Below are 1,145,918 nucleotides of genomic sequence, written 5' to 3'. Positions count from 1 at the left end.
GCGTGGCCATAGAAACAGCACCATTGTAGAACACAAATAATTGCACACCTTCCTCTACATGGAAGTGTAGAATCTAAAGCAATTACCTGGAGCACAGGGTAATGCTTTGTTATAGACTGTCTTGTATTGCTCTCATCTTCCATATGCCTAGGTTTCATTCTTTGCTATCTGTATAACCCTACCTATAAAATTCTTAGCACAGCGCACGGCACATTAATGGTTGTTGAATTGAATAACAAGTTGAAGGACTTTGTTTCCTAGCACTGTGCTGTTTTAAGGAGAGGGCTCCTCTTTTTTTTTTTTTTTCTTCTTGAGATGCGGCGGCGGGAGGGGGGGGGGTCTCACTGTCACCCAGGTGGAGTGCAGTAACGTGATCTCAGCTCTCTGCAACCTCTGCCTCCCAGGTTCAAGCAATTCTCCCTGCCTCAGCCTCCCGAGTAGTGGAGATTACAGGCACCTGCCACCACATCCCCCTTATTTTTGTATTTTTAGTAGAGACAGGGTTTCACCATCTTGGCCAGGATGGTCTCAAGCTCCTGACCTCAGATGATCCACCTACCTCGGCCTCCCAAAGTGCTAGGATTACTGGCGTGAATCACCACACCCAGCTTGGGCTCCTCATGAAGTCAGGAGCCCATTTCTCAAAGCAACACAGTGCTAGGCAAGAGAAGACACTTAACACACATTTGTTAATTAATTGGCATCTGAGACTAATTGAACTAATTCCCAGGACAAGATGGCATCTTTAGGATCATCAACCTTTGGGTTTCTGCAGCCTTTCCTGAAGGTGGCAGAGTTCTAACAGGTCCAGGACAAGGAGGGTAGAAAGAACAGGGATGGGGTTTACCCCACCCTCCGTGAGGCAGTGGGCACACTGCCTCACCGCCTGCCTCAGACTCGGTTGCCCTTCAGCCGGCTCCTATGGGAGAAAGCTTTTGACTCAGATCTATAAAAACAAAGATTTTCCCACTCTACCCTATCCCAGGACCTAGCTGTGATTTGGATGAGAATGCTGTAATACAAATTCTTAACCTATTAATGTTGCCAAGTCCCAAGATATCCTCCTGCAATCACTGTGTCTGGCTGCAATTTCTCTTTGAACTGATACAGTGAAGTTGGGACAGGCACACAGTGTCCCCCCGCCAGGCAGAGTGGCTTAGATAGCAGCATAAAAGCTTTTAGTTGCAAAGCCTTCTCATAACCAGGCTTGCCTCAACAATACTCCTTTGTCCCCCCTCAGACGACTAAGCTTCTTGTATCCTGGCAAAAGGAGGCACAGAGGGGAGGTGACCAGCTTGGAGTTTGGATTTTAATCTCCAGAGCAGAAATTCTTTTAAATTTGCCCAGCATCTGGGCTGACTGCTGAGTCGGAAATGGCAGGAGTAGAGTGGGAGAGGAGGGGTCATGGGGGATACGTGTTGAATGGGGCTCTCCCGAACAGTCCCCAGCTTTCTTTTTTTTTTTTGAGACAGTCTCGCTCTGTTGCCTAGGCTGGAGTGCAGTGGTGCAATCTCAGCTCACTGCAACCTCTGCCTCCCGGGTTCAAGCGATCCTCCTGCCTCAGCCTCCTGAGTAGCTGGGATTACAGATACCCACCACCATGCTCAGCTAATTTTTGTATTTTTAGTAGAAACTGGGTTTCATCATGTTAATCAGGCTGGTCTCAAACTCTTGACCTTGTGATCTGCCTGCCTTGGCCTCCCAAAGTGCTGGAATTACAGGTGTAAGCCACCACGCCCGGCCTAATCCCCAACTTACATAGTCAACTCTGTCCTCCACAAGACTTATGACCGTCACAGTTAAACCCATACTTAAAAGTAGGAGGTGATGTGGTTTCAGTGTGTGTTCTTATTCTCATTTTGATTTCTTTTAGCTTTGGCCTTTTCCTCTCGTAATTTACTGCTCTTCTTATCAACCTGTGCTAATTTTCAGGGCTGTCTTAGTGCACACCCATTAATGTCGTAATGCTTTATGGATGAATTCACATGATCACAGAATCATGAGTTCTTCATTTTCAGGCTCAAGGTGTTCATGAATACTGCATAGTCCTTATCTACTGGATTTTCTTTCTGATGATGAAAAAAAGAGAGAGGACAGGGCCTTTAAATATCCCCAAAGTAGCAAGACACTTTATTTTGAGACTTCTATGAAAGTACCTACCCCTTTCCCACATGGACATATGGATAGGAAAATCTTCTGATAAACCTGCAGGCCTTGGTCATTTCTCCTGGGCCTAATGCCTATTCTCCCTCCACTGGTACCCTCTTTCATCCCTCTGTGACAATTTATAAACATTCAAGGGCATCCTTCATAAACTTTTGCATTTGCTTCCCCTATCACAATGCACTCATTTCTGAGCATAGCTCACAGCTGTGCAGAAGGCTGCCTTTGTAATGTAATTTATAAAGTCACCCAGATGTAAATTATGGACGTTGGGTGATAATGATGTGTCATTCAGCTCTATTCCAACCTTAGCATAAGAAGTGATATTATTCAACAATCTACATCTTCCTGTCCTGGTACTTTTCAGAGCCTCTTGCTGCTTTCTTGAGGCTTACCTGTTTCTCCATTCACCTTCTCTCATAGCCAAGAACTTTACAGAGAACAACAATGAGATACCACTATATACCTATTATAATGGTCCAAATCTGGAAATACTGACAAGACAAGGATATGAAGCAACAGGAACTCTCATTCATTGCTGGTGGGAATGCAAAATTGCTACATCTGCTTTGGAGGACACTTTGGAAATTTCTTATAAAGCTAAACATATTCTCACCACACAATCCAGCAATTGTGCTCCTTGGTATTTGCCCAAAGGACTTGGAAATGTATGTCCACACCAAAACCTGCATGCGGTTTGTAGCAACTTTATTCCTAATTGCCATAACTTGCAAGCAACCAAGATGCCCTTCAGTAGGTGATGGGTAAATAAACTGTGGCATATCTAGACAATAGAATATCATTCAATGCTAAAAAGAAATAAGCTATCAAGCCGTGAAATGGCATGGAGGCAACTTAAATGCATATGATTAAATCAAAGAAGTTAGTTTGAAAAGGCTATAAACGGTATGATTTCACCTATATGACATTCTGATAAAGGCAAAACTATAGAGCAGGCAAAGAGATCAGTGGTTGCCAGGGATTAAGGGGGAGGAAAAGATGAATCAGCAAAGCACAGAGGACTTTTATGGTAGTGAAAATATTCCATATCATACTATAATGGTGGATACATGTCATTATACATTCATCCAAACTCATAAAAAGAACAACCCCAAGAGTGAACCCTAATGTAAACTATGCACTTTGGGAGATAATGAAATGTCAAGGCTGCTTCATCAATTGTAACAAATATACCACTCTGGTAGGGGATTCTGGTAATGGGAAGTCTATGCATGTGTGGAGGCAGGGGGCTATGGGAAATCCCTGTACTTTCTGCTCAGTTTTGCTGTGAACCTAAAATCACTCTAAAAAATAAGTCTAGGTCAGGTGGGGTGGCTCACGCCTGTAATCCCAGCACTTTGGGAGGCCTGGGCGGGCAGATCACGAGGTCAAGAGATTGAGACGATCCTGGCCAACATGGTGAAACTTCATCTCCACTAAAAATAATAAATAAATAAATAAATAAATACAAATTAGCTGGGCATGGTGGTACATACCTGTAGTCCCAGCTACTCAGGAGGCTGAGGCAAGAGATTCGCTTGAATCCGGGAGGCAGAGGTTGCAGTGAGCCTAGATCACGCCACTGCACGCCAGCCTGGTAACAGAGGGAGATTCTGCCTTAAAAAAAATAATAATTAAAAAAAGAAAAAATGTGCCTGGGTCAGGCATGGTGGCTCACACCTATAATCCCAGCACTTTGCGGGGCCAAGGTGGGAGGACTACTTCAGACTAGGAGTTCAAAATCAGCCTGAGAAACACAGAGAGATCCCGTCTCCAAAAAGTAAAAGAATGAGCTAGGCATGACGGCGTATGCCTGTAGTCCAAGCTACTTGGGAGGCTGAAGCCGGAGAATTGCTTGAGACCAGGAGTGCAAGGCTGCAGAGAGTCATGATCATGCCACTGCACTCCAAGCTGAGCGACAGAGCAAGAACTTGTCTCAAAAAAAAGGTGAAAAAACAAAAGCAAAAACAACTTACAGGGCCACTGAGTCAGGTACAAATTTCCTATGCTGTTTGCTTCCCCTTGTCTTGGACATTTGCTGTGGGGGGCTACTTGGCACCTTTTCCCTTCTTGTAGTAACAGCCCCTTATTTCTTTCACTGTTTGCCTCTACTCACAACGTGCAGTGCCTAGTAGGGCTTACACCAGAGTATCCGGCTAGATTCTTCCCTGCCCAAGAGGGAAGGTGAATGCATGACTCAACTTAGGAAAATCTGACTCTTTATGCTTGAGCAGAAGTGATGAAAAGATTGGCCTCTAGTTACTCGGGCAGCACAGCCCCAAGGAGACTCTTGATTACTTCCCATTACCTGATTCCCAAAGCTGGTCTTGTGCTAGTCCTTTTGAGCTTGTTTTGCCAGCATTCCCTTTAAATATGTGAGCCATCTGATCATAGTCCTTTCCAATAAAAATTTTATTTTAGACTTAACATAGCTAAAGTCGGTTTCTGTTGTTTGCAAAGAATCCTACGAGATCTGGGTTCACATGCCTTAGCCCCTTTATGTCCCTTTGCTTTCTATTTCAAGAAGGGGCAGTTGCATAGAGACTCCCCCTGTTTTCAACTGCTGGCATATTACCTTGAACTCTTCTCACCAAGACCATACCCATACGCCCCATCCCCCAGTGCTTTCTTACCCAGCTTGTTTTCCTGTAAAGCTGATCCAAATAATTCCAAATTCGAGATTGGCTTTGGCTTCAATGCTTCCTCTGCTTCTACCTCACTTCTTGCTTTCTTATCACGGCATCTGTGACAGACTGCATGTGGTCTTTTCTTGAGCTCTCATTCCCATGCTCCGTCTCCCTCCCAGACCCTTTCTGATCAGGCTGCAGGTCAGTTCCTCCACTGGAATCACCCTCTTGAGCCACATCTCTCCTGACTTGTGGTCAGAGGGGAGCCCCTGGGAACGAATCATCTCTAACAAGCATCAAGAAATATTTCTGATTCCCTTTGTAAGTGATCAAGAAAATTACTTACAGTGGACAAGAGCAAACCCTTTATGGCTGGTTTGCTTTGGGGGAAGGGCAGAAAACTTCTTGCTTTTCAGAATATATGTCTAAGGACCTAACGTGTTCAAGGAACTTTAGAGACTACAAAGATACTTGAAAGACTCTTTTCCCTGCCTGGTGGTGGAAGAGAACTACCACTCACCGCCTACCATGGTGGGGCTTTTACATGACAGTGCCATTTATTACCTGTGTATTATACTATGTGCCTGGCACTATGCTAAGAACCTTATATATATTCTCCTATTTTTACGACTGCCCTGGGCTTGGGTATTATTGCCATTTCCATTTTGCATATGAGAAAAATAGGCTGAGAAAAATTAAATGAACTCCCTTAAGACATCCAACTAGGATGGAGAGTCTGAACTCAAACCCAGGTTTGCTTGAGCAAAGCCTGTTCCTGGCCCATGCCACCACACCGCTCTGCTTGCTTTGACAAGACACGAAGGCAAAGCAGGGGCTAGCATCCTTTGGTGTATGTTAGTGCAGCAGGGGTGGTTTGTCCCAGGCCCCTCCACTTTCAACCATACTTGAATCACTAGAACTGTGATGACTGTGCCTCCTGCACCCATGGTCACCCTCCCCACCTCGTCCCACAATTCTGCATGTAAGTTTCAGCATTCTTTGATGAAAAGCCAGGGGGCCCCTCGCTGTTACAGATGCTATTTTAAAGTCCATTTCTACAGGAGACTTCTCTGCCCTGTGCACGCCTGATCTTATTTCAAATCTTCTTGGTGCAAATAGAAAGGGGCTTGGAAGGGGTACCAGAAGACCTGAGTTTGAACTGCATTTTGCCTTTACCAGCAATCTAACCTTGACCAAACCATACAACCTCTCTGAACTTTAATTTCCTCATTTATTTTTATTTTATTTATTTATTTTTTGAAACGGAGTTTCGGTCTTGTTGCCCAGGCTGGAGTGCAATGGTGCTATTTCAGCTCACTGCGACCTCCACCTCCCAGGTTCAAGTGATTCTCCTGCCTCAGCCTCCAAAGCAGCTGGGATTACAGGCATGCACCACCATGCCTGGCTAATTTTGTATTTTTAGTAGAGACAGGGTTTCGCCATGTTGGCCAAGTTGGTTTTCAACCCCTGACCTTAGGTGATCCACCTGCCTCGACCTCACAAAGTGCTGCAATTACAGGCATGAGCCACTGCACCCGGCTGGGATCAGAGTTTTTAAGGATTTTTTTTTTTTTTTGAGACGGAGTCTCACTTTTTCACCAGGCTGGAATGCAGTGGCACAATCTCCGCTCACTGCAACCTCCCCCCTGCCCAGGTTCAGGCTATTCTCCTGACCTCGGGTGATCCACCTGCCTCAGTCTTCCAAAGTGCTGGGATTACAGGTGTGAGCCACTGTGCCCAGCAATTTCCTCATTTATAAAATGGGGATAAAAATAGCTGTCCTACCCAGAGAGAGAAAATATGTCAATTGTAAGCCATCACTATATAAACTTTTGGGGAAGAAATGATCCCTAATATGTAAGGAATGAGGAAAGCCCAGGTCATGGAGATAAGTTCACAGGAGAGCTAGAGAAAGTAGAGGTTGGATGATACCATGCCTTGAGCCTTAGTTCCCAACCCTTCTTTCTGATTCTGTAAGTGATATCTTGGCTTCTACAATAGAGCTTCTATGCAAAAGGATGAAAATATTAACATTATATATTAAAACATTTTCTTTGACCTCAATGTTTATTTTTTGCCTGAGTTTAGAAGAAATTCAAACATTTTTGTGGGTCCCTAAAAATATTGTGAGCACTAAGCCCAGCACCTACTGTGCCTCATACATAAGGTGCCGGGAATTCAGATCTTCCGAAGACTTTCCAGTCCATTGTGCTTTCCTTTGCGCAATGCTGCCTCCCAGAGCCTGGGGGAGAGCCAGCTGCCAGCTGCTGGCCACAGCTAGAGAAGGAGATTAGGCGTACTATGCCTCCGTGGCAAGGGGGCACAGGGGATGACCCTTTTCATCAGGTAGACCTTGCTGCCAGACTGGCTGCTTCTCACCAACATGTCCCTGAGACACTGTCTCCTACTTCTTTGACAGTGTCCTAGGGACAGCCTACATGCCTGCCTGTAGCCCTGACTCTCTCACTTCTCCCTGCCTTATCCCCAGCATAAAACAAGTTTTCCTGTCATCCAAAGCCTACTGTGTACTGAAAACACTATATGTATGATGTCCTTGGGTCATTATACTATACTTATGATGAGGCAGTATCTCCGCTTTACAGAAAAGGAAACGATCTCGGGGGGAAGCCTAGAGTTCCTACCACTGGTAGCACATGGCTGTCAACTTCCTGTACTGGTCTGAGGAACCCAACATGACTCCCTCTGCCCCGATCAGAAACCCACTGCTTTCTTTCTGAGAAGAATGGCTTGACCAGCTCAAGAACAGGATATGTATGGGGATAGGCTTAGAAATTCCTTGTCCACATTTCCCACTTCCAGCTTTGAGAGGCACCTTTGTTGATCTTTGAATATTCTGGCCAGAGACAGGATGGCCATCCCATCACAAGCAATTAGGGGGAGACACAGAATCTGATTAGGATTAGGTTCAGATAGGAGGAAAGCAGCCCAGCTTGTCTCCCAGGATGGGGCAAGAGCAGCTGGATGAACCACAGGTTCCTTTTCTTAGAACACTCTGTGCTGCCTTGGACTTCTGAGAGCTCTTTGTCACTGGGGCATGTTACAAAAAGGGGTAAAGGCTTCAGCCTCTCTTGTCATCCCTCTTCTCATTTTCCCCTCCCTCTAGGTTGAAAAGCAGCCATTAGACCCCTCAGATCAGGCCTAGACATGCAGAGGGTTGGTGAGAGAATTAGAAAGGGTGCCCTCTCCGGATGGGTTAGTGACAAAAGGACACCCCCGGAGGGTGTTATAAATTTTCAAAATGTCCTTTCCTCTTGGCTGAGGCACCCAATGCCAGGACAGAGGCTTGGCGTGGGAATGGGGGCTGGATGTCATTCCCACTCCCTGCTCAGCCTTTCTGCAGGACCCAGGACCAGTCCGAGGGGCCTGTCTCAAGTCAGGGCCCTCAGCCGCCGATTTCCCACGTTCGGTATTGTGGAATTTCCACTTTCCAAATGACATTCATTATTTTCCACCTCCCAATAAAAGAATCTAGACTGACTTCTGAAAGAACATATTCTCTGTAATCTTTATGGTATAAAGCAAATCGTGAGCCTTAGAGGTTCAAGCCTTGCCTTAGGCAAATTCCTTAACTTCCCTAGGCCTCAGTTTCTCCAGCTCGGAAATGGGGATAAACAAACGATCTTACATGGCTGTTTCCATGAACTGACCGCTGAGTCCACAGTGCTGGCATATAGAGGGTCTGCCACACCACGGGCTCTGTGGCCCTCAGGTAGCCCGGGCCTACAATGATGCCCACAGCTGATGTTGCACGCCTGGTCCCCACAACTCCTACAAGCTCCGGGCCTGACAGACACTCACAGGCAGGCGGGTTGGCTAGGACAGAGAGGGCCGAAGATCCCTGCACCGCAGCCACCTGCGCTGCGGCCCGGACAGGGGGCGCGCTCCCGGGCGCCCTTGGCAGGGCCGACCCCCAGCTGCGAGAGGCGGCGGGGTCGGCAGGGACAGCTGGCCGGGCGGACGAGCGGGCGAGCAAGGAGTTAAGCCGGGCGGCGGGGCGAGCGCCTGTCAGACGCGAGCATGTGCAGTTTGCAGCGCATCCGTACTATGGGTGAGTGCCGCCGCCGCCGCCGCCGCCGCCGCCGCCGGCGGGGGCTCCGTTCCTCCCGGGCAGCGGCGGCTGCAGCCCCCCGGCCCCCGCGCCGCCGCGGCGGACGCCGACACACAATGTGGGACTAGGCGCGGCGCGGGAGGGCCAGGCGGCGTGGGGGAGGCACGACCGGCAACTCGGCGCGGGGGGAGCCCGAGCGCCGGGCGTGGGGGCGGGGAGCAGGCGGCGCAGGAGAGCGCCCCGAGTCCCGGCGCGGGAGGAGGAGCGGGAGCCAGACCGGGAGACGGCGCTCCTGGCCGCACCTGCGCCCGGGAGGCTGTCGGCCCTGCCCTGCCCCTGCCCGCGGCCGCGGCCCCGGCCCCGCACCGGTAGGTGCCCCCGATGCCCGCAGAGAGGCCTTTCCGCCACCAGGAGAGGTGGCCGCGCGGAGCCGGGAGCCCGGAGCGCGGGGGGCGCGGGCGATGGGGGCGATGATGGGGAAGACGAGGCGACCGGACTGGGGGCGCTGGCCGATCCCGCTTCCTCTTTGCTTTCGGTTTCGAGGCGGCTGCCCCGGTTAGAGAGCGAGCCGCAGATTAGATGGTGCCCCCGGGCTTGGATTCCCTGCGGGGGATGGGCGCACAGGGGGGCGTGTTGGGGAAAGGGGTGCGCGTTGGCAACTTTCCCCGCCTGAAACAAAGGGGTGTCAGGGGAAGGCGAGGGGCAGGGGAAGGTTGACTCCCCCTCTTCCTCCGGGCGGAGAGCACCCAGGAGGCCGCCTCGCGAGGGTGGAGGGGGGCGCCAGGGCTTGGGAATGGGAACCACGGACCCTCCTGAGTTTGAGGCTGAGGACTTTCCTGAAGGGGAGGGAACGCTGCCAAAATGACCCCGCCGCCTTCTGCCCAGGGTGCATGTTTGAAAAACTGGGTGATGGTGGACCGCACACCTAGGCGTCCCCCACTCCCCAGGTCCTTGTCCCGGGGCCCAGCCCAGCCCCCTGGGCTGCCAGCTCTTCACCTCCCCTCCCAGATCTCTGGTCCTCCGTGAGAGATGCCTGGCTGGGATGGGGAGTGTTACAGTGCGGTTCCTGGCAAGGGCAGGGAGACATTGGCTTCTTTCCCAGGTGTCTTCCTTTCCCTCTTTCTATGCTCAGTCAGAAATGGACCCCTGCCCTTCCTTCCCCGGACTGTCTCCTTTCTTTCCCCATGGTTTCTCTGGGTTTTGGCTGCCTTAGGTTGAGAGCTTGGAGGTAGGAGAGCAGGGTGTCCTGGTACTGCTTAAGGCTCTCCCTGGAGGGAAAGAGCAGGACCCGGGGGAGCTGTCTGCTGGTGTAACCTTGGGGTCTCTGCTCACCAGTTCTCGTGTGTTCTCAGTACCCTAGTAGTAAGTGAGCTGTTGCTGTCGCTATCAGCCTTGGGTAATTGCGAGGCCTAGGTTTGTCTCTGCTGTACCAGGAAGAGGGGCCAAGGGAGGGCCAAGCAACCTGCCCTGGGGGTGGTAGAGTGCCTTTCTCTCTAGAAAACAAATGGGCCAACTTCCAGGACCCCAGTCCTTGGCCTTCTGTCTCCAGGAACAAGGTGCCTCCAGCTCTGAGCTAGCTTACATGTGATCACCAGTTCCTATCCTGTGGCAGGACAGCCCTTCGGGTGCTCAGATTTTTTTTTTTCCCCGGTTGGAAGACAAATCCATCTGCTTGCCTGTGAGACAGAAGGCACTGGAAGGCCCTGGACTAGTGGAAGACTCTCCTGCCTGATCATATGAATGAGCTAATGATACAAGTAGGTTGGGCCAGGGTGGGCCTGCCAGGACACCTTGCTCTGGAGATGCCTTGCTCAGGTGTGTGCTGAGATGATGCTTAGCCCCCATCCCTCAGCTTTGTATTTGGAGACAGATACAGGCGACTGAGGAGATAGCGCGGCAGGCTTTGGGTGGAGACAACAGGCTTTCTTTAGTGTTGACTTTGGCCACTTATAGGTGTAGGAGCAAGGGAGGTTCCAGGACCAATAAGGAGAAAACTGACTCCCCTGAGTTATAGATTTGTGGCCCTGCAATTTGTGGCTAACGTCAGTTGCAGGTGCTAGACCAGAGAAGCACAGCTAAGCCCCCTCCTATGGACCTTCCCACTCTAACAGGGCAGGCAGGGTTGATTATTGCTCAAGTCCCCATTGGAGGAGCTTTATTGGTTTATCCCAAGCTATTTATTCAGAGCTGAGGGTAATGATACGGAGGCCTGACCTCGGAGCCTCCAGTGGTGAGAGAATAGACTTTTCCATGGCATGTTCCTCAAATGTACTGACCTTAAGATAAGAAATTTGATACTCCCCTAACTTCCTGTTTTGAAGTCACGAGGAATGAATTTTATTTATTTTTTTAGATGAAGTCTCACTCTATCACCCAGGCTGGAGTGCAGTGGCGCAATCTCAGCTCACTGCAACCTCTGCCTCCTGGGTTCAAGCGATTCTCCTGCTTCAGCCTCCCGAGTATTTGGGACTACAGGCACCTGCCACGATGCCTGGCTAATTTTTGTATTTTTAGTAGAGATGGCATTTCACTGTGTTGGCAAGGCTGGTCTCGAACTCTTGACCTTAGGCAGTACTCGGCCTCCCAAACTGCTGGGATTACAGGCGTGAGCCACCGCATCAGGCGAGGCATGAATTTTTACATTTATAAAGTGATTTAAGACCCTCAAGTCCTTGAATGAAAGATATTAAATGAGTTAGTGGACATTGTACTGTGTTTATTTTGGTTGTATCACGTTTACATATTGTTTCCAAAGGGAAAGGTGTCATTTTACAGGAAAGGACCAAAGTTACAGCTTTTGTGATAGACAAAGCTCAGTGTTGTTTTAAAAGTGTAGTTTTTATCAGGAAAGCTCTTGCTGCAGCACTTAGGCAGCAAGTGTTTTTTTCTGTCTGCCTCCTGGGACCCCTTGGAGCTCCTTCCTGGTGGGCTCTTTCCTGGTAGATAGTTTGCAGCTATAATGTTAGTGACTGTCATGCTCTGGTTTCTGAGGAGGGTCTCCGATGAAGTTGGAGACTCTGATGTCATAAGGAGAGACCTGGGTAAGAGCAGTAGAGTGAGGCAGCTTGGTCTTATCAGCAACTATATCCGATCTGGATGTCCTTGCGGGGAGGGAAGGGATAGCTAACCCTCCCAGAGCCTGGCTGTTTTCAAGTTTGTATCCTTTTACTCTCCCCCTCCCTCTTCTCCCCATCTCCCATATACAGACAAGGTGATTTGGGTATATTTTTAATTGCAGGAACATTCCTTTTAAGGTGAAGATAATTTCTGACCTGGCAAACTCTTAGCTCCCTTTGTGGCAACACCTGGCTAAGGAGGGAATATCAGATGGGATTCTCATGTTCTGAGCTGAGGAAATTCAGCCTCTATTGGCCAGTTCTTCTGCTTACACTACATCACTTCTCAGAAATCAGAGGCTTTGTATTTGAAAAGTAAAGTATAAGCTGATTTCTAGGGAAGGGGTAGGAGGGGGCACTTTTGGTTTGGTTCCCCTTAGGGAAACTGAGTTACGCTGAGAATGCATGTGTTGGGAAGTTTTCCTTTCCTGGGATTTGAGAGCATTTAAAATAAAGTACCCAAGTAGATCTATAGGTTAGATTTTTCTACTGTAAGATGAAGATGCACTCATAGAATTTACATACCAGGGTGTTTGGTTCGAGATATGTATGTGCCTCAGACTTTGAGCTGTAGAATGCCCCGTCTGCTGTGATTCAAGGAAAAGGCAGTGGTTTTCACCCCAGACACACCCATTCATAGATAGAACTGAGGCGAAATCAACCATCACATTTCCAGGATAGGAAAGAGGGTTTGCTCCTTTCCCTGTTTTCACATTCATCAGGCTGCAGGTATGGACTTCGGCTCTCCTGCCCTGTGAGGCTGTACTTCATGTTCATTTTAACATCAGTTCCCCTATGTATAAATGTAGTGGAGTTCAGGGCACAGAGTGATGCTGGCCCCCTGCTCCTTCAAAGGATGGTTCTGAAGGGTGACTTTCCACCCTCCTCTGATTTTGGTGCTTCCACCTACCTTTGGATCACGATCCAGTCTGGCAATTTGAGGAGCAACCAAAGTCATTGACAATTCACGTTTTTGAACATCCAGCTTTTCACCATCCTTTACTCTGCTGGCTCCCCAGTAGGGACTTTAATATTTTTTTCAGGATTCTTGGCTTCCAATGTGGCTGGTATTGTAGAAAAGACAGCATCTTTGACATGAGGGCAAACCGTCTACGCCGACAGGTCTTGGGTCCTCAGATTGCTCCTTCCAGCTGCTCCATTTTCTAGAAGCATGGCAGTTTTTGTTTTTTAAATAAGACTTCACCTGTCAATTAATGTAGGGAGAGCTAATACATATGAAAAGATGAGGGGAGAGACCACTTTCTGCCACTCTTTGCTTTCCAAAAGTCCCTCATTCAGAACGTACTGGATTATCCACTTCTGACTGTTTTTGCACTTAGACTTGAATGACAAATGCCATCTAGCTGGCCCATTCATTCATTGTTTCCTTTCAGTTATTAAGAGGCACCCCTGTCACATGAGCTTCTGGAATGATCCATTTCCATCAGAAAGGTCACTCACCCTGAGTTTTAGTAAGGCCTTGACATGAGCCCTGAGGAGCTAGGGATGCCAGCCAACAAGATTGAAGGGCCACAAAGAGAGGATTCTTTTCTAGACTTCTGAGGGGTGATTCATGCTTCAAGATAAAATGTGCTTCCTGGGGCTCCGTGGTTTCATTGCTTGCACAGTCAGTGGACGGACAGGCCCTGGTACAGCGAGAAGCCCACCTTGCTGACAATAACTGCCATTCTTCAGAGCACCCACAGGGACTTGTTTTTAGCCCACTGACAACCCCCATCTCCTTTTTCACAACTGTCCTTGGCCAAACCCCATTTTAGTCCCTAAGTCCTTAGGATTTCCCTCCCCCTTGTTCCTAATCAAAAAGGCCTTTTCAAAGCCAGGAATGAAGCAGCCAGAGCATTGGTCTTACTTTCATCTACTTTCTTAGAACAAATATGTACAAGAAGTACCATTACCACTGGAAAAGACAAGCAGTGGTTCCAGATTTTTGTCTTTTTTTTTTTTGGCTTGGCATAAGCAATGAGATGACCTTCTTATACTGACCTATAGATGCTGTGAAGCTTTCATATAGCCTGTTCAGTTTCTAACACATGGTGAGTACTTATTAAATCACCAGCTGTGGTACTTGGATGTGATCAGATACCCGGATTTCTAGGTCATTGGGCAATGATTCGTTTGTGTGTGAGCTGATGGTTGGCAGTGGCTTCAGGAATCAGGAAATCTGGGATCTCTCCCTGACTCACTCACTTGTGTGACCTTGGACAGCCCATTTCAGCCCTTTGAGACTTAATTCCACATATAGAGCTTCAGCTGGCTTCAGTGATCATGGCAATAACAATGACAGCCATCATTTATTAGGCTAAGCATTTACATATGTTCTTTTCTCACAGCAATGGGATCGTTATTAATTATCCCCATCTCACAGCTAGAAACACTGAGGCTTGCAAGATAAGGTGATCACACATATCATACAGCTAGTAAGTGTCTAAACTGGGATTTGAACTGAGATCTATGTGATTCTTCTATTTTTTTATTTATTTTTATTTTTATTTTATTATTATTTTTAAAGACGGGGTTTCACCATGTTGGTTAGGCTGGTCTTGAACTCCCGACCTCAGGTGATCTGCCTGCCTTGGCCTCCAAAGTCCTTGGATTACAGGCGTGAGCCACCACGCCCAGGTGATTTTTTTTAAAGATGGGTTCTTTCTCTGTCACCCAGGCTTTAGTGCAGTGGCACAATCATAGCTCACTGCAGCCTCAAGCTCCTGGGTTCAAGTGATCCTCCTGCCTCAGCCTCCCTAGGACTACAGGCATGTGCCACTATACCTGGCTACTTTTTAAATTGTCTGTGTGGAGACGGAGTCTATAACTCACTCTGTTGCGCGCACAGGTTGATCTCAAACTCCTGGCCTCAAGCAAGCCTCCTACCTCAGCCTCCCAAAGTGCTGGGATTACAGGGATGAGCCACATCGCCCAGTCAGTCTGAATCTATTGTGTTCTATAAACTTGGATCAGATGATAGAACAAATGTTGGGGAGAGGGCAAAAGTGGAGGCAGTATAGGTTAGCATATAAAAAGGAGAATTGGCCAGGCACAGTGGCTCACACTGTAATCCCAGCACTTTGGGAGGCCAAGGTGGGTAGATCACCTGAGGTCATGAGTTCAAGACCAGCCTGACCAACATGGTGAAACCCTCGTCTCTACTAAAAATACAAAAATTAGCTGGGCATGGTGGTGCGTGCCTATAGTCCCAGCTACTCAGGAGGCTGAGGCAGGAGAATCACTTGAACCCGGGAGGCGGAGGTTGCTCTGAGCCAAGATTGCGCCATTGCCCTCCAGCCTGGACAACAAGAGCAAAACTCCATCTCAAAAAAAAAAAGGGGGAGTTGATGTGGATTAAACAACTAGTTAAAAGGAGACAGAAGTACAGATTCTTATTTAAAAAACATTATCCCAATGAATGTTCAGTAAGGAGAGGTCTGTACCCTGCAGTGGGGAAGTAGACCAGATGGCCTGGAAGTTACTGTAAGGGGAACGTGCTTTCTGCTTGGCATAGAAATATGTATCATAAACCCCACTGCATTTTGATACCAAAATTTTCCTCTTGCTTAACTGTCTGTTTGGGCAACATTTTTCTTTCTGTTACTTTACTGCCACTAGTCATAGCAGCTTATCTTTGCAGATTCTTGACCCCAATCCGCATCCTCCAACCTAGTTTCTGAGCTTTGTCCTGATCATCATTATAATTCAGCCGTGGAGACCCGATCATGACTCTGGGGTCCCAGGTACACTGAGCAAAGTACAGCAAGCATTAGATTATCCTGTTCTTCTGAGAAAGTATTTATGGCCACTGATTTCTCCATTCAAAGGTGACCAGCTAGTGGACTGGGATCCATTCTTGTTTGTTCCAAGCAAGTTAACTCTCTTCTGCCTTTTTTTTTTTTGAGACAAGGTTTTGCTCTGTCACCCAGGCTGGAGTATAGTGGCACAATCCTAGCTCAATGAAGCCTCGATCTCCTGGGCTCAAGGGATCCTCCAGCCTCAGCCTTCCAAGTAGCTGGGACTACAGGTGCACCACCACACCTGGCCTCTTCCACCATTTTGAAGTATTCAGGGAAGAGGAATGAGGGTTGAGGTGGTGGCCCAAGGAAGGTGGGCTGACCCCTGTTGGAGAGCTAGCATGATGTTGTATGATGGATCAGTGTGCAAGGGGTCAGGAGACTTGGGTTCTCCTCACAGCTCAGTGACTCTGGGCACGTGATGTGAGTTTTTTGGCCTTTAGTTTTCTTATCATTTGGACAAGATGTTCTCTAATATCACTTCTGGTAGTAATACCAGATGATCCAGTAGAATTGATGGTTCTAGGCCAGGCATGGTGGCTCACGCCTGTAATCCCAGCACTTAGGGAGGCCAAGGCAGGCAGATCACCTGAGGTCAGGAGTTCGAGACCAGCCTGGCCAACATGGAGAAACCCCATCTCTACTAAAAATACAAAAATCATGGTGATGGGCACCTGTAGTCCCACCTACTCGGGAGGCTGAGACAGGAGAATGGCTTGAACCTGGGAGGCGGAGGTTGCAGTGAGCCAAGATCGCGCCATTGCACTACAGCCTGGGCAACAGAGTGAGACTTCAACGGTTCTAGCCATTCTGAGGAAATAACTCAGCTGGTCTGGAACTGCTGGGAGGGGAGAGATGGTGTTGAAGGGGAAAGAAGCCAAATTGAGGACAAAGGGACAAAGTCAGAGCTGGATGAAGTCCCTTCTCAAGAAAGGGGACTAGGTCCAGTCATTGCTCCTTTAATGGCTTCAGTGGGGCAGCTGAGAGGTGGTATCTATACACCCTTGTACTCACCATTTCTATGCCATGGGAGCAACCCTTATATCTTGTCTTAAAACGTAAACTGAGCCAGGTAGGGTGGCTCATGACTGTAATCCTAGCACTTTGGGAGACCAAAATAGGAGAATCACTTGCCAGTTCAAGACCAGCCTGGGCAACATAGTGAAACCTTGTCTCTACACAAAATTAGCTGGGCATGGTAGCACATGTTTGTACTCCCAGTTCCTCGGGAGGCTGAGATGGGAGTATCGCTTAAGCCCAGGAGGTCGAGGCTGCAGTGAGCTGTGACTCCACCACAGCACTCTAGCTTAGGCAACAGACTGAGACCCTGGGGACTCCAGGGCTTGCTTTTAGTCCAGGATTCTTCCCCCATCCCTGCTTCTCTGCCACTCAGGTTTCCAGAACTTGAGGTCTCTGGTTAATGTTTTCTTTTTATTTATATATCTTTTTTTTTTTTTTTTTTTTTTTTTTTAAGAGACAGCATGTTGTTCTGTCACCCAGGCTGGAGTATAGTGGCACAATCATAGCTCACTGCAGCCTCGAACTCTTGGGTTCAAGTGATCCTCCCGTTTCAGCCTCCTGAGTAGCTAGGATATAGGTGCACATCACACCTGGCTAATTTAGCTGATGCTTTCTGGGCAACTGAGAGTTAGTGAACATATACTTCCTCTGTTGCCCTAACTACCTGAAAGGGCAAGGCTAAACCATATACTCAGCCCACGAACTCAGGGCATATCTTCTTTCACCATAGAATTGGGCTATCTTCAGTTCCCTTTGAACAAAGCCATTGTCTAAGGACCCTTGGATTCTTTCATTCCTAGGTACATCTTCTATTTTCAGTTCATCATATTCAAGGTTGAGGAGCAAATGAGTTCCCATTGAACCCACCAAACCAATATTTTCCATCCCTGCCTGTCTTACGTTCTCCTGACCTCTTATTCCCTTATCCCCATTATTTCTAATGGTGGGTACCATACCACCGAGGGGATAAGAGATGATTTTAGCTGAGACAGGGACAAACATTTCATTTAAATAGCTATGTTTCTAATGAGTGTAAAGAAACATGACTCATTGGAATGTATGCATCACGCAATTTAATTTTGCCTCCCACTGTCTCTTTATGTTTATCCAGTGGGATTGGTTCTTTCCCTGGTCTGGGGTGAAAACTCAGGCCCTGTAACTTTTCTGGTTGTTCATAGGAGAAGGTTCTGGGATCACTTTAAGTCTTACAGCATCGTCTCAACTAAATACATAATACATTCACTCTATGAAGCAGAGTCCTATGGCAAAAATTTAAAAATAAAATAAAAACACATCCATTCCTTTGTCACTGGACTGAGAGAGGCAGGAAAGTACCCACTGGGTACATTGTCTGCTGGCTTCCAGCTTCCTGGTCCATATTTTTATCGGATTCTGAGAGAACCCTCTCTACCCTCCCAATTGCTGGGATGTCTCCCTTCTATTGTCTTGAAAAGAGCAAATTATCAGCCGGGTGAGGTGGCTCACACCTGTAATCCCAGCACTTTGGGAGGCCAAGGCTGAGGTCAGTAATTCGAGACCAGCCTGGCCAACATGATGAAACCCCATCTCTACTAAAAATACAAAATTAGCCAGGTGTGGTGGCAGGCACCTGTGATTCTAGAAGACTGAGGCAGGAGAATCACTTGAACCCGGGAGGCAGAGGTTGCAGTAAACTGAGATCGCACCACTGCATTCTAGCCTGGGTGACAGAGCAAGACTCCATCTAAAAAAAAAAGCAAATTATCCTCTATTCTAGATCACTGCTCCTTCCTCAGCCCCTGAAATCCAGTGGTTCACCTCTAGCCTCTTTCAGTTAAGGTCCTTCAGTCTGCCTGAGGGACCGTCTCAGAGAAGACCCACTCTGACCTCATGCCAGCCCGTATTAGTGCATGTGGCCCACATTAGTCCAAGGAAACAATCACACATCTCCGGGCGCAGTGAACCTGGGAAGGTAGGCTGACCCCAGCTCAGCAGTCTCCCTTGGTTCCTTCAACAGCAGATGGCCAACCTGTGTCCCACCGTTTGGATGTCTCAAGAGGTGGTCAGATGCTAGTCCACCATATCCTCCCAGTTGCAGGGGACAGACATCAAGTTTCCTGAGTGGTCTTGTTGACTCCCCCTCTCATCAGCTTGACAGGAGGGCCAATTCTCTATGGGGATATGGTGAGATACCACAGCACACTAACAGCAACCCCAAAATTCCTCCACAAAGTTTCTTCCCCAGTCTCTGCCCATTCTGACCCTCTTTACCCTTAGCTTGAGGGAAGGGCCCTTGCACACCTCTTTTGAAAATGCGCATCCTTCTCTGGCATCACACTTAGGAGCATTAAACCTGTTGTATCTTGATGCCTTGGTTTAGACTTTTTGATTTAACATCTTGTTATATGTGTATGATCAAAGCCATAATTGTCACAATAAGCCTATGATTTTGTGGATACTATTGCTTAGAATAAGGCTACAATACATATTTAACCGAAAGAAAAAACTGACTTTTTTTTTCTTTTTTTGGAATCCACTAGAGAACAAAAAAACTGACTTAAATAAAAAGGTTAGTGACAACAACTGACATGTATTGAGGGCTTATACCAGTTTGCTATTTGTGGTACAGTAAACATGCGTTCTCACTTAATCCTCATGAGGAAGGTACTTGTATTTTCTCTATTTTAGAAATAAGTAAACTGAGGCCGTGTACAGTGGCTCAGGCCTGCAATCCCAGCACTTTGGGAGGCCAAGGCAAGTGGATTACTTGAGGTCAGGAGTCCAAGACCAACCTGGCCAACATGATGAAACCCCATCTCCACTAAAAATACAAAAATTAGCCGGTATGGTTACGGGCACCTGTAATGCCAGCTACTCAGGAGGCTGAGGCAGGAGAATCGCTTGAACCCAGGAGGCAGAGGCTGCAGTGAGCCAAGATCGCACCACTGCACTCCAGCCTGGGTGATAGAGTAAGACCCTGTCTCAAAAAATAAAAATAAAAATGTAAGTAAGCTGAGGCAGAAAAGTGAAGCAGCGTGTCCAAGTCACACAGTTGGTGTAAAAGCCGGGATTTGAATGGAAAGAATCTGACTCCAGAGTGTGGACTTTTAAACTACTACCCTCTGTCATTTCTTGCAGGGCAGTGGGCAGCCATGCCGAGTCATGAAGGTGGCAGGCAGGGATGGGAAATGCGGCCTTAGGAGGTAATTGGAGGTCTTTCGCCCCGGCATTCAAACTCTCCATTGCCTTTACACACTTTTCCAAACGTATCTCCCCGGCGCCCCCAGGAATGCCTTCTATGCCCTTTCCCAGAGCCTAATCCACTTCCATAACTAATCTGGCATACGCACGCCCACCCCTGCGTCAGTTGTTCCACTGCCTGAAGGGCCCTCATCTGCTTTGCTGCCTACCCAAATTGTAGTCCTTTAAGAAGCCAGAGCGCATCTCTGCTGTAAAAGTGTGATTAACCAAAACCACTTCTGCCGGGATTTTTAAACTTCTTTTGTCATTTTATCACCAGGTCGAAATTATTATGTGCTTTTATGCAAAGGACAGTGAATGACAGTTGGCAAACACAGATCCTGATTGCTGCATGCACTGCCACTATCTGCTTGTTAGCTTACCATTATCTGCTTGTCTGCTAATTTATGCAAGGCTCTCAACTTCTCTGAACATTGGTTTCATCTTTAAAATGTGGGTCCAGATGATTTTAATATTCTATGGTTGTTTTGTTTACTGTATTGTCTCCACTAATTTTTAAGCTCCCGAAGGCTGGAACTTTGTTTTGTATATCTTAATACATTTCAGGACTCTGCACAAGGTTTTATACACAGAAGGTATTTAATAAAGTTAGTTGGTTGGCTGCTGGGAAATACACCCTGTGATCACTCTGCTCTGGCCTTGACTGACCTTTAGAAATCACCTTCTGGAGCTGGGCGCCATGGCTCACACCTGTAATCCCAGCACTTTGGGAGCCCAAGGCGGGCAGGCGGATCACCTGAGGTCGGGATTTTGAGACCAGCCTGACCAACATAGAGAAACCCCCGTCTCTACTAAAAATATAAAATTAGCCAGGTGTAGTGGCACATGCCTGTAATCCCAGCTACTCAGGAGGCTGAAGCAGGAGAATTGCTTGAACCCAGGATGTGGAGGTTGCAGTGAGCTGAGATCATGCCATTATACTCCAGCCTGGACAACAAGAGTGAAACTCCATCTCAAAAAAAAAAAAAAAAAGAAAGAAAGAAATCACCTTCTGGGTGATGACCAGCAAGGACTTTGCAATTCTCTTGTCAGCACAAGTTTATAATAAAAGTTTGGGTCCTATCTGTTGTCTTTTTTTTCTCTCTTTTTTTTTTTTTGAGACTGTCTCTCTCTGTCACACTGGAGTGCAATGCCATGGTCTTAGCTCACTGCAACCTCCACCTCCCAGATTCAAGTGATTTTCCTGCCTAAGCCTCCCAAGTAGCTGGGATTACAGGCACCCGCCACCATGCCCAGCTAATTTTTGTATTTTTAGTAGAGACAGGGTTTTGCCGTGTTGGCCAGGCTGGTCTCGAACTCCTGACCTCAGGTGATCTGCCTGCCTAGACCTCCCAAAGTGCTGGGATTACAAGTGTGAGCCACCACGCATAGCCTATTATTATTTATTTATTTATTTTTAGGAGACAGGGTCTCACTCTATTGCCCAGGCTGGAGTGCAGTGTGATCATAGCTCAAGGGATCCTCCCACATGAGTAGCTGGGACTACAGGCAGAGACACTGTACCCTATTCACTTTTTTTGATGCAGACTGTAGAGGAGCTGTGACTGGGAGTTACAAGTGTCAATGGAAGAGCCAGGCTGAAAAAGTTCTGTTTCTGGACCTTCCACTGGCCAGGAGACCACTCCTCTCCTTACTCCCCAGCCCCGAGGTGCCTCAGATGCTGGATAACACATGAATCAGCTATCCCCTCAACTGAAAGACATATCATTTTTTCACCCTTTGTCCCTGTTTAGCAGTGATGGTCATGACTGTGGGAATTGAGGCTGCCTTTCCCCCACCATTAAATAACCAGCCCTTCTCAGAGTCTGAGCCATAAGTATTTCTGGCACTGCCTTTTTAACCTATTGGAGGCCTTCTGGGGTCATCACTTCTCTACCCCTGTTCCTGTCCATGCTTCCTCACGATATAGTATTTTCCATAAATATACTTAAGCATCCTCTTACGTACTGTTTACTCATCGTCTTGTCCATTAAGGAAGATATTTCACAGGCCAAGCCTGGCACCTATTTATTTGACTTCATCTAAACACATTGTTGCCTCCAGACATTGAAACATTTATCATTTCCCTGGCCCCTACAGATAACTTGTGGTCTTTTACCTATTGTCATTACATTGGAAAATGCTGAGACATAGTGTAATTTGAATTAATTAGGGAAATGAAATTTCTCGAAGGTGCCAAACTGAATAGTTTTCTTAAATTCCATAGGTTGACTACATTGTCTGTGTAGTAGCCCTGTCTTTTATTTAGTAAATATTTGTAAATGTAAGTTTTTTTTCTTTTTTTTTTAGACAGAGTTTTTGTTCTTTTTGCCCAGGCTGGAGTGCAATGGTGCGATCTTGGCTCACAGCAACCTCTGCCTCCTGGGTTCAAGCGATTCTCCTGCCTCAGCCTCTGGGATTGTAGGTGCCTGCCACCATGCCCAGCTATTTGTATTTTTAGTAGAGACAGGGTTTCTCCATGTTGGTCAGGTTGGTTTCGTACTCCTGACCTCGTGATCTGCCCGCCGTGGCCTCCCAAAGTGCTGGGATTACAGCATGAGCCACCGCACTTGGCCTGTATAATGCCTCCATCATACTCTAAAGGAGAAAGAGATAAAGGAAAAGTTAGTTATAATACTGTAGGGGTCAAAGCAAAGTCTCCCCTTTGCCTTCTGAAGGTTTGCTGAAAAATCAACTCACAAAATGCAGATTAATTGGAGAAAAAGCATATAAATTCTATCCATGTCTGCACAGGGAGAATCACAGAGTGATTGCCCACCCCTGATTGTGGCTCAGAAGCTTATAGAATGTTTTGGCAAACCAGGTATGGGAGAGGGGCAAAGAGGAATTCTGTTGATGGGTAATAAAAGACTAGGGAGAATGAATGGATGGGGAACAGATTAACTTGTAAAGGGTCTGTTCAGGTGTGGTTTTCAGGTGTGGTTACATTCTTGGTCTTACAGAGGAGAAGAATAAGCAATTGTTCTCTTTGGTGGGTCTGGATCTTAAGCAGAAAAAGGAACTTCAGAGAACTTCATCCTCCTTTGGGAGAGTTGACAGGTAGTGGAGAGAAGGTCAGAGAGACCTTGATGTATTGGTTTCTGAGTCCCAGCAATACATCATTATGTATTCTAATACGTGATTGCTTGGGCACAACTATACAGAAGGCAGAATGATGCAGTCAGATGCTTGAACCTTTACATAGACTCATCGAGAATGTAACATCCACAAATAACCAAAAGATACAGGTGTATTGTGTGGATGACTCAAATACCAGGAGAGGTGCTGCTGGGGTTGACATGACTTTCCAAAATGATGAACCATCCCTGGTAAAGTTCCAAAGAACACAAAGTACAGTATCTGCACCATTTGCATGCCAAATGGTGTTCCTAGACAACTCAGCATGTGTTAAAATCCTGCAAAAATCCCGTGTGTTTATTTTAGAAAGGGAGTTAGGATCTCAATACAGATCATTATAAATGGATATTTTACCTCTGTGATGTCCAGTAGAATGTTCAGAAGTCATGTGGGAGAGTTCTTTTGTTGGCCGTATGGGAACCACATTCCAGGTCTCCACTTGTTAGTACCTGTGGCATTCCCCACCTACCATGGTGCTGACAGGGCTGTACCTCAGCTCTTCCTCATCGCGGTACTGGAAGGAGGGCCCAGGACTGGGATACCTGCATTCTCAGCCTGTGCTACAGTGTCTCAGTATTTATATGATCTTAGGCAGGTTACACTTAAGCCCACATGCCTGGGTCTCCTCTCTGTAAAGGAGATGACAATGTTACATGCATCTGGCCTGACTTTGGGACAGATGCTCACTATGCTGCCCTCCCATGACCCCAGACAACCCAGGGTATTCATGTGTGCCCTTAGCATATACCCCACCCACAAGCTCTCCCTAGCTGTGATTTCTCCTTAGCATTTAAACATCCTTAGGTCTCGCTTATCTTGAAAGAGGGAGAGAAGGCAGGAAGGAATGGAGGGAGGGAGGGAGGAAGGGAAGGAAAAAGAAAGAAGAAAGAAAGAAAGAAAAAGAGAAAAAGAAATAGTGGTTCATGCCTGTAATCCCAGCATTTTGAGAGGCCAAGGTGGGTAGATCACCTGAGGTCAGGAGTTCAAGACCAGCCTGGCCAACATGGTGAAACCCTATCTCTACTAAAAATAGAAAAATTAGCCAGGCACAGTGGTAGACACCTGTAATCCCAGCTACTCAGAGATTACAGTGAGGCAGGAGAATCACTTGAACCCAGGAGGTAGAGGTTGTAGTGAGCTGAGATTGTGCCACTGCACACTAGCCTGGGCAACAAGAATGAAACTCTGTCTCAAAAAAAATAAATAAATAAAAATAAAAATGGAGGAAAGGAAGAGAATAGGAAGAAAGGAGGGAGAGGGAGGACACCTCTCTCACCTCTGCTTCTCTTCCAGCAGCTTTTCTATCTCCTTTTCTTCACAAACTGATTTCTCAAGAGTCATTGCACATGCTATCTGAGTTAGCTCCCTTCACAGTTCTCCTCCATCTTTTCTTTTTGTAGAGTTGGGGTCTCACTATATTACCCAAGCTGGTCTTGAACTCCTGAGCTCGTGATCTGCCTCAGCCTACCACAGTGCTGGGATTACAGGCATGTGCCACCGCGCCTGGCCTAAAGGAAGCATTTTTAAAAATTATTCTTTAAAAAAAAATCATTTTTTCTAGACAGGGTCTCACTCTGTTGCTCAGGGTGGAGTGCAGTGGCATGATCACAGTCACTGCAGCCACAACCTCCTGGGCTCAAGGGATCCTCCCAAATAGCTGGGACCACAGGCCTGCGCCACCATGCCTGGCTAGCTTTTAAATTTTTTTGTAGAGACAGGGTCTTGCTATGTTATCCAGGCTGGTCTCAAACTCCTGAGCTCAAGCCATCCTCTCACCTCAGCCTGCCAAAGGGTTGAGATTACAGGCGTGAGCCACTGCACCCAACCCACACTCCTCCATCTCACACGGTCTTCAGTGAACTCTGTGCTGCTTAAGTCTTCTCTGTCCCTGTCCAGCTCACTGCTGCAGTTGACTATGGCCTCCAGCACTCTCCTGTCTCCACTTCCCTGGGTGTCCTCCTGTCTCTCTGGCCTCTTCAAAGCACCTTGTCCTCCACCAGTCCCGGATATCACCCCATGCACCTTCTCCACAGTGTGCTCCTCCTCTGCGGTGCTCCATCCAGCTAGGGTCCCAAACTGGCTGTTCCTACATGTTCTGGAGCACCTCAAACTTGGAGCCTATGAAAGGCAGCCTACTGTGGTCCCCCAGATTCATGCCTCTTCTTGTATCTCTTCTCTTGGGTGCCATTGTGCAAGTCAGAAGTCTGAGTGTCAGGCCAGGCATGGTGGCTCACCCCTGTAATCCCAGTACTTTGGGAGGCTGAGGCAGGCGGATCACTTGAGGTCGGGAGCTCGACACCAGCCTGGCCAACATAGTGAAACCCCGTCTCTACTAAAAATACAAAAAATTAGCCCTCCGGTTGTGGCGGTGCATGCAGTAATCTTAGCTACTCGGGAGGCTGAGGCAGGAGAATCGCTTGAACTCAGGAGGTTGCAGTGAGCCGAGATTATGCCACACTGTGGAAAAGGTGACAGTGTGTGAGGCCTTGTCTCAAAAAAAAAATCTGGGTGTCATCCTCAACTCTTCCCTCTCAATCTCCCTCACATTAAATCATTCACCGAGTCCTGTCAGTCTCAGCTTCTCAATAGACTTCACTAATTTGTGTCATATTTCTTTCTTTCTTTTTTTTTTTTTGGAGACAGGGTCTCGCTCTGTCACCCAGGTTGGAGTACAATGGCGCGATCTCGGCTCACTGCAACCTCTGCCTCCTGGGTTCAAGTGATTCTCCTGCCTCAGCCTCCTGAGTAGTTGGGATTGCAGGCACATGCCACCATGCCCAGCTAATTTTTTTATTTTTAGTAGAGATGGGGTTTCGCCATGTTGGCCAGGCTGGTGTGTTGTGTTTCTTAATAACCTTCACTAATTTGTGGTGGCTACTTGACCCTTGTTAGCATTTAGGATTGTAAACCCCGATCCAAATAGGACTGAGTTAGAGGCCCTCAGCACTGATGATATTAGTGCTGATATCTTCACTAATTTGTGGTGGCTACTTGACCCTCGTTAGCATTTAGGATTGTAAACTCTGATCCAAATAGGACTGAGTTAGAGGCCCTCAGCACTGATGATATTAGGGTCCCATAAGTAATTAATAATAATATAATTCTAAATTACAATATAAGACTGTGTTTTCAGAAACTAGAGAATTTATATGTGTGCTGAAGCCAAATTGCTTCTTTTTTATTTTCTCTCATTTTCTCTTCTTTAAAATAATTTTGGTGCCCCATGGTGGCCGATGCCCTAAGCATGTGTGTAGTATGCAGATGGGTCATTCAGGACCATACGGAATGTCAGCTTCTTTTGGCCCTGGGCTGGGGTCTTTGACTCTGTGGTCTTTGAATGTACCTAGTGACACAAAATAGATGCTGAGTAAATGTTTAATGAAAGTGCGAATGAATGCTGAAATGAGCATGAAAGGTCTCGCTTAAGTTAAAGATTCCTGAATTAATAAGTCAGTGAAACAGCTGGGTGCGGTGGCTCACACCTGTAATACTTTGGGAGGCCAAGGTGGCAGATCACGAGGTCAGGAGTTCGAGATCAGCCTGACCAACATGGTGAAACCCCATCTCTACTAAAAACATAAAAATTAGCTGGGCATGGTGGTACATGCCTGTAATCCCAGCTACTCAGGAGGGAATCGCTTGAACCTGGCGGGTGGAGGTTGCAGTGAGCCAAGATCGTGCCATTGCACTCCAGCCTGGGTAACGAGAGGGAAACTCTGTCTCAAAAAAAAAAAAAAAAAAAATCCAGAAGGCTGTGGTTTAACAAGTGCAATCTGACTCATTACTATGGGCTTGTGGACAAAACAGGTGCCAAAACATCTCCAAGGAAATATTAACTACATATATGAATAGATTCCAAAGTTTAATCCTGTCTTCTGGCATTAGGGTGGAGGCTTCCTGCAAGATTGCTGATCTTGGGAGGAGAAGGGAGTAAATCAATGGAGAAGCAAGGAAAAGGAGGGCCAATTGGAAAAGGAAATGTTTCCAGGAGGGATTTGGCAGGTGAAAATCCCAGACCTGGAATTTTTGTGCCCAGTGGAGACCTCTGATGACCAGTGTGGTTCTCCCTGGATTTGCCTCCATGTCTGTTCCACCTGGGCCCCACCCCCTGTCCTAATAAGAGGGTCCCTGATGTTTTTTCCTCCAAACTTTTTGTTTAGAAATAATTTCAAATGTACAGAAAAGTTGCCGGAACAGTACAAAATAGTCATATACTCTTTACCCAGATTCACCTATGATTAACATTTTGCCTCATTTGCTTTATTTAATTTTAAAATTTTTATGTAGAGACAAAGTCTCATTACGTTGCCCAGACTGGTTTCAAACTCCTGGCTTCAAGCAATCCTCCTGCCTCAGCCTCTCAAAGCACTGGGATTACAGGTGTGAGTCACTGCGTCTGGCCACTTCTGTTTTAAAATTTGGTGCTTCTTCGGTGGCCTTGGTTCTTGTCAAATGTTGGGCGAGCCTTGGTTCTGTGTTCCTCTTGTTGGATCTTGAGTTCTTCAGATCACCTATCTGTGAACGCTGATTCTGTGCTGGCGTGATCTCGACACTGGGGTTGAGAGGCGGGGGATGCCTAGACCAGCTCTTGCCAGTGCCCAGCAGGTACATCCCATCTGGTATAAGCATGGTGGGCAGGGGTGGGGCCGACTGGCCTGGCTGCTGCAACTTCAATAGCCACCAATTCAGGGCCCTTCCTGTGCCTGGATTTGCTGGCTGAAACCTTGTAGCCCCCACAGCTGCTTTTCTGATAGAGCGCAGAACCCACAGGCACACTGCCTGGCTTCAAATCCTAGTCCTACCCTTACCAGCACTGTGACCTTGAGAAAGCTGCATAACCTCTTTGGGTCTTACTTCTAAATTATCTTCTCGGCCTTTCCTAGGCTGGTTTGAGGCTGTCCTAATGAATGTAATGTGTCCTCTGTATTCTTGTCAAAAGGAATGTTAATTATTTTCAGCAGTCTAATTACGTGGCTAATGAGAGACTGACTGAGATAACATTCCCTTTAATTACTCTTGCCTAAGTGCTGTTTGGAGCCGTATTTTGAGCATCAGCAAGGCTGGGTGCTTTCTTAATAGACAGAGCTGTCCAGCAAGGGGCTGAGTGAAGAGTGGGTTGTTGGGTTTAAGGCTCATGGTGGAGGTGCCAGGTGTGGGTGGGGTCAGTGTCCAGCTGAGTGCATGCTGGCCTTTCCTGTGGGCTGTTACTTAAGGAAAGGGACAGTCCCAATTTGTTCAGATGGAGAGCAGATAGCAACTGTCACAGATTCCCTAGAACAACTCTCGTCCTTCAATTTCTAAAAACGTATTTATTTTTAATAAATAAATAATTTTATTACATGTGTGAGCCACTGTCCCTGGCCTTACCCAATCAGTTTCAGACTGACCTCCTTACAGCTCCAAGTCCAAAGAAAAAAAAAAGGATGCCTCTTTTGTGATCATTCCGACAAGAGTCCCAGGATTGGCTCTGATTGGAGCATGTATCCATCCCTGAACCAATCACAGAGCCAGGGAAATGTGGTGCTGTGATTGGCCAGGCCGGGGTCCGGTGCTCACCCCAACAGGCAAGGTATTGACTGCATCCAAAGCACACTGACCCCAACTACTCTGGCCTTGCTGTTTCTCAAACTTGTCTAGCTTTCTTCTACTTCAGGATCTCTTCGCTAACTGTCCTCTCTGCCTGGAATGCTTTTCCCAAAGTTCTTTGCATGACTTCTTCTCATCTTTCTGACCTATGCACAAATGCTACCTCCTTAACATTTAAGACTCACCCTCCGGCATTCGTTTTCTTTCTTTCTCCCGCCTGGCCTTTATATTAGAAATTAAACTATGTATGGGGTTGCTTAGTTATTGCCGATCTTCCACCTGCCTGTGAGCTCCAAGGGGGCAGGAACATTGTCTTGTTCACACATGGTATAGTGCCTGGCCTTCACTGGGTCTCAATAAATATTTGTTGACTGCTGGAATTCAACACCTTGAATAAACAAACCAGCAACCACAGGACTTCTTGGACTAAATTCTCTGGTTATTTAGAAATCTCTGGGTGGCTTGGCTGTACACGCTGTGAAAAGCAGAGTCCTGGTGTCACACCACAGGAGCGGTCTAGGCTTGTCTTCTGAAAGCCCTGCTGGGCTTCTTTCTGCCTCCCTGGTGAGGCAACAAAGGGGCTAGGTCCCTGTCACTTCTGAAGATGCAGTGTGGTGGAGTAACCTCCAGGACACCCTAAGGACATAGGCAGTAATGGGGAGAACACAGACAAAATTCTGGTCACTTTGCCAGTGAGGCTGTGAGGCTGCGAGGCTGCTGCCTCTCTTTTCTAGCAGACAGAAGAAGGCTTGCTGGTCTCATGTGCCGAGTATTCTAGGGCCTCTCAGCCGCTGCCTGATGGGATCTGCATAGGGGATTATTGATGAAGGCGAGGTGAGGCGGTTCTTTACAGTAACACATGCCTCGCTCTGGGACGGCAGCCAGGCAGCTAATTAGAGAGCCCAGCAGCTGTCCAGCCTTTCAGGCAGTGAGTAGCAGCTACTGAGTGCCAGGGGTGGGAATGGAAAGAAAGGGGCATGGGGCCAGAGACCACCGTCCAAGGTGGTGGAGTTGGGTGGTCAGGGTTTGCTCAGAGGGGGACTTTGGGAGGGGCATGTGAGATAGAGTGGGCTAGATAGGGAGGATGAAGTGGGAGAGGAGACGGACAGGACAGGTGGCCTCCAAGTGAGACAGAAGACAGTGGGGTGAGATATCGGGTAGGTGGGGCAGTGCAGCTTCCAAGCCCAGAACGAGGGGCAGAGAGGGGAAGGACAGGGCCCAGTGAGGCTGGGACCTATCTTCCATCTCTACCCACCTTCCCCATGCCAGGCAGGCCCCCAAGGCCTGGGCCTCTCCTTCCTCCCTGGGGAGCTGGACAGACACAGGCTTTCCCCTCGGGGGATGTGGAATACTGATTGCATCTGTAGTTGAGCTTGGCCCCTCCTTGGTGTAGGAAGTTGCCAGATCCATTTGTGCTCAGGGCTTTTCTTACTCCAGGATAAGTAAAAGTGGTTGTTCTGAGTCACATGGGAAGAACTGGGGGCTTTGAGTAACCAGGGGGCTCCCAGTGGGCCTTTGGGCATCTTCTCTACTTTGTGGGCACCTGGGTCGGAGAGTGTGGAGTAATAAGAAATGTATTTGGTCTTTGTCCCAGGTCCCTGTCATAGAGCTCCTAAAACCCTTGAAATTTCCTGAGTGATAGGAATGTCCTTTGTTATTCATAATAAGCCCCTCTGATAACATCTGAGTTTATGCTAATGAAGTTACTTGGGAAGTGGCGGGTTGGGGAGAGGCTACACAGCCCAGGATGGAGCAAGTCCCCAGAAAGACCAAATGCTTAGAGGATTAGAACATTTTGCCCCACCCTCCAACCTCCAGGAAAGGTGTGGGAGGGTGGAGATAAAGCTATATAAAAGCTCTTGAACAAGATTTGATTAATTTCTGGGTGGCTAAACATGTGGAGGTGCTGGTGCGTACCCCTAAACACATCACCCTGCCCATCTCTGCATCTGGCTGTTCATCTGCACCCTTTATAATAAGCCAGTAAAGGTAAGTGTTTCCCTGGGTTCTGTGACCCATCCTAGCAAATTAATAGAACCCAAGAAGGGGGTCATGGGAACCCTCGTTTGTAGCCAATTGGTCAGAAGTACAGGTGACAATCTGCCTACTTGTGACTGGTATCTGAAGTGGGGGCAGTCTTGTGGGACTGAGCCCTCAAAATGTAGGATCTGTTGCTGTCTCGGGATAGATTCCATCTCAGGATAGATTCCTACTAAAGTTGAAATGAACTTTAGTAGACCCGGTTGGTGTCCACTGGAGAGCTGTTTGGTGTGGGGAAACCCCTCCACGCCCACCCCATATCTGGTCACAGAAGTGTTCTGCTTTGAGTGTGACAGCAGAAGGAAAAAACTTTTTTTCCTTTACAGGGAGATTCGGAAGAGGGATAAGGAAAAGGAGAGTGGGGGTAAAAAAACAGAGGTAGTGTTTGCCTGGGTGCTTTCTGGCTCCAGTCTTAGATTCCAGGCCAAGGAGATGATGCGGGGGCGGGGGAGAGAGATCTGGTTTTTAGGTTCCAGTCAGAGAGGCAGAGACTCAATCCTGCAAGTCCGGCTTACCTTAAATAGTTATAGGAAAGAAGAGAAAATGATACAAAGGGAATTTCCTGCCAGTAGCCTCTTTGGGAAGTGAATCCTGCGTGCACGAAAACCGATGTGGCTTTTGAGACTGCCGGCACATTGTAGAAAGAAGGCGTTGTCATTCACTGACCTGAACCTGCACTTGGCCCCTTGCCCACGTAGGAGCCTGCGATGTTTCCCCTTATGCCTGGAATGCTCTGTTCCTGCCCCAGCCTTCCTTGCATGATGTTGGACATGTCTTCTGTATTGTCCAGACCCAGGCCACTCACTCTGTCTTTCTTCACACTCTGGTTGTGCAATGGCTCCTGGAGATGGGAGAGAGGAGAGTGAGCACCCTCCTTGCTTCCTTCACCTGCAGAGACAGCCTTGCCTGTAGTAAACCAACATGTATGGTGCTTTGTGGGAGACAGCCTATCTGTGATGGTGGCTTAGAAATTAGAGAACAACACAAGACATTGCTATGTTTGATTAATAACGCTGGATGTCTCAGTTGCCCAAGAATTTAAATGTAGCTGAGCCCTTCTCCACCTTGCCTGTCCATCCATCAGCAGAAATTCTATGATTTCAAGGAATTCATTGTGTGGTGGAGGAAACAGACACAGAGAAGGAATTTTAAGATGGGACTGCGTTTCTATTGAAGGATGGTGAGAGCCCGCTGGGAACATCAGTGATGGAATGACCTGGAGGCTGTGGAATGACATCGCAAAGGAGTGAGGCAGGAGCAGGTCTGGAAGGAGTTAGAGTGGTGGCTGCAGAGGAAGGCAGGAGAGGTGACAGGGCTTGAAATAGGGCGGTGGTCTCTGCGTCTTCACGCTCCCAGCAGCGTCTCAGGCATATTGACGAGAAGCTGCATGGACAAACTCAGTTGTAAGTTTGCAGAATAAGCGGCTTACTTGGAGTGGACTAAGTAGATTACACTGACTTGAAGACCCTTGCGTGCAGACATGTGCATTAAGGATGAGATTTGGGTGGGAAGCAGTTTGAAGGCACACCGTATGGGAATAGGGTGATTCTGGAGGCTGAGGACTGGGATTTGAATCAAATGTTTGGATTTGGCTAAATCTCTTAATGTCCTGAACCCTCTATGTTTTCATTTCTAAAATAGAGGTGACCATTTCTGCCCTCCCTGCCCCACAGGAGTCCTGAAAAATCATGAGAGATGATTTAAGTTCTATCCATATGTTAGTTGCTATAAAGGCTCAACATTCATTCATATGCTACAAGAATCTCTGGTTTAGGTCCTGCCGTCCACAAAGGAGCCGCATGTCCTCTGTCCCCTGGGACCTACTCTTGGGGAATAGGGAGTGTCAGTGAGGCCTAGGGACAGCTTAGGCACTTGGAGGAAGAGGTGCGACACCATCATCTCGTCCTCCCTGCAACTAAGTTTTTCCTGGGGAAAAAGCCTGCAGACCAGGAAGCCGGAGGTGTCTAGTGGAACGCTGCCCCCAGTAGGAACCTGTTCTGAGTGCTGGGGCTTCATCTGCCAGGGCTGCACCCCAGCAGGCAGTGGGCTTCCAGAGCTGGCTGCAGTAACCAGCAGGCTGTGCTGGCAGGATGTGGTCTTTGGTTTCTGTTTCTGTTTCTGTTTTAGTTCTGACTTGTGCCGTGGATGTAGCTGAGGGGCCAGGGTCAGGGGAAGTGCCCAAAGGTGGGATTGAACTCCCCACAGGCACAGGGTCCTGGTCGTGCTGGTGGAGAGGGAGGCCTGGAGGGTTCGGACATGCCCTGTTAAAGCCCTTTCCTCAAGGTGATAGGTACGTGCCAAAGTGACCTCTGTCCGCCATCTGGCAGGCTGGGAGAAGTGGGGAAGACGGACAGGTCTGGGAGAATTGGAGGGTCCCCTTTGGAGGAGCTGGGGATGGGGAGGCAAGGCTGAGCACAGCAGCCCACTGTGATGTTCTCAGTGCAGAGGCCCTGAGGGGAATCCCAGGGGAGGCACCCCCAGAAAGCACATGTGCACACAGTGAGTTTCAGGTCCCTTACTCCTGCCCTTTCACTTCTCCTTGGCTGCCCGCCTGCTTCACAAGTTGTCAGCTTGAGCAAAGGCTCAAGTGGCTTCTACTCAGAAAGCCTGGGGGTCAGAGGGGAGGGAGGAAGGTTGGCGTGGGCATTAGCATAGGCCAGCACCTCTGGTCCATCCTGCCTGGTCATCCACGGGGGAGTGCCAGCTCCCACCCCCTGCCACATACTGTTCTCAGCTTCTGAGTGGCTGGGCTGTCCTAGAGGGCCATGCTGGGCCTGAGTGCTGTCCTTGGACATACTCAGATGATGCTATATCCAGGGGGTTTTCAGAGAAGCTTTAGCACTTTCATATTAAAACAAAAAATGTTGGAATCTCCATTAAATAGTCAAGTCTTAGGGATTTTATTTTGAGATTGAGTTTCGCTCTTGTTGCCCAGGCTGGAGTGCAGTGGCGCAATCTCGGCTCACCACAACCTCTGCCTCCTGGGTTCAAGAGATTCTCCTGCCTCAGCCTCCCGAGTAGCTGGGATTACAGGCATGAGCCACCATATTGGCTAATTTTGTATTTTTAGCAAAAATGGGGTTTCTCCATGTTGGTCAGGCTGGTCTCGAACTCCCAGCCTCAGGTGATCCACCTGCCTTGGCCTTACAAAGTGCTGGGATTACAGGCATGAACCACTGCACCAGCCAAGTCTTAGGGATATTATTAAAAATGTGTACATGGCTGGCCAGGCACAGTGGCTCATACCTGTAATCCTAGCACTTTGGGAGGCTGAGGTGGGAGGACTGGCCAAGAGTTTGAGACCAGCCTGGTCAACATAGCAAGACTTGTCTTTATTTGATTTTTTTTTTTTTTAAGTACATTATAAAGTAATGTAAAGGGCAAAGGGCATTATAAAGTAAGATTTGTATTTGCTTGTAGCCAGTTACTGATGTTCACAGGAAGGGCCTCCACCATAATAATGGTAAAATAATAAAACAAGATGAATAGATGAGAAGTAGAATTGCACATAGGAAGGTTTTGCACACATTTTGTTTTTCTGCACGTATGCTTGTTCTCTGCTCTCAAAATGCTGAAACAAATGTCCCACATTGTCTGCCTTCCATGAGGTTCTGACCGCCCTAGAGAACAGATGTACTCACTACAGGGTGAAGGTGAGAATGTAATTTGAAGCTGAATGAGAATGGAGCTAGATTCTAAAATTATATCCCCTCTCAGAGTCACAAGTGTGTGCACATTCAGGCAAGAAGCCCTAAGTCCTAACCCCCCACATGTGGATTGTCCAGGACCATCCCAGACTCTTGTGGCTGGATTAATCAGACCTGAGCAAACCAGATGCAGAGAGGAGGGGGCAGGTTGCAGGAGAGGGGCCCTGGTGGCCAGGGCGGGAGGAGTGTCTGGTGCTGAGCCCAGAGCCCAGGCCCTTGCAGTGTTTGCCTTGGATCTGCTGGGGGCAGTTTAAGCTAATAAAGGCCTCCTCGTTTATTCCCAGGGACACATGGAAGCTGCCAGCCAACCAGCCAAGGATCAGCTGAGCCCTAGGGCTGATGCTTGTCTACATTGCTGACAATGGCACCAAGGTCCAGCCAAAAAGGTTAACCCGGGACACTCCTGGACAGTGATCCTGATGTCTGTTCTGAGCTGCGCACTCAAGGGTGTGATAAGTGAGTATGTTACAAGCACCCAGGGGATCACCAGCCTAGCGATCCTGCCTGCTCGGCATCTCATCAGCACGGGCACGAGTCTGGACATTCTAGTTCTGAGTCTGTTTCCCATCCTCTGGTTCTGCAGTGGGAGGGCAATGTCAAGCAATATTGGGCCATCACATGCTGAAGCTGTCTTATGGCCACGTGGCCTCTGAAAACCAGGCCAGACCCAGTATGTTAGTTCGTTTTCATGCTGCTGATAAAGACATACCTGAGACTGGGTAATTATACAGAAAAAGAAGTTTAATGGACTCACAGTTTCACATGGATGGGGAGGCATGGAGGAATCACAATCATGGTGGAAGGCAAGGAGGAGCAAGTCACATCTTACATAAATGGCGACAGGCAAAGAGAGAGAGCTTGTGCAGTGAAACTCCTTCCTTATCAGATTGGCCAGGCATGGTGGCTCACACCTGTAATCCAGCACTTTGGGAGGCCGAGGTGGGTGGATCACAAGGGCAAGAGATCGAGACCATCCTGGCCTACATGGTGAAACCCTGTCTCTACTAAAAATACAAAAATTAGCTGGGTGTGGTGGCACATGCTTATAGTCCCAGCTACTCAGGAGGCTGAGGCAGGAGAATTGCTTGAACCTGTGAGCCGAGATTGTGCCACTGCACTCCAGCCTGGTGACACAGCAAGACTCCATCTCAAAAATAAAAACAAAAAACAAAAGAAACCCATCAGATCTCATGAGACTTATTCACTATCACAATAATAGCATGGGAAAGACCTGGCCCCATGAGTCAGTTACCTCCTACCCAGTTCCTCCCACAATATATGGGAATTCAAGACGAGATTTGGGTGGGGACAGAGCCAAACCGTATCACCCAGATTGCCTGACGTGAGTGAAGTGAGCACCCACACCTGGGAGACAGTGTCTACTTTGGCCGTTGGGCTTCAGATCTGTATAGTGTGCATCACTGTGCATCACCTGGGACTGGACTCTGCCCAGAAGCCATGAGCAATGCATGTGGTGTTGGTCTAGGAGGCCTTGAGTAGGGCATCCAGGGCCCTGGGAAGTGAGGAGATTTGTGAGTCTTAATTGCCATAAGAGTGAGCACCAGGGGATCCGGAGGAGCAGGTCCTCTTGCTTTTGCCGCATGTCAGCAGCAGCATCTCCTCCTCATCAAGACAAGCTCAAGGTAGGGTGAGAGGCTCCTAGCTTCACAGCCCTGCCTGTCCTCACAGGCCTTTCTTTCCAGCCTCAGCCCCTGGCTTTTCCTTGATGATGCCTTTAAAAATGACAATTGGCTGCTTTCCCAACCCCCAGAGGCCTGTCTGGCCTGAAGGCTGTTATGTCTGTGCAGGGCCCGCAGCTGGTGGGATCAGAGGCCTGCAGGAAGGAAGCTCCCCGGAAGGCATGGCAGGCAGAGCTGAGTTTTTGTAATCTTGAACAAACAAGCTTTTTTAGGAGTTCCTAGGCTGGTCCATGGGAGCCCAGAGCTTCAGATTCCATGCAGGAGTTTGCAGGGAGTGGAAGAGGGGTAATCAGGTCTTCCTACACTTTAGGTAGATCTTGACTCTCCTAGTTGAGAGTTTACAATTCAGAGCCAGAACTGTTTTCCACTCAGCCTAGGCTTGCAAAATCAGTTTGACTGGAGTGTTTTTCAGGAAGTGTGTTCTTGAGTTGATTTGTAGCCAGGGTGGTGTGAGCAAGGCTAGGCTGTAGGAGGCGGGGTGGGGAAGGGGGTTGAGGGTAGAGAGATGGCCATGGATGCCTCTGTGGGAATGTGGTGACTCAGATGGAAGACACCACATGACACATCTCCCCGGAGCAATCTATGCCATCAGGCTTAAGACTGTTGGACCGTTTGGTTCAGTGATTCCACTTCTGCAATTATTCATTAAGAAATCTTATTAAGAAATAGTACCAGAGAGCAAAGGGCTGAATTCTTCTGTTACAGGCATTAAGGTACTTCCTGTTGTGTCATCTGTAGTAGTAGAAATGGGAAACAATTGTTCCCTTTGGACACCTAGGTTAAGTAAATTACAGTTTTCCACTTGGTGGAATAGTTAGTACACAGCCATTATAATAATGAGTACAGAGGCTATATAACAACTTGGACAGATAGTTATGACAAGTGAAAATGGCAGGTTGCAGAATAAGTATATTATGGTGACTTATAAAATACACACATAGGAAAATATTGCAAGGGAGAAATGATCATCGCTGCTAGTTTGGAATTATGAATGCTTTTTTTTTCTTTATTAGAAATGAGGTCTCGCTATGTTGCCCAGTCTGGTCTCAAACTCCTGGGCTCAAGCAGTCCTCCTGCCTCAGCCTCCCAAAATGCTGGGATTACAGGCGTGAGCCACCATACCCAGCCTATGAATGCTTTTTCTATGATGCACATATTGGCTTTTTTAAAAATAAAATTTAATTTGGATGACTATACAACATACCATTAATAGCGACTTTCTCTAAAATGTATTTGCTTTCTTTTTTTTTTTTTTTTTTTTGAGACAGAGCCTTGCTCTGTCACCAGGCTGGAGTACAGTGGCGCAACCTCAGCTTACTGCAACCTCCACCTCCTGGTTTCAAGAGATTCTCCTGCCTCAGCCTCCCAAGTTGTTCACCCAAACCCTGCTTGTGAAGCTGTCCATTGCTCTCCAAACTCTGTCCTCCAGCATTCAGTCTTGCTCACACTCTCCTCCTCTTCAACCCACCCTGAATTTCTGTTCCTGGGCTGTCCTATCTTCATGTCACAGGCCTCGGGACAGTTTTGCGCCTCAGGACAGGCACATGCCACCATGCCCAGCTAATTTTTGTATTTTTAGTAGAGGCAGGGGTTCACCATGTTGGCCAGGCTGGTCTCGAACTCCTGACCTCGTGATCTGCCCGCCTCGGCCTCCCAAATTATGGGGATTACAGGCGTGAGCCACCACGCCCCACCTGGAACTTTTGCTTTCTATGTCATTCTGTAATGTTTAAATTTCAGCTGTGAGCACATGTTACTTTTATACTCAGAAAAAATTTTTAAATGCTAAAATTAAACATTTTAGATGGCTATATTTCTCAAGAAAGGAGGGAAGAGAAGCTGAGGCAGCTAGCTGCTTATAATGGCCCTCATCAGTGTTTAAGGGCCTGAGCCTGTTTGGGTCCATTCATCCATCCATTCATTCCGGAAGTATTACTAGATACTATTGCCAGGCACTACTCTAGGCACTGATTACACAGCAGTGAACAAGACAGTGCCCCTGCCCTTATGAAGCTTGCATTCTAGTTGAGGAGAGACAGATCATCATTAAGTAGCAACATATCAGAAAGTGAAAGTGCTATGTAGAAAATAAAATGAAATGATGTGAGTGACAAAGAGGCTATTTTGGGTTGTGGAATCAAAAGTCCCTGAGATGTGACAGCTGAGCTGAGACCTGAATGGTAACAGAGAGGCAGCCACGTGCAGGTCTGGGATGCCAACCTGCCAGCCCCCCTGTGCAGGACATCCTTTGCTTCCTGAGCCCCAGGGACCTCTATGTCAGAACTGACTCCATACCCCAACCTCACTCATCCTGCTCTGCCTCCTGCTGGGCTTTGCTTGGTATCCAAGGCCCCCTAAAATCCTCTGTGTGGACTGTTGCTCCTGACACTCTAGCTGTTGCACCTTTGGGTAGCAGGCCCCCTACTCTTGGCTGGTGTCTCCATGGCAGGGCTGGGCCATCTGAGACTCCCAGGAGCACTGGGGTGGGCTAGCAGTCAGGGGGCCTCTGGGTTGTGTGTGTCCTGGTGAGGGGCCTTTGAATGGCACATGCCTTGAGGCCTGAGGGTTGCTTGCTGTCATGGTCCTGTGACTGTGTCAGCTTTGACCTGGAGGGCCTCTGTGTGGATCCTGAGGAACAGGCTGGGAGCCTTTGGGAGCTCTGACACCCAGTTGGGAAGTTTGTTAATGACCCACCTAGAAGTTCACAACCTTCTCCTTGCTTTCTGTTGTCTCTCCACATACCATCCCAGCCTTCCAGAAGCAGAAACTCAGAAAATTGTAGTGCCTCAGAGGAGCCTGTAGTCAGCCTCAGGGGAAGTGCAGTGTGCTGATTAGGTGCGAAGACTTGAGTCAGATTTGTGGGGTTTGAATCCCAGCCTTGACTTTTATAGTTATAAGAATGTAGGCTTGGCCAGGCTTGGTGGCTCACGCCTGTAATACTAGCACTTTGGGAGGCTGAGGCAGGCGGATCACTTGAGGTCAGGAGTTCAAGACCAGCCTGGCCAACATGGCAAAACCCCATCTCTACTAAAAATACAAAAAAAAATCAGCTGGGCATGGTGGCTACTCGGGAGGCTGAGGCAGGAGAATCACTTGAACTTGGGTGGCAGAGGTTGCGGTGAGCCAAGATCATGCCACTGCACTCCAGCTGGGGCAACAGAGCAAGACTCTATCAAAAAAAAAAAAGAATGTAGGCTCTTTCTGCCTTACTTTCCCCATCTGTAAAATGGGCTTGAGGATTTTTTGAGTTAATACATGGAAATACTGAGAAGAGCACGTGGTTATTATTATTATTGTGACTTGGGAGATGGAGGGAGGACTCCATCAAGGCCTGCAGTGTCACTGATCCCTGGGGCTTTCCTGGAGGGTGCCCACAGCACGAGGGTGGAATTCTGTGGCATGTGCACCAGCCAGTGGCTACAGGAGTTTTCCTCCACTTGCTTCCCTTCTGGCCCTGAGCAAGCCCTGTTTTCCTCCCTGCTAACTTCATGACCACAGGGGACGTTCAGGGAGGTTTCTGCCCTTTCCTTATTGAAGCCACTCACCTTCAGCACAGAGCCACCCAGGGACTCCTGAAGCTGTCCGCCACTGCCTTGTCCTCAGGGGCCTCCTAGAAGGGCTGTGGGTCTTCCCAGAACATGGAACTGTAGTGACAGGGGTCCCTGGTGATGGGGAGCGAGGCTTGGGAAGTGAGTGGGGTGAAAGCGGAAGGCCTGCCCAGGCGGGTTGCATGGGAGGGGAATCCTGATTTCCTGGCAAGATGCTTCTCTGGACAGAAATTCCCAGAGTCATTGTGTTGTGGCACCTTAGCCCCCAGAAACAAGATGGGGGTTTGTGACAAAACCAAGGGCAGTCATTCCATCTGGTTTTGCCTTCAGCCTGTCTTAGACTTTTTTTTTTTTTAATGTACTTTGGGCTCTGGGGTATATGTGCACATCCTGCATCCTGCAGGATTGTTGCATAGGTACATACATGCCATGGTGGTTTGCTGTCTCCATCCCCCGCCGCCGCATCATGCTACCTGACTTCAAACTATACTACAAGGCTACAATAATCAAAACAGCATGGTACTGGTACCAAAACATCCTTAGACTTTTATAGCAGTCTCTTTACCCCCTCTCAGCTGCTGGTGGTGTCCCCTGCCACCCTATGGAACAGCTCAGCAGGCTCGGAGAGCAGCCGGTGAGATGCTCTTAGCAAGCAGGGCTCTGAAAGCCAGCTCCCCCTCCCCATCACCTGTTCCCTCGGAGGGGTAGTTCCCGGATCTCACAAATCACCTTGAGTCCTGGCCCTTCACTGGGACTGTGTTTGCCCAGGCCCTTTCATCAGGTATGCAGACTCTTGGATTTGAGTGTTGTTTACCCAAACCCTGCTTGTGAAGCTGTCCATTGCTCTCCAAACTGTGTCCTCCAGCATTCAGTCTTGCTCACACTCTCCTCCTCTTCAATCCACCCTGAATTTCTTTCTTTCTTTCTTTTTTTTAAGAGACAGGGTCTTGCTCATTGTCCATGCTGGAGTGCAGTGGCACAATCATAGCCCACTGTAGCATTGAACTCTTGAGTTCAATGAATCCTCCTGCCTTCAAATCTGGGACTACAGGCACATACATCAAACCAGGTTGCTTTTTTTTTTTCTAGAGATGGGGGTCTCACTATGTCACCCAGGCTGGTCTCAAACTCCTGGCCTCAAGCTATTCTCCCACCTCGGTCTCCGAAGATGCTGGGACTACAGGCATGAATTCCATCCACTCTTCTGTTCAGCAACTTGCTGTCTCTCACCCTAGGTTTCTCTCTCCCTTTGACAGCTACCTCTTTCATCTTGCTTCTGCTCCGAGGGTTTTGGGGTCTAATTCTCCCAAGTTACCTGCTGGGGTTGGGGAAGAGACTGGACCTTCCCATCTGTTACCAGCGGGAAACCATTCTGGGCCGTCCCAGAGAGATCAGAGGCAAGAAGAGCAAGGTTTAAAGTCAGCCTCAAGGCTAAGCGGCTGGCCTGAGTGATGAGATCCATACAGTCATGTCAGGCTGCTGCAGGAGAGCCCCTGGAAGTGAGGTTCCCCTTCCTTCAGCCTGGGCCCTGGGGGCTGGGAGAGCCAGGGGTGTATGTGCAGGTCACGGGGCCTGAGTCAGGGCAGGAGGTTCGGCCGTCTCTGCATCCTTGCACTGTGCCATCTGTCTCAAGCCCTCAGCCTGCCTCAGTGTGTTCCCCTGGAGCCTGGGTCTGTTCTCTCCTGCCTGGGGGAGGCATAGGATAAAATGAGGGGGTGACAGGCTGTGTCTCTTTCAGTCTACCCTCTTTTCAAGCCTCCCCCTCGGGCTGGCTCTGAGACCCTTCCTCTTCCATTCATCCCTCAGTAGCCACAGGGAAGCTGGAGGCTCAGGTTCACTCTCTCCGGCTGTCTGTGGGAGTTTTGTTCTCCTGAGGGCCGTATGTGGGAGTATTGTTGCCACTGGATTTCTTGGCTCCCTAGCTTGGTGTTCAGGGTGGGGATGAAGACCTAACCTGCTGGACAGGAAGGGCTTTCCTAGAGACTGCCAAGAGCAGAGGCACAGCCACCCTGCATCAGGTAGGAAGTGGCATAAAAGCAGGAAGGGCTGTCTAGAAGCCTGGCTCTGTGCTGGAAATGACAGCTGCCCTTTCTGGAGCCTTGGCTGTGTTCTAAGTGGTGTATATGTACTGGCTCATTCATCCTCACAACAGCATTCTGTGGTCGTTACTTTCATTATCCTCAATTTACCTACAAGGACCCTTAGGCATAGGGTGATCGAGTAGCCTCCATTAGGTCCCACAGATGGAAAGCATCAGCCAGGATTCCAACCTAGGCAGTTAGAATCATCTGGGGCCCCTGAGCTAAACCAGCTGGCCATATTCAGACCTGTGAGGCATGCTTCTTGTTGGAATACCCAGGAGGGAAGAACCCGCATTAATTTGCGTGAGTTCGGGTTTCTTTGGGTTCATTTGCTTAGCAAATTCATTGAACACCTTCTATATATGAGGTATGAACATGGTGAATACATATTCATTTCACAAGCAATTTTAAGATGAAATTTTAGTTTTATAAAAGTTATACATGCTTGTTAGGAAAAAAGAGTATGATGAAAAATATTCAAAAAATCACGATATCACCATCCAGAGATGATTGTTTGATTTTTTTGTATATGTGCACTATGCATGGCTTTGCAGAATCAAAGTTAGGTTGAATATTCAGTTTTGAATCCTGCTTTTTTCTCTTACCACTTATTAAACAAGCATTCCTCAGGAGGCTGCTGGTGCTGGCCTTCAGATGAATCCAGCAAAGCAGAATGCTCACTGTCACCACAGAGAAGGGAGGGTGCAGAAGTCAACAGACAGCTCTGGAGTCAGGGTGCTTAGGAAAGTCCTCACAGAGGAGGAGCTGGGTCTTAAAGGAGGATTATGGGTTCACCAGTCCTGAGAGGGGCCCAGGTAGCAAAAATAGCAAGGTGGAAATCTGGAGGACAGGATCAGAGGCAGGGACAAGCTGTCAAGGGCTTTGCCAGCTGTCCCCAGGGGTTTGAGCTTTATTTACCCTGTAGATGTTGAAGATCCACTCATAGGCTTTAAGTGGCAAGAAAGGTTGGATTTGTACTTTAGAAAGGTTGCGTTTTTTTCTACACACTCTTTCGTCCTGTGTTGACTGAATTAGAAGGAAGAAGGCAAAGCTGGGAGACCTTTGGAGTCATCCAGGTGAGACATGATGAGTGCCTGAACCAGAGCAGTGGTAGCAATGAGAAGAGGAATGAAGAGGAGAGGATAGATCCCAAAGATATTTAAGAGGTAGAAAGGGTGGGTGTTAGTGGCTGACTTGGTGGCTTTCCCTTAGCCAGTGGGATGTTGGTGGGCATGCCTTAACCAGGGTCTTGAGTCACACTCATGCAGCTGGGCTTGCTCACCTTTGTGCCTCTGCCCTTGCCATGAGAAGAATATGCCCAGGCAAGTCCTTTGGGCCCCAGAGGAGGATGAGAGACAGGTGGAGTGGAGCTACATTGCCCCAGCCGTCTGCCAACCACAGACACGTGAGCTGTAATAGTAGATGGTATTTGTTTTAGGCCAGGGTTTTGGGGATGATTTGTTATGTGGCAACTGCTAACTAAGAAATGCCTTTATTCTGGTCTTGAATGCTTTCTGTGTGCCGGGCTTTGTGCCAGGCACTGAGAATACTGTGCTGAACCAGGCAGGCAAGACCTTCACTGTCAGGAACTCATGTTAGGGTGGGGATGTCGCAGAGGAAGCCAGAGTGACTTTGAGGCCTCTGGTTCTAACTGGGTGCATGGTGGTACTATTAATTGGGGTGGGGGTCTTAGGAGGGAAACAGGTTTTGGGGAAAAGATAATGGGTTTGATTTTATTTATTTTTTAGAGACAGGGTCTCACTGCACTGCCTAGGCTGGTCTCAAACTCAAGAGTTCTGGACTTGAGCGATCCTCTTGCCTCGGTCTCCCAAAGTTCTAGGATTAAGGCATGAGCCACGACACCTGCCCATGAGTTTGTGGGACATTAGTGGGAGCTGCCTAGGGAAGAGCAGGAGCTGTACGTGCAGCACACAGGAAAGAGGTCTGGCTGGGGACTGGAATTCTCAACATAATATAATAGAAGATAACCTGTACCAAAGGGAGTGAGACAGAGTAACTGCTGTAGAAATTCAGAGGAGGAAGAGAGGACTTGGGACCTGGGAAGATGAAAGAGATTTTGTTCTGAAGGTAATCTGTAAGCAGGTTTATACTCACGGAATTGAGAGGAGAAAGGCACACCCCATAGAATGAACAGGACCTGCAAAGGCATGGAGATGAAAGACAGGAAGAGCTGGATTGTGAGGAAAAGGCTGAAGAGTCAATCGGGGTGAGGTCATGAAGAATCTTGAATGGCAGGCCAAGGATGCTGTTGTGTTCCATTAGGAAATAGGGAGCTATAGAGCATTTTTGAGCAGGGGAGTGGCATTCAGTACATATGTCTAATAGATGGGCAGTCATGTGCAGTGGGGTAAGTTTTGAAGTAGAAAGCAAGAGATATTGGTTCTAGTCTAAGTCATTTACTGGTCCTGGGATATGGGGCAAATGATGTCTGCTCTCTGAGCTCCAACTGTCTCACTCCAAAAAAATGGGAATAAAGTTATCTGACATTCATGTGAATCTTAATTATGTAAGAACATGACAAACTATGAATGAAGTGCTTGGAAGACCACACAGCAATGCACAAGGATGGGTAGGTATTAATGTGACCAGGACTGCTTCAGCTGAAATGTGAGGCTGGGATTCCCAGACAGGTGTCCATATTGCAGATTCATGTCCTTAACCTCAGTCTCTTCTCCCACCTTGGAGAGGGGATGGACAGAGATGTGAAGTCTCTGGCAGCTGGCAGAGCTGGGATTCATGTTCTCAAGCCCTACCTTCCCATTCTTGATGCACTCACATGCCACCCTTTACATGACAGGACATGTCATTTAGAGAGGGCCTGCCCAGGAGAGGCCTATATTAAGGCCACAAAGCACCAGCCTGTGCAACAGTCACTGTCCTCAAGGAGTTCACAGGCTAGTTGGATCATGAGGGCACATTCTTAAAAAAGCCATTGGGGTGGCACCTGATAATGGGCCAGATGAGTGGTGCAGACAGTTGCTGGTGGAGGGCGAGGAGAAAGTAGAGAGAAGCAGCATGGGAGCCGGGCCTTGAAGACTGGTGGGGTTTCAAAGAGGGGAAGGGAAGGGAGTCAGAAGGGCAGAGGAGGACTCTTTCCTGTGTCAATCCATTGGTTTCCCCTCAACACTGAAACCAAACACTAAAACCCCATTTAATGGAGCAAAGACAAATGTGACCACAATGAGAGAACCACCTCACACCCATTAGGATGGCCATTATAAAAACAAAACAGAAAATAACTAGTGTTTGGGGCGGATGTGGAGAAATTGGAAGCCTCGTGCATTGCTGATGGAGAATGTAAAATGGTTGTGACCACTGTGGAAAACAGCGCAGCGGTTCCTCAGAAAGCTAACTATAGAATTACCATAGGATCCAGCATTTCCACTTCTGGGTATGTACTTGAAAGAGTTGAAAGCAGGGATTCAAACAGACCTTTGTACACCCGTGTTCACAGCGGCCTTATTCACAGTAGCGAAAAGGTAGAAGCAACCCAGGTGTCCATCAATGGATGAAAGGATAAACAAAATATGGTGATATATACAATGGAGTATGATTCAGCCTTTAAAAGGAAGGAAATGCTGACATGTGCTGCCACATGGATGAAACTTAACAACGTTACGCTAAGTGAAAGCTAAGCTGGTTATGCTAAGCCAGTCACAAAAGGACGGTGTTTGTATGATTCCACTTATATGAGGCATCCAGAGTAGTCAAATTCACAGAGACAGAAAGTAAAATGGTGGTTGCCAGGGGCTGGGGGTTTGGGGAATGGGATTTTGTATTTAATGGATACCAAGTTTCAGTTTGGGACAATGAAAAAATTCTGGAGATGGTTGCTGGTGATAGTTGCACAACAATGTGAATGTACTTACCGCCACTGAGTTGTACACTTAAAAATGGTTTAAAAAATGCCATGCACACACACAAGGACAAATGTGATGAGTCACTTACATCTCAGAAATACGAGTGACGTGGAACTGTTTGAGAAGTGGGGGAAGAAATGGGGTCCCCAGTGGATAGGCCTGCTGAGAAATCAGCAAGTAGCCTCAAAATGGGGAGGATTGGTGGACCAGGACAGCAGACTCTTCAACTGACCACAGATAATCCAAAAAAGCTGCAGGGAGTATAGACACCTCCCTCTAAGTAGCATTTGGGTGGAGTTGGAGAGGCAGTCAGCGGGGTGGGTAGGTTGTTCTGGTCTTTTATTTTTATTTTTTTTGAGAGGGAGTCTTGCTCTCTTGCCCAGGCTGGAGTGCAATGGCGCCACCTCGGCTCACTGCAACTTCTGCCTCGTGGGTTCAAGTGATTCTCCTGCCTCAGCCTCCCAAGTAAGGGATTACAAGCGTGCATCACCACACCTGGCTAATTTTTGTATTTTTAGTAGAGACGGGGTTTCACCATGTTGACCAGGGGGGTCTCAAACTCCTGACCTCAAGTAATCTGCCCGCCTCAGCCTCCCAAAGTGATGGGATTACAGGCGTGAGCCACCGCGTCCGGCCCTCACCCGTCTCTCTTGTGCCCACCTGCAGCCAGCCCCAGTCGGCGCCATGGCGTCTGCCGAACCCCTGACGGCGCTGTCCCGCTGGTACCTGTACGCCATCCACGGCTACTTCTGCGAGGTGATGTTCACGGCGGCCTGGGAGTTCGTGGTGAACTTGAACTGGAAGTTCCCAGGGGTCACGAGCGTGTGGGCCCTCTTCATCTACGGCACCTCCATACTCATCGTGGAGCGCATGTACCTGCGGCTGCGCGGTCGCTGCCCGCTGCTCCTGCGCTGCCTCATCTACACGCTCTGGACCTACCTGTGGGAGTTCACCACCGGCTTCATCCTGCGCCAGTTCAACGCCTGCCCCTGGGACTACTCCCAGTTCGACTTTGACTTCATGGGCCTCATCACCCTGGAGTACGCCGTGCCCTGGTTCTGCGGGGCCCTCATCATGGAGCAGTTCATCATCCGCAACACCCTCCGCCTCCGCTTTGACAAGGACGCCGAGCCCGGGGAGCCCAGTGGCGCCCTAGCTCTGGCCAACGGCCACGTCAAGACTGACTGAGTAGGGAGCGGGTGGGGGGCCTGGGGATCTCTCATGGAACTCGTGGACCAAGAGACCAAGCTGGTGAGGTTGCCCCATCCATGCTGCGCAAGCCCTGCCTTGGCCAGGCCTCACCGGTGTAGGGCACGCACAGCCCCCTAACCTCCGCGGAGGGAGGTGGTCAGGTGTTGGGGGATGGGGTGTGGAGGTCGCAGCGGGACATTTGGAAGGGTCCACGGATCCTGGCCCAGCTCAGAGGCTGGCGCCGGGAGGCCTGTGCCTGAGCAGCGATGGACTATGTAGTTGACTTTGGAAGCAGCAGGCCCTGTCCTGGCTAAGGGACGATGAGAATGGGGCTGCAGGTGGGAGACAAGGCCTGACTTTCTTCCCTCCCATCTGGATTTAGTTGGGCTTTGGCTGGTTCCATTAGGCAATATTCAGGTGCTTGCTTGCAACCAATACCTCCCCAGGGGCCTGCTGAGCTGCAGCCGAGGAGAGACTGGGCAGCCAGGAGGCTACGTGGCCGCAACGCTGGTCTGCAAGGGCTGGGAGACCCTTCCTTGGCTCCTCTCCCCTCCCCCAGGGCCTTGCGCTGCTCCCTTGGCCTTCTGGGGCCCCCGTGGTGCTGGATTCCCACCAACCTTGGGCTTTTGGAGGTTTCAATCCCCGTGTGTTCGGTGGCGTTTCCCCCTTTAGTCGCTTGTTTTCAAGGCCTTTACCACTAGCGGCTCTTTATCCATGTCAGTCACCACACCTGCCCCACCTCCCTCCCTAGGCAGCACAGGAGCTGGAGATGGAGCCCTGAGACACCCCCAACTCCCACCCCCTTGCAGCTTTACCTCCACTGTTCCTGCTGGCCTGAAGCCTGGGGAGTTCCTGAGTTGCGCCTCCCTGCCCCTGGTCTGGTGGGCTGTGTCAGTGGTCCCTTCTCATAGTGGCCCAGCTGAGAACAAATGATGCCCTCCAATGCACAGGCAGGCTGGGATAGGCCCTGTGGATCCACAATGGGGACCTAGAGGCAAGTCAGTTTGGTGGGGAAAAGGCAGAGTTCTAGGTCATCTATTCCCTGGCTGGTTTATGTCGAAGCCAGAACTGAGCAGTCTAGCTTTCTATGGGATGGAGGAGCCAGGTATCCAGCATTGGAGACTGATGGAGAATGAGAATAAGAAAGAGAGGAGAACCTTGTGGCTGTAGAAGGCTCTTGGAGCCTCCTTTGTGGCAGGGTATCAGTTCTAGCTCTGCCATAGCCCCAGCCCTGTAGCAAAACCTCAGGGCTGCCCCTCTCCCCAGACTCCTCCCAGCAAGGCTGCCCCTCTGAGCTTACTCCTTCAACAGTATTAACCCTGCCACACTCATGGGCATTGGCACCTTGGTTCCCCTGCCCCACTTTGCCCAATGACAGGTCCATTGCTGGCAGTGGACAGGTGACATACTCCAGCCTACTTGGCTCTGACCTTCACTCTCCAAGGGGAAGGGTCCTTTAGAAAGGGGCCCATCTCATGGTACATGGTCTCTTCTTCACCACACTAGGACTCTTAGGTAGAAATTAGCCTTTCCCTTTTTATGGATCATTACAAAGTGATGATAACACTTGTGGAGAGAATGTCCTCTTCCCTGCTGGCTGTCCTGCCCAGACTGTGCAGATAGCACGACCCAGGTTGCAGGGTGTGGTGGGGTGGGCCACAGTTGTGTCCTAGGTCTGGAGAAAAGCGTGCAGACTCTGCCTTTGGCAGGATTTTCTGCAGTTAGTCCTGTCCAGAGCAGAATGAAGGGTGTTTCCTAGCCTATTTCCCGGGCAGCCTCCTCAAATCCAGGGATTAACTACTTTCTTCAGGGGCCAGCCCTCCTTTTGATTGTATTTTGGCCCCAATTCCAGGGCTTTGGGGGTTACAGAGAATCAGACTTCTGGTGAAAGTAGATTGTTTTCCGTCTGTAGGTGGAGAAAATTCCAGGAGAATATTGTCTGGCTTCCTTGTTCTCTCTGGGCAATTGTCTCCTCGGTTCTCTCCCCAACTCCATGTTGTCTGTCTCCCAGCACCCTTTCAGGCCTTCCATGTGGGCTCCTAGACCCCACTACCCGCCTTTACACCCCCATTCCACAACTGAGTCCAGTGACCAGCTATTCTCAGCCAGAGCAAGCCCTTGAATGGTCTACCAGGTCTTGCTGCTCCAGATGTTGCCTTGTGGGCATTCCCTGGCACCATTTACTCTCTGGGTCCTATAAGCTCCCAAGTGCAGGAGGTCCTGGGGTACACCTGCGTGCCTGGCAACATCCAGCATTATGTTTCTGCTCCATCTAGGTGTCCTATTGCTCCAACTGCCCTTCATAGGGCATCAAACCTCCAGCAAAGGAAGGCAACAACCCATGACCTGACCACAGGATCTATGGGTTCAGATCTCACCAGGGATAGCCCAGAATTCAACTCTTGCTTTTTTGGGTATCAGGGCCCCAATCCCTTAGTGCCCAGGGACTCAAAGTTTGGAATAATCCCAGCCCTGCCAAGCATTAGGGTGCTGGTGGGGAGTGTTTGCCTGCTGTTCGTGAACCTCCAGTGTCCTGGGCCTCTCTCCACTGGACATGGCAGCATCTCTGAGTTACAGATTGCAATGTGCTGCCCTGCATGGTTGAACTGCTTCTGATGTATGCGAGGCATCCTGTCCCATGTGCCCTGTCCCCTCTTCAATGCCAGTGAGTCACAATGGCCTATGCTTATTCACAGCAATAATACCTAGGGAGTGCCCATGAGGCCCTTTTGTTCTGGTCCCTCACTCTGCATGGGTCTCCTGGGGAGGCAGCTGCTGAGTGGGTCAGTTCATGAGAACCTGCATTTATGAAGCCCTGGACTGTGTAGGCATTACCCTGGGATACAGACAGGTGAGAGGCCCAGCCCTTAGAGGAGCCATGGCAGGGAGCATGCCTTCCACCCTGGGGCCACCCAGACCTGGAGGAGCTGCAGGCCCCAGCTCTGCTAAAGGGCCTTTGAAGTGGGTGGGACCATCTCCCAGCTGGGCAGCTCTTGAGAAGGACACATGACGGTTTGTGCGCCCATTGCCTGCTCTGTGTCTCCATTGGTCCCTCTGTCTCTTCCTTTTCACATTTGTGCACATAAAATATACTGGTGTTTGTGTTCCAAGACTGGCTCTGGCCCATCTGTTTTTCATCTTTTGGAACCACTTTTCAAGGGCTGCTGGGGGCTAGGCCTTTTGCACCCTGGCATCATGCCCTCCTGAACCAAGAGGGCTGTTGGGTGGGTCCACCCTGTGGAGGGGGCAGGTGACACTCCCTGCAAATCCTTCTTACTGTCTCTGCTCTGTCTGGTAACCTGAAATCACCCACTGACCCCAATTCTCAGGTGGCATAATGAGATCCAGGCCTTACTTTGGTCCCATGCCCCCAGGCAGAGGGCAATCCCAGGCAGTATACAGGTTGGCTGCACCTGCCCATGGGACGAGCTCCTCCTGGAAACATCAGCCATGACCTGGGACATCTCATGGGGCAGGAGGGACCCCCAAAGACATAGAAGGCCAGAGCCCTTTACTTTGTATTACATTGAAAGTCATATTTTGAAGAAACAGCTCTGCACTCCTCTCTGGCAGCCCTGCTTTTTCTGAGAAGTGCATTTGGAGGGAGTAATCTCTCCCCCTTTATGTACCTCTGCTCCATTGAGCTTCCCTGCCTCCCACCACCACCAAGCCACTGCCCACTTTCCTACTTCCAGGAAGAGGATGGAGGATTCATAAGTTGCTCGGTCAGGCCGGGCGTGGTGGCTCACACCTGTAATCCCAGCACTTTGAGAGGCTGAGGTAGGAGGATTACTTGAGCCCAGGAGTTTGAGACCAGCCTGGGCAACATACAGAGAGGAACCATCTCTCCAGAAGAAAAAAACAATTAGCCAGGCATGGTGGCACACGCCTATAATTCCAGATACTGGGGAGCCTGAATCGGGAGGATCACATGAGCCCAGGAGTTGGAGGTTGCAGTGAGCTATGATTGCACCACTGTACTCTGGGCGACAGAGTGAGACCGTGTCTTGAAGTCGCTCAGTCATTTCAGCAAACACAAATGTCCTGGGCCCCCTGTCACAGCTGGATTATAGAACACCCACTGCTTTTCTGGATGGAGTAGGCAGTGAGCTTTCTAAATCATTGGGAAGGCCCTCTGCCTCCCTCACTCACTTGAAGGTTTTCATGTCTTTGACTGAAAGCTTTTTCCCTTTTGAAAATGAGCTAGCATAAATCTCCAGCAGTCATTTACATGTTAGCATAAACAAACATATAAGGTAGTTCCATTAGAACAAGATTTTATAGAAAGAAAGAGGCAAGCAAAGTGAAACAGGGTCTCCTTTATGGAGCTTCAGAGAAGAAGCAAGAGGCAAGTCCCTTGTTTGTGAGAAGACTGAGAGAGGCTGAGACTCCCCCCACCCCCCGGCTTTTTTTAGACGGAATCTCGCTCTGTCACCCAGGCTGGAGTCCAGTGGTGCGGTCTCAGCTCACTGCAACCTCCATCTCCCGGGTTCAAGTGATTCTCCTGCCTCAGCCTCCCAAGTAGCTGGGATGACAGGTGCGTGACACCACTCTTGGCTAATTTTTGTATTTTTAGTAGAGACGAGGTTTCTCTATGTTGGTCAGGCTGGTCTCGAACCCCTGACCTCAGGTGATCCACCTGCCTCAGCCTCCCAAAGTGCCAGCTACTTCCCCACTCTACTCAGTGGGTGCCTGCCTTTCCTGACACTTCGCTTCCTCACCTCCTCCGCCCCTCCCTCACCCAATCCATAGGGCACTAATAACACTGTTGAGAGAAATGCCCCAGGAGAGCTAACACTAAGCACTTCGGCCACATCTTCTGAAGTCTGCCCGGAGGTTGTGAAAGCCTAATGTTTACTGACAGTGAGTACATGACCGTAGCCTTCCCTGGTCTTCCTGGGTGCTTATCTGAGAAGGGTGCAATGTTTACACTGCCCTGGTACAACTAAGGGAGGGAAACAGAGGGAAAGGGAGTGACTGATTCCTCACACCGCAGATTAGAGGAGACAGGTTTTAAAAATTAAAACACTGGCCAGGCATGGTGGCTCACGCCTATATCTCAGCACTTTGGGAGGCCGAGGCGGGTGGATCACCTGAGGTTAGGAGCTTGAGACCAGCCTGGCCAACTTAGTGAAACCCCATCTCTACTAAAAATCCAAAAATTAGCTGGGTGTGGTAGCACGTGCCTGTAATCCTAGCTAATCGGGAGGCTGAGGCAGGAAAATAGCTTGAACCCAGAAGGCGGAAGTTGCAGTGAGCCGAGATCACACCATTGTACTCCAGCCTGGGCAACAGAGCAAGACTCCATCTAAAAAAAAAAAAGAAAGAAAGAAAAAAAATTGAAATAGCAGTTGCAGTTCCAAGGCTAGCCCCAGACCACTAGTACTGTGACCACGGCCGAGCACTGAGCTTGTGCCCTACACGCATGCTCTCATTTCTTTCCATTTCAGATGCCCACCAGTATTTCTCTATTTTACAGGAGAGGTCTGTTGGCAAAGAGTCTGCCACCCAGATTTACCACATTTCTCAGTAAAACACTCTTCTGTTCAATATAAACAGAGACCTTCCACGGGGGCAGGATTTGTGATGAGTCCAATGCCCCTTTGTACTTGATGAGTTTTTCTGGATGCCTTTGAGTCCAGCTCATATGGGTGCTGTTTGCAGTTAAATTAAAATGTTTGGGAATGGGAGGGAAGGGAGAGAGAAGGAGTTACAAGGAAGAAGGTGTAGGATGCCCTCTTAGCCAGGACTTAAGACAATTGGCACAAGCCTAGTGGAAGAGAGTTGTAAAATTGTGACCTCTAGCAATGCTGAGTTTAGCCTTGACACCCTCTCCCCTCTCTCCCTCCCTCCCACCCACAGCCTTCTTTTTGTCCTGGGCCTTTCTCTTTGTCCTATTTCCTTGTCTTGGGATGAAACCTGGGCCCCTGGTTGTCAGTGCCCTCAGAGTGCTTGAAACTACCTGCTGAAAAGTTTCTCCCAACAAGATAAGAACCTTCTGCAGGTGCCTTCTGAAAACGCAGATGGGCCTGAGAACTGACCTGTTGAACTCATCAACTCCTTATTAGATACCCACAGTGAACCAAGGACCAGGCTAGTTCCTGCAAGGCTGAAGATGTTGAAGGGAAGCCTATAACATTACAACGTTGACCAATCTTCCAAAAAAGAAGCTCCAACAGAGGACCCTGGCTGCCTACAGGGTTGGATAAGGATTCTTCCAGGAAGAGACACTTATCACACACCCAAAGGTCGATTACTGACACTTTCAGAGGTAGGCTGGAATCTTTTTTTTTTTTTTCTTGAGATGGGGTCCTGCTCTGTTGTCCAGGCTGGAGTGCAGTGGTGCAATCTCAGCTCACTGCAACCTCTGCCTCCTGGGTTCAGGCGATTCTCCTGCCTCAGCCTCCTAAATAGCTGGGATGACAGGCTGTGCCACCATGCCCAGCTATTTTTTTTTTTTTTTTGTATTTTTAGTAGAGATGGGGTTTTGCCATGTTGGCCAGGCTGGTCTCGACTTCCTGACCTCAGGTGATCCACCCATCTTGGCCTCCCGAAGTGCTGGGATTACAGGTGTGAGCCACTGCACCCGGCCTGGGCTGGAATCTAATGGTCCAGAAATGCAGACATTTACTGTACCCTGCAAGGTGCCTAGCTGGATACAGTGCTGAACAAAGCAAGCATGTAGTGGGTGCTTTAAGAAACTCTTGATGAGTGGCGTCTTAGTGAACCCACCCTAAAGGCCAGGCTGAGTGTTCCTGAACACCAGTTCTGAAAACCACCAGGCGCTTTTGAACTTGAAGCTAGGAATCTGGAATCTATTTAGACGACAACCATCCCTGTCATTTCTGTGCCCACCACCATAGAGCACTCACTGTCCTCCTCCCTCTTTCCAACCATTAATCCCTGCAGAGTCCTGCCAGCATTTCCCTCTTAGAGTCTTCTGGCCTTGGCCAAAGACCCAGCTCCACTGATCTGTCCATTGTTTCATTCTGGTTACATACTTTCTTGGTTTGGGCAAAGGTGGCCTTTTAGTACCAAACGGTACAGAGAAGGAGATCCACAGATGCTATAGTCTGGCTCTTTGCCTCTGTCACAATTACAGCTTCTAAACAGAAAGGAAGTTATCTGGTTTAGAAGGGTCCACCAAATGGCAAAGGGTCCTGGGGCTGAAGCTTCTTAGTGAGAGTATGGGGTTGTATTAGTGTCCTAGGACTGCTGAAACAAATTACCACAAAATGAGTAGCTGGAAACAATGGAACTGTATTCTCTCATACTTCTGGAAGGCAGAAGTCAGATCAAGGCATCAGCAGGCTGCATCTCCTCTGAGGCTTTAGGGGAGGATCCTGCCTCGCCTCTTCCAGCCTCTGGTGGCTGCCAGCAATCTTTGGCTTCCTAGGCATCATACCCATTTCTGCCACCATGGTCACATGGCCTCCTCCTCCTCTGTCTCTTAAAAGGACACTTACCATTGCATGTAGGGCCCACCCAGGTAATCCAGGATGATCTCATCTTAGGATCCTTAATTACATCTGCAAAGACCCCTTTTCAAAATAAGGTAACACTCACAGCTTTAGGGGGCTTGGACATGCCTACATCTTTTGGGTGGGTCATCATTCAACCCAGTATAGGGGTCAAGGAGCAGATTTCTGCTGAAGCCCTTGCATTTTGTACCCACTTAGGAATTCCATGAGGAGAGCTGGAAGTACAGTGTGTGGTCATCTGGGAGGGAACGTAAGGATTTAGGTTAAGGATGCAGTTCTGCATCCCAAGATATACCTGTAGCTGCTGTGAAGTTTCTGTTTAGATGCAGATCTGACTGTTTCACTCCCTACTTCAGACGCTTTAATGATTTCCCATTACCCTGAGGATCAAGCTCGACACCTTAGCGAGGCTTACAAACCCTTTGTGGTTTGGCCTCGCTTCTCGCCTCTGCCCCAGCCCTGTGCCAACCAGGGAGACTGACTTGTAGTTCTCCCTGTGGCTCCCACTTATGGCCTCTGGGCCTTCAGCCCCTGTGTTTCCTCCCGCTGGAACACTCTTTCTCCTCTTAGCCCAACTGGAGACTGATGAGCTCACTTAAAGCCGGCAACATTGGTTTCTGTTTCCGTGGAGCTCCCGCTCGCCCTGCTCTCAGTTTACAAACCCAGTCCTGGCGCCTGGAAGTCCTGTGTGCCGGTCACCAGCAGAGTGGCTACGTTCTTCCAGTGTGGTCAATGCAGCTGACTTTGGGCATCCATTCACCTGCTGAGCACCAGGGCCTGCCTGTGCCAGGCCTGCAGGACAAGTGGGAGCAAGACAGACTCCTGTGCCCTTGCTGTGGGATGCCTTCAATGGAATTACAGGGTGCTGAGAACTCTGACAGCTCACTGTTAGGGAAAGAGGGATTAACCCAGATTGAGGAGGGGAGATCAGGAAATATTTCTGTGTCTGATTTTAGCCAGGATGGGGTAAAGCAGGAGGTGAGGTGAAGAGCGGGCACTCCAGGTTGAAAGCACAGCGTGTGTGAAGGCTGAGAACACACGGAAAGCAGGAGAACTTGCGGGTGTGCAGCAGCTCCCAGCAGTGAACAATGGAGTCCACAGAAGCTAGGCCCACCAGCCCAGAAATCTCTTGTAAACCAAGGCAGGGAAGCACAGATAATAAGGAACTAGACAAGAAAATAACAGATCATGACACATTAAAACAGGGTGGTGTGCAAATGAATAGGGAGCTCCTCTAGACTGAGTAGCCCCAAAAGGTCTGCAGGAAGCCTAGATCGTGATAAGAGTCCCCCTCTGAAGGTGCAGGGAGAGTGCTTTGTGCAGACGAAACAGCTGGTGCAAAAGCCAAAGACGGAAATGAGCTGGAAGAGTTTGAGGTACAGAGAAAAGGCTGGTGTGACTGGAGCATGGTGAGGGAGAGGGTGAGGAGGAGTACAGGATGCGGGTGAGAGAAGCAGGCAGGGGTCAGAGCCTGTAAGGGCACTGGAGGGTGGGCACAGGGGGACAGAGGGTGATGGATGAGTGCTTTTAAGGGAGACCTGTGGGACATCACCCAGCTGCTTCCAGGGAACTCCTCCTGAGGAGTGCAGAACAGGCCAGGGAGGCTGCAAGGAGAGCCTGGGTCCCAGGTACCTCCATCCTGTTATCTCAGAGGTCATGGATTGGGATCAGCAGGACTGTAAATATGGATTTGTTTTGTTTTAGCAAAGTTTTCTCTGTACCTGCTACATAAGCACTCCTACCCTGGGATAGATTGCACCAGGCCGTGTGGTGCAGGGCTGCTGTCTCTCTCTCTCTCTCTCTCTCTCTCACACACACACACACACACACACACACCCTGCCCCACCTCATGTACCCTAACCTCTGTGAGCTGGGCCTGCTGAGGCCCTCCTGATGCTACCTGGGAGCTCAAGTCCCCAGCGCCCCCGCAGACCCTTGGAGTCTCAAGGTTGTTGGCAGTATTGGACGTTCCCAGAGTAGGGCAAGGGCAGGGAAGAGGTAGCAGAGGTAGTGACTTGGCCAGACTTTAGTTCTAACCCTGTCTCTACCACCCACTGTCACATAGACTCTGAACAAGAGACTGAGTCTCTCTGATACTTAGTTCGGTGTGTTTAGCTCAGATGTAGTTAGTTTAGTTGAGTACACTGGGAGCACATTCTGGCCTCCCCCTACGCTGAGTGCAAAAGTAACTATGCTGATGGTCTACAGCAGCCGGTGGGGCATTAGATCCCAGCTCAGCACAACGAATATCTTAAAATGGAATATTAGACATCCATGTTATTAAGTGTTGTGGGCATTGCCTTTGGTTTTTAATATATTTTTTAAAGTTTTAAAATTAAAAATAGAGATGAGGTCTCACTATATTGCCCAGGCTGATCTCGAACTCCTGAGCTCAAGTGATACTCCCCCCTTGGCCTCCAAAAGTGCTGGGATTACAGGTGTGAGCCACCACGTCCAGCTGGGCATTGCCTCTGGGGTTCTTTTTTTCACAGCCAACTCAAGATCACCACCCTGTTGGTCGTAGGATGACCAGCTGACTTGGTTTGCATGGGACTGAGGGGTTTCCCAGGACATGAAACTTTCAGTGGCAAAACCAGGCAAATCAGGATGAACTAGTAATGCTGGCTAGTGGAAGCTTACAACAGCCTTACTAATTGCAATACAGTTATTTCCTGCTTTGCAGAATGACCCCTTTCCCATTGGCTACGGTATTGGTGGCTCCTCTTCTCCCCAGGCTAAGGATGGACTTCTTTTTTTTTTTTTTTTTGAGACGGAGTTTCGCTCTTGTTACCCAGAGTGGAGTGCAATGGCACGATCTTGGCTCACTGCAACCTCTGCCTCCTGGGTTCAAGCAATTCTCCTGCCTCAGCCTCCCGAGTAGCTGGTTCTACAGGCTGCGCCACCATGCCCAGCTAATTTTTGTATTTTTAGTAGAGATGGGGTTTCACCATGTTGACCAGGATGGTCTCGATCTTTTGACTTTGTGATCCAACCGTCTCGGCCTCCCAAAGTGCTGGGATTATAGGTGTGAGCTACTGCGCCTGGCCTTAAGGATGAACTTCTAACCCAAACCAGAACACTTAACCTCTTTCCCTTGAATCTCAACACAAAACCTAAATAGACTGTCCAATAACTCCTGCCACCTGGATCCTTGGAGGTGTTTGGCTTTCTGCTGTTCTCTCAGTTTGTTCTTGAGCCTTTCCTTTGACTCCATGAGGTGCCCCTCACAGCTTTCCAATAAATTTCTTTGTTGACCAGGCATGGTGGCTCACTCCTGCAATCCCAGAGATTTGGGAGCCTGAGGCGGGAGGATTGCTTGAGCTCAGGGGTTTGAGACTAGCTTGGGCAACATAGCAAGACCCTGTCTCTGTTTTTAAAAGAAATTAGCCAGGTGTGGTGGCTTATGTCTGTAGGTGTGTGCAGCAACTCCCAGCAGTGAACAGTGGAGTCCACAGAAGCTAGGCCCACCAGCCCAGAAGTCTCTTGTAAACCAAGGCAGGGAAGCACAGATAATAAGCAACGAGACAAGCTACTTGGGAGACTGAGGCAGGAGGATCGCTTGAGTCCAGTAGTTGAGGCTGCAGTGAGCCATGATCACTGCATTCCAGCGTGGGTGATAGAGTAAGACCCTGTCTCACTAAAAATTAAAAAAAAAAACAAGAAAATTACTTTAGTTGGTTGCAACCAGTCCCTTTCCCCATTCTCTACACAGCAGTGAGAACTTTCTCCATGGTGACAATCCAGATCCCTGCCACACGTCTGACTTCTTTATAAGCATCTGACCATTACCTGTGATCATATCTTTAGCCCTCACACTCCTCCATCCTAACCTTCATGAAATGCTGCTCATGCTCTGAGCTAGTATCTCTCATCTAACCCCTACCCCACCTCCAGGAGACCTCACCTGTTACAGTCTATGTCTGACTTAGCTGTTGTCCTTTTCTGCAGTAGAGTCCCCAGGAGTTCTCTAGGAGCAGGCAGTCAAGGACAGCTGGTGCCAGAGCCTCCCTGGCTTGCCCACTGGGCAGCTCTGGGAACAACCTGACCTGCCCAATCAAAGCTAAGGTTCAGAACAAGAGGCAGAACCTCACCTGGCCCTCTTCAACCTCCAAGGACAAGCCTGTTCCTTGGATCCCTTCAGAAATAAAAACAAAATGACATCAGGTGTTATTTAGTGTTATTTTGCTGACTTTCACTCAGTCTGTTCTCCCAGAATCTCAGACTTGCTGACCAGCAGGACCAGATGGCACCTTTTGCAGGAATATCTCATTGTTTCTGCCTTTGCATGTGCCCTGAGCAGCCTAAGAAACAATTTTTCTTTTTCTGACTGTGCATTCTTTCTAGTTTTTTTTTGCTTCCTATGACTCTGCTGAGGGCATGTGACACCCAATCCTGGCTTATGTTTCATATCCTTGAGATGACAGCTGACTTTGTTGTCTGGAAGGAGGGAGAGTGAAGGGAAGGGAGGGGGAAGGAAGGGGAAGTACCAGAAAATGGGAAGGGCTAGATTATTCCATGTTCATAACTCTGCAACCACCCTCTTTCTCAGCCATTCTGGAATATGGCCACTTATGTTCCTTGTACCCCTGGGAACTTCCCGATTGCCCAACAAAGATTCAATACCCCAGGCTTTGGAGGTATTGAATTAGACTTCAATTTGAATCCCAGTCTATTCAATTCACGTGGGCATGTTATGTAACCTTTCTGAGACTCAGTTTCTTTATCTGAAAATGGGGCCAATAATAGTCTAGACCTCCCAGAGTGGTAGAGATCAAAAGAGGCAATGATTATTGAGTGCTTAGCACGATATCAATGTCAGCTATTAGGAGAGACATTCTTCTTCATAGTTTCATGAGGAAAATGCAAGGAGATGCCACTCCAGCAAGCATTTCTGGAACCGGGCTGGTGAGGTCATAATGACCAAAATCATGGGCTTTAGAATGGTCCTTATCTAGCCTGGACTATTTGTGATTAATAGGAAGGCAAATTACCTAAACTCACTACACACAAGTTTCCTCATCTGTAAAATGGAGATGGTAAAACCTACTCTACAGGATTATTGTGAAGGTGGAGTTAAATAAAAAAAGTCTAATATGCTTTATACAGGACTGTGATCCCTTACTCCAAACCCATGGAATTTTGCAAGACTTTCTGGATTCTGGGAAGGTTAAACATTTATATACTGTCTAAACTGGGTGTCAGTCAGCACCCCATAGTCAAACACATCATTATTTCTTCACAGAAATCTATGAATATCCTACTATGTGAGGTAAAGACTGTTTTTTTGAGACGAAGTCTTGCTCTGTTGCCCAGGCTAGAGTGCAGTGGCATCATCTCGGCTCAGCACAACTTGCACCTCCTGGGTTCAAGTGATTCTCCTGCCTCAGCCTCCCGAATAGCTGGAATTACAGGCATGTACCAGCATTCCCAGTTAATTTTTGTATTTTTAGTAGAGATGGGGGGGTCTCACTGTGTTGGCCAAGCTGGTCTCGAACTCCTGACCTCGTGATCAGCCCTCCTCAGCCTCCCAAAGTGCTGGGATTACAGGTGTGAGCCACTGTGCCTGGCCAGTAAAGACTCTTAATTGCTTTACAGCCTTACCTGGTAAGACAGGTAAGGCAAGTGTTATAATTCACACCTCACAGATTACAAACTGAGGATAGGGGGAGTAAGTTTTTCAAGGCCACGCGGTCCATAATTAGCAGCACCATGATCCCTGGGACATCTGGTGATCTGACCCAGGGACTCCTCCCATGATGCCACACAGTATGAGAGACATGACCCTGTTATAATCATCCCTTTTGCTGAATGAACTTTACAAAAAATGGGAGGAGGCGGGGAGCTACTACATGGTAACCTTTTCTTCTTGTCTTTCTAAGTGTATGTTTATTTCTACATTCTTTTCAGATTCTGCTTCTCCCATTTTGGTACCTGATACACATTTCTTTGTATTAAAATAGACAACATACTTGCTTTTTAAAATAACTGTAGAGTCTTCCAGAATCTTAATATAACCCAGTTAGTTTGGCTATACCCCTATTGCTGGCTATTTGCATGTTTGCAATTTTGCACTGTTCTAAAAGAATGCTTCAGTCGTCAGTTTTAAACTTTGCCTTGGGGATGAGCAAGCACATTGATTTGAAATCACCTGTCCCTTGAGCCCCCAGCTGGCTGGCAGCCCTGCAAGATTGTCTTTCCAGTCACTTCAACTATATAATTGTTGTTCCCAATCAACTAATCAATTAGGGTTTATTGAGGACCCATGTGAGGAACAGAGTGTGTGCACTTTGGTACTAGAAGACACAGAAGTACAAGCTATGTCTCTGACCCTCAAGGACCTTAAGTGTAACCAGGGAGGCCTTTCAGCTTCAAATCAAGCTGTGTTTGCGTCCAGCCAGTAAGACCTTCTAAGCAGGGCTTTTCAAGATGGGTATTAGGGTGTGACATGCATGGTGAAAGCAAGAACTTTAAATAGGTCTCCAATCTATCCCCTTGCCTGTGAAGGGCATCGGTTTCATTCAACAAGAAGGTGCCAAAAATGAAATAGTGACTAGAGAAAACAAGCTCAGGAGTTCCACGAAGCCTTCCCTAATTCATCAAATGTTGCTATCAGACTCTAATGGTTAGGGTGAACCATTAAAAACCAATAGTATAACAACTGGGCGCAGTGACTCACGCCTGTTATCCCAGCACTTTGGGAGGCCAAGGTGGGCAGATCACCTGAGGTTGGGAGTTCGAGACCAGCCTGACCAACATGGAGAGACCCCTTCTCTACTAAAAAACCAATAGTATAGGCCAGGTGCAGTGGCTCATACCTGTAATTGCAGCACTTTGGGAGGCCAAGGTGGGAGGGTTGCTTGAGGCCAGGAGTTCAAGACCAGCCTGGGCAACATAGTGAGACCTCATTTCTACAAAAAAATTTTAAAAGTTAGCCAGGCATGGTAGTGCACTTTGGCAGTCTCAGCTACATAGGAGGCTGAAGCGGGAGGCTTGAGCCCAGGAAGTTGAGGCTGTCATGAGCCAAGATCAGGCACTGCATTCCAACCTGGGTGATGGAGCGAGACCCTGTCTCAAAACAAAACAAAATAAAAAGTAAAGAAAAAGGATAGTGTATAAAGTATCAGTTTCCTGACTCCCCTTGGTAGGGGAGTCAGTGAAAAGACTAAACAAGACTTTATTCTACCTGCTTCCCTTAAGCAAGGTCTTCTCTCTCTGTATCTCCCCTCCCCCATCCTTCCAATGGGAACAACAGTAATGCTCTATGGGATTCACAGGCTTGTGACTAGTGTCAATCAAGATCCTGATAAATGCCTAGAAACAACAAAATGTTACCTAAATGGTCTGGGATGCTGGGGACCACATCTCCTTCATGGTGGTATCCTGAGCACCCGGCATGCTGTGGGTCTGCCATGTAGTAGGAGCTCAATAAACATTTGATGAATGAACCAGACAGTTGGCAGGGATGATTATTATTATTATTTGAGACAGAGTTTCGCACTTATTGCCTAGGCTAGAGTGCAATGGCGTGATCTTGGCTCACTGCAACCTCCACCTTCTGGATACAAGTTATTCTCCTGCCTCAGCATCCTGAGTAGTTGGGATTACAGGCGCCTGCCACCATGCCCAGCTAATTTTGTATTTTTCGTAGAGACGGGGTTTCTCTGTGTTGGTCAGGCTGGTCTCAAACTCCTGACCTCAGGTCATCTGCCCACCTCAGCTTCCCAAAGTGCTGGAATTACAGGCGTGAGCCACCTCGCCTGGCCAGCAGGGGTTATGATGAGTCCATAAAAGACTCATCAATTCATCAAATGTGTACCGCACATCAGTTCATCAAATCTGGGGAGGAGGCTCCTCGCCCCCACTCCAGCTCCACCCCACAAATCCATCTTCCACAGGGCAGTCTCACCCTTTCCCTGTCACAATGGATCCACTTTAACGTGTCCCCCTTTCAGTATAGCAAAGATCCAAAGCTAAAAGTTCACCCCGGGACAGGTGAGCAAGGCAAAGGCTGTCCTCAGCCATCTCCTCAGGTTTCAAGGGCTGCAGCACTTGCTGTCACAACAGATTGGCCAGCTCTACGTTCATTTCCCGCTCCTGGCTGCTGAGGCAGGGGAATGTCAGGCCACAGGAATCCTTAGCCAACAGCGGCACTCTGACCAGCCAAGAAAGACACCTGGCACCAGAGAGCAGCCCTGCCCTCATCCCCCACCAGCTGGGGCCTCAGGTATTCTGTCACCTCAGAGGCCAGCCAGCCCACTGCTCCCGGAGCATCTGGTTACTGATAGTAGACGACTCAGCCTACACCAGGGGAGTCACTTCACAGTGGCTAGAGCCCAGTCCACTGGCTGGACTTTTCCAAAGAGATTTCCTGTTTTTCTAGACCCAATGTCATCCTCATTGAGAGCTCCTAGTGAGCACTTGGTAGGACTTTTGAAATAAAGTCCTGTAGCTGGGGGCTGTGACAACCGGCTGCTTTCCAAAGTCAGTGGCTTCCTTCCTTAGGCACTTGTTTGTTTTGTTTTGTTTTTAGAGACAAAGTCTCTCTCTGTTGCCCAGGCAGGAGTGCAGTGGTGCCATCCTAGCTCACTGCAGCCTCCAAACTCCTGGGCTCAAGCGATCCTCCTGCCTCAGCCTCCCAGGTAGCTGGGACCACAGGCACATGCCACCTCACCTGGCTAATTTTTTAAAAACAGTTTTTGTAGAGACAGGATCTTAATTGGTTGCCCAAGGTGGTCTCTAACTCCCAACTTCTGGCCTCAAGCCATCCTCCTGCCTCAACCTCCCAAGCTACTGGGATTACAGGTATGAGCCATCATGCCCTGCTGTTTGTTTCTTTTTTCTTTTCTTTCTAACCTTTCAAACTGTTCAAGGGTACATGTGCAGTTGTCTTATGTAGGTAAACTGAGTGTCTGAGGGTTTGGTGTACAGATTATTTTGTCACCCAGCTAATAAGCATAGTACCCTATAGGTAGTTTTTCAATCCTGACCCTCCTCCTACCCTCCACCCTCAAGTAGGCCCCAGTGTCTATTGTTCTCATCTTTGGGTCCATTTGTACTCAGTGTTTAGCTCCCACTTACACATGAGAAGATGCTGTATTTGATTTTACCTTCCTTCATTAATTCACTCAGGATAATGGCTTCCAGCTTCATTCATGTTGCTCAGAGGACATGATCTCATTCTTTTTCATGACTGTGTAGTATTCCATGGCATATATGTACCACATTTTCTTTATTCACTCCACTGTAGATGGGCATTTAGGTTGATCTCATGTCTTTGCTATTGCGAATAGTGCTGTGATGAACATACATATGCATGACTCTTTATGGTAGGACAATTTATGTCTTTGGGTATATACCCAGTAATGGAATTGCTAGGTCAAATGGTAGTCTGTTTTAAGTTCTTTGAGAAATCTTCAGCCTGCTTTCCACAGTGACTGAACTAATTTGCACTTCCATCAGCAGTGTATAAACATTCCTTTTCCCACAGCCTCGCCAGCATCTGTTATTTTTTTACTTTTTTTTCTTTTCTTTTTGAGACAGAGTTTCGCTTTTGTTGCCCAGGCTGGAGTGCAATGGTGAGATCTCGGCTCACTGCAACCTCTGCCTCCTGGGCTCAAGTGATTCTCCAGCCTCAGCTTCCTGAATAGCTGGGATTACAGGCACCTGCCACCATGCCTAGCTAATTTTTTTTGTATTTTTAGTAGAGACAGGGTTTCATCATGTTGGCCAGGCTAGTCTCAAACTCCTGACCTCAGGTGATCCACGTGCCTCAGGCTTCCAAAGTGCTGGGATTACAGGCATGAGCCAACATGCCTGGCCTTATTTTTTGACTTTTTGATGATAGTCATTTTGACTCGTGTGAGATGATATCTCATTGTGGTTTTGATTTGTATTTCTCTTATGGTTAGTGGTGTTGAACATTTTTTCATATGTTTGTTGGCCACATGGATGTGGTCTTTTGAGAAGTGTCTCTTCATGTCTTTTGCCCACTTTTTCATGGAGTTGTTTGGTTTTTTGTTTGTTGTTTAAATTCCTTATAGATTCTGGATATTAGACCTTTGTCAGATGCATAGTTTGCAAATATTTCCTCCCATTCTATAGATTGCCTGTTTACTCTGCTGATAGTTTCTTTTGCTGTGTAGAAGCTCTTTAGTTTAATTAGGTTCCATTTGTCAACTTGTGACTGTTGAAATTGCTTTGCATTAAATCTTTGCCAGGGCCTATGTCCAAAATGGTATTTGTCTCTTTATTCTGTCTTCTCTACCCAAATATAAGCTCCAGGGGGTAGGGAGCATATCTAACTTTCACTGCTTTCTCCTCCTAGTGCTGGGAACCATGCCTGACCCAAAGCAGGTGCTTAATTAATATTTGTGGAATGATTGAATAAAGAAACAAATGAACCCTTTAGCAATTTATTATATATGATAAATGATAGTTATAAGTAATTATAAATAAATGATTATTCTAAATGACTTTAAAGGGAAGCAGAAATTTCCATAGTTCTCAGGATTAACATGCACATGGTCCTAGCTATTCATTTATTATTTATTAATTACAGGTGTTTTTTTTTAATTTTGAGACAGATTCTCACTCTGCCCAGGCTGGAATGCAGTGGTGTGATCTCAGCTCAGTGCAACCTCTGCCTCCTGGGTTCAAGCAATTCTCCTGCCTCAGCCTCCCAAGTACCTGGGACTACAGGTGCGTGCCATCACGCCTGGCAAGTTTTGTATTTTTAGTAGAGACAGGGTTTTGCCATGTTGGCCAGGCTGGTCTTGAACTCCTGACCTTGTTATTCACCCTCCTTGGCCTCCCAAAGTGCTTGGATTACAGGCGTGAGCCACTGTGCCCGGCCGTTATTTTTTTTAATCCTGTTTTTGATCCATAGGAGAGATGAGAATTAGATAATCGCATGATGTGTATGTCAGAACTACAAGAAAGGAGCACATAGTTCTAGGAGCATCTGTAGTGGAAGATTTGACCTAGTCAGGGTAGTCAGGGAAGGCTCCCTGGAGGAAGTCACAACTGCATCAATATTGAGAAGAAACCATTAACTGCAAACCACAGTAGGGAAGGAAGAACACTGCAGACAGAGGGGATGGCAGAGAGAAGGCCTGGGGGTGGGAAGGAGCAGGTGGTGATGAGAACCTGAGGGGCAGCCAAGTATGAGGAGGATGAGAATGAGGGTGGGCAGCAGGGCTACAGCCAGACTTGGTTAGCACCTCAGCGAGGCTGGGCAGCAGCAGGCAGGCCAGCAGCATCTGACTGTGTTCACTAAGAAAGCTGCCCGGCATAGTGGCTCACACCTGTAATCTCAGCACTTTGGGAGGCCAAGGCAGATGGATCACTTGAAGTCAGGTGTTCAAGACCAGCCTGACCAACATGGTGAAACCCCATCTCTACTAAAATTCCAAAAATTAGCCAGCCATAGTGGTGTATGCCTGTAATCCCAGTTACTTGAGAGGCTGAGGCACAAAAATCACTCTAACCTGGGAGGCAGAGGTTGCACTCCAGCCTAGGCGACAGAGTGAGACTCCATCTAAAAAAACAAACAAACGAACGAACAAACAAAACAGAGAAAGAATAGCAACAGAGCAAGACTCCATCTAAAAAAACAAAAAGAGAAAGAATGCTGCCCCTGGCTGGGACAGGGCGCCCCTCAGGGGATGTCACCTCTTCCAAAGGACTCTTCCCAACTCCCTAGCCTAAGTTAGGGCCCTGCCTTTGTGTTCCCATGGGACCCACAACATTCCCCCTTATTATGTAACTTATTAAAGTCCACTTTTATGATACATTTTCTTACTTTTTAGTTTCCATCTCTCCATTTGTGAGCTCCTTGAAGGCACAGAACACTTAGCTTTTCTTCCTCTGACTTCAGTGCCCAGTGCAAGGACATGAGAGATGCCCATTCGTGCTTGATGAATGAATGAGTGAATAAATGAATGAATGAGTGCCTGAAGATCAGAGAGTACATAGGATGAGTGTTTGGAGTTCTGCATACTCAGGGAGCCCCAGCTGACATTTGGAGGAGAAGGAGGCACAAAGGTGAGGGGATGTTGTGCAGTAAGTGTCACATGAGGAAGAACAAAATTCAAGGTGTCATCCTTAGAAGATGGAGGGATGACAGTTTCAAGGAGGATTTGTTCATCAGATGCTGGGAAAGAATTTCCCAGCTGCATAGGTTTATAAGGTAAAGCTGCAGAGGTTTATAAGGATGAACAAGCATGTCAGCTATGTATTTAGCAGATGCTCAATCGTTGTTCTAACTGCTTTGTAAGCATCAAGCCATTTAAATTCTTTTAACAATTGCACAAAGCATTTAACCATTACTATGTCTATTTTACAGATGAGGAAACTGAGGAGCAGAGAGGTTAAGCACCCCCAGGGGACACAACCAGTAAGTGACACTGTGATGCTTTTAAGCCAAGGAGTTTGGCTCCAGACGTCTGGTTGCTGCCCTCAAGCCAGCCTTCACTCTGCTGCTGGGGCTAACCTAAGGACCTGATACCTTTTTTTTTTTGAGACAGAGTCTTAATCTGTTGCCAGGTGCCAGGCTGGAGGGCAGTGGCACAATCTCGGCTCACTGCAATCTCCACTTCCCAGGTTCAAGCAATTCTCCTGCCTCAGCCTCCCAAGTAGCTGAGATTACAGGCCCACACCACCACGCCCAGCCAATTTTTGTATTTTTTAGTAGAGACGGGGTTTCACCATGTTGGCCAGGATGGTCTCGATCTCTTGACCTCATGATCAGCCTGCCTTGGCCTCCCAAAGTGCTGGGATTACAGGCCTGAGCCACCGCGCCCGGCCAGGACCTGATACCTTTTTTAAGGCCTTCCTGGGAGGGAGGTATGATTCTCCTCCATTTTGCAGATGAGAAAGCTGAGGCTCAAAGAGGTTGCCCAAGTTCAGCTAGTTGACAAGCAGCAGAGCCAGTATCTACGATCACAGCCACGCTCACCGTGTCCTTTGTCTTCCTGACGCTCACAGCTGAGCTCTAAGCCTGGGTCTCCTCCTCTGCCACTCCCTCCACAGCTCTGGAACCTCAGCCAAGGCCCAGCAGATGGTGGCTCTCCATGTGTATTTCTGACTCAGCCGCCCCCTCTCCACCCGCTGCGTCTCATCCCAGCTCTGAACCTCTAACCCATCATCGTCTCTGAGACAGGGACACCACCCTGACCTGGCATGGGGTTAGAAACAGCTCAGTCCATCAGCATATTTTGGGGGGAAAAAATAGGTGCAGCTAAAATCTATTTATACATCCCGGATGGGCAGGAAGGCGACAGCCCCACCTAAGGAAAGGTTGTTCAAGGATTCAGCATGTCAGCATCCTGGGTACCTGAGCAGGCTGATGGGAAGCGTGGGCTGGACATGGAGCCCCAGGCAGGCCCTCTGTCTCAGCTGGGATGGCAGGATGCTTTTCCTGGCTCTGCCCCACCCCCGCTCTCCTGCTCCCTCCCTCAGGGGCTTCCTTTGCACAATGGCCTGCAGGCTCAGGATGCCTCTGAAGCCAGGAAAAAGGGCAATTTGACTGGTCAACCCAGCCTCCTAGACAGAACCCTAGGCCCAAGCTGATCCCCCAGGAGGTAATTGGAACAGCTTCTAAGCGCACTATTTGGTTACTTGCATCTCAATAGCTTGACACAAAAGACACCCGGCATAGGTGTCAGCTACTCAGTACCCCTTCCTGGGGTGACATGTCAGTGTGACTGTACTGTGCCTCCATTTCCCCGTGCGTGAAGATAGAAAATTCTCAAGCGTCCAGCACACACAGGCTTGACCAAGGGAGACCCCGACACCCCAGACGATAACAGAAAACATTTCCTTGTGTGGTCTGAGGGAGGTAGCATGGCTGGAGGTGGGGCGGGGGGCAGGAGAAGCTCAGGTTTCAGGATCTGGCAGATTTGGGTTCCATTTCTGGATCTGCCTCTTCCTGTCTATGCGATCTTGGGCAAACACTTACCATCTCTGAGCCCTGGAAATAATAAACATTCCAATCCTTAAAACAGGCCTCTGAGGTAGATGCTCTCTCTAGCCACATCTTATAATTGAGAAACTGGGCACAGAGAGTGAAAATAACTTGCCCCAGGTCACACAGATGATAAGTGACAAGAGTCAGGATTCAAACCTAGATGGCCTGGCTCTCCTCTGTGCTCCTAACTACACCCCACACTGCCCTGCTTCCTACAAAACCTGGAAGAGTAGAGTTCTGATCCTGGTCCTGCCAGTAAGTTAAGGCACAGGGCCAGCTGGGCATTGCATTAGTCCGTTTTCATGCTGCTGATAAAGACATACCCGAGACTGGGCAGTTTACATAAGAAAGAGGTTTAATGACTTACAGTCCTCATGGCTGGGAAGCCTCACAATCATGGCAAAGAGAATCAAGTCATATCCCATGTGGATGATGACAGGCAAAAAAAAAAGCTCATGCAGAAAAACTCCCATTTCTTTCTTTCATTTTTCTTTTTTATTTTTTGAGACAGGAATCTCACCATGTCACCCAGGCTGGAGTGCAGTGGTGTGACCTCAGCTCACCATGACCTCTGCCTCCCGTGTTCAAGTGATTCTCCTGCCTCAGCCTCCAAGTAGCTGGGGCAACAGGTGGGCACCATCACACCTGGCTAATTATTGTATTTTAAGTAGAGACAGGGTTTCACCATGTTGGCCAGGCTAGTCTCAAACTCCTGACCTCAGGTGACCCACCAACCTCAGCCTCCCAAAGTGCTGGGATTACAGGTGTGAGCCATCATGCCCGACTCAAACTCCCATTTCTTAAAACCATCAGATCTTGTGAGACCCATTCACTATCATGAGAACAGCACAGGAAAGACCCATCCCCATGATTCAATCACCTCCAACCAGGTTCCTCCCTCAACACCTGGGGAGTACAATTCAAGATGAGATTTGGGTGGGAACGCAGAGGTTAACCATATCATTCTGCCCCGGCTCCTCCCAAAGCTCATATCTTCACGTTTCAAAACCAATCATGCCTTCCCAACAGTCCCCCAAAGTCTCAACTCATTTCAGCGTTAACTCAGAAGTCCACAGTCCAAAGTCTCATCCAAGACAAGGGAAGTCCCTTCTGCCTATGAGCCTATAAAATCAAAAGCAAGTTAGTTACTTCCTAGATAAAATGGAGGCACAGGCATTGGGTAAATACAGCCATTCCGAATGCGAGAAATTGGCCAAAACAAAGGGGCTACAGGACCCCAGGTAACTCTGAAATCCAGCAGAGCAGTCAAATCTTAGAGCTCCAAAATGATCTCCTTTGATTCCATGTCACACATCTGGATCACACTGATACAAGAGGTAGGTTCCCATAGTCTTGGGCAGCTCCACCCCTGTGGCTTTGCAGGGGATAGCCCCCCTCCTGACTGCTTTCACAGCTGGCATTGAGTGTCTGCAGCTTTTCAGGTGGTTGGTGCAAGTTATTGGTGTGTCTACCATTCTGGGGCCTGAAGGATGATGGCCCTCTTCTCACAGCTCCACTAGGCGGCACTCCAGTAGGGACTCTGTGGTGAGTCTGACCCCACATTTTCCTTCCACACTGCCCTAGCAGAGGTTCTCTGTGAGGGCCCCACCTCTGCAGCAAACTTCTGTCTGTGCATCCAGGTATTTCCATACATCTTCTGAAATCTAGGTGGAGGTTCCCAAACCCCAGTTCTTGACTTCTGTGCACTCACAGGCTCAACACCATGTGGAAGCTGCCAAGGCTTGAGACTTGCACCCTCTGAAGCCATGGCCCGAGCTCTGTGTTGGCCCCTTTCAGCCATTGCTAGAGCAGCTGGGACACAGGGCAACAAGTCCCTAGGCTGCACACAGCACAGGGGACCCTAGGTCCAGCCCAAAAAACCACTTTTTCCTCCTAGGCCTCTGGACATGTGATGGGAGGGGCTGCCATGAAGACCTCTGACATGCCCTGGAAACATTTTCCCCATTGTCTTGGGGATTAACATTCAGCTGCTCATTACTTATGTGAATTTCTGCAGCCATCTTGAATTTCTCCTCAGAGAATGGGATTTTCTTTTCTATCGCATTGTTAGTCTGCAAATTTTCTGAACTTTTATGCTCTGCTTCCCTTATAAAATTGAATGCCTGTAACAGCACCCAAGTCACCTCTTGAATGCTTTGCTGCTTAGAAATTTCTTCCACCAGATATCCTAAATCATCTCTCTCAAGTTCAAAGTTCCACAAATCTCTAGGGCAGGGGCAAAATGCTACCATTTTCTTTGCTAAGATGTAAGAAGAGTCATCTTTGTTCCATTCCCAACAAGTTCCTCATTTCCATCTGAGACCACCTCAGCCTGACTTTATTGTCTATATCGCTATCATCATTTTAGGCAAAGCCATTCAACATGTCTCTAGAAAGTTCCAAACTTTCCCATATTTTCCTGTCTTTTTCTAACTCCTCCAAACTGTTCCAACCTCTGCCTGTTACCCAGTTCCAAAGTTGCTTCCATATTTTTGGGTATCTTTTCAGCAGTGCCCCACTCTACTGGTACTAATTTACTGCATTAGTCCGTTTTTATGCTTCTGATAAAGACATACCTGAGATTGGGCAATTTACCAAAAAAAAAAGAAGTTTAATGACTTACTGTTCCATATGGCTGGAAACACCTCACAATCATGGCAGGAGGCAAGAAGAAGCAAGGCACATCTTACATGGATGGTAGCAGGCAAAAAAAAAAGAGAGAGAGAGATTGTTCAGAGAAACTCCTTTTTTTTTTTCTTTTGTTTTGTTTTGTTTTTTCCTTTTTTTTTTTTTTTAAAGACTGGGTTTCACCATGTTGGTCAGGCTGGTCTGGAACTTCTGACCTCAGGTGATCCACCCGCCTTGGCCTCCAAAGTGCTTGGATTACAGGTGTGAGCCACCACGCCTGGCCCATGAAACTCCTGTTTTTTAAAACCATCAGATCTTGTGAGATCCATTCACTATCACAAGAACAGCACGGGAAAGACCTGCCTGCACGATTCAGTCCTCTCCCACTGGGTTCCTCCCACAACACACGAGAATTATGAAAGCTACAAGGCGAGATTTGGGTGGCGACACAGAGCTAAACCATATTAGGCCTCAAATGGAAAATGAGGAGAGAAGCCTTGATGCTAAACCACGTAGCACTATCTGAGCCTCTGCATTGTTTTTGAGTGTGTCAGCCTACAACGTACAGAGGACCATTGTCGGGAGACTCCGTCCTCCTCACCACCCCACTTCCCTATGCCCTGCCTTCTAGCCTTGGGTTCAAGGATCAGCAACAGGAGTGTCAGGAAAGAGCATTTTTCCCAGGCCCTCCCAAGTGCCTACCACAACCCTCTTCTAAAGCTTCTGGGCTCTGAGAAAGCAGAGGCTGGCTTCTGGACAAGCAGATCGTATCCAATCCAGGCTGTATCCTCCCTCACAGTAGAGTTCATTTGACCTGGGCTGCAGTTAGCACCTCCTGGATCCTCTTGGCCAGACTGGATGACCAACGTAAGTTAATTCTCAGACTCAGTATTGGAGAGGAATGTGCAGATAGAACAAGCAGTTCAGCCAAGCACGTGGCTCATGCCTGTAATCCCAGCACTTTGGGAGGCCAAGGCAAGCGGATCACCTGAGGTCGGGAGTTTGGGAGCAGCCTGACTAACATGGTGAAACCCCATCTCTAAAAAAAAAAAAAGTACAAGCAGTCCAAGAATGCAGGAATCCCATCTTCAGCAGTCCTAACGGAATTGGCTAGTGTAACCTCATGATGCCAGCTTCTCCCCTCCTAAAAGAGTCTGGGCCCTTCCTGTTGGCTATCATGGGCAGAAGCTCTTCTTGAAGTTGGGCTACAATCTGACTTTTCTGTTATGACCACCTTTGGACTGTCACAGTATTCCTCTCATGGGATGGTCTTTCACAGTCTTGAAGAGAATGACTGTGTTCCTGCCAGGTCTTCTATTTTCAAGATTAAATAGCCCCACTTCCTCCAATTCTACCTCTTAGGTCAAGGTTCTTTAAGTCTTCTTAAGGCTTCTTCCTCATTGCCCTACTCCCTCTGTTTCCAATCTGTTCTAATGGATTTGTCAGGAATCCTGACTCAGGATTCCATTTAAAATACTATGCGGAGAGCATGACACTGAAGTGTTCCTGATCAGTAGGGCAGCACTACTGTCTGTTGTCTCCCTTTGCTCTCTCTCCCCTCCACAGCCCCCCAGCACCCCTCCAGGCTTCCTTCTGGAAAATGCAAACCATCCTCCTTCCCCAAACTTCATCCATGAAGTCCTTGTAGGGGCTGCCACACTCACCTATGATTCTGCTCCCAAGACCAGCTGGTTGGCTAAGAGGTTGGCACCAAATTTAAGCTGCTCCAATTTATAGGGATGTTTGTTTTTGAATACCTCTCTGGTGACTGAAATGGTAAATTATACAATTTAACAGCAAATGGTAGCTACATTGATCATTATAGAATATGGTATGATAAGAAATGGATCAATCCTGAAATGTTAGTTGCTTAATCCAATAAAAATGTATTTCTTTTTCATGCAAAGTTTGATGCGATTGGGCAGGCTTCCTAGGAAGGTCTCTTCCAAGTGGTGATTCAGGGATCTAAGATCCTGCTATTCTGCGGCTCTGTCATCTAAGTCTTTCACTTCCAGAGGCAAGGAGGAGAGTAGAAGGAACGGAAGGGTGGGTGAGGGTATGAAGAAGCCTCCCCAGTTCTAATGGCTGCTCCCTGAAAGTGATGCAGCTCATTGCCACCCACATGAGACAGATTTCAGTTCATAGCTTCACTTAACTGTAGGGTAGGCTAGGACATGTCATCTGTCAATGTGCTGAGAAGAAAGAGAAAAGACCAAGGTTGGTGAAAACTAGCAAACTAGTGACGAGAACCTTGCTGCATCCATGTTTGTTTTTTTGTTTGTTTGTTTTTGGTTTTTTTGGGTTTTTTTGCCGCTCACAGAAGCCGGTCTATACCAAGCAAGAAGTAGCTATGGGAGAAATGGTCCTGACCTGCCTTCTCCTGGTCACCCTTCCAAAAGATTCCTCCTGTGCTGAGCTAGTTTTCTATTACTTTTAGTCACTTACATCTAAAAGAGACCTACCTGTCTAATACAATCTGCCTTAATACCATAATGCTATTAATGCAGGCTAAATAATAATCTTCCATCTTCTTTTTTTCTTTATCTTTTCACTTGAATTGCTTTAAATTCAAATCTCCCTGCTATAGTGTGAATGTTTGTGTTTCCCCAAAATTTATGTTTAAACTTTAACCTCCAGGCTGATGGTATTAGGAAGTGGGGTTTAGGGAGGTGATTAGGTCATGAGGGTGGAACATTTGAGAATGAGTTAGTGCCCTTGTGAATTAGGCCTGAGAGAGAGCCCCTCGTCCCACCGTGTAAGGACGGCAGAAGGTGCTATCTTTGAACAAGGAAGTGAGCCCTCATCAGACACTGAAACTGCCGACACCTCAATCTTGTCCTTCCCTGTCTCCAGAACTGTGAGACATAAATTTCTGTTGTGTATAAGCCACCTAGTTTGAAGTATTTCATTAAAGCAGTGTGAACAGACTAAGATACTCTCCATATGGACTTCCTTGTCTAGTTCAGGGGTCAGCCAGGTAGTAAATATTTTAGGCTCTGTAGTCCCTGTGTGACTACCCAGCTTTGCCACTGCAGTGTGAAAGCAGCCACAGAGAGCCTGCAAACAAATGGACATGGCTGTGATCCAAAAAAAGTTTATTTTACAAAGACAGGCAGCAGGCTGGAGCTGGTAGTTTGCCAACCCCTGGTCTAGTTGATCTTTTTGGATCTGGGCTTAGGATCCTCATTTCTCCCTATTAAACATAACCCTATTAGCTTCAGTCCATCTTTCAAGTCAGCAGCATATTTTTGAATCCTGATTCTGTCACGCAGCATAGTGGCTCTCCCTCCCTGCTCTGCGCCATGTCACATTGAATGGGCTTCAGTGTCCTAATGGCTCATCAGATGGGTAGGTGGTGACTGTGCTCCCTCTCCTGGGAAAGGACATTCTGGGGAGAAGCCAGGACTGCAGTGGGTGGTGTGCTTGGCAGGACGCCCTTCTAACTACCAGGAGCACAGCCTCTGCTGACCCAGAGGCCAGCACCCCATCACTCTGTGTTTCTCAGATTTTGGTTTCATGAAATGCATCTGGCTCAGGGGCATGGAGTAATTTGGAGACTGTTGGCTTCCCTGAAGTACTCCTTTACTCAACACTCACCGTTATTCAATGAGATAAAATTTGTGTCCAGCTATTTTACTGAGTCTCCTAACAATATCTGGGGTACTCTCCCTGAGTTTAGAGCCACAGAATTTGGCTCTAATTCTAGGGTGGGGTGGGCCTAAGTAATCATCAAGTCTGGTACTCCTTATTCTAGAGATGAGAAAACTGAACCCCAAGAGGGGAGCATTTGTCCAAAGGCACTGAGGGAATCAGGGGAAAAGCCAAGCTAAAACTGGTCCTGACTCTTCTTTTTCACATCCTCCCAAAGGACTTGCCTCCCATGAGAGCTGGGAGAGCTTGTATATTCCAGATCTTCTATCTGGGCCTCCCAGTTTGCCATTAAAATGAAGAAAAGATCTAGTTTTTCCTGGGAAGCCCTATGTTTTGAACTGTTTCTTACAGGGTTGACTCCAAAGCCAAAGGACTTGACATTAGCCATAAGCAAACTGTGAAGTACATGACCTGCTGTGTGAATTGCCTCCTTTATGCTGGGCAGGGAGGTTCACGCCTCTAATCCTAGCACTTTGAGAGGCCAAGGACGATGGATGACTTGAGTTCAGGAGTTCAAGGCCAGCCTCGGCAACATGGCAAAATCCCATCTCTACAAAAAAAATACAAAAATTAGCCAGGTGTAGTGACGTTCACCTGTAGTACCAGCTACTTGGGGGTTGGGGCTGAGGTGCGAGGACCACTTGAGCCTGGAAGTCAAGGCTGCAGTGAGCCATGATTATGTCACTGCACCCCAACCTGGGTAACAGAGTGAGACTCTGTCTCAAAAAAAAAAAAAAAAAGGCCATGTGCGATGGCTCATGCCTGTAATCCTAGCACTTTGGGAGGCCAAAGTGGGCGGATCACAAGGTCAGGAGATTGAGACCATCCTGGCTAACAGGGTGAAACCCCGTCTCTACTAAACAATACAAAAAATTAACTGGTCGTGGGGCACACGCCTGTAGTTCCAGCTACTTGGGAGGCTGAGGCAGGAGAATCGCTTGAACCTGGGAGATGGAGGTTCAGTGAGCTGAGATTATACCACTGCACTCCAGCCTGGGTGACAGAATGAGACTCCGCCTCAAAAAAAAAAAAAAAAAGTTTGTGTAACTCAGTTTCTAGCCTGGCTTCCCTCCCTGGAGGTCAGGACAGAGGACTGAAAGTTCCCACCTTCTAATCACGTGTTTGGTCTTTCCGGTGGCCAGCCCCTATCCTGAAGCTATTTAGGGGATCTACCCAGAGTCACCTCATTAGCATAAACTCAGGTGTGTAAGGAAGGGGCTTGTTATAAATAACAAAAGACACTCCTATCACTCAGGAAATTCCAAGAGTTTTATGAATCTGAGTCAGGAATCAAGAACACAGTCCCAACATATATGTTTCCTATATCATACTATATGGTTCCTAAACCGGCTGGGATGATTAAAGCTCAGAGGCTAAAAAACACGCTCTGGATACATACTTCATCACATTTATCAGAAATGGGCCACTCTCCTTCTCTGAAAAGCAAGAATGCTCCTTTTTGTGAACCCCCAAACTCTGAGCAGGTCTCAGTTAATTTAGAAAGTTTATTTTGCCAATAAACTTTGGCAGAAAGTTGAGGGTGTGTGCCCGTGACACAGCCGCAGGAGGTCTGGACAATATATGCCCAAGGTGGTCAGGGCACAGCATGGTTTTATACACTTTAGGGAGACATAAGACATCAATCAATATGTGTAAGATGTACACTAGTTCAGTCTGGAAAGCTGGGACAACTTAAGGCGAAGGGGAAGAGGGGAGGGGGCTTCCAGATCATAGGTAGATAAGAGACAAACGGTTGCATTCTTTTGAGTTTCTGATTAGCCTCTCCAAATGAGACGATCAGATATACACTTACCTCAGTGAGCAGAGGGGTGACTGAATAGAATGGGACGCAGGTTTGCCCTAAGCAGTTTCCAGACGGACTTTTCCCTTTAACTTAGTGATTTGGGGTCCCCAAGATTTATTTTCCTTTCACATTTCTCTGGACGTGTTCCGTCATCCAGGACAAGGGGCTTAACTGGGGCCATGCTATTCTTGCATCAGTTTTTTTCTTTTTCTTTTTTAGAGATGGGATCTCACTATGTTGCCCTGGCTGGAGTGCAATGGCTATTCACAGGCATGATCATAGCTCACTGTAGCCTTGAACTCCTGGCCTCCAGCAATCCTCCCGTCTCAGCCTCCTGAGTACCTGGGACTGGAGGTGTGCACCACCGTGTCTGACACCTGCATTTCTGTTTTTCTTTTCATTTCTTTTCTTTTTTTTTTTCCCTAAATGTCTATCCTATGCCTGTCCCTGCACTGTACTTTGGAATGCATCCCTCCTTCTGGCTATACAGGACTACCTGCCATTCCCAGAACACTGGCCCTCCTCCCCTTTGTGCAGTGCCGTGGGCTTGAAATGCACTTCTTTCCTTTCTTTTCCTGTCAAAATTGCAGGTGATTAAAAAGGTTGCAGGGCAACCATACTTCGTGGTAGTGGTAGATGTTCTATAACATGGCACCTCTTAATTTACACTTGTTTCTACTTCTTAGCTGGAAGAAATGGTCTTATGCTGTTGTAAGTAGTTGTGTAATTTTGGGTTCACAATGTGCAGAACTCATTTTTTTCCTTTCTTTCTTTCTTTTGAGACAGGATATGGCTCCGTTGCCCAGGCTGGAGTGCAGTGGCACAATCATAGCTCACTGTATCCTCTGCCTCCTGGGCTCAAGCAATCTCCCGCCTCAGCCTTCCAAGTAGCTGAAACTATAGGCATGTGCAACCATGTCTGCATAATTTCTGTATTTTTTGCAGTGACAGGGTTTTGCCATTGTTGCCCAAACTGGTCTTGAGCCCCTGGGCTCAAGAAATTCTCCTGCCTCAGCCTCCCAAAGTGCTGGGATTATAGGGATGAGCCACCTCACCCAGTCCAGAACTCATTTAATATAACTTTGTTGGTTTTATTACATTTCCGACCCTCCTCACACACAACAAAATCCTTCCTATGGGAGGTTAGAAGGATACACCTGCCCCTTTCCCCTGAGGCCACATGTTCGTCCTTCCAACCCTGCTCAAGTGCTGCCTCTTCTGTGAAGCCTTTGCAGGGCATCTAGACAGACTCAAGCTGTGTCTTCCCACAGCACTTTGTAGTCCGCTCTGACTGCTTGTTTACATGGTTGTTTCCCTCCGAAGGTTGCAGGTGTCCTGTTGTTGATCTTTGCTGTCCCTGAACGGTATCTGACACGTCATATATGCTCACTGAATACGTGGTCCTGGTCTACAGGAGAGAAAGGTCAACCTAATTACACAAGAACCAGGACAGGACACAGAGGAAAACTAGTTGTGGAGGCAGGGACGAGTGATCCTTGCTAGTCACCTTCTTTGGAAGGAGAAGCTGTTCCTTATCTTAAGCCTACTTCTGGTTTACTCTGCCTTCTGCATTGCTAGGCAGAAGTACACACACACACACACACGCACACACACACACACACACACACACACACACACAAATTTTTCTATTAATAGAGAAAACTCAAGACAATAGTTCCAAAAATAATCTCTTCTTCAAGGTCAGTGGAAGGCGGTAGAAACACCATTCTGGCCAACCCACTGAGCCAACGGTGCACTCCCAGGTACAAGGAGGCAGTGTGTGCTCCTTGGTTCAGTGTGTTGACCTCCTGACCCTCAAGGATGGGGTGCTGTGGAGTGTCAGCCGGGCCACATCATGGCTTTCACGGCACTTAGGCACTTACGCCTCCGTGGGCCCATTCTTCCATAAAAATATATTAAACATTATATTTTATGACTACATTGGCATAAAGACAAATCTAATCCAACCTTGATTCATTTGTATATATTCATTACTATTATAGTCATCTCCTTCTAATTTTAAAAGAAATTAAAATTAAAACATTTTCATGGTCCCCTAAAAGTAGAGGGCCTATATTAGTATGGAATTTCCAGAGAGACAAAACCAATAGGAAGGAGATAGATATTTATAGCCAACTGCAGATCATGGGACTGTCTCAGCCCCATATGTATATGAAGGCTGAGAAGTCCCATGAGCTGTACTTGGCAAGCTGGAGACTCGGGAGAGCCAATGCTGTGAGTTCCAGTCTGAGTCCGAAGGCAGGAGAGGGCCCACGTCCCACTCAAGGACAGTCAGGTAGAGAAAGCCTGATTCTTCCCTTACTCCACTTTTTAAATTCTATTTGGGCCTCCAACAGATTGGATAAAGCCCACCCACCATGAGGAGGACAGTCTGCTTCACTCAGTCTATTGATTCAAATGGTAATCTCAGTCAGAAACACCCTCATAGATGCCCCGAATAATGCTTAGCCAATGCTTAGCACATGGGCAGTCAAGTTGACACATAAAATTAACCAACATAGGGCCCTTCATCTACTGAGCCCATTGGAGAAGTCAGCCTGAGTTTTAGGGAGTAGGTTACTGCACACACAGTGGTTCGCTGGGCTCACTGCAAAGAGTCTTGAGCTTGGAGACTGGTGCCCAGTGCATTTTTATCTCTGGTGGGGGCAAATGGGAAAGGAGGAGTGTCAGGGCTTTGGAGGACTGACTTTTCCTCTGCTGTCTGTCACAAACCATCTTCATCCCTGACCAAATGTCTCTGGCCTATGCTGAGCCCCCAGGAGATGACGTTTGCCTCACAGAACTTGGAGGATCAGGGCTTCCTCTAAGCCAGAGAAGCATGAATTTGGACCCTGAATCAGTTAGCTTGATCTAGAGCAGCAGCCGCAGCTGAGAAATCTCCTTTCAGTTGAATTTTTCATTTAAAAAAGTTCATCTAAATGTTGCATTCTACTCCATATTATACTCATATTTATTTTTCCCCAAAATACTTAAGGAAAATTTGACGTTCCATTTTTATCCTGTGGCTTTACCATTCCTGGAATATTGGCCTTCTGCTTGGAGAAAAGTGGATTTAGAGACAAGCCGAGCTCTGAGGCCCTTTGTCAGGGACTAATAACACTACAACAGTTAGATCGATATTCAGCCTCTTCTCCTGACTTCTCTTCCTCCTGCCCATTTGCCAGATGGAGGAAGCAGGCCGTAGGGAAAGGAGCCCATTTGCTCAGTGTGTCAAGGCTGGAGGTGAAATAGAATCAGGGCAGCATCAGGGCAAACTGGGAGTGTCTTTTTTTTTCCCCCCTGAGATGGGAAAAAACACTTTGTCACCCAGGCTAGAAGGCAGTGGCATGATCTCAGCTCACTGCAACCTTTGCCTACCAGGTTCAAGTAATTCTCGTGCCTCGGCCACCCAAGTAGCTGGGACTAAAGTCATGTACCACCATGCCCAGCTGATCTTTGTATTTTTACAGTAGAGTTGGGGTTTCACCCTGTTAGCCAGGCTGGTCTCAAACTCCTGGCTTCAAGTGATCTGCCCATCTCGGCCTCCCAAGGTGCAGGGATTATGGGTGTGAGCCACACATTCGCCCCAGCAATGTCTTTTATGCCCTGGCCATGATCAGGCAGTGGATCAAGGTGAGTGGGACAGAAATTTTTTTGTTGGGGGGGGACAGTAATTTTACAGCTAACAGTTTCGTTGTAAATACCAACCACCTGTATATTTGAGCCATAGACCACAGTTCATGGACCTAAGGCACATTTCATGTAACTTTACATCCATATCAAGGAGGTTTGATCTTTGGGAAAATAAATATATACCCAGCTTCAAAGAAGTCAGACTTCCTGCCATTTATTTTTAATTCTTTGTATATGTGCAGATCATCACCAACACAATAAAGAAAATGCAGATGCTTCTTTCTCATAATTACCCAGCTAAGGCCTCATACCTGTAATCCCAGCATTCTGGGAGGCCAAGACAGGTGGATCACTTGAGGCCAGGAGTTCAAGACTAGCCTGGCCAACATGGTGAAACCCTGTCTCTACCAAAAACTACAAAAATAGCTGGGCATGGTGGCACACACCTGTGGTCTCAGCTACCCGGGAGGCTGAGATAGGAGGATTGCTTGAGCCTGGGAAGTTGAGGCTGCAGCAAGCTGAGATCATGCCACTGCACCCCAGCCTGGGCAACAGAGTGAGACCCTGTCTCAAAAAAAAAAGAAAAAGAAAAAGAAAAAGAAAAGAAAGGGCACTGTAACACTAAAAGCATAAAGAACAAAACCTCAAAATCTCAAAATAGAACAAATTTGGATTTAAGAAAAATCTACCAAAAAATTTTAAAAAAGAAAAAGAAAAATCTACTACATTGTGTATGTGGTTTTTCTGTATTTCCCTAGACTGGAGAAAACATCACTGTAGACAGGTACTGCTCTGATGTCTGGAGTTTAGAAACTATTGAAACTTTTGTAAGTAATTCTGATACAAAAAAAAAGAAAAAAGGAAAAGAAAGGAAACTACTGAAACTGTAGAATTTCATGGAACTCCTAGGTCCGTTTTCAAGCTGTGATATGCTAGGATCAATCAACCTTGCATCTTTTTCCGCAAATTGTCAGTCTGTAAATTGTCCTTAGCCCAGTGCTTATCCGTTCTCCCCTCCTTCTGCAGCTGAGAGAACAGAAGTGTCTACTGCACTGAATAAAAGTTTCCTTCTAGAGGACGCATACTGATGAAAACTGTAACTACTACAGGAGGAATATGAGCCCATTCCTGTTACTATTCCAAACATCTTACATCTTTAGCAATTACAAAGATAGCTCATATACACTAGGTTTTTTGTAGGAAAATGAAGAATTTAGGAAAAATTGAAAGTATAAAAATGGTAAAAAAAAATTATAAAAACGAAAAAGCTCAGTGAAGCTTCACAACAACCTATGAGCTAGGCACAAGTATTATCCCCATTTCACAGATGGGGACAATGAGGCACAGAGACAAAATAATGAAGTCAGAAAACAATATCCAATGTGCTTTGGACTTTCCTAGCTCTTCAGAGGCCAGCCTGAAGTCTATGTGTGTGTTTAAGCCTTGTGACATGTAGACTAAGGCTCATGGTCCCATATCCTATCATTTCCCACTTGCTTTAGGAACTCATGCCTGTGGCCTGTCTCCTTGCGGATGGATGGTCTCCTTAAACGTGCAAGAACAACAGCACTGGCTGCCATGTATCTTGACCCTCTGGGTGTGGGCATCCCAAATCTCATAATCTTGCCTTTTTTTTGAGACAGAGTCTTACTCTGTCACCCAGGCTGGAGTACAGTGGCATCATCTCAGCTCACTGCAACCTCCGCTCCCTGGGTTCAAGTAATCCTCCTGCTTCAGCCTCCCTAGTAGCTGGGATTACACGCATGTGCTACCACGCCTGGCTACTTTTTGTATTTTTAGTAGAGACGGACTTTTGCCATGTTGGCCAGGTTGGTCTCGAACTCCTGACCTCAAGTGATCACCTGCCTCGGCCTCCCAAAGTGCTGGGATTACAGGCATGAGCCACCATGCTCAGCCATAATCTCGTTTTATACTCACCAGAGTCCTCTAGGAAGGGGGTTATTATTCCTGTTTCACAGGTGATATAACTGTAGTTTAGAGAGGTGACCTGCCTAAGGTCACATAGCTGGCTAGGATTTGAACTGAGATCTTCCTGACTCTAAAGCTCCTACCTCTAACCCTATAAAGAAAGGAGGGATTGGGTCCCATTTTGCAGTCAGAAATAAACAGTTCTCAGAGAAGGGAATGGATGAGCCCACACCAGCTGGGAGCTGAAACTAGCATCAGGCCCAAATCTCCCTGTTTGCCAGGTTCCTGGTCCAGCTCCTGATTACCTCACCTTCTAGATGCTGACCCAAGCCAGGGCACTGGAAAAGGCATTTTGAGAAAAGGAGGGAGGCTCAGGGGAGATTAGGGATGAGACAAAACATCTTGGGGACAGAGCATCCTGTCCTGGGAGCTTTGCCAACATGGCTTGAAGGACCTTGGGGAGATGTTTGGGAGGGGGATGACAGCTGAGGAGCGAGGGCACTAGACTGGGAGCCCTTTGCCCTGGGAACAGACAGCCCCAAATAGCAAACTGGCTCCGTGGTATTATCTCTCAGCTATCTTGACTCACTGGGTTCAACCACAGTTTAACCACATATAAAAATGAGGTCTAATAGGCCGATAGGGAAGGCACATAAATAATGGCTTTCTTGACTTTGGAATCAGGACAAGACTAAAGACCAGCAAAATCTCTTCCCATTCCCCCTTCTTTATCCGCCTCCCTCCCACCTGTCTCCTCCCCTGTGGTAAATGGCACCACCCGTCTTTGGGTTGCTTAACCTAGAAATCAGGGATTCAGCCCTGTTTCCTCTTTATCACTCCATCCCATCAGGAAGTCCTCTAGGTCCAACCTCCCAAATACATCTCGATTCCTCCCACCTCTCTCTCTGGACTCCTCTAGCGAGTCCCAGCCAGCATCCTCTTCTCCCTGGATGCTGCAGGGGCTCCTGCCTGCTCTCCTTCCTCCCACCCTGACCCGCACAGCTTATTCTCAGATGTATAGCCGCCGCCGTGAGGCTTGGACATTGAAATCAGACTGTGTCACTTGTTTAAAGCCCTCCAGTCACTTCCCACTACACGCAGACAAAAATGGAAATCCCCTAACTTGGCCTGCCTGATCTTGGACCCAGTCCACCCCTCCAACCAGGCTCAGCTCAGCCTTCCCTGACCATTGTATCCGAAGCAGAAGCCCGCTTATTTCCCATCACAGCACCTGTGTATTTCCTTCTGAGCACTCACTCCAATTTCACATCACTTTGTGACTTTGCTCACTTGTTTATTTTTTGCCTCCTCCCCATGGACCACAAGTTCCATGAAGGCAGAGTCATGTCTGTCTGTTCATGGCTGTAGCTTCCCAGTTCAGCATTTGTCTCATAGGTAGGCGCTCAAGAAGTACTTTGGGATTAAAGATGAAAAAAAGGTCTATTATATAAGCCACAACAGGATGCCAGCCATCTGCCAGGTGTCTTTTGTCTTTCTCTCTTTTTTTTCTGAGACAGGGTCTGGCTCTGTCACCCAGGCGAGAGTGCAGTGGCGCAATCATGGCTCACTGCAGCCTTGACCTCTGGGTTCAAGTGATTCTCCTACCTCAGCCTCCCATGTAGCTGAGACTACACGTGTGTGCCACCATGCCTGGCTTATATTTTTAAATTTTTGTAGAGGTGGGGTCTCACTCTGTTGCCCAGGCTGGTTTCAAATTCCTGGGCTCATGTGATCCTCCCACCTTGGCCTCCCACAGTACTGGGATGACAAGCACGAGTCACTGTGCCTGGCCTGCCTGGTGTCTTCTCTGCTATTTCTCTCCTCTCCTTTCTCCCTCCAGAGGGCAGCTCACTGCACAGAGGTCTGGGAACCTACTCTCTGGGCTGGTTTCTGACCCTGTGGGAGGAACTTGTGGAAGGACTGGGGGTGGCAGTGACATTATCCGGTGCCAGATGGAGGCTGGGAGCTGACAGTTCCCTAATGCCCGAGCCTGGTCTCCATATGGAAAGGGGCTCCCTCTGCTGGACCATGAAAGGCTGCGGAAGACTGGGTACCACCTAGAGGGGGCAGCTGTGAGAGAGCCGAGAAGGGGTGAGAGCTGATATTGCAGGGCCAGGGAGCAGATGTGCTAGTTTGAAAGGAGGAGTTTGTATTCTCCTTTAAGGCTGCAGAGAGCCACAAATAAAATCTCGATATGTTGCTGGGCTAGGCCTGGCCAACCCAGTAGCCCCCCGCTACTCCGAGGTAGAGTGAACTCTCCTCTCCCACACAGGCGCCTACTGGCCTGGCATCCTGGGCATTTGCCCAGCCTTCTTAGAGGAGGTTGGCCAACTTTGGCTGGACAGTAGTATCTTGTGACATTCACAGATACTGGCAAAAAGCCCCAAGACTCCGGGCAAGAATGGATCAGTAGGTTCCAGTAAAGAGGCTTCTGTGGGAAACAGAGCTATGGTGGCAATTCTGTGCCTCAGGAATCAGCCCTAAGGGAAGTAAGCCCTTTGGGAGACAGAAAAGCTCACAATTGCATTAGCAACACATCCCATCAGACCTGCCTCGCCTCCCCATTCTCAAAAGGAAATACTTAACCATCTGCAGTATCTAGTAGGCTGCCTGCTAAGCTCTTTTTCACCCTTATTTGATGCAAAAATGTGTGGTCAGTGAACTGTCCTGATGACAGGACAACACCTCCACCCGCTGGCATCACCAATGGACGTGGCCAAGGACACAGTGGGGTGATGCTTATGGGATGGGAGGCCTTGGGCAGGGTCCAAGGCAGAAAGGGCCTGTTAGCCACCCGGGGGCTGGGAGTGCAAGACAGAGAAAGGGGAGGGGTGACATTCAGACAAGGATGGCTTGAGGAAAGCGTCCTGGAGATTCCTTGTAGGTGTTCTGTTATTGCTTCCAGTGACCTCCCTGGGACTTTGATAAATAAATGAAAACTTGTATGACCATAGCGAGTTTTTAAACAAAGCACAATGTTACAACACTCCAGTGACTCAAGTCAACATACCCTGTTGTGGCCACTGCCCTGTGGGCGTCGCAGACAGGTGCTATTGCTGCTTGCTATGGTTCAAATGTCTCCTCCAAAACTGAGGTTTAAACTTAATCCTCAATGTGGTAATATTGAGAGGAGGGGCTTTTAAAAGGTGATTGTATCATGAGACCTCTGCCCTCACGAATGGGCTAATCCATTCCTAGATTAATGGATTAATGGAGTAATGGGCTATCATGGGAGTGGAACTGCTAAGGTTTATAAGAAGAGGAAGAGGCTGGGCATGGTGGCTCATGCCTGTAATTTCAACACTTTGAGAGGCTCAGGCGAGGTGGATCACTTGAGGTCAGGTGTTTGAAACCCGCCTGGCCAAACTGGTGAAGCCCTGTCTCTACTAAAAACACAAAAATTAGCTGGGCATGGTGGTGGGCACCTGTAATCCCAGCTACTCGGGAGGCTGAGGCAGGAGAATCATTCGAACCCAGGAGGAGGAGGTTGCAGTGAGCTGAGATTGTGCTATTGCACTCCAGCCTGGGTGATAGAACAAGATTCCATCTAAAAGAAGAAAGGAGAAGGAGGAGGGGGTGCGGGGAGAAGGAGGAGGAGGAGGAGGAGGAGGAAGAGGAGGAGGAGGAAGAGAGACCTGAACTAGTATATTAGTTTTCTCAACCCCTCAGCATGTGATGCCCTGCACCGCCTCAGGAGTCGGCAGAGAGTCCCCACCAGCAAGAAGGTCCTCACCAGATGCAGCCCCTGGAGCTTGGACTTCTCAACACCATAACAGCACAAAATAAATCCCTTTTCTTTGTAAATTACCCAGTTTCAGATATTCTGTTATAAGCAACAAAACACAGACCAAGACATTGCCTGTAGGGTTTGGTATTCTCTCTGCTGTCATCATTATTCCCTCTTCTCACTTCTATGCATGAACAGGTCTGTTACCTGGAACATTCTTTAGTCCTACAAATGTTCTTATGGTCTGAGGTTTGCTTAGAGTTCAGTGGCTCTGGAACTTTATTGCAGTTTCATTAACTGGCCTGCTTGATAAAATGAATATTCCCAGGCTCCCTTCAGCAATTCTTCTCTGATATAGACAGTCCTTAGGCCCCACTTGAAGAAACACTGACTTAGAAATCACTGTGCAAGTGGTCAGTTTCTATTTTTTTTCTATTTAAATAATACTGCAATGGACACTTTGTAGATATGACTTTGTTCTACACCGTTTTCTTTAGCTACTTCCTTAGAATTAGGATTATGGAATCAAAGGATAGGAATTGTTTAGTAGGTTTTGCCAAATTGGTATCCAGGGAGTTTGAACAATCAAACATTGTTGTATCATTTATATTGAAATTTTATAACATTAGAAAAGTTACTGAAATTGCAAATTCAAGATTCATGGTGGGGCTGCCTATTTTCTGTGTAAAGTATTGTGTGTAAACTCTCTGCTCATTTCCTTCAAGTACTTATCAAAAAGGAGCAGGATACTGGCCTTTTAGAGTTATATCAGTTCTTTAGCTATTTTGGATAGAAAGCTTAATTTCCACATATATTTCTCCCCCATCTGTGGCTTTAATTTTTGTGTTTACTTTATTACATTCTGTGGCACAAAAGGCTTTTAAAAACACATTTGGATCCGTCCATCCTGTCTCCGAGATCTAATTTCGTCAAAATGTTTTCTTCTCATCACAGTCGAAACACATTTGCTTTCCCATTTCCTCTGGCTTTTTACGACCCACTGTGATGCTATTTGTTAAACAGTGACTCTTTCTTGTAGCATTGTGTTGATGCTTATTCATCTTATATCAAGTCCTTGATATAAGGACTGTTTCTGTAGAGTATGTCTATTCTATTCCCCTGGCCATGACTGCTTTTTTAAGTTCACCCTCCTGATTCTCCCCTACCCCCCAATTTTTTTTGATATTTTGCCCATTCCTACTCCAGATGAGTTTTACTGTTTTGTTGATGTTGTTGTTGAATTATAGGATGCCTATCATTTGTCTTTAATTTATATTCCATTTTAGTTTTAACTATTTAGACTTCACAATTAGGATCAAAGTCCATCTCTGTATTCATTCACGTTTTCCTTTACACCTTCCATTTTAAAAATTTCTTTGAAAAACAAAGTCATTTATTCCAAGTTAAATTAATTCTGAACCACTTACTTTTTGTGTGTGAATAAGCCATCTTTCTCCCTCCCTTTTCTCTTCCCTCTGTCCCACTCTTACTCTCATTCTCATGCTCATGAAAATACAAGTATTTTGACCCCAAACCACGCAGCTACCATGGTATATATACTTCCACCTTCCAGCCCCAGCACCTGTTTCTGGGTGCCCACCAGCAGCCGTCCATCAGCTCTGAGGGTACCTCCATGTGCCTTGCTCCCTTTCTTTGGCCCTCCTTGTAAGATGGGCACCTTCCTGAATTGGGACATGACTGGTTAAGGAAGAGTCAGAATATTCTAGAACTGCCCTCCCTATTTATTGAACAAAACGGAAAAACAGAGAGGACTAAGTTGCATGGTGTCTCCTTAACATTCAAGCTCACCAAGAATGTGACCTTATGTGGAAACAGGGTCTCTGCAGACATAATTAATTAAAATGATGTCACACCTAGGGGAGGGTGGGCCCTAAATCCAGTGACTGGGGTCTTTATAAAAGAGGAAACAAAGTTTTTCGCTAACACCATGAGGGTCTCTGGCCCGATGAGTGGAGTTTGATAGTAATTCTTGCTACAGTATTAAAAAAAAAAATGAAAAAAGAAAAAAAGAAAAGAGGAAACAATGACACACAGACAGGGAGAACACCATGCGACCACAGACACAGAGATTAGAGTGATCCCCCTACAAACCCTGAACACCCAGAGTTGCTGGCAACCACCACAAGGCAGCAGAGAAGCTCAAGATTCTCCCTCAGAGTTTCTAGAAGGAACAAACTCTGCCAACACCTGGTTTTGGACTTCTGTCCTCCTGAACTGTGAGAGAATACATCTCTTTTTTTTTTTTTCCCCAAGATGGAGTCTCGCTCTAATTCCCAGGCTGGAGTGCAGTGGCGCAATCTCAGCTCACTGCAACCTCTGCCTCCCGGCTTCAATTGATTCTCCTACCTCAGCCTCCTAAGTAGCTGGAATTACAGGCACCCACCACCACGCCTGGCTGATATTTGTACTTTTAATAGAGATGGGATTTCATCTTGTTGGCCAGGATGCTCTCCAACTCCTGACCTCAGATGATCCGCCTGCCTCAGCCTCCCAAAGTGCTGGGATTACAGTTGTGAGCCACCACGTCTGGACTGACAGAATACATTTCTGTTGATTTCAGCCCCACAGTTTGTGGAAATTTTGTCATGGTAGCCCTAGAACAAAAGGCTCTTCACAGAGTCTGTCCTGAAAGCTTCACCACTGCTGACTTTTAAAGGTACGATGCTCTAAAACACAGAAAAGAGGTGTCCTTGTAAACGTGTGTCAGGGCAGAGAATGAACAGTCCATTCTGGAATGTAAATACTCAAGAAATGATGAGTTTTTTTCTGTTTCCTGACCAACCGCAAGTCTCTCTTTGTAGAAGGCAAACTATGTATGGCACATTCCAGGTTCTAAGAACCAGGGCTCTTTCGCCAAGGAAGGCAGTGTGGTGTAATTCGAAGGCTTCAGAAGTTGGGCTCTGACCACCAGGGTTTAAATCTTGGTTCTGCCATTCTTTAGATGCCTAACTCTGGGCAGGTCATTTAACCACTTGGAGCTGGACTTCCCATCTGTAAATGAGGACAATAATAATTTAGGGCCAACGTATCTTAGGGAGTTGTTGCTGGGATCCGACGAGATAATTTATGAACACACATTCTTTAAGCTGGAAAGCACTGAGCAGATGTTACCAGTCCATAGAGGGTGCTGTGGGGCGGGAGGGACACACTTCTCGCTATATTCCATTCTGTTCTATGTGACAGTTTCAGGTACATACTGAAAAGAATATGTTAAAAAAATTAAGGGCAATCACTGTGAGCACAACCCACACACATTAAATAAACATGTATGCTTTTTCTTTTTCTTCTATTAAAAAACTTTAACATGCAATAAAGAAGAAAAAGTAGATTAAAATTGTGCCCCCATTCTGAGCGCACCCAAAGGTGATGTCTAGAGTGTGGGCACTGATTGCCCCCTGTGGAAACCTGTTCCCTTCCCCGACCCCAGTTCCTGTGTGGGAGCTTCTGGGCCATAACCCAGCTCATATTTCCCAAACCTTTTTTGTTGCTGTTTTTGGTCTACTGCCATTGTTGTTGTTGTTGTTGAGACAGGGTCTCACTCTGTCACCCCGTTGGATTGCAATGGTGCCATCTCAGCTCGCTGCAGCCTCAACCTCCTGGGTTCAAGCAATCCTCCCACCTCAGCCTCCTAGCTGGGACCACAGATGTGTGCCACAACACTGGGCTGATTTTTTAAATGTTTGGAGTAGAGACGGAGTCTCACAATATTGCCCAGACTGGTCTCAAACTCCTGGGCTCAAGTGATCCTCCCACTTTGGCATCCCAAAATGCTGGGATTACACTGAACCTTTTTTATCTGCTCTTGTTAGCCTAGATTTGGTGAACTAGAATTAGCTGTTCGGGCCTGCCATGGATTTCCTATGGTTTATCTTTCTGAAATCTAGAGAGATGAGGGACCCTCCTGCCAGGTTGCTGGGGCACCCCTAGGATTGGGGCACCTGTAGGATTGTATGTAAACACAAAGGTGTACTCAGGAAGCTGGAGCCCCCAACCCCCGGCCCTGCACACTTTGAGGCCTTATGCTCATACTGAAAGCACAGCAAAAAGGGACTCACAGGATCCTCAGGGGATCAGAATGGGACATTGAGCTTTGTGGTCCACTTAATGAGGAGCTCTCTGCCCCTCAGTGATGAGCAGACCTTCTAAAGTCCTGAGGTCTCTGGGCCTTTCATCCAGTCAATGTCCTGGGGCAGTGCCCAATATTGTACCAGTCCACTCACTGCCCAGCCTCACCGCCAAGACTCTACTCTGCAGGCCCCATCACCGCCTGCCTCCTCCAGATCTTACCCCGTGATGCCATCAACACCAGTTGATGTGACACTCCACTCAGTCACCACTCTGCCAGTTGAAAAAGGTCTCCTGCTTCTTCCTTCCTTGGGATGGAGGGCTTCTAGCTGTCACTTGAGCCCCTGTTGGAAGGCTCTTTCCACTTTACCATACAGTTCTCCCCTTGAGAGCACCCGGGCATTCCAGGGTACCAGCCATGGGTCCGGTACAGGCTTGCACAGCAACCAGAGCCACCTGTCCACTAGGCCTGGATCCTTCCTGACTTACAGCGGGTGTTTTTCCTCCCTGGGTCCGTATGTTATTCCCTACAATCTACTCTTCCCAGCCCGACTGTCTAGACGAACCTGAATTGTATACAGAGTTCAGGCTCTGTCCCAGGGAAATCTGGGTCCATGTCATCCAAGCTGTGTGGTTTTGTGGAGGGGACTGAAATATGTGACTGTGGCCTGTCTCCATGTGCCATCGTACCTGTGCCACAGCTCCATCCAAGGCATAGCCAGGTTTGGGCTCCTCTCGCAGTTTTATCAGAGTGCTTGTGATTTCCTTGTGTACCTTAATATTAAGAACAACAACTTTGGAGTCAAAGACAAACATGGTTGCCGCCCTGCTCCACAGTTTCTTAGCCACGTGATCTTGAGGAGTTACATAATCTCTTAGAATCTCAGTTTCTTCATTTGTAAAATGAGGACAGTAATAGAGTTTTGTTTTGTTTTGTTTTGTTTTTGTTGTTAAGACTCAGTCTCATTCTTGTCCGCCAGGCTGGAGTGCAGTGGTGCAATCTTGGTTCACTGCAATCTCCGCCTCCCAGGTTCAAGCAATTCTCCTGCCTCAGCCTCCTGAGTAGCTGGGATTACATGTGCGTGCCATCACGCCTGGCTAATTTTTGTATTTTTAGCAGAGACGAGGTTTCACCATGTTGGCCAGGCTGGTCTCAAACTCCTGACCTTAGGTGATCTGCCTGCTTCAGCCTCCCAAAGTGATGGGATTACAGGCGTGAGCCACCGCACCTGGCCGTAACAGAGCTTTTAAAGCTGTTACATACAGCGCTGTTGAAAGAATTAACTGAGGTGCACCTAAGTACCAACTTGGTGCTGGTACTATATCTGGCATGTGGTAAAACCTTAAGGAATGTTAGCGATCATCGTTTTGTTGTTTACCGAGACCAGCTCGGCCGGAGAGACCCCAATCCAGGCAGCGCTGAAGGAATGTGAGAAGCAGACACCCAGATAGAACAGCAAAGTGGGTCTATCAGGAGAGGCCAAAAGCTTTCCGAGCTGATGAGCCTCAGGGGCTAACAGCATTGCTGGCTGAGGGCCTCGAGCAGACGCTGACCCACGTATTTATTCTCTCTGAACAGGTGATGATTATTAACAAACAGGTGTTCGACATTTTCTCATAACACAAAAACGTATCAGGTAGGCAGCTGTATCACAGACAAACTAAAAAGTACTCTCCACGAGGGAGCCACGGGGCAGGGTCAGATAGCTTAAAGAGTTGCTTTAACCGGTGTATGGTATTTGTACATTGTCCTGCCACTTTGGAATGCCCCAAATAGTTTTCTACTTGTGTGTGTGTGGGGAGAGGCGGGGCAACAGCTAGGTTTTCCTTGCCATGGTTCTTCCTAGCAAAGAATATATTATATCATACACTGATCATTTCTCAATATTCACAAATGTAACGTTTCTCAACAGTTGTTGTTTGTTTGTTTTGAGATGCAGTCTTGCTCTGTCACCCAGGCTAGAGTGCAGTGGCGCAATCTCGACTTACTGCAACCTTTACCTCCTAGGTTCAAGCAATTCTCCTGCCTCAGCCTCCCAAGTAGCTGGGATTACAGGCACCCGCTACCACACCTGGCCAATTTTTGTATCTTTAGCAGAGACGAGGTTTCACCATGTTGGCCAGGCTGGTCTCAAACTCCTGACCTCAAATGATCCACTTGCCTCGGCCTCCCAAAGTGCTAGGATGACAGGCGTGAGCCACCGCGCCCAGCCCCATCACTGTTATTAACACAATTGATCCTGTTTTAGTCCTGGCTTCGGCCCACCTGAGCTTTGTGAACATGAGCAAGTTATTTCATCTCTGTTGGCTCTTATTTTATATAAAACAAGAGAATAAGGGTCTTCAGCCTTCACATTCCTTCTGACTCTGCAATCCTGCTCTCATTTGACTCTAATGGGAAAATTCCACCTGCAGTGGGGACCAACAGCAGCTAATAAGAGGAGGCGGCTGGCTGCTTACAGGGCACGATAAGAGACGCTGCAGAAAGTCCACCTGGCTCCTCCAAACCAACGCCTGCGTCTCTCTCCAGCAGGCCCTCTACAGCCCATGCAGCAGTGGGGAGTGCTTCAGGAGCAGCCCAGCAGATGATAACTAATACTAGAGGAAGGAGGCCAGGCCCTCGAGCCTGAGGTTGGAAGGAAGGCGCAGTCTCGAGTAGGGTGAGGATCTGGGCCTGAGTTCTGGTGAGGGAGGAGCTGGTGAGGACAAACGATGCAGTTTCACCGGCTTTCTGCAGAGGCAGTGCGTGTGCTGGTGAGTAAACCCGGCCAAGGAGTCAGATGGCCTGAGTTTGAATCTTGACTCTTCTACGTACCAGCTATGTGACTTGGACAAAGTACTTAATTTTTCTGGGCCTCAAATTCCTCCGTTGTGAAACAGGGTAATGTAACAGTAACAGTTCTCCCCTATTGCATAGTGAAGATTACATGTGGATAAGCACTTGGAAAAGTGCTAGGCATATAACTGCCAGAAGTGTTAGCTGTGAATATTATTGCAATCTTAGGGAGCAAGATAGAGCTTTGGGCTGGTGCACCAAGGGCGTCCTCTGATGCTGCACTAGAAGCATTCAGAGGTGTGCCCAACTGGTCTGGGGTATAGGTGGAGGCTTAAAAAGTTATTGTCCACTGGACATGGTGGTTCACGCTTGTAATCCCAGCACTTTGGGAGGCTGAGGCAGGTAGATCGCTTCAGATCAGGTGTTTGACATCAGCCTGGCTAACATTACGAAACCCCATCTCTACTAAAATACAAAAGTTAGCTGGGTGTGGTGGTGGGTGCCTGTAATCCCACTACTTGGGAGGCTGAGGTGGGAGAATCACTTCAACCCGGGAGGTGGAGGTTGCAGTGAGCCAGCATCACGCCATGGCACTCCAGCCTGGGCAGCAGAGTGAGACTGTCTCAAAAAAAAAAAAAAAAAAAAGGCATTGTCGAGCTCCTGTAAAATATCCCCCGGGTGTTCCGGAAAGGTGTGCAAGCAGCTTTTGGGGATGGCCCCATGAGAGTGCCAGAACATGCTAGAAAAGCACAGTGCCTTACAGTTCCTATCACCCCCAGTGCAGGGGGTGCTGAGGAGACTAAGCTTACACACCCTTAAAAGAAACCAAATCTCCCAAGTATGAATTTCCCCGAAAGGGCTAAAAACTGAATTGTTGTCTGCCATTAGCTCCTTAGCGTAAGTGAGTTTCTCGGAGTAGGTGGTATTTTAGTGGAGCCAGGGAATAAGAGCTGAACACAGATGGAGACGTTAAGTCCTAGGACAGAGTTTTCGTGGGAAGCGGGTGGGTGGAGCCCTGGGCGGCTGACCCGGTGCTCCACCTGAGTGTGTTTGCAGCAGGGTGTGGGGATTCCGGAGAACAACGAGGGAAGCCCCTGACAAAGGTGACCTGCTTCAGCTTCGCGTTGGCACCCAGGGCCCGCCGATGTCCGCATTTCCACGGCCACAGCCGTCCAGGGCTCCCTCTCATACCCTCTTCCTTTGCAGAGCAAGGGACCTTCCCTGCCCGGGACCTTCTCAATTATGCAGGACTCGGTCGCCCCCTAGTGGCCACTGGGCAGAAGTTTTTCTCTTAAAACTGTCGACAACCGGTTGATTTTATAATGGCATTTGGATAGGACTTTACAGTTAATGGGACTGTCACAAATATTACAGTGCAGCTTTTCTACTGGAGTATGCCACTCACATCCCCATAGTCATCAGCCACCTGAAGCATCCCTCCCCCACCCAACACAATACACCCTGGCCACCTCCAACACTCCAGCTTTCCCATTGCTTTGGCTCATCTAATTTTTCCCAGTGAGCAGAGGAGAGGGTCCTTGAGCCTGCAGAAGCCTGGGGAGGACTGGGTGAATTCTGACTCCTCTGCTCCCAAGCTGTAAGCCCTAGGAATCTACAGACATTGTTTCTTAAAACCAGACATTAGGCTGGGCGTGGTGGCTCACGCCAGTAATCCCAGCACTTTGTGAGGTTGAGGTGGGCGTATCACCTGAGGTTGGCAGTTTGAGACCAGCCTGACCCAACATGGAGAAACCCCCGTCTCTACTAAAAATACAAAATTAGCCAGGCGTGGTGGTGCATGCCTGTAATCCCAGCTACATGGAAGGATGAGGCAGGAGAATCATTTGAACCTGGGAGGCAGAGGTCGCAGTAAGCTGGGATGGTGCCATTGCACTCCAGCCTGGACAGCAGAGCATAACTGCATCTCAAAAACAAAACAAAAAACCGGACATTATCCACACTGTCCCCTGAACCTAGCAGCCTGCCGCTTCACAGTCCGCTGCTGCTGAAGGCAATCGCACTGGCCACTTGTGTTTTAAGACGCTCACTGACTATGCCAACAGCAAAAAGGCAGCCGATAGTGAAACTCCCACAGGGAGGTGGCAACGGCTCACCTACTTTCAAAGGTTTCACAGCCTTGGTCCCACGGCTTTGATTCCTAACCCCCTTGCTGAGATCACCATTGAAAACCCCTAGGGTGAAGTCAAATCCTTTACCCTACTCAGCAACTACCCGACTCAGGCCACAGATCCTGTCAGAGCACACAATAGTCTCTTTTGTGTGGGGAATCTTCTCGAGACTGTTCTGCTTGTCTCTCCGCAGGGAACGGTAATCTGAGAGTCATACTGAATATTTTAAATGTTAGATACTGGGTGTGTTTTGGATTTTGATCTGTTTAGTAAACCACTTAGAGATGTTTTGTTTCCAGCAGGATAAGCCAGTTATTAATTTTTTCATTGGCCAGGCATGGTGGCTCCTGCCTGTAATCCCAGCACTATGGGAAGCTGAGGCAGGAGGATCATTTGAGCCCAGAAGTTTGAGACCAATGGGCAAAATAGCAAGATCCCGTCTCTACCAAAAAAAATTTTTTTTGAGACAAGATGTGGGGTGTGGGGTGCGGAGGGAGCCCACAGCATCAGGCTGGCTCTCAGGACGTCATCAGATCAGCAGAGACGTGCTCACAGCTGTGGTTCCACCCTGTGACTGTGTCTAGAAGTGGGTTCTCCTGTGGCCCTACTCCAGCTCTTGTCCATCAGAGCAGGTCTGGTTCCAAACTGTTCCTTCCTCCCTGAGGCTGGTCCCTGGGACGCCGGGCTCCCTTCTCATTGCCTTAGTTCTTCCCAGTCCCCTTTGGAAAGGAAGGACACCATCCTAACTGGTTCACCTGCTTTGTCTTGCCTGGAGAAACAAAGTTTAGCTCCTACCTGAACGAAAACTTTGTTTGGTTTTGTTTGTTTTTTGCTTGGTTTTAGAGACAGGGCCTCACTCTGCTGCCCAGGCTGGAATGCAGTGATGCTGTCTCAGCTCACTGCAGCCTCCACCTTCCGTGATCAAGCAATCCTTCTGCCTCAGCCTCTGGAGTAGCTGGGACCATCGGCGTGCACCACCACACCTGGCTGAGTTTTTGTATTTTTTGTAGAGATGGAGTTTCATCATGTTGACTGGACTGGTCTTGAACTCCTGGGCTCATGCGATTCTCCCACCTTGGCCTCCCAAAGTGTGGGGATTATAGGCATGAGCCACTGTCCCTGGCCCACAAAATTTTTTAAAAATTAGGCACGCATGGTGGTATGTGCCTGTAGTCCTAGCTGCTCAGGAAGCTGAGGCAGAAGGATCACTTGAGCCCAGGAGTATGAGGCTGCAGTGAGCTGTGATGACACCACTACATTCCAGCCTGGACAACAGAGTGAAACCCTGTCTCTAAAACCAAAACAAAACAAAGCAAACAAAATGTTTTCATTCCTAGTAGGAACTAACATTTGTTTCTTCAGGCAAGACAAAGCAGGTGAACCAGTTGGAATGATATCCTTCCTTTCCAAAGGCGACTGGGAAGAAAGAAGACAATGAGAGGGGAACCCTGCCTCCCAGGGACCAGCCTCGAGGAGGAAGGAACAGAGGGGAACTGGGCCTGCTCTGCTGGACAAGAGCTGGAAAAGGACCACAGGAGAACCCACTTCCAGACACAGACACAGGGTAGAATCACAGCTGTGCGCATGTCTCTGCTGATCTGAAGAGGTCCTGGGAGCCAGCCCAATCCTGTGGGCTCCCTCCCCGCCCCACACCCAATGGCAGTCTCAGCAGGACCCTGCTCAGACAGGTCGTGACCCAAGACCAGGGAGAATGCTGGACGCTGAGACTTGGACTATAGGAAGGAAGATGGGGGTGGGTAGGGGCTTGGATCCGCTTCCTTTTTTTTTTTTTTTTTTTTGAAACGGGCTTGTTCTGTCATCCAGGCTGGAGTACAATGGCACAATCTCAGCTCACTGCAGCCTCAGCATCCGAGGCTCAAGTGCTCTGCCCTCGGCCTTCCAAGTAGCTGTTAACTACAGGCACACAGCTGTATTTTTTGTAGAGACGGGGTTTTATCATGATGTCCAGGTTAGTCTTGAACTCTTGGGTTCCGTGATCTGCCTGTCTCAGCTTCCCAGAGTGCCAGGACTATAGGCATGAGCCACTGTGCATGGCACACTTCCTTCTTTCATAATCACCCCCAATATTTTAGCTTCTCTGCCCCCCTTTTTTAAAAAAGTGCCTGGTGCTGAGCATTCAATTCCATTAGACCATATGGGTGGGAAGCAGGAAGTGCATAAAGCCTTTCATTCCTCCAACTACTGCAGGAGCCATCATTAACACCCACCCCAGGGCTCTCTTGCACTTGGACACTTCTGGATAGGGTGCCAGGCACACACTCACCTTGCTGGGAGGAAACAACGCCCAGTGAGGTAGGAGAAATATTATGAAGCCTAAAAGAAGAAGCTGTTTGGCATAAACTTCAGGCTCTACGCCATTCCCTTCTTTGCAGCTCTCTTCAGACTGTGCCAAGGTTTGCCGCAACCCTCTCCCACCTTTGCTCAGACTTACCGCTTCCTCTTTCCTATGCTATGAGCACCCTGATGCCCACTTTCCCTTTGAGTTCCCAGGTTCTAGCAAAGGACCCCTCCCCTCCCTCACCTGTGATCCCCATACCTTTCACTCCTGGCCCCCTTCAGAGCCCCCTCTTCTGTCAGTACTGTGGGTGCCTAGACTGTGCCAGGGACTGGAGAAGCAGAGTCCTAAAATAGAGTCTCTGTCATGAAGAAGCTGACTGGAGAGGTTGGAGGGGAGGCGTGGACACAGGTAAAAAAAAAAAAAAAATTACAAAACCACATTGTGAGTACTCTCTTAGAGGTTACTAGAGACAGCCACTTAATTTTAAAAATTCAATCTTGCGAACAAATGCCCTCCCCATCACGTACCTTTCCTTCTGCTTGAGACAGTTTTGAGAGAATGTTTGTTGTTGTAGCAGAAGACACTGATAATGACAGGGCAGAAAGTTGGGGAAAACCTGGGTTTTGATGGCAGTACTGAGCCATTGAATCTGCTCTGGAATCACCTACCTCTAGTCTTCTCATTAAGTAACTAGCAACATTTGTGTTGGGTTTAAGCCACTGCTGGTTGACTTTTTGATTACTTGCAGCCCAAGGCATTCTAACTGATATGCATTTTCTTCCATGTATGCGAGGAGAAGTTAGGGGTAAACTTGGGATGCACAAATTGTAGTTCTGGTGATCAGTCTGGGCAGGACCAACTTCTTTGTGGAAAGAAACAGAAAGACCTGTGGCAAATAGGCCTCCTCTACCTTTACTCATTTAACTTATTCAGCCCATGTTTCTGTTGTGGCACCCATGTACCAGACATCACGGTGAGTTGCGTAGCTAAAATCAAGAGCAAATTCACACGGGGTCCCAGTTCTCATGAAGCTTAAAGAGTCCAATGAGGGAGTAAGACGTTAATTAAATAGCAATTCTAACAAGTGTATTATTTGAAGCAGAGCTAAACATGTGGAGGACAGGGGTAGATGCTGTGAAAACATACAATATATATGACACAAAGCCTGGGGGCCAGAAAGGCCTCCATGAGAGCTGTCTGCTAGAAGAGGACTCAGAAGAGGAATGAATTCAGCAGAAGCTCATGAGGGCTGGGAGCAGAGACAGGAGCAGTGCACGTGGAGGCCCTGGGGCAGGAGGGAACGAAGCCAGCTGGAGACACCTGTTCCAGCCCAGAGAAGCAGACTGGAGTTTGAACTGGTTGAAAAGTTTGCCTTCCGTGCCTCCCAAAATCTGTTCTTCTGATGCCCTCCAGCCTCTCCTCTGCTTCTTTGCTCATCCCATGCTGCCCACAGGAATTCTGGGGCTCCTTGACTGAACCTCTCCACTTTTGAGGTTCTAGCGAGACCCACCTGCTATCCTCCTTTACCCTTCTAATGACCCTCGCCACTTTCCTCGCAGGAACTAGAGAACTGCATTTTTAAAAAAGAACAAAACCCAGTCTGTAACTGGTGAAACTCAGACAGCAGGCCAAGAATTTTAGGCAAAAGGAGGGCCCTAGACATCATGTCCCCCATGCAGTGGCCTCCTCGCCTCCTCATAGGAGGAGCCTGTCGGGGTCAGTGTGGGAGGCGTCTGGGGTGCAGATGAGGCTCTGTGGATGGACCAGCTATTCCCTTTCTCTCCCAGAGACACCAGCAACTTCTCCTCAGTAGTGCCATGGCTGGTGGGGATGGGGGCTGGACCATCCCCCCACGAACTGACTTAAAAATGTCTAAGGCTGGGCGTGGTGGCTCACACCTGTATCCCAGCACTTTGGAGGCCAATGTGGGCGGATCACCTGAGATCAGGAGTTCAAGACCAGCCTGGCCAACATGGAGAAATCCCATCCTTACTAAAAATACAAAAATTAGCCAGGCATGGTGGCAGGCACCTGTAATCCCAGTTACTCGGGAGGCTGAGGCAGGAGTATTGCTTGAACCCACAAGGCAGAGGTTGCAGTGAGTGGAGACCGTACCATTGCACTCCAGCCTGGCTGACAGAGTGAGACTCTGTCTCCAAAAAAAAAAAAAAAAGATCTAAGGAGAGGACACATGTTTGGACCAAGACAGCTTTGGGGGTGAGACCAAACCATGGCTTGCTGTGTGACCTGGGGTCATTGCTTAGCTTCACTGAGCCTCAGTTACTGCATCAGTAAAATGAGAGTGAGACTATCTTCTTTACAGAGTTGCTGTGAGAATTAGAAATAAAAATGTATAAGCGAGAGACAAAAGTGAAGCTTTTTATATTTTTTCCATTTTTATTTTTATTTTCAGACAGGGTCCCACTCTATCACCCGGGCTGGAGTGCAGTGGTGCAATCTTGGCTCACTGCAGATTGACGTCCCAGGTTCCAGTGATTCTCCTGCCTCAACCTCCTGAGTAGCTGGAACTACAGGCACATGCCAAAACACCTGGCTGATTTTTGTATTTTTTGTAGAGACAGGGGTCTCACCATGTTGCCCAGGCTGGTCTCCAATTCCTGAGCTCAAGTGATCTGCCCACCTCGGCCTCCCAAAGTGCAGAATTACAGGCATGAGCCATCAAACCCTGCCAAGATGAGGGTTTTTTTTTTTCTTTTTCTTAATCTTTTTTTTTTTAAGACAGGGTTTCACCATATTGGTCAGGCTGGTCTCGAACTCCTGACCTCAGGTGATCCGCCCACCTCAGCCTCCCAAAGTGCTGGGATTACAGGCGTGAACCACCGCGCCCAGCCAAGATGAGGTTTTTAAACCTGAGCCAGGGTTGAAGCGCAGGTCTAGCACCCAGGAATTATCTGTCCAGTCCCAATTTCAAATATTTTGCCCTACACATCTATTGCCATTTATCAGGCTGTTGGTCCCTATTTTTTATTTGGAAAGCATGATAATCCCTATCCATCTAGTCTACATTGTCCAATTTGCTAGCCACCGGCCACAGATAGCTAGTTAAATTTTACTTATTTTCTTAATTATTATTTGAGATGGAGTCTCGCTCTGTTGCCCAGGATAGAGTGCAGTGGTGTGATCTCGGCTCACTGCAACCCCCACGCCTGAGTTCAAGTGATTTTTCTGCCTCAGCTTCCCGAGAAGCTGGGACTACAGGAGTGCGCCACCATGCCAGCTAATTTTGTATTTTTAGTGGAGATGGGGTTTCACCATGCCACCCAGGCTGGTGTGGAACTCCTGACCTCATGATCTGCCCACCTCAGCCTCCCAAAGTGCTGGGATTACAGGCATGAGCCACCACACCTGGCCTATTATTATTTTTTATTTTATCATTGAGACAGAGTCTCACTCTCTTTCCCAGGCTGAAGTGCAATGGCATGATCTTGGCTCACTGCAACCTCCACCTCCTAGGTTCAAGCGATTCTGTGCCTCAGCCTCCAGGGTAGCTGGGATTACAGGTATGTTTCAACACACCTGGCTAGTTTTTTTTTTTTTTTTGGTATTTTTAGTAGAGATGGGGTTTCACTGTGTTGGCCAGGCTGGTTTCAAACTCAAGTGATCCACCCTCCTCAGCCTCCCAAAGTACTGGGATTACAGTTGTGAGCCACTGCACCTGGCCTAAATTTTAATTAAAATGAAATAACAATTTACACTTCAGTTCCTCACACTGGCCACATTTTAGTGCTCAGTAGCCACTAGTGGTATTGGACAGAGCAGATACGAACATTTTCATAAGCAAAGAAAGTTCTACTGGCTTAGGGAAACAGGAGATCTGTTTATTTACTTGTTATCCCACTCCTGGACAAAGACACAGACTGGGAGCAGCTGGCAGTTAGAGAAGCCCTGGGAAGTTGGCCTGTGTGTATATATATGTGTGCATGCATGTGTGGCTGGTGCACGTGTGGACAGGCCAGGGGTCCAGCATTCAAGCCTTCCCGATGAACTCAGTCACATTCACCACCTGCAGAGCTGGACCTGGTGGGTAAAAATCACAGAATGAGAGCCCGAGGTTCAAAGAGATCTGAAATCTGCCCTATCTGAGAGAGAACAAGCCTGGAGACAAGGGTAAGGTCAAATCCCCAAAATCCAACCCTGACTCAGGAACCCAGGAGGAAAGGGCCTCTTGGTGTTGCTTCTGGGCAGAAGGAAAAGACAGTGTGAGGCTACAAGATACAAGGGTGCAAGCTATTGGGGCAGAGAGAGGACGTGCAATCCTGACTTGCTACCTTGATTCAAGGGCTAAGAACTCAGTGGGTGCTATGAACTGACTGTTTGTGCCCCACTGGAATTCATATATCGAGGCCCTAATCCCCAATGTGATGGATTTAGAAGTGGGGCCTGTTAGAGGTAATAAGGTCTTCAGGGTGGAGCCCTCACATATGAGATTAGTACCTGTCTTAGTCTGTTTTCTGTTGCTGTAACTGAATACCCAAGACTGGATAAATTATAAAGAAAAGAGGTTTATTTGGTTCATGATTCTGGAGGCTGGGAAGTCCAACCTCTGACTGCCCAGCCAGAGAGGGCCTCATGCTGCCCCAGCTCACGTTAGAAAGCAGAAGGGGACGTGGTGCGTGCAAAAAGACCAAACACGAGAGGCAGTCTCACTTTATAACAACTGGCTCTCATTGTAACTAATCCAGTTCCGCAAAAGTGAGAACTCACTCCCTCAAGACTGTATTAATCCCTTCTGTGAGGGTGGGTCCCTCATGATCCAAACACTTCTTAAAAGTACCACCTTCCAACACTGCTGTACTGGGGACCAAGCCTCAACACGGGTTTTGGTGGAACCAGGCCAAATTCAAACCACAGCAGTGCAGGAAGAGGAGACACAAGAGAGATGGTCCCTCTCTCCATCATGTGAGGACACAGTGAGAAGGTGTCGGTCCACAAACCAGGAAGAAGCCCTCACCAGGAACTGAACTGGACAAAACCTTGATCTTGGATTTCTCAGTCTTTGGAACTGTGAGAAATCAATTTCTGTTGTTTAAGCCACCTAGTCTGTGGTATTTTGTTGCAATAGCCCAGACAGACTGAGACAGCAGGCAAAACAGATGGGCTTCCCAGAGAGTCTGCCCCACAAAACATGTACAAAGAGGGGAATATGCAGCTCAGGGCCTGGGCTGGGCTGCCCCACACCAGGTCCACCCTCACCGAGCACCTCTGGTCTCTCACAGGAATTTCATTCTCTAAAGTCGTTCTTGGTCATGGGGGAAATGTGGACTCTTCTCCTCTGGCCTGCTTCCCAGAGACCCAGGAATCGCAGGTGATAGACTTCTTCCCCAAGTCTACTTCCAGAAACCAGCAGTGTCCCAAGCAGACCACAGCCACAAAGAGAAGCACCCCCAGGGAACCCCAGAGCATTTCAGCCCAGCAGACCCAGGCGATCCCTGGAATTCCACTGCCCTCTGAAATACCTCCATCTCCTCCATACATTCAGTCAGCTAGTCCTTCCTTCCACTCAGAGGTCAGTGAAGCACCAGGCCTCTGTACTGATCTGCTCCTTGGAAGGTCATCTCCATAGAACATGATACACTATGTCAGTGTACCTCAGAGGTGAAGAGCCCAGAATTTGTAATCAGACCTAAACAACCTTGGTAAGCCACTTTACCTGTTTCTCCACCTGCAAGTATGAAGAATAACAGCACCTACCTCATAGGGCTGTAGGGATTAATGGATGACAGCTATCCAACGTTGTTGCTGTTATTATTATCATTAAGCTATGATGACCCAGAGGGCTGAGCCTCACTCTGTCTAGGAGTGCTGGAGAGGGCTTCAGAAGAGGTGCCCTTGAGGTGACTCAGAGGGACAAGCAGGATCATGCTGGGAGGGAAGTAGGGAAGGCCATTCAAGTGGAGAGAAGCCAATCACAAGACACCTTGAGGGGCAAGAGGGAGAGAAGGAAGAGGTGGCCCTGCTCTGGTCTCTGGTTTGGGATGGCTACAGAGCTGAGGTTTGGATAGCTCACCTCCCAATCTTCACATCCCTGGCCATGGTGCCTCCCACAATCACTAGAAAAATGCAGTCAGAGATTGAGGGCAAAGTGCTGTCCTCAATCTAAGCTGACTGATGGTGGCCACTAGAAAGAGAAGGCACAGTTATCAATGTAGCGTGGAGTACCCTCACTTGAGATAGGAAGAGCTGACCTGATTCTCAGAGATTCCCTGCCTATCTTCTTATCCCAATAACCACAACTAAAATAGTAATAATGGCAATGATTTTTAACACCTGTAATTTTTCTATTATCAATTTTCTTGCTGCTACAGTAAAAACTCATTCATTCAAAATTCAGTATCTGGCAACCTCACTCACCTGCAAAACAAAGCACAGAATCAGAAATCAGATGACTGAGAAAATGCCTGGAGAAGCTGTGTTTTGTATTCTTTTATGCTACGGTCCATCAGGCAATGTGATGATCAGTCTATCCACAAGCAGAGACACAGGAGAGACACAGGAAAACAAAGTGTATTACACTCACAGGTCCTAGAGACGGGAGACATGGCCTACCACACAGGGGGAAGACACCAGGGTGGTCGGGGAAGACAGGAGCCAGGGAAAAGCTTTCATTATTGGGGCTTTCAAGGGGAAAGAAAGGCAGGACAATGTGAACAGTTTTGGATTGGCTAGTTTGAATTTTATGGGGGGTGCTCTAAGCTATAGGGGTGGTCCCTAGTTGCCTGCTACCTGGCCCTGGGACAGTTAAGACAGAAATATTGTCTCCCCAGGTGTACATCCCAGTGAGTGAAGGATTGGTTAGTTTGTACATCAAAAGCATGCTCCCAGCTGAGCCCTTGCTATTTCTAAGAATTGGCTAGGCCCTGGGAGAGGAAGTCTCTCCCCAGCTAGAAGGTATTTTACGATGTCAAAACATTTTGACATACATGACTGACTGGATACCAGTCAGATGCCATTTATCCTTATTATTATTATTTCGAGACAGAGTCTTGCTCTGTTGCCCAGGCTGGAGTGCACTGGCATGATCTCAGTTCACTGCAACCTCCTCCTGTATTCAACCAATTCTCTGCCTCAGCCTCCCAAGTAGCTGGGACTACAGGCACTCGCCACCACGCCCAGCTAATTTTTTATATTTTTAGTAGAGATGGGGTTGCACCATCTTGGCCAGGCTGGTCTTGAACTTCTGACCTCCTGATCCACCTGCCTTGGCCTCCCAAAGTGCTGGGATTTCAGGCGTGAGCCACCGCACCCAGCCCATTTATCCTTATTTTAAGCACCATCCTAATAACTTGGGTTATTTGTCTATCAAACTGCCAGCAACTTATGGAGTAGCTGCTGGGGATGGACAGCCTAACAGCAATGAGAAGTGGCAGTGGAGATAAGGGCAGAGATAGCAAAACTAGGAAAAGCAGACCAAGAACTCCCAAAGCACAACAGCCTGGGTTCATTTCAGAGGCAAAGTGTTTGAGGGCCCCTCTGCAGTTTCCACTAATTCCACACTCTACCAGTGGCTCCGAATGCACATCTCTGGAAGCCCAACAGGTGAGTTTATGGTTAGGATCATTCCGACAGGCCAACATTTGTCCATCCAGACAAGCTCACACTCTCTTTAGTATTTCTGAGTAACGGTGGCAGTGTTACCTCACTGCTGTCATCACCTTCTTTTTTTTTTTTTTTGTCTTTTGTCCATTGAGGAGACAGCACAGAAGGAGGAGCCCTGGCCTGGGTGTCTGGTGGCCTGAGCTTGGTCTCCACAAGTCACCCCATTCACCCAACCTTTATTCTTCAAACTTCTGCTGTGGGGCCCAGCTTCTTCCCTTGTAAAGTGGAGGTCAGTCCACATAAGCTCAGTCTGATGGTCCCGATGTTCAAGGAGAGGCTGTTCCGGGCTGTGCAATCATGATCAGGAACATTTTCATGGATCTACCATGCCCAGGTGCTTTCTAAGTGCTTTACGTGGTTAACTTTGTTGAGTCTTCCAACGCTCTGAGACTCAGGCAGTTGCATAGGGTCTCCTGCAATTTGAAAGGCCCTCTGCCTGTTTTAATGCTCTGTTGTCGATGTCTTGAAATTCATACTGATTTTAAACCAGGAGTCTAGCATTTTCATTTTGTACCAGGACTGGAAAATTATGTAACCAGTCCTGGGTTCAAGGTCTGTCTTTTAGAGGAACTGAGTAACTTGATCAAGGTTAACTAACTCCCTGCCACTCAAGGTGTGGTCTCTGACCAACTGCATCCTCACCTCAGAGCTTGTTAGAAATGCAGATTCCCAGACTCGACAGAGTCAGATCTGTACTTTACCAAGATCAGATCCAGAGCCTGCTCTCTCAATGATTGTTTGCTATTTTCTTCCATTTCTGCATTTACTAGAAACATATTCTTAATTGCACAGGAAAAGACCTCAATTTCAGATCTTCAATTCGAGACGATTTGCCTCCACCCTACTGTGGAAGGTGTTTCTAAGGGCCCCAAGTTGCAGGACAGTGTGGGTGGGCGCCCCACAGGCGGTCAGAACTGCCAGCTAGTTGAGACATCCTGTCCTCCTGAAATGTTGCTCCCTCGGCTCCTTGCTTGAGTCTCGGCGCTGGTGAGGGTGGGATGCCTCAATTAGCTGGCTCTTCTGACCGCCTGTGGAGCTGCCCAAGCTGTCCTGTGATTTAGAGCCTTTGGAAGCTCCAGGCTTCCAGTCTTGGGAATTTCTCATTAGAGCAGTTTGTCTACAGGGAACTCCAGAAAGGAGTGTGATTGCTCAAAATCAGAACTCAATCCTCCCACTATCTCTTCCCATCGTTAACCTCAGGAAGTCTGCAGTCACCTGCTACCTGTCACACGTCCCTTTGTTCACAGCTCTGCCTTAGATATTGTTAGAGCTGGCTTTGACCCTCTTTTAATCTCCCTAGCAAACAGCTCCACCTAGCAATGGGCAGCACCTCCCAGAGGTGGAGCTGGATGCATGAAGATAGGGGCTCTTCAATGCCAGCCTCAGAGGGAAGTGGGAAGCCAGGATGGAGCCTGGCCAGTCACATCACCTGGGAGTGGCAGAGACTTTCTGGGCAGTACCTACCTGGGGCCTGGCTTCAGCTGGGGGCTGACTTTCAGCGGGCATGCCATGGTTGTTGGCTGAGAAGGCCCTTCCCTAAGGAGGGCTGAGAGGTTTGGGGATTTTCCAAGGCCATGGTTCCCAGAGCCAACTCACCTTCAGAACCACCTGGAAGTGAGAGATTTCTTAAAATGAAGATTTCCTAACCCAAGAATCAGACTCATGGACATGATTCCTGCTACTTTTCCATGAAATAGAAAAAAGCCCCTGCTCTGGGCAGATGCAGACCCACTGCCATGTGGTTTAGCAAATAGATGCAGTTTTTATGACATGAGAACCCCTCTTCTTTCTTTGGGGAAGGCAGCCCTGCATGGTGGCATGCCTTTGGTAGCTGAATGCAGACTGTACCTCCAGCCCCCATTTGCCTCCTTAGCCAAGTCTGTTTTGTGCAGTAAACACCCTGCATTGCTGTAAATGGTGGCCCTTAGGTGAGGCTGGGAAAAACCATGCAGGTGATCTTGATAATCAGCCAGGTGGGAGCCCCTGAGGCCTGGAGCAGCTGTAACTAGAAGGGCTATGCAGGGATGAGCATAACACCATCGCTGTTCTCTTCCCGCACTGGGGGGGTCCTCAGACATCCCTAGGCCAAGGTTCTGCCCCTCTCTTGTTTACTCACTCAAAATAAGCAAAACGAAATCCTAGCCTCCAGGAATAACATTTAGGGAAGGCAGTGAAAGAAGGCAGGGGAGGAAAGGAGAATGGAAGGCGGGGAGGAGAAGGGCTCTTATCTGTACCCAGCAGGCCCAGCCCTGCCTGTGCACATAGCTGAGTCACACCACACGTCCTGCTCCACCCCAGCCCCGCCAGCACTGAGACATCTGCCAAGGACCATTCCTCCTTCCAGGCTGAGTTCTGGGGGCTGGCAATGTGGATGGCACTGGTGGGGAAACAATGGATCTAAGCTCTCATCCCCAACAAAGCCTTGCAGAGCACCGTCGGGAGAGTGACTGACCTCTCAAGGTGTTCCAGCTTTTTCAGTGGAACAGGGAGGTGGGTGTCAGGGTGTTAATGAGAGGGAGAGGCTCCAAGCCATGTAGTCCCTCTGGCATTGCCTTGTGGCATCACGGGGTGACAAGTGTGTCAGCTTTGACTAACTTCCGTCGTGGTGACAGTATCCCCTGCCCCCTCACCCCACCCCAAATCTCAGTGTTTATAACAACAGAGGCTTCGCACTCACATTGGCTGCAGCTCTCTCTCCAAGTCACCTTCACTCCTGGAACCAAAGTAGAAGCAGCCCCTATCTGGGACACGCAGGGCTTGTGGCACCAGGCAATGGTGCTAAAAGCTTCTGCTGAGATATGTGTCTGAGGTTGCATTGTCCATATCGAGTCACAGGACCAAACCTGAGTCGATGGGCAGGGATGTATAATTCTATCACAGGGATAGGGGAATGAATAATTAGAAGCAGTAATGCAATCTACCACCGTGGGCCCCTGACTTAGGTTGAAAGGATTTCATCACAGGAAGAGAAAACATAATTTAGCCAAAGAAGACGGTGTGGACTAGTGCAAAGAGCAAGGCTTGAATCTAGACAGGCCTGGATTTCAACTGGGACTCAGCCTTACGCTAGCTGTGTAATGTTAGCCAAGTTATTTAACTTCTCCAAATCTTCATTTCCATCTACAGAATGGGAATAGTACCTAATTCAAAGGCTGATTTTGAGAATCAGTTACAGAGTAGATGTTAAATCTTTGGGACATAGTAGGAACAGAGTAAATATGACCACTCCACCCCCTCCCCAGCTTTAACATTTTATCCAGGCCAGGCATGGTGGCTCACTCCTATACACCCAGCACTTTGCGAAGCCAAGACAGGAGGACCACTTGCACCCAGGAGTTCGAGTTCAGCCTGGGCAACATAGGGAGACCTCCATCTCTATAAAAACATTAAATAATTAGACAGGCATGGTGGTGCATGCCTGTAGTCCCAGCTACTTGAGAATTTGAAGTGGGAAGATTGCTTAAGCCTGGGAGTTTGAGGCTATAGTGAGCTGTGATTGCAGCACTGCACTCCAGCCTGGGCAACAGAGTGAAACCCTATCTCAAAAAGCAAAACAAAAAAACCCAAAAAACAACAAAACAAAAATGTGGCTCATGCCTGTAATCCCAACACTTTGGGAGGCTAAGACAGGAGGCTCAGTTGAGCCCACGAGTTCAAGACCAGCCTGAGCAACATAGACTATCTCTACAAAAAAAAATTTTTTTTTAAATTAACCAAGTGTGGTGGTACACGCATATATACTCTCAGCTACTCAGGAGGCTGAAGTGGGAGGATTGCTTGTGCCTGGGAGGTGGAGGCTGCAGTGAGCTATGATGGCCATCACTGCACTCCAGCCTGGGCAACAGAGTAAGAACCTGTCTCAAAAATAAAAAAAATTATCCATAACTCTGGAGGTGTTGATTACCAATGTTACTCCTTCTACCAACCTGACAACATGGGATGGAATGAAAATGAAAAATCCTATTGTGTGTTTACTGTGTGCTAGGCACCACACTACACAATTTACTGTCATAATCTCATTTATTTTGCCCAAACAACTTTTGTATGCTATTACCCCATATTAGAGCTGAGGAACTTGAAGATCAGAGAGGATAAGTAACTTGCCATCTGTAACATGGGTGGCATAGGAAGGATCTGACCCCATGCTATAGATTCCAGAACCCATGCTCAGGAGCAGTACTGTTCAAGAATGATCGTACTGCTCTATCATGAAAGAACAGAAACTGAGAGTAAATGCTTAGAAACTTTTATAGCAGCTGGGCATTGCCACAACATTCCAGCACATGGTCCATGGCCTTGATTCATTGAGCAGAATATAGACCAGTTTGGGTGATATAGAAGTCTCCAACAAGTCACTTGTGGCAGAGGCTGTTTTCTGGTCATGCACAGTAGGACCACCCAATGGTCACAGCTCAGAAATCCAGTCTTCACCACAGATAGTGTGAGAAGCCACCTCTGCAGTAGAGCACCTGCCCTGTGAACTGCAGTGTCCCAGGAATTAGAACAAAAGATGCGGTTAATCAAAAAGATACCTTGTTTACACTGACATATGAGGCCTCAGGGCAGGCCTGTGTGTGGCCCGTGGGACTGTCTATGCTTTGTACACAGGACATACTCAGTATATGTCTCCTGCTTTAGTGAATGAATGAATGAATGAATGAATCGACAGATAAATGATATACATTTCTGCTGTAGCAGGGCAACTTGCTGGATGGCCTTGGGCACAGCCATGAATTAGGCAAAATATCTCATTAGTCTTTTCCTGACTGCACTTCCAGCTCCTCTCTCCTCTGGCTTTTTGCCTCTGCCCAAGCTTTTCAATGCCTTCAGGGCACTCTCCTGACTCCTCGGGAGCCCACACGTCCTCCTTTTCCTACAAGTGATGCCCTACTCTGGGACTTCACTGCCCAGGTCCCCAGCAGTTTTTCAGCAGTTTCTCAGTTCTGAGTCTCTTCCAGGGGTCGTTGCTCTAGCTGGCTGTCTCCCAGGTAGCAGGGCTCAACTTTGAGAAACGCACAACTTATGCAAGTGAGGATTGTCTCTGCTGGTTCTGAGAAAATCAGCAAAGTTTTCTACTCAAAGCATGATGTGGACTGATTAAAAAATAAATAAGCAAATACATTTTAAAATCAGCAAAGCTTCTTTTTAAATTATTTTAAGTTCTGGGCTACCTGTGCGGATGTGCATGTTTGTTACACAGGTAAATGTGCCATGGTGATTTGCTGCACCTATCAACCCATCACCTAGGTATTAAGCCCAGCATGCACTAGCTTTTTTTTCTGATGCTCTCCCTCCCTCTACATCCTCTGAGAGGCTCCAGTGCATGTTGTTCCCCTCCCTATGTCCATGTGATCTCAGTGTTCAGCTCCCACTTACAAGTGACAACATGCGGTGTTTGGTTTTCTGTTACTGTGCTAGTTTGCTGAGGATAATGGCTTCCAGCTTCACAATCTCATTCCTATTTATGGCTGCATAGTATTCCATGATGTATATTTACTACATATTCTTTATCCAGTCTATTATTGATGGGCATTTGGGTTGATTCTATGTCTTTGCTATTGCGTATAGTGCTACAATGAACATAAACGTGCATGCATCTTTATAATAGATTGATTTATATTCCTTAAAATACTATACAGAATGCTGGTGTGGACTCTGTGAGATTGGCATTGTCATGTGCTGCTGGTAGGATATCATGTGGTACATTTATAAAAATCAGCCTTGTGATGTTTCAATTATTAAAAAAAATTATACACTTTAACCTAAAATTATACCTTAGATGTTTATCTAAGGTATACATCTGAAATAATCAGAGAAAATCTAAGATAAACATCTGAAATAATCAGAGATCCGGAAAAATGTTTATGTACAAAGATATTTATAACATTATTTACACAGTGATAAAGGAAATTCAACCTACATGGGAATGATTAAATACAGTCATGATGAAATTCTATGCAGTTATTTAAATTATGTTTTTGAATTATTTAATGATCTGGTAAGATGCTTATTAGCTATTACAAGTTAAAAAAAAAGGCAGCGTTCAAAATTTTTAAATAAAATTTAATTTAAAAATTATGTGCATATAAACATACTGATCATTTATGTGATAGATTTGGGGTGGTTTATCTCTTGGTATTTTCTAAATTTTCTAATATGCACAAATTTACTTTTATGGTCAGAAAAAAAATGTAGAAGCATTTTTTATAGAAGTCTTTTCTAGTTCTGCAGCCAGAGCCTTTCCAAGCCTGCAGCCACCCTCTTACTGCAGGATGCTCTGATGCAGGTCGCTGCTGGGGGCAATGCCCTGTATTTGCCAGGAGCCAGCCTTGAGCTCCATTAGCCTGTATTCTGGCCCTGGTTTTGCCACTAACTGGCTACAAGACCTTGGACACATCATTTTATTTCCCTGGACTTTGAGGGTCCTCATTTATAAAATGAAGCATCTGGATTAGATGATCTTTAGGGGTTAGATTGTGATTCTGTGATTCTGATAAACTCATGAGGTCCAGGCATTCATTGTGAATAAGTTTCCATGATTTACCCTTGTCCACTGTATGTCTCTTAAACAGGGGATTCTTATCTGAAGCTAGAGGAATGATTCTCTAATGGCAGAATCTCACATCAGGCTGTGAATCACCTATACCCAAACCCAGACCTAATAGTTGTCTACAACTCAGCACCCTAGGCATTATCTGTCCCTTCCCCTTCACTACAAAAAGAGGAGGAGCTAAGAGGGTCAGGGACCCTTCCACATCAGTCTCCAGGGAGGAGGGGTGTCTGTCTGTAAGCTTCTTTCTTGTCCCTGCCCCCTCCCCCAGCTGTTTACTGCTGTCTGCTTCCTTCTGTCTCCATCCTCTTCCCTATGGGTGAGTTGGGCTTACGTCATCATGGTTCCCTGGTGGGCTGGTGGCTCAGCCACCACAGCCTAGGGAAGGAAGGAGTATGACTCATGCCCCAGTTCCAGTGAGTCAGGCAGGGTGGGCTGGACCAGGGGTTTCCTAGGACAGGAAGCATGTTCTAGGTGTGCTTTAACTTCTTCCTGGCAGGGTCCTGCCAGGAGAGGGCACCCATCTTTCTCCCATTTTCATTTCTGTAAACTCATTCAAGAACCCCTCTTGCCAAAGAAAATGCCACCTCTTCTAAGCCTCAGAAGATTGTGTCTGGGTGGGGCCAAGACAGCCTCTTTGAGGAAGGAGATGGACAAACCACAGTTAGAGCAAAAGAGGATTAGAACTTCCCAGCTCAACCTCTCAAATCCTGGGTTTCAGCCCAGCCAGGTCAGAGCTGGAACAATTCCTTAGAAAGCAAGAGTATTTGCAATGCCCTGGAGCTGTGTAACCTTAAGCAAGTTATTTAACTGTGTGGAGCTTCAGTTTCTTTGACCAGAAAAATGAGATAATAAACTCACCTCATGGAGTTGCTGTGTGTTAGATAAAAACTAGCACCTATTACTACAGGCCTGGCTTCAAAGGTGCCGAGCCGATGTTCATTCTGAATCAGAATGGAAGCCACACTGCTTTGGCGCTTCCTAGGAAGTCTAAAGGCCAGTTAGTGCAGAAGACTAGAGTGGGCCATTGGGCTGGCACACAGTGACCCAGAGCCTTTGAGTTTTCCTTGGGGCTGGGGAGTGAGAGTAGAGGTTGAGGGCAAGTAATGTCTACTACAGACTTGTAGAAGCGGTGCTGTGGCCAGAGCTCCAGGGCAGGGACTGGTCTGGGAGCAGGCTTCAGTCTGGTTCTGAAAGGCAACCCTTACCTTCCACAGTCTGGTTCACCTTCTTCCTCTCTGGAGCCTTGTCTTGCCTTACAGGCTTCTGAGGGCCTTTCCCATGCCTGGTGAAGAGTCCTGACAGGGCCCTTCAAACTGGAGCACAAATAATGAATGTAGGCCAGCCCCATGACTCACACCTACAATCCCAGCACTTTGGAGGCTGAGGCAGGAGGACTGCCTGAGCCCAGGAGTTCAGGACCAGCCTGGGCAATATAGTGAGACCTTGTCTCTAGAAATAGAAATTTTAAAAAAAATTGTGTGACTGTGTCTTAAGGATTGCTAGACAGAATTAGTACTATTGTACTGATGTTTCCTTCTATTCCGGGGTTCAAAGGGCTAGATAGAATACTATTGTTGATCCTAGCTATTTAAAATGTTAGCATTTTGTTAATCGTGGATTTTTTGACATTAATTTTGATTTTTTAAAAAATATTGGCTGGGTGTGGTGGCTTATGCCTGTAATTCCAACACTTTGGGAGGCCGAGGTGGGTGGAGCATGAGGTCAGGAGTTTAAGACCAGCCTGGCTAAGATGGTGAAACCCTGTCGGTACTAAAGAAAAATAGAAAAATTAGCTGGGCGTGGTGGCAGGCGCCTGTAATCCCAGCTACTAGGGAGGCTGAGGCAGAGAATTGCTTGAACCCGGGAGGTGGAGGTTGCAGTGAGCCAAGATCGTGCCATCGCACTTCAGCCTGGGCAACAGCAAGACTCTGTCTCAAAAAAAAATTGCATTAAAATATTATTTTTCTAGGTCTTACATGTCTTGTGCCTATAATCCCAGCACTTTGGGAAGCCCAGGCAGGAAGATTGCTTGAGGCCAGGAGTCAAGACCAGCCTGGGCAACATAGCAACACCCCATCTCTACAAACAACAAAAATAAACCAGCCAGGCATGGTGGTGCCTGCCTGTAGTCCTAGCTCCTTGGGAAGCTGAGGCAAGAGGATCTTAAGCCTAGCGTTTAAGGCTGCAGTGAACTATGATCACACGACGGCACTCCAGCCTGGGTGACAAAGACCTTGTCTCAAAAAACAAAAAACAAACAAAACCTATCATCTATCTGTATATATAACGTATCTAGATTACTCCTTGGTGCCCCTTTAAATTATGCCCTTAATGATGGAATTTTTGGCTTCATGTTTTTTGAGGGAGTGGGGTAAAATCTTGGGGACAGGGGGCCCTGCTGACTGCACCTGCCTCCCTAAAACTGTGACCTTCCTGTTACTGAGGGGTCTTCTCTGCCCCCATCAGAGGCCAGGGTAAAGTTCCCAGCCCAGTTCCGGCTCATCCACTGTCCCATCTCCTACTTCCACTGGAGATGGATTACCTTTCGGTTTTGTTAATTCGATAAGCGTTCCTGGAGGGCAATCTGCTAAGTGCCCAGGAAGCACCTGGCGGGGACGCTGAGCAGAGAGACTGGATCAGTGAGGGGCGCGGGGCGTACCTGGATGGGGCGGGGCTGGCAGACTCTGTACCTTGAGGACCAACCACCGACCCTGGAGCACCTTCGGGTGGAAACGTCACGTAAGAAATCCCGACCTGGTCTGACTTCCTGCCCCGGGGCCTCAGGCTCTGGACACGCGCCAGGGAGCCGTTTCCTGGCGTCGGAGCCGCTTCCTGGGAGCCGTGGGCGCGGGCTGCGCCGGCTGGTCGGGTGCCGAGAAGCGCGAGGCGCGGGGATTGCGCACCTGGGGTGGCCCTGGCACGCGGGCGGCGACATGGAGGACGGAGTGCTCAAGGAGGGCTTCCTGGTCAAGAGGGTGAGTACGTGTCCGAGCCTCGGGACATTGCCCGGGTGGGGCCCCGCTGGCGCGGTTCCTTTGAGCGGGGCCAGACGCGCTCCCCGGGACTGGCTTGCCCTGGTCCCTATCCCCAACCCCCGTGGTGGGACTGGGCTGCCTGTGGCCCTGATGAGTAGAGCTGCATGTCTGAAAGGATGCGGGGAGAGCAGTGGTTGGACGTCTGCCCGGAGCCGGAGGAAAGCGTTAGATAGAAAAGAGGGGCCATGCACAGTCGAGAACAAGAGTCCCACCTGGTTAGTGCAGTATGACGTCAGGGCCGGGGTACCGAAGCGGGGGTCTTAATTACAACTTGTTAAAATGTTATGAATGGTATGGTATTTAAATAAGATTTACTAAGATAACATAGGTGTGCTCTGCAATTTACAATCTGTGAAGAAGGAGGAATGCTATGTGTCCTAAGCACCTACTGTTGGCCAGCCCTGGACATTGTCTCATTTCATCCTCCCAGCAGCCCTGCGGGGTCAGTGGTACCTCACTGGCCCCCTTTCCAAGGCGGAAAACGAAGCCCAGAGGAATTAGGGAACTTGCTCAGGGTGGTGGAGGCAGGATCCGGATCAGACCCACTTAGGTTGACCCAAAACTTTTCCTGCCTCCCGAGTGCCATGCAGGGTGGGTATTGACATCACTCTATTACAGATGCAGAAACAGGATCAGAAAGATGAACTAGCTTGCTGAGAGCTCCAGAGCCAGTAATAGCTGGGACTGGAACTGCATGTTCTGACCTTCCCTCCTCAGTCCTTCCCCACCACCCAGGTGGCCCAGGGCAAGCAAGAGTGCAAACAAAAACTTGGTGCCTGGGATTAAGGTAGAAGACGAACAAAAGAGCAACTGCAAGAGGAAGTTTGTTATTTCAAATTTTTTTCCTAATTTAACCTTTTTTTTTTTTGAGACGGGGTCACCCAGGCTGGAGTGCAGTGGCACAATCATGGCTCACCACAGCTTCAACTTCCCAGGCTCAGGTGATCCTCTCACCTCAGCTTCCCGAGTAGCTGGGACTATAGGTGCCCAGTACTATGCCCAGCTAATTTTTGTATTTTTTTGTAGATACAGGGTTTCACCATGTTTCCCAGGCAGGTCTGAACTCCCGGGTTTAAGTGGTCTGTTCACCTTAGCTTCCCAAAGTGCTGGGATAACAGGCGTGAGCCACCGCGCAGAGCATAATTTGAACAATGACATTAACACTAACCATTTATACTGCCACGATGGCATAGCAAACGGACATACAAATCCAGGGCTGAGCTTTCTGGTTCTTCTACTGAGTTTTCAGCTGTGGAAGGGGAACAAAGAAGGATGAGGGACCCTTCTTTTCATCTCCTCCCTGGGTGACTGGATCAGCCCTAAAGTCTCAGATCACTTTCATTTTCCCCACAAAATGTGTCCACATGTGTTGCATGTTATTTGAGGAGAGCAGTGGCTGTTTGCTGGGAACAGTAAGCAAGGAGGGTAGAGGCTGATGCCAGATCAAGGGTCAGACTGGGGAGAGCAGTACAAAGTGCCACGCCCACTTCTTGCCACTGTGGCTGAACTGATAGGCCAGTTTCTCACAGCATGTGGAGGTGGCTGCACCTCAGAGAGACTACACATGGGAAGCTTCCATCATCCTAATCTCACATTTAACTGAAGCTTGGGAGGTGGGAGGGAGAGGGAGAGCTGGGCATGGGGCTTTTGGTTGGCATGGTTGATGGCCGGGCCCGGTAAGGTCTGTGGAGGAATGAAGTTAACATGGAGACTGATCTTTCTGATGTGGCTTTGGGAGTTTTGGGGGGCCTCCTCCTGTTCCTGGGGGTTACCTTCCATCATTCCCTATCACCCCCACCACGCTGAGAGTCAGAGGAGGGCAAAGGGCAGAGCCACAGAGCTCCCAGGATATCTCCAGGAGAAGGATGGGAGTTCTCTTTTGGGTGGCCTGGTTAGGAAATCCAGGGTGCAGAAAATGAGGAGTCAACAGGTCTGGTCCCCTAAGCCCTTGGAAAAGACGGGGCTTGGCTGAAATACCTAGAGCTCATTCCAGCCAGATCTAGGGACTGGGATTTGGAGCCTGACCCTGAGGCAGAAGCCACACCCCTCCCTGCAGGGTAAAGATGTGGCCCCAGAATCCCTGTTGAGGTCCCAGCCTGCTGAGCAATCTCAACTTTTTCAACCCCCCATAACCCCTTTCCTCTTGGGTTGCAACAGTGGTCCCTATGTCTACTGGAGAAGTTGCAGGCTTTGGCAGGGGGTTCCGTAGTTCTAGGAGAGTTAAGAGCTCAGAGGTGGGGCAGGGCCTGAGCTGGAAGCTGGAGTGCAGAACAGTCAGCACGGGTGAAGGTGAAGCCAGAGACAGGCAGGGGCACGATGGAGTTGGCTCTTAATCCGCTCAGACAAGAAAAAAGCAGAGCTTCAGGCAAAATACAGGGAGCTCATTGGGCTTGGCTCTCCGGGGAGTTGGGGGAAGGAAGTGGGGGGTGAGCCATGAGCAGGAGTGCTTTTTCTGGGAGAAGAGGCAGAAGCACTGCCAGGTGTTCCTGCCCGGCTCATATTGTGAATAACATTGCAATGTGAACATGCTCTGGCCTAGAAATTTTATGTGTAGGGCTCTATCTTTGCTGTAAAGCTCTATAAAAGCTTTATAACAGAGTTATTTCATTTTATTTTATATTTTTATAGAGATGAGGTCTCACTCTGTCACCCGGCTGTTTTGGTTTGCCTTCAAACTCCTAGCTCAAGTGATCCTGATCCTTCGGCCTCGGCCTCCCAGATTGCTGAGATTAGAGGTTTGAGTCACCACACCCCACCATTATTTATTTATTTTGTTTAGACAGGGTCTTACTCTGTTGCCCAGGTTGGAGTACAGTGGCACCAGCAGGGCTCACTGCAGCCTTGACCTCCCGGGCTCAAGCAATCCTCCCACTTCAGCCTCCCTAGTAGCTGGGACTACAGGTGCATGTTACCACACCCAGATAATTTTTTGTTTTTTTGCTTTAAAAAAAATTTTTTTTTATAGAGACAGGGTCTCACCATGTTGCCCAGGCTGGTCTTGAACTCCTGGGCTCAAGCGATCCTCCCACTTTGGCCTCTCTAAGTGCTGGGATTACGGGTGCCCAGCCAACAGAGAGTCATTTATTTATGTGGTAAAAAAACTGAAAACTACCCGTCTGTCCCCATCAAATGACTAATTAAATTATGATTATACAGATGTTGAAAATGAGTATTAAAATCCAAAGAGTAAAATGATAAAATGTATGAGAAAAAATAGGCATAGAAGAAAAAGACCAGAAGGAGTTCTGGAGGCTGGAAGTGCAAAGTCAAGGTGTTGCCAGGGTCACACTGCCTCTGAAACTTGTGGAGGAGGATCCTTCCTTGCTCTTCTAGCTTCTGGTGTTTGCTGGCAACCCTTGGCATTCCCTGGCTTCTAAATGCATCACTGCAACCACTGTCTCTGTTGTCATGTAACCATCCTCTCCCTATGTGTCTCTTAGTGTCCAAATTTTCCTCCTCCTATAAGGAAGACACTAGTCATATTGGATTAGTGCCCACTCCAGACTAGGGTGACTTCGTCTTAACTTGACCATATCTGCAAAGACTCTATTTCCAAATAGCATCACACTTACAAGTCCAGAGGTTAGCACTTCGACATATCTTTTTGAGGGGGATACAATTCAACCTGCAGCAAGTACCATCGCATCTTTGTTTTTCTTTCTTTCTTTTGTTTCTTTTAAATTTTCTTTTCAGGAGATAACTGTCTCACTATGTTATCCAAGCTGGAGCACAGGGACTATTCACAGGGGTGATCATAGTGTATTGCAATGTTGAGCTCTTGTGCTCAAGTGAACTTCCTGCCTCAGTCTCCCAAGTAACTGGGACTACAAGTACACACCACTGGGCCCAGCTAGCATCTCTGCTTTTCTCAGGGTTATACGGGCTTGGGCAAGACCTTTCTGGGCCTCTGTTTCCTTATCTTTAAAGTTAGGGGCTCTAAAAATCAAAACAATTGAACTGATGGACATAGAGAGTAGAAGGATGGTTAACAGAGGCTGGGAAGGGTGGCGGGGAGCTGCAGGGGAGATGGGAATGGTTAATGGGTCAAAAAATTAGAAAGAATAAGACCTACTATTTGATAGCATAACAGGGTGACTATAGTCAATAATAACTTAATTGTACATTTTAAAATAACTAAAACAGTATAATTGGATTGTTTGTAATGCAAAGGATAAAGTCTTGAGGGGACGGATACCCTATTCTCCATAATGTGATTATTATGCAATGTATGCCTGTATCAAAACATCTCATATACCCCATAAATATATATACTTACTATGTACCCTGAAAATTAAAAACAAAACATTTAAAGTAAAAAAATGCATCAATACCCCTTGAATGGAATTGACAGAAACTTCCTTAAGTGGAAGGGACTCTGGGACATGTAACATTTCATCCAGGAAAGTATAACATCTCTGTATTTGTTTTTGTTGTTGCTGTTGTTGTTTTTGAGATGGAGTCTCCCTCTGTCACCCAGGCTGGAGTGCAGTGGCACCATCATCTTGGCTCACTGCAACCTCTGCCTCCTGGGTTCAAGTGATTCTTTTGCCTCAGCCTCCTGAGTAGCTGGGATTACAGGTGCATGCCACCACACCCAGCTAATTTTTATATTTTTGGTAGAGACAGGGTTTCACTATGTTGGCTAGACTGGTATCAAACGCCTGACCTCAGGTGATCCACCCACCTTGGCCTCTCAAAATGTTGAGATTGTAGGTGTGAGCCACCGTGCCCAGCCTGTATTTGTATTTTCTGTGTTGCATTTTTCTCCTCTTATATCACGTCTCCTTCCTTTCCCTATCATATCAGTTTGCAAGGGCTGCTATAATTAAGTATCACAGAATAGGTGACTTAAATAACTGAGATTTATTTCTCGTGGTTCTGCATGTTAGACGTTGATATCAAGGTACCAGCAGTTTGGTTTTTTCTGAGGCCTCTCTCTCCTTGACTTGCAGATGGCACCTAATCACTGTGCCCTCATTGCTCTTTCCTCTGTGTGAGTGCTCTGTGTGTCTAAATCTCCTCTTCTTTTTAAAATTATTGTTACTGTTGTTTTAGAGACAGGGACTCACTCTGTTGCCCAGGCTGGAGTGTAGTGGCATAATCATGGTTCATTGTAGCCTCAACCTCCTGGGCCCAAGCAATTCTCCCACCTCAGCCTCTCAAGTAGCTAGGACTACAGGCACATGCCACCATGCCTGGCTAATTTTTATTTATTATTATTATTTTATTAATAGACATGGGGTCTCACTATGCTGCTCAGGCTGTCTCAAACTCCTGGGCTCAAGCAATCCTTCTGCCTCAGCCCCCCAACTTGCTGGGATTACAGGCGTGAGCCACCACACCCAATCTAAATCTCCTTTTCTTATAAAGATACTAGTCAGATTGGGTTAGAGCCCATCCTAATGACCCCATTTTAATTTAATTCCCTCTTTAAAGGGGATGTATTTCCAAATACATTCCTAGTCTCAGGCACGGGGGCTAGGCATTCAACATATGAATTTTGGAGGCACACATTTCAGCCCATACCACTTTTTTTTTTTTTAAGAGGCAAAGTCTCATTCTGTCACCTAGGTTGGAGTGCTGTGTGATCATAGCTTGCTGCAGCCTCAAACTCCTGGGTTTAAATGGTTGTCCCTCCTCAGCCTCCCAAATAGCTGGGACTACAAATATATGCCACCATGCCCAGCTACTTTTTAATTTTTTTTGTAGAGATGACATTTCACTGTGTTGCCCAGGCTAGTCTCAAACTCCTGGCCTCAAGTGATCCTCCCACCTTGGCCTCCCAAAATGCTGGGATTACAGGCATGAACCACCATGCTCAGCCCTAAGATTCTTTTGCCCTCTCCTCCACCTCCCACCAGTCCCCATACCATGAACTTAGATTGCATTCTCCTCTCCCTACCAGCTACAGCCTTGGGGGCCAGCAGTTTACTGCCTTGTATTCAGAAGCACCCAGATGCCCCAGACCCATCCTGCTAGTGCTGCCCCAGGACCCCCACAGTTGGGAGGGGTCACAGGAAAGGGACCTGAAGCTGGGCTATGTGCAGAGCAGTAGAGAACCCCAATAGCTGAGAAGTCAAAGACAAATATTTTTTGTTTCTTCAAACTTGTCTGCTTATGTCAGGTAAAACTGTCAATGGCCATACTACATGTGGATGTAAGTAAGGAACAAAGTGAAGAGCAAAAATGTGCAATTCCACTAGACTGCACGAGCCCTCTCCTGGGAACAGAGTGATCATCGTGTAGTGTAATAACACTGAGACATGTTAATAAACTCTTGTCAGATTAGCTGTGTTATAAGTCTTATTTCATTGTCACAGTAAATTCTGTTTGGACTCAGGTCAGTGCTCATGAAGCTCTGTTATATGCACAAATAACTTTGGTGCAGACAATTCCTTCTACAACTTTGGTTTTCTAACAGTTCTCAGTACGTGCTGCATATAGAATAGAATCATAGCACCAGAGATTGGCCTTTGATATGAATCAGTGCTAGGCAAGGAAATGAGTGCGTTGGGGCAATGAACTTTGATTCAGATAAAGCACTTCTCTCGGTTAGAACCTAGCCCTAAGTTGGGCTTTGGAAATATGCCAGGAAGGGCCTTTTGTGATTGTGTGCTAAACTCATTCCTTTCTGATCCCTCAGGAGACATTTCTTCATCCACTGATCTGTTCTAGAAATAGGCTCTCCATGTTCACCTGAATATTCTGTCCATTGGCTCTATGACCCACCTGAGAACCACCCAAACTACCCATGTCTTTATGCCTGCCACACCTGGCTAGGTAAAACTATTAGAGTCCTTAGCACTGGGAGACTATAAGTGGCCTCATATTGCCCTCATCCTTTGACTAATAATATTCTTTCTAGGAAAATATCCAAAGGGAAAAAAAAACCAGATGCAGCTCAAAATTTATGTGCAAGGATATTCATTACAGAATAGTGAAAAAAATATGGAACAACCTCAGTTACAAACACTAGAAGTTGGCAAGTAAACTATGTATCCACATGATGGTCATTAAAAATATGTTTTACAGAAGATGCTCAGCAAGGCCAAAGGAAACAGGGACCGGGCATGGTGGCTCATGCGTATAATCCTAGCACTTTGGGAGGCAAGGTGAGAGGATTGCACGAGCCCAGGAGTTTAAGACCAGCCTGGGGAATATAATGAGACCTTGTTGCTACAAAAAACCAGGTGTGGTGGCACACACCTGGAGTCCCAGCCACTTGGGAGGCTGAGGTGGGAGGATCCCTTGACTCCAGGAGGCAGAGGCTGCAGTGAGCTGAGGTCATGCCACTGTACTCCAGCCTGTCTCTTTTGAGACCCTGTCTAAAAACAAAAACAGAAAACTAGAAAATAAAAGTATATGTAAAATAATCGTACTTTTTTTAAAAAGTCAGAATGCAAAAACTAAAAGTAAAAAAGACTAGAAGGAAATAGAATATGTTAGCAATGGCTATCTCCTAGAAGTAGGATTACAGGTGAGTGATTTTTCTCTTCCTTTTACTTTGTAGTTTCTTTCAAGGTTTATAACCAGAGAAATGGCCAAATGGGAACTAGAAGGTCAGTGCCAAAGGTCTTTGCTACACACTCAGAAGAGATCCAGACACAAATCCTGACATCTCCCTTGTTGGAGAATTGTTTCCATGGCACAGTCTGGTTACCTGTGCCACCGGACACCTCTCTTTGAACACCTTCCCCTTCCCTCAGCCACCTCACCTCAGGGCTTTCTTGTCTGTCCATAGGGCCACATTGTCCACAACTGGAAGGCGCGATGGTTCATCCTTCGGCAGAACACGCTGGTGTACTACAAGCTTGAGGGTGGTCGGAGAGTGAACCCTCCCAAGGGCCGGATCCTCCTGGATGGCTGCACCATCACCTGCCCCTGCCTGGACTATGAAAACCGACCAGTAAGTGAAGGTCCCTGCTGTCCAGTTCCTCCTTGCCCCAGACCCTTCCCACCTCTGGCTTCTTTGGGAAACTGGTATGGGTAGGAGGAAGAGCTCAGAGTTAGAACTGGAAAACTGGTTCGAATCCTGGCTACGCCACATACCAGGTATGTGAGCTTGGACAAGTAGCTAAACTTCTCTGAGCCTTTGTTCCTCATCTGTAAAATGGGATGAAATAATTACCCCTGAGTGTCACATGTGGTTGTGGTGAGGACCTTGAAGGTGTATTAGAGCACAGTGTGGGCTGGGAGGCAGGCGCCACACAAATCTGAGTAATTACTGCTATCTTGAGGCTCACTATGATGGCTTTCATCCCCTGAGGGGTCTGCGTTCCATAACTAAGGGGTGGCTTCAACCCTACTGTTAAAAAAGTCTAGGCTGGGCATGGTGGCTCACGCTTGTAATCCCAACACTTTGGGAGGCCGAGATGGGTGGATTGCTCCAGATGAGGCTTTTGAGACCAGCCTGGCCAACATGGTGAAACCATGTCTCTACTAAAAATACAAAAATTAGCTGAATGTCATGGCAGGGGCCTGTAATCCCAGCTACTCAGGAGGTGAGGCAGGAAAATTGCTTGAGGCCTGGGAGCCAGAGGTTGCAGTGAGCCAAGATCACGCCACTACACTCCAGCCTGGGTGACAGAACAAGACTTAGTTTTAAAAAAAAGTCTAACAGGCCGGGCGCGGTGGCTCAAGCCTGTAATCCCAGCACTTTGGGAGGCCGAGGCGGGTGGATCACGAGGTCAAGAGATCGAGACCATCCTGGTCGACATGGTGAAACCCCGTCTCTACTAATACAAAAAATTAGCTGGGCACGGTGGCGCGTGCCTGTAATCCCAGCTACTCAGGAGGCTGAGGCAGGAGAATTGCCTGAACCCAGGAGGCGGAGGTTGCGGTGAGCTGAGATCGCGCCATTGCACTCCAGCCTGGGTAACGAGAGCGAAACTCTGTCTCAAAAAAAAAAAAAAAAAAAAAAAAAGTCTAACAATGAATCATTTATCAAGGGCCCATTATGTGCCAAGAGATTTGCAAGGCATGGAGAAATCGAGGAAGAAAATGGTAAGACTGTTTCTTCATTTTGTTGGGAAAGCAAGTGGTTAATTGAAAAGCATTTGGCATTCCAATGATGGCATAGCTATCAAGAGCTGCAGAGAACCCTTTATCCCTGAAGAGGAGAAAGATATTTCAGGCTGGGTCAGGCAAAGCTTCAGGAATAGAGATGTGGGTAAAGATGGATCAAGGAGAGAGGCAGTCATTTCGAACAGGTAGAATATCTTGAGTAAAAGTAAGAAGACTATACCTGGAGAGAGGTAGGTGTGGCTTCTGGGGAGAAGGGCCTCCAGTGTGGTCAACGGGAAACCTTCACTAAAGGAGTGATAGGAGCTTGGTTTGGGCCAGATGAAAGTAAGATTTTGAGTGAGAGAATGGTCTGATGAAAACTCTCTTAGAGACCGGATGCAGTGGCTCACGCCTATAATCCCAGGACTTTGGGAGGCTGAGATGGGCAGATCACTTGAGATCAGGAGTTCAAGACCAGCCTGGCCAACGTGGTGAAACCCCTTCTGTACTAAAAATACAAAAGTTAGCTGGGAGTGGTGGCGGGCTCCTGTAGTCCCAGCTAGTCCGGAGGCTGAGGCAGGAGAATTACTCAAACCCAGGAGGCGGAGGTCGCAGTGAACCAAGATCGTGCCATTGCACTCCAGCCTGGGCGACAGAGTGAGACTCTGTCTCAAAAAAAAAAAACCTCTCTTACAAAGGTCTTAGAAAGACTAAAATGAGGCCAACACGGTGGCTCACGCCTGTAATCCCAGCACTTTGGGAGGCCGAGCTGGGTGGATCATGAGGTCAGGATCATGTCCAGGAGTTCAAGATCACCCTGGGCAACACGGTGAAACCCTGTCTCTACTAAAAAATACAAAAATTAGCCAGGCGTGGTGGCACACTCCTGTAATCCCAGCTACTTGGGAGGCTGAGGCAAGAGACTGCTTGAACCTGGGAAGTGGAGGTTGCAATGAGCTGAGATTGTGCAGCTGCACTCCAGCCTGGGTGACAGAGTGAGATTCTGTCTCAAAAACAAACAAACAAACAAAAACAAAAGAACAAAGTGACCTGACTTGGAAGAAGCTGAAACTGTATCCCATGAGAAATGCGTGAAAGACTTGATACTTAGACATGAGAAGAGAAGACGGAAGGGAGCATGACTAGCAGTCCACTCGAGGTAGGCATTAATATCCTATCATTTCCTAATGCGCCAGGTGTCCACAGCCAAGTGGCAGAGCTGGGGTTTGTGTTCAGATGGGTCTGACTTTAAAACCGGGCATTTCCCTCTTCACTGTAGGGGCTGTATAGGAGGTGAGTCTTCATCTGTGTGGTTCTAGAAGAGAGAACAGAACCAGCGTGTCCAGGAAGCAGTCCCTACACTAACTACCTTGTCCACAGGGGAAGGCGGCCATGTGAGGCCATAAGTTTCCTGTCACTGGAGGTGTCCAAGTGAATCCTTAAAGGTCACCTGCTGTGTGGCTGAGGGCTCAGGGCATTTGGCAGTCACCTTCTCCTAGATTCTCCCAGGGCCCCATCATTTTTGCTGCCCGGTATCCTCTTGCTCTGTCTGAGTGCTGGCCTGACTGGCTGTCTCTTCCCGCAGCTCCTCATTAAGCTGAAGACTCAAACATCCACAGAGTACTTCCTGGAGGCCAGTTCTCGAGAGGAGCGGGACGCCTGGGCCTTTGAGATAACCGGGGCTATTCATGCAGGGCAGCCGGGGAAGGTCCAGCAACTGCATAGCCTGAGAAACTCCTTCAAGCTGCCCCCGCACATCAGCCTGCAGTGAGTTCCCCACCTACCAGGCTCTGCACAGCTTCTCCTGCTTGTGTGCAGTGGGCAGGGGACCTGGCCCCTTGAGTAGGGTGGGGGCTCTGTGCTTGCTGCACAGCCTGGCTAATTACCATCGTGCTTCATCATCTCTGTCCCGTGCATATTATTTTCTCTGCTTGGAAGTGGCCTTACCTACCTGCCCCATTCCTATGAAATCTCTACAGGTTCCTGCCACTTCTGCACACCTCCATGACACAGGACCCCCATTCCATTTCAGCCAGTGTGCTCAGGGCTGTGTCACAGCTTCCCCAAAGTCTTAGTCTGACTGTTTTCTGTTACTTTATAACAGAATACCTGAAATTGGGTGACTCATAAGGAGGAATTTATTTCTTATCGTTATAGAGGCTGAGAAGTCCAAGGCTGAGAGGCTGCATCTGGTGAGGGCCTTCTTGCTGGTGGGAGCTCTCTGTGGAGTCCCGAGGCAGTGCAGCGCATCACACAGTGAGAGGGCTGAGCATGCTAACATGCTTGCTCCGGTCCCTCTTCCTCTTACAAAGCCACCAGTCCCATTCCCATGATAATTCATTAACTCATTTAACCCATTAACCCATGAATGGATTAATCCATTCACAAGGGCAGAGCCCCCATGACCCAGTCACCTCTTAAAGGCATCACCTCTCAATATTGCCACATTGGAGATTTTCAACATGAGTTTTGGGATAAACATTCAAACCACAGTAAATCTCCACCAACCTCCCAGGCAACAGAACTGTGACACCCATCAAAGATGTATGAGTCAATTTCTGGGTTCACAAAAACTCCTTACCAGGGGAGTCTTTGAAACCTTGACTGTATACCTCCTGTGAGTCTAGAGAGCTGCTAAACACTGTTGGGTGCAGGGAGGAGCAGCTGCGGATAAGAGTAGGTAGGCAGGTGGGTTCAAAGATAGTTCAAAAAGTAGCTGGTGGGGGGTTGGACTTAATGCAGGAGATCACAGAGAATCATATGGGCTATTGTGTACTCTTGGGGTTTTTTGCTTTTCTTTTTTTGGGACAGGGTCTCACTCTGTCGCCCAGGCCAGAGTGCAGTGGAGCGATCATAGCTCACTGCAGACTTGACCTCCTGGGCTCAAGTGATCCTCCCACCTCAGTATCTCAAAGCACTGGGATGACAGGTGTGAGCCACTGTGCCCAGCATACACTCTTGTTTGTAAGTTAAAAGTCACACCTCTTTGGTTTTACTACAAAAGCAGTGTGTGTCTGGCATAGAAATATTAGAACATTTAGATAAGCAAGAAGAAGAAATGTCTAAAAATCCTGCCTCTCAAATTTTGATGCATAACTGAACACCCCATTCTGCGGTGAGGAGGTGTAAACAAACCTACCTGCAAAGACCAAGGGAGCTGAGAGGCACAAGCAAGAGGCTGACAAATCCAGTTTCTCAGAAAGAGGCATTTAAAGGGAATTACAAACAGAAAGTGATGTATCTGCTGGCCAAGAGCCAGTGAATCACCACACGCATCCTTCAGAAAATATCCTTTATGTAGCAAGCTTTTTTGGGAAAATGTGCAGCTAGTCGTGCCTCAGACTTTCTTGTGAAACTTGTGACCGCTGGGGAGGTTAGATAAACATCTTTATGAGGGGCCATCTATGCTATGGGAATACTGTGGTGTGCAGGAGTCAAACATCCATCATCGGCCCGGGGAACAGTGGCTCACACCTGTAATCCTAGCACTTTGGGAGACGGGGCGGGTGGATCACTTGAGGTCGGAAGTTTGAGACCAGACTGGCCAACATGGTGAAACCCTGTCTCGACTAAAAATACACAAATTAGCCGGGCATGGCGGCACATGCCTGTAATCCCAGCTGCTTCGGAGGCTGAGGCAAGAGAATGACTTGAATCCAAGAAGCGGAGGTTGCAGTGAGACGAGATCATGCCACTGCATCCCAGCCTGGGCGACAGAGCGAGACTCCATTTCAAAAAACGAACAAAAAACAACACAAAATCAGTCATCATAGTGGCTTCTCTTCAAGATGGTATCACTCTTTCCATGCAAAAGGCTGCTCTCCTACATCCCCTTTCTTTGTGATGTGTGTCACACCATTTGCCACTTGCTTTATACCCTTAGCAGTGACTCTGGACCTTCCCTTGTACCTGCCAGTATGACGAGGGTTCCCTCTCCTTTGCCTTCCCTTCCATGTAGTCAAATTGTGGACAAGATGCAGAATAGCAGCAGCGGAATCCGTTCAAGCCCCAACATGGAGCAGGGAAGCACCTACAAAAAGACCTTCCTCGGTGAGCCAGTCCCCCAGGGCTGGGCTGGGCACTCGACCTGGGACATGGTGATGCAGGGCTCAGCTGTGTGCTTGCCTGAGATGGCCACGTGTGGGTGTGCAGCCACGGCTCTGTGCAGCAGGTATAGCCTTCACTTTGCTCTTGGGTAGAGCTCTACGAGGCTGCCCAGAGGGCCAAGGTCAGTGAGGTCATTGGCCACACACCCCAAGGACACTGGTCTGTTGCCTGCCACCTGACTGGTGCTGCTCTTGGCCAGGTTCCTCCCTGGTGGACTGGCTCATCTCCAACAGCTTTGCGGCCAGCCGTCTGGAGGGGGTGACCCTGGCCTCCATGCTCATGGAAGAGAACTTCCTCAGCCCGGTGGGTGTCCGGAGCATGGGAGCCATTCGCTCTGGGGATCTGGCCGATCAGTTCTTGGATGACTCCACGGCCCTGTATACTTTCGTAAGTTAGGGAGTGGGTTCTTGCCATCAGGGCAAAGGCTAAGGAATATACAACAGAGTGGAGTCCTGGGGTCCACAGTCACCGGAGGAGGCCTTGGGCTTGGGAGATGGCTTCATCCTGATGCAGAATGGAGATTCTGTTCTGAGGAATTCCCTTTCCCCTCTGACAGGCCCCATAGCCTGGGCCTGGGTCTTTTCTGTAGCAGAGTCCTCCCTCCCTCCTTCCCCCTAGGCTGAGAGCTACAAAAAGAAGATAAGCCCTAAGGAAGAAATCAGCCTGAGCACTGTGGAGTTAAGTGGCACGGTGGTGAAACAAGGCTACCTGGCCAAGCAGGTATGGCTGTTTTGGAGCACAGAAGAAAGATGGACAGTTCTCAAGCTCAGGAGAGGCAGCAGTGAGCCCAGAGGAAGGAAGGGCTGAGGCTGCTGGAGGGCACCAATTACAGCAGAATCTACGAAGGCAGGAGCCTAGCACCAGCCAACAGAAGCAAGTCAGAATGGGCACATGTCACACTCACACACATGTGTGCCAGACAAAAGGGCTGTTTGGGAAAAATGTACTATATACACACAGAATTATCACAACATCAAAAAACAACTTCTACAGAAGTGCCTGGCTTCACATATTTGTCTTGGAGGCTTTGCTGACTGGTTTGAGGTTTTGCATGTGCTCGCCTTCTGTTCCTTGGGGCATCCTGGGGTCTCTGCTTTCCCTTGTGAGATTCTGCACACCCCCTTGATACACTTTCTGAGCTAAAAACAATTTTCTCCACCATGTCGGTAGGTTGAAGATGAGATTCTGCACTGTAAGGCCCAGGGTTCAAAGCCTGGCCATGGCCACTAGTCTTAAACCGTGTTTGGGAGAGCAGCTGTGTTGAACCGGAGGCAAGCCATGTCTTGCAGCATTCCTGCCTGTGCCTAACAAAAAGGGTATTCAGTGAACAAAAGCACCTGTCCTTGGCACAGGAAGTGTAGCAGACATTTTGCATGGTCTTGTGTTTGTGCACATGTTGTGTACCATGAGAATGTGTGTGTGCACAGAGGGCATGTGTACACAGCTCAGCATCACTCCCACTGTTGCTTGGAGCATGTGCTGTTGCTGTTACCTGCTTCTTGCATATCAGAATCCTCATCTCTTAGATTCTTACCATCCCCACCGCTGCCTGTCTATGCCAAGGCCCTGCTTCTGCTGGGCCTGATGGGAGTCCTTCCTGAGGGAGTGTGAGGAGGGTGTGGGAGGGACTCTGAGGTTGTTCCTGACTAGGAGGGCTAAGGTTCATGAGCTAACCTTAGTTCTCCTGGTCAGTGAGGCCAAAGAAAGTCTCACACACACACACACACACACACACACACGTCAGCTTCTTACACATTTAGATTTTATCATATAATTGAGCATTTCTTTTTTTCCTAATGCACAATGTGAAAGTGGTTTTACTGCACATATGGGTGCACATGAAGACTGCACAAATATACATGCAGCTGCAGGTTTGGTTTTGGACTGGCTTGGCCCTTAGCTGGTGCCCCTGGGTTCAAGTTTGCCTGTGTGCTCCCAGCCCAGCTGATATCTGCTGCCTCCCTGTCCTCTTTTATGCCCTGAGTGGTATGTGTCCCCTGTCCTTCTGCACGGACTCTCTTTGGCTCTATTGACTTGACTTAAGGTGATGGCGTTTTTGCTAGTGTCACTGAGTGAGGGTGTTGGCAGGGAAGTCTGTGACATGTCATTGCTATCCTTGGGTTTCCTGCTGACTGGTCTTAGAATGTAGTCCCATTGGAGCGGGCTGGCTTGCTGGGGTTTTGGCATTACATGTATAGATGTGGGAGAGAGGGACATACAGCTATCAGCAATGAGCTTTGAACCCTTTCTTTGCCTCAGGGGCACAAGAGGAAAAACTGGAAGGTTCGTCGCTTTGTTCTGAGGAAGGATCCAGCTTTCCTGCATTACTACGACCCTTCCAAAGTGAGTGTGCATGCTGGCTCCATGCTGGTCCCATGTTGTGATGCCCCCAGACACTCCTCTCCTGGCACAGGGGGCAGCTGGCTGGACATCCTGCCTCCCCATGGCACGTGGCATAACTTATGCTGCACCAGGCATTTCCTCCCACTGTCCAAGCTGCTCTGCCCTGTCATCACATAGGTGCCTGCTTCTTGAACGGTTTCTTCTATGCCTAATCCTCCACTTCCCATGAGAGGGCATCTTTATCATTTTCAAAGAAAAACATCTTTCGATCTTCCCCAAAGCCTGCTTTGTGAATAGGGAGGATGAGGTAGGCTGACAGAGACTCCTACTGGCACTTCCCAGCCTCTCCACACTTTCCATTCAAAGATTCCATTAATTCTGCCTCCCTCCACTTTTCCCCACCTATGTTTTGAAATGTTTCTTTCACCATATATTTAAGCCATAATTTGCTAATTTGCTTTTTAAAAAATTTTGATGGCAAAGTTTTTAAAAAATATATATTTTTCTGTTTCTGATACTAGGTATTGCCACATGCTGAGTGGATCTAATTACAGTCAAAAGAAAAGAAAAAGGGCCCTTTAGTTAGCTGTTCAGGCTTGTCTTGGGAGATGCATGACTTCCATTAGTTTTTGTCGAAACAGTGAAGAGTGGGCAGTTCTTTCCTCACTGAGCTTCAGTCAGGAACTCCTACCCTAAGCTGAGAGCAGCTGAAGGAACCCTGCCAGGACCCTTCCAGGCCACAGGGGGGCCCAAGGCCAGGGAGGGCTGTGGCAGGAGGAGCCTCCAGAAAGCTCTGGTTGACCTCTCCGTGGGTCATGGTGGCCTGGCTACAGGATGGAGTTTTAACTCCTTCCTTCCTGGCTACCTCAAATCCTGTTTGAAGCAAGAAAAAAAATAAATGAAAAAACACTTTAGTTTTGTATTTAACTCTTACCACGGTCCAGCCTAACCTACTTTCTTTGTGCCCTCGATGAGTCTGCTGTCTCGGCTTTTAAAATAGGAAACTAAGAAAATATATATACACATATGTGCCTATATACACATATCTGTAAGTACATATACATGTAAATATATGTATATACATATATATGTGCACACACACAAATGCTCACATACGTACGCATATGGAAACAGTGCAGAAAAGATTACTCAAGACAAGTGTGAAAAGGAAATAAAAGAATTGTCAAATTTCAGGGCTGCAGGTACAAGATAAGGAACCATCTTAAAAGTATTCTGTAGTTAATTTGTTCCTCACTTTACTCCCATTCCTCCTCCTGTTTGGGCTGAATGCCCCTCTCCTGCCCTGGGGACCTGCTGTCCTATGCAGGCCGAATTCATGCCTCCTGTCTTCCCTGAGACTGCCCTTGAACCCTCCAGGCTGGGGCAGATCCCTTCCTTCTCTGAACTTTCTTCCCGTTGGCATTTCCAGTATTTTATTTAACCATTTTATATTTTGCCCTACCTCTTGCTGGGCCCAACATGCAGTATGAAGTTGATTATTGATTAATCGAAGGGTTCCTGGGGCCTGAGGCACGTGCTGTGTAAAATTGCCCTGAATCGTCCAGGGATACCACAAATCACTGTTTTGTATCACAGAGTTTCATGCTATGCACATGCTAGACCTGTTTGACAATGTCCAATGTGCAGGAATCTATCAACTTTGCAGAAATGATTACTATAGCTGGGTGTGGTGGCTCATTCCTGTAATCCCAGCAATTTGAGGGGCTGAGGAGGGCAGATCCTTTGAGGTCAGGAATTGGAGACCAGCCTGGCCAACATGGTGAAATCCTGTCTCTACTAAAAATACAAAGCCAGCTGTGGTGGCATGTGCTTTTAATTTCAGTTCCTTGGGAGGCTGAGGCCAGAAAATTGCTTGAACCTGGGAGGCAGAGGTTGTAGTAAGCTGAGATCATGCCACTGCACTCCAGCCTAAGTGACAGAGTGAGGCTCCATCTCAAAATAATAAATAATAAATTGCTATAAATATATATTTCTGATTGATTTGTAAGATGCACACATGGGTTAAGAAGCCAGTGAATGCTTTTCCGGGTAGCATGTTGGATCAGAGGCTCTATTTGAGATATCTCCAGGAATGAAAAGCAGATTTGCAAGTCTCCAAGACTGGCAACTGCAACATTGGTGGGAACTACTGTTACAGGCTGTGAAATGAAGAGGCCCACGCTTCTTTACTGATGCGTGCAGCTTTGACCATGTGATGTCCAAGTTCAGCTTCATCTTTTATTACAAATAATTTGTGCTGAGTTCTTTAGCTGGCCTGAGTTGTAGGGGGAGTACAACTCTTTTTTTTTTTTGTGCACTCACAGATTCCTAACTGGGTCTCCTTTCCTCTGCAGGAAGAGAACAGGCCAGTGGGTGGGTTTTCTCTGCGTGGTTCACTTGTGTCTGCTCTGGAGGATAATGGCGTTCCCACTGGTAAGGTGCAACTTCAGCCTTAGCCTGAAGATCTCAGGGGCCTCCCTCCTGCACCTCAATAATGCCCTACTGATGAAACAACATCTTTGGGAGCTAAGCAGGGCTTTCTCAATGAGACAGAGTGGTGTGAGTTTTGAAGCGAATTTCAGAATTGAACAAAGGGTATGTTCTTGGTGTTTTTAAGAATACAGTTAAGTAATCCTTATGTTAATAATCTTTCCCTCAGTTTCTGAGCTGATGGCCCACAAGCTTCTGCCTAAAAATAATAGCTGAGGCTTACACAGTGCTTTAGGATTAACAACATACTTTAATATCTATCATAACACTAATTTCACAATAGCCAGCTATAGTAAGAAGATATTATTCCCATCTTATGGCTGTGGAATTGGGGTTCCAAAAAGTTAAACAATTTGAGATCAAACTCCAAATTCTGTGCTTGCTTTTAACATTAACATACTGGATTCTTTGGTGTAAATGAAGTGGTAGATCTATGGCATGCTACCATCTTGAGCGTAGGAGCAGGCAAGGGCTACCAGGAATATCCAGACATAACCATTGGCAGGCCTTAGGACACTGGTGAGGGACAGGGAATGGGAGGAAAGGGGATATCATCTGATGGGATTCTCTAACTGTATACCTTTTATTTAAGAAATACATCATGGTATGGTTTTGTCCATGTCTCAGATGACTTTCTGCTGGTTCATTGTGAAAGCAGACATCCTATTCAATCACTGATTTTTTTTTTCTTTTATTCTGCCTAGGGGTTAAAGGGAATGTCCAGGGAAACCTCTTCAAAGTGATTACTAAGGATGACAAACACTATTACATTCAGGCCAGCAGCAAGGTTGAGCGAGTCGAGTGGATTGAAGCTATCAAAAAGCTAACATGACAAGGACCTGAGGGAACCAGGATTCTTCCCTCCTACCAGATGACACAGACAGGATTTCCTGGAGAATGGAAGTGTGTTACGACTTTTGACTTCTTTGTACGTTTTGTACTTCTTTGGAGGGTGAATGCTGAAGAGTTCCTCAGATTACAAACAGCAGTGGTGCCATTTCCTTCCCCATCTTCATGTTACCAACCTGGAAAGGCTAGAACAGCCATTAGGTGTCAGCATCTTGAGTTTTGCCCAGGATCACAAACAGCCATTCCCTTGGGCACTAAAATAGGTTCTCTTTGTTGGAACAATTACACTGGCCATGTCATAATGCTGAATAAAACTCTTCTTATGATGCAGTTCTCTCTTAACTTCTTTGGAATTAATAAAAACTGACTTTTGTTTCTGGTTATTAGAATCCTATACAAAGTTTTATAGTTTTCAAGCAACATTTCAAGCATCTCTGTCCCTAAGACATACTTCATCTTAAAGTGGGGATGGTGGCAAAACTTTGAACATTCAGAGAATATTGTTTTGCTTTGAAAAACAAGCCTGCATAAATATCATACATTACAGAAGTCATGGACTCTGTCAGAGAACTTAATCACATACACAAAAAATATGTACATAGCTTTTCCATGAAAAATGGGCATTTAGAGATGAGTAAGAGTGTGCTAAAGGACAGAGAAAGATGTAAATGGAGAAGACTTAAATCAAGGCATTGAATTTTGGTTTTAAAATGAACATTAGCTGAGACAAATGGTACCAAGAAATTTCACCAGTTGGGAGGTTAATCTATAGTGAAAAGTCTGTATCATACAATACTTTTAAAGAACATTTTTATTACTTTCAAGTTTGTACAGTATCTGGCACAAGCTATTACCAGCATTCTTGCTAAGTACAAATGCTTGGACCTCCCCTTAATCAACAGATAAAATACATAACTTACATTTAAGGGGAGTGGATTACTTCAAAGTGCTTAAGTAAAAATTTGTCCTCTTAGTTTGAACTGTCTCTTGTTCATAGTGCCTAAAACACTGATCTGAATGAGAAATCCCAAGCTAATGTTTTATTTATTCCTTATATAGTAAGAGACTACCATTTTCCATTTGGCATTTCACCAAGGTCTAATGTCCCTGGAATTAGTTTGCTTTGCCTTTTGAATATTGACAGGTGTTTATGTGAATTAAAGTACATTTGGCTTGATGGCTTCCTGCATCAAAATTGGCACAAGTGTACCTCACTTTGTATGGGCGCTATCGGGATCTCCATGGCTTGGAAAGTAGATGACCATTACCTTGGGGCAAATCAATGAACAAGTCTCAGCAAGGTACTGGCACCTACATTTTAAAAAACTCTCTAGCCATTTTGTTCTTGGTGTAAAAGTAGAACGGCTGGAGTATGGCAGCTGAGTAATGTTCTGCTTAGCATGATGCAGTGCTTAGCATGTCTCTATGAGTCTGTCTTTGAACATTATCCACTTCAGAACTGGTTTGTCTTGTTTTGCTATAAACTAATATGAAAAATGGTTTGGGCAGGGCATGCTGGCTCACACCCTCAAGGAGGCAGAGGTGGGAGGATAGCTTGAGCCCAGGATTTCGAGACCTGTCCAGGCAATGTAACACCATTTGCCAGGAAAAAAAAAAAAAAGTAAAGTGGTTTGAATGTTCAATTTCCTCTTAGCCATTGATTTTCAATTAACTTATGCATAAATGAGACCCAAACTATCACTAATTTTCAGCTATGAGTTGATAGCCACTTGACCTCAATGAAAGGTAGAGTGGGGAATAGATGAAATTGTATTTTAAGCGGACTTTGATGGGAGATTCAAGATTTTTGGGTTTTTTTTTTTTTTTTTTTTTTTGAGACAGGGTCTTGCCTTGTCACCCACGCTGGAGTGCACTGAGTGATCACAGCTCACTGCAGTCTAAACCTCTTGGCCTCAAGTGATCCTCCTGCCTTGGCTCCCTGAGTGCCGGGGTTGCAGGCATGAGCCACCATACCTGGCAGAAATTCAAGATTTGGATAAACTAACTGTTCACTTCTTTGCCAAGCCTATTCTTCAACTTATTCAGAGCTGGGTGTACAACTTGTCCTCATATGTATCTTGTCCCTGCTGTCTTTTAGGTTAGCAAGGTGTATGCATGCTTTGTTTTGTTCTTTTTCTCATGGTATCAGTGAAATATTGATCTGTTCTCTAGCTAGGGTCAATTTATAAAATTGTCATGGAACTAAGCAAAAGGCCCACATGGAATAAAAATCACTTACCATGGAAGTCACCAGTATTTTTCAAGTTATGGCTTTTGAAGCATAACAAATTTCAGTAAACAATATCAAAAGAAAAGAATTCCTCTGTGTACAACAAAGGAGCACCTGTTATATTTTGAATGCATTCTTCATGTTGCCACCTTTATAAACTTGTTTTTTTGATGCTTCAACAGACAGAAGTGAAAATTATGTGTCAATCTTAAGTACATCAAGGTTTTCCTCTACATAGTCCTAATGCAAAATGCTGGCTGGCAATCAGGGCTCTTAGAAAGAGCCTTTGGAAGTTAAACTTTTGGATTTCAAAAGCTAGTACAGACTGCTATATTTAACAAAAGGAACAAACCTTCATAAATGATACAAACTATCTATCTGCCCAACACACTCTTCTATTTTCCAGGCCCTTTAATATTGAGTAAAGTCTAATCTTGGACTGACTATGGTGGGTTAGGTCTAATCGAAGTATTTTAATAGCTACCTAGGGATAATGAATAAAATCAAATACAACTGGTACCTCAAGTATTCTAATAGAATAAATTTATGAAGACAAGCAGACCGAAGCAACTCAAGATTTTCTACACCTGACTAAATGTGTTACTTATGAAACTTATGTACAAATTAGTTCTTGAAGACAGTAGTAAACATGTGAAAAAAAAAAAAACACCAGTAAGTGTTCAAACAGATCCCTGTTTTGTTTTAAAGAACAAGAGCTCTAAGTGGCACCTAGTGGATATTTTAGGAGGAACAAAAATAAACTGGATGATACTCCAACTGAATAAAAAATGCAGCTGCTTTTTACATTTTAAAAACGTATTTACCACCCTGAATTATAAACTCAAGGCAAGTAGCTTATTATACCAATAAGGACGTGGTGTGATAAATTTTCTCATACAAGTTGTCATCGATCTCAAATAGATAAAAGGCACAGAACCAATCTAATTCTTTCATTGCATTTTAAGGCTTTGTCCCCGCTAAGGGCCAACTTTCACTGTGGTTAAAGTTAAATTTATTTTCTCTAAACTCTTCTTTTCAAAGGATCTGTTATAGAGATCCTTTATTCACCTGCTCTTATAGTTCCACATCAACACTAAAATGAAGATAACAGAATTAGGGTCTTAGTACTCAGAATGCTTTTAACTGGTGACAAGAAGGAAGAAGTCTAGAGTTAAATATCCCAGAAATTTATTTGATGTTTGCTTGAATACATTTTATGTAGAAAGATTGGGATTGTTTGCTTTGGATGCCCCTGGTAAATCTCATGAGGCATTGAACTAGAAAGGGGTGTCAATGTGGAGACATCAGAAATGGAAATCAAAAGCCCAATTTTAGAACTATTCTTAAAGATTTGTCTCTAGTGAAATGAGGCCACTCCCTTAAAAATGCTCAAAGTGTTAGAGCTACTGTGTGAAAACAGCTGACATTTAGGAGGGCATTTCATGTTCTGATCTGTTAGAACATTTAAATACTTGGAAATAAAAAATATTCAGCTTTCAAGTTTTCAATACTGGAAAACTTTCAAGTCTAGGATTTCAGCCAGGAAGGGCTGCTCTGTGTTCCTTATATTGGACTCTGTTTCCCACAAAGTTAATCTTCAGCTTTGGCTTCCATTTCTTCTGCATCATCATCTCCATCCACTTCGGCATTTTCTCTTTCAAGCCTCTCCATCTGCCTCGCAAGTTCAGTCTCATCTGTATCTGTGACCACTTTGGGCTGTGGAAGCAGAGGTACAATTTAAAACTGAAGTAGTAAATATTATACAAATTTAATTTCAATACTATTACTGCCTCGTGTTTTCTCTCTTTAACCCTTTTCTAACGACTCTGTCATATCTGTTCACTTTTGAGTGCTGACTTGTCACTAATAAATTCCATTAAATAGGTGAAATTTATGAGAACAACAGTACAGAAAAAAGATGTATGTATTAAAATGGAAATTTGTTTTTGTCATCTTTATAAGCTAAAACTGAAAACATGAAATAACCCCAGTGGCTGTATCTTTCAAGTCCACAAAAAGATGTCCTGTTTAAAAAAAACCATCTTCCAGGCTCAAACGACCACTTATACTAGCTTACTAGTCCTTTCCACTGAAGGAACCTCTCCCTCTCTCTCTATCTCTCTATCTCTCTCTCTCACGTGTGCGTGCGCACACACACGCATTTTTTTTCTTGTTGAGAAAAGGAAAAGACAGGAGACTTTTTTTTCCTAATTCTAAGATCAAATTTTAGACATGCCACATCCAAATTCTAACAATAAAAAAACTTCTCATTTATATTGTTTATTCTCTTCCCCTGGCCAGGGGGTGGGTGGGGTGGTGAGGGTGACCCCTAACACCATTAATGGTCAAAGGCTTGAACAACCATCCTACAATATGATATTCCAAGGCCAACATCTCTTATTTATCTACAAAAACCCCTGTTAGAAACCTCCTGAGACATTATTGAAAATGAATCTATTGATCTGACCTCCATTTGAACGTTGAACACACCCCTCTTTTCCTCAATCTTTTCTTTAATAACAGCCATTGCTTGACTGAGGACAGAAAGGCCTTCTGTTCTCTCCAGGGTTGTCGTAGTCATTACATACCGAGGAGGAGCTATTAGATTAATCTAAAAGAGAAAAACAAAAATTCAGTTATGAATGTACCTACAGAACCCACAACTATTAGGATGCTTGAGATTTTATTACTCTGCTATATTAACAAATCACCCCAAAATGTGCCAATTCTATAGGACAGTAATTTAGGGTCCTACAGAATTGGCAATTATGTTTTGGGGTGATTTGTTAATGTAGAAAAGCGAATTGATACAGGAATCTAATGCAGTAGTATAAACGGTCCACTGTAACACTGAATAAGAACAATTATAATTTCTGGGTATCTTTGGTAGCTAAATTAACTGCAATTATCATCAGTATAACAGATAATTTGTCTTTAAACTAAACTGATTGAAGAATCCTTCTACAAGATTCTGAGTTACTGCCATTCAGTTAGTTTTATCACTAAAGAAAGATTCTGATCAAACCTCATAAAATTTGCGTATGTATAGATGGGAGAAAGTGTTACTCTTTTTAAAGTGCTATCAGTATTTTGGGCACAGCAACTCTTTATTGTAAAGGAGGTTTAGCGTCCATGGCTTTCTAACAATAGGAATCTCCATTCACTGTGATAGTAGCAGTAGAAACCAAAAAGACCTAAACGTAAATCACAAACATCTAGAAATATTGCTAAGACTCAATGCTTAATTTTAAGAGTAAAAAAGCCACTTTTGTTACAAAGTATGATTTTTTTTAAAAAACAAAGATCAAAGATCTTATTTGGTTTAGGTGGGTATTTCAGCAGGGAGGGAGACAAATGACAACCCACCTTAATGGGCATGGTTTCTGTAGAACAATTCAAACCTGCTCTTAGGGCTTCTTTTACAGCATCAATGCCTTCATAACCATAACAAGCCACTTCAATATCTGTAATTATAAAAATTCAGAAGTTGACACAAAAAAATGCAAAAAATATTTAACCTGAATCCAACCTCTACACTGCAGTTCCTTATTTATAAACTGGAGGTAAGGAGGAGTGTGGTAAAGATGGAATATAACAGTAACTGCAACTTATCTAAAACGGTTTAGAAACTGCATTATCCTTTGACTCAGAAATTCTACTTTTAGGAATTTGTCTTGAAAAACATTTGTGTAAATGGGTAAATACGTATAATATAAGGGTGCTAACTTGTAGCTTTTTTTTGTATCTGTGAGAAAACTGGCACAACCTAGATGTTTATCAAGAGGGGACTGGTTTATGTTAAGGTTTATCTGTTCTATGAAACATTACTCAGAATAAAAAAGGATGAAAAGATTCCTATGTTCTGCATGGAAGGGTACCTATGATACAATGGGTAGAAAAGGCTAGATGGAGAAAATCCTGCACAGTATTTGTAAAAATTTGGAATATTTTAAACTACGCACTAAAACCAAACAATCAAACCCCCTTTTTTAAAAAAAGGGCTAACTTTAGGTTAGTTGAACTCACATGACTGTTTCTACTTGTGTTAATATAGAAATCTTATGATTCGGAAGCCAAAATAATTTCTTAAGCTTTTGTTATAAAAAATAAACATTTAGAAAAACTTATAGACGTTGATGTAGCAACATAGTCTTTGGTAAGTCTCATTATTTAATAGCTTTTTTGATGCATGTAAAGTATTGTAAAAACCATTTAAAAAATCATTTACCCGCTCGAATTTTGACAGCCTGTGGGGTCAAGCGCCTATTAATATTATTAATGAGTACTTCCCGTTCATCTTCATTCAAATCTAAACTATCCAAAATAGATGGGTCTCTGGTAAAAAAAAAAAAAAAAAAAGTCAAGATTATATTACTGATAAATGTGAAACCAAGCACCCTGGAATAATGTATATAATAGTAAAGAAAGCACAGGCTTTAATGTCACAATTAGAGTTCAAATGTTAGCTGTGCACTTACACCCAACTAATTATTAATGAAATCAAAATTTTAGTGATCCGACTAAAACAAGCAATTTAGTACCTCTTAACACATCTGATATTCTAATATAATTGATTACTTCCATGCAATTAGCTGTCTCTGCCTCAAGGAGTTTATAATCCAGCTTGAAAAGAACAAAAACAGGGAAAAATCTGTAAATGTTAACAGTATATCTGTGGGCATCAGAAGAGGAAGGTATTACTTTCTAATGAGGTCAGGAAGGGCTTCATGCAAAAAGTAGTATTTCATCTAAGTGCCACAGGACATGGACCAGGTTCTTACTAACTGGCATGCCTGTTGAATGAGTGAACAAACAAAAATATGAAATAAAGACTAAAAGAGGAGTAGCACTGTAAAATGCAAAGGCAGAACTATTTTAAGTAAGTTAAGATACATAGGGCTGGCCACCAGTGGCTCATGCCTGTAATCCCAGCACTTTAGGAGGCTGAGGCAGGAGGATTGCTTGAGACCAGGGGTTTGTAGACCAGCCTAGGCAACAGAGCAAGACCTTTGTCTCTATTACAAACAAAAAAAGAAAGTCATGCCATATAAAAAAGGAATAGTATGAGCAAGCATCAGGCTTAATAAGCAAGGGGTCTAGTTAAGGAACAAAAGGCAAGAGAATTTGGGTGGAGGGATCTTTTACTCAGCTAATATAAAGGAACGAGAAGACAAACCAACATAAATGCCTAAGAAACAAGATGACAAACAAACAGAAAATGGGCAAATGAGGTGAACAGATGTTTCACAGAAGAAATACAAATGGTCAATAAACATGAAAAACTGTTGACCTTTCCAATAATCAGGAATATGCAAATCAAAAGATACTATTGGGCATTCATTAGACTACAAAGAGAAGAAAAAAAATCACTATTGGGCATTCATTAGACTACAAAAAGAAGAAAAAAAATCAGATGTATACCAAATTGTGGCAAGGATGAGGGGAAACAGGAATACTTACACAATTGCTAGAGGGAATATAAATTGTAGAGTCAATTTGAAGAATAATTTGGTGAAACCAAGTGAGTTTAAAAATATATAATCAATCCTATATCAATCCTATGACCCAACAATTTCACTCCTAGGTATATACATTAGAAACTCTCCAACAAGTACATATAGAGACATATACACTATTCATCATAGCACTGTTTGACAAACGGGATAAAAGGGAAAAATTACCTAAACAACTCTTAATAGAGGAACAGATAAAGCATATTCTCACAATGAAATACTATATAGAGATTAATATGGATCAGGTATAAACCCATCAATGTGGAAGAATCCTGCTTAATAACAGCCTTATAAATAGAAGCAACAAAGATACAATAGGTTACATTTTAAATAAAAAATGATTATAGACACATGTGTAGTAAAACAATAAAAACATAAATGATATTGACACAAAAATAATTTCAGAATACTGGTTATCACTGATAAGTAAGGGAAATAGGTGTGAAAAGGTAAAACATTGTTTCCAACTACATCAGAAATTGTATGAAATTTTAAAAAATGCAAAGAACTAGCATTAGTTAAATCTGGACAGTCCCTACATGAATGAAGCAAGAAAAGAGTGCTAAGGGAAAGGGAATAACATATGCCAACGCTAGGAGACAGAGGGGATGCTGGAGCTAGAAGTTAAAGAGGTTAACTTGGGCCAGATGATGATAGTTAAGACAAGAAATGTACTGAAGACTGCAGGACAGAAATATAAAGTGGTGCTTAATGGCTTAGTACAAACTCTGGATGGAGCCAGAATGCATGGGTTTGAATACTGCCTGGCTCTATGATTTGTTAGCTGTGTGACCTTGAACAAATTATTTAATCTCAGCTTCAATTTCTTCAACTGTAAAAAAAAGGGTAACAGCCTTTATGCTATTGTTAGAATTACATAAATGTTAGCTATTATTATTACTATTCCCACCTTTTCTGTCACACGATTAAAAAAAAAAAAAAAGTCACATGAAAATAAACTTGAAGGAATTTGGAACCCCAGATGAGTTGGTTTGCTGGGGACTCTTAACAGTCCTGGGTCCTACTCATTCTCTTTTTATTCCCCCTCTACCTCTTAACATTTAGGAAGGAGAGGGAGGTAAAGAGACAGCAAGTACAGAGAACTGAAAGAGTCTGGCTTTTTTTTTTAAGAGACAAGGTCTCACTCTGTCATCCATGCTAGAATGCAGTGGTATAATCATAAATCACAGCTCACTGAAACCTCAAACCACTGAACTCAAGTGATCCTCCTGCCTCAGCCTCAAGTACAAATTCCTGGGACTATAGGCACATGCTACTTTTAATGTTTTTTGAAGAGGTGGGGTCTTGCTATGCTGCCCAGGCTGGTCTCGAACTCCCAGCCTCAAGCAATCCTCCACCTCAGCCTCCTATAGTGCTGGGATTACAGGCATGAGCCACCATGTACAGCCAAGTGTGGCTGTTAAAAGCAGAGAACACAGTGTTTGCTCCAAGAGAAAGTACAGGAAAAGTTGAGAAGGTGTGTTTTTTAGCATAAATGGAAGAAACCAGAGATATTACAGAAACTAGAGAAAGTACAGGAAAAGTTGAGAAGTGTGTTTTTTTAGTATAAATGGAAGAAACCATAAATATTGGTATTTATGCTGATGGAGCAATACCAATAAGGAGAAAGGTGACCCAAGAGAAGGAGCAACTGATAGAGATCCCTGAGCAGCAGTTGGGTACAGGCGGCAAGATTAGTTTGAGAGCAAGGAGGACACAAATTCCAGTGACAGCAGCACAAGAAGTGACAGGCGGGACAGAGATATGTAAGTTTGTTGAGATAGTGGAAAAGTGGTTCTTTTGCAATGGGTTCTATTTTCTTTATAAAATACAACAGGTAGCGAGCATACCAGCCAAGAGGCAGGGAACAGGGGTAGAGTGGTTTTCTGAGGAAGAACATGGAAAAGCTCTAAAATAGCCACTATAAAAATGGGAAGAAGAAATGATCAGCAGCAGAGAGAATGTGGAACAGCTGAGGCTGGAGACCATGAATATGCAGTGGACCAACCTGCAAGACTGTGATTTTCCCTAGCAGCATCCAGCAGTCTACAAGTACAGAAAAGGCAGGAACATCGATCCAAGGCTGGATGTATCAGAAGGAAAAACAGGGCAAAAGCTCATGATAATGGCAAGAAAGTCGTTGAAATGATGGATCATGGTGTGCCTATGTTGGATAAGAAAGAGAAGGCAGGAAATGGTGAAAAGACAGGGAGAAAAAAGGTTTGGAATTAGAGCCTAATACACATAATTAAGATGACAAAGAGTAGGACCAACTGGAAGCCAGATGGGTAGGAGGCTGGGGCAAAAGAATGGAAATGTGAATTAAAGATTTTAGTTGCAGAGCAAATCCTGGTAATAGTAAGGGCCAGGCTAAGGCTACATGGAAGACTGGCTAAAGTGGTATGGGCTGAAAGTCAAAGGAGAGTCAAAAGAGGTAGAGAAAACATGAGGTTATAATTTTCGATGAGATATGCTCTGTATCTTTAGCCCTATAGCCACTTGGGACAATGACTAGGAATGCAAACCGTGTAAGGGAGTAGTGTGAGATAAACCATATGGTTTGTGAATCTACATAACTATGCTATGAATATTTTAATCTAAATTTAGCAAGGATTTTATACATGGATGCTGTGCTGTTAAATATCAGGCTAAGAATTGTAATATTAAGGTAGAAACGGAGTCAAGAAGGTATTCTTACGAGACTGCATGCTTAAATGCATCATAGGCACCATATCCAGGTCTCTTGTACTTGTCATCAAAGACCCAGGCAGTCCTCTGGAATAGGCTTTCCAGCTGCTCATCCTTGGTGTATTCTAACACCTCAGCAACATGACGAAGAATGCTATAAACCTAGAAATAAAACGAAAAGCTCAACAATTCGAAGAGATCTATAAAAAATATTTTTACATTTTAGTAGACAACAAAATTTGACTACAATAATTCTTTAACAATAAAAAAATCTCCATACAAGTTCTTTCCCCATAGGGAAATACTCACTTTCCCATAATAAACTCAAGTGAGTATAAAAGTAGAGACAGTATACAATTTAGGTCCTAAGACCTAGATCAAGTCTTGACAATAACAGTATCTCTGAACTTGTTTTCTCCTCTGGAAAAAGAAAATATTAGTATCTCTCTTCCTTACTACAGAGAGTACTTGCACAGATCAAATATATAGAAACCACACATTATAAACGGAAAGCGATTAAACGAATGTAAATTGCTACTATTACTCCACGAGGGCAGAATCAGGATTGAAAGTTTTTTTTTGTTGTTGTTGTTGTAATCTTACCCACTTGCCAAACTTTTTCTTATCTCCTAAAATTAACATAGGGTATACAGGAAGAGTATTAAAAAGGTCTTCATCATCGTTACACATAAAAATTGAGTGAGTCTGCTCAATGTTTTGAAATATTAACAAAAAAATAAAAAAAATTTAAAAAAAAATTGAGAAAAGGTACTGACATTGAATAACTCTTCCATTTTAACATCTCGGAACATACTCATTTTAACAATATCCTAAGGAGACAAAAAATATGGAATTTTCCCAGAAAACTACTTCTCAAAAGTTAGTGGGACCTGAGAGGGCATTTCTAAAAAAGAATCAGGTGATGCCATGCTCTTAATTGAGAGACTACATTCTGAGTGATAAGGTCCTAGAGTTTATTAAAAAGAGATTTTACTAACAAGTGTTTTCAAACGTGTAAACCACACTGCATAACTGTAAATACATCAGTAAACCAAAAAAAAAAAAAAAAAAAGATTTGGGTAACTAATGGCTTTTAGACCCTTACTTTCTCTTTTACTGGGATTAAGCAAGATTTTTTATATCTCTTCATTGAAACTTTTTTCTTTGATTATTTTGTCTTGAGGACAGAAACACTCATGGGAGAAAAGAACGGACACCAAAGAAGGCCAAAGAAAATAGAAGCAATAGAAACAGTATCATTAAGAACTGAGGATTGACTGGGCACACTGGCTTACACCTGTAATCTCAAATACTCTGGGAGGCAGAGGCAAATGGATCGCTTGAGCCCGGGTGGAGGTGGTTACAAGTAAGCTGAGATTGTGCCACTGCACTCCAGCCTGGGCAAGACTTTGACCTGACCCCACCCCCACCCCACCCCAACGCCGAGGATGTAGAGAATGAAGGATAACTTAAATAGGCCTGGGCAAGACTGGACAAGACTTTGAGAGAGACACACACATACACCTGTGAGGATGTAGAGAATGAAGGATAACTTAAATAGGACCTGAGAAAAGAGAAATACTGACAGAAGAAATGTGAAGAAATGAAATGGCTATCTTTGCTTTACCAGTGCTTACTGTGGATGACAAAAGTAGGAAGTAATAGCAAAAATAAGAAAAAAAGTAAGAAGAAATAATCCTAACATGCTAGTGGAGAAAAAAAAAATAGAAAAACAAAACAAAACAAAAAAACTAGTAACAGGCCTCTCTGCCTTGCTTTCCTGGATTCACGGACATTTCACAAACCCTTTTTCATTCTTAACACACAACAGCTGGTTATCTCTGCTATCCTTATCCCAGAACAGGGTTGAAAATCAAGAACTGTATTTTGGCTAAGTGCACTGGCTCACTTCTATAATTCCAGCACTTTGGGGGGCTGAGGCTCGAGGCTCGAGACCAACCTGGACAAAACAGCAAGACTTCATTTCTATTTAAACAAACAAAAAAAACCCCACTGTATTTTATGAGGCAGTCCAATTGGAAGCAAGTCAAACCAGCTGAAGTCACCCACAGTTGATTTAACCTAAGATGGCTTCAAAACACTTCTAGTACTGATTTGAGAATATGAGATCATAAGCAATACTTTAAGGTAGTAGCACTATGAGATTAAAAAAAAAACTATCGTAGTCATACTCTTTTGAAATGAAAATTTCAAATTATTTATTAAACACATAGATAGTGGACTAATTTGACTCAAAGAACAACTTACAGTTTTGGATTTTGTGAATTTGTCTTCACATTTGATTGCTTCCTCTGGAGAAACTCTTCTTTTTGACAAATCTATATATCCTGTACAAAAAAATTTTAAAAAATTATCTCTGTCTAGGTGCCAACATACTACTGTAATCAGTTTTTAAGACCAAATTAAGTGTTCAGCTGGCATACTTACAATTATTCCCTAATAAAATCCTATCAACAAAATACTGCATAAGTAGTACAGGCTGAGTATTCCCCATCAGAAATGCTTGGGACCAAAAGTGTTTTGGATTTCAGATTTTAGAATATTTGCAATACTCCAAACAATTTTGGAATATTTGCATTGTATTCTAGTTAGAGCATCCCTAATCTGAAAATCCAAAATCTGAAAGGCACCAATGAGCATTTCCTTTGAGCATCATGTTGATGCTCAAAAAGTTTCAGATTTTGGACCATTTTGGATTAGGGGATAAGGTATTCTCACTCTGTACATGATGAGAAATGTTGAATTGTTTTCAGAAATAAATTTTTATTATCAGGTAATTATATATTCTCCATTACCTTACTGGCGAGAACTAATAATTTTCAATTATCCAAATGAAAGCTAGTCAAATGCCTATATTTCCCGTTTCTTCCTTTTCCTTCTGCGGAATAGGAATTCACTAAGATGTTCATTTTAAGGAAAGAGGCTATCCTCACAGAAGAGATACACACACAGAGAACAAATTAAAACTATCTCATCTACTGCGTGACTACCATATCCAAGTAACTATGTTAGGTGCTTAAACATCTCACTAAACCCTCACAACAATCCTGCATAGTAGATTATCATCCTCTTTCTCACAGCCCTCCACTCTTTTTTTTGTTTTACCCTGAAGAAAGTAAAACCCAAGAGAGGTTAACTAACTCGTCAATGTCAAATAGCCAAAAAATGGCTGAAACCCACTAACCTGTGCCTGGCAATGACTTCTAGTACAATGCTGAGTAACAGTGATGAGAGTGAATGTCTTGTTCTCAATAATGGAGGACAGCATGTCTGTGGCTTTTTTCTAGACACTCTTTATCAGATTAGAAAATTCTGTTCTAGTTCTTATTTGCTGACATTTTATTATGAATGGGTGACAAGTTTTGTCAAATGCTGTTTCACATCTATTAAAATGGTTACAGTTTTCCTCCTATACTCTGTTCACATACACTGAATTTATTTCAAATTCTGAGCATTTTTTTATTAAAATGGTATGACTTGCATATACTAAAATTCACCACTTTCAGTGTTAAGTTCTTTGCGTTTTAAAAAAAGAATACAGTCATTTAAACATCACCAAAATCAAGTTCCATCACCCCGACGCCACTAAAAACTGGGTACAAGCTTTTATGTGAACATACATTTTTCTAAAAATGGCACAGCTGGGCTATATATTAAGTATATGTTCATTTTAACTGCCAAACTGTTTCCCAAAATGAATGTGGCACTTTGCATTCCCATGAGCAATGTGGAACAGTTAGAACTGTTACCTAAGAAATCTTTGCCTAATTCAAGATCAAATATTTGCTCCTATGTTTTCTTCTAGAGGTATTTCGAAGTTTAGATTTGACTTTTACATCTCTGATTCATTTTAACTTTTGTATAAGGTGGTGTCTGAATTGAGGTCCTTTTTTATATATGGATATCCAGTTGTCTCAACACTATTTGTTAAAAAGATAATTTTTTCTTTGATCAGCTGCCTTTGTACTTTTGTTAATTAACTGATCATATAAAAGCACACATTAATAAAAAAAAATTTTTTTTTTTAAACAAAAAGAGGTGGGGGTCCTGCTATGTTGCCCAGGCTGGTCTTGAACTCCTGGGTTCAAGTGATCCTCCCACCTGGGCCTCCCAAAGTGCTGAGATTATAGGCATGAGCCACCATGCCCAGCCAACATAAAGTTATAATTGTTAAACCAAACTGGCATTCCATACACTCCACTTGGTCATGCTTTATTATCCTTTTTATACATTGTTGGATTTGAAAAACATATTTTATTATGAATTGTTTTATCTACGCTAATCACAAATTGGGTCAGTAATTTGTTTTAAAAAAAACATGTCTTTGTCCGGTTTTCTTATCAGGGTTATGATGGCCTCATAAAATTAGTTGTGAACTGCGTAACATTTCAGTCAACAATGGACTGCATATATAGCAGTAGTGCTGTAAGATTACAATACTGTATAACACTGTATTTTTCAGATTATTATACTGTACCTTACAATTCCACAGGCTCAAATGAGACAGTTAAATATGTTTAAAGAAACTAAGAAGGGCAAAAATGTCTTTTATATTTACCTGTGTATTTTCCATTTCAGGTCATCACATCTCTTCAGCCTAAAGAACTACCTAATTTCACCGCCCCTGTCACTTTTTTTTTGTTTTGGAGACAAGGTCTGGTTCTATTGCCCAGGCTAGAGTGCAGTGGTGCAATCTCAGTTCACTGCAGCCTCCGCATCCTGGGCTCAAGCCTTTCTCCTACCTCAGCTTCCTGAGTAGCTACGACTACCGTGAGCACCACCACACCCAGCTCATTTTTGTATTTTTTGTGAGAGACGAGGTTTTGCCATGTTACCCCAGCTGGTTTTGAATTTGTGAGTTCAGGCAACATGTCCACCTCAGCCTCCCAAAGTGTTGGGATTACAGGTGTGAGCCACCAGGCCAGGACATGTCTTTAGTTTCTATTTACCTAGAAAGTCTTAATTTTGACCTTTATTGTTGAATATTACCTTTAGATACACAATTCTGGTTTGAGTGCTTTAAAGATATCATTCAATGCTCTGGCCTCCATTATTTCCAGTATAAACACCATAGTAATTTGTATCACTGTTCTTCTGTAGGTAATATGTCTTTTTCCGTAGTCTACTTTCAATATTTTTCTTTACCTTTTTTCTTTAGTATTAACGGTTTGACGTGCCTGGGTATGATCTTAATAGCATTTATCCTGCTTAAGAGCTGTGGAGCATCTTCAATTTGTAAATCTGTTTTTTGTTTTTTTTTTCCAACAAATAAGGGAAACTTTTAGCCATTATTTAATCAAATCTATTTTCTGTTCTCTCTCCTTTTTCATTTCTAGAATTTATATATAAATATATATATATATACACATATACACACACACACACATATATATTTGAGACAGAGTCTTACTCTGTTGCCCAAGCTGAAATACAGAGGCGCCATCTTGGCTCACTGCAACCTCCGGCCTCCCAGGTGCAAGTAATTCTGCTGCCTCAGCCTCCCAAGTAGCTGGGATTATAGACACGTGCCACCACGCCTAGCTAATTTTTATATTTTTGGTAGAGACAGGGTTTTGCCATGTCAGCCCGGTTGGTCTTGAACTCCTGACCTCAGGTGTCTGCCGGCCTCGGCCTCCCAAAGTGCTGGGATTACAAGCATAAACCACTGCACCCGGCCTTAGAATTTATATTTAGTTGGACACTGCATAATGGTATTTTAGTCAACACTGAACTCCATATACAATGGTGGTTCCATACAACTATAATGGAGTTGCAAAATTCCTATTGCCTAGTGATGTAGCGCATTTAGTTTTTACGACTAGGCTGGAATGCAGTGGTGTGGTCTTGGCTCAGTGCAACCTCTGCCTCCCAGGTTTGTATGATTCTCCTGCCTCAGTCTCCTGAATAGCTGAATTACAGGTGAGGTGCCACTATGCCCAGCTAATTTTTGTTTTTTCAGTAAAGACGAGGCTTCACCATGTTGGTCAGGCTGGTTTCAAACTCCTAACCTCGTGATCTGCCGGCCTCGGCCTCCCAAAGTGCTGGGATTATAGGCGTGAGTCACTGCGCCCGGCCAAGTGTACAGTGTTTCTGAAGTCTACAATAGTGTAATGTCCTAGGTCTTCACATCTACTCACCACTCACTGACTAACCCAGAACAACTTCCAGTCCTGCAAGCTCCATTCATGGTACGTGCCCTATATAGGTACACCATTTTTTATCTTTTCTACTCTATTTTTACCATGCCCTTTCTGTTTAGGTACACAAATACCATTGTGTCAACTGTCAACAGTATTCAACAGAGTAACAGGCTGTACAGGTTTGTAGCTTAGGAGTAATGGGCTATACCATATAGCCTAGGTGTATAGTGGGCTATACATCTAGGTTTGTGTTAAGTATGCTCTATGAAGCTTACACAACAAAATTGCCTAATGATACATTATCTCAGAATGTATTCTTGTCATTAAAGGACACTTGACTATGGTTCTTTGTGAAAGTTTCTAAATTCTCTGATATTTTACTTTGTTCATTTCTTACAAGCATATTTCCCTAATGTGCTTGAGCAGTTATAATGTCTGCCTTAAAATCCATGTCTGGTAGTCCCAACACCTGGATCATCTCTGGGTCAGTCTCACTGGTTACTTTTCTCTTCTGTATGTGTCATATTTTCCCATTTATTTGTATGGTTAGTAATTTTGCATTGCATCCTGGACCTGTGGCAAAGACTCTGGATTCCCTTATGTTCCTCTTACGAAAACAGATTTTTTGTTTTAGAAGGTAGTCAACATCTGAACTTACAAGTTCTGTCTCCCTAGATGGTAAGTAACAGAAATCTGTTCAGATTTTTTTCCCTATTGGGCTACTTGGAGTTCATCCTGTGTATCAGTAGTTCAGGGATAAGCCAGAGATTTGGGCAGAATCTACATACAGATTTAGGGGTTCTCCCTTTGCCTCCTTTCTCTAATGCTCACCACAACCACCACCAGTTTCCATCTACTATGGTTGTCTAGAACTCTTGCCTCCAATTCTAAAGCCAATAAGACTGTTTTCCGCTAGAACCTTAGCTGCCCGGCTTGAAGCTGTCTTTAGCATGTACTAAGTGTAAAACAGAAAACATATCCTTTCTTCTAAGTATTGATTCACCTTCAATTTTGGCCTGCTTTTGGCTGCTCCTCATTGTCTTTAGGTAGTAGTTATTTTTCATGCTTGTTCAGGGTTTATAGCAGGTATGTCTAGTAGGACCTAATTCTCTAGTAACAAAATGAATCCTCTCTACAGGCTCTTTTGCACTTTGCTCTTTTTCTTATCCTATCCTGGATATCTTCCCATATCAGAATATTCAGATCTCATTCTGCATAAAATTGCATTGCATGCATTTGTCCTGATTTATTTAACCAGTCCCCATTTTGGTCATTTCCTGGTTTTAGTTAATGCCATACAAACAAATGGAAGTATCTTTACATGTATCTACTAAACATAAGGAAGTATGCCTTTCCATATTTTTTCTCATTGCAACTAAAAACATATCTGATTTCTCCTTTAGTATATATTTTATACAACAGAAAAAGAAGGCTGAGCACAGCCTTGGCCTGCTTTGCGAGGCTAATCTTTAACTGGATTGCTTGAGCCCAGTTCAAGATTAGCCTGTCTCAACATAGAGAGACCCTATCTCCACAAAAAAGTTTTTTTTTTTTTTTTTAATTAGCTGGGCATGGTGGCACATGCCTGTAGTTCTAGCTATTTGGGAGGACTGCTTGAGGAACACTTGAATCTAGGAGTTCAAGTCTGCAGCAACCTATGATCACAGCACTACACTGCGGCCTGGGTGACAGAGCAAGATCCCAACTCTTAAAAAAAATAAGAAGTACAAGATTAAATAATATTTTAGGTACTACTAGGGCAGTGATGTGAAGACTTACATAAGTTTAACAAATAGTCTCAAAGTTGTAGTCACTACCTAAGGCATAAGACATCCTCAAAGTCTATGTATCATCTAAGGCTATAATCAAAAAAATTTAAATGTCAGTATATATAAAATTAATCACTTGTAGAAGTGAGAAAGTATCAGTAACTAGATGGCTGAGGAGATTCAGAAGGATAAGTTCAATCAAGGTGACTGATTGAACTTTCAGGCATGGCCTAAAACTAATGGCCTAAAACTAATACCTAACAAATTATAGTAAGATGGCTGAAACTAAAACCTACTTAATGGTATTGCACACCATGTTTTAAAAAAAACAGTATTCACTAAGGTGATGATTTACACGAGGCCCAGAAAAGGCATCCAATAAGTAAAAAATGAATAGTCATCCAACACCGTCTGAAAGACACCACAGGATCTGGGAGACACAAACATTCTAATTACCAATGAGATATACAACGCTGGATTTCAGGTATGTATGTACACACATAGTATACTGCTTTTTCAAAGCTTATGTAAAAGATTCCTAAACCCATTTGCCCCATTTTCATGCTTACTCAATGATCTCACCACTATTTTAGCTTTAAATAAAGAAAAAGGCATCCAACATATTCTGGCCTACCAATGTAAATGAACTAGCACTCTGGTTTACTTATCTCTTTCATGTTTGGTTACCATGAGTCAATTACCAAGATCCTCATAAACACTAGAAATAAAATTCAACTTATTTGATCCATAAAACCCTAGGATGTACTAATTAAACTACTAACTTAAGAGATCTTGCTTAAACAGCTAATTGGCATCCTTTTCTGACAACTTTGTATGTAAAAGAGTTTAAGTATAAAATGAGCTTTTTTTTAAGCTACAGCATACAATTTACGAAAAATGTATTTTTAAATAAACCATTTTAAATCAGAAATTTATACTAAAGATATTTTTCTCACTTACCTTTTTCTTTGTCCACCCTAATGACAACCACACACTCATTCCTGCCAATTCGGATGAGTTTGTTTATAGAACGGATACGTCTTCTGGATAATTCACTAAGAAGAATCATGCCTTCAATGTTGTTGTATTCCAGCAAGCTGACATAAGCACCCATTTCAGCAATGGATCTTACATTCACCATCACTACATCTTCCACCTCAGGAAATTTGTGTTGATAAAATCTACAACTTAGACCCGGCATTCTGCAATTTAAACAAAAGAATTAAATAAGTGTTCAGTTAAGGTGAAAATTTAAGAAAAATCAATTTTCTACTTCTTACCACTGAAAGAAAAGATGAAAAAAAAAGTTATTAGTCTTCTCAACCCTTGAAACTTCTTAAGTGGTACCAGAAAACAGATGATGTTCAGGAACCAAGCTTTAATTTTTATTTCACTCAACGTTTTTGTAATGCTTCGGTGATTCTCTGCCATTAGTTTCAGAGGAATCATAAAAAATAATGACCATCTATAAACTACTCCAAGACCGAAGGATTAAAGGAATACCTCGAGAGTAAAACACTACTTTAATGTATATCAAATGATGGGAAGCATCACTATTACAACTAATCAGCAAAACTAAAGCTACTCTTTGCCCAAGTTAGCAAAGATTATATATGCTACCACTCACTATATAAAAGAAATAATTTTCTACCCAAATCCTAACCAATATACCAAATGATATATTCTAGCATTTATTATAGCCAAAATTAGTGTCACATGTCAAAGCAACAAAAAATTAAAAAATTTTAACCACAAACTAAAATGCATCCTCCTTTAACAATTTTTTTCTTTAATTCACAATGTCTAGTTTTTCTATCCCCATTACTCCCAAATATTCCTTACTTTTGTTGAATGGGTATACCTAATCTTGAGAAAAGCTTTAATCTCCATTACTACAAAGTTAAAGTTTCTCTTAACCTCTAAGCATTAAAGATATTTATAATTATTCCCTTTGATCCACCCAACCTACTTTCCGCACTTCTTCTTTCAAGATCCTCAAGCGTGAAATTGTAACATGGGTAGAAGCATATTTTAAAAAGGAAGCTCTCAAATTAATCATGGCTGGTGATTTTCATGTTTTTCTGTTAACCTTAACTGTTGTCACTGCTCAAAAGATAGGTAGTAACAGAACTCAAAGGCCTAAGAAAAACTTGTGAAAACTCATTTATTAACTAATTAATTGGCACCTGCATATATCTTCCCAGTAGCTTCCTACTGACTTTTGTATGTTTTCACTACCTACAGAATCCTACATGAACTGGCCACTGCCTATCTCCTTGTGGTACAACTCTCTCCCTAGTTCTCCCCATTTTATAGACTAAAAAAGTGAAGCACAGGTTAAGTTACCTGTTCTTTCACATACTGCTAACAGGTGGTGAGTCAGGATTTGAATCCATGAAGTTTAGATCCAGTCTGTGCTCTTATCAATCAGACTATATTCTCTCAAAACTATTCATAAATATGATTGGAAACATTTTACTTAAAAAGGAACAATATATATATTCAGTACTAGAGCACACACCACCAATAAGTGCAAACTATTAGTACTCATCTGTTTGACAACAAAAAGCAGCATAATAATCACAGTAACAGAGATGTATTTCTTTGTAGAGAATACAAAATCCCTACAAAACAGGGATTTAGCAAATAAAGAGAAGTAGACATTCAATGGCCAGAATTAACTGCCAAGAAACAGCTGACTGGTTGTTTCATTTTTAAACAGGGCTTTTCAGTGGTGGGGGTGGGGATGGAGGGGAAACTATTGTTGAATATGTGTATGTAAAGTTCTCAAATTTGAGAGCTAAAAAAAGTTTCAAATTGGGCATCAAAATAAACTGTTACAGAAATGTGTGGAACAGTTATAAGACATTTAACAGATGAAAACCACATTTACTTACCAAGTTTCTCCAAATAGTAAAGGTGATGCTTTTGGGGGAAGGAAAGCTTAATTTGATGGTTAAAGAACACAGGTAAGCCAGGTACGGTGGCTCAGGCCTGTAGTCCCAGCACTTTGGGAGGCTGAGGTGGGAGGATCACCTGAGGTCAGGAGTTCAAGCCTGGCCAACATGGAGAAACCCCGTCTCTACCAAAAATACAAAATTAGCTGGGTGTGGTGGCGCATGCCTGTAATCCCAGCTACTCAGGAGGCTGAGGCAGAAGAATCACTTGAACCTGAGAAACAGAGGTTGTGGTGAGCCAAGATCAGGCCATTGCACTCCAGCCTGAGGCAATCGTGTAAAAGAATCCTGAAGGGATATAACTATGAATACTGTTTCTTCAGGAGGCCCAAGTCTCTTTGCAATGTAAAGGTTAAGTAAAGGAATACTGTTGATGGTATGTTATTCATAGTAAAGACACCAAGTAGTTGAGTAAGTACAAAAAGAATCCATACAATGAAAACCACATATTGGTTGATAAATTTTGAACATACTGCCCAATGAAATGCTAATAACTTTAACTTAAAAAAATTTTTAACTTAAAAAAATCATTCAGGAATATCAAAGTCACGCTAGGTATTTATTCAGCTCTATCTTTTTCATAGCATTCTGACTTATTTTATTTGGTCCTCAAGAAGTGTCAAGTCATGTAATTAACACAGTAAACTCGGGGAACAGCTCTAGACTTGGGTTCCAGTCCTTGCTCTGGTACTTACTAGAAGCGGCTGCTTGGGAAAGGTAACCTCCTTTGAACCGTAGTTTCTTTTCTGTGCCATGTACATCACAGGTTTACTGAGGGTATGACATGTATGTGTAAAAACATTTTGAAAACCATAATGTGCTAGTCAAACAAAAAATATTAAAAGGCAAAGGAGGCATTATTTTTCATTTTGAAATATGTTAATTTTTTTTTTTTCAGTATCTACTACATACTAAACACTAATGATACAACAAGAGAGACTCTTACCAGGCATGGCATGGTGGCTCACACCTGTAATCCCAGCACTTTGGGAGGCCCAGGTGGATGGATCACTTGAGGCCAGGAGTTCCAGACCAGCCTGGTTAACATGGTGAAACCCCATTTCTACTAAAAATACAAAAATTAGCCAAGTGTGGTGGTGGGCACCTGTAATCCCACTACTTGGTGGCTGAGGCAGGAGAATCCCTCGAACCCAGGGGCAGAGGCTGCAGTGAGCTGAGACTGCGCCACTGCACTCCAGCCTGGGCAACAGAGACTCTGTCTCTAAAAAAAAGAAAAAAAAAAGACTCTCATCTAAGTAATTAAGTGCGGAGTGGGAAACAAACTAGCAAGCAAATAATTACAATATAAAGTACTATGAAAGGAGCGCAGTGAAGCAATGAACAGGAAAAGGAGGAACATAAATACTAAATTATAATACTTCCTTAAGGACAAATGCTTAACAAGTACTAGAGCAGGAGCTCCAGAATGTTGTTAACCCACAGAACCTCAATATCACAGCACACTATAATACTGTTATGTGTTCTGATGTAAAAAGTATCAGCCACCTTTCAAAATACATCAACCAAACTCCAGGTTAATTTCAAATACCCTGCATAGTCAGTTATTTTGCAGGACAAATGGTAGGTAGGACTTCTCAGTGCATGGTCAAATTGCCATAATGGATATAGAAGTTCACATTCCTTTCCAAAATACGTGATGGGGACAACTCTAGTGATAATTCTAATTTGGATCAAACACGGATTAGGAATGCTCTCTGAATGTTAGTTCTTGGTCTAGGAGTGCTACATAAATAAAGCTTTTATTTCAACATTATAGTTGAAAAAGAAAATATCACCAAGTCTATACAAACATTACTGTGCATGAGACAACTACATCTTTTGAGAATCGCTGTCATTTGGCACCAGATGAACTGAGAATAGGCAGTAAAGTTCTGCCTATTCTCACTAAAGTCATCCCCAAACTATTGACACAGAGAATTATCCTTGAATAACAACTCAATTGAGAAAAAATAGAGATTTCTCTATTATACCTTTTCTCCAAGAAACCATGTATTTTGTTTAGTAAAAATTAAAACAGCCTTAGTTTTAAGGATAAAGAGGTCTCCGGATGACTGCATTTAATCCGAAAATATTTCCTTATCTTAGGCTTTTAGTTATGCTTAACTAACATAGTTAACCCAACATATGCTTAACCCAGTTCTACTCTGTCGCCAAAAATCGACAAACTGATAGTAACAGTAATAAACCCAATAGTCTCATTTAATTTTGATTCAAGGGGTGACTCATTGAATTATCAGATGAAAAACTACTCGGACCCAGCTCTTTCCAACACGGTGCCCATCCCACAGGTTTCTCAGGTTAGAGTCCGACTTGGTTTCCACCGAGAAGCAGGGGAAATTTTAGTAGAACTGTTGGGGCAGAAGAAAAGATGGAATTCTCTGGCCCGGAAAAAGCAAAGTGCTCAGCGTCCTGAGCTGGGGGTAAGAGTTAGGGTGTCACAGCGTTCTCCCGAGGCCGCCCCATCATCACGGCATTCTCATTTTCCGCATATTGTAGAGGCTGTACAATCCACTCGGCCCACTTTCCTTCACGAGATTCCTCTGCTCGAACAACGATGCCTCTGGTACACAGGATGACCGACACGGAGCCGGCGAGGAGACCCACGACAGCGCGGGCGGCGGCGGTGCTGTCCAGCCACTTCCCGCGCAAGGACGGGAAAGGGAGGTGTTAGCCCGGGGCCTACCCGCTCTCGAACACCCATGTCACTGGACACAAACCAAAGTGAGTTCCTGGAGAAACTGAGCTTGGGATTAGTCACCTGAGGTATGTGTGTGATTCCCGCACGGGAACCCAGCGCCGCCTTCTTCAACCAGAAGAGACCAGGCTTGCTGCTCCCGCACCAGCCGCCGATCCTCAGCGTGCGCTTCGCTCACCCACACTGCGCATGCGAACCCTCCTTGCACTGCGCAAGCGCTAAACGAATAGAGGCCCTCTTCATCATTAACCATAGAGTCTGGGTCCTCCGAGAACGAGGACGAACGTAGATCGTGGAAGGACCTGAAAAGTACGATTTCTCGCTATCTTAGCTTTAGCTAAGTAACATTCAAGGCGCAAGAAAGACATAGGACTCTGATTCCTTGCCGCTGAAGAATGCATCCTCGCTCAAAGTTTTAGCTAGCCATGAGATGGCGCTGTGACCATAGACGAAAGGTGGAGAAAGACACGACGTGGACGCTTAGCTCCTAGTCTTAGGTCTGGCGCGTGCCGCGTATTGCGCAGCCGCAGGGAAGTTGGACTGTGAGGGGTTGGGAAGCGAACCGGAATTGAGGGGTGGCTCCGTGGTGCGCGCGCCTCGACATCCGGGCAACGCCTCTGTTCTGTGCTCCCCCTCCCTCGATTGTGACAACCGGAAGCGGAAGTGAAAATGGGTGTCTCGGCTGCCTCTTAGCAACGAGAGGGGTCAGGTGACACAACCAGCTGACTCCTGTAGAGGAAGTCACTGTGGAGGCCAATTGTGAAGCTGTTGCAGCATCAGTTGCCTGGCCGGAGGCCCGAGCCGAACAGTCATCAGAATGTCGGGCAAAGACCGAATTGAAATCTTTCCCTCGCGAATGTAAGTGAAGAAATGGGATGAGCCGCTCTCACAGGTTTAGGAACCAGGAGCGCTGTCCCTCCATACCCTGGGCCACCAGTGAGGGTCCTTGTTTCCTGGGCCTATCCTGAGCGTTTCCCAGGCTCTTCGTGATTCTGGGACGAGGCTTCCTGACGGCCTCTTCGAGCATTCCTCCTGAGTGAATCAGGCTTGATAGCGCGATCCCGGCCGGCAGGCTTTTGTGGAGGTCCACTGTCTTTATTCATTAGTGGGTTCATCCATTCCACATACCTTTATTGTGCCGGGCAGTGGATTTATATAACCGAACCGTCGCCACCTCTGCCCACACAGTTTAGTAGCCAGACATTCGTCTGGAAAGGCTCAGGAGATTTAATAATTGCTCTGAGAAGGGAAGTTTACTGACGATATAGAAGAGGTCCCTAAGCCAAAGTGGGGATGGAATCGAATCACCCTAGCATAGGCTTTGGATTCGATCTTCCATCCCCTTACTCATTGTTCAAGATCCCGCCAAATGTCACCTGCTGTAAGAGGATATCCCTGTGTTTCCGAGGCACTGCTTTTGCTCTCACCGCTGCACCTTGTTCAGACCTGTGTTAATACCACTATCACATTGTAAGGTAGACATTTGTTTATGTAGCTTTCTTCCCACTAGACTGGGCTTTCTCCAGGTTGAAAGAATGTCTTATCAATCCATAGAAGGTCCACAAAAAATATTTCTTGAAAGAACCCATGCTTGGGAATACGCTCATTGCGGGTTGCCTTTCTTTTGAGGCCTGAATTATTTGTCAGGAAAATGGCGTATCACTACTGTAGGTATTTGGCTAGTTTGTAAAAAAAATTTTGACGTTTTCTCAAATGTGTCTTATAACTTGTTCCCTTTCTCCTCCTCATCCTGTTTGTTTATGTATTTATTTTGAAATAAGAGACAGGGTCTCGGTCTGTCTCCCAGGCTGGAGTGCAGTGGCGTTTATGGAACAGGCTTACAATTGTGAATATGTAGCTCTTCCAACTTAGAAGTGTTCCTTCAGGTACCTTAGAGCCATTTCTTTGAAATGTAATCAGGAGGGATGGGGCCTTTGTCTCTTGTAGAATCCTAACTTCTAATTGCCAGGTAACATTGTGTTTACACCGACCAACCCTTTGTAATTTTTCTCTTCTCTGACACTACTTGCGGCCGGCTCCCTGCCACTCCTTTACTCTCTTTTTAAAATGGCCAGTCACCTCTGCACAAACCAGAATTGAACTCAGCTCTTTACCCTACTGTCAGTGGTTTACTGAATAAAATGTTTTCACTGCTTTAATGAAGGTCTGGCTGTGTTTATCTTTGACAGCAGTCAGAATGGTAACTTGTTTGTTTTTACTTTGGAGCTTTTACTTTGAGGCTAAGAGGCAAAAATAGACATCTTTGGGCTTAGAAAATAAAAATGGTAGGCTCATGAAGGTGAAGACTACTATTTGAAAGCACTCAGCTTGTTGATTGAGAGGAAAATCAGGTGCAGGAAATAATCTCTAAATATTTTCCCCATGCCTGGCAGCAGGCTTTTTGTCATGTAGTCAGATGTCTTTGATTCAGCTGGAAGAAAAGTCATCATCCTAGCTAAAGGTCAAACTTTTTGAGTAGGGCTGAGCAGCTCTGAAACATGTAAAGGAACAGGTTTTAAAAGCCCTAGGCTAGAAAATACCCTGGCAGCTTGTTTCACAGACGGTTCCATTCAACAGTATTATTCTGTGGCATGTTACTTTCACCCACTTTCGTACCAGAGAAAGCAAGAGAATTTTAGAGTGGAAGCAAAAGACGCATGAAAGAATTAGAGTCAACAGAAGTTCATTAAATCCAGGTTTACATATTAGCGTTCAGTGTGCAAGTTACTCTTAGAGTTTCAGGAATTATAATTGCCCATTTCACAGAGATGCCATTCCCTGGGAGGAAATTAAAATTAACATGGTAAATTCAGTTTTATCAACCAGTTCACCTTTATACTATAAACCGGCTGGAATATGCAGTATTACAATTTGATTTAAATTTGATCCAGCTCTTTGAACCCAAGTTCTGGTATTTAGTGTCAACAATACGGTATGTTAAATCCACACATTGGGCTGGATAAGTCCTGCTCAGGCTGGAAACTAAACCAGCTTCACTTGATAAGAGCTCTTGTGAGGCCAATCAGTACAAAGTCAGCCAGTGATAATTGTTGTCTTTAAGGGAAGCCACATGGTTGGGGTACAGTGAACCTAGGTTGGAGACTTCGTTTGAGAATTGGGAAAGTCACTAGAATAAAAAGTCTGTTTCAAGTTCCTGCGCTGCCTTTTAGTCAGTGAGTAACTTTGAGAAAGTTGTTTTACTTTTCTAAGCCTCATTTTTCTAATCTTTAAGTTAATGTCTAAAGTTCCTTTCAGTTTTAGAATTGTCTTAGTTATCTTAGCCTTATGGTAAAAGATTCCAGTATAATCTAAGAATTTGGCCAAATGTTTTTTTTTTTTTTGATGTTGTTGTTGTTTTGTTTGTTTCTATTTTTAAGACAGGGTCTCACTCTGTCACCCAGACTGGAGTGCAGTGACCCAATCTTGACTCACTGCAACCTCCGCCTGCTAGGTTCAAGTGACTTTTGTACCTCAGACTCCCAAGTAGCCGGGACCACAGGCGTGTGCCACCACACTTGGCTAATTTTTATATTTTTTGGTAGAGACGGGTTTTACTGTGTTGGCCAGGTTGGTCTCAAACTCCTGACCTCAAGTTATTCTACCTGCCTTGGCCTCCCAAAGTGTTGGTATTACAAGCATGAGCCACTGCACCTGGCCGAAAAAGGTTTATTAGTACATGTGATTTTATACCACCATGCATATGAAATTATGTCCCCTTAAATCACTGTGTCTAGATTACGCTGTTTCTAGGTTATACAATCCATTGTTGAATTTTATTACCCAAATACTTTTTTTTTTGATACCAAGTCTTGGTTTGCGGTCCAGGCTGCAGTGCAGTGGCATGATCACAGTTCACTGCAGCCTTGACCTCTTGGCTCAATCAGTCTTCTCATCTTAGCCTTTTATGTAGCTTGGACTACAGGTGCACCCTATCATGCTCAGCTAATTTTTTTTTTTTTTTTTTTCTTGTAGACACAGGGTTTCACCATGTTGCCCAGGCTGGTCTTAAACTCCTGGACTCAAGCAGTCTACCCACCTCAGCCTCTCAAAGTGCTGATTATAGGCATAAGCCACTGTACCCCGCACACTTTTTCATTATTCAGTTTTATGTGGCATATGGCAGCGAGAACAGAAATGCCAGTTTCTGCTTGATTTGGTATTGGGGCTTCTGATGGGGAAAAAAATGGAAATAAGGAAGTGAGGAGACTTCAGGGTAAGTTTAGCTTGTCACTTCTCAGGAATCTTATGCATGTCTTTTGTTACCTAGAGTCTTTTGCAAATGAATAAAATGATTGGTGTTAGGGTCTTGATTGATGATATCAAAATATGTTAAATCACAATTTTCATAGAAAATGTGATAAATTATTGTGGTATAAAATGCAAAAGATATGAAAGAATATAGTAGTAAAAAGTAAATCCATATTTTCCATCCAGTCCCATTTATCAAAGGAAACTCTTGTCAGTTTTTGTGAATCCTTTCTAGAACTATTCTCTGCATCTATATAAGCACATTTATTCCTTACTTTCCATAAGTAAGACTGTGTAATATAGACAGCACAGGCAGATATACCTTCGTCTTTTTTAATGACTGCATATCATTCCATTGTAGGTGAACTATGATGTATTTAGCATTTAGCTTGTTTCTCTCTTTTGCTATTACCATAAGGCTGGAGTACACATCTTGTTAACCTTGCACATGTTTTTGTACACATGGAATAAATCTATAGGATAAATTCCTCAAAGTGGAATTGTTGGTCCTGAAAATAATTGCATTTAAACTTTTGATATATATTAGTGGATAGAGTTTTAAATCCTCAATATACCTCCAATGAAAACTAAAATATAGATATTATTTTGACTTACAAATCAAATAAATATTTAAACTATGTTAGCATCATAAAATAAGGCTCCCCTAAATATTTATTATGATTTAATAAATATTCCAGGTATTAAGTATAAAATTGTTTCTTTTGTAAATTAATAAACTTTTCATTTATGGAACACTGATGGTAGAAATCCACAGTATTGAGAAACCAGTTGTCTTAGTCCATTTTCTGCTACTATAACAATACTTCAGATTGGGTAATTTATAAAGAAAAGACATTTATTTGGTTCATGGTTCTGGAGGCTGAGAAGGGTGAGGGCCTTCTTGCTGTGTCATCCCATGGCAGAAGGCAAGAAGGTGAAAGAGAAAGCAAGAAATGGTTGAACATACTTTTTTTTTTTTCTAAAGAGACAGGGTCAGGGCAGTGGTTCATGCCCATAATCCCAGCACTTTGGAAGCTGAGGCTGGAGGATTGCTTGAGACCAGGAGTTAGAGGCCACAGTGAGCTATGATCACACCACTGCAATCCAGCCCGGGTGACAGAGCAAGACCCTGTCTCAAAAAAAAAAAGCAGTTGGGCTGGGTGTGGTGGTTCATGCCTGTAATTCCAGTACTTTGGGAGTTGAAGTGGGTGGATCACTTGAGGTCAGGAGTTTGAGACTAGCCTGGCCAATATGGTGAAACCCTGTCTCTACTAAAAATACAAAAAAATTAGCTGAGCTTAGTGGCATACACCTGTAATCCCAGTTACTTGGGAGGCTGGGGCAGGAGAATCGATTGAACCTGGGAGGTGGAGGTTGCAGTGAGCTGAGATCTCGCCATTGCACTCCAACCTGGGCCTCACAGCAAGGCTCTATCTCAAAAAAAAAAAAAAGAGTCTCACTACTATCTTGCCCATGATGGACTAGAGCTCCTGGGCTCAAGGGCTCAAGGGATCCTCCCACTTAAACCTGTAGCTGAGACTACAGGTGTGCCCAGGTGAACTCACATTTATAACCAACTCACCCCTGCAATAAAAAACCCAATCTTACTATATTGACATAAATCCATTCATGGGGGAGGGCAGGTCCCATGTGACCCAGTGATCTTTTAATGGTCCCACCTGTCAACATTGTTGCACTGGAGATTGTTTCCAACACATCAAGACTGGGGGACATATTCAAACCATAGCATCAGTCAAACCCATCGGCTACAAATTCTCTATACGTTCTCACTCTCATTACATCAAAGAATAAAGGATAATTTTAACACTGGTGGGGAGGTCTTTTTGTCTTTTAAACAATGGAAATAAATGTCTTTAACTTTGTTTATGCTTATATAGGGCACAGACAATCATGAAGGCTCGTTTAAAGGGAGCACAGACAGGTCGAAACCTCCTGAAGAAAAAATCTGATGCCTTAACTCTTCGATTTCGACAGATCCTAAAGAAGATAATAGAGGTAGATTGAACTTTTCTTACACTAGTATTTATTTTAGGAAAATCTAGCATGGCCCTTGGCATTTTTTTGCTACCTTATTTTAATTAATTTTCTTTCAAAAGTAAAAATACCATTATAAGTTTAACAAGTATCAAATATCAAATAGTTCATTTAGTAAATTCCAAACCCTTTAATCTTGCCTGCAAAACTCTACTTGATCTGATTGGTTCCCTGCCTGCCTCTCTTACCTCATTTAGAGCATTCTTCCTAAGGTCCTCCAGGTACTTTTCATTAGCTCTCTTTCCTGCCTGAAATACTCTTTCCCCAGAACTTACTGGCTCCTTTGGTGTTCTAGTCTCTTAAAAGAGGCTATTCTTGATCCCCCAATGTAAAGTGAGCACCATATTTGCTTCTCTCACAATTCCTTATTTTAATTTTATCATAGTGTGTACTACTGCACGGCATGACATTTTCTTTCTTTTTCTTTTTTTTTTCTTTTTTGAGACAGGGTCTTACTCCACAGCCTCAAACTGGGCTCAGGTGATCCTCCCACCTCAGCCTCTCGAGTAGCTGGGACTACAGGTGCATGCTACCATGCTTAGCTCATTTTTTAAATTTTTAGTAGAGACGAGGTCTCACTATGTTGCCCAGGTTAGTCTTTTTGACTCTTAGGCTCAAACAGTCTTTACATCTTGGCCTCCCAAAGTGCTGAGTTTATAGTTTTTGTGTTTTATTTTTAATCCTGTATGTACTTAACAAAAGTATTTTCTACGATTGCTATTTTTATTTTTTATTTTTTGTAGAGATGGGGTCTTGCTTTATTGCCCAGGGTGGTCTCAAAAACCTGGGCTCAAGTGGTCCTCCCACCTCACCCTCCCAAAGCACTGGGATTACAGATGTTAGCCACCATGCCTGGCCCTGTATTACTTTTGATTATTAGTGAAGTTGGGAGCTTTTCATGCTTATTGGCAATTTGATTTTCTTGGTAAATGTCTGTTTTTTTTTTTTAGAGGTTCTATGTGTATTCTGCCTAATGTGTAAAATGTTAAAAAGATTTTCCATCTTTTAACTTAAAAAAAAAGTTAGTATTAGGTGTGGTGGCTCATCCCAACACTTTGGGAGACTGAGGTGGGAGGATAGTTTGAGCCTAGGAGTTTGAGACCAGCCAGGGCAACATAGTGAGACCTTGTCTCTACAAAAAAAATAAAATAAGAAAATTATCCGACCTTGGTGGCATGCACCTGTAGTCTCAGCTATTTGGAAGGCTGAGGCAGGAGGATTGCCTGAGCCTAGGAGTTTGAAGATGCAGTGAGCTATGATTACACCACTGCACTCTAGCCCAGGCAACAAAGTGAGACCTTGTCTCAAAAAACAGAAAAAAGTTAAAAGTTTTTTTCCTTTGGTCAAATCTGTTGGTCTTTTTCTTTAAATAGCTTCTGAGTTACATATAAGACCTAGAAAAGACCTAAAATGATTAGGAAAATATTCTACCACATTTTCTTTTATTACCTTATAGGTTTTCTTTAAATCTTTATCTTAATTATGTCTGAATTTTGGGGGGGTATGATAAGAGGTAGGTAGCTTTATCATTTTGTAAATGTATAGACAGTTGAGTGGTCTCTGCTAAATTTCCATATAGACCTGGGGTTGCTTCTGAACCCTCTAGACTATTTCATTGACTTAACTGTCCCATACCAGTTGTATTAATATTTCCTTATTGTGGCTGTACCTTTTTAATACCTGGGAAACCAACTCCCTACACAGCTGACCTAGTTTTTCTTCCTTCTAAAACATTATTGAATATTCTCAAAAATTAAATATTTCAGAGGTACTTTACAATTAATACACCATTAGGGTTTTGACTGCAACTGCAGTGAATTTAAGAGATTAGTTTGAGTAAATCAGCATGTACTTAGTCAAGGAATAAGACAGGTCCTTCAGTAAAGATTCGGTTTTCTGTTTTTGTTTTTGTTTTTGAGACTGAGTCTCGCCCTGTCGCCCAGGCTGGACTGGAGTACAATGGTACAATCTCAGCTCACTGCAACCTCCACCTCTTGGGTTCAAGTGATTCTCCTACCTCAGCCTCCCAAGTAGCTGGAATTACAGGCACCCCTCCACCATGGCCAGCTCATTTTTATATTTTTAGTAGAGATGGGATTTCACCATGTTGGCCAAGCTGGTCTCGAATGCCTGACCTTGTGATCCACCTGCCTCGGCCTCCCAAAATCCTGGGATTACAGGCGTGAGCCACCGCACCTGGCCAGTTTTCTGTTTCTTAATGCATTTATTCGTTTTCATTATAAAATTGAATTATAAAACTCACATAGTGTTTTGTAATATTGTTTGTGATCCTAACCAAAACTGTTAAAAATTGGAAATTTCTATTTGTTTTATCGTTGTCAAACCAATATTTACATCACAGCCAGCATAAAATACTGATGGTTATTAAAGAAACATAATTATAATAGGATTTTTCCTTGTAGAAGGCTTGGTTGAATCTGCTTTTTGTTTATGCTTTTCCAGACTAAAATGTTGATGGGTGAAGTGATGAGAGAAGCTGCCTTTTCACTAGCTGAAGCCAAGTTCACAGCAGGGGACTTCAGGTAAGGAGACTAAATGGGGTGTTTTCAAACAAAGCAAAGTGATTTCAGGTTCATAATTTCATTTAAAAAGCATTTTTTAATTTAGAAATAAGCATTAAGGACAAATGATACAGTAATAATAAGGAAGAACGCTTTTAACCCCATCACCATAATTCCACTGTCATCCTCCACATGCATTCTTACATAGTTGCAGGCACAGGATACTTAATATTTTAGAGTCCATTTTCATTTAACATTGTGTCATAAACATTTTTCCTGATTTTCAACATGGCTGTGTGATTTTTCTCAAGATGTATTTTTTTTTCTCCTAATGCTGGATATTTGGGTTAATTCTCAGGTTTTTGGAATACTGGGGAAAGTGCACTGAACATCTTTACACATATGTATTTTTGTTTCTACTGAATTATTTCCTTAGGATAAATTTTTGAGAATTGAATTATTTAAAAGGCATGAACTCATGAACTTCATTGTTTTGGTGACATCAGTCAATCCTTTACAAAGCATACAAAATGGCTTGTAAATGCCAATTTACGTATGTTATGTACTTCTCCAAATAACACTATGAGATAGGTAAGGCAAGCATTGTTGTTCTCAGTTTTAATTAAATGTCTTCCTGAGGTCACTTGGCTAATTAGGGACAGTGTTAGATGTTGTTTTCAAAGATTCTGATTTTAGTCTTTTCCTAATGACATGATGCCTATCATCTAGGAGGTTTCACTGTTTTTGGGTCTTCATAAGGCCCTTTGAAGTGATAGGCTTTAATTTTTGCCAGTGCTGGTAAGATAATAGCTTGTATTGAATTTTCTAACAGATGGAGAACATCAATAGTTTGTAAATGGTATGTGAGTATTTAGGGTAGTTATGGGGAAGACACTTCTATAATATTTATTTTTGTTTTGTTTTGAGACTGGGTTATGAGACTGGCTAATTTTTGTAGTTTCGGGTTTCGCCACCTTGCCCAGGCTGGTCTTGAACTCCTGGCCTCAAATAATCCTGCCTTGGCCTCCCAAAGTGCTAGGATTATAGGCATGAGCTATTGCACCCGGTCAGGAAGGCACTTAATATTTGAGAAGTCACACAAAGCCATATGGAAGATAGGTTCCAGGGTAAAGGAATTGAATGCCAGCTTAAACCAATTCAACAGCAAACCTAGAAAGAAGTTTTAGCCATCTTATACCAGCAAAAGAAGAACCCTTAAAGTTATATCCATGTGTACCACACCTCTGACTGAAAACTTAAGCAATCCACAAACTTTAAAATCATTCTTGGTTGTTTTCTTACTGCTAATGTTTTGAATGTTGTTCATTCTCTGCTTTCAGAGGCCCTCCTCTGGCAATAACGATTTTTCTTCTTTTTTGGAGAAAGGACAATTATCAAAACATACTTAGTTGTGACACCTCACTCTTGGTCTCATTTAATGTTAAAACTATCCGGTGGGTCTGTAGGTTTATTTCTAAAGAGTCTGCTAAATAAAGGCTTTCTCTTTTTCTGCAGTACTACAGTTATCCAAAATGTAAATAAAGCCCAAGTGAAGATTCGAGCGAAGAAAGATAATGTAGCAGGTAACTTTTCAACCTTTTAGAAATCCTTTGGGGAGAAAAGAGGTGACATTTTAAAATTAACCTGTTTATACAGCAAGATCTTAACATCCTAGTTTCTTCATTCTACTTAGAACAAGTCAATTGGCTTTACATGTTAAAATCATGAACAATCAGGTTTCTTATTACTCAGGATAATTTGACTTTTGAATAGAAACGAACACTTAGGAAGGCAGGTTTAACCGGGCATGGTGGCTCACACCTGTACTCCCAGCACTTTGGGAGGCTGAGACCAGTGGATCACTTGAGGTTAGGAGTTTGAGACCAGCTTGGCCAATATAGTGAAATCCGATCTCTACCAAAAATACAAAAATTAGGCCGGGTGCAGTGGCTTATGCCTGTAATCCCAGCACTTTGGGAGGCCAAGGCAGGCGGATCACCTGAGGTCAGGAGTTTGAGACATGGAGAAACCCATTCTCTACTAAAAATACAAAATTAGCTTGGTGACACATGCCTATAATCCCAGCTACTTAGGAGGCTTAGGCAGGAGAATCGCTTGAACCTGGGAGGTTGCAGTGAGCTGAGATTGCGCCATTGCACTCCAGCCTGGGCAACAAGAGCGAAACTCCGCCTCAAAAAATAAATAAATAAAAAACTAGCTGGGTGTAGTGTGTGTCTGTAGTCCCAGCTACTCAGGAGGCTGAGATGGGAGAATCACTTGACCCCAGGAGGCAGTGGTTGCAATGAGCTGAAGACCACACCACTGCACTGCAGCCTGGGTGACAGAATGAGACTGTGTCTCAAAAAAAGAAGGCAGGTTCCTAAATTCATTAACCGAAACCAATTACAATTTCAGACTTCACCTCTTGATTTTTGAGTTCAATGAAAAAGAAACACAGAAAACTGTGATTAAGAAACAGAACTTAAAGGTTTGTGAATCCATATATGCTTCTGTGTTTATAGGTGTTACTTTGCCAGTATTTGAACATTACCATGAAGGAACTGACAGTAAGTATGAAACTTTTTATATTGCTTTGTATCTCTGGGATCCTCTTATCTAATACAGTCAGGACAGTAGTTGATCAGTTAATCAAAAGGTCTTATGGTTGGGCATAGTGGCTCATGCCTCTTGGCACTTTGGGAGGCTGAGGCAGGCAAATCACTTGAGTTCAGGAGTTTGAGACCAGCCTGAGCAACATGGTAAAACCCCATATTTACAAAAAAATATAAAAAATCACTCGGGTGTGGTGGCACATGACTGTAGTTTCAGCTACTTGTGGGGCTGAGGCGGGAGGATTGATCCAGCTGGGGAGGTAGTTGCAGTGAGTTCTGATCACGCCACTGCACTCCAGCCTGGACGACAGAGCAAAACCTTGTCTCAAAAAAAAAAAAAACGCTTTTATGCTAGGAAGTCATAAAACCTTATACATATCTTAAAATATTTCAATATTTTATCAGAAATATAAGTGTAGAATCATTTGCTATTTAAAAAATATAAGGCCTTTTGAGTGTGAATTCACTGATGAGACTTCTGTGTTGTCTTTCTGCATATACTACACTCACAATGCACTGCCTATAATTCCTAGTTTAGGTCTCTTTAAAGTCAAATAAGATCTTAGACACTATGATGCAACCTGAATGCTAAATCTTTCCAGATTTTTATGGCCCACTCCCACTTTTTTAATAACTGCCTTATTAATTCCATTCCTAATTTAACAGCATATTTTCTTTCCAAAATGAAGTATTAACTTTTTTCATAGAAACAATATTCTTGGCTGGGCACAGTGGCTCACATCTGTAATCCCAGCACTTTGGGATCCCAGCCTCTTTTGGGAGACTGAGGCAGGCTAATCGCCTTAGCCTAGGAGTTTGTGACCAGCCTGTGCAACATGGTGAAACCCCATATCTACCCAAAAAGTTATGCTGAGGTAGGAGGATTGTTTGAGCCTAAGAAGTGGAGCTTACAGTGAGCTGAGATCGCACCACTGCACTTCAGCCTGGGTGGCAGAGTGAGACCCCATCTCAAAAACAAAAAGAAAGAAACAATATTCTTTGTTTTGGCACTCATATTTCCTTGTTTCATGTAATATTTAATTAAATCATGTAGAATATTAAGTACATTTCATATGAAGAAGTAGAGCATTCTAGAGAGTCACCTGATAATAGAGTGTCATTGTACTCTGGACATCAGGCAATATGATTTTCAAAGGGAATAAGGGGCATCAAGCTAGTGAAGTGAAGGTTGGTTAAAAGCTTCTCTTCTAGTTGTATTTAGAATAGTATCCTTGTGGAAAACTATTTAGTAGCATGCTCCTATAGTTTTTGGGGAGTAAGATAGGCAGTTCATGTTTACGTTTAACGAAGATTAGTGAGTTTATCTTTCCATATTTGTTGTTATTCTGAATTGTCTCCTTTTGGGGAATTTTATAGGGAAGATTATTTACTTTCTAATTACAAATGTTGTCTGACTGGTTCTTTCAGGTTATGAACTGACTGGTTTAGCCAGAGGTGGGGAACAGTTGGCTAAATTAAAGAGGAATTATGCCAAAGCAGTGGAACTACTGGTGGAACTAGCTTCGCTGCAGGTAAGTAGCAAAAGACCTGGAGAACTCCTGTAGTTTGATTTCTCACAGTTGAGTGGAGGAGAGTCAGGTCTTGAGTCAGCATATACTGTGCTTTGTACTTTCAGCTGTTCCCATGATCTTATGTAAAACAAGCATAATATTTTGATTTCTAAAGTGATGGTTTTTGTACCATTTATCTACTTTTAAAAAATTATTATTTTTTGTTTGTTTGTTTGTTGTTTTTTTTTGAGACGGAGTTTCGCTCTTGTTACCCAGGCTGGAGTGCAATGGCGCGATCTCGGCTCACCGCAATCTCTGCCTCCTGGGTTCAGGCAATTCTCCTGCCTCAGCCTCCCGAGTAGCTGGGACTACAGGCACGCGCCACCATGCCCAGCTAATTTTTTGTATGTTTAGTAGAGACGGGGTTTCACCATGTTGACCAGGATGGTCTCGATCTCTTGACCTTGTGATCCACCCACCTCGGCCTTCCAAAGTGCTGGGATTACAGGCGTGAGCCACTGCGCCCGGCCTATTTTTTGTATTTTTGAGACAGAGTTTCACTCTTTTTGCACAGGCTGGAGTGCAATGGCGCTACCTCGGCTCACTGCAACCTTTGCCTCCCAGGTTCAAGTGATTCTCCTGCCTCAGCCTTCCAAGTAGCTTGGATTACAGGCATGTGCTATCACGCCTAATTTTGGCATTTTTAGTAGAGATGGGGTTTTGCCATGTTGGTCAGGCTGGTCTCGAACTCCTGACTTCAAGTGATCCACCCACCTCAGCCTCCCAAAGTGCTGGGATTACACGGATGAGCCACTGTGCCTGGCTCCTTTTAATTTAAAAAATTATTATTTATTTATTTTTCGAGATGGATGTCTCACTCTGTCACCCAGGCTAGAGTGCAGTGGCACAGTTTCAGCTCACTGCAGCCTCAACCTCCTGGGCCCACCTCAGCCTCCTGAGTAGCTGGGACTATAGGCATGTGCCATCATGCCTGGCTAATTTTTTGTATTTTCTGTAGGGACAGGGTTTCACCATGTCGCGCAGGCTGGTCTTGAAGTCCTGGGCTCAAGTGATCAGCCCACCTCAGCCTCCCAAAGTGCTGGGATTATAGGCATGAGCCACCACGCCCAGCCCCTACTTTTTATTATTAGCAAAATGTATGTGCTGTGGTACACTGTTGTTTTTTTTTGTTTTTCTTTGAGACAGAGTCTTGCTCTGTTGCTCAGGCTGGAGCACAGTGGTCCAATCTTGGCTAACTGTAGCCTGAATCTCCTGGGCTCAAGTAGTCCTCCTGCCTTAGCCTCCCAAGTAGCTGGGACGATAAGTTTGTGCCACCTTGCCTGGCTAATATTTTGGAATTTTTTAATTGAGATGAGGTCTTGCTATGTTGTCCAGGCTGGTTGCAAACTTCTGGCCTCAAATCCTGCCATCTTAGCCTCCCAAAGTGCTAGGATTACAAATGTGAACCACCTCACCCTTGTGAAGTGTGAAAGTGTGAGCCCAGCTTCACTCTTTGCTAAGTGAGAAAAGCAATGTAAATGTAAATGTATTTAAATGTAAATGTAAATGTAAATAAACATGGTTTGTGCATAGAAGGCCTTTTTTCCCCTATGTGGCCAGTTAGTATGTATCTAGGTTATTAGTGCTCGATTCTCTCTTAACGTTATTTAGGTGAGTCTGTAGTAAACAAATTATAATAGCATCAACTCAAGAAAAGGCTGTTGAAGCAGAAATGATTTGATACAGGTTTATTGAAAGCCAAATGTGAGGATTTACCTGAGGAAGACACTAACAAATTTGGGTGTGTTCTAGAGTTTGCTACAAGTTGGAAAGCTGTTATGGGAAAGTTTAGGAGAAGGGTGGACTCCTTACTCCCAAGTTGTCCTTTTCATTGGAGAGTATAATACAGAGGTCACAATCATTGGCTACAGATTACAAATACAAGCCAAAACATTCTATATGCAAGTAAATCATGAAGTAAAACTTCATGATTCAGAAACAAATCAGTGTCTTTTTCAGCATCAGTAGGTTGCATATTAATCAGTATGTCAACATCTGAGAAACTTAAGATTTCCTTACTCAGGGACACAATGGAAACCGTGAATCATAAGATCCCTCAACCTGCCCAGGCAGGTTAATTTGGAAACCTACCAAATGTGACATGTAGGTTATCAATAGCATGAAAATAGTGTTAACCCAGTGGAAATCTCACAAGAATTTTTTGTTTTGTTGTGAAGAGATAGGGACTTACTCTGTCAGCCAGGCTGGAGTACAGTGACACTGTACCCTCAAATGATCCTCCACCACAGACTACCAAGTAGCAGGGACTACAGGTTCATACTACTATGACCAGCTATTTTTTAAAATTTGTTTCTTATAGAGGCAAGGTCTCATCATATTGTTCAGGCTGGTCCTGAACTCCCAGCTTCAAGTGATTCTCCCACCTCAGCCTTCCGAAATGTTGGGGTTATAGGCATGAGCCATGTGCCCAGCCTAAGAATTTTGTTTTTTAAGCATGCTGAAAAGAAGTTGTCTTGGTTCTCAAATGTTTTCTACAAGTGCAGTCTTAGTGGAGTCAAGTGATCAGGGAATGATTAGAAAGACTTTGCTTATGTAAGAATTAGGCTTACATTATCAATTTGTTCTTATTTTAGACTTCCTTTGTTACTTTGGATGAAGCTATTAAGATAACCAACAGGCGTGTAAATGCCATTGAACATGGTGAGTATCAGTTACCATGAGTTGCTTTGTCACTTGTCCAAACCACCCCACTTGTCATGAAACTGCTAGGATTCAGGCACCATACTGAAGACTGAAAGGTGAATAAGAAGCTGCCTCTGCCCACTATGAAAAGACAGAAGTGGCCGGGCACGGTGGCTCATGCCTATAATCCCAGCACTCTGGGAGGCCGAGGCGGGCAGATCACGAGGTCAAGAGATTGAGACCATCCTGGTCAACAAGGTGAAACCCCATCTCTACTAAAAATTACCAAAAATTAGCTGGGCATGGTGGCGCATGCCTGTAATCCCAGCTACTCGGGAGGCTGAGGCAGGAGAATTGCTTGAACCCAGGAGGCGGAGGTTGCGGTGAGCCGAGATCATGCCATTGCACTCCAGCCTGGGTAACAAGAGCGAAACTCTGTCTCAAAAAAAAAAAAAGAAAGAAAAGAGAGAAGTGTGTCCATAGTACAAAAAAGTGTTATGAAGCATGCTGATAGAAGTATTTGTATGATCTGGGGAAGTTACACACAAAAGAAAGTGGTGATTTAAAAATTAAGGAATGTTTTATTCATTTCCAGTTATTCATGCAGTTATTTAATGGTAGATCCTTAGTATTTTCTTTAGTTCTTTCTAATGGTTGAGTGATGTAACTTTTTGAGTACATTAAATATTTAATTTTAAATCCCTATGGGCCATTCTCCTTGATTTCTAAAAAATTTTCCCATTTGATGTACTTATTTTCCATCCCTTTTATTTCACTATTTTAAAAATATGACTGCTTAGTGTTGACAGTGCTTTTTTCTCAATAAACTTAGTTTTCATTAAAGAAACACTTACTCAATTTCAGGTAATAAAGCAAAATTTGAAGCAAAGAAATTCATTTGCTTGGGGCCATATTAGTGTTAGTGAGAAAGTTATCTTTTTTTTTTTTTTAAACGGAGTCTTGCTCTGTCACCCAGGCTGGAGTGCAGTGGCGTGATCTCAGCTCACTGCAGCTTCCACCTCTCGGGTTCCAGCGATTCTCCTGCCTCAGCCTCCTGAGTAGCTGGGACTACAGGCACATGCCACCATGCCTGGCTAATTTTTTGTATTTTTAGTAAAGACGGGTTTCACTGTGTTAGCCAGGATGGTCTCAACTCGTGATCCACCCACCTCAGTCTCCCAAAGTGCTGGGATTACAGGCAAGTTATCTCATTAAAACTTTTTTGACTGCTTGCTAGTGCCAGGCCTTGTACATGAAAGTGGGAGCAAAACAAAAATGGATAGTTTGTAGTTCTCACCCTCAGAGTTCACATTGTAGAAGCAGAATAGGTAAATTCTATGTAGTTGAGCCTAATGACTGACATAAACTCAAAATCAAGCATTCTGTCTGCTTGATTTTTTAACAGGTAATTGGTACTATATTTAAAATAACATCTGTGCTTCAATGTTATATATTCATAGAATTCAGCACATTCAGTGTTGTATCTGTTATGGTCCAATATGTTATCTGTGCATAGAAAAGATACTAGAAGGGTATACACCGTTATGTTTACAGTACTTACTCTTTTGGATGTCCAGTTACACTCTATTTTCCTTTTTTTTCCTTTGTGTTTTTATTTTCCAAGTTCTCTGCATTAAATGTACATTAATTTTACAATTAGGAAAAAATAACTTGTTATACAAATGAGCACTGATAATTTGAAAAAAGGGGTTTGAAGTTCTCACGCATATATTTTTTTAACTCTAGTCATCATTCCCCGGATTGAACGTACTCTTGCTTATATCATCACAGAGCTGGATGAGAGAGAGCGAGAAGAGTTCTACAGGTTTGTTGAAATTGGCAGTTATTAATCCTTTTTTGTTTTCCATATTCCAAAGGCTCAATTTGCTGAATGACTTATTGGTTTATGTTCTTTAGAATTAGCACAGCTTGTGTTTCATTCTGATAAATAAGAAGCAAGAAATATTACCAAAGTTGTGGAAACAAATCTGTCAAGTTTTAAAAATGTACCTATAACATGGCATTTCCAAAAAGTTAGGCCTTTCAGAGAAACTATTTAGATTTTTTTTTTTTAATATATGTTAGATAGTCAAATGCAGTAGTGAAAAGTGGGAAAAATATTAGAACAAGGAGATTGATCTGTAACTGACTGAATAGTAGAGACAACTCACTACCTTTGGACTAGTCAAGACTCAATTATTCTTTTTATTATTATTATTATTTTTTGAGACAGTTTTGCTCTGTCACCGAGGCTGGAGTGCAATGGTGCAGTCTCAGCTTATGCACCAGCATGCCTGGCTAATTTTTTAGTACTTTTAGTAGAGATGGGGTTTCACCATGTTGGCCAGGCTGGTCTCAAACTCCTGACCTCAAGCAATCCACCCGCCTTGGCCTCCCAAAGTGCTGGGATTTTAGGTGTGAGCCACTGTGCCTGGCCCTCGATTATTATTTAAAATGAAATGATTTAGGCCGGGCGCGGTGGCTCAAGCCTGTAATCCCAGCACTTTGGGAGGCCGAGGCGGGTGGATCACGAGGTCAAGAGATCGAGACCATCCTGGTCAACATGGTGAAACCCCGTCTCTACTAATACAAAAAACTAGCTGGGCATGGTGGCGCGTGCCTGTAATCCCAGCTACTCAGGAGGCTGAGGCAGGAGAATTGCCTGAACCCAGGAGGCGGAGGTTGCAGTGAGCCGAGATCGCGCCATTGCACTCCAGCATGGGTAACGAGCGAAACTCCATCTCAAAAAAAAAAAAAAAAAAAAAAAAATGAAATGATTTAGATTGAGTGTCAGCTACATAAAAACTGAGAGAAGAAACTAGAATTCATGTGTTATTCAACAAATATGTATTTCATGTTGAGTATGTTCAGAAGGTATAAAGCACTTGGAGGAGGCGTTACCAAATAGTACATAAATGACGCCATTAGAGAATTATAGCACTTGGAGATAAAGTATGCATGTCCATGAATTGGTTATGAACATTTAGAGTCAACAGGGATAAATATTAAACTGGTGGTGTACAGGGGTCTGTATACCCAGTTCAGAGAAATGGAAGGTAGGTGAAAGCAGGAATATTTAGGAAAGACATTGGGGGTCTTAGACCTGGAGTTAGCATCTAATTATGGTTTATAATCTTAATTATCAAAGGTTATTTAGTTATTTAGTTTCTGTTCTTCTGTGATATTCAAGGTTGTGTTGACCCAAAAATTTAAAAAAATGCCTGATCAAAATCTGTTCCATTAGAAACTGGATTTCAAAATATAACCTAATAAAGGCTTCTATCCCAGGTTAAACCAGTTATTAGCTTAAACCAATTATCAGCTTAAAATTATGTAATTTTAGCTTAAAATTATGTTATTTTTAAAAAAGGGTTACAAATAAATTACTGACAATGAAATTTATAAAAGTACCAAATTTTTTTCCAGGTATAGGTGTTTATTATCCTTGTTACAAAACTAAAAGAAATCAAATCTACTTAATATTGAAACAGTGTTTAAAAAATCCACCCCTACCTTTATTTTATAGGTTAAAGAAAATACAGGAGAAGAAAAAGATTCTAAAGGAAAAATCTGAGAAGGATTTGGAACAAAGGAGAGCAGCTGGAGAAGTGTTGGAGCCTGCTAATCTTCTGGCTGAAGAGAAGGACGAGGATCTTCTGTTTGAATAATCTTTCCTGTTCTGGTTCTTTCAGAAACCCTAACACTGGCTTCATTTTAATTCACAGGGTGTAGATTTGATTTGTGGGCTATTTATCTTTGGCCTAAGAATTTCACTGGCTATAAAATTTACCTGGATGTCTTATTTATGGGATTACTTTTGCAGAATCATAATTTAGCAACCATTCATTATGGATGAAAGAGATGCCCAGGAACTTAGAATTTACTCTGCAGAAGTGTTATCGTACTCCATTTACATCCGTGTTACATGTAATCTGCTTACCAGGCATATTAAGAAATACCTCTTAGGAAGCATTAGTGGTCTCAGGCCAATTACTGTGGAGCAGCTTTCTTTCCTACCCAATTGCAAACCTTGGCGCTGTTGTCTGAGATTGCTGCAGCCATTCTTGTGTTACCATGGTACTTCTCCAGCGTTATGAAAACCTGCACTTTACTTTTCCTTGCATGACAGGTCCCTGTCTTGTCTGTCATGGGAACAGTTCTGCCAATTTAAATGTGACTGTGGTATAAACAGAGTAAAATGATTTAAAAATAAGTCATTCCTTTTTTTATTAATTTACTATTAAGTCATGTTCTCATGCTCAGATCAGCCAGAGCTTTCTCTGCAGACATGTAGGAAGTGGGTAGCCATTTTTCCCCCTCCATATATCAAGAGTTTTACAAAAAGGCTTACTTTGAGACAACTATTGCATTTTGGGGTACTAATAAATGATTGCTGATGATTTATGAGGGCATTATAATACTTCCTTATTTGCTAATATAAGAAAAAGAACTAGTTCCCATTTTGAAGAAATAAGGTAACTTTTTACTATTTCTAAGTGATAAAAACGTGCTTTCATATATGAAGATGAGGCATTTGAGTGGCCGCATCAGGTGACTAAGGTTTTTAGTACTGTTTAATTTGGCATAAACATCCAAGATTACTCAGTCTTTTTTGCAACCAATTCCAAGCATTTTTGACATGATTGGCCATGGAATAATGTTTAGTTCTGAAATTGTAACACTATCTTTATTAATATTGTATTTTAATCAAGTGACAGTCTAGGCAGTTTTTTTTTTTTTTTTTTTTGAGACAAAAAGTCTCACTCATTGTGTTGCCCAGGCTAGACTACAGTGGCAGCGATGTTGGTTCACTGCAATGCCCGCATCCTGAGTTCAAGAGATTCTCCTGCCTCAGTCTCCCGAGTAGAGCTGGGATTACAGGTGTGTGCCACCATTCCCGGCTAATTTTTATATTTTTAGTAGAGATGGGGTTTAATCATGTTGGCCAGGCTGGTCTGAAACTCCTGACCTCAAGTGATCTGCCCGTCTCAGCCTCCCAGAGTGCTGGGATTACAGGCTTGAGACCACCACGCCTGGCCAGTCTAGACAGTTTTAAAGTATTAAATGATTTTGCAAACATTTAACATCTCCTATAAAATAGCAGGTCTTAGTTATGTGCCAGGCACTGTTTTTAAGTATTTTGTTCATATTACTTCATCCATTACAATAACCATAAGAGGCATATACTATTTTAACCATCTATTTTACAGAGGAAAAATTGGAGACACAGGGAACTTGAGTAGTCCTAAGTGAAAAAGCTAGAAAGTAGCAAATCCAGAATTTAAGTCTAAGCAGTCTACCTTCAGAGTTTTTACACCCTAACTTTTCCTTTCTGTTTCATCTACGTTTCAGACTTTGGGTATTTAAAGACATTGGGACTGTTCTGGAGAAGCTGATATTTAGGAACTCTGGTTGCTGCATACAGAATAAAATCTTAGGTTCAGTGTAAATTCGGTAATGACTAGAAAACCAACAACTCAGTTCAAAACTACTTTAACATCTTGTCTTCCCAACATCCTGCTGAACTGTAAATTCTACCATCTACACTTTGCAGATGAGGAAATCGAGACTTTGACAAGTCGAAGAGAATAGCTGGAATGCAAGTCAAATATAATTTGATTTCATTTGGTCTTTACATGTTAAGCATTATGTACTGCCTTTCTAAGAGGCAGAAATTAATTTGAAGTAGGGAGCCAGATTAGTGGTTTTCCACATTTAGGTAACTTTAATACTCACTTTAAAGCAACAAGCCAAAGGACCCTAGATTTCTCCTGTGGCTTCTTAAAGCCCTGGAATGTATTGGCCTTGGTTAAAATGCTTACGAAAGTGCACAAGATTTTATAGTTAAGCATTTGTTAACAAGAAATCGAGAAAACAATGGACACATAATTTGTTGTGTGGAGTCAGAGTTACCTGATTCATAGAGGAAGAATATAGGTCAAGAATAGGAATAGAAAGCTGAAACTGTGGTGACAGGTGTATATAAATAAGAAACTTTTTGTTGGTGTATGATTTATGACCTTTGGGAGATGTATAGCAGAAAATGAAGAATGGAAAACAAAGTATGTTATATATTTACCAACAACTCACATGCTGCCTCAGTGTCCTCAAATCCTAGGCTGCACATAAGGTCCATTTGCCTGAGTATTACAGAAAACTTTCAAGTTCACAGCCTTGAGTTGTCCATCTTTAATACACTTAAGTTGTTGGTTTTAATAATTAAGGAAACAGGACCTACCTACATCTGTGCCAATAGGGGGCACTACCCCTCTGTAAAGAAAATCAAAAAGTATTTTGTGTTGCACCCGGAGGTTCCAGTGGTCTTGCTTTTGGCAAAAACTTGAAGAGGAGGGTGGTCTTTACATGTGTAGAAACCTTGAGTGGCAGAGGATATAACACACCAGCAAAAGAAATTGCTCAGTGGCTTTTAAAATTTGAAATATAATTTTACTTTTTATTTTTACAATACAGTGTATAGTATGACATCTCAAAATAACAGAGTGCAGATACAGGATAAGAGTACAAAGGGGGATTAACAACAGATGTCAGAAGGTTACCTTTATTAAGGCTAAATCCCTGCTTTATATTTTCCACACATTCACAAAAGTACATTCAAATCATTCCTTATCAATACTTATTTCTTAGGCCATGAGAAAAGGAAAATCCAGACATTAGATTTTCATAGAAAGCAAATCTGGATTAGTCTAAATAATCTCTTTCCATTTGTTCTTACTTAGAAAAATTTGAGAAATAAAGATATGCACCAACCTAACATTTCCTCATTTGGATTTTCCAAGTATATTGCATTAACTATTGATATCATTTCTGTATTAACTGGTTAAGACCTCCCCGACATGGGTTTCCAGTCAGAACCACAGAGGGACAGAAAATGGAATTGGCCAGAGTGGCTATACAACTAGGCCTACAGCAATGCTTTTTTCCATGTTCTTTTGTAGGGGTCAGCAACAATTCACTTTAAGGATTGTTGAATATTAGCACATCCTTATAACTGGGATTTAGAAAAGTTTGGGACATGTCTATCTACCACTACTGATAAGGGAGAATGATAGGACTTCACTGACGTTGAAATATTTATCAACTCAGACTTCCTAAAAGTATGGCATGGCGTGGCCTGTGCCTTGGTATAAGATTTGCTTGTTAAAAGCCACGTGCCTGAATCTTGAAAGCATATGGCCCTAGTGCAGGCCTAATGTCTACAGGGGGCACAAGAGCCACTCACTGACAGTACCTACACCCTCACTCTAACTTAACTTGAACTGCCAATAGTTTAGCTCTTGGAGTTAAAAACAGTTGTCAGTTACAATAAGCAGATCTCAAAACTCCATTGTTGACCATAGACTACCCTTCATTCCTGAGAAGTAAACTGGAAAACTGAAAAGATTAAGTGCTGAGTATATTCCTTAGTTTTTAATGCTAAAAAATCGGTGTGACCTGTGAATTTTCCTGGCTCTAAACTTGAGTATTTCAGATTTGAAGAGACAGTATGTATGGCATTCCTTCCCTCAACCCAAGAATGTTATTTTCTTCCTAAGGAAAATTACCTTGAAACTATTTCCACATAAAACACACTCTCCAGCCAACTTAATAGGCCATGGAAATTTGAACAGAAAAAGGCAACATATAAACTATATTTGTTCAAATAAAATTATGTAAAAGAGGAAAAAATCAAACATATACATAACACTGAGACAAATTACTCCTTAAACACAATTGCTTATGTTAAATTAAATGTTGTCAGTGTTATTCCAGTGTTTAGCTCTGGGAATAGGAATTGCTGTAGCTAAAGTCACCATAAAAATAAAATCAAGGCATTCACATTTGAGGTCACACATCACACTATCCGAAAGGCTTGAAAAGACTAAAAATTAACTTTCCATGCCAATTATAGACGTCAAATTTTAAAGCTACAACTATAGAGACAGTACAAAAATCCCATTAGCTTAAATGTTCCTTTTATGATTTAGCAAGCTGTTGCATTCTGGTCATAAGAGGCAGACCTTGTTAGGGTAAAAACCTATTTCTAGATACTTAATACCTTTTTCTCTCCAATATTCTTTTCCTAAAATGTTCAAATGACTTTCAGGTCTTCCTTATCTTTTGATCTTAAAGTCAATTGTCATAGTATTTCCCAAGGACATATATAATTTTATTCGAATGCTGAACAAGTGTTATCAATGACCATTTGTTGATCTATTAAATATTAATATACAGTACAGCAGCTATATTCATCAACAGAATTCCAGTTTATTACCTATATATGTAGCACAGTCATAGAATACTGTGCTCATACATAAAAATGCAAAAACTGTCAAATGTCCTGTCCTTCCATGTATATAAAAAACTATTTGCATCATGAGGAAGAAACTTTTTAACAGTCAATACAGATTATAATGAACACCTGTCATTCATAAAAATGTAACATACATTCTATTATACTATACAGATGAGAGAAAGGAAGCAAGGTTAGCAAGTCAGTTGAGACAACTTCAGAAAAAAACTCAAAATAATTTTTAAAAATGAGCATATTTTGTATATCTTAAGTAGATTATTAGAGTGTGTTGAGTGTACAGTCTGATCCACAAAGTTTGAGCAAAAAAACTGGTGCTTCTAATGGAATGTTTTTGTTTTTTTAAGAATCAAAAGACATACAAATGAATTCAAGTCTAATAAAGTAGCTCTAAACCCAAGTGGCACCATGTTTTTTCTTTTTAGGAAAGTATCTCTGATGACTAAATTAATCTCCTAAGCAAATACTGCCTTGCCCAGTGCATAGCAGCACAGTTCCTCTGCTCAAATTCCCAATGAAGTCATTTAAGTGTTAATATTTACACATCAATATTTGTGTGAGACATGGACACTTGTGTATACAAGTTTTTCACAGAGATACAACTAAGCAGAAAGGGTTTACATGAAAACAAAAGGTTTTAACAGGACAAAATGGAATGCTCTGTTGAAAGCTTCCATTTAGAATCCCAAAATGAGACAAGAACCGCTAAAACCATGTATAGAGAATAAAGGATGCTGTGCACAAACTGCCTAAGGGAACTGTCCTCTCACTAATTGGAGAGATCTAAGAACAGGTCTACAGCTTATACTGCTGCCTTCCACCTTATCCTCAATTTTGCTGCAATGTCGGGTAATCTTACTATTGGCAGTTTTTGCCAGATCAAGTCCAACATAACCACAGAAGGGATGTTTCCTTCACCTCAGCCAAGTGGATGGTACCCACTGAGGTTCAGTATCAAGTTTGTTAATTAACCTAAGCAATTCCTGATAGGCTTTATCAAGATCTGAATTCACAATTGCCGTGTCAAAGTAGTGGCCATTGTTCTGCTCCATCTCTCTTGTCTTCTCAATGATTTCTCTCAACTCTTCAGGCTGCAAAGAGAAGATAAAAACTGTGAGATAATTCGTATCCTAACCAAATAATACAGGATGAGTCAGAAAAGGCCAAAGAACAATGAGTGACCTTCATAGCTTTCCTTCTGTCTCTCCCAACCTCAGGAACTCCTTTCCAACTCTGTCATGGCCACAATGGTTTCTTTTGCTTTGGTGTCTTCAGGACTCACACTATGAACCGTTTGGGATGCAATATATCCTGTTTTATACCACTATTTAGGTTTTCACATATTCTGTTTTATCTCACCAAGACTACAGGCTTCAAGAACACAGACTGTTACTCTGAATTCCCTAAAAACATTTGTTTTCTTTCTTTTTCTCTTTTTGAGACGGAGTCTTGCTCTGTTGCCAGGCTGGAGTACAGTGGCATGATCTCGGCTCACTGCAACCTCCACCTCCCAGGTTCAACCAATTCTCCTGCCTCAGCCTCCCAAGTAGCTGGGACTACAGGCGTGTGCCACCATGCCCAGCTAATTTTTTTGTATTTTTAGTAGAGATGGGGTTTCATCATGTTGGCCAGGCTAGTCTCGAACTCTTGACCTCAAATGATCCACCCGCCTTGACCTCCCAAAGTGCTGGGATTACAGGCATTAGTCACTGCACCCAGTCAAACATTTGTTTTCAAACATTCCAGGACACCAAAACCTCTTCTTAATAGTAACATCTTCTGTAACATGGAGTGAACCTTTCTGGTTGGAGCAAGGACCTAAAAAGCCATCTACTTTTGGCTCTAGGAAAGAGCCCTTGCACTTTATTGTCTGTTGCAGAGAGTTACAAGTGTCCTAATAGTTTGGGAAACTATATAGAGCAGCCTACTTTAAAATACTGATTGAAGGAAAGGGCTATTTTACAAAGATAAACAGGCAGCAAGGCTATGTGCAAAACTTATCCTGAACCCTTAATTATCAGGCACATGTGTTCAAGAAAGTGAAATTAACCCACAAATCACCCCTGCCAATGAAGACAACTAATTAAACTCAAGACAAAATGTCTCAGATATAAGTCACACACAGTACAAAACAATTTATATCATTCAACTGTTTGAACTTCTGTAACAGTAAGAAAACATATTAAAAATATGACAACTCTGGCTTGTCCTGAGGCAGTTTCTTACATGATTCTCTAATTCTCATTATGGAATGTTGTACATCTGAATATGGCACACAGAACCCTTTGTTCCTAGCAGGGAATCTATTTCACCACTGTAAATGAATACACTGTGACATTTTTGCCAAAATTTATGTCTACCCAAAGCTCGAGATTATTGAAAGAACATTCTAGGACTCCACAGAGAACTGAAACTTTGTGGTGGTGGAGTTCAAATTAAAATGCTAAACCCCCAATCCACCTAGTTTTTATAAAATGTAAGGCATTATTATTTCATTTTATGCCAAAATGGCTTATATCACTTATTTAGCACTTTATGTCTGAAGTTCTCTTTCAAATTACAATCCATGACTAAGATGAAACAAAATGTTTTAGTTTAAAATTTTTAGCCAAACTAGGCAAAACTGACTAAGTTCATACTGTCAGATACCACTCTCAAGCCTCCAAACTAGCAGAACAGATTCAGAGATTCAGAGTACAATCAGATAACTGGATGGTTACATTTTGCATCCAGTGAGTAACACCATCATTTTCTTAGCTAGCACAGTTTTATAGAGCTAAAATTGAAAATTTGGTTTTACTTCAGCATTTCTATCATTGAGTAATAAAGCACTGTTAGAAATACCAAAGGAGAGCGAGGTGCAGGGGCTCCCCCGTGTAATCCCAGCACTTTGGGAGGCCGAGGCAGGCAGACCACATGAGGCCAGGAGTTTCAGACCAGCTTGGCCAACATGGCAAAACCCCATCTCTATTAAAAATACAAAAATTAGCTGGGCATGATGGTGCACACTTGTAATCCCAGCTACTTGGGAAGCTGAGGCATGAGAATCACTTAAAGCCAGGAAACAGAGGCTGCAGTGAGCCAAGATCGTGCCACTGCACTCCAGCCTGGGCCACAGAGTGAGAAACTCCGTCTCCAAAAAAAAAAAAAAAAAAAAGGAAAGGAAAGGAAAGGAGAAAAAAATGAAACATAAGTGGAAGAAATACAATCAGATACACCATCCTCTACCAAAAACTGCGGAATACACATTCTGACCAGTGCGCACAGAATACTCACCAAGGAAAAACAGATGTTGGGCCACAAAATAAGGCTCAATAAATTTCAAAAGACTGACATTTTTCAGGATCTGACCACCTGTAATTTCTACCTCTTTCTAGACGTAAAAAAATCTTATTTTTAACTCCACCTTGAATTATAAATCAGTTAAGATTTTTTTTTACATCTCCAAAGAGGTGGAACTTAAATAACACACTTCTAAATAACCAATCGGTTACAGAAATAAAAAAAAAAGGAAATTAGAAAATATTTCTAACAAAATAGTAACAAAAATATAATGCCAAAACTTATGGGATGCAACTAAAGAACTGTTTAGAGGGAAATTTAACTTCAAATGCCTATATTTGAAAAGAAGAAAAGTTTAAAAATTACCTAAGTATTCATCTTCAGAAACTAGAGCAAGTGCAAATTATAGTCAAAGATAAAGAATAGAAATGAATTAAATAGAAGACAGACAATAAAGAAAATAAAGACAAATGCCCTCCAACTTATTTCTTTTTCTAAAGAGTTTGATTATTCCTTTTAATAATAATAATTACTATATCTTTCCTGGTTCCAGATTGTGTCTTTATTCCTCTTTCTCTTGGATAGTCTCTTATTTCTCTTGGATAAACACCTATATTCTCTTTATTTCCTCTTGGATAAACACCTAGGTGTAGAACTGCTGAATCAAGAGATAAATGTACATTTTAAATGTATAAAACACTGCTAAACTGTTTTTAGTTTACTAAACTGATACTGAAGGCTCGGTGCAGTGGCTCACACCTAGATGGATGGATCACTTGAGACCAGGCATTCGAGGCCAGTCTAGGCAACATAGTGAAATCCTGTTTTTACTAAAAATAGAAAAAAAAATTAGTCGGGTCATATTCAGATGTACAATATTCCAGAATGAGAACGAGAGAACCATGCAATAACTGCCTCAGGACAAGCCAGAGTTGTCATATTTTTAATATGTTTTCTAACTGTTACAGAAGTTCAAACAGTTGAATGATAAATTGTTTTGTACTATGTGTGACTTTTATATCTGAGACATTTTGTCTTGAGTTTAATTAGTTGTCTTCATTGGCAGGGGTGATTTGAGGTGAGTTTCACAAACAGCAGAGCATTTACTTGGCATATACTCTCTTACCACAATATAGATGATTTTCTGTGACTTTAATAATACATACAAGAAAAATCACATCTTTATGCCAATACCCATTCTTTCACAATACTGGCAAAACAGTTCAGAGATTCAGAGTACAATCAGATTGGTTACATTTTGCATCCAGTGAGTAACACCATCATTTTCTTAGTTTCTATATCAAGTTTTTAATTTTAATTTTTATTTTGAGACCAAGTCTTGCTGTGTTGCCCAGGCTGGAGTTCAGTGGCATGAACTTGGCCTCTTGAGTAGCCAGTACCACAGGTGTGAACCACCATACCCGGCTAATTTTTTTGTGTTTTTAGTAGAGACAGGATTTCACTATATTGCCCAGGCTGGTCTTGAACTCCTGGCCTCAAGTGATCCATCCACCTTGGCCTCCCAAAATGCTGGGACTTATAGGCGTGAGCCACTAAGACTCGCCTTCTTTATCAATTTAATAAACTAAAACAGTTCAGCAGTGTTTTATATAGTAAAAACATACATTTATCTCATTTGATCCAGCAATTCTATTCCTAGGTGGTATTGAAGAGAAATGAAAACATATGTCCACAAAAAGACTATATGAATATTTAGAGCAGTTTTAGTCATATTAGCTCAAAATTTTATCCAAATATTTTTTAATTGAAGAATGGATAAATTGTGGTATATTAATATCATGGTATATTACTCAGCATTAAGAATGGAATGAACTACTGTTAGATGCAACACAGATCAATCTCAAAAACATGCTGATCAAAAGCCATACAAAACCTTTAACAAACTGTATGCTTCTATTTATGTGAACTTCTAGAACAGACCAAAGAAATCTATAGTGACAGAAAGCAGATTAGTGGTTGCCAGAAAGAAAGAATGGAGGGGTATTAACTTGAAAGGGGCATAAGCGAACTATCTAGAGTGATAGAAATGTTCTAAATCTTGATTGGCATGGTGGTTACACAGGTGTACATTTCCAAAACTTGCTGAATTATACAATTAAAAGGCATGTATTTATTATATGTAAAATACATTTCAGCAAAGTAAAAGAATAAAAAATCTGTAATTAGAAAATCAAATATGTTGCGTATTGTTAAAACATTTTGGTACTACTGAACAACTTCCTGCTTTAAAAACATGTATAAGCTAGGACCTGTGGCACATGCCAATAGTCCCAGCTTAAAGGACTGAGATGGGAGGGTGACTTTAGTCCAGGAGTTCAGGACTTGTAGTGAGCTATCTTCATGCCACAGTACTCTAGTTTGGGTGACATAGAACCACCTCTCAAAAATAAAATATAACATCTGTCTAGAACTAAACTGAAAATTTAGGATGGCCAATTCAAAGTAAAGTAGATAAAAATTCCATTAGAACACTGCCAGAGACCAACCAAAAGAAAGATGCTTAACATGTCTTGGAATGGTCTATGGCCCTTCATATAATACTGAATCTTTGCTGGAAAAAAACAGCCTAAGAAGAAATTAAGTGTGCATGTTAGGGAAATGGAAAATTAGGCTGAACAGGAAGAATGGAGTACACTCTGGTCCTTAGTTTGCATCCTGCTCCTTGAACAACTATGTTGTTTCTGTTCTAACAAAGTAGTTACTGGACACTAAATTTTACACAGTATTAATCTTATTTCTCTTGTTATATTGTGATCCTCAAGAACAGTCGATGACCATGCTGCTTATTTCCTTTGTGTCATTCCAAGTGCTATGGACAACAAATACTCTGACCCCCAGTTAGTTATGAATTTGTAGGTATATGGCAGAAACGAAAAAGGGGTGCAGCACTACTTTACCCAGCTAGCCTACTTAGCCTAGACAAAGCAACCAGGATGGGAAAGCCCCTGATGTTTGTAGCCCAAAACATTAAAAATTACTACCTCACATACAGATTGAATAAGAAATGTTAAGTAGACATAGAGTGAAAAAAGATATTTTGGAGGGTGAGGAGGAAGAGGAAGGAATAATGTGTTGTGGTAGACAGTCAAGAATGAAAGGAAGGCTGGGTGTGGTGGCTTATACCTGCAATCTAAGCACTTTGGGAGGCTGAGGGAGGATTTCTTAAGGCCAGAAGTTCGATACCAGCCTGGCAACATAGCAAGACCCTGTCTCTACAAAATACATAAAAAATTAGCCAGGCATGGTGGTGCATGGCTATAGTCCCAGCCATTTGGACAGGCTGGGGTGAGAGGATCACCTGAGCCCAGAGTCTGAGACTGCAGTGAGCCACGATCATGCCACTACTCCAGCCTGGGCAACAGAGATCCTACCTCAAAACAACAGTGACAAAAAAGAAAAAAAAGAACAGAATCAAGGGAAAGGAGTGTAAATATGCTTTTAATGACTATTTTTAAGAAGATTTAAAGCCATAGTCAATAAAATGAGGCAATATGAATGAGCCCTCTCTAAAATAGATAATATTTAATAAACAATGAGCAAAAAAACAAGAACATGTTACTATTATATAGTAAGTCACTTGACAGTTATTATCTTACATATTTAAATAAAAAGTCAATGCCTTCTTATGAACATATATTATCAGTCACTTAATTATTAATAATGTTTAGTATGACATGGACTACCTCAACCAAATCTAGCATAGATCTAAAATAATTAAAAAAAAATTTTTCTGTTCCAAACCATGTGAGAAGACCAAAGGGAGAAGAAAAGCAGAACATAAAGTTTTAGTGGGACTAAAAGAAGAGAAAAGCAAGAGCACTCAAATTTGTCTCCCTGAAAATGTGGAGTATCTACAGAGAAAAGTCAGTAATCCTAAAGAGTTGGCTAATAACTTTGGTGGTAGTCACATCTCCCTAGAAATGTCACAGACTCATGTGAAGAAGTTCAAAGGTTACCATGTAACCAACTTTGGAAAGCTGTCATAGTCCAACCCTGTGGCAACCATGGCAATTTTGGGGCAAGTAATATTACAGAAAGAATAATCAGTTTGAAAGCTCGAGCTAATGTAGCTTTTAAGCACCAGGACAAATTAGACCAGGACTGTTTCATGTTTACCTTCAATGGGATAGTACAATAGTGTGAAAACTTTACCTTTGGATTCTTGCCTTCTTTGGCCAATAATGCCCGAAGTCTTTCTTGTGAAGGGGGTGCAATGAAGATAATATATGGTTTCAAATCCGAATTTCGGAGAGTCTTCAATGACTGTAAAGAAGAGATATTTGGATTTTTAAAATAATTTGCATCATTTAATTACTTCCCAATATTGGTTGTACATATATATAGATTATGGGACCTGCTCTGTCACCTAGGCTGGAGTGCAGTGGCATGATCACAGCTCACTGCAACCTCAAACTCCTGCACTCAAGTGATCCTCTCACCTCAGCATCTTGAGTAGCTAGGACTACAGGCATACATCACCACGTCTGGCTAACTTTTTACTTTTTTGTAGAGACAGGATCTTGCTTTGTTACCCAGGCTGGTCTTGAATTCCTGGTCTCAAGCAATGCTCCTGCCTCGGTCTCCCAAACTGGATTACAGGCATGAGCCACTGCACTTGGCCCAATTCACAATATTTTTAAGATCCTACCATTCACTATAAGAATATACTATGAAGCTATAAATATACATATATATATATTATTTTAGCTTGCTCTTTTATGTAATGAAATATAAGTGAATAATATCTCTTTGATCAACTGAGATGCAAAAGAAATATAAGTGAATGAAGGATGATAACTATGTGATATTAAAATACCTTGCTAATAAGATCACATACAGATTACAATAACTGTACTAAAAAACCATTTTGGAGGAATTAGAATCATATAAGTTGCCTTACTATGTGCCAAACACTAAATATAAGCAAAATCATAGAAAATAACTTCACATACATGTGCAAAAGACAATTCAAGAAAAGCACATCTAAGAAAAAGTAGACTGTTTGAATTTGGAGATTGCAGTTTTCACTTTGTTACCAATGCATGACTGTGTATCCTCAAACTGAAGTGTTCTGTCAAAATGGAGATTATAGGAATACGCCATTTCTATCTAAAAACATTAAGATGATTAAAACAAGATGCCAAGTTCTCTGTTAAAATCTGTTAGCCCTTTTTCTTGGAGAAATAAGAATTTTTAAAACCTGTTAGCCCAAATAAATAATTCTAAAGAAATTTAGTAAAAACATGTATTAAATCAAAAATCTTAAATCAAAAATTTGTAATTGAAATAGTAGAGCCTAAGTGCATACAACAAAAATCCCTAACTACTATTTTAGAATAGCCATTTTAGGGTCAATTCTCCTTTATGTATATCTTTTTAATGACCACTGAGTATGTTGTTTGAGTTGACACGAGCAGCAGATTCTACCACATTAAGGAAAGTTGTATGCTAAAGCTGTATGGTCTACAAAAATTAAAACAATTTTCCATAACATTTGGAGTTTCTTAAAAACTCCAAATTTCTAAAATTAGTTATGTTTTTTTGTTTTAAGACAGGGTCTCACTCTACTTACTCTGTCACCCAGGCTAGAGTGCAGTGCAGCTCACTGCAACCTCCACCTCCCTGGCTCAGGCGATTCTCCCACCCCAACCTCCCAGGTAACTGGGACCACAGGTGCATGCCACCATGCCAGGCTAATTTTTAAAATCTTGGTAGTGATGGGGTTTTCCCATGTTACCCAGGCTGGTCTGGAACTCCTGAGCTCAAATGATCCACCTGCACTGGCTTCCTAAAATTATCATTTTCAGTAGAAGGCTAAGAGGCACCAGTTAGTAATTTTATACTTTTGCTTAGTCTGCCAAATAACTGAAACTGAGGTTTCATAATTTTCATACAACCAAGCACTCATTGTGATATTTGTTAATATTTGAACAATGGCATTTAAACCATAAAAATAATCTAGAAATTTTCTAATTTTTCTCATATCAGAATCAGAAAAGGAAATTCTTTTATAGACTCTAAAATTAAAGTATGACCAGTACTATATTCACTGTATTTTAAGTTTAAGAACATACATTCAAATACATATACAAGATGAACATCTCTAATCCAAAAATCTGAAATCTAAAATCTGAAACCTTCTGAGAAGTGACATGACGGCACAAGTGGAAAATGCCACCCCTGGCCTAATGTGATGGGTCACTGTCAAAACGCAGGAGCAGACAGCTTTATTCAACATCCCCAGGAAAAATAAAATTACCTTCAGGCTAAGTAAATAAAGAATATATAAAAGATAAATGAAATTCATTTCAGACTTGGGTCCTATCCTCAAGATAGCTCATTATATATATGCAAATATTCTAAAATTTGAGAAATTCTGAAATTCAAAACACTCTGCTCTCAAGCATTTTGAACAAGAGATAGTCAACCTGTATATGTAAGTATGTATATGTTTTCCCCTCTGAGGAACCTGAAAGAGATTTAGCAAACTGTGATTTCACATAGCAAATCAGTGGCAAAAACCATATGAAAACTTAATTAGGTCACACTGTTCCTGGATCAAAATAATAGTTTCCACTAGATTACTTTGTATGACGTGCCCTCTAAGTTCAAACCCTAAAACAAAACTCTAGCTTTACCTGTGTACGAAGACTTAAAAGACATATTTTGCCAGAGTTGATCACTTGCCGTACAGAATCTATGCTAGTTCCATACAAATTCTTCTCAAATTCACCATGCTCAATGAACTTTCCAGCTGCTATATCTGCCTCGAATGCTTGCCGTGAAACAAAGTGATAATCTCTACCAGCTACTTCTTGGTCTCGCCTATTCCGAGTTGTATCTAGGCAAACAAAATCAGATAAAAATAATGGGCATAGCTTACAGTGAGGATGGAGGATAATTCTGCTAGTCAGAAAGAATTTTTATTTTGCAACACAGAATATAAAATAATAAAACTGAGGAAATGCTAATAGCCTACGTGTTTAACATTGTTTTTATATTTTGTAGATTGATAAATGAACAAAAATGTGTTTGTAGTATCTCAGTAATAGTTGTATTTAATTATCTTAATATATTTTATGCTTACACTTCAAGTTACTTCATCCTGCATTTAAAACACTACTACTAATCTTCTCCTAAAGTTTATTTCCATAAAATTAGGTACTATATAATCTTAGAACTTCTGTTTTCAGATTATGCCAAAGTTTCTATCTTTGGTATCACTTTAAAGAAGCAGGAGCTGATTCCCTATGGAACAGGAAATTGTAAGGGGCCCAGACGGAAATTTGTTTAGAAAACAATTAGTACATACTCGAAAAACAAATGTAAAACTTCTTAATGACTATTTTTAATTTAAAAATTGTCAAAATATTTGGTTAAACAAAGTTCCTCTTTCATTGATAACATTGTTTTAATAAAATGAATAAAAAATTTCCCTACATAATGTAGTTAGGTTCTGAGCCGCTAAATTGAAAAGCACGGGAAAATGGGAATGCATTCAAACTTACGAGGAACTGCAGATGCAAAGCGGTCCTTTTCTTTGTTCATGAGCCTTTGACGCAACTCATTCTGGCCACAGTTCTGTGGACCAATTAAGATGATAGGTCTTTTCCTATTTGCTGGCTGATGATAAAGTGACATTTCCTCATAAGTTAAGATCTCCTCGTTGTCATAATCTTTGGGGAAAAAAAAGTTAAGCCCTTCAGACAAAATTATTGCCATGTAATAAAAATACAAATACTTATAGATTTTCCCCCCAAATTAGAAAGAATCACAATTTACTGTCATTACATCCTTGCTAAGATACACGAAAATGAATCAGACAATATATTACTCCTTCTATTAATACTTTCATACTGTGCTTGAATATCTAATATAATATATCATACGGATCCTTAAACAGTTTGCAGTCAATACTTTGAATGACGATGGGGTACCAGGGGACAAACTAGTAGGAGTAGTATCTGTCATTTTTGTAAAATGCAGATATTAATACTCTACTTAAGAAGGTACTTAAGAAGGTTGTTTTAAGAATCAGACATAATGTATATGTTGAACACAATAGCTGGCATAGACCAACATTTACATATAGTGGCTACAACTAGTGTTATCAGAGAAAGCAGGAATACTTTCCTGTAGTTTCAGCTTGTCCAACCTGTGGCCCATGAGCCACATGAGGCCCAAGATGGCTTTGAATGCGGTCCAACTCAAATTTGTAAATTTTCTTAAAACATTATGAGATTTTTTTTGCAAATTTTTTTTTTTTAAGCTCATCAGTTATCTCTAGTGTTAGTATATTTTACGTGTGGCCTAAGACAATTCTTTTTCCAATGCGGCCCAGGGAAGCCAAAAGATTGGACACCCCTGCTATAGTTAGTTGTATAATTTGCCAACAGGCCATACCTATGCTATCTACTCTTTCTGTATTTATGTTGACTTTACTCTGGAATGCTAACCCAGAGTCATGACTCACACGAGGTTTAAATTATGACAGGTGGGGTAACATTCCTAAAGCCCATAATCCAGATGAAACCAGAGCTGTCAAGTGGTACGAACAAAAACAGACAGCTAGTAGCCTGCCAAGTCCTCACTCCTATTACTTCTCCTGACTGAGAAGGAGCATCAGATGTGGAGTCAGACTCCCTCAGCTCCATTTCCATGAGATAGGGGACCATCTTGGGCTTGTCAATGCTCAGTATGGAGGCTGGCACAGAGCAGGAGCTCAAACTGTATTTGTTTAAATTCCAGCTCAACCAATTATATATTAGTTGTTAAGAATTTCAGCAAATCACTTTAATAGCTACACTTGAATCTATTACTCTGTAACCTCATTTGTGAGAACAAAATCATATAGTTACTACCCTGGAATACAGCAGTTATTATGAATTGTAGTTATTTAAAAATATTCACGATGATGACACCATCATAAACAGCAAATATAATTCCTTCTCCTCTCAAATGATTTTCTCTGAAAAATCTGAGTCCCTTCTAATATGTATAATGAAGACAGTAGTAGCATTTTGATTTATAGACAGCATATATATCCATAGGGTTCATATTTGCCAAGTTTTCTACAGTACAGTAGCTCTTAGAGCTGGACTACTTAACTTTAGTCTGTTTCAAAAAAAAAAAATTAAAGATATTAATCACAAATATAGAGGCTAAAATTTAAAACTCATTAAATCTTTTTAGTTACATAATCTGTCAATTAGCATTAAAGGATGTTTATTTTAGAAAAAATTTATAAAATTGATCACATCTCATTTAGCTTTTATGGAGTATTATAATAATCTATAATGTTTTATCTTTATTAGTTTAATCTACGCTGCCTCAAAATATTTCAAATTCTTGAGAGAATAAGCCTTGTAAAATGCGTACGATGGAATGCCTTTGCTTTATTATTTGGCTTGCTTCCAATGTGAACCAAACAGAAGTAGCAAACTCAAATGCCCATAAAAACCAACCAAGAAGGTAATAAAATCAGTAGATCAGGTTGGGTCAATAAAACATTGGGAGTGATAGAGACTGTTAAGCTAGACACCTGTGCTTGACATAAGGGCAATAGTTATCACTCCGGTCCAGCAGACTGTTGTCACCTGGGAATACTAGCCCAACTTTATCAGTGCTTTTGATTTTATGAGAAGCTACAACTTTCGAGCTTTTTAAACTAAGTAATCAAGCAAAATAAAACAAAAACTCTCCCGTGTGTCTGACTTAGCCAGCAGGTAGTAGGCTCTCACGAACGAGTTGCTTCTGTGACACGAGCTACTGCAGAGGAAATACTTTCTACTTCAAATATGTTCTGTAAGAATTTGTTAGGAATATTAATTTTGCAAAGAGTGTAAGTAGAAAAAAACTATAGGAAACTATTTAATACAACATGTGCTAAATAGTACTTGAATTTTTATATCAATTTTCCCCAGAATTCAAAATACTGCCTTACTCAGAGGATTCCAAAAGAAAATACTTTCTACTAAATGATTTTCTCAAGCACATATTTAACATTATGGTCTAAAACAGGACTAGATTTACATTCCTTTCAGATACAATTCCACGTATCCCTGAGAGTAGAACTTACCATCATTTTTATTGGCATTATATAAAACCTTTTTCCTCTTCTTTTTATTCTTCTTTGCACACCATAGTTTTCCTGTTGAGCAATCATAAACATAACTATAAATGTTTTCCCTTGAACAAAGCCACATAACTCAAATTGAAGAACTCTACTTATACATTCATTCATTCTTTAAATTTTGTTTGCAGAGACGAGGTCTTGCTATGTTAGCCAGGCTGGTCTCAAACTCCTGGCCTCAAGACTCCTGGTATCAATCCTCCCACCTCAGCCTCCCAAAGTGCTAGGATTACAGGTGCGAACCACTGCATCCAGCTTGTTTTTAATTTACTTTTATAAATACTTATTACACTGTTTGTAGAAAGACTATTTTTCAGGAAAGTATTTATAATTTTCCATTAACTATACAGTATAGGCATATAATCTTTAATACTTAAATCTTATCCTTTCTTTACAGTTCTAAGATAATCGGTTTTGTCTCTTGTATCACTCTTTCCATGAGTACTTCTTTCTCACAGTTCCAATATGCAAATGTACACATGGCTCCAGATGAAGACCCAAGAAACCTCTTAATAATGTCAAATACAAGTGTCTAACCTGATTTTTCTGGCTCCTTATCTTCTTCTATGGTTTGCTTCATGGCTTCCCTTTGCTGCTGAAAGCTTTTCCCTTAATAACAGAAAGAAAAGAAGGGTAAAATATTTAAGATAAAAGGATAAGATTTTTTTTCTTTTAAATTAAGAAGGAAAAACACTTGATGTTATCTCTTCATTTATATTTCCTTCCAAATCCTTTTGCCATCCTTTGTCAGCTATGATGTGAAGCCTCCAAATTTTTAAATTAACTCTGTTCAATCAATCCTATATGTATTATTGGACTATATATCATCTATTAGAATAAATAAATATTTAAAAATTTAATAGTTCAACTTTTAAAAAGGTTTCATTGAGCATTTACTTTGTGGAAAATTACTATCCTGAATCTTACAATGGTTCTAGTCCTTTAGAATTACCTCAAATTAAGCATATCAATTCTAGGAGTTAACTTTTCCAAAACAACATGTGGACATTCATCACATATACAATTACATATTCAATTCCAAGAAACCATTCAATATATTTCCTTGCATGTATTATTCTCAATCCTTCTTATGTGTATGTATACATATTAGCAATTTTTTATTTCCACCTTTAAGTTACTAATTATATAAATGGGAAACATTTTTATAAAATAGTAATTATATTATTTTATAAGGAAAAGCATTTCCTTTATAAGGAAATGCTTTTCCTTATAAAATTAATATTTTAATATAGAAGGCTTTCAAGGTTCCTGACCTTGAAAGAGGTCTTCTTTTCAGACCCCTACCTTAAAATCAAATGTCTTTTCCTATTAGAAAATGCTGAATTACACTGAAGTTCCACTTTTGTATTTAATTTTTAAATCTAATTCTTTCAGTATAAAGCCAGAGATTCTTAAAAATCAATAAGTAAATTCTATATAGGTTGGGATAATCTGCAGAATTTAGTGCATTTCATAAGTGTACTAACAAAAAGGTTAATACTGAGTTCGACACACATAAAAAGCATTAAAGGAAGCCTGGTTCTTTTGAGATGAAGTCTTGCTCTGTCGCCCAAGCTGAAGTGCAGTGGCACGATCTTGGCTCACTGCAACCTCCACCTCCCGGGTTCAAGTGATTCTCACGTGTCAGCTTCCCAAGTAGCTGGGATTACAGGTGCCCACCACCACACCCAGTTAATTTTTGCATTTTTAGTAGAGACAGGATTTCACCATGTTGGCCAGGCTGGTCTTGAACTCCTGACCTCAGGTGATCCTCTTGCCTTGGCCTCCCAAAATGCTGTAATTAGAGGTATTAGCCACTGTGCAAGGCCAAGACTATATTCTTTTTTGTGTGTGACAGAGTCTCGCTCTATTGCCAGGCTGGAATGCAGTGGTGTGATCCTGGCTCACTCCAACTTCCGTTTTCCAGTTTCAAGTGATTCTACTGCTTCAGCCTCCTGAGTAGGTGGGACTATAGGCACGCACCACCATGCTCGGCTAATTTTTTTGTATTTTTAGTAGAGATGGGGTTTCACCATGTTGGTCAGGATGGTCTCGATCTCCTGACTTTGTGATCTGCCTGTCTTGGCCTCCTAAAGTGCTGGGATTACAGGCATGGGCCACTGCGCCTAGCCTATATTCTTAATAAAACAAGTTAACTATTACTAGATGAAAAATTTTAAGAGGATTAAAATTAAAAATATATATATTTAGTCGATTTTTAAAAATCAAGAACAAAGCAATTTTAACAGTTTACAGACTAAAAATTTAAAACATTACAGTGAGGTACTTCTGTGGCATGTTTTTATCGTATGAACTACAGGCTATTCTGAAATAGAGGGAGAAATTAATGAGATGGAAATGATTTTTTTTCTCTCCCTGAGACAGGGTATCGCTCTGTTGTCCAAGTGGAGTAGACCAGCGTGGTCACAGCTCACTGCAGCCTCAACCTTCCAGGCTCATGCAATCCTCCCACCTTAGCCTCCTGAGTAGCTGGGACTATAGGTATGCACCACCATGCCCAGTTAATTTTAAAATTTTTTGTAGAGACAGGGTCTCACTATGATAGCTATGCCACTATGTGGCCCAGGCTGGTCTCAAACTCCTGGGCTCAAGCGATCCTCCTGCCTCAGCCTCCCAAAGTGCTGGGATTACAGGTGTGAGACACCACAGCCAGCGTCATAATGACCTCTTAAAAAATCCGTCTAATTCTGATGGAAAGCCATTGTCAAACTCTAATCTTTAATCTTATTAAAGATTAAAGATTAATCTTTATTTTATTAATTTTAATAAAATCTTTAATCTTATTAAAAGTGTTATCACTGGAATCTATATACATTCAGAAAATCAACCTATCAACAAACCCTAGTTCTAAACATTTATGGACTAAACTTTGGCATGGTAAGAAGATACCATACTGATATTTGGCACAAGCCTGAGGCGGACCCACAGTGGCTGCCCAACACTCCAAGATTCTAGAGAAATGTCCTGTATTGTTAACTCTGAAGAATCAAGGGTTGTAGCATCATCCTCTAAAATAAATGTAAGAAGTCCATTTCTCCTTCCTTAAAATATGACTGATATAGACAAAATCTGTTTCTAGCTTTTGAGTTTTTTTTTTTTTTTTTTTTTGAGACGGAGTTTCGCTCTTGATACCCAGGCTGGAGCGCAATGGCGCGATCTCGGCTCACTGCAATCTCCGCCTCCTGGGTTCAGGCAATTCTCCTGCCTCAGCCTCCTGAGTAGCTGGGATTACAGGCACGCGCCACCGTGCCCAGCTAATTTTTTGTATTAGTAGAGACGGGGTTTCACCATGTTGACCAGGATGGTCTCGATCTCTTGACCTCGTGATCCACCCGCCTCGGCCTCCCAAAGTGCTGGGATTACAGGCTTGAGCCACCGCGCCCGGCCGCTTTTGAGTTTTAAAGTGAGAAACTTGAAGTTTTCTGTGACCTTATACTCAAAAAGAATAAATGTAAATATTATGTTGAAATCTCTTGTTACCCAGAAGTGTTTTTGGATTACTTACAGAGATAAGAGATTCCTTTTAACCTGTTCTAAAATCTTTGGACAACTTCCTATGTTCCTCCTACATATCTGATAGTCAATATTTCTCAGTCTTTTTTTCATGCCCTCCTTTTCCTCTTTTCCCCTAAACTACTGCTTGTAGTCAAATCCAGTGTAAGGCTAAGTCTATTAGCTTTACACTTAAGATCTTCAGGTATCAGTAGGAGGGATGATCACTAAAAAAAAAGTTGTTGGTAAAATATAAGGGCAGAAAACATTACAGAGAAGCAGTTAAAGGTCTAATTCAGAAACAGCAGTTCTGGCAGAACTTTTTTTTTTCTTAAGACAGAGTCTCGCTCTGTCACCAGGCTGGAGTGCAGTGGCGCGATCCCAGCTTACTGCAACTTCCATGTTCTGGTTTCAAGCAATTCTCCTGCCTCAGCCTCCTGAGTAGCTGCGACTACAGGCACTCACCACCACGCCCGGCTCATTTTTTAGTACTTTTAGTAGAGACGGGGTTTCACCATGTTGACCAGGATGGTCTTGATCTCTTGACCTCATGATTCGCCCGCCTCGGCCTCCAAAAGTGCTAGGATTACAGGTGTGAGCCACCGCGCCTGGCAAACTTTTTTTTTTTAATGTTTTTTGTTTGTTTGAGAACTATCTTTTAAAATCACCTTTTGTTTATAATTTAACATAAATTGTCTGGATTTAAAATAAATAAGACCCAGTTTCTGACCTCAAGTTTACAAACTGAGAATATATGGTAGAAAGAATTGTAACAGAGACAATATCATGAAAGTATTATAAAGTAGGGGACACAGAAAAAAAAAAATACACAAAAGTATTAATGGATATGCTTTCAAGTCAAGCATGGAAGCGAAGTTTATCTTAGCACCATGCAAATACCTTACATGGTGCAGACATAACAGCATTTACTAACAAATAGGTGATTATTCTTTTACCCTATGTCCCTATTTTTATCATCCTGTATGTATTCCTTTGCCTTCTTTAATAGTTTATTATACTTCCCTTGGTTCTGCTCTCCTTTCTCCATTCTACTCCCATTCTGGGAACTATAAGAGCCATTTGTAGAAAAAAATTATATCCACATACAGTCATGCACTGCATAACAACATTTCAGTCAACAATAAACCACACATATGATGGTGGTTGGAACAATAGGCTATACCACATAGCCTAGGTGCACAACAGGCCATACTATCTAGGTTTGTGTAAATACACTCTATGATGTTTTCACAACAATGAAATCACTTAACGGTACATTTCTCAGAACATATCCCTGTTGTTAAGTGATGTATGACTGTAATTTGTTCTACTTTGTATCATCTTAACTCTTTCTCAGAAACATGTCCCCTTAATAATCTTCATCTATAAAGTAAGCTAAAGTTACAGTTTAATCTAAATTAGGGATAGTTTCATCAGTAAAAAATTTGGAGCTGGGCGTGGTGACTCACGCCTATAATTCTAGCACTTTGGGAGGCTGAGGTGGATCACCTGAGGTCGGGAGTTCGAGACCAGCCTGACCAACATGGAAAAACCTTGTCTCTACTTCACTTGAACCTGGGAGCCAGAGGTTGCGGTCAGCCAAGATCATGCCATTGTACCCCAGCCTGGACAGTAAGAGCAAAACTCTGTCTTAAAAAAAAAAAAAAAAAATTGGAGCACCCTATTTCTGCCCTAAGATCACATTTGGTGTAATACATTCTATGATGTTACTTTTCCTGATTCCTTATAAAGTGATGCATCTTTCATTCTCATAAATCGTGGTGATGCACTGATTAATGTCATAGTATAGTATGTAGTATAATACAAGTTGTGTTGCCTTGATAATGGGGTCATCTTAATATGTACACAGAGAATGTAGCACAATATGGGACTGGCTGAAGTTATACATAATTCCATTCTAAAGGCCAAAGAATTGGCCACCTTCTATTTAAGACACTTATGCTACAGGGACAACATAAAAACCCAACTACATGAAAAAGTAACTGCAAGATTTTTTTAAGAGGCATGAAAAAGTTAGTTTTTCTTTGTTAAGACTTGTATTTTGTATGTTCTTTTCATACTATGTACTTTCTACCATATTGTCTCTTACCTGGAACAAGCCCAGCTAGAGGTTGATTATCTTCATCCCCTTCCCTGTAGGCCTGCCACCAGTTTGGATCTTCTTGACTGATCACATGAAGTATATCACCTTTTTGAAAAGACAGACCTAACTCTCGACATGGAACATAAGGGTCATCTGAGGGGTCATAGTCAAAATGAGCTTTTACATGGATCTAAAAGATAAAAAGGGCAAAAATAAAAACAACATTAAATGGCAATATAAAATGTTTTGTGAGAATATAAATGCTACGAATTTATTTTTTTAATTTTAAAAAAATTTAATAGAGACAGTATCTCAGTATGTTGCCCAAGATGATCTCAAATTTCTAGCCTCAAGCAATCCTCCTCCCTCAGCCTCCCGAAGTGGTAGGATTATTAGGTGTGAGCCACTGCACTTTGGACACAATTTTTCATGAGTGCAAAGAAAGTGTAGTTAGAAGAATGGTGTTAAGTAAAAGTGTTTTGGGGCAGTATTTTCTTAGGCTGATCTGTTATCTTCTCTGTTGACTTGCAAATATGTACAAGGATATCCACAACATTGACAGCAGCTACAGGCTGAGGTCCAAGGTGCCTCAAAAACCTGAGAGAAGCAGAAATAGAATAGAATCCTGACCTATGAAAACAATGACTCTGCAATAAGGTATGCAATTTCTAAATCACTGCAATCAGAAAAGGTACACTTTACCATACCACAACTCATCATTGAAGCAGGTGAATATCATCTTCCCTGAGGCTGTCATTGTCTCTTGACCCCATTGTCAGTCCAACTGTGCCTTACACTCTCTTGGTGTTTCTTTTAAAGGATATGTTCATGAAACAAGCACACTACAAATGACTAAAATTATCTAAATCAAGTTTATAATCAATTCCTATTTGTATGCTATAAACATATTATTAATGGTACAAGTTACGATTTTTGCTAATACTGTGTTCTTGAAAATCCAAATAAATCAAAGAATTGTGCTATTCTACTTAGCATTAAGGGTAGACAGGAACTCTCATGAACTTTGTAGAAAGCTACTTCATATGCCATTTCTTCCAATATGCCTCTGTAAGATATGGCAGACTATTCTTACTTCTATGAAGTGATAAAAGTACTAATATTCTCTTTAATTCTCCATGTCTAATTTTTACCTAACCTGGGCAAGTTGCATGTGACACTTCCAAAATCTGTAAGAAACCTAATTCATCTAATGAAATCTCACAGAAATGTGAGCATTTCTGTCCCACATAGGTTAAATTCCAAGTTCAAAAAACAAAAACAAACAAAAAATTCCAAGTTCGGGTTCAGTGAACCAAGCAATAGATGAACAGCCAAAAGAATTCAAGATCCATTTCTATCCAAATGTTATTTGGCTTTCTTTCTCTCTCTCTCTCTGTCTCTCTTTTTTATTTTAAGATGAAGTCTCACTCTGTCGCCCAGGCTGGAGTGCAGTGCCACAATCTTGGCACACTGCAACCTCCACCTACCGGGTTCAAGCGATTTTCCTATCTCAGCCTCCCAAGTAGCTGGGATTACAGGCACTCACCCCATGCCCAGCTAATTTGCTTTTGTTGTTTTTTGAGATGGAGTCTCACTCTGTCCCTAGGCTGGAGTGCAGTGGTGTGATCTCGGCTCACTGCAACCTCCGCCTCCCAGGTTCAAGCGATTCTCCTGCCTCAGCCTCCCAAGTAGCTGGGACTATAGGCGCCCACCACCACACCTGGCTAATTTTGTATTTTTAGTAGAGATGGGGTTTCACCATGCTGGCCAGGATGGTCTCAATCTCTTGACCTTGTGATCAACCCGCCTTGGCCTCCCAAAGTGCTGGGATTACAGGCGTGAGCCACCACACCCGGCCAATTTTTGTATTTCTAGTAGATACAAGGTTTCACCAGTTGGCCAGGCTGGTCTTGAACTCTTGCCCTCAGGTGATCCACCCGACTTGACCTTCCAAAGTGCTGGGATTACAGATGTGAGCCACTGCGCCCAGGCTTGGCTTTAACTGTTTTACTCTCATCATAATTGAGGTTATATGTAACAAAGATAATACCAGTCTGCCCCAAAAATTATTTTAAAGAAGATATCCTCTTTAAGCACTTGAGACACTGACTAAACTGAGTACTGCTGATGATAGACTATGTGAAATTTGATAAAATGCTGCGTAAGTGATAAAGTTAGATAAATGGATGGATGGAGGTCTTTTTTTTTTTTTTGAGACGGAGTTTCACTATTGTTGCCCAGACTGGAATGCAATGGCATGATCTTAGCTCACCACAACCTCTGCCTCTTGGGTTGAAGCAATTCTCCTGCTAAAGCCTCCCAAGTAGCTGGAATTACAGGAATGAGCAACCATGACTGGCTAATTGTGTATTTTTAGTACAGAAGGGGTTTCTCCGTGTTGGTCAGGCTTGTCTCAAACTCCCGATCTCAGGTGATCCACTCACCTTGGCCTCCCAAAGTGCTGGGATTACAGATGTGAGGCACTGCACCTAGCCTTGGCTTTAAGTGTTTTACTCTCACCATAATTGAGGTTATATGTAATAAAGATAATACTAGTCTGCCCTAAAAATTATTTTAAAGACTACAGTATCCTCTTTAAGCGCTTGAGACACTGACTAAATTAAGTACTGTTGATGATAGACTATAGGGAATTTGAAAAAATGCTTTCTAAGTGATAAAGTTAGATAGATAGATAGATAGATAGATAGATAGATAGATAGATAGATAGACAGACAGACGGACAGAGGCTTTTTTTTTTCTGGAGACAGAGTTTCGCTCTTGTTGCCCAGGCTGGAGTGCAATGGCGTGATCTCGGCTCACCGCAACCTCTGCCTCTTGGGTTCAAGCAACCTCCTGCTTCAGCCTGCCGAGCAGCTGGGATTACAAGCATGAGCCACCATGCCCAGCTAACTGCGTATTTTTAATAGAGACGGGGTTTTTCAATGTTGGTCAGGCTGGCCTCAAACTCCTGACCTCAGGTAATCTGCCCGCCTTGGCCTCCCAAAGTGCTGGGATTACAGGCATGAGCTAACATGCCTGGCACAGTAACAGCATTATTAAAAAAAAAAGTTTGGCTTGTCATTAAAGAATATTTTTTCATTTTAAAGAAGTAGTTTACTAACTTCTGTAAATAGGAAATAAAGCTGAGTCCTAATATATAAACTGAAAATAAGGTTAAAAAAATGATCTAGTTAAAAATATAAAGATACAAAAGTTAAATAGCTACAAGTAAAACTTTAATGTTTTTATGCCTTTTGGGGGTAACTTTTGATGCACTACACAGGTACAAAACATACACATAATCGTAAGTGTATAGCACAGTGAATTTTCAAAAACTAAACAGTCTTGTGTAACTAGCATCCAAATCAAGAACCAGAATATTACCAGCACCTCAGAAACCCCACCTGGTCTCTTTCAGTGACTACCCATCCCATCGCCTCCAAGGATAAACATCATCCTGATTTCTAGAAATACTGATCACTTTCCCCTGTATCTTAACTCATATAAATGGACTAGAATAGTACATAGTCTTATATCAAACATAGTTAAGATACTACACCAAATTTGAAAGCGTTATGCTGCATCCTAAATGGAAAATGCCCTAAAGAGCCTTGATCTAGATGTGAAAAAATAGTTTTTATTAAAATCTTGAAATCTTGTCAGTCAACACTAAAAATTAATTTTAGAAAGTTGTGTAGGATAGCAGTGAATCAAAACACAGTTGAGAGATGGAGCAAAAATATTTGGTATGAGGAAAAAATTTCATATATAGTATGATCTAGAAATACGTTTTTTAGGCCGGGCGCGGTGGCTCACGCCTGTAATCCAGCACTCTGGGAGGCCGAGGCGGGTGGATCATGAGGTCAAGAGACCGAGACCATCCTGGTCAACATGGTGAAACCCTGTCTCTACTAAAAATACAAAAAATTAGCTGGGCATGGTGGCGCATGCCTGTAATCCCAGCTACTCAGGAGGCTGAGGCAGGAGAATTGCCTGAACCGAGGAGGCGGAGGTTGCGGTAAGCTGAGATCGCACCATTGCACTCCAGCCTGGGTAACAAGAGTGAAACTCCGTCTTAAAATAAAAAAAAAAAAAAAAAAACACTGTATTTAAAAAAAAAAAAAAGAAATAAGTTTTTAAAAAAATATCTGTGCTTGAGTATCATTCTATCAATTAATACTACTTCTAGCATCTGTTTGAGTTGTCTTTTTTGCCAAAAAAAAAAAAAAAAAAAAACCCCAAAAAACCTTGAGAATCTAAAATGGAATTTTAGGCATCACTTGAGGTAGAGGAGATCAATTTTACCAAATTTTTCAAAGATAAAATCAGAGTACTTGTCAACCTGATTGATAATTTTATCAAATCACTTTCTGAAAGCATATCCAGCATGTTGTTTTTCAAAGTGTTTTTGCTCAGATCACCTGCCTAGGATGTTTATTAAAATGCTGAGTTCTCATGCCACACCTCAGACTCTCAGACTCTGAATTTTAATCAGGTTCCTAGGGTAATTATTAGGTATAGATATCTTAGAGAACTACTACCGTGAGAGAAATTAAGAAGAGCAGTGAGGAGGGAATATCTACATTTATGACCATTGCCAGAGGCCAATAAAATCACCCAGAAGTACTTTCCCATGTACTCTTGCCTATGTAGTTTTCATCCCTTAACTATTCTAATATAACTGGCTTGGAATAGGGCCCCTCTTTCTGTAGGCTGGGAAGAGAACATGTTTCACTTATGTGACAAGTTTATCTAGTCCCATCTAAAATATACCCTAAAATTCAGAGAAAAAATTCTTACTTCTTAAAATTAAGAGAAAAAAGTTCTTTATTTCCTAAGGAAAATTTATTTCACATCAGAAAAATTAACAACTGGGTATTGCCTTAACATATACTATATGATTTTGATCCATATATTCCACTGATTAATTCTTATCAGTTCTAGAAGTTATCTCCACCAATCTTTCCTGTTAATGGCTAAATTATTTTGTTTCTCATACAACAAAAAACAAAACCCCTTTAAAATGAAGGAGATAAGCTGACTCTCATAGGAAAGGTCCAGGGCCTCATAATACTATAATAACAATCAGTACAGTGTATCTGATCAAAACAGTATTTGGCTTCTAAACAAAACAAAATCTTCTATTTACATTTCAAATTATAGAACTGTTTGGACAAAATTATCTTCCAGCCCAACATTTTCTTTTTCCTTTTTTTCTGTATCTGTAAGTTGTTCATAATTGAAGTCTTAATAATAAAATGGGGATAGGGTACAGGGATAATGATTCATCAGTTTATTTACATGTTTTTTAGGGATTCAAGGTTCCGAAACATTTTTTTCAACCAATCAAGAAAGCTATTTGTATTACTTATTAATAACAATAAAATTTGTCCTATATTGCAATTTAGGATAGTAAGTATAGTAGTACATACATAAAATATGGAAGGGGGCATGTCCAATGTTTTTTAATTGATAAAGGTGTGTAATAAAACTTTTGGAGAGTAGCCTGGGCATGGTGGCTCATACCTATAATCCCAGCACTTTGGGAGGCAGAGGTCAGTGGATCGCCTGAAGTCAAGAGTTCAAGACCAGCCTGGCCAATGTGGCAAAACCCCATCTCTACTAAAAATACAAAAACAAAATTAGCCAGTGGCACAGTAGATGGTACATGTACATGGTAGCTGTAGTCCCAGCTACTCAGGAGGCTGAGGTGGAAGAATTGCTTGAACCCAAGGGGTGGAGGTTGCAGTGAGCCAAGATCACGCCATTATACTCCACCCTGGGCGACAGAGTGAAACTCTGTCTCAAAAAAACAAAAACAAAAACAAAAAACATATATATATATATATATTTGGAGAGTACTGATCTAGAAACTCAGGATCTTGTATTCCACTTGTTCAATGGACACTCCTTTGGAAAAGTATAAATTTGCTACAACCACCTGAACAGTGTACCTCAGAGACAACTTTGGGATTAGCTTAATGGACAAGTTAGTATCCATGAAGGAAAGGCTATCACATTGGTGACTCCCTCAAAATCAAAAAGAGGGGGGAAAAAAAGGAAGTTTGGTTTTTCCCTTTTCTATTATGTCTAAGTACTAGGTTGGCTTTTATATTTTTTATACTAAAATTTTTTTTTAACTTTTAAGTTCAGGGATAGATGTGCAGGTTTGTTACACAGGCAAACTTGTGTCTGGGGTTTGTTGTACGTATTACTTCATCACCCAGGTATTAAGCCTAGTACCAATTCGTTATTTTTCCTGATCCTCTCCCTCCCCCAACCCCCTACCCTCCGAAAGACCCCAGTGTGTGTTGTTCCCCTCTGTGTGTCCATGTGTTCTCTTCATTTAGCTCCCACTTACAAGAGAACACATGGTATTTGGCTTTCTGTTCCTGCGTTAGTTTGCTAAGGACAATGGCCTCCAACTCCATCCACGTCCCTGCAAAGGATATGATCTAATTTTTTTATGGCTGCATGAGTATTCCATGGTGTATATATACCACATTTTCTTTATCCCTCCTACCACTGATGGGCATTTAGGTTGATTCCACATCTCTGCTATCAAAATATTTTTCTTTGTACTTTTTATTTCTGCATTTCTTACTATCGTAGATTTATCTTTAACTCTTAAAAGTTCATTATAGAAAGGAAAATAGTGAAAGGGAGTCAAGGAAAGCCTTTACAGCATCAAGCAAGTTTTTCAGTATCTCCCCACAACTCTAGGATTCCTCCTCTTCCCCCATCCACCATGTATTAATAAATATCTTTATTAATACATTTTATATCTATAATGGGAAAGCAATGCATTTGATAGCAATGGTTCTCAACTTTTCCTTACAACACAGTTATCTCTGTAGTGCCTGGCACAGAGTACATAATCATAATAATAGCTTATATATCTAAAACAATCAATAATCTGTTAATTATCTGGTACATATTCTGTAACTAATAAGCAGTGTCATACTGCTTCATTTCAATACATTCCTTGTTAGATTATGGCATTAGACTAAATGAAAAAAATCCCATTTAGATAAAAGTCTATTATGTCCTCCCTACATATTATTATATTATTGAATAATCTAAAGTTTTACAAACTAGTCTGAGAAATTCAACTCTTCCTTTTTTTTAAAAGGCGAGAAGGAAACTGCACAGTTTGAATAATGTATACGTTTCATAGGTCAAATGTGTCAGTTACCCAGGAAGTGAAATACAAAGATGCCAAGACTCTTGCCCCCTGCTACTGAAAGAGCAGCCACTGGTTGCTATGTGTGGTACAAAAGAAATTTTAAGAACTCAGAGAGTACTTCTCCTGACACAGCTTACTGTTGCCATACGTGACATTATAGTTCAACAAGTGATTATACAGGAGCTTCAGAAAACACCTATTTTGTATATCTGTCGTAAACACATTTCTAGTATCACAAAACATAAATCAGAAAGATCTGCTGCTGCTCTCAACAGATGCTGACCTGTACTATAATGAATACTCAATAAACTGGTTCTAATTTCTTTAGATCATTAATTCCATAGATAATTATTCTCCACATGTCAACCAAGATTATGATTTCCTATTACTATTTCCTTTCTGGACAGCCTCAATGAGCTTTAATAATAGTAATTCATTTTATGCCAGTTAGGTTTGATAAAACTTGGCAAGCTATATTGCAATTGAGAGTTATTCATAATAAAAAGAGAAAAGTAGGGGCCGGGCACGGTGGTTCACAACTGTAATCCCAGCACTTTGGGAGGCCAAGGTGGGTGGATCACCAGATGTCAGGAGTTTGAGACCAGCCTAGCCAACAAGGTCAAACTACTTCTCTACTAAAAATACAAAAATTAGCTGGGTGTGGTGGTGTGCACCTGTAGCCCCAGCTACTCCGGAGGCTGAAGCAGGAGAATCATGCGAACCTGGGAGGCAGAGGTTGCAGTGAGCCCAGATTGTGCCACTGTACTCCAGCCTCGGTGACAGAGCAAAACTCCAACTAAAAAAAAAAAAAAAAAAAAAGCTGCATTTTAAATGGGATAGACCTGGCATCTTGTTCTTTTTCCCACTTTCTTCCTTTTTAAGCAACTTCATTTTCCAGTTAAGTAGTTCCTGAGATTGTTCACCATGAACATATATTCCTTTGGTTTTCAGATTAAACCAGCCTTTTATTCTTAATCAATAATGAACGGTGGGGATTAAATAACCACTAAAGGATAAGTAAGTTATTTCATTCTTATGTGGAAACAATCTGTGTAAGTTAATTACTTTGACATTCTGTTTTGCATACAATGAGAATCAACAAGTATCAATGTAACACCTTGATTAATTTTATCCATGAAAAAATAGCTTTTCTTTTACAGAATTACAGATTCTACATGAAGAGCAGGAAAAAAATGTTGAGAAAACATGTCTTGGCTGGGCATGATGGCTCATGCCTGTAATCCCAGCACCTTGGGAGGCTCAGGCGGGTGGATCACTTAAGCTCAGGAGTTTGAGACCAGCCTGGGCAACATAGTGAAACCCCATCTCTACCAAAGGTACCAAAAATTAGCCGAATGTGATGGTATGCATCTGTGGTTCCAGCTACTAGGGAAGCTGAGGTAGGAGGTTGCAGTGAGTTGTAATCTGCACTCCAGCCTGGGCAATAGAGCCAGATCCCATCTCAAACAAAACAAACAAAAAAAATGCCTTAACTTCTGACATTCATTCTCAAAAGACAAAAGTCCTTTGCTCGGGAGGGATGAATTATTGTAGATAATTAAGTAGGAGCATATTCCAACCCTCTTCTGTTATGTCTCCTCAGTTTGCAGAGTTACTTTTGAAGTTCAGGGCTTATTCAGAGGAGATATATAGGGAAAAACACAATGCACAGAAAATCAAGCTGTTTGAATTCAAAGACAAACTGTATTCCCTCATTTCTCTTCCTACAAAAAACTGTAAACATAAAGTAGGTTGCAGATACAATATCAACTTCAGCAAGTTCCGTAAAAAATAAAGGGAAAACATGGAATGATAGCAAAAATATAAAACATACCTGTGATGAAATATTGAGAAAAAAATGAAATGTGTTCATTCTCAAACTGCTGTGCTTTAAAGTTAAGAATAACAGATGCAATACAACAAGCTTCCATGTTAATCCAACACTTTAAAGTTTATCATTTTTAAATAGTTTTATTGAGATATAATTCATATACAATTCACCCATGTACACAATTGGATGGTTTTAGTATATTCACAGATTTGTACAACTATCACCACAAATAATTTCAGAACATTTTTATCCCCTCAAAAAGAAAATTGGTACTGATTAGCAATTACCATTTCCTCAAAACTACTCATCTCCACATCTAAGGAACTACTAATCTACTTTCTCTCCAACGGATTTACCTATTCTAGACATTTTATATAAATGAACCAATACATGGCCTTTTGTGACTGGCGTTTTCATTTCGCATAATTTCTTCAAGGTTCATCCAATATTGTAGCATATATCAGTACCTTAGTCTTTTAAAATTATCAAATAATATCCCATCATACATACATATTTTGTCTTTCATGTATCACTTGACAGATATTTGGGTTGTTACTACTTTCTAGCTACTATGAATGCTGTTGCTATGAACATTAATGTAGACATTCTTATGTGAATATATGTTTTAGTCCTCTTGGTTATATACTTTGGAATGCAACTGCTTGATCATACGGTAATGAGGACTAACTTTTAATAGAGTTAGCTGAGTAAATGTTTAACAGAACAATATACTCTAAAATAAGGGTTGCACAAACTTTTTAAAAGCACTTACTCTACCCTGTATTAAGTTAAGTAAATGCACTATAACTACAAAATAAAAAATTCTGAAACTGAAATATTTTCTATTTTAAAAAGGTGCAGACTTGGCCAGATGCAATGACTCATACCTATAATCCCAGCATTTTGGAAGACCAAGGCAGGCAGATGACATGAAGCCAAGGAGTTCAAGACAAGCCTGGCCAACATGGCAAAACCCCATCTCTACTGAAAATACAAAAATTAGCCAGGCATGGTGACATGAGCCTATAATCCCAGCTACTCAAGAGGTTGAGGTGGGAGAATTATTTGAACCCAGAAGGTATAGGTTGCAGTGAGCGAAGATCACACCACTGCACTCTAGCCTGGGCAACAGATGGAGACTCCATCTCCACCCCCAATCACACCAAAAAAAGGTGCAGAGTTTACTAATTTAAAACATTGGTATTTCTTATTTATTTAAATAAAAATGACTGAATTTACCTGTATTTGAGTACAAGAAATACTCAGTGACATTTCTTTTATTTTTTTTTATTTTTTTTTTTGAGATGGAGTTTTCGCTCTTGTTACCCAGGCTGGAGTGCAATGGCGCGATCTCGGCTCACCACAACCCCCGCCTCCTGGGTTCAGGCAATTCTCCTGCCTCAGCCTCCCCAGTAGCTGGGATTACAGGCACGCGCCACCATGCCCAGCTAATTTTTTGTATTTTTAGTAGAGACAGGGTTTCACCATGTTGACCAGGATGGTCTCGATCTCTTGACCTCGTGATTCACCCGCCTCGGCCTCCCAAAGTGCTGGGATTACAGGTATGAGCCACCGCGCCCGGCCACTCAGTGACATTTCTGTAACAGTAAACAGTAACAGAAGTAAACAGCAGCCATCGAACAAATAAATAATGAACATTTAAAAATCACTTACTACTGTTTCCTTGGCAGGAGGAGGCTTGATTTGTTGACTGGGGATCAGAACAAATGTTAAAGTACCATGCATATCAGACTGTAATAGAAAGATCAGGTTATTTTTAAAATTTGTATTTATGAAAACCATTCCATGATTTTATGATCTATATTCCCTAAACTGGAGTATTTCAGAACCCCTCCACAGACTTACATGATGACCAGTGGGACTTTGCTCTACCAAAGCAATGAATGGGGCTGGGTGAAAATAAGTGTGTGAAGATGTTTTATAGATTTTACAACAGCATAAGCAGATAGTGGAGATTCCACTATAACAGATGCTGGGTAACTAGAACCATAAATCTGGTCTGTGGGTGTGTACAAAGTGATCATAAATTTCCCTCAAAAGATGTCTGTCTATAAATGATTTCCTAATTATACCAGCACTATCTAACAGAACTTTCTCCAATGATGGAATTATGCTACTTCTGTATCTTAATATGGTAGCCATTAACTACATACTGCTTTTCAGCACTTGAAATGCAGCTAGTGTGAATAAGGAACTGAATTTTAAATTTTAATTAATTTAAACAGAAATAGCTACATGCACCTAGTGACTATTATACAGGACACTGCAGATCTATAGCACTGTTATTGTCTAATATTATTAGAAAAACAACAATCAATTACAGATAATAAATAAAATAATGCAAAAAATCATGAGGACACAGACTTTGTTTTGTCACTGTTTCTCAAATGGCTAGTGCATATTAGGCACTCAATAAATATGTACTGAGTGTATTAATGAGTTATATTACTACTGATTGCAGAAAAATAAAATTACTCTTCTAGCTGTGTCAACTTACCAACAAGTCAAAAACCTCATTGACATCTTTCCCTCGAATTTCAATGCCATTAATCTCTAGAACTTCATCTCCTTCATGTAATAAACCACTTTTCTCTGCAGCACCCCCTTTTACTATACGGCTAATGATGACAGAGTCCATTTCATTACGAACTGTAGCACCCTAAAAAAAATTATCTAATTTAAAAATAATACAATTTTTTTGTTAAGCATTTATTTTTAAATTCTACTTGTTCTCTACTCAACAATACTAATCTTCAGTTATCTTAAGAAAAAATTTACTTACACAGCTACAGTAATTGTAATTAGATTTAAAGGTTTGATCACTTCCCCCACATTTTCCACTTCAGAAATACTCTATTCATTAGAATTCTGAAATTAACCAGACTTTTGAAGCACACAACAGAAGAAAAATGCTCTTGCTTAACAACAGTATGTAGGACACTTACCAATGGAATATCACGAGCCTTTTCTATACGAACTATTTTTACAGTTTCTCCTCCATAGTGGCCAATACTTTCATAAACTCTCTCATCTGTAATGGGCTCTAGCTGCATTTCCTGCTCAGCAACCTTATCGTGGGCCAGTAAAAGTGCCTGTTTCAAAGAAATCCACGGCATTTTAAGTGACAGCATGATTTATTTCTGCAGAGTGATTTTTAACCTCACTATGTACATAGTATTCTGACCATTAAACCTTTAACAGTGCTATAATTAATTAGAGCTAACAATAAATAAAGATCTGTTAAGTATACTAAGGGCATACTCTGGAATGGGTTATGAAACTCTAAAATACTTATTAAACTTCATAAAACAACATCAATGTAAAGGCCTAAACACCCTAAATAATTAAAACTTACAGAAAATATAACCAAAAGGGGGAAGAATGTCTGCCTAATTTTTAAAGAAACAGTTGTTTCAAAAATAATTTGGTTCATTTTAAATCTGAAAATATATAACCCAACAATAATTATTATGTTATTGATAGGGTTGTAAACATCAAAACAGGCTAGATAATGTTTGACATCTTTTTGAGCCCTGGAGTCTTTGATTTAAAAAAATAAAAGATTAAATCCTTCTCCTGTGATTAAAAAAAGAAAAAAAAAGAAATAAAAAAATAAAATACTGGAAAAACCATATATATAATCATCTGTCCATCTTCTACCTGAATATGTGGAGTATTCAGCAAAGTAGTTAGTTCTTGTCCTTCCTTATGATGAACTGGCTTCAAAACAGTTTGTACCTAAGAAACAAAAATAAAGATTATTCTTCCTAGATTATAGAAGTATCAGTAGCACCTATATGCAGGGTCATATTTTTTAAAGTGCAAATTAAAATAAAAATTACTTGTAAGAAAAAGTCACTAAAAAGAATTATGAGACTTTTCAATCTTGTTATTATGGATAACAGTATTTCTTATTAAAAAAACACTAAACAAGATTTTGGTACTTATGCCTATAGACAAAATACTTCTATCTTGAAAGTTTCTCCCAATATACGATAAAATTCATTAATAATAATTACATAAGAAAAGAAAAATTGTCCCAACAGTTACCTTGCTATTTTATAGTTTTTAAATAATTTATGTGACTATTTAAAATCAGAGATAACAACTTAAAGAGTTACAGTCTAGGCTGGGCACAGTGGCTCACACTTGTAATCCCTACACTTTGGAAGGCTGAAGTGAGCGGATTGCTTGAGCCCAGGAGTTTGAGACCAGCCTGGGCAACATAGTGAGACCTTGTCTCTATTTTATAATTTTTATATGATTTAAAAAAAAAAAAAAAGAATGACAGTCTAGCAAGATGAATTTATATGAGTGTAATGGAACAATCACCATAATATAATGGATTACATTAAATTTCCCACAGTCGAGGAAACTTTGTGTTGCTAGGATAAACTCCCCTTGGTTATTAATTTTTTTTAGCTTGTTTCCTTATCTGTAGAATGGTACCTACTATTTATGGTGCTTCAAAGAATGATTAAGAAAATCTTAAAACAGGCTAGATACAATGACTCACACCTGTAATCTCGCACTTTGAGAGGCCAAAGCAGGCAGATCACTTGGGGTCAGGAGTTCGAGACCAGCCTGGCCAACATGGCAAAACACTGTCTCTACTAAAAATACAAAAATTAGCCAGGTGTGGTGGCGTGTGCCTGTAATTCCAGCTACTCAGGAGGCTGAGGCAGGAGAATGGCTTGAACCCAGGAGGTGGAGGTTGCAGTGACCTCAGGTGGCACCACTATACTCTAGCCTGGATGATAGAATGAAACTATCTCAAAAAAAAAAAACTTATAATGGACTATTTTAAATAATTTTATCAGTAATTTCCATATGAAACCTAAGAGATGGTAATTTTGGGATTAATTAATTTCACCACAGCAAGTGGATCAAAGCAACGACAGTACCAAAACCAGTCTGTCCTGTGGTTTTGGTACCCAGAAAATTATATTTCTAATTGTAGAATTCTATATTTATAAACAGGATGGCAGAGCAAATGTTATCTTCTTCAAGAACTCAACTAAAATCTTACAAGGGACAAGGCCCATGATTTAAGATTGTGGGTAACTAAAAGTTGTTTTTAAAAGAGGGTTGTTTCCTTTTTAAAGTTTATCAAGTCTAAATTAATTTTAAATGAAATTTGTAGTCTTGATCATACACCTTTTGATAGCTGAAGAAACTCTGAAGATGGGAAGATAATTCTGAATTAAAAATGTACCAAGGGTGTACAAAATATACTGAGTCAATTCCAAAATAATTTTTTGTATTAGAGATTTTTTCCTATTCTCACTTTTAAGTCAGTTCCTAAACATCTCTGAGATCTTCCCTTCTAAAGAAATTTAGAACTACTGTGTTTAACCAGTGCCCTACTAAGCTGTATGTTGCTTATTCTAGTGTCAACACATATCAACAACAACTTCTACAAAGGCGTTAAGGAATTAAAGGCTATTCTTTTATCCTACCACTCCTTTCCATTGGCCTATAAAAATGCTCTAATCTCTTATCTTTAAAAATACCCTTTCCTGACCTTGTTTGTACTCTTCTTCAGCTATACCACTTTTCCTTGTTTTCCTTCAGAAGCAAGATCCTTTTGCATTTTAAAACTAATTTTTTAATTATAAAAATGACATATATTAAAGGCAAAAAATCAAAAAATCGATAACCAAAAGGAAGTAAGTAAACAGATGGACTTTTATTGTACTCAGGGATAATCACCTTGGTATATGTCCTTCCTGCATTTTTCTATCTGTCTTTACCAAAATATTCACCTTGATATATGTATCTGACAAAGAACATGTAGCCAGAATATATTAAAAACTCTTACAACTCAAGATGAATAAAATGGAAAAGAGATCTGACTGGATATTTCACAAAAGATAGTCAATAAAAATATAGAATAATGCTCACTATGTAATGCAAATCAAAACAGTATACCATTACCTACCTACTAGAATCATAAACAAGAAATAATCCAAATATCCATCAATAGGTGAGTAGTCAAATTATGGGATATTCAAAGAATGAAATGATAACTCAGCAATTTACAAACTACTGATACAAGAACAACATGGATCTCAAAAACATTATACTAAACAAAAGAAGTCTGATAGAAAAGACTATTGTCTTACTACATTTATATAAAGTGTCCACAAATGACAAATTTGTAAAACAGAAAGCAAATCAGTGGATAGTTATAGGGCCTGAGGGTTGAAAGAGGTGGTTACTGTCTGCAAAGGGTCATGGGAGAGAAGCTCTGTGGATGCTTCTATAATTTGACAGCAGTGGTACATTTTACAGATGTACATATTTCTCAAAATACACTGAACTATACAATAAAACACACTCATTTTTAGTGCACGTAAATTATATCCCAATAAAGTCAGTTACCCCAAAAATGTACCCTCAACATCTAAACTTTGAGAAAATGTCTACGTATATATCCCTTCATTATTCTTTACATTTTTTTTTTTTGAGATGGAGTTTCACTCTTATTGTCCACGCTGGAGTGCAACGGCATGATCTTGGCTCACTGCAATCTTCACCTCCTGAGTTCAAGCCATTCTCCTGCCTCAGCTTCCTGAGTAGCTGGGACTACAGGCACCCGCCACCACACCCAGTGCCAATTTTTTGTATTTTTAGTAGAGATGGGGTTTCACCATTTTGGCCAGGATGGTCTTGAACTCCTGACCTCAGGTGGTCCACCCACTTCAGCCTCCCAAAGTGCTGGGATTACAGGCATGAGGCACTGTGCCCAGCCCCTATAACAGTATTTTATAACTATTTGGACCTGATACTAATAAATGACTAAAATATTTTTCTATGTGATTAAATATTCTTTTTAATTCTACAACAGAAATATGACCATTCTAGTTCTGAGTGGCTCTTTGTCACTTACAGGATTAAGTCTAAGCTCCTTAGTATTAAATCTAAGGACTGTGGGCTGGCTGTGGTGGCTCCTGTCTATAATCCCAGCACTTTGGGAGGCCTGGGGGGGATCATGAGGTCAAGAGATCAAGACCATCCTGAACAACATGGTGAAACCTCATCTCCACTAAAAGTACAAAAATTAGCTGGGCATGGTGGCATACGCCTGTAGTCCCAGCTACTCAGGAAGCTGAGGCAGGAGAAATGCTTGAACACAGGAGGCAGAGGTTGCAGTGAACCAAGATGGTGCCACTACATTCCGGCCTGGTGACAGAGCAAAACACCATTTCAAAAAAAAAAAAAATCTAAGGACTGTCACCATCTGATTCTTCGATCTTTTCCAGCCCTATCTCCTGGCATTCCTTATATCTTTCTGGTTCAGCATCAAGCTGCTTGTTCCCTGCACAAACCATGCTGTCCCCCTATGACTATGATTATACTAGCTGTCCCAGCTACCTGAATTGCCTTATTCTACTTGCCTAGATAATATGTACTCATAAAACTGAACATATTTGATTTAAAATTATCAATAGGGCTGTTTCCCCACTACACTGAGCTCAATGAAGATAGAACTGTATTTTATTCAACTTCATATTTGGCTACTGGCAGAATGTCTGGCAAACAGCACTGAAATATTTAATGAATTCAATGAAAAGAAGAGAGGGTAGGAAGTCATCCTTGATGTCTCCTTTACCTTAATTACCCACAGAGACACTATGTCCTATTAATTTTCTATGTAAATATTTCTATACTCTATGTGCAACTACTATTCAAAATCTTACATCTGGACAATGACAATAGCCTCCATATTACCCTATATTTCCATTGACTTTCCAAAATGTTATCAAAGTAATACTTTAAATTAGAAGCCTGTTTAAATATATATCTGTTAAAAATTCAAGATTCACAATTATTTCTAGAATAAATTTCTTGCTTTAAATTTTTTATGAAGTGACCTTTTCCTGTTAAATTTGATAAACACAAAAAAGCTAAGAAAATTAACTATTTATCTAACACCAAGAGATAGCCCTTTTTTTTTTTTTTTTTTGAGACAGGGTTTCACCATGTTGGCCGGGCTGGTCTCAAACTCCTGACCTCAGGTGATCCGCCTGCCTTGGCCTCCCAAAGTGCTGGGATTACAGGTGTGAGCCACCGCACCTGGCCCAGAGATAGCCTTTTTAAGAGTTTATTAAAATTCTTCCAAAACCTCTTACATGTTTAAATATGTGTGTGCATTTGTACAAATTAATTCATATTTCCCTGTTCCTATACAACTTCATAATTCATTACTTCTTCCTGTTTTATTGCACTGGCTGGTACTGCCAAAAAAATGTTGAATACTAGTAGTGGGCATCTGGAGTTTCTTTATGTTATTCAAGACTTCAATGGCAATGTGTGGGTGTTTCACCATTAGGGACAATTGGTTTCTGGTATTATTCTTTTTCTTTTTTTCCCTTTTCCCAAAGCGCTTTGTCACACATCTGGTATTATTTCTGACTATCTGGTTAAAACAATGTACCTGGACTTATTCAAGGCTTAAATGGCAATGTGTGGGTGTCCCACCATTAGGGATGATGCTATTGGTTCCTAGTATTATTCTTTTTCTTTTTTCCCCCAAAGTGCTTTGTCACACCATCTGGTATTATTTCTATCAAGTTAAAACAATGTGTCTGGCTTTCTAAGAATTTTTATCATCAAAGTATTGAATTTTTTTCATATGTCTTCTCTGTATCAAAATGATGATAGAGGGCCAGATGCTGTGGTTCACACCTATAATCCCATACTTTGGGAGGCTGAGATGGAAGAATTGTTTGAGCCCAGAAGTTTAAAATTGTGAACTATCCTATATTCACATGTGAATATGTGAACTATCCTAAAACTAATAATTAAAATGGATTTTTTTAAAAGTCCTTTTTAACCACTTCTTTCTCCCCAGTGCATTTACTCTCTCAACCACTTCTAGTTCTTTGCTATTCTCAACTCCTAAAACCCTTTAAGCTAAGTTGTTTCTTTTCTCTCTTCTTTCCACCTTTCCATTATGTGTGTCAGCTTTTTTCAATTGGAACAATTCTGATCTCTCTTGCTTCTTTCACTCTCTTCTTCACCCATTGCTGTATTTAGCAAAACAAGGACCCGGCAGCCACCTGGACAAACCTTCCTCCTAAGAGGGACAGGAATGATTATGATAATTTATTTTGTATTCTTCCCAAACTCACACTATAAAAAGTATATTATGTATGTGAATAGTATAAGATCGAAGTAATGTTATTTCAATCTCTGTAAGAGAAGTAACTTAGAAATTTCAGAAAACCATTTAAACCATCGTAAGTAAATATGACAAGTGAGAAAAATATATTCCTTGGGGACAATTGTGTGCTAATCTATAAAGTACCTCCTAACCTATTTTATAGGTCTGTAGCTCTAGATGTCCTCCTTCGCCAATAGCCCATTTTCTGTTTCCTGTTGGCATTCAATGAAATACATTCACTTGATGGGATTCCATAATTATTCATTTTAATAATACCAAAATAACTTAAAATGCTAGAATAATGCGAGACTGTCTACTCCTCAAACAGGAGAGTTTATTTATATTCTTTTTAAATCTTAAATTTAAAAGATGTTTGCAGAGCAGATTAAACACTGAACACTGGTTAGCATCAGAAACAAGAATTTATGCTATCATGTTAACAATAAAAACTCTTATAGTATATTAAGATTTAAAAATTTGATATGTCTACAGTTTTTACAGGAGGAAAACTTCAAAATACCTAGACATAATAAATCTTATGAGTTATATAATACATAATTGTCAGTTATAATTTTATCTCATCAGTAATCACTATTTCAGTTTATAATGTATAATGCTTAGAATTCATAAAACTATGCTAAAAACATTTAAAAATTGCTCTCTAGTAATTCTAATATTTGTTACTATCCAAATTTATAATTTTATACATAAAATTAACTCTTCATGAAACAGAGTTCTGACTCCGAAGTAATTTTTTTTCAGGATAAAATGCATGTAGTAAACTTTTCTGTCACAATACATTATTAACATGTGATTAGCAATTATTAATTCAAACAAATCTTAGAGTCACATTAGTATTTTCCAATAATCCTGTCCTCCTGCCACTACTAATTACCTTGTAGACATCAACAGTTTAGAATACATACCTCTTGAGCAAGATCTTGTGCGTTGGAGATAAGAGGAAATGGAGGACTGGCTTTGTTCATGTGTACTGTGATGGCATTGTGTATCTTAAACGCACTCTGGAAATCCTTATTTTGAACAAGTTGTAAAAGCAGTAAAATATCCTCCTGGCTCTGAGAATCTACCAAAGTATGTTGGATATGTTTAAGTGAAGAAAATAAGTCTTCTATTTCTAATAGGAGAAGAAAAAGGAATCCAAAAATTAATTGTTTCAGTATTAATTCAACATGTACTTCAAGAGAAAATTTATTTGAACCAGTAACAATTTAAGTTTTCAGAAAAATACCAAAATCTGCATATATTATTGAGTGTCAATCATGGTCATTTTATAGATTTTTAAGTAAAACATTCTAAAAAAATCACACAACAGAATAACTTGCATTTTTACAAAGGTGTTTTAATTATAAAACTAATATATGTTCACTATAAAAACAAGTGAGGGAAGGAATACAAAAATTAATAAAGAAATTTAAAACTACCAATAATCCCATCGCCTAGAAATATTTTTTTCTTAACATATTATTTCCTTTTTAACAGTAAATTGTAAATGATTTCCCATATCACTAGTCTTTTAAAATATTTATATATAGGCCGGGTGCAGTGGCTCACACCTGTCATCCCAGCACTTTGGGAGGCCAAGGTGGGCGGATCACGAGGTCAGGAGTTCAAGATCAGCCTGGCCAAGATGGTGAAACCACATCTTTATTAAAAAGACAAAAAAACTAACCGGCTGTGGTGGTAAGTGCCTGTAATCCTAGCTACTCGGGTGGCCGAGGCAGAGAACTGCTTGAACCAGGGAGGCGGAGGCTGTAGTGAGTCAAGATCGTGCCACTGCACTCCAGCCTAGGCTACAGAGCAAGACTCCATCTCAAAACAAAAAAAAATTTATATATATATAATGATTGCATGATATTCTACTACATGGCTAAACCATAATTTATAGTAACCATTAAACTAAAGTTGAACATTTAGATTGCTTCCAATTTTTTGCTACCATAAAAACAAGCATTCCAGTACATAATAATCAGTGCTATAGACAAATGTGTCTCAGATTCTTCATCAAGTAATTCCCAAAATAGAACTTTTAGATAAGATTCTGACATTTTTTAAAAGTCAAACAGCTTTCAAGGGAAACTTTACTAATTTGCATTCCATTAGCAATATTTTCACCAATTTGAGATCATTTTTTAAAAAACTTCTATTTGACCTATTAATAGGTAAGTTGAGGTTTATTCATATTTACCAGGCACTTGTTTTGCAGTCTATAAAACTCTAATGAATATGTGAGTCTCCTAAAGTTGTACTGAAAGTTGTGGGCACGTGTACATGTACTATATCTGTCTGTTAGTGTGCATGCCTAGCACAAGCATTTTTCTGGAAAATATTATTCCAAAATGGTTAAGAAGCACTAGTAGTCTCTTCTCTGCTCCCAAACAGGTTGCGTGCATGTATGTGCATGTGTGTGCACATATGTGTGCATATACTCTGTCATATTTGTTGGGAATCATTTTCCAGTATTTCCATTTGTCTCTTAATTATATTTGTGGTTGCTTTTATTAATTTCATTATAGAAGTTTTCAACTCTTTTTTTCTTTTTTTTTGAGACAGAGTCTCGCTCTGTCACTCAGGCTATAGAGCAGTGGCACGATCTTGGCTCACTGCAACCTCCACCTCCTGAGTTCAAGCAATTCTCTGCCTCAGCCTCCTGAGTAGAGGGGATTCCAGGCATCCACCACCATGCTCAGCTAATTTTTGTATTTTTAGTAGAGACGGGGTTTCACCATCTTGGCCAGGATGGTCTTGAACTCCTAACCTCATGATCTGCCTGCTTTGACCTCCGAAAGTGCTGGGATTACAGATGTGAGCCACCACACCCAGCCAGAAGTGGTTAATTCTTATATGTTAAGAATGACCCCTTTCTTTTCCTGTGTGATTTCTTTAACTGTTTCTATGCTTATAAGCTTCTTGTAAGTCATTAAAAAATATTTATCTAGATTTCTTCTAGCTTTTTGTAATTTCTACTTAACTATTTAACTTCTGTTTAATTTTAATCCATTTGGAATTTATTTCAGCATAGATCTGAAAAATTTTAACTTTATTTTTCTTCAAAATAACCAATGATTCTAGTACCATTTATTAAATAATCATTCCTGGCCAGGCGCAGTGGCTCATGTCTGTAATCCCGGCACTTTGGGAGGCTGGCTGGATTGCTTGAGTCCAAGAGGTCGAGACCAGCCTGGGCAACATGGTGAAACCCTGTCTCTTTTAAAAATAATAATTTTTAAACATAAGAAACATTAGCCAGGCATTGTGGCATGTGCCTTAGGCCCAGCTACTCATGAGGGTGAGGTAGGAGAATCCACTGAGGCCATGATCACGCCACTACATTCCAGCCTGAGCAACTGAGTGAAACCTCATCAAAAAATAATCAATCATTCCTTTTCCACTGATTTATAATGCCACCAAATTCTTACACATATTAGAATCTGTCTTTACTTCACTGGTCTATCAGAACGATATTGTCTTCTTATAGTAGCATTATAATGTTTGTTCATATTAACATGACAAGTACCTGATCTTTATAAATTTCTTGACTGTTGTAAATTAGTTGTAAATCACATTTTTTCAAGTTACCTCCCATTCCCTCTTTCCTAGTTTTCCAAAAAGAAAAGTCCTATTGAGATTTAGACTAAAATTAAACCTGTAAATGTGTCTAGGAAAAACTTAGAGCACATACTAGGACTTATATAATCAAAGACATAGTATAAAAAAGATATGGGAAAATATCTTCCTAACGTGCCTTGTGGTCAGCTTTCTTCTTACAAGGCCTGCAGAAACACTACTTACTCTTAATTGTCTTGTATGCCACAATTTGAACAGCAGTTAAAGTTTTAAATACATTCTAACAGTTCTTCAGTCGATTCTTGAGGTTCCCTATCTTTCCTGTCCAAAATCAAAAGAACTTTACTCTTTCCTTTTAAATATATATATATTTAGTCTTCCTTAGTTTATATATATAGTTGTCCCTTGCTATCAGTGGGAGATTGACTCCAAGACCTATCACAGATAGCAAAATTTGCAGATGCATAAGTCCCTTATATAAAATGGTGCAGTATTTGCATATAAGGTATACACATCCTCCAGTTACCTAAAATCAGCTCTAGATTACTTATAACACTTAATGTAAATAGCTGTTACATTGTACTGTTTAGAGAATAATGACAAGGAAAAATATTTTTATAAAGACTTATAAGACTTAAAAGTCGGCCCAACACAGTGGTGACTCATGCCTATAATCCCAGCAGTCTGGGAGGCCAAGGCAGGTGAATCACGTGAAGTCAGGAGTTTGAGACCAGCCTGGCCAACATGGTAAAACCCAATCTCTACCAAAAAATACAAAAAGTAGCCAGGTATGGTGGTGTGCTTCTGTAGTCCCAGCTACTTGGGAGGCTGAGGCAGGAGAATTACTTGAACTCAGGAGGCAGAGGTTGCAGTGACCCAATATCACACCACTGCACTCTAGCCCGGGTGACAGAGTGAGACCCTGTGAAAGAAAAAAAAAAAAGAAAAGGAAAGAAAAAAAGAGAAAGAAAGAAGGAAGGAAAGAAAGGAGGGAGGGAGGGTGGGTGGACTACTTTTTTCCTTGTCATTATTCTCTAAACACACACATATATGTGTGGTCATCAGTAGTTTAAAGAAAAATTGGGGAAAACATTTAAAAGTCAAAATTGTCATTAGAATGACCTATGAAGCTGTGGCCCAGAGCTGGATAAGAGCTGAGAGATAGCCAGAATTTAATCATAAGCTAATATTAAGAATAGACAGGAAGAATAGAAAATGTCAGATTCCATCACACACAATGAGGTTACCAAAGAATTTCTTAACAGTGCAAAGAATTCCCTAAGAGATTAAAGAATTCAACAGCCTTAAAGTATCTAAAAAGCAAAACATGAAAACATTTAAATATCTTAAAAGAAAAAGAAATTACAAAAGCAACAAAGCAGTTAAGCTTCATGGAAGCTACAATCTCATGAGGTCTAGAATTCTCTGAGAAGATAATTAAATTACTGTTTAATTGAAACAATTTTTTTTTTTTTTGTAGAAATTGAGTCTATAAGTCCTGGCCTTCAGCAATCTTCCTGCTTCGGCCTACCAAAGTGCTAGGATTATGGGTGTGAGCCACACATTGCAAGGCCTGTAGTAATTGTTAAAAGGGTCTCATTGCCAGGCGCAGTGGCTCACACCTGTAATACCAGCACTTTGGGAGGCTGAGGCAGGCAGATCACCTGAGGTAGGGAGTTTGAGACCCAGCCTGACCAACATGGAGAAACCCGGTCTCTACTAAAAATACAAAATTAGCCAGGCATGGTGGCGCATGCCTATAATCCCAGCTACTCAGGAGGCTGAGGCAGGAGAATCGCTTGAACCCCAGAGGCGGATGGTCGAAGTAAGCCGAGACTGCGCCACTGCACTGGCTATTAGGGTATTTTGAAAAATTGAGAGCCTCAGATCTCACTGCTGACTGAAATCAACAAGCAGCCTTAGAGAGCCCAGAAGGTTATCCCTATTGGGTGTCTTCAACCTCAGGGGAATTAAAATTTTTTAAGGCCAAGAGTTTCTGCATAATCACAATCACAGCTCACTGCAGCCTTAACTTCTCAGGTTTTGGCGATCCTCCCACCTCTGCCTCCCAAGTAGCTAGGACCACAGGTGCATTCCACCACATCTGGCTATTTTTGTACGTTTTAGTAGAGATGGAGTTTTGCCTCGTTGCCCAAGCTCATCTGTAACTCCTGAGCTCAAGCAATCCACCCACCTCGGCCTCCCAAAGTGCTGGGATTATAGGCATAAGCCACCCCACCCAGCAAAGAACAGTTAATTTTCTGTTCTTTCCACACACTCAAAGAAATGGTCCATTCTTTGGTGGATATATCTGTTAGTTAAAACAAACAAAAATCCACCCAAGTTTTTCAACATTCTATACAATTCCACAGGAAATTTTTAAAATCCTTAATCAGTCCTGTCAAATAACTCTTTCGTAATAAAGATGAAGACACAGAGACAACAAAGAGGACAGAGGACAGAGAGAAGAAATTCTCTTCCCCAATCCCATACAGACAGACAACAGACACAAGAAAGAACCACATGGACAGAGAAAGAGAGAAATGAAGAACCACAAGGCTAATGAGGAAAGACTGACATATGTGCTAGATTGGGAGTGGTTCAAGAAATAAGTACTAAGGCAGGATGGAGGCACTCTGCCCAGGAGAAGGTAGAGGCAGGCATAGCAAATCTGGCTTTGGTAATAAATTCCAGTCTGTAACAAGTTTCTTAGGAGGAATTTCTTTATATGTAGTTTAAATTCTTTGCCCTGTAGTTGGACCTATTTCCTCTTACTTGATTTTTCAGTGAAATTAAGTTTCCATCTTCTCTAATATTTCATGCAACACTTAACTCTTGATTATTTAAAAGAAAGAATGTATTATTCCAAAATAAGAAAGATCACTCACATTTAGCTTTGGGATACAACTAATCAGATAAATACAAACATACACATTGGTCAACAAGTCTACCCTCCTAAACTGTCCTCCCTCCTTGCCCTCTCCTGGCAGTCTAAAATGTAAAAGAATGAAGACTCTAAAACAGGCAACAGAAAGCAATCACCCAGTTACTTTATCAGAAAATCCTGCCTTCAAATGCCTACAACTCTGGGTAGCCATGTGGAAAGATTTTTTGGTTATAAGGGCAAAAAATCTTTTACCTAAGGAATCTCCATCTGGATTGGCTTTACTGATTGACTGATTGATTGAGACAGAGTCCCGCTCTAGGCTCACTGCAACCTCCACCTCCGGGTTCAAGTGATTTTCCTGCCTCAGCTTCCCAAGTAGCTGGGATTACAGGCATGCGCCACCATGCCTGGCTAATTTTTTTTGTATTTTTAATAGAGACGGGGTTTCACCATATTGGCCAGGCTGGTCTGGAACTCCTGACCTCAGGTGAACTGCCCACTTCAGCCTCCCAGTGCTGGGATTACAGGCGTGAGCTGCCGCACCTGGCCAGCATCATTTATTTTTATATATTACTCTCATTTGCCCCATACGAAAACAGATAGCTTCTAGAGACTTATACTCAGTATTGAGATTCTCCATTTCATTGTATAAATAATTCTCATTCTTTTAACCTGTCCTCAGAAATTTCAATTCCAACCAATTTCATGACTTTTTTCTGAAACTTTTAAGATTTCTTTTCCCCTAAACTGTAGGGTCAAACATGATAGACAGGGAACTTAATATTACTAAGTATGAGGAAATTATATCAGTTTCCAGTATATCTACCTGTGGAATCAAAATTGCAGTGGCTCATGCCTGTAATCCGAGCACTTTGGGAGGCCAAGGTGACAGGATCACTTAAGGCCAGGAGGTCAAGACCAGCCTGGGCAACATAGTGAGACCCCATCTCTACAAAAAATAAAAATTAAAAAACAATTTTTTTAACCTAGATGAATGGAAAAACAAGATGTGGTATATTTGTACAGTGGAATATTAATTCATCCATAAAAAGGAATTAAGTACTGATTCACGCTACAATATGGATGAATCCTGAAAACATAACAGTAAATGAAAAGAGGCCAAGTTACAAAAGAGCCTATGTTATGTAATTTCATTCATATGAAATGTCTAGAATAAGCAAATCCAAAAAGACAGAAAGTATATTCATGGTTGTCAGGGGCCAGGTGGAAGAGAGAATAGAGAGTGACCATTAATGGGTACAACATATTTTGGAATTATATAGTAGTGATGGTTACACAACTTTGGTTTTGGTTTGTTTTTTTAAGCACTGTAGCCTCGATCTCCTAGGCTCAAAAAATCCTCCTGCTTCAGTCTCCCTAGTAGCTGGGACTACAGAAGTGTGCCACCATGCCCAAATGATTTTTTTTTTTTTTTCTAGAAGACAGGGTCTTACTATGTTGCCCAAGCTGGTCTCAAACTCCTGGGCTCAAGATTCCTGCCTTGGCCTCCAAAAGTGCTGGTATTACAGGCGTGAACTACCATGCCTGCCTGCACAACCTTGTGAGTATACTTAAAATTAATGAATTCTGTTGTTTAAAAGATGAAATTTTATGGTATGTGAATATTTTAATAAAGCTGTTATTTTTAAAATGAAATAAAAAATTAGTGGTTAACATCCACAAATTAATTTTATGGACTACAGGGTCAGATGAACTCTCTGGTAGCTTCTGGTTCTCACAAAAATTAAATTTCATTCAAACCCATAGTCTGCCATTTACTCAAACACCTTTTTTCATTTGGTTCTCAAGAAAATCATGAAACTAAGGCTCAGAAAAATTAAGTAACATGTCCAAGGTCAATGGCAATTCAGTGACATTAAAAAGTACTGAAATTCAGTTCTGACTCTAATATCCCTGCACTTTCCAATATACAACTACATCATACATTTCTGAATGTGCCATAAGACAATGAAGCAAATCTTTGCAGGAGGAACTAAATTTTAAAACCTACTATTACTTAATAGGTGGAATGAAATTTTAATGCATTGTGTCAAAGACTGAATGATGTAGCAGTTATTTTCCTATAAAATTATGTGTACTTAATAAACAAAATTTACATGACTATACATATACTCTAACGAATTTTTAAATCTTTAGCTCTAATTTTAGCAACTTGACTAAATCACAGAATTCCCAAATAATCCTAACACTTCATACATTAAATCTAGTGACAACAGATTTAATTATTTCACTTCCAGGAGGGTAAAATAATTCCCTAAAGGAATGGCTAATAACATTTATTTGGAAATATCTATAATAGCTAAACAAAAATTTGATAGTAAAAATAATTAACTTCTCAGAGGCAGGGCCAAACTAAAACTCAATATTTTCTGGCACCAGGATTTTGTCTGCTGGCTTTAAATAAATTTTACCTTAAAGCCAACCTTTAAAAAAGTTTATCGCAATCACACAAAATTCTAGTATGCCCCATGGTCAAAAGTCAGTTAAATGTCAGAAAGAAGTGTGAGAGAGCTATTTTACTTTAAAATGTCAATAATCTTTTGACTTAATAGTTTGAATATCCAGAGACATCTGGCAAAAAATATGCAGGCATTAATTAAGTCTAAAACATGCTATTAATTCCTTGAAAATATTTTGTTCTTTAGCTTTATTTTCCCAGTTTTCTTCCCTGTGGTTTTTTTTTTCCTTCTTCACACTAATAGTATCTCATAGCAGATTAGAAAGCCCGTAATTACAAATTTCAAGTCTTTTTATTAACCACTAAACAGCTCACCACGGATATATATGGGTGTGTCTGTATGCCCTTTTCTGACACTGCTTCAAAGATATAACAATTTTATAGTCACATATGTGATAGATGGTAGTCTTCCTTAGTTTATTTCCTTTAAGTATTCTATCTACTATATTTCCTTGTCCACATCCCTGGCCCAAAATTACTTATCTGAGAACACAAAAACAGTGAAATCTATAATACAGAAATATCTGAAAACTACACTACTCTAGCTCAATCCACTCTAACCTGCGTTCTTTTCTTTTCTGAGGATTTCTCTCCCAAACTAGTTTGTTCTGATTATGAAAAAGAACAAAGAGAATATTTGTAGCAAAGCAAGCTTTAAAAACTAACACCAATTTTAAAGAAAGCCTCCCTAATATCAAAGTTTTTTTTTCTTTCCATGCTTGCCTACATGCAGAATATCAAAGTTTTTACCACTTATAATACTCATATTAATCATTCATTTGAAATCTAGTTTCCATATCACTATTTTTTATCTTTCAAAAAAATTCTGCTTTTCAACAAGAAAATTCAGTTCATCCTTTCTGAGTCTTTTCTATCAATTCCATCCCTGTAATTTTATTATCATACATTGCCAAATTTACAAATACTTTTCATTAAAAGCCACCCAGACCATTAATCTTGCCAATCATATTTTCAATTGTTAAAAGAATATTTTGTCTACTCACGGATAAAAGATGATGTATTGTTTAGAAACTGAAGGCTTCCTCTCAAAGAAATAAATCGGTTGCCCAATCTTCCCTCATTTAAAACAAAGTTGCTGTTTCTGGATGTGAAAAAGGCTGAGCAGTTGTCTCCTGTCATATGGGTATTAACCAAATACTAGCAAGGAGACACAATGTTCAGGGAGTACTTCTCTTACATTTTGATGTGTTAGCAGATTATGAACAAGAAAAAAAAGTTTGGTAAAAAGCTTTTGCACTTCATTTTTAACAAAAACTTAAAAACCTGAGGCTATGACAATAACAAACTATACTTTATGCTAATTTCTCATGATTCTTACGTAACAGATATTTGTGTTGAATATATTAACATAAAAGCTATCATTTATTTCTCAAAACACATTCTCCCGTCCAAGAAATGAATTACAAATACCTGGTATGACATTTCAAATTACTTTAAAATAAAATATATAAAACTGAGAACCACACAAAGGTATTTTTTAAAACCACAGCGGATTACACATTGGAATAGAGGTACCCTTTAATTTGAATTTGTAGAAAAGTCAGCAATACAAACAGAAAAAAGAAAAAGTCAAAAAAAAAAATTAAGAGAAATGATATCCAATTTTCTGTGCTTAGGCAAAACAAAACCATAAACCCATAACTTTTCCCTTACTAAGTGAATCTGGCTGAAGCTATATTTGTTTCTTTACTGTGATTACATGAATAGTACCTATCAGATGGATACTTAATGCCTGATTCTAAGTAAACCAAATGGACATGGACAATACATTAATCTTAAGGGAACGTAAACAGAAAAACAGAAGAATCAATCCAGGTTTGCACCGGATGTGACAAACTTTCTCCAATAGAATATATTCAGAATATTTTAATAAATAGTAATAGAGTGGTGGGAAATGAAGGCTGGTAAGAAGTAATCAGGAATGAAGTATTTTTACTCTCACAAAACCCTGAGGAAAAAAGAACATAAAATTCCTTCACATAAATGTATTAGAAAAATATGTAATCTTTTAGCTTTCACTGTAATTATAATATCTGAAGGCATTTAGCAGACTTTACTATGACCAAACGCGTATCTATGACTTCTCAAAAACACAGAGAAGCATGTACATATGAAATGTGGATCCTGAATAAAAATTTATAACAAAGAAAAGCAGATGAGGTGATGTAGTAGAAAGTGCTCCAAACTTGGAATAAAGAGACTTACTGAGGAACAAATCTGGCATACACATGGTACCTTTGGGCAAATTAGAAAAAGGTGCTCATTTTGGGTAGTCACAGCTCTGGCCTGGTGATTGAAGTGCTGGTTGGGTATTGGTTTCCAGGCAAACCTTTCACTTTGTGCAGTACATCAACATCAGATCTGACAAATTCAAACTTGGCTCTACCACTGGTGTCTTTAAAAAGTTGTTTAACTAAGGTTCAATTTCTTTATCTCCAAAATGGAGATTAGAGAGTACTGTTAACAAGATTATTTTATTACATGAAACAATGTTTGCTACAACACTTAGTACACACTCAACAGACTCTTAAATGAATAGCAAAATGACACTGACAATAAAAACTCTCATTCTACAAAAAAGTAGAAGTAACTTTTTTCACACCTAAAAAATAGCAAACCACTAAAAAATAAAATGTACTCCTAACACTAGTTCAGTGAGCCCTTAGGTGTTATGTGCACGTGCAAGAAGGGTGGGTGGTAAATTCAATGATTAAATATTCTAAGGTTTGACACCAACCTCCCTTGTAGATTCACAATGCCTAGTAACATTCTAACAGCTATGAGAAGTCCTGTAATCAGAAGGTATTTAGCTTATTTAGCCCAGAGTTCTCAAAATGCTTTTGGTCACAGAATTCTTTTGGTTTGGTGCTATCTACTCGTATCTCATAGGACTTTTTTTTTTTCCACAGAACAGAATTTGGGGATATATAGAAAATACCATTTTTATGTTTATGATGCTATATGAATAACAGTTCTTTTTATTGACAATCGTTAATTTTAAGAATCAAAGAATTTATAGTTACTAATTTCATTACAATTTTACAAACTTTAAGGAAATCAGAAATTCAAAATCTGAAAATTGTTTTTTAGTATTTTGCATAAAGTTTGTGAGTTTTATATAAAAGGTAAATTTCAAGGCTTTAAATATTAAGGCCACATGTAGAACTCTTTAATATCTAAAAAACATGTTACAGTGACTGAACATTTAAGTCACATGCTTTTAGCTCTATGTTGCTAACAATAAACAATAGTTACATGGCGTTTCCAAGAAAACAAAAGATCTTGGTCTGAAATTCAAACTGACATTACTTACATTCTCTTAAACCCGCTTCCTTCTCATATACATTATAAGGCACAGATAAATTAAAGCAAAACGTTTTCTATTATCCCTCTATTTTTACTTACCTAGTATTTTCACAGCATAATGAGGACTTTCTAAGACAATTCCTTCCTCTGTATCAAACATAGGGTTATCTATTCCAGTCTTTGGAGGAATTTGGGCTAGCTTCTTAAGTCTCATGGAAGAATTAAGGTCAAGTTCTTGCTTTTTCCCTTCTTCTTCTCTCCTACGCCTCATGTCTTCCTGTTGTTGCCGAATACGCTCCAACTGTGCACTTCGACGTATTGGCATCATCCTGGTGCCCAAATCTCCGGGGCAGTCAACAGCCATCTCTCGGTGCTTCTGATGTTCCTCTGGTGATGCAAGATCAACATTTTTTACTTCGCTGTCTGACTCCTCTGTAACATGCCCATTCATATGGGATGTTGTCATGGTTATCTATAAAAACCTGTACCACTTTTTACAAATCAATTTTTCCTAAAGGCCAATTCTCTTGATTCTGTAGTATAAAATCCATGTTACTTCAAAAAAAAAACAAAAACTTCTCACATCACATAATAATGCTATGAAAAAGTATCCATGAAGGAAATCTAAGGGGAAAGATGGGGGAAAAAAAAGTATAAGAATTACAATATATAAAAGCAGGTTTTTACATAGCCTATTTCTAATCTCCATACAACATAGAAAATTATAAGTATATAACATTATTTTGCTACTTAAACAGTAGATTAAGTACTTTCATTTTTACAGATAATGGTGAGGAAATCAAGATCCCCCTCTCCCCCCAAAAAGTCCCCTTCCAAGAACGTGAAACATACTATTCAATTTTAAAGCTAAGAAAAATGATATATAGTACTGGAAAGTTTAGCAAAATGGGAAGGTAAAAAGTCTGCAGTATTAGTTTGGTAGGGAACAGGCTGCTTGCTTAAAACATAAAAAGGTGCTTTAATCATCTTTTAGTAGTTGTCTCAACACAGTATCTTATGCTCAACAGTAAACACGGGATTGAAATAACTTACTAGTTAACTACTAAAGAAATTGATGAATGATCAACTGATTTGGCATACAGCAGCCATGTTTGTACCTCATTTGAAATACAAGCAGTATTCTGGAGGATAATTCATTCATGTTTAGGAATTTTTGAGATGAAGAACATGCCCAAACTTCAATTAGCAGCTGAGGCAGCTACAAGACAAAACTACATTGAGACGAGGATTACATGGGTTATCAGTCTTTATAACTGGTCCCATTTAAGAAAAAAAAGGATTGGGCTGGGTGCAGGGGCTCATACCTGTAATCCCAGCACTTTGGGAGGCCAAGGCAGGTGGATCACCTGAAGTCAGGAGTTCGATACCAGCCTGGCAACATGGTGAAACCCTGTCTCTATTTAAAAAATACAAAAATTGGCCAGTTGTGGTGACAGGCACCTGTAATCCCAGCTACTCAGGAGGCTGAGGCAGGAAAATTGCTTGAACTTGGGAGGTGGAGGCAGAGGCTGCAGTGAGCTGATCGCACCACTACACTCCAGCCTGAGTGACAGAGTAAGACAAGACTCCATCTAAAAAAAAAAAAAAAAGAATTGGGGTTATCGCTACAAGGATTCAGTTACAGAAAATGGTAGTATCTGTTACCACTCAAAAACTTTTGAGTCATACTGTACAGCAAAAAGATCACAGTAAACAGGAAGATAACTGAATTTTTAATCCTCTAGTTTTATGACTTAAGACCATTTTCTCTCTTTGACCAAAATTCACTTGGAAACTTTATTCATAGGATCGACTGTTCTGAGTTTCATGACAGATAATGTATACTTACATTAATTACCAGTACTAACTTGATTCTCGTATTTTAAAAATCTTTCAACATATTTTAGAAAATAAAAATATTTTACCAGATAACGCTGGCTTTTCATCAAGCTATTTCTCAGGCATAAATAGGCAGATTGTTTACATATGTGTAAACCCACACTTTAAATCTAATTAGCCTTTTTTTCCCTCTCGCTCAAGAGCAATAATATTTACAATAATAAACCTACTACCTCCTTGAGTTGGGTATCACTTTAGTAAACAGGTGGTTAGAGCACAATGCCAACTAAGCAAAAGCCAGGTTTTCAGACAATATTCCTAATGCCAGCCAATCTTCTCTCAAATATCTTGGGTCATAGTGCAAATAGGGACAGAAGACAAAATGCTTAGTACAAACCCAACTAGGCTATCAGGAAAACCACTAATCCAACAATCAGGAAAATGGATGTCAGTTACATGAGCCATTATTAAAACTATATTTGCACAAAAATTGTGGTAGAGTTTTCTGTCTTTCATCCAACTTTTGGCTTCTTTCTTTCTAAATGTGATCTACACACATAAGTACCTTATTTACCATTAAGTGCCTTCTTTTTCATTAACATGCCAGCAATTTGATTTATGTTAGACAATTCTTATGTTAGGCACTGACTATATGCAAATGCAAATTCAGCTTTTTAAATGTTTTTCCTTACAAGCAAGCAGGAAATTATGTAGGAGTTACTGCAGTGCTATGCTTAATTTTAAAAATCGAGGAGTGTACATATTTTCAGAAAATTAAAACCCTCAACCCTCTCTATAACAATTACTGGATATTAAAAATCAAATTTAATAATAAATGATGCATTTTAAACTTATATATATATATAAATTATGATCTGAAATATAAAATTCGGCTTAAAAGGTCTACATCTGTGTCCATATTCATTATACTATGGGGAAAATTAGAGGTCATGCAAGATAGACCAGGTCGGGTCAAAATTCTCATGCTTGGACGATTTATTATCACACTTGTATATCTGGATCCAATCTTTGCTCTCAGAAAAATTTCTGCAACCTGGTAGTAATCTGCTTTAAATTTCATTTTGGTTATCTCCCCAGGAATGTTCAGTCTACTGGGAGAGAAAGCAAAGAAAATAAATGATTATTTTTCTCCAATCTCCTCACTAGATTCTAAATTTGTTAAGAGTCAGGGATCATGTCTTACTTTCATAGCTTCAGTGCTTAGCCTAATACATATCATAAGAAATGCCCAATAAATATCTGTTCAACTCAACTTGGAATGTTACAGACAATGAACTATAAAACTTGGTCTGTGGTAAAAGGTGACAGGAAACACTCAAAACATAAGGATACATTTCTTTGAGCTGTATATCAAAGGGCAACTAAAAATTAGCCAGCTAGCAGAAAGGTCTACTCCAGGCAGACAGGTTCACATGACCTCTAGGAAGGAAGAGTATGACTGAATGGCACTTTCAGAAAACAAAATAGAATACAATAAACTGGATGGGACAATGGGAATATGCTGTACATCAATAACGATAAAACTGGAAAGGCAAGCAGGAGGCCATACTGAGAAGAGTTTTAGATCTTTACCCTGAAAACAGTAATAATAATTAAAAGATTTTAAGCAGGGGATGACGTAATCACATTCATTTTTATAGAAATATCACTACTACTGAAGGATAGAGGGTTGACTGAAGGGTGGCAATGAGACCAGACTGAAAGCACTATCAGAAATAGGGTGCTCAAGTAGGACAGTGAGAATGAGTAAGTTATATTCAAGTAATACGTAGTTATAGACTAGGCACAGTAGCTCACACCTGTAATACCAGCATTTTGGGAGGTTGAGGCAGTGGATCACTTGAGACCAGGAGTTTGAGATTAGCCTGGGCAATGTGGTGAAACCCCATCTCTATGAAAAAATGCAAAAATATAAAAAAAATTATCCAGGTATGGCGGCTTGTTCCTGTAGTCGCAGCTACTCGGGAGGCTGAGGCACGAGAATAACTTGAACCCGGGAGGCAGGGGTTGTAGTGAGCCAAGATCGTGCCATCGCACTCCAGCCTGAGAGACAGAGTGAGATGGACGGAAGGAAGGAAGGAAGGGAGGGAGGGAGCGAGGAAGGAAAAAGAAAGAAAAGAGAGACAGAAAGAAAGGTTACAGAATCAGTAGAACTTAGTGTTTATTTCACATAGGAGAGCAAAAAGTGAGTAACAGAAAGGTAAAGGAGGAGGAGGAAGTAGTAGGAGTAGGATTAGTAGTAGTAGTATAGTGACAACTACAATAACTATAGCTAACATTTACTAAGCACTTCTTTATGTGCCAGCCAATACTGCAAGCACTTCACACAGTATTCACTCATTTATTCCTTATTACAACTCCAGAAGTAGATCCAAATATGCCCATTTTGTAGATAAGAAACGAAGTTTGAAGTAGACCTTCAAGACAAGATGGAGAAATAAGAAAGGAGCCATATGAATCAAAGGTGGGAAGATGAAAGGTGTGAGGGGAAAGTACAAATAAGGCTAGTTGAACTAAAATAGGGTAGTGGAAGATACGACTAGAAAGTCTGATTGGGTCCATCTTACGAAAAGTCTTAAATACAAATCCTTAATTCTGTGGAAAAAGAGAGTCATCAAATATTTAAAAAAAAAAAAAGGAGTGGCCAGGCACAGTGGCTCATGCCTATAATCCCAGCACTTTGGGAGGCTGAGGCAGGTGGACCACCTGAGGTCAGGAGTTCGAGATCAGCCTGACCAACATGGAGAAACCCTGTCTCTATAAAACATACAAAATTAGTCGGTCGTGGTGGCACATGCCTGTACTCCCAGCTACTCAGGAGGTTGAAGCAGGACAATCGCTTGAACCCAGGAGGCAGAGGATGTGGTGAGCTGAGATCGCGTCATTGCACTCCAGCCTGGGCAACAAGAGCGAAACTCCATCTCAAAACAAAAATAAATAAATTAGGCCGGGCGAGGTGGCTCAAGCCTGTAATCCCAGCACTTTGGGAGGCCGAGACGGGTGGATCACGAGGTCAAGAGATCGAGACCATCCTGGTCAACATGGTGAAACCCCGTCTCTACTAATACAAAAAATTAGCTGGGCATGGTGGCGCGTGCCTGTAATCCTAGCTACTCAGGAGGCTGAGGCAGGAGAATTGCCTGAACCCAGGAGGCGGAGGTTGCGGTGAGCCGAGATGTCGCCATTGCACTCCAGCCTGGGTAACGAGCGAAACTCCGTCTCAAAAAAAAAAAAAAAATAAATTAATTAATCAATTAAATAGAGGAATGATATGTACATAAATTTAATTATTATTATTTTTAAATTAAAAAAAATATGGAACGCTTCACAAATTTGTGTGTCATCCTTGTGCAGGGGCCATGCTAATCTTCTCTGTATCGTTCCAATTTTAGTATATGTGCTGCCAAAGCGAGCACATAAATTTAATTATTTACCCCTGGCTAGATACTATGATTATTGAGACAAGATCCCTGACCATTATTCTATCAGAATTTCCCACAAGAATCTAGAAATTAATATGGCCAAAATTAAACTCTTATTCCCCTTTAATCTCCTCCTATTCTCTTTAATCCTCTCCCCGTTTTCAGTTCTAACCAATGTTACTACAGCCATCCAGTCACTTGAGACAACATTTTTAAGAGAACAGCCTCCAGAATCAGACTGCCTAGGATCTAATCTTTGCCTACGCTCCTTTTAAGTCTGAGCTCAAATACATTTTCCTCTGGAATCCTACAATCCCTGTCACATTCTTGATCAAGCTTGACTACAGCTATTTATATCTCTGCTTTTCTATCTCATCAGACTAGAAGCTCCTTGGAGTTAAGAACCAGGTTGACCCATCTTTGGATCCGTAGTACTGCCCGCAGGCAGTGTGAGTCCAGAACCATCACTCTTAAGTACTATCCTTGGCTTACTAGGTAGATGACAATATCACTAACTATGATGGAGAATCAGATAGAGGGAAATTAAAGGGAAAATGAGTTTAGACACATTAATTTCAAGATGACTGTAGATCACACAGGTAAATTATCTAATTGGCAGGGATCTGTCTTGTTCACCTCTATAGCCACGATATCTGGTAAGTGATACGCTTAATTAAGTATATGAGCAAACCACTCCTCTGTTCAGAACTTTTGATGGCTTTCACACTAGAGCATAAAGTCCAAACTCACAAGATAAATCCAAGCTTTCTAGCTGTACCTTTTACTACTCACCTGCATGAGCCTTCTAATTTACCTTCCTCATTTGTGTCTATCCCATATCTTTTTTCTTTCTGGCCAAATGACTTGCTAACTACTTTTCCATTGATTTCTACCTTCAAGACCTCCCTCAAGTCCATAATTCTTCAAATCTTTCCAGACTACCTTGTTAAATAATTACTTCATCATTTAACACTCCAAGAAGACTCTATAATGCTCACAAGTTAATTTAATGAGGGCCATGAAAGATCCTAAAGTTCTTCCAGAATTAAAGAAACATTATGCGGTATCCTATAGTTTTAGTATTAAGATCATTATAATTTTTAAGCAAGCACTCCACAAATATGCTAGCTCATACACGTACTCTATACATATCATAAAAGTAAAAGAGTCCTCCCAGTCCAAAGCAACTGCACTCTCCCTCTCTAAAAAAAAAATAATAATAATAATAAAAACTCCTTTGACAATTCACAAGCTGGTAATGAAGACAGTAGAGTTACCAGATACAGGCCCTAATTCTTTTCCTCAACTCTCCAATTCTAAGTTTGAAAAAAAAAAAGAAAGCTTCAAAGGATTACATTTCAAATCCTCATCAGAATCCCTGTCCCATCCCTGCTAGAAAACAAATACAAAAATCTTTACATAGTACACAAAGTAAGAAAAATTTTCAGACTGGCATGCCAAAGCTGTTTCAATGCTAACCTCAAACTGGGGAGAAAGGGTTTTAGTTGTGGGAGAAAGGGGTAAAAGGAAGCTAAACAAGCTTCACAACAAGTGCAAATGACGGAGATTGTAGGGACTGAGATGGCCTAAGGGGTACAGGTTCACTTAAAAGGGTACCAACAAGTAGAACCATCTGTGTAAGAGGTGAGAATCAAGATAGGTCAGCAGAAATCCAATTTCCTATATTATCAGCATCTTAATTTTTAGGCAGAGGAAAATGGAAGAGATATACTTCACATGCATAAACATGTGCAGCCTACACTAGTGTCCAGAACTCTAGAATTTTTTGAATTCATCCTTCCCCTCTTTCTCCAGTAATGCCCTTTGACCAGCAGCTGGGAAGTCTCATTTTAAGTGATCAGCATTCCTCTGACATTCTAAGAGGTTAAAGTATCTGTTTCCATAGAAACGGCTTTGTCAGCTAACACAAGATTCAAGCCAAGAAAAGTGAAAAAAACTTACATTATGCAAACTGGAAAACCCTTGTCTACTGTCCTTTTAGTTTCTCTTCTCTTGTTTTTCACAAAACTCAGGCTAACTTTCTTATTCTATAAAAAAGAAAAATGAGACAATTGATCAAATGTAAATGTCTGCAGTGTTTTTGAGGGGATAAAGGAGGAAGACCAATTCAATATGATAACCAATTCTGTGTACAGATAACTAGGATTTCTTAGTAAGAAATCATAAAAATGCACCACGACCCCTGTATCTAATGGATATCAATTTGGTGGATCACAAGGTCAGGAGATGGAGACCATCCTGGCCAACATCATAAAACCCCATCTCTACTAAAAATATAAAAATTAGCTGAGTGTGGTAGTGCACACCTGTAATCCCAGTTACTCAGGAGGCTGAGACAGGAGAATCACTTAAACCTGGGAGGCGAAGATTGCAGTGAGCCAAGATCGTGACACTGCAATCCAGCCTAGGACACAGGGAAAGACTGTCAAAAAAAAAAAAATCTATGTTGTTGCATATTAGTCAGGTTAGGAATGCCAAATGGAAACGTTCCAATAACACAATGTAAACAGTATGGCAATTCCTCAAAAGGCTAAACATAGAGTTATCATATCAGCAATTCTACTCCTAGGTATACACACCAAGAAAAATAAAAACATACATCTACAAACACACACACACAAAACTTGTACAAAAATATTCATAGCAGCAGCATTCATAATAGCAAAAAAAGTAGAAAAAAATCCAAATGTTCAACTGATGAATTTATTAAAAGTTGTATAATCCTACATGAAACAAGTAGTGATGCATGCTACAACACGGATTAACCCTGCAAACAGGATTTAAAGAAGTCAGCAGCAAAGGACCACATACTGTATGATACTATTTATGAAATATCCAGAAGAGGCAAATATAGATAGAAAGTAGATCAGTGGTTGCCTAAAACTGGGGGTGAATGGGTGGGAGTATTATGGCCAAGGCATGCAAGTTTCTCTTGAGGGATGATGGAAATTAATTGTGGTGATGGTTGTACAACTGTAAATATACTAAAATCCATTGAATTTGCACACTTGAAATGGATGTGTCAGAAGCATTTGAATAAGAGCAACTCCATCTTGAATAGGGGCTGGGTAAAATAAGGTTGAGACCTACTGGGCTGCATTCCCAGGAGGTTAGGTATTCTAAGTCACAGGATAAGATAGGAGGTCAGCACAAAGTCAGGCAACAAAGGCTCTGCTGACAAAACAGATTAGGGTAAAGAAGCCAGCCAAATCCCACCAAAACCAAGATGGCGATGAAAGTGACTTCTGGTGGTGCTCACTGCTCATTATATGTTAGCATGCTAAAAGACACTCCTGCCAGTGCCATGACAGCTTACAAATGTCAGGGAAACATCAGGAAGTTACCCTCTATGGTCTAAAAAGGGAAGGAACCCTCAGTTCTGCGAATTGCCCACCCCTTTCCCGGAAAACTCATGAATAATCCACCCCTTGTTTAGCATATAATCAAGAAGTAACATGCCAGTGTGATATTCTGCCTATGGATTAGCCATTCTTTCATTCTTTTACTGTCTTAATATACTTTCTTTCACTTTACTCTATGGATTTGCCCCAAATTCCTTCTCATGCAAGATCCAAGAACCCTCTCTGGGGTCTGGATCAGGACCCCTTTCTGTTACCAGATGAACTGTAGAGTATGAGACTTCTATCTCAATATTGCTGTTTAAAAAATATACAATGAAATACTACTACAAACAATAAGATGGCTAAAATTAAAAAGTAACAATATTAAGCACTGGAGAGAATGTGAAGGAATGGGAACCCCTATACAATGTTGATGAGAATGTGAAATTGTAGAGTCTGGCATTTCTTAGAAAGTTAAACATATAGTTACCATATGACTGAACCATTTCACACGAGAAAGAAACATATTTTTATCTGTAAAATTCACAAAGAGAGATTTGTAATGAGTATGCATAGGAGCATTATTAATAATAGTCTAAAACCATATGCTATCCTTCAGCTAGGAATGGATAAACAAAAAATGGAATTCAGCAATAAGAACAAACTACTGATATATCCAACAACATGCACAGTCTCAAAAACAAAATGCCAGACAGAAGAGTATGATTCCACCTGTACAAAATTTCTAGAAAACGCAAAACTGTGTTATTAGAAAAAGCAGTTTCACAGTTTCCTGAAGCTGGAAGCAGATTCTGACTGCAAAAACGCAAGGAGGGAACGTCTGCATGTTATAAAAGTGTCCTAGTATCAGATTTCAGTGATAGTCTGCATGACTACATAAACTTACTAAAACTTAAACTGTCCCTATAAAACCTAACTCTTATAAAATATAAATTAAACCTCAATAAAGCTGTTTTAAAAACTCATTAAATTGAACACTTAAAATTACTGAATTTTGCTGGGCGAAGTGGCTCACGCCTGTAATCCCAGCACTTTGGGAGGCTGAGGCAGGTGGATCACCTGAGGTCAGGAATTCGGGACCAGCCTAGCCAACATGCTGAAACCCCATCTCTACTAATAATACAAATATTAGCCAGATGTAGTGGTGCATGCCTATAATCTAAGCTATTCAAGAGGCTGAGGCAGGAGATTCGCTTTAATGTGGGAGGCATAGGTTGTGGTGGCTAAGATTGCACCATGGCACTCCAGCCTGGGTGACAAGAATGAAACTGTCTCAAAAAAAAAAAAAAAAAAAAGAAATAAAACAAACAAACAAACAAAAAACAAAAAAACCTGAATTTTAATTGAAGTTATACCCATTCTGCTGATTTTAAAAGAAAACAAAACCTCAAATTATACACTTAAAATGTCATCTTGTTGCATGTAAATTATATCTCAAAGAAACCAAGTTTTCAATTTTTATATTTATTTATTTGAGATAGGATCTTGCTCTGTGAGCCACACTGGAGTAGAGTGGCACAATCTTGCCTCACTGCAACCTCTGCCTCCCTAGCCTCAAGTGATCCTCCCACTTGAGTCTCCTGAGTAGGTGGGACTATAGGCAGGCATGACCCAATATGCCTGGCTAATTTTTGTATTTTTAGTAGCGACAGGGTTTCACCATGTTGCCCAAGCTGGTCTTGAACTCCTGGGCTCAAGCGATCTGTCCACCTTGGCCTCCCAAAGTGCTGGGATTATAGGCATGAGCCACTGTGGCTGGCCAAGAAACCAAGCTTTTTAAACGATAATTATATATTCCCAAAACAAGTCATATACTGACATCACATAAAAGACCCTATTTACTCGATAACTGTTTAACTCCTTGTATAAATTTAAGTTTCCAACAATGAATGACTATCTTCACAGAAGAAACGTAGCAGTTTGAGATCAGCATGGCCAACATGGTGAAACCCTGTCTCTACTAAAAATACAAAAATTAGCCAGGTGTGGTGGCAGACGCTTGTAATCCCAGCTACTTGGGAGGCTGAGGCACGAAAATTGCTTGAACCTGGGAGGCAAAGGTTGCAGTGAGCTGAGATCACACCACTGCACGTCAGCCTCGACAATAGAGTGAGACTCCTTCTCAAAAAAAATTGAAATATTTGGGTTACTCATGCAGTGGATTAGCCCTGAAATTATTATTTAGTAAAAAAGGCACAACTTAAACAAAAATAAAGTCCCCAAGACCTAACTGAAAAATGAGTTCTTAAATTACAGAAGTAAAAAGAACTAAATATATGTTTTTTAATTTTAAATATGTATTTGAAGTAAATTGAACTTGTTTAACTCAATGGGCACAATATAAAAAGTTTTTACATCAGGGATGGTGGCTTACACTTGTAATCCCAACACTTTGGGAAGCAGACAGGAGGATCACTGAGAGCAGGAGTTTGAGACCAGTCTTAGTAACACAGTGAAATCCTGTCTCTACAAAAAAAATAAATTTTTTTTTACGGATTAAAAGTTTTAATAAATGGACAGAAAAAGTCCTTTAAATTACAAGACCAAGTGCAAATGCCCTGGGTTAGTGGCACGATCTTGGCTCGCAGCAACCTCCACCACCCAGGTTCAAGCGATTCTTTTGCCTCAGCCTCCAAAGCAGCCGGGATTTGGGATTTGGGATTTGTGACACTGCACCCAGCTAATTTTTGTATTTTTAGCAGAGACAGGGTATTACCATGTAGGCCTGGCTGGTCTTGAACTTGTAACCTCAGGTGATACACCCGCCTTGGCCTCCCGATGTGCTGGGATTACAGGTGTGAGCCACAGCTCCTGGCCTTTTTACTTTTCTTTTAAATAGAGATGGGGTCTCACTCTGTTGCCTGGAGTGCAATGGCATAATCACACCTCACTGTAGCTTTAAACTCCTGGCTCACGCAATCCTCCCACCTCAGCCTCCTATGTAGCTGAGACTACAGGCACACATTACCATGCCCAGCTACTTTTTGTTTTTCTTAGAGATAAGGTCTCAGTATGTTGCCCAGTCTGGTCTTGGCTCAAGAGTCCTCCCGACTCGGCCTCCCGAATTGCTGAGATTATAGGCATGAGTCACCATGCCCATGCTCTGGGTTTACTGTTTAGTAGAACACGCTGACATGTCCTATAATAAACGGCATTTCTAAAATTCCACAAAGTTCATGGTTTAGGTTTCTGACAGAAGTACCTTCATTTGTCACCCAGATAATTGCATTCCAAAGAACCCACTGCCTTTTTTATTTTTTTAAGTGTTTTTTGTTTTTGTTTTTGAGACGGAGTCTCGCTCTGTCACCCAGGCTGGAGTGCAGTGGTGCAATCTTGGCTCACTGCAATCTCCAACTTCCAGGTTCAAGCGATTCTCCTGCCTTAGCCTCCCGAGTAGCTGGGACTACAGGTGTGTGCCACCACACCCAGATAATTTTTGTATTTTTAGTAGAGATGGGGTTTTGCTATGTTGGTTAGGCTGGTCTCAAACTTCTGACCTCAGGTGATCTACCCGCTTCAGCCTCCCAAAGTGCCAGGATTACAGGTGTGAGCCACCATGCCCAGCTCTTTTCATATAGCTTAAACCGTATTTACAATATACTATACCAGACAAAATTTGTAAGGAATGGAAGCAAAATCCCAATTCAAAAAATCTTCAAAGTAAAAACCCAGTAAGATTTCAAAGGGGAATAAAGAGTAACATATATTATAACTTAAAGCCACATAAATCATCTGCCCTCATGGACAGAAAAAGAATAACATGATTCCTGACACTCAATTCTGTTGGATAGCAACAAGGCAATATCATTAGCTTAGAAGACACAATCTTTGAGACTTAACAGCTTTTGCATTTCTGGCAAAAAGCATATACATAACACATCTATAAATGAAAGATTTAGTTTACAAGCTCCTATTCTCACCCCATGATTCTAGGCCGCACAATGGCTTTGAGATAAAAATTAAAACAAGGTAATATGGACAAAATAGCTGGAAAAAAATACTGTTGTATTTACAATTTACTAACGATCTGTATCCTAAAATATCCAGTTACAAAATTTTATTAAAAATTTATTTCCAAACTGGTTATCTACATGCAGAACAATGAAAATGGACCTTTACTCATACCAGTTATGGTACAAAAATTAACTCAAAATGGATTCAAAGACTTCAACATGAGATCAGAAACTGTAAAACTATAACGTGAAAAAATAACACAACATGGGTCTGGGCAATGATTTTTTTTTAATCTGACACCAAAAGAGCACCAGCAATAAAGGCAAAAATAGACAAATGAGACTACATTAAACTAAAAAGCTCCTGCACAACGAAAGAAATAATTAACAGTATGCTAGGCTGGGGACAGTGGCTCATTGCCTGTAATCAAGGCACTTTGGAAGGCCGAGGTGGCTGGATCACCTGAGTTCAGGAGTTCAAGCCCAGCCTGGCCAACGTGGCAAAACCCTATTATATACCAAAAATACAGAAAATTAGCCGGGTGTGGTGGCACGCACCTGTGGTCTCACCTATTCAAGAAGTGGAAGTAGGAGGACTGCTTGAGCCTGGGAGATGCAGGCTGCAGTGAGCAGAGATCATGCCAATGCACTCCAACCTGGGTGACAGAATGAGACCCCTTCTCAAAAAAAAAAAAAAAAAAAAAAGTGTGCTGAGACAACCTGTGGATTAGGAGGAAATATCTGCAAGACCAGCCATACTTCTGATAAGGTGTCAATATCTAAAATACAGTCATCCTGCCAGCATCCACAGGGGAATTGGTTCCAGGACTCTAATGCATATCAAAATTTGCAGATGCTCAAATCCCTTATTAAAAATGGCAAAGTATTAGCATATAACCTATCCACATTCTCCCATATACTTTAAATCATCTCTAGATTATTTATAATACCTAATACAATATAAATGCTAAGCAAATAAATAGCTGTTATGCTATATTTTAAAAATTTATATGACTTTTTATTTTTGTACAGTTTTTTTCCCCTAATATTTTCACTCCGTGGTTGGTTGAATCCATGGATTTCCAAGCCCACATATATGAAGTATAAATGGAGCTCAAACAATTCAATGGCAAGAAAACAAAAAACTAAATTTAAAAATAGGTAAGAAAAGTGAGAGAGCATTTTTCAAAAGATATACAAATGGGGGCACATGTTCTCAGGACCTGCTGAGGCTATGTCACGAAAAAAAATTCTTTTAAGATATGCAAATGGCCAATAGATACATGAAAAAATGTTCAACATCACTCATCATTAGGGAAATGTAAATTAAAACCACAATATCATCTCACATCTATCAGAATGGCTACTATCAAAAAGACATGTTGGCGAGAGTATGGAGAAAAGAGAAAAAGAGTATTCCCTGTATACTGTTGATGGGAATATAAATTAGTATAGCCAGATGGAAAACTGTATGGAGGTTCCTCAAAAAAATAGGTGCAGCAAACCACAATCGCACACATTTACCTATGTAACAAATCTGTACATGTACTCCAGAACTTAATAAAAAATAAACAGGAGAGAAAAACAAAATTAAAAGTACAATTATCATATGATCCAGCAATCTCACTTCTTGGTATTTACCCAAAAGATTTGAATTAGTTTGTTGAAGAGATGTCAGCATTCTCACGTTAACTGTAGCACTGTTCACAACAGTCAAATTATGAAACCAACTTAAATGTCCATCAACAGATGAATGGATAAAATGTAGAGAGTACGTGTACATACACACATACATAATGGAATACTATTTAGCCTTTATAAAGAAGAAAATCCATCATTTGCAACAACACGAATGGAACTGAAAAACATTACTCTAAGTAAAATAAGTCAGATACAGAAAGATAAATACTGCACGTTTTCATGTATGAGGAATCTAAAACAATTTAACTAACAGAAGCAGTGGGCAGAATGGTTTTTACAGAGGCTGGGGTATGGAATGGGGAGATGATACAAAATCTCAATTGGACAGGAATAGGTTTGTTTTTTTGAGACCTGCTGCATAGCATGGTGAATATAGTTAATAATGGGATACTATACATTTCAAAATTGCCGAGAGTAAATTTCAAAAATTCTTACTACACACACAAAAAACATCTAATAATTAAGGTAATATGTTAACTAGCCTGATTTAATTATTCCATTTCCATTTATATATAATATATAATTATATATTATAAACTGTCAATTTCTTTTTTTTTTAAATATATATATTTTATTGCACTTTAGCTTCTGGGGTACATGTCCAGATCATGCAGGATTGTTGCATAGGTACACACATAGCAATGTGGTTTGCTGCCTCCATCCCCCCCATCATCTAAATCTGGCATTTCTCCCATGTTATCACTGTCCCTCTCATATTCCCCCCCAACAGACCCCAGTGTGTGATGCTCCCCTCCCTGTGTTCATGTGTTCTCATTGTTCAACATTTACCTATGAGTGAGAACATGTAGTGTTTTTCTGTTCTTCTGTCAGTTTGCTGAGAATAATGGTTTACAGATTCATCCATGTCCCTACAAAAGACACAAACTCATTGTTCTTTTTTATGGCTGCATAGTATTTCATGGTGTATATGTACCACACTTTCCTTGTCCAGTCTATCATCAATGGGCATTTGGGTTGAGTCCAAGTCTTTGCTATTGTAAACAGTGCTGAAATGAACATACGTGTGCATGTGTCTTTGTAACAGAACGATTTATAATCCTTTCGATATATACCCAGTAACGGGATTGCTGGGTCAAATGGAATTTCTATTTCTAGGTCCTTGAGGAATCACCACATTGTCTTCCACAATGGCTGAACTAATTTACACTTCCACCAACAGTGTAAAAGTGTTCCTGTTTCTCCACCTCCTCTCCAGCATCTGTTGTCTCCAGATTTTTTAATGATTGCCATTCTAACTGGCATGAGGTGGTATCTCAATGTGGTTTTGATTCGCATTTCTCTAATGGCCAGTGATGATGAGCATTTTTTCATATGTTTGTTGGCTTCATATATGTCTTCTTTTGAAAAGTGTCTGTTCATGCCCTTTGCCCACTTTTGAATGGGTTTGATTTTTTCTTGTAAATCTGTTTTAGTTCTTTGTAGATTCTGGATATTAGCTCTTTGTCAGATGGTAGATTGCAAAAATTTTTTCCCATTCTGTTGGTTGCCAGTTCACTCTAATGACTGTTTCTTTTGCTATACAGAAGCTCCGGAGTTTAATTAGATCCTATTTGTCTATTTTGGCTTTTGTTGCCAATGCTTTTGGTGTTTTAGTCATGAAGTCCTTACCTATGCCTATGTCCTGAATGGTTTTGCCTAGGTTTTCTTCCAGGGTTTTTACGGTGTTAGGTCTTTAATCCATCTGGAGTTAATTTTAGTGTAAGGTGTCAGGAAGGGGTCCGGTTTCTGTTTCCTGCACATGGTAAGCCAGTTATCCCAACACCATTTATTAAATAGGGAATCCTTTCCCCATTGCTTGTTTTTGTCAGGTTTGTCAAAGATCAGATGGTTGTAGATGTGTGGCGTTGCCTCCGAGGCCTCTGTTCTGTTCCATTGGTCTGTATCTCTGTTTTGGTACCAGTACCATGCTGTTTTGATTACTGTAGCCTTGTAGTATAGTTTGAAGTCAGGTAGCGTGGTAATACCTCCAGCTTTGTTCTTTTTGCTCAGAATTGTCTTGGCTATGCAGGCTCTCTTTTGGTTCCATATGAACTTTTTTTTTTTTTGAGACGGAGTTTCGCTCTTGTTACCCAGGCTAGAGTGCAATGGCGCGATCTCGGCTCACCGCAACCTCCGCCTCCTGGGTTCAGGCAATTCTCCTGCCTCAGACTCCTGAGTAGCTGGGATTACAGGCACACGCCACCATGCCTAGCTAATTTTTTGTATTTTTAGTAGAGATGGCGTTTCACCATGTTGACCAGGATGGTCTCAATCTCTTGACCTCGTGATCCACCTGCCTCGGCTTCCCAAAGTGCTGGGATTACAGGCGTTCCATATGAACTTTAAGTGGTTTCTTCTAGTTCTGTGAAGAGGGTCATAGGTAGCTTGATGGGGATAGTGTTGAATCTATAAATTACTTTGGGCAGTATGCCTATTTCACAATACTGATTCTTCCTAATCATGAGCATAAAATGTTTTTCCATCTGTTTGTGTCCTCTCTTATTTCCTTGAGCAGTGGTTTGTAGTTCTCCTTGAAGAGGTCCTTCACATCTTTTGTTAGTTGTATTCCTAGGTATTTTCTCTTTGCAGCAATTGTGAATGGCAGTTTGTTCTTGATATGGCTCTCTTTAAGTCTGTTATTGGTCTATAGAATACTTGTGATTTCTGTACATTGATTTTTGTATACCGAGACTTTGCTGAAGTTGCTTATCAGTTTAAGAAGATTTTAGGCTGAGATGACGGGGTCTTCTAAATATATAATCATGTTGTCTGCAAATAGAGACAATTTACTTCCTCCTTTCCTAACTGAATACCTTTTATTTCTTTTTCTTGCCTGATTGCTGTGGCTAGAACTTCCAATACTATATTGAATAGGAGTGGTGAGAGAGGGCATCCTTGTCTAGTGCCAGATTTCAAAGGGAATGCTTCCAGTTGTTGCCCATTCAATATGCTATTGGCTGTGGGTTTGTCGTAAATAGCTTTTATTATTTTGAGATACGTTCTGTTGATACCTAGTTTACTGAGAGTTTTTAGTATAAAGGGCTGTTGAATTTTGTTGAAGGCTTTCTCTGCATCTATTGAGATAATCATGTGTTTTTTGTCTTTGGTTCTATTTACGTGGTGGATTATGTTTATAGACTTGTGTATGTTGAACCAGCCTTGTATCCCCGGGATGAAGCCTACGTGATTGTGATGGATAAGCTTTTTGATGTGCTGTTGCAATCGGTTTGCCAGTATTTTATTGAAGATTTTTGCATCTCTGTTCATCATGGATATTGGCCTGAAGTTTTCTTTTTTTGTTGAGTCACTGCTGGGTTTTATTATCAGGATGATGTTGGTCTCATAAAATGATGTGAGAAGGACTCCCTCTTTTTGGATTGTTTGGAATCGTTTCCGAAGGAGTGGTACCAGCTCCTCTTTGTATGTCTGGTCACATTACAAGGACCTTTTCAGCATCTGGTGGGAAAGTCAATGCAATTAGGACTTTGGAGCGTTGGGTGATAGGTTCATTTTCAAAGCATTATTTACTACAGTGCTGTTTCTAGGCAGTTACATGGATCACGTATGCTCACTAAATTCATTATAATGGTGAACAAAACACCTAGGGACAGAATAGCAAGCCCAACTTACAGGCCCCCACAAAAGCTAAAATTCATGTCATTGACTAGAGTGACTGCATCTGATCAGGAGCTGAAAGAGGACAGAAAAATTTTGGAAGGAGGGCCCTTTCCCTCAGAGCTTGAAGGCTTCTCTGTAGCCTACGCCAAGAAGTCTTGGGGAAAAAGGCTAACACTTTCAGTATTTAAGCTTTTTGGGCACTTCCTTTGGGAAGCTGTCCCTACCAAAGTGGCCATAGGCTGCAGTCCTCTGATAAATTGGTTTTTCCAGATCCCTGAAAATGACCTGAGGGCAGAGATCGAAATTCTTCTTCACAATCTCTAATAGCTCTCTCTCACTCTTCTGAGAGGTACCATAACGGAAAATGGAGATAGATAATGGATGAGAAACTCCAATAGCGTTAAGAGACCTGAACAAGAACCCTCCGGAACAGACCTCCTTTAACAAGCGATTTTGCCACCCAATGAGCAGCATCAGCAGCTGAACAGTCGACCTTGGTATAATCCTTTCCTGAAAAGGCACCTCCTCCATGAGCACCCCAACTGCCGTAAGTGTCCACAATGATTTTCTGTCCAGTCAAACCAGCATCACCCTGAGGCCCACCAATAACAAATCTGTCACTTGGCTGTAGGTAGTAGATTGTATCCTCATCAAGGTATTTTGCAGACACAATGGCTTTGATGACTTTCTCCTTTAGGGCATCCCTCATCTCATAAAGACAAACCTCTTTATCATGCTGAACAGATATAACAATTGTGTGGACTCTATGGGAAGCACAGCACCTTGATCCTGCATATACTGCACAGTAACTTGAGTTTTAGAATCATGGCATAACCAAGGCAAAGTGCCATTACAGCGTAGTTCTGCCAGTTTGGCATTAAGCTTCTGTGCCAAGACAATGATTAAAGGCACACACTCCTTAGTTTCATCAGTGGCAAAGCTAAACATCAAGCCCTGGTTTCCAGCACCAATGTCTTCTTTATTTCTGTCAAGATGAACACCTTGAGCAGTATCTGGTGACTGTTGCTCCAAGGCTACCGGTACATTGTAAGTTTTGTAGTTAAACCCTTTGGAAGAATTATCATATCCAATGTGTTTAACAGCTTCACAAATCACTTTCTGGTAGTCAACAGCAGCTCTGGATGTAATTTCCCCAGCAAGAAGGATAATTCCAGTTTTAGCAACAGTTTCACAAGCTACTTTGGCATCAGGATCCTGTTGAAGGTGGGCATCAAGGACAGCATCACTGATCTAGTCACAAATCTTATCTGGATGGCCTTCCCCCAATGACTCTTAGGTGAAGAGGAACATGCCCTCCTTGATGAATGCCTCATGGAAGCCATCGAGCTGCCTGTTCATGCTGGTGTCAGTGTCGGTGAGTGGAAGTGGCGTTGAGAAGAACAGTGGCGAGTTCTACTCAGAGCTGGGGGTGGCGTGCAGCGAACCTAAACTGTCAATTTCTAATTTTAAAAACATACAGTATTGGCCGGGTGCCAGTGGCTCATGCCTGTAATCCCCACACTTTGGGAGGCAGAAGTGGACGGATCACCTGGGGTTGGGAGTTCGAGGCCAGCCTAACCAACACGGAGAAGCCCCATCTCTACTAAAAATACAAAATTAGCCGGGCATGGTGGTGCATGCCTGTAATCCCAGCTACTCAGGAGGCTGAGGCAGGAGAATCACTTGAACCCGGGAGGTGGAGGTTGCGGCGAGCCGAGATTGCGCCATTGCACTCCAGCCTGGGCAACAAGAGTGAAACTCCGTCTCAAAAAGAAAAAAAAAAAGATAAACAGTTACATCAAGAGTGGTCCAAATAAGGCAAGACTAAAAAAAAGCCAAAACATATTTAATAATCATAGCTAATACTATTAATATTTACTGATTCTCATTGTGTACTCAACACTGTGCTATATATATTAAATACACTTAATCTTCAAACTATTCTACAAATTTAAATACTATCATCCCCAATGACAAATGAGGAGACAGGTTTTAAAAAACAGTATTTGACCTGACAAACACTTTAAAATAAACTTTCTACAGTTATAACGGGTACTCTTGTACATATTTTTTTCATGTCTATGACATCATCTAATCCTTACACTATACTTGTATGTTCATTTAAAGGAATTATTGCTGGGTGCTATGGCATGCACCTGTATTCCCAGTTGCTTGCATGGGAGCCTGAGGTGGGAGGATCATTTAAGTTCAAGAGCTGGCTATAGTGGGGCTATGATCATGCCTGTGAATAGTGTACTCCTGCCTGGGCAACACAGTGAGACCCCATCTCTAAAAATATAAAAGGAATTACTATCTCTATTTTACAGAAGACAGGAGCAAAACAATTATTTAAATGGTTGAGTAAGCAGTGATAGAGGAGGTTACAGTAGAAGTAAAAGCAGCAACACTACTTGCTAGGCATAGTGCCAAGAATTTCCCATATATCTTCTCAATCTTTCCAACTCCTCAAAGTTATCTGATTGAAAAGAAAAGAATCACTATGATCTCTTGTCCCCCTCCCACCCTTCTTTACATTGCAAGGTGAACAGTGATACTCAGATTTGTAAAGGAAAATGGTGAAGGATGACCCAGTGTGCTGTCCCCTTGTGCCCTGGGAGTATTTACCAGTATTTACAAGGTAAATTGATGAATTTACCGACGAGAAAAACAAGTAGGGAGAGGTTTAGTTGTTTTTCGAGGTCAGAAATCCAAGCAGTAAAGCCAAAACTCAGACCAAGTCTGTATGACTTCAGAACAGAAGCTCTTAACTCTTGCCATTATTTTTCTTTAGTCTTACCCTACACTAAGAGAAGAGATGGAAAATCTTTTAAGATTAATTCTTAGTTTAGCGTTTTGAAGGGTACCTTCCTAAGATTTTCCTTTACCTGTCCATAGAGATTCTCTTTTAAACAATGAAATTCTACGATAAGCACATTTGCAGATTCAAATATCTAACAGTCACTTCTTGCTTTTTTATGCCTAAAGTTGAGATCTGACCTTAAATACTCCCAGGGCACAAGGGGACTGCATACTGGGTCATCCTTCACCATTTTCCTTTACAAATCTAAGTATCACTGTTCACCTTGCAATGTAAAGAAGGGTGGGAGGGGGACAAGAGATCATCATGATTCTTTTCTTTTCAATCAGATAATTTAGGCTCCCTATATATTATACATAACTTCCTCAAGTAAAAAGTGTTTCACTTTTCATCAATGAAAATTCCCTGTTTGCTCCTATTAAACACAAAATTGAAGGCCTTTGGAAATATTCAAAACCACACACTCATGGCAGAAACTGGTTAGAAGCCAAAGAGTATCAAGGATATCAAATGGTTGGTTACTTGAACTGCTCTATTATCACCTTCAACTCCTTAGTAATAAAAGACTAAATGTATCTGAAAGGCTAGCAAAGCTTTTTAAAGGCACTAAAATAAAAGGTAATTCATAACATTTTCAAACTGGCTAGAAATGGGTTTTTAAAGATATGGTTTAAAATTACCTGCAATATGGTTTTGCTGTATATGGCTAACAATGAAGAATATATGTGGCCTAGTTGGAGAATACAACCAGTCTAGATAAGAAACAGAGCCACCGTAAGAGATAGAAGATAAAGACAGAGTTGACTCTGAATGCTAAGCTAAATTGTTTGAATTTTCTCCTGCAAGTTAATGGGAGACTAAAGGTTTCTGAGTCTGAAAAAAAACAACAAAATAGCTTTTCTGAAAGCTAAATCTGCTCTATATTGTAACCAGAGTTGACTAGGGGAAAATGTTAGGTGGAGTGGCCAATAAAGATAATGTTTTAATACTTTACACATAGGTATAAAAGGAAGTAGCAGATAGAATGAAAAGTGATCACTTCAAACAATGGTTATTATAAAGGATGATTTCACACGATTTGGAGACCAGGAGCCAAATATAATCCTAAAATACTGAGTATGACAATTGAATCTAGGACAATTACAGAACCTTAAAATAGGATAATGCATAGAATAAGGTCTCTGGATGTGAGGTGGGGATAGGGATAAGAATTGAAAAAGAGACAATAAATTCTATTTTTTAATTATTGCATTTAAATTTTGAGTTTTAGCAGGTTGTTAACTGCTAGATAGGACACAAAAGGGATAGGCCAGAAGAGCAAATTTATAAATAATTTACATATTCATATCTTACATTTGTAAAGTGTTTTTTATTTTTATAGCCAATTTCAAGTATATTACTTCATTTGATCTCTACAATTGCCCTTAAAGGTAGACAGGTCAGATATCTGTTTTCCACATACGTAGGCACTGAAAGTTAAGTCATATAGCTAGAAGCAATAGAACATGAATTAAAATTCAGATGGGTGAATCCTAATGTGCATCCACAGTGCTGTGTTAGTTACATGTTTCTAAGATACCATACTGACTACATGCTTCCTTCAAAATCACATCATTCTTTTGCCTTTAAAATACGATCAGAGAAAATTTATCTTTTCTCTTCAACTGACTGTTTCATAAATTTTAACACAATCGCTAATTTCACTGTTACATATGCTAACAGACTACAAATTTATTTTAGCACCTGATTCTAGTGACAAAACATCTACTGCTTAAAGTACCTAAACTCAGTTTATCATGCAGCAAAGGCAATCAAGTAGAGAAATGGTAAATATGTGTGAATTTTCCTACTGCACATGTAAAGTGATACTAGGCTACCAACATGCCAGTTTCCTACATTATAAAAAATTTTATTCTCTATTCTGCATTGCTTCAATTTCAGTATGTGCTGCCAAAGTGAGCCACGTCATAACTTGACAACTGTTTTTGTTATTAACTTGTAGCTTAAAAATGAGTATCCTAAAAACACGATAGTCTAACTCCTGTTAGACAATTTAGCTATCTCCCTGGGGTCAAATTTAAGTATTTTAAAAATCGTAACTATAATATCCCTAAATATATTTATAATTAATTATACCACCTCCCATCAATTCTCCCTCTGTATCTTACATACACTCCTAGCTTCTCCCTTTCTCATGCATGCATGCCAGCTCATGCCTGCAATTCCAGCACTCTGAGAGACTGAGGCAGGAGGATCCTTTTGCCCAGGAATTTGAGAACAGCCTGGGCAACATAGGAAGACTCCATCTATACAGAAAATACAATAAAATAAAATTGGCCAGGCATGGTGGCATGCACCTGTAGTCCCAGCTACTTGGAAGGCTGAAGCAGGAGCATTGCTTAAGCCCAGGAGTTTGAGGCCGCAGTGAGCTACAACTGTGCTACTGCACTTCAGCACAATCAAATATACATTAAATCATACATACATTATCTCTTGCATGGGTTTTTCTATGAGCTTCTTAACTTTTCTATGAGCTTCTCTCTAACCTCAGTCTTTCTAGTTGCCAATCATTTTACAGAGTATTGTCAGATTAACTTTCCTGAAGCACTCCTATCATCACAACAGTGTCCGTTTTCAAGTTTTTGTTGTCTTTTATTTAAGCTACTGTTTACTGAGAATTTACTATGTACCATTCATTCACTACTTAGCACCTGACATACATTATCACATTTAACCCTCACAACAGACTCCTTGTTCAATTGTGTACTTTAACTTAGCAAAATAAGTAACTTGTCCAATGTCAAAAGTTAAATGGCACAGCTAGGGTCTGGAGTCCATTTGACTCCAGGGCATTTTAACAACTATTCTGTAGAACACCTTAGCCTGATGTTCATATGGCTCACCTTGCCTTAGTCCTAGAATACTTTTTCTAATTTCTTTCTTCCCTCCCAACTTCTGAATCAAACTACTTGCTATTTCTCATATAAGCCCTGCAATTTCCCACCTCCTTTGGGAAGTGCCCACATTCCCAAAAGAAGTTTATTAATAGTCAACTCTTACAGCACATATTTTGTGTACTGTTTTTATTTTGTCATTAAACTTTGACATACTGTTTCTTATACCCAGAAAACACCTTCTCTTCAATTTTTTATCTGTTAAGATTTTCTTCTTCCATCAAGTATTCTATGAAACCTTCCTTAATTTTGCCTGTCCTCTCCCTCCTCTAAAAACTACCCTTCTAGGGTACTTAATCAATGCCTTCACTGTAGCATTTATTTTCTACCTTGAAATCAGAATGTTTATTAATTGCAAGCCCCCTGAGGCAGAGTTTGTAACTCATATTTGATGAGTTCATAATATATAAAATATATTTTGCTACATTGTGCTATATACAAATATTTTTTTGAATGAAAATCTTTTTAATCAAAGAACTACTTACTAGGAGTAGGGCTGTGCCTTCTATGAATGTCCTCTCATCCAAGTACTAACCAGGCCTGATCCTGCTTAGCTTCCAAGATCAGACGAGATCAGGCACAGTCAGGGTGGTATGGCCATAGAGGAATGTTCTTATTCATAAATTTTACAAATAGAGTTAAATCAATATGGATTGCTGGAAAATGGAGAGCTGGCACTTAAACCTAAAATTCATTCTAAGAACAGAGTACCATTTATCAGAGAGATGCATATGAAGCTGGGTTCCGGTCATTCTTCTATTAAATTAATACTTTCTTTTAAATAAATGAGGAAGAGTAATTGTTTCTGTTTAAATCTCTCTCCTTGGGACAATGTTCCCAAGACTGGAAAAACTATAAATTCTGGTAGAATGAAGAAATAATAAACAGAAAGATAAAGTAGAAGAACCTTAAGACAAATATATTTACAAAATACAGATTTTATTTTATTTTTTTTTGAGATGGGGGTCTACCTATCGCCCAGGCTGAAGAGTAGTAGCACAATCAGCTCATTGCAGCCTCAAACTCCTGGGCTCAAGCAATCCTTCTGCTTCAGCCTCCCAAGTAGCTGGGACTACAGGTGCATGCCACCATGCCTAGTTAGTTTTATTTTATGTTCTGTATAGAGTCTTCCTATGTTGCCCAGGCTTGTCTCAAATTCCTGGGCAAAGGGATCCTCCTGCCTCAGCCTCTCAGGCTGGGATTGCAGGCATGAGCTGACATGTATGCAAGCATTCATTTATTTATTTATAGTATTGCTCTGTTGCCCAAGCTGGAGAGCAGTGGTTTGATCTTAGCTCACTGCAATCTCTGCCTCCTGGATTCAAGCAATTCTCCTGCCTTAGCCTCCTGAGTAACTGGGATTACAGGCGCCCAGCACCACATCGGGCTATTTTTTTTTTTTTTTTTTTTAATCAAGACAGGGTTTCACCATGTTGGTCAGGCTGGTCTTGAACTCTTGACCTCAGGTGATCCGCCCGCCTTGGCCTCCAAAGTGCTTGGATTACAGGCGTGAGCCACCGCCACCCAGCCGTTTTTTTGTATTTTTAGTAGAGACAGGGTTTCACCATGTTGGCCAGGCTGGTCTCAAACTCCTGATCTCAAGTGATCTGCCCACCTTGGCCTCCCAAAGTGCTGGGATTATAGGTGTGAGCCACTGCCCCAAGCCTGGCCCTACTTATTTAAAAGTAGTCCATTATTTTTTACTTTCATTTACTTTGTGCTAAAGTAAAAAAATATAGCAAAGAGAAACAGGGTACACATATATAGAAATAGGGCGTGTGTACATGCTATATATACATACATAAAACATTCAAGGTACCATTTATGACAATGTTAAAAATTAAAATCAGCCAGGCACAGTGGCTCACACCTGTAATCCCGGCACTTTGGAAGGCTGAGGCAGGCAGATCACTTGAGGCCAGGAGTTTGAGACCAGCCTGACAAATATGGTAAAAACCTGTCTCTACTAAAAATACAAAAATTAGCCAGGCATGGTGGCATGCACCTGTAGTCCCAGCTCCTCAGGAGGCTGAGGCCAGGAAAATTGCTTGAACCCAAGAAGTGGGAGGTTGCAGTGAGCAGAGATCATCATGCCACTGTACTCCAGCCTGGGAAATAGAACAAGACTCCATTTCAAAAAAGGGTGAAAATTGGGCTAGGCGCAGAGGCTCATGCCTGTAATCCCAGCACTTTTTGGGAGGCTGAGGCAGGTGGATCACGAGGTCAAGAGATCGAGACCATCTGGGCCAACATAATGAAACTCTGTCTCTACTAAAAATACAAAAATTAGCTGGGCAAGGTGGTGCACACCTGTAGTCCCAGCTACCAGGGAGGCTGAGGCAGAATTGCTTGAACCCAAGAGGTAGAGACTGCAATGAGCCAAGATCACACCACTACACTCCGGCCTTGTGACACAGCAAGACTCCATCTCCCCCCGCAAAAAAAAAAGGTTAAAATCATCCAAACATACTTCCTTAAAAAAATGATTAAAGTAAATAATCCATAATAGAATAACTCATTAAGAACTATTATTTTGTTATTGAGGAGTTAATGGTATCAAGGCAGTCTGAAGGTTAGGCATGGTGGTTCATGCCTTTAATCCCAGCACGTTGGGAGGCTAAGGTGGGTGGATCACTTGAGTCCAGGAGTTAGAGAACAGCCTTGGCAAGATAGTGAGACCCCATCTCTACATAAAGTACGAAATACAGCCAGTCGTGGTGACGTGTGACTATAGTCCCAGCTACTTGGGAGGGTGAGGCAAAAGGATCACCTGAGCCTGGGGACATTAAGGCTGCAGTGAGCTATCACACCACTACACTACAGCCTGGGCAAAAGAGTGAAACCCTGTCTCAAAATACAAAAACATAAAACAAAATACAAATATAATGGCAATCTGAAACAAATCATGCAAATTTAGGGTTCCATGCCTAGCCTCCTACCTATCCTCATCAAAATCTTTTCCCTACTGTTATGAACAAACGGCTCAAGCCCCAGAAGGATATATTGATGGCTCTAACTTCATCAACTTTTTTTTTTTTTAAGAGATGTTTTGTCATGTTGCCTAGGCTGGTCTCAAACTCCTGAGCACAGGCAATCCACCCACCTCAGCCTCCCAAAGTGCTGGGTTTCCAGGCATGATCCACTATACTCAGCCCATAATCAACTCTTAAAGCACTTATTTTCTGTACTGCTTATTTTGCCATTAATCTGTCGTACCCAGCACTGCCATATATTATCAATTTTTTTTTTTTCAGATAGGGTCTGACTCTGTGGCCCAGATTAGATTACAGTGGTGCAATTTTAGCTCAATGCAACCTCAACTTCCCAGGCTCAAGCAATCCTCCCATGTTCAGCCCTCCCAAGCAGCTGGGACTACAGGCAAGTGCCATCATGCCTGGTTAATTTTTTTATTTTTGTAGATACGAGGTTTCACCATGTTGCCCAGGCTGGTCTCAGGAACTCATGGGCTCAAGTGATCCTCCCGCCTCAGTCTCCCAAAGTGCTGGACTTTCAGGCATGAGCCACAAGGCCTGGCCTTTTATCAAATTTTTATGTATTAATATGAGTACCTTATCTTCCCAACTAGACTGCAAATATTCTACAGAACTCCAATCTACTGGTAGTGGCTCTGAGAGCCCTGTACAGTGCTATGTATGTTCATATCAGAAACTCAATACCTGCTACATTATTTTGTTTTTTTGAAACAAGTTCTCACTTTGTTACCCAGGTTGGAGTGCAGTGGCACAATCTTGGCTCACTGCAGCCTTGACCTCCCAGGTTTAAGCAATCCTCCTGTCTCAATCCCCACAAGTAGCTGGGACTACAGGCGCCCACCACTACAGCCAGCTAAGTTTTTGTATGTGTGGTAGAGACAGGGTTTCACCACGCTGCCCAGACTAGTTTCAAACTCCTGAGCTCACGCCATCCACCCACCTTGGGCTCTCAAAGTGCTAGAATTACAGGAGTGAGCCACCGCACCTAGCCTATTATCAAATTTTTATGGATGAGTACCTTATCTTCCCAACTAGATTGCAAATATTCTACAGAACTCCAATCTACTAGTAATGGCTCTGAGAAGCCTGCACATTGCTATCTATGTATGCTCATATTAGAAACTCAATACATCCTGCAGTAAATTTGAATATTTAAATACTAGATATGATAGGAAGAGAAAAACCACACCTACTGCCAAACATTTAATAGCTCAAGAGAGATTTTTCCCAAATTCTCTAATAACAATCAGAATGAAGTAGTTAAGAACTGATGCAAACAGGCCAGGTGCGGTAGCTCATGCCTGTAATTCTAGCACTTTGGGAGACCAAGGCAGGTGGATCATGAGGTCAGGAGTTTAAGACCAGCCTGGCCAAGATGGTGAAACCTGGTCTCTAATAAAAATACAAAAAATTAGCCAGGCATGGTGACAGGCACCTGTAATCCCAGCTACTCAGGAGGCTGAGGCAGGGAATTGCTTGAACCCAGGAGGCAGAGGTTGCAGTGAGCCAAGATCATGCCACTGTATTCCAGTCTGGGTGACAGAGCGAGACTCCGTCTCAAAAACAAAAGAAATGATGCAAATAACCACTACCTTGGTGACAGCAATGTTTTTACACACTCTGTATAATGGGCCCCTGATATACAACTTTTGTGTTGCATATGTGTTGTATGTATAGTGGTGTAACACACAATTATGTGTGTATAATTTTTTTAAAAAAGCAGCTAGTTCCATAAAACCTATTGTGAAGAACAATTCAATGTTTGACCTCCTCCACCTGAGTTCTGCCTAGAGACCACTTTTTTTTCCCCTTTTTTAAATTTTTCTTTTTTTTTTAAGACAGGGTTTCACCATGTTGGTCAGGCTTGTCTTGAACTCCCAACCTCAGGTGATTCGCCCACCTTAGCCTCCAAAAGAGACCACTTTTAACTCTTTCAGTTGTTTCTTCTTAAACTTACCTTCGTATTTCTAGTAACATGTATAGAAAAAGGCTGTATTTACAAAATATGTGTGTATGTACTACACATACACGCCATTTCTTGTGTTTTTTCCAGTTATCTGCTGACCATTTCTTATGGAAGATGAGTATTTAGCTCTCTATCATAGTACATCTCCCTCTCCGACAAGTTGTGTCTAACTTTTTAGTTGAATCACTAATACATCCTATGAAAGGAAAGTAAGTATCAGGACTCCAAAATCACTAAGCTGAGGGAAAAGGCAGGCTAGGAACTATGTTAAACAAACCTGTCACCCAGTTTTTTCCTAAATAAGATAGCTACAAGGGTAAAAAGCTACATAGCTCCCTCACCATTTGCCCACAAGGGAATTCCTTGTGGGTAAAGGACAGACAGAACTCAGTCATCCCTCTGAGATTCACCTGAGACAAATGCATATCTGATTGCTTCCTCTGCCCTATTGTTTATGTAAAAATGCAGATTCACTGGGCCAGACTAAATTGTGTATTCAGTGGAAGACTGATCAAGGACTGAAAAGAATGATGGTTTCATTCTTGTCTCTTATCTACTTATGACCGCCCCCACCACTAACTCTTATTAACTGGAAGTGCCCACCTCAAGTTGTTCCAACTTACTGGATCAAACCAATGTACATACTAATGTCTCATGTCTCCCTAAAATGTATAAAATGCAAGCTGTACCCCAATCACCTTGGGCACCTGTTGTCAGGACCTCCTAAGGCTGTGTTACAGGCATATCCTTAGCCTTGGCAAAATAAACTTTCTAAATTGACTGAGACCTATCTCAGACATTTTGGCTTCACAATCCCCACATTCCCTGGTAGAAGACTCAATATATTTTTAAATGTATACATTCAAACAAATCAAGTAACATATCAGTTGAGAGAGAGAGAGAGAGAGAGAGTCTCTGTGTGTGTGTGTGTGTGTGTGTGTGTGTGTGTGTCCATTGTTTCTGGAGCCCTATGTCCTCCTAATCTATGTTCAATTTTTTTCTTTCTGCCCATATTCACTCATCATCCTTCTCCATCTGTTCCAGGTCCAAGAAGGCTGACTCTATAGACTGCATTACCTATATTCTCTTGTCCTCTGGCTTCCAGTCAATGGAAATTAACCACTGGGGAAGAAGGAAAGATTGGATGGGTTCAGTATTCTTTCAGCTTCTATTGTTTAGCGTAGGTTATGTTCCTCTAAGGCCACAATTCACATCACGTGGCCCCACTTGTACAGTATAACTCTGGTAAATTCCAGTATCAACTCTCTCCCTTGCACCTTCAGTCCTAGGTTTAGTAGGCTTCTTGCTGTCAAGCCTGGGGGTGCTTTACCAGCCTTGTTTATTCACTTATCTCTGGACATACCCTTGAGAGCAGGCCTTTCATTAAATTCTCTTCCATTACTGGGGTTGATTTTGCTACTGTATCCTGCATGGAATCTGACAGAACCATGTTCTGACTGAACTCCTCTAAATGTGTAGCACTTAGAGTCATCATCATTCCTTCATCCTTCTCCTGGGAAATTCCTCTCACCTCTCTTCTCTTTCTTCATCTACTCCCCTCTTGTTGGGAGCTCTTCAATAGCTTCCTGAGAAAGCGTACACGGAGGTAAATTTTTTGATACCTTGATTTACTTGGCACCAGGGCAGATTATATCCTCTTTGAGGATCACATAATGTTTTTGTTTTTTTAATACAGAGTTTTGCTTTTGTTGCCCATGCTGGAGTGCAATGGTGCAATCTCGGTTCACCTCAACCTCCACCCTACAGGTTCAAGTGATTCTCATGCCCAAGTAGCTGGGATTACAGGCATTTGCCACCAAACCCGGCTAATTTTTCTATTTTTAGTAGAGATGGCGTTTCACCATGTTGGTCAGGCTGGTCTCAAACTCCTGACCTCATGATCTGCCCGCCTCAGCCTCCCAAAGTGCTGGGATTACAGGCGTGAGCCACTGTGCCCGGCCGAGGATCACATATTCCTTTGCTTCCTTGAATCCAACCTGAATGTCTCACAGCTTCTAATGACTTCTGGTTCTGCCTTTTTGTTGTTCTCCCCAAGGAAATATTTACAGTAAGAGGGACCCTTTTCTTCCAATATAGAGTAGGGGAAAAATCACCATAGCATAAATACGTAAAAATTACTACTATGGTATAGGGATTTTTTGTTTGTTTTTTTTTTTGGTATAAGGTTATGTGTATCTGTGTGGGTCAACAATGATGTCCAGTGTTGGGAACAACATAGAAAAACAAACACTGTATACTGCTGACTCTATAAAACTGTACAGTGTTTCTGAAGGATAATTTTGCATTATCTAGCGGAATTTAAAAATAAACGTTTGGGCTGGGTGCAGTGGCTCACGCCTGTAATCCCAGCACTCTGGGAGGCCAATGTGGATGGATCACCTGAGGTCAGGAGTTCGAGACCAGCCTGGTCAACATGGTGGAACCCTGTCTCTACTAAAAATACAAAAATTAACCAGGCATGGTGGTAGGCCCCTGTAATCTCAGCTACTCAGGAGGCTGAGGCAGGAGAATTGCTGGAACCTGGGAGGTGGAGGTTGCAGTGAGCCTAAATTGTGCCACTGCACTCCAGCCTGGGTTGATAACAGCAAGACTCTGTATCAAAATAAATAAATAAATAAATACACCTTTGATTTATCTATTCCTCTTCCAGAAATTTATCCTATACAATATATTTCTGTAAGGATGTCCACTGTCACATTATTTGTATGGATAGAGTATCCCCAATCAAAATATTCCAAATTCAGAATGCTCCAAACACCAAAAGTAGAGTAGGTGCTTAAATGCCCATCAGGAGAAAAACTGAATAAATTATAGTAAAATCCATATAATGGAATACTGTGAAGCTGTTAAAGCTACACTGTCAAACAAGAAAGGCAGTAGCCACATGTGCATAGTGAGTACTTGAAATGTGGCTAGAGTAACTGAATTTTAAGTTTTATTCAATTTTAATTAACTTAAATTTAAAAACATACTTGATCTATTATTAGAAAACTTTTACATATTTCTGGAACAATTTGGGTATGTGAAACTACTTTTTCAGCTGTGAACTTAATACAACCTAAATACAGTTCAAGTATTTCCAATGAAAATTTATCCTTCTAATTGAGACATGCCATGAGTATAAAATATACAATGAATTTCAAAGATTCAGTATTTTAAAAAAGATGTAGGCCAAGCTGGTAACTCACATCCTTAATCCCAGCATTTTGGGTGGCCGAGGCAGGCTGATCATTTGAGGTCAGGAGTTCATGACCAGCTTGGCCAACATGGCAAAATCCCATCTCTACTAAAATACAAAAATTAGCCAGGTGTGGTAGCGTATGCCTATAATCCCAGCTACCTGGAAGGCTGAGGCACGTCTCAGAATCTCTTGAATCTGGGAGGCAGAGGTTGCAATGAGCCAAGATCGCACCACCACACTCTAGCCTGGGCAACAGAGCGAGACCCCATCTCCAAAATAAGAAAGAAAGAAAAAAAAGGAAGTATCTCATTTTTTAAATTTTATATTTACATGTGAAATGGTAATAATTTTCATTTACCTTTATTGTATTAAATAAAATACACTGTTAAAATTAATTTCACTGTTTCTTTTTACCCTTTTTTTTTTTAATAGACTGGTCTTTTTACTTTTAAATGTGGCTACTAGAGCATGAAGCTCTTTATGAACTAACATGAAAAGTGAAAAAAGCAAGCTTCAGAGCAGTGTTTATATACCACCCCATTTTTATGAATATACATAGAAGATGTTTATAAAGTTATTAACAAAATATTCAGAAGAATATATACAATATTGTTTTCAACTAATCTCTCTGAAAAATGAGGATAACAGTTCCTGCTTTCCACTTCTGTACTATTTGTATATCTTACAAAATATTCACACACAAAAAAGTATGTGCTGCATTTATAATTTGAGGAAAAAACACAAATATATTGCTTTTCTGAAAACAAACAAATATATAAACTTTAAATTATACTTACTTCTTAAAGTCTGTAGAAAACGGCAGCAGTTGGCCAGCACAGAGCCTAACACCTATCTGTAATCCCAGCACTTTGGGAGGCCAAGGCGGATGGATCACTTGAGGTCAGGAGTTCCAGACCAGCCTGGCCAACATGGTGAAACCCTTCTCTACTAAAAATACAAAATTAGCCAGGTGTAGTGGCAGGCACCTGTAATCCCAGCTACTAGGGAGGCTGAGGCAGGAGAACTGTTTGAACATCGGGGGCAGAGGTTGAAGTGAGCTGCGATTGTGCTGTTGCACTACAGCCTGGGCAACAGAGCAAGACTCTGTCTCAAAAAAACAAAACAAAACAAAATAGCAGGAACAAAACCCTTTCGAGAGTTCTGGAACCTTTAAACAAAGAAAAGTAATCGAAGTGTTATCTCTCAAGCCCTAAACAATTTCATAAGCAGTGCAACAATAAAATAAGAATTTTTAAATAAATCACTTATGCGATCATTAGGGTCATGACTCTTTAGGAATTCCTCTACCACACAAATAGAAATATATTACATTTTTAATTTTAATATGTAAGAAAGCAGTTTACCAAAGGAATAAAAGATTACATGAAAAATTCCAAAAGGGACCTCTAATACTTTAAAACATAATGTCAGGTTCATGATTCTGATTGCATTTATTCTTTCTTCTTCTTCTTCTTTTTTCCTGAACATCTTTCTTGAATTAATTGCATTTATTCTTTCATTATGTTAATAACTCACAATGACAAACTCACGGCTATTGCTTTGCTCTCCAAGTACTCCATGTAGATTTTCTCTATTCCCTTTAATCAATTACCTTCCCAGAAACAGGCGTCTGAAGTGTCAGGCCTCTAAAAAAGCATTATAAGAGATTCCAACTTCTAACTTCAAGTGATTTACAGCTTACTAGAGAAAAAAGTATGTTCCAAAGGTTAGCAAATTAGTAGATAATTACCTTCACCTAGATTGCTCATTAGTATGCAAATCAAAAACACTGGCAATTAAAGCGGGGAGATAGTTTGCTTGTCACTGAAGAAATACAAAACAACCATTTCAGAGTTATCAGAACTAATAAGGACTCATATCTGGTGCTATCTATAAATTAAACTGAAGCAGTGAAAATAGAGAATATTTCAGGACCACAAGTGAGACTGTATCAGTAGAAAAGGGAAAAAGAAAAATCTGATAAGAAAGGAAAGCTAACAAGAACACAAATGTCAACAGGTTTAGAGTACAATTAACTTTTATTATTGTAGTACTGCTGACTGAGGGTTCTGATTTTGACCAGACAGTCTTATAGGGGAGGAAAGCATATGAGGATATTCTTATAAACAAAAAATAAGAATAAAAGGTCTATCTATACGATTACTATACTACAAAATCTAACAGGAAGAAGAGTTAACTAAGCTAAAACTACCTTTTCATTCAACAAGGTAAGTACTCACTTGGTATAAAAAAACTTGGATGGTCATCGTCAAGAAAAAGGCTGCTGAGGCAGAATGCTTATTTTTAAGAAACTTAAAATCGCCGGGCACAGTGGCTCACGCCTGTAATCCCAGCACTTTGTGAGGCCGAGGTGGGCAGATCACCTGAGGTTGGGAGTTTGAGACCAGCCTGACCAACATGGAGAAATCCCATCTCTACTAAAAATGCAAAATTAGCCGGGCATTGTGGCACATGCCTGTAATCCCAGCTACTTGGAAGGCTGAGGCAGGTGAACCACAACTTGGGAGGTGGAGGTTTCGGTGAGCCGAGTTCATGCCATTGCACTCCAGCCTGGGCAAAAAGTGCAAAACTCCATCTCAAAAACAGAAAAACTTAAAATCTAGTATAAATATCAGATAAGTAAATAAACAAATAAAAAAACAATACAAGCTGGGCACGGTGGCTCACACCCGTACCCAGAACTTTGGGAGGCCAAGGCAGGTAGATCACCTGAGGTCAGGAGTTCAAGACCAGCCTGGCCAACATGGTGAAACCCCACCTCTACTAAAAACAAAAAAATTAGCTGGGCGTGGTGGTGGGCACCTGTAATTCCAGCTACTCAAAGAGGTCGAGACAGGAGAATCGCTTGAACCCAGGAGGCGGAGGTTGCAGTGAGCTGAAACCACGCCATTGCACTCCAGTCTAGGCAACAAGAGCAAAACTCTATCTCAAAGAACGAAAAAAGAAAAAAACCAATACAGTGCTACTTGGTAAATGCCATACTAAAACTGTAGAAAATGTCACAGGAGTTACTTGTAGAGGAAGAGCATCCTAAGAAAACTTGTAAAGGCGGGAAAAGAATACAAGCCCCAAGAAAGACACAAAAGACATCCATTATTCAAAATGAAAAAAAAAAAAAAGAAACAAAATATTAACACAAACACACTGACATTAGTAAAATTAAACAACTGCTTTATCCAAACATAAGATTTTTAATCACCATAATGAAACTGAACACTGGAAACTATGTCTTTTTTTTTTCTTTCTTTCCCGACAGGGTCTCACCATTGTTGCCCTGACTGGAGAGCAGCAGCACGATCATGGCTCACCACAGCCTCCACTTCCTGGGCTTAGGTAATCCTCCCACCTCAGCCTCTCAAGTAGCTGGGACTACAGGAATGCACATCCAGTTAATTTTTTGTATTTTTTGTAGGTACAGGGTCCCACTATGTTGTCCAGGAGAGTCTGGAACTCCTGGGTTCAAGCAGTCCTCTTGCCTCAGCCTCCCAAATTGCTGAGATTACAGGCATAAGCCACTGCACCTGGCCTAGCTATGTCATTTTTAAAGCCTACTTTAAAATGTGTTGTGTAAATGACCTACTGAAAAACACATCAGAGTAATTCTTGAGTCAAACTGAGAGTTAGCACAGTGGCTAACTCCCATAATCCCAGCACTTTGGGAGGCCAAGGGTGGAGGATTGCTGTAGACCAGGAGTTGAAGACCAACTTGGGCAGCACAGTAAGACCTCATCTCTACAAGAAATAAAAATAAAATTAGCTAGGTATGGTGGTGCATGCCTATCTGAGCCCAGGAGTTGAAGGTTGCAGTGAGCTATGATCATGCTGCCATATTCCAGCCTGGGTGACAGAGCAAGACTCTGTATCTAAAAAAAACAAAAATAAAATAATATGCTTGAACAGCCCCAGAACTCAGAAAGCCACTTTACTTACTATGACTGGTTTATTATAAAGGATACAAATCAGGAATAGCCAAATGAAAGAGATGCAAAGAGCAAGGTTTAGGGGAATGTGGTGGAGCTTCCATGCCTTCTCCAGTCAAACCAGCCTCCCCGCACCTTGAAATATTCACCAATTCAGAATCTCTCCAAACACTGTTATTTAGGATCTTTTATGGAAGTTTAATCAGATAGGCATGATTAAAATACTGGCCATTGGTGACTGGCTATCTCTAGCCCCTCTTTGCCTTCCCAGTGGTTGGAGGTAGGGCCCCATGCCTTGATCTTTCTGGCAACCAGCCCCCTAAGCTGAAGCTATCTAGGGGCCTGCCAAGAGTGGATTCATTTAAACAAAAGACACTCTTGGTTGGGCGCAGTGGCTCACACCTGTAACCCTAGCACTTTGGGAAGCCCAGGCAGGCGGATCACAAGGTCAGGAGTTTGAGACCAACCTGGCCAGCATGGTGAAATCCTGTCTCTACTAAAAACACAAAAATTAGCTAGGCATGGTGGCAAGTGCCTGTAATCCCAGCTACTCAGGAGGCTGAGGCAGGAGAATCGTTTGAACCTGGAGGCAGAGGTTGCAGTGAGCCAAGATGGCGTGCCACTGCACTCCAGCCTGGGCAAAAGGGCCAGAATCTGTCTCAAAAAAAAAAAAAAAGAAAAGAAAGAAAATAGAAAAAAAGAGTTAACAACTTCTATAATAAAAGCTACCACAAATAAGAGACAAATAGAAATACTGGAAAATGATTCCCAACAAATATGACAGAGTATATGCGTGTGCGCACACACCATGTATAAATTCACACAGCCATCTCAAAAAAAAAAAAATTAAAAGATGCTCTTATCACCCTCATTCAAACAAAAGACTCTCTTTTCACTTCTATGCTTAAGGAAATTCCAAGAGATTCAGAAGCTCTAAGTCAGTTGCTAGGGACAAAGACCAAATATATATTTCTTATTGTATCACAGTCATATTAAGTGCTGAGATACTAAGAAAAAAAAAATACAACCCCTACCCTACCCTTAAGGAGCTTATTTACAATTTACAGGCTCAAAGTTCTTCACTTTAATTTAAGTACCTTTTTTTTTGAGACAGGTTCTCATTCTGTTGGCCAGGCTGGAGTACAATGGTGCCATCATGGTTCACTGCAGCCTCTGCCTCCCAGGCTCAAGCAATCCTCTCACCTTAGCCTCCCGCGTAGCTGGGACTTCAAGTGCACACCATCGTATCCAGCTAATTTTTATAATTTTTGTAGAGATGGGGTCCCACTATGTTGCCCAGTTTGGTCTCAAACTCCTGGGCTCAAGCAGTCCTCCTTCCTCGCCCTCCCAAAGCGTTGAGATTTCAGGCATGAGCCACTGAGCCCAGCCTCATGCACATTTTTAAAATACTAGGTAAAGTGGAAAATGGCTTTCATCAAAAAGTTTCTAATCTTACCAAAAAGACAATGTTAAAATAAGTCTTAAGGCAGGCTATCTTATACATAAAGCAGAAAAGCCAAGGGCTTTGGGATCACATAAAAGGAATTCAAATCCCTTCTAACATTTATAATAGAACTATGGATAAAATATTTAATCTCTCTGAGCCTCAATTTCCTTATATGTAAAAAGGAGAATGCTGACAATGAACTTAAAATGTACTGTTAATATTAAAGAAATATATACAAAGGATACAGCATACTGCATAACACATTAACAGACACAGCAAGGGATACAACTCTGGGTAAGAGCGAAAAGCAGAAAGTATTGTGATTTGGTCAAATGAACTACCAATCTCAATCTTGCTATAAATTTTAAGTATAAAAGGATAACGTATAAAATATAGAAGGATAAGATTCCTTTAAGATGCCTACAAAAACTATAAAATTTATTTTCATTTAAGTATGTACTGATTACCCTTATGTGAATCATTATTGTGAAAAACATTTGCAGGTCATTTATATAGTTGAGGAATCACCTGGATCAGTGGTTTGTATCTGGAGTTCATGACCTAATTTCCATGAATCTCTGCATATTGTATGAACAGTATGTGTGTTTCAGAGGAAGGACCCAGATGACTATCAGTCAAAAAACAACCTGTTTAATACTATAATTTTTTATCTAATATTAGACAGCTAAATTTGCATGTCCAGTATACATAAACTGGAGTTTATACAGTTTTCAATGTGAGACAATGTGATTTCCAATACTAAGACAGAAGAACCACTGTTTAATGCATAACTTATTTTCTTCCAGATCTTTTTGGTCCATAAATATTTGAGTGTCTAGTACTTCAGAGCATAAACGAACATCAAATGATAGTCACAGCCCTCAATTACAGATTGAGTTACAAAAAAGAATAAATTAATGCATACTTTTATAAAATTTTAACAACTAAAATGTTATTGCCAATAGGAAGGTATGAACCCAGGTGGCTGCAGTGCTCTAGGATCACACCTTTGAATAGCCACTGCACTGCAGCCTGGGCAACACAGTGAGACCTGGTCCCTAAATTTTTTTTTGAAAATTACCAATTGAAGAAACAATTGACTGAGGAAAGAAACAACTGACTAGGAAAAATTTTCCTAGAGGAAAGAAGAGTAGGTGGACAAGCTGAATTTTAAATGAAATGATGAACAGTCTCTTGGAAAAAGGTCTATTTACATCAGTGGTTTTCAAATTGTAGGATGTGACCCATTTGTGTGCCATAAGATGGCTCTAGTGAATCTCAACCAACTTCAAAAAAAAAAAAACAAAATAGAACAGCTTTATCTTGATAGAAACTCAGAAGAAACAACTTTCTGAAGCTTTACTTATATTTCAAACATAAAAATTAGCATCTAAATATGGATACTCTTTTAAGTACAACCAAGTCCTAGCAGAGCACCTAGTTCACTACATTCATAAGAAGCAATCATGTTAAATGAATGGAATCTCAAAGGCACTTCTAAAACACACAAGCAAAATACAGAATGCCTACTTCTTACATCAAAACAATGTATTTTAAGTGACATTCTCAAATCTTTTCTGTGACAATGTAAAACTCTCAAAATATAAAATTAAATTTTGACACAAAATTCTCAATTTTTGTGTCAAGTTTCTCATATTGTGAAGCCAAGGAATTATATCAAAAAAGCATAATTCAAGACAACTATAAAGACATAATTAAAATTCCTAATATATGAACTTATTAGCTATACTACAAACTGTAAAAAAAAAACCTGACTCTCCTTAATTATTTCACATCTGTTGGTTCGTGACAAAGCACTGTGCACTCTTGAAACAAAGAGTGAATAAGTGAGTATTTTTTAAGTATGTGTCAGACATTTTGCTAGGTGCTTTCCATATCTTAATTTTTTCAATCATCTTTCAAGGTGGTTACATGTCTTAGGTGAGAAAAATGAGGCCTGGCCTAGAATTACAGCATAAATACCCCAAGGCTCCTTCTACTACATGACTACAATTACTGTCATTTCTCCTACTGATTTTTTGCCTTAAAATATTGGTATGAGGCTGGGCATGGTGTCTCACTCCTGTAATCCCAGTACTTTGGGAGGCTGAGGCAGTCAGATCACCTAAGATCAGGAGTTCAAGACCAGCCAGCCAACATGGTGAACACTTGTCTCCACAAAAATACAAAAATTAGCTGGGCATGATGGCAGGTGCCATAATCCCAGCTACTCGAGAGGCTGAGGCAGGAGAATCACTTGAACCCAGAAGGCTGACGCTGCAGTGAGCCACGATTGTGCCATTACACTCCTACCCAGGGAACAGAGTGAGACTCTGTCTCCAAAAAAAAAAAAAAAAAAGTTGGTATGCAGACCAGGAGCAGTGGCTCATGCCTATAATCTCAGTATTTTGGGAGGCCAAGGTAGGAGGATCACTTGAGTCAAGGAGTTTGAGACCAGCCTGGGGAACACAGTGAGACCCCATCTCTATTTCAAAAAAATAAAATACAAACGTTGATATGTAAACTAAGACCAGAGGTCAAATCAGGCACATCTTATTTTTGTAAGTTTTACTGGAAAACAGTCATGCTCGTTTGTTTGGCTACCTCTGCATTCTAACAACAGAACTGAGTACTTGCAACAGAGACAATATGGCCTACAAAACTAAAATATTTACAGAAAGTTGTCAAACCCGCCTTAAAGGAGCAAAAAACGCCAAGAACATTACAGGCCTAAAAACTTCAACGTTTAGGGTCTTTGAGACTAGTAACTGAAGAAGAAACTATAAAATTGTATGAGACAGAAAGTCAAATTGTCTCCATTTTTATGTTATATCATGATTAGCCCAAATTTATACTAAAAAGCTTGATTTAGGAAGTTACTGTTTCATAATTAAACTGTTACCTGGCGGGGTTCAGTGATACACCAGTAATCCCAATGACTTGGGAGGCTGAAGTAGGAGAGTCACTTAAGCCTAGGAGTTCGAGGCTATAGTGAGTTATGATCATGCCACTGTACTCCAGCCTGGGTGACAGTGCAAGATCCCATCTCTAAATAAAATAATTAACTAAAATAAAAATGAACTGTCTTCTGTAGCTTGAACTGATGAAGGAAAAAATCTCACAATTCAAAATATATTTAATGAGCATGTGTCATGCATCCACATTTCTTATGAAGGAACATACTCAGTTCAAAACAAAATGGCGCCTGGCTTTTTCTTACTAGCATTTTATTTTATTTTTCACTTTGCACTTTTATTTAATGTATTTACTGAGTCACGTGTGGTGGCATACATCTATAGTCCCAGTTAGTGAGGAGGCTGAAGCAGGAGGATCACTTCTGCCCAGCAGTTCAAGTCCACCCTAGGCAACACAAGTGAGACCTTACCTCTTAAAAAAAAAAAAATTTACTGAAATGATTCTACTCTGTACTCTAAGCTGAACATTTATGTCATTAACCAAGAGTCTATATTCGATCTTCTGGTATAAGGAAGGACTTTGCTTTTATTTTAAAACTTCCATGGTTTTCATTCTAAGTAAAAACCTCCAAATCATATCATTTTATCTTCATTCAAAATATAATTCATTATCCAGGTCCATGTATTCATTCACTTGAGACAGAGGTCTCGCTCTGTCACCCAGGCTAGTCTTGAACTGAGCTCAAGCAATCCTCCTGCCTCAGCCTCCTGAGTAGCTGGGATTACAGGCATAAAACACCATGCCTAGCTTCTCCAAGTCCATTTGAACAACTTATCTAAACTACCAAACATGAAGAATGTTTGGTTACAGTGACACAAATAATATTTTGTTTCTTCAATTGGTAATTTTCAAAAAAAAAATTTTAGGGACCAGGTCTCACTGTGTTGCCCAGGCTGCAGTGCAGTGGCTATTCAAAGGTGTGATCCTAGAGCACTGCAGCCACCTGGGTTCAAGCAATTCTCTGATTTCAGCCTCCTGAGTAGCTGGGACTACATACAATATGCACCACCACACCTGGTTCTCATTTAGTAATTTTAAATAAGAGTCCTCCAACAACAAACTCTAGAATAAATCAAGAAAATTTAAATCCTCCTAACATGTAAAATGCTTGAGCCCAGGAGTTAGAGACCAGCCTGGGCAACATGGCAAAGCCCTGTCTCTACTAAAAATACAAAAAATTAGCTGGGAATGGTGGCACCCATCCGGGGTCCCAGCTAGTCAAGAGGCTGGGATGGGAGAATCACCTGAGCTCAGAAAGTTGAGGCTGCCATAAGCCATGTTGCACCACTGCACTTTAGCCTGGGGACAAAATGAGACCCTATCTTTAAAAAAAAAAAGTGAACCAGATAAAGATGCTACTTCTCACTTCTTCTATTTGACATCTCAGTGGAATTCCTAGCCAAGCCGATATGGTAAGTTAGGGAAAAGAAATAAAAGGCATACAGACTAGAAAGAAAAGTTTTAACATGACTGTCTACTTAACAAATTCCAAAAAAAATTATTAAAAAAGAAAAACTCCTACAGCTGGGAGTTTAGCAAAAGGTTAGGATAAGTCAATATACAAAAATTAATTTCTATATACTATCAGTGATCAACTGGAATCTGATTTTTTGAAATTACCATTTACAATAGGACCAAAAAATTACTTAGGTATAGACTTAAAGTATTTGTAAGATCTGCATATTGAAAACTACAACACTCACCTAAGTGGACAGAAATAGCATGTTCACAAGCAGAAGACTCAAATTGTTAAGAGTCAATTATCTTCAGGTTGATATCTAAGTTAAACACAATCTCAATCAAAATCCCAACAGACACATTGGAGGCCAAGGCGAGTGGATCACCTGAGGTCGGGAGTTCAAGACCAGCCTGACCAACATGGCAAAACCCCATCTTGAAAAAAAATAAAATAAAAAATCCCAACAGAATGTATGAATTATCAACAAGATAATTCTAAATATATCCTAAAGAAAGGCAAAGGAACTAAAAATAGCCATAACAATTTTGAAAAATAATATAGTTGGAAGAGTCACATTACCTGATGTGAAGACTTATTTTAAAGCTATAGTAGGCCAAGCACAGTGGCTAACATCTGTAATCCTAGCACTTTGGGAGGCTGAGGTGGGAGGATTTCTTGTGCTCTGAGGCTCGAGACCAGTTTAAGCAACATAGGGAGATCCTGTCTCTACAAAAAATTTTAAAAATTGGACTGGTGTGGCGGCACGCACCTATAGTACCAGCCACTGGGGAGAGTGGGAGGATGGCTTCAGCCTGTGAGGCTGAGGCCACAGTGAGCCATATTCACACCACTGTACTCCAGCCTGCGTGACAGAGTGACACCCTGTCTTAATATTTTTTTTTTAATAATACAGCCTGGGCAACATAGCAAGACCTCATCTCTACAAATAATTTTAAAAATTAGTCAGGTGTGGTGGTGCCTGTGGTCCCAGATACTTGGGAGGATCACTTGAACCTGGGAGGTCAAGGCTCTAGCAAGCAGAGATAGCACCACTGCATTCCAGCCTGAGTGACAGAGACCCTGTCTCTAAATTTAAAAAAATAAATAAATAAAAATAAAAAGGTTAGACAAAATAAATCAATTGAACAGTCCATAAACAAACCCACACAAATGCAGTCAAACAGTTTTTAACAAAGAGACAAGGGCAATTCAAATGAGAAAAAGACCACGTGATTTCAACAAATAGTCATAGAACAACTGGACAAATAAATAAATCTCAACCTGTACTTCTCTCATTTTATACAAAAATAAACTCAAAATGGAACATAGATCTAAAAATAAAATTACAATATAAAACTTGGAAAACAAAATAGGAGAACAATCTCTCTGACCCTGGGTTGAACAAAGAGTTCTTAGATAGAACATCCAAATTTTAAAAATAATTTGGTCTTTCTCAAAATTTAAAACTTCTATACTTCAAAAGTAATGAAGTATAGAAGTTATGAGGATGAAAAGGCAAGCCAGACTGGAAGAAAACCTTTGTAAATCACTTATCTGACAAAAGATAAAGGACTATAAAGAATTTTGGGGGCAGTGGCTCATGCCTATAATCCCAACACTTTGGGAGGCTGAGGCAAGACAATCACTTGAGCCCAGGAGTTCTTTTTTTTTCTTTCTTTTTTTTTTTTAATTGTTTTTCAGGTTCAAGGCCTTTGAAGAGCCCAGGAGTTCAGCCTGGGAAACATAGTGAGACACCATCTCTAATAATAATAATAATAATAATAATAATAAACTCAGCAATTAGAAAATCCATTTTAAAAATGGGCAAAAGGTTCGAACACTTTACCAAAGAAGATATACAGATGGCAAATAAGCACATGAAAAAATGCTCAACATCCTTAGTCATGGGGGAAATGCAAAGAAAAATCACAGTGAGATGCTAATAGAATGGCTAAATCTAAAGATTGACCATACCAAGGGCTGATGAGAATGTAAAGCAACTGGACCTCTCATATATTGCTGGTGGAATGCAAAGTGGTTCAGCCACTTCAAACACAGCTTGACAGTGTATTAGTTTCCTATGACAATGTAACAAATTGCCACAAATTTAGTGGCTTAATATAACATACATTATTTTACAGTTCTATAGGTTAGAAGTCTGGCATATGCCTCCCTAGGCTAAAATTACTCACAGGGTTGCTTTCTTTTCCAGAGGCTCTAAAGAGTAATCCATTTCCTAGTCTCTTCCAGATTCTAGGGACCACTCACATTCCTTAGTTTGTGGCCTGCTCTCCTCCATCTTCAAAGTCAGCAATCCTGCACCTCTCTGACCCTGCTTTCATTGTTACATGTTTTTTTGACTCTACTCTTTTGCCATTTTCCTTTTTAAGATTCTTGTGATAGAGTGGGACCACCCAAATAATTCAAGATAATCTCCCTATTTTAAAGTCGTCTGATTAGCAACCTTAATTCGCCTTTGCCATGTAACTAAACATATTCACAGGTTCCAGGGATTAGGATATCTTTGAAGACCTTTATTAGGTCTATCACAGACAGGTCTTTTAATAAAATTAGGCTAAACCTACCATATTCCATTTACAGGTATTTAAGAGAAACAAAGACTTAGGTTGACACAAAACCTATTTGCAAAGATTTACAGCAACTTTATTCAGTCACAAAAACCTGAAAACAAATCAAATGTCCTTCAACAGGTTAATGGATAGGTGACGGAACTAATTGTTGTTTGGTAGTTGCACAACTCTCTGAGTTTGAATCGTACAATGAAAATAGTTAATTTAATTTCATGTAAATTAGAGTTAAATATTTTTTAAAGAAAGGAAGCAATTACATTTCTCATCCATCAGATTAGCAAAAATTTTTAAATTTTACAATGCCAACTGTGGGCAAGGATGCGAAGCCACTGTCACTCATACATTCAGGTAGGTATACATACATTCTAGGAAAGCCTCCACACATGTGCTCAAGGAAACATGCACAGAGATATTTATTAAACATTGTTTGAAATATTAGAAAACTGAAAACCCTTTAGTAGGGGAACGAATTGCGGTTAGTGGTTACTAAAAAAGAAAAGGGAAAAAAATGCATGAGAGAAAGAATCAACTCTGCCCGTTAAGTGATTTGGAGAAGACAACTTACTGGTTTATTTAACAGTAAGACATCCTGAGAAGTGCACTGAACTTAGAATATGGAGACAAGCATTTTAGTATATGCATGTAGCTCCAAGTCTGCCACTCACTAGCAGTCAGACTATGGATTTTAAACTTAACTCCTGCAAGCCTCTTTTTCATGGAAAATGAAGAGGTTAGACTATATAACCACTAAGATTACTTCCAATTCAACGATCCTATGATTCAGTAAGAATATGATAAAAAATTATATTCTAGCAGTGGCTCATGCCTGTAATCCCAGAACTCTGGGAGGCCAAGGTGGGTGGATCACCTGAGGTCAGGAGTTCGAGGCCAGCCTAGCCAACATGGCCAAACCCTGTCTCCAATAAAAATACAAAAATTAGCAGGGTGTGGTGACCAGGGCCTGTAGTCCCAGCTACTCAGGAGGCTGAGGCAAGAGAATCACTTGAACCCGGGAAGTGAAGACTGCAGTGAGCCCAGATCACACCACTGCACTCCAGCCTGGGCGACAGAGCAAGACTCTGTCTCACAAAGAGAAAAGAAAATTATATTCTAAAGCACATATGTCAAGATACTATTTTTTCTAGACACCCTGAAATCAGACAATATCAGAGAAATAGGGAATCTCAGTAATATACAAAATTAATCAAATTTCTTGGAATGTCTGATAAAATTTTATTTAAATTTTTTTCATGACATAGCCCTCAGGAGATCCTGAGAACATGTGCCCCTATGATGAGATTTTTAATCAAGATTATAATTCTAGATCATGTAAAAACTAAACCCACTGTACTGACTTGATCACCCTCAGGTAGAACTTATATATTCTCTCCCGTTTTAATATTCTAAAACAAGTTATTGTTATTCAATCCACCTTGACTTGTCAAGTTCAAGTCTGTCTAGCCAAAAATCATTCAGATACCTGGTAAAATTTACTCGATTTTTTTTTTTTTGAGACAGAGTCTCACTCTGTTGCCCAGGCTGGAGTGCAGTGGGGTGATCTCAGCTCACTGCAACCTCCATCTCCTGGGTTCAAGCAATTCTTCTGCCTCAGCTACTCGAGTAGCTGAAATTACAGGCCTATACCACCACACCCGGCTAATTTTTTTGTATTTTTAGTAGAGATGGGGTTTTGCCATGTTGACCAGGCTGGTCTCGAACTCCGGACCTCAAATGATCCACCCGCATCGGCCTCCCAAAGTGCTGGGATTACAGGTGTCAAACACCGCGCCGGGCCAAATTTACTGGATTTTTAAAGATAAAATAATGAATTGCTTTTCCTATTTTTGCCTGTTTCATCTATAAATCTTACATTATAATTTAATAGCTCATCCTGCTGCAAATAGAAAGCCTATAAAACCTATCTACAATACACTATGTCCACGGGGATCTAGTAAAAAAAAAAATCGGTAGTTCATAATTCAAGAAAGCTTATTTAATAACTTTCATTACCACCAATACTTATACTTCAAAGACACCAATAACCAACACGTCATTTGTCCCTATTGCAGAATTTAACAGGTAATTAACCTCCTGTATAATCCAAAAGCATAATTAGTAAACTATAATTAAAACATATTTTTGAATCAGAAATATTAACACCTTTCACTGTGTCATTCAACTCAAAATTTCAAAATTTTTGTTCAACTGACTTTCCAAATCCAGATTCTTACTATTGTAAACGAGTATGGAGACAAAACACACACTACATACTACATCTAAAAACTTCCTAGCCATCAGATTTTAATTTTAGCATAAACTGTCAAAAAAAACCTTTCGACCGAAACCTACATTCCAAACACATTACTGTATATTAATCAAGTAAACAGAAGGTGAGTTATTATCTTTAGAAAGTTACATAATTTACTACAAAGATCGTTTAAACCAACCTTCATTAAACGTAGGTTACAATTTACAGGCTTCAAAGTTCAACGTGCAAACTTAAATTATCAGAAACCATTAACAAAATTAGGCTTTTATTTAAAAGTGGTCACAAGGAAGCAGGAACTGTTTGCGTGTTTAAGAACGCAATGAGTAGCAGAATACCAGTAGCTGAGTCAGGCAGAGGGACGCTGACTACTTTCTGACTACTAAAGGAAAGCGTTCCCTAGTCGATTTCCCCGACCCGGCCGGGAGAGTCCCGCCCGTCGCGACCTCGGGGCGGGGGCGCAGGGTAAAGACCACTGCCCGCCGCGCCCCCCGCACCTTCGGCCGGTCCGGCTGTGGCCCGCGCCAAGGTGCATGCCCGGCCAAGGAGAAGGAGCGGCCACCGCGCAGGCAGCGTTGCTCCGAGGGACAAAGGGTGGGTTCACACCCTCCACGGCCGCGGCTCCCGCGCCTGAGGAAGCCCGCCTGGCGGCCGGGGGTCCCCAGACTGCCGGAGTTTGCGCGGCGTGTGGGGGAGGGGGAGCCCGGCCGCCCCTCCCCCGCCGCGCTCCCGGAGACCTGTTGATTAAGATCTCCACAGCCCAGCCGCCGCCAATCCGCCTCTTACCTCCGCGTCCCGGCTCCGCAAGCCTCCCGCCCCGGCCGCTCCTAAGCACTGCAGAAGCGACAGCCCTCCGGCGACCCTTAAAATACCGGATAAAGAATCCAGAAACTCCCGACTCCTCACCTCAGAATCCTTAGTCCCCGCCCCACAGCCAGCCTCCGCCGTCGCCGCCGCAGCCGCCAGCAACTCCACCTCTAGACCGCGCGAGACCGACCCCTGCGGCCGCCGCGAGACCGCGCACGCGCCCCCGGGACTCTGGCTCAGCGGGCACGCGGGTCCCAGTCCCACCCCGCCCGTGAGAGGCTGTAGCGGCTCGCCCAATCCCTAGCCGGTGCGGAGAGAGCGCCCGTTCATTGGTCGTCTCCTAAGCTCCCGCCGGGTGCGCGCACTGGCGCGCCTCCAAGTTTAAAACGCGAACTGCTCGGAGCTGGCTGGCCCTGTGGAGCCGCTTCGGGGTTTGGCGGGCGGGCTCTGTAGTGTGGAGACGCTAAGGCTTCCCTGGGGCTTTACAGCCCTTGGCTCTTCTGTCTCTGGATGACGGTTTCTGAAGAAAATACGATTCCTCTTGAAGGTATTCCTCTTGTCCTGTCAAGTTAGTCACACAATCTAACATTTGTTTTTTTTTTTTTTTTTAATGACGTAAACACTTGGATGTGTGCAGTGTCCCGCAGAAGACTCCAGAAAGCCAGCAGCTGCACTGACTTCTGAAAACCAGAAAGCAAGGATGGCAAGGGCTGGAGCTATTTCCCAGGGGTCTTCTGAAGGGACAGAGAGTTACGCAGGCCAGCCCATGCCCCGGGCACGGCTGGCGCCCTCGGGACCTGGATGTGCCACCCTTGAAATGGGCAGGACTCAGGCGGGTTCGGGAGAAAGTCAGAACAGATTGGAGTACGTTCTAAGGAGAAATGCCAGCAAATGTATCTTGACACTTGCAATAAAGCCATCGGTTGGTCTCTGCCTTGATAGTACCTTCCGAGGAACCCCATCCCACCTTTGAACACGTGCAAGGTTTGTTAATCGACCTCTCCTTCTATGAGGCCGAAATCTGCCTATGACTCTAGCCCAGGGGCAGTTTCCCCCAGGGGCACAGTACTCCCTCAAAGCCTGCGGATATGCTATTTCTCACGATTTTCCTCATTTTGCCCCACCGTATTTTTCCATCTTGCAATCTCCCCAGATCCTGACTTTCAAGTTCTTTCACATTCTTCCCCATTACGCTCTTCTGGACAGCCTATGGGTTGTTAGTGTCGCTCCTTAGGGACACAGTGATGCCCTGAACGAAGCAAACCATTGCTCCTGGTGGTGAAGATCTTCGGGACGCCTACCCTTCCCAGATTTGTTAGCTTTCTCAAATCTGATCAGCATTCTGTCCAAGTGTTTAGTAAGACAGAGCCGAGGACAGAACTCTGCTACATGCCTCTAAAGACCTTAATGCTCCTGCCTTCAAAAATTTCTCAGTAGGCTTTGAGTACAGATGGACCGCACAACCAAAATGTCTTGGCCTGTATTCCTCCACAAAGATGGCATGAGAACGGGTGAAATGCCCAGCTGAAATCCAGATAGTTTATCTCCAGGATTCCTAGAAACCATTAGCCATACCCCAAAAGAAAAAAACGGTTAGTGTGTGTGACTTACTTTGTTTTCTAAGTTCTTTTGTTTGTTTGTTTTTGTTTGAGATGTAGTTTTACTTTTGTCACCCAGGCTGGAATGCAGTAGCACGACCTCAGCTCACTGCAACCTCCACCTCCTGGGTTGAAGTGATTCTCCTGCCTCAGCCTCCCGAGTAACTGGGATTACAAGCGCCCACCACCACGCTCAGCTAGTTTTTGTTTTGTTAGTAGAGACAGGGTTTCACCACATTGGACAAGCCAGTCTTGAACTCCTGATCTCAGGTGATTCACCCTTTTCCAGCCTCCCAAAATGCTAGGATTACAGGCATGAGCCACCGTGCCCGGCCTCTAAGTTCTTAAATATATAACATAAATAATAATTCAACAAGCTTCCTTCAGCTCCTCAATAAATTCTTCTTTCTCTAGCTTATAATTTCCCATTTTTTGGCACTATTGACATTTGGGCTGGATAATTCTTGTGGGGACTGTCCTTTGCATCATAGGATGTTTAGGAGCATCCCCAGCCTCTACCTACTAGGTGCCAGTAGCACCACCCTCCCCAATGTGACAATCAAAAATGTCATTACCGAAGGTCATGGGGAGAGATGGGCAAAATCACCTCCAAGGTAAGGACTGCAGATCTAGCTGTTCAAAGAAAGGACCTCTTTGGAAAGATAGTATATCTTTATCTAACTTCCAATCTCTCAGCCCCAGGCAGTTTTGCAAATCAACAAGAAAACACACACAAAAAAAGCCTCCACCCAAATGAACACTCCAAGTAACTAGCCTTGATTCTTCAGCTGCTTAGATTCCTGTTACAGTACCCTACACTAATAAAATGATTATTAATATGAGTGTGAGATAACAGAGCAGCTACTTACTGATCTCAAAATATGTGAAAATTCCTTTATAAAGGGCTATAACAATTCAGAAGGGCATTTTTTCAGGAAAAGAGGTGCTATAAAAATATTAGTTATGGCCTGGCATGGTGGCTTACACCTGTAATCCCAGCATTTTGGGAGGCCAAGGTGTGTGGATCCCTTGAGTACAGGAGTTCAAGACCAGCCTTGGCAACATGGCAAAAACCCATCTCTACAAAAAATACAAAATTAGCTGGGCATGATGCTGTGTGCCTGTAGTCCCAGCTACTTGGGAGGCTGAGGCAGGAGGATCATCTAAGCCTAGGGGGTCGAAGCTGCAGGGAGCTGAGATCACACCACTGCACTCCAGCCTGGGCAATAGAGTGAGACCCTGTCTCAAAAATAAAGTTATTATTTTACCTCCTAAAGATATTTTCATTTTAAAAGAAGGCAGATCCTACAGCAAATAACAAATCTACTCTCCAGTGGGTCAGGTGCAGTGACTCACGCCTGTGATCCCAACACTTTGGGAGGCCAAACTGGTAGGATTGCTTGAGCCCAAGAATTGAAACTAGCCTGGGCAACATAGGGAGACCCCATCTCTAAGAAAAAAATTTAAAAATTTGCTGGGTGTGGTGGTGCACTCTTGTAGTACTAGCTTCTTGGGAGGCTGAGATGGGAGGATCCCTTGGGCCCAGGAGGTCTAGTGAGCTGTGATTATGCCACTGCTCTCTAGCCTGGGTAACAGAGGAAGACCGTGTCTCAAAAAAAAAGAAAAAAGAAAGGAAAAAAGAAATCTATTTTTCTGGTGAATTGAGTCAATCCAAGAATCTCCAAGTCATACAAATTACTGGTATATGTGTAAAAAGTGAAGAGTAGCTGAAAGAGGGAATGGTATAGAAATTGGAGCCATGGTGATTAGATTTGAATTTTAGCTTCGCTGCTAACTAGTTCTGCAATTTAGATGTGTGAGAAGCTTCCTGGGTCTAAATTTTCTGATCTGTAATATGAAGGAGTTAACTACTTTTTCCCCCTAGTTTTAGGATTCTGGTAGCCTCTGCATAGAGTCTAACATGGATAGCATAGGAGGTTAAGAGAAGATAATATTCATCCCAAAATAGAATGAAATGGGTAATCTGTGGTTTAAACCCCCTGTCGGAAGGGCTGTTCATCCTTGTCAGGAGGCAGTTCACCTGCTGAGTCACTCTAACAAATTTGTATCTAAGTATTATGGGTGAGTAGTGAAAGCCTAACTGTAAAACCAGGTATAAGGTAGATAGTTACCATAGTAAATACTCTCCCTTCTTTCTCATCATGTCATCTGCTTAACCCATTGTCTATCAATATCCCTGATTACATGTTTATGTAATAAGATGCCATCCTATTTTATTTCATTAAAAGTTTTGGGAAGCCAGACATGGTGATGTGTGTCTATAGGCCCAGCTAATTAGGGGGTTAAACTGGGAGGATCTTTTGAGCCCAGGAGTTCAAGTCCAACCTGGGCAACACAGCAAGACCCCCTTCTCTAAAATTAAAAAAAAAAATGTTTGGAGGGAAATATATTCATGTTGCACTTCAGCGACTTGTAGAAAGATCTGAAATTTTGGTTTTCAATATTCATTATTCCCTATTTTATATGAAATCTAGCCTTAACTAAGGCTATTATATCTCCTCTTTGTACTAGTGAAACCCAGGTCTTCACTAGTATAGTTTTTATAACCTGGCTTTCACTAGTACATCAGTGAATTAGCACTTAGAATTAGAATTTTTGGCCGGGCGCGGTGGCTGATGCCTGTAATCCTAGCACTTTGGGAGGCCGAGGTGGGTGGATCACCTGAGGTCAGGAGTTCAAGACCAGCCTAGCCATCATGGTGAAACCCCATCTTAAAAAAAAAAAAAAAAGAATTAGAATTTTCATAGGTGAATTAGTAGCCTAATCACTTATAATTGTATGAACCAGATGATCAGAGAAATGTATAATAAAAGCAAAATACTCACTGACTCAGATAAAAGAGAAGTTGTGAAACAAAAATCACCTACTAATACTAGTACTAGTAAATAAATATCTTTTTTTTTTTGAGACAGAGTCTCACTCGGTCGCCCAGGCTGGAGTGCAGTGGCGCAATGGCTCACTGCAACCTCTGCCTCCCAGGTTCAAGTGATGCTCCTGCCTCAGCCTCTCAGTAGCTGGGATTACAGGCACCCAGCACCACACCTGGCTAATATTTTTTGAATTTTTAGTAGAGATGGGCCATGTTCGAGACTAGCATGTTGACCAGGCTGGTCTCAAACTCCTGACCTCAAATGATTTCGCCCACCTCAGCCTCCCAAAGTGCTAGGATTATAGGCATGAGCCACCATGCCTGGTCAAATATCTAAAATAAAAAAATTTAAAAAAGTAAACCAACAAACCATGAACTTTTCTAATTTAATTGGGTTAGTTATCATTTTTATTTTGATGTTTTATAGCAGAATTTAAACTTTCATAAATCTAGCTAAATATAGTATATCCCTAAGCTAAGAACATTATACAGTTGTTATGGAATGGAAGGTCCAACTATCTGCATCAGTGTAATTCAGTACAGGTCAGTATTATTCAACTTAATTGACTTTAACAAATGATTATTCATTTAATGGGCTAAACATTGTACTGTAGGCACTGAAACTTGTGTGACAGTCCTTATCCTGGAGGAACAGGAAAGGTAGGAAAAAGGACACGATAAGGTAAATAAAATACCAGGAAAAGCATGGTGAATGGAAGTAAGTGCTCTAGACTCAAAGAAAGAAAAGGTCTTATACCAGGAGGAGCTTTACTATCTAGTGAAGGTGAGGGTGGGAAGAGTGATAAACTGCCCTGAAAGTACTCATAATAATAGGAAAATCAAGATCTTATACATGGCTTTAAAAATCTAGGCATGAGTTGCAAGGGAGGAGTGGGGAGATGTTGGTCAAAGGATACAAAATTTCAGTTAGGAGGAATAAGTTCAAGAGATCTATTTGTGCAACATGGTGATTTTATCGTTGATAACAATGTATAATATACTTTAGTCTTAAGAGACTAGATTTTAAATGTTTTTACCACAAAACAAATGGTATGGGAGGTAATGTTAATTAGCTTGATTTAGCCGTTCCACAATGTAAACATATTTTAAAATACTATGTTTATGTCATAAATATATCTATTTTTTATCAATTTAATTTAAAAATTTTAAAAAGATACACATAAAACTTTTTCTAAATGTGAATGACTGATTGAAATAAACAGAGAAAAGAAGCATAAGCTTAATATGGAAACAAGAGTCAACAAAAGCCTCAGGGTAAGATATTCAACATTTAGAATGTCAGTCATTTATCACTCTTTTATTTGTACCCATTAGGGTGGTCCTGTGCCAGTCTGGAGATGTGTCAAGAAATAAAACAGGATTCATGAGAAATTTTATTTCCAAGAGAGGAGGTAGGTAAATTTAAGACTTGGAAAAATTTCTAATGAAGGAAAGATCAAGACCAAATGTCAAGAAAGAGGAAATGAAGTTTGTTCTCCTTGAAAAGGGCTATAAAATTACCTATGTTTTTTCCTCACCAAGCTCCAATCACACTTCTGTTTTGTGTGAAAAATTTCAGTGCTACTTTAATTAATATTTACATGTAAATACCTGTCACTGGATCTAGATGGTATCTGGCCTGAACTTTTTTTTTTTTAGAGATGGAGTTTTACTCTTGTCGCCCAGGCTGGAATGCAGTAATATCAGCTCACTGCAAACTCTGCCTCCTGGGTTCAAGCAATCCTCCTGCCTCAGCCTCCTGAGTAACTGGGATTACAGGTGTGCGCCACCACACTCAGTAGATTTTTTGTATTTTTAGTAAAGGTGGGTTTTCACCTTGTTGGCCAGGGTGGTCTCAAACTCCTGACCTCAGATGATCCACCTGTCTTGGCCTGCCAAAGTGCTGAGATTACAGGCATGAGCCACTACATCCGCCTAAACTTTAAAGAGTGGAACTCTAATGCCTCTTCTCCTATTCTCTCTTGAACTCATTCCACTTGACATGTAGTCACTGATTTCAGCCACTTTGTTAAATGCAAAAGTCAGTTTTCATCTTATGTGACCTGTCTGCAGTATCTGATGGGGCTGATAATTTTCTCCATTTTCTTCTCTGGGCTCCTGAAACACCATTCTTATTTCCCCTCCCATCTCACTGGAACTTCCTCCTTAGAATCCTTTGCTGGTTCTTATTTGTCTCCTTGTATGCTAATATTTGGAGTGTCCCAGAGCTCTAAAATGGAATATTTTACTTCTCTCTCTGCCTGGGTTTAAATCCAGCTCTATCATTTGCTAGCTGTCTGATTAGAAGAATGTCACTTAATTTCTCTGAAGTTTACTTCCTTATTCATAAAATGAGTATAATAAAAGCAGCTACCTCCTACAGTGCTTGTGAAGACAAAATGAAGTTATATATGAAAGTGCTTAGAACAGTGCTGGACACAGTATGTATTTACTGTTTGTCTTTATTTTTATCATGTGTTCTTTGTTACTCCCTACATTCTTTCATCTGGTCTCACGGCTTCAAATTCCATCTATATACTGTTCACTCCAAATTTATCTTTAGTCTGAACTTCTGCCCTAAATTCCAGAATCCTGCATTCAACTATCAGCTGGAATCTACATTTAAATTTCTGAGTATTGTACATTTTACATGGCAGAACTATTTATTTTAAACCAGTTTCCAGTTATCCAGGTGTTCTTTCACATGGCACATTCAACCCATCAGGAAATCCTGTTTATCTATCTTCACTTCTCCCCGTCCCCACTGCTACCATCCTACTCTAGACCATCATCATTTTTTGCTTGGATTATTGCTCTAGCCTTCTTCCCACCTGTCTGAGACAGACTGGGAGACGTCAGCCAGAGGAAGGGAGTTTCAGATGGAAATTACAGTTCAGATATAGGAGGTAATGCTAACTAGAAACTTGCAAAAACTGTCAGTAGCAGCAGATATCTGAGACTTTGCAAATTTTTTTCTCATGGAAAAGCCCTACCTTCTCATGTGATAGACTATGGCAGAATTGGAATAGGTATTTGGTCTTCCACCAGGTTTTTAAAAGTGTGTTGGGAGGCCAAGGTGGGTGGATTGCTTGAAATCAGGATTTTATGATCAGCTTGGGCAACATGGTAAAAACCCCATCTCTACTAAAAATACAAAAATTAGCCGGGCGTGGTGGTACACACCTGTAGTCCCAGTGACTCTGGAGGCTGAGGCAGGAGAATTGCTTGAACCTGGGAGGTAGTGGTTGTAGTAAGCTGAGATTGCATCACTGTACTCCAGCCTGGGTGACAGAGCAAGACTCTCTCTCCAAAAGAATAAAAGTGTGTTGGTGGAATGAGAGACATGGGAACAGCACAGTAGAATCCTTTAGGGCTCTCAGAGAAAATAGATACTATTTTCTTTTTTTTTTTTTCTATTTTCCAGAATAATTTTTAGGAGAATTTTTAAAACCATATTTGGAAATATAAATGGTTTTAAATCAAGTAAATGTGAACAATGTGTAGCTTGTGCCATGACCTGACTAACCAAGTACTTAGACTGAAAGCTTTCAGGCCTATGGCCTCTGGGTAACACTTCAAGCAAATGCAGGAAGGCAGAACAGCAAACAAGTCTCCCAACCCATGTTATCTCAGCCCAGGGCACTGGAGAACTGAGAACAATTTGGCAACAGGCATAAAAATGCACTGATTTTTTTTTTTTCCTTATAAGTTTAGACTGAATATAGGCTATGAATACACCTAGGATCTTGGTAAAATGTGAGAATTCACTTTAATAAAGAAAATGGAGTGATTTCAAAGGGTGCCCAGCACTTTAGTTAGCATTTCATAAAACATTTAGAAATTCTCATCTAAAATATACACAGAAGGACAAGTTCTTTTTTCTAATAGTAGAATTAGAGATAAATGTGATTTGGTGATCCAAAATTACCTGCACATGTTATTTCTCCCATGCTGCAGCTCAGGAAGCCAGAAGCAGCTTAGCTGGGTGGCTTTGGTTCAGGGTGTCTCCTGAGGTTACAAGCAGGGGGTTGGCTGGGACTTCAGTCACCTGAAGGCATGAGTAGGACTAAAGGATCTGCTTCCAGGAGTCTCACTCAAATGTCTATTAGCTAGAGGTCTCTGTTCCTTGTCATTTGACCTTGTTCCTTGTCATAAGAGTTGGTCTTTGTTCCTTCTCATAAGGAACAGCTGGCTTCCCCCAGGGCAAATGATCTAAGGATGTGACAGCTGGCTTAAGAGAGAGCAACAGGCCAGGCCTGGTGGTGCATGCCTGTAATCATGGCTACTTGAGAGGCTGAAGCAGGAGAATTGCTTGAACCTGGTAGGCAGAGGTTGCAGTGAGCCGAGATTGCGCCATTGCACTCCAGCATGGGCAACAGGAGCGAAACTCCGTCTCAAAGAAAGAAAAAAGAAAGAGAGAGAGAGCAACAAAAACAGAAACCATAGGGCTGTTTTATGACCTAATCTCCAAAAACCACACATCACCACTGCCACCTTATTGCCTACAAGCAAGTTGCTAAATCTCATCTTCACCCAAAGAAAGGGAAATAGGCTCCATCCCTTGAAGGGAGGAAGAATAAAGCATTTGTAGACATATTTTTAAAACCACCAGATAATCTAATGTATGATAAGTACTATAGACACAAATTATCATGTTAATTTTTTTTTTTTTAAGACACAGTCTCACTCTGTCACCCAGGCTGGAATACAGTGGCATGATCTGGGCTCACTGCAACCTCTGCCTCCCAGGTTCAAGTGATTCTCCTACCCCAGCCTTCCTAGTAGCTGGGAAGTTAACTTTTTTGTATTTTTAGTAGAGACAGGGTTTCGCTATGTTGGCCAGGTTGGTCTTCAACTCTGACCTCAAGTGATCCAGCCACCTCAGCTTCCCAAAGTGCTGGGATTACAGGCATGAATCACTGAGTTCCACCTATTGAGGTATAATTTGTGTGCAAAAAAAGGCACCTATCTTAAAATATTTAGTTGGATAAATGTACACTCTAACGTAACCACTGCTGTAATCAGGAGATAGAATGTTTCCATCAGGCCCGACCTAGTGGCTCAGGCCTTTAATCCCTGCACTTTGAGAGGCTGAGGTAAGAAAATCACTAGAGGGCAGGAGATTGAGACCAATCTGGGCAACATAGCAAGACCCTGTCTCTACAAAAAATTTTTAAAAATTAGCTGCATATGGTGGTGTATGCCTGTAGTTCAAGCTACTTTGGAGGCTGAAGTGGGAGGATCACTTGAGCCCAGGAGTATGAGGTTACAGTGCCACTACACTTCAGAACAAGATCCTGTCTCTAGAAAAAAAAAAAAAAGAACATTTCCATCACCTCAAAAAGTTTCCTCGAACTACTTTGCAGTCAATATCCTCCTGACTACCCCCAACCCTAGGCAACCACTAATCTGATTTGTCTTTTTAAATTAGTTTTGTCTCCTAAATCTTCATATAAATTGAATTATATAGCATTACCCAACATATTTCTAAGGTTCACCCACATGTTGTTGCATCTGCAGTAGCCCACCCACCTTCCATCTGCAGGGGATAACTTCCAAGACCCCTCGTGGATGCCTGAAACCTTGGATGGTGAAATCCCGTATACACTGTCTTTTCAATCTGATCATCGAGAAGGCTACTGACTAAGGAACAGGTAACATATACAGCCTGGATAGCTGCAAGGGGATGGTTCCTGTTCCAGTTGGGATGGTGTAAGATTTCATTATGCTACTCAGAATCACATGCAATTTAAAACCTATCAATTATTTATTTCTGGAACTATTTAATATTTTTTGACCATAGGTAACTGAAACTGTGGAAAGCAAGACTGTGGATAAGGGGGGACTTTTGTATTCCATAGTTAAGTTTCTTTTTGTTGCTAAGTAGTATCACTGTATGACCATACCACAGTTTAATTATTCACCTGTTGATGGGCATTTCGGTGTTTCTAGTTTTTTGCTATTATGAACAAAACTATGACTATTTGTGTACGCGTCTTATTTTGAATATATGTCTTATTTTAAATATATGTGAACATGTTTTTAGTTTTTTTTAAATACCTAGGAATATAATTGTTTGATCATATGTCTTTTTTTTTTTTTTTTTTTTTTTGAGAGAGAGAATCTTGCACTGTCACCCAGGCTGCAGTACAGTGGCATGGGTCACTGCAGCCTCGACCTCCCAAGCTCAAGCAATCATCCATCCTCAGTCACTCGAGTAGCTGGGACCTTAGATGTGGGCCATCCCAGCTAATTTTTTGTAGAGACAGGGCCTCACTTTGTTGTCCAGGCTGGTCTCAAACTCCTGGGCCCAAGCAATCCTCCTGCCTGAGCCTCCCAAAGTGCTGGGAATATAGGCATGAGCAACCATGTCCAGCTGATCACATGTCTTAACTTAATTTTCCAAAATGTTTTCCAAGGTGGTTGTACATCAGCTACAGTGTATGTTGCCCTTTGAAGGATTATGTTGCTAGATAGAAATAATCACTCATAGTTATAACTTTCTTCCTGTAAAAATCATTTTGTTAGATAATCTTTTTCCCCCCTAGTGAACAAAAGTAGAAGTTACAGATAATCTGTATCATCAAAACAGTTTCTATGACGATATAGTCATCTCCAAATTAGAAACTGTTGGTTTATGTATATACCTAACTTAAAAACATTAGTCTCCTTTCGGTTTCATGGAACCTTTGCTTTTACTCCTAATTGTGAAGGTTGGAAAGAAACTCCTTCTATCTTTGGAACAGCAGGGAGAGGAGGAGGGGAATTCCCTGGGCTGTGGGCCAAGAAATTGGGTAGATGGTTTTTCTCCAGAGAAGTGCTGTCTGATGGAAATCTATCATGAGTCACATTTTTTTTCACCTATGTAATTTTGTGACACATTGCTTTGTAGGCACATCAAAAAAGTAAAAAGAAATATGAAATTAATCCTTAAATATTTTTATTTAACCAATATTTTCAAATATTATTTAAACATATAATCAATATAACACTTTTTTTTTTTGAGATGGAGTCTTGCTCTGTCACCCAGGCTGGAGTGTAGTGGTGCGATCTTAGCCTACTGCAACCTCCGCCTCCCAGGTTCAAGCAATTCTCTTGGTTCAGCCTCCTAAGTATCTGGGATTACGGGGTCATGCCACCATGTCCAGCTAATTTTGTATTTTTTTTAGAAGAGACGGGGTTTCACCATGTTGGTCAGGCTGGTCTCGAACTCCTGACATCATGATCCGCCCACCTCAGCCTTCCAAAGTGCTGGGATTACAGGTGTGAGCCACCGCGCATGGCTTATAATACTTATTAAGGAAATATTTTGCATTCTTCTTTTCTCAAAGACTAAATCTAGCATATATTTTACACTTACAGTGTATCTTACTTTAGACACTAGATTTTCAACAGTTGAAGTGAACAAGGTAGCCCTACCAAAACAATAAAGTTGTGTTTATGGAAAAATATTGTACATTGTTCTAGTTTTAAAATTAGAATTTAGATTTATTAAAAAGAATCTAAAATTCAGTTTCTCAGTCACACTAGCTACATTGCAGGTGCTCAATAGCCATATATGCCTAGTGGCCACCATACGGGACTATGCAGTTCTAGAGAGTTGCCTGTGGGACAGGAAAAGAAAGATGGAGATGAGAGATATTCTCAGTTTACAGTAGAAAAACCAGTACTGTTTGTGTGAGATTTGACTTGAATAGATTTCCATAGCTTTTTAAAAACCTAACTATCCTTATTCTGAATTTAAAATATGAGTTCTAATGTGAATCGCAAATTTGTGTTTAGCTTGGGTGTTGGGCTTCTTGGGTTCAAAGGCCATCTCTACCATTTTCTAGCTGTGTGACTTGGACAAGTAACTTTAACCTCTAAGCTTCACTTTTACCATCTGTAAAACAGGGAAAATAATAGTGTCCCTCATATTATTGTGAAGATTAAGTGAGATAATATGTAAAAAACATGTTGTAGAATGATTAGCAGCTTTTAGAAAATAAGTGATGGCTTTTAAAAAGTCAAACTGGCTGGGCACAGTGGCTCACACCTGTAATCTTAGCACTTTGGGAGGCAGGCGGATCAAGAGGTCAAGAGATCAAGATCATCTCAACATGGTGAAACCCCATCTCTATAAAAATACAAAAATTAGATGGGTATGGTGGTGTGTGCCTGTAGCTTTATGGGAGGCTGAGGCAGGAGAATCACTTGAACTTGGGAGGTGGAGGTTGCAGTGAGCCGAGATCATGCCATTACACTCCAGCTTGGTGACAGAGCGTGACTGTATCAAAAAGTAAAAATAAAAGTCAGACCATTCTCTGGATAGGGACTGTCTGTAGTTTCTTTGTTATTTTTTAAAGTGTATGGATTTTTTTTAACCTGTTTAAAAATTACACATTGATTCAATAAATACTGTCTCTCAGCACCAGGTAGTCAGCTAGAACAAAAGATGAACATAGTCCCCACTTTCAGTCACCTCACATTGTCCAGTGTAGAAACAAAACAATGTTGGACTAAAGTACAAATGAGAAAAGTAAAAACAAGAGAATAACAAAATTTTCCATCAATCTCAAAGAAAAGAAATCCCATAGGTAAAAACTGAGTTTATGAATTGGAAATCTTGTAGTTTTGCATAGTCCTCTAGCTTCCTTTAAAATAAATATCCACAATTAAATTAGTTAAGATTTATGAAATTAGGTTGACATGGATTTGAATTCTTTTTTTTTTTTATTGCATTTTAGGTTTTGGGGTACATGTGAAAAGGATTTGAATTCTTAATGATTAGCAGTAGGCTTTATTTCTGCCACATAGAAGTCACTGCTTGGTTTTCCTCTTGCACTGATTGTCTTTTCCTGAGCTGTGTTTGTTTTTTCATTCAGTAGTTTGTATCTGATTTTTAAAAAAAGGTGGAGAAGTCAGTCCATTTAATCAAAAGTCTGAAATACAGAATATTTTTAATGTTATTACTGTTAAGACAAGAGAAACTAAATATAGGTAAAATAATAATTGAAATAAATAAAATTATATTTATACTACAACTTTTCTTCTTGATATAAAAAATAAAGATATTTTGGATGAATATCTTTTTTAAAAATCTAGCAATTAAAACGTTATTAAAAGAAACATAATTTCTTAGAATTTGTTTTGCTACTGTGGGGAGCAGTTATTATTCTGATTTCTACCTAGAATATAAATTAGAATTACAGACTCATTTTTAATTTATACTCCAATTACATTTAATAAAATGAGGGATTAAGATTTGACCAGTCTTTGCTTTTCTTCCAGGGTGTCAAGTGAGAGTAAAAGTATATGGAAGGAGAGCAGGTGATATAGAGGAGAGTGAAAATGGGGAAAGGAATGCTAATCGGGAAAAACTGAAAAACAATACAAGCCTAAGTAAGAAAAAAGTGGGAAAACATGGGAGGAAAAGATAGAAAGAAGTAAGAAGTACATAAGAGAAAACAAACAGGGAAAATAATTAATACTTTGAGGAAAACTGCATGCCCATTTTATATGTTGTACCACCCTTGTAATTTAACAAGCATACAGTGGAATTTTGCTCCTCATTTGCTGTATCTTTGCTTAGCTTCTGATTTCCAAAGCCCCATTTCAAGCTGCCTGCTAGGTTGTTAAATATGAGGCCCAGGACTACAAACATGACAGCTCATAGAATCTTAACTGCCAAAAGGGTCTTGAGACAGCTAATCATGCCCTCCTCCTCCCCTCACCCAGCCACTTGCATACACTTTTTATAGTTGAAGAAATTGAGGCCCAGAGAGATTAATGGTTATGTAATACAGGTTGTGTAGTTAGAACTAAAAGCTAGGTCGTTTGATTCTAACTTCAGTGATTCAGAGTTGATTTCTTTTTTTTTTTTTTTGAGATGGAGTTTCACTCTTGTTACCCAGACTGGAGTGCAATGGCGTGATCTCGGCTCACTGCAACCTCTGCCTCCTGGGTTCAGGCAATTCTCCTGCCTCAGCCTCCTGAGCAGCTGGGATTACAGGCACGCGCCACCGTGTCCAGCTAATTTTTTGTATTTTTAGTTGAGACGGGGTTTCACCATGTTGAACGGGATGGTCTCGATCTCTTGACCTCGTGATCCACCCGCCTCGGCCTCCCAAAGTGCTGGGATTACAGGCATGAGCCACCGCGCCCGGCCCAGAATTGATTTCTTAATCATTCCCTTTCAAAATTTTTCCAATTCCTTTCCCCAGCTTGTTTCATGAGCTTACTATAACCTAGTCATGGTGTCTCCCAAACTGACATACCCAGTTTTTTAACTCTGGTCCCTGCAGGCAGCTGGTTAATAACTCTTCTTGATCATGGATTCGTGTCCTTGTTTCCACTGTGATTGCTTCTCACCTGGTTCAAGACTTTGGTACACTTCACCTGACTTTTAGAATAGCTTCCTAACTGGTCTCCCTACCTCTAGCTTCCTCTAGCTTCTCTTAGAGACTGTAGTCAGAGTAATCATTCTAAAACATAACACTAATGTTGTCATTTCCCTGCCTTTCAGTGGCTCCTCTTTAGCTACCTAACTTCTTAGCATGGTCCATTATTTCTATAGTTTGGCTCTTGCTTTGCTTTTCAGCCACATCTCTCACTACTCCTAAATTGAATATGCCCAACACTTTCCCATTTGTTTGATTTTGCTCACCCTGTTCCCTATATTCAGGATATCCTTGTTTTCCCCTTTCCTAACTCAAAGACTGCCTTTTTCATACAGTCTCATTATTTCCTTTCCTGAGCTAAAAATAAGTTCTGGACTTTTCTTTTAAAGTACACCTAACTAACATACGTTCTGGTTTATATTATTTGGGCACATGTCCTAAGGCCAGGTAACATATCCTGTTATTTTACTGTGTTTTGGTTTTGTATTTTTGAGACAGCATTCTCACTGTGTTGCTTAGGCTGGAGTGCAGTGGCGTGACCACAGGTCACTACAGCCTTAAACTCCCAGGCTCAAGCCATCCTCCCGCCTCAGCATCGCAAGTAGCTGAGACTATAGGCGCACACCACTATGCCAGACTGTGTCCAGTTCTTTTTTAATCCCTCCCACAGCCTACACAGTGCTGCATATATGATACATAGGAATCAAATACTGTCTGTGCTAGAAAAAAGGTAAAAGAATTAGTCACATATAGGATGAAGAGAACAGTGTCAATGTTTTACATTAATTTGAAACTCCCATGGCTAAATACATGACTGTCTCAGAACGTACACAGAATATGCTTATTGCATGCAATGTTTTTAATAGTAGTTAAGGCTGCTAGTAGATTTGCCCTTCCTTTTAGCAACTAAGAGGAAAATATTTGCATATACTAGATATCACTGAAATTTCTACAAATTTAGTGTGATTTCTTTATGAAATACAGTTTAGAGCAGAAGTTAATAGATGAAAATTCTGTACTGCAAAGGAGATTTTGCACTTTTCTCATAAGCTATGATAGCATTTCCTTATAATGTTCTCAGGTTCAATATTATCAATTGGAATATAGGCCAAACCACATTACAGTGAAGTTCATCTGGTACTTATAGACACTAAAGCCCAATGGGGGCTGGGTGTAGTGTGGCTCATGCCTGTAATCCCAGCACTTTGGGAGGCCAAGGTGGGCAGAACACTTGAGGTCTAGAGTTCGACTAGCCTGGCCCACATGGTGAAACCCTGTCTCTACTAAAAATGCAAAAATTAGCCAGGTGTAATGGCAGGCGCCTGTAATCCCAGCTACTTGGGAGGCTGAGGCAGGAGAATCACTTGAACCCGGGAGGCGGAGGTTGCAGTGAGTTGAGATGATGCCACTGCACTCTGGCCTGGGCGAAAGAGCAAGACCCCATCTCAAAAAAAAAAAAAAAAGAAAAAGAAAAAGCCCAATAGGAAGGCCCAAAGACAATTCCTAGTTGTATAAAAACCTATCCAATAATAATTTCCTTTTTTTGTGAGAGTACATATGATTTGTACATATGACTTAAACTGCCTTCAAGTGTTTCTTGCCTTTTGAAGTAGTATTTTTTTTTCTCTTCACTTAAGCCAAGTTAAATATTCCTTCCATAGTGTTCTTTTATGTGCATGACTGAAGCTGAGGCTTGGTCCATCTCTCAGATTAGAAAGTAACTTAAAGCTGGTTTAGCACTCAGCAAAGAGAGAGATTTCACAGGTGCCTATAAGACAACCTCCACATTAAAAGTTCATTACATTTAACTTGCTAAAGCTGTGCACATTTGTAAAAAACAAAATAGGTTATTTTAGGGGAGATGTAGGTGTAGAATTATTGCTTATGTCATTTCTTTTTTTTTTTTTAAAGAGAAAGAGAGAGAGAGAATAGGAAGGAGGAAAAAGGAAGAGAAAGAGAGAGAGAGAATGGGGAGGAGGGAGAAGGAAAAGAAAGAGGGAGAGAGAATGGGAGTATTGCTTTCTTGCCCAGGCTAGAATGCAATTTAGTAATGGGTATTGAAAACCTCTTTTATACTGATAATTATACTTAATGATGTAGTCAGGAAGGAATAAGGGAAGAAGATAACAAACAAACAGCCAACCAATATTTAATTTAAACCTATGAAATGCTATGCGATTACTGAGGAGTGATTTACTTCCAATTATATAGTCACCTTTGGAATAGGTGTGAGGTGGTAATGTATGTTTTGTGTATTTGAAGTGGAGAGTTCTATAAATGTTTATTAAGTTTACTTGTTCTGGGTCTGAGTTCAAGTTCTGAATATCCTTGTTAATTTTCTATCTCGTTGATCTATAGAATCGTTAGCTCTTCTTGCTGCATTGATCCTTTTGCCAATATGTAATGTCATTCCTCGCCTCTTTTGATCTTTGTTGCTTTAAAGTCTACTTTATCAGAGGCAAGAATTGCATCTCCTGCTTTTTGTTTATTAGTTTATTTTTACTCTCTGTTTGATTGGTAAATCTTCCTCCTTCTCTCTGAGTCTTTGTGTATTGTTGCATGTAAGATGGGCCCGGATGCAGCATACCGATGGGTTTTGGCTTTTTATCCAATTAAAATATATGTAAGTTTAATACCAGCATTTGATGCTAGCTGGCTGTTTTGCCAATTAGTTGATGTAAATTTTTTATTGTGTTAAAGTTCTTTGCTTTTTGATATATTTTTGGAAAGGCTGATATTGGTTGTTCCTTTATATGTATAGTGCTTCTTTCAGAAGCTCTTGTAAAGCAGGCCTGGTGGTGGTGAACTCTCTAAGTACTTGTTTGTTCGCAAAAGATTTAATTTTTCCTTCGCTCATAAAGCTTAGTTTGGCTGGATAGGAAATTCTGGGTTGAAAGTTCTTTTCTTTAAGGATGTTAAATATTGGTCCCCACTCTTTTCTGGCTTGTAGGGTTTCTGCTGAGAGATCTGCTGTAAGTCTGATAGGTTTCCCTTTATGGGTAACCTGACCTTTCTCTCTGGCTGCCCTTAGTATTTTCTCCTTCATTTCAACCCTAATAAATCTGGTGATTATGTGCCTTGGGGTTGGTCTTCTTGCAGAATATCTTTGTGGTGTTCTCTGTATTACCTGGAGTTGAGTATTACCCTGCCTTGCCAGGTTGGGAAAATTTTCCTGAATGATATCCTGAAGAGTATTTTCCAACTTGGATTCATTCTCTTCATCACATTCAGGTACACCTATCAAACGTAAATTAGGTCTTTTCACATAGTCCCATATTTCCTGGAGACTTTGCTCATTCCTTTTCATCCTTTTTTCTGCATTCTTGTCTTCTCGTTTCATTTCACTGAGCTGGTCCTCCACTTCTGATATCCTTCCTTCTGCTTGATCAATTCGACTGTTTAAACTTGTGCATGCTTCACGAAGTTCTCGTGTTGTGTTTTTCAGCTCCATCAATTCACTTATATTCTTCTCTAAATTGTCCATTCTCGTTAACATTTCGTCAAACCTTTTTTCAAGGTTCTTAGTTTCTTTGCATTGGGTTAGAACAAGTTCTTTTAATTCACAGAAGTTTCTTATCACCCACGTTTTGAAACCTGCTTCTGTTATTGGAACACACGTGTAATCTATTAAGCCTTGTTCCGTTACTGATGAGGAATTGCAATCCCCTGTAGAGGGAGAGGCATTCTGATTTTGAGTATTCTCTACCTTTTTATGCTGGTTTCTTCCCTTCATTATATATTTGTCCATCTGTCGTCTTTATAATTACCGACTTTCTAACTGGGTCTCTGACGTCCAACTTGTTGATTCCCTGCACCGAAATCTGAGCAATCCACTGAGCCGGCCAAAACAGCAGTGTTAAGACTGATGGTGCTTTTCTGCCCGGGAATCTCCGGACTCCGCACCAAGAACTGGCGTGCTAAGGCACCAGCAAAACTGCCACGCCGGCCACAAGAGTCGCCCTGGCGACCCGTGGAGCTCCTCCACTGGGAATCTCCTGGTCCGTGAGCAGCTAATATTCGTCTGAAAGTGTGGCGTCCTCTCGTTCTTTGCGCTTTCACTGGGAGGTATGTGCCCGAGCTCCTAATCATCAGCCATCTTGGATCTCTCTCCTGCTTATGTCATTTCTTAAGCAGTTATGCTCTTAATGCTTAAAAGAAGGCTAGCATTGTTTGCACAAAAAGTTGGTGATTCCCTCCCCAATTAAAAAAAAAAAGTTCATTACAGGCTAAAGATTCTTAGACATGGCAATATATAAAGAAAGAACATCACTGCCTCCCCGCCCCCCGCCCCCCACTACGAAAAACAAAAATAAATATTAAATAGGGCCAGGGCAGTGGCTCACTCCTGGAATCCCAGCACTTTGGGAGGCCCAGGTGGGCAGATCACTGGACATTAAGAGTTTGAGACCAGCCTGGCCAACATGGTATAACCCATCTATACTAACAATACAAAAATTAGCCAGGCATGGTAGTGAACGCCTGTAATCCCAGCTACTTGGGAGGCAGGGGCAGGAGAATCACTTGAATCCAGGAGGCAGAGGTTGCAGTGAGCAAAGATTGTGCCACTGCCCTCCAGCCTTGGCGACAGAGCAAGACTCTGCCTCACAAAAAAAACAACAAACAAACAAACAAAAACATTAAACAGTATCACCTGGTAGAGGCTAAAGATGTAGGAGGAAAAAAGGGAAGCTGGATAATTTTATATTTACCAAAAATTTACTTGTAGACCATTGCCCTTGTATATCAGAAGGGATCACAGATCTTATGATTGCTGTATTTTGGATTCTGCCTGCAGGACTAGGCTTGGCGTGGTTTATGCCTGACGATTTACATACAGGGAATTGGGAAACTAAACTCTACCAGTGCAGAAAAAAAAAAGTGAAGTAGTAAAGTACCATAATGCCTTCCACTTGAAAGATAGCCTGAGGATCAGCTTTGAGAAGGAGTTTCTTCAATGTAGTATTCTCAGAATGGAGCACATTGAAGAAAGAAAATGCATCAGAAAGTCTAGCTGAATTCCTTTGCTCTTAACCACCCTACTCTTCCAGGAATCAGAGATGGCTACTGGATACCAGGGATCATGATAAAACATGTAGTGGAATTTGTTCCATACCTGAAGTGTTTGATTCAGTTCTCAAGCTCCTGTAAAAATAAATAGCACATTTCAAAAATTTGCCAGCATAACCACAAGATTTACTAGATATAAAATAACTGGTCATTCTTTAAATGCTTTGTGGGTAGTAATGAAACATGTTTAGCAAGCCTAGGTCATTACTGATTATAGAACATATGAGAGTAAAATTAGCTAAAAACTTCTGCAACATGTGGGCTATTCAATTTGTAAAAGCCATAAAAGTTTATTGTATGTAATAATATATAATCTATTTTTATTATGTCTACTGCCAGTCACTCCATAGGGCTGCTGGCATCCCCAACACTGCTGCCTCCCCGTCCTTCCCTTATCAGGCTGAGAGAAGTTAACTGCTGCTGCTGAGCCTTATAAATAAATAAGGTCAATTATGTTGGGAATAGAAGGTTTCAAAGAGACCTGAGGATAAATTCTGAAATGGTTGGTTAGGAGAAATAACCAACTTCTGGTAGCTTCTTTACCACCAAGTCTGTGGCCTTACTGGGGGTGGCCATGCTTGGGAATATTATAGGTAAATAAAGTACCTTATTTACATTTAATAACATTTCTTATGGTATATTGGATAAAATAGGAGACTAGCAGTTTTTTAGAAGATTTCACTTTCAGAAATGTCTTTGGATAAAGAAGCTTATTTTCTGTGCTAATTTTTAAAATTGATAACAATAATTAAAATACTTATTTTCTTAACCTCATTGGCATACTAAAATGTAAATTTAAGTCACATAACTTTCACCAAATTCTTATTTCTTGACACATTTTCAATAAATATTTTGGAAGTATTGAATAAAACAAATAGTTCAGGAAGAATAATTATCTGAGCTATTATCCTCCAAAATAAATGTGCAAAGACATAATTGTGATCCATTTTAAGGGGTCTGGCAAATTAACCCAGTTCAAGTTCTGCAATGGATCTTTCAGAAAGTAAATGTTAAAATGGTAATTTTCTATAGAGGTCACAAATAAATATTCATATAGTCTTCATCAAATAGATCTGATTACTTAAGTGAAGGTTAAGCTTAATGATAAAAATTTTCAAGAGGCTGAGAAATATCAAGTAAATGTACCTTGAAAAATAGATGCAAATTAAAATAAAGCCTGCCATTATCCTCTTTAAAACGAAGGAAAGAGCCATGGCAGCACTACTGTCAAGATATGAGAAGAAATACAAATGTTTTATAAAGTAAATTCTTCATTTCTAAAGGACCTAAAATGACAGTATAGATAAGTTTAAGTCTCCAACATTTTTCACTCATCTAGATTTAAGATACTCAATTTACATTTTAAAGACTAGTAAATCTGAGGGCAGAATATTCAACAAGGTTATTTATTTTATTTTATTTTATTTTTCTGAGACAAGGTCTCCCTCTGTTACCCAGGCTAGAGTACAGTGGCTCTATCATGGCTCTCTGCAGCCTTTACCTCCTGGCTCAAGCAATCCCTCTGCCTCAGCCTCCTGAGTAACTGGGACCTCAGGTACACTACCATGCCCAAATAATTTTTTTCCTTTTCTTTTTTTGTAGGGACAGGGTCTTGCCATATTGCCCAGGGTGTTCTTGAGCTTCTGAGCCCAAGCAATCCTCCTGCCTGGGTCTCTCAAAGTATTGGAATTACAGGCATGAGCCACTGTACCCAACCTAATTTTTTATCAGTGTTCCAAAGTACACAGTTATAAAGTGTTACTGAAATCCATGGTCTTGGAAAAGAAAAATAATATATATAACTTATTTGTTAATCTCACGAGCATGACTAAATCCTACAAATATCTCTGCAATACAGCAGTAGTGAATTCCATTCTTTCTTAGAATATTACATCTTTCATTCGTAATTAACATTCTCAAATTAGACTCTAGCTAGTAATTATACTCGTGATGCAAATAGGCAATAAAAAGAAATCCATGCTTTATTAAATTGGGCTTAAGAGGATTACTTATAACCAAAATTTGTTTTGTTTTGTTTTTCTTCATCTATTTATTTCTCTCCAGTAGAGTCAGCTGATAAATGGCACAAGGAGCTGAGAAGGGAGGGGCGAGACCTTGAAGAATTTGAATTTTGTTAATTCTTAAGATCTTTTATATCTTTGAAATTCTATGATTTTTGCTATTTATTTAGGGATACATTTTTTTCATTGTTTCTCATAGTGATCATAATAGTGAGGCTAATGAAACAGTACCTGCTGAGCATTTTTCATCTTAACAATTAAAATTATTCTAATATTTAATATTTTAAAAAGCAATAAGGGCTAGTATAGAAAAATTCTCAGAGAGTGATGTCAGTAAGATAGATGATTAGAGATGTCCGGCGTTCATCCTTCCCCACAAAAAAGGACCAAGGCAATGAATAAACTGCTAAGATGTGACTAGGGTGTCAAAGGAAGGTCACTGGAGTGCAGCCAAGGAGCAGAGACATGTCTGTGGTGATGGAAAGTCCAGGAGGGCAGTGTGGAGGCACCCATATCATCCATGTGGATTGGATCTGCCCAGAGTCAGGGGAGACTTCTCATAGCAGGGAAAAGGTAAGCAGAAAATCCCCACCAGCCCCTATTGCTACCAGAAACACCTACAGTTCTTAAAACAGGAGAATCCATAGTCCTCACAAGCCCTGAGCCTAGTTTGGAGAGTTGCTGGGAATTCACACAGCTGCAATGCCTCAGGTTAAGAGCACAAGGTATGCACTCCTACTCCCCAGTCACCACCTGTGAGCCAAGCTGCAGCTTGAGACCAGAGCCATCTCTGGAGAGTACTCTGCTCTGGGGGACCACTGGCCACTGCATCTCTCTAGCCCTAGGGCTCCATCTTCATCCCACCAAGCCCACACCGGTGGCTGAACACCACACCACCACCTGTGCAGAACCTGGGCCAGGATCTGCTGTGGTTTTGGTTTTACACAGCAGGGAAACCAACCCTCACAGCTGCACTTCTAGCCAGAGGGAGAGTATGGCAGCCTTATCCATGGAAAACCCACCCTTGAGCCAGCCAAATGCTGCATACACACCCTCAAGTGAGAGAGACCCCTGAGTCTCTGAACAGCTGATACACCCCCAGTCAAGCAGAACGGCTATGTGCCTATGCTTAGGACATGAAGAAACAGTTCCACAGTGCCTCCATCCCTTACAGACATGTTCCTAGCCTGCCCAATGACCCTGCACCCACAATCAGGGCCTGAGACACAGTCCTGCAGGTTGTTCCTGACAGCCAAGGCCCCCAGGCCAGCCAAGAAGGCAAGAACCCATATCCAGGATGAGAGAAACAGCCTTGTAAGCCACCCCAGGTGGACATGCTCCAGGCTGCCAAGTAGTCCTGTACCCACATATAAGGCCTCAGAAATAGCCCACAGGCTGCCCTAGTGGGCATGTCCCTGAGTTGGCCAAGCAGACTTGCATTGGTGTTCCATATTTGAGAAACAGCTCTGTGGGCCACCCCCAGTAATCATGCCCCCAGATCACCCACATCCAAGCAGCTGTGCACCCACGTCCCAGGCCTGAGAAACATCTCTGTGGGCTGCTACTCATAGACAACAACTGTGTGATCATGCTCCTGGCCACAGTAACAGCCCCATGGCCCCAAACTCAGCAAGCCAGACCCAGGTTGGCCAACCAACTGTGTGCATGTGCCTGTCCCTGACCTGAGACACAACCTGGTGAGCCCACCCTTGGCAAAGCTGTACCATTGATGCCACAAACTCTCTAAGCCTAGGCTACTGAGAAACTTGCAAATGCTGAAGAAACTACATGGAGATTACACTACTGTATCCACTTAGAACCAAAGCCAACACAACCCACTGAACTGACATCCCAAGATCCATTCATACAAATAAGTCTTTCCCTGTGACACTACTCCATAATATTGGAAGAGGCATTTTTTCTACTAGATGCATAGAACTTAACATAGGACCATAGGAAACATGACACTTCCAAAGGAAAACAATAATTCTCCAGTAACAGACACCAATAATAAAAAAAATATGAAATGTCAGAAAAAGAATTTAAACTAATAATCTTAAGAAAACCTTTTAAGTCTCAGTATGGGTCATGCTTAAAAAAAAGGTAAAAAGAAAAAAGAAAAAAAAAAGAAACCCTTAAGATTAAAATCTTTCACAGATAAACAAAAACTAAGAAAATTTATCATCACTAGATTAGCCTTACACAAAATGCACAAGGGACTTATACATAGAAATGAAAAGATGGTAGCCACCATCATGCAAACATGCAAAAACTATAAAACTCACAGGTAAAGCTGATACACAAAGGAAAAAGAGACAGCAATAAAACCTTATCACTACAGACAATCATTCAACTGCAAAAATAAACAATAAGAGAGGAAGTAAGGAACAAATATATGAAAAACAACCAGAAAACATGTAACCAAATGACAGGAGTAAGTCTTCACCTATCACTAATAACCTTAAATATAAATGGATTAAATTCCCTACTTAAAAGATATAGACTGGCTGAATGTAGTTTTTAAAAAATGACCCAGCTATACATTGCCTACATGAAACTTACCTCACCTGTAAAGATACATATAGACTGAAAGTGAAGAAATGAAACAGGATATTCAATGCAAATGGAAACCAAAATCTGGCAAGAGTAGCCATATTTATATCAGATAAAACAGACTTTAAATCAGAAACTGTAAAAAAAAAGATGAAGAAAGTAATTCTATAACTATAAAGGAATCAATTTAACATGAGGATGTTACAATTTTAAATATACATGTACACTGGAGCACCCAGATCTATAAAGCAAATATTAGATATAAAGGCAAATATAGATCCCAATAAAATAACAGCTGGGGACTTCGACACCCACTCTTAGCATTGGACAAATCATCTAGACAGAATATCATCAAAGAAACATGGAATTTAAACTGCATCACAGACCAAATGACTTAACAGACATTTATAGAACATTTCATTCAACAGTTGCACAGTACACATTCTTTTCATCAGCATATGAAATGTTCCCCAGGATTGACTCTATGTTAGGACACAAAACAAATCTTAAAAAGTTTATCCAAAAATTTTTAAAAATCGAAATCTTATAAAGTATTTTATCTGACCATAATGGAATAAAACTAGAAATCAATAACAATAGGAACATTCAAAAGTATGCAATACATGAACATTAAACAACATGCTCCTAAATGACCAATGGGTGAAGGAAGAAATGAAGGCTGCTATTTAAAATTTACTGATACAAATGGAAAAAAAATAGAATATACCAAAACTTATGGAGGCACAGCAAAAGCAGTATTAAGAAGCAAGTTTATAGTAATAAATACCTACATCAAAAAACTAGAAAGATGTCAAATAAATAACCTAATGATGCACCTCAAGGAACTAGAAAAGCAAGAATAATCCAAACTCAAAATTAGTAGAAGGAAAAAAATAATGAAAGAGCAGAAGTAAGTGAAATGGAGACTGAAAAAAAACTCCAAATAATAACAAAACATGATTAATTCTATGAGGCCAGCATTGCTCTGATACCAAAACTAGACAAGGACATGACAAAAAAGGAAGACTACAGGTCAGTATCCCAGATGAATATAGATAACAAAATCCTCAACAAAATCCATAGAACTGTACGACACAAGGAGTAAACCGTAATGTGAACTATGGACTATAGTTAATAACAATGTGTTAATATTTGCTCATTGACTGTAATGAATGTACCACATGTAAGATGTTAATAGAAGATACCAAGGGGGATTGTTAAGAGGGCACGGTGGGATGCATGTGTAGAACTCTATGCACTATTTGCTCGGTTATTTTGTAAATCTAAAACTGCACACAAAAATGAAATTTATTAATCATTTTTCATAAATCTTTTAAAAAGGCATTCAAAGTGAATCTAATGGTCTAGGGCATTTGTTTTGGGCAAGGAAAGAAGTAGCCGAAATGATTCATTTAACTTTGTGAGATTTTGATTTGTGGTATGTTTTGAAGTGTCAGACAAGGGGTGGGGGCACTGGATTTGAGACATAAGAATGAAATAAAATATAAGGAAGACATCAGAGTGACCAGACCTGATCAATGATTATTTAGGACAAATTCCTAAGTGGGATGGATTAATTTAATCTCATTTTTTAAAAGAAATCTTAGGCTTTCTAATAAAGCCTTACTTATGTATTATAGTGAAAGGTACATTTTCCACTGAGCAGCACCTGTATCTGTCCTTCTGCAAATTATATTCCTGTATCCCTTTCCTATTTCTAATGGCTTCTGGTTTTCTCTTCCTACTTTACTCTTTACATCTTTGTACTTTCTCTTCTAACACATCAGACTTACAAGTTGTCCTTGTCATTGTTTACTTACACTGAAATAACTCAGTGGTTACCATAAAAAAAAATTTGTTCTGGGTACAAATTTATTTCAGTGACTTCTGTGCCCTCAGTAAAAATAGGAAAATGTCTGTGGGTGATAACAGCAATTCCCATGTTGAACTGTATTTTTTATCTTTTTGAGCTCCTAGTCCTGGAAGAAAGCTCCCTGGAAGATTCCCAGTAGAAAGCTCCCTGGAGCTTCAGCCTGTATTTCTTTCCACAGCTATAAAGCAGACTTTTTATTTTGACTCTAGGGCTTCAGGAGAAGCCACTGTGAGAGAAGAAACTCTGCTTGATATATAGGACTGACTTCTCCTAAGGAAGTGGTTCTCAAACCCGAGTGTGCATTAGAATCACTTGGAAGTTTATTAAAACACAGAATTCTATGCCCCATCCCCAAGCTTATGATTCAGTAAGATGGGGTGGGACCTAAGAATTTATGGCTTTAACCAGTTCCCAGGCGATGCTGCTGGTCCAGCGTCGTCACTATGAGAACAACTGGTATAGGAACCTTGGATATTTAACAATACTTTGCTTGAGCAGTCAAGAGCCAACACTTTCAATGCCTTGACACTTGATTCTAGAGGCTCTGGGATTATGAAAAATGTAGTGCTCAAGCAGCTAAAGCACACTACTCTGAATTCAAGGTTTGTGGCTCTTCTAAAGATCACCCATATTCCTTTGTTTCCCTTGGCTTATACTTTGCTAGGAAAGAAGGCTTTTTAGAGAAAACAGCTTTGAGTAGTTAATCCTCAGTTGAATACTTTTGTGTACTATATATACATATATGTGTGTGCGTGTATATATATATATACACGCACACACACACATATATTTGTATATATGTGTGTGCGTATATATATATACACATATATAATAATAATTATTATTTTTTGCAACAGGATCTTGTTCTGTCCTCCAGGCTGGAGTGCAGTAGTTCTATTATGGCTCACTGCAGCTTCAGCCTCCCCAGGAGGATGGTACTCCTGCTGTAGCTTCCACTTCAGCCTCCCTAGTAGCTGGGACTACAGGTGCATGCCACCACACTTTGCTAAATTTTTGTATTTTTTTTGTAGAGATGGGGTTTTGCCATCTTGCCCAGGCTGGTCTCAAACTCCTTGGCTTGAACGATCTGCCCACTTTAACCTCTCAAAGTACTGGGATTACAGGTGTGAACCACTGAGCCTGGCCCTATGATACATTTTTTGTCAGAGGAGCCATTGTAAAGAAGACACTTTTTTTTCTTTAATCTCCACTATTGAAGATGAATTATTAGTGACAATAATGATCATTTACTGAGCAACGAATATGTCCCAAGCCCTCTGTGTACTTTCATCACCCTGCTTCTCAGAACCTTACAACCTAGTGTGTCTACTGTTTTCATTTCATTACACTCTTCTAAGGAATACCCTAGAGCACACTTATATTTGACTTTAGCATGCATTCCATTATTCATTTTAGCAGATCTTCACAGTGATTAAGATTACATTATAAGAAGCATGAAAGTGTCTAGACTCCTGGCAGGAGAATGCTTAAAGTCTATCCAGAACAAATGGCTTAGTGTTCATTTTTGAGAAGTTTTGCAGGGACTGACTTCACAATCTACAGACTTCACAATCTACAGAACCTAGAGAAACTGGTTCTGTTGTTTTTCAATATATAATAAATAAGTCTTTTTTAAAAATTTATTTAAGAGTCAGTGTCTTGCTCCATCACCCCAGCTGCAGTACAGTGGCTTGCTCCATCACCCCAGCTGGAGTGCAGTGGCTTAATCATGCTCGCCACAGCTTCAGAGTCCTGGGCTCAAGCTACCCTCCCACTTTTGTTTTAGTGACAAGGTCTTGTTAAGTTGCCCAGGATGGTATTCCTGCTGTAGCTTCCCGAGTTGATGGGATTACAGGCTTGTGAGCCACTTTGCCCAGGTTATTTTTTAAATTGATTGCTATATACCTAATAATAAAATTTTCCTCTCTGTTAAAATAATTTTTACTTTAAATCTACTTTTAAAATGTAGCTTTCTGTGAACTTCCTTATACATTTGAATATGGTAATTGTCACCTATTAACATTCTCCTATCACCTCAATATGTTTTTACTACATTAAAAATATTTAATCAGTTTTGTGCTCTTTTTCCCAGATCTTCTCTAGGTTCAGTTTATTGCGTAGTATAGTGGAAAGATTACTTCAGACATCCTGTGTGGTAGAGAACCATATTTGTACTGTATTCAATGTGAGTCAAATCTACATTAAGTTTTTTGATTCAGTTTAATCTTTGCTTGAACCTATCTTCCTCCCTCTTTCCTTCTTTCCTTCCACCTATATTTTATCCATATGTATACCTAGATATACTTTGAACAGTTACCATGTACCTGGCATTATGAGCATTTTAATATCAGCTATTTAATCTTTACAGCAATTCTACAGGGTAGATATTATTCCCAGTTTACAAATGAGGAAACAGACTTGAAGTTAAGTAACTTGCCCAAGATCATAGAGCTAGTAAGATAGAGAAGCCAGGATTTGAACCCAGAGATCTGACTGCAGAGCTTTTTCTGTTTTCTTTTTTCTTTTTTGGAGGCAAGATCTCCCTCTGTCACTTATGCTGGAGTGCAGTGGTGCGATCTCGGCTCACTGCAACCTCCATCTCCCAGGTTCAGATGATCCTCCCACCTCAGCCTTCCGAGTAGCTGGGACTACAGTCACACGCTACCACACCCAACTAATTTTTGTAGAGAGAGGGTTTCACCATATGGCCCAGGCTGGTCTCGAACTCCTGGACTCAAGCAATCTGCCTGCCTTGGCCTCCCTAAGTGCTGAGATTACAGGTCTGAGCCACCGTGACCAGTGGCAAAGCTCATTCTCTATTGGCTGTGTTAAACTGTTTCCCAATGAATGAATCCTAGATTCAATTTCCTTTTTTTTTTTTGAGACAGTCTCTCTCTGTTGCCCAGACTGGAGTGCAGTGGCACAATCTTGGCTCACCGCAAGCTCTGCCTCCTGGGTTCAAGTGATTCTCCTGCCTCAGCCTCCCAAGTAGCTGGGATTACAGGTGAATGCTACCATGCCTGGCTAGTTTTTGTATTTTCAGTAGAGATGAGGATTCACCATATTGGCCAGGCTGGTCTCGAACTCCTGACCTTGTGATCCGCCCTCCTGGGCCTCCCAAAGTGCTGTGATTACCGGCATGAGCCACTCCACCCAGCCCAATTTACTTTTTAAATTATATGTGTAATTAATTATATAATAAAAGTTTAATAGAAGCATCTGTCAATGGCTACAACAAATATTTATTCCATTAATCATCAACTATGCCCAAAGTGTGGTTTCTTCCCAGACTATAGAAATAAAATACCATTGTATTTACATTTTTTGTAAGTTTTTGCTTTTCCAGCTTATAATTCCTTATTAGTCATGTAGCTCTTTTTTCTTTCTTCTTCTTCTGCTTTTTTTTTTTTTTTTTTTTTTTAATAGAGACAGGGTCTCCCTATGTTGCCCAGGTGGGTTTTGAACTCCAGGCTCAAATTAACATTTGTTAATTGTATCCCTTACTCCTGGGCTCAAGCAATCCTCCTGCCTCAGCCTCCCAAAGTGCTGGGATTACAGGCAGGAGCCACCATGCCAGCCATAGCTCTTTTCATTGAAATTCTACCTATGGCTTTTTTTTAATGGGGCTCTGTTGTTTCACTAAATTGACATACTATTTCCTGGTTAGCCATTTTCCTACTAGTGAGCATTTGGATTACTTAGAGGTTTTCATTATGAAATGCTGTGTTCAGATAAGTTATTTTCCCCTTTGAATTATTTATTTGACATATGTTACTATAAGTAAAGGAGTACAAACATTTGGGGTGTGAATTGACAACCATTTACAGTGACACCCTGAGTGTTGTTGACACCTAATGAAAAGCTAACTGGTAATTGCTTAACTTGTATTTCTTTAATTATTAGTGAGATTGATTCCTTCTCAAATAGTTGTCTTCTGGAGTAAATTTTCTATTTATGTCCTTAAATTATTTGTTAATTGTATCCCTTACAAATTCCTACCAGCTACTTGTGTATAAAGGTAATCTATTATGCTTTCTCTCCTCTGTTGTCATACATTTATGAATGTATTTATTTATTTATTATTATACTTTAAGTTCTGGGGTACATGTGCAGAATGTGCAGGTTTATTATATAGGTATATACGTGCCATGGTGGTTTGCTGCATCCATCACCCCGTCATCTACATTACGTATTTCTCCTAATGCTATATCTCCCCTATCCCCCCGCCTCCTGCTATCCATCCCCGACCCACCCCATCACCCCTTGCTATCCCTGCCCTAGCCTTCCACCCCCTGACAGGCCCTGGTGTGTGATGTTCCCCTCCCTGTGTCCGTGTGTTCTCTTTGTTCAACACTCACTTATGAGTGAGAACATGTGCTGTTTGGTTTTCTGTTCTTCTGTCAGTTTGCTGAGAATGATGGTTTCTGGCTTCATCCATGTCCCTGCAAAGGACATGAACTCATCCTTTTTTATGGTTGCATAGTATTCCATGGTATATATGTGCCACATTTTCTTTATCCAGTCTATCATTGATGGGCATTTGGGTTGGAAATGTATTTATTTAAAAAAATGATTTATTTGACAGATATTTGCAATTGTTATGCAGTCAATCAACTTGGAACTCTATTTCCCCAGAGGTACATACTTCCTCAGGTCTCTGCTCAAGTGGCCTTGACCACCTGTATAAAATGTCTCTCCATCTTCCTCTAATCACTTTCACTCTATAGTCTCTCTTTTTATTTTCATCACAGGACATTCCAGCTGGCATAACATGTATTATCTGTGTTCCCCACTAGAATAAAATACTTCATGAGATAGGGACTTGATCATTTTTGCTGCTGTATCCCCAGTACCTAGTGCATAGGAAGTGCTCATAAATATTTTTGAGTGAATGATGCAAATTCTGCCATTGAAAATTACTATTATTGTGTCAGTAGACAATAAATGATCTTTCCTTTGTAAACGAGGCAATGATACCATCCCATTTTCTTCTGGCTCATTATAGTTAGTTTTAAAATAATTTACTCTTTTCTTATCTGAATTTTTTAATGGTATTTCATAAATCTTTGACCAACATTTTCCTAGAATTTCGCTTTTTCCATGCTTTTGAATTCATGTCAGTTGGGATCTATTTCTGTGTCTTTTTTTTTTTTTTTTGAGACAGGCTGGGGTGCAGTGATGTGTTCATAGCTTACTGTAACCTTGAACTCCTGGGCTCAAAATGCCTCAGCCTTTCCTGTAGCTAAGACTATAGTCACATGCCATCACACCTGGCTACTTTAAAATAAAATTATCTTTGTAGTGACAGGTTCTTGGTAAGTTGTCCAGGATGGTCCTTCCACCTCAGGCTCCCAAAGTGCTGGCATTATAAACATGAGCCATTGTGCCTGGTTATATCGTTATATCTTTATTTCTATATTCTAATCTTTGTACTGGTAGTTCTGATGGGCATTTAATTATAACATGGCTTAAGATTTTATAGGACTGAGTAGACTGTTGACACTTTTCATTCCAATTGTTTCCTTGAGATTTTTTTCTTTAACTTTTTAATATGGAAAATCAAACATGCTAAATTAGAATAGTATAGGAATTGGAAAACTTTTTTTGAATGCACCATAGACTATTTTTGACAATGCAAAACAATGATCCTAGCATTTCTGCTTTCCTTTATATTAGCCAGTTTTTGTAAGTCTCAAGTTTATAATGAAAATATTTTCACCATGTACAAAATAGTTCCCAAAATTATAGTAACATATTACCATTGTTCTTTTAATTCACCAAGCCAGCTTTGAGCCCTTCTGTGTGTCCAGCATGTGTTCTAAGAGGTGTGAAGGATAACATACAAAGAAGAGTGCTCCCTACCTGCAAGGTGCTTATAATCTAATTGGGAAGATAAAAACTATAAGTGAAAGAACTAGGGAATATCCTGCCATCATCCTAGTTTTATGCTCTGTACAAACCAATGATAGGCAGCTTATAAAGATTAAATACATAACAAATGAAACAGAGAAAGCAGCTAAGAGCCTGCAGTAGGTGAGCCAGAAACAACAGTTTCTTTCCAAAAGCATGATTGTCTGTCAGCACTGGCCCAGAACAGGGAGACTGACATTTTATCCTCAATAAGCCAGGGAGGTGGTCATACCTAGTGCAATGCTAAGCCCTCAACTGGACAGTTAATTTTTTACAAGTTTTAAATGTGAACCTAATGATCCAGTTTCTGATTTTTGTTGTTGTTACATGAATAAGTTCTTTAGTGGTGATTTCTGAGATTTTGGTGCACCTATCATCTGAGCAGTGTACGGCTGTACTCAGTGTGTACTGTTTTACCCCTCACTCCCCTCTTACCCTGTTTCCTTGAGATATTTACCCTTATCTTTTTCACATCCTTTTTTTCTATACAATTTTATGACTTCTATGAGATATCCTATTGAGATGTTAATTGGTATTGCATTTAAATCTACTTATGCAGAAGGAGAATTTAGTTTTCCTTATTCAAGTTGTCTTTTATTTCTGCCATTAAAGTTTTATAATTCCATTTATATAGATCTCTTATCAGTCTCACTAAATGTTTGGTTTTTGTTGTTGAAAAAATACACGCTTTTTTCAATATATTTTTGGCATGTAAATTAAAACTATTTTTTTGCATTTATCTTATAATCTATAACCTTCCTAAAGAAACTAAAATTTTGTTGATTCTCAAATTTTCTAAATATGAATCTCTATTTGAAATGTGATTTTAAAGATTAATTATAATTTTCTTTGTATTTCTTAGTCCTATTAGCTTACTAGAAACTTTTATATTACATAGAAATGTTAATGGGAACATTCCTAATTTGTTCTAAGTTTTGTTTTTGCTTGAGACAGGGTCTCATTCTGTCACCCAGCCTGGAGTGCAGTGGCATGATCTTGACTCACTGCAGCCTTGATCTCTCTGGTTCAAACAATTCTCCCACCTCAGCCTCCCGAATAGCTGGGACTACAGGAATCCACCACCACTCCTGGCTAATTTTTGTATTTTTTGTAGAGGTGGGTTTCACCATGTTGTGTTCTAAGTTCTAAATAGAACAATTCTAAATTTCCTCATTAAAAATAATATAGGCTCTGGTTTGTGGTAAATATTCTTTATTGTACTAAAAGAAAACTCACTACTATGTAGATCTTTTCTGTGATCAAGAATATCAAGCATCATCAAATGTATTTACAGTATCATGGTTTTTCTATACTTTTATATTTTAATAATGATTAATATTAAATGTTTCCCTAATTTTATACTAGCTTGATATATTTTCCCTGCTATGATTGTAAGACTTTAGCATTTATTGTCACAAGTAGGATTAACTTTTTCCTTTTCTCACTACTGCACTTGACGAGTCTTTAAAAAAGAAAAAGAAAAGTTATTAGTTGGAAGTGTAGAGAAAGATAAGGGATACATAGAGAATATGTATAGAAGAAAATATAGAGAAGTATAAAGATGTATCTTTAATAAAATAAGAAGTACTCATAATCACTATCGAAGTCAATGCCTCAACTCCAAAATATGTGAACACTGTGATTCTATTATATTTTCTTTCTTTTTTTCTTTCAAGACAGAGTCTTGCTCTGTCACCCAGGCTGGAGTGCAGTGGCGTGATCTCAGCTCACTGCAACCTCCACCTCAAGGGTTCAAGTGAGTCTCGTGCCTCAGCCTCCTGAGTAACTAGGATTACAGGTGCCGGCCACTGTGCCTGGCTAATTTTTTTAGTAGAGTCGGGGTTTTGCCATGTTGGCCAGGCTGGTTTGAACTTCTGACCTCAGGTGATCCGCCTGCCTTAGCCTACCAAAGTGCTGGGATTACAGGAGTGAATCACCACACCCGGCCTCTGTTATATTTTCTGAAGCACATACAATTGACTTCAGGTAGACAGCCCAGAATGCCAACTGAGAAACATGAGAAGTTGGCATGAAAATAAAAATTAGCCAAGGCTGAACCAAATGTGGGTCATTCAGAGTTGACTATATCATCATGCAGTTATACTGCATCTGTCTCTGAGAATCTTCAGTGGCAGATTCCTGAGTTGAAGGACTAAAGCACACACCTCTTTACTAATATTTCATGTCTTAGAATTCCTTTGGCATTTTCCTGCCTCACTTACCTGGATTCTTCAGCCTTGAGAGCCGTGCTCTTCAAATCAGGCGTCTTTTCTTCAGAGGTCTTATCCTCCATCTCCTTGGATGTATTTGCCTCACTTTCTACTGGAGTCAAGGTAGTTTGAAAATATCCTTTACCTTCAAAATTCACTGTTATGTTTGAGATGGTGATATGTTTTGGAAATTCTTTCAACTCACTCTTACTTTTTGTATCTTGTAGATACCCAGGCTTCAGAATGTCTTTCATTTTTTCCTTTAAAAATAAAAAGCAGCAGCAAATCAGGTAACAGAAGAGCATCAGCTAATAGATGTTTGTGGAGCAGCATCTAATACAGGCACCATTTCATTCATTGTCACTGAGCCCCTGTAAGTAGTAAGGAGGGAGTGAGGCTTAGAGTGGCATAACCACAGGGAGCGCCCAGGATGTGTTGGCAGCAGGCTGTGTGGGAGCCAGGGCCTGCCCCACTGCAGCCTGACACATGTTCCCAAGCTCGTGTTGTCACTTCACAGAAGACACTTGGCTTCTAATTACAGTACTTCTCTGTGAATTGTCAGTGCAACAAAGGTTTCCCAGAAATGCCACTGATTCCCCAGTCTGAGTTTGCTCTTAATTAGAGCATCTAATAGGTGACAGGGGTTGGGGGCTTATAATATAAAAAAGATTTTTTTTTTTTTTTTTGTCAAATGACTTAGAACATGTATCTAAAATTTGATACTCTAAAACCCCCTTTTCCTAATTTCCTGGTTTCTGTTAATGTACCACCTCTACCAGCTGCTCTCTGATTCCCTCAGAATCACTGAGGCTTGAAGGCCAGTGAGGGTTAGCAGGCCCTAAAGCCAGCTCTCTAATGTTCTTCATGTCTGCACCTTATTCTTTCCACTGCCCCTGCCTAGTCTATTACTTCTTGATATGGTTTTGTCCCTTGAAAATCTCATGTTGAAATGTGACCTCCAATGTTGGAGGTAGGCCTAGTAGGAGGTGTTTAGGTCTTGAGGGCAGATCTCTTGTGAATGGCTTGGTGCTGTCCTCACCATAATGAGTTCTCACTCTCAGTTGATGTGAGATCTGGTGTTTAAAAGAGGCTAGCACCTCTTTCCTCTTTCTTTTGCTCCCTCTCTGGCCGTGTGATGTGCTGGCTCCCCTTCCCTTCTGCCATGATTGTAAGTTCCCTGAGGCCCTCACCAGAAGCAGATGCCAGCATTGTGCTTCCTTTACCACCTACAGACCCATGAGCCAATTAACCCTCCTTTCTTTATTGGTCACCCAGCCTCAGATATTTCTTTATAGTAATCCAAGAATGTCCTAATACTCCTCTATTACATTTCCTTGAAAATAATGCAATAATTTTCTTCCTTAAAGATAAAACTCCTGACAATAAAAGTCATATATATTTATTATAGCATATTTGGAAAATCATATAAGGAATAAAGTTAAAGGTAGTATATTACTGCTTGCCAAGGTGGGCGGATCACTTGAGGCCAGGAGTTTGAGACCAGCCTGGGCAACATGGAGAAACCCCATCTCTACTAAAAATACAAAAATGAGCTGGGCATAGTGGTGGGCACATGTAATCCCAGCTACTCAGAAGGCTGAGGCATGAGAATCGCTTGAACCTGAGAGGCAGAGATTGCAGTGAGCTGAGATCTTGCCACTGTACTCCAGACTGGGCAATGGAGTAAGATTGTCTCAAAATAATAATAATAAATTATTGCTTGTATAATGCCACTGCCCAGAAACAACTACTCCTATGCACATTTTACTCTCATCTTTTTATCTATTTATTTTGTTTATGTCTACTTTGAGATCATCTTGAAGTTCCATCTCCTTTTTCACTTAACATTTTATTATAAGCATTTTCCTCTTGTTATTAAAAATGGTGTAGAACTATTTGAATTTTTCCTAATTAAAAATTAGTGTTTTTGTTTTGTTTTGTTTTTGTTTTTTGAGACAGGGTCTCACTCTGCCACCCAGGCTGGAGTGCAATGGCACAATCTCGGCTCACTGCAATCTGTGCCTCCCAGGTTCAAGCAATTCTCCTGCCTCAGCCTCCCAGGTAGCTGGGACTACAGGCCCCCACTAACACACTGGCTAATTTTTGTGTTTTTTGTAGAGATAGGATTTTGCCATGCTGGCCAGGCTGGTCTTGAACCCCTGACCTCAGGTGATCCATCTGCCTCAGTCTCCCAAAGTGCTGGGATTACAGGCATGAGCCACCATGCCCAGCCCTGCCATCTATTTTTCTTTTCTTTTCTTCTTTTTTTTGAGACAGGGTGTGACTCTGTCACCCAGGCTGGAGAGCAGTGGCATGATCTCGGCTCACTGCAACCTCTGTCTCCAAAGCTCAAGCAATTCTCCTCCCTCAGCCTCCCTAGTAGCTGGGACTACAGTCACACACCACCATGCCTGGCTAATTTTTGTATTTTTAGTAGAGATGGGGTTTCACCATGATTCCTAGGCTGGTCTTGAACTCCCAGACTCAAGCAATCCACCTGTCTCTGCCTCCCAAAGTGCCGGGATTACAGGTGTGAGCCACTGCACTGGCCTTTTTTCTATTGTAGACCTAGAGGAAGTTTTTCAGCAGTAGTCTTCAGATCTCTTTACCTGTAATCCATCCTGCATTTGCTTAATCTTTTAAAAATACAGGAGACTTTGGTTCCCTTACACAGGAGACTGGTCACTAAGGTTTGCTCAAATAGTGAAGTTCTCACTTTTAAATTTGACTCTCAAGGTTTTCAAGCAACTTTCCAATCCTATATTCTACTATTCTCCACCTATATTATCCTCCAGCTCAACTGAACAAAACATTTTTGGATATGACTCTCTGGCCTTTTCTAAAACCACTCAATTTGTTTTTTATTATCCTATTTCCATCCTTATGTTTACCCATCAAAGTTCTATTCCATCCTTCAAGATACTGGATACTGCTATGTATTTTTAAGCTGGAAAATAACCCTTACATTGTATTAATATCCTCATTTTAGAAGTGAGAAAACTGAGGCTCGTGGATTCTGTGACTTGGGCAAAGTAACACTAGTAATATGTGTCAGGTTGAGTCTAACTCGAGTCTTCTGATTCTGATTCCAAAGTTATTTTCATTTCTGATACTGGGCTAAGATTGATGTTAAGGGTGGTCACTGCCTATTTCAGGAAACATCTTACAACTCCTTTACACAATCATTCAGAGATCAAATCTCACTACTAAAATTAGGTTACAGTTCCATAGTGTTTTGATCATCAATGTCAGCTAACCAAGAAGTGTGATCTTGGTAATCACTCTAGTTCTCAATTATTAAGGCATGAAAGTCTTCGGTGACATGTACCTCCTCCTCTTGCTTGGCCCTGATTAAGCAATTGTTTTCAAACATGACTGTGACTCCTGAGCATTTTGTAGCATCCAAGCTGTCTGTGACTTCTGTGGCTTCTCTGACTTCTGTGACAATTCTTACATCTGGGACCTCTGGGACCTCATTTTCTGGAAGATCTGTAACATCTGTGATGTCGGTGATGTCTGTGAATTCCGAGAAATCTATGCTGTCCCTGACATGTACAGGGCCTGTACCTGTGTGCATGTATGGGGTCGGGATGGCTGTGAACGCTGTGATATCCATCACTTCCATGGAGCCTGTGATATCTGTGCTATTCGTAATTCCCGAGAGACTTGAAACCTCTGACACTTTGGAAACTTTGGCTTTCTCCTGATTCAAGAGGGAGATGAGGGCCACCCACTGAGAAAATAAGGTGTCCTGTTTACATGCAGAGGTGCAGAGCTGTAAGTAGTAGGCTCGACCACTCACCAGCTTTACTTTCAGGCGCATGTTCTCAGCATCATGCACAGAAAGAGTCACAAACTGCAGAGGGAGAAACCTGCAAACAAGCACACATGTAACATCATCTGGAGACCTGACTGGAGGCCTATATATATAGTTTTTGTTTTTTGGTTGTTTGTTTTGAGACAAGGTATCACTCTGTTACCCAGGCTGGAGTACAGTGGTGGTGCGATCATGGCTCGCTGCAGCCTCGACTTCCTGGGCCCAAGTGATTCTCCCATCTTATCCTCCTGAATATCTGGGACAATAGGTATGCACCACCACGCCTGGCTAGTTTTTGTATTTCTTGTAGAGACAAGTTGTACAAGGTAGTTTTGTATTTTTTGTAGAGACAAATTCATCATGTTGCCCAGGCTGGTCTTGAATGCCTGGGCTCAAGCAATATACCTGCCTTGGCTTCCCAAAGTGCTGGGATTACAGGTACGAGCCACCATGCCCAGCCTCTTTCTTATTTTTTATAGTAGTTGGAGGAATGAGACTCAAGACACCAGACTTGTCTCCCAGATAGGTCTGGGTAGGGGCTCCTGAGGACCATCTCATCTTAATCATATGACAAAGGCTCTGATGTATAAAAACATCAGAATGGACTGGGCATGATGGCTCACGCCTGTAATCCCAGCACTTTGGGAGGTCAAGGCTGGTGGATCACCTGAGGTCAGAAGTTCAATACCAGCCTGACCAATATGGTGAAACCCTGTCTCTACTAAAAATACAAAAATTAGCCAAGTGTGGTGACGTGGGCCTGTAGTCACATCTTCTTGGGAGGCTGAGACAGGAGAATTGCTTAAACTCGGGAGGTGGAGGTTGCAGTGAGCCCAGATCATGCCACTGCACTCCAGCCTGGGGGTGACAGAGCAAGACTTCATCTCAAAAACAAAACAAAACAAATAAAACACATCAGAATGCCAACTATTTACCATTAGAAAGTGTCCATTTAAATTCATCCTTCAAAGTTGAGACTTAAAGTTAAGCAATTTGCTCAAGATGATAGAGCAAGTTAATGGCTGAGACAAGACCAGAGTTAATTCTGTTGGAAGCTGGGATGCTGGGGAAGAGGAGGCATGTTCTAGAAAGGCAGTTTATTATGAATCTTCAGTTCCTGTTAATTAGGTTTAATTTTAAAAAAAATAACTGCCTGTTTGACATGCTTTATCATACATGATTTCCCCCATCTTTAAGGATGCTCCTCTTTGTCATTTGCAGCAGGGAGTGCGAGTGAGATGCTCTGTTAGCACAATTGTCCTCAGTGTTTCCATTTTTTTCAGATCCACAAGGGTAACGCACATTTTCTGAGGGATCTTTAACCTCTTCTCTTTATAACTCACCTGGTGAGCACCAGTTTCTCTGCAGGAGGAGATATCAGGAGACTTTTAAACAGGGGTTCTCTATCTTTTTGAGCACCAGGTGTCAGATGTGCCAGTAGCATCACATTGGGGATCTTGTGGGTGGAGCTGGAAGAGCAGATGCCTACAGTCACCCAGTTGGCTCGGTTATGAAGGTAAATGGATTCACCTCTCCTGTTGACCTGAGTGCAGAAAACAGGAAAAGGCGTTATCTGATGAAATGTGTGGCTTTGACAACCTTGCTTGCCTGAGAAGTGTAAGAGAGGGCAGGAAATAAAGGAGAAATGAACCATGGTGTATCTGGTCCTTCACTTGGTCATGCTAATTCTTGGAGGTACCACAGGGAACAGGCACAGTCCCTGACCCGTGGGGGTCTACCAGGGACAAACATTAAACAGTTTAAGTTTGTAACTAATTATTACTGTAAGAAGTTTTACCAAGTACAAGTTCAGGATGTTATGGGAACATGTAACACAGGACTTGACTTAGAGTGGGGAGATAGGCAATGATGTTCTGGTAACAGCTAGGTCTTAGAAGGTACAGACATTTACACATAAGTTTATTTAAAATGTTACTGACATAAAAGACAAGTAGCACAAATGTACAAATAATATGCAATATTCTTTAGTCTTTAGTTTAAATTCCATAGAGTCAATTAATAAATTCCACAAACTCTTGCCAAACTCTTCTTATATTTATAACCTCAGAAATATAGACAATAGTAAAATGTAGTAAAAGATTAGGAATAAAGAGTTTTGAATATTTATTGCCCTTATTTTAGATATAATTGTAAGTTTATAAAATTTAATTTTTAAGAATTTAATTTTTTTTTTGAGACAGTCTCATTCTGTCACCCAGGCTGGAGTGCTGTGGCATGATCTCAGCTCACTACAACCTCTGCCTCCCAGGTTCAAGTGATTCTCTTGCCTCAGCCTCCTGAGTAGCTGGGATTACAGGCATGTGCTACCAAGCCTGGATAATTTTTCTATTTTTAGCAGAGATGGTGTTTCACCATGTTGGCTGGGCTGGTCTTGAACTCTTGACCTCAGGTGATCTGCCCACCTCGGCCTCTCAAAGTGCTAGGATTACAGGAGTGAGCCACTGCACCTGGCCTATAATTTAATTTTTAATAATGGCTGTGTTTAAGAACTGACTTACACATTTCCTGAATACTTACCAGTCGACCAGTTCCAGCACACCCCGGATATGGGGTCATGGAAGTCTCCCCTGAGAAAGAGACCTCTAGCTGATATCTAAACCATGTGGGTGATAAACTGGCTGGGTGGAGAGGAGAGGTTTCCAGGCAGAGGAACAGCATGTGTAAAAATCTCAAAGTCCAAGAAACTTGGCCAGTAAAATCTCTGCCACTTAGTAGAAGAGACTGGAGGATGGGCAGGCAGGAAGGTGAAGGAAGTCAGAGAGGAGCTACACTGTGGTTTCTCCACTGTATGATAACTGGTTCAATTAAAAAATACATCACTTGAAAGAAAGAGGTTGTAGCTCACATTATTGATAACCTATCCCAAACTGTGCCCCTCTTCTTCCTGATTAACAGAATCCTGGTTTTGTCCAATATCATGGCTCAGGGATAATGACCTAGCTGAGGGATTAAATCCCAGTTAACCTAAGTGGGTAGTGGTGGTCCTACTCTACCCCTTGCCAGTGACTGGTTTCAGCAGGGGCTGTGACCAGTGAGACATAGAGGGGCTCTCCTACAACCCTGAAAAACCTTTCTCAGAGCCACCAGGAGACAGAACCACCAGGATGAGATGAATGTCTTCTACTTCTGGCAGTTGTCCTGTTTGGATGTGGTGCCCTGAGGGGAGCTAGCTTCAAGGTGATAGAGCAAAAAGAAAAAACCTGGGTCCTCTACTGGGAGTGAGCTGATGCCCTGGGGTTCTTTCATTCTGTTTGAGATAATTGCTTCCTTTTTTATTTTTTTAAGAGTATTTGTTTGTTTGTTTGTTTGTTTTTACAAAGTCTCCTCTTAACCTCCAGGCTGGAGTGCAGTAGCCCCATCCTAGCTCACTGCAGCCTGGAGCTCCTGGGCTCAAGCAATCCTCCTTCCTCAGCCTCTCGAGTAGCTAGGAATATAGGTGGGCAGCACTGCACCTTGCTAATTAAAAAAAATACTTTTAGAGATGGAGGGTCTCACTTGTTACCCAGCCCAGTCTTGAACTTCTGACCTCAAGCAATCCTCCCGCCTTGGCCTTCCAAAGTGCTGGGATTACAGGCATGAGCCACTGTATCCAGCCTAATTGTTTTTCTTTTTTCATTTAAACCTGTTCAGTCAGGAATCTTGATAACATGCTGCCAAAGACATGTTAACCAGGGGGTATGCATCTTGAAGGGTATGACTTATCAAATTATGATAGGGGGCTACCTCTGACCTATCGACTGCTAACTACCCCAATGTCGGAAAAGTACTATGTAATTTCATTAGAGTGCACAAAAGGTAACTAACTTGGAAAGGGCACAGGATGAAAGGTGAAGAAATAAAAACGTTATTAGTAGGAAGGAAGTATGGAGAAGGTAAAGTACATTAAATCATGACTTGTCACACACATTCTAGGGACATCACTAAAACAATAGATGTTTTGGGAGGTGAAGAGCTTGCACTAGTACTCAAGTATTAGTGCAGAGAATGTGTTTATGGGAGATGAAGTTTCCTTACCTTTTGAAGAGTCTGTTGTCTTCCCTTGTCACCCCTCTGTGAAATCAGCTGAGCAGCTGCTCAAATGTGTTAAGAGTTAGAGGTAATAGCTCAGTGTTTAGTGTTAGACTTTGTTGCAGCATTTCTAGGAGCTTTAAAGGTATGACCGCATCATTGAACTCATTTCACCATTTCTTTGTCTGAATATTTTAATGTTGAAGGTTTACAGAAAGTTAGCATTGCTCCCAAATGCACAGAAATGCAGTTTCATTCATAATGTAGGTACCTTCTTATGAGAAGGAAGCTTTTCTTCCCAACACCATCTGACAATTATATTTTACCTTCGGAATTAAGAGTTAAGATTCATTGTAACCTCTAGTTGTGTCATAGATGTTCTTTAGAATGTCTTCTACACCTAAGAAAGAAGTTATCTGTATGTTTCCCTGTGGCAGGAAATACCAAAAATGGCTTCATGTAATTTTGGAGAGATTATGATAGAATGACAATTATGGTAGAGTTAAGACAGAAGTCCTTCACAAGAGTTTGTTGGGGACATTTGAAATGAATGTACTTTAACATTATAATTATTTCAAGTTTTAAAAGTTCCCAAACTGTTCTCTTTAGTAGTATCACACATTCCCTTGGCACATTTAAAACAATTCTCCTCCCATCCTTTTCAGTTTTCTTTGAGAAAATTAATTACTGAAGTTATTGGAACTTAACTCAGGTCTTTAATATGATTTACCTGGATAAAATTGCTCTCTAACATGGGAGGATATACAAAAGGGGCATACTCTTCTCCATCCAACATATTTTGAAGATGTCCTGGATCATGGGAGTGTGGGGTGCAGAGAGCATCTTGCTTATTGATCCTCATGGTAGATTTGCTGGTGTTCTTCTTCATTGCACTTGCATATAAACAAAACCACTAAGGGAACAGAAATACAACTAATGGATACAGAGAGAATTTAATATCAGAATTAAGTTGCTTCATTTATTTATTCAGCACACTTTATCAATATCTGTGATATGCCTTCCTGAGCTTACACTTTATGGGGAGACAGGTAGTAAGCAAGCCAAAAGAAACTCAAACAAGATGTTGGATGATAGGGACTATCAAGACTTGAAAACAGATACGTATAATAAAAAGTTACTGGGATGTGGGGCCAGAGACACTTATTAGGGTATTAAGGAAAGGGCTCTCTAGGAAGTCTCTCAATATATTCCCCCACAGACCATTATTTTCTATCTTCCAAATTAATGGTACCCTCTCCATCATGCAGGGTTCTCCAATCCCGTTTTGGAAGTAGGGTGTCAAAACTGTACTAAACTGAGAACACTTTTCCAGACTATTCACCCATAACTGAGGCTTAGCTCTTAGTTGCATGCTCCTTATGAGACCAAGTCCATGGAAAAATTGTCTTCCACAAAACTGGTCCCTGCTGCCAAGAGGGACCAAAGTCCATAATCAAGACCCCAAGGACTGGCCAGCACAGTACTGTGAGGCTTTGGCGGATGAGGAGAACAGGGCCAGACCTCAGCCGATTGGCCCAGCCCCATCCTCTTGAAATCTGAGGTGGATTCAGAGGGACTCCCGGGATAAGAGTCTGAGACCCAAAGGCACATTATAGAGGGATGGGGGAAGGGAGAACCCAGGGAGCATATTTCTGTAACGCTTCGATGTATGTAGCTCTAGGATGTGTTTGCACAGTTTTGTTCTTTAACGTTGTGTTATTTGGTTCCAGATTTTCATTTATAAACAAAGGAGCATTTGTTTTGTTTTGATTTTACTGTTTTTGGTAAGAAAAATTTTGTTAGCTTAGTAAAACGAGTTGGAAAACTTTCTTAGTGGCACATAAAATAATGGTATATCTTTTTGTTTTTTTGAGACAGAGTCTCTCTCTGTCATCCAGGCTGGAGTGCAGTGGCGTGTTCTTGGCTCACTGCAACCACTGACTCCCTGGTTCAAGTGATTCTCCTGCCTCAGCCTCCAAGGTAGCTAGGATTAGAGGCACACGCCACCATGCCCAGCTAATTTTTGTGTTTTTAGTAGATATGGGGTTTAACCATGTTGGCCAGTGATCCACTCACCTCATGATCCACCCGCCTCAGCCTCCCAGAGTGCTGGGATTACAGGTGTGAGCCACTGAGCCCGGACAATAATGGTATATATTATAATTAGTGGATCTTAGATTTGAGGAGACACAGTAGTCAAATCTTGTTCATACAGAGTTAAGTGAAAGAGTGCACATTTTGGAAAAACAATTCACTCTGAGAAAATGAAAACATCCGCATTCTGGAAAGTGTGTCTACTGTTTGCAGGCACTTGCTAATCAGGAGATGCCACATGGCTGCTGGGACTAGGGAAAGGCCCTTTCCAGTGCTTTCATTTATGAGATCACCAGAATTCCTTGCATCTGAGAATTCTCCTTCCAGAGAGCAAACAGTGGATGATCTTCCAGGGGAACAGGTGTAGCTGTGGATTCAGGACACAGACAGGGAGGAGGAAGTGAGAGGAAAAGAAGGAATTCAGGGATATTTGCAGCCACAACTGGGTCTCACCTCTCACATCCTTTTTGAACAAAGTTGAGGTTAGCTGAGGAGCAAAAAGTGTTAACAGGCTCTTTTATTAACTTTGCTGTGATGTTCTAAACATTTGTTCTAGAACTATTTTTACACTTTTGGATTATGTATATAGCTGATAAGTGTATGCTAAATTTTGACTACTTTGTTGTAACTGTGATTTGAGATATCTGTACACTATACTCCTCACCCCTCTAACATCTCTACTAAAAATACAAAAACTAACCAGGTCTGGTGATGTATGCCTGTAATCCTAGCTACTTGGGAGGCTGAGGCAGAAGGATCACTTGAACTCAGGAGGCAGAGGTTGCAGTGAGCCAAGATTATGCCACTGAACTCTAGCCTGGGTAAGAGAGCAAGATTTCATCTTTGTGGGGAGAAACATTAGTCCAGGCTCTTAAAACAGAGGGATGGTTCTGTGAAGCCATCATTTTGACCAACACACACACACACACACACACACACACACACACACACACACCATCGTATATTTTACCAATGGTAAAGTAAATTATTTACTAAGTTCACTTTTTTTTTCTCTACAGGGTCTTGCTCTATCACCCAAGCTGGAATGCAGTGGAGTGATGTGATCTTGGCTCACTGCAGCCTCAACTTCCTGGGCTCAAGTGATCCTCCCACCTCAACCTCCTGAATAGCTGGGACCACAGGCGTGTACCATCAGGCCTGGCTAATTTTTGTATTTTTTGTAGAGATGGGATTTCACCATGTTGCCCAGACTGGTCTCAAACTCCTGAGCTTAAGCAATCTGCCCACCTCGGCCTCTCAAAGGGCTAGGATTATAGGTGTGAGCCACTGTGCCTGGCCTTAGGTTCACTCTGAATAGCTGGAGACAGTATTCATGTTTTGGTATATGTCTTTCCAGTTCCTTCCTTTCTTTCCTTCCTTCCTTCTTTCCTTCCTTCCTTCCTTCCTTCCTTCCTTCCTTCCTTCCTTCCTTCTCTCTTTCTCTCTCTCTTTCCTTCCTTTTTTCTTTCTTTCTTCTTTCTCCCTCTCTTTCCTTCCTTCTTTTTTTTTTTTTTCAGTCTGATCTTATTTGTTACTCAAAAAATCTTATTTCTGACTGGATCCAGACTTAGAAGTAGAAGCTCGCAAAGACAAAAGTCTGTGTCTCTTCGCAATTTGTTCCTGGGCTTCTCTTTAGCCTCCTTCATTCTATTGGCCAAAAGTTTAGCATATTCTGCAGCCTCTTCCTTATTTTTCTTAGTACGCTGCTTCTTCAGAGCAATACGCCGCCATTTGTGCTGCAGGACATGTGGAGTAACAAGACGCTGAATCTTGGGTGCTTTGGTCCTAGGTTTCTTACCTTCTTTGTTTAAGGGTGTTCTTACAACGTACTGGTGGACATCATCTTCTTTAGAGAGATTGAAAAGTTTTTGGATTCTGCTAGCTCTTTTTGGCCCAAGGTGACGAGGCACAGTGGTATCAGTTAGTCCAGGAATATCCTTCTCTCCTTTTTTTTTTTTTTTTTTTTTTTTACAATAATCAAGTTGAGAACGCTCAGATTAGCATCCACAATGCAACCATGAACTGATTTTCTCTTTCTTTCTCCAGTTCTCCTTGGTCTGTAACAGGAATGCCCCTTACTCAGTAGCAGGTGGGCATGGCCATGGGTCAAGACACCCTGCTTCATGGGGAAACCTAGTTTGTCATTTCCACCACTGATTCGGACCACATAACCCTTCCATTTGTCACCCAGAGTGTCAGCAGCAACTTCTGTCACCATATGCTTCTCATAAAAAGTATGAAGTTTGCATTCATCATCCACTTCAATGAGTTTCTGGCAGCCAGTGGCTGGGAAGGAGATGTTCAGCTTCATCTTGAAGCAGCTATATGCCTTTGGGGTGCCATGAAAAAGAGCTCTTCTTTCTTCTTTCATTTTTTGTTTATTTTTCGGGTCTTTTTTTTTGAGATAAGGTCTCTGTCACACAGGTTGGAGTGCAGTGGTGTGATCATGGCTCACTGCAGCCTCAACCTCCCCATCCCAAATGATCCTCCCAGATCAGCTTCCTGAGTAGTTGGTATTATAGGTACATGCGACCACACCCAGCTGATTTTTAAATTTTTTTTTTTTTTTTTTTTTTTTTTTTTAGAAATTGGCTCTTCCTGTGTTGCCCAGGCTGGTCTCAAACTCCTGGGCTCAAATAATTCATCTACTTTGGCTTCCCAAAGTGCTGGGATTACAGGCATGAGCCACAGTGCTTGGCCTACTTAATTTCATACACACACACACACACACACACACACACACACACAAGTAATGTGTGTTAAAATATATGTAATCATTTATCCCCATAACATTAAATTGTTTTAAAAACAGCAGTTATCAATCATGGTGTCAAGCTATTTGGAACATGACAATCTCTTGTAAAGAAGTGCCGAGGCCGGGCGCGGTGGCTCACGCCTGTAATCCCAGCACTTAGGGAGGCCGAGGTGGGTGGATCACGAGGTCAAGAGATCGAGACCATCCTGGTCAACATGGTGAAACCCCATCTCTACTAAAAATACAAAAAATTAGCTGGGCATGGTGGCGCGTGCCTGTATTCCCAGCTACTCAGGAGGCTGAGGCAGGAGAATTGCCTGAACCCAGGAGGCGGAGGTTGCGATGAGCCGAGATCGCGCCATTGCACTCCAGCCTGGGTAACAAGAGCGAAACTCCGTCTCAAAAAAAAAAAAAAAAAAAAGGGTCGAAAATAATTGTAGCCAGTAGTTAAACTGACGCTTAAGAAATGATTTTCTTTTAAAAAGAAAGAGATGGTTTCTGAGTTCTCTTTCTGACAAGCTCCTTGTACTCTGCTTTGCCTTCTTGGTGTGCAGGCACAGAAGAGCAGCCTGACAATCAATTCAGCCCCCACCCTCTGATCCAATCACCTTACTGAGATATCATTATTAATTTTGGTGACTCAAAAATACATGTTGAAATCACAGCACTTTGGGAGGCCAAAGCGGGCAGATCACCTGAGGTCAGGAGTTTGAGACCAGCCTGACCAACATGGAGAAACCCTGTCTCTACTAAAAATACAAAATTAGTTGAGCATGGTGGTGCATGCTTGTAATCCCAGCTACTTGGGAGTGTGAGGCAGGAGAATCGCTTGAACCCAGGAGGCAGAGGTTGTAATGAGTTGAAATTGCACCATTGCACTCCAGCCTGGGCAATGAGTGAAACTCCTTGTTAGAAACATATGCTTGGTACCACAAAGAAAAATTAGAAAATTAGCACTGAGACAAAGGATTTCTTAGCAAGGCAATTTTACTTTCTGCAGAAAGAGTGCTCCTGTTAGCCATCTTGCCATGAGAATACAATGAACAAAGGAAAAGCAGACCTATTTATCCTTTATGCATTTGAGGTCATCCTTACTGCTGTGTCTGATCTCCCTTGGTTAGAGCCAGACCTCACAATTTAAACTAAAACCTGATTGGCTAACAACTTAAAACTTTTCTAAACAGGTAAAAGCAATGGAGAACAAAAGGAAAAGAGGAAGTCCAAATAAGGAAGGGACAGGAAGTTGCTTGGAAAGGACTTAGAAAAGTAATAACATAAAATGCTTGGTTAAAATACAATGACATAGAATGTACTATGTGTCTGTGAGCATGTCTAACACAAATATCTTGGTTAAAGCAGAAGGACATAGAATGTACTTATTATTTTATATCTAACAGCTACACAGAATAGGGCTTCACAAAAAGCTACTAGCAAAAAGCAAGAAGGCTTTGGAGAAAGTGTTGAAAACAAACTATTATTTCTAATACTTATGATTATTCTTTAACAAGAAAGGAAACTTTGAAGAGGAGCTTTTCTACTGCCCACAATTTCTTCTTCTTTTACTTTATAGCTCCTCTTCAAACTTGTTTAACATATCTTGGCTTAACTGTTCTGTTTGACTTTTTAAGAGAAGTAACTTTTCTGAATAAGGTGGAGGGTTTGGGGAGATCTTAGTAAAAGCTGTGTTCACTAGCATTTGTACTAGCCTTCAGATGCATGGTATAATACAGCACTTAACAAGAAGGAAATTACTTATTACAGTTGCTAAAGAAGTAAGAATTGGGGTTATGGTCTCTTTCTATTGACTGAACTATTTCTCAAGCCAATTTGAAATAGGGTTGTTAATGCCATAAATTTTTGCTAACTCATTTGATAAGGCAGTAGGTCTTTGGAGAGCTTTTGTTATACTCTTATTGGGAGCAGTGTTGTTTGGGATAAAGGTGCAAGACTGAGTTTCGATCATAACACAAATACCACCTTTCTCTGCCAGTATCATTTCTAAAGCTATCATATTCTCTTAGGCTATTTGACTAGTGGATCTTAATTGTTCAGCTATTCTTTTAACAGCATCTTTGGTATAGTTAACAACTTTTGGTTGTAATAAATATAGTTTATTTAATCTACATTTTTATTAATCATTATTCACTAAAACAACATGGTCAAACCCTGTCTCTACAAAAATACACACAAAAAGTTAGCTGGGCATGATGGCCGGTGCCTATAATCACAGCTACTTTGGATGCTGAGGCAGGAGAATCACTTGAACCTGGGAGGTGGACGTTGCAGTGAGCTGAGATTGCACTATTGCACTCTAGTCTGGGTGACAGAGTGAGACTCTATCTCAAAAAAAAAAAAAAATTAAAAACAATACAGAAAACATGCTTTCATTTCAAACTCAAACTCTCAGTGAAATTATTTCTAAGAAAAAGAAATTCAGTCACCAGGTGTTAAATCTCTCAGCTTTTCTGCTTGTTCAGGTTGAGGTTGAATAAATGAAACTAGGAGAAGAGGATGATGGAAAAAAAAAGACATTCTCCTCTTGAATTACCAGAATTAATTGAACTATTCATTTCCTTCTCCCTCAGTTTTAAACCCAAGTTGCAGTAACAAGACAGTCACTTACCAAAAGGTGGGGCTGAAATAGATCTCTGGATATCTATCTCCTAGATGTCAACTAGGAGAATAATCTCCAAATAGCACGTTCTCACTCTTCACATTTCTTTAGCAGGTGTATATGTCTACCTGGCAGGCAACTAATCACTTAGTAAAAGAATCACAGGGCAGGCTGCTCTGGGCATTGTTTTATTGCTGCTACATCACAATCATAATGTGCTGACATCATCTCTGAAGTAAGATAAGAAGAGCACCGGGGAGGAGCTGCCCTGCAGGTCCGCCCCTGAGAGAAAGTGTGGTCAGCTTTCCCATGGAGCCCCAACAACTTGGGAGTGGGCATTCAGATGGTGGAGTGAAGTTTTCAGAGGATTTCTTGGAGAGAAGATTGATCGATGTCAATTTACATCATTGATCAATGATGGAAATATGATGTAAATGGTAATTGCAGAGCTTATAGCTTGTAGTGAATGCCAAGAATGAAGTGCTCAGGCAGTTCCAGCTGAGCGGGGATAGAGGGTAGCTCTTCCAAGAGTCTACCCCAGCATCCATCCACCAAGTATTTATTGAAAGGGCTTGTATTAACTACAAACATCCACTAGATGGTCATTTGAGGTGGGTTGCTGAGGCACTTGTGACCTTGCACAACATTCAAGCTGCATTCTCAGGAGGCTGTTTTCAGCCTTCCTTATCACACCACACACTCCACTCCCTGTCCTGTTTTCAGGGTCAAGGAGTTTCATTCCCATGCACAAATAACATACACAGTACCTCAGTAATTTTCATGCCCCAACCTCATATGCCTTATACATAAGTTTTAATATGTTGCCATGCACTCCCTACATCTCCCCCTTCTTTAATTCTTAGAGCATAATGGTCATCCAATGCAAGGTAAGCTTCTATCATTCTTCCCTGGTCATAGATGCATTGGGTGGCAGCACAGAGCCATCTGCAGATGCCTAGCAAGCAGATACAAAAAAGAATAAGTATAGTGGCCATCACCCAAATGTGTCTGTTTAACCTAGACAACTAAGTGTTTATGTTTAACCATTGAAAGCCTTCTTGTAATTGCTGAAGGGTAATTGTTTGTAATTATTGCAACTATTATTCAAGTTGTTTGAGAAGACAAATGGAAATTTAAGACTTTATTCTTCAAGTTGTTTGAGAAGACAACTTTATTCTTCAACTTTATTCTTCAAGTTGTTTGAGAAAACAACTTTATTCTTCAAGTTGTTTGAGAAGACAAAAGGAAATTTGAAAAGACAAATGGTCATGATAATCTCCTCACAGATGTGCTTTACTAAACAACTGCAAGGTGAACTCTCCTTCCTAATTCCGGGTTAAATGTACAGGCAGCCACAGTTCTGCACACTGTTTTAAAATCATGACACAGGTTATATTTAACTGTGTAACATTTCAATGAGACAAGCATGTAGCATACCAACTACTGGAAGAGACTTTAATATATAAAAGGATTGATTCTGCTCTATGTTAGGAACACCTTGCCCAAACAGAAGTATATAAGGGTGCGTAGTATAAATCAGGGCTGTATCAGTAACATTATTGTGCAAAAAGAGGGTATAGTTGCCACCACTATTAATGTACTCACCATGTGAAAGAACCTGTTCAGAAAAGGAAGACCTAATCTGCAAATTTGGATATGAGCAGTGCTTAAAGCTTCTTTCCCTTTTAGTTGTAATATTGGTCCTGAAAGCCCATACTCTGACCAGGTGATAGAACTATTGGAGGGACTCCCAAATCCAATAGTCTGATTTGCAGACATAAGCTAACCATGGGAACCCCAATCAAGTAAAGTGTCATTATGAGAGGCCCTTAATGCAGCGCAGGCTCTCTTCATAGAGACCACTGGACAGCCTCAAACTTATATCACCAGTCCTTATTCAGATGGCATATAGGAAGATCAGGCACTTGTGTAGCTTCATTAGAGACCTCAGTAAGATTAGTAGCAACAGCAGAAATAAAGGTCAAATTTGCAAGCTTAGCATCCCTTTTGGGCTGATAGTAAAGATACTCCTGAGGAATGAAAGTAACACACTTATGTGCTATTGTGGAAAAACAAAGAGAGGGATTACTAGACAGTAAAGTCAAGAAGTCATTAAGTTTAATCCATCTCAAATTTTCAGTGAAGGAGTAAGACAGGGGCGTCTATTGACTTCCTGTCTAAGAAGTATCATTAGATGACAAAGGCAGGTCAGCATTCTACCATGTAATAACATTAAAAATGGGGATATAGAACATGACTCCAATAAACATGTTATTAAGCTGATCCCACTTGGCAAAGAACAAGAATTATCAGCCACCTAACATCCATGTCTGTCTTACTTTCTCAGAAGTTTCTCCAATTACCATCAGATACATAAGAAACCAGTTCTCTGCAGTTGCAGGGGCTTCCATGGCGGCAAGCCAGATAGTTGCTTGTTGATCCAGTTTCTTTAGCTGTCCTTAGGTAATGTCAGATGCCTTCCAAATTATCACCATCATTGCGGGTTGATTCTCCAACGACAGGCCCTTTTCTCAAGGAGAGAGTCCCATATGCCCCCTTTTTTGTTTACTAAGATATACTTTAAGAGTTTAATATGCTTGTTCAACAACAACCTAACCAGTTGAGTTATAAGAAATACTAGTCTTGTGTTGCAATGTGTTAAAGTTGCAATGCATATGTAAATTGAGCACTAAGATAGTAAGGTCCATTACTGGTTTCTATAGTTGGTGGAAGGCCTAAAGTCATAATAGATTCGAACAAATGAGCAATTGCATCTCTAGTTTTTTCTGTGGTCTTGGGGGTAGCATGTATTAAGCCTGTATAAGTGTCCACGGTAACATGGAGAAATTTAAAATGTCCAAAGGGTGGATACTGAGTAACATCAGTTTGCCAGAGAGCATTAGGCACCAGACCTTGTGGGTTGGCACCAAGTCCTAAGGAAAAAGGAGACAGAGAATGCCATTGGCAATTAGGACCAGTTTTAATAATTATGCGAGCTTGAGCAAGTGTTAAATGAAATTATTGTTTAAGACTGTGAGCATTTTGATGAAAAAAGGGCATGATCAGCTTCAGCTTGCAAAAAAGCAGGAAAGTCTACAAACCACATTTGTGGTCATAATAGAGCATGGGCTCGAGCATTCCCTTCTGATAAGGGACCAGATACCCTAGAATGAGAGTGAATATAGTTGATATAAAGATGGTGATGATGGGTACAGCGAAGCTCTTGTGCTGCAAGAAACAAAGCTAATAGAGGTTCATTAGTAATACCCTTCACATGTGCAAGATCTAAATGAGCAATACTATACACCACATAAGCAGTATCACTAACTATATTTATATTGTGGTGAGGAAAAGTTTGTAAAGCCAATATTAGGGCACTCAACTCTGCCTATTGTGTAGTTTTAAAATGTTCCTGGATTTTGTGTTGCCAGTTTTGCACGGCATCGTGCCACACTATAACTGCTTTTGACAGTAGTGGTGTGAAACAAAGGCTCAGAGAAAATAATAGATACAAATTTAACAGGCACAGTTTGTAAAAAGTTCAGGAGCTTAGAGGTTGGTAAATGGAAGCTGATATTACCAATAAAGTCAGCCATTGCCATTTGCCAACCAATCAAGATCACAAGCTAAGAGAGTATGAAATTATTCCTTGCTTACCAGTAGGAAAAGAGTAGCAGAATCATATCCTGATCACTGGACACAATGCCGGTGCCCCTTTATAAGGGAAACTATTAAATCTGTGGTCGTTTGTATATGTTTAGAGGGATTATGAGATGGGTAAACAGCCCATAAAATACAGAAATGGCAAAAGATAAAGCTTATTTGCTAAACTAAGGCACGGAAAGGACCGATATTTTATGTAATTTTTACCGTATTTTGGCTCTTGAAAGTCATTAGAATGTGACTACAAGTCGCCAGGATAATAAACCTGCATTGAGTTAGCTTAAGTGTGTAAAAAAAGAAAAAAAATTCAAAAAACTTTAAAAAATGTTTTTAGGTGCTGGCCCTTTTCCTGCATTATCCTTTAGCTGTAATGTTTTAGAAGAGAGCTTGAGAAAGCAGGGCTGTGGCAGGTGTTTTTTTTTTTTTTTTTTTTTTTTTTTAATTCGTTTCAGGCTCCTTAGGCAGCCTCTTTTTTTAATACTCTGCCACCTGTTGCTGCCCTTACCCTGAAAGGAAGGAAGGAAGACTACAAGTGGTAGTTAGGAGGCTAGAGAATGACCAGGTGGTAAAGTGCATGTGTAAGTGCAGAGGCAGGAGGCGAGGTAACAGGCTGGGAGAAGACGACTCTGCTCATCCTCCAGGCCACCTATGCTTGGAGCCAACCCTGTTAGGTAAGATACTGAAAACATACTGGGCTTTTTATTATTTTTACCCACAAGCAGAGAGGCTCAGGGGAGGGGCAGACATGCAGCACAGGGTCTTCTTTGAAGTTTCCCAGCCACAGTGTTTTTAAACATTTTATAAAAAAGGCAAAATAAACATTCCTTACTGCTGAGTTTATCTTCTGAAGATGACAGCAGCTGGCAGAGCTCATCCACCTCAGCCTGGTTAGCATTTAACATACGGCTATGGGAGAGCACCCCTTATTAGCGGGCTTCTCCCCCAGAGCTCCGTTAAATCTAAGGTTCCTTGATCAGGAAACCAAGGGCATTCCTGCCGAATTAAGAGCATAAGCTTGTGTAGAGCTCCAGGCTCTACAGTGCACTGGATAGCCTTAAGTAGCTGTTGCACCGCTGTATACTCCTCTGCTCACCTTAGGCTAGTAAAGTTAGGGGTGCACATGGACTGTTTCTTAGCCATTTCCCTAGGGAGCTAGGGAAGACAAGGAATTGCTTGTTAGCTGAGACATCCGAGGGGTAGCAGAGAAGGGCAGAAGTGGGAAAAGCAGCAGTACAGCAAGCAGCAGGCCACTTTCTGGGCACAGTTACTAAGGCAGGTGACTATGGTGAGAAGGATCCTCAGAACCATGCTGGAGCTGCCTGCAGCCACCTGGGGACTCAGTCTGTGCCTCTTGGCCTCCCCTCCATCACCACAAACCCAGAAAGGGGCAACTTGCCTAGACTGCCACTGACTAAATGGGCACTGCATGGCATCTTAGCAACTCTTCTGCCCCAGGCCTCTGTGGGCAGCAAGAAAGTCAGAGCTATCTGGGATAAAACCTGGAGGCAGCATGCAACTTCCCCTTATACTCCAGGGAAACAGAAAAAAGACAAGGCCAGAAAGGTTGATGCTGGAAGTAGGAAGTGAGAACTTGCATATTAGGAAGACAATCCTAATTAGCCACTTTCCTTCCTTCCTGGAGGCACTCGTCCAGCAGGGATGTTTGTCAAGGAGACACAGCCACCCAATCATACAGATGTTCACTGACAAGGGGTCTTATCTAAGAACCATCCCTTGGCGGCCTCCAAACTCCTCAAGCGGGATGGGAGGTTCTGTTGCCTGAACGTGGCTAACAGATTCTGGTCCCTTTAAGGGTAGAGGAAAAGAGGCCAATAGCTTTTTTACTGCGGGAGGAAAAAGCTCCGATCAGTCCTTATCCTCACTAGAAAAAGCCTCTTCCTTATTCTCCATGGAAGGGAATGAAGCAGGGAGAAAAGTCTCTCCTCGTTGTTCTGGTTTCTGTTTTTCCTTCTCCTTTTAATCTCCTGAATTCCCTTCAGATGGAGAAGATGGGCAGTCTGACTCACCACAGTCTGGTAGATAAAAGGATACAATGCAGCACGTACCAGTGCCCAGGTGGTCAAAATAATAACATTAGAAAAATGACCTTGCTTATATCCTCTTTTGAGGCAGCAACCTACCTGCTCCCATAACTCTAAATTTAAGGTTCCTTGATTAGGAAACCAACGGCATTCCTGCTGAATTAAGAGCATAAGCTTGTGTAGAGCTCCAGGCTCTACAGTGCACTGGATAGCCTTAAGTAGCTGTTGCACTGTTTTAAAAAATACTTTCTGCTCTTTGGTCATTTCTTGACCCAGGATAACCTAGCCCCTGATATTTTATGCATGCATCCCGTCCTCCTGATGGGAGTCAGGACTTTCCTTTCTGGGATTCCCCTAAAATTGATGAGCTCTTCTCCTTCATGCATAAATTCAAGGTGATCCCATTGGGGCCACCACTTGCAGAGCTTATAGCTTGCAGTGAATGCCAAGAATGAAGTGCTCAGACAGTTCCAGCTGAGTGGGGATGGGGGTAGCTCTTCCAAGAGAGTCTGCCCCAGCATCTGTCCACCAAGTATTTATTGAAAGGGCTTGTATTAACTACAAACATCCACTAGATGGTCATTTGAGGTGGGTTGCTGAGGCACTTGTGACCTTGCACAACATTCAAGCTGCATTCTCAGGAGGCTGTTTTCAGCGTTCCTTATCACACCACACACTCCACTCCCTGTCCTGTTTTCAGCGTCAAGGAGTTTCATTCCCATGCACAAATAACATACACAGTACCTCAGTAATTTTCATGTCCCGGCCTCATATGCCTTATACATAAGTTTTAATATGTTGCAATGTACCCCCTACAGTAATTTATCATTCAATTTCCCTATATCCTAAGTTTCAGAGACTTAAACATATTTAAAGCACCTTGAGCCTCTGTGAACAAAAGCTTCAAAAGAATGGTCGAGGCAGGAGGATTGTTTAAGCCCAGGAGTTTGAGACCAACCTGGGCAACATAGTGAGACCTCCTCTGTAGGAAGGAAGAAAGGGAGGGAGGGAGTTGAGGACTGGATGTATGAATATTTAATGATATCAGGCTCTGGTGGTGGTTCAATGCATGTGATTGGCTCAGTCTCTTTCTGCACATTCTGAGGGGTTCCTCTATTATTCTTGTCTCAGATGCTCCATTTTCCTTATTCTACACTGAGTGCCATCTTGCCATCTTTTGGATTGACAGATTCTTCCTCTGGTCATACCTAGTTCCATTGAGTAGGATTTCTTCATTCAGCATATTTATTGCATAATCACAATTTGCCATGCTCCTGTTCTTCCTGCCCAAGGGCCAGGAAATATTTTTGCATAAATCTGATCTCTTCACTGTTGATGATATCAACTTAATTCTGCAGTACCTTGATTAAACTTTGGTATTATTTCACTTTCATATTTTGAGGCTACTGATACATTAAAGAAAGAGAAGAAACACCAAAAGAAGAAAATACAAATAATGGTATATTTTAATTATCTTCAAAAGCATCTTTAAAATGCTTTTAAAGATGCATAAAATATAAAATTGTATAACTTCATTTGGAGATTTTAAGTCTGGATTTGTGGCACTTTGTTAGTGAGGTTCATGAGCAATTAAACCTCTTTGTCTCTCATGAGATGGGCCTGCCTGTTCATGCCTACATGGGATCCTCTCAGCTGCATGTCTTAAGCTTGGAATGTGAAGGTTTCCCGCCACATTTGGTCTCTGGGTCCCTGGTGAGTGCAATGCAAGGTACATTCTTTTCGTGAGCTCAGTAATGAGTATTTACTATTTCCTGGGCACCATGCCATGCTGGACCACAAAGATGAACAGTTTCTGAACTGAAGAAGTTTGCCATCAAGTGGAGAAGGGGTCATGTAAATGGATTATTTCAGTGTGATGTAGTGATAAGATAGACGGCTACAGGAGATTCTAGGAGCACAGATGAAGGGCACTTAGTCCAATTGGGGGATTTAGGGAAGGCTTCCTGGAGGACCTAATGTCCAAGCTAAATCCTGAAAGATTAGCCTGAGCAAGGCACAGAGGCATAAAATGACAAGGTATGAGGGGTAACTACAAATGGTCTGGTGTTACATAAAGTTGGAGGGGAGAAAAAAATGAAGCTCACAGAGGAAGGGCCTAGATCGTGGAGGGGTTTGAAAGCCATAACTAGGTGCTGGAGATTCAGAGATTTATGTTCTGAATTGCTCATTCTGAGAGCAGAGTGAAGGATAGATTTGGGAAGGGCAATGCTGGAGATGGAGAAGCCAAGGCAGTGGCATTGGCAGTGTCAATGGAAAGGAGGGGGTTGACTTGGGAACTATTAGTAGAGTCCATAGAATTTGGTTTACTCACTGGATGTGGGGAGTGAAAAGTAAGGTGACTTAGAGGTTTGGGAAGCTGGGTGAATGGCGGTGCCATTAACTAGGAAACAAACTATAGGCAGAGGAACAGGCGTAGGAGGCAGAAAGAATGAGGTGCTTGTTTGCAGGAACCTTTGGTTAGCATGGTGCCTCATATTCAACTGGTGTTTAGTAAATGATTTTTTTCTTTTTAAAATTTTCAGTGCCTTCCTAATGCTTTTAGAATATATGACATGTATCATAAGGTGTGTGTATATATTTAGTATTAAACTCAAGAGCCTATATATTTGTGAGCATGATCTGGCTCCATCCTGGCTTCAGTTCTCCAACTATATTTCAGACCACTTACACCACTCCCTTATCATACTTCTTCCTCCTTCCTGATGTTGCATTCTTTAAGCCGTTTCCTGTCTGAAATGCTCATCTCCCAGCTCTTCACATGTGGGCTTATTTTTGTTTTTCAGAACCCAGCTCAGATGTCACCTGTTTAGAGAGCTGTTCTAAATCACTCAGTCATTGATTGTCTCTCAGCTGCAAATGCACTACAGCATACTCTGCATTGACTCACTGGGGCTCTGCAAACTACATTTTTCTCTCCAGCTGGCTTTCTGTTAAGTTCAACAATAGGTTGCATTAGACCAGAGGAGTTTGGAAAATAGGAGGAAAGAAGGGAATTGTGTTTTTTCTAGTTGGCCTGCTGTTTCTGTCAGTATCACCCGGGCAACAGCAACTGGTTCTAGCCTGCATTTTGGTTGTTTTGTTTTTGTTTTTGGAATTCTCAGAATCAGCAACTGGGCAGTGCCCTCTCCTTAAGAGGGCTGAATCCTAGCTTCAAAGGGTCTGACCTGTGAGCTTCTAGGTTCTGATTCCCCTAACCTTTCCCTCCCAACTCCCCAGTGCTAGGGTAATTGCTTCCTCTAGTTGTCTCTGGTATTTGTTTCCTTTGTGCTTTTCTTCTAGGCCTCCCACACCTATTTAACATATTCCTGCATTGAAGTCTCTCTATTCAAATACTTAGTGTAATTTCTGCTTCTTTTTAAATGGCTGGATCCTGACACAACCACTGAATCTGATTTAGGCCTCCACTCAGTCACTGTCTAACATGTCATTGAATGTTCTTCATATACTTTTCCCAACCTGCATTTAAATTGTTTTCCTTTCTCATAATCTCTCTCCTTCACTTAGATATCAGAGACTGTCTCATTCATCATGGTATTCTCAGTGCCTAACATGGAGCCTGGCATACTGTAGGAGCTTAATAAATGCTTGTTAAATAAAATGAATTATTTCAAAAGACTGCAGGAGAAATACTGGTAACTGGCCATACAAAATGGACAGGATTGAGCAAGTCTTTAACTTTTCGGTTGTAGGCCAACTTATTGATAAATTCTCTAATAATATAACTCAGAGAGTCAAGCATAATGCTTCTTATAAACATGTTAGAATGCAATGCATTATTTAATGTAGACCCATCATCACTGGAATAACAAGATATACAGTTTATTTACTTTGAATTCTGTACTTACATAACCCCTACCCCATTTTCTGTAATTGGAAATAATGACTTACTTGTTAGGGTTTCATGAAGCCAACAGGTTAGATCTTTAAAATTTTGTTGGTTAGCAAATAATTTTAAATATGAAAGCCATCCAAAAGAATCCACCTGCTGAAACATGCAACATCACCAAGCATTTACTTGATAAACCTCACCTGCGTATGTTCTTTTTTCATTGTGTGATATGATTTGAAACAATCAAACCATAGAACCAAAAAATCTGGTTAAAAAGGAACTGCTTAACTTTTACACAGCTACAAATCAAAACCTGAAAACATCTTCTATAGCTTTTATGTAAGTATCAACTACTAAGATAAAAAAGACTTGTAATATGTCATATATGCTTAATTCTTAATTTTAGTGAAATGAATGCAAATAGATTAGATGAAATTGATGTCTACCATGCCAAGTAGAGATATTTTGTTGAACTTTAACATTTAAATGACATTTCCTTTGTATCCACTTCAAATGTGTTCATATCTTCTCCCTTTTCTAACTCAGAAGGAAAAATGTCCCTTTTTTTCCCGGCTGAATTGGGCCACCAGGGTTCTTAAATCCAACCCTTCTTTCATTGTTAATATGCCCACCACTCTTGTTTCTTTTTCAAAACACACAAACCAAATCTTCCCTCTACCTTGTTATCAGTTCATGCTACTATTTTGTGTATTCTTTCACACACAGATTCTGAAGAATTCATGTTCACAGTTTCTATTTTGCCATCTGACTTTTGCTCTTAAGCCACTACTAAAATTGTACTCTTCCAACTTACAAATAATAGCCTAATCAATTAAGACTTTTGGAGCCTTCATCCTTCTTGGTATTTCTTTTGCATTTACAGTTGATTATCCTTCCTTCTTGAGACTTTCCTCATTGGTTTGTGGGACCCTGCACTCCCTTCTCTTCTCCAAACTGTTTTCCCCTCATTCCATTCATGGCTTTTTCAAAAACTCCAACACTCTAAGGCCTGTCCTCTTCTCTTGGCAAGCCTTTTCTTGATGATCTTTTCCATCCACCCTTGCATTTCAGATACCACCTTTATGTGAACGATTTTGAAGGTTTACCCAGTCAGTAACTCTTTTGTGAACTCCTAATCCGTAGTTTCAAATACCATTGGGACATGTCTGTCTTGGCACTCCTGGCATCTCAAACACATGCTCAAACTCATCAACTCCTCCATAAAACTCATTTTTTTTTCTTTTTGTTAATGTTTAACATTTTCTCAGTCAGCCAAGAGGGGAGACTTTGAATCATCTCTCCCTTCTCTAACTTCCTTTCCAAAACCTGAAATCAGCCATAAAATTCTTTCCATTCTTTCATCTCCAGAGATGTATCCATCTGTCCAAACCATCCTACCACCATCACCTCTACCCCTCACCTGCACAATTGCTATAACTTCTTAACTGGTGTCTCTCACTTGTTTCTCTCCATTGCAGTCTATCCGACTCAAGGCTGCCAAAGCATTTTCCCTAAAAGGATGTCTCTGATCATGATACTTCCCCAATCAAGAATATCTAATGGTTTTATTGCCCCTAGAATAAATCTAGACTCTTATTTCAGAACTTTATAGTTTGGGCCTTAAATCAGTACCTTTTCAGTCTTACAAACATCATATACCTATTTTGTTTCTATAACTTAAGAGTTTAAGAAGATAGACTGTAGCCTGAGGTTGGTGGTTCATACCTGTTAATTCCAGCACTGCGGGAGGCTGAGATGGGTGGATCACTTAAGCCCAGGAGTTTGAGACCAGCTTGTCTCTGCAAAAGACAAAAAACAAAACAAAACAAAACAAAGCGTGTGCATAGTCCCAGCTACTCAGGAGGCTGAGATGGAAGGATCACTTGAGCCCAGGGAGCAAGGCTGCAGTGAGCTCAGATCAGCACTCCAGCCTGGGAGACAGAGTAAAACCTTATCTCAAAAAAAAGAAAAAAATATATAGGTCGGGCATGGTAGCTCACACCTGTAAATCCCAGCACTTTGGGAGGCTGAGGTGGGTGGATCACGAGGTCAGGAGATTGAGACCAGAGACCATCCTGGCCAACATGGTGAAACTCTGTCTCTACTAAAAATACAAAAACTGGCTGGGCATAGGGGTGTGTGCCTGTAATCCCAGCTACTTGGGAGGCTGAGGCAGGAGAATCGCTTGAACGAGGGAGATGGAGGTTGCAGTGAGCCAAGATCGAGCCATTGCACTCCAAACTGGTGATAGAGTTAGACTCCGTCTCAAAAAAAAAAAAAAAAAAAAAAAAAAGAATATAGACTGTATGCTCTATAATAAAACAATTATTATTCTTTGTTTTTGGAATACCCTGTTTCCTATGCTATTGTCTTCAAAATTCTACCCTTCCTTCAAGAACCACTAATGTCAGCCGGGCATAGTGGCTCACGCCTATAATTCCAGCACTTTGGGAGTCCAATGCAGGAAGATCACTTGAGGCCAGGAGTTCGAGGCTGTAGTGCACTATGACCATGATGCTGCACTCCAGTCTGGGCAGTAGAGCGAGACTGTGCCTCTAAAAATAAAAAGACCTACTAATATGCCATCTCATGCCTTGAAATCTCATCTGAATTCCTCCAACCCTTAAAAGCTGTATTATGGCATTTATCACATTCTATATACTCTATATTATCAAATATATTAAATATTATGGTTATTTGCATACATTTTTGTTATCTCCCTAATGAAGTATAATGTCAGGTACTCTGCCCTATTCATGTTTGTAAATAGTAGCATGATGTACTTTGTACCCAAGCACAGAGTAGATGCTTAACAAATATTTCCTGAATGTGGATAAGGGGATTCTTTGCATACTCTTCCATTTGACCTCTATTAACCAACCTTACATTCTTCAACTGTAAATATATAATGAAAATATCACATGTCAGTATCAAATATTTGTTTACTATTTTGCCTTTATTTACCATCCCTTAACATTTTGTTTACTAGTAAGCCAATTTTTGTAGTTTAGTTTCCTGAGCACATTTTACAGTATATTTAACATCCTCCTGTTACCACCATTTGAAAAGGGCCCCTAATTTTTTATTAAAGGAGCCATTGTGGATAGAGTGTATTTTACTTACTGTATTTTCTTTTTCTTTTTTTTTTTTTTTAAGACGGAGTTTCGCTCTTGTTACCCAGGCTGGAGTGCAATGGCGTGATCTCTACCCACTGCAACCTCTGCCTCCTGGGTTCAGGCAATTCTCCTGCCTTAGCCTCCTGAGTAGCTGACTTATTGTATTTTCTATGGTCAGCACAGATTTTTTTTCCTCCATTTCTCACTTCCTTTCTAACATGGTTAAAAAATTTCAAGGTGTGGCTGGGCTCAGTGGCTAATGCCTGTAATCCCAGCACTTTGGGAGGCCGAGGCAGGTGGGTCACAAGGTCAAGAGATTGAGACCATCCTAGCCAACATGGTGAAACCCCATCTCTACTAAAAAAAAAAATACAAAAATTAGCTGAGTGTGGTGGTGCATGCCTGTAGTCCAGCTATTTGGGAAGCTGAGGTAGGAGAATCACTTGAACCTGGGAGGCGGAGGTTGCAGTGAGCTGAGATCGTGCCACTGCACTCCAGCCTGGCAACAGAGAGAGACTCCCTCTCAAAAAAAAAATTTCAAGGTGCTCATCTGCAATTTTTTTGGTTCATTACTTATTTTTTTTCTCCATTTCAAAGAACTGTAGGTGTTTAAAGTTGGCTTTTATGGCATCTAAAATAAATTTTTTTTCTAAGTCATTAATATCCTTCCTCTAAATTTGCTTACTGTTCTCCAGCTATGACTGGAAACACCAGACCAATTTCAGGTTCTCCTACCTTCTCATTTTCACAACTCTATAGATCACAATGCTATGATCACATTTTTTCCCAAATGTTGTAATAAGATACAGAGTTATAATATACCATATTTTAAATCTCCTTGGTAGGCCATCTTAACTATTACTTTTATCCAGGCTATTTCTTTTATCCAGGCAGAACCCTATCAGAATGGCATGACATTCCTCTTTTTTAATAATGAGGCCAATACAATACATTTTTAAATAATGATCAAGGAATTTTTTTTATTCATTAAGTTTCAGTATCATTACAGAAAATGTTATGGTACAGAGTTGTTTAACATTATTTTGTCTTTGCTCTTGATTTCCACATGAATGCTGGTAACACTAATATCTGTACAAGATCAGTCTTTGATTTTATTTTTTTGTTCTGTACAATTTTAAATGTATTGGTTAAAAAGGCTGTCAGCACTTAAGGAAGCATTTTTCTTCAGTTTGTTTGTTCAAATAAAAGGTATCCAGTTACTGCCCAAGAGTACTGTGCCATGAGGCTATTGGGGTGAGAAACCTCCCTGGATGTTCTGCAGGGGATGGTTCTTGAGGCAAGGCAGAGCCTCCACCCAGTCAGTCTTCTTTTGGCACTGTGCACATAAACACGAGATACATGAGAAAGAACAAGCAAAAGCTCTCTGTAAAGCAGTTATGAAGCATACTAAGAAGGGAAATTCAAGTGTTGCCTACGCTAGTATAAATAAGCAGACAGCCTTGATTTAAGAGCATAAGTAGTTGTATTTTAAAGATGAGAAAAACACAAGTTCTGCAGGCACCTACCGCTGTCTACTAAAAGCTATCGCTATCAGACCTAGCATTGAACACACAAAGCAATTTGCAAGAAAGGAAAAATTTGCCTTGATATAATCAGAATAGAATTGTCTGTTAAGATTTATTTTTAGGTGTTTTTTTCTTTAAAAGATATTTAAATTCATTTGAAATATAATTCCAGATGTTGACTATACAGATCAACTTTTATCCAAATCAGGAAAACTAGCTGTGCCGTTGCATATTACAGGATACAGTCAATGATATGTGGACATGCATCAAAGCTTTCTCCTGCTGGTGACCATCATAGCCGTCCAATGACCATGACATCGACCACCTCGCCTTTGTGGAGCTCCACGTACTGTTCTGTCTTTGGAGGTAGCATCAACAATCCATTGGCACTGCGCATGCTCATCAGACGGCTGCTCATTTGATTACCTAGAAAGAAATACTCTTACTACAGCAGCACAAGCATCATGGCGTATACATTTGGGGCCTTGTAGACCTTTTCAAAATGAAAACGGACAGAAATGCAGGTCTTCAAGAGGAGAAGAGATGATCAGACTTTCCAGTACCCTTTTCAGGTGGCCATGCTATTATATCCTACCACCTGCTCATTCAAACTTTAAAAATAAACGTTAGAAATTCTTGCTCGAAAGAGTAAAACCAGGATTTTATAGCATTATGCAAAATGCCACAGAATTTCTCAATTCAGGCTGAAATGTCTGAAAAGGGTGGCTTTAAAAAACCTATTAAAATAATAATGACAATAACAGTAGCAGCTACCATTTCTTTACTAACTGCCAAAGTATTAGGCAGTTTACTTAAGCACCTTATTTGATTCTCACGAAACTCAAAGAAGTCTTAGGTTAACTTGCCTAGGATCCTGCTAACTAGGTTGGTGGCCAATCTGAATGCAGGTCTCTCTGATGGCATGAACTTGGTCACTGTTAGTTGATGTTTTCACTTGGTAGGATCTTTGTTTAAGAGTACTCCAATTCTTCTGGAGTCACATCAAAAGTTAGGCAAAATATGACTAGAAAAGTTGGGAATAACAGTTTAAGTCTAGTAGAGGTAACTATAGAACTCTGAATTACCAATATTGATTTTTCTGCCCTTCAAATTTACCAGTAACTAGGGTATAGTAGAGGCTACAGAGAATCATATTATAAATTAGGCTTTCACCTCACATTTCAGGATGGTATAGCTAGAATCTCCTCCTTTTCCTACAAAGTTATACTCAGAACTTATGGGTTGAAGAAACATATCAACTCTTCTGTAATTCTAGATTTATTACAGGATATTAGTCAATGGTATGTGGACATTCTAAATGTTTATCTAGAAAATATGGCTCAATAAAATTAGTAAACTTCTAATAATTATTTTTTAACTTTTGTCATACTGTTTAGGAATAATTTAACTCATCTATCTTTTCAAAAAGGAAAATGTATAATAATTATAAAATCAGTTATAACCAAGGAAGATTATATATAAACTTGTGTTTTAACAGGATAGGTGCCTAGGAATATTTGTAGATATGAATGACTAACCTGTACTCTGTGCCCAAGGCAGTGGTTCTTGGTGATGCCAAGTTAGTATACACCGATGGTATTCTGGACGAGGATCCAGTTTTACATCACATGATAACTACAGAATAAAAAAACAACAACAACAAACTTGGTCACCTGATCATCTCAGAAAACTACAAGATGGTAGGGGTTCTGCAAAGAATACAGTGGACATGGAGACTATCTTTGGTATTATGTTGTTGCTATCACTGCCACTTTATGTTCTTTTCCTTTTAAATAAAATTTAAAAATGTATTTTTTCTTTTGACACAAGGTCTCAGTCCGTCACCCAGGCTGGAGTGCAGTCGCACGATCATGGCTCACTGTAGCCTTGATCTCCTGGGATCAAGTGATCCTCCTGCCTTGGCCTCCTGAGTAGCTGGGACCACATGCATGTGCCACCACACCTAGCTAATTTTAATTTTTTTGCAGAGATGGCATCTTGCTATGTTTCTCAGGCTGGTTTTGAACTCCTGGGCTCAAGCAATCCTCCAGCCTTGACCTCCCAGAGTGCTGGGATTATAGGCATCAGCCACAATGCTCAGCCACCTTATATTCTTAATACAGGAAGTCCAGGGGTTGGGTTGCTCTGGTGAAAAGATAAAAGAAGGCTAAGAAGCTGGTGTTCAGCTTCTGTTTGTCTGGAAAAGGCTTTATTTCTTCCTCATTCTTGAAGGATAGCTTTGCTGCATGTGGTATTTTTGGTTGGCAATTTTTTTTTCTTTCAGTACTTTAAATATATCATTCCCTTCTTACCTGACCTGTAAGGTTTCTGCAGAGAAATCTGCTGTTAGTCTAATGTAGACTTCCTTATATGTAACTTGATGCTTTTGTTTTGCTGTTATTTTAATTCTTTGTCTTTAACTTTTGACAAATTAGGAAGGATCTTTTGAGTTGGATATATTTGGAGACCTCTGAATTTCCTGGATCTGGATGTCTTTATCTCTCCACAGATTTAGGACATTTCAGCTATATTTTGTTAAATAAGTTTTCTATCCTTTTTCCCTTCTCTTCTTCTGGACTCTGATGATAAAAATATTTGTTGATTTAATGATGTCCCATAAATCTTACAGGCTTTCTTCATTCTTTTTCATTGTTATTTCTTTTTTCCCCCTTCTGAGTGGGCAATATATATATATATATATACATATTTGAGATGGAGTTTTGCTCTTGTTGCCCAGGCTAGAGTGCAGTGGCACAATCTCAGCTCACTGCAACTTCCGCCTCCCAGCCTCAAGCTATTCTCCTGCCTCAGCCTCCCGATAGCTGGGATTACAGGCATGTGCCACCATGCCCAGCTAATTTTGTATTTTTAATAGAGATAGGATTTCTCCATGTTGGTCAGGCTGGTCTCGAACTCCCAACCTCAGGTGATTCACCTGCCTCAGCCTCCCAAAGTGCTGGGATTACAGGCATGAGGCACCACACCTGGCGCTGAGTGGGTAATTTCAAATGACCTGTCTTCAAGTTCAGAAAGTCTTCTGCTTGACAAAGTCTGATGTTGAAGCTCTCTATTATATTTTTTATTTCATTCATTGAATTTAATAGCTGTACTTTTTATGATTCCTATCTCTGTTGAATTTCTGATTTAAATCATGAATTGTTTTCCTGATTCTGTTGAATTGTCTATATATATATTTTCTTATATCTCATTGAATTTCCTTCAGATAATTATTTTGCATTTCTTTTCCAGCACATCATTGATTTTCTTTTCATTTGGGTCTGTTACTAGAGACCCATTATATTCCTTTGGTGGTGTCATATTTGCTTGCTTTATTGTGTTTCTTGTGAGCCTGCATTAATTTGTGCACTTGGTGGAACTATTCTTTCTTCCAATCTTTCTGGTTTCCACAGAGAAAGACTTTCATTTGCAATTGGGTTTTAGTCTGCTAGTTGGGAAGCGTGTGGTGACTTTTTCAATAGGTATAGTGAGCCTCCTGAGTAACAGGGATTACAGGAGGGTGCCACTGTGCCTAACAAGGATGATGTATAGTTTCCATGCAGCATCTTCAGGTGCATTCAGGGTGAGCAGTAACTCTGGGTGCCTCAGTTACTTAGTCCATAGAAGTTTGTGGAAGTAGTGGTGGTGGTGGCATAGGTTGCTAATATTCAGTGTCAAGGGCTTTTAGTGTCTTCCTCATTCTTATTTTCTCCACAATGGGAAGACATAGCCTAGGGGAATCCCTCTTGGTATCAAATCTGACATGGCCTACAAGAAGGCCTACTGCAGCACTGGGTTCCCTGGTACAGGTGTTTAGAGTGGATGTGGGGCCAGGGTCCTAGGTTCAGGGTCTTGCGAACCTGTTGTGGCACCTGGATCTTGGGGTGCTTGTTTCTCTGTGGTAGGGTTGGGTGTGGGTTGTCCATAGAGCCAAGGTACCCCTTAGCAGCTGGGGTTCAGGTAGCTGAGTTGTAGCTATGATCCTGCCCCAGAGGGGCAGGGCACAGCTCTAGCGTGACTCCAGAGAAGAAGGCATGCCCTTGACATTTGGGCATGGGGAGCAGGCTATAGTTGCCATCCAGGAACCTGAGCCAATAGGGCTTAGTGGCAACCTAGGTCCCAGGGGATGAGGCATCGTGTAGTAGTGACTCTAGACCCTGTGCTGGTGGGGCTTGGCAGAATCCCAGACTTTGTGCATCTAGGTGCAGCAGCAGTAAGTAACCCAGACTGATGGCGCACAGCTGTCATTTGGGCCTAGGGTGGGGGCAGTAAACAGCATAGCTATGACTGCACTTCCTAGGAAGAGGTGTTTCTCAGCTGCTCAGACACTAGGGGGCTAGTCTAGCTTCAGGAAAGGAGAATATGAAGTTGTTTGGCCTATATGATGGGGTGTCTTAGCTCAGCTACTGCTCTGTTTCCCTGGGTTGTAGGTACTACATTGGCATAGCTCTGGATGTTCAGCTGCTCAGTTCAGCCAGGGCACCAGTTTCCTAGGGGGTGATGTGCTGCTTCAGCTCAGGCCTTGGGGACATGACTGTTCTGGGTGGCTCTGGCACCTTTTCTCTGGGATAAAGGGTGCTGCTTTAGCTTAGGTTCTAGAGCACATGATTACTTTGGGCAGCAAAAGCACCATTTCCTGAGATGATGGGTGCTGCTTCAACTTAGGCTAGTGCATGACTGAACTTAGGGAGGCATGACTGCTCTAAGCAGCCAAGATACTGTTTTCCTAGGAGGCAGTATATGGCTTCAGCTCTGACTGAGGGGGATGGGGAAGGAGTAGGTGGAGTAGCTTTACCTCTATTTGGCTCTACTGGGAAAGTTGTAACAGCTGCTTGCATTTCAGCATGTGGATGTCAGGATGCAGTGTTGGGGTAAGATTGGGGATGAAGGAGTGCTGTGGCTACTCACTCCCAGAGCAAGACACACTCCAGCCATAGTTCCAGTTCCAACATGGTATAGTTCAGTAGCTGCACAGGCCACAGAGGTTGGAGCACAGTGTTGGCTCCTTTTCTGGGGAGAGCATAGCTTTGTGGTCTCCAGGTAGTTCCTTCAGCTGGGCTTCATGCTTATGAGGACTGCAGGGTACCACACTGGGAGGTCTGTAGGTATCTAAAGTGTTGATGGGGGTTGCTGGGATCCTCTGCTTAACTCCTTGCCATAGGAGGTTCTTCTTGGTTCCCCGCTGATCTGATCTGCCTGGGGGGTGTGATGGTGGAGGCCTGGTGTTTCCTTCTGTTCTCTATGTGACCATGCTGGGTTTCTGTGCTCATTATGGTTTCTGTTACTCCATGGATAGACTCTGCTGCTCTTCTTCAGTTATTTTCATTAAAATGTGGTTATTTATTCATTGTTCTGGCTGTGTTTGTGAGGGAGATGGGCACAAGGGACTTATAGTTGGTTATCTTCTAGAACACACTTTCCTCCTTTTCCGTCTCTTAATCACTGCCTAACATAAGTTGTTAATACTAATGGGAGTTACTCCAGGTATGTTTCTAGTGAAAAAAGTTGAGAACAAGGGTGGTACAGAATGCTTTGATGGGATATTAAGGAAATACATGATAGGATGTCCTTGTGTGGAAACACGGGGTCAATAATTCTATTTGATGAATTGCTAAGATTGTGTTCCTTTCTTTTTTTGTTTTGTTTTGTTTTTATCAGATGCTTTGGAAGTGTTTCTTATTGTGTACTGAAAATAGCAAGAATTTCACCTCCAACCATAAGTAACCAAGGATATAAGGGAAATGTTTGTTCTAAACTGATGTTCTTCTGACTGCTTTGATACAAACGGATGATATTTTCTTTTTGTTAATTTTTTTTTAGAGGCAGGGTCTTGCTATGTTGCCCAGGCTGGTCTCAAACACTTGGCCTCATGCAATCCTCCCATCTGAGCCTCCTGAGTAGCAGGGATTACAGGAGTGTGCCACTGTGCCTAGCAAGGATGACATTTTTTGCACTGAGACATAGAACGGCCACATTAGAGTCCAACAGTATGATTTACCAACTGCAGCATTTAACACCGACTCCCACTTCCTGAAAGCAGCAAGCATTGGTAAAGGCAATGACTATGGCATCTATTTTGAAGCACAGTAATAAGTGGTGGGTGTAAGCTGCATCTTTTATGGTCAGAACGTAGAGAAAAGATTTGTCATATTTCAAGGAAGTATATAGGTTTATGCTTTAAAGTGTCAGTTGTGTCAGTAATGATGTGGGGGTGATTTGGGGAGCTAAGAAACAAAAGAAACACATAGCCAAGCATACTAATGACCCATACTGGCAGTTCCAGTGACACTGCTGTGGGAGAAAGGCATTTGACTGATTTTTTTTGTATGACTTTTTAATATCCTTTGCTGACAGGAAATGGGCAGCATCAGGAACAACATATCAAGCATGAGTCTGATTACAGACTACCATCTCATCTTTGTGGTCAGAATAGACGGCTGCCACAGTGTCTGTTTTAAAGAAGAGATGGTGAAAGTTAAAATGAGAAATAAATGAAAGGATTCAAAAGAGATCTGCAAAGTCTAAGGGAAGCCTTCTTTCTCTCTCTCTCCTATAATAATGTGGATTTTTATTTCCTTAGTTTAGTAAATATAAAGATAGTAAATTCAGTATTACTGGTTTGACTGTCTAAATCTAAGCTTTATGACTTTGACTTCTTACTTGATCAGAATACTTTTTTTTCTCCTGCCTCAGCCTTCTAAGTAGCTGGGATTACAGGTGTATGCCACCACGCCCGGCTAATTTTTGTATTTTTAGTAGGGTTGGGGTTTCACCATGTTGGTCAGGCACGTCTTGAACTCCTGACCTCTTGATCCACCCACCTTGGCCTCCCAAAGTGCTGGGATTACAGGCGTGAGCCACAGTGCCCGGCTCAGAATACTTATTAGTCATAGATGGTTTTTATTTCTTTTTCTACTTAATTTCCAATTTGATTACCATTCTGTTTATTGAAAGAATAAATTTTTCATGAAATTTTAAGAAAAGGAGATTGTTTCATATCCTAGTCCACAAGTTCTTAGTATATAAAAAGTCAATGTTAAGACTATTGAAAGCCTAGATTTTCTTAATGTTTTCATTCTCAGAGCAATATTTTATTAATATTTTATCTTTTTATTTTGAGACAAAGTTTTGCTCATTTCCCAGGCTGGAGTGTAATGGCACTATCTCAGCTCACTGCAACCTCTGCCTCCTGGGTTCAAACAATTCAGCTGTCTCAGCCTTCCGAATAGTTGGGATTACAGGTGCCCACCACCATGCCCAGCTAATTTTTTCTATTTTTAGTAGAGATGGGGTTTCACCATGTTGGTCAGGTTGGTCTTCAACTCCTGACCTCCTCAGGTGATCTACCTGCCTCAGCCTCCCAAAGTGCTGGGATTATAGGTAAGACCCACTGCACCCAGCCTAATACTGTATCTTTTATGATTTTTGTTCTTCCTATCAACTAATCATTGCATTCTGCCATATTTGATTTTATTTTGGAACTCTTGGAAAGTAATGGTTTGGTATTGTAGTTTATATTGCTAAGAACATTATTCATTAGTCACATAGAAAGTGTATAACATAATTAATTGAGTAGTAGTAAATCACATTGAAGTTAGTGTTGACCGAGAAGGAGACCTAATTTCCAAGAGACTTTTACCGTAGTATAATATTTCTCAGCCTTAGCAATCCTCTTCTAAATAATATGGTTACCTTTCCCTGCTGAATCATCAGAGTCTCTCTCTAGTCCTTTGTCTTCTGAATTTTTAAAAGTTTATCATTGAAGTCACATAAAAAGTGAGCAGGTTAATTGTTGTCCCTATGAGTTTGCATGGGAAAAAGGGAGTTTTCCGTTGTTCTAGACAGGTCTAGTGTTAGGGTAGTGCCAGATAAATCCTATTGACTGTTTTATCCTTAGGTATCACTCAAGTTTTTAAGCCGTACTTGCTGGATTCGTATATGGATTTCTATCTGGAGAAAATTATTCACTTTAGGTTGGGCACGGTGGCTCACGCCTGTAATTCCAGCACTTTGGGAGGCCGAGGTGGGCGGATCACCTGAGGTCAGAGTTCAAGACCAGCCTGGCCAACATGATGAAACCCCGTCTCTACTTAAAAAATACAAAAAATAAGTTGGGCGTGGTGGTGGGTGCCTGTAATCCCAGCTAATCAGGAGGTCAGGGCAGGAGAATTGCTTGAATCCAGGAGGTGGAGGTTGCAGTGAGTAGAGATCGCACCGCTGCACTCTAGCCTGGGCAATAAGAGCAAAACTCCATCTCTAAATAAATAAATAAATACATTACAAAATAAAATTATTCACTTTAGACGTCCTGAAAGAGAATAAAAGGGACCCTTTCCTCTATATTTTCTAGTACACAGGGGAGAATATAATCACATTTTTCATCAAAACTATCATAAAACTCTAGACATTTATTTTGGGCAGTTAGGAAATCATATCCCTAACTGTTATCAGGCTTCAATTTTGGTTTCTGGTCATTAGAAAACATTACCCTTGCTTTGATGATGGTTGGCCGAGGATCCAAGATGCCCTGCATCTTTCTCAGTGCAGGCACAACAAAGAGATTGCAGGTGACCACAGCTGATACAGGATTCCCTGAAAGTCAACCAAGCAGTTATTTATAATACAGTGTATAACAATTTGCCAAATAATTATGTTTGTCTATATCTTCTGGTATTAGAATGTGACAGAAGTGAGTAGGCACTATTTTCCCTCTTCTGAATCACCTTGAATCCAACCAGAACAGAGGTATATATAGTCAACTAAATGCCACAGGGGGTGTAAACATTTGGGTCTTTCAGTAAAATGGAGAATTCTGATGCCCAGGAGCTGTTTAACACCATTTGTTTCTGCCTTCCTCAGAGCCAGTTGAAAGCCATTACTAATCTTGTCTTAAAGCCATTTAAAAGTTTTATATATCTACTTGCTATTTTTTTAAGCATTTAAAAATTATAATATTACAAGCTTGGTATCAAAAATGAAAAAAATATAAATAAGCATAAGGAAACTTATTATAAACTTCTCTGCCTAGGTATTTCTTTAAATTAAAAAAAAGTAAAGCCAAATGATTTAAAATTTGTCTTAAGAACTTGGAGATGAATACTGTTATGGATTGACTTAATATAATAAAGCTGTAACTCCAATATGATTGACTATATTTGGAGATAGGGCCTTTATGGAGGTAATTAAGGTAAATGAGGTCATAAGGGTGTGGCCACAGTCCAATAGGACTGGTGTCCTTATAAAAAGAGAAAGAGACACCAGGAGTTTTCACTAAAACGTTGCTGTCTACAAGCCAGGAAGAGAGGCCTCACTAGAAGCCAACCTTGCTGGTATCTTGATTTTGGAATTTCATCCTCCAAACTGTGAGAAAATAAGTTTCTGTTGTTTAAGCTACCCAGTCTGTGGTATTCTGTCATGGCAGTCTGAACAGACTAATACAAATACCAAATTCTTTTAAAGTTATGAGAAGAATTTGTCCCACTATATCTTTCCAAGAAGAAATCTAGGTGTGTCATACACTTCAAAAGAGGAAGGGTGGGCTGTGAAGAAACAAGCAACCACTGGGCTGTATATAACAGATTTGATTTCTTGTGTGGCATTGTTATCTAACCAAGCTGTGTGATCTTGGCAAGTTGCAGAGTTTTTTGATTCTATTTTTTTTTTTTTTTTGAGATGGAATTTCGCTCTTGTTACCCAGGCTGGAGTGTAATGGCGCGATCTCGGCTCACCGCAAGCTCTGCCTCCTGGGTTCAGGCAATTCTCCTGCCTCAGTAGCTGAGTAGCTGGGATTACAGGCACGTGCCACCATGCCCAGCTAATTTTTTGTATTTTTAGTAGAGACGGGGTTTCACCTTGTTGACCAGGATGGTCTCAATCTCTTGACCTCGTGATCCACCGGCCTTGGCCTCTCAAAGTGCTGGGATTACAGGCTTGAGCCACTGCGCCCGGCCCGATTCTAACTTTACTCATCTATGTAATGAAAGGTTGGACTACTTGAGTCTCAAGATCTTTTCTGGTTCTAAAATTCCAATTGTTTTCATACTTTTATACAGTTCTATGTAAGTATGAATGTGTATATCCTGGAGTGGGGGATGGGATACTAGATTTTTAGGTTTCCTTGGCATGGCTAAATACTGCTTATTGCATCGTCAAGTTAAAAGGCAATGGTCAGTTTAGCCTATTATTAGCTTGAATCATATATATGATTCTCTAACCTACAAAAGCAGTTAAGAATAGATTTTTAAGGTCCAAAAAGTGACAAGTGATACTAATAATTTCAATGGAAAAATCAATTACTTTCCCTTGCCTCAAAATACAAGCAGATAGAATTTTTTTTCCTGGAAAAGCAAAACAAAAAACCCAAACAAACAAATAAAAAAGCCATTGTTCATCAATGATTATACTCTTTATAATACTACTACTTTATAAAATTATTGTATAAAAAATGAATTGCTCTAATTATTTTAGAAGCAGGGTTTTGCTATGTATGAAAAAGGACTGGAAGGATTGATACCAAAAACTTGTGATAGTTGTTATCTATCTGTGTGTTGGGAGATTATGGTTAACATTTTTTTTATGCTTATCTTTATTTTCTAATTTTTAAAATAGTGAGCATGTGTCACTTGAGCAGTGTTAAAATGTCAAAAAAAAAAAAGCAAGTAAATACATAAAACTTTGATTTAAAACTTGTCAAGATTAGGGATGGCTTTAAATGCATGGCCTGCAGGAAAGCAGAAATATACTTTTGAAATTGAAAATCCTTGTAAGGCTGGGCACAGTGGCTCATGCCTGTAATCCCAAAACTTTGGGAGGCCAAAGTGGGTGGATCGCTTGAGCTCAGAAGTTGAGACCAGCATGGGCAACATGATGAAACCCTGTCTCTACAGAAAATACAAAAATTAGCCAGGGGTGGTAGCAAGAGCCTGTAGACCCAGCTACCTGGGAGGCTGAGGTGGGAGAATGGCTTGAGCCTATGAGGCAGAGGTTGCAGTGAGCTGAGATTGTGCTACTGCACTCCAGCCTGGGTGACAGAGCTAGACTTTGTCTTAAAAAAAAGAAAATCCTTGTAAACTGAACCTCTGCACATTCTACAATCTGAACATGTGAGTTTCTGCTGCCCTCTGTTGGTTCACTCAGGTTGAGCAGCTAAGATTTCAAATTAAAAGTATGAATTTGAAAATAGGTTTTAATTTTATAACATCTTTGGCATAATGGTGAAACAGGTTCCCACAATAATATTCTTTGTTATACTATCACTGGTGGTCTGAAGTTTAAATCATATCTTCTGTAGACAAAAGAGTCTCTTCCAGGCAAAATGAAGCCAGGAAAAGGAGCACATTTCTTTATATAATGGCGATCAGAGCATCCAAGGAATTATGAAAGGTCCTAAGGAGTTTCATGTCACAGATACAATCTGAGGACTATTTTACTTAAATGTCCTCTCTCTTAAAATTGTCTATATGATAGCAATAGAATCTGTTTTATGCTTATATAGGGGCTTAAAATGTTTTTAAAGTTTAACATTTTTCTGCCTGCTTCCCTTTCTTTGCGTCTCCCTTTTGAGATTTACTTGACATAAAAAGCAAATAAATAACCTAAAGCCATGAAATTTGTAAATCTCAAAGAAATAAGTAGGTTCTTTTCTCTTTTTTTGAGACGGAGTTTCGCTCTTTTTGCCTAGGCTGGAGTACAATGTCGCGATCTTGGCTCACTGCAACTTCCGTCTCCTAGGTTCAAGGGATTCTCCTGCCTTAGCCTCCCCAGTAGCTGGGATTACAGGCATGCCCCACCACACTTGGCTAATTTTGTGATTTTAGTAGAGATGGGGTTTCATCGTGTTTGGCCAGGCTGGTCTCGAACTCCAAACCTCAGGTGATCCGCCCACCTCGGCCTCCCAAAGTGCTGGGATTACAGGCATGAGTCACTGTGCCTGGACATAAGTAGGTTATTTTCTAATGGAATCTGTGCCAAAAAATAGAGAACTGAATAGAATGATCAGAGGATAATTTTAAAAGTTAAAAAAATAACAAATAGATGCACAAAACTTTTAAACTCTTAAAATTTATCAAGATTCATCATGATTTTAAATGTATAACCCCAAATGACTAAAAATTTGAATTTAAAAATCCTCATGAACTCAACCACTTTGCTTTTTCTATAATCTGAACATGTGAGTTTCTGCTCATGTTGGGGCAAGGGTGGGAATGGGGAAGTTGTAGACTGATGATGAGTGGATTTGGCTGAGAAGCACTAGTTTTAGTAGCCTGGCCTTTCCTCTTCGCTCTCCCCTCAACCACCCCAAATCTGGCAGGGACCAGAGGCACCTTTGTATTTTTTGATTTGGTATTTGCATGGGTGACTCAAGGCCCTTTGGCCTCTAGAGCACAAAACTTCCGGTTATGAGAGATATTAGGCTGCTAACTTCGACCAATTTTTTATAAGGAAAAAGCAGGTGCCCCAGAAAGATCTAGTGACAGCTAACACTTGATTATCATCTTAGGATTTGGAATGTGCTTTGATATATAGTATCTAATCTGACTTTCGCACCAACCCTATGAAGTAGATATTAGTCTTATTTTATAGGTGAAGAAACCTCCTCAGAGAGGTTAAGTGATTGGTCATTTAGAAAAGCTGAAACTAGAGCCCAGGTCTTTCAGATTTCAAACCAAGCGATCTAATAGGGTACTGGTCACATGAGAAGTTAAAAAAATTTTGGCTATTTTTCCAGAAAAAGCAAAGGAAACAGTCTGTTATTCTTACCAGGTAGTGCAAAGATTATTTTTCTTACACCATCAATATCCAGAGTTGCAAAGGTTGTTGGCAAGCTAGAAAAAAAAAAAAAGTCACTTGTTAGTGATTGCTAAGCATTATGATGAATACATTAAGTACTCTAGTTTTTTTGTAATCTATACACTTATGTAAAAAACACCTTTCTGTTGACTCGCCTTTACATCTTTATTCTCTGCAGTATTTCAGACATTTAAATAGGTTTGTTTTTAGCATTTTCTGTTTTCAAGTAACCACACTTTCTGGCTTAAAGAAAATCAGCCTGCTTTTTTTAATTCTTGTCAGTGCCATAGAAATGGACTCCAAATCTTGGAGTTTCCAAGTTTTCCCACCCCTCTAGTTAATAATGTTTACACTACTTTTGCTGGCGATTTACAACAATCATTCTTAAAAGCAGAAGACTAACATAATATGTCTATTAGATAGTTGCCTTTGTTCAAGATGAGTATTTCTTAACTTTTTTCTTTCAATCCTGCTCCTTCTGTATTAGCCTTTAAAAACTATCCTTAGCATAGACATAAACACTTCTTATCAGGACATTATTTTTGAAATATTAAATATGACTAGAACAAAATAGTAATTTTTAAATATTCTCAAATTATACTTCCTCAAGATTTTGACATGAACTCTTATGGGAGGTGGGGTGGGAGGAGTGAGTGGCATAGAGTGGGCAGTTGAGAATAGTGTTTTTTTTTTCCTATTAATTACCCTTTATATAGAATTTTAGCAAAAAATCTCATTGTATTAATGAAACTTAAGCAATGTGGAATTGTTAGGGAATACTGAAATTTTCACACAGATGAAATATTAACCTTTTAAGCACTCAAATTGTTTTTATTTTTACTTTTTTGCAGGTCGATCTTTCAAAAATAGATCACTCATTACCTTTTGCAATAATATGGTGACACTTGACACTTTTTGATGATTTATAGCCATCATTATTAATGTGTTCTATCTGCTGTAGTACAGTGATGTTAGGTCACAAGAATACTATAGATTGTTTTCACCCAGAAGCCATAAACCCACATTGTTATGTTTCTATAGTTCTTGTTTCTTGTTTCTGTTTTTTCATTCCTTCCCAATTTTTTTTTTCCTATGGAATCCTGCAATACCAGACTGCTATCATCTTGACCATTAAAGGTGGTTTTAGGTTTGAGAACCAGAGAATAGTAGCAACAGTTATACTGTTAGGATGAAAATAATGTACAGTTTTTATTTATTTATTTTTTGAGACAAGGTCTTGCTCTGTCACCCAGGCTGCAGTGCAGTGGCTCGGCCATGGCTCACTGCAGTCTCAATCTCCTGGGTTCAAGCAATCCTCCAGCCTCAGCCTTCCAAGTAGCTAGGACTAAAGGCATGCACCACCATGCTCAGCTGATTTTTTTATTTTTAGTAGAGATGAGGTCTTGCTATGTTGCCCAGGCTGGCCTTGAACTCCTGAGCTCAAGTGATCCTCCCGTCTCAGCCTCTCAAAGTGCTGAGATTACATGTGTGGGCCACTGGTGCTGACTAAAATATCTATTTTTAAAGTAACATCTATACATCACATTCATTATTTCATTTAAGTCTCACAACAAGCTTATAAAGTAACAATTATTATCCCACTTTATATATGAGGAAACTGAGATTTAGAGAGATTAAGCAATGTGTTCCAAGTCACTCAGCTACTAAGTGGGGGAACAGATTTGAACTAAGGTTGTTCTAACTGGAGCTTATATTTGGATAAAGATCTGACAGGATGGTTATGTAGTGGTAGTATATGATCTTTGGACACCTATTTTGGCTACTCTGAGGCTATTTTTGTTTGTTTGTTTTTGCATACTTCTTGATTCTTTGCTGTGTTTTAGAAAAATGAGATTAGATTTTTTGCTTGTTTTGTTTATATTTTTAGCAAAGACAGGGTTTTAACCATGTTGGCCAGGCTGGTTTTGAACTCCTGACTTCAGGTGATCCACCTGCCTCAGCCTCCCAAAGTGCTGGGATTACAGGCATGAGCCACCACACCTGGCTGAGATTAGATTTTGATACTGATTTATGGATAGGTTATTTGACAATTATTAGTTATGTGTGATGAAAATAATTTCAAAGATTTGTTCTTAATAACAGCTATGCTCACTGTAGATGACCCAATAAAAATAGTAATTGGTAGGTCTGGTTGCTAATACTCCAGAGGCTTTTCTGAGTATCTTTGTCTCTAAAATGAAAGAGCTTAATTGCGTTCTGAAAGCACTGTTATGTGGAAATAGCAAAGCCAAATTCTATTTGTTTGGTTTGTATTTCTTTTTGTTCTAATATTAAGTAACAATTACCTTAAAGTTCTTATTACCTTTAGACAAGTATAAAATTCTGGTGAACTAAAAGAAGCCCATTCAAACTCTAAAACTACTTTATTTTAGCAAACCTACAGATAATAAGAACGAGGAGAGAATGTATAACAGTTTCTTCCTTCCACTGTATTTAAAGCCCATTTAAATCAAAGGGCCAATTTAAGCGATCTTTTGCATCTTGCAGGTAGGTAATGTAACTTCTGTAAAGGTATTCATTTTAAAAAGGATTCCATTACAAAAAATATTTTGTTATTATGCATTGCTATCATAAATGTCCTATTGCTAAACTGCATTTTCTGTTTAAGCTTTAAAAGCCATTTCCTTGGAACTCAACCTATTATTCAGTTCTCCACTTGAGATCAGAATGTAACAGCATTTACACAATGGCTGAGGTCACAGAGTGTTCTGATTTTAAGGGAGAAAAATAAACATTAGGAATTGATGAACTGCTAAAGTTGAAGTGAGTGGTAAATAACAGATTGAAAAAAACAGTATAAAACTTATCACAGGCACTGAGAATATTTTAAATAATAGATACTATACAATAACTCTTCTCTGGAGGTGAGGGCAAGTTATGTTTGCTTCTTTCCCTCTGCAAATGAAACATCAATTATTAATTATTATCTTTTTGAGGCAGGGTCTCACTCTGCTGCCCAGGCTGGAGTGCAGTGGCACTATCATGGCTCATTGCCACCTCCACCTCCTGGGCTCAGGTGATCCTCCCACCTTAGCCTCCCAAGTAGCTGGGACTAATTTTTGTATTTTTTGTAGAGATGGGGTTTTGCCATGTTGTCCAGGTTGGTCTCTAACTTCTGGGCTCAAGCCTCACGGCCTCCCAAAGTGCTGGGATTATACGTGTGAGCCACTGCACTCAGCCCAATGCAATTTGTGAGGTTTTGAGAAACACATTGATATGCCTTTGGGATATCCTCTGTATTCTAATCAAATTAGTAATGCCCATTGGCTCAGAAAAAAAAGCAGGTATACCCAATAGCATAATAATATTTGCGTAAGACAAAATATTATTCTTTTTTTTTTTTTTTTTTTTTTTTTTTTTGAGATCGAGTCTTGCTCTGTCACCCAGGCTGGAGTGTAGTGGCATGATCTCAGCTCACTGCAACCTTCGCCCCTCCAGGTTCAAGTGGTTTTTCTGCCTCAGCCTCCTGAGTAGCTGGGACTACAGGCGCACACCACTACACCTGGCTAATTTTTGTATTTTTAGTAGAGATTGGGTTTTATCATATTGGCCAGTCTGGTATCGAACTCCTGACCTATGATCTGCCCGTTTCAGCCACCCAAAGTGCTGGGATTACAGATGTGAGCCACCGCGCCCGGCCTCAAAATATTATTGATTAGAATGATCTAGATTCAATAGTTTCTTTCTTTTCTTTCTCTCTTTTTTTTATTTTTTGAGACAGAGTCTCACTCTGTTACCCAGGCTGGAGTGCAGTGGCATAATCTCCGCTCACTGCAACCTCTGCTTCTCAGGCTCAAGCGATTCTCCAGCCTCAGCCTCCCATGTAGCTGGGACTAAAGGCACGAGCTACCAATGCTTGGCTAATTTTTGTACTTTTTATAAAGATGGGATTTCACGATGTTGCCCAGGCTGGTCTAGAACTCCTGAGTTCAAAGCAATCCGCCTGCATTGGCCTCCCAAAGTGATGGGGATTACAGGGATGAGCTATCATGCCCAGCCCAAATCCAACAGTTTCAATAATAAAAAGGCCCTGTCAGCAGCAGCCATATTGGGGCACGCTCAACAGGAAACTACAGAAATATATTGCCAAGAATTTTATCAAATTGTGGACAAAGCATTAGGGATAATCTTAGTTCTATACTAAAAATGGCCAAATTATGGAGGTAAAGCCTGATCTCTGTCCTAGAACTGACTTATTAGGAGGGCTAGCTTGACACTTTAAGGGCTTTTGAAATTTGATGATGGTTCCCATAGCTCACTTATAACAATTGGGAAGCCCCTACTCCATTCCCTCCTAGGGTTCATTAGCAGTAAAGCATCATTAGTGTTGTCCCTGACAGCATGGAGGTGTGCTGGAACTATCAGCCATACAGTTGAGGTCTTTGAACAAGAAATCATAGGTTCATAGAGTAGCAAAGGTCTAAACAGATAGACTATTTCTTAAAGATATGGCCATATATGTTTCACCAATATCAAAATTTGGCAGCCTTTGAGGATTTATAACTGACTTCAAAATCTCCATCTTCTTTAGGGGTTATTAGTCTTTAAGAGATATGCAAAATCATGGTTATTTTTCCTTCCTCCTGGGAGACAGTAGGATGCAGTGTGAAAGCCTACTTAACGAACCATTCTTGCAAAGGAAAAAAAATTAAACCTGAATTTAATCAAGCCTTTATATCTTTCAATCTATAACAAGTATCAGTGACAGAGGAACATACCTAAGGAAGTAATAAACCAAATACATTCATCAGGACACGTGATCCATTTTCTCTAGCAAGTCAGTGGCACAACAAAAAGAGTGGGGGCAGAAAATGTTCTCATTTAATAGAGACTTAAACAAATACACTTAGTGGACTTTAATGGAATCCTTATCAAGCAAAAGTTATAAAAAGGCATTCTTTCTCTTGATATGTGGGAGAAATTTGAATATGATCAGGATATTAGATGATATGAAAATATTATTTATTTTGTTAGATGAGAAAATAACATTGTGATTATGTAAGAGAATGTTGTTGTTAGTATTATTATTTCAGAGATATGCCAAAATGACATGCCTAGAATTTGCTTTTAAACAATCCAGCTCTCCCTCTCCACTAAAAGGCAGGGTGGGGTAGGGGTATTGATAAAAAAATTATAGAAAAATGTTGATAGTTACTGAAGCTGGGTGATGCGTACATGGGGTGGGGGTTTGTTGTACTCCCTACTTTTGTGTGTATTTGAGAGTTCTCATATTAATTGTTTTTTAAAATAAAGAAGCAGTTTGGGGAGAAAAAAGAGGAAGAAGGAACTAGGCATGAGAATTAAAAAGGAGAAAAAGTTTGGAAAGTTGCTGTGTTTTGTTTGGACCAAACTCACTGACTCATAAAGAAGATGAATGCCTATTTCATTAGGAGCTGCACTTATGCAAAGGATCCTAATACTATATTTCTTTTTTTGGCGTACTTAATTCATAGCAGAAAACATAAAAAGAAGGCATTTAAAAGTTTTTTAGTTAAAGCAAGCCAAACCAACCCCATATATGAGATAACAAGATTATTTTCATACCCTGGTTTCATAAAAACCCTGCCAAAATGGATCTGAGCATGAAGATCAATGTCCAGCACCTGCTTGAGATAGTCCTGCAAACATTAAAAATAATCACTTTACTTTCAAACATTTTAATATTAGACTTTCAACACTTTAAGTGAACATTAATTTACAAAATTGAAATGAAAAGAAACATCTTTCTTATTTTAGTCAAGTTGATTTGCTTAACACAAATATTCCTTCATTCCTCATTCATTCTTTCAATAAATAGTTGCTTAACACCTGGTATATATGATGAGTACCAATCTAGGTGCAGGGGGATACAGCCTTGAACAAAAGAGACAATGTCCCTGTCCTCACTGAAAGTACATTCTAGTAGGGGAAGTTAGACAAAAACAAAACAACTACATTAATGTGTAATATCATTAGCTGATGAGTTATTGTCTCTCTTCGAAGAGAGAATTTTATGTCTGAGAAAGGATGTTAACAAACATGTCTTAAGTTGTGTGTGGGCAAGGAACCTACATGTATGTGTCCTACATCATTTAATGATCTTAAAGCCATATACATTCCTTGAAGAGAAACTTAAACATATGCCCACAGAGTATTTAGATCTGTCAAATCTAAATAGCTCAACTAAAATGAATAACAGGGAGGAAACTCTAAAACAGAAAGTCAAGGGCATTTAACTGCTCCAACTTTGTATTCTAGTATTAAAACTAACCTGTGGCTATGATCAGCCCACAGTGATATTACAAAATCGGATCTTTGGAAATGGAATATAACAAGGCCCTGCAGCTGGTATTGTAGACAAAAAGAAAAAAATTACGGTCCTTAAAATTTCTCTTAAATAATACAAATCTAGGTCTATTACTATTTTTTTTTTGGTTTGGTAATCTAAGAGTAAGTCCAGTAACCTGCCTACATTTTAAATATTTCACAAGCTATGAGATACTTTTATTTTACAAATATGTTCTCTTCTCTCTATCTATCTCTACACCCTCAGCCAACATCATCTCACTGAGATTACTGAAATAGGTCTCCTTGCTAGTAGTGCCACCCTCCTCCAATTCATTCCTCTCACAGTATTAAGAGAGATCCTCTGAGACAAATTTGATCACGTGACTATATAACACTTTAATAACTTGCTGGTTTTTAGGAAAAAGTATCATCTTTTAAATATCAAAGATTCCTATATTTTCTAGCCCTCCAATCATTGTTCTCATCCAACAACAAACTTCTTTCCACCTAGTCACATTCCTATCAATCTTACATCATCAGACTACCTCCTTCCCTTTCCTTCCTTCCTTCCTTCTTTCTTTTTTTTTTTTTTTTGGACAGAGTCTCACTCTGTTGCCCGGGTTGGAGTACAGTAGTATCGGCTCACTGCAACCTTCGCCTTCCAGGTTCAAGCAATTCTTGTGCCTCAGCCTCCCAAGTAGCTGGGATTACAGATGTGTGCCACCATGCCCAGCTAATTTTTGTATTTTTAGGAAAGACAGGTTTTCTGTTTTACTCGCCTGGGCCTCTCAAAGTGTTGGGATTACAGGCATGAACTACTGAGTCTGCCCAGTTTTTTAAGCTCTCGCCTCTAGTCTTTGAAAATGTTCTTCTTTCTGCCTTCAATTCTCTTTCTACCCCACAGTCTATCCCACTCTTATCTTGGTCTCAGTCATCTTCTCAGCCTCCTCTCAACTCCCAAGACTGGGGAACTAAATGAAAAACTGATTATTTATATATATATATATATGTGTGTGTGTGTATATATATATATACTTTAGGTTATTAGATATAATAAATTTTTAAAGGTTACATATTCCTGATGCATTTACTCATTTAAAATAATAAAATGTCCCTCCTAATATCTAGTAATCATTTTTATTTTAGTTTTCTCTATTTGTCTACATAAAAATGTATTATAAAGCCGGGCACAGTGGCTCATGCCTGTAATCCCAGCACTTTGGGAGGCCAAGGTGGGTGGATCACCTGAGGTTAGTAGTTTGAGACCAGCCTGACCAACATGGAAAAACCCCGTCTCTACTAAAAATACAAAATTACCCAGGCATGGAGGCACATGCCTGTAATCCCAGCTACTCGGTAGGCTGAGGCAGGAGAACTGCTTGAACCCAGGAGGCGGAGGTTGCGGTGAGCCAAGATCATGCCATTGCACTCCAGCCTGGGCAATAAGAGTGAAACTCTGTCTCAAAAAAAAATTGGGATTACAAACATGTATTATAAAAAAAGAAAAAAAAATCTCTGATATCAATATAGCTACACCAGCTATATTTCATTATAACTTTTTCAAATCTTTTACTTTCAGTTTTCTATGTCTTTATATTTAAGATATGTCTCTTATAAGCAGCATATGATTAGCTGTTTTATAAAAAATCAAGAATGGCAATTTTTAACTGAAGGATTCAGTCTATTTATATTTAGTATAATTTTTCTTTTCTTTTTTTTTTTGAGACAGAGTCTCACTCTGTTGCCCAGGCTGGAGGACAGTGGCACCATCTCGGCTCACTGCAACCTCCATCTCCTGGGTTCAAACAATTGCGTGCCTCAGCCTCCTGAGTAGCTGGGACTACAGGCACATGCCATCACAGCCAGCTAATTTTTGTACAAAGACAGGTTTCATCACATTGGTGAGGCTGGTCTCGAACTCCTGGCCTCAGTGATCAGCCTGCCTCAGCCTCCTAAAGTGCTGGGATTACGAGTATATGCCACCGCACCTGGCCTACATGTAGTATGGTTACTGCTATATTTGGTTTTAAAACTATCACTGTACTATTTGTCACTTCTGTTTTGTTTCTTTTTTCCTTCTTCCATACCTCCCTTAGGATTCATGAAATATTTTTTATTTTTCATTTTTCCCCTCTATTAGCTTGTTAGTTACATATTCTTTTATTATTATTTTAGTAGTTATTTTAGAGATTACGGTATACATCATTGACTTATTACAGTCTACTCATAATTGGGTTTTTAAAAATTACTTCCCAGACAATACAAGAACCTTAAAACATATCAACTCAATTTATGCCTTTCTACTTTTTATGCTATTGTGTGTATACATTTTATATACACTTTAAGCATATATGTATGTCCATGTATATGTGTATATTTTATGTATTTGATTTATTGTATATATTTTCTACACATATTATATTGATAATATATACTTGACATATTCACTGCATAGTATTTATATTTTAAGCCTCACAAGACATTATTATTTTACACAATCAACACTAATTTACATTTGCTGACATGTGAACCCTCTTTAGTTCTTTCTGCATTTCCATGCTTCCATAGTCCTTCTACCTTAAAAAACTATTTAGTCTAGGTCTGCACAGTTTCTCTTTGGCTGAAATTGTCTTGATTCCACCTTCATTTTTGAAGTAAATTTTTGATGTCTATACAGTTCCCTATTGGCAGTATTTTTTTTCCTGCACTTTACAAATCCCAGTCCATTGCTTTCTGAGTTCCATCATCTGCATATAAATCATGTTAGTTTTTATTATTGGTCCTTTGATGATAATACATCCTTCTGGTAAAATTTTCTCTTTGTCTTTGGTTTTCAGTAGTGTTGCTGATTACCTGGGTATGGTTTCTTTTCTTTATCTGGCTCAAGATTAGCAGAGCTCCTAGAATTTCTGGCTTGATGTCTTTTTTTTTTTTTTTTGACAGAGTCTCACTCTGTTGCCCAGGCTGGAGTGCAGTGGCATGATCTCGGCTCACCACAACCTCTGTCTTCCGGATTCAAGTGATTCTTCTGCCTCAGCCTCCCGAACAGCTGGGACTACAGGTGTGCACCATCATGACTGGTTAATTTTTATATTTTTGGTAGAGACGGGTTTTCACCTGATCATATTGGCGAGGCTGGTCTCGACCTCCTGATCTCGTGATCCATCTGTCTTGGCCTTCCAAAGTGCTGGGATTACAGGTGTGAGCCACCACTGGCTTGATGCCTTTTATTGATTTTGAAAATCTCTCCACTAATATTTTAAATATTGTTTCTGCTCACTCGCTCTCTCTCCCCTCTCCTTCTTAGACTTCATTTACATATGTTTGACCTTTTGCCATATCTCACGTGTCTTTTATGCTCTTTTCCATATTTTCTATCTCTTTTCTAAAATTTCAATTTGATTCTTATGAATAGATTCCAGTTTTCTAATGAAATTCCCCATTTTCTCATCCCTTTTTCTTAAATATATAATTGTTATTTAAAGTCCATGTGAGACAATATAAATATCAGCATCATTTTTAGGTCTACCTTATCAATTGTTTCCTATCTTAATTTTTAGTCATTTTGCTCTACCTCTGGCATGTCTGATAACTTTTCAAATTGAAGCCCAAATGTTAGGTATGAAAAGATGAAAAGGCTTTGGACAATGATATATTCCTCCAAAAAGAATTTGAGGTCTTCTGGCAGTTAAGGAAAACTCAAATCATCTTGATCTAATCAAGGATTGAGATAGTTTGATGCTGGATTTCAGTCTTTGTGAAGGCTAGTTTATCTCCAGTTTGTCTTTATTCCTACAGTACAGCCCTTCAAGGGTTTAAGCTGAAAGCCTGAGTTATTTACCAGGACCCCTCCTCTATAACAGGTCCTAAACTCACAAGACTGATGAAAATTCTGCTTATTTCATTAACTTCTTAGCTACCCTTTTTTAATACTTGGCTTCTTTGCCTCCTGTACCATTATAGCTCTCCTCCCACCTCACTCCTGGCTTAGGAATTAGTAAATGCTTTGAGGAAAAATATAGTGAAGAATTCCAGTTTTACTTCTGTGTGGTTTACTTTTCTTTAGGATCTTAGTGCCCAGAATTCTGGCTGTCTTAGTTATTCTCTTCAGACATCTGCTTTTTCTTTTCTTAAAAAATTTTTATATAGTTTTTATAGATGTTCTTGGTGGGAAGACTGGTCCAAATATGCTATTCTATCATAGCAGAAGCAGAAATCTCCAGATCTTTCTTATATGCTCTCATAGTACTAAATGCTTCTAACATCATGCATTTAGATTATAGAGCAATTGCTTTGATAGCTGATATGTATCCTTTGTTAAACTATAAAGTTCTTGAGAACAGGAACCTTCTTTTATATATGTGTATTTATACTTAAACAATGAATCCTTAATGAATAGCATACACCTTTCACTCATTCATTTGTTAGTACACCAAACATTTTTGAATGCTTATTATGTATTAGGAATTCCATATGTGCTGGGCATTTAATGGTAAAAAAGAAACATCATCCCTGACACAAAGATATCCTATCATATTTTACTGGAGGGAAATAGCCAAAAATACATAAATTAACAAATAAAATAATTATAATTTGTGGTACATGCTATGAAGGAAATAAGCAGGTACTGGGATAGAAAATGATGGAGTGGGGTGGAGAACAGGAAAGGTCATTTTAGAAGAGGCAGTGATATATTAGCTAAGCCTTGAAGGATAAGAAGGATTCAAGCATGTGAAGCGTAGAGGGAAGAGAATTCCAGAGAAAGGGACAGACAAATGAAAGCTTCCAAAGTGGCAAAGTGTGTATGGAACTGAAAAGGCAATGGATGGTACTGAATGGGCAGGAGAGAGGTATAAGCTGAATGTGAAGAGACAGGCAGAGGCCAGAGCTGCAGGGCCTTAAAGGTTATGATGCAGAGTTCGGAAAGCAGATGCTTATATATTTACCAAATGAATGAAAGTATTTTGTTCTTTGCAAACAATTGTTTTTAAAAATAGCCCTTTTCATTCTTTTTGAACATGAAGGAGTACTTCATGTTCCTTGTGACAGACAGAAAACTTGTACCAGACATAGTGATAAAGGTTGAGAATTATCATTGTTCTTATATTTTTGTTTGCCTATTGAAGCAGCAGGATCTTTGTCTGATATTCTGAAACCCAGAGTCAGATGAGAAGAAAAATGAATGGATGAAGGAATAAGTCTCTTCCCCAATTCAGTTAAGGAGAAACACCAGTGGTCAGAAAAATTGTGCAAGACTTTGAAATGGGCAGAAAAGAATACTGGGTGTCCAGTGCAACACCTACTTTCTGGTTATTTGTATTTTTCAGTTATTTTACAGCAACAAAACTGAATAAAACTGATAGGAAATGCAATGGACTGAATGTGTTCCTCCCCACCCCCAAATTCATATGTTGAAATTCCAATCTCAGTGTGATGGTGGGGACTTTGGGAAGTAATTAGGTGATGAGGATGGAGGTCTCATGAATAGAATTAATGCCATTATAAGAAGAGGCTATATGAGGGTAAAAGGAGAAGTCAGCTGTCTGCAGCCTGGAAGAGGGCCCTTACCAGAACCCATCCATGCTGTCAACCTGATCTTAGATTTCCCAACCTTCAGAACTATGAGAAATAAATGTTTAAGCCACCCAGTTTGTGGTATTTTTTGTTTTTTTGAGACAGGGTCTCATTTTGTTGCCTATGCTGGAGTGCAGTGGTGTGAACACAGCTCACTGCAGCCTTGATCTCCCACTTCAGCTTCCTGACTAGCTGGGACTGCTGGTGCTCACCACTACACCCAGCTAATTTTTATATATTTGTAGAAAGGGGGTTTTGCCATGTTGCCCAGGCTGGTCTAGAACCCTTGAGCTTAAGTGATCTGCCCACCCTGGCCTCTCAAAGTGCTGGGATTACAGGTGTGAGCCACCGCACCTGGCCTTTGTTTGGTATGTTTTTAATGGCTGCCTAAGCTAAGACAGTGAACATAATTTTTATCCAAAGAAATGCAAATGGATTCTGTCCAATGGAGATGTAATTGATTAGGTTAGGTGGGTATAGATCAATTTTGCATCTATTAGTAAATTATTTCAGCATTCTTGATTACTTATATGGGTGTATTATTTGAATTCTCCTTTGAATAGGTCAGAACATCTTATTTATTTCCTCGTTGTTGAGTTAAATAAAATATTTGAAACATGTTTATTTTATATATTCATGGGATTCATAATTTTTTTACATAGGCAAATATGTAAGATTTTTAAATATAACATTTGCTAAAAGTAATTGATCATTTAAAGAAAAATCATGATATAGTGAAGGTTCTAGAATATATGTAAATATGAAATTTATGGCAAGTATGGCACAGATGTTGAGAGGGGAAATATAGAAGTGTATCATTGTAAGATTCTTATACTATATGTAAAGTAATAGTATCACTTCTAGGTAGAATATAAAAGTTATACATACTATGAGCACTTACGAAACAACTAACTTTATTTACAAAAGGTACAGTAAGCAAGCCAAGAAAGGAGACAAAATCAAGATTAATGATTTTATCTATAAAAAATTAGACTTTAACAATTCCAGAGGCTCCACTGACATGCTCCACTGATTCATTGGACAGAGTCAGTTAAACTTTATTGCCAGAGAATTACACTTTATGAGTGGCTTAAACCTGGGTAACAGGCCAGACATGGTGGCTCAAGTCTGAAATCCCAGCACTTTGGGAGGCTGAGGTGGGTGGATCCCTTGAGGCCAGGAGTTCGAGACCAGCTTGGCCAACATGGTTAAACTCCATCTCTCCTAAAAATACAAAAATTAGCCAGGCGTAGTGGCACACGCCTGTAATTCCAGCTACTTGGGAGGCTGAGTCACGACAATTGCTTGAACCCAGGAGGCAGAGGTTGCAGTGAACCACAATCACACCACTGTGCTCCAGCCTGGGTGACAGAGCAAGACACTATCTCAAACAAACAAAAAACAAAAGCAAACAAAAAAAACCCTGGGTACATCTTTCCTTGGTTCCTGGAATGAATTCTAAGCAGCAATAAAACTATAAATTTGGTAACTTTTGGTTTCTCTATTTTAGCCTCTGTATTCATTTTGATTCTGTTTTTGTTTCTGCACGCAGCCAATAAGCTATTGCCCCTTGTGGCTGGAATGATTAGGAATTTGGTTTTATGGTCTAATCATTTGGTGATCTCTGTAAAAGGATGATAGAATCTATTTTGTTTGGGTAAGAGAAGACAGAGAATCTGGCTTATTAGTCTTTCTTGTTTATTCCTCTTATTGTCCATTCTGAAACCAAATCAATTAAGATTTTTGTACCCTCTAGGAAAGAAAATAGCTCTTTATTAGTGGACTGATGAATTATTATGGTTCTGTATTTACTTTTGATTTCTAGCTCAAGTTGTAAGTAGAACTGAAGCTACTGTGTTTCTTATCTCTCTGTGTGTCCATGTGTCTGTAATACAGAAAAGCATTTACTTCATTTTGTGAGTGTAAAGTGTTTTCCTTCCTATTTCTATAAGGTATTCATAAATTACATTGTCTTTTTCTTTTTTTTTTAAATTTATTTATTTAACTTTAGGTGCATACTATATCTGACATTTCTCCCCATGTTATCCCTCCCCACCCTCCCCTTTCTCCCCTTCCTCCCCACCCCCTGCTGTCTCTCCCCTACCCCCCACCACTGCCCCCAGTGTGTGATGCTCCTCTCCCTGAGTCCACGTGTTCTCATTGTTCAACACCCACCTGTAAGTGAGAACATGTGGTGTCTGGCTTTCTGTTCTTGTGTCAGTTTGCTGAGAATGATGGTTTCCAGATTCATCCAGTCCCTACAAAGGACACGAACTCATCATTTTTTATGGCTGCATAGTATTCCATGGTGTATATGTACCACATTTTCTTTGTCCAGTCTATCATTGATGGGCATTTGGGTTGGTTCCAGGTCTTTGCTATTGTACACAGGGCTGCAATGAACATACGTGTGCATGTGTCTTTATAGTATAACGATTTATAGTTCTTTGGGTATATGCCCAGTAATGGGATTGCTGGGTCAAATAGAATTTCTATTTCTAGATCCTTGAGAAATCACCATACTGTCTTCCACGGTGGTTGAACTGTTGTCTCCAGATTCTTTAATGATCACCATTCTAACTGGCATGAGATGATATCTCAATGTGGTTTTGATTTGCATTTCTCTAATGACCAGTGATGATGAGCATTTTTTCATAAGTTTGTTGGCCTCATATATATCTTCTTTTGAAAAGTGTCTGTTTATATCATTTGCCCACTTTTTGATGGGGTTTTTTTGTTTTTTTCTTGTATATCTGTTTAAGTTCTTTGTAGATTCTGGTTATTAGCCCTTTGTCAGATGGGTAGATTACAAAAATTTTTCCCATTCTGTTGGTTGCTGATTGGCTCTAATGATGGTTTCTTTTGCTGTACAGAAGCTCTGAATTTTAATTAGATCCCATTTGTCTATCTTGGCTTTTATTGCCATTGCTTTTGGTGTTTTAGTGATGAAGTCCTTGCCTATGCCTATGTCCTGGATGGTTTTGCCTACATTTTCTTCTAGTGTTTTTATGGTGTTAGGTTTTATGTTTAAATCTTTAATCCATCTGGAGTTAATTTTAGTGTAAGGTGACAGGTAGGGGTCCAGTTTCTGCTTTCTGCACATTGCTAGCCAGTTTTCCCAACACCATTTATTAAACATGGAGTCCTTTCCCCATTCCTTGTTTTTGCTGGGTGTGTCAAAGATCAGATGGTTGTAGATGTGTGGTGTTTCTTCTGGGGCCTCTGTTCTGTTCCATTGGTCTATGTCTGTGTTTTGGTACCAGTACCATGCTGTTTTGATTACTGTAGCCTTGTAGTATAGTTTGAAGTCAGGTAACATGATGCTTCCAGCCTTGTTTTTTTTGCTTAGGATTGTCTTGGCTATGTGGGCTCTCTTGTGATTCCATATGAAGTTTAAAGTGAAGTTCTCCAGTTCTGTGAAGAAGGTCATTGGTAGCTTGATGGGGATAGCATTGAATCTATAGATTTCTTTGGGCAGTATGGCCATTTTCACGATATTAATTCTTCCTAACCATGAGCATGGAATGTTTTTCCATCTGTTCATGTCCTCTATTATTTCATTGAGCAGTAGTTTGCAGTTCTCCTTGAAGAGGTCCTTTACATCCTTTGTTAGTTGTATTCCTAGGCATTTTATTCTCTTTGTAGCAATTGTAAATGGTAGTTTGCTCTTGATTTGGCTCTCTTTAAGTCTGTTATTGGTGTATAGGAATGCTTGTGATTTCTGCACATTGATTTTGTATCCTGAGACTTTGCTGAAGTTGCTTATCAGTTTGAGAAGACATTGGGCTGAGACGATGGGGTCTTCTAGATACACAATCATGTCATTTGCAAACAGAGACAGTTTGACTTTCTCCTTTCCTAATTGAATACGCTTTATTTCTTTTTCTTGCCTGATTGCTGTGGCTGAACTTCCAATACTATATTGAATAGGAGTGGTGAGAGAGGGCATCCTTGTCTAGTGCCTGATTTCAAAGGGAATTCTTCCAGCTTTTGCCCATTCAGTATATTGGCTGTAGGTTTGTCATATATAGCTTTTATCATTTTATGATACATTCCATCAATACCTAGTTTATTGAGAGTTTTTAGCATGAAGGGATGTTGAATTTTGTCAAAGGCCTTCTCTGCATCTATTGAGATAATCATGTGGTTTTTGTCTTTGGTTCCATTTATGTGATGGATTACATTTATGGATTTGTGTATGTTGAACCAGCCTTGCATCCCTGGGATGAAGCCTATTTGATTGTGATGGATAAGCTTTTTGATGTGCTGTTGCAATCTGTTTGCCAGTATTTTATTGAAGATTTTTGCATCAATGTTCATCATGGATATTGGCCTGAAGTTTTCTTTTTTCTTTTTTTTTTTTGAGACGGAGTTTTGCTCTTGTTACCCAGGCTGGAGTGCAATGGCGCGATCTCGGCTCACCGCAACCTCCGCCTCCTGGGTTCCGGCAATTCTCCTGCCTCAGCCTCCTGAGTAGCTGGGATTAAAGGCACGCGCCACCATGCCCAGCTAATTTTTTGCATTTTTAGTAGAGACGGGGTTTCACCATGTTGACCAGGATGGTCTTGATCTCTTGACCTCGTGATCCACCCACCTCGGCCTCCCAAAGTGCTGGGATTACAGGTGTGAGCCACTGCGCCCAGAGTTTTCTTTTTTTAGTTGAGTCTCTGCCTGGTTTTGGTATCAGGATGATGTTGGTCTCATAAAATGAGTTAGGGAGGATTCCCTCCTTTTGTATTGTTTGATACAGTTTCAGAAGGAATGGAACCAGCTCCTCTTTGTATGTCTGGTAGAATTCGGCTGTGAACCCGTCTGGACCTGGACTTTTTTTGGTTGGTAGGCTATTGATTGCTGCCTCTACTTCAGCTCTTGTTATTGGTCTATTCAGGGTTTGAACTTCCTCCTGGTTTAGTCTTGGTAGAGTACAAATGTCTAGGAATTTATCCATTTCTTCCTGGTTTACTGGTTTATTTGCATAGAGCTGTTTGTAGTAATCTCTGATGGTAGTTTGTATTTCTGTGGGATCAGTAGTGATATCCCCTTTATCGTTTTTCATTGCATGTATTTGATTCTTCTCCCTTTTCTTTTCTATTCATCTGGCTAGTGGTCTATTTTGTTGATCTTTCCAAAAAACCAGCTCCTGGATTTATTGATTTTTTTGAAGGGTTTTTGTGTCTCTATCTCCTTCAGTTTGGCTCTGATCTTAGTTATTTCTTGTCTTCTGCTAGCTTTTGAGTTTTTTTTTTAATCTTGCTCCTCTAGCTCTTTCACTTTTGACGATAGGGTGTCAATTTTAGATCTTTCCTCTCTTCTCTGGTGGGCATTTATTGCTATACATTTCCCTCTCGACACTGCTTTAAAGGTGTCCCAGAGATTCTGGTAAGTTGTGTCTTCATTCTGGTTGGTTTTGAAGAACATCTTTGTTTCTGCCTTCATTTCATTGTTTATCCAGTTGACACTCAGAAGCAAGTTGTTCAGTTTCCAAGTGGTTGTGCAGGTTTGAGTGTGTTTCTTAATCTTGAGTTCTAGTCTTATTGCGCTGTGTTCTGATAGACTATTTGTTACAATTTCCATTCTTTTGCATTTGCTGAGGAGTGACTTGCTTCCAATGATGTGGCCAATTTTAGAGTAAGTGCAATGTGGTGCTGAGAAGAATGTATATTCTGTGGATTTGGGGTGGAGTGTTCTGTATATGTCTATCAGGTCTGCTTGGTCCAGCTCTGGATTCAAGTCTTGGATGTCCTTGTTAATTTTCTGTCTCATTGATCTAATATTGACAGTGGAGTGTTGAAGTCTCCCACTATTATTGTGTGGGAGTCCAAATCTTGTTTTAGGTTGTTAAGAACTTGCTTTATGTATCTGGGTGCTCCTGTGTTGGGGGCGTGTATATTTAGGATAGTTAGCTCTTCTTGTTGGATTGGTCCTTTTACCATTATGTAGTGTCCTTCTTTGTCTCTTTTGATCTTTGTTGGTTTGAAGTCCATTTTATCAGAGACTAGGATTGCAACCCCTGCTTTTTTTTGTTCTCCATTTGCTTGGTAAATCTTCTTCCATCTTTTTATTTTGAGTCTATGTGTGTCTTTGTATGTGAGATGGGTTTCCTGAATACAGCACACTGATGGGTTTTGACTTTTTATCCAGTTTGCCAGTCTGTGTCTTTTGATTGGGGCATTTAGGCCGTTTACTTTCAATGTTACTATTGTTATGTGTGAATTTGATCCTGCCATTTTGTTACTGGCTGGTTTTCTTTCCCATTAGTTTACTCATTTTCTTCATCGCATTTTTGGTCTTTGCCCACTGGTTTGCTTTTGCAGTGACTGGTACTTGTTCCTTTCTGTGCTTAGTGTTTCTTTCAGGAGCTCTTGTAGGGCAGGTCTGGTGGTGACAAAATCTCTCAGTAATTGCTTGTCCGTAAAGGATTTTATTTCTCCTTCACTTACGGAGCTTAGTTTGGCTGGATATGAGATTCTGGGCTGAAAGTTCTTTTCTTAAGGATGTTGAATATTGGCCTCCACTCTCTTCTGGCTTGTAGGGTTTCTGCTGAGAGATCTGCTGTGAGTCTGAGTGGCTTCCCTCTGTGGGTGACCTGACCTTTCTCTCTGGCTGCCCTTAGCATTTTTCCCTTCATTTTAACCCTGGTGAATCTGACGATTATGTGCCTTAGGGTAGCTCTTCTTGATGAGTATCTTTGTGGAGTTCTCTGTATTTCTTGAATTTGAAATTTGGACTGCCTTGCTAGGCTTGGAAAGTTCTCCTGGATAATATCCTGGAGCATGTTTTCCAGCTTGGATTCATTCTCATCATCATATTCAGGTACACCGATCAAGCGTAGGTTAGGTCTTTTCACATAATCCTATATTTCTTGGAGGCTTTGTTCATTTCTTTTCACTCTTTTTTCTCTTGTCTTGCCTTCTCTTTTTATTTCATTGAGTTGATCTTCAATCTCTGATATCCTTTCTTCTGCTTGATTGATTCGGCTATTAAAACTTGTGTTTGCTTTATGTAGTTCTCGTGCTGTGTTTTTCAACTCCATCAAGTTGTTTATGTTCTTCTCTAAGCTGGTTATTCTAGTTAGCATTTCATCTAACCTTTTTTCAAGGTTTTTGATTTCTTTGCATTGGGTTAGAATGTGTTCCTTTAGCTCAGAAAAGTTTGTTATTATTTGCCTTCTGAAGCCTGTTTCTGTCAATTCGTCACACTCCTTCTCAGTCATGATGTGATCCTGTGTTGTTGAGGAGTTCTGATCCCTTGAAGGAGAAGAGGTGTTCTGGTCTTTGATGGTTTCATCTTTTTTGCACTGGTTTTTTCCCATCTTTGTGGGTTTACCTGGCTGTGTTGTCAGGGAGCTGCTTGATGAAGTTGCTTGCCTGCCTATGGAGGTGCTACTGGGTTTCTCTTACATTGTCTTTTAAAGGTGCCCTGTTCTAATTGGCTTAGAGAGATAATAAGTGCTTATATAAAATACTTCTAAAATTCCTAAATAACGTATAATATTTTAAATATGCTGCACTGAAAATATTCTACTTATAATATTGAGAAACTGAGTTCATATAATTAGGATAAATCTTTAGCAAATGAGACTAACCTAATAATTTTAGTTATTAAGAAAATCCAAAAGCCAGGTGTGATGACATATGTGTAATGCTAGCTACTTGGGAAGCTGAGGCAGGAGGATTATTGCTTAAGCCCAGATGTTAGAGACCAGTTTGAGCTAAATATTGAGACCCTGTCTCAAAATGTACATATAAACAAGAAAAAAAAAGGCCCAAACTTAAATAACAATAAAAAAACCCCAGACATGTTCTTTCTCTTATTTACATCAATCTTAAGTATAACAAAAGTATATATTTTATTTCACTTTAGTTTTTCCTAAACTTCTATAGGCTTATTTGTCAAATAAGCTCACATTCTTCCTATATAATATTTAAGATTATAAAAAAGTATAAAACTGAGATCAATGAAATCAAATAATTATTCTGGAAACCTTATAATTTTTGTAGTTATTATGTTTTATAGTATGTCAGTCTCAAAATAACTTGAGATTTTTATTTACTTTAAGTCTTGAGTTGATATTAAATTGAATAAATCATCATCAGATACCTAGATGATATCTAAGTAAGATAGAATATTAGAGCATTTATTATTAAGCATCATTTTAAGTTAACTTTTGTAAAATTATATAGTTATTAACTATATAGAAATTAAAATTATATAGTTAATAACTATATACGTTTTAAGGTGAATATACTTTGCTACGGAGAGGTTATATCTTTGGGTCATGTTAATGAATGTGTTGATTCATCTTTGCTACATTAAGAAGGTGTAAAAGGGACGTGTGGCAGTAGAAAGTTGTGTTTTTTGTGTTTATGAGTTTTGCTAGTCTGCTAAAATGGTTACATATTATTTCTCAATTATCTAAGCTACCTAGTTTTCTCTATGACATAGAAATTAGTTATTTTGTAAATATCAGAATTAATATGGGTAGTTGCAATTATGTAAGGAGCAATAATGACAGAGAAGTATAACTATATGTGTTCTTTTGTTTTTCAAGGAAAAATAACATTTTTTTTTTTCTTAAAGCCCGGTTCTCAGAATTTTTGGTCTCAAGACCCCTTTATATATTCTTAAATTAAAATTCATTAAGGATCCCTAAGAGCTTTTGTTTATGTGAGTTATACCTATTGATATTTACGGTATTAGAAATTAAAACTAAGAAATTAAAAAATATTTGGTTCATTTGAAAATAGCAACAATGAAACCACTTCACGTTAACATAAGTAACTTCTTTTCTTTCCTTTTTTTTTTTTGAGACTCCCTCTTGTCACCCAGGCAGGAGTGCAATAGCAAAATCTTGGGTCACTGCAACCTCTGCCTCCTGGATTAAAGTGATTCTCCTCCCTCAGCCTCCCGAGTAACTGGGATTACAGGCACCCGCCACCATGCGCAGCTAATTTTTGTATTTTTAGTAGAGATGGAGTTTTGCCATGTTGGCCAGGCTGATCTTGAACTCCTGACCTCAGGTGATCACCCACCTTGGCCTCCCACAGTGCTGGGATTACAGGCATGAGGCACCACACCCAGCCAAGTAACTTATTTTCAATGCATTGTTTTATTAATTTTGAAAATCTCTTTAACTTCTGAATTACCACAAGTCAGATTCTCATATCTGCTTCATTCAATCTCATGAGATACCACACAAAGTTTAGCTGCTAGAAGAACTCAAGCATACACTCAAGAAAAAAGGAAAGAGAATGGGTTAAGTGGAATAAAAAAGGCAAAGTCTTAATATTATTATGAAAATAGTGTTGACCTTGCAGGTCCACTTAAAAAGTCTCAAAGACCTTTACAGGTGTGAAGACTACTCTTTGTTCTAAAGTGTCAGTTTGTTCCAGAATATAAAAGCGCATAATAAAGGACAAACTTTTATGAGATTGCATTTGCCTTGGTTTCTAATAACTGCATCTGAAGTGAAGCTGAGAAACATATTAAAATTTTAGTGAGTTTGCTAAGTTTTGATATGTTTATTTCTTTGGCACTGATCAATGCTGGTCCTACAATAAGAAAGGTTATTCTTTTTGTGTAGATGCTTTTTTGTGCTTTCTGTTTATTTCCTCTTTATTTAAATAGATAAAAAGCAAAGAACAAAGGCTCCTCATTTATGAATGAGTCAAGGTTATTTATAATCACGTCACCTTCTATGTTCATTTTCAAATATTTTATTGTTGCTTTGAAAAACTAGATAACCAAGAACTGTTTCTCGGGTCTTCATCAAGTGCTCCATTCTTTTTTGATAATTCTTTCGACTTTCCCTTTTAAAGATCAGATCTAAACTTAGGAAAAAATGTTCTTTTCTTACCAAAAATTAATTTTAGAATTTCCTAGAGGGCCTCTAGAAAACCCCATATTTGTTTTCATCTTATAAAAGGAAATGCTGGGAATAATTAGATTCATTTGAAGTTTCATAAGAGGAGCTGCCATATCTGAGAAGAGATAGTCTGTCCTAGGTTAGATTTTATAGGCAAATTGTTATTAATATAAATATTTCAGAAATTGTTTGCTTTACAGGAAGTTCCTGGAAATCTGACAATGCCCTTGCTATTTTACCCTCAGAGGAAATACTGATTAAAACTTCTAGGTTGGCATAGTGGCTCACACCTATAATCCCAGCACTTTGGGAGGACGATTGCTTGAGCCCCAGAATTCAAGGCTGCAGTGAACTATGATGGCACTACTGTACTCCACCCTGGGTGATAGAGTGAGACTTTGTCTCAAAAAGCAAAACAAAACCAAAAACAAAAAACCTCCTGTGAAATAGTTACATATGTACCTCAAAAGAGAATTTTACTTATCTTCTATTCTGATCTTACTGGTTATAGAAGTAAATTAAGCACAGCTCTAAAATATTTGTCATTCATAGAGAATTTCTTTTTTTTTTTTCACTCTAATGCTTGCCTGAAAGCTCTGCTACAAGCTATAGTGAATAGTTTATGCCTGCAACAGAGACAGATTCAGAGCATTAGAAAAAAGGAGTATAATACACACTTTAATATTTATATTGACATATCAAACAATAACCTCTTGAGTACAGGCTTCTGAGGTGATACAGCTTAGCTAATTTTTATATAGTACTGGGGGACTGAATCAGGAATTCCAGGACTCTTTAGTATGGAGGCAGATGGCTTCAGGAAAGCAGACTGGTAACTCAATATTTAGCAGAACAAGAATGATGTAGGACTAGTGAAATATTAAAGAAAAGTTTTTTTTGTGTTTATTTGGAATATTGTTGATTAGTTTTTGTTTTGTCTTTTGAGACAAAGCCTTGTTCTGTCACCCATGCTGGAGTGCAGTGGCATGATCTTGGCTCACTGGAACCTCCACCTCCCAGGTTCAGGCAGCTCTTGTGCCTCAGTCTCCCAAGAAACTGGGAGTACAGGCATGTGTCACCATGACCAGCTAATTTTTGTATTTTTAGTAGAGATGGGGTTTTGCCATGTTGGCCAGGCTGGTCTCAAACTCCTGGCCTCAAGCAATCTGCCCACCCTGGGCTCCCAAAGTGCTGGGATTACAGGTGTGAGCCAATGTGCCCAGCCAGTTAGTTTTAAATATTCTAAGGCTATGTGGCTCTAGACTTACAAAATAAATCAAGGGGACTTACATGGTTAATTAACACTCTTGTTGCTAAATAATCAGGGCAAACCTTGTGAATCTAGCCTTTTTTGTCATCAGTTATCATCTTTGTGATTACTTTGATCATAATGGGTGGTGGAGACTCTGTTAGCAAAAGTTAAGAGACTTTGAAATGGGCAAAAAAGGTGATTGGTGGCCAGTTTAGTGCATCCTTCTGGGTTACTGCCACCTTTCATTTTCTTTGAGCTATTCAATAATTTTGTAGGTTGAGGAAAACTTATAGTAATGCATATGATTCTTAAGTTTTCAGGGCAAAAAGCAGATACTGTTTAACTATTTAATAAACTTTCAGTGTTTTGTAAAAATGAAACTCTTTGAAAAGGCTATGTAGGGTAGGGTGAGGTGGAGGGGAGAGATCTTTAGGGAAATAACTGTGGAAGAATCATTTCTCCTTGGTTGGGAAGAAGGTACTGGTCTGTGAGTCTTAAAAGAAGCAGGGGCCCCCTCCCTGCTGTTTAGCAGGCAGCATGTTGGGGAAGCAGTCAGGCTTTAGAAGGGATGGCTGTGAAATACACCCAAGGAAGCTAGCTGCCCTGAGGTTTCCAGCCTCCACTTGATCCCAGTGCTCCTAGCATGGCCCAAAGGAGCAAAGACCTGAGATCTAATGGTACTACAAGAATACTCTAGATGTATCCAGTTCAGACCAGTGACCAGGTGTGTCCCCCTGATGCTTTGGTGCTGCTTAAGTACCTTCAGGTTCCTTAGCATAATTCTTTGAGATAGTAAGCCCCAGTTGTGGCTTAAAATTTCCCACCAGTCCTGTGGCATAGGCACTTAAAGTACAATTTAAATGGAATCAGATACATTTCTTGAATACCTGAGGTTCTGCACTTAATATTCATGACTGCTACATAATGCTTCTGAATTTTTCCTTGATTTCCCTGTCTTTTAGTAACTGGTTTTCAGGCTTAGCTCCTGGGCTGAAGCAAGTGTTCCTATTTTTTATTCTTTTATTTTTGCTATGGAGGTACCCTCAAATTCTTTTTGAAATTAAAACTTGTTGGCTGGCAGGAGTTTGCTCATGTATGTTTCATTTCTTTCTTCCTGGTTCCTCTATCATCTCATTCCCACTCAAGGAGGTAGAAAAGGACAGTTAGCACCTCCTAAGGAATACTGTGGGATGCCCAGTTCCTGAAATCTCTTTCCTAGTAAATTAAAGATTTAGTGTAAGTATCTTATCACACAGAGAGTAAAATAAATAAACTAATATGTGTAACTATATTGGCTTTGTTTACTGGTGAGCAAATCCTTGGCATAAATGACATCTTTGTTAGCACTAATGAAGGTTAGGCTGAGAGTGTTCTGTCTTTATCACAACTGAGCCACAATTGCCAAGTCTATATATGATATAACCTTGTCACCTCTCTGAAAGTACTAGAAAAGATAAACGTTAGTTCTGCCAAATTGGTACTGTCCCACAATTAGGCTGTTTAGAAACTAAGAGAAATTATACATGAAACAACTTCTGGAAATAACAAATTTAACATTTAAATAGCCCTGACTTCATGGTTTGCTCTTGTAATATTGAGAGTACCACAGGCAGTTTGATGGCAATGAAAACAGACATGTTGCAAATTATTTCTTTCAGCTGTACTACAGTGCAGATCTCAGCCCTTCGCCTTTGTGATCTCAGGAGAGATCTGCAGCAATTTGCTCTACCTGGGGCTAAAGGACTTTGAGGGAACACTAACCCAGCAATTGTCTACTATAAGAACACCTACCCACACTTCAATACTTTCACTCCTGGATGTAATGTGAGATTTTTTTCTTCTATAGTTTTTAGCATCTGCAGTGCTATTCTGAAAGACTCTAACACTAAAGTTTGTGAAGGGAAGGCAGGCATTCTTCTGTTCAGGTTGCTAAATTCTGACATTTGTTCTCAGAGCCAATACAGTTCACTATCCAAAGAGTCCGGTTATAAATTTAGGCACTTTTATAGTTACAAGAGGACAGAGATCAAGAACAATCATATATAAAAGATCTAGCTTAAAATAAATCAAACTATTAGAAAATATGAATTTTAGTAAAAATTGCTATTATGACAGTATTTTTGTAATTTTTCAGTTTAGTCATTAATGTGAGAGAAAATATGGAAAAGGATTATCAGCTGGCAAAACATTTTATGCTGAAATATCTTTGAGCCAAAAATTAAGGTTGATTATTTAGTAAAGAATATTTTACTTTTATAATATTATTCAATGGACCGAATAGTCATCGTCCACTAACACATTTCATTAAGAAATGTAAACTTAGTGTTACTGAAATGTTCAAATTGTCTTTATAGGAATAAATATATACCATGTACAAATATACGTAGTCCTATAAACTTGTGTGTGTGTGTGTGTGTGTGTGTGTGTGTGTGTGTGTGTGTGATTTTTTTTAGACAAGGTCTCGCTCTGTTGCCCAGGCTGGAGTGCAGAGGTACAATCTCGGCTCACTGCAGCCTTGACCACCCAGGCTCAAGTGATCCTCCCACCTCAGCCCCCAAGTAGCTGGAACTACAGGCACGTGCTACCATGCCCAGCTAAATTTTGTATTTTTTGTAGTGATGGGGTTTCACCATGTTGCTCAGGTGGTCTTGAACTCCTGGGCTCAAGCAACCTGCCCGCCTCAGCCTCCCAAAGTACTAGAATTACAGGCATGAGACACTGTGTCTGGCCATATTTTCATTTTTATTATTATTTTGTAAAGAGGAGCAAAAGGAATGCCTAATCCTCCCTTTCTTCCTTGTGGGGAAGGAGAACTAAGCATTCTTGGTAGATTTGTAATATATGGTGGGTGAACTGGTTGGTCTGGGGGGTGGGGTGAATCATGTTTAAATTTGAGCAGAAGGAAAGATCTTAGAGCTTTACCCTGGTAGTAAATATCATGTATAAAGGATGTCCTAATATAGTACAATAGAGTGAGGAACAGATCAGGTCTCCAGGGGAATAGCAAAAACCATTCTACAAGTCGTGGGATTCTCCAGGTTGCTCCTGAGGGTAAGCTCCCTGACCTACCCACATTGTATCCCTTTAAGAGAGACCAGTAATTTCTGAAGCCCCACGGATTTTCAGCTCTGTGGGAGCCTGGCTTTGAATACCAGATGCCTACCGGCCACAGTTAATCAACCATATGCAAGAACATTGTAGTAGATAAATTTTCATGAGCCCTATCTTTCATACCTTTTCCCCCATGGATACACCCCCCGATGTGATGATGACATCAGCACGACTGATACCCTCATTCAAGGCATTGAGTAAGTCATCTGGGCTGGAAAAAAATAAAGACATAAATTAACACACAAGGAAAAGATTTTAGATATAGTGCCAACTTAAAACTAAACCACCTTATTCACTAATAGGCATTAACATGAGTACAGCACTATATTCTGAATGAAGTGGGAATCAAAAGGGTCTCTGCCTAACAGGAGCATTAAGTGTTATTATGAAGAAAGGACCTTGTACATGCTGAAGTAGTGGCTACTGGCAATTTGACAAGGCTTTTTGTTCTAACAAGCCAGTATAATGAAGGGAGACAATGAGGTGTTGGAGGATATGTAACTGTCCTGGTTTGCCTAGGAATATTCCTGTTTTAGTACTAAAGTCAGATGTCCTAGGAATCCAAGGCGCTCCAGGATAATTACCTGAGGTGTTGGAAAGATCATATAGGACTCTTTAGAGGGAATGTCTTAAGTGAAGCTCTGATAAATGAGCTGGATTCTGAGAGGTGAAAAGGAAAGGAATGGGAAAGAGCTTCATAAGCAAGAGGATCTGTACTAGCAAAGGCTTGGAATAATGGTTAAGCCTGTGCTGTTTCTAGGTCATTGTGGAAAATGGCCTGCTTAGAGTGAAGGACTTCAGTGGAATGACTGGGATAGGTAGGATGGGACATGATTTTGAAGAACCCTCAAGCTGAAGAATTTAGAGTTTAATAGGAAATGGAGAGGGGAGAATCCCTAGAAATAGGAAAAGCCAGTAGGTATTCATAATATTGGGACTAGAAAAGGTAGGGAAAAAAAGACAAGGAAAACAGAGATGGTATGAACTACTCATATAGGGTGTGAATACAGGATAAATTTTAGGGATGGAAACTAGGCAGGTTCCTGACTGTCACTTGAAAAGGTAAGTGCAACAGGCCCTTTGATGGTACAGGTTGAAGGCCTGGGGAGAAGAGATGAAAACAAGGGTCTTATCCTTTGGTTAGAATGGTTGAAAAGGCCTAACTGGAGACTGATCAACTGAGAATAAACAAAATGCCAAGAATCAAGATTTATGGAGGGACAGGATGATGGGGAGTAGCTGAAAGGGATTGTTTAGTTACTATACTTTAAATCCATACAAATCTACTGGGCAATGTGACTTGTAATTGGCATTTCCCTTCAATTGATGCAGAACAGAAAATACACCTTTTGAGGAGTACATTATCTAGCCACACCCTTGTTTTCTGAAAAATTCTTACCTATTTATACCACCTGACTCTTCCTTTCCCTTTCTCCCCTATGGACATCTAATGAGAACAACTAAAAGGGAATAATCCTGGCTTCTGATTTTCCACTTCCTGCCTTTCATTCCCCTTGAGGCCTAGCTGTATTCTTGCTCTTGGGTTTTATAAGATAACCTTGTATTCTTCCATAATATCTCCTTTGCTTAAGCTAGCTTTAGCAGGTTTTTGTTAACTTGAAACCAAATGATCTCTCAATGAGACATCGTATGTTCTCACAAATATCTCATGACAGTGAAGTTTATTAATGCCCCCTTAACTTAATGCACTATTTAATGAGGGAGGAAGAAGGAAAGTTAGTGACTCAAGATAGCATCTAGGATATAAATTCTATTTTTATCCAGGTGTGACAGAGGTAGGAAGAACTTGAGACCTACCAAAGACACAACCTTCACAGACTCTATAAGAGATAAGCTAGTCAGGAGGTGGCATAACACAGAGATTAAGAATGTGAACTCTGGAGTCAGACTGCCTGAGCTAATATCTTAGCACTGCTACTTGCTAGATGTTTAACCATGCACAAGTTGTTTAACTTCTATTTGCCTTAGTTTTTCATCTGTAAAGTAGCCATAATAGGTTGTTATGAGGATTAAATGACATACTATTTATACATATGAAGCACTTGGAATAATACCTGGAACAAACTAAGGTTTCAAGGAAGTCATTTGTTATTACTATTGATGCTATGCTAACAAGTTAATTATACAAACATACCTAACAACTGGCAAAGTTCAATTTTAGCATGCTTGGTAGTTTTTGTTCTGGAAAATACTCATGACTAACACAGAAGAAAATCATAGATTGGTACTTAAATACATTCACAGAACATGACAAGGTAGGCCCGGTGCCAATCTGAACAGCTTCATTTACTATGAGGTTCTCTTACAGGGTCTGGGTGAAATTCTACTTTTCCTCTAGCACTGACCTGCCCATGCACTCTGGCTCTGGAATGAAAGCTCCCAAGGAGAAGGGTCAAAAGGAAAAGTTTAAAAAATGGCTCATGTAAGGTCAGCCTGTCAACATAGAGACCCCTTAAAGTCATTCAGTCAGTCATTGCACAGGCAACCAAAAAAGTACCCAGGCATTAATTGAAGGTAGAATCTATGTGTAAAACATTAAAGACTTAAAAAAAACCCTGATATAAATTTCAAAGTTAAACTAGTTGGGCAAACATCTTAGAATTATTTTGAATAATGTGTGTACTTTTTGACTTATGTATTTTGAACAGATTTCTCATCAATACTTTTCATTTTGGTTTAGGAAGAAAGCAAATTATTCTGTTGTACTGAAATACCATACAATATGCATGTGATACGTTCCTGATGCTCAGAGTTCTGGGCTCCTTGCCTTGCTGGATCATATTATCATTACACTAAGCCAATGGTTTCCTATTTACTATGGAGTAAATGGAAAAAACATCCCAAATGCAGCATCACATGGAATTTGGTTCAAAATACTGACTGGGTAATGAATATTATCAACAAAATACAGTTTTATGTTAGTACAAAAAGAAATTAGCTAATTTTATAAACCTTGTAATATGTAACTTACAACATGTTGATTCTACACAATTACTGTAAAGTTACTGTAAATGAAGCAGCAGTGAGATACACACCATCATGGTATTAATCTTTGGGGATAAAGGTTCTGGCACAGCCTAAGAATTTGTGGTTGGTAGGGAAGCAGATCAAGGGCAAAGCTATAATTTTTTTTTAGGTTGATCCAGAAGTCAGAAGTCTGCTTTAAAAAATACTAAGACTGACCTATCCTTTAAATGCTGGGAAAATCCACCCTTTACAACAAAACTGTCCAGGAAACACAGAGGCCTGGACTTTTTATTTTTGGTACTTTAATAGAAGACAGCAGCTTGCCATTTAGTGCTTTGCTAATTCAGGAACTGACACCTCTGTTCCTTTTGCCACTCATGGTTCTCTTTTCCACTGTAATTCCATTTTCATTAGGCCCAAAGTACCCTGAGGGTGATAGAATTTTCAGTAGGCAAAGGAAAATACCAGCAATCTAAGTAGCAACCAACTGGAGAGTAGAAGAATTAGCACCATATTTAGGATATCCCCTAGAGAAATAAAACTTCTGGGACAATAGATACTTTTAATAATAAAAATAAAATAATAATGCCAGGTACAGTGGCTCATGCCTGTAATCCCAGCACTTTGGGAGGCTGAGGTGGGTGGATCACAAGGTCAAGAGATGGAGACCATCCTGGCAACATGGTGAAACCCTGTCTCTTCTAAAAATACAAAAATTAGCTGGGCATGGTGGGCCGGGCACAGTGGCTTATGCCTGTAAATCCCAACACTTTGGGAGGCCAAGGCGGGTGGATCACAAGGTCAAGAGTTCAAGACCAGCCTGGCCAGCATGGTGAAACCCCGTCTCTACTAAAAATACAAAAATTAGCTGGGTGTAGTGGTGGGCACCTGTAATCCCAGCTACCCGGGAGGCTGAGGCAGAGAATTGCTTGAACCCAGGAGGTGGAAGTTGCAGTGAGCTGAGATTGCACCACTGCTGCACTCCAGCCTGGGGGACAGAGTGAGACTCTGCCTCAAAAAAACAAAACAAAACACTAATACATATTCAATTATGACATTAAAACTGTGTTCGGGAACAAAAGAACAAAATATGTGATTTTCAATTTTGTTTTTAGTTGTACTTTAGGTTCTGGGGTACATGTGCAGATCATACAGGACTGTTGCATAGGTACATACATGGCAAGGTGGTTTGCTACCTCCATCACGTATATCTGGCATTTCCTCCCCAACCTCCCCACACACCCTGCTGTCCTTCCCCTAGCCCCCCACAACAGACCCCAGTGTGTGATGCTCCCCTCCCTGTGTCCATGTGTTCTCGTTGTTCAACACCCGCCTATGAGTGAGAACGTTCGGTGTTTGATTTTCTGTTATTGTGTCAGTTTTTTGAGAACGATGGTTTCCAGGTTCATCCATGTCCCTACAAAGGACACAAACTCTCTGTTTTTTATGGCTGCATAGTATTCCATGGTATATATGTGCCACATTTTCCTTGTCCAGTCTATCATTGATGGGCATTTGGGTTGGTTCCAGGTCTTTGCTATTGTAAACAGTGCTGCAATGAACATACATGTACATGTGTCTTTATAATAGAATGATTTATAATCCTTTGGGTAAATACCCAGTAATGGGATTGCTGGGTCAAATGGAATTTCTATTTCTAGATCCTTGAGGAATCGCCACACTGTCTTCCACAATGGCTGTACTAATTTACACTCCCACCAACAGTGTAAAAGTGTTCCTATTTCTCCACATCCTCTCGAGCATCTGTTGTCACCAGATTTTTTAATGATCACCATTCTAACTGGCATGAGACGGTATCTCAATGTGGTTTTGATTTGCATTTCTCTAATGACCGGTGATGATGAGCATTTTTTCATGTTTGTTGGCCACATAAATGTCTTCTTTTGAAAAGTGTCTGTTTATATCATTTGTCCACTTTTTGATGGGGTTTTTTTCTTGTAAATCTGTTTCAGTTCTTTGTAGATTCTGGATATTAGCCCTTTGTCAGATGGTAGATTGCAAAAAATTTTTCCCATTCTGTTGGTTGCCAGTTCACTCTAATGACTGTTTCTTTTGCTGTACAGAAGCTCTGGAGTTTAATTAGATCCCATTTGTCTATTTTGGCTTTTGTTGCCAATGCTTTTGGTGTTTAGTCATGAAGTCCTTGCCTATGCCTCTGTCCTGAATGGTTTTGCCTAGGTTTTCTTCTAGGGTATTTATGGTGTTAGGTCTAATGTTTAAGTCTTTAATCCATCTGGAGTTAATTTTAGTGTAAGGTGTCAGGAAGGGGTGCGGTTTCTGTTTTCCGCACATGGCTAGCCAGTTTCCCCAACACCATTTATTATTATTATTTAGCAACTTTCCCCATTGCTTTTGTCAGGTTTGTCAAAGATCAGATGGTTGTAGATGTGTGGCGTTGCCTCTGAGGCCTCTGTTCTGTTCCATTGGTTTATATGTCTGTTTTGGTACCAGTACCATGCTGTTTTGATTACTGTAGTCTTGTAGTATAGTTTGAAGTCAGGTAGGGTGATGCCTCCAGCTTTGTTCTTTTTGCTTAGGATTGTCTTGGCTACGTGGGCTCTCTTTTGGTTCCAAACGAAGTTTAAAGTGGTTTTTTCCAGTTCTGTGAAGAAGGTCATTGGTAGCTTGATGAGGATAGCATTGAATCTATAAATTACTTTGGGCAGTATGGCCATTTTTACGACACTGAGTCTTCCTAACCATAAGCATGAAATGTTTTTCCATCTGTTTGTGTCCTCGCTTATTTCCTTTAGCAGTGGTTTGTAGTCCTCCTTGAAGAGGTCCTTTACATCCTTTGTTAGTTGTATTTCTAAGTATTTTATTCCTTTTGTAACAATTGTGAATGGGAGTTCTCTCTTGATTTCGCTCTCTGTTAGTCTGTTACTGGGGTATAGGAATGCTTGTGATTTCTTTTTTGTGTGTGTGTGATCTCTGCATATTAATTTTGTATCCTGAGACTTTGCTGAAGTTGCTTATCAGTTTAAGGAGATTTTGGGCTGAGATGATGGGTCTTGTAAATAGACAATCATGTCATCTGCAAATAGAGACAATTTGACTTCCTCCTTTCCTAACTGAATACCCTTTATTTCTTTTTCTTGCCTGATTGCTTTGGCTAGAACTTCCAATACTATATTGAATAGAAGTGGTGAGAGAGGGCATCCTTGTCTAGTGCCGGATTTCAAAGGGAATGCTTCCAGTTTTTGCCCATTCAATATGCTGTTGGCTGTGGGTTTGTCATAAATAGCTTCTATTATTTTGAGATATGTTCCATCAATACCTAGTTTATTGAGAGTTTTTAGCATAAAGGGCTGTTGAATTTTGTTGAAGGCCTTCTCTCCATCTATTGAGATAATCAGGTGGTTTTTGTCTTTGGTTCTGTTTATGTAGTAGATTATGTTTATAGACTTGTGTATGTTGAACCAGCTTTGCATCCCTGGGATGAAACCTACTTGATCGTGATGGATAAACTTTTAAATGTGCTGTTGCAATCTGTTTGCCAGTATTTTATTAAAGATTTTTGCATCTGTGTTCATCATGGATATTGGCCTGAAGTTTTCTTTTTTTGTTGAGTCTCTGCTGGGTTTTGGTATCAGGATGATGTTGGTCTCATAAAGTGATGTGGGAAGGATTCTCTCTTTCTGGATTGTTTGGAATAGTTTCAGAAGGAGTGGTACCAGCTCCTCTTTGTACGTCTGGTAGAATTCAGCTGTGAACCTGCCTGGACTTGGACTTTTTTTGGTTGGTAAGCTATTAATTGCTACCTCAACTTCAGCCCTTGTTATTGGTCTATTCAGGGTTTCAACTTCTCCCTGGTTTAGGCTTGGGAGGGTGCAAGTGTCCAGGAATTTATCCATTTCTTTCAGGTTTACTGGTTTATGTGCATAGAGTTGTTTGTAGTAATCTCTGATGGTAGTTTGTATTTTTGTGGAATTGGTGGTGATATCCCCTTTATCGTTTTTTATTGCATCTGATTATTCTCTCTTTTTTTTAATTAATCTGGCTAGTGGTCAATTTTGTTGATATTTTCAAAAAACCAGCTCCTGGATTTATTGACTTTTTTGAAGGCTTTTTTTTGTGTCTCTATCTCCTTCGGCTCTGCTCTGATCTTAGTTATTTCTTATCTTCTGCTAGCTTTTGAGTTTTGATCTTGCTCCTCTAGGTCTTTCAATTTTGACAATAGGGTGTCGATTTTAGATCTTTCCTTGCTTCTTATGTGGGCATTTATTGCTATAAATTTCCCTCTAGACATTGCTTTAAATGTGTCCCAGAGATTCTGGTATGTTGTGTCTTCATTCTCGTTGGTTTTGAAGAACATCTTTATTTCTGCCTTCATTTCATTGTTTATCCAGTCGACATTTAGGAGCCAGTTTTTCAGTTTCTATGAAGTTGTGCGGTTCTGAGTTAGTTTCTGAATCCTGAGTTCTAATTTGATTGCACTGTGGTCTGAGAGACTGTTTGTTATGATTTCCGTTCTTTTGTATTTGCTAAGGAGTGATTTACTTCCAATTATGCAGTCAATTTTAGAGTAGGTGTGATGTGGTGCTGAGAAGAATGTATATTCTGTGGATTTGGGGTGGAGATGTCTATTAGGTCTGCTTGGTCTAGATCTGAGTTCAAGTCCTGGATATCCTTGTTAATTTTGTCTTGTTGATCTGTCTAATATTGACAGTAAAGTGCTAAAGTTTCCCACTATTATTGTGTGGGAGTCTCAGTCTCTTTGTAGGTCATTAAGAACTTGCTTTATGTATCTGAGTGCTCCCGTATTGGGTGTGTATATATTTAGGATCTTAACTCTTCTTCATCCTTTCACCATTATGTAATGCCCTTATTTGTCTCTTTTTGATCTTTGTTGGTTTAAAGGTCATTTTATCAGAGACTAGGATTGCAACTCCTGCTTTTTTTATTGCTCTCCATTTACTTGGTAAATCTTCCTCCATCCCTTTATTTTGAGTCTATGTGTGTCCTTGGATGTGAGATGGGTTTCCTGAATACAGCACACCAATGGGTCTTGGACTTTTTATCCAATTTGCCAGTCTGTGTCTTTTGATTGGGACATTTAGCCCATTTGCATTTAAGGTTAATATTGTTATGTGTGAATTTGATCCTGCCATTTTGTTACTGGCTGGTTGTTTTGCCCATTAGATGATGCAGTTTCTTGTGTCAATGATCTTTACCATTTGGTACGTTTTTGGAGTGGCCGGTACTGGTTGTTCCTTTCCATGTTGCATTCTTCTTTCAGGAGCTCTTGTAAGTCAGGCCTGGTGGTGACGAAATCTCTCAGCCATTGCTTGTCCGTAAAGGAGTTTATTTCTCCTTTGCTTATGAAGCTTGGTTTGGCTGGACATGAAATTCTAGGTTGAAGGTTCTTTTCTTTAAGGATGTTGAATATTGGCCACCACTCTATTCTGGCTTGTAGGGTTTCTGCTGAGAGATCTGCTGTGAGTCTGATGGGCTTCCCTTTGTGGGTAACTCGACCTTTCTCTCTGGCTGCCCTTAGCATTTTTTCCTTCATTCAACCGTAGTGAATCTGATGATTATGTGCCCTGGGGTTGCTGTTCTTGAGGAATATCTTTTGTGGTGATCTCTGTATTTCCTGGACTTGAATGTTGGCCTGCCTTGCTAGGTTGGGGAAGTTCTCCTGGATAATATCCTGAAGAGTGTTTTCCAGCTTGGATTCATTCTCCCCATTACATTCAGGTACACTGATCAAACATAGATTAGGTCTTTTCACACAATCTCGTATTTCTTGGAGGCTTTGTGAATTTCTTTTCACTCTTTTTTCTCTAATCTTGCCTTCTCATTTTATTTCATTGAGTTAATCTTCAATCTCTGATATCCTTTCTTCTGCTTGGTCAATTCAGCTATTGAAACTTGTGTATGGCTTGTGAAGTTCTCATGCTGTGTTTTTTAGCTCCATCAAGTTGTTTATGTTCTTCTCTAAGCTGGTTATTCTAGTTAGCATTTCATCTAAACTTTTTTCAAGGTTCTTAGTTTCTTTGCATTGGGTTAGAACATGTTATTTTAGCTCAGAGAAGTTTGTTATTACCCACCTTCTGAAGCCTGCTTCTGTCAATTTATCAGATTCATTCTCCATCCAGCTTTGTTCTCTTGCTGGTGAGGAGTTGTGATCCTTTAGAGAAGGAGAGGTGTTCTGGTTTTGGGTGTTTTCATCCTTTATGCGCTGGTTTCTTCCCATCTTTCTTTATGGACTTATCTACCTGTGTTCTTTGTAGTTGATGACTTTTGGATGGGGTCTCTGAGTGGACGTCCTTTTTGTTGATGTTGAAGCTATTTCTCTCTGTTTTTTTAGTTTTCCTTCTAACAGGCCCCTTTGCTGTAGGACTGCTGGAGGTCCACTCCAGGCCCTGCTTGCCTGGGAGTCACCTGCAGGGGCTGCAGAACAGTAAGGGTTGCTGCCAGTTTCTTCTTTTGTTATCTTCATCCCAGAAGGGTACCTACCAGATGTCAGCCAGAGCTCTTCTGTATGAGGTGTCTCTTTGGATATACAGGGGTCAGGGTGCCACTTGAGGACAGTCTGTCCCTTATCAGAGCTCAAGTGCTGTGCTGGGAGCTCTGTTGTTCTGTTCAGAGCTGCTGGGCAGGTACATTTAAGTCTGATGCAGCAGAACTCATAACCGCCTCTTTTCCCAGGTGCTGTGTCCTGGGAAGGTGGGGCTTTATTTATAAGTTTCTGATGTGCTGCTGCCTTTTTTCAGAGATGCCCTGCCCAGCAAGGAGGTATTCTATTCAGTCTGCCAGCAGAGGCATTGCTGAGCTGCCACGGGCTCTGCCCAGCTGCTGTGTAAACTTCCTTGTGGTTTTGTTTACAGAGGTACAGTTAGAACTGCCTTGACAATGGCAGTCTGCCTCAGTAATGGCAGACTGCCTTGGTAGTGGTGGACACCCTTCCCCCCACAGAGCTGGACCATCCCAGGTCAAGCTGCGTTTGCTGCAAAACTCTCAATCCAGAGCATTTCAGATTGCTGGTCTTTGTGGGAGTGGGATCTGCCGAGCCAGATCCCCTGGCTCCCTGCTTTCAGCGCCCTCTTTTTCAGTTGATTGGGCAGCTCTGTCTCCCAGACGTTCCAGGCACCAGTTGAAACGGCTGCCCAGATTTGTGTGAGTTTTTGTGTGGAAACTGCGGCGCCAGCTGAAACTGCTGTGCTGGAAACTCCTGGTGCTTTTTGGCCCGGGAATCTCCTGGTCTATGGGTGGTAAAAACTGCCAGAGAAGCGCAGTATCTGAACTGGAGTGCTGGAGTGGATGGAAAAGTCCCCGATGGCCTCTGTTGGGTAGGGAGGGGGGTCCTCCAGGGATTGCCCTTTCCAGGTGAGGGAGCGCCCTACCCTGCCTCAGTTTCCCCTTCTTGGGCTACACCCACTGTGCCACCAGTCCCATTGAACACCTGGTACCTCATTTGGAAATGTGGTACTCACCCTCTGTGTTGCTCTCACTGGGAACTGCACTCCAGAGATGTTCCTATTCGGCCATCTTGCCAAAAGCCCCTGATTTTCATATTTTAAGATTTAATAGATGCGAAGGTAAGTATAGTCCCTGTCAAAAATTCAATTAGTTGCTTGGAAGATCAAGTGGCAGAAACATCTCCAAGGACTGTACAAAAGTACAAAAGATGGAATTCATGCAAAAAATAAGACAGCAAGAGACATATTACCAATAGGAATTCCATAAGGAAATAAAAGAAGAGATAGAGGGGGAAAAGAGGAAAATTTCATTTATGTGAGAAGAGTTGGACTTGGAGATTGAAAAGGTTTACTGAATTCCAGGCAAGAGTGATTTAAAAAAAGCAAAACATTCCTTGACATGTACAGGTGAAAACAAACAAACAAACCATAAATATAAGTATGTCCTGGTACAATTTTGGAATTTCAAAGATATACAGAAAATCTTACAAGCTGCCAAATATTTAACAGAAAGATTGGGATACTGTCAAGGGAAAAGTAATATTGGCTTTGGACTTCTTACCTACAATACCAAAAAGTAGAAAATAGTAAATTAACGTCAACATATCTCTGAGAGAAAAGCCATACAACCCTCAAATCCTACATCCAATCATTCACCAATCAAAATGGAAGAATGATACTTGTTAAAATGCAAAAATTCAGATGAAAAATCACCAAGCAATGTTCTGGGAAAATGACTGTAAATGAAAAAATGATTCAGAACATAGACTTCAAGGTAGAAAAAATTGGAAGAGAGGACACAGTAGTGAAACACACACACACATGCACACACACCCCTCCCTTTATAAAAAATATAGCTAAATCTAGTTTGGGTGCAGTGACTCACACCCATCATCCCAGCACTTTGGGAAGCCGAGGCAGGAGGATCACTTGAGGTCAGGAGTTCAAGACTAGCCTGGCCAACATGGTGAAACCCTGTCTCTACTAAAAAGGTAAAAATTAGCTGGGTGTGGTGGCAGGTGCCTGTAATCCCAGTTACTTGGGAGGCCAAGGCAGGAGGATCACTTGAACCCAGGAGGTGGAGGGTGCAGTGAGCTGAGATTGAGTGTGCCATTACAATCCAGCCTGGGTGACAGAATGAGACTCTGTCAGGAAAAAAAAAAAACGAGAGAGAGAGAGAGAAGAAAAGGGAAGCCAGAAAAAGAGACAGAAGAAAGAGAAGGAGGAAGGAAGGAAAGAGAGGAAGGAAGCAGAAAAGAAAGAAAAGGAAGGAAAAAAGAAAGAGGGCCGGGTGCGGTGGCTTATGCCTGTAATCCCAGCACTTTGGGAGGCCAAGGTGGGCAGATCGCAAGGTCAAGAGATCGAAATCATCCTGGCCAACATGGTGAAACCCCGTCTCTACTAAAAGAACAAAAATTAGCTGGGCGTGGTGGCACACACCAGTAGTCCCAGCTATTAGGGAGGCTGAGGCAGGAGAATTGTGTGAACCTGGGAGGCGGAGGATGCAGTTGTAAGGCCGGTTGCCTCGCTAGGAGGCCAGACACACCCACCCATTCTGCACTCAGCACCTGACTCTGCACCCAGCACTGGTCTCTACTCCCAGCACCTGGCTCTGCACTCGGCATCTAGCTCTGCGCACAGTTCCCCTGGAAGGCCCCGGCTGATGCAACCCTGGCCAGCTCTTGCATTAGAAAAACCTGCCCGCCAACCTGCCAACAAATAGCGGCCCGCCCTGTCCCAATCCCACTCCTCTGCAGCCAATCAGAACACCCAGCTGTTGCTCGTTACTCATAGCCCTAAAAACCCCATGCCCCAGGAAGTCAGCACGACTTCTCTGGTTCCCTTTCCCCGGACCAGGGAACCTCGCCAGGGAGCCAAATAAACTGGCATTTAATTTTCTTATACTGGCCTCAGTTTCTTCATTTTAAACTCGGCAATAACTCTTACAAGTGGTGCCGAAACCCGGGAGGAGTTCAAGACCCCACCTGGGGGAAACTGACTCCTCCACCTTAAGCTGAACCAGGGAGCTGCCGCCCCTCCAATCATCTACAGCCATCACTCGGTAAGACTCCTATTGCCCATAACCCCATCCCCCGTTTGCTCTGAACCTTGGGGTACCCTGTCTGTAATCGTGGCCGCGTCAGGGACCCCCTTCCCATCTCGAGCTATGGGTTTCGCAGAGACGTCCCAGTGCCGCTGCTCGCCTGCCCCGGAAGACAGGAATATTGTGGAGATGTCCCTATACTCCTGTCCTTCCCCCTAATCTCCAGTACTCAGGTGTTGAGGTCCGGGACGCCGTTCCTCACTCCCGACTACTCCACCACAGAGGGTGGACTATGGGTAATCAGGAGTCCTGCCTAGACCCCAAGTCGCCATTGGGATATCTAGTCCAAAATTTACCCAAACTGGGCCTCTCCATAAAAAAGAAAAGGCTGCTTTTTATCTCCACTGCTGCCTGGCCCCAGTATCCTCTGGACAACCAGTCCAAGTGGCCACCGGAGGGAACTTTCGATCTTGGCATTCTAAATGATTTAGATAGTTTCTGTCAAAGAAATGGTAAATGGTCAGAGGTCCCCTACATTCAGGCCTTCTGGTATCTTCACTCCCGTCCCACCCTCTGTTCCTCTTGCACCACCGCTCAGGTGCTCCTGGCCAAAGAAACTCCCTCACTGCCCTTGGCCCCTCCCCCATCCTCCTCCTCTTCCGACCCCGACCAGCCCGAAGAACTATCCTTTCCACCCGCCTGACCCACAAATCCTCCGCCATATGCGGAACCTCAACCTCCTCCTCCTCTTCCTGGTCCCAACCTAGCCTCTCCTGTCAGTGCTCACACTTGATCGCGCTGTGCTCCCAACGATGAAACCTCCCTCCTTTGCCCCCTTCATGAGGTAGCCGGAGTGGAGGGCGTTGTCCGAGTACATGTTCCCTTCTCTCTCTCTGATCTATCAACCATTGAGAAATGCCTAGGGTCATTCTCCACCAATCGGACTGCTTATACCAAAGAATTCCGCTACCTCACCCAGCACAACACCTATGTAATTCTGTCTTCCACCCTCACTCCAGATGAGTGTGATCGCATCCTTACGGCGGCCTGGGCACACACTGACCAGGTGCATCTCACAATCAGATGTCAGTAGGTGCGGCAGCAGTTTGATAATTCCAATTTGGAATTATCAAACTGGCCAAGATGGCCGCCGCCACTGACACCAAATGCTACTGTGCCTCCTAGCAGGCATGTAAGGCGTGGCCCAAAAGGTAGTTAATTATGGTAAATTAAGGGAAATAACTCAGGGTCCTACTGAAAACCCCGCCGCCTTCCTTGACCGATTAACTAATGCTATGATCCTCCATACCCGACTGGACCTGGCCTCTTTACCAGGGGCTACAGTTCTAGCCACCCATTTCATCTCTCAGTCAGTAGCTGACATTAGAAAGAAACTTAAAAAGGCTGAGGAGGGCCACCAAACTCCCATATGAGACCTGGTAAACATGGCATTTAAAGTTTTTAATGGCCGAGAGGAAAAGGCTGAGGCCACCTGCCAGGCCCGTCTACAGCAAAAGGTAAGCCTCCAAACCCAAGCTCTTGTGGCAGCCCTGAGGCTGGCAGCCCACCAGGCGCCTGGTGGAGGGGGTCCATCAAAACTCACCAAGAACTCCGGAGGCGTTCCGCCTGGGCCCTGTTTCAAGTGCGGTCAGGAGGGACACTGGGCATGTCAATGTCCATGTCCCCGACAACCTACCAAGCCTTGCCCAAACTGCAAGTAGCTTGAACATTGGCGCAGCAATTGCTCATCCTGGACTACAGGCCCACCCACCGCACCTCTGTGTGGAGGGCAGGCTGGTCCACAGGAAGCAATCCCATTGCTTGAACTTCTTGGCATTCTGGACTACTGAGGCAGCCCAGACTCGAAGAACCCTACTACCCTTGCCGAGCCCAGGGTAACGCTGCAGGTAGCGGGTAAGTCCATTTCCTTCTTAGTGGACACGGGGCTACTTATTCTGTATTGCCTTCCTACTCAGGACCTAGCATACCTTCCCAGGTTTCAGTCATGGGAATTGACGGCAAGCCTTCCTGTCCTAATCAAACCCATCCTTTAGCCTGTGTCCTTGAGGGACACCCCTTTTCCCACTCTTTTTTAATCATACCCTCGTGCCCAGTTCCCCTTTTAGGATGAGACATTCTCCAGACTGTGGGGGCCACTCTCCAACTCACTGGCCCCCCACACTCAAGCCCATCATCCGCTCACCTCCTACTGCCACTCCTAACTGCCACCACATTCTGCTCTAACTCCTCGCCTCAACCCCCTATCCCTCCTGACGTAGTTAATCCCCTGGTATGGGCTACCTCCAAGCCTGTAGTGGCCAAACATCATACCCTGGTTAAGATACTTCTCAAAGATCCTACCCACTTTCATTCATGTCCTCAGTTCCCCATCTCGAAGACCCACTGTCAAGGCCTGAAGCCTATCATCACCCACCTGCTAGCCCAGGAACTACTTATTCCCACCAGTTCCCCTTGTAACACTCCTATCTTGCCAGTCCGAAAGTCGTCCGACGACTACCGCCTGGTTCAGGACCTGTGCCTTATCAATGAGCCAGTGGTACCCCTCCACCCTGTAGTTCCCAACCCATACACCCTATTATCAAACATTCCCTCCACTACCTCTCATTTTACAGTCCTTGACCTCAAGGATGCCTTGTTTACCATTCCCCTTCACCCTGAGTCCTACTTTCTCTTTGCCTTCACCTGGACCGATCCTGACACCAACCTGTCACAACAGCTTACCTGGACAGTCCTGCCTCAGGGATTCAGAGACAGCCCTCACATTTTTGGACAAGCCTTGGCAGCCGACCTTGGCTCCTGCCCCCTTCAACCCAGTCTCCTTCTCCAGTAAGTGGATGACCTGTTACTTTGTAGCCCCTCCCTCTCCCTATCCCAACAGCATACTGCCACTTTCCTTAACTTTCTTGGATCTCAGGGATACCAAGTATCTCCCTCCAAAGCACAGTTATCAGTCACCTCGGTGATCTACTTGGGCATCTGCCTCACCCTCAAAACTAAAAGCCTAACAACAGATCGCCGGAAAGCACTTCTTTCACTGCAGCCCCTGGAGACTGCCAACCAGATTCTCTCCTTTTTAGGATTTGTAGGATTCTTCTTCCACCACTGGATACCTAACTTTGCCTCTCTAGCTAAACCTCTGTACATGGTGGCTAAGGACACCCCCACGGGATCTCTCTCCCATCCTGAGGTTGTAAAACGGGCTTTTAAAACCCTCCAAACTGCTCTGTCCACCGTACCCCCACTTCATCTGCTGGACTTCAATCACCCCTTTTGTCTGTTCACTGATGAGAAACAGGGCATTGCTATCGGGGTTCTAACCCAACCCCTGGGTCCTGTGTTCCACCCTGTGGCCTACTTATCGAAGCAACTTGACCCCATGGTCAGGGGGTGGCAGCCTTGCCTGTGGGCCCTGGGAGCAGCAACAGAACTTACTAAGGAATCCCTAAAACTGACCCTGGGCCAGCCCATCTCAGTGTTCTCTCCTCACTGGCTTACCGACCTCCTCTCCCACAAATCTCTCGCTCACCTAGATCCCTCCCATCTACAGGAGTTCCACCTGCTCTTCATTGAAAATCCTTCAGTCAGCCTTCACCCCACTTCCCCACTCAACCCGGTTACCTTGCTTCCCCTTCCATCCTTTCCCCCTTCCCCAGCCCACTCCTGCCCTGAACTAATGGATGCACTTGCCAAACCTCGGGAGGGCCTATCTGACCTTCCCCTACCTAACCCAGACCTTACCTTCTATGTGGATGGAAATTCAGTAATGACAGCTGACAGGCGGCAAAAGGCAGCCTATGTGGTTGTCACAGATTCAGCCACCCTTGAGGCACTTCGCCTCCCTGACAGAACCACATCACAAAAGGCGGAGCTCATTGCCCTAACCTGAGCTCTCACACTAGCACAGGGAAAGCGAGCAAATATCTATACTCACTCAAAATATGCTTTCCTTATTACCTATTTCCAGTCTGCACTCTGGAGAGAGCGGGGATTCCTTACCACGAAGGGGTCCCCCATAGTCAATGCTACACAGATCTCTAACCTCTTACAGGCCTTACCATTGCCCAGGCAGGTTGCAGTCATACACTGCCAAGGACACTGGGCCCAGCATGCTGCCGTCTCCCAGGGCAATGTGAGGGCAGATACAGCAGCAAGATCTTTAACTAACGCCAAGTTAGCCCCTACCCATGTTCTCTTCCTTACCACGGCCACACAGCCTGTATACTCACCATCAGAAAAACAGGCCCTCATACTGAAAGGGGGAACAGAATCTAATCAGGGCTGGATCTGCCTAAATAATAAAATCGCCCTTCCTCGGGAACAGGCCCTAAAATTATTGCTGAAATCCACCAATCCTTACATATAGGGCCTAAGGCTATTACACCACTTTGTACAGCCCCTCTTCTTCTCACCAGGTCTGCAACAAACAATTGAGCAGGTACACAAGGCATGCGTTACTTGCTCTAAGGTCTCGCCTCAGGAGGCTTAAGGCCACAGTTTCCTACCCACCAAATGCGTGGCAACCTACCGGCCCAAGACTGGCAAATTGACTTTACTCATATGCCCACTCACAAGAAGCTCCGCTACCTCCTAACTTTTGTAGATACCTTTTCAGGTTGGATTGAAGCCTTCCCCACCGCCTGGGAGACAGCGGACACGGTGGCCTCCCTTCTTACTCAAGAAATCATCCCTTGCTTTGGCCTACCTGCCACCATCCAGTCGGACAATGGTCCAGCATTTATGGCCCAAGTAGTCCAGCTCATCGCCGAGTCCCTCAACATCTCCTGGAAACTACACATCCCTTACCATCCTCAGTCGTCGGGTAAAGTTGAATGGGCCCACGGCATCCTCAAAGACCATTTGGCCAAACTTGCTATTGAGGTAGAACTCTCTTGGCCCACACTCCTACCTCTTGCCCTGGCCCAGGTCTGGGCCACCCCACGGGGGCCAATGGGCCTGAGCCCCTTCAAATTGCTGTACGGCCGGCTTTTCCTGGTTTCCCATAATCTCCCTACGCAACCACCTCCACTGGCCTCCTACCTTCCCTTTCTCTCTCCTCCGCCACTTACTCAGGGATCACGCCGATCGCACTCTCCCTGTCGTTCCAGGACCAGTGGACCCCCACCCGGCAGCACCTCTCCAGCCAGGCGACAGCATTCTCCTCCAAGAGCTCAAACCAGGATCTCTGCAGCCCAGGTGGTCAGGCCCCCACATTGTCATCCTAACAACCCCCACAGCAGCCAAACTCCTGGGTCACACTCCGTGGTACCGTGTTTCCCGCCTCAAGCTGGCCCACCAAAATGATCAGTGGATAGCTGAACTCCTGGGCCCCACTTGCCTCCACCTCACCTGTTGCCCCAACCCGTCACCCTCTAACCCTTCAGAGCCTCCTCCTGACAGTCCTTCTGATATCGCCTCTTGAAGCCAACTCATATGTTGGCGCTTCTACATCCAGGAATCCTAGGTTGAGGGTCCCACTACCAGGACTCACTACCTTGCTCAAGCAGACTGCCAATCCACTGGCTGCCAGTCAGCAGTAATAATTGAAATCCCAAGAGCAAAATCTAAAACCGTGCCGTTCTGGGGCCAAGGGTTTGAGGTTCATGGCCTCTGTTTTCTCTATGACCAAGTCCATGACTATTGCCATTGGTGGAACACCACCTATGGAGGTTGCCCATATGATTCCTGTGTTATCCATAAACCACAGTTAGACATGGTGGGAACTCTAAAAGGAAAAGAAGTACTCACCTCCAACGGCAAAGGCACGTTATTTCTTACCATCCGTGACCCGTGGAACAACTGCTAGGTAAAGGGAGTCAATGGAAAAATTTACTCTTGGTGGCAAAACAGCTACCCCCAGGGAATATGGCTAATATTCTGGTCCTATACCCGCATTGTCCCTGAGGTTATAGAACAACTCAGCTCTGTGAGCCACACAATCCTGCAAAATAAAGCCACCCTAACTAACCAATTCAAACCCTTGGACAGCACCTCTCAACCTTCCTCTCAACCTTTCTCCTGGTTAACTCTAGTACAGCAGGGAGCCAGCATGTTAAACTTAACCAAAGCCATCAATATCACCAATTGCTTTTTATGTGCCTCTCTCAGCAACCCCCGCTTGGCTGCAGTTCCCCTCAGGTCCAGGTTCAATCTGTCACAATCACCTACGGGGCCTGGCACCACCTTAATGGATATCCCCTTGTTCAAAGTACACTCTCAAAATTTCTCTCTCTGCTATAAGACAGCCAGCAGCTCCAGTCCCGGCTGTAACACCACGGTAAAGGTAAAATCCTCCCTCTACGCGCCACCAGGAGGATACTTCTGGTGTAATGGAACCTTTGCTAAAGTTATTAATGCCTCCTTCCTTTTCCCTTGTGTGTCTGTCACCTTAGTCCCTCAGTTAGAGGTATATGGACAGGCCGAACTTCTATCCCTCCTTCCACCTTCCCCTAATCACCGAGACAGATGAGCAGTCTTCCTCCCAATGGTCGTTGGTCTCTCTCTAGCATCCTCTCTGGTGGCGGCTGGGCTGGGTAGCGGTGCCCTAGGCTACAGCGTCACCTCAGCCACTCAACTAGAGGACAAGCTTCGCATGGCTATCGAAGCATTGGCCGCCTCCCTGGCCTCCCTCCAGCGACAAATTACGTTGCTGGCCCAGGTAACTCTCCAGAACCGATGGGCCCTTGACCTGCTAACAGCAGAAAAGGGAGGTACCTGTCTGTTTCTTCAGGAACAGTGCTGCTATCATATTAATGAAACAGGCCTAGTAGAGGAAAATGTCAACACTCTATCGCCTCCAGGACGACCTCCGCAAGAAGCAAAATGCATCAGTCTCGCCTCTCAACTGGTGGCAACCCCCCATGCTTACCTGCCTAACCCCTATTATCACTCCCATTATCGTAGTTTGTCTTCTGTTAATGCTGGCCCCTTTTTTCCTCAGGTTTTTACAGGCCTGCATGAGAGAAATTTCCAGATGGCCGTAGATCAGATGCTACTTCACCCCTATGTCCGACTCCCAACTGAGGCACCAGTCAACTGACCCTTCTCCCTCACTCCACCCCTATTCAGCAGGAAGTAGCCAGAAAGAAGTGACATGCTATATAATCAAAAGGGTCGGAATGTAAGGCCGGTTGCCTCGCCAGGAGGCTGGACACACCCACCCATTCTGCACTTGGCACCCGACTCTGCACCTGGCACCCATCTCTGCACTCAGCACCTGACTCTGCACTTGGCACTGGTCTCTGCTCCCGGCACCTGGCTCTGCACTCGACACCTAGCTCTGCGCACAGTTCCCCTGGAAGGCCCCGGCTGATGCAACCCTGGCCGGCTCTTGCATAAGAAAAACCTGCCCGCCAACCCGCCAACCAATAGCGGCCCACCCTGTCCCAATCCCGCTCCTCTGCAGCCAATCAGAGCACCCAGCTGTTGCTCGTTACTCATAGCCCTAAAAACCGCACACCCCAGGAAGTCAGCATGACTTCTCTGGTCCCCTTTCCCCGGACCAGGGAACCTCGCCCGGGAGCTGAATAAACTGGCATTTAATTTTCTTATACTGGCCTCAGTTTCTTCATTTTAAACTCGGCAATAATTCTTACAGCAGTGAGCCCAGATCATGCCACTGCACTCCAGCCTTGCGACAGAGGAAGACTCAGTCTCAAGAACAACAACAAAAAGTCACTAGGCAAATATAAATAAGCAAAAAAGCAGGGGTAGTAATATTAATGTCAAAACGGGATTTGATGTTAAACTTAAAAGTATAGTGGCAACAAATTGTGATAACAGAAAACTCTGTAAAGATGATACAGCAGTATACAACTGTCTCACAAAACAGTGTCTAATTTCATCCATGCTTTGTGATTGCCCCACCAAATTCTTGCACACTGTTGGCACTCAGTAAATGAGCTGAATGAAACCTGATTTCAGGTTAGTCTATCCACAGTAGCTTTGGGAATACATAATGTTTAGTTACTACAATTGTAATATTATAGGCTAATAATATTGTCTGGGGATGAAAAAAACTGCTAAACATATAATCATAAATAGTACTTTGAGAAAGGATTAAGGTGAAACAATTGTGTATTCAAATATCATGTAAAAGAGGGAGCCAACTTATTTGGCATTGCTTGGAGGGCAGAATTAGGGCTAACAGATAAAAGAAACAGGAAGTAAGACTGGCTCATTGTAATGGAAAAACATTCTTACTTGAACAACCATCAAACAATAGAATGTGCTACTTCATGAGGCAGTAGAGGTCTTTCTCACTAAAAGAATTCAAACAAAAACCTAATGGCTAAGTTGTTGCAGATTTTCCTTAATACCTCCATTGGGTAAAAGTTTGGACTAGCTAATATCATAAGTTTCCTTTAATAAGATACTGTGATTCTATGGAAATACTGAAAGTTACATAAACACAATGACTATTTTCTCTTCACCTATCAACTGACGCACAGAGGGAAAAACCGACCTGAGCATTGCAATTTGATACTCATCTTGTAGATAATACTTTTCTCTCTTTCATTATTGAAATGTTCCTTATGGAACATTTGCTTATTTGACTTGAGTGAAATGAATAAAAATATCTTTTCTTCCTAAAGCCATGACATTCATCTTCAACTTGGAAGATGGCTACCAATATAATAGCATTCTCTATAGAGTTCTAACTTGATCACATGTCAAAGAACCACAAACTTAATAGAAAGGTAGAAAAAGAGAAAGGAGAAGCATGTTTCAAAATAAATCTGTCAGAGAATGAACATAGCTTTCTCAAAACTATATGTACTCATCAGTTTCTGTAACGAAAGAATATATTCAGAGGGTATGACATCTTTTGAACACTGCATCTTTTCAGATTTCAATCTGATTGCTTTGGGGGCTCAATTACAAAGCAACTTAAAAAAGTTAAGATTTTTTTTTTTACTTTTTAAAATTTACATCTTCCTTAAATTACTATAATCCTGATTCTGGCATAAGATTATTTTTGCTTTCTCATGAAGATAAATGGTAAAGGCTCTATCTTGGTTTTGAATTTTATGGCATTTACCCAAGTTTAGGATTTATGAATTTCAGAAAGACTATTCAGAATGCAAATACATTTTTATTTAAAAATATTTAATATAAACACACAGATGGGCAACAGCTGCTAATTAGTTTCCTGTTTCATGTGTTATATCAACTGCAAGCTGCATCATTTTAATATGAGTGAAGATGACAGAGAGAAAAAGTTCTAGGATGTGTAGACTAAAGAATATTGGCAGTTAATCATACCAGGATATCAAAAAATAGCTGAGTAGACATATATTAATCATATCCTAGTTTCTTCAGAGATTAAAGATAAATTCATTAACTACAAATCTTTTCTGCGTATCTACTTCATGTATGGAATGAAACTATATACTACACATATAGTCATCATTTCATTTGTATCCTGTCTCACTGGTGTTCTGGCACTACAGAGTCATGTAAAGAAAGAAGAAAGCATGGTTCTTGACTTTAAGTTGATAAGTTAGTGCAGAAAACATATGAAAAAAATTAGAAAAATGAGTGAAATAAGCAATGACATTAATATCATCTGTTGAATGCAAATACATTAATTAAAATGAAAAAATACATATCATATATTTATATATAATATAAAGAAATGATAAAAAGGGTGAGTGGGATACAATTATCAGAACTGGTTTGAGATAATTAGGGCAGGCTTTCTGGAAGACATTACTTTTTATGAGTTTGGGGTAGGAAAACAATGTCTAAATCTACAGTAATACCTAGAGGTTATTCATAGAAGAAACAGAAATGTCAATTGCAATAGCAATGCTTAAAGATAAAAGAAGGCAACTATAACAGCTACATAAAAAGTCTACCACTGAGAGTGGAAAGAACCTCTTGTCATTAAATACATTTGTTAAGGTAGAAAGAATGTTCTTTATTAATCAATAGAAAATGAGAAACCTCTGCTGAAAAATGATTAGAAAATAAATCTGTCCCAGTTTGCCAGGAGTAAAAGAAAAAAATATATATCTATTATGTTGACTCAAAAATGAAAACTTTGCATTTTAAGCAGAAAAGGAGGTTCTTGCCATAAGGAAAGCAGGCAGTTTATAAAAATGACAAGAACCAATTAAATTAAGATCTAAATTATCCTTGATGATTAGAAAACTCCTACTTTAAGAACATCAGGCCGGGCGCGGTGGCTCAAGCCTGTAATCCCAGCACTTTGGGAGGCCGAGGCGGGTGGATCACGAGGTCAAGAGATCGAGACCATCCTGGTCAACATGGTGAAACCCCGTCTCTACTAATACAAAAAATTAGCTGGGCACGGTGGCGCGTGCCTGTAATCCCAGCTACTCAGGAGGCTGAGGCAGGAGAATTGCCTGAACCCAGGAGGCGGAGATTGCGGTGAGCCGAGATCGCGCCATTGCGCTCCAGCCTGGGTATCAAGAGCGAAACTCCGTCTCAAAAAAAAAAAAAAAAAAAAAAAAAAGAACATCAGGTAAGCAATGAAAAATTAGGATGTGTTTGGTTCACAAATTGGAGGTTCTAAGGCACTGGGCTTTGCCCAAATAATCACTGTTCTGTTAAGTCTATCTTGATAATTCCTGCTAAATGTGCCAGTTTTATAAGAATCCAATTTTCTATCTCAGTACTTGTCCTTCATCTGCTTCTTGCCTTAATATAAAGAGGCGCTTCACAAATTCGGGGCAACAAGAGCAGGCAGTTGAAATACAAAACGCTAATCTATGACACAGTCAAGCAAGCCCAGGATTTGAGTGGGGCAGGCTTCTGTGATGGTAGTTTTCCAGAAGAGGGAACGCTTCTTAATGATGGGAATTTCACAGCCCACACTTCAGGCCTTGAAAGGCTAGAAGGTCTAAGTTGGCAGTTCAGAAGCTATATTGCTGAGCTGTCATAAAGTTGAATACTTATTCAACAGTTAAAATCAGTTTGAGGAATGATATAAACTCAATTAATGCTGAACTTTATTTAAAAAAATTTCCCCAAGTGGATTTTACCTATTTGGGTAATGATTACAGCTTGTTACATTCAAGAAGTAAATTTGTAAGATCTTTTCAAGCCTGAGAGAGCAGTTCCCCAGTTTTTTAAATTAAAAGCTTGCTAAATCTGTTTGGAATCTCTCCCAAGAAACTTTTCTTCAGAAATATAAAATGAACCACCCAGCCACAAAGCTTTACACTATATATTTTTTGGGGATATACTTTAGGAGTGCAACTCCAATCAGTACCATATTTACTGGTCTGCTCCTATGGCCAAGGCTTTTGGATTTACTTTGAAGGGGCCCTGTGAGATTCTTCTGGACAATTTTGTAATTGAAAGTTTCTAGTTTTCATGGAAAGACAGAATGTTATAGGAAAAGATGGCAGAGCTGTCTAATATATCCCCACTAAGTGCTGTGGATATAGTGTTTACCAACTTACACTTTGTCCTAGTATTCATGGAGCTTATCTGGTGGGAAAGAAAACAACCCTGACCCAATTAAGCCATACAAGACAACAACCTCTCAAAGCAATTTTACCAGGAAACTGAGGGAAAAGAAAAAAGCATTAACAGAGAAGAATACATGTGTACAAATGACCAATATCTTAGTAACTAAGTTCTGGCTGCAACTGGCTTGGCTAGCACATATAGCACTCAGTACTTATCAACTATCTACATTTCTTTGTCTTCAATTCTTCCCCTGCAGTAGCTCACGCTGTCTAGGAGGACAAAAGGAGGCTAACAGGTTATTGAATCGGCCATGGGGAAAAGAAAACTAGGACATCTACTGTCCCATATTTAAGTTAGATCCATTAAAAAATGGTAAAAACCTGAATAGATACTTCTCAAAAGAAGACATACAAGCAGCCAACAAACATTATGAACATATGATTAGGGATATGGTCATTTAACATATACATAGAGAAATACAAATCAAAACCACAATGAGAGACCATCTCATACCAGTCCAAATGGCTATTATTAAAAAGTAAATAAATAATAGATACTGGTGAGGCTGCAGAGAAAAGAGAACACTGACACACTGTTGGTGGGAGTGTAAATTGGTTCAGCTACTGTGGAAAGCAGTTTGGAGATTTCTCAAACAATGAGAACTACCAATCAACTCAGCAATCCCAACACTGGGTATATATCCAGAAGAAAACAAATCGTCATACCAAAAAGACACATGTACCTTTATGTTCATTGCAGCATTATTCACAATAGCAGAGACATAGAATGCTCTTCAATGGTGGACTGGATAAAGAAAATGTGGTGCATATACACAATGGAATACTACACAGCCATAGAAAAGAATGAAATCGTGTCCTCTGCAATAACACGAATGCAGCTGGAGGCCATTATCCTAAGTGAATTAAGGCAGGAACAAAAACCCAAATACGGCATGTTCTTACTTATAAGTGGAAGCTAAACACTGGGTACTCATGAACATAAAGATGGCAACAATAGTCACTGGGAACTACTAGAGGAGGGAAAGAGAAAGGAGGGTAAGGGGCTTAAAACCTAACTATTGGGTACTATGCTCACTACCTGGGTGATATAATCATTAGTACCCAAAACAGCATCAAGCAATATATCCATGTAAAAAACTAGCACATTACCCCCTGCATCTAAAATTTTAAAAGTTGAAAATATGTAAATATATAAAGAATGCATTTGAGTATAAGGAATAGAAAGGCACCGCACAACCAAGGCAGGATTACAGCCACTGTGCCTGGCCAATTTTGTATTTCTTTAGTAGAGATGGGATTTCACACGTTGGTCAGGCTGGTCTCGAACTCTTAATCTCAGGTGATCTACCTGATTTCTGTTTGGTTCTTTTTTATGACTTCTTTCTTTTTTTTTTAAGACAGAGTCTTGCTCTGTTGCCAGGCTGGAGTGCAGTGGCGTGATCTTGGCTCACTGAAACCTCTGCCTCCCAGGGTCAAGTGATTCTCCTGCCTCAGCCTCCTGAACAGCTGGGACTACAGGTGCCCACCACCACGCCCAGCTAATTTTTGTATTTTTAGTAGAGACAGGTTTCACTATGTTGGCCAGGCTGGTCTTGAACTCCTGCCCTCGTGATCCATCCTCCTCTACCTCCCAAAGTGCTGGGATTATAGGTATGAGCCACCACACCTGGCCCTCACCACCACTTTCAAGTCTCTTACTTCTACCCCATATACAAAATCTTACTACCAGAAATAACAGTTGGGTGTATATGGTATTTCTACGTATAAATATCTTCCATGCATATACCATACTTATAAATACATATTCGTTCAGTTGCTATTCAATGTGAAATAAAATTTAACATATTATTCTGCAACTTGCTTTTTTCAAATAAAATGTATCTTGGGGAAAAAAGTAGAAATAGGAATCTGCTTAAAAGTATATAAACTCACATAAATTGGTGTCAATTCAGAATATCTAGGCTTTACTAGTTTCATATTTGAGCTGGGGATATAAGATTTTGTAGTTATTCATTAGCATATGGAATGAAAAGGACAGAAAGCCAAGGGTAAGCCAATGGGAAGACCTATATTTAGGGAATGAGCATAGGAAAAAGAGCTATAAAATCTAAGAAGGAATAGATTTTGAGTGGAGGATGTGAAGATATGGAAATAGTGTGTTGCTACTCAGGAATATAAAATTGTGGTAAAAGGGCCTAACAGCTTGGTTTTCTAGGTATTTTGTGTTTATATACACATACCATTTTGAGGCTTTGTAATCCAGACAAAGATAATTCAATAGTGACACTGCTCTCAATAAATAGTCTTCAATATTTCTCTTTATTTAATCTCTTTCTTTGTAATTCTAGTTCCAAATTTGAGTTTACATTCTGGAAACTTTTAAAATATTTTTACTACTGGGAATCTGTAATTCCTCAAAAGCAAGATCCACATCTGTTTCAATTTTGTATAGCCTTTGGCTTAAAATTCATAGGAGAAGCATGACTGATCTTACTATATCCTTAATACTTCCTGTGATCCACAGACCTGCAGTTTGGTATCATTTTGGAGCTTGCTAGAGATGCAAAATCTCAGCCCAGCCCAGATTTGTTGAAATATAATCAACATTTACGATAAGATATCCAGATGATCCACAGGTACACAATCAATACTTCCTGGTTACTGATTAAACAATGAGTAAACAAATTGTATTGTTCTCCTTATTTCCAGTCTCCATCATTAGCTTATATGATAAATCTACGTCAACTGATCTTTTAAAAATAATCATTTTTCAAGCAATGGGTAAAGGATTCCCAATTTAATAAATGGTATTGGGAAAACTGAGTAGCCATATGCAGAAAGGTAAAACTGGATCCCTTCTTTACACCTTATACAAAAATTAACTCTAGATGGATTAAAGATTTAAACATAAGACCTACCCTAGAAAAAAATCTAGGCAACACCATTCAATCTGGGCAACACCTATTGGCATAGGCAAGGACTTCATGACTAAAACACCAAAAGCAATGGCAACAAGAGCCAAAATAGACAAATAGAATCTAATTAAACTTAAGAGCTTCTGAACAGCAAAAGGAACTATAATCAGAGTGAACTGGCAACCAACAGAATCGGAAAAAATTTTTTCAATTTACTCATCTGACAAAGGGCTAATATCCAGAATCTATAAAGAACTTAAACAAATTTACAGGAAAAAACACCATCAAAAAGTGGGCAAAAGACATGAACAGACACTTTTCAAAAGAAGACATTTATGCAGCCAGCAAACATACGAAGAAAAGCTCATCATCACTGGTCATTAGAGAAATGCAAATCAAAATCACACTTAGATACCATCTCACACCAGTTAGAATGGCGATCATTAAAAAATCAGGTATTTATGCCTGTGTATTACTATGGGCTGGATTGGTCAGAGAGAATTTTATAAATCTCTAGTTTCAAGCTAGAGCTTAAAGAATGAGTAGGATTTACATAGGAAAAGAGTGTGTGTTAATCCAAGCCGGAAACAGAATGAACAAAAGTAGAGACGTAGAAACAAATACTGTCTAGAGAATGAGAAATGAACAGCTACTCAGGTTAGGCCAGACTGAACCTGGAGTGGATGTGGAGAAATAGGAACGTTTTTACACTGTTGGGAGTGCAAATTAGTTTAACGGTTGTGGAAGACAGTGTGGTGATTCCTCAAGGATCTAGAAATAGAAATACCATTTGACTCAGCAATCCCATTACTGGGTATATACCCAAAGGATTATAAATCATTCTATTATAAAGACACATGCACATGTACGTTTACTGCAGCACTGTTCACAATAGCAAAGACTTGGAACCAACCCAAATGCCCATCAATGATAGACAGGATAAAGAAAATGTGGCACATATATACCATGGAATATTATTCAGCCATAAAAACGGATAAGTTCATGTCCTTTGCAGGGACATGGATGAAGCTGGAAACCATCATTCTCAGCAAACTGAGACAAGAACAGGAAACCAAACAGCGCATGTTCTCAAACAATGAGAACACATGGACACAGGACGGGGAACATCACACACTGGGGCCTTTTGAGGGGTTGGTGGCTAGGGAAGGGATAGCAGCGGGTGGGGGATTGGGGAGGGATGGCATTAGGAGAAATACCTAATGTAGATGACAGGGTGATGGATGCAGCAAACCACCATGGCACGTGTATACCTAAGTAACAAACTTGCACATTCTGCACGTGTACCACAAAATTTAAAGTATAATAAATAAAAAATAATAAAAATAATAGTTTTTTATGTCAATTCTGCAAAAAGATACTCAAACAAACCAAAACACACCCAAACTTCAAATTTAACTAAATTGGGTAGTTCTGCCTAAATTACAAAGCCTTTCAAAATCTGGCTTCAAATTTCTACACAATTTACCCATCTTATCCTTCTACCTTAACCTCTTGTTCTAATCAGTCTGGCCTAACCTGAGTAGCTGTTCATTTCTCATTCTCTAGACAGTATTTGTTTCTACATCTCTACTTTTGTTCATTCTGTTTCCTGCTTGGATTAACACACTCTCTTTTCCTATCTAAATCCTACTCATTCTTTAAGTTCTAGCTTGAAACTAGAGATTCATAAAACTCTCTCTGACCAGTCCAGCCCATAGTAGTACACAGGTATACAATACCTTGTCTTTATAATGATAATAGAGAATTATGAATTGTCAATCTCAGGAAATTTAGATTCAGTTTTTATCTCTGCTACTAGTAATGCTGAGCAAGCTACTTAACATCTCTGGGTTTCAAAATCTGTCTTTCTAAAGTAAAAGACTATAAGAACTCCAATAGTACTGTGTTCCAAAAATGTGAGAAAACATATCTTAGGAAATGTATTTTAATATATACATAATGTTTATAAATTAATGATTTTCAAATATAGCTGTTAATTCTCAGGTATTTGAAGCATCCCTCTTATAATCTTCATAGTACTATTAAATTAAACTCTTTTTAAATAACAGGTATAGTAAGCAGAGGCCAACTAGTCCAACTCACTTCAAAGAGTTACAAAATCTTACTCTTCTATTTTACATTGATTGTCAAAATTATGGCAGGGGAAAAGAATAAGAACTGAGAAACAGAATCATATAGAATTTAAAGACCAGGGCCAGGAGCGATGACTCAGGCCTGTAATCCCAGCACTTTGGGAGGCTGAGGCAGGCAGATCATGAGGTCAAGAGATCGAGACCATCCTGGCAACATGGTGAAACCCCGTCTCTACTAAGAAATACAAAAATTAGCTGGGCATGGTGGCATACAACTTTAGTCCCAGCCACTTGGGAGGTTGAGGCAGGAGAATGGCTTGAACTCCAGAGGCGGAGGCTGCAGTGAGCTGAGATTGTGCCACTGCACTCTGGTACAGAGTGAGACTCCATCTCAAAAACAAACAAACAAAACCAAAAAAAACCCAGACTCAAACCTTTTTTAATGACACAAATAGAGCTGTCACTTTCTACCATTATCTGTCACAACTGAGTAAAGTTCTGTGCTTATTGACATTCTTTTTTTTTTTTGAGATGGAGTTTTGCTTTTGTTGTCCAGGCTGGAGTGCTGTGGCCCAATCTCAGCTCACTGAAACCTCTGTCTCCCAGGTTCAAGCAATTCTCCTGCCTCAGCCTCCCCAGCATCTGGGATTATAGACGTGCATCACCATGCCTAGCTAATTTTTGTACTTTTAGTAGAGACGGGGTTTTGCCATGTTGGCCAGGCTGGTCTCCAACTCTTGATCTCAGGTGATCCACCCATCTCGGCCCCCCAAAGTGCTGGGATTATAGGCATGAGCCACTGTGCCCAGCCGTTATTGACATTCTTTAGCTACTTCTCTCTCTGCTTTAAACCTCAGTACAGTTTCTCCCATGATTCTGCTTGTTTCCTTGGAGAGCTTTACCCAGATGCTTCTGTGTAACAATATTTGCTTTCTTTAGCAAAAGGCTAAATAGAAGAAATGAAGGAGGGCAGCCTTCATAGAGTATCAGTAGATTGTAGATTAAACACCTTGTTTTCTTTGCTAAATTCCCAGTACAGATTTCCATTATAACAATTATAAATTCTTTCCTCCCACATTCCACCTCTGCATTCTACACTATTCAGTCTGGACCTCTTCAATATAGCAGTCTAAGACTAAGAAAGCCTAGATTTGCATCCATTTTTTAAAAATTGTTCTGAGTTTGACATAAGGTATTACTATCAAAGAAAAGGAAATACGCTAGAGATTTGTACATTCACTGAATTGCCTTAACCTGTTTATAGTTTTGTTGTTCTTTATACTTTTTTCAAAGTATATTTTGGAGTTAAATGTAATACCAACATTATCAGGAAAAACCCACCATAAATTAACATTGTGGACCCCAGACAAATATCAGCATACCAACATGTTAGTCTTTCAATGATGTTTTGGCCTTTAGAGTACTTCAAGATAATGGCAGTATATATAGTATATTAAGTAACCTCTTTTTTAAAAAATATAAAAGTATAACAGTAAGAGGGAGAATGGACAGAATTATAGTCCCAAACAACTTAGGGTAAAAATAATTTAAAAGTTCCCTTTTCCCTTTTGATATCTCTTAGAGCTCATTAATGCACTTAGAGGTAGGGCCAGAGCCATTGGTAGGAGGGAAATAACCCTAAGAATCTGGTGTTTGTTCCATGAAGTTTCAGGCCTGCTTGTCTTATCTTTGTGTTTTCAAACTCTTGGATTTATCCCATCTCTTCTGACAGGTTGATTTTGGTCTTTGAAAAAGCTATATCTGCATAGGATAGTTTTTAGGTACTTGTATCTGAAAAGATAGGTCACTGCTCAGGCCCAAATTCAAATAACTGCCTTTGTTTTTCCCTTTCTTTCCTTTTTTTTCCTTTTCTAAAGTAGGTTATTTCTATTCCCTTCCTAGGGCTAGGGACTCTGGATAGGGTGATGCTAGGTAACCTGTATGCTGGCTTTACTAGCATGGGCTCTAAGTTGGCTGGTTACTTACTGATGAACTTCTTCTTCTTTTTTTTTTTTTTTTTTTTGAGATGGAGTCTCACTCTGTTAGCCAGGCTGCAGTGCAATGGTGTGATCTCAGCTCACTGCAACCTCTACCTCCTGACAGCTAATTTTTGCATTTTTAGTAGAGACAGGTTTTACTATGTTGGCCAGACTGGTCTTGAACTTCCTGACCTTAAGTGATCCCCCCGCCCTGGCTTCCCAAAGTGCTAGGATTATAGGCGTGAGCCACCACTTCCAGCCAAACTTCTTTAGAACTAAACATCCATGTAAATACAAATGGTGAAGATTTTAAAAAGAATGACATTTGAAAATGCATCAGCTTCTACTCCAGTGACCTCAGAGATAGAAAAAAAAAATCAGAAGGAAAGAAGAGAACTTCAAAAGGTTACATGACATAAAAGCCACTACCTTTCAGGTTACTGGCAAGGTGCTGTGTCCACGGTTTAGACCAGGGGTGTCCAATCTTTTGGCTTCCGTGGGCCAAATTAGAAGAAGAAGAATTGTCTTGGGCCACACATAAAATACACTAATGATAGCTCATGAGCTAAAAAAAAAAAAAATTGTAAAAAAAAAAACAACCTCATAATGTTTTAAGAATGTTTACAAATTTGTGTTCAGCCACATTCAAAGCTGTTCTCGGTTGTATGTGGCCCATGGGCCAAGGGTTGGAGAAGCTTAGTTTATTTGTTTATTTATTTATTTTTTGAGACAGAATCTCACTGTTGCCCAGGCTGGGGTGCAGTGTTGCGGTCTCAGCTCACTTCAGCCTCCGCCTCCCAGGCTCAAGTGATTCTTATGTCTCAGCTTCCCGAGTAGCTGGGATTATAGGCATGCTCCATCACACCCAGCTAATTTTTTTATTTTTTAGTAGAGATGGGGTTTTTCCATGTTAGTGAGGCTGGTCTCAAACTCCTGGTCTCAAGCAATCTGCCCACCTTGGCCTACCAAAGTGTTGGGATTATAGGCATGAGCCACTGAGCCTGGTCTGGACAAGCTTAGTTTAGACTATGTCCAGTTTGAGCCTAAGATAAAGTTCATAGCATGCCTTGTCAGAGCATACCTTGTGAATGGCAGGTCAGAACCTCTTCAAAAGCACATTTGAGTTTTGGGAAGGTACTCATCATAAGGGAAGAAAGATCCATGCTTAATGAGGTCTACTCAGTGATGAGGTAGTGATAAGAGAGAAAGGGGATTATGGGTGATGGATACATCATGGGTATTTATCACTCAGATCTGTCTCTTAGCCTTGTCTCCACTGGGTTGATGTTTGAGTATTACTAAAAGCAGGTGTAGCTCTATTGAACTGGAAAGAGTTTGAAAGATAGCCAGGCAACAGTGTTGCATGATACTGGGATGTTCACAAAGTGTAGACTTGCTTTTGATCACATGTGAGACAGCACTGGAGATTCACAGAAATACTTAGAAAACTTAGCAGAGGGCTGAGTTAATTCAGTAGATGGGGGTAATATGCTCTTAAAGATGAGTAATTATAGTCAATGTGCTTCCCTTTGCACTTTCAAGTAGGTGAAGCCTGGAGAAACAGGTTACATAAAGATACAAAAATCAATACAGAAGTTACAGAAAAAATTGTACTTAAACTTCAAATAATTAGGTAGTGCTAATTTTGACAATCTTGCTTTCTCTTCTTACCTATGTTTTTCTTGTCTTTCTTGAAAGAAGTAAAAATGTGAATCAGAATAATGCCATCACCATCAGCTCCGCTGGGATAAAGCCAACACTATTACAAAAAAGTCCTATGAAACGTAACACACCTACAGGAAAGTAAAATATTTCTCTTGTTTTCAGAGGCATTCGAAGAAATCTTTATCTCTAAAGGACACAGATACCTCCATAATTCTTTGGGTTCTGAAGAATGAGATAAGTGAAAATTATGACATTAAGTTTCTGTCTCTTTAGCAGCAACTCCATGTAGTGAGTACTCCAAAAACTCATATTTGTACAATAAAAACTTTCCAGAATAACATCTAACACTTACTTGTCTCCTACAATACCTAAGTTGATTGTGGGGTAACCATGTTCCTGAATTGTTGCTAGAAGAGTTGAACGATTGCTGTCTCGAATCTTCCCTGGTAAGAGGTCATCTTCAGGATTTAGCAGCTACAAAGTCAAAAAAACCACCACAAATTATTCTATTAGGATAATGTTGCATATTTCTAATAAAAAAAGATCTACTAAACAGAGTTTAGCACATCTAGCACCTACAACAGTATCTGGCATTTTGAAGGTGAATGCCCAAAGGATCTTTTTTTTTTTAATTGCACTTTAGGTTCTGGGGTACATGTACAGATCATGCAGGATTGTTGCACAGGTACATACATGGCAAACTGGTTTGCTGCGTTCCTCCTCCCGTCACCTGTATCTGGTATTTCTCCCCACGTTATCCCTCCCCACCCTCCCCACCCCCCACTGTCCCTCCCCTAGTCCCTGCCAACTGACCGCAGTGTGTGATGCTCCCCTCCCTGTGCCCACGTGTTCTTATTGTTCAACACCCGCCTATGAATGATACCATGCAGTGTTTGATTTTCTGTTCTTGTGTCAGTTAAATAAATATCGAAGTTATAGGAGGATGAGAAAATGTTCAAAAAAGTCAAAAAACACTCAGAAATTTCACTGGTGATTGAACTGCAGGCCAAATATCCTACCAAGTTTTGCTCCAATTGGACAATAATGCTCTGGAGATACTGGGCCAAACTAAATAAAACAATTATCTTTTTTTCTCCCAATATTATTTTTCAATTTGTCTTTCATTGGGAATATTTAAGGTATACATTGTGTGACATGATATCCTTAAGTTTGAACAGAATAATTGTTTATCTTTTCTTTCAAACTTTTTGGTCTATTTCCTGAAGTGGGGTCAACAGTATCAAAGAAGTTAAGCTTACATGAAGGAGAAGACGACAGATGTTTTGTCTCTGATACTAGCAAACTTAATACTTAGCTACATGTACACACAATTCCATTATTCTGAACTGAATTAACCTTTAGAGATTTAATATCTACTATGTCTATGAAGAAAAGTAAAGAAGCTTATTTTATCTTAGGATGTTCCAATGAGGTAGTCAGATTGTACAGTTGGAAGAGCTTTGGGTTAAGACAGGGTTCAAATTCAAGTTGACAAAATTCTTCGTCTTAATTTTTTCATTTATAAAGTATAGTAATAATAACTACTTTGCAAGGTAATTGTTAGCATTGAGATAATGAACACTCAATTTATGCAAATAAATGTACAATAAATGTGATTCTCTTTCCTTTCTTTATGACATATGATGTTGAAAGAACACCTACTTTCCTCCCAATTGTTCTCATATTGTTACCCCTATATGCTAGTACAGATGAAATTAGTTTATAATGTGACTACTAAATTATAAAATGCCTAAGAGTAAGGGGTCCTTAGCACACATACATTCTTACAGCAATTTATGTATTAGTTTTAAGATATGCTTTGATTTCAGAAATTATAAAGTAAAAAAAAAAGTACTATTTGAAGTGAGAAAACCTGGACTACTAATTTAGAAGGTTAAAGGCAAGCCTGCATATTTAAAATGTTTAAGATACTAATATGGCCAACACCAGAGCTTCATATATGAATTCTCCCAAATGGTAACCACAAGCCCCTAATCTGCCTTCAGACTCATTAGTGTTATTACGTGGCTGGACTTTTGACTTTATATTGGAAAAGCAGTAGTTTTGCAACCAACTGTCCCCTTCCAATAGACTACAGGAAAACTCTGACCATCTTATTCAGTGTCACCAGGGAGTCTTCCCTTCAAATACTATACTAATTTAACTTAATCAGATGCCATGTGACACTGCAACCCACTTTCATTCTTACTCACTGGCAGTGCTTAGAAAATTGCTATTGCAATGCTAATGTAGATTAACTTTCTGATCTTAATTAACACACAGTTATTAAAGTGATTATCATTTTATAAGGGTCAAGACTTGCAGCTCTTTAACTCCATTAATTAAACCAGTTGCTTTAGAAAGAAAACTTATATCATTTTTTTTCAAAGCAGGGTGCTGACCATTAGCTAAGTAAGATTCCTCTGTTATCAGGGTGTTTTCTTTGCTATTCATGTTCTTCTCTGTTATTTTGCTGCAAACAGTTCCAGAGATAACAGATAATTAGAGATCACTGGAGAACCAGTTATTTGTCTGTAAAATTGACATAATGAAATAATAGCTAGTTAAATGAGGGTGTAGGATTTATAATGCATTTTAAGTAATTTCAAAAAAACCCACAGAATTAAATAGAAGAGTATGAGGCTAAATATAGTAGAATAAACTCACAACTTTCCCTTTTAAAACTGAATCTTATTTTCTGTTATACTTCCAGTCATCTTGGGAATGATGTCTGAAATTTATTACAGTTTCAAAAGAAAAACAAAACCCATCATCTCCATATCAAGTCACCAAGTTCAATTTCCTATTTTTGGTACTATCAATGGTGCCACTATCTTTCCACCTTTTTTTTTTTTTTTTTTTTTTTTTTTTGAGATTGAGTCTTGCTCTGTCACACAGGCTGGAGTGCAGTGGTGCATTCTCAGCTCACTGCAACCTCTGCCTCCTGGGTTCAAGCAATCCTCCTGCCTCAGCCTCCTGAGTATCTGGGACTACAGGTGCATGCCACCACACCCAGCTAATTTTTGCATTTTTAGTAGAGACGGGGTTTTGCCATGTTGGCCAGACTGGTCTTGAACTCCTGACCTCAGGTTATCCACCTGCCTCAGCCTCCCAAAGTGCTTGGATTAGAGGTGTGAGCCATCACACCTGGCCATTATCTTTCCACTTTTTAAACATTTAATTCTCTTTTTCTCCTTTGTAGTCCACTCTTTCCAAAGACCTCAATCATCAAGAATATTTTAATCCATCTCTTCCTTGACCCTATATTTTCATTCACTCTCTTACTACCCGCCAAAACAATTCTAAGCATTCATTATATTATGCCTAAATTTCTGTGAAAGCCTTATAACTGGCTGCCTTGCCTATAAACTATTTCCTTCTGAGAAATAAAACAGAAACCTCAACTTGCAAAACTATACCATTATTTGTGTAACAGCTAAACTGTACTAAACCAAGACATGTAACTTGAAGTACCATAAGTTAAATTGCTTTTAATACAAGCTTGTTCAGATCTATATACTTTAAGATAAGCTCATGGACAACTTGTTTTAACAGTAACTCCACATGAACTCATAAGCTCTGAAGATAAGACGGATTGTGATCCACCAATTCGCCTATCTTACAGATTCTGACCGGTCTCTGCCCAGACCTTGCTTAATAACTTCTACCTTAAAACTACCCCATGATCAACCCTAGTCCTCAAAATCCTATAAACACCCTCATAAAATTTTATGACTTCCCAGTTGTGAAACATTACTGAGACTCTGTTGAAGGGTAGGTAGCAGAATATGCCATCCCAAAATATGTCACTTTGGCATAACAATTATTTTTGAGCTGAAGGAGCTAAGAAGAAAAATATAAGGAAAGGTCTCTGCCTTTCTCCTATTTGCCTAAAAGCAGGACATAAGTTAACAAACCTATCTTCCTTGACCCCCAGGAGGGATAAATCTTTGGACACTTAGCCTGCAGATGGCACAGAGGAATTTATATATCAAACTTTATTAACTAGCCTTTAATCTATCATTAGTTTCCCATATATTTGCTTTCCCACAAATTGCCGGCCCTGGAGACTCAAGGTCCTTTTATTTTTTTGTGTGTCTCATCACTTCTCCAAGAATATATTGTTCTTTGCTGAAGATGCTATTTTTGTTTTGTTTTGTTGTTTTTTAATTTTGAAGATGTTATTTAAGCCAGACTTCTCAGCCATCACTTCAGGAGTTACTAATTTTCCCTTGGGTATCTCCCCCCATGTATACATGTGAGATCATTATTCCCAAGATGTCACATCATTCCCAAGACGACTGGAAGTATAACAGAAAATAAGATTCAGTTTTAAAAGTGAAAATTGTGAGTTTATTCTAGTATATCTAGCCTTATACTCTTCCATTTAATTCTGTATAAATGCACTGAAATTACTTAAAATGCCACATAGGTATACATGTTAAGTAACTTCTGTTTTTTTTTTTCTGTTGTTGTTGTTAATATGTCTTTTATAGAGGTCACAGGTAAGAACTCTTAAGGGTAGAGGAAATATTATTTTTTCCTCCCCAGCATTGTCAAGGTGATGTTTTCTTTTGCTCAGAAACATTAATATAACCATTTTGTATGATTAACAGGTTTCCCTGGTGGTCTTTTTATTAGGATTTTGGTATTATGAAAATCTTATCAAGACTTAGGCGGGAAACCTTGCCACCAGTTTTATTATTGGTTATACTGTATTTCAATGAGGTCTCTTGAGCCTTTTTGCTTGGGGGATTCCTTGTCTATAATGCTTAGATAATTCCAGCCCTTGTTTTGAGGTCTGATCCTTTTTTTGTTGAACTTCCAAAGACAGCTGCTATTGATTTTGTTGTAAGTATAAGGTTTCCAGAATTGTTTGGTTATCTGATTGGATGTATACTAATTTTTGTTTTTCTTACTAAAGGTCTGCTAAAGTATTGATTTGAAACTGGCCATCCTATCTGTCAATTAGCCACATTGTTGTGTGCCTATAAGAACTTTTCTTAGTTTTGCCTATGAGAAACTGGCTTTGGGAGAAATTTCCTCTCTACCCATTCTAGCTTGTTGATTTTTAGAGTTAGCTGTCAGGGGTTCCAACCGCTACTGTAGAGGACTTTAGATACACTATTTAAGTGCTATTTTTCCCTTTTGAATGACCATTAGCCAATGAATTCATAGGTTCATTTAATAATAAACTTGCAGTATCTCCAGGCATAACTCTGGCTTCTGTTTTTTCTTTCACAAATTTATCTTTCTAAAAAGCATAATTTCATCAAGAACAACTTGGAATTGCAGTGGCCATTTTCAAGTACTTTTGATATAACTACAATTATTCACTTAAAAGTACTTTTAGAGACTTAATGAATCCAATAGTCCTGAGGGAATTATCAAGGGCCTAAGACACTATTTGAACTGGTTATAATGACTCTCCCTTTCTTTCTCATGTATTGAAATGGGTTTGCTTGCATTTAAGACTTTTCCCCTCTTTTCAAAGAGAAGATGATTAGACATGTATAGTGGTCAGCTCTTTACATATTTGTGGTAATCATCTCACTTTCTTTCTCTGTCTTCTGGAAACTTAACTTATTAATTGATCAAAACTCAATTCTGGCTATTATGGACATACCTTAGAATACCAGATAGTTCAGATAAATAGGTCTAACACAAAAAGAAGGAGAAAAGTCAATGAGCTCTGATGAAGCATGTTGTTGTTCCAAATAGCTTTTAATACAACTCTGGGGGAAAAAAAGAGGTTTAACTGAGAGTTAAGCTAATTGCCTTGCTTACTAGATTATAAGATAAGAAGGGAAGAGAAATATTCAGAGCTTTTAAACATAATTTAAGGAGTCTTTAAGAATTTGTTTTGGAAAAACAGAGGTTTACAAATTATATTAGAAAATAATTAATATAATATTTCCATTAAGATGACTGTGGACAGATATGACTGGTTTAATAATTTTGGCTTAAAACTGTCCTGTGAAGCAGCTATGGTAGCATGAGCCTGTAGTCTCAGCTGCTTGGGAAGTTGAGGTGGCAGGATCACTTGCGCCTAGAAGTTTAAGGCCAGCTTGGGCAAAATGGCAAGATTCTTTTTATTTCTTTTTTTATTCTGAATGAGTTTTCCTTTTTTTAAAAAAATTTATTTCAATAGTTTTTTGGGGAATAGGTGGTATTTGGTTACATGAATAAGTTCTTTAGTGGTGATTAGTGAGATTTTGGTGTACCCATCTCCTGAGCAGTATACACTGCTGTTTTTATTTATTCTCTCTCTCTCCTTCCTTCCTTTTTCCTTCTTTCTCGCTCTCTTTCTCTTTCCCCCCGCCTTTCTTCTTCTCTCTTTTTTTTTTTTTGAGACAGGGTCCTGCTCTGTCTCCCAGTCTGTAGTGTAGTGGTATGGTCATTGTTCACTGCAACCTCTGCTTCAGCCTCTTGAGTAGCAGAGACTACAGGGGCATACCATTGTCCCTGGCTAATTTTTGTATTTTTTGTACAGGGTTTTGCCATGTTGTCCAGGCTGGTCTTAATCTCCTAGTTCCAAGTGATCCACCCATTTCAGCCTCCCAAAGTGCCAGGATTACAGGCATGAACCACCACAGGTTGCATATCTAAATTTTAATATGCACAGTTTGTTGAAATCAACAAATATCTAAACCAGCTATTCCATATTAGCTATAGTTGACAACTATATCCCCAATTTTGAAAATTTCCTGGTCTTTAACAAGCTCATACAGTAACAAAATACTGGGCAGGTTTTAAGGAGTATACATAGACATCTTGTATGGCATTCTTTGGGTTGCCATGGCAACTGTCCTGCCTACCAATATGTCATATGAGATTCAAGTGGACATATGTGAAAGCATATATATCTTTTTTTTTTTTTTTTTTTTTTGAGAGGGAGTCTCGCTCTGTCACCCAGGCTGGAGTGCAGTGGCATGATCTCAGCTCACTGAAACTTCTGCTTCCTGGGTTCAAGCAATTCTCCTGCCTCAGCCTCCCAAGTAGTTGGGACTACAGGCATGCATCACCATATACAGATAATTTTTTTATATTTTTAGTAGAGATGGTGTTTCGCCATGTTGGCCAGGCTTGTCTCAAACTCTTGATCTCAAGTGATCTGCCTGCCTCGGCCTCCCAAAGTGCTGGGATTACAGGTGTGAGTCACCATGCCTGGCCTGAAACCATATGTATCAAAGGAAACTAAAACCAATACTTAAGGGAAGTTCGTACTGTGATTGGGTAAATTATGGCCTTGCTACATTAAGTGCAATTTCTTTTGCCCTCTCTGAAAATAAATGATTTTTTTTTTTTTTTTGGTATTGTTTTCTGGGTGTCTGTGAATCTCAAGCCTTCAGGAGAGATAATATGCTTTATTTCTTTCTTTTATCACCAATTTCCAGTATAATGCCTGGCACAGCGGTACCCAATTATCTGTTGAACAAAACTAACCTATAGAGTCATAATAAAAACTAACTTTGAATGGGAAAAAGGGAGGAATGTTGAGCTATATGGGACCAGAGATTATAGAATTTAGAAGCATTATTCTCTTGGAAAACTGTGGTATACTTTAATATAACAGGCCTGTTTAAGTAGGGGAATGAGTCATGTAAAACTAGTCAAAGCCTCTTCAAGAATAATAAGCTCTATGGGGGCAGGGAAGTAAGATTACAAACTCTTCCCTAGATTTCATGATATAAGTACCATCTCTATTCTCATACCATCACCTTAGCCTACTTCCAGTAAATAGTTTTAATTGAGTGTAAAAGGTGGCTTAAAAAAAAAAAAACAACTAACAATATGCTCTGTGGGATAATTGAGAGAATGAGTCCAGTCCTCCAAAAGCTGGACTCATGAGAGAGAAATATGAGCAATATAGCTTAAACAAAGTTTCCTATTAACTAAATAGTTATTTATGAGTGTGTTAATTCTTATTTTACTTTATTTTGAGAAAGGGTCTTACTCTTTAACCCAGGCTGGAGTCCAGTGGTGCCATCATAGCTCACTGCAGCCTTGAATTCCTGGGTTCAAGTGATCTTCCCTCCGCAGCCTCCCCAGTAGCTAGGACTATAGGCATGTTCTACCATGCACAGCTATTTTTAATTTTTTAGTAAAGGTAGGGTCCCACTATGTTGCCCAGGCTGGTCTTGAACTCCTAGTCTCAACTGATCCTCCCTAAGTGTTGGAATTACAGGTATAAGGCGCCATGCCTGGGCCATGAGTGTGCTAATTCTGTTTTGCTTTCTTAAACTCCATGAACTTACTTGATGCAAAAGCATGTAAGTAAATCATAAAAGAGAATGGTTCAATGAGTCAGCCAGTTTAACAGAAATTTATTTCTGATGCTAAATATAGTGTTATTTGGTCCTAAGGATATTAAAATCATCACTGTGTAGATCAAATTAAAAATAATGTTTGTTTTCTGTCAACTGATAATTTTTATAAATGACTAGTACATGTATCCTGGGAAGTAAGCACATCTGGAATGCTGATTTAGCTCTCCATTAGCAAAATAAAATAGTCTACTCTTTTGATCTAACCAAAAGAACTATAAGGTCCTAAAACGACCTTTGAAAATTTTCATTTCTAAGACTTCAAGAAATAAAAAATAATGATGGGTTTGTTTTCAGAACAAAGAGATTTTTAAAAATCCCATTAATTTTTCTTTAATAGTAAGGTCAGAAGAATTATTAATACTTTAAAAATCTCAATAGTTTCTGATTCTTCTATAAGGTTTTGAGTTTCCAGCAGATTCATTTTTTAATATTCTCCATTTGATCTTAGAGTTTCTGACTGAAGTTTTGCACAACCTAAGCAAAACAGGCAATAGGAAGTTTTTCAAGAGTTCTCAGAAAGAGATGGACTGAATTCTCTTTTCTAAATCAGGAATGAAATGACATTTTGACCCATTCTGAATACCATGCCACTAGAGATGCTGCAGAGAGAGAGAGAGAGAGGAGAGAGAGAGAGAGAGAGAGAGAGAGAGAGAGAGAGAGAGAGAGAGAGAGAGAGAGAGAGAGAGAAAACCTGATTATTAAGTCCCTCTTGGTGATTAAAGATTACATGGAACTTTTCACAAGAAGTGCTAGCATGATGTCCTGATTCACTGATACTTACCACACAGAAGTGGCCTATCATTTCAACAGCAGAATGGATACAATTCATTGTCTTAACGGACTAAGTACTGAGTTTGCATAGTTTAATATCTATAGCTAGCAGTTAAAATTCTTTGTTTATGTATACTAAATATGTGGAAAGGCCATTGGTTATAATATTTCATTCTAGTAAGTAGAAGAGAACATTTCATAATACATATTTTTTTACTGGTTCTTCCTTGTTTCATATTCTGAACTTGAAACTATCCTAAGGTCAATTTATTTTTTTCCTGTTATAAGAATGTGGACCCACTGGTATGATCTACAATATAAAACATTCTATTTACAACACAAAACAGATGTCAGAAATACCTTTGTCTTACAGGCCCTCTCCCCACTTTTATTTTTAATACCTCATTCCCTGTTGACATGACTGCAACCACTGGAAACTTGTTAACTTCAACCTCTGTGACACCTACAGTTGCTAGAAGACCAATCTCTGAGGGGCCCATGTGGGTTCCTTTGGCCAAAACACATTCCCCTCTTTTAATGTCATGGCCGATGGGTCTGAAAGTAAAAGCAGAACCATAAACAGTGTGATTAAGAACAACATTTTCTCAACTCATGAGGGAAACTTTAGTGTCAAAAAAGGAGGACATTCAAGAGGAGAAAAAAGTCAAGAAATAAAGTAGTAGGAAAGTAACGAAATGAAGGGATTCTAAAAATCCTATGCTTTTTTAATTTTAAAATTTAAATCACACAACAGAAAACAGAATTAGGATTGGATTATATTACTGCTAAAGAAGAACCTGTTACTTCATATTTGAAATTTTGTTTTCTTGAGTACCTGTGAAGAAAATTACAAATTATTTTGTGCTACATTATAGTAAAACTACCAATTGCAAACTTTCTTTAATAAGTCAAGAATCTGTATCAAAATATCTAGCAGCATTGATGATAAGAGATCCACACTGGCTAGCTTTGTGACAAGGAGAATAATGCTAATGAGGTTACGGTCATAGAGGTAATTTCCACTTAGGTCGGTCCTGATCTGTGGCCACAGAGGTACATTCACCTTGGTGTGCTGCCATAAGGATGGGAGAAGTGTAGTTCCATTACAAAGGGATGTTCAGCAAATTAGCATTAATGGAATCAAGGTAAACATATTCCATTGTAAGAAAAATAATTTAAGGTATACACACTATTTATTATAGGACAATAGCCTCATCTTTGTATATAAAGAGGAGCAGATTATTCCCTTATTATTCGTGCTTAGTAGAGCATATGCTATAAGTTAATTGTGTAAATACCCAATTCTGGGATTATCTGAGTTAATACCAAATTCTGGATTACTTAGGGATGGGATTGGGTAATTCTGGATTATCTAGGAGTAGAATTAACTGTAGAATATGTAGGCTCATGACTTTACTTCTTTCTCATCTTGCTTTTGACTAACTTGCCTTTACTGTCCTTCATTAAAAAGTAGGTAGGGCAGAGATGTGAAACAGAATTCATTTTTCTTCTTGTTAAAGCCCTGAAAATGAACGGCTAATTGACATGGCTACAGATTTATAGTACCCAGGGTTTCCTGAGTAAATGATCATGTAGAAACAAAAGCGGGCCAAAAAAAAAAAAAAAAAAAAATGACTAAAGAGAGATAGGTGTAAAAAAAAAAAAAAGAAACAAAAGTGGGCTATATATTGTATGTGTTTTGAAGTTACCTGATATCTTGGCCTGGCCGAGCTTGCACCAGAATTCGCACTTCAAGTTCTTCAGTGCCCTATAATAAAAGCAGGTTATGTAATTTCAAACAGAATTTCTGAGCAGTAGAATTTAGCTACTCAGATACTTTTACCATCAGTTAGGCCTAGGATATATACAAATATAGAGAAACCAAAAACTATTTGCTATACCTTTTGAAAACACTGAATTTCTAACACAGGTTCCCGAAAAATTAGAAGGTTTAGTGCCAATAAATAAAATTTTTTTGCTCTAATTTTTATGTTTTTTAAAAATGTACCAATTGAAATATTAAATCTTGCTTTACAAGATTTAATATTTGAACTAGTACATTATATATATAATTTATATATTTATATATTATATATATGTAGATAGATATAGATGGCTACCCTAACAAAGTGTGCGTGAAGATAATATCTTTCTTCTTTTCCCATGAATCATGAGTTCAATACCATGTCAAGGTTACCAAATACCTGCAGAAATTTCAGTAAAGGACTTACAGTTTGCCTAGTAGTAGATTTCTGTACATTAATGGCAATAATCAATTTTACATTTATGGGCTGTGAATAATATTGTGACATTGGAACTGTGTCTTGTCATCTGGCAGAGTCTACGGATGCATGTGTTCTGGATTTCAATGCTCTGCTGGCTTCCCTGATGCCAATAAATCTGCTTAGACAGTTTTAACAGCAGGCAATGTGGTCTGTTTGCCAACAGTTGAATTTTATAAGGCTTGTATGTGGAAAGGTGATTAAAAAGAAAATCTCCAGATCAAGGAAAGCGTCTGTCTCTTGCCATGGCCAAATTTTACTATCTTCTCAGCTTGGGAGAATATATGTTTATTTTTAACTTTTTTTACTATCTTCTCAGCTTGAGAGAAAATATGTTTATTTTTAGCTTTTAAAATATATCTTTAAATCTTCTTCACAAAACAAGTAAGCTTATTATTAAAACCTCAGTTGAATTTATTCTACTTTTATTACTGGCTTATACTCTGGTTTCAATAACTTGCCACTATTTTCAGTGCGATACAGGCTTGCTTAGTTCCAAAAAGATCCCAGCATCTTTTATTTGAGGCAATGGAGGGAAAACTGACATACACTTAGTATTTCTAGGCTGTCATTTGGTGGCACTGCTTTTTCCTGAATTACAGAAAACCAGAGGTGAAAGGGTCATTTGATTCAAATACTTGCTTAGTGTAATATTCAAGAACTTGCCCAAGTGTTCTTTGTTAAATTCTTCTCTAGTAAATTCTAATTTCGTGAACTCCTTGACATTTTATCAGAAGCTAGTCTCAATGGCAAATTTCTCAGCTGGAAGGTATGCCAATCATTAATGTCTCTGCTCTGGGAGATATGTCAACCATTAATATCTCTGCTTTCTTGAGGTACTTTCTTTTCCTTGTTTGCATGTGAAACTGCTTGGGTTAAATATGGTTCAAATTCTGCTATAACAGCAATGATCATAGAAACCCGTGCTGTAGCAACAGATTTTCAAGCTTAAGGAAATTTCTTATTTACTGGAGACTCATATACTACAATATAAGATCCCACCATAAGCCAAAATAACTGGGTTAATCTCACAAACACTGCAGAAAATGGTTGTGACATAATACTGCCATAGGAACAACAGCACAATAAGACTTGGTGATGACGTACGTCGTCTGATTCCCTGATAAGTTCGGTATCTTCCACTTGTACTACTGCATCAGCACCGCAGGGTATTGGAGCACCTGTTGTAACCCGCATGACTTGTCCTGGCATTACCGTCTGAGTTGGCTGGAAATAAACATGAAAAAGCCAGTTGATGTACTTTGCTGCTGCAAAGGAAAAGTCTGCAGAGGATGTTAATTTCTTTAATATTTTAAATAAATAAACCATAAAAGAAAGTCTTACAGTCTTATTCATTTTGGGCCAGTGTAATAAAAGCTATCCACAAACAGTTGCACTCACACCAGAGTCTTTAGTTCATTTAAGCTGATTGCATAGGTACTTTAAGGTAATGACTACTTATTAGGTGTCTTTCTTGGTGCTCTGCTTTACTTTAGAAGAACTGCCATTTACATTTGCCACTTTTGCCCCTCAAATAATGTGAATTTTCCTAATATATGTAAAGTGATTTGAGAGTCTGTAAGAAAAAGAATTGCTAGGATATAAATTATAAATAACAATTACAAAAAAACCCAGCACCTTTATAATTTATTGAAGTTCTGATGTTTGAGAAATGCAGTACTTTATTAACTAAACTTTTTGATTAAATAAAGGCAAGCCAGAAATATTTTAATTATTGCTTTTGAAAATATTCAAAAACATATTAGCTCACTAATCAATTAATAATAGAAGCTGAGCAAATATAACTAAATCATTTAAAAATGATTCCAGTGTCTGTAATGACCTAGGTTAAATATTACTTTTGAAAATGAAAAACAAGATTTTCATTGTTTGTGTTCTCATACCGATGGTATAAGAGATAGAACCTGCCCTGCTAACTTCTTATAACTTGGTGAAAAGCACTTTTCTGTAAGATTAATCTGATAGATTTGATCTGATCTCAGGAAAGTCACTTGTCAGGGGCAATGATTTAGCTTGGAGTTTGTAAAAGGAATGCCTCAAATTCCCCCTAAGAAAACATCCTGAACAATATTAATCCTCTACCCCTGCCAAAAGATTTCATTCTAAAGATGTCTGCCTCATAAGTATAGTCATGTGCTGCATAAGGATAGTTTGATCAATGTTGGACCGCATATATGATGGTGGTCTCATAAGATTACCATATTTTTTTACTGTACTTTTTCTGTTTTGATAAACAAATACTTACCATTATAATTGCATACAGTATTCAGTACAGTAACATGCTGTGCAAGTTTGCAGCCTAGGAGCAACAGGTTCCACCATGTAGGCTAGGTGCATAGTTGGCTAAACCATCCAGGTTTGTGTAAGTACACTCTATGATGGTCAGACAATAAGAAATTGCCCAATAATGTATTTCTCAGAATATATCTTGGTTAAGTGACTCATAACTCTATTTAAAATCTTAGGTATCTACAATGTGAATATACTTACCACTACCAAGCTATAAGCTTAAAAACTGTTAAGATGGTATATTTAATGTTATGTGTGTGTGTATGTTTCGTCATTGTTGTTATTTTAACCACCAAAATAAGATAAAGTAAAATAAACCATACACACCTTAGGGAATGGTTAAGAAAAAATACTCTACTACTGAAAGTACAATCAAAGTAAAACTGGAAATTTATTTATTAGAAAAGTCTTAAAAATCTTCTCTCTATAATATTATTACTGCAAACAATACTACCAATAACTAATATTTATTGAACCCACAATCTATGCTAGGTAGAGTGTTAAGTGCATTATATATTCTAGAATATAAGCCTTATAAAGACAAAGATTTGTTTCATTTTCTGTTTGCCTCTCCAGATCACATCATTATTCCTACTCTGTGCTGTGGCCCAGAGGCTGACCTCTAATGGACTATTTTAACCAGGTTCCCATCACTTTGGCTTCTGTTGAGGCTCAGCCAAAGAGAGGGGCCAGTAAGAAGTGAGAGGGTAGAAGAGAGACAGAAAAGTAGGGTTTTCATTCCCCTTGTCCTTTTCCTCCTGGGGTACAGTTTGGTGGTGGTTAGGACATCTCTACTACTGAGGGCAACAGCTGCTGTTGGGCAGTCCTCTCCCATAGCTATGAATCTTCCCAAGTTTGGGTACCATCGTCTTTCTTTGCTCCTTCAGACTAAGAGGCGGTAAGGAAATCTCGCTGTTGTTAGCATCTGGGTGCTGCAGATTCCTTTGTTGGTTTCCCTTAACCCCATCCAGACATTAGAGATACCATCTGTTTTAATCTTCTTTAATCATCGTTTTCCCAGACTTATTGCTCTGTTATGGCAAGGCCTAGAAAGTATCTGGCATACACTTTGCCAAGCTGAGCACCTATGCATCCCAGGGCTGAGCTGATGTAGTTGCTCATGTCCTAGGGAAACAGAGCACTGGTTGAGCCAAGATACCCTGACCTATACAGGCCAAATAACTCTAGTACCCTGCTTTTCTGGAGCTAGGCTATAGCCCCTTAGAGTCTGAGCTGCCGAGATAACCCTCTTTCTGGGGAGTTGAGTAATTTCTGTGTTGATTCCTATCCTCCTGGGGATCAAACCACAGCTGTGCTCTGCCATTCTAAGGTATTTGCTGCTACTGCACCTGGCCTCAGAGTATGAGGAAAGGATCTGTGCAGCCCCACCATCCATGGGTCTAGAGTCACTACTACACAGTACCTTATCAGTTGCCGCTGAGTCCCATTGGCTTAGGTTCCTGAAGCCGCAGCCATACCCTGCTTCCTTGGCCAAAATCTTTTTCTTTGGAGTTTGGTCAGTGCTACAGCGTACCCAGCAGGTATAAAATCACAGGTACAACCAGGGCACCTGGATCCAAGCTGCTAGGGGGCGCCTCAGAGTCATAAACCTTGGTTCTTTGGATAACCTACACCCAACTCTGCCACAGAGAGTGAACTTGAACCCTAAGAACCAGGTGCCACAATGGATTCATGAGACCTTGGATTCCAGCCCTAGAGTCACTCCAAGCACCATATTTTGAGCCCAGTGCCATTGTAGCTGCTTGGAGGACATGTCAGACCTGACACCAAGAGGGATCCCTTTAGCTGACTCTTCCCTATTGTGTGGAAAACAGGAATAGGAAGAATCCAAAAGCCCTTGATACCAAGGATATTAATAATCTATGCCAATGCTACCACTGACACAAACTTCTATGGATTAGGCCACTAAGGTACTCACAGTTATTGCTGACATTGAATGCAACTGAAAAAGCTGCATAGAGACTACACCATTGCACCTGTCCAGAAACTCACCACACTCTTTGCAGGCAGTATATCAAAACCCAACTACAGGTGAAAGTCTTTCTCTACAAAACCACCCTAGAAAGTCTGAAAGAAGCAATAGTTCCACCAGGCTCACAGATCAACATGAGGACACAAGAAACACAAAAAAGCAAGGAAATATGACACCACTAAAGGAATACATCTCTAGTAACAGACTCCAATGAAAAGGAAATCAATGAAGTTCTGGAAAAGAAATTGCCAAATAATGATCTTAAGGAAACTCAATTAGATACAAAAAAACCACATATCGATAATTCAACAAAATCAGCAAAACAATTCATAAGAATGAGAAATTCAACAAATATATAGAAATCATAAAACAGAACCAAACAGAAATCCTGCAGCTGAATAATTCCAAGAATGAAATACAAAATGACAACAGAGACCTTCAATAGCAGGCTTGATAAAGCAGAAGAAAGAATTTTGAACTTGAAGAAAGGTCACTTGAAATACCTAGGGGGGTAGGGGGAGTGAGAGAGAGAGAGAGAGAGAGAGAGAGAGAGAGAGAGAAAGAGAGAAAGAGAGAGAGGAATGAAAAAGAGTGAAGAAAGCTTGTAGGGATACCATACAAGAACAAATATTCATTTTATTGGAGTTTCAGGAAAAAAGAAAGGAAAAGGCATAAGAAACTTATTTAATAAAATAATAGCTGAAAAATTCCGAAGTCTGAGGAAAAGTATGAATATCCAAGCCCAAGAAATCCATAGGTCTCCAAATCAAGTCACATATAAGGAAATACACATTAGACTAACAGTAGTTTTCTATGCAGAAACCTTACAGGCTGGAAAGGAAGGGGCTGATATCTTCAAAGTGCTAAAAGAAAAAAAATTTCTAACCATGAATACTACATGCAGCAAAGCTATCCTTTGGAAATGAGGAAGAAATAAAGTCTTTCCCAGACAAGTAAAAATGGAGAAAATTCATTACCACTACACTGGTCTAACAAATTCTCAACGGAGTTCTATATCTGAAAGCAAAAGACAAAAGTCACTAGAATAAAAACACACACAAGCATAAAACTCACTGGTAGAGCAGATTAACGAAGGAGAAAGAGAAAAGAATAAAACCATATCAATATAGAAAACCACCCAACTGCAATGATAAACAATAACAGAAGGAAGGAGCAAGGGGTAGCAAAACCAGAAAACAGTGAAATGACAGGAGTCCTCACCTATCAGTAATAACCTTAAATGTACAAAGATTAAATTCTCTAGTTAAAAGATACAGACTAGCTGAATGGATTAAAAATAAAAAACCCAACTATTTGCTGCCTACATGAGACACTTCACCTATATAGACACATACAGACTGAAAGTGAAGAAATGAATCAAGATGTTTGATGCAAATGGAAACCAAAATCAGGCAAGAGTAGCTACATTTATATCAGATAAAACAGACTTTGGCCAGGCGCAGTGGCTCACGCCTGTAATCCTAGCATTTGGGGAGGCTGAGCCAGGCAGATCACAATGTCAGGAGTTCAAGACCAGCCTGACCAACATGGTGAAACCCCGTCTCTACTAAAAATACAGAAACTAGCTGGGGATGGTGGCACGCACCTGTAATCCCAGCAACTCAGGAGGCTGAGGCAAGAGAATAGCTTGGACCCAGGAGGTGGAAGTTGCAGTGAGCCAAGATTGTGTCACTATACTCCAGCCTGAGTGACAGAGTGAGATTCCACCTCAAAAAACAAAAACAAAGAAACAAAAAAAACCCCAGACTTTAAGTCAGAAACTGTAAAAAAAATAACAAGGAAGGTCATTCTATAATTATAAAGGGATAAATTTACCACAAGGATACAACAATCATAACTATATATGCACTGAACGTGGGATCACCCACTATAAAGCGAGCATTATTTATCTAAAAGCAGAGACAGATTCCAATTCAATAATATGGGGAGTTTGACACCCTACTCTTTGTATTGGACAAGTCATTTAGACAGAAAATCAACATAGAAATGCTGGATTTAAATTACATTTTAGACCCAATGGACCTAACAGATATATTTCATCTAAGAGCTGTATAATACACATTTTTTTCACTATCACATGGAATATTCTCCAGATAGACCATGTGAGGCTGTAAAACAAGTCTCAACAAATTTAAAAGAACTAAAATTATATCACATATTTTTTTCCAACCACAATGAACTAAAACTATAAATCAATACAAGAGGAACGTTCAAAACTGTACAAACATATAGAAATTACACAACATGCTCCTGAGCAACCAATGGATCAATAAAGATATTAAGAGAGAAATAAACAGGTTTCCCAAAACAAATGAAAATAGAAACACCACAGACAAAAACCTATGGTATACAGCAAAATCAGCATGAAGAGGGAAGTTTATAGCAATAAACGCCTATATCAAAACAGTGGAAAGATTTCAAAGAAACAACATGGTGATGTATCTTGAGGAATGAGAAAAGCAAGAACAAGCCAGAACAAAAATCAGAAGAAGGAAGAAATAATAAAGATCAGAGAAATAACTGAAATTGAGACTAAAGAAAACACAAAAGATGAATGAAATTAAAGTTGACTTTATGAAAAGATAAACAAAATTGACAAAGCATTAGCTAGGCTAATAAAAAAAAGACCCAAATAGACAAAATCAGAAATGAAAAAGGAGGCATTACGACTGATATTACAGAAATACAAAGGGTCACCAGAGACTACTATGAAGAACTATATGCCAAAAAATTAGAAAACCTAGTGAAAATGGGTAAATTCCTCAATACATACAATCTACCAAGCTTGAACCAAAAAGAAATAGGAAACCTAAACAGATCGATTATGAGTACTGAGATTGAATCTGTAATAAAGTTTCCTATCAAAGAAATGCCCAAGACCTGATGACTTCACTGCTTAATCCTACCAAACATTTAAAGAACTGACACTAATTCTTCTCAAACTCTTCTGTAAAACTGAAGAGGAAGGAATTCTTACAAAACTCAATCTATGAGGTCAGCATTATTCTGATACCCAAACCAGAAAATGACATAACACAAAAAAGGAAAACTATAGGCCAATTTCCCTGATGCAAAATGTTATATCCCTATATGCAAAATCCCTATATGCAAAAATGCTCAATAAAACACTTGCAACTGAACCCAGCAGCAGATTAAAAAGATCATTTACCACGATGAGGTGGGATTTACCCTGATGCAAGGGTGGTTCAATATACGCCAATCAATAAACATGATACATCACACCAACAGAATGAAGGACAAAAACCATATGATCATCTCAACAGACTTAGGAAAACATTTGATAAAATTCAACAATTCTTCATGATTAAAACTCTCAACAACTTAGGTATAAAAAGAATAAATGTACACAATGAAGGCCCTAGATGACAAACCCACAGCCAACATCATACTGAACAAGGAAGAGCTGAAGGCTTTTCCTCTGAGATCTGGGCCAAGACAAGGACGCCCACTTTCAACACTTTTATTCAACATAGTACTGGAAGTCCCAGCCAGTACTGTGAGGCAACAGAAAGAAATAAAAGGCATCCAAAGGGGAAAGGAGGAAGTCAATTTGTCCCTGTTTGCAGATGATATGATCTTACATATAGAAAATCCTAAAAGCTACACCAAAAAACTCTTAAAACTGATATAGTACAGCGCAGGATACAAAAATGACATATCAACATACAAAAATGAGTAGCATTTCTATACACCAACATACAAAATGATGTATCATCAACATACAAAAATGAGTAGCATTTCTATATACCAAAAACAAACTAGCAGAGAAAGAAAATGAGAAGGCAATCCCATGTATAATAACTACCAAATAAAATCTAAGAATAAATTTAGCCAAGAGGTGAAAAATCTCTATAAGGACAACTATAAAATACTGATGAAACAGATTGAAGAGGCCACAAAAAAAAAAAAAAAAGAAAGAAATAGTATCCCATGTCATTGGAAGAATTAATATTGTGAAAATGACCATACTACCAAAAGCGATCTACAGATTCAATGCAATTCCTATGAAAATACCAATGACATTCTTCACAGAAATACAAAATCCTAAAATTTGTATGAAACCACAAGAGACTCCAAAATAGCCAAAGCTATCCTGAACAAGAAGAAGAAAACTGGAAGCATCACACTGTCAGAAATCAATATATACTGTAAAGCTATAGAAACTGAAATAGCATGGTCTGGACATCAAAACAGACACATTAACCAATGGATCAGAATAGAGAACTCAGTGTGTTTGGAGCCCTCACACAGAGTCCCTACTGGAGTGAAGGTTGCAGTGAGCTGAGATCATGTTGGGCAACAGAGCAAGACTCTGTCTCAAGAAAAAACAAATCAAAAACCAAAAAACAAGAACAACCTCCCTCCCCCCAAAAAACCCAAGTAAACAAACAAACAAAATAATACAAGTCATTTATAAAAAAAATCAAGCCTAGCTCTTCTTTATGTCAGAAAAATGGTCATGGGGATGAAAGCCAGCTTGGTGCAGCATGGACGAGAATATGTATCACTACCATGCCAACTTAGCTTCAGAGAGCTGTATGTGTATCTTCTCAATTTTTGGATGCTGAAATGAGGAAGCTAGGGTTAACACCATGGGCACCATCCTTCTCCTACATATTTATTTAACTAATTTCTACTGTTAGTCCATGCTAAGCCAAGGAAGAAAGGCATGGAACGTAGTGTTTGCCAAACTGCTGCCTTCATCTTGAAAATTATTATTTATGTATTTCTTGCCACCTTTATTTTTATATATTGATTGGTAGTGCAGTTGAGTATTCCATCTTAGGAAGAGGAAACTTTGAAGGGGAGCAGAAGGGAAAGGAAAAAGTTCTTTGGTTTTCTTTTAGTTCTATTAAATAAGGTAGGAGCTCTATTGACCAATCTTCATAACTCACTGGATTGACAGATGCTCTCTATTTTCTCTTAAACATAACAATGGTCACAGCATACTTTAAGTTTGAAGCTGTTAGACCCTTCTCTTGTATACCTGTAAGCTGCCACTTCAAGAATCAATTGTGTTTGTTCCCAAACTTGTTTGTGCCAGTCTGTGACAATAGTTTTAACTGAATTAGGTTATTTAAATAAATATTACATAAACCAATGATAGATGAATGTGAAAGTTATTTTTTTCTATAAAAATTAAGAAGAATCAGCCGGGCGCGGTGGCTCACGCCTGTAATCCCAGCACTTTGGGAGGCCGAGACGGGTGGATCATGAGGTCAAGAGATCGAGACCATCCTAGTCAACATGGTGAAACTCCGTCTCTACTAAAAATACAAAAAATTAGCTGGGCATGGTGGCGCGTGCCTGTAATCCCAGCTACTCAGGAGGCTGAGGCAGGAGAATTGCCTGAACCCAGGAGGCGGAGGTTGCGGTGAGCCGAGATCGCGCCATTACACTCCAGCCTGGGTAACAAGAGTGAAACTCCGTCTCAAAAAAAAAAAAAAAAAAAAAAAAAAATTAAGAAGAATCTTGGGCCAGGGGCCATTTTGGAAGCATCTTGCCAAGCTCTGCTTCTTCTCTGAGTATGGAGAAGGCAAAAGACAAGGAGTAGACCTCCACAGAGAAGTTGAGGGAAGAGGATCAACAGGTTTCTAATCAACCAAACACAATTGCTTTGTCAGGAACATCAGCAAAGGGAACCAAAGGAAAAACATCTGTCAAGGGTGACAAAGTGCTCTGCCCTAAGAAGGCAGAGTACAGTGACAACCCCAGACCTCAGAAGATACCAATCCCTCCATTACCCTCTAAACTGCCACTGTTAATCTGATTCACCGGGACATTCCGTGGCCTGGTACCTGTGTGCCTTTGCCTACCCAAATCAAAAGGATTTTCCTAGCACAGCAAAAAAGGCCAAAATCTGGAAATCATTGCAAAAAAAATTAACGGTGGAAAAAGGGGTAACATCCCTGCAAAGTTCTGAGACACATCCTCCTGAAGTGGGTCTTCTCCCTGAGGAGGGGCTGCCTGCCCTGGAAAAGTCCACGGCTCTCCTTGAGGGAGCTAATATAGTTGTGGTGACAACTTCTGCCCCAGAGGCTTTGCTGGCCTTCTGGGCGAGAATTTCAGCCAGGGCAAGGATGCCAGAGACAGTGGAATATCCACAAGAGGCCTGTGGTGTCAGGTGGTGGTGTGTGGTCCAGGGGAAACGTCTCCCTGCAGACACAGATGTTTGGGTTCACCTGCAGTTTCATGCTGGTCAAGCCTGGGTTCCAGAGAAGCAAGAAGGGAGAGTGAGTGCCTCCAATTTTCCACTCCTACACCTTGAAGACAATATGCTGTGCCCCAAATGTGTTCACAGGAACAAGGTCTTAATAAAAAGCCTCCAATGGGAATAGAATATCAGGGAAAAGGCCACATCTATGGGAATTAATGGCAGAAAGACTGGAGAGTCAGATTCCGTGGTGTTGCTGACAGGTGAACTCTGGTCCTCTTCAGACCTATTTACGGGCCATGCAGACTGGTGGGGTGGCAGATGTTAGCCTAAGACCCCTAGCATTGCCTGTTGCTTTGCGAGTGGAGACAGATATAGACTCTTATATTTAAAAACGGAAAAACATTTCACAAATTATGATAAATTGTAATTAATATGTAGAAAAACTCATTTATACTACCTTTCTAAAACAGAAATGATGTCAGCAGCTTTTTTGTTTGTTTTTTTGAGACAGTGTCTTATTCTGTTGCCCAGGCTGGAGTGCAGTGGTGCGATATCGGTTCAGTGCAATCTCTGCCTCCTGGGTTCAAGTGATTCTGCTGTCTCAGACTCCTGAGTAGCTGGGATTACAGGCACCCACCACCATACTCAGCCAATTTTTTTGTATGTTTTATTAGAGAGGGGGTTTCACCATGTTGACCAGGCTGGTCTCAAACTCCTGGCCTCAAGTGAACCACCCACCTCAGCCTCCCAAAATGCTGGGATTACAGGCATGAGCCATGGAGCCTGGCCTTCAGCAGCTATTTTAAGTGTGAACTTTTTCAGCTGAGCATTGTGAAGGAGTTGAGCAAAACAACAGTTTGCTCCTATGCTCAATTTTTCCCTCCTCTGAACACTGAGTACTTTAAGAGCTGCATCATTCCAATTGCAATTTCATAAAATGTAAAGTATTTTAAGGCAAAGGAAGGCTGTTAATTCTCTCCCTCCCCCAAACACATGATTTTTAATATTCAATGCAATATTTTTCAAAGTTCTCTTAATAACCTGAGATTTCTGTGGTTTGACTCCAAGATCAATATACAAGGCATTTTGAATTATTTCACTTCTAATTGTTTTCTATATTTCTGGTGTTTAAAATGTTTGAAGTTGCTTCCCACTCATAAATACATGATATATTGAACTTAAAATGTGTTTATTAACAAGTTCTCCATAAATAAAAATAAGATATATATATAAAATAATTCATCTGTTGTATTTAGGGAACTGTGTTCATTGCATGCAAATTATTGTTAGTGTTCTTAATTCAAAGTAGGAGTAAACCAAAATGTATGATTTTTCTTTTGCATGACTCATTTGTTTGTTTTTTTCTTTATTAGTTGGTGGTATGGGTTGGATCATTTGTTTTTAAAACTACTTAGGTATGACTGACATACAAAAAGCTGTACATATTTAATGTATTCTATGGAGTATAATAAATTTTTAATTTTTTTGTGTACTTTCTACATTTACAGCCCTGAGAGTCTGTGAACAGATCTTTTTTTCACTTGTCCTATTTTAATGACTGTTTCCAATATTGTTTCGTTATTACAGCTAGGGGATCTTTTTTCTTTTGCCCCTTTAATGAAGATACTAAAAATAATGAACTAGAAGGAGTGGCAGAGTTGGAAAATTTGTAACTGTCATAATACAGGTGTGATACATCTGGGAAAGAATCCTCAAAAATGTTAGAGGAAGGGAGAAAAGTTTGTTGAGAAGCAAGATGTTCTCTCCTGCCCCCCACTGGTTGTTGGTGGTCAGAATTGTTCAGTGTAATAAATAATAGACATTTTTTTCTTATACTAAAAAAAAAATTAAGTAAAACCTTTTGGAAACATCCATTAAAAATGCTGCTAAAAAGAAATGCTGTAAAATTAGGTGTGAGTGAGGAAACTGTAAAAGAGTGTAAAATGTAATAAAAATCTAAAAGGATTCTGCTCTTCTATGTATTGCAAGTATCCTTCAGTTTTTTTTTCCCACTTGAAATAAAGCAAAATGGAAATCATAGACATTGCCTTGTGTGGTTTATGTTAAGAAAGACCTGAAAGAAATTAAAATAGCATACTTATTTAAAAGAAGGGCCTTGGCTCTTCATCAAATTATTGACTAATATTTATTTAAGTTAAACTTATATATTTTAAAGATATAAAAAAATTTCCCACTTTAACTGATTTTTTCAATTAAGTGGCCAATTACTGGTCTCAAAGTGTCAAATGGACTTTTATTTCCATTGTGGCCCATTACTGCTTCATTTTTTTTTTTTTTTTTTTGAGACAGAGTCTCACTCTGTTGCCCAGGCTAAAGTGCAGTGGTGTGATCTTGGCTCACTGCAAGCAACCTCTGTCTCCTGGGTTCAAGCATTCTCATGCCTCAGTCTCCCATGTAGCTGAGATTAACGGCATGCACTACCACATTCGGCTATTTTTTCTGGTTTTTCTTTTTTAGTAGAGACAGGGTTTCACCACATTGGCCAGGCCGGTCTTGAACTCATGGCCTCAAGTGATCCACCTGCCTCAGCCTCCCAAAGTGCTGGGATTACAGGCATGAGCCACCATGCCCGGCTGCTTCATTTCTTAATATAAGTATATGTATACCTATTCCCTGGCTAGATCCCAAGTGAGAAAAATTAAATAATTAGCCAGAGTCTACTTCTTCTAAATTTCCCTATTTGTAACATAAGTTGGGGAAAAGTCTGAGAAGACTACCTAGAAATTGTTGTTCTATTCAGAATTTTTTTTTTCCAGGGAAAAAAGAATACCCTATCACAGGGCTGGAAAATGCTTGTAAGGCATGTCTGTGAGACATACTAATAATACTATGCCATATATTAATAGATGTGGGTATTTTCAATTAAGAAATAATTCTTTTGGTTCTCATGGGAACTATACTTTCAACCCTTTGATAACCTTCTGACTACACTGATAGGAGAAGTTTAGCATTAGATTCAGTGTCTTTTAGGTCTATCAATCTCACCTGTTCACCAGCTTGGGATTCCCCAATGATGAAACGATCTCCTGGGCCATCAGCAGCTGCGAGATGGAACAGAGCCAAGAACAAACATCAGTATGGACCTATAAGCATGGAATAAGAACCCAATACTGGAATTCTAAAATTTGACTCAAATTATTTGATAAGGCTTAGAGAAGTGGAATATCTTTCTGATCTCCTAGGCGTGACAATGGGTTTGTTACTGCTGGTTTAATGTAAGGTATCTGCAACTCACATGCATTGACAGGAAGTGGTCCTAATTGTACCACTGGTGCCAAATTGTGCCATGGTGTCACTGGAGATGGTCTTCCCATCACCCCATAATTTCCACCCTTGTGCTTTTCTAGTAAGTTCTTCTAGCCCATCTTCCTAAATAAATACTACTTTATCCATGTGTATGGATGTGTGTGTGCACACACTCATGGACATATATATATATGGATTTATCACTATTGGTATATATATCCGTATGTCTCCATTTTTCTATAAAATTTTAACCACTTCATACTGTTTTCTTATTTATCTCCCAGTCTGGACTTCCTAATATGAAATAGGAAGAACATTCCTTTCTTCATTTGACAACTGAAGGAAATGAATTATAGAAAGAAAGAATTCAGGTAGAAAAGGTAAAGTACTTTGAACAATTTCTGGTTAATGGTAGAGCTAGGACTAAAATCCAGTCTCATAATTATAGCACAGTATTTTTTTAATAATGTATCAAAATTCTGTTTATGAATTAGAATACATAGGCAGTACTGCATCACATTTTCCATTGGCTATTTATTTTTAAATTAAAAAAAATTTCCAGAATTAGGATGGAAAAAATTTATTTAAAAAATATATATATGTAGTATAACAATGGCTGACTGCATAAACATTCTTGGAAGTTCAAAAGTGTTTTCTTGACATATGATGTGGCTTTCAGACCAACACTACTGGGCAAAAATGCCTGTCTAGCAAGTTTTATGAGCATGACCATTACCTCCATGTTATCTGCAAACAGCAGAGTTCTGGGGGCATATATACAGAAAATATATACTTTATCAATATTTAGATTACATTTGCAATCATACAGATAAATAATAATATTTTCCCCTTTTAAAAGGACATTAGATTAATTGCTTGTTGATGTAGCTACAAAGTGGTATTTTTTCTAAAGGCTTATATAAAACACTGTTTATAATGAAGTCATCCCTTTTTTGCATAAATTGTTTTGGTTAGCCTGATGTGGAGAGGGACAAAAACTAACACTGGGTCCCTTTTGTCACAAGATGTTGCATTTTATGTTTTATAGATATTATGTCAGTTAATAAACTCTTGCCTGTCTTGTGTTTTTTTTGGACTCAGATTATATTTTTCAGTTTTTACTTGTAAAAACTATTATAGAAGAGTTTTTCTGCAATGTTATTTTATTAAGCCACTTTCATGGGCTATTTTTTAAAAAGGTTTAAAAAATTTTTACAACAGGCGGGGTGCAGTGGCTCATGCTTGTAATCCCAGCACTTTGGAAGGCCGAGGAGGGCAGATCACCTGAGGTCGGGAGTTCAAGACCAGCCTGGCCAACATGGTGAAACCCCATCTCTACTAAAAATACAAAAATTAGCTGGGTGTGGTGGCGCATGCCTGTAATCCCAGCCACGCGGGAGGCTGAGGTAGGAGAATCGCTTGAACATGGGAGGCAGAAGTTGCTGTAAGCCAAGATTGCACCACTGCACTCCAGACCAATCCTGTTACTTCTATCCTCCCACTTATTTTTGCTATCTGTCAGAGCAAGTGATAATTTTTTTACTGTAGAGAATTAAAACATCAGTTTCCTTTAGCGTTAAACACTAACTGTACCTCAAACATGAATAAACTTATTTTAAATTATTTTTCTAGTAGAGAAATAATTATCAACTTGCTACCTCCTATAGCAACCTAGACCTTTTCTCTTTTTTTTGAGACGGAGTTTCTGCTCTTGTTCCCCAGGCTGGAGTGCAATGGTGCGATCTCGGCCCACTGCAACCTCTGCCTCCTGAGTTCAGGTGATTCTCTTGTGTCAGCCTCTCGAGTAGCTGGGATTACAGGTGCATGCCACCATGCCCGGCTAATTTTTCTGTCTTTTTGTTTTTGTAGAGAAGGGTTTTCATCATATTGGTCAGACTGGTCTCTTACACCTGACCTCAGGTGATCTGCCCGCCTCTGCCTCCCAAAGTGCTGGGATTACAGGCCTCAGCCACCGCGCCTGGCCCATTTTCCCTTTTTTCACTTCCTGTACAAAGGGGAAATTAGCATTGTTTTAGAGTAAAAAAAAAAAAAAAAAAAAAAAAACTGAATCTGCATCCTGGTTCTGTTTACTGTTAGCTTCAGGGACTCTCAGCAAAATTACTAAACCTCTCTAACCTTCAGTTTTCTTTTTGGTAAAAACGGGTATAATCACAGTTTTAAATTAATACCTTTGAAGCTCTTCATTCCTTTTATTCATTCAGTAAATTTCTGAGTATCTTTCACACCCCAAGTGTTATATTAGGAGCTGGAGAGAGAGTACGGGGTAAACCTAGACACTGTTTCTGTTTTAGTGCAGTGCTAATCTGTCATAAGGTTTTTCAAATTCTGGATGACAAATGGAGGTGGGCTTTAAAATCAACTTGTAAATAATTTTTAAATGAATAGAAAATACATTTTAGCACACACGGTAAGGGTGACTCTTATTTCATGAAACCTATTTTTGCTTATATGTATATATGTATGTATATTTATATATACTGCATATGTTATATATGTGTGTGTATATATCACTGGCTTGTAATATATATTTAATGTATTTCTTCCCATGGGTGTGGTTAAAATAAAACTCTTAAAGCCACTGATGCATCAGGAGAGGCAGATATTAATCAAACAAATAATCACATTAATGAATATATAAATACAAATTAAGAAAACCACTCCAGAGCCAAGAAACATGCTTTTATGAGAGTATACAATTAAAGTATCTGAGCCACACTGGGGAGTCAGGGAAAGCATGATAAAAGGATTTCGGATTTTAATATGAAGAATGAGTAAGAGCTAAGGAGGGGCGTGTATGTGTGTGAGAGAGTGGGGAGCAGAGAGACAGAGGAAAGGAGGGAGAGGGAAAGGGAAGGGAGGAGAGGGAGAGAGAGAAAAAGACATAAAGTGGAAGTGCTCCATCATTGTGCACAAAGAGAACATTATGTGCAAAGACCTTGGTTCATGTCTTCCTTATACTTTATACTCTAGCTGTTCTCAACTGCTAGTACTATAGTTCCCTGAGAGTACCAAGATAACTCATATTTCAGCTCCATGACATATGCTACTTCTGCTATTTAAAGTGTTCTTTTCGTATTCTTGCCTTCTGATTAAAGATTGTTTTAGCTGTTAAGACTCAGTTCAAGTGTCATCTTCTCTATGAAGTCATATCTGACTCCTCTCCCCTCAAGAGTTGCCTCCATACTCTTTTGTTTCGCCAGTGTATCCTGAAATTAATTATGGCTTCTAAATGTATTTACAGTATTTGCAAATCCCTGGCACTTGCTGTACAATAGGTGTTAAATAAATGTTCAATATGTTAAGTATTCAAAATGGTCGGTGGATGAATGAATGTGGCTCCAAAAATGTTCTTAGAAGATTCATGCATGAATGAACAAATAAGCAATATTTTCTAACACAAAGTTCTATATTTGTTACATATACTTTTTGCTGATCCATGTATATTGTTTCCTTCAAAATTTGAGTCAATATCTTAAGAATATTTATAAAGACTGCTTCAGCTGGGCAGATCACTTCAGCTCAGGAGTTTGAGATCAATCTGGGCAACATGGCAAAACCCCATCTCTACAAAAAATACAAAAATTAGCAGGTGTGGTGGTGCGTGCTTGTAGTCCTAGCTACTTGGGAGGTTGAGGCACAAAGATGGCTTGAGCACTGGGTGGGAGGTAGGGAGTGGAGGCTGTAGTGAGCTGAGATTGTAGCACTGCACTCCAGCTGAAGCAACATAGCGAGATCCTGTCTCAAAAAAAAAAAAAAAAAGAGACCGCTTTGATTAATTCTGTATAACTTAGATTATGTCATTATTCTGTCTAGCATAGTGCCTAGATCATTGTTGATAATAAATATTTGTTAAAAGAATAAAGAAATGAATTTGGCATTCTCATAAAGTTTTAGGTGGTATTTCTCTTTTCTCCTGTTTTCCCACACATGCACATATCCTCAAAATACTCATACCAATGTTCTGCACAATCCTCTAAATAAACTGAATAATGAGTACCTGGAGGTCATCTGGGGCAAGCCTAGTATGGAGTCTCCAGGAGGTCCATATGTGAAAGGGCTCTGAAGTGATTCTAAGGAGCAAGGTCTTTGTTATTAGGGAAAGTATACCAGTTGTGGAGAGAATATGTGCTCAGTTGCACTATGTTCTCCACCTTACCCTGAATCTTTCCAGTTGCTGGCTAAGGAACAATCAGTCAACCAACTACAAAGAAGTTTCTTGTTACCAACAGAGGAGTCATTTTTATTATTTCCCTTATTTCTCAATATTTAATATACATGCAAATCATCTGGAGATCTTGTGAATATACAGATTCCAATTTAGTCAGGCTGGGACAAGGCCTGAGATTCTACATTCTAACATGCTGATGGTGAGGCTGCTGGTCTATGGATTACCCTTTTTAAGAAGCAGAGCACTATAAGATTGAACTGAATATAGACAAATTCAGACTAAGAAAATTTAAGGAATAAAAAATCAGTGAACTACAGGAGTCTGAATTTTATTTTAACACCAAGGTTTGTCTTATAAAGACAGAAAAATAATTATCAATCTATCTAATGTGTTGAACAGTCACGAGTCACCTAACAATGGGGATATATTCTGAGGAATGCACTGTTACGCAATTTTGTTGTGTGAATATCATCATAGAGTGTACTAACACAAACCTAGCTGGTATAGCCTATTATATACCTAGGCTATATGGTATAGCCTATTGCTCTTGGGCTGCAAACTTATATAGCATGTTACAGTACTGAATACTGTATAGGTAACTGTAACACAATGTTAAGTATTTGTGTATCTAAACATATCTAACCATAGGAAAGGTAATGTGTTGTACTATGTGACCTTACAATGGCTACAACATCACTAGGCAATATAAATTTTTCAGCTCCATTGTAATCTTATGGGACTACCATCATATAAGAGTCTGTTGTTGACCCAAATATTAATATGGTGCATGACTATATTTATTTAAAAATATCTATAAAAGAGACAGGTTAAAAAGAAATTGCAGTTTTTCAAGATGAATTCTACAAGTTTAGGTAGGAGAGGGCAGAAGTGGAGGCATGATGGCACATGAACCTAGAGCTTGGAAAGAAAAAAAGAAAGTAGGCCACAGTATGTCATTAGAAAAGATGGATGGATTTGAAGGATTTCTATAGAATTGTTTCCTTTGTAATTCTGATATATCTGTTAATGAGTTTTTTTGCTTTGCAACTGTAGAATTAGAAGTGATAAAAGCAATATAAACCAAATCCTAATGGCATATGCATTATGTAAACAATTCACATTTAATGCAAGACTCTGAAGCTGTTCCCTCTTAGTCCTGCTTTTTCTAATGTCCAGAAAATACTTTTAGTTTTGTTCACCCATTTATTTGAAGAGTTCTAGTTATTTATATGATATGAAATTGATACCACTAGATAACTACTCATGGTGTATATAGAAAACAATCATTCTCAAATTATCTGCCATGGAATTGTCCTTCATCTTCATGTTCCAGCCACAGTGATCTCTCTTTAAGTCTCTTGAAATACTGTAGAGCTATTCATTTATTTTCAATAATAAAGAGTATCATCATTTCCACTTTAAGGCTGAACAAATTAGAGCACATAGAGATAGCATAACTTTCAGAGGTCCTAGGAAATAGGTGATAGAGGAATAAGGCAGAAGAAATAGTAATTTATCTACTCTGCTTATAGAACTACACTGTCTGAGACTGCAAGAAAGGCACATGATAATAGTATTTATATGTATACTAAAATTAAGATTATAGGAGGGGTTGCTAGGGAAAGGTAACAAGAGGATTCATATTTGCTGCAGTTACACTCAAGTATTAAATTGGGCAAATTGTTTGGAATTATAAACTGGCTACCTTTTCTTATGGAAAGCATGGAGGTGGGCATAGGATACGTGAGTAAGAAGGCATCATGTATTCTTTACCATTATCTTCCAGGGAAAATGCCTATTAATTGTTAGTATTGGGAAAGGAGGTATTATTTTCTTAAATATTTTCTTTTTGAATTAGCTAAACTTAATTATTCCAAATTATCTATCTGTTCATGTATTACTCCTGTATTATAAGGCCTTCTTTTTCATTGAAAGCATCCTGTAATAGGGAACAAAATAGGCTGTCAAATGAATTGCAGAACCAGTTGTAGCCAAAGAGGATTCAAATACATATAAAAAAGCCCTGAAATGTGATTACTGTTGAAAGAATAAGAACTACCTCTAAATTACAATGGCTATGGATTGTCTATATTGAATTTTAGTGTACTCTAACTCACTGTGTGTGGGGTAAATTCACGAAATGTTAATAGGGGCCAGGGAGTAAGTTAATTAGCAATTTTAAAATGTCCTGTTTGATTATTTTTGCTTTTCCATAAGTAATTTCAATCAGAATATAAACAGGAAAAAAAAACTTTAAAAATTCTCTGTAACAAATGGCAAAGCTTTCTCTTAATATATCTTTTCAGAACTGTATGTTACCATGGCTCTGAAAATAATTCCTGGTTTGTTCAAAATATTCCTTTTTTCCAAATGATCTCAAAATAAGTTCTGAAAGAATAAACCTTTCAAATGAACTTTTTCAAGAAAGCTGAACTTGGAGTTCTGAGATATTTTTGCCTTTATTAATATCCACAAAGAAACTGTGAGACAATAGGCACTCACATCTAAAGAGGAGGATGTGAATGCATCAAGAGGATGATTAGCTTTATCAGTGTGAAGGGAGAAACAAACTCCAAAAATATAAAGAATAAAAATACTGTATTGATTCAAATTGTAAATACGCCACTTTGATTTTTCTTTTATCTACTTTTATGTTTCAAATTCACTCCCACCTTAATGCAGTTTTAGATTTACAGGTCTTCCTATTATTTTGTATTATCATCACTTGATTCCTGCCTTCTTTACATTCTGTTCTTTCTTTCTTTTTTTTTTTGAGACGGAGTTTCGCTCTTGTTACCCAGGCTGGAGTGCAATGGCGCGATCTCGGCTCACCGCAACCTCCGCCTCCTGGGTTCAGGCAATTCTCCTGCCTCAGCCTCCTGAGTAGCTGGGATTACAGGCACGTGCCACTATGCCCAGCTAATTTTTTGTATTTTTAGTAGAGACGGGGTTTCACCATGTTGACCAGGATGGTCTCGATCTCTTGATCTCGTGATCCACCCGCCTCGGCCTCCCAAAGTGCTGGGATTACAGGCGTGAGCCACCGCGCCCGGCCCTGTTCTTTCTTAATGTTTTATTTTGAGCTGTTTCTACTTATTTCCTTAGTCATTTTATTACTGTCTTGATTTTTGAACTCACATACCTTAAAGCAAGTGATCCTCCAACTGGTTTGGAGTTTTATCCCACATGTTTCTGAAGGATACTGGCTAATGCTTAGTGATCCAGAGCAAGTTAGCAACATCTTTACACCTAGAGGGTTAGCAATGCTCACGAGTGCCACTGGTTATTACTGGAAGGCCTAAGGTAGAGGCAGAGGAGAAGAAAATAGGGAGAATCAAGGGAGCAGGGAGAAAGGAACCAGAGTAAAGGAAGACAGGGGTAGAGAGAAGGAGGTACTCAAAGGAGAGTGGCAGAGAGCCACAACAATTGGCCTCAAGGATATTCTTTACTGAAACACTGCCTGAGGGTGGTATTTATAACATAAAAGAGACTAATGAATACATTTACCTTTAAAGAAATGAAAATTACCTTAATTACTAAATATGGTAAAAGCAACTTTTAGGATTCGGAGAGTTTACTTTCCTGAATTACAGAAAAAGGTGAGGAGGTATAAACAGGAAAATCTGGCATAGTTGTAAGACCATGCCACTTGTCTACAGGAGACTTTTGCTTCTTTGATTATGACGTTCACATGGTACACACAGACATACTAACCATTCCTATTTTGAGATTTAACCATCTACATGATGGTTATCTCTTATGTCTCTCTTAGATGTTACGTATCTTGAAGAACTAGCAACCCTTGGCAAGAAAGAAACAATGTGAATCAGCTGCATGGTAGATAATGTCTTGGACTGTTTACAATCTGAGATGCCATTTTACATTTTTTTTTTTTTTTTGGTGAAGTAACAACAACAACAACAAAGAAAACAAAACAACAACTCCAAAACAAAAGCATAAATAGGATACTAAATGGTAATTTTACATAAACATTTTTTGATTGGTTATACAGTGTCAGAAAAGTTCATAGGGGCTTCGTTCTCTTTGGCAACAAGAAAAGCTAACAGCAACCCTTTTTTTTTTTTTTAATTGAGCTGCTACAGCTCATGTAAAAATCATAGAACAATATTCTGTTTGGGAATAATTCTGCCTTAATTTATTTCCTCACTCTCTCCCACTTTATATTAAAAAGATTATAAAAAACAGATTTATTTGTCTCTGGTGTTTCATCTGCTGTAGCTGTTTGCTCTACTCTGGAAGTAAGAATTCTTTGTTATTTTATAGTAATCTTGTATGGCTACAAATTATTAGATCAAAACAGAATTTACTTTTTAGATGGGCAATAAGAAACTATTTCAAGACAATGGTGTTGGAAAAGAAAAAAAAACAGAATCTAGAAGAGCCAGTGAAGCTATCACAAGAATAGAATAATTTTCTGTCTGGACAATATTTATTCTAATCAACACTGTAGAAGAAATCAACTTGAAAGAAAAAACCACAGGAGCCTTTGGGAATTTGGTATTTATATTCTAGCTTTGACAATTTCAGAAGTATTCTAATCTAGTGAGATCAAGCTGAATGAGGTGAATCCAGCATAATTGTTATGAGAAAGAATACTAGTGGAAGTGAAAAAAAAACAACATAAGCTCAATATCTCTAACATTTTATTTATACAGAAAATGAGAGTACCAATTCAAATGTTATCCCTTTTTCAGATGGTTTAAGAAAATGTGTTTATAATAATAATAGTGATAATAATAGATACTATCATTAAATATTTTAAGCGACAATTATCAAGTGTTCTTTTTTTTTTTTTTTAAATGTGTGCCAGGTACTTTACTAAGGCTTTCTACAAACTCATCTAATCCTAACAACAACCTGCTAGAGTAAGTATTGTTGTAATTATTATAATTTTAAAGATGAGAAAACTGAGGCTCAAAAATTTAAGTGATTTGCTCGAAGTTACAGATGGAACTGGTACTAAAACACTTATCACTAGAACTTTGCTCAAAGCCTACAGCCTTAATCATTTGCTATGCTGTCTCCAACATAAAAAGATAACTACTAAGAGATGATGATGGCACACAGGGGAGATTAATGATGTATTTAATTATAAGAAAAAGAAAATTACAGGTAGATCATCCCTTATATGAAATGCTTGGGACCAGAAGTATTTTGGATCTTGATGTTTTTCAGATTTTGGAACATCTGCATATACATAATAAGATATCTTGAGGATGAGATCCAAGTCTAAACAAATTAATTTATGTTTCATATATATCCTATACACATAGCCAAAAGGTAGGTAATTTTATACAATGTTTTAACTAATTTTTCTAAACAAAATTTTGAGTGTGTTTTTACTGTGATCCTTCACATAAGGTCAGATATGAAATTTTCTACTCATGGTGCCATGTCAACATGCAAAAAATTTCAGATTTTGGAGTACTTCAAGTTCTGGATTTTTAAATTAAGGATGCCCAACCTGTATTTTCACGGCTAAATGTAGTTTAAAAAACCAAGTAAGAGACTTCATAACTGACCATTAAAAAGGAATTGGCATGCTTAACAGCTCTGATAAACTGGACAATTTTTTTTTTCTTGAGACAGAATCTCACTCTGTGGTCTAGGCTGGAGTACAGTAATGTCATCTCGGCTCACTGCAAGCTCCACCTCCCAGGTTCAAGCGATTCTCCTGCCTCAGCCTCCCAAGTAGCTGGGACTACAGGCACACGCCACCATGCCTGGCTAATTTTTGTATTTTTAGTAGAGATGGGGTTTCACCGTATTGGTCAGACTGGTTTTGAATTCCTGACCTTATGATCCACCCACCTGGGCCTCCCAAAGTGCTGGGATTACAGGCGTGAGCCACTGTACCCAGCCAAAAATGTTTTTTTAAACATGTTTCTTCAATGATATCAACCTTGAATTAATAACCAATAACATAATAATAATGTATCATAGTTTGAAAATCACTGAGTAGATTTTAAGTCTCACCACAAAAATAAGTATGTGAGGTAACGTATGTGTTAATTAGCTCAATTGAGCCATTCTACAATGTATACTACATATTTTAAAACATCATGTTGTACATGGAAAAACAAAACAAAACCAAAAAAATCAACAACAGTTTCTGAGCAATTCAGTTGAATTTTCATTTTGGGTTCTTAGATTGGAATTTAGGCAGAAACATGCTATTTAGTATTTGCTTTTAAATACTAGTGAGCTGTTGGGGCTCCAGAACTTTGAAATATGGCATCTTCCAGAGAATTAGAGGTTTCCCTCATTTCTGCTTTTCATGAAGCCCTTTACTGATGTTTGAGTTGAAAGCAGAACAGACCCCATCACCTTTATCCTCGTGTTGGGAATCTGCTCTTTTTTCTTAGACCATATAGATGTTTTCAACTAGAAAGCATTTGGAAAACTTCCAGATCAAGAATGTATGCTGTCTGGCATGTGCAGAAACTGAAAGAATAAATTGAAGTGCAGTGTTTTTATTTTATTACTATATGTATATTTGTAAGCGAGGATTTCAGTAACACAAAGGATAAACACTTAATGTGATGGATTCCAAATTTAACCTGATATGATTATTATATGTTGTATGCCTGTATCTAAATATTTCATGCACTCCCATAAATATATATACCATGTATCCACAAATATTAAAAATAAAAAATTTAAAAAAGTTTTTATATAACTTTTCATTAACTGAAAAGTTTTAATCCAGATTGTACCAGAAAATATACAGGTGCAGATTAACATGGTTATCTGTGAATGAAGTTATTCTGACAACCACGGGAAAACAAATCTAACTGTTGCTGGGTGCTTGGGCTGCGCCACAAATCTGAAAAAAAATATACTGTGAGTCTGATTATGTTTAAGACACCAAAATATTTACCTCGGACAGCATAGCCATCTTTTACCGATGCTGGGAAGGGGGGTAAATTGTCTTTTGCATATACATCTTGAGCAAGGACTCGCCCCATTCCATCTGAAGGAAGAGAAAAGAAAGAAAATGTAAATACCGAGAGCAATAGTGTAAGCAGGCAGTCATAAACAAGATGGGCATGAGTGCTTGTCTGACACAGCTTGTAAATGGGCTCAGTCAGACCTCCTGATTTCTGTCCCAAGAAATACGAGACAGAAAGAAGAGACGCATTCTAGTGCCTGAAATAAAAGATTACATCCAGTCAATTCATGGCAGTGCTTGCAGAGATTATCTGAATATGAGGTGCTATACAGTAATCAAAGATGTGTTCAGTTAATATGTCACTAATCCTTTAACAACCCAAAGGAAAGCCAACTTTAAACATTTTCATACCCATTGATCTAGTAGTTTCACTTCTACAAATCTATCCTAGGAAAATGGATAAATGTTTCTGTACATGTTTATTTCAGAGTTACATACAATAGAAAAAATGGAAAGAAACCAAACTATCAACAATATAGGTATTTAAATAAAAATGATATATTCTTAAGATGAAATATTATGCAGGCTAAGGTAATATTTATAAAGACTATTCATTGACATAGGAAAATTCCTATGATACATATTTTTACAACATGCAAAGTCAAACATGCAGTATATAGTCTTAACTACATTAAGATATATGTGTACATATCAATAGAAAAAGAAGAAAAAACCATACATGAAAATATAAAGCATTTATTACTTAAGAATGTTAGATTTATAATTTTTATTCCCTTTGCTCTACTTTCCAAAAATTTCTACATTTTCTACAATTAATGCATCATTTTTTAATCCTAAAGTTTTTTTTCTTAAGAAGAGAAAGGTTAAAAAAAAAAAAAGAAACCATGAGAAACCACCCCCATGCTCCAGTAATCTCCCACCAGGCCCCACCTCCAGCACTGGGAGTTACATTTCAACATGAGATTTGGAGGCGGGGGGCACAGATCCAAATACTATCAGTTAGCAACTATTTGCAAAATTGATGTGTAAGAGTTCTCATGTTGGTGTGTGTGGTTCCTCAAGCTTTGGAAAAGAACTGCACTTTTTATTTCCTTTCTGTGTACTCAAAGCAACAAATACAGATCTTACTCAAAATGTGTTTTTCTATCCTGGACTTCCAGAGCAGTCTTTACTTTTATTTAAATTCAATTCTTCTTAAAAAGCAAGGGCAAACTGAAAAGAAGTGAAAACAAATGCCACACAAAAACTTGAGCATAATTATTTTTAACAGCATTTTTCATAATAGCCAAAAGATGGAAACCGAAATATCCATCAACTGACGAATGAACAAACTGAAGCATATCTATACAATGAAAGATTACATAGCCATAAAAAGAAATGATATATTCCTGAAAACTACTAAACATTGCTGAAAGAAATAACAGAGACAAGTAAATGGAAAGACAGCCTATGTTCATATTGTTAATGTCCACACTACCCAAAGCAATCTACAAATTCAGTACAATCCCTATCAAAATCTCAAGGACATTTTTTATAAAAATAGAAAAGCTCACCCCAAAATTCATATGGAATCTCAAGGGACTCCAAATAGCTAAAACAATTGTGGAAAAGAATGAAGTTGGAGGAATAATATTTCCTGATTTCAAAACATATTATGAAGCCATAGTATTCAAAACAGTATGGTATTGGCATAAACAGATATATAGATAATGGAATAGAATAGAGAACTTAGAAATAAACCCTTATGTTTACAGTCAAATGGTCTTTGATAAGGGTGCCAAGACCACTTAATAGGGAAAGGACAGTCTCTTCAACAAATGTTGCTGGAAAATCAGATACCCAAATGCAAATGAATAAAATTGGACCCTTATAATTATACTATATACCTCTACAAGGAAAACTACAAAACATTACTGAAATAAATAACAGGACACAAACAAATGGAAACACATCCCATGCTCATGGATGGGTAGAATTAATATTGTGAAAATGATCACACTGCCAAAAGAAATCTACAAATTCTATGTAATTTGCATAAAAATACTACCATCATTCTTCACAGAACTAGAAAAGACAATCCTAAAGTTCATATGAAACCAAAAATGAGCCCACATAGCCAAAGGAAGACTAAGCAAAAAGAACAAATCTGGAGGCATCATACTATATAGTTTGACTTCAAACTATACTATAAGGCCATAGTCACTAAAACAACATGGTACTGGTATGAAAAATAGGCACACAGACCAATGGAAGAGAATAGAGAACCGAGAAATAAACCCAAATACGTACAGCCAACTGATCTCTGACAAAGCAAACAAAAATATAAAGTGGGGAAAGGACACCCTATTCAACAAATAGTGTTGGGATAATTCGCAAGCCACATGTAGAAGAATGAAACTGGATCCTCATCTCTCACCTTACACAAAAATCAACTCAAGATGAATCAAGGACTTAAGTGTAAGAACTGAAACTATAAAAATTCTAGAAGATAACATTGGAAAAACCCTTCTAGACATTGGCTTAGGCAAAGACTTCATGACCAAGAACCCAAAAGCAAATGCAACAAAAACATTGATAAATAGGTGGGACTTAATTAATCTAAAAAGTTTCTGCACAGCAAAAGGAACAATCAGCAGAGTAAACAGACAATCCATAGAGTAGGAGAAAATCTTCACAATTTACACAACTCACTAAGGACTAATATCCAGAATCTACAAGGAACTCAAGCAAATTAGCAAGAAAAAACAAATAATCCCATCAAAAAATGGGCTAAGGACATGAATAGACAATTCTCAAAAGAAAATATACAAACGGCCAACAAACATGAAAAAATGCTCAACATCACCAATGATCAGGGATATGAAAATCAAAACCGCAATGTCATACCACCTTACTTTTGCAAGAATGGCCATAATCAAAAAATCAAAAAATAATAGATGTTGGTGGGGATGTGGTGAAAAGGGAACACTTTTACACTGCTGGTGGGAATGTAAACCTGTACAACCACTATGGAATACAGTGTGGAGGTTCCTTAAAGAACTAAAAGTAGAACTACTATTTGATCCAGCAATCCCACTACTGGGTGTCTACGCAGAGGAAAAGAAGTTATTGTACACAAAAGATACTTGCACATGCATGTTTACAGTAGAACAATTTGCAATTGCAAAAATATGGGCATCACCAGCCCAAATGCCCACCAAAATCAATGAGTAGAAAAAGAAATTGTGGTATATATACCATGGAATACTATTCAGCCATAAAAAGAACAAAATAATGGCATTTGCAGCAACCTGGATGGAATTGGAGACCAGAATTTTAAGTGAAGTAACACAGGAATGGAAAACCAAACATTGTATGTTCTCACTTATAAGTGGGAGCTAAGCCATGAAGAGGCAAAGGCATAAAAATGATACAATGGACTTTGGGGACTTGGAGGGAAAGGGTCAGAGGGGGTGAGGGATAAAAGAATCCAAATTGAGTACAGTGTATACTACTTGGGCTATGGGTGCACCAAAATCTCAAAAATTACCACTAAAGAATTTACTCATATAACCAAACACCACCTACCTGTTCCCTAATAACCTGTGAAAATAAATAAATAAATAATAATAATAATACATAAAGCGCTCTTACGACTCAACAAAAATCAAATCACATGAATTTAAAATTAAAAAAAGACTTGAATAGTCATTTTCCCAAAGATGCTATACAAATAGCCAACAAGAATATAAAAAGATGCTCAACATCAATAATTGTCAGAAAAATCAAAGTGAAAATCACAATGAGAACATCACCTTATACTCATTAGGATAGCTACCATCAAAAAATCCAGAAAAGTTTTGGTATAAATAAGGGAAACTGAAACCCTTGCACACTGCTGGTGGGTTATAAAATGGTGTAACCACTTGTAAAACAGTATGAAAGTTCCTCAAAAAATTGAAAATAGAACTACCATATGATTTCAGCAACCCCATTTCTGGATATGTATTCAAAAGAATTAAATGCAGGTCTTGAAGAGATATTTGCACACTCATGTTCATAGAAACCATATTCACAATAGACAAGAGGTGGAAGCAACTCAAATGTTCAATAGATGAATGAACAAACAATTAAAGTAGTCAAATTAGTAGAAAAAAAGTAGAATGATAGTCATCAGGTGCTAGAGGGATGTGTAAAAGAAGACTTATTTAATAGATATAGAGTTTTGAATTTGCAAGTTGAAAAAATTCTGAAGATCTGTTTCACAACAATATGAACATACTTAATATTACTGAACTTATAAATAGTTAAGATGATACATTCTGTTGTTGTATTTTTCCCATGATGACAAAAAAGGAATGAATTACTGATACATACTATAACATGGATGAATCTTGAAAATATTAAGCTAAGTGGAAGATGCCAGTTACAAAAGACCATGTATTATATGATTCTACTTATATCTAATGTCCAAATAGGCAAATGTATAGAAACAAAGTAGACTAGTGGTTTATTCAGGGCTGGATGTGGAGATGAGGGGATAGGCGGATGATTGCTAAAAGGGATAGGCATTCTTTTTGAGTTAATGAAAATGCTCTAAAATTGTAGTGATGGCTACACATGTCTGAATATTCCAAAAGCAATAAATAGTTTGAATTGTATAATATATGAATTATATCTTGATAAAGTTTTTTCTAAAGGCAAGTACAAGAGTTTTTATATATATATATTTTATTGCACTTTAGGTTCTAGGGTACATGTGCAGAACATGCAGGATTGTTGCATAGGTACCTATATGGCAATGTGGTTTGCTGCCTCCATCCTATATCTGGCATTTATCCCCGTGTTATCCCTCCCAACCTCCCCTATTCCCTCACAACAGACCCCAGAGTGTGATGCTCCCCTCTCTGTGTCCATGTGTTCTCATTGTTCAACACCTGCCTATGAGTGAGAACATGCGGTGTTTGATTTTCTGTTCTAAGTATAACAGTTTTCTTGAAGAAGAATATTTCATCTCTATATGTGATTATATTTAGAAAAGTCATATTTATAGCACACATATATATATCATCTGGTCTTCTGTTAATATTATTAACATGAAATTTACAATATATATAACTGACCAGCTTTTTATTTTGAATTCATACTATATATAGGGGTTGCAATATTTAAGGTAAATTAGATCCCTACTGGATTAGTCTTGATTTTGGAGTTGGTATAAAGTTAACTTGTCAGCAAAGATTTAAGTCTCTCCAAAGAGAAAAGCATGCATGACCTCACGTTTTGGTGTGAGAGCTTAAGGGAAGGGAAAAAAAATCTGGAGAGAAATAGGCAATCAAGTGGAAACTGGTAAGGGCTCCCAGTCAGCAGCAGATACAAAATAATTGAAGGAATAAGGAATAAATGCCAGATATACCTCTCTGCTATATACGTGGCTACATCCACATCTCTTATTACAGTTTAGGACTAAACAATTTTCTAGTTTTTCTAACCTGTCAATATTAGACTTCATTCAATGTTAGATCAGATGATCCATATGGAATATAAAGAGTATATAATAGTGCTGCAAATTACTTTGCCACATGGGACTGTCTCTCTTGCATATGTATAGATACTTAAGTAGATGTTAATTCATCCCTTCCCTTTGCCCATAGGTAGAATCTAAGCATTAGTGTTGGATAAACCTTGCGCTTGTGATTTTAGTAAGGTATCCTAAGTCTTCAAACTTAAATGGGAACCAGGAAGCAGTAACTTCTCACTTAGATATTATGATTATTTTAAGTTTAACATTTGGTAGAGAAATAGCAGTGAGCAACTGAAGCAATGGGAGCCAAAGGACTTACTGAAAAATGTAATTTCAGAAAAATATAACCAAAATTTCCTTTTACCAGTTGCCCCATTCCAGGAAGAGCCCCATTATAATAAGCAAAAGATGGCTTTCCCAATAGGTGATTAATATAATTAATATGCTTGCTTAGGAACATTTGATGGTGGGAGTTTGCAGCTTTTCATAGACTGCTGTTAGCATTTCATTTTGCTGAAGGTTAGGCTGTGTGCCAAGAAGTAAATAATGTTCATTCTGTTCTACTTTCCTCCACACACTGTATTGTATAAATTTGGTAAAATAATGTCTTCAGTTGGATGAAGACCATAAACAAATATTTGAAATATGCGTATTTCTGGATTATATAGAGTATCAGAAATCTTAAAGGCAAAGCTATGTATCACTGGGCACCCTGCACCATATATACAATTAAGTGATCTCAGGCAGTAGAGAGGAAGTGGAAAAGAACTGTCTGATACACTGTTTTGTGTGGCAGGCTTACGTGTGCTGTAAGAAAATAGTGGCAGCCTGGTTGAATCAAAAAAGGTAGTCTTTTTATGTTGTTAGTAGGATAAATATAAAATTAAGTTTTCCATATGGTAAGAGTGATTAATGAATTCCCCACTAGTTGGAATACTAGCTCTTAAAACTGAGATGACTGGCCTACAGGTATCTTCAGAAAAAGTCTTATATACTGATTCAAATGTCTGACAATGGGCATACACACAAGAAAAATAAAGACAGGGAACTTTGTCTAAAGTTAAGTATGATTTGTGAGCATTAAGCTCAAATATATTATCTAAAGGGGAAAAGTTAAATAGTTAATTTGTTTGGTTGGCCATTTATTCTGACACAGATAATACGGATGTTTCTTGATTTACAATGAGGTTACATCCTGATGTACCCATTTTAAGTTGAAAACATGGCAAGTCAAAAATGCACTCAAATACAACTAACATAGTGAACATCATGGCTTAGCTTTGCCTACCTTACATGTGATCAAAATGCTTACATTAACATCCAGTTGGGCAGAAATGCCTATTTTATAAAGTGTTGACTATGTCAAGTACTACATATCAACAGCCCACAAAAATATCAAAATGTAAATTTGAAGTATGTTGAAATTGTGATGGTTTTACACGATTGTAAATCAAAAAACCATAAGTAAAACTATCATAAGTCAGGGACTTTCTTTCTATACTCTCTTCTTGCTGAGTTGTTGGAAAACCATAAGTCAAACCATCATAAGTCAGGGACTGTCTATACTCTCTTCTTTCTAAGTTAAGATGGATATAGGAGTAGAAAGCATTCTAATTTCTCAAAGTCACTTATCAAAATAATCCCACAGTTATAAAGTTCCCTGTGTAGTTAGCTCTAAGAGGCTTCTTAGAAAGTTAAGGGAGAGCTTTAAGTTCAGTGGCCCAGGAAATTGATTCCTTGTAATCAATTTGGCTAACCGATATCTATCATTTGTATGAACAAAGAGTGAAGAAAGAGTGTGGTAGATAGTAGAATGTTGAAAGGAAAAGATACTACTGAAGAATTCCAAACACAAAATGTGGACATAAATCCATCTGCTATTGATGATAAATTCGTCAAAGGTTTACTCATGCCCATTGTAACAGCATTGATGCTGCAACATTTAAAGGCCACCGTTATACTTAATCTACATGAGAGGTTACTGAAAGATCTTTTTTCACACATCAACTATTCACTGTGCTCACCAAAAGAACTGAAAAGGCAATCTTAAAACTACTCTGCTTAAATGACCATCAGTAGGGACAATATTAACTAAGGCCAAGGGATTAAGAGGGTTACTTGGAAAGGTGAAGCATGTACAGATTTGAGTCTTTACATCATTAAAAAAACTTTAAAGTGAATTAAGGGATACTTTAGAGATATTGCAGGGTTAGTTCAAGACTACTGCAATAAGCTGAGTATTGCAATACAGTGATTCACACAAATTTTTTGGTTTCCCAGTGCATATAAGAGTTATGTGTACACTATTCTGTAGTCTAAATATTTAGTGTACAATAGTATTATGTGAAAATAACAATGTATATACCTTAACTTAAAAAAATACTTTATTGCTAAAAAAAGTTGCTAACAATTATCTGAGTCTTCAGCAAGTTGTAATGTTTTTGCTGGTGGAGGGTCTTGCCTCCATGTTGATGGCTGCTGACTGATCTGGGTGATGGTTGTTTGTGGCTGGGGTGGATGTGGCAATTTCTTAAAATAAGACAATAATGGAAAACAATTCCTGGGACTGACACACTAACAGCTGTGTTTGTATCTAGAGAAGAGAAAGATGACTAAGGGAAGTGAGTGAGAGATGGTCGATTAGGAGCAGCACAGGATTGCAGCTCCCAATGGAAGTGCAGAGGGTGAGTGGATGCTGCATTTCCAGACGGATTTTTATTGCCCACAGACCAGGAGATTCCCAGGCAGAGGAGCCCCACGGATTGCCAGCATGGCTGTTTTGGCCGGCGTGGCAGTTCCTGGTGCAGAGTAAATGGGACTGGGTCCCTGCTTAGCCAGCAAGTGGAGCTCCGGGAAGCTCCGGGAAGGCAGAGTAGCTCCGGGAAGCTCTGGGAAGGCAGAGTTGCTCATTCATCTGATTAAAAAAAAAAAAAGGTGGGGGACTGAAACAGGGAGCAAGGCCAGGAGATTCCCAGGCAAAAAAGTGCCACAAATCTCAGCACCGCTGTTTTAGCCGGCTCAGTGGGTCGCAGCATGGGAAATCACACAGATCCTGGCACCTTTTCAACAGGCGACCAGAACACTTGGGAAAGAGCCGACCTTTCAACTAAAAAACAAAAGGCTCTGAGGCAGAGAGCCAGGTGATTAGGCCTGGCCGGTCCCACCCCCACAAAAACAAAAACAAAAACAAAAACAAAAAAACAGCAATTGGAAATGCTCTGGGTTGAGAGTTTAACAGCAAGCACAGCTGAACCTGGGATGGTCTAGCTCTGTGGGGGAGGGGCGTCCACCATTACCGAGGCACTCCACCACTAAGGAGGCAGTCCGCCATTGCTGAGGCAGCCTGCTGTTGCCGAGGCAACTCGCCATTACAGAGAGAGTCTGTCATTACAGAGGCAGGCCACCATTGCCGAGGCAGTTCTAACTACATCCATAAAAACAGGACTGCAGGGAAGTTCACATGCCAGCTGGGCGGAGCCCACAGCCGCTCAGCGGAGCCCACAGCAGCTCAGCAAAGCCTCTGCAGGCAGACAGTGACTAGGGTGCCTCCTTGCTGGGCAGGGCAGCCCAGAAAAAAAAAAAAAAAAAAGGGCAGCAGCACAGCGGAAACTCATAAATAAAGCCCTAACTCCCCGGGACAGAACACATGGGAAAAAAAAGGGGTTTATGAGTTCTGCTGCAGCAGACTTAAACGTATCTGCCCAACAGCTCTGAATGAACAACAGAGCTCACAGCTCAGCACTTGAGCTACTATAAGGGACAGACTGTCTCCTCAAGCAGCTCCCTGACCCCCGTATATCCAAAGAGTCACCTCATAAAGGAGAGCTCAGACTGACATTTGGCAGGTATCCTACTGGGACAAAGCAGAAGAAGAAACTGGTAGCAATCTTTACGGTTTTGCAGCTGCTGCAGGTGATCCCCAGGCAAGCAGGGCCTGGACTGGACCTCAGCAGTCCTACAGCGGAGGGGCCAGACTGTTAGAAGGAAAAATAAGAAACAGAAATAACTTCATCATCAACAAATATGACGTCCACTCAGAGACCCAATCTGAAAGTCAGAAACTACAAAGACGACAGGTGGATAAATCCACAAAGATGGGAAGAAACCAGTGCAAAAAGGATTAAAACACTCGAAACCAGAACACCTCTCCTCCTACAAGGGATCATAACTCCTCACCAGCAAGGAAACAAGACTGGATGGAGAATGAGTGTGATGAAATGACAGAATCAGGCTTCAGAAGGTGGGTAATAAGAAACTTCCGTGAGCTAAAAGAACATGTTCTAACTCAATGCAAAGAAACTAAGAACTTCGAAAAAAGATTTGATGAAATGCTAATGAGAATGGACAACTTAGAGAGGAATATAAGTGAATAGATGGAGCTGAAAAACACAACACGAGAACTTCGCGAAGCATGCACAAGTTTCAACAGCCAAATTGACCAAGCAGAAGAAAGGATATCAGAGGTCGAAGATCAACTTAGTGAAATAAAACGAGAAGGCAAGATTAGAGAAAACAGGGTAAAAAGGAATGAACAAAGTCAACAAGAAATATGGGACTATGTGAAAAGACCTAATCTGCGTTTGATAGGTGTACCTGAATGTGAGGAAGAGAATGAATACAAGCTAGAAAATACTCTTCAGGATATTATCCAGGAAAACTTCCCCAACCTAGCAAGGCAGGCCAATATTCAAGTACAGGAAATACAGAGAACACCACAAAGATATTCCTCAAGAAGACCAACCCCAAGGCACATAATCGTCAGATTCATCAGGGTTGAAATGAAGGAGAAAATGCTAAGGGCAGCCAGAGAGAAAGGTTGGGTTACCCACAAAGAGAAGCCCATTATACCCAGAGCAGATCTCTCAGCAGAAACCCTACAAGCCAGAAGACAGTGGGGGCCGATATTCAATATCCTTAAAGAAAAGAACTTTCAACCCAGAATTTCATATCCAGCCAAACTAAGATTCATAAGTGAAGGAAAAATAAAATCCTTTGCGAACAAGCAAGTACTCAGAGATTTCATCACCACCAGGCCTGCCTTACAAGAGCTCCTGAAAGAGGCACTACACATAGAAAAGAACAACCAGTACCAGCCACTCCAAAAACATACCAAATGGTAAAAAGCATCAACATAATGAAGAATCTGCATCAACTAACGGGCAAAACAGCCAGCTAGCATCAAAATGGCAGTATCAAATTCACACATAACAATATTAATCCTAAACGTAAATCAACTAAATACCCCAATCAAAAGACACAGACTGGCAAATTGGATAAAAAGCCAAAACCCATCGGTGTGCTGTATCCAGGAAACCCATCTCACATGCAAGGATACACAAAGGCTCAAAATAAAGGGATGGAGGAAGATTTGCCAAGCAAATGGAGAGCAAAAAAAAGCAGGAGTTGCAATTCTCGTCTCTGATAAAATAGACTTTAAAGCAACAGAGATCAAAAGAGACAAAGAAGGACATTACATAACGGTAAAAGGATCAATGCAACAAGAAGAGCTAACAATCCTAAATATATATGCACCTAATACAGGAGTACCTAGATACATAAGGCAAGTTCTTAATGACTTACAAAGAGACTTAGACTCCCACACAATAATAGTGGGAGACTTTAACACCCCATTGTCAATATTAGATCAACGAGACAGAAAATTAACAAGGATATCCAGGACTTGAAGTCAGACCTGGAACAAGCAAACCTAATAGACATTTACAGAACTCTCCACACCAAACACACAGAATATACATTCTTCTCAGCACCACATCACATCTACTCTAAAATTGACCACATAATTGGAAGTAAATCACTCCTCAGCAAATGCAAAAGAATGGAAACCATAACAAACAGTCTCTCAGACCACAGTGCAATCAAGTTAGAACTCTGAATTCAGAAACCAACCCAGAACCGCACAGCTTCATGGAAACTGAACAATTGGCTCTTCAATGTTGACTGGATAAACAATGAAATGAAGGCAGAAATAAAGATGTTCTTCGAAACCAATGAGAACGAAGACACAACATACCAGAATCTCTGGGACACATTTAAAGCAGTGTCTAGAGGAAAATATATAGCAATAAGTGCCCACAAGAGAAGCAAGGAGAGATCTAAAATTGACACCCTATCGTCAAAATTGAAAGAGCTAGAGGAGCAAGATCAAAAAAACTCAAAACCTAGCAGAAGACAAGAAATAACTAAGATCAGAGTAGAACTGAAGGAGATAGAGACACAAAAAACCCTTCAAAAAATCAATAAATCCAGGAGCTGGTTTTTTGAAAAGATCAATAGACCACTAGCCAGATTAATAAAAAAGAAAAGAGAGAATAACCAAATAGATGCAATAAAAAATGATAAAGGGGATATCACCACAGATTCCACAGAAATTCAAACCATCATCAGAGATTATTACAAACAACTCTATGCACATAAACTAGAAAACCCGGAAGAAATGGATAAATTCCTGGACACTTGCCTCCTCCCAAGCCTAAACCAGGAAGAAGTCGTACCCTGAATAGACCAATAACAAAGTCTGAAGTTGAGGCAGCAATTAAGAGCCTACCACCCAAAAAAACCCAGGTCCAGATGGGTTTACAGCCGAATTCTACCAGACATACAAAGAGAAGCTGGTACCATTCCTTATGAAACTATTCCAAATAATCCAAAAAGAGGGAATCCTTCCCAAATCATTTTATGAGACCAACATCATCCTGATACCAAAACCCGACAAAGACTCAACAAGAAAAGAAAACTACAGGCAATATCCATGATGAACATGGATGCAGAAATTTTCAATAAGATACTGGCAAGCCGATTGCAACAGCACATCAAAAAGCTTATCCACCATGATCAAGTAGGATTCATCCCGGGGATGCAAGGCTGGTTCAACATATGCAAGTCTATAAACGTAATTCACCACATAAACAGAACCAAAGACAAAAACCACATGATTATCCCAATCAATGCAGAGAAGGCCTTCGACAAAATTCAACAGCCCTTTATGCTAAAAACCCTCAATAAACTAGGTATCGACGGAACGTATCTCAAAATAATAAAAGCTATTTATGACAAACCAACAGCCAATATCATACTGAATGGGCAAAAACTGGAAGCAATCTCTTTGAAATCTGGCACTAGGCAAGGATGCCCTCTCTCACCACTCTTATTCAATATAGTACTGGAAGTTCTAGCCAGAGCAATCAGGCAAGAAAAAGAAATAAAGCGTATTCAAATAGGAAAGGAGGAAGTCAAATTGTCTCTATTTGCAGATGACATGATTGTATATCTAGAAGACCCCATCGTCTCAGCCCAAAATCTCCTGAAACTGATAAGCAACTTCAGCAAAGTCTCAGGATACAAAATCAATGTGCAAAAATAACAAGCATTCCTATACACCGATAACAGACTTAAAGAGAGCCAAATCAAGAACGAACTGCCATTCACAATTGCTACAAAGAGAATAAAATACCTAGGAATACAACTAACAAGGAACGTAAAGGACCTCTTCAAGGAGAACTACAAACCACTGCTCAACGAAATAAGAGAGGACACAAACAGATGGAGAAACATTCCATGTTCATGGTTAGGAAGAATCAATATCGTGAAAATGGCCATACTGCCCAAAGTAATTTACAGATTCAATGCTATCCCCATCAAGCTACCAATGACCTTCTTCACAGAACTGGAAAAAACCACCTTAAACTTCATATAGAACGAAAAGAGAGCCCGCACAGCCAAGTCAATTCTAAGCAAAAAGAACAAAGTGGGAGGCATCACAATACCAGACATCAAACTATACTACAAGGCTACAGTAATCAAAACAGCATGGTACTGGTACCAAAACAGAGATATAGACAAATGGAACAGAACAGAGGCCTCGGAGGCAACACAACATATCTACAACCATCTGATCTTTGACAAATCTGACAAAAACAAGCAATGGGGAAAGGATTCCCTGTTTAATAAGTGGTGTTGGGAAAACTGGCTCGCCATGTGCAGAAAGCAGAAACTGGACCCCTTCCTGACACCTTACACTAAAATTAACTCCAGATGGATTAACGACCTAAACATAAGACCTAACACCATAAAAACCCTAGAAGAAAATCTAGGCAAAACCATTCAGTACATAGGCGTAGGCAAGGACTTCATGACCAAAACACCAAAAGCATTGGCAACAAAAGCCAAAATAGACAAATGGGACCTAATCAAATTCCACAGCTTCTGCACGGCAAAAGAAACATTCATTAGAGTGAATTGGCAACCAACAGAATGGGAAAAAATTTTTGCAGCTTACCCATCTGACAAAGTGCTGATATACAGAATTTACAAAGAACTAAAACAGATTTACAAGAAAAAAACAAACAAGCCCATTCAAAAGTGGGTAAAGGATATGAATAGATACTTTACAAAAAAAGACATACATGAGGCCAACAAACATATGAAAAAATGCTCATCATCACTGGTCATTAGAGAAATGCAAATCAAAACTACATTGAGATAAATTCCATTTGACCCAGCAATCCCATTACTGGGTATATATCCAAAGGATTATAAATCGTTCTACTATAAGGACACATGCACACGAATGTTCATTGCAGCACTGTTTACAATAGCAAAGACCTGGAACCAACCCAAATGCCCATCGATGATAGACTGGACAGGGAAAATGTGGCACATATACACCATGGAATATTATGCAGCCATCAAAAATGATGAGTTCGCGTCCTTTGTAGGGACATGGATCAACCTGGAAACCATCATTCTCAGCAAACTGACACAAGAACACAAAATCAAACACCACATGTTCTCACTCATAGGCGGGTGTTGAACAATGAGAACACATGGACACAGGGAGGGGAGCACTACACACTGGGGTCTGTTGGGGGGAAATAGGGGAGGGACAGCGGCGGGTGGGGAGTTTGGGAGAGATAGCATGGGGAGAAATGCCACATATAGGTGAAGGGGAGGAAGGCAGCAAATCACACTGCCACGTATGCACCTATGCAACAATCTTGCATGTTCTTCACATGTACCCCAAAACCTAAAATGCAATAAAAAAAAATAAATAAATAAAAACAGATATGATAATTATATTTTGATAGGAAAAATTAAAAAAAAGACAATAATGAAGTTTGCTATATTGATTGACTCTTTCCTTCATGAAAGATATCTCTGTAGCATGCAATGCTGTTTGACAGCATTTAATCCACAGTAGAACTTCTTCGAAAACTGGAGTCAATCCTCTCAAACCCTGCTGCTACTTTATCAACTAAGTTTATGTAATATTCTAAATCCTCTACTGTCATTCTAACAATGTCCATGGCATTTTTATCAGTGGATTCCATCTTAAGAAGCCCCTTTCTTTACTCATCCATAGGAAGTAATTCCTCATCTGTTCAAGTTTCATCATGAGATTTCAGCAATTCAGTTACATCTTCAGGCTCCATCTCTAATTCTAGTTCTCATGCTATTTTGAAGACATCTGCAGTTACCTCCTCCACTGAAGCATTGAACTCCTTAAAGTCATCCATGAAGGTTAGAATCAACTTCTTCTCAACTCCTGTCCATGTTGATATTTTGACCTTCTCCCATGAATCACAAATGGTCTTAATGACATCTAGAATGGTGAATCCTTTCCAGAAAGTTTTCAATTTCTTTGCCCAGATCCATTATAGGAATCACTATCTATGGCAAGTGTAGCCTTACAAAATGTATGTCTTAAATAACACCTGAATGTTGACATTACTCATTGATCTATGGACTACAGAGTGGATGTTGTATTAGCAGGCATGAAAACAACATTAATCTCCTTGTATATCCCAATCAGAGCTCTTGGATGACTAGTTATAATAGTTATATTTTGAAAAAAATCTTTTTGTCTGAATAATATGTCTCAATATACTTAACATATTCAGTAAACCATGCTGCAAAAAGATGTACTATCATCCAAGCTTTGTCATTATAGAGTACAGGAAGGGAAGATTTAGTGTAATTCTTAAAGGTTGTAGGATTTTCAGAATGGTCAATAAGTACTGGCTTCAACTTAGCCCTTATCAAGAGAATCAGCCTGTCCTATAAAGCTTTGAAGACAGGAATTAATTTTTCCTCTCTAGCAATGAAAGTCCTAGAGGGCATCTTCTTCTAACATATAAGACTGTTTCATCTACATTGAAAATACGTTGCTTAGTATAGTCACCTTCATCAATGATCTTAGACAGATCTTCTGGAAAACTTGCTGCTGTTTCTACATGAGCACTTGCTGCTTCACCTTCCATTTTTATATTATGGAGATGTATTCTTTCCTTAAAGCTAATAAGCCAATCTCTGCTAGCTTCAAACCTTTCTTCCATAGAATTTCACCTCTCTCAACCTTCATAGAATTGAAGAGAGTTAGGGCCTTGCTCTAGGTTAGGCTTTGGTTTAAGGGAATGTTGGTCTACTGAACTTTTAATTTCCTTAAAGACCTTTTCCTTTGCATTGACAACTTGGCTATAACACCAGCGGCCTAGGTTTCTGGCTATCTTGGCTTTTGACATGCCTTCCTCTCTAAGCTTAATAATTTCCAGCTTTTGATTTAAAGTGAGAGACAAGCAACTTTTCCTTTTACTTGAATACTTAAGAGGCCGCTGTAGAGTTATTAAATGGCCTACTTTCAATATTGTTGTGTCTCAAAGAATAGGGAGGTCCAAGGATAGGGAGAAAGGGGAACAGCTGATTGGCAGAACAGTCAGAATTAACACATTTATCAATTATCAATTAAGTCTGCTATCTTATACAGGTGAGATTTGTGGTGCCCCTGAATAATGACAGTAGTAAAAACAAAGATCACTGACTACAGATCACCATAAGAGATATAAAAATAACAAAGTGTGAAATATTGTGAGAATTACTAAAATGCGACAAGAGACATGAAGGAATACATGTTGTTTGAAAAATGGTGCCAAGAGACTTGCTCAATATAGGACTGCCACAAACTTTCAATTTGTTTAAAAAAACAAAAGGAGTATCTGCAAAGTCAATAACGTGAGATATTCTTATATAACATTCATAAAGTTTCATGGCTATTTATGAGATACTAAAATAAATATTTAACATGGCAAATGCCCTCAAGTATGTTCCAGTATAATTTATTCCTCACATCTTTATTTGAAAAACCAGCTAGACAAAATTTGGGTGTACTATAGGTCATGCTTATGAATTACAGGCTTTATATATCTATAGAGTGAAAAAGACTGAATGATTTAGGGGTTAGGATCTCCTTTGTTGAAAACTAGTACATTCATTAATTTAGTTATTCCAGAAGTTGTGTTAATGGAATAATATAATAAAATTCCTACACTTATAAAATACATAGCTTCTTCAAAGTGCTATTGTGTGGTGCACTTTGAAAAGCATTGTGCACTTTTGCCATCTAAGGATGCTCATTATCTGGCAATGTGATGAGTAAGGGAAACCATTACAGTTCTTATGTCATAAAATAAAATAAGCTTTATGTAAGGTTACAGAATTTGGAATAAATACAAATGTTATGATTACTAGAAACGATTAAGCCATGATTTAGTAGTACAAAAAGATGCAATGGAATTGGTAATGAATTAGTTATTAAGTTGGGTTGGTGTTTCATGTTTATTTTATCACTATAACTTCCATCTGTGTTACATATATTCATTTCTATGTATAAAACATTAAGCTTTAAAAATAACTGTGTAAATATAAAAAGCATTTAACCTAATTAAAATGAAAGAGGTATTTTTTTTAGGGGGAATAATTTTTTAAAATATCTAAAATGTCCTTGAGGTCACAGAAAATGCTTCAATTGAGAGCAAGTGCCCACTCTTTTCAGTACTTAATGATGAAAACTTTGCCACACCCTGGTGAAATGAGTAGGATGTCACTGATAAGTGGGTAGCACTTACACTCAGTGGGTAAATTCGTTGGTCAGGATTTTGTGCAAACAAAGAAAATGTTCACTCTGTAGTTTGAATAATTTAAATTCTTCTTTAATGGTAATCTCTCAGTCATTGTCCTATTAGCCACAGGCTCCACAGGAAAAAAATATTTTCTTGCCATAGTTTCTATAATTTTGAACCATATACCCTTTCTTTGTAAACCATGGATCTTAGTATTCTAAAAATAATTCCTAACTTTTCCAACAATGATTGGTCCTGTGTTAGGATATTACTGTTGCCATTAATTAAAAAAACAAAGTTTACATGTAGGAAATATTTTATAAAATAAAAAATAAAATAAAATGTATGAAGAAACAAAGTTCTTAGTTGGGATGTCAGAAGAAATACATACCAACACGCCAACTATGATACTGACTTTGAAGAAATACTGGTGGCTTATTTCCATATTGCTAAAATCAAAGTAAGGAAATTAGCAAGACATTATAGTCACAGGGTTGCAACAGTATTACCAAATCATTCACTGTTATATCCAAATGATAATATACTAATGGTTCATATTCTTTGTTTTTAGGAAGTTAACCAAGGAGACTAGGATTCTGCAGAAGAGAAGTTTATAGAAACTGAAAACAAGATTGTAGACAATAGTCAATAAATTCCATTCTGGGAAAAATTGAGTTAAAGTTTTAAAAATTATTGCAAATAAGTTACATTCTTATACACATTCAGACGCATAACAAACAGTATTATTGATTCGAATCTTTGCATCTCTGATTTTTTTCTTATGCTTTTGTTTCATAAATAAAGGAAAGAACTGGGGTTCCCTGATACTTATCCACTGCTGCTTGGGGTGAGCTAATGGCCTGCTAAGAGTTGCAAAGTCTTTGCTTGAGAAAACAGTTAAAAAGGTAATTCTTGCAACACTGGGTGCTCTAATGGGAAAGTGAATCAATTCAAACTAAAAAATGACCCTGCTGGTACTGGCAAATCCTTTACGGTCACTTAAGTTTATCTCTTATCACTTTCAGTAATTTTCATAATTCCACCAATAAAACCCTAGAAATAGACAGGGATGAGTTATAATTTCTAAACAAATTGGGGACCCTTCTTTACTGGAATAAGGTATTTTTATGTCATTCCTTCTGACAAAATTTCTATTTTCTTTCCATTTTAACTGAAACATTTTTTTTCCACTGCATACATTCTGAATCCCCATGTAATTCTATAGACTGAAGAACTTCAAAACAGATACAGAATTTTAAAATTGCTTGATAAACTACAGCAAATAAGACATGTATATAGAAAATGTGAAAACATAATGGCCTGATAAGAGTTGCAAAGTCTTTACTTGAGAAAAGTCAAAAGGTAATTCTTGCAGCACTAGGTGCTCTAATGGGAAAATAATGGAAATATTAATATTTTCAATATTATGAGAAAATAATGGAAATATTAAGAATCATATCTAAAGACTGTACCTCATTTTAACCACAGATATAGTCAATAATAGCTGTGTAAATTAACTTTAAAAATCCTATTGAAAAAATTAAGCCCCCTTACTTTCTGGATTAAGTATTATTTTCTACTAAAATTGCTGAAAGAGATACATTTGCAATATGCTTTTTTTTCTATTTTAAATTTTATTTTTCTACTTTTTAATTTATAATATACTTTTTTAAAAAGTAAAATAACATATAGGGACATATATAGTGGTATGCATAGAAGGAAGTGTGAAAAAGGAAAATCAGTCCACCCGATTGCAATATAAGGCAATTAGGCCAAGGTTATAGGCCTGATTTCTGTGTGAATAAGTAATTTTATTCAATTACATTGTTATAAAAATAACCCTCCTGAACAAGAAGGCTTAATAAGTACTGTGGTAAAAGTACACAAGTGGGACCCACAATACCGGGGAAAAAAGCACCTGAAAGCACATGTACAGAATGCTGATTGGTAATATAATTTTTGAATATAAAGATACCATGATTACTTACGAGTTGTGATTATACACACACACACACACACACACACACACACGTCACAAAAATAAGCTGAGGAATTTAGTAAAATGTCCATTTTGAAGAATGCAGGGAGTATAAAGGTAATGATGTAATGAGATGCAGAAGTAGAAGAATATAATGAGATGTGCATAATTTAGCAGTGTAATGAAGTTCATGGAATGATGAGTCTAAAGAGATATGAATACCTGAAGGGAATTGTGAATGAGTTTAAGAGGCTGCATTCATGGAAAAATTAAAAAATAGACAGCAAATGCCAGTACAGACCAATATCCCTTTGCAAGTAGAATCATTCTAGGTGAAGACCTTACTAGACTGAAGGTAGAAAATGAAGGCAGTATTTTGGATAATAAAAATACATGCTTTCACTTGAAATATCTGAAGAGCTATCTCAATTCTTTGCTTCAATTTTGTACAGCTCAATCAGATAAGAGCAAAAATAAAAAATAAAATAAAAACTTCTGCTTAGTTAAATTTTCTAATGAGACAGAGATATATTACCGAATGACCTGGGTGGATGGAATTAAAATCTGATTACATCAAAATGCATACAGGATCCAGATGTGGGCCAACAAATGGAGCTGAGCCAACTTTAGCTCTGACTCTGTAATTTACAAGTGCTTATCTCAGGGCTGTAACCTTAGAATCCTCATGTTGGGAGAACAGAGGAATGGGAAGCAGTTGTTAAATTCCAAATAGAGCAGGCTAGTGAAAATGAAATTCCTTATATGTATATTATATCCTTTAATAGTATCCTACAATAACCCTATATTGGGTAGACATTATTTACATTTTGCATAGGAGGGAGATAAGACCCAGAAAGGTTAAGTAGCTTGTCCAGGGTCACGTGGCTAGTACAAGGTAGAGCAAGCAAAAGAGCCAAAGAGTGTTTGATGGCAAAGTTCCTTCTAGTATACCTTATTTCCTTTTTCCTTATTATCTGACAGCCCCTGAACCATCAGGAAGAGTTAATGAACTCCCAGTATGACCTTAGTAAGGACTTCCTACTGCTTGGAATCAAGAGCTTCAGAATTTCTTCTAAAGGGCAGCGAATTTCAGTTTAAGATAACTGCCTATGTTCAGGCAGCTAACTAGCTAGAAGTCATAGATGGGAACATGGGCCTTTGTGCTGTGGGCAGTATTCTAAAAGAGATACTTCACTGTTCCAAACTTAATTCCAACAGCAAAGCTTAAAGGTTTCTTGACTAGAACTGCTAAAGTGGAAAAACAAAAAACCTAGGTCAGAGACACTGAAGTCTTTAATCATATAATCTTAAAAAAGCTTAGAGCTTATATTCTAAAATAAAATTCCCAAGAGAGCAAAATCCTTTCTATTAAAGAAAAACCTCTAGTTTTTCCATTGTATACTGAAAAAGATTGGGAATTTCAGGGAATGGTGCCAGAATATTTTAATCTGCCTTATAGCAGCTGGTACTGTACCAAGTGTGAAGTTGTAATTTATTCTTATCATGCATTTTACAAATAAAGAAAATGAATCACAAATCGTAGTCTTACAAATGTTATCATCCATGGTTATGCCAAGAATGCCTATCAGTGGAATACTTGTTCCTTAAAAACCTTGCTGGCAGATAGGAGGTGAAAATAGTAATATGCTAAAAGACAGATCAGAGACAATAGAAAATTCATCTGTAGTCAAAATAGATAAACAAAGAGAAAACACCTTATATATGCAAACACTTCTAGGCACTTCCTTTATAAGAATAATTTTTACATTGATTTGAGATGCAGTATGCTATAGTGAAATGAATACCAGACTGGGAGTTAAGGATCCTGGGTTCTAGTTGTTGTAACCATAAACTATTTCTCTTATTATACATACCTCTTTGGTTCTAAGTTCCCTTGTCTTTAAATAAGAGAGACTATTTAATCTCAAGTTACCGTTTTACTATTACATACAAAGTATTTCATGTACTATATACTCTGAAATTCCTTCATAGATTTCCCTATGGTCTATGACCTTCACAACAATCACTTTCAGCATTTTATCTACATGTTAAGACCTTAGTTTTCTAGGATTATTTCTGAACCTTCTTAAACATACAAAAAGTCATTTTAGAGATGTCACAGCTTCATATACATTCTTAGATTCAGTTGGTCCTAGACTTTCATTACTAAACATTGGCTTTCCTCTAAGGGCTTCTGCAATTGTAGGTGTTAGAGTGTTACAGAGGCAAAATATTTGTAATTTCATAGAATGTGAAGGCCTTTTGGTTCCCCGCAAATACTTTTTCCTACTCAGTGATTAATGAGTAAAATTAAATAGTTTAGAGGTACATCTAGCTGAAATCAAAACCAACTATAAGGGTTTGCTCAGTAAAATGCAAATGTACTTGGCAAAGAAAATATTCTAAAGCATAGTGAGAATGAACTTCTATTCTTTTTTCTAGGCCTTATTTGACTTATGACAATTCAATTTACAGTGATCCACACTTACAGCACTCTGCTTTTTTTATGTCCATGTTATTTATTAGGGCATTTAAAATTAACACTGAACAAAAATGTCAGTCAGTTGTCTCATAAAACATATGAACAAGGTGCTATGTGAACACAAAGAAAGGATGTTTAACCCAGCAAGGGAAAAGGGAGAGGCAGACATCAGAAAATACTTTATAAAGGAGAAGCATCTTAAGCTTGATCTTAAAGAATATGTGGTAATTAGCAGTAGTTAACAAGTAGAGAAGTAAGATAAAGTTTTTCCAAGCAAAACCTATATAAGCAAAGGGGCCAGGCATGGTGGCTTATACCTGTAATACTAGTACTTTGGGAGGCCAAGGCAAGAGGATCTCTTGAGACTGAGAGTTCAAGCCCAGCCTGGGCAACATAGTGAGACCTAATCTCTTAAAAAAAAAAAGATATATATAAAAGGCTTAGAGTAAGAGAGAATAAGAAGAAAGAATTGTCATGTTAGGTTTAGGGAGAAGCAAGTTCTGATGATAAGGAGGTAAGATAAGAAACAAAAAAATTAGAAGAAATCAGATTATAAAGGGCCTTTTATGACACGTCAAGGAGTTTGAATTTTATCTTGAGGTTATGGGAAAATTGCTGAAGAGTTGTATATAGGAAGTGTTAATAACAAATTAGAAAATTTGAAGATTACTTTGGCATCAAATTGGAGAATGGATTGGGAAGATTTGAACTAGGGGGAGGAGAGTCTGTTACAATAGTTCAGGAAGTTAATAATAAAGATCTAAACTAAAACAATAACAGAAGGAATGTAGAACAAAGGACAGACTTAAGAGGATGTAGAAAAACAAGTATTGTAGAGGTAGAGAAAGTAAGTTTAGTATTTGTTATGTTACATTTACTAGCAGCAGATACATAATACATTCAGAATATGAGTTTGGGGCCAGGTGCGGTGGCTCACGCCTATAATCTCAGCACTTTGGGAGGCTGAGGTGGGCAGATCACAAAGTCAAGAGATAGAGACCATCTGGCCAACATGGTGAAACCCCGTCTCTACTAAAAATACAAAAAATAGTCGGGCATGGTGGCACACGCCTGTAGTCCCAGCTACTCAGGAGGCCGAGGCAAGAGAATCGCTTGAACCCAGGAGAAGGAGGTTGCAGTGAGCTGAGATCATGCCACTGCACTCCAGCTTGGTGACAGAGCAAGACTCCGTCTCAAAAAAAAAAAAAAAAAAAAAGAATATGATATGAATTTGGACCTTGGACAAGCGCTGGCAATGGTATAGATTTAAAATTCACCTTATAGATGGTATCTGAAGCTACTAGCCTGCATGAGGCCATCTGAAGTCAATGGACGAAATATGAAAAGAGCCAAAGAAAAAAAACTGAAAGAAAGCTTTTCAAGGAATTGACAAAGGAAGGCAAACCTGTAAAGGTGCCAATTAAAGGAGACAAGTACCACATTAATTTACCTATCTCTTCTGCACTAGGCTATGAAATCCATGGGTCAGGAGTTTTATTTTTATTCATCTTTGCATATACAGGACTTAACATAGTATCTAACATTTAGTTGATGTTTAATAAATATTTGTTGAACAAAGTAAATTATGTTTCCATACTTGATGTTTTCTAAACACCAAATCAAAGTGTATAAGGGGGTCTAATTATAATACCCTTTTACATAAAAAATTGAGTTTGATCCAACTCAAAGGTTCAGTGCAAACCTCATTATTACTTTTCATCATCATAGGTGTAAACACTTGACAAAAAGTTACCATCTATGAAGAATCTGCTCACTTACAAGTGACAACTAATTTGATGAATAAATGAAGGGGAAACAAGCACATGAAGGGAAAAGAGAATACATCTGACGGCATTTTTTTCCTAGAGGGAAAATGAAATGGCAATTTCCAAAATGTTCTTTTTTTTTTTTTTTTAAACTAGAATGTCTCTTTAAATGTGACTTGGAATACATGGTGAGATTTTTCTAAGGACTGATGTTAAGGGAATCTTCTGAAACTATGAAAAACCAGGGATGATTAATATATTTTTATAATAGGTAAAGTATTAATTTTTATAACTTAGGCTTACATTCATATTTTCTGAAAATGTCTTGGTTTCTACTGATATCAATAAATATCTCAATATTGTACATTTAATAATAAACAAAATGATTCCATTAAAATTTTTCTGAAATCACATAGTTAATTCCTGTCTAATCCCCTACTCTAGTGAGTTTTCTAATCTTTCCTTTAATGAGGAGTAAAACAAAAACAAATGGTTTAAGCCTAACGATATGCATATCTGAAATAATGTAAGCCTAAGACGTAGAATAAGGGCAAACTGTATAAAAACAATTCTTGTCTACGTGGGAACACAGACAAAAGAGTTAAAGTCTGGCACCATTATGTTAGCTGCCATTATTTTTTATAATTTAATGCTGGAAGAAGAGCACAATTAGGTAGTAAGAAGAAGAATGTAAATCTTGAGACCTTAATCCTATTCTTTTTCTGCTATTCTGAGTTTGACTTTCCTTGTAGAAAAATTAGGATGTTTTTGCTCTCTACTGTTCATTGTAGTTTGAATGTTTTATGGTTCTATAAAGTTTTTTATTTATAAAATTAATTCTGTTGTGTTGCTTCTTTCTACATAACAAATTAAGAAACTATATTTTATTCAGATTGCACTAAGTGTAACTTCTTTTCTTGATGTTGGGAAGAAACCACAAGGTTTATTGGCTGGAAGTTCTCCTCAGTAGCCTGGTCTTCTGGGACTGGATGCCTAAATACAACTCCTATGCTGAATTTTTAGAAATGAAAGTTATTAAAAAATGAAATACTGGGAAATGCTACCTTTCTATTGTCTTAGTAATGCATGGATAAGTTAATTTCTTTTTTTTACATTTTTACATTTAAATACATGTTTTCCAAACAGAAAAGATGATTACAAGACACATTAGTTGTCTCCCATTTCTGACAGAAAATACATCAGATAGACTCAAGAGTTAACTACTTTCCCCACTCAGTGTGAGAACTCTTTCTTTAGTTTGCAGTATTGATATTTTGATAGACAGCAGAAACACAGCTGATTTTCTTCCATTTTTAAATGAAAAGGCTGTTTTATGGATTTCACTAAGTATACTGTTAAGGCTGGTCTTTAGCCATTTTCTTATTGAGTAGAAGTAAGAAGCAAAAGAATGATGATAATTGTGATAATAGTCAATAATCTTTCTTTTTCAGGGAAACTGTGCATTAATGTTACATTAATCTTATTTGGAAAAAAAATGAAGAAAAGAAAGGGCAATAGTCAAACATAATAGTACCTCGGTAATTGATGATTTCTGTCCCAAGCACCGGAGTCATCTCCAGAACTGTGATAAAGGCTTTGTCCATAGATGTCAGAGGAAAAGGAGACATGCGATGTCTTCTAGCCACCTTCGTGATATCGACAGCACTGTGACCTAAACAGTAAGATAATTAACTGAGAATATGAAGCTGTAACACTGATTAAAAAGTGGCAATGACTTACAAATATCACAATTCCAAATTTTGAATGTCCCCAAATGAAGATTAGCAGGTGGGAAACTGTTTCTCCTGCCTCCAAAATATAGCCTGCTCTGGTTGAACATTAAATCAAGTTATCAATGTTATATCATGTGTCAAAACTTAGTGAAATTTAATGATGACATTGACCAATGTTTTTTGAGCGCTTCCTATGTGTCAAGACACTGTAGTAAATTAACTAATCCTCACAACAACCTTATGGTGAGGCACCATAATTATCCTTATTTATAGATGAGGAAAGAGAGGCTTAGAGAAATTATGTATCATTTCCTAAATCACAGAGCTAGTAACAGAAGAGCTAAGATTCAATCCTAGGTAGTTCTGGCTTCAGAATTCATGTTGTCAACCACTACCCTAAACTTTGAATACTTAATGCACTAGTTAGTAAAATGAAGACCCCAAACTTCAATTTATTTAGGATATTATAGGAAATTTTCTCTCCTCTGAAAAAAGTCATGGAGAAAAATTATTATTTAGCTATTGACTCCACAGGTGACCATATTTAGTCCCAAAGCATTCAAATAATGCATACATTAAAACTACCAATTTTATATCTCCAATCTCAACCTCAACCCTTAATTCTACATTTTTATATCATGCTACATGTATTTGGATGTGTAACCAGCAACTCAAACCTAAAATGTCCAGAAACAAACTCAATCCCCGTCCTCCAATTCCACTCATACAATGTCTTATTCTCTTGCAGTTTCTATTTCAGTAAATAGCAACTCCATTCTTCCAGTTATTAAGCTAGAACCTTGCAGGATCCTTGATTCTTATGTATATTTAAACTATCTTTGAAATTTATCTTGCAACTGCTCATTACTCATCACTTCCAGTACTATTACAATAGTTAGAACCACCATTACTTTCCTGAAAAATTGAATAGCATCCTAACTGGTCTCTTTGCTTCTATCCTTGTCATACTTCAATTTATTCTACACACAGCAGTTAAAATGATTCTTTGAATCATTGAATTGTGCTAATCTCTGCTCATAGCTCTCTAATGACTTTCCACATCCCTAACAATAAAATCTCTGCTATAGCCTATAAGGCCCAACATATTATGGCTCCCATTGTCCTCCTAACATTCCCTCTTTGTTTACTGTGCTCTAGTCACACTGGTTCCTTTCTTTTACTTGATCATGCCAAATTCATCTCTCCTCAGGGTCTTTGTACTTTGTGTTTCCTCTGCTTGAACCATTCTTCCCCAGATAGTCCCTCATTTCTCCATCTATCCGTCACTTCTTTCATGTCTCTGTTCAAATATCACTTAATCAGAGAGAACTTTGTTGAACACTCTATATGGAATAATATCTACCATCACTCTTTATTTCCCTTACCCTACTTTTCTTTTCTTCATAGCTATACACATACCCATGTACATCCATAATATGGATATTCATAACCATATATAATATGTAAATGTAAATGTATATATTTATATTTGTTTATTGCCTTCCTCTTCTCAATAGAATATAAAGCTCTATGACAGCAGCAACTTTCTCTTGTTTACTGTTTTTGTCCCCAATACCTAGAACAGTATCTGATACATATTAGCCAACAAAAAATAAATATTTGTTGAATAAATGCACAATTTATCCAAGTGGGAGCTGGACATAAAAAAAATGCATACTTTAATGACAAGAAGGAACTTCTTGGAGTATTATCTCTTTGTATGTAAATAACTTGGCCTTTTTCTTGGTGCCATAAAAGTCTATATCCCAAAGAGTTAACAGAAAGTAGTAACTGCAAATACTGCTGCTTGGCTGTCCTAACTGCTATCCACAATCCCCTCTTTAAGTGGGTAGAAGTGGTTGTATGATATAATTCTGGCCAATCAGGGGTAGGAAGAAATCCCTGGGGCAGGCTTCCTCTTACAAATAAAAAGATAAAGAGAGATAAAGCCTTAAGAGAAAAAAGCTTTTACCCATCTACCTTTTTTCTACCTAGAACATGGCTACAGCAGGGAGCTGGGTTGACACTGGGGACTGGGAGGTACTGTAGCCACTTTTGAACTATGAAGATGCAAGCCCATGTAGTAAGTATAGAAAGATGAGAAGAAAAAAAGAGTCCAAGACCCTGGTGACAATGTAGAGCTGCTGTAAAAACCCTAGAATGCCTGCCTCCAGACTTCAATATGTGAGATACAGAAGCTTGCATTTCTTTAAACCACTTTATAATGATTATATGTATCCTTCAGAAGATTGTGAATTTCTGGTCATTGCAATTTATTAAATTTAGCACTTTTACTCCAATCCCAGTGGCCGCTCCAGACACGTTCAATGAATTGACTTAAAGGCACAACCCCAAAGGGTTTTCATTCTAAGACTAATGAGTGTCATAGGCACCTAAGAAAAAGATAAAGCTCCTTATATTATTAATATGCCATTTCTTCTCATGGTCAATCAAAATAACAAAATTTTCAAAGTTTAACAAACCTTGGAGATTATTTAGTGCTACATAGAATTTTCTATTCAAATTGTGGGTGAACACTTAAAAAAGGATTATATGTGATTCACCATTCACTTACAATTGAAATATAAATTTATTTATAACTCATTTTCATTGAAGTCTTGACCTAGTCATTCAAATATATATATAAAAATCATTGTCACAACCAGTGTAACTAGGCAGAATGACAGAGATTGCTGCTTCTGCCTTTTATTCAGCTTTATGGGTCTCAGATCAGATTTTTTTTTTTTGTGATAGGCTGCACTTTAAAGTGTGAATTGGATATAATCTTACAAAAGTTGTCTTTTAAAAATATGTTTAGTTTCTGAGAAGAATATTCTACTTTTTAGTTATACAGATTTTATCTGTTGAATATGGTGCTTTGTAATAGGCATTTTCTTATTAAACAGCAAGTCTGACGATCAGTGATACACATATCCATTCAACAAATATTTACTGAGTGCACTTTATGAACCAGGAACACTTAGGGACTTGGGATACTGAGAATAAAATATACCCTGCCATGAAGAATATTACAGCCCAGCAGAAAGGAGAGAAAGAGAAAGAGAAAAAGGAAGGAAGGAAGGAAGGAAGGAAGGAAGGAAGGAAGGAAGGAAGGAAAGAAGAAAGAAAGAAAGAAAGGGTAGTAAACCATCTGATGGTTCTGTAAGTTGTAGATTGGTTGTCCTGTCCTGTCCTGTCCTATCCTATGTTCCAGGATACATATGCAGGATGTGCAGGTTTGTTATACAGGTAAACTTGCGTCATGGTGGTTTGCTGCACAAATCAACCCATTACCTAGGTATTAAGCCCAGCTATTCTTTCTGATGCTCTCCTTCCCTGAAACCCCCTGACAGGGCCCAGTGTGTGCCGCTGCCCCCCCATGTGTCCATGTGTTCTCATTGTTCAGCTCCCACGTAAGTCCAGCTCCCACAGAAAAACATACAGCATTTGGTTTTCTGTTCCTGTGTTAGTTTACTGAGGATAATGGCTTCCAGCTCCCTCCATGTCACTGCAAAAGACATGATCTCATTCCTTTTTATGGTTGCATAGTATTTCATGGTGTATCCAGTCTGTCATGATAGACATTTGGGTTGATTCCACATCTTTGCTATTGTAAACAGTATTGCAGTGAGCATATGCGTGCATCTATGTTTATAATATAATGATTTATATTCCCTTGGGTTTATACCCAGTATTGGGATTGCTGGATCAAATGGTAATTCTAGTTCCAGGTCTTTGAGGAATCACCACACTGTCTTCCACAATGGTTGAACTATCAACAGTGTAAAAGTGTTCCTATTTCTCCACAGCCTTGCCAGCATCTGTTGTTTCTTGACCTTTTAATAATTACCATTCTGACTGGTATGAGATGGTATCTCATTGTGGTTTTGATTTGCATTTCTCTAATGATCAGGGATGTTGAGCTTTTTTCATATGTTTGTTGGCTGTATGTATGTCTTCTTTTGAGAAGTGTCTGTTCACATCCTTTGCCCACTTTTAAATTGGGTTATTTTTTTCTTGTAAATTTGTTGAAGTTCCTTGTAGATTCTGGGTATTAGACCTTTGTCTGATGGATAGATTGCAAAATTTTTCTCCCATTCTGAGTGTGTCTGTTCACTCTGATGACAGTTTCTTTTGCTATGCAGAAGCTCTTTAGTTTAATTAGGTCCCATTTGTCAATTTTTGCTTTTGTTAAATTGCTTTTAACGTTTTGTCATGAAATCTTTGTCCATGTCAACGTCCTGAATTACGGTATTGCCTAGATTTTCTTCTAGGGTTTTCTAGTTTTGGGTTTTACATTTAAGTCTTTAATCCATCTTGGGTTAATTTTTGTATAAGGTGTAAGGAAGGTGTCCAGTTTCAATTTTCTACATATGGCTAGCCAGTTCTCCCCAGATTCGCTTATTAAACAGCGAATCCTTTCACCATTGCTTGTTTTTGTCAGGTTTGTTGAAGATCACATGGCTGTAGATGTGCAGTCTTATTTTTGAGTTCTATATTCTGTTCCATTGGTCTATGTGTCTGTTTTTGTACTACTACCATGATGTTTTGGTTACCATGGCCTTGTAGTTGAGTTTGAAATTGGGTAGCGTGATGCCTTCAGCTTTGTTCTTTTTGCTTAGGATTGTCTTCACTATATAGGCTTTTTGTTCCATATGAATTTTAAAGTAGTTTTTTCTAATTCTGTGAAGAATGTCATGGGTAGTTTAATGGGAATAGCATTGAATCTATAAATTACTTTAGGCAGTATAGCCATTTTCATGATATTGATTTTTCCCATCCATGAGCATGGAATGTTTTTCCATTTGTTGTGTCCTCTCTGATTTCCTTGAGCAGTGATTTGTAGTTCTCCTTGAAGAGGTCCTTCACTTCTCTTGTTAGCTGTATTCCTAGGTACTTTATTCTCTTTGTAGCAATTGTGAATGGGAATTCATTCATGATTTGGCTCTCTGCTTGTCTACTGATGGTGTATAGGCATGCCTGTGATTTTTGCACACTGATTTTGTACTTTGCTGAAGGTGCTTATAAGCTTAAGCAGCTTTTGGGCTGACATGATGGGGTTTTCAAATATAGGAGTATGTCATCTGCAAACAGAGACAGTTTGACTTCCTCTCTTTCTATCTGAATATTTTATTTATTTATCTTGCCTGATTGCCTTGGCCAGAATTCCAATACTATGTTGAACAGGAGTGGTGAGAGAAGGCATCCTTGTCTTGTGCTAATTTTCAAGGGAAATGCTTCGAGCTTTTTCCATTCAGTATGATATTGGCTATGATATTGTCATAAATGGCTCCTATTATTTTGAGGTACATTCCATTAATATGTAGTTTATTGAAAGTTTTTAACATGAAGGGAAGTTGAATTTTATCAAAGGCCTCTTCTGTGTCTGTTGAGATAATAATGTGGTTTTGGTCTTTAGTTCTGTTTATGTGATGAATCATGTTTATTGATTTGCATATGTTGAACCAGCCTTGCATCTTGGGGATGAAGTCATCTTGATCATGGTGGATAAGCTTTTTGATGTGCTGCTGGATTCAGTTTGTCAGTATTTTATTGAGGATTTTTGCATCAATGTTCATCAGGGATATTGGCCTGAAGTTTTCTTTTTTGTTGTATCTCTGCCAGGTTTTGGTATCAGGATGTTGCTGGCCTTTTCAATTGTCCCCTTTTCAATTGTTTGGAATAGTTTCAGAAGGAATAGTATCAGCTCCTCTTTGTATCTCTGGTAGAATTCAGCTGCAAATCTGTCTGGTCCTGGGCTTTTTTTGGTTGGTAGGCTATTTATTACTGCCTCTATTTCAGAACTTGTTATTGTCTATTCAGGGATTCAATTTCCTTCCGGTTCAGTCTTGGGAGGGTGTGTGTATCCAGGAATTTTTCCATTTCTTCTAGATTTTCCAGTTTATCTGAGGTGTTTATAGTATTCTCTGATGGTTGTTCATAGTTCTGTGGGGTCAGTGGTGATAGTCCCTTTATCATTTTTTATTGTGTCTATTTGATTCTTCTCTCATTCCTTCTTTATTAATCTGGCTAGTGGTCTATTTTATTAATTTTTTTCAAAACAAAAACAGCTCCTAGAGTAATTGATTTTTTTTGAAGGGTTTTTCATATCTCCATCTCCTTCAGTTCTGCTCTGATCTTGGTTATTTCTTGTCTTTTGCTAGCTTTGGTTTTTTTTCTTTTCCTCTTGGTTCTCTAGTTCTTTTAGTTGTGATATTAGGATGTCAATTTGAGATCTTTTTAGCTTTCTGATGTGAGCATTTAGTGCTATAATTTTCCCTCTTAACATTGCTTTAGCTGTATCTCAGAGGTTCTGGTATGATATCTCTTTATTCTCATTGGTTTCAAAGAACTTCTTGATTTCTGCCTTGATTTCATTATTTAACCAGGAGTCATTCAGGGGCAGGTTGTTTAACTTCCACATGGTTGTGTGGTTTTGAGTGAGTTTCTTAACCTTGAGTTCTAATTTAATTGCACTGTGGTCTGAGAGACTGTTTCTTATAATTTCAGTTTGGCATTTGCTAGAAGTGTTTTACTTCCAATTATATGATCTTTTTAGGAGTAAGTGCCACGTGGCACAAAGAAGAATATATATTCTGTTGTTTTTGGGTGGAGAGTTCTGTAGATATATGTCAGGTCCACTTGATCCAGAGTTCAGTTCAGGTCTTGAATATCTTTGCTAATTTTCTGTCTCGATAATCTAATGTTGACAGTGCAGTATTAAAGCCTCCCACTATTATTGTGTGGGAGTCTAAGTCCCTTTATAGGCCTATCTAAGAACTTGTTTTATGAATCTGGGTCCTCTTGTATATTTAGGATAGTTAGCACTTCTTGTTGAATTAAGTCCTTTACCATTATGTAATGCCCTTGTCTTTTTTGATATTTTTTTGGGGGTTTAATGTCTGTTTTGTAAGATTGCAACCCCTGTTTTTTTCTGCTTTCCATTTGCTTGGTAAATTTTCCTCCATCTCTTTATTTTGAGCCTACGTGTGTCTTTGCACATGAGATGGGTCTCTTGAATACAGCACACTGATGGGTCTTGATGCTTTATCTAGCTTACCATTTTATGTCTTTCAGTTGGGGGCATTTAGCCCATTTACATTTAAGGTTAATATATGTGTGAATTTGATCCTGTTATCATGATGCCAGCTGGTTATTTTGCAAAGTTGTTGATGTAGTTGCTTCATAGTGTCATTGGTTTGTGTACTTTAGTGTGTTTTTGTAGTGGTTGATAATGGTTTTTTCTTTCCATATTTAGTGCTTCCTTCAGGAGCTCTTGCAAAGCAGACCAACTAGTGACAAATTTCCTCAGCATTTGCTTTTCTGAAAAGGTTTTTATTTCTCCTTTTCTTATGAAGTTTAGTTTGGCTGGTTATGAAATTCTGGGTTGGAAATTATTTTCTTTAAGAATATTGAATATTGGCCCCCAATCTCTTCTGGCTTGTAGGGTTTCTGCTGAGAGGTCCACTGTTAGTCTGATGGGCTTCCCTTTATAGGTGACCAGGCCTTTGTCTCTGGCTGCCCTTAACACCTTTTCCTTCATTTTGACCTTGGAGAATCTGTGATTATGTATCTTGGGGATGATCTTTGTTCTCATGGAGTATCTTACTATGGTTCTCTGGATTTCCTGAATTTGAGTGTTTGCCTATCTTGCTAGGTTGGAGAAGTTCTCCTGGATGATATCCTGATGTACATTTTCTAACTTGGTTCCGTTCTCCCATCTCTTTCAGGTGTCCCAATTAGTTGTAGGTTTGTTTTTTTTTTTAACATAATCCCATAGTTCTCATAGGTTTTGTTCATTCCTTTTCATTCTTTTTTTTTCTAATCTTGTCTGTCTGTCTTATTGCAGCAAGATAGTCTTCAAGCTCTGAAATTCTTTCCTCCCTTTGGTCTATCTAGCTATTGATACTTGTGTTTGCATTATAAAGTTCTTGTGTCGTGTTTTCCAGCTCCATCAGGACATTTATTTTCCTCTCTAAACTGGCAGACTGGACCTGAGTGATGGCAGCCATCTCTCCCCGTCAAGAACTCAGCTGTCTTAGGCAGCAGGCAGTCACAGTGATGGCAGCTGCCCCTTCCCCTGGGAACTTGGTAGTCTTAGGCAGTCTCCATCTGAGTGGCTGCCAAAAATCTGCAGTTTTGTGCTTGGGAACCAACCCCCTGGTGGTGTGGGCTGATGAGGGGATCTCCTGATCTGTGGGTTGCACAGATACATGGAAAAAGCATGGTTCCCCAGGTGGGGTAGCACAATCACTCACTACCTCCCTTGGCTGGGAGTGGGAATTCTCTTTCCCCTGTGTGGATCCTGGGTTGGCTGTCACTCCATCCTGCTTTTCCTCACTTATCATGGGTTGTTCTAACTGCCTAGTCAGTCCCAGTGAGAGAACCTGGATACCTCAGTTGTTGGTGCAGGATTTACTTGCTGTTTTTGTTCCTCCTGGTGGGAGCCTCCAACCATAGCTGTTTTTAGATGGCCATCTTGGCTCCTCCTTGTTTTCTTTCTTTCTTCTTGTTGTTTGGAAATTGCAGTATGGGTATGTACTGGAAGGAATAATCTCTTCCATCTCTAAAGTAATGTTATACCTTGTTTATATTTGTCTTTTGGTAGCTATCAATTTCCATCTTATGCTATAGATATTTAAATATTTGCCTTACCTCTGCTACTAGACAGCAAAGTCTATGTATTATTAATCTTTGTATTCTCTGCCACTTTTAGAATAGTGCCTTCCTTATAGTAGATACTCATAAATACTTGGGGTATTTAATGAATGACAAATGTTTTAAACAAAGTCCAAAGTTGGGAAGGAAAAAGCAAGGTGGTGCTTTCTGCTATCTTTTTACTTCTTTAAGCAACTGAATATTTATAAAGTCTTTGTCACAAACTGACTACCTCCCTGGAAAAATAATTCCTACATTTTTATAGACCTATAGTATAAACATTTTATTTATTTTAAAATTTATTTTTGACAAAAATTTTATATATGCATGGTGTATATCATGATGTTTTGAGATACGTATAAGTTGTGGAATAACTAAATTGAAGAAATTAACATACTTTGGTGCTATTGGATTAATAAAGGTCCTTGGTTAAACTATTTGCATGTAAACACAGGGGCCTTTGGATATATAATACATTAACTAAAAGGAATGTCTCAAAGGAGGAGTATTGTAATTCTCTGGTACATCAGCAGGTAGGGGGGTGTGTGTGTGTGTGCGTGTGTGTGTGTGATTTCAACAAATATTAATTGAGCACCTTTTTATGTGCCATGAGATTTCTTCCCACTCATTACTCACCCCAAATTATACAGTAATTAGCTACCTCCCCCCAAAAAAAACCTACTTCGGCTGGGCATGGTGGCTCATGTCTGTAATCCCAGCACTTTGGGAGGTCAAGGTGGGTGGATCACCTGAGGTTGGGAGTTTGAGACCAGCCTGACCAACATGGAGAAACCCCATCTCTACTAAAAATACAAAATTAGCCAGGTGTGGTGGTGCATACCTGTAATCCCAGCTACTCAGGAGGCTGAGGCAGGAGAATCGCTTGAACCCGGGAGGCGGATGTTGCGGTGAACCGAGATTGCACCATTGCACTCCAGCCTGGGCATCAAGAGCGAAACTCCATCTCAAAACAAAAACAAAAACAAAAAAACCTACTTCATATATTAAATAACTATTCAATAGCTATTTCACCTATTAACAAGGGTTAACTTGGTCCTGTAAAAAGGAGAAAAAGAGTGTTTGTCACTCACTTTCTCTAAAAATTAATAAAATGAATGGAAGAAATAACAGTTGCTCTTTTTAAGTAAAAGGAGAAACTACATAATATCAGTAACACACCCAGTTCTGTTGTATCTCTTACCACATGCAGGACAATTATGTGTCCATATGATTCTATTTAGCAAAAGATTGTAGCTAAAATAACTTTGAAAACCATTGATCTAGTTGATCCATTGTTCTCATTTTCAAATCAGAAGTGGATAAACAATGCTCCCTGGCCAGTACCAGGTACATATTCAGGCTAGCATCTGGAGGCCTAGGCTAAGAACGCATAGCATGCAAATGCATAGTCTTACAGAGGCCTCCCAAGGGCTGAAATTAAAGCTTTAGAATGGCTTTAATACTAACAATCTACTTAAGAAAAGTAAACCAATTGCAGATGACTGCTGTCAGTTTAGATGTTATAATAATTTGGCCTGTCACTCCTAGCTCATTTCAGATAGCTACAGTGAGGAAGATGTCTAGACTCTCTCCCCTATATAGTTTTATATATAATTCATACATTTCCAAAGTAAATCTGGTAAGCAAATAGTTGTTTCCTTTCTTCTTTTTCTGTTTCCATTTTTAAAAGAAATACAATTTCAACTATTTTCTGAAGTTGATACTAGTGATTTACGAGGAGCTTCAAAATTAAAGCTTCAGAAATTTAAGAATAGTTGTCACGGACATCTCTTATTTTGTGAATTACAAACCCAAAGCGCTTCTTACTGCCTTGGGCCATTAGAAAACTCAATCAGCAGGAAAAAGGACCAAAAAAAAAATTGTTGATTGTTTCTCTTGCTTATTGTGACTGTGGAACAGAAGTCTGATAGAAGAGAAAAACTGACAAAAAAGTATGCACTTTTTCCTCTTGAAGGCCAGGTGAATTATTGCCTAGCAGCCAGCAGCCCATAAAATCCATTTAGGCAGAAATAGAAAAGGAAGGAATGAAAAATTTTTAAAAAGGTAAGAAGGTTATAAAGAAAAAGAAGTTTTATTTTTGGATAGAGAAAATAGTTTCCTATAAAGCAAAACTATTTCATGGCCACAAATATATTCTGACAGCTACCTTAAAAATGATTACCAATGGTCACGAAGAGAATCTGTGAGGGCATTAGCTTTATTAAACTCATATGTATTACAAAACTTAACAAATATGTGAAGATATATGCCCCACTGAGAAGATCATAGTGTTCAAGGGAATATTCATTTTAATTTACAATAGTAGAATCACTTGATGATATCATTGTTACTGTTAATTTGTAGGTAGATTAGCTAGTTTGATAAAAATAAACTACAAAGTACTTTAGGATATAAGAGTTTTATTTGAGAGCTGGGGCAGAGGTAAGGGAGGGAGTCTAGACATCTTCCCCACTATAGCTGTCTGAACTGAGCTACGTGGCTAAGAGCGACAGACTGAATTATTATGACATCTAAACTGATAGCATTCCTCTGCAATGGGTTTACTTTTAAGTAGATTTGTAGAATGGAAGCTATCCCTAAGTGGGTATGAATTGATGCTACAGGTTTCTCTAATAAGCCTACATTTCCGTAAGTACAACTTATCTCTTACATTTTCCAGTTCAGTCCAGAGATGGGGGTTGACTATATTTTAGTTCAGAATTTTTACAGGGAAAATAATGTTACTGAGATTTCCTATCTCCCATGAGGCAGTTACAATCACTGAAAAGACTATAATAAGAACTCAGTGCAAAATGAATAGGGGTTCACTCAGGACTGTCATCATCAAAGACATGGTTAAATACTAATGACACTATGATGTAGAAAGCCTCCAAAAGGTCACAGAAAGTACAAATGGATGCCTTTTTACTGAGCAGAGTAACAATATGGATCTTTGTTATGTAGCAGTAACCTTTTGTTGTGGCATGGTCATTTTGAAATGGAGCTATTTATATGAATAAAATTATGTTTCTCAGTTAAAATGCATCCTTTTAAAGCAGTCAGTTCTTAATATATAATGATTCATCCTATTTTTGAGACAGGGTCTGGCTTTGTTGCCCATGCTGGAGTGCAGTTGCATGATCATGGCTCTCTGCAACCTTGACCTGCTGGCTCAAGTGATCCTCCTGTCTCACCCTATTGAATAGCTGGGACCACAGATGCATGCCACCGTATCTGGCTAATTTTTTTAATGTTTTTGCGCAAATGGGGTCTCCCTATGTTGTTCAGGCTAGTCTTAAACCCTCAGCCTCCCAAAAAGTTAGGATTATAGGTGTGAGCCACCATGCCTGGCCTTCCCTGAAAATCCATTTTAAAAATTAAAAGTAAATGGGCTGGGTGCAGTGGCTCATGCCTATAATCCTAACACTTTGAGAGGCTGAGATGGGTCGATTACCTGAACTTAGAGGAGTTTGAGATCACCCTGGGCAACATGGTGAAACCCCATCTCGATTAAAATACAAAAAATTAGCCAGCAGGAGCCTGTAGGCCCAGCTACTCCAAAGGCTGAGGCACAAGAATTGCTTGAAACTGCGAGGCGGAGGTTGCAGTGAACCGAGATTACACCACTGTACTCAAGCCTGAGCGACAGAGCAAGACTCTGTCTCAGAAAATAAAACAAAATAAAATAAAGTAAATGAAGAAAAGCTGCCTTTGATCATAAAATAGAACATAGCAGAAACAAGATGTTCATGTAGGTTCTTCTTGATTAAATTCAGAACCTCAAGAAGAAACTTTATTTTTCAAAACAAGCAGTAGAAAAGCTCCCTAAACTACATAAAGTATAAATCATTATTCATCTTTGGATATACTGCAAATATCAGGAGACTTGTTCTGTTCTTATTAATATTACTGCCTCTATTTCAGACAGTATTTGCAGCTTGAAGAACTATTTCTTGGATCTTTCTGAAGAGCAAACCAGCTAAGATAATAAATAGTTTTCCTAGGAAACGTAAAGAGTAAAGACAGATGATAGCAATATGGTCAGCTTGAATAGTTAGGGTCTTTGGTAATTCAAAGAATGCATGGCTCAGATATGCAAAGCATTCAGACTTTCATATAAATCTCTCCAATTAGGAGAAAGTGGTTCCAAAGCTTTAGGAAAACACTGGCAATGGTAGAGTTTGTAGGCTCAGGACTACAGGGCATTTTGTACATCTGAAAATAATTTTCATATTGTCTTCAGTCTAATAGCTTTTCAAGTTTTTCTACTTGCTTATTTAAACAATGAGCCTCATAGCATTTCTGACAAACCCTGAAAAGTATAGCTTAAAGAATTATTATTTACTAGGGCTGAATAAAAAATATGTAAGTTCTCCTGGTATTTCTGTACATAAAGATGATAAAATAGGCATTGCTGTGACAAAAATGTTAGCTTCACAATTTATATCAATAGTTGATTATCACTCACAGGATAAAATTTCAGTTCTTTAGAACAGTATATAAACCCTTCTTTGCTTCCTTTTCAGCTTCATCTCTCATTATTCCATCACTCAGAAAATTGATAGTATTATAGATAACAGAATACAGTGTACTATTTCACAGTTCTCTGCCATAGCATATTATGCTCTTTCTGTCTAACTTTTCTCTCATCCTTTTATTTTCCAGGGAAATTACACCTTTTCCTTCACAACATTTTTCAGTCAGAAAGTGCTCAAATAATGATAGGAACATGTCAAAAGGATCTTGGAACAAGACTGAAGAGCTCCCTTTGGGTAAATCTGATACAAGTTTATCATCAAATTAGAATAGCAATAGATTTTAATCTATTTAATAAAATAAGAATCTATGAATATATACTAAATATAAAAATGATTTAAATCTTTTTTTTTTTTAATCGAGACAGTAAGTCTGGGTCACAGCCGAGTCAAGAGAGAAGCAAACCCCGATTTTAGGGTTGGATCTCTATTAATATGTAATATCTATGAGGTATCCAAGTCCAGAAATCAATTTGCCAGTTCTGTACAAGATTTCGTATGGAGATGAAATCTAGGGTTTCTAAAGTTAAGAATTCAGGCCTTGGAAATGGATTAGATCTACCTGAGCTTATTTTAAAAAGAGAGGGAGGAAGAGAGAGACACACACAGAGAGAGAGAGAGAGAGAAAGAGAGAGACAGAGAGACACACAGAGAGAGACAGAGACAAAAAGAGATGGACATATGGAGAGAGACAGACAGAGACAGAAAGACAGACACAGAGAAAGAGAGACAGAGAGAGGGAGAGATAGAGACAGAGAGAGACACACGGGGTAGACAAACACACACAGAGAGAAAGAGAGAGACAGAGAGAAAGAGAGACAGAGATAGAGATGGAGAGAGAGAGACAGAGAGGGAAACAGAGAGGGACAGAGAGAGAGACAAACAGAGACAGAGAGAGATAGACAGAGAGGGTCTTAGGTCTCAGGCTTAGGTCTCATAGAGAAAAGCTGAAACAACTTCTGGGATGTTTTTCAAAGAGCCAGTTGTTCCACAAGGGGCCGTGGGTAGTTGTGGAAATGGAGAGAAGTGTTTGGAGATACATATTTGAGACAAAATGGACAGGGCTCAGTCACGGGTCCTTTAGGACATGGGGAGATACAGATTGAGAGAACCCTCCCAGCATCCTAGGTGAACAGTGGTACAATTTATCAAGACAGTAAGTCTGCGTCACAGCTGAGTCAAGGGAGAAGCAAACCCAGATTTTAGGGTTTGGTCTTTATTAATATGTAATATTATAAGATATCCAAGTCTAGAAATCACCTTGCCAGTTCGGTACAGGATTCTGTATGGAGATGAAATCTGGGGTTTCTAAAGTTAAGAATTCAGGCCTTGGAAATGGTTTAGATTTACCTGAGCTTATTTGAAAAAGAGAGGGAGGGAGAGAGAGAGAAAGAGAGAGAAAAAGAGAGAGAGGGAGAGAGACAGAGAGAGAGAGACAGAGACAGACAGAGAGACAGATAGAGACAGACACACAGAGAGACAGGAGTAAGGAGGTACTCAAGAAATAATTACACATATTTTATAATATGTTTGATGCCATAAACAGGGGCTGGGGTATCCTTTTAAAATAACAACAACAACAACAATAGCAGCAGCAGCAACACTCATGGATTTCCAGAAAATAAGATGTTATTACAAACAGTTTACATCAACTGGCTCTCACTATACCTTAAGAGATTCAGAAAAGTGCTAGTTAACAACAGAAGAAAACACTAGCTAACATGTCTTGGGGAAAACATATGTCTTGTCAAAAACTGGTGAATTCTACTTCACCTGAAAAGAAGTAAGAAAAAGAAAAAATACAAACAAAACAAAACAAGCAAACACACACAGGCCAAGGCATCGTTTCTGTAAATATTAAGTGAGTAAATTGTTATTTTTTAGAAAGTGTTAATAAGACCCAGGGTAGAGCTATGACGCCCTTCCTACTTTGAAAATATGCTGGCTTGAGAATAAATTCTTCCTTATAACAGAAGGTCAACTGTTAGAGGAAGAAATATTGAAATCAGAAAATCACCACTTGGCAACCATCTAGTAACAATTGGTTCAGGGAAAAATCATTAGTTGATGCTAAGACTAGAAGGTAAAAGCCTCAAGAAAAACAAAATAACGTATTTATCTGGTCTCAAAGTATATCGCTATAAGATACTTATTAACTGTACTTATTAACTACAGTGGTAAAATTTGGCAGACACCTTTTTAGCCAAGTAATCAAAGTTAACATCACCAGTAATAGGATAAACTGACATGAGCCCCCTGATAAGATGCACTGAGAAAGATACAACATCACCTTTGAGATATTCCTAACCAAATGTATAACCAGAATTGAACCATTAGGAAACCTCAGAAAAATATAAATTTGAGGGACGTGGTACAAAAATAACTGACCTATTTGCTTTAAAAATATAAAGGTAATGAAAGAAAAGACAAAGTTGAAGACTTGTTCCATATTAAAGGACTCTAAAGAGACAGGATAACTAAATATAATGCATGATTCTGGATTGAATCCCGGATCAGAAGAAAAGAATGCTGTCTCCTTTGTTACAAAGAACATTGTTAGAAAAACTGTCAAAATGTAACTTGAATAAGATTACATAATAGTATTGTGGCAATGTTCATTTCTTAATTTTCATAATTGTACTGTGGTTATGTAAGAGAAAGTCTTTTTTATTTACCACCCTCCAGATTTGTTTGAAGGAAATACACATTAAATTATTTAGGGGTAAAGAGGCATCATGTCTGCAATTTACTCACAAGTAGTTTAGGAAAATATGTATATTAACATATAGAGAGAAATGATAAAGGAAATGTGACAAAATGTTAACATTTGGGGGAGTCTGGATGAAAGCTAAACAGAAATTCTCTATACTATTCTTGCAACATTTCTAAAGTTTGAAATTATTTCAAAATTTCAAAAATCACTTTCATCAATAGTCTCTCCTTTCTGAAACAATGCATGTATGACTCTTCCTTTTTTTTTTTTCCACTTAGGTACTATAAAATACTCTATATTAGGATTTTTTTTTTTTTTTTTTGAGATGGAGTCTTTCTCTGTTGCCCGGGCTGGAGTGCAGTGGTGCAGTGGTGTGATCCTGGCTCACTGCAACCTCTGCCTCCCGGGTTCAAATGATTCTTCTGCCTCAGCTTACCGAGTGGCTGGAACTACAGGCTGTGCCACCACACCCAGCTAATTTTTTGTATTTTTAGTAGAGACAGGGTTTCACAGTGTTAGCCAGCATGGTCTCAAACTCCTGACCTTGTGATCTGCCCACCTCAGCCTCCCAAATTGCTGAGATTACAGGTGTATTTTAGGATTTTTAATTGCATATTATATTAACCATATACCTCACAGTAATTACACTTATTTATACACAGGTCTGTTTTCTTAATTAGATTATCAGCTCTTTGAGGAAGAAAAAAAAAGGTCTTAACATTAAGGTCCAAAGATATTATGCACATAGTACAGTCCAGATTATATAGAATGACGAAGTGGAAGGGTTGTATAGATAAACAAACACTACTTACAACTTCAGATCTTATTCTGGTCAATAATTTGAGTGTTCTTTTTACTAAAATTGTGGTAGATGTTAATTTGTATAGCTGGAAAAGGACATCTTAGAACAGGTGATCATAGAGAATGAGGACAAGTCTTTCCCAATTTTGAAGATCGAGTCAGTGTTAACTGATGAAAACAGAAATCTAGTTTTCAAGGTATTTTGCACATATGTAGATAGAAACTATATAGCTATTCATTCTATATTTATTGGGCATTAGATGTGACCCAAGTCTTCCTATATGTCTAAAAAGTTGGTTAATTTTATAACTAATTTTCTAGCCGGGCATGGTGGTATGTGCCTGTAGTCCCAGCTACTCTGGAGGCTGAGGCAGGGTAATCGCTTGAACCCGGGAGGCGGAGGTTGCAGTAAGCTGATACAGCGCCACTGCACTCTAGCCTGGTGATAGAGCAAGACTCCGTCTCGAAAAAAAAAAAATTTATAATTAATTCTGCTGATACAACTGCTATCGTTTTTTAAAATGTAAATAATAGTATAACGGTACTGAGAAAAAAACAATACAATACAATACATGTACTGAAAGGAAATAATTATATGTTAGTAGCAGTGGTCTTTTAAGCGGTAGAAATAGGAGTGACTTTTTTTCTATTTTTCTGTATTAGTCAGATTTGACAATGATACTGTATCACTAAAAATGTAATCAAGGCTGGGTGTGGTGGCTCACATCTGTAATCCCAGCACTTTGGGAGGCCGAAGCAGGCAGATCATGAGGTCAGGAGTTCAAGACTAGCCTGGCCAATATGCTGAAACCCTGTCTCTATTAAAAATACAAAAATTCGTCTGGTGTGGTGGCGCATGTCTCTAGTTCCAGATACTCAGGAGGCTGAGGCAGAAGAATTGCTTGAACCTGGGAGGTGGAGGTTACAGTGAGCCGAGATGGCACTACTGCACTCCAGCCTGGGCGACAGACTGAAATTTCGTCTCAAAAAAAAAATTTTTTTTTTAAATCAATAGGCCAGGCTTGATGGCTGATGCCTGTAATCCCAGCACTTTGGGAGGCCAAAATGGGAGGGTCACTTGAGGCCAGAGTTTGAGGGTGAAGTAAGCTATGATTGCACCACTCTACTTCAGCCTTCACAAGAGAGCAAGACCCTGTCTCTAAAAAAGTAAAAATATTAAAAAAATTAATATGGCTTTTGATTAGAAATAATTATCTTTTTAGTCAATCTCAGATAATATCTTCCAAAGTCATGGTCCAAATTTTGGGGGTTCAGGGCAATTTCTCAACAGCATCTGGTTTAATTGTGCTTTTAACCATCAAAAACTTCCTACTACTGCTCTAGGGATAAAGTTCAGATTGCCTAGAGCAAGTTTGTCCAACCCTTAGCCCGTGGGCTGCAGGGACCCAGGATGGTTTTGAATGTGGCCCAATACAAATTCATGAAATTTCTTTTTTTTTTTCTTAAGACGGAGTCTCACCCTGTCGCCCAGGCTGGAGTGCAGTGGCCTGATCTTGGCTCACTGCAACCTCTGCCTCTCAGGTTCAAGAGATTCTCCTGTCTCGGCCTCTTGAATAGCTGGGATTACAGGTGCGTGCTACCATGCCTGGCTACTTTTTGTATTTTTAGTAGAGATGGGGTTTCATGATGTTGGTCAGGCTGGTCTTGAACTCCTGACCCTGTGATCTGCCGGCCTTGGCCTCCCAAAGTGCTGGGATTACAGGCATGACCCACCATGGCCGGCTCGTAAACTTTCTTAAAACATTATGAGATTTATGCATGGACTTTTTTTTCTTTTTGAGCTCATTGGCTATTGCTGGGCTGTGTAGCCCAAGACAATTCTTCTTTCAGTGTGGCCCAGAGAAGCCAAAAGATTGGACACTCCTGGCCTAGAGTGCTATCTTTTATAATCTGGCCTTTCTCTTCAACATCCTTTGCTTTCTACACATACCCTTACTAAGTAAGCTTAATAGCACACTTAATAATTTCTAGTACATAGTATGATTTTGTTCACACCTCTGTCTCCACTGCCTTTTCCCTTCCAGCCTAACTAGCAAATACTTGCTGATTTTTCAAGACTATGAAGGCAAGGTAAAAGATACTGTAATTCATACAGTTGCCCAAGTTAGAAGCTGTATTTATTTCAATGTTACTCCCAGGCCAAGTGCAGTGGTTCATGACTACAACCCCAGCAAATAAGATGAGATTCCTAACTTCTACAGGACTTCCTTGACCCCCTTACCTTCCACATCTAGTTCTTACTTCTGTCAGTTATGGTTTCTTAATATTTCAAAAATCCTCTCTTACTTTTCTACTTCTATTGCTTCAGCTTTAATTCAGGCTCTCCTCAGATTTCTGCTTCTGATCTTGCTCAGATTCAATGCATTCTCCATTAAGTAGTAAATGTTTTCTAAAAGGTCAAATTTGATCTCATTTGTATATTTAAATTCCTTTATTGGCCTTTATAGTAAACTTTAAACCCGTTAGCACGGTACTTGGGAGTTTATCTGCAAAAATAATATGGCCAATTGGAGGTCAAGATCTGTTAACCTTCTCCAGCTTCTTCATTCCCTATTCCCTTCTTCTTCCTCCTCCAACTGTCCCACCTCATCCCCATCTTTGTGTTGTAATGCCTGGAGCATGGTAAGCTCTCAAATATTATTTTTAATTACCTTAATTAATATTATTTTCAATTATTGCCTTAATCTAAGATAAATAAGCTTAAGTTCAGGTGGAGACAACAGTCTGAATAAAACAGCCATGCTGGATTTTCTCTATTTTTCTCTTCTTCATCATGCTACACTCTACCCTGCTCTGTGCCATAAAAGGCTAGCATTAATGGATAGGATCAATAGTATCTCTCTCCCTGAGGTTTCTGCTTGAGTTCAGCCAAAGTGAGGCATTGGCAGAAGAATATAAAGCAGAAGAGTACCGACAAGGTATTTATTCCTTTGGCCCTGTCTGCTGGTTGGTAGTAATAGTAATTATGTTCCTCTACTGAAGCCCACTGATTCTCAGACAGCATTCTAAAAGCTATGAATCTTTTCAGGTAACTGCCCCCTTTCCTGGCTTCTTGACACTTAGAGATAGTAACAATTCTTTGCTGTTGCTAGCTCCAAAAGTCCTTCACCTTCTCTTGTTTTTCTTAACCCAAACTAGTTCCTTCATTAAATTCCCCTCCATTATCCTGTTTCAGTGTATCATCTATCTCCTGCCAGGACCCTAAGTGATACAACAGCTAAGGTGAGAATAGACACAGTATGTTTAGAGAGAAATGCAGAGACCAGGCTAGAACACAAGGTTCTTATTGGGGATCAGTGGGAGTTGAGGCTAGAAAAGTGACTAAAATCAGATCATGGAGCCTACTGAGTGCTAGGCTTTGGAGTTTGAACTTTATTATGTAAGCCAACGGTAAATAACTTTTAAGCATGAGAGTGATACCCATAAAGATTTCTTGTAGACAACAAATTCTACCATAGAAAGGTTAAAATATCTGCTCAAAAATCACATCTCTAAATAGTAGGTCAAGATTAAACAATAGACTATTTGATAGTAGATAAAATTGCAGGTCAAGATTAAAAGACCAGATCTCCTGATTTTCGGTCTGACGTCTTCTGATTTTTTCCTGTACTACACTTGGAGGACCTTTTCCCCTTCAACTTCCTGTAGTAAATATGAATATGAATAGAATATCTTCCATATAGGGCATTTTGTTAAGTATAGGGAGTGAGGTTTCTTTCATTTTTGTTTTGAGACAGGTCTTCCTCTGTTGTAACTCCGCCTCCCAGGCTCAAGGAATCCTCCCACCTTAGCCTTCTGAGAGGCTGACACTAGAGCATAAGCTATCATGCTCGACTAATTTTTAAATTTTTGGTGGAGACAAGATCTTACTCTATTGTCCAGGCTGGTCTTGAACTCCTGGGCTCAAGTGATCTTACTGCCTTTACCTCCCAAAGTACTGGGATTACAGGCATGAGCCACTGCACCTGGCCTGGCAGTATGTTGAAATAAATGAGATTCCTATCTTCCAGTCTTTCAAGAAACACACAAATCAGGCTGTGTTTTAGGAAAAAATAACAGACTATGTGTAAGCTACAAACAAAATGCTACGTAAGATAACAAAAAGGAACAACTAATTCTGATGGGACAAACTATAAGGCTTTACAGAGGAGGAGATAATTAAGATGGGCTTTTAAACAATAAGAAAAAGTGGAAGAACACATGAAACTAGAGCAAATTTGAACAAAATCACAGAGTTTTGTGAAAGTACTTTTAGATAATGAGAAATTGCCCAATGAGGCTGGAGGCTGGAGGTGAAGAGGATGAAATATAAGGCATAAGGCTGATCAGTTCAGTTCAGGATAAAGTTTGGAGGCTTAGTACTATGGAAAATAAAGAACCATTCAAGATTTCCAGTAGAGAAGTAGTATGTACTTTAAAATGTAATACTTGACTGGTGGAAGATTGTAAGGGAGCAAGAGACTGAAGACAGGAAAAGCAATCATTATGCTACTGCAATCCTAAAGGTGAATGATGAAGAAGGCCTGAACTATCACAACAGGAATGGGAAAAAGGATATTTAGAAGACCTGCATCGGAGGGTTTTGTGACTGACTGTGCTTTGGGAAAGAGATGGTAAATATCATGAGGAGATTTCAAATTTATTTATTAGAGTAAGTGGGAGTGTAATTGTATAAAATAACAATACAGGAACAATTTGGTGGAAAGGATTCTAAATCTGGTTTCTGATGAAAGAAATGTGAGATGCCAGCAGGACATCAAAGGGTGATTCCAGTATGCAACAGCAAGGAGAGTCTGGAGCTTGGAAGAGAAGTCAGGCTTAGATTAGAAAGCCATTAGTACGTAGGTGGTGAATCTAATAATGAGAATCAGTAATTCACTTGTTACACATAGAACAGTAACATACACACATCATAAAAAAGAGACACTGAAGGACAATATATGTCCATTCCAGGATAATTCTATCATCAATCATTAACTTTTTAATACATTTTCTAGATGCTTAATCCATATACATTTTGTAACCCTCTTAAAGAATTTTAAGTATTTATATTATGTTAAAAAGTTTACCAGAATTAACAATATATGCATATTGTTGTACAACAGATCTCTAGAACTTTCTTATTTTGCATGGATGAAGTTCTATATCCATTGGGCAATTCACTATTTCCCTCTCCTTCCAGCCCCTGGCAACCACCATTTTACTTTCTATGAGTGTAATTACTTTAGATGTCTCATATAAGTAGAACCATAAAGTATTAGGTTTTTTTGTGATTGGTTTATTTCACTTAGCATTATGTCCTGAAGGTTCATTCATGTTGTAGCATATGACAGGATTTCCTTCTTTGTTTAAAGGCTCAATAATATTCCATTGTATAAATAGACCATATTCTGCCTATCCACTCATCTGCTAGTGAACATTTAGATTACTTCCGTATCTTGGCTATTGTAGATAATGCTATGATGAACAGAAGTGTGCAAATATCTTTCTGAGATCCTATTTTCAATTCTTTTGGATATACACCCAGAAGTGGCATTGACAGATCATATGAAAGTTCTATTTTTAATTTTTTAAAGAAATGCCATACCATTTTCCATAGCAGCTGCAACATTTCACAAACCTACCAATGGTGCACAAGGGTTCCAATGTCTCTGTATTCTCACCAATACTTGTTATTTTCTGTGTTTTTTTTTTATAGTATTCATCCTAATGGGTGTTAGATGATATCACACTGTGATTTTGATTAGTATTTCTCTGCCGATTAGTGACATTGAGCACCTTTTCATATGTGTGTTGGCCATTTGTTTATCTTCTTTGAGAAATGTCTATTCAAGTCCTTTCTTCATTTTTAAATTGGGTTATTTGATTTTTTGGTTGCTGAGTTGTAGGGGTTCTTTATATATTCTGGATATTAACCCCTCATCAGACATATGATTTGCAACTATTTTCTCCTATTCTGTAGTTGCTATTTTACTCTGTTGATTGTGATCTTTGATGCATAAAGTATTTAAATTTGATGTAGTCTCATCTGTCTATATTAGTTGTCTGTGCTTTTGGTATCATCTCCAAGAGACCATTTCTCATTCCAGTGTCATAAAGCTTTTCTGCATATTTCCTTCTATGAGTTTCGTAGTTTCAGGTCTTACCTATTAGACTTAACTATTAGGCCTTTAATCCATTCTGAGATAATTTTTGCATGTGGTATAAGGGCCCATCTTCATTCTTTTGTAAAAAGGAAAGCTGTTTTCCCAGCAACATTTATTGAAGAGACTGTCCTTTCCCCATTGAATGGTCTTGGCACCATCTTCAAAGATCATTTGACCATATACATGGACATGTATTTCTGGGCTCTGTATTCTCTTACATTGATCTACATGTCTGTCTTTATGCCAGTACCAAACTTTTTTGATTACTGCAATTTTGTAATATGTTTTGAAATCAAGAGATATGAGACTTCCAGTTTTGTTCTTCCTTTTCAAGATTGTTTTGGTTGTTCCAGGACATCTGACATTCTATATGAATTTTAGGGTGGTACTTTCTATTTCTATTAAAAATGTCATTGGGATTTTGATAGGAATTGCACTGAATTTGTAGATTCCTTTGGGTAGTATGAATATTTTAACAATATTGTGTCTTTCAATGCATGAATCCAGGTATCTTTCCATTTACTGTGTCTTTAACTTTATTCAGCAATGATTTGTGGTTTTCACTGCACAAGTCTTTCATTTTCTTAAGTTTATTCCTAAGTATTTTATCTTTTCTGATGCTATTGTAAATGGGATTGTTTTCTTAATTTCTTTTTCAGATTGTTAATCATTCACTGTTAGTGTATAAAAATGCGACTATTTTTATTGTTTTGTACCCTGCAATTTTACTGGCTTCTTGTATTAGCTTTAACAAACACAAAATTAGTTTGTCTTTTTCTTCTTTCTTTCTTTTTCTCCCCTTCTCTCTCTCTCTCTCTCTCTCTCTCTCTCTCTCTCTCTGTGTGTATGTATATGAGTGGAATCTATGGGTTTTCTACATAAGATCATGTCATCTGGAAACAGAAATAATTTTACTTCTTTCTTTCCATTTGGAATGCATTTTTTTTCTTTGTATTGCCTAACTGCTTTGGTTAGAACTTCTGGTATTCAGTATTATATTGAAGAGAAGTGGCAAAAATGAGCATCTTTGCTTTGTTCTTGATCTTAAAGAAAAAGCTTCTAGTTTTCGCCATTTAGTATAATGTTAGTTATGAGCTTTTCATAAATGATCTTTATTATATTGAGGCAATTTCCTTCTGTTGCTAGTTTGCTGATTGTTATATCATGAAAGGTTGCTGAATTTTCTAAAATGCATTTTCTGCATCATTTGAGATGATGTGATTTTCATTCCATGTTCTGTTAATGTGGTATATTACATTTATTTATTTTCATACATTGAATGATCCTTGCATTCCAGGGACAAATCCCACATGGCTGAAGTGTATAATCCAATTTGGTTTGCTAGTATTTTGTTGAGGATTTTTGCACAATTTTTTTTATCAGTTATCTTTTTATAGTAGTATTTTTTTCTGGGTTTGGTATCAGGGGTTGCCTAATAAAATTATTTTAGAAGCATTCCTTCTTCAAGTTTTTGAAAGATTTTGAGAAGAACTGGTACTAATCCTTCTTTAAATGTTTGGTATAATTTTCTAGTGAAGCCACCTGATCATGGGCATTTTTTTATTGGGAGGTTTTTGATTACTGATTCAGTATCCTTAATGGTTATAGATATGTTTAGATTTTCTATTTCTTAATAATTCAATCACCAAGACTGTGACTGTACACCAAGGTTGTGTTTCTAGGAATTCATCCACTTCTTCTAGGTTATTCAATTTACTGGCATATAATTGTAAATAGTAGTCTCTTATAATCTGTATTTCTGAAGCATCAGTTGCAATGACTCCTCTTTTATTTTTGATTTTAGTTATTTTGTCTTTTTTTTTTTCTGTCTAGCTAAGGGTTTGTCAATTTTGTTGATATTTTAGAAAACCCAACTCTTAGATTCATTGTTTTTTTTCCTAGCATTTTTATTCTCTATTTTGTTTATTTCTGCTCTGATTTTTATTATTTCCTTCTTTCTGCTAACTTTGAATTTAGTTTATTCTTTTTCTGGTTCCTTGAGGTAAAAGGTTAGGTTGTTGCTTTAAGGTCTTTCCTCCTCATTAAAGTACATGTTACTAATGTAAACTTCTGTCTTCATACTGCTTTTGCTGCAATTCATAAGCTTTGGTATGTTGTGTTTTTGTCTCAAGATATTTCTAATTTCTCTCACGATTTTTTCTTTGATCTACTGGTTGTTCAAGAGTGTCTCATTTAATTTTCAGATATCTGTGTATTTTCCAGTTTTCCTACTACTACTGTTGTCGAGTTTCAGTCCACTAAGATTGTAAAAGATATCTGATAGGTTTCAAACTTCTTAACTTTGTTACGACTTTTTAGTCTAACATGTGGTCTATTCTACAGAACGTTCCATGTATGCTAGGAAATAATGTGTATTTTACTGCTGTTGGGTGGAATATTCTTTTAGATCTAATTGGTCAAAAGTGTTTAAGTTCTCTGTTTCCTTATTAATCTTTTTGGTTGTTCTATCCGTTATCCAAAGTTAAGTTCTCTGTTTCCTTATTAATCTTTTTGGTTGTTGTATCCGTTATCCAAAGTAGAATATTAAAATCTCCTACTGTAATTGTGTTATTGTCTATTCTCCCTTCAATCCTGTCAATGTTTACTTCTTATATTTGGGTGCTCTAATGTTAGCTGCATTTTTATTTATAATTGTTATATATTCCTGTTCTTTTTATCAATATAATATTCTTCTTTGTCTCCTGTGACAGCTTTTAACCTAAAGTCTGTATTTTGTATGGCCACCCCTGCTCTCTTTTGGTTATAATTTGCATGAAGTAATATCTTTTTCTGTCCTTTCATTTTTAGCCTATATATGTCTTTACATCTAATGTGAGTCTCTTGTAGACAGAATGTAATTGCATCCTGTTTCTTTAATCCATTCACTCACTCTGTCTTACAGGGGAGTTTAATCCAATTACATTTAAAGGCCTTATTATTGGTACATGTTGTTTTCTGTCTGTCCTGTAGCTATTTAGTTCCTCTCTTTCTCTCTTGCTGTCTTCCTTTGTGTTATTGATATGCTTTGATTACTTTCTCATTTTCTTTTCTGTATTTTCTTTGTAATTACCATGAGACTTACATAAAACATAGTTAGATCAATCATACATAAAAGTCTACTCTTTTATTTCCCATTCCCACTGTGTTTTAGATGTCACGAATTACATATTTAGATATCATTTATCCATTAACAGTCATTTGTAGTTATACCTTAGGTTTTTGTCTATTAAATTCCATCCAGAATTACATGTGCTTTACATGCTACTATTATAGTACAACAGTATTCTGAATTTTGTGTGTGTGTGTGTGTGTGTGTGTATATATATATATTTTTCCCCCCCTTTACCAGTGAGCTTTGTATTTTTCATAAACTTTCACATTGTTGTCTAGGGTCCTTTCATTTCAACTTGCAGGACTCTCCTTAGAATTTCTTGCAAGCTAGGTCTAGTTGTGATGAACAACTCCCTTAGATTTTATTTGCTTGGGAAATTCTTTATTTTTTTCATTTTTGACAGGACAGTTTTGCTGGATGCAGTATTCCTGGCAGATTTTGTTCTTTCAGCACTTTGAATATACCATACTGCTCCCTTCTGACCTACAAAGTTTATCCAAAGACATGCTTATGGGAACTTCACTGTACATGATGAGTCACTTTTCTCTTGCTCCTTTCAAATTTTCTCTTTGCCCTTGATTTTTGACAGTTTGATTAAAACATGTCTTAGTGTGGGCCTCTTTGGATTCATCTTAGTTACACCCTTTGAACTTCAAGTGTCTGGATATACATTTCTTTCCTCAAACATGGAAAGTTTTTGACCATTATTCCTTCAAATAAGTTCTATGTCCCTTTTCTCCTGGACCTCTCATAATGTATACACTGGTCAACATAATGGCATTCTATAAATCTCTTTGGCATTCTTTCTTTTTCTTTTCTTTTTTGAGGCAGGGTCTCAATCTGTTGCCCAGGATAGAGTGCAGTGATGCAATCTTGGCTTACTGAAACTTCCACCTGGTGGGTTCAAGCAATTTTTTTGCCTCAGCCTTCTGAATAGCTGGGATTATAGGTGTGTGCCATCAGGCCTGGCTAATTTTTGTATTTTTAGTAGCTATGTTGGCCAGGCTGGTCTCTAACCCCTGGACTCGAGTGATCTGCCCTCCTTGGCCTCCCAAAGTGCTAGGATTACAGGTGTGAACCACCACTCCTGAACTCTTTGGCTTTCTTTACTTTTTCTGTTCTGTTTTTTCCTTTTTGCTCCTCTAACAATAATTTCAAATGTCCTGGCTTCAATTTTGCTGGTTCTATCTTCTGACTGATCAAGTCTGTGGTTGAACACCTCTAGTGAATTTTTCAATTCTGTTTTTGTATCCTTTGGCTCTAGAATCTCTCTTTGGTTCTTTTTTAGTAGTTTTTAACTTTTTGTTGATATCTTCATTTTGTCCATTCATTGGTTTCCTGATTTTGTTTAGTTGACCATTTGTGTTCTCTTTTAGATCAGTGATCTTTTTAAAGGTAATTATCTTGAATTATTTGCCAGGCAATCATAGATCTCTGTTTCTTTCAGGTTGGTTTCTAGAAAATTACTTTGTCTTTTGATTGGGCCATGTATCCTGATTTCTTGGTGTGCCTTGTGATTTTTGATGAGTTTTAGTGATTTGAGAAGCAGCCACGTCTCCAGGTCTTTACAGACTCACCTTGTATAGGGGACACTCTGACCAATCAACCTGGCTAGAGATTCTGAGGGAGCCTCTGAAACCTTTTGGAAAGAGGGCAGATTGGGACTTCTCTGGGCATGTGTATGTAATTTCCCAATTTGAGAGGTTTGTAGATATCTTTATCAGGAGCTTGAAATCTCTTGCTCTCAATGGTGTTTGTCCATTGCATTGTAGGCTCTGTGGTGCTGCTGTAGCAAGCCATCACTGTTCCCTATTCTCAGTGGCCCCCAGACATCCAAAGTATGCCAGCTCTCTGTTACCACGCTAGTGAGGCAAGAGAGAAACCATTCCCTTGGCAGCCCTCCAAAAAGTCAGAACATCTAATGCATGTTCCACTCTTCCCTCTTCCTCCTGAGGGAAAAGCCAAGAGTTGAGCACTTTCTCCAGATTGCACTGAGAGGTGCTGGTGCCTATCTGTGGCACTGTAGGCCCTGTGGTATCACAGTAAGCTGCCTCCACTCTCCCTTGCTTTCAGCAGCCCTCAGGCATTCAAACTGCAGTACTTCTGTCCATGCAGTGAGACAGAAAGCGATTATGTGGGCAGCCCTCTGAAAAGCTAGAATGTTGGATATATGTTCCACTCTTTCCCCACAGAAAGAAACCATGAGTTGGGCATTTTCTCCTTATCATGCTAAGCTATGCTGACTTGGCAGAGGGATTATCACAGGTAAAGTAAAACAGTTGCTATCCACTTCAATGTGGCTATTCCTGGCTTTGTGCCAGCTTGGGGGTAATGCAACTACCTGTTTTCTGGAGTTCTCATGAAGCTATTATGACCATATATTGCTGTTAAGTTGGTGTCTCTGTGAGGATATGAGGGTTAGGGCTTCCTATCTATTAACTTAATGTTTCTTAGCTATACCAACTACAATATTGACAATGAGGAAGGTAAAAAGACTGACTCAAAGTAATGAATGATGTAACTTTTCATATAAAATAAAAAGTTTAGGTAATCGAGAAAAATAAGAAAAATGAGACAAAATTTAAATTGAATAGCAAATACTACTTAAGGAATTTAGGTTTCACAAATAAAAAGATAATACTTGAGAGCCAGGCATGATGGCTGCTCAGGAGATTGAGGCAGGAGGATTGCTTGAGCCCAGGAGTTGAAATCCAGTCTGGGTAACATAGTAAGACCCAATCTCTAATTTTTTTTTCTTTTAAAATTTTGAGACTCCAGTAAATAAACTACATGAGGATATAGTAAAGAAAATAGAATAGTTGTTTTATTTCGATTAGATGAAATGTCAAGACAGATCGTGCTTATAAATAGTACCACAATAAATATTTATGGAAGTCAACTGCTAATCATCTTTAGTTATATAAAGAAAGATAACCTAAGTGATGGTAAGCAGCTATTGTCTGATCCAGTGAATGCCAATCAAGATGATAGGGGATTAGGTTGCAGCAAGAGATAATTAGAAATTTTTTTCTAAAAATAGGAGGCACAAGAACATACTTCTCCAAGGATTATTTCAAAATCCTCTTTCCTGGGAATAATAAAAAAGATAAAAATTCATGTTTGTTAATGGTAAGGTTCAAGAAAATTAACCGGAAGACCTATCCATCTATGATAAATTAAAGGGTATAAGTCTGAAAAGTCTGATTTATACTCCAGGAAAGAGGTAGTATTAAGTCCAGAACCTGGGTGCCAGTAGTAGTGAGAATGAATGAAGGGATAAGGGCCAAAGTGAATACATGAGATAATCTGAAGGGAAAGAGCAGTTAAAAACAAACAAACAGTATTTTCAATAAACACATTAGAGTTTTGGCTAATGTTCATTGTTTTCCTTCTCTGTTCCCATTCTGGTTTCTTATTTAGGATATTCTGCTATCTCTTGCTTGCTCTGTCTGCTCAAGGTTGTCCTCTCATTTATTTATGCAGTCGTCCAATCAACTCTTATTGACAGTCATGGTGATAGATTCTGGTAATAGTATAAGGGAACAAGATAGATGAGGTCTTGCAAGATGCTTAGGGTGGAGTAGAGGGGACAGTGGAGAAGACAGAAAAGTACTACACTGTAAATAGGCTTGCAATAAAGTAGGGAAACTACAGTATACTAGAGAAGAACTGAGGAGGGGCACTTTGCTCAGATTTGAGAGGTAGTAGAAAGCTTCCTGAAAGAAGTGTAGGATAAGTAGGAGTTATCCAGGTTTTGGAAGAGATGAGAAATCAGCATTTTGGGAAACATGAAACTATCTGCAAATTGAAATGTTCATATGGCAGGTGCACGGAATTCCAGGTAAAACTAGAGATAAGCAGAAGCCACTGGTAAGCAATTTTAAGTAGTTGGGCCTATACACAAGAACAAGGAGCCATTAAAGGGTTAAAGTTATTAAAGGAGTATGACAGGTTTATCTTTGTATTTTAGAATGATAAAAATGCTTGTAGAATGAGATATTAAAAAAAACTGAAGATTTTTGGTTTGAACAAATCAGGGGCTAGTGATGTTACTCCTTGAAATATGGGAAGAAGTGTAGATTAAGATTATAAATTTAGTTTTAGTCACGCTGAGTATGAGATACTTGTGTAATATTCAAGAAGAGATCTACAACAGACAATTGGAAAAATAAATCTGAAGTTTACGGAGAAGATATGGATTAGAGTTATAGATTTGGTTTACTTGAAAGCCTTAATAGATGGCCTTGCTCATGCATGATATAGAGATGTCTGAATAATACTGATTTAATGACTGCCCCCCACCACTAAAAAAAAAAAAAAGAGCACCAAAGAAGCTGAAGAAAATATAAACAGACAGTTTAAAAGAAACACTAGGAGATAGAAGTGCCAAGAAAGATAATTATTTCATTAAGAAGGGAGTGATTTATAAAGGTAGCCAAGCTTGCCCTGCCTTCCTTTAGGCTTTCCCTTCCTCTTATACCCTAATCATAGTCCTAAATGCACCCATTTTCTTAAAACATTGCTCTCAGAGGTGGCAGCCAAATTATCCAATAAATTTATGTAAGACTAGTGGATTTTAAAGTTTGTTACTCCAACCAGTTAACTTATGTTCTTTAAAATAGTAGATCTTTGGCCAGGCATGGTGGCTCACACTTGTAATCCCAGCACTTTGGAAGGCCGAGGTAGGTGGATCACCTGAGGTGGATCACCAGCCTGGCTAACATAGTGAAACCCCATCTCTACTAAAAATACAAAATTAGCCGGGTGTGGTGGTGCATGCCTGTAATTCCAGCTACTTGGGAGGCTAAGGCAGGAGAATTGCTTGAACTCGGGAAGTGGAGGTTGCAGTGAGCTAAGATTGCACCATTGCACTCCAGCCTGGGTGACAAGAGCAAAACTCTGTCTCAAAAAAAAAAAAAAGAAAAAGAAAAAGAAAAAAAAAGAAAAAGAAAAATGATAATACTAGAAGTACCACCAGTATACTAATAATAGTAACAATAGTAGTACTAGTAGTAATCATAACAATAGCACCTACAAAGCTGTAGAAAACAAAACAGCATGGAATTTGTATAAAGCCAGACATACAAATCAATGAAACAGAACAGGTAACCAACTAACTTTTGACAAAGGCATCAAGAAAGTGCATCCGAGAAAAGGTATCTCCCTCAGTAAATGGTGCTGGGAAAATTGGATAGCCATATGCGGAAGAATGAAATTAGATGCCTATCTTTTATTACATAAAAAATCACATCAAAATTGATTAAAGACTTACACATAAGACCCAAAAACTATAAAACTGCTAGAAGAAAACATAGAGGAAACACTTTAGGACGTTGATTTAGGCAAATATATTTTGGCTAAGACTTCAAAAGCACAAGCAACAAAAGAAAAACAGACAAATGGGACTGTATAAAATGAAAAAGCTTCCGCACCGCAAAAGAAACAATAAAGTAGAATCAACCTGCAATATGAGAGAAAATATTTTCAAACTATTCATCTGACAAGGGACTAATATCCACAACATATAAGGAATTCAAGCAATTCAACAGCAAAAACCCAAATAATTCCATTAAAAAGTAGTCATAAGAGCTGAACAGACAGCTCTCAAAAGAGGACACATGAATGGCCAACAGGTATATGAAAAAATGCCCAATATCACTAATCATCAGAGAAATACAAATCAAAACCATAATGAAATATCATCTGGCTCCAGTTAGAATGGCTACTGTAAAAAAGACAAAAAGTAACAAATACTGGTGAGGATGTGGAGAAAAGGGGTCTCTTTTACACCGTTGGTGGGAATGTAAATTAGTAAGCCATTATAAAAAACACTATGGAGTCCCTCAAAAAACTGGAAATAGAACTACCATATAATTCAGCAATTCTGCTATTGGGTATATATCCAAAGGAAAGAAAATCAGTATATCAAAGAGATGCCTGTACCCCCATGTTTACTGAAGCACTGTTCCACAAGAGCCGAGATACAGAATTAACCTGTGTCCATCAATAAATAACTGGATAAAGAAAATGTGGTATATACACACAATGGATTACTATTTAAAATAGCAGAAATTCTGTCAATTGCAGCAACACAGATGGAACTGGAAGGCATGTTAATTGAAGTAAGACAAGCACAGAATGACAGATATTGCAAGTTCTTATTATCTGTGGAAGCTAAAAAAGCTGACCTCATGGAGGCAGTGAATAGAATGATAGTTATCAGAGGCTGGGAAAGATGGGGTGGGGGATGAATAGAAGTTGGCTAAAAGGTACAAACATACAGTTACATAGAATGAATAAGTTCTAATGTTCAATAGTACAATAGGGTGACTACAGTTAACAACAATGTATTGTATATTTCAAAATAGCTAGAAGATATGATATGAAATGTTCCCAACATGAAGAAATAATAAATGCTCAAGAGGTGATGGATATCCCTAATACCCTGAATTGATCATTACAAATTCTATGCATGTATCAAAATATTACATGGACTCCATAAATAAGTACAAATATTATGTATCAATAAAAAATTCTGAACTCCATTAAAATACACTAAAAAATCTAGAAAAGTTAATCCCAGAAAAATGAACCACATGCCCTATAAAACACAGGCTGAACAAAGTACATTAAGAAAGCAATTAAGGCTGGGCTCGGTGGCTCATGCCTGTAATCCCAGCACTTTGGGAGGCCAAGGCAGATCATGAGGTCAGGAGTTCAAGACCAGCCTGGCCAACATAGTGAAACTCTGTCTCTCCTAAAAATACAAAAATTAGCCGGGCATGGTGGCGCACATCTGTAATCTCAGCTACTTGGGAGGCTGAGGCAGAAGAATCACTTGAACCTGGGAGGTGGAGGTTCCAGTGAGCCAAGATCGTGCCACTGTATTCCAGCCTAGGTGACAGAGCAAGATTCAGTGGGGGTAGCGGGGGTAGGGGAGGGGAAGAAAGCAATTAAAACGCTGTCCTCCAGTGCTAAAATGTAAGTTCACATATGGCATTTCTCATCTGTAAAATTTTTTTATTTTACTTGTTTTCTTGCATAAAGCCAGTTATTCATAAAAATAACAAAATTTTGCTTTATTAAAAAGAAACTGGTTGACAGAAGGAAATGAATTATAGGTGGAAAGATGACATAAGAATTAATAACTAGTGTCATATCATCTTGATAGCATATGTGGTAATAAAACAATTTTGGCACTGATAATCAGATATTTGTTTATAAGTACCCATGGATGAGCCAAATATCAATTTCTATTTTTACCTATTGCTTAGTTTTTTTGCATAATAATGAACTGGGTTTTGAAGGCCTTATTGAAATTAATTAGGTAACACAGCATGTTGGTTAAAAATGTGGGCTATAAAATCAAGGTCTGAAATACTGGCTTCAACCATTTACTATATCCACAAGCAACTTATTTAACTCTGGAATCTTTAATTTCCTTATCTCTTTAATGCAGAAATTAACAGAATTTTACTCACAGGATTTGTTGTTGTGTGTGAGGATTAAGTAGGATGAACCATGTAGAAAAGTATTTGAAACACAGTAACATTCAATAAAAAGTAACTTATTTTATTATCATCATTATCAAGTAAATGATGGTAATTAGTATTAGTAGTAATAGTAACAATAATATCAGCTAACATTTACTTAGTAATTATTATGTACCTAGCATTATACTATTTAATCCTTGTAACAATCTATAAGGTAGATAATTTTATTTCATATTTTAAAATTTATTTTATTCTTTACAATTTCTGCCCTTTGTGAACAAGTTATTACCACATTTTACAGATCAGGAAAGTGTGGCATACAGATACTAAGCACATCTCCAAGTTCACACAGCTAATAAGTAGAGAAATCAAGATTTTAACATAGGAAGTTTGACTCTAGAAAGGAAAAATGTCACTTCAATGAAGACAGTCTTAGAGTCAGTCACAGAAAGGAAAGTTAGGATATTTATGAGATTTTAAAGTTTGGTCCAAAGCAGATCTTTTAATGTAGGAGCTTAATTAAAATTGGATAAGGATCATAATATAATCATGTAGGATTGACGGATATAGCAAGGCAAGGGGTTGTGAGAGCCTGTTCACGTTTGGTGCCCACGGAAGAGGTTCACTTTCTAAGGACTTGGTTAAGTCATATAATACATGGCAATTTCAGAAAAGTTGGGAACTCATTGCCTGCAACAGCCAGTGAGACCCAGGTATCTTCTGAATTAGGGTCAAGATGTGGTTTCGAGGGATGTAAAAGAGGCATTATCTTAAGTTTATTACATTTTATTTTGCCTTGGCCAAGGAATTTCTTAAGGAAGTACTTTTAGAATCCGAATTTATTTTGGGATATTTTCTCAAACCAATAAAAAACTCCAGCTCATTAGTTGTTTGCAATTTTGTTTCCTTTTTTATTCTCAGGCTCCTTTTAAATAAACAATTTGTTCATATCGAAAATTCCCCAGGGTGCCTATTATAATTCTTCCATAGCAAGATTCTCACTAACAAAACAGAATGAGAACCAGGAGGGTTCTTATATGTTGATCAATGACCCAGGGCAAAGTTTATCTAAAGGACACTAGTCCTACAAGAAACCTGAAACTTGGTTTCCAGGGCCAGCTTGCAAAATACTTACTGATGCCTGTGTCTATGTTTTTCCTTAATAGAGATATAACAAATAGAGATATAACAAAATCTCTACCCCTAATAGAGATATAACAAAAAATAACAAGGATAGACAGAGACAAATAGTAGTGTTATTGGTAATAAGACAGATTTTCACCAAGGATAAATGCATTTTCAAATTTAGTTAGATTATCAAAGGAGTCCTAAAAAGGATTCCTTACTCCTAGGAGACAAAATAAAGTTAGCAATTGGAGAACTCAAAGAAAAGAAATCAGAGTTCAATCTAATGCGAGACTTATCTCACTGTAACAATTGGAGAAACTCCCAAAGCTCTAAGTAGGAGGTTCAAAGGGGCTCAGAGGAATTGTTTTTTGAGACAGGGTCTCACTCTGTCCCTCAGGCTAGAGTATAGTAGGGCAATCATGGCTCACTTCAGCCTCAACCTCCTGGACTCAAGCTATTGAATTAAGAATGTCTGTTGATCAAATTACATCAAGATAACAAAGCTGAGTTTATTCCTCCTTCCTTGGCCTCCCAAAGTGTTGAGATTAGAGGTGTGAGCCACTGCGCCTGGCCAATATAATGGTTTTGGACAAGCAATAATTGTGCTTAGCTTTGGAGCTAAGATAACAGATTTACAAAACAAAAACGGAAAAAATTTACACAAAAAAATTCCATAAATTTTTATATTTGTAATGGTCTCTATTTTTTGATGTGAAATAAAGTTCAGCCACATGAGCATTCCATGGCCAGGTGACCCAACCCCAGTAAAAACCCTGGACATTAAGGCTCAGTGAGCTTCCCTGGTTGGCAATACTCGATACATGCTGTCATACATTGTGTCTGGGAGAAATAAGCAATGTCCACATTGACTCCATTGGGAGAGGACCACTGGAAGCTTGCACCTGGTCTCTCCTGGACTCTGCCCTATGTATCTTCTTGCCTTTGCTGATGTTAATCTGTATCCTTTCACTGTAATAAACCATAACCAGGAATATAACACAAAAATAATGCTGACATTCTGCTATAAATAGAAATCATTCAATTTGCTAAAACTCCCAGTGGTATGAGTATTAGTAGACACATTTTGGTGATTCCCTTGTACTTCTCGATAAAGGTCAGGAAGAAGATGGGATTATGTCATTAAGCTATTAGGTTACAGAGAACAATAATAAAACAATTAGCATTTATGCAGCACTTTTTTCTTAGGATCCCAAGTCTTTTTATTTTTTTTTGAGATGGAGTCTCAGTCTGTCATGTAGGCTCGAGTGCAATGACGCAGGCTCGAGTGCAATGATGCAGGCTTGGGTGCAATGACACAGTCTCAGCTCACTTCAACCTCTGCCTCCCAGGTTTAAGCCATTCTCCTGCCTCAGCCTCCCAAGTAGCTGAGATTACAGGTGCCCGTCACTACTCCTTGCTAATTTTTGTATTTTTAGTAGAGACAGGATTTCACCATGTTGGTCAGGCTGGTCTCAAACTCCTGACCTTGTGATCCACCCGCTTTGGCCTCACAAAGTGCTGGGATTACAGGTGTGAGCCACCGCACCTGGCCAGGTTCCCAAATCTTTTAAGACACAATTTTCAATGTGACATCGTTTCAAGTACCCAGATAAGAAAAAACTATAGTTCCTTTTTATAAGATGGAAAAATAAATGATATACAAAGTTAAATGACTTCTAATTAACACTATCAGTGATCAAACCAATAAATAGAATTGAGGATTCTTTACTATTGGTTCAGGGTTCTATGTTCTAAAATATGCTGCCTGTGAAGTTAAGATATGTCAGGAATTCATATTAACAAAATGATGATATACCCTCTTGGAAGCCACATATTCTTTTTTTTAAAGTTAGGCTTCTCTTCAGGAATTTACATTATTATTATTGTCAGTCTGTTTTCAAATAACTTTTGGCAGTGGAACAATTAAAGAGAGTTTCAGAGTCACAGAGGAGCTTGTTCCTACCTCCTGGGAGTGTATCAAAGTTCTGGTGTCAGCTTGTAAAAACAATTAGATTAAGGAAACTATTTATTAATGTAATGATATTGGCAATATTTTTAGAAGGTAAAAGCCCTAATATTCATATTCTTCACATAAATGTTCCCCATTGCTTTTCTTTTTTTTTTTTTTACTAAAATATATTTTTAGCTTTATAAACTCTAGTTCAGCAGCCCACTGGAAATGATAAAATACTTACTAGCTCTAAGAATGTTCTCCTTGCTGCTGCACCTGGACTGGACCTGTAGAAAGAGCATAAACTCAGTAATTTAGGGTTCATAGCATGGATAGGCAGTTACGCATATTTAATGGGCAAGCTCCTAGGGTCTAGGATCAAAGGCTTTATATATTAATATTTCAAATGTCATAACATGTTAGTAAAAATGTTATACTTGTTTCATCATTTTTATTTATGCTTTAAAGAAAGAACTGACTTCCAAAAAAAAAATTGGAGGTACAATATTATAAATTATACAGAGAAAAAACAAAGGCAAATTTTTTATCCATTTGTATTTGAAATCAGTATTTGGAAACAGATTTGTTACTGCATATTTCGTTGTCAATATTGGCCCTTAATATTAAGGTATTTAGTATATCTCTTGACTAGAATAATAATAAAATTCAAGTAATAAAGTTGTAACTAAGTATTCCATTGTAGTAATTTTTAGTATGTACATAAATGGGAGGAAAATAGAGAAATCCTTATATAATATTTACATTTGATTTTGAAAATCTTTATTTATTGATTATAATTATAAATTTAATAGTTTATCATAGTTATAATATTGATTATGAAATATGATTCCATTGAAAATCAATAAAATTGAACAAATTTATTTACCAATTCTTAGGTACATGTATAATTTGTCAATTAGGAACCCTATGCTTTGACTCAAATCTTTAGATCAAAGTGAAACATTCTTTTAAATGTTACAAAACTGCTACATTCAAGGAGCATGGTACATGTCATTAACATGTTAATTTCAAAGGAAACTGTATTTAAGCTCCACACCTCTTCTTCCCATTCCACAGCAGCTTGCCCCAAATGGATATATACACAACAAATTAATTTCTATAGTTTAACACAATCTACTATCATAATGAAATAACTTATGAAAGGAATGTTGCAACTTAGGGTGAGTTATGATTGTCCTTCCCTGAAAAAAACAATTGTTAATGTTTAAAAAAAAGGACAATAAAAAAGTCACAAACATACATACAAGAAAAAAAAAAATACACACACACCAAAAAACAAAACAAAACAAAAAAAAAGAAAAAAAAATAATTCCAAATGTTAGTTATTCTCTTTTGGCCCAGATTGTTCAACTAGTTTTAAACATACTAGAAGGAAAAAGCTAATCTGAAGATAATATTCTTACATTCTTTTACTCAGGAGTCTTATTTAAGAACAATTCTGGACCAAATGGGAAAGAAATCAATGACTGCTTAAAGTAAATAATACAGGGAAGAAGACACAAGGATGAGGAAAAGAAGAGAGAGAGGTTTGAGGGTGTAAATCTAGGCAATGGAAAAGAAAGTATGGAATTACAGAAGGGGACAATATGTAAATGCAGAATGTTCTGCTATTTCTCATTAAAAATTCATACCAAGAGGGTAAGAATGACTAATGAACTTGCTGCAAAATAAATAAGCAAGTTGCTATACTATGGAATGAACATAAGTATAACTATACCACTACAGCCTTAAAGAAGAAAAGAAACACACACTAACAGACAAATTAATAGACAAGCTTAATAAAGAGAGAAACTACATTTTAAAAGTGATTCAAAGAACACAAGAGAAAGCTAGAATAGAGAGAGAAAAGTCTGGGAGAGAAAAGGAAAAGAAAGGGGGAAATGTTAAAAGACAAAAACAGAGTTCAAAGAAGTCAAATGGAAGTCAAGAAAGTCTTCAACAAGATGTAGAAACAGAAGGAGCCCAAACCCATAGCGCAAAGCAATGTTTGCGAATGGAAAGCAACTCCTTTGATCAGTAATAGTTACTCTTAAGTCGTAGCCTCTATTCCTCCAGAGTTCATCTTTAAGCCCTTCCAATCTAGAGTGGAGCTAGTGTATGGATAGAAACAAGAGATTTACAATGAACAGAGCAGTTCAGATGAGTAGTTCAAATTGTCTCATAAAATGTTCCAACAGAGTTATTTAACGTCACTTATATACATTTTATAATGTATATAATGGAAATGGTGGTGAAGAATTAGTTGGCTTTACCAAAAAAACCCAAACCAAACCAAACCAACAACAAAATACCCTCTCCCATTCCCTAGGTGACTTAAAAAATTAACAACAACGAAATCATTCATAACATGAATTGAATAAAGAAACCCAAGTATTGCTATGTGGCACCTCAGTTTAGAACTATATATTTCAAACAGCTTTGGTGGAGAAATTTCTACGAGGAAAACAATTCAATTCCCTGAATCTGAGCATTTATCAAGGTTCACAAATTGCCAACAGCGTTATAATCAATGCTTTCTCATTTATATTACATTGGCTATTTGAACCAGATTTGGGGAGAATTACTTTAATATCAACAATTATAAGAATTTCTTTAGTGATCTTGAGTATGTATGTGTCTATCTATCACTGAAGAAAACAAAAATTTAAAAACATTGCTTTTTATGCATGTAGTAAACAACCAACTTTTTCTCTTGCACCATGAAACTAGTTGTCTTTATAATATTTACTTAATTTTATACAATTTCAAGGTGAAAATTCTACCTAACTCACAATGTAATGGCATAACTTGAAATGGTAAACTTGGGAAACAACTATTGTTCTTACACATATGGACTATAAAGAAGGTAACACAGGTTTGTCTCAAGTTTTATGGCTTTTTGTTTTTTTCTTTATGTTACCCTGGCTTTACTCAATGGGGCAAAAAGGAAAGCCTGGAAAGCAAAATAAAATAGATTATGGCCTAATATTAAATTAGTCAGGGATTAGAAATAAAAGGTATGATATCTGATTACCTTTTACTTTATTACATTGGATCATATTATTTTACTTCAGTTAACATCTGATTTTACAGTACTGACAAATAATTCCCTTTTCAACCAGAATCAAAACTAAGATAACATGTAGAAACAGCATATTATATTAAAGTCAATGAAGAAAATGAAAAGCATGAAGGACTTAATGAAAACACAGGGTATTCATTTACTTATCAAGATTGTTTTGAGACATCAAGTAATTCATTTCAACATGTGTTTACATGTGTAACATAATTTTTGCTGAAGATCACATCATCCATTAGGAAATCTTAAGATGTGAAACAGAAAACAGAAGAGAGAGCACATAATAAATGTAAGGAACAAAAGTGAAAATGTCTTAAAAAAAGCTCAAAAAATTTTAACAAACAACCACAATCTTTAGATACAGTTAGAGAAATCACTTACCTTATACTTAGGTCATAACAAGAATAGCACAGTGTTTAAAGTCAGCTCTTCATTATGGGAGGTACAATTGAAAGCCATAGGTTATAATAACATGAATTGCTACATAGAAATGAAGACTTTTTCAGCCCAACATGAAAAGCTAACTCTTATGCGAGAACATTTCAACTTATGTTAAATGCAACATGAAGAACAACTGAGGGTGTAAACATCAAAACACACCCAAACACATGAATCTCACACCAGAAAGAGAGAGATGGCCCAATCTCTCAGGACACAGAAGATTTAATCTATGACCATAATTTGTGACATATAAGGGAAGGCACATTGCTTTAACAGTGAAAGATGCATGCATAATGTATAACCATCCATTTACCTCCCCACCCTCCGTCCAGCTTGTACACACACAAGCCCACTAAGATACAGGGAAAGAACGTAGTGCCAAGCTGATATGAAGAAAGCAGGACACACGAAAGCACAGCAGTGGTCATGTGATTTGAGAGGTGTTCTTCCCTTAAACCATCCCATCACCATGCTTATTTTAAAGAAGCCAGGAAAAGATTCCCTTTCAATGCTGCAGTAGCTACGAGCCCCCAGCTTGAAGCTAGTGTGTGGAATTTTGATCACCGTTCCCTGCGATGTCAGGGGCTCTCCAGTGGAAGCCAGATGTACCATAATACCAGTTAGTAGGGGTACAAATGTGTGAATAACAAGCATCTTTTCCCTTCTGCATTGCACAGAAGTGAGGGAGGAGAGAAAAAAAGAAAAGAAAACCCATGTTAAGGATAGGTTCTTAACAATATAAGAATATATAAGTATTAAAATGGAAATTACATTTGATTGCAGGTAACACAAATCAGGTTTCAAAAAATTGCCTATTTTGCTGCTCACCAGGCTAATTTGTATTCTTTTTCTCGTAAATGCTATATAGTTGGCTCATACTGAAAAAATTCTGAGCACTTGGTCAGATGGGGTCAAAGTCAAGAACAAAACAGTCATCTTCTTTGATGGACATTAAGAAAACTATCATTCCATTTTAAACATGACTTTACTGGCCACTAATCACATTTTAAATTAGAAATTAAGTTTCTGTTTATGTTTACTTATATAATCTGAGAAGTCCTCTGTTTTGGAAAGACACAACGAAAATTTTAATCTTTTCACATTGTTAAAAAAGCAAGCAACAAAAAAGCTATCTATTTAGAAACTGTTTCCTAAGTACTCTTGTCTACTAGCAATACAAGTTAATTAACAGGGACTATTCCTGTCAAACAATTCCAACTTTGCTTTCATATTATTGGTGACAGTAGTTAACTTTATCCATTTTATTCTTTTTGTGTGAGATGAACTTTGATTCACGTGTGACATCCCAATTTAGTTAAGCAGATGTGTAAACTCTTCAATGATCATGTACTCATTTTCTCTCCCTCCTTTTATTCTTAGCAGACCTTCCCTTTAATGTGGCTTTGGTATTTTAGGCTCTGGGCCCTCACATAATCTTAGTTTCCTCATAGGAAAAATAGATTGTTTGTGGCTCGAAGGAGATAATGCATGTATCAGTGATTTTAAGATATAAAAATAAAAATAAATGTCATTAGTTGTCTCGAACTCCTAACCTCAGGTGATCCACCTGCCTCAGCCTCCCAAAGTGCTGGGATTACAGGCATGAGTCATGCACCCCTGGCCTATAGATGTCAGTAGTTGTTATGATCAGTGGTGCTACTGACAGCTATAAAAATAACTCTGTGATTACATACCCTCTTCATTATAATGTATGCAAGCTCTTGTTTTTAATCCAAAGAGGGGGAAAATTCTGCGTACAGTTATATGTTTCTCAGTAGGAATAGGCCAGAACATTTTAGAAATGTCATAGCCATATGGCCACAGGCAGAGTAGGCATGCAAGCCATGTAATCTAAGTCATGGAGCAAAGTCTCAACCAGTTCCTCTAGAAAATGCTTTGTATTATTGAGCTTTTAGACCTTAAGCTGTTGCCTTTCTCTGGAATATACTGTTGCTTATTTTCTGATCCAAATACTACTGTCCTTTAAGACCAGCTTAGATTACACCAGCCATTTAAAAAAAAAAATTCCCAAGTTCCTCAATCAGAAATAATTTCTTCTTTCTCTAAACACATTTAGCAGTGTTAATTGTGATATAATTTACCTACCATAAAACTCATTCATTTTAAGTAAAAAAGTATTAAAAGTATGCTTTTAATAAAGTTATATGGTTGTGCAACTATCACTACAATCTAAGTTTAGATTTCCCCAAATTCTTAAGGCATCTTATTTGAACTTCTATTACAGGACTTATCAAAGTTTAGAATATAGAATATGAGTTCATCATTACCCATATTCCAATTACTGATATGAGTCCCCAAACAGACTGTAGGTTCTTAGAGGAAAAGGATCATGACTTTAATCTTACTATATTAAACATAGTGCTTTGTACAGAGGAAACATTTGCTAAATCTGAATGCTTATCTTGTAGTAATTATTTTCCTTTTCAATCTCAGCAGACTAAAATTTATTTTTAATAGCATTAAGTATGATCATAGCCATTCCTGTACCTGTTTTATCAGCTTACAAACAATTTTTACTTATTTGGGTCTGACAGTATTAAGAGATAATATGAGAAGTATGTGGATTATAGCTAAGAGATACCTGAGTATCCTATAGAATGACCTCAAGAATTTAGAAATTAATATTATTTAAGGTTAATCAAATAGTGACATTTGGAGTACAATAAAGGTTTTCTATACTAAGGGTATCAGGTTAGGTTAAGAAGATTCCTTATTTTCGCTGGGCGCGGTGGCTCACACCTGTAATCCCAGCACTTTGGGAGGCCGAGGCGGGTGGATCATGATGTCAAGAGATCGAGACCATCCTGGTCAACATGGTGAAACCCCGTCTCTACTAAAAATACAAAAAATTAGCTGGGCATGGTGGCGCGTGCCTGTAATCCCAGCTACTCAGGAGGCTGAGGCAGGAGAATTGCCTGAACCCAGGAGGCGGAGGTTGCGGTGAGCCGAGATCGCGCCATTGCACTCCAGCCTGGGTAACAGGAGCGAAACTCCGTCTCAAAAAAAAAAAAAAAAAAAAAAAAAAAAATTCCTTATTTTCTAAGACAGCAGTATTTTTTATATCTTACATGGTCAGGTCACTAGAATTACAGTGATGACAGTTTTTGATGCATCAAGGCTCATTTTGACTTTAGTTTTTCTACCTTATTAAACTTATTGAAGAGTAATCAGTCTCTGAAAGAATGAACTTCTTTGAGTATCATCTACTCATAAGATTAAGAGGAGAGAGAAAAAGGGACCATTTACTCAGATTACTTGCCTCTTTAGCCTACCCAGAAACAGAAGAAAAAGTTTGGTTTAAATAACATTAAGCCAATAACTCTACAACCTTAGACTCTTACATTCTATTTCTTTCTCTTCTTACTTCTTAAACACAAATGAATAATTGTTGTAGAAAAGTTTTATTCCATGGTTCCATTCATGCATCACTTTATTGGAATAAATTAGGATGCAAGTATTTGGCTCATTTGAGTTTAATGGTAACTCTTATGTGTTTAATTAGACTTATGATGTCACTGCACATGTTCAACAGAAGAACTCAAAGAGTTTTGGCTTATTTATGACATGAAAGGAAGCACAATAAAGAGATCTCCTTTGGAGTCCCATGGTATGATTTCTAATACTAGATTTTCCTCTTCCTACCTATGTAACCTTGGATGTGACATTTACCATTTGGAGTTTTAATTTCCTTATCCATAAAATGGGGAAAATTAAGTAGGATACTGTATGTGAAAGTGAAAACTATTGTAAGTAAAAATAACAATAGAAATCTAAGTTGTTATTATCTTTATATGTATATTTTAAGTCACATATATTTTATACAGGTAGAATCTGAGGCACAATGAGAATAAAGAATTTGCTATAAATCATGCTAAGAATCAGTGACAAATAATAGACTAATTGTCAACTTCTAGACTAAAGGTACAGAAAAAGCCTGAGTAAAGGTCTGAGATTAACTCTGCTAGGATTAATCTAATTCTGTCTTTATGATTTTAGTAAAGTTATCTCATCTCTATGGGTCTCGGTTTTCTTATCTGCAAAATGTAGATATTTCTAGGGGTTTTAACTCAGGTCAATAGTCCCTTGAGAGAATCCTGTGGGTAAAAGACAGAGGTCCATTTACTGGGACAGAGAAATGAAATTACAATCTTTATATTAAAAAATCTAATTCATATGTATTATCTTCTTTCATTATGAGCTTAGGCAACAAATACAGTAATATTAACAGAACCTCTTACTTCAAATTGTTACGAATATCTTTTTATGTTTATCATTTCAAATTACAGTAATTATTAGACCTGCTCCTAGAGTTTATTTAATGCATTTAAAAATAGGATTTTACTATTATATTTAAATTTGTTTTAAAAGTTATTTTGATCATGATTTGAATTGGTTTTCTAATGTTATATATTTTATTTTATACACTTAAAAATATTTTTATGAAAAAAAAATCTGAAGGCTTTGACCAAGTACCAAATGGGTCCAAAGCAGAAAAAAGGTTAAAAGCCTCTGAGCCAAATAATTTCCAAGCCTCCTTTCATCTGCAGCATATTGTAGCTCTAAGAAACCTTTCCCAATTCTATTTGCTGTCTTTTATCAAATCATATATAAAAAGAATCCTTTTTTTAATAAAAATTATATAAAATTGGTCACTGAATTAAACAAATGCCCATTTAATAGACCAAAACAACAAACAAAAAAGGAACACTGTTGCTTTAAAAAGTTATTAAAGCCTCAGGGTTAAAAAAAAATTCTGCTTCACTTGTGCTTTTCCCATTGGTTCAGATGATTAATTACATGGAATAATCATTTAATAGTAATCACATTTAAAATCCTCTACTCAAAGGTGAACTTCCATACACACACATACACACATAAAAACAGACACACGTGTGTATGCATCCATAACCATTTATTTGAATTTTCAGTCAATTTTGCTCACTAATAGAGAGTAGCAATGGTATTTCTCCCCACCCCCCACGCCCCAACAGAGTTTGCTGTCACCCAGGCTGGAGTGCAGTGGCACGATCTCGGCTCCCTGCAACCTCTGCCTCCCGGGTTCAAGCAATTCTCCTGCCTCAGCCCCTGAGTAGCTGGGACTACAGATGCCTGGCACCAAATCTGGCCAATTTTTGTATTTTTAGTAGAGACAGGGTTTCACCACATTGGCCATGCTGGTCTTGCACTCCTGACCTTGTGATCCACCCGCCTAGTCCTCCCAAAGCACTGGGATTATAGGCGTAAGCCACAGCGCCAAGCCTGCTGTTTAAAAAAAAAAAAAAAAAAGTCTATGTATAACATAAGACTATGCAGGCAAATAAACAATATTTATAAGCAAAATAATTTTATAAATCTTTCCAGGGAACAATTCTTAAATGTTTTCCCACTGTTATACAAATTTTCAATGTTAAATTCCACTGAGCTTTCCTAAGTTCTAGGTTAATGTGGAAAATACTTCCTTTTCAGTATTGACCCATTCTAAAAGAAGTTGGAAGTGTGTCAGGTTATATAGCTGGTGAAGTGTATTATTAATTACCATTGAAAATCAAAGCTTGTTTATGCTCCTTTATAGGTAACTTGGTGAGTTCCTTATTTGTTCTTAAATAAAATACTATAAGATGTAGAACACACTTTCTATTCTTTAGAACTGGTTATCACCATGACTCAAGGAAATATGAATTTAATCATCAATGGTGAATATTCTTAATGTATTTCCTGTATAAAGCTTTAATTCCAAATTGGACTATGCTCAGTGACCTCTGGAAACTTTGCAAATCCCAGGCTGGTCTTCTCTTGGTACCAACAATAGTTTTGGTTTGGTGCTTGTTCTGAAAATTTTAATGTTGATCATAAATATGAAGAAAAATTACTTCTCAAATTATATAAAATATTATAAAGCTAAATAAAGTATTTTTGGCTGAGAGGAATTTCAGATTATTCATGATACAATTTCCCAATCTTAAGATGAACAATGGATTATTTTACAGAATAATTACTCTTCATTCTAAAGGTTAGAAGGCAAGAATTATTAATGGCTTTAGGTCATACAGTAAAGTAGTAATATAACTTGGTTCTCTTGACTTCCAAACTTAATTATCTGTATACTATCAATCACTCTACCTTTCTAATCTACCAGTGACAATCATTGCATTCATAATCACACCTTGAATTTTTATTGCCTCTTTGCTCTTGGCTATTTCACTTGGCAGTGGGAACCACGGAGAATAGGGATTTGAATGTCAGAGTGAGGGGGAATAGTATAATAAAAGGAAGTTGCAGAGTAGCATTCTGGAATCAAACTGTCTAGATCTGAATTTTGTCTCTATCATTATTAGCTGTATAACAGTGTGTAAATCATAACCTTATATATAAAATGAAGATAATAATAACATCTATCTCATAGGATATTTGTAAAGAAAGTAAGAGCATATGCAAACTGCTTACTTAGAGATACATGTAAAGTGCTTGCTTAGAGAGTATTTAGCCCAGAGTTAACAGTATATAAGTGTTCGCTATTACTATATTGTTGTTCCTACTATCATCCTTTTGTTTGGATAATATTCTAGACCTGTAATAAGAAATGTTGACTTTTTTCGTTTTGCATGAGTGTGATTCTGACAGTTCTCACAAGTAAGATCAAGTAAGATTAATTTAGGTGAATATTTGAATAGAAAGTTTTCAGAAAATATTGATTAATTCCAAAAAAACAGAGGCCAAGAAGTAGATAGAGTCAACAATATAAAAACTTGAATTACTGAGTATTTGTAATTATTATGCATTTCTGGCACTTCTGGAAGAAAGTCACATTTGTTTTCATTAAGCATGAAGTTTGAAATAGTGAGTTTTAAATTAGATTTAATATTCTTAGTTTTCACTCTTAAATGTCATGTCCTATCACTTATTTGTTCATTTAAAAAACCTAATGTTTTACTCATTTAAGTGTGGCTTTATTATTTTCCATTCTAAATCGTATTTTAGTATTGGTTGAAAAAATTGAGACTTTTATTTTTCTAAATGCTTAACTAGCATTCATAAGGCACATGAAAGATGTACAAATATATGTCTACACTGCATTAGTAAAATAGCAATAGCTTAGAAAGTGTGTAGAAAAGTTTCTTAGAGAAATAGATAAGAACTAGGTATTCTGATGCCTAGTATTACAGCTATGTATAGCACACATTATGTTGCTAATCAAGCCTATCATGATCTAACCAAGTAATAGTTAACAAATATAGTTTAATAATATAATATATAACTCATTTTCAGGATGAGCAATCTAGGTCAGATTATTTCAGATGAATGTAAATTTTTTTCTTGACATAAGCCCTGAACCTGTAGGTCCAGAGATATACACTAATTAGATCTGCTAAAGCTAGAGACTTGTGTATGTAGTGAATCTACTTTTAAGCAGACAAAAGATAGAAAGGCTAGCTAAATGACCTTGATTAAATTATTTCAAGTATTAGTTTCCACATCTACAAAAATCAAGATAATACTATTTATTTATTGAACAAATATGTGGAATAGAAATTAACAATAATAATAATAATAATAATAATAATAATGTGTTGAGCTAAGGTCTGTGGCCCAGAGTCAATGCCAGGCTCTTATCTAGGTGCAGGGGGTAAAACATAAACAGGATTGACAAGTACCTTGCTATCTTGTAATTTACATTTTAATAGTAGTAGACAGATGATAAGCACCTAAACTAATAAGTACATAAATAAGACAGTTTCAGAAAGCACTTAGTGCTGTAAAGAAAATAAAATACAGTAATGAGATAAAAAATAAGTAGTGATAGGGTATAGCTACTTTAGACACAGTAAGCAAGGAAAACTTCTCTGAATAAGTAACATTTTAGTTAAGATTTGAGACAGCCAGATGAAGATCATGGGGAAGAACTTTCCAGGCTGAGAGAACAGCTAGCAGTGTGCAAAGGCTCAAATGTTTTGTTGAGTTTCCACCTCATAGGATTATTATGAGAATAAAATAAGCTAATGCATGTAGAGTATCTGTTACTACACCAAAAATTGTATAAAGGACAAATACATGTTATTCTGATAATAATGAAAGTGGCAATAATGACTATGATACAAACTACCAAAATCCAGACTGAAATTACTCTCCTCAATCCCTCCTAGCCTGGAACTATTTGCCACCTCTTCCACATCAAAGAAAATAAAATAGATAGATAGAAAGGCTAGCTAAATGTTCTAATTGGTCAGAAGGGCCAAAGATCGGTAATAAAAAGACACATAGGTGTTCAGACTTAGGGTTATAGCAAAGTGCGATATAAAAGTATCTTTTGGAAAAAAATTTGTTATTTAATAAAAATCAATGAAGGCATCTCTTAAAAGACAGAATACAATTTTTATTGTTTATTGAAGTTTTAATATAAAGAAATTTCTACATTACAGCTATGATATCATAATGCTATTGATCCATGATAGCTACTACACTTGTTAGTATTTTCTAGACAGTTAGATCTGAACTTAAGTGTTGAGTATTCTCAAAATTTATAGAAAGATGCATCACATGGTATATAATAAGCATCAAACTAGAGGAAACTTGAAGATTTTCTCTTTTTAGCAATCATTAACACCCATGTCCAAAGTACATGAAGTTTCATTTGGGACAGAACAATGTTATTAATCATGCCAGGCGGTAAAGCACCTGGTTCAGCGTTAGCGCTTTTTGTTTTATTTGCATTCTGGTTTGTTCCTTGTGATTTCCTATATTTTTCTAGTATAGATCTATGACACAGTGGTTTGGTTAGGATTAGCCAGAGTAGTTTTGAGACATCTTGCCTGCTTCTGACCAGTTAATTTTATTGTAATCTGAGCACAACAAACAGGAAAGTGATCAAATATATATATAATCTATGTATTTATACATACAACACACACATATTTAGTGGGTCTGTGTATTCTATCTTTGTAGCACATACTGAAAATCATTAACGTTATACTATAAACCAGTAGGTTATTTAAAAATAAATATAAGCAGAAACACAGAAATAGGAGCAAAAATGATCCTGGGAAATATAGCATTATTCAAATGCTGGGTCAACATATGCCATATATGTGAAAATAACACAATCCTAATTTTCTTTTCTTTTTTTTTTTTTTTTTTGAGACAGGGTCTCACTCTATTGCCCAGACTACAATGTAGTGGTGCCATCATAGCTCACTGCAGCCTCGACCTCCCAGGCTCAAGTGATCGTCCCACCTCAGCCTCCTGAGTAGCTGGGACCACAAGTGTGTGACATCATGCTGAGCTAATTTTTTTTTTTTTTTTTTGTAGAGGAGGGGTCTCCCTATGTTGTTCAGGCTGGTCTCAGACTCTTGGGCTCAAGTGATCCTCCTGCCTTGGCCCACCAAAGTGTTGGGATTACAGGCATGAGCCACTGTGCTAGGTCCTTAATTTCTATCATATTTTGTTGTTACATGAGAATTATATGCAAAGGAAATTTGAATTTTGTCACAATTGTTCAGTTTCTTAAAAATGTATCAAAAGATCTGAATACATCATAGTAAAACATTAAAATTTAAATACCCACTTGCACTCTTTATCCTAAGAACAAATAACGCCAATGTTTTTAACCCATATATTTTTTTCATTATTTTTTCCTTCACTAAGTCTGAGTATGCTGTTAAATTTGAACCACTGTCCTAAGCAGTTTCACCATTGACCAATTTGCTCCCTTCCCGTGGTTGCTTCAGGTGACTTTGCTGTGCTTTCCATTGCTCAGTTATCACATGGCAATACAATTGTATCAAACTCTGCAGAAACTCATCCACCAGAGCTTTCCAACTCTTATATCCCATGTTTTAAAATTTTTTCATGTAGGAAATTTAAAAATAATTCTTTGTTTTACATATGTTTCTTTATTCTCAATTTACCCTACATTCTCTATAGAACTCCCTACTTCCTCCTTTTTCCTCAATTTGCCATCCTTATTATTTCTTTCTGATAAAAGTTAATAGCAGTTAACATGGGAGGAGCTCAAGAGTAATTTTAATTTTCTCTTTGCTTATCTATATTCTTTACTGAACGTATAAAAAAATACAAAAGTTATTTAAAAGAAAAACAGAAACTCTTATTGAAAATGCCAAACATTTGATTAAATTGTAAAATTCAAACCTTTTAGTATAATATAGACAGACCATTTTAGACCATTTTACTATTTGTTCAAATCAGTTTTAATTGTTCATAGATTTATTTTGAGCCATCAATGGATTGTTCTATAGGAGATCAGTCAGGGTGGTGGAAAACTTATAGAAAGATGCAATCCTTCTTGGAAGGCTGGAAGGTTTTGCAAAACCCTTGGAAGAAGGTTGCGGCTGAAAGCAGCCTAACCCTCTTAACTTTGAGCTAATAGCACAGAGCAGATAACAAGGGAATGTAGAGGAGTTTAACTAAATAGCTTGTTTACTCACGTGGTACTAAGACTGACCTTTTGAACATTCACGGACAGAAGCAATGTTAATTACCCTCTAATGGTGTTTACTTGAGACCTATATCATTTAATCTGTATTAAATAAGTGCAAAGGCCACAGCTTATGAGGGCCGCTGACTTTGGCAGAGGTCCCTTGGTCGCACTGACTGTCAAGCCTGTGTCAGTGCATATTTTCCATCCATCACTCAGTCAAGTCTGCTGGTCAGACCTGATATTGTTCCTTAGTCCTTTCCCTGCATACACATCTACAATAAGACATTTGGGATCAGTTTATGGTCCATCATAGAACAGCTATGAAACTAACTAGATTCACAAGTCTGTAAACCTAGACCCATTAATATTATGTTTTAACTCAAGCTGAAAAAGGCATATTCTATTTGTAAATAGTCTTTTGACAGGGTCATTATATGATGCATAGAATTTTTACAGCTAGAAATGTTGTATCTTATTTATGTTAGTTTCATTAAGATTACCACTCCTATATTCCTGATAGCTACTTGCCTAGAATTTAGGCTCAGTGTACCAGAACATAAAAGCAGCTATGCCCATCCCATTTTTTTCCTTTGAAGCACACTGAAACATAAAAATTAGTAACAATTAGTAAGGTTCATATTCTTTCTCAGTAGCTGAAATGGGTTATTACTCATTGAAAAGGGAAAGGAAAAGAAATAGCTAGAAATAAAGAAAACAGGTGATTTCTAATGAAAAAACAAATACACAAGGAAAGGGAAAAGAAGCACAAGAAAAAATGAAGTATAGCAAACTGCAGTGAGAAAGTGGGTTAATGTAAACGAGGTAATAAACAATGGAACAGGCATTCTTGGATTATTCTTCTCTTGATTTTTTTTTTCTTTTCACATTTCTTACTTCAACCTTCAAAACATAAAGCAGACTGTAAAAGCACAAATATAATCCCTGATATGGATGTCTTTTAAGTCAATAGGCAGTAATCAAAAGGTATAGCTTATAAAATTTAAAAAGAGCTGGGTGCAGTAGCAAACACCTGTAATCCCAGCACTTTGGGAGGTTGGAGTGAGAGGATCGCTTGAGCCCAGAAGTTCAAGACTAGCCTGGGCAACATGGTGAAACCTTGTGTCTACTAAAAGCACAAAAAATTAGCTGGGCATGGGGCCATGCATTTGTGGTCCCAGCTACCTGGGAGGCTGAAGTGGGAGGATTGCTTGAGCCTGGGAGATGGAGGTCACAGTGAGCCAAGATTGTGCCACTGCACTCCAGGCTGGGTGACAGAGAGAAACCCTGTCAGAAAGAAAAGAAAAGAAAAGACAGAGAGAGAAAGAAAGATGTGGGTTTAAGAGAAAAGACAGGTATTTTGACCCACATCATGACTAATTTTAAGAGCAGTTGCAAATATTCCCCCCTTGCATGTGGTATGTTTAAAAGGAAGCCAAAGTGATTTCAGACACAGCTTAAAGCAAATGACATAGTATGACTCCCTCTAGGACATATATAGTATGACTGCCTTTACTATCTCACTTTGTTCTATAAACTGCTGCTTATGCTCTGTAACTACTTAAAATGGGGAAGTTAGAACAAGTGACCTACTCTTTAAATACTGAAGTAGAAAAAGGAATGAAAAACTATGTCTAGTTTCCTTCTTCTCTTTTTTATTTTCTCCATCCCTCCCTTCTTTCTCTTTCTTCTATCCCCCCACCTCTTTTTCATTCATTAATTTGCAGCTACCAGGACATATGACTCTATGAAGCCAAGGCCAGGTAGATAACTTGAGCTGGGGAACATTTCAGATCAGAGCCTTGAACCAGTTATGTCTGAAAGTTGGATAACTGCAAATGAAAGCATGGTGACATAGGTTGACTGCAAGAGTGGTACTTATATGCAGCACAAGAGCACTTTAAAAATGCTACTGTCATTGACCTGTAATAGTAAGAATGGCTACAGAGACCTTTGCCATATGGTAGCAGTTGAGGTTGAATGAATAACCCCAGATTATTTTAACTTTTCCTTTGAACCCCTGAACTGTGCTACATGGCTCTAAAACTAATAAATTGGTGAAGTTATAGATAAACTTACTAAGTGGAAAGGGAAATGAACTAAAGGAGGTCATTTAGATGATCTAGAGCTGCTGGTCCACATTTTTTGTTTGTTTACATTTCATCAGCCAATATATCAAAGGTTGTAGGAACTGACAGTTGTGTGGTTCAATTACTATATTTACATTAAAAAATTAAGCAAAATTTAGTAACTCATAGCCCAGAAACATGATTTAGAAAAATAAATGCAAAATTCTGGAACCATTCATTTGCTTTCTATACTTTTAAGGTGTAACTATAATATAAAAGGAAAAAAATCTTTTTTTCCTTTTATATTATAAAATAATATCTGGTTTATTTTCTACCAAATAAAAATTGTATACATTAAAATAAGATGAATGCTTAATGGAACTAATGAAGAATGCTGATTGTTTGAACATAAAAATACTGGAGGCAATTAAAAAAACATTTAAAATACTGGAGGCAATTATAAAGTTTATTAAGAAACAGTTTGGAATTGTCATGGATATGAGGGAGGTAAGTCATTTTTGATATATTTTATGCTGAATGTTAGGCTGTGAAATTGTATAGAAAGACAATTAAAATCAGTCTTAATTTGACCCAGAGTCTTTCAGATGCTAAGCCAAATGTTTGAGACAGCACACAAATGAAGATTAACTCAACATTTCCTCATATTATCTCTTTCAGGTGTCACTGGCATCCTTTTCTCTCTTTCCTACTCTCCCACCCAAGTGCATTCTTTAAAGGGACTCCTAACCTCCACAACTCATGATTACTTGTGATTAATTTAGCAGCATCTGACTGCAGAAGACCACCCTCCCTCCTTTTTTTGGGTGGGGGACAGAGTCTCACTCTGTCACTCAGGCTGGAGTGCAGTGGCGCAATTTCAGCTCACTGCAACATCCACCTCCTGGGTGCAAGTGGTTCTCCTGACTCAGCATCCTGAGTAGCTGGGATTACAGGTGTGTGCAACCATGCCTAACTTTTTGTAGTTTTAATAGAGGCGGGGTTACACCATACTGGTCAGGCTGGGGAAGACCGTTTTTACCTCAGTTCCCACTTTTATGTCTAGGGAACTCCCTTCTTTGTTGAGCATTGTACCAAAGTTCACCATTAATCTACAGCTTCAATATTAAATCCAAAGGGGCTAGACTGCTATGGAATTTTTCTTTCAGTGCAGATGCATACAGCAGCCTTCTCAGAGCCATGCATTAGTTCATGCAATGCTTCTCAACAAGAGGATTTAATCATGGTAGCCCCAACAGAATTATATTTAATTGCTGTGTGTTGGTATAGCAGCAAGTTGCCAAAGAGAAAAAATAGCAGCAAGCTGGATTTTCATGACTCCAGGCAATAGTGGGTGCAGAATGGCATGAACAAAATTTCAAAAATAGACCCTTTTTTTCGTATCCTGAGGCAGACAGAAATAGGACAAGGAAAATTGCTAATATAATTGAAAACTATAGCTATAAAAAGAAAATATGAATCTGAATTCCATTCAGGGTTCCATGAAACATTAATCCAAAAATATCTTTAAGGTATTTCTGAATTCACCTTTATTCTATAAGCTGCTGCTTATACTCTGCAACCATTTAAAATGGGAAAGTGAGAACAAGTGACCTATTATTTTAATACTGAAGTCAAAAAAGAAATGAAAAACTATGGTCGTTTTCTTCCTTCCTTTTTAAAATTTTCTCCTTCCCTCCCTTCTCTTTTTTTTCACTCCCGCTTTTTATTCTTTTTTTCCTTCTTAAAATACAAAACATTTGAGTACCAATATACCTATTTTTTCTCCCATATAAGTTCTAAGGCATATATAACAACATTAGTCTTTCTAGGTAAAATGTACATGCAACTGTTTTACTGTAAAATAAAGTTATTTTATATAATAACCTTTACTGTTTTTCATAATTATTTGCTTCTTCTAGTAATAAAAGTCACATGGAAATGAAGTCAATTTCACTTTAAAAGGTAGATTCAAAAGTGATGCAAGCACATGTATTTAAAAGGGTGTAGGTGATTTCAACTTACAAACAATGCATTGATACTTATTCATAGATACAAAATAACTCACTGAAAAATGAAACATAAGTCTGTGCTCAAAATATTTAAGTTAAAAAGAAGCAAGTCAGTATGATAAATCAGGCACACTTATAAAATACTCTGACATCATATACATGTAACTATACAAGTTGAATTTTTCAAAGCTAATGGAAAGGACATCATCATATATCCTTCATTTCTATTTCGAATCTACCCTATTTCTGATGATGGAGTACACAGTAGAAAAAGCCCTCAAGTTCTCTATAAATCTTAACTTTAAAATTCTTGTTAAAAATGAGAATAAAAATGTAAATCCTTTCTTAAGGAGATGCTGCCAAAAGGTGAGAGAATACTAAAAAATTTTAATAGATATGATAGATTTACAATTATTAAGACTGTAAATATTATGGATAAATCTACTCTGGAGAATGATAGCTCCAACTGTAAAGGGTAGCAAGTATTTATTCATACAATTAAGTGGCTAAAATGCATGGGAAATACTGTCACTATGTTTAAAATCGATTCCATAAGACTCAAAATATGCCCTTAAATTCAACTTAAGAGAATTAAAAAAAAAAGACCAAATTCCCTTCCACAAACTACTTTTGCTGTGCATATGCTAATCATTCTGACCTACAATGCTTACTGGACTGTTTCTTTCAGGGTTTCTTACACCACCCAAATATATTAGGTAACTCAGTAAAACCGATTAAAAGATTTAAAGGATGAAAATTTGCATTCTCCTCCATTAAGTCATGTTTATAAAGAGTAATGTCATGCCTTGCCTTTATCTCTCCTTTCCAAGATGTCTGAACTTGACAAATTAATTAAATAAGCCTTACTACCAATCTTAGTAAAACTGACACCATCTCTGATAGAGAAAAATGTGGTCTAAAGAGGCTATTATGGTATTTTTCAGGTTATATAATAAGGCTCCAAAAACTCAAGTCTATTCTAGAAAAATCTGCTTTAGCAAATTCTTTTTTGAGACCTAACAATAATTTGGTGAAATTTAAAATAACTCCCTCATGACTATTCTGTGAACACAGGACACAAGAATAGTGATTTTCCTACAGATGTTTTTTGGCCCTATTAGTAAGGAGCTTTAGTTTTCAAAGCCAAAGATATTTTCTCTAATAATATTTTAGAACAACACAGCCTGAATTCATAGATTATGATTGTTTTAAAAATTAGACAATATTTCAATTTGTAAAATCCTTAAGGCCCCATATTTAATTTTTGTAACATTCTCTATATGCTTAATATGGCAATATCTACTCTGTAGTATGTATAGATGTTAAATAAATGCTTGCTGACTTCTTATGACCTACTGGTAATTTCAGCAAAACCGAAAGTATAAATAACCAAGGAAAAATAACACAAGATCAATTTCAAATTTTACACTCACACAGCACATCCAAACCATTATGGTCTTTTAAGCTCAGAGCATGTTTTCAATATACATTTTGCTGCCTGACTGAATTTTCATGTAAAAAGCAAAATACACACAGGATAACAAGATATAATTCCTCTCATATTATACCTGCAAAATTCTGTTTTTACATTCATGATGAATTAGCTTTGTCATGAATCCCTTTCATTTTCTGAAATTTTACTAGAACATCCCTTCTGAGGAACATAAACGTCTAGTTTATTCAAATTTTAGAGATGGGTAAACTGGAGCAAAGAGAAATGCAATTATAGCTTACCACAGACTTGGCAGTAGAAATCATTACTTCTTTTAACTCATAGTCAGTCATATATTTGTTTAACTTTGCTCTGCTGACTCAAAGATCTGTATCTTGTTTTCAAGATATGAAGGATACAGAGGGTATTTAATAAGTGAATAAGGGCACTTAATAAATGAATAAAGAATCATTCAGAAAAATAATCATTTACTAGGAAGAGGTAGCAAGAAGTAACCTAGGACTAATAATATCACACTATAGAAAGTTTACTGAAATTTAACATTATTGGCATAAATCTTTCATATAAAAATCCAATTCATACACTCCTTCAACAAACATTGATTGATGATGCTGTGGAGAAGTCCTTGTCCCAATTTCAAGAGTTTCATTCTCCCTTTACCTTCCACTACAATGAGTATTATAAAGAAGGTTGAACTGTCAAAGGAAGAAAACAGGATGTAGATCCCACTGCCACTCAGAAATTGTCAGGTAAAATGCCTTGAAGTAGGCTGGATTCTGTTAAAAGATAAAGTGCATTTTCCTAAGAAATAATGTTATAATTAGTAGATAGATTCCTACATTAATCCATATATGTCAATTTAAATCTCAATTCAGTTACTAATAAGTGTAATATCAGCTAATTAAGTTATATGAACACTAGCCTAGAAATCTGGTCACCATTTATAAAGTTATTTTTTGTGAGGAACTGCTTTGCCCACTTATAAATTGGTGATTGCTTGTAGGGTATGACATATAATAGACTACAAGGACAATATAATACTTACAACAAAAAAGCACTATTCCTATTAGTCATTATCTTTGGGGTGCATTTATGTGCATTAGCAATCCAAACACTAAATGAGAAAGTGATTTTGGAGAAAAAGACAATTGAAAAACTGGAGAAGACAGTCACCTGGCAGAATGAAAAGAAAGACATTAAACGTTCATGTATTTCATATTCTATACACTTTACAATGACTAGGAAAAAGAAGCAAGGCAGGAATGGTACAAGTGCTGATGTCAGGTTAAGTTGAGAGTGGAGCTAATACTTGTTTCAGTCAGGTTGTGGCTAATAACTATACATAAAACATATTTTACTGTATGACAACCATAGCAGAAAATGTATCTTAAAGAGTTAGTTCAAACAAAAAATAACTTTACCTTTGGACTTTTAATATAATAATAAATATTGACAATAATAATAGTTAACATTTATTGAGTACTTATGCATATCAAGCACTGCACCAAGTTGTATTAAGCTGTTAAGTCCTTAAAATACCCCAAAAGGTGGTATCATTCTGATTTTATAGAATGTGAGGTGCAGAGAAGTAAACTTGCTTAAGGTCACAAAGTTAATAAGGGACAGGGTTCGGTTTCAAATCCAGGGTTAGGATTTAAACCTAGCCCCAACCTTTAAACACTATGTTAAATTGATCTTCAGTAAGTCTACTTCAACACTACAAGAAAACCAGCAAAATATTAATAATTGCCAAATATGAACATTTTTAGAATATGGTGAGATGCTGATTAAACTTGATTCTTTCAGAAAAATAAAGAGGTTATTTAAAAAAATAAAAATATACCTCATGATCTCAAGTCCTAACTTCATATGGTAAGCACAGGCTATTTAGAGACTCTAGGCATCCAAAGAAAAAGGCAACATGAAGAATATCCAAACATGAAATTTCAAGTGTGTCTTTAAATAACAAATGACTTCAAGAAGTACTGAGCTACTTAAAAGAAGGGGTTACTATATCTTTCTCAATTATGGGAGAGAATTAAGCCTTGAATTTATATTCATTGTGTGTAATGAATTAACTTTTGTTCTTTGAATATAGAATGGCAACATCTTCACAGGATCTTAAGAAAACAGCCACACATATTATTTCCTGTGTTCTATGGCTTAGATGAAGAAAATGGTTGAGAAGGAAATGCTTTGAAAGGGAAAAACAGTGACCAGGGAAAACTGGTAATTCTACTTGCTGAAGTCTAGGCTATACATTTCATGCACCCAAATGCATGTTTAGGAGTAAAACCCAAAAGGAGCAAAAGAAAATTTACCTTGTTGCTGGTCAGGAAGATACTTATCTGAATCTTTAAAAATGACACTAGGATTAGTGGTAAACCAAATCTGTATAAATCCATGGATATGAACCACAGCAAGATATGACCATGAGCTGGTTCACATTTCTCAAGCGTCTGTAATTTATAGGATAAAGCTGCCATTTTCATTATTTTATATTTTTTTGGTCAAAGCCAGCATTTGAAAGTAGATGTGGCTACAAAGTTCATTTATGTATTAGAAGTAAGGATTAGGAGATAATTCAAAGGAAGAAATAACAAAAATGACAAAATTTAATGACACACTAAATGTCAAAGACAAAAAACAAGAAACAGTAAAAGATAACTAGATTTCTATGCAGGGAAACTTTAAGAACATGCCACTGACAGAAGTATTTAGAAAGCAGAGCTGAACATAACAAGTTTAAGACCACAAAAAGACATTCAAACAGGAGCTGGAACTGTAAGTATAAATGCATGTGAGCTATGTCATTTTAGTGCTATCACATTATAATATTACATTATAACATATCATATTATAATGTGCCATCATTTATTTGGGCACTAACTAGCTATATCTCTAATTAATCTATTTTATTTGTAAATTTTCTAGAACATAGGAAAGAAAATATAGAACATCATGATGATAAGCTAATCCTCATATATACAGATATATGAAGGAAAGGATATACGTATCTCCTATCTCCCTCAAAGATACATATAGTTTATATATTGGTCTTAATACAGCTTAATAATTTTCTAAACTTGTTACACATCCATTAATAATCCTTCATCTTAAACTTTAAATTTTTCTTTCCCTGTTTTCACTGACGACCTCTTTTATATTGTAAATGATTATATGAGGCAATATATAAGGATAAGCAGAAATTCACTAGTGCCAACTATAGTGCATTTTTAAAAATATTTTTATTATGGAAACTTAAAAATGTATGCCCAAGTAGACAGATGGAATTCTTCTCAATTCTTTTTTTTTCTCCTGAGATGGAGTCTCGCTCTGTTGCCCAGGCTGGAGTGCAGTGGCACAATCTCGACTGCAACCTCCACCTCCTGGGTTCTTGCAATTCTCCTGCCTTAGTCTCCCGAGTAGCTGGAACTACAGGCACACGCCACCACACGCAGCTAATTTTTCTTATTTTAGTAGAGATAGGGTTCATCATATTGCCCAGGCTGGTCTCGAACTCCTGAGATAAGGCAATCCATCCGCCTCGGCCTCCTAAAGTGCTGGGATTACAGGTGTGAGCCACCATGAACAGCCTCATCTCAATTCTTTTTAAATAATGCTTTAATTAGATAGATTTATCAAATATTTCCATCAAAGAGAAAGTCATGTGTTTTCCCATTATCTCTATGGCTTAGCTACTAATTTGGATGTCAGAGAGAAAGACGTACTAATTTTACTTTTCATGAAACAATTTATATACTCTGATTCATTTCTAAAAGTTTGTAAGTGAGGTAGAATCAATAAATTTTAATAGCAGCAGGTGTAGTGTTTTCAAAAGATACTCTTCCAAGATTTCTTTATACTATGTCCAGTTTTCTAACTATAGCATACAAATAGCATAAAAATAATACACGTGAATGAAGGGATGGAACATTGTAGATAAACATATTGAAATAAGTAATACATTAATTATTAAAGATTTTCTAAATGAGATTTTATAAAGTAGAACCTCTTAGGTGATTATCTCACAGTATAGAATCTTTATTTTTTGGCTACAGTTTCTTCCAGTTTAAACAGTTTGTGGTCCTGCGGTGTTTAAAAATTGTTCCTATTTTTTTCTTTTGAAATTGGAAATGGTATGGTTTTTGAAGTCCATTTATCTTTCTTCTCTTCCTTTTTTCTTCTTTCCCTTCCTTTCTTGAATATGTAGACCTGCTATCTGCAATTCTACTGAAACTTCTGTTTGCAAAAGCTCCAAAATTGTTAGTCCAAGTTTGTTTAGATCAGAATTGGTGTCCTAATAGCATCTAAGAGTTCAAAGGGCAACTATTTTGCATAACTTTAAAATACCATCTTCCCTTTAGGTAGCTGGAAGTTCTTAATTATTAAATAAATATAATTTTCAGTCCTTGTCTACTCAACAGGAAATAAATGATTTAGCTTCTAAATGTGAAATTATCTGTCAACCTTGACACTGGGAAATCTAAGACATTAAAGATAAAACTCAAAAGGGTTCAATTTGGACCAGTAAAAGCATGACAACTTGGATGTTTATTATTTTTTGGTTTAGATATCGTGTTACAAATTATAATAAATTCATGTCTAGTATATATTCCAGCTTCTCAAATAAGTCAGAAAGAATTTAATTTCTATCAAAAGAAAGTACTAATTCTGGCATTGGTTTATACTAAGGGAATTCTGAAGCAATCTTTTAAAAGGATTTTTAAAAGCAACTCTGCTAGAATACTGCTAGAAAAAAGTTGAAAATCAGAAACATGAAAGAGATTTTTTTTTTCCACTTTGCTTGAAGGGATGAAAAACTGTACAATCTGAGACACTGATCTCATTACATTCATAATATTTTATGTTTTCCAAATGTAAAACCAATTCCAAAGGTCAAGAAATAACCGGTGGATTATAATTGTATTTTAAAAAGCCATAGTAGGCCAGGCGCAGTGGCTCACGCCTGAAATCCCAGCACTTTGGGAGGCTGAGGCAGGTGAATCGTGAGGTCAAAAGATTGAGACCATCCTGGCCAACATGGTGAAACCCCGTCTCTACTAAAATACAAAAATTATCTGGGTGTGGTGGCATGCACCTGTAGTCCCAGCTACTCGGGAGGCTGAGGCAGGAGAGTTGATTGAACCCGAGGTTGCAGTGAGCCGAGATTGTGCCACTGCATTCCAGCCTGGTGCCTGGCAACAGAGCGAGACTCTGTCTCAAAAAAAAAAACAAAAAAAAAAACAGGCTTAGTAGGTGGCTCAATAAATATTGATCAAATGACTAAGAGAAAAATAACAATAAAATAAATAACAATAAATTATATTACCATAAATGTTAGAGGTCTTTCTAACATTTTCTTGAATTAAAGTTTTGTATCTTATAGGTACATCTTCTCATAATATATATTATGACTGACTATATAATCAACCTGAACAAAGTAAATGGATGAAGTGAAAATGCAAGACTACTACATGCTAGTCACAGAGCTAATGACTTTTAACAACTTCTTAACAGGAGAAAGCATGGTATTTAAGAAAAGACAATTTCCTGCCACTCACTTGCTAGCTTTATGACCGGCTTTATGAGACACAAAGTTAACCTCTTTGTGTCTCAGTTTCCTCATCTTTAAAATGAGGATGACATTAATATCTACCCCAAACAAAGCTGTTATGAAGATTAATTGATGAGATATCAAAAGCAAAGTTAATCACAAGTAAGATAACAGTATTTTTTATTTTTTTACAAAGGGGTCATAACTACATAGAGAAACATTTGTTAACTAGTATCAGCCAGCTGAGGTTATAAATCTTGTTCCTATACAACACATGGATAGATCCATTTTTGAGCAAGGCTTAGTTTTTCATCTAATGAATGACACAGAAGATAGTGATATGCAATTGGTAAACCAATGTGCTACATTAGGGGTTGGAGACTTTATTTCTTCAATAGTGGAGGTAAATGAAGATGATGATGTAAATGTAAGGGAAAGAGGATATTGAACCATGGAAGGTTTGGCTAACTCCACAGTGATGCTATAAAATAAATACTCTATGTTACCAATGATCCTGTCAAGAAGTTTCCATATGAAAAATTGAAACCTAAGAATATTCCTTGAAATTATAATTATTAAGGTTTACAGTCTAAAATTCTGTGAAATATTTACCAATTTAAGACTAAATAGAAACAATTATTTCTAGGCAGAGGATTATCAAGAATATTAGATTCTTTATGGAGTTCTTCATTTTATTGGTCTTTATAGCATCATAAATTCAACATAAACAGCACCTATGGAGACCACAGAGATGTGGCATTGAGTGAAAGAGAGAAACCCTACCACAAACGACAGAAAAAGAAACACACTTCATGACAAATAAAGAAAGCCCATGTGTCACAACGAAAGAAACAAACCTAGATGAAGCCAGAGTTCATTTAAGAGCTGAGTGCCATGGAGCCAATGCCACAGCATACATAATCCCCCCAAGAAGCCAGTTCCACATTCCAACATGAGAGCCCTCCTGCACACATGCTGCCATAGAGAAAGTAATACCCTGATGGATGCAGTAGGCTGTGATTGGAGATGATGCCAATGGTAGACTTCTTATACACTCTCATGGGAAATGGAGAATTGCCTGGATGAAGTGGCAAAAAGAAATGGGTTATATATTTTTTTACACTAAGACTCATAATCTTGGGGAATTAAGAAAAGACCTAAAGAAAATGTGATGATGAAATGATACCAACCTTTTCTTTCAAATGTCTTTGTTGATATTACAAATAGTTTATTTGCCTTTCTTTTCTTTGCTTCTCTCTACTGATGTTTCAAGAAGTTAACTTTCCAGGAAATCAGTTTTAAGAGAAAAAAATCTGACAGTTGTAACTTGCAAAGTTAAAAATCGAAGACGATGGCTGTAATTCTATTGACTCAATAAATTCAACTTTGTGAAGCTATGGGTTCGTCATGCCATTTCTTTCAAAGCTTTTTTCTTAAAATTTGAGGTCTGCAGATGGTATTCTGCCTCAGGTTCTGCATATACTACCTGGTATTTTAGATAGTGCCAACTTTCAAGGGTTTTCTTTGGCATGACATTCTGAGATAATATTTCTGCAATCTAATTCCAATTCTAAGTTGATAATACTGGCCTTAATATGGTAGCTATAGTGGTCTGTACAAAGTAAATACATATAGAAATTATGTTGTAAAGAAAAGAGCTAAGGTCTTAAAATTCATACACTATTGAAGTCCTTTTTTTTTTTTTTTTTTTTTTTTTTTAATGAGACAAAGTCTCTCTCTGTTGCCCAGGCTGGAGTGCAACTGCACAATCTTGGCTCACTGCAACCTCTGCCTCCCAGGTTCAAGCAATTCTCCTGCCTCAGGCTCCCAAGTAGCTGGGATTACAGGTATGTGCCACCACTCCTGGCTAATTTTTTGTATTTTTAATAAAGACGGGGTTTCACCATGTTGGTCAAGCTCATATCGAACTCCAGACCTCAATGATCCACCCATTTCAGCCTCCCAAAGTGCCGGGATTACACGTGTGAGCCACTGCACCCAGCCTGAAGTCATTTTATTTACCTGTCACATTTTGAGACACATATACTCTTTCTTCTTAGCTACTCAAACTGTGCCTCTGCTTTGAAAGGAAACTTAATGGATATTCAAAGTCTGCTAATAATACTTCAATAAATCTGTTTTTTAAAAACAAGAAAACTCATTTTTCCTATAGTTTAACACAATAAGAACAAGAAATTAAATCTCCTAAAAGACAATTACATAGGCCAAATTTCAAGTAAAATATTTTACTAAAAGAAAATGAATCTCATGACCATTAATCTCTTTTAGATTACAAGAATCTTAGGAAAATATAAGCAGCAAAAAATTATTAAAGTTACCTAATGAGATTTAAAAATAGGAATACATCTATTTTATATAAAAGATTTATTCCTATTTTTAAATCTTCAATTTTGGATGTTTTCCTATGTCTGTGGTTAATGAGACAGAATAATCACTAAATGAATACAAATCTTCAGCTATCAGATACAGACACATATAGATATACAAACCGGAATCTTGCCTTTAGCCGATATGGGTTTAATAATAAATTATCTGATTCAAAAGAGTCATTATGAAATTAAGGTAGTCAGAGCAATCAAGTTGGCTATCTGGGCTTTAGCTATTTCAATGTGATATAGTGACTGCCAAAAAAAGTTATTCAGACAACAGTGCATCATAAAAATATAAAAATTTTCCCCTTACAGATGATTTTTCCCCTTTGGTATTCTCATCCATTTCAGGCAAGTGCAAAGTGCAAGGCAAAATAAATTAAGGCAAAAGGAAAATAAAATGAGAAAAATGTTGAGGGCGAGCATGTTATTGACCATGTAAGAAAACACGTGCAAAATATACCTCAGATACACTATAGGTAGATGAGCACGAGGGAAGCCGAGCCTGGTTTTGCAGTGGGGAAAAGAAAACACTGTTAAAGAGGAAAGGATAGCATAGTCAGGGTCACAGAGGGGTTAGATGGCTCCATCACCAACACACTTGCCAGATAATCAAACAGCTTTATAAGCAGATACTTGAGTTTGAAAACATCTCAAGACTCAAGTTATTTGAAGGAAAACTTTGTGACAAAAAAAAAATACCTTGCTAAAAAAAAATCCATGATGGAGATGACTCCCTCTGCTCAAAATCTGGTATGATCTTGCTGAGAGGGAGAAAGCAGAATGTTGGACAATTTTTTTTATGGTCTGGCATTGATCTTTGCTGGCTTAACACTAGAAAACTACATGTGAGGTTGTTTATAAGATAACTCTATCATACATACTCACAGTTATCATTAAAGAGGGTACCAAAGACTGTATTCTGATTCTTACTGTTCCAACTATTCAATTTTTGGTATTACTGAAACTGGAGAAAGATAACAGTAGAAGAATCAGAAATGCACTTATTATCAGATTTGTTCTTTAATTGTATTTCCAGTGCCAAGCACAGCAGAATGTAGTAGGTGCTCAATAAATGCTTATTTACGGAATAAGTATACAAATCCCTTTTCTTCTATTCTTAAAAAACTGAACTTATGAAATAATATTCAGTAATTTTAAAGCTTACTATTACGAAGATTTGTGCAAAAAAGTATCATTGCCACTTATTGCTTTGAGATACTTTCTAAAATATAACGGGAATAGCAACACTACAAAATGTAAAAACTTAAATACACAACTCTTCTGCAGACTTAGCTTTTATCAGAATGATTCACAGAATTTTTTGAACAGCTAGTTTATCACTGATTTTTAAAAATAGCTATTTTGTACTTAAAACCATGTTTAACCTTTATGATGCTGAATTGATAATGTTTTTCCCTGTTCTTACTTTCTACGTTGTCACACTGCCATGTTCAATTCTGTGTACTCTTTTCTCATTGGGTTGTCTCACAATGCCATGTAAGATGAAATTGTTAAGTATGCATTCTCTAGTTACAAACACTGCAGGAAGTTCCAAAATAAAAAGGTAGGATGGGGAAATGAAAGTACTGGAGAAGGTGACAATAGAAGAATCAAAAATGCACTTATCAGATTTGTTCTTTAACTGTATTTCTAGCATCAAGCACAGTAGAATGTATGAGGTACTCTATGTATATTTATTTAATAAATGAATATACAAACCCTTTTTCTTCTATTCTTAAAAAACTGAACTGATGAAATAATGCTCAGAATTTTTAAAGCTTACTACCACAAAGATTTGTGCTAAAAAGTATCATAGCCACTTATTACTCTGAGGTACTTTTGAAAATATGGTAAATTCTATACATATTCAGAAATAACACATTTTTCAACCATAAATACTTCTGAATTTCTTTAACAAAATGTTAGTTCTAAGAAAATCTTGCTGTGTATGTTTGCTCTGTGTCTATATCTATGCCCATAAAACTGAAATACATTATCTTTAAAAACAGTTTGAGAGTCTCATCATTCTTAAAATGTACTCAGTTCTCTATTTTCTACTGCTAGGAAAATTTACTTGAGATATTTTGTTAGTACTTTCTCTTTGAATTAAAGTCTATTCAGAGGAGGGCAATTCTATGGTGCATATTAAACATCTCAGAAACATGTCACTTCCATTCTGTATTAGGCCGCTATAGGTTATTTTATTAATATCATAAGATTTTTTTTGTTCAAAGCACAAGATAAGACAGATTTTTCTTATTGTTAAAACTGAAACCTTAGAATTGAATTAACTACATTAAGAGAATAACAATAAACTGAAAAGTAGTGAAATTAGTCAAAATTAGTCCAAAGACATAATCCTAAAATTTACTCACTGTTATCTTCATAATTATTGTAGTCTGGTCACATTTGTAAGACATCATCTACCAAGATACTCAGGATGTTACATAATTATTATAAATGAAATAGTAAATAAATATTATTAATATAAGTAAATGCCAAAATGCCAAACAAGGAAGGCTCAAATATTGTTCTATGTAAAAGAACCAAGAGACACTCAAATTTGCCTATAGAAAGTAGAGTTTACAAACTGTTAGTGCAACTAAGGACATTAATTTACTCATCTAACAACTGATGTTCCAGCTGTTCTTCCCACTCAAAGTTAGCTGATTCAATGCAAATACCATTTAGATTTTTAAGATAGGATGTATTACTTGATCATGTCAGGGTATCTTTTCCAGTTGTATAAAGTTTCCCAAAGAAAGTATATGATTTTAGGTGAGACCAAACAGGGAATTTAGCAAAAATCAAAAGTTGATCATGGTCTTCAGGGGAAATATCTTTGTTAAGATGTAATGAAGTAATAAACAGAAAAATGTAATGTGTGCAATGAAAATACTCTAAAAACATATTTTACATAACATTTAAGACAGCAATAATGAGATTTATCTTTGTACTGTGAATACCCACAAAGGAGTGTCCAATAAAAGAGGCATTTATAATCTATATTCTTTCCACAATAGAGTTCCATATTTGAAGAGTTTGTGTGTATGTGTGTGTGTAGAGGGTGAAATCTATGTGAAGAGAGAGAGAATAGTTGGAGAAGACAATAAAAAAGAAGAGAATAAAAATGTGAAGGTAGACAATCTGAGGAGATCAACCTTCCAAACATTTGCTTCCTTGTAGAATAATCTGAAACCATCCTCAAAAAAATGAGCAGCCTTCTTTTCTCAAGTTCTAAAATAAAGATAATTTCAAATTCCATTATAACCATTCCTATGCCAATGTCATCTTGACACACTAGCCAGTTATAGCAGGACTAAGCAAACATTTTCTGTTTAAATGATCAGAGAGTAAATATTTTAGGCTGTATGAGACATATAATCTATGTTTCAACTATTCAACTCTGCTGTTGTATAAAAGTAACTGTAGGTTATGTGCAAATAAATAAGCATGGTGATAATTTAATAAAATGTTATTTTTAAATACTGAAATCTGAATCTCATACAATTTTCATGTGCCACAAAATGTTCTTCTTTTGATGTTTTCCCACAGTTTATAAATGTAAAATTAATTCTTAGCTTGTGGGCCTATAAAAGAACAGGATTTGCTGATCTCTGAGTTATCGCATTAATTCAATAAAAATAAATGTACAAAATCCCCAAAGACAATAGGTATCTATTTACCAAAAGTGTAAGAAAGTAGTTTAGAGCTAAGGCTGGAATGAAAATACTCATCTTAAAAGATTTATACAATCACAATCACCAAAATTCATTACTTATATTAGCCCTATTTTATACTACCCCATTTGGCATTCAGGAAATTAATTGTTAAACATTTAAAAATCATGGTTCGAAAGATGATTACTTTCTGATTTGATTCAAGTATTTTTCTTAACACTTATTAAAAATGCAGTCTTATTTTGGGTGATAACTCCTTCTTTGACTAACTTTTTCCACTTTAAATATCATCCTTTAATTTGTGTTAGTATAGTAAGTACTTACAAATAATTGTCATATTCCTTCCATTTCATCACTTTCCATCTTAGTTTCACTTATATGCCAATAATCTGTCTTCATGAACCATATTCCCTTTTGTTTATCAAAGTCTTTTAAAAAATCACCAAATTGGGTCAGCCAAAACCTATCTATACCTATGTGTGGCTGAATAGAAATTTAATATAATACATAAACTGAGTACCTAGATAAAAATACAAAATTGTGGCATATGAGTATTTTCATTCCTTTCCTTTCTTTTCTTTTTTCTACCTATGTTTATTTCATGAGCATTTATCTGTGTTTTTCCTAAATATCTTAATGTTCAGCCTCTCCTTGGCCCGACTGCTCCTCTACTAATTCAATTCTTTGTAAATTTACCTTGATTTATATTATGCAAAGAAAGGGCCAGGTGTGGTGGCTCATGCCTGTAATCCCAGAACTTGGGGAGGCCGAGGCGAGTGGATCCCCTGAAGTCAGGAGTTTGAGACCAGCCTGGCCAAAATGGCGAAACCCCATCTCTGCTAAAAAATATAAAAATTACGAGGCGGGTGGATCACGAGGTCAAGAGATCGAGACCATCTGGTCAACATGGTGAAACCCCGTCTCTACTAATACAAAAAATTAGCTGGGCACGGTGGCGCGTGTCTGTAATCCCAGCTACTCAGGAGGCTGAGGCAGGAGAATTGCCTGAACCCAGGAGGCGGAGGTTGCGGTGAGCCGAGATCGCGCCATTGCACTCCAGCCTAAATACCAAGAGCGAAACTCCGTCTCAAAAAAAAAAAAAAAAAAAAAAAATATAAAAATTAGCTGGACGCAGTGGCAGGTGCCTGTAATCCCAGTTACTTGGGAGGCTGAGGCAGGAGAATAGCTTGAACCTGGGAGGTGGAGGTTGCAGTGAGCCAAGATTGCACCATTGCACTCCAGCCTGAAAGAGCAAGACTTTGTCTCAAAAAAAAAAAAAAAATTAGTTTGCATTATCTTATGTTTTTCTTTTTCCTTCCTTCCTTCCTTCCTTCCTTCCTTCCTTCCTTCCTTCCTTCCCTCCCTCCCTTCCTTTCTCTCTCTCTCTTTCTCTCTTTCTTTCTGACAGAGTCTTATTTTGTTGCCCAGGCTAGAGTGCAGTAGAACAATCTTGGCTCACTGCAACCTCCACCTCCTGGGTTCAGATGATTCTTGTGCCTCAGCCTCTCAAGTAGCTGAGATGACAGGCATATGCCACCATGCCTGACTAATTTTTTTTTTTTTTTGTATTTTTTAGTAGAGAGGAGGTTTTTTCCCTTGGCCTCAAGTAATCTGCCCACAAATATGGAAGGTACTACTTGCCTTTTAACATTTTTTTGCTATATCGGACAGTCAATAAGATCTTTAGACTGATATACCTAATATTTAATATTTTTAGAAACAAGGTAATCAGAACAAAGTGTTTTTCAGTGAGTTCTCCCAAAGTGCTGGGATCATAGGTGTGAGCCACCGCGCCCTGCCTTATCCTATGTTTTTCAATTCTCAACATTGTTTGCACTGGCCTTCAATCCTGTACATTACTTTTAATATTCTTTTTACTAGATTTATGCATTTGATTAAATGGAAAATTAATTTTTTCTCTATGTGGTTTTATTCTTCAGTCATTATTCTCAGCACATCACCAATCTAAAGATTTGTAGTAATTTTCATAGTCATTAAGGTAGGAAAATTCTGCTTAGGTACAAGATGATGATTTTATTATTACTAAAATTACTAAAAACCCACTTAAAGTTCAAAATAATTCTGCTTTGAACAATACAGAGAAAAAGACACATTTTAAGTTAGAAATCAAGAATCTAATACGTTCTATTTTTTTTTACTATGAGTCAATGTTTAATAAATAACACATTTTAAAATAAATAATATTATTTAAAACATTATATCTCAGAATATTCTCTTTTACACTGTTGACTAGATTACCCTTAATGAATTATGGTACAGGCTCTTCCATTTCTAAAAAACAACATACTGTCTACATCATCCAATTCAAGCATTAATGGTTTAATTAAATCCTATCTCACACTTCTGAATGATGTCTCAATTTCGCTAGTAAATAAAATATTTAATTTCAAAATATTTTATTTTTTATTTCATATTAGCAAATTAAACTATAAGCAAATTAAATCTTCATCCTGCACTTCTGAATGATGTCTTACCTTCTCCATTAAATAAAATATTCAATTGAATTTTTTAATATTTAATTTTTATTTAACTATTAAATAAAATTATTAGACTTTATGAGCCAGATAATGTGTTTTAACTATTCAACTCTGCTGTAAGTAAAAGTAACTCTAGGTTATGTACATAAGAGTCTAAGTCTGTTAACTCAGAACAAATGTGCCTAGTTGCCAGATTACCTATGATGATACTCTAACAGTGATTATTTTCCTTGAAAATTGAAACTGAATCGTCAAGGCTATACCCCTTAGATTCAGCTCATAATCTGTAACCATGCTGACATAACTAACAAGGGGTAGAAGACATGACCAATAGAAAAATCTCCAAATGAAGTCTCACGAAAAGATCCTCAGAAAATTATACAATTGTATAAAAAACATAGTTCTGACTCATCTAATTGAAATATTCATCAGCATTTTAATGAAGTAAAAGATACTTCATATACTTGTTGATATGATTTGGCTCTGTGTCTCCAAATCTTATCTCAAAATGTAATTCACATGTCAAGGGAGGAACCTGGTGGGAGGTGATAGGATCATGGTGGCGGTTTCTTCCATGCTGTTCTCATGATAGTGAGGGAGTTCTCACTAGATCTGACAGTTTTAAAAGTGGCAGTTTCCCCTGTGCTCTCTCCCTTCCTGCTGCCATGTACAATGTACCTTGCTTCCCCTTCACCTCTGCCATGATTGTAAGTTTCCTGAAGCCTCCCCAGCCATGTGAAACTGAGAGTCAATTGGCCCTTTTTCTTTATAAATTATGCAGTCTCAGGTAGTATCTTTATGGCAGTGTGAAAATGGACTAATACACTTGTTCTTGTTTGTGTACACCTACAATAAATTTTCATGAAACAAAACCATCACCGAATGCCAATTTACTTCATTTTACAAACTAAACCTGTCTAATACAGTCTATGCTTCTCAGAATAACTTTTTCTTTTTAGCATCAATTTTTAATATTCAAGGCATTTTAAGGTATACTTGGGTAGTAAGAATTAAAGGGTAAGGAGACAGAAACTGAAAATTTAGCTAAGCAATTGATTTGCATGTTTCCTTAGCTGAACTCTCTAGAGAGGTTACTACTTGCCTTTTGATAGTTTTTTTTCCCTGTATCAGACAGTTAACAGAATCCTTACCCTGATAAACCTCACACTGAATATTTTTAGAAACAAGGTAATCAGAAAAAGTGTTTCTCAGTGAAATAAAACAAAAGATGAAGATGCTGAGATTAATCATACAGTAGTACAGATGTTGAAAAAAGAAATTAAAGAGTGGTATGAGATAACCTAATTTTTAAAGCATCAAATTTTTAATTTGATGTTAAACTCTTACTAACTTATTATCATATAGACATCAGCAAGTCTCAACTCTTTGGTCTCAGTTTGACTGAAAAAAAAAATCACTTCTCATGATTGGGTAGGAAATAGCAAAAAGACTAAAATACATAAATTAAAATGTTTTTATTGGTTTCTAGAATAATTAGGAATGTTCAGACTGATTTAATTATAAAATCCATACCAATCATTTTTTTAAAAAAACAATGGAATAAATTCTGGGAAGTGATTATGGATGTTTTTCAAAATTCTGTAAGAATATGTGTAGAAAAGAAAGACTAGCTGAAAGGAAGAAGCAGAGATATGAGACACATGTATTATTCCTTCTCTTTTTAGTTATTAGATTTTAATAACTGGTATTAATAAAAAACATTTTGTATTTTAATAATCAAAAATTTAATGTAGAGATATACATGACTATGTATGTCATATAATTAAAAACAAGCTAATAAATCAGATAATTAACATATCTCTAATTTTCATTCTAGATTTTATAATAAAACTATTAAAGCTGTATGAATTAAATGAATAGTAATAATCTTGGGAAAAGTAAATCAGGAGCCAGGATTCACAGAAACTTTTTTAGAAACCCCAGGAATGAAATTTAGGGTACAGCCATATATTAGTGTAGTGATTTAGTTTTTCTTCTGCTACACTTATATCATATACCAATTTAAAGATTTTTTTCTTGAAAATCTTGATGGCCTGAACTATCTGTCACAAAAAATACTATCATGAGTTCTGATTATATGATGTATATACAGGATTGAGTGGATAGAAGGTACTGTTCTCCTTCAATGGTTGTCTTGGGTATACTGGCCTTTAGCTCAGGTATTGGTAAGATGCTACATGAAGGTGTTCCTGGTGCAGGTGCTTACTGCTAATGTTCTTATTTTTAAACAAACTTACATACAATTATTCTAAAAGAGTCTGAGTTAAGTCTATTATCTCAGAACAAATGTGTCTACTTGCCAGATCACCTATGATACTCTTACACTGATTATTTTCCTTGAACATTGAAATTGAGTCATCAAGGATATACCCCTCATATCCAGCTCATAATTTATTATTCTGCTAACATAACTAACAAGGGGTAGAAGACATGACCAATAGAAAAATCTCCAAATGAAGTCTCATGAAAAGATCCTCAGAAAATTACACAACTGTATAAGAAATAGTGATTTTGAAAAGAAAGATTTTATTTTGCATTGGGGCCAAAGTATTATTAAGTCAACAGCAATGTTAGTGTGGCTTTTGGGTCTTCCACCCTGCTAATTTAATCTTTATTTCATAAGTGTGAGTATGAAGCTGCAGCTAGAAAAGAAAGAAAGAGGGGGAAAAGAGACAGAAAGGAAAAAGATGGAGATGAGAGGACAAACCAATCAGATTTGGAATTACCAGTCAGCAGAAGTTTAGGGGAAAAAAAATCATCAAGTGAAATCGTACATTTACTCTGAGAGAGTATTCTTTCACATTGCCTTCTAGGTGATCTCTGAGCTCCTCCAGCTTTCGATGGAGCTACATGTAAACATCAGAAAATGAATTGAAAAAGCAACTTGTTCTCTATTCGGTTTTCCTTTTTCCTTTTAAATATAAGATCACAGCATTATACATTTCTCACTGCCTTTGGCAAACATTTCAAAACTTCAAAGGTCTTTCTACAATGTAAGAATGCATGCTCAACAAACCCGTGACTAGGAAGTCAACATTTTATTTTGTTTAATTACAGCATCTCTTTTTCCCAAAGCATTAGAGAAAATATATACTATAACCATCCTTATAATCCCCTAGAGATTCTCTTTGATATTTTCTGTTTCGTAGAAATGTGGCATAAAGATATTTAAAGATTATGAAATTTGACTTTCTTTCCCAAACACACTTTTTAAGACTGCATCCATATTAATATAAACTGATTGAACTATAAAATGTATCTTTTGTTCTTAAACATATATATGTATATATATACTCATATTGTATATACACTTAAAATCAATAAACATACATTTATAACTTGAAGTTCTATATATCCAGAAGCCGAACTTGGAGATAACTGCACGCACACGCACTCGCACATACAATCCGGTTTACAGTACATAGTGCTACAGTTATGGATGCCATTTTTATTTTTATTTCACCTTCAGTAATTTTCAGTCATGTCATTCTGTACCTTCTCACTTGAATTTGAGTGATAATCCATAGTTTAAACCATAATGGATTTATCTTCCTTTAAAGACAAAGGTAAAATGATACCTCACAGATAGACAGTGAGGAATGCTACTGATATATCATCAGGATACATAAACTCACATTTTTCTGACTGAGTAATCTTAAATTGCCTATGTTTTGAAATAGGCATACAATTAACACTTCCCATCCCCTCTGCTTATCCTTGGTGAAATAACATTTTAATAAAATAGCTACCCACTATAAAGCAGTGTTAAAGAACAGAGAGGATGGCTCTTCTGGAATAAAAGACACAAACATACAAACACACCTTCATCCATGTGCACTCATGTGCATGTGCACAGACAAATAAATAAACAACAACAAAAAGGTAAAGCTAAGAAGGCAGAAGAGGCAAGGAGAGGAAAGAGTGCAGAAATCAGTATTTCATAAATTATTAAATGGAAATAAATTGGAGGTGTGCAAAATTTTGAAATGATTCAATATTAGGCCTCAAGGAAGTCATTAAATTTTAGGACATCCCAGTGTACTGAATTATCTAGCATTCTGATTAATTTAACAGTTACTATTGCTGTAAGGGCAAGTGGGATTGAGATATAAGAAAATGATTAATTTTGTGGTGATTTTTCTGCATATTTTTAGAATTCAGCAAATTTTCTAACTTGCATTTAAGGTGGCAGCATTAAAAGTGATCAGTTGGTGTTTCTTAAGAGTGATAATTAATTTACCTTTTCATTATGATTAAAGGTTTGAGTACTGAGTACCCAAGGCATATTGAACAAATAAATATTTAGCAACTAGCAAACAAGATGATCAAATTAGTAATCTTTCAATTATATATTAGCAGATTATATATACAAATGGGCAAACAATTAAGTATGTATCTGGTTCTGTTGATTGTTGTATCAGTTTTTTGAACTTTTAAAAAATAAAACAGAGGAGATTAAGAGGGCATAACTGCTATCAGCTGTATGTGAGCCCATTATACTACATGACATAAAATTCCTTTCTAATTCTTAAGATTATGTGTATTGAATACATATTGTTAACTCATAATTAACTTTTCTCTGAAATGAACTACAAATGGTAATGATACTAAAATAACATTCAAATTATTATTTTTTTTAAAGTTAAAGGGGAGATAATATTCTGAAAATAAATGTTAGTTCTCTGTGTAACAGGAACTTAACACACAGTCAGTGACATCAGTCAGAGGAACGGTTTATTCTAGAACCCCAAATTATAGGCACCTGTAATGAGGCAGTTGCCCTTTCTGTTGTTTGTGGTGCCATTCAAAGCTAATTATTTGGCAGCTTGCCTTCAGCTGGTTGCTCTATGTGTAGCTGAAACAAACAAACAAAAAATGACCCAACAGCCAATAAAAATATTAAAATTAAAAAAATGGGATGGTGAAAAATGGAAAAAGCCCCCTTCCTCCCACCACCCTCCAAAAAGGAAGAAGTGTAGGCTATAGACGAAATCTTGCCAAAAAATGTTAGAAACATATTTACTTTGAGGGATCCAACTCTACTAGCAACTCCTTTGCTTTCATCCGGCCGTCTAATTTGCTACAATGAGGGAAGATGGGTAAAAAAGACAGAATAAAGAAAAAGTGAACTTAAAAAATTTTCTATACATTAGTAAGTAATACATGCAAAAACATCAACTGACTCTGTGGTAGCTCTTAGGAGGCCAAGGAGTTAACTAACCCAGAGGCTGTATGACATGCTCTACAAATAGGCTGGTCCTTAGAATTCAGTCTTTGTTATGGCACTATCCCTGAGATGAGGAAATTGGCACTTACTTTTGGTTGGGGACTTCTGATGAAGCAGTATCTGGAGTAGTGTTACATTTGCATTTGGCTTACAAAAAACAAAGAATTACAAATATACCTATGTACTTTTCTCTCTTAGTGTTTTACTGTCTATCCCACTGTAATATCAGAAAACATAAATGGTATGACTAGAAACATGAATGTTCTGTAGGTGGAAAGATCAGTCTTGACAAGCATCATTCTTGATAGGTGACAGAATGAAGCTCCTCTGCTTGCTGACCCAAGCACTGAGGGTGTTCAGCTGTCACAGAGATTCCCAATTAAACAATTGTGCTGCCCAACCAGAAAATTTTAATGCCAGACCAATGTTAGATATACTTACTACCTCAAAGTTTTCTGTTATTTTAGTTGAATTTTCCTCTTGGAAAATTTCCTATCTTGGGTAAGATAGGGGAAATGAAAAGTAAAACTGCTTTTTAAAATAAGTCATTTCATATTACTATGTAAATAAGTAAGGGGAAGTTTCTAAACACAGTATTTTATTAGAGGAGGTACTTTTAAAATAAAGCTCTAATAAGAAGCAATGTTTTGGACAAAGAGGGAGGCAGTCAAAAAACAAAACAAAACAAAACAAAAAGGGCAGGGTGAAGAGCAAAGGGGACAGGAAGCTTCAGACCAAGTGGTTTTATGCTATGGATTCTGTACTTGCAGAATAAGGTCTCAATTCAGACCAGCAGAAGTAAAGTTAGCTGTAATGTTCCTTCTTGTTTTAGGAGATAGTAGAAGTATCAGTATGATGCCAAAAGTTCCCAGTTAAAGTCTTCAGGAAATAATAGAAACCTGAACATCCTACAAAATTTTATTTCCTGGAAGTAGGATACATATTGTCTTATCCCTTTTAAAAGAACTCTGATAGCATATGGAGATTGCTGAGGAATAATTAAATACTGAGATAATTGAATTTTCATTTCGAATAAAAGCATCTTGGTTGATAAGAGTTGCATCAACTTTTGGCGCTACTTGATATAAACAGGTTTTGCTTATTCTTCAGCATTAACTAAATGTTATGGACAAAAGATAATCACCAATTCTAACTCTTCTTAGTAGAACAGAATTGTCAAATTTAGAAACAGTAGATACTAATTAGAACATCAGCACTTATAAGAGAAGGGCTCCCCATGAAGTGAATTCAGAGTGAGTTCATAATATCTGCTCATCCTCTTGTGCTGTTTTCTTTGATTTCTGAGGTCTTTATATCAAAAGCTGCTTTCTATCTTAAATGCAGATTCACAGTATCTAGATTATAAAGGTAGAGTTGGTAGATTCCTATAAAATATAGTCTGATGCCTCATGCTGCTTTCTGAAGATTTTCAGAAACTGTGAAGATGTTCTGAATTTACACAGTAACAATATAGAAAACCATTTTCTATATTGTCTTTTATTTCTAGAAGGCTTAACATTACATTAAGCCCAGCAACATTAGGTATCTTTTTCAAGGTTACACTGGAAGTTGATGACAACTCTAGGAACAAAATCAACAGTCCCTAATTTCCAGTTTAAAGTAGCATTCCCTTAGCATGCCTGAAAATATAAGGGCTGGAAAAAAAACTGACGCTCATAAGAGAATGTATATGTATATGTAACTATGTCTGTCTGTCTCTCTCCATCTGCGGAAGAAATTTTACATTACTATATATATGGAAGACATTTTTCCTGTATGGTTTCAGTTCCAAATGCAAGTATAGAAACTTAAAGAATGAATTACAAGAAGAAAAAAAGACAGTTATCACTAAACTCTGAATGTAAAAAATAGATTCTAAGACTGATTTAAATAGACACTTTGGGAGCAAATAGCTTATCTAAGCTTGATATCAAATTTCTATAAATAAGCCTGTCTTTGAAACCAACATAAGTGGAAAACCTTAGAAAGCCAAGGTGTTTGAAGTCAGAAATGACTAAAATTCAAGTTTCACGAGAGGTGTTTTTTTTTTTTTTTTTTTGCGGCTTCTGAAACAATAATACCGAATATTAAAAAACTTCAGAAATAATTTGAAAAAGATGTCTATATACACTAGAATTTAAGAAATAGAGAAAAGTGAAATCAGTAGATTTAAAATCTAATGTCCTTATTTATTTCAGTCCTCCCTTAAACATCAGTTATCGTGGGGTGGTATAGATAAAAGAGATTCACAGCTAATTCAAATGCTTATTATTATTATTATTATTATTATTATTATTATTTATTTATTTATTTTTTTGAGATGGTATCTGGCTCTGTTGCCCAGGCTGGAGTATAGTAGCTCAATCTCGGCTCACTGCAACCTCTGCCTCCTGGGTTCAAGTGATTCTTCTGCCTCAGCCTCCGGAATAGCTGAGATTACAGGTGTGCTCCACTGAACCTGGCTAAATTTTGTATTTTTAGTAGAGACAGGGTTTCACCATGTTGACCAGGCTGGTTTCGAACTCCTGACCTCAGGTGATCCACCTGCCTCTGCTTCCCAAACTGCTGGGATTACGGGCGGTAGCCACCGCACCTGGCCAAATGCTTGATTATTATATTTTAGATAAGAATGTAAAAGAAATCACGAAAGATTAACATTCAGATAAGATGAATGCCTTTACTCTTCATGATAATCATAAAAGCCTCACATCATTACCTATTTTTATTAACACTTTTCTGAAGGTAAAACACTATCAGTAGCCAAGAGAGGTTAAACTGTAAATGTTTATATTGCTTGTACTATATAAATGAAGTTTGAGAATTGAATGTAAATAATTGTGAGGATTATGGAGTAAACTGAGATTATTCATTTATATTGATAATTAAAATTTAGTAGCAAAACAAAAAAGTCATCATTAATCATGAAGAAATCTTTTGACAACTATTTTACTGAGATTTTAAAAGATATTATACATGGGATCCAAAACACGTCAATCTTCTGTTTAGTCTCTTAACTAAAATGTATTTAACAAAGTATTCCTTAGAAACAGTCTGAGAATGTGGCACTGTATTACCTCTTTTGCAACATTCTGGGAATCTTTCCTTAGGGATTAATTACTGGGGAAAGTATCCTCAGGTATTAATTACCAGGACTTGACCTGTAGTAAAATGACTCTGACATTTGTATTTACCTTTTTCCAAGAATTTAGATTCTAATAATATCACGCAACAAAAGAAACTGCCTGGATCCTAAACTAATATGTGGTATTAATTCCCTTTGATTTAGCTCAATTTTCTAAAACTGAGCTCACTGTAAAACTATTTCTACCATTTAAAAAGTAGAGAACTCTCTAGCCCCACCCTCACTTCTCTTGCCAAAAATAAGTAATCGTAAATGTAGTATTTTTATTAAACCAAACATATATTTCATAGTTTAAAAATCAACTTAATATTAACTTTTAAAATAAAATACAAAACTTCAAAGAAATTTTAGGCTTATGATAACTGCATTAAGGTAGACTCACATATCACTGGGTGTATACATTTATATTTCTCTTTAGTTACAAGATGTTTGGTAAAAATTTTTTTAGAAAATGCATATTTTGCATGTTTCTTTTACTGATGTGGGAACCAAGGTCTGGGAAGGTTCAGTGGCTTTCTGAACACACGAATAATAATATGAAAGTACAGCTGGTATTACATTCTGACTCTCAGGTCTTTTAATTAAATTTAGTCTCTCACCTATGGAATGACGAATGTAGACCTTCTCCCCTTATCTCCGTAATATATTTTATATCAGTTTAGATTAAAATTACATGGATTAAACTAAGATTTCTGTTTGTTTGTCCTAAGGAGTTGGCCACTTTATTTTTAGATCTCATTATATCTTCAGAACTATTCTGAGACTAATATTTTTAACCTTATTATACCATATCATGGCTTTTTAAAAAAGTATGACTATCAATGAAAAGAAATAAAACATTTTTATTAGAAATTATCTTCCAACCAGTATCATTTAGTGTATATTGGTGCAGATATAGATTGTTTCTGGGAGCTATGATTTGCAGGAAGAGATTTTTTAAAAAAAAGTTTTGCTTAAGAGCTCAATATTTAAACAAATTCCTATAAATAACAAAGCACTTTTGGGATTTAGTTAATATTTTACTTTGCTATAATATTATATTATTCAGCCATTTCAATAGAACTGGTGCCTCATCACAAAACATTGTTTAATTTGTGATTTATTAAGATAAGGATAAAGGAAGGAAGAAATAAATGAAGTAAGAGAGGCAGTTAATATATAAGTGTGTCAAAGAAAAGTAATCACTAATGTGTTTCTGGAGGAAAGGAAATATGATTATAAAACTAAACTAATAAAAGGATAAAAAAAGATCCAGGAAAATTTGTAAAGAGTAAGAAAGAAGTGAGAAGTAAAAAATTAGAATCAAGGTGGTAAGTTGATCCTCCAAACCCCTCTGCCATATTTTTATCCTTAGGAAATCATCTTTTTTAAAGGTTTTGATTTCCAATAATATATTAACATTTATATTTATTTATATTTTATTATACATTTATAATTTTGATCTTGAAGTTCTATATAGTTTTGATTCCAAGATAGTATAATCTATACAAAATTAGACCTTTATATAAATTATTTCTTGTTCACTAACTGGAGAATAATTCAACTGATATTATTTTTTACCAATTTCTTATCTAAAAAGAAATTATAAAACCCATCTTTAATAAAAGAGTTATTATATGGGTTAAAATAAATATCCTTTAAGCAGCAAATTATATGTTCTTAATAATTTTTTATTATTTGTACATGAGACCAAAAAAAATTTATCTTTGAACTGTCATTGAAGCATGATATACCCAGGAGGCTTAAGAATAGAATGGCTTATCCTGGATGTAAAAATGCTATGGTATACAGGCATACCTCATTTTATTGTGCTTCACAGACAATTGTGTTTTTTATAAGTTCAAGGTTTGTTTGTGGAAACCCTGTGTCAATTAAGTCTATCGTCACCAATTTTCCAACAGCAAGTGCTCACTTCCTATCTCTGTGTCACATTTTGATAATTCTTCCAATATTTCAAACTTTTTACTATGATTATATTTGTTATGGTTGTCTATGACCAGTGATCTTTGATGTTACTTTTGTAATTGTTTTCAGGTACCACAAATGGTGCCATGTAAGATGGTGAACTTAATTGATAAATGTTGTGTGTGCCCTGACTGCTCCACAGACTGACCATTCCTTGCCTTTCTCCCTCTCTGCAGGCTCACTTCTCTATTCTCTGAGACATAACAATATTGAAATTAGGCCAATTAATAAACCTGCAATGGCCTCTAAGTGTTCAAGTAGAAGGAAGAGTTGCATGTCTATCACTTTAAATCAAAAGCAAGAAATGACTAAGGTTAGTAAGGAAGGCATGCTGAATGCTGACACAGCCAGAAAGCTAGGCTACTTGTGTCAAACAGCTGAGTTGTAAATGCAGAGGAAAAGCTCTAGAAGGAAATTTAAAGTGGTACACCAGTGAACATATGCATGAGAAGAAAGTGAAACAGCCTTATTGCTAATATGGAGAAAGTGTGACTGGATTGGCTAGAAGACCAAACCAGCCACAACTGCCCCTTAAGACAAAACCAAATCCAGAGCAAGGCTCTAACTTTTTTCAATTCTATGAAGGCTGAGTGAGATGAGGAACCTGCAAAAGAAAAGTTGGAAGCTAGCAGAGGTTAGCTCATGAGGTTTAAGAAAAGATGTCTCCATAACATAAGAACAAGGTGAAGCAGCAAGTGCTGATGTTAGAAGCTGCAGTGAGTTACCCAGAAAATCTAGCTAAAATCCTGATGAAAGTAGCTACACTAAACAACAGCTTTTCAATGTAGATAAAACAGCCTTATAAACATCTAGGATTTTCATTGCTAGAAAAGCAAAGTTAATGCCTGGCTTCATAGCTTCAAAGGATAGGCTGACTCTCTTGGTAGGGAATAATGCAGCTGCTGACTTTAAGTGGAAGCTGGTGATTACTGACCATTCTGGAAATCCTATGGCCTTTAAGAATCATGAACAATCTACCCTGCCTATGCTCTACAAATGGAACAAAAAGTCTGGATGACAGCACATCTTTTTGCAGCATGGTTTATTGAATGTGTTAAATCCACTGTTGAGGCCTACTGCTTAAACAAAAAGATTCCTTTCAAAATATAAGTATTCACTGACATTGTACCTAGTCATCCAAGAGTTCTGATTGGGATATACAAGGAGATAATGTTGTTTTCATGCCTGCTAATACAACATCCACACTGCAGCCTATAGATCAAAGAGTAGTTTCAATATTCAAGTGTTATTTAAAAAATAGATTTCATAAGACTATACAGTTGCCATATAGTAATTCCTATAATTGATCTGGGCAAAGTAAATTGAAAACCATCCAGAAAGAAATCATCATTCTAGATGCCATTTAGAACAGTTTTGGCTCATGGGAGGCCAGAATATCAACATTAATAAGCGTTGGGAAGAAGATGATTCATATGGATGTTTAGGAGTTGAAGACTTCAGTGAAGGAGAAATAACTGCAGATGTGGTAGAAATAGAAAAAGAATTCGAATTAGAAGGGGAGCCTGAAGATATGACTGAATTACTGTGATACTAATGATAAAACTTTCACTGATGACAAGTTGCTTATTATGAATAAGCAAAGAAAGGAGTTCCTTTAGATGAAAACTACTTCTAGTAAAGACGCTGTGAACATTGTTGGAATTACAACAAAGGATTTAGAATATTACATAAATAAACTTGATTAAGCAGCAGCAGAGTTTGAGAGGACGGACTCCAATTTTGAAGGAAGTTCTACTGTAGAAAAAATGAGTTCAAACATTGCATTCTATAGCAAAATATTTTGTGAAAGGAAGGGTCAATTGATGTGGCAAACTTATCTGATTTTAAGAAATTGCCACAGCCACACCAGCCTTCAGCAACCACTAACCTGATCCAACAGCCATCAGCATTGAGGCCAGACCCTCTACCAGCAAAAAGACTATGATTTCCTGAAGGTTCAGATGATTGTAATAATTGTTTAGAACTAAAGTATTTTTTAATTAAGATATGTATAGTGTTTTTTTTTTAGACATAATGATTTTCACATTTAATAGACTACGGATAGGGATACCGAAAAATTTGTGTGACTCACTTTATTGCAATGTTTGCTTTATTGCGGTGGTCTGGAACCGAACCTGCAATATCTCCAAGGTATGCCTGTAAATATATGTATAAACAACTCTAGTTGGCTTTATTAAGTTTTGCTACAAATTTGAAAAATAGACCCAAGGACATATGTGTAATTACCAGATCTTATCTAAAAAAATACACAAAAACCAAACAAATATGTATATTTTCCTGGTTTTAGAAATAATGTATATTGTGAAATAACCTACAATTCTATTCCTACACTGTTCTGTTTACTAATTCTTTTAACTACACATTGTAGTTTTAGGATTTTTCTCATGTCATTAAATACTGTTAATGAGATTATTTTTAAGGTTATAGAATAATATATGTGTGTACTATTAATACAAGTTATTTTTCATACACCTTAAACTTATTTCTAATTTTTCACTAATGTGAATAATGCTATAATAAAAATTCCTGTACAGAGTTTGAGATGGCCTCTTTAATAATAACTTTGGATACATTTCTAGAGACAAGATGATTGGTTAAAACATAACTTTTTTTTTTTTGAGATGGAGTCTTGCTCCCAGGTTGGAGTACAATGGCTCAATCTCAGCTCACTGCAACCTCCACCTCCTGGGTTCAAGTGATTCTCCAGCTTCAGCCTCCCAAGTAGCTGGGATTACAGGTGCCTGCCACCATAACCAGCTAATTTTTGTATTTTTAGTAGAGATGGAGGTTTCACCTGGTTGGCCGGGCTGGTCTCGAACTCCTGACCTCAGCTGATCCGGCCACCTCGGCCTCTTGAAGTGTTGGGATTACAGGTGTGAGCCACTGTGTCCAACCAAAACGTCACATTTTAAGGTCCTGCCTCTCTCTATATATACGTACGCTATACAGTACATACATTTCTGTATATACTTTATAAGCAAACAACACATGTATAGGACACGTGTATGAAAGGTTATACAAATTTATTGCTTGAAAGGTTATATTCCTATTAGTGTGAATAGAAATATTCATGTCATTGATCATTACAGTACTAATGATTATAATTTTTAAATAGTTACCAATTTGATTGCAAAATTTGTGTTGTTTTAAATTTTTAGTAGATTTCTAGTGAGAGCGTACTTCCTGTCAACATATTTCTGTGCTGCATGTATTTATTTTATTAAATGACTATACCTGCCTTTTACTCATCCTTTTTTTTCCCCCTACTGGATTAGAAGAATTCTTTGAGGTTGTCAATCCTGATCTGGTAGATTTCTTGTAAATATTTTACTTTCACATAATTGCCACTATAAGGTCTTTAAGAACAGGGTTAAAATGTCTATTCATTGCTGTAACCCCAATAGCTAATACAGTATTTCACACATAATACGCATTAAAAAATATTCAGTGAAATATTCACTGTGTTTTCTCTTTAACAAAAGTAGAATGAGTAGGGAGAACAGATAATCCTGAAATTTTGAGTCAGAAAATATCTAATTTTAGAATATGTTTCATTTTAACATATGAAGAATCTCTATATACTCTTTATTAAAGTCAAAATGGGATATTAAATATATCTAAATCATGCCTATGTCTAATAAATTCTGTTGCTGAAATAATGATGAGACCGCTTATATTTTTGGGGCTGTTTTACACAAAATATTTCCCAAACAAAAAACAGTTGAATCAAAGCTATTTAATTACACTGAAAACTAGTATTCTTAATTTCACAATTTCTTGTATTTCAACATTTCACTTTCCTATCTTCTTATAACTTAAACAAAACTAGAGTGGATATCAAGATAAATCAATATTTCAATTAACAGAGACAAGTTTTACCTAAATGTAAATGATCTTAAGTGAAATTAGAATATTTTCAGTTAATAATCTCATTTTATACACTAGAACAGAATGCAAAAGATACAATAAGTAAATGCAAATTATTATATATTAAATGGAGATTAATAAAATATCAGAGGGAGAAGGGTTTAAAAGAGTATTTTTTAGTTAATACTGGAACTATTTCAAAAGAACAGAATTATAAGCTTACAAGACTTTAGAGGTTATTTAATATCTTGATGTAACAAATAACAGAAACTGAGGTCAACTAGTCCTCATAGTTTCATTTATTTATTTATTTATTATTTTTGAGACAGAGTCTTGCTTTGTCACCCAGGCTGGAGTGCAGTGGCATCACCAGAGCTCACTGCAGCCTTAACCTCCTGGGCTCAAGTGATTCTCCTGAGTAGCTGGGACTACAGGCACATACCACCATGCCCAGCTAATTTAAAAAATTTTTTCTGTAGAGATGGGGTCTCACTATGTTGCCCAGACTGGTCCTGAACTCCTGGGCTCAAGTGATTCTCCCACCTTGGCCTCCCAAAGTACTGGGATTATAGGCATGAGCTACTGTGCCTGGCCTTCATAAAGTTATAATATGGGAGACTAGGGTTGGTACTCAATACATTGTGCCTTGTAGTGTAATACTTTTACAGGCTCAAGCTTGTTAGCTTTTCAAAAGACTTTGGGTTTATAGTTTTTAAGTGTCTGCCAGTAAATCAGTCAAATGCAAATGCTAAAAACTGCTTCTTCTAATATATCATTAAATACATAAAGATGAAAAATAATCAATTCCTGGTACCCATGTAACATATAGAAATAATAAGCCTAAAAGTTCTGCATATACTTCCAATAAAAGTAGAAACAACAGAAGTTACTGAGTTTGATTAAGAGATGGCTCCAAAACCTTAAACTTCTGAAAGATTATCTACAGCATTGCTTTTAAAACTAGAAAATAAGAAACAACAAAAACATTTGAAATAGTGGTTGGTGAAAAAACTGTCCCATCTATCAATTAGAATATCAAACAATTCAAATAATGTTGTAGAAGACAACTTACAACATGTAAAGATGTTCATGACATAGAAAGATGCTCATATTACTAAGTAAACATGACAGGTTAAAACGCTATAGACAATTTAATAATAGTGGCTAATGTTTAATGAGTACTTATATTTCAATCATTGTGCTAAGTGATTTATATAGATTTTAAACTTAAATTCTTAAGACAACCCTATGAAGCAAACAGTATCATGATTTTTCATTTTATAGATGAGATAATTAAGGTTATAGAGGTGAAGTAACTTTCTGAAAGCCACACATCTATTAAGTGATTAATCACTAGGCCTGTCAGACTCCAGAAACTGAGCTCTTAATCACTGCCTTTTTGTTATAAGATATTTAAATGCAGAGAAAAATATAAGAGAATGATATGTAGCAAAATTTTAACAGTGGTTATTTATAAAGGGTATTTTATGAGAACTTTTTAATGTGAGTTTTAAAATTTTTTTCCAAATGAGTATGTATATTTTTTTAAACAAAAAGAAACTATACCAAAACTATACCACTTACAGTCTGTCTTAGCTATAAAATGTTAATTCTATAGCTAGCAATTTTTGATTTGCTATATCTTCTCAGGTATCAAATTTCATTTGCAAGTTTAGACTTCAGAGTGGCAATTATACATTTCATAGTTGTTACATTTAGCTTCAGTAATAAACATAGTTCTGTGACCATTAAATAATTAGAAAGAGATAGGGAAATTACATTTTCAGTTATCATTATAATGATAATTATAATGAAAAAAGAGAAACTGATGTAAAATCCTACATACACAGGAGAATATCACAGGAAAACAACTGAAAATAAGTTATAAACCAAAAATAGCTAAAATGCATTATTATGTAATTTTAGTTTCATCAAAATATTAAATTATTTCCCATACTGGGTGGTACCTTTCTCATTAGAAAAGGGTGTAAGAGAATCATTTTTTATATGAAGTCTCAAAATTCTGGTTTGCTAACAAATGAGAAGAAATCTCCAAACAAATATGTTATAAAGTAAGAGAAATTAGGTAACAGTGAATTAGGGCAGAAATCAGTTACTCAAATGTCCATTGCACTCAGGCATTTAATGTAAGTGAGTAAAATAGTCTGGAGGGTCTAAAGAATATTAGCTGAGTATTGATACACTGTATTATGTCAATGGTGGGCCAGCAATGTTGATCTGACTTTTTAGAAAATACTGACAATGTGTATTTTTATTTGAACTTTCCCACATCTTAAGTGTTCCAAACTGATTTCAAAAATGAGCTATCCCCAATTATATACTCAATAGATTATCTGCCAACAACTAGGTTATTTCTTACAAGAGGGGTTTGTATGTTATCTATCAGTAGACAGAACATCCTGGGGAAAATTAGTTATTATCCAAGTGCAGAAGTAATACCACACTGAAAGTGAATGGAGTTAGCTGGGAATTATAATTTCTGGTCTGAAATCTTCGAAAGATTTCATGAAGCCTCTCATTTGGAATGAGAGAGGTGTAAGTGTTCCCTGCCCCAGGGATCACAGAGGAAGGTACTGGTAGTCATTTACATAAAAGATCAAATCTCTTGGACTGAGAATACCACTGTAATACTGATTCTATGGATAATATATATTAAAAAAAGGATTCAATAGCCATCATTTTGACTCAGAATATTTTCAAGAAACAGAGGCCAGTTTGCTCATTTGATTTTATCAATGGTTCTTTAAGTGTGGTCCATAAACCCATGAGGGTCCTGGAAACCCTTTCAGGGCTCCACAAAGTCAAAATTATTTTACTAATAGTACTAAGATATTATTTGTCTTTTTTTGCTATGTGGACATTTGCATTGATGGTACAAAATCAATGGTGGATTGACATCTTAGTATAAATCAAGGCAGTAGATCCAAGTAGTATGAATAATCACTGTTCTATTCACTGCCACGTACTATTTTTCTTTTTAAAAAAGCTAGTTTCATATATTGTCCTCAATGACATAGTAAATTTAATATTTACTATGTCCTCAATGTAATATTTGCATTTACATGATTAATTATAATATTACATGACAATATTATTAATACATGTCAAATTTACTATTTAATATTAAAAATAAATTAATTAAAACTTGGTCCTTAAATGTGACAAAATGGGAAGTATGAATAAAATGCTTCTGCATACCAAAGGACGGTGGGTGTCTCAAAGAAAAGAACTTACACAATTGTTTGAGTTGTAAGCTGAATAGCTAGTTTTTAAACAGAATACCATTTTTACTTGAAAGAATGAAATAACTAATAAATTATTATTCACATTTAGATGTTTGGAATACATTTATACCAAACAAAGCCATTTCAATTCAAGAAAAACTATTGGTTGCTTTTTTGCCAGGGATACTATTTCTAGCTTCTTTTCTTTCTTTCTTTTTTTTTTTGAGACAGACTCTTGTTCTGTCGCCCAGGCTGGAGTGCAGTGGCACAATCTTGGCTCACTGCAACCTCCACCTTCCAAGTTCAAGTGATTCTCATGCCTCAGCCTCCCAAATAGCTAGGACTACAGGCACACATCACCACACCCAGCTATTTTTGCATTTTTAGTAGAGACAGGGTTTTCCTATGTTGGCCATGCTGGTCTCAAACTCCTGACCTCAAGTGATCTGTCTACTTTGGCCTCCCAAAGTGCTACAATTACAGGTGTGAGCCACTGTCTCTGGCCCAATTTCTAGCTTCTAAGCATAAATTAGAACTGTAGAAAATGTCTATGTGTCACTATGAGCTTAAGTGCTTCTGATACATCACAGGCGTTTTAGATGAACTTGGTGGTTATGTTAATGAAGGTAATTTTTTGATATAACAAAATATGTCAACTTTTGGAAGAATTTATACTTTCCAAATGACCAATATATATATTCCAAAATCATGCCTGGGTAAAAGATCCATTCAAAGTGCAAGACAGACAATGGATTATAATGTATGAGTATGGAACGGTCCTAGCCAGGGTTTTAGATTCCACATTTCAACTCACCTTTATTAAACTAACAATTGTAAATTTTTGGTATGGTCTCAAAGAATATTCTCAATTATAAAAAAATGTGAACAAAATAGTCCTATTTTTCTAACTATATATCTGTAGGAGGCTTGATTTATTTATTCATATTCTTCAACCAAAACAATGTATTACAACAGACTGAATACAAAAGCAAATGTGAAAATCCAGCTATTTTCTATTAAGTGAGATATTAATATATATTTTTAAAATGTAAAACAATGCTGTTATTTTCAGATTTTTTGTTTTAGAAAATATGTTTTTTCATAAAAATATGTTATGTTAACATGTAAAGGCTTTACTATTATTATTTTAAACAAATAAATAAGTAAATATTCAAAAACATCTCAGTTTTATTTCACCCACATAAACAGAAGTAATTTGGGGTCCTGAGACCAGTACGTTTGAGAACTGCTGGATCTAACTAATAATGCTGAGTACATTATTGTTCAATACCCACTAGATGAGGTAAACTTTCACAAAAGAAAACATGTTTTTTGCTCCGAGAATGTATTTTTGATCTCACTAATTCATTGGTTTCCAATCTTTTTGTTGTATGTTGAATGTACATGTAGAATCTATTTCTATAATGTCATTAACAGCTGAAAAGATTGATATACCAATGTTGATATAATTTCAGCAAAAGCAAAGGAACTTGATGTCTAGTATAGTCTTATTGATTTTATTTAGGCTCTTAAAAATAGGAGAAAAATAATTTGTAGTCACCAGTTAGTGACTTGATTTAGGCTGAAATTATAGCCATTTTATGAGCTTCTCCAGAGACTTAGGAACCCAGGTTTAATGAATCACCTAGCCATATCAAATAATCGTGTTCACAAAGGAAAATAGTGACAATATGCAACAGTTTGTAAAAAAACTAAGAAAACACCCCAGAGAAAATAATATGCTGATATCAAATCAACAGTGTCAATTTTATAGGTAAAGGAACTCACACTGCCTTTCAGACTCACACATTAGAAACCCTGAGTTAAGAATATAGCTTATTTACAGCAATCTACATTCGTTTGCTCAAAGGACAATAAGAGAAACCTACAAAAAAGTAATAATTACATATTTTGTTTGAATATAGTATTAGACATTAGCACATTAAAGGACTATACCCCTTATATAAAGATATTTCAATACATATATGTTTTAATTGTTGTATAAACTTCAGTTCAATTAGATATTGATAGTATTTATATTTTCTTCCTAGGAGCAAAAAACTACAACTTGCTGGTTAGTCTAAGCACAAAATTCTTTGCTAACTTTCAAGATGCAGTGAAATATGTGACTACAGACTAAACTCAAAATCAAACTTCAGATGTTTAGGGAATAAAAGGACAATAAAAGTACTCTTTAAAAATATTCTCTATTTTAATAAAACCTAAAAGGAATGGTAAATTGATGGTAAATTAAAGTTTGAATCTTTTTAATTTTTTTGCTCTGATCACTATTTTCTACCTTAAGCTTCTTGATTCCTTCCTTCTTTCCTCCCTCCTTCCTTCCCTCTCTCCTCCCTTCCCTCCCTCTCTCCTTCCCTCTTTCCTTCCTTTCCTGTGCTCTGATCACTATTTTCTACCTTAAGCTTCTTGATTCCCTCCCTTCCTCCCTCCCTCCCTCCCTTCCTTCCTTCCTTCCTTCCTGATCTCAGCTCACTGCAACCTCCACCTCCCAGGTTCAAGCAATTCTTGCACCTCAGCCTCCCAAGACGCTAGGATTATATGCATGTGCCACCAAGCCTGGCTAAGTTTTTGTATTTTAGTAGAGATGGGGTTTTGCCATGATGGCCAGGCTGGTCTTGAACTCCTGTCCTCAAGCAATTCACTGGTCTTAGCCTCCCAAAGTGCTAGGGTTATAGGCATGAGCCACTGCACCTGGCCTTGATTTCATTTCTAAATAGAGATGCTGCTGCCCTTCATAATCGAAAATCAGCACTCATCTAAGTTGTAAATCATGCTCACTTTAAAATATAATTTATCAATTACGAATTATTCTTTCAGCAAATTGTTTTTAGAAGACTACCATTATTTTAGAACTTGTGTCCAGATATTGTCTACACTTCTTTAAATAGAATTTATGTACTATTTGACTTAGGTACTATTTTACTTAAGACAATGAAAGTCAAATATTCCAACTTTGTTCTTGAAAGATACTTCACTGTCATAAAGCAAGAGGAGTGAAAATCATTCCTTATTTCAGTCAGATGTCATTAAAAGAAAATATATAAGAGAGAAATGACTTTTCCCTATATATAATAAAATATTTTAGCAAATAAATTTGCTGGATAAAATGTAAGATATGAAGAATTATTTATAAAGGATAATACATGGTTATCTTTATTACGTTGTGATGAGGCACAAAAAAAAAAAAAAAAAAAAAAAAAAAAACAACCAAGACCTGGAATAGTTTTACAGATTTTGTTCTCATTATTGCTAAAGAATCTTAAAGGATCAATGCATAATCCAGGATATCACAATATAGATATATTGCAATATTTATTATAATATTATACTATTATGGTTGTTGACCTAAATAAATGGATTAACACATGCAGATGGACAGGAAGTGTTTCAGCTTACATATGGCCCAATGATAAAAAGCCATAGAGAGAAAGACTGGAACTGTTAGTTCTGAATCATGACTTGGTTATTTAACCCTTTGTGTTTTCACAAAGACTTGGTTAAGTGCTTTTGATCGCTATTTCCATAATATTATGTATTCTTGCTAATCAATTCGAGCATTTATTATACTTTATTTTAATTTTTAGTTTTCTGATTTACCTATTTGTAAAAGCTGGAACAATGTCTACTTGCTCACTGTTGCTATTCTACTACAAGGCAAAGACTTATTTAATGAGTTAATAAACACTGTTGTAGAGACAAGGATGGCCAGTCAAATAATTGACACAAAACTCAGTAAAGTTAAGTAACTTGCTTAATTTAGTGTGGTTATGAGGCAGAGAAAAAAGAATTTCCATCTAAGTCTTCTATTATCAAGTCAAGTGCTCTTTCTAATACCAATCATTCAAAACTATTGTGTTTCTGATGTAGAAAAAATATGTTTACACATACATTTCTGTGCATGACAAGCCGTGCATGCCTAATTTGAAATGTAGAGGCCGGGCGCGGTGGCTCACGTCTATAATCCCAGCACTTTGGGAGGCCAAGGTGGGTGGATCACAAGGTCAAGAGGTCGAGACCATCCTGGTCAATATGGTGAAACCTCGTCTCTACTAAAAATACAAAAATTAGCTGGGCATGGTGGCACGTGCCTGTAGTCCCAGCTACTTGGGAGGCTGAGGCAGGAGAATTGCTTGAACCCAGGAGGTGGAGGTTGCGGTGAGCAGAGATAGCGCCATTGCACTCCAGCCTGGGTAACAAGAGTGAAACTCCGTCTCAAAATAAAGAAATAAAGAAATAAAGAAATAAAGAAACGTAGAAAGTGGATTTCTATGGGATTTGGCTAACACTAATATGTACTAACTTATAAATATCATAACCAAGATGCAGTAAAAACAAGAATTTCAAACTCAAATTGTATTTCCAATTTTGTGCTGGATATCATTCTTTGGTTGTCTCACATATGCCTCAGATTAAAACATTCTCAATCAAGATGCATTACCCTCTTTTCTTTTATCCTGAAGACTTGCCATTTCTCTTTTGTTCCTTAATTTGGTTAATAACATTATCACCTACCCAATATCTCAAATTAGAAACCCCAAAATTGCTTTTGGACTTCTCTGTCCCAAATTTTTATGCTAAAAATTAAAGTAAATAATTCACCTAGAACAGAGCTAAGTGCTAAAATCTATGGCCTTGATATTCAACTCAGTGGGGAAAGGTAAAAAATTCATTATTTTAAATAAAAAAGAACAGATATTTGAAATTGGCTGCTGAAGTCACTGAATTAGAGTATTCACGTACTAATGAAAAGTTTTAGTGTAAGAGTTCTTCATTGATGTGACACCTGCCTTCAAAGTGGTCATTACTGATCAATATAATTCCTAAAACCTCCACAAAGCACAAAAGATCATATTTGGTTTTCATTAATTCTTCATGCCCCTGGTGAAATGTTAGGCTTTCTCTACTCACCCTAGCTAAATGAAGTTCCATGCTATTATTTTCTGCCAACAAAACATTTTCATTTCTTATTAGCAGGTATTGCATTTCAATTATAATTATTAAAGTTATTGTCTATTTGTTTATTTTACACGTTGAGCATCCCTATTTGAAAAGCTGAAATCTGAAACTTTTTGAGCACAAAGAAACTGCTCATTGGAGTATTCTGGATTTCAGATTAGAGATGTTCAACCTGCTTAAATATCTGCAAATATTCCAAAATCTGAAAAAAAAACTGAAATTTGAAACACTTCTGGTTCCAAGCATTTGGATTAGGGATATTCAGCCTGGAATATACAACTAAATTGTAAACTCCATGAAGACAGACAGTACATCTGTCACTGATATTAAAGCACTTACAAGAACACCTAGATTCTCTTAAGCAGTCTTATGATTTATGAGACCTTTCTTATTAGAAAGATTAACTTCACTTTCCTTCCTCCTTTATTTTTAAAATTTTATTTCCAGCTTCCTAATTGGAATAGATTAACTCCTTTTAAAATATCAATATTCAAACTAGTTTCTTTTATCATATTAATATTCTAATTCAGCATTTAAAGTTTATATTAAAAATTACACCAAAGTGATAATTTTATCTTTGAGGTATACATTCTAGTGTTGATAAAAATTATCCAAAAGAAATATAATCTTATTCCTAGACAAAGATATAATGCTTTTTTGAATTCATTGTCAATTTGAACATCTAAGTGTTAACTAAGGAAAAAATATCAAGACAAGCCACTTGCTCTATTAAAGTTCTGCAATAAGCGAATTAATTTAATGAATATTAACATTATTACATTATCATTTTTTAGAATTTTACTTTGGTGAATTTGGAAGTAACAAGTGATTTTTAAAATTGTATATCCTCTGTGTAACTAAAATATAATTACAAAGTTTTAAAAAGACTCAAGAATAACTATGTATAATTAAATTTAGTATAAAATATTCTTTTAAAAAATACTTATGGTTTCAGTATATTATTAAGGAAAAAAGAGATGGTGCCTTGAATAGTTCTGGATTCCCAACATTTAGGTCTTAATATTCAGTCAACAAAACACCTTACAGTGAACTTAACTTTTAGTTTTAAATATTTTCCAGACTTTACAAGTGAGTTTAGCTGGTACAACTGGATTTTAATGCAGTCAAACCGTTAAGTTATTTTGTTTTAATAATTTAAAATACATAGATGAGATTTTTCCATCTAATTCAGGTTTTAAGAATTCCTTGCTATCATTCATTTGAAAATGTAGCTTATTGGCACCCAAATGGCATTAGCATATACTTAACGTCTACAATGTTTTTACGGTTTATCTTCATTGAAGATTTAGGGCCTCGGTATTTTTAAATAATAAAATTAATATCAGTTATTTTTGACATATATCTAAAATAATGATATACAACAGAAACACCGGAAACAGTGCTGAGAAGATTATAACATGTAATGTAAAACAAACTGCACTGTTCACATCAGAAACTGAGATCTAGTCAAATAAAATTATAACATTTATAAAACTAATAGAAAAGATGGAATTGAGGAAGACAGCTATATAGGTACTTAAATTTGATGACAGAGAAAACTATAATTTGAAAAATTAACTGTCAGATTCCCTAGAACAAATTTAGTATCTAACATCATGTTTTATTAAATAAGAAGGAATGTTACTGTTACTCTTTTGAGACCAATATTGCATTCATCACACTGAGAACCTGAAAGCACAAATGACTAACTTAATCAGGAAAGGAGCATTCTAGGAGAAAGTAGTCACAGCAGTAATAATGTCTGCTAGTTAATTTATCATATATACAAAGATGTGAGCAGTACATAAGTGTCTCATCCTTTCCCTACCCTACACAATTCAGTGACAGATTGCTAAAAAAAAAAAAAAGACTAAGAAAATTCTTCCCTCCCCCAAAGGTTGGCATTAAAACTTTCTTTCTAATAAATTTAGATTTGTTTGCAAATATTAGGCAGCAGCATTCCAAGATGAGTATGTTTGAAAAAATTTGAAATGATACTAGAGCAGGGAGCTACCCCAGCCTGGACAAGTTTAAAGAAATCCCTTTGGTAACATAATTTTATTAATCTTGCTGTTTACTGGCCAAAAATACATTAATCCTCAGCGTAAACAAATAATCTTACATCTATAATGATGGGTATACTAAAAAATAACAAATCTACAACAAAGAAACAGGAGCTACAGAAAGTAATACCCTTAACTGTGATGTAGGAGTAAGACATTTTGAATGAAATCTGTATTGTCCTACTATTGGCCTAATGACAATTTGTGACACAATGGGTGAGAACTATCTTATACTTTATTTGTTTCTCATAGTATAATCTTGCATGCAATCCAACCTTGACAAGCAGAAGGAAATATTGGTTAGTTTTCCCAGATTTCTATAGAAGAGCAGGTGTAAGGTGCAAAGGAACTGTACTTACTTTTGGTGTTGGGCAGGAAGCTGTAGAGAGGCGAGATGTAGCCTGAGCACGAGGTGATTCTGAAGGAGTAGTGCTGAGGGAGGCTGTGTCTCGTGGGAGCACCTGAACACCACGAGAAATGATGGAGTCTGGAATCTGAACAAGGGGAACAACTATGGTTTAATGTTCTGAAAATGCCAATGACATGTAGAATCAAGACCCCCTTTTAATTTTTTTTAGCATTCTTTGCTGCTCAGCTCTGACATATTTACTGTCACTTACTGTTAGATATAAATGCATCCAACAGTTTGAGATAGAATAGAAACTTTCAGATTTAAAGTATTTCTCCTGGCAAGTACCATTTCATAAAACTTTTTAATACGAGAGGCAGTATAGTATTGTAGTTAGGAATAAGGGATTTGTCATTCATTCATATACTTGCTCTGCCCTTTAATAGTTTGAAATCTTGAGCAAGTTTTTTAATTCCTAGATATTTTCCATTTCCTTTTCAGATCAGTCTCCAACCCTTTTCACCCTCTCTGCTCTGAACTGACCTGTATGGATAGCATCAACAAATTATTTTCTGCCCCAGCTTCCAGTTGGGTTCAGCCAGTGGAAGACACTGGCGGAAGACTGAGTTGGGATAGAGAAAGGTCTGGCATTTATTCTCCTAGCTCCCTCTCTACCAGGTCATCATAAGTTGGCTGTGTCACTCAACTCAAGATCACAGCTCGTGTCAGACTGCCCTTCTTGCTTACAGCTGTTTCTCTAGATTCTAATAGCACTCTTCCCCTTGGCTCCATTAGGTAGGAGTATGAATGGTTCCCACTGTTACTAGTACCAGGCATTCCATGATGTCTTTCCCTAAATTCTGTCCAAACCTTTGTACATCCTATAGGTTCTTTTTGTTTGTTTGTTTTTGAGATGGAGTCTTACTCTGTTGCCCAGGCTGGAATGCAGTGGCACAATCTCGGCTCACTGCAACCTCAGCCTCCAGGTTCATGTGATTCTCCTGTCTCAGCCTCCCTGAGTAGCTGGGACTACAGGCACACACCACCAAGCCTGGTTAATTTTTTGCATTTTTATTAGAGATGGAGTTTCACCATGTTAGCCAGGATGGTCTTGATCTCCTGATCTCATGATCTTCCCACCTCAGCCTCCCAAAGTGCTGGGATTACAGATGTGAGTCACAGTGCCCAGCCCATCCTATAGGTTCTTATTCAACTCTCCTCAATTACATATTTAAGCATGATATCTGACTTCTGCTAGGATCCTGATAGATATGCCTTTTGAATTGCCACTTCCTTTATCTGAAAATTGATGATAACAATAGAATCTGCCTCACTGGATTACTGTAAGGGCTAAGTAAGATAATGTATGTAAATTATCTAGCACTTTCAAGTAGTAAATATTTAATAAATGTTGGTTATTATTATACTTATCAACATAGTAAAGACTGATGTAATTGAGTATCACTATTCTAAAAGTATATAAACATAAAGACTAATACTGCAGATTATTTTTAACATTATTAATATATGTTGATTGTAAATTTGTTACTTTAGGCTTTGCATAATTTAGCTCATGTTCTGGGATACCAGTAATGGGCACAGGTCTTCTAAGAATGGGAACATGAAAACTTCCAAATTTTGTGCACAAGACTTGACACATGACAAAAGAATGAGCAATTAACATTTAATCAACAAATACCACTTACTATGTGAAGAGAGAAGTAGCCAGACTTTGTGACTAAAAGGTATTCCTAATATTACGCATCATTTCTTCCTCACAAAACTAACACTATTTCCATAGAGGCTCCTTTATTTAGTTTCTATACCAACATCCTTAATTCCAATGGTATTGCAACTATTTCAGTGGTTGAAATTTTATGTGATTTTATAAACGATATAGCCATAAGTAGTATTAAAAGCAACAGGAATTCTGAGAAGCAAGACAATTCCATTGCTAGCGTATTTGAGTACTGAATTCTGATCAGTATTTCCAAGAAATAAATTCTAATTTTGAAGAGCTATTTGTTGTCACTTATCTAATTTAAAAGACCATATACTGAAAGGTCAAATACTCATATTATACTTCATATGACATCATATCCCTCTCCTTCACAGCAATGATCATACTTATAGAGAGTATCACAACATTTATATGTGTGATACTTTGATCAATGTTTATCTCCCACATTAAAATACACTGTCATGATGGAACTGTGTTGTGCTACTATTGTATGTCCAGCATCTGGTGAAGCAACTGCACAAATAATGTCTATGTGTGATATGTATCTTCAGACTTATACACATAATTGCATATATGCACTATATATCTCTATGTATAGATACATAAATGTAAATTAAAATCAGGATATTTGAGGGAAAAGATAAGTTTAAATTTTGTGGTTAGGTACTTTTGGGCTACTGGTCTTGAGCTACTTGATGAGGTATATGGGTCTGGAACTCAGGAAAAAATTAGGACATATAATTTGAGAATTACCAGGGGAGGTAGTAATTTGAGTCATTCAAGTATGTCAGATCACCTATGGAGAATATGCGAAAGAACAAAAGACGATGGTTGAAAATTTGAGGTAACACTCATATTAAGGGGTTAACAAAAGAAAATGAACGGAAAGAAGATAAGATGTCTAAATGGGGCAACCATATATCCTATTTTTCCTTGAACAATCTGGGTTTATACCTATTATTCTGGCTTAATTATTAAACAGCACCTCTTTTCATTTTCAAAAGCATTCTGGTTTGGAAGATAATTATTTGGTGATCCTATCATAAGAAACTATTAGAGAAAAAGAGGAAAATCGAGATGGGTGGATATCAAAGGAATGGGGGGAAAATCAAATATGAGGGAGAATAGGAATAGAGAGAGAGCTGAAAAGAAGCCATTACATCCAGTTAATAAAGAAATTGCTAGTAAAGAAAGTAAAAAGGGTAGATATAAATTGAGGAATTGAGTAGGCATGATAAAGCAAAGTAAATTGTGGGTAAAAGAGACAGATATTTATTACTACTTTTTTTTTTGATGCTTGCAGGAGAGGCTTACTAACGAGAATAAGGGGAGTAAAAGTGGTAAAGATAGCTTTAGGAGAATGGTAAAATTCTTTAAAAAATGCATTGATGAATGAAAATGAAGGATAAGGCAAAGGAATTTTCAATTACCACTGTGGATCCAGTTAATATCAGTAAACTTAAGTTTGCAATTTCATTTACATAGTTTGGAAACAAATCCTCACCCTCAATCTTAAAAAACAAAACAAAAACAACTGCCTATGCCAGAGATACAGAGTTGGAAATTATTGCTGAGATATAGTTGTTGAAGTTACAATAATAAATGAGATCCTAAAGATGAAGACCATATAAGAATAATATGTCAAGACAGAAACCAGAAAAAGGGGGAAGAATTAGACAGTGAAGAACAAGACGGTAGTAATTAGTTACCTGAGAGAATTCTATTTCATTATTTGATAAAGACAGAGCCTGATTACAAGGGGTCTAGAAAAAAACTGGAGGTAAGGAAAAGGAGTCAGTGAATATAGATTACTCTGTTGAAGACAACTGCATTGTTTTCATTTTGAAGACATTATGAAAAATGCCACTAGGAACCTATGGGTGTTATGATACCCCATGTGAGTAAAATTCTGGGAGATATATATATACACATACACATTCAGGAATAGAATTGTTGGTTATAGGCTATGAATACCTTCTTTTAAAAATTTCTAAGTTGGTTAAGCAATCTATACATCTATCCCAAAGAATAGTAACAGTTTCTCTTATTCTACAACTTAATTCTACCTAGCACTGTCAGCATTATTCATTTTAAAACATTTGGTGGGTGTGTAACAATATGGCATTGTGGTTTTATCTTCCCTTTCTCTGATTCTGAGTGAGAGCGAGCACCTTTTCATACATTTGTCAGCCATTTAGGTTTTCTCTCTTGTGAAGTCCCCGTTCAAATCTTCTGCCCATTTTTTCCCCTAATTTCATTGTTCTTTTCTTACTAAATTGTTAGATTTCAGTATTTATTCTGGATAACTAGTCTTTTGTCAGTTGTATATAGTGTATCTATTCCTACTCTTAGCTTGTCTTTTACCTTAATCACGTTTATTGATGAACGAAATGTTTAATTTTAATGTAGCTAAATATATCAATATTTTCCTTTATAGTTAGTGGTTTTTGTATCTTAAAAGGAATCCTTCCTGAGTGACATCAGTGAAAACAGCAGAGTAGAGAAATCCAAAATCCCATCACTCTACTAAAGCAGAAAATAAATTGGCAAAAACAGCCAGAGTGAACTTTACCAGAACTCTGAAAATGAATAAAAGGTTTACAACCAGGTGAACGGTTAATCAAGAAAAACAAACCAAAAAGGTGGCCTTGAAGACAACAGCCCACATTCCCAATACACATCTGTAGTACCAGAGGGAAAACAAACCTTATTTGAAAAGAATTGCATTTTTTTCTGTTTTGAAATATCTTATGACTTATTGAAGGACACATTCAAAGGGCTTGCCTTTATTTCACTTAACTCAGAATACTCCCAGGGTTGAAGCAGCTACTCCTTGGGTAGTGTTTATCCAATTATTAAAAGGCAAATGCATTAGTCACTGTCATCTGGGCATGGGAAAATAGGACAAACAACAGATAAAGTGAAAAACCTGGGAGTGAAGGCTATGAAATGAGGTACTTTCAGGCATAAGGACTCTGAAAAGCTCTCATATATTCTTTGGACTCTAAAAGGTCAGGTTTTCCCAGGGCTGGGCACATCCTCAGAAAAGACCTGAGGCTCTAAACAAGCAGGAAATGAAAGCTAATGCAGAGTTGTAAATTGCCTGGCTGAGTGTTGAAGTGTGACCTAATATATACAAAGAGCTCATCTGCAAAAAATGGGACATTTTCTCTGAATTTTTGTTTTGTTTTTATTATTGTTAATCTTTTGGTTCCAGGCATTTAAGGAAATACCTGTCAAATCACTAGTTAACAACTAATGAAACAACAGAAACTTCGGAGGTTATGCACAGCAAAGGAAATACAAGCTTGACAAAGGTATTTCAAGAAACGAACTAAACAAACAACTACTGCTGCTTAAGAAGCCACAACAAAAAGCCCAGGAAGAGGGAAGAATCTAATTTCCAGAGTTGTCACTTATAATATTTAAATGACAATTTTTCAACAAAAAATTATGAAGCATGCAAAGAAATAAGAGAGTATAACTTGTACACAGGAAAATAAAAAATAAAAAATAAATAAACAGAAATGTCTCTGAGAAAGCTCAGACACTGAGCTGACTAAACAAACATTTTAAATTAGCTATTTTAATAAAATTTAGCTCAAAAAGCTAAAGGAAACTATAAACAAAGAACTAAAGAAAGCACAAGAATGATGCCTCACTAACAGGGAATATTAACAAAAAGATGAATATCATAATAAGAAACAAAATAGAAATTCTAATATTGAAAATTACAATGGAAATGAAAAATTCACTAGTGGGACTCAACAGCAGATTTCAGCAGGTGGAAGAATTAGTGAAGATGAAAATAAGGTGATTGAGATTATCTAGTATGAGGATCAGAAAGAAAATAAATGAAGGAAAAAAACAACACAGTTTAAGCAACCTGTGGAATACCATCGAGTGTACTGAGATATAATTAATGGTGATCCCAGAAGGAGAGGAGAGAAAGAAGCAAAAGATAATTTGAGGAAACAATTCCTGAAAACTTCACAAATTTGATCAAAGACATGAATGCACACAAGAAGTTCAACACTTGCAAGCAAGATTAACTAAAAAAGACTGACACCATAACCAAACTGTTGAAAGTGACAAAGACAAAGAAAAAAATCTGATCCTCATTAAGATTTACAGCTTATTTCTCAATAGAAACCATGACAGTCAGAAAGCAGTGGAATGGCATGGTCAAAATGTTGAAAGATGAAAAAGTCTGTCAACCAAGAATTCTATATCTGATAAAAACTACACTTCAAAAATGAAGAAAAATTAAGATATTCCCAGATAAAAAAAAAAAAAACTGAGTGAGTTTATTGCTAGTGGATCTGCCCTACAAAAAATTCTAACCCCAGCTACTCTGGAGGCTAAAGTAGGAGAATTGTTTGAACCTGGAAGGCAGAGGTTGCAGTGAGCCAAGATGGTGCCACTGCACTCCAGGCTAGGAGACGGAGTGATACTTCATCACAAGAAAAAAAAAAGAGAGAAAAAAGAAAAGAAATAAATTTGGGGAATTTACAAATATGTGGAAATTAAACATATTTTAAAATAACCAATGATTCAAAGAAGAAATCACAAGGGAAATAAGACAATAATTTGAGATAAATGAAAATGAAAATATAACATGAAAATTCATGGATGCAGACAAACAGTGCTCAGAGGGAAATTTATACCTGTTAACATCTACTTTTAAAAAGGTGAAAGATTTCATATCAATACACTAATCTTCCACCTTAGGAAACTATAACATAAAGTGTAAACTAAACCCAAAGCAAACAAAAGAAAATAATAAGAATTATAGTGGAGATAAATAAAATAGAGAACACAAAAACATTGAAAGAATCAACAAAACCAAAGCTAGTCCTTTAAATATCAGTGAAATTAACAAATCTTTAAGTAGGCTGACAAAAAGAGGAAAAGATTCAAATTACTAAAATCAGGGATGACAGTAGGAACATTGCTAGTGATCTTACAGAAATGAAATGATTATCATTAAATGAAATAAAATAATCATTAAATTCTATGAACTGTATGAAAACAAACTGCATGACCTAGATAAGACAGAAAAATATTCAGAAACACAGACATTACCAAAACCAACTCAAGAAAAAACAGAAAATCTGAATAGAAGTACTAAAAAGGTTGAATGAGTACATAAAAATACTTCCAACAAGGAAAAGCCCAGGACCAGATGGCCTCATTAAGGAGTTTATTAAGTGTTTAAGAAGAATTTAAAAAAATTCTTTAATACAAGAGGAGGGAATACTTCCTAACTCATTTTAAGTGGCCAGTATTACCCTCACACTAAAGACAATAAAATCTTAAGAACAAAAAAAATACAGGCCTTTATGAATATAGATGCAACAATCCTTAATAAAATACTAGAAAACAAAAACAAACAGTATACTAAAAGAATTATACATTAAGACTAGGTAAGATTTATTCCAAAAATGTAAGAGTGGCTCAACATAAGATAATAAATCAATGAAATACACCGTGTTAATAGAATAAAGAGGAAAAGAAACCTCACAAATGATCATGTCCATTAATGTAGAACAAACGTTTGATGAAATACCCTTTCATCATACAACACTCAGAAAACTAAGAATATGAGGCAATTTACTGAATTTGTTAGAGGGATCTATAAAAAACCCAGAGCGAACATCCTCCTTAATAATGAGAGACTGAAAACTCACCCCTAAGTTCAGGAAAAAGGATGTCTGCTCAGGCCAATTCTACTCAACATTGTACTGAAAGTTCTAGCCAGGGTAATTAGGCAAGAAATAGAAATAAAAGGCTTCAAATTGGAAAAGAAGTAGAACTATATTAATAGATGATATGAATATATATAATATATATTATATATTATTTAGGAATATATTATATATATATTCCCAAAACATCCACAAAAAGAACAAGTAGAGCTAATAAATTTAGGCAAGTTGTAGAATACATGAAGAACATACAAAAATCCCTTGTATTTCTATATACCAATACAGAAACCATTCAAAAATAAAATTAAGAAAACAATTCCATTTACAATAGCATTAAAGAAAACAAAATATGCAGAGTAAATTTAACCAAGGAGGTATAAAACCTGTATATCAAAAATTACAAAACATTGCTGAAAGAAATTAAAGATGGAAATAAACAGAAAGACATATATGTTAATGTAATACAGTATTTAATATTGTTAAGATGGTATTGGCCAAAGCTATCTACAGATTCAATGCAATCCCTGCCAAATCCCACTGGTGTGTTTTACAGAAATAGAAAAACCTATCTTGAAATTCATATGGAGTCTCAAGGGAACCTAATAGCTAAAACCATCTTGAAAAAAACAAAGAAATTTGGAGGATTCATAATTCCTTCTTTCTTTCCTTCTTTCTTTCTTCTTTTTGAGATGGAGTTTTGCTCTTGCTGCCCAGGCCAGAGTGCAATGGCATGATCTTAGCTCACTGCAACCTCCGCCTCCTGGGTTCAAGTGATTCTCCTACCTCAGCCTCCCAAGTAGCTGTGATTAAAGGCACCCACCAAAATCTCTGGCTAATCTTTTTCTACTTTTAGTAGAAACAGGGTTTCACCATTTTGGCCAGGATAGTCTCAAACTCCCAACCTCAGCCTGACCTCAAACTCCCGATCCGCCTGCCTCGGCTTCCCAAAGTGCTGGGATTACAGGTGTGAGTCACTGTGCCTGGCCAATTCCTGCTTTCTAAACTTACTTCAAAGCTATGTAATCAAAACAGTGTGGTATCGGGATAAGGCAAACATAGGTCAACAGAATACAATTGAGGATCCAGAAACAAGCACTCTTACCTTTATACTTAACTGATTTGAGACTTACCTTTATACTTAACTGCTTTGAGACAAGAGTGCCAAGGCAATTAATGGGGATAAATAGTCTTTCAACAAAATATGCTAGAACAATTGCATATCCATATGCAAAAACATGAAGTTGAAGCCTTGCCTTACATCATAAACAAAAATTAAGTCAAAATGGATAAAATACCTAATTGTATTATAAGAGCTCAACTGTAAAATTCTAAGAAGAAAACATAAAGGTAAATCTTCATGACTTTGATGATGGATTTTTAGATATGACACCAAAAGTACAAGCAACAACAGAAAAATTAGATTAACTAGACTTCATTAAACTTAACAACTTTTGTGCAAAAGACATTATCAAGACATTGAAAAGATGAAAGGGAGGAAATTTTAATTAATTAGTTGAATTAAATTAATTAAAATTAATTTGCAAATAATGTCTCTGATAAAGTCCAGTATCCAGAACATATATAAAGAACTCTTACAACTCAATAATAAAAAGACAAACAAGCAACTTGGAAATGGGCAAAATACTTGAATACACATTTTTCCAAAGAAGATACTCAAATCATCAAGTATATGAAAAGATGTTCAGTATCCTTAGTCATTAAGGAAATGCAAATCAAAACCACAACGAGATGCCATTTCACACCTATTAAGGTGATAAGAAATAAGAAAAAAAGAAAGCTATATGCAGTGGTTCACACCTGTAATCCCAGCACTTTCGGAAGTCAAGGCGGGTGGATCACAAGGTCAGGAGTTCAAGACCAGCCTGGCCAACATAGTGAAACTTAGTCTCTATGAAAAATACAAAAAATAGGCCGGGTGTGGTGGCGGGCACCTGTAATCCTAGCTACTCAGTAGGCTGAGGCAGGAGAATCTCTTGAACCCAGGAGGCAGAGGTTGCAGTGAGCCGAGATTGTGTCACTACACACCAGCCCGGACAACAGTGTAAGACCCTGTCTCAAAAAAAAAGAAAAATAGCAAATATTGGCAGGAATATAGAGAAACTAGAACCCTCATACATTGTTGTTGGGTATGTAAATTTATGCAGCTCTGTGGATAATAGTTTGGCACTTCCTTAAAAAGTTAACATAGAATTATCATATGACAACAAATTCTACTCCTAAGTGCATATTCAAGAGAACTGAAAACAGGTGTTCAAATAAAAACATACACGAATACGCATAACACCATTATTTTAATAATCAAAAAGTCCATACAACCCAAATGACCATCACTTTGCTTTTTTACTTGTTCGACACTATCTTGGTTGTTTTTTCGCCCTTTGCAATTCTATCTATATAAATTTTACAAGCAGCTTGCTAGTTTCTTTATCCTTTTCTTAATTAAACACACATATGCCACTTAAAAACTGCACTTTGGGAGGCCGAGGTGGGTGGATCACCTGAGGTCAGGAGTTTGACCTGGCCAACATGATGAAACCCTGTCTCTACAGAAAAACATAAAAAAATTAGCCAGGTGTGGTGGCGGGCACTTGTAATCTCAGCTCCTTGTGAGGCTGAGGCAGGAGAATTGCTTGAACCCGGGAGGTGGAGGTTGCAGTGAGCCGAGACTGTGTTACTGCACTCCAGCCTGGGAAACAAGAGCGAAACTCTGTAGTTCCTATGTTTGTACAGAAAACTTTTAAAGGATACCCTTTAAAATGATAAAAATGTTTACTTCTGGGGGAGTGTGAAGTTAAATGAAAATGGATGAGAAGGTGGTTCAAAAAGAATATTCATCTTATCTCTGTTTCATGTTCTTTTTTTAATGAGTGTGTGTTCATGTGTTAGTTGCCTACTTAAAACATTTCAGTAATGAAAACCATGGTGGGGGACTGTTTTAGAAAATAAGTAGCCAACATAGTCAACAACTAGGGAGAAATAAAGAATGAATACAATGTCTTGTACATAGATAATATCCAACAATAGGAAGTAGAAGCAGTCACTAACTGAGAATTACAAGCAGTTTTTTGAAATAGAAGGAACAGAACAAAGTATTAATTCAGGAAAATTGTTTTAAATAGAAAGGAAAAGTATTTAGCCCTGATGGCTTTTAATATAAGGGAAGAAAATAGGGGAAACTTAGTCAAGAACAAAGGTTTGAAAATTGCAATTTGGCAATGTATGTAAGGCTGTCATAAGAGAGATGAATCAAAGGCTTGCCATGGAGTAGTGAGGATCTACCTAGAGTAAGTAGAATTTGTAGTGAGTTAAATCAGCACGAATGAGAAAGAAAAATGCCAAATCACTCACAAAAGAAATAACATTCCTACTTTTAGAGAACCAATCTGTAACTCTACTATCTTATCCAACTCATAGCATGGAGAAAACAATTTGCCCCAGATGATCTCAAACTTTTTTTAGATATGCAATGTAATTTTGACAGTGAATTATTAAACAATAGATTTTTCCTCATTAAGGAAAACTGTAATGGGAACAAATAACTTTCCTAGGACCTGTGCTGATTTTTTATCTATGTTGTTTTTTTTTCTGTCCTAAAGCTAATTTCACTGGTTGGGCAGAAACTTATAAAAGAAGAAATGGAGAATTATATTATAAAAATCAGAATACATAGCCAAAATATTTTTTCCCCTTTTCAACTCTGTAGTCCTTTGAAATGCCAGTATGAATGCCAAGAAAGTAAACATACAAATTTACATTTGAGGCCAAGAAAATTCATAAATGAGCACACATTTTCTCTTCTAATAATTATTTTTGCCACTTAAAATTTTGTTTTGAAGAAAAATTTAAAGTTGCAAGGCTGTACAATAGAAATTCTGTTATTTGATTTTAATGTTGGGTAGTTAGTGAGCAAATGTATAATAATCGAAACGAGTCTCCCAAAGCAACCATGTACAAAGGAGTACAGCTTCAACAGCCACAATTTGTCACTCTTTATGGTGGAGGTTTTTGGATCCCTTGACCAGGTTGGTGGCCAACTCCAAAATGTGCACCTTTTCCTTCCAACTTCTCTTTTTAGAGATCACTAAAGTATGCTGCGCTTTCTAGAAATCCTATTTGACATCCAGGTGTGTGACACAGCATCTGAACTAACAATAAAAATTGCAGGCTGGGCACGGCGGCTCACGCCTGTTAATTCCAGCACTTTGGGAGGAGGAGGTGGGCGGATCATGAAGTCAGGAATTTGAGACCAGCCAGCTAGAAGACCAGCCTAAGCAACATGGTGAAAGCCCATCTCTACTAAAAATACAAAAATTAGGCAGGTGTGGTGGCGTGTGTCTGTACTCCCAGCTACTCAGGAGGTTAATGCAAGAGAATTGCTTCAACCCAGGAGGCGGAGGTTGCAATGAGCCAAGACTATACCACTGTACTCCCACCTGGGCAACAGAGAAAGACTCCATCTCAGGTAGAAAAAAAAAAAGATTGATTACACATGAATACATAAATGAGTTATTTCAGAAAATATACATATATGTCTTCTCAGAGCTTCTAATAATGATCCTTCAGAGGTTATAATTATATGTTACAAAGTTTTATTAAAGAAAAACTGTCCCTGTGGTCCTAGCTACTTGGGATGCTGAGGCAGGAGGATTGCTTGAGTCCAGGAGGTGGAGGCTACAGTGATTGTGCCATTGCACCTGAGCTTTAGAGTGAGACCCTATCTAAACAAAAAAACAATTCCCCAAAACTTGTCAATCCAATGTATCTTGAGTTCATTAAGGTATTTGATAAGTCACTCACAAATGCCTTGTGGATAAGATAGAGAAAGTAGGTCTGTAGGTTTTGATGTACTGAACTAGAAATATATGTTAGTTAAGCAATTACAACCAAAAGGGTTTCTGGTAGTATGTGTAATGGCCTAGACTGAAAAAAAAGTTTTATCAGTGACTTGAATGAAAGCATGCTTAACATATTTGCCTGTGACAGAAGCTACAAAGACAAGTAATATACTGGATAGCTGATACAGATTTTAAAAAGACCTCTTAGTAGACAGATGGGCTGAATCCAACAAAATGAAATTTAACAAAATATGTGAATACCTAAATTTAGATTAAAATTAATAATACAAAAATCTACAAGAATTTATAATTCATACTTATAATGAAAAACCACTTACATGGCAACATATGAAGTATGACTATATGAGATTTTTTTATAAACTTAAAATTTTAAATATTCATATAAGCTTGTTTTTACAAGAAATATTTATACTTATAAAAGTTATTCTTTCATTGCTTTAAAAATTTCAGAATTTTTGTTGCTCTTAATGGTAGCAATCCATCCTCATTATTATGTAATTGCCTTTCAGGAAAATAAAAGGGTATAATCTTGCTTAAACCGGCATTCCAGTATTAATTTCCTATGGCACTTATAAGCTTAGAAGAATCTCTATTTTATGGTTAACATTCAAAAATGATTCTCTATTATCATTGTAACTATAGTCACTTAATATATTTACTTACTATAGAAAAAGAATATGGTGACTACTTGTATATTTCATGAAAGGTTCTTCTTTTCCTTTTTGCAAGACGGGCCTTGCTCTGTCATCCAGGTTGGAGTGCAGTGGTGTGATCACAGCTCACTGCAGTCTCAAATTCCTGGGCTCACACAATTTTCCCACCTCAGCCTCCCAAGTAGCTAGGATAACAGGTGTATACCACCATACCCACCTAAATTTACTTTTTGCAGAGATAGGGTCTCACTATGTTGCTCAGGCTGGTTTTGAACTCCTGGCCTCACGCAATCCCGCCACCTCAGCCTCCCAAGTGGCTGACATTACAGGTATAAGCCATTGTGCCTGGCCATGGAACAATTCTTATACATCATGGGCATGGCTAAATATATCTCTTTGTAAAATGTCAGTCTTTTTAGTTAACAGACATTGATTCCATGAAGATGAATGATGTACCATACCTTTTCATGGAATATATTTACCAAAATTTATACAGACTATACTATGTGCCAACCTGTGCTAGGTGCTGGATAGACCATATCAATAAAAGAGATATAACTCGTATCCTTATGAATCTTCCCACATACAGTTCTACAGAGAAATTAAATAAACACATGAACAAGTATATAATTGTAAGTGCTATAAAGGAAAATAACAAGGTGTGATAGAGAATAACTGCAGGCATAATTTAGGTGGGCATCGTGGATCAGAGAATTTTTTCTGTGAGAAATAGATAAACCAGAACAGAAAGAATGCATAGGAGTTAGCCAGGCAAAGAGTGGGTTTAAGAACATTTTAAGTAGTGAGGACAGCATATTCCCTGTGGAAAGAAAAAGCTATATGGAGCTTATTAAGGAATAAAGCACAAGAGAGAAATGGTAAGAGAAGAGTCTAGAAAGCAGGGAGGGGAGCCGCGGTGGCTCCGGCCAGTTGTCCTGGCACTTGAGGAGGCGAGGCTATGAGTTCAAGGCCAAGCTGGGCAATATGAGAAACTCTCATTCATCAAAAAAAAAAAAGAAAAAAAAAAAGAAAAAAAAAGAAAGCAGGGAGAAGCCAGATCATGCAGAATCTAGCAGAACATGTCAAGGAGTTTTGGTAACAATGAATATGATGAGAATCCATTGAAGGGTTCAAGCAGAGAAGTGACATGATTTACTTTATTTAAAAAAGTTGACTCTGGCTGTGAAGTGAAGACTGAATTGAAGGGAGGCAAGGGTGGAACTGATGAGACCAGCCACTGAAATAATTAAGGTGAAAGATGAAAGATGAGGCATTGATTAGATCAAGTTGTTCCCTGGGAATTTATAATGCCAAGTGAATCCAAAAGAGTCATCAATAAGTCTCACAGGATTTCCTAAAATGGCATTTAGAGTAGCAGACTAGTTTTTTATCTGTGAAAATACTAACACTTATAATACACTCATAAAACTGGTTTATTTAGGAATACATTTTTTCTTATATTACATTGTGATTTCCTTAAAGGCAGGGCCTAGGTCATATCTAACCACTTAAAAACAGAGTATCTAGCAGAACGGTATATATGTATTAGTGTCAGAAAGAAATATTTGGTGAGTCAATGTAAAACATAAATTACATGATAATATTGTCATAAAGATAGCTTCATCTCATGGACTGCTTGAGAAAAAAACTGTAGTCCTAAAATCATGTGTCAGTTTGTTCCAGAATATTTGAAAGAACCTTGTGAGGAATAAAACTTAGAAAGTGAAGTTTATTTCTATTGACTTATAATACCTGACTCAGAAGATAAGTTACTGTATTAGTCCATTTTCACAATGCTATAAAGAAATATCCCAGAGTCAGTAATTTATAAAGAAAAGACGTTTGACTGACTCACAGTTCAGCATGGCTGGGGAGGCCTCAGAAAACTTAGAATCATGGCATAAGGCAAAAGGGAAGTAAGGCACCTTCTTCACATGGTAGCAGGAAGGTGAACTGCCAAGCAAAGGGGGAAGAGCCCCTTATAAAAACCATCAGATCTTGTGAAAAATCACTCACTATGGCATGGGAGAACTGCCCTCATGATTCAATTAATTCCCTTGACAAGTGGGGATTATAAGAATTAGGGAGATTACAACTCAAGATGAGATTTGGGTGAGGACACAAAGCCTGACCATATTCGTTATAAAATGTGGTAAGAGGTCACGTGTGGTTGCTAACACCTGTAATCCCAGCACTTTGGGAGGCCGAGGTGGGAGGATTACTTGAGGTTAGGAGTTTGAGACCAGCCTGGTCAAAAGGTAAAACCCTGTCTCTACTAAAAATACAAAAATTAGCTGGGCATGGTAGTGTGTGCCTGTGATCCCAGCTACTTGGGAGACTGAGGCAGGAAAATCGCTTGAACCCGAGAGGTGGAGGTTGCAGTAAGCCGAGATTGTGCCCTGCACTCCAGCCTGGGCAAAAAGAGTGAGACCCTGTCTCAAAAAAAAAAAAAATGTGTTAACATATCAACGAAGTTCACTAGGCTTTCTTGTATAGTTTGGTGATTAATGCCTTCACTTATGATCAACATCACCTGACTAGATAGCAGAGATTCTGTGTCTTACCAGAATAATTTTCTGTGCTATATGCTAACTTTATTATGTATTTGGGTATTTAAGGAAAAAAATTCAAAGCACAAAAGTTCCTTACTTATAAAAGAGTTAATTCCTTTTATACTTTTTAACTGTATTACCTTTTATTCCTTTTTAAAAAAATTTCATTATCATTTTGATTAGACAGCAAAAAATTATTTCTCAAGTATCCATGGTCTATTTAAATCACATGTGCAAGTTTTTTCTGATAACTTAAAATTTGACCCTGAACATACAGTAAATTAAAAAAAAAAGTCAGGGCACCTAAAACTATTTTGTACTTATCTACGAAGTCCAGAGGCCCAGAAAAAAAAAAAAAAGAAAGAAAACTATCTTTAACATTTCCAGGAAAGCCACTAGAAATCACAAAAGTTTGCTTTTAGTATAGATAAAGAGCTGTAATATCAAAAGAGAAGCCTAGTCTTCCCTAGGTTATATTTATATAGGAAAATTTTATTAATGTAAACATATTAAAAATTGTATGCTTTGTGTAGAGTCTCTGGAGAAATGTTAATGCTCTCCCTATCCACATTGCTTTCTTTTTCCTTTTATAAATTGTGGTAATCAAGATTTGCCATTTGCAAATCTTCTTTGGTAAATGTCTATTCAAGTCTTTTGCTCATTTTTGTTTTTATTTATTTTTAATTTCAATAAGTTTTGGGGGGAACAGGTAGTGTTTGTTACATAAATAAGTTCTTTAGTAGTGATTTCTGAGATTCTGGTGCACCCATCACCCAAGTAGTATACATTGTACATAGTGTGTATAGTCTTTTATCACTCATCCCCCTCTCACACTTTCCCCCAGTTCCCCACAAGTCCATGATTCTTACGCCTTTGCAACCTCATATTGATAGATGCAGGAGGCAGATAAGGCAGAGGGTCCCCAGAGAATCTCCAACTGGCCTGAGCACTGGGAGGATGGGGTAGAGCCATGGGAAGTTCGGAAGTTTGCACCATTTGCAGGGGGAAGGAGCCTGGGTTCTTCAGGTCACATGTGTGGTGGCCTGCAAGTGAATCTGTGAGGAGGGAAACCTGCTAGCAGGATTTGTTCTCGCTTTGCTGAGGATTCCTGTTTCCCTTTTTTTTTTTTCACACAATAAACCCTGCTCTACTCATCCTATAATGTGTCTGTGCACCTAAATTATCCTGGTTGTGCAACAAGAACCCGTTTTTTTCCTATAACTTTTTTGGCACCCAACATGTGGCCTGAAGAAGGGTAAGTACAATCCAAACCTAAAAATCTTTTTTCCTTTAGCTTCTAAGCCTTTTTCTCCTCAGACCTCTTCTGAGAGTAGAGGAAACCATGCACCACCCCATCCAAACAGCTGCAGGCATGTGCAAGATGGACCAGTGAATGGCAGCTCCCACACTCCCCTCCTGGCCAGGACTGGGATGCAAGGCCCAAGGATACCCAATGGCAGGCTGGCCAGTGCTCCCTGCCTTGCATCCGTGGAGCCTTTCCCTCCCCAGGTGAAGTAGTTCCACTCTGCGGGAAAGCAACTAAGTTTTTCTCAGTGTTGGAAGAACCATTTGCATAAGAATAAGAGGTTCTTCCCTAGGCATCTTTTTCTTTTCTCCACCGTTAGCAGTAAAACAGCCTTGCATTTAAGCTGTCTTTTCCTTTTCTCCACCCTGTTAGCAGTAAAACAGCCTTGCATTTAAGCTGTCTTTTCCTTTTCTCCACCCTGTTAGCAGTAAAACAGCCTTGCATTTAAGCTGTCTTTTCCTTTTCTCCACCAGGTCAGGAGTTGACTTTTAAGTGAGGTTTTTGTTTTTTTTTTTGGTTTGGTATTGTTTTCTTTTATTTTTTGGAAGATATTTTGCTGGGCTGGGAATAATGGGGATCACCGTTTATATTTCCTGTAGAGTTTTAACTGTGAAAAAGGATTTGTGAGTTTGGTCTTAAACTGTAACCAATTTGGTGTGATTTGCATGACTTTCTTTATGGTCAGTAGCAAACTTTGCTGCAGGCCTCCATCTTGTTTTATGTCTTTGGGAGCAAGACCTGGAACCATGTGGCAATGTTTTGTTCTAGCCTCTGATATTTTACAATGGCAGCCTTGGGTTCAATCCTGGCTTAGGGAATGAGTCCTTTCTGGTTTGATATCTGTGTGACCTTTGTTATTTGTTGATTCTCTTTCTCTCCATGAACTGCCTTGGATTTTCCTTTCTTTGAGACATTAGTGAAGTTTGAAAGCCAGAAATATTGGCTGCTTGGCATGGCTAACGTTGAGTAATAGGGGGTTAAAAGGACTTTCTTAAAGAGTGCTCGGCTTAATTAAAAGTGGATATTTAAGTTACAGGTATAGTTAAAAGGGCTTTAAGTTTTTCTTTTCTTGGATCTTGTTTTGCTGGAAAAAGTTTTCTCAGTTGACTGAATTATTTTTCTCCATTTGCCTTGCCACCCTCAATACACACATGAGGAGGAGAGACCTCTACTTTCCTCATGGAACCCCAGGAATTAAAAGTGGATAGATCCCTCTCAAAACCTGTTTTTGCCCCATCTACGCCTATTTATTAGGTGTTAGAAGTTGCATGTCTTCCTGGCCCTGCCTTTAAAGGGCTCCACCAGGAGGTCAATAATCCAATTAGGTGATTGATAACAAAAGATCTTATGGTGATTGGGTATTCTTTTGCCTGTCTGTGTAGTTATATATGTGTTGTGTGTGTGATGCCTATAAAAAGAGCTCTAAGTAATTGGCCTAAAGGAAGATAAGTGCTTGGATCGAAATTTTTTTTAAAGTGAAGATAAAAGGCATGGTACCTTTCAGTTTATGTGACTTTAATCTTTGAGAAATAAAAACAGCCTTAAAGAACATTGGTAAAAAGCAGATGTTATCAAAATATAAACAGGTGGACTAAATTATGCAGGCTAGGTGCTAGGTTTGCTAAATGTTTTAAGCTTATAAAATACTTTTTTGGGTTTTAAGAACGATTTCACTTGCCTGATCCATAATTGGTAAGGCTGAGGACATGTAGAACTAACCACATCCTTAATTATGCTGGAAGGAGTTAAATCTTGGCAGCACCTAGCACATAATGAAAATAACTTATCAGTTTTTACATTAAAGTTAAAAATTTCTAGGAGTTACCATTATAACATATAACTCAAACTACTGGAAATAAATTTACATGTGTGGTGTGTAAGACTAATAAAATGTGTTTTTAGTAAAAGATTATAAAAAGGCATAAATATGTAAATTCTTGCCCAGGGTTAAATAGTTGTTTTGAATTAAATAAAATAAAGTTCAAAGTTCATACAAGTGGTAGATGGATTATAAAAATTAATCTTGAAAAACATTCCATGTGTGAATATATTGACTAAATTCAAAAAGGTATTATATGGTTTTTCAGTGAATTGAACATTGAAATAAAAGCACAAGATACTCTTAAGGCACTAATCTGCTCTTTTGCAAAATTTGTAAAGGGTATAAAAGATTTTTGCTCTTTTAACTATCTGAGTCATCATTTTGGCAAAATAAATAATTCATGGTAATCTGGAATTCTATTTCATAACAAGTGTTTTAAACCTCTAAAATATTTAATAGGCCTCCCAAAATCAAGCTTGTCTTTCCTGACACCTGGCTTTTTTGGATACTACAAAGGACCTCTGGAGCATCCAAAAAAGAGATAAACAGGATTTTTTCGCATGTTTAGTTACATGGGATTGCCAAATGGTGTTTAATCTTCTTTAGATTATATTTTGGGGAATAATACTAATATATGTTCCAAAATTGCACGGAATTTCTAAAATCCTAATGTCTAAAGTATATGCTATCAATCATAATTAAGGTTATGTCAAGTTATTATAAACGACAGAGAAAACCAAACTTCTTTGTCAATGCTGCTTTTAACTATAACTACCCTGGACATTTTGCTATTTGGACAATTGTTGTCTTGTTTTGATCCTTTTCAAAAGATGGTTTATAATCAGCTATAGGACTCTAACAGGTGCTCTCAAATGCAGGTTTCTAATAACTTTGGAGATTGTGACATTGGAACAAAGAAAAAAAGTACAGGACTCATGAAGAACTAAAATGTTCACAACTATGAGGCCAGGCGTGGTGGCTCATGCCTCTAATCCCAGCACTTTGGGAGGCTGAGGCAGGTGGATCACCTGAGGTCAGAAGTTCAAGACCAGCCTGGCCAACATGGTGAAACTCTGTCTTCACTAAAAATACAAAAGTTAGCTGGGTGTGGTGGCAGGTGCCTGTAATCCCAGCTACTCAGGAGAATAGCTCGAACATGGGAGGTGGAGGTTGCAGTGAGCCGAGATCACACCATTGTACTCCAGCTTGGGTGACAAGAGCAAAACTCCATCTCAAAACAAACAAACAAACAACAGAGTTAACTAAATGAACTAAATGCAGAAAACTGAAGCAATCTTTTTGGCTTTTTTGGAATATTGCTGATCATTGTTTTATTCTTCAGGTTCATGGAAACTTAGTCTGAACTATTTACAGCCCTTAATAATTAAGTAAGGTATACTGTGAACAAAATTTGGAGTATGTTTGTTTCTCTCTGCCTGGTTCCTTTAGAATTGGGAAAGTATTTGTGGGTATTCTTAACTTATGGCAATACAGTTGTTTGGATCAGTACAATAAAAGTCCATTCTCTTTTGCAACAGGATGCAATTGGAGAAACTGGTTGTTTTACCAAGGCTTGGACTGGAAGGGTATGCTTCCCTTTTAGGAGTCAAGCTTGACTTGCAGAGCTGATAAAAGCCCCTTGAGAAAACTGGCCTCATATCCTTGTCTACACAGTTCCTGTACAAGGTTCCTGACCTGTGGTCAGCAAATAATATCTCTTTCTAACAGGCCCAAGACCCCCAAGTTTACCCGGGAACTTAAGAGGAGAGGATCACCCAACTCACAGGTATTTGAGGACAAACCCGTGGCTGGGCTTGGCTTTAACAGGTCTTATCTGAGATTCCTTGTGGAACAGTGTTCCATCAAAGCCAGTATAAAAGGCCTATTAGGAAATAGTTGTTCTTGCTGCATTTTATGCAAATAATCAGGCCAAATATAAGACTAAAGTCTGTTTTGCAAACAACTCAGTCCTATCACAATTTGTATTTTTAACAAAAATAAAAAACGGAGAGAGAGAAATTATGTTTCACAACTTATACATTTGTCATTAAATTTTAAACTCACTAGTTGTTTTCAAGTTTTTACCTACATTTTAGACTAACCCTGCTTATTCCTGTGAACCAACCAGCAATTTCTGGCTGCAGCTCAGAAAGAATAAAAGGGATGGGTAATGTAGAAATCTGGATCGATATTCTAGTTCTGAGCAATTATCCTGCAAATCCTGTCAGGTGATGGGAATAAATAGGATGCCCATCACCTGGAGGTTTCCTTTTTGGGAAAGTAAGACCAAGGGAGCTAACCAGAGCCAAGCACCATGCACCCAAATCTCAGCAAGCATAAATACAGCCACCAGATATCTGGGTGTGTCACAAGACATCCTTTTCTCTCCCTTGTTAGAGGACTCAATTCCATAGCTTCACCTTAGCATTCAGCTTATGATAAGGAATCCACGCAATCCCTCCCCACCCTGAGACACATTTTTGTCTCAAACTCAATTTCAAGCTACTGGTCAAAGCCCTAGGAAAGAAAACGAGATCTGAGGGATCCAGAAGCAGATGGTAACGAAGTTAAAAGGCACAATGCAGGTGAACATGACTGATTTCTGTCAGTTAAGCCAAGCTTTCTGTTTCATGGATAAAGGTCACAATAGTATCCATGACATAAATGAGGTCTAGGGAATTCAAGGCTACTGACAGCGTGGGATATAGGGTGTATGTGGTTAAAAGCGGACACTCCCATCCCCTAGACTCCCCTGTTAACATGGGTGAAAGCCACTTTAAAACCCATGAGTGGCACCCTGTCGCAGTTTCTGGGATATGAGGACGGAGGAAAGAAAGAGGAACACCTCACTTTTCCTCCGTCATGTACCCTGGGTATTTGCTAGGAAGAAAAAGGAACCAGGGACACCTGCTCCTCTCCTTCTAGATGAGTAGTGATTCATTATCAGTCTGCATCCCTTTTGAATGCACCCTGAACCCCTGGGACTCCTCTGAAAAAAACAACAACAAAACACCTTTTTTTTTTTTTCCTTTTCCTCCTCTCTCCTCTCTTCACAGAATTGTGTCTTAATACTACAGGACACTTCCCTTGGATGCATCTTCCAAAGTGACAAAAGTTAATTTCCCAAACTTTAAACTGATTGGCTTAAGATTGAGCTCAGGGAAAAGGAACCCAGAAGCCTGACACGTTAGCAAAAGGGTAAAAGTTTTTCTCACCAGTCGAGCTTTTGGTCCCCCTCTATCTGTACAAACTGGTCAAAGGCCACAAGATTTTTGAGCTGTCCTCATCTGCCCCTTGTTTCATTTTGATATATGTTTTCTTAGTATCCTGGTTTGTTTCTTGTCACTTTCAGGTCATCAACCTTCAAAGGATCATGCAACTGGAGCCTTGGCCAATTGTCCCTTTTGCTGGGGATCCTTAGATAGGCCTCTGAGGGAGATCTGACTGCTGTTTACCAAAACAGTTCCCTCTATCAGCAGGAAGTAATTAAGATTAGTCTTCATCCTTATCCTTATTTTAACACCAGTTAAATGTACTTCTTCAGGTGGGGAATGATAGATGCAGGTTGCGGATAAGGTGGAGAGTCCCTGAAGAATCTCTGACTGCCCTGCACACTGAGAGCATGGGGTAGAGCCACAGGAAGTTTGGAAGTTCATACCATTTTCAGCATGGAGGAGCCTGGGATTTTCAGCTTGTGTGTGTGGTGGCCTGCAATTAAATCTATGAGGCAGGAAAACTGCTAGCAGGACTCACTTTGCCAGGGATTTCTGTTTCCCTTTTTTCACTCCTTTTCACCCAGTAAATCCGGGCGTACTCACCCTACAATGTATCCGTGTGCTTAAATTATCCTGGTCCGGTGACAAGAATCTGTTTTTTATTCTATAACAATACCTTTGCCATTTTTGAATCAGGATGTTTTTCTGTTGAGTTTTAGGAGTTCTCTGTATATTACGGATATTAATCCCTTACCAGATACCTAATTTGCAAATATTTTTTCCCATTCTGTGGGCTGCCTTTTTCTCTGTTGACAGAATATTTTGATATGTAAAGATTTTAAATGTCCATGCAGTCTAATTTGTCTGCTTTTTGCTGTTGTTGCCTGTACCTTTGGTGTCATGTCCAAGAAAATCATTGCCAAATACAATGTCATAAAGTTTTGACCCATATTTTCTTCTAAGAGTTGTATTGTGAGTCTTAGCTTTATGTCTTTGATCCATTTTGAATTAATTTTTGTATACGGTGTTAGATAAAAGTCCAACTTAATTCTTTTGCATGTGAATATCCAGTTTTCCCAGGACCATTTTTTGAAAAGACTCTCTTCCCCACTGAATGGTCTTGATATCCTGGTCAAAAATCATTTGACTATATTTGCGGGAGTTTTGTCTATAATGTTTTTACTTTAATGGGCTACTGATCAAAACTCTTTGGAAATAGTTATTCTCCCAGTGGAGAGAATTTTAACCTCTTCCATTTTGATATTATTGGTTACAATTAATAACCATAGTCTGTCACCTATGAACAAATTTTGATGCTTACCTGAAGGTTATGCTTATAAAGCTACAGGCCAGAGTGTGTATTCAACAAAGATGGTTTCAAAAGTCTCATGGGAAGAATTGTACCAAATACTTCAAAGCATTAATGCTTTAAAGAATAGACTCATGAGTAGACTTCTGACATAACACTGCTTAGACAACTTTTAGATCTAAACAGTGGACTGAGTTAGAATTTTTAAAACTGTTTCAGGACAGAAGCAGAAAGTTACATGAAAGCAGACTGCTAAGCCAAGGCTTATTGAATAACTAATTATCACAGGGCTGAATCAACACAGGATGGAAAAAGGAATACAGAAGGAAATTTCTTTTTCTGGCTATTTGTTTGGAATATTATTGATGATGGTTGTTTTAAATGTTCTATTTTCTAGATATATGAGGAAGCTCTTTTTCTTTCTTTTTAAGCTATATGTAACCCACACAATTTAGTAGACCCTGATTTCTTAAACTAATATGAAACATTTCAAAATGATATTTAGTTAACATCCTCAGAATTCAGAAACTCTTTAGAAATTTACTAACTTTTCTTGGAGTGTAGTTATTTGCATTCTTAATAAGAATGTCTTCTTTTTAAACAGGATATAATTGTACAAACTGATTGTGGAACCAAGGCCTTACCTGGAGGTATATTTGAGAATGGTGCTTATCTAATCAAATATCACTACCACTTTGAAGAACAAAATACTGACTGTACTCCTGAAGCCAATGCTGACAAAGCCCTCCCAGAAAAACTAACTTAGTACTTGGAGCAGAAGGTTTCAGCCTTATATGTGGTAAGGAAGAGATCACTTACATGTGGGAAAAAAATTTGGTGACTTGGAGAAGAGAGGAACTTACCAAAATGATGACAATTAATGCAGATAAAATATGGTGAAATTTCTTGGCTTGGCATAATTTACTACTCTTAGGTTGGCAAAAATAGACATCTTTAAAAGTATTAAGTAATGGAAAAAACTGCAATTACTCTTGTACCACCCTATTGGAATCAAGATTCCCTAAGAAAATTTCCAGACAAAAATTAATTTTTTGGTCTTAATATTTATAAAACAAACTAAAGGAGACTATCTGGTTAATTAATAATCTTGCTGCAGTTATGTAATGAATCATCCCAAACCTAATGAGAACAAACAATTTTTTGTGGTTAAAAAAAATTTTTGAGGCCAGGCTTGGTGGCTCATGACTGTAATGCTAGCACTTTGGGAGGTGGAGGAGGGCAGGTTGCTTGAATCCAGAAGTTTGAGACCAGCCTGGGCAACATGATAAAAACCTGTCTTTACAAAAAATACAAAAATTAGCAGGGCATGGTGCTGTGTGCCTGTAGTTCCCAGCTACCAGCTACTTGGGCAGCTGAAGCAGGAGAACTGCTTGAGCCTGGAAGGTAGAGAGGCTGCAGTAAGCTGTGATTGTGCCACTGAACTCCAACCTGGGTGACAGCAGGATCTCGTCTGAGAAAAAAAATTATCATTGAGATTACAAAGATTACTAGAATGCCTTGACTTGTATACTTTTCTGAGTTATATGCACTTTTCATTGTTTTACATGATTTTACAACTTTTCAATTATTACATTATTTACACAATAATGTAAATAATGATTCCTGCCCATAGAAACACAAATACGGTTAGTCCTGATCAGGAGCAACTAATCCCTGGCTGTGTATCTTGCACAAATTTTCTATCTATTTATAAATTCATTTCAGCCTCATGACTGTTGATATATGTCTGTGTTCTTTCCATTCTTACTTGAACTGGTATAACAGCTTACTAGTTCTCTCACTGATTAATAAGTTAAATAAAATCTTTCCACATATTTATTTTATACTACTGTTATAACTCAACCTTTATAAAACTGTCATTTAACACATATCATACTGTATTCTCCAAAGTATTTCATTATATTGATTTACCTATATATTTTTCTTACTCCACCGATGCTTATAGCTAGTTTGCTTGGATCAGTAAACTTCCAGAATTGTAAACACATTCTATTGTTTACAATTTTTACATTGGGCAGTGCATCTTATTACTTAAGTATTTCAAACCATGGTACAAAAATCCCAATTCTCTCTCTCTCTCTTTTTTTTTTGAGATGGAGTTTCTTGTCACCCAGGATAGAGTGCAATGGCATGATCTTGGCTTAATGCAACCTTCGCCTCCCGGGTTCAAGCGATTCTCCTGCCTCAGCCTCCTGAATAGCTGGGATTACAGGCACCTGCCACCACACTCAGCAAATTTTTGTATTTTTAGTAGAGATGAAGTTTCACCATGTTGGCCAGACTGGTCGGGAATCCTGACCTCAGGTGATCTGCCCACCTTGGCCTCCCAAAGTGCTGAAATTGCGGGTGCGAGCCACCGTACCAGGTCCCCAATTCTCATTTTTAAGGCGAGTTTGTAATTAGTTTGTCACCTCCCAAAATGTATTCTTTTACTTTTTCTTTTGTGAAAGGTGCTATTGCAGAGCAGTCAAGAATTGCCATCTTAGAATCTCAGACTGCCTAGACTTGAATATCAGTAGTTCCATGTTCTTAACTACTCTGAGCTTCAGATTTCTTACAAGCAAAATGACGATGTATGCAGAGTTTATATATAAAATGTTTAGAAGAATGACTGATATTCAATTAATATAATTAAAATCCTCATGGATAAAAAGAAACAATAAAACAATAAAACTGTACATAAACAGTATACATGTATATGCATACATAAACACACGCATATATACTGTTTTCTCCATATCATTTGCCAAGAGGAATCACCAACTCTTTTTCTTCTCAGGGCAATCAGTAGATTCATACAATACAGTTTTCTATATATACAATACAGTTTTCTATATATACAAAACAGAAGTTATTTCATATAATACAGCTTAGGGAGCATCATTATTGTTTTGGATTTAATTTCTGTCAGTGAGATGAGATATCCTATTACAAATCTCCAAGGGTATCTTCCCTCTTTGTCTTAAATTCTTTCTTTGCCTGTTTTCAACCTATCACTTGCCTTAAGGCTGCAAAGCATAAGTTGTCACCTTATGATTTGGATCCAGTCTCTTTGAAAATATCTTCATTTATTTTATAAATACAGAGGAGCATGATTTATTTTCATTCTCTTCCTCCTTTAAGTCATATTTTCCAACCCTCTGTCCTCTTGAATCAAGTTTTTCACCCAAATATGAAACTTCAAGGATTCCTATTTCATACATTTTAGTCATTATTAGGAAGACCTCTTATTTCTTTGATGATGCAGTATATATTAAGGTATATGATAATAGTTAAGATGCTTTTTAGGCAGTAATCTCTAACTAGCTTATTGGCTCATGTAATCAAAAAGTCAAGCAGTCTGTACAGCTCAAGAAGGGCTTGAATGAGTGGTTCACAAAATGTTACTGGGACCCAGTATCTTTTTTAACTTCAATTTCTCAGGATTGTTTCTTTATTGTTGGTTCTATCATGGCAGGCATTCCGTTCATGATCCCAAGATGTAATTCTTGGGGTTATATATTTCCTCATTCACGTCCAGCAGGAAACAGAGAATCTGTGTCCCCCAATAGTTAAAATAAAATCTAAGGGATGAAATCCACTGGCTCTGACTGGCTTGAATTACATGATCCTTGAACTAATGACTATGGCTAGATGAAATGGATACGCTGATTATACAGTATTAAGCCAACCTACCTGGAGGTTTAGTCAGTTCCACCCAAACTACATGACTGGGAAACGCTGTATAGTGCTAGAAAGAGGGAATGAAAAATGACTGCTGGAGAGACAATGAACAAATGTTAATTATAAGAGGCATTTCTCAAGTCTCTTTATCTCTTGAAATAGCAAGCTGATTAATTTTGCAATAAGTAGCAATGAGCTCATTAGTAACTACTGAACAGTAATTAACCAGGTTTCATTTTTTGATTACTAGAAGCAGATAATTGAGTCAGGAAGGTAAAGAAGTAATTTTTAAAAAGCAACTCTTCAGCTAGACTGTGAACTCTTTTTTTTTTTTTTTTTTTTTGAGACAGACTCTGCACTGAAGTACAGTGGCAAGATCACGGCTCACTGTAGCCTCGATCTCCTGGGCTCAAGCGATTCTTCTACCCTAGCCTCCCAAGTGCCACAATGTCTGGCTAATTTTTGTATTTTTTAGTAGAGATGGGGTTTTGCCATGTTGCTCAGGCTGGTCTGAAAATCCTGGGCTCAAGAGATCAGCCTGCTTCAGCCTCCCAAAGTGCTAGTATACAGGTATGAGCCACTGCACCCAGGCCCTAGACTATGAACTCTTTAGAGGCTGGAACAACCTGTTCATATTTGTATTCTGAGCACTGAGCACAGTGCTTGGTATCTTGAAATAATTCTGCAAATATTTAATTCTTAATTTACAAAGTTGACAAAAATTTCCCTATATATGTCATCTCCTGTACTACAAATAATAATGTGTTGTGAGATACAGGATAATTATTATTTCCATTTTATAGATGAGAAACTGAGGCTTAAATCTTAAGTAACTTGTCCCAATAATTAAGTGGTGTGGTCAGGGCTTATATCTAGGTTTTCTGTTTTTAAGTTACAAGATTTTTACATTATTCCAAATTGCTTCACATGCCTCAGAATGTGACCAGCTGACGGAAATTGTAAATTTTCTTCTCAATAGGTAATCAGGTGCTCCCTCTCAATATTAATTTAACATCAGTAAAACTTGTAATAGTAAGCCAAATAGTATACATAGATATTCCAAATGACTGTTCTCACAAAGAGGTCTTCTGACACACTGACAACACACTAGGTCATTCAGAACCAGTGAGGCTCATTAATAAAGTTAGTGCTAGATAAGCATTCAAAGTTAATATAGCTTCTTTAGAAGCATCAAGGCCTTTCTTTTCATTATTTTCTGTTGCCCATTTCTTCCTTTTCATTCTATTGTATAGATGCCCAGTGTGAAGAACAACAGTATACTCTTTGATGTATTGCTAATTGTCATTTGTCACAGGAAACACAAACATGTGAGTCTACTTAAAAACCTGAACTCTGTCAAAAGACCAATTACTGTTTACAAAAGACTGTTAAATACCAACTAATAGTTAATCAATGAGAAAGTCTTTGGTGATGCTATATGAGAACATCCAGTTAGAACAGTTTTACAATCATTCTCAACTAGTTCCTCCAAAGAATTAAACCCTAATAATTAACTTATCTCCTGTGCGTCTAGAATGGTACTAGTTATGTACAATCCTTGGGAGAACTGAAAAATGGGTCACTCAAATAATTTTTAGTGTACTAACCTTTGCCTTAGTTCCTGGAGGGCATTTCTAGACTTGCTTCGGGCCAGAAGGGCAATTACTTTTCTGAAGGGAGAAATCCAGGCCTGGCAGGGCTCACCAGTGCTGACTAAAAAGCCCTTAGGCCTTGAATAAACATCAGTGGCAGCCAAGCAGTAGCTGCCATGAGCCTAGAGTAATGATGACCACAGGGAGAGACTTCTTCTGCTTGAGGAAAGGAGAAGGAAAAGTAAAGAGGACTTTGTCTTGCAACCTAGTAAAATAAACACCAAGCAGATTCCTACAGCCTCCAATTCCAGGCCCTAGCTCTTGGATGGCATTTCTAAACCCACCTTGGGCCAGAATTGGACCTGCTGCACTGAAACAAACAAAAAAAAGACCCAGTCTTGGCAGAATTCCTCACCTGCTGATTAAACATCCCTTGTTTTTTTTTTGAGATGGAGATGGAGTCTCACTCTTACATCTCATATCAGGCTGGAGTGCAGTGATAAGATCTCGGCTCACCGCAACCTCCACCTCCTGGTTCAGGTGATTCTTTCACCTCAGCCTTCTGAGTAGCTAGGACTACAAGCGCGCACCAACACGCCTGGCTAATTTTTGTATTTTTTAGTAGAGATGGGGTTTCACCATGTTGGTCAGGATGATCTCGATCTCTTTACCTCGTGATGTGCCTGCCTCAGCCTCCCAAAGTCCTGGGATTACAGGCGTGAGCCACCGTGCCCAGGCCCCTTGGTCTTTTAATAAACATCAGCAGCAGCCAGAAAATAGTTGCCACAGGCCTTGGGCAAGACACAGTACTATGCTGGTTTGAGGAGTGACCCAACACAGTACCAGTGGTGGTGGCCACAAGACTGCTTGGATTAGCCGTTCCCCAACTTCAGGCAGTTCATCACGAAGAGGGAGACTTGGTTTGTTTAGGGGAAAGTAAGGGAAAAGAACAAGAGACTCTGCCTGGTAATCTAGGGAATTCTCTTGAATCTTATTTAAGACCACCACGGCAGTACCTCTATAAGAGTCACAGTACCTCTGCAAGAGTCACAGCATTACTAGGCTTGGGGTACTCCCTAATGCATATGGATTCAGTGACCAGACTTAGATCACAACATTTAATTCCCTTTGAATATTTGGAAAGCCTTCCCAAGAAGGATGGATACAAAAAAGCCCAGACTTCAAAGATTAGAATAAATACTCAGATATTGATAAACATCCATAAGCATGAAGACCATCCACTAAAACATGACTTGGCTAAATGAACTAAATAAGACACCAGTGACAAAGTCTGTAGTGACAGAGGTATGTGACCTTTTAGACAGAGAATTTGAAATAGTCGTTTTGAGGAAGCTCAATAAAATGTAAGATAACACAGAAAATAAATTCAGAATCATATCAGATAAATTTAACAGAGACTGAAATAATTAAAAACAATCAAGTAGAAATTCTAGAGCTGAAAATTGGATTGACAAACTGAAGAATACACCAGTCTTTCAACAGTGTAATTGATCAAGCGGAAAAAAAAATTAGTAAGCTTGAAGACAGGCTATTTGAAAATACAGTCAGAGGAGTCAAAAGAAAAAAGAATTAAAAATAATGAAGCATGCCTACAGAATCTAGAAAATAGCCTCAAAGGGCAAATATAAGAGTTAACTGGCCTTAAAGAAAAGGGGGTGGAGGGGGAAGAGAGAGAGAGAGAGAGAGAGAGGAGAGAGAGAGAGAGAGAGAGAGAGAGAGATCAGGGTAGAAAGCTTATTCAAAGAGATACTAAGAACTTTCAAAACACAGAGAAAGATATCAACATTCAAGTACAAGAAGACTACAGAACTCTAAGCTGATTTAACCCAAAGACCACCTCAAAACATTTAATAATCAAGCTCTCAAAGGTCAAGGATAAAGAAAGAGTCCTAAAAGCAGCAAGACAGTAACAACAAATAACATATAAAGGAGCTCGAAAATGTCTGGCAGCAGATTTCTAAGTGGAAACCTTACAGGCTAAGAGAGAGTGGTATGATAAATTTTAAACTGCTGAAGGAAAAACCTTTTATCTTACAAAATTATATCCAGTGAAAATATCCTTCAAACATGAAGGATAAATAAAGACCTTCCCAGATAAACAAAAGCTCAGGGATTTCATCAACACCATACCTGTTTTACAAGAAATGCTAAAGGAGGTTCTTCAATCTGAAAGAAAGAATATTAAAAAGAAATAAGAAATGATCTGAAGGCCCAAAACTCACGGGTAACAGTAAATACAGAGACAAATACAGAATATTATAACACAGTAAGTGTGATGTATAAACAACTCATCTCGTATCTTGAGCAGAACGACTAAAAGATGATCTCAAAAATGATAACTACAGGCATAGTGGCTCATGCCTGTGATCCAGCAGCTAGAGAGGCCAAGTTGGGTGGAACACTTGAGCCCAATAGTTTGAGACCAGCCTGGGCAAAATAGTGAAACTCTGTCTTTACAAAAGATAGAAAAATTAGTTGGGCATGATGTTGTGTGCCTGTAGTCCTGGCTACTCAGGAGACTAAGATGGGAGGATTGATTTAGCCCAGGAGGTCAAGGCTGCACTGAGCCGTGATTGTACAATTACACTCTAGTCTGGGCAACACAGTGAGATCCTATCTCAAAAAAAAAAAAACCAAAAACAAAACCCAAACTACAACTTTTTGAGACATAATATTATAAAATATACATAGGGAAAAAAAAGGTTTAAAAGTGAGGGGATGAATTTAAAGTGTAGAGTTTTTATCAGTTGTCTCTTTGCTTGTTTCTTTGTTTTAGCAATCAGAGTTGTCATCGGTTTAAAATAATGGCTTATAAGATAGTATTTGCCAGGCTCATGGTAACCTTAAACCAAAAAATCTACAACAGCTTCACAAAAAATATAAAGCAAGAAATTAAAACAGACCACCAGAGAAAATTGCTTTCACAAAAAGAAAGACAGAAAGGAAGGAAGAAAGAAAAGACCATAGAGAACCACAAAACAAAACAAAATAATAAAGCAGTAGTAAGTCCTTACTTATCAATAATAACACTAAATGTAAATGAACTTAACTCTCCAATCAAAAGACACAGAGTGGCTGAATAGATTGAAAAACAAGATCTAAGAATCTATTGTTTACATGAAATACACTTCACCTATAAAAACACATACAGACTGAGAATAAAAGGATGGAAAAAGATATTCCATGCAAGTGGAAACCAGAAAAGAATAGCAGTAGCTACACTTATAGCAAAAAAAAAATAGATTTAAGATAAACACTATAAAAAGAGACAAGGAAAGCCATTATATAATGATAAAGGGATCAATTCAGCAAGAGGATATGACAATTGTAAATATATTTGCAACCAACACGAGTGCATCCAGATATATAAAACAAATATTATTAGAGTTAAAGAGAGAGACCCTAATATAACAATAGCTGGAGACTTCAACATCCTACTTTAAACATTACACAGATTGTCCCTACAGAAAATTAATAAAGAAACATTGAGTCCAGGCATGGTAGCTCAGGCCTGTAATCCCAGCACTTTGGGAGGCCGAGGCAGGTGGATCACCTGAGGTTAGGAGTTTGAGACCAGCCTGGCCAACATGGTGAAACTCTGTCTCTATTAAAAATACAAAAATTAGCTGAGTATGATAGCACGTGCCTGTAATCACAGATACTTGGGAAGCTGAGGCAGGAGAATCACTTGAACCTGGGAGGCAGAGGTTGCAGTGAGCTGAGAACACCCCACTGTACTCTAGGTTGGGAACAAAGCAAGACTCTGTCTAAAAAAAAAAAAAGAAACATTGGACTTAATCTCTATTACAGATTAAATAACTCTAATAGATCTTTATAGAATATTTCATCTAATGGCTGCAGAATACACATTCTTCTCCTCAGCACATGAATAATTCTCAAGGACAGATAATATGTATATGTTAGGACACAAAACAAGTCTTTATAATTTCAAAAAAACTGAAATCATACGTATCTTCTCTAACCTACAATAGAATAAAACTAGAAATCAATTTAAAAAACTTTGGAATTGAAACAAACACATGGAAATTAAACAATATGCTCCTGAATGACAAGTGGGCCACTGAGACCAATCCTACTCAAACTAGTCAGAAAAGTAGAGAAGGAAGGAATACTTTTATATTCATTCTACAAGGTCAGTATTACTCTGTTACTAAAACCAGAAAAAGACACATTTAAAAAAAAGAAAAGAAAAGAAAACTACAGGCCACCATCTGATTAACATTGACAGAAAAATCCTCAACAAAATGCTAGTGCACCAAATTCAACAACACATTAAAAACATCATTCATTATGACCAAGTGGGATTCATCCCAGGGATGGGAGGATGGTTCAACATATGCAAATCAATCAATCTACAGAATAAATGACAAAAGCCATATGATCATTTCACTTGATGCTGAAAAAGCTTTTGACAAAATTCAATTGCTTCATGATAAAAACCCTCAAAAAACTGGGTACAGAAGGAACAACCCTCAACATAATAAAAGCTATATGCAACAGACCCACATCTAGTATCATACTGAATGGAGAAAAACTGAAAGCCTTTCCTCTAAGATTTGGAACATGACAAAGATGCTCACTTTTACCACTGTTATTCAACACAGCATTGGAAGTGTTAGCTAGAATAGTCAGACAAGAGAAAGATTAAAAAGCATCCAAATTGGAAAGGAAGAGATCAAATTACTGTAGTTTGCAGATGATACAACATGTGGAAAAACCTAAAGACTCCAATAAAAAACTATTAGAACTGATACACAAATTCAGTAAAGTGGCAGGATACAAAATCAACATATAAAAATTTGTAGCATTTCTTTTTTTTTTTTTTTTTTAGATGGAGTCTTGTTCCATCACCCAGGCTGGAGTGCAATGGCGTGATCTCAGCTCACTGCAACCTCTGCCTCCCAGGATTAAGCAATTCCCCTGTCTCAGCCTCTTGACTAGCTGGGACTACAGGCACCTGCCACCATGTCCGGCTAATTTTTTGTATTTTTAGTAGAAATGGGTTTCACCTTGTTGGTGAGGCTGGTCTCAAACTCCTAACCTCAGATGATCCAACTGCCTTGGCCTCCCAAAGTGCTGGGATTAGAGGTGTGAGCCACTGTGCCCAGCCAATTAGTAGCATTTCTATATGCCAACAGTGAACAATATGAAAAAGGAATTAAGAAAGTAATCATATTTATAATAGTTACAAATAAAACACATAGGAAGAATTTTAACCAAAGAAGTAAAAGATTTCTACAATGAGAAGCATAAAACATTTTTGCAAGATATTGAAGTGAACACACACAAAAAATGAAAAGACATTCCATGTTCATGGATTGGAAGAATCAATATTGTTAAAATGTCCATACTTCCCAAAGCAATCAATGGACTCAATGCAATCCCTATCACAATACCTTCACATAAATAGAAAAACTAATCATAACATTTATACAGAACCACAAAAGACCCAGAATAACCAAAGCTATCCTGAGAAAAAATAAAAACAAAACTGGAGGAATCATTACCTGACTTCAAATTATACTATAGAGCTACAGTAGCTAATACACCATGGTACTGGTATAAAAACAAACACACAGACCAATGGAATAGAATAGAGAACCTAGAAACAAATCCATATATGTACAGTGAGCTCATTTTGACAAAGGGAGTCAAGAACATACACTGGGGAAAGGACAGTCTCTTTAATAAAGGGTGCTGGGAAAACTGGATATCCATATGCAGATTATTAAAAGTAGACACTTATCTCTTGCCGTATATAAAAATCAAATAAAAATGATTAAAGACTTAAATCTAAGACTTGAAACTATGAAACTACTAAAAGAAAACACTCAGAAAACTCTCCAGGACATTGGACTGGTCAAAGATTTCTTGAGTGATACCCCACAAATACAGGGAACCAATGAAAAAAATGGACAAATGGGATCACATCAAGTTAAAAAGCTTCTTCATAGCAAATGAAACAATCAATAAAGTGAAGAGACAATCCAAGGAATGAAAGAAAATATCTGCAAACTATGCATCTGAGAAGGGATTAGTAGCGCCAGACTATATAAACAATTCCATAGGAAAAAATATATAACAATCCAATTTAAAAATGGGCAAAAGATCTGAATAGAGGTTTCTCAAAAGAAGACATAGAAATGGCAAACAAGTATATGAAAAGGTGTTCATCAGCATTGATCATCAGAGAAATGCAAATCAAAACTATAATGAGATATCATCTCATCTCAGTTAATACAGCTTTTATCCAAAAAGACAGGGAATAATGAATGTCAGTGAGTATGTGGAGAAAGGGGAACACTTGTACACTACTTGTGGGAATGTAGATTGGTATAGCCACTATGCAGAATAGTATAGAGGTTCCTCAAAAAACTAAAGACAGAACTACATATGATCCAGCAATCCCCCTGCTAGGTATATATACAAAATAAAGGAAATCAGTATATTGAAGAGATATCTGCACTTCCATGTGTATTGCAGCACTATCAATCTGAGTGTCCATTAGCAGATAAATAGATAAAGAAAATGTGGTACATATATACAATGGAGTACTGATTAGCTATTAAAAATAATGAGATACTGTCATTTGCAACAACATGGATGGAAATGGAAGTCATCATTAAATGAAGTAAGTCAGGCACAGAAAGACAAACTTTGCATGTTCTCACTTACTTGTGGGAGCTAAAAATTAAAACAATTGAACTCATGCAGATAAAGATGGTAGAATGATGGTTACAGAGGGTGGAGAGGGTGGGGAGGGGGAGTGGGAAATGGGGATGCTTAATGGGTACCCAAAATATAGTTAGATACAATGGATAAGATCTCAACGGCACAACAGGGTGATTATGATCAGCAATAATTTGTTGTACATTTTAGAATAAATTAGGGAATACAATTGGATGCTTGTAACACAAAGAAATGACGAATGCTTGAGGTGATGGATACCCATTTACCCTGATATGATTATTACCCATTGTATGCCTGTATCAAAATATCTCACATGCCCCCATAAATATATCCACTACTATGTACCCCACAAAATTAAAATTAAAAAAAAGTCTTCATTTGGTAATATCTTCTAAGAGACTATGGAAGCTAACTTGGTTTTTTCCTCTCCAAATTTTGGGTGTTTTGCTACCTAAGTATTTTAAACCCAAATTTCACTCTCTTATTTGTTTTTCTTTTCCACCCCTCTCATTTTATATCCGTATTCGGGATTTAGATCAGTTTTCTTTTTTTTTGCATCCAGTGTCTAAATTGTCACTGTTTAGATTTATACTTATCAATTTAATCTTTTACAATCTGGCTTTTTTCCCCAAGGTATCATTCAGCCAGTGACTGAATAAACAAACATGCAGCCTAAAAAGTTTACTTATGATGAGGAACCACAGAATTTATATCAAAGTCAACTCTGCAAATGGTTGTAATGAGAGCCTAGTGAATGAAAAAAAATGAAATGCAAAATAATGAGAAAAAACAGGAAGGTTAATACATATCAACTATTTGCTCGACCAATCTGTCTAGATTTTAAGACTCAAAGTGATTCTCTTAAGAGGTAATCTTAAGTCCAGCAATTTATTTAAAGACATCTGATGAAATTGGTAAGACAAAAATAACTTCTGAGCAATGAATTTCTTGCAAGTCATTTAATAAAAGTTCATTGTAACAAATGACAGAATCTTAATGATAGCAGAGTACTTTAGTCACAGGAGAAACTCTATTAAAGTCCTTGATGGGTATATTCAGTGGCACTTATACTTTCACAAGAAAGCAATGCTGAAAATCCATCAGCATAAACAACACATCTTCCATATGTTACAGCCTATCTCCAAGGAGAAGAAGTAGAATGCATATTTGCAAAATCATTAATGCAAAAGCTTCTTGTCTTACCCGTTCATCTGTTGAATGATGGGAATAATTGATGAGACCAGGGATGGGCTGCTCACCGTGTGCCATGACAACAGCAGGACTGGTGTAGAATGGATGCTTCTAATGCACAACACATAACAACTATGAATATAGTGACAGGAAAACATGAAACTATACAAGCAAAATGACTAAAAAGGAAAAAAGGTAAAAACAAATGGAAAAATGAAATGCTAACATTTTCCAAATGTAGAATGACAGAAACAGCTTAGATTTTAAATGCCAAAACTTTTCTCTTAAGATTGAAATTTATGGCACTTCTTACTCTTTTAAAGAGTAAAAGAAAAAGAACAAATACTGATTTAAAAATGCACCTATTTCACCAATTAGTTTCATAAAAAAACCACACACAACTTAAATACTTACTAGCTTTAAGTAACTACTTACTGGATTACTGAATGGACACTTCGAAAGGATTTCTTGGTGATTCTAATCTATATGTTATTTAAAAAACACCTTACTATGCTGATAGCCAAAATATCTGGATGATCCATGAAACTCTGAGAATTATTTCATATAGCAATTAAATTTTTAATGTTTATGCTCTTAATGAAAAATTATGATTTCTAGAATTGATACGCTACTTTCTGAAGATATTAAGGCATACTAGGTAGACTTTAGTAGGTATGAAGAATAAAGCATTTTCTATAACTTTGAGACAGCTGAATTTACTCAAGTAACTCATGGCAGTATATTTATTCCTGGAGTTGCCCAAAGAGAATTTGTAATACTTTGGTATTGTCTTAATAATATTTATTACTTTATTAAATTAAACATGCAAATATATCTATTTCTTATCTATAACACTAGGGTAATTTGTGTCAAGTAATATTTGAATAAGTTATTAGTTAAGAAACATTCAACAATTGCTGAAAAGCTTTGTCTTTATAAAAATCCTTATTAATATTTCCCAACTCTTTGTTGAATCATCTAAGGTCTTTTACCTTCAGTTTGCTGTTCCTTTAAGAATTTGTGAAGTTTTGATATTTTGAATATATAAAGATTATATATTTAATATGTCCAGAAAAATGACTTCTCCAAAGAGTTCTGAAATGTCACATTGTTTATCATTGTAGCTATTACTTCAATAGGTAACAGCTCATCAGTAATGCCTCAGGGCTCAGAATAAACTTCAGTTCCCTCGAGGAATCTATATCAAGAAGGAAACATAGTAGTGAAGTGTCATGGACATCTATTTATTTATTTATTTATTTATTGAGATGGAGTCTCACTCTGTTGCCCAGGCTGGAGTGCACTGGCACAATCTTGGCTCACTGCAACCTACACCTCCCAGGTTCAAGCGATTCTCCTGTCTCAGCCTCCCAAGTAGCTGGGACTACAGGCACCCGCCATCATGCCTGGCTAACTTTTGTATTTTTAGTAGAGATGGGGTTTCACCATATTGGCCAGGCTAGTCTTAAACTCCTGACCTTGTGATCAGCCGCCTCAGCCTCCTAAAATGCTGGGATTATAGGCATAAGCCACCATGCCCATCCCATCCCAGTTATTTTTTTAGGGTTCTCTGAAAAAGTATTAAATGTATGGAGGGATAGGATGGAAAACAGATAAAACCAGTACATTTACCTGTGGGTCCTTTAGACCTCTGAGTATCTTTCATCAGGCTTACCTTGGCAGCAATGGCTGCTGCAGTTATATGTGATGAGGAACTATCTTCTGTTGAAGCAACACCACTGTCTTTCTTCTCTTCTTCCTCTTCCTCACATTGAACCCCTTTATCTTCTGTCTGTTTATGGGGACTGGTTGTAGGAGGAGGGGAAAGAGGAGGTGGTGGGGAGGGCAAATCTTCAAGTTCATCATGTACCTCCTTTACTTTTACAATGGCATCACGTAGAAGGTCAATGGCATGAGGTAGAGCTGGGAGTATGAATTGAAAGCATTCCTGTATGCCAGAGAAAGAAAAAAATTAAGATGAAGCACTTTTGTAGTTATATAAGATGGTGGCAATCAAATTGATTTGTGATTTTGGATCTGAATTTCCCTCCATCAATCTCAAGAATGCATCATATGTAAAACATTGTCTTAGCAATATGCCATGAAATATGCATAACATAAATTACAGTATTCTGTATAAGCTAAGGAACAACAGTGGTATAAAAGCATATATTCTGCTGACTGTTCCTTTTGCCATGCAAAAGCTCCTTAGTTTAATTAGGTGCCAACTATTTATCTTTGTTTTTATTGCAGTTGCTTTTGGGTTTTTGGTCATGAAATTCTTGTCTAAGCCAATGCCTAGAAGGGTTTCTCCAATGTTATTTTCTAGAATTTTTATAGTTTCAGGTCTTAGGTTTAGGTTCTTAATCCATCTTGAGTTGATTTTTATGTAAGGTGAGAGTTGAGGATCCAGTTTCATTCTCCTACATGGCCAAATGGCCTGCCAATTATCCCAGCAACATTTGTTGAAAAGGTTGTCCTTTCCCTACCTTATGTTTTTGTTTGCTGTGTTGAAGATCAGATGGGTGTGTTTGGTTTTATTTCTGGGTTCTCTATTCTGTTCCATTGATCTATGTGCCTATTTTTATACCAGTACTACACTTTTTTGGTGACTATGGCTTTACAGTGTAGTCTAGAATCAGGTAGTATGTTGCCTTCAGATACGTTCTTTTTGCTTAGTCTTGCTTTGGCTATGCAGGATCTTTTTTGATTCCATATGAATTTTAGAATTGTTTTTCCTAACTCTGTGAAGAACGATGTTGGTATTTTGATGGGGATTGCACTGAATTTGTAGATTGCTTTTGGCAGTATGGTCATTTTCACAATATTGATTCTACCAATCCAGGAGCATGGGATGTGTTTACATTTGTTTCTGTCATCTATGATTTCTTTCAGCAGTGTTTTGTAATCTTCACAAACTATACATCTGACAAATGACTACTATCCCGAATCTACAATGAACTCGAACAAATCCATAAGAAACAAAACAAACAATCCCATCAAAAAGTGGGCTAATGACATTAATAGACAGTTCTCAAAAGAAGATATACAAATGGCTAACAAATACATGAAAAAATGCTCAACATCACTAATGATCAAGGAAATGCAAATCAAAACTGCAATGCGATACCACCTTACTCCTGCAAGAATGGCCATAATCAAACAATAAAAAAACAGTAGATGTTGGCGTGGATGCGGTGATCAGGGAAAACTTCTACACTGATGGTGGGAATGTAAACTAGTACAACCGCCATGGAAAACAGTGTGGAGATACCTTAAAGAACTAAAAGTAGAATTAACACTTGATCCAGCAATCCAACTACTGGGTGTCTACCCAGAGGAAAAGAAGTCATTGTTCAAAACAATGCTTGCACACACATTTGTAGCAGCATAATTCATAATTGCAAAATCATGGAACCAACCCAAATGCCTATTAATCAATATATATATATGATTTCTTTACTCATTGATTGATAATATATATACATGTATATATTATATATTATACATGAATGTATATTATATATACATGAATGTATATATATACATGAATGTATGATATATATTCATGAATATATACATGTATATATATACATGAATATATATATTCATGAATATAGAAGAATATATTACATATACATATATACATCATATATACATGTATATATTATCTATATATTATCTCTCTATATAATGTATATATATTATCTATACATATATACATGTATATTTGTATACATTTATGTATACATGATGTATATGTACACATCATATATACATGTATATATACATCATATATATATGATGGAATACTACTCAGCCATAAAAAGGAATGAATTAACAGCATCTGCAATGACCTGGATGAGATTAGAGACTATTAATCTAAGTGAAGTAGCTCAGGAATGGAAAGCCAAACATTGCATATTTCACTGATATGTGAGAGCTAAGTTATGAGGATGCAAAGGGGTAGGAATGATACAACGGACTTTGGGGACTTGTGGGAAAGAGTGGGAAGTGAGCAAGGGATAAAAGACCACAAATATGGTGCAGTGTATACTGCTTGGTTGGTGGGTGCACCAGGATCTCACAAATCACCACTAAAGAACTTATTCATGTACCCAAATACCGTCTGTACCCCAATAACTTATGGAAAAATAAAATAAAAAAAAGATTGAGGACAGGCACGGATTTTTAAGAGAATCGGATTCTCTTAAAAAAAAAAAAAGCACACACTGCATTTTTTTAAAAGTAAAATTTGTGTATACAACTTGGTAGTTTAAAGATGCATTATGAGAAAATCAGGAAAGATAGGAAAGAAGCCCAAGAGTTTGAGGCTGCAGTGAGCTATGATTGTTCAACTGCATACCAGCTGGGATGACACAGTGAGACTCTGTCTGTAAAAACTAAATAAATACATACATGCTAGAAACATGTATACTACCCTCTTTTCCATCCCTTCCTTCCCAAGAGAAAACCTACATACCCACACATATACATATTTAATTATTGGGTTATTTCCATAGCTCTTAAATGAGTTATAGAAAATTCCTGAAGAAACTAGGAACATTCCATCCCTTGTTCCCAATCTCCTGAGTCAAGACCATTTCTTGATGTGATTCATACCAAACACTTAAGACACTGCTATATTTTGGATGGGTCAAATCTACTTAATCTTTAATCCAAAAGTAGAGGGAAGCAACTGAGGGTCTTCCATGCAGAAAGTGGTCTCATGAGGCTAAGTAGAGGAATATAAATATTTATATCCAAGTCACGCAGGAACTTTCACACAGGTGCAAGAAACTTACATCAAAGTGGCCAAAGATTGTTTAATAGACAGACAAATGAAACTCTATGTTTACTACTAGACACCAAATCTTTGTGTGAAATCTTGAATTTATGGGGAGGGAAGGTAGCCTGTACCTGTCTGTTACTTTCCTGATCCCATCCCCTCATTCTTGAACTGCTGGAGATTGAGCCCCTTTGGGCTTTGGTGACCCCACAACTGGGGTATATTAATTGATGGTTGATTTTGCTATACTGGCTACTTCTTTTCCCATCGTCTAATCAATTTTAACACACGTGCTGACTGTTTTCCCTTCCCTTCTCCTTTTCTTGGGGAAATTCAATGAATAAACAAAGATTTATTGGTACTGAAATTGTTTTAAAAGAAGCAGGAAAGAGGTTTCATATTTTTAGCTAGAGCAGGGCACTAAAACTACAACCATGTGAGACGCAGATTATTTTATCCAAAGAGCTAAAGTTCTAACTACCATCATAAAGTATAGCGAGGTAACATTGTACAGCATGTAAAATATAAAATTAGCTTGTAAAGAGCACTGCATAAAGTCAATATAACCTGCTGCTGAGGTGCTCCCTGTTATCTGTGATATATAACCAAAAGAGAATAGGTGAGAACTGAAAAACCAGAACATAAGTCCAGATATATTTGCAGAATAAGTGGAGGTCTTTCTCTTTCACATTTGAAGTATTAGCTTAAAATCTAAGATGTAAACAAACTCTTAAAAATTTTTAGAGAGTTACGTAACACCTGGATAGATGTCTAATCTCCTGACCTATCTTTGTATGGCTCAATCAGTTTACTGTTTAAAGACTGTGTAGTAAAGAATTTAACCTTGACTGAGGAGAGGTCCGGCTTGTACACTCAGCTTCTGGGAGTGAGCTCTATGTCCTTGGAATTTCATGCCTGTCAGCCCTCCATGTGCAAGCAAGCCAGGACCCAGAAAGTCTAAAGTCCTGCCTTCCTGCCTGCCTAGGCTGATCACCACCGCCCCCCGCCCCCCCCCCCCGCCCCGTCCCCTCACCCCACCCTGCCATCTTAACTATTATCATAATAATGTGACTATTCCTCACCCCACCTTACCATCTTAACTACTCTTATCCCACCCGCCATTGTAACTGAACTCAAGGTAATGTATACTCCTTGCCCCTACCCCCACCACTGTAACTAATCTTACTTTGAAACTTTCCACTGCCCACCCCAAACCTATAAAACCAACTCCTATCCCACTGCCCTTTACTAACGCCCATTTCGGCCTTAGCCCACCTGCACTCAGGTGAATAAACAGCCATGTTGCTCATACAAAACCCGTTTGGGGGGGGTCTCTTCATTCAAAGCGCGTGTTTTTAACAATGCCTAATAGTAATGTCTTTGTTTGCTTATGGACTTTGGCCACCAGAGACAGTCTAACATTGTTAGACTACAGTTCAGGAATGAAGGGAAGGTATCAGGAAAAAAACAGACAGGCATGGCCTACCCTTCCTCCCTTCCCATTAATTCAAGATTTCACACAAAGCTTTGGTGTCTAAAAGTAAACATGGAGTTTCATTCATCTGTGTATTAAACAATTTTGTGGCCACTTTCACATAAGTTTTTTGCACCTGCATAAAAGTTCCTAAGTGACTTGGATATATATATATATATATTCATATTCCCTTTCTTGGCCTTCTGATCCCACTTTCTATATGGAAGGCCCCCAATTGCTTTTCTCTACTTTAGTTTAGGATTAAAGATTACAGGTCAGCCACACTGGCAGTATGTGTTTGAGTCTCAGTAAAAGCTCTGGATACCAAAGGCTCAGGTGAGCATCCCCAGCTGGCATTACTCCAGCTGGTATCACAGACTGATGCCAGAAGGGCGACATGTCCATGTCCCCAAAGAGAGAGGACAACACAAGTTCCTTTTTTGTTACTCTGCTAGACTCTGCAGAGGTACTCTATGTACTTCCTTGGCTGACTTTAATCCATATTCTTTCCTTTTTTATTGCAATGAATAATAATCATGAGTATAACAGCTTTCTGTGAGTTCCATGAATGCCAGTGAATTATTAAACCTGAAGGTCCTTTTAGAATCCCCTGAATTTGCAATTAGGGTCAGGAGTGAGGGCAATTTTGTGGAGTACTCCACATTTGTAGGTGGTTATTTTTTGCAGTTGGCTAAAACTCCTTACAGTTGGTGTCAAAAATGGGATTTTCTAGAAAAACCCCGAAAGACATGGCTTGGGAAGTGAAGAGAGGGTGTGGGATGATGAACTTCTGATCCCTGAGTGGAGACAGGGTCAATCACAGTATGGAATTGCTTAATGAAGATAGTTCCCAAGAAGTTGTCTTACTGGATGCATAAGGAGATGCAAAATATAAAGAAAGAAGCTAACCACACAATCTCTTGGTTATTGTTATCTACGCTACCTGAAATGAAAGTAAGGAAGACATGTTGGGGTGGATCATAAGGTTGGGCCAAGCTTGGATTCTGTGTAATCTGATGTATAGCTGTTAGTCACAGAGCCACTTACAAAAAAAAGAGTTTTACTGAAACAATAAACAACGAATAAGTTAGATTGATTCAGAAGAGAATGGGAAAGAGTGAGATTCAAGGGACTTGTCCTAGCAGGATAGAAATATTGAAATGGTTTTTAAGAAACTGATAAATACAGTGACCACTGATGGAGGTAAAACAAAGGTCTTACTTACTTTTGCATTGTTGTAGGTTGGGTGAACAACTAGGAGCTCCTGCTTGTCTCCAAACATTGGCCATTCAAAGGTCCTAAACAAATCTTCTCTATTTAGTTTAAAGGAATTTTTAAAATGAGAAGGCAAAGATAACTATAAGAAACCTGATCATGAATTGCCTGAGGTGACTGTTCTACAATCTAATCAAGATAAGGTCTGACAAAAAGGTCTGAGGCTCTTGGCCGAAGCCAGGGCTGGAGCTCCAGGACCATATGCACATGTATGGGTAAAATGATCAGGGGGCAGAGAAGAGACTTTCTAGGACTTCCTGACATGGGAGTCAACTGTGAATCTAAAACCTGTTGAAGTCCCAATGGAAGGGCATAGTCAGATTAGGAGGAAATAGCAATTAATTAATTAAGGTGAAAGTTTGAAAGAAAATTAGAATATTTTAACAGTGAACTTTATGTGAAGCGCTTGAGTCTTCTTTACCTAAATATATTATGGGGATGAATACTGTGTTTGAATGGGGCACGCTTCCCTTAGTGTTGTAAAATAGAAGACCTGTAAATCATCCTTCTACCAATAGTGATGAAACATGCTAAATAGGAATCAATATGATTGTCTGAGCCAACACAGATCTAGAATTTGCTGTACAGTAGCCCTCTGTGGCGTACAGAGTGGGGTTCATGGCAAAAACCTGTGTGTGCCACCCAGTGATGACTGCTGGAATTTAGGGCCAGAAAATTTCCAAGTTGAGAGACACTTACTAGCTTACTATTAAAATTTGAGACTGTCTTTATGACTAAAGGACATAAAATAATGTTGAAACTTGCAATACCCATTAATGTCTTGGATAATCAGAGAAATGCTCTAAAGGGGAAGGTAGTGCCCAGAAGAGCTCTATTATAAAATGGAAATAGTGCATATTGGATCATGCTATCAGAGAAACATAAGGGGGGTACTCACAAGTTTGTAGCCACTTTTCCCTAGGGCTGAATTTATAACCATCAGAGGCTGGTTCCTATGACCACTTGAGTCACTTGACTGATGCCCTGTAAATAGCTCAGCTCTCCACTGACCAAGAAAGATCTGCCTAATTTATAGAGGGCAGTCCAAAGTAAACAGACAGCATCCTGTTTGGAAGGCTGCTACTCTGACTGAAGAAAGTAAAAACAAATCAACTTGATGGGCTGAATTGCATGAAGTGTGCCCTTATGTTTGGTTTTTTACTAACTCACGAGCAGTGTCTAATAGCCTATCCATACAGTGAGGCAGAAGCTGAACAGAAAACCGACCTATGAAAGAAATGCCCATATGGGGTGTGGCCCTATGGAAATCACTCTGGGAGTTTAAGTGGGTGCAGTAAAGTAGCATATGTTGATGTTCATTAGAAGAATTCCCTTCCAGGTTTGGAAATTGATTAGACCAGGGAAGTAGACATCCCAGTATGCTTGCTTGATGTGGGCACTTGATCCCATGAGATGGGTAGACACCAGGGCACTGCAGCATGCCAAGATGGGCTGAATCCAGATATATTCCTCTTGTCCCCTCTGAGGCATAAAATGCCAATTCCAACTTTCTGTCTGCCAACAAGACAGACAGACACTGCAGAGGGCTATGGGGCAGATTCCAAAGAGCAAAGACTCTGTACATAGTTAGTAAGTCAGACTGATGCTGGTAGCTTCTAGAGGCTCCTAGTGGGTCCTAACAGAAATAGACGTTTACTCTGGACTGGGTTTGGCTCAGCTGGTGGTAGATGCAAATGCTCAGAGTAGTATAAAAGGACCAGAACAGAAGATACTGCACCAATTTGGATTCCTGAGTCACATTTCTTCTGACTGAAGAACACATTTTCATCCTAAGTGTAATAACTTGATAGACAATAGAATGGGTGATTGAAATATTTGTTGTCTGAAATTGGAGGAGATAAAGGCATGAAGGGCTCACTTACATGCCTTCATGATTGTGTGATCACATTCAACATGGGGGAAGGGCAAAGAAAGGTCCCTGCTAGATAGATTCCTTTACTTTTCTAGGAAAGAAGGGGTTGGGAAAAGGTGCTGATTTGATTTTACTTTTTTCTTTATGACTGTACTTTCCCTTTTCCCCTCACATAATTTCAACTTTCTTTTTTTTTTCCCCCTACCAGAAGCAGTAGTCTCAGGACCAGGGCTGCAATTGTGGGTACCAGAAGCAGAGGTGATTCCTAAGCAAGAAACTGTAACTGTGGCTTTAGAATTCCTAAAGACCTGATGAGGTAGACTTTCTCCTCACCTTATCTGGCCAAATCAGGGTTGACAGTGAATGCAGTTGTATTGCCTAGTGGGTTAAGACAGTCTACTGGTTTTTTACTTATATAGTCCTATTCTAAATGAATAGGAATAGACTATGCAGGAGGAACTTGCTAAACTAGTATTACCAATGGCAATCCAAATCAGCACAGTGGCCAAACCTTACAACTCCTTAAAAGGTAAAAAATTTTGGGTATAAATAGAAGGAGGAATGGTAGCTGAGGGTAAAGGAATGAATGAATAGGTTATGCAGTAAGGGAAATAATACTGCACTGGTATCTCCAAAGAGGTTCAGAACAAGAGATGACATTGTTTCTCAGCTTAACTGTAACAGATGCATGAAAGGATGAAGTCATACATTGCTGAGACCCCTCTTACTTTTGGAATCCAACAAGCCTGCAAACCTGAGTAGCATCATTCTGGGAGGCATTCTGGTCATATGATGATGAATAAGCTAATTGTTAATGTCTGGGACAAACTAATAATGTGCCAGTATCTTTTGACTTTTATTTTTTAGGTTATGGCCAAGTGTATTGGGAAACTGATTTAAAGCCTTCTCAGGATATAATGTCAATAGAAAATAATTGGCCTGAGGAAGAACTGAACTTAGGAAACCATCAGCTAATTTCTTTTTTTGTTTTTTATTTTATGAGAGGGAGTTTCACTCTTGTTGCCGAGGCTGGAGTGCAACGGCATGACTTTTGCTCACTGCAACCTCCACTTCCCAGGTTCAAGTGATTCTCCTACCTCAGCCTCCTGAGTAGCTGGGATTACAGGCATGTGCCACCACGCCCAGCTGATTTTTTATTTTTAGTAGAGACGTGGTTTCTCCATGTTGGCCAGGCTGGTCTCAAACTCCCGACCTCTGATGATCTGCTCACCTCAGCCTCCCAAAGTACTGAGATTACAGGTGTGAGCCACCACACCTGCCACTATCACCTAATTTCTATGATACACAAACATATCAACAGTGGTAGATCAAGGTGATAAATTAGCAAATTAATACAAAATTATGAAAATGTGTGTAATGGCTTTAGTGGATTAGTTATTTCTCTAAATCTATTCATACCCTACACTGCCTTGGCCAAATCTTAGGCATATTCACACTAATACTACTGCTGTGTCTGTCACATAAATGCCATAGTAAATAGAGATGCCCAGACAAACATGACTGTATTGCTATCCCAAAAAAAAAAAAAAGCCTTGGCCAAAGGCCAGAAGGTAGCTTGTATGTAGAGTGAAGAATTAACAGTACCCAAAGAGAGTCTAAGGGTAAAAGTAGTTGCCTTAACTAACTGGGGAACTCTAGGTCTTCAGAATGTCATGTGTGACAGGAGTGCCTTTGTTTACCTGATGGCTTTGGCGACTAGACAGTCTAACAATATGACTTATAATGGGGACTTTGGGCCACATGGTGTCAGTTCTGGAAGGTACTGGAGACCAAAAGTATCAGTCCAACAATATGACTTATAATGGGGACTTTGGGCCACATGGTGTCAGTTCTGGAAGGTACTGGAGACCAACAGTATCAGTCCAATCTCTGGGAAGTGCTAAAGACTAACTAACGTTCATTCACATGGGCAAAATATAATGAACTGCAAAAAAAAAATCTGGACATCAAAAACTCAGGTGAGCTTCTCTGATTGGCAGTATTACAAGTATATTATCATGCATGAACGCCAGGAGAGTAAAGCATTCATGACTCTACAGGGAGAGGACAATAGAAGCTCTGTGTTTGGTAGTATTCCTGGACTTTGTCTAATGCACTTCTTCTCTTGGCTGATTTTAATCTCTGTATCCTTTCCCCATAATAAACCATAACTGTAAGTATAACAGTTTTTATTCAGTTCTATGTCTTTCCACTTAATTATTGAACCTGAGACTGACTTTGGGAATCCTCCAATTGGTATTAGAAGTGAGGGCAGTCTTGTGGAGTGCTCCAACTTTTTGGCTGGCTAACTTTCACAGCTGGTCAAAAGTTCTTACACTAAACCATTCATATGTCCAGGTGATTTACCTGAGATCCTTTCTTGCTACCTGGCAGGTTAATTATGAGCGTTTTCCCTCTGATTCCACATACAGGCCTGAAAGAAAAGAGAAAGTAGATGAATACTAAATTGCAACGAATGCCCAGTTTAAATACATTAACAACAAAGAACAATCATGTTACTTTACGTGTAAACAACTGTTTTAGGAATAAAATTGTTATCTTAAGACATTCATTGCTTGCTATACAAATTAGGCATTCTGGTTGAAATTTTTATATTATGGTTAGTATGGCAAATTGGAAAAAATGTACTGAATGTGGAATCAGAATAAATTACCTACTTTTGAGGAATCTGACGAAGGCTAATTACCTATTTTGTTTAACTTCAGCTTCTGAATTTAGAAAATATATAAAATTACATTTTATACAATTGTAAGAGTTTGAGATAGTGCATTAAAAATGCCTAGTGATATTTATGCTCAAAAGTCTAACACAAAAAGTACTTAAGATTTATATCTGAGCTCTTGCTTCTCAAGAAGTGTGTAAGTTTTAAAGTAAAACAAGATTTTTCACAAGTGAATGGCAGAAGGAAAGAGGTTGGAGAACTCATTCATTAATAGACCCATTGATAATTGCAGGCATTTTAAGCTAGAAAGGTCTTTCAGAGATAATTGTCAATTTCCAGGCCATATTTAAACTAGTTAGTTAAGAAACAAAAAATGGAAAAGCAGTAGAAGACTGGTGTCAAGAATCAAAGGCCTAGATTTTCATATGAGAGATGGAATTATGCTGTCACTAAATGGTTGTGTTACTTTGATTTGGTAACATTATCTCATTTTCATCATTTGAAAACAAAGAGATTATGCTATGTTTCAAATTTAAAGTAATGTAAGAATATTCTTCCCCAAATGTCTTATGATTGAATTTTTCTTAACTTACTCTCTGAAGTAACCTAAAATGGTCTTATATTCTATTACTTTTTCTTCTTGTCCTATTTACAATCTGAAAGAGAAGATTGCCATTTATTTACAACTTTCCATATATCTGAAAATGTTTACTGAATCACCTGCTGGCCTTTTTCTTACTAGAAAAACTATTCATTGTTTCATTAAAAACTTTAAGGGTATTTCCAAATCTTTAATCTTAATGACATTTCTTCAAAATCTGTTTTAGTTTTGGCATTCAGAATTTTTTTCAAGTACTTTGGTGACAAAATGGCACTGGGTAATTATATAGTTCTTAACATGTTCATATTTACTTAGGAATCTTGTTTTTCTTTCCAAACTAAAATTGTAGTTTTTTGTCAATATGATAGCTAATTATAACATCACCAGTAATATGATTGGAATGTCATCAATATTAAGTTCTCTATTCTCATATAAGCAGATCTAGCAATTTATTGAATAAATCTAAAATTTTAACTAAGAGCACAATAATCCCTCATAGAATACAAGATTAGCTACATCAGGAAGTTTGTAGCACCTTTCCTCCTAAATACTAGAAATATTACCATAAAAATTACTGCATATTATCCTCCCAACATTTCTATGAAGGAAGGACAAATACAGTTACCTACAAAATATGGAAAAATAATTTGAACTACAAAGAATTTGACTGATACACGCATCTGGGATCTTTGTAATTTTATACAGTAAGTTTATTTCATCTTGTGTTTACTAATGTCTATGACCTTATCCTTACTGATATCATTGTGACAATTTTATCACATATTGTGAAATGTGTTGGATTTTATTTTCCAAACAGTTGTAACTCCCTCCATCAGAAAGTTAGTGGCAAGTGAAACTTAGTTAATTCTTTTTATTCCAATTTTTGGCATCATAACCAGGCTTTTTATATCTCCAATGATACTTCACTTGCTCTAGGTTGATACCCTAGTAGCAGTGCTAATATAACCAACAGTTATATATAGACCACTATTTTTCTGTGTGTGTGTGTATGTATGCATATGTGATATAATTAAAGGTTTTGCAATATAGCCAGGAGATTGCACTTTTTTTTCCCATCAATTTTTTTGCCTTTTATTTTGGCAAAACATTAGATCAGAGATTTTTTTATTCTTTGTCATTTTCCTGATCTCTTTGAAGTGTTTAAAAATAAATTTTGAGATATACTTTTTCATCTATAGAATGTCCACAGTCACTGCAAGAAAGTACTTCACCTCTATATAATGCTTATGATTAATAAAGTACTTTTACAAACATTATCTCATTCAATAATTTAAAAACTCTATGCACCAAAGTTTTAGCATATTCCAATATTTATCAAACAGTTAAAGATCTGTATTAAGTATTATGGAATAAATGCAACTCAAATCCTTAAGAAGTTTATAACTGTAAAATATGGAACATTAAAGCATATAAATAATTACAACACAAGACAGTAAATTGATATAAAGTACCATGGGTTAAAAAAAAGCAGTACATTTCTAGTTGAGGGCATGAGGTAAGGCTTTATAAAAAATGAAGCATTTGAGTGGCTTTATAAAGAAAAACATTTCAACAGATAAGAAAGTGTAGGGGGAAGGGCAAGAAAAAGAGGGCAGTTTGGTCAGGCGTGGTGGCTGACTACTGTAATCCCAGTACTTTGGAGGGCTGAGGTGGGCGGTTCGCCTGAGGTCAGTAGTTTGAGACCAGCCTAGACAATATGGTGAAATCCCATCTCTACTAAAAATACAAAAATTAGCTGGGCATGGTGGCAGGCGTCTGTAATCCCAGCTGCTTGGGAGGCTGAGGTAGGAGAATTGCTTGAACTCAGGAGGTGGAGGATGCAGTGAGCTGAGATTGCACCATTGCACTCTAGCCTGGGTGAGAAGAGCGAGACTTCGTCTCACCAAAAAAAAAAAAAAAAAAAAAAAGGCCGTTTAGGAGAAGGGGAAAAATAATGCAAAAGCACAGTTATAAAAAATCATCAAGTGCATTTTGAGTGTACTGTCTCCCACCTGGCAAGTAACTACTTGCTTACTTATAGAGGAGTAACGTGAGGTAAGAAGGACCAGCGGAAAGATGTTGCTATCTGATAAATTAGTATTTTTCAATTTGTGGTCTCTGGACCAGAAACATATACATCACATAAGAACTTGTTAGAAAGGCAAAATTTCCCATATTACCCCTATCCCTTCTCTCTGTGGCTGATCTATTGCATAAGAAACTACGAGGGTGTGGTCCAGTAATCTGTATCTTAACAAGTTCTCTAGTTGACCGTAATCCATGGAAAAGCTTGATTCATAAAAGTTTGTGCCTTTTGTATATGTATGTGTGCATATATGTTTATGTACATATATATGCATATATACATACCCACATACATAAAGCCATATATATACATATGTGTGTGGGTACTGAATTACAATGTGAAGTACATTTCTTACTGTGGCTTATGGTCAAAAATATTTGAAAGCTACTGTTCTAGGGTATATAGCTAGAAGTAGATTTTATGAGTCACAGGAATAAGGAGATGTGCAGTTTTACTGTATAAAAGGAAGTAATTTTCCATAGTGTTTGTACCAATTTACATTTCCATCAACACACTGTTGCTGCCTCTCCTGACAATGCTAGATGTCAGGGTTTTTCTTTTTTAATGTCTTTTGACCAAATAGATGACAGATAAGTGATAAAGCAACTACAATAAAATGTTTAATAGTAGAATCTAGGTAGACTCTTTAAAGTATTTATGTAAAATTCTCTCAATTTGATATATGTTTGAAATTTTTCATAATAAAAAGGTTGAGATAAAGTTGTCCTTTTTTTTTGAGATGGAGTCTTGCTCTGTCGCCCAGGTTAAACTGTAGTTGTGCTATCCTTGCTCACTGCAACTTCCGCCTTCTGGGTTCAAGTGATTCTCCTGCCTCAGCCTCCTGAGTAGCTGGTATTATAGGCACCTGATACCGTGTCTGGCTAATTTTTGTATTTTTAGTAGAGACAGGGTTTCACCATCTTGGCCAGGCTGGTCTCAAACTCCTGACCTCATGATCCACCCACCTCGGCCTCCCAAAGTGCTGGGAATACAGGCATGAGTCACCACACCTGAACTAAAGTTGTTTCTTTAATTGAAATTTTAAACTTAAATCTAAACACTTTATTGTTCATTTATGTATTGGCTTATTATTCCTGTTGTACAGTTAGTGTATTTCCATCTCTTAGTACAGGGTGCCCCCAAATTATAAACTTCTACAGGGTCAATTCTATATAGAACCTATTGTATAGCACCTAATACAGTATCTTGACCATTTAGACAGTTAAAAATCCATTTTGATCAAACGAGGAATGCTCAGATACTTGTGTTACAGTTACAATCTCTCCATCATGAAATAAATAGTAAATATGAAATAAACCCTGAAATTTGGTCCTTTTAAAAAATATATACCTTGGGTTTACAGGACAGCAACTGATGTATCTTGATCTTGTATCCAACAAACTTGACGAACTCTTCCATTACTTCTAAAAGACTACTGATTTTTTAATAGTTCCCATGTAGTAATCATGAAGTTCTGTTTTGTCCTTTTCAAAGCTTGTATCATTTATTTCTTTTACTTTGTACAATACTGGACAGAATTATACTTGGACTCTGTCTTATTCCTAACTTTAAAGAGAATACTAAGAATATCTAATTATTAACTATATTTGCTTAGTCAAATTAAAGAGGTTACCTTCTAATCATTGCTTGTGAAGAGCTGTTATTTGTAAAAGGGTGTGGAATTTTATTAAATGCATTTTCTGCATCAATTGAGAAGGTCATGTGACTTTTCTCCCTTAATCTGTTAATGTGGTGATTCATGTTAATCTGTTAACCATCTATGTATCCTTGAAATAAATCCATTTTTATCTTGATGTATATGTTTAAAAATATACTTTTAGATTTGATATGGTAGTATCTTATTTTTGAAGTTTTCACATCTATGTTCACAATAAATATTAACCTACATTTTCCCTTTTTTCTACTATGATTTTCTAGTTTTGTAATAAGATTATCCCAGACTCATAACATGAATTGGGAAATGTTTACTTTTTACTACTCTCAGGAACAATTTAGTGCAGGAACAGAAAACCACATACTGCATGTTCTCACTTATAAGTGGGAGCTAAACATTTTGGACATAAAGATGGAAATAATAGACACTGGGGACTACCAAGGTACAAGACAGGGAGCAGGGAAAGGGCTGAAAAACAACCTTTTGTGTACTATGCTCATTACCTAGGTGATGAGATCATTTGTACCACAAACCTCAGCATCATGAGATATACCCATGTAACAACCTGTACATGTACCCATGAATCTAAAAGTTGAGATTATTAAAAAAAAAAATACAAAAAAAGCAAAACAAGCCAGAGAAAACACTGGAATGAATATAACTAATCCTCCAATGCAAAGACATGTATATACATCCAAAAGAAACAATAGTAAAAAGAAACCATGATCTCTTCCCAAGTGGACAAAGCAAGGAAACAGTAACTACTCCTAATGAAACAGCAATATGTAAACTCCCTAATCGAGAACTCAAAATAGTGGTTTTAAGAAAATTCAGTGATCTCCAAGATAATACAGAAAAGTAATTCAGAAATTTATCATAGAAGTTTAACGAAGAGATTGAAATAATTAAAAACCAAACATTAACCTTGGAACTGAGACATACATTTGTTCAACTGAAAAATTCATTAGAGGCTCTCAATAGTAGAATGGATCAAGCAGAGGAAAGAATCAGTGAGCTCAAAGATAGGCTACTGGAAAATACACAGAGAACAAAAAAGCAAAAAGCATAAAGAGCAATGAATATCACCTGTAAGATGTAAAAAAATTACCTCAAAACAGCAAATCTAGAAATTATTTTATTGATGTTCAAGAGGGAATTGAGGGAGAACAAGGAGTAGAAAGCTTATTCAAAGAAATAATAATAAAACTTTCCAAATCTTGAGAAGGATATCAATATCCAGGTATAGGAAGGTTGGAGAACACCAAACAGATATGACCCAAATAAGACTACTCCCAGGCATACAATAATCAAACAATTAAAGGTAATGAATAGAGAATCCTAAAAGCAACAAGAGAAAAGAAGCAAGCAACATATAAAAGAGCTCTAACTTGTTTGGCAACAAACTTCTCCACAGAAACCATATAGGCCAGGAGGGAGCAGAACAATATTTTCAAAGTGCTCAAAAAATAAGACAAAAAAACAAAAAAGACCTTCCAAGAATACTGTATCTAGCAAAGTTACCTTGCAAATATGAGAGATAAAATGTTTCCCAGACAAACATAAGCTAAGAGAATTGATCAAAACCAGACCCATCCTGAAATGCTAAACAGAGTTCTTCATTCTGAATAAACAACACTTACATGCAAAAAAAAAAAAAAGAAAAAGAAAAAAAAAAATTAAAGGTATAAAACCCACATCAAAATTAAGTACATAAACAAACCCAGAATACTCTAATACTATAATTGTGGCATGGTATTGTCCAATCATAATTCCAATATGAAGCCCAATAGACAAATATATCAAAAACAATAAGAACTACAACAACCTGTTAAGAGACAGGTAATATAAAATATGCAAATTGAGACAACTAAGAGTATAAATGTGGGGAGGATGGAATTAAAGTGTAAAAGATTTTTTTCATCTTTTCAGTTTCTATTATTTTCTGTAATCTAAGATAAGCTGTCATCTTTTTAAAATAACTTGTTATATCTATAAGATATTTTTTATAAGCCTCATGGTAACCACAATGCAAATACCTACAATAAATTAACTAAAAATAAAAAGCAACAAATTAAAAGATACAATCAAAGAAAATCACTTAAACCACAAATGAAGAAAGGAGTTACAAAACAACCAGAAAACAAATGACAAATGGCAGGAATGTCTTACTTATCAGTAATAACATTTAATATAAATTAACTCACTTCTCCAAGAAAAAGACACAGAGTGACTAAATGGATAAAGAAACAAGACTCAACTATATGTTACCTACAAGAAACCCACTTCACTTCTAAAGACCCATATAGACTGAAAGTGAAGGGGTGAAAAATGATATTTCCATGGAACTGGGGCCAAAACAGAACAGGAGTACTTATACTTAAATAAAATGGACAACAAATCAACAACTGTAAAAATAGACAAAGGAGGACATTACATAATGATAAAGGGGTCAATTCAGCAAAATGATATAACAATTATAAATATCTATCCACCCACGACTGGAGCTGCCAAGTATAGAAAGTGAACATTAATAGATCTTATGGGAGAGATAGACTGCAATACAATAATAGTAGGAGACTTTAACATTCCACTCTCAGTAGTGGACAGATCACCTAAACAGAAAATCAACAAAGAAACATCCAAGTTAAACTACACACTAGACCTAATATGCCTAACTGACATTTACAAATCATTTAACCCAACTGCTGCAGAATACACATTGTTTCAGGTTATGGAACATTCTTCAGAATAGACAATATTTGAAACCACAAAACAAGTTGAAACAAATTTAAGAAAGTAAAAATCATATCAATTATCTTTTCTGGTCACAATGGAATAAAACTAGAAATCAATAACAAGAGGAAACTGGGAAAGTACAGAAATACATGGAAATCAAATAACATGATCCCGAATGAAAGAAACTAAAAAGGAAATTTTAAAAATTATTAAAACAAATGAAAACGGAAACACAACATACCAAAATTTATGGGATACGGCCAAATCAGTACTGAGAGAGAAGCTTATAGCAATAAATGCTATATAGAAAATAGAAAGATTCCAAATAAACATCATAATGGTGAACAGAAAAGAACTACAAAAGAACAAACCAAAACTCAAATTGGTAGAAGAAAAGAAATAAGAAAGATCATTGAGACTTAAAAAAATCACTACAGAATATCAACAAAAAAACTGTTTTTTTATAAAAAGATAAACAAAATTAACAAACGTTTGGCTGGACTAAGAAAACGAAAAAGGAATGATAACCAACTGACACCACAGAAATGTACAGAATCAGTAGAGACTATTACGAACCAACAAATTGTAAAACACAGAAGAAAAGAATAAATTCCTGGACACACACAAACTACCAAGATTGAACCTAGAAGAAATAGAAAAAATAAAACAAGTAACAATATCAAAGCTGTAATAAAAACTCTCCCATCAAAGAAAACCCCAGAGCCTGACTTTTTAACTGCTGAATTCTATCAAAAATTTAGAGAAGAAATACTACAAATTCTGATCAAACTTAAAAAAAAAAATTGAAGAGGAGGGAATACTTTCAAGTAATTCTATGAGGCCAGCATCACTGACACCAAAACCAAAAAAGATACAACAAAAAAAGATACCCAGTACACATTCTTCAATGAATATAGATGCAAATGTTCTCAACAAAATATTAGTACACCAAGTTCAACAACACATTGAACAGATCATTCACCATGATCAGGTGGGATTTGTCCCAAGGATGGTTCAACATATGCAAATCAATAAATGTGATATGCTACATTAAGAGAACAAAGAATAAAAACCCTATGATTATTTCAATATGTTGAAAAATCATTCAATAAAATTCAACATGCCTTTATGATAAAAACCCTCATCAAACTGAGTATAGAAAGAATGTACCTCAAAATAATAAAGCCCATATGTAACAAACCCACAGCTACTAGCATACTGAACAGGGAAAAAAAAAAAAATGAAGGCCTTTCCTCTAAAATCTGGAACAAAACAAGGATACTCACTGTCACCACTTTTATTCAATATAGTACTAGAAGTCCCGGCCAGAGCAATTAGGCAGGAGAAAGAAACAAAGGGCATTCAAATTGGAAATGAAGAAGTGAAAGTAGCCTTCTTTGCAGAAGACATGATCTTATAGTTAGAAAAATCTAGAGACCCGACCAAAAACTGTTAGAACTAATAAACAAATTCAGTGTATTTATAGGTTACAAAATCAACATACAAAAATCAGTAGCATTTCTATATACTAATAGTGAACAATCTGAAAAAGAAATGAAGAAAGCAATATTATTTATAATAGCTCCAAAGATACAAAATTACTAGCAATCGATTCAACCAAAGAAGTGAAAGATCTATACAAGAAAAACCATAAAATATTGATGAAGAAAACTGAAGAGGACTAAAAAATGTTAAGATATTCTATGCTCAAGATAGGAAAAATATTGTTAAAATGACCATACTAACCAATGTATTCTAGACATTCAATGGAATCTCTATCAAAATATCAATGATATTTTCCACAGATAAACGAAAAACAATACTAAAAGTCATATGGAACCACAAAAGAGCCTAGTAGCCAAAGCAATCCTGAGCAAAAAAATCAAAGCTGGAGGTACCACATCACATGACCTGATTCAAAAATACACTACAAAGCTATAGTAACCAAATCAGCATGGTACCAGCATCAAACAGATACACCAGACCAATGGAAGATGATAAGGAACCCACATAAACATTCATGTATTTATCACCAAGTCATGTTTCAGAAAGGTGTCAAAAACACATAATGGGGAAAGGCCTGTCTCTTCAATTAATGATGCTGAGAAAACTTGATATCCACTTGCAGAGGAATGAAATTAGACACCTACCTTCCCCTATCTTTTACCATATACAAAAATTAAATGATATTGGATCCAAGATGGCTGAGAAGGAGCAGCTCTGGATTGCAGCTCCCAGTGAGCTTGTGGAGGGTGAGTGGTTGCCGCATTTCCAGACAGATTGTTACTGCCCACAGACCAGGAGATTTCCGGGCAGAGGAGTGCCATGGGTCTCCAGCACAGCTGTTTTGACTGGCACAGTGGCTCTCAGCTCAAAAAATGCACATGGGTATGGGCAAAACAACCAGCTAGCATCAAAATGGCAGGATCAAATTCACACATAACAATATTAACCCTAAATGTAAATGGGCTAAACACCCCAATCAAAAGACACAGACTGGCAAATTGGATAAAAAGTCAAAATCCATCGGTGTGCTGTATCCAGGAAACTCATCTGACATGAAAGGATACACAAAGGCTCAAAATAAAGGGATGGAGGAAGATTTACCAAGCAAATGGAGAGCAAAAAAAAGCAGGGGTTGCAATCCTAGTCTCTGTTAAAATAGACTTTAAACCAACAAAGAACAAAAGAAACAAAGATGGACATTATATAATGGTAAAAGGATCAATGCAACAAGAAGAGCTAATGATCCTAAATATAGACGTACCAATACAGGAGCACCCAGATACATAAAGCAAGTTCTTAATGACGTATAACGAGACTTAGACTCCCATACGATAATAGTTGGAGACTTTAACACTCCACTGTCAATATCAGACAGATCAACGAGACAGAAAATTAACAAGTATATCCAGGACTTGAACTCAGACCTGGACCAAGCAAACCTAACAGACATGTACAGAACTCTCTACCCCAAATCCACAGAATATACATTCTTCTCAGCACATTCACATCTACTCTAAAATTGACCAGGTAATTCGAAGTAAATCACTCCTCAGCAAATGCAAAAGAACGGAAATCACAATAAACAGTCTCTCAGACCACAGTGCAATCAAGTTAGAACTCAAAATTCAGAAATTAACTCAGAACTGCACAGCTTCATGGAAATTGAACAACTGGCTCTTGAATGTTGACTGGATAAACAATGAAATGAAGGCAGAAATAAAGATATTCCTCGAAACCAATGAGAATGAAGACACATCATACCAGAATCTCTGGGACACATTTAAAGCAGTGTCTAGAGGAAAATATATAGCAATAAATGCCCACATGAGAAGCAAGGAAAGATCTAAAATGCACACTTTATCATCAAAATTGAAAGAGGTAGAGGAGCAAGATCAAAAAAATTCAAAAGCTGGCAGAAGGCAAGAAATAACTACGATCAGAGCAGAACTGAAGGCGATAGAGACACAAAAAACCCTTCAAAAAAATCTATAAATCCAGGAGCTGGTTTTTTGAAAAGATCACTAGATCACTAGCCAGATTAATAAAAGAGAGAAGAATCAAATAGATGCAATAAAAAATGATAAAGGGGATATCACCACAGATTCCACAGAAATACAAACCACCATCAGAGATTACTACAAACAACTCTATGCACATAAACCAGTAAACCTAGAAGAAATGGATGAATTCCTGGACACTTGCATCCTCCCAAGCCTAAACCAGGAAGAAGTCAAAACTCTGAATAGACCAACAACAAGGGCTGAAGTTGAGGCAGCAATTAATAGCCTACTCACCAAAAAAGGGCCAGGTCCACATGGGTTCAGAGCCGAATTCGACCAGACATACAAAGAGGAGCTGGTGGCACTCATTCTGAAACTATTCCAAACAGTCCAAAAAGAGGGAATCCTTCCCCAATCATTGTATGAGACCAACATCATACTGATACGAAAACCCGGCAGATACTCAACAAGAAAAGAAAACTTCAGGCCAATATCCATGATGAACATAGATGCAAAAATTTTCAATAAAATACTGGCACACTGACTGCAACAGCACATCAAAAAGCTTATCCATCAAGATCAAGTAGGTTTCATCCTGGGGATGAAAGTGTATAAACGTAATTTACCACACAAACAGAATCAAACACAAAAACCACATGATTATCTCAATAGATGCACAGAAGTCCTTTGAGAAAATTCAACAGCCCTTTATGCTAAAAACTCTCAATAAACTAGGTATTGATGGACCGTATCTCAAAATAATAAAAGCTATTTACAACAAACCAACAGCCAATATCATACTGTATGGGCAAAAACTGGAAGCATTCCCTTTGAAATCTGGCACTAGACAAGGATGCCCTCTCTCACCACTCCTAGTCAATACAGTATTAGAAGTACTAGCCAGAGCAATCAGGCAAGAAAAAGAAATAAAGCATATTCAATTAGGAAAGGAGGAAGTCAAATTTTCTCTATTTGCAGACAATATGATTGTATATTTAGAAGACCCCATTGTCTCAGCCCCAAATCTCCTGAAACTGATAAGCAACTTCAGTAAAGTCTGAGGATACAAAATCAATGTGCAAAAATCACAAGCATTCCTATACACCGATAACAGACTTAAAGAGAGCCAAATCAAGAACGAACTGCCATTCACAATTGCTACAAAGAGAATAAAATACCTAGGAATACAACTAACAAAGAATGTAAAGGATCTCTTCAAGGAGAACTACAAACCACTGCTCAACGAAATAAGGGAGCACAAACAGATGGAGAAACATTCCATGCTCATGGTTAGAAAGAGTCAATATCATTAAAATGGCCACACTGCCCAAAGATTCAATGCTATCTCCATCAAGCTACCAATGACCTTCTTCACAGAACTGGAAAAACCACTTTAAACTTCATATGGAACCAAAAGAGAGCCCACATAGCCAAGTCAATTCTAAGCAAAAAGAACAAAGCTGGAGGCATCACACTATCTGACTTCAAACTATACTACAAGGCTACAGTAATCAAAACAGCATGGTACTGGTGCCAAAACAGAGATATAGACCAATGGAACAGAACAGAGGCCTCAGAGGCAACGCCACACATGTACAGCCATCTGATCTTTCACAAACTTGACAAAAACAAGCAATGGGGAAAGAATTCCCTGTTTAATAAATGGTGTTGGGATAATTGGCTAGCCATGTGCAGAAAGCAGAAACTGGATCCCTTCCTGACACCTTACACTAAAATTAACTCCAGATGGATTAAAGACTTACACATAAGACCTAACACCATAAAAACCCTAGAAGAAAACCTAGGCAAAACCATTTAGGACACAGGCATAGGCAAGAACTTTATGACTAAAACACCAAAAGTATTGGCAACATAAGCCAAAATAGACAAAAGGGACCTAATTAAACTCCAGAGCTTCTGCACAGGAAAAGAAACAATCTTTAGAGTGAATCGGCAACAAACAGAATGGGAAAAAATTTTTGCAATCTATCCATCTGACAAAGGGCTAATATCAAGAATCTACAAAGAACTAAAACAGATTTACAAGAAAAAAACAAGCCCATTCAAAAGTGGGCGAAGGATATGAACAGACACTTTACAAAAGAAGACATATATGAGGCCAAGAAACATATGAAAAAATGCTCATCACTGGTCATCACTGGTCATTAGAGAAATGCAAATCAAAACTACATTGAGATACCATCTCATGCCAGTTAGAATGATGATCATTAAAAATCTGGAGACAACAGATGCTGGAGAGGATGTGGAGAAATAGGAACACTTTTACACTGTTGGTGGGAGTGTAAATTAGTTCAACCATTGTGGAAGACAGTGTGGTGCTTCCTCAAGGACCTAGAAATAGAAATTCCATTTGACCCAGCAATCCCCTTACTGGGTACATATACAAAGGATTATAAATCATTCTATTATAAGGACACATGCACACGAATATTCACTGCAGCATTGTTTACAATAGCAAAGACTTGGAACCAACTCAAATGCCCATTGATGATAGACTGGACAGGGAAAATGTGGCACATATACACCATAGAATACTATGCAGCCATAAAAAACGATGAGTTCGTGTCCTTTGTAGGGACATGGTGAAACTGAAAACCATCATTCTCAGCAAACTGACACAAGAACAGAAAATCAAACACTGCATGTTCTCAGTCATAGGTGGGTGTTGAACAATAACACATGGACACAGGGAGGGGAGCATCACACACTGGGATCTGTGGGGGGGAACTAGGGGAGGGACAGCGGGGGGTAAGGAGTTGGGGAGGGATAACATGGGGAGAAATATCAGATATAGGTGATTGGGAGGAAGGCAGCAAATCACATTGCCATGTAAGTACCAATGCAACAATCTTGCATGTTCTTCACATGTACCCCAAAACCTAAAACACAATAAAATATATATTAAAGAAAAAAAATCAAATGAAAATAAAGACTTAAACCCAAGACCTAAAACTATGAAACTACTAGAAGAAAACAGTGAGGAAATGCTCCAGGACATTTGTCCAGGTAAAGATTGTTGTCTAACACTTCAAAACCACAAGTAACAAAAGCAAAAACAGACAAATGAGATTATATAAAACTGAAAAGCTTCTGCACAGCAAAGGACACAATCAGCAAAACAAAGAGACAACCTGTAGAATGGAAGAAAATATTTTCAAACTACCTATCTGATAAAGTGTTAATAACCAGAATATCTAAGGAGCTCAGATAGCTTGATAGCAATAGAAAACAAAAAGAAGAACAAAAATCAAACAAACAAAAAACACCAACAAAAAACAACAAAGAATTCTATTTAAAAATAAGCAAAATACATGAATAGACATGTCTCAAAAGAAGACATACAAATGCCCAACACCACCAATCATCAGATAGATGCAAAACAAAACTACAATTAGCTATCATTTTACTCAGTTAAAATAGCATTTTATCAAAAAGTCAGGCAGTAACACATGCTGGTAAGGATTTGGAAAACAGGAAATGTATGTATGCTGTTGGTGGGAAAGTAAATCAGTATAGACACTATGGAGATCAGTATGGAATTTCCTTGTAAAACCAAAAATAGAATTACCATACAACCCAGCAATCGCACTACTGGGTGTATCCAAAAGAAAGGAAATCAATATATCAAAAAGACATCTGCACTCCCACATTTACTGCAGCACTACTCACAATGGCCAAAATATGGATTCAACCTAAGTACTAGTGAACAAACAAATGGATAAAGAAAATGCAGTATCTATACACAATGCAACATTATTCATTGATTAAAAAATGAAATCCTGTCATTTGTAGGAACATGGATGAAGCTGAAAGTCAGTGTGTTAAGTGAAATAAGGTAAGAACAGAAAGACAAATGTCACACATTCTCCTTCACAATGTGGGGGCTAAAGAAGTGAATCTCATGAGCATAGGTAATAGATTGGGTGTTACCAGGGGCCAGGAAGGGTAGTGGGGAGGAAGGAAAGATGAGAAGTTGATTAAAAGGTACATATAAGGTTTGATAGAAGAAATAAGACCTAGTGGTAGATAGATTAAAAGAAAAAGAAAGAAAAATCTCAAAAAAAGGATACATTACGATGAATAAAAATGCATATCAAATTCATAGAATGCACCAAAATCAGTGCCCCTAAAGTTGACATTAGAAAAGTCTCAAATCAGTAACAAGCTCCTACCTCACAAACTAGAGATAAAGAGCAAAGTAAACCCCAAACAAACAGATGGGATGAAATAATAAAGAACAGAGAACAATGAAATTTGGAGTAGAAAAATAGAAAAAGTCAATGAAGCAAAAAGGTGGCTCTTTGAAAAGATAAATAAAATGTAAATATCTTAAAGACTGAAAAAAAGATGGAAATTGCCAATATAAGGAATGAAACAGGCATATTAATACAGATACTGAAGACAAGAACATAATAAGAGAATACTAGGAGTAATTCTGTATACATAAATTAGACAACTTGATGAGATAGACAAATTTCCCAATAAGCACAAAATACCACATTAACCAATAGAAAACAGATAACTTAAATAGCCCTGTTACTTTTAAGAAAATTCAATTTACAGTGAAAAAAATGTAGAAAAATAAAGCTCTAGGTCAGATGGTTTCACTAGTAAATTTTATAAAATGTTTAAATAAAAAATACATTTTACATAAACTCTTCCAGAGAGTAAAAGTGGAGGGAATACTTCACAACTCATTTTATGAAGGTAGTATTAACTTGATACCAAAATCACATGACGATAGTATAAAAAAGAAAAATATACACCAGTATCTCTTATGAATATAGATATTAAAATCCTTAACAAAAAATTAGCACTTAGATGTCAGGAAGAAGTTAAAAAACTATATACTAGGTCCAAATGGGTTTACTCCAAAAATTCAAGACCAGCTCACTATTTGAACATAAACATATTAGCAATCTAAGAAGAAAAAGTAGATCATGCAATCATACTAATTAATGCAGAAAATTCACTGGCAACACTAAACACTGATCCATGATAAAAACTCTCAAAAAAAAATAGAAATTGGGGGATGGACTTCTTTAATTTGAAAAAGAGCTTTTATAAAAAATGTACAACACACTTAATGGTGAAATATTGAATTATTTCTCTCCAAGATCAGGAAAAAAGCAAGGATTTCCATTTTCACCATGGCTATTCAAAATAGTACTGGAAGTTTTAGCTAGGGCAACAGGCAAGAAAAAGAATAAAAGGCATACAGATCACAAAGAAAGAAATAAAACTTCCCCTATTTTCAGATGACGAGATTGTCTATATAGAAAATTCCAAAGAATAAAACAAAATCTGCAAACAAAAAACCAAAAACCAAAAATAAAAAATGCCCTACCAGAATAGTACTAGTAATTAAGCAAGGTTGCAGAATATAAAATCGACATCTAAGAATTGTATTTCTATATATATTAGCAATGAACACGACATGCACATCTAAGTGAAAAATAAAGTACCATTTACAATAACTGAAAACACAATACTTAAGTGTAAATGTGACAAAACATATTCAGACTGTATATGCTGAAAACTGCAATAAAAGAAATCAAGGGGAATCTAAAGGAAGAGACATACTGTATTAATGGAGGCTCAACATGGAAAAGATGTCAATTCTATCCAAATTTACATCCAGGTTTAATATAATTCCTATTAAAATCCCAGCAATTTCTTTTGTAGATATAGACAAGCTTATTCTATAATTTATATGAAAAACAAAAGGAACCAAAATAGTTACAAATTTTGAAAAAACAACTAACGTGGGAGAAATCTGTCTATGTAATTTCAAGACTTATTGTTTAGCTACAGTAGTAAAGATTCTATGGTACTGACAGAGGGACAGACAAATAGAACAGAACAGAGAAACCAGAAATAGAACTAAACAAACAGGCCACATTAATTTTCAACACAGGTACAAAAGCCATTCAACAAAGGAAAGGTAGCTTTTTTAACAAATAGCTCTGGATCAAGTGGACATTCATATGCAAAACAAAACAAAACAAAACAAAAACCTCAACCTAAACTTCACACCTTAGAAAAAAATCAACTCAAATGGACTTAAAATGTAAAACTATAAAAGTTTTAGGAAAAACACAGGAGAAAGTCTTTGGATCTTTGCCTAGGTGAAGGGTGCTTAGACTTTACATCAAAAAACACAACTGCTGAAAGAAAAAGATGATAAATTGGACCTAATAGAAATTAAGCAGTTTTGCTCTGTGAATGACACTGTGAAGAGGAAAAAAATGTATAGACTGGGAGAAAATACTTGCAATCAACATATCTGATGAAGAACTGGTATCTAGAATACATACAAACTCTCAAAAATCAGTGATAAAAAAACCAAACAATACATTCAGAAAATGGGCAAAAGACCTCGACAGGTGCTCAAAATTATTAGTCATTAAGGAAATGCAAATTAAAACTATTTGCAAAAGTATCAAAATGGCTAAAATAAAAATACTGACAACTCCAAACACTGGCAAGGACGTGGAAACACTCATTTATTGCTGGTGTAATTGTAAAATGATACAGTTACTCTGGATAATAATTTGAGAGTTTATTTAAACAGGAAAGCTGCAACTGCCACAGAACCTAGATACTGCATCATTCATTGTAATGTTCATCACTACCACAAAGTGTAAACAAGCCAGATGTCCTTCAACAGAAAATGGTTGAACAAGCTGTGGTGCATATATAGTACAGAATACTACTCAACAGTAAAATGCAAGGAATTACTGATCCATGTAACAATTTAGTCAAATCTCCAAGAAATTATGCTAAATGGAAAAAGTCAATACCAAAAGGCTACATACTGTATGGTTCTAATTATACTCATTCTTGAAATGACAAAATATTGAACTAGAGAATAGAATAGTGGTTGCCAGAGTTTAGGAAAGGAGGTCTGGGTGACAGACAGGTGGTATGGCAATAAAAGGGCAAGAGTAAAAAAAAGTGCCATGAATCTCAGCACTGCTGTTTCAGCCAGCTCAGTGGGTCGCCACCGGGGAAAGCACCAGATCCCAGTGCATTTTCAGCAGAGAGGAGAGTTGACCTTTCAACTAAAAGAAAAAAAAAGGCTCTGAGGCAGGGAACCAGGTGATCAGGCTCGGCTGGTCCCACCCCCACAAAAATAAAAAAACAGCAATTGGAAACGCTCTGGGTTGAGAGCTTCAAAGCAAGCACAGCTGAACCTGGGATGGTCCAGCTCTGTGGAGGAGGGGCGTCTGCCATTACCTAGGCACTCCACCACTACGGAGGTAGTCTGCCTTTGCTGATTCAGCCCACCATTGCTGAGGCAACCCACCAGTACAGAGAGAGTCCACCATGGCTGAGGTAGTTCTAACTACACCCATATAAACAGGACTGCAGGGAAGTTCACACGGCAGCTGGGCAGAGCCCACAGCAGCTCAGCAAAGCCTCTACAGGCAGACAGTGACTAGCCTGCCTCCTTGCTGGGCAGGGCAGCCCTGTAAAAAAGGCAGCAGCATAATGGAAATTCCTAAATAAAGCCCTAACACCCCGGGACAGAGCACCTGGGGAAAAAAAAGGGGTGTGTGAGTTCAGCTGCAGCAGACTTAAACATACCTGCCCAGCAGCTCTGAATGAACAACGGAGCTCACAGCTCAACATTTGAGCTCCTATAAAGGACAGACTGTCTCCTCAAGCAGCTCCCTGACTCCCGTATATCCAAAGAGTCACCTAATAAAGGGGAGATTAGACTGACATTTCGTGGGCATCCTTCTGGGACAAAGATAGCAGAAGAAGAAACTGGTAGCAACCCTTACTGTTCTGCAGCTGCTGCAGGTGACCCCAGGCAAGCAGGGCCTGGTGTGAACCTCAGCAGTCCTACAGCAGAGGGGCCAGATTGTTAGAAGGAAAACTAAGCAACAGAAATAACTTCATCATCAGCAAAGTAGACGTCCACTCAGAGACCCAATCTGAAAGCCAGCAACTACAAAGACCACAGGTGGATAAGTCCACAAAGATGGGAAGAAACAAGCACAAAAAGGATGAAAACACCCAAAACCAGAACACCTCTCCTCCTACAAAGGATCACAACTCCTCACCAGCAAGGGAACAAGGCTGGATGGAGAATGAGTGTGATGAAATGACAGAATCAGGCTTCAGAAGGTGGGTAATAAGAAACTTCTGTGAGGTAAAAGAACATGTTCTTACCCAATGCAAAGAAACCAAGAACCTTGAAAAAAGATTTGACGAAATGCTAACGAGAATGGACAACTTAGACAGGAATATAAATGAATTGATGGAGCTAAAAAACACAACACGAGAACCTCGCAAAGCATGCAGAAGTTTCAAAAGTCGAGTTGACCAAGCAGAAGAAAAGATATCACAGGTCGAAGATCAGCTCAATGAAATAAAACAAGAGGGCAAAATTAGAGAAAACAGGGTAAAAAGGAATGAACAAAGTCAACAAGAAATAGGGGACTATGTGAAAAGACCTAATCTACGTTTTATAGGTGTACCTGAATGTGATGAAGAGAATGAATCCAAGCTGGAAAATACTCTTCAGGATATTATCCAGGAAAACTTCCCCAACCTAGCAAGGCAGGCCAATATTCAAGTCTAGGAATTACAATTGAACACCACAAAGATATTCCTCAAGAAAAGCAACGCCAAGGCACGTAATCGTCAGATTCACCAGGGTTGAAATGAAGGAAAAAATGCTAAGGGCAGCCAGAGAGAAAGGTTCGGTTACCCACAAAGGGAAGCCTATCAGACTTACAGCAGATCTCTCAGCAGAAACCCTACAGGCCAGAAGAGAGTGGGGGCCAATATTCAACATCCTTAAAGAAAAGAACTTTCAACCCAGAATTTCATATCCAGCCAAACTAAGCTTCATAAGTGAAGGAAAAATGAAATCCTTTGTGAACAACAAGTACTCAGAGATTTCATCACCACCAGGCTTATCTTACAAGAGCTCCTGAAAGAGGCACTACACATAGAAAGGAACAATCAGTACCAGCCACTCCAAAAACATACCAAATGGTAAAAAGCATCAACACAATGAAGAATCTGCATCAACTGAAGGGCAAAACAGCCAGCTAGCATCATAATGGCAGGATCAAATTCACACATAACAATATTAACCCTAAATGTAAATGGACTAAATGCATCAATCAAAAGACACAGACTGGCAAATTGGATAAAAAGCCAAAACTCATCAGTGTGCTGTATCCAGGAAACCCATCTCACATGCAAGGATACACAAAGGTTCAAAATAAAGGGATGGAGGAAGATTTGCCAAGCAAATGGAGAGCAAAAAAAAGCAGGAGTTGCAATTCTCGTCTCTGATAAAATAGACTTTAAAGCAACAAAGATCAAAAGAGACAAAGAAGGACATTACATAATGGTAAAAGGATCAATGCAATAAGAAGAGCTAGCGATCCTAAATATATATTCACCCAATACAGGAGCAGCCAGATACATAAGGCAAGTTCTTAATGACTTACAAAGAGACTTAGACTCCCACACAATAATAGGGAGACTTAACACCCCATTGTCAATATTAGACAAATCAATGAGACAGAAAATTAACAAGGATATCCAGGACTTGATCTCGGACCTGGAAGAAGCAAACGTAATAGACATTTCAGAACTCTCCACCCCAAATACACAGAATATACATTCTTCTCAGCACCACATCACACCTACTCTAAAATTGACCACATAATTGGAAGTAAATCACTCCTCAGCAAATGCAAAAGAATGGAAATCATAAAAAACAGTCTCTCAGACCACAATGCAATCAAGTTAGAACTCTGAATTCAGAAACCAACCCAGAACCACACAGTTTCATGGAAACTGAACAATTGGCTCTTCAATGTTGACTGGATAAACAATGAAATGAAGGCAGAAATAAAGATGTTCTTCGAAACCAATGAGAACGAAGACACAACATACCAGAATCTCTGGGACACATTTAAAGCAGTCTCTAGAGGAAAATATATAGCAATAAGTGCCCACAAGAGAAGCAAGGAGAGATCTAAAATTGACACCCTATCGTTAAAATTGAAAGAGCTAGAGGAGCAAGATCAAAAAAACTCAAAACCTAGCAGAAGACAAGAAATAACTAAGATCAGAGTAGAACTGAAGGAGATAGAGACACAAAAAACCCTTCAAAAAAATCAATAAATCCAGGAGCTAGTTTTTCAAAAAGGTCAACAAAATAGACAGACCATTAGCCAGATTAATAAAAAAGAAAGAGAATAATCATATAGATGCAATAAAAAACGATAAAGGGGATATCACCACAGATTCCACAGAAATTCAAACCATCATCAGAGATTATTACAAGCAACTCTATGCACATAAACTAGTAAACCTGGAAGAAATGGATAAATTCCTGGACACTTGCCTCCTCCCAAGCCTAAACCAGGAAGAAGCCGAAACCCTGAATAGATCGATAAGGTCTGAAGTCGAGGCAGCAATTAAAAGCCTACCACCCAAAAAAAGCCCAGATCCAGATGGGTTCACAGCCGAATTCTACCAGACATACAAAGAGGAACTGGTACCCTTCCTTCTCAAACTATTCCAAATAATCCAAAAAGAGGGAATTCTTCCCAAATCATTTTATGAGACCAACATAATCCTGATACCAAAACCCGGCAGATACTCAACAAGAAAAGAAAACTTCAGGCCAATATCCATGATGAACATAGATGCAAAAATCTTCAATAAAATAATGGCAAGCCAATTGCAACAGCACATCAAAAAGCTTATCCACCATGATCAAGTAGGATTCATCCCGGGGATGCAAGGCTGGTTCAACATACGCAAGTCTATAAACGTAATTCACCACATAAACAGAATCAAAGACAAAAACCACATGATTATCTCAATTGACACAGAGAAGGCCTTTGACAAAATTCAACAGTCCTTTATGCTAAAAACCCTCAATAAACTAGGTATTGATGGACCGTATCTCAAAATAATAAAAGCTATTTACAACAAACCAACAGCCAATATCATACTGAATGGGCAAAAACTGGAAGCATTCCCTTTGCAATCTGGCACTAGACAAGGATGCCCTCTTTCACCACTCCTATTCAATATAATACTGGAAGTTCTAGCCAGAGCAATCAGGCAAGAAAAAGAAATAAAGCGTATTCAAATAGGAAAGGAGGAAGTCAAATTGTCTCTATTTGCAGATGACATGATTGTATATCTAAAAGACCCCATCGTCTCAGCCCAAAATCTCCTGAAACTGATAAGCAACTTCAGTAAAGTCTGAGGATACAAAATCAATGTGCAAAAATCACAAGCATTCGTATACACCAATAACAGACTTAAAGAGAGCCAAATCAAGAACGAACTGCCATTCACAATTGCTACAGAAAGAATAAAATACCCAGGAATACAACTAACAAGGAATGTAAAGGACCTCTTCAAGGAGAACCACAAACCACTGCTCAACGAAATAAGAGAGGACACAAACAGATGAAGAAACATCCCATGTTCATGGTTAGGAAGAATCAATATCGTGAAAATGGCCATACTCCCCAAAGTAATTTAAAGATTCAACGCTATCCCCATCAAGCTACCAATGAACTTCACAGAACTGGAAAAAACCACCTTAAACTTCATATAGAACGAAAAGAGAGCCTGCATAGCCAAGTCAATTCTAAGCAAAAAGAACAAAGTGGGAGGCATCACACTACTGGACTTCAAACTATACTACAAGGCTACAGTAATCAAAACAGCATGGTACTGGTACCAAAACAGAGATATAGACCAATGGAACAGAACAGAGGCCTCGGAGGCAACACAACATATCTACAACCATCCGATCTTTAACAAGCCTGACAAAAACAAGTAATGGGGAAAAGATTCCCTGTTTAATAAATGGTGTTGGGATAATAGGCTAGCCATGTGCAGAAAGCAGAAACTGCATCCCTTCCTGACACCTTACACTAAAATTAACCCAGATGGATTAAAGACTTAAACATAAGACCTAACACCATAAAAACTATAGAAGAAACTCTAGGCAAAACCATTCAGTACATAGCCGTAGGCAAGGACTTCATGAACAAACCACCAAAAGCATTGGCAACAAAAGCCAAAATAGACAAATGGGACCTGATCAAACTCCATAGCTTCTGCACGGCAAAAGAAACAGTCATTAGAGTGAATCGGCAACCAATAGAACGGGAAAAAATTTTTGCAGTTTACCCATCTGAAAATGGGCTGATATCCAGCATTTACAAAGAACTAAAGCAGATTTACAAGAAAAAAACAAACAAGCCCATTAAAAAGTGGGTGAAGGATATGAACAGTCATTTTACAAAAGAAGACATACATGAGGCCAACAAACATATGAAAAAATGCTCATCATCACTGGTCATTAGAGAAATGCAAATCAAAACTACATTGAGATACCATCTCACACCAGTTACAATGGCGATCATTAAAAATTCTGGAGACAACAGATGTTGGAGAGGATGTGGAGAAAAAGGAACACTTTTACACTGTTGATGGGAGTGTAAATTAGTTCAGCCATTGTGGAAGACAGTGTGGCGATTCCTCAAGGACCTAGAAATAGAAATTCTATTTGACCCAGCAATCCCATTACTGGGTATATATTCAAAGGATTATAAATCATTCTACTATAAGGACACATGCACACGAATGTTCATTGCAGCACAGTTTACAATAGCAAAGACCTGGAACCAACCCAAATGCCCATCGATGATAGACTGGACGGGGAAAATGTGGCACATATACACCATGGAATATTATGCAGCCATCAAAAATGATGAGTTCGTGTCCTCTGTAGGGACATGGTTGAACCTGGAAACCATCATTCTCAGCAAACTGACACAAGAACAGAAAATCAAACACTGCATGTTCTCACTCATAGGCGGGTGTTGAACAATGAGAACACATGGACACAGGGAGGGAAGCACTACACACTAGGGTCTGTTGGGGGGAAATAGGGGAGGGGACAGCCTGGGATGGGGAGTAGGGGAGAGATATCATGGGGAGAAATGCCAGATATAGGTGAACGTGAGGAAGGCAGCAAATCACACTGCCACGTATGTACCTATGCGACAATCTTGCATGTTCTTCACATGTACCCCAAAACCTAAAATACAATAATAAATATATATATATATATATAGGGCAAGAGTACAGCCACTATAGAGAGCTGTGTGGAATTTCCTCATAAAACTAGAAATTGAATTCCCATATGATCCAGCAACTGCACTACTGGTTATATATCCAAAAGAAACGAAATCAATATATCACAAAGACATCTGTACTCCCACATTTTGTGCAGCACTATTCACAATAGGCAAAATATGGAGTCAACTGAAATACCCATGAACAAATGAAAGAATGAACAAATTGTTCTGTCTCGATGGCATGAACGTTAATATCCGATTGTAATTTTCTACTGTAGTTTTTTAAGATGTTACCACTTGAAAAAACTGGTAAAGGGTACATAGGACTTCTCTGTATCATTTCTTACAATTACATGCTAACCTACAATCATATTACAATTTTAAAAGTTTAATACATTTTTTTGAAAATTTACTAATTTTTCAGATATAAATATAAAATTTTCATATGTATCAGGTGAACCTGTTTTTCAGATAAACATGAAGGTATACATATTTATCAAGTTTGAATATGAGAAGCTAAGCAGTGTTCTATGAGAGAAATTTTAAGTGGAAGATGTTCTGGGAGTTTGTATTAAAAATTTATTTTTTAAACCAACTTATCAGCTTTCTACTTGTCTTTGGTTTTTCTGTTTCTTATTTTCTCCCTCATTTCTTGTCTAATTTTAAGTATTTTTCTAATTTATTTTCTCCTTCTATTTCTGGAAGTTATATACTCTGTCCATCCTTTTAGTGATTACCCTAATAAGTTTAATATGCATACTTTTAAAAAACTGTAGTTAATTAATCTTTAATATCTTCCTAGAAAACAGGACTTTTAGAAATTTTTTTTTTTTTTAATTTTTAGACAGGCTCTCACTTTGTCACCCAGGCGAATGCAGTGGTACAATCATGGCTCACTGCAGCCTTGACCTCCCAGGCTTAGGTGTGATTCTTTCACCTCAGCTTCCCGAGTAGCTACAGGCACATGCCACGATGCCGGTCTAATTTCTGTATCTTTTTGTAGAGACAGAGTTTTGCCGTATTGCCCAGGTTTGTCTCAAACTTCTGGACTCGAGTTATCTGCCCACCTCAGCCTCTCAAAGTGCTAGGATTACAGGGGTAAGTCTCCGTGCCTGGGCACTTCGAATACTTAAGTATAATCACAGTATCTCAAATTACATGCTGTTGTTTTCAAGAATTCTAGCATATTTTTTATCCCCATAATTGAGACATTATTTTTATTGTCTTACTAGTTGCCATTGTCTAAATGTTTTTGTTTACCCCAAATTCACATGCTGATATCTAATCCCCAGTGCAATAGTATAAAGTGTTGAGGCCTTTGGGAGGTGATTAGCTCTGTCCTCATGAATGGTATTAGTGCCCTTATAAAAGAGGCCATCAGGAGCTAGTCTGCCCCTTCTACCACGTGAAGATGCAGCAAGAAGGGGCCATTTTTGAAGCAGAGAGCAAGCATTCACCAGATGCTGAATCTGTGGGCACCTTGACTGTAGATTTCCCAGCTTCCAGAACTATAAGCAATAAATTTCTGTTGTTTATAAATTACCCAGTCTAAGGTATTTTGTTATAGCAGCAGAATGGACCAAGACAATAGTCAAAAGATTTGTTCAGATATTTACCACTATCTTTGGTCTCTTTTCCCTCTTGTGTCCTCAACTCTCCATCTGAGATAATTTTTCTTCTGCCAGAGTATTTATCTTTAAAATTCCTTAAGTGAGGTTCTTTGGTGATAAAATCTTCCCATTTTTGTTTGTAGAAAAATGACATTTCATCCTCCCCCATTCTCGAATGGTAACTTTGCTGAGTGTAAAATTCTTGATTAAATGTTATTTTCTTTCAGCACATTGAAATTATTAGTCCAGTTATCTTCTGTTTCAAGTATTGTTATTGAGAGTTTAACCAATCAATCAAATTGTTAACTTTAGATATTGTTTTTTTCTCTCCAATATTTTAAGATTTATCTTCATAAAACTGTAAAATTTACATTTGTCAAATACTATAAATGAAAATAAAAGGCATATAACTAATTAGAAAGAACACTACAAGTTTAAAATCTTAAAATCAATAAGCATGCCAATTTAAATATTCATAAAGAATATGAATATTCAACTTACAAATGAAAAAACAGAAACAGCCAAAAACATGTAAGAAGGTTAATCTTGTTAGTAAGCAAAGAACACATGTAAATAACAATATATAATCTATTTCTTATCAACTAGGAAAAATATCAAAATCATAACATCAAGACACAAAAAATATTTATTTTTTGAATCTTTATTGAAGTGTAATTAACATACTATATAATTCATTTTCTAGTAGTCTGCAAGATCTTTTTTAATATATTTTATACTGTTATTACTGTATCATGTGACTAGGTATAGATTTCTTTTTATTTACCTTCCTAGGGATTTGTTTGGATTCATGAATCTGAAGATTGATGTCTTTTGAGAATTGTGAGGTTTTTTTTTTTGGTCAATCTGTCTTCAAACTTTGCTTTTCCTCATTCTCTATTACCTCCTTCTGAATTCCAATTAGATTATATTTTATATTTTCTCACTCTATACTCCATGCTTTTTAACTTCTCTTTTTTTTGTTTCTTTTTTTTTTTTTTTTCTGAGATGAAGACTCATTCTGTTGCCCAGGCTGAAGTGCAGTGACACGATTTCAGCTCAATACAACCTCTGCCTCCTGGGTTCAAGCAATTCTCTTGCCTCAGCCTCCTGAGTAGCTAGGATTACAGGCATGTGCCACCATGCCTAGTAAATTTTTTTTTTTGTATTTTTAGTAGAGACAGGGTTTCACCATGTTGGCCAGGCTGGTCTTCTACTCCTGACCTCATGATCTGCCCGCCTCCACCTCCCAAAGTGCTGGGATGACAGGCGTGAACCACCGCACCCAGCCCTTCTTGCTTCTTTTCAATCTGAGCTGAATTCTGGATGGATGGTTTCTTACAATAGTTTCATCTAGCTGCATAATTCTCTCTTGAATTGTTTATAATCTGCAGTTGAATCTATCCATTAAGTTTAAAATTTTTCATTATTATATTTTACATATGTAAATGAAAGTTTAGTTCTTTTTCAAATTGGTTTGATCCCTCAATATAATTCATAAGCTTTTTTTTTAAGCTCTGTAAACATATTACATTTATTTTTAAAATGGTTTGATAGTATTGGGATTTTTAAGTCTTTCAGGGTCCACCTATAATCTCTTATTCTTTCTGGTGCCTTAATTCCTGTGTATTTTGCTGCTTCTCCTCACCTTCCTGACCCCATGATATGCTAAACTCCCTTAGAACTTTATCTCTGAGAAATATTTGAGGACAAGATTAAGTAGAATTCTTCCAGAGAGGATTTACTTCTGTCCACTGCTCAACACCCAGAGTTACTTTAAATTGAATTCTCCCTTGCTTGATGTTTTGTCAGACTCCACATTTGGGCAAATCTTAAGTCATCATGTGGCTACGACATGGAGGGGATAACAATTGGATTCAAACTCCCCTCCAGAGCTAAAGACACCTAAAGATTTAACTTTGGGTCAATATTGTTTACACAAAAAATGCACTGAACTGATTCTGTGACCTAAGTGCTATGATCTATGTATTGAACTAAAGCTATCCCTACAGTTGTTAGGTTCTTTGTCAAGATCTGAAGATAACATGAGGAATCAGAACCATGTTATTCAGATTGTTTATTTTATGAGTTATAATGAATAAGACCCAGCTATCACAAATATCTTACGAAGCTATGAAATTTAGAAAAATATAAAAGCTGGGTGAGAAGAGGAAAAAGGCCGCAGCTCTCCTGCGTTGAGGTGGTTCTCACGCCATCTGTCTCACTTGTCTTTTGCAACCCAGTATACCTCCTGTCATACTGGAGTCTGGAAGTTGTGCCTGAAACATTGCAGAAATGTTTCAAAAGAGTGTACATTTTATGTATGCTGCGTTTCCTGTCATATAGCTATAAAAGGAACTCTGGTAAAATATACATAACATAAACTTTATTATTATAACTAATTTTAAGTATACAATTCAGTGTCATTAAGTATATTCACATTATTGTACAACTGTCACCACTGTCCATCTCCAGACCTTTTTCATTATTCCAAACAAAAACTCTCCATTCTCTCCTCCCTATCCGCTCATCATCACTGTTCTATTTTCTTTATGCATTTGGTTATTCTAGATACTTCATGTATGTGGAGTCACACATTTGTCCTTAAATAATCTGGCTTATTTCACTTAGCACAATGTTTTCAAGGTTCATCTATGTTGTAGCAAGTGTCAGAATTACAGTAATTTTTAAGGCTGAATAATACTTCATTGCATGTATTTAACCCATTTTGTTTATGCATTCATCAATCAATGGACATTTGTGTTGCTTCCACCTTTCGGCTAAGGTGAATAATGATGTTATGAACACTGGCATGCAAATATCTATTACAGTTCCTGCTTTCAATTCTTTCAGAGACAGAGTCTCACTCTGTTGCCCAGACTGGAATGCAGTGGCATGATCACAGCTCACTGTAACCTTGAATTCCTGGGTGCAAGTGATACTCATCTTCCTGAGTAGCTAGGATTATAGATGTGTGCCACCAGGGCTGGCTAATTTTTTAAAACAAGTTTTGTAGAGACAGAGTCTCATTATTTTGCTCAGGCTGGTCTCAAACTCTTGGCCTCAAGTGATCCTCTTGTCTCAGCCTCCCAAAATGTTGGGATTACAGGTGTAAGCCACCACATCCAGCCCCTGCTTTCAATTCTTTTGGAGATGTACTCAAAAGTGGAGTTGCTGGGTCTATAATTCTATGCTTAATTTCTTCAGGATATGCCATAATGTTTTCCATAGCAGTTGCACTGTTTCACATTTTCACCAGCAACGCACAATGTTTCTAAACATTCTGCCACCACTTATTTATTTACTATTTTTCATAACAGCCAACCTAATAGGAAGTTGCATATCATTGTGGTTCTGATTTGCATTTCCCTAATGACTATTGATGTTGAGGATCTTTTCATGTGCTTATCAGTGATTTGTGCATTTTTGGGGAAATATCTATCCAAATCTTCTGCCTGTTTTTAAATAGCATTTTTTTGTTGAATTGTAGGAATTTTATATATATATATATATACACACACACACATATATAAGTGTGTATATATATGTATAAAATTATATTATATAAAATATATATACATATATATATATATAGAATATTAATACCTTGGCAGATATGTGATTGTGAATATTTTCTTGATTATATGGTTGCCTTTTACTTTTTTCAATGTACAAACATGTTCAGCATCAATAAAGTCCAAATTATCTAGTTTTTTGTTTGCTGCCTATGCTTTTGGTGTCATATCCAAGAAATGATTGCCAAATCTAATGTCATGAAGCTGTCCCTCTATGTTTTTTTCTAAGAGTTTTATAGTTTTAGCTCTTGTGTATAGGTCTTTGATCCATTTTGAGTTAATTTTTATATACAGTAGGCAAAGGACCAACTTCGTTCTTTTGCAAGTGGATATACAATTTTCCCAACACTGTTCGTTGAAAAGACTATTCTTTCCCCATTGAATTGACAACCTTGTTGAAAATTACTGGCTCCTATATGCAAGGGCTTATTTCTGGGCTCTCAATTCTATTCTATTTTCTTGATTTTATTTTGGATAGTTCATTGTCATTGTATAAAAATATGACTGATTTTTACAGTCTGATGTATTCTGCAACTTTGCTGATTTCATTTATTAGCTCTAATAGTTTTGTGTGTGGAATCTTTAAGGTTTTCTACATATATAATCATGTCCAAAAAAAAAAAAAAAGATAGGTTTACTCCTTCATTTCCAATTTGGATACATTTTATTTCTTTTTATTGACTAATTGTTCTGGCCAGAAGTTCCAATGCTATGTTGAATGGAAGTGAAAAACGTGGGCATCCCCATCGTGTTCCTGATTTTAAAGGAAAAGCTTTCAGTCTTTCACCACTGAATATAATGTGAGCTGCAGGTTTTTCATATAAGGCCTTCATCACATTAAGGTACTTTCTTTTTTTTCCTAGTTTGTTGAGTGTTTTTATCATGAAACTTGAATTTTTCTCAATTATTTTTCAGCATCCACTGATGCTGAAAACCCATCATCAAATGATCACATGGGTGGTTTTTAAAACTTTTTTTGCCCTCCATTCTGCTACTGTGGTATATTACAATGATTCAATGATTTATTTTCATATGTTGACCCATCCTTGTATTCTAGGGTCATGTTGTATACTTATTTTTAATATGATGCTGAAATCTGTTAGCTGTTTTTTTTTTTTTTTTTTAGCATTTTTGCATCAACGTTCATTAAGGGATGTTGGCCTGCAGTTTTTTGTTTTGTTTTTCCTGTCTTTGGCATGAGACCAAAGCTGTCTTCATAAAATTAGTTAGAAAGTGCTGTCTTCTCTTCAATTTTTGGGGAAGATTATGGAAACAACCAGTGTCAGTTCTTCTTTAAATACTTGGTAGAATTCATCAGTGAAGCCAACTGGTCCAGGTATTTTGTAAATAGAGAGTTTTTTTGTTTGTTTGTTTGAGACAGGGTCTCACTCTGTTGCCCAGGCTGAAGTGCAGTGGCATGATCAGGGCTCACTGTGTGGCCTCTACCTCCTGGGCTCAAGTGATCCTCCTGCCTCAGATCCCCAAGTAAGCTGGAACTACAGGTATGTGCCAGCACACCTGGCTAATGTTTCAAATTTTTAGTAGAAATTGGGTTTCGCCATGTTGCCTAGGCTGGTCTTGAACTCCTGTGCTCAAGTGATCTGCTTGCCTCAGTTTCCCAAGTGTTGGGATTACAGGCATGAGTCACCACACCCAGCTGAGAGGTGGTTAATTTCTGAGTCAATCTCCTTCCTAGGTATGGATCTATTAGCTAAAGTTTTGTGATGTTGTTGATCTTTTTGAAGAACCAACTTTGGCTTAGTTGATTTTTTCTATTGTTTTTTGATTTTCTATTTCATTTATCTCTGCTCTAATTTTTACTATTTCCTTCCTTTTAGTAGCTTTGGGATTAGGTTATCTTTTTCTAGTTTCTTAACTTACAAAGTTATAAAATGAGACTGCTATTTTTGAGATTTTTAATAATATTTTTAAAATTTTTACAGCTATATCAGTGCTGTTTTTTGTGCATACTATTAAGTTTTGGTATGTTCCATTTTTGTTTTAATTCATTTAAAAATTATTTTTAACTCCCCTTATGATTTCTTCTTTAACTCAATGGTTGTCTGAGTGTGTTTAGTTTTCACATATTTGTGAACTTTCTAGTTTTCCTTCTGTTATTGATTTCAAAATTTCATCCTTCTTTTGGAGAATATGCTTTGAAGAAGATACTATTTTGCAATATACTTTTTATGACATCTATTTTTAAAAAGCCTATTGAAACTTATTTTGTGGCCTAACATATGATCTACCTTGGAGAATGTCCCATGTGTACTTCAGAAGGTGTATGCTGTTGTTGGGTGAAGTATTTTATGTATGTGGGTTGCAAGTAGTTGGTTTATTGTGTTGTTCAAGTTCTTACATTTCTTTACTTACCTTTCGTGTGGTTGTTCTATCCATTATTGAATGTGGGGTATTGAATTCTTCAACTATTCTGGCATAACTGTCTATTTTCCTCTTCAATTCTGTCAATTTTTGCTTCATCTATTTTGATAGCCTATTATTAAGTGCATAAATATTTATAAGTATAATATTACTGTGCAGAATTAAAACTTGTAGTAACATATATTCTTTGTCTCTTGCATAAGATATTTAAATATCTTTGATTTAAAATTTATTTGATATTGGTATAGCCACTATGGTTCTCTTTTGGTTACTATTTGCCTATCTATTTCTATCCTTTCACTTTTAACTTATTTATGTCTTTGGATCTAAAATCAGTCTCATGTAGACAGCATGTAGCTAGATCGTGCTTTCCTATCCAGTCTATTAATCTCTGTCTCTTGACTGCAAAGTTTAATCCATTTACACTTAAAGTAATTACTGACAAAAAAAACCCTTTTGTTAAGGGTTTTCCATATGCCTCATAGCTTTTTTATCCTCATTTCCTGCATTACTGTCTTCTTTTGTACTTAATTTTTTAGTGAACTATTTTAATTCCTTTCTCATTTTATTTTGTATACATCCTATATCTATTTTCCTTGTTGTCACTATGAAGATTACATTTCACATCCTAAAGAAATAATTTAAATTTAAACCAGCTTAATTTCAATAGCATACAAAAGCTCTGCTCTTATACTGCTCTGTCCTCAACCCTTTCAGTTTTTGATGTCATAAATTACATCTTTATATACTGTATGCCCCAAATCATAGATCGATTTTTTTTTTTTTTGAGACGGAGTTTCGCTCGTTACCCAGGCTGGAGTGCAATGGCGCGATCTCGGCTCACCGCAACCTCCGCCTCCTGGGTTCAGGCAATTCTCCTGCCTCAGCCTCCTGAGTAGCTGGGATTACAGGCACGTGCCACCATGCCCAGCTAATTTTTTGTATTAGTAGAGACGGGGTTTCACTATGTTGACCAGGATGGTCTCGATCTCTTGACCTCGTGATCCACCCGCCTCGGTCTCCCAAAGTGCTGGGATTACAGGCTTGAGCCACCGCGCCCGGCCAATAGATCGATTTTTTTTAATGCATGTCCAAGGACAAGGTGAATGTAATTATTATCTTTCTTCCTCTATAGATAAGGTGCCTTTTACCCCTCTGGACTCCGTCATGATTTTTTCTTTATCTTTGATTTTCTCTAGTTTGAAAACGGTATGTCTAGGTATAGTTGTTTTTGTGGCAGCTGACATTAATTTTGGAAAATTCTGTCATTGTTTCAAATACTCTGTTTCTTCCCCTCTTTCTTCTCTTTTGGGTATTTGCATTATGTAGATGTTATACTTTTTAGAGTTGTCTCAAAATTCTTTGATATTCTGTTCTGCTTTTTGATTTTTCAGCCCTTGTTCTCTTTGCTTTTCAGTTTTGGAGGTATGCAGTGAGAGATCCTCATGCTCAGAGTCTTTTTTTCCTTAGCTGTGTCCAGTCTACTAATAAGCCCATCAAAGGCACTGTTTATGTCTGTTATAGTGTTATTGATCTCTAGTATTTATTTTTGGTTCTTAGGAGTTTCATTTCTTTGCTTACACATTACCCATCTGTTCTTACATGGTATCTACTTTATCCATTAGAGCACTTAGCATATTAATCACGATTATTTTAAATTCCCAGTCTGATAATTCCAACATTCCTGCCATGTCTACTTCTTATGCTTGGTTTGTCTCTTCAAATTGCATTTTTTTTGCCATTTGATATGCCTTGTAATTTTTCTTCATGCCAAACATGATATACCAGGTAGAAGGAACTGCTGTAGACAGGCCTCTAGTAATGTGGTGGGGATGTTGTGGGGAGGGAAAGTAGTCTACAGTCCTATGATTAGGTCTCAGTCTTCTTTTTGTTTCTTTCTTTTTTTTTTTTTTTTTTTGAGATGGCATTTCACTCTTGTTGCCTAGACTGGAGTGCAAATGGCACGATCACAGCCCACTGCAACCTCCACCTCCCAGATTCAAGCGATTCTACTGCCTGTCTCCCGAGTAGCTGGGATTACAGGCATAGACCACATGACCAGCTAATTTAGTATTTTTAGTAGAGATGGGGTTTTTCCATGTTGGCCAGGCTGGTCTTGAATTCCTGACCTCAAGTAATCTGCCCACCTCAGCCTCCCAAAGTGCTGGAATTACAGGAGTGAGCCACTGCGTCCAGCCAGGTCTCAGTCTTTTAGTGAACTTCACCAGTGTTTTCTCAATTTTTCCTCCCCTCTTATATGGGAGAGGATGGCTACGGTGAATTGAAGTATTTCCCTTCCTCTAGGTAAGTTACTATTTGATCACACTCCAGCAGGGTAGGCTGATGTTAAGTAGTTTCTCCTGGGATTAGGACTTATTAAGAAAAACAGAGTACTCTGGTGTATTTCACAATAGTTCCCCTTCCCCTTCCCTGCTGAAACATGAGGGAATTTTCCTCTAATATTTGCTGTGAGAACCTGGTAGTTCTGAAGGACCTGTTCCACAGGTACCTTAGGTTCCATTCAGTTTTCACAAAAGTGTAGAGGCTCCCTTATGACTGAGTTTCCCCAAAGTTTTTAAATCTCATAGTTGTCTGCACTGAACTTCTAGCAATATGTTAATTACCATTTAGGTTTGCCTACTCTGACAGTTTCCCAAGCTTGTTACTGTTAAAGAGTCTTTGCTCTGGTAGACCCCTTTTTCTCTCACTCATCCATTTTGAATTCCCATAATGTGTATGTTGGTCTGCTTAATGATGTTCCATAGATCTCTTAGGCTCTGTTCAGTTTTCTTTTTCTTTTTCTTTTTTTTTTTTTGAAACAGAATTTAGCTCTTGTTGCCCAGGCTGGAGTACAATGGTGTCATCTCCGCTCACTGCGACCTCCATCTCCCAAGTTTGAGTGATTCTCTTGCCTCAGCTTTCCAAGAATCTGGGATTACAGGCACGTGCCACCATGCCTGGCTAATTTTTGTATTTTGAGTAAAGACAGGTTTCACCATGTTGGCCAGGCTGGTATCAACCTCCTGACCTCAGGTGATCCTCCCACCTCAGCCTCCCAAAGTGCTGGGATTACAGGTGTTAGCCACCAAGTTTTCTTCCATCTTAAATTTTGTTTCTGTTCCTCAGATTTGTGAATTTCAAGTGTTCTGTCTTTAGGTTTGCTGATTCTTTTTTCTGCCTGCTAAAATCTGCTTTTGAAGCCCTCTAGTGAAATTTTTTCTTTCAGTGACTGTACTTGTCAGCTTGTTTCTTCATTATTTCTTTTCCTCTTTCTTTTTTAAAAGGATACATGTTTTTCATCCATGATTCACTAGAACTGCTGCAGGATGCTCATCACGACTTAGAACTCCTTTCTGAGTGCATTGTCATGATGGACATGTGCGGAGAGATTTACTAGCGTACAATATGAATCTTCATGCTAATAGGGGAAAAGTATTTTCTAGCCTGGAGTAAATATATTTGGAAGTGTTTTCATAGCTGTCCTCTGTAAATAATCTCAGGGTGGCCTGCTGCTGTCTAATGCTACAAAAAGGGAGGGCTGTTAATAGCAGCCACTTCCTCCTGTGTACAGTGGAGAGAAAGCTGACTACAGATGTTCCCATCATGGCCTTGAAAGACGATATTAAACTGAGAATCCATTTTAACTGCCTGGTTTATTCTTTTTTATGTTTTCTATACATTTATTCATATTTACCTTTGCTCACACATCATTATCTTGACATTGTCAATATCTTCCGTTAGTTTTTTGAGAATCTTTAAGACAGTTGTTTTAAAGTCTTGTTCTGGTAAGGTCATCATCTCTTCTTCCTTATGGATTTTTGTCAATTTATTGTTTTTATTTGAATGAATCATACTTTTTCTTTGCCTTGTCATTTTCTTTGTTGAACTCTGAATATTTGAATCTTATAATATGATAATTCTGGAAATCATCTTCTCTCTCTTCTCTAGGGTTTTTTTTTTTTTAACTGTTATAAGGTGTTCTGTGTAAGAGATAAGCCTGAGGTATAAACTTAAGGCCTTTCTCTTTTTCTTAGCCTGTCTTTTTCTCTGGGCATGCATAGTGACTTTCTAAATTCCCCCATTTATATAGCTGCTTCTGAATATTCTAATCCTATAATTACTGGCTCCCAAAAGAGAAGAAAAATGTAGGGGAAAACGTAGGTACTGTCCTTATAAATCCCTTGAAGACACTTCAGTCAGTGGGGGTTGCAACAATGGCAGCCTGTCTTTTACTCTGCACTTCTCCAACCCAAAGCAGTAATCTACAAACAGAACCTGGATCCCCAAATTTGGACGATAAGGTCCTTAATTGCCCATTCTGGCTTCTACAAGTTGTCCTAGAAAACATAGTGCATGTTAGCTGGAGCACTGGAGAATGGTTGGGTAGTAGCACACTAGAGTAAAAGTGACCCAAATTAACCACAATCTACCAGTCAAGCCTTTTCTAGTAAGCTGTAAGCCTTTGAATAGACTACAAAGTTCCAAAATAGTTATATTAGAAAGAGTCTGCCAGTTCAATTGTAGCCCAGGTGAAGAAACAGATTCCTGATACCTACTACTCTGCCATCTTCTGCTCCCCTATAGATTTTTATAAGCTAAGTGTATTTGATGTTGGGTTAAAAAAATAGAAACTTTTCAAGATGATAGTACTGTTATTTTAAATTTCCCATGTTACTTTAACATTATCTATATAATACTAAGAATAATTTGATTCATATCTATAAAAAATTAAGTTTTATGTTTTTATTAACTGAAATTTTTCTTTTAACCAATATTAGTTATAAAACCATTTTTGGCAGCAAATGGAAAATATTATCGCCTCCCCAAAAGCAGTGCATGTGTTTATTACAGTTACAGAATTGAAAGATGAGTTATTGAAGATTACAATGGTAAATCTCTTTTTACTAAAACGGAAAACTGGCAATCAATTTCTCTTTTTATGAATTAGATATTTCTTATTACATATATATACACACATATGTGTGAGTAAATATTTAAAGGTCCTCATAACATTTCTATGAGCTATGTAATATCCCTATAAAACTAAGTAGAGATCATAAATCAAATTAATCACAAAACTGAGAATAAAATCCATGACAAATCATTCCTCCATGTATAACCACAGCGGTTGCTCTGTTATGTTTAATGAAATTTAGGGGGAAAAAAGAGTATTTGATCTTTAAAAAAAAAACAAGTAGTTCCTGGCCAGCATGGTGCAACGCCATCTCTACTAAAAATACAAAAATGAGCAGGGCATGGTGGTGCATGCCTGTAGCCTCAGCTACTTGGGAGGCTGAGGCAGGAGAATTGCTTGAACCTGGGAGGCAGAGGCTGCAGTGAGCCAGGATTGTGCCACTGCACTCCAACCTGGCGACACAGTGAGACTCTGTCTCAAAAAAAACAAGTAGGAAATAAATTATAAATGTAGGGAGGTTAAACGCTACTATTTTGTGGCAGTTAACCACTGGAACAAGATGTGCTAAACCTTGTAAAATAATGAGGTAACACTGCTAGTAAATGCTAGTAAATATAAAGTCAGGGATTTGATATTAAAGTTAGAACACTTGCTTTTTTGGTGTCAGCTAAGATGGAGAAAGTAACCATAGCTTCTCTCTCCTACTGATTGTTGATGGAGTACACAGTGATTACCCGATGACTTGGAATGTAAATAATAGCAGGCAGATTTGGGACTGAAGTCATAACTTGAGTAACAGCCTTAATGGGGCTAGGCCTCATTGTGGAGCTGCTATACCATAATGACAACAGTGTTAGCAACTGAAGCCCAGAGAGAAGACGTATCTCTTTGGCTAATGGAAACAAAAAAAAAAAGGAGCCCATATTGTCTAAAGAACTGAGGTAAGAGGAATCTCTTTCTCTCCTTTTTCTTTTCTTTTGCTTCTTTGTCCCTTTGCAATTACATAGTGTACAACTACGTACAACTATGTAGTGTGCAACTACATACAACTATGTAGTGTGCAATTACGTAGTGCACAACTACATAATTGCAAAGAAAGTTAATACTGTGTAAGAAACCTCTCTGGCCAGAATAACTAGGAATGGGGTCCACTGGAAGCTGGAAAGTGGGGGGAAATTCTTGGAAAGAAGAGAGCTAAAGAAGGTGGATCCTCTAATTTTGTATATGAATTGACACAAGTTCCAGGGTCACCCCTGAGCTATGAATACATGGGACAGTCTAAAGAAGTACAAGAAAAGCTTTTGAAACATAAAAATAGTATATACTGCTGCCCAAGCCTCAAACTAACTCCTAAATGGTTCATGTATTGGGCAGACACTAACAATATAGCAAAGGCTGAGCCATTATCCACAGAAAGTGAGACAGAATTTATAATCTGAACCCCAGATCAATTGCTAAAACCAGCTAATTAAAATACCCCAGAGGATTTTAACAGGAGTTAAATAATTAGCTTATAATGTAGTATTCCAAATATCCAGAATATAATCCAAAATTTCTCAACATAGAAAGAACAAGGAAAATTTGACCAGTTCTCATTGGAAATCAACTGATGTCAACCCCAAGGTGAGCCAGATGTTGAAACTGTCAGAATAATAATTTTAAGCAGTTATTATAACTATTCTCCATGAAATAAAGGGCAATATTTTTGAAATAAATGTAAAAATACAAGTTCTTAACAGAGAAATGGAAACCATTAACAAAAAAACCAAATGGAGAATTTAGAACTGAAAATACATCTGAAATAAAAACCACTAGGTATGCTCAAAGGCAGAACGAAGATGACAGAGGAGAAAATTCAGTTAATTTGAAGATAGATCATAGAAATAACCTAAAAATAATACAGAGAAACAAAGACTTTAAAAATTATCAGAGCCTTAGGGATTTGTGTGACATTACCGAAAGATCTGAAATTTATGTCATAGGAGTAGCAGAAAAAAGTACATTTTCCAAATTGGCTAAAGACAAATTTACAGAATCATAAAGCTCACTGAATCCAGAAGGATAATCTAAAAGAAAACTACACCCAGATACATCATAATCAAATTGCTGAAACCAAAGCTGAAGAAAAAATATCTTCAAAGCAGCCAGAGAAAATTGCCATTACACATAAAGAAATAGCAACTTGAATGACTACTGGTTTCTTTTCAGAAACCATGGAGCAAATAATAGTGGAATTAAGATTTTTTTTTTTAAATGCTGAAAGAAAAGAACAGTCAACCCAGATTTCTGTATCTAGTGAAATATTCTTCAGGAGTAATATGGAGATAAAGATATTTCCTAAGGAAGAAAAGCTAAGAAAATGTTTTGCCAGCAGACCTGCTCTAAAAACTCAAACTCAAACAAAACAACAATGATCATCACTTAAGAGTTACTATGAGTCAGTTGTTTTAAGTGCTTTAGATGGATTAATTCACTTTATCCAAGAAATTTGGTACTATTAACATCCTTATTATACAGATAAGAAAACAAAAACAAAAAAAGGCATTAAATAGCTATTAACTGACTGTGCCATAGTAGAACACAAGCAATCTGGGTTCAGAGATGATGCTCTTAACCATTACTTCATAATATCTCCCAACTTAGTTATATAAAAAATCTGGAGGATATTAAGTTGTCCAAATACTAGGAAACCATTTCAAACAGATATAATGCTTTAAATATTTATTTTTATTTAATGCTGCTCTCTAGATATAAAAATAGGAAGGTAAGGCACCAACTTGATGCATTAATTTAGTTGAGAAAAGCATGCTATAGAACTATGGTAAAACACTATTTATCCATAGTAACCATAACAACAAACATTTTTTAAGTACTTACTATGTGTCAGAATTTGTTTTAGGGGCTCAGGATGTAAAAAAGAATAAGATAAAGCTCCTGTCCTTAAAAATTTTCTACAAACTAGGTAATACAGACAAGCAAATAATTAATTATAATACAGCATGACATGTTCTGTAGCAGAAACATGTACAAAGCCAAAAGTGCATACAAAATAGAAAGGCTGTAGAAAGGAAGCACCGATCTAATCATGGCTATTATAAAAATAATAATTTTAATGAAGTCTTTGAGAAGCACAAAAAAAGAACATTCAGGGAAATATCCCCTTTTCTGTAACTAATGTAAACTACTATGTCTTTTCCAAAATTTGTAAATATACTTTCAGTTAAATCAGCACTGCAGAGACAGAAAAGCCGGAAGGTGCTCCCATGCTGTTTATGTGTATTAATTTTCAAAGCCTTCAGATAAAGATGAAGGACTCATTCCAAAGTAATTAGAATCAGCTCCTGCTAATTAATGTTTCATTCACTCAGCAGTCCAGTGCTCAGTAATTAAAAGGATACAAAAGGAAGAAAAAAATTAATCCAGAAAAACCTTTCAATATAACAGAATGTGGTATTTCTATACTGGATCAAGAAAGCTATACTCAATTTGAAGAATTACCTTAACAGTTGCAAAGAATAATTTCTCCATTTAAACTGTGGGATCCTTAAGGGAGGACCATGTCTTATTTTTCTTTCTATCCTTAGAAACCCTAACGCTTAATATGGGGCTTGACAAAAAAGCATATTATTATGTTTACCGAATTAAAATTTTATTACAAAAGAATTAGTAAGAGATGAATTTTAATTCTTTTTTGATATTATTGCTTGTATACCAGAAAGAGTTCTTTTATGTTTGAAAACTACTACTTAATTCTACAGGATAAAAGGGATCCCCTGACCTCCTTTGTGTTGGTAATATAAGTAATGGTTAAAAAAAGAACACTATAAATGAATCAACTGGAGTTTCTTAAAGGCCAGCATGGACTGTTAACTTTAAAGTCTCTATCATGCTACTTTAATTCTTTATTTGCTTTTACTAAAATAAAATGTTATAGTACATATGCCAGCAAAGAGAATATAGTAACTAATGACCCATTCATAATCTCCTGTATCTGTGCTTCAAGTGGCTGCCACTGATGGGATCTAAACTTTGTTTACGTAACAGAAAGGACATTATAACTCATATTCCATACTAGTCAATGGATATATTTAATTTTATATTCATATTGCACACAGGATACATGAATGGCTATAAATTATGAAACTCTGAAACTATACAGTTGCTATGTATTTTTAGGTTGCTCTGAGATCAACTGTCTATTAATTAATGCTCATTAAATCAACAGATTCTGACTAAGTTGACACATCCATCTTTAACTTAAGTGATGTAATTGTCCTCATTTAGGGGATCTAAATCTAAGAGTTGATAAAATAGTAGCAAATAATTACCATTAAATCAAGGATGGATATTGACATCTATGTCAACAAAGGCATAGTTTTAGGTAAAATAACTTGTAAAAACAAGTTATTTTAATAAACTCTGCAGTTTAGTTTTATTAAATTAGTATTTACCTACAATTAATGGATATCAACTGATGATTATAAACAGTAACAAAAAACAATAACTTTACATAGGAATAAACTGGATTCTCTGGGTTAGAGATTGACAACTTTTACCAGTAGTAATATAACAGTCTGAAAGGTTTAACTTACCAAGCAAAAAAAAAGAAGGGAAGTGGAAAAATTGTGGCTGACAGATTACCAAAACTCTTAACTCTGGAAAAAAGGGCAAACTTAGTGTTAAGACTAAAGTTTCTTAGGTTTATCAATATAGTGTATTGATTAGTGGTATGGAATTAACTTTCTTTGCAACATGTTGGTGACTTTCTTACCTAGAGAGCATGCCCAGAGGTGTAACATTAAGTGATCCCATCAGCATTGCCAGGGCCATCCCTGGCGCTTCCCGTTCTATTACTTCTTTTGTGGCCTGTAATTAAAGATTAAATAGCAGACTGAGTGAAATTAGCCAAAAAAGAATGAAGTTAGAGTAGTAAAACCCACTTAAAAATGACTATAAACCAGGCTTTCAATAATCATATTTTAATTTCCAAAACATTTATCTTTTTGAGGCATCCAGACTCAATTCTCAAGGACCACTGAATAAAAGCTGAGGACCAAGAAAATTTTTATATTAGCAGTCCTTTCACATTTCTTATAGCTCAGAAGTATCTGATAGAAATCTCGTCTCACTAGTAACGTAAATTCCAAAAATGAGGCCTCAGATTGCTACAACAACTTAGTAGATTTTTCACAGGGTAAGTAATTTGGGTATTTTCCTTTGTCTATTACTCTGGAAATAATTAGTCCCTGAAAACCTGAGATCATCCATCTCTCTCCTAGCAGTATGCTTTTAAAATGATCTCAAGAAGTCATCATGTCAACTTGCCCCATGTACTGCCTAGAGGAAAAATCCTACATTTACCATGTTCTGAAACTGTAATATAAATTAACTGTCTTTTTTTAATAAAAAGAAGTGAAGGGCTTCACCTTTATATTAGGAGTTTTAGGATAGGGCATTCTGTTTTTTGGAGACAAAGTTTTGCTATTTTTGCCCAGGCTGGAGTTCAGTGGTGTGACCTAGCTGACTGCAAACTCTGCCACTAGGGTTCAAGTGATTCTCCTGCCTCAGCCTGCTGAGTAGCTGGGATTACAGGTGTGCACTACCAGGTCTGGCTAATTTTGTATTTTTAGTAGAGATGGGGCTTCACCATGTTGGCCAAGCTGGTCTGGAACTCCTGACCTCAGGTGATCCGCCCACCTTGGCATCCCAAAGTGCTGGGATTACAGGTGTGAGCCACCATGCCCAGAAGATAGGGCATTGTTAAGATAAGTATAGTTAAACCTGGAATACACTAATGAGTGAGACAGGAAAATTTCATTTTTGAACAGTCAATCAAAATTGGTATATATCTTACTGTAAGATACATTTTAGGCTAAAATTTGGGAGTGAAATACATGACTTAATCCATTTACAGTCCTCTGTTTCCAAAATTTAAACGTTACAATACTTGGGAACAATACAAAAATGAAGTTTGCAAAATGAAGTGTTACAGTAAACAAGTAGAAAGGCAAATAAAAAGTAAATTATGAAGGTAGAGAAAGGTTCATATTTCAATATTTCTTTGAAAGTAGAATGATAGTCTTCAATAAGATTGTACCTCTGGGCAAAAGCAGTTAAAATGGATCAGGTATGTATTACATACTAATTGATGTTATAAATAAAGTTTAGAATGCATATAAATTAGTTAATCCCTTCCAATTATAGAGAATACAGGATTACCAGAATTAATGCAATTTACTGGTACAGTGAATCCTAGCAAAATTTGATATTTAACAATGGCAGACATTTTAAAGAAAAACTAACAAAAATATAATAATTCTGCTAGCATTAATCTTTTTAAAAAAAATAATTTTTTTTTGAGGCGGAGTCTCTCTCTGATACCCAGGCTGGAGTGCAGTGGCAGGATCTTGGCTCACTGCAACTTCCGCCTCCCGGGTTCAAGCGATTCTTCAGCCTCAGCCTCCTGAGTAGCTGGGATTACAGACATCCATCACTACGCCTGGCTAATTTTTGTATTTTTAATAGAGATGGGGTTTCACCATGTTGGCCAGGCTGGTCTTGAACTCCTGACGTCAGGTGATCGCCTGTCTCAGCCTCCCAAAGTACTGGAATTACAGGCGTGAGCCACTGCGCCCAGCCTAAAAATTTATAAATTTTTTTAAAAAATTTTTCTTTAAGCTCTGGGATACATGTGCAGAATGTGTAGGTTTGTTACATAGGTATGCATGTGCAATGGGTCTGCTGCACCTATCAACCCGTCATCTAGGTTTTAAGCCCTGCATGCATTAGGTATTTGTGCTAATGCTCTCCCTCCTCTTCCCCTCCCCAACCCCCTGACAGGCTCCAGTATGTGTTGTTTTCCTCCCTGTGTCCATTGTTCAACTCCCACTTATGAGTGAGAACATGCAGTGTTTCATTATCTGTTCCTGGGTCAGTTGTTGAGAATGATGGTTTCTAGCTTCATCCATGTCATTATCCAGTCTTTATTACTTTTTTTCCAAAGTTAATCTATCTGTTATGATTTTGAAACTTACTGAGAGGAAACACTACTTCTATGTTATAAGTTGCTTTAATGAAGTTTACAACTTCTCAGAGATGTTAAAATTAGAGCCCTAAACATCAAGCAAGGGGATGTCACTGATAACAATATTAAATGAACTTCTTGGATAGAATTAATATTTATTTCATTACTTGCTTGAAAAGGTTATATAAGCAATGGTTGACATTTAATGAATTTGGGGCTTCACATATAGACGATACATCCCAAAGTACAGTAGCACACGTTATTTAGGGACATGAAGGGAAATATAAACAGATAGCTGAGAGGGAGTATTTCCCTTAAAATTGATACTTCAAAGCACAACATTTATCCATTTAAATAACAAATATTTATTAAGCATCTACTATATACTAGGTAGTATCTGAGGTATTGATGTTGCCATAGTGAATAAAACAAACCTCAGAGAGTGTGTAAGTTCACTGTCACCCAGTACATGAAAAACTCAATTGACAAATGATACATGAGAATTGCCTAAAAGAGATGTGGTTCATTAATTTTTCTAAATCCTCAAAACACACCATTGGATTTGGCCAGATCACTGGAGAGGATCTATTCTGAATGCCTCATTTCACTTTTTATAGAATTGTTTTATTGGGCTTTGCTTTTGTGGTATGAAATTAGATTCAATAAAATGGTCCAAACTCTTATTTACATTGGGAAGTATCTGAATTGTTCACCACATTACATTGTGGTCTTTAGAAGGACCTAGAGGAGAAATTTCCTCTCAAGTATCATAAATAGGAATGGGTACTCTTTTATGTTACCAGTTGTTTTTAAATTACAATGCTTGTGAATCAAGTTATCCTTGAGAACAGAGACAAATTTGTGGAGACTTTTGAGTAGGCTTACTTAACACAACTTTAATTGTGTTTCATCTGATTTTTCTCTGTCCTATTCTTCACATTTATCTTTTAAAAAATTCTGCTGTATTTATGTATTTGGGTAAGCCATCTAAAATATTTTTCAGGGTATAAATAAATATATAGATGGATGGATCAAATTAGGTACAGTTGCTCTCCATATTGCTGGTTCCAGATCTGTGGATTCAACCAACTGAGGGTCGAAAATACAGTATTTAGGGGTTCTGCAGGGCCGACTATATTCTTTACAAAGTTCTCCATCTTTCTCTAAACATAATTCAGGCAGGACAGTTAATTCTTTCTGATGATGTTCTAAATAATTTGGGCATATAGACCAAACCTTATATATTTTAGAACATAAAAGAAAAAATGTATCATGGTAATGCCACTGAAAGGCACTAGTGCTGATGGTGGTGAGTTGGTTGGGGCAGGCGGATGTTAGACTCTCTGTACTAGACACAAACTGATATTTTCAATACGGTATTCCTAAATAATGCACAAATACAGTCTTTCTCACATCTATAGCAAACATTTTCATAAAACTTTAGAACCTTTCTATTTCCCTTTTATTTTCTCTTCTTGTTAAGCTGTTTGGTATAGTAAAAGATCATCATTTATGAAGTCAGACAATGCCACTACGCAGTTAAAGTCAATAACAAGAGGAGTTGGATCTATTTCAGCATCTAGTACAGAGCCTAACATATAGTGTATGCTCAACAAATATTTGTTGAATAAAGAAGTGGAGGAATAAATGAACCAATCTAGATTTGAAACTTGGCTTTACTACGTAGATGCTCTGTGAATTAGAAGAATTCTAAGTTTCCAGAGTACTTATGAATATAATGGAGGTAATAATAAAATATACCTACACCTGATAAGAGGGCTATGAAAACTAAATGATAAATCACTTAGCATAGAGTAGGTATTCAGTACATGTTAGTTCTTTCTATGTTTCTACTTTCCAATTCTTACATCCTTGCAGTTCTGCACATATCAGAGAACAGAAATAATACAAAAATCCAGTAACTACCTGAAAACAGTAGTAGTGAACCAAAGACTAAGAAAAAGAGAATGGAGAGCAAGAACCCAGATGCAAGAACATTGGCAAATGCCAGGTGGAAGTAGAATACTGAAATTAGGGATCTACATTAGGGAGCAGGCAGCTGAATGAGGTGGGGACTGGAAGATGGACAAGAGAGCAAGAGCTGAGTACAAAGATCTGCAAACCATAAATGGGGAGATACAACTAGAAAACAAAGAATAAGAGAATAAAACTTAATTACAAATATAACAAGAGAAAGATATCGTTTATTAGAAAATCTAAACAGAAAAATGGTTTTAAGAATGTAGCTTTATCACTTCCAATTACATATACTAGTACAGTGCAGACAAATAAAGGTTATCTGTATCTCTTAATGATTAGATAACAAATTCATTATCAACAGACTATTCATTATCAATGGCAAAAATATGCCATTAAAAAAAAGCTTGGAACCATTTTTTCCTCAACTAGCTTAAAGTTCTGTTTCCCTCTTTCTTATACATTATTAACTTGGTTATCAAATTCTTTTATTCTTTAAAAAATGGTAGAAATTTATAGTCTTACTTCAGCTATCAGTGTTTCTAAACTAGGTCTAAAATATAAAAGTTTAATTGGATTTATCTATTCTTTTTAAACAAGATATTTACCTTCAACATCTAAATATTTGTCCACTATGAAAGTTGCAACCTTCTGTGAAAAAAATCACATAATTGTGATCATTTCCTTTTTTTCTTGATACTTTGAGGATAACACTAAAGTCAGAAAGACCCTTCAAAGACTGCTAAGTTGTAAAAACAGTGCTATAAACAATGGTTCAATAATTCAGGTATCTTGTTGATGAAACTGTTCATAATTTTAACTTCATAGGAAAAATGACCTTAAACAAAGATAATGCTAACAGGCAATGATGTTTAGAAGCGTACAAAATATATGGCTGGGCATGGTGGCTCATGTCTATAATTCCAGCACTTTGGGAAGCTGAGGTGGGCAGATAACTTGAGGTCAGGAGTTTGAGACCAGCCTGGCCAACAGGGTTAAACCCCATTTCTACTAAAAAATACAAAAATTAGCCAGGTGTGGTGGCATGTGCCCATAGTTCCAGCAACTTGGGAGCCTGAGGCAGGAGAATTGCTTGAACCCTGGGGGCAGAGGCTGCAGTGAGCTGAAGACGTGTCACTGCACTCCAGCCTGGGCGACAGAGCAAGACTCTATCTTAAAAAAAAAAAATGTATAGAACATATAATAGATACATCTAAATGTGCACAACATATAATACAAAAAATGTACAGAACTATATAATACAAAAAATATACAGAACATATAAGAGAAACATCTAAATATACTTTGTGAAAAATCACTTAGTCTAGTGCTTTCACTTATTTTTACAGAAATGCTTTTATTAACACAGCAGAAGAACTTATACAAATTATGTTTCTGTTCTCTGATATGTGCAGAACTGCAAGGATGTAAGAATTGGAAAGTAGAAACATAATTTGTATAAGAAGAACTTATACAAATACTCATAATTACTGCAGTGCCCTTTGCTGATTAAATAATGTTAAAAAACAAAGACTATCTTTGAAATACCAGCTAATGACTACTTTTAAAAATAACTTTGGGCCAGGCGCAGTGATTCATGCCTGTAATCCCAGGACTTTGGGAGGCCGAAGCGGGCGGATCACAAGGTCAGGAGTTGGAGACCAGCCTGACCAACATGGTGAAACCCTATCTCTACTGAAAACACAAAAGATAGCCGGGCTTGGTGGCGCATGCCTGTAATCCCAGCTACACAGGAGGCTGAGGCAGAAAATTGTTTAAATCCAGAAATCGGAGGTTTCAGTGAGCCGAGATCGTGCCACTGCACTCCAGCTTGGGTGACAGAGTGAGACTCCATCTCAAAAAAAAAAAAAAAAAAAACACACACGAACAAAACAAAACAAAACAAAACAAAAACTTTATCAAGGTGAGATGTAGTTAGTGATTCTCAAACTTTAGTGTGTATCAGAATCTTCTAGAGACCTTGTTAAAACACAAATTGCTGGGATCACTTCCAGAGATCGTAATTCAGAATGTCTAGGTGCCTCATAACTTATAGTTCTAACAAGTTTCCAGGTAAAAATTTACATTTCTAACAAGTTTCCAGATGATGCTTGTGATACCAGTAAGAAGACCACACTTTGAAAAACCTACTGCTGATGGAAGGAATGATGTGGATTAATGATAATATGTACCATTTAGTTTTATCTTTATAATCACTTTATGTTCAACTTTGTAGATTGACATAAATGTGAGAATCCTTCATCAGAACAGAATATAGATTTAGTGAGGAGATAAATTAGGTAAAAATAGGCAGTTTAATGCCAGCCAGTTACATTTTCCTGACTTCTGCTTATTAAAGGACAAACACATTAATTTCATTTTATGTTTTTAAAAAAGGTTATAATAAACTAACAATTCTGAGGCTGCTCCTATAAGTATTCTATGGTACAAAGTAGGTATCTTTAATATTTTTCTTGGTACATCACATAGTAGATAAAGTTTACATCCATGACAAACTCCCAAAGATGTTCAAAAGGAGCACCTGTTATAAATCTACTCTTTTCTCATTCAAGAAACAGAGCAGAATGGAAGTAAGAGTCACATTATAAGAGCAATCTTGAATTTAGTGTAATTAATTAAAATCATTTATTTGCAGATTTTATTTTCATTTTAGTTACAAACAACTTTCAACCAATTATAACCATATCAACTTATCATAATAATATGGCCAAATGGTCAAAGACTACTGCTACAAAGACAGAGAATCAGGAAATCAAGTTAATTTGTAAAATGTATCCCACTTTTACTTGGGAGATATTATCTTATTTCTAATGAACATCTTTTCTTGGGGTTTTAATCTTCTTAAATATTTACACTTTCTTCCATTCCTAGGAGAAGCAGATAACTTTTCATGTGAAGAGAAGATGCTGCTTTTTTTCTGTTTTCAGTTAAAGTTGTATGATATTTAAATAAGATCTGGTTGTGATGAAAGGTCAAAGGAGACAGTATACCATGGTAGGGAGGACACAAGAAGAAAAGAGTTCAGATTTAAATACTGCAGGCAGTTCATCTTCCATTCCAGTCAATGAACATATACTTTGCAGTGAGCATGAAATGATGTCTGAGTTCGTAGTTTTCACAGTTCATCTCAGCACCAATGGTTAATGAATCGTTGTGCCGGGTCAGGTTCTAGTATTTAAAGGTAATTATTCCTCTTTATAAAGCATGCCAACCAATTTACCTGGTTCAACCAAAGAATTTATTTCAATGCTGGGGTAAAAACTGGTTATTGGGCTTACTGAGATTAATATGTCTTTGTATAATACATGGTGGCTGTTTAAAAGATTTTCAAGTTTTTTTCACTTTATGAAAAATCTCACTGTATTTGCTAACATTTAGATCCCAACCCTTATTTAAGAACCAACTCAAGTACACAGCAGTGAATACTCCTTAGCGTCACACCTTCTCTCTTTACACATTATTTTTCAATAATTTTTATCTAAACATTAATTTGATAATTATCAAACCATAAAACTTGGGAACTCAGGTGAACACATCACTTTTTATAAGAGATTTTCATGAGAATACTTAGCTTCATATTCCACTTATATAAACAGTACTACTTTATATCTCATACCAGGAAAAGATGAAAGAATATTGATATTTCTATGAATTGTTAGCATTTTTATATATGGAATATGTATGTATTCATATTTGGTATTATGTAAAAACAACAGAGCTGTCCATAATGCTAGAATGTTAGCCATGTATGTCTTTCAACCTATGTTAAAAAAAAAGTTACTCATTCCTGTTCTTCAAAAGTTGATATGTAGATATGGGGGAAAAAAGTTCAGGAAATCTAATACAAAACATGTTGACTTTAGTTAATACTATTTATTGTATACTTAAAATTTTCCAAGAAAGTAGGTCTCAAATGTTCTCACCATACACTCCCAGAAAAGATAATTATGAAAGTTGATGGATATGTTAATTAGCTTGAAGTGGTAATCATTTTACAATGTATACATATATCAAAACAATCAAAACATCATATTGCATACTCTATATACAATTTTTCTTTGTCAATTTTACTTCTGCGAAGCTGGGAAAAATATGAGGCTGAAAGATAATTCATTTTGAAACTGTACTAAAAGGCTGTCTAATCAGTGAACTGTTTAATGACATAATCTACCTTCAATGCTCTAGACTCACTGGGGTTTTGTTTTGTTAATTGGTTAGTGGTGTTCAATATAAACAAAAATGTAATGGCTGCCCTAAAAAAATACATTGGATTTCCATTATATTAATAATCACATAATTAGTCGTTTACTTAAAGCAGTAGAAGTTTTTGTTTTGCTTTCTTTATTAAGGAGAAAAGGTCTTAGTCTGTCACTCAGACTGAAGTGCAGTGGAGCATTCACAGCTTACTGCAACCTCAAACTCCTGGGCTCAAGTGATCCTCCTACCTCAGCCTCCTAAGAGGTTAGGACTACAGGCATGTGCACCACATCTGGCTAATTTTAAAAAAATGTTGTAGAGATGGGTATCACTATGTTGTGCAGCCTGATCTGGATCCCCCTACCTTGTTCTCTCAAAGCAGGATTATAGACCACTACAATACGAGCCACTGTGCCACTCCATGCAAGTTTTTAATGTTTACTTAATAACATGACTTTAGGATGTGCTTAAACATCTTAACAGAATTTAAAAGAAATGAGGTCCTACTTTAGGCTTATAAATACTATTTGCAAATGGCTCACTGTCAATTTATTTAAAAGTCTAAAAGTTTGTTCTTTGGCCTTGACATGTGATAATTTTCATTGCTGGCCATTTAAAGAAAGCATCTACATTTGAAACATGTAATTATCATGTCTACAGTTCCCTTTCTTCTAAACTGGATTTTCACCAAAATAGACACATGCAATAAAGTGAGGAACAGGACATAGATGAGGTAAAGGCAGTAGAGTAAGCAAAATAACTGCTTAGAAGGAAGAAAAAACAAAAACAGTCCCTTTTTAATTATTATTGTCAGGTGTTACATTTTATCATCTCATACAAACCTCAGTAGTATAAAAATAAGGGCCAATTGGGAAAGAGGAAAACCAGTACAGCATATCCTCAAAGCAAATAAAAATCAGCATTTCCACTGCCTTGAGATAAGCCTAAATAGAAATTCCAATAGTGAGATGAGAGAAAATTATATACACATATATATTTGGAGGCCATGGCAAACTGTAGTTTGAATTAAATAACTTGCTCTTTATATGCTTCCTCATTTAAAGATTGATTTTAATGTTACTAATCTCTCACTTTGTGATCATGCTTTTAATTCCTCATTTGTAGCCCAGAGTCCCTTATTATTCACATATTATATGAATATCAGCTTTTGTTCTTATGCCTCTGGAAATTTATCTTTTAGTTTACCTTTTGTAAAAAGGGACTAATAATCTTTATTATACCTCTTATAAATCTAAAGTATTATGCTATAAAGCATTTTTGGTTAACTAAAAAGAATATCACAATTTGTATAATGTTAGTATAACATTATACAACACATAAACTTATGCATAAAAACGTTCTTATCTCTTTTTCACTCCATTGGGAAGCTAAACATGAATATTACTATTTAGCCACATAATTCAATAATAAAATATATCAGAAGTTTTTATCTATGGTGTCTTTCTTAAAAACACCTATAGACTGGGTTTAATAATTTTTAATTAATAAAAATAACCTATAGACATTCTCTATTTAAATAGTGTAACATATTCCTGAATTACATAATACAGAAGAAACATAATTTATTATTTTTTGTAAGTGAAGAAACAGACATACCAATAATTTATTTGACTAATCTAAAGGCACAGGTTAAATTAACAGAATATTACAAAAGGTAACTCAAGCCTATGGACTCCAATTCTGAAATTAATCTAATATTATGTGCTTTTTAGCTCATGAGGTACTACATCCTATTTAGACATAGGAAAGATCTTTGTGCTCTGCTTAAATGTGATAGAATATATAAAATTGCTCAGTATCATCCCTAACACAGCTCAACAAATGTTGAGTACTCTAATTTGTACTAAAACATAAATCTAAAATCATCTATGTTGTAGAGATGGGTGTTATGAACTGTAGTTAAGGCAATTATGAAAACTGAATAGTTCTATCAGAAACACCGTATAATAGAAACTATGACTATGTCTGCTATGACTATGTCTGTTTATGAATGTATATAAATATTTATGAGAATATTTCTGAGGGAAGACAACATGCCAGCAATGACTTTGAAAACTTAACCAAGATTTATCAAGAAGTAGCAGACTTCTGGAGATATCAATTATCATGAATATAGCCTGGGACATTACCATAAAACTTCTGAACAGGCAGACTGGGGAAAAAATGTGGGAAGCTTGAAAATATCTTGTAAAGATAAAAAGAATTAACAAGATCTCCTGGATTTCAGCTTTCACCTTAAGTCTAACGGAAAACGGCAATGTAATTATGTATCTAAGCAAAGATGAAAATACACAAGCAGGTGTCCATAACTGCTTGTGGTAAATATTGTGCAAATTAGTAAGCCAAATAAGTTTACATCAATTTTTAAAATTTCCTAAACAAACCATACACTAAAAATTATAGCTGTATAAACAACAGCAGCCTATTGCTTTTTTCTGGTCAGAATGGGTATGAGGCTCAGGGCAGTGTTAAATGTGGGAACACAAAGAGGCAACACTCTACATACCTCAAGTCAATGTTGTTGTGCTGATACTAAAGAAAGAGGTCTTATAATTATTATTTTAAATCAGCCACCATTATATCTCATAGCAGAAAAACACAGTTTTTAAGAATGTTTACAGGAATAGATTTTGAAAACGGTGAATTACAACCAGAGAGAAACATTAAAAAAATGAATTATTTATTAAGTAAAATTGATACGATATTGAGAGAAATATCTTAACAGGGGAGTTAAAAATAATCAGAAGCCTACTTTTTAAAAACTGTTCTAAAAAGAAGTGCAACAAATCCCAGCACTTTGTGAGGCTGAGGCAGGAGGATCGTTTCAGTCCAGGAGTTCAAGAACAGCCTAAACAAAATATTGAGACCTTGTCTCTACCAAAAAAAACAAAAACAAAAGCCTTTGCTACTGAAAAAAGTTAAAACTGCAGGAGTTAAAAAAAAAAAAAAAAAAAAAAACCTAAAAATAAAAATATTCTTTAAAAACTTAGGCTCTATATATACTCTAATTTGGAAGCTTAAAAATATTGTGTATACAAATTTGTATTTTTTTTTTTTTGGTATAGAATTTTGGCTCTTTCAAACCATCCAGGCTACAGTGCTTAGAATGAGGCAGTTTACCATCCAAATAAGGCCTATCTAGCTTTGCTTTCAGATTTGATACTGGTAAGTCAAAATGGAGTCCATTCTTGAAGTTAAAAAAATTACACTTACAAAAATTGAGATAAGATATACATGGGTATGTTAGGTATGTATACATACACATACATCCTAGGATTGGGATTTTCAGGTTTGGACAATAGGCAACTGAAAAGTGACTTTATTAGGGCAGCTGGTGGGAGTCGTGTAGAAGAAACTGGTTGTGTCTACTGGCACCAACCACATTTCATTACCTAGCAGATGGGTGGAAATGACAACCCCTACCAACACACACACATACGTAAACACATTCACTACTGAGACTGCTCATTTATAGCATTTCCTGCTTTGATGGTACCTTGATGTTCATTTTAACCCAATGTTATGCTTTAAAGTTATACACTTAAGAGTGTCTCAGGTTATAAAATAGGTAAACCAAATTTAAGAATTAATAAAGAATGTTAAAAAATTTAGGCTTACAAGATAAACTTAAAGATTTTGTAAGCAGACAATACTGTTTTATATTGAGATGATTATAAGTAGACTAAACTCAGATCCTCTCTTTCATTTCTTTTCACATAATAAAAATTAAGTATCCAAGGGAAGAGGGCATCCATTGCAGAAACAATATGTGGGGCAGATGGAAACTGACATTTTACTTAACGCTGTAATAAGGACAGGCTTCTTCTATACCTAATCAGGTTTGCCTCTAAGAAAGGACAGAAAACAAAGAAATGCTTCATATCTCTATGAAGAGTATGTTATGTCCTGATCTCTCAGTTTTCTTTCCTGTTTTTTATTTTTTATTTTTGTATTAATATTAACACAAGTTACCTAGAGATTATCAGGCTTTTTGTAATTTTCATGAAATAATTTACTTTAAACATTTTGAAAAATTTAAAATTTTCCTGGGTATGTAGTAGGAACATAAATTTGGGGGTAAATGAGATATTTTGACAAAGGCATGCAATGCATAATAATCACATCATGGAATATGGAGTATCCATCCCTTAAAAAAAGCATTTATCCTTTGTGCTACAAGCAATTCAATTATATTTTTGTTATTTAAAAATATATAATTAAATTATTATTGACTATAGTCACCCTGTTGTGCTACCAAATACCAGATTTTATTAATTTTTTTCTAACTACTTTTGTTTTGTTTTGAGATGGAGTCTTACTCTGTTGCCCAGGCTTGACGATCACTTGCCCAGCAGTGACGTGATCTCGGCTCACTGAAACCTCCGCCTCCCAGGTTCAAGTGATTCCCCTGCCTCAGCCTCCCAAGTTGCTGGGACTACAGCACAGGCGCCATGCCTGGCTAATTTTTTGTATTTTGGTAGAGAAAGGGTTTCACCATGCTGGCCAGGATGGTCTCGATCTCCTGACCTCCTGATCCACCCACCTTGGCCTCCCAAAGTGCTGGGATTACAGGCGTGAGCCACCGAGACCAGCCCTAACTCTTTTTATATTTAGTCCTCTTACTCCCTCACTACCATCCTCAGCCACTGGTAATCATCTTTCTACTATATATCTCCATGAGTTCAGTTGTTTTCATTCTTAGCTCACACAAATGAGTGAGAACATGTGAAGTTTGTCTTTCTGTGCCTGGCTTCACAAACAATGATCTCTAGTTCCACCCATGTTGTTGGAAATAACAGGTTCTCATTCTTTTTTATAGTCAAATAGAACTCCATTGTGTAGATGTATCACAGTTTCTTTATCCATTCATCTGCTGATAGACACTTAGTCTGATTCCAAATCTTGGCTACTGTGAACAGTGGTGCAAGACATGAGAGTGCAGATACCCCTTGGAAATACTGATTTCCACTCTTATTTATTTATTTTATATATATATATATAAAATTGTGTTTTAGGTTTTGGGGTACATGTGAAGAACATGCAAGATTATTGCATAGGTACATACATGGCAATGTGGTTTGCTGCCTTCCTCCCCATCACCTATATCTGGCATTTCTCACCATGTTATCCCTCCCCAACTCCCCACCCCCCACAGACCCCAGTGTGTGATGCTCCCCTCCCTGTGTCCATGTGTTCTCATTGTTCAACACCTACCTATGAGTGAGAGCATGCGGTGTTTGCTTTTCTGTTCTTGTGTCAGTTTGCTGAGAATGATGATTTCCAGGTTCATCCATGTCCCTACAAAGGACACGAACACATCATTTTTTATGGCTGCATAGTATTCCATGGTGTATATGTGCCACATTTTCCCTGTCCAGTCTATCATCAATGGGCATTTGGGTTGGTTCCAAGTCTTTGCTATTGTAAACAGTGCTGCAATGAAAATTCGTGTGTATGTTATTTATTTATTTCTTTATTTATTTTGAGACGGAGTCTCGCTCTGTTGCCCATGTTGGAATGCAGTGGCCCAATCTTGGCTCACTGCAGCCTCCACCTCCTGGGTAACAGTGAGTCTCCTGCCTCAGCCTCCCAAGTAGCTGGGATTACAGGTGTACGCCACTATGCCTGGTTAATTTTTATATTTTTAGTAGAGACAGGGCTTGACCACGTTGGTCAAGATGGTCTTGACCTCCTGACCTCAGGTAATCCACCAGCCTTGGCCTTCCAAAGTGCTAGGATTACAGGCGTGAGCTACCACGTCTGGTCCTGATTTCTATTCTTTTGGGCACATACCCAGAAGTGGGATTCCTGGATCATATGGTAGCTCAATTTTTAGTTTTCTGAGAAACCTCCAAACTGTTCCCACAGTGGTTTACTAAGTTAACATTCTTACCAACAGTGTATGCAGGTTCCTTTTTCTCTAATCCTCACCGGCATTTGTTAATGCCCTGTCTATTGGATAACACTCATTTTAATTGGGGTGAAATGATATCTCATTGTAGTTTATTTCCTGTTCTCTGATCATTAGTGATGCTGAGTATCTTTTCATAGTCCTGTTTGCCATTTGTATGTCTTCTTTTGAGAAATGTCTACAGAGATCTTTTGCCCATTTAAAATTGGATTATTAGATCTTTTTCCTATAGAGTTGTTTGATCTTCTTCTATATTCTGGTTATTAATCCCCTGTCAGATGGGTAGTTTGCAAATATTTTCTGCTATTCTGTGAGTTGTCTCTTCACTTTGTTGATTGTTCCTTGGTTGTGCAGAAACTTTTAAATTTGTAATCCCATTTGTCCATTTTTGCTTTGGTTGCTTGTGCTTATGAGATATTACTCAAGAAATGTTTGCACAGACCAATGTCCTGGAGAGTTTCTCAATGTTATCATTGTAATGGTTTCATAGGTTTGAGGTCCTAGATTAGTTTTAACCCATTGTGATTTGATTTTTTTATCACAAGAGATAGGGGTCTAGTTTCATTCTTCTGCATATAAATATCCAGTTTTTCCAGCACCATTTATTAAAGAGACTGTCTTTTCCAGAGTGCATGTTCTTGTCACCTTTGTCAAAAATGAGTTCATTGTAGGTGTACAGATTTACTTCTAGGTTCTCTATTCTCTTCCTTTGGTCTATGTGTCTGTTTTCATGCCAGTACCATGCTGTATTAGCTATTATAGCTCTGTAATATACTTTGAAGTAAGGTAGTGTGATTACTCCAGTTTTGTTCTTTTTGCTTAGTATAGCTTTGGTTATTCTGGGTCTTTTGTGGTTCCAGATAAATTTTATTATTATTTTTTTCTATTTTTGTGAAGAATGTTATTGGTGTTTTGATAGGGATTGTATTGAATCTGTAGATTCCTTTGGGTAGTATAGACATTTTAACAATATTGATTTTTCCAACCCATGAACATGGAATAACTTTCCATTTTTTGGTGTCCTTTCAGTTTCTTTCATCAACTTTATGGTTTTCATTATGGAGATCTTTTACTTCTTTAAGTTAATTCCTGGGTATTTAATTTTCTCTGTGGCTATTGTAAATGAGACTACTTTTTTCTTTCTTTTTCCGATTGTTCACTGTTGGCATGTAGAAATGCTACTGAATTTTGTATGTTGATTTTGTTTCCTGCTACGTTACTGAATTTGCCTATCAATTCTAATAGTTTTTTCTTTGGTGGAGTCTTTAGTTTTTTGCCAGATACAACATCATATCATCTGCAAACAAGAATAATTTGATTTCTTCCTTTCCAATGTGGATGCCCTTTAAATCCTTCTCTTGTCTGACTGCTCTAAGTAGGACTTCCAGCAGTATGTTGAATAACAGTGGTGACAGTGGGCATCTTTGTCATGTTGCAGATCTTAGATGAAATGCTTTCAGTTTTTCCCTATTCAGTATGATAGCAGATGTGGGTCTGTTGCATATAGCTTTTATTATGTTGAGGGATGTTCCTTCTGTACCCAGTTTTTTGAGGGATTTTTTTTTATCATGCAGAGACTGAATTTTAGCAAATGCTCTTTCAGCATCAAGTAAAATGATGATATAATTTTTGTCCTTTATTCTGTTGATATGACGTATCATGTATGTGGAACCATCCTTGCATGCTTGCCATAAATCCCTTTTGGTTCTGAGAATGATCTTCTTTTTTTTTTTTGAGACAGAGTTTCGCTCTTGTTACCCAGGCTGGAGTGCAATGGCGCGATCTCGGCTCACCGCAACCTCCGCCTCCTGGGTTCAGGCAATTCTCCTGCCTCAGTCTCCTGAGTAGCTGGGATTACAGGCAAGCGCCACCATGCCCAGCTAATTTTTTGTATTTTTAGTAGAGACGGGGTTTCACCATGTTGACCAGGATGGTCTCGATCTTTTGACCTTGTGATCCACCTGCCTCGGCCTCCCAAAGTGCTGGGATTACAGGCATGAGCCACCGCGCCCGGCTGAGAATGATCTTCTTAATATATTGCTGAATTTGGTTTGTTAGTATTTGCTGAGGATTTTTGCATCACTGATCATCAGAGATATTGGCTTGTAATTTTCTTTTTCTTTTCTTTTTTTTTTTTTTTTGATGTTTCTTTGTTTGGTTTTGGTATCAGGGTAACACTGGTCTTACAGAAAAAGTTGGGATGTATTTCCTCTTCCTCTTTATTTCAGAATAGTTTGAGAAAGATCGGTATTAGTTCTTCTTTAAATGTTTTATACAATTAGCAGGGAATTGGGTATCAGGCTTTTCTGTATTGGGATACTTTTTTTGCAACTTCAATCTCAATACTTGCTACTGATCTGTTCAGGTTTTGGATTTCTTTGTGGTTCAAATTTGATAGATTGTATGTGTCTAGGAACTTATCCATTTCTTCTAGGGTTTCTACTTTTTGGTATATAGTTAGTTGCTCCTGGTAGCCACTAATGATCCTTTGACTTTACGTAGTATCAATTGTAATGACTCCTTTTTCATTTTTGACTTTATTTATTTGTATCTTCTCTCCTTTTTTCTTATTCTGGCTAAAGGTTTGTCAATCTTGTTTTAACTTTTCACAAACAAGCTTTCCATTTTGTTGATCTTTTTTATTTTCTTCGTTTCAGATTCATGTATCTCTGTTCAGATTTTTATTCTTTCTTTTCCTCTACTACTTTTGCGTTTTGTTTGCTCTTGCTTTTCTAATTCTCTAAGATACATCATTAGGTTTTTTATTTGAATTTTTCCTTTTTTGATATGGGTACTTAAAGCTCTAAAATTTCCTCAGTACTGCTTTTGCTGTGTCCCATATGTTTTGGTATGTTTTGTTTCCATTGTCATTTGTTTCAAGAAAAATTTCAGTTTCCTTCTTAATTCCTTCATTGACTCACTGATCATTCAGGAGCATATTTTCTGACTTCCATTTGTTTGTAGTTTCCAACATTCCTCATTATTGATTTCTATTTTTATTCCATTGTGGTCAGAAAAGATGCTTGATATCATTTCAATTTGTTTTGAATGTACTGAGACTTGCTTTGTGACCTAACATATGGTCTATCTTTTAAAATTATCACTGTTTTTAGGAGAATAATGTGTATTCTGCCACCATTGGATAAAATGTTATATAAATATCTATTAGGTCCATTTGTTCTATAGTGCAGATTAAGTCTGATGTTTCCTTGTTGACTTTCTCTCTGCATGATCTGCCTAATGCTCAAAGTAGGATGTTGAAGTCTCCAGCTATTATTGTATTGGAATCTATCTCTCTCTTTGGCTCTAATAATATTTTCATTTATATATCTGTGTGCTCCAGCATTGGGTCCATTGCTGAATTCACCCTTGATTATTATATAATGACTTTGTCTCATCTTACAGTTTTTGTTTAGAAAACTCCTGCTATTCCTACTCTTTTTTGGTTTCTACTGGCATGGAATATCTTTTGCCATCCCTTTATTTTCAGTCTATGTTTGTCTTCACAGGTGAACTGTATTTCTCTTAGGCAACAAATGACCGAGTCTTGTTTTTTCATCCATTCAGCCACTCTATGTTTTGGTTTGAGAGTTTAGTCCACGTATAATTCAATGTTGTTATTTATTTATTTATGTGTTTTAGACGGAGTCTTGCTCGGTTGCCAGGTTGGAGTACAGTGGTGCGATCTCAGCTCACTGCATCCTCCACTTACTAGGTTCAAGCAATTCCCCTGCCTCAGCCTCCCGATGAGCTGGGACTACAGGCGAGAGCCATCACATCCAGCTAATTTTGTGTATTTTTAGTAGACATGGGGTTTCACCATGTTGGCCAGGATGGTCTCAATCTCTTGACCTGATGATCTGCCTGCCTCGGCCTCCTAAAGTGCTGGGATTACAGGCATGAGCCACCATGCCTGGCCAATTCAATGTTATTATTGATAAGTAAGGGCTTACACCTGCCATTTTGTTATTTGTTTTCTAATTGTCTTGTGGTCTTCTCTTCCTGCTTCCTTCCTGTATTCCTTTTTTTGGAAGTGATTTTCTCTGGTGGTATGTTTTAATTTTTTTGCTTTATACATTTTTTGTAGCTACGTAGGCTTTTTGGATTGGAAGTTACCATAAGGCTTGCAAATACTATCTTATAACACATCATTTTAAACTGATGACAACACCGATTGCATACAGAAACAAAGAAATAAGCAAAAAGAAAATGAATAAAAATGCTACACTTTAACTGTGTCCCCCTGCTTTTTAACTTTTTGTTATGTCTCTTTGTGTCTTGAAAAGTTGTTGCGATTATTGTCTTTGATTGGTTTATTGCTTAGTCTCTCTGCTTGACATAAGAGTAGTTTATACACCACAATTACAGTCTTACAATACTGTATGTTTTTCTGTGTGCTCACTATTACCAGAGTTGTACCTTCAGATGATTTCTTGTTGTTCATTAGCGTCCTTTTCTTTTTTTTTTTTTTTTTTTTTGAGACGGAGTTTCACTCTTGTTACCCAGGCTGGAGTGCAATGGCGCGATCTCGGCTCACCGCAACCTCCGCCTCCTGGGTTCAGGCAATTCTCCTGCCTCAGCCTCCCGAGTAGCTGGGATTACAGGCACGCGCCACCATGCCCAGCTAATTTTTTTTGTATTTTTAGTAGAGACGGGGTTTCACCATGTTGACCAGGATGGTCTCGATCTCTTGACCTCGTGATCCACCCGCCTCGGCCTCCCAAAGTGCTGGGATTACAGGCGTGAGCCACCGCGCCCGGCCGCGTCCTTTTCTTTTAGACTGAAGAACTCCCTTTAGTATTTCCTGTAGGATAGATATGGTGCTGATGAAATCTCTTAAACTTTTGTTTATCTGAGAGTCTTTATTTCTCCTTCATGCTTGAAGGATATTTTCACCAGATATGCTATTCTAGAGTAAAAGATTTTTCCTTCAGTACTTTAAATATGTCATGCCAGTCTCTTATGGCCTGTAAGTTTTCCACTGAAACCTCTGTTGCCAGATGTAGTAGAGCTCCGTTATGTCATTTTCTTCTTTTCTCTTGGTGCTTTTAGGATTCTTTATCTTTGACTATGGGAGTTTGATTATTTATGTGCCTTGAGGTAGTCCTTTTGAGTTAAATCTGCTTAGTGTTATCTAGAACCTTCTTGCACAATGTTGATATTTTTCTCAAAGTTTGGGAAGTTCTCTCGTATTATCCCTTTGAATAAACTTGCTACTCCTATCTCTTTCTTTACCTCCTCTTTAAGGCCAATAACTCTTGTATTTGCGCTTTTGAGGCTATTTTCTAGATCTTGCAGGTGTAACTCATCCTTTTTTATTGTCTTGTCTCCCTACCTGTGTATTTTCAAATAGTCTTTCTTCAAACTTACTAATTCTTTCTTCTGATTGATTAATTCTGTTATTAAGAGACTCTGATGCACTCTTGGGTATGTCAATTGTATTTTCCACGTCTAGAATTTCTGCTTGAGTCTTTTAAATTATTATTTCAATCTCTTTGCTAAGTTTATCTGATAGAATTCTGAATTCCTTCTCTCTGTTATCTTGAAGTTATCTATTTTGAATATCTATTTTGAATTCTCTATCTAAAAGATTACATATCTCTGTTTCTTCAGGCTTAGTCCCTAGTGCCTTATTTAGTTTGTTGCATGAGGTCATGTTTTCCTGGGTGATCTTGATACTTGTAGATATTTGTCAGTGTGTCTGGGCATTGAAGAGTTAGGTATTTATTGTAGCCTTTGCAATCTGGGCTTGTTGGTGCCTGTCTCTCTCAGAAAGGCTTTCCAGTTATTTGAAGGGACTTGGACCCCAAGCCCAATAATGCTATAGTTCTTGCAGACTTGCAGAGATACCACTTTGGTGGTATCTCGTTCTCTTCCCTTATTTTATCCAAACAAATGGAGTCTCTCTGTGCTGTGCTTCTGGAGCTGGGGACGGTGGGTTGACAGAAACACCCCTGTGGCCACCACCGCTAGGACAGTGCTGGGTCAGACCTGAAGCCAGCACAGCACTGGGTCTTACCCAAGGCCCACCGTAACCACTACCTGGCTGCTGTGTATATTCAATCAAGGCACTGAGGCTGTAGAATCAACAGGTGATGAAGCCACACAGGCTTGTGCTCTTCTCTTGAGGGTATTGAGTTATCCCAACTAAGGGTAGTTCCAGACATGCTGTCTGGGAGCGAGGGACTGGAATAAAAAACCTTAGAAATTTATTTGGTGTTCTATTTTACTGAAGCTGAGTTGGCACTCAAATCATGAGACATAGTCATTCCCACTCTTCCCTCTATTTTCCCCAGGCAGAATAGCCTCACCCTATGGCTACCCAACACAACAGACTCACGGGGAATATTGTCAGGCTACCAGTGATGTTCCCTTTAGGCCCACGGGCTCTGCAGTCAGCTTGTGATGAATGCTGCTAGGCAAGGGACTCACTCTTCAGGGCAGTGGACTTCTCTGTGGCCCAGGGCAGGTTCAGAAATGTTGTCCTAGGTCTAAGGCCTGGAATCAGGTCCCCAAGAGCCCAGTTAGTGCTCTACTCCCTTAAGGTGCAAGACAAAGTCCCCTTTACTTTTTCTCTGCTTTTCTCAAGCAGAATCTCTCACTGTAGCTATCACATCTAGGAATGTGCTAGGTCTCACCTAAAGCGAGCACGTCCCAGAGGCTCACCTAAGGCACATGGCATACTATATGGATATCACTGCTGGACCCTGGAGGGTCCATGGTCTCTTTAGTCAACAGTTGATGAATCTTGCCAGGACTGGGTCCTTCCCTTCAAGGCAGCAGGTTCCCTTCTGGCCCAGGGTGTGATTTAGAAATATTGTCCGGGATCTAAGACCTGGAAAGGGGCCTCATGACTCTGCCTGGTGTCCTATCCTACTGTGGCTAAGCTGGTTACCAAATGCAAGACAAAGTCCCCTTTACTGTTCCCTTGCCTCAAGCAGAAGCATTGGGTCTCTTTTGGAGCTGTGAGCTATGTTGCCTGGGGCTGTGGGAGGGATGATGGAAGCACTTCTTTAGCTGCCCTGGCTGGTGTCTTAGTAGGTCATGTACCCCCATGTCCCACTGGATCTGAGCCTTGACCAAGAATTGTAGTTCTTGTGGCGTAGACTGCATCTCAAGTTTATTTTGGGCCGCAAAGGATTTTAGCCTGTGGTGGTAAGGCTTGCCAAAGCTCACATTCCAATCTCAGGGATAAGCAGTTCCCTTCTGCCTACAGCTGGTCCAAATGCTCCCTCTATGGGCAGTAATAAGTTGAGTTAAGCCTGTATCGTAAGCCTGTGATGCTTTCTGCTGTGACAGGGCAGCACTGTGTTCAATGATATGTCTCACAATCACTGTGCACTTCCTCTCCCTATGCACAGATTCTCTCTCCATGCCATGCTGCCAGTTGCTGCTGGGGTATGATTGGGGAGGGGTGGCATTGGCAATTCAAGACTGTGTTTCCTATCCCTTTCAGGGTCTCTTTCAGCAACATGAAGTTAAAACCAGGTACTGTAACTACTCATCTGTTTTTTGGTTTTGATGAAGGTGCTTTTCTTGTATAGATAGTTGTTAAGTTTGGTGTTCCTGTTTGCAGTATGACTGGTGGAGCCTTTTATTTGGCCATGTTGCTTTACATCCTCTTTATTTTTGAGAGATATTTTGCTTAATAAACAACTCTTATTATTTTCTTTAATGCTTTATATATTCTATTGTGTGTTTTATTCCGATGTTGTTGAAAAGCCTGCTATCATTTCTGTGTCAGTGATCTACTGTTTCTCTCTGGTTACTTTCAATAGTTCTCTTACTTTAGTTCTGACATTTCATTCCCATGTGTTCAGAAATAGATTTCTTTTATTTATCCTTCTTGAGATACACTATACCATTAGGATTTCTAGATTTGTGTTTTTTCATTAGTTCTGTAAACTTTACAGTCATTATCTCTTTGATCATTGCCTTCTCTCTGTTCTATTTTTTCCTTTTGGGGCTCTGATGTAACGTACTTTGGACCTTCTCATTTAATTCTCCATATCTTCTCTCACATTTCCATCATATAATCTCTCTATGTAATTATGTCATTATATTAAAATTTTTGATACATATTACTGACTGCCCAAACTGTTTGTGGTTAGACTTTTTAGAACAAATAATGGTGACAGTGACTATCCTTCTCTTTTTTCTGACTTTAGTAAGAATTTATCCAGTGGTTCAGCTTTATTGTATTTGCTAGTTTTTGTGAAAAACACATTTTAATTCTTGTTTACTATGTATCCTTAACAGGAAAAAATACACTGAATTTTATGTCTTTTTGGCATACATTAAGATGACCATATAATCTTTTGTGATTTACCTAACAATGATAAAAATGGAATTAAAGGATGTCTAAAACTTACCATCCTTGAATTCTTAAAATAAATTTTGCTTAGAAGAGGTGTACATTTAGAAAACTTGTTGCTATATCAAGTTTGTGTATATTATTTTAATATTTCTATATATATTTTCACATATGATTAGGTTTATAGTCTCCTTGTTATTTTTATTTACTTTGGTATGAAGGTTTTGTTATCTTAATAGATTGAGTTCAGATATTTTCTTCATCCTGTGCTTAGAGACAATTTACATAATGAGGAAAGAGGTAGGAATTACCTGTTCTTTAAAGTTTTAATTGAACTCATAAACCCTACTCTTCTTTCTACCATCTCACTCTTCCTTCTCACTTTTATAGAATTCTGCAGTAGCTACTTTATCAACTGACAGATACTGGGAATCAAGGTGCTTCTCTATTGAATCTCTTTTCACTTTAATTTGAAGACAAATAATAATTTCAGGCTGCAACATTGGCATTTGCATTTTCTACAAATTCTAAAGTTTATTTTCAGCTGGAATTATAAATTGTTTTAATTAGCCAGAGTTGAGATCACCTCCAATATACCTTAATAGCATAAAATCAAACCCATGTTCTCAAAAAAACTTCCATAAGGCAAGTTTTTTTTAAAATAAAAGTTACTCATCAGCAAAGAACAGTTAATTAGTTGCCTTACATTTAACTCTTATAAGGCCTTGCATATTATACTGTATTCTCTTTATTTTATTCTATCAAAAAGTACTGTTTGATGAAGGCCCACAAGCCTAAAAGGTCTCTTCATCAATACTAGTGTTGTTTGGATATGGAGGATGCCTGTCAGAAATGATTAATAAAAAGCAGTATTGTATGTGGTTATGTTGTGAATGTTAGGATGTCTTTACAGGACACAAGAAAATGGTAAGTGAACTAATGTTAGGCAAATGGGTACTTGAGGCTTGGAATATTATTTCCAGCAATATCTTTAAATAGAAAAAATTTAAATTCTGTGTATTCATAATTAAGAATAAACTTGTACCTCACACCACATACTAAAATTAACTCAAAATAGATCTGTAACATACAGAACTATAGTTTTTTATCTATAGTATAATAACTAAAACTATAAAACTCTTAAACAGTTTAATTTCTTAAGATGTGAAACACAGAATTACCATATGACCCCACACTTCCATTTCTAAGTATATAACCAATGGAAATGAAAGCAAGAACTTGAACATATAATTGTATGCCAACGTTCACAACAGCATTATTCCCAATAGCCAAAAGATGAAAACAACCCAAGTGTCCATCCAAAGATGAATGGATAAACGGATTATGGTATTACATATATAATATTCAGCCATAAAAAGGAATAAAGTTCTGATATACACTATGACATACATGAACTGAGAAGACATTGGGCTACATGAAAAAAGTGATTCACAAAAGGATAATTATTGTGTGATTGCATTTACATGAAATATTTATAACAGGAAAATTTATAAAGATAGAAAGTAGTTTTAGAGGTTACCAAGGTTTATGGGAAGGGAGAAATGGGGAGTTACTGCTTAAAGGTTACAAGTTTCTGGAGCGATGAAAAAGTTTTGAAAATAGATAGTGGTGATGATTGTACGACATTGTGAATATAATTAATACCAATGAATTTTACACTTAAAAATGGCTAAAATAGGCCAAGGGCAGTGGCTCATGCCTGCAATCCTAGCACTTTGGGAGGCTGAGGTAGGCAGAGCAACTGAGGTTGGGAGTTTGAGACCAGCCTAACCAACATGGAGAAACCCCAACTCTACTAAAAATACAAAATTAGCTGGGTGTGGTGGCGCATGCCTGTAATCCCAGCTACTCGGGAGGCTGAGGCAGGAGAATTGCTTGAACCTAGGAGGCAGAGGTTGCAGAACTCAGCTTTCTGTGTATTTAAACTCAACTTCCTCAAAATAAAATAGGAGTTTAGAGATCATAAAAAAATTTATTATTAATAAGTTTAATAAAATTATGTTACTCTTAGATTTTCCTTTATTCCACATCATTAAAATAGCTGTATAATCTACATTTTCTGCTTTGAAATGTTGTTCAGAATGAATACAGGCAAAGCAAAATCTTTTAAAATTATTCATTATTGCTAATAAATAAGCTAAATCTGGTCATAATTTATATTGTAGTGCTTTTCTCTTGACATCAGAACCTTGATCTTCCCATAGCTGTGCTGTTAAAATAAATTTTAGTAAGAAATCAGAAGGAGGAAGGAAAAATGTGTTGGTAAAATTTATCCTAAAGGAATCAGTGTGAAGTAGTGAGTAATAGGAATGAAAGATAACTGCTTTCAGGCTTAAATGCATATATCAGTATAGGGAGGACAAATACATTTATAGTTCAGGAATAATTAAGCAAATCCATAAGAAATACTAATGAATATGAATTTTCTGACACCAGGAATTTTAGTGAGTTTTAGTTGATAATGAGGACAAATTAAATTCCTGAATGTTTTCAATATTGGTGTAAGAATTGTACTTCAGGGGACAAAAATCTCTCATTGTGCTTGCAAAATTACATTCAAGAACAGCCTCCTGGACATTATTTATCTACTTCTCTATAGCCATTTTCTATTCTTCAGTATAACTAATAAGCCTGGTTTTAGTTACTGTTGTTTATTAATAGCTACCAAAGAAATCACTAACCTGTCAGTGAATGCTCTAGGCTTTAAAATGAAAGAGATTCCTATCAGCATTTAAGTTACTGCCAGCATCCTTCAGCTGTGATAAGCTGTAATACAGAATTTATCATTCTTATTACATTCTTATTCCTGAATCAATAATGATTAGAAGAGGTGAAGGGATTTCCTTATATACAGCCACTCCGACTTTGAACATTTTCCTCAAACCATTAGATGAAAAGCACAAAATTTTGCAGTTGATATTAGAAACACATTTTTTTTGTTAAATGTGAGACCCTTAAGAGCAAGGTTTTAATGTCTTGTGTCACATAATATTCCTAGCAGACTACAGATTACCCAACCTTTCTTAAAAGGTTCTGAGAGAATTTTTGTGTCTAGTAAATTGATTTATCTCTTACCCATACAGAATGGTACTAGTTGTGTACCACCTTAGAAGAATTGAGAAGACAGTCAAATAGTCAAACAATTTTCTGTGTTTGATAGTTTAGATGAGGAACCTCAGTTGAGAAGGGATAGATAAAGTGTATAAAAATCACCCTCCTGTAAAACTGTTGAATTAATAAATGAGAACATATCGCCTGACAGACTGAAAGTCTTCTTTCCTAAGTCCATCATTATTTTAACTACTGCAGTTTTCAACTGCTTGAAGACAAGAATCAATTCTCTTTAACTTCTTTAATCCTTATAAGGTATAGGACACTATGGTACAGAGTTCAATTTAACTCACATCATGTTTCATCAGTGGATTAAAACACAGACACATGTGCACGTGTGCACACACACACACAGACATGCATGAATGTGCACATTACCTAAACCATATTCCAAACCTACTGAATCAGAATCTCCGGGGTTTGAAGCTAGGAATCCTTTTAGAAAAATATCTATGAGTGGTAGAAGGCTGAGTATACAGGATGAAGGATCTTTGGATTGAAATGAATTTCTATTCCTATTGTTGGTTCCTCTAAACATGACCTGGTTCTCTCATCTTAGTCATCTTCATTTAAACCTTGCCTTTCAAATGCCTACCTCTCTCCTCTTTAAGCCCACATTATTCCATTTTGAAGATGTGCCATCGTACTGTCCTTAAATTGGTTGTTTTGAAACAATTTAACTTTCTTCAAAATCATTTTTGTTATCTTACAATCATCCAAGATCTGTGTTATTTTAACTTAATTCTCCCTTTTATTCATAGAATACAGTCTTCTAAATTCTATCATTTGGGCTTCTGTAACCTTTCTAAAAGTTTATAGTTCTTCTGCTCCTAATATAATATCTTGAACGTATTAATCTTTCATGTTAATTATGTGGTTTCCCTGATTTCTTTGCTATTAATTTAATTTCTTCTTAGACAAAAGTATTAAGTGCTATTGAATCCATTTCTAGTTCTATAACCAAAAGAAAAACAGACACTTGCACGCCAATGTTTGTAGGAGCATTATTTATAAAATCTAAAAGCCGAAAACAATCCAGTGTCTACCAACAGGTGAACTGATAAACAAATTGTGTTATATACATACAATAGAATATTAGTCAGTGTTAAAAAGGAATTAAATTCTGATACATGATACAGTATGAATGAACCTTGAAAACATTTGGCTATGTGAAATAAGCTAGACACTGAAAGGCAAAACTTGTATGATTCTACTTATATGAGGTATCTAGAATAGGCAAATTTATAAAGACAGAAAGTAGATTAGAGTTTACCATGGGTGGGGGAGGGAGGAATGGAGCTTTAGTGGGTACAGAGTTTCTATATGGGATGATAAAAAAAGTTTTAGAAACAGTGGTGATGGTTGCGCAAAACTGTGAATGTGCTAATATCACTGAATTGTACACTTAAAATTGGTTAAAATTATAAATTTCATTTTATCACAATTTTAAAAAGCTACTGAAATGATTTTCTTCACTAGAGCATCCTTTTTCTTCACACTGACAAATTTTATCTCTATTATTAAAAGAAAATAAAAAAACCCATTCATACTTTTTTCCATATCCCTAAATGTATCACCTCTTTAGATTTTTTTCCTTTTTGGTAAAATAAAATTTAATATAGATACTCAGCATTTTCCACACTTCGAGCACAATAATGTTATTGATACACACATAAAACACTTCAAATCTATATATACACATGTGTATGCATACATACACACCCCAGTTTAAATCTCCTCCTTATACTCTCACAAATTTCACCAAAATTCTTCTTTGGCTCTTGTATTTGAGCTTTCATTTAAATATAAGCAAATAAGACTATAAGCTTTACAGTGCAGATAATATTATGTTGCAAGTTATTCTTAGATGCCAAGTACTTTGTAAATACAATAATGCGAAAACATCAATTTCAAAGGTTTACCCAACATGCTAGAAAAAAGTTTAAAAGGAGGGAAGATAAATATATCAAAAGGATCTCTAAAGAACTGGTATTACATAAACTATGAGGAAGCTGAGAAATGATATTCTCAAAGGGAAAAATAGAGCACAGCAAAAAGCTACTTTAATCTGAACTACAAAAAACTATAAGATAATTAAATTTATTATTTTTAGAGATGGTACTTTAAAGTTGCAAAAAAATTTTTCTGGTGTTACTAAAAAGGATAAAATTAATAGGAGTAACTTGTCCTTATAAAACCCTGGAAAATTTAGGAAAAATAAATTAAGAAATAATTTTAGTATATGGAAAATTATTGAAAGATGCCATACACAAGAAATAAATGTACATAATATATGATGTGAAAAGAAAACTTAAGATGATGATTTATAAAAAATTATATTCCTACGTAAAGAGAAGAATGTGGAGTTGTATAAAAAAAAGCAGAGAGGTGGTAGTGAGTTTAAAAAGTCAGTTTAGGAGCAAACTGGACTGGGCTGTTAAACAGCAAAGCATTTTCCTATCTCTAAGTTATGTTTGGACAATTTGGACAATATGTAGGCAAAACTTTTATTGGAAATAAAACATGATCAGGGTTACAAGACATAGAGGAGCAATGCCAGTGATTTTTTAAATGCAGCAAACTATAAACGAGGCATCACGGGCCAATCGGTAAGTTGCCAGTACATAGGAGATGGTTGCAATGTTTCAAATACATTACTGGGGCAGCCACAGGCAACAGATAGAGAAGGCAACAGTCAAGCAAACTCAGTCAGCAGTCTAATTCACTGGCACAAGGCAAGTATAGATGATAGCAGAAAGGCTAAACAATCTCACCTACTTACAGTGTTACAGGCATAGATTGGGCAGGGCAAGATCAGGCAGGCAGATGGCGTAGCACTTGTTAGGCCATAGTATAGGGGAATTGTAGGGGAGCAGATAGATAATGTCGGGCAGTCTAAAATGCTAAAACAGCAGATGGATATGGCAGTACCAGGCCATTTGCTGATGGACAAAGCACCAGTGAGTGAAGAATGCAAATCATTCAGCAGATGAGTGAAGTGAGGCAAAAAGTAGAGACAAAAACCAAAGGCAATCAAGCAGGTAGACAGAACAGTAGAGAAACAATGACAGATCATCAGAAGCAGTTGGGTAGGGGAATAACAAGCTCTCAGCAGAGGAATAAAACACCATTCAGGAAAAGATGAGATTGAGAGTGAAGCAGTCTCCTGAATTGGGTGTCTTCCATCTAGGATACAGTAATCAATAAACTGCATATGAGAATCCACAAGGGAACAGCACACAAATGGAAATAGCAGATGGATCTGAACTCTATTGCCCAGGGAAACAGAATGACCCTAGAACATATAGATACATAACAACCCACAAGGAAATTAAACAGATGCGAAAAATGGGTCCAAGCATTTTTTATGATGATAAAATAAACCAAACACTAAAAATTATTAATCTGAAAATGATTGGCTGGGATTGAAGTCTTCGCTTACCCCTTTCTGGAGCCCACAAAATGGGAATGTTGGGAATTTCTGCAGCAGAAAAACAGAAGAGAAAAGGGATTTCTGACTCCCAGTTTGAGGAAAGCAGGTCAAATTTAGGGCTATATGAACTGGTTCAGGGAAATAAGAACCAGCCTGAACCTTCTCCCTTCCTCAGAATGAAACCATTTCTGAGTTATGGGAAAGGTTTAGGAAGCCCTCACCCCATCATTGCCCACAACCTCCCCTCTCACACTTACCTCCAGTGCAAACAGTTTCCAGCAAGGAGGTACTTGGAAAAATTCACTCCTATGTTTACACCATGGCAAAATGGGAAGATGGTCAACTAATGGTACTTCCTGTATAGGTAGGGTTTCTGATTCAGAGGGATCCCATCCACTCTTTGTGAATGAGCAGGGGGACAAATTACTGGAAACTACCTACCTCTTTGAAAGTGGATGAGAAAGAATCAGGGGCAGTAATATCAATCAATGGATATTAATACCAGTAAATATCTTGGTGATCTCATTAATTGTCATGGATTTTAATTCCATTTATATGTTGATGACTCCAAAAAATAATATTTCTAGCTCAGATTTTCCTAATAAAGTCTAGATGCATATACCTAATATCTACTTTTTGAATGAGGGGTGAAGGAAGGAGTCTCGCTCCGTCGCTCAGGCTGGAGTGCAGTGGTGTGATCTCAGCTCACTGCAACCTCTGCCTCCTGGGTTCAAGCAATTCTCCTGTCTCAGCCTCCTGAGTAGCTGGGATTACAGGCGTGCACCACCATGCCCAGCTGAAATTTGTGTTTTTTTTTTTTTTTTTTTTTAAGTAGAGACAAGGTTTCACCCTGTTGTCCAGGCTCGTTTTGAACTCCTGACCTCAGGTGATCTGCCCGCCTCAGCCTCCCAAAGTGCTGGGATTACAGGTGTGAGCCACCGTGCCCAGCCTCATATACCTAATATCTAATTGCAATTCAATATCTCTACTTGGATATCTAAAGGAAGTTCAAGTTTCCATACCAACGTAAAATTCCTGATCTTGCCCCTGAAACCTACTCTTCCCACAGTCTTCTCCATTTCAGTAAATGGAAACTCCATCCTTCTAATTCCCAAGGCAAATCTTGGGTCTTATACCTGACTTCTTTCTCTTATTCCATCTGTTACCTCCCTTCAAAATATATCAATAATCTACTTCTCACTACTTCCATCTCTATCACTGGTCTATGCCATTGCCATTTTCCACCTGGATTATTTTAATAGTCTCCTAACTTGTTTCTCCATTAAAATATGTCAGTTCATGCCATGCCTCTCCTCTATTACATTAAGGGTGGCATATAGGTTCCACATGATCCATGGCTTCCTCCCTCTCCTCCTTTAGGTCTTTGATCAAATGTCACCTTATCAATGAGGGCTTCCTTAATGAATGACCCCATTTAAAATTACAACCCTCTTTCCTGCCTGGGCTACCTATCTTCTCTCCCTGGTTTATCTTTATTCATAGCACTTACCATCTCCAGTACTAAACATTTTACTTGTTTTTTTAAAGTTTGTATCCTCTCACTAAAATGTAATGACTACTTAGCTCATTGCTCTATCTCAACATCTTAAACAGTACCTGGCGTATATGTATATGTATATGTATATGTACATGTACATGTATATGTATATCTAGTAGGCTTAAAGTACATATTTGAGTCCATGAAACTTCTTATGGGGCTTCCTCTCTCAATCCCAAATTTTCAGAATATTTTTCCAAAAGCTCACATACTATGAGCTTTTAGATTAACAGAGCAGAGGCTAGTGCACTATAGAATAGAAATGTTCTGAAACAGGTGGTGGCAAACTATAGCCCAAGGGCCAAATCCTGCCCATTTGTATGGCCTGCAATCTATAAATGATTTTTGCATTTTTAATGATTTCAGAGATAATCAAAAGAAGAATAGTATTTAATGACACGTGGAAATATATGAGATCTAAATTCAGTGTCCATAATAAAGTTTTATTAGAGCACAGCCAGGCTCATTCATTTATATCATCTATGGCTGTCTGTGTGCTACAGGTCTGGCAGAGTTGAGTAGTTTTGACAGAGACCATATGCCCTACAAAATCTAAGAAATTTACCATCTGGCCCTTTTAAATAATAAGTTTGCTGACCCCTGTCCTATATTGTTTTATATTTAGCAGAGTCTCGCTCCGTCACCCAGGCTGGAGTACAGTGGTGCCATCCTGGCTCACTGCAACCTCCACCTCCCAGGTTCAAGTGATTCTCCTGCCTCAGCCTCCAAGAAGCTGGGTTATAGAGGTGCACCACCACACCTGGTTAATTTTTGTATTTTTAGTAGAGACAAGGTTTCACCATGTTGGCCCGGCTGGTCTTGAACTCCTGACCTCATGTGATCCACCCACTTCAACCTCCCAAAGTGCTGCGATTACAGGCGTGAGCCACCACACCCAGCCTGCTTTCAATATTATATACAAGTAGCCTCTCATTCCTCTAAATATTCTTTATTACAGAAGATGATATTCATTCATTGATCTACCCCACAGAGCAGCCCTATCTTGAAGGACAAAGTACAGTACCAGTAAGTCTTGAAAATGGCAAAATGGGAGAGAATGAAAGAGGAAATAAATAGGGCCCATAAATAGAACTTATATCAAAGTATCACACAATTAACTAAACTTCTAAACACATACCCTAACAATAGTTGGAAATCAGCATGATATGAATTTCTTTTGAATCTCATCAATGGGGTTATTATTAAAGTGAACTCATTATAATGGGATTGCCTATACAATGTAATCTTGAATCACAGCAGGCAATTGACATAATAATACTGTATTATAGTTATACAATATTCAAAACTAACAATTATATTCTCTCTGGTTCAAAAATCTCTATTTTGTAAAAAAGAATATTTAAAAAATTTTGTAAAATCACATTCAGAAGTACCTCCTAATCAAAATTGACCTAGCTTTTCTTTCTGTAAAGGTTCAGCCTGAGGATTATTCCATGCAAGGATATTATGTTATTTGCTGCAATCAAACTTATACAATGGAGTGAAGAAGCTGAGGGGAAGACACTTAAATTATCCCAGTGGCACTGCTGGCTACAATGTTATCTTCATTCTTCATAGAGGAGTGTAATTTATTTCTTTGTATATCAGTCAGTCAGTCCTTCCAGCATGATGGATTGCTTCTTCTACATTGTTGCCTTTGGCCTTTGGTCTCACTCACTCAGTGAAACTGACAACCATCATCTTCAAATTGTACTTCCAAGAGGTTTACTGCTTCTTTCTTCTCAGCATTTTTTGAAGGAACTTGGATCCTTTCTGCTAATTCTCATCTGTGTGCCACTAATAATTATCTGAGGCTGGGTGCAGTGACTTATGTCTATAATCCCAGCACTTTGGAAGGCCGAGGCAGGTAGATCACGAGGTCAGGAGTTTGAGTCCAGCCTGACCAACATGGTGAAACCCCATCTCTACTAAAAATACAAAAATTAGCTGGGAGTGGTGGTGCACACCTGTAGTCCCAGCTGCTCGGGAGGCTGAGGCAGAAGAATCGCTTGAACCTGGGAGGCGGAGGTTGCGGTAAGCGGAGATCGCACCACTGCACTCCAGCCTGGGTGACAGAGAAGACTCCTTCTCAAAATAATAATAATAACAATAATAATAATAATAATAATAATTATCTGAAAAGGTTACCACCTCCAGTGAACATTTGTCCTTCATACTTTAGTAGCAGTTCCAAGTTCCAATATAAGAAAGTAATACTGGTAAAATTATTAGAATAATTACAATTATTTACTTTGTTGTCTGAATCTACTTACTGAGTCCCTATTAGATGCCTTTTATGGCAGGCAGTAACAACAAAGTTACAAACATTCTGCCCTTCTAATACAGTGATATTATTCTGAGAAGTTCACAGTATTTGACAGATATAAAGTACTCATTTGTTGCATCTTATTACATTTTATGTGAAAAGCAACAGTAAGTCCATTTTATAGATAGGTATCTAATATATGACAGAGAAATTCATATTCCTCATTCCAGACAGCAATAAAGAAAGGAATATCCTGAAATCTTCATTCCTGAGACTATGTTTCCAGATAAATATACTTTTAGCATTTTACTAATATATCTGTAAAAGATTTATTTATATTTTGTTGTTAATGTCTTAGCACATGTTTTGCAAAAGCAAAGTATTCTGGTATGCTAACCTTTCTTCATTTTTACAACAGTAGACTTGTAAGGGTGAATTAGAAAGGTGATTTCAAGGTATTATCACTCTGATAAATTCAAGCTAAAATAAGGATTTAACGTGTCCTCTTTGATATTTCTTTTTCCTTTTCCACAACTATACTATTGTGTATACTATACTATACTATACTCTAGGTCGTACCCTGTTTGCTTTTTTTCCTCCAGAGAAGAATTCTTATAATGTTTATTCAACCATCAGCTACTTATTTTTAAAGCTAAAGCTCTTTCTAAATATATTCTAGATAATAATAGCAAAGATGTATATATATATATAGCAAGTAAATATTGTTTTAAGTGCCTTGCTTATGTTACTTACATAATATAACTACCCTATGAGATGTATATATATATATAGCAAGTAAATATTGTTTTAAGTGCCTATATTATGTTACTTACATAATGTAACTACCCTATGAGGCAAGTACTCTTACTATCTTCATTTGGCATATAATAAAACAGGTTTTTAAAGTTAATTGTATAGGGTTGCATACAAGAGGTGGATCTGAGATCCAAGCCCAAATAGTCTGTGCTCTTAACCATTATGCTATTTTTATTATTATTGTTTTTATGACCCATTACAGAGCAGAATTAACCACAATGTTATGCTGCTCCATAAAAGGTTATATGGGCAACACTATTTTTCTAGTCAGAACTGTAATTAGAAACATAACTTACCATCACTTGTATCTATACTTACTTGTATGTTTATTTAACATATGATCTCTCTTATCCATAGGGCTCAATGAAAACTGACAGCACAGAGTAGGTATACAATTAGGACATATATTGAAAGCAAATTTAATATAAAATTTTTATTTGTGGGTTCTTCATATATAAAATTTTTGGTTTTGCCTTATTCTCAAAATTGCAAAAATTCTGACCTCAAGGAACAATGTATTCTTCCCTCTTTAATGCTACTATATGGTAAAGGAGCCGTTCAACTTAACAGTCTTGAATGCAAAGTCAGTTATTGCTCTAATTATTTATCTAAATGGTGTAATTTTGTATCTCTAATTTTTTATGCTGGCACCATTTTACTATGGAGCTTTTCTTTTTTCATGCATAGAAAAATAGAGAATGTATGTTTTGGGAAAGCCTTGCCTGGTGGAAAATATAAATGCAAAAATAATACAAAAGTAGTGGACTTAAGGAGAAAATGTAGTATTTCTTTTCAAATATCAGAAGTGTCATGTAAAAGAGGAATTAACCTTCTTTTGTGCACTGCCAAGAGCAGAATTAGGAAAAGTGAATAGAAATTATAAGGTGACAGATTTCAGTTTGATATGTTTAGACTTTCAAACAAGTAGAGTTGTCTAAACAATGAATTCTTGGATAGAAAAAGTGGTGATTGAAATGTTCAGGCAAAGAGAAGGGCATGCTAGGGCTTTGAACATGTTGGTCTTTGTTCTCTTCAAATTCTGAGATACTATGATTTCTCTACTATAATAAAGTTTGTAATTTTATACAAAATGCTAACGAGAGATACAGCACTGAAAAAATCTATGATAACATATTCCTTGATTGTCTTGATTCTTGATTCTAAGCGAAGAATTGACTGAAAAGGTTTTCAAACAACAAATCAACAAAATTGGAACTTGGTGCCTCTCAGCGGTGAAAATTTCATACATAAATAAATATATAATGGTGTGAATAGTTACTAGGTTTGCAGATTAAATCAAGAATTTCTTTTTTTTAAAACCAGGGCATAAAAAAAAACCTTCAGAAAGAATAAAGTTAGTCCTACTGAGGAATGTATTCATGTGCATTTGAATAAATGCTGATTCAAAAAAGTCTAAGAAAGTCCTGAAAGTACGATTTTACTGTCTATACTGGCTGATAGTAGACTTATGATCTAAATTTCCAAGGAATCTCTGAATAAGGACAGTGATATGATTTGGCTGTGTCCCCACCCAAATCTCATCTTGAATTGTAATTCTCATAATCCCCATGTGTAACGAGAGGGACTCAGTTGGAGGTATTAATAATTTAATCATGGGGGCAGTTACCCTCATGCTGTTCTCATGATAATGAGTTCTCCTGAGATCTGATGGTTTTATAAGGGATTTTCCCCACTGTTGGTTTGCACTTCTCCTTGCTGCCGCCATGTGAAGAAGAGTATGTTTGCTTCAATTTCCACCATGATTGTAATTTTCCTAAGGCCTCTCCAGCCCTGCTGAACCATGAGTGAGTTAAACCTCTTTTCTTTTATAAATTACCCAGTCTTGGGTATGTCTTTATTAGCAGCATGAGAACAGTCTAATACAGTAAGTTTCTCATTCCTATATTTGGGATCTCTCTAGCCAGTATATGAAAGAAATAAGATAATGTAGGTCTCATGTATCTATCCTTCTACATCAAGTGAATTCTCTGCTCTAGTCAGAAAGATTTTATGTCTATATTTCTCTGTGCCTTGCTCATATACTTTCCTCCTTTACTTCCACCAGTGATGTCATCCTCTTTCAAAACTTGAATCCTATACATTTTAGCTTAAATTTTATAAAAATTTCACTGATTATTCAAGCTCTCTCTTAATCTTTCTCTTTGAATAAATCTTTGCACCTGAATTGGCTGAATATTTCTGGTACCAAGTTTATACTGTCTTGAATTGTCACGTGATTATTTTAGGAGTATATGTACTTTAGCTTTAGGTTCGATAAAGGCCAAGATGCTTCATAAATATTTGTTACATTGAAGAAAGACAATGAATCCTGTTCTTATCAAACAGGAAGGTCCTAAGTGTGCCTATGATATAAAAAAAAAATACTGCTTTCAATGGACAATACAAAAATAATTATAAAGCCCAGATATAAAGTGGGCTATTACTAAAAAGTTACTTTTTCACATACCTACGTGTTGTAAGGTATTCTTATTTTTTAAGACTTATCTACCAGTTATGTTTGTAGTTAACAATAGTTATCAGAAATACAATGGTTAGTTGCAAAAGTATTTAGGGCTACCATATCTAATTAGAGATAATATGTGGTACTGTTAATTAAGCGAGAAAAAAAAAGAACAAATACTGAGCATCTACAAAGATTACAGGCATTATGTTAGATCCTTTTACATGCATTTATTGCCATTTACTACTTGAAAAATATTGGGGAAGTCAATTAATCAATCTGTATCACAGTTTCTCAATCTGTAAGGCAGAGATAACAATAAATAGTACCTGGCTTTTATATATATATATATATAGATAGATATATAGATATATATATATATATTTTTTTTCAGACAGTGTCTCACTCTGTCACCCAGGCTGCAATGCAGTGGCCCCATCTTGACTCACTGCAATATCTGCCTCCTGGGTTCAAGAGATTCTCATGCTCCAACCTCCTGAGTAGCTGGGACCACAGGTATGCAACAACATGCCCAGCTAATTTTTTTTGTATTTTTAGTAGACACAGGGTTTCACTATGTTGGCCAGTCTGGTCTCAAATTCCCAACCTCAAGTGATCTGCCCTGTTTGGGCTCCCAAAGTACTGGGATTATGGGCATGAACCACCACACCTGGCCTCATATGGTTGTTTTGAAGACTAAATGAGTTAACATACACTTAAAACAGTTCCTTGCATATAGTAATTGCTATATGTGTTAGTTTTTGTTATTGACTATTTTTATTATTAGAATCAACAATTTTGAGAGGTACGTATCAGCTAATTTAGCAGATGCGAAAAATTAGCTAATTTAGCAGATGAGAAGACAGATGTGGATAGGTCAACTTGCCTTAAATTTCATAGTAAGCGGTAGCACTAATATTTAAATTTGCATCTGTCTGACTCTATAGTGTAAGCTTTTCCCACTATACCATATTGCATGCCAACATGTTTAGACAAAGACATGACATGGGAACTATTTCATAAAATTAGAATGAGCTCCTTAAAATGGCATCAAATATAACTGTCAAATCTGAGCATAGAGGAATGGACATTTTATTAAATTTAGTTTTAAATACTTCAAGTATAAGGGTTTCTAGTATTCTGCTTTGTAAACAATTTAATATTGTTGAATTATCCTATTTGTATAGAACAATTTTAAGATAGTCAAAATTACAGTTCCACACAATTAATTATAGCTTTATCATGTATAATAGGTACTTTATTTTACTTAAAACAATCTTGGAACCAGAAAAGAAATATTCATAGAGTATACAATAAATATTCTAGAGTATTAAAAATGACATTTTTTGCCAGTAAAATAATCAATATTTTCTAGAGAATATCAAAAATATTCTCTGGAGTTGAAAACTGCTGTATAATTTAAATAACCTATGTAAGTGATCAAATTTTCTAACAAAAACAAATGATTAAATATGATGTTTTTTGCTATGCCTCTGTTAAAATGTAGGAGAGTGGTTTCTGATTGTCCAAATGGCCTATATTAACTTTTAGGTGAGTTATTAAATGTAACTTCTCACTATCGTTCACAAGAGTAACAAACTGAAAATCATTAACATGTTGTTGGTAACTTAGGTCAATTTTTTATTCTTCCCAGTACTTATACAGTATTCTCATTTTTGAAGCATTACAATATAAGAAAGAAAAATGACTAATGACTGCATAAACTAACACCTGTCTTACAATACACACAAACTCAAAGTTATGAAATACATGCATTTCAACAAATCGATTATAAAACAATGTTTACAAAACAACTTTCTTTAATTTGTACTAGAAAATTAACATTTTCATGAAAAAAAAATCTAATAACCTAAGTGAAAAATATTTGTAGAAAAGCTTAGATACTAATCTGTCCCAAAGAAACCTAAAAGTAGTCTATAAACAGAATATAGCTTCTAAAATTGATAGTCTTTTTCTAGGTCAGGTTTCTTTAGTACCATTTTATAGTATTTTCCCTATTTCACCCTTGGTCATTTTGCTGGTGCCTCTTCACTACCATAATAAAACAGTTTTAAGGACCCTTTTAAATAAATATTCTTTATGTCAAATTTAGAGTTTCCTGATTTTTTTTATTTCTTCTTTTGTTTATTTGATAATCATCAATTATATTAGCATACTTTTATTATGAGGCATTCCTAAGAATGTCAGTTTAAAATTATTTTTGAGTGAGATTTTACTTAATGTACAACAAATTCATTTTATCAATTTTTAAAGTGCAGCATTTTATATATTATTTAGAATAAGGGATATTTTATTTTTGTTATGCTATATTTCTATTGAGACAATGTGGCAATACACTTCATTATGGCAGAAAAGTATTTTTTCTTTGCTCCATCTAAAATTAAAAACATAAGAAAGGAAACCTAACATTATTCAGATTACTAAGGAACCAAAAGTAATAGTGAAAAAAAAAAAGTGAGTAAAGATTACTTGGTGTCATCCAACAGGCCAGGAGTGGAAAAACTTTTTCTGCACAATATCAGATGATAAATACGTCAGGCTTTATAGTCTATATGGTCTTGTTTACAACTAGTCAACTCTGCTGTTTTAGCCATAGACAATACATAAATGAGTGTAGCTTTATTCTAATAACACTTCATTTACAGACCCTAAAATTCAAATTTCAAATAATTTTCACATCACAAATATTACTTTTTAAATTTTTTTCAGCCATTTAAAAATGTAAAATCTATTCTTAGCTCACTGGACATGCCAAAAAATGGTGACAGCTGGGTTTGGCTTGTGAGCCAATTTGCTTACCTCCTGTGAAAGTCTCACTCATTTTTTAACTTCAGTACCAAGCATGGCACTGAACACATATTGAGGATTAAAAACAAAAGCTTCATGAATGAATGAGTGAATGAGACATAAATGTGTTAGGTTTTATTTAACTCTTTTACTTGTGATCAAAATAATATATTAGCATACTCTTACTTTGATATAGCTTAGTGCTCTAAAAGTACTGAAAGTTATTTTGTGCCTTTTAAATACTTAACAGTTTAACATTTTCTAATTTACTATATTATCACATTTAAAATAATTACAGAGATATTCTTTAGTTATTTCTTAATCTTTTAGTCTCTTCTAGAATTTATGCATTTATGTCTAAAGGGCCCTCACTTTACCTTGCTTATATGTCTATAACTAAACTTATATTTTTTAAGAATGATAAAAGATTCCTTTATGTAATAAGACCTTTTATGGACATAGGCTGTTTTTAAGTAATAATGGGACATAAAGGGATAATATTTTGTATGTAAATGAGTTTTACATTCTGTGGAACATTATAATTACTAATATTTCACTAGGGAATTATCCAACCTTTATTGGATCAGAAAAAAATGCAATCTCGCCAGGCACTGTGGTTCATACCTGTAATCCCAGCACTCTAGGAGGCCAGGGTGGGCAGATAACTTGAGGTCATCAGTTTAAGACCATCCTGGCCAATGTGACGAAACCCTGTCTCTACTAAAAATATATAAATTAGCTGGGATTGGTGATACACATCTGTAATTCCAGCTACTTGGGAGGCTGAGGCACGAGAATTGCTTGAACCTGGAAGAGGGAGGTTGCAGTGAGCTGAGATCACACCACTGCACTCCAGCCTGGGTAATGGAGTGAAACTCTGCCTCAAAAAGAAAAAGAAAAAAAAGAGGATATAACGCAATCTACTATTAAAAAATAGTTTTTAATATCAAAACAAAATTCTAAAAAGTTGATCAGTGAGAATTACTAGGCTTTTATTATGTAAGCTTTGATAGTATCTCATATCTACAGGCATGGAGAAGGCTAGAAGGCATGTAAGTATCAGATGAACCATATTTTATAACACAGGGCCTAAAAATATAAACAAATTTATAATTTAGAAATCCAATTCTGTTAGCCCTATTCCTATAAAATATATAAAGAAGATAAACTTTACTATACATGATATTCTATTTTTCTTTTTAATACAACTGGAAATAAATCTGTTGATTGAATTTTTCATTTTATCTAGAGCTCATACCCATTGACAAAATCTTTGTTGTTTTTCATTCATCCTATTCATAATTTTCATTCTTCATTTTTTTCTTACAACACACACATCCCACAAACAAATTTCCTTTGTGTTTTATAGATTAAGCTAATTATTGACATTTATGACTATAAGACATTAGGATTTTAAGGGAGAAGTTTTACATTATTTTACTTTCATCAAATTAGTATTTGTGCTTTCTACCAATAACTTCTGACCTCATTTAAAAATATTAGCAATCCTGATGTACATAACATAGGTAAATGTGTCTAGAAACAGCTTCTTCTCTTTAGGTACAACTATCAAAGACTGACAAATTACTATATAATTTAGGTCCAGAATTACATTTCTAAATTCCTATCTGACACATCAATGTTATATTTTAACTATTAACTGCAAATACTCTAGGGTGCAAAGTAAAAGGGAAATTAGTAGAATTACTTTTCAGTGGGCGTATATTGATTTTATGTTTGCTTATTTATTTATGTTATTAGTATTATTTAATAGCCCACAAGTGCTACAAAACATTTGCTCCATTCATATCATATGTATTTATATATACATATAAAATATGAGGTGAACCTATTAAAAATCAAGTTATTCACAATCAGGTAAATTGCTTCTTTTCAAAAACAGATATTAGAGAAAACATATTTATATATATCTTAAACCCATTTAAGAAACCCCTAATATAATTTTACCTATGTAACTGCTATAGGTATATATTAATATAAGAGCACCTCAGTAGTTTTCAAGTAACTAAAAAACTTTAAGAATAAAATGCTGCTCAATTTTTGAATAATGAAATATATAAGGCCATGGAAACAGACACTTGTCAACTAGTAGTACTAAAAAAGAAAACACAAAACAACAAAACAGATATTAGAATAGCAGAAATTCAAGGTTTCTGATTTATGGAATATAGAGATGGGAAAGATCAAATACGAAGTTTACCCTATCAAAATTAAGAAATAACTTAACAAGATGCTAAAGATTTCACTGACATACTTTAAACTGGGTAAAAGGCTACAGTTGTCTATTTGTTGGCTACATGCAAAAAAGAAAAACTATCAAATGTGTTCATTTGGTAGTTACATAAGTCACATAGCAACAAATAAAATAATATTTAACTCTTACAAATTAACTCTCATGTAAAATACCAGGAATTGGTTCTCACTCAATACTCACAGCCAACTTGGTAAATAGGTGCTTCCATTTCCCTCACTTCATAGAAAACTAAGGCACAGAGTGGTTAAATGACTAGCCTATTGAGGTATAAGACAAAAGTACATTTCGTCTTTGTTCTTGGTTCTTGACTTATTATAGAACTCCTAAAACCCTTGGGAATTTCCCGAGTGATAGGAGAGTGACTTTTGTTATTCCTAACAAACACCACCCCCTGCTGTGCCCCCCACCCCATCCTTTTTTTTTGAGACAGGGTCTTCCTCTGTCACACAGGCTGAAGTGCAATGGTGCGATCTCTACTCAAGGCAACCTTCGCTCCAAGGTTCAAGTAATTCTCATGCCTCAGCTACCTAAGTAGTTGCGGTTACAGGCGTGTGCCACCACGCCCAGCTAATTTTTTGTATTTTTAGTAAAGACATGGTCTCACTTTGTTGGCCAGGCTTGTCTTGAACTCCTGGCCTCAAGTAATCCACCCATCTGCGCCTCCCAAAGTGCTGGGATTACAGGCATGAACAACTATGCCAGGCCCAAATTTCTTCAGATCTGAGTTTATGCTAATTAGATGACTTAGGGTGAGTGCCAAGATAGCCTCAAGATGAGGCTGGTCTGGTGACTGAAAAAACTAAGTGATTAGAGCATTGGAATTTTCAGTCCCACCCACTGAAGGGTGGGGCTAGAGATTGAGCTCCATAATATGTCTTAAACAATGGGATTCAGAGATCTTCCAGGGTGGTGAACACATCAAGGTGCTGGAAGGGTGTTAAATACCAAGAGGAGATGGAACCCCCTTCCCTCTATGCCTTGCCCTATGCATCTCTTGCATTTGGCTATTCCTAAATTGTATCTTTATAGTAAACTGGTAAGCTTTATAGTAAATTGATACAATTCCTAAACTGTATCTTTATAGTAAAGTGTTCCCAAGAGGTTTTTGACCTATTGTATAAGTGAATCTGAAAATGGGGGGAGTTATTGGAACCAACTGATTTTGTAGTCAAGTAGGACAGAATTTTGAGTAGCCTGGGGATCTGGTACTTGGGACTGGCATATGATGTGAAGGCAATCTTGTGGACTGAGCCCTTAAATCTCTGGAGTCTGGTGCTAATTCCTGGTAGGTAGTGTCAGAATTCAATTGAAATAAAAAGAAGGATATTGGGTATCTGGAGAGTTGGAGAATTGATTGGTGTGAGTAAAAAACCCCACACAGCATCAGAAGGGTGAGTAAAAAAACTCTATCTATGGTCACTGTATTGATAAGTACCAGAGCCAGAATTCAAAGGTTTGAATTTTCAACCTAGTACTTTGTATTAACTTGAAGCCCTATAGGATACAAAACATTTTGTGATGTAAATTATTTCCCCACAATGAATTATCCAAAGAATTAAAAACAATACTGTTATTTGGTTATGAATGAATTTTCTGGTGAATTTTTTCTACTTTTCTGTTATGAGAAAATATGAAAATATCAAACCATCACACAAAATATAGGGATATGTAAACCCAAAGTGATTTACTCAAACATTTTAACACAGCACCCAAACTCTAAAAATCCATATCCATATCTTAACATATGTAGTCAATGTTCTTACAAAGAAAGCAAAACACAAGCACACCTCTGCAGGAGATGGCTTCCTTCCCAATTGTATGTTTTCAGTTAGTCATAGCATAAAAGAAATATAAAACTTGGCCAAAGAATCATTGCCCTATAGAAGCCAGAAGTTAAATAAATTGTGTAAGGATGACTTTATTTCTGCAGTTGAAGTTACCCTCTCAATACAACTCGATTTTGATTGCTTTAAAAGCCAAAACTATTTTATTTATAACCCTAATTATAATAATATCAAAAGTTCATGTATCATTGTTTTTATATAGAAGAATAGAAAAAAATTACTTCTTAAAATTGCATTTTCACATACTAGAGCATCAGTTCTCAAAGTTTGAAAGTATAGTCTACTGTCCAACAACAACATCTGCATCACCTGGGGCCTTGTTAGAAATACAGATTCTCAAGACCCATTGCAGCTTTACTGAATCAGAAACTCTAGGGGTGGGGTCAAGTAATCTGTGTTTCAGTAAGCCCTCTGGCTGATTTTGATGCAGGCTAAAGTTTGAAAACCATTGTACTATTATAAGAAGGCCAGTAATTATTTAGTAGATGCAGAGCAAAAGTACGTTAATAAGGTAGTAGATACAATAGTATACTGATTTGAAATAGAAAGACATAGTAAATATTAAGTTGAAACTGAGGCAAGAAACACTTTTGGGATTTGGGGAGGTAAAGGAAACAATGTCACAAGTGGTAATCTAATTTTATGTATGACTCTGAGGTGACAACTGAGGTTTATGGCTTTCTTGAGAAAATACTTCCTCCCCATATTATTTAACAGTGCTTATCTTTTATTCTTTCCTTAATTTTTCTTCCTGTATATACAGAAGTTGAAGGTGATTCTTGTGGTCTTAAGCCTAGATATTAATTCTACTTTTGGCCTCATTACATTCTGCATTTAAATGCTATTCACATTTATAACCGTAGAAAATATATCCCTTTTCAACAATAGTACTGTAAAATCAGTATATTCTATTGCAGTCATCTTACTGTAATTTTAGACAAATGACAAGGGTACCTTAAGAAAAGAACTGTACTGACAAACCACATCAGACCAGATGCCATGCTAACCATCAGAATTCTGCTATCACTTCCTTTGGAAATGTGCCTGAAATCATGCTGACATCAAGAAAATGACAGATTACCTCTGGACCAGTTCAATCTTCCTCATATTGTATAATTCCTAGTTTAAGCCCAAAGAAAAAAAGTCAAGAAACATTTTCGTAATTCATCCACAGCAAAATTTTCACCTTAGAACCACAAGTCACTTGTTCTGCCTAGCAAAATTATAAAAATAATATAAAAATAGTAAAAAGGATTTAAAAATATGATTAGTTTAATCCTTTGAATATGAAAAGGCATGTACTATCTCACCTCTGGAGTGACATCTCGTGGTGCAAACCCTGTTCCTCCAGTTGTTAATATCAAATTCAGTTCCTTTTCATCACACCAATCTATCAGGGTTTCCTGAAAGAAAACAATAGTATAGTCATGAGCAGAAGAACTTGCCTGCTTGCTCAAAACATCCCATTCCTCAGACATTTTGTATACAACAAGGAAACACAGATTCTTTTCAATAGTCAGAAAGAAAATTTTGAAGCACAATTCATGGAACATTTTCACTCTTGATCAAAAAGCACTGAAATTTTGAGTATTTATTTTGTTAATAATAATTAACAAATGAGGATGCAAGTATTAAATTCGTGAAAGTAAATAAAACACAAGAAAAACCATAAATACAGAGTTTATAATTAATGGCTTATTGGAAGTTCTTTTCATCCATTCAAAATACACTACTATGACAGTTATAGAGATTAGAATTATATATCATAAGATTTTGGAGCTGGCAGGGTCATTAGCAGACTTGCCTCTTCATTTTCTGAGACAACTGAAGTGCAATCTGCTAATAATTTGCAAAGTTACACAGCTAGTTTGTAACAAAGTGAAAGCAGGATCTCCATCTGCTGATTTTTTTCATTCTTGCTAATTCTATTAACGCATTCTACATTTCAGTTATTTGCTGAAAAGGGCAATTAAGTGCTTATTAAATTAAAATCATACACTTGCATTGGTATTATATTGTTTCATTATGTTTTTACAATTCAGAGTCAAAATTTAAAAATATAATTTCATCATTTAATTGCTGATAACTGGTGTGAAATACAAATAGCAGGCTGATACTGAGATGTACAATACAATCCCCTCAGTTCTCAAATTCATCAGTGGACACAAAATGTAGGATTATTTAGAATAAATCCAAGATCTAAAAATGATTTTTTCCCTTTCTTTGCAGATTTGTGTTTTATTCTGGTATCACAGAAATGCAGAGTTCAGAGCTCCAAATGAAGGGGATTTTTCTGTGCAATGATTAATTAATGGCAACAAACTATTTTTAAAAATGTAAATTGTAGATTACTGAGAGCCCACCTAATGAATTTCAATCCCTGATATAGTTACAATTTTGTTCTGAGGATAGCCCCTAAAAAATCAACGATTATTATAATAAAGGTGCTTATAAAATGGTTTCATAAACCAAAGTTAAAACTTCAATTGTCTGTGCTTCTTTATAAAAAGTAGAAAAGCTTAAATACTCACTCTTCTAAATAGTTCACTATTATTTCTGGCATATAAAAATACCGGTCAGGTGTAGTGGCTCACGCCTGTAATCCCAGCACTTTGGGAGTCTGAGGCGGGTGGATAACGTAAGGTCAGGAGTTCGAGATCAGCATGGCCAACGTGGCGAAATCCCATCTCTACTAAAAGTACAAAAATTAGCCAGGCATGGTGGCACATGCCTGTAGTCCCAGCTTCAGGAAACTGAGGCAGGAGAATCATTTGAACCTGGGAGGCGGAGGTTGCAGTGAGCTGAGATTATGCCACTGCACTCCAGCCTGGGTGACAGAGAGACTCCATCTCAAAAAATCAAAAAACAAAACTATAAGGTCTAACCGTGCCATGGACGTCATGGCGACCCCAATGAACCTCACTTATACTTCTGGAGGGCCTTCTGGAAGATGATGAGAAGAGGAAGAAATGATCAACCCCTGTGGCACTTACTTAACTTTGAGACATTCTCTATTGTTTCTTATTCCGGCCTCAACTGACAAGGCCATTGGACTTTGTGACTTTGTGGTCATAATTGGTACTTTTGTACCAATACACATGACCAATGGAACAGAATAGAGAACCCAGAAATAAGACCGCACACCTACAACTGTGTGATCTTTGACAAGCCTTATAAAAACAAGCGATGGGGACAGAATAGAGAACCCAGAAATAAGACCGCACATCTAAAACTGTCTGATCTTTGACAAACTTGACAAAAACAAGCAATAACCTATTTAATAAATGGTGCCAGGAGAACTGGCTGGCCATATGCAAAAAATTGAGTCTGGACCCCTACCTTACACCATATACAAAAATTACCTCAAGATGGATTAAAGACTTAAATATAAAACCCAAAACGATAAACACCCTAGAAAACAACCTAGGCAATACCATTTAGGATATATGCATGGGCAAAGATTTTATAACAAAGACATTAAAAGCAATTGCAACAAAAGCAAAAATTGACAAATGGAATGAATTAAACTAGAGAACTTCTGCACAGAAAAATAAACTATCAAAAGAGTAAACAACCTACAGAATGGGATAAAACGTTTTGCAAACTATGCATCTGACATAGGTCTAATATCCAGCATCTGCAAGGAACTTAAACAAATTTACAAGAAAAACAAACAAACATCCCTATTAAAAACTGGGCAAAGGACATGAACAGACACTTCTCAAAAGACATACATGTGTCCTATAAGCAAAATGCAAATCAAAACAACGATGAGCTATCATCTCATGCAAATCAGAATGACTATTACTAAAAAGTCAAATAATAACAGATACTGGCAAGGTTGTGGAGAAAAGGGGATACTTTTACACTGTTGGTGGGAGTATAAATTAGTTCAATCATTGTTGAAGACAGTGTTGCGATTCCTCAAAGACCTACAGAGAGAAATACCATTCAAACCAGCAATCCCATTACTGGGTATATATCCAAAGGATAAATCATTATATTATAAAGACACATGCACATATATGTTTACTGCAGCACTATTTACAATAGCAAAGACATGGAATCAACCTAAATGCCCATCAATGACAGACTGAATAAAGAAAATGTGGTACCTATACACTATGGAATACTATGCAGCCACAAAAAAGAATGAAATCATGTTCTTTGCAGGGACATGGATGGAGCTGGATCCCATTATCCTTAGCAAACTAATACAGGAAGAGAAAACCAAATACCACATGTTCTGATTTAGAAGTGGAAGCTAAATGATGAGATCACATGAAAGAACAACATACACTGCAGCATATGGAAGGGGAGAGGGTGACAGAAGGGAGAGAAGCAGGAAATATAACTAACGTGTACTAGGCTTAATACCTGGGTGATGAAATAATCTGTACAACCAACCTTCATGACGTATGTCTACCTATGTAACAAACCTGCACATTCTACACATGTACCCCTAAACTTCAACTTAAAGTTAAAAAAAAAGATTATAAACATTTATTCATTCTTCATTCTGATACTTAGTACTCATAGTCTGTAAGTCTAGAAACAAATTTTGTACTTAATAATTACACATATCCTACTGTAGAAGATTAAATATGGTCATACATTCTTTGTAAATCTTCCTGTCAGGAGGTGGGGTCTACTTGCACAACGCTTGCAATTGGGCTGGACGTCTGACTTGATTTGATCAATGGAATGGGCAATAAGTCATGTTGCGGCAGTTCTGAAGCCTAGGTTTCAAAAGGTTTCCATTTTTCTGTCTTCACTCTTTGGTAAACTTCTATGACTACATTAGGAAGGCTGGGCTAGACAATGGAATGATGGGTGACCATTTGGAGAGAAAGGTCTAGTGGAATAGCCAGCACCAAGGTCCCACACATCTGAGTGAGGTTATCTTAGATTCTCCAGACCCAACTAAGCTGACATTATTTCAGCCACATAAGTGACCCTACTCATGTGGCTGAAATAACAAGACTAGAAGAAGATATTGCCACTCAGAAAGCCCACAGACTTGTGAAAAATAATTAATCACTATCTGTGTTAAAGCCACCATATTTTTATGGTGGTTTTTAAGGTAACAATAGAATACAAAAACAACTACTTTCACAGTTAATATTTTGGCATCCTCTTCTTTTTCTGACTATTTACAATTTATATTTCATTAGTGATAAGTTTATCTTTTATACTAAGCTACGGAATAGTTCTAAAGGTAAGCTTCATGTGTTATATTTAAATATATTAGCATAAAGTCTTAAGAATATGATAATATAAGTTAATTTTCAGTTTAAGAAACATATAAAAACCTAGTATGGGCCACGAATATGCCTAGTATGTGCCAGAAATATATATATATATATACACACACACACACACAAACACACAAATATATATTTTAAAAAGCATGACAAATGTGCTTGATGTCACAGACATCAGAGATATAAACAACATGGTAGATCAATATATTATGGTTAGTGTTATTAGAGAGGGTATATACTTCTTAAGAAAACTGTTTCAGAAATACTACATGTATTTATAAATATAAAATGTTCTCTTTACACTTACATTATTTAACAATAATTAAAAACATGATATAAATTTTTAGCAAAATTATTTTTGGCAAAGAGTAAACAACTCATCAAAGAGAAAAATGGAGGCAATAACAGAGCTAAGAGAGAGTAAGTTTAGATAAGTCATCATTCTCTGTATCTACCTGGAGTCTTATACTTATCCATTATAATAGGCATTTTTCTTTTCTCTACATTTTTTCTGTCTCAATCTTTTTGAGTTCAGCTCCGATTTTGGTTATTTCTTATCTTCTGCTAGCTTTGAGATTTGTTTTTGGTTCTCTAGTTGTTTTACTTGTGATGCTAGATTGTTAACTTGAGATCTCTTCACTTTTTGATGTGAACATATAGTACTATAAATTTCCTTCTTAACACTGCCTTAACTGTGTCGCACAGATTCTGGTATGTTGTATCTTTGTTCTCATTAGTTTTAAAGAACTTAATTATTTCTGCCTTAATTTCATTATTTACCAGTCATTCAAGAGCAGGTTATTCAATTTCCATGTAATTGTACAGTTGTGGGTAAATTTCTCAGTCTTGATTTCTAATTTCATTGGACTGTGGTCCTAGCAATTGTTATAATTTCATTTCTTTTGTATTTCCTCAGGAGTGTTTTACTTCTGATGATGTGATCAATTTTAGAGTATTTTTCATGTGACAATAGGAAAAATGTATATTCTGTTCTCTTTGTGTACAGAGTTCTATAAATATCTATCAGGTCTATTTGATCCATGGCTGTGTTCTAGTCCTCAATATCTTTTAACTTTTTTTCTCTATGATCTGTCTAAAATTGTCATTGGGGTGTTAAAGATTTCCACTATTACTGTGTGGGAGTCTAAGTCTCTTTGAAGGTCCCTAAGAACCTGCTTTATGAATTTGGGTGCTCCAATGTTGGATGCCTATATATTTAGGATTGTTAGATCTTCTCGTTGATTTGAACCCTTTCCAATTATGTAATGCCCTTCTTTGTCTTTTTTGATCTTTGTTGGTTTAAAGTCTGTTTTGTCAGAAGGTAGAACTGCAACCCTTATCTTTTTCTGTTTTCCATTTGCTTGGTAGATTTGTCTCTATCCTTTAATTTTGAACCAATACTTGCCATTGTATGCAAGATGGATCTCTTGAAGACAACAGCATAACAATGGGTCTTGGTTATTTATCCAGCTTGCCACTCCATGTTTTTAACTGGGGAATTTAGCCCATTTATATTTAAGGTTAGTATTCATATGTGTGGATTTAACCCTGTAATCATGATGTTAGCTGGTAACTTTGCAGACGTATGTGGTTGCTTTCTAGTGTCACTGACCTGCGCACTTCAGTATGTTTTCGTAGCAGCTGTTAATGGTCTTTCCTGTCCACATTTAGTGCTTCCTTCAGGAGCTCTTGCAAGGTAGGTCTGGTAGTAAAAACTTCCTCAGCATTTGCTTGTCTAAAAAGGATCTTATTTCTCCTTTGCTTATGAAGCATACTTTGGCTGGATAAAAAATTCTGGGTTGGAATTTCTTTTACGAATACTGAATATTGGACCCCAGTCTTTTTGGGCTTGTAGGGTTTCAGCTGAGACATATGCTGCTAGCTGGATGGGCTTTCCTTTGTAGGTTACCGGACCTTTCTCTCTAGCTGTCTTTAACATGTTTTCTTTCATTTTGACTTGGGAGAATCTGATGATTACCTGTCTTGGGGATCATCTTTGTGTGAAGTATCTACTGGTGTTCTCTGCATTTCCTGAATTTGAATGTTGGCCCCTGTAGCTAGGTTGGGGAAGTTCTCATGGATGATACCTGAAATACGTTTTCCAAGTTGGATCCATTATTCCCATCTCTTTCAGAGACACCAAACAGTCGTAGATTCAATCTCTTTACATAATCCTATATTTCTTAGAGGTTTTGTTCATTCCTCTTCATGCTTCTTTTTTTCTATTCTTGTCTGGCTGTCTTATTTCGGTAAGCCAGCCTTTAAGCTCTAAGATTCTTTCCTCAGTTTGGTCTATTCTGCTATTAATTTAGCTCTATCAGGTTGGTTATATTCTTTTCTGTATGGGCTATTTTGTCTGTCAGCTCCTGCTATGTTTTATCATGATTTTTACCCTCTTTGCACTGGGTTTCAACATACTTCTGTAGCTCAATGATCTTTGTTTCTATCCATATTCTGAATTCTGTTTCTATCATTTCATCCATCTCAGCCTTGTTCTGAGCCCTTGCTGGAGAGGTGATGTGGTCATCCGGAAGAAAGAAGGCACTCTAGCTTTTTGAGATTTCAGCATTCTTGCATGGATTTTTTCTCATCTTTGTAGGCTTATCTTTCTTCAATCTTTGAGGCTGCTGATCTTTGGATATTTTTTTCTTTTATCCTACTTGATAACCTTGAGAATTTGATTATGGTATAAGATGGATTCAGCTGACTGGAAGATTACGATCTTTTTTTCTGGAAGATTTTAGGAGGCCAATGCTCAGCTCCCAACTTCTTGACTGTGTGCTCTAACTCTGGGGAATTTGTATTGGGCCCCAATTTTGACCTCTTTGAAGTTGAGTCAATTGTGCTGGGTGTTCTGAGGTGCAGCAGCTGGAGAAAAGTGCTAACAGATGCAGGGGTGCCTGCCTCCCTGCAGGTGTTCACCATAGTGGAGGAGGCAACCACAGCTAGTGGGGGAAGACAGGGAGGCCTGCTAGAGAGTATGCTGTTGCACTGGAGGTGGTGTTGGCTTGGGGGCAGGGTGCTGACCAGCACAGATCTGGATGCCTTCTCTGTGCCCCACAAGTAAGAGTGATTGTTCAGGGTGTAGGATGATCTGCTGTTCTCTGTGCAGTGTTAGTGCAAGGGCAGGGTACTGGCAGGAGTGAGACTTGCTGGCTCTTTGCTTGCCAAGGGTGTCTGCAATGGTGGTAAGCAAGGGAAGTGGGAAGACTGCACTCCTGCATGCTGGCTTGGCAAATAAAGCAAAAGCCACCTGTGAAGACGTGCATCAGCAAAGTGAAGTGGGGAGTGCCATGGGCCTGGGAAAGGCTGCATAGGCTGGAGAGGAAGCAAGGAGGCTGGGGTGTAGCCATAGGGCATGCCTTGTTGAAGCTCTCTACTGGTCAGGTATGGTTCATTAGTGCTGAAGTGATGGCGTGTGTACCCAGGGACCTCAAGACTGCCCTGCAGGAAGGCATGGCCTTGCTATGGCCCCAGGAGAGGCCAGTAGACTAAGGGGTGCTCAGGTCAGACCAGCCCTGTCTTATGTGTAAGACAACTCTATGCAGATCAGGTTCAAAAGTTCCTAGGATTAAAGTCACTTATGGGAGCAAGTCAAGCCTAGGAGAATGGCTGTCCTTGACCATGCTCCACTACAGACACTTCTGTACCAAACCCTCTCATCCCCACATCAGCTGGCTTGCTGCCCTTACCACTTCTCTAAGCAGCTCTCCCTGCCACCTCATGTGTCTGTGGTGGTTGAGGGGTCCCCTCCTGCTTGAGTTCCAGAGGCCCATGGTGAGAGCAGGTTATACCTTGTCAGTTCAACTCACCCATGCTCCTGGAGCTGTTTTGGTTCAAAAACAAATCCTGGTGCACAATAGCCCATGCATCATTCCCAGCTTTCTCTTCCTTTAGCCCACCTTCTGTGTCTTCTCTTAGTCCACTCTTGACGCCTTCCCTACAAAGATCTGTTAAAAGCATGCCTGTTTTCCCATAGGACCTGTTCCATAGGAGCTGTTCCACTTGTCTCTATCTAGTCAGCCAGCTTGCCCTTGCCCCTGCAAATCATTCTTTTAGTGTTTTTGTTGTCATTTGTTTGAATTAAATTATAAAAGAATTATAAAAGTTATTGATTTGAGTTTATAACAGGTAAGCAAAATATACATACAAAATTAAATGTGGTATAAATACTTGATTAGAAAAGGCACTTTTCCCTAATATTATAACTTTGACTTCAGTAAAAAAATTTTTTATAGTTTATAGAAGATAGTTTATAGAACTCTTAAACTAGCTATTTTACTATCTGTCATTAAATTGATACTGGAGTAATCCCAACATGGCTGAATAGTAACAGCTCTGGAGTGCAGTTCCCAGCAAGAACAACGTAGAGGGCGAGTGATCACAGCATTTCCAAATGAGTATTTACTGCCACAGATCACGAGATTCCAGGGCTGAAAAGTGCCATGAGTTTCCAGCATGGCTGTTTCAGCCAGTGCCACGGGTCTCCGCACAAAAACTCACACAAATCTGGGCAGCCGTTTCAACTGGAGCCTGGAATGCCTGTGATACAGAGCCACCCATTCAACTGGAGACAAGGTGGCTGAAACAGGGAGCCAGGTGATATGGCTGAATGGGTCACACCCCAAAAAAGACTAGCAATCTGAAATGCTCTGGATTGACAGTTTCACAGCAAGTGCAGCTGGACCCAGGAAGGTCCAGCTCGGTTGGGGAAAGGGCATCAGTGATTACCAAGGCATTCCACCACTACCGAGGCAGTCCGCCATTATGGAGGCAGACCACCATTACTGAGGCAGTTATAACTGTACCTCTGTAAACAAAACTGCAACGAAGTTCATACAGCAGCTGGGCAGAGCCCATGGCAGCTCAGCAACACCTCTGCAGACAGACTGTGACTAGACTACCTCCATGCTGGGCAGGGCATCTCTGAAAAAAGACAGCAGCACGTCAGGAACTTATAAATAAAGCCCCAACTTCCCAGGAGAGAGGACATGGGAAAAAAGGTAGTTATGAGTTCCACCACAGCAGACTTAAACTTACCTACCCAGCAGCTCTGAACGAAACAATAGAGCTCCCATCTCAGCATTTAAGATCCTATAAGGGACACACTGTCTCCTAAGTGGCTCCCTCACCCCCGAATATCCGAAGAGACATAAAGGATAGCTCAGGCTGACAGGTACTTTTCTGGGACGAAGATAACAGAAGAAGAAACTGGCAGCAACCCTTACTGTTCTGCAGCCACCGCAAGTGATCCCCAGGCAAGCAGGCTCTGGAGTGGACCTCCAGCAGCCTTACAGCAGAGGGCCCTGAATGTTAGAAGGAAAACTAAAAAACAGAAAGAAATAACTTCAACATCAACAAAAAGGATGTCCACTCAGAGTCCCTATCTGAAAGTCATCAACTTCAAAGACCACAGGTAGATAAATACACAAAGATGGGTAGAAACCAGTGCAAAAAGGATGAAAACACCAAGAACCAGAATGCCTCTCCTCCTCCAAGGGATCACAACTTCTCACCAGCAAGGAAACAAAGCTGGTCTGAGAATGAGTCTGATGAATTGACAGAAACAGGTTTGAGAAGGTGGGTAACAAGAAACTTCTCTGAGCTAAAAGAACATGTTCTAACCCAATGCAAAGAAACTAAGAACCTTGAAAAAAGGTTAGACAAAATGCTAATGAGAATAAACAGCTTAGAGAAGAATATAAATGACTTGATGGAGCTGAAAAACACAACACGAGAACTTAGCGAAGCATACACAAATGTCAATAGCCAAATTGACCAAGCAGAAGAAAGGATATCAGAGATTCAAGATCAATTCAATGAAATAAAACGAGAAGGCAAGATTAGAGAAAAAAGAGCAAAAAGAAATGAACAAGCCCTCCAAGAAATATAAGATTACGTGAAAAGACCTAATGTATGCTTGATTCATGTACCTGAATGTGACAGGGAGGAAGAATCCAAGCTGGAAAACACACTTCAGGATATTATACAGGAGAACTTCCCCAACCTAGCAAGGCAAGCCAACACTCAAGTCCAGGAAATACAAAGAACACCACAAAGATATTTCTCAAGAAGAGCAACCCCAAGGTACAGAATCGTCAGATTCACCAGGGTTGAAATGAAGGAAAAAAAGCTAAGGGGAGCCAGAAAGAAAGGTCAGGTTACCCACAAAGGAAAGCCCATCAGATGCACAGCGGCTCTCTCGGCAGAAACCCTACAAGCCAGAAGAGAGTGGGGGCCAAGAGTCAAGACTTATAGGTGTGCTGTATTCAGGAAACCCATCTCACACGTAAGGACACACATAGGCTTAAAACAAAGGGATGGAGGAAGATTTACCAAGCAAATGGAGAGCAAAAAAAAAGCAGGAGTTGCAATCCTAGTCTCTGATAAAATGGACTTTAAACCAACAAAGATCAAAAGAGACAAAGAAGGGCATTACATAATGGTAAAGGGATCAATGCAATAAGATGAGCTAAGGATCCTAAATATATACGCACCCATTACAGGAGCACCCAGATACATAAAGCAAGTTGTTAATGACCTACGAAGAGACTTAGACTCCCACACAATAATAGAGGGAGATGTTAACACTCCACTGTCAATATTAGAAAGATCAACAAGACAGAAAATTAACAAGGATATCCAGGACTTGAACTCAGATGTGGACCAAGCAAACCTAATAGACAACTAAAGAACTCTCCACCCCAAATCCACAGAATATACATTCTTCTGAGAACCACATCACACCTACTGTAAAACTGACCACATAATTGGAAGTAAATCACTCCTTAGCAAATGCAAAAGAACAGAAATCATAATAAACAGTCTCTCAGACCACAGTGCAATCAAATTAGAACTCAGGATTCAGAAACTAACTCGGAACCACACAACTTCATAGAAACTGAACAACTGGTTCCTAAATGTCAACTGGATAAACAATGAAATGAAGGCAGAAATAAAGATATTCTTCGAAACCAATGAGAACAAATACACAATGTAACAGAATCTCTGGGACACATTTAAAGCAATGTCTAAAGGGAAATTTATAGCAATAAATGCTCACATGAGAAGCAAGGAAAGATCTAAAACTGATACCCTATCACCAAAATTGAAAGAGCTAGTGGAACAAGATTAAAAAAACTCAAAAGCTAGCAGAAGACAAGAAATAACTACAATCAGAGCAGAACTGAAGGAGACAGAGACACAAAAATCCCATCAAAAAAATCAACAAATCCAGGAGCTGGTTTTTTGAAAAGATCAACAAAATAGACAGACCACTAGCCAGATAAATAAAAAATAAAAGAGAGAATAATCAAATGGATGCAATAAAAAACAATAAAGGGGATGTCACCACCGATTCCACAGAAATACAAACTACCATCAGAGATTATTACAAAGAACTCTATGCACATATACCAGTAAATCTGGAAGAAATGGATAGATTTCTGTACACTTACACCCTCCCAAGCCTAATCCAGGAAGAAGTCAAAACCCTGAATAGACCAATAACAAGGGCTGAAGTTGAGGCAGCAATTAATAGCCTACCAACCAAAAAAAGCCCAGGTCCAGATGGGTTCACAGCTGAATTCTACCAGATGTACAAAGAGGAGCTGGTACCACTCCTTCTGAAACTATTCTAAACAATCCAAAAAGAGGGAATCCTTCCCAAATCATTTTATGAGACCAACATCATCCTGTTACCAAAACCCAGCAGAGACTCAACAAAAAAAGAAAACTTCAGGCGAATATCCATGATGAACAGAGATGCAAAAATCTTCAATAAAATACTGGCAAACCAATTGCAACAGTACATCTAAAAGCTTATCCATCACGATCAAGCAGACTTCATCCCAGGGGTGCAAGATTGGTTAAACATACGCAAGTCTATAAACGTAATTCACCACATAAACAGAACCAAACACAAAAACCACATGATTATCTTAATAGATGCAGAGAAGGTCTTCCACAAAATTCAACAGCCCTTCATGCTAAAAACTCTCCATAAACTAGGTATCGACAGAATGTATCTATCTCAAAATAATAAAAGCTATTTACCACAAAGCCACAACCAATATCATACTGAATGGGCAAAAATTGGAAGCATTCCCTTTGAAATCTGGCACTAGACAGGGATGCCCTCTCTCACCACTCCTATTCAATATGTTATTGGAAGTTCTAGCCAGAGCAATCAGGCAAGAAAAAGAAATGAAGGGTATTCAGTTAGGAAGGGAGGAAGCCAAATTGTCTCTATTTGCAGATGACCTGATTATATACGTGGAAGACCCCATTGTCTCACCCAAAATCTCCTTAAACTAATAAGCAACTTCAGCGAAGTCTCAGGATACAAAATAATGTGCAAAAATCACAAGCATTCCTATACACCAATAGCAGACAAACAGAGAGCCAAATCAAGAGTGAACTCCCGTTCACAATTGCTACAAAGAGAATAAAATACCTAGGGATACAACTAACAAAGGATGTAAAGGATCACTATGAACCACTGCTCAAGGAAATAAGAGAGGACACAAACAGATGCAAGAACGTTCCATGCTCATGGTTAGGCAGAATCAATATTGTGAAAATGGCCATACTGCCCAAAGTATTTTACAAATGCAATGCTATCCCCATCAAGTTACCTATGACCCTCTTCACAGAACTGGAAATAACCACCTTAAACTTCATATGGAACCAAAAGACAGCCCAGACCTAAGCAAAAAGAACAAAGCTGGAGGCATCACGATACTTGACTTCAAATTATACTACAAGGCTACAGTAATCAAAACATCATGGTACTGGTACCAAAACAGGCACACAGACCAGTGGAACAGAACAGAGGCCTTGGAGGCAACGCCACACATCTACAACCATCTGATCTTTGACAAACCTCACAAAAACAAGCAATGGGGAAAGGATTCCCTGTTTAATAAATGGTGTTGGGATAACTGGCTAGCCATGTGCAGAAAGCAGAAACCGGACCCCTTCCTGACACCTTACACTAAAATTAACTCCAGATGGATTAAAGACTTAAACATATGACCTAACACCATAAAAACCCTAGGAGAAAACCTAGGCAAAACCATTCAGGACATAGGCATAGGCAAGGACTTCATGACTAAAACGCCAAAAGCATTGACAGCAAAAGCCAAAATAGACAAATGGGATCTAATTAAACTCTAGATCTTCTGTACAGCAAAACAAACAATCATTAGAGTGAACCAGCAATCAACAGAATGGGAAAAAAATTTTACAATCTACCCATCTGATAAAGGGCTGATATCCAGAATCTATAAAGAACTAAAACAGATTTACAAAAAACAAACAAGCCCATTAAAAAGTGGGCAAAGGACATGAACAGACTTTTCAAAAGAAGACATATATGAGGCCAACAAACATATGAAAAAATGCTCATCACTGGTCATCAGAGAAATGCAAATCAAAACCACACTGAGATACCATCTCATGCCAGTTAGAATGGTGATCATTAAAAAATCTGGAGACAACAGATGCTGGAGAGGATGTGGAGAAATAGGAACACTTTTATGGTGTTGGTGGGAGTGTAAATTAGTTCAACCATTGTGGAAGACAGTGTGGCAATTCCTCAAGGATCAAGAAACAGAAATTCCATTTGACCCAGCAATCCCATTACTGGGTATATACCCAAAGGATTATAAATAATTCTATTATAAAGACACATGCACACGTATGTTCACTGCAGCACCATTTACAATAGCAAAGACCTAGAGTCAACCCAAATGCCCACTGATGACAGACTGGACAAGGAAAACGTGGCACATATACACCATGGAATACTATGCAGCCATAAAAAAGGATGAGTTTGTGTCCTTTGTAGGGACATGGATGAATCTGGAAACCATCATTCTCAGCCAACAGACACAACAAGAGAAAATCAAACACTGCATGTTCTCACTCATAGGCAGGTGTTGAACAATGAGAACACATGGACACCGGGAGGGGAGCATCAAACACTGGGATCTTTTGGTGGGGACTAGGGGAGAGACAGTGAGGGGTAGGGAGGTTGTGGGGGGATAACATGGAGAGAAATGCCAGATATAGGTGATGGGGGGATGGAGGCAGCAAACCACATTGCCATATATGTACCTATGCAACAATCCTGCATGATCTGCACATGTACCCCAGAACCTAAAGTACAATTATATATATATAAATTAAATAAAATTATTTCATACTATACAACCCATAAAAATGCTAAGCTAAAATACTGAATGATCTTTAGTGCAGTTTCTCTCTTGCAGTCAAAAATAAGTTTCCAGAGTAACATCTTGAATATTTTCTAATTTTCCTTTTATTCTACATATAATTTTGACATGCATAGATACATTAATACATTCCACTGGTAAGTAATGTCATAACTTTCAAACACAAATAAGTAGGGATGAATTTTGTTGGTTTTAAAGACAATCCAACTTGCTTTATAGAGCTGAATTAGATAGCTGTATTTCATGATGCTATATGTTTATTAAATGATATCACTGGTTCAGATGGAGACTTACATTTAAAGATAGAAAGATACCCAGAAACACTTTTCAGCTACTTTGTTTTTCACTTCTTAAATTTCCATTTGGTTCTTTTCAATGGTTTCTATTTTTTTCTTCTGAGATTTCCCATCTCTTCATTCATTACAAGCATGTGTTTCTTTATGGCTTGATCATGATTATAGACGCTGCTTCAGAATTTTTTTCTGTTAATTCCAATAGGTGTGTCATCTTGGTGTTAGTCTCAATTGATTATCTTTTCTCTCAAGAATGGGTCGTGTTTACTTGTTTCTTTGTAAAATAACTTCAGACTATATGCTGGACATTGTAAATGTTACATTGAGGAGACCCTGGATTTTATTATAATACTCTGAGGAATGTTGATTTTAAAAAATTTTAGTAAGCAATGACTTTGGCAGACTTAACTGCAAACTCTGCTATGCAGGGGAGGGCAATTCAAATTTCAGTTCAATTCCTTTAGCCCTAGCTGTGCTGTTTGTAGTCACCCAGCTCATTCATGAGTCAGAGATCAGTCAGAAATCTAGAGAGTTTATTTACAGAATTTCAGGCTCTCCTCTTCGGCTCTCTCCTTTCTAGGACTTCCCTTCTTACTTTAATGCAACTATGGTTTGTCCAAACTGTTCTTATAGCCAATAAGCCAGTATGTTTTAGATTTTAGTTAGGACAGACTGTGGCCTACTCTGAGGCTAAAACCAATGCCTTCTTCCAAGTGTTAGAATCTGCCTACTTTACAGATCACTCTCCAATGCTTTCCAATAGTTTTTGTTTCTTTGTTTAGTTTAGAGTTTATAGTAGTAACTTGTGATACACATAGGAGCTCTGATAGGAGCTATTCAACTACACAAAAACGAAGCTTTCTCTCAAAGTAGCTTAAACACCTATTATTTTATTTGTCAACAAAATGTAGTATCAACTCCATGAGTTCGGCATTTCAAGTCATTTTACTCACTTCTCTAGAATATGCAATATGCAAAAAATGAATGACTATGTGTAAGAGATTTAATTAAATGTATCATCTGTTATACAATCGTAAACTAGGTTCTAGAAATGACCGTTGATAAAAAATAAATTTTATATATTTTAACCTGTCCTTATATTTTGGTGGGTTTTGTTTTGTTTTTTGCTCAATGTTAAGAGTAGTCTTAAGTGATTTTTATGATTCTGAAAATACATGCTTATTAAAAAGACCAAAAATAATTCAATCAACAAAAAAGTATAAGGAAATTTAAAACTCACTAACATTTTATGAGATAACCGATTTAAAATCTTTGACCATATTTCCATAAATATTTTAATACATAAAAAAATACACACACATGAATTTTTTTCTGTCCTTCCAAGAATGACAAATTTTTTCTTTTTTTATGTTTTATTTTTAGATTGAGGACTACATGTGCAGATTTGTTACATGTGTATATTGCACAATGCTGAGGTTTGGGCTTCTAATGATCTCATCGCCCCAGCAGTGAACATATTACCCAATAGGCAACCCTTGCTCATACTCTGTTTCTCCCTGCTTTTGAAATCCCCAGTGTTTGTTATTTCTACACATGGATGTTTTAATTTGCAATTTTAATTTGATAATGTCATAATCAATCCATATTAATAAATGTAGTTGACTACAACGATTTTATGTCTGTACAATATTCTGTATACTTTAAAAACTACTTTTAGTTTTCGCATCTACAAACAATGCTGTTTACCTTTATAAATTTTCTGACTGTCAGGCAGGGGAGTCAAAGCAGAGGTAACAGAAAAGGAATAAGTTTGTGGGTAGACAGACTTGGGTACCCATTCCAGTTTTAGTCTACTTAATAGCTTTGCGCCCATCGGCAAGTTACTGAAACTTGGACCACCATTAGGAGAATGAAACCAAATGAGAACAGAAAGCATCTGATATAAATCTGGGTACGTAATAGGAACTAAAAAACTAAGTGCCTCTTTGTATGTATGCATACACACACACAAAGATTATAAAACTATTAAGAAAGCAAAGGTACTTGGCCAAACCATATTACTGCTGACTTCGTATGTACCAAAATTTGATGTGAGAATACATCTTCATATTATTATATATTAGCAAGAAAAAGAATTTCTGTGATAGTTATATCACCTTCCCTCAAACATCAATGACATATTTTTGACAGTTTCATATATAATGTCGCTTTTCCTTTGAACATTTTATTCCATGATAAATATAGCTAGACAAACAACTGGGTATGGATAACATATATTATGTAATTAATTTAATTCTATCAATACTTTTAAAATCTTTAACAACAACAACAAAAAAAACCTGGAAACAGTTTTATTATTTAGTTCACTAATATTCAGTCCTACGTAGAATACAGAGGTCTGGTTTTCAAATAATTTTTAATTGTAATGACTGTCACTGTGGTTTAGTTTTCCAGTAGTCAAGAAATAGTAGTAAGATGTTACAATAGACTTTATATGTTTCCTCTGTGTATTTACACTTAAAGAATAGTGGAGGAAATTCATTTTAGTAAGGTTACAGAAGTATAATAATCTGACGGAATTTTCACCAAGACTTCTATGTAAAGATATTATATAATAATTAGTAAGAGGAACAATAGAACACTGATCTATCTATAGGCAGCAAAAAATAGCAAAAAGACAGGTAGGTTTAATCTATCTTTTCAAAGAGAGCCAAGAATTCTTTTCTTTACCAGATCAGAATGTTCTGATTTGAGAGGAAAATTACCTATTCGACATTATACAATGGTAATACTAAGTTCTGCTTTAAAAAAATAAGGGACTAGGTGATCAAATACAGTTGAGAGAAAACCTGTCTATTTGATATTTTATCCTTGAAAGTATTGCATTTCTTCCACCAATCCTCTGGGATGCTATCAAACTCTGAGAACAACATAGTAAAGGGTAGTCTCAGTTAAGTGAATAGTACCAGAAGAGAAAATAAAAGTGATGAAAATCATTAACACTGAACAAACAAGAAATATGGACTACACTATCTAATTGGAGGAGCAAATAGATTTCCAGTTGTATGCTGTTACTTGTATGCCCTAAAGATTCCTAATAGTCATTATTCCCCTAAAATATGCTGCTTTTTTTGAATTTCTTAACTTAGGGACTCGGACTCTCATGAAGTTGTCTAAGTGAAAACCCTGAATTAATCTTTATTTCTATTTCTTGCTTCTGAAGTCTATTTGAAAAATATCGTTTTCCATTACTATGTAAGTACTTTGCTAAATACTTTACAAATATTTAATATTCATAATGACAACAGTAGGTTTTATTATCCAACAAAGGTAGGTTTTATTATTATTATTTTGGATAACTAAGAATGGTTAAGATAAACATGAGGTTACAATCCTATTAAGGTGTAGAGCCTGTTTTATTAACCACTGTGATATACCCTCCAATGTTTCCATTCCTGTTGCCACAGGCATAAGCCTTATCTTTATCATCATTCACCTAGATTCCTATAAAGCACACTAAGTGGTCTGTTGCTGTCTCCTTCCAATGCATTTTAATAAGAACAGTATATCCCCTGAAATAAATCTGAAAATTTCTTCCCTTTGCTTCAACATCTTTAAAAACTATGCCCTCGATCAAAACATATAGCTCCTTTACAATGTGACTCCAACCTAATTTACCATTCTTATTTCCTGCAAATAGAATTAATAATGCCTTGACATTAGCCACACTTGAACTTCTGAAAACTGTAGTGCTTATTTACATTTAGTATATTTGTTCATATTTCTTTTGGTTTAGAAGTCCTTCCCATCACGTTCTCCATGAAGAATTCCTTGACGCTATGGTTGGAATTAATCACGTTTCCTCTGTGTTACAAAATATTTGGTACATATCTAAAAATATTTTATACATACATTTGATATAGAATTTATGTTAACAATGACTATCTCTTGCAGCCGACAATGAACTCCTTCAAGGTCACTCACTTAACAAATATTTACTGTAACTGAAAGATTGGCAAGCCAATACATTAAAATTAGAAATTTCTATTCAGCAAAGACACTTTTAAGAGAATAAAAAGGCAAACAACTGAGGAGGAGAATAAATGGGCAATACATGTATCAAAGGATTCATATCTAGATTTAAAAGAAATACCTACTAATAAATAAATAAGAAAAAGACAAGTAACCTAATTCTTAAAAAGTAGAAAAGAATTAAACAGGCCCTCCATAAAAGGAGAGATTCCAGTGTCCAATAAAGACATGAAAAGTTGTTTGATAACACCTGTCACCAGTGAAAAAATTTAAAGACATATTTTACTGTCACTATTTACATTCCAAAATGACTAAAATGGAAAAAGACTGACAATACTGTTAGTAAGACTGTGAACTAAATTAGAGTTCTCATAAAATGTTGAAGAGAAGATAAATTGAAACATCTATTTGAGAAAGCTGCAGATTCTAGTATACAGAATTCATTTGCATACTCCATGACTCAGTAGTTCTAAGTCACGTCTGTCCTGTCCATTAGGTGGAAACCTAATAGGAATGCATACATATGTGCACCAAAAGACATGTACAAGACTGCTCACTGTAGGATTATTGATAATACCCAGAAAGTGAAAAGAGCTTAAATGTCCTTCAACAGAAGAATGGATAACTCAATTTTTGTACATTTAAGAAACATAGTACACAAAAATTCTTCCGTTGAAATAAAGCTCAAAAGAGGTAAAGATAATTTATATTGCTAGAAATCAGGATAGTGATTACCTTTGGGAGAAGGGAAGGTACAGTAATTGGGAAATACAGAAACAATATTTTAACTAAGAGAAAAAGAGTATTGGAAAGTAACACATATTTATGTAAATGATTCTTAATGAGTTTATAGCATTCATGCAGAATGATCTACTGAATGATGCTTTGTATTTAATCTACTATTAACTCTCAGTATTACAGAAGAACCCAGACTTTAGGTTTGAATCTGCTACACAACTGCTTGCTGTGTGACCTTTAGCAAGTCATTTAACTTTCTGTGTCTAATTTTTCTCACTTATGAAATAGGGACAATAATAATACCCACTGCATATGTTTGTTATGAGGATGATATGGTTTGGCTGCGTCCCCATTCAAATCTCATCTTGATGTCCCACATGTTATGGGAGGGACCTGGTGGGAGGTAACTGAATCATGGGGGCACATTTTGCCTATGCTATTCTCATGATAGTGAACAAGTCTCATAAGATCTGATGGTTTTAAATAAGAGGAGTTTCCTGGCACAAGCTCTCTCTGTACCTGCTGCCATATACATAAGATGTGACCTGCTATTCTTTGCCTTCCACCATGATTGTGAGGCCTCCCAGCCATGTGAAACTGTAAGTCCAATAAACCTCTCTTTCTGGTAAATTGCCCAGTCTCAGGTATGTCTTTATCAGCAGCACGAAAACAGACCAGTTAAGTAAATTGGTACCAGTAGAATGGGGTGCTGCTGTAGATATAGAAAAAGTGGAAGCAACTTTGGAACTGGGTAAAAGGTAGGGGTTAGAACAGTTTAGAGGGCTCAGAAGAAGACAGAAATATGTGGGAAAATTTGTAGCTTCCTAGAGATTTGGGGAATGGCTTTGCCCAAAATGCTGATAGCAATATGGACAATAAAGTCCAGGCTGAGGTGGTCTCAGATGGAAATGAGGAACTTTTGGGAACTGGAGCACAGGTCACACTTGCCATGTTTTTACAAGAGACTGGCAGCATTTTGCCCCTGCCTAGAGATTTGTCCAACTTTGAACTTGAGAGAGATGGTTTAGGATACCTGGCAGAAGAGATTTCTAAGCAACAAAGCATTCAAGATGTGACTTGGGTGCTGTTAAAGGCATTCAGTTTTATAAGGGAAGCAGAGCATAAAAGTTTGGAAAATTTGCAGCCTGACAATGCAATAGAAAAGAAAATCCCATTTGCTAAGGAGAAATTCAAGCTGGATGCAGAAATTTGAATGAGTAATGAGAAGCTGAATGTTAATCCTCAAGACAATGGGGAAAATGTCTCCAGGTATGTCAGAGACCTTTAAGGCAGCCTCTCCCATCACAGGCCTGGAGGACTAAGAGGAAAAAGTGGTTTCATGAGCTGGGTCCAAGGTCCCTGTGCTATGTGTAGCCTAGGGACTTGGTGCCCTACATCTTAGCTGCTCCAGCAGTGGCTGTAAGGGGACAATGTAGAGCTCAGGCTGTGGCCTAAAAGGGTTCAAGCCTCAAGCTTTGGCAGCTTCCACATGGTGTTGAGCCTGCGTCAAGAATTGAGGTTTGGGAACCTCTGTCTAGATTTCAGATGTATGGAAACACCTAGATGCCCAGGCAGAAGTTTGCTGTAAGGGTGGGGACCTCATAGACAACCTCTGCTAGGGCAGTGCAGAAGGGAAATGTGGGGTTGGACCCTCCACAGGGTCCCTACTGGGGTACTGCCTAGTAGAGCTGTGAGAAGAGGACCACTGCCCCACAGACTCCAAAATGATAGATCCACCAACAACACCTTGTACAGTGCACCTGGAAAAGCCACAGACACTCAATGCCAGCCTGTGAAAGCATCTGGGAAGGAGGCTGTACCCTGCAAAGCCACAGGACTGGAGCTGCCCAAGACCATGGAAACACACTTCTTGTGTCAGTGTGACCTGGTTGTCAGACATGGAGTCAAAGGAGATCATTCTGCAGCTTTAAGATTTGACTGCCTCGCTGGATTTTGGACTTGCAACAGGTCTGTAGTCCCTTTGTTTTGGCCAATTTCCCCCACTTGAAATGGGTATATTTACCCAATACCTCTACCCTCATTGCATCTAGGAGGTAACTAACTTCTTTCTGATTTAACAGACTCATAGGCAGAAGGGACTTGTCTTGTCTGGGATGAGACTTTGGACTGTGGACTTTGGAGTTAATGCTGAAATGAGTTAAGACTTTGAGGGACTGTTGGGAAGGCATAATTGGTTTTGAAATGTGAGGACATGAGATTTGGGAAGGGCCAGGAATGGAATGATATGGCTTGGGTGTGTCCCCATCCAAATCTCCTCTTAAATTCCCATATGTTGTGGAAGGGACCTGGTAGGAGGTAACTGAATCATGGAGGCAGGTTTTTCCCATGTTATTCTCATGATAGTGAAAAAGTCTGACAAGATCTGATGGCTTTAAAAAGGGGAGTTTCCCTGCATAAGCTCTCTCTTTGCCTGCTGCCATCCACCTAAGATGTGACTTGATCATTCTTGCCTTGCACCATGATTGTGAGGCCGCCTCCCCAGCCATGTGGAACGGTAAGTCTGATAAACTTCTTTCATTTGTAAATTGCCCAGTCTCCGGTATGTCTTTATCAGCAGCATGAAATGAACTAATACAGATAATTAAAATGAGTATTTTTAAAGCAATTACAACAGTGCCTGACACACAGAGCATTACACAAACCAGAATCAAGAAGATTTACACAGAAGTATGTTTTTTTCTTCACCCTAGCAAAAATAAGTTAAAAAATACAATACAGAAGTTCAGTTTCTGGATAGGATGCAAAATATCACAGCAGGATAATACTTTCACTGTAACAAGTGGAGAAAAATCATATAATCATAAAAATGCTGCTTTTAAAGACATCAGAGAGTTACAGAAACAATAATGATTAAGTGAAGTAAAATTCCAAAGAGGGGGACACTTTACTGAGTAAAACTGATAATATCCAGCTTTTCTTATCAACCCACCCCCATTTAGGGTATTTGTTGATTTTGGACATAGGGTTGCCTATTAATTTTACTAGGCAGACAAACCCTGCATAGGAAGAATCAGCCAGAAACTTCTTAAAACATTTAGCACTTGGAAACTCTAATAAACCCAAATTCATGGATGTTATGGAACAACTGTAGATTCTGGTGGTATGTAGAAGCCTGCAAAGCTAGACAAAAAGCTTATGAAAGGCAGAATGAAATCTTTTGCATTCTTCATAGTACTTGAAAAACAAAGACTTGTTAGGGAAGTAAGTCTGACCAAAGTATAGTGCCTATTTCCAGTCTAAGTATTTGTTAGTTTTTGAGGCGATATTGTTTAGGCTAGAGATAAGAGAGCTGGGCTGCAGCCTGTGAATATCAGAGCTAAACCTATATTGTCTTTCACGACTGAGGGGATGGAAAACCCACCATATTCTTAGCCCAACTGTAATCCAGTTCAATTCCTGACAGTACTGTACTAATTGGTTTCTCACACTTTCTGCCTATAGTAGAAAGAGGAATGAAGTCATTTATGGCCAATATGAGTCTTTTACATATGACAAATTTATTAAAAAGTACTTGATTTGCCAGAAATTAGGAGGAAAAAACAGACCAAAAAACCCCCAAAAGAGATGCACTGAAAGTTTACAGCCAAGAACTTTCTTTCTTTCTTTTTTTTTTTTTTTTGAGACAGAGTATTGTTCTGTCACCCAAGCTGGAGTGCAGTGGCGCATCTCGACTCACTACAACCTCTGCCTCCCAGGTTCAAGCAACTCTCCTGCCTTAGCTTCCCGAGTAGCTGGGATTACAGGTGCACACCACCATGCACAACTAATTTTTGTAGTTTTTTATTAGAGACAGTGTTTCACCATGTTGGCCTGGCTGGTCTCAAACTCCTGGCCTTGTGATCTGCCCACCTTGGCATCCCAAAGTGCTGGGATTACAGGCTTGAGCCACCGTGTCCAGCCTAGCCAAGAACTTTCAAGTAAACTATGATTAATATGTTCAAGAAAATAGAAGAAAAATAAACAAAATGGATGAAATGGTACAGAAAATAACCAGAGGATTGGAATCTAAAAAAGTTTAATTGACACTCTAGAAGGGAAATTACAAGGTTCATCAGGGTTAAATAATGCAAACAGGTAAAAAGGAAAAAACACTACAGAACACAGGAATACTAAACTCAAAGACAGATCAACAGCAATGAAAAAAACTCCACAAACTGATCCAGAGAAAGTAAACAAGAAAAAAGAAAAGAGGAAAAATATAAAAAGCCATAAAACGTGGAACACACTCAAAAGTATAGTACAACTGGATTCCAGAAAAAGAAGACAAAATAGGAAGAAGCAACAGCCAAAAATGATGTTGAAAAATTTCCTCAAATTTATGAAAGATATAAATAAAAAGGCAATCACTGAAGAGAGAGGTGGAGATGGTGGAACAGAAGGCTCCACTAATTGCTGCCTCTGCCCCCACTACAAGGACACCAATATAACAACTACTTACACAAAAAAAAGCATCTTCATAAACCCAAAACTCAGGTGAGCACTCACAGTACCTGACTTTAACTTCATATTGCTGAAAGAGGCACTGAAGACGTAGAAAAAGTTTTGAATAGTCAACAGGACCCTTATCCTCGTAAAACCCAAAACTCAGGTGAGCACTCACAGTACCTGACTTTAACTTCATATTGCTGAAAGAGGCACTGAAGACGTAGAAAAAGTTTTGAATAGTCAACAGGACCCTTATCCTCGTAAAACCCAAAACTCAGGTGAGCACTCACAGTACCTGACTTTAACTTCATATTGCTGAAAGAGGCAATGAAGACATAGAAAAAGTTGTGAATAGTCAGCAGGACCCTTATCCTATCCCACGGTGGTGGAGGTATGGTACAGATAGTGCTTCCGTGCTCTGGGGAGAAGGAGAGCAGGTAATTGTAATTGTGAGGCATTTTAACGCAGTGCTATTCTTGTTATAGCAGAAAGAAAAACCCAATAAAACTCAGCTGACCATCCCTAGCCATAGGGGAATTGCTGATTCCAGCAATAAGACTTGAGTTTCTGCAAGCCTCACCACCTGGCACTAAAGGGCTCTGAGACAGCAAATAAACATGAAAGGCAGTTGAGGCCACAAGGACTCCAACAATTAGGTGAGTCCTAGGGCTGAATGGGGTCCTGTGACAGTGGACTGGGGGTAGAGAGGGAAATGACCTACTGAGGGAGTACTGACATCACCCCTCCCATAACCCCAGGCTGCAGAGCTTGTAGCTCCAAAAGAGACCCTTCCTTCCACTTGAAAAGAGGAGACCAAGAGTGGGGAAGACTTTTTCTTGCAGCTTGGATACCAGCTTAGCTAGAGCAGGATAGAGCACTCATCAGTTATGTGGTCCCCTTTCTAGGCCCTGGCTCCTGGACATTTCTAGATACATCCTGAGCCAGAAGGGAACCCATAGCCTTGTAGGGAAAGATCCAGTCCTGGCAAACTGTGAACTAAAGAGCCCTTGGGCCCTGAATAATGAGCAGTGATACCCAGGTATTAAGGGCCTTGGGTGAGATGCTGAGACTTGCTGGCTTCAGGTGAGATTCAGCAAATTCCCAGCTGTGGTGGCTATATGAGTCATCTTCTGCTTGAGAAAAGCAGAGGGAAAAGTGAAAGGGACTTTGTCTTGTACCTCGGGTACCAGCTTGGCCACAGAATGTTGAGCAATCAGGCTCTTGCGATTTCCAAGAATTGCCTCTTGGATGACATTCTGGGACCTGCCCTGGGCCAGAGGGGGCACCACTCCCCTGAAGGGTGAGTTTCAGACCAGGTGGCATTCACCACAGACTGAGAGAAGAGCCCTTGGGTCTTAAGGAAATATCTGAGGTAGAATGGCAGTACTCCCTGTAAGCCAGGGACGGTGGTGGCCATGGGGTTAGACCTCTGCTTTTAAAATGTGGAGGGAAGATGGGAAGGACTATGTCATGTGGTTTGAGGGCAAGCTCAACCATACTACAATAGAACACTAGGTAGACATCTAAGGATTTTCACTCTAGTCCCTGATTCCTGGATGATACCTATGGATTTGCCTAGGGCCTAGGGGAACTCGCTGCCCTGACAGGAAGAACAAGGCACTGCTGGCTTTGTAACTTGCTGACTGTAGAGGTGCAGGGTTTTGAGTGAACACTGATGGTAGCCAGAAGTGGTTACAGCAGGACTTGAGCAAGACTTAATGCTCTGCTGGCTTCAGGCCTAACCCATTGCAGTCCTAGAGGTGGTAACCACAAGGGTGCTTGTGTTACTCTACCACCAGCTCCAGGTAGCTCAAAGAAGAGAGAGAGAGAGAGGGACTCCTTTTCCTTGGGAGAAAGAAAGGAACTGAAGACAATAGTCTCTGCTTGATAATCCAGAGAATTCTTTAGGATCTTGTTTAAGATTATCAAAGTGGTACCTTTACAAGTTTGCAAGAACCTTAGCGACACTTGGCTTGGAGTGCCCCCTAAAGCTCACAACACCGATGTCCTTTCAAATATTTGGAAAGTCTTCCCAAGAAGGATTAGTACAAACGAGCACAGACTGCAAAGACTACAATAAATATCTCAGTCTTTAATGCCAACAGATGAATATCTGCAAGTATCAAGACAACCTAGGAAAACATGATCTCACCACATGAACCAAATAAGGCATCAGGGTCCAAACCTGGAGAAACAGAGCTATGTGGCTACTCAGACAGAGAATACAAAAGAGCTGTGTTGAAGAAACTCAATGAAATTTAAGGTAACACAGAGAAGAAATTCAGACTTCTATCAGACAAATTTAACAAAGAGAGTTAAGTAACTAAAAAAGAATCAACAAGAAATTATAAAGTTTAAAAATGTAATTGGCATACTCAAGAGTGCATCAAAATCCTATAACAGCAGAACTGATTAAGCAGAAGAAATAATTAATGAGCTTGAATACAGGCTATTTGAAACTACACAGATGAGACGTAAGAAAAACGAATAAAAAACATGCCTCTAGGATCAAGAGAATAGGTCTCAAAAAGGCAAATTGAAGAGTTATAGGCCTTAAAAAGAGGAGATAAAGATATGGGTAGAATGTTTATTCAAAGGGAGAGTAACAGAGAACTTCCCAAACCTAGAGAAAGATACCAATATCCATTGTAGAAGACTGGTATAAAACACCAAGCAGATTTAACCCAAAGATTACTTAATACCTCAGGTATTTAGTATTTAAACTCCCAAAGATCAAGGATAAAGAAAGGATCCTAAAAGCAGCATGAGAAAAGAAACAAATAACACACAATACAGCTCTTATACTTTTGGCAGCAGATTTTTCACTGGAAACTTTATAGGCCAAGAGAGTGGCATGACATATTTATAGTGTGAAAGAAATATGTTTTACCCTACAAGAGTATATTTTTCAAACATGAACAAGAAATAAAGACTTTCCAAACAAAAGCTGAGGGATGTTATCAGCACCAGATCTGTCCTACAATATATGCTAAAGGGAGTAATTCAATCAGAAAAAAAGCAATAAGTAATCACTTGAAGGTATAAAACACACTAGTAAGTACACAGAAAAATACAGAATATTACAACACTGTAACCATGGTGTGTAGACTATTCTAATCTTAAGTAGAAAGAATAAATAATAAACCAAATAGAAATACTTTTGAAGACATGGTCCATACAATAAAATATAAATAGAAAATACAAAAAGTTAAAAAGTGGAGGGATAATGTTAAAGTGTAGACTATTATTAGTTTGTGGCTTGCTTGTTTGTTTATGCAAAAAGTGTTAAGTTGCTATTAGGTTAAAATAATATGTTATAATATAGTATTTGCAAGCCTCATGGTAACATCAAATCAAAAAACATAAAATGGAGACAAAAAAATAAAAAGCAAGAAACTAAATCATATCACCAGAGAAAATCACCTTCACTAAAGAAAGACAGGAAGAAAAGAAAGAAGAAAAGACCACAAAACAACCAGAGAACAAATAATAAAATGGCAGGAGTAAAATCCTTACTTATCAAAAATAAGTTTGAATGTAAATAGACCAAATGCTTCCATTAACAAACATAGACTGGCAGAATGGATGAAAAAAATAAAACCCATTGATCAAGGACCCATTGATCTGTTGCCTAGAAGCAGCACACTTCACCTACAAAGACACCATAGACTGTAAATAAAGAAATAAAAAAAGATATTCCATGATGAATAAAACAAAAAAAGAGCAGGAGTTGCTATACTTGCAAAAGACAAAATAGATTTCAAGACCAAAACTATTAGAAGAGACTAAGAAGTCACTATATAATGATAAACAAGTCAATTCAGCAAGAGGACATAACATTTTTAAATATGCATGCATCCAATACTGGAGGACTCAGATAAATTATGCGAATATTACTACAGCTAAAGAGAGACCCCAAAACAATAGCAGCTGGAGACTTCAATACCCACTTTAAGCATTGGAAAGATCTTCCAGAAAGAAAATCAATAAAGAAACATCAGATTTAGTCTGCAGTATAGACGCAATGGATCTAATAGATAGTTACAAACCATTTCATCCAATGGCTGAAGAGTACACATTCTTCTCCTCAGCACAGGGAACATTCTCAAAGACAGACCATGTTAGTTCACAAAACATGTCTTAAAACATTTTAAAAACTGAAATAATATCAAGCATCTTCTCTGACCACAATGAAAATAAAACTAGAAATCAATAACAAGACGAATTTTGGAAACTATACAAATATACAGAAATTAAACAATATGCTCCTGAATAATTAGTGGGTCAATGAAGAAATTAAGAAGAAAATTGAAAAAGTCCTTGAAACAAATAACAGAAACAAAACATAGCAAAACCTATAGGATACAGCAAAAGCAGTATTAAGAGGAAGTTTATAGTCATAAGGGCCAACATCAAAAAAAAAGAAAAAAAGAAAAACTTCAAGTAAGCAATCTAATAATGCATCTTAAAGAACTACAAAATCAAGGGAAAATCAAACCCAAAAGTAGTAGCAGAAAAGAAAGACCAGAGAAGAAATAAATGAAATTGGAATGAAGAAAAAAATACCAAAGATCAATGAAACAAACATTTGGGTTTTTTTTTTTTTTTTAAAGTTAAGTAAGATTGAAAAACCTTTAGCCAGATTAACTAGAAAAAAAAGGGAGAATATCCAAATAAATACAATTTTTTTAAAAAAGGTGATATTACAATTGATACTGCAGAAATTCAAAGGATCATTAGTGGCTACTACTTGCAACTATATACCAATAAATTGGAAAATTTAGAAGACATGAACAAATTCCTAGTACTGCACAACCTAATAAGACTGAACCATGAAGAAATGCAAAACCTGAATAGAGCAATTACAAGTAATGAGATTGAAGCTGTAATAAAATATCTCCCAGTAAAGAGAAGTCCAGAATCCAATGGCTTCCCTTCTTTCTACCAAACATTTTAAGAAGAATGAATACCAATTCTATTCCAATTATTCTGAAAAATACAGAAGGAGGGAATACTTCCAAGCTCATTGTATAAGGCTAATATTACCCTGATACTAAAACCAAAGACACACAAAAAAAGAAAACTATAGGACAATATCTCTTATAAATATTGATGCAAAACTCCTCAATGAAATACTATCAAAATTAATTCAGGAAAACATTAGAAAGATCATTCATCAATGTTCATCATGAAAATTGGCCTGAAATTTTCTTTTTTAGTTGTGTCTCTGAGAGGTTTTGGTATTAGAATGATGTCAGTCTCATAAAATGAGTTAGGGAGGATTCTTTCTTTTTGTATTGTTTGGAATAATTTCAGAAGGAATGATAACAGCTCCTCTTTGTACCTCTGGTAGAATTTGGCTGTGAATCCATCTGGTCCTGGACTTTTTTTGGTTGGTAGGCTATTAACTGCTGCCTCAATTTCAGACCTTGTTATTGGTCTATGCAGGGATTCTACTTCTTCCTGGTTTAGTCTTGGGAGGGCATAAGCCATTTCTTCTAGATTTACCAGTTTATTTGTATAGAGGTGTTTGTAGTAATCTCTGATGGTAGTCTGTATTTCTATGAGATCAATGCTGATATCCCCTTTATCATTTTTTATTGCATCTATATGATTCTTCTCTTTCTTCTTTATTAGTCTGGCTAGCAATCTATTTATTTTGTTGATCTTTTAAAAAAAAATTGCTCCTGAATTTATTGATTTTTTTGAAGAGTTTTTTGTGTCTCTATCTCCTTCAGTTCTGCTCTGTTTTCTTGTCTTCTGCTAGCTTTTGAGTTTGTTTGATCTTGCTCCTCTAGTTCTTTTAATCGTGATGTTAGGGTGTTGATTTTAGATCTTTCCTCCTTTCTCTTGTGGGCATTTAGTGCTATAAATTTCCCTCTGGACACTGCCTTAAATGTGTCCCAGAGATTCTGGTACATTGTGCCTTCATTCTCATTGATTTCAAAGAACATCGTTATTTCTGCCTTCATTTCATTACTTATCCAGTAGTTATTCAGGAGCAGGTTGCTCAGTTTCCATGAAGTGTGTGGTTGTGAGTGAGTTCCTTAATCCTGAATTCTAATTTGATTGCACTGTGGTCTGAGAGACTGTTTGTTATGATTTCTGTTCTTTTGTATTTGCTGAGGAGTGTTTTACTTCCAATTATGTGGTCAATTTTAGAATAAGTGTGATGTGGTGCTGAGAAGAATGTATATTCTGTGGATTTAGGGTGGAGAGTTCTGTAGATGTCTATTAGGTTTGCTTGGTCCAGATCTGAGTTCAAGTCCTGAATATCCTTGTTAATTTTCTGTTGCATTGATCTAATATTGACAACTGGGTGTTAAAGTCTCCAACTATTATTTGTGGGAGTCTAAGTTTCTTTGTAGGTCATTAAGAACTTGCTTTATGTATCTGGGTGCTCCTGTATTGGTTGCATATATATTTAGGATAGTTAGCTCTTCTTGTTGCATTGATCCCTTTACCATTATGTAATGCCCTTCTTTGTCTCTTTGGATCTTTGTGGATATAAAGTCTGTTTTATCAGAGACTAAGATTGCAACCCCTGCTTATTTTTTTTGCTTTCCATTTGCTTGATAAATCTTCCTCGATCTCTTTATTTTGAGCTTATGTGTGTCTTTGCACATGAGATTGGTCTCCTGAATACAGCACACTGATGGGTTTTGACATTTTATCCAATTTGCCAGTCTGTGTCTTTTGATTAGGGCATTTAGTCCATTTACATTGGAGGTTAATATTGTTATATGTGAATTTGATCTTGCCATTTTGATGCTAGCTGGATGTTTTGCCCATTAGCTGACACATTTTCTTCATTGTGTCGATGGTCTTTACCATTTAGTATGTTTTTGGAGTGGCTGGTACTGGTTGTTCCTTTCTATGTTTAGTGCTTCTTTCAGGAGACCTTGTAAGGCAGGCCTGGTGGTGATGAAATCTCTCAGCAATTGCTTGTTCGTAAAGGATTTTATTTCTCCTTTGCTTATGAAGCTTAGTTTGGCTGGATATGAAATTCTAGGTTCAAAGTTCTTTTCTTAAAGGATGTTGAATATTGGCCCCCACTCTCTTCTGGCCTGTAGGGTTTCTGCTGAGAGTTCCACTGTGAGTCTGATAGGCTTCCCTTTGTAGGTAACCTGACCTTTCTCTCTGGCTGCCCTTAGCATTTTTTCCTTCATTTCAACCCTGGTGAATCTGACAATTAGATGCCTTGAGGTTGCTCTTCTTGAGGAGTATCTTTGTTGTGTTCTCTATATTTCCTGGACTTGAATATTGGCTGGCCTTACTAGGTTGGGGAAATTCTCCTGGATAATATCCTGAAGTGTGTTTTCCAGCTTGGATTCATTCTCTCTGTCACATTCAGGTACACCTATCAAATGTAGATTAGGTCTTTTCACATAATCCTATATTTCTTGGAGGCTTTGTTCATTTCTTTTCACTCTTTTTTCTCTATTCTTGCCTTCTTGTTTCATTTCACTGAGCTGATCTTCAATCTCTGATATCCTTTCTTCTGCTTGATCAGCTCATGTGTTAATGGGTCTTTATCCAATTTGCCAGTCTTTGTCTTTTGATTGGGGCATTTGGCCCATTTACATTTAAGGTTAATACTGTTATGTGTGAGTTTGATCCTGCTATTTTGATGCTAGCTGTTTTTCTCATTAGTTGATGCAGTTTCTTCATAGTGTCCATGGTCTTTACAATTTGGTATGTTTTTATAGTGCCTTGTACTGGTTGTTCCTTTCTATGTTTAGTGCTTCCTTTAGGAGCTTTTATAAGCCAGGCCTGGTGGTGATTAAATCTCTTGGCCGTTGCTTGTCTATAAAGGATTTTATTTCTCCTTCACTTATGAAGCTTAGTTTGGCTGTGTACGAAATTCTGGGTTGAAAATTCCTTTCATTAAGGACATCGAATATTGGCCAACACTCTCTTCTGGCTTGTAGGGTTTCTGCCAAGAGATCTGCTGTGAGTCTGATGGGCTTTCCTTTGTTGGTAACCCAACCTTTCTCTCTGGCTGCCCTTAGTATTTTTTCCTTCATTTCAACCCTGGTTGAAATTATGTGTCTTGGGATTGCTATTCTCAAGGATTATCTTTGTGGTGTTCTCTATATTTCCTGATTTTGAATGTTGGCCTACCTTGCTAGGTTGAAGAAGTTCTCCTGGATAATATCCTGAAAAAGAAACCAACTTGGTTTCTTTCTCCCCGTCACTTTCAGGTACACCAATCAAACATAAATTTGGTCTTTTCACATAATCCCATATTTCTTGGAGGCTTTGTTCATTTCTTTTCCCTCTTTTTTCTCTAATCTTGCCTTCTCACTTTATTTCATTGACTTGATCTTCAATCTCTGATATTAGGAGAAATATCTAATGTAGATTATGGGGTGATGGATGCAGCAAACCACCATAACACATGTATACCTATGTAACAAACTTGCACATTCTACAGAGGTACCCCAGAACTTAAAGTATAATAATTTAAAAAAAAAATCCTTCAAGGGCTAGGCTGGGAGCAGTGGCTCATGCCTAATAATCCCAGAACTTTGGAAGGTGGAGGTGACTGGATTGCCTGAGGTCAGGAGTTTGAGACCAGTCTGGCCAACATGGTGAAACCCCATCTCTACTAAAAATACAAAAAAAAAAAAAAAAAATTAGCTGGGTGTGGTGTCATGCACCTATAATCCTAGCTACTCAGGAAGATGAGGCAGGACAACTGCTTAAAGCAGGGAGGTGGAAGTTGCAGTGAGCTAAGATAGCACTACTGCACTCCAGCCTGGGTGACAGAGTAAGACTCCGTCTCAAAAAAAAATCCTTCAATGGCTAATCAGAGCTTTGAGAATAAAAACTAAAAAAAAAAGAAAGATCATTCATCATGCTGAAGTGGGATTTATCCCTGGGATTTAAGGATCGTTTAACATATGCAAATCAATCACTGTAATACATCCTATCAACAGAATGAAGGGGGAAAATCATATGATAATTTCAAAGCATTTGATAAAATCCAACATCACTTTGGCTAAAAGCCATTAAAAGCCTGGGGATAGACTAAATATAACTGAGTTGAAATATAGAAACCATATATGACAGATCCACAGCAAATATCATAATTAATGGGGAAAAACTGAAAGCCCTTCCTCTGAGATCTGGAAGAAGACCAGTATGCCCACTGTAATCAGTGTTACTCAACGTAGTATTGGATGATCTAGATAAAACAATCAGACAGGCGAAAGATAAAAAGAAAATCCAAATTGAAAGGGAAGTAGTAAAATTATCCTTATTTGCATATGATATGATATTATATCTGGAAAAATGTAAAGACTCCACATGAAAACTATTAGAACTGATAAATTCAGAAAGGTACAGGATACAAAATCAACATATAAAAATCAGTACCATTTTCATTTGCCAACAGTGAACAATCTGAAAAAGAAAGAAAATATAATCCCATTTGCAACAGCCACACATAAAAGTAAATATCTAGGAATTAATTTAATCAAAGCACAAAAGATCTTAATGAAAGATTAATGAAAACTATAATACACTAACAAATGAAATTAAAGAGATCAAAAAATAAAAAGAGATTCTATGTTCATGGATTAGAAGAACAAATACTATTAAAATGTTCATAGTACCCAAAGCAATTTATAGATTCAATCCAATCCCTATCAAAATACTAATGGCACTCTCCACAGAAATGGAAAAAATTATCCTAAATTTTATATGGAACCACAAAAGACCCAGAATAGCCAAAGCTATCCTAAGAAAAAAGAGCAAAACTGGAAAGAATCATATTACCTGACTTCAAATTATATTACAAAGCTATAATATCCAAAACATCATGGTACTGGCATAAAAACAATCACATAGACTAATGGAACAGAATAGAGATCCCAGAAACAAATCCACATACCTACAGTGAACTCTTTTTCAACAATGATGTCAAGAACATACACTGGGAAAAAGTCTCTCTTCAATGTATGGTGCTGAGAAAACTAAATATCCATATGCTAAAAAATGAAACTAGATCCCTATCTCTCACCATATAAAAAACAAGTGCATTAAAAAATTAAATGTAAGACTTCAAACTAAGAAACTACAAGAAAACATTGGGGAAACTCTCCAGGACATTGATCTGGGCAATAATTTCTTGAGTAACACTCCACAAGCATAGGTAACCAAAGCAAAAATGGACAAATAGGAGTATATCACATTAAAAGTCTTTTGCACAGCAAAGATGAATCAACAGAGTGAAGAAATAACCCACAGAATGGGAGAAAATATTTGCAGGCTGCCCATCTGACAAGGAATTAATGACCAGAATATTAAAGAAGCTCAAATAACTTTATAGGAAAAAAAAAATCTAGTAATCCAATTTAAAAATAGGTGAAAGATTTCAATTTGCATTTCCTATAATTACTAGGTATTTACTTTTATTTGTGGCTATTGCCAATGGGATTATATTTTATTTCTTTTTCAGACTGTTCACTGTTGGCAAATAAAAATGGTACTGATTTTTGTATATTGATTTTGTACCCTGTAAGAAATGCAAAAGATTTGCATTTCTAAAAAAAGACATGCAAATGGCAAGTAGGCATATGAAAAGGTAGTCAACATAATTAACCATCAGATAAATGAAAATCAAAACTACAATATCATCTCATCCCATGTAAAATGGCTTTTATCCAAAGGACAGGTAATAACAACTGTAGTGAGGATGTGAAGAAAATGGAACACTGTATACTGATAAGGTAGGAAAATCACTTGAACCAAGGAGCTGGAGGTTGCAGTGAGCTGAAATCAGGCCACTGCACTGAACTCCAGCCTAGGCAACAGAGAGAGACTCTGTCTCAAAAAAAAAAAAAAAGCCCGTTAAGTCACAGAATTAAATAATTACCTTGAATTTGAATTTATTGAAAGATTTGAATTTATTGAACTTGATATTGAAAAGTTTAATCAAATCAAGCTTAATGATTTGTTGTGATCTTTACATCATTGTTAACAACTTAACCAGTATCGTCTATCCTTCACTATTACTAACCAATTATTAAATCTTACTCATGAAACAAATAGTATATTCAGTTCTCAATAGATGATAAATTGCTTTTGAAAAAAAATATATTATGTTAGAAGATTAATATTCCATAAGACTTAGTAAAACGTTAGAGATAGAAGAATGTAGTAATGCTCTGATTTTTAAAGAGTAAGTCAATTTTTCATTATTTTAATGTAAATTTTTAATTAAAATTGGTATATTGTATTTTCAAAGGAACCCAGAAAAATATCTACTAAAGGACTGATATTTAAAATTGGTGAAGGCATATAGGGAAAAGAAATTGCAACAATCCATTATGCATACTAATGCTTATATACAGTGTTTTCTTATGTAGATTTTTAATGAACAGCACAGGAAAGGGTTCCTTTTTGATTCTTCTAATATTTTTCTCAGAAATGCATTGCAAATGGCAGATAAATCTGATGGTGATTATCTGATGCATATAAATTTTTAATTCAACTATGATAACCAAAAATTAAATAATATTCTAACATACCCAAAGATTCAATGGCATTTGAAAAAGCAATGATATTTGTTGGCTGCATAAATGTCTTCTTTTGAAAAGTGCCTGTTCATATCCTTTGCCTACTTTTTGATGGGGTTTTTTTCTTATAAACTTAAGTTCTCTGTAGATTCTGGATATTTAGCCCTTTGTCAGATGGACAGCTTGCAAAATTTTTTCCCATTCTGTTGGTTGCCCGTTCACTCTAATGATTGTTTCGTTTCCTGTGTAGAAGCTCTGGAGTTTAATTAGATCCCATTTGTCTATTTTGGCTTTTGTTGCCAATGCTTTCAGTGTTTTAGTGCTTGCCTATGCCTACATCCTGAATGGTATTGCCTAAGTTTTCTTCTAGGGTTTTTATGGTGTTAGGTCTTATGTTTAAATCTTTAATCCATCTGGAGTTAATTTTTGTATAAGGTGTAAGGAATGGGTCCAGTTTCAGCTTTCTACACATGGCTAGCCAGTTTTCCCAACACCATTTATTAAACAGGGAATCCTTTCCCCATTGTTTGTTTTTGTCAGATATGTTAAAGATCAGATGGCTGTAGATGTGTGGCATTAATTCCGAGGCCTCTGTTCTGTTCCAATGGTTTGTATCTCTGTTTTGGTACCAGCACCATGCTGTTTTGATTACTGCTGTCTTATAGTATAGTTTGAAGTCAGACAGCATGATGCCTCCAGCTTTATCATCACTGGTCATTAGAGAAATGTAAATCAAAATCACATTGAGATACCATCTCATGCCAGTTAGAATGGCAATCATTAAAAAATCGGTAGACAACAGATGCTGGAAAGGATATGGAGAAATAGGAATGCTTTTACACTGTTGGGAGCGTAAATTAGTGTAACCATTGTTGAAGACAGTGTCATGGTTCCTCAAGGATCTAGAAATAGAAATACCATTTGACCCAGCAATCCCATTACTGGGTATATACCCAAAGGTTTACAAATCATTCTATTATGAAGACACATGCACACCTATGTTCACTGCAGCACTGTTTACAATAGCAAATGGTTGGAACCAACCCACATGCCCATCAAGGATAGACTGGATAAAGAAAATGTGGCACATATACACCATGGAATACTATGCAGCCATAAAAAAGGATGAGTTCATGTCCTTTGCAGGGACATGGAAGAATCTGGAAACCATCATTCTCAGCAAACTGACACAAGAACAGAAAACCAGATACCACATGTTCTCATTCATAAGTGGGTGTTGAACAATTAGAACACATCAACCACAGGGAGAGGAACATCACACACTGGGGTCTGTTGCGGGGTGGGGGACTAGGGGAGTGATAGCAGTGGGTGGCGAGACTGGGGAGGGATAACATTAGGAGAATTATCTAATGTAGGTGAAGGGGTGATAGAGGCAGCAAACCACCACAGCATGTGTATACCTATGTGACAATCCTGCAAGATCTGCACATGTATCCCAGAACTTAGAGTATAATTAAAAAAGAAAGAAAGAAAGAAAGAAAGAAAAAGCAATTCTCCCCCAACCCTTACCAAGATGCTAAGTCTTTGTGAAGGTGAAAAATGCCATACTATACCTTGATTTCTTCTATTTCGTCTGGTACTATCTTGTATGCTGATATAGTCCCACCCAACCTGAAATTAGGAGAAGAAAATATTCTCAAAACCAGCAATAGTGTTTAAAAAATGTGGAAGATTTCTGCCATTACCATCAGAATGCTATCAATAATTCCCAGTATTCACCCCAACAACCATGGAGGAAAAACAACCATTTTGTGCATACGTTTTCCATTTATTAGTTTAAAAGAGATAGATAATGAATGACTACTGAAAATGTTAAATTAGATTTTTACCCATAACTATACTCCTCTTATTGATGTTATTAATAATGCTGAAACTGTCACTTTTACTGCTGTATTCTGTCACAGCTAACATGCATGAGGAACTGATGGCAAACATGATGCTTGCTTTTTTTAAAAAAAGAAATCACAGCTTTTACTTCTTATAGTAGTTTTAGGTTTACAAAAAAATTGAGCAGAAATTAGAGCATTCACATATTCCCTCCCTTCCTTCCCTACAATCCTGTTTTCCTGATACTAACATCTTGCATTAGTGTGGTACATTGGCAACAAGTGTTGAACCAACATTGATTTTGCTTCTTTTTTAAAGTAATTTGAACAGGGAATCAGAGAGATGTGTGTGCCCAGCACTGTCCAAGGGGAAGAGATGAGAATTTGGGAGTTACAGATAATTTAATCCTTAAAATGTTCTTTGCTTTGAGACAGTGATGTCATTATATGTCATATTCACCTGTTTGAAATATTTATTATAAAGTAACTAAGCTTTATATAAAATCATGGTTCAGGTATATATCATGTATATTATCTGATTTAATCCTTGCAATTATCTCTATTATAAAAATTGGGAAATTGGGACATAGAGACATTCAGTAATTCTTATACAACTGAAGAAACTAGCTAATGAATGAGTTGAGATGTATGTAAGTGTAAAATACACACCAGATTTTGAATACTTAGTATTAAAAAAGAATAATTTTAATGTATTGAGCACATGTTATAATAACATTTTAGATATATTGGGTTAAATATATTATTAAAGTTAATTTCACCTGTTTATTTTCACTTTTTAAGATGTGGCTACTTAGAAACTTTAAAATTACATACAGGGTATTTGTGGGTCCCATCACATCTCTCTATCAGGTACTCTAGGCTATTAAACTCCAAATTACTTAACTGCTTTTGTTCCAATTCAATGCTTACAAAGGAACCTTCTGAATACTTATTTGAGCTTATAAGTACACCTCGGTAACAGAAAAAGGAGTATCATACATAAGAGACTTAAGTATTCTAGATCCTTTAGGATATCTCCTTTCCCAAATGTAAAATAATAAATACCACTCTGGTTTCTATTTAAAACAAAAAATCCAACCAAATGATTTTTATTAACTATGCATTAAGACTCTGTTATTACCATTTTTTCTTACTAATGAAACTCGTGTTCAAATATTGATTTGAGAATTATTTCTTATTTATTTTATTTTTTCCCCTGCTCCCCGAGAATTATTTCTTAGACTTTAAATACCATGATTGAATGGTGGAAACAAATGAATTTTAACTTAATTCACTTTATATAAGGTGTACCAGTGATGTAGTAAACAAGATCATTCTAAGACAGCTATATGATCAAGTGGCTAAAAAACAGAATAAACTTGGAGGGCTTCCATATTATGCTAAACATACAAATGAGAAAGGAGATAAAAGTTGATATAAACAACAGAAAAAAAAACCCAGAAACTAGAAATCTAGAAAAAAAACTAATAGAAACAATGGAGTCAACTACATTACTAAAAACACCTGTTCACTAATAAACCTACTTCAGCCCATCATTTCTTTCTATTACCTGACTATAACCAAAACAATAACTTTAACAACTAGTAGTTTTGACCTCTGAACTGATTTCTGAAAATAACATTTCTGTTTTCATGACTTCATTAAACACAGATAGTTTAATATGCTATCAGTATTTCAGTTACTGCACTCAGGCCTAGATAATAACTCACTCCAAATTTCATGTTCTATTACATTACACTGTCCTTCTCATTGTTGAAGAAAGAATTCACTCAGGGGTAAAACATAGTTCTATTTTACTATAGTCAATATATAAAAATAGTATTACATTGGCAGTGATAGTGGTAGTAACAGTTGAAATACTACTACAAGTAGTATATTTAGCACTTACTATGTGCCAGGCATTATGTTATACTTTACATGTATTTTCTCATTTAATTCTTATAACCTATACAAATGATTATGAAAAAAATCAGACAAGTAATTTTTCAAAAATCCCACAATTAGGAGTGGCAGAGCTGGGCTTAAGAATGCAGTTCTACAAATTGACAAGAGGATTCTAAAATTAATATGGAAATTCAAGGGACACAGAATAGTTAGACAAACCTCAAAAGAATAAAGTTGAAGGATTCTCACTTCCTGATTTAAAGTCACTACAAAGCTTATAGCAATCAAGACAATGTAGGACTCGCATAGGGTAGACATATAAAATAGAATACAACAAAGTCCAGAAATAAATTTCACATTCATAGATAACTACTTTGGCTTTCCTTTTAATCTTATTATTGTAAACTATATTTAACAAACTTTTAAAGTAGTATGCAATTCAGTGGCATTAAATACATTCACAATATTGTGTATCATTATTATTTCCCAAACATTTGCATCACTCAAAACAGAAATTGTAAACATTAAGCAGTAATTCTCCATTTACCTCTCACCTCAGCTCCTGGTAACCTGTAATCTACTTTCTGCTTCTGTGAATATATCTGTTCTAGAGATATAACGTAAGTGGAATCATACAATATTTGTCCTCTTGTGTCTGGCTTATATCACTCAACATTAAGTTTTCAAAATTCTTTAATGTTCCACATATAGTGGAACTTTATTCCCTTTTATGGCTGAATAATACTTCATTACATATGCATACCACATTTTATTTATTCATTCATCTGTTGATAGATGTTCGAATTGTTTCCATCTTTTGGCTACTGTGAACAATGTTATGTTGAACAGGCATTTAAGTGTCTGTTTGAGTCCCTCTTTTTAATTTTTTTAGGTATATACCTAGGAGGTAGAATTGCTTGCTCATTCTATGCCTAGCTTTCTGAGTAACCACCAAGCTGTTTTTTACAGTGGTTGTATTACATATTCCCGTGAGCAATACATGAGGGTCCAATTTCTCCACATCCTTGTCAAAATTGTTATTTTCATTATTTTTTAATGACCATCCTAGTGGGTGTGACGTTGCCTCTCACTGTGGCTTGAATTTGCATTTCTCTACTGACCAGTGATGCTGAGGATCTTTTTATGTCTTATTGGCCATTTGTATATATTTGGAGAAATTCCTCTGTGCATTTAAAATTAGGTTGTTTTTTGTAGTTATTGAGTTGTACAAGTTCTTTACACATTCTGGATTTTAAACCCTTATCAGATATATGGTTTTAAAATACTTTCCCATTCTATAGGTTGTCTTTTCACTTTCTTGATAATGTTGTTTGATGCACAAAACTTAAATTTTGATGAAGTCTAATTCATCTATATTTTTCTTCTGTTGCTTATATTATTGGGGTAGTATATAAAAATCCACTGCCAAACCCAAGGCAATGAAGATTTATCCCTGTTTTCTTCAGAGCATTATGGTTTTAGTTCTTGTATTTAGGTCACTAATCCATTTTGAGTTCATTTTTCTATATGGTGTGAGGTATGGGTCATTTATTTTGCATGTGAAAAACTGGTTGTTGAGGAAACTCCTTTCTCAAAGCCACTGTCACAGCTTTGACTTGTCACCTTTGTCAAAAATAAATTGGCCGTAGATGCATGGGTTCATTTCTATATCTTCAGTTCTATTCCATTGGTCTACAGGTGTATTTTTTGTTTTATGTTTTGTTTTTTGAGATGGAGTCTCACTCTGTCACCCAGACTGAAATGCAGTGGTGTGATCTTGGCTCACTGAAACCTCAGCCTCCTGGGTTCAAGTGATTCTCCTGCCTTAGCCTCCTGAGTAGCTGGGACTACTAGCGTGTGCCGCCATGCCCGGCTATTTTTTTTTTTTTTTTTTTGTATTTTTAGTAGAAACAGGGATTCACTGTGTTAGCCAGGATAGTCTCAATCTCTTGACATTGTGATCTGCCCACCTTGGCCTTTCGAAGTGCTGGGATTACAGGTGTGAGCCACTGTGCCCAGCCTACGGGTATATTTTTATGTCAATACCACACTGTCTTGATTACTCTAAGCTTTGTAGTAAATTTTCAAGTTAGGAAGTGTGACTCTTCCAATATTGTTCTTTTTCAAGACTGTCTTGACTACTTGGGACCCCTTGAAACATCATAGAAATTTCAGGTTTGGCTTTTTTATTTCTGCAAAAAAAAAAAATGACAATTAGAATACTGATAGGAATTATATTGAACCTGTAGATAACTTTGGGTAGTACTGACATTTTTAAAAATATTAGCTCTTTCATTCCATAAACATGGGATGCTTTTCCACTTATTTAGGTCTTCTTTAATTTCCTTCAGCAGTATTTTATAATTTTCAATGTCTTTCATCTCCTTGGTTAAATTTATTCCTAGGAAATTTTCAGATGTGATTTTAAATGAAATTGTTTTTATTTCCATTTTGGATTGTTTATTGCTGGTATATAGAAACACAAATTATTTTTGTGTGGTCAGCTTGTATCCTGCAATTTTGCTGAACTCATTCATTGACTCTAATAGCTTTCTTATGAATTAAGGAAAGTTTTATATGTAGCAACATGTTATCTGTGAACAGACATAGTTTTACTTCTTTCTTTTCAATGTAGATGCTGTTTTTTCTTTGCCTACCTGTTCTGGCTAGAACTTGGAGTACAATGGTGAACAGCACTAGTGAAAACAGGAATATCTGCCTTGTTCCTGATATAAGGAGAAAACCTTTAGTTTTTCATCACTGAGTATGATGATGTTAGCTGTGCGTTTTTCATAGATGCCCTTTTATCATGTTAAGGAAATTCCCTTCTTTTCTTGGTGTTCTGCATGTTTTTACCATAGAAGTGTGTTGTTGGATTTTTGTTTTCTGTTTGTCAAATAAGATGATCTTTTTTGTTTGTTTTCATTCATTCTATTGACATAGTATACTACAGTAATTAACTTCTTACGTTGAACCACTCTTGCATTCCTGGTATATTCCTACTTGGTCATAGTATATAATCCTTTAAATATGCTATTGGATTCAGTTGCTAGTGTTTTCACATCCATATTCACAAGGGATACTGACATGCAATTTTCCTTTCTTGTGATTTCTTACTCTGGCTTTGGTAGCAAAGTAATGCTGGCCTCACAGAATGAGAAAGTGTTTTCTCCTATATTTCAGAAGAGTTTAAGACAGACTGGCGTTAATTATTTTACATAATTCATTGGTTTCTAAGAATTTGTCCACTTCATCTAAATTATCTAATTTGTTGGCACACAATTGTTCACAGTATTCTCTTACAATCCTTTTTATTTCTGTAAGTTTAGTAATGTTCCCACTTTCATTTCTGATTTTAGTGTTTGCATCTTCTCAATTTTTCCCTAAGTCAATCTAGCTAACGGTTTGTCAGTTCTGATGATCTTTTCTTTTTTTTTTTTTGTTTTTTTTGAGACAGAGTCTTGCTCTGTCAACCAGGTTGGAGTGCAGTGGTGCGATCTCAGCTCACTGCAACCACTGCCTCCTAGGTTCAAGCAATTCTCCTGCCTCAGCCTCCTGAGTAGCTGGGATTACAGGTGCCTGCCACCATGCTTGGCTAATTTTTGCATTTTTAGTAGAGACAGGGTTTCACCACGTTGGCCACATTGGCCTCGAACTCTGGACCTCAGGTGATCCACCCACCTTGGCCTCCCAAAGTGCTGGGATTGAGGCACCATGCCCGGCTGATGATCTTTTCAAAGAAACAAGTTTTGATTTCTGTTACTCTTTATTGTTTTTTGCTTCTGTATTTCATTATTTCCACTCTAATCTTTATTGCCTTCTTTTGTTTCATTATTGCCTTCTATTGTGTTTAGCTATTTTCTTTTCTGTTTCCTTGCAGTGAATCATTTTCACTCCATTCTCATTTCCTTTAGTCTATATCTTTTAGATACTTTGTGATTATCCTGAGGAAGAAATATATTTAACATTCTAAATTTATAACAATCTAGTTTGAGTTGATACCAACTTAACTGCAACATCATACAATATCCCTGCTCCTACATAGCTCCATCTGCTAGCTTTGGGTTTGTTTTGTCTTCTTTTTCCAGTTCATCAAGATATCAGGTTAAGGTAATTGAGATGCTTCTTCCTTTTTAATGTAAACATTTCTAGGTATTAATTTCTCTCTCAGCACTGCTTTCACCACATCCAGTAAGTTCTCATATGTTCTGTTTTTGTTTTCATTTGCCCCAAGGTATTTTTGAATTATACTTATAATTTCTTCTTTAAACCATTGTTTATTTAAGAGTTTAATATCTCCATATTGTAAATTTTCTAGTTGTTTTTTTGTTTTTGTTTTTTTTTTTTTGAGACGGAGTCTTGCTCTATCGCCTAGACTGGAGTGCAATGGCATGATCTCTGCTCACTGCAACCTCTGCCTCCCAGGTTGAAGCGATTCTCCTGCTGCAGTCTCCTTAGCAGCGGGGATTACAGGCATGCACCACCATTCCTGACTAATTTTTGTATTTTTAGTGGAGACTGGGGTTTCACCTTTTTGGTCAGGCTGGTCTCAAACTCCTGACCTCGTGATTTGCCTGCCTTGGCCTCCCGAAGTGCTGGGTTTATAGGCATAAGCCACCGCGCCTGGCCTGTATGTATGTATGTATGTATGTGTATGTGTGTGTATATATACATATATATGTGTATATATATATGTGTGTATATATATGTGTATATATATATGTGTGTATATATATGTGTATATATATATGTGTGTGTATATACATATATATATATATGGTTGAGTTTTAGCTTTATTCTCTTGTGTATATATATAGAGAGAGCTTTATTCTCTTGTATATGTACATATATATACATATATACATACATATATATGTACATATATATATATATGTATGTACATATATATATGGTTGAGTTTTAGCTTTATTCTCTTGTGGTCAGAGACCATACTTTGTAAGATTTCAAACTTTTAAAATGTATTTTAAAATGTATTTTCTGTGGCCTAATATTACCATTTATCCTGTACAATGTTCTATGCCTTTTGTGTATTATCAGCAATTGTAAAATAAAACACGACTGCATGTGGCTCTCCTAACTTACTGTATTAAATGTCATAATACTATTATTACCTTAATATAAGTTTCTTTAATATATTTTTAATTTTATTACTTTTCTGAATGAAATATCATAATAATCAAAATTAATAAATATGTAGGTAGTGATTATTGCCATTAAGAAACTATTCCAGAAAAAAATACTTGGCTCATGTTCATTTAAGAATAGTAATGTTTAAAGGTAATTCAGGGTGGCTCAGAAATATTTTCATTTTCTGCCCCCACTCAAATCTGCTTTTCCTCTAGTTTTCTCCAATTTTTGTTATGGTAAATATTAATTAATTCAGTAGCTCATGTCAAAAATATGGAAATCTTGGATGCATTCTTCTTTCTCAGTTCCTACAGCAATTAGTGACTAAGTCGTATTTCTAGTTGCCTTTGCTTATCTGGAAATACATTTTAATAATATCCTCATCACAGATGCTTGAGTCTGATCCTTCTAAAATGTAATTTTTCATCATGTCACACCTTTAAGTAATGTGTAATACCTTAACAAGTTAAATTTCCATTATAAACTTCATTCCTGGTTCCATTTCTTGTCTCATTATTTCACATTCCCTCTACATTCTTGCAATGATTAATTATCAGTAGTTTCATAAATGCATCAATTTCGTACCCTTCTGTCTTCATATGACTCTTGTCCTGAATGTTCTTCTCCAGCCCACAAACTCCTAGTCACCTTTCAAGATTCAATATAACTTCAGAAGACTTATCTGAGCTCTGGAAGCAGAGATAAGCACTTTCTTTGCTGATTGAATAGTGCCTTATTCATATCTAAATTACAGCATTTGTCCCATTATTGCAATATTTATTTAGAGATCGATAGCCTCCATTAGATTACAAAGGTACCTGTAATATTTTAGTTACCTTTGCATTTCTAGCACATAGTGAGTAGTCAAACCTTGGCAAATTAACAAATTTTTGGTGTATTAATGAATGATGTCAAAGGAGCTAAACATAAGAATTTTTACCAAGATCTTCAGCAAATCCTTTGTCTACAAAAAATGATATGTTTATTTTATTTTATTTTATTTTATTCTTATTTTTATTTTATTTTTATTGCATTTTAGGTTTTGGGGTACATGTGAAAAACATGCAAAGTTGTTGCATAGGTGCATTCATGGCAGTGTGATTTGCTGCCTCCCTCCCCCTCACCCATATCTGGCATTTCTCCCCATGCTATCCCTCCCCAACTCCCCCCCCCGCTGTCCCCCCCACTCCCCCGCAACAGACCCCCGTGTATAGTGCTCCCCTCCCTGTGTCCATGTGTTCTCCTTGTTCAACACCCTCCTATGAGTGAGAACATGTGGTGTTTGGTTTTGGGTTCTTGTGTCAGTTTGCTGAGAATGATGGTTTCCAGGTTCATCCATGTCCCTACAAAGGACAAGAACTCCTCATTTTTAATGGCTGCATAATATTCCATGGTGTATATGTGCCACATTTTTCCTGTCCAGTCTATCATCGATGGGCATTTGGGTTGGTTCCAGGTCTTTGCTATTGTAAACTGTGCTGCAATGAACATTCGTGTGCATGTGTCCTTATAGTAGAACGATTTATAATCCTTTGGATATATGCCCAGTAATGGGATTGCTGGGTCAAATGGAATTTCTATTTCTAGGTCCTTGAGGAATCGCCACACTGTCTTCCACAGTGGTTGAACTAATTTACACTCCCACCAACAGTGTAAAAGTGTTCCTATTTCTCCACATCCTCTCCAGCATCTATTTTCTCCAGATTTTTTAATGATCGCCATTCTAACTGGCGTGAGATGGTATCTCAATGTAGTTTTGATTTGCATTTCTCTAATGACCAGTGATGATGAGCATTTTTTCATATGTTTGTTGGCCTCTTGTATGTCTTCTTTTGTAAAGTATCTGTTCATATCCTTCGCCCATTTTTGAATGGGCTTGTTTGTTTTTTTCTTGTAAATCTTTTTTAGCTCGTTGTAAATTCTGGATATCAGCCCTTTGTCAGATGGGTAGGCTGCAAAAATTTTTTCCCATTCTGTTGGTTGCCGATTCACTCTATTGACTGTTTCTTTTGCTGTGCAGAAGCTGTGGAGTTTGATTAGGTCCCATTTGTCTATTTTGGCTTTTGTTGCCAATGCTTTTGGTGTTTTGGTCATAAAGTCCTTGCCTATGCCTATGTCCTGAATGGTTTTGCCTAGGTTTCCTTCTAGGGTTTTTATGGTGTTAGGCCTTATGTTTAAGTCTTTAATCCATCTGGAGTCAATTTTAGTGTAAGGTGTCAGGAAGGGGTCCAGTTTCTGCTTTCTGCATATGGTTAGCCAGTTTTCCCAACACCACTTATTGAACAGGGAATCCTTTCCCCATTGCTTGTTTTTATCAGGTTTGTCAAAGATCGGGTGGTTGTAGATATGTTGTGTCGCCTCCGAGGCCTCTGTTCTGTTCCATTGGTCTATATCTCTGTTTTGGTACCAGTACCATGCTGTTTTGATTACCGTAGACTTGTAGTAGAGTTTGAAGTCCGGTAGTGTGATGCCTCCTGCTTTGTTCTTTTTGCTTAGAATTGACTTGGCTATGCGGGCTCTCTTTTGGTTCCATATGAAGTTTAAGGTGGTTTTTTCCAGTTCTGTCAAGAAGGTCATTGGTAGCTTGATGGGGATAGCGTTGAATCTGTAAATTACTTTGGGCAGTATGGCCATTTTCACGATATTAATTCTTCCTAACCATGAACATGGAATGTTTCTCCATCTGTTTGTGTCCTCTCTTATTTCGTTGAGCAGTGGTTTGTAGTTCTCCTTGAAGAAGTCCTTTACGTTCCTTGTTAGTTGTATTCCTAGGTATTTTATTCTCTTTGTAGCAATTGTGAATGGCAGTTCGTTCTTGATTTGGCTCTCTTTAAGTCTATTATTGGTGTATAGGAATGCTTGTGATTTTTGCACATTGATTTTGTATCCTGAGACTTTGCTGAAGTTGCTTATCAGTTTCAGGAGATTTTGGGCTGAGATGATAGGGTCTTCTAGATATACAATCATGTCATCTGCAAATAGAGACAATTTGACTTCCTCCTTTCCTAATTGAATACCCTTTATTTCTTTTTCTTGTCTGATTGCTCTGGCTAGAACTTCCAGTACTATATTGAACAGGAGTGGTGAGAGAGGGCATCCTTGTCTAGTGCCCGATTTCAAAGGGAATGCTTCCAGTTTTTGCCCATTCAGTATGATATTGGCTGTTGGTTTGTCATAAATAGCTTTTATTATTTTGAGGTACGTTCCGTCGATACCTAGTTTATTGAGCGTTTTTAGCATAAAGGGCTGTTGAATTTTGTCGAAGGCCTTCTCTGCATCAATTGAGATAATCATGTGGTTTTTGTTTTTGGTTCTGTTTATGTGGTGAATTACATTTACAGACTTGCGTATATTGAACCAGCCTTGCATCCCCGGGATGAATCCTACTTGATCATGGTGGATAAGCTTTTTGATGTGCTGTTGCAATCGGCTTGCCAGAATTTTATTGAAGATTTTTGCATCTATGTTCATCAAGGATATTGGCCTGTAATTTTCTTTTCTTGTTGAGTCTCTGCCGGGTTTTGGTATTAGGATGATGTTGGTCTCATAAAATGATTTGGGAAGGAGTCCTTCTTTTTTGATTATTTGAAATAGTTTCAGTAGGAATGGTACTAATTCCTCTTTGTATGTCTGGTAGAATTCGGCTGTGAACCCATCTGGACCTGGGCTTTTTTTGGGTGGTAGGCTCTTAATTGCTGCCTCGACTTCAGACCTTGTTATTGGTCTATTCAGGGTTTCGACTTCTTCCTGGTTTAGGCTTGGGAGGAGGCAACTGTCCAGGAATTTATCCATTTCTTCCAGGTTTTCTAGTTTATGTGCATAGAGTTGTTTGTAATAATCTCTGATGATGGTTTGAATTTCTCTGGCATCTGTGATGATATCCCCTTTATCATTTTTTACTGCATCTATTTGGTTATTCTCTCTTTTCTTTTTTATTAGTCTGGCTAGTGGTCTGTCTATTTTGTTGATCTTTTCAAAAAACCAGCTCCTGGATTTATTGATTTTTTGAAGGGTTTTTCGTGTCTCTATCTCCTTCAATTCTGCTTTGATCTTAGTTATTTCTTGTCTTCTGCTAGGTTTTGAGTTTTTTTGATCTTGCTCCTCTAGCTCTTTCAATTTTGACGATAGAGTGTCAATTTTAGATCTCTCCTTTCTTCTCATGTGGGCACCTATTGCTATATATTTTCCTCTAGAGACTGCTTTAAATGTGTCCCAGAGATTCTGGTATGTGGTGTCTTCGTTCTCGTTGGTTTCGAAGAACATCTTTATTTCTGCCTTCATTTCAGTGTTTATCCAGTCAACATTCAGGAGAAAGTTGTTCAATTTCCATGAGGCTGTGCGGTTCTGGGTTGGCTTCTGAATTCTGAGTTCTAACTTGATTGCACTGTGGTCTGAGAGACTGTTTGTTATGGTTTCCGTTCTTTTGCATTTGCTGAGGAGTGATTTACTTCCAATTATGTGGTCAATTTTAGAGTAGGTGTGATGTGGTGCTGAGAAGAATGTATATTCTGTGGATTTGGGGTAGAGAGTTCTGCAAATGTCTATTAGGTTTGCTTGGTCCAGGTCTGAGTTCAAGTCCTGGATATCCTTGTTAATTTTCTGTCTTGTTGATCTGTCTAATATTGACAATGGGGTGTTGAAGTCTCCCATTATTATTGTGTGGGAGTCTAGGTCTCTTTGTAAGTCTTTAAGAAGTTGCCTTATGTATCTAGGTGCTCCTGTATTAGGTGCATATATATTTAGGATCGTTAGCTCTTCTTGTTGCATTGATCCTTTTACCATTATGTAATGTCCTTCTTTGTCTCTTTTGATCTTTGTTGCTTTAAAGTCTATTTTATCAGAGATGAGAATTGCAACTCCTGCTTTTTTTTGTTCTCCATTTGCTTGGTAAATCTTCCTCCATCCCTTCATTTTGAGCCTTTGTGTATCCTTGCTTGTGAGGTGGGTTTCCTGGATACAGCACACTGATGGGTTTTGGCTTTTTATCCAATTTGCCAATCTGTGTCTTTTGATTGGGGCATTTAGTCCATTTACATTTAGAGTTAATATTGTTATGTGTGAATTTGATCCTGTCATTTTGATGCTAGCTGGCTGTTTTTCCCATTGGTTGATGCAGATTCTTCATTGTGTTGATGCTCTTTACCATTTCGTGCATTTTTGGAGTGGCTGGTACTGGTTGTTTTTTTCTATGTGTAGTGCCTCCTTCAGGAGCTCTTGTAAAGCTGGTCTGGTGGTGATGAAATCTCTGAGTGCTTGCTTGTTCTCAAAGGATTTTATTTTTCCTTCATTTATGAAGCTTAGTTTGGCTGGATATGAAATTCTGGGTTGAAAGTTCTTTTCTTTAAGGATGTTGAATGTCGGCCCCCACTCCCTTCTGGCCTGTAGGGTTTCTGCTGAGAGATCTGCTGTAAGTCTGATGGGCTTCCCTTTGTGGGTAACCCGACCTTTCTCTCTGGCTGCCCTTAGTATTTTCTCCTTCATTTCAACCCTGGCGAATCTGATGATTATGTGCCTTGGGGTTGCTCTTCTAGAGGAATATCTTTGTGGTGTTCTCTGTATTTCCTGGACTTGAATATTGGCCTGCCTTGCTAGGTTGGGGAAGTTTTCCTGGATAATATCCTGAAGAGTATTTTCCAGCTTGGATGCATTCTCTTCGTCACATTCAGGTACACCTATCAAACGTAGATTAGGTCTTTTCACATAGTCCCATTTTTCTTGTTGACTCTGTTCATTCCTTTTTACCCTGTTTTCTCTAATCTTGCCTTCTCGTTTTATTTCATTGAGTTGATCTTCGACCTCTGATATCCTTTCTTCTGCTTGGTCAATTCGGCTGTTGAAACTTGTGCATGCTTCGCGAAGTTCTCGTGTTGTGTTTTTCAGCTCCATCAATTCGCTCATATTCCTCTCTAAGTTGTCCATTCTCGTTAACATTTCGTCAAGTCTTTTTTCAAGGTTCTTAGTTTCTTTGCATTGGGTTAGAACATGTTCTTTTAGCTCACGGAAGTTTCTTATTATCCACTTTCTGAAAGCTGATTCTGTCATTTCATCACGCTCATTCTCCATCCAGTCTTGTTCCCTTGCTGGTGAGGAGTTGTGCTCCCTTGTAGGAGGAGAGGTGTTCTGGTTTTGGGTGTTTTCATCCTTTTTGCGTTGGTTTCTTCCCATCTTTGTGGATTTATCCACCTATCGACTTTGTAGTTGCTGTCTTTCTGATTTTGGTAATTTAAAGTCTGTAGTAGCTGAACTCATAAACCCCCTTTTCTTCCCCCTAGGTGGTCTGTCCCAGGGAATTAGGGCGTTATGATTTTCCGCTGTTGCAATGGTTTTCCCTGCCCACAAGGTGGCAGCCTAGTCACACTCAGCCTGCAGAGGCTTCGTTGAGCTGCTGTGGGCAAATTGTCCTGGGAACTGCAGGGTGTTTCCCGGTGGGTGACGCCCCTCCTCCACAGAGCTGGACCGTCCCGTGTTCAGCCGTGTTTCCGGAGGCGTCCTCTTTGCCCAGGAAACTCTTGGGTTGAGTCCCTGCCTCAGCTCCCCTTGCTGGCCCAGAGGGGATCCGGTCTCGCTCACTCTGCACAAGGGGCCGCTGCTCCCTGCCTCGGGTGCAGGCAGAGCAGCCACGCCAGTCCAACCAGCGGCGCTGGCAACCCGTGGAGCTTCGCCACCTGTGAATCTCCTGGTCTGTGGGCAGTAAAAATCCGCTGCCCTGTGAGCCGCTGCATCAGCCAAAGCAGCGGCTCTGAGATTCGTGGCGCGCCCTTGCCCGGGAGTGTCCTGGCTTGAATCCCTGCTTCAGCTCCCCTTGCTGGCTCAGAGGTGATTCAGTCTCTCTCGCTCTGTATGTGGATCCGCCGCCCCCCACCTCAGGGCGTAGGCCGAGTGGCGCGCTGCTCCGCTCAAACCAGCGGCGCTGGTGACCCGTGCGGCTCCTCCTCCTGTTAATCCCCTGGTCTGTGGTCAGTAAAAATCTGTCTGGAAATGCGGTGTCCACTCACCCTCTGCGCCTTCTTTCGGAGCTGCGATCCCGACTTCCTCCTAATCGGCCATCTTGAAAACCTCGATATGTTTATTTTAATAATGTTTCTCCTAAATTTTTGTCATAAACAACATGATATACCAAGATTTTTTAAATAAAATAATTCCTAGATATCTTTGGGCAGTGTTATAGTCTTAAAGCTTTCATTTTGACTGGCGGAGCAAGCATGTGTTTAGTGATTTCTATAGGAAGCCAAAATATTGATTTATACATTAAATCTTAATGAATAGTCTTGCTTAGAACAGAATGTTCTAAAAATATCACTGTATTTCGCTTAATTCCTGCCATTTATAAAAGTTATCAGAAATCATTTTAACTAAGATTAAGGAGCATTATTCCTATTTTATTTCCCCAGGAAGATCGTGTTGTCTGAATGATGCCAAAGTTTTCAATATCATTGGAAAGTCTCTATTAATTACAAAGTCGAAACTTCTAGCCTTACTTAACATGCACATACAATCAATTAATTCTGTAAATGATTATTTGTAGTGCTTTCTATGCTTAAGGTTCTGTGGTAGAAGACAAAGCTGTAGCTTCCAGTTTTAATTTTAAAAATCTAACATTGTTCTAAGAAATTATATCTCCTACTAATGTAATTTATCACTGGTTTATTTTAAAATTTGCAATATTAAGAAAACAAATAGTAAAATTATAAAACCAAGAAACGGAGAATATCTAATTCAATGATATGTCTGTTACTGATTAATTTAATGATTCATTCAACAATTATTTCTTTCTCAGAGTACCTTTTGACTTATTAAAGGACTTATTGGGTGCTATAAAATCAACATGTATCTCAAATAAATGACATAAATTTTTTTGTAATGTCAATACAAAATAACACAATACAAAAACAAAATCAAAACCTTCCTTCAAAAAGAAATTATTGAGCAATGTTTAGGTCAAACCATAATCTGTCACACATAACATAAAATATTAATATATGCATCAATCTTTCAAAATATGATTTCTTGGAGAAAAAGTCTATAAATCAACTGTTCTCTAAATTTTATTCCCTTGAGAGAAGTTAAGCATTTATAGGTTTTAAACAGACACCAGGGCCTATTTGAGGGTAGAGAGTGAGAATCAAAAAATTGCTTATTACCTGGGTGACAAAATTATCTGTACACCAAACCCTTGTGACAAGTACCCATGTAACAAACCTGCAAATATACACCCTGAACTAAAATAAAAGTTAGAAAGATAAAAAAAGAATGTATAGGTTTATATCTCACAATTTCAGTAGCATTCAGAGAAAAGGCATGTTTTAAATAAAGCAAAGGTATAGTATCTGAGCAGAGCTGGAGTTATAATTTTACAAAAGACGGCTGGGAGGAGTGGCTCACGCCTGTAGTCCCAGCACTTTGGGATGCCAAGACAGGCAGATCACACAGTCAAGAGATCAAGACCATCCTGGCCAACATGGTGAAACCTCGTCTCTACTAAAAATACAAAAATTAGCTGGGTGTGGTGGCGAGCGCCTGTAGTCCCAGCTACCCAGGAGGCTGAGGCAGAAGAATCATGTGAACCCAGGAGGCGGAGATTGTGGTGAGCCAAGATTGCACCATTGCACTCCACCCTGGTGACAATGAGACTCCATCTCAATAAAATAAAATAAAAGACAACAACATTTGAAATTTTCATACACTATTCTAAATAAAGTATACTTTTGTATCATTTCCAAATGTAGCTATATTTTTTAAATGTTTTAACAGAGGAAAAAATAGTTGAAAAGTGGATACGTGTTAACAGTACAAAGAAAGAACCTCTGGTTTGCTCTATTTGAACAATAATATAATTATGGAAATCATATATAAAATCAAACAGGAATAAAAGTTGGGTTAGAGAAAAATTATGTTCAATCACTTTGAAAGTTCCCCACTGAGAATCACATACTGACTAAACTGCTCATTAAACAACGTAAGTAGAATATAAGACTTTTTGAGAGAAAAAAATATGTACAGGTGCAAAAATGCTAAATAAATTCACATTATAAAAACGTCCAACCTCAGGAAGAAATGCGTTGGGAAGCACTACAAGTTTAATAGATAAGGTAAAAGATATGCATCATTGCTGACCAGGTCTTATTAATGCTTTGGAATAAAAATAAAAGTTAATTTTTTTTCTAATTGCGTTCAAATTATTTTCTTCTTTGTGGTGCAACACTTTGAGGAAATCACAATGACAAGATTACAGAAGTTATTCCAAATAAAGTTATTCCACTAAAACTGTGTAGATACGATGCTCAATAACTTTATGTCAGTGGTCAAAATGGCAAAATATAAAGATCATCTAGAGCCCAATGACAATAATATGCAATATGTTTGACAATATTTAGAACTGACTTCAGGGCTAGGTTCACTGGCTCATGCCAGTAATCCCACAATCTGGAAGCCAAGGCGAGAGGATCTCTTGAGGCCAGGAGTTTGAGACCAGCTTGTATAACATAGTGAGAGTCCACTTTTTAAAAAACAAAACAAAACAAAACAAAAACCTCTTACTTCAGTGATGTCTAATTTCTAAAGCAAAAGAGGGTTATGACCTAGGAAAGATATTATCAAAGATTTCCCCAAATCAAAAATTCTAAGGTTTGTTAGAAAGCAAGTCTATTATTGGCAGTGATATATTTTCTTGTGTCTAATTTATTTTCTTGATACCCAACTATGCCCGTTTTATCAGCCTTCAGCATGTAAAAAGCACACAAATGAATTTAACTACTTGCCACCTTTTTCCTCACATATTTTTCATGAGATAAGTCTGCCCCATTGTATTCCCCAAAGTAGGAGTAGCTGCTCTTTATAGGCCACTCAGTCTGCACAGCGGCAATCTTCTCTGGGGAGACCATTGAGCCAAGTGGCAGAGGAAGGAAATGGTCTGGATTAAACAGCAATGAAGGAAGTAAAGGAATGAAGAAGGAAAGGGAAAAAATGTCCTGTGATTTTAAGGGCATGATATTAATTTTTCTAATGTGCTCATATATTAAATCATATCTAGAATAAACTGCAAGAAGTTTTTCAACATTGGGGCAAAAAATATCTGTGTAATTGTAAACATACCAAGGGAGAGATTTTAAAGATCATATTTATTTTAAAGTACATATTATTGCTTTTTGTTTAAAAATTTTTTTTCATTTTTGCATTACATCTGATTCTTTTAAAAATTATTTGATTCTTAAAAATATACATCAGAAATAACAGGGCTGAGGTGATAAAGTTCATTATTTTAAAGAAGAATATTAAATTGGTCATTATGATGGGAAAAATCAATTCTCTCTATTTAGGAAGAAATAGTGCTAAATGTGTACCTGTGAATTTGGCTATTGTTCATTTGTTCATTATTCGAATACATCTTTGAAATAATCTGACATAAAGAAATGATGTTTCCAATCTCTCTGACTTCCTCTTTTGTCCTTCTCTCTGCTTTTAGGGGCTCAAGAGATTATATTGGGCTCAACCAAATAATGCAGGATAACTTCCCTATTTTAAGGTCATCCGCAATGTCTCTTTTGCTATATAACATAACTTATTCACAGGAGTAACAAAACCAGGTTAAAACCATGAGTCCAAAATTCTGCCTACCACAAGGTCAAAGAGTAAAAGCAGGGCCTGCTATCTAGGTAGTCAGGTGGGACTGTGGCCCACCTGTAGTTAACTGTGGCTTCTCCCAGAATGGGAGTGTGGGGATGGAGAAAGTACATCAATTCAAGATATATTCTAGAGGTTAGAATTAACAGGAATTAACGATGGATGACATACACACTGAGAATTTAGACAAAAGAGGAGTCAAGGGTAAATACAGGTTTCTGGTTTGAGAGGGTAAGAGTAGAAAAGAAGCATATTTGAAGCAGGGTGGCCACTTGTTCAAATGCTTTAGTTTTTTTTTTTTTTTTCTAGAATGTAAACTCCCTAAGAATAGGTTCCCAGTTTGATGAATTTTTGAATTCTATACAATGCCTAGGATAATGTCATACAGGTACTAAATACATGTCTGCTGAATGAGTAGTTAAATTAAAGTAGCAACCTCCAAATTGTGTTCTTTGAGATGTGAATAGATGCTCTCCCCTGCAATCCCAAAGTCATATGTGTGTGTGTGTGTGTGTATATATATATATACACACACATGTATATAAATGTGTGTGTATATATACACATGTATGTGTGTGTGTGTGTGTGTGTGTGTATATATATATATATATAAAAGTTTAAGAAGCCAACATGTTAAATTCCTTTATTGGAGCTAATCCTCATAATTTTATTAGCATATTAAAGTCCCTAGGAAGTTCTGCAATAAAGAAATCTATTTAACTTTGTTTAAACCAATGTTACAAAAATATATGTAAATCTAATTCATTTCATACATATTAATTATGCACTTACTATGAGCCAGGCATTATTTTCACCACTGGGGATATGTTGGGAAATAAAACAGATGAAAATTCCTTTCTCATGGAATTTACATTTTGATATGGAGGTAGAAGAGAGACAAGCAATAACCAAATAAATTATATAGCATGATAGGTGGTAACAAGTGTTATGGAGAAAAATGAAACAAGAAAAAAGAATAGGGTGTGCTGATGAATTGCAATTTTTAAATAAGATAGCTGAGGAAGACTATCAAGAAGGTGACATTTACGTTAACACCTGAAAGAGGGAGAACTAGCTCCACATGATATCTGAAAGAATATTATTCCAAGTAGAATAAACAGCAAGTACAAAGGCCCTAAGGTATGAATGTGCCTGGTGAATATTAGAAACAATAAGATGGCCAAAGTGCCTAGAACTGAATCAAGAAGCGGGGGAGAAATCCCAGGAATAATATGATATGAGATCATATAGTTACCTGTAGTCTATTATAATAGCCATGTTTATTTCTCTTAGTGACATGGGAAACCATTAGAGGATTTTGAGCAAATACGATTTTATTTCTTTTTTTTTCTGTTTTGGAAGGCTAATTTTGGATGCTAGTTAAATAGACTGGGTGGGGTAGGGATTGGCAAGGGTAAAGCAGGACCACTAATTAAGAGATTATTGCACTGAGCAATACAAGATATGATGGTGGCTTAAAGTAGACTGATAACAGTGGAGGTGGTGAAGAGTGGTCAGATTCTGGACATATTTTGAAGGTAGATTAATTCCAAAATTTGTAACCTGAGAAACTGAAAGGATACTGCTGCGATCAACTGGGAATAGAGAAGGCTGTGAGTAGAGAAAGTTTAGGGGATGGGGAAGATAGACTTAGGTTCTGGACAAGCGTAGTTTTGGATTTCCATTATATATCCAAGGAGAGATATCAAGTTGGTAGTTGGATATACAAATCTGGAGTTCAGAGGGACGTTACTCTAGAGCTGCAATTTGGGAGTCATTAGTATACAGGTGATACTTAATGTAATGAGTTTGTATGAAATCACCAAGGGAATATAGGTAAAAAAAAAAAGTGGTCCAAGAAAGGAGGCCTAAGTTGCTTGAATATTAAGAATCACCTGAAAAACAGACGAAGAAACAGCCAGTGAGATAGGAAGAATAGTAGGAGAATTCTAGGAAAACAATGACCTTTTCATTAAGTGAGGAAAGACCTGAAAGCCAAGGACAGGAGTGAGCAAGTATGTCAAATACTGCTTATACGTCAACTAGTAACTCAAGAAGATAGTTTTGTTGGAATGGTAGGAATTAAACCCTGATTAGAGAGAGTACAAGAAAACATGGTCAACCCCCTAAACAAATATCGAACCAGGAAATGATCATCAATAGCTGCTAATATCACGAAAAGAAAGACAAACATATATGCCTCTAGATAGACCTATACACATCACCTATGAAATATTCTTGCTTACAAACAAACAAAAAATTAAAGAGAAGTGGGATCAAGTGTGCAGGAAACAGAAACAGGGAGAGTACTGCATATCCTTGCAATCACCAGCTTCCAGAATGTGACTCTGTAGATAAAAAACAAAAAGGGCCCAGTGTTTTCAACAAATAAGTTACCTGAAAAAAAAAAAATGGGTGTAAAAAAATGGAACTCGTAGATCTAAAAATACTTAAAAACATATCTAGTCGGCAAGGTGCAGAGGCTCACACCTGTAATCCCAGCACTTTGGGAGGCTGAGGAGGGTGGATCACAAGGTCAGGAGATCGAGACCATCCTGGTCAACATGGTGAAACTGTATCTCTACTAAAGATACAAAAATTAGCTGGGCGTGGTGGTGCATGCCTGTAATCCCAGCTATATGGGAGGCTGAGGCAGGAGAATCTCTTGAACCAGGGAGTCGGAGGTAAGCAGTGAGCCGAGATTGCGCCACTGCAGTCCAGCCTGGCAACAGAGGAAGACTCCATCTAAAAAAAAAAGTATCTAGTCAAAACAATTTTGTTTAGAGCCTGATTATAACAAATCAGTAGTCAAAATAAAAAAGGATTATGATAAAAATCAGGAAAATTAGAACATTAGTTGGGTATTTAATGATGTTTTAAAACTGTTAAGTTTTTTATAGGTATGATAATGGTATTGTGGTTATCTTTTCATATGAAAATATTTGTGGATAAAATACATGACAGGAATTTGTTTGAAAATAATACAGTAGTATATTTACAAAGTGAGAGTAGAGATGAAACAAGTTTGGCCATGAATTGTTGAAACTATGTAACTAGCACATAGCAACTTTAATTAAACTATTTTTCCTACTTTTATATATGTTTGAAATTTTACATGGTAAAATTTTAAAAGAAGATAAAAAGAATGGGAGGAGAGGAATTGTAGACAGAAGGTATAGACACTTTTTATACTACTCTATAAAGAGAAGTTTTACTATAAAGGGAAAAAGGTAGGTGGGACAATAACTGGAAGGAGAAAGGAGGTCAGATATGGTTTTTAAAGGGTAGAACAATAAAATCATGTTTTGTATGCTGATGAGAAAAATAAAGTAGAAAGAACATAAAAGATTCAGGAGCTAGAACAATTGCTGGACCTATGTCTCTCGGTAGGTGAGAAGGTGTGGGATTATGTGCACAAATAGATGGCCTGACCTTTGTTAGAGGCCTCCATGGTTCTTCCATGCATATTCATCATTAGAAACATGACAGAGGGCAAAGCATTTGGACAGATGAAGGAAAGTAGGAAGATGTAGTGAAACATAGGAACGCACTCTTTTGATAACTTTTCTCTATCATATGGAAAGCAAGGTGACTAGCTAAGAAGTAAGAATTGGGGAGAAGGTGTTGGAGGTTTGAGGAAACAGAAGCAGGTATGACAGCCATGTAATATAATGGGAGAAAAAATGGACTACAGCAGGGAATGGCAAAAATCTGGCCCTAGCAGAACTGTGACAGAGACCATATAGAGTACATCACAGTTTAAGATTTTTACCACTGCCCTTTTATAGAAAACATCTGCCAATCCCTGGACTAAAGTAATAAAATAAGTGCTGCATTAAATGGACTAATAAAAAGTTAGTGATAACGAATTTAAGGATGAATCAGTCAGTATGGTTATATGGTTTTCTCCAGTTAAGTTCAGCTGCAAGGAAGCAGGTCCAAAATAGACAGAGACTTGGGATTTAACCAGTTTTATGAATTAGACAAGTGTATCAGTTTCCTGTGGCTGCTGTAGTAAGTCCCTACAAATTTGGTGGCTCAAAACAATAAAAACTCATTCTCTCACTGTCCTGGGGCCAGAAGTCTACAATCAGTAGCACAGATTCGAGATACTTGATTGTGGAAATCAAGGTGTTAGCAGGTCCGCACTCCCTCCAGAGGCTCTAATGGAAAATCTTCTCTTGGCCTATTGAAGCTTCTGGTGGCTGCCAGTATTCTTTGATTGTGGTCACATTACTCTAATCTCTGCTTTCCGTTCCTATCACCTTTTCCTATGTGTGTCTTCTTCTTTTTTGTCTATATGAAATCTTCCTCTGCTTCTCTCCTTACAAGGACACTTGTGATTGCATTTCAGGCCAACCTTAACAATCCAGAATAGTATCTCGAGATCTTTAACTAAATCACATCTGTAAATATCTGTTTTCATTATAAGGTAACATTAAAAGTTCTAAGTTTAAGATGTGTTATCTATGGGTGGATACTATTCACCCAAGAAAAGACGGAACAACAGAAGGACATGAAAATTAAAGGTATGTTTAACAGAGTATTAGACTGACTATATAACGTAAACTGGGTAAGGAGGGAAATGAAAGAAGGAGCCAATCAAAAAGAATTAGAGGTCCAAGGTGAACAAAGATTTATTGCAGTTGAGTTACTAAAGGGAGTTAAATAGAAAGAAGTGGCAACTGACGAGAGTGCTAACTGAAATGAAAATTATAGAGGAGTGATAGTTATTAGTAATGAAAGGAGCTGGGATGTGACCATTGGAGCTAGTGGCTTAGGAAGGATGAAAGACATCATTGGGTGAAAGCTGGTGAAAGAACCGAGAGGCCTGAGAATCCTTTTATTCATCCTGTTTGGATCTTTCCAGTAGTCCCTTCTTATCTGTGGGGGATGTGTTCCAAGATCTCTACTGGATGCCTGAAACTGCAAATAGTACTTAACTCTCTACATACTGTTCTTTCCTACCCATGTATCTATGATAAAGTTTAATTTTTAAATTACAAACAGTAATAGATTAACAACAATAATAAATAGAACAACTATAACAATATACCGTAATGTAAGTTATATAAATGTGGTCTCTTTCTCTTAATATCAATATTTTTGGATGGCAGCTGACTGCATGTAAATGAAACTACAGAAAGGGAAACTGTGGATGAGGGGGGACTACTATGGTATTAATATTTTTGGAATACCAGTGTTTCATGGAACATAGTATGGAAAATGCACAATCAATAAACATGCATATTTTAGTTACTACTAAAGGTAAAAAGCTGTGATAAGTGTATATAACATATTGCACAACATAGAAGAGTTGAAATAGATTTTTGTTACAATTTTCTATAGTCATTTTCACCGTTTATAAGTTTGATTAATATTAAAGGTACCATTATAATAAAACCCAAAACTATAAAAACTCTGGAAGGCAACTTAGGCAATACCATTCTGGACACAGGAATGGGCAAAGAGTTCATGACAAAGATTCCAAAAGGAATTGCAACAAAAGCCAATGGGATCTAATTAAACTAAAAAACTTCTGCACAGCAAAATAAACTATAAAGAGAGTAAACAGGCAACTTACAGAATGGGAGAAAAATTTTGCAAGCTATGCATCTGACAAAGGTCTAATATCCAGCATCTATAAGGAACTTAAACAAATGTACAAAAAGAAAATGAACAACCAGATTAAAAAGTGGGCAAAGGATATAAACAGATAGTTTTCAAAAGAAGACATACATACAGCCAACAATCATGAAAAAAAGCTCAACATCACTGATTATTAGAGAGATGCAAATCAAAACCACAATGAGATACCATCTCACACCCATCAGAATGGCTATTATTAAAAAGTCTAAAAATAACATGCTGGTGAGGTTGTAGAAAAAAAGGAAAACTTATACACTGTTGGTAGGAGTGTTAGTTCAACCATTGTGGGAAAGCAGTGTGGCAATTCCTCAAAGAGCTGAAACAGAACTCTCATTTGATACAGCAATCCCACTACTGGGTATATGCCCAAAGAAATATAAGTCATTATATCATAAAGACACATGCAACGTGTATGTTAATCACAGCACCATTCATAATAGCAAAGACACGGAATCAACCTAAATGCCCATCAATGGTAGACCGGATAAAGTAAATGTACATATACAGCATGGAATACTATGCAGCCACAAAAAGGAACAAGATAATGTCCTTTGCAGGGACATGGATGGAATTGGAGGCCATTATCCTAAGTGAACTAATGCAGGAACAGAAAACCAAATACCACACGTTCTCATTTATAAGCAGGAGCTAAATGATGAGAACACATGGACACACAGGGGGAACAACAGACACTGGGGTCTATGTGAGGTTGGAGGTTAAGAGGAGGGAGAAGATCGGGAAAAATAACTAAAGGGTACTAGACTTAATACCGGGTGACAAAATAATCTGTACAACAAATCCCTATGACATGAGTTTACCTATATAACAAGTACCCTTGAACATAAAATAAAAGTTAAAAAAGGTAACATAATTTTTTAAAACTCTACATAGGATCAAATATTTAAATTTATTTTTAAAAACTATACCAGATAAGATCATGACTAACATACACTTTAAGAAGTTAAAGAATAGTAATAATTAAAATTTGGTACATTTCATAGATGATGGGTAATTATTACAGGTACTCTAGCATTATCTATAGGTTTCACTGCCTTGCGACAGAACCATACCTCTTCAACTTCATGTCCCAATATTACAGTCGTCCCTTATTCCACTTCAATATACTTATTAAAGTTTCAACAATTCAAAGGCATGAATAGCTGCCCAAAGACAAACTTTTACACATATCCGCCTCTTTCTATACACTGTCTAAAATGCTCTTCTCTGATGATCCCAGCAGACAAGTATATATATATATCTTTTAAAGCATAGATGACTAGTCAATTACCTTGAGGAGTTGTTTCAAACATTCATCTTCTATTCTCTCAATGCATTCTTTACTCCATGGATACTTAGAAATAATAGAAATAAACTCCTATATTCTAACTTTACTGCATACCTATTTCTATGGTTTTACTGTATAACTCCGGAGTGTAATGTCTTGTTCTTCTGCAAAGTTGTTATATCCATTAGTGAAAGTGGGGAACTGAAGCCCCCAACTATTATTGTTTAATTGTCTGTTTGTTTCTCTAATTCTACCAGTTTTTGCTTAATATATTTTGAAACTCTGTTGTTAGGCACATGTATGTTTATAATTGTCATGTATCCCTAATGGATTGATCCTTTTATCATTATAAAAAGTCCTGCTTTCAAACTCACTGCTCATATATCTCTTTTACTACAGAAAAGTGAAAAGTCAAGAATAGTTTCAGCTATTCATTTCTGTATTTCAAAACTTGGCTTAGTGTTTAGAATAAAGTAGGTACAAAACAAAACTTTTAAAAATCAATTTTATGTTTTCAACAACTTAGAAGAGAGATTATTTTCTTTATAATCTTCTGGTAATCTATACTAATTTTAATGCCATATACTTTTTTTCCATTAGGATATATAATTTAAAAGGCACTTGGATTTGTGTGAGTTTTTGTACAGAGACCCGCTGAAACAGCTGCATTGGAGACTTGTGGCACTTTTCCACCCAGGAATCTCCTGGCCTGGCTCCCTGTTTCAGTACCCCCCAACTTTTTTTTTTGAGACAGAGTCTTGCTCTGTTGCCAGGCTGGAATGCAGTGGCACAATCTCAGCTCACAGCAACCTCCGCCTCCTGGGTTCAAGCGATTCTTCTGCCTCAGCCTCCCGAGTAGCTGGGACCACAGGCGCATGCAACCACACCTGGCTAATCTGTGTATTTTTAGTAGAGATGGGGTTTCACCATATTAGCCAGGATGGTCTCGATCTCTTAACTTCTTGATCTGCCCACCTCAGACTCCCAAAGGGCTGGGATTACAGGCGTGAGCCACCACGCCTGGCCTCAGTCCCCTTTTTATCAGTTGAACGGGCGACTCTGTCTCCCAGGTGTTCCAGTCACCTGTTGAAAAGATGCCCGGATTTGTGTTTTTGTGCAGAGACCCACTGTGCCAGCTGAAACAGCTGCGCTGGAGACTTGTGGTGCTTTTCTGCCCAGGAATCTCCTGGCCTGGCTCCCTATTTCAGTCCCTTTTTTATCAGTTGAATGAGTGACTCTGTCTCCCAGGTGCTCCAGTTGCCAGCTGAAACGGTGCCCGGACCTGTGTGAGTTTTTGTGCGGAGATCCGCATGCCAGCTAAAACAGCCGTGTTAAAGACCCGTGGCACTCCTCTGCCCAGGAATCTCCTGGTCTGTGGGCAATAAAAATCCATCTGGAAATGTGGTGACCACTCACCCTCCGCGCTCTCACTGGGAGCTGCAATCCAGAGCTGCTCCTACTCAGCGATCTTGGATCCCTCTATCCAAGATTTTTTTTTTAAGTAGTTGGGATACTGCTTCCTCAACTTACACAGAGGGAGGTGAAGATGTCTACACTTAATGTTATAAGAAATCAACGGATAGTGTGTGAAATAAAAAGGCGAATCCATTAAAGAACTAGTCAATATAATTATCAAAAAGGAAAGGGGAACAAAGAGAAGTGGGATGGTGTGAATCAATTCCTCACCTTTTATACAGGAAGTCCATAAATATTCAAAATTTCATAGATTTAGAAACAAATAGTACTATCATTTTAAATTATGAAAGTAAATACTAGAAAAATTAAAATCAGGAAGAATAAAAGTTGACTGTCCCTAGGGAGCTGGTATTGGATTGCATGTGAGAAAAGCAGAACTTTCCTTTTAAATGTAAGTTCTTCTCTTCTGCATAAATTATTTTACTACTTTGATAAGAAAATAGAAACCAAATACTGGTTTCTTAGCATTCTTAGCAACATTATAGAGCACAATGTAGGAATTGCAGAAATTTTATAAATCTGTCACTAGGTGGCAGTCTCAACAGAATCCTAGAGTTAAGAGTTGACAACCTGTATGTCCAGGTAAACACTTAAAACTTCAAGATGAATTCTAATGGGATAGATCTGATGTGGGACCTGAAATTTGGCACTGATCACAAGGTCCTAGGTGACGCCAACGCTGCTGGACCAAGCTACTGGACATACCTTGAACAGACAATAGAAAGGAAGTCTATTTTTAGTAGGCTTATTCAAGATTACTTTAAAATGTATGATTTTGACATAAAATTAAGACATAGCCACTACTCTTCTTTTAAAAATACACTAAAAAGACTTGAAGATGTAAAGCATGAAGATGGTAAATTTTTTAAATCGTTTAAAAAGAAATTAAGTTGTGTTTGTATCCAAGTTAAAAAGTAACTATTTTTATATAAATTAACCTAACTTTGTGACAAATCAGTAAATCTCATGAACAGATACTTCAAAATAGTGACACATGGTATTAAATTTAGACAGAGACTGTTTTTAAAAATTTCATTAAACTGTTCTAACCATAATTTACAAATAAGCAATTATTTATGGATGTTTTACAATAAGAATTACTCTGGTACTAAGTAATTCCCTAAAACTTTCATCTGATAATATCACAAGTGTTTAGCAAAAATCTAGATTTAAGATCAACTTGGCTTATAATCATTTTGCAGTTACACCCACAGATAAAATATAGATATATTTAAGTTCAGTAACACAAAAATCTCTTAGCAAGCTACTGAAATCAACACTTATCTCCTCATTAATTTCATTAATATATGTTAATCTTATCCAATGACCTGAAAATCATCAGTTCAGACTTCAGGTAAATACTATTTATAAACAGCATATGTGTCATCTTCATTATTCAGATGAATAAAGGAATAAAGAATTAGAAGAACTGTGTGGGAAATTGAGAGCTTCTAATTTCCAAGTCAGTGTTTATAATCTCTAGAGCAGTGCACTGCAATGGAAGTCTGAAGCCAGTTACATTGTAATTTGTATTTTTCTAGTAACCACTTTTTTTTTAATATTAATTTTTTTTTTTTTTTTTTTTTTTTAGACAACGTCTCACTCTGTCACCCAGGCTGGAATGCAATGGTATTATCGCAGCTTACTGCAGCCTTGATGGCTGGGGCTCAAGAGATCCCCCTACCTCAGTCTCCTACGTAGCTAGGACTACAGGGGTGCACCACCATGCCTCGCTGATTTTGTATTTTTTTTTTTTTGTAGAGATGGGGTTTTTCCCATGTTGCACAGGCTGGTCTGGAACTCCTGGGCTCAAGCAATCTGACTACCTTGGCTTTGCAAAGCACTAGAATTACAGGCATGAGCCCCTGTGCCCAGCTGTAACTACATTTTTACAAAGGTAATAAGAAACAGGGGAAACTAGTTTGAATATATTTTATTCAACCAAGTATAACCAAATATATATCCCATGGAATCAATGTAAATATTTATTAATGAAATCAAGGAAAATAATTACATGTGATCAATGTAAAAAATTATTAACAAGGTATTTTACATCCTTTTTTTCATGTAAGTCTTCAAAATCTAATGTGTGTTTTCTATTTACATCCCAATCTGGACTAGCCACCTTCCAAGTGCTCATCAGCAACATGTGGCCAGTGACTCCCACACTGAACAGTATAGATCTAGTTCAATGTTTCCCCAAATTTTCTGATAAAGCATCCAATCTATAACAGTTTTTGGCTGGGCACAGTGGCTCATGGCTGTAATCCCAGCACTTTGGGAGGCCGAGGCAGGCAGATTGTCTGAAGTCAGGAGTTCGAGACCAGTCTGGCCAACATGGTGAAACCCCATCTCTACTGAAAATACAAAAATTAGCAGGGCATGGTGGAGCATGCCTGTAGTCCCAACTACGCAGGAGGCTGAGGCAGGAGAATCGCTTGAACCCAGGAGGCAGAGGTTGCAGTGAGTAGAGATTGCGCCACTGCACTCCAGCCTGGGTGACACAGTGAGACTCCGTCTCAAAAAAAAAAAAAAGTTTTTAGCACACCCCCCCCCGAGTATGTATATTTATGTATAAATCATATTCTTTTGTTATTATTAAATAATATCTCAAAATACAAAATATTTCCGGGGTGAAGTAGTTTATTGTTCAAGAAAGTGAATATAAATCCATATTTATAATGGTATTCTTAATTATAACAGGATTTTTGGGGCTGACCTTTGATTAAATTTTATTTTAAAGGCATCATTTTTTTAACTTCATAATGTAGCTGTAAAAAAAGTCCTCCCAAAAGTACAAGAGTCAGCTATGCCACTTTGTTATTATTTATATTATTAATATTGTCTATAATATATGGTACATATGTAGGAATCATTTAAAGTGACTTACTCATTTTATGAGCATTAATATAATTTGAACTATGTAATAGAATATATAAATCCACTTAAGCTGGGTGCCTATAAATTACAAGCAAATAAATGAACAAGTGATGGAATCACTGTCAATCCCTTTATATCATGGAATTTCCCTGAGATATTTCACTGTACTATATACATTCATGCCAGTGTCATTCTCCATATTAAACATGGATTAAAGTTTATATTTTTCTAGAGTTTCACATGAAAATAAATATAAGTTTTACCACCCTCAAATATTTCCATATTTGACAGGGTAGGTAGGTTAAGATGCTATGATAGCTCCCCCAAAATTCAGTGGCTTAAAGAAAACTTGTTTTTCATATAACAGTTTAGGTCAAGGGCATCCAGTGCAGTATGCCTTCATGGTTCTGCTCCATGAAGTTACTCAAGCTGAAAATTCTCTACTATTTTCAACTTGGAACCCAAGCTTATCACGATCATCTCAACTCTACTTAGACAGAGGAAGGAAGAACATGGAGGAATGTGCATAGAAGTTTACATGGGCCAGACCAGAGAAGTGGCAAACATACAACTTAAGCTCACATTTTCATAGGTTAGAAGCCAGGACATTGTCACACCTAATTTCAAGGAAGGGTTAGGATATGCAGTCTGGTTCTATGCTATGCAGTCTGGTTCTATGCTATGAAAGAAGGGAAAGATGAACTTTGGTGGATACATCACAGTCTCTGCCACAGAATTCTTAAAATGTCATAAAAAGATTTAAAGTCTGGGATTCATGCAACCCACTTCCAAGACCAATGAATAAACACTCTAGGTGATACTGATGTAGGTGTTCCACAGACAATACTTGGAAAAACGCTGCTGTGGAACCTCTGGTTCTCAATTTGTGATTCATAAATACCCATCAACTTGCTAAAAGGTGTGCAATGTCTTAATCTCTCCTCAAACCAGAGTTTATTTCTGGTACAAAGAAAACAAGGATAAATGTCCTAAGACCAATCTATTGAACAATGCTTCTTTTATTCTTAACTTTTAAGTTCAGGGGTATATATGCAAGATGTGCAGGTTTGTTACATAGGTAAATGTGTGTCAAGGGGGTTTGTTGCACATATTATTTGATTTGCCAGGTATTAAGCCTAGTGTCCATTAGTTATTTTTCCTGATCCTCTTCCTCCTCCTACTTTCTACCCTCTGGTACGCCTCAGTGTTTTTGTTCTGCTCTATGTGTCCTTGTGTTTTCATAATTTAGCTCCCACTTATAAGAGAAAACATGTGGTATTTAGTTTTCTGCTCCTGCGTCAGTTTACAAAGGATAATGACCTCTAGCTCCATTCATGTCCCTTCCAAGGACATGATCTCATTCCCTTTTACGGCTACACAGTATTCCATGATGTACATGTACCACAGTTTCTTTATCCAGTCTATCATTGATGTGAATAAAACAGCATGGTACTGAACAGACACATAGACCAATGGAACAGAATAGAGAACACAGAAATAAGATTGTACACCTACAACCATCTGATCTTCAACAAACCTGACAAAAACAAGCAATGAGGAAAGGACTCCCTATTCAATAATGGTGCTGGGACAACTGCCTAGCCATATGAAGAAAACTAAAACTGGAACCCTTCCTTATACCACATAAAAAAATAGACTCAAGATGGATTAAAAACTTAAATGTAAAACTCAAAACTATAAACACCTTGGAAGACAACCTAGGCAATTTCATTTAATACATAGGCAAGGGCAAAGATTTCCTGACAAAGATGCTAAAAGCAATTACAACAAAAGCAAAAATTTACAAATGGGATCTAATTAGAGTAAAGAACTTCTGCATAGCAAAAGATGCTATCAACAGAGTAAACAGACAACCTACAAAATGGGAGAAAATTTTTCCAAATTATGCATCTGACAAAAGTCTAGTATCTAGCATCTACTAGATACTAGTAACGTAAACAAATTTACAAGGAAAATCCAAACAACCTCATTAATAAGTGGGCAAAGGACATAAAGAGACACTTCCCAAAAGAAGACATACATGCAACCAACAAGAATATAAACAAAAGCTCAACATCACTGATCATTAGAGAAATGCAAATAAAAACCACAATAAAATATCATCTCACTGCCATCAGAGAGGCTATTATTAAAAAGTCAAAAAATAACAGACGCTGGTAAGGTTGCAGAAAAAATGGAACACTTATAGACTACTGGTGGAAGTATAATTAGTTAAACCATTATTAGAGACAATGTGGTGAGTCCACAAAGACGTAGAGACAGAAGTACCATTCGACCCAGCAATCCCATTATTGGGTATATCCCCCCAAAAATATAAATTATTCTATTATAAAGACATATGAATGTGTATATTCACTGCAGCACTATTTATAAGAGCAATGTTTCTTTTAGGGGGCTTTAGAAGATCATGACCAAAATGTAAATGCTAAAAATTTTCAATATCATTTACTGTTCTTCTGCTACTTTAAAAAAATTCTGTGACTTCTAAAAAAAGAATACTATAAATACAGACCTGACGTTGATACAAAAATAACACATAATTAATTCTGATCCAAGCCCAACAAAATTAGAAAACCAGCCAAATGATATCCCAGCAGTACAAAAACTTTATTTTTAGGTCAATTGTTCCAACTTACCTCGTTTGTTGGAATCCAAACCAAAGCAACCTAGCACAATTAGGAGTTACAATAATATGGGACAGTAAGTCAGAAGTAGCAAAGTCATGAAGTCTTAGAACAGGTTTAATCAAACCTTGATTTCACTTGTTTTTGGATTCAAGCATCAAATTTTGGCATTGATAAAATACAAGAGGGCCAGTGATATTTAGAATTTTACAGAACATTGGTAAGTTTTAATTTACCCTTTTTCTGCTACCGAAAAATTAAAGAGGTACATGTCGACATTATTATGAATCAACTTTACCTCTGCTTAAAAATGGAGAGGGGGCACTCAGGTCATCCTCCTTCCTCACCTCCACCAAGTTAATGTATTTTCCTTTCTACAGTCCTTCTTTTTGGAGCCTTAAGACCATGGCTACTATGGGGGTCCTAGTGAGGGAATGTGTTCTCTTTCCGGGTCCTTGAGGGGGCATAGCTTTAAGCACAAGAATCTCCCAGCACCATGCCCCCTCCCATCTCTCTCCATCCAGGAGATTCAACTGTTTATGTTTGAATTTAGCGGGCGTGGGAAGAAACTAAAAGTCGCTCCAGTGGAAGTTCTAAGGAACTCCCTTCAATGGCCCAGGGTCTTGGAGAAGGTGGGGTTTTCTCCCAGGATAAAAGTCAGTGCTCACTCACCTGCACAGGATTTTCCAGCTTTCCGGAATCCCCTCCCACATGGTGGGAGCTCCCTTTGGGATTTTCCCCCCTGGAATCCCCTTCCACACTCTTCATGGAAGCCTTTCTCTTCTCCTTTCCTTTTCTCTACCTAAATAAAATCACCTTTCTGCAACACTTTTTTGGGTCCGATATTCACTTTGCAAGCATACAGTGCAGCTGAAGCGGCCCCACCGCTTATTCTTTAAGAGGCTGGAGGCCAAGAACCCACAACGATCACTAGCATCCAAGAAAAAATCCGGTTACGCTAGTCGTTTCCTTATTTCCAGACTTGGAACAGTGCACTACAATTATAAGTCTGATTTTAGTATCAGGGTCAAGATATGTCCTTGCAGAGCAAAAATTAGAATCCCAACCAAGGAATGTCTTCTGAAAGAGCTCAGAATCTTAAAAGAGATGATGTGCAAAAAAAAAGGATTCTAAACACAGACCTGAAACCCTTTACAAAAATTAATTCAAAATGAATCAGACCTAAATGTAAAACATAAAAATATAAAACTCCTAGAAGATAACAGAAGAATATTTAGATGATCTTGGGTTGGTATTAATTTTTTAGATATAACAGCAAAGACAACATCCTTGGAAGAAACAACAGGTTGGATTTCATTAAAATTAAAAACTCTGTTGACAGCATAACCGAGTGACTACAGTCAACAATAATTTATTGTACATAAAAAAATAACTAAGAGTATAAATAAATTGTTTGTAAGACAAAGAAAGGATAAATGCATGAGATGATGGATACTCCATTTACCCTGATGTGATAATGATGCACTGTATGCCTATATCAAAATATCTCATAAATCCTATAAATACACAGACCTACTATATGCCCACAAAAATTAGTAATTAAAAAAAAAACTCTGCTTTGTAAAAGGCACTGCTAAGGCAACAAAAAGACAAGCCACACACTGGAAGAAAATATTTTTAAAAGGCAAATCTGATAAAGAATTGTCATCTAAAATATACAAAGAAATTTAAAAACTCAACAATAAGAAAATGAACAACCCTATTGAAAAATGAGTCAAGGACCTTAACAAATATGTCACCAAAGATACACAGATGGCAAAAATAATATGAAAAGATACTCCATGTCATACATCATCAGTAAAATGCAAACTAATAAAACAAGGAGATATGACTACAATCCTATTAGAATGTTCAAAATTCAGAACACTGACAATACCAAATGCTGGCAAGGATGTGAAGCAAGAGGAAGTCTCATTTATTGCTGGTGAAAATGCAAAATGGTATAGCTACTTTGGAAGACGGTCTGGTGGTTTCTTACAAAACTAAACATACTGTACCACATGATCGCAGCAATCACAATCCAAGGTATTTACTCAAAGGAGTTGAAAACTTATGTCCACACAAAAACCTGTATGTGGATACTTATAGAGGCTTTATTCATAATTGCCAAAACTTGTAAAAAATCAAGATGTCCTTCAGTAGGTGAGTGGATAAATAACTCAATTCTTTTTCCTCAGCAGTAAAAAGAAATGAGCTATCAAACCATGAAAAGACATGGAGGAAACTTAAACACCTATTTCTAAGTAAAAAAAGCCTATCTGAAATGGATACACACCATAAGAATCTAACTATATGACATTCTGGAAAAGGCAAAACTATAGAGACAGTAAAAATATCAGTGGCTACTGGTGGCTTGTGGGGAGAAAGGGATGAACAGGTAGAATACAGAGGATTTTTAGGAAAGTGGAACTACTCTATACTACAGTTTGAACATCCTGAAGCTAAAAATATGAAATCTGAAATGCTCCAAAACCTAAAAAACTTTAAGCACCATTATGACACAACAAGCAGAAAATTCCACACTTGACATTTTTGCCTTCTTATAGTTTATTTTACGTAAACTTTGCTTCATGCATAAAATTGTTTAAAATATTGTATAAAATTACCTTGAGGCCATGTGTAAATGAAACATAATTAAATTTAATGTTTAGATTTGGGTCCAATCCCCAAGATCTCTCACTACATATATACACATACTTCAAAATCCAAAATCAGAAACGATTTGGTCTCAAATATTTTGGAGAAGGGATATTCAACCTGTATAATGGTGTTATAATACATCTGTCCATACTCATAGAACATACAACACCAAGAGTGAACCCTATTATAAACTATGGACTTTGGGTGATAAAGATGTGTCCATGTAGGTTTAATTGCAACAAATACACCACTCTGGTAAGGAATGTTGATAACGGGGGAAGCTATGCATGTAAGGGTGCAGGGTGTGTGTGTGTGTGTGTGTGTGTGTGTGTGTGTGTGTGTCTGCTCAATTTTGCTATCATCCTAAAACTGACAAAAAATAAAGTATATTTAAAAATTCCACAAATGCTGTGAATTCCAACAAACATCAATTAAAAGTATGTTATTACAATTCCATATAACATAGAAAGCCTGTGATAGCTTTTGCAACTTAAATTAAAAAATGAGTTTATTATATTAAGTACTATAGTAAAAGTATAGTTATTTTGTATTCTCAAATAATGGGGCAATTAACCCATGGTTTGCTTGACTTTAAAATTATTTTTCTCATAAATAGTGTGAACTTTATTGTTAAATCAGTATTTCTCAAAGATGACAGCTTGAACATTGATATTAAATAATTAATATTTTTGGCTAGATAAATGACAAAATTAGCTGTAGGACTTATCACATTCCATTACTTCAAGTCCTAATGGTACATGCTCCTACTGAATGATATATCATTACAGTTTATTAATATAGAAATAGGAGGAGATATGTGGATCTCTTTTTATTTAATGCTAACATTATAGTTCACTACCTAAGTAAATAATTTGGCATTTAAAATCTTAAGGGAAAAGATTTTATGGGTTCATTTACAAAAATATGAAGTATCTTCCTTTTAACCTGCTGGACAAATTGCTTATTTAAGTGCATTTTAACAAAATCCTCAGCTACATCCATACATAAATGAATTAATATACATTCAATGTTATCAAAGTTCTGACCCCTTAAAAGTTTTATCATAAGGAACAAATAATAAAACAATTTTAAAAATTACATTCTGGAACACAGTATTATTTTTACAATGTATATAAATGACTGTCTCAAACCTGTTACCTCATCCTGGGAAGGGGCTCTACCTATCTTGTTTATTATCATATCTGCAATTCCAGGCCAAGAGTCAGTATTCATTAAATTTTTGTGGAATGAATAAATTAATGAATTAACATCTGATTTATAGTCAACTTCTTATGATATTCTCATTAAATCATCCACAAACTTTATCTCATTTCAAAGATACAAATAACAAGAACAAAAATACATGATGTTTACTTTATGTTTGCTTTTTTCACAGTTTAGAAGTTACTTAGTGAAATACTAAAATAAATAGTCTGACAATTATATCACCAATACCATTTAAAAATCAATTAGGGGTCCTGATTCCAGTAAGATGAAATAAGACCATACTCACTTTAACTCACACTAATTCAACTATAAAACCTGGATAGAGACTTACTTGAAAACTCTGAAAAGTAAATACTAGTAGGCAGATGAGGGAAGACTACCAGTGGTGAGCCTAACATTTCTTTTCCTCCACTACCTCTAAAGCCAGAAACCCAGAACTGGGTACTGTGTGGTGTGAGTGAGGTCCAGGAGAAAATCTCTGAATATTTACAGTGCAGAGAGAGAAAGAGTAGGAGAAATTTCCAGGTTATTTTGTTTCCCCCTCTCCTCTTTCTCATTTTTCTATGCTCCAAACTGAACACTCCCATGGCAGCTAAGATAAAAGAAGGCAGAAATGAGAGACCGCAGAAGCCAAAACTCTGAGGGAGTTGAACCTACATTTCAGAGAAGCAACAATACCTAAAGGGCAGGACTAACCCCTGTAGGAATTTTTCCCTGTGCCCCTGTCTTCCCACCACTTAGCCTTGGTGGCATTTCACCACCAGCACTAAGTGGTGGGAGGATGTGGTAGAACTGCAGAAAGGAAAAATTTCTTCCTTGAACAACAACAAAAAAAAAAAACCAGCCCCCAGGGAAGCAGAAAGTACTTGGGAGACAACTGGGAAGGGAGAATCAGGAAAGCAATTCTATAATGTTGTTTTGAACTTTTACTCACCCTGGATCTGCCCATTTATGGATTTGACATAATTAGCATATCAAAGATTGAAAGGCCTTAGCTAAGAATAGATCTACAGGCTGGTCCCAGAGTGACCACTAGGGGGTAAACATTCATGACAGATTCAAATAGCACAGCCAAGTCTTGTAAAATAGAGCTAAGGTTAGAATCACATAATCCACAGAAGGCCAAAACAAAAATATCAATATTTTCCACAGGATCTAAATAAGACTCAGAGTCTTATGAAATAATACAGGATACAAACTCACATGGGATAAGACAACTGACTGAGTCTAATATTGAAATGACAAAAATGCTGGAAAAGAGTTTGGTGGATTTTTATACTGTTAAGTATACATTTATCATATGAGCCAGCAATTTTGTGTCTGGGTATTTAGAGAGAAATGAAAACTTATGTTCACACCAAACTTATACACATAGATTAACAGTAGATTTATTTGTGATAGCCAAAAGCTGGAAGCAACCCTAATGTCTTTCAACGTGTTAGTAGATAAACAAACTGATATATATGTATAATGGAATACTATTTTCCAGTACAAATGAATAAATTATTGATACACACAACTTGGATAAATCTCAGAGACTTTACTCTGAGAGAAGCTGGTCATACTTTCTGATTCCATTTATTTGACATTCTTAAAGACACAAACTACAGTGATGGAAAACAGATCTGTCATTGGCAGGGTAGAATGATGATATGAGGATGACTATGAAGAAAAATCACAAAGGGTATTTTTTTGCTGTATTATTTTTAAAAATTAAATTTTAAAAAGATAAAAATTCAATTAGGGCATTATGAACACTCATTATCCATATGTAAACTGTCAAAGAATTCAAATTACTTTAATAAAATCAACTATATCATAAAAGTGGACTTTTTCTAAATTATCTAAATTTACTTTTTTTTCGTAATTGGCAACACTTTTCACAGTTGCTAATATATGGAATTATTCTATATCAAATTTCTAATGATATATAAGAAAATGGTAAAGATATATTACTATCAAATGACCACTTACAATCCTTCAAAGAGTACTGAATCAAAAAATCTATAAATAATATTTTGAGATAATTGGAGAAATATAAAAATAGATTTATATGTTATATTTTATGATATTATTTTCTCAATGTTACATTTTCCAGTATATGATAAGAGTATGGTGATCAATGTCCTTATTTTTAGGAAAACATGCTTAAGTATTCAAGGGTAAAGCTCCATTATGTCTGAAACAGTTTTTAAGTTATATAGAAAAAGAGAGAAAGAAGGCAAGACAGAGATATGAATGGATAGAGCATGTATAATAAAATACTAACAATCAAGAGAATCTAGGTGTGCAGAGTGCAGCTGTTCACTATACTGTTCTCCCAACTTTTTTTAAAGTTTAAAAGTTTTCAAAATAAAAAGTTGTAAAAATGAGAGTTGAAATACAGCAACAACAAAAGGTGAAAATAATGAATTTATAATCAAATGACCTATTCATGTAATATTCATGACCTATGTTGAGATGTAGAATTTTTACATTGAAAAACTTGATCTTTTAAGGCACCTTTGTCTTAATTGGCCTTCTAACTAAAGTATAAGTCGTTAGGCTTGAAGTGTCATAAACTTCTACCACAGGGATGAATCTTCCCTACCCCTCAGGATTTAATCCAAATGCCAAATACAAGTTGGTATCATAATTCCTTATAAGTAAATTAAAAATTGTTTTTCATTGTTACATTGAATCTCCAACAAGAAATAGTGACTAAAAATATCTACTGTCAAAGATGAGGCGGCCTTTATAGATGGAATCAATCTACACAGAATCCAATCCAGAGAGCCAAAATTTTTGTGTATTTGTCTGTAATAACATCTTAACAAAATATTCTGTCAATCACAATTCCTAATCTTTTAGTATCCTGAAAATGTAGTCAATTAATTAATAAAACTGAGTATTCACTATTTGTCTAACATCAGACCAGGCTTCTTCTACAAGGAAATTTATGTAGATTCTTTCAAGGTTTAAGAAATGCAAAAAGTATTAGATAATTCATTGTCTCTTCTAAATATTAGACTTACAAGTAGGTAGCCTTGTGTGACTGAATGGGTCCTCTAAAGAACTCATTCTCATATATACACACACACATTGTGCCTCACCAAAAACAACACAACTTAATTCCTTGCTTAAATTCCAGGTAATAGAGAAGAGAAACATATTTTCAACCACTAGTAACTTAAATCTTGGAGTGAATTGGCTGATCAGATCTTTCCCTGAGAAAAGGCTTAATAAGAGAGATCAAGGAGGCAAAGAATTAGAAGAGGATAGAAGGAAAAGAATATGGAAAAGAAAGTAGAGTAATAAAATTAAATTTTGTGTAATAGAGTAACTCAGAATAGGCAGTACCTTACTTTACTTAAAGCAATTTTAAAATCAGGTTATGGGTAGAAGGCTACAGAACATATACAGTTGGTCAATCTATTATATATAGCTGTTCTAATGAAAATTGGAAGTTATTTTATTTTATTTTTTTAGACAGAGTCTCGCTCTGTCGCCAGGTGCCAGGCTGGAGTGCAGTGGTGCGAACTCAGTTCACTGCAACCTCCGCTTCCCAGGTTCAAGCAATTCTCCTGCCTCAGCCTCCCAGGTAGCTGGGACCACAGGTGTGTGCCACCACACCCAGCTAATTTTTGTATTTTTTAGTAGAGACGGGGTTTCACCATGGTCTCAATCTCTTGACCTTGTGATCAGCCCGCCTCGGCCTTCCAAAATGCTGGGATTACAGGCGTGGGAAGTTATGTTTTTATTGGGATGGATGAAAGATGAAAACGAAGAAAGCTTGGAACCTATTAGAAGAAAGAATAAGAAGTAGTAGTGTAAATAACAGGTTTAATTCTGAGGGTAACGATGAAATGTACTAATTTCATTTAAAGTAACATAATATGAATAAAGTTTATTCTTTACTAATGGTGATTTATCCATATAGTGACTTGGCAAAAATTAAATCCCCAAATTTTTCACTTTGCCAAGGTAATATAAGAAAAATACCACAAGATAAAGGAATTAAGACTTTGTTAGATGTTTTAAAGTCATTAAAGAGCTTTCATATGGAAAGGCAAGTAAGCTTTTCTGGATGCTCTACTGAAGGAAATTAGAACGAGCAACAAGACCAGTTTGGACTCAGTGTAATAGTTTACTGAATATATTGGAGTAATCTAAAAAAAAGGAAAATAAAATTCAATATATAACCTTGAAAAGTAATTAATATTCTCTAAGTTTGCAGATAGAGACTAGAACATAATCAATGCTTAAATTTATAGTGGAGCATACTGGGACTTTAAAGGGGAAAAAAAAAGATTAAAAATCTACCAGAAATATAAACTGGATTTAAAAAAAAAACAACTCTTCTCTACACAGGGAAACTTATTCAGGGCCCTCAGATCTAAGGGAGGCAAGTTCACCCTGGATGAGCAAACAATTGAAACAACACAGTGTCTTTAAAATATTAAGGCAGTGGTGTCAATTTGTTGTGAACAAATGAAAGTCCTAACTCCAACTTTCTTAAACAAGAAAAAGAATAAAGTAATAGGAGCTTAAAAAAACCAAATGAAAGGCAGAAATTCAGGCTTAGAAAATAAGCAAAAATAAAATCAACTTCAAAAGGAGCAGGAAGAAAAATTGTATTTTAGTAGAATAGCATGGCTTGGACTCTAACAATACATGACATGTTTCTCCAATCTTAGGCCACCATCATGGCTGCTGAATACTGTCACCATTTCTTCTAAAAATCAATTCTAATATAGGAGTGGTATATTGAACAGTAAAAAAAAGTCAAAACAATAAATTTCTATAACAAGAGTTATACAGACTCAGGGGCATATCCAATCCTGCCCAAATAGGATGGAATCCTCAATACAATGGTCTCCAAATCAAACTACACACATACCAGGAATGTGCAGAATTATCCACTAAATGATATCACAAACTTTATATATATATGTTTTTATATATGTGTATATATATATATATAATCTAATTTCCTTTAGTTTCTAATTTTGTGGTATGCTTTATAATGGATAAAACAGTGCAACAATTAACATGTATCAGAATGTTAAGGCCAAAGTGAAGTACTGGATTGTCTATGATGGAATGGTAAAGAATGAGACTCAAAATTGTTTTTGACACTTGTGACACCACCTTGGCAGATATAAAAATGTTGAAATTTAACAAGGCAAAGGGTTCCTTTTGGAAAAATATTGTTAGAGTGTTTTGACATTTTCTACTACCCACAATAAGGGGACGGTGTCAAGGAAGAGTATTCAATAAACCATTCTGAGAGTGATATGTATCCCTTGGAAAAGCTTGTTTTTGCCTGAGAGGACTAAAAAAGAAACACTCGCTGGAACCAATGAAGATAGCAGGGCAAGGAGAAAGGACAGTAACGGTAGAAATTACACTTTGATCATTTAGCATTATAAAAACTTACTAGTTTTTACCATGAACCAATTGGCCAATACTGAAGGTAACTGAGCCAAAGCCAACTCAAAGGACTTTATCCTTGTAGCAGAGGCTGCCAGGGTGAGGAGATATTAGAAGGAAGCTATGGGATATTATGCTGGTGACAGGAGCTACAGAGAACTTGAAAGTAAGGAATAATTTGATGTCAGCTAGAAAATTAACTTTTAGTAAAGTAACATATGCACAAACTTGAAAAAATAAGAGAGTGATAAAATATTTATAACAACATAACAGCTGCTACCTATCCAACCATCATTTTATAATGATTCTGCCCGAAGATAACAACTTACATGTCTTTTATAGTTGTTTGTCTCTGGTGTTACTCTCCATATTTCCCCCAATCTTTTATATTAATGGACTTCCTAATACTTAATTGCCTTATACTCCTGAATAAATCATATATGTATGTGACATACATACATAGATATCCTCTACTATGCTCTAAATTCCATCTGATCAAAGACTGTGTATGGTTTCACAAGTCATCTCCAAAATCTAGTGCAATGTGTAGCACACAAAAGACATTCAGTAAATATTTATCATATGAATAAATTAAAACAAAATTATTTGCATATTATATTTGTCTTGTAAATATTGCAAGATCTTACACACATTATTGAATAAGCTAATAAAGAACGCCTTCAAAGTTGCTTACTGCTATGGTTTGAATGTGTTCCCCAACAGGCATGTGTTGGAAACTGAATCCCCAATGTTGGGAGCTGGGACCTGATGGGATGTGTTTAGGACATGAGGACTCCACCTTCATGAATGGATTAATGTCAATTATAAAAGGGCTTGAAGCTGCAAGTTTAATCTCTTCCTCTCTCACACACATGCTCTCTTGCCCTTCTTCCTTCTGCCATGAGATACCACAAGAAAGCCCTCACCAGATACTGGCACCTTGATATTAGACTTCCCAGCTTTCCAGAATTGTAAGAAATAATTTTTTTCTTTATAAATTACCTAGTCTCTGGTATTCTGTTATAGCAGCACAAAAGGAACTAAGACACTTACTAAATTGCAACTAAATTAAGATTCTCAGCCTAAATACCCAGTAATCAAGAGTTTAGCAAGCTGCAAATATTCAAGGCCTCTTTATAAATTTGCCACTAACTTTTATTATTCATTCACTTCATTTAAATATACATTAAGAACTTATAAGAGCCAAAAATCAGTCTTTTAAAAAAATATAAGCACCTACCATAGGAAAAGCACAGATATAGAACAAAAGAGTTCTAGAATGTACCATTAGGTACCACTTGTTAATTCTTACTAGCAGCTTTCTGGTTTTTTTTTTTTTTAAAGTACTAAATGCTTCGTTTAAAACAACTGGGAAATATGAAGACCCTACACAAAGAAAATTTAAAGTACCTGTATCCCTAGTATTCAGAAGTAAGCTTTACTATTAAATAAGACTTTCTCTTTATTCTTTTTATATGTATCATTAAATAAATATCTTACTACTCTTTGAATCTGAGATAAACATACAAATGTAATACTCTTAAGGTAAATATTTCCCTCATGACATTAAGTATTTATAGCAACATAATTTGTAATGGATGAACTATAACACTCTGATCCTTCCCCTACTGTTAGACATAATGTTTTTTCTTTGTTTTCTTCATACAGAAAGCTCTAAAGAAGAATGGGCATGTTTGACTATATGGTTGATTATATTTTAGACTTTTTTCTGAGATATATTTTAAATACATCAGTGTGCATAAAACAATATAAATTCTCAACCTCTTTCACATTTTTGATTTTTTCTCTGTGAAGAATTCTCAATAATTTCTTTTAACTTATTCACTTTGCTATTTCTCTCTTCAATTGTATCTGTTCTGCTGTTATACTCCCTGTGATTTTAAATTTACATTATTTGTTTTCAATTCTAGAATTTCTAATTGGTTATTTTCCAAATTTGCTAGGACATTTTTATAGTGTGCTGTTCCCTACTGATTTTTTTCAGGCTTTTGCTTTTTAGTTTTATTTTGTTTAACGTATTAAATGGGCATAGTTGTTTTTTACTCTATATCTAATCATTCCAATATTTAATGTCTATGTAGGGTTGATTCTGTTGTCTAGTGTTTCTGATGATTCTTATTCATAGTACGTCATTTCCTTGTAGCTTTTCATATTCAATGGTAAATAATGTGTGGTATTTCTTTGAATTTTAGGACAAAGTGAATTCACCAGAGAATTTCCTTGCATTTGTTTAGGTCAGGAGTCCAAATGCACTATCAATCATAGACTACTTTAAATTAATATACTTAAAGTGTTTTTCCTTCCATTGATGGTTTTGTTAAAAACAAAAGCAGTAAAAAATGTAAAATTTTCAATATAGACCAGACAATGTGAATTTGAATTACAAATTCATTCTAGGCTCAGTTTTTGGTTACAATTTCTGAGGTACTTTTCTTAAGCCCCTGTCATGTTCAGCCCTGAGGTATCCTTCTTTTCAGTTTACAGTCTTCTGGAAATGGGAGCTTATATGGAGATAGGGGTAAGCGGAATAGAAGAGTGACTAATATTTTCTCATATATTTCAATAGAATGCAATCAAAAAGGAAATATGAAATAAGCATTCAATAAAATATATATTCATAACGATCAATTAATGATATTAATCAATTTCCTGCCATTATAAAGACAGTATTAAAATGATTTCATTAGGAGAAAGTAGGAAGCAAACATTCTCAATAGAAACTTTCTTGGTTAATTAAGGTAATGATTTAAAATAATAAGTAAATTCACCTAATAGAACTCTAAATTTAAGAAATTAACATATTTACTATGGGAATAAATATATTGAGTAAATAATTTTTATATATTTATGTTTATTTACTTAGATTCTGAATTGGATATTTTAATGAAATTACTTCATCTAAAGATGGCCCTTTCCATCAGAGGGTTTAAAAATATTTTTTTAAATGACAGTAACATAATGTTTTACAAGTAAGCTTTCTGCGTCAATCTATTTCTGCTGAAAGCAAGACACATGCTATAAAAAAAATTAAGAATCAACAACACAAAGGTTTTTAAGTATTTTCATTTTTCCGATTTAGTCTAAAATACTTATGAGTATTTAGCAGTACAGATGGCTCAAAAGGATAAATATTTGTAGCTTAACATTTTAAATAGAGACTATACCCTTTATAATAAAGTAACTTTATAATAGAATGACTTCTGTGACAACAGACTGTTCTTATGTAACTATTTTGGGGTCGGACGAAAGTCTGTTTTGGTTTAACATTTTAAACTAAAACAGAAAAGCCAGTTTTAAATTAACAGTGTTTTAATTTCTAACTTGAATTTTAGGTTACTCTTTTGGGATAATGTTCAAGAATGTAGAAAACCTAATGACTGGTTTCCTATCACCACTAGTGCACCAATGTACCTTTCAAAATTTGCTATAGCCTTGTGAGAGTCAGTTCTATTTTATAGGCAAATTTCACTATTTTACATGTTCCCTAGAGGATTATGAGTCATTTGGCTATGGTGAGGGCAGCCAAAGAGTTCTAATTATACTTTGGGGTAAAGTGACAGCAAATTCAGAGAAGAGTTCTAAAGTTTGTGACTTGTTCTGACTTGAGTCAGTACAGAATACTGTGCTGTCATCCAAGAAATTTAATGAATTGCTTTTTTGTACTATGGTAGATCAACATATTCAGTTAAGGTCATTTCTAGCATACCACATCTAAAAAGTCTGAATATAACACACATTTTAAAAATATTTGCTGTAGCACATTGTTGGCTGGTTGGAAACTAAAAGAATTTATGAAGGCTGTCAGTAAAAAAGAATCATAAATCCAGAAAAGGAAAGAGTTCTGGGGCAAGTATATGCTGGACTCTGGTGGTATCTGCTGATGTACAGCCTAGAGCCTTGGTATGAAAGAGCCCAGTGCTTAAAAGCCAGGAATTCAGAGTTCAATCTGGATATGAAGTCGTATCATATAAAATTCAGATACAGTCGAGAACACCCAAAAGGATAAACTAAGAAAAACAATTAAAATTCCAAAAAGGGAGCTAAAAGAGATATATGTCTGTCTACTTTGGATTGGGTAGAATATGAAAACAAAAAAAGAAAGAAAGAAAAATGGAGGGACTCCCCTGAGATTTAGTAACCACAAACCCATACTTGTGCAGGGTTATGGCCTGAATCCACATCACCCCAAAATTGAAAGTGGTTCCACACTGACAGTATTCTATGTGCATGGGAGAATCAGATTTTTCTATGAATGAATAAATTCCATTCATTCAAAAAGCCTGGGGGTGGGGGGGAAAGAAAGGGGAAGGGAGAAAGGGAAGAGGAAGGGGAAAGGAAAGGGGATATTACCACCAAAAGTATTTGGAGAAACTACAGAACCAGACCTAAAAAATACTTAAGTATTAGAATTATTAGAAAACATTAATATGTTCAATATCCCTAGAAAAGTACAAAATATAAGATAACTTACTAGGCAGATTTGAAAATAACCAACCACGGTTCCCATGAATGAAACATATAATAATTTTGGGACTGGGGAAACAAACTTAGAAGACTGTAGGAGATCAGATACAGATGAAAGGAAAATTCATAAATGGAAGACAGGTCTAAAGAAGTGACACAGAATTCAGCAAAGAGAGTTAAAAAGAAAGAAAATAAATAGAGGTTAAGTGATGTGGAGAATGGTTGAGATAATTCAAAACATTGTAGAACTTCCAGAAGAGGATAACACAGAAAATGAAGTACAAACAGAAAATTTGGGCTCCAAATTTTGGGCTCCAGAAATTTCTTTATAATTAGAAAGCACATAGGCAAAAAGATAGTCAAAATAAAAAATTCACAATGAAAATCTAACTCTGTAGTACTTAACTTCTATAGATTATCAAATTTTAACTATGCGAAACACTAAAACAATCTTCAATGATTCTCTATTATGGAAATAAGGCTGCCAAATGCACTCAAATTTAATAATCCAACAAATGACACGAAAAACTTGCATGAACAATAGGGACTAAGAATTAACAAAACAAAAATGTAACCTTTAGTGTTCATTTACAGTCACAAAATCCAGAATGTAGTAGATCTTTGTTCCATTGATACTCCATCCAACTAACTTTCTTAAGTTGAAAATAATACCTTAAACATTGCCATAAAAAGCCATTAGCTTCTTCAGGCACCATCCAGTTAGCTGTGTATCCTTTAGCAAAGTATCAAATTTTGTTGACCTTTAGTTCCTTGTCTATAAAATGGGAAGATTATTATCATATATCTTAAGATTGCTATAAGTATTAAACAAGACATAAAAGGAATGTCTGTAACATAGCAGGTACGCAGAAAATATTACTTCTCTTTCCCTATGATTCCATAGTACACTCTCTGCCACTTATCATAAACTAACGTTTCTTCTAGAGAGTCTTTTGAAGACCAGATCTCCAGATATATGCTATAATGACAAAATCACATTTGAATAAATATGAAAATAAAATCATATTTGAATAAATATAAAATTGGCTGCATCAGAGGTTCTCAGACTTTCTCGGTTCAAGGTGCTCTGAGTGTCTCAATTTTTTCATGGCATCTGGTAGAAGAAGTATCTAATAGTTCTGTTTATTAAGTAGTTAGGTCCAAACAACTTAAGTTTATATCCTAACAAATTAGTAGCTGTTAGATAAAAATTGAAAGTAAAAATATTTTAATTTTAAATAACTGTTAATCTAACTATAATTACTTACTAATGGGATGGGTACAACTATCGGGCCCTGTACATACTCTAAAACCTTTGAATTGTATTGGATACTGCTGCCCTCAATTCCTTTTCCACATTAATTTTCTTGTAGTTCTTGCTTTTTCTCACAGTTAACTGTGGAAAACCCAGCTTCATAAAGATGTGACATCATCAAAGGTACAATCTAATGCTGAAACTGTGAACTACCTTGAGATAGTAGTTTATATAGTATTTGACAGATGTTGCTGGTTTCTCTGAATATTTTAAAATATCCTATGGTATCCCTAAGAGTTTTCTATGGCATACTGATGCATCCTGGTGCACAGTCTGGGAAGTGTGGGTCTTAATTATGGCTTTTGTAGAAAATAGCTACTAAGACTTGTTGGTTTTCATATATTTTAATAATGTGTTTCACTCAATTTCTATACCAGATCTCCAATCACTTGTCACATTTAGAATTCATGTTGAACATTAGTGTCCCTTCAGCTAGACAACTTGCCTAACACAATACTGAACATATTATATAGTGAATTTCAATATTAAATATAAATAACTGTTGAGCTGAATTAACAACTTCAGACTTTATAAGTGTATATGAGTCCTTATCCTTTACGTTATACCTTTAAAACCAAGTTATTTTCAGCTATAATATAAAATATTCACTTACTGAGTCAATATGAATTATGGTTTTCAGAAATCATCAATTATCATTTATTAATTTATATGGAGGCTATGTTAATGTTTGCTATGATTATGACCCTGCAATATAGTTCAGACTTTACCCAGAAGACTAGGGAAATATCCACATAAAAATACTTTAACTGAGCACCTAACTGCCAACAAAGATAAAGAGAATGAATTCACAGCTTTCAGAGAAATTAGGGAGATGCAAATTAAATAAAGGAGGAAATAAGTTAATACAATAACTTTAGGTCAACAAGATAGTGATAGGGATTTTAACATCCATGAGCCAAACCAGTAAAAAATTAGAGAAAAACATTGCAGGTAGAGGACAGCAATAACTGAAAGGCACCAAAATAGTAGGGAGCTTGGTTTATTCTTGCAATAAAAAAGTCATAGCTTCCTACATAGCTTGTACGAAGAGAGTAAGGGGAAAAAAAAAAGATAATGAGATGAGATTGAAGAGAAGGTCAGGAACCAGGGTCTAGTAGATAAACTGATTTCATTCTGAATGTCATAAGAGAGCCGCTAAGGTTTTAAGAAGAGAAATGCTATGATCTGATTTACTATTAACAAAAGCTTTCTCTGGCTGCTGTATTGAGAATGGATTAGAGGATGACAGGAGTGGAAACAGATATTTAGAAGTGCTGCAACAGTTCAAGTTAGAGATGATGTTGGCCTAAACCAGGGTGATGGTAGAACAGATACTACAGTTGGATTTGATATTATTTTGGAGGAGGAGTTAATGGGATTTGGAAATGGACTAGACTGAAGGGGGTGGTGGTGGTGGTGGTGGTGGGAAAGGAAAAAGACCAAAACACCAGAAATATTTCCCCAGTTTGGGATTCAGCTACACTATCTTTGGCTATTTTCATCCAAAATACTTTCTAAACTATGTCTGTTCTGTGTATGAGAATTAATAGATTATTTCAGTCTCCACAAACCTTTACCTTTATTTCTGGTACAGTTACTTCAGCCTTAATTATATAGAAATTACAGTGCTTATTTGATAGATATGTGCCTTCCCCAGTAGACTATAAACCCCAAGCAATCAGGACTTATGTTAGTCTTTGATCAATAACGTAAGTGTTCAAAAATTTTAGTCTATCAGTAAATACAGGAATATTTAGAAAGTCACAAAGTGGATAATCAGTAGATGAATAGCAACATAACGAAGAGAAACTAGCGTAAGAAATGGAAGTTTAAAATTGAGTGAAAATCAGCATTTGGAATCAATATTCATATATTTATTGGATTTATATAAATAGATATTCATTCTCATCTTACCTGAAAACGGCTCTTAAGCTGAGGGAAGGAATATATATTATGAATTCTAATAAGAAATGCCAGGCATCTGTATTAGTCTCTTTTCACACTGCTAAAAGACATATTCGAAACAAGGTAATTTACAAAAAAAAAGAAATTTAATTGACTCACATTTCTGCAAGACTGGGGAAGCCTCAAGAAACGTACAATCATGGTGGGGGGGTGGCAGACATGTCTTACATACCGACAGGCAAGAGAGACCCAGCACAAACAGGGAAAACTGCCTTAAACCATCAGATCTCAAGAGAATTCACTCACTATCATAAGAATAGCATGAGGGAAACTGCCCCCATGATCCAATCACCTCCCTCCCTCGACCTGTGGAGATTACGATCCCTCCTTTGACTCATGGGGATCACAATTCAAGATGAGATTTGGGTTGAGACACACAGCCAAACTGTATCATTCTGCCTCTGGCCCCACCCAAATCCCATGTCTTTTAACATTTCAAAATGAATCATGCCTTCCCAACAGTCCCCCAAAGTCTTAACTCATTTCAGCATTAACTAAAAAGTCTACAGTCCAAAGAGTCATCGAGTCCCTTCTGCCTATGAACCAGTAAAATAAAAAACCAGCACAGTGGCTCACACCTATAATCCCAGCCCTTTGGGAGGCTGAGGTGGGCAGATCACAAGATCAGGAGTTTGAGACCAGCCTGGCCAATGTAGTAAAACCCTGTCTCTACTAAAAATACAAAAATTAGCTGGGCATGGTGGCATGTACCTGTAGTCCTAGCTACTTGGGAGGCTGAAGCAGGAAAATTGTTTGAACCAGGGAGGTGGAGGTGGCAGTAAGCTGAGATCGTGCCACTGCACTCCAGCCTGGGCAACAGAGCAAGACTCCATCTGAAAACAAACAAGGTAGTTGCTTTTAAGCTACAATGGGGGTACAGGCATTGGGTAAATACACAATTTCAAATGGGAGAAAGTGGCCAAAACACAGGGGCTACAGGCCCATCCAAGTTCCAAATCCATCAGGGCAGTCATTCAATCTGAAAGCTCCAAAATGATCTCATTTGACTCCAAATCTCAGATCCAGGGCATGCTGATGCATGGGGTGGGCTCCCATGGCCTTGGGCAGCTCTGGGGAATAGGCTGGAATTAAGTACCTGTGCTTTTCCAGTATCATGGTACAAGCTGTCAGTGTTCTATCATTCTGAGGTCTGGAGGATGGTAGCCCTCATCTCCCACAGCTCTGCTAGGCAGTCCCAGTTGGAACTTTGTGTGGAGGCTCCAAAATCACATTTCCTTTCTGCATTGCCCTTGTAGAAGTTCATGATGGCTCTGCCCCTACAGCAGACTTCTACCTGGACATCCAGGTGTTTCCATACATCCTATGAAATCTAGGCGGAGGTTCCTAAAACTCAATTCTTGACTTCTGTGCACCCACAGGCCCAACACCACATGGAAGCCACCAGGGCTTATACCCACTGAAGTAATGGCCCAAACTGTACCTTGGCCCCTTTTAGCCATGGCTGAAGCTGGGGCAGCTAGAACACATGGAACCTAGTCCCCATGCTACACAGAGCAGGGGCCCCAGCCCACAAAATCATTTTTCCTTCCTAGGCCTCTGGGCCTGTGATGAGAGGGGTGACCACCAAGATCTCTTACATGTCCTGGTGACATTTTCCACATTGTCTTGGCTATTAACATTAAGCTCCTCATTAGTCAGGAAAATTTTAGCAACAGGCTTGAATTTCTCCCCATGAAATAGCTTTTTCTTTTCTATCACATTGTCAGACTACAGATTTTCCAAACTTTTATGCTCTTCTTCCCTTTCAAATATGGGCTCCAATTTCAGATCATCTATCTCAAGTTCAAAGTTCCACAGATTTCTAGGGCAGGAACAAAATGCCACTAGTCTCTGCTAAAGCATAGCAAGAGTGACCTTTGCTCAAGTTGCCAAGAAGTTCCTCATCTCCATCTAAGATCACCTCAGCCTGGACTTCACTGTCTACTTCACTGCATTTTAGTAAAAACCAATCAACAAGTCTCCAGGAAGTTCCAAACTTTCTCACATTTTCCTGTCTTCTTTTGAGCCCTCCAAATGATTCCAATCTCTGCCTGGTACTCAGTTCCAAAGTCACAACCAACTTTTTTGCTATCTTTATAGGAAAAAAGTACCTCATTCTCCACGTTACCAGTTTACTGTATTAGTCTGTTCTCACACTGCTATAAAGAACTGTCTGAGACTGAGTAATTTATATAGAAAACAGGTTTAACTGACTTACATGTTTGTGTGGCTGGGGAGGCCTGAAGAAACTTAAAATCATGGCAAAAGGGGAAGCAGGCTTGTCTTACACGGCAGCAGGCTAAAGGAGCCAGCAAGAGCAGGGAAAACTGCCTTATCAAACCATCAGATTTCATGAGAAATCACTATCAGGAGAACAGCATAGGGGAAACCACCCCCATGATCCAATCACCTCCCTCCCTTGACACATGAAGATTACAAGACCCTCCCTTGATGCATGGGGATTACAATTTGAGGTAAGATTTGGGTGGAGGTGCAGAGCCAAACCATATCAGTGTCTGATCCTGAAAACATGTATTCCACATATATTTACTGAATATTCAATACCAAAAAGAAAATATGTAGTGTGCTAAAAATTAAACCATTAAATATGCCTCTCAAGGAGCTTTCAATTAGTTGATAAGTATTATTATTTATATATTTGAATCAGTACTATTTAGTACAACTTAGCTAAAATGCATTTTACCACAGATCAAGATGCCTTGATATTAGTTTTTTAAAAACTACTTATAACTATTTTAATACTACTTTTCTCAGTTTAAGCTTTGTGGCCCTTCATGTTTTACAATTAAGCACTGGCATATTAACTTTTTTGTCTATCTACGTATCACCCTACCTCAACATTTAAAAAAAAAAATTTCAGAACTTTTTTTCCTGACCAAGATGGAATAAAGATACTGGATTTTCCCTATTTTCTAAAACACCTAAAAAAATTCAGAGAAAAAATATATATCTCTCTCAACAGTTTGGTATTCAAATGATAAAGCTCAAGAGTAAAGATAGTGATTCCAGAGAGACAGAAGTGAACCTGATTTTCAAAGGCTTGAGTGAGATTCCAGAAGGCTGGCACAAAAGGGAGAACCCAGGTGGAGCATATAGCAGACTCAAAGGACACTGCATCCACAGAAACCACATTTAAGCACAAGCCTAGATCCTATGATGAATTTCTAGTAACTTCTTTTATCAAAATACCTTAGCTCCTTGCATAGCCTCCCTTGGTGCAGCAAGCTAAATAAATTTAACTTTGACTACTACAATACAGTATATTCTTACCATATTATATAAAGTTGTTGTTGTTTCCATTAATTTAACTAAGAGTAGACAAAGTATATGGCTATCCTGATTATCACTGCATGTAGACTTTGATGAATGAAAGTCCTGGCAAAATATTGAATGAGTTTTCACTACTTTATATAATCTTGGCGGGAGATTAGATGAGAACTAGTGCATTTAAAAAATTTTTCTACCAGGATCCATGGTTCCACACAAAAAAATGGGAATTACTATTCTTCTTTCTGACAACCCATTGATTATCAGTGCCCACAAAAGCCGTAATCTTTATTTTCAATGTATTTCACGTGCACTGTTGATACTGTTGCTAAATTAATCTATTTTATATTAAATGCAAATTGAATCATATTAAACTTTTATTCAAATTTTTATATGAAGTTAACATATATACAAAAAATAATAATCTCTGATGTTATGTTTGATAGATTTTTACAAATTTATATAATTGTGAAATTGCCACCCAAGCAACATATAGACTATTTCTGTTATCTCAGAAAGATCTCACATTCACCTTTCTGGTAAATTCCCTCTACCTCAGGCAACTACTTATAGATTTCTATCACCAAAATTTGATTATATAATCTTTGAATTATGATTTATTCAGCTTGTTTTGCATTTTAGGGTGAAACTGCAACTTTTTACACACAAACCAGATATTCAAACATGACTTTTGGACCGATAGAGGCTGAGAATCCCTTAACTCAAATACTTTGGACTAGAAGTTTTAGAATTCCAACTTTTTTGGATATTGGAATATATGCATATATATAATGAGATATCTTGGGGATATGTAATAGTCCATTTTCATGCTGCTGATGAAGATATAAAAGCCTGAGCAATTTACAAAAGAAAGAGGTTTAATGGGCTTACAGATTGATGTGGCTGGGGAGACCTCAGAATCATGGTGGAAGGCAAGGAGGAGCAAGCCACATCTTATACATAGATTGGAGCAGGCAAAGAGAGAGCTTGTGCAGAAAAACTCCTGTTTTTAAAAGCATCAGATCTCCTGAGGCTTATTCACTATCACGAGAACAGCAACAGCATGGGAAAGGCTCACACCCATGATTCAATTACCTCCCACCAGGTTCCTCCCACGATATGTGGGAAATGAGAGAGTTACAATTCAAGATGAAATTTGGTTGATGACACAGCCAAACCATATCATTTCACCCATGGCCCTCTGAAATCTCATATCCTCACATTTCAAAACCAATAATGCCTTTCCAACAGCCCCCGAAAAGTCTTAACTCATTTCAACATTAACTCAAAAGTCCACAGCACAAAGTCTCATCTGAGACAACGCAAGTCCCTTCCACCTACGAGCCAGTAAAATCAAAAGCAATGTAGTTACTTCCTAGATACAACTGGGGTACAGGTATTGGGTAAATATAGCCATTCCAAATTGGGAGAAATTGGCCAAAACAAAGGGGCTAACAACCCCAAGTAAGTCTGAAATCCAGCAGGGCAGTCAAATATTAAAGCTCCAAAATGATCACCTTTGACTCCAGGTCTCACATCCAGGTCACGCTGACCCAAGAAGTGGGTTCCTATGGTCTTGGGCAGCTCCGCCTATGTGGCTTTGCAGGGTACAGCCTCCCTCCTGGCTGCTGTCATGGACTGGCATTGAGTGTGTACAGCTTTTCCAGGTGCATGGTACAAGCTGTCAGTAGATCTAGCATTCTAAAGTCAGGAGGACAGTGGCCCTCTTCTTACAGATCCACTAGGTGGTGCCACAGTAGGGACTCTGTGTGGAGGCTCCAACCCAGCATTTCCGTTCTGCACTGCCTTAGCAGAGGTTCTCCATGAGAGCCCCACACCTGCAGCAAACTTCCACCTGGAATTCCAGGCGTTTCCATCCGTCCTCTGAAATCTAGGCAGAGGTTCCCAAACCTCAATTCTTGACTTCTGTGCACTCGCAGGCTCAACATCATGTGGAAGCTGCAAGGCTTGAAGCTTGCACCCTCAGAAGCCACAACCTGAGCTGTACCTTGGCCCCTTTTGGTCATCGCTAAAGTGGTGGAATGCAGGGCACCAAGTCCCTAGACTGCACACAGCACGGGGACCCTGGATCCAGACCATGAAACCATTTTTTCCTCCTATACCTCTGGGCCTGTGATGGTAGGAGCTGCTTTGAAGACCTCTGACATGCCCTGGTGAAATTGTCCCCATTGTCTTGGGGATTAACATTAGGCTCCTTGTTACTTATGCAAATATCTGTAGCCAGCTTGAATTTCTCCTCAGAAAATAGGATTTTCTTTTCTACTGCAGTGTCAGGCTGCAAATTTTCCAAATATTTATGCTGTTTCCCTTTTAAAACAGAATGCATTTAACAGCATCAAAGTCACCTCTTGAATGCTTTACTGCTTAGAAATCTCTTCTGCCAGATACCCCAAATCATCTTTCTCAACTTCAAAGTTCCACAAATCTATAGGGCAGGCGCAAAATGCCACCAGTCTCTTTGCTAAAACATAACAAGTGTCTTTTACACTCTCCCAAGACTAAGCCAGGAAGAACTTGAATATCTGAAAAGACCAATAACAAGATCTGAAGTTGAGGCAGCAATTAATATCCTACCAACCAAAAAAAGTCCAGGACTAGACAGGTTCACAGCTGAATTCTACCAGACATACAAAAAGGAGCTGGCACCATTACTTCTGAAACTATTCCAAATGACACAAAAAGAAGGAATCATCCCTAACTCATCTTATGAGACCAACATCATCCTGATACCAAAACCTGGCAGAGTCACAACTGAAAAAGAAAATTTCAGGCCAATATCCATGATGGACACTGATGCAAGAATCTTCCATAAAATACTGGCAAACCAAATCCAACAGCACATCAAAAAGCTTATCCATCACAATCAAGTTGGCTTCATCCCGTGAATGCAAGGCTGGTTCAATATACGTAAATCTATAAACGTAATTCATCACATGAACAGAACCAAAGACAAAAACCACATGATTATCTGAATAGATGCAGAGAAGGCATTCAACAAAATTCGACAGCCCTATATGCCAAAAACTCTCAATAAACTATATTGATGGAATGGATCTCAAAATAATAAAAGCTATTTGTGACAAACCCTCACAGTCAATATCATACTGAACGGGCAAAAACTGGACACATTCCCTTTGAAAACTGGCACTAGATAAGGGTGCTCTTTCTCACTACTCCTATTTAACCTAGTATCGGAAGTTCTGGCCAGGGCAATCAGGCAAGACAAAGAAATAAAGGATATTCAATTAGGAAAAGAGGAAGTCAAATAGTCTCTATTTGCAGATGATATGATTGTATATTTAGAAGAACCCATCATCTCAGCCCAAAATCTCAAGCTGAAGCAACTTCAGCAAAGTCTCAGGATACAAAATCAATGTGCAAAAATCACAAGCATTCCTATACACTAATAACAGAGAGCCAAATCATGAGCAAACTTCCATTCACAATTGCTACAAAGAGAATAAAATACCTAGGAATACAACTAACAAGGGATGTGAAGGACCTCTTCAAGGAGGACTACAAACCACTGTTCAAGGAAATAAGAGAGGACAAAAACAGACGGAAAAATATTCCATGCTCATGGTTAGGAAGAATCAATATTGTGAAAACGGCCATAGTGCCCAAAGTAATTTATAGATTCAACGCTATCCCCATCAGGATACCACTGACCTTCTTCACAGAACTGGAAAAAACCACCTTAAACTTGATAGGATCCAAAAAAGAGCCCGCATGGCCAAGACAATCCTAAGCAAAAAAACAAAACAAAACAAAAACAAAGCTGGAGGCATCAAGGTCTGGTACCAAAACAGAAATATTGACCAATGGAACAGAACAGAGGCCTTGGAGGCAATGCCACACATCTACAACCATCTGATATTTGACAAACCTGACAAAAACGAGCAATGGGGAAAGGATCCCCTGTTTAATAAATGGTGTTGGGAAAACTGGCTAGCCATGTGCAGAAAGTTGAAACTGGACTCCTTCCTGACACCTTACACTAAAATTAACTCCAGATGGATTAAAGATTTAAACATAAGACCTAACACCATACAAACCCTAGAAGAAAACCTAGGCAAAACCATACAGGACATAGGCATAGGCAAGGACTTCATGACTAAAATACCAAAAGCAATGGCGATAAAAGGCAAAATAGACAAATGGGATCTAATTAAACTTAAGAGCTTCTGCACAGCAAAAGAAACAATTATTAGAGTGAACCGGCAACCAACAGAATGGGAAAACATGTTTGCAATCTACGCAACTGACAAAGGGCTAATATCCAGAATCTACAAAGAACTTAAACGAATTTACAAGGGAAAAAAAACACCATTAAAAAGTGAGCCAAGGATATGAACAGACACTTCTCAAAAGAAGACTTTTATGCAGCCGAAAAACATATGACAAAATGCTCATCATCACTGGAAATTAGAGAAATGCAATTCAAAACCACATTGAGATACCATCTCATGCCAGTCAGAATGGCGGTCATTGAAAAATGTGGAGACAACAGATGCTGGAGAGGACGTGGAGAAATAGGAATACTTTTACACTGTTGGTGGGAGTGTAAATTAGTTCAACCACTGTAGAAAACATTGTGGCGATTCCTCAAGGATCTAGAAATAGAAATAACATTTGACCCAGCAATCCCATTACTGAGTACACACCCAAAGGATTATAAATCATACCCAAAGGATTATAAAGACAAATGCACTTTTATGTTTATTATGGCACTGTTCACAATGGCAAAGACTTGGAACCAACCCAAATGCCCATCGGTGATAGACTGGATAAAGAAAACGTGGCACATATACACCATGGAATACTAGGCAGCCATAAAAAAGGATGAATTCATGTCCTTTATAGGGACATGGATGAATCTGGAAACCATCATTCTTAGCAAACTGACACAAGAACAGAAAACCAAACAGTGCATGTTCTCACTCGTAAGTGGGTGCTGAAAAATGAGAACACATGGAGATAGGGAGGGGAACATCACACACCAGGGCCTGTTGGGGGTGAGGGGAGTTGGGGAGGGATAGCAGGGGGTGGGGGGATTGGGGAGTGATAACATTAAGAGAAATACCTAATGTAGGTGATGGGGGGATGGATGCAACAAACCACCATGAAACGCATATACCTATGTAACAATCCTGCATGATCTGCACATGCACCCCAGAACTTAAAGTATAAAAGTAATAATAATAAAAAACATAACAAGTATCATCTTTGCTCCAGTTCCCAGCAAGTATTTCATTTCTATCTCAGACCACTGCAGTTTGGATTTCGTTGTCCATATCACTATCAGCATATTAGTCAAAGCCATTCAACAAGTCTCTGGGGACTTCCAAACTTTCCCACATTTTCTTGTCTTCCCCTGAGCCCACCAAACTGTTCCAACCTCTGCCTGTTACCCAGTTCCAAAGTTCCTTCCACATATTTGGGTATTTTTTCAGCAGCACCCCACGCTACTGGTACCAATTAACTGCATTAGTCCGTTTTCATGCTGTTGATAGAGACATACCTGAGGCTGGGTTATTACAAAGAAAGAGATTTAATGGACTTAGAGTTCCACATGGCTGAGGAGGCCTCACAATCATGGTGGAAGGCAAGGAGGAACAAGTCACATCTTATAAAGATGGCAGCAGGCAAAGAGTGAGCTTGTGCATGGAAATTCCCATTTTTAAAACCAACAGATCATGTGAGAGTTATTCACTAACACTAGAACAGCATGGGAAAGACCCACCATCATGATTTAATTACCCTCCACCAGGTTCCTCCCATGACATGTGGGAATTGTGGGAGTTACAATTCAAGATGAGATTTGAGCGGGACACAGTCAGACCATATCATGATAAGACCCAAGTCTAAACACAAAATCCATTTCTGTTTCATATATACCTTACATACATAGCATAAAGGTAATTTTATACAATATTTTGAAATAATTTTGTGCTTGAAATAAAGTTTTGACTACAATCCATTACATGAGGTCAGGTATGGAATTTTTCACGTGTGGTGTCAGGCTAGCACTCATAAAATTTCGAATTTTAGAGAATTTCAGATTTCAGATTTCCAGATGAGGGATGCTCAACCTGTAGATCCTTAAATTTTTTGTAATACTTCTGAGCAAATACGGACTTTCTGTTATTCTGATAACTACTTTTATGAAATATTTGACCTCATATGAGGCAATATGCTATGTAAATGCAAAATAACAATAGTCTAAAATCATCATATCAATAATCAGCACTCTCATTATCCATTTTCTGGCCAATAATAATAAAGGAATCCCATAACATCCCTAGAAGAAGACTGCTCTAGCAAATGCAATTAAATATGGAAAAATATTAAAAGCATTCATAAGTGGGTTAATTTGCTTCTTAAAATAGTACAAAATATACTACTAGACTTTTTCAGAACACATCTTTATAATACCACTATATTTTAATTTGAATTTGTTATAAATTTAATTAAGTTCTGCCTTTTTAAAATTTCTAAATGCTTCTGCTTTTGCCATTATGCTACTGCTAGCAGCATCCTGAGAAGTGGAAGTGTAAATTATTCCATGGTTTACTGAAATAAAGCTAAAAGGGAAGTACAGTAGTATATGTTTACAAATAGTGTATTTTTATTAATTTAACAGGGAGTAGATAAGGCATATGATTTGTCTTACAAAAAAATGTTTACTTTGTGGCACTATTTGTTAATTTATGCATTCTAATTTTAAAATGCGGTAGCAGTGGCTGTCACTTATGTTTCTTTCACTCCATACACAATTAGTCTTTGTCTCATCTTTTTAGATCTCAGAACTCAGAAGAAACTGATTTAGAGATGATGACAATAATAACAATTACTATGCTAGGGACCAGATTCATCATCACAGTATATTATAAACATCACAGTATAGTAACAATTTGGGTAGTCAGTAAGTTGTCAGTTTTTTACTGATTTCTTCAATACCAGGCATGCATACATGACCATCTTGTGATTCTATGTTAAACATTAAAAACAGAAATACTTTCTTCATAAAAAAGCTGAAGCATTAGTGGAGTTTTTACTGAATATATAAAAACTGGGTTCAGTATTTTGTATTTTCATAGGAAAGTGGCAACTAAAACTATCTGTTCCATCCTCATTTAAAAAACGTTATTTACATGGCTCTTACTGCTACATAAAGCGTACGGTTTTCCAGTGAAGGCAATAAATATGAAGGAATAAAAAGATTAGAACTAAAGAAAGACCTATCTAAATCAAGACTGGAGAAAGCAATTACGTACCCCTTAAACTTGACATTGTACAACATTTCAGATTGGCAGATGTGTTAATCAGGTAGGGCTGCTTTAATAAAATACGTACACTGGGTAGATTAAATAAGAAAAGTCCATTATCAGGGTGCCAGCATGACCAGGTTTTGATGAGGGCTTTTATTCCTGGCTCACAGAGAGCCATCTTCTTGCAGTGTTCTCATGAGGAAGAGACAGAGGTGAGTTTATATTCTTGTTATAAGGCACGGTTCTATTGCATTAAGACTGTGGCCCTCTAAGAAGGGCCACACCTTTATGAAATCATGTAACCTTAATTACCTACTAAAGACTAGATAAAGTCACACTAGCAATCAGGGCATCAACATATAAATTTGGGGAAAACACAATTCAGTTCAAAGTACCAATACCAGGTACCCTGAAATTATTTTAGCTCTAGGCCCAGCTTTTTCTCTATAAAGTGTATTAAAGTACAATTTTTAATATGATAGGGTGAGAATTAAATGCTATCTTCCTTAAACTTTAGCAACTTTTAACTAATGAAGAGTTCGGTACATGCTATCACAAAATATGCCATGTTGGTATACTGAGTATTCTTTAAGCTGAAGGCATGTGAGAAATGACATGAGTAGGAAAGACTTAATAACATTCCCCTGAAGCAGATTTTAAGACTCTCATGTGAGAGGTACCCTACCTATACCTGAAGGAAAGGCACATCCCTTGAATCCTTGATATTCTCTCTAAGCCCCTACCTCTTCCATTACTCTATTCACCCCTGCTAGATATTTTCTCTTCCCACTCTAGCCCCTCAGTAACTTGAACTTTAGGAACCTCCGTTCTCAAGGACTTCAGGGGGTCTACTGAAAAATAAAAAGGCTAATTGGAAATAAATTCAGTATTGTATTTTCTCAGACAGAGTTTGGAGAAAACCAAACAGCTGCTAGATGTCTCCTTAGTCATTTGCCTAAAATTTCATCCACAGCTGCAATTATAGTACTTATGACTGAAAGATCTAAATGTATTGTGGAAAAATAAAAATAAAGTTAAAAAAGATTACTTATCAGAAGGGCAAATAAAAACGAATAAACAAACAAAAACCCTCCCAAAATACTGGTAAAAAGCATTAGTCCTCATATTGAGTAGCTAACCTCGATCTGTCCCATTTGTCAGAAACACAAATCAAATAACAGTATAAGGTGAAGAAAAGACAAGAACTATTTTATATAAACCGGTGAGTTCATATTACTATGTTTTATTGACTCTTTGCAGAAATTTTTGAATGAATACCTGTAAGATCTTTATTTGCAATATATATATGTGCCTGATATAGCTTTGTGATATTTTTCTATCTCCACATGGAATTACCAAATTAATAAACAAAATCCCTTAAAAGAGCTCGATTTAACTGATGTAAAGAAAATAAGTGCTTGTATAAACTAAGTATTCCTAAAACTCTCAAAAACATAAAACTAACCTAATTATTTTAGGTTCATGTGATCTGGGATAATCCTTGGTAAATAAAACTGGTTTAAACATTGTTGGTAAAATAAAAACAGGAATGTTGTCCGCATTAAATATAATATGACATATAATTGTTTTCTACTTAGGTTTACTCATCAAACAAGCTTATGTTATCTCTACTAGACATTTATGAGAATAAAACTATAAATGCAACCTAAGAACCAAATGTACAAAAAAAATGAATTGATGTATATATTTTAAAAAGGCAAAAAATAGGTTTTTGCTTGTTAGGATTTTTGCCTCTGTGATTTTTAGATACTTGCCTGATTTGTCAACAACAAAATTTAAGAGAATATCTACCTTTGAGTAGTGTCTCATGAAATTTTCATGAGTAATCCAAGCATTGTTGATAAAAGCAAGTCAATTAAATAGATGAAAGCAGGTTAAAAGTTTACAAACTTTTAATAAATAAACTTTTTAACAATAACTATGTTTTATAATGTATCTACTTAAAAGCAGTTTCCCAAATTTCTTTAGTAATGTATACCTCTGAAATTATATTAAGTTGAACTGAGTAACATTCATTGACTATCTAGATCATTTCCAATTAAGATAAAATACTAAAACATTAAATGCTGAACATAAGTTTAAGCTTATCTAATTTGATTTATTACAGAGAAACTAAAGATACTTGAGTCTGTCAGTAAACATGTCATATGCCACATTAATGAATTATACTAAGAGAACACATACGTTCCCAGAAATTATGAAAGAGTACATTCATAAATCTGACAATACAGAGTGTTGGTATGTGACAGCTTACAATGGCTTACTTCCTAGTTTTCTTCACTGGAATTAAGGCTACTAAATGTTAAAAATTCTAATTAGTATATTTAAGTAAACTACTAAAGTTAGGGCTAGGCACAATGCTCACACCTGTAATCCCAGCAACTTGGGAGGCTGAGGCTGGAGGATTCCTTGAGGCAAGGAGTTAAAGACCAGTCTGGGCAACATAAAGAGACCTTGTCTTTACAAAAAAAAAAAAAAAATTATTCGGTTGTGGAGGTGTCCTGAGCCTAGGAGTGCAAGGTTACAGTGATCTATGATTGTGCCACTGCAATCAAGCCTGGGCGACAGAGTGAGATCCTGTCACATATACACACAAATCTAATCAGGCAAAAACCCTATATGCAAAGTATTCAAGGGAAGTAGAATATGTTTTTTTGATGAGGTAAAGAATAAAGAATGTGGTTTTGTTACAGGAAAAAGAGAGTCATTTTGTCCTAAAGTAAAAATGACTGGTTGATCTAAAGAGAAAGAAAAAAAAGAACAAGAAAGAAACTGAATATATTTTTTAAAATTATAGGTTTGTGAAAAAGTAATCTTGGAAACAAAATCTTATTTTGTGTGATAGAGTTGGCTAAGATTGGATAGATTTAGTCAGAAGTTCTTGTTGTTTGATAGCTGTAGTGGCCAGGGATGGTGGCTCACTATTATAACCCAGCACTTTGAGCAGTTAAGGTGGGAGGATAGCCTGAAGCCAGGCATTCAAGCCAGCTTGGGCAACACAATGAGACCCCATCTCCACAGAAAATAGTTAAATTAGCCAGGCATGGTGGTACATCCCTGTAGTCCTAGCACTCAAAAGGATGAGGTGGGAGGATCACTTGAGCCCAGGTGTTTGAGGCTGCAGTGAGCTGAGGTGGGAAAATAAGAAGGAAAAATTAAAAAGAGAAAAAAACAAGTTCTCTGTAGTAAGCTGGAGGCAGTTAACATGCGAAGCCCAGGTCCAGGAAAAACCTTAATAACATTATCTTAGAATCCAGCGCTCTGAGAAATGTACTCTGAAGACTTTTCCAGCACTCCCTCAACATATGGAGGGAAACATAAATTTTCCTTATGCCCTAAGCTTAGGAATTTATAGGTACTTGTCTCCTATGTAACTTCAGGTAGTCTGTTTTCCATCTAAGTAATATAGTGGAGGCCACGAGAAATGTCTAAGCTGGCCAGAACTGCAGACACCAAGACACCAGGGCAAAGACCAAAAGATAAAATCATGCAAGACTGTCTGAACCAGCATGAGTTCAAGATAAGGGACACCTGGCCCACATCCCAAGAGTTATATGTAAGCCTGTCACTGTCTTGATTAACGGCTTTTGTTCTCGCTTTTGTAAGCCTGCTTCCTGCTTCATGTTTTCCAGCCATAAGATGCATAGGCACTTGCCATCTTTGTGTAGTGCTCAGAATTTCTGGATGTGAATCCACAGAGCCAGTATACATCTTAAATAAATCCTCCTGTAACCTCATTGGTCTCTCTGGTTCCCTGATTTCCCGCAAAAGAGCTATGATAGCTCCACTGCACTCCAGCCTGGGCAACAAGTAAGAGTGAGAACTTGTCTCTTAAAAAGAAAAAAAGCTTTAGTATTAATAGATGTTAATAGCTTTAGTATTAACATGCCATACTAGAATTTTGTGTCCTCTGTAAAAATGACAAACGTTTCTTGGATTACTGGTCTGCTTTTCATAAGATATATGATAGGATTTTTCCCCCACTTTATAAGTAATCTGCCTAGAAAATCAAACTTTTGTGTGTTAGAACAATTTCATGTTACTTTTATCAGTTCTTTTGACTAAAAAAGTGGAAAGCTCTCAATGTTAAAAGTATTCAGTTTTATTTACAACTATGGAACTCCTGTATTTGCTTATAAAATATTTTATTCTTAATTTGTTTAAATAGATAAGTATTGCTTTATAACGATGTGTGATCCTAGTAAATGTTTAAAATCTTTTGACATTTTTGAAAAACTTTCCCAAATCAAATTCTCTTTTTTCTTTGAGATGGAGTTTCACTTATTGCCCAGGCTGAAAAGCAATGATGTCATCTCAGCTCACTGCAATCTTTTCCCGTCAGGTTCAAGCAATTCTTATGCCTCAGCCTCCCGAGTAGCTAGGATTACAGGCCCACACTACCATACCTGGATAATTTTTGTATTTTTAGTAGAAATGAGGTTTCACCATGTTGGCCAGGCTGGTCTTGAACTCCTGACCTCAGGTGATCGGCCCAACTCAGCCTTCCAAAGCGCTGGGATTACAGGTGTGTGCCACTGTGCCACCCAAATTAAATTCTACATAAAGTATTTTTGACTGCAAATTAACACTGAGTTTCCTGGAAAATATCAAAGGATTTGTCTCTCGTCTTGTAAAAGAGAGATGTTATATTAAGTAGCTTGATTTGTTAAATTACAGAGGAAGTACTATCAAATAAGAACTGATGCTAAATCTTTCTTAGGTTATATTTACATGAATATATGTTATTAATATAAGTATTTCAGGAGTTACATAAAGTTTATAGAAATTTGTCAATATGTTTGTTATTCAGAATAGATTTGGCATAATGTTATCAGTCACAATTCCAATTATTATGTTAAAATATCATTAGCCATAGCAATAACTAAATTTCCTTGGCAAATGAACTCTCATCAGATCTTTAACTATGGTGATATTAAGCCTTTTGTTATGCTCGATTTATCATTTTACTTTGATTCTTCTCTCAAAGTATTTATAATTTCAATAGGCCAAAGTGTTTAAGGGAAAAGGCTCTGAAAAGCGCCACAGAATAAAGGTTTCTGATAACTTTAAGATCATACCATTGGACTAGGTAAGAATTTCTAGAACTCTAATGAAGCAACTGATGAGCTCATAAAATTGCCAAGCCAAGATACAGCAGAATAAGAATTAATAATATAAATTCAGACTAAATAAACTGACTAAGGTGATTATAATTATTTAATAACTTTTTCTGTGAAATTTTGCTGGCTCTTTAGTGCTTTGGCCTACAGATTTAAGAAACCATTTTCTCTTAAGCTATTTACAGCTTACAGCAATGTAATAGGTTATACTCTTCCTTTTTTGCAAAGATACGTCTCTCTCCGTCAACAAGTCAAGAGTGCAGTAGTGTGATCATAGCTCACTGCAGCCTTGAAATCTTAGGCTCAAGCTATCCTCTTGCCTTGGAATCTCAAAATGCTGAGATTACAGGCATGACTCACCATGCCTGGCCTAGATAATACATTTATAAATAAAATTGAAATAATCACCTTTCTCCCTACTTGATCCCTCCAGAACTTGGAAACCATTAGTGAGTACTTTTATGAAAATGATGTGTAAAATTAGATATGACAGTCAGCTTTAAGGAACTAAGGTTAACTTTAACAGATGAATGCTAATAAAGCCCCCTTGGAAAAACTGGTCTGTTACTTGGCTTAGACTCTTGGCTTAGAGTCCAGGGAGTGACTTCTTTACTCATGAAGTAGGCCCAGGAACCTCAAGACAACTTGTAGACCTCAAGAAGAAAGATATCAGTTGAATCTATAGGTACAGAAGATAAGAGCTGATGATGAGTTCTTGGTTTAGCTTCCTAGCCTCAAGAGGTTTTTAAAAGTCTAATCTGAGATTGCTTATGAAAAGTTCCAGCAATGCAAACTAAAAAACACCCTACATGGTCAATCACGGTTTTTTCTGCACATATGTAAAGAGTCAGGCCAAGTTTAATAAGATTAACTTTCTACACAAATTAGTCTTACTTTGATTATCATAAAAATAGGGGTGATCGTAGTGAAAAAATTGTGTTTCAATGGAAAACTATAGCATACCCTGTGTGTATTAAATTGTATTTTTCATTTTCTTTAGAGTTTTGCCATCTGATTGCTTTACCATTTGCCATCATAACTATCATTTAATTAATTAGTTATTCATCTATTAAAAGATAGCAGCAAGAGATGAGAGTACCTAATTTATACTTACTGGCTGTTGTTTGGTTTATGGTGCATGTATATAAAGTTTCCTATCCTTATGTAATGTCTATCAGTTTTCTTCATATACCAGCAAATGAATAGAGAGCCATCATTAACTCTTACTGCAAAGCTCTACAATTGTGTTGACAATTAATATACTTTCTCTATCTTCAAAGGTCAGAAGAGTCCCTGAAGTCAGGCTTCTAATCTATTAATGGAATAGAGAGGACCCAATTCCTCTGACTTTATAGAAGGTGGTTTGTAATAAGATGTGCAACATTTTGTTCTGTTTTATTTTGAGAGATACTATATAACACAAAAAAAGCTGAGTCTAAAAGGATGTTTTATTGAATATTGTGAAAATAGTTTATAATATTTTCATGTTACATTTTTTTCCCTTTTAATTAAGTCTAGACCAACCACTGCATTTTTATTTTTGAGACAGATTCTTGCTCAGTCACCTAGCTGGAGTGCAGTGGCACAATCATGGCTCACTGCAAACTCCGCCTCCCATGTTCAAGTGATTCTTCTGCCTTAGCCTTCCAAGTAGCTGAAATTGCAGATGTGCATCACCACTCCAAGAAAATTTTTGAATTTTCAGTACAGACGGGGTTTCACCATGTTGGCCAGGCTCATGTGATCTGTCCATCTCAGCCTCCCAAAGTGCTGGAATTAAAGGCATGAGCTGCCACATCTGGCCAAAACCAACTACTTTAAATTGGACATATTCCTTTACTCTTTGTTTACTTGCCTATTTATATATCTAGACAATTGCAAATGTACTGTACAAATAAATATGAATTATGCTTTTTATCTTCCTTTATATTTCCCTCATACTATAGTATTCATACTTATAAAATTTAATGGTTATATAATATTCCATCGAGCAGATAAACAATAATTTAGATTTTTTTTTTTTTTTTTTGAGATGAAGTTTCGCTCTTGTTGCCCAGGCTGGAGTGCAATGGCGCGATTTTGGCTCACTGCAACCTCTGGCTCCTGGGTTCAAGTGATTCTCCTGCCTAAGCCTCCCAAGTAGCTGGGGTTACAGGCATGCTCCACCACACCTGGCTAACTTTGTATTTTTAGTAGAGACAGGGTTTCTCCATGTTGGTCAGGCTGGTATTGAACTCCTGACCTCGGTGATCAACCATGCCAGGGCAAATAATTTAGATTCTATGCCATTTTTAATTTCAAAATTTTGTAAATAATGTATAAATTAAAATAACCTTTAGATTATTTCCTTACACAAAACAATCAAAAATAAGATTATTGAATCAAATTGTATAAAATTTTAATAACGCTTTAAAAAATACCAAATTTCTTTCCAAAGTTTTATAATTTACATGGTCACTAGTAGTACCTAAGTGTATTAGTTACAGTGCAACTATTGCAGTTTTGAAACCCAAAGAAAATTTCTGAAAATATGTTATTTATCAGGTTATCTATGATATTTCCTAAAAACATCAATTTCTGGGTCTTGCTCCTATTTTAATGAATCAGAATCTCCTCACCATGACATGGGAATATACATTTTTAACAAATTTGTGCAGCAGGGAGATTGGTGATCATAGTGGATGGGAGCCAGGACTAGATGGCAGCTCTGACTCAGACAAACAGAGCAGCAAGCAGAGGCTCACATGGTAAATTTTAGCTACAGAAAGACTGCAGGAATAAATGAGGAAACCTGAGAGGACCCACAGACCCTCTCAAGAAAGTTGACTGCTCCTGCAGGACCTGGAAGATATCCACAATGCTGTGAGTGCCCAAACTGTGGAAGTAAGAGAGAAAGATCCTCCGCCCCCAAACACACATCCCCACTGGGGAAACTGAATGTCTAGTTTACAGGAGAAGATTCAGACCTAACCTGAAGCTGAGTCAATTTAGATAACCAAGCAAAATACAGAGATAGAGGAATCAAGAGACAAAAAGGCCCTGTGAGCTCGCTGGGTCCACAAGCAGGCCATTCCTACCTGGCATTACAGGGATCTTCCTAGAGGGCAGCCAGAAGTATGGGAAAAATGCCACAGGGAGAAGAAAATCTCTAGTTCATTGCTGTAACAATGTGAACTGGTCAAAAAGCCTCCTGGAGAGAACTTGGGGGAGGGCGCAAATCTGGCATGCAGACTCCACAGGAGGTGGAAAACTAAAGCCCTACTTTCTGGGAGGCAGTTAGCCTGGGGCAGGTTCTCAGCCCTGCTTGCCCATTGCCTGAAAATAGACTTGGTGCTGCTAGAGGAGGCATGGTGGGAGTGAGTCTGGCTCTTTGGATTGCATGGGAGCTGGGTGAGGCCTGTGACTGCTGGCTTTCCCCAACTTCCCTGACAACCTGCATGACTTGGTAAAGGCAGTCATAATACTTCTAGGGACATAACTCCATTGACCTAGGAACCTCATCCTCATCCCCCACAGCAGCTGCAGTAAGACCTGCCCAAGGAGAGTCTGAGTTCAGACATACCAAGCCCTGCCCCCACCTGATGGTCCTTCCCTACCCACCCTGGTAGCTGAACACAAAGGATATACACTAGGGAGTTCTAGGACCCTGCCCACCGCTGGTTCCTCCCCATACTACTACAGCTGATGCTCTTTGGAAAGTGCCACCTCCCGGCAGGAGGCCAACCAGCACAAAAAGAGCATTAAACCATCAAAGCTAAGAACCCTCACAGAGTTCATTTTACCCCCTTGTCACCTCCACCAGAACAGGTGATGGTATCCATGGCTGAGAGACTCACAGATGGTTCGCATCACAGGACTCTGTGCAGACAACCCACGGAGCTGGGTAGGTTTGCTGTGTGGCTAGACCAAAAGAGAAATAACAATCACTGTACCTCGCTCTCAGGAAGCCACATCTATCGGAAAAGGGGGAGAGTACTACATCAAGGAAAACATAGTAGGCCAAAAGAATCTGAATAACAGCCTTCAGCCCTAGACCTTCCCTCTGACAGAGGCTACCCAAATGAGAAGGAACCAGAAAAGCAACCCTGGTAATATTTTATAAATAAACTTTTGGTGCTGCAAAAGAAATAATACTCAAACATAAATTTTCTCAGCAAGACAATTTACTTCTATAGAAGGGTGTGTCTCACAGATGGAGCAATGGTGAGAGCATACCTGAACAAGGGAGGGGAAGGGATTCTCTTCCCTGACGCAAGTAGCCCCCAACTGCTGTGTTGTTTCCCTGTTGCCTAGGGTTAGAATGCACATTCTAAACTGATTCTGATTGTCTATTTTAAAGGGAGCAGGGATAGGCCGGGCACAGTAGCTCACACCAGTAATCCCAGCACTTTGGGAGGCTGAGGCGGGTGGACTGCCTGAGATCAGAAGTCGAGTCCAGCCTGGGCAACACAGTGAAATCCCATCTCTACTAAAAATACAAAAAATCAGCCAGGCATGGTGGCGTGTGCCTATAGTCCCAGCTACTTGGGAGGCTGAGGCAGGACAATTGTTTGAACCCAGGAGATGGAGGTTGCAGTGAGCCAAGATCGTGCCACTGCAATCCAGCCTGGGCAACAGAGCGAGACTCTGTCTCAAAAAAAAAAGAGAGAGAGCAAGGGTAGAGCCAGAGGGGCGGGGTGAGCAGTTTTGGTGGGAAATACGGTTGCAGAACAAGTGACTGACTGAAAGTGACTCAGGTCAGAGCAGGTGGCCAGGGTTACTCAAGATGGAAAAGGTGACCAGGGGTACAGATATGAATTACTACTTATAGCTGTCAGGAAGGTTGTTATTGAAACTAGAGGAAAGGACACAAAGAGAATGAGGAAGTTAAACTTTAAAATGGAGAACAAAGAACGCAGAAACTGAACATACTGGCATACTGATTCTTTGAAAAGAAATTTGGAACTCGATGTATTCAACAATATGACAAAACAAGCTTGTTTAAGACCCCTCAAAAAATCATACTAGCTCAGCAGCAATGGATCCAAACCAAAAAAAATCCCTGATTTACCTAAAAAAGAATTCAGAAGGTTAGTTATTAAGTTAATCAGGGAGACACCGGAGAAGGGCAAAGTCCAATGCAAGGAAATTTTTTTAAAAAATGAGATAAGGCCAGGAGCAGTGGCTCACGCCTATAATCCCAGCACTGGGAGGCCGAGGCGGGTGGATCACGAGGTCAAGAGATCAAGACCATCCTGGTCAACAAGGTGTAACCCCGTCTCTACTAAAAATGCAAAAATTAGCTGGGCATGGTGATGCGCACCTGTAATCCCAGCTACTCGGGAGGCTGAGGCAGGAAAATTGCTTGAACCCAGGAGGCGGAGGTTGCGGTGAGCCAAGAACGCGCCATTGCACTCCAGTCTGGGTAACAACAGCGATACTCCGCCTCAAAAAAAAAAAATGAGATAAGAAGTGAAGGAAGAAATATTCAATGAAATAGACAGTATAAAAAAAGTCAAACCTGCAGGAAACACTGGACACACTTATAGAAATGCAAAATGCTCTGGAAAGTCTCAGCAACAGAATTAACAAGTAAAAGAAAGAAATTTAGAGCTTAAAGACAAGGTGTTCCAATTAACCCAATCCAACAAAGACAAAGAAAAAAGAATAAGAAAATATGAACAAAGCCTCAAAGAAGTTTGAGATTATGTTAAATGACCAAACCTAAGAATAATCAGTGTTCCTGAGGAAGAAGAGGATTCTAAAAGCTTGGAAAACATATTCTGTGGAATAATCAAGGAAAACTTCCCAGCCTTGCTAGAGACCTAGATATCTAAATACAAAGGGCACAAAGAACACCTGGAAAATTCATCACAAAAAGATTATCACCTAGGCACACTGTCATCAGGTTATCCAAAGTTAAGAGGAAAGAAAGAATCTTAAGAGGTGTGAGACAGAAGCACCAGGTAACCTGTAAAGGAAAACCTATTAGATTAACCATAAATTTCTCAGCAGAAACCCTACAAGCTAGAAGGGATTGGGTTCCTGTCTTCAGCCTCCTCAAACAGAACAATTATCAACCACGAATTTTGTATCCAGTGAAACTAAGCATCATATATGAAGGAAAGATAGCCTTAGTCTTTTTCAGACAAACAAATGCTGAGAGAATTCGTCACTACCAAGCCACCACTACAAGAACTGCTACAAGTTCTAAATCTTGAAAAAATCCTGGAAAAGCATCAAAACAGAACCTAATACTTAAAACATAAACCTCACAGGACCTATAAAAAATACAATTTAGAAAACAGAACAGAAAACAAAAAACCAAGGTACACAGGCAAAAAATAGCATGATGAGTGAAATGGTATCTCACATCTCACTACTAACATTGAATGTAAATGGTTTAAACGCTCCACTTAAAAGACAAAGAACTGCAGAATGGGTAAGAATTCACCAACCATCTGCTGCCTTCCAGAGGCTCATCTAACAGTAAGGACTCCCATAAACTTAAAATAAAGGGGTGCAAAAGGGCATTTCATGAAAATGGACAAAAAAAGCCAGCAAGAGTAGCTATTCTTCTATCAGACAAAGCAAATTTTAAAGCAACAGCAATTAAAAAAGACAAAGAGGGATATTATATAATGGTAAAGGAAAACCTAGAAGAGATGGATAATTCCCTAGAAAGATACAACCCTCCTAGGAAAAATTAGATACCCTGAACAGACCAATAACAAGCAGCAAGATTGAAATGGTAATTAAAAAACAAAGATAAAAAAGAAAATGACCATAGTGTCAAAAGCAAACCACAAATTCAGTGCAATCCCTATTCAAAATACCACCATGATTCTGCACAGAATTAGAAAAAAACCATTCTAACATTCGTATGAAACCAAAAAAGAGCCCACATAGCCAAAGCAAGACTAAGAAAAAAAAAACTGGAGGCATCACACTACCTGATTTGAAACTATACTATACGGCCACAGTCACCAAAACAGCATAGTACTGGTATAAAAACAGGCACACAGACTAATGCAACAGAATTTTGTATGGCAAAAGCAACAAAACAGACAACCCATGAAGTGGGAGAAAATCTTCACAATCTACATTTGACAAAGGACTAATATCTGGAATATACAACAAACAAACAAACCAGCAAAAAAATCCCAAAAAATCCCATCTAAAAGTGGGGCTAAGGACATGAATAGATAATTCTTAAAAGATATACAAATGGCCAGCAAACACATGAAAAAATGCTCAACATCACCAATGATCAGGGAAATGCAAATCAAAACCACAATGCGATACCATCTCACTCCTGCAAGAATGGCCATAATCAAAAAATCAAAAACCAGCAGATGCTGGTGTGGATGAAGCAGTCAGAGAACACTTCTGCACTGCTAGTGGAAATGTAAACTAGTACAACCACTATGGAAAACCGTGTGGAGATTCCTTAAATAACTAAAAGTAGAACTATCATTTGATCCAGTAATCCCACTGGGTATCTACCCAGAGGAAGAGAAGTCATTATATGAAAAAGATACTTGCACACACATGTTTATAGCAGTATACTTCACAACTGTAAAATCATGGAACCAACCCAAGTGCCCATCAATCAACAAGTGAATAAAGAAACTGTGGCATATTAGCCAGGCACAGTGGCATGCACCTGTAATCCCAGCTACTCAGGAGGCTGAGGCAGGAGAATCACTTGAACCTGGTGGGCAGCAGTTGCAGTGAGCTGAGATTGTGCCATTGCACTCCAGTCTGGGCAACAGAGTGAGACTCCATCTCAAGGGAAAAAAAAAAAAAGAAACTGTGGCATATATATATATATATGATGGAATACTACTCAGCCATAAAAAGGAATGAATTATTGGCATTCATAGAGACCTGGATGAGATTAGAGACTATGATTCTAAGTGAAGTAACTCAGGAATGAAAAACCAAACACTGTATATTCTCAATAATATGTGGGAGTTAAGCTATGAGGACACAAAGGCATAAAAATGATATAACAGACTTTAAGGACTTGGGGGAAGGATAGTGAGAGAGGGTTAAGAATACAAATTGTGTTCAGTGTACACTGCTTGGGTGATGGGTACACCAAAATCTCACAAATCACCACTAAAGAACTTACGCATGTAACCAGACACAACCTGTACCCCAATAACCTATGGAAAAAGAAAACAAACACACAGAAAAATTCTGCACAATAAAATTTTCACAATAAAGTTTGATAACTATTCTAGTAAGGTATATGTGGACTTTTCTTAGAGTATGTAACTCAAATTATGAAAATAATGATTTATAGCTAATATCTATAGAGTGCTTTTAATTTATCAGACTATGTTCTATGAGTTTTTATATGTATTACCTAATTTAAGTCTCACGATAATCCTAAGAAGTAGGCAGCATCTTCGATTACTCTCCCAAGTTTACAGACATAGAAGTGAAACACATAGGTTAAAAAGCCTTATTTAGCGGAAAACCTAATATTTCAATCCAGATTGTCAAGCCCAAATCTGAGCTCTTAACTTTGGTACAATACTGCTTCTCTTATCTTGATCATTTCCCTAGATTCTACTCAACCATCAACAATTTATTACCTTAACAGATGTTCTACCTGAGGGCAAACAAGCAGATCTAACAAAGTAGGCTATAGAAAAAACAAAACAGTATAAAATAAACATGGGGATATTTGTGAGTTCCCATAAAAAGAAATTTTATACATACAGTGCTATTTTCATATTCACATGTATGTGAAAAAAGACATATCACGACCTGGGTAACAGCTTCTGAAATGTGATGATGCACAAACTAAGATTAGATTCATTTTAACACAGCTCATATAATATGTACAATGTTTTTTAAAAGACATTTCTCAGATTCCATACCTTGGAACATATTTTGAAACTGATAAACAAAGAGGAGTAAATTACCAAATGATTGATAACTGGAACCTATTTGGCATATATTTGTACTTGTAAAAGCAATTCTAGTATTTCTGCATCTTAATATAAAGTTACGAATGATCTTTTAAAACATGAATAACTGAGAACCCAGGGTGATTTATTGAAATAGTATGTAAAGCATTTACAGTTGTACTAAAGATCTCTGATCCAGTCCATTTTATGAGCACTACTGTCAGTTAATCATCCTTATAAGTACAATTCCAAATATGTTTTTCTGGATCAAAAATTCCCCTTTCTCCAATGTAGTTTTCTACTACTTTCCTTTATATACCTAATGCAGTGGACACTCATTATTTCACAAACAACTTCTTAATTTTTTATGGCAACAACTTTGTTCCTGCAGTCCAGCTTCTCTCTTGACATTGATAACTGAAATGTTTTCTCCTTACTAAGCATTCCCTGACTTGATAAAAAGATACACTTCCCCTTTGGAATGCTTTGTACTTTTCTTGGATATATTTCTTACAAGGGGAAGGGCTGAAACATAAAATTAGGTCTGTGATTTCATTAAGGAAAGACATCACTTATTAAGAATCAGGGACTTTGCCAGGCAATGAGAATACAGTAGTCTTCCCTTATCTGCAGTCCTGCCTTCCAAGGTCAACTGTGGTCTGAAAATATTAAATAAAGATTTCCAGAAATAATATTGAAGTTTTAAATTATGTGCCATTCTGAGGAGTATGATAAAATTTTATACCAGTGAATTCACACTGTATAGGCTACTCACTTATTATTCACTTACCAGCCATCTGGGTTATCGTATCAGCTGTTGTGGTATCACAGTACTTGGGGGTTCCGTACTACCTGTGGTTTCAGTCATTCACTGGCAGTTTTGGAATTTATCCCCTCTGGATAAAAGGAGACTACAGTACAGGTTTAATGTGATAGATAGGGCTCTTCATTTCAGGGTGTATTCAATCTAATATGGAGTTCTAATCCTGTTTAATAGTGCCATTTTATTTTTAAAAGAATGGTTGTTTAGAAAAGGTTGCTAATCTTTTAGTTATTGAAAGCTGTAGGAACTCTGTTCAAAACTTAAGGCCCTAACAAAAACGTTGTCATTAGAAGGAGGCATTATATTAATGTCATTGGCAAATTAACTAAGATATAATTATTTTAACTTCAATATCTCCTGAAACATTAGAATACTCTATTTTTAAAAATATCTTTGCATTCATTTTTAAAATTACTAATTTTTTTAAATACCCAGACTGGTCTTAACTCTTACATTTTAATATCTATGTATAATAGATTATTAAGAGTTCTTCACATGTTCAATGTCTAATAATTTAAAAGCTTCATGTTCTATTAAAATTAGGAAGAGTTTTACAATAAAAAATATTGATGATAGGGACTTTCTAGCTCTGTACTTCCTACTAAATGAAAGTTTAGTGGAAGAAAAACAGGGAACCACGTAATTTATAGTCCAGAGTGTCATGTAAAAACTATTTAATTAGAAATACTTATTTTATATTTAAAAATATAAAATATTCACATCTTGGCTTACTTCTAAAACAGCATCTGGCAAATTCAAGCAAATCTGGCAATCTCTCAGACTCGGTAAATTACTGCTCTAGATTGAAATCTTTTTGTATTATGTCCTTATCATGTTGTGTTAAATACTGAAATGTTTAAAATATACAAATATTTAATTTCCCTAAAGGGGAGTTATTTATCTTGTAAATTAATGTCGAGAAAATGGTGGGCGGCTGCCTCTAAATGTGGCTCAATTCTTGTGAAATACAGGAAGAAAGTATTACACTCATAACAGGATTTTCAGCTATAGTTTATGATGAGATAACATTTAACTACTATATAACCATCTCCAAATATTTACAAAACATTTGTGGAAGCATGGAGATTGAATACCTTATCAGGTTTTCTCTCATTTGTCTCCTGCTAATCCTATTATTCACAATTGTTGGAAGGCAAAAAAGGATGTAGGAAGATAGGCAGAAAGGGACTTAATAGTTTAAGCTTACCATTTCTTCTATGAAGTTTTGAGATGCCTCTAAACTAAAATGGGGAAAATAGCTTGAGCCTTTGAAGAACTATTTTGTAAATCAACAAAACTACCCTGCAATGATATTGAGTACTTATATGGATAAATCATTTAAACTTGGGTACATGTTTTTAAAATTCATTCGGAAATCTTTAATCAAACTGGTCAATCAATTGAGCACCAAAACCTCCAGCTTTTGAAACTTTTTCCAGGTTGTTTGGAATAGTTAGGGTGACTATAGCTAATAAGAACGCAGTATATATTTCAAGATAGCCAGAAGAGAGCAATTTGAATATTATCACCACACAGAAATGATAAATGTTTAAACTGTTAGATATACTAACTGCCTGGTTTGACCATTATACAATGTATACCTGAATTGAAACCACTTTGTATCCAATAAATGTACAGTTATTTTTTGACCATTAAAATTAAATTAATTAATTTTAAGTTCTGGGATACATGTGCAGAACGTGCAGGTTTGTTACATATGTATACATGTGCCATAGTGGTTTGCTGTACCTACTGACCCATCCTCTAAGTTCCCTCCCTTTGCCCCCAAGCCCCCTTCCGGCCCTGGTGTGTGTTGTTCTCCTCCTTGTGTTCATGAATTCTCATTGTTCAAACTCCCACTTAAGAGTGAGAACATGCAGTGTTTGGTTTTCTGTTCCTGTGTTAGTTTGCTGAGGATGATGACTTCCAGCTTCATCCATGTCCCTGCAAAGGACATAATCTCTTTCTCCTTTTTTGATAAGTGTAGTGTTCCATGGTGTATATGTACCATGTTTTTTTTAACCAGTCTATCACTGATGAACATTTGGGTTGGTTCCAACTCTTTGCTATTGTAAAGAGTGTTACAGTAAACACACATGGGCATGTATCTTTATAGTAGAATGATTTATATTCCTCTGGGTATATACACAGTGATGGCATTGCTGGGTCAAATGGTATTTCTGGTTCTAGATCCTTGAGAAATCTCCATACTGTCTTCCACAATGGTTGAACTACTTTACATTCCCACCAACAGTGTAAAAGCATTCCTATTTTTCCATAGCCTCATCAGCATTTACTGTTTCTTGACTGTTTAATAATCACCATTCTGGTTGGTCTGAGATGATATCTCATTGTGGTTTTGATTTGCATTTCTCTAATGATCAGTGATGTTGAGCTTTTTTCATATGTTTGTTGGCTGCATGTATGTCTTCTTTTGAGAAGTGTCTACTCATATCCTTTGCACACTTTTTGATGGGGTTGTTTGCTTTTTTTCTGGTGAATTTATTTACATTCTTTGTAAATTCTGGCTATTAGACCTTTGTCAGATATGTAATGCAAAAATGTTCTCCCATTCTGTAGTTTGCCTGTTCACTCTGAGGATACTTCCTTTTGCTGTGCAGAAGCTCTTTAGTTTAACTAGATCCTATTGTCAATTTTGGTTTTTGTTGCAATTGCTTTTGTCATTTTCATCAAGAAGTCTTTGCCCATGCTTATGTCCTGAATAATATCGCCTGGTTTTCTTCTAGGGTTTTTATGGTTTTGGGTTTTACATTTAAGTCCTTAATATATCTTGAGTTAATTTTTGAATAAGGTTAAAGGAAGGGGTCCAGTTTCAGTTTTCTATATGTGGCTAGTCAGTTTTCCTAGAACCATTTATTAAATCAAGAATCCTTTCCCCATTGCTTGTTTTTGTCAGGTCTGTTGAAGATCAGATGGTTGTAGATGTGTGGTGTTATTTCTGAGGTCTCTGTTCTGTTCCATTAGCCTATATGCCTGTTTTGGTACCAGTACCATACTGTTTTGGTTACTGTAGCCCATAGTTTGATGTCAGGAAGCATTTTTTGCTAAGGATTCTCTTGGCTATATGAGGTCTTCCTTGATTCCATATGAAGTTTAAAGTAGGTTTCTAATTCTGTGAAGAATGTCAATGGTAGTTTGATGGTAATAGCATTGAATCTATAAATTATGCAGTATGGCCATTTTCACAATATTGATTATTCCTATTCATGAGCATGGAATGTTTTTCCATTTCTTTGAATCTTCTCTTATTTCCTTGAGCGGTGGTTTCTAGCTCTCCTTGAAGAGGCCCTTCACTTCCCTTGTTAGCTGTATTCCTAGGTATTTTATTCTCTTTGTAGTGATTATGAATGGGAGTTCATTCATGATTTGGTTTCCTGCTTGTATATTGATAGTATATAAAAAGGCTTGTATCCTGAGACTTTGCTGAAGTTGCTTATCAGTTTAAGGAGTTTTGGGGAATGAGATGATGGGGTTTTCTAAACACAAAATCATGTTGTTTGCAAACAGAGACAATCTGATTTCTTCTCTTCCTATTTGAATACCTTTTATTTCTTTCTCTTGCCTGATTGTCCTGGCCAGAACTTCCAATACTATGTTGAATAGGATTGGTGAGAGAGGGCATCCTTGTCTTGTACCAGTTTTCAAAGGGAATGCTTCCAGCTTTTGCCCTTTCAGTATGATATTGGCTGTGGGTTTGTCATAAAGAGCTCTCATTGTTTTGAGATATGTTCCATGAATACCTAGTTTATTAAGAGTTTTTAAGATGAAGAGACGTTAAATTTCATCAAAGGTCTTTTCTGCATCTATCCAGATAATCATGTCATTTTTGTCTTTGGTTTTGTTTATGTGCTGGATTATGTTTATTGCTTTGGGTATGTTGAACCGGCCTTACATCCCAGAGATGAAGCCTACTTGATCATGATAGATAAGTTTTGGCATGTGTTGCTGGATTTGGTTTACCAGTATTTTATTAAGGATTGTTGCATCGATGTTCAACGGGGATATTGGTCTCAAGTTTTCTTTTTTTGTTGTCTCTTCCTGGTTTTCATATCAGGATGATGCTGACTTCACAAAATGAGTTAGGTAGAAGTCTCTCCTTTTTCAACTGTTTGGAATAGTTTCAGGAGGAATGGTACCAGCTCCTCTTTGTACTTCTGGTAGAATTTGGCTGTGAATCCATCTGGTCCTGGGCTTTTTTTGGTTGGTAGGCTACTAATTACTGCCTCAATTTCAGAACTTGTTATTGGTCTATTCAGGGATTCAACTGCTTCCTGGTTTAGTCTTGGGATGATGTATGTGTCCAGGAATTCATCAATTTCTTCTAGATTTTCTACTTTATTTGCATAGAGGTGTTTATAGTATTCTCTTTATAGTGGTTTCCATTCATGGTGGGTCCACGGTGATATCCCCTTTAACATATTTTCATTGCATCTATTCAATTCTTTTCTCTTTTCTTCTTTATTAGTCTAGCTAGCGGTCTATCTATTTTGTTAATTTTTTCAAAAAACCAGCTCTTGGATTCATTGATTTTTTGGAGGGGTTTTTGTGTCTTGATCTCCTTCAATTCTGCTCTGATCTTAGTTATTTCTTGTTTTCTGCCAGCTTTTGGAATAGTCTGTTCTGGCTTCTCTAGCTTTTTTGTGATGTTAGGGTGTCGATTTGAGACCTTTCCAGCTTTCTGATGTGGGCATTTTGTGCTATAAGTTTCTCTCTTAACACTGTTCTAGCTGTGTACCAGAGATCTGGTATGTTGTTTCTTTGTTCTCATTGGATTCAAAGAACATCTTGAATTCTGCCTTAATTTCATTATTTACCCAGGAGTCATTCTGAACCAGCTTGATCAATATCCATGTAATTGTGTGGTTTTGAGTGAGTTTCTTAATCCTGAGTTCTAATGTGATTGCAAGGAGGTATGAGAGACTGTTATGATTTCAGTTCTTTTGCATTTGCTAAGGAGTGTTTTACTCACAATTATGTGGTTGATTTTAGAATAAGTGCCATGTGTCACCAAGACAAATGTATATTTTGTTGATTTGGGGTGGAGAGTTCTGTAGAAATCTATTATGTCCACTTGATCCAGAGCTGAGTTCAAGTCCTGAATACTCTTGTTAATTTTCTCTCTTGTTCATCTGTCTAATATTGACAGTGGGGTGTTAAAGTATCCACTATTATTGTGTGGGAGTCTAAGTCTCTTTTAGGTCTCTAAGAATTTGTTTTATGAATGTGGGTACACCTGTATTGGGTGCATCTAGATTTAGAATAGTTAGTTCTTCTTGTTGAATTGGTCCCTTTACCATTATGTAATGCCCTTCTTTGTCTTTTTTTGATCTTTGTTGGTTTAAAGTTTGTTTTGTCAGAGACTTGGATTGCAATCCTTGTTTATCTTTGTTTTTCATTTGCTTGGTAAATTTTCCTCCATCCCTTTATTTTGAGCCTATGTGTGTCTTTGCACGTGAGATGGGTCTACTGAATATAGCACACCAATGGTTCTTGACTCTTTATCCAATTTGTGTTTTTAATTGGGGCATTCGGGCCATTTACATTTAAGGTCAGTATTATTATGTATAAATTTGATCCTGTCATCATGATGCTATCTGGTTATTTTGCACACTAGTTGAGGCAGTTTCTTCATAGTGTCATTGATCTTTATATTTTGGTGTGTTTTTGTAGTGGCTGGTAACAGTTTTTCCTTTCCATATTTAGTGCTTCTTTTAGGAGCTCTTTCAAGGCAGGCCTGGTGGTAACGAAATCCCTCAGTATTTGCTTGTCTGGAAAGGATTTCATTTCTCCTGTGCTTATGAAGCTTAGTTTGGCTGGATATGAAATCTGGGTTGAAAATTCTTTTCTTTAAGAATGTTGGGGCTGGGCATGGTGGCTCACGCCTGTAATCCCAGCACTTTGGGAGGCAGAGGCGGGCGGATTATGAGGTCAAGAGATCAAGACCATTCTGGCCAACATGATGAAACCTTGTCTCTACTAAAAATACAAAAATTAGCTGGGTGTGGTGGCATGCACCTATAGTCCCAGCTACTTGGGGGGCTGAGGCAGGAGAATTGCTTGAAACCGGGAGGCGGAGTTTGTAGTGAACTGAGATCCTGCCACTACACTCCAGCCTGGTGCCTGGCGACAGAATGAGACTCAAAAAAGAAAGAATATTGAATATTGGCCCCCAATCTCTTCTGGCTTGTAGAGTTTCTGCTGAGAGTTACGTTATTAGTCCAATGGGCTTCCCTTTGTAAGTGGCCTGGCCTTTCTCTCTGGCTGCCCTTACACTTTTTCCTTCATTTTGTCCTTGGAGAATCTGATGATTTTGTGTCTTTGGGTTGATCTTTTTGTGAAGTATCTTAGCGGTGCTCTCTGTATTTCCTGAATTTGCACGTTGGCCTGGCTTGCTAGGTTGGGGATGTTCTCCTTGATATTATCTTGAAGTGTGTTTTCCAGCTTGTCTGGGCTGCCTATATTCCCCAGAACTACCAGGAGGAAAGGCTAAGTCTGCTGGTCCACAGAGAGGGCAGCCACCCCTTCCCCTAGGGGTTCAAGCCCAGGGAGATCTGGTTTTTGTCCCTGAGATTCTGGCTGGAGTTTTTGAAGTACTTGCTGGGAAATCCCACCCAGTGAGGAAGGATGGGTCACATCAGGCCTGAAGAGAGACTCTGGCTGCAGTCTGCCACAGCTGGGGTGTGTTGGACTGTGGAGTACAGGTCTTGGGACCAAGCCATTCAGCAGCCCTAGCTCCAGCAGGGGAAAAGTGAGGCCTAGAGCCACAGAGATGGATGCTACCCTTCCCCTACCAGGGAGCTTAGCATGCTAGGCAGTTGTGAGTCCCAGTGCTGGCTGCTGCCCCTACCCCAAAAAGCTCAAATGGCTTAGACAGTAGGCAGCTGCAGCTGTGGTGCTAGTTCCCTGCCCTGCCCCCTGCCTTCCCCTTCAGATCTCCATAAGCTTAAGCAGATTCCAGCTGAGGGGCTACTGAGAATCTGCATGGCTCCACATTAGGCCCTGGTAGTGTGAATTTAACAGTGTGATCTTCTGATCCATCGGTGGCACAGTTCCATGGAAAAAGCATGGTTTCCCTGCTGGTTAGCAAGCTTACTGCCTTCCCTTGGCTGGGGGGTGGGGGCTCCCCTGCCCCATGTGGCTCTCAAGTGGGCTGTGACATCACACTGCTTTTCCTTCCTTTCTGTGGATCACGCCAGCCACCTAGTTATTTCTGATTAGAGAACCTGGATAACTTGGTTGCTAGTGAAGGTTTCACAAACTTATTATGGTTCTTTTCAATGGGAGCCTCCAATTGCCACTGTTTCTAGTCGCCATCGTGGCCATACCCAAATGTACACTTATGTGTCAATTATACATAAACAAGATGCTATGCAGCTATTAAAAAGTGATGTCTGTTTATGCGAATAAGAAAAATATTTGCGATATTGTAAATAAGGAAAGATGCACAACAGTAAACATTTGTATAAGATGTATTTTTATTCAAATGTGTAATATATACATATTGCACTTACATGTGTATATAATGCATATATACATATGTATATATGTATCTGTACATTCATATTTGTGTGTGTGCGTGTATGTGTGCACATGCATAGATAACCTCTGTAACAGAGGTTGCTTTTAGGAAGGAAAACTGAATGGCAGGGCAGGGCAGGGCAAGCATAGGGTTTCCTTCTTTCGCCTGTACTCTTTGGTAACTTCATAAGCAAATTTCAAAAACTTTTGATATAACTGAAATAGAAATATTTGAAAAATAATAAAGATATTTAATTGGGCATTTTTTTCTATTCTAGAATGAATAAATGCAATCTATTCTAGAATGAATAATAAACACAAAGACAACAGCAGAAGTGCTCATTTAGAGAAGTAAAAACCTTCAGACCAGCAAGAATCCATGAGTTGTCCCAGACCAATAATTTACTAAGTAAAAAAATACAAATTTAAATCAGATCATAAGGGAGAAGTAAATTCAAAACAGCAATAGCCAACATGCCTACATGTATTACTGTTAGATGTTTCCTCTAAATCTAAATCACAAATCTGTTTCTTTCATAGAATTTTAACAGTAAAATTATGTTACTTCTCTTACAAAGTTTGGAAATTCCAGTATTTGTGACAAAAACAAAATATTAGTTAAATTTCTAGTAGCTAAGTGTCTCTCTCTTTGAAAATGTAGTCTCACCTCATTCTCTCACCTCCTCCCCTAAAAACAAATAGGGTTTTGTGTGATTGTCCATTTTACTGATACCAATTTTTCTTTGAATATCCTCTACAGAAATAGAAAATCTTTAACATTGTAGCCTCAGAAATTTTTCTGCAAGTAGATTTTCTACATTTTTATCATTTTGAAGAGGCTGTATAAGACACACAATTTTAGTTTTTTTCAAAAAAGAAAAGTTCCTATATGTAATCGCTCTCTTTTTAGAGTCTCTTAAATAAAGATTAATTTTAAAAAATAGTAGTTATTCAGTTGTAAGAAAACATAAAGGTTCTTATGAAGTTGTTTTTTCCAATTTTAAACAACCCTCAGCATAGCTTATTATTTAATTTCATATTTAGTTTCTGTTGCTATGTTTCTGTAAACAACCAGATTGTAAAAACAAATCATGGCAAACACAGTCACAGTTTACTTCTGTCTGGCATAGATGTTTCTTTCACTCCTATTATCTTAGCCTTTCCCTCTCTAATTCCATCATTTATCCAAATAGTATAAAAACAGCAAATAGTGAGAGGTGAGGTTAAAGAGCCAGGAAGTAATTGGATCATTGCTGGTCTTGCATGCTCTATCAAAAAGCTGGATTTTGCCGGGCGCGGTGGCTCATGCCTATAATCCCAGCACTTTGGGAGGCTGAGGCGGGTGGATCACGAGGTCAAGAGATCGAGATCATCCTGGTCAACATGGTGAAACCCCGTCTCTACTAAAAATACAAAAAAATTAGTTGGGCGTGGTGGCGCACACCTGTAGTCCCAGCTACTTGGGAGGTTGAGGCAGGAGAATTGCTTGAACCCAGGAGGCAGAGGTTGCGGTGAGCCGAGATCGTGCCATTGCACTCCAGCCTGGGTAACAAGAGCGAAACTCCGTCTCAAAAAAAAAAGAAAAAAAAAAAAAGCTGGATTTTATTCTAAAACAGAATACTTTAAAATATCAGACATTTTCTTCTACACTTCTGAAATTATTCAACAACAACTTCTTATAACAACTCTAATGAACTATCTACTCAAAAGACATAATGAAAAGCTTATGAAATTAACATCGTTGCTCTTTTTAGCATTCTGTGATTAAATAATCCAGCAATCCTATTTAATATAGTGTCATCACTTATTATTTTTAAATTATTTTCTTTAAACACTGTGAAGTGAGCAGAATAGTATCAGAATGTTCATTTAACAATCGAGAAAACTAAGATTCTGAAAGGTCAACTAACTTAGTTATCATGCTACACTGCCGGTAATTGGAATATGCTAAGACTTACATGCAGAAAGTTTAAATCATAGCCCAATACTCTTTTCATTACCTTGAAGGAGTTCTGTTGACTATCTAAGGATTCCTATATTCTTAGTCCAGGTCATAAGGATTTCTTATCTACACCACAGGTCTGTAAACTTTTTCTGTAAAGAGTCAGAGTCAAAATGCAGTTGACCCTTGAACAACACAAGATTGAACTGCTTGGTCCACTTATCTGCAGATTTCTTTCAACCATAGATCAAATTAATAAAATGTAAAACCTGCACATATGAAGGGCCATGTTTTGTATATATGCAGGTTCCCCAGAGCTGAATGAGGGACTGAGTATATGCAGATTTTGGTACATGCAGGGGTCCTGGAACAATCCCCAACATACATACCAAGGGATGACTGTATTTCTAGCTTTAAGCAACATATCAAACGACTTAATTCTGCTGTCGTACAGTGAAATCACCCATAGTTAATACATAGATGAATGAGTAAGACTGTGTTCTAACAAAATGTTAATTTTCATGTATCATTATCTTTTCAAGGATAAAAATGTATCTTTTAAAACAGCAGTTTTATTGAGTAAACATAAACACTAGATTTCTCTGATTCAGAATAAAACTTGAATAATTAGTTCCATGTATCTGCTACTTTTAAAAGAATATGACATTAGTAACAAATTTACATTCACTGAATGTATAGCTCGATTTTCTCCAAAAAATATTACATCCCCTTTTTATCTATGAATTCTACAATTTCACAGAGATTTCAGGTTATCCACAAAATAGTGACAGAGCAGAACCAAATCAGAAGTCAAATCTCATTCAGTAAGTATCAACCTTTTTTTCCATTTTGAAATGCTCAAGAAGAATGATTCTGTTTAAAGACTACCATTAGCAAAATTCATGATATCCCTTTTCAAAATGTATTTTTTAAGTTGTGATGAAACTTCAGGCCAAATCCATATGTTTTCTATATAATGTACTGTTATTTAAATAACTATTAGTGATGATACTTGAAATTATTCATTTAATAAATATTTATTTCACAGTTTCCAAAGGTGCTTTGGAATGGGTCATGTTATTAAATTTTATAAGATGAAAATATTATTTATAAAACCTGGTAGCAGGCTGGGTATGGTGGCTTACTCCTATAATCCCAGCACTTTGGAAGGCTGAGGCAGGAGGATCTCTTAAGCCCAGAAGTTCAAGACCAACCTGGGCAATGTGGAGAGACCCTTTCTCTACAATAAATAATAATTTTTAAAAGTAGCCAGGTGTAGTCCCAGGTGTAGTCCTGGAGGTGGCAGGGGGAGGGACTACACAGCATCTTTAAAAAGTAAGAAATTTAACCCATTTAGTAGTAAAGCTTAAAGTCTCAAAGCTGTGATCTGTGAATCCCTGAGGCTGTGAGACCCTTCAGGGGACCACAAGATTGCGGCACTTCATCACAGTCTAACAAGGGTGAAAATCCAGGCTCCCCACTAGAACTTTGTTGACATGGGTTGGTGTAGGACCACAATTTTTCTGTAGTGTTTGGCAGGAATAGGGTGGTTATGGTGTAAGTTTTCTGACTTGCTATGCTTTCTACACCCATTGCCTAAACAGAGAACGATTTTGTTGAGGCTATTTATTTATTTATTGGTCAGTGCTTTTTGATATTTCTAGGTTGTCAGCTGCTTAACCTCCAAGTATAAAATATATGAGTTGCACACACACAAAAACAAGAACACACCGCCCCATTATTTATTAGGATTTCAGTTGTACTTAGCATGAGAAATAGAGAGAAGTACATTTACTCCATCTTTCCAGAATTGGAAGACTCTGGACTAATGGATATTAAATTAAAAAAAAAACTTTACACTTTTAGATTAGTTTTAGGTTTATAGCAAAATTGGACAGAAAAGATAATTTCCCATATATCCCTTATACCTGCAATATGCATAGCTTCTCCCATTATCAACATACCCCAACCAGGTAGGCCATTTGTTGCCATTGATGAACCTCCACTGACACATCATTATCACCCAAAGTCCACAGTTTCAATTAAAGTTCACTTTCAGTGTTGTATATTCTATGGATTTAGATAATGTATCATAACACGATTCCTTCATTATGGTATCATTCACAGTAGTTTTACTGCCCTAAAACCCCTCTGTGCTCTGCCTGTTCATCCTTTCCTTCTCTCTAACCGCTGGCAAGCACTGATTCTCTTACTATCTCCGTAGTTTTGCCCTTTCCAGAGTGTCATATAGTTGGATAATTACAGTGTGCGGCCTTTGCAGATTGGCTTCTTTGATGTAGTAATAGGCATTTAAGTTTCCTCCTTATCTGCTCATGGTTTGATAGCTCATTTCTTTTTGATACTGAATAATATTCATTTGGATGAACGACAGTTTACTTATCCATTCACCCACTGAAGGTTATCTTGGTTGCTTCCAAGTTTTGGCATCTATTAATAAAGTTTCTATAAAAATCTATGCAGAGATTTTTGTGTGGTTATACACTTTCAACTCCTTTGGATAAATACCAAGGGGCATAATTGCTGGAATGCAAATTAAGAAACCACTGAACTGTTTTCCAAAGTGGTTATGCCATCTTGCATTCCCACCAGCAATTAACGAGAGTTCCTTGCTTCACATCCTCAATAGCACTTGGTGTTGTTAGTATTCCAGATTTTGACCATTCTAATAGATATGTAGTAATATTTCACTGTTGCTTTAATTTGCATTTCCCTGATGATATAAAATGTAGAACATCTTTTCATATACTTATTTGACATCTGTATATCTTCTTTGGCGAGGTGTTTGCTATGGTCTTTGGTCCATTTTTCAATAGCTGTGTGTGTGTGTGTGTGTGTGTGCATGTGTGTGTGTGTGTGTGTGTGTGTTTAAGACAGAGTCTCACTCTGTTGCCAAGGCTGGAGTGCAGTGGCGGGATCTTGGCTCATTGTAACCTACGCCTCCTGGGTTCAAGGGATTCTTCTGCCTCAGCCTCCCGAGTAGCTGGGATTATAGTCACACACCACCCTGCCTGGCTAAGTTTTGTATTTTTGGTAGAGACAGGGTTTCACCATGTTGATCAGGCTGGTCACTAACTCCTGACATTAAGTGATCCACCCGCTTTGGCCTTCCAAAGTGCTGGGATTACAGGCATGAACCACTGCGTGCCTGGCTTAGGGTTGTTCATTTTCTTATTGTTGAGTTTTAGGAGTTCTTGTATATTTTTAAATAATGGTACATTATCAGAAGTGTCTTTTGAAAATATTTTCTCCCAGTCTGTGGCTTGTCTTTTCATTTCATGGCATTGTATTTGGCAGAGCAGAGTTTTTAACGAAGTCCAGTTTACCATTATTTTCTTTTGTGGATTGTACCTTTGGAACTGGATCTAAAAATCACTGCCATACCCAAGGTTACCTAGGCTTTCTCCTATATTATTGTCTGGCAGTTTTCATAGTTTTGTGTTTTATATTTAGTCCTTTGATCCACTTTGAATTAATTTTTTAAGGGTGTAAGGTCTGTGTCTAGATTCAATTTTTAGCATGTGGATGTCCAGGTGTTCCAGCACTATATGTTAAAAAGACTATCTTTGCTACACTGCCCATCACCATAGCTTTATAATAAATCTTGAAGTTGTATAGTGTCAAGTTCTCCAACTTTTTTCTTATTCTTCAATATTATAATGGCTATTCTGGTAGACCAATAGAATTTAACTTTAAATAGAGTATTATGAAAATGTCCTTAATATGGCTTTGGATTCCACATTGTTATTTATTATGATGATTAATTTTTGGTGTCATCTTGACTGGTGTAAGGATTATCTAGAGAACTGGTAAAGCACTATTTCTGTGTATGCTTGTGAGAATGTTTCCAAAGGAGATTCACAATTGAGTCCACAGGCTGAGTAAGTAAGATCTGCCCTCAATGTGAACAGACCCACCTAATTAGCAGGGAACCCAAATGGAGCAAATAGGCTATTTCCTCTCTCTCCTGTAGCTGGGATATTAATTTCTCTTGTCCTAAGACATCAGAATTCCAGCTTGCATATGGCAAGTCAGGAAAGTCCTCAGCCTCCATAGCTGCATGAGTCAATTCTTTTAATAAATCCCCTCTGTATGTATGTACGTATGTATGTACATATGTGTGTATGTATGTATCTATCTATCTATCTATTTTTCTATCAATCAATCAACCATTGGTTCTGTTTCCTGGAGAACTCTGACTACTACATTTACCTTTAAGAAACTATTATTATTGTCCAGTTTGGGCAAAATAGCAAAACAAATAATATCTATATTTATTAGAAAAAGTTATTAAAATACTCCATCTTTTTTAATTACATAATTGTTTCAAACATAATTTTCCTCACAAATTTCAACAAAAACATATTATGACACATTAAATGTAGAAACAGATAATTGACAATTTAGCTATCTTTTATTAAGCCAGAGATTATAGAGATTTACAAAATATTTTGACTATTTTGGGGGTTTTGAAATATACAGCTATTTTTCATTATATTATTTATTTTACTATATAATGGGTTTATTTATTCTTTATGTGAGTTAAATAATTTTATTCTTTAAGATAGTAAGTATCAATAGATGTAACCCACATAAACAGAAGTTCTCTGGCATGCTAATAATTTTTTAAAGTGCAATGAAGCTATGAAATCATAATGGAGATTTACTAACTAGTATGAATAAACATAAGAAATATAACACTATCATTCAAACAAGTGCTCTATATTAGCTTCAATTCAGGGTTACTTCCTTGGTAATAGTTTCATTCCAAATATTGTAAAGATTTCATTGTATCTCATAGCAACAATACAAGCCACTTAATTCAAGCAATCTAATACAATGCTATTATCCTTTAGTGCTGTCAGAGACCAAAATGTTAGTTTATATGTATCAATGCTCATATAAAAATGATAATTAGAAATAGCAAGCCCTATAGAAAACTGTTAAATAAGAAAAAAAGGTAGACATTTGTGTTCCCTACTTGCTTTCTGTGTTCTCTCTCCAGGATGTATACAGGAGACAGGATAATTTAGGATTTATTAGAGAGATGCAGATTGGAGTCCCAGGCCTACTACTAGATAATCTATAGATAGTGTATCCACAGATATGCAACTTCTCTGAATTTCAAATTACTCAGTATGTCATATAGAATTATGAAACATTACATTAAAAACTAGGCATAAAGCACCTGTTTAGTTTCTAGCAGGCAGCCGATAAATATTAATACCTCATCATACTCCTCACTCCTTCCATGTAAACTCACATCTAATGATCAGAGCACATGACAACGAAGAGTGTCAGAAAACAGTAAATAAAAGTTGCATGTCTTACAGTCCTAAGGTAAGTAACAGAAAGTACCCAGGACTAAAAGAAGGTTAGCAGGTAAAATAAAGATATATTCAAACCTCTTTCTTTGGGAGTTAACTTTGTATATTAGTAACTCAACTATTTGCATCTGTAAACCCCACAGAAAATCAAAAGAAAACTATGGACTTTCTCCCCAGAAAAACAAACATTTTCTCACAAATATGTTTTACATAAAAATTCAGGAGTTTTATGGACAATTCTGAATTTCATTTTATTGTAAAACATAGAAAAAGAAACACTGCTATCTAGCTTTTATTATGTCTTCTTTGGCTTAGAGGCTGCTAACCAAGGTATTGGACAGTTTTGCTAATGTTTGTTTAGTTTTATTTTCTGCAGACCTTATATCTTAATTTTGGCTTCCATTCTATGTCAGCCAGGGAAAGTTCTGAAAATTTCCCAGGGTACACTACCTTGAACAGAATACTGATAAATTATTTAGCTTGCTTTGTAGTCTATCCTCTATATCCAATTGTCCGCAACATTTTTCTGTAAATGACTGGATAGTAAACCTTTTCAGCTCAGTGGGTCAAATGATCTTTGTTACAACTGATCAACTCTGCTATTATAATTCAAAAGCATCCATGAATAGTAGGTAAATATTATTCATGGCTGTGTTCCCTAACAAAACTATTTATAGACACTGAAATATAAGTGCAGCATAGTGGTACAATCCTGGCTCAATGTGGTCTCAACCTCTGGGCTCAGGCAATCCTCCCACCTTAGGCTTCCAATGTAGCTGGGACCACAGACATGTATTACCATGCCTGGCTAATTTTAAAAAAAAAAAAAAAAAAAAAAAAAAGCTGGGTGTGTTGGCTCACGCCTGTAATCCTTTGGGAGGCTGAGGCGAGCAGATCACAAGGTCAAGAGATCAAGACCATCCTGGCCAACATGGTGAAACTCTGCTTCTACTAAAAATACAAAAATTAGCTGGGCGTAGGGGTGGTCCCAGCTACTCAGGACGCTGAGGCAGGAGAATTGCTTGAACCCGGGAGGTGGAGGTTGCCATGAGCCAAGATTGTGCCACTGCACTCCAGCCTGGTGACAAAGTAAGACTCCATCTCAATAAAAAAAGAAAAAGTTGGTAGAGACAGTTTCTCACTATGTTGCCTAGGCTGGTCTCGAATTACTCGGCTCAACTGATCCTCCCACCTCAGCCTCCCAAAGTGCTGGAATTACAGGTGTAAGCCACTGCACCCAGCCTATATTTAATTTTAAATGAGCTTTAGGCCTTCAACACTAAATAAAAATCTTTGAGTTTTCACTGAAATAAGTGAGTGGGTCAGCATACAGGAGTTTGAATAATACAGACCAAAGTTTACTGCTTTACCACTCATTACAGTCAGATGTCACTGAACCACAGGGATATATTTTGAAAAACGCATCCTTAGGTGATTTAAGCCTTATACGACCTTCATAGAATATACTTACACAAACCCTGGGAGTGAGACTGTGTCTCAAAACAAAAATAAAAACAAAAAACAACTAAAAAGAAACAAAGAAGATCATTATGTAATGATAAAGAGATTAATTCAGTAAAGGAGATAACAATTGTAAATATAATATGCAGCCAACATTGCAGTACCCAGATATATGAAAGTAAATATTGTTAGATCTAAAGGAAAGGAAAATTCTGATACAATAATAGATGGGGACTTCAACACTCCACTCTCAGCATGTGACGGATCATCTAGTTAGACAATCTAAAAAGCAACATTGAATTTAAACTGCTCTTCAGACCAAATAAACCTAACAAACATTTAAAGAAACTATCACCCAATTGCTGCAGAATGTAGATACATTTCATCAGCACATGGAATATTCTCCAGAACAGACCACATATTAGGTCACAAAAAAGGCTCAACAAATTTAAAAGAACTAAAGTCATATTAAATATCTTTTCTAATCAAAATGAAATAAAACTAGAAATCAACAAAAGAAACTAATGAAACTGCAAATATAGGGAAACTGAAGAACATGCTCCCCAATGAGCATGGGTCAAAAGGAACAAGAAAATCAAGAACAAACCGTAACAATTGATAGAAAAAAATAAATAATATCAGAGCTGAAATAAACAAAATTGAGAAAAAAAGCAACATATCAAAAAAATCTCAAAAAGTTGGTTTTATGAAAAGATAAATAAAATTGCCCAACTAATAGACCAACAAAGACAAAAAGAGAAAATACCCAAAAAAATAAAATCAGAAATGAAAAATTAGACAAGAAAGTAACACCACATAAATAAAAATCATTAAAGACTACTATGAACAACTATACACCAACAAATAAAAAACCTAGTAGAAATGGATAAATTTCTGGACACAAACAACCTACCACAACTGAGTCAAGAAGAAATGAAAAACCACAACATACCAATTGAAAAGCAACGTGATTAAATTTGTAATTTGAAAAAAGTCCAAGACTCTATGGCTTCACTGCTGAATTCTGTCAAATATTTAAAGCAGAATTAAAATCAATCTTTCTAAAACTCTTCCAGAAAATTGAGAAGGAGGTAATTCTTCAAAACTCATTCTAAGAGGCCAGCATTATCCTGATACCAAAACTAGACCAAGGACTCGGTAACAACAGAAAAACTATGGACCAACATCCCTAATGAACACAGAAGCAAAAATTGTCAACAAAATACTAGCAAACAGAATCCAGAAGCATATTAAAAAGATAATTTATCATCATCAAGTAGGATTTAACCCAGGTATAAATGGGTAAGATAAATAGGATGGTTTAGGATATGCAAATCAACAAATATGACACATCACATCAATAAAATGAAAGACAAAAATCATATGATCATTTCAGTAAACACAGAAAAAACATGTAATAAAATTCAACATCCCTTCATGATAAAAATTCTCACCAAGTTAGATATAGAAGGAATGTACTTCAACACAATAAAGGCCATGTATAGCAAACCCACAGCCAATATCATACTGACTGAGGAAAAGTTAAAAGCTTTTCCTCTAAGACCTGGAACAAAAGAAAGATGCTCACTTTCACCACTTCATTCAACACAGTACTGGATGTACTAGTCATAGCAATTAGGCAAGAGAAAGAATTAAAGGACATCTGAATTGGAAACAACTATCCAAATTTGTTCCTGTTCATCTCCCATGTTGTAGATGACATATAAGAAACACTAAAGACTCACCTCAAAAACTCTTAGAACTGATAAACAAGTTCAGTACTTTTGAAGAAAAATCAATACAAAAAATAAGTACTATTTCTAAACATCAGCAATAAACTAGTGGAAAAAGAAACTGAAAAAGTAATTCTTTTTATAACAGCTACATACAAAAATAAAATTCAGTTGGACCCCTGAACAATACAGGCTTGAACTGCATGGGTCTACTTAGATGCATGCAGACTTTTTTCAATAAATGTCTGAGTGTGCCTGCCTCTCCTACCTCACTTAAAATTCCTCTGCCTCTGCCACTCCTGAGACAGCAAAACCAACTCCTCTAACTCTTCTTCCTCCTCCTCCTTGGCCAATTCAATGTGAAGATGAAAAGGATAAAGACCTATATGTTGATCTACTTTGACTTAGTGAATAGTATTTTTTCTTAATTTTGTTATTAATTTTCCTAATAACACTTTCTTTTCTTTAGCTTACTTTATTTCAAAAATACAGTATGCAATACATATGTAAAATAATGTGTTAGTCAACAGTTTATGTCATTGCTAAGGCTTCCAGTCAACAGTAGCTTATTAGTTAGTAATTAAGTTTTCAGCAAATCAAAAGTTACACATAAATTTTCAACTGCATGCAGGAGCAAAACACCACTTATAGAGTTCAAGGATCAACTGTACCTAGCAGTAAATTTAACCAAGAGGATGAAAGGTCTCTACACAGAAAACTAAAAAACTGATGAAAGAAATTGAAGAGGACACAAATGGAAACACATCCTATGTTCATAAATTGAAAGAAATAATATTGTAAAAATGAACACACTTCCAAAAGTGATCTATAGATTCAATACAATCTCTATCAAAATACCAATGACATTCTTCACAAAAACAGAAAAAATAATCCTAAAATTGGTATGAAACCATAAAAGACACTGAATAGCTAATCCTGAGCAAAATAAACAAAGTTGGAAGCATCATACTTTAAAATATACTACAAAGCTGTAAATAAAGCAGCATGTTACTGACATAAAAACAGACAAATGGAACAGAACAGAAAACCCATAAATAAACCAGTTTATTCACAGCCACTGATTTTTGATAAAAGTGCCAAGAACATTCACTAGGGAAGGGACAGTCTCTTCACTAAATGGTGCTGGATATTCATATGCAGAAAATTGAAATTAGACCCCTATCTATCACCATATATAAAAATCAACTAAAAATGGATTAAAGACTTGCACATAAGACCAAAACTACGAAACCAGTAAAACAGAACATAGAGGAAATGCTTCAGACATTGGTGTGGGAAAAGATTTTATGAAGAAGACCTCAAAAGTATATGCAACAAAAGCTTGTGCACAGCAAAGGAAATAATCAACAGAGTAAACAGACAATCTACAAAATGGGAGAAAATATTAAACAATTCATTTGACAAGGGATTAATACAGAGAATATACAAGAAACTCAACAACTAAACAGCAAAAAGCAAGTAATCCAATTAAGAAATGGTAAAATGAGTTGAAGACATCTCTCATAAGATGTATATGAAAAAAATATGAAACAAGTATATGAAAAAATGCTCAACATCACTAACCAATAGGGAAATGCAAATCAAAATCACAATGAGATATTATTCTCATCCTAACATGTTCTCACTCATAAGTGGGTGTTGAACAATGAGAACACATGGACACAAGGAGGGGAACATCACACGCTGGGGCCTTTTGCGGGGTGGGGGGCTAAGGGAGGAACAGCAGGAGGTGGGAGGATTGCTGAGGGATAACATTAAGAGAAATACCTAATGTAGATGACAGGGGGATGGATGCAGCAAACCACCAATGTGTATGTGTATACCTATGTATGTGTATAGGTATGTGTATACCTATGTAACAATACTGCATGATCTGCACATGTATGTGTATACCTATGTAACAATGGTATGTGTATACCTACGTAACAATACTGCATGATCTGCACATGTACCCCAGAACTAAAAGTATAATTTAAAAAAAAAGACTGGTTCTTATCAAAAGGACAAAAAACAACAAATGTTGGCGAGGATGTGCAGAAAGTGAACTCTTAAACACTGTTGATGTGATGTAAATTAGCACAGCCAGTATGGAACACATTATAGAGATTCCTCAAAAACCTACTATTTATTTCCTTTGGATATATACCCCATAGTGTGATTGCTGGATCGGGTGGTAGTCTACACGATCCAGCAATCACAGTATGGGGTATATATCCAAAGGAAAGGAAATTATATGTTGAAGTGATATCTGTACTCCCTGTTTATTGCAACACTATTCACAACAGCCAAGATATGGAATCAACCTAAGTGTCCATAAACACTTAGGTTTCTTATGCATAAAGAAAATGTGGTATATATAAACAATGGAATATTAGTCATAAATGTGGTATATATAAACAATGGAATATTAGTCATAAAAAAGAACAAAATTCTGTCAATAGCAGCAACATGAATGACTTTGGAGGACATATGTTATGTGAAATAAGCCAGACACAGAGAGATAATTATTCCACATTCTCACTCATATATGGAAGTGAAAGAAGTTGATCTCAAAGAAGTAGAGAATAGAACAGTGGTTACTAGAGGCAGGGAAGGGTAGGGGGCATAGAGGATAGCCAAATGTTGGTTAACAGATAAAAGATTACAGCGAGATAGGAATAATAAGTTCTAATGTTTTACAGCACTGTATGGTGACTACAATTAAAAACCATGTATTGTATATTTTCAAATAGCTATAAAAGTGGACTTTAAATGTTCTCAAAACAAAGAAACTATAAACGTTTTAGGTAGCAGATATGCCAATAACCCTATTTAAATATCACCCCGTACCTGATAAATGTGCACAGCTATTATGTATTAGTTAAAAACAAAAACAACAACAACAAATTTAGTTAAAAGGAGAGGGGATTAGGACACAGAGATACAACAGACATGTACATGCACAGACAGATGACTTTGTGAACTCACAGCAAGGAGGAGGTCATCTGCAAGTCAACAACAGAGGCCGAAAAAGAAAGCAAACCTGCTGATACTTTGATCTTAGACTTCTAGCCTCCAGAACTGTGAGAAAATAAATTTCTGTTGTATAAACTACACAATCTGTGGTATTTTGTTATGGCAACCCTATCAAACTAATGAACCCATAGACTACATAAACACAAAACTGTTAAGGCTATAAAATTTGCATTCCCACTTCAAATCAGAGATCTGAATTTTATATATTGATGAGAAAAATGGAATAACAGGAAGTTCTGGGTTAAACTCTTTCCTTTTTATTCTAGAAAACAAATGTATTTAAAATGTCCTAGAAAAGCTTTGCTTTTCAATTTACAGTTGCTATGATAGACATACCCCAAAATATCTCAATATTAGTTATTTGAATATTGATAATATTTTTCTTTTATTAAGAGAGAATTCTGGGGCCTTGGATATGTATTTTATATATTTTCTGGATAACAATGAAAATAATTTTTAATAACATTTGGAAAACAAGATTGCCTAAAAAAAAAAAAATCCTGGATACTAAGATTTTGTTCAAAACTGAATTTTTTTTTTTTTTTTTTTTGAGACGGAGTCTTGCTCTAACGCCAGGCTGGAGTGCAGTGGCGCAATCTCAGCTCACTGCAACCTCCATCTCCTGGGTTCAAGCGATTCTTCCGCCTCAGCCTCCCGAGTAGCTGGGACCACAGGCACATGCCACCATGCCCGGCTATTTTTATTTTTAGTAGAGATGGGGTGTCACCACTTGGCCAGGATGGTCTCGATCTCTTGACTTCGTGATCCGCCTGCTTCGGCCTCCCAAAGTGCTGGAATTACAGGCGTGAGCCACCGCACCTGACCAAAACTGAAAATTTTAAAGTACAGGGTCTTTAATTAAAAGGCCCTCTATTCCTTTCCAGAGATCTTTTTCAAAGATCACAATATCAGTTTTGGAATGAAGAGATGAGAAAGTAGCCGGGGTTTTTTTTGTTATTTTGTTTTTGCTCCTTTATTTCAAAGTAATTTTCTATGAACCTCCATTCCAATGGAAGGGGATAGCTTAAAATTAACTTATCATGGAATTAGGGAAAAGTTTTCCTGAACAAGAGAGAGATGACATCTGAGAAATTATGCATTCTTATAAAGAGGTAATATAAAGTTTACAAAAATAATTTTTTCTAGAATAGTAAATAACAAGTCTAAGACAAATATTTTAAAAATTATTTTAAAACCACTATACTCCACAGACCAAAACATATACTCAAAAAACTCAGTTCTAGTAAATACACTATTTGTATGCAATAACTACTGTGTAGTAGGTGGGACCACTTTACCTTCCTCTGTTCCCTATCAAATTTATCCCTCTGCCTCACTTCACTGTAATTCACCTCAATACATTTATCAATAAATTTGGGTTATTTAATATACTGTACACTTTTCAGTGTTTATTTAATCTGTCTAAACTCTCTGGGACTAGTTGGTCATTTTCTCATTCCCACTATTATTTTGTTTTGTTGAAATTATTTTTGTTTTGTTGAAAAATAATATATATATGGGAGTTTATTAAGTATTAACTCACACAATCATAAGGTCCCACAATAGGCCATCAGCAGGCTGAGGAGCAAGGAGAGCCAGTCCCAGTTCTAAAACTGAAGTTGGAGTCCAACGTTCAAAGGCAGAAAGCAACCAGCATGGGAGAAAGATGTAGCCTAGGAAGCTAGGCCAGTCTCTCTTTTCACATTTTTCTGCCTGCTTATATTTTAGTCACACTGGCAGCTGATTAGATTGTGCCCATCCAAATTAAGGGTGTATCAGCCTTTCCCAGTCCACTGACTCAAATGTTAATCTCCTTTAGCAACACCCTCACAGACACACCCAGGATCAATATTTTGTATCCTTCAATCCAATCAAGTTGACACTCAGTATTAACCATCACAAGTTTACCCCTTATCAACCTGAACCCATAGACAGCTCCTGAGATCAGACATAATCTTCAAATAAAGATAATAATAAGGTTATAATTATGCCTAACATAATACAACTGTCCTTGGTACAAACAGAAATACACCAATCCCCAATCCAAATACTATTACATAAAATTTAATACTTAAATGTCAATGTGAAGTCAATAAATCTTATGTCACATGATAAAGGAAATAAAATGAAGATATTTTCATAGTACAAGTGTACACAAGCACAAACATATTTTTAACAAAAGGAGGATAAAATACTCATGACAGTTACAGTCCTCATTTCTATAGTTGATCACATGGTCATGGCTGGTACTGATGACTACCTTCTTCTACTACCCATTCCCTTTGCCTTCAGCAAACACCTCAGCAAGTCACTTTTTTTTTCCTGATGGAGTGACCCAAACCTTCATTCCTGAAGGGTCTAGGTCATTCATAGTCCTGCCTGGATTGAGTTGTTGTAGTTTCCCATTGACCTGAATCACAGGGCATGGTAATACTAAGAGACACCCTAATGGATCTCCTGTATTCAGTGCATACTCTTTCTTACCTCTGTTGGTGGAGTAGTAGACTGATTTCATCTTGACGGTCCGGGTGAATAACCCCAGACAACACTGTAACTCCCTTCTTAGCCTGTTGACTTAAAGGTAGGAGGAACCCAAAGTGCCCAGGTGGCAATCTTAACTTCCAATTTAATAGAATAAGTGTTTTGTCTCCTGGTGGCAGTGTTCCTCCCTCTGGAACTAAGACCTCTAGGCCCACAGAATGTAATTTCGCAGGAACAGGAAGCAAAAATTTTGCAAATGGATCAATAGGTGTGATGGTGAGTGGTGCTACTTTCACTTCCATCCCTTGATTCCTGGACCCATGAATCCTGGCTATGGGAGAAACAGTATCATATACTGGACACTGATTCAGAGCATACATGACCTTCTAGAGAACTTTGCCCCAGCCCTGCAGAGTATTGTCAACTAATTGGCATTGTAATTGTGACTTCAGAAGGCCACTCCACTGTTTCTCAATCCAGCTGCTTCAGGATGATGGGGAACACAGTAAGCCCAGTGAATTCCATAAGCATGAGCCCACTGCTGCACTTCTTTAGCTGTAAAGTGAGTGCCTTGGTCAGAGACAATGCTGTGTGGAATACCACGATGGTGGATAAGGCATTCCATGAGTCCACAGATGGTAGTTTTGGCAGAAGCATTGCATGCAGGATAGGAAACCCATATCCATATTAACCAGAAAGGACAAACCTCTGTCCTTTCCATGATGGGAGAGGTCCAATATAATCAACCTGCCACCAGGTAGCTGGCTGATCACCCCAAGGAATGGAGCCATATCAAGGCCTCCATGTTGGTCTCTGCTGCTGGCAAATGGCCCTAGCCAGGTCAGCCTTGGTGAGTGGAAGTCTATGGTTGCTAAGCCCATGCATAGCCTCCATCCCTGCCACCATGGCCACTTTTTTCACGGACCCACTGGGCAATGACAGGGAACTAGGGAAAGAGGCTAAGTGGTGTTCACAGAAGAGGTCATCCTATCCACTTGATTATTAAAATCCTCCTCTGCTGGGTCACCTGTTGGTGAGTATTCACATGGAATATAAATATCTTCACAGATTTTGACCACTCAGAGAGGTCCATCCACATACCACTTCCCCAAATGTTTTTGTCACCAATTTTCCAATCATGCTTCTCCCAAGTCCTTGATCATCCAGCCCAACCATGACTACAGCCCATGAATCGGTATATAATTGCACATCTGGCCATTTCTCCTTCCACGCAGAGTGCACAACCAGGTGCACTGCTCAAAGTTGTGTCCACTGGGAAAATTTCCCTTCACTATTGTCCATCAGGGATGTCTTAGAAAGGAGTTGCAGCTGTCCACTTTTGGGTGGTGTCTATATGTTGTGCAGAACCATCTGTGAATGAGGCCCTAGTCTTCTCTTCCTCTGTCAACAGATCATAGGGAACTCCTCGTGAGGTCATCAGTGCAGGCTAGGGGAGAGAAGGTAGGGTGGCAGGAGTGGAGACTATGGGCATTACAGACATTTAACTTACTTGTGCCTTCAAGACCTGCTCAAGCCCAGTCACATATATACCACTTCCATTTGATGACGGCATGCTGCTGTCCATGACCCACTTTATGACTAGATGGGTCAGAAAGCACCCAGTTCATGATAGGCAGTTCAGGTTGCATGGTGACTTGACCCACAGTCAAACGTTCAGTCACCAAAGCCCAGTAACAGGCCAAGAGCAGTATCTCAAAAGGAGAGTAGTTATCTGCAGAAGCAAGCAGGACTTTGCTCCAAAATCTTAGAGGCCTCCACTGTGATTCACCTATGGGGACCTGCCAAAGGCTTCAAAGAGCATCCCTATCTACCACTGACATCTCAAGCACCATTGGATCTGCTGGGTCATATGGATCAAGTGGCAGATCAACTTACACAGCCTTGTTTCCTTCTGGATCCTAATCAAAACTGGCAGTCTTTTGGGTCACTTGATAAATGGGCCAGAGTAACACACCCAAATGAGGAATGTGTTGCCTTCAAAATCCAAATAGTCCCACTAGGTATTGTGCCTCTTTCTTGGTTGTAGGAGGGGCCAAGTGCAGCAATTTATCCTTCCCCTTAGAAGGAATAGCTCAACAGGCCCCATACCACTGGACCCCTAGAAATTTTACTGAGGTAGAAGGTCTGAATTTTAGTCAGATTTATTTCCCATCCTCTGGCATGCAAATGTCTTACTTGTAAGTCCAGTGTGTTTGCTACTTCTGGCTCACTGGATCCAATCAGCATAATGTCATCAATGTAATGGACCAGTGTGATATCTTGCAGAAGTGAAAAGTCATTAAGGTCTCTCCAAATAAGATTATGAAACAAAGCCAGAGAGTTGATATACCCCTGAGATAGGACAGTAAAAGTATATTGCTGGCCTTGCCAGCTGAAGGCAAATTGCTTCTGGTGGGACTTATAGACAGGAGTGGAGAAAAAGGCATTTGCCAAGTCAACGGCTGTGTACCAAGTATCAGGAGATGTGTTTGCTCAAGCAATAAAACCCACATCTGGTACAGCAGCTGCAATTGGAGTCACCACTTGGTTAAACTTAAAATAATCTACAGTCATTCTCCAAGGTCCATCATCTTCTGCACAGGCTAAATGGGAGAGTTGAATGGGGATGTGATGAAAATCACCACTCCTGCGTCTTTCAAGTCTTTGATGGTGGCACTAATCTCTGCAATCCCTCCAGGGATGTGATATTGTTTTTGATGCACTATTTTTCTAGGTAGAGGCAGCTCTGATGGCTTCCATTTTGCCTTCCCTACCATAATAGCCCTCACTCTACCAGTCAGGGAGCCAATGTGGGGGTTCTGCCAGCTGCTAAGTATGTCTATGCCAATTATGCATTCTGGCACTGGGGAAAGGACCACAAGATGAGTCTGGTGACCCACTGGACTCACTGTAAGCCAGACCTGAGCTCAAACTCCACTAATTACCTGACCTTCCTAGGCCCCTACTTTAACTGGAGGATCACAGTGATGTTTTGGGTACCCTGGAATCAATGTCAGCTCAGAGTCAGTGTCCAGTAGTCCCCGAAATGTTTGATCATTTCTCTTTTCCCAATGCACAGTTACCCTAGTAAAAGGCCAGAGGTCTCCTTGAAGAAGGATGGGGAAAGATTCACTGCATACATCACTGGTAATGTGGTGGGGTCCTTCCTCAAGGGGACCCAGCCTCCCCTTCATTCAACAGGTTCTGAGTCTGTAAACTAGTTCATCTGGAAATTGGTTGAGGGGCCATGATTCTCTGTTTCATGATTCAAATTAGTCTTTTGCCCATTCAATCTAGAAGTTTTCTGCTTGTATAAGTTAAGTAGGAATAAAGCAGGCTCCCTCTCAATTTCACTTCTAGGAACACCATGATTAATTAGCCAATGCTAGAGTTCTACAGGAGTCAGACTATTCTGATTGCCGCTTTGCCTCTGCTATCTATTACGGTAGCTACGCCCACCTTGCCTTTGATGGTTGAGTGCCACCACTTGGCCCCTGCCACCTCGGGATACAATTATCCCCAATGTATTTAAATTCTGTAGTTGAGTGATTGCAGTTCCCACTGTTAGATCTGACATACAGAGAAGAGCAACTACAGGGCTCTTGAAAGATGCAGGTGTTGCCTTCACAAATCTATTTAAGGAGGCATTGGTCAAGTGATACATCTTCTGGACCCTCTCAGCTGGTATAGTAGGTCTAAAGTGACTAATTCACTCTACCATCCCAGTCTCCTGAAGCCTTTGGATCCCTCCCTCTTCATTAAACCAAGGAAGATCAGGCATTTCCAGCTCACTCACAGTGGGCCATCTTTGAATCCATATTTCAGCTAACCAAGCAAATAAACTAGTAAAACCTTTTTTAACTCCCCAAGCTGCAACATTAAATGCAGAGTCCCTACTCAGTGGGCCCAAATCAATAAATTCAGCCTAATCCAACTCTATGTTCCTTCCATCATTATCACACACCCTTAATATCTATTCTCTGTTTTCCAGATTTCTGTTTATATAAATTAGAAAACTCAAGCAGTTCTTTTTGAGTGTAGCACACCTCCTCATGGGTCACATCTCAACTTCACCTCTAGGAGCCCACCAGGACTTTAGTCTAGTTATAGGTCTAGAAGCAAACAGGGGCAGGGGTGGCTCCTGAGAAGAATCAACATTATCTTGCCTGACAACTGCCTCAGGGGAGGCTATCACTGTTGCCTCAGGCAGTGCAGGGTTTATCTCCTCAAAGGTAGAAAGGCTGATGGCAGCATGGGTCAAGGAAGGGATGTTTCCACTACTGGGGATGGGAAAGCTGTTTCTTCTGGCAAAAAAATTCATCAGATTTTACAAATTCAGTGTCCACAGCTTCATCAGGGTCCTCCCACACATCGTTCCCATTCCAAGTTGCAGGGTCCTATTCCTTTCCAATCAATGCCCTTACTTTAATAGTAGACACTTAGCAAGGCTGTGCATATACCACCTTGTGAGCCACTTCCAAGATAAGAGCTTGTGTTTGTTTTTCCACAATTTCAGCTCTTTCTCTACAGGCAATAAGATTCTCACTCAGGGAAATCTTAGCAGATTTGAGGCTCAGTATCTGCTTCTGAAGCCAGTAGAAAGAATCCCTGACTTCATCATTTTCTTTCATCACTTTGTTCACTGAACTTAGAAGCAACCAACCAGCTTTGTTAAGTTCCTTAGTTCTTTACACATGGTCAAAGGTACTAAGTATAGAGTCACTAACCTCCTTGCCTCTCATGAGCGATAAATCAGGAGGGTCAAATGCATTTACTTTGCATAACTCTCTAAACAGCTCATGTCAAATAGATTTATTTTGCATAACTCTTTAAACAGTTCATGGCAAGGACTATCAGTGTTCTCCATACTATTAGAAGTAGAGTCCTTAGCATTTTTTGATCTAATCATATTAAGCAGCCAATTCCAGAAACCCCAAAACCATTGAAAGAACTCCATCGCTAATATTCTGTTCCTCTGGAACTACTCCTGGTACCAACATCTGTATTAGTCAGGGTTCTAGAGGGACAAAACTAATGGAATTAAGATATATATATATATAAAATGTATATAAATGGATGTGTGTGTATATATATATCTATATATCTCCATTCCCTGCCTGTTTTCCAGATTTCTGTTTATATAAATTAGAAAACGCAAGCAGTTTTGAGTGCAGCACACCTCCTCATGGGTCACACTCACGACTTCACCTCTTGGGGCCCACAATGACTTTAGTAGATAGATAGATAGATAGATAGATAGATAGATAGTAGATAGATAGATAGATAGATAGATGAGTTTATTAAGTATTAACTCGTAGAATCACAAACTCCCAAACTAGGCCATCTGCAGGATGAAGAGAAAGGAAAGCCAGACCAAGTTCCAAAATTGAAGAACTTGGAGTCTGATGTTTAAGGGCAGGAAGCATCCAGCAAAGGAGAATGATGGAGGCTGGGAGGCTAGGCCAATCTCTCCTTTCACATTTTTTTGCCTGCTTATGACAGCTGATTAGATTGTGTCCACCCAGATTAAGGGCGGGTCAGCCTTTCCCAGTCCACTGACTCAAATGTTAATCTCCTTTGGCAATACCCTCACAGACACACCAAGGATCAATATTTTGTTTTCTTCAATCCAATCAAGTTGACACTCAGTATTAACTATCACATGTCTCCTTCCTTTTATTGCTGTCTTCCAAACTGAAGCCTTACTTACATGGGTGCATCTTATTGGAAAAGCCTAAATTAAACAGCAGAGCAAGAGTCGAATGAGAAGCTTGGAAGATAACTACAGCTTCTGCTTAGGGAAGGCAGGGTTCATGTAAAAGGATTTTCTATGAGTATATAGCTTATATACGTATTTGTAGCAAATATATAGTTTAATTCACACTTCAGCTTAAAGAAGGAAATTGAAAATTAATGAAAGTATTTTACCTTTAAAACATTTTTGGCTGGGCACGGTGGCTCACGCCTGTAATCCCAGCACTTTGGGAGGCTGAGGTGGGCAGATTACGAGGTCAAGAGATCGAGACCATGGTGAAACCCTATCTCTACTAAAAAATACAAAAATTAGCTGGACGTGGTGATGCGCGCCTGTGGTCCCAGCTACTCGGGAGGCTGAGGTAGGAGAATTGCTTGAAATTGGGAGGTGGAGGTTGCAGTGAGCTGAGATTGCGCCACTGCACTCCAGCCTGGCACCTGGCAACAGAGCAAGACTCTGTTGTCTCAAAAAAAAAAAAAAAAACATTTTTCAGGTTATAATTCTAAATATGAATTAGTTCTTATAACAATGTTAAATAAGCTTTAAAAGTTTTTGTATAATTTATCTAAAAAAATTTTAAATAGCGTGACAGAATAGTACAGAAAAAAGTATTGGGGGTTTTGTTTCTTTTGCAAAGTATATTCAAAGTTGCTGGTATTTCTCTAAAAATACCTATCTAACTGATTCATACACAGATAATTATATTTTGAGGCCCCTAAGAAAAACTTAACGATGTTTTTCTTTGTTAGTTGCAAATAGTAGAATGCAGCTAGATCCCCATTTATCAAAGACTTTGTATGTGACTGGAATTGGTCTGTAACCCTCACATATTCATGAAATCCTGCTTCTATTGCAAGACTTAATTTCACTTTGCAAGTGCTTTCCAGTGTATAATGGGGTGGAGTAAACATTTGAAAATCAGTAACAACAGTTAAATAAATTGATGCTATAGGCAGTAAGTTAACTGGAGATAAGTATTTTGGAAATCATTTTATAAACTGTCAGTGTAGCAGTAAAGCTTTGTTAGGATGACTTGCTTATCTATACAACCTTGTAACTTCAGAAATCTGAGTAAGAAAAACTCACATAATGATCCTTGCTTTATTTTCAATGCCTGGCATAACATTTGGTAAATAGTAGATATTCAATAAATATCCTTTGACAGAACAAATGGATGAATCATTTAGTACTGATTCAAATTCTCTTATACAAATTCATTAAGACTATTTCCCAAGAATTCATTTCAATTAAATTCTGTACAATAGGAAATGGAAAGATGATAAGTTGTTCTCAAAGAATTTGCTGTCTAAGGAGTGAAAAACATACAAAGGTAAATTAATAAGAAGAAAAGTATAAAAATTGTTAAAAGTACAAGGTTTTAAGACTGAGAGAAGGAATAAAGGAGCGAAGAAGACCTTTTGGCAGGAAATACAGGTTAGGTAGAACAAGAAGGTAAAGGAAAATGATGGAGATAGGTGGAATCTCACCTGGAAAGAAAGCTCTTGATTGGGAGATAAAGGTCTAGAAGATGAAGTCATGAGAAAAAGATAGCGAGGCGATAAATATCTCAAATATCCCTTTGAAATTAAGGTGTGGCTTGTTCAGAGCTGTTGGAAGGATGAATAATCTGGAAAATATACAATGCTTTCTCCTTGTCCTGTTCAACATTTTTATTAATGACTTAGAGGAAGCAATTGCTAACTTGCTGACTACACTAGCAAACACAGTGCATGGGAGAAGCCGAATCCCAAAAGACAGGGTCCAGCCTGTTGGGGCTAATTCCAACACAATAACATTAAAAAACAAACAAACAAACAAACAAAAACCCAAGATTCAGTCTATAGGTACCAAAACAAACTGCATAGATAACAATGGCAAAGACTCCTATTAACCATGAGAAACTATGTGAAAGAACTGGGAGGTTTTAGGATGAAGTCAGAATTCCTAAGAGAGAAGGGGAAACAAAGAAGAAATAAAAGGGAGACAAAGAGCAGAAGAGGAGGAGGAAGTGAGACAGAAGAAGAGGAATGGAGGAAGGGAGAGGGGAAAGGAGAGGGAGAGACTGACTAGGAATGTGGCATGAGAAGCTCCACAAATTCTTTCTCTAACCATAAGTGGCACAACTTACTTAAAAAAAGAAAAGAACAACCATTTAAATTCATTGACAATTATACTCAGCAAAAAAAAAAAAAAAAAAAAAAAAAAGAAAAAGAAAACCTGGAGAAGCATTTATTGAAGCAAACCTAAATCTCCACAAGAACAGTGACAGTTTGTGACACTTGAGCCAAGATCAACTCCTCCAAATTGCCTTCTGCCTCAAACTGAGAGATGAAAGTTCTACTCCTGTGGACACAGCTAAGAATATGGGGCTCTCTTGTCCACCATATATCCCAGTCTAGGGCTATAGTATAGCCCTGGAAGGGACAGGCCACCATCATTTCTATTTTCCTCAGCTCCCTAGAGAAGTACTTTTCCAGGAAGGAAAATAGATGAGATGTGGGTTCCCTTCTATCATTTATACTCCATTCATAGAAAAAAGTCTACTCAATGTGGAACAGACCCAAATATCAGGTCTCTATTCACCTCATCCCTACTCAATCACAGGGTGCAGGTTCAAAGTGAGGAGAAGTAAGCTGAGAATACAAGGGACTACCACTTTCTCCCAGTGCCCTGTTCATAAGGCAAGGATGTCATTTCCAAAAAATAAAAAATAAAAGTGAGCAACTGTACTTGCCACCAGTTCTAAAGCAGACATTCTGATTAGAGAGAGGGGCCAGTCATGAGAAAAAAAGAACTCAGTAGTTCTCCCTAACAAGACTGACTTGATCTGGAAGAAAGCACGTGGGAGTTGAAGCCTAATACTGTTGTATTAAACAATGAAGACTTTAGTAGCTCCAGAATAGTAACATACTGAACCTTAGGTGACCTAGAAATTGGACAGAAACAATCAGGGAAAAAGATACGTAAGAATAGACCTCCTTAAGTCAAAAGAAGACTCATAGATCAATATTAAAAACAATTTCTGCAAATAGATCTAAATTTAATTGTCTCAAACTGTGGACCAATTTACATCCCTTGGCATTGTTGGTAAAAATAGAGCAATCAGGCAACAGCCAACAACTAGTGAGTGCAATCCCAATAAAGGATGACCAGGCATATAGCTAACAGATTTAAGGAAAGAGACAATCAAAGTAAGCTTGATAAAACCACTATTATCCCAGGATAACTGTGCATATACCCTCTAAGGAACATTAGAGGCCACACATTTCTGGGGAAATAGATTCACTGAAATAGCACAGCCAAGTCACTAAGAAATATTAAAAAAACAATAACCACTACCACCACCACCGCAGGGCAGGGGAGAGAATCTGTATCCAAAATTGTTAAAATTATAACAATTGTTACAGTCCAGTTTTAACAAAAAATTATGAGACATGCAAAGAAACAGAAAAGTTTGAGAACCATAAACAAGAAAAAAAACAAGCAACAGAAATTGCCTATGCAAAGTCCCATAAGTCAGATGTAGCAGACAGATTTCAAATATTTATAAATATGTTCAGAGAACTGAAACCATACTTAAAGATGTTAAGAAAAATATGATGATAATTTCTCATGAAATAGAGAATAACAATAAAAATATAAACTATAATACAGAAACCAAATAAAAATTTTGGAGATAGGCCGGGCGCGGTGGCTCAAGCCTGTAATCCCAGCACTTTGGGAGGCCAAGGCGGGTGGATCACGAGGTCGAGAGATCGAGACCATCCTGGTCAACATTGTGAAACCCCGTCTCTATTAATACAAAAAAATTAGCTGGGCATGGTGGCGCGTGCCTGTAATCCCAGCTACTCAGGAGGCTGAGGCAGGAGAATTGCCTGAACCCAGGAGGCGGAGGTTGCGGTGAGACGAGATCGCGCCATTGCACTCCAGCCTGGGTAACAAGAGCGAGACTCCGTCTCAAAAAAAAAAAAAAAAAAAAATTTTGGAGATAGAAAACATAAAACTGAAACAAAAAATAAACTAGAAGAATGCAACAGTAAATTGAATTGGCAGAAGAAAGAATCAGAGAATTTGAAGACTGAATGATGGACATTATATAAACCAAAGAACAAAGGGAAAGGGAATGAAAAAAAAAAAAGGACAGTGCTTCAGAGAAATGTGAGACACCATTAAGTGCACCAACATATGCATTATAGAAACATCAGAAAGAAAGGCTGAAAGGAGCAGTAAAAAGTACCAAAAAAACAAGCTAAAACTTTCTAAAATCTGATAAAAAAAAAAAATTGGCCTGCATATCCAAAATCTCAAACAACTCCAATTAAATAAACATAAAGAGATCCACACAAAGACACATCACAGTAAAAATGCTGAAAGACAAACACAATGAAAAAATCTGAAAAGCAAGAAGAGAAAAATAACTTATCAAGTACAATGAAACTCTAAGAAGATTAACAACTGATTCTTCATCAGAAACAATGAAGGCTACAAAGGCATTAGGTGGCATGACATAGTCAAAATGCAGAAAGAAAAAAAAGCCTGTCAAACAAGAATCTTACATCCAGCAAAACAGTATTTCAAACATGAAAGCAAAGATATTCACAGATAAATAAGTCAGATTTTGTTGCTAGCAGGTACACCTTACAAGACATACTTAAGTTTTCAAGGCTGAGAGGAAGTGACATCAGACAGTAATTTGAATTCAAATATATACACATATACAATGAAGAACAAAGGTAATTATTTGAGTAATTATTAAAGATAGTATAATTGCATCTTTCTGTTTCTCTCTTAACTGATTTAAAAAGAAAATGTACTCATGTTGGGGGGAGGTGTGGGTGTGTGTATAACATTGTTGGGCCTATAACACATAAAAATGAAATGGATTTAAAACAGCACAAAGAAGGTGGGAAGGAGAAAGCTGTACTGAATTAGGAAATGACAATAGATGGTAATTAGAATCCATAGGGACAAATGAAGAAAGCAAAATATATATATATATATACACTAAAATATATAAAGTATTACTTATTGCATTAAAACTTCTTATTTGCCATTTTTGGTTAATAAGAATGTGTGTATGTATATGTTGTATATTTACATATAATACATATTTATATACAGTATGTATAAATAAGCATATACATACACATATACTGATGTATACACATACTTTTTTCTTTCAGCTTCTTGAAAAGAAAATAATATAACCTATAATAATAACAATGTATGTACTGTTGGATTTGCAACAAACATAGAAGTAATATGTATAATAATAGTTGTGCAAAAAGAGAGGCAAATGAATAGCACTAAATAGGACTTATATTTTTCTCTCACTGAAATTAAAATAAATAAAATAGATTCTGGTAACTAAGATATTTTTGTAACCCCTAGCGCAAGCAATAAGAAATCAATCAAAAATATAAAGAAAAAATGTCAAAGGAATTAAAATGTTACACTACTGGGAAAACTGGATATAAGCATAGAAAAGAATGATTTGGATCCTTTCCTTACAACTTATACAAAAAACTCAAAATGGGTAAAAAACCCAAACATAAAAGCTAAAACGACAAAACTCTTAGAAGAAAGTCTAGGTGAAAAGCTTCATGGAATTGGATGTGGCAATGATTTCTTGGATATGACACTAAAATCACAAGCAACAAAGGAAAAAAATAATAAATTGGACTGCATCTAAATTAAAAATATTTAGTGCATCAAAGGACACTATCAACAGGGTAAAAGGTAACTCACAGAATGAGAGTAAATATTTACAAATCATATATCTCATAAGGGGTTGATATGCACAATATGTATCAGGAATTCTTATAACTCAAAAACAAAACACAAACAACCTGAATAAAAATAGGCAAAAGACTTGGCTGGGTGCGGTGGCTCACGCCTGTAATCCCAGCACTTTGGGAGGCCAAGGTGGGCGGATCACGAGGTCAAGAGATCAAGACCATCCTGGCCTTGGTGAAACCCCGTCTCTACTAAAAATACAAAAATTAGCTGGATGTGGTGGATCGCGCCTGTGGTCCCAGCTACTCAGGAGGCTGAGGCAGAAGAATCGCTTGAACCCAGGAGGCAGAAGTTGCAGTGAGCCAAGATTGCACCACCGCACTCCAGCCTGGCGACAGAGCAAGACTCTGTCTCAAAAAAAAACAAAAAAAATAGGCAAAAGACTTGAATGAAGTCCAAAGAAGATATACTTTAGTGGTCAGCAAGTACACGACAAGATGCTCAAAATCAAAAAGCAAGTATGTCACTTCCAAAAAAAAAAAAGTTAGCAACTGTACTTGCCACCAGCTCTAAAGCAGACATCCTGATCAGAGAGAGGGGCAAGTAGTCACTAGGGAAATGCAAATCAAAAGAGCAATGAGATACCACTTCACTCCAATTTGAATGGCAGAAGAAAGAAGGGGAGAAGGAAGGAGGGAGAGAGAGAGGGAGGGAGGGAAAGAGGGAGGAAGAAAAATAACAGGTTTTGGTGAGCATGAAGAGAAACTGAAACCCTCATATATTCCTGGTGGAAGTGTAAAATGGTATAGCTACTGTAGAAAATGGCATGATAATTTCTTTAACAATAAAGATGGGGTTTGGCATGCTGGCTCACACCTGTAATCCCAGTACTTTAAGAAGCTGAGGCGAGCAAATCACTTGAGGTCAGGAGTTTGGAACCAGCTTAACCAACATGGCAAGATCCCATCTGTACTAAAAATACAAAAATTAGCTGGGAATGGTGGCATACACCTGTAATCCTAGCCACTCAGGTTACTGAGGCATGAGAATCACTTGACCTTGGGAGACGGAGGTTGCAGAGAGCCAAGATCATGCCATTGCACTCTAGCCTGGGCAACAGAGTAAGACTCTCTCTCAGAATAAATAAATAAATACAAATAGAATTACCCTATGATCCAGCAATGCTACTTCTCAGTATATAACCAAAACAAATGAAAGCAGAAACTCTAACAAACAGTTGTATACCCACGTTCGCAGAAACATTAAAAACTATAGCCAAAAGGTGAATCCAACCTAGGTGTCCATCAATGGATGAATGGATAAACAAAAATGTGGTACATCTACACAATGGAATCTTATTCAGCCTTTAAAAGGAAAAAAAAAATGTTGACACATGTGACAACACAGATAAACGTTGACTCTTTGAAGCTATTAAATGAAATAAGTCAATCAAGAAAGGAGAAATACTGTATGATTTCACTTATATGAGGTTCCTACAATAGTCAAATTCATAGAGATTGAAAGCAGAATGGTGGTTGCCAGGGGACTGGGGAGAAAGATGGTGTTTAATGCATAGAGTTTCAGTTTGCAAAGATGACAAAATTCTGGAAATAGGAGGTGATGATGGTTGCATAACAATATGAATGTACCTGATATCACTGAACTGTACACTTCAAATGGCTAAGATGGTAAAACTTAGGTATATATATTTGATATGAGGGGAAAACACTAGGAAAAAAAAGATCAGCTTCTTTGGAAAACATTAGCACTTTCTCAATACATTAAACATGAAGTTATCATATAACCAAGCAATTCCACTAAAAGATATTGTATATGATATATATTGGGTTTTGTCTATGGTTCCTGGTTCATAGCTCCCATAGCCCTAGTTATTGTCTTTTGTTATAATGTTGAGTGTGTTAGACCACAGGAAACAGAGTATCTCTCCCAGCTTCCTTTCACCTGCCCAATGCAGGACATTAACCTTCCCCCACCTTTCTGATAGTGGGTCCTACCCTATTGAGGGAAGGAATGCTGGCATTATGAAGCTTCCATAAAAACCTAAGAGGACTGGGTTCAAGGAGCATCCTTTCAGATAGCTAAACAGGTGAAGGTTCTTGGGGAGTGGCACCCAGGAAGGCCATGAAAGCTCCATACCCTTTTGCCATACCTTGCCTGATGTCTAATATTCTTTATAATAAACCGGTAAATGTAAGTAAGTATTTAGTGAGCTGCTCCTGAAAATTAATCAAACTCAAAGAGGGGTTTGTGGGAACTCCAACTTGAAGGCAATCAGTCAGAAGTCTAGAGGCTCAGACTTGTGAATGATGTCTGAAGGCAGTCTTGGGGACTGAGCCCCCAATCTGTAGGATCGGACACTATCTCGCAATAAACAATGTCAAAATTGAATTAGAGGATACCCAGTGGGTATCCACTGCTTGGTATATGGGGGAAAATCCCACCACACATTTGGCCACAGAAATCTTCTGTATTGATGATGGTTGGGGTGGTATGAGAGCAGAGGGAAAACATGGTCTGAAGAGAGTTTTTCCTAATATAGGTACATATACATAAAACAAGAAAACGTATTTCTGCATAAAAATGTGGACACAAACGTTCATAGCATCATTAGTCATAATAGCCAAAAAGTTTTAAAACAATTTCCATGAATGATAAACAAAATATATTATATCCATACAATGGAATACTATACAGCAATAAAAATAAATGAAGCCCTCCAATGTGCTACAACATGGATGGCTCTTGAAATTACTATGCTACTGAAAGAAGCCGATCCCCAAGTACCAAATTTCTATGATTTTATTTATGCAAAATGTCCAAACTAAGTGAATATATAGAAACAGAAAGTAAATTAATGGTTGCCTATGGGAAGGAGGTTGGGGAAAAATGGGAAGTGTCTGCTATTTAGAGTTTCTTTTTAGAGAGATGAAAATATTTTAAAATTTATAGTGGTGATGGTTGCACAACTCTGAATACACTAAAAACCACCTAAGGGTATAAATTTTAAATGGAAAGAAATGTACTGTAGCTGACCAGGCTTGCCACACACCAAAAGAAAAAAAGGCAATTCACAAATAATGAGAAGCAGTACAACAAACATAATTTCAGCAAAAGTCTCCATCCACTCAGTGACAGCCAGGTCATACTTAAAACACTATGTTCAGCTCTTGTTATCATATTTTAAGAGAAGTGATGAATTACAGCCTATTTGGGGAAGCTTTCTTGAATCCCATTATCTTGACTGAGTCATTGATCTGTATAAATCAGGGAAATAACTAAATTTAAGTTATAAATAATGTATATAAAATTATTTAGGCCAGGTGCGATGGTTCATGCCTGTAATCCCAGCACTTTGGGAGCATGAGGCAGGTGGATCACGAGGTCAGGAGTTCAAGACCAGCCTGGCCAAGATCGTGAAACCCCATCTCTACTAAAAATATAAAAATTAGACGGATGTGGTGGCAAGAGCCTGTAATCCCATCTACTTGGGAGGCTGAGGCAGAGAATTGCCCGGGAGGTGGAGGCTGCTGTGAGGCAAGATTGTGCCACCGCACTCCAGCCTGGATGACAGAGTGAGACTCCGTGTCAAAAAAAAAAAATTATTTAACCATTTTTAGATGTAATATTCTTTACCACAATGTACAAATGATCGTTGGATTATATCTTACTAGAAATAACTACCACTTTTCCAAGCTATTGTTCTTCACAGAGCTATACAGGAAGCAAGAATAGTATTCTGTATTAAATTTTACTCACCTCGACCTAAATTATTCACCACTATTTTACAGGCCTTACCATATTAAGTGACACATAATAAGTACTCAATAAATATTCCTTGACTTTTTAAAGTGCTCCTAAATTCATGACTTAGTGACAGAACAGAAAAAATTTAAATTAGATATTTTAAAATTGTATTTCATCCATTTGTGCCCCAAAAATGTTAATCATGTTTTCCAGTCTACTTGGACTGTAAAAATTTGCACTCCATACCAGATGACTAAGTGAAACTCTCACCATAATACAAAGGTCAGCTCATACCACACTCTGCAATATATTTTCTCAAGCTAATCCATAAAAAAGGGAAAGATAGAACTTTAGAGAAAGAAAAGAAAAACACCATATTCAAAACCTACTTTTAAAATTACAATCATGTACCACATAAAGTTTTGGACAACGAAGGGCCACATATATAACAGTGGTCTCATAAGATTATAATGGAGCTAAAAAATTCCTATCATCTAGTGACACCACAGCTGTGCTAACACTGTAGCATAATTATTTTATTATTTATAAATCTAGTGTAAACTAAGTGTACAGTGTTTAATGTCTACAGTAGTATACGGTAATGTCCTGAACCTTCACATTCACTGACCAGTCACTCACTGCTCACCCAGAGCAACTTCCTGTCCTATAACCTCCATTCATAATAAGTGCCCTATAAAGGTGTACCATTTTTAATTTTTAATACTGTATCTTTTCTATATTTAGATATTCAAATACTTACCATTGTGTTAAAACTACCATATTCAGTATAGAAATATGTTATACAGATTTGTAGCCTAAGAGCAATAGAGTTAAAAATTTTAAAAATACTGTTCTTTGAGAGATTATAAAGAAGTAAATTACCTCTATTCAACTGGAAAATTTCCATATTAGATTATTGGGCAGCAGCCCTTGTTGTTATCTAGACAGTACACTAAATGGTAATTACTGATATTTTTTTTCTGTCTGAGAGAAATTAAATGTGAATTAAGTTTAGAGGGGAGCCTGATTTGTAAATTTAAGGCAATCCATTCAGAAATGGCTGGTTGAGCTGATTGAGCTAGGGTTTTTCCTAAGGATCTCCCATGTGCTCCTCATACGTGTTTTCTAAGCACTCATCATAGCTTCACAGTCTAGGTACTGTCTGTATTTCTCAATAGATTATAACCACCATAAGGACAGAAACTGTGTTCATGTTTTTTGTTCTATCACTACCACTTACCATAGTGTTTAAGAACATCAAAAATATTCCTTAACTAGATGGAGGAATGAATGTATGAACGAATGATTTAGTGACTAAATGAAAGAATGGGTAATGGAGAGAGTAAGGGAGTAACAGACTCTAAGTATAGGGAATACATATTGGCAAAACTTGCCTTTTCCCTATTCTTCAGGCAATTTTGTTCTACTATTTAGCACTTGGTTGGTTCTCAATACAAAAAGGTATTCTCTGGGAACCTAATGGCTGCATTTAAATTTGATCAACATTGATTCCCTTCGCCAGTCTACGTATAATATCTTTGTAAGTGCATATGAAATAATGAGAGCCCTAACTCCAAAAGTAAAAGGAAATGATAGTCTCATTCATCTCTATGGTTTTTTAAATCTATTAACACTTGCTGGTGAGAATACCCAGAACAGATACAGCCAAGACAGGATTTATTTCCTTCCTAAATAAATCAAGCAGGACCCCGAAAGCATTTTCAATGTATTTTCTGAACAGCTCACATAGAGAATAACCTTCAGAGCATAATTTTGGTAGTGTTAAAATATTATAGCCAGGCATGCTGTGTCTCATGCCTGTAATCCCAACACTTTGAGAGGCTGAGGTGGGAGGATCATTTGAGACCACGAGTTCAAGACCAGCCTGGGCAAAAAAGTGAGACCTCTTCTTTACTAGACATAGATATATATATTTGAGTAGTGCAGGCCTAAATTATCTTGTTTCTTAAAAGGCAAATACATTTATATGTTGCTTAACAACAGTGATACATTCTGAGAAATGCATCCTTAGGCAATTTTCTCATTGTGCAAACATCATACAGTATAGTTATGCAAACCTAGGTGGTATAACCTACTATACAACTTTGGAAGCTTATTAGGGAAGCATACTTATGCAGACTTTTCATTAGCAAACTTCTTGGCCTGCCTGCTTGATTTCTTCCCAACCCCTAGCCAATAATCTTCCAAAGAAAATTCCATACAGGAATTCACATCCAGAACTCAACTACCATTATTCTATTGAGGTTTTTCATTTGCAGCTATTAAATCTGACTTTCAGTCTCAAAGTCTCTTTAGTCTCATTCTTCAGATTATCAACAAGAACCAAAACTAAAGGAAACCAAAATGTTTACTCCTACTCCTATGTACAGAAATAGAAAATTATTTTTTCAAGTATACCACTAGCGAACAATTAAACAATAAAAAATCATACACTTATTGGTCATACAGAAAAAATGTCTTAAAACATTTTAATGCCAGTGCCTAGGAGTCCAGTGAATAATCTGACTAATCTATGCTCAGATCATTCAGTATATTTTCAATACATTTAACAATAAAAATTAAAACCAATGTGGTAACAATAAAATCAAAACTAAGACTAGGGTGGAAAGAGCACAATGCCTGGTTGTCAGGTGGCCTGTTACTATGTAGTTTTATAACTCGGGATAAATCACAACTCAGTAGAGCTCTCATTTTATGGGTTTTTTTGGTTTGTTTTTTTAATTTTTAAATTTTTTTAGATTTTACTTTAAGTTCTGGGGTACATGTGCAGATCTTGCAGGACTGTTACATAGGTATAAACTCTAAATTGAAAAGAATTAAATTAACTGAAATGACTCATGTATAGAAAAGAAAATTTCAAAAGTAGTGTGGCAGAAAGACCCTAAGGTGACTCCAATGATTCCACCTTCTGTTGTTCACACCTGTGTGTAATTCCAGCCCCAGTATGGATAAAATGTGTGACTTGCTTCTAACCAACAGAATGTCCAAAGGTGATGGTATTCATTCCCATGTTTAGGCAACATTATGCAGCAAAGTTGATAGGAGTTGTGGACAGTAACTAGCCAAACGGCAGTGTCTTAGTGATAATGGCATTAATCCATTCATAAGGGCAGAGTTGTCATGATCCAATCACTCCTAAAGTTCCCATCTCTGTAACACTGTTGCACTGGGGATTCAGTTTCCAACACATTGACAAGCAATAATTTTATTATTGTTGTTAATATTAACAAAATAGTTGTATTACTATTGTTACCCTATAATAATCATTTTATCATTATTGTTACACATCGACAAGAATTGTTACCACTTTTGCCTTCACATAGTATCTCAGACAGATGTTGGTAGTAGTATCTGTAATAATTTTAAGGGCCCTTTATATGAACGCAAGTTAGCAGCCATCTTCCTGGTTTCATGAAGATAGCCTGACTACCATAAATGAGAAGTCAAAAAAGATAAAAATAAATGATGGTATAGGATGAGAGAATCAGGCCCAGTTGTACAAAACCCTTCATTCTATTCCTTGAAGTTCTCACAACCGACCTACATATGAAGTGTTCTTCATGATTCTATGAGAAGTATTCCTAAATTTCATAAGCCAATCGGTCCTGTTTTGCTTTTTAAGCTAGTTTGAATTAGGTTTCTGTTCCCTGAATTACCCAAATGTAACAACTAAAATGATACATTATTTCATTAAAAATTTTAAAATCCTAGATTGGTTATCTATATGCTTTAAGCAGAAAATCTGGATATTATTCATCTTTAATCATAAGTTTATTGATTATAGGAACTATGTTAAACCTGATTGCTAAAGAACTTAAGAATCTACTAATGCTTTTAGTTAAATAAATTAGAAAATTAGAAAATGAATAAACTCATTAAAACTTAAACATATGTCCCCAGGAATGGAGAAAATGAAGTGTCTTCTTAAAAGCAAAGTGTATCTTTGGATTTATAGTCCTGACATAGAACAGTACCATAACACTACAGCACCAGCCTAAACTGTATTGTCCCAATATACACCTTATAGACCAATAAATATATAACCTAGCCAGTACCAAAAAAAGCTGATTAAATGTGATACTTACAGTTAGAGGTATTATTACAAACAAGACAGTTTTGGTAGCTGTCTTAGATTTAGAAGAACTATTGGTGGTAGAGCAAAATGAAAAATCAATAATGTTTAAAATGCTGCCACTAAAAAATGCATTTTTACACCAAATGAAATTTATCTATAGGGAAACAAAGAATAATAATATAAAAACTCTTCTCTTTTGTTTAATAAATGTAAAATTCTCAAAGATACCTTAATATTGAAACTTTATAAATAGTCCATAAAAAGCAATAACTAAATTCATCTATCTGAGAATGCAATATGAAAATGTACAATTCTACAGAAAATAACCACTTCAGAAACCATTGTTTATCCTCTGCTGACTGGCATTTTAAAGAAATTCAATTCACCATAGCAACCTGTCTGAACACCAGAAGATAAATACAGGATATATTTAGAGATGACTGCTTTCCAGAAGGCAATCCTGACTTTTCTTCATATTTAATGGCATGATCCAAGGGACCAAACTATCATTTAATAAAACTGTAGTGTGAAGACAAGTGCACTCAGAGAGATGAGGCTGGGTTTCAGAACCAACAAAAGGTTAAAGATTCTACTATAGGTAATAAAATAAGTAAAGAAGTACATAAAGGTGAATAAAATTTTCATGTCTACAAAATTTACAATCATATAAAACATTGTCCAATTTTATCTTTGTTCTTAAACATAAAATGCCATAATTAAGTATAAATGATCTATAGTAACAAAATAACATTTCAACTAGAAGGTGGTGGTGATTTTTTAACCAGTGAGCTACATTATTTCCAAGCTGATCACTTTCAATAAAAAAAAATCTTTTTCCAAAAAGCAATCTTTTACAATTTACTGCTCTAATAACAAGAGCAGTAGTAATGTAAGTCAAACAATACAAATAGGAAAGATGAATTAATTAAAATTCTACAGCTACAAAATTACAATAGACTTATTTGTGCTTTATAGCCTTTGTAATCACAGTGAAGATAATTTCTAGTTTATGTAAACAGTTACTATAAGTAACATAGTCAAATATATAAAACACCGTTTTTTCTTTACTCTCTTGATTACTTGCATGAAAGTCTTTTTTTTTTTTTTTTTTTTCCTTGTTAAGACAGAGTTTCACTCATGTTGTCCAGGCTGGAGTGCAGTGGTGCAATCTTGGCTCACTGCAACCTCCACCTCCCGGATTCAAGTGATTCTCCTGTGTCAGCCTCCCAAGTAGCTGGGATTACAGGCGCCTACCATCACACCCGGCTAATTTTTTGTTGTTTTAGTAGAGATGGATTTTCACTATGTTGGCCAGGTTGGTCTCAAACTTCTGACCTCAGGTGATCCACCCGCCTTGGCCTACCAAAGTGCAGAGGTTACAGGCATGAGTCACCACACCTGGCCATGGAAGTCATTATTAAAGACAAGATGTGAAGAACCAAATAAAGGTCAATCAAAAACATCAAGAACATGTCACTTCATGCCCATTAGGATAACTACAATTTTAAAAATTAAGTGTTGGTGAAGATGTTGAGAAATTGGAAGCCTGAAACATTGCCAGTGGAGCTGTATAATGATGTAGCTGCTACAGAAAACAATATGGTGGTCCTTCAAAAAAATGAAAATAGAATTACTCTATGATCCAGTAATTCCACTTCTGGGTATATATCCAAAAGAATTGAAATCAGGATCCAAAAAGGTATTTGTACACTCATGTTCATAAAATCACTGCTCACAGCAGTCAAAAAGGGGAAGTAACCCAAGTGTTCACTGATGGATGAATGGATAAACAAAATTTGGTCTATACCTACAATGAAAAATTTGTCCTACTTGACTACAAGGAAAATTACCAATACCCTGCATTCTGAATGATATTCCCAACATTCAGAGATGGCCAATTCTTCTATGAAGAATTCATTAAACAATTCTTCCTCTGGACATCTTACATAGCACATATCTAAAATAGTCCTAAATTTTTAAGAGCCTTTGCAAATTAAATGAGACATGTTCCACACGTACACAATTGGCAGGATCATCATAAATAGAAAAAGCAGATTTATCTAGTTGTCATTCTTATGCTTTCTTTTTTTTTTATTTCTAACTTTTTCTTTTTTGTGATTCCTGACTTTTAATAATATTTATAAATGAGTCTCAGTTCAAATAATTATGCTACCTTGTAAATAAGCAGTAAGAAATCTAAAGCATAAGTATGGTAATATATCTCTTATCTGCAGCACACAGTAAATGGAGATTTGAAAGAATGTTTAAGAATTACCTCTATAGCGAATACAACTGAATACAATTCAAAATAATATACTTTATATAGAGTATCTCTTTTGTACCTAATAGTCATCTCTCCAGAAGAAACACAAATGATGTAATAACTTACATAGTATGTATTTCTCCACTTAAAAATATCACACTAATAACTTCTTGTAAGCATGAAAATTATGTAGCACATTAGATAGGTTTCTAATATAGTGATAACATCAAGTTACACTTGACAACACTTTTCAATGTGCTATTGAGACCATAAATATATAAAAAGAGTTCTTATAACACAACTCAAATTGACAAATTATATATACAGCAGAGGATATTAAACTCAAAATATTTATAACAATAAATAGAAGATGAACTACTAAAACAGTTAATTGTTTATTTTAAAATTTAGCATGCATGCAAATTACTAATTCAAACAAACCCTTAGGCACATTGATCAGTAAAAAGCGAATGTCAAGGTTTTCTACTTGCGCTTATACTCAACACCTATAGGACTGTGATAGAAACAAGAATTCTTATAACTGCCCAAAGAAAACTTGTCAGGTATTCCCTTAACCTCAGTCTTGCCACAAGTCACATTCTGCTCATATTACTACAACAGATGAAAAGTTAGTAGCAAGACCAGAAAGTCTTGCTTAGAGATTCATAATTTTCTCATATTTTTTTTCTCCCATGGCATCCCTCTGTCATGTTCACATAATAGCTCACTCAGTTCATTCAAGCCCAGTAATAAGTTTTACTACAACAGCAGTAAAATCTTGGAATATGTGCTATACAGTTTAAGTAAATTACAGGGTATCCATCATTGTTCCATTAGCTTAACACAGATTTCAAGTATGTATTAGTCAGTTTAAGTTCCACATTTTCAATTTCTGATGCAGTAAGCCCCTTATCTAGCTCTGACTACTCTTGGTTTAAACATTGTTTTACATTATATATTCTTTTTACTCTTTTTATCTTTTTTAAAATTTTTTTATATTATATATTCTTAATGAAACTCATTAGTTTTATTTCTGTACTTTACCAACAGAAATTCTGTACCTGCTCATTTATCTAATTAAGACATAGAATACACTACTCTGAGTATCAATATTGACGAGATAAGCCTGGGTTTTCCTTAGCCTAATTTTTCTTGCTCTATTGTTCTGTCTTCCTTTCTAACAGTATTGGGGCTAAAATTCTTAATTCTTCTTTACAATCAACTCCTTTCAGTATCAGCAACTCAAGTGGGTGAATCATAATTGAAATCTGCCAGGCACATTAACATACAAAGCATTCACTCAACATACATCTTACCCTAATAATTTTTATTTGGAACATGTAATAAAATGACATACATATACAATTTTAATAACCATCAGATTAGTCTGGAGTAGTTATCAAATGACAGTGATCTTTTGAGGAGGAGATTTTTGTAAAATAAAAAAGTATTTCTGATATACTTCCTATTCAATGTTGCAACATAAACAACTCAACTCTGTATAGAACCATCTAGTATACCTCAATCAATGAAAAGTAGTGAACATTTATGTCAAGAGTCTGAGACAGAAAAGAGACACCTAGCCTAAAAAAAAAGATCAAAAACATCCTCACCTACAATGTATGTACTAAATGAATACTTCAATCAGAAAGGAACTCAGAATAAAATATTTCCCATTATAACAACATATATATGTATATGTATATCTTTTTCCATCCTGGGCATTTCTTTCTCTAAAAGATTTTACCTAATGAGAAATATATCTTTAAAATATGAATTCAAATCATCAGTAGTATATCTTGACAGTTAATAAAGAAAAAATTCCTTAGAAATCCAAGCAGGCATGAGCAAAAACAAACTCCTTCTCCATCAATGTTAACATTCTTATATATAAGGGTAACCCAAAAGGATAATGGCGAGTTAAGAGAATGATGCTATATTAAGATATTTCTGGCCGTTCTAATATAGGTACTCTGAGAATTATTTTGTCCATCCAGTGAAGTGGTCTGAGATGAATTTTCTAGAACTAAAATTAAATATAGAATTAAAATTAAATATAGAATTAAATAATATAGAATTTAATTAAATATAGAATTAAATAATATAGAATTTAATTAAAATTAAATATAGAATTTAGTGGTAGATTGAATGATGAATGCTATTCTACATTCTAGGAAGAAGCAATGAATTTCCTCAAAACATGACAACTGATTATTATAATCCATTAATTCAAGTATAATTATTCAAATCTTTTATATAATTAAAGTTCATATAAGCATATTTTTCATCATATTGCTGTATTAAACAGATATACATTCTTATTTTACTAAAATATATCTTACAAATAATATAATAATAATTTATTTTATTCATTCAAATAAGCAAAGTCTTTTGAGGAAATTATAAAGTTTCCACTCATATCCAAAAGGAAAGTAGAACTCTTAATGTAATTAAATATTATTCACTAGGTATATTTACATCCAAACAGAATAATTACACTGTTGGTTAAATTTTCACAGGACTCAAAGGACAACTGTCAATCTTCATAGGGATAAAAATCAAAGAGGAAGAATATTTGCAATCCTTTTGAGTTAGAATAAGAAAGATTGAGAAAAGAAAAAAATTGACAGATAGGTTTGGAAATGCATTCTGAACTCACTATATTATATATAAACTTCAATATTTAATACATTTTTAGCATTCTTGTGATAATATTTTTTAACATGACTAGTCAATCATTAAAGAATCAATCATAAAAAAAAAAGAATCAGTCATCTTCAAGTTCAAGATAGCTTTGTGTTTATTCCTCACAAAATTCTCAACGATTTATTAGTGAATCCTGTGGGAAGGTAGATTACATGTAATCTGGAAGACAGATCTCCTATTATGACATATTTTATGGTATGCATTATATACATCATTAAAGAAAGCACCTGGCAGCACTCAATTTTCTTTACTTCACAGGCTTAACTAATTACAATTATTTATTTTTCTAATAAACAGTGATATTATTGGGAAGGTATGTTCATACAGAAGATAGTACATGTATTTACCAGCAAATATAAAACTATAAAAAATATATAAACTAGAAGGTGACATTATTGTAGAGTATATGCTGATAAAGAATGTAAATGATGAGCAAAAAAAACCTGAAATCTATAAAACTCTCCAAAATCACTGTGCCATATGTAAAACATCAGAAATATATCTAATATATTGAAATATATATTACAAATAACTATTTTATATTTCTAATTATAATTACAAATAATTAATATAAATAATATATTCAAAAAACTTCAAATTGTTACAAACAAATTCAATCTCTGTTTCTCAAGCAAATCAACTACTAATCAACTTCCCTGGTTAAAACTTACTGCCACATTGGCAAGATATCATCAGCCATTAGCATTCCTCCTTGAAAATCAATCACTAATCATAATACCATTCCTTCTAAAATCTATTCTATTTCTAAAAAGAAACTGTTCTGTCAGATCTCAATATACATAAAACACATTATTAGAAAAGAAAAATTGTTGTACCTTAAATAAGTTTTCATACCAAACTCTTTTGAAAAAAAGAACACTAATAATAAAGTTTTAATTTATACTTAATACTGAAAGCAAAATACTCACAAAGAAGGATCTTGTACGAGATCTTTGAGATTTATCCCGCTGCGATCTTCCGCAAGATTCCTGAAGCAACTATCACTCACTAAATAGGAAAGGGAAAAAGAAAAAAATATTAATTTTATTTACATTTCATTTAAGCTATTGCTGACCAGAACACATTTAGAAATGAAAAATGGCTTTCTAAATAATTTTCCCCAAACATTAATAGTGATTTATTTATAGACCTAGTAAATTTAGCAACAAATGCTAATAATCTAAATAAGCCAACATTTCAGTAACAATCCACTAATTTAAGCACAACAACCCTATATAAATAATTATATAAAACAATAAATGTGTGGGTCTAAATTTTGTTCTTACTTTTATAAGATCAATTTACTAGTACACGGTAGGAAGTCACAACTAGGAAAAAAAGAGATAACCTAAAAAATCATATTTTTAAAAACATAGGCAAGCAATGGAAATAAAAAGATAAACTGTGCAGAATGATTGAAGCTTAATATCTCTTAAGTTAGCTAATCCTGCTTATTATTTTAATTTCTGGAAGAATTTGTCATTTAGACACAGGCTAAATAAGAAAGAAGGACACTGCTAAGGAAAAGAAAAACCAGCACAGCTCTTAATAATTTGTAAGCTGGCATGACAAACTGGAATCTGATGAAGCCCAAAATCACAATCTGTTATCCAGTTTGTCATGCCAGATTTTGCAGTTTACTCTTTTTTTCATCTGCAATTTTTCATCTCTTTTGTAGTTTATCTCTTTTTTTCATCTGTAATTTTTCTCCCTGAAAAATTTGCTAAGTGCTAAAACTACATAAGAGGATTTGGGGCAGGAGTCATGAGAATAGGCCAAATAATAATCTCTGTAGTGTTGTGGTGATTAGAAGTCAAAGTGACACTAGAATAGATGGAGCCTACCGCTGTGAGGATAAAATTTCAATAGGTCTTCCCACAAGACATTTGCTCTCAACCAAAAACATCCCCTTAGCGGGTGGGGAGCAAGAGGAAATGAGTAAAGGTAGCAGGACCAGAAAGGTAGAATAAAATCTCCAACAATTTTATAGTATATAAATACAAAGTCATCAGACAGAAGAGTCTGCAACATAACAGTTCTTGTCATTAGGACATTTAAAATCAAAGGCATTCTACCATAGACATTCTAAGTGTATCTAAAACTGCCACCCAAACTCTATGCAGTAAGATTCATAGTGGATTTGAGGTGATTAGCACGTGATCTTATCTTTCTAATACAGAACTGAAGAAAAATAATGTTTAGGTCAATTTCTGCTGCTCTATTATCAACAATATTTGGTATACAATAAAAATTAGAAGGTATGGAAAGGGGCACAAAACAGGGAGTCTGGGGCCAGAGGACTGGCCCACCCAGGAACCACCACAAATGATGACCTCATGAACTCCAGTGGTAAGGCAACCATGTGCCTCCAATCACCACCCAGGGGGTCCAAGAACCAGCTCACTGCTAACACTGCCAGTGCCTATGCACAATCCCCAGGAGCTGAAGGACAAGCCCACCAAATATTCCTGTCCCCAGCAAAGTCTTGTCGCTGACTCCATGAACAATCTCACCTGAAGTCTCTTGGGAAATTGCAGACACTGCTAACATTATTTATAGCCAAAGTAATCATATAGAGATACCCTAATGCAACCACCTGAACCAAAGCCAATACACTCTACCCAAATGACACTATAGATATGTCTACAGAAAAGTTTACCTAAAAAAGCTAATCCAGAAAATTGAAAGAAGAAACTGCTAACCATATACACAGTTATCAATGTAGGGATGCAAGACACATGAAACAGGAAACATAACACCTCCATAGAAACACAATAATTCTCCAATAGCAGAGCCCTCAAAAGAAAATCTATGAACTACCTGACAAAAAGTTAAATAATAGTCTTTTAAAAAACTCAGTAGATACAAAAGAACACAGATAGAAAATATACATAAATCAGAAAAAAATTGGTTATCTAAATGAGAAATTAAACAGAGTATCATAAAAAAACAACTCAACAGAAATCCTAGAACTGAAGAATTCAATGTTTAAAATTTAAAAAATTGAAACCTTCGACAATTGACAAGATCAAGCAGGAGATAATTTTAGTACCTGAAGACAGGTTTTTTTTTTTTAAATAACCCAGTCAGACAAAAGGAAAAAAAAAGATTTTTAAACAGGAATGAATAAATCTATATGACATGGGAAACCATCAAGTAAATACATAATCACATTTTATGAATTATAGAAAGAAATGAGTGTAGAAAAGGCATAGAAAACTTATTTAATAATGTAATAGCTGACAACTTCCCAAATCTTATGAGAGAAATAGACATCAAGATCCAGAAAGGTCAAATGTCCCCAAAATACTCAACCCAAAAATGTCATCTCTGAGACGCTTATCACTTAAACTGCCAAGAGTCAAAGACAAAGAAACTATTGTAAAAACAGCTAAAGGCATCAAGTTACATGTAAGGGAATCCCCTATAGACTAACAGCAGATTTCTGAGAAGAACCATTATAGGCCAAGAGAGAAAAGGACGATTTAAGCAAGGTACTGAAACAAACAAAAAAACCCTACTGATTATTGTGTTAGCAAGGATGTAACAACAATCACAAAACTAGAAGTCAATATCCATGATTAGCATAGATGCAAAAATCCTCAACAAATACTAGGAATCTGAATCCAATGGTACATCAAAAAAATAACACACTATGATCAAGTGGAATTTATCTCAGTTATGCAAGGATGGTTCAACATATGAAAAATCAATAAATGTGCTACATCATATCAACAGAATTATAGGTGAAAAGCAAATCACATGATCATCTCAAATCCGAAGAAAGCATCTGATAAAAATCAACTCGCTTCATAATAAAACCTACTAAAAAAACTAAATATAGAAAGATTATAGCTAAACACAATAAAGGCCATATATGAAAAACCCCCAGCCAAAATCACAATGAATGGAGAAAAGCTAAAAGCCTTTCGTTAAGAACTAGAACAAGAAAATAATGTATACTTTTACCACTTTTCTTTAAGATAGAACTGGAATTTCTCACCAAAATAATTAGGCCACAAAAGGAAATAAAGTGTATCTAAATTAGCAAAGAGAAAGGCAAATTGTCCCTCTTTGCAGATGACATAATCTTACATATAAAAAACCTAAAGACTTCTCAAAAAAACTCTAGGAAGAAAAATAATAGAAACTGGGGATTCCAAAAGAGAGGAAGCTGGGGTTGAAAAATTCCCTATTGGGTACAATATTCACTAGTCAGACGATGGGTTAAAAACCATAAACCCAAATCCCATCATTATGCAATATATATATGTGTAACAAACCTGCACATATACCTCCTGAATCTATAAAAAGATAAAATATCTTAGAACTGCTAAACAAATTCAGACAAGCTACAGGATACAAAATCAACATGCAAAAATCAGTGATATTTTTATAGAACAACGAACTAGCTGAAAAAAAAAGTCAGGAAAGCAATCCCATTTGCAATCAATACCTGCCAAAAAGGATAAAATACCTAAATGGTGTTGGAAAACTGGATATTTACATGCAGAAGAATCAAAGTAGATCTCTGTATCTCACCACAAAAATCAACTCAAGGCCGGGCGCGGTGGCTCAAGCCTGTAATCCCAGCACTTTGGGAGGCCGAGGCGGGTGGATCACGAGGTCAAGAGATCGAGACCATCCTGGTCAACATGGTGAAACCCCATCTCTACTAATACAAAAAATTAGCTGGGCACGGTGGCGCGTGCCTGTAATCCCAGCTACTCAGGAGGCTGAGGCAGGAGAATTGCCTGAACCCAGGAGGCGGAGGTTGCGGTGAGCCGAGATCGCGCCATTGCACTCCAGCCTGGGTATCAAGAGCGAAACTCCGACTCAAAAAAAAAAAAAAAAAAAAAAAAAAAAAAAAAAAAAATCAACTCAAAATGAATTAAAAATTTAAACCTGAGACCTGAAATTACAAAACAACGATAAGAAAACATATTAGAAATGCTTCAGGACATCTGTTTAGGCAAAGATTTTAAAGAGTTCAAAGGCACAGGTGACAAAAACAAAAACAGACAAATAGGACTTTACTAAACTAAAAAGCTTCTGCAGAGCAAAAAAAGGAAGATTAACAGAGTAAAGAAATATAGTCTGTTGAATGAAAGAATATATTTGCAAATTATTTACCTGACAAAGGAAATAATGTCCAGAATATATATGGAACTCACACAACCCAACATCAAAAAATCTGATTAAAAACTGGAAAAGAATCTGAATAGACGTCTCAAAAGAAGACACACAAATAGCCAACAAATATATGAATGAATGCTCAACATCCCTAGTTATCAGGAAAACATAATATCAAAACTGCAATGAGGTATCATTTCACCCCAGTCAGAATGGCTATTATCAAAAAGATCAAAAACAACAAATGCTGGTGAGGATGAAGAGAAATGGGAACTTATGCACTGTTTGTGGGAATGTAAATTAGTAAAGCCATTATGAAAAACAATATGGAGTTTCTTGAAAAAAGTAAAAATTTACCATCTGATCCAGCAATCACACTAATGGATATTTATCAAAAAGCAAGGAAATCAAGTATGTGAAAGAGACACTTCTACTCTCATGTTTACTGCAGCATGATTCACAACATCCAAGATACGGAATCAAAGTAAACATCCATAAACAGATGAATGGATAAAGAGAATGATGTGGTATATATACATAATTGATTGCTATTCAGACATTAAAAAAAAAAAGAGAGAGAATTAAATCCAGTCACAGGCAGCAACATGGATCAGCCTGGAGGACATTATGCTATGTGAAATAAGTCAGAACGATAAATACAGCCTGTTCTCATGCATACTTAGTATCCATTAAAAACAAAGAGGTCATAGAAGTAGAGAGTAGAATTGTGGTTGCTAGAGGCTTAGAAGAAGCGTGGGTAGGGAAGGATGGGAAGAGGCTGGCTAATGAACACAAACTTAAAGCTAGATAAGTAAGTTCTAGTCTTTATAGCACTGTAGTATAAATATGGTTGACTAGAATTTATTGTATATTTTCAAAAAACGAGAAGAGAAGGTTTTGAATGTTCACAGTAAAAAGAAATTATAAGTGTTAGAGATTATGGATATGCTAAATACCCTGATTCAATAATTACACATTGTGTAAATGTATTGAAATATCAATCTGAATCCCATAAATATGTACAATTATTGCATGTCAACTAAAAATAAAAGAAAAAATGTGAAGGTGAAATAAAGACTTTCTTGGGCAGTAAAAAAAAATTGTCTAATTTGCTGCCAGTAGCCCTGACATACAAGAAATGTTAAAAGAAGTTTTCAGAAAGAAGAAAAATGATATCAGTCAGAAACTAAGATCTTCTTAAATAAAGTATGTTAGAGAAGAAACAAAAGAAGGTAAAGTAAAAACTTCTCTTTTTCCTAATTTATCTAACATAATAGTTTGTTTAAAATAATATAGCAACAATGTATATGATTATGTAGGCTTATATATATATTCTTCTGCATGTTTTTATAAAGTTAAATGAATTTCAGTAAGATACACTGGGTGGAAGAGGGGAATTAGGATTATTTTCTCACATTACTTGTGAATATAGTGTTATTGGACTTCGTTTAGTTGATATGTTTATTAAAAACTCTAGGATGACCATTAAAAAATAAAAACAGGCTGGGTGCAGTGGCTCATGTCTGTAAGCCCGGCACTTTGGGGAGGCTAAGGAGGACAGAACATGAGATCAGGAGATCGAGACCATCCTAGCTAACGTGGTGAAACCTCATCTCTACTAAAAACACAAAAATTAGCTGGGCATGGTGGCACACGCCTATAGTCCCAGCTACTTGGGAGGCTGAGGCAGGAGAATCACTTGAACCCAGGAGGCAGATGTTGCAGTGAGCCAAGATCACGCCACTGTACTCAAGCCTGAGCAACAGAGCAGGACTCCATCTCAAAAAAAAAATAAAAGTAAAAATTAAAAAAAAAAGAGGCATAACTGATATGCTATGACAAAAGAGAAATTCAAATTATATAAGTCGTTCAATTATAAACACAAAAGGTAAAAGAGTGAGAGACAAAACAAGAACAAAGACCACAGGCAACAAATAAAAAAGTTTAAAAATACGGTAAATGTTAATTCAATTACACCAATAATGATGTTGAATGTCAATGGTCTGAGTGCACCAATTAAAAAACAGAGATTGCCAGAGCAGATTAAAAATATAAGGTCCAATTGTATGTTTTCTACTGAAAAATCCACTTCAAATATAAAAATACTTACAGATAGAAGTGAAAGCATAAAGAAAGAAATGCCATGCTAACACTAATCAAAAGAAAGAGAGAGTAGCTGTATTAATTTCAGACAAAGCAGATACTAAAGAAAGAAAAGTTATTAGAAATAAAGGGGCAATATATTATGATAAAGAAATGAATTTTTCATGAATACCTAACAGTCCTTAACATGTATATACATAACAACAGAAAATTAAAATACATGAGGCAAAAAGTGATAGAAGTGCAACAAGTAACAGATGAAACTCCTTTTATAGTTGGAAACAATCCTCTGTCATAAATTAACAAATCCCAAAGAAAAAAATCAATAAGGATATAAGTGTACTCAACAGCACCAATAATCAACTTGATATACTCTCATCTATTAATGATTTCATCCAATTAGACCAGAATACACATTTTTCTCAAACTAATATGGAACATTCACCAAAACTGACCACTTTTACACCTTACCACAAAATTATACAGTGTTGGCTCTCAGACCAAATGGAATTAAACTAGAAATCAGTAACAGAAGAATAACAGAAGTATCCCCAAATACCTATAAACTTCTAAAAAACATATCAAAAATAAATCTCAAAATATATTTAGAAATATTTTTATGTAAATAATGATACCACAATTTATCAAATTTAAGAGAGGCAGTAAAAGTGGTGCTTAGAGGAAAATTTATAATATTGAATGCCTATTTTAGAAAAGAAGAAAGATTTAAAATCAATAACATAAGCCTCCACCTTAGCAAACTAGAAATATGAGAGCAAATTAAATCCAAATTAATTAAGAGTAAAGAAATAACAAAAATTTGAGCAGAAATCAATGCAACTGAAAATAGGAAATCTAAAGAGAAAACTGAATGAAACCAAAAGGTGATTCTTTGATAAAACCAATAGACCTCTCGCCAAGTTCACTGAAAACACAAATCACTAGTATCAGAAACAAAGAGGAAACATCACTACAGATGTCATAGACATTAAAGGGATAATAAAGGAATATTATGAACAAGACATGGATCAAGAATTTGATAATCTTGATGGAACGAACCAATTCCTTAAAGACACAATCTACCAAAGTTAACAAAAGAAGAAATACACAGTTTGAATCGATAATTAGCAAAGCCTTTAAATATGTATTTAAAAATTCAAAAAGAGAAACTGATGTAAAGGAGATTTCATAATGTTTTTAATGTAATTAACCTAAAATTATAAGCGAAAACAATGATAATATGCAAAACTTATACTATGATAGTCATTTAACAACTGCAAACATTGTTTGAATTCTAAGTATTTTCAAGCCATTTTATGCTGTCGAAGGTTAACATATTCTGACAAAAATTAAAGAAGCAAAATCTCCTTTCCTGATAAACGGGCAGCAGATAAATTTTCTAGTCTCAAATTACATTTCCAGCCAAAGGGTTTGGACCTAATGCAAATTGAAAGGAAATTTCCATAAAAGTCTATTTAACTCTACAACTTTCCACCTCTTATCTTCATTAAAATTGATTACTCTGCAATGTAATGACATGCTCAAAGGCAGGAAACTCTAACAGAATTCTAAAAATGCATTACAAATGATTAATATGCTCAAGTTAAATCATGATAATGGATTGAGATTAGTATGTGCCAGTAACAATTTCCACGAAAAGACATTTGCAAGGATAAAATACTCCATACAGATTAGCACTAAAAGGTGAACATGTGCAACTGATTTTGATGAGAGGGAACACAAACTATAAACCCTACTAACTATAAACTCTAAACTGTTATCATCTCCAGCATCTTTCATTCTTTAAATTAGTAAACACAAATTATAAATATTGCACTCCATTAATATTAGAAAATTTTTATTTCATAAATTTAAAAATCTAGGAAAATTTGTTTTCTTATTTATCATGTAAATACCTAAGGTACAATTCTCAATTTTGTGTCTTGGCCCATAGAACCTAAAATATTTAATAAATGGCTTTTTTTTTTTTTTTTTCAAGATAGGGTCTTGTTCTGTTGCCCAGACTAGAGTTTAGTGGTGCAACCTTGGCTCACTGCAACCTCCACCTCCCAGGCTCAAGTGATCCTCCTGCGTCAGCCTCCCAAGTAGCTGGACCATAGGTGTTCACCACCATGCCCAGATAAATTTTTTTGTATTTTTGTTAAAATGGGGTTTGACTGTTGCTCAGGCTGGTTTCAACATCTGAGCTCAAGCAATCCACCCACCTTGGCTTTCCAAAGTGCTGGGATTACAGGTGTGAGCCAGTGTACCTGGCCACCATATAGCCTTTTATAGAAGAAGTTTACTAAGCACTTTTTGGCAGGAACCAGTAAAACTATGAGGCATTATAGAGAACCAGTTAATATTGTAATTTCTGACACATGCATGAATATAGCATATGCCTATGACTTTTCAGAGAGGATGCAAATTGATTTATGATCTTCTCTACTGCTTTATATTTCTGATGAAAGCATATTAAAACACAAATTCTTTATGAAATCTTCCAAACATCTTCAACCAACCCCACAAAGATTCTCCTTCCAATCCTAGCCAAAGGGGGTTCACTGGAGACCTACTAGGGAGCCAAAACTAACATCCCTACACAGCAGTAATATGGAAAACCTTCCTTCTCACCTACCAGTGAGGCCAATTAAAACACCCCAGACTTCCACCTCAACCTTGGAGCAAAGAGCTAGAGGTACTACTCTCAGAGGAAGTGTCAGAATGAGACAGCTACAACAGATAATTTAAATAAAGAAGACATTATTATAAGATCCAAAATGTCCAGGTTTTATTTAAAAATAAGTTGTAATACAAACAACCAGGAAGATCTCAAACTGAATGAAAAAAGGCAACTGACAAGTGCCAGTGCCAAGACCAAGACAGCAGAGATGCTAGAGTTGCCTGAAAAAATACTATAATCTTATCATGATAAAAGTTATTCGAAAAGGAATTATAAAAACACATGAAACAAATTTTATCAACAACAAAGAAAAAGAATCTTAGCCAAGAAGTAGGAGATACCCAGGAAAATCAAATAGAAATTTTATACCTCAAAAACACAATAACTGAAATATAAAACTCAACAGATGTGCTCAATACTGGAATAAAGGATACATGCAAAAAAAATCAGTAAGCTAGGAGATAAAACACTGAAAGTTACCCAATCTGGAAAAGAAGAAAATAGTTTGAAAAAATAGTCCCCAAGAATTGTGAAACAATAACAAAAGAACTAAAGTTATTATCATCTGAGTATCAAAGAAGAGGAATAAAAGGATAGGCTGCATATTAAAAATAATAACTCAAAAACTTCCCAAATTTGGCAAAGGACAAAACATCCAGAGTCAAGAGTTTAAGAGACCTGAAAGAGGGTATAGTTAATAAAATCCACACCAAGATTTATGATGACCAAATATTTGAAAACTAAAGACAAAGGAAATATGTTAAAAAGAGCAGGAGAGTGGGAAAGGCAATTCACATGACAATAGCCAGAAACCAGGAAGGCTAGAAGGAAGTACTTTTTTAAGTGCAGGAGCACATGTGCAGGAAGTGTAAGTTACACAGGTAAATGTGTGTCATAGCAGTTTGTTGTAACAATTATTTCATTACCCAGGTATTAAGCCTAGTATCCATTAGTTATTTTTCCTGATACTGTCCCTTCTCCCACCTTCTACCCTCAAGTAGGCCCCGGTGTGTGTACTTCCTCTGTATGTGTCCTGTGTTCTCACCATTCAGCTCCCATTTCTAAGTTAGAACATGTAGTATTTGGTTTTCTGTTCTTGCATTAGTTTGTTAAGGATAATAACTTCCAGCTCCATTCATGTCCCTGCAAAGGATATATCTTCATTGTTTTTTGTGGCTGCATTATATTCTGTGGTGTGTATGTACCATATTTTTTAATCCAGTCTATCACTGATAGACACTTGGGTTGATTCCATATCTTTGCTATTGACAATAGTACTGCAATAAACATACGTGTGCTTGTGTCTTTATAACAAAACGATTTATGTTCCTTTGGGTGTATACCCAGTAATGGAATTGCTGGGTCAAATGGTATTTCTGACTTTAGGTCAGAGGAATCACCACACTATCTTCCACAATGGTTGAACTAATTTACACTCCCATCAACATTGTATAAGCCTTTCTTTTTATCCACAACCTCACAAGCATCTGTTATTTTTCAGCTTTTTAATAACAGTAATCATTCTGACCAGTAGGATATGATATCTCATTGTGGTTTTGATTTGCATTTCTCTAATGATCAGTGACACTGAGCTTTTTCATGTTTGTTGGCTGCATGTATGTCTTCTTTTGAGTATCCATGTCTTTTGTACACTTTTTAATGGGGTGGTTTGTTTTTTCTTCTAAATTATTTAAATTCCTTAAAGATGCTGGAATTAGACCTTTGTCAGATGCATAGTTTGCAAAAATTTTCTGCCATTGTGTAGGTTGTCTATTCACTCTGATGACAGTTTCTTTTGCTGTGCAGAAGCTCTTCAATTTACTTAGATCCAATTTGTCAATTTTGATTTGGTTGCAATTGCTTTTGACATCTTTGTCATGAAACATTTGCCCATGCCTATGTCCTGAATGGTGTTGCCTAGACTGTCTTCCAGGGATTTTATAGTTTTGGGTTTTACATTTAAGTCTTTAATCTACCTTAGTTTTTGTATATGGTGTAAGGAAGGGTTCAGTTTCAATTTTCAGCCAATGGCTAGCCAGTTATCCCAGCACCATTTATTGAATAGGGAATCCTTTCCCCTTTACTTGTTTTTGTCATGTTTCCTGAAGATCAGATAGTTGTACATGTGTGGTCTTATTTCTGGATTCTCTATTCTGTTTCTTTGGTTATGTGTCTATTCTTATACCACTACTATGTTGTTTTGCTCACTGTAACCCCATAGTATAGTTTGTATTTGGGTAGTGTGATGCCTCCAGCTTTATTCTTTTTGCTTAGGATTGCCTTGGCTATTTGGGCTCTTTCTTGGTTTAATATGAATTTTTAAATAGTTTTCTCTAGTTCTGTGAATGGCAGTTTACAAAACTAGATGTCAATGGTAGTTTAATAAGAATAGCACTGAATTTATAAATTGCTTTAGGCATATGGCCATTTTACTGACACTGATTCTTCCTATCCATGAGCATGGAATGTTTTTCCATTTGTTTGTGTAATCTCTGATTTCTTTGAGCAGTGATTTGTAGTTCTCCTTGTAGAGGTCTTTCACTCTGTTGTTAGTTACATTCCTAGGTATCTTATTCTTTTTGTGGCAACTGAAAAGAGGAGTACTTTTGATCTGGCTCTCATCTCGAGTGTTGTTCATGTATAGGAATGCCAGAGATTTTTGCACGTTGATTTTGTATCCTGAGACTTTGCTAAAGTTGCTTATCAGCTTATGAAGCTTTTGGGCAGAGATGACTGGGGTTTTCTAGATATAGAATCATGCTATCTGGAAACAGGGATAGGTTGAATTCCTCTCTCCCTCTTTGAATGTCCTTTCTTTCTTTCTCCTGCCTAATTGTTCTGGTCAGAAATTCCAACACGATGTTGAATAGGAGTGGTGAGAGAGGGCATCCTTGTCTTGTGCTGGTTCTCAAGGAAAATGCTTCCAGCTTTTACCCATTCAGTATGATGTTGGCTGTGAGTTTGTCCTACATGGCTCTTATTAGTTTGAGGTATATTCCTTCAATACCTAGCTTATTCAGAGTTTTTAAAATAAAGGGATGTTGAATTTTATCAAAAATCTTTTCTGAATCTATTGAGATAATCATGTGGTTTTGGTCTTTAGTTCTGTTTATGTGATGAATCACATTTTATTGATTTGTGATGATGAACCAAGCTTGCATCCCAGGGATAAAACCTATTTAATTTCAGTGGATAAGCTTTTCAATGTGTTGCTGGATTCAGTTTGCTAGTATTTTGCAGAGGATTTTTGCATCAATGTTCATCAAGGATATTGGCCTGAAGTTTTCTTTTGTTGTTGTATCTCTGTGAAGTTTTGGTATTAGGATGATGCTGGCCTCATAGAATGAGTTAGGGAGGAGTTCCTCCTCCTCAGTTTGTTGGAATACTTTCAACAGGACTGGTACCAGCTCTTCTTTGTACATTTGGTAGAATTCAGCTGTGAAGCTGTCTGGTCCTGGGCTTTTATTTTGGTTGGTAGGCTATTAATTGCTGTCTCAATTTCAGAGCTCATATTGGTCTGTTCAGGGATTCAGTTTCTTCCTGGTTCACTTGTGGTAGGGTGTATGTGTCCAGGAAGTTATCCATTTATTCTAGATTTTCTAGTTGATGTAGATAGAGGTGTTTATAATATTCTCTGATGGTTGTATTTCTGTGGGGTCAGTGGTAACATTTCCCTTATCATTTCTGATAGTGTTTATTTTAATCTTCTCTCTTTTCTTCTTTATTAGTCTATCTAGTGGCCTATTTTATTAATCTTTTCAAAAAACCAACTCCTGGATTCACTGATTTTTTTTTTTTTTTTTGAGACAGAGTTTCGCTCGTTACCCAGGCTGGAGTGCAATGGCACGATCTCGGCTCACCGCAACCTCCGCCTCCTAGGTTCAAGCAATTTTCCTGCCTCAGCCTCCCGGGTAGCTGGGAGGCTACCAGGTGCGTGCCACCATGCCTAGCTAATTTTTGTGTTTTTAGTAGAGATGGGGTTTCACCATGTTGACCAGGATGGTCTCGATCTCTTGACCTCATGATCCACCCGCCTCAGCCTCCCAAAGTGCTGGGATTATAGGCATGAGCCACTGCGCCCGGCCTCACTGATGTTTTTAATGGTTTCTCTTGTCTCTATCTCCTGCAGTTCAGCTCTGATTGAGGTTATTTCTTGTCTCCTGCTAGCTTTGGGATTTGTTTGCTCTTGGTTCGCTAGTTCTTTTTGTTGTGACATTAGGTTGTTAACTTGAGATCTTGCTAGTTTTTTGATGTGGGCATTTACTGCTATAAATTTCTATCTTAATTCTGCCTTAGCTGTGCCCCAGAGAATCAGGTACATTGTATCTTTGTTCTCATTAGTTTGAAAGAACTTGATTTCCGTCTTAATTTCATTATTTACCCCAAAGTCATTCAGGGGCAGGTTATTTAATATCCATGTAATTGTATGGTTTTGAGTGAATTTTTTCAGACTTGAGTTCTAATTTGATTGTGCTCTGGTCCAAGAGACAGTTTGTTATGATTTCAGTACTTTGGTATTTGCTGAGGAATGTTTTACTTCCGCTTATGTGATCTTTTTTAGAGTAACTGCCATGTAGTGATGAGAAGAATGTACAGTCTTGTTTTTGAGTGGAGAGTTCGATAGATATCTATCAGGTACATTTAATACAGAGCTGAGTTCAGATCCTGAATATCTTTGTTAATTTTCTGTTTTGATCTGTCTAATATTGTCAGTGGAATGTTAAAGTCTCCCACTATTATTGTGTGGGAGTCTAAATCTCTAATAAGTTGCTTTATGAATCTGGGTGCTCTAGTGTTGGGTGCATATATATTTTTGATAGTTCTTCTTGTTGAATTGAACCCTTTACCATTATGTAATATCCTTCTTTGTCTTTTTTGATTTTTGTTGGTTAAAGTCTGTTTTGTCACATACCAGGATTGCAATCCCTGCTTTTTTCTGTTTTCCAATTTGCTATGTAAATTTTCCTCCTTCCCTTTATTTTGAGTCTATGTGTGCCACTGCATGTGAGATGGGTTTCTTGAGGACAGCAGACCATTGAGTCTTCTTTCTTTATCCAGCTGGTCTCTTTGTGCCTTGTAATTGGGGCATTTATCCCATTTACATTTAAGGTTAATATTGTTATGTGCGGATTTGATCCTGTCATTATGATGTTAGCTGGTTATTTTGCAGACTTGTTTAAAATAACTTGCAGTTGCTTTATAGTGTAATTGGTCTGGGTACTCCAGTGTGCTTTTGTAGTGGTTGGCAATGGTTTTTCCTTTCCATAGTTAATGCTTCTTTCAGGAGCTATTGCAAGGCAAGTGTGGTGGTAACAAATTCCCTCAGCATTTGCTTGTCTGGAAAGTATCTTATTTTTCCTTTGCTTATGAAGCTTAGATTGGCCAGATATGAAATTTTGGGTTGGAATTTCTTTCTTTTTTCAGAAGGTTGAATATTGGTCCCCAATCTCTTCTGGCATGTAAGGTTTCCACTGAGAGATCCGCTGTTAGATGGGCTTCCCTTTGTGAGTTGTCTGGCTTTTCTCTCTGGCTATCCTTAACATTTTTAATTTCATTTTGACCTTGCAGAATCTGATTATGTGTCTTGGGGATGATCTTCTTGTGGAATATCTTACAGGGGTTCTCCCATTTCCTGAAATGAATGTTGGTCTGTCTAGCTAGGTTGGGGAAGTCCTCGTGGATGATATCCTGAGATACATTTTCCAAGTTGATTCTACTCTTATCTCTTTGAGGTTTACCAATCAGTAATAGATTCACTCTTTTTACATAATCTCATATTTCTCAGAGATTTTGTTCATTCTTTTTCATTCTTTCTTCTCTATTCCTGTATGTGTGTCTTATTTCAGAAAGACAGTCTTCAAGCTCTGGAATTATTTCCTCTACTTGGTCTATTCTCCTATTAATACTTGAAATTACATTATGAACTTCTTGTATTGTGCTTTTCAGCTCTATCAGGTTGGTTATGTTATTCTCCATACTGGCTATTTTACTTTGTCAGCTGCTGAAATGTTTTATCATGATTTTTAGCTTCATTGCATTGAGTTAGAAGGTGCACCTATAGCTTAGTGAAGATCAATTTTACCCACATTCTGAAGTCGGCTTCTGTCATTTCAGCCATCTCAGCCTCTGCCCAGTTCGAAACCCTTGCTGGAGAGGTGATACAGTCATCTGGACAGAAGAGGGCACTGTGGCTTTTTGAATTTTCAGCATTCTTGTGCTGGTTCTTTCTCATCTTTGTGGGCTCATCTGCCTTCAATCTTTGAGGCTAACCTTTGGATTTGTTTTTTTTTTCCTTTTTACAGTCTGGCCACTTTTCCATAGGGCCGCTGTGGCTTGCTGGGTATCTGCTCCAGTCCCTAGTCACCTCAGGTTTTCCAATACCCGGAGTTATCACCAGTGAAGGCTGCAAAACTGCAAAGATGGCAGCCTGTCCCTTCCTCTGGGAGCTCTGTCCCAGGAGAGTACAGACCTGTTGCCGGCCTAAACATACCCGTAGGCAGTGGCTGGAGACACTGGTTAAGAGGTCTCACCCAGTCAGGCAGAATAGGATCAGGGTTCCATTTAAAGAAGCATTCTAGCCACACTTTTATAAAGCAGCTGTACTCTGCTGGGTGTATCACTTCTGCCCCCAGTTAGCTTGGGCTCTCCAAAGTCTGTAAGCTGGAACAGGGAAGTTACCAAGACAGCAAAAATGGCGGCCCACCCTTCCCTCTAGGAGCTCTGTCTCAGGAAGTTTTCAAACCTCTTAGCCACAGAACATCCATGGGAGTGACGGGAGGCCCCAGTTGGAAAGTCCTGTCCTGTAAGGAGGAATAGATCGGGGACTACTTAAGGAAGCTGGCTGGCCACGGTTTTGTAGAGCAGCTGTGCCATACTGGGGTATTGCTTCTGCCCTGGTAGGCTTGGGCTGTCCAAAGCCCACAGGAATAGAACGTTGAGCTGTCTGAACAGCAACGATAGCAACCCACCCCTCCCCCTGGGAACTCAGTCCAAGGGAGAAATCAAAACTGTTGAACCAGAGAATACAAGTGGGGGTGGCTAGAGGGTCCAGTCAGGAGGTCTTGCCCAGAGATGAAGAATGGATTAAGGTCCTACTTAAAGAAGTAGTCGGCCAGGTTGTGTTAGAGAAGCTGTCCCGTGTTGGGGTATCCCTTCTCCCCTGGTTTGGACTCTCCAAAGCCCACAGGCTGGAATGGCTGAGGTGTTCAAACATCAGAGATGGTGGCCTGTCCCTTCTCTGGGGCACTCAGTCCCAAGGGGAAATCAAAACCCTGTCAGTCAGAGAATATGGATGGTGGTGGCTGGAGATCCCAGTTGGGAGGTCCTGCCCCAACTGGGAGGTCCTGCCCAAGATGAAGAAGTGGATCGAGGGTCCCTTTTAAAGAAGCAGTCTGGTCACATTTTGGTAGAACAGCTGTGCTGTGCTAGGGGATCCCTTCCATGCCCAATCAGTTTGAACTCACCTAAATCTACAGGCTGGAAAGGCTGAGTCATCCAAGCAGCAAAGATGGCAGTCTACCCTTCCCCTCAGGAACTCAGTTTTGTCCCAGGTAGGTGCAATCCTGTTGCTAGGGGCTAGCTGAAATTCCAAGCCAGTGGGTCTTATCTTGTGAGGAGCTATGGAAGTAGGGCCCACAGACCAATGCTGCTCAGACCCCTGGATTCAGATCCCTTCCTAGGGGTAAGTATGGAAGGCCAACCTCCCGCCCTGCCTGAATTGCAATTACGTTTGTCAGGGATACTGGAGCCAGAGTATATAAAGCTCTTGGGACTCCATGCATGCCTGAGCAGCTTTTCTGTTGAGACTATACACAGGTCTGTGTGTCAGACTGAAGGACCTGGTGGAATGGGTTCACAAGAGGATCTCCTGACCTGACTTGCAAAGATTCATGGCATGGAAGGGGTGTGGTTTCCCAGGGTCTCATATTCACTCACTGTTTCCCTGGGCAGGGTAGGTTCTATTGTATCCATGTTGCTCCCAGGTAAGCTGTTGCCCTGCCTGCTCTTCTCCATTCTCTGTGGGTTGAGTTGTTTCCCTGATCAGTTCCAATGCAAGTACCTGGATGATTCAGTTAAAGGTGCCACATTTACTCGTCCCTTTCATTCCCCTCTGTGAGAGCCGCACACCATAGCTGCTTTTAGTTGGCCATCTTGGCGTCCCATTGGAAGCACTTTCTGAAGTGCTCAAATAAAAGAACTCTGAACCCACATCCTATATCCAGTAAAAACACTCTTCAGACATGAAGAAAAAACTTAAGGCATACTTTGATGAAGAAAAACTAAGAAAACTTGTTACCAGCATACCTAACCTAATATAATGGTTAATGAAAATTCTCTAAACATAAACTAAGCAAAAATAAATAAATAAGAAATCTTGGGGGATCAGGAAGAAAAAATTATAATAGTAGGAAAATATATAAGTAAATACAAAAGACAAAATTCTCATCTTGGCTTTTATGTTTGAATGCTGAAGCAAAAATTGTAACACTGTCTAAAGTGAGTCTGTATGTATGTACAAAAATATTTTAGGCAATTGTATTACAGACTCTCATAAACTCACTGTCTACTGTGAATCTATATGTATGTACAAGAAATATTTCAGGCAATTATATTATAGACTCTCAGAAGCTCACTGTCTAATGTGAATCTATATGTATGTACGAGAAATATTTCAGGCAATTGTATTGAGAGGTTAATGAGACATAAATGAAGCTAAGTTTCCTACACTTCACATGAATCGATGAAATTTTATACACATACACACACACATACACACACAAAATGTAATATCTAGAGTAACCATTAAACAACCACTATAAAAAGAGATATAATTAAAAATATTTATAAATAAAAATGAAATTCCTAAAAATATTCAAATAACCCCCAAGAGGAAAGGAAAAAGAAAAAAGAGAAGTCAGTACAAACAGAAAACAAGAAATAAAGTGGGAAACTTAGGCTCCTACAGTTAATTAATTATATAATGGTAAATGGTACAAATACACCAAATAACAGACAGAGATTATTAGAGTAAATTTAAAGGCAGACCCAAATACAAGCTCTCCATCTGAAACTCACTAAAAATACAAAGATACAAGAATGTTGACTATAAAAAGATGGAAAAATATCTACCAAGTAGACACAGGAAAGCAGGAGTGGCTGTATTAATATTAAGTAAAGTAGACTTCAAAAGAAAAGAAATACCAGAAACAGAGAGGCACAATATATAATGATAAAAGAATTAATCCATCAGGAAGACAAAACAATACTAAAGGTATATATACCAAATAACAAAGCTGCAAAATATGTGACGCAAAACTTACATAACTGAAAAAATGAAAGAAAAGCCATAAACATAGTTGGAGACATCAACAACCCTCACAAAAATAGAAAGAACTAGATATATAATCAACAAAAATACAAAGAATTCAACAATATCAACCACCAGGACATAATTGACATTTAAAGAACACGCCAGCCAAAACCAGCAAATACATGCTTATACAACTTATTCCAAGATGGACCATAATCTATACCTTAAAAAAAATGATGAGTTTAAAATAATTGAAATAATACACAATATATTCTTTGACCAGAATGGAAACAACAGAATATACCAGAAAACTCAAAGATTTGGAATCTAACAAGAAAGTTCTAAATAATCCATAAAACAAAAAGGACATCTCAAGAGAAATTAATCATACACATACACACACACACACACACACACACACAGAGAGAACTGAAAAAAAAGTATGAAAATAAGACATATCAAAAATTTTGGAATAGAGAAAAAGTAGTGCTATAAGAAAAATATAGCAATAAATGCATCTTTTTCAAAATAGTAAAAGTCTCAAATCAATAATATAAGCACAAAACCTAGAAATTGACAAGCATAATAAAACTAAATCAAGCAGAAAGAAGGAAATAATAAAGAGCACAAATCAGTAACTTAAAAACAGTAAAATAATAAAACAATGAAACAAAGAGCTGGATCTTTAAAAAGATCAGTAAGATTGATAAGCCTCTAACAAGACTGACAAAGAGAAGAAAAGAAAAGAAACGAATTACAAGCACACCTTGGAGATATTGCAGGTTCAGTACCAGGCCACCACAACACAGTGAATACTGCAACAAAGTCAGTCACACAACTTTTTGGTTTTCTAGTGCATGTAAAAGTTACGTTTATATTATACTATATAGTCTATTAAATGTGCAATAGCATTATGTTTTAAAAATGTATATACCTTAATTTAAAAAGATCTTATTGCAAAAGATGCCAATAACCATCTAAACCAGATGTAAAGTTTTTGTTAGTGGAGGGTCCTACTTTGATGCTGATGGCTGCTGACTGATCATGGTGGTGGTTGCCACAGAAAGACAACAATGAAGTTGATGCATAGATTGACTCTTCCTTTCATTAAATATTTCTCAGTAGCATGCAATACTATTTAATAGCATTTTACTCACAGTATAATTTTTTTTCAAAATTAGCAGTCATTCCTCATAGACCCTGCCACTGTTTTATCAAGTGAATTTATGTCATATTTTAAATCCTTTGTTGTTATTCTAATAATGTTCACAGCATATTTACCATAACTAAATTCCACCTCAAGAAATCCCTTTCTTTGATTATTCACAAGGAAAAACTTCTAATCTGTGAAGATTGTATCATGAGATTGCAGCAATTCAGTCACATCTTCAGGTTCTCCTTCTAATTCTAGTTTTCTTGCTATTTTTGCAACATCTGTAGCTACTTTATACCACTGAAGTCATGAACCCCTCAAGCTGATCCATAAGGTATCAAATCAACTTCTAAAGTTTTATTAATGCTGATACTTTGAACTCCCTCCATGAATCATGAAGGTTCTGAATGGGATCTAAAATGATGAGTCCTTTCCAAAATGTTTTCAAATTACTTTTCCCAGGTCTATCACAGCAATCACTATCTATGGCAGCTATAGTCTTACAAAATGTATTTCTTGAATAATAAGACTTGAAACTCAAAATTACTCCTTAATCCATAGGCTATAGAATGGATGTTGGGTTAGCAGCCATGATAACCTTATTCTCTTTATACATCTTCATCAGAGCTCTTGGCTGACCAGGGGCACTGTCAGCGAGCAGTAATTTTTTTTTAATCTGTTTTTCTGAGCAGTAGGTCTCAACAGTGGACTTTAAGTATTTAGTAAATCATGCTGTAAACAGATGTATTGTGATTTAGTTTTGTTGTTCCATTTATAGAGTATATGCAGAGTAAATTGAGCCTAATTCTTAAGGGATCTATGATTTTCAAAATGCTAAATGAGCAATGACTTCAATTTAAAGTTACCAGCTGCATTAGCCCCTAACTCATGAGTCAGCCGGTCCTTTGAATCTTTGAAACCAGGCATTGACATCTTATCTCTAGCTATGAAAGTCCTAGATGGCATCTTCTTTCAACAGAAGGCTATTTCATCTATATTGATAATCTGTTGTTTAGTATAGCCACTAAAGATTCATCAATGATTTTAGCTAGATTATGGATGACTTGCTGCAATTTTAAAATCACCACTTGCTGCTTTACCTTGTACTTTTATGTCATAGAGATCACTTATTCCTCAAACCTCATGAAGCAACTTCTGCTAGCTTCCAACTTTTCTTGTGCAACTTCTGCACCTTACTTAGCCCTCAAAGGACTGAAGAGAATTAAGACCTTCTTCTGGATTAGGTTTTGGCTTAAGGAAATTTTGTGGCTAGTCCAATCTAGCCAGACTGCTAAAATTATCTCCTTATTGGCAATTAAGCTGTTTCACTTTCTTATCATTCATGTGTTATTTGAAATAGCACTTTTATCATTTCTCAAAAACTTTTACTTTCCATTCACACCTTGGCTAACTGTTTGGTGCAACAGGCCTAACTTTTCACCTATTTTGGCTTGTGACATGACTTTCTCAGTAAATTTCCTCATTTCTAGCTTTTCACTTAAAGTGAGAGATATGCAGCTCTTCCTTTCACTTGAATACTTAAAGGGCACTGTAGAGTAATTATTTGGCCTAACTGTGAATAAGGAAACGCATGGAGAGAGAAAGAGATGGGGAAATGGTCTTTAGGTGGAAGAAACAGAACACACATAGTATTTATTGATTAAGTTCACCATCTTATATGAATGTGGTTCATGGTAGGCCAAAACAAGTATATGAGTAACCTCAAACATCACTGATTAGAGATCACCATAACAGATACAGTCATTATTAAAAAGTTTAAAATTTGTGAGAATTACCAAAATGTGACCCAGAGACAAAATGAACACATGCTGTTGAAAAAATGGCACTGACAGACTTGCTTGATATCAGATTGCCATAAACCTTTGATATGTAAAAAACACAATCTTTGAGTAGAGCAAAAATGTAAAGCCCAATAAAACAAAGTACACCGGTTCCAATATCAGGAAAGAAACAGGAGAGCTACCACTACAGACTCTGTAGGAATCAAATGAATAGTAAGGAAGTACTACAAACCACTCTATACACATCAGCTTGTTAACCTAAAAGACATATGCAATTCCTCAAAAGAACAACAGACTACCCAAATTCACCCAATCTGAAATTGATAATCTGAATAGAACTACGATTATTAAAAGAATTGAATTTGTAATTTTAAAACTCTTCTAAAAATATCTAGGCAAAAATTGTTTCACTGGAAAAATCCCAACAAATATTTACAAAATTTACACCAATTCTAAACCATCTCTATTAGAAAATAAAAGGAGGGAAAATCCAAATGGATATTATGAAGGCAATATTACCCAGATGGAAAAAGCAAACAAAGACAGTATAATAAAACCCACAGACAAATATTTCTTATGTGAATATATATCCAAAAGATCCTTAACAAAATATTAATAAAAGAATTCAGGATTACATATAAAAATAACTGTACATCATAACTAAATTTTGCTGATTTCACATATTAAAGTCTGGTTCAATATTCAAAAATCAATCAATGTCAAATGCCATATTAACAGTTTGAAGAAACACGATCACTTGATTATAGAATCTAAGTGGGAAAACATTTCACAAAATTCAACCCATTTATGATAAAAATTCTCAAAAAGATGAGAAGAAAAAGGAAATTCTTCAACTTGGTAACAAATAGCATTGTTTAAAAATCTTCTACTAACATCATTCTTAATGGTAAAAAGACTGAATGCTTTCCCCAAAGACCAGAAACAAGCAAACAAAAAAGATATATGCTCTCAGTACTCTTTATTCAATGAAGTAAAAGAATATTTAGCAAGTGCAATAAGACAATAAAAGGAAATAAGAAGCATACAGACTGGAAAGAAGGAGATAAACCTGTCCCTATTTGCATATGGCACATTTGGCAACATAAAAAATCCCAAGGAACCTAGAAAAAACTCCTAGAATAAGGGTGTTCTTCAAGGTCACAGGATACAAGATTGATACACAAAAATCAATTATATTTTAATGTATTAGCCATGAACGCATAAATCTTTAAATTAAAATACAATGCCATTTATCATTGCTCAAAATAAAATAAAATAGGTAGGTGTACATCTACAAAATATGTATAGGGCCTGCATGCTGAAAACTACAAAATGTTGGTGAAAGGTATCAAAGATCTAATAAATAAACATACAGAATTAACAGATTGTTAGACTTAACATTGTAAAAATATTAATTCTCCCCAAATTAATGACAAAAGCTTAGCTTGTTACCCATTGAAATCACAGTGAGATTTTTTAGTACACATAGACAATAGTATTCTACAACTTACATGGAAAGGCAAATAACTTATAATAGCTAAAACAATTTTGAAAAAGAATTAAGTGTGAAGTATCAGTCTTCTCAATTTCAAGACATACATAGATACAATAATTAAGACTGTGTGATATTAGCCAGAAAAATAAACACATAAGTCAGTGAAACAGAAATGAGAAGACAGGAATAGACGCCACAAAAATACGTAAGCAGAAAAGCAACTTAGCAAATGGTGCTGGAACAAGTGCACATCCATAGGCCAAAAAAAAAAAAAAAATTAACTTCGACCTATCTCATACCTTATATAAAAAACAGCTCAAAACGGACACTGGACTTAAATATAAAGTATAAAACTACAAATGTTTTAGGAAAAATAGGAGAAAATCTTCTGGAGTAGTGCTAGACAAGGAATTTTTATATTTGACACAAAAAGCACCATCCATAAAAGGAAATATAAACTGTACTTCATCAAAATTTAAAACTTCCACTGTGTGAAAAACCTTGGTAAGAAAGTGAAAGAAGAAGCTATGAAACAACAACACTTTGCAAACAATATATCCAAGAAAATACTGGCAGGCAGAAAATATAAAGAACCTTCAAAAGCAACAACCACCGCCACCAAAAAAAAGCAGAAAATGAGCAAAAGGCATAAAGAGACATTTCATTCAAGAGGATTTGCAGATAGAAAATACATTCAACATCTTAAGCATTAGAAAAATGTAAATCAAAACCATAATAAGAACAGAGGTGGTGGCTAATGCCTATAATTCCATCACTTTGGGAGGCTGAGGCAGGTGGATCACTTTAGGCCAGGAGTTTGAGACCAGAGATGCTGAAACCTCATCTCTACTAAAAATAAAAAAATTAGATGAGTGTGGTGGTGCACGCCTGTAATCCCACCTACTTGGGAGGCTGAGTCACATGCACCATTGCACTCTAGCCTGGGTGACAGAGCAAGACTGTCTCAAAAAAACATAAACAAACAAAAAAATCGTAATGAGGTATCATCACAAATCTATAACAATAGCTAATTTTTTTAAAAATAGTGATTAAAAATGCTGGTGAAGATGGAAACAAATGGATCATTTACACTTTGCTGGTTAGAATGCATAATTTTATAGTCATTCTGCATACATGTTAGCAATTATTTTAAAAATTAATTAGGCAATTACCATGCAACTCCGCTACTGCACCCCTGGACATTTATCCCAGAGAAAAGAAAACTGTGTTAATACCCAAAACCTGTATAGAGGTTTACAGTAGTTTTGTATTTACCCACAATTGGAAGCAACCTAGATTTCCCTTAATCAGTGAATGTTAAGACAGACTGTGGCACATCCATAGCATGGAATATTTACTTCTCTGTCATACAATGTGGCCAATACCTGATATACAATATGGATGAATCTCTAGATAATTATGCTGACAGAAAAAAAGACAAACCCCAAAAATTACATGTGGTGTTATTCCAACTTAAGTTTTTGATACAACAATATTATAGAAATGAAGAACAAATCAGTGTTTACAAGGAGTTCAGGAGGGAGACAGTGAAAGGGAAGTGGGTATTTTTAAAATAGGCAAAAGGAGGGATCCTGTGTTGTTGGAAATGTCCTATATCTTCACTGGGTCAATATCAAACTCCTAATTGTGACAGTGTACTGCTTTATAAAATAATACCATTTAAGGAAACTGGATAGAGGGTACGGAGGATCTCTCTTTAGAAAATCTTTTCACTACATGTAATTCTACAACTATCTAAAAAGTTTAATTTAAAAATCAATTATATTTTTATATACCAGGAACAAACAATCGGAAAATAAAATTTAGAAAGATAATTCCAATGACTATGGAACAAGATGGCTGACTAAATGCAACCAGAAAGTGCCTCTCCTATTTTACTGGAACCCAAAATATCCAGTAAACCATCACACTTTCCTTTTAGAGAAAACACTGAAAGTTGGTAGAAAGGTACCACAGATACTGAGGAAGAAGAGGGAGGATGCTGGGAACCCTGCATAATGTTGCTGAGCACCAGGACAAGCTCCCAGCCCTAAACAGTTCTTAAGAAAGGTGTGAGTGAAGGAACTGCAGAGAAACACAGTGGGATCCTAGCTACCTTTGGGGCCCCATAACCCCGACAGACATCTGAATTGACAGGGAGAACTGCCCAGAGAATAGGCAGAGGCAGAGGTCAAGCCTGCATGGAATACAGAAGGTTTTGAGTATGGGTCAGCTGCAGCAAAATATAACCATAGGCACCCATCCCCAAAGACTCTTCATATGGCTCTCAGTGGCTCTGGGAGAAAGGAGGGCTGCCTTTCTTGCAGGATAGGAGTCTGATCTGTCTGTGTGCTCCTCTGTCTGCCAGCACCTCACAAGGCCCCTGCATGACCACAACTGGCCTTCCTAATTACTTTGCTGGAAGCCTGGGAAATGCAGACTGTTAGGCCAAGAATGTTACACTATAAAGGACTAAATAGGTTTCAGCCAATATGTGGCAAGTTGTATTAATGTATACCTTTAGAATATTAAAACAAAAGTAAATTCATAATTTGAAGGATAACCAAATCCCTAGTTTAAAAACAGAAAAAAACCACAAAAAACAAAAGAAGCATAAGCACTTAATGTTTCTTTATTGTGTCACAGAAAAAAATTTCTGTAGCAGATTCTGAACATGTGGTAGATTACACAGCATATTATATATATGGTATATCATATCAAATATATATATGACATTATACATTTATTTGTACACAGATTTGCTTAAATTGCATTAAGTTCTATAATTTTACTGAATAATAATTTTCCTCCTTTTCTATATTGACACAAGATGCATAAACGCTTCTCAATAGGGAAATGAAGTGAATATTTTGCAAATGTCTTTACTGTTCATCACTCTATCTCCCTAGTATCAATCACAATGTCTGGCATATGATAGGCATTTAATAAATATTTGTTGAAAGAGTTAATAAATATATCCCATTATAGGCCCCCCCTCTATATTTTGAAAGACTCGTTCTTTTGAAAGAATGCAAATAAAGATGGATTTCATTTTTCAGCATTCTTCAACCTTTTTGGCACCAGGGACGAGTTTCATGTAAGACAATATTTCCATGAACCAGGGGTGGGGGAGTGGTTTCAGGATGATTCAAGCACATTATATTTATTGTGTACTTTATTTCTATTATTATAATATATTATGAAATAATTATACAACTCACCATAATGTATAATCAGTGAGATCCCTAAGCTCATTTTCCTGCAACTAGATGGTCCCATCTGGTGGTGATGGGAGACAGTGACACCCAAAGTGTGTTGCTTATAATCTGCTCCGCAATCTCATTTTGGTTGCTGTCACTGCAGGAAGCCCTGCTTCACAAAAACAGGAGGTTGGAAATAGAAGCAGGCTTTTTAGTGCTTTTGTGGCAATCTCAGGATATTCCACTTTGACTTTAATCTAGAGCATATGGAAATTTGAAGTTGTCTCAAACATACTTTTAAGGCCACCAAACTTTGCGATCTCAAGCAGCTGATCCTATTCTAGCAAAGACAAAGGCAATTCACCTGGCTTATTCAGAAATCGGTCACCGATCCATTCCTTCTAGTTCAGGGGTCTTTTGTGGTTGGAAGGTAATACTCTGGTCAAAGCTGAGATAGGTGATCATAAACTAGCTGAGAGAAAGGCTGTCCTAGCTCGATCTCTCAAAATCTCTGCTAATGTTTGAAACATATCAGAAATCCCAATGTTCATTCACTGCCCACATAATTCCAGTTTTGGTTTTGAATGCAGCCACTTTATTTGCCAACTTGAACACAGTTATTGTTCTCCTCTGAAGTGACAGATCAAGTTCTTTGAGCAGATGAATAGGTCACACAAGTAAGCAAGTTTTGGGACCCATTCTGCGTCACTGAAATGACGTGGTGATTGTTTTTCTAAAAGAAAAGAACTTTTCTCCTAAATCTCTGAAACGGCTCCTGAAACTCAAACTCTGGCCAGTGATCTACTGTTAGAAAGCCATCTCACTCCTGTGTATAAGAGAAGACGTGTGTGCTCTGCATCCATCTCCTCACAGAGCTGCACAAACAGATGTGAATTAAGGGCATGTACTTTAATGTGGTTGATAATTTTAAGCAAATCCTGTAAAATACTGTTAAGTTCAGGTGACATTTTTCGGCCTGCCAGCATTTCTCCATGGATGACACAGTGTGTAGACTCACATTCAGAAGTGACCTCTTTGACTTGAGTAGTGAAACCAAAAAGTTATCAAGTAATGGCAGCTGCTCCATCTGTGCATATGCTGACAGAAAATGACCAATTCAGTTTTCCTGATATATAATCATTCAAAGACTTGAATAGCTCTGCAGCTGTGGTGTTGGTTGGCAACAAAAGTGCACATAACATATCCTCATGTATATCCTCCTGAAAAAATCTATCACACAAAAACAAGCATTGTTGTCTTGCTGCTGTCAACACTGGTAGACCCATCAACCTGAATTGCATACCATAGTGACTCATTAATCCTAACAGTTGTGCTTCCATGTCCTCTGCTATTTCATTGATTCATCTAGTTAGGGTGCTAGCTGAAAGGGGAACATATGTCACCTTTTATGTCCTTAGCAGCAGGCAGGACCAACTCTTCATATAAAGGGCTTCTTAGCTTTAGCAATGCAGTTAGCCCCTAAGAATGATGGTCTCAGTGGAGACACATCTGATGAAGTAGTGGTGTTTACTAATTGCTTCTGTTCTTCGTGTTCATGTTCTTTTAAAAAACAAAAAACATACAAACAAAAAACTCCAAAGGCTTGTCTTTTAATGTAGGGTGTGTGGTCTCATGTGCCATAGCAGTTTTGAAGGTTTCATAGCTTTCGATAGCCAGTCACCACATATTATACAAAGCAGGCTCAGAGAATGTGGATCACCTATTGCAAGGAACTCATAACTTATTTAAGACTCTTGGTATTTTCTTTTAAACGCAGCTGTCTTTTTTGTTGGCAGTCTTAGAGTCTTCTGCTGTCTCATCATGGGGTCTTTCTCCCTTTTCAAAGAAGCTCTCCAGTGATGTTTGTTTTTGACTCATTTTGGGTAGGGTTAGCTTGTGGATTTACCAAAACTGTGACTGAGACAAATGTGTAGTGCAGGAAAGAGGAGCAGATGAAAGTGGTAAATAAAATAATAGGCCACACATGAACTAAAATAAGTGTCAGATTACAACTTAAAGCCTACCAACATATGCAGCTGTACAATTGAAGCTTATCATGTCACTTGCCACTATAAAGCCTGACATCAGATGCAGTTTGTCACCCGCCACTCACTGATAGGGTTGTGAAATCAGTCTGCAAGCAATTGATTTATTATGGTCTCTGTGCAGTCAAACCTCTCTGCTAATGTTAATCTGTATTTGCAGCTGCTCCCAAGCACTAGTATCATTGCCTCAGCTCCACTTCAGATAATCAGGCATTACGTTCTCATAAGAAATGCGCAACCTAGATCTCTCACATGTGTGTAGTTCACAATAGGGTTCACACTCTAAAGAGAATCTAATGCCGCTGCTGCTGATCTAACAGGAGGCAGAGCTCAGGTGGTAATGTGAGCAATGGGGAGTGGCTATAAATACAGATGAAGCTTCACTTGCTCATCTGCCACTCACCTCTTACTGTGCAGCCCAGTTCTTGACAGGCCACAGACTGCTACTGGTCCATGGTCTGGGGGTTGGGGACCCCTGATTTTTATATTAACTGTATTACCAAATATATTATCATTGTAAAGTTTTGTTTGTGAAGTAAAGTAAGTAACTGTAAAGTAAGTAAGTACATTGTAAAGTAAGTTTATTTGATAAGATCAAACAAAACCCTCTAAATCAGAACAGTTATCCCTCAATCTCTGGGTTTGTCTTAGTATTCGAAATTTCTCCTGAGTCTTTATTGGTGAACATTAACTTATCAGTTAGGTAACAGGCAACATTAAAGCATTTTTATGTGATGAGTAACTAAAATCATGAGACTTTGGTTTTAAGCCCCACTTTAATGGTTTTCATTTATTTTGGTATTTAATCACCTTCTACCTTATATTATTTATTTTTTGAGTGTTTCCTATACAGTGCATTGTTTAACAGGGATGTGTCTCAGAAATGTGACATTAGGCAATTTGATCCTTGTACGAACATCACAGTCTAAATCTTACACAAATCTAAATAGTATAGCCTACTACACACCTAGGCTATATGGTAAAGCCTATTGATTCCAAGCTACAAACCTGTAGAAGATGTTACTGTACACAACTGTAGCACAGTGGTAAATATCTGTGTATCTAAACATAGAAAAATACAGTAAGTATACTGTATTATAATCTTATACAACCATCTTTGTATATGTGGTCTATCACTGATTGAAACATGCAGCTCATGACTGCAAATTACCATTGGTAGTATTTTCTTATAGCAGCACAAACAAAAACATTATATAAATAAAATGCATAATTATATTTTTACTAGTGCAAAGAAATCCATAAGGACTCATATACGTACCATAATTTCTAGTAATATTCAGGGCTTCTCTGACTAACATTATTTCATATTTTCAAGAGCAAATATTATAATCTTTACAAATAAAATTTTTTTCCTGATTATGTGTCTTTAAAAAAAAAACACCTACCCCACTGGTCACAGTAGCTTGTGCCTGTAATCCCAGCTACTTAGGAGGCTGAGGTGGGAGGATTGCTTAAGCCCAGGAGTTCAAGGCTGCAGTGAGCTATGATCAGCCATTTCACTCCAGCCAGGGCTACAGAGCAAGATTCTGTCTCTAAAAACTATGTCTCCTAATATGAAGAATGATCATCAGTAAAGATTCCTTTAAGGGAAATAACTATGAATCACGCAAATCCTAGATTTTCTCCAAAAGAGTCTACTCCCCTCATTGATTTTGCATTTCATAAACTAGAGTTAAAGCACTACGGAAAATCTCATTTCATAAACTAGAGTTAAAGCACTACGGAAAATCTCCAAGTGAACATAGTTAAAAACGCTTTGCTGCACAAAATACAGTGATTTCCAATTACTTACAATCATATAAATTATCTCCAAAACACACTTTAGTTATCTGATTAAAAAATCAACTGATTTATATATATAACATTCAACTGTAATTCCTAGCTTTCTGATACCACATTATAAATAGCTCCACTGTTGTATAACTGAGAAAATACAGGTAATAGATTGCATTTGCCAGTGGATCTTTAAATCAGTCCAGCAATCTGTTTTAATATTTGAATATTTTTTAAAACACTTCATTTATTTTCCATTTCATATGCACATACATGTTTCACAAAATACAGTAGTCTCCCTTATCTGTGATTTCTCTTACAGAGTTTCAGTTACTTATGGTCAACTGAGGCCCAAAAACAGGTGAGTACAGTACAATATAATATTATGAGAGAGGGTGAAAGAGAGCACAGTCCCATAACTTTTATATTATAATAATTATTCTATTTTATTATTAGTTATTGTTAATCACATACTGTGCCTTACTTATAAGTTAAATTTTATCATAGGTATGTATCGAAATGAAAAAAGAATGTATATACAGGGTTCAGTAACATTTGTGATTTCGGGGATCGACTAGGGTTCTTAGAACGTATCCCTTGCAGAAAAGGAGGGACTACTGTATTTTGAGTTGCTATATAATCCATAATAAAGAACTCACTGATATTTAGTCTTATAAAATTTACATGTCCTTAATACAATGAAAGAAGCACACCTAACTGTGAGAATCATGTGGGCATTTACTGTACATTTTTATACCTTTTTTTTAAAGGATTTTAAATTTTATCTTAAGCACACTAGATGGCTTAAAGGGCTGGCATGATCTGATTTATGTATTTTTAATTCTACCTATACAATTTAGTTTATTTTTAAAATTTTAAAAAGTGTGGCTTGGTGTGGTGGCTTATGCCTGTAATCCCAGAACTCTGAGGGGGCAAGGAGGGAAGATGACCTGAGAACAGGAATTCAAGACCAGCCTGGGCAATATATTGAGACCCTAACTTTAAAGAAAATACTACAAAAAAATTAGCGAGGTATGGTGGCATGTGCCTGTGGTCCCAGTTGCTTGGGAGGCTGAGGACGAACGATTTTTTGAGCCTAGGAGGTTAAGGCTACAGTGAGCCATGATAGAGCCACTGCACTCCAGCCTGGGTGACAGAGTGAGACCTTGTCTCTGTAAAAATAAAATTTAAAAAATAATAATTGTGGTAAAATACACACAAAATAAAATTAACCACCTTAATCCCTCTTAAGAATGTAGATCAATACTGCTAAATATAATTACCCTGTTGTGCAACTAAATACCATCTTGTAAAACTGAAACTCTATACCCATTAAACAACAACTTCCTATTTTTCCCTCCACTGAACCGCTGGCAACCACCATTTTACATCTTGTTTTTATAAATTTGACAACAATAAATATCTCATGCAAGTGGAATTGTACAATATTTATCTTCTTCTGGCTGGCTTATTTCATTTAGCATAATGCCCTCAGGATATAATACATCCATGTCATAGCGCAGGTCAGGAATTCTTTTTTAAGGTTGAATAATAATCCAGAGTGTGTGTGTGTGTGTGTGTGTGTGTGTGTATTTTTATCATCGCTTCCACCTTTTGGCTATTCTGAATAATGCTGCTATGAACACAGGCATATCAATATCTCTTTGAGACCCTACCTTCAATTCTTGCAACTGTAGAATCATATTTTAATTATATTTTTAACTTTTGAGGAAACATTATACTGTTTTTCATAGTGGACATACCATTTTACATCCCCACCAACAATACACAAGTGTTCCAATTTCTCTATATCCTCACCAACGCTTGTTATTTCAGGATTCTTCTTGTTTTGTTTTCTTTTTTTTACAGCAGCCATTCTTATGTGTGTGAGGTAATATCTCACTGTGGTTTTAATTTGCATTTGCCTAATGATTAGAGATGTTGAGCATCTTTTCATATACTTCCTGGCCACTGTATACCTTCTTTGCATAATATAAACATCTATTAAAGTCCCTGTCCAATTTTAATCTAGTTTTTTTTTGTTGTTGTTGTTGAATTGTTTTTAATCTTTTGTAACTAAGTTATTACTCTTTAAATGATGGGATTTTAATCATAGGTAAAGTTGTTGGTTGGTTGGTTTTTAAATCATATGAGAAGTAACCTGGAGCAATGGGAAAAGCATTGTATCAGAGAACAGACGATGTGGTTTCAAATGATAATTATATGGCATATTTGTAGAGTGACTCTGTACATACATTTTAACCTCTTTGGTCTTCAGGCCCCTTGTAAATACAATGGGACAATTATATCTCCCCTATCAGAGGACTGGTCTGAGTATCAAATGAGACATATAATTGTAAAACATTATAAAATGAAATTGTTATAAATAAATGCTGCATACAAAATCAGTTTGAATAGCTTTCAAAAAAATTTTTTTTTTTCTTTTTTGAGACAGAGTCTCGCTCCGTCACCCAGGCTGCAGTGCAATGGCATGATCTTGGTTCACTGCAACCTTCGCCTCCTGGGTTCATGCAATTCTCCTGCCTCAGCCTCCCAAGTAACTAGGATTACAGGCGTCTGCCACCACGTCCAGTTAATTTTTTGTAGTTTTAGTAGAGACAGGGTTTCACCATGTTGATCAGGCTAGTCTTGAACTCCCAACCTCAGGTGATCCACCCTCCTCAGCCTCTCAAAGTGCTAGGATTACAGGCATGAGCCACCATACCCAGCCCAAATTTTTAAATAAAGATGTACCTACCAACCTGGTGACAGGCTGAGATGTTATTGTGATGTATTATAAGCAAAGCAGAAAAACCCATCTGGATAAATATAATTAGATAAATATCTGTTAGATTATTTCCATTCTTATAATTCTTACCAACATTCTTTTCTATTTTTCATCTGCTTGATAGGTTTTTAAGTACCATGTTTTCCAGGTAATACTTGCTTCCAGAATACTTTTATGAAGTTCCTAAATATTCAGGAATTTCCAAGGAGCAATTAAAAATTTCGAAGTACAATTTAAAAATGCACTTCATTACATACTAATATACTACTGCAAAAAGCTATAGAACAATCTGCTACACTCCCTTAGGATGGCCCATGAATTACCTTTCCCTATATTTCAGGAAAGAAAAGATAAATATAAACAGACTTCCAAATATGAAATAGTATGGCAAACAATATTTACATGCCTTAATACAAAATTTAAATTAGTATTTTAAATATACAATTATAAAAAATTTTACTTAAAAATTATTACTATTTAAATATAATCATTAGCTTCTTCAAAACTTTGAAAAACTTACAAAAATCCTACATTTGTTTACTTAATGACTGAATTTTAATTTTGAAAATCTCCTTATCTATCTTTTACTGGCACAGTGGTTAAGGACAAAGACCAGACAATCTGGATTTAATTCTGGCACACACATTTAATAGATGTGTGACCTGAAGCAAGTAAGTTAACTTCTGATCCGAGACTTTCTTTCTCATGTTTAAAATGAAGCTAAAAATCACACCTTTCTCAGAGTTGTTTCATACATTAAATAGGTTAATAAATAGGAAGTACTTAAAATACGGATTGACATGTTGTAACCATTTGACTATGTTTATTACTATTATTCCAACTTTGACTTTGTGATAAATTCCCTTAAAAGGATAAAAGCAAAAGTGAAACATCTTTGGTGGTGGGTGGCACAGTTAAAGGTTTATCTAATTTCATCAAGGCAATCAGAAGATACTAATGTGGGTAGAGAATAAAATTAGTCTTAGAAAGCATCATCAGTATCTAAAAAGGTATACTAAACCACTAGTTCATGTTGTAATTTAGACAGACTTAGAGAAATTTGAGAAGGAGGACGTCTGCAGTATGCAGACTGTTTATAATCTTAAAATATACTTGTAATTACTTGTTCCCAAACTCAAGTTTAACCCAAGGTGTTCTGTGAATTTCACAGAAGTAATCCCAAATCTAAATAATTAAATAGAGAAATCCAAATGTCAACAAAGGACAGGCAGCTTTAGAAGTACATTCCGATGAATAGACAAGAAAGTAAAAAACTAATTAATTGAAAGACGTGACACAAAGTCCCTAAAGAATTTTAAGTCATCACTTGTAAATAAATTTCAGTTGGTTGCCTTTGATTATGCATGTACTTTTACTATCTAGCAGGTTGCCACAGGTACAAGACTCAAGTAAAGATGAATGTAATCAGTATTATTAAACTGATCGAAGTAAAACAGGAAATTAACTATAGTTATTATCTACATAAGAAAAATAATAGAAAGAGTAAAAACACCAATTGTTCAAATACAAATAGGGCTTTAAAGCAGTGTCTAAATCTTTGTTTTTTTAAAAAAATAAAACTCACCTCATACTTTCTCCCAGTCATTGATCTACCCACAACAGAAGGAAATGCTGACTTCTAATGCTATACATTAATTTTGTCTGTTTCTGAACTTTATAAAAATGAATCATACCATGGGCAATCCTTTTGCATCTGATACTTTTGCAGAACATTAAGTTTATGAGATTCATCTATGTTTAATTGTATGCTGTTCGTTCTCATTGTACAGTATGCCATGCTATGAATATACTATGATTTAGTTATCCGTTCTACTATAAGTAGACGTTTGGATTGTTTCCAGTTTAGGCCATCACAAATAGTATTACTATCAACATTCCTGCACATGTCCTTTGGTAAACTTAAACAAACTTTCCTGATACATACCTACAACTGAAATTCCTGGGTCACAGATAACATGTATGTTCAAACTTAGTAAACACTGCCAACTTCCCAAAGTGGGAGTATCAATTTGTGTATCAGATATCCAACTATACAACTTCCTTATGAACACTTGGAAATGGCATCTTTTTTATTTAGCCACTCTGGTGAGTGTGTAGAAATATTTTGTTGTGGTTTTAGTTCCCATTTCCCTAATGATTTTTTATGTTGAGTATCTTTTCATGTTCATATTGGCCATATACTATCTGTGAAGTGCCTTTTCGAGTCTTTTATTCATTTTTAAAATTGGGTTATTGAATCTGAGTCCTTTGTTGGATATATGTATTGCAAATATCTTCTTTTATTCTATGATTTACCTCTCCATTTTAAGATTATTTTTTCTAAAGTTCTTGTTTTGAATGTGATCTAATTTATCAATTTTTCCTATTATTTAAGAAATCCCTGCCTAACTCAAGATCATGAACATATTCTCCCATGTTTCCATCTAAAAGCTTTATTTTTTAAATCTTTCACAGTTGGATCTATGATGTACCTAAAATGGATTTTTATGTATGTCAATAATCATATTTTCTATAAGGATATTGAATGCAAATAAAATTCTTTTCTCCACTATACGGAAAAAAAATCATTCATAAATCAGATAGTAGCATATATGCAGATCTGTTCCTGGATGTAATAGTTCCCTTTTACTTCTGTAACAAATTAGCACAAACTTTGCTGCTCAAAACAACACAAATTTACTATTCACAATTTACAAGTCAAAAGTCCAGTTTAGTTTGGCTAGTTTTTCTACTTCCAGTTTCAAAAAACAAAAATCAAAATGTCTGCCTGCTGAGCTCTTACTCTGAAGGCTCAGCGAAGACTCTACTTCACAGTGTCCAGTTCCTTCAGTTCCTTTGGTTACAGGATTGATGTCCCACTTTCCTTGCTGACTGTAAGCTAGAGGCCGTGTTTTGCAACAAGAGGCCTCTCTCCAGTCTTTTACATAGGCCATTAAATCTCATCAATAATAGTGCATAGAATCTTTCTCACACTTTGAATTGATGACTCTCCCTTCTGCTGCATCTCTATTCTGCTTTCGGCTGGAAAACCTTCTCTGCTCTTAAGGGTTCATGTGATTAGACTGGGCCCATTCAGATAATCGAGATCATTTTTCTATCTTAACTGTCTATAACCTTAACTGTATTTGCAAAGTTCCTTTTGCCTTATAATGTGACATATTCACAGGTATCATGAATTAGGGTTGGATATCTTTGAAGGCCATTAATCTGCCTACCACACACTACCACGTGGATACTCTCTTCTGTTACACTAGCCTATTCTTGCACCAATACCATTGTTTTTAATAAGTCTAGTATTGTGTTACAGAAAATGATGAAAGTTGGTACTTTGTCTTCCAGTTATTTTGTTTCTCCTTAAGATTGCCTTGACTATCCTTGACCCTTTGAATTTCTAAACAAATTTTAGAAGAGACCATAAATTTTTGCTTAAAAGAACCCAAAACCTATTTGACATTTTGATTGCTCTGAATCTTTATAGCTATTGATCTACATCCCCTATTTGGCCAATTATGGTTAATGTTTCATATGAACCTCAAAAGAATGTGTACTCTCATATTATCCAGTGAAATGTTCTACAGTTGTCAATGAAGTCACTTATTACTCTTGCTGTGAAAATGTGCTCTTTTTTTTTTTTGTCATCTGCTTGTTCTATCAGCTACTGATGGATGGTACTACTGATAGCATCATATATTCTCCCAGTATTTTGGGGTATTTGTCCAGTTCTTTTGCTTCTATCAATTTCTGATTTATATATACTCTCTCACTATGTACATGCAGATTCAGGATTGTGAAAACTTCCTGATACAATGACCCTTTTATTTATAAAACATCCATTTTTTATACAAATTCTACTAACTTTATGATGAGGTTATATCCTGAGAAACCCACTGTAAGTAAAAAATATTCTTAAGTCAAAAATACATTTCATACACTGGAGAGTATTGGTTATTGACCCTTATGATTGCTTGGCTGAGTGGGAGCTGCAGCTTGCTGCCACTCCCCAACACCACAAGACAGTATTCTCTTACATATCACTAGCCTAGAGAAAGATCAAAATTCAAAGCATGGCTTCTACTGAATGTGTATCATTTTTGCACCATTGTAAGGTCAAACAATTGTAAGTTGAATCACCATATGCTGTGGACCACCTATATTTAGTCTTTTATCTTCTAGTCTACTTTATTGGACATCAGTATAGCTACACTAGTTTGCCTTTTGGTGTTAGTACGGTGCATTTGTTCATCCTTTTAGTTGCATCCTCCCTTTTAATTTAAGATGTGGCTCTTGAATGCAGCATATAATTGGGTTTTGCTTGTTTTATACAGCCTGACAAGCTTAGTGATTCAACTGTAATAATTAGTCCATTTATATTGAATGTGATTATCAACATAATTAGGACAAAACAGAGGAAGAATAAGCTTTACTACAGATGCAACTGAGGCTTGAAATACGTCCCCAAGGTCAACTCTGCTACAGAATGGTGATATGTATATTTTACCTTGATTATCTCATTGTTCTAAGCAGAAGTACTAATTTGCTACCAGCTACTCCATTCTACTTGGAAGGAAGGTCTCAACACATAGCTTTACCTATAATTGAATATTTACTTGAAAGCCTATATTAAATCCAAGGTGATGTTCAAGGTCAAACTTAGTCTCTGAATAATCTATGCCTCAAATACAAGTACCAGTAGCACTTTGGACATTTTACAGTGTAACAATAAGGTAGTGGTACACTTTAAAAACCTCAAAGGGGGCCGGGTGCGGAAGCTCACCCCTGTAATCCCAGCACTTTGGAAGACCTAGGCAGGGGGATCATGAGATCAGGAATTTGAGACCAGCCTGGCCAACATGGTGAAACCCACACACACACACACACATACACATATATGTGCATTTATAAATATATATACATATATTATAGATTATAGTTTATAAAATTTATATATCTGAATCAATTTATAAGTTTATACATTTACAAATTTTAACAGATATATACATATGAAATTTTACCTAAAACTAAAACTTACCATTGGGAAATTTTATAAATAAATGTAAGTAGTGCTCATCATATTTGTCTTTAGAAAGTAACTCTGGGTATTTATTGGAGGTTAGGTGAGAGAATATATTAAATGTAAATCAAAAGATTAGGAATTTGAGAGATCAGGGGTGAGGGTACACACACACACATATACATATATATTTCCAGCTATTCTCTTGACTGTGCCTTTTATTCGCCAAACTTTAATATATGCTTCAAAGTCTAGCTTAATTTTCCAAATGCCAAAAACATAGTCATCACCATTCACCAGCTGGGTCAGACGGACCATGTAATTTTATTATTATATTGACAACATTTTACACTGCAGAAGTAAAAATAAAGGGGCAGTGAAATTTCATTAGAAAGTGTTGGTTTTGAATGTATATGTATTCAATGTCTTCTAAATGCAACTAATGCTTCATCAATTGTCATGCATGAACCAGAAATATATCCATTTGATCTAACTTATCATTATTCTGGTTCCTGAACTGACATCATCAAAATGCAGCACAATTGATTAATTTTTTTTAAATCGTAGCTCACAGTTTTGATGAAGAGAAAGTGGCCATCTTCTTTGTTCCATAATTGCAAAATTGTTTCATTTGTACACTATAACACCACCTACAATTACCAATTAATTTTTTTCATTTCTACATTATGGGTTTCCTTCTAGTTACCTATGCATATATATATTTACCTTCACTATCCACTTATGAACCATATACAACAAACCTGAGAACAAAATCATAAAATATTAAAAAATATATTACCTATCTTTTTAGCAAAATAGGATGGTCCAGGTTCTTGCTACAAAATATTCTGTGATCGAGTCCTTCCTATTCCCCTCCAACCCAATACGGAGTCTGGCTCTGTCCCCCAGGCTGGAGTGCAGTGGCACGATCTTGGCTCACTGCACTCGCTGCCTCCCAGGTTCAAGCAATTATCCTGCCTCGGCCTCCTGACTAGCGGGGATTACAGGCACGTGCCACCATGCCCAGCTAATTTTTGTATTTTTAGTAGAGATGGGATTTCACCATGTTGGTCAGGCTGGTCTCAAACTCCCAACCTCGTGATCCACCCACCTAGGCCTCCCAAAGTACTCGGATTACAGGCATGAGCCCGGCCCTACCTGTTCTTGACTAACTGAATATGAATACTGTTATCTGCTTTTTGTTCTAAGAAATACATTATTCATACTTTGATAACTGTGTGAAGAAATGAATCTTGGATGGTGTCATTTGATGACTCAGTATGAGAATCTGCTTCTAGGATCAGTTTTACCATTCACATTAGAGTTCTGCTGTCTGATTTGACTAGTAAATATTAAACTCTTCTTTTGTCAATTTTCGTATCTTTGTCATGGAAAAGAAGAATTAAAAAGAAAATTTAAAGATCCACCCCCGCAAAAAAAAAGTTCTGAAAAAAAAGAAAATAAAAAATTCTGAAGTCTCAACTGTGTTCAATGAGAGATAAAAGCAGACCACAAAGATGGGGTCTCTGATCTTCTTTTATTTATATATTCATGAAGGATCATGCAATATTTTGGGCAACTTGATAAAACTAAAGGATGAAGCAATAGTGACCATTTATTCAATGACTGCATTACTCTTATAGATGATTTCATCATTCTCCCATTTTCTATTATTTTATTTTATTATTTATTTATTTATTTTTGAGATGGAGTTTTGCTCTTGTCCCCCAGACTGGATTACAATGGTGTGATCTCAGCTCACTGCAACCTCTGCCTCCTGGTTCAAGCAATTCTTCTGCCTCAGCCTCCTGAGTAGCTAGGATTACAGGTATGTGCCAAGCTAATTTTTCTATTTTTAGTAGAGACAGGGTTTCATTGTGTTGGTCAGGCTGGTTTTGAACTCCTGAACTCAAGTGATCTGCCTGTCTCAGCCTCCCATTTAAGGACAGTTGAAAATAGCCATGTAATGATGAAATAATTCTAATAATAAAACAGCAAAATGTTTCAAGATAGAGGAAATATAAGAACATTATGCCACAAAAATATATCACAGATTTATTAAAAAGCCCAATAGATCTAAACAGTAATTACAAAATTAAAAAAAATTATATACAGAAATAACCAATATTTTTCTTTGCTCTTTGGAAGACTTTAAGAAAAGAACAAGAGTCATAAAATATCAATCCTTATAAATTCTAAGAATTGCTCAAAAACAGAAACTCACAACTAAAACAGAATCCAATGGACCTTGGTGTTGTACTGAGGGCTAAAGGCCACTAACTTTCAAAGATTTTTGTCAGAGAGCCATAAGCAAAATTAACCTCATACTTACCAGTTTCCCCACTGTATTCTTTACATGCTTCCATTATTCCACCCATTATATTCTATTATACATGTTGATAGTATGTAATATACATTATGACTTCGATTTTTCAACTAGACTATATTTCTGGAACTTAGGAAAATGCCTTAAACACGGTAGTCCTTTTAAGTGTTTGTTAAATTACAATTTTCTCATAAACTATGATACTATCTTATGAGATACAGGAACTAACTTAACTTCTTGAAACTCAAAGAATAAAAAAGTGTCTAGTATGGGTTAGACTTAATAAATCAGGTAAAGCTTATCTATAGCTTGTCTCATTCCTTATCGATATCCCACTGGTTAGTACCCTAAAATTATATTTTGTGATGAGATAAAATTTTAATCTTATCTTAAGAAAATGTTTCATGTTTGTTATAAGGTGGAAAGATATAACAATTTGTAAAGATAACTGACTTGCAATTTAAAATTCCGGGTTACATAACTGCAAAGATTTTGTATTTTATCCTAAGTGCAATGACATATTATTAGACATTTAAGTATGTATAAGCTATTAACTATAAGTCAAATGACATCCTATATTCTGAAGATCAAAATCTTAATATTGATATCCAATGAACTGAAGAACCAAGCTAGACAAAGTGATAAGATTATTAAACCTACTCTTCAATTCTTTGAAAACCACACATACCAAGGACTGCATTATCAACGTAAGCAAGGCAAATACTTAGAACTACAGTTAGATCTGACAAAGGAGTCCAGGTTTCATTGAGGAGAATCCTATATACCATTCTAAGTGTACTGTTTTGAAATTTTTATTTGCCAAAACTTTAATTACAAAGAAATACCTGAATCAAAATAGTTAAAAATCAAGATAAAAGAAAATCCAGATTATTTACTATTTGGGCTAAATCAACCTGCCATGTTAAAACCCAATTGTGTTTTTAAAGCCTTATTATATATTCTATAAACCAGCCTGCTTGTTAATTATCTTTTCAGAAACTTTGCTGAAATCCATGTTGCAAGCATCCTGATTTCTACAGGGTCCTTAACAATCTGACTTTTAAATACAACATTATGTATGTCTGTGTGTGTGATTTTGGGAACCTCTGAAATCCATATTGAACAATTATCATGGAGCCATGTATAGAGCATAAAATAAAGATGTACTGATATAAATTATGTGATTTTTAAAAGCTTGGCTGAAGTTAAATTTCAGTCAGTAAAATATTATTGTAACTTAACTAAGTTTAGTTTTTATTTTTATTATTTTATTTTTAATTTATCTTGGAGACACAGCCAAATAAATGAATCTGCTGACTGAGTATAAATTGGCTATTTTTGTAATTACATTAACTTTTTAAAGTCATATGGTACAGCTGTGTGATAAATTTAAGAAAATTCAGCCGGGCGCGGTGGCTCACGCCTGTAATCCCAGCACTTTGGGAGGCCGAGGCGGGTGGATCACGAGGTCAAGAGATCGAGACCATCCCGGTCAACATGGTGAAACCCCGTCTCTACTAATACAAAAAATTAGCTGGGCATGGTGGTGCGTGCCTGTAATCCCAGCTACTCAGGAGGCTGAGGCAGGAGAATTGCCTGAACCCAGGAGGCGGAGGTTGCGGTGAGCCGAGATCGCGCCATTGCACTCCAGCCTGGGTATCAAGAGCGAAACTCCGTCTCAAAAAAAAAAAAAAAAAAAAAAAAAGAAAATTCAATCTGATCTATATTGTCAGTATTTTTTTTATGGCTACCAATAATAGATACTTGAGCTGGCAGGTAAGATGGGGAATCTAAAGACATAAAAAAAGTCATGGCAGGCTTCTTTCTGGCAGCTAAAATAAAGGAATTATGTAAGTAGCCACCTGTTTATATGATCTATATAAGCCAATAATGGGTCTCAATATTGTACTTAGTATTTATTAAATGCAACTCTAATGGGGCTTTGTACTTTGCAGAAGAATGAACAAATATCTAGGGGGCAATTTATATTTTAAGGGAAATTTGCCAGTTAGAAAGTACATTTAAAAATTAAAATATGACACTTTGGAAGGCCGAGGAGGGTGGATCATGAAGTCAAGAGTTCAAGACCAGACTGGCCAACACAGTGAAACCCTGTCTCTACTAAAAAGTACAAAAATTAGCTGGGCATGGTGGCTTGCATCTGTAATCCCAACTACTTGGGAGACTAAGATAGAAGAATAGCTTGAACTGGGACCCGGGAGGCGGAGGTTGCAGTAAGCTGAGATCATACCACTGCACTCCAGCCTGATCTACAGAGCGAGACTCCATCTCAAAAAAAAAAAAAAAATTAAAATATGAACAAATACACACTAAACAAGTCTTTGAAAAGATCTAAAATCACTTTTTTTCTTAAGAATGTAAGTAAACAACCTAAAAACTCACAAAAATTTTATCTTCTTTGAGTATTTGCCTAAAACACAAAAGCCTTAAAAACTGACATTTTGAGTATCACAGTTAGAAATACCAGTATGCCTCATTTCTTTCTTTCACTGATAAGAAATAAGAAGAAGTATTTGCTTTTTTGTTTTGTTTTTGTAATGGCAGATATCAGAATTACACCCACTTAAAACATTTTCTTACTGATCTGTCTTCTGTCTAGAGAGACAATAGTGTAGATTATCAGTCAGTGCAGGATCACTCAGAGAGCCAGTTAAACAATGATATATAAACTCATCATTTAAATCTGGGATTTATTTCCCTTTGTACTGGCTTCTATGAAGTTTGGATATGGTTACTAACGAAGTTAAACTAGTTGGAAAATTGCTAATAATCTTTCAAAGTTTCAAAGAAAGTTTCAAAATTTCACAGGATATTTCAAATTAAGTAAATTATATTTCTTAAAAAGGTCACAATATTATCTCATCCCATATGTTCTTTTTCAGCATGACTTTCCCACACCTGTTAAATCTGAATTGGCTCTATGACCTCTTTTGACCAATGGAATGTGGCAGTGTAATCTGAGGATTTGTCTTAAGAAGCAGATTTGTCTTAAGAAAAATGCAGCTACCAATTGGTCACCTACAAAACTTCTGTTTAGAATCTAGGTCCCATGCAGTGAGACAGACCAAACAGTCAAATAGAGTCTATATGCAAGAGAACATACGAACATTGTCAACAGCTCCAGCTGAGTTCTAGTTGGCAACAAGCACCAACTGCTAACCATGTGAGTAAGACCATTTTGGATGCCCCAGCTACCCAGCAGACACCACATGAGAAATGGATACAACTCTATCAGCCTACATCCAGTCCACCTACATAACTGAAAGCGATAAGCAACTATTGCTGTTTTAAGCCAATATTGTTACACAGCAATATATAGTAAAAATGGGATACATATCCAATAGTAGTGAACTTGTCACAATCTAATAAACAATGGTGGTGAATCAGCAGAGGCAGTGAAGAAGGTCACACCACACAGCTTAAGAAAGGATCTTAATATTTAATTGGGGGGAAAAAAAGCAATCCAATAGGTGGCTCCTGTGTGCCTCACCCAGGAGGCTGGGGACCAGTCAGACTGCCCAGTCGCTAACACACACTGATACCTGGGCACCTGAAGGCTGATCCACCAGTGCCCCTACCAGAATCTTTGCAGCATGGCCTAGGGATGTGAGGGCCAACCAGGAAAGGCCTGACACTGCTACCATTGGCTCCCCACCTAGGACCTGAAGACTTGCTCACCCAGGGCACACAGCCACCACTGCTGGTGCCCCCACGTGAAAACTGGAGGCCTGAGGATCAGCCTGCCTGATGACCACCAAAGTTTCACACAATCTCCACAAACAACTGCAGCCTAAGCCACTAAGGAAATCACAGACACTGCAATGCAGCTATGATTACAGTTGAAGCCATCATACAAAAACTACATCACTGCAATCACCTAGAACCAATATGGAAGCATCCTACCCAACAAACGTTATAGATAAATCTACAGGAAAAAGTCTTCCTTACAGAAGTTACTCCATAAAATTAGAAGAAGTGACAGTTACACTAGATGTGCAAATATCAATGTAAGGGAACAAGAAATATGAAAAGGCAGGGAAACATGACACCTCTAAAGGAACACAATAATTCTCCAGTAACATTCCAAAGAAAAGGAAATATTTAAAACGCCTGAAAATAAGTTTATGATAATGATCTTAAGGAAACTGCAAGATACAAAAGAACACATATAAATAATTTTAAAACCAGGAAAACAATTCATGACCTGAAAGAGAAATTAAACAGAGATAGATATTTATTTATTTTTTTTAAAAAAAGGAAATCCAGAAACTAAATCTTTTCCCAGACCAATGTCTTAAAGCATCCTGCAATGTTTTCTTTTAGTAGTTTGACATTCTCAAGTCTTACATTTAAATCTTTAAACATCATTAGTAATAAGAGAAACCCAAAATAATAAGCAATCTGATGGGATACAATGGGAAGAATACAGCATCACCTTTGTGACAGTCTGGACAAAGATGTTTAACTTACATACAATCCAGCAAGTCACACTTAGGTATTTGCTCAAAAGAAATGAAAACATAGGTACCCAAAAATATTTGTACAGGAATATTCACTGTAGCCTTATTAATAAGAGCAAAAAATCATTAAAAATTCAACTGTCCCTTAAACTGAAAATGTATAAAACTGTAAAACCTTCATACACTAGAATAGTATTCAGCAATAAAAAAGAATGGAGTACTTATATACAGCACAACATAGATGAATCTCAAAAACCAAAATGAAGTCAAACACAAAGAGTCTACAATATAATGCAAAATTCCATTTAAGTAAGGTTAAAGATTCATAAAACTAGTTATGGGAATAGGAAAGAAAATGTTTACCTGCTAGTTGAATAAAATACTTTCTGTTGATTCCTTAATAAAGTACTATGTTCATTAATTAAAATTTTAAAAATAAATTTCAAAATCAAATTGTGCTTTTTTATATAAGAAATTAAAGTACATAAACTGAATAATCAAATGAATTCAAAGAAAAAAAGTATAAGAGAATTCATACCTTAGAAAAGAAAATGGCCTAATCAGGAAGTTAAACTACAACAGAAAATAAAACAAAAATTATGATGTGAGAGTATACGATTAAATTTAATATTGACAGAAAACAGTAATATAAGAACTACACAAGGCAGTATATAACTAAATTGGAAATAAGTACAAGAAACATTGTGTATTTTGAATGAAGTTGTGAAGAAGGCCTGGCCTGAACAAGGGCACAGAAAGAACGGTAATAGCCTTTGAGTAATTAAAACAAACTGGATGGAATGCATGGTTCTATTAAGTGAAATAAGAAAATAAGGAACAATTCCTTTTGTTGTTGTTCTTTCTTAGCAGCTACATGGCATAATAAATGGAATGTTAGAAAAAGTCATCTGACTAGAATATGCGGAATGCATTATAAGGAAGGAAAGTATGGAGACAAATCTGTAAGGAAGACAACCTTTACATTAACATACAGAAAATCAGCACCTGGATCAAGATTTCAGCTAAGAGAATACAATAAAATCAAATATATGTGAACATTATAAAGCTGAGATTATCAAAATTTGGTGAAAAAACCAATACAGAGGGTTTAGAGAAGAAAAGTATCAAAAACAACTATGAGCTTTCAATCCTACATACCTACAGGGCAACTATCATTTGCTAAGAGACAGGTACTGTACCAAATGCATCACTTATATTATCTCATTTAATCTAATCATTTAACCAATCTCATGTCATGAAACATTGCTCTCCCCTCTTTACAGACAAGATAATGAAACTTGAAGAGGTTAAGTTATTTCCCCAAAATCTCAGAGCTAGCTGGATTAAAATCTAAACTTCAACAAACATTTATTTTAATGACAAGAAAAATAATGATACCAATGATATAATTAGGAAATTAGATGAGGTAGTTGGATTGGGAGCAAGGTAGCAGAAAAGAATAATAAAGAGTTCAAATAACCTGAATTTGAAGCAATAGCAAGATTTAAAAAGAAAAAGATGAATGTTTAGAAGTCAATGAGATAGGAAACTGATCAAGGTTAGAAACATGCAGAAATCACTTAGAGAAAAATGTTAACGATGATTCTTTAGTGGGAAATTTCTCGAATATAGAAAATACATAAAGTAGAACTATAAACCAAGATTAATTTCTAATATAATTAATTTCTTATAAACTAAAAAATATTATACTTAGCACAGTATACGCCTTATACAATAAGAAACCCTCCTACAGACCTACTCTACTTGTTGTCAATTTTTTTTCAAATTACTTCACTCTGTCAATATGGTCTTCTGCAAACACAAGCTAGCTTTGCATCTACGAGATAGAACTATGTACATACTCAAAATGAAGGTGCTATCTTGTTTTAATTATACCTAGCAAGAGCTTTTTAAGCCTCATACAAACTTATCTAAAAGTAATATTTGCAAAGAGAGACCCATCAGTGAGGAAAAAATAAAAATTACAAGAAGTTATTCAGTAATAATAAAGAAAACTCAAGGATAATAAACACATATATTTTGAGCTAAAATAAACATTGTTAAAAAGAAAGACTGCAATTAAAGAAAAACTACAAGCAAAAGAGACATAGGACAATAATCCTGACAGTCCACTCAAGTTAAGCAAGACGGGATCATATAAACACTCCATAAAATATAAGAAAAAAGTTAACACATTAAATAGATTATAAATAAAAGTATTTGTTAGTCACAGCTATGATCAAGTCAACATAGAAAAACCCAGAAACAGACTATGTCATTAACTAGTATGACAAGAAAATATACAGACATAAGTTAAAATAGGATTCTGATGACCAATCACCAACATTAAACTCACCATTCTTTATTTTTTCCAATTTTTGTTTCTAACCTTTATTTCTGTCTCTCTTAGTGTTTTTATATTTCAAGTCACTAAGGAAATGTGATCAGATTCTTTTTATTTCAGGGTAGATCTGACTCTACACATCTTAACAAAATTACCTCTGTTTCTTCCATTAAATTCTTTACTTATAAACTGTTCTACTTTTAATAAGCCAGTGAAAATTACAGAAAAGAGCACAACCTAAGTAAAATACTTAAGGTTATTAATACTTAAGTATTAATACTTAAGTCTATTAAGAATATCTTTCAGCATCTCTTTATTTTTTTTTATTATTTTTATTTTTTTTCAGCATCTCTTATCTGGTCCCTTTCTTCTCTTCCCCATTCCTTAGATCTTCATCTTCCTCATCTAGCTGTCCAATGAGTTCCACTAGAACTAATCCCTCCTCTGGAAGTAATATAGGCTACTCCCTTCCCCCTTCAATATTTAAGTATGTCATTATATTTAATAAACCAATTTAATAACATGCTAATGTTACAGTTAATATCCAGGGAAAAGTCAACGTAGGTAACTCTTACTTAATCTTCGAGGAAGCAATTCAGTTAGTAACAGAGAAAGGCAGAAAAAATGATTACAGATTACCTTAAAAATCAGGACCTAGAAGGGAAATAGAGTATAATTACAGTCATGCACTGCATAAATGATATTTCAGTCAATAATGAACTGCATATATGATGGTGATTCCATAAAATTATAATGGAGCTGAAAAATTCCTATCACCTAGTGATTTCGTAGCCCTCATAAAGCAGTAGTAAAAGGCATTCCTACATGATTGTGGTGATGCTGATATAAACAAACCTACCACAATGGCGATCATATAAACGTATAGCACATACAATTATGTACACTACATAATACTTGATAATGATAATAAATGATTATGTTACTGGTTTTTGCATTTACTATACTATGGTTTTTTATCACTATTTTAGGGTGTACTCCTGCTTATTAAAAAAAAATTAACTGTAAAACAGCCTCAGGCAGTTCCTCTAGATGGTATTTCAGGAAAAGGTGTTGTTATAGAAGATGACAGCTCCATGGGTATTATCTAGTGAGACAAGATACAGAGGTGGAAGACAATGATACTGACGATTCTGACCCTGTGTAGGCCTAGATAGGTGTGTATGGGTGTGTGTGTGTGTGTGTAAAATATTTTTTTGAGATGAGTTCTCACTTTGTCTGCCAGGCTGGATCGAGTACAGTGGTGCGATCATAGTTCACTTAGCCTGAAAGTCCTGGGCTCAAGCAATTTTTCCTCCTTAGCCTCCTGAGTAGCTGGGACTATAGGGGTGCACCAACACAGCTCGCTCAATTTTTAAATTATGTTTTGTAAAGACAGGTTGTCGCCCACTGGTTTTAAACTCCTAGGCTTAAGCAATCCTCCTGCTTCAGTCTCCCAAAGTGGTGGGATCACAGGTGACGAGCTACATGCCTGCCAGAAATAAAGTATTTTTGTACAACTGTACAACGTGTTTGTGCTTTAAGCTAAGCATTATTACAAAAGAGTCAAGAAGTTTATAAACTAAAAAAGTTAAAGGAAGCTAAGGTAAATTTATTATTGAAGAAAGAAAAATATCTTTTAATACATTTAGTGTAGTTAAGTATACAGTATTTAAAAACTCTGCACTGGTGTACAGTCAAGTCCTAGGTCTTCACCATTCACTCACTCACTTACCTGAAGCAACCTCCAGTCCTGCAAGCTCCATTCATGCTAAGTGCCCTATATCACTTTTTATCTTTTATACCACATTTTTACTGCATTTTTCTATGTTTAGATATATAAATAGTTGCCATTGTGTTACAACTGCCTACAATATTCATTCAGTACAGTAACATGCTGTACAGTCTGTAGCCTAAGAACAACAGCCTATACCATACAGCCTAGGTGGATAGGAGGCTATATTACCTAGGTTTGTGTGAGTACACTCCATGATGTTTGTGAAATGACAAAACTGCCTAATGATGCATTTCTCAGAACACATCTCCATCATTAAGTAATGAATGGCTGTATTCTATAAGGATAATATAATCAAAATATTGATTTTTTATGTTTGCATTTTCTTTTTCCAATTAATTGCTGTTAGTAACTGAATTTTCTACAACTTAGATCCCTGATTTTTCACTCCCTCACTGCATTATTCTACTATTATCACCTAGACAACAGGCTCAATTCTTTCCTCTACCAAGAGCTCTTTTTAATTGTTCTTTAAGCTCTGGGGTACATGTGCACATCCAACAGGGTTGTTGCATAGGTACACACATGCCGTGGTGGTTTGCAGTCTCCATCCTGGAACCAACCCAAATGCCCATCAATGATAGACTGGACAAAGAAAATGTTGCACATATACAACATGGAATACTATGCAGCCATAAAACATGATGAGTTTGTGTCCTTTGTAGGGACATGGATGAATCTGGAAACCATCATTCTCAGCAAACTGACACAACAGAAAACCAAACACCGCATGTTCTCACTCATAGGCGGGTGCTGAACAATGAGAACACGTGGGCACAGGGAGGAGAACATCACATACGGGGGTAGGTTGGGGGGTGGGGAGCTCGGGGAGGGATAGTTGGCGGGGTTGGGGAGGGAAAACACTGGGAGAAACGCTTGATATATGTAAAGAGCTGACTCCTTTTAGAGCACAAAAAGACAACAAAAAACATTCCATTTTTTATTTAGTTGCTTAGGACAAAATAAACCTACCAAATGAACTTTATATAATGGGGTGGTGTATCTAACGGTAGGTAGAAGAGAGATTATTTAATAAAAAAATGAACTAATGGGAAAACAGACTAGGTAATTAGAAGCAAACCATTATTAGTGAAAACAGACAAAGAGAGAACAAAGAATTTGCTCTTCATTCAAAAATTTCTTAATACCAAAAAATACAAAATAATTCAATGTAATGCAATCTACACACATCAGATTATCAGTACTTTAAGTCTAACAATATCAAGTCTTTGTGAACCTCATAGATTTCTCATGAGAGAGTAAACTGTAATCCCAGTACTTTGGGAGGCCAAAGTGGGTGGATCACAAGGTCAGTTAGAGACCAGCCTGGCCAATATGGTGAAACCCCATCTCTACTAAGAAAATATAAAAATTATCTGGGCATGGTGGCACGCACCTGTAGTCCCAGCTACTTGGGAGGCTGAGGCAAGAGAATCACTTGAACCCAGGAGGCGGAGGTTGCAGTGAGCTGATACTGCGCCACTGCACTCCAGCCTGGGCAACAGAGTGATACTTTTTCTCAAAAAAGAACCCCCCCCAAAAATTAGTAAAATTTTTGAAAGTTTTAGCTGGCAATTCTATACCTAGCTATATACCTCAAGGAAATATTCACCTATTTATGATTCTTTGAAACACTGTTCACAATAGTAAAAATTATGAAATAAGCAATAGAAGAATAATAAATTATGATACATTCATGCAATGAAATACTCTTCAATGGTTGAAATGAAGAACTAGATCTATCAATGAATGTATCTCAGAAACAATGTTGAGGGAAAAAAATCATGTTGTAGTATGATACTATTCAAATATAGATTAAGATAGGCAAAACAAGACTCTATCTATTCTGGACATGAGGAAAAGGATAAAATTGTGAAACAAGAAGGAAATATAAAACACCAAATTCAGAATAAGGGTTACTTGTAGGAAGAGAATATTAAAGGCGAATGATATAGGTAAGAGATTCACAGATACTTACATTATATCTGTAATGTTTTATTCCTTAAGTTCAGGGGTAATATATGGGTATTCATTAGATTTAAGCCAATTTTAAGATAAGATTCATATATTGCTATCTATCCCCTAGTCTCCCAAATGAGAATAATTTATATAAAAGATCTATAAAGTCAATTATAATAATTCTAACATTGAAATATAGGCATTCCCAATAAAGCAAATCTCTGGCAGTCAAAATCTAAAATCTAAATGATAACTGCACTGCTTTTATAATTTGTGGGATTACAGTAGTTCTTCATTTTTCATTTCTCTGTAAGCCCTGGTTGCTGAAACTGCTGTTAGTAACTCGAAACTAGTTTTATCTAGTAGCAACTGAAGCAACCTTTTGCAACTCGGAGACTAGTTTTACCCATTGCTCTCATTCAGCAATCAGAGCTTGCCAGCTCCCCAAAACTTTACTAGTGCTAATGAACTTTCCTGCAAAAAATATGTCGTATTTCTCCTTTTTAGAAGACTTCCAACCTTCTCTTTTTTCTTTGGACATTGCAGATTGGAATAACCAGCCTGTTCTGTCACTAGAGTTAAAAATAAAAACCTGAGAACATGAGAATCTGAGTATGCAGCAGTGTGAAAAGCTTGGTAGCCACTTACAAGGAGCATACGATACGCTAAATTACTGAATTGTCCAGTAGAGCATATTCTTTGAAATAAACTTACTACTGCATATTTTATACAAGTTTTCTAAAATAAAATGTCTAATGATATAATCATCAATCATAGGAAAGCAAAGCAATCTACTATTATTACCCAAGTGAAGCAACTGGCAATAGCCCAACACTCAGGAAAAATAAATCATAACTTAATATTTAGGAATATTGTCTAATGTAGGAGTCAACAAACTTTTTTCTGAAAAGAGCAGACAGTAAATAGTTCAGGCTTTGTAAACGCCATACAGTCTCGAGTGTGTATTCTTTCCCCACCCCTGCCCCATGCTTTAAAAAATGTAAAAATCCTTCCAAGCTAAGAGCAGTAGAAAAATAGGTTGTATCCAATATTTGGCACACAGAATGAAGTCTCCCAATCATTTGTCCAAGAAAATGGCTTTAATTCAGCTCATTGTGGTGGATCAGCCCCTACCAGTTAATCTTTTAAACTGTCCTTGGAGCTGGAGGGTGGCTGCCACCCAGTGGACACCATTAACTTTTCACTTAAGCTATCAGGGAACCAGGCCCAAATATTTATTTAATAGAGTAAACTCTGTACATGAAATCAGTCCAAGGGCTTCACCCACAAGGTCAGTTTAACATCATTTCACACAGTAAAACTTTATTCAAATCTATCAGTTGAATTCAGATAGATTTTCCTATACTAAAGCATGGACCAAGGTGTCTCATAGGCATATGTCAAGGGCTATAGTAATGTAGTTCTTCTTATTACAGAGGAACTAAAGATATTTGAGTCTGCCGGTAAACATGTCTTATGCCACATTAATGAACTGTACTAAAACATATGTTTCCAGAAATTATGAAATGGTACATTCATAAATTTGACAATCTACAGAGTTTTAGTATGTGACGGCTAACAATGGCCACAAAATGACTGTGCTATCTCCAGGCTGAAATTGTTGGGAGTAGAGAGTACTGAGAGAGCAGAAAAGGATAATAAAAACACGAGGAACAATGTAAGTTTTTTCTCTCTTTTGGCTGCTCGCTTTAGGGCTGGTGTCCAAACCTGGATGTTTCCTCCTTCATGTAGCTTCTGATATTTGGAAAGCAATCTCGCTCAGGGAGGTGAAATATTACTGTAGCTCTTCCCCTTCATCTTCAGTCCTTTTGGCAAGCCCTGGGTTCAGCTTTCCCTTCTCACATGGGACCAAGGATGATGACCTGGTAATTTGTATCCTACAAAGCCAGGAAAGTTTGGGTCCCTCCTTTCCTTTAAAATTTACCAAGGGGGCTTAGTTCTCTCCTTCAGGCAGCTGATGTCAGGATAAAGGGGGAATGGCAGGATAAGAGGACACAAACTGAGAAAGTGGCGCACACCAATAAGCATGGCTTTAATTTTTTTTTAGACAGAGTCTCACTCCATCATGAAGGCTGGAGTGCAGTGGCACAATCTCAGCTCACTGCAACTTCCATCTCCCACGTTCAAGAGATTCTCTTGCCTCAGCCTCCAGAGTAACTGGGACTATAGGTGCATACCACCACACCCAGCTAATTTTTGTATTTTTAGTAGGCTTTGTATTTGCTTTTAGCTTTGAGCAGCCAGTACATGATCAAACAAACTAACTTCCAAGGTTGTTAGCTGATATGGTTTGGCTGTGTTCTAACTCAAATCTCATCTTGAATTGTAACTCCTACAATTTCCACATGTTCTGGGAGGAATGCGGTGACTGAATTATGTGGAAACCGGGAGGTGATTGAATTATGTGGGCAGGTCTTTCCTGCACTATTCTCATGATAGTGAATGAATCTTATGACATCTGATGCTTTTAAAAATCGGAGTTTCCCTGCACAAGTTCCCTCTTTGACTGCTACCATCCACGTAAGAGGTGACTTGCTCCTCTGCCTTCTGCCATAATTGTGAGGCCTCCCCAGTCATGAGGAACTGTAAGTCCACTAAACCTCTTTCTTTTGTAAATTGCCCAGTCTTGGGTATGTCTTTATCAGCAGCATGAAAATTGACTAATAAAGAAAACTGGTACCAGTAGAATGGGGTGCTGTTGAAAAGACACATGAAAATGTCGAAGAGACTTTGTAACTAGGTAACAGGCAGAGGTTGGAACAGTCTGGAGGGCTCAAAAGAAGACAAAAAAATCTGGGAAGGTTTGGAACTTCCTAGAGACTTGTTGAATGGCTTTGACAAAAATGTTGATAGTGATATGAACAAAAATGTCAAGGTTGAGGTGGTCTCAGATGGAGATGAGGAACTCGTTGGAAATTGGAGCAAAAGTGACTCTTGTTATGTTTTAGCAAAGAGACTGGCAGAATTTTGCCCCTGCCCTAGAGATTTGTGGAAATCTGAACTTGAGAGAGTTGATTTAGGGTACTGGTGGAAGAAATTTCTGAGCAGCAAAGCATTCAAGAATAACCTGAGTGCTGTTAAAGGCATTCAGTTTTACAAGGGAAACAGAGCATGAAAGTTTGGAAAATGTGTAGCCTGGCAATTCAATAGAAAAGAAAATCTCACTTTCTGAGGAGAACTTCAAGCTAGATGCAGAAATTTGCATAAGTAATGAGAAGCTGAATGTTAATCCCCAAGACAATGGGGAAAATGTCTCCAGGACATGTCACAGGTTTTCATGGCAGCCCCTCCCATCACAGGTTTGAAGGCCTAGCAGGAAAATATGGTTTTGTCGGCCAGGCCGAGGGTCCCCATGCTGTGTAGAGTCCAGAAACGTGGTGTCCTGCATCCCAGCCACTTCAGCTATGACTAAAAGAGGCCAACGTAAGCTCAGGCCATGGCTTCAGCGGGTTCAAGCCCCAAGTCTAGGCAACTTTCATGTGGTACTGAGCCTGCTAGTGCACAGAAGTAAAGAACTGAGGTTTGAGAACCGCCACCTAAATTTCAGAGGATCAAAACTGGACAAACTCACAAAGATGAGCAAGAATCAACGAAAAAATGCTGAAAACCCAAAAGGACAGAGTGCTACTTCTCCTTCAAATAACTGCAACATCTCTCTAGCAAGGGCACAGAACGAGACAGAGGATGAGACAGATGAATTGATAGAAGTAGGCCTCAGAAGACGGATAATAAGAACTACGCTGAGCTAAAGGAAGATGTTTTAACTCAATGCAAAGAAGCTAAGAACCTATGGTTAGAGGAGCTGCTATCTACAATAACCACTTTAGAGAGGAAAATAAATGACCTGATGGAGAGGAAAAACACAGAATGAGAACTTCATAAAGCATACACAAATATCAACATCCAAATCGACAAAGTGGAAGGAAGGATACTAGAGTTTGAAAACCACCTTGCGAAAATAAGGTATGCAGACAAGAGTAAAGAAAAAACAGTGAAAAGGAATAAACAAAGACTCAAAGAAATATCAGACTTCATAAAAAGACCAAATCTATGATTGACTAGAGTTCCTGAAGGTGACAGTGAGAATAGAAACAAGCTAGAAAACACACTTAAGGATATTATCCAGGAGAACTTCCCAAACATAGCAAAACGGGCCAACATTAAAATTCAGGAAATACAGAGAACACCACTAAGATACTCCATGAAAAGATCAACCCAAATTCATAAAACAAATTCTTAGAGATCTACAAAGAGACTTAGACTCCCACACAATAATAATGGGAGACTTTACCACCTCACTGTAAATATCGCACAGATGAAAGAGAGAGAAAATTAACAAGGACATTCAGGACATGAACTCAGCTCTGGATCAAATGGACCTAATAGACATCTGTGAACTCTCCACCCCAAATAAACAGAATACACATTCATCTCGGTGCCACATGGAACTTACTCTAAAATCAACCACATAGTTGGGAGTAAAACACTCCTTAGCAAATTTGCAAAAGAACAGAAATCATTACAAACAGTCTCTCAGACCACAAGGTAATCAAATTAGAACCTCAGGATTAAGAAACTCACTCAAAACCATACAATTACATGGAAACTGAACAACCTGCTCCTGAATGATTCCGGGGTAAATAATGAAATTAAAGCAGAAATCAAGTTCTTTGAATCCAGTGAGAACAAAGAGACAACATACCAGAATCTCTGGGACACAGCTAAAGCAGTGTTAAAAGGGAAATTTATAGCACTAAATGCCCACATCAGAAAGCTAGAAAGATCTCAAATTGACACCCTAAAATCACAATTAAAAGAGTTAGAGAGGCAAGAGCAAACTAATCCAAAAGCTAGCAGAAGACAAGGAATAACTACGTTCTGAGCAAAACTGAAGGAGATAAAGACACAAAACTCCTCCAAAAAAAAAAAAAAATCAATGAATCCAGGAGCTGATTTTTTGAAAAAATTAACAAAATAGACTATTAGGTAGACTAACAGAGAACAAAAGCGAAAAGAATCAACAGCCACAATCAAAAATGATAAAGGGGATATCACCACAGACCCCACAGAAATACAAACTACCATGAGAGAATCCTACATGCAAATAAACTAGAAAATCTAGAAAAAAATGGATAAATTCCCAGACACATACACCCTCCAAGTCTAAACCAGGAAGAATAGGCCAATACCAAGTTCTGAAAGTGAGGCCATAATTAATAGCCTACCATCAAAAAAGCCCAGGACCAGACAGTTTCACAGCTGAATTCTACCAGAAGTACAAAAAGGAGCTGGTACCATTCCTCCTGAAACTATTCCAAACAACTTAAAAGGAGGGACTCCTCACTAACTCATTTTGTGAAGCCAACATCATCCTGATACCAAAACTGGGAAGAGACACAACAAAAAAAGAAAACTTCAGGCCAATATCCTTGGTGAATATCGATGTGGAAATCCTCAATAAAATGCTGGCAAACCAAATCCAGCAGCACATCAAAACACTTATTCACTATGATCAAGTAGGCTTCATCCCTAGATGCAAGGCTGGTTCAACAAATGCAAATCCATAAACATAATCCATAACATAAACAGAACCAAAGACAGAAACCACGTGATTATCTGAATAGATGCAGGAAAGGTCTTTGATAAAATTCAAACGTGCTTCCTGTTAAAACCTCTCAATAAACTAGGTATTGATGAAATATATCTCAAAATAGTAACAGCTATTTATGACAAACCCACAGCCAAAATCATACTGAATGGGCAAAAGCTGGAAGCATTCCTTTTGAAAACCAGTACAAGACAAGGATGCCCTCTCTCACCAATCCTATTAAACATAGTATTGGAAGTTCTGGCCAGGACAATTAGACAAGAGAAAGAAATAAAGGGCATTCAAATAAGAAGAGAGGAAGTCAAATTGTCCCTGTTTGTAGACGACATTATATTTCGAAAACCTCATCGTCTCACCCCAAAAAACCCTTAAACAGATAAGATACTTCAGGAAAGTCTCAGGATATAAAATCAATGTGCAAAAATCACAAGCATGCCTATAAATCCACATTAGACAAGCAGAGAGCCAAACCATGAATGAACTTCTGTTCACAGTTGCTACAAAGAGAATAAAATACCTAAGAATACAGCTAACAAGGGATGTGAAGGACCTCTTCAAGGAGAACTACAAACCACTCAAAGAAATGAGAGGACGCAAGCACATGGAAAAACATTCCATCCTGATGGATAGGAAGAATCAATATTGTGAAAATGCCCATACCGCCCAAAGTAATTTACAGATTCAATGCTATTCCCATGAAACTACCACTGACATTCTTCAAAGAATTAGAAAAAACTACTTTAAATTTCATATAGAATCAAAGATGACCCTTGATAGCCAAGACAATCCTAAGCAAAAAGAACAAAGCTGAAGGCATCATGCTACTTGACTTCACACTATACTACATAGCTACAGTAATGAAAACAGCATGGTACTGGTACCAAAATAGGCATTTAGGCCAATGGAGCAGAACAGAGACCTCGGAAATAACACCACACATCTACAACCATCTGATCTTTGACAAACCTGACAAAAACAAGCAATGGGGAGAGGATTCCCTATTCAATAAATGATGCTGGGAAAACTGACTAACCATATGCAGAAAACTAAAACTGGACCCCTTCCTTATACCTTATACAAAAATTAAATAAAATTAACTAAAGAGGGACTAAAGACTGAAATGTAAAATCCAAAACCATAAAAACCCTAGAAGAAAACCTAGGCAATATCATTCAGGACACAGGCATGGGCAAAGACTTCATGATGAAAATGCTAAAAGCAATTGCAACAAAAAACAAAATTGACAAATGGGATCTAATTAAACTAAAGAGCATCTGCACAGCAAAAGAAACTATCATCAGAATGAACATGCACCCTACAGAATGGGAGAAAATTTTTGCACTCTACACATCTGACAAAGGTCTAATATCCAGAGTCTACAAGGAACTTAAACAAATTTACAAGAAAAAAAAACCCCATCAAAAAGTGGGCAAAAGATATGAACAGACACTTCTCAAAAGAACACATTTACACAGACAACAAACATACGAATAAAAAAAGCTCAACATCACTGACCATCAAAGAAATGCAAATCAAAACCACAATGAAATAATCATCTCATGCTAGTCAGAATGGCAAGTAGATGCTGGCGAGGTTGTGGAGAAATAGGAATGGTTTTACAATGTTGGTGGGAATGTAAATTAGTTCAACCACTGTGGAAGGCAGTATGACTATTTCTCAAGGATCTAGAACCAGAAATACCATTTGACTCAGCAATCTCATCACTGGGTATATACCTAAAGGATTATAAATCATTCTACTATAAAGATACATGCATGTGTATGTTTATTGCAGCACTATGTACAATAGCAAAAACATGGAATCAACCCAAATGCCAATGATAGACTGGATAAAGAAAATGTGGTACATATACACCATGGAACACTATGCAGCCATGAAAGGGAATGAGATCATGTCCTTTGCAGGGACATGGATAAAGCTGGAAGCCATCATCCTCAGCAAACTAACACATGAACAGAAACCAAACACTGCATGTTCTCACTCATAAGTGGGAGATGAATAATGAGAACACATGGACCCAGAGAGGAGAACAACACACACCAGGGCCTGTTGGGTGATGCGGGATTAGGGGAAGAACTTACAGGACAGGTCAATGGGTGCAGCAAACTACCATGGCACACGTATACCTAAGAAACAAATCTGCAGGTTCTGCATATGAATCCCATTTCTTTTACAAGAAATAAAGAAAAAAATCATAAAAAAGAACATACAAAAAATCTTGAAGCTTAATCATGAAATATTAAAAACTTTCCCTTTTAAATTGGAAATGAGACAAAAATATACACTATTATCATTTCTATTCAAATTTGAACTGGTGGTACTAGACACCACAATGAGGCAAAAAAAATTAAATAAAAGCTAAAGTTTTGGAATGAAAGAATATAACTACTATTAATATCAAATATCATCATTTTGCATGTAGAGAAGCAAAAAGTGTATAAATGATTATAACTAAATTAGTTTTAAATTAATTCAATATCATTTACATCTTAATAGTGGATGGTGAGCATTAATTTAATGACATTTGGTGGGTTTTTAAAGTGGGATTTAGGCAGCAATACTATTTTGTGCAGTAGTTAAGAGGAATGGCTTTGGAGTAAGTTAGACCTGAATTTTAAATCTTGTTTTGGTACCTCTTACTTGATTGATCAGGGACAAGCTATCTAACCTCAAAAAGGCTTGATTTACAAACTATTAATAATAATTGTTTGCTGAGACACCCAAATTAATGTAGTTATGAAAAGCCAGTTTACTGTTATGTTATTTTCATTGTCTATAGCCTCAAAATTTGTAAGTGGGAGAGTTGAGAGTTGACCATATGCATTCTGGCTCCAACGTTTGCGCACATAACAACAAGGGTATAGCATCTTTTCAAACTATTGGTTTGACAAATACAAATATGAATGATATACTACCACCAAAAAAATTCCAGCTGAGAGAGATAAGATATAAACACATAACTACAGCAGGAAAAAATCAAATGAGTGCTACAATGATTAAAATTAATGACTGATAATATCAAACGTTGATGATTATATGAAACAACTAGAACTCTTATGCATTGCTAATGATAATTTAAAATGATACAACTACATTGGAAAAAGGCTTGGCAGTATCATATAAAGCACAGATACTATTTAACCCATCAACTATATCAATAGTTATCCAAGAACAATAAGAATATATATAATCTTCATTATTCACAGATTCCACATTTGTGAATTCACCTCCTCACTAAAATCTGTTGGTAACCCCAAAATCAATACTTGAAGCACTTTCACAGTAATTTGTAGACGTGAACGGAGCAGCAAACTTTGAGTCACCAGACAGGTACATTCTCAGCTGATGTGGAACATATTGATACTCTATCTTGTTTTGGCAATCATACTGTAAACTAGTGTCCTTTTCATGGTCTATTTTGTGCCATGGTTTTCAAGTTGTGATGCTTTTTCTTGGCGATTTTGCTGTGTAGAATAGTGCCATGAAGAGTACTGAAGTGCTGTGAGTCCTGAGTGCAAGAAGGCTGTGATGTGCCTTAAGGAGAAAATACATTTTAGATAAACGTTATTCAGGTATCAGTTCTCGTGCTGTTGACTGAATTCAACATTAATGAAGCAACAATATATATTAAATAAGGTGTCTTTAAACAAAAACACACAAAAAACAAAATTGTATGTTGATGAGTTCACAAAAATGTTGTGACCAGAGGATCACAAGAACCGAACCCTATATTTCCGCTAGAAGCGATGGTCCAGTATTCAAAAATTTAGTGTCCATGGTGACTTCACAGAACATAACTAGAGAGAATAATGAGAATCAGTAATATCCACAAAAAGGCTTATATGCACATATTCACAGCAGCTTTACTCACAACAGCCAAAATCTGAAAATAATCCAAAAGTCCATAAAACAAATGGATACATAAATTATAAAACAGTCACAGAATGGAATAGTACTAAGCAATAAAATGGAATGGACTATTGTTCCAAGCAATAATAAGAGGTAAATCTCAGAAACACGTTGAGCAAAGGAAGACTTACATAAACAGTTTAATTTCATTTACATGGAAAGAATAAGAAAGGCAAAACAAATATAAGGTGAAGATAAGTTAAAACAGTCCTCATAAGGGTGGAAAGAGGGAATAAAAAGTTTCTGGAGGAGAGGAGTTCCAAAATGGCTGGTTAGATCCAGCTCAGGATTGCAGCTCCGAATGAAAGTGCAGAGGGTGAGTGGACGTCGCATTTCCAGACGGATATTTATTGCCCACAGACCAAGAGATTCGCAGGCGGAGGAGCCTCACGGGTCGCCAGCACGGCTGGTGTGGACGGCGTGGCTGTTTTGCCTGCACCCCAGCGCAGCGGCTCTGGGTGCAGAGTAAACGGGACTGTGTTCCCACTTAGCCAGCAAGGGGAGCTAAAACAGGGAGCCAGACCAGGAGATTCCCGGGCAAAAAAAGCCACGAATCTCAGAGCCGCAGTTTCATCCAGCGCAGCCGCTCCCGGTGCAGAGCAAACGGGACTGTGTTCCCACTTAGCCAGCAAAGGGAGCTGAAACAGGGAGCCAGGCCAGGAGATTCCCAGGCAAAAAAAGCACCACGAATCTCAGAGCCACGGTTTCAGCAGTGCAGTGGGTCGCCGCACAGGAAAACACACAGATCCCAGCATCTGTTCAACAGGCGACCAGGTCACCTGGTAGAGAGCCGACCTTCAACGAAAAAATAAAAGGCTCTGAGGTAGGGAGGCAGAAGATCAGGTCCGGCTGCTCCCACCCCCACAAAAACAAAAACAAAAACAAAAAACAGCAATTGGAAACGCTCTCTGTTGAGAGTTTCACAGCAAACACAGCTGAACCCGGGACAGTCCAGCTCTGTGGGGGAGGGGCGTCCGCCATTAGTGACGCAGCCTGCTCTTGCTGCGGCAATGCGCCATTACAGAGAAAGTCCGTGATTACAGAGGCGGACCAACATTGTGGAAGCAGCTCTAACTACATCCATATAAACAGGACTGCAGGGAAGTTCACACAGCAGCTGGGCGGAGCCCACAGAAGCTCAGCGAAGCCTCTGCAAGCTGAGAGTGACTAGGCTGCCTCCTTGTGGGCAGGGCAGTCCTGAAGAAAAAAAAAAAGGGCAGCAGTACAGCTGAGACTCATAAAGCTTTAACTCCCTGGGACAGAACATGTGGGAAAAAAAAAAGGGGGGTTTATGAGTTCTGCTGCTGCAGACTTAAATTTACCAGCCCAGCAGCTCTGAAGGAACAACGGGGCTCACAGCTCAGCACCTGAGCTAATATAAAGGACTGTTTCCTCAAGCAGCTCCCGACCACCATATAACCAAAGAGTCACCTCATAAAGGAGAGCTCAGACTGACATATGGCAGGTATCCTTCTGGGAAAAAGCAGAAGAAGAAACTGGTAGCAGCCTTTACTGTTCAGCAGCTGCTGCAAGTGATCCCCAGGCAAGCAGGACCTGGAGTGGACCTCAGCAGTCCTACAGCAGAGAGGCCAGACAGTTAAAAGGAAAATTAAGAAACAGAAATAACTTCATCAACAAAAAACAGAACGTCCACTCAGAGACCCAATCAGAAAGTCAACAACTACAAAGCCGACAGGTGGATGAATCCACAAAGATGGGAAGAAACCAGCGCAAAAAGGATGAAAACACCCGAAACCAGAACATCTCTCCTCCTACAAGGGATCACAACTCCTCACCAGCAAGGGAACAAGACTGGATGGAGAATGAGTGTGATGAAATGACAGAATCAGCCTTCAGAAAGTGGGTAATAAGATACTTCCGTGAGCTAAAAGAACATGTTCTAACCCAATGCAAAGAAACTAAGAACCTTGAAAAAAGATTTGACCAAATGCTAACGAGAATGGACAACTTAGAGAGGAATATAAGTGAATTGATGGAACTGAAAAACACAATACGAGAACTTCGCAAAGCATGCACAAGTTTCAAGAGCCGAATTGACCAAGCAGAAGAAAGGATATCAGAGGTCGAAGATCAACTCTATGAAATAAAATGAGAAGGCAAGATTAGAGAAAACAGGGTAAAAAGGAATGAACAAAGTCAACAAGAAATATGGGACTATGTGAAAAGACCTAATCTACGTTTGATAGGTGTACTTGAATGTGATGAAGAGAATGAATCCAAGCTGGAAAATACTATTCAGGAAAACTTCCCCAACCTAGCAAGGCAGGCCAATATTCAAGTACAGGAAATACAGAGAACACCACAAAGATATTCCTCAAGAAGAGCAACCCCAAGGCACATAATCGTCAGATTCACCAGGGTAGAAATGAAGGAGAAAATGCTAAGGGCAGCCAGAGAGAAAGGTTGGGTTACCTACAAAGGGAAGCCCATTAGACTCACAGCAGATCTCTGAGCAGAAACCCTACAAGACAGAAGGGAGTGGGGGCCGATACTCAACATCCTTAAAGAAAAGAACTTTCAACCCAGAATTTCATATCCAGCCAAACTAAGCTTCATAAGTGAAGGAAAAATAAAATCCTTTGTGAACAAGCAAGTACTCAGAGATTTCATCACCACCAAACCTGCTTTACAAGAGCTCCTGAAAGAGGCACTACACATAGAAAAGAACAAGCAGTACCAGCCACTCCAAAAACACACGAAATGGTAAAGAGCATCAACACAATGAAGAATCTGCATCAATCAACAGACAAAACATCCGGCTAGCATCAAAATGGCAGGATCAAATTCACACATAACAATATTAACCCTAAACGTAAATGGACTAAATGCTCCAATCAAAAGACACAGACTGGCAAATTGGATAAAAAGCCAAAACCCATCGGTGTGCTGTATCCAGGAAACCCATCTCACATGCAAGGATACACAAAGGCTCAAAATAAAGGGATGGACGAAGATTTACCAAGCAAACGGAGAGCAAAAAAAAGCAGGAGTTGCAATTCTCATCTCTGATAAAATAGACTTTAAGGCAACAAAGATCAAAAGAGACAAAGGACATTACATAATGGTAAAAAGATCAATGCAACAAGAAGAGCTAACGATCCTAAATATATACGCACCTAATACAGGAGCACCTAGATACATAAGGCAAGTTCTTAATGACTTACAAAGAGACTTAAGACTCCCACACAATAATAGTGGGAGACTTCAACACACCATTGTCAATATTAGACAGATCAACGAGACAGAAAATTAACAAGGATATCCAGGACTTGAACTCAGACCTGGAACAAGCAAACCTAATAGACATTTACAGAACTCTCCACCCCAAATCCACAGAATATACATTCTTCTCAGCACCACATCACACCTACTCTAAAATTGACCACATAATTGGAAGTAAATCACTCCTCAGCAAATGCAAAAGAACGGAAATCATAACAAACAGTCTCTAAGACCACAGTGCAATCAAGTTAGAACTCAGAATTCAGAAACCAACCCAGAACCGCACAGCCTCATGGAAAATGAACAACTTTCTCTTCAATGTTGACTGGATAAACAATGAAATGAAGGCAGAAATAAAGATGTTCTTCAAAACCAACGACAACGAAGACACCACATACCAGAATCTCTGGGACACATTTAAAGCAGTCTCTAGAGGAAAATATATAGCAATAGGTGCCCACATGAGAACAAAGCAGAGATATAAAATTGACTATGGTCAAAACTGAAAGAGCTAGAGGAGCAAGATCAAAAAAACTCAAAACCTAGCAGAAGACAAGAAGTAACTAAGATCAAAGCAGAATTGAAGGAGATAGAGACACGAAAAACCCTTCAAAAAATCAATAAATCCAGGAGCTGGTTTTTTGAAAAGATCAACAAAATAGACAGACCACTAGCCAGATTAATAAAAAAGAAAAGAGAGAATAACCAAATAGATGCAATAAAAAATGATAAAGGGGATATCACCACAGATTCCACAGAAATTCAAACCATCATCAGAGATTATTACAAACAACTCTATGCACATAAACTAGAAAACCTGGAAGAAATGGATAAATTCCTGGACACTTGCCTGCTGCCAAGCCTAAACCAGGAAGAAGTCGAAACCCTGAATAGACCAATAACAAGGTCTGAAGTCGAGGCAGCAATTAAGAGCCTACCACCCAAAAAAAGCCCAGGTCCAGATGGGTTCACAGCCAAATTCTACCAGACATACAAAGAGGAACTGGTACCCTTCCTTCTCAAACTATTCCAAATAATCCAAAAAGAGGGAATTCTTCCCAAATCATTTTATGAGACCAACATCATCCTGATACCAAAACCCGACAAAGACTCAACAAGAAAAGAAAACTACAGGCCAATATCCATGATGAACATAGATGCAAAAATCTTCAATAAAATAATGGCAAGCCGATTACAACAGCACATCAAAAAGCTTATCCACCATGATCAAGTAGGATTCATCCTGGGGATGCAAGGCTGGTTCAATATACGCAAGTCTATAAATGTAATTCACCACATAAACAGAACCAAAGACAAAAACCACATGATTATCTCAATTGATGCAGAGAAGGCCTTTGACAAAATTCAACAGCTCTTTATGCCAAAAACGCTCAATAAACTAGGTATCGACGGAACGTATCTCAAAATAATAAAAGCTATTTATGACAAACCAACAGCCAATATCATACTGAATGGGCAAAAACTGGAAGCATTCCCTTTGAAATCGGGCACTAGGCAAGGATGCCCTCTCTCACCACTCCTATTCAATATAGTACTGGAAGTTCTAGCCAGAGCAATCAGGCAAGAAAAAGAAATAAAGGGTATTCAACTAAGAAAGGAGGAAGTCAAATTGTCTCTATTTGCAGACGACAAGATTGTATATCTAGAAGACCCCATCATCGCAGCCCAAAATCTCCTGAAACTGATAAGCAACTTCAGCAAAGTCTCAGGATACAAAATCAATGTGAAAAAATCACAAGCATGCCCATACACCAATAACAGACTTAAAGAGAGCCAAATCAAGAATGAACTGCCATTCACAATTGCTACAAAGAGAATAAAATACCTAGGAATACAACTAACAAGGAACGTAAAGGACCTCTTCAAGGAGAACTACAAACCACTGCTCAACGAAATAAGAGAGGACACAAACAGATGGAGAAACATCCCATGTTCATGGTTAGGAAGAATCAATATCGTGAAAATGGGCATACTGCCCAAAGTAATCTACAGATTCAACGCTATCCCCATCAAGCTACCAATGACCTTCTTCACAGAACTGGAAAAAACCACCTTAAACTTCATATGGAATCAAAGGAGAGCCCACATAGCCAAGTCAATTCTAAGCAAAAAGAACAAAGCGGGAGGCATCACACTACAAGACATCAAAATATACTACAAGGCTACAGTAATCAAAACAGCATGGTACTGGTACCAAAACAGAGATATAGACCAATGGAACAGAACAGAGGCCTCGGAGGCAACACAACACATCTACAACCATCCGATCTTTGACAAACTTGACAAAAACAAGTAATGGGGAAAGGATTCCCTGTTTAATAAGTGGTGTTGCGAAAACTGGCTAGCCATCTGCATAAAGCAGAAACTGGACCCCTTCCTGACACCTTACACTAAAATTAACTCCAGATGGATTAAAGACTTAAACATAAGACCTAACACCATAAAAACCCTAGAAGAAAACCTAGGCAAAACCATTCAGGACATAGGCATAGGCAAGGACTTCATGACCAAAACACCAAAAGCATTGGCAACAAAAGCCAAAATAGACAAATGGGACCTAGTCAAACTCCCAAGCTTCTGCATGGCAAAAGAAACAGTCAATAGAGTGATTCGGCAACCAACAGAATGGGAAAAAATTTTTGCAGCTTACCCATCTGACAAAGGGCTGATATCCAGAATTTACAATGAACTAAAACAGATTTAGAAGAAAAAAACAAACAAGCCTATTCAAAAATGGGCGAAGGATATGAACAGATACTTTACAAAAGAAGACATACATGAGGTCAACAAGCATATGAAAAAATGCTCATCATCACTGGTCATTAGAGAAATGCAAATCAAAACTACATTGAGATACCATCTCACGCCAGTTAGAATGGCGATCATTAAAAAATCTGGAGACAACAGATGTTGGAGAGGATGTGGAGAAATAGGAACATTTTTACACCATTGGTGGGAGTGTAAATTATTTCAACCATTGTGGAAGACAGTGTGGCGATTCCTCAAGGACCTAGGAATAGAAATTCCATTTGACCCAGCAATCTCATTACTGGGTATATATCCAAAGGATCATAAATCGTTCTACTATAAGGACACATGCACACGAATGTTCATTGTAGCAAAGTTTACAATAGCAAAGACCTGGAACCAACCCAAATGCCCATCGATGATAGACTGGACAGGAAAAATGTGGCACATATACACCATGGAATATTATGCAGCCATCAAAAACGATGAGTTCGTGTCCTTTGTAGGGACATGGATGAACCTGGAAACCATCATTCTCAGCAAACTGACACAAGAACACAAAATCAAACATCGCATGTTCTCACTTATAGACAGGTGTTGAACAATGGGAACACATGGACACAGGGAGGGGAGCACTATACACTGGGGTCTGTTGGGGGGAAGTGGGGGGGACAGCGCGGGGTGGGGAGTTGGGGAGAGATAACATGGGGAGAAATGCCACATATAGGTGAAGGGGAGGAAGGCAGCAAATCACACTGCCACGTATGCACCTATGCAACAATCTTGCATGTTTTTCACGTGTACCCCAAAACCTAAATTGCAATTAAAAAAAAAAAAAGTCAAAAAAAAAAAATTTTCTGGAGAAATAGAAACATTCTATCTATACTTTGAAAGGGGATTGGGTTTCATGTGTGTACTTAATTGTCAAAATTGTCCAGCTCAGATATGTGAATTTGAATGTATGTAAATTTTATCTCAAAGAATTAACAATAACTGAGTAGATGGCAAAAAGTGGAAGAAGGCAAAAATGAACCAATAATGTCATAATGATAACTTAGAGTGATGGGTACATGGTGATACATCATGCTGTAAACTTCATTGTGTTTATTTTGTATATTCCCTACGTTTTCCAAAACAAAATATTAAATAAGAGGAATAGCAAGTATGCAGAGCAACTATGTGGGAGGGAAGGAGAGATGAGCTTTATAAAAGAAAAATAATTGGACAGGAGAATGAGGGCAATAAACATAAAAAAATAAGTTAGAAGAAAAAAATTTTTAATAATTAAAAAAATAATAAAAGAAAAGACAAACAAGTGATAACTTGGTTTTAAGGCCTTCATGGAAAAATCGTTATAACTGGGCTCATTTGGTAGAGTTTGGGCATGCAAAACTGAAGAAACGCCATTTCAGAGAAATAAAACAATGTAAAGAAAATGATAAATACACATAGTGATGTTGGGCTCTTTAGAGAACAGTTTGGTTTAAGTATTAGGTGAAGAAAAAAGAACAATGGAATATAAAACTAAAAAAGTAGATAGATGGGGGATGAGATCACACAAAAATGACAGAAATCTTAGGCCACAGAAAACACATTAGGCAATGGAGAATTATTCTACATATTCAAGTTTGGAATGACAGGACAAGAGCTAAACTTTAGAAACTTTTATCTAGCAGTGAAGCACAGTATGGAAGCAATAATTCTCTAACTGACAATGATGCCCTATCAGTACAATGATAGGGAGAATAGATAGCTAATGACACATGTAGTAGAGCTGGTATTTATTTGATGGCTAAGATTTTAAAAGAGCAAATATCAAGTTACATAGCTTTGAAAAGGTTTAAAACACAGAGATTCTTCTCTTTAGCACAAAATAATATTGAGAAAACTAATCTACTGAAAATAGACTTTCATGAGGTCTGATGCCAATTTCCTCAAGATTTATGACTGTAAGCGTTGATTTACAACTAGAAGTGTCAATCCAATTAATGTTGAAATTTCAGTTTTGGATGATGTTTTAAAAATAACCTTGTTATGGAAATACTATAAAAGCAAAAGCACAGATTCTAGATTTACCAAAAGTACTCCAAATAGCAATGAGTATATTTTCTATGCTTTTTTGTGACTACAGAAATGCTGTTAAAACAAAATGGACCTATACTAGTGTTAAGGGTATCTTATCTAATAAGTTTCTTCGTTCTAGCCCCTACCACCACTACCAATGGCCTTGGCCATGAAAATAATGCTTTGTACTCAGTGGAATTAACCTTAGTGAACAGAAGTCACAACTGCCCTCACATAACTTTTAGCAAATAAAAAAAGGGAAACCTACAACTAAATTACTAGTAAAAAAAATCACCCTGCATATTCTTGAAGTATCTTAGTTTCTCATTTGAAAAATTTCTACCCAAGATTAAATTCACAATTATTAAAGCCGCTTTTATTATTTGAAGGGCTTTATAAGTGATAAAGATTATTTGCTTGACCAAATGTTAGCAAGGTTCCTAAGCCTTCTCCTAGGCCCATGTGTACTTTCTTGTAAAATTCAGTTTTAGCAAAAAACTCTGCTAAGTCAGTATAGCAAAAACCTTGATAACCGATCACCCTGGATACCTAATGGCATTCTTCATTTTCCACCATTCCCAAAAGTCTGATTATCTTGGCCTGTCTTCAAAAACAATCCTTCTAAGTGAGTTTAGCCAGAATCACCTTTTAACTCTGATATTTCCTTTTAGTAATTTTCTATCGACTAACTCTCCATTCCCTCATTGGCTATAAATTCCCACTTGCTCATGTGTATTGGGAGTCTGTCTCCCTCACTGTAAAACCCCATGTCAGTGGTCCTTACATTTGTAGCAATGCCCCTAAATAAAGTCTTCTTTAATGTACTTTAACAACTATCATTGAATAAATTTTTCCTTAACATTAGGACAATTATTGTCTATTTCAATGGCAATAGCAAAAATACAGGCTTGAAAAAGGATTTGAGAGGGCACAGAGGACAAGATGGCTGACTAGACACAGCCAGGAAGTGTCTATGCCACCAAAAGAGACCAAAATATCAAATAAACCAACATAGTTTGAACAGATCTTCAGAGAGGAAACACCAAGAGTTGAAAGGCAACACAGACACGGAGGCTGAAGAGAAAGGAAACTGGGAACCCTGTGTGGGATTTCCAAATGTGAGGACTAGTTCCCGCCATTGAACGGCTCCTAGAGAAGACAGCAGGGCTCTAAACATGCTGAAATAAAAAACAGCAACATGTCAGTCAAAACCTATCTATTGCCCATTATACTTAAGCACCATCTACTGGTTGGCTGACCAAATTACAACACCAAAAATATTCTGCCCATATACATCACCTGTGAAACCCAGGGCAAGAATCCATTCACAAATAAAAATTCTGTACAGAGCCTAAGCTATCTGAAAACACTTAGAAAAGAAGCCAATTGAGTATACTCAACTTATACCACAGATAAAGGAATACCAGCCCACTCAGATGAAAAAGAATCAGCAAAATAACTCTGACAATTCAAAAAGTCATTGTCCTCTTATTTCCAAAAGAGTGCACAAGCTCCCCAGCAGATCTTGACCAGACTGAAATGACTGAAATGACAGACAATTCAGAATCTGGATAGGAAGTTCAATGGCTTTAGGAGAAAGTTGAAACCCAGTCCAAGAAATCAAAGAACCAAACTGAACTTCTAAAATTGAAAAATTCACTACAAGAATTTCATAGTACAATCAGAAGCATTTACAGCAGAATAGACTAAGTTGAGAAAAGACGCTCAGAGCTTGAAGACCAGTTTTTCAAATCAACTTAGCCAAAAATAAGGAAAAAGTAATATTTAAAAAATTAAAAAAACTTCTGAGAAATATGGGATTATACAGAGACCAAATCTAGGACTCACTGGCATTTCTGAGAGAGAAAACAACTTTGAAAACATATTTGAAGATAAGTCCATGAAAAATGCCCCAATCTTACTAGAGATATCAACATGCAAATTCAAGAAATACAGAAAACCCTTGTGAGATACCATATAAAATAACCATCCTTTAGACACACAGATAACAGATTCACCAAGGCCGATGTTAAAGAAAAAAATCTTAAAGGCAGCTTAGAGAGATGGGTCAGGTCACTTATAAAGGAAACCCCATCAGGATAGTAACGGGCCGCTCAGCAAAAACTTACAAGCCAGAAGAGATTGGAAACCAATTTTCAGCAGCCTTAAAAAGAATAAATTCCAATGAAGAATTTCATATCCCACCAAACTAAGCTTCAAATGCTATGGGAATTTGCAAACACTAGACCAGCCTTACAAAAAGTGCATAAGGGAGTGCTAAACATGGAAGCAAAAGAACAGTACCTGATACCACAAAAACACAATTAAGCACATAGCCCACAGACACTATAAAGCAGCTATATAAACAACTCTACAAAACAACCAGCTAAAAAAATTTCAGGATCAAAACTTCATATATCAGTGCCAATCCAGAATGTGAATGGAATAAAGACCCACTTAAAAGGCACAGGATGGCAAGCTGGACAAAAAGACAAGATCCTACTGTCTTCTGTCTTTAGGAAGACTCATCTCACATGTAACAACACCCACAGCCTCAAATTAAAAGAATAAAGAAATGCCATAAAACTGAAAAACAATAAAGAGCAGCAGTTGCAATTCTAATATCAGATAAACCAGACTTTAAACTGAAAACAATTATTAAGGGCAAACAAGGATATTACACAGTGACAAAGGGTTCAATTCAACAAGAAGACTTAACTATCTTAAGTCTATACACATCCAACATTAGAGCACCCAGAATCATAAAACAAATTCTTCTTGACCTAGAAAAAGACCTCAACAGCCACATAATAATAATGGAAAATGTCAACTCCCCACTGACAGGATTAGACAGATCACTGAGGGAGAAAACTAAAGAAGAAATTCCAGACTTAATCTCGACAGTTGACCAATGGGATTTAATAGACATCTATAGAATACTCCACCCAAAATCACAGAATCTGCATTTTTCTCATCTGCACAAGAAATATATTCTCAGATCAACCAAATGCTTTGGTCATAAAGCAAGTCTCAATAAATTTAAAAAATCAAAATCATGTTGAGCATGTTCTCATACCATAGTGCATTAAAAACAGAAACCAACACCAAGAAGATCTCTCAAAACTACACATATACATAAAAATGAAGCAACTTGCTCCTAAGTAAGTCTTGGGTAAACAATAAAATGAGAGCAAAAACCAAAGAATGCTTCAAAATTCACAAAAATAGAATCACATATTAACAAAATATTTGAGAAGGAGCTAAAGCATGTTAAGAGGAAAGTTTACAGCACCAAATCCATTCATCAAAAAAGTAGAAAGATCTCAAATTAACAATCTAACCTTGTACCTAGAGGAACCAGGGGAAAAAAAAAAAAAACACAAAGCTAACAAAAGAAATAACTAAGATCAGAACTGAATTAAAACAAGACATAAAAATCCATATAAAAGATCAATGAAAAAAAGAGTAGGTTTATAGGAAGTATAAAAATGATTGACAGACTGTTGATTAGAGTAACAAAGGAGAAAAAGGAAAGATCCAAATAAGCACAAACAGAAACGACAAAGCTGACAATACAAGTGATCTCACAGAAATACAAAAGATTCTCAGAGACTATTATGAGCATCTCTATGAGCACAAACTAGAAATCTAGAAGAAATAAATTTATGGGAACACACAACCTCCAAAGATTGAACCAGGAAGAAAGTGAAAACCTGAACAGACCAATAACAAGTTCCAAATTTGAGTCAGGAATGAAAAACCTACCAACAACAACAACAAGCCATGGACTAGAAGGATTCACAGCTGAATTCTACCAGACATACAAATAAGAACTGGTACCAATCCTACTGAAACTATTAAAAAAAAAAAATGAGTAGGAGGGGCTCCCCCTCCTCCCTAACTCATTCTACAAGGCCAGAATTATCCTGATACCAAAATCTGGCAAAGACACAACAAAAAAGAAAGTCAATATCCCAAATGAACACAAAAACAAAACCCTAAAAAAAAAAATAGCAAAATGAATCCAGCAGCAAGTTAAACAGTTAATTCTCCATGATCAAGTAGGCTTCATTCCTGGGATGCAAGGTTGGTTGCTTCAACATACGCGTATCAATAAATCTGATTTACCACATAAATAGAATCAAAAACAAAAAACATATGATCATCTCCATAGACACAGAAAAAGCTTTCCACAAAATCCAACATCTCTTCATGATAAAAACTCTCAACATACTAGGCTTCCGAGGAAAACACCTCACAATAAAAACAGCCACTGATGACAAACCCACAGTCAACATCATACTGAAATGGGAAAAGCTGGAATCATTCTCCTTGAGAACTAGAAAGAGACAAGAATGCCCACTCTCAACACTCCTATTCAACATAGTACTGAAAGTGCTAGTCAGAATAATCAGGCGAAAGAAAATGCATTCAAACAGGAAAGGAAGTAAAATTACCTCTTTTCACTGATGATATGATTCCACACCTAAAAAATACTAAAGATGTTGCCAAGAGGCTCCTGGAACTGATACGTTTCAGGATACAAAATCAATGTACAAAAATCAGTAGCACTTCTGTACACCAAAAACATTCTACCTGAGAGCCAAACCAAGAACACACACCAATATCCAACAACAAAAATAAAACACCTATGCATACATCTAACCAAAGAGGCGAAAGATCTCTACAAGAACTACAAAACACTGCTGAAAAAAATGAGAGATGGCACAAATAAATGAAAATATATTCCATGCTTACGAATTGGAAGAATCAATATTGTTAAAATGGCCATATGGACAAAGCAATTTATAAATTCAATCCTATTTCTATCAAACTACCAATATCATTTTTTGTAGAATTAAAAAAAACCTACTCTAATATTCACAGGGAACAAAAGCAGAACCCAAATAACCAAAGCAACACTAAGCAAAAAGAACAAGCTAGAGGCATCACATTACCTGACTTCAAACTATACTATAAGGTTATAGTAACCAAACTACAGCATGGGTCTGGTACAAAAGCAGACACATAGACCAATGGAACAGAATAAAGCTGTATACCCATAACCATCTGATTTTAGACAAAGGAAGCAATGAGGACAGGATAAAATAAAGCCATAGGCCCATAATCATCTGCTTTTAGACAAAGGAAGCAATGAGGACAGGACTCCTGTTCAATAAATGGTGCTGGGATAACTGTCTAGCCACATGAAGAAGAATGAAACTAGTCTCCTACCTTTCACTACATACAAAAACTCAAGACGAATAAAAGATTTAAATGTAATACCTCAAACTACAAAAATCCTACGAGAAAACTTAAGAAATGCACTCTTGACATCAGCTTTGGCAAAGAATTTATGAGTAGGTCCCCAAAAGAAATTGCAAAAAAAATTGACAAGCGGGACCTAATTAAAATAAAGAGCTCTGTACAGCAAAATAAATTATCAACAGTAAACAGCCTCCAGAAGGGGAGAAGATATACACAAACTGTGCATCCAACAAAGGTGTAATATCCGGAATCTATAAGGAACTTCGACAAGCAAAAAACAAATAACTCCTTTAAAAAATGGATCACGCCACTGCACTCCAGCTTGGATGACAGAGAGAGATTCCATCTCAGAAAAAGAAAAAAAGGAAAAATAAAGAATATAAACAGACACTTATCAAAAGAAGACATTATAAGTGGCCAAGAAACGAATGAAAAAATGTTCATCATCACTATCAGAGGAAGGCAAATCAAACTACAACAATATACTATCTCACACCAGTCAGAATGGTGATTATTAAAAAATAAAAAAATAATAAATGCTGACCAGCCTGGGGAGAAAAGGGAACACATATACACTCTTGGTGGGAATGTAAGTTAGTTCATCCACTGTGGAAAGCAGTTGAGAGATTTCTCCAAAAACTTAGGACTACTGTTTGACCCAGCCATCCCATTACTGAGTAAGTATCTAAAGGCAAATAAATTATCCTACAAAAAAGACATACACACTCATAGATTCACTGCATCACCATTCACAATTGCAAAGATAATGGAATCAACCTAGGTGCCGATCTATGGTAGATTCAATACAGTAAATATGACACAAATATACCATGGAATACTTCGCAGTCATAAAAAGACTGAAAGTGTCCTTTGCAGCAACATGGATGTAGCTGGAGGCTATTATCTTAAGTGAATTAACAAAGAAACAGAAAACCAAATACCATATATCCTCACTTATAAGTGTGAACTAAATAACCGAATACATATAGACATAAAGATGAGAACAACAGACACTTAGAGATGTCTAAGGAGGGAGGGAGGAGGGAAGGGGAAATGGGATGAAAAACTACTTATCAGGTATTACGCTCAGTACCTGGGTGACAGGATCATCTATATCCTCAACCTCAGTATCATTCAATATACTTATGCAACAAATCTGCACATGTACCCATCAATCTAAAATAAGAAATAATTTTTTAAAAAATATGGCCGGGCGCGGTGGCTCACGCCTGCAATCCCAGCACTTTGGGAGGCCGAGGCGGGTGGATCACGAGGTCAAGAGATCGAGACCATCCTGGTCAACATGGTGAAACCCCGTCTCTACTAAAAATACAAAAAATTAGCTGGGCATGGTGGCGCGTGCCTGTAATCCCAGCTACTCAGGAGGCTGAGGCAGGAGAATTGCCTGAACCTGGGAGGCGGAGGTTGCAGTGAGCCGAGATCGCGCCATTGCACTCCAGCCTGGGTAACGAGCGAAACTCCGTCTCAAAAAAAAAAAAAAAAAATATATATATATATATAGGCTTAAAACTAAATAAATCATTTTCAATCAGACATCTGCATTTCTGGGTATATATGTACAGTTACATATTGAAATACTTTTCTGATGAAAAGAGTAAAATCTGTTTTTCAAAAATATCTTTTTAAAAAGAGGAACTTAAAGTTTATATTTTAATTATACTTCAATTATAGCCAGAAAAAGTATTTCACTCAATGGATATTGTTCCATAACCTAGTGTCTGCAAAGCAACTATTTTAATATTTCTAGTACTAAAATTTTAATATTCAGTTAGGTTTGTGGGTTTCTATTCACCCCAGAACGCATACACATGCATATGCATACAAATATACATATACATATTCTATATAGCACATTTTTCAAATTTGGAGTAACGGAGATAATCCACAAGAGAATAACTTTGGAAAATAATCTTCAATGAGAATAGAAGGAAAAGAACACAAGTATTAAATTACATACCTTCCTGCTGTATATGTTTACAAATGCAGTTTACAGTACCAGAGTTTAAATCAATCATGATACTATCACCTATACTAATACCTATACTTTGCAGCCCTACAAAGGACTCTGATACATGAGGATGTTATAACTCAGAATTTGTCATGTATAAAATAGGATCAAATGCTATCTACAGTTCATGCAATGTTGTGAGAATTAAATAAGCTAATCCAATTAAAGTGCTTAGTCTGATAAGCTAATATTAAAAACAAGTGCTCATTCCCCAATGCCACAATAGCCTAAATTAAGAGACATATTTTGTCATAGTGGACAATGTACATAAAGAACTGCACATAGAGGACAGTGAAATATTTGTCTCAGAAAATATTAACATTAATCATAAGATGTATAATCAAATTGTTAGATGTGAAGAAATATCAGTTTCCATTTTCATAATTTTTGAGGAAACATAATTCCTTCATCACGACTACAACTGACCTAAGTAGAAACAGAATAAAAATTTACAAATTTCATTTTTGACAAAAGTGACATAATTTATCAAGTATTTATTTACCCAGATAATATTTAAATACGTTATTTGATAATATTTAAGACAAAATAGAAGCACAGTTGCAATATAAGATTTAAAATCCCATTCCCTTCATCATACAAAAATAGCAATTGTGTATAAAAAGCTAAATAAAAATACTTAGCATAGCACTGTTCATAATTAAAAACTGGATATATCTATACAATGTCCAACTGCTGGAGATCATATAGGCATTCAGTGGAAAATTATATAATCATTTTAAATTACTTTGAACTAAATTTTTGGTGCCATAGGAAAATATTCATAAAGTTGAGAAAAGCAAGGAACAAAAGTGTTCCTACAGTATGATTCAAAGTTTGTAAAATAGTATAGGTGTGTGTGCATACACACAAAAAACCTGGAAATGCATATATGAAAATATTATTTCTGGATAGAGATATTAAAGGGATTTTTAAAATTTCTTCTTGTGTGTTTCCACATTTCCAATATTCTTTTGTAATCTAAAAGTTAAAAGATTTTGAAATTCTACTGTTTTAGTTTTTACCCAGATATAAATTTCATACCAGGAGGATTTCATAGACACTATGACTCCAAATGTGATACCATGTTTAAGAATATAATTTTTCAATTTTGTTTGATAAAATACAGGCTCAATGACCCCCATCTTACCCTTGTAAGCTTGGTATGTATAACGGAGAGAACCAAAATTGAACAATGGATCAAAAAACATTTTCTGGTGGGAGAAGAGGGGAAGCTGACCAAGAGCAAATATTGAAATATCTATAACTTTTATTTCAAAATGTTCAATAACTCTTGGCACAGACATGACTTTTTAATTGGCTTTTTATTGAACTCTGTGTGATTCTTAAAACTATCATCTTCTACCCCGCTCCTTAATATATATGAATCCAAGAAGCTTGCAAGTCATATTAAAATATTATTTCTTCAGTTTGGTAGAAATTTGTACTTTTGACCTTGAATTTTCCCTACTACCTAATCAGAGTTTTATCACAAATAAACATTTACTACTGCAGGCGTTAAAATGGAATAGGACTTAATAACCAGTAAAGTTCCTTCCTAACTTCAGATTTTATGAAGATGAAAGTAACTGATGAAAAATTGAATCCTTTAACATGAAGAAACAAAATTCATATTTACACTTCAAGTTATAGGTGTCAATGCACTGGTGCTGAAACAGAATAATTTATCTTCTAATTTCACATACTGAGGTATTCACTGTGGTAATGAGGAAACATATTCTTGAGAAAGTTATGCTGGAAAATTACCTAATATTTTCTGACAATAAAAAAAACTAATAATAAAAAGAAAAACAGGCAAATAGTGAGAAAAAATTATGAATTAGTATGGTGTTTTCTGATTATAAAGCTAAACATAGGGACAAATTTTTTGTACTTTAATCACTCTCACAGTGTTGCACTGAAAATAAACTAAATGAAACAATAATACATAGAATGCAAGAACACTGATCAACACAATCTACAATATTTACATAGGAATTATCAGTCACAAAGGGTTTTGGCGTTTTCATTTAGTTAGGCCATAACATTTCCTGAGAGTGTTCTATGTGAGAGAAACTTTCCTGTGTATTAGAAATGCAAAAAATGAAAAGCCACAATGGACCCTCAACAAGATCATACACAGGTAGGTTTATACATCTACCACCTACAATAAATCAGCCCAATTTCATGGGCACCAGATATAAAATGAAAATCACTATCTTGTGTATTAAAGTTAGAATATTTGATTTAAAATAGTCCCTCTTAATTTTTTGGTTTTTACAACGCAGTTCAGAGGTATGGTTAATGAGATGCACTGAAAAACATGTAAGTATATATAAAAAAATATTGTATATAGGGGAAAATCTTTGTATTTCAACAATTTTTAATATTTACTTAGATTTTTCACCCTCTGATAAAACACCCACTATTTGCAGTCCTATTACACAAATGTCAATTTATTGCTGGCTTTTCTTCTTCCATAATAAGAAATTCATACATTTACATTGAAACACTGTCTTGTTCATCTTTAAGTCTTCCAATTAATGGTGCTATTGCTTTAATTTCCAAAAGCAGAATAAATTTTTAAATAGTAATGGAAAAAATGGTCATACAATAAGTATATAAATCCTGAAAACTGAAAACTAAGGAGGTTGTCCCTTCACCATCACTTTCCTATTCCAAAAAGACTAGAACCATTGAAGGTATCCAATGTAAAAAATGAGTACCTTCTCAAATAGTTCATCGCTTCCATCCTCATAAGCCAACTTAATGAAATCTTACTGACTCTAAAAGCCTCCATTTAGAAACCATCACATAAAGCCCTTCCATGATCTCCTCAATAATCTGCCCTCTGAATATCCATTACATCTTTGTGGCACTACCCTAAGCTACTTACCTCAAATTATCTTAAATTTCGTTATTTGAGCAAAACACCTTTAACCCTTTTAGATGGAAATAGCTCCTAAGGGCAAACAATATGTCTTGACATCAGTTACACTACTTTAGTGGTGTCCTCAAACACTCATTGATTGTGTAACACTGTGCAAGGTACTTAACCTCTTTGTTGTATAGTATGTGTTATAATAATACCTACCTCATCGGATTGATGTGACCAATAAATGAACACATATTAAATACTTAGAAATACAATTAATCCTCATTCACAGATTCCATATCTGTCAATTTACCTACTCAATAAAATTTACATGTAACTCCAACATCAATATTTGTAGCACTTTGGCAATAATTTGTGGATATGTGCAGGGGGGAAAATTTTGAGTCAGCTGATTTGCATCCTTGTCAGCTGAAATCAAACAAAGTAATGCTCTGCTTTGTTTCTGTTCTCACACTGTAAAGGAGTATTCTTTCCACAGTCTATTAAATGGAACAATGTTCTCATTTTTGTGCTTTTTGTTGTTGATTTGGCTATTCAGAATGCCCAACTTCGTGCTGAAGTGCTATCTAGTGTTCGTAAGCACAAGAGGTCTGTGATATGCTTTAAGGAGAAAATGTATGTGTTAGAAAAACTTCCTTCAGGCATGAGTCACACTACTGTGGGACATGAGTTCAATATTAATGAATCTACAATATATATGTGTTAAACAAGATATCTTTAAACAGAAACACAGATTTTTAAAAAGTTATGTATTGATAGGTGGACAAAAATGTTGTGACCAGAGGCTTACAGGAACCTAACATTGTAATTCCATTAAGAATATTCACTGCAACTTGACAGAACAAATCTACTTCAAGTAGTGAGAATCAACTGTACTCGGAATACTGACAAACACATAATAAGAGCTACAGATCTATTAACTATCATTACAATTTTATTGTATTTAATAGCACACGGGAAGTACTTGAACGTCTGTTAAAACAGTGCCTGAACAGAATAAAAATAAAGACCAGATTTTAAAAAGGAAGAAAATTTCCAGATTATTTTTATAAAACAGGTATGTAACATTGGTAACAAAACTTCACAAAACTGCACATAAAACTGTACAAATCAAACACACCGAAGATTATGATGCAAAAACATTAAATGAGATAATACACAAAAGAATCCAAAACACTAAAAAAAATTAAAAAGTGGGGTATATTTAGGAAATTCAACGATTTTTAATATTAAAAAATGCATTAATAAAATCCATTATATTAACAGAAGAAAGATTATATATTCATCTTCATACCCACTGAAAACTCAAGTGATATAATTCAACATCATTCAGGATTACCAAAACAAAAATTTTAAAGTTTACATAGAAATTAAGAGATATTTTGTTAGCCTGAATATACATACATGTGAGGTGTACTTGCCCAACTAGCCAGCAACTTATTTAATTGGAAGTGTCAGATACTTTCTCATTAAAATAAGGAATAAGACAAAGATGTCCACTATCTCTTCTACTATTTAATATATTTTGGTGGTATTGAACAATAAAATTAGAGAAAAGAAAACATCAGAGGCCAAAAATGGAAGGAAAAGAAGTAAAGCAATTTTTATTTGCAAGCAATATAATTTTTTTTTTTTTTTTTTTTTTTTTTTTTAGACAGAGTTTCGCACTTGTTACCCAGGCTGGAGTGCAATGGCACGATCTCGGCTCACTGCAACCTCCGCCTCCTGGGTTCAGGCAATTCTCCTGCCTCAGCCTCCTGAGTAGCTGGGATTACAGGCACGCATCACCATGCCCAGCTAATTTTTTGTATTTTTAGTAGAGACGGGGTTTCACCATGTTGACCAGGATGGGCTCGATCTCTTGACCACGTGATCCACCCGCCTCGGCCTCCCAAAGTGCTGGGATTACAGGCGTGAGCCACTGCGCCCGGTAAGCAATATAATTTTTATATTAGGAAGACAAAAACAACCAATAAAAACCCTATAATAATTCACAAGAGAATTATAAGCAATATGTAAAATAAATAAGAAACAGCAACTTAATATTTTCTCCTCCCACCACCCAAAAAAACCCTACTTAGTTAAAAGAATTGAGAAGACTCTATGACTGTAATGAAAAATAAAATAAAATACCTAGGCTTACGTCTAGCAAAAACAAAAAACAAACAAACAGAAAAAGCAAAATGTAAAATCAGAGTACAGAGGTAAAAGAACAATAAAAAAAGAAGATATACAAAAAGAGTAAGACCAAAGTGCTGAATAAAAATCCATCAAAATCTTTATCTTAAATTGGAATGCAGATAAATTTGGGATTTATGTTTTTCTCTACAAAAATGTATATTTCCTACTCTGTCCATGGAAAAAGCTTGAAAACAGTAATACAACAGTAGTAATGAACACTCCTACCAGATTATGCTCCATTAATACCATGTGAATAAAAAGTTTCTTTCACATATGGAAAAAAATGCACAAAATTAGCCTAGGATATGTTATTACTGAAAGTAATTAACCAAGGATATGTTACTACTGAAAGTAAAGAAATTATCAAACATCCATGACTCAAAAGCCTCTTATGCACAATATATAAAAAACAGTACTAACAGCCTTCCCTTCCAAACTATCCCAGTGCTTAGCTAAAGACTGCATCAACTGCAAGGCTGAGTTAAATGGCTCCTGAATTTCTTTCCACTTCTTTATTTTGCTTTTCAGCTTTTAGGGATGGAAATGGAAGAAAAAGCAACTGTATCTTCTGGTTAAGAACACATATCTGAAGTAAGATCATTGGGTTCACTAAATATATAACCATGGAAAAATTGATTAGCGCCTTTCTCAGAGTCTCAATACTTTAAACTGACAGATTAAAATAATATATATTTATAATATACAACATGATGCTTTGATATCTGTATAATGGCTAAGTCAAGCTATTTAACATATGCATTACCTCACATATTTATCATTTCTTCTGGTAAGAAAACTTAAAATCTATTGTCTTAGCAATTTTCAAATATACAACATATTGTTATTAACTGTAGTCACCATGACTTACAATAGTCTTTCAACTTATTCCTCCATTTTAAATAAATTTTTCTGTCTTTTGGCCAACATTTCCCTAATTCCTCCTACACTCTAGCCTCTGATAATCAACATTTCACTCTGTTTCTACAAGGTCAACATTTTTACACTACACATATAAGGAAGTATTGAGTATTTGTCTTTCTCTGCCTGACTTATTTCACATAACATAATGTCCTGCAGGTTGATCCATGATGTTGAGAATGACAGGATTTCCTTATTTTGTTAAGGCTGAATGATATTTCATTGTTTCTACATAACATGTTTTCTTCATCCATTCATCCATTAATAAACACTTACAGTAATTCCACATCTTGGCTATCGGAAATAATGTTCACTAGCATGGAAGTGATGGCAGCAGTGGGGCGTATGAAGCAGCCACTGCCATGATGCCAGCTGCAGTGTGGGAGGTATGGCTGGAGCTGTAGACTCCACAACAAAGCCAGCAGGAGCCAGAAACAGGTGGTAGCCCTGCCCTGTTCCAAGTTGAAGGGACAGGAGCCCTGCCCTCCTGGGTACAGCTGCAGCCACCCAGACACAGTTGCAGACCCAGGCATCTCTGCACTCTCAGGGGCCTGGGAAGAACCCCTGCAGTCTTGGAAGTCTGCTCCTGCTGTTTGGCCTCTCCCTACTCCTGGCACCCACTCCAATTTTGGAGCAAAGTTGTGGTCCAGCCTGAGCACTGTCACAACATGGCTGGGTATGTGCTCTCTTGGGGCAGTGCTGACACACCAGCCCCCTGCTGCCTCAGCCCCCTCCACACTTTGGGCAACGATAAGCATGGGAGGGAGGCCAAAGGAGGGCTAAGGGCAATGTGGCATGGGCCTGCAGGCACCCCCTCAAACACATAGCCTAGGCACTGTGGGCACCATGGACAACAGGTTAATGGCAACAAGAGGCAGACAGGCTCCTAGGCAGAAACCAGCAGGTCCCCAGGTGAAACCCCATCTTCAGGCCAGGAACAGCCTGAGGCCTGGGGACATATGGAATTAACCACACCCCTAACTATGCTGGAAAGTCAGACCTTATCTAAACCTAGTACATAAGAAAAATAACTTATCAGGTTTTACACCAAAATTTAAAACTGCTAAGAGTTACCATTATAACATGTAATTGAGACTACTAAAATAGATTTACATGTAAGGTATGTAAGGAAAGTAAAATGTGTCATTAGTAAAACATTATAAGAAGGCCTGGGAGTATAAATTTTTGCCTAGACTAGAAGGTTAAAGAATTGTTTCAAATTAGGCAAGATGAAGCTAAAGGTTTAAATAAGGTGTGGAAGGTTTGTAAAATTAATCTTGTAAAAGAAATTTTGAGTGTGAACATACTGACTAAACTCAAGGGGTATTACTTGGTTTGTTTGTAAACTGAACATTGGAATAAAAAGCACAGTAAGAGTTTCTTAAGGCACTGATCTGCTATTTCATAATATCAACTATTTTAAACCTTTAACGTATTTGATAGCCTTCACAAAATCAAATTTCAGCTTCAAAATTATCTTTTCTGACCCCTAACTTCGGGATACTATAGAGTGCTCCTAGACCAACCAATGTAGACGTAAACCGGTTTATTTGACATGTTCAATTACATGGGACTGTCAAAGTAAAAAAAGAAGGCTTAATCTTCTTCAGGTTATATTTTAGTCAATAATATTATGTTCCAAAATTGTAGGAGAATTCTAAAAATCAAATGTCTGAGTATTTGCTATCAATCATAATTAGGGTTATGATGTTAAACCACAGAAATAACCACATTTCTTTGTCAATCGTGTTTTTTACTGTGATCACCCTAAGACATTTTGTCACTCACAGACAGGTGTTGCCTTCATTTGACCCTCTTCAAAGGATGATTTATAATCAGCTATAGAACTGTGAAAGGAAAATATCTTGGGTATTTGCCTCCCATACTATTCCAAGTCATCTCTCTGCTCACAGAGACAGATGCATATTCTGATTGCCTCCTTTGGAAAGACTTATCAGAAACTCAAAAGAATGCAACCATTTGTCTCTCAGCTGTCTGTGACCTGGAAGTCCATGGGGGAGGGGAGGCTTGCTTTGAGTTGTCTCTGCTTTTCTGATGGAACTAACGTACTTCTTATATATATTGGTTGATGTCTCATGTCTCCCTAAAATGTATAAAACCAAGCTGTGCCCTGACCACCTTGGGCACATGTTGCTGGGACTTCCTAAGGCTGTGTCACAGACATGTCCTCAACCTTGGCAAAATCAATTTTCTAAATTAACTGAGACCTGTCTCAGATTTTCTGGGTTCACAGAACTTTGACAAATGCTCATTAGTTGTTTTTAAGTTTTGGTCTGCATTTTAGACTAAGTCTGCTTGCTCCTGTGAACCAGTCAGTGATCCGTGACTGCAGCTCAGAAGAGACAAAAGGGATGGGTAATGTAAAAATCTGGATCAATATTCTAATTTTAAGCATGTCAGGATTTTTGAGCTGTCCTTACCCCTTTGTTTCATTTTGATCCATGTCTTCTAATAACCCGGTTTGTCTCATCTCACCTTCTCGCCATTAAACTCCAAATAGTCATGCAAATGGAACCTTGGCTGATGGCTCCCTTTTACTAGGGACCCTTAGATAGGCCTCTAAGATAAAATATAATTGTCATTTTCCCCATAAACAACATTCCCTGTCAGGATGAAGCAGTTAAGAGCAGTCACTGTCCCTATCTTAACAGCAGTAGATGCACCTCTTTAGAGCAGGGATTAATGGCAGCAGCAGTCGGTCTGGAGCAGTGTCGATCAGTTCCTGGCATTATCAGTGATGCCAGCTGCAGTGAGAAAGGCACAGCTGGGGCTGTGCACTCCACAGAGCCAGCAGGAACCAAGAACACGTGGAAACCCCCCACACATTCCAAGTTAAAGAAGTGGGAGCCCCACCCCTGGGATGCAGTTGTAGTTGTCCAGCCACGGCTGCAGACCAGGGCATCTCTACACTCTTGGGGACCCAGGAAGTCCCCCTGACCCACAGGCTTGGAAGTGCCTGCTCCCACTGCCTAGCCTCTCCCTACTCCAAGCACCCACTCCTGGCACCTGCTCCAATTTCAAAGCAAAGCTGTGGCCAAGCCTGGGCACTGTCATGAACCAGCCAGGTATGCACACACTCAGGTCAGCTCTGACATACCAGCACCCACCTGCCTTGGCCCCTTCCAGACTTTGGGTACCAACGAGCATGGGAGGGAGGCTGACCAGGTGCTGAAGGTGGCTTGGTGCAAGTCTGCAGGCATGAACAGCCTGTGCACCATGGGCACTGTGGTTGGCAGGTTAACAGCAGCAGGAGGCAGACAGGATCCTGGACAGAAAGGAGCAGATACCTGGTGAAACCTCACCTTCGGGTCAGCAATAGCCTGAGGCCTAGGGACTGGACTGCCAGTACTATGGACTGGAGGGAGAACTTCTGATGCTTTTTCTGGGCCTGCCCATGGCTTCTCGTGGACCAATTAGCATGCATTTGCTTCCCTCTGAAGCCCATAGAAACCCTAGACTCAGCCAGACTCAGGCAAATGACAGGACAACCTTCCTGCAGAAAGAAGCTACCCACTGTGGGTCTTCTTTCTGCTGAGAGCTGAGCAGATGATGGGACAACCTGCCTGTGATGAGGAGCTACCCACTATGGGTCTCCTCTCTGCTGAGAACTGAACACTTGTTGGGATGCCCTACCTGCAGAGAGGAGCTACCCACTGTAGGTCTCCTTTAAGCTGCTGTGTCACTCAATAAAGGATCTCTTCACCTTGTTCACCCTCCACTTGTCCGCATGACTCATTCTTCCTGCACACAGGACAAGAACTTGGGACCTGCCGAATGGCAGGACTGAAAGAGCAGTAACACCCACAGGGCTGAAAACCACCCCTTGCTCACCATGTTGCAAGTGACAAGAAGGAGAGAAGAGCCAGAATCCTTCGGGGATCCCAGACTTAAGAGCTCCTCAAGTCACAGCTGTGACACCCTCGATGGGGCTCTACAGTTCCTGAAGTCTCCAAGCTTCCAGGCACCACTGCCTTCCCTGGTGCCAACTGTGGAAGCTGCTTGCAGTATGCTTCGTTGAGCTGCAGCCTTGTAGGGTGCTGGTGCCTGTTCTGGCACCTGGAGCTGTCCAACCCACCACAACCAGCACGCCTGGCTGTGCCAGGAGCCAGACCCCATACTCACTCACTCACACACCCCTCACTATACCTGGCTCACCCTTGGCAGGCATGGAATCCAGGTTGGTAGCATAAGCAGATTGTATCCTGCCAGGCAGAATGGGCAGAACAAGCCAAGTGGGCCCAAGAAAAATTCAGACAACAGCACCACCAGCCACAGAGGTTCCTGGCTGGAAAAGTGACACTCCAAGGATACTGTGAAGGAAGTGAAAGTATCTTTTTGACATATTAACATGATTTCTTTTGGATATATACCAAATAGTAAAACTGCTGGATGACATGATAGTTCTACTTTTAATTTTTTTAGGAACCTCTATACTATCTTCGATTATGTCTGTAATACTAATTTACAATCCAACCAATAGCCTACAAGGGTTCTCTTTTCTCCACAACCTTGCTAATACTTATCTTCAATCTTTTTTAAAGTAGCCATTCTAACAGCTATAAGGTAATATCTCATTAGGGTTATAATTTACATTTTCCTGATGATTAGTAATCATCTTTTCTTCATAAACCTGTTTGCCAATAATATGTCTTGTTTTCAGAAATGTTTGTATAGGTCCTTTGCATATTTTTATATCGGATTATTTGTTTTCTTACTTATAAGTTCCTCATATATTCTGGATATTAACCATTATCAGACATATGGTTTCACATATTTTTCTCCTGTTCTTCATTCTGTTTCCTTTGCTGTGCAGAAGTTTTTTAATTTGATGTCATCCTAGCTGTTTATTTATACTTTTGTTGTCTGTGCTTTGGGTGTTATACCCAAAGGATCTGTGATCATACCAATGACAGAGAGCTTTTCTCCTATGACTTCTTTACTACTTTTACAGTTTTAGGTCTTACATTTAAATATTTAATCTATTTTGAGATTATTCTTACATATGATTGGTCAGAGGAGAGCATAATATTATTCTCTGCATGTGAATACCCAGTTTCCCAACAACCAGTTACTGATGAGACTGCCCTTTCCCCATTGTGTGCTGTTGGCATTTTTATAAACAATCAACTGACCACAAATGTGTGGATTTTTTCCAGCTTTTCCGTTCTGTCCCTTAAGTCTGTGTGCCTGTTTTTATACCTGTACCATGCTGTTTGGATTAACACAGCTTTATAGTAGATTTTCAAATCAGGTGCTATGAGGCCTCCAGCTTATCCTTTTTACTCAAGATTATTTTCACTATTTTGAGATATTTGTGGTTCCATACAAATTTTAGAATTTTTTTTTCTTTTCTGTGGAAAATGTCATTGGAGTTTTTGATGGGGATTGCATAGAATCTACAGATAACTTTGGGCAGTAGTGACACTTTAACAATGCTACTCCTTTCAATTCACGACATGGGATATCTTTCCACTTATTTTATCTCCCTAAAATTATTTCATAAATGGTTTATAGTTTTCTGCTTACCGAGTTTTCTCTTTGGGTAAATTTATACCTAGTTATTATTTTTATAGCTACTGTAAATAGAATTGTGTTCTTAATTTCCTTTTGAGGTAATTTGTTGTAACTATATAGAAAGGCTACTAACTTTTATATGTTGATTTGTAATTTACAACTTTATGGAATTTGTTAATCAATTCTAAGAGGTTTTTGGTGGAGCCTTTAAGCTTTTCTATACATAAGGTTATGTCCTCTACAAGGAAAGACAATTTTACTTAGCCCTTTCCAATTTGAATCCTTTTCATTTTTTGCCCTGCTTAACTGCTCTGATTAATACTTTCAGTACTGTGTTGAACAAAAGTGGTGAGAGTGACCATCCCTGTCTTGTATCAGATCTTAGGAAAAAAGCCTTGAACTTTCAGTGTTGATTATAATATTCACTATGGGCTTGTATATTGTCTTTAATGTGGTTAGATGTACATCTTTGATATGGTTAGGCTCTGTGTCTCTGCCCAAATCTCATCTCAAATTATAATCCCTGTAATCCCCTGGGTGCTGAGAAAGAGACCTCATGGACAATGATTACATCATAGGGGTAGTTTCACCTATGCTGTTCTCATGATAGTGAGTTCTCACAAGATCTGATGGTTTTATAAGGGGCTATTCCCCTTTTGCTTCCATTACATGCTCTCTTGCCTGATACCATGTAAGACATGCCTGCTTCCCCTTCTGCCATGATTGTAAGTTTCCTGAGGCCTCCCCAGGGATGCAGAACTGTGAGTCAACTAAATATTTTATTTTTTTTTAAATAAATTACCCAGTCTCAGGCAGTTATTATTTTTTATATAGTTTAAGTTCACGGATACATGTGCAGAACATGCAGGTTTGTTACATAGATATACACATGCCATGGTGGTTTGCTGCATTCATAAACCCATCATCTACATTAGGTATTTCTCCTAATGCTATCCTTCCTCTGGTCCCCCACCCCCGACAGGCCCCAGTGTGTGATGTTCCCCTCCCTGTGTCCATGTGTTATTGTTCAACTCCCACTTACAAGTGAGAACAAGTGGTGTTTGGTTTTCTGTTCCTGTGTTAGTTTGCTGAGAATGATGATTTCCAGTTTCATCTATGTCCCTGCAAAAACCATGAACTCATCCTTTTTTATGGCTGCATAGTTAGTATTCCATGGTGTACAGGTACCACAATTTCTTTATCCACTCTATCGTTGATGGGCATTTCAACCGGTTTCAAGTCTTTGTTATTGTGACTAGTGCTGCAATAAACATATGTGTGCATGTGTCTTTAGAGCAGAATAATTTATAATCCTTTGGGTATATACCCAACTAATGGGATTGCTGGGTGAAATGATATTTCTGGTTCTAGATCCTTGAGGAATCGTCACACTGTCTTCTACAATGGTTGAACTAATTAACACTCCCACCAAGTGTAAAAGCAATCTTATTTCTCCACATACTCTCCAGCATCTGTTGTTTCTGGACTTTTTAATGATGGTCATTCTAACTGGTGTGAGATGGTATCTAACTGGCATAAGATGGTATCTCACTGTGGATTTGATTTGCATTTCTCTAATGACCAGTGATGACGAGCTTTTTTTCATGTTTGTTGGCCACATAAACATCTTCTTTTGAGAAGTGTCTGTTCATATCCATTGCCTACTTTTTGATGGGGTTGTTTTTTTTCTTATAAATTTGTTTAAATTCCTTATAGATTTGGATATTACTCCTTTGTCAGATGGACAGATTGCAAAAACTTTCTCCCATTCTGTAGGTTGCCTTTTCACTCTGATGATAGTTTATTGTGTTGTGCAGAAGCTCTTTATAGGTTCCATTTGTCAATTATGGCCTTTGCTGCCATTGCTTTTGGTGTTTTAATCATGAAGTCTTTGCCCATGCCTATGTCCTGAATGGTATTGCCTAGGTTTTCTTCTAGGGTTTTTATGGTTTTAGGTCTTATGTTTAAGTCTTTAATCCATCTTGAGTTAATTTTTGTATAAGATGTAAGGAAGGGGTCCAGTTTCAGTTTTCTGTATATGGCTAATCAGTTTTCCCAACACTATTTATTAAATAGGGAATCCTTACCCATTGTTTGTTTTTGTCAGGTTTGTCACAGACCAGATGGTTATAGATATGTGGCATTATTTCTGATGCCTCTGTTCTGTTCCATTGGTGTATATATCTGTTTTTGTACCAGTACCATGCTGCTTTGGTTACTGTAGCCTTGTAGTATAGTTTGAAGCCAGTGAAGAAAGTCAGTAGTAGCTTGATGGGGATAGCACTGCATCCATAAATTACTTTGGGCATTATGGCCATTTTCACGATATTGATTCTCCCTGTCCATAAGCATGGGATGTTTTTCCATTTGTTTGTGTCCTCTCTTATTTCCTTGAGCAGTGGTTTGCAGTTCTCCTTGAAGAGGTCCTTCAAATTCCTCGTAAGTTGTATTCCTAGGTATTTTATTCTCTTTGTAGCAACTGTGGATGGGATTTCACTCATGATTTGGCTTTCTGTCTGTTATTGGTGTATAGGAATGCTTGTGATTTTTACACATTGATTTTGTATCCTGAGACTTTGCTGAAGTTGGTTATCAGCTTAAAGACATTTTGTGGCTGGGTGCGGTGGCTCATGCCTGTAATCCCAGCACTTTGGGAGGCCAAGGCGGGTGGATCACGAGGTCAAGAGATCGAGACCATCCTGGTCAACATGGTGAAACCCCATCTCTACTAAAAATACAGAAAAATTAGCTGGGCATGGTGGCGTGTGCCTGTAATCCCAGCTACTCAGGAGGCTGAGGCAGGAGAATTGACTGAACCCGGGAGGCAGAGGTTGCGGTGAGCCGAGATTGCGCCATTGCACTCCAGCCTGGGTAACAAGAGTGAAACTCCGTCTCAGAAAAAAAAAAAAGACATTTTGTGCTGAGACGATAAGTTTCCAAATATACAATTATGTCATCTGCAAACAGAGACAATTTGACTTCCAGTCTTTCTATTTGAATATCTTTTATTTCTTTCTCTTGCTTGATAGCCCTGGCCAGAACTTCCAATACTATGTTGAATAGGAGTGGTGAGAGATGGCATCCTTGTCTGGTGCTGGTTTTCAGAGGGAATGCTTCCAGTTTTTGCCCATTTAGTATGACATTGGCTGTGGGTTTTTCATAAATAGCTCTTACTATTCTGAAATATGTTCCATCAATACTTAGCTTACTGAGAGTTTTTAGAATGAAGCGGTGTTAAATTTTATCAAAGGCCTTTTCTTCCTCTATTGAGATAATCATGTGGTTTTTGCCATTGGTTCTGTTTATGTTATGGATTATGTTTACTGATTTGCATATGTTAAACCAGCCTTGCATCCCAGGGAAGAAGCTGACTTGATTATGGTGGATAAGTGCTTCTGGGTTTGGTTTGCCATATTTTATTGAGAGTTTTTACATCCACATTCATCAGGAATATTTGTCTGAAATTTGCTTTTTTTGTTGCGTCTCTGCCAGGTTTTGCTTTCGGGATAATGCTGGCCTCGTAAAATGAATTAGAAAAGAGTCTCACTTTTTCTATTTGGAATAGTTTCCGAAGGAATGGTACCAGCTCCTCTTTCTACCTCTGGTAGAATTCAGCTGTGAATCTGTCTGGTCCTGTGGTTTTTTTTGGTTGGTGGGTTATTAATTACTGCCTCAATTTCAAAACTTGTTTTTCATCTATTCAGGTATTTTACTTCTTCCTGGTTTAGTCTTGGAAGAGTGTATGAGTCCAGGAATTTATCCATTTCTTCTAGATTTTCTAGTTTATTTGCATAGAGGTGTATATAGTATTCTCTGATGATAGTTTGCATTTCTGTGAGATCAGTGGTGATATCACTTTGTCATTTTTGATCATGGCTATTTGATTCTTCTCTGTTAGTCTGGATAGGGGTCTATTTTGTTAATCTTTAAAAAAAAAAACAGCTCCTGGATTCACTGATTTTTTGAAGGGAGTTTTGTGTTTCTGTCTCCTTCAGTTCTGCTCTGATATTAGTTATTTCTTGTCTTCTGCTAACTTTCGAATTTGTTTGCTCTTGCTTCTCCAGTTCTTTTAATTGTGATATTAGGTTGTTGATTTTAGATTTTTCCTGCTTTCTCCTGTGGGTACTTAGTGGTATAAATTTCCCTCTTAATTCTGCGTTAGCCATGTCCCAGAGATTCTGGTACCTTGTATCTTTCTTCTCATTAGTTTCAAAGAACTTATTTATTTCTGCTTTAATTTCATTTTTATCCAGTAGTCATTTAGGAGCAGGTTGTTCAGTTTCCATGTAGATGTGTGGTTTTGCGTGAGTTTCTTAATCCTGAGTTCTAATTTGATTGCACTGTGGTCTGAGAGACTGTTATGATTTCCGTTTTTTGCATTTGCTGAGGAGTGTTTTACTTAAAATTATGTGGTCAATTTTAGAATAAGTGTGATGTGGTGCTGAGAAGAATGTATATTCTGTTGATTTGGGGTAGAGAGTTCTCTAGATGTCTATTAGGTCCACTTGGTCCAAAGTTGAGTTCAAGTCCTGAATATCCTTGTTAATTTTCTCTCTTGTTGATCTGTCTAATATTGACAGTGGGGTGTTAAAGTTTCCTACCATTATTGTGGGAGTCTAAGTCTCTTTGTAGGTATCTAAAAACTTGCTTTATGAATCTGGGTGCTCCTGTATTGGGTGTATATATACATTTAGGATAGCTCTTCTTGTTGCAATGATCCTTTTACCATACGTAATGCCCTTGTCTTTTTTTTATCTTTGCTGGTTTAAAGCCTGTTTTATTAGAGAGTAGGAATGCAACTCCTGTTTTTTTTTTTTTTTGGCTTTCCATTTGCTTGGTAAATATTCCTCCATCCCTTTATTTTGAGCCTATGTGTGTCTGCAGGTGAGATGAGTTTCCTGAATACAGCACACCTATGGGTCTCAACTCTTTATCCAATTTGCCAGTCTGTGTCTTTTAATTGGGACATTTAGCCTGTTTATATTTAAGGTTAATATTGTTATGTGTGTATTTGATCCTGTCATTATAATGCTAACTGGTTATTTTACCCATTAGTTGATACAGTTTCTTCATAGTATCAATGGTCTTTACAATTTGGTAAGTTTTTGTAGGCTGGTACCGGTTTTTCCTTTCTATATTTACTGCTTCCTTCAGGAGTTCTTGTAAGGAAGGCCTGGTAGTGACAAACTCTTGAAGCATTTGCTTATCTGGAAAGGATTTTATTTTTCCTTCACTTATAAAGCTTAGTTTGGCCGGAATATGAAATTATGGGTTGAAAATTCTTTTCTATAGAATGTTGATTATTGGCCCCCACGTCTTCTAGCTTGTAGAGTTTCTCCAGAGAGATCTACTGTTAGTTTGATGGGCTTCATTTTGTGGGTAACCCAACCTTTCTCTCTGGCTGCCCTTAACTTTTTTTTTTTTTTTCATTTCAACCTTGGTGAATCTGACAATATGTGTCCTGGGGTTGCTCTTCTCGAGGATTATCTATGTGGTGTTCTCTGTATTTCCTGAATTTGAATGCTGGCCTGTGTTGCTAGGTTGGGGAAGTTCTCCTGGATAATATACTGAAGAGTGTATTCCAACTTGGTTTCATTCTCCCTATCACTTTCAGATACACTGATCAAACATAGGTTTGGTATTTTCACATAGTCCCATATTTCTTAGAGGCTTGGAGTTTCGTTTCTTTTCATTCTTTTTTTTCCTATCTTGTCTTCATGCTTTATTTCATTAAGCTGATCTTCAATCTCTGATATCCTTTCTTCTACTTTATGGATTCGGCTATTGATAATTGTATATGATTCACAAAGTTCTTATGCTGTGTTTTTCAGCTCCATCAGTTCACTTATGTTCTTCTTTAAACTGGTTATTCTAGTTAGCAATTCCTCTAACTTTTTTTCAAGATTCTTAGCTTCCTTGCATTGGGTTAGAATATGCTTCTTTAGCTCAGATTAGTTTGTTATTACCCACCTTTTGAAGCCTACTTCTGTCAATTTACCAAACTCATTCTCTTTCCAGTTTTGTTCCCTTGCTGGTGAGTAGTCGTGATCCTTTGGAGGAGAAGTCATGTTCTGGATTTTGGAATTTTCAGCCTTTTAGCACCGGGGTTTTTCCTCATCTTCATGGATTTATCTACCTTTTGCCTTTGATACCAGTAACCTGCAGATGGGGTTTTGTTTAGACTTCCTTATTGCTGATGTTGATGCTATTCTTCTATTTGGTAGTTTTCCTTTTAACAGGCCCCTCTGCTACAGGTCTGCTGGAGTTTGCTGGAGGTCCACTCCAGACACTGTTTGCCTGGGTATCACCAGTGGAGGCTGCAGAACAGCAAAGATTGCTGCCTGTTCCTTCCTCTGGAAGCTTTTTCCCAGAGGAGCACCTGCCAGATGCCAGATGGAGCTCTCCTGTATGAAGTGTCTGTCAACCCCTGCTGGGAGGTGTCTCCCAGTCAGGAGGCATGGGGGTCAAGAATCCACTTGAGGAGGCAGTCTGTCCCTTAGCAGAGCTTGAATGCTGGGCTGGGAGATCCACTGCTCTTTTCAGAGCCAGCAAGCAGGAACATTTAAGTCTGCTGAAGCTGTGCCCGCAGCCACCCTTTCCCCCTCAGGTGCTCTGTCCCAGGGAGATAGGAGTTTTATCTATAAGCCCCTGACTAGGGCTGCTGTCAGGCAGTTCTTTATATCAATGTGAGAATGGACTAATACAATCTTCTATATTTAATATTTTAGATTTTGTCAAATGCCTCTTCTGCATCATTTGAGATAACCATATTTTTGTCCTTCTTTTTGTTAATGCAGTGTATGACCTCTACTGATTTGCATAAGTTGGGCCAATTTTGCATCCTAGAAATAAATCCACCTTTATCATGATAACAGATCCTTATAATGTGTTACTGAATTTGGTTTGCTAGTATTTTATTGAGAATGTCTGCATCTATATTTATTAGGAATATTGGTCTGTATTTTTTTCTTATAATGTACTTGTCTGCCTATGGCATCCGGGTAATACAGGCCTCTTAAAATGAGTTTGAAAGTTTTATCTACTCCTCAATTTTTTGGAAGAATTTCAGAATGGTTGGTATTACTTCTTCTTTAAATGTTTGTAAAGTTCAGATGTGAAACCATCAAGGCCTGAACTTTTTCTGATAAGAGCTATTTTTTCTTATTGATTTAATCTCCTTACTTATCATTATGTTAAGTTTTTCTATTTCTTCATGATTCAGTCTTGGTAGGTTGTACATTTCTAGGATCTTATCCATGAGTTTTAGGTTATCTAATTTGTTGATGTACAATTGTTCACAGCAGTCTCTTGTCCTCTGTATTTCTGTGGTATCTCCTGTATTGTCTACTCTTTCATTTTTGATTTCATATATTTCAGTCATCTCTCATTTTTGTCAGTTAAAAGTCTGTCAACTGTTTATCTTTTAAAAAATTGTTTTGTTCATCTTTTCTACTGTTTTACAGTCTCTATTTCATTTCTGTTCTGACCTTCATTTTTTCTTTGCTACTGTAAACCAGGGGTTTAGATTGTTCTTTTTTATAGTCCTGTGAGGTACAGCATTAGATTGTTTTAGAGGGATCCGTCTTATTTTTAACTGTGTGTTTATTGCTATAAACTTTTCTTAGAAATGCTTTTGTTGCATCCCATAAGTTTTGTTATGTAGTATTTTTATTCGTCTCAAGCTATTTTTAATTTTCCTTTAACTTCCCATTTCAATTTTACTCTTGGTTGTTTAGGGCCATGTAAATTTGTACAAATTTATAAATGTTGCACTATTCCTTCTGTTATGAATTCTATTTTCATACCATTGTGACTGGAGATGATACTTGGTATAATTTGAATCTTCTTAAATTTGTTAAGATTTATTTTCTGGTCTGACATATGATCTATCCTGGAGATGTTTCCAAGAGTGCTCAACAAAAACGTGGATTCTGCTACTGTTGGATAGAATGCTGAAATGCTCTATGTATGTCTGTTACATTTGATGCAAGATGTAGTTAAAGTCCTATATCATTTTCTGTCTGGATGATCTGTTCATTATTTAAAGAGGAATACTAAAGTCTTTACTACTACTATATTGCAGTCTATCTCATTCTTCAGATTTATTAATATTTACTTTATATATTTAGCTACTCGGATGCTGGGTGCAGATGTATTTATAATTGTTATACCCTCTTCACAAACTGGCCAGTTTACATTACATAATGACCTTTTCTGTGTCTCTTTTTATAATGTTTTAAATTCTATTTTATCTGATATAAGTACAGCTACTCCTACTCTCTTTTGGTTTCCATCAGCATGGATTATCTATTTCTATCCTGTCACATTCAATCTATTGTGTCCTTAAAAGTGAGGGTGATTCTCTGGTAGGCAGAATATACTTGGGTCTTGTTTTCTGATTGATTTAGCCACTCTCCATCTTCTCATTGAAGAACTTAATCTATTAACATTCAAGGTAATTATTCATAGATAAGGATTTATTGCTGCTATTTTCTTATTTTCCTGGTTGTTTTGTAATTCTTTCTTCCTTTCTTCCTCTCTTGCTGTCTTCCTTTATGGTCAAATGATTTTCTCTAGCACTATGCCTTGGTTCCTTACTTTTTATCTTAAGTATCTAGCATAGATTTTTTCCTTTGTAGTGTCCAAAAGATTTACATGAAACATCTTATAGTTAGACTATTTTAAGCTGATAACAGCTTCAGTTTGATTGCATTAAGTAACTCTACACTGTTATTCCATCCCGAAACAATATTTTAAGATTTGATGTAATAATTTACATTTTTTTTTTTAAATCTTCACCTTCTCCCAGCACTTTGGGAGGCCGAGGCGGGCGGATCACTTGAGGTCAGGAATTCGAGACAAGCCTGGCCAACAGAGTAAAACCCTGTCTCTACTAAAAATACAAAAAAAAAAAAAAAAAAAAAAAAAATCTTCACCTTCCTATTGTTATGATGTTAACTTTGGGCTTATCATATATGACCTTTATTAGGTTCAGGTACATTCCCTCTATACCTAACTTGCTTAGGGTTTTTATAACAAATGTTCAAGTTTGTCTAATGCTTTTTCTGCATTTATTGAGATAATCACTTTATTCTATTAATGTTATTTATGACATTTATCAACTTGTAAATGTTGAACCACAGACATAAATGCATCCCAAGAATAAATCCTGCTTCAGCATGGTGTATGATTGCATGATGCTTTTAATATATTGGTTTACTAGTATTTTGTTGAGAATTTCTGCATCTATCTTAATCAACAATATTGGCCTGCATTTTTTTTTTCCTTGTAGTGTCTTTGACTTTGGTATCATGATAAAAATGGCCTCTTAAGGCCAACAAACATATGAAAAAATGCTCATCATCACTGGTCATTAGGGAAATGCAAATCAAAACTACGTTGAGATACCATCTCATGCCAGTTAGAATGGCGATCATTAAAAAATCTGGAGACAACAGATGCTGGAGAGGATGTGGAGAAATAGGAACACTTTTACACTGTTGGTGGGAGTGTAAATTAGTTCAACCATTGTGGAAAACAGTGTGGCGATTCCTCAAGGACCTAGAAATAGAAATTCCATTTGACCCAGCAATCCCATTACTGGGTATATATCCAAAGGATTATAAATCGTTCTACTATAAGGACACATGCACACGAATGTTCATTGCAGCACAGTTTACAATAGCAAAGACCTGGAACCAACCCAAATGCCCATCGATGATAGACTGGACAGGAAAAATGTGGCACATATACACCATGGAATATTATGCAGCCATCAAAAACGATGAGTTCGCGTCCTTTGTAGGGACATGGATGAACCTGGAAACCATCATTCTCAGCAAACTGACACAAGAACAGAAAATCAAACACCACATGTTCTCACTCATAGGTGGGTGTTGAACAATGAGAACACATGGACACAGGGAGGGGAGCACTATACACTGGGGTCTGTTGGGGAGAGAGGGGGGGATAGAGGGGGGTGGGGAGTTGGGGAGGGATAGCATGGGGAGAAATGCCAGATATAGGTGAAGGGGAGGAAGGCAGCAAATCACACTGCCACATATGTACCTATGCAACAACCTTCCAAGTTTTTCACATGTACCCCAAAACCTAAAATGCAATGAAAAAAAAAAAAATGGCCTCTTAAAATGAGTTTGGAAGTTTTCTCTCATCAATTCAATTTTTTGAGAGATCTTGAGAAACACTGGTGTTTATTCTTTAAATATTAAATAGAATTCACTAGTAAAGGCATCATGTCCTAGGTTGTTGGTAGGGAGGTTTACGATTGCTGATTTAACGTCCTTACTTACTATTATACAGATTTTCAACTTCTTCCTGATTCAGTCTTGATAGGATGCATGTTTCTAGGAATTTATACATTTCTTCTAGGTTATCTAATTTGTTGGCATATGACTGCTCATAGTTGTCTCTTATGATTCTTCATATTCCTGTTATATATAAGTTGCAATGTAGCCTCTTTCATTTCTGATTTTATTTAACTCTTCACTATTTTTTCAGCTTAGCTAAAGGTTTATCAATTTTATCTTTTAAAAAAAGCAACTGTTAGCTTTGTTGATCTCTTCTATTGTTTCCATAATTTCTATTTCATTTATTTCTGCTCTGATGTTTACTATTTCATATATTCAACTAACTTTGGGCTTAGGCTGTCATTTTTCTAGTTCCTTAAAGTGTAACACCAGATTGTTCCAGATTTTTCTTCGTTTATGTGTAGGCATCCAGTGCTATAAACTTCTCTCTTAGAATTTATTTTGCTGCATCCTATACAAATTGATATGTTGAGTGTCTACTTTCACTAGTCTCAAGATACTTTTTAATTGTCCTTTTAATTTCATCTTTGACCCACTGATTGAGAAGCGTGTTATTTAATTTCCATATATTTGTAATTTTTTGAAATTCTTCCTATTATTGATTTATAATTTCATACCACTGTGGTCAAAAAATATCCTTGATATCATTTAAATCCTCTTAAGTGTATTAAGATTTGTTTTCTGGACTACCATATGGTCTACCCTGGAGAAGGTTTAGCATATGCTTAAGAAGGATGTGTGTTCCGCTGTTGTTGGATAAACTATTCTGGTATATGTTTGCTAGGTATAGTTGATCTATTGTATGATTGAAGTCCACACATCAAATTGTAAATCAAATTCCATATTGATTTTCTAAGTGGATGATCTATTTATTGATGAATGTGAAATATTGGAGTCCTATACTATTACTGTCTTGCAGTCTTGTTTCTTCCTTCAGATCTATTAATATTTGCTTTATGTATTTAGGTGTTCTGATGTTGAGTGCATATCTGTTTACAATTGTATCTTCTTGATGAACTGACCCTTTTTATCATTATGTAATAATCTTCTGTGTGTCTTTTCACAATTTTTTATTTAATGTCTATTTCATCTAAGTATAGCTAGCTCTGCTCTTTTTTGGTTTCAATTTTCATAGACTATCTTTTCCCATTTCTTCACTTTCAGCCTATTTGTGTCCTTAAAGATGAAACGAGTCTCTTGTTAACAGCATATAGTTTGGATTTTTTAAAAAATCCATTCAGTGGCTCTGTGTCTTTTGATGGGAGAATTTAATCCACTGACACTTAAACTACTTATCTGATAGATAAAGAGATACTATTGCCATTTTATTCACTGTTTTTTGGTATCTTTGCAAGTTCTTTGTTCCTTTCTTCCACTCTACTTGTCTTCCTTTGTAATTTAATGATTCTCTGTTGTGGTATGCTTTGATTTCTTACTTATCTCCTGTGTATCCACTATAGTTCTTTTATTTGTGGTTACCATGAGGCTTATATAAAACATATTATGGTTATAACAGGCTATTTTTAAGCTGATAACTTCAATAACATACAGAAACTCTACAATTTTATTGCCCCAATATATTGTTATTGATCACAATTTACATATTTTATATATTGTATATCATTTAATAAATTATTGTAAATATACCTATTTTAACAGCTTTATATTTAAACCTCACTAAAGATATAATTGATTTACACACCACCATTACAGCATCACAGCATTCTAAATTTGACTATGTACTTACTTTCTCAAGTGTCTTTTATACATTTATATGTTTGCATATTACCAATTACCATCCTTTTCTTTCAGGTTGAAGAATTTCCTTTTGCATTTCTTATATGGCAAGTCTAGTGAACTTCCTTAGCTCTTATTCGTCTGGGAAAGTCCTTATCTCTTCTTCATTTCTGAGGGACAACTTTATGGTTGCTAGTTTTTTTGTTTTTTTTTGAGCAAGAAATTTTTGTTTGCTTGGGTTTTGTTGTTGTTTTTCTTTAATATAGCATTACATTCTACCCTGACCTGCAAGGTTACTGCTTAGAAATCTAATGACAGCCATATTGGAGTTCTCTTTTGTGAGATATGCTTCTTTTCTCTTGCTGCTTTCTGGATCCTCTCTTCGTCTTAACGCTTCTGAGAGTTTTACTATGTCTTATTTTAGCCTTGTTTCAACTGAACCTAACTGGAGATTTTCAAGCTTCTTATGTGTAGATATTTATATCTGTCCCTAGTTTATAGAAGTTTTCTGTCATTATTTCTTTAAATACATTCAGTACTCCTTTCTCTTTCTCTGTTCCTTCTGGAACTCCTATAATGCAAAGATTAGTTTCCTTTATTGCCCCATAATTCTCATAGCCTTTCTCACTCTTTTTCATTCCTTTACTCTTTTTGTTCCTTTGACTGGGTAATTTTTAATAACCTGTCTGTGAGTTTACTGATCCTTTCTTCTGCTTGATCAAGTCTTATGTTGAAGCTCTCTATAGAAATCTTCAGTTCAGTCATATTTATAAGTTTTTGTTTAAAAATTGAGTTGATTAAAAATGGCCAACATTGGAGAACTGATATGCAATTTAAGATCTTCCAAAATTAAACTAACTGTTCCTTCTCTTGTTCAGACTGTTAATTTTCATAAAGCACAACAAAATAGTAATTTGAGGAGAAATGAGTCAAAGAGAGCCACTCTTCCTTTGTTCCTTATGCAATGTCTTAACAATATTTACATTTACTACTTTCAGTCTCCCGTCTAAAAGTAGGATTCTTTATTTGTCCAAGTGTCTTGGTTCCAGATATGATATTGGGAGACAGAAGAGTACAGAGGGATTGTATATAACCTTGACTGAGACAGACATTGTAGGCCACATGGTAAAATTTAGTCACTATTCTGTTCATAGTGAAATCTCATTGGTCCTCTCCCCATGCAAAATTCCTTTAGTTCTTTCCTTGCTTTAGTTAGCAATCAAATTGATAAACTAGTCTCTAAAACACCTTTGGAAGAGACTTATCAAAACAGTAAAGATCAGAATTCCAAAAACAGGGGATCGCCTATGTATTCATTTTCCTTTAATGTAAGTGTATAGATATCACTGAGACTTTGGCTGAGAAACCTTCCCATAATTTAATATCTTCAGTTACTTGAAGAAGGAATAATTGTAACATAGCACATTCCAGGGATTTCACCTACCCTGTATAGATTTATCTGAGGAACCTACATAATATATGTAAATAACTGAAATTTAAGAAGCACTAGTGTAGTGGAAAGCACACAGAAACTATAGGATAAGTTGAATTTCCTATGGCTCTACTGCTAGCTGTTGTGACCTAATCCCTGACCTCAGATTCTCTAAGTTTTAGTGTCTTCATCCTGAAACCAGGACAGACAGTATGTATGTTTTTAAGAATCATTATGTTTTAAAATTTTGTGGTAACCTACCCTATTTTAAGTCTCATGCCACTTTTAAGTGTGGTCTATAGACTAGTAACAGCAGCATCTGGGAGTTTGCTAGAAATGCAGAATCTCAGGTCCCACCTTTAGACCTTCTAAATCAGAATCATCAGTCAACAAGATTCCTAGGCAATTAAACTGAAATGAAAATGCACTGCTATAGACTATTTTTTTCCCATTATAACATCAGTGTCCACTTGCTTATCAAAAGAAAAGTAAAAGTGTATTAAATGACACAGACATTGATTTGAGAAAAGGCAAACATGGGAATTTATGTCCCTTAAATAGCTGAATAACAAAAGAACAAACTGAATAATCTTATTTCAAATTATAAATTGTTTCAATGGTTGGAATTCATTCTAGAAAGAAAGAGAGGATTTTAAAACAGTTCATCTCTTTCAGTAATTAAATACAGAACATAGCCAGCATTCATTAAAAATATACTAGTCTTAATTACATAAATATATTATTCTGCTGGCAGCACTAAGGGATTGACGTGATTTTCTTCCTAGTATATCCACCTAAATTTCCCACCCCACCAAATCCCCCAAATAAACTTAGATTGTACAAAGAAAATACGCTTGCAATAAATTTTTAAGATAAATATGTTAGCCTCCTACTCTTTTGAGCAGATTGCAATCCTGAAGCTCCTCGTATTACAGATATGATTGGCATTGTTATACACTTTTCCAAGATTAAAAAAAAAAAAAAACAGGTACACAGAGGGTTAGTAAATTGATGAAGATCTTTCAACTAACAAGTGGCTCAGACATGATTCGTATCAGGCTGACTCTGAGTCCCTTTCTCCTTCCATTATGCCGTACTGTTTCCCTCTTGAAAAAAAAAAAAATAAGTCCAGATCTATGTTGAAAGAGCTAAAAGAGCCAAATATTTCTGTTATAAATGAATTACACTTCCTTTAAAAACTAACACAAGACCAGTACCAGGCCGGCCCCTGTGGCCGCAGCCTCCATGCTAGCCAGCACAGATGCAGGATCCAAGCCCATGCCAATGGAATAAGACTCCAAACTGGCCCATACGACCCAAGGCACCAGGCAATCATCCACAGCTTCAGGCTCCAAACTGCCACCTGCAGCCCAAGGCTCCATGATAACCCCAGCACTAGGCAGAGTCCAGCAGACCCAACGTCTAGGCCTGCCTAGTAATCTCAGTGTTGGGACCACTCCAACAGGCCTAGGCTTCAAGACCATACTTGTAGACCCATGCTTCAGTCTGTCTCCCACAGATGAAAAACCAAGGGCCACTCCTGCAGATTAAAGTTCCAGGCCTGTCCCAGTGTCCCCCCAGCTCCCATGGATTCAGACTTCAGATCTATCCCCAGGACCTAGCCTTCTAGGATCACCCCTATGTACCCAGGCACCAGGCCTACCCCAGTAGATCCCAGTGATAGGCCAGCCCCCATAGACACAGGTTCCATGCCCCTACAAATCCATTTAGCAGGCCCACTTAAGTGGACTCTGATGCCAAGCCAGCCTCCATGCATCCAGGATCCAGGCCTACCCCAGCAGACATAAACTCCTGGTTACATCTGGGCACCAGGCAAGCTCCTATGAGCTCAGGCACCAGGCCTAACAAACTGCTGACACAAGCACTAGGCCAGCCTGCCCACAAATTCTAATAGCAAGCCCACCCAGAAATACTGGACAGGCTGATTGATAAAAAGCTTCTTCTGTCAAAGCTTGTCCATAAAAACTGGCAAAATAATGTCCTACTAAATGACTCTAAAGAAATTTATATTTACAAACCACCTGACAATTCAAAATAATTGAGACACATTAAAATTAAATTCTCAAATGGCAAAGACAAAAAGAAATGTTTTTATGCTGTAAGAAAAAAATGCATACCACATACAAGTGGAAACATTATAAGACTACCAGTGGATTTCTCAGCAGAAACCTTGAAGCTAGGAGACCATGTGAGAATATTTAAAATGCTGCAAGAAAGAGAAAAAATAAATTTGTCAACCAAGAATACTATATCCAGTAAGGCTGTCCTTCATAAATAAAGGAAAGATAAAGATCTTCCCAGAAAAACAAAAGCTTTGAGAGTTCATAATTACCAGACTCACTGTATTAGTCGAAGTTCTCTACAGAGACAGAATCAATAGAAGATATAGACAGATATAAATATACAAATACGAGACAAGATTTCTTAAGGGAATTGGTTCATGTAATTATGGAGGCTGAAAAATGCTACAACAGGTCATCTGCAAGCTACAGAATCTGTATGCGGTTAACATGGCTAACTCATAAGTCCAACAACCTGAAAACCTAGGGCAGAGAAGGCGTGTAACTCTTGAAGTACAAAGGCTGCAGAGCCTGGAGAACTAATGTTCAAGAACAGGAGAGAATACCCAAATCCAGGAGAGAGACAGAGACCAATCTGTCTTTTCCATTTTTGTTCTCTACAGGCCCATGGCCGATAGGATGATGCCTGCCCACACTGAAGGCAGACTTTCCTCACTTAGTTCATTTAGACTCACACATAAATCACTGAACATCCTCATGGATATGTTCTAAAACAATGCTTTACCAATTTTCTATGTATTCCTTAACCAGTGAGTAAGAGACCTAAAATTATCCACCATACCTGCCTTACAAGAAATGCTAAAGAGAAATCTGGTTATAAGTAAATGATGCTAACTAGCAACGTGTAAACATATAAAAGTATAAAACTCACTGTAAGCTAAGAATACACTCAAATAGAGAACACTCTAATACTATAATGGTGGTACATAAATCACTTTTAACTATAGTATGAAAGTTAAAAGAAAAGCATTAAAATAACCATAGATACAATAATTTTTAATGGATACACACACAATATATAAAAGATGTAAATTGTGACATTAATAACAGAAAATATGGGGGAAAGGAGAAGTTAGTGTATGCTTTTAATAGCAGTTGAAGTTAAATCATTTACCAGCTTAAAATAATCTGTTAGAGTGACAAGATGTTTTATGTAGGCCTCATAGTAACTACAAAGAAACACTCTGTAGCAGATACAAGAGAATAAAGAAAACAGAACCAAAGCATACTACTACAGAAAAATCATCAAATCACAAAGACAGCCAGCCAGAATGGAAGAAACAATCTACAACTACCAGAAAATGCAAAAAAATAGTACTAGCATATCTTTACCTATCAATACACACCTGGGATGTAAATGAACTGATTTCTTGAATCAAAAGACAGGGTGGCTGAATGGATATTTAAGGAAAAAAAATGAAAAACAAGACTCAACTGTATGCTACCTACAAGAGATTCATTTCACCTGTAAGGACACAAATAGGCTGAATGTGAAAGGATAGAAAAAGGTACCCCATGGATATGGAAACCAAAAGAGGGCAGGAGTAGCTGTATTCATAACAAAGAAGACTTTTAAGTCACAAGAGATAAAGAAAGTCAGTATATAACTATAAAGTGGTCAGTTCATCAACAAAACATAAAATTTTAAGTTTATATGCACCCAACATCAGACCACCTAAATATGTAAACAAATACTACCAGAACTGATGGGGAAATAGAGAGCAAAACAATAATAGTAGAAAACATCAATATCACACCTTCAGCAATAAAGAGAATATCCAGTAAGAAAATCAATAATTAAACAACAGCATTGAAGAGCAGTATGGACCAAACAGACCTAACAGATATACACAGAATATTCCCTCCAACAACAGCAGAATCCACATTCTTTTCAAGTGCACACCAAACATTCCACAAAATAAGTTATATAGGTTAGCCCACAAAATAAGTTGTAATAAATTTAAGAAGATCCAAATGATACCATTTATGATTTCCAACCACAGTGGTATGAAATACAATATGAAACCACAACTATGTGGAAATTAAACAACATGTTATTCAATAACCAGTGGGTCAAAGAAGAAGGCAAAGGGAAAATAAAACAATGAGTTATAAAAGGATGTACCAGGAAGATCCAAGAGGGCCGATTACACACAACTCCAGCGCACGACACCCAGCAAGAGAGAAGAAGAAATCCAGAGATCTCCTAGCTCCAATCAAGGTGCATTTCAACGGGTCTGGTCCGATGGTGAGCAAAGCCCACTAAGGGCAATCTGAGGCAGGGAGGAGTTCTGCTTCACCCTGAAAGTGCATCTGACCGGCGAGTCAAAGGCTCCGCTCTGGAACTCCAGTCCAGATACAGCACTTCCCCCAAAGCCTCAACAATACACAGAACAGGGTATCTTTGCCAGTCAAGTGCTGGGAATTAATTACAAGTGCTGAGTTGAATAAGAGCCTGTGGACTGAGCCATTGCCCCCTCCCTCCTCCCGGAGAGAGAGGGAGCTGTAAGCAGGAGCAGCTGGGTGGGCCCCTACCCCATGACATGAGAGAGAGGAAGCTGAAAGGGGGAGGTGGCCCAATGCAGCTGGTGGGTCCCTACCCTCCTCCACAAACCCCAGAAGGCTGAAGCTCTGACTCTAGCAGGTTGCATAGCCACTGCCACAGTCTGAGATGAACCCTGAATGATCCCGCCCAGTGGAGGAAGGGTACAACCCACAACTACAGGGGTGTGACTGGGCTATATGTTTTAACAAAAAACACAGGAAGCCTAGGTACTAACAGGACAGCATTCTTGACAACCTAGCAGTACCTACAGGTCAGCGGAAGAGGCAGGCCTAATCTCCCAGTATAAACAAAAAAGACACAGGAAGCTTCCCTAGTAACCTGAAGGAGTCCCTAGAAACCCACTAGTGCCTCCACAGGCAGACAAGCTACCTCATCAAGCAGCTCCCTGACAACACAGCCAGGTAATCCACAAGGATGGGGAAAAAAATGCGCAAAAAAGATGAAACCATCAAAGACCAAAACACCTCTTCTCCATCAAGGGATCACAACTCCTCAAAAACACAGGATCACAACTCGACCAAGGAGTGTGATGAATTGACAGAAACAGGCTTTGGAAAGTGGATAATAACAAACTTTTCTGAGCTAAAGAACACGTTCTAACCCAATGCAAAGAAACCAAAAACCTAGAAAAAAGGTTGGGCGAAATGTTAATTAGAATAACCAGCTTAGAAAAGAACATAAACAACTTGATGGAATTGAAAAACACAACACGAGAACTACGTGAAGCAAACACAAGTTTTAATACCCAAATCAATCAAGCAGAAGAAAAGCTATCAGAGATTGAAGATCAACTCAATGAAATAAAACAAGAAGGTAAGACAAGAGAAAAGAGAGTGAAAAGAAATGAACGAAGCCTCCAAGAAATATGGGATTATGTGAAAAGACCTAATCTATGCTTGATTGGTATACCTGAATATGATGGGGAGAAAGAATCCAAGCTGGAAAACACGCTCCAGGATATTATCCAGGAGAACTTCCCAAGCCTAGCAAGGCAGTCCAAATTTCAAATTCAAGAAATACAGAGAACTCCACAAAGATATTCCTCAAGAAGAGCAACCCCAAGGCACATAATCCTCAGATTCACCAGAGTTGAAATGAAGGAAAAAATGCTAAGGGCAGCCAGAGAGAAATGTCAGTTCACCCACAGAGGGAAGCCAATCAGACTCACAGCAGATCTCTTGGCAGAAACCGTACAAGCCAGAAGAGAGTAGAGGTCAATATTCCACATCCTTAAAGAAAAGAACTTTCAACCCAGAATCTCATATCCAGCTAAACTAAGCTTCGTAAGTGAAGGAGAAATAAAATCCTTTATGGACAAGCAATTATTGAGAGATTCTGTCACCACCAGACATGACCTACAAGAGCTCCTGAAAGAAACACTAAGCATGGAAAGGAACAAGTACCAGACACTGCAAAAGCAAATCAGTTGGGCAAAGACCAAAAATGCAATGAAGAAAATGAGTAAACTAATGGGAAAGAAAACCAGCCAGTAACAAAATGGCAGGATCAAATTCACACATGACAATATTAACATTGAATGTAAATGGCCTAAACACCCTAATCAAAAGACACAGACTGGCAAACTGGATAAAAAGTCAGAACCTGTCGGTGTGCTGTATTGAGGAAACCCATCTTACATACAAAGACACAAACAGACTCAAAATAAAGGGATAGAAGAAGATTTACCAAGCAAATGGAGAACAAAAAAAGCAGGAATTCCAATTCTAATCTCTGATAAAATGGACTTCAAACCAACAAAGATCAAAAGAGACAAAGAAGGACACTACATAATGGTAAAAGGATCAATCCAACAGGAAGAGTTAACTATCCTAAATATATACGCCCCCAACACAGGAGCACCCAGATACATAAAGCAAGCTCTTAACGACCTAAAACGGGATTTAGACTCCCACACAAGAATAGTGGGAGACTTCAACACTCCACTGTCAATATCAGACAGATCAATGAGATAGAAAATTAACAAGGATATCCAGGACTTGAATGCAGAGCTGGACCAAGCGGACCTAACAGACATATACAGAACACTCCACCCCAAATCCACAGAATATACATTTTTCTCAGCACCACATTGCACTTACTCTAAAATTGACCACATCATTGGAAGCAAATCACTCCTGAGCAAATGCAAAAGAACAGAAATCATAACAAACAGTCTATCAGACCACAGCGCAATCAGACTAGAACTCAGGATCCAGGAACACACTCAAATCTGCACAACCACTTGGAAACTGAACAACTTGCTTCTGTGTGTTGACTGGATAAACAATGAAATGAAGGCAGAATAAAGATGTTCTTCAAAACCAACCAGAATGAAGACACAACTTACCAGAATCTCTGGGACACCTTTAAAGCAGTGTCGAGAGGGAAATTTATAGCAATATTATAGCAATAAATGCCCACCAGAGAAGAGAAGAAAGATCTAAAATCGACACCCTATCGTCAAAATTGAAAGAGCCAGAGGAGCAAGATCAAAAAAACTCAAAAGCTAGCAGAAGACAAGAAATAACTAAGATCAGAGCTGAACTGAAGGAGATAGAGACACCAAAAAATCCTCCAAAAAAATCAATAAATCCAGGAGCTGGTTTTTTGAAAAGATCAACAAAATAGACCGCTAGCCAGATTAATAAAAAAGAAAAGGGAGAAGAATCAAATAGATGCAATAAAAATTGATAAAGGGGATATTGCTACTGATCCCACAGAAATACAAACTACCATCAGAGATTACTACAAATAGCTCTACTCACATAAACCAGTAAACCAGGAAGAAATGGATAAATTCCTAGACGCTTGTACTCTACCAAGACTAAACCAGGAGGAAGTTGAAACCCTGAATAGACCAGGAACAAGGTCTGAAGTAGAGGCAGCAATCAATAGCCTACCAACCAAAAAAAGTCCAGGTCCAGATGGGTTCACAGCCGAATTCTACCAGACATACAAAGAGGAGCTGGTTCCATTCCTTCAGAAACTGTATCAAACAATTCAAAAGAAGGGAATCCTCCCTAACTCATTTTATGAGACCAATATCATCCTGATACCAAAACCAGGCAGAGACTCAACTAAAAAAGAAAACTTCAGGCCGATATCCATGAGGAACACCGATGCAAAAATCTTCAATAAAATACTGGCAAACAGATTGCAACAGCACATCAAGAAGCTTATCCATCACGACCAAGTAGGCTTCATCCCAAGGATGCAAGGCTTGTTCAACATACGCAAATCCATAAATGTATCCATCACATAAACAGAACCAAAGACAAAAACCACATGATTATCTCAATAGATGCAGAGAAGGCCTTCAATAAAATTCAACAGTCCTTCATGCTAAAAACTCTCAATAAACTAGGTATTGACAGAACATATCATAAAATGATAAAAGCTATATATGACAGACCTATGGCCAATATCATACTGAACGGGCAAAAGCTGGAAGAATTCCCTTTGAAATCAGGCACTAGACAAGGATGCCCTCTCTCGCCACTCCTATTCAACATAGTATTGGAAGTTCTAGCCAGAGCAATCAGGCAAGAAAAAGAAATAAAGGGTATTCAATTAGGAAAGGAGAAAGCCAAATTGCAGACGACCTGATTATATATGTAGAAGACCTCATTGTCTCAGCCCAAAATCTCTTTAAATTGATAAGCAACTTCAGCAAAGTCTCAGGATACAAAATCAATGACCAGAAATCACAAGCATTCCTATATACCAATAGCAGAAAAACAGCCAAATCAAGAGTGAACTCCCATTCACAATTGCTACAAAGAGAATAAAATACCTAGGGATACAACTAGCAAAGGATGTAAAGGACCTCTTCAAGGAGAACTACAAACCACTGCTCAATGAAATAAGAGAGGACACAAACAGATGGAGAAACATTCCATGCTCATGGTTAGGAAGAATCAATATCATGAAAATGGCCATACTGCCCAAAGTAATCTATAGATTCAAAGCTATCCCCATCAAGCTACCAATGACCTTCTTCACAGAACTGGAAAAAACCACTTTAAATTTCATATGGAATCACAAAAGACCCTGAATACCCAAGACAATCCTAAGCAAAAAGAACAAAGCCAGAGCCATCACACTGCTGGACTTCAAACTATACTACAAGGCTACAGTAATCAAAACAGCATGGTACTGGTACCAAAACAGAGACACAGACCAACGGAACAGAACAGAGACCCCAGAGGAAACACCACACATCTACAACCATGTGATCTTTGACAAACCCGGTAAAAACAAGCAATGGGGAAAGGACTCCATGTTTAATAAATGGTGTTGGAAAAAGTGGCTAGCCATGTGCAGAAAGCAGAAACTGGACCCCAACCTGTCACCTTACACAAATATTAACTGCAGATGGATCAAAGATTTAAACATAAAACCTAACACCATAAAAACACTAGAAGAAAATGTAGGCAAAACCATCCAGGACATAGGCATAGGCAAGGACTTCATGACTAAAACACCAAAAGCAATGGCAATAAAAGCCAAAATAGACAAATGGAATCTAATTAAACTCCAGAGCTTCTGTACAGAAAAAGAAACCACCATTAGAGTGAATCAGCAACTAACAGAATGGGAAAAAGTTTTTGCAGTCTACCCATCTGACAAAGGCCTAATATCCAGAATCTATAAGGAACTAAAAGAGATATACAGGAAAAAAACAAAAACAAACCCATTCAAAAGTGGGCAAAGGATATGAACACTTTTCAAAAGAAGACATATATGAGACCAACAAACATATGAAAAAATGCTCATCATCACTGGTCATTAGAGAAATGCAAATCAAAACCACACTGAGATATCATCTCATGCCAGTTAGAATGGTGATCATTAAAAAATGTGGAGACAACAGATGCTGGAGAGGATGTGGAGAAATAGGAACACTCTTACACAGTTGGTGGGAATGTAAATTAGTTCAATCATTGAGGAAGACAGTGTGGCGATTTCTCAAGGATTTAGAAATAGAAATTTCATTTGACCCAGCAAGCTCATTACTGTGTATATACCCATAGAACTATAAATTGTTCTACTATAAAGACACGTATGTTCTACTATAAAGACATGTATGCACACGTATGTTCATTGCAGCCCTGTGTACAATAGCAAAGACCTGGAACCAACCCAAATGCCCATCAATGATAGACTGCACAAAGAAAATGTGGTACATATACGCCATGGAATACTATGTAGCCATAAAAAAAGATGAGTTCGTGTCCTTTGTAGGGACCTGGATGAATCTGGAAACCATCATTCCGAGCAAACTGATACAAGAACAGAAAGCCAAACACCATTATGTTCTCACTCATAGGTGGGTGTTGAACAACGAGAACACATGGACTCAGGGAGAGGAACATCACATACTGGGGGCAGTTGTAGGGGGTAGGAGAGAGACAGTGGGGGGTGGGGAGGAAGGGGGGGTGGGGAGGGATAACTTGGGGAGAAATGCCAGATATAGTATGCACCTAAAGTAAAATAAATAAATTTAAAGAAAAATAGACAAAAGAGCTGAATAGATAGAGGATGGAAAGGGTAGTTGTGAGGGGACTTGGGGGAGAAGTGGGATGGTTAATGGGCACAAAATAATACATAGAATGAATAAGGTCTAGTATTAGATAGCACAATCGGGTGACTACAGTCAACAATAACTTATTATACTTTACAGTAACTAAAGGAATGTAACTGAAATGTTTGTAACACAAACAAATGATAAATGCTTGAGGTAATGGATACCTCAATTACCCTGATGTAATTATTAGGCATTGTATGCCTGTACTGAAATAATATCTCATGTACTCCATAAATATATACATCTACTATGTACCCATAAAAATTAAAAATAAAAAAAAATTGAAAAGAAAAAAATAATAGAATAAACGAAAAAATAATAATAATAAATAAAAGGATGTACCATAACACAATAAAGACCATATAAGAAAAGCACACAGCTAACATCAAACTCAATAGTAGAAAAGTTGAAAGCTTTTCTTCTATGATCAGGAACTAGAAAAGAATTACCCACTCTCATGACTTCCATTCAACATAGTTAATAGAAGTCTTTGTTAGAGAAATTAGGCAAAAAATAAAAAAATAAAGACATCAAAATTGGAAAGGAGGAAGTTATATTGTCCTTGTTTGCTGACAGCATCTGATATATAGAAAACCCTAGAATCCACACACACAAAAAAAAACTGTTAAAACTAACCAAAGAATTCAGTGAAGTTTTAAGATACAAAGCTATGTATAAATATCAGCAGCATTTCTACGCACTAGCAACAAAATATCTGAAAAAAATCAAAAACAATAATATTTACAATAGCTACACACACACACACACACACACACACACACACACACATAGAGGAATAAATTTAACCAAGGAATTGAAAAATCTGAAAAACTCACAAAAGAAATTTGAGACACAAAAAATGGAAAGATACCCAATATTCATAAATTAATTTTGGTAAAATGTCCATACCACCCAAAGTGATCTACAGATTCAATGTAACCACTGTCAAAATTCCAATGCCATTTTTCACAGATATAGAAAATCCTAAAATTCACATGGAACCACAAAATACCTCAAATAGAAAAATAATACTGAGCAAAAAGCACAAAGCTAGATGCATCATAATGCCTGATTTGAAAATCTCCTACAAGGGTACAGTAATCAACATGGTACTGGCACAAAAACAGGCACATAGACCAATAAAACAGAATAGAGACCAGAAATAAGAAACCAATTTTGGAAAAAGATGTCAAGAATGCACAATAAAGAAAGGACAGTCCCTTCAACAAATGATGGTGGGAAAACTGGATAACCGCATGCAGTAGAATAAATTTCGACTTTTATCTTACATCATATACAAATTAATTCAAAATGGCTTAAAGACTTAAACACACAACCTGAAACTGAAACCACTGGAACAAATCCTAGGAGAAAAGCTTACTGGCACTGAGAGGGAATGGTATTTTGTTTGTTTTTTGCTTTTTTTTTGGGGACGGAGTCTCGCTCTGTTGCCAGATTAGATTGCAGTGGTGCAATCTTGGCTCACCGTAACTTCCACTTCCCAGGTTCAAGTGATTCTCTTGCCTCAGCCTCTGGAGTAGCTGGGATTAGAGGCACCCGCCACCACACCTGGCTAGTTTTTGTATTTTTAGTAGAGACAGGGTTTCACCATGTTGGCCAGGCTGGTCTCAAACTCCTTACCTAAGTGATCCACCTGCCTGGGCCTCCCAAAGGAGGGAATGGCATTTTGAATATGATCCCAAAAGCACAAGAAACAAAAGCAAAAATAGACAAACGGGATTAGAGCAAACTAAAAGCCTTCTGTCCAGTGAGGTACATGATCAACAGAGTGAAGAGACAGTCTACAGAATGAGAAAAAATATTTGCAAACCATATGATAATGGTTTGGTTCTGTGTCCCCACCCAAATCTCATCTCGAATTGTAATAGCCCATGTGTCAAGGTAGGGATCTGGTAGGAGGTGACTGGATCATGAGGGCAGTTTCCCCCATGCTGTTCTCATAATAGCGAGTGAGTTCTCACAAGCTCTGATGGTTTTATAAGGGGCTCTTCCCACTTCACTCTCTGCTTCTCTTTCCTGTCACCATGTGAAAAAGGTCCTTGCTTCCCCTTCATCTTCTGCCATGATTGTAAGTTTCCTGAGACCTCCCCAGCCACGTGGAACTGTGAGGCAATTAAGCCTCTTTCCTTTATAAATCATCCAATCTTGGGTATTTCTTTATAGCAGTGTGAAAAACTAATACACCATATATTTGGTAAGAGTTTAATATCCAGAATGTATATGGAACTCAAACTACTAAACAGCAAGAAAACAACTAGATTTAAAAACAGACTAAAGACCTGAAAAAGACATTTCTCAAAGAAGGACAAAGAAATGGCCAACAGTTATATGAAAAAAATGCTCAACACCATTAACTACCAGGGAAATGCAAATTACAACCACATTAAGATGTCACCTCACACCTGTAAGAATGGCTATTATCAAAAAGATGGAAAATAAGTGTAAATGAGAAGAAAATGAAATCCTTTCACACTGTTGGTGGGAATGTAAATTAGTACAGTCATAATGGAAAACAGTAAGGGCTTTCCTAAAAAATTAAAAATAGAACAACTCTTTCAGCCAATAACCCCACTTCTGAGTGTATATTAAAATTATATAAAATCAGCATGTCAAAAAGATACCTGCACTCCCATGTTTTATTTTGGCATTATTCACAATAGGCAGGACTTGGAATCAACCTAATTGTCCATACCATATGATTTCTCACTCATGGAGAATCTAAAAAAGTGAAACTCAAAGAAGCAGAGAATAGAATAGTGGTTCTCAGGGGCTAGGGATGGAGGGTGAGATTGAGGAGACGTTGGTCTTTCTGCTGAAAGGAAGAATAAGCTCAAGAGTTCTATTATATATCATGGTGACTATAATTGATAACAATATATAATTAATAACAATATATTATGTACTTCAAATTGCTAACAGATTTTTAACTGTTTCCACAATATGTGAGGTAATGTTTCATATATATATATATATATATATATATATATATATATATATATATATATAACAAAACATGCTGTATACCATAAATATGTACAAATTTGTCAAACAAAAATTTAATTTTTTTTTCTTTTGAGATGGAGTCTCACTCTGTCATCCAGGCTGGCATGCAATGGCATGATCTTGGCTCACTGTAACCTCCACCTCCCTGGTTCAAGTGATTCTTCTGTCTCAGCCTCCAGAGTAGCTGGGATTACAAGTGCCCACCACCATGGGCTCAGCTAATATTTACATTTTTAGTAGAGGCCGGGTCTCACCATGTTCATTAGGCTGCTCTCAAACCCCTGACCTCAGGTGATCCACTAGCCTCAGCCTTCCAAAGTGCTGGGATTACAGGCATGGGCCACCACACCTGGCCTAATTTTTTTTAGAAAGCACAATGGTGTGTGTTAAAGAGGAAGGGTATCTGTTAACAAACAGGAAAAGTTGCTGGACTACAAAAAATAATATTAACTATATTTTAATTCAGCTTCACAATGATAGTGACAGTTTTCCCTTTCAGTTGTATATAATCCAGTCCCTAGAAGACTAACAGATTTATGGTTGCATGGAAAACAGATTTGGTAACTTCTTGAGGAAGAACAGATTTTTCTTTAGTGAAGGTCTGTAACTATAAACAGAGGTATTTAAACACAGGCCATCTCTCAGTAGCAATAAATTAAGAACCACAAATATAAAAATAAAGTACATACTATTTCATGTGCTGAATACGATTTAAATTTAGTTATAGTACACAACACAGTAAATTTTACTCATTTCCTTATTCTTGGAAATATATCTTTTCTATAACATCTTTTCAGGGGAAAATGTAATTACACATTTATAAACATGCTATGAACTTAAGAAATGATGAACTATCAAAATAATTTTCATAATTAATTATCCCACTGAGTTGAAAATATAAAACGTCAATATATCATTTATTATTTAATCTATTTAAAATGCTTTGACCTACGAAGCAGAAAAGACATGCTTGAGGAATGGACAATATAAAAGGTAGGAAAACATGGGATTATGATGCATAAAGTGATATATACTATAAGTAGTTCAAGTAGGCTTTTGATAGAATTCAATCTGTTTAATGTACTAGAAAGAGAATGTATTTAAAGTTCAATTGCTATTTCAAACCAAGGAAATTTTTAGCATCAAAGCACCTGCTTACTCATACTTTTTCATTAAAATTTCGTTTGAGACTCAATAAAGCAGCAATCAAATTTAAAAATAAAATAAAAAACAAAAATAAGTGAATAACCATATATTTTCTCTTTTTTTTTTCCTCTGGAAATATATATAGTATATCATGTTGATGACTCAGTAGATGGTACTGTTCCCATTAAATCAAAATAGATCTAATAATCTGGCCTAAAATGCCATAACAGGAAACAAGGCACACAGGCCTAACCAAGAACACTAATGTGCTTTTACCAAAAATATAAAACAATATTCTGAACATTTGTATTAATGTTCTAAGCCAATCAAATATTAAATATGGTGAATATTTACAGAACATTTATCTCTTTCCTACTGTAGCTTCATTAGCATTCTACAAATTTTCTTTTGGAAAATTGATGATCTAATACCATCACTAATGAAAACTAAATTGGTTATTCTCATCTAATTAAAATGTGAAATAATAGTACTTCCTAATTTTTAACAGTGCCTTATTAAAAATAAAATATTTGAGAATGTTTTCAAAATACTAGGCTGACAGCATCCAGTTTTGAACACACACTTACAAATATTTTCTTCTTAACCATCTTCATTTACTGACTGGCATAGTTACCTAACTTTCTATGAGTTAGCTACCCTAACTTAAGCTCCTTAATGGTAGGGAATACATCTTATACTTTTATAGATCTTGCAGCACTTGGTACATGATACCCATTATATCTTCAAAAAACACCTAGTTAACAAAGGTACAAAACAAAGCTAATCACTAAACATAATATTCTATGACAAAATGTATTAATTATTTACTGAGTGGAGCATACATCAGTAAACAAAAGCAACAAAAATAATACCAATAAAACCTATATCCTAGACTGGTAATTTAACCTGCAGATTTTATATCTGAGTAAAATTATGAGATTATCATTCCCAAAGGAAATAATTCACAAATAAACGAGGTTGCATTACTGGCCAAAAGAGATCCTGTTGTCATTTATTCATTCACTCGAAGGATTTACTGAGAACCCACAATAATGTACTCTATGGTTTTACAATGCCAGATCCAAACAAATCCCTACGGAATTTTAAAGAGCATCAAGACAATCCTAGATCTAACATTGTCTTGTTCTACATCTGGACAGAATGATCAGGCCCCTGGAAGACTTCAAATGAAAGTAATTGAGTATTAAATCGCCTTATCTACTTGTACCGTCTAGCATTAGAGCCACTGCTGCCAAAACTATGCCACCATCCAAAGTCCCCTATGCTGCTAAAAAGACCCAATACTGATAACACGTCTAAGATCTAATGTTGCTCTGGAGTCTCCACTTCCTCCAACCCTATATGCACAAAATTCCAGGGATGGATTTGGCTCTGGTACCTGCTTCTTGTTTTCTTACTCATCCTTTTTCTGAGGTCTGGAAGCCATCCATGCCCCAGAAATATGTTAAATGGCAGAATTATGCTGCAAGATGATAATTCCTTCTGTAAAAAATGAATTTCCTGATATGCCCTGCCTACCTGAGTGGTGCTAGCTCCATTTGAAAACATAGTGCCAACAACAATGTTTCAAAGACAACCTAACCTGCCACATCTTTTGGTTACTCTCTTACATTTTCAGCTTAATTTACACAGTCAGCATCTACAGCCAAATCTATACTCCAAAATCCCAAAGAGCTCTAAAGAAGCTAACTCTAAGTCCCAAGCTCCTTAATAAATCTCAACAGCCATGTGTTACCAATAGAAACTAGTCATTTGTCCCAAACTGTGATGTTCTCTGCTCTATTCCACAAAATATTTAGTTGTATATAGACACTCTTAAGTCACTAAAATGCAAAATAATTCCAGTTCAAAAAACAAACCAACAAAAAAAAAATTAAGTAATTGCCTCTCAGTGCTAGGTGTAATTAAAGAACAGATGAAGAAGATAAAATTCTGTCCCTCAAGGAGCCTCAAGTCTAGTGGGTTTAAAAGACACAGTAGGTTAACACGGTGCAGGGAAAGCATACAATTCAGACTACGAAAAATATAGACGATAAAGTATTTACCAACTGCCTTTGTGTTAAAAACCCTGTCAATACAATTCCTTAGTATTTTTATTCCTTCATAAAACAGCACAGCTGTCCTCTCATGTCAGCTGCAAAATTTTTTTAAAAATCTCAACGCCTAGAATTTACATTTCTTGTAAGTCTATTTGATTAAATGGAAACATTTCTTTAATTACGGTTGTTAAACACCTGAATGGATTACAGCAAAATGGTGGTATTTCTTTCTTTAGATGTTTTAAAGTAGGCTATAGATAAACATCAAAGATGCTTTAAGTTTAACTTTCTTCAAGGCAATAAGATCAATTAACTAAATTCCTAGTAATATAAAAGGTAATAGTAGGAGGATGGAAGGAGACTTTTTGAAAACTGACATAAAATGATGAGTTCAGTAAATACTAAAATTATTATCACTCTTGATGAAGATAAGAAGAATCTTTAGGATAAACTGATAGTATAAGAAACAGAAGATCTCAAAACGAATAGATAGAAAGCAAGAAGATGAATTTTCCTTTCACTTTTACTTTGGTTTTGCTCCTATATTGCTTCTCTTTTCTGAAAGTCTTAAAAGAATTTTTCAATTCTGAAACTCTGTCTCCAGTACATACTTACCTATTTTAAATATCAGATTATTTATGTTAAGTGTGGTGAAATGACAAAGATAAAATTGCAAAAAGTAAATCAATATCTGTTAGCTCACTCATACATTAAATAGTATCTTTTGCTACTGCTTTCTTGATTTTTAAAAGTTGGAACCATAATAACTGTGATTAGGACAGTAATGATCATTAACACTTTATAATATCATCCTTTTACATTGATTATTTTAGTCCTAACAATCACATGTGGTCAATAAGTTTGTAATCAAAGTATATATAAAGGCCAGGCATGGTGGCTCACACCTCTAATTCCAGCACTTTAAGAGGCCAAAGCAGGAGGATCACTTGAGCCCAAGAGTTAAGACCAGTTTGGTTAACAAAGCAAGACCCTGTCTCTACAAAAAAAGTTACAAAATTCGCTGAGTGTAGTGGTGCATGCCTGTAGTCCTGGCTACTTGGGAGGCTGAGATGAAAGGATCACTTGAACCTGGGAGGTCAAAGCTGCCACAAGCTGTGATCAAGCCACATACTACAGCCTGGGTGACAGAGTAAGACCTTGCTTCAAAAAAAACAAAGACAGGGCCGGGCGCAGTGGCTCACGCCTGTAATCCCAGCACTTTGGGAGGCCGAGGCGGGTGGATCACGAGGTCAAGAGATCGAGACCATCCTGGTCAACATAGTGAAACCCCGTCTCTACTAAAAATACAAAAAATTAGCTGGGCATGGTGGCGCGTGCCTGTAATCCCAGCTACTCAGGAGGCTGAGGCAGGAGAACTGACTGAACCCAGGAGGCGGAGGTTGCGGTGAGCCGAGATCGCGCCATTGCACTCCAGCCTGGGTAACAAGAGCGAAACTCGGGTCTCAAAAAAAAACAAAGACAAACAAACGAACAAAAAACCACACAGGGAAGATAGGGGACAATTCTGAGTAAGTTCCTCACCACTGGCTAAAGGAGAATAGTAGCCACTGTTGAAAAGCCACTTAGAACCATCTAGTCTATCTCTTCTACAAAACAAAATCCATAACCTGCAAAACTCTACCTGAGGGCACTGGTGCAATTTCATTGAAACTAGGTGAGAAATGCTGCCAAGACCCATCTGGCCTATGTCCCGTACGCGACCAAATCCTTTATTTTTAAGGGGAAGAACATCAGTATCATAGCTTAGTGGAAGTCTAAGAGAGAAAAACATAGGGACAGAGATAATTCTGCTTCTTGGGGAGTAATACAAATACATGCTAGTCCCAGCATTAAGACTGGAAGAAGGACAAGACGACGAGTAAAGGACATATTCTCAAGACCCAGATTCATAACGCCTGCCTAAAATTGAGGTTTAATGATAATATTACTTGACAGGAGAGCGTGTACAACACAGTGAAATATGCACGCATGCACATCCACTTTTATCCATACCACCAAACACGTGAACATAGGCATGCACATGCACACACACCCCAAATCTTACTATCTCTACCTCACACTGGGCTGGAAGCACTGTTATTTTTGTAGGAAATAGAAAATAAAGGAGGCAGAAATGATAAATTTCTATTTGCTACATATATCAAAATGTTGGATTTGTGTTCAAAGGGAATCATCCTAAGCAAAAGACTATACTTTAAATACCTTCTACTCCTTGCTTTCAACCACTGGCTTGTTTTAAGATTTAGGAAAGTCTGAGGCCCTACTTAAATAAAAGAGATGACTATATTAGCATTACCCAACACCCTTTTTTTTAAAAAATAAGTTTTAGTCATTCTAAGTAAAAATAGAGAAGTAAAAGATAATGTATTGAGTTTTTGTATAAATTAAATTTATTGAATTTATAAAACATTTTTATTCAGTAACTTTGCCTTTCCAACTTTTTTGATATTCAAATCTTCACTTAGATATAATGGTGAGAGTTTAGTTTAATTTTATTATGATCTTATTTAGAAAAATAAAAAGTTATACTTCTTTGTCCATCCTCCAAATTTTTAAATACATTTTTCTAGTCCATAAAATCCAAAAATCTAAGAACTACCAAGGTAGATGATAAGGACAGCTATTTCTTTTAAACCTAACTCCCTATAATTTAATAAGGAATCACATTTACATAGAGACAGCTATAAATTCCCCAGATGTATGAATAGGAACTTCAGAAATCATTAGGAAGTCATATATGTTCATGCCCTGTGAATATTTCAAATGAAACATGAAATTATTCATCAAACACTTACTGTGTACTTACCATAATAGCAATGCAAAAACACTAAGATAAAAACTTGCTATGCTCTATGAATTAAAAACACTGAATATCAGAACCAAGGGTTTGTCAGTAAGCAAGAAAAGCCAGACTAGAAATTGCCAGCATTTAAGAGAATGATAAGCATCCAGTGAATGGAAATGCAAGCCATTAGAATTAGCAGGATTAAGCTGGCCAAAAAAAAAAAAAAAAAAATTAAACACCAGCCATAAGGCCTAAGTTTTAGGAGCAGTTTTTTCCATACAAAGGTATGGTAGTAAATCAGACAGAATATTGAAAATGAACTACTAGAAAAAGGTTTGGTCACAAGAAATAAAGACAGACATTAGAATTGGGATGTAAAATGAGACTGTAACAACCAGCTTAGTTACTAGTTTAGGATTGCTCACATTTCCTTTAGAGAAAGGATTGGTCCTAAATTAAGCTCTGGTTGCATGAATATGTGAATGCTCAAATAAGCATTAAACAGCCCCGCAAGAAAAATTTAGAGAGCTAAAAGGAAAAGGAGTTAAGTCATTAAGATGAAATCTAGTATTCAAAAATAATACAGAAGGAACTTTTCATTTCTGCCTTTGAGACAGTAGGCCTATCAAAAAAGAATCAGGTACATATATAGCAAACCCACCATGTAGCAACCACTACACATGTAGTATGCAGCTTAAATTACATCATAATACACTGTGTAAAAACTTAGTGACATGAGATGTTATACTCCATATTATTCTTGAAAATCATATTTCTAGCATTCAAGGAACTATGTTTATTAGTCTCATAATTAAAAGTTACTATTTGAGAGGTCTAGAGCTTTGAAACTTATTTTATAAGAAGTGCTTTATAGATTATATATTTATATCAATAAAATCCCTTAAAGGAGAAAACAGATTTTAAATGCATAGTCTGTAGGCAGAATATCTCCCCACCAAAGATGTCGATGTCCTAATCTCTAGAACTTGTGAATGTTATCTTACACATGAAGAAATTCAGAGTATGCCACCCCAGAATATGCCACTTTGGCATAAGGATTATTTTGAGCTAAGTCAACTGAGAAAAGACAAGTGTGCGCATGCACACACACAAACCCACATGCACAAAAAATCCTCTGCCCTCCTCCTCTCTACTAGAAAGGGCAGGACTACTGGATTCTTAGTTGATTCTTCACCACGAAAGACAATTCTAGACCCTTATCAACCAAAAGATAGCACTAGAGGAATCTACTTAACAAACCTGACTATCCCTTATCTTTCATTAATTTCCCCATATATTTATTATCCTGCAATTTGCTGTTCTTAGTAGCTCAAAGTCCCTTTCCTTTGTCCTGTCATCCCTCTATAAATTTATTCTTCTTTGGTTAAAATGACATATAAGCCCAAATTTCAACAACCCTTTTGAGTTACTCATCACTGAGTACTCTCCTATGTATAAACAATCCACATGTTAATAGATTTGTTTCATTTTATCTGTCTCCTCCACTCAAATTTTATTATGGTATAACTGACAAGTAAAAATTATATACATTTACAGTGCACAATGTCATGTTTTGATATATGTAATACTGTAAAAATGATTCAATCAAGCTAATTAATGTATCCATCACCTCACAAACTTATTTTTTGTGGTAAACACATTTAAAATCTACTGTTTGAGCAATTTTGAGGTATATAATACGATAGTCATCATGTTGATATAGATCCACAAAATTTATTCATCTGTCTAACTGAAACTTAATCTGTCTCTTATCAGTCTAATTTACAGGACCTCAGAGAAAGAACTTAAGAGGATAGAGGGGGAGAAAAAAGGACATTTTTCCTCCCCTTCATGTAGCAAAAGGAACTTTGCAAATTCAATTAATACTAAGGATTTTGAGATGGGGAAGATTATCCTGGATTATCTGTGTGGGCCCAATCTCATCACATGAGTCCTTAAAAGAATACTTTTTTGTTTTCAAAGAAAGAGAATAGGGCAAATGGCAGTGTGAGAAGGACTCAACCCATCATTGTTGGCGTTGAAGAAGGAAGAAAGAGGCCATGAACCAAAGTATGCAGGCAGCCTCTAGAAGGTGGAAATGGCAAGGAAATGGATTCTCCCTAAGAGCCTCCAGAAAGAAATGCAACCCTGTTGACACCTTGATTTTAGCTCAGTGAGACCTGTAATGGACCTCTGATCTTCAGAACTATATAATAACAAATTTTTATTAAGGCACAAAATTTATGGTAACATTGTTATAACAACAATAGAAAACTAATATAGTACTTTAGTTTTATAAATTATTAATGTCAATTTACTCAGCCTAATTTTAGAAATAATACATATATAGATGAAAATACTAGATGTAAGATAAGATAAACTATATTCTGTTTACAGTCTGATAGCTAAATATTTGCGTAAACTTGGGTAAATTATTTCTTCAACATTTGGACGCCAATTTCCTTGTATGTAAAATGAAATCTATAAGGCAACTGTTATGAAATAAAATGGCAATTATAGTCAATGCTACCTTAGACTCAAGAAACCTCAGAATTTGACAGAATATAGAAAAGCTCTTAATTCAAGATTAAGTTAATATTAATGAGAATGGCATTACCTAATTACATTTACAGAATGAACTCCATATTAAATGACATGAGCAATTAAAAGTCAAATAGAATTACATATCAAGACCAAGAGCATACTATAGACTTATTGAGTGGAAGCTCTATAACATAAAAAAATATATATGGGTCTGATGAGTATCATTATATAAGATACAGATAGTAAAATCAGATTATTTTTCACTTTCTGCACCTTGCCTCTTCATGTGTTCAGATTACAGAATTTCATAGAAAAATTTTTTGATCTTTAGAAATGAGTGTTGTCTTCTTGTGTATTTTCCTCACTGTATTTCAGCACTCTTTGTACAAAATATCAGTTGTAACAAGGTATTTATGTCATTCCTGAAAATAAATTCTGAGTGGGAGTATATACTATCATGATGCTGTAGTTTCTCAGGAAGCTATAAACTTATACAGTATATTTATTATACACTGACTCTTACTAGCTTACTATGGTAGAGACAACCAACTGGAGACCCATCCCACTGTGGTTTGGGAGTTCTATTTTAGGAAAAAAATCATTTTCTCAGGTTTTTAAAGAGAAAATATTTTCATTAAGAAGGTTTTTGTAACTTTTCAAAAGAGCTACTGAACTACTCCTAAAATAATGATTATATACTTAAGAATATCAAACGTTGTCTCAAGTGAATAGTAATTAGCACCATATTATAAATTGCAGCCGGGTCAAAGAAACATTCTCAAACAAAAGTGAGAATCAAGAGCAAGATATTGTAAATATCACTATTTACAATTCTACAACTATTAGATTATATTGATAACTCATAAGTGATAATAACTATTTTTAATAAATTTATTGTATGCATAATTCTGAGGTTGAGCACACTTTTAAAAATCAAGGTGATTTTTGGTGGCAGCCTTGTTAAACCACATTTATGCAGAATTCAGAGGGGAACATAGAGATAATTTGATAGCTCTCAACTACCTTTCTTGTCACTTAACACTTTGGTCTTACTCATGAGAAAATATGAAGGCTCTGAGAAAAAAAGTTATATATACCTTTAATGATCATGTAGTATGTTCTAAGTTATGAATTTAACACAAAAAGTAACTTCTTTTCCCTCAAAAGGGAATATTTTCTAAAATCATCAGAATTCTGCCAATATAACTGAAGACAAATTCCTAAAGATATGATTTCTGAAGGTTATTCAAATAAGCATTCTACTTATAAGTACAAAGTATCTCAATGAGTTTTCACTTAAATTAGTATGACTGGTCTTTGATTTAAATTATAAGTTCCTCTGTATTAAACCATCATTTTATTATTCTCAAAAATGTTTAGGAACATACTTTCATATTATAGCACTCATTAAATTAATTTTATCTATTTATTTCAGAAAGGGTTGTGCTTTGTTGCCCAGGCTGGAGTGCAGTGGCCCAATCTTAACTTACTACCACCTCAAACTCCTGGGCTCCAGGAATCCTCCAGCCTCAGCCTCCTAAGTAACTGGGACTACATGTACACGCTATCATGCCCAGCTAATTTTATTTTTTATTTTTGTACAGACAAGGTCTCGTCATCTTGGCCAGGATGATTTGGAACTCCTAGGTTCAGCTACACTCCAGTCTTGGCTCCCAAGGTTTAGGAATTACAGGTGTGGACTACTGCACTCAGTCTATTAGGTTTTTTTGTTTTTTTAAATTAGTATGTGTAGCAAATGCTACACAGTAGCATTTGTAGAAGGCTTTGTATATTCTAGGACCCAAAGATATTCTAACAGATGCCATGAAGGAACATCAATTTAAAATCATAACAAAATAAAACATAACTCAGTATAAAGTACTTCTGTAAATCCTCAATTCAATGGTATTATATATTTAATATAAAATTATATAAACATATTTTAAAAACTAGTTCTTAAATATAGGCATAAATAATTATGGGACCAAAAGTTTTGGCTCTATACTACTTACACTAATTTCTCAAAATTTGTTAATGTGAATATAAACGGTTTCATTTCATTTTATAGATCAGAACATGTATCTACAAATAAATACCTAGTAGGATGAGCAGGATGATTTGGATATTCCTAGTTATTTTCATTTCCATTACCCTAGTTTTTTGGGCACACCTCTTTGGCAGGAGTCAAGAGTATGGAAGTCCTTATTTCCCTTAGAAGGATAACTGGGTAGAAAAACCATTAACAACATCTCTTTAGATTCAAAGCTTAAAGATGAACAGCGTTTCAAGTATAATAGTTGTGTTCTGCAACCACCTTTTAAATCACTTTATATGCATTGCATCAACTATAAGAATAATACTATGCTAAAGGTCAAACAACTGTGTAAAAGAGGGTCTTTATACTTAAAAAGTATGCCATCTAGTTAAACAATATTCATATACAGTCATGTACCACATAACAACATACTGGTCAATGATGGACCACATATATGATGGTGATCTCATAAGATTTTAACACCATATTTTTACTGTATCTTATCTACATTTAGAAATCCTTAGATACACAAATACCACTGTGTTGCAACTGCCTACAGTATTCAGTACGGTAACATCCTATGCCGGTTTGTAGTCTAAGAGCAATAGGCTATAGCCTAGGTATGTACTAGGCTGTATCAACTAGGTTTGAGTAAGTACGTTCTATGATGTTCGAACAATGATGAAATTGCCAAATTATGTATTTCTCAGAACACATCCCATTGCTAAGCAATGACTGCATATGAAACACTTAAATAATAAACAATATAAGGTAGAAAATGATTACCAAAATAAAACCATTAAAGTGGAGATTTTAAAAAGTCTCATAATTTTTGTTAATCATCACATAAAAATGCTTTAGTTATTACTTGTTCACTAACAGATAAGTTAGCGTTCACCTAACATGACTTGGGAGAAATCCCAAACACTAAGACAAACCTAAAGGTTGGTGGATAGCAGTTCTATTTCACAGGAATTTTTTTTGTCTTATCTCTAAACTTTACAATGATAACGTATTTGGTAGCACAATCAGTATAAAAATGAAATCCATCCTTCTACATATTCTTTCAAAACAATGAGTCTTTTAAAAGGCAGAGTGGGTAGGTGGGGGGTGTTATCATAGGACACATTCATTAACTAATTCAACAAATATTTATTAAGTACCTACCATATGCCATACATTGTGATAGATGTGCAGGAAACAGAGTAAAAAACTACATACATTTGAAAAATATTCACTTCATTTGCCTATTGATAAGCATTTACAGATCCTGTATCAATACAGAAAAGGAGAAAAATTATTACTCAGTGGTATTATAGAACTTAATGCAATTTAGGCAACTATGTGTGCATAAGTAAATGTGTATGTTATATATATATATTTGATATACCATACGCATAATATACCATCTATGTAATCTACCATATGTTCAGAAGCTACAGATTTTTTTTCTGTGACACAATAAAGAAATATTAACTGCTTATGCTTCTCTTGTTTTTCATGGGGTTTTCTGTTTTTAAACTGGTGACCTATTTATCCTGCAAATCATGAATCTACTTTTGTTCCAATATTCTAAAGCTATACATTAATATTATCTGCCATATATTGGCTGAGAGCTTTAGAGGGTTCCTTCATGGCAATTGTCAAATTATCTTTGGGTGCTAGAATATATGAAGGCTTCTACTTCAAGCATCTGCTACACATTCTAATTTAAAATGTCCTTCATAATGTAACATTCTTGACCTAACAGTCTGCATTGGAAGTATCTATCACCTATCCATTCAACCCAGCATGTATGAAAGCCTAGCACACACATTTTAACAGAATGAAAATGAGGTTGTTAGAAGATCATTTCTAAAGTTTGTACAAGTACTAAAATTCTGTGATTCCCTGACTATGTAACTAACAGCTGATATGGTTTAGTTTTGTATCCTCACCCAAGTCTCATCTTGAATTGTAATCCCCAGGTGCTAAGGGAGGAAACTGGTGGGAAGTGATTGGATTATGAGGGTGATTCCTCCATGCTGTTCGTGTGACAGTGTATGAATTCTTAGGAGATCTGATGGTTTTATAAATTATAGTTTTTCCTGTGTTCTCACTTCACTCTCTCTTGACACCATGTGAAGAAGGTCCTTGCTTCTTCTTTGCCTTCTCACATGATTATAAGTTTCCTCAGGCCTCCCCAGCCATGTGCAACTGTGAGTCAATTAAACCTCTTTTCTTTATAAATTACCCAGTCTCGGGTAGTATCCTTTATAGCAGTGTGAGAACGGGCTAATACAACAATATAAGAGCAAAACATAGGTGAAATCTAATAATATACTGCAACTTATACTCAATTTAAGACTTTATTGAAGCCACAGTCCCACTTGTCACATTGGCTGTTCTATAGAACCTAACCTTAATTTTATTTATATCCCCATCTCTGCCCTTGATCACATATACATCCTGGCATAAATAAGTCCATGCTATTTTCAAGCATAAAAATCCACAGAAGGTTCAGAAAAGTTAAAAAAAAATCCAAAATATAAACTTTCAGACAAGCAGCCAAATATTGCTAAGTTATATTAAATTGTATATAGTATCATTTCATAATAAGATAAAATAAGAGGATTTATGATGAAATTAAAGAGAAGATAAAGAGTCAAAGAAACTATCACGTTAAAAATCAATAATTTGGATTAACTGAGAAATTAATAATATGGAAACCACAAAGAGGAAGTAAATGGAAATTCTAGAGCTTAAGAGTACAATAATTGAAATTAAAACCTTATTGGAGAGGATTAACAATATATTGATGGCAGAAAAAGTGAAGTTGAAGGCAAATCAATCAAAATTCTCTAACCTTACAGAGACATAAAAGATTGAAGAGAAATAGGCCGGGTGCGGTGGCTCACGCCTGTAATCCAAGCACTTTGGGAGGCTGAGGTGGGTGGATCACGAGGTCAAGAGATTGAGACCATCCTGGTCAACATGGTGAAACCCCATCTCTACTAAAAATACAACAAATTAGCTGGGCATGGTGGCTCGTGCCTGTAGTCCCAGCTACTCAGGAGGCTGAGGCAGGAGAATTGCTTGAACCCAGGAGGTGGAGGTTGCGGTGAGCCGAGATCGTGCCATTGCACTCCAGCCTGGGTAACAAGAGTGAAACTCCATCCCAAAAAAAAAAAAAAAAAAAAAAAAAACATTGAAGAGAAATAACGAAGCTTCAGAGGCCTGTGGGACAATTGCAGATTATCTGAAATATATGTAATTGTGATCCTAGAGGAGAAAAGAGTGAGACTGGGGCAGAATAAATATTTTTAAAATAGTGACCAAAAAGTTCTCAAAGATGATGAAAAAACACCAACTTTTAAGAAGTTTAGGGCTGGGCACAATGGGTCATGCCTATAATCCTAGCACTTTGGGAGGCCAAGGCAGGCAGATCACCTGAGGTCAGAAGTTCCAGACCAGCCTGGCCAACATGGTGAAATCCTGTCTCTACAAAAAATAGAAAAAATTAGCCGGGCATGGTGGCAGGCACCTGTAATCCCAGCTACTTGAGAGGCTGAGGCAGGGAATCACTTGAACCTGGGAGGCGGAGGTTGCAGTGAGCCAAGATCATGCCACTGCACCCCAGCCTGGGTAACAACAGTGAAATTATGTCTCAAAAGAAAGAAGTTTAGGCAATCCCAAACAGGATAAATATAAAGAGAACCACACTGAGATACATTATAATCAATACAATTTCAATCAATTGATTAAAAACAAAAGTAATAAAAAATCTTGAAAGCAGCCGGAAAAGGTACAAAAAGAAAGGCAGGTGGGGAGACATCATATATGGGAGAAACAAGAATTATTACCAACCTCTCACTGGAGGTCAGAAAACAGTAAAATAGTATCTTTAAAGTACTTGGGAGGTGAAGGCTATTGACCCAGAATTTTATATTCATCAATAATATCTTTCAGAAATGAGTGTGAAATAAAGACATTTCTAGCTAAACGAAAGCTGAGAGAATGCTTACCATTCAATCTACACTGTAAGAAATGCTCAAGAGTGTCCTTAAGACCAAAGAGAAATTCTATCAAATGGATACGTAGACTTACAGAAAGTAAAAAAGGGCTTCAGAAATGGTAAATAAATTGGTAAATACAAAGACTGTTTTCTTTCTCATAATTCACTTAAAACTCAAGTAACTGTTTAAAGCAAAATATAACATTGTAAAGTGGGGTTTATAACGTATATAAAAGTTTTAAATATGATTAAAAAATCACACCGGGGGTGAGTAAATGCAATTATTTAGTTGTAAGGTCTTACATTGGAAATTGGAAGCTGGAAGCAGGATGAGTTTTAGAAAATCAGATGGAAACAGTGAAGTAGAAAGTGTCAGGTGTGAAATAATTTTCTGATGAGATGGAAATGTTCTTATCTTGCTCATGATAGTGGTTATAGAGAATAAAAAACAGGAAAGTAAACAGCTTTCCAGGCATAGTAGAGAGCCAGACATTAATGATGTAGGGAAAAATGAAAGGGAGGTGTCTAAGATGACTTCATGTTTTTTGGATTAAAGAGTTAGAAGTCTCTTTTAACCAGGCTGGGCGCTTCAGTGACAAGGTTTCAAAGATAAATGTTGGTTTCCATTTAGGGCATGAAGGGGTGCTGAAATGGCTTTGATTTGTATTCCTGCCCAAATTTCATGTAGAATTGTAATCCCCAATGTTGGAGGAGTGGTCTGGTGGGAGGTGATTGGATCCTGGAGATGGATTTGCCCTTGCTGTTCTAGTGATACTCAGTGAGTTCTTACAAGTTCTGGTTGTTTAAAACTGTGTAGCACCTCCTCCTTCTCTCTCTTCCTCTTGCTCTGGCCACGTAAGACATGCCTGCTTCCCCTTCGCCTTCTGCCATGATTGAGTTATGAAACCTTACCAGTCGTGCTTCCTGTATAGCCTGTGGAACAGTGAGCCAATTAAACTTCTTTTCTTTTCTTTTTCTTTTTTTTTTTTTTTGAGACGGAGTTTCGCTCTTGTTACCCAGGCTGGAGTGCAATGGCGCGATCTCGGCTCACCGCAACCTCCGCCTCCTGGGTTCAGGCAATTCTCCTGCCTCAGCCTCCTGAGTAGCTGGGATTACAGGCACACATCACCATGCCCAGCTAATTTTTTGTATTTTTAGTAGAGACGGGGTTTCACTATGTTGACCAGGATGGTCTCGATCTCTTGACATCGTGATCCACCCACCTTGGCCTCCCAAAGTGCTGGGATTACAGGCATGAGCCACCGCGCCCGGCCAAACCTCTTTTCTTTATCAATTACCCAGTCCCAAGTATTTCTTTATAGCAGTGACAGAACGGACTAATACAGGTGTCTCAAGAATAAGCAAGTCAAAAAGTGAATGGGGAACATAACGTGAATATCTGAAGGGCAACAAACTTTCTAGCTCAAGACTTAGATATAGTAGGTGGTAAAAAGTATAGGAAAGGTTACCCCAAAATGATATGTAGAGTAAAATGGGCTAAGAACCAGGGATAAACTACAAAAAACACAGATATTTAAGACCATACAGAGGAAGAAAAACTCTTTAGAGAATGAGTGGCCACAAAATCAGTGATAAACAAGGAACGAGTAGTGTTACTGAAAGGGTAAAGGAATTTTAAAAAAGAACTGGTTGCTTTCCCAGTGCATATAAATGTTTCTTTACACAATACTGTACTCTATTAAGAGTGCAAAATTATTTTATCTAAAACACAATGCACATATCTTAATTTAAAAATGCCTTACTGTTAAAAAATGCTAACCATCATCCAAGCCATCAGTGAATCATAATCTTTTTGCTGGTGGAGGGTCTTGCCTCAATGTAGACAGCTGCTGACTGATCAGGGTGGTGGTTGCTGAAGGCTGGGGTGGCTGTGGCAATTTCTTAAAATAAGACAACAATGAAGTTGCTGCATCAGTTGACTCTTCTTTTTACAAAATATTTATCTGTAGTATACAATGCCGTTTAATAGCATTTACCCACAGAAGAACTTCTTTCAAAACCACTGTCAATCCTCTCAAACCCTGCTACTGCTTTATCAACGAAGTTCACGTAATAATTTAAATCCTTTGTTGTCATTTCAACAATGTTTGTAGCATTATCACCAGGAGTAGATTCCATCTCAAGAAACCACTTTCTTTACTCATCCATAAGAAGCAACTCCTCATCCATACCAGTTTTATCATGAGATTGCAGTAATTCAGTCACATCTTCAGGCTCCATCTCTAATTCTAGTTCTCTTGCTATTTCCACTACATCCATCACTGAAGTCTTGATGCGTGGAATTAACTTATTATTCCAAACTACTGTCAATGTTAACATTTTGTCCTCACATGAATCATGATTGTTCTGAATGGTATCAAGAATGGTTAATTCTTTCCAGAAGGTTTTTCACTTGCTCAGATCCATCAAAGAAATTACTATCTACGGTAGCTATATAGCCTTTCAAAATGTATTTCTTAATATGAATTGAAAGTTGAAATTACTCCTTGATCCATGGGCTGCAATATGGATGTTGTGTTAGCAGGCATGAAAACATGAATCTCCTTGTATATCTCTATCAGAGCTCTTGGGTAACTAGGTACATTATCAATAAGCAGTAATATTTTGAAATAAAGCTTTTTTTTGAGCAGTAGGTCTCAACAGTAGGCTTAAAATACTTAGTGAACCATGCTGTAAACAAATGTGCTGTCATTCAGGCTTTGTTGTTCCATTTACACAGCATAGGCAGAATAGATTTAGCATCATTTTTAAGGGCACAGTATTTTAGAACAGGAAATAAGCACTGGTTTCAACTTAAAGTCACTAGCTGCATTAACCCCTAAAGAGAGACTTAGCCTGTCCTTTGAAGCTTTTGTTCCTGTCTAGCTATGAAGGCCCTAGACGGCATCGTCTTTCAATATATAAGGCTGCTTTATCTACACTGAAAATCTGTTGTTTCTTGTAGACACTTTAATCAATGATCTTAACTAGATTTTCTATATAATTTGCTGCAGGTACCACATCAACACTTTCTGCTTCACTTTGCATTTTCATGTAATGGAAATGGCTTCTTTTCTTATACGTCATGAAACAACTTCTGCTAGCTTCCAGTGTTTCTCCTGCAATTTTGATACCTTACTTGGCCTTCACAGAATTGAAGAGAGTTAGAACCTTGCTCTGGATTAAGCTTTGGCTTAACAAAACATTGTGACTTGTTTGATCTTCTATCCAGGCTACTCAAACTTTCTTCCTATCAGTGATATGGTTGTTTTGCTTTCTTTCTTTTTTTTTTTTTTTGAGACAAGAGTCAGGATGGTCTTGAACTTCTGACCTCATGATCTACCCACCTCAGCCTCCCAAAGTGCTGGGATTACAGGCATGAGCCACCGCGCCAGGCTGGCTGTTTTGCTTTCTTATCATTTGTGTGTTCACTGGAGTAGCACTTCATATTTCCTTGAAGAATTTTTCCAGGTGACAAAATAATCTGTACACCAAACCCCTGTGACACACAAATTATCTATATGACAAATCTGTACGTGTATCCTGAAACTAAAATAAAAATTAAGAAAAAAACTTAATACATTCTGATATAAAAATTTTTCTCTATAATCATACTATGGAAATATATAATCTTTATTTACATATAAATTAACACATAATACATATATTGAGACACTATCTTTAGCGATATAGCATAGAAGGGAAACCAATAAAATGAGTGTAGGGAACACGTGAAAAGTCAGAAATGGTAGGAATACAGATGCTACCATTTGTATTTTCATAAATCTAACTGAAATATGAAAATCTGTAGGCTGGGCACTGTGGATCATGCCTGTAATCCCAGCACTTTGGGAGGCTGAGGCCGGCAGATCACAAGGTCAGGGGTTCAAGACCAGCTTGGTCAACATGGTGAAACCCCATTTCTACTAAAAATACAAAAATTAGCTGGCTGTGGTGGCATGCACCTATAGTCCCAGCTACTCGAGAGGCTGAGGCAGGAGAATTGCTTGAACCTGGGAGGCAGAGGCTGCAGTGAGCTCAGATTGTACCACTGTACTCCAGCCTGGCAACAGAGTGATACTCTGTCTCAAAAAAAGAAAAAGAAAATTTGTCATTTTCTCTTAGATCCTCAGAAATACCATATACAAATCTCCCAGAATAAATGTTCTCTGCTACATTTTTTTTTAAGAATTTTTCCTTTATATTCACAACTTGGCTGTTTGGCACAAGAGGCCTACCTTTCCACTTGTCTCAGTTTTTGGCATTCCTTCCTCACTAAGCTTAACCAATTCTAGCTTTTGATTGAATGTGAGAGATGTGTCTCACATTAAATCAGGATCTCTAGATCTTGAACACCTAGAGGCCACTGAAGGATTATCATTTGGCCTGATATCAATACTGTTGTATCTCAGGGAATAGGGAAGCCTGAGGAGAGAGTGAGAGAGATGGGGGAACTGCTGGTCGGTGGAAGAGTCAAAATTCACACATTATGCTCACCATATTATACGGACACGGTTCATGGTGCCCCAAAACAATTACAATAGTAGGCCAGACATGGTGGCTCATGCCTATAATCCCAGCACTTTGGAAGGCCAAGGAGGGCGGATCACCTGAGGTCAGGAGTTCAAAACTAGCTTGGCCAATGTGGCGAAACCCCGTTACTACTAAAACTACAAAAATTAGCCAGGTGCAGTGGTGGGCGCCTATAAACCCCAGAGGCTGAGGCAGGAGAATTGCTTGAACATGGGAGGTAGAGGTTGCAGTGAGGCAACATCACACCATTGCACTCCAGCCTGGATGACCGAGTGAGACTCCATCTCAAAAAAAAAAAAAAAAATTACAGTAGTAACATCAAAGATCACAGATCACAGATCACCATAACAGATATGATAATGAAAAAGGTTGAACTATTAGAAGAATTATGAAAATGTGACAGAGACATGAAATGAGCACATGCTGTTAAAAAAAAATGACACTAACAAGCCTGCTGGACTAAGGATTGCCACAAACCTTCAGTTTGTGAAAAATGTAATACCCATGAGGTAAAATAAAACAAGGTATGCCTGTATTATTACTTGCTACCCTATGATGGAATAATAACAGCAACAACAGAACATTTTATGGCTCTGTTACATTTATTATCTCATTTTTCAGTCTCATAACCATCACCCTGTGAAAGGTTATCAGGATCAGAGAGTGGATATAATGTATGGCATGCACAGCCAGTACATGAACCCAGGATAAATGCCTCAGAACACTGTCTGTTGTTATTATTGTTGTTGTTGTTATTCTTGGTTTCCTTGTCTTACTAGAATTAACATGAAATCTGTTTGCAAGAGGAACTGATAGTTACTGTTTGACCTTATACAGGATATAGCACCATGCTGAGCCTCAGTTTCCCCATTTATTATAATACTGGTATAACAAAATAGTTTTATAAGAATAAAACAACAAAAAAATGCCTTATAAAACCTAAAGGGCTATACTTTTTAAAATACCTTGTCCTTGCCAGAACCTGTCTATTTCTGATTCACTGTGTAACTATATTTTCTCCCCTCAGCCTATGCGTCATAGGACAATACTAGCTTTTAGTCAGCATTCTGAACTACACCTCTAGTTTTCAGAGTCTTTTACTTCTTTTAATTAATAGAAAAGAACTTCTATTTTTGGAAAGATCGATTCCACTAAACAAAAGGAAAACAATCATCCAAAAATTTGTTGAGCATCAACTATATACCAGGAACTGTGAGCCAGAAAATGACATATGGTGAAAAATAAGAGACCTACTAAACTGAAAGACCATTAAGAGCTGAAGTCCAACCAATTTTTCACCCATCTACAAAAAGCTGAGATTTCTTATCCCTTCCTCCTGCTTTAATTCTAATTCTTCTCACCTTCTCTGTTAGATAGAGCAAGAGAGCAAAAAGAAGCATGAGGGAAAGCTGGATTAAGCTGCAAAGGCTCCACCAAGGACAAGACGATAAAACAAGTATCTAGAAATCTACAGCACTCCATACACTTCCAGATATCCCACTAAGTAACTAAGAAATAGAGAAAGAAAAAGAGCAAATTTACTGAATATGTACAAAATGCCAGACATTGTTTGAGGCCCATACAAGCACACTGTCACATTTAATATCTATTCAATCTTGAAAGGCAGGCATTATTCTTCCATTCAACAAATATTCACTGAGAACTTACAATGTGCAAGGCACTACTCTAGGTACTTGAAATATATCAGTAAACAAACTTAATAGATGAAGATCCTGCCTTTCTAACAAGTGGAACTTACTCAAACAAGAGGAGAAAGACAAATGTTAACACGATACATAAATTAAGAATTATCTTAAACAGCAATAAATGCTATAGGAAAAAAAGAGGGCTGGTAAAGAGGATTAGGAAAATACAGGGAAAGGGTGTATGTGAAAAACTGAAGAGGCTGTAATTTTAATTACCGTGTTTTGAGAAGGTAACATTTGAGGGAATTTGGTCATGTGACTCCTAGGGAAAGAGTATTCTAGGCAGAGAACAATCAGTGCACAAATCCTAAGGTGAAAAACGCCCATCTACATGTACCAGGAACAGCAATGAGGCCAGTGTGGCTAATGTGGAAAAACTAAGGGAAAGAATAAAAGTAGAAAGGTAACACAAGAAAAAACTAACAGGTGGTCAGATCTTGCAGGCCCTTTTAGGCCATTAGCTTTTAAATTGAGTGAAATGAGGAGCCACTGGAGAGTCCTCAGCAAAGTAGTAAAACATTTTACTTACTTTTTCAAGGGATCACTCAGGCTGTGTTTGGAAAAGACTGCAAAAGGATATGTAAAAGGGTAACTGAGAAACAAGTTAGGAGGTTACTATAGTAATCCAGGTGAGAGGTAAAGGGTAGTGGCAGTGAAGGCAGTAGGGAACTGACACATCTGGGATATGTTTCCATGTTTTGAAGGTAGAGTTTAACAAGATTTTGATGATAAGTTGGTTGTGGGAGAAAGCAAGAGAAGTCTCAATAATAGTACCAACTAGAAAAATAGAGTAGACATTTACTAAGCTGACAAATATTCTAGGAAAAGCAAGTGTTAGGCAAGGAATCAGTATTTGGAATATATTAATTAAGTCAATCAGATACTCAAATGGTAATGTCAAGTAGGTACAGATATAGGTGTATATATGTGTATAATTAAGGAATGAGTTCTTAAACAGGTATATAAATTTAGGAGTTGTAAGCATGTAGTTGGTATTTACAGTCATGATCATCAAGAAAGTGAGTGCAGAAGATTTTTTTAAAGTATAACATCCCAGAAGTCATGTGAAAAAGGTATGTATAAGAAGGAATGAACATCTACATCAAATGTTGCTAAGACAAGGGAAATGATGACTATTGAGAAATTAACTTGAGATTTAGCAATATAAAGATCATTGGTGACCTTATCGAGAGTAGTTTCAATTCGATGATATGGTTTGGATCTGTGTCCCCACCCAAATATCATGTTGAAATGTAATCCCCAAAGCTGAGGGTGGGGCCTGGTAGGAGGTGATTTGATCACAGTGGTGTAGTTCTCATTAATTAATTTTAGCACCATCCCCCCTTGGTACTGTATAGTGACAGAGTTCTCAGAGATCTGGTTGTTTAAAAGTGTCTACCGTCTACCCCCACTCTCTCTCTTCCTCCTGCTTTGGCCGTGTAAGATGTGCCTTTTTCCCCTTTGTCTTCTGCCCTGATTGTAAGTTTCCTGAGGCCTCAGTCACTATGCTTCCCATATGGCCTGCAGAATCGTGAGCCAATTAAACTTCTTTTCTTTATAAATTACCCAGTCTCAGGTATTTCTTTATAGCAATTCGACAGTGGACTAACACAAGTGATAATGGCAGAAGCCTAATTATATTAGATTTAAGGGGAAACGGGAAGAAAGAAATTAGAGACAGTGAGCATAGATAATTCTTTCAAGGAGTTTGTTGTAACTGGGAAGCAAATATCTAGTAAGGAAAGTAAGGTCAAGTAAAAGATGGTTTAAAGACAGAGCTAGAAGTAGGTTTGTCTTCATATGGTAGTGATGCAGTATGAAAAAACTTTATGACATAGGAGAGACAGTGGAGAACTGCGGGAGCATGTTTCTAAGTAGGCATAAGGAAATGGATTCTAATGCACAAAGACAATGGTTATATAAAAGTAAAGAATAATATGTAGAAAGACAGTATAGTGGTAGACAGTTAAATAGGGCAAGTTCTGTTCTGAATGCTTCAATTTTCTTAGTGAGGTAGGAACCCCCCAAAATCATCAGCTGAGAGATTGAGGATGAGAGGTTGGAAGGTCTGATGCGAGAAAACATGAAATAAGTCATCTAAGAGAATTGAAGAATAAACAATCTAGTATAATATAATGTGAATCCCAGGTAGTATTAAGGACTCATTTGATACTTGTATTTTTGACCATGAATTTAAGTAAAACTAGTCAGCATGATTCCGTATTTTCCTCTAGACATATATAGCTACTAACTTAAATACTAACAGATACTAACTTCGAGTTGAAAAATGGCTGGATTTAAGCTGGACTGTAGTTTTTCCAAGAGAGTATGATCAAGCGAGAGTAAGACAAGAAAGCTGAAGGTATATGCAAGTAAGTTGAGAATGCAAATCATAGATAACAAAATACTGTAACATATAAGTTGGATAAAAGAGGAAGTGACGACTCAAGGAACAGAGGAATACTTAAAAGATGCTAGGATCAACAAGCTAATTATTACCTCTGTGTCATAAATAAGACTTAATTAAGTTGTCTAAATCACACAGTGTTTGAATGACATAAATGGAACAGAATCTGAATCCAGATATGCCGCATTCACATCATTCTGTCCATGGTACTGACAGCATTAAGCTGCCTTGCAAATTAGTTTTTCATTGGCATACTAACCTCCAAAAGGATGAACCTAATGCAAAATTACAAGCTGGCCTATTTTACCAGGCCTCGTGTACCTCCTTCTACCTCAGTGTCCAATGCTGAGAGCCTTTCAGTGTCCAAACTCCCAAATGATACTGAATCTTGTCCTACCCCACAATATGTACAAAATCACTTTCACATTTCCCTACAGATTGATCTCCTTCATAAAAATCTAAACCACTAAGAAAGGCTCTAAATAGAACAATATTTATACATATAAATGACTATATAAACTTAACCCTCTTCATGGATATTTTTGTTCTAACAGGGAGTCTAGTTAACCCACTTTAACCTTACTGTGAAATATATTAGGTCAAAATAATTGACCTAAATGAAGAACTTTTTGTTTCTGACTTTTACTATTTCTGGCACCCTTTCCCTTAAAAATATATATCCTTTACAAAATCTTAGAATTCTTATTTTTTTAATCTTTCTCTCAGAGAACGAAAAAGTAATGACACTAACATGCCATGGATCAGACCCAAACTTGTGTTAAAGATATTTTAGGCCAGGTGTGGTGGCTCATGCCTGCAATCCCAGAACTTTGGGAGGCCAAGGCGGGTGGATAGTTTGAGGCCAAGAATTCGAGCCCAGCCTGGCCAACATGGAGAAACCTCATTTTTATTAAAAATACAAAAATTAGCCGGGCTTGATGGCTCACACCTGTAATCCCAGCTACTCAGGAGGCTGAGGCACGATAATCACTTGAACCTGGGAGGCAGAGTTTGCAGTGAGCCAAGATTGTGCCACTGCACTCCAGCCTGGGCAACAGTGAAAGACTCCATCTCAAAAAAGAAGAAAAAATACAAAAAAAATTAGCCAGGCACCATGGTTCACACCTGTAATCCCAGTTACCCAGGGGGTTGAGGCCTGAGTATTGCTTGAACCCAGGAAGCGGAGGCTGCAGTGAGCCGGGATCATGCCACAGTACTCCAGCCTGGGTGACAGAGCAAGACGCTGTCTCAAATAATAAATAAACAAGTAAAAATATTTTATACTTAGAACTCTAAATTGAATTATAGTAAGCGTGGGACTACCTGACAAAGCAAGAACTAAGTGTAGCCAGTTGGAGAACTCTACTGTTCTTATGAGTAAATGGCTAAAAAAAGCAAGTCTTGTTCATAATTTATGTCAAGATTATTATTTTTAAAGACACTATCAAGTTAACACAATAAGGTTTCAATCCTGAACATACACCAAAGTATCATCACTGATTATCATGGAAGGCTGAAGGAAGAATTCTACTACAAACATTATGTATCTCTGCTTAATTTATTTTCAATTAGCATGTGTGGTAGATTTTATTACAATTTGTAATTATTCACTCCACCTTCCTTCAAAAGGAGCATCATCCACACCTGTTCCTATGTAAACTGACAGTACTCCACAAGAGTAATATCCCTGCTCCACTGACTTTGGCCTTAGCCACTGGTTTGCTTTGGCCAATGGTACACAAACAAACATCCAAGCAGAAGTTTTAAGAGCCACTGTGTATTTCTGCCAAATCGTTCCCTTTTTTCCCTCTGTTACAAGAACAGCATGGCCCAAATAGAAGTTGTTCTCCATCCTGGATCTCAGAATTAGAAGATATGTGGAGCACGAGCAAAGTCACTGCCAACCTTCAGCCAACATGTAGCAAGAGCAAAAATAAGCAACTGTTGTGAGCTGCTGAAATATTTAGGTCATTTGTTATGCAGCATAACTTAGCTAAAGTTAATACATTGTGTATTACTTTTATAATCAGAAAAACAAATAGATTTTGCTGTTTCAACCTTTAAGGACAGCAGTTATTTTAATGCTTCAAAAACTAGAAAAAGATGAATTTCAATACAATTTTTAAGACACCAGATTGTTTATGAAAGAACAAGAAGTAGATGAACTAAAATTCCAGAAAGAGACAAACCCTTCCTAGGTGAGCAGATAACCACATGCCATTTTATTTCCTGTGAGCATTTAAAAATTCTGGGCACATATTGAGAACTGAGATTGGCCCAGACAGAAAGACTCTACTGGTGAAAGTAGAAAGCAGCTGAGCTTTTTCTTGCAGTAGTCTGAAAACTAGAAAGCCCCAAATGCAAGGCTGATAGGAACATTTGCTGAATTCTAAGTAATGAAAGAGGATGGGAGAAATGTTAGAAGGGTAGAGTGAAATCTCCTTCACTATCACACTGCTCAGCAGAAAAATGTCTTCCTAGAAAAGGGAGACTTAACTACAAACAACACATGACAGACTTCCCACATTTGCATAATTTAAAGCACTGTAAATAAAGCAAGAGATTGCTGGGCTAATCTCAAAACCTCTGAAGAACAGAATTAGATCTTCTGCAGTTTTTCAGGGCTGTGGAGAAGAAAGCTGACAGTCTGTCAATCAAAAATCTGCATATTTGTCAAGGGAGACAAACCAGAGATAACTAAATCTTACTAAAACTGCAATCCAGACTGACCCTAATAAAACTCTAATTAAATTGGCCTAACAATTAAAAAGGGGAACCATCTCTGGTGGAAGATATCAACTTCAGCCGCTACATAAATTATTACAACTTTCAGTATATAATAAAAAATTACACTCTATGTGAAAAAAAAAACAAAAACAAGAAAAAATGACCTGTAATCAAGACTAAAATCAAAGCTAGAGATGATGCTGATAGTGGAGTTAGGAGACAATGGCTTTAAAATAGCCGTTATCAATAGGCTAATGAAAAGAAAGGAAAAAAATGAACAAAATTTATAAAAGGATGGAGATAATCAACAAAAAAAGAAACCTATTTAAAAATAATAAAACTTCCTAGAGCTGAGAAAATAAAATACAACTTATTAGATAGGTTATTAAACCTGGCACAGAAGAGGAAAGAACTTGTAAGTTTAAAAAACAGCTCAACAGAAAATACATAATTGAACCACAGAGAGAAAAGACAGAACAACCACATGAGACATATGGAACAGTCAAAACATCTAACATGGTTTAGAGGAGAGAGAAATATTTTTCTACCCTTAGAAACAAAATATAAAGATTTAAAATACAATTATTTCCAAAGTTGATAAAAAAAAAATTAACCCAGCAAACCCCAAACATGATAAATCCAAAGAAATTCATGCCTCAACACCACACAAACTATTATGAAATAAAGACAAAAATAAAAATCTTAAAAGCAGCCAAAATACACACACTCCTTTAAAGAAGCAACAATAAGCAAAAACAAAAGAATTACATATCTTAAGTGCTATAAGAATAAAAGATACAGGATTGACCTGGCAGCTCACACCTGCAATCCCAACAGTTTGAGAGACCAGGGCAGAAGGATAGCTTGAGGCCAGGAATTTGAGACCAGCCTGGTCAATATCGTAAGACCCTGTTTCTACAAAACCTAAAACAAAAAAAAAATTAGCTGGCTATGGTGATGCCACCTGTACTACCACCTACTTGGGAGAATGAGGCAGGAGGATCGCTTGAGCCTAAGAGTTAGAGGCTGCGGTGAGCTACAATCACACCACTGCACTCCAGCCTCAGTAACAGAGCAAGACCCTCTCTCAAAACAACAACAGATTTCAGCCCATAATTCTGTACCAATAAGTTTTTCCTTCAAAAAAGAAGTCAAAATAAAGGCATTTCAGACAAACAAAAGCTGAGAAAATTTGCCTCCAACAGAGTGACACTACAAGAAATATTAAAGGAAAAGGGAAAATTATCTCAGATAGTATCAAAGAAATATAAAAATGAATAATGACCATTAAAAGGTTACACATGTGGATAAATATAAAAGAATATTAACTGTTTGCAAAAAAACTATGTAATTTGTATCATATATTGAAATAAAATATGAAAAATTAATGCAAAGGGCAGGAGGGAATAAACAAAAATCTCTAGGATAACTAAAAAATAACCATAGAAGAGGGCTGGGCGCAGTGGTTCACGCCTGTAATCCCAGAGCTTCAGGAGACTGAAGTGGGTGGATAACTTGAGGTCAGGAGTTGGTGACCAGCCTGGCCAACATGGTGAAACCCCATCTCTATTAAAAATATAAATAAAAATAAAAACAGAATAAATAATAAAATATAAAAATTAAAACCATAGAAGAATGTATAACTGAAAAGCTAATGAGCCAAAATGGAGTTTACAAAACCCAACAAATAATACAGGCAAGAAAGGAGAAATTTAAACACCCAAAGAACAGAGGGAATTAATAGAAAAGAAAAGGTAAAAAAGATTTATACCCAACTATACTAGTAACCACATTAAATGTAAATAGAATATTACCATTAAAGCACAAAGATTGTCAAACTAGAAACACAAACGTGACCTGACTATATGACATTTCCAAGACATACACTGTAAATACAAGAATACAGATTGGCTGAACTAAAAAGAAGAAAATATGCCATGGAAATATTAACAAAAGAAAGAGTGACTATATTAATAGAAGTTCAAAGTAGACTTGAAGGCAAGAAATATTGCCAGAGATAAAGAAGGTCATTTCATAATGACAAAAGGGTCATTTCAACCATAAAATAACAATGCCAAGTTTTAATTCACCTAATAAGAGCTTCAAACTACATGAGGGGAAAACTGAAAGAACTAAGAGGAAATATCGACAAAACTATGGTTACAGTTGATAATTTTAAGACCCTACTCTCAAAGCTGAAAGAACAGGAAAAAAGAAACCAGTCATTTGAAGATTTGAATAACATGATTAACCAATCTGACCTTATTGACAGAGAACACTAACACCAACAACTGCAGAATAAACATCCAAGTACACATGAAATGTATCAATCTATCACAAACCCTTTCAGAGAATAAAAGAGAGACTTCCTAATTCAAGTACACATCAAATGTATCAAGCTATTACAAATGCTTTCAAAGAATAAAAAAGAGAGACTTCCTAATTCTTTTTAAGAGTAACAAATACTGATAATAACAAAATCTGACAAAAATATTATAAGTAAGGACTATTACAGGCCAACATCTTTCACAAGTAGATGTAAAAATTCTAAAGAGAATATTAACAAATTGAATCTAAAAATAAGGTTTATCCTAGGAGTATAAAGTTGGTTTAACATTTAAAAATCAATCAATGTAATTCATCACAGCACAGAATTAAGGACACAACCATATGATTTATCTCAACAAAAGCAAAAAACTCGACAAAGTTTACCACCTGTTCATGATTTAGAAAACTCTCAGACAGTGTGCAGTGGCTCACACCTGGAATCCCAGCACTTTGGGAGACCAAGGTGGAAATATAATTTGAGCCAAGAGTTCAAGGCCAGTCTGGGCAACAGAGCAAGGCCCTCAAGAAAGAGAAAGAAAAGAGAAAAGAGAAGAGAGAAGAGAGGAGAGAGGAGGGGAGAGGAGTGGGAGGGGGGAAGGGGAGGGGAAGGGGGAAAGGGGGAGGGGGGAGGGAGGGAAAGAAAAGAAAAGAAAACTTGGAATAGATAAGAACTTCTTTAATCTGATAAAGGGTACCTACAAAACCTACAACATCATAACCGGTAAATATCGAACATTTTCCCCTAAGTTTAGGAGTGAGACTATTTCTTTTTTTTTTTTTTGAGACGGAGTTTCGCTCTTGTTACCCAGGCTGGAGTGCAATGGCGCGATCTCGGCTCACTGCAACCTCCGCCTCCTGGGTTCAGGCAATTCTCCTGCCTCAGCCTCCTGAGTAGCTGGGATTACAGGCACGCGCCACCATGCCCAGCTAATTTTTTTTTGTATTAGTAGAGACGGGGTTTCACCATGTTGACCAGGATGGTCTCGATCTCTTGACCTCGTGATCCACCCGCCTCGGCCTCCCAAAGTGCTGGGATTACAGGCTTGAGCCACCGCGCCCGGCCAGGAGTGAGACTATTTCAATTAAACATTGTTCTAGAAGCATTGGCCACTGCAATAAGGGAAAACACACAATTATAAACTCTGGAAAGAAATAAGTAAAGCAGTTATTATTCTCAGATGATATGCTTCTTTGCATAGAAAATACAAAAAGCTATAAAATATTAAATATTAAAATAAGCAAATTTAGTAGGGTTGCAGGTTATAAGATAAAAATACAAGAATTGTATTTCTACATATGAGTATGAAACAACTCAAAAATGACATTTAAATAACCAATACCATTTACTATTGTAGCACTTTCAAAACATTAAATACCTAGCCATAACTCTAACAAATTATATGCAAGACCTCTACATTGTAAACCATAAAATACTGTCAAAACAACTTAAAGACCCAAGTAAATGAACAGATAATACATGTTCATGGACTGGAAAACTATATTGTTTAGATGCAAATTCTCCCCACATTGCTCTACAGCGTCAATGCAATCCCAATCATAATACCAACAGTTTTGTTTTAACTGAAATATGATTCTAAATGTATATGGAAACATTAAGGACAGAGTATACCCCAAAAAAATACGTTGAAGAAGAAAAAAATTGAGGGAACTTATACTACCAGATATCAAGATTTAGTATAGCGCTACAGTAATTAAGACAGGGTAGTATTTGTACTTAACAGACCAGTGGAAGAGCATATGCACTCTAGTAACAGATCCACCTGATTTATATCAAAAGTGTTCTATAATCCAGTAGGTTAAGGGCAATTATTTTTTTCAAAAAATGGGGCTGAATCAACTGAATATCCTATGTTTTATAAAAAATTCTTGACTTTTACCTCACATTATTCATATAAGTTAATTTGAAATGCATCATAGAGCTTCGAGAAAAAGAGAAAGTAATACAATTTCTGAAAGAAAACTTTGGAGAATATTTTCATGATCCTGTAATAGGCAAAGATTTCTTAAACAAAACATTTAAAAACCAACTAAACCATAAAAAGCAAACTTGATAAGTTGAGGTCCATTAAAATTGAAAATTTTTATTTATTATAAGACACTATTAATAGAGTGAAAAGACTAGCCACAGACTGGGAGAAGCAATTTGCCATGCAGAGGTCTCATATTCATATAAGGAATTCTTATAAATCCATAAAACAAAGAGCCTAATTTTAAAATACATCAAAAATTAATATATTAAAAGGTGTTCACCATCATCATTTGCCTGGGAAATGAAAAAGAGAAGCCAGTGCACACTTACCAGAATGACTACAATTAAAAAGACTGACAATACTCAATATTGACAAAAATGAAGAATTGCTCAAACTCTTCTCCATTGCTGGTGGTGATGTAAAATGGTACAACCAGTTTGGAAAACAACCATCCAGCAATTTTACTCTTAAAAATGAAACAATATATTCATCAAAAGACATATACAAGAATATTCATAGCAGGTTTCCTTTTTAAGTCAAAAATTAGAAACAATTCAAATGTCCATTAACAGAAGACTAATGATCCATTCATTCAATGAAATACTAGATAGCAATAAAAGAACCAAGGTACACCAACATCATGGATGAATATCATTGCCATAATAAATGAAAGAAGTAATTCCTTTTATATGAAGTGCAAGAACAGGCAAGACTAATCTGTGATGATAAAAATCAGAATAATAATTACTTGGGAGTGACAGGAGAAGTGGATAATTATTAACTTGTGAAAAACACCACGAAGGAGAGGCTTCTGGAGAGCTGGAGATGTACATCTTGATTTGAGTGTTACTTGTAAGAGTTTGTACACATAAAAAACACACCATGCTATACAATTAACATTTGTACATTTTACTGTATGCATGTTATATCTTAAATTTAAAAACTGCTACTACAGCAAGCAATTCATATGGGTTTATAGTGGAAAAAATCTTATTAGAAAGGATATACTGGATAATTCTTCAAAAATATCCAAGACCAGGAGAAAGGTATTTTAGCCCCAAATCTGTCATTTAGATATGTAACCTTAAGCAAATCATCTAACCGGGTCTTAGTTTCTTTACCTACTGGAGTGGGTTAGTATAGATACTCCTTAAAGTTCTTCCTACATCCAAAAATCTGAGTATTTGAAATAAACCATTTAATTTAAAAAACTGAATTCTCAAATTTCAAATTACCAGATAGTCACCTAAGGTGTAAATTTAACAAAGCTGTGTTCACTCCTGTAATCTAATTTAATAGGTGGTTAAAATCAGATAACTGCATGCTGCTCTTTATCCTGAATGTCCTATACCTATATTTAAGTTCATCTACTTTAGCCTAGACACTCTGGTACCATTGTTTCAGCAGACAAGAAACCTGACAGCCAGATTAACTTTCCTTTCTTTTCTAAGGATATGTTATTCATTCTTCCAGGCCTTACTGAAACACTACCTCTTTAAAATGCCATCCCTCCTACAGCCATTCAGTCAAAATTAATTGTTCCTTCCTCTGTGCACCCACAGCATGTTGCTTGTACTTCTATTATAGCTTTTATTTCATTCTGTATTTTAGCTACTTGCTTTCATGTATGCACGTGGGCCCTTTCCAAAGGAAGGGTATAACCATTCACCCACCCAGATGAGCTAAGTCAACGCTGGAAATCAATGGTGACAACACAGTAAGATCATCTTTACATACGATTCTATGTTGATGGTGGCAAAGTGAGATAGTACATACTAAAAGCTCCTGTCCTCTACTCAAAGCAGGAAGAGATTACAATGAATATTCAAGTCATTTCAGTCCTTATTTTAGCTTATACACCAGTAAAACAATGAAATAGCCATAGGCAGACAGCTGAATAAAGAAGTAAATTAGGCCTGTAATGAGGAAAAATCATTTATTAAATTAATTAACAAATTTGTTAATAAATTGATGCCTAAGGAGAAGACAAGTGGACTATTTGGGGGCTACACATTCAGCATCCCTTTTCTGTTAACTGATCCTGTTCCTGCCAACATGGTTTGTAGAACCTAAGCTCTATCCACTGATCACAGGTGACTGATCTAGGACAATCAGCATTCTTTCTCAAACATTTTAGAAACACTGCAAAAATAAAGTCAGTCCTCTGAATAGCTGCAATGATAATATGTAAATAATTAGGGAGCTGTTGACACTGTTTTTCCCAAAGTGGAAAAGGCAGATCTGTGAGAGAAAATGAAGACTACTTACAGGGTACAGCAAAGATGAGAAACAGTCCTTGGGAATCTTCAACCCTGGGTCGAATGTTCCTTGGACCCAACCCTGTGTTTGGGTTTTGTGAGATAGACACCTCAATATTCTTATAATAAACGTTCCCTTTTACTAAAGCTAGTGCAATTTGAATTGTCACTTGCAATCAAAACAATCTCATGATATTCTGAGGATACTTTGAATATCCTCAATTAACCATGCTTCCTAGCATTCACACCCTTGGGTAGCCTCTTCCCACAAAGACTCTGGGCTGAGCCTGTGACTATTTTGACCAATAGAAAAATGGCAGAAGTAAAGCTGTGAAAGATTGAGGCCTATCCCTTAATCGGCCTGGTATCTTCTGCTTACTCTGTCTCACAATGCTTGCTCTTAGAATACTTCTTAGAACCCAGCTATCACACCATCAGGCTAACAAATCAGCCATATAGAAAGACCCACATGTAGGAGAACCAAAGCCCTGGCCAACAGTCCAGGCTGAGTCTCCAGATGATCACAGCTGTATCAGAACCCCAACAAATGCCACCTGAAGCAGAACCACCAAGTTAGTTTACAGAAATGTGAAAAATATTAAATCACAGTTTCTAGTAACTAAGTTTTGCGATGTTTTGTAATACAAATTTTAACTAATATAAAAGTTCAATTCACCTGCAGGCAACTTGGAATTCTATTTTCCTTACAACAGACTACGACGTCAAGAAGGGGTTGGTAAACTACAGCCCTCAGACCAATTCTGGCCTGCCATTTCTTTTTATAAATAACGTTTCAGTCAGACACCATAATGCTCATTCATTTATACGCTGCCTACATCTGTTTTCATGCTACAAGGGCAGAGCTGAATAGCTGTGAGAGAAATCATATACAGCTCACAAAGCCTAAAAAATCACTATCTAGTCTTTTAGTAAAAAAGCTTTGCAAACCCTGTCATGTAATACTTGGCAAGTGTTTCAATATAAAAATATCTTAAAATATAAACCATTTTACAATCAACTAATTGTACTTAAAGCATAACATTATAAATACTTAGTAGTTTTAGCCTAACACCATGCAAAGTACATGATATTGTACATACTGAGTTGAGGTGTATTGTTTGTTAACGAGTCAGACTATGATCAGACCAATACATTACTCATAGACAGAAAAACAATAAAATAACAAAATCAGATCCATTATTATTTAGCTGCTTAAAAGTTTCTACTATTTGGGGAATGTGCATAATTCATCTGTGAGTCTGTCATGTATTATTGTCCTACTCCTGAATGGCACTAAAAATCAGAAATAAATGAATGTACAATTTTGTTTGTTTGTTTTGAGGTGGAATTTTGCTCTTGTCGCCCAGCCTGGAGTGCAATGGCGCAATCTCGGCTCACTGCAACCTCCGCCTCCCAGTTTCAAGCGATTCTCCTGCCTTAGCCACCCAAAAATTTTTTAAATTAACACTTCACAAACCCATCTATAGAAGAAAATTTGAAAATCCAAGTCTACTATAAACCTAAATTAGGCTGAGCACGGTGGCTCATGCCTGTAATCCCAGCACTTTGGGAGGCCAAGACAAGCAGATTACCTGAGGTCAGGAGTTCAAGATCAGCCTGGTCAACATGACAAAACCCTGTCTCTACTAAAAGTACAAAAATTAACCAGGCATGGTGGCAGGTGCCTGTAATCCCAGCTATTCAGGAGGCTGAGGCAGAAGAATTGCTTGAACCCAGGAGACAGAGGCCACAGTGAGCTAAGATCGCACCACTGCCCTCCAGTCTGGGCAACAGAGAGAGACTGTATCTCCAAAAAAAAAAAAAAAAACAAAACAAAAAACCCCACTAAATTAATGATTCCCAAACTTTTCTACCAAAAATTATTTTTGGCAATGCTCTAAATCTGATAGATTGTCTTTTGGCATCTGATAGTTCTAAAAGTTTTCCCTTTTCTATATAGTATTTATTTCCCTAATGCCCCAAATCATTGTCTATTTAACCTCAAACACATAAGGTCCTCATCTATCAATTTAAAGTTCCTCTATTACAAATCAACAACCATCTATATTGTTTTATTTTACTATCACTTTACCACCCTGCAATACTGCCCCATTTGCATAACATTTCAAACTTTCAAAACACCTTCTTAACTAGAGTACTCAGTATTCCATAACCATAGTACTCATATATGTATGTGAATTATCTCCACAGGTCTTTAGAAGCCTTAGAGACTATCAGAGACAGTTTTCTGCACATACTTTAAACCTATATCTCAAAAAGCTCAAAGTCTTGCTCTTAGGTACTACACAACAACTAGCATCTTCTAACTTTAACTGCCCAAACCTTAAGCTGGAAAACAAGAATTTAAATCAAGCAGAATGCCAGTTCAGTGCTGAACAGTAATGATGTTCCTAAAATAAGATAAAATAGTGGCAAAAGAGCATGGTATACATCAAGATTTAGGTTAGATACCCAACAGTTGTACAGATTGCTTCTGGTGCTATGTTTATAAAGGTAATTATATTCAAATTTATTATAATATGCAACAACAAACATTTAATGACTATTTAGTATGTAAGCACACCCATTAAATGCCTACCCATTATCTCACTTATCACAACAACCCTCTAAGGCAGGCATATTAGTATTATTTTCCACTTTACAGATGAAGAAACTAAAGCTTAGAGAAGTGAAATAACTCTAAAAACCTCACTTCGCTTAGGTATAAATCCAGGTGGTCTAATCCAGAGCCCACCTACTATTCTGAGTATCTGTGTGAACCTAAAACATAATATTGTTCATCAAAGGTATATGTCTTATTTTACAACAGCTTTATTTTAAATATACAATAGCAAAATAATAACTATTTTGGAGGGAGTGCTAATTTTTTGTTTTCTAGATCTCTGGTGTAGCAAAACATTTTAAATTTTTAAAAAAAGGTAATACCTAAAATACTCCTAAATCACTATTATTCTTCTAACCTTGATTCTGAGAATCAGTCATTACATTTAAGTTCATGTAATTTTTTCCAAAGGTCTATGTATTTAGCAATTTGAACCTCTGTAGCGTGTGATATTGAATGAAATAAAATTGCACATACTGTGCAGTGGAAGTAACAAACATTTATTTCCCTTTACACTTGTTATGAATGTCTGTGTCTTTTTCTAGTAATTTTTCCTGTTTGAAGGAAAACACTTCAGATCAATAATTTTACTGTCACTAATAGATTTCAGCAATTATGAAATGGTAAACATGAGGTATATTCCTCAGATTTGGGATTACTAAAATTTTAGAGCTGAAGGAGATTTTAGAGACAATCTAGTCAACTTCCCGTTTTACAAACAAGGATACTAAACTCCCACTGGCAAAATGCAAAATTGAACTTCATCCAGTGTTCTTTTCCCACACAGGAGTAACAGAACCAAGACTAGTCAGTTTCTAGTCTTTGCTATCATAGATTTTTGGAATACAATAAGAATGTATTCAGTCAACATTTTAACATAAAAAAAAGGACAAAGAAAAAAGACCTGGTGATTAGGAAAAAATATATATATATGTATATATAAAATAAATATATATATATATTTTTAAAGGTAAATCCAGCATAAAATAATTTTCACAATAGAGATTATAAAAAAATTAATTCTACAGCAAAAAAATAAAATAATATATATATAAATTATACATAGATTTCCAAGAGATCATCTGCAGGGGAAATACCACCATTTCCTACAGAGGTGTTAAACAGAGCTTTTTTTTATCTTGAAAAAGTGTTCAATTTTCTTTTTTTTGGTAGAAGAGATTTTGGGAATCCCTCAATTCAACATATGTGGTTCTGTGGATTTCCTAGTGCAAATTAGAAAATAGCTATAGATACATCTGCTAGCATCACCTGAAGCACCTTCAGAATTTGTGGAGTCATCTGTTTAGTGTTCTGAAAGGGTACTGACATCCATCAGCTCAAGTGGATGCATTAGACTAAATAAAAGTTAAGAAATTCCACAATTTCTCTTTTTTTTATTTTATTGTGAGACAGTCTCACTCTGTCGCCAGGCTGGAGTGTACTGGCCCAATCTTGGCTCACTGCAGCCTCTGCCTCCTGGGTTCAAGCCATTCTCCTGCCTTGGACTCCCAAGTAGCTGGAATTACAGGCATGCACTACCATGCCTGGCTAATTTTTGTGGGTTTTTTTTTTTTTTTTTTTTTGTAGAGACGGGGTTTCATCAAGTTGGCCAGGCTGGTCTTGAACTCCTGATCTCAGGTGATCCGCTCACCTCGGCCTCCCAAAGTGCTGAGATTGCAAGTATGAGCCACCGCACCCAGCCAGGATCCACCATTATTACTGACATCTTTAATATGCCTCCATATACTGTGAATCTCCAAAAGGAGGGATACATTATGTAGCACTTTCCACATTTATTTGATCATGTAAAAGCATTTTCATATAATACATACTCTAACATCTCCCAGACAAGTGTTGCTAGAACAAAATTTAGGAAACACTGGGAGTCACCATTTGTAGAAAAAAGACCCATAGGTGATCATAAATTCAAAATAAAGCAACATAAAAGGCTCTTTAAAAAGTGAATAAAAATCTTTCAATTACGTGTATATTACTATTCTAAAACATCCTTAGAGAATCATTCTTTATATAGAGAGTATGAAAAAGTGGAAGTCAATCATTGTGAGTTCTCCTAACCACCCTTGACATCACAGGGACCTGGGTTTAAGCTGCTGATTGTCACACCCTAACTTATTTCAATTCTAATTTAAAACTATCTGCCAGAGGAGCATTTTCATGGCAGAAGCAGGAGAAAGAGGAAAGAGTGACTGATATAATGAACTACATTCTTAGGGGAAAAAAGAATAAAGTGAAAAGGCATCAACCCTTCAGGCAACCTCTAAAAAAGAAGTTGTCTGCTCAGCATACTTTTCTCCTTTTAGTGACAGAACTTCTCTCCTTTAACGACTTCCTTTTTTCCCTCTGCTGTGGTCTGAATGTATGTCCCTCACCAAAACTCACAGGTTGAAACCTTATCCCACACACCACCCTGTGAGGGTCTTTCAGAAGTAGAGCCTTTGGAGAGGATTACGTCACAAGGATTCCACCATCATGAATGGGATTCGTGCCGTCAGAAAAGAGGCTTCAAGGAGCCCTCTTGTCCTTCCAACATATGTGGACAAAGCAAGAAAGCCACATCTAAGGCATTATCTCTGAGGAACAAGCCCTCACCAGACAAGTTCTGCTAGTGCCTTGATCTTTGACTTTCCAGCCTCCAGAACTGTAAGAAACAAATTTCTGTTGTTTATGGATTACCCAGTCTAAGGTATTTTGTTATAGCAGCCCAGACTAAGACACCCTCTCTATGTGATTCTGGTGAGGTTACCTGTTTAGTATCTGTACTCCCAAGGACTTGTGATACAGACCTGGCCAATCAGTCCTCAACCTCCTAGTTACAACGATGAGCTCCAAAATTCACATGTGAGTCATGCCAGGTAAAGGAGCATCTTGGAAGTTTATATACAAATGACATGAGAAAAAAAATATTTCCTCTACCATTTAACCCAGCAGTTCCATTATTGGTATATATCCAGAGGAATAGAAATCATTCTACCATAAAGACACATACACATGAATGTTCACTGCAGCACTATTCACAATAGCAAAGACATGGAATCAACCTAAATGCCCATCGATGGCAAACCGGATAAAGAAAATGTGGTATGTATGCATCCTGGAATACTATGCAGCCATAAAAAAGAATGAGATCATGTCTTTTGTGGGAACGTGGATGGAGCTGGAGGCCATTATCTTCAGCAAACTAATGCAGGAACAGAAAACCAAATACCAGATGTTCTCACTTACAAGTAGAAGTTAAAAGAACTCATGGGCACAAAGGGAATGATAGACACTACACTGGGGCCTACTTGAGGGTAGAGGGTGGGAGGAGGGATAAGCAGGAAAAATAACTATTGTGTACCAGGCTTAGTACCTGGGTGATGAAATAATCTGTGCAATAAACCCCTTTGACGCAAGTTTACCTATATAACAAACCTGCACATGTACCCTTGAGCCTAAAACAAAAATAAAAAAAGAAAAAAAAAAGAAAATATTTTCTCTGGGCTCACTAGTTGGGAAGGGCAAAACATGAAACACTTCATTACTATAACTTCTCAATCTATTCCTCCATTATAACTCCACAATTCTGACTATAAGAAGAAAGTCAGCCTGCAACATACTCAGAAAACAGAGCACTAAAATGGAGAGTAAGAGTCCATGATTACATTGCTTCCCGATCACATTATTTAAGTCCATTAAATCAGCTCTTCCTCTGTAATCTGTGGCTATGTAAGTTTCCCTTTTAACTTAAACTTATTTTGAGTTCAGTAACTCTCATTTGCAATAAAGAATCCTAATAAAAAGGTGCTGTGTAACTCAAAAGATATATTTAAAATAACTTATAAAGTTAAAAAGCTAATACTCAATGAAGTTGGAAATATTAATTAGTACATCTTTGTTGGAAAGTAAATTATCTATTAAAATTGCTAAGTTCATATACCCTTGATCCCAAAATTCTACATGTAGTAATTAATCTTACATTATAAAAAACTTACAAACATGTAATGATAAATGTACAATACTATTATCTACAAAATTTGTCTCAATGAAAAATTAGAGATCTCAATGTCCATCAATTAGGGACTGATTAAATATAGCATAACCTACAATGCAATAAGAGAGGCCCGTTAAAGTGAAAGATGTATATAAACATCTTTGAAGATCTCTATGAAATAATTTTGACATGCCAAGAAGGAGTGTAACGTAGTAGTTAAGAGCTTAATGCTCTATGGACAGACTACATGGATTTAACTTGTAGCCTGTTCGTTTACTGCAATAACTTGAGCAAGTTACTTAATCCTTCTCTGTGACAATTTTCTCAACGGTAAAATGGTGAGAATACTAACATATTATTATGAGGATTAAATGAATTAATAGGCTCTGTAACGGGCTCTAAAAGGTATTTTACACTTCATAGGCTCTCAATAAAGTAAACTACCATTATTTTCACTAATATGCAAAGATGTCCAAAATATGCTACAGAGTTAGGTAGTGAAAGAAGTGTGGCAGGGCACGGTGGCTCACGCCTGTAATCCCAGCACTTTGGGAGGCCGAGGCGGGTGGATCACGAGGTCAAGAGATCGAGACCATCCTGGTCAACATGTTGAAACCCCGTCTCTACTAAAAATACAAAAAATTCGCTGGGCATCGTGGCGCGTGCCTGTAATCCCAGCTACTCAGGAAGCTGAGGCAGGAGAATTGCCTTAACCCAGGAGGCGGAGGTTGCGGTGAGCCGAGATCGCGCCATTGCACTCCAGCCTGGGTAACGAGAGCGAAACTCCATCTCAAAAAAAAAAAAGAAGTGCAAAATACTATATATGAGCAAGAATCACAATCACAAATGCCTACCAAGGTCAGGCAACCAACATATATTAAACAGAAACTGGACAGTAACTCTAACCAACTATTATCATATGAGAAACATGTTGTGTGTTGCTGAATCTTAAGAGGCAAAAAGGCTGGGCGCAGTGGCTCACACTTGTAATCCCAGCACTTTGGGAGGAGGCCGTGGCAGGCAGATCACAAGGTCAGGAGTTCAAGACCAGCCTGACCAACATGGTGAAATCCTGTCTCTCCTAAAAACACAAAAAAATTAGCCGGGCATGGTGGTGCATGCCTATAATCCCAGCTATTCGGGAGGCTAAGGCAAGAGAATCGCTTGAACTCAGGAAGCGGAGGTTGCAGTGAGCCAAGATCGCATCATTGCACTCCAGCCTGGGCAACAAGAGCAAAACTCTGTCTCAAAAAAACAAAAAGTCAAAAAAATAGGGATTTTATATGAAATATCTTTTTTTAAGCATTAGAAACAAATACTTTTTTCTAAAATACAGTAGGGGCTAATGAAACATGCGTAGTAGTCAATTATGGCCAGTGGTCCATCAATTTGCAAATTCTGATGTATGATCCACATACACATATTCAAATATATCAAATATATGATTGCATACAAAAGAATAAACAAACTTTTTTTAAGCGCTTAACACTAGAGAGAAACTAGAGAAGTAATGCAATGAGGCTTAATTTCGCATTTTACCTTTCTGTATTATTACCTAATAACACACAAATATACTTTAATAAATTTAACTAATTAAAAACATGACATAAGAATTTAGGAGCCTTCTCACTGGCAAATTTTTAAAATTTTCTTTTATATTTTATGTTGACATACAATAATTGTACATATTTATGAGGCACATAGTGATGTCTCAATACATATAATGTATAGTGATCAGAGCAGAATAATTAATATATCTATCATCTCGAAAATTTATCATTTCTTGGTGTTGGGAACATTCAATATCCTGCTTCTAGCTATTTGAAACTATATATTACTGTTAACTATAGTCACCCTGCAGTGCTACAGAAGACTAGAATTTATTTATCCAGTCTAGCTGTAATTTTGTATTCTTCAACAAATCTCTCCCGATATCCCCTTCCCCTGAATCTTCCCAGCCTTTAGTATCCTCTGTTCTACTTTACTTCTGTGAAACCAACTTTTTTTTAGCTTCCACATAAGAGGACATGCAGTGTTTAACTTTCCATTCCTGGCTTATTTCACTTAATATCATGTCCTCCAGTTCCATCCAGGTTGCTATGAAAGCAGGATTTCATTCTTTATGGCTGAATAGTATTCCATTATGTATGTATACCACATTTTCTTTGTCCATTCATCTTCTGTTGGACACCTAGATTGAGTCTATATCTTGGCTATCATGAATAGTGCTGCTATAATAAATATGGTACAGATGTCTCTTCTGTATACTGATTTCCTTTTCTTTGGGTAAATGCCCAGTGGTGAAATTGCTGGATCACATGGTAGTTCTATTTGCACTCCTTTAAAGAACCTCAATATCATTCTCCATAGTGGCTGTTCTCGTTTACATTCCTTTCAACAGTATATAAGAGGTCCCTTTTCTCTACATCCTTGGCAGCATTTGTTCTTCTTTGCCTTTTTGATAATAGTGATCCTAACTGGGGTAAGATAATACCTTCCTGTGGTTTTGATTTTCATTTTCCTGATGATTAGTGATGCTGAACATTGTTTGATATATTTTTTGCCATTTGTGTATCTTTTGAGAAATGTTCCATTTTTTTAATCAGATTGAGTTTTCTGCAGTTTTGTTTGTTTGCTGTTGAGATATTTGAGTTCCTTGTATATCCTAGGTATTAATCCCCTGTCAGATGAACAGTTTACAAATATTTTCTCCCATTCTATAGGCTGCCTTTCATTCTGTTGATTAGTTCCTTTGCTGTGCATAAGCTTTTTAGTTTGCTATAATCTACTTGTTTATTTTTGCTTTCATTACCTGTACTTTTGAGGTCCTATTTATAAAATCTTTTCCCAGACCAATGTCCTGGAACATTTCCCTACGTTTTCTTCTAGCAGTTCTATAGTCTCCTGTCTTACATGTAGGTCTTTGATTCATTTTGAGTTAATTTTTGTACAGAATAAGAGGTGGGGCTCTAGTTTCATTCTTCTGCATATGGATATCCTTTTTCCCAGAAACATTTCTTGAAGATACTGTCCTTTCCTCAGCAAGTGTTCCTGGCACCTTTGTCAAAACTCAGTTGGCTGTAGATATGAAGATTAATTTCTGGGTTCTCTATTCTGTTCCTTTGGTCTATGTGCCTGTTTTTACACCAGTATCATGCTGTTCTGGTTACTATCACTTTGTAGCATATTTTGAAGTCTGATAGTATAATGTCTCCAGCTTTGTTCTGGATCCTCCACTTTTTGTTCAGGATTGCTTTGGCTATTCCAGGTCCTTTATGTTTCCATACAAATTTTCACTTTTTTTTTTTTTCTATTTCTGTGAAGAATGTCATTGGTATGGAATGTCACTGATAGTACTGCACTGAATCTGTAGATTGCTTTGGGTAGTACCTACTTGCAGTTTAATTCAAACTTAACTTCTACAATGTGGATATTAATTTTATGAAAACATAATTTTTAAAGTTTATACTATAATCAAAATGTCCTGTACTGACTCTTAGGTGAAAGTAAAGAAGGGAGCACCACTGTGTAAATGTTTCTTCATCTTTTTACATCTGAAAGTAGTGTTTTGTTTTTTGAGACAGTGTTTTGTTTTTTCACTCTGTCGTCCAGGCTGGCATGCAATGGCACAATCTTGGCTCACTATAACCTGGCGCAATCTTGGCTCACTATAACCTCTACCTCCTGGACTCAAGCGATTCTCTTGCCTCAGCCTCCCGAGTAGCTGGGATTACAGGTGCGCACCATCGCGCCCAGCCAATTTTTGTATTTTTAGTAGAGACAGGGTTTCACCATGTTGCTCAGGCTGGTCTCAAACTCCCGACCTCAGGTGATCCACCCACCTCGGCCTCCCAAAGTGCTGAGATTACAGGCATCAGCCACCGCACCCAACCAAAAGTAGTATTTTTACTCTATTCACTTTCATGTGTATAAGATAGCCAACAGTTCTTAACCGTGAATTAGACTTTAAAGATTGTTGATTTCAAGTGCACTTTAATGTGTTTTTTAAAAGAAAAATAAATAAAGGAAACATGTCATTTTCACTTAGCATTCAGATTGCACTTAATCTCTTTCACTCATGAGTTTCTGCATTTTTATTAACATTTGCAGCATCAGGCAGACACATTTAGCCATGATCCTAAAATCATGAAGTACTATACAAAGAAATAAAGCTATTTATTATAGTAATACCTACTCATTTTCTGATACCCTGAACACAAAGTGAAAATACTTGCTTTTAGACCCTCACTTCAAGTCTAACTAGATGTAGTATCACAAATAATTCTTAGCAAGTTTATGTGGTTCCCAAGGACATAGATTAGAAACCAGAAGAGGAAGGGCAAGTGGGTAAAACCTGAAAACCAAAAACGTTATGGAAATATACTATCACTTTAGAGTAACAGATATTCAGAATAGAATGTAGAAATATAATTGCTGGCCAGGCATGTTGGCTCACTCCTGTAATCCCAGCACTTTGGGAGGCTGAGGCAGGTGGATCACTTGAGGTGAGGAGTTCAAGATCAGCCTGGCCAGCATGGTAAAACCCCGTGTCTACTAAAAATACAAAACTGAGCCAGGCATGGTGGCACACGCCTGTGGTCCCAGCTACTCGGGAGGCTGAGGCAGGAGAATCGGTTGAACCTGGGAGGTGGAGGTTGTAGTGAGACAAGATCACGCCACTGCATTCCAGCCTGCGTGAGAGTAAATGAGACTCCATCTCAGAAAAAAAACAAAAAACAAACAAAAAAAAACTATAATTGCAAAGCACAGTCATATTTGTGCTTGAATTCTGCCACTGCCACTGCCACTGATGCAGTCTTTAGAAAGTTACTTAACCTCTCTATTCCTCAGTCAATATAAGAGGAGTAAGATAGTACTTAATAAAAATTGTAAAGATTAAATAACATATCCAAAGTGCTTAGCAAAAATAAAACATATAACTGCCTAATAAACGTTAGCTAAAATTATTTAAACGTGATTAAACAAAAAAAAAATTATGTTTAATATCTTCTATCTTAGAAAGTAGGAAATAGGTTGTAGTTTAAAAATTTATATCAAAAGGCCAGGCACAGTAGCTTATGCCTGTAGTTCTAGCACTTTGGGAGGCCAAGGCAGGCGGAACATTTGAAGTCAGGAGTTCAAAACCAGCCTGGCCAACATAGTGAAACCCTGTCTCTAGTAAACACACACACACAAACCAGGCATGGTGGCGGGCGCCTGTAATCCCAGCTACTCAGGCGACTGAGGCAAGAGAACTGCTTGAACCTGGGAGGTGGTCGTTGCAGCAAGCTGAGATTGCACCACTGCACCCCAGTCTGGGGAACAGAGTGAGACTCCATCTCAAAAAATAAATAATTTCTATTAAAAAAAAAATGGCTTGACATAAAAACAGTTTTGGTGCTTGTACTTGTTATCTACTTAAAAAATAAAATATAAAAGCACTTTATTCCTTGAAATCGTCAATATCCAACTTGACTGAATAATGTTTTCATGGTAGTGCTAGAATATATGCTCCAAAACAAGAAAGATTGAACTGTCTTAATCACTATTGTATCCCTCACTTAGTATAGGGCCTTGGTACATAGTAGGTGTTGAATATTTAATATATTTCATTTCTCACATTAACCCAACAATGTAAACATACTTACCCCCATTTAAAGGTAAGGAAACTGTAGTAAAATGTTATTATCTTGAAAGTGGGAGAAGACGTATAACTTTTGACTCCTATCAGTGTTTTGATCGGCATAATCAACCTTCAAACATAAGAGCATTTTAAGAATTTTTTACCTATAATTTCAAATTTCTAGTTTTTAAGATATCAAATTTCATTACAATAATCATACAAATGATACAAAACTAAAGCAATATACAAAATTTAATACTATAAAACATCTCAAAAACACATCATTATAAATATCATCCTGTTACCAGAAAAATATACCTTTTAAAAACTATTCAACCCCAGTTCATCTACCCTGAAATGTCATTTTAGTAATAATAGCCAAGTTCTGGTTTACTTAAGTGTTTCCTAAGGTACTATATAAATTTCATACCACTCAATTTTTTTATTAAACACCTTCTATCCAATTACTTCATTAACAGGTGCTATGACAGAAAGACACAAAAGAAGTAAAGAACACAACCATATGTCTCAAGAACTTTAAAATCTACTTTGAATAAGACATGTATACATGAAACAGCAGCAAATTGCTCCAAAGCAACATACAAAGAGGAAGGAACCAAAAATGACTGAGTATCTCAAATGAAAATGCTAGGCATTTCCACATGCGCTCTGTTAGTTTTGAAAACTCTGTAAGTAGGTATCACCATTTTCATTTTGGAGAAGAAAACTGAAATTCAGAGAGGTTAAATGACTTCCCAAAATAAAGGTCAAATGAGGGTCTGAAATCCAAATTTAACTGACTCCAAAGTTCTTTCCTTTTTAAGCTACACCATGCAGCCTCCCATATGCAGATGATTATAGGGTATAGACAACATTTATAAACACTGTAAGGAAAACGAAGAAAGGCATCATTGAAGAGAATTCCAAGGAAATATTTTATTGACAAAGTGAGTCCTGAGCTGTCTGAAATTTAAGTATAAGACTGCTTATAATAAAAAGATTAATGTCACAAAAATTTAATAAAAAAACTAAATATTTTCCTTCTTTGATCATTCTTCTATTTCTTATTCTCTTGCATTTTTATATATAACCTACTCCCCTCTATAATCATTCCCATTAGAAAGATAGAAAAAAGTTAACTAGGTCTAATATCCTATATTTCTCTTTCCTGTTGGTCAGAATGCTGAAAGATAGAAATATATATTGCCATGAGAGCCTTGAAGTGATCTTAAAGAGTGATCTCTTCATTTTAGTGGTAAGAAAACCTGAGAGAGGGTTATATAATATACTTAAGGTTATAAAACTTTACTAGCCAGAATAGTATGAGAACATTGTTTTTTCAGCGTTCTTTCTATGATCCAGTGCTCCTTAATTTTTTTGCCAAAGTTCCAGTAACAGAAGAATGATGAGATCTGGAGCTCACTTGAAATATATGGGTTCACTTGAAATTTCTATGAAGTTTCTGATTTCATCTTAAAACCTGACATGAATTCTAAACTTTTTGTCCAATTTACTCATGCTTACCTTAATATTAAAGTTATTTAAATTAATACCATCAAGTAAAATCGGTACTTAAAAAATTTTGTTTGTTCCCACAGCTTAGATTCTAAACCTTATGGTATCCACTGACACAATGTCATGTACTCCAGTTTGAGAAGCATGCCCCAAATTATGGTGACAACTCTTTCACCATATACTTGTTCCTTTATTTTTCCTTGCTCCTTTATTTTTCAAATTTAGAATTCTTTTTAAAGCATGGTAAATTTAATCATACTCTTTATAAATGTATAAATACTGACAACGCTACTGTTAAAGTTGCTGGGGCTGTTCAAACACAAAATTTTCAAGCTCTACTTAGTTAAAATTAATTGATTACATACAAGTTAGTTTATAAATTCACTAAAGAACCTGGATAGAACTTCTACTTAGCAATATTTCACTAGACATTTCCTTCTTGAGAGGTCACACAAAAGAATTTTTTAATGAAAGTAAGATAATATACCATTCATATTTACTACAGTCCCAATTACTTCTAAGCAGGTTAAACAATCTTTTCTTCTTCCTTGGTATTTATCTTCTCAAGCCCAGATGCGAAGGAAGAAATCCTTTGTGGTTTCACTACTTTCTTTTTCAGGACCTTTTATTTTTTTAACATTTCAAATTCCAAATACATTTCATTGTTCTTCAATCCTATTTACAAAACAGAGTAATAGATTTTATCTATTTCACTGACTGTTTTTAAAAACATCCTGTTCAACTTAGCCAGGAATCTATCACCAGTAAGAGTAAAAATAGACTCTTATTCATCACTTTCTCCCTAAAAACATACTGTTGATTTTCTACTATATGCCTGTTTGAAGTCAAATAGTCATATGTGTTTTTAATATATTTAAAACTCTTACTGTATAGCAACTAATATCACTAATATGGCAATGACAGTATTAAGTATATTCACTTTGAAATCAGTCATGTGTTTTTAATATAGTTAAAATTCTTACTGTGTAGCAACTAACACTTTTTCAAGTCTTTGACCAATGATGATACCACTAAGTATATTCATTAGAAATTAATTTAACATTTTCCTACTTTGACAAAACATTTAATTGTCTAATACATTGCTTCCAACAAAAAATTCACAGAAGAACAATCTAGTTCAACAAATAGGCTTCCTTTCAACAGTCATATAGGTCAATATTAAAAACACATATTGAAAACAACAGGTAAGTTTGCCAGAACACACAATTCCACTTAGCAGGATATAATATAATTTGCCTACTTAATGATACCTATTCTCAAAACGGATATAATATGCATATATTCTTATCAGTAAATGGGCTTTTCAGAAAATAATAATGACACATAATATACAAGAATAGGTTTTAAGAATGTAAAAAATTAAATGCTTGAACAATTGCAGAGTTATAAGAATAGCATCTGCTTGGCTTAGAACTTGTTTTTAAAATACTTTGAATGACTTCATTTATGAATAACTGAAATACTCCCTACATGTTACTGTAATATTTTTGGTGTTCTAATTTACAATTAGTCTTTTACCTAATCTGTGGTACCTAGTCTTATATTTGTTCCAGTATCTCTTACTGATTTCAAATCAACAGGTTAGTGCAATTAAAATGTATATAACTACAGCAAAAATATGACTTTTAAAAATGCCCTTTCCCAAAAATTTGTATATTTTTCTCACTCATGCCACTATTCATGACAATTTAGGTAATAGATTATCATCTTTAGCTAAGTAACTTGGCATCAAACATTAGCTGTAGATAACTAATATGATATTAAGTAGCCGATGGAATAGATTCTACATTATATGCATACATGTAGTCATTACTTTCCTAGTAATGTTTCTGCAGAGCTTTTACAGTGGTAAAACTAGTATGCTGCTTTGATAAACAGTTTCTTTCAAAATAGAAAAAACTATGTGAAGAGTGACACATTCAAGATACTGACTTTAAGTATAGGCTGGGCACAGTTGTTCACTCCTGTAATCCCAGCACTTTGAGAAGCCTAGGTGGGTGGATCATGAGTTCAGGAGTTCAAGACCAACCTGGTCAATATAGTGAAATCCTGTCTCTACTAAAAAAACACAAAAAACTGGGTGTGGTGCTGTGTACCTGTAGTCCCAGCTACCTGGGAGGCTGAGGCAGGAGAATCACTTGAACCTGGGAGGCGGAGGTTGCAGTGAGCCAAGATTGCCCCACTGCACTCCAGCCTGGGCAACAGAGTAAGACTCCATCCTCCAAAAGAAAAAAATTAATTCTACATCTCCCCCACATCTTGTTTCTAATTTTAAAGTAGCAGATACTTGTTTATTTGCTTCATGTTACTCATTAAGCACATTACCTTTAGTCTCTGCTATAAATAGTAATAGAAGTACAGAACATTAGACACACAAATATTTCAAAGTAGACCTTAGGTCACCAAACACCATGTAACTTTCATTTCTGTCAAGACAACATAAGACAGTTTCAAACAAAGATATTATTCTTAGAGATGGAAAATAGTATTCAATATAAAATATTTCCATATACAGCCTATTTTATACATATACATGTTCTCATTTTCCTGATTTAAAAAATTAGTTTGAGTAGAATATCCATGTTACATTAATTATCATAATCTCATTTTCAAATGCTTAATAATTCAAAATAATGAGGCCGGGCGCCGTGGCTCATTCGTGTAATCCCAGCAGTTTGGGAGGCCAAGGTGGGTGGGATCACCAGGTCAGGAGATAGAGACCATCCTGGTCAACATGGTGAAACCCCGTCTCTACTAAAACTACAAAAGAATTAGCTGGGCGTGGTGGTGCACGCCTGTAGTCCCAGCTGCTTGGGAGGCTGAGGCATCAGAATTTCTTGAACCCAGGAGGCAGAGATTGCAGTGAGCCAAGATTGAGACACTGCACTACAGCCTTGGTGACTGTGTGAGACTCCCTCTCAAAAAAAAAAAAAAAAATCAAAATAATGAAGCAAAAAAAATGCTTCTGCTAAATATTTCCCTTTCTACCACTATTCTTTCATAAACCTAATACAGTTAATTCATTTGATAGGAAGTCTCAACAGACTGTGGTAAATTTGGCAAATTCATAACTGAAATGAAGATAACAAAAACGTCTAAAGGATGAAAAGTTTCAAAGTAACAAAATCATCTAAAGGATGAAAAGTTTCAAAGTACAAGTATTTTTCAACAGGTAATAAAAAAAGTCACAAAGAAATCAATTAAAAACTTTAGAAATGACAATATGATTTCACAAAATACTAAGTAACATATTGTAAAAATGTGTGTGTGGGTAGATCACACTTTCCACTATCTTTGTAAAATAGATGTAGATAAAATACTTCAAAGTAGTATTATGAGGCATGCCAAGGAGATTTTTTAAAAGAGGCCCTCCACCTTTTAAGAGAGTCACAAATTATAATTTACGAAAACTACAATTCAACACAACTTTCTTTAGTATGAAATCACAGTACTTGAGTTCAGTAAAGAATAATTCTACATGGTAAAACCACAACACTTGAAGTTCTAGAATACACAAAATTGTATAATACAGCTTCATTTTTGTTCTTTCCCCCAAATCATATGGTATATCAGGCAAGACCACAGAAATTAAGCTGTTGATAATGAAATCCACTAGTTACAGACTGAGAAAAATCAACGTTGTTTCCTCTCCATCATAGTAGACAATATCTGTATCAATAACTTTTCAAGAAAAAGCCTGAGTTATTTCTGACTTCAAATATTCATGTTATCATCAAAACCTATTTTCCACTATTATCACTTTTTCCAAATCTGCAGCTGCCTTTTCATTCCTTCAGCTACAACCTTGTTCCTGGCCCTAGACTTTTCCCCCCAGACTACTATACTTCATTCTCATAAGATAGCTTCCCCTGATTGTCTTTAATTCTGCTGTCAATGTTAATTATTATCTTCTCTCTGACATTTTACCTATGCCACTTACCTATTCCACCTGAGCTTTTCAAGGCCTTTACATTGCATTTTTATTCTGCTCAGGAGCCTCATCATCAAATACATATTTATGTATGTATAAGGTGGATGCTGGCTTTCAAATCCCTTTAAAATTCCTAGTTTCTTCTTGACTTTATACTGAATTCTACCTTCAGGTAGTCATATTCACCCCTAATCCATCTGAATATGGAATTTCTTTTGCAGTTAGCCCCAAACTCATAGGTAACGTATTTAGAAAATTTTTGTACAATAATTACATACAATGTTTCTTCACTTGTTTGCCTATCAATGTTATCCACATTAGACGGTAAGGATACCAGATAAGGGCTGCATCTTTCAAAGCAGTCTATACAACGCCTCTCTGCTATGTCACTTCACAAAGGTAAGATGATTCATTAAATGAAACTAATATTTAACGTGAAAGCTTAAGTAAAAAAAATGTTCATTTAAAAAATATTTCTACGGTTTAACTTTTAAACATCTATGGCCTTTTTTATTTCTACAGACAGCTGACATATTTTGGTTTCTCACTACTGTATTAATTGTCAAAAAAAAAAAAAAAAGGCTAGAACTTAAAGCGCAAGTTGAGGGTGGATGAAGGATATACTCTTTCACATCCTGCCATCAGATTATTCGAAAATTGGCAATATCAGCTCCAGAAATTCTAAAATACAACTGAATCTTCACATAACCAAACAGTTTCAGGACCAAAAGAAGAGAACAGCGCACCTTCGGATTTGGGGGTTCCCTTTTCTGCGACTGGTTTAGACTAGTTTCTGTATCTCAGGGTCTTTCGATAGGAAAATTCAATTAATCGCCATCGACATACCGAAAGAATACCAGGGAAAGGCAATCCTTTACTTAAAAAAGAGAAAAGGGGCCATTGGATATCCCCTTTTCATAAAATTCAGCAGCTCAATTAAGCTTTTCACTCAGTATCTACCGGCAGTTTCAGACCTTTTTTTCTGCCTAATAATAAAACCAAGTCTTATTCGATTTAGTCCCTTCTCGAGCACCATCTCAACCTGTCAGAATTTGACAGTTAAAAAAAAAAATTTAAAAAAGAAGGGAAACACTAGGATTCCCGTCCACATTGCTTCTTTTTCCGAAATCACATCACTGAGTCTTGGATTTCCTTCACTCCAAAGTAAGCCCTCAGATTCCAAATATAGTTCTTTAACCCCCGCCTCGCCACTCAATTACACATAAACCTTGCCAACAACAGAACCACAGCTGAAACCCCTACAAATCGGCTCGCTGTTCATCTTGGAAGTCATGCCCTGCAGCAACTGCCGATCGCCGAAGTGACGGATATTAACCAAATTCAGCGCAACAGAATCAGACATGCAGAGCACACACGGCTTCTGCGAGGGAGGGAAACGCGACCCGGGAAAGGTGCGCTCCTCAGCAGCCTCGGGACGCTCCAACGGGGTGGGGGTTCCCAGAAGGGAGGGGGAGAGAAGCCCGAGTAGGGGAATCCCTTCCCTCTCAAGTAAAAAGAGCTGGATCCCCGGCCGCAGGCTGCAGCCAGTCTTCGCTAAGGAAACGCCGAGGCAGACAGAGGGCCCCTTTGCTCGGAAAGACAGAATGCAGACACTTTCCGACGTCCGGACGCAAGCTGATCCCCAATCCCCCGAGGGAGGCGAAGGGTGCCCCAAGGGTGGCTGAGGGGATGCCCGGCCCGCGAGGGACAACCCGAGGAAGAGCAGTTTCATCTGATTAACACCTGAGTCCCGTCCGGGCAAGCACAGCTAGTGGTGTGGGGCCGCCCGGGTGGGGGGAAGGGGAAGAAGGGGGTGGAGATGGGATTCCCCCCTCTGCCAAAAGAGCATTAGCGGAGGAGGCGCCCCGGTCAGCAGAGAGCGGCGTGCTTCAGCCTGCGGAGCCGGGATCCCGCCGCCTGCACCGAGAGCGCGGAGCCCCGCAGCGCCCTCCGCACCGGCCCCTCGGTCTCCGGGGGCCAGGGACTTCGTCTGCGAAGGCGCTGGGGCCTGACATCCCATGGAGTCGACCTAGGCTCCTGGGGGGCTGGGAGGGGGACCCGCGGGAACACCCACAATCTCCGGCAGCTCTCAGCGGTTGTAAAATGCACCCCCGCGGTTCCCTTCTTCAGCCTTCCCTCCTCCCGAGGCCGCAGAGAAGGGCCACCACAGGCGAAAAGCCTACGGCAAGTCAGGGACAGCAGCCTCAGCGGTCCCGAACCACCTCCCCCGGTTACCTGTGAGGACTCCGACACGGATTTGATGGTCGTGGTTAGTGAGGATCATTCCCTCGGTCGCCATGTTTCCCAGCGCAGTCACCGCACTGGCAGGGGCCGGGAAAAACCGGAGTCCGGAGCGCGCGGGCCGGGAGCGCGCTCGCCGAGGAGAGCGCGAGGAGAGCGGGGAAGGAGGGGGAGACCGCAGAGTGCTTCGTGGCCTGCGTGGGGGAGAGGCCGCGCCAGGAGTGCGCGGGTCCGCGGGAGAGGGCGGAGTCAAGACACGCGACCCCCAGTCCAGCGAGGAGGCAAGTTGGGAATTGGAGGTCCGGTGGCCTCACGGGGAGAGCGCGCGGAGGCGGCGGAACGAGGCAGGAGAGAGTCTGGCCGTTCTGCGGAGCGCGAGACCCAAGGCAGCTAGATGGCAGGACTGAGAGGAAAGGAGAGCACACGCTCTGGAGGTTGCGGGGGCGGACTCGGGGACAGGGGCGGAGCTACACCCCGAGGCGTGGAACTCGTGGAGAGTGAGGGGAGGAGTGAGAACTCGGGTGCTGAGTACTGGGAGCGGGAAGGAGCCGGCCCAGCCTGAGTAGGACCACGGACCGCTCTTGGGCGCGCGAGTAGCGCCGGATTGGCTGAGTGAACGCGGAGCGGGTGCGCGCGAGGCACGGACGTAACCTCGGCCGGGCCCCAGACAAAAGCAATCCCCTGCCGAGCCTGGCGCCTCGTCGGTTGTCTGCGCCTTGGGCTGGCTCTCGCCGGCGGGCAGGCCTTCTAAGAGCAGACCGCGTGGGGAGCGAGGCTGGCTCAGCACTCCGAGTCTCCTCTTGCAGCCCTTGGGAGCGGCCGGCCGCCCCACTGAAGGCGCTAGGGAACCTAGAGGTGGCTTAGAAAGCTGCGTGGGTGGCAGAACGGCGGCTACTATGACAGCCCGCCGTGGGCGAAGAGAGAGGTATCCTATCCCGCCAATTCTTAGCCGCTGGCTTCCTCAGTCGGCTCTCCTTGAAGGAGGATTTCCGCCTCACCTGTGCTTTAGGATTCCATCTCCAGTCATTGCCTACAAGAGGATCCTTATAAGCGAAGCTTAGGAGTCTGAGTCAGGGCAGCTGGAGTGGAGATAACTGGTTTTTCTTCTTCCTGCTGTCCCACGGTTTTGTGGCCTTAAGCCCCCTCGCCACGAGCGCTGCTTTTAGATGAAAAGCATCTATCTCCTTAGCAAACGAGAATACGTTCCACCTGAACCACAGTCCGTTGATGCGGTGATTTTCATTTCAGTATTCGTGGAATGTGAGATTACCATGAAGTTAGATTTTGTTGCCATTTATTTCCATGTGCCTTTCATAAAACGTTTTTAATCACCTGTGGCTATTCTACGTTAGTTTCTTAGTGACTATCTTTCTGGACCTTTCAAATTCTGAATTTTAAAAAGTTACATTCGTGTCTGTGTGCGTGTGTGTGCACACATGTATATATTTTTTCTTCTTAGCTGTAGTAAACCTGGAGGCATAAAAGTGAAAAGCAAAGTGAAGTATTAAAAAAAATGTGTAATATCAGTGTTTATACAGAAATCTCAAAGTCACTTTGATGGTTGGTTATGAATTTTTTGTTTTTGTTTTTCTTGAGACGGAGTCTTGCTCTGTCGCCAGGCTGGAGTACAGTGGCGCAATCTTGGCTCACTGCAACGTCCACCTACCCAGTTCAAACAATTCTCCTGCGATTCTCCTGCCTCAGCCTCCGGAGTAGCTGGGATTACAGGCGTGTGCCACCAAGCCAAGCTGATTTTTGTATTTTTAGTAGAGACAGGGGTTTCATCATGTTGGCCTAGTTGATCTTGATCTCTTAACCTTGTGATCCGTCCGACTCAGCCTCCCAAAATGCTGGGATTACAGGCGTGAGCCACCGCACTCGGCCAGTTATGAGTTTTTTATTGTTCCATTGGGACATGAAATTACTCATCCTCTGAAGATTCATGTGCTTATGTATTTCATTTTAAATAATAGGACCTACTCAAAGTAGTTGATGGATGGAATCGAAGTGAGTAAAATAAATTGGTGGGGATTTTTTTGCTTTTGTTTTTTTTTAGTATGTGTGTTGCTAGTATTTTTACAGTGATTAAAAATTTAAGCCAGGTCATGAACTCATTTCCCATCATTGTCACCTTAGATCCTGGTGGCCAACAGGTTAGCTAGTTTCAAATAGGAGATAAAGATGAGAAAGTATTTCCAAGAGAATTATTTCCTTTTTCTCAAACTAAACATGAAGAGCAAATAGTTGGTTATATTGTTATCTTTCTAACCTATCTTTTCTTTGCAATACGCTCTAAATGATTACAAAATATCTTGAGCTTGGCCGGGCATGGTGGCTCGCACCTGTGATCCCAGCGGTTTGGGAGGCCGAGGCAGGCGAATCACGAGGTCAGAAAATCGAGACCATCCTGGCCAACATGGTGAAACCCCGTCTCTACTAAAATACAAGAAAATTAGCCAGGCGTGGTGGTGCACGCCTGTACTTCCAGGTACTCGGGAGGCTGAGGCAGGAGAATTGCTTGAACCCAGGAGGCGGATGCGCCACTGCACTCCAGCCTAGCAACAGACAGTGACTCCAAGACTCCGTCTCAAAAAAAAAAAAGAAAAGAAAAGAAAAGAAAATATCTTGAGCTTTTAAAGAAATAAGGTCTAAATCTGCCCACTAACAGGTTGTGACCTGACCTTAAACAAAATTTGGGCCTTTTTTATAGTAGTAGACTAAGTAAGCACTCCTTTAATTAGAATATTCTATAATTATTCATGGAGGGAAACTGGCACTTCATTTCACAGTGAATAATGAAGAAGAAGAGACTAACTTTGCATTCACAAAAGGGGTGATGGTTAAATTCATGAAAACTTAAGTGGGAAGAGTGGATATGAATTAAACTTTCTAAAGCAGCAAGCAGTCCCCAACCTTTTTGGCACCAGGGACCTGTTTTGTAGAAGACAGTTTTTCCATGGATGGGGATGGGGAAGGGTGATGGTTTCAGGATGAAACTCTTCTAGAACACCCCACATCATCAGATATTGATCCCACGCATCTGCAGTTCATGATAGGATTCAGGCTCCTATGACAATCTGATATGGCCACTGATCTGACAGGACGCAGAGCTCAGGTGGTAATGGTTGCTGGCTGCTGTGTGGCAGGGTTGCTAACAGGCTACAGACGGGTACCTGTCTTCGGCCCAGGGTTTGGGGACCCCTGTTCTAAAGTATATGGAGGTTTAATAATATTCATTATATTTTGCTAAGTATTAAAATTTCTAAAAAATAATAGAACCAAATTATAATAGATGCTTGTCTTTCAACAGTTTTTCTTAAGTGTATTCATCGTTCTCAAATTCAGCAACCTTTTACAGACAAAACTTACACAGGAGAGACACAGTGACTTTACTGTCTAGAGTGAGCTTTTACTGCTGATTATTGAATGAATATTACAATATGTACACACCATTACTCTTGTTACAGTGTGACATTTCTTCAGAATTCATCCTGGAATCAAATGTTATGCCAAAGAAAAATTTCTGAAAGGTAGGAGATAGTACCATTTTCCAAATATTGATAAATGTCTTAGGAAACATGGGATGTGGGGTGTGATGGGGTTTGGGGTGGGAGTTTGTTTGTAAATAATTAGAAGTGCCCAGGAATGTATTCTTTCCATTCTTAGGGTTTTCAGCATGAAAACTGCAAGAATTTCTAATAACCCTCTGAGACAACATGAAAAATAGGTAAGCATCTGGCTTTCATTATGATTATGATGGAGTTGAAACTTTTTATTTTAGTAGAAAGGAAGTTAGTTTTTTTGTTTTTTGTTTGTTTTTTGAGACAGACTCTTGCTCTGTCAGCCAGGCTGGGGTGCAGTAGCACAGTCTTGGCTCACTACAACCTCAGTCTCCCGGACTCAAGCAATTCTCCTGCCTCAGCTTCCTGAGTAGCTGGGATTATAGGCATGTGCTACCATGCCCGGCTAATTTTTGTATTTTTAGTAGAAGCAGTGTTTCACCATGTTGGCCAGGCTGGTCTTGAACTCCTGACCTCAGGTAATCCACCTGCCTCAGCCTCCCAAAGTACTGGGATTACAGGCTTGAGCCACCACTCCTAGCCCGAAGTTAGTTTTTTTTTCCAGTACTGGTATATTTAGACTTAGCCCACCAGTTAACTCTTATTTTTTCTGTGGTTAATCACAATTTCAGTATAAGCAAGGCAAAATCTCATTGGGCTTTTCTGGGTCCAGACTCTCCTCTATGTTTTTTCCTACATGTACATACCTATGATAAAGTTTAATTTATATAGTTGTCACAGTAAGAGATTGATGGCAATAACTGATAATAAAATAGAACAATTATAACAATGTTCTGTGATAAAAGTTATGTTAATGTAACTTTATGTTTATATAATAAAAGTTATGTGCGCTCTCTCTCTCTCTCTCTCTCTCTCTCCGTCTTAAAATATCTTATTGTATTGTACTCACCTATTTTCAGACCAGAATTAGTTACACCAATCCTAGGAGAAAAAGAAAAAGAAAAAAAAACATTGCCTAATTGAGCCAGTTTAAAGTTCATCTTGACCATAATATAGCTTTCTTTGGGGAAAAAAATACATTAAAAGCAACCAAAGCTTTTAATGCTTTTAAAGTATACCATTTTTTAAATGGTAAAATACACATACATAAAATTTACCATTTTAACCATCTAAAAGTGTACAATTCAGTAGCATGAAGTATACGGTAGTCCTCCCTTATCTGCAGTTTTGATTTTCTTGATTTCAGTTACTCTATCCCTGAAGTCCACAGTTGGAAACACAGATGTCTGATGACATATTTGGTTGCAAGCAACTGATTCTAGTTGAAGCCAAAAGAAATTCATTGGCTTATGTAGCTAACAAGTCTGGACTTGCATAGCTTTGGGATTGGCTAGATTCAGGGTCTGAAACTGTGCCATCAAGATGTCACTTTCAGCTATGCTTTCTTCTTTGTTGACTTCATTCTCACCTTGACCTTCCTACATGGCAACAAAGATGGCATTGGCTTTTCTAGGCTGTGTGTGTGTGTGTGTGTGTGTGTGTGTGTGTGTGTGTACACACACAAATATATATACATACATTTTTGTAAGAGAGAGACCTGTGTTGCCCAAGCTGGTATCAAACTCCTTGCCTCAGGATATCCTCCTGCTTCAGCCTCGCAAGTAGCTGTGTTTACAGGTATGAGCCACAGCGTCTGGCTCTAGGGTATAATTTAGATCAGCACCCCATTATAGTAAACATTTTGTATATATAAAATTTTTTAATCTAGTAAATGTAAATATATGTAACCTACTGTATTAGTTTGTTTTCACACCTGCTTATAAAGACATACCTAAGACAGGGCAATTTACAATAGAAAGAGGTTTAATGGAGAACTCACAGTTCCACGTGGCTGGAAAAGCCTCACAATCATGGTGGAAGGCAAGGAGGAGCAAGTCACATCTTATGTGGATGACAGCAGGCAAAGAGAGAATGAGGAAGATGCAAAAGCTGAAATCCCTGATAAAACCATCAGATCTCTTGAGACTTATTCACTACCATGAGAATAGTATGGAGCAAACCACCCCCATGATTCAGCTAGCTCTTGTCGGGTCCCACCCACAACACCTGGGAATTATGGGAGTACAATTCAAGATGAGATTTTGGTGGGGATACAGAGCCAAACCATATTATCTCCATAAGCAAAAGCTCCAAAAAGTCCATAATTTTTAAGAACGTAAGGGGTCTGGAGAACCAAAACTGAGAATCATAGATTTATGTCATGTGCCAATCCCCAAAGCACTTATAAGGCAAGGGGAGTGGCATTCTCTGTTTGATTAGGCCTTACTCACATACTTGTCCAAAGGATGGGGATCAGCTACACCTTTACCAAATGGACAGAGATTGAGGGAGGTTGAATTTGGGTATCTTATCTAAGGGTAAGGCCTCAATAGCTTAGCAGTTAGTTCAACTCTAATTACAAACCCCTCTCTCTCTTCATTATACTATAGAGGTTATTCTTTCCTGAAGGCTCCAGTTTAAACCTTTAATTCCACCTACACAGTCACATATTAATATTCAGAAGGTAGAGAAGTTCTTCCCAGGTATGTTCTGACAATTTACAAATGTAGGAGGTCTCCATTTTATGTGGCTGTATATCTGATAAAAGAAGAAAACCAAGAACAAAAAAAGTTTGATTTCTAAAGAAAGCACTAATTTTTCTCCCTCCAAAAAAAAAAGTAGAACATAGAATAGAAGAGGAGGGCATTATTAGATATGGGAAAGGAAAATGAGATTTGCTAAATGGGAAAGTAATATTAAGTGCCTCAGAAACTATTTAATTTCTTAAAACGGCACTGTCTGCAATTCCTTCAGTTTTTCGGATTCAATATATATGTCATGAAAAGATAGCTCCAAGCCTAAGAACAGATATGGATTGAGTTTAAGTGGACCTTTTAAAAAATCAAAAGCATCATGCTTTTCTACCGTTCTTAATTGGTTTCCATGTAAATAAAATTTATCTTAAAGCTCAGCATCCCCAGAAAAAATATTTTTCCTTAAGAAGCATGTCCAAAACAAAAATTATTTTGTTAACCTAAGTAATCTCATTTTCCCCAGGTTGACTAATAATTGAAGGAAATACAGTTTCCAGGAATGTTTGTTTCATGTTTTACACTTAAAATGAACCTTAGGTAACTTTTCATATTAGGAATTATAAGTGAATTTGTGAAAGAAGTAGAGAAGATGGATTTTTTTAGTTGTCCTGAAAATTCTCAATTTTACCGTGTAATAATTACATTTCATTTATATCTGCCTGTGTATCTCCTGCTGTGAAACTGATTGGTTGTAAAGCAAGCCTCCCTTTCCAGCACAGAACCCTGTGCTCTTCTCATTTCCTAATATTTGTTGACTAAATGCAAAATATATGAAGCAATAGGGACTTTGAATTGGTAGCAATGCAGGCTCCTCCTGAGGTGCCAGAGGGACCAAAAGAGATTTTACTTGGCGAGCAGTTCATGCAACGGATTACAGAAGCCTCTACCAATATAAGGAGATACCGCCTAAGGTGGCCATTGTTCACATAAACAACACTAAAACTGGATTTTCTGCCTGTATCTACAAGTGTAAGGCAGAATGTGCATTGTCAGTTCCCTCTTTAATTATTGCAATTCTGGACTAAAGATGAAATTATCAGGCTGTTGTTACCCTTATTTCATTTAGGAAAGAAGTGTGACAAACATTACTAATCACTTTCTGGCAAAGCAAAAAGGCAATTTTTTGGGGTGAAGTGTTAGCAGATATCCTCTGCAGAGCTAGAAAGTCAAGATAAAATAAATGAGATAAGCTACAAAAATAGGTTACCCAAAGTTATGATTTATAAATATATTGCTGATGGAACAGGTTTTTCCTCAACTGACCTTGAAATTGAAAAGTATCACCCATATATGGTCAAGGTTATCAGAGATTTTATTCTCAGATGAACATAATTGGAATACTATGAGCACAAATAAAACTATAATAATGATGTTTCAATCTCAAATACTTTTTGATTACCAATTCAGTTTCCTATAATTTGATTTGGAGATAGGAATACCCTAAATATAGACATATTCCCACCCTCTCTGTAATTTAATACTGGCTTTATCAGCTAATCTCTTGGGAGTTTGAGTAGCTTGAATAAGTCTCTGACCTTTTGAATAAGTTGACCATATAAATTTGTCTGTATTCACAAAGCTGAGACCCATTTCCTGGATTCACCAAAATGCAGACACTCATGAGGAGCCATCCAATCTAACTGAAACTTCATACTGCCCGTCCAATATGAAGTCTTAAAGACAAAGTAGGATAACAGGCTATCCCAGTGTTGTGTTTTGAAAAAATTGAAAGCTTTGGAACATTTGAGGGAAAGTTGTTAAGCCTGATTGATAATGAATATAAAATGTAAATACTTTGGTAATGGCAAATAATTCACTTTTTAAGAAGTTACAACCTCAGCTACCAAGTAAACTACTTTATTCCATGTTGTAGTTAACAAAAAAAAAAAGAGGGGGAAGGGGAAAGGTCATATAATAATCCAAACTCACTGTAGTGGTTTAAAAAAACAAAACCCCATACTTTAAAAACCTTCAAATGATGCTCTTTTAATCCAATTTTAAAATTGGAAATCTAAAGCCCTGAGGTTAAACGACTGTTCAAGGTAATCAGTAGTACATTCAGATTTTATATTTCTATCTTTTGTTCTCATTGCTCTGTCTAATCCAATTGACGGAAAATCTCTCAGGACTGCCAGAATTTCTCAGGGACTAAATAAGTACAGTGGTGGCTTTCTTGAAACAATGTAAATTATATACTCTACTAATTCAGTTGGTAGAATATGAAACTAATCATCTCAGGGTTTTAGAACCTATTATTTTTGTGGTTAGGAGAGGAAAGATATGAGTTAGATTGAAATATGAACTGGCAGTATTAATACCTAGGCTCTGGTAACCAGCTCTGGCCCCAATTAACTGTAGGAATTTAGACACCTTTTCAATGTTTCTGAACTCCAGTTTCCTTTTTTGTAAAGCGAAGAAAACTTTATACTTATTTAAAGTTTCTTCTAATGCCAAAATTCTGTGATTTCTTGTAAACCTTCTCAAGTGCAAAAGTACATTTTAAAAAAATTCATCTTTAAAATGCATCTTTAAATATTTAAATTGACCTTGAGAGAAAGAAAATTTTGAATTGGTTCCTTCACTTTGCTTATTACCAGAAAGTATAAGGGATTCCTATGGATTATGAAGTGTTTTGTGACAAATCAACTCTTCTATACTGACATGAGATAGGAGATTACTGACAACTTAGAGTAAAAGAAAATATCTGAAGATCTCAGGAACTACAATATAATCCACTGGTAATGTACACAAGGCAGGACATCAAGAGACCTGGGACTTGGAAATTAACTTTCTGTGGCCTTATGCATATCAATTACGGAGCCCCTATAAAAAGCTAGGCACTGTGTTTGCAGTCAAAATGAAAAGATAACAAGATAGAATCCTGGGCCTCAAAGAGCTCACCATCTGGTGAGGAAGGTAGCTGAATAAACCAATAATTGCGATAGAGTTCACTTACTGCTATGACAGAAGTAAGAGAGCCTAGCAGTGAGTCTCAAACCTGATTACACATTAGAATTTCCTGAAGAACTTTTTAAAAATGTGATACTTTTGCCCTATCACTCGGTTACCATGATTTAAATTATCTGGGGTGGACTCAGTAGAATGCTGTTTTTCAAAGCTCTTAAAGGGATTCCAATACACAGCTATGATTGAGAATCAGTGGGATAGAAAGGCAGCAAATTTAGTCTTAAGACAAACAGGCAGTGGTCAGGGATACAGGAGAGAAGTATCTTTCCACTTTGTACATGAAGCTAATAGAACTCATGATATATTGGGAGAACTGTAAATATTAATAGTTCTGTTCTCTGTGGAGTCCAATGTGGGATGTATGAGAGAAGGGGGACATAGTGAAGGATGAGACTGAGAAGCTAGGCAGGAGACAGATCATTTATGGTCTGTGAAGGAGCTTGGACTTCAGCAACAAACCAGTAGGGGAGTGACATGATCTCATTTATCTTTTATAAAAGATAGCTTCAGTGGTACTGTAGAAGATGAATTAGAGGGACTAGAAGCAGGGAAACCAATTAAGAAGTTTTGGTAATCCAGGCAGGAAAGAGGGCCTGGAAAAAAAAAAGTGATACTAGGAAGTTGGATGAAATTCAAGGAATAGATAACAAGGGGGCAGAATCAACAAGGCAGTTTGATGTTTTTGGTGAGAGCGTAAGAGAAGTCTGTGGCATATAATTTTACTTATTTTGTACCTACTTTTGCTCATTTTCCAGTGGTGGATCTGTCCACAATTACGTACTTCAGAGGTGGAGAGGAGCTCCTTTTTATGGGCTTAGTAAAAACATATTATATAATGTGGTCATTTCAAATCCAAAGCTATCAAAATAATCAAAGGCTGTTTACAGTCCCTAAATGACTACATTCCATACATGTTTAAGGCCAAACATCCAACATTTCCACCCAGATTGGTGGTGGGATAGAGGGAAAACAGCACTAAAACAAAGGTTTGAGAGATTTTAATTAACACAAATGGCTGTGCCTAGTCTTTAAATCTGTCCAAAGCAAATGGAGTGAAAGCCTTCTAATTCTTCAGTGCTTCATCTGGCAGTGACCTTAGAAAAAAGAGCCTCCCTCCTGCATCATCAAGCTGACTCCCTTTAGCTCCTTTTTGTTCTGTGTAGATCTTTGATCCCAGAATTCTCTAAGACAGGAAAAAAAAAATAGAGGAAAAAGGACAGCTAAAATATTGAATACCCTAGCACCCACTTTGCAAATCACTAAAATATTAAATTAGAATATATGTTAAGAAATGCATTCCAAAAATCTATACCCACTATCTATTCAAGCCCTTAAAACGATTTTTTTTGTTTGTTTGAAGAAAGTAGTTCTCACCACATGGTGTTCATTTCTGCCAGTAGTCACTCTGTCCATAGTTATAGTGCCCATAGTATCTAAGGGGAAACATAGGAAAATGAGAGCTTCTTTTAAGGGGTGTGGAAACTAGTTTTGTTTTGTTTTGTATCACTGTGAGTGTTAGCATTGATGTGAATTTTCTGATTTTTTTTTAGAAGGTTACTTTGTCAAACAATATTTCAGAAGTTGGAGTGACAGACTGTTTTTCTATTTAGAGCCCATGTCCCACAGTGGTAAAAATAATTTGAGAATTATATGCAATTAAATAAAGAAGTGGAATAATAAGTTATGTGTATATATACATACCCTCAGATAACCCAGATAGATATATTTCACAAAAAATGGTCAATTGTAGATAGTGGAGAATAAAAGATAAAGGTGAAGATGGGGAAGAGAATGAGGAAGCAGAGAGAATGGCAGGCAGAGGATGAGAAGGGGAAGAGAGGCAATGAAAAGGATAAAAAGGGAGAATTGTAGGGTGCTAAATAGTACCATAATGAGTCTGTTCAAATCAGAATTGCCAGACTAAAATATGGGACTCCCAGTTAAATTTGAATTTCAATATAAATACCAAATAATGTTTCATATATCTCATGAAATATTTGGGATACACTTATACTAAAAAGTATTTGATGTTTATCTGAAATTCAGATTTAGTAGAGTATCTTTTTTTTATTTGCTAAATATGATAACCCTTTCCTAGACATCCTGCTTCACTCCTGAGTGTGTGTGCCCACAAATTATGGAATCTGTTGTTACCCATTAAAACAATATTAATAAGGATACAGTTTATTTTGTCAAGCTTCAAAATTTATATTTAGGAAAAAAAGAATTTATTCTCCCCCTGAATTTCTGTGAGGTCTTAAGGAAGTAAAAGAATGACTTAGTTTAGAAATTAACTTTATAACCTGCTAATACCATAAACCTAACTTTGACATTCAAAAGGTTCAGGTTGCCTCAAAGCTTAAAAAGGCCTGTACTTGAAAGCAATACAATACTACTTATCAGGTACCCAGATTTGAGCTAGCTGTGGTTTTCCGCCCCTGCCTTTCAACATTTTAGCTTAACACTACTATTTTCCCTTCAGCAGCACCTGCTGAAGTGTAGTTCAGCCATCAGGAAGAATAGTACAAAAATGATGTAACGGTTAAAGCTGGGAAGAATGACTTGCTTTTAGAACAGAAGGAGTTAGAGAGTAAATAAGGTCTCAAGAGTATACATTTCCCACCTCACTGGGCTCTCATCTGAATTTATAAATGTAGCATAATACTCACATCCAACCTTCAGGTTTTTCTCAAAAGAGCTCAAGAAAATGCTAAGAGTTGGTGGGGGTTGAGGTAGGAGAGAAAGCAAGACTGTCAAAATCAAATGTCTTAACAAAGTTACATTATTGCTGAAGATAAACCTCTTCTTTAAACACCAGCAGATGTGATGGGAAATTCAGTTGAATTTAGAGATTACTCAGTGTCTGTGCTCTCTAAGATAGGTGACTGCCAAAGTCCACAAACTTGCTCTCTGGACTCTGTAGAAGTTAGGGAGGACCTACGATACACCCTGAGTCAAATTATAACTTTACACTGGTGGGAAAGTAAATCCTTTCAAATGTTACTTGTCTCCAGAAAGATCAAAAGTAAAGACTTCACTCTAGGTGTAAACAAACTAAGTGATGCAGTATGCCAAAGAGATAACATAGACCATGGTAATGCTACATCCTGTGCATCAAGGGAATTCACAAGTAGGGATTTGTTGAAGTGTAACAAAATAATATTAACAAACACAAAATGGTATTTTGCCAGCTACACAGATCATACCACTGCAACTCAGCCAACCAGCACATAGGACAGTAGGAGGAGAAATTCTTGGCTGAGTACGGAGGTAAACCCTTCCTCTACTCGGAAATGGTTAGAACAGAAGAGCCTATACCCTTGATTTACTGGGAGGTGTGTCCAAAATTATACCCCACCCTTTGTCTAAGACAGGTTTGCGAAATTCAGTTTTTTTGAAACTAGAGAAAAAGGAACACTGTCCCTGTAACACTATTAAATATACAAACTTCAAATAAGCACCATCTTGTGCAATTGCCCAACCCATTTTTTATTTTAGAACCCCAATCGCCTGATTTATCTGTGGTAGGACGGAACACTATTCTACAAGGATTGTGGAGGAAGTGGGCAGTGACTGTTTTTTGAAATGGAGAGAACTGTAGTCCAGGGAGTAGAATACTAGGTAAAAATTATGCAACAGAAACACTGAGTTTAACATGGTCCAATTAAGGCTGCCAGTAATACAGTTTGGTGCCAAAAGAGCATGTCATAAAACATCAAGACATTTTTTCTTTTTTTGTTTTATATATAAATGTGGCACCTTTTGTCCTAAGAGTAATAGAAGGCCGATTTCTCCCACAGCATTTCACAGTTCCTGAATTACCACTCTGTGGACTTGAAGCCTGGATGTGGTTGGTGCCACCTACTGGTCTAGATGCAGAATTACCAATCTCTTGCTGAACAAATTAACCTAAGGGAGTATGATTTTTCACTGGGAAGATTATATGTTAAACAGATATTAAATTTGGATTCAAATTACAGCCTTTAGATCTAGGAGAGGCATGAAAAGTCACATACTTTTACACATTCGTTTTGTAGCATAGTCTAGAGAATAAAGATTGAATATGGAGCCAGAAGCCTGACTTCTCTGTGCTTGTTTCTTGTTCTGTAATACCTTTTATAGAGTCATTGTGAGGGTTATGCAAGGTATTACGTTATCAACATGCTCCATGTTAATGTTGTTAGTATGTTTAAAAACTGAAATTAAATGACTTTCCCAAGTCATATAACTGGTGAGCCTCAGAGGAAGGCCTAGAACTCACATATCTAAGTCTAAATTCAATGCTTTCTCCCTTAAATTATAATTTTCCAAAATTTGATGGTGAGATAATTTTAGTTGGCAATTGGGATAAATTTGGGTGTTGGAACACGGAATTAAATAGTATAAGTCACAGTGAGAAAATTATTTTCAATTATTTCAAACTTGATAGCACCAAGGAGAAAGTTGCAGTTTGGTGCTGACTTTCTTTAAAATTCTGTGTCTTTCTAATCTCACTTCCTAATACAGATAAAATAGATCTCAGACTTATACAATTTTCTAGAACATTAAAATCTTGTTTTTTTGTGTATTATTAAGTTTACCTTCTATTATGGAAAACTATAGCGATTCTTCATTTAAAATAGTAATACAAATTTTATTCTCAAGGAACGCATTTAAGAAACCAAAGAAGTCAATCTAACAGCAAATATTGAATAGATAATAGTCCAGATGATACATAAAGTTGGAAAACACTGCAACATCTACCATTAAGAAATTACTACTGCTGGTAATAAACCTCTTTACATAATTACTTTTAAAATCGTTCATTATGAGAATATTTGTTTTCTTTTCAATAATCAAATACTAGAAGTGAAAAAATAGGCCACATAACCAAAATATAGGACTCCATTAGATTTCAAATCCACTTGGGCTCAAACAAACCTATAGAGTTTGAATACGTGTGTTAGAAAATGAAACTGACCCATAATTATGTTAAATGAATGCAGAATCAGTATAACACACTGATCCATTGCCTGTGGCTACATTAATTTGTGGTAACAGAGCAGTGTAGTACCCTATCATTTAATTCTCCAGAAGCATAAGAGGAAAGGAGAGAAAAGGTGTTGATCTTTGGCTGTTCCAATTTAAAATTGATTCAATATTTTACATGCAAGGGGAAGACATATCCCCTGAGGCAATCAAATTGAATGGAACCCTTCACTATTTGCTAATTCAGGCTTAATTTGATTCTGGAGCTAAAAATCTTTTGGCTCTTTACCCTATAGATCCCTCAAGATAACTTTCAGCTAATTTTGGATGAAGTAAAACAGGGACCTGTCTCTCTTCCTTATAACCTTCTTCTCCTCTTTTAAATTTGTATTTTAATGATTTAATACTGCTTGTGGTTGCATTCCAGGTTTCCTTCCAATTTTGTCCAATTCTTATTAGAACATAAGTTGAAAGAAAAATATGCATGTAATACTGCCTGAAAGATAGTCAATAGTCTTCTAGTTTTCTAAAATTTACCTATGGATCAAGCCAGACCAGTAGAGTTTTATATACCTGAATCATCTTGAGTCAATTCATCACTTTAAAAAAATTAGATTAATATGTTTTTATTAGATTATGCCAAAGAACAGAGGAGAAACAACCTAGGAAATTTAGATTCTGAATTTATTTTGAAGTATTGTTGAAGACAGTGGCTACTATCATCACACAAACAATGTCCTGTCCCCATCATAGGGACCTGGACGAAAAATTTCTCTCAGATTTCAATACCAGGAAAAACTTTGTTTCTTCATGAATTTCACAAATCAGTGTTTCTTTTTACTGGAAAATCTGGAGTCAAATTTGTAGCCTACCTCTGCCAGCTGTGCAGTACTCCCATTATGCCTTCTTGTGTATTTACCTGGCTTCAGCTTATTTCCCCTTTTCTTTGATTTACTTATATATTTATTTAACCCTATGTGTTGAGTGTGATTTTTATAAGCTGTTCAAACCCTTTATGGAATAAGACTAAGAAATTAGAAACATACATACTAATGCTGATAGAACATTGTCATTCCTTGGCCATGATTTCCCATTGCCTGTCCCTTTATAAAAATGGAGTTCATATTCATAGATACTTGAAAATTTAAGAACCATTTTCCCTGTCCTCCGAGCCATCTCTGTATTCTATTTTTTAATGAACTATATCTAATATTGCCATAAATTCTGTGGAGGAAGTCGCTGAAACTCTCAGAGGGACGACTGGATTGATGAAATTCACAACCATTGTCAGATGTCTCCTTGGCCTTCTGCTTTGAAGTAGCAGAGTCTATTCCAGCAAGATTAATAAAATTAAATAATTCTAATTCCTAGAAAAGGGGATGGGGTAGAAAGGAAACATATTTTATTGTGCTAATTATATGTCAGCTACGTATGCTAAGTATATAATATGTTACTTTATCTTTACAAAGGAAAACTATTCTCCCAGAGAGAATCTTTGCCTTAGTACAGGAGCTTCTGAGTCATAATAATAATGATAATGAAAAAATTTATTACTGTACTTTTATTTTTTATAGGCATTGTATTACTCACTTTACAAGTAAAAGGATCTCCAATGTGAAACAAAACAAAACAAAACCTCAAACTGTGTACCTGGGATATTCTACTTACCTTGGGCCCCAGGAAGATTTAAAAATGCTTGCATTGGCTCAAAATTCTGCTGCAAATACAGTGATAATTTCAGGTCATTGGCCTTCTGGTACTTCTTTAAGGCTTCAATTCTCAGCTCAATCACTTTGCCACGAAAATCATTCTAAAAGGGAACATTTTCAAAAACTACACATTTAGTATTGGCTTTTCTGAATCCTCTTTATTCAGAAGTTAAAAAGTAATTCCATCATGCTCAGCCTTTAAAAGTTGAGTAGAAAGTATTTGTGCTTTCCCCTCCATTTAGAATAGAATAAAATCAAGAGCATAGGAAAAAATACTGTTTATTCCAAGTTGCCTAGGGTGAAGCCAGAGATAGGTCCCTTCAGCTATCTCTCTACATTTATTTTAGCAGGACTATTGGTAATCTAGGATGTGGGGACTGGGCTTCACAATATGCAGCTAAAAACCTTTGTATTATATGAATAAAATTACATCCTATATCGAACCTTAGAAGACCTGAGTACCTGAAGGATATTGTTTTGTTCCTGATACTTGACTCATTCCATTTTCCTCTGCTGCTTTTCCTGGTGGAAGAAAGAACCTCTGGTTGACAAAGTAAATTGAGATCAGAAATCAGATTTCTCAATATACTGCAAAAGCCTGATAGCAAAATTATGGTAGCACAGATTTACAATTAAATTGGTTTTAACTGCATAATTCTCTTAATTGGCCTCACCTGTACAAACCACCCTCTAAAAGCTAAATGAATAGGGTTATTTTATGTTGGTGAGTTGGTTATGGGAAGATGAGATACAAGCATAATACCGCTGAATACATTTTCAAAGACAAATTAACAGGAGTTCTGACATCATGTAGCTGTTGCAGAGTTACCGTTGTTGGTATAGCTTCTCTGACTTTTTCCTAATATGATTTCCCAGAAACTTGTGGTATTACTCTGACTCAAATATAGTAACACAAGGGAACCAAATCTATAAAAATTTGCATTGGTTCAAGAACACACCAAAGCTTAGGCAAATTACTGCAACATTAAAGATTTCTAATTTATTAGCTCTAAAAGCCACTACCATTCAGAATGGCTGTACTGCTTTCCTTATCTCCTTCACTTTCTCTGCAAGTGACTTCTCCAGTTCACTCTTGGTCTTCCTAGGTGACGAGGGGGATTTGGGAGCCTGGGATGAAAGAAGAGAGCTAAAGGAATAGGATGTCCCAGGAAAGAAATGCAATGTCTCAGCAGGTCACAAATCTAATACTCTAAAAACCCAGATCCTACCTATCTGTCTACCCAAATTAGCCCTGATTGTCAACAGACTGTTTCCAGCTGTGTGACATCAACAGTCTTGAAATTCTAAGTACCTGCAGTCCACTTGCATTTCCATCCTGCAAGTCTGCCTTGTTTTTTATCTCTGGTGCTCTTTGTTGATCACTGAGTTCTTCTACCTCGAATGTCTGTGGAAAGACATTTTGGCAAAGCTTTAGATTAATGGAAATTAAAGAAAGAAGTGGAAAACCAATATGGGTCAAGGCTTTGGTTCCTGCCAGTCAGCAGGTTCTCAGGACCTGACATGAAACATGTACTACCAAAGGGAGTTCAGAATGTTGTGAGCCCTTCTTTGCATTCAGTTACGTGAGTGTACCTTAGGGGAATGAAAATGATTAGCTGGACCCTTAGCCAGTCACTACTCTTAAGCTACTTACTGTATTACTCTACTTAATTTTCTTACTGTACTATATTACAGACATTCTCATTTAATCCTCACAGCTCTTTGATGACTATTTTTATTTCCATAGATGAGAAAATTGAGACTTGGAGAAGTTATTTGTTTAGGGTCACATAGCTAGGAAAGTACAGAGTTGGAATTTGAACCAGATCTTTCTCATTCTGAAGCCTGTGTTTTTGACCATTAGGCATGCTGCTCTTTTCCATTTCTCCTTACTAAAATATGAGTAGGGAAAGTTGATCACAAGTTAAGTGTATGGATGTCCTTTATTTTAAAAAAGTCTTTTGAGAGCTCCGTAGAAGCTGGATTTAGATAGAGGAATTGTTCTGGCACATTTCCTATTACAAGGACTCAAGAACCCAGAAACTAAAACTTCTGACAATTCATAGAACTAATTTGTAACTGCCAATGATAACCTGGAGCAGATCTCAATACAAGATGCAGGGCTTGAAGGTATTCTGATTATTTGTGGAAAGGTGAGATGAGAAAAAAAAAGCAGACAGAGATCACACTATATAACTTTATATCACAAGATACAATCTACTCTTTTGCCCTGATCACAAGATAGACAGAGATCACACTATATAACTTTATATCACAAGATACAATCTACTCTTCTAGTTGCATAGTCTGTGAAGAAGCACTTGGGTTCCAAGGGATTAGTCTTGGACAAGGGACAAAGGAATTCCCTGTCCCCTTCCCCCAACTCCTGGCTCTGGATTCCCAGCAGAAGGCCCTGATATTGTTATCTTAAACAATGCAGTGATTGTTGTAAAATTATAGGTGAATTAGAATTAAGTATTCATTTGTTTCTTCAACGTACATTTACTGATCTCTACTATGTTCCAAGAATTGTGCTAGGAGCTACAAATTCGGACAAAGCAATCGAGATACTGAAGAAGCCTAGGAAGATACTGAAGGAGGCAAGGAAACAAGAAACAAGTGAAAAAGTAATAATAATACAATAACAATTTTATATTATAAACAGTGCTATTGAACACATGAACATAGTTATATAATAGAAAGGAGGAAGAGGATGCCCTGCTTTAGATGGAGCAAACAAGGGCAGCCTCTCTAAGGAGATGACATTTAAACTGAGACCTGAAGGATGAGAATGAACCAACCATGATAAAACAGCATTACAGGCAATGGAGAAGGCAAGAGCAAAGTGCTTGAGATAGGAAAAGGCTTGGTGTGTCTGAGAAACCGCAAGAGGCCAGTGGCGTGATTGCATAGAAAGCAAGGGAAGGACATCTATGAGAGGAAACTGGAGTGGGCAAAAGCTAGATTATGCCACAATGAGTGGCGGTAAAGGTTTTTCATAAGAAGAGTGACATGCTTTGATTGTTTTGAAAAGATCATTTTGGCTGCTGTGTAGAGAACAGATTGGAATAAGGCATGGGTGGAAGCAAGGACATGAAAAAATGAGGATGGGGGCTAGAGAAAAGGGAGTTTTTTTGCACTGTGATCTTTAGGACAATACTTTCAATAAATCCTTAGAGGCACACCTTGTTCCATAGCATCTCCATTTCCTTCCAAAGCATCTTGTTTTTCCTTTCCTGTTGGAGGGGGAAGAACCAAACAAACAGAAGAATATATTTGTCCAGCCATTAAAGTGAGTTTGGAAGAAGTTACTAAGTAATAGTAGGAAAAGGATCCAGGAACATAGTAAACCACAGAGGAAGGCAATGAATGAGCCTAGCCCCAAATCCAGGAGCATAAGAGATGTTTGATAATGGTGATGATGTTTAAAAAAAGCCAAGTTATTTTAAGTAATTAATTATAATAATTGTGAGACAGTATCTATAGAAATGAGTTCCTAACACTTAAGATATTCTTAGCATATGGCCATTTCTTGGGGGCTTAGACCACTAATTTTTAATTTTTAAGATCCTTTATATTGCTGATTAAAATAAAATCTCATAAGAATCCTACAGAGCAAACTGTTTATTTTCTTTTATTTTGATAAGTATTTTCTATTCTTTATAGTATTTTACTATTCTTTCTGAAACGTTAAGGGTTAATATGGTTATAGTCATTTACTCCCTAGATAAAAAGCTTTTAAAAAGTCAAAGAATATAATTTTTGCTAGCTAGTCCTATTCTTCCCAACATTCCATCTGACTCCCTTTGGGTCACCCTGGACTTCATAGATCAAGTTGATATGAGTGTTGGAGCATCAGATGCTAGAAATGAGTATTCTGTCTTTTCCTCCACATCTGACACTGCAGTGGAATTGAGCCCTATTCAGGAGGCTGTTCCTGGAGTACCTCCAGCTTCTTACCAGGTTCTGTTTCATCTCCTGTGCCTCCTTAAGGAGCTCCATGACTTAGGATTCCTCACACCTCTTCCCTGCCATGATCTGCCTCATGATCTGAAGACTAGAAGAAAAAGACGAATCATAAAACGTATATACCTCCTTAAGGGTAATACTGATATTCTGCAACCAGTCAGAAAGTAGTCTACCGTGAAAGTTATATGGGGACTGAAATCTCAGGAGTTATGGAAGCGCTTCTGGTCATAGATGATCTCTATAATAGGATGTTTCCATTTCTAACTGACATTTTCCTGTTTATGTGCTCTAGAATGAATTCTGTGCTCTTTAATGCTGAGGTCTCCAACAGTCAGGGGAAGTCCTTTCCACCCCCTCAGAAGAATGCTGCAGTGTGTGACTTGGGAGAAGGGGTAGTTCTGCCTCCTTTGTAAGAAGAGGTTGAAGAACCTGCTATCTTCTAGGATAAATCCCAGAGTTATTTCCTAACCCATCTCTGTCCACTTTCTCCCACCTACTTTCTTCTTCATATAAGGACATTTGAGTCTATTGAGGAAGTCACTGATATCCTTTCATAGCCCCAGAGAATGCATGCCATTAAGAAGTTCTAACAAAATCTGAATCAAAATCAAGTCTTTGTGAGAGAGGATATTTCTTAAAGGCATAAATTATTTTATGTTTGTGTTCTTGTATTTTTTTCTCACCAGTTCTAAGCAGAGAACACAATTCTAAGCCTTTACGTTTTCTTGGCCCTAGAGAAGTCTACGTTGCTGAGTTGTAAGCAGTTGGTGCTTGACCATGACTTTCTGCCTGGGTTTTATTCTTCAAAAATATGAGTCCTTTGAGATGCTTATGATAAGGGTATAGAATAAAGGTAGACTCACTGAGGTGAGATGTTCTGAGACTAGAAAGGAAACAGAGTTTGTGGGTCCCAGGTACAGTAAGTGCTCTGGTAAGGAGTTAAGACTTCAGGCTACCTAGTATATTTAGAGATGCCCCTGATTCAGAGGGCTCCTAGGCTTAGAAAATACTGACATTCCACTGCTTGGCATAGAAAGAGCAGAGTCATTTATTCTAAAGTGATCCACAAACATGCACAAGAAGGCATCTGTGTGATGCTTTAATTAGCATTAGTAAACTAATGCTATTCAAGATGTTTCACTATTTCTTGGGTGGACAGCCTGGGGAGGAAGAGTTATAACTGTAGCCCATGAAATGAAGGGTGAGTCATATTTAATTTACTAAAAGAAAATAAAGGATTTATTGTCATCCTGACTTGGTAGTTACAAATTGTTTGCCTTCTACAGCCAAATGTCAAACCTTTTATTAATAAACAAAAAAATTGTAAATAATTATTGACAGTCCTGTGGAGATTAAGTTCTCCAGCTTTTTTACTTCTGGGAATCCAGAGTAAGAGCTCGTACCTCCTTTGTTTTTCCTCCAAGTTAGACATTAACTTTTGGAATAAGAAGTTGTTTTTATCTTCTAGAGGTTTGAGCATCTCTAGCAGTTCCTGTTTCCTTAGCTTCAAGTCCTCATTCAGTTCCTTCAAGTAATTGTCATCTGTTTTAGAACTTCTGTGGGAAGAGACACAATAATATCTGCCTTTAGCCTGAGTTAAGAGATAGAGATACCCTCTTTTCCCTCTTAAATAGTTACCATTTAGCATCTTCCATCAAAGACTCACCTTATTTTTGAGGGCAGGTAAGATCCTGAAGCGTTTGCACCACTTGTCATCTTGAAGGGTAACTTCTAAGAATAAAGAAGCCTTCCTGAAAATATGTGCCTTTTTTCCCCTCCAGTTAAGTCATCATTTTTGTTCTACTGTTCTTGAAACCCCTGCTGCAGTGGACTGATCTTAGCTATAGTGAGGTCACAATGTCCCTAATACCACATAATCAACAGGTCTTTTAAGTAATTTCAACATTAATGGCAGTTTGTTGACTGGAAATACTAACTACATCTGATCAGTTCTTGCCTTACATCTAGCTAAATGACAAAGTTTTATTCTAAAGTCTTTGAATGAATAGGATAGAATCACATCAAATCTACATTATGAAATTCCTTTTGTATTCGAGAATGTTGTACTGTCAAAAATGAGATCAACACCATCTTTCATGGAAATAAACCTCTGTGAAATGCCACTATCTGTAGAGCACAGTGACAGATTCTGCAAGTGAAGAAAAGATAAAGACACAGCATCTACCTTTTGGGGGCCTTAGGAGGTAGAGAGGATACTTCTAAGAGACTTTTTTTTAAACAAAAAGAGGTCAGTGGGCCGGGCATGGTGGCTCACGCCTGTAATCCCAGCACTTTGGGAGGCTGAGGCGGGTGGATCACGAGGTCAAGAGATCGAGACCATCCTGGTCAACATGGTGAAACCCCGTCTCTACTAAAAATACAAAAAATTAGCTGGGCATGGTGGCACGTGCCTGTAATCCCAGCTACTCAGGAGGCTGAGGCAGGAGAATTGCCTGAACCCAGGAGGCGGAGGTTGCAGTGAGCCGAGATGGTGCCATTGCACTCCAGCCTGGGTAACAAGAGCGAAACTCCGTCTCAAAAAAAAAAAAAAAAAAAGAGGTCAAACTGGCAAATACCAGGGTGTGGATATAATAGAATAATATATGAGCCACTGTCATTATTTTTCAATCTGTAAAACTTGATATTATTATAATGGCAAAAGGTAAAAGAATACTGGACATGTAGCAAAAGGATTTAATTTGTGAAAGATCATATCGTCAGTATGTCCTTCCATAGACATATTCTTTCCTGAAAGATTGTATAATAATTCTAGCCTCCCTTCAGGATTTTCTGGTTCTGCTTCTATTTTCTTCTTTATTAGAATCACATTTCTTTTGGACCTTAGGATCTCCTGTCTTCATCTGTGTCACTTATTGGAAAATAACCCAGTGATACATTTGTTTTTTCATGTCCTTTAAATACAGTTTTAGAGCAGTATTTTTAGTGAAGTTCTCAAAATGAGTTAAGTCATGTAAATGTCAAGTATTAACTGAACATTTTCAGCCATTTCTAGGGGTATTCTCCAAGTAGTTGGAGCACTGAGAGTGCTGGTAAGATTATCCATCAACTTAAACCCTTTATCTTGTGGAAAACATTAAAGGCAGAGTATTATAATGGAAATAACACAAGATTTAGTTTGTCAGACTTTGGTTTGGATCTCAGCTTCAGTGTGCGTAGTGAGCTGCTTGTGAGCAAGTTACTAAATTTTCTGAGTCTCAGTTTCTGCTTTTGTAAAAGTGAGAAGGGTAATATTGACCTGATAGGTTCATTGTGAGCATGAAATGTAATATTATGTAAAGAGCTTTGTTCACGTTAGGTGTTCCCGTTTTAATAAGTTTGTGTTTATTAGGTGTGGGTTTTAGGATTGGTTAACGCCTCAATTAAGTGGTGAGAAACAAAAGGCTGATTTATATGAGGCTAATGAAACTTAAACTTTAGAGACCTTCATTTTCATAGACCTCTTCCAAAGGCCCTGAACCTCATTTTGTATTCATAATTTTGTATTCTTTTTTGGAAAGAGATCTCTTCAAATTATGTATGTTTTAGGGGTCCACAAAACAAAGGATCTTCTTCTAGTTAGATAGGACACATAGCTCTCCTAAGTATCATCTACATCAAAACTTCTTTAGAAGTCTCTATTTTGAGGCAGAGTAATGCTCTGTTGCCCAGGCTGGAGTGCAGTGGTTCGATCTCGGCTCACTGCAACCTCCACCACCCAAGTTCAAGCGATTCTTGTGTCTCAGCCTCCCAAATAGCTGGGATTACACCTATGCACCGTGACGCCCAGCTAAATTTTGTATTTTTAATAGAAGTGAGGTTTCACCATGTTAGCCAGGCTGGTCTCAAACTCCTGGCCTCAGATAATCCACCTGCCTCGGCCTCCCAAAATGCTGGGATTGTAGGCAAGAGCCACCCCGCCTGGCCTACGAATACTTTTTCTACAACATACATAGGTCATTTGTAAGTTTTGTATGATACCTTGTGTAATATGATGTTAAGTTAGGATAGCCATATCAAACAATATGTAATTCACATTGGTTGCCCTAGGAATTCTCATGAAAAGTTTGGATTGAATGAGGGTGAGAAAACTCCTCACAGTTAAAAAAAAAAAGGAACTGGTTGGATGAATTATTATTAGTAGCATCTTTGACTGCATATGTGACAGGTGGTAGCAAATAGTAGAGGAAAAAATGGCATTGATCGCTAAAGTATTGCCTCTCTAAATTTCATATTGTGACACTTGGTTGGCAGAACTATGTGTCTGATAGAATTTTAAAACATTTAAGGGGTAGGTGACATCCCAACCTACTTTCATTTCTGTTTTTGCTTATGAATGATTCAAAGAGGAAGAACACTTGATATATAAATTTTCTTTCTTTTTTTTTTTTTTTGAGATGGAGTTTTGTTCTTGTTGCCCAGGCTGGAGTGCAATGGTGCGATCTCGGCTTGTTGCAACCTCTGCCTCCCAGGTTCAACTGATTCTCTTGCCTCAGCCTCCCGAGTAGCTGGGACTACAGCCGTGTGCTACCACGCCTGGCTAATTTTTTGTATTTTTGGTAGAGATGGGATTACACCTTGTTAGCCAGGATTGTCTCAATCTCCTGATCTCATGATCTGCCTGCCTTGGCCTCCCAAAGTGCTGGGATTATAGGCATAAGCCACCATGCTTGGCCAACTGTTGCTATTTTGATGTGCTCTTTTCTGTAGCCAATCAGCACCTTTTATTTCCTGACATTCCAATGCTCATTTATTAACTTGCAATATTCCCAAAAAAAAATTTGCCTTGTAATAATGTATATAGAGTTTGTAGTAAAGAGCTTATAAACCAATGAACAGCATTAAGAGGGGATAAGTGATGCATGATAATGTCCCCTGGAACAGGGGGAAGAGCAGATTAAGGTGTAGATGACCATTAGAAGTGGAGGGAAGAGAAACTGAACACAGATTTTTCCTGATGTAGAAGGTTAGATCATCTGTTGATTGAGGAGGTATGGCAGGAAACCTCAGAAGAGTGATGACACGAGATTTGGAATAGCACCTGAGCACAGGAAAAGGAAGCCAACCAGCCAAGAGTAAAAGGATTGCCAAGTAGTGCAAAGGGTCAAGGTGAATTAGGAAATTGCAGATTTGGCATGGTATGAATCAGCAGTTACACAATTTTCTCCAGCAGTATTTGGCAAACTAGAAGCAATAGTAGAGAGAACCAGATGGTTGTTTGACTCTGAGCTGGGACTTGGCAGAATAGATAGGCAGAAGTTCAAGGGAGCACTGAGAGTGCTGGTAAGATTATCCATCAAAAGACTGAATAAAGTGTTCGAGCTAAGCAGTAAAGAAAAGGAAGAGGGTGGTTAAGAGAGGGGAAAACAGACCGGGGTCTGATATTTTGGAGTGTGGGGGTGGAAGAACAAAGGTTATGGTCAAGTAACATAGTTCTTATAAAATAACTTGTGGAAACTCATCACTGTTTAGATAAATTATAGTAACAATTGATAATTTTTTTCTGCAGTAAACTCTATCTGTTGCTTCCAGTCACTGCATAATATTCACTGAAATTCATGTAGTCTTTTAAAATAGGTCTTATAACAAGCTAGTCACAATGACCTCATCCAACATTATAGCATTTGACTTTTTAGTATCAGTTGAGAAAACATGTGATTGCTCTATAATTAGAGAACTTGGAGCAATACCATTTAGTAGTTTTGCCAGTGGAAAATCAGATTAGTTTAATTAAGCCAGGTCTCCAAGAGTAGAGGCAATTATTTTTATATTAAATAAAACAAAACAGAAAAGGAGATGCTTTTCTATCCTCAGCTTTGGTTGTGGCAACAAAATTAGAGAATTCCTCAGGGAGAAAACATGAGGACCTTCTGGTCCTGTCTGACCCAGAGACAGTTTAACCCTTGGGGGAATTATAATAATTTCATTAATTAAAATAAGGAGAGAAGGACTGGCAAAATCCTAACAGCAAGCCTTGTTGGCTCTTAAAGATCTCCCACATCTTGCTGTGCTGTTTGTTATGAATATTTTATTGGCTCCTTCTCCTTAACACTTGCTATAGCTATCTCAAGTCAGGCTATATGTACATTTAGATTGAATCCAGGGAGTTGAGAAGATTGAGATCAATGTTGTGACTCTTTAATTCTCTGTAATATCATTGAGGTCTTTTTGAAGGTAATTCATTATCAGTGTGTTCAGGTACATTGCACAATGGTCTTCAAACTGAGGTACGTGAACTTTCCCTAAGACTCTTTGAGAAATGTGGAAGCAAAAGTAGTTTGTAGAAAAGCTTTTCTGAGATTCTCAATTTTCACAAATACTCTTCACTAAATGAATCTGCCTGAGGATGTCCCTTGGCCTCTTTTCCCACCTCCCCTTTTCCAATCACTCTTCACCGCCTTGTTAAAAGAATGAAATACCTTTGAACCATCTGGAATCTTACTTGGGCTTAGTTTAATGTCCTAGAGGTTTTTACACATCCCTTTTATACATTCACAGCATTAAACTAGTCATATTTCAAAATGTTGGTGCTGGGGTTAAAGAGAGTAAATGGCTGTTAATGACTGGATTACAAATTATTTTGCAGGTTAGGTGTTCCAATTCTTTGCTACTAACAAAATTGAAGGAAGACCTAATAAAATTGTCAGCTTAAACTTAATAAAAATTAAATTTTGATGATAAATTATCTATGATTTTGGGTTTGTAATTCAGAAGTTCAAAGATTTGAGTGACATTGCCATAAGAAAACACTTTCCATTCCCATCTCCTTATTTGTGTAAACACTTGTGAGTATTATATGTAAAACAAAGAATATGAACAATATTGATGTTTAAGCTTGTCTTATTCTAGTAATAAGTAATATTCACCAAAGAATACATGAACTAACTAGGCAACAAAACAGCCTATCCATCAAATTAATAGAATTACCTCCAAAAAAATTGTTATGCTTAAAAATTAGTTATGAAATATATGTAGTATGTATATTTATGTTAGTTGTATACTAATAACAATTATAATGCTAACTTAGTTCTGAAGAAATGTTACCACAGTCTTAAGGTCACAAAAAAATAAAGCAACAAAATGTCAATGTACATACATATTTTGCAGAGAAGTATGATGGGGTGTTAAAAAAGACTTTCAAGCATAAAATACATTGCATTAGCATACATTTCTATGGGGAAAGTGTAATGGAAACATGAGTTCAAGGAGAAAATGTAAAATTTTTGGCTATTGTAGAAAAGTTTTTCATATTTACATTTCATTAAATATGAGTATTTAAGATTCACTGGATAAATTTTAAGGTAAAAGATAAGACTTACTTCAAAATGTCAATATTCCAATGCCCCAGAAATTATATGTTTTGCAATTATTTAAAATTAGAATAAAAAATTGAGATGGTTACTTAAAAACATGTGACACCATACTTAGTTTTTCAAAATTCTTTTATAACACACAAGCCATAAAAGTCTGAAGACCACTGCTGTGAGATAGAGGTTCTCTTTCTGATGGGATTTAAGAATCACCTAGGGAGCTTGGAAAACCTGCAGCTCTTTGGGCTTAACCCCCAGAGATCTCTACTGTGTAGATATGGAGAATGTGAGGTTTTAACAAGCACTCCCTAATCACTGGTGGTTCTGATGTGGGATCTGTGGAGCTACGACTGAGAATTACTGCTTCAAGGTTTCTTCTCCGATCACAATGTATCAGCAAAAAGCTGCTTACTTGAATTGTTTATGTTTTTTTGAGTAGGAGTGGGGGCATCTGTAGAACTGCCTTCTCTGAGTCACATTTTGCATTACACCATCACCTTTCATTTGGGATACCCTGAGTAAGCTTTATGAAGCCATTCCTGCATTTGTAAAGAAAATTATCTAAGATGTCTTTCTATGACCAGCTCTCCCCACCTCCCACTGCTGTCCACATATCATAAATTTCTTTCAGAATTAGATGCTAAAGAAAGTGTTGCTTCTTTGGGAAAATATTGGCATGTATTTTTCCTTAGGAACAAATCAGTAAACTGGTTTTGTTTTTATTTTCTTTTGGTATGCAGGGAATCTCAGAGCAATTTTGTGACCAGACGTGTGAGTCCCAACCCCTGTTTATGACTTTCTGTTCTAATTAATATTTTTCTTGCACCTTATTTTTAATCAGTTTTTTCTTATTTTCATAAACCTCCTCAATCCTTTATAGGAAAGTATAAATACGTAAATAAATAAGCAAAAATAATTCTCTGTATATATTTTTAGGATGTATGTAATACAGTAGATTAGAACAAAGTATATTCTACTTTACCTAGCGTGTGTGTGTGTGTGTCTGCAAAGGAAGTTTGCTTTGCTTCTTGCTTCTGGGAGTAGAGGAGATTTTTGAAATTCACTACATTTTGGGTGTACTTAGCTATAAGGCATATTGGGGTTTTAGGTACATATCTGGGTAAAGGGATGTGGGATAGACTAGACAGACTTGGGGAATAGCTGGATGCCAAGGCTTCAGTTCCATCAGAGAACAGTAGTACACAGCAAATAAGAAAAGGAAATAGAATCTATTAATGTGGAGCAATCTAAGTAAATAGGGCTTCCTAGTCCACAGAATTCCTTTTAAAGGAGGTTCAGATCTCATGGGCTGGTAACCATGAAGGTGCCAATATTCCTCCAAATATACCTTAAATCTTTTAAGACTCTTTCAAAATAATTTTTTGGTAGTAAGTAGAAACTGAATCATTTACTTGTCCTACATTTTTTGAATCCTATTGTATGTTCTTGACCTGCCTAGCCCAAGATTACAAAGCCAAATGAGACAAATAAGACAAAATTCTTGCTCTTAGAACTTTTCAGGCTTAGATTAGAATCCTGTGAGGGCTGCTTTTTTATAAATTAGGAAAAGATATCCCCTCTAGGCAAAGTTAGGAAATGATTTTCCCTATAAGGCTTCTCCTGAGGGGACTTGGAGGGGATATCTTCCTTCCTTGATGAAGGAAGCCCCCATTTCCTTCTTAGTGAGAGTGTCCTTATCAGGGAACCACTTGCACAACCACATGCCCTCAGGATGCCTTAAATGAGAGAAACTGGCAAAGTGGGAGTGCTAAGTGCAAGAACGGAGTCCAATGCAGCAGGGACTGTCAAGGGTTAGAGGAGAGCAGAGACCTTGTCTGCAGTAGGGTGTGCGGATGGAGAACCAGCTCCAGCAGAAAATGTAGAGACCCAATCCTGACAGTTCTTGATGATTTTTAAGAAAAGCTGGAAATGTGAATTTTTTGTGACTTTTGACTTTTAAATATTGTGTAGAGTAAATACATGCTTGCAGGCTGTACCTGGCCTTCAGGTTGCCATTTTGAATACTCAAGTCAAGGTAAATCAACCAGTTTTTTTCTGTGCTAAGATTTTCTTTTTCTTTTTTTCTTTTTTTTTTTTACAATGAAATAATTATCTTTAAAGAAGGCATATAAATCCAGATAATTCAAGGAGTGTTTTGCTTAAATTATATGAAATGCCAATTTGATCTTATTACCTAATTGGATAGATTTAGATTCAGTGTGTCAGAGAGTGAATGACAGAAGTAACACTTTAAAAATAAAATGAGAAAACCCAAAACAATAATATTCTTGACGCCTTTGATTAGGCATTGTAGGGGATATGGGAAAGTACTAACAGATAAAATATAAAATTTATAAAGGGCTGGGTTATATAATACATCTCAAATTAGATAATCTGGTCATATTCCACAACTAAAATAAAATGTAGTCTCCATAGTCTAAACTGAGCAAAAATTCTGTAATTCTGTGTTAGCTATTCATATAGGCTCACACACCACCTCTACTGAAATGATCAGACAACCTAAAGTATGCCACTGATACAATTTTCTTAATTTAACAATAACCATCTATACTATTAGGCGCTTCAAAATAAAAATAACCAAATTATGTACCCTTGCCCCCTATACTGCTTCAATAATGACATTTGTCATAGTAGGCCTTTTTTTCCTATATAGAATCAATTGCAAATAAAAAATGATCTATAAATAAATGGTAATTAGGAAAATATAAGGAAGCAGAGTCTGAACAGGTATTGTATATTTTTTTAAAGGCTGTGTAAGTTCTAGGTGACAGCTCTGAGAATCTTCTAGCTTTATAAGCTGATCTTTTTCCGTGTAAAAAAAAATTATTCTGAGATTTAATATACCAAATCAGACTCCCTTTCCAATTTCAGTTTGGATGCACTGTGGCAAACTTTCTGAATGTTATAAAATGAGATATCAAATGAAATACTGTTTATGAACCACAAAATCACTTCAAATAAATGAAATTTTATTACTTGAGTACATGTATTATAAACTGATCTATAACCCAAGCAGCATTTACTAAAAAATAAAATGAAGGATATTACATAGTAATATGTAATGACAATAAAGTCCTGAATTAGGATACTAACTCCAAATTTTTTAATTAATTCAAGACTAGTTATTCCTGTGTGCAAATGGTCAAAAAGCTTGATTTAAGTTGTTAAGTAAAAATTTTGGGAAGTTAAATATAGATTAACATTTTAAATATAACTGTCCCAATTTCATAAAGAAGTTAAAAAAGGTTAAGTGTCTTAATGACTATGCTGGGAATTCCTTTATAAATCTACTCTTGAGCATGTGATTATGACAAAAGAGAGACAGATACATTATTTTGTCTTGCCCATTGAATAGACTCAATAATTACCAGATTAAATTGGAGTTGGTAGTTGCAAGTGTCAGCATTTTTCAGCTTGAAACTTTTTTTACATGTAACCGACAGTATTATTTGCCTACATCAATGTCACTTCCTCTTTTGTCCATATGTCCAGTCCCAGGGTTAAAATCACAACTGATCTGAACCAGTTGTGGCAATTCAGATCCTCTTTCACAGTGACAGGTATGAGAATGGACATGGGATTCAGTTATGGCCAGTGAAACACGAGGGGAAGCCTTCTGGGATTTCTGGGCAATATTTTTTTCTCTTTAATTAAAAAAGGAAAGCAATGACAAGTAAGAAGTATATTTTCTCTACAATTTCTTTTGTACTTTGGATATGGTCCTAAAGGACAGGAAGTTTGGAGCTGCTCTAACTATTTTGTAACAATAAGGTAGAAGGCCAAGAGAATTACAAAGAAACTGACCCAACACCCTGAGACTGTACAACTGCTGAAACAACCTTTGAATCACTACGTCCAGACTTCTTTTTACAGGAAGAAAAAAATACATTTTTTTTTTTTTTTTTTTTTTTTTGAGACGGTGTTTCGCTCTTGTTGCCCAGGCTGGAGTGCAATGGCGCGATCTCGGCTCATCGCAACCTCCGTCTCCTGGGTTCAGGCAATTCTCCTGCCTCAGCCTCCTGAGTAGCTGGGATTACAGGCACGCGCCACCATGCCCAGCTAATTTTTTGTATTTTTAGTAGAGACGGGGTTTCACCATGTTGACCAGGATGGTCTCGATCTCTTGACCTCATGATCCACCCGCCTCGGCCTCCCTAAAAAAATACATTTTTAATTGATTAGGCCACTGATAGCTAAATTGTTTCTTACTTGCAGCTGAATGTATTTTACCTGGAATACCATATAAATGCAGGGCCAGTGTTGTGCCAGAGCCAGCTCACACTGGCTTGTGAGATGATTGTGCCAATTTCCAATTCCGCATTCAGTGACTTTAAATCATTCTGGTGAATAGTTACACTCTGGAACTAGGCCAAAGATATATATCCAGGCCTTTTTCACCAGAGAGCTGGTTGTTAAACATTTTTATCCGCATCACACCACTAGGTGACTTACATTAACTCCTACAGATAATGTCATAGCAACTGCTATGCTAGCTATCATCTTTTAAAGTGCATTTTTAATACTAAATGGGTAATAAGTTATATCAAGATATTTTTAATTTGTGAAATTTTAAAACTAGAAGACACTTTAGTAAATTTAAAAAGAGTTAAATTAAATACTGGGTGATTTTAAAACTAACCTAACATTATATAAACTAATTAATAGCAGAGTTGAGTCTAGAATTTGACTCTTTATTCCCATTTTGGTGATCTTTCTAGTATATCATATAGCCATTGTATTATTTGTATAATAATTATTATTATTATTTGAGTGCCAACACCTATCTTCAAATCAAAATAGTAAGTTAGCAAATACTCAATTTCTGTATAATAGACTAGACTCGTTTTGATGATGCATATAACATTTAATTATATATCATAAGGTTTGGTCTATTCAGCAAAGATACAGACCTTGAAGAAGCCTGACATATGGAAACTTAGCATGAGATTGCAAACTGCCAACAACCTTCAATTATCATTACTCACAGTAAGTCCCAATAAGTAAGTAGATGATCAGAATTGAGCTTGGATCCCCCAAGTACACCAAAGATATTTGTACACAGGGGGATCTGCTGCCCAAATCCATTCTCCAAAGGCTGAAGGACTGTCAGCAGAAGTCTGAGCTCCTCTGCTGAAATGAAGATAGACAGTTTTGAAAGATAGTAATGCATTGTGAAATGGAATGAATTTTTAAAGGATCTAGACTAGACTCGTCAATGTATGGCAAGATTCTGACAACTTATGTTTGAAATAGCTAACCATATTTGCCAACAATGATCAGATATTAGAGACACTCAATACTAGTTAAGAGTTCTGGTGGGAGCTTTACAGTGCTAGTGAGAATGAAAATTGGGAAATTTCTGGAAAGCAATTAGACAATGTACTGCATATCAGGAAACTTAATAAAAAAGTTAAAATTTTATGGAGAGATAGAATGCAATGTATCATATATGTTTAGGCTAATGATCATAAGAACACGGATTTTCGTTCTACTATAAGGACACATGCACATGAATGTTCATTGCAGCACAGTTTACAATAGCGAAGACCTGGAACTAACCCAAATGCCCATCGATGATAGACTGGACAGGGAAAATGTGGCACATATACACCATGGAATATTATGCAGCCATCAAAAACGAGTTCGTGTCCTTTGTAGGGACATGGATAAACCTGGAAACCATCATTCTCAGTAAACTGACACAAGAACAGAAAATCAAACACTGTGTGTTCTCACTCATAGGTGGGTGTTGAACAGTGAGAACACATGGACACAGGGAGGGGAGCACTATACACTGGGGTCTGTTGGGGGGAAATAGGGGAGGGACAGTGGAGGGTGGGGAGTTGGGGGAGATAGCATGGGGAGAAATACCAGATATAGGTGAAGGGGAGGAAGGCAGCAAATCACACTGCCATGTGTGTACCTATGCAACAATCTTGCATGTTCTTCACATGTACCCCAAAACCTAAAATGCAATGAAAAAAAAAAGAACACAGATTTTAAGTCTGACTGTTTTGTAATGTCTATATTTATTTTCTCTAGAGCCTATATCTTAAATGTATTCTGCAAATTAAATAGACACTGTATGTAAACTGCTTCATGCAGTGTGATTGCTCAATCCATAGAAATTGCATTATTGATGTTTGGAGGTAAATAAAACTGAAGCTTTCCTGAAAAAATCAGCTCTTGTTTATTCTGAGGAGACAAGTGATTTAGGATTGGAGAAATACTTTTAATTATATATCTGTCTTTTGAAAGTCTGAAATGTTAACCGTACACATCACTTTTTCAGTTAAAACTTTATTTATTTATTATTTTGAGATGGAGTCCTGCTCTGTCACCCAGGCTGGAGTGCAGTGGCACGATCTTGGCTCACTTCAACCTCCACCTCCTGGGTTCAAGCGATTCTCCTGCCTCAACCTCCCAAGCAGCTGGGATTACAGGCACCCACCACCACTACCAGGTAATTTTTGTATTTTCAGTAGAGACAGGGTTTCGCCACAGTGGCCAGGCTGGTCTCCAATTCCTGACTTCAAGTGATCTGCCTGCCTCAGCCTCCCAAAGTGCTGGAATTACAAGTGTAAGCCATCGTGCCTGGCCAAAACTCTTGTTAATAATGTGTGTGTGTGTGTGTGTGTGTGTGTGTGTGTTTTGAAGAATGGCTTCGTGGCCTTGTGGGGTGCTTTAGGAATATGATTGGCTTGTTCAGGGTCATGGGAATTTAGTTTTTAGGTCCTCAATTTGAGAATGAAGATAGGTAAATGTTATGTTAGAGGAAACTGTATTAATTTGCATGCTTGTAGGTAAATGACGTGTGTTTGTGTGTGCGTGCGCACGCATGCACACATGCACTTTGAAGGGCAGATGGGGTCCTGGGTCGAAACTGAGTGAGTGTTCCAAGGTGAGTGTAATAATTTCCAAGGTGCGTGGAATTCCAAGGTGAGTGGAATGATTTGGGAAAGGTGCTAATGCTTCTTTGTATTTGTAGTACCTAGTAGAGTGCTTGGCATTTGTAGATAGTTAAATGTGTCTGTTAAAAGCATGTGCAATTATCTGAGGATATTAGGAGTGAGAATGCAAGCCAGGTGTTTTGCATGAAGTTAGAGCAGTTTCTGGGGTTTATAATATGGTTTGATCATCCTGGCTGAATGAAGACATAAGAGAAAATGTGATTCAATATATAAATTACTCAGTTTCTTCTTATCCCCAGTGGAAAGGCATATCCCCAAAGTTTGCTGATTTGGAAAATCCTTATTTTTGCAAGAACTGAATTCCCTTGCTTGTTATTAATCAGCATTCTGCTGGCAACTCTTGTTCCTTCTCTGATCTTAGCCCTTTTTTGTTTTTCTTGTTAAAAGATCTATTTTAAAAATCAGTTATGTAGCCCAACTATTTCAAAATCTCATTTCATCTCATTTGTCGTTTATTAATGGGCCTATTTTCTCTTCAGTGTTTCTTATCTCCCAGATATATTTCAAGAAACTCTTTTAAATCCCTGGGACTATTGCGTCACTAATTCCTTTTACTGAAAAAAAAAAAAAAATCAGACTCAAACTTTAATTACTATGTATTACCCCCACTTTTCAGTTTCAAGTATTTTTTTCTTATAAATCTAGAATTATGAAAAATCCTTAGTGAGTCCAGGCTGAATGTGTTTTGGTTTTGAGAAACTTATCAGATGAATTATTACTTATTACTATTTACCTGTAGGTTATTTGAGGATAGTCTTGTCTTCTTTTAATCTAACAATCATCCATGCCATCTATCATTATGGTACACAAAGATGCAGCTTGTTTTGTAGATATTTCATATTTTCCCCTAACTTTACTTGTTTTTGGTGTCTTAATTTTTAAAAATAGGCTTATCTGGAACCCATTTTTAATAAATCTTCCCTTCTAAACATGGCTCTTGCTAGTGTTCAATTCCAAGAGCCATTCTCCTTTTGCTTTTCAATATTCATTAAGTGCTGTTGAATAGCAGACCCAAGAAAAGAAAGAAGCATTTGCCTTCAGGATAGCAGAAAGAACAGTAGGTTCAGAGTCAGGAATCCACTCTTACACTTTCTGCCTCACACTTGATTTTACTTTTTTGAATTCAGGCTTTCCTATCCCTCTTTCTCCATCTAGAATCAATAATCTCCCTTCTCCATGGGGAGAAATGCCAGATATAGGTGATGGGGGATCGAGGCAGCAAACCACGTTGCCATGTATGTACCTATGCAATAATCCTGCATGTTCTGCACATGTACCCCAGAACCTAAAGTGCAACAAATATATATATATAATATATATATATATAAAATATATATATATATAAAGAAAAAAAAGTCCCTTCTCTTCTTATCTAATACTGAGAAAACACATAGGAAATTTTGCAAAGCAGTATGAATGCCTGTGATAAAGGGCATTGCGTAAATGTCCAGTATTATTATGCTGGAATCTTGTCGTTACTCTGTATGCAAAAGTATAAGATTTAGAATAATATTAGCTCCTTTCAACCTCCAGTCCAAGGATGTTCAGTTACCAAATACTAGCAGAATGGTATTTTGATTCTTATTTTGTAGGACACAGCAAAGCTCCAAGACACAGTAGATTTATGCTATTATTTTTTAATGATGATTAGTGTCATTATTATGTTTGGGAGAGGCATGGAAATGGAGGGAATTGAGGGCAGGATGTTCTGTTTTTGCTTATTTGTTTCAATGAGGAAAAAGGCAATGCAAGAGAGGGTCCTAACTGAGGTCTAAATGGTCCAAATAGCTCAGTTTATATATGAAAGAAGGGAAAAGATGCTAAGATGTTGCATAATACAAATGAAATTTATGTAAATATTGACACCATTGTGAAACCCCCAAATTTGAGATCAGGTCTCAGTTAATTTAGAAAGTTTATTTTGCCAAGGTTGAGGAAACGTGCTTGTGACACAGCCTCAGGAGGTCCTGATGATATGTGCCCAAGGTGATCAGAGCACAGTTTGGTTTTATACATTTTAGGGAGACATGAGACATCAGTTAATATATATAAGATGAACATTGATTCAATCTGGAAAGGTGGGACAACTCAAAGAAGGGAGGAGGCTTCTGGATCATGAAAGATAAATGGTTGCATTCTTTCGAGTTTCTGAGTAGCCTCTCCAATGCAGGCAATACGGATAAATCATATATGCATTTATCTCAGTGAGCAGAGGGGTGACTTTGAATAGAATGGGAGGTGGATTTGCTCTAAGCAGTACCAGCTTGACTTTTCCCTTTAACTTAGTGATTTTGGGGGCCCAAGATATTTTCTTTCCAAATTTCTCCCCCATGTTTTGTAATATCTTTTGGAGAAAGCTTTTTAGAAGAAAATGAGCCTCTGGTCCCAGGTTTTGTCTGATCTCTCATGGCAAGGATGATTTGTTCATAGACAGCTAAGTCCCAAGTTATTAGGAAAGTTTTTTTTAGAAGGTTGTGAAGTCTCATGTCCTGTGAAGAGAAAATAGGGGGAGTAAGAGAGAAAAACAACACCACCACCAAAAAGAACAATCCTTGAAGATCTATATAGGCCACATTACTCTGAAGTCCACATATCGGTAGGCAGTTATGAAAGTGATTTTTGTATGTAAATAAGTTGCTGTTATTTTCTTCTGAAGTTTACATTGTCTAGCTTCAGTTCTCAGAGCTTTATGAAAGTGCAGCTTTGTTTTCAGTGACTCCAAATTAGAAAAAAAATTGAAAACATTATTTTGAAAACTTGTAGCTAAGAAAAATTTGAATTTGGTCCAAACTGTAGAAAATAATAAAATTGAAAATCATTAGATAAGACTAGAATCTAACAATAGGTGTATTATGTTTTCAAAACATAATTTTTATCTCTCCAGTTTCCCATTTTTATTAAAGACAAATCATGGTAGGACTCATATGCTTCATTTTACTTAGTCTAATTATTTATATATAGTGAAGCAAGAATAATTATTTTTTACATAGGCTTTTAAATTGGCTTTGATGGAACTTTGTTCCACAGAAGGAATCTCAGATAAGAGATTTTTAAAGCCAAGCCCAGTGATGGATTTGTGCCACAGATACCATGAATTAGGTGATTCTTTCTTTTTGAGGTGCCAAGGTAAACTTGGGGCTCCTGGGCCTGTAAAGTGACATTCTTTACTCACCACAGGTTATGAAACCTGTACAGGAACGTTATGAGGCCAGTTTCCCCAAGGGGCTTTATTGGCTCCATAAGAAGTTTGATTTCTTAAAGAAAAGCACACCATTTCAGTCAAAGACTTGGTGAAATAACCAGGTTCTCCACTTGTGTCCTGTTGTAAAATGAAAATTGATTCTTATTGCAAATAACTGTATTGCCATAAGTGAAGAATACTCACAAATAGTTTTCAAATTCTGGAGAAATCAGGTAGAGAGAAACAAATATGCTCCAAATTTGGTTCGTAGGAGTATACAAAACTGTTAAAAGCTGTCAGTAGCTCAAAAGAAGTTTCTTGACTCTAGAAAAAAAAAAAAGATCAGCAATGTTTAAAGCAAAAAGTCAAAAATATTACTTTAGTCTTCTGTCAGTTCAGTTTACATTGTTAACTTCTGTTCTGCTTGATATTCATGAGCATTTCAGCTCTCCATGAGATTCCTGGAAGTTTTCTCCTCTATTCTAATGTCACAATTTCCAAAGTTATCAGAAACCTGCATTTAAGAACACCCAGCTCCTTCTAAGGAGGACCAAAACAAGACAACAATTGTCCATGGATGACAAAAGGTTTTAGAGCAGCCATAGTCAAAGACACAATTGACAAGGAAATTTGTTACCTCTTTGGCACACAATAATTTAACATAACAATTATAATTATTCCTGATAATGTATACTAAGTCATATCAGAATTATAGGAGTTTCCCATGATTTTAGAGCACATACCAATAACATATTTTTACAAATACAGTCTAAAGAAAACTAAACACCATTTCATATTTGACAATGTTTCCTATATAATGTTTATACCAAATAAGCCAAACTATATCATTTTTGGACTTTAGGTAACCTAATACCTTAAAGGATAAATTAGGTTAGAAAATGACAAGTATATAATTTGATTTTGGAAAGTTTGTCAAATATCAAAGGTTTAAAACTCTTGATCTCATAAAACAGGATCATTGATTTGACCAAAGTGATAACTCAAAGATTTCAAAAAAGGCCAAAACCTACATTATTTGAGAGAGGAGACTCAATGTTTCAAACAACAAGCCCTAATAAAAACAGCATGAAGTCAATTAAATGTGTTTTTCAAAATTTTATAAACAATCTATAAAATTTTAATCTTGACCATAGCATACAACTTCCATAAGACTTTTATAACTTTATAACATTTATTAAGAAGTCAGTTAATGCTTCAAGAAAACGTTGTTAATTTGACACAAGGGCCTATATGCTGGTCTTGCATCAGTGTGCCTTATCAATTATTAATTTATAGAGAGACTGAACTTATTTTATCTTTCAAAATCAGCCCTTACAATCTCATGTGCCCACCTCTTCTTTAATAGTCCCGGGGCCTTGAGTTGAAATACCTTTAATTTCTGGCACTGTGTCTCAGGAATGCAGTTTATTTTTATTGATATCTACACGGTCTGAGATAGGGCTTTAATTGCTTTCAGTGTTTAAAATTCAGCAGGACTTGGTGTTCTTTTTAGACTCAGAAGTCAAAGCCCTGTAACTCAGTGTCACAAGTACTTTGAAGTTGTGTATAGAGAGATACACAGATGTAATAACCTTAATTTAAAAAAATGTAATCTGAGTTTTTACCTAAGCAAAAAAAACTTAAATAATAATATGACAACTTGATTTAAAAGTTTTTTTTTTTTTAATAAATCCTCACTGTTCATGACATGCTTGGACATTCTGGTTTGTCCTGAACATCCCTCTTTCTTAAACAACTAGTCATTTTACTCTAGGACTAAATTTACCATACAAGATTCTTTCTCATATAAAATTATTTCCCTTTAAGCTTTCTTACCAAAAACATTTTTTGTTTTTTTTTTTTAACTTTCTTTACATCTCTTTTACTTCTTGGTTCCTTTTACCTTGTTTTATACATGACCTTTACGCTTTAAATTAGACAAAAATTTTTCACCATTTTTCTTAATTTTTAATATTTACTTATACTTTAAGTTCTGGGATACATGTACAGAACGTGCAGGTTTGTTACATAGATATACATGTGCCATGGTGGTTTGCTGCACCCATCAGCCCATCATCTACATTAGGTATTTCTCCTAATGCCATCCCTCCCCTAGCCCTCCACCCCCTGATAGGCCCCAGTGTGTGATGTTCCCCTCTCTGTGTCTATATGTTCTCATTGTTCAACTCCCACTTATGAGTGAGAACATGAGGTGTGATGTTCCCCTCTCTGTGTCTATATGTTCTCATTGTTCAACTCCCACTTATGAGTGAGAACATGAGGTGTTTGGTTTTCTGTTCTTGTTTTAGTTTGCTAAGAATGATTGTTTCCAGTTTTATCTATGTCCTGCAAGGGACATAAACTCATCCTTTTTTATGGCTGCATAGTATTCCATGGTGTATATATGCCACAATTTCTTTATCCAGTCTGGGTTGGTTCCAAGTCTTTGCTATTGTGTTCACCTTTTTTTTATGTTTTCCTACAAATATATGTTTATTGGAAAATACCCAAACAATGAAATATCTGTAATTTAATATAACCTTAGATTCTAAATTTGATGAGTTTATCTACAAGTATTTATCTTATTACATTTACCTAATTATTTTATTACAATAATATCCTATTACAATTATCTAATTATTTTATTTATTTTAATAGTTTACCTAGATTATTTATAAAAAACTGCAATTGTCATTATTTAAAGTTATGGAACTGCCATTGCAAAATTATAACTGACACAGTGAAACAGGTTTGACCTAACTGACTCCATCTTGTTTCTAACCTCCAAGCTGTCCTTGTTTATTCCTGGGCATAGGCCAAACTGACTTTGGGAGGAACTTAGTTTATAGTTTAACTTTGAAACAAAAATGGTAGCAGTCCTTTCCCAAAACAAACCTTATTGCCTGTGGACTGCACCACCTAGAGCCACAAGATGAGAAGTAATGGTAATCTCACTAAATTCAAGATGTAGCTATTTTTATTAAACCAATATCAATGTCTTATTTATTAAAGATTACACAAGCAAAGATCATTCTGTCTTGGGCTGGGTTTATAGTTTTGTAACCGCTATGCCAAATTTTTACACCTTATATATTTGTCAGGGATAAGTATGAAATTGTTTGATTAATAATTATAAAAAAAACTGTATGCTGGCATTTCTTAAGACATTTCTGATATTACTTTACCAGTAATTTTAAAGCTAGCTCATTTATTAAAGATTTTACTTAAGTTACATAAACTTGAAAACTCATTTGGCTAGTCTTGTTTTTTCCTGATAAAATGTTTGATTCAATCACTTTTTTTAAGCCAATTAATTAAGAGTTCTTTTACATATTTTCAGTAGTGAAATATTGTGTACACAATACATAAATACATAGACATATTAGGCATCCTAATAGAAGTACATCTTACAGATTTACTTTCAGATTCTTGATAACCTGTTTCACAACTCTAGGCAGTTGTCAGCTAAATAGCCTTAAATTTGCATATTAAAGGAAACAACTCAGATGTAAATCATATAGCAAAATTTACATCTTGAGGTACATAGAAAAAAAGTCTAGTGCTAGAGGGAGATTAAAGATGGATGCCAAATCAAACATAAAATTGTAGAAATTGTTCATACGATTGTATAAGGAGTCCTATTTTATTTAGATAGGGACTACCTTTTTTCATTTTTTTTGAGACAGAGTCTTGCACTGTCTCCAGGCTGCAGTGCAGTGGCGTAATCTCGGCTCACTGCAACCTCCGCCTCCTGGGTTCAAGCGATTCTTCCGCCTCAGCCTCCCGAGTAGCTGGGAGTACAGGCACATGCCACCACACCCGGCTAATTTTTTTTATATTTTTAGTACAGACGGGGTTTCATCATGATGAAGATGGTCTCGATCTCTTGAGCTCGTGATCCGCCCGGCTCGGCTCCCCAAAGTGCTGGGATTACAGGCGTGAGCCACCGTGCCCGACCGGGACTACCTTTTTTTAATCTGGATCTCTGAGCTATGGGAAGAACCCACACTGAATCCTGGGTCTCCAAAAAGTGAGAATAATTATGACATTGGGACATATAATGCTTTTACAGTACACTTAAAATTTTTCTTTTTAAACAAAGATATTTCTAGCTGTCTAAATCACACTCTTCCTTAAATACCCAAGAGTAACCTTTGTTGCAATAACTATTTTAGTCAAAATTAAAAAAAGGTAACACAGTACAAAAGTAAGCAGTTTAGGAACCGAGACAAACTTGTCTGTTCACATTCTTGGGATTCCACAAGGAAGAAAGGTTTCTCACCCAAAGAGAGTCTGGTGTCTTCTTCATTTTCTTTAAGGAACCCCAGACTATTATAAACTATTTTAGGCTCTGCCTGCAGCAGAGGGTGCAAAAGAAAGGAGAGACAGCAGAAATAAATGAAGAAAACAGAATTCAGTCAACTGAGAATAAAAACACTTTTGCTCAAAAAATAAATAAATAAAAGACAAAGTCCTAGGCGAAAACCGTGAAAGTGTGTTAAATACAAACATACACACATGCGCACAAACACACACGCGCACAAACAGACACATATGCACACATACACACATCTTGGATTTTAGCTTTTAATTAAGCTGACTTTTAACCATTGAGCCCCTTTAAAAAAATATTTTTAAGTCTCATTACTATATTTCAGCTAAGACAAATTGCTGCTCCTTCAGAAGTATAGCCATTGCTCTTTCAGTTTGGTCTGGCTAGCAAAAAGGTGCCATTGTTCTGTAAATAAAGCCATTTAGTAGTCAAAATAAAAAATATTTTCTCTTCTTTTTTCCCTTTTGCTGGTCATTTTTCTTCCCCTACCACACCACCTTTTTGTGTGTGTATGTGGAAATTTAGCCACTTCAGAGGTCTTGTTGCCCATAATTTGTAACTTACTTTGGATTTGATCAAGTCAGATAGAATTGATCAAGCCCAGTGAGAAAAAGACCAAAACAACAAAAAAAACAGAAATAAACAACAAAAAACAGTTAAGCAAAACAAATGATCACACAGCTTACATGATTACTGAGTGCTCTAATAGTGTGTTGAAAAAACTTGCGCTTTGAATGAAGAGACCTTCCAAACAGGCTTTGTGTGAGCAACATGGCTGTTTATTCACCTGGATGCAGGTGGGCTAAGGCCAAAAAGGGCATTAGCAAAGGGCAGTGGGATAGGAGTTGGTTTTATAGGTTTGGGTAGTTTTTTAGGGGGCAGGGCTGTTGCAGAGTAAAATCAGTTACAATGGTGGGGGGTAGGGGCAAGGGAGTATACATGACCACAAGTTCAGTTATAATGGCAGGGTTGGGTGAGAGGTATTTACATTATCATAAGAACAGTTAAGATGGCAGGGTTGGGGAGGGACTTGTCCCGGAAGTGATCAGGGACAATGGCAAGCACTGGCAGCGGGTGGGAGACATCAGCCTGGGCAGGCAGGACTTCAGACTTTCAGGCTCCAGGCTTGCATATGGAGACCTGACAGTAAGGAAAAATTAAGACCAGCTGGTTGTTAACTTTAGCCAAGATAAAACTCCAGTTCAGCTACTTACCGAGAGATGGGTCTCAAGCTGAAGATGGCTCTCTACCATCCTAGAAGCAGGAAAAAAACCCTCAACTTCCCTGTTGGAAGTGACTTCAAACTCCATAAAGGAGTTACCTCCCTTTCATCTTCATAGAAACAGGAAAACTTGTCTTCCTTGTTGGAAGCAAGTAAAACTCCATAAAAAGGGAGTTGTACAGCCAAATAAACTTTAGATCTCAACCAAATTTTGGGAGATCAGGGATTTGGTTGGAGAGGATGGTCCCAGATCTCAGCAAATTTTCCTACTGGTTTGAGTCATAAAGTTAGCTCATGCTGATACCAAGCACTTACAGGAGATTTGTCAAAGGTCAGGAGCACCTCCACTCAGAATCCCTCAGTGATTATCAAAATGTGAACACCCAAAATCTGAGACAGGTCTGTTAATTTAGAAAATTTATTTTGCTAAAGTTGAGGATGCGTGCCCATGACAGCCTCATGAGGGCTGATGATGTGTGTCCAAGGTGGGCAGAGCACAGCACAGTTTGGTTTTATACATTTTAGGGAGACCTGAGACATCAATCAGCATATGTAAGATGAACATTGATTCAATCTGGAAAGGCAGGACGACTCCAAGTGGGGAGGGGACTTCTAGGTCATAGGTAAGAGATAAATGATTGCATTCTTTTGAGTTTCTGATTAGCCTCTCCAAAGGAGGTAATCAGATATGCATTTATCTCCTGTATAGAAGGGTGACTTTGAATAGAATGGGAGGCAGATTTGCCCTAAGCAGTTCAATCCTTGACTTTTCCCTTTAACTTAAGTGATTTTGGGGGCCCAAGATATTTTCCTTTCACACTATGTAGAATATAAGGATATATACTGCCTTTAGAGTAACTAGTAGGTACTAGGTGGTACTAAACACTGCCAGATATAAGAGTCAGCATCCTACACTGAGCAATTTAAGGGTACATGAAAGTCTGATCAGCCTCAACATGTCTTCTGCTTCCTCAGTGCCATAATCTGCTATTTCCACCATGAGACCCACTTCATTAAATTGCATTTGCAGTTAATTATTCTATTCAGAGCCCCTGCATAAGACTAGGAGCTGCTGCATAACAGCTAGGTGCTTATGATTAATGCAACTAGCAACTAACTTGCTGTAAGTACTGATTGATTCTCAAACCTTGTAGAAAAGATGACTTTTACTTTTTCCGCGCTACCTGCCGAGGACTCCATACCGCGTTGTTCTGGATTCCCGTCGTAACTTAAAGGGAAACTTTCACAATGTCCGGAGCCCTTGAAGTGAAGGAGGAGGATGTCCTTAAGTTCCTGGCAGCAGGAACCCATTTAGGTGGCACCAACCTTGACTTCCAGATGGAACAGTATATCTATAAAAGGAAAAGTGATGGCATCTACATCATAAATCTGAAGAGGACCTGGGAGAAGCTTCTCCTGGCAGCTTGTGCCATTGTTGCCATTGAAAACCCTGCTGTCAGTGTTATATCCTCCAGGAATACTGGCCAGAGGGCCATGCTGAAATTTGCTGCTGCCACTGGAGCCACTCCAATTGCTGGCCGCTTTACTCCTGGAACCTTCACCAACCAGATCCAGGCAGACTTCCGGGAGCCACGGCTGCTTGTGGTTACTGACCCAAGGGCTGACCACCAGCCTCTCACGGAGGCGTCTTATGTTAACCTACCTACCATTGCTCTGTGTAACACAGATTCTCCTCTGCGCTATGTGGACATTGCCATCTCATGCAACAACAAGGGAGCTCACTCAGTGGGTTTGATGTGGTGGATGCTGGCTTGGGAAATTTTGCGCATGTGTGGCACCATTTCCCGTGAACACCCATGAGAGGTCATGCCTGATCTCTACTTCTACAGAGATCCTGAAGAGATTGAAAAAGAAGAGCAGGCTGCTGCTGAAAGGGCTGTGACCGAGGAGGAATTTCAGGGCAAATGGACTGCTCCAGCTCCTGAGTTCACTGCTACTCAGCCTGAGGTTGCCGACTGGTCTGAAGGCGTGCAGGTGCCCTCTGTGCCTATCCAGCAGTTCCCTACTGAAGATTGGAGCGCCCAACCTGCCACAGAAGACTGGTCTGCAGCTCCCACTGCTCAGGCCACTGAATGGGTAGGAGTAACCACTGAATGGTCTTAAGCTGTTCTTGTGTGGCCTTAAACAACATATAAGATTCCTGGAAAATAAACATCGAGTTTCTAAAAAAAAAAAGAAAAGATGACTTTTAGATGAAATCTTGAAGGATGAGTAGAGGTCAAAAAGTCAATTAATGCAATTAATTGCAATTAATAAATGCAAATGTGCAATTAATATAAACATATGAAGTAGACTAGATACAATGCAATAGGAGCCTAGCTGCTTTTGTTAACTGGGTAAAAGTAGTATGTACCTCATTACTTGCTACAGGCCCAATGTAATGGCCAAACAAAATGTATCTAGAGCCATATAAAAATCCTTGGCTACCAGCTTGAGATCCCTGATTTAAATAGATGGAGGAAGGATGGTAAGTTATTTCCAACCGAAGGAGTAATATGAAAAAAAAAAGTAATCATGACTTGCATGTTACCTAAGAGAACTCTATTGCCTTTGAATAATTTATCACAGGGATTGGCAATATTTCAGAAGTATGGGTACAAGAAATGACCTCTCTTCTTTTGAAGAGATAGAGACTGGTAGAGTAAGATCTCATAACCTAGAGTGAGCAAAGGGCTTCTTTATGGCTCAAGGTTCAGAACTATTTCCCATAAATATTTCGCTATTAATGCTAACATATTCTTCTTTAAAATGCAGATGTCAATCAGAAAAATTCAAATCAGATCACCTTGTATAACTTAGCTGAGACTAACCCCAAAGAGGGAATAGAAAATTACATGGGGGAGGATGGGGGGGAAATTTAAAGTTTAGGGCTTGGGTGAAAGTCAGAATTGTAGGTGGAAGTGAGTGCTCTGGCAAGCTGAAGGCAGCTGAAGAAGCCTGCAGGTAGTGGGGGTGGATACTGCAGGAGAAGGGAGAAGCAGTCTTCGCTTACTATGCGGTTTTGCCTAGGGCAGCTAATTGCTTGTGCCCAGAAAATTGCCTCTGGAACCCTTAGGCAATATGCAGTAGCTTTTTCCTGATGCCTTGTTTATCAGGTTAAGTTGAAATTTGGTGGGGAGGAGGGGGAGAAGGATGAGCTGAAAGAATTCCTGAGCTGAAAGAAACCTCAAAGGTCACCAACTTTTTCAACAAAGTAACTCCCATGATAAGAGAGGGAACTTGAATCTCCAGGAATCTGGGGACTTAGCCCAAAGTAACCCACCGCAAATGGGAATATCTTTGAAATCTCTTGGTTTATCTTAAAACTTTACATAAAGTTTGTATTGATTCAATATAACAATGTTTGTTTTAATATAAAAAGGCTTTAAATTACTACATCCAACTCACCAGTCTCTAAATAAAACTGTCTAAGGCCCTACCCATGATATGTCAAATGGCTTGGCCAAGACATTTAGCTAGTAAGGTCCAAGACAGAATAAGAATTCAGGGCCTAGCACAGTGGCTCACGCCTGTAATCCCAGCACTTGGGAAGGCCAAGGTAGATGGATTACCTGAGGTCAGGAGCTCGAGACCAGCCTGGCCAACATGGTAAAACCCCATCTCTACTAAAAATACAAAAATTAGCCAGGCATGATGGTAGGTGCCTGTAATCCCAGCTACTCCAGAGGCTGAGACAGGAGAATTGCTTGAACCTGGAAGGCGGAGGTTGCAGTGAGCCAAGATCCCGCTATTGTACTCTTAGCCTAGGCGACAGAGTGAGACTCCATCTAAAAAATAAAAATAAAAATAAATAATTCGGGTCTCCTGACCACCATGCTGTATCTCAGTTATATACCAATGGTGATGGACTACAGTGCAAGATGGAGAGGACTGTGTTTGGGGAGAAGGGTAAAAAAGGGAAAGTGGAAGGGGTTATCATAATTTTTCTCTAGGATTGACTCTGGTGTGAAGAATATATAAAGTAAGGGAAGAGATCTAACTATATGCCCATACTTTGTACTGGACACGTTATCTTTATTATATCTCTTAATTTTCATAGCAACTGTGGAATAAGTTATCACCATGATACAATACAGGATGAATGAATTCTGAGATTAACAATTTGCCTGTGGCTGCTCAGCTGGTAAGACGTAGAGATAGGATTTGAATCCAGATGTGTCTGACTAGGCCACACTGCCTCTTTTCCACAGATGTTAATTAAACGTATACTATATGCAAAGTACTATGCTAGGTGCTTTAAGTGTATAAATTAATAGCTGATTAGGGATATAAACAAGGAGCTGTTGGTTATCTTGTTCTTGGAGTCTATAGCCTAAAGGAGGAACTCCTTAATTAACTGGTCATCTTAGCTGTCTATCTAATGCCCCAATCTGATAAAGAAGTGGATGAGATCACTCACAACCACAAAAATTAGAAGATATTTTCAGTGTTCATAAAAGCTTTTTTAAAAATTGGAGGATACACCACACATGGCCAAAGCCCTTTTTATTAATACTTTATAGTTTTGCATGGCATATGGAACAATGTTCCCAAACTGTCCTAAGATATTAATAGGTTCAGCAAAACCAAAACCAAAACCAAAAACCTGGTGTTAGCAATATTTTCTTCAAAGTGCATTAAAAATATTAATGTAAGAAAAATACTAAGCACATTTCTCTTCTTATTATGTAAAAGTCTGTATTTAAGGAATGGTGGGCAATCTTAAGAGGAAAAGAAGTTGCATATGTTACCTGAAGACCAAATGACCGGTGATCAGTTTGTTAGTCAATGCAGAGTCAGGTTTTACCATTTTATCAACTTATTCTAAACTTTAATGTATGTCAACTATTCAGTGATCTTTAGACTTTCTCATGCATATTTGTGATATAGATAAAAATTTTGATTGTTTTACGGTGGTTTCCTTGACACTATTTCTACTGTTTATTTTAATCTAAATGCCTATTATATTTCATGGATTCATATTGATCTTTCATCACTACTTTATAATGTGTTTTGAGGGCAAACATTATTGCAAAATACTGATCTAGAACTTGTTGCTGCCAAATTGATACCAGGATTTGATTGTCAGTTTCTCAAAAGAGATACTAATCTTTTTGATTTGATTGTCTACTTTTGTTACATGTTAGATGGATATGTAGTGTCCAATGTATGTGTATCTACAATGTTAACAGCACCTAGATGGAATACACATAGATGCACTTTCTTACATACTTGATAACAAGAAATATTTAATGAGAGTGATTAAAGAAGTACATTTTATGTTATTTGTATTTTGTTACAATAAAAAATGCAACAGGGTGACTGATACTGGTACATAAGAAAGAATACAAATTTATAAATTGCAAAACATAATATTTTTGATGTCAATCAGATATGACAATAAATAATAATCATATTTTATTAGTATGAGAAAAAAACCATAACCAGGAGCTACATGTCCCATAGGATATAAATAAGAAATAAACTCATGAGAATATTTACATAGAATTAAGTAAAAAGATAGACCACAATTCTTTTTTTTTTTTTCTTTTTGAGATAGGGTTTTGCTCTGTTGCCCAGGCTGGAGTGCAGTGGCACAATCTCAGCTCACTGCAGCCTCTGCCTCCTGGGTTCAAGTGATTCTTGTGCCTCAGCCTCCTGAGTAGTTGGGACTGCAGGTGTGTGCCAAAACGCCCAGCTAATTTTTATATTTTTAATAGAGACAGGGTTTCACCATGTTGCCCAGGCTGGTCTTGAACTCCTGACCTCAAGTGATCTGCCCATCTTGGCCTCCCAAAGTGCTGGGATTACAGGCCTGAGCCTCCCAGCCTAGGCTACAATTTTTAAACAGAAACCGGTCATTGATGTGTTCTTAGTACTTGGTATAGTGTCTGACACAGAGTAGGTGTTCAAGATATATTTTTTGAATGAATAATAAGATTATTTCCACACTAGAGCTTTTTCCCTAGTTGCCCATTTAACCCGTTTACTTCTGAGAGCGAGTTACATAACTTATTCCCTTAGAATATAGTGAGGCTAAACCAGAGTGATTATAAAACTCTTGATAATACCACATTAAAATACCATCATTCTCAGCAAACTGACACAAGAACAGAAAACCAAACACTGCATGTTCTCACACATAAGTGGGTGTTTCACAGTGAGAGCACATGGACACAGGGAGGGGAACATCACACACTGGGGCTTGTTGCGGGGTTGGGGGCTAGGGGAGGGATAGAAGGGGGATGGGAGATAGGGGAGGGATAGCATTAGGAGAAATACCAAATGTAGATGACTGAGTGATGGATGTAACAAACCACCATGGCACGTGTATGCATATATAACAAACCTGCACGTTCTGCACATGTACCCCAGAACTTAAATTATAATGAAACAGAAAAACAAAATGTTGTATGTAGCAAATATATCTGGGTAAAAATACTTTTAGGAAGCTTTATTTAAAAAATCATTTATGTACCTTTATTATCATATTTGATTGAACCATATGAAATTGCCATTTTTTGTAGGTCAAAAATTAGAAATTTTATTTGATTTGGTCTTAGTTTATAAATTACTGGCTAGTGTGTGCCTTCAGTTTTTCATGTTGGAAACATTACAACTTCGAGAAAATATACTTTAATGTTCGTTAAAAGGATTCTTTTTTGCTTCCAAGTGCCAGGAACTGAAAAGTGATCTCAGAAATCAGAACAAACATTATAACACCTTCATTAAAATATGTGAGCCTGACACCTTTACTGCTAAATTTTATGCTTAATCACAAATCTCCTACCAGAGGCTGTGGAATGACCATCTGAATGTATTGTAAGAACTCTTAATGGTCTTAAATATTGATTGCCTTAACACACAGCAGTCTCTTTCACTTCTGATGTTTAAATAAGCCTTCCCAATTATGGTTTAAAAAAATGGTAATATCATTTACTTTATAATTAGAAGTGTAATAATAAAGTAGATTTATAATTTGTTTTTATAAATATTGCCAGTAATGCTTACAATCATTTGAAGGGCCCCGAGAGGTAATAACCATGGGCAAAATTTTATACAGGAAATGGAATGCTTTGCTTCTGACATCATACATGACACCTTTAGCTATTTGTGAACACTGCCACATGAGAGACTTCAGGGACACAACCTTCATAACTGAGAAATATAAGGCAGAGAATCAGAGAGGTGCAGACTATCACCTTCTAGCTTGTAACCAATGTGCCCTCTTTATTTTCCCAGTCTCTGTTTATCGAGGATTTAGACTGAAATTACACAAGAATGGCCAGTTACCTAGTCTTGCTAGTAGACCATTCCAGCATTAGTGGGAGGAGTGAGTGGATGATACACTACCTTTTAGTCACTGTAAAGCCTTTCAGGCATTTTCCATGCTTATATTTACCTATACACTTTAAAAAATAGTACCATATGGCATATCCTGCATCATAGTCTGCTATTTAAAAATTTTAAAATATATATAATGAACTTCCTTTTTCATTATTATTTTTATACAAAGTTCTTTTTAGAGTTTCTTACAATTATACTGTACATGTGTTGCTCCACAATTTATCCATGAATCCTCTATTGTTGTTCACTAAGTTTTTCTAAATCATTTCCTCACTATTAACACCATTGCAGCTAAATGTGAGCATCAATTCTTTCTTAGGATAAAATTCTAGGAGTGGAAATTTTTGGTTGACAATGGGAATTTTGAATGATTTCTTGGAAAAACATTTAGCTCACAAAAGCAGAGAGTTGGATGAGATCAGAGGCAGTAGGGTAGACTTTTTCATACTCGGTGAGCTTCTGAAGAGAGTCTAGTCTGTGCAGCTTAGAAATATGAATTAGACATTGGAAACATTTTGTATTTTCTACCTTATACTTTGATAATTATTTTAAACTAAGGCAAGAAAGTTGGGTAGAGTGAGGAAATCTAAAAATGGTTAACATTTCTTGGGGTATTTATGATGTGTCAAGCAATGCTTTAAGCACTTTTCATGTCTCATTTCACTTTAGTCCTACCATAACTCAACTCAAAGAAGTGGGTGAGGAATGGAGGGAAGCAAGAAAAACTAAACAACTTTTCCAGGGTCTCACATCTAGTACTGTACATGGCAGAGCCCAAAGCCATCTGTACTCTTAACACCTGTGCATTGCTTCCTGCCATCCAACACACTGGGCTGCTTTTTTCTGTTTTTTAAAAGTTTTATTTTTCTGCCAATGCCATATTCTCTGTTGCTAGTAAATACAATGACTATGTAACCTTAAGTATTTTACTATTTGCCACCAATTATGAATGTCACTAAAAATTTATCTATATTAATTATAAGGTGCCACATCAACTGTTGCTGCAGTTAAATTAATTCTGATAGTTGGTATAAATAAATAATTACTTTTATGTGTACTTGTACTTGGTAAGGACATTTCTGAATTCTAACTGGATAAATTATTTATAGTTTGATTAGTCTTCAAGTCAATCAGACACAACAGGGAAGATTGTGGAACTGTCCTTTCTAGGAAGTAATGCTGCATAGGTTTTTTTAAAACAATTGTTTTGTCGGTACATAGTTGATGTCTCTATTTATGGGATATATAAGATATTTTGATACAGGCATATAATGCTTAATAATCACATCAGGGTAAATGGGTTATGCATCACCTCAAGCATTTATCCTTCCTTTGTCTTACAAACAATCCAATTATATTCTTTTAGTTATTTTGAAATATGCAGTAAATTAATGTTAATTGTATTTGCCTTGTGCTATAAAATACTAGATCTTATCTGACTATATGTTTGTACACATTAACTATACCCATTTCTGCCCTCACTCCCTGCCCCATTACCCTTCCCAGCCTCTGTAACCGTCATTTTACTATCTCTATGAGTTCAATTGTTTTAATTTTTTTTTTCTTTTTTAGCTCCCACAAATAAATGAGAACATGTGAAGTTAGTCTTTCTGTGCCTGGCTTACTCAGTTAACATAATCACCTCCAGTTCCATCCATGTTCTTGCAAATGACAGGATCTCATTCTTTTTTATGGCTGAATAGTACTCCATTGTGTATATGTACTACATTTTATCTATTAGTTTGTTCAAGAACACTCGGATTGCTTGCAAATCTTGACTGTTGTGAATAGTGCCACAATAAATATGGGAGTGCAGATATCTCTTCAATATAATGATTTCATTTCTTTTGATCCCATACCTTATAGTATGATTGCTGGATTATATGACAGTTCTATTTTTATTTTGGAGAGAAACCTTCAAACTATTCTTCTTGTGGTTATACTAATTTACATTCCCACCAACAGTATACTAGGATTTTTTTTCTCCACACTTGCCAGCATGTGTGATTGCCTGTTTTTTGGATAAGAACTATTTTAACTGTGAGATGATATCTCATTGTGGTTGTGATTTGCATTTCTCTAATGATCAGTGATATTAAGCACATTTTCATATATTGGTTTGACATTTGTATGTCTTCTTTTGAGAAGTGTCTATTCAAATTATATTACTCAGGGATCCCTAGAGGGACAGAACTAATATGATATGTATATATATATGAACTAATAGGATATATACACACACACACATATATATACATATACATATATATACACACACATATATATGGGAGTTTATTAAGTATTAACTTATATGATCACAAGGTCCCACAATAGGCCATTTGCTAGCTTGAGGGGCAACAAGAGCCAGCCCAAGTCTCAAAACTGAAGAACTTGGAGTCCGATGTTTCAGGGCAGGAAGCATCTAGCATGGGAGAAAAATGTAGGCTGGGAGGCTAGGCCAGTCTCACCTTTTCGCATTTTTCTGCCTGCTTTATATTCACTGACAGCTGATTAGATGGTGCCCACCAGATTAAGGGTGGGTCTGCCTTCCCCAGCCAACTGACTCAAATGTTAATCTCCTTTGGCAGTACCCTCTCAGACATGCCCAGGATCAATATTTTGCATCCTTCAATCCAGTCAGTTTGACACTCAGTATTTGCCGTCACACAGATCTTTTGCCTATTTTAAAATCAGATTATTATATTTTTTTCCTATAGAGTTGTTTATATAGTCTGGTTATTAATCCCTTCTCAGATGCATAGTTTGCAGATATTTTCTCCCATTCCTTGGATTGTCTTTTCATTTTCTTGGTTGGTTCCTTTGCTATGAAGAAGCTTTTTAACTTCATGTAATTGTAATTTGTCCATGTTTTCATTGGTTGCCTGTACATGTGGGGCATCACTCAAGAAATCTTTTCCCGGCCGGGCGCGGTGGCTCAAGCCTGTAATCCCAGCACTTTGGGAGGCCGAGGCGGGTGGATCACGAGGTCAAGAGATCGAGACCATCCTGGTCAACATGGTGAAACCCCGTCTCTACTAATACAAAAAATTAGCTGGGCACGGTGGCGCGTGCCTGTAATCCCAGCTACTCAGGAGGCTGAGGCAGGAGAATTGCCTGAACCCAGGAGGCGGAGATTGCGGTGAGCCGAGATCGCGCCATTGCGCTCCAGCCTGGGTAACAAGAGCGAAACTCCGTCTCAAAAAAAAAAAAAAAAAAAAAAAAAAAAAAAAAAAAAAAAAGAAATCTTTTCCCAGTCCAATGTCCTAAAGAGTTTCCCCAATGTTTTCTTTTAGTAGTTTTATAGTTTCAAGTCTTAGATTTAAGTTTTTAATCCATTTTGATTTGATTTTTGTATATGACAAGAGATAGGTATCTAGTTTTAATCATTTGCATGTGGATATCCAGTTTTCCCAGCACCATTTACTGAAGAGACTGTCCTTTCCCCAATGTATATTCTTGGCACCTTCGTTGAAAATGGGTTCACTGTTGATGTGTGGATTTGTTTCTCAATTCTCCATTCTGTTCCATTGGTCTCTGTGTCTGTTTTTATGTCATGTTGTTTTGGTTACTATAGACCTGTAGTATAATTTGAAGTCAGATGATGTGATTCATCCAGTTTTGTTCTTTTTGCTCAAGATAGCTTTGGCTATCCTGAATATTTTGTGTTTTCATATAAATTTTAGGATTATTTTTTATATTTCTGTAAATAATGTCATTGGTATTTTGATAGGGATGTGAATCTATAGATTGCTTTGAGTATATGGACATTTTAACAATATTGATTATTCCAATTTATGAACATGAAATATCTTTCCATTTTTTGGTGTCCTCTTCAATGTCTTTCATCAGTGTTTTATAGTTTTTATTGTAATCTTTCACTTCTTTGGTTTATTCCTAAATATTTTATTTTATTTATAGGTATTGTTAATGGGATTACTTTCTTGAATTCCTTTTCAAATTGTTGACTGTTGACATATAAAAGTGTTACTGATTTTTATATTTTGATTTTGTATCCTACAACTTTACTGAATTTGTTTCTGAATTCTAATAGTTTATTGGTGGAGTCTTTACAAATAGAGGTTTTTTTTTTTACAAATATAAGATTATATCATCTGCAAACAAGGATAATTCAACTTCTTCCTTTCCAATTTGGATGCCCTTTATTTATTTATCTTGCCTGATTGCTGTAGCTAGGACTTCTAGTACTACGTTGTATAACAGTGGTGAAAGTAGGTATCTTTGTATTGTTTTACATCTTAGAGGAAAAACTTTCAGTTTTACCTCTTTCAGTATGATACCAGCTATAGGTCTGTCATAGATGGCTTTTAATATGTTGAGGTATGTTCTTTCAATAGCCAGTTTTTTAGGGTTTTTTAAAATAAAGGAGAGATGTTAATTTTTTTCAAGTGTTTTTCAGCATCAATTGAAATAATCATATGGTTTTTGTGCTTCACTCTGTTGATATATCACCTTGTTTGATTTGCATACATTGAGCCATCCTTGCATCCCTGGGATAAATCCCACTGCATAGGTTTTGATTTTTTATTTCCACATAGTACAAAAAAAGTTTAATCTTAATAAATACTAACCTTGTCCAAGTCATCATATTCTGTCAAAAACACTCCCATAACACTGTCTCTACCTTTAAAATGGCTGAAGATAAATATACATTTATATTGAAGAGTTACTTAAAAACACTTGAATAAATGAGGATTATATTTGTACACTAATCAACTGGAACTGATGTTTTTCTTTTCCCCATTGCTACTTCCTCCCTTCTTCAAAATTCTCGGCTCCTTTTAAGTTCCAGTGAATACAGCACAGTAGTTAAATGCATAGATTCTGGAGCCAGACTACCCAGGTTCCAAACCCAGCTCTGCCATTTACTACCTGCGTGATCAGGAGAGAGTTTCTTAGCCTCTCTCTGTTTCTTAATTTCTTTATCCCAATTGCAAAACTTATATCTCCTCAGACCTGTAGGTCTTACTACTACTCAGACCTGTAAATTTGTACCTAATTGGTATCTCAACTTGGTGGCCTAATAGGTCTCTCAAACTTAACATCACCAAATAGAGCCTGTCTCATTCCTACTCTTCCTTGTCACATAAATGGTAACATCACCCGCCCTTTACTCAAACCAAAAATTTGGGAGTTGTCTTTGATTCTTCTTTCTTTCACTCCCTCACTCAATACATCAGTGAATCTTATTCCTTTTACCTCTAAAACAAATCTCAAATCTGCCCACTCCCACCAGCACTGCCTTATCTAAGCCATGTCATCTAATGTCTGGGCTCCTGCAATGGTTGCTTTACTGGTCCCTGTTCTATCACTCTTGTCTAAAATCTTGTATCCCTGCAGCCAGAATGATTTTTTGCAAAGCATTAATTTTTTTAGTCATTCTCTTATTCTAAATCCCCCAATGGCATTTCATTATGATTAGAATAAAAGCCAAACTCTTTAATCTGGCTTTCCAAAGTCCTACAAAATTGGATACTGCAGTGAGTTGAATAGTGTCTTACCCAAATTCATGCCCTCAGAAGATGGGAATACAATTTTACAGATGCAATTAAGATGAAGCCATATTGGGTTAGATATATCTAAATCAAATGAGTGGTGTCCTTGTGAAGAGAGAAGAGAACACACAGAGTCAGAGGAAATATAGAAAAGGCCATGTGAAAGGGAAGGCAATGATTTGAGTGATGCAGCTATAAGATAAGGAACACCAAAGATTGCCAAGAGTCACCAGAATCTAGGAAAAGACAAAGATTCTCTTCTAGAGCCTAGAGCCTTTGTAGGCAGTGGACCTTGCTGACACTTTGATTTTAGACTTCTAGTCTCCAGAACTGTGAGAGAATATACTTATGTTATTTTAAGCCACCAAGTTTATGGTGTTTTGTTATAACAGCTTTAAGAAACAAACACAGGTGCATTTATAACACTCCAGCTTCAACTCTATTGTCCTTCCCTTTGCTCTCTACCCTTCAGTAACAGTGTTTTTCCTGTCCCTGGTGTTGGAACACCGAGCTTGTTCTCATCTTAGGATTTTTGTACTAGCTATTCCCTCTATTTGGCAAACACATTCCTGGATCTTTTCATGGATCCTTCTTGTCATTCACATCTAGCGTAAAGAGAGACTTTTCTCAACAACCCATTCAAAAGTAGCCTCCCAAACAGTCTCTCACACATCACTCTATTTTAATTGTCTGCTTTGCACTTACTACAATCTGGTGTTTCTTATTCATTTACATATTTGTGGAGTCTGTTACTGTTCCCTCAGTATACACATTCACATTCACACACACCACATCCTTGTGCATTCACTGTACTTACACTGTCCAAAAGGGTAGCCAGTAGCCACATGTAGTGATTTAAATAGAAATTTACATTAATTAAAATTAAATAAAAATTTAAAATACAGTTTCCAAGCTGTAATAGCCACACTTTCAAGTACTCAATAGCTGCTTGTGGCTAGTGACTACCATAACGAACAGCATAGATGTAGAACATTTTCGTGCATTGCAGTAAATCCTACTGTTCATTGCTGCTGTAGAACATAAGCTCCAGAGAAAGAGGAATTTTATATCTTCAGTCTGAATTTGTTTGATACATAATAGATGCCAAATAAATATTTCTTGAATTAAGAATGAATGAGCTTTCAATAGAAAATTGAGCATTAATGTGAATAAACTTTGTAAAAGTAAATGACCATTTCTGCTACTGAAAAGAAATATGGCTTTCTGGGGAAAAAGACTTCTGTTCATCTGGGCAGAGTTTCTGGAACCACATTTGTCATTGATTATTCTTTTTGTTTGTTTACTCAATAAACACTCAAAAAATAGATTGGTTATAAAGAGGATTTCAACAAATTCTCTCATCTTGAATGATGGCTTTTTTGGCTTGTAAGTAAAAAGTTTTAGCAGGGATCTTTTGAGAAGTGGGAGGAGGGCAGGTAGGGGTGTGGGTTGAATATTATCTTTTGTGCAGTATAGCATTTTCTCTAGATGTCTAAAGAGACAGTGTTATCAATCTCACATCTTTAGTAATCATTTCTCTGTGCTTTGATTAATGTGGGTGTAAAATGTGTCTGATGTAGCAAGCATGTGTCTGAAACATTCTGAGACAAGAAGATATAAAGTATTTTAATTTTAAAAATGAACTTTAAATAAGCTAAAAGGCATAGGATTATTTAATAAAACAGGTAAAATGCTATATTACTGCATTAGAATAAAAATCATGGAAATACGTCTTTGGCTGACTTGCAGAACAAATAGAGCCATGTGTTTAAAAACCATTAAATGTTGGCCATAAGTGCCTTACTCTGCTTTCAAATGAGGTTAAGATTAAAACTTGTGAACTTCTGATATTGTGCATAGCATATGAAAAAAAGTCAGTCTGTGTTTCTCTTCTTTATCTCATTCATCTATTTTAATACTCCGATATATGTCAGAGTTCTTATAAGGAAGTTAATTGATTGGTTAATGAAGAATTATTGTTGATTAATGAGAATTATTATTTCAAGAGAACCTTTGATTGAAAAGCTAGGGACTCATCAGGCCGGGCGCGGTGGCTCATGCCTGTAATCCTAGCACTTTGGGAGGCCGAGGTGGGTGGATCACCTGAAGTCAGGAGTTCAAGAAAAGCTAGGGACTCAAAGTCATCTGAAGACCAATTCTGAGTGGCTGAACTTGAATAATAATTAGTAAAACTTACCCATTTCCTATTACAATATTGAAGGACCACAGAGTGGGATTAGAGCACTGTTGAGGTGCAATAATCATGACTTGGTCTGAAACCCTGTATAGATTCTCCATGTGCTATTACGTAATTAAAATACAACATTTCCAAAACATAAACTTGATGGCTTTAGAAGCATTGCTAATGTTTTTACATACAATTAAAATGGAGGAAAATATAAGGAACTAGACAGAATAAGAATTCTTCTTTGCTATAAAATTGAATAAAGAGGGGGAGTGTGCATGTGTGGGAAAGAATACACATGAGAGAGAAAAGAGAGGCAGGCAGAGACAGAGAGAGGCAGAGAGAGGAGACAGGAATAAAACATTAGAAATGAGGGGAGTATGCCTGATTTCAGAAATCAAAAAATAAAATCTTGAAAGTGTTCAGAAAGCTTGATTCAGACTCCAGATGATTTTCTGTAACTATCCAACACAGAGGGACATCTCAGCATTTCTGTGCTGTGTTCAGTGGCCAGAGGCCCATGTCTGATGATAAAGATGCTCCCCAGAACTGGGGTTCTGGTAAGAGGCAAGAATGGAGCAATGATTCTTAGATGAACAGTGCCTTGGTTAAAGTGACCTAATTTCAGATCCACCAATGTAGAAAAGAGACAAGTCCTTTAGCTATGGACAAAAACAATGAGGAAATGAGAGTCTCTTATTTGAGGGTTCCCTGTGAAGTCCACCTTTTCCAGAAAGTAACTCTCTCATCAATATTTCTCCAGAGAAGTGACCATAGTTTTCCTTGTTTCATGTGTTTTTTTCTGACATGAATGAGAGAAGAAATGTAGTGAGGAGAGTGGAGCCAAGGAGGATGGGATGGGAAAAAGAAGGGAAGGACAAAATATGGTGATAAAGCCCATTTGTGAATATTCTAGATAGGCTTGGAAATCAAGATGACCCATGACCCTGTTGATGAAAGGAAATCTGGTTTACATAATGAAGCATGACTTATAAAATGCGCTCCCCATGAAAAATCAAATGTTAGCCCCTCCTGTGTGTAGTCTAAAGAACTCCCTTTCTTTCTCCTTTGAAAAACTGAAGTGGGTGTGGATAAAAAGGACTGGTTTTTGGCAAGGGAGGGGATTTGGGGTAGAAGTATATAGAAAGGGAGACAATTGAGAAGATAAATGCTTCTGCTGGGGGTGTTTTCTAGGAGTCTTCTTAGATGTGTGGGCAGTTGCAGAACTGAGTTTGTGCCTTGACTTGGCTCATGTTCCTCTCCTAAACTTGAAAATAGTTTGAGTTCTATTGAGCAGAGATTGCAGACCATAGAGCCTACTTTATTTCTACTTTATTTCCTTCTACTTACTGCTTTTCCCTTCGTTCCCAACTCCCTTCAGCAGGTGTGCAGAGAGGGAAGTTGCTGTGGCAGCTCTCATCTTGATTCTTTCTGTCTTTGACCTCCAGCTTCTAATTCCAGGGAAGGCTTTGAGGATCCTACACAACTCCTAACCTTATTCTATCTCTACCAGGCCCTCACTGTGCCTAGAAATTGAAGGAAGGAAAAGAACTAATGGTATTATTTTGCTGACTCTGTTTTAAATTAACCCTGAATCAAAGGTTAGGAAGACAGTGAATAAGTAAAGGCTGGGCAAATAAACAACTGTTCTGTTTTTGAGAAAATCTTTGCATGACAATTCTCAAATTGGGTAAGTAGGATTAGCACTTTATATTGCATTAAGCCATCTGTCATTGTAGGTTCAATAAATCAAATAGCAGATATAAAATTCTAAGGGCATGATAAGAGCAGTATCTGTTAGATATTAGAACCCATAGTTCTAATTTCTGCAACACCCAAGTTACAGAAGAGCCAATATCCTGATGGTCTAACTACTATACCCTAAAATGTAGTTATAATGCCACTATGAAATCAATATCCCCTAAATTTCTTTTTGTCATGTCAGTTCTCTAGATATTTCACCCTCTCCCTATTTCCAGTCTTTTTTTGTCTTCCTACACATTTTCTTTTAAACTGACATTCCTCCAAATGTTTAATTGGTCTTGTAAAGTCTACCTCTAGTTTCCCACCTTCTGTCTATAAGCTCTCTTCCAGTGAAATCCTATGTCAGTAAAGACATTGTGATCAACTTTTTATGCTTCTTGCCTTCTTTGCATCCTATCTCTTTCCTCTGGAGTGTGCTTATTTCTGTTCAACTTCACCTGCTCCACAATAGCTCAACATCTTGGCTCAAATCCTCTAACTTCAACAAAGCCATCTCTGAATATAGCCTAATTGACATTTCTCTCCTCCAACCTTCTGTAGCTCTGAAAAGACTACATAGCCTAGCTTTTAATTATAGACACTTGACCATTCTTAAATAATGTGTGAAAGAGCCTTACAATCTAAGAAGCATAACAGTGTCTGGCATATATTGTCACCCAATTAATTTTCATTTATTCAGTTGTTCTTTATGGTTGTTGCATATGGATTGTTTTCTTCCCGAGGACGGTGGCAGCTAAATGAAGAAAGTAACCATTTTGTTTCCTCTCCTATATGTCCCTGTCAGGGGCTGGCACCCAGGAAAGCACTCAGTAGATAATCAATATTTACTTACTGACTGAATGATTGATTGACTAATGCACTTTACATTTGGATTCCAAGCGCAGAAGCCCTTGAAGATGGCCTGGTTTTCTTCCAAATGATTTGAAATTGACCTCTGCTACATGATGGAAAGTTCACTGATCCTTTTGCAGATGGGAAAGTTGAAATAAAAAGAGGATTGAAATACTCTCAAAGTCAAGCAGAGGATTAGTGATAGCTTCAACCTAGAATTAGAAGGCAAGCACATCCTGATGCCAGTCCATTGAATTCAGAGTCATTGAACTGTGCTTTATTTTCTGACATAGGTAGCTTTTGTCCACCTGTTAATCTTTAATGTGTAAGCTATTATATAACACATTGCTATGTGAATCTACCTCTTTTTCTTGTTTCAATTTTTTTTTTTTCTTTTTAGTGACTCTTAACAGGTAAAAAATGCATCTAATTATCCTTCACGATGTTGCTTTTTGTTTCTTAGTTGGCCTTTAAGGTCAGGAACTATGCCTTAAGTGCCCTTATACTTTTTGTATATGGCACAGTACCTGGCACATAATAGATGTTTGATAAATAACTGTTGAGCAAATGAATGTTATCTGATGAAATAATTTTTTTAGAGTATTGAACAATTAACATGCCTAAATCCTCTTTACAGTATCAAAGAGAGTCAAACATCTAAACTGTCTTATTTAATTTGTAGCAACATATTCTTAATGCTGAATCATAATTCCCTTGCTTACTTATTGTCCTTTAGGAGTAAAATAAGAAACTGAACCCTTACAGCACCATTCTTGATTTGATTCCTAACTATAGGCTAAACTAGGCTTTAATTTCCATAGGTAAGAATATAAAATTTACATATTTAAGGAAGGAAAATACCTTCTCCCAACTGAAATAAGAGGTAATTTAAGGAGACAGAATTATTGGTCCCAAGTTAGCAAAAAGGCATTTTAAACCTGACTCATCTGTGCCTTATGGATTTCATAACTGATGATTAGCTTCTCTTAATCAGTTGAGCATCCGTTTAAGAGACAAATTGATTAGCTCCTTGCATAATTAAAAGAACATTAAGTGCCATCACTTTGAGTTTAAAAAATTGTTTTGATTAACAGCAAATATACACAGTTTAACATTAAGACATTAAATGGTGTTATCTCAAATTATTATTAATGTGTTATTTTTCAAAATGTTAAGGAGGTGTTTGCGGCTAGTTCAGTGACCAATATTTGCAATTCCCCAAAAAACTGCAATTTTCATTTTTTCTGGCTGTCATTAAATTTCATATGCTTTTTCCACAAAGCATGAAAGCATAAAACAACCAACATTATGATATAATCAAACAATCAATTTTACTAATTCTTTACTTAGTGAAAGAGCAAATAGCATGGTAAATGCTGAGGTATGGAACAAGGAAAATAAATAAATATTAAATGTTTACAAATTATGTCAAAAAGAATTAATGCTGAGGTACAGAACAAGGAAAATAAATAATTATATGTTTACAAATCATTTCAAGAAGAATTAGTGAAGGGTCAGAGGAGGATTAGCAAGAATGTTAAAATGAAAAAAATGGCTGTTAAAGGCATCAGGAGCTATACAGGACAAGATTCACGAGCCAGTAGAACTTACAGAGTTGAAGGATGTGTAAAAATAAAAGAGTAGAAGTGAACAAGACATTAGAGAAATGAAGGATGGAAAAGGCTCCTCCTGCTGAATCCAGGTCCAAGGAGACATTCAAATGGGGTAAGAATGACTTGGAGATGGATTTTCCAGTCCACAGGGGGTCAGTAAAGTTGTTTAAAGGTGTTCTATGTCAGTAGTGTGTCGAAAATTGCATTGAATTACACAAACACATAATTAAAGCTAAACATTCAGAATATTAGGCAGCACCATTCTGAGCCAGATGGTAGTTGATTCTGACTGTACTTTGGGCACTGAGGATCTAATTAGTCTTTGCAAGAAGGTATGCAGGTGTCAGTCAATTCTGAAGTTAGCGCTGAGCTGGACAGGTTAATGGATACACTGGAATATTTGAAATTGATGAGGCCTGAGGCAAGTTTCAAACACTTACTTGGAGAAGTTTAGGAGCTTGAGAACATGTAAGACATTTGATTTAGGTCTGTTTCTGAAAGTTTACAAGTATGTGCTGTATGTTTGTCTTTTTATTTCTTTATCTTAAATCACCAGTCCCAGTAAGGATTAGTTTAAAAGAGGACTGTTTTGTATGCTCCAGTACTGAACTGTTAATCTAAAATGATCATGTTATTTTAGTATCATTGTATTTTCCCCATTTCCTAAGAGATGTTTGAGCTTGACAATGTAAACCTCATTTGAATGGTAGCAGAGACCACATAATTCCCAAGAAACAGTCAAATAACTTGAGTTCCACTAGACCACCTTCTCAAGCATTAGTGTTCATAAGTTTTCCCTGGCTAACAAATTAAAAATACAGATTCCAAGGACCATCCTCAGTGATTCTGGTTCAATAAACTTGGGATGAGAACTGAGAATCTGTACTTTTAACAAATGCTGATAGACAATCCATTGACCATCCTTTGCAAATCACATACAAACCAAGAGTTCCTTGAGGGTAAGAACAATTATTTATTTTTTATAATTACTTCAGGATCTTATGTGATGATGTTTGGCAATAGTTAATAATGACTTGTTGAGTAAATAAATAGGCAAACTTGATGTCTCATGATTATTTCCCTCTGGCTTGTTCTCATTTAATACTTTGTTATTTTCAGGTTCTGCAATGTTTGCCTAGAATACTAGTCTTAAATTCTTCATCCTAAACAACAGAATCATGTTTTATAATTCGGGTTCCTGTACATTTCATCCTTCATTTAAAAGATATTTATTGAGCTCATACTATATCCCAGAGACTCTTCTAAAACAGAGGATATGTCATTGACATAGACAAAGATTCCTCCTGCATGGAGCTAACATTCTAGAAATCTGAGGTTTGAAATTATTTTCTCAGAAAATGATTATATAAGTTCTTAACACTAAAGAGTTTCTTACAGTCTTGAATTAAGTAAAAAATTCATTTTGGCAACTTTCAAAGCTCACTGAGCAGAAGAGAGATTGACTTAAAGCACCGGGGAATTTTATTTTTGCACATAAATATTTATATGTATAAAGGGGTGTGTGGTTAATTATAAGCGATGGGAGGAGAATGACAGATGCTTAGATCCTCTGTCCCCATGGAGAGACAGACCTTGCCTGTTGGAGTGTAGTGGCACATTGTGTGGTCTGTGTACTGAATCACTGATTTAAATATTGCAGCAGCTGGAGTGCAAAGTATATCAGCAAATACTACAGGAGGAGGAGTGCATGTGTCCTGAATACAAACTAAGAATAAAATAGGTTTGCATAGTCACATTGAACAATGCTATGGATGGCCTTTTTCTTTTTATATTTTAGTTTCAAAGGAGAACTAGAGAAGGGCAACTGGACAGTCCAGGAAACACTGGCAGGTTAATGAGTACAGAACTGATGCTGTTTCCTGAATCCCAAATTTCTATTCCCTGCAGAGAGGGAGAAAGGAGAAAGCTGGGGGTCGGGGAGAAAGAGAGAGAGAGAGAGAACTCTCCTTATGCTAGAGAAAACATACTCAGATAATTCATTTCCATAATGAAAGCAGTAAATCATATAGGTATAGAGCCTACTTCAAGGCTCATGAGAAAAATGAAAAGGAGAAAATGCAGTTTTCTTTATCAACTTTAATTTTATTTCCTCTACTTTTGGTGTGATATGAAGTTCAAAATTCTTTTCTCAATTTTCCTTTAATAAATAAATAATATCTCTAAGGGCTTTCTAGTTTACACAGACCACTCCTTTCATCATTTACTATTATTTTCCCTATTTTACAGATTGAGAATGTGAGGCACAGAGTTCAAATGATGGTACACAAAGACTAAATCATTTTGTAAGTAGCAGAACAGATTAAATCCAGGTTTTCTAATTACAAAATCATATTACCCTTCTTATTCATACTCCTTCTGTTTTTGTTGTTGTTGTTTATTGTCTCTCCTCTCCCTTTATAATTTCCAAAGTCAGAAATGACAGAAAAGCTGGAGGAGTGAGGCTGGGGGTGGGAGGTGAAAAAATACTTTACACTGATGGGTAGAAATTTTCTACTTACAGCTATGATGTTGAGAAAGAGTAGGAAAAATTAAAAGCAGTTTATGCAGAAATGTGAATTCAAACAGTAAATGAACAGATACATTTCATACTTGAAGCAAGGAAATTGCTAAAAACCTTTAACTCCTTTTCTCAGTAGTCTAGATTCCTCTACTTTACCATTTATACTGAAGATGTCATATCATCTGGTGAACTTCCTGTAAAGACCATCTGACTAAAAAGTGTTTCCCAAAGTTCCAGGTTATCACAAGAGTCACCTTCATCTCAACCTGAAAAGGTTCTTGATGGTCATCAGAAATTATGACCAGGAGTCATTTAATATGCTAATTCCTTGTAAGTCTGGATCACAGCTCCCCATCCATGCTGATGCCAATGGATTTTGTAATGTTCATGTGGCAACAGCAGGGAACAGTGAGCTGGATTCCATTCTGCCTCATGCCTCATCAACCAGATGGTTGGCTGTATCAAAGCCAGTAATGCTGATGTCAGAGGCGAGAGAACACAGCTGGATTTTCAGGTTCAAGGGGAAAGAGGGAATCTATAATGCTTAAAGTTTGGGTGAAAATTGCCTTTGGACTGGTGGATAAAGCCAACTAGAACTGATGGAAAGGTTTTAATGTTAAGTCCTGAAGCAACATTTCTGTGTAATTGCTTTTTTAGCCGTGGTAGGATCCGAATCCTCTTTATCTCACACCTGCTAACAGACCTACTGGTGCCAGTAAACTAGCTATTGTGTACGAGATCTAGATGAGATTTTAGCACTGACATATTAGGCTCCCACCAACTCCTGGCTACTACTGTGTATCTTCTCTTTTCTTGGATTTCTGGTGACCAGCATGAAACCAAAAACTACGAGGATGGAAAATAGCTTAGAAAACCGGTTCCTGGAAACTTGATGAAGATTTTATTTTTGGGTATATCACTATAATTGTGCACCTTGACTAAGGTGTGAGAAAGGTAATACATAGTCTTGTTTTCTGGCATGATCACACTAGGGCTAGGAGGAAATCTAATTGTAGGCATATGGGACAGAGTAGGCTGGACAGAGCTATTTCCTTACTACTTCCTTACTAGGTGCATACAATGTAGAAAACTTGAAAAAAGGGACTCAGGTCTTTATTCTATCACAGTTGCTGCTAAGATGTTCATTGCCCAATTGTACTTGTCCCATTTGAATATGAACACTCCCTTACAAAATTTTGGCCATGGTTCCAAAGGCTCTAGCACATGCTACCCATGTGTTACCACATAAGAAGTCTTATCACTTGTGGGCCACTGCATGGAAAAGGGGTCCAAGTCTTCTATCCACACCTGAAAAAAGCAATATTCCCCTCCCTTCCAAAAACGCTTTCACTCTGTAGGAATCTCTCTTTTTTGCCCTCTCTCCAGCATTCAGGCTGTTAATCCCTGTTTCCCAAGTACCAGCTTCTTCCCAAAGATCTGGAATGAAGTTGGGGTAGTGGGAAGGGTGTTGCCTTAAAGGGTCTCTTCTGGAAAACAAAGAAGCTACTACAGTAATTCCCACAGATCAAGGGAGACTCATCACAGTGACATGATTATTCTTCTTGGAAGGGAGGTAGGATGAGAAAAAGTTTTCTTTTATTCTTTATATTCTCCTACTGCAGTAAGAACAAAGTAAAATTAATATCTCAATGAATCATCCTGCCAAAGAGAAGTAGGTGACTTGTAGGTTATTAAGGTTCAGTGAAGACTTGTGGGCTATGAACACACTATCTATGATTAAATCAAGTTTGGGAATGTAGGACCAGAGAATGATTGAGCAATGATTTGCAGATCAGTGCTTGATCCAGGAGGATTCAGGCAATACTTCATTGGTGCAATAAATGTGACATTTGGTGTCAGGAGAATAACAAATCCAGGGAGGGAGGGCTATTCAGACCTAAATGTGCAGGGCCAATAAACAGTATTTCTGATGTCAGGAGTGCCTGCATATAAATGTGCATAAAATGCTTAAGCAGTAATCCCTCTGTGATGCTGCAGAAAGACAGTTTCTCCCACAGCTGCAGCAGCAAAAGGGGTGCCATGAATTTTAACCCCCAGGAATTAACCTATGTAAATGACTTCTGGGTAGCAGGAATGATTTTTTTTCCAAAAAGCACTCAGCCCAGAAATAGCTCTTTTCTTGCCAACATTCTGGGTGATTTATACAACTGTTCTCACTGAAGAGTGTAGAAAGAAGATTTTGCAGCAGAACGTGACTGTAGAACTGGAGGCAAGAGATGTTCCCTGAAGTTCTAATAATTGCACAGAGGCAGAGTGAAAAGATCAGTTGGACCAAGACAAAGACATTTATTTTAGCCATAACAGTGCGCTGATGTGATGGATTTAATAAATAATGCCTTGGCTACATGATTTTTATTACTACCTATTACTTGTAAATAATAACTACTACATGCTTATTATGCTTATGATATATTACCATAAAGTAAGAAAAAATAACTAACATGTATTAGTTACAATTTTGCTATGTTCTATGGTATATTTTTTAAATGCCTATAAATTTGTCCCCTCTCCATATCTATACCACTGATGGTGCCTTCCTATACTAACTCTGGGCTAGGCAATATGACTTGTATTGGTAAATGAGAAAATAGCAAATGCAACACAGATGGATTTTAAAAGTGCTTAAGTAGTGGAGTTGCTCTGTTGCTGCTCTTGGTTGCCTGACCAGTCCTGTGAACAAGCTCAGGCTACTCTGTGGGAGGATTAGGGCACAAGGCCTACTTACCTCCATCACTAGAGCCAAAAATGGGTTAAACTCCAGAAGCAGGATGAATAGCTGGCCAATGACAGACTATATACACTGGAGCAAGCTGCATTGAGACCAGGGGAAGAAACTCCCAGAGAAGCGCAACCGAAATTGTGACCTACCCAATTGTGAGCTAAATAAATGGTTCTTGTTTTAAGCAAATAAGGTTTGGAATATTTTGTAATACAGGCTTGTTATGGAGCAACAGATAATGGATATAGTTCTTTATACACATATAGCTCATTTAATGTTGACAATAGCCCTATAAAATCGATATTATTATCACTTTCATTTTACAGGTGAGGAAGCAGGTGCAAAGAGGTAATGAGAACGTGAACCAGTCTCATATAGCTCGTAAATGGTAGGACCGAGATTGAGATAGCCTAATTCCAGTGTCCATGCACTCAACTACTATGCATGATTAAACATTAATTTAAGTATTAATTATTAAACCAAAAAACAAAGCAAAACACCTGTCTTTTTAAAATGATTAAATTGTTTTGTTTTTTTAAAGTTGCTGTATTATGTATGATTGATTATTATGTACGTATGATTAACATACAAAAAACCACACATACTTAATGCATACAACTTAATGAGTTTGAAGATAAGTATACACCTATGAGACCATTATTACAATCTGTGCCATAAACATATCCATCACAAATGTTTCCTCCTGGCTTCTTTATGTATTGTTATTATTATTATTATGATAAGAACACTTAATGTAAGATCTACCCTCTCAACAAATTTTAAAATATTCAATACAGTACTCTTTTTTTTTTTTTTTGAGATGGAGTTTTGCTTTTTGTTACCCAGGCTGGAGTGCAATGGCGCGATCTCGGCTCACCGCAACCTCTGCCTCCTGGGTTCAGGCAATTCTCCTGCCTCAGCCTCCTGAGTAGCTGGGATTACAGGCACGCGCCACCATGCCCAGCTAATTTTTTGTATTTTTAGTAGAGACGGGGTTTCACCAGGTTGACCAGGATGGTCTCGATCTCTTGACCTCATGATCCACCCACCTCGGCCTCCCAAAGTGCTGGGATTACAGGCGTGAGCCACCGCGCCCGGCCTCAATACAGTACTCTTAAATGTAGACATTATACTGCATAGTAGATCTCTAAGACTTATTCATTTTGTGTAACTGAAACTTTGTATACTTTGACTAATACTTTACCATTTCCTTCTCACTTCAGTCCCTGGTAACCATAATTCTACTCTTTTTCTATGAGTTTGACTGTTTTCAATTTCTCATAACAAATGGTATCATGTAGTATTTGTTATTCTGTGTCTGGCTTATTTCACTTAGCATAATGTCCTCTAGGTTCATTCATGTGGTTGCAAACGGCAGGATTTCCTTCTTTTTTGAGGTTGAATAATATTCTAGTGTGTGTGTGTGTGTGTGTGTGTGTATGTGTGTGTGTATGTGTGCGTGCGTGCACCCGTGCATGCACACGCATATGCACCTATGTATGTATATACATTTCAATTAATCTTTTCACCTGTGTAAAAAGAATCATATTAATGGATAATTAGAATTTAGCAGAATGAAAAATTAGTGTTTATTAAGACATCACAGTATGACCTTACCACAATAAAATATATAGAGAAAAAAATGTCTGTAACAAGAAAATCAGTGATTCACAGAACACCATTAGGTGATTTACTATACGTATAGTTGGAGCCCAGAAGGAGAAAACAAGAAGGAGGGAAATATACATACTTGCAGAAATAACAGTAAAAAAAGTCAAAATATGACAAGCTCTGTAAGTCCATATAAGCAAGAAGTTTAATGTATCCCAACTATAAGAAACAGAAGAAAACCACTGCAGAAACTTCTGAAGTCCAGTGATGAAGACAGAATCTTAAAGCAGCTAGACATACATTACATGAAGAGGGATAAATATATAAAAGATTGCATATTTCTTGTTAAAAACCGCGGAATCAGAAGATAATGGAATAGTATCTTTATAGTATGGAAGAGGGGGAAAAAAATCTGTCAACCTAGGATTTTATACCCAACAAAAATAACTTTCAAAAAATAAAGGCAAGGAGACTTCTACCAAGATGGCCGAATAGGAACAGCTCTGGTGTGCAGCTCCCAGCAAGAGAGATGCAGAAGACAAGTGATCTCTATATTTTCAACTGAGGTACCAGGTTCATTTCAATGGGACTGGTTGGACAGTGGGTGTAGCCCAGGGAGGACAAACTGAGGCAGGGCGGGGTACTGCCCCACCCGGGAAGTGCAACTGACTAGAGGATCAAGGACTTTACCCCCTTGGCACTCCAGTTCAGATACTGTGCTCCTCCCATGCCCTTCGCAATCCACAGTCTGGGAGAACGCCACCAGGCTGAGAAGTGCTGTAAGTTGCCAGCATAGATCTAAGCAACAGCTCCGGCTGGCCCAGTGCTGTGAGTTAGTTGGCACAGAACTGGGTAGCAGTTTTGGCTAGCACTGAGAGTGCCTGCGGGATGGATCGGCCCACCCCCCAGAGAGAGGGAGAGCTGAAAGCAGTGAGACAGGTGATATGACTTGGCAGGTCCCACATCCACAAAGACCAGCAAACTGAAGCCCTCTTGCTTCAGACTTTTGCAGCCAGCACATCAGTGTGAGCTTGACCTGGGACTCTCGAGCTCAGTGTGGGGAAGGGCATCTGCCATTGCAAAGGCGGGTCTAATCTGACTTGTGTAAACAAAAGCCAAAGAAAGCCTACCCAGCAGCCAGGCTGAGACCGAGGCAGCCCAGCAACACCGCTGCAGGCAGAAAAGGGACAGACTGTCTCTTCTCAAGTGGCTTCCTGACCCCTGTATAAACAAAACAAACAAACAAGCAAAAAAGCCCCATACAGCAGAGGGGCCTGACTGTTGGAAGGAAAATTAAAAAACAGAAATAGCTTCAACATCAACAGAAAGGACATCCACTCGGAGACACCATCTGAAACCACCAACTTCAAAGATCAAATGTAGATAGACCCACGAAGATGGGAAGAAACCAGCACAAAAAGGTTAAAATCATCTCTCCTACTCTAAAATGCCTCTCCTACTCTAAGGGATCACAACTCACCAGCAAGAGAAAAAAACAAGACAGAGAATGAGTTTGACGAATTGACAGAAGCAGGCTTCAGAAGGTGGGTAAAAACAAACTTCTCTGAGCTAAAGGAACATGTTCTAACCCAATGCAAAGATACTAAAAACCTTGAAAAAAGGTTACACAAAATGCTAACTAGAATAACCAACTTAGAGAAGAATATAAATGACTTGATGAAACTGAAAAACACAGCACGAGAACTTCACGAGGCATACACAAGTATCAATAGCTCAATCAACCAAGCAGAAGAAAGGGTATCAGAGATTGAAGATCAACTCAATGAAATAAAATGAGAAGGCAAGAAAAGAGGAAAAAGAGTGAGAAGAAATGAACAAAGCCTCTAAGAAATACGGGATTATGTGAAAAGACCTAATCCACACTTGATCGGTGTACCTGAAGGTGATGGGGAGAATGAATCCAAGCTAGAAATCACTCTTCAGGATATTATGAAAGAGAACTTCCCCAATGTAGCAAGGCAGGCCAAATACAGGAAATATAGAGAATGCCACAAAGATACTCCTCAAGAAGGGCAACCTCAAGGTACATAACCATCAGATTCACCAGGGTTGAAATGAAGGAAAAAATCCTAAGGGCAGCAAGAGAGAAAGGTTGGGTCACCCACAAAGGGAAGCCCATCAGACTCACAGCAGATCTCTTGGCAGAAACCCAACAAGCCAGATAAGAGTGGGGGCCAATATTCAACATCCTTAAAAAAAAAGAACTTGCAACCCAAAATTTCATATCCAGACAAACTAAGCTTCATAAGTGAAGGAGAAATAAAATCCTTTATGGGCAAGCAATTGCTGAGAGATTCCATTGCTACAAGACCTGCCTTACAAGAGCTCCTGAAGGAAATACTAAACATGGAAAGGAACAACCAGCACCAGCCACTGCAAAAGCATACGAAATGGTAAAGAACAATGATGCAATGAAGAAACTGCGTCAACTAATGGGCAAAACAACCAGTAACAAAATTGCAGGATCGAATACACATATTATTATTAACGTTGAATGTAAATGGCCTAAATGCCCCAATCAAAAGACACAGACTGGCAAACTGGATAAAAAGTCAAGACCCATCAGTGTGCTGTATTTAGGAGACTCATCTCATGTGCAAAGACACACATAGTCTCAAAATAAAGGGATGGAAGAAGATTTACCAAGCAAATGGAGAGCAAAAAAAGTAGTGGTAGCAATCCTAGTCTCTGATAAAACGGACTTCAAACCAACAAAGATCAAAAGAGACAAAGAAGGGCATACATAATGGTAAAAGGATCAATGCAACAAGAAAAGCTAACTATCCTAAATATATATGCAACCAATACAGGAGCACCCAGATACATAGAGCAAGTTCTTAACAACCTACAAAGAGACTTAGACTCCCACACAATAATAGTGGGACACTTTAACACTCCACTGTCATTAGACAGATCAACGACACAGAAAATCAATGAGGATATCTAGGACTCGAATGCAGATCTGGACCTAGCAGACCTAATAGACATCTGCAGAACTCTCCACCCCAAATTCACAGAATATACATTCTTCTCAGCACCAAATTCCATTTACTCTAAAATTGACCACAAAATTGGTAGTAAATCACTCCTCAGCAAATGCAAAAAAATGGAAGTCATAACAAAAAGTCTTTGATACCACAGTGCAATCAAATTAGAACTCAGGATTAAGAAACTCACTCAAAACCACACAACTACATGGCAACTGAAGAACCGGCTCCAGAATGATGACTGGATAAACAATGAAATGAAGGTAGAAATAAAAATGTTCTTCAAAACCAATGAGAGTGAAGACACAACATAGCAGAATCTATGGGACACTCAGGTACTGAGCATAGTAACCAATAGTTTTTCAACTTTGGTCCCCATTCCTCTCTCCCTCCCCTAGTAGTCCCCAGTGTCTGTTGTTGCCATCCTTATGTTCATGAGTATCCATTGTTTAGCTTCCACTTATAAGAACTTGCAAAGATCCTCTGTCTTATTGTTTATCTATATTACTACCTTTATCCCAAAATCAAAGCACCATGCATATGATTTTAAGATACTATAATTCTTCCAACTTGTTCTTTATTTTCCAAGTTTGTCTGTGATAGATTTTTTTTGTTTCTATATAAATTTTAGAATGAATCTGTCAATTTCTACCAAGAAAATCCTGCTAAGATTTTGACATCTTAACAGTATTGAGTTATTCAATTCATGAGCATGGTATAGCTCTCCATTTGTTTAGACCTTCTTCAATGTTTTGTAGTTTTAAGAGTACAAGAATAGTACATATATTACTGAATGTATTCCTAAATATTACACAGTTTTAATACTATTACTAATGGTATTGATTTAATTGAAATTTCTAATTGTTTATTGCAAGTACAGTAAATTATTATTATTCACAGTAGTTATGTTCTATAAAGTCTCTGCAAACACTGAATTACCAAATACTAAACCATTGTTCCTAAGGAAAATACAGGACAAGGTTCCTGCAAGTCTCTGGTAATGTTATCAACAGACCTTGTTTTATGCATATTTCTGTTTAAAGACGTGTTATTTCTTATATATTGTTGACTCATTAACACTTAGTCACATAGCCAACAACATTGTAACTCATGCCTGAACAAAACATATTTGACATACATATTTTCTTTCTAAGGCACATCACAAACTTCTTGCACTTAACAATACTAGATAGCACTTCAGTACTATGATTGGGGGCCATTTAAAATAGCAAAACCACCCCTGAAAAAACACAATGATGCAAAAAGTAGCATTAAATAGAGCACAAAAAGGGCACTGGTTTATAGTATGAGAGATGAAATAAGAAGACAGAGCATCATCTTGTTCAGCATCAGCAGAAAATATGAGCATCAGGTGACTTAAATTTTTCACTGCTCTGCACACGTCCACAAGTCAGTGTGAGAGTGCCAGGAGTATACATTTGGGGTTTACAAATAAATTAACATTGCCTAAAGCTATAGGTAAATTCAAAAGTACAGAATCAACTAAAATGAGGATGGTATATATAAATAGATTTCATTTTCCAGTTGTTTACACAGTTCGTATTGACCTTGTATGCTGTGACTTTTCTGAACTCACAAGTTTTAGTCACTTTTTGGAAAGGCCTTAGGATTTTCCAAATAGATTATTTTGTAATCTGTAAACTCTTCTATACTCTTACTTATTTTCTGTATACATCTCCCATCAATTATTAAGAGACGAATGTTGAAGTCTCCAACTATAATTAGGGATTTCTATTTGTCACTTGAGTTATATGAGCTTTTGTACATGCATTCTGAATCTCTGATATTCTTCACATGCATATTTGTAATTGTTATGTCCTTTTCATTAATTGATCAATTTATCATCTCTAATAATATTCCTTGTTCTGAAATCTACTCTATATAATATTAATATAATCACTCCAGCTTACTTTAAAGTGGTTTATGCATATTATGTCTTTATTTTTAATTTGTCTGTCTTTAGCATTAAAGTTGCTTGCTTAGAAACAGCATATAGCTGGGACTTGATTTTTAATTCAATAAGTCAATCTCTTCCTTTTAGCTGGATTACTTATTTATTGTGAATATTGATATGGTTGGCTTTATATATCTAGCATCTTATTATTTATTTTCTATTTTTCCCAATTCTCCTTTGTTTCTTTTTTCCATTTTCCTGCTTTCTTCTGGAGTAACTGAATATTTTTATAATTTCACTTTATTTTCATCATGGTCTTTTAGTTTTATCTCTTTCTTTTATTTGACTATTGCTCTAGGATTTGTCGAGAGATAATAAGACCACCATTCAATACCTCAAATAAAAAAATTAGAGACAGGAAGAGCCATGCTGACTAGAAAGACACAGGATCTCAGAACAGAGTGGATAGCTGATTATATATTTATTTAGGGGAAATGTGGAGCTCAGGGATTGGCAGACCTTAAGAGGAATAAGTAGACTGAGATTGACATTATCTGTAGAAGTATGGTTACTGATATCCATACAGATCATAGCATATCATCTGTAGAGATCATCCTGATCAACTGACTTGAGCAGTGAGGAGCTGAAACTGAGGTGACTTGCTGATTAATTAACAGGTATAAAACCAGTTCTGGTAGCTGCTGATTACCATGGTTAAACTTTTTTCTAAATTTGTAGAAACTTTTTAAAACTTCTCAGGTTTTAAACACATCTTTCAAATTTATCACATCTACCTTCAAATAATATTTTACCACTTTATGTATATCATAATAATCTTAACACAGTATACTTCCATTTTTCCGATTCTGTCCTTTGTACTATTATGATATTTCTGTCTATATTATTCACAAAACATATTATTATTTTTAAGTAATTATCTTTTAAAGAGTTTTTAAATGAGAAAAATGTTCTTTATATTTACCTATATATCTGTTATTTTCAGTTCTTTTCATATCTTCACATAGATTCATATTTCCATCTAGTCTAATTTTCATTCTGCTTAAAGAATTTTGTTTTACATTCTTGCAGTGTAGTCTGCTGCTGATGAATTGCTCTGTGCTTTTTTTTTTAATGCGAATGTCTTTTCTTTTTGCCTTTATTTTTTAATTTTAATTGTACTTTCTTTAACTTCTGGGGTACATGGGAAGATCTTGCAGGATTGTTGCATAGGTACCCACATGCCATGGTGATTTGCTGTCTCCATTCCCCCATCACCTACATCAGGCATTTCTCCCAGTGTTATTCCTCCCCAACCTCCCCACCCCCTCATGTCCCTCCCCTAGTCCCCCACTCCCAACATATACCAGTGTGTGATGTTCCCCTCCCTGTGCCCATGTGTTCATTGTTCAACACCTGCCTATGAGTGAGAACATGTGGTGTTCGGCTTTCTGTTCTTGTGTCAGTTTGCTGAGAAAGATGGTTTCTAGATTTATCCATGTCCCTACAAAGAACATGAACTCATCGTTTTTTATGGCTGCATAGTATTCCATGGTGAATATGTGCCACATTTTCTTTGTCCAGTCTATCATTGATGGGCATTTGGGTTGGTTCCAAGTCTTTGCTATCGTAAACAGTGCTGCAACGAACATACGTGTGCATGTGTCTTTATAATAGAATGATTTACAATCCTTTGGGTATATACCCAGTAATGGGATTGCTGAGTCAAATGGTATTTCTATTTCTAGATCCTTGAGGAATCCCCACACTGTCTTCCGTAATGGTTGAACTAACTTACACTCCCACCAACAGTGTAAAAGCGTTCCTATTTCTCCACATCCTCTCCAGCATCTGTTGTCTCTAGATATTTTAATGATCACCATTCTAACTGGCATGAGATGGTATCTCAATGTGGTTTTGATTTGCATTTCTCTAATGACCAATGATGATGAGCACTTTTTCATATGTTTGTTGGCGGCATAAATGTCTTGTTTTGAAAGTGTGTGTTCATATTCTTTGCCCACTTTTGAATGGGTTTGTTTTTTTTCTTGTAAATCTGCTTTACTTCTTTGTAGATTCTGGATATTAGCCCTTTATCAGATGAGTAGATTGCAAAAATTTTTACCCATTCTGTTGGTTGCCGGTTCACTCTAATTATTGTTTCTTTTGCTGTGCAGAAAGTCTTAAGTTCAATTAGATCCCATTTGTCTATTTTGGCTTTTGTTGCTGTTGCTTTTGGTGTTTTAGTCATGAAGTCCCTGCCTGTGCCTATGTCCCGAATGCTGTTGCCTATGTTTTCTTCTATGGTTTTTATGGTGTTAGGTCTTATGTTTAAATCTTTAACCCATCTGGAGTTAATTTTTGTATAAGGTGTGAGGAAGGGGTCTAGTTTCAGCTTCCTGCATATGGCTAGCCAATTTCCCAACACCATTTATTAAACAGGGAATCCTTTCCCCATTGCTTGTTTTTGTCAGGTTTGTCAAAGATCAGATGTTTGTATATGTGTGGCATTGCTTCCAAGGCCTCTGTTCTGTTCCATTGGTCTATATGAGTGTTTTGGTTCCAGTACCATGCTGTTTTGATTACTGTAGTCTTGTAGTATAGTTTGAAGTCAGGTAGCGTGATGCCTCCAGCTTTGTTCTTTTTGCTTAGGATTGTCTTGGCTATGCGGGCTCTCTTTTGATTCCATATGATGTTTAAAGTGGTTTTTTTTTCCAGTTCTGTGAAGAAGGTCAATGGTATCTTGATGGGGATAGCATTGAATCTATAAATTACTTTAGGCAGTATGGCCATTTTCACAATATTGATTCTTCCTAACCATGAGCATGAAATGTTTTTCCATCTGTTGTGTCCTCTCTTATTTCCTTGAGCAGTGGTTTGTAGTTCTCCTTGAAGAAGTCGTTTACATCCTTTGTTACTTGTATTCCTAGGTATTTTATTCTCTTTGTAGCAATTGTAAATGGCAGTTCACTCATGATTTGGCTCTCTGTTTGTCTGTTGTTGGTGTATAGGAATGCTTGTGATTTCTCCATATTGATTTTGTATCCTGATACTTTGCTGAAGTTGCTTATCAGCTTAAGGTGGTTTTGGGCTGAGATGGTGGGGTCTTCTAAATATACGATCACGTCGTCTGCTAATAGGGACAATTTGACTTCTCCTAATTGAATGCCCTTTCTTTCTTTTTCTTGCCTCATTGCTCTGGCTAGAACTTCCAATAATATATTGAATAGGAGTGATGAGAGAGGGCATCCTTGTCTAGTGCCAGTTTTTAAAGGGAAAGCTTCCAGTTTTTGCCCATTCAGTATAATATTGGCTGTGGATTTGTCATAAATAGCTTTTATTATTTGGAGATACATTCCATCAATACCTAGTTTATTAACAGTTGTAAGCATAAAGTGCTGTTGAATTTCGTTGAAGGCCTTCTCTGCATATTTTAAGATAATCATATGGTTTTTGTCTTTGGTTTTGTTTATGTGGTGGATTATGTTTATAGATTTGCGTATGTTGAACCAGTCTTGCATCCCTGGGATGAAGCCTACTTGATCATGGTGGATAAGCTGTTTGATGTGCTGTTGAATGTGGTTTGCCAGTATTTTATTGAAGATTTTTGCATCTATGTTCATCATGGATATTGGCCTGTAGTTTTATTTTTTAGTTTTGTCTCTGCCAGGTTTTGGTATCAGGATGATGTTGGTCTCATAAAATGATTTGGGAAGGATTCCCTCTTTTTGTATTGTTTGGAATAGTTTCAGAAGGAATGGTATCAGCCCCTCTCTGTACATCTGGTAGAATTTGGCTGTGAACCCATCTGGACCTGGATTTTTTTTGGTTGGTAGGCTATTAATTGCTATCTGAACTTCAGCCCTTGTTATTGGTCTATTCAGGGTTTCAACTTCTTCCTGGCTTAGTCTTGGCTGTGTGCAAGTGTCCAGGAATTTATCCATTTCTTCCGGATTTACTGGTTTATGTTCATAGAGTTGTTTGTAGTAATCTCTGATGGTAGTTTGTATTGCCGAGGATTTGGTGGCGATCTTCCCTTTATCATTTTTAATTGCATCTATTTGATCCTTCTCTCTTTTCTCTTTTATTAGTCTAGCTAGCAGTCTGTCTATTTTGTTGATCTTATCAAGAAACCATATCCTGGATTTGTTGATTTTTTGAAGGATGTTTTGCGTCTCTATCTCTTTCAGTTCTACTCTTATCTTAGTTATTTCTTGTCTTCTGCTAGCTTTTGAGTTTTTTTTGTTTTTGCTCCTCTAGCTCTTTCAATGTTGACAATAGGGTGTTGATTTTAGATCTTTGCTTCTTTCTCATGTGGACATTTATTGCTATATATTTCCCTCTAGACACTGCTTTAAATGTGTCCCATAGATTCTGGTATGTTGTGTCTTCATTCTTGTTGGTTTTGAAGAACATTTTTATTTCTGCCTTCATTTCATTTTTTGTCCACTCGTCATTCAGGAGCAAGTTGTTCAGTTTCCGTGTGATTGTGCAGTTTTGAGTGTTTTTCTTAATCCTGAGTTCTAATTTGATTTCACTGTGGTCTGATAGACTGTTTGTTTGATTTCCATTCTTTTGCATTTGCTGAGGAGTGATTTACTTCCAATTATGTGGTTGATTTTAGAGTAAGTGCAATGTGGTGCTGAGAGGAATGTGTATATTGTGGATTTGTGGTGGAGTGTTCTGTAACTGTGTAATAGGTTCACTTGGTCCTGAGCTGCATTCAAGTCCTGGATATCCTTGTTGAGTTTCTGTCTTGTTGATCTGTCCAATATTGTCAGTGGAGTATTAAATTCTCCCAATATTATTGTGTGGGAGTCTGTCTCTTTGTAGGTCATTAAGAACTTGCTTTATGTATCTGGGTGCTTCTGCATTGGGTGCATATATATTTAGGATAGTTAGCTCTTCTTGTTGCATTGATCCTTTTACCATTATGTAATGCCCTTCTTTGTCTCTTTTGATCTTTGTTGGTTTAAGGTCCGTTTTATCAGATACTAGGATTGCTACCACTACTTTTTTTGCTCTCCATTTGCTTGGTAAATCTTCTTCCATCTCTTTATTTTGAGTCTATATGAGTCTTTGAATATCAGATGGGTCTCTTGAATACAGCACACCAACGAGTCTTGACTGTTCATCCAGTTTGCCAGTCTGTGTCTTTTGATTGGGGCATTTAGGCCATTTACATTCAATGTTAATATTGTTATGTTTAAATTTGATCCTGCCATTTTGCTAGTGACTGGTCGTTTTGCCCATTAGTTGATGCAATTTCTTCATTGCATCATTGTTCTTTACCATTTGGTACGTTTTTGCAGTAGCTGGTACTGGTTGTTCCTTTCCATGTTTAGTACTTCCTTCAGGAGCTCTTGTAAGGCAAGTCTTGTAGTGATAGAATCTCTCAGCAATTGCTTGTCCATAAAGGATTTTATTTCTCCGTCACTTATGAAGCTTAGTTTGGCCAGATATGAAATTCTGGGTTGAAAGTTCTTTTCTTTAAGGATGTTGAATATTGGCCCCCACTCCCTTCTAGCTTGTAGAGTTTCTGCCAAGAGATCTGCTATGAGTCTAATGGTCTTTCCTTTGTGGTTTACTCGGCCTTTCTCTCTACCTGCCCTTAGGACTTTCTCCTTCATTTCAACCATGGCAATTCTGATGATTATGTACCTTCAAGTTGCTCTTCTTGAGGAATATCTTTGTGGTGTTCTCTGTATTTCCTGTATTTGAATGTTGACCTGCCTTGTTAGGTTGGGGAAGTTCTCTTTGATAATATCCTGAAGAGTGTTTTCCAGCTTGTAATTGTTCTCACCCTCACCTTCAGTTATGCCAATCAAGAGTAGATTAGATCTTTTCACATAATCCTATGTTTCTTGGAGGCTTTGTTCATTTCTTTTCACTCTTTTTTTCTCTTTTCTTGCCTTCTCATTTTATTTTATTGATTTGATCTTCAATCTCTGATATCCTTTCTTCTGCTTGATCGATTTGGCTGTTGAAACTTGTGTATGCCTTGTGAAGTTCTCGTTCTGTGTTTTTCAGTTTCATCAAGTCAGTTATGTTCTTCTCTTAGCTGGTTATTCTAGTTAGCATTTTGTGTAACGTTTTTTCAAGGTTTTTAGTTTCTTTGCATTGAGTTAGAACATGTTCCTTTAGCTCAGGGAAGTTTGTTAATACCCACGTTCTGAAGCCTGCTTCTGTCAATTCATCAAACTCATTCTCTGTCTTGTTTTGTTCCCTTGATGGTGAGGAGTTGTAATCCCTGAGAGGAGAAGAGGCATTCTGGTCTTTGATGACTTCAACCTTTTTGTGCTGGTTTCTTCCCATCTTTGTGGATTTATCTCTCTTTGATCTTTGAAGTTGGTGATTTTGGAAGGACTCTCTGAACAGACATCCTTTCTGTTGAGGTTGGAGCTATATCTTTTTGGCCTGTAGAGGCGCTGCTGGGTGCCTTGGATTCAGTCAGGCTGTTGGGTAGGTGGTCTTCTCCTGGAGTTTATTTATGCAGGTGAGATTAGCCCCACCTTCCCAGTAGTGTCTCTCCTTCCTCGAGCTCAGTCTTCCCAGTTAGAGTCAAACTGGTGTATTCACTGTGAAGCTCTCTGTCACACAGGCTTCAGTTTGAGTTTTGTGGGGTTAGGCCTGCCAGGCGTTATGGCTTGTTTCCCTGCTTTCAACTCTGCCTCTTTCTGTGGGATGGGAAGTTAGTCCAAACTTCTGCCCAGGTCCATGCCGCAACTTGTGACACCAGACAGGAGCCATTGCTCAGATTTGCATCAACAACCCATGGTGCCCCCTCAGTCCAGCGGGACTCTCCTGGACTGTGGGGTGCAGAAGGGATGAGGAAAGCACAGAATCCAAATCAGAGCACTGAGTGGGTGAAGTCCCCGACCCTCTGAGCAAGCTGCACGTTCCAGGTGGGGATGCGCCTTACCCTATCTCGGTTTGCCCTCCCTGGGTGGCTCTTGTGCTGCTTCGGCTGGCCTTCCCTGGGCTAAATTTTCAGTGTCCTACCAGTCCCACTGAAATGAACCTGGTACTTTGGAATTGTGAAGTCCTCTAGCCCTCTGCATCTCATTCACTAGGAGCTGCATTCCAGTGTTGCCTCCTCTCGGCCATCTTGGTGCTGATCTCTACAGGGTGATTTTTTAAAAGCATAAATAATAGCTAACAATTACAGAAGAATTGAACTATAGAAATAAGCTCAAAGAAAGAAACAAAATGTTTGATAGCATTTAACCCACAGTAGAACTTTCAAATTTGTAGTTAATCCTTTCAAACCCTGATATTGCTTTATCAACTGTGTTTATGTAATATTTAAATCTTTTCTTGTTATTTCAACAATGTTAACAGCATCTTCACCAAGAGTAGATTCCATCTCAAGAAACTACTTTCTTTACTCATCCCTAAGAAGCAGCTCCTAACTTGTGAAAGTTTTATCAAGAGATTACAGCAATTCAGTCATGTCTTCAGGCTCCACCTCTAATTTTGCTTTCCTTGCTCTTTCTACCTCATTTGCATGTACATCCTTCACTGAAGTCTTGAACCCCTCAAAGTCAACCATGAGGTGTAGAATCAACTTTCAAAATACTGTTAATGTTGACATTTTGACATCCTTCCATGAATCATGAGTATTATGAACAGCATCAAGAATAGTGAATTCTTTCCAGAAGGTTTTCAGTTTACTTTTCCCAAATCCATCAGAGGAATCACTATCTATGGCAGCTATGGCCTTACAAAATGCATTTCTTAAATAATAAGAATAGAGAGTCAAAATTACTTCTTGATCCACGGTCTGCAGAATGAATGTGTGTTAACAGGCATGAAAACATTATTAATCTACTTATACATCACCATCAGAACTCTTAGATGACCAAGTGTGTTGATGAGCAGTTACAATAGGAAAAGAAGCTTTTTTTTCTGGGCAGTAGGTCTCAACAGTAGGCTTAAAATATGTAGTATATCATGCTGTAAACAGATTGGCTGTCATTCAGGCTTCTTTTTCCATTTATAGAGCACAGGCAGAGTAAATATACCATGATCCCTTGGGTCCTAATATTTTTGGAATGAGAAATAAATATTGGCTTCAACTTAAAGTCACCAGCTGCATTAGCACCTAACTTTTGAGTTAGCCTTCTCTTTTTTGGTCAGTTTTTTTATTTCAATAGTTTTTGAAGTACAGATTGTTTTTGATTAAATTGATTAGTTCTTTAGTGGTGATTTCTGAGATTTTGATGCACCCATCACCTGAGCAGTGTACACTGTACCCAATATATAGTCTTTTATCCCTCACTCCTCTCCCAACCTTCCCTGTTAAGCCCCCATAGTCTATTATGTCATTCTTATGCCTTTGCTTCCTCATAGCTTGGCTCCCACTTATAAGTGAGTACCTATGGTATTTGGCTTTCCATTCCTGAGTTACTTCACTTAGAGTAATGGCCTCCAAATCCATCCAAGTTTCAGCTTGCTCTTCGAACCCTTGGAGCCAAACATTGACTTCTTCTCTCCTGCTCCAAAAGTCCTAGATAGCATCAATGATCTTAGCAACACCTTCTGGATAACTTACAGCAGCTTCTACATTAGTGCTTGCTCCTTCACCTGGAACTTTTATGTTATGCAGACAACTTCTTTTATTAAATACCTCATGAAGCAACCTCTGCTACCTTCCAACTTTTCTTTGGCAGCTTCCTCACCTCATTCATCCCTCATAGAATTGAAGAGAGTTAGGACTCTTTTCTGGATTAGGCTTTTGGTTAAGGGAACATTGAAGCTGGTTTGATCTACTCAAACCACTAAAACTTTCTCCATATCAGAAATACAGCTGTTTGACTTCCATATTATTCTTATGTTCACTGGAGCAGCACTTTTAATTTTCTTCAGTAACTTTTCCTCTGCATTTACAAGTTGGCTAACTTTGGCACAGGAGGATTAGCTTTTGGCCTATGTCAGCTTTTGACATGCCTTCCTCACTAAGCTTAATCATTTCTAGCTTTTGAGTTCATGTGAGAGATGTGTGAGTCTTCCTTTCTCTAAGCTTATTAATTTAACTTATTTCAATATTGTTGTGTCTTAGGGAATAGGGAGACCCAAAAAGATGGACAGAGACAAGGGAATGACCAGTGAGTGGAACAGTCAGAACACATACACATTTACTGATTAAGTTTTACATCTTATTTTGGCATGATTTGTGGTGCCTCCATACAGTTCTAGTGGTAACATCGAAGATCAGTGATCACAGATCACCATAACAGATATAATAATGCTGAAAAAGTTTGAAGTATTACAAGAATTGCCAATATGTACATAGAGATACAAAATGAGCATATGCTATTGGAAATAGGAATTTAATTGACACAAGGCTGCCACAAACCTTCAATTTGTGAAGAATACTGTATTTGTGAAGCATAAATAAAGTGCAATACAATTAAATTATGGAAGTAGGGCTTTAATATGGACTTGCTTTTCCTTTATGGTACAGCCTTGAGGTTATGCTTTAAGAAAAGTGTTCTGCAGAAATATAAATATAAACCTAGATAAGTTAGGAACCTGTTATTCACATTATAAAATTATACTTACTTCACAAACAAGTTTTCTTAACTTGCAGCATTTATTAAATTATAGTTTCCTTGGCATGTTTTGTTTATTGGTCATTAGTCACTCAATGGGGAGTCTGGGAAACAACTGCCAAATGCCGATCAATCAGAAATGAGGATGAAAAAATGATCAAATAATAAAACAAATCTCTGGGAAAGTACAACTAAATATATTTTCTCTTCCATAAATACATGTATCCTAGAAGTGGATTGATTTGGGCTGGAAAGATATTCTTCCTTGGTAGTTAGGAGATGTATTTTAGAAGTTCTGCATTAGAAGGAATCTTGTCAAATGTCATTAAGAGAATCACTGAACTGAACTGAAAACTGGAGACAAGATTGTTATTTTTGAAATGAGGAGACCGGGTAAATAGGTTATGCTAAATTCCATGGATAAAGAGATGCTGCTGAAACCCCACTCAAAATGTTGTAACAGTCATTTTTATTCTATTAAGATCGTCACACTTGAAGATTTCTTGTCCCTTATCCCCTTTAATTACTTCTATTTCAGATATTATACATAGAATACCCAAGTACTACTGAAGGGGCACACTAATTAGAACCTTAGATGGATTTAGCATCACAAAACAATAGTAAGGGGTTAGTGAAGATGTGATAGAGTCCATAACAAACATATTTTGAGTAAACAAAAATTAACTTTCTGAAGAGGATTCCACCGAATGAGAAAGTAATATGAAGAGATAAAAATGATGTGAAGAGCAATGGAAAAATAGGCTTCTGCTTTAATAAGCCCCCATGATTAGATAACAAGATATGTATGTGATTACACAGGACCCAACCATTAAGACATTAAACTGATTCAGTAAAGTATTTCTTACTAAATACTCCATTTAAAGTAGTTTTCAGCTTCACTTTTTTAAGCTTCATCAGTCTCTTATTTTGTATTGTGTCATTGCTTTTCAATTATAAGCATATGGTTTTTATCATTATATTTACCTTAAGCCTACCTCTTTCCTTTTTTACAGACTTCATATTGAGTACTCTACTCTTATAACATACTTGAGTAATTTTCTTTCATAATAGTAACAGCAGTAATAATAACAATAGCATCTGCCATTTGTGAGTTTCATTTTTCCTAGAGGGTTTGCCAAGTGCTCTGTATGATTTATTCTCATTTAATCTCCAAGCATCCTAATGAGAAAACTGAGGTTTAGAGACATTATATGATTTGTTCAAGGTCAAACAGATCTAAATGGTAGAGCCAGAATTTTAATACCAGGGTCTACTTGACCAGAGTCTTTGCTCTTAACCATTGCATTAACACCTGCTACTACTGCAAGTTTTTAAGGCGATAACATCCTTGGCTGTAGGGGAGTCATAATCCTGAGACCATGAGATCACCCATCTTTGCCAGGGAGGCTGTCCAAGAGACTTCAGGCCTTGTTGTCTGATAACTGGGCAGTAGCTGTTAGGTTCCTTTATCTTCTTATATGTGATTCTTTAATTCCTGATTATTCCCAGAAGATCTTTGGAAGAGTAGTTAGCTATTGTTTTATATCACAAGGTTAGGTCAAGAATGAGAACTAGTCAAAGATTAAATGACTTCTCTGGGTATTGAGCAAACTCCTCTGGGCTAGGCTCTGCAAGAGAAAGAAAAACAAGCCAGATGAGGTAATTGCCCTCACCCTGGGGTTTCTGTCTTACGCAGTTCAGAGCTAGAGACCTTGCTTGGTTCTCTCTGTCCTCCCTCAATGGTTTGTTCCTCTACTGCTAATTTTTGCCCCAGCAAAACCGTGCTATCCAGTTTATGTTAGGGTACTTTGGGAATATCCCTATAAGGCTACTGTATAAACCTACATGTAGTAAACTGAGGTCTATGTTTCTGTAATGGATGGAAAGAAAAGCAACAAAACAACTCATTATGTTAAATCTGATTTTTATTCTTTTTTTTTTTTTTTTTTAAAAAAAGCAAATAGCATGATATTTTGGCAGACTTTCTGACAGCACCCACATTTGATTTGATGAGATGTGTGCTCCTATTTGAGTTATGTCCAAAAGAGGGCAAACAGATGGAAGGCTTTTACAAAAGAAAAAAAATCCTGGTTAGTGTGAGCCTAGAATCCCTAATTTGCTTTTAATTTTTTTCTCTTAAAAAGCAATAAATAGGTCTTAACAGATGGACTGACATTTGAGGTAAAAGCATCCTTTGAGAAACTACAAGCAATGAATGCCTTATACAGATGTGGAGAATTCAAATGCATGTAAATCATAGCAAACCACACAAAGTGAGGCTAGAAAAACATAAACTTTCTGAGAAAGGAGGTTTAGGAAAACATATGCTTAGACCTATAAAACAATCTTCGGTGACCTTCCAGCATAGATTTTCTTTTTCTTTTCTTTTTTGAGACAGAGTCTCACTCTGTTACCTGGGGTGCAGTGGTGTGATCTCAGCTTACTGAAGCCTCAACATCCTGGGTTCAGGTGATCCTCCCACCTAAGCTTTTTGAGTGGATGGGATTACAGGTGTATGCCACTCACACCCAGCTATTTTTTTAAAATTATTATTTTTGTAGAAACTGGATTTCACCATGTTGCTCACGCTGGTCTCAAATTCCTGAGCTCAAGAGATCTGCCCGCCTCAGCCTCCCAAAGTTTGGAATTATAGGCATGGGCCATGGTGTCCGGCCCAGCATAGATTTTCAAACTGTGATTCATGACCCACTGATAGGTCATGAAATCAGGTTAATCAGTTGTGATTGGAATTTGAAAAAAAAAAGGTGATAGTGGTGGTGGCGGGGCAAGGAATAGGATCTATTCAGAGTGTACCACTCTGAATAAAAATCAGTGCTGTTTCATGATGGTTTGTTTCTATTACATATTGTATCCTGGGTCATGATGCAGTTTTTACTATAGGTCATGGTTAAAATACATGTATTCTAGAAGATGCTGATCTAGCAGATGATTAATGCAAATGTATTGGAACATGACTCCGTTTATAAGCTACCTTTTTCTGCTTCTCTCCACATCTAGTCCATTAGCTTTCTGCCCAAAATATGGGATATGTTGTATTCATCTACTTCCATCTGCTTCCTTCCATTTCCACTACTTTTGCCCTTATCGAAGCCACTAACTTGCCTCATTTTAGGCTATAGAATAGTCTCCTACCTGGGATTTTCCGCTCTGTGTTCCCCTCCCACAAAAGTATGGGAGCTGTCTTCTTTTCTCTCTCTGTCTAATAAATAGCTCTTCTGCAAATAGTCTTCCTAACTATTCTCCTGGCTATCATTTGGGCTCCCAGCAATCCATTCTCCATGTGGCAGCTACAGGAATCTTTTAAAAACATAAATAAAATAACTCTTGCACCTAAACCCCTGCACTGGTTTTCCTTTGAATTTAGAATAAAATCTAAACCTTTTAGCATGCTAAAACCTACATAGACTGGTCCCTGTCTATCGCTTCAGCATTATATCCTGCTGTCCTTCCATAGGCTCTGACTTGGCTTACCCTCAGGGTCTTGTATCTGCTCTTCTCTTTCCCTGCAAAGTGCTCTACCCAGATCTTAGCAAAGCTCATTTCTTTCCCCACACAAGAATCTCCTGAACTATGTAGATAAAAGTGTATTCTCAGACCCACCCTCTTCATGATGCTGAATACTCTCACATTCCCTGTACCAGTTGCCTCATATTTACTTTATTTGTAGAATGTCACTGTCTGAAAGTATCTTACTTGTTTACTTGTTTATTGTCTGTTTCCTTCTGTAAACACCGAAGCATTGGGACCTTGTCTGTGTTGTCCTAGGCTGTATGTATGCCCAGCCTTAGAACAGGGCCAGCCTGGCAGTAGAATGCACTAAAAAATATGTGGGAATGAATGAATTAATTTGCTTTAGGATATCCAAAGGCCCAGATTATTTTTTTCAAAGTTTTATTTTTAATTGACAAATAATAATCATATGTATTTATGTGGTACAATGTGATATATATATATATATATATATACACACACTGTGGAATGATTATATCAAACTAATGAACATATCTATCACCTTACATACTTGACATTTTTGTGGTGAAAACATTGAAAATCTACTGTTAGCATTTTAAAAATATACAATACATTATTATTATTACTAACCATGTTCACCATGCTAAGCAATAGATTTTTAAAACCTTCCCCACCGTCTAACTGAAACTTTGTACACTTTGATCAATATCTCCCCATTCCCCACTCCATACCACCTGGTAACCACCATTTTACTCTCTACTTCTATGGATTTGACTTTTTTGGATTCCACATAGACATGAGAGCAGGTAGTATTTCTGTGCATATTTCACTGAACATAATGCCTCCAGGTTCATCTATGTTGTGGCAAATTACAGAATTTCCTTCTTTTTTAAAAGATAAATACTGTTCCCTTGTGTATATATATATATCACATTTTCTTTGTCTGTTCATCTGTTGATGGACAATTAGATTGACTTCATATTTTGCCAAAGGTCCACGTTCTAAGGGTGCCAAACATAGACAAACTATGAACAGAATGAAGCTGGAACTTTTTCCTTATCCTACCGGTTGGATGTGGCATTTTGAAGCAAAGGGTCCCATTTGGACTCTAGACTAGAGGTCCCCTGGGTGTGGCTTCCTTGGTTACTGCCGCATTTGGCTCTCTTTCCCCTCAAGACTTGTTGCCATGACCCTGATAGACCTGAAGTGCTGATAATGTGGTGTCAGGAAACCAGAGTTCTGCAATCTCTCTGAATCTTGATTCTTTTATCTGTAAAATAAAGGTAAGAATAAATGTACCTACTAGAGATGTTTTGAGGACTAAATAAGAAAGTAAGCATGAAAGTAAATATTTGCTATTGTGATTACTAGTCTATTCAGGTATTTTAAAGGAATCAGAAGTGAGCATGGAATGCTTTTTGTTAATTCCAAACACTGAGAAATGCCTCTATCCTCCAAACTGCTCATCAGAAGTTGGGGCATCATCCTCAAGGACTCATTTTCTTTTATCTCACATTCAGTCACCTACCAGTTTCTATCAATACTTCCTCTTCTTTATAAACTCCTTTATAATTTGAGGTCTGGCATGGGGCCCAAGAATTTGATTAGATGAACTGACATGCTGGAGCAGAGAGATATTTTAAAAATATTAGTTTCCTTGCTTTTCCTGAGGAAAATTCATCTCTTCCTTTCCCCAAGATATTCCTGCTATTTGGTGCCACACAAGGCTCTTCTGTGCTGTGTAGATCAGGGTGCTTTCTTGGGCTTCTCAACCCTCAGTTGTTACCACCCTCTTGCATAGATGCAGAATGAAAGGGTAAATCCTCCTACAGTCCCCCTCCCCCACCTCGCATTCCTCATGTGATTTAAATAGTTGCTGAAATCTCACATGTTTCCACTTAGATATCTCAGTAGTTCTACTTTACTTCTAACTTCTAACTTGTTGAAGTAATCACATACTTTCACCAAACCAGTCATGCATGCTTACAGTCCTCCTTCATGCTCTTATCAGGGAAGGCACTTATATTTTGACTGGCCTTGTGCTTTTTGCTAGTAATAAGCCACCTTCATTTATTATGATTTTTTAATAAACTTAATTTCCTCAATCTTTCTTCCCTTCTCATCTTATTATTTGTCAGCTGGAATACTGTAATGGCCACTAAGTGGTTTTCTTGACTTTCATCTCACACCCCTCCAATCTAACTTGTCATTATTGTTATTATCTTATCCTCCCAGGACCATCCCCAAAATGTCATAGTGACAATTAGACAGTCTGGGAAACAAATTAAAGCTAGAGTGATAGAACCGGTGAGGCATGGCTCCTACCTTTCTTATCTATCTCAAAAGAGTTACCTACCTAAGTGTGCTAACTATAGACCAAATAAGAGGGTAGTTCCCCAGCAGACCAATTCCAGGTCTGAGTGTGAACTAAATTGCTGGTTAACCTGGGTTGCTAATATCATGTCTCTGAGTGTGCACATCTGAAACAATAACAATAGTAATGGCTAAAGTTTCTTTTGAATTTACTATGTACCAGGCAGTGTTTAGTGCTTTACATGGACCTACTCATCGTTTCAAATGCCCTTTGAGGTAAATACTACTATTGTCTGCAATTTAGAGATGAGAAAAAAAAAAAAGAATGTCTAGTCCAAAGACATTCTTTGGTTAGAACCATAGTCCCAGAGCTAGAAAGTGTTGGGACTATGGTTCAAACTCAGGCAGTGGCTCCAAAGTCTGCAGTTGGATGCTGTAAAAAGGAGTTGAATTAGATGAGCTTCTGGGGTCTCTCTACCTCTAAAAATATCGTAAGTTCATGTGCCAGAGAAGGCTGCTGGTTTCCCCCAATAAACAAGGGTTAGGAACAGTGCTATGCTAAGGTGTGACACTGCAGCCAGTACAGTTCATCCTCAGGCAGGGAACATTGTCTAAATATAGAACCTCCCTTAATGTTGGAAGGTCTGACTAAACTGGGTTAGTTGCTGGGTGAGGTGCTAGAGGCAGCACAAGTGGAAAGGTGTGCCAGCTGCGCAGTAGTGCTGCATAACAATGTAGGGCAAGATTCCTCCCTGAGCTCTACCCTGCTTGCATCACTGCTTTCATTGCACGTCCTTTAGCGGGATTATATAATGCCGATTAAGGTAGATTACTTTATGAATCAATTTGCCTCTCAGGGAAATCAGGGCATTTTGCCAAACTCTTTTTCACCAAAATGATAATTCCATGCCTTTAGGTTGATTCTCTTTTTACTTGTCAGTTGCAAGGGGAACTCTGGCCTGTGTCTGTTCCATGCACAGCTGGACTGTCTTTAGACCTCCATGTTTTCCAACAATGTGAACTTCTGCTGGCTTATTCTTTGGATTATGCTTTAGACATTTGAGATGCGGTTGTGAGTTGAATTGTTTCCCCCCAAAAGAGATGTGTAAGTCGTAAACCCCGGTACTTGTGAAAATGACCTTAATTTGGAAACAGGGTCTTTACAGATGTAATCAAGCTGTGATGAAGTCATACTGGAGTAGAGTGGGCCCTAATATAATAGCTGGTTTCCTGAAAGAGAGGTAATTTGCACGCAAACATGCAGACACATGGAGAATACCATGTGATGATGGAGGTGGATATTAGAGTGGTTCATGTATAAGCAAAGGAACGCCAAGGACTGTGGGCAAACACCAGAAGCTAGAAGTAAGCAAAAAACCATTCTTCCCTAGAACTTTCAGAGGGAGCATGGTCCTGCTGACACCTTGATATCAGACTGAGAGAAAAAATTGCTATGTTTTTATGCCACCCAGTTTATGGTACTTAGTTATGGCAGATCTGTGAAACAAATGCAAATACTTCTCTGGATCTTTTGCCAACGATGTTAAAAGGACTCCATAAGCATAATTTCATTAATTCATATGACATAAATTGAAATATTTAAAGGGTATGTACCATGGAAATAGGGCTAGGATGCTGGCCTAAAGACCTGAGATGCAGCTCTGGCTCTGCTACTTCCTAGCTCTATGACTCGGGGACAAATCATTCATCCTTTCTGAGTTTTTTTTTTTTTAATAAAAAAATGAGACTATTCCAAAAATATTGCCTTGTTTGCCGCATAAGGTTGTTATAAGAATTGGTAATAATTTACATTTATGTAGCACTTGAATGTTTACAAATCATTTACCTGAATATAGGTAAAAACACTATCTTATTTGTTCTTCCCAATAACCCTACAAGGTGGATAGTTTTCTTGATCTAATGTTGCTGATCAATGCAAAATTTAGAGAAGCCGTTTGTTTGCCAGAGACAACACAGCTGGTAAATATTATAGACAGGACTTCTCTGTTTTTCACTCTACTTACTCTACTGTATAGTGCTTAAGAAAACACTTGGCCCATTGTAAATGTTCAATATGTATTTGTTGAATGAATAGAGGGATGAATGAATCTTTGTTTTCTGTTACTTAAGCATGTAAATCTTTTAGAACACTTCAGCTGAAAGATTAATGTTTTCAGTATACAATTCCAATTATTTATTTATGTACACAAAAATATTTGTTGAATACTTGCCAGGGGCTAATCATGGGTCTAGGTGTAGACTTATAGCAGTGACAAAACAGACCAAGTCCTTGTTCAGGCAGACCTTACATTCTAGTGAGAGAAATAGATAGTAAATAAACAAACTTCTATCTTGACATGAAATTGCCAAAGAGAAAATTAAGCAGAATAGTAGGGATGGGAATTATGGGGTGGGAGGAGGGGAAGAAGGATGTTATAGTGTAGTCAGGAAAGGCCTCTGTGATAAGGTGACTTTTGAGTAGAGCTATGAAGGAAGTAATGGGTATCTAGGGGAAGATTATTTCGGGCTACAGAAATAGCAAATAAAAAGTGTGAAAGTTTTTTTGAGACTTTCAAAAAACAGCAAGGAAGCCAGTGGAGAAGAGGGGTGGATTGGAGGTCAGAAAGTTAAGGAGGCCCGACCACATGGACCTTGCAGACCAGTGGCAACAGGACTTTTGTTTTTTACTACAAGTTGGGAAGCCATTGGAGGGTTTTGCACAGAGGAATGACCTGGTGTGTTTTAAAAGGATCATTATGGTTACAGTGTGGAGAATAGATGGGAGAGGGAAAAGGATGGAAGTTGGCAAAGGTTGTTATAATAATGTAGGCAAGAGATGAAGTTAGTAAGGATGGTCAGATTCTGAATACATTTTGAGGGTAGACTTGACAGGATTTTTATGATTAATTTGGATGTGGGGTGTGAGAGAAAATGATGTGTCAAGAATGGTCCCAAGGTTTTTGATATGTGCAGCTATCAATATAACATATTTAAGAGTTATTAAGTTAGTGAATTCTGTGGGAGAAGCAGGTTTGGGATAAGGGTAGGGAAACCAATTTAGTTTTGGACATTTCAACTTGAGATTAATCATAGACTTCCAAGTAGAGGTGTTGTGTGTACAAATGGAAATATGAGTCTGGAGTTCAAGGAAAAGGCCTAGGATAGAGATAAAATCTTGGGAGTCATTAGCAAATAGAAAGTATTTAAGTCCATTAGATTGGATGAGATCAGCAGGGTGTGAGTATAGATTTTTAAAATAGGTTCAGGGTTTGAACCCTGAAGCATTTCTCCTTTTGGGGATCAGGAATATGAAAAGTAATGGGCATAAGAGACTGAGAAGGAAAAGCTAATGAAGAAGAAGGAAAACCAAAAGGGAGTGGTGATGTAGAAGCTGAGGAAAGATGCCATTTAAAGAATGTTTCAAAGTTTATTACACAGGAGAGAGAGGGATGATTGCTAAAGCAATGATCTCAATTGACATACTGCTGACTGATTGAGTTAGGTGAAGTTTAAGTAGTTTCTGTTTAGTTTGGCAATTTGGAGATAATTAATAAGGAACCTTGAGACACATAGTTCAGGTGTGGGTGGGAAAAGATGGCAGTAGGTTCAAGAGAAGATGGCAAGAAAGAAAGTGGAGTCAAAGTACACACCATTTGGAGTTTTGTTATAAAAGGGGCAGAAAAATAGTGTAACTGGAGGGTAATTTGATGTTAAGGAAGAAGGAGGTTGGTTTGTTTGCTCATTAAAAGAGGAAATACTAAAGCATGCTAATGGTGATTGTCTTATAGAAAGAAGAAAAATGATTCCATAAGGAAACAGAGAGAACTGCTATGGTAATATCCTTGAGCCAGTGAGGGAGAACATATCCAGTGAACAATGGGAGGAGTCAGTCAGCCTTAGAAAGGCACACACTTCCATTGTGATCCATTGTCACAGTAAGGAAGGCAGAATACGTAGGTGCAGACACTGGTGGGTTGTTTGTTATACAAGTGAGAGCTCATGGAAGTTTTCTCTGATTGGTTCAGTTTTCCCAGCAATGTAGGAAGCAAGGTCATCAGCTAAGATTGAGGAGGAAAAGAGGTGTGACATTCAGGAGAATGGGAGGGTGAATAGACTAAGGAAATGTAGTAGTAGGATATCCAGGCAGCATTGTATAAAAATGTGAGAGATTACTTTGATGAGTAAGTAGAAAACAAAGATGGGAATTATATACATTTGTTGACAGCCCACACGTGGAAGCCATGCTATAGGCTTTGAGATACAAAGAAGAATTCTGACCCCCAGGAATGTAAAATCAAGTGTCAGTGACAACTAATAAACACATGAAAGATTCAAATAATAATTTAAGACAATAGAAGAAATATATGTGACAAGGAAGCATATGTGAATGTGTTTAAGGAGTTTAGAGGAAAAAGAGAGGTGATCTAGAAGTGATATGAATCTGGCAGAAAAGATAAATTCAGGGAGGGACAAATGAGAATAAAGTAAACAATAGGAACAAAGACCAAAGCCTGGAGGAAAAGTGGTAGAGTTACATCATCATCAAGTAAGGTTGCCAGATAAAATACAGGACAGCCAGTTAAATTGGAATTTCAGATAAACAAAAATAATTTTTAGTATAAAATACAGATTTATACAGAATCAAATTTAACTGGGTGTCCTACACTTTTATTTGCTAAATCTGGCAACCCTAGAATGAAGGTTAAGGGAAACAAAAAAAAAAATGGTATTGAACCAAGAGAAGGAAGAATTTCAAGAATACAAAAGGTGTTCGGTGGTGGCAGATACTTCAATAAAGCCATGGAAATAAAGTTTTGTCATTAGAACAACATTGGTGGCATTTGACACAGCATTGAAGGCAGAGGCCCAAGCAACATATATGGACTACTCAGTGGAGAGGCTTGGCAGTAAGAAAAGAGAAAAATATATAGTCTAAGGCCAAATATAGAGGTGAATCCCAGGACCTGGGCTCACAGCTACTGGGATACTGTATGCATTTAGGTAATGTGTGAACAACAAATATCCTATCTTTAAGATGCTCTGTAATGGCCAGAGACTGGCTAAACAGTGAAGTTACAACTTAGCTGGCTTGGTACTCTAGGGCTCAGGTATCCTCTGCTGGAGAGCAAGACAAAGGAAGGAGACACATTTTGTAAATGAAATATGAAAGAAAAAAAAGAATAAAAATCCTACTGTAGTCAAAATGTTTATTTCAGTTCAATAGTAGACCAAATTCAGATACTCTCAGATTAAAATTAGAATGTGAACTTTAAATTATAAATCATTTAATAGAACAGACTTTCTGCCCACAGAGGCCTGCCCTATACTGGATTTTATTTCTTTACAACCGGGTAGAAGAAATTATCAAAGAAATTCCATGAGAAACGAGCACTGTTGTGAAAAAGGCAATGGCAGAATTTTTCCTGCCTGGCCACTAGAGTTAGGGCACTTGGTCACAGAAGATGGGACATCTGAGGGCTGTACACTATCACTCAGTGGAAGTGTTAGAATGACAGTGACACATGCTTTTCCAGTAATGTTTTATCCTTAGGGGCCTCAAGGTGCTGTAGTATCATTATAGAATATTTATTGCTAAATTTTCTACCCCCCAGGAAGAAAAGGTAGCAGCTTTTGGAGGAGATTTTTTAAAATGAGGGTTAACAGAGTAACCTTTGACAATAACTGTTAATGGATTAGGGTCAGGGACATCTCAGTGTTCACAGACCTTAAAAATATTGTCATCCATCTTTCTCTCTGAATTGAGTGCTCATCTTGCCAGTTCGTATAGTTAATTAGATTGTTAACTCTGTCTATTTATAGCAGCAAACACTTCACTGGCATGTAGCAAATGCTGATTATTAAACAGGAGCCTCTACTGACTCAGGGTGGAATGAAATGTAATTATTCAAATTAGATTTAGGCCAAGGTCCAATGACCTCACAGGCAACATCCTGATTTTGCAAGTACTAGTCCATAAACCATTTCTCTGAAAGATGTAGAGATTACCATCTTTAGGAACCTTGTGGTGAATAGTGATGCTGAGTTTAGGCCTCCCCTAGCATTCTTAAAAGGATTATGCTGTCTTCTATAAATGTACCTATGCACCTGCCAGCTCATGACGCAAAGTCAACCTTACTAAGTAAATCATTATACAAAGTAGCTATGGATGTAGAATTTTAATAGCAAATCAATTAAAGTTAATTTTCATGGATGCTATTAAGGAGGGTGTTCACCAAGCCTGTCTCTTTTCATATATCACATTACTTTATACTTTGAGAGAAAAACTCTGTTTTTTCATCTTTTGCCGTTTGTATTTTTTATTCATTTATATTTTAAGAAATTTTAGATTGGAGGTACTTGTGCAGGTTTGTTACAATGGTATATTTTGTGATGCTGAGGATCTCATCACCCATATAGTGAACGTAGTACCCAACAGGAAGTATTTCAGCCCTTGTCCCTTTCCCTTCTTGCCTTCTTTTGGAGCCTCCATGGTCTATTGTTCTAAAATTTATGTCCATTTGTACCTAATGTTTATCTTGCACTTATAAGTGAACATATGATATTTGGTTTTCTCTTTCTTCTTCACTCATTTGCTTAGGATGATGTCCTGTAGCTGCATCCATGTTGCTGCAAAAAAGGACATGATTTTATTCTTTTTTTGACTGCATAGTATTCCTTGGTGTTAACATATCACATTTTCTTTATTCAATCCACTGTTGATGGGCACCTAGGTTGATTCCATGTCTTTGCTATTATAAATACTGCTGTGATGAACATACAAGTGTAGGTATCTTTTTGGTAGAATTATTTATTTTCCTTTGGATATATAAAGGAAATAAATCCTTTAGGATATGTAAAGGAAAAGTAATGAGATTGGTGGGTTGAATGGTAGTTCTAATCTTAGCTCTCTGAAAAATTTCCAAAGTTGAAATTTACAAGCTTAAGTAAAAATGAGGGATCTATTAAGTAGGTATGGGTGTATGTACTCAGGGGCAGGATGTTCAGCTGGATCTCACAGAGATCCATACTAGGACTTAGAGATCTTTATCCTCTTAGGGTCTGCTAGTTGTCTTGTCTCTGATGCTGTCTTGAGTATCTGCTCCTATTCTGTTTCCAAGGAAAACTTTCTCTGCTTAGCTTATATATGGCTCATCATGAATGCCCTCAAATGGTACCTTCATTCTCTAAATTATAAGATATTCCTTCTCTAGACTCCATAGCTACCTGACTTAATCTCTTTGCTTTTTAAAAAGTATAGCACTTTAAACAATTGAAATATACTTTATATAACATAAGATTCACCATTTGAATGTGTATGCTTCATTGCTTTCTAGCATATTCATTATGTTGTCTAGTTATCACCACTACCTAATTCCAGAATATTTCCATCATCCCAGAAAGAAACCCCATATCTATTAGCAGCTAGTCCCAATGACTTCCCCACCACATACCCTGTGCAACTTCTAATATAATTTCTGTCTAGCAGCTAGTCCCAATGACCTCCCCACCACATACACTGTGCAACCTCTAATATAATTTCTGTCTCTATGAATTTGCCTCCTCTGGACATTTCATATAAATGGTGTAATACAATATATGGCCTTGTGTGTCTCACTGATTTCACTTAGCATAACGTTTTAAAGGATCATCTGTGTTGTAGTATGTGACAGTATTTTATTATTTTTTATAGCTAAATATTATAATAGTCCGTTAATGGATGTGCCACATTTTGTGTATTCATTCATCAGCTGATGAATGTTTGAGCTGTTTCCACTTTGTGGTTTTTAACAATAATGCTGCTATGAACATTGTTTTTAAAAAACAATTATTTATTTATAATAAAAAATGACAAATTTATGTGTACAATGTGATATTTTGATATATGTTAAACATTGTGGCATGATTAAATCAAGCTAATTAATATGTCCATTACCTTACATACTTATCTTTGTGTTGAAAACATTGAAAATCTATGGACTTAGCAATTTTAATTATTACAACAACAAAACAATAATTTATATTGTTATAATCAATAATGATAATAATTTACATTATTATTAGTTATGGTCACTGTGCTATACAATAGATCTCTGGAACTTACACCTCCTATCTAAAAGAAACTTTGTATTTTTTTTTTTTTCTTTCCCGAGATGGAGTTTCGCTCTTATTACCCAGGCTGGAGTGCAATGGCGTGATCTCGGCTCACCACAACCTCTGCCTCCTGGGTTCAGGCAATTCTCCTGCCTCAGCCTCCTGAGTAGCTGGGATTACAGGCATGCGCCACCATGCCCAGCTAATTTTTTGTATTTTTAGTAGAGACGGGATTTCACCATGTTGACCAGGATGGTCTCGATCTCTTGACCTCGTGATCCACCCGCCTCGGCCTCCCAAAGTGCTGGGATTACAGGCGTCAGCCACCACGTCCGGCTGAAACTTTGTATTTCTTAATCAACATTTCCTTATTTCTCACTCTTCTTCCCCCAGCTCCTGGTAACCATCATTCTACTCTCTGCTACATGAGTTTGATATTTTAAGATTCTGCATATGAGTAAGATCATGCAGTAATGGTCTTCCTGTACTGACAGAAACTGGAAAATTAGAAATTTCTCTTATTTCACTTAGCATAATCTTCCTCCAGATTTATCCACATTGTCTCAAATGACAGGATTTTCTTTCTTGAGGCCTAATAGTATTCCATTGTGTGTGTGTATATCTATACACACACACCACATTTTCTTTTTCTTTATCCATTCATTCATTCACTGATAGACACTTAGGTTGATTCTGTCTATTGGCTATTGTGAATAATGCTGCAAGTAACATGGAAGTATAGATATCTCTTTGACATACTGATTTCATTTCCTTTGAATTTATAGCCAGAAGTGAAATTGCTAGATCATATGCTAGATCTACTTTTGATTTTTTGAGGAATCTCTATACTGTTTTCTATAATGGTTGTGCCAATCTACATTCTCACCAGCAATGTAACACAGTTGCCTTTTCTCTACATTCTTGTTTACAGTTATTATCTTTCATGTTTTTGATAATAGTAATTTTAACAGGTGTGAGATGATACCTCATTGATTTTAGCTTACTTTTCCCTGATGATTAGTGATTTTTATATGACTGTTGGCCACTTGTGTCTTCTTTTGATAAATGTCTACTCAGGTCCTTTGTCTATTTTTTGATCAAGTTGTTTTCTTGCTATTGAGTTGTTTGTGTTCCTTGTGTATTTTTGGATATTAACCCCTTATCAGATGTGTGGTTTGGAAATATTTTCTCCCATTCTATAGGTTGTCTCTTCATTCTATTGATTGTTTCCTTAGCTATGCGGAACATTTTAGTTTGATGCAGTTCCATTTGTCTAATTTTGCTGTTGTTGCCTGTGCTTTTGGGTCCTATCTGATAAATCTTTGCCAAGATCAACATCGAGAAACTTTTCTGTTTTTTTTCTTCTAGCTTTATAGTTTCAGTCTTACCTTTAAGTCTAATTTATTTTGAGTTCATTTTTGCCTATGGGGTGAGATGGGGTCCAATTTCATTTTCTGCTTGTGCATATCCAGTTTTCCTAACACTACTTATTGAAGAGACTGTCTTCTTGCCATTGTATGATTTTGTCACTTTTGTCAAAGGTCAGTTGACCATAAATGTGTGGATTTATTTATGGCCTTTCTATTCTATTCCATTGGTCTATAGGTCTGTTTCTGTCCCAGTACCATGCTGTTTGGATTGTGATAGCTTTGTAGTAGATTTTGAGATCAGGTAGTATGATGCCTCCAGCTTTGTTCTTTTTGCTCAAGATTGTTTTTGTTTTTCCATATGAATTTTAGGATTGTGTTTTCTATTTCTATGAAAAATGACCCTGAAATTTTGATAAGGATTGCATTGTATCTATAGATCACTTTGGATTGTATGGACATTTTAATGATATTAATTTTCCAACCTATGAACATGGGTTATCTTTCCATTTATTTGTATATTCTAAAACTTCTTTAATGAATATTTTGTACTTATAAGTGTACATACCTTTCATTTCCTTGATTAAACTTATTTGTAAATGTTTTTCTATGCTGTCGTAAATGAGATAATTTTCTTGGTTTCTTTTCTGAATAGTTCATTGTTAGTGTATAGATATGCTACTTATTTTTATGTGTTGATTTGGTATCCTGCAACTTTACTGAATTTGTTGATTAGTTCTAACAGTTTTTTGATAAAGTCTTTAGAGTTTTCTATACATAAGATCATCTTGTCTGTAAACAGAGATCTTCTTGCTTTCCAATTTGGATGCCTTTTATTTCTTTCTCTTGCCGAATTTCTCTGGCTAGGACATCTAGTACTATGTTGAATAAACATGGTGACAGTGGACGTTTTTGTTTTGTTCCTCATCTTAGAGGGAAGGTCTTTCAACTTTTCATTGTTGAATGTGATGTGAGCTGTAGGTCTGTGATATATGGCGTTTATTGTGTTGAGACACATTCCTTCTATACCTAATTTGTCATGAAGTTTTAATCATGAAAGGATTAATCATTTATAATCATGAAAGGATGTGAATTTTTTGTCAAATGCCTTTTCTGCATCTATTGAGATCATCACATGGCTTCTGTTCTTCATTCTGTTAATGTGGTGTATCATATTGATTTGCATGTATTGAACTATTCTTGCATCCAGGGATAAATCTCACTTGATCAGGATGAGTGATCCTTTTAATGTGCTGTTGAATTAGGTTTGCTCCTATTTCATTGAGAGTCTTTGCATCATTTGCATTCATCAGGAATATTGGCCTGTAATTTTCTTTTTTTGTAGTATTCTTTTTCTGGCTTTGGTATCAGGGTATGATATGAACTCTATTTACAAGTTTTGGTGGAACATATCTTTCCAAGTCTTTTGGAGTTATATTTAGAAATGGAATTGCTGAGTCATATGTTAATTCTATGTTTAACTTTTTGAGGAACTGCCATACTGTTTTTCATAGTGGCTATAAGTTTTTACATTCTCACCAGCAATGTATGATGAAGGCCCATTGAATTTTAATTTCAAATTTCTAGGAGACAGAGTCTGGTTTCCCCATCTCAGTCAATATCAATTTGGGGTTCTCTTCGGGTAAGATATGTACTCTGTTCGATAGAGCTCAGTATGGAGGTGGACAGTGAGACAAGGAAGTAGAGTGGTCATGAAAACACTCATGTATGCAAAGGCCCATTATGTAACAGTTCTTAGAGAAGGGATCTGGGTATTTTGGATTTCTCCCTTCCTGTATAAACTCAACCTCACCCCTAGTATATTCAGATTTTAAATAGTTTTAAATCATGAAAGTGGTCATTTGATGACAATTTCTGAATTTTTAAATTGAACTGAGCTTTGAACTTTTCTTTAGGACAAGGCACAAAACTCTCTAGTGGCTAGTAAAAGTAACATATTCACTCTTAATAGATATTTCTTACATCAAACCTGTGAGGCATATGAAAATTCCAACCCAATGTGGAGCTGTTAACTGAAATGTACAAGATCATAAAGCGAGTTAGTGACCATCATGAAATTAGCATTTGGAATCTTATTGCCACTGATTAGATTCTTAGGCCACTTGTTTGCTGGAAGCTTAATTATTGTCCTTCCGTGCTATTTTGGGACCCAAAGTCCCCTTCTTCATTCATTCTGTTGGGGAATTTCTAGACAGAACCTCATTTAATACTTCACAAAATGAGTTGCTTTATAAAAACCCCAAAATGCAATCAAATCCATCTGTTTTCTCTTTTGCATTAACTTATTTGTTGTAGTAAAGCCCCAGACAGTCCTCAGAGAGATACAGTGATAGGAAAGAAAACTGATTATGAGGGAAAGATTTTAGGGTCATTGAGATTTATTCCCCTTATATGCAAAATCTGTGTAATGTGTGCAATAGCCTGAGATCACCTTGGCATAAAGCATAGCTCACATTTGAGATGCTGATCATGCAGCCTGCACATGAGGGGAATAATAAGCAGAGGATTCCCACTACAGAAGGTTTAACAATCCAGAGCTTAAGATATTGCAATGGAAATGAGGCTGGTTGTGCAGACTTTTAACTGAGCATTATTCTGAAGCTTGTCTCTTAGTATTAAGGCTCTTGAAAATTATTGATTTGGATTCAAATGGGGAGAAGGATTTAACATTTGCCTTGCTTTATGTGAAAGCCAAGAAAAATTTATACCAGTAAACCTGAACCTGATGTAGATTCTGTGTGTGTATATGTGTGTGTGTGAGAGAAAGAGAGGCAGAGAAAGAAAGAAAGAGAGATTAAGTAATAGATATAGAGATCTGAGTATGGAAGATTAAATAATGATAGATAGTAAACCTCATATAAATGTTATTTCCTTCACATAATTTTTGATAATTTTGATTTATTCCACATTATATGTAATAATTTCTGATCATTGGAAGTTAGGTAGCTGAGTCCTTGTGGAGTGGCAATTCAAATCTTACATGAGTCTGCCTCCCAGCTCATAGATTGTGGGCCATGTTGCTTTTCTCCTATTCCTCTCTCCAAGAGGGCCCCCATACACAGCAGGTGACACTGATGGATGGTCCCTTCCTGGTTCTTTATTGAAACTCCACATTGTATACAGAAAGGGTAAGATAGTTGATGCCTCAGTCAGGAGTGGACAACTAACAGGTCAATAGAAACTCAACCTGAAATTGCTATCACAGCAGCTTGTTATAGCTTTTGCCTTTGATGTACAACTACACTACTTTGTAATTCAGCAAATGTGGTGCCGAGGGACTGCTCCATTAGATGCATCTGTAACCAGAAGTCAGTTGGTCTGGAGCCCAGCTTCAGCTGGAGCCCTGTGACCTTGGGAGGATTTTTAAGACCCCTGAGATTATTCCTTCACCTGCCAGAGTGATGGGGTGGGTGCTGGGACTTTCCTAACCAGGGTTGACTAGGATAATGCATGTGTAAGTATCTTGAGAAAGAAAAGTTATTACCGGTAAAATAAAACTAGACAGGCCCAAATTCCCTCAGGGAATTTGTAGTGTGGGGACAGTGGTAGAACTAATGTGCTTCAAAGCACGTATTGCGTATTTTATCTCATTTAACCCCATTAAAGTTGGTATCATTATACCCATTTTGCAGATGAGTTCACTGAGACTCAGAGAACGTAAGTGATTTGCTCAAAGTTGCTCTTTCGTTTTCCACTTGGCAGAGGCAAGACTGGAAGAAATGTGTCTTACTCCAAAGCTGAATCTAAGGTGTGTGAGTCTTAACTCATTGCTCAGCCCAGTACTTACTTCTACATTAGAAACTCATCTCCTCTCCTGTAATTCTGCCACTTAAAATTTACCCTTTTGAGCTGATTCCTTATTTATAAAAACAGAATTAATGCCACGGACCTTGCAGGCTTGTGTGAAGATAAATGAACTGGTACAGTGCTTGGTCACGGGTGGGCACGGACAGTATGCCTTATCTCTCCTCACATCCGGCCTTCTGCCTCATCCATGCTGCTGACTCTATGACATTCCCTAAGTTTGACCTGTGCCTCAAGACTTTCCTCCTCCCATCAACAAGAAGAATTAGAAAATGTCACTGCACATTATCTTTCAATTTTTACTGACATTAAATACTTTTTGAATTGTCTTAGTTATTTTCTGAGCTAGGCACCTAGGCAAGTTCTCTCAAGCAGGATTGCTCTTCAGTGGAGGGAAAGAATGTGCCTTGAGCTGTTGCAGAGATGACTCAGGGCAGAGATTTTTTTTTTTTTTTTTTTTTTTTTTTTTTTTTTTGAGGCGGAGTTTCGCTCTCGTTACCCAGGCTGGAGTGCAATGGCGCGATCTCGGCTCACCGCAATCTCCGCCTCCTGGGTTCAGGCAATTCTCCTGCCTCAGCTTCCTGAGTAGCTGGGATTACAGGCACGCGCCACCATGCCCAGCTAATTTTTTTGTATTAGTAGAAACGGGGTTTCACAATGTTGACCAGGATGGTCTCGATCTCTTGACCTCGTGATCCACCCGCCTCGGCCTCCCAAAGTGCTGGGATTACAGGCTTGAGCCACCGCGCCCGGCCTCAGGGCAGAGATTTTTGACACCATCGGTCATTTTATTTGTATTTCCTTAATAGCTGACAGCCATGGCACCATTATTCTCTTCTAGTGTCCATTATCAATTCTATTTAACATTTTTCAGTAAGTAATATGTTAATGAAGACTGTGATATAACATTATTTCACTCTAAGATGGTGATTTTGATGCACATGCTTAACTCTCCTTCCTTCCACCGAAATTCCATTAAAGACAGCCAGAGAAATTACAACATCTGCAGCAGAGCTAGAGAATAGAAAACAATGCTATCATCAGGCCAGAAACTTTCAGAAATTTTTATAAGGTACAGTTTACAAAAAACTGGATTTAGAGTCTTACTGTTTAGTAAGAGAAACTCTTTGTTTTAGTCTGTTTTGTGTTGCTATGACAGAATATCTGAGGCTGGGTAATTTGTGAAGAAAGAGGCTTATTTAACTTTTAGTTCTGTAAGCTAGGAAGCATAAGAAGCATGTATCTGGCATGACTTCTGGTGAGAGCCTCATGCTGTTTCCATTCATAATGAAAAGTAGAAGAGGAGTGGGCATGTGCAAAAAGATCACATGGTGGGGTGGTGGGGGGAAGGAAGAGAAAGAAACCGAGGAAGCCAGATGCTTTCTAATAACCTGCTCTCTTGGGAACTAATTCATTCCAACCTATTTTTTGTCTTAGTCTGTTTTGTGTTGCCATAACAGAATACCTGAGGCTGGGTAATTTATAAAGAAAAGAGAGAGATGCCCTAATCCATAGGAGAGAGAAAGGCATTCATCTATCTATGAGGAATTCACTTTGCACTAGGCCCCATCTCCCAACATTACAATATTGGAGATCAAATGTTAACATGAATTTTGGCAGGGACAATCCACATCCAAACCATAGCACTCTTATTTTATAAATTTTTGTTAAAACTTTGTTATGGTTTGAATTGTCTCTCTCTGAAGGATATGTTTGAGTCCTTACATACCTGTGAATGTGGCCTTATTTGGAAATAGGGCCTTTGCAGATGCAATCAAGTCAAACTGAGGTCCTACTAAAGTGGGCCATAAGCCAATCACTGGTGCTTTTATAAGAAATGAGAAATCTGGACATAAACACACAGGAAAGAAAACCATGTGATAATGGAGGCAGACATTGGAGTGGCATAGCTGAAAGATAAGGAATATCAAGGATTTTTGGGCACCACCAGAAACTCGAGAGAAGCAGGGAAGGATTCTTTCCTAGAGCCTTCAGAGGGAACATGATTCTGCCAACACCTTGCTTTTGGACTTCTAGCCTCCAGAACTACAGGAGAATAAGCTTCAGTTGTTTTAAGTCACCCAGATTATAATTTTTTATGGAGCCTAGGAAACCAATATGAGCTTTACTAAAACCTTTAAAACATGGATTCAAGGGAGTACTGACCCAGCTGCAGTTCAACACGTGAAGGAACTATTCACCTGGAAACAGTAGATGGATCCCCTTAGCAGAGACCCAGATAATCTTCAAGCTCAGAGTTACTGGAGCTCAAGCCAGTATGAAACAAATCTGAACCCTACAAATGACCTTGGGAAGTTGGATCTTGACTACATACAGAGCAACTGGCCAGGCACTCCACCATTGCTATGATCTACTATGTCAGATGAAACAGAGGCATCATTTCCATGGGTTCCTATTGAGGAAAGCTCTGACAGTCAGAGAAGGGGCTGGCATGAAGGACTGCAACAAACACACAAAAACATCCACTAAGCACAGGAGTAAACTTTCTCACATATGCTCTCTCCTAGCTTCAGGGTACAAATTCAACTGCTAATCTTGTAAGACTGAAACTACAAAAATTTGAAAATTTTCATTGTTTGTCTAAAACTAAATAGTTTGAATAGAGATCCATATAGTTTCGGATAAGCCACTTTTTAAATTCCAAAACAGGAAAAATGCAGACATTCACTCTTTAAACTGAAATTTTAATTGAGCACTACTAGTTGTTAGTAGTGTTATACTAGTTGATATATTAGGATGAGAGTTTTATTCAGAGGTGACATCATATGCAAATATCAGAAGGCAAGACAGAAAGAGTACATGGTACAGTCAAGGAGCTGCAAGATTGAGTGAATAGGGAAAAACCACTGGACCTGTGAAATTTTTAAATTATTACTCAAATGATTGAAATGAAGGGGGCCAGTTAGGGCAATCAGAGGAAATGACCCTTTGAAGTGGACTTATTAAAAAAAATCAGAAAAAGAAAAAACTTAAGTGAGTCGCCAATTCTTTTTATTATTTTAATACAAGGTTAGAGAGGACACTGTAATTATAAAAACAGAATAATTTGAGGCTAGGAAATATTGCCATAAGATCAGAAGTATAATCCTTAAATTAAAAGTTTTAAATAAAGGCATCAGAGAGAATATTGAATCCTGCAATAAATTGAGTTGGTAAATTAGATGATTAGGTTGAGTATTCTCCCAGAACATAGAGGAAAATATGCAAACATAACCATATGAGTGTAAAGAAAAATGTATGGAGGAAAAATCCAACAGATCTAATATTGGTATAATAAAAATATCAAAAGGAGAGGGCAGCTAGAGAAAAGGTAACGATAAACAAATAGATAAAAGGTCCTAAACTTAAAGAAATACTTGAGTCTTCAGCTACCTACTAGGTAAGCAGTAAAATTTGTTGTTTAGACTCTCACACTGAGCCATAGCCTAATGCAGTCTTCTTCCTACATTCAAGCAAAACCAAAAACAAACAAAAGAGATTAGAAAGAGGAAAAAAATAGATGTTTCAGCATACTGCTTTTTTATCACATGAATTATAGGAACATAGGAAATAGTATACATAGAATTTTGAGGGAAAAGATTGTTATCCAAGAATATCTTCTACAGCTTTTGGATGAGGGCAATAGAAAATCTATTTTCAAACACCCAAAAGCTCATAAAGTGTTCTTTCTGAGAAAAATTTTTTGAAGAAGTCCTATAGCAATTCAAGAAGAAAATCAAAATAAATAATTCAAATTGAAGGAAGCCAGAGCATCCCAAAACTATTTGCAAGGAATGAACCAGCCAAATTAGGGTAGTATATATATATACTTGTATAATTGTTAACATTGTGAAATTCAGCAAAAAAAATATTAAAATGATAATCTGGATCTAAGACGATAGTTTATTTTGATAAAAACTTAGGAGTGTAGAGCAGAGGGAAGACATGAACAGAGGCTCTGCAAGGACATCAGTTTTGTCTAATTTGTTTACTATTTTAGCCCCAGGTTTAGAACAGTGCCTAGCACATAATAAGTGCTTAATGAATGAATTAAAAGTCTGCTAAATTTCTGTAATCAATTAACAGGAAAGATTCCTATGAATCAATAATAAAAAGACAATTTAATAGAAAAATGAACAAAAACACTATAGGCAATTTGAAGAAAAGGCAAATGACTAAAAACATGAAAAAAAAGGAAAGATGTTTAACCTAACTAGTAATCAGAAAAATGCAAATTAAATTAACAAAGATACACTAATTTCTGTTAGCGATTTGATTGTTAAAGATCAATATGGCTCACAATATCAAGTGGTGAGTATATGGGGAAATAGAAACTCAGTCTATTTGTATTAGTTTATTCTCACACTGCTATAAAGAAATGCCCAAGACTGGGTAATTTATAAAATAAAAAGAGGTTTAATTGACTCACAGTTCCATATGACTGGGGAGGCATCAGAAAACTTACAATTATGGTGGAATTAGAAGCAGGCACATCTTACATGGCAACAGGGGATTGTAATTCCATAGGGGATTACAATTTGAGATGAGATTTGGGTAGGGGCAGAGCGCCAAGCCATATCACTATTAGTGAGACTTTAAATTAGTACTAAATATTTGGAGAATTTGGAAATATCAAGCAAAGTTGAAGATGTGCATATTCTATGATTCAGCAGTATACTCCAAAGAAACTTAAAAATGTTCTGCACACGAACTCCTCCAAGGATGTTCACTACATATAGTTTATAATACTGAAAAAATGGAAACAACGTTAGTGTCCATAAAAGGGGTAGATAAATGAACAGTGGTTAATTCATAATATACATCAGTTAAAATTAGTGAATAGCATTTGTGTTTCAACTGAATATGAAAAACATAAAGTTACTAAGAGAAGAGCAAATTGCAGGATGGTGTGTATAACATGCTAATATTCATGAAGAGTTAACAAGCCCTCAAAGTCATACATGCATTACTATGAATTGCATTTGCCTGCTTAGCTAGCTAATAACAGTAAGAAACAAGAACTAGAAGGAGATATTGCAAATTCATGATAGTATGATAGTGATCATTTCTAAAAAAGAAGGGCAAAGAGTTTTGAGACTGTGGATTGCAACAAAGGACTTCAATTTTATCTATAACGCTTTACTTCCTTTATTTAAAAAAATTTGAGACAGAGAGAATGTTAGTATTTATTAATTCTGAATAGTAGATATATGGGTATTTGTTTTATTATTCTTACACTTTTTTATTTTTAAAACCTTTCATACTTCCCCATAAGTATAATCAATATCAAAGCTTATGTCCTTTAGAAGATTAGCTGATGGGTTTCTAGAGAGAAGAGAGTGAGTCCCTGTAACTGCTGAAATGATACTAAAAACAACAGCAATAAAATTATGTGTGCTGTGTATGTCCATTGCTTTTTGGATAAAGGACAGGGTAAAACTCTGTCCTTTTTAAAGGCATTTGTAAATCTGTTTACCAATTTTGATTTTGATTTTGGTTTGCACAATAGTTGAATGGTATTTCTGGTATTTAACATCTGAGGCCAGAGATGCTAAATATCCTGCAATTTGCAAGTGTGCTCCCATAAAATAAAATATTGACAAGGCCCAAATGTCTGTTACATCCCTTTGATAAAAAGTGAGTTAGAAATTGAGGCTGGGCATGGTGGCTCACACTTGTAATCCCAACACTTTGGGAAGCTGTGGCGGGTGGATCATTTGAGGCCAGGTGTTTGAGACCGGTCTGGGCAACATAACAAAACCTCATCTCTACTAAAAATACAAAAAAAATTAGCTGGGTGCAGTGTTGCATGCCTATAATCCCAGCTACTCAGGAGGCTGAGGCATGAGAATTGCTTGAACCTGGGAGGTGGAGGTTGCAGTGAGCCGAGATCACACCACTGCAGTCCAGCCTGGGTGACAGGGCGCAACTGTCTTAAAAAAGAAAAAAAGGAATCACATTCTGTTAAGGATAACAGGAAATCCTATTAGTGGCTTAAACACATAAACAATTTCTTTTCCTTATGTAACAGGAAGTCTGGAGTTAATAACAGTAAGAAACAAGAACTAGAAAGAGATACTGCAAATTCATGATAGTATGATAGTGATCATCTCTAAAAAAGAATTTGGCATTAGCTCACTGTCTCAGGGAGGTCAGGGCCTAGTTCACTGTATTTATTTTCCTTTCCCTCATAGGCTCACAATGGCTGTTGAAGCTCTAGCCATCAAGTGCAGGGTCCAAACAGAAAGAAACAAGGGCTGGAAAAGGAAAGGGCAGTATCTATATTTAGAAAAAAAAAACTTTTCCAGAAATCCTCGGTAGACTTTTACTTAGGTCTCATTGTACCACATGGCCTTGCTTGCTGCAAAAGAGTTTTTGGCTTTGCAGACTTTATACTAGAGGAAAGGAAGAAAGGAAAAAAAAAAAGAATTTGGAATGGGTGCTAAGTAAACCAACCCACAGTATTTGCTGCAAAAGTGAGTAGGTTAAATTTTCATACGAAAGTAAAAAGAGTGGGTATATCAAAGTTCATTCAGGAAAACAGAAACTACTCTGAGTATTTAAAACAAAGGGAATTTAATGCAGGAAATTGGCTACATGAGGGATAGAAGAGTAGAGAATCTAAATAGGAGACAATGAGGTAGCCTAAGGTTTCCAGCCTCAGGAAGCCACTACCTGCAATTTGCAGAAAGATAAGGGGAGAAGGCAGAATTACTAGGGTCACTTGGCAGAATCTGGAACCAGAACAGACCCATCCATCAGGAGCTGGAGCCAGAGAGAAGCTGTAGCTATTGCAGGGAACAACACATGAGAGGCAGGAAGAGAAAAACAGCCTGGCTTATCCCTTTGTCCTACTGTTTTTTCTATTGGCCAAACCCAGTTGAAAGCAAGCTAACAGTTTGTAGGGGCCCCACTGTGATGCAGAACTGAGCAAGAATGACAAAAAATAGAGAAAGCAAACAGGTTCTGAACCAAGCATTTTGAGTCAAAACACAAAATATTCTTCTATGTAAATAAAGGAAAGTATGGGCAATAAAAGTAAATCAGGAGTGACAAAATTAGTATCAGATGATGATGTAGAATTCAAGGATCAGGCCATTAAATGAGATGAGAAAGGGTTTTCTTCCTCCCTCCCTCCCTCCCTCCCTCCCTCCCTTCCTTCCTTCCTTCTTTTCTTCCTTCTTCTTTTTATTGCTAATGGGTACAATTCATAACAAAGACAGATAAATCATTGAAACTCTAGGTGCTAAGTAGTATGGCATCATATATAAACACCTCTTTTATAGAAATAGAAAAATACCTTTTGTATAGAAATACAAAGAGAAATTCACAAAAACCATAATCATAGAGAGTGACTTTAATCTCTTTGGTAGACAAGCAAACAAAAGTAAATAAGAATATTCAATAATGGTTCATAGTAAGACATATGGCAGCAGCCAAACCTAAAATCAGAGATATTCACAGCTTTAAGTGCTTTTATTAATACATAAGAGAAATGAAAATAAATGGATTCAATCGTGGCCTCAATTCAAGAGGACATAAAAAAACCTATATAATTTTAGGAAAGCAAGAGGAAGAAATCAATAAAAATAAAAATCAATACATGTAAACAAATAATAGAATTGATAAATTTACCAATGGCCTGTTTCAAAAAGATCAATAAAAGACACACACTCTTGGAAAATCTTATAAAACAAGTGACAAAAATATCCAGATACACAACACTAAGAATAAGAACAGTAATATAATCACAGATATTGAGATCAAAAACATTATTAGAGCTATACTATGTATTACTTAGTACACTTGAAAATCTCAACAAAAAAGATAATTTTATAGTAAAGTTAAAAAAATTTCAAAGGCTTCATTATGGTTCATGAGGCCCTGCAGTTATACTCTGTCATGGTACCAGTAATTCTCCTGTATGACATCTGTCATGATGAAATGCAAATTGAATGTACTGAACCGTTTCCCCTATTAAACTATTAGCATCCTGAGGGCAAGAACCATGTCTTACCTGATTTTTCATCCTAGAATCTGGCTAAAGGATACAATGGTAGATGCTTAGGGGATGTTTGTTGAAAAAAATTCTCCTTTCCTCCCTCCCTTCCTTTCTTTTTCCCTCTGCTTTTATTTTTCTTCATTATTCTTTTCCTTCTCCAACACCCCAAAGAATAACCAAGAAGCAAAATCCATTTAGCTTAGAATAAAGCACACCTATTTACATCATTCTTTACAACCTATTGCTGATCTGTTCTCTATAGATCCCGTAGCCCTTTGAAGGAGACATGTGCATACAGGCTCCTGTGTGGGGTCTGCAGAGGTTTTCTCTGCAAGCAAGGCTGCTTATCAAGAGCTGCCCGGAGCTAGTGACTCAGAGAATTGCCCAGCAGTCTCTGGCTGTTGCTAGGAAACCATGTTTCCCTTGTGAAACCCAGCACCATACTTGCAGGTTGTCCCTGATAACTTAGAGGAAGTGAAGAGCTGTCAAAAAAGGTAAACAAAACAAAAAGCTAAAATGAAGAAAGTAATTTTCCTTGCCCAGCACTAAATGACAAGTACCTATGGGGATTAGAGACAAAAATAGTCAAAAGAGAGGTTGGCATCATTAACAAAAAAAAATTTTTTGCTCTTTCTACTTCTGACGTTGTAAAATGTGCTGCAAGAACACAGCCAAAAAGATGTCTGTATTTTGGGCAGTCAGGGCTTTCTGGAACTTTGGCCATGGAAGGGCCTAGGGAAGTGATGGAGGGTTCTCCCTCAGGATCCATGTCCACTCTCTTATTTGGATCTCTCTGGTTATCTGGTCAGCTGACTTTTACAAGTGAATGCCTGCCTTGGCTTCCAACACACCTTTGACCAATTGCAAAATAGTGTTGCCAAGATACACCCAAAGAAGAAATAGCAGAAGGAGAATAATAAAACCTTATAGCAGTGGTTCTCAAAAGTGACTGTGTATATGAGTTACTGGAGAGTTTCTTCCACACAGATTGCTGGGTCCTACCCCCAGAGTGTCTGATTCAGGAGACTAAGGTGGGGACTGAGAATGTACATTTCTAATTAAGTTCCCAGGTGATATCGATGCTGCTGGCCCTGTGACCACACTTGGAGAACCTCTGCCCTAGACTATTGGATCTTGCAGGAAATTGACAAATCATTTAACTGATTAAAAACAAAGGAACCAGAGGTTCAAAGAGGAGGCAGTGGATCACTCAAGGTCACTTTAGCTACTGGTGGTGGGCTCAAACTGAGGCTTCCTGAATTGAACATCAATGCTTTCCACTACAAAATGCTCTCCAAGCTGTGCCTCTTTAAAAAGTCTCCAAAAGACTCCAGATGGCTGCCAACAGGGGTGGTCCTACCAAGTGAATGCAAATCCAACCCTGATAGCAACAGCTTTGAATATGAAGCCAGAGACCGTTTGCAAAAGCCTTTGTGTTCTTCACAGCATTGTCTCTCATCTTTCTAAATACTGTAGATAGAAAAGGAAGCACATTGAGGAGGAGCAGACACAGCTAAGCAGGATTCCGACACATTTCCAAAGGAGCATGCCTCCAGTGCCATGCTGCCAAGCTAGGGCTGCTAGTGGGAAGCCCCATTGACTTCGGATGCAAATCACAAAGCAGTCCCCTCTGCCACCACTGACTACTCCCTGCCCACAGCCCCTGTATATGCTGAGATGGCTTCAGAGATAAATTTAAAACCTAAAAAAAAATTCATTCTTTCCTTTTGCTTGAATATGGGCTTCATCAGCCATCAAGGCTAATTGTAATCTGCAGGATGCAAAAAAGAATTAAAGTCAGCCAAACAACATTTGATTAAAAAGGCCTGGTGAAAGCAAAACTAGGAAGAGTATGGAGTTTGTCTTTGGTTTCCCTGGTCTGTTTGACCCTCTCATATCTCTCCAAGGTCCTCCACTTTTCCCTGCCCTTCTTGATTTCTATTCCTGTAAGGTCTTGCTCTTCATTTACCTTCAGCTAAACTCTGCTGAGGTATGAGATGAAAGATCTAAGAGCTTGTTCGCCCATGGGCCTTTTAATTTTGATAAAATACACTGAAAGAGTTAAAACCCCCTGATGCTCAGGAAAAAATGACGCTTTGATGATGAAATTTTGGGTGTTATGGGGGCTAGGGTGAGAATCACAAATCAGGACCATCCCTGGAATTCTTTATATTGAACCTCATAGGTGTCCCACTAAGGTGAAAGCTTACTTTGTGTATTGGTAATACTGACAGGGGTTAATGCCTTATGAATCATCACTTGTATGTACATTACTTCTCACAAAAACTTTGTGTCCACTAAATGGCATTTAGATAGAGCTGGTGGATGAATTCTTAGTTCAATAACCTACTGAGGTTAAGAAAAATGTGTCTAGGTAGTTCCTCCTTCCTGCCAGGGTTTTAGCTTTGTTCACAATGTCTCTGCCTCAGGACATGTACTATACATTTGTGCCTGCTACTGAGTGCAGAAATACATGTCATCTTACTTGCATATGGCACTTTATAGTTTTCAATGTACCTCGCATGCATTACTCCTTTTTGAACTCACTTCTCAAATTTGTAGAAATTATCATTTTCATTTTACCTCTGAGGAAACATAGGTTCAAATACATCAGCTAGGAAGTGGCAGAGCTAGAACTTGAATCTAAACCTTTTGGTTTCTCATTCTAAATAGACCATATTTCATCCAAAAACAGGAAATTAGGGGTGTTTCATAGAAGAGGCAGAGAGGGGCTGGCTGACTAAAAGGGCAGGAAAACCTTTAGAGGACTAACTGGAATTGAAAGTGAGTCTGGTCAGCTTATGAAAACATAAAAAAGGGGAACATTCCAGGAGCAGCCTTCCTCTGGTGATACCAGTGGATGCTATGATTTCCATGCCTTAGGTCCAGAGCAGTGGAGCAGACAACAACATAGTGCAGCCTGTGATTTTCAAGAAGGCAGGAAACTGTAGGTTGGGCTGCAGAGAGGAAAGATGGTGCTTTACATGGAGCAGAGGATTTGCCAGCTACCTCTGAGATTCCACTCATGCAGTCAAGCCAAGTCCTGAGAAGGTGAGACTGCTTCAAAATCACATTTCAGCTGGGAATGCAAAAATGACTGTGGACACATAGAAGGGCTTGTGCTGACCAGTGTCTCCCAGGAGTTATCTACATGTTGTCTGCTTATTTGATTCATTATATAAATTTTATAGAATGATGTATTTCATTAATACTGTCTTCTTGTAGAGTGCTTGTCCTGTATTCCAGATGTTCCCAGGGGTACTGGGAGAAGGGATTATATGAACAAGCAATATTCCATGCTTTTAGTTACTCCTAGGAAATTAATATAGCAATAGCAGTGACTAAGAAGTTAAGAGAAGGAAGAAGGTGTTTCAGATGGTACATTAGAAGACACAAAGGACTAAAATGGAAATGAGCTTTCTGGAGGGAAGAATACAATCCCCTTCCTTGTCAAAGTGGAGAATCTGGGACCAATTGAAAGTAAGGTTGGACAGGTAACTTCAGACTAGATTATTGGGCCTGGTGTGCCATACTGTAAAGGACTGCCTTGATGGTGGCGTTTGGACATCATTGAAGGTTTTTAGTGTCATGCTAGGAAGATTATTCCAGCAATGCACAGGATGGCTGGGAGTGGGACGACCCTGGGGACAGGGAGAAAGACCTACAGATACTAGAGTAATTTTCATATGAGATAATAAAGAGCTGACTTCGTGTGGAAATGGAGAGGAAGGACAGATATGAAAGATACTAAGATGAGTCAATGAGAAAGTCAGTTGTTTATTGAACATGTTGTCCTCACTGGGTTTTCCTGCTATTCTTTTAACCTCACATTCTTGCTGCTTGTTTTCTCAGTGTGGTCCCCTGTTGTCTTAATAGAGCAGTGGAGCTCTGCTCATTAAAATTATGCAGCACATTACAAGTATCACTCATTTTAAGTAACTGATTTTATAGCACTTCACACCTGCCAAGTTGATAAATTAGACATTGTACTATTTTACACAATCTGGAGTCTCAAATTTAGGGAATTTTGAAAACTGACAAATCCTGTGGCAAATGGCAGCACCTGCTGGCAAATATGATATTACAGGCTAACTCGAGTAGACAGTGCAATGGCCCAGAAAAAGATGAACAAAGAGAACAAAGCTGGCAGGAGCTGGCAGGCTTGAGGAGGGGAGTCTAGGCTTGGAAGAAATTAATATATTCTGGGAAAAGCAGTGATGGCAATATAATTTGGGGAAATCAATTCAGAGAAATTTTAAAGAACTAATATGTGTCTATCACTATGCTAGGTGCTCTGAACAATATAAATGTAATAACAGACAAGGTTCCTGACCTCATAGGCAATCATACATTTAGAATAATACATTCTACAAATTGAAATGTTGCAAAAAGTTCTTTTAGGATAACATTACAAACTAGCATTTTCAAAGTCTGACTACCTTCACCAAATCTTCTGCAACAATAATTTTGTATTTAATGCATTTGAGAATTACTTTCTTCAGAATGTTTCCCCTGTGAAAACAATTTTTAATATGCTGAAACTTGGTGTATGTGAAACAGGGGAGCATGGAATTCACTTTTTAGTCCTTATTACTTAAATTTATTCATTTTGTAAAGTTAGGTTTTCCAGACCATCTGATTCAAGGAAGATGACAAAAGTCTTTGTAAGATCTGGTCATAGATTTTCAGGGAGACTAATGTGCAACAAACCTCCATAGCTCCTTACTTGTTTATATTTCACCTTTTTCCCCAGAAATAATTTAAACAACTTTAAGGCAGACATGGACAGCAAACGGTGAATAACTAACCATGTGTAAAACTTTATAGGGACTACAGGAGGGGAATAAAATGAGACAGGAGATGTCGTAACTACCCTTAAAGAATCTGATTGGGAAGATAGGAGTAGACATAAAAAGTTAATGAATAATACAAGATTATCTATAAAGAACACAGTTTCTACAGCTGACTGACTGGGTCAAAATCCTCGCTCTGCATTTCCCTAGCTGGGTAACCTTGGGCAAGTTACATAAACTTTCAATCCTTATTTGTAAAAGGGAGATAATAATAGTATCTGCCTCACAGG

The 1,145,918-nt window shown here is 38.1% G+C and overlaps 8 protein-coding genes, 1 non-coding gene and 4 pseudogenes across 40 annotated transcripts; 5 read left to right on the top strand and 8 right to left on the bottom strand.

The window, feature by feature from the left end:
- The first annotated feature begins 8,818 nt into the window (after positions 1 to 8,818).
- TMEM229B (transmembrane protein 229B) lies at positions 8,819 to 49,996 on the top strand. 5 transcript variants are annotated; one of them, XM_012438015.2, is made up of 3 exons: positions 8,819 to 8,859; positions 34,770 to 34,941; positions 46,362 to 49,996. In XM_012438015.2, the coding sequence occupies exon 3, from the start codon at positions 46,380 to 46,382 to the stop codon at positions 46,881 to 46,883; it is 504 nt and encodes a 167-aa protein (XP_012293438.1). In that variant the 5' UTR covers positions 8,819 to 8,859; positions 34,770 to 34,941; positions 46,362 to 46,379; the 3' UTR covers positions 46,884 to 49,996. The 5 variants fall into 5 exon arrangements, with proteins under 5 accessions (XP_012293438.1, XP_021530734.1, XP_021530733.1 ...); XM_021675059.2 differs by lacking the exon at positions 8,819 to 8,859 and adding an exon at positions 9,092 to 9,227; XM_021675058.2 differs by lacking the exon at positions 8,819 to 8,859 and adding an exon at positions 19,801 to 19,977.
- Positions 49,997 to 113,992: 63,996 nt separating this feature from the next.
- On the top strand, positions 113,993 to 133,318 carry PLEK2 (pleckstrin 2). The gene is made up of 9 exons (XM_012438018.3): positions 113,993 to 114,140; positions 121,942 to 122,106; positions 124,789 to 124,970; positions 127,162 to 127,253; positions 127,510 to 127,697; positions 127,929 to 128,030; positions 129,570 to 129,653; positions 132,008 to 132,086; positions 132,848 to 133,318. Exons 1-9 carry the CDS (start codon positions 114,099 to 114,101, stop codon positions 132,973 to 132,975), a joined length of 1,062 nt encoding a protein of 353 aa, XP_012293441.2. The 5' UTR covers positions 113,993 to 114,098; the 3' UTR covers positions 132,976 to 133,318.
- Positions 133,319 to 136,393: 3,075 nt separating this feature from the next.
- Positions 136,394 to 157,219, bottom strand: EIF2S1 (eukaryotic translation initiation factor 2 subunit alpha). 2 transcript variants are annotated; one of them, XM_012438019.3, is made up of 8 exons: positions 157,090 to 157,219; positions 152,314 to 152,555; positions 145,692 to 145,771; positions 143,434 to 143,585; positions 139,451 to 139,557; positions 138,589 to 138,686; positions 137,690 to 137,833; positions 136,394 to 136,938 (listed from the first exon to the last, which is right to left on the bottom strand). In XM_012438019.3, the coding sequence occupies exons 2-8, from the start codon at positions 152,552 to 152,554 to the stop codon at positions 136,813 to 136,815; spliced, it is 948 nt and encodes a 315-aa protein (XP_012293442.1). In that variant the 5' UTR covers position 152,555; positions 157,090 to 157,219; the 3' UTR covers positions 136,394 to 136,812. The 2 variants fall into 2 exon arrangements, with proteins under 2 accessions (XP_012293442.1, XP_012293443.1); XM_012438020.3 differs by lacking the exon at positions 157,090 to 157,219 and adding an exon at positions 155,006 to 155,060.
- Positions 157,220 to 157,736: 517 nt separating this feature from the next.
- Positions 157,737 to 178,762, top strand: ATP6V1D (ATPase H+ transporting V1 subunit D). The gene is made up of 9 exons (XM_012438021.2): positions 157,737 to 157,884; positions 163,173 to 163,290; positions 165,793 to 165,872; positions 167,367 to 167,434; positions 168,374 to 168,418; positions 169,892 to 169,995; positions 172,629 to 172,695; positions 174,424 to 174,502; positions 176,204 to 178,762. Exons 1-9 carry the CDS (start codon positions 157,844 to 157,846, stop codon positions 176,343 to 176,345), a joined length of 744 nt encoding a protein of 247 aa, XP_012293444.1. The 5' UTR covers positions 157,737 to 157,843; the 3' UTR covers positions 176,346 to 178,762.
- Positions 178,763 to 179,110: 348 nt separating this feature from the next.
- PALS1 (protein associated with LIN7 1, MAGUK p55 family member) lies at positions 179,111 to 278,060 on the bottom strand. 7 transcript variants are annotated; one of them, XM_012438025.3, is made up of 15 exons: positions 277,979 to 278,052; positions 237,767 to 237,852; positions 230,622 to 231,146; positions 219,171 to 219,379; positions 212,736 to 212,813; positions 212,021 to 212,167; positions 211,573 to 211,734; positions 210,729 to 210,806; positions 200,044 to 200,227; positions 194,958 to 195,029; positions 194,367 to 194,438; positions 191,797 to 191,964; positions 190,927 to 191,129; positions 188,441 to 188,551; positions 179,111 to 182,076 (listed from the first exon to the last, which is right to left on the bottom strand). In XM_012438025.3, the coding sequence occupies exons 3-15, from the start codon at positions 230,986 to 230,988 to the stop codon at positions 181,900 to 181,902; spliced, it is 2,028 nt and encodes a 675-aa protein (XP_012293448.2). In that variant the 5' UTR covers positions 230,989 to 231,146; positions 237,767 to 237,852; positions 277,979 to 278,052; the 3' UTR covers positions 179,111 to 181,899. The 7 variants fall into 7 exon arrangements, with proteins under 7 accessions (XP_012293448.2, XP_012293447.2, XP_012293452.2 ...); XM_012438024.3 differs by lacking the exon at positions 277,979 to 278,052 and adding an exon at positions 277,859 to 277,972; XM_012438029.3 differs by lacking the exon at positions 277,979 to 278,052 and adding an exon at positions 277,859 to 277,972 and having other exon boundaries at positions 230,622 to 230,909.
- Positions 235,692 to 235,798, bottom strand: LOC135274332 (U6 spliceosomal RNA). Its single transcript, XR_010342178.1, has one exon. It is a non-coding gene; the product is annotated as a U6 spliceosomal RNA (small nuclear RNA).
- On the bottom strand, positions 248,637 to 249,818 carry LOC105707196 (S-adenosylmethionine synthase-like; annotated as a pseudogene).
- Positions 278,061 to 291,179: 13,119 nt separating the features above from the next.
- GARIN2 (golgi associated RAB2 interactor family member 2) lies at positions 291,180 to 339,036 on the bottom strand. Its single transcript, XM_064374482.1, has 7 exons — positions 338,970 to 339,036; positions 320,957 to 321,139; positions 317,541 to 317,740; positions 315,709 to 316,252; positions 312,393 to 312,640; positions 297,860 to 297,888; positions 291,180 to 291,241 (listed from the first exon to the last, which is right to left on the bottom strand). The coding sequence occupies exons 2-7, from the start codon at positions 321,113 to 321,115 to the stop codon at positions 291,228 to 291,230; spliced, it is 1,194 nt and encodes a 397-aa protein (XP_064230552.1). The 5' UTR covers positions 321,116 to 321,139; positions 338,970 to 339,036; the 3' UTR covers positions 291,180 to 291,227.
- LOC105707198 (small ribosomal subunit protein eS6-like) lies at positions 323,866 to 324,631 on the bottom strand (annotated as a pseudogene).
- A 2,276-nt stretch (positions 339,037 to 341,312) lies between the features above and the next one.
- On the bottom strand, positions 341,313 to 1,030,760 carry GPHN (gephyrin). 21 transcript variants are annotated; one of them, XM_064374955.1, is made up of 27 exons: positions 1,030,339 to 1,030,444; positions 864,119 to 864,197; positions 740,939 to 740,996; positions 704,178 to 704,270; positions 688,849 to 688,887; positions 659,581 to 659,675; positions 618,242 to 618,308; positions 608,139 to 608,411; positions 606,476 to 606,574; positions 570,092 to 570,226; positions 550,249 to 550,305; positions 539,487 to 539,528; positions 513,624 to 513,686; positions 511,820 to 511,862; positions 474,819 to 474,956; positions 449,611 to 449,703; positions 438,260 to 438,315; positions 425,859 to 425,978; positions 424,179 to 424,237; positions 422,871 to 423,024; positions 413,721 to 413,842; positions 380,886 to 380,973; positions 360,238 to 360,311; positions 354,643 to 354,707; positions 350,372 to 350,475; positions 343,425 to 343,521; positions 341,313 to 342,312 (listed from the first exon to the last, which is right to left on the bottom strand). In XM_064374955.1, the coding sequence occupies exons 1-27, from the start codon at positions 1,030,400 to 1,030,402 to the stop codon at positions 342,179 to 342,181; spliced, it is 2,511 nt and encodes an 836-aa protein (XP_064231025.1). In that variant the 5' UTR covers positions 1,030,403 to 1,030,444; the 3' UTR covers positions 341,313 to 342,178. The 21 variants fall into 21 exon arrangements, with proteins under 21 accessions (XP_064231025.1, XP_064231030.1, XP_064231026.1 ...); XM_064374960.1 differs by lacking the exon at positions 1,030,339 to 1,030,444 and adding an exon at positions 864,476 to 864,691; XM_064374956.1 differs by lacking the exons at positions 513,624 to 513,686; positions 539,487 to 539,528 and adding an exon at positions 548,000 to 548,071.
- Positions 434,600 to 435,434, top strand: LOC105707202 (developmental pluripotency-associated protein 4-like; annotated as a pseudogene).
- A 494-nt stretch (positions 1,030,761 to 1,031,254) lies between the features above and the next one.
- On the top strand, positions 1,031,255 to 1,075,270 carry LOC105707200 (small ribosomal subunit protein uS2-like; annotated as a pseudogene).
- On the bottom strand, positions 1,040,529 to 1,051,827 carry CCDC196 (coiled-coil domain containing 196). The gene is given in 10 exon segments (XM_012438043.2): positions 1,040,529 to 1,040,648; positions 1,040,840 to 1,040,898; positions 1,046,102 to 1,046,243; positions 1,046,605 to 1,046,664; positions 1,047,187 to 1,047,270; positions 1,047,470 to 1,047,547; positions 1,049,328 to 1,049,378; positions 1,050,103 to 1,050,199; positions 1,051,515 to 1,051,667; positions 1,051,778 to 1,051,827. Coding segments are annotated over 10 exon segments (894 nt in total).
- Positions 1,075,271 to 1,145,918: the final 70,648 nt, after the last annotated feature.

The sequence above is a fragment of the Aotus nancymaae genome, unplaced genomic scaffold, assembly GCF_030222135.1.
Source record: "Aotus nancymaae isolate 86718 unplaced genomic scaffold, 86718_ANA_hifiasm-v0.15.2.pri h1tg000011l, whole genome shotgun sequence".
Classification (NCBI taxonomy): Eukaryota; Metazoa; Chordata; class Mammalia; order Primates; family Aotidae; genus Aotus; species Aotus nancymaae.
Note: the sequence above shows the minus strand (reverse complement) of the source record. Positions and strands in the feature narration are given on the sequence as shown.

Excerpts from the sequence above, each read along its gene's own strand:
- GARIN2 (XM_064374482.1), bottom strand. The coding sequence starts at position 321,115 with ATGAAGAAGAACACCAGCAAATCTACCATGAGGATCAATAAGCAAGAT. Across the intron at positions 317,741-320,956 it reads TAGAGAGCAATTTTATCCAG|GTCAACAGGAGAGGTGAATC; the intron begins GTAAATCATATT and ends TTCTGCACTCAG. Across the intron at positions 297,889-312,392 it reads CTCAAGGCTGAAGAATCCAG|GAGCTTGAGAACTGAATCAA; the intron begins GTAAGTGAGGCA and ends TTATTTTTACAG.
- TMEM229B (XM_012438015.2), top strand. The coding sequence starts at position 46,380 with ATGGCGTCTGCCGAACCCCTGACGGCGCTGTCCCGCTGGTACCTGTAC.
- GPHN (XM_064374955.1), bottom strand. The coding sequence starts at position 1,030,402 with ATGGCGACCGAGGGAATGATCCTCACTAACCACGACCATCAAATCCGT. Across the intron at positions 539,529-550,248 it reads GTAGAGTTGGATCCCTCAAA|GCTCGGCTTCCCTCGTGCTC; the intron begins GTAAATATGTTT and ends CTGCAAAACCAG. Across the intron at positions 360,312-380,885 it reads GTGTATCCATGGGGGAAAAG|GACTATCTCAAGCAGGTGCT; the intron begins GTATGAAAGATA and ends TAATGTTTGCAG.
- PALS1 (XM_012438026.3), bottom strand. The coding sequence starts at position 230,988 with ATGACAACATCCCATATGAATGGGCATGTTACAGAGGAGTCAGACAGC. Across the intron at positions 212,168-212,735 it reads TGAATACTCCACATATTCAG|GCACTTTTACTGGCCCACGA; the intron begins GTAGAAGATGGA and ends TCTTTGAAACAG. Across the intron at positions 210,807-211,572 it reads ATGAGGTTTTTGACTTGTTG|TCTGATATGCATGGTACTTT; the intron begins GTAAGTTGACAC and ends TTTCTATTACAG.
- EIF2S1 (XM_012438019.3), bottom strand. The coding sequence starts at position 152,554 with ATGCCGGGTCTAAGTTGTAGATTTTATCAACACAAATTTCCTGAGGTG. Across the intron at positions 145,772-152,313 it reads TAGGGTGGACAAAGAAAAAG|GATATATAGATTTGTCAAAA; the intron begins GTAAGTGAGAAA and ends TTTTTTGTACAG. Across the intron at positions 139,558-143,433 it reads GCATTTAAGCATGCAGTCTC|AGACCCATCTATTTTGGATA; the intron begins GTAAGAATACCT and ends TTTTTTTACCAG.
- ATP6V1D (XM_012438021.2), top strand. The coding sequence starts at position 157,844 with ATGTCGGGCAAAGACCGAATTGAAATCTTTCCCTCGCGAAT. Across the intron at positions 169,996-172,628 it reads TGGAACTAGCTTCGCTGCAG|ACTTCCTTTGTTACTTTGGA; the intron begins GTAAGTAGCAAA and ends TTCTTATTTTAG. Across the intron at positions 172,696-174,423 it reads TGTAAATGCCATTGAACATG|TCATCATTCCCCGGATTGAA; the intron begins GTGAGTATCAGT and ends TTTTAACTCTAG.
- PLEK2 (XM_012438018.3), top strand. The coding sequence starts at position 114,099 with ATGGAGGACGGAGTGCTCAAGGAGGGCTTCCTGGTCAAGAGG. Across the intron at positions 127,698-127,928 it reads CCACGGCCCTGTATACTTTC|GCTGAGAGCTACAAAAAGAA; the intron begins GTAAGTTAGGGA and ends CCTTCCCCCTAG. Across the intron at positions 132,087-132,847 it reads GGATAATGGCGTTCCCACTG|GGGTTAAAGGGAATGTCCAG; the intron begins GTAAGGTGCAAC and ends TATTCTGCCTAG.